We start from the raw sequence: 1,153,034 nt of genomic DNA, 5'->3' as shown, positions 1-1,153,034 counted from the left end.
AAGCTCATTAGGAATAATATAACATACTTCTATTGCTCAGGAAAGTCCAAGGAATTGATGAACTTAGAGCAGGCATGATCAAATGTTGGGGAAAAAAACATAAAGGGAAGCAGGACCTTATGGTCCCCACCACCCCTTCTTCCCCATGTCCTTCACCTGCCTGTTGTCTGTGGGAAAACTTCAGCCAAAGAAAAAGAAGTGAGAAAATGCAGAAGCAAAGAAAAACAGTCAAACAGGACAAAACAGTAACAGTTTAGTCAGTGAGCAAAGTCAAGAACCTTTAGTTCCTCCTCCAAAGCTATAGAAAGTATTCTGAGCCATATCCTGTGAGCTGTATCATAGAGTCTGAAAGCCCCACGAGGTAAAGGAAGTTAGCTACAAAATGACCAGACTGTAGCCATATCATAAGCTGCCACAATTCTGAGAATTTGTCTCAAGGAAATAGAAATAAACTGACCCTGGAACTGAAGATTAACTGTATTTAAAGCCATCAAGATGACACTGGTCAGACCACCACATGACCAATTTCAAGATGACTGTCAGAGCTAACTGCTGTTTCTGCATATGGCCCTCTCTGTCTAGAAAAGTTCTTGCTCCCTGATTGTCAGGTTGTGGTGAGTCGGGCTTTATATATGTCTCCTTCATCCTCGCCCCCACCCCCAGCCATTTCCAGCATCCAAAATAAAGCAAACGTTCCACCAAACTTGCTTCTTTTTTTTTCTTGTTGTTTTTAGGTGATTAAAAAAAAAAAACTTAATTTTATATTGGGGTATAGTTGATTAACAATGTTGTGATAGTTTCAGGTGAACAGTGAAGGGACTCAGCCATATATATGCATGTATCCATTCTCCCCCAAACTCCCCTCCCATCCAGGCTGCCATATAACATAGAGCTGAGTTCCATGTGCTATACCATAGATGTTGATTTGTTATCCACTTTAAATATAGCATTGTGTGCATGTCCATCCCTAACTCCCTAACTGTCCTTTCCCCCTGGCAACCATAAATTCATTCTTGAAGCCTGAGTTTGTTTTGTAAGTAAGTTCATCTGTATTATTTCTTTTAGATTCCGCATAGAAGGATGTCATACACTATATTTTTCTTTCTCTGTATGACTTACTTCACTCAGTATGACATTCTCTAGGTCCATCTGCTGCTGCTGCTGCTGCTAAGTCGCTTCAGTCGTGTCCGACTCTGTGCGACCCCACAGACGGCAGCCCACCAGGCACCACCGTCCCTGGGATTCTCCAGGCAAGAACACTGGAATGGGTTGCCATTTCCTTCTCCAGTGCATGAAAGGGAAAAGTGAAAGTGAAGTCGCTCAGCCGTGTCCGACTCCTAGCGACCCCATGGACTGCAGCCTACCAGGCTCCTCCGTCCATGGGATTTTCCAGGCAAGAGTACTGGAGTGGGGTGCCATCGCCTTCTCCACTAGGTCCATCTATGTTGCTGCAAATGGGATTATTTCATTATTTTTAATGGCTGAGTAAAATTCCATTGTATATGTATATACCACATCTTATCCATTCCTCTGTTGATGGACATTTAGGTTGCTTCCATGTGTTGGCTATTGTAAACAGTGCTGCAATGAACTTTGGGAACATGTATCTTTTCGGATCATGTTTTCTCTGGATATATGCCCCAGAATGGGATTACAGGGTCATATGATTAACTTTAGTTTTATAAAGAACCTCCATACTGTCTCCATAGTGGCTGTACCAATTTACATTCCCAACAGTATAGGAGGGGTCTCCTCTCCACACCCTCTCCAGCAATTATTGTTTTCTACCCACCTTCCTTCTTTATTGGCTTTTGAGTGGCAACAGGCACACCCCAATTTTGGTTACAAGCTCACCCAGGGACTGAGGACAAAAGACCAAATTCATTTCTTCTTACACCTCACTAAATTATAAAGATCTAATATTTTATCCAAAATGTTTAAATGGCTTTTTCATGCTTAACTATGAAACTGTTTTTTAATGACATAACTCAAGATTGGTAAGAGATTGGGTCTCTAAATAAATCGGATATTACATTGAAATTACAAGTTATGTGTAATATGTATGTTCCAAATGCAAATTTGCATTTACCTAAGTTAAAAAATTCACCTAAATAAAGCTTCTAGACATTTAATTGTATTCTGAAGCCATATAATGAAAATATTAAAGTACATTTGATAATAAGTATTAAGCGATTATATAATTATCAATTAAGAGATTTTAGTCACAAGTAACCAGAATGAACTTAAGCTACTTAAGCAAAACACAGACAAATGTAAGTATATTGAAGTGCCTCATGGATCTGAAGGCTGGAATGGAGTCAGTTTTAGGAAGGGACTAAAACCGAAATAGTCTTTAGGAACACATGAAATATATTTTTCTATCTCTCAGTTCTACCTTCTCTGCCATGTTGCATTTTTTCTTGATCTATACACTAGCTTCCTCTACTTCTTTGATCTCAAGGTAGGATAAAATCTAGCACTTTATATATTAGATTTCCCACCACTTAGGAAAGTTGACTGGCTAGGGCCATTACAGCTCGGAGTACAGGTCAGGTTACAAGTATGATTTTTAATTGCCTACATCTGTGACTTGATGGTTCCTGGAAAAGACAATTTTATAAAACATCTGGTATATTTTTTTAAGATCTGGTATTTTTATGACAAGTTTAATGAATGTTTAAGGAATCCACCAGAGTAATCAATTTGCATATAGGAAGAAGATTGTTCCAAGACCCCTCTGGATTAAAAAAAAAAAAAAACTTTATATGGCTTCTAGAATGAAATCGATTGATTTGAATGTATCCCTGTAATCAGATAATAAAAAGTTCTTTGGAGATTAAAGGTTGAACCCTATAGGCAACAGTGGTTTTTTTTTTAAGGTTTCATTTAACTAATGAATGAGAGAACTAAAAAGATGTTAAACTGTATAAGGGAGAACTTAAAGAACAGACATATCTACAGTTAGAAATGCTTAAAAGAATTTGCTAATATGTGTAAAACTGGTTAATAACCTGTAGGGTGAAAAAGAGAGGGTCATTTTTTCTTTACAGGAGAAACCAGTTGTAGTTCATGGTTCATTTCCATAACTCTCCATTTTCTACAATTTAACTTTTAACTTTACAGAGTTTTAAAAGAGTTAACCCAGCCAATAGACAATCACAGATATATATACCTGTTCAGAAAATACCCAGAGGATCCATGAGATAATACCTTGATGTTGTTCAGTCACTCAAGCCTGTCCAACTCCTTGCAACTCCATGGACTGTATAGCAAGCCAGACTTTCCTGTCCTTCACTATCTCCCAAAGTTTCTTCAGACTCATGTCCATTGAGTCTATGATGTCATCCAATCATCTCATCCTCTGTTGACTTTGTCTCCTCCTGCCTTCAGTCTTTCCCAGCATCAGGGTCTTCTCCAATGAGTTGGCTCTTCCCATTAAGTGGCCAAAGTATCGGAGCTTCAATTTCATCATCAGTCCTCCAAATGAATATTCAGAGTTGATTTCCTTTAGGACTGACTGGTTTGATCTCTTTGCTGTCCAAGGGATTCTTAAGTCTTCTCCAGCACCACAATTCCAAAGCATCAATTCTTCAGTGCTCAGCCTTCTTTATGGCCACATCTCACATCCATACATGACTACTAGAAAAACTATAACTTTGACTATGCAGACCGTTGTCGGCAAAGTGGTGTCTTTGTTTTTTAATACCCTGTCTAGGTTTGACATAGCTTTCCTTCCAAGGAGCAAGCATTTTTTAATTTTGTGGCTGCAGTCACCATCCACAGTGATTTTGGAGCCCTCCAAAATAATGTCTGTCACTGTTTCCAATTTTTCCCCATCTCTTTGCCATGAAGTGATGGGACCGGATGCCATGATATTTATTTTTTGAATGTTAAGTTTTAAGCCAACTTTTTCACTCTCCTGTTTCACCTTCATCAAGAGGCTCTTTAGTTCCTCTTTGCTTTCTGCCTTTAGGGTGGTGTCATCTGCATATCTGAGGTTATTGATATTTCTCCCTGCAATCTTGATTCCAGCTTGTGCTTCATCCAGCCTGGCATTTCACATGATGTACTCAGCATATAAGTTAAATAAGCAGGGTGACAATATACAGCCTTGATGTACTCCTTTCCCAATTTTGAACCAGTCTGCTGTAGCTTCTTGACCCGCATTGAAAACTTATAAGTTTCAGATCAACAATAACTTCAGCCACAGGCCAAAAGTAAACTTACCAGTACAGATCTCAAAGTTGTTGTTCACCTTTTCAGTGGGCTCTAAATTCTTAGCTGATTAGCTCTGCTTTCACACACAGACAAGAGTGGATAAACAAGATTCTCTGTTGTCTCTCATCCATGAGAAAATAGGCTTCCACAGTAGACCGAGATGAATAGATCATAAAAACATTATCTCAGTCATTGCTACCAATGAGATTAAATTATGAACTATGCCTGAAACAGAAACAAAAATAAGACATAAAATCAGTAAGGCAGGCAAAACCTACATTAATGTCCAAAAAAGTTAAGGCCTTATTGCCACATGGAGTGGCTGTGAGAGCCAAGCAAGTCGCTGTGAGAGCCAAGAAAAGAACTGCCCTGGCTTAAGTAGATCTTGAGGTGCCATTCTAAAGCAACACAGTTTACTTGGCTCTATATGTTCAGTTTACATGGGTATCAAGGCAAATGTATAATTTTCAAAATAGTAAAATCATGATGTATATAAATGTAAGATGAATACATGTCAAAATTTTTATTTAATTATTAATAAAGGAGGGAACCAATAATATATTAAAACCAATTTCCAGCAACCAATTTAAACCTTAAAACATAGATGTCTCAATATTTCTTTTATAATCAAGGACAGGATTTTACACTTTTAAATGTTTTCATTTCCAAATTAAAAGGCTTCTCTTAAATTGCTCCATAATTCTAGTCCTTATACACTGCATCTTTCCTATTCAGAATTCCTTTTATTATTGGAACTATTTAGTTAAGAAGGCCTGCAATTTTAAAACTTCAGACAAGATTTCATTTGCTTAAACTGAATCCAAAAAGGGGGGAATAAGAAAATCAGGGATGTCATAAAATGTATGCAAGGTAATAAAATTTTGCACGTGTAATATGGAGCATGGAGCATGTAATATTCTGCTTCTACATTTGTTATTTCAGAAATAAATGACTCATAGCCAAGACATAGAAGCAACCTAAAAGTCTATTGACAGATGAATAGATCAAGATAATGTGCTATACATACATATAAATATATATATATAATATATATATTATATATGTATTATAATTATATTATATATACATATATACACATATATAATACATATATTATATACATAATATATATATTTGTATAATATATAATATATATAATATATTATAATATATATGTATATATAATAATATAATATATATATTTATATGTATGTATAGCACATTATCTTGATCCATATATATATATATATATATATATATATATATGCACACACACACACACACACACTCACACACAATGGAATATTGTGGGCATGCTCAGTCAGCCTCATGTTCAATTCTTTGTGACCCCACGGACTGTAGCCCTTCAGGATCCTCTGTCCATGGGATTTTCCAGGTAAGAATACTAGAGTGGGCTGCCATTTCCTACTCCAGAGGATCTTCCCAAGCCAAGGATCCAAACCCTGTCTCCTGTGTCTCCTGCATTGGCAGGCAGATTATGACTGTGGTACCTGGGAAGTCCAACGGAAGAATGAAGTAATGCCACTTTCAGCAACATGGATGGACCTAGAGATTATTATATTAAGTGAAGTGAGTCAGACAAAGACAATTATATGATATCACTTATATGTGGAATCTAAAAAGATACAAATGAACTTAGTTACAAAACAGAAATAGACTCAGACATAGAAAACAAATTATGGTTACTAAAGGGGTAATGAAGGAAGGGGGTGGTGGAGATAAATTAGGAGTTTGGGATTAATACATACACACTACTATAGCACAGGGAACTATACTCAGTATCTTGTAATAACCTATAATGGAAAACAATCTGAAAAAGGATATACATGTGCATTTATATATATACATACACACATATAAATGTATAACTGAATCACTATGTTGTAGACTTAAAACATTGTAAATAATTTATACTTCAATTAAAAAAATGAACAACTCAGTTACTATGTTTCATTGATTCCAAGTGCATATTTTTAAATTTAATTCTCAGAAATCTGGATAAATTTTGTTACTAGCCATTGGCTATTTTTTTTCTACATTTGATGTCTTGTGTTGGCGTCCTTTAATGGACTGGAACCTGGTGGTACAGAGTCGATGATAAGAAAGTAAAGGAAAGAGGCTGATATTCCCTGGATTACACAGAAAGCCAATAAAATCCCAGACAAAGGATTTGCGCCGTTTACGTAGGCTCAGGGCGACCTCTCCAGGAGGTCTTGAAAGCCTGGGCGGTTAAGTAAACACAGGGAGCCTCTGCGCTCCTGGAAATTCCCCTGAAGGAGAGAAATAGAGTAAAAGGGAGAGAGAGAAATGAAGAAAGACACGGGGACTCGAGTTCTGATGGAACAAGGGCGTTTACTCAATATATTGTGGGCATATATATACTGTCTTACAAGATAGCTTTTTTCAGCAATAAGGGTCAAAAATCTTACAAATCATCCAGAAAACATGAGGCTAGGATCCATCTCAAAGAGAGAGGGTTGTAAATAATCACTTTCCATATCAAAAAGGAGGAAGGTCGTAAATAGTTACTTTTCACGGTATGGCAAAGCTAACGAAGGAAATGCATGCATCCCTCAGTTCCCTGGGAGAGGTTTGCCATCTCCTCTTAAATCTTGAATACTCAAGATTTAATAAGGGACATAGGAATCGTGACAGATCAGAAAACAGCACACAGGAAGCCTCCTGCCAAATGCTTCCTGACAGTCTTGGCAATTGGGGTGTGTCTTATAGTCAGTGAAATCTTAGTTAAAGTATGACACTGTTGTTTCCTGGAAATGCTATTCCATGACATTATAAAAACTAGAAACAGTTTCGATATTGAATTCTAACAAAACTATGTCCATAGATGCACCCGCATCTCCTGCATTTCCTGCCTTGGCAGGAAGATTCTTTACCACTAGTGCTTACATATATGTGTGTATATATATGTGTGTGTGTGTATATATATATATATATATAAATGGGCTTCCCTGGTGGCTCAGATGGTAAAGAATCAGCCTGCTATGTGGGAGACCTGGGTTTCATGCCTGGGTTGGCAGATTCTCTGGAGAAGGGAATGTCTACCCACTCCAGTATTCTTCCCTGGAGAATTCCATGGACAGAGAAGCCTGGCAGACTACACAGTCCATAGCGTTGCAGAGTTGGACACCACACTTTTCTTTGCAGGAGAGATATTTTTACTTTTGAAGAGGTAAAACATACAAAGTTTCAAAAGTATCAGAATATTCAGTGAAAAATGAAAGTGAAAGTCGCTCAGCCATGTCCGACTCTTTGCGACCCCATGGACTATACAGTCCGTGGAATTCTCCAGGCCAGAATACAAGAGTGGATAGCCTTTCCCTTCTCCAGGGAATCTCCCCAACCCAGGGGTCCAACCCAGTTCAGTGAAAAGCTTTCCTTAAATCCTGTCTACAGCCACACATTTCTCCTCCAGTAGGCAACTCTTTGGTTTATGCTTTCCCAAATATATCCACACATTTTTTTCCCGTTTCCCACACAGATAGTAGCATATGGTACATTCTGTTTTTGTTTTCACTTAACATACTTTGTATATCTTTCCAGAACAGTGTTTGCAGAGCTTCTGTATCATTTTTAATGGCTGCACAATGAATACACTATAGCTTATTTAACTTTTGATAGTTAAAATATTTGCAATTTTCTGCTATTACAATGACAACTGCTATGAATGTTTTTGCACATAAGTCACTTCACACCCAAGGGAGTATATCTTTAGGATAAATAGCTAGCAATAGAATTGCTGAATGTAATTTCAAGAATTGCTAGAACATACGCTCCCTATATATATTTCCATTTGTCTCACCATTGTACTCCCAGAACCTAGAATAATATTTGGCACATTCTAGGCATTCAATACATATTTGATGAAAGACTTTGTAAGTAGGAAGAGAGGCTTACTTTTCATTATTTCAGCAGTTATTGACTCGATCTGAATGTTACTTTTTGGATCTGATGCTTGTGTTATTCTTACATTAAGCATTGCTTTTCCCACGAGATTTGACCTCCTCCTCTCTCCCTTGGTTTCTCTCACTCTAGAATACTCCTCTCTGATCTGATTTAGAGGCAAAAGAAAGCTGGAGAAATTACATTACTATTGTGAAATAAAATTCATATAATATGGCAAGACAAGAAAATTTAAAACATAAAAAAAAATTCTTCTCTGTCCTTTGGGCTCTTCTCTCCTCTCATTGTGTTGTGCCTGTGCATTATGCCTTGACCAAACCTCCCCACCTTAGCAGGAATACCTGCTCAGCCATAGAGAGCAACATTCTCCCAGCATCAACAAGATGACTTCTTAAAAATAACGTTGCTTCTTGATCTTGTAAGGGGGGGGGGTCATATAACCTACCAAAACGACAGGTAGACTTGGGTTGAGTAAACTGTCAATAATGTCATTTGGTGTACAGTCCTGCGTCTCAAAAAAGCTTTTACAACTGTGTCTAGACTTCTAGCTGAGAAACAGTTCTCAAAGTTTTCTGATATGCTCTTCCTGGGTTATAATTCGTTTAGAATAAAAATTTCCATAATTAATTTTTCATCAGCATTCTTTAACCATGCTTCCCAGGTGGCACTTATGGTAAAGAACCCACCTGCCAATGCAGAAGGTGCAAGATCCCCTCGAGGAGGGCATGGCAACCCACTCCAGTATTCTTTCCTGGGAAATCTCATGGGCAGAGGAGCCTGGCAGGTTACAGTCCATTGGGTCTCAAGAGTTGAAGCCATTTGACAGGTATGCACACTATTTAACAAGGCAGACTTTTTTTTTTTTTTAGTTCTACCAGTTTATTGCTACCAACCCATCTCCCTCCACCCTCATGCATGCATGCTCAGTCATGTAACCCCACGGACTGCAGCCCACCAGGCTCCTCTGTCCATGGACTTTTCCAGGCAAGAATACTGGAGTGGGCTGACATTTCCTTCTCCAAGGACAGGCTTTTTAAAATAAAAAATATTAGGGCTAGAGATAGTCATCACTTAATGAAAAAAGTCTCAACTCACCAAACTTATATGCATTTAGTAAAGTGCCCTCAAACTATAAATTGGAACATCAACAAAACTACAGGGAGAAATAATAAGCTCTTCTATCACAGTAGATTCCACTCTCTCTCAGTTATTGATAACCCACATATGTCACTGTGTCAGGAACCCTTCTCCAAATCATTACTGAATGAAAGAAATTTTAAGGATGTGGGGGTGCCAGTATACTCTAATGGGTGCCAAAAGTGCTTAAGTATGACAGTCGTGAGAAACAAGAGTTGATAACAGCTGTGTGATCACACCTAGCAAACCCAAATTCTGTGGAAAGCTCCTAAAAGGAAATTGGGTGTTTCTTTGTTGAAAATAAGCACCAAATATTTCAGATACCAGTACCTCCTAAAGAAGTGGGAGGAGTAAGTGAGAGATTCAGCTGTAATGGCCAAGGAAAACAGGAGGGGATTGTGAACATTTCATGAACATTCACCCCAAAACATTTACTGAACACTTAACTGCACAATGAAAGTGAAAGAGGAGTGAAAAAGTTGGCTTAAAGCTCAACATTCAGAAAACTAAGATCACAGCACCCAATCCCATCACTTCATGGCAAATAGATGGGGAAACAGTGGAAACAGTAGCTGACTTTATTTTTTTGAGCTCCAAAATCACTGCAGATGGTGATTGCAGTCATGAAATTTAAAGACGCTTACTCCTTGGAAGGAAAGTTATGAGCAACCTAGATAGCATATTAAAAAGCAGAGAGATTTCTTGGCCAACAAAGGTCCGTCTAGTCAAAGCTATGGTTTTTCCAGTAGTCATGGATGGATGCGAGAGTTGGACTATAAAGAAAGGTGAACGCCGAAGAATTGATGCTTTTGAACTGTGGTGTTGGAGAAGACTCTTGAGAGTCCCTTGGACTGCAAGGAGATCCAACCAGTCATCCTAAAGGAAATCAGTCCTGAACATTCGTTGGAAGGACTGATGCTGACGCTGAGACTCCAATACTTTGGCCACCTGATGCGAAGAGCTGACTCTTTTGAAAAGATCCTGATGCTGGGAAAGATTGAGGGCAGGAGGAGGAGGGGACGACAGAGGATGAGATGGTTGGATGGCATTACCGACTCAATGGACATGCGTTTGGGTGAACTCCGGGAGTTCCCCATCTATTTCCCATGACGTGATGGGACTGGATGCCATGATGTTGGTTTTCTGAATGTTGAGCTTTAAGCCAACTTTTTCACTCTACTCTTTCACTTTCATCAAGAGGCTCTTTAGTTCTTCATCACTTTATGCCATAAAGGTGGTGTCATCTGCATATCTGAGGTTATTGATATTTCTCCCGGCAATCTTGATTCCAGCTTGTGTTTCCTCAAGCCCAGCGTTTCTCATGATGTACTCTGCATATAAGTTAAATAACCAGGGTGACAATATACAGCCTTGACATACTCCTTTTCCTATTTGGAACCAGTCTGTTGTTCCATGTCCACTTCTAACTGTTGCTTCCTGACCTGCATACAGGTTTCTCAAGAGGCAGGTCAGGTGGTCTGGTAGTCCCATCTTCTTCAGAATTTTCCAGTTTATTGTGTAGCATTTAGCGAAGCCCTAAATACTACTTGAAACTGTCTTAAAACTGCGGAGACAATGAGAGGAGAAAATTGGCGCCAGAGACTTTCGGCGCAGGCAGCGAGGACAGCTATGAGCAGTCGGTGGGGTCCTAGGGCAGCCGCGGAACTGCTGCTTCCTTCAGGCGAGAACAGTGGTCAGCTATGTCGGGGCGGGGAAGGGGCCTGAGGAGCGCTTCTGCGCAGGCGCTTGCCGCCTAAATCCGCCCACTGACAAGCTAAGTTCTCTTTTCGCTCTCAGTCATGGTGAGTGTGGACGTGTTTTGTATTGCTGTCTAGGTGTGTCCGTAGGGGAATGGATAGGGTAACATTTAAGCTTGGTAGTCTCTAGTGGGTTGTTTTCTTAGTGGTGGAGAATGATTTGGTTAAGACACAGGCCTTGGAAGGTATTTTGAGGGCTCATAGACAATGTGAAGTGTTACTCAGCGTTTTCTGCTGATCTCGCGGGTGCGGTTGCGGCCGGACTTCCTGCTATCCGGCGGCATTCAGGGTTCGACGACATTCTTAATCCACCCCCACCCCCTGCAAGCTGGTTAGTTCTTACCTTCCATATAGCCGTGTATATATGGCTCGAAATCTTTGGAATTGTTAATGCTATGCTCTCGTTCTAGTAAGTTTTAATGTGATATGAAGGAAATTAACTACTTCATTCTTACTGGTAATGATCTTGAACTACTTAAAGTGTAACCTCAGTCACAAAGATGAAGCTGAGAAATGTGGCGAACTAGAGCAACAGTCATCCCCCGGGGGCTTGTTGCAAATGCAGAAACTTAAGACTAAAGCCTGAAAAGAATTGTTAGCTTGGTAAATAACTATTTACGTGCATGGAAGGTACTTTGAAACCTGAGTTTTTAAGATTAATGAAATCTCACTAAAGAATTCAGTCTCACTAAAGAACTCAGCTTCAAATTATGGGACAGATAGGTTTTTATTTAATGCTTCAGCTTGCTTTCTGCCACGTGTAAACCGTAAGTTGAAAATTTTGATAGTCTGTTTTCCTTAATTTTTCAGCCGAGATGAGGATGGTAGTTTTTTGGGTCGATGATGAGCTGGCATGTATTCTGAATCTAAAGTTGATTATTACTACTTTAGCTCTAGAATTACTCTGAGACCTGAAGACTACCTGAAACTTTATGAAAGCTTTAGTTCTTTTCAGTCAGGTACTTTTAAACTTGAAAGCTTCTACATGGCAAGATGAAATAAGAGTTCATATGTATATTGAAATGTATGCTCTGGGGTCAAACATTAAAAGATAAAAATTTATGAAATCTCTTGTATGTGAAAGGGTACACCGCAGAAGGATGTTATCATTAAGTCAGATGCACCCGACACCCTGTTACTGGAGAAGCATGCAGATTATATTGCATCCTATGGCTCAAAGAAAGATGACTATGTATGTATACTTTTGTGTTGAAAAGTTTTTATTGTTTAAATGTGTCAAATCATTTGGTCAGGATGGTTTGTGTTTCTTAAAAATGGTTTCCAACTCCTGCACACCAGGGACTGATGTCTGTGGTTGAGCAGCCACGGGAGTTAACCTTGATTCTTAGAGGCTTTGGCAGACAAAGTAGATTACCTTCCTGCCCTGATATGTAAGAATTTTGAGGTAGGGAATAGATTTCTATTTTTGTAGTTGAGCTAATACTTTCAAGGTCAATGATGTGTTGGCATGTATTACCTGAGTTTGTGGTGATGTGTAATAACACTTAAGCTCTAGAATTATGCTGAGACCTTGAAAAAGTTTTACCTTGAAGAATGTTCCCAGTTTTCATCTCTGGGAACCTTAGGAAAAACTGAATTAAACAGCTTAGTTAGAAGTAAATATTTTCCCCTATAGTATAGAAAGAGCTGAATTATTTACCATATTGGGAAACATCTCGTACTAATGAATTCCCATAAATAATCTGCAGCTATGGAGTTATTAGAGCCATATAACAGTATGGGTATTTAGCTTCTGTGTTGAGTATCTTTTTAAACTGACATCAATTCAGACTGACACATTAAAGTAATTTCTATGTTTTAGGAATATTGCATGTCTGAATATTTGAGAATGAGTGGCATCTATTGGGGTCTGACCGTAATGGATCTCATGGGACAACTCCATCGCATGAATAGAGAAGAAATTCTGACGTTTATTAAGTCTTGTCAACACGAGTGTGGTGGAATAAGTGCTAGTATTGGACATGATCCTCATCTTTTGTATACTCTTAGTGCTGTTCAGGTAAATACTAATGAAAATTCAGCGGTCTTGGTAGTATATTCTCTTACCTGAGTAAGAGAATTGAAAATGGGGATCAGGAAGGTGACAAAATCTGTATCTATGTAAAAAATTATCCATATCTTTTCAAATGAGATCGGTTTCAAAACAAGGTCAATGATGTGATGGCATGTATTAGCTGAATCCAAAGTTGATGTAAATTCTAAAATGGCACTGAGACCTTGAATAGTAAAATGTTTATCTTACGTATATGTAAATTCCTGGAAGTCACTTAAGTGGAAGATTTTTTTTGACCAAGAAAAATTCTTTTGGTGTTAAGGCACTGAAATCTGGTTTATTTATTGTACAGCATGACCTACCCTATCCCAATAGATTTGTACTCTATCCCGATAGAAAACATGTAAGTCTTACCTGGTGATACAAACATTTTTTAAAGCAGGTAGTATATTCTAAAGATTGGTCACGTGGAACTTATTCAGAGAACAGTACATAGCATAATGGATTATATAAACTGCTCGAAGCCTGTGTACAATATGTGTAGAAGCCTCCTTCATTCAGCTTTTTTTGTATTGGTCATTCGTGCATGGCATTTGCTTTCTTAACATGGCCTGGCCATTTCCTCCTTTAGTTTCATCTTCTCATCTAATTTCTGGAAATGCCAAGCTTCCTGTGGTTCCCTGCTTTTACTCTGCCATTTCATGACTTTACTCTTTACTGTGGAGTTGACTTTTTAAAAATTTAAAGCGTTTTTTGGCTTTGCTCTAGCTTGTGGGATCTTAGTTCCCTGACCACAGATTGAGCCAGGGTCAAGGCAGTGAAAGCACTGAATGCTAACTGCTGAACCACCAGGGATGTCTGTCTGGAGTTAGCTTTGATTTTGATTTTTGTGAAGATTTCACAAATAAGGGTTTAAAGTCTATAAAGTTTCATAAATGAGTCTCAGTGTTAACAATGGTTAAAGACTTGTTGGTAATACCTATAATTTTCCTCCGTAATAGAACTGCATATTTGAGAAAAGTTTTCAAGGTGCATAGACAAAAGGACAACTTAGAACGTAGTTGAGAAGAACATCATTAGAATAAACTGACCAGTGGCGAGGTATCTACTTACCATGGTTTGTTTCTATTACAGATACTTACTCTCTATGATAGTATTAATGTTATTGACATAAATAAAGTTGTGGAATATGTTCAGAGTCTACAGAAAGAAGATGGTTCTTTTGCTGGAGATATTTGGGGTAATATCACTTTAATCCATGGCACCTAGAATACCAATATAAAAATGTTTTGCTTTGGTGTTTATTACAGTAATAAGCTTGGTTGCAGATTTTAAAGTATAATGAATTGGGGGTTTGCTAATAGTTTATAAGGAGATTATAAGTTTTTCATTTTTTCAGGTCCCACTAAGCAGCTGGTCTAACTGGAGTTAATGGTCTGCTGGAAGTTCCAGCATGCACTGTGCTAGTTATAGCAGCATACAGGAGTACTGGAACAGAAAGGGCAAGTCTAAAAGATAAGGTAGGTGAAACTTTTTTCCCCAGTATTTGGTGGCTTTGTAAAGTTTTTTAAAAACTTAACTGGCAAGGGAAGATAATTTTTAAAAAAACTTTACAAAATTACTGAATATTTGAGTGGAGGGAGGGAGTAGTGTTTTGCCTGATAAATCTAGATAATCTCTGCTTTAGGGCTGAATACAGTGCAGGCCGGAGAGACCAGCTGCTTCATGGGATGTGAAAATCTACCTTTATATAATAGGGTAAGTTTATTATCGCTCTTAGAAATTGACTAGTTACCTTATCTTTCTGAGTACTCTGTAAGCAGTTAGTTCACAGTACTTTTCACAAAGCCATTTTCTAGTACTTAGTTTCCTTAGAAGTAAAGTAAGTGAAGATACACTTCAGATGTAGTTTTCCTCCTGGACAGTCGAAGTACATGTTAAGCCTGAACTTTTGGAAATATAACTATGGTAGTTGTACAGAGATTTTTAACTAACATTACGTAATATGATTAGACGCCTCTGATAACACATAATGGTTTGGTTTGCTTTATTTTTAGGAGAAATTGATACAAGATTCTCTTTTTGTGCGGTGGCAACTTTGGCACTGTTGGTAAGTTTCAAATGTTGTATTGGAAATGATTAACTTTTTATGATTCTTCTGGAACTTAATAGGCATGTTTTCTGTCTACAGGGGAAGTTGGATGCTATTAATGTGGAAAAGGCAATCGAATTTGTTTTATCATGTATGAACTTTGATGGTGGATTTGGTTGCAGACCAGGTTCTGAATCCCATGCTGGGCAGGTAATTCATTAATCCAGATTAAAATGTAGTGTCAGTTTTGAAGGAATAACCCGTGTAACTGGAAAATAGCAAGTTAATTTGACTGTAGAAAATAAGAATTGCTTAATTGCTGCCTGAGGAAGGCATTTTTACAGTTGCTGACTTTGAGTCCCCTGTTGGTGAAATCCTCTGGCCCAGATAAATATAAGTAGTTTTGTAATTACCAGAAATATATTTTGATTTTTCATTAGTTCTTGTATGTGTGTGTTAGTCACTTAGTTATATCCAACTCTTTGCGACCCCATGAACTAGAGCCTCCCAGGCTCCTCTGTCCATGAAATTCTCCAGGCAAGAAGACTAGACTGGGTTGCTATTCTCTTCTCCAATTTTAAGTAAGCAGATAAAAAACATTCTGTATCTCCCTATCCAGAACACCTGTGTTAGAGAATGTTGTATATGTAAACAGTTGTCAAACAGTTTGCTTTCGGCCATGAAAAAACTGATGGTAGTCTTTCATTGCAGAGTTGGATCTTAGTAGTATGCTTCAGATTTGTTCAAATAACTATGTGATGTTTATGTTTGTGATTCTTACTGTCAGCAAATTTTTAGATAGAAAATGGAGCTTTAATAATTAAAGTAGTTTTTTTTATCAGTGTTACTGTTGAAAAACTATTATACACATGTACTTTATGTCTGTAATTTTAGATCTATTGTTGCACAGGATTCTTGGCTATTACTAGTCAGTTGCACCAAGTAAATTCTGATTTGCTCGGTTGGTGGCTTTGTGAACGACAGCTTCCATCAGGCGGACTCAATGGAAGGCCAGAGAAGGTATTGTTTCTTAAGATTAATCTTTAAATTTTATAAACTTGAGTTAGGACTGCTTTTTTTTCCTTTTGTTTTGAAATATTGCTCTTATAAATTGGTCATGAGCTTTTTTACTTGACTATAATACTGTGCAAAATTTAGTTGTACCTTCTAAAAATACTCTTGGCAAAAGTAAAACAAGCGTTGAAATGCCTGTTAATCCTGATGTCCATTTAAATCTGTGAAGAGATTGCCTGGTACTCTTTGATTTTCTTTAACATACTCTGGGCTTTAAAATGTGTTTGTATTCATAGTATAAATTCTTAAAATTTATACTTATAAAATTACTTCTGAAGGAATCCTTCAGAATTTTATTTATAAAAATCCTTCTGAAGGCCTTGTAGTTTTCACCTACATGAAACTTTCTTCTTTAAACCTATCCCAGGGACTCACAGTTGTGCATTATGCATATCTGGGAATCAAAGGCCACTATTAACAGTTGGATCTTATACAGAAATCTCCATGCTCACTTACAGATGGGAAAGGATAATGGATTTGCCAAAAGAAAGATTTCTTTTAAAAAACTGGATTACAACATTTTCGTTTAAAATCTTTATTTTTAAAGAAAAACTCAGTTCTGTTTAGTTCTCAACGTACTCTAAATTGGGTCTGTAAAGACCAGATAGTAAATATTTTTACCTTTGCCCTATGGGCTTGTTGCAACTACACTGCTGCCCGGAAGAACATTGTTGCCACAGACAATAAAAAATGAATGGGTGTGGTTGTATTCCATTAAAATTACTAATGGACAAGTATGAACTTCATAATGGTTTTCCTTTCACAATACTATTTTTTTTTTCACAATACTAATTTTAAAAATCATTTACAAATATTAAAAGCTGTTCTTCGGTTTGGGCCCTTGAGCTAAAATATGATAAAGCATAGTGATGCTTTTATTCTGGGTCGTTGTATTTTTGTGTGATTTTGCTTGCTTGTTTAAAAACCACAAGTGGTACCTAGTTAAGATCCATTGAAAAATCTGGGCAACTTTTCAATAATTAGGAAATGGGTAAGGGTGGGGATAACACTTAGAATCTAGGACAGCTTTTAGTGTTCTTGTGGATCACCCTGGGATCTAGTTGAAATTCAGTGTAAGGTGGGGTCTTCTGCATTTAAGTTATGATTTGAGGAGCAAGGGTGATTTTATTTTTTTAAACCAAGTTGTATACCTTCCTGTACAGCACTTATTGAAAATGCTACCCATGGCAGTGGAACATACATTGCCATAGTTCTTACAAGCCTTACTACCAGTTTCTTGGAAAAGGGACTGATGTAGGTATTCATTTCATGTAGAAATTAAGGTAGAGAGATGGTTATCAGTGAATACTGAAACATTTAGCAAGGTTTTTTGTGGAATCAAGAATCTGCCTGCAGTGTAGGCAGCACAGGAGACGTGGGTTCAATCGCTGGCTCAGGAAGATCCCCTAGAGGAGGAAATGGCAACCCACTCCAGTATTCTTTGCCTGAAAATTTCCGTGGACAGAGGAGCCTGGTGGGCTACAGTTCATGGGGTTGCAAAGAGTCAGACATGACTGAGCATGCCTGCATACTCATATTCTAGTTCTGTGGAATGAAGCATTTGATCTCTTTTCCAATGATTATCTTTTAATTCTAAGCAGTTTTTGAATTTCAGTGTTATAAACACTGCATTGTCAATATATCCCTTGATTCCCCTCCCACCCCAGGTATTTAGAAAATACATTTGTGGCAACTTGTGGCTTTTTTCTTCCTAGTTACCAGATGTGTGCTATTCATGGTGGGTGTTGGCTTCCCTAAAGATAATTGGAAGGCTTCATTGGATTGATAGAGAAAAACTCCGCAGTTTCATCCTAGCATGTCAAGATGAAGAAACAGGAGGATTTGCAGATAGGCCAGGAGATATGGCAAGTATATTTATAACTGTTAACGTAACAGTTAAAATTTTCAGTGTTTTGTTTTACTCTTAAGATTCTAAGGGTTCTAAATTTTTAAAACTAGAAATTGGTGGGGAACAGATAGTATTTTCAAGTGTTGCTTTGAAAGGATGCTTTTAAAATGTCATTTAAAAGTGTACTAAGGTGCTTTTCTGGTGGCTCAGATGGTAAAGAATCTGCCTGCAATGCAGGAGACCCAGGTTCAATCACAGTATTCTTGTCTGGAGAATTCCATGGACAGGAGTCTGGCAGGCCATACAATCCATGGGGTTGCAGAGATTCGAACATGACTGAGTGATTAACACACACAAAAGAGTGTATGAAAGATCTGAAACACATTTACAGTACTTATTGCTAAGAAACGAGTGTGTGTGCCAAGTCCTCTGTTTAAAAAGCGCAGTTTGAAACCATTATTTCAGAAAATTTTAGCATAATGCTTAAATACAGAGTGCAATGGGCTCCAGTATAATCATTGTTCAAAAGCAGGGTTTTAGAAGTTTTCCTTTTGTAATATTCTATAAATTCTTATTTTTTAATAGGTAGATCCTTTTCATACTCTGTTTGGAATTGCTGGATTGTCACTTTTGGGAGAAGAACAGATTAAACCTGTTAGCCCTGTTTTTTGCATGCCTGAAGAAGTACTTCGGAGAGTGAATGTTCAGCCTGAACTAGTGAGCTAGATTAGAACCCTTGATGGAGAAGTTGGTTAATATAGTTTTTATTGTGTTTTAACATTTCAGTAGTTGAAGTGCTTAACAAACTTAATGACTACCGTGTTAATATTGTACATGAATTGTGTTAATTTTAATAAATTATATAATTATACATATTGTAAATTAAGATCTTTATTTTATTTTTCTTCTGGAATGCTGTTAACTGATTTTTTTTGTTTATGCTTCAGTGTATTTGTTTTCTTGTATGTCTTCATAACAGCAAAGTTGAAATCTCTTTAGCTGATGAAGTCTTGCGTTCTGATTTTCCTGGGTACTCCCTTGATATGTTATATATAACTATAGTTAATGTAAATTAGCCTTTGTCAGTGAGAACGTTACTGATAAAGAATTGATGAACCCCATAGGAATTAAAAGATGAAACAAAAATAAATGGCTGAAATTTGGGACTATTTCATGTTTGTGGTTAATGAGTTGGGTACAGAGCGGTTTAGATAAATAAAAATTAACTAAGATGAGGATTGCAATCTGGACTACACTTTACTCACGTTTTAATATTATATGTCAGAATGCCAAGGGATTGTTGGCATTTTTTTCCTGCCCAGTAAGGAAATAACAAGCTGATACTTGCCACAGTGTTCTTGTATTAACGTGTGTTTTCACAAAGATTAGACCACACTAATCTTTATGTTCTTGGTGAGAAAGTATTTTAATGAGCATTTTTCTTGATGGAAATTGAAATTTGCTGAAGCAAGTTTGCAATAATAACCCTAAGAGTAAAGACTGTTACATGTGAATAGTGATGATTTCTCTTAACACATTGAGCAATGTCTGCTTCTATGTTATTGACATGTCTGGCATTGTTTTTTGACAGTTCACTAAGTTTGGGTTGAATTACCAGTGTTTCTGAAAGTTTGGAAGTCATTGGATGGAACACAATTTTATTTAAGTGGTATCATTGGAAGTTTTGAGTACTGCAGTCATTTCACGTGGGTGACTGCAGTGGTTTCATATTCTGTATCTGATTTCACAATTGAATGAATTCAGTAATGGACATCTAATGGTATCTAGAGTATTTTCTCAATCCTGGTTTCTCTACCATGTTGAATTACTGTGTCTGTGTTCAAGAGAATCATGGCATCTGGTCCCATCACATCATGGCAAATAGATGGGGGAACAGTGAGAGTCTATTTTTTTTGGCTCTAATATCACTGCAGATGGTGACTGCAGTCATGAAATTAAAAGACGCTTATCCTTGAAAGGAAAGCTATGACCAACCTAGACAGCATATTAAAAAGCGGAGACATTACTTTGCCAACAAAGGTCTATCTAGTCAAGAATATGGTTTTTCCAGTAGTATGTATGGATGTGAGAGTTGGACTATGAAGAAAGCTGAGCGCTGAAGAATTGATGCTTTTGAACTGTGATGTTGGAGGAGATTCTTGAGAGTCCCTTGGACTGCAAGGAGATCCAACCAGTCATCCTAAAGGAAATCAGTCCTGAATATTCATTGGAAGGACTGATGTTGAAGCTGCAACTCCAATACTTTGGCCACCTGATGCGAAGAGCTGACTCATTAGAAAGACCCTGATGCTGGGAAAGATTGAAGGCCAGAGAAGGGGACGACAGAGGATGAGATGGTTGGATGGCATCACGTACTCAATGGACATAAGTTTGAGTAAACTCTGGGAGTTGGTGATGGACAGGGAGGCCTGGCATACCGCAGTCCATGGGGTTGCCAGGAGTTGGACACGACTGAGAGAGTGGAGTGAACTGAACTGAACTGGGAAATACTAGCACAGAATGCTGTGTGATAAGGGAAATAAGGTGCAGTGGGAATAATGCGACTCCCAAGTTGTATTTCGGAGAAGGCAATGGCGACTCACTCCAGTACTCTTGCCTGGAAACTCCCATGGACGGAGGAGCCTGGTCGGCTGTAGTCCATGGGGTCGTGAAGAGCCGGACACGACTGAGCAACTTCACTTCACTTTTCACTTGCATGCATTGGAGAAGGAAATGGCAACCCACTCCAGTGTTCTTGCCTGGAGAATCCCGGGGACAGGGGAGCCTGGTGGGCTGCTGTCTATGGGGTTGCACAGGGTCGGATACCACTGAAGCGACTTAGCAGCAGCAGCAAGTTGTATTTGGAGGAAGAACTTGCAACACACTCCAGTATTATTGAAACTTCCATGGAGGGAGGACCCTGGTAGGCTACAGTCCATGGGGTCACAAATAGCATGGGGTCACGACTGAGACGGATATACGCAAGTTGGATTGATGGCCCTGAATTCCATTTAGTTGAGGGGGGGGTCTACCTCCCATTATGAAAATGTTAGTTGCTCAGTCGTGACCGACTATTGGCTCCTCTGTCCATGGGGTTTTCCAGGCAACAATACTGGAGTGGGTTGCCATTCCCTTCTCCAGGGGATCTTCTGGACCCAGGGATTGAATCCAGGTCTCCTGCATTGCAGGCGATTCTTTAGCATTTGAGCCAGAGAAGAGATTGCTGCTGCTGCTAAGTCACTTCAGTCGCGTCCGACTCTGCGACTCCATAGACGGCAGCCCACCAGGCTCCCCCGTCCCTGGGATTCTCCTTGACCAAATTCTGCAGCAGTTGACCGGAACACCCGAGAGTACATTCTCCAGTGCTGTCTTTAAGTCATTTTTACAAAGGAAGCATTTAATCACATGTGTGCTCGGTCGCTCAGTCCTGCCCAACTTTATGCGACTCCATGGACTGTGATGTATCGGGATAAAGGTGGGTGGGCTTGGTAAGCTGGGGCTCTGCGCCTGCGCACTGAGACTCTGTGCGCCGCGCTTTCGTCTTTTCCCCGCGTCGCTTTGTCCCACAGCAGAGTTGCTCTGAGCGTCTGTGAGGATGCTGCGGCCTGACATATCACCAACGTTTCCTTCTGTCCCTGCGGCTTCCCTCTGCTCACCAGAGGCTCGGTCCCAGGGTCCCGGCTACAATTTCGGACTCCAAGAGACTCCTCTGAGCTGCCCTTCAGCCCAAGCCGCCTCTGCGTCTTCCCCACCAGGCACGTCTGGAGCGGCGGGTGACAGGAGCGGCAGCAGCAGTCTACCTGGGCACCCGCCCAGCGCCCTGCCGCCTCAAGGCAAGGAGTTGTGTGAACTTCTGGATGTTCGGGGAACCGTGGTCTCTGGTTACCACAGAAGTTTCAGTTGGTGTCTGGAATTTGGGAATGGGGTGCTCTGCAAATTGAGTGGGTCTCAGTGATTTAAGGGCTGGACTCTTCCTCACGTTGGTTTTCTTACAAGGCCGTGATGGCGGATGGCTCAGTTCTGAGGCAAGCTGTATTCATATCCGGGGTAATGTGCCTCCACCCGCTCCCCTTAACAGATGAATGAATTTGTGCAGGAGTTTAGTGGTTGGAGTGGTAAACCTTGGCTCCTGAACTTAAGACGCCTAAGTCCTTCTAGGATATCTTGAAAACAGATAAGCTTTGAGAACAGACCAGATTTAACATTTTCTGTAATTGAGGTGAATAATACATTTAGTGTGAAAAATGTCCTTTAAGTAGTATTCAACTCGTTTATTTTATAGTCAGTCACTCTCCATGACAAAACCGTCACCTTTTGCCCACACAGCATTGCCAGTCACTGGTAAGGTATAACAAATGCTAAATCCAGTGGTCACTTTTAAGTTCATCTTATGTAAACTTCCCACTATGTTTATGTTCTTCACCAGTCTTGTCTTGAAATATCTTAATTTGATTTCCTTGATTCCACTCTTCCCTGTTTTTCACCTACCTTTCATAGATCTATGCTTACTTTTGTTAGTTTACAAGTTATTGGCTTGTCCTTAAAGGTTTTTTTCTAGGCTACTTCTATCTGATTGTGATTATCACCACAGTCCAGATCTCATCTTTGCCCCCAGATTCCTGTTTCAGACTGCCTTCTGAAGTTTCTAGTAAGGAACTAGTGGACATCCTTAGACTCACTATATGATTAATTGAATTCATCTCTCTGAAGCTCCTCAACCTGTCTCACTTATCTCAATCATTGGGTTTTTGTAAATCTTTAGGAGACTTAAATTATTCAAGTATTCCCTCACTCATAACATCCAAAATTAACAAGTTCTAGATTTATCTTTTAAATAAGTCTGTCCTTTTCTCTGTGCCATTACAGGCCCTTCTATGTCTGAATTATTGCCTCAAGCTCCTAATGCTTCTTTCTTCTAAGCTTCCTTACAGTGTCACTAGGGTTATATGTGGAGAAGGCAATGGCACCCCACTTCAGTACTCTTGCCTGGAAAATCCCAGGGACGGGGGAGCCTGGTGGGCTGCCGTCTATGGGGTCGCACAGAGTCGGACACAACTGAAGCAACTTAGCAGCAGCAGCAGCAGCAACAGAGTTATATGGAAAATGAAAATCTTATGTCCCATGGCACTTCAACCAGTGACTATTTGCAGGTAAAAAATTGTACTCTTTAGCAGGATATCCAGGTCCATTTGGGATATGTTTTCAGTCTTTGCAGTCTTAAATATCTCATCATTTCTTAATAATTACCCTACTTTCTAACTTAATTGACCTACTTGCACTTCCTTCAAGGCAACATACATGTTTATCAGTATAATCCCCTTCTTCATGAAATGTTCTGTCACCTATTTATTTTCAACAATAATAACATCCACTAATTAATGAGTGCTCCTCTGTTCTAGCTTCTTACTTAGCATGTTGTATCTCTGATCCTTACAGTAAATCTGTAAGATAGATTTTTCTTTTGTCCCAATTTAAGAGGGAGCCAAGACCCAAATCGATGAAATAGTTACCTTAGATGCTCAGTGCATGCTCAGTTGTGTCTGACTCTTTCCAACCCTGTGGACTGTAGCCTGCCAGGCTCCTTTGTCCATGGAATTCCCAGGCAGGAATACTGGAGTGCGTTGCCATTTCCTGCTCCAGATCTTCCTGACCCAGGGTTTGAACCTTTGTCTCCCATATCTGCATTTTAGATTCTTTACCACCTAGCCGCTGGGTAGCTGAGTTATCTTAGGAGCTGAGGATAATAATATTCTGTGCTCTCAAAGAACTTATGGTTCAGTAGGGAAGATAAACTTAAAAATCTATAAACAAACTTTTAAAAGATAATTATTTTTGAGTTATTTACAGATATTGTGCTTAGTCGCTTCAGTCGTATCTGACCCTCTGCTATCCTATGGACCATGGCCTGACAGGCTCCTCTGTCCACAGGATTCTTCAGGCAAGAATACTGGAGTGGGTTGCCATTTCCTTCTCCATACAGATATTGAGGTATTTAATAAGTAGGGGAACAAAGTAACAAAAGAAATTTTGCAGAGGAAATTCAACTTGAGGTAGTGTTGAAGGATAAGAAGATTACGTCAACTAAAGGGAAAGAGGAGAAAAAAAAACTGGAGAAGAAACTTTTCTTTCTCTCTTAGAAAAATATGTGCAAAGGCACAGGAGTATGATATAGCATGTTGTGTTTGTAAACTACAAATAATTTCATTTGGTAGAGCAGTAGGGTAATCTATTTTGTTTCTTCCCGATATAAACTTGGAGTACTTGCAGGTATTTAATCTGGGAGGCAGATAGGTTTTTTTGCCATGCCATAAACATCTCTGGCTTTGGTGATTGGAATAGATGGTAGTACTTTTTTTCCTGATATGTGGAATTTTGTAGGAGAAGCAACTTTTAGAGGGAAAAATGGTGAATTCTTCTGTGAACATGTTGAGTGTGAAGAACCTTTGGGATATCGATACATTCATATTGAGGCAATTGAATATTTGAATCTAGGGCTAAGAAAGAAGCCTGGGAGAGATATAAATTTGAGGCCAGAGGGGAGAAGGTAAAGAAAATATAGGAAAATAGAGGTGAAGGAAATTGGAGAAAAACTAGGAGAAGTAAGTTTAAGAAGGGGGTTAGAGTTTGAAAGTAACCTGAGAACAAGAAGCAGCCCCGTTTGTCTCCAGTTTCTAGTAACCATCTCCTTCCTTAGCTCCTTTAAGCCTAGGGTTAGTAATGGAACATACTTTGTCTTGATTCTACACGTTTCTTTATGATGATATTCTGTCTACTCCTTTGTAAATATTCCCTTTATCAGTTCAGCTCAGATCAGTTCAGTTGCTCGGTCTTGTCCGACTCTTTGCGACCCCATGAATCGCAGCACGCCAGGCCTCCCTGTCCATCACCAACTCCCAGAGTCTACCCAAACCCATGTCCATCGAGTCAGTGATGCCATCCAACCATCTCATCCTTTGTCGTCCCCTTCTCCTCCTTCCCCCAATCCTTCCCAGCATTAGGATCTTTTCCAATGAGTCAACTCTTTGCATGAGGTGGCCAAAGTATTGGAGTTTCAGCTTCAACATCAGTGCTTCCAATGAACACTCAGGACTGATCTCCCTTTAGAATGGACTGGCTGGATCTCCTTGCAGTCCAAGGGACTCTCAAGAGTCTTCTCCAACACCACAGTTCAAAAGCATCAATTCTTCGGCGCTCAGCTTTCTTCACAGTCCAACTCTCACATCCATACATGACCACTGGAAAAACCATAGCCTTGACTAGGCGGACCTTTGTTGGCAAAGTAATGTCTCTGCTTTTAAATATGCTATCTAAGTTGGTCATAACCTTCCTTCCAAGGAGTAAGCGTCTTTTAATTTCATGGCTGCAATCACCATCAGCAGTGATTTTGGAGCCCCCCAAAATAAAGTCAGCCACTGTTTCCACTGTTTCCCCATCTACTTCCCATGAAGTGATGGGACCAGATGCCATGATCTTAGTTTTCTGAACATTGAGCTTTAAGCCAACTTTTTCACTCTCCTCTTTCACTTTCATCAAGAGGCTCTTTAGTTCTTCTTCACTTTCTGCCATAAGGGTGGTGTCATCTGCGTATCTGAGGTTATTGATATTTCTCCCAGCAATCTTGATTCCAGCTTGCGTTTCTTCCAGCCCAGCGTTTCTCATGATGTACTCTGCATGTAAGTTAAAGAAGCAGGGTGACAATATACAGCCTTGACGTACTCCTTTTCCTATTTGGAACCAGTCTCTTGTCCCATGTCCAGTTCTAACTGTTGCTTCCTGACCTGCGTACAGGTTTCTCAAGAGACAGGTGAGATGGTCTGGTATTCCCATCTCTTTCAGAATTGTCCACAGTTTATTGTGGTCCACACAGTCAAAGGCTTTGGCATAGTCAATAAAGCAGAAATAGATGTTTTTCTGGAACTCTCTTGCTTTTTCGATGATCCAGTGGATGTTGACAATTTAATTTCTGGTTCCTCTGCCTTTTCTAAAATCAGCTTCAACATCTGGAAGTTCATGGTTCATGTATTGTTGAAGCCTGGCTGTGAGAATTTTCAGCATTACTTTACTAGCGTGTACCCTGAGGAAACCAAAATTGAAAAAGACACATGTATCCCATTGTTCATTTCCTGCACTATTTATAATAGCTAGAACATGGAAGCAACCTAGGTATCCATCAGCAGATGAATGGATAAAGAAGTTGTGGTACATATGCACAATGGAATATTGCTCAACCATAAAAAGAAATGCATTTGAGTCAGTTCTAATGAGGTAGATGAACCTAGAACCTATTATACAGAGTGAAGTAAGTCAGAAAAAGAAAGATAAATATCTATTCTAATGCATATGTACGGAATCTAGAAAAATGGTACTGAAGAATTTACAGGGCAACAATGGAGAAACAGATACAGAGAATAGACTTACAGACATGGGGAGAGGGGAATGGAGGGTGAGATATATAGAAAGAGTAACACGGAAACTTACATTAGCATATATGAAATAGATAGCCAATGGGAATTTGCTGTATGGCTCAGGAAACTCAAACAGGGGCTCTGTATAAACTTAGAGGAGTGGGATGGGGAGGGAGATGGGAGGGAGGTTCAAAAGGGAGGGGATATATGTATACCTATGGCTGATTCATGTTGAGGTTTGACAGAAAACAACAAAATTCTGTAAAGCAGTTAGCCTTCAATAAAAAAAAAATTAATTAAAAAAAAGAAGATCGTAGTTTATACCAGTAGGTAAGTAACTAAACAAGGAACTGAACCCAGGTAAGCCTAAACTTTCTTTATACCAATTGCCTGGGAGGAAGGAGTTTCAATGAAGAAGTCAACAGAGGAAAAGAGGTATAATTACTATACAAAGGTGTATTTGAAGCTTAGAAGGTAGTTTGTAATTAGCAAGAGTAATGTCAGTGAGCTTGCATAAGAAAAAGCTATGTTAGCGAGCACTTTTCGTTATATTTTAGTACGATGTTATTTATGTTAACTTTGTTATAATTTGTTATGTTAAAAATCATTATCAGGTGAAGTTTTTTAGTGATTATAGAGATTTTATACCACATTGCGTAATTCTGAACTTTAAGAACTGATATTAAATTTTTTTGAATTTAGGTTCATACTTTAGAAACAAAAGATCTTTTGCAGAAAACACATATGCATCAAATGTTATGCTTGGTACAAGCTCATCCTCTGCACAAGATAGTAATTATCCTCAAATACTAAAATCTCCATTATGTGCTGGAAATGCCCAGAGATCAGGTTATAAAAGTTGGACACCACAAATGGGATATTCAGGTAAAGTAAATAGAATATTGACTTAATTGATCTTTGAAACTTTTAAAGTTTTATAAATTATATATTAGGGTAATTAAGGTAACATGAAATTATTTGAAGCTAATATGGAAGACTGAATAATAACTATGTCAATTTAGCCATATCTGCTATTTGATGCTAGACTAATAACACTACATAGTTTGTGATATTGTTTGTTTAAAAATGCACGTCTAAGTTTTCATCATTCTGACAAAAACAAAGTACAAGAAAGAGAAAGCCCTTCCTTTTCTACATATTTACTTAAATCTAAAGTTGGTCCTGTAATACTATTGAGTGTTTTTTAATATTTAAATTTTAGTATTTATCTAGATTTAGATTTTCTTGAGGGGAAAATGGGTGAAATAGGTCTACATGTGTAAGCATCATTTAGTTAAAGGTATATGGCTCTATAATACAGGGAGCCCAATCCTGAGCTCTGTGACAACCTAGAGGGGTGGGATGGGGGTAGGGTTCGAGGGAGACTCAAGAGAGAGGGATATATGTATACTTATGGCCAATTTTAGTTGTTGTATGACAGAAACCAACACAACATTGTAAAGCAATTATCCTCCAATTAAAAATTAAAAAAAATAAAATTTAATTTTAAAAGGTATATGAATGTATAGATTCACAAAATAATGACAAATTATTTTTCTAAGTGATTCTACTAATGTATACTCTTACTGGCAATGTGTGAGAGTTCTTGTTGATCTATATCCTACACAGCATTTGCTACTGTCAAACTCCTTAACATTTAACAGTCAAGCAGTTGTAAAATTCCCTGATAGCTCAGTTGGTAAAGAATCCACCTGTAATGCAGGAGACCCCGGTTTGATTCCTGGGTCAGGAAGATCCCCTGGAGAAGGGATAGGCTGCTGCTGCTGCTGCTAAGTCGCGTCAGTCGTGTCCGACTTTGTGCGACCCCATAGACGACAGCCCACCAGGCTCCTCCGTCCCTGGGATTCTCCAGGCAAGAATACTGGAGTGGGTTGCCATTTCCTTCTCCAAGGGATAAGCTACCCACTCCAGTATTCTTGGGCTTCCCTGGTGGCTCAGATGGTAAAGAATCTGCCTGCAATGTGGGAGACCTGGGTTTGATCCCTAGATTGAGAAGACCCCCTGGAGAAGGGAAAGGCTACCCACTCCAGTATTCCGGCCTGGAGAATTCCATGGACTGTATAGTCTATGGGGTTGCAAAGAGTCGGACATGACTGAGCAGCTTTCACTTTCACCTAAGTATAGTCTGAATTAGCATTTTCCTGGTTATAAATGAGGTTGATTATTTTTCTTAAATGTATATCTTCTTTGCTGGACTATAAACTCTATGAAGACAGAGACTGTAGCAGTTAAAATCCAGTCTGAAGTAGAACTATACAATGATTTAAACAGGAAAGATTTAATATAAAGAATTATTAAACTGTGATGAAAGAATAACTATAGGATATAAGAAAACTCTATGAAGCACCCTAGGGCTGAGGGGGCTCCTAAGAGGTCACACTTGGAAGTGGCCCTCGTCTGGGTCCCATTTCCAAGGCTGGAGTACAGTTCTCTTTGGAGAATGTGAATACTGAGTAGCAATTTCAGTAGTGCCTGCAGATTTGCCAGGTCAGAGCTGGTCTGCTGTCCAGGGTGAACAGGAGACAGGTGGGGTGGGTGAACTATAGCTGGGGGCTATCTGTGTAATGGGAGTGGGCTCTGGTGTAGGTTGGAGGCCTGGAGTACACAGTCTTCCTGTTGGGAGGGTTGACATCAAGACTGTGGGAGGTAGACTTGAGTAAAGAATGAAAGAGCCAAGGGAATTAGTATGTGCAGGAGGCCTGGAGTGCAGGATATGTGTATTGAGAGGGCTGAGGGAAGGTTGTTACTATGCCATGCTGTAGCTGTGTGATCACCAGAGTACAGCACATTCTGGATGTGTAACTGGGCACATCACCACCAAATGTCCTCATATCTACACTGCTAACCCACCATACTGTAGCAGAAACTGCAGGAGAGCCTGTCATCCTGCAAGGTCCCTCCAGTGCCCTCAATTGAGAAAACTTAACATTATGCACACTTTAAGGAGAAATACTTATAGTGATTCTGTCCATTATTGCAGAACTTATATTGAAGTGTGAATTTGGAGCTGAGTGACAATAAATTGATAGCTGCCATAACTCCTTTGGCTATAGAGCTTCTGTATATGTCATTCTACACACATCTGGATTTTTTTTACAACAACAAATTGACTTTATGTTTCTTTTTTTTTTTTTTTTCTTTTGGCTTGAGTTTCCTCCATGTCTTTTTTTTTTTTTTTTTTATAAATTTATTTATTTTAGTTGGGGGCTAATTACTTTACAATATTGTAATAGTTTTTGCCATACATTGACATGAATCAGCCATGGGTTTACATGTGTTCCCCTTCCTGGACCCCCCACCCACCTCCCTCCCCATCCTATCCCTCTGGGTCATCCCATTGCCCCGGCCCTGAGCCCTTGTCTCATGCATCGAACATGGAATGGTGTTCTCTTTCACATATGATAATATACATGTTTCAATGCTATTCTCCCAGAACATCCCACCCTCACCTTCTCCCTCAGAGTCCATAAAATTGTTCTATGCATCTGTGTCTCTTATTCTGTCTCGCATATAGGGTTATTGTTACCATCTTTCAAATACCATATATATGCATTAGTATACTGTATTGTTGTTTTTCTTTCTGGCTTACTTCACTCTGTATAATGGGCTCCAGACTTTATGTTTCTACCTAACAGGATGTGTACATCTGTACTTACAAGTGAGGGGGTTCTCACTCTTTTCCAAAATGAGAAAATTCATAGTCCAAACAGTCATTGCATATTAATTATCTCAAATTCAGTCATGGTCCCACAGAATATTCTGTTACTTAAAGACTAAACCTCCATTAACTTGTGAATAAACTTTTTAAAATTGAAAAGAGAGAAAAAAATGGTTAGTTTGTACAAATAAACATGCATATAACAAAGCATAGGGATAATATCCAAAGCTACTGCAGTTTTTGTTTCTGTAATTGGTCATGATGTTATAGTTGATATATTTGATTTTCTTCTTCCACTACCCATTTTGAATTTCCCTAACTTGCAGCAGTAAGGGTGGAATGACACAGACCTTCATTCTTGAAGGGTCTGAGTCCTTAGTCATTCTGCCATTTTTGCTTGCTGTAGTTTTCCCTTAACCTTTACTATTGGAAATACTAAGACTTCCCTGGTGGCTCAGACGGTAAAGCGTCTGCCTACAATGTGGGAGACCCAGGTTCAATCCCTGGGTCAAGAAGATCCTCTGGAGAAGGAAATAGCAACCCACTCCAGTACCCTTGCCTGGAAAATCCCATGGACGGAGGAGCCTGGTAGGCTACAGTCTATGGGGTCGCAAAGAGTCGGATATGACTGAGCGACTTCACTTGCACTTTCAAGAGGTGCCTTAGCAAACGACTGGGGTTCCATTCACTTTGCCTTCTTTATGTTTAGCAGCATAATATCCCCTTGGCAATTAGGATTGACCACACTATTCATAGATAACTCCCTTTTTTTCTTATTGTTTCAGTAGCATAAATAAGGAGCCTAAAATGGACAGGTGGCAATCTTATCTTCCAGTTCAGTAGAATCATTGTTATGTTACCTGGTGGAGCCAATAACCATATGGAGACTAAGATCTCAAAACCAACAGAGCTCAACGTTGCCAGAATGGGATACAAAAATTCTTCGGGTGGGTTGGTAGGCATAATAGAGAGAGTAGCCACTCATACATTCTCACATTGATTCTTGGACCCGTGTATTCTAGTTATGAGGAATACAGCATCTATGATTCCAAGTATAAACTGCGTTCTGTAAGAGAGAATCCCATTTTTCAGGGTGTTGCCTCTCAATTGGCATTGAGTCTTCAGTAAGTTATTCTGCCTTTAGATTAAGCCAGGCATGTCTGGGTGATGGGTTATGTGGTATACACAGTTGATTCAGTGGGCTGTAGCCCGTTGATACATTTTTTTCTTTTGCTGTGAAGCGAGTTTCTTGATCAGATGCAATGCTGTGTGAAATGCCTTGATGGTGGATAAGGCATTCTGTGAGTTCATAGATGGTGACACTGACAGAGGCATTGTGGACCATTTCAAAATACAGAAAACAAATGGATTTTTAAGTGATGTTCAATTTTGATAGTAATTTTAAAAAATAAATATTTAAGCCTCAGTTCATTAAAACAGATGATAATAATAACAAAAATAACAATACATTAGAGGAATTAGTAATGGTAAAGATTCAGTACGATTGGTTTTTCTCATATACTGTTGATAGAATTAAAAGTCGGTACAATTATGAAAAGAAATTTGGCAATATATGTGACATCCTTTAAAAGTGATGGTTATCCTTTGTTCCATCCAGAAGTAATTTGACTTCTAAGGAGCCAATTTAGGGAAGTAATATGAGACCCAGAAAAAAGTTTTATGTACTATGATACTCATTTTAGTATTACTTATATCAGAGAGATAACAGTGCAATTTTTTTTTTTTTTAAGTTTAAGGGAGATGTCTTCTGAGTGTACTGGATTTCCAAGTACTGAAACTTGATATATAGTTTCCAGTGAAAAATGAAAAGATCATATTTGATTGCAGAACTTTAACTGACTTCTGTAGATCTAATATAAACTCAATTACCAACAATAACAAAGCCTTCATGGCAGATTTAGACACAGATTTTTTTTTTTAATTAGTTTATTTATATATTTTTTAACTTTACAATATTGTATTTGTTTTGCCATACATTGACATGAATCCACCATGAGTGTACATGATTTCCCCTTCCAGAACCCCCCTCCTATCTCCCTCCCCATCCCATCCCTCTGGGTCATCCCGGTGCACCAGCCCCGAGCACCCTGTATCATGCATCGAACCTGGATTGGCAGTTCGTTTCACATATGATAATTTACATGCTTCAATGCTATTCTCCCATATCCTCCCACCCTCACCCTTTCCCATAGAGTCCATAATACTGTTCTGTTTATCTGTGTCTCATTTGATGTCTTGCATACAGGGTTATCTTTACCGATTGACTGAATACCATATATATGTGTTAGTATACTGTATTGGTGTTTTTCTTTCTGGCTTACTTCACTCTGTATAATAGGCTCCAGTTTCATCCACCTCATTAGAACTGATTTGAATGTATTCTTTTTAATGGCTGAGTAATATTCCATTGTGTATATGTACCACAGCTTCCTTATCCATTCATCTGATGATGGGCATCTAGGCTGCTTCCATGTCCTGGCTATTATAAACAGTGCTGTGATGAACATTGGGGTACATGTTAGACACAGATTTTTAAATCAACTCTTAAGTCGACTACTGACTGCTGCTGCTGCTGCTAAGTCGCTTCAGTTGTGTCCAACTCTTAGCAACCCCATGGACTGTAGCCTACCAGGCTCCTCCGTCCATAGCATTTTCCAGGCAAGAGTACTGGAGTGGGGTGCCATTGCCTTCTCCGCGACTACTGACTAAGATAGCATAAATGTGTAAATAATTTTGTAAGTGTTATAATAGAAGAATAGAAAAGAAAAAAGAACTCTAGATTAGAGAGGGGAAGGAGGGAAGAAAAGGTATATTGAAAGGTTTAAAGGGAATAAAAGACAATTTTGCTTCTTTGAAAAAAATCTTAGATATGTTTAGTAGTATGACATTTTTAATCCATGAATAATGGCCTTATAATTTCATATGCTTTATAAAGCTATTCTGTATTACATTGAATTCTTATAACAACTTTGTTTAAAATGTTTGGTGTTTAAAAAGGTTAAACTACTTACCTGAATATTTATGGTCTGTGAGGCATAAATTTCAAAATCAGTAATATATGTAGTGGTTAAGAGCGCCAGGTCTGGATTCAGGCCACCTGTGTACAAATTCTACCAGTTCCATTCAAGCTTCAATCTCCTTAGAAGTAAATGGAGAAATTAATGATGTCTATCAATAGAATCAAATACAAAAAATGTCTTAATCACCCGGATAACCTCGATGGTGTGGTCACTCACCTGAAGCCAGACATCCTGGAGTGGAAGCCAAATGGGTCATAGGAGGCACTAGATAAACAAAGCTAGTGGAGGTGATGAAATTCCAGCTGAGCTATTTCAAATCCTAAAAGATGATGTTGTGAAAGTGCTGCACTGAGTATGTCAGCAAATTTAGAAAACTCAGCAGTGACCACAGGACTGGAAAAGGTCAGTTTTCATTCCAGTTCCAAAGAAGGGCAATGCCAAACAATGTTCAAATTATCATATAATCGTGCTCATTTCACGTGCTAGCAAGATAATGCTCAAAATCCTTCAAGCTAGGCTTCAGCAGTGAACCAAGAACTTCCATATGTGTAAGCTGGATTTAGAAAAGGCAGAGGAGCCAGAGATCAAATTGCCAATATCTGTTGGATCATAGAAAAAGGAAGGGAATCCAAAAAAATCTACTGCTTTATTGACTACGTGAAAGCCTTTGACTGTGTGGATCACAACGAACTGTGTGGAAAATTCTTAAAAAGATGGGAATAACAGGCCACATGACTTGCCTCCTGAAAAATCTGTATGTAGGTCAAGAAGCAACAGTTAGAACTGGACACTGGTTCAAAATTGGGAAAGGAGTATGTCAAGGCTGTATATTGTCACCCTGCTTACTTCTATCTGAGTACATCATGTGAAATGCCAGGATGGATAAATCACAAGCTGGAATCAAGACTGCCAGGAGAAATATCAACAACCTTAGATACGCAGATGATACCACTCTAATGGTTGAAAGTGAAGAGGAACTAAAGAGCCTTTAGATGAGTGTGAAAGAGGAGAGTGAGAAAAGCTGGCTTAAGACTCAGCATTTAAAAAACTAAGATCATGGCATCCAGTCCCATTACTTCATGGCAAATAGGTGGGGAAAAAGTGGAAACAGTGACAGACTTTATTTTCTTGGGCTCCAAAATCACTGCGGACGGTGACTGCAGCCACAAAATGAAAAGACCCTTGCTCCTTGGAAGAAAAGCTATGACAAACCTAGACAGCAAAGTAGAAAGCAGAGACATTGCTTTGCCAACAAAGGTCCATATAGTCAAAGCCGTGGTTTTTCCAGTGGTCATGTACAAATTTGAGAATTAGACCATAAGGAAAGGTGAGCGCCAAAGAACTGATGCTTTGAAATTGTGCTGGAGAAGACTCTTGAGAGTCCCTTGGACTGCAAGGAGATCAAACCAGTCCAACCTAAAGGAAATCAACCCTGAGTATTAAGAAGTACTGATAATGAAGCTGAAGCTCCAGTACTTTGGCCTCCTGATGTGAAGAACCAACTCATTGGAAAAGATTGATGCTGGAAAAGATTGAGGGCAAGAAAAGAAGGAAGCAACAGAGCATGAGATGGCTGGATGGCATCACTGACTCAATGGACATGAGTTTGAGGAAACTCTAGGAGATAGTGAAGGATAGGGAGGTCATGGGTTTGCAAGGAGTTGGAGATGACTTAGTGAATGAATGGCAACAATTGATGGAATCATGGTGACAAAGTTAATTCAAGTAAAGAACTTTGGACATTCTTGGCACATTAATAAAATATCCAACCTTATTCAGATATCTAGTTACTATAGTTTGTAGCTGTAGTATGATGTAGTATGTAGTATGATGTATGTATGATGTTTTATACTGTACAAAATACATTTGTGTATATTATCCCATTTGATCCTTTCAGCTACCTCTTCAGTCAGATAGGGCAGTTATTACATTGTACTTTGTGATTTTTGATTACTTATGAAATAATTTGCTCAAATTCATATAGCTTTTAAATGACAAAATAAGATAATGTTTTCTTATCCCAAATTTAGTGTTTCCTTATGATTTCACTCCAGTAAAATTCAAAATAAGACAGTATGTAATTTATTATTTCTAAATGTGAAGTTAAGTTTTTGCAAAATAGAGAATTAACATTTTTGGTCTGGATATGGAAAGATTTTATTTTGATGAGAAAAACAAGATTTTTTCTTGGATATTAAAACTCTGCCATTGATTTGGTGCTTTGAGATCTTATGAGAAAGAACTACAAAGTATTATGTTTATATATTCTTTCAACAATTTTGACAGCTACATCCTCATCTGCAGTTTCTGCACACTCTCCTTCAGTTATTGTAGCTGTTGTAGAAGGGAGAGGACTTGCCAGAGGTGAAATAGGAATGGCAAGTATTGATTTAAAAAGCCCACAAATTGTCTTATCTCAGTTTGCGGACAATACAACATATGCAAAGGTAAGTATTTATATTCCTAGAAAATGGTTCATCTAGAGGGTACTTTGCAGATTTTCAAGTCAATGCTTCCCTAATTAGTTTACTTTTTGTTAGAATAATGGTTATTCATTATTGCACCAGTCAGGTTACTCTGAATTAAAAGAAACATGTTTTACCTCTGATTTTAATTTTTAAATATTATTTTGTTCTGAAATAACATGTTTTGCTGTTATTTGAATATTCCAAATTACTATTAATGTTTCTGAAATTAATATCTTCTAATAATTCCTGGACTTATTCCAAAAATAGCATGTGTCATAATGCTATCTCCAAAGGGTTGTTTCCACTGCAATGTATTTTAATTTTATTTTCCAGAAATAAGGGAGACTAGTATTTTAGATCAGTGATAATTTAGTCCCTCAATTTCTTGCCTTCACTTCCTATCACTCATCATTAATTTGGGCCACTGGTCTGTTGTCATGGGAATTTGTGTGACTTGTCAGGTACAGGTAGTCTATTCCTAATCTCTATATTCTAAAAAGTTATTTGACTCGAATTTTGTTATGAAGAAAATATTAAATACTGTGTTATTTTTAATGTTTTATTATTTTTTATTTCTTTCTCTCATTTCCCTTTTTGGTTTCCTAGTATGTAGATTTCCTTTCTCTACCTAATAATTAATTTTTAAATATACTTAACAACCTAAATGATATTAGTACTACGTATATGGGTATTTCACATTTCTTTGCAATTTAAAAATGATAGGATAAAAGTTTTTTTTTTAAACTGGAATGTTTGACATATTAAGAATTTTTGTGTCTAGAATAGTTCTAATAAATTTACCTTATACTGTGAAAAGCATCAGTCATAAAACAGATGTTTCTCATCTGTGTTTCTGTACTTTTCAGCTTCTAAGCTATACCAGTGTGGCCATACTGATTGAGTTGCCATAGTTAGCTATTGAATGTTTATGTTTTTCATGGAGATGAATAAAATACCGAGTAGATGATTTTATTAAAAAAATTTTTTTTAAGGAATACATACTCGATAAGTTCAAATTATTTGGGGGCTTACAGCTGATACAATACAGCTTATGTTTATGATAATATATTTATAATTTTATAGAATGTATGTTTAACATAGCACCATTAGAAATATGTTTAATTGAAATATATAATTAGGACAGTTGTGATTTTGTATATCTCTGAATTAATTATAAGCACTTATCTCTCAGAAAAATATGAAACATTTTTGGTTTAAGAGACTCCTAAGCCTACATTTAAGAGATTATTTATTCAAACAATTTTAGGTGATCACTAAACTTAAAATTTTATCACCTTTGGAAATAATAATGTCAAATACTGCTTGTGTTGTGGGGAATTCAACCAAGTTGTTTACTCTTATCACAGAAAATTTCAAGGTAAGTGATTTTTTTATTCTCAATAGTAACATTCAAGATATTCGTATTTTTTAAAATCCATTTTATAATATAGTAAGAACAATAATCTGAGTAACTTTATATTTGCCATAAAGTACTCACTAAGTACAAGTCCTAAGCTAAGGGACTACTAATACATATAATTAGTAGTGGGAAAGATTGAAGGCAGGAGGAGAAGGGGACAACAGAGGATAAGATGGTTGGACGGCATCACCAACTCGACGGACATGAGTTTGAGCAAGCTCCGGGAGTTGGTGTTGGACAGGGAAGCCTGGCGTGCTGCAGTCAATGGGGTCGCAAGGAATCAGACACAACTGAGTGACTGAACTGAATACATGTAATAAAAATTATGAGGAATTCACTTACTTAATTTGATACTCTTGATATACTTTGAGAAAAGAAAAATGTTTTAGGTAATAAAGGGGTTTTCCAGAGTATACAGGAGGCAGAAAAGTAACTTCTTCCTTCCAGTGTCCATATATGAATTTGAGAGAAGGACCTTGAACTGTTATTGTTTTGTTCATGCTCCCACATGTTATATTAATCTCTGTTTCTAGGGGTAGAAGCACTATGATTGATTAATCCCTGGTCATTGACTTTTTGCTGTGGGGCACAGAGTACTGTAACTGACAGTCCTAAATGGACAGAACAACATAGAATGTGGGATAGATGAATCCTCTGAAGGTGAAAACAACATATATCTACTACCCTTGAGATGTAAGGCAATATAGCCTAGTGCTTAAGAACAGATGAGCCAGACTGTTGTGGTTTCAAATCCTGATTCTAAATGACTGTGTGCAAGTTAAGTTACTCAACCTCTTTAAACTTCAGTTTTTATTTGTCAGTAAAATAGGGACAATAATAACATCTACCTCCTAAAGAACTGGTATTTTATATTGGGTAATCAGAAATGGTCTCATTGGTGAGGTTTCATTTGGGCAAAGTCCTGAAAGGAGTGAAAATGAGAGAGCCATAGAAGTATTGCATGCATGCTTAGTCACTGAGTCTTGTCCAACTCTTTGCGACCCTGTTGACTGTTGCCTTCCAGGCCCCTCTGTCCATGGGATTTCCCAGGCAAGAATACTAGAGTGTGTTGCCAGTTTCTTCTCCAGGGTATCTTCCCGAACCAGCAGTTGAACAGGTGTCTCCTGCATGTCCTGCATTGGCAGGCAGATTCTTTACCACTGAGCCACCTGGGAAGTCCTATAGAAATACTGAGTTGGCCAAAATGTTTGGTCAGGTTTTTCCATAACATGAAAAATCCCAGCGAACTTTTTGGCCACCTCAATATTTTGTATGAAAGAATCATAAGCAGAGGGAAAAAAAATAATGTTATTATTGTTGTTAACATTATTATCACACTTACCATAAAAAGACCTCAATTAAATAAGCAGTATGAAATGGAAGGAACATGGATTTTGTAGTCAAAGAAATCTAAATTCAAGTCTGAGCTCTGGCATATGTCAATTCTTTGATATTAGAAAAGTTACTTGGCTTCTCAGAATTTGACTTAGAGGAAAATTGTAGATAAATATGACTTATGTCATAGAGTTATATTGGGAAGATTAAATGAGATAACTGTTCAAACAGTCTTGAGACCTATCAAATTCCACCTGCTTGTGACTTTTTTTTTTCAGTCTTACAGCTCTTTCAGAGTCCATTGCTAATATATTGCCTTTTTTACCTAATACTTTTATTCAAAATAAGCAGACCTTTTATTTTATGACTGCATGCTTTTTTTAAATTTTGCTCTTTTTAAAAAAGTTCCATTATCTCCTTTTCTTTATTCTATAAATTAAATTCACCTCATGTAGAAAATATTTCATAGATTTGATATTTGGAATTGGTATTTTTTGCTTTCCCAAATAGTATATCATAAATCTTTACACTCTCTCAATTAAGATAATATATTGAAAGTGAAAGTGAAAGTCACTCAGCCATGTCCGACTTTTTGTGACCCCATAGACTATACAGTCCATGGAATTCTCCAGGTCAGCATACTGGAATGGGTAGCCTTTCCCTTCTCCAGGAGATCTTCCCAGCCTAGGGATCGAACCCAGGTCTCCCGCATTGCAGGCAGATTCTTTACCAGCTGAGCCACCAGGGAAGCCCAATATGATGCTGAATGTAAAACCTTTGTTGTTGCTGTAGAATAAAGTTAGTATAAGTCAGAGATTCATTTTTTTATTATTGTATTTAAATTTCATGTGAGGATAGATTAATAAGAGCTACAGACTACTCAAATTCATTTAGCAAATAACTAGAAAAACTTATTTAACTCTAGAAAATAATAAATAATGAAAAATAAGCTTTGCACAATATTTTAAGCCACCTACCTATGTATGAGCATGTGTTTAGGAAAGCAGTTTTGGGCAAGTGCATGAAACTTAAAATTTATTTTGAAATTAAAAATTCTTTTCAGAACATTAATTTCACTACTATCCAAAGGAAATACTTCAATGAAACAAAAGGACTAGAATACATTGAACAGTTATGCACAGCAGAATTCAACACTGTCCTAATGGAGGTTCAATCAAAGTAAGTTAAGATTTGGGGCAAGTAGTAAGTCTCTAGTGTGTATTTCAGGAGGGAAAGGTCTTTTGTCTGTTTTGTTCTTTGCTATATCCCTACCACCGAGAAAAGTGCTGAGAAAAGTTTCATAAAACACACTCAGTAATTACTGAAGAGTAAAGTAATTAACTGAAATTTATACACAGAGCATATCTTGCTGACTTAATTTATATAGAATTTCTCCAAATTAGTCATAATCTATTCCCCTAATCATTGCTGCTCACTTTACTTTGAAATGAAAAGCTTAAGTAGCCAGAGCTACTAGAAATGTGAGGGCACAGAAGTGAAACACAGGTAAAACTGTGTTCCTATTACTTCACACCTTTACCCCTTTGAAATGAGACAGGAAATACTTTTGGAATGGATATTTTGTAGAACATGCTGAACAGATACTTTCTTTGAGCCAGGTTGGACTGTTTGTTCACTAAGTTAATCATGTCTTTTCTCACCAAGATCCTATACGTTATAGGATGTATATAGGAATGAGGTACGTTCTTATATATTATGATCTCCTGACTGTACATTTTAAGCCCTCAGACTTTCTCAATATTATTTAAATATGTACTTGGAATGGTACCATTGAATGTTGCATTCTAATGTGACTTACTGGGAATCCATTTTTTATTCTTTATAACTTTATTCTTTAAACTTATTCTTCAAGTCTCAGACTTCAGAAAATTGTCTGTTTTTATCAACTTTTATGCTTTAGAGGTAATTTAACTAGTCATCAAAAATAAGGAACACTTGGAGTGCTTTTTCCCTTTGAATTTAAGCAATGCTATGCAAATATTTATAATTTTGCTATTAAAAGTAAAATATATGTTTTCCTTTATAGCAATACTTTTATTACAGAGATTTATAGTGATGTATCATTGGTTACCTTACAGATATTACTGCCTTGCAGCTGTTGCAGCTTTATTAAAATATGTTGAATTTATTCAAAATTCAGTTTATGCACCAAAATCGCTAAAGATTTGTTTCCAGGGTAGTGAACAGACAGCCATGATAGATTCATCATCAGCCCAAAACCTTGAATTACTAATTAATAATCAAGACTCTAGGTAAGATTATCCATTTTTTACTAGGAAATATATCAGTATATTTTATTGTCATATTTTTTTATGAATAGTTACTTTATATTTTTTAAAGTTGTTCGGTAGAGAAATATTGAAAATAAACATTTTTAATATTTATACCATTGTTGCTGAACTGCTCAAATGTTTTCACCAAAATCAAGTTTTAAAAAGATATTTTTACTAAATAAGAAAAAAGAAGCTGACAACCATTTCAAAATTAAGCAGAAGACTTGAACAGACATTTCTCCAAAGAAGATATACAGAGGTGCAATAAGCAAGAGCTCAACATCACTAGTTGTTAGGGAAATACATATCAAAAACACAGTTATCACTTCACACTGTTAGTATGGTTATTATTGAATAAATAGAAGATAAGAATTGGTAAGGATGGAGAAATTAGAATCCTCATCCATTTATGGTAGGGATTTAAAATGGTGCAGTCACTTTAAGAAACCATGTGGTGGTTCCTCAGAAAGCTAAATTTGGCATTACCATATGATCCAGAAATTCTGTTTCTTGGTATATACCCAGAAGAACTGAGAGTGGAGATTCAAACAGATACTAGCACACAAGTATTCATAGCAGCGTTATTCACAGTAGCCAAAATGTGGAAACAAACCAAATGTCCATCAACTAGTGACTAATAAAATAAAGTGTATACAAATAAGATATATACATATAATGGAATATCATTCAGCTTTAAAAAGGATTGAAATTCTGCCACAAGATGTATGAACCTTGAAAACGTTGTGTTAAGTGAAATACGCTAGACACAAAAGGTGAAGTACCTAGAATAGGCAAATTTACAGCAACAGAAAGTAGACAGGTTATCAGGGGCTGGGGGAACTGGGGAATGGGAGAGTTATTGTTTAATGGATTCAGAGTTGATGAGAAAGCTCTGGAAACAAATGGTGGTAATTGTTGCACATTATTGTAAATATACCTAATGACACTGAATGGTGAGCATAATATGGTTAAATGGTAAAATTTGTGTTTTGTATGTTTTACCATAATAAAAAAGTTATTGTGTGCAGAAACTACAATGCTAAAACAACCAGTTTTAAAAGCATTAAGTATAGGAAATTCAAGGGGCTACATAATCATTTGAGAAGGTGAAGTAGTTGATAAAAATGGTCTTTGTGTATGACTAGATTGCTGGTTTTATTGGTTTATTATTAGCTTCAGTTAGATGAATACTGATGGTAAACATGAATGAAAGGGAGAATGGGAGATTGCTCATGTGTTTGTGCATATGTGTGTGTTGTTCATGCACATGCACATACACACTGTAAACATGAGGTTTTTATAAGATTTCATAATGGTTGAGGTACCTAAACTAGAATCAAAATGTCACTAGAAGATAATGTAATCAACCTGTGGTGGTGTTGATAGTAGGGATAAACTACATAGATTAATATGGGTTCAATTTGGTACAAAGAATTAGTGAGTCATGATTTATCTCCTTGAGGAATTATAGTCTGGAGGAGGAGACATATAGTATCATAAGTCATTAACATGTACTAAGTACATCAGGCCCTCTGTAGCCGAGGGACCTACAGTTGGTTGAATTCACAGGTATGGAACTGGTGGATATGGAGGGCCCGCTGTAGTAGGCCATTTTATATAAAGGACTTAAGTATCCACGGATTCTGGTATCCGTTAGAGGTCTTGGAGTCAATTCCCTATTGAAAGGGATGACTGTATGGTGATGAAAATTTGCATAAAAAATGATGGGATCATAGCAGAGAAAGTTAATTTGGCTTAGTTAAAGAGTAAAAGAATTATTATAGAAACAGTTTTCTAGAGGGGATAATACCTTGACTTTTTTTTTTTTTTAGCCCTGACATGAGTTTTGAAATATAAATAGAAGTTATCCAGATTAAGGAGTGAAAAAAGTAGTAAGACAGTGAATAAAAAAGTTTTGAAAGCATGAGTTTCAATATAGTAACATGGTATGTGCAAGGAAGCTTAAGCTATTTAGTTTGGTAAAGTGCAGGTTGGGAGTAAGTAAGCTTGGAGTAAAATCTCAGCTTTCAGTAATTAATATATCGATAACCTCAGATATCAATGAAAGGTATAAACTTAAATAAAACTTTTAGTATTAAGAGTATTGAATAGAATAAAGAGTGCTTTAGACAATTGAAGCCTTAAGGTGGTTGTGCCAGTTTCAGTGCTGCAGTGTTTAAATATTTGTGTCACTTTGTGTGTTCTTATCTTGGCTTTACTTTCCACTATATGAAATCTCCAGACATATCTAATTTTGCTTATTATTTACTTCAGTCATCAAGAACAGTTTAGATCTATGTAGGTACTGTTGGTACTACTTTTAGTAAAGTAGGAATATTACTGTATATACTACTTTTTGTCATCCATCAGTGTAGTGACCTCTGCACCTTTGCAGTTACACTGGATAATGGTGATCTAAAATTATAACCTTTTAAAGGAGAATGTAATTAATGGTAGTTATTCCTGTCCAGCTTAGTGAATAAGTAATATTTTTTCTGTTGCTTGGAAAAAGGTAAAATAATAGCTGGATAAACTACTCTGTTGTTGACTTTCTAAGTTAAAATAACATAGGGTAACATAGACAGTCAATAACTAAGGCTGGTAATTATTACAAAGGGTTTTATACTCAGTTTTACTTTGTCACATTTCATAGTTAATCATTGTTTGACCATTGTCATCATCAAACATTGCTTAAGTTTCTGCTATATATTAAATGATAGGATATTTGACCTCCAAGAGTTCATATTGTAGTTGAGAGGAGAAATTGAGGTCTTTTCCCTGACTTAAACCAAAGAATATTAGGTTGAAAGATAAGCATGCTACCTACTGAACTAAATGAATAGCTCTAATGCTTCTATGGACTTGTCACTTGTTCAGTATAGTTTCCACCATTGATTTCTATAGCAAATGGCAGGTTTAGGTGTGCTCCCTACTTCTTTTGTTCCTGCAAAAGACAAGTTCTCAAAATTGTACCTGTGACTTACCTATGATAACCTTCTCCCAACTCCCCGCCAGGGCTTGATTTGAGTAATTTCTTAAAAATATGTTTAAATTGATATACCAAAAATTTGATAGTCTGATAACTTAAATCATTTTTATTTCCTTTCTTCTCTTAACCCAAATTCAATACGTCAGTAAATCCGCTTGACTCAGCCTTTAGAGTACATTCATATCCTGGGTCTTGTCTTATCATTTCCAAGTCTGCAAACTTAACACCATACTTTTACTGCTCAGTTGCTCAGTTGTGTCTGACTCTTTGTGACCCTTTGGACTGCAGCCTGCCAGGCTCCTCTGTTCATGGGATTTTTCAGGCAAGAATACTGGAGTGGGTTGCCCTTTCCTCCTCCAGGTTATCTTCCCAACCTAGGGATTGAAGCTGTATCTCCCGTGTCTCCTGCATTGCAGGTGGATTGTTTACCTGCTGAGCCACCAGGGAAGCCCCCACAACCCTAATCCATACCTCCATCATTTTAGCCTGGACTACTATTAAGTATAATAGCCCCTAACTTGTCTCTCTGTCTTCTTCCTCTCCCTACAATTAGTCTATTCTCAACCTAGTGGCCAGAAAGTGATCCTTTTAAACCAGAAATTACATCTTGAAACTTTAATGCTTAAAAGTCTTCCAGTGCTCCCATTACCTTTAGAATGTAATTCAGACTCTTTACCATGGCCTACAAGGACTTCTGTGTTCTGATTTCTTTCAACTTCTTTATTCATTTCCCTTAATTCTTACTTTGCAGTGCTCCACCAAACTTGATCTTTCTGGTTCTAGAGCCAGGAAGACTGGTGGTGGTTTAGTTGCTAAGTTGTGTCCAACTCTTGTGACCACATGGACTGTAGCCTGCCAGGCTCTTCTGTTCATGGGATTCTCCTGGCAAGAATATTGGAGTGGGTTGCCATTTCCTTCTCCACTAGGAAGACTACCTGGGCTTAAATTGATGTTCTGTTTTGCCCCTTTCAACTGATAACTCTTTTATTATTATTGTTCACTTATTTGGAAACCTCAGGAAAATTACTTAATTTCTTTGCGTTTCAGTTTCTTCCCTTATAAAATGTGGTTAATAATAGCATCTAGCTCATACCCTGGTTATTAGAATTAAATAATATATGTACATTTCTTAGAATAAGGCCTGGTATATACTTTGTGTTCAATATGTTAGCTATTTCACCATCATTGTCACCATAATTATTCCCATCTCATCATCATCTTGGTATGGATGTCTTCATTCAACTGTCAGATAGAAATACAGGTCTTTTTCAACCAACCTAACTAAAGCAACCCTTCTTGTCATTCTCTGTATAGTCCTGTTTGTTTGTAATAGTTTCTGTACCTGATATTATTTTCTTTCTTTCTCTTTTATAATTCTCTAACTTCATAAATTAGAACAGAGTGATTATATTAAATACATGTTTTATCAGTGTAAAGTTCTCTTCCCCCTTAAGTATGTATTATTGATATCTTGTTATTATTGATAGAATGCCATGGACTAGAACATTTTATAATAGTCTAAGTATTGTAACTGGTCTATGAAAAAAAGTCATTCACTAATGCAAGAAGATGCTGCAGATCCTTGTTAATCAAAGTGTGCTTCACTGACTGACAGCATACTTGAGAGTTTATTTAAAATGTAGATTATCAGGCCTCATCCCAGACTGAATCAGAATCCTCATGTGATTTGTATGAATATGAAAGTTTGAGAAGCACTATTGTAGATTATAGGATTATTTTAAAACTATGTGGGAGAAGGCAAGGGTGGGACAATATGAGAGCATAGCATTGAAACATGTATATTACCATATGTAAAATAGATGACCAGTGCAAATTCAATGCATGAAGCAGGGCACCCAAAGCTGGTGCTCTGGGACAACCCAGAGGGGTGGGGTGGGGAGAGAGGTGGCAGTGGGGTTCAGGATGGTGGGACACATGTACACCCATGACTGATTCATGTTGATGTATGGCAAAACTCACAATATTGTAAAGTAATTAAATAAATACATTTTAAAAAGTTAAATTACATTTTTATTGGTTTCTCCTTTGTATACTTAATGAAATTTTCCTAACTTGTGTTTTTAAAGGAATAATCACACGCTCTTTGGTGTTCTAAATTATACTAAGACTCCTGGAGGAAGTAGAAGACTTCGTTCTAACATATTAGAACCTCTAGTTGATGTTGAAACCATTAACATGAGATTAGATTGTGTTCAGGAACTGCTTCAAGATGAGGCACTCTTTTTTGGACTTCAGTCAGGTAAATATCATCTACTTTTACAAATACAAATTATTAAAAATATATGTCTTCCTAAATGATACCAGTCCTGTTGGGTTAAGGCTCATCCCAATGATGTTATCTTAATTTGATGACATCTGCAAAGATCTAGTTTCCAAGTAATGTCACATTCAGGTACCAGGATTTGGGATTACAAAATTTGTTTTGCAGGGATGCAATCCAACTCATGAGGTAAGATAATTGCCCTTGGGATCTGTTCACTAGCATGGCAGTGCAATTTTTTTCTTAAATCTGTAAGTGAAAGGGCAGTTTATCTGCACTGATCCTAGTCTAGTTCCTGGATTTTAGCCACTTGATCTGTCTTCTATATTCCCACTGTTGTTCTGGTGGTCTAAACTGAAGTAGTACATGAAAATCTAGAAGGTATTTACAGTTTTTAGGTTTCTTCAGTCCAATTCTAAATATCTTTTAATTAGTATAATTTCTTCAAAATTCTGACATTATACTGACTGACTGCATTTCCAATGTTGCTGAGTATATTCATTTTTTTCTATGTATTCCTGTGTATTTTGTGAGGCTTTGGAAAAGGTGTGAAAGGCTTATTTTTAACTGGTCACCCTTATGGTTTACAGCAACATCGTATCTCTATTCTACCATTCATCACCTGTTGAAAAACAGATTTTATGCACATATTGTCTTCTCTTCATCACCCCATTTCAATCAGTCTTCTTTCTGTGCCCACTATTGTACTGAGACTGCTCTTGTCAAGGTCAATATAGCAGACATTGTTGGTTTTCTGTCCATATCCTCTTGGATCTCTTTTACTTTTCTCTGTGCTCCTTTTCCTTGCTCTGTGTGCTTTTGCTTCTAATGGCCTGCACCTGGACTCTCTTTAGAGGTATACCCTCAGGCTATTAAGACGACTGTGCTCTAAGCGGAGAGGGTCAAATGTGCCTTGTGGGCCCTTAAATGACTGAATAGTGTGGGAATATGAAAGCCTAACTGCCTCACACTGTTTTGGCAATAACGATGAAAAGAACTTAAAAGTCCAGAAGTTCTTCTACAACATGAACTGAAGTTACCTCCCATAGAATTTTGCCTGAAATTATGCTTTTGCTTGGCTTTTTTTCCCTTTCCTGTCCTCCTCTCTATTGGTTTCTCATGGAAGCAAATTCTTAATCTATTACTTGCATATAAATCCTCGTTTCAGAGTCTCTTTCTGGAGAACCAAGCCTAAAACATTTACGCATAGTCTCATTGTTGTTAAATTTAACGGGTACCTATTAGTTCTATTTGGGGCTTCCCAGGTAGCTCAAATGGTAAAGAATCTGCCTGGAATACAGGAGACCTGGGTTCTATCCCTGGGTCAGGAAGATCCCGTGGAGAAGGGCATGGCAACTCACTCCGGTATTCTTGCCTGGAGAATCCTGTGGTCGGGGGAACCTGGCAGGCTATAATCCATGGAGTCGCGAAGAGTCAGATATGACTGAGCGACTAACACACACACAGTTCTATTTGAAATCCAACTTCTCTGGTACTGCCAAAATCTCTCCTTATTGAATTACTGCCTTTCTTTGCTTCTATGATTATACAATTTGATTTTCCTCCTACTTCTTTGGAGTTTCCTTTTTTTAAAGCTCTGTCACTCACTTCTTTAAAAAGTTTATGACTGTCCATCTCCCTTGTAATGTTATCTTTATAATTTACAAATAGACTGCAGGACTGTAGACTGTCTTGGAATGTCTTTAGAAAGTTCTGTCATTGATCAGGTAACAGTGAAAACCCCAGAGTCCTTCCTTTCAAATGGAAGAGAGAAAGACTCCTGTGTCTTCTTTTTAGGCTTGTTTTCCTTTGCTCATTCCTTGAATGCTATGGTGCTTCAAAACTATGTCTTAGGTTGCCTTTTTACTCTGTATTTTCTTATTATATGATTTACCCATCTTCTTGGTCTTATAATTATCATTCACATACCTGTAACTTCCAAATTTACATTTCATGCCCACATATCTTTATAGACCTTCAGCCCCATGTATCTGATTGCCTACTGAGCACCTATTAGATCTTTCTTAATCAGGTCAGATTTAATGTATCCAGACTGTGCCATCTTTCCTTCTAAATCAGTCCCTTCTGATTTCAAAGAATAGCTCTACATCCAAGCTGTTAACCAAACCAGATAACTAACCGGAAGTCATTCTTGACACTTACCTTCTCTGAAATTAATCATCAAATACTGTTAAGTCTTTTTTCTATATAGATCTTATGGGTATTAGCTTCTATTCCCAGTGCTGCTGCTCTAGCCCAGGGTACAATTTATCTATAATCTGATTGATTTCTACAGCCTTCTATTTGGCCTCGTCCTCCAGCCTTGTTCTTTATAGTCTCTTCTCTATATTGGAGCCTGAGTAATCTTTTGAAAATATAAATGTGAACATATTACTCTTTATTAGTTTCTTCCTGTTGATGTAACAAATTACCGCAAATTTTGAGGCTTAAAACAGCATGAATTAATTATCTTACAATTCTGAAAGTCATAAATCAGTTTTACTGGACTAAAGTCAGTGTGTTAGTGGGTCCATTTTTCTTCTGAAGGCTCTGGGACAAAATTGTTCCCTTGCCTTTTCTAGTTTCTAGAGGCCTTCTACATTCCTTGACTCGTGGATCTTCCTCCATCTTCAAAGCCAGGAGAATAGTTTCTTCTCTATTTTCTAGCTTCTGCTTTTGTCCTTATATCTTCTCTCTTTGACTGATCCTCCTGTCTCTCTCTTAGAAGGACTCTTGTGATTGATTACTTTGGGACTAACAAATAATCCAGAATAATCTCTCCATTTCAAGAAGCTTAAACTTCATCTCATCTTCAAAGTCCCTGTTACCAGATAACATATACAAAGGTTCCAGGGCTTAGAATGTGGAAATCTTTGCAGGGCTACCACATACCCACTTGCATAAAATCTTTCAATCTCTTCTAATGCTTTTAGGATAAAACCCAAACTCTTCTGGATGGCTTTCTTTCTCGTTTCCCACAGCACCTCTTGTTACTTGTCATTTTTCATTCTGCCTTCTTCTATAATTGAACTTCTCTTAGTTACTTGAACATATCATGTCTCATGTTCTGCTTTAAAAACTTTTTAAAATTTAAGTAGTTAATTAAATTTTGCGGCATGCAGGATTTTAGTTCCCCAACCAGGGATTGAACCTGTGCTCCCTGCATTGGAAGTATGGAGTCTTAACCACTGGACTGCCAGGGAAGTCCCTAAATTTAATTTATTTTCACAGGGATATGGTTGATTTACAATATTAGTATCAGGTGTACAACATAATGATTTAAAATTTTCATAGATTATACTCTGTTTGAAGTTATTACAATTTTATGGCTATATTCACTCTGCTGTATAACATATGCTTTATAGCTTACTTATTTTATACATAGTAGTTTGTGCCTCTTAATCCCCCATCCATCTCCTTTCCTTCCTCCCCTACTCTCTCCCCATTGGTAACCACTAGTTGGTTCTCTGTATCTGTGAGTCTGTTTCTTTTTTGTTATATTTGCTCATTTGTTTTAGTTTTTAGATTCCACATGTACCTGTTTGTCTTACTCTGCCTGATTTATTTCTCTAAGTGTAATATCCTCTAGGTCCATTCATGTTTTCACAAATGACAGAATTTTACTGTTTTTTTTATGGCTGAGTAGTATTCCATTGTGTATGTATACATGTATACATGTGTGTGTGTGTGTATCACAACTTCTTTACTCGCTGTCTCTTGATGGACATTTAAGTACCATATCTTGGCAATTATGAATAATGCTGCTGTGAACATAGGGGTACTTGTATTTTTTTGAATTAGTATTTTTGTTTTCTCTGGATATATACCTTGGAGTGGAATTGCTAGATCATATGGTAGTTCTATTTTTAGTTTTCTGATGAACCATTTCATCTTTTAAAAGATGAGAACAGCTAAAGTTCAGAGAATTTTAGCACTTCTGAAAAGTTTCATGGTTAGTGGTTGACCGATGCTTTTAGACTTTTAATCTTATCATTTAAGTATCATGAAGAAAAGTTAGAGATCAAAAAAGTGGGAAGAAAATTATGATAAGCAACATCTATAAGTCAGAGCAGTAGAGTTTCAAGAAGGAAGGGGTGATCAACAGTGTCAAAATTTGAAGACGAATTCTGAGTAATCAAAGTTAGGAAAAGAACACTAGAATTTATTATTTTATCCCTGGTAAATGTAAAATAGATGAAGACAATTAAAACAAGTGGCATTTGCAGGTAAAACTGTGCTATATTATTATTTGGTGATAATACTTTATATACTCTATATTTTAAACTGTAATATAAAGTTTAACTGCTCATATTTTCTGTTTGTTTCAGTTATAGCAAGATTTCTTGATACAGAGCAACTTCTTTCTGTTTTAGTTCAAATTCCAAAGCAAGACACGGTATGTTAATGTATACATTATGTTATTTTATTATATATTATGTGATATAACTTGTCTTAATATGATGTAACAATTGGAAAATATGAAAGTCTTTTGCAAAAGTACTTTGTCATTACTATCTGAAATATTTTTATGCCTTTTTAAAGGAAGCTTTTCTCCTCAATGTGTTATCATATATGATATACTTAAAATTAAAACTATGTTAATTGAGTAATTGACATAGTTCATTTATCAAATATTTATTTAAAGAGTTTGGACATAGTTTTCAAAAACCTTAGATTACAAAACATTTGCTTAATAAACTAGATAAAAATTATGTTAGTTCTGAGGTCCTTTAAAAGATGATCATTATGTGAAGTTTGATTAGTTAGTTTTCAAGTATGCTTAACCTTTAAATATGAAACAAGGCTTTGGATTTTTACAAATTTAAATACTCAGTGCCTATAGGCACATTCTATAAAGAAAATAATAGATGGTTTTCATTTCTTTTTAATGCAAATTGAGAAATATTTACTTTAATGAAATACATTTACAGTTAATTCTTGAACAGTATGGGGGTTAGGGCACCCTCTTCCCTGCCCCCAATGCAATCGAAAACCAGCGTGTAACTTTACAGTCAGCTCTCTGCATCCAAGGGTTCTCCATCTGCAGATTCAGCCAATTGGATTGTGTTCTACTCTATTTATTGAATAAAATCCACCTATGAGTGGACTTGCACTGTTCAAACCTGTGTTGTTCAAGGATCACCTGCATATTTTTGCTCATGTGCTTAAAAAGGAAAGAAGTCGTGTATCAGTAGAATTTTATTTGAAATTTTATTACTTTGCAAATCCACTGAAGGCTTATCTATATTTAGGAAGCCTTTTCATATTGTAGAGGAAATACTCTTAAGGTTCATTTATAATAAAAATATCATTGTATGGAAAAGTTTTGGCTGTTGGACAGGAGGAGAATTGGGAGTTTCCTTAAATAACTGAAACACTTTAAAACTCAATATATACAAACGAGAGGTAACCTAGAACAACTAAAATCTGAAACAAAGTTAATCGATACCATACAATGAGGTTAGAGGCATTCCTTCCACTTCAGTTTCTCATAGTGTTTGTGTATAACTGGAGTTAATATTATTTCTTCCTTAAATGTTTGGTGAAATTCACAAATAAAGCTGTTAAAACTTGGAATTATTCTTTGTAGGGAGATTCTTGAGTAAAATTCAATTTCTTAAATAGATATGATGCTATTCAGGTTACCTGTTTCTTCTTGAATGAACTTTTAATTAGGGTGTTTATACCATTTGTGCTTAATGAGATTATTGGTATGTTACAATTTAAATCTGCCATTATGGTACTTTTTTACATTTATCTCACCTATATTCTCTTTTCCTTTTCTTCTGCCTTCTTTTGGTTTAAATGGATATTTTTATGATCCCATTTTACTCCTCTGTTGATTTATTTGATAAGTTCATTTTTTTTTTATTTTAATGGTTGCTTTCAGATTTATAGAATACATCTTTAGCTGAATTTAGTCTACCTTCAAATAATATTACATTACTTCTCATGTGGTATAAAACCATAGAGTAGTGGCAACAAAAGCAAAAATAACACAAGCTGGGAATATATCCGATTAAAAAACTTCTGCTCAACAGAATGTATATAGAGGGTTCTTCACTTTACTCTGGCTATGTTCTTGTTCAGTTCAGTTCAGTTCAGTTGCGCAATTGTGTCTGACTCTTTGCGACCCCATGAATCCGCCGCATGCCAGGCCTCCCTGTCCATCACCAACTCTTGGAATCCACCCAAACCCATGTCCATCGAGTCGGTGATGCTATCCAGCCATCTCATCCTCTGTCGTCCCCTTCTCCTCCTACCACCAATCCTTCCCAGCATTAGGGTCTTTTCCAGTGAGTCAGCTCTTCGCATGAGGTTGCCAAAGTATTGGAGTTTCAGCTTCAACATCAGTCCTTCCAATGAACACCCAGGACTGATCTCCTTTAGGATGGACTGGTTGGATCTTCTTGCAGTCCAAGGGACTCTCAAGAGTCTTCTCCAACACCACAGTTCAAAAGCATCAACTCTTCAGCGCTCAGCTTTCTTCACCGTCCAACTCGCACATCCATACACGACCACTGGAAAAACCATAGCCTTGACGAGGCGGACCTTTGTTGGCAAAGTAATGTCTCTGCTTTTTAATATGCTATCTAGGTTGGTCATAACCTTCCTTCCAAGGAGTAAGCTCTTTTAATTTCATGGCTGCAATCACCATCAGCAGTGATTTTGGAGCCCCCCAAAATAAAGTCTGACACTGTTTCCACTGTTACCCCACCTATTTCCCATGAAGTGAAGGGACCAGATGCCGTGATCTTAGTTTTCTGAACATTGAGCTTTAAGCCAACTTTTTCACTCTCCTCTTTCACTTTCATCAAGAGGTCTTTAGTTCTTCTTCACTTTCTGCCATAAGGGTGGTGTCGTCTGCATATCTGAGGTTATGATATTTCTCCCAGCAATCTTGATTCCAGCTTGTGTTTCTTCCAGCCCAGCATTTCTCATGATGTACTCTGCATATAAGTTAAATAAGCAGGGTCACAATATACAGACTTGACGTACTCCTTTTTCTATTTGGAACCAGTCTGTTGTTCCATGTCCAGTTCTAACTGTTACTTCCTGAACTGCATACAGGTTTCTCAAGAGACAGGTCAGATGGTCTGGTACTCCCATCTCTTTCAGAATTTTCCACAGTTTATTGTGATCCACACAGTCAAAGGCTTTGGCATAGTCAATAAAGCAGAAATAGATGTTTTTCTGGAACTCTCTTGCTTTTTCGATGATCCAGCGGATGTTGGCAATTTGATGTCTGGTTCCTCTGCCTTTTCTAAAACCAGCTTGAACATCTGGAAGTTCATGGTTCATATATTGCTGAAGCCTGACTTGGAGAATTTTGAGCATTACTTTACTAGCGTGTGAGATGAGTGCAATTGTGCGGTAGTTTGAGCATTCTTTGGCATTGCCTTTCTTTGGGATTGGAAGGAAAACTGACCTTTTCCAGTCCTGTGGCCACTGCTGAGTTTCCCAGATTTGATGGCATATTGAGTGCAGCACTTTCACAGCATCATCTTTCAGGATTTGAAATAGCTCAACTGGAATTCCATCACCTCCACTAGCTTTGTTCATAGCGATGCTTTCTAAGGCCCACTTGACTTCACATTCCAGGATGTCTGGCTCTAGGTGAGTGATCACACCATCGTGATTATCTGGGTCGTGAAGATCTTTTTTGTACAGTTCTTCTGTGTATTCTTGCCACCTCTTCTTAATGTCTTCTGCTTCTGTTAGGTCCATACCATTTCTGTCCTTTATTGAGCCCATCTTTGCATGAAATGTTCCCTTGGTATCTCTAATTTTCTTGAAGAGGTCTCTAGTCTTTCCCAGTCTGTTGTTTTCCTCTATTTCTTTGCACTGATCGCTGAGGAAGGCTTTCTTATCTCTCCTTGCTATTCTTTGGAACTCTGCATTCAGATGGGAATATCTTTCCTTTTCTCCTTTGCTTTTTGCTTCTCTTCTTTTCACAGCTATTTGTAAGGCCTCCTCAGACAGCCATTTTGCTTTTTTGCATTTCTTTTCCATGGGGATGGTCTTGATCCCTGTCTCCTGTACAATGTCATGAACCTCTGTCCATAGTTCATCAGGCAGTCTGTCTATCAGATCTAGTCCCTTCAATCTATTTGTCACTTTCACTGTATAATCATAAGGGGTTTGATTTAGGTCATACCTGAATGGTCTAGTGGTTTTCCCTACTTTCTTCAATTTTAGTCTGAATTTGTCAATAAGGAGTTCATGATCTGAGCCACAGTCTGCTCCCAGTCTTGTTTTTGCTGACTGTATAGAGCTTCTCCATCTTTGGCTGCAAAGAATATAATCAACCTGATTTCGGTGTTGACCATCTGGTGATGTCCGTGTGTAGAGTCTTCTCTAGTGTTGTTGGAAGAGGGTGTTTGCTATGACCAGTGAGTTCTCTTGGCAAAACTCTATTAGCCTTTGCCCTGCTTCATTCTGTACTTCAAGGCCAAATTTTCCTGTTACGCCAGGTGTTTCTTGACTTCCTACTTTTGCATTCCAGTCCCCTATAATGAAAAGGACATCTTTTTTGGGTGTTAGTTCTGAAAGGTCTTGTAGGTCTTCATAGAACCGTTCAACTTCAGCTTCTTCAGCGTTACTGGTCGGGGCATAGGCTTGGATTACCGCGATATTGAATGGTTTGCCTTGGAAACGAACAGAGATCATTCTGTCGTTTTTGAGATTACATCCAAGTACTGCATTTCAGACTCTTTTGTTGACCATGATGGCTACTCCATTTCTTCTAAGGGATTCCTGCCCACAGTAGTAGATATAATGGTCATCTGAGTTAAATTCACCCATTCCAGTCCATCTTAGTTCGCTGATTCCTAGAATGTTGACGTTCACTCTTGCCATTTCCTCTTTGACCACTTCCAATTTGCCTTGATTCATGGACCTAACAATCCAGGTTCCTATGCAATATTGCTCTTTACAGCATTGAACTTTGCATCTATCACCAGTCACATCCACAGCTGGGTATTGTTTTTGCTTTGGCTCCATCTCATTATTCTTTCTGGAGTTATTTCTCCACTGATCTCCAGTAGCATATTGGGCACCTACAGACCTGGGGAATTCATCTTTCAGTGTCCTATCTTTTGCCTTTTCATACTGTTCATGGGGTTCTCAAGGCAAGAATACTGAAGTGGTTTGCCATTCCCTTCTCCAGTGGACCACATTGTGTCATACCTCTCCACCATGACCCATCCCTCTTGGGTGGCCCCACATGGCATGGCTTAATTTCATTGAGATAGGCAAGGCTGTGGTCCATGTGATCAGATTGGCTAGTTTTCTGTGATTACAGTTTCAGTGTGTCTGCCCTCTGATGCCTTTTCACAACACCTACTGTCTTACTTGGGTTTCTGTTACCTTGGATGTGGGGTATCTCTTCACGGCTGCTCCAGCAAAGTGCAGCCGTTGCTCCTTACCTTGGACAAGGGGTATCTACTCACGATGGCCCCTCCTGACCTTGAATGTGGAGTAACTCCTCTCAGCCCTCCTGTGCCCATGCAGCCGCCGCTCCTTGGACCTGGGGTAACATGTTCTTGTTAACATGTGTCATTAACCTTTATTTTTTAACCTCTGTACTGGTTTAGCAGTGTTTTTGAAGCCATCAAATATTTTCAGACTTTCAGAGACTTAAAAATGAGTAATCTATTATGAATATAAACCCAAAGCACCAGTTAGCCCTTATGATCTTTTGCCAGATGTCCTGCTTTGAATGGTATTTTCAAATGGAAAGTATCTTAAGTAACAGTTTTACTTATGAATGACATGTTTTAACACAGAAAAAATGCAACTCAGTGTAGGAATAGGAAATGGCTACTCTGTACTTACAATTAATATTAGTTTCCTGGGCCTGCTGAAACAAATACTATACACTACATGGCTTAAAACACTATAATTTTATTGTCGCAGGTCTGAAGGGTAGAAGTCTGAAATCAAGATGTTGGCAGGGCTATGTTTTCTCTGAAACCTGTAGGAGAATCCTTTCTTACCTGTTTCTAGCTTTTGGTGGTTTGTTGGTAATCTTTGGTGTTCCTTGACTTGCTGCTATATACATTTAATCTCTCTTTTCCTTGTCACGTGGTGGTCTCCCTGCGTCTGTGTCTTCACGTGGCTTTCATTTTTTTCTTATTTGTTTATTTATGTTTTTGGCTGTGCTGGGTCTTTGTTGATGCACGCAGACTTTCTCTAATTGTGGTTAACAGGGGCTACTCTTTATTGTGGTGCATAGGCTTCTGCAGTGGCTTCTCTTGTTGCAGAGCAGGGGCTCTAGAGTGTGTGGACTTTAGTAGTTGTGGCTCATGGGCTTAGTTGCTCCGTGGCATGTGGGACCTTCCTGGACCAGGGATCAAATCCACGTCCTTTGTATTGGCAGGTGGATTCTTAACCACTGGACCACGAGGGAAATCCTTAACATGGCTATGTTTTATTTGAAACCAGTCATATTGAATTAGTATTCTACCCTACTACAATATGATGTCATCTTAACTAGTTATTTCTGTGACCCTAGTTCCAAATAAGACTGTGTTTTGAGGTACTGAGTATTTAGACTTCAACATATCCTTTTTTTAGAGGGGGACACAATTCAACTCTCAGCTGTGTGTAAGCAAAGACTTTGTTTCAATTTTATTATAGGAAAGAATTAATTAATCAGGTTATGCCTGAGAGCAGTCTCATTGTTGTCACATTGTGTAATGTGTAATGTGTAGTATTACACAGATGGGCTTCCTTTACCTTAGACGGTAAAGCATGTGCCTGCAGTGCGGGAGACCCACGTTCAATCCCTGGGTTGGGAAGATCCAATAGACTATGTAATAGACTATGTAGTATTACATAATCATACATATTCATGCTTTAATGTCACTAGCTATAAGAATTAGTAATATACAGTTGACCTTTGGACAACATCAGGCTTAGGGGTGCTAACCCCTCTGCACAATTGAAATTCCTCATATAATTTTTGACTTCCTCCAAACTTAACTATCCCTGATAGCTCAGTTGGTAAAGAATTGGCCTGCAATGAGGGAGACCTGGGTTTGATCCCTGGGTTGGGCAGATCCCCTGAAGAAGGGAAAGGCTACTCACGCTAATATTCTGGCCTGGAGAATTACATGGACTGTAATAGTCCGTGGGGTCACAAGGAGTCGGACACAACTGAGCGACTTTCACTTTCACTTAAACTTAACTATTGATAACCTGTTGTTGATTGGAATCCTTACTGATAACCTAAGTAGCTACTTAATACATGTTTTATGTACAATATGTTTTTATACTGTATTCTTAAATAAAGTAGGCTGGAGAAAAGAAAATGTTAAGAAAATCATAAGGAAGAGAAAATACATCTCCAGTACACATATGTGTTTATTTTAAAAGATCCGAATTTAAGTGGATCCATGTAGTTCTAACCTGTGTTGTTCAAGGGTCAGCTGTACATATTTTTGCATTAGATCATTTCAGGTTTTATTAAGAAAGGAATATCGTTTTAGCCAACTAGCCCTCTGGGAAATATCTGTGATTAACTAACCAGCTTCTGTAATCAATTTGAGTATCAGATTTTAGAAAAGCCAGGGGGTTTGGTATAAGGTAATTCTGCACACTGAGAATCTGGAATCTTTCTTCTTGTCCAGAAAAGGCAATCTGTAACTAGCTCCATAAGGTTATTAAAGGCCAATGTTACTTATCATCCTTTTTAGTTTTGGGGGTACCAGTCATAGTTGTCAGTTTTTTCCTAACCAGCACATATGTCCTTTGTGGAGGTTTTTTCAAAAAAATACTTTTCGGATGAGATTTACTAACTTTTAAGGAAACTTAAGCAATATATTGACTTCATACTTAATTCATAAATTTCAGTCTTCCCTATATTGTTTCTTAGTTGATGTTTTCCTAACCATCTGGAGATATATTTAAATGAGACTTTAAGGTAATTTAATATAAGCATTTGTATCTTAATTAAACACAATATTTACTAAATTAGTTCAGACTTGTGCTGGTTAAATGGCATGATTTGTTTCAACTTGTGGATGAACTAAATGTTCTCTGAAAATTTCCAGTGTGAAATTGTTTACCCAAGATGAATTCTTATATTTTCTGTTAAGAACATTGATTTTTAGAAAATGCATATTTTCCAATTGTAAGTATTCATTGAAAACCAAACTTAAATTTCTTATTTTAATTAATCCAGATGTCTTTTCTTTTTATGTAGTCTTCATAACCTTACTGTTTAATGTATTTCATTAAGAATGTATTTTCCATTATAAAACATCCAAAGTACTGCCTCCCACATTTGAAAACTTTGATATTAAATAATTTTTTCAAGTTTTACTTAAGTTTTAATTTTTTCCCATTGATTTCAGACTGCTGTAAAGAGTATATAGGTCATGGCTCTCTCTTTCATTAATTTAACAAGTCATTTTACCAAGCACTGTGGTGAGTGCTAGGGATATAGTAAGAAGTAAGTCTCTAATCCAAAGGAATTTATAATTCATTTTGAGATTTTGTTGTTTTTTTTTTTAAAGCAATTACAGCATAGTGTTATCAGGAACTGTAAGGGATATGATATTCTACCCTACTTCCAAAGTGACAAGTTAGCCTGCCACAGTTTGATAAATGCTGACAGAAGACACAGACTCCTAGATCAGAGAGAAAGGACTTTATACTCATAACAATAGCCACAGCCAGAATATCAGCATTTTCTTGCACTGGTTCTCCAAGCTCCATTTCCAACAGGGTGATGTGAAGAGGGCTATGTGACACCTGCACATACAGTGTTTTACAGGAGAGAATTGCTGATCTTAGGGAACCTGAATCTTACGGGCAGTAAGCATATGTGCTCAGTTGGTCAGTTGAGTCTGACTTTTTGCAACTCCATGGACTATAGCCCGCCGGGCTCCTCTGTCCATGGAATTTTCCAGACAAGAATACTGGAGTAGATTGCCATTTCCTACTCTAGGGTATCTTCTTCACCCAGGGGTTGAACCATATTTGCCTGCTATTCTGCAGGGAGGCCCTATCTTTATTTTCAAGAACAGTGAGCAAACCTACCCTTTGTCCTAGAAGTAGACAATATATCTTTCAAGTCTATTCACTATACAAACATCCTCGAAAAGTCTGTGTAGAATAAAGGCAGTCAGTGCCTTTGCTCATTAGATGTGCAAAAATGCAAAAAGCTAATAGAGAGTTGTCTCCCAATTCTCCTTGGTGAGACTCTCTTCTTCGCTTTGAAAAAGCAAACTGTAAAGAGACTGTATGTGTGTGTGTGTAAGTTGCTCAGTCAAGTCTGACTCTTTGCAACCCCATTGACTTAGCCCACCAGGCTGCTTTGTCCCTGGGATTCTCCAGGCAAGAGTACTGTAGTGGGTTGCCATTCCCTTCTCCAGGGATCTTCCTGACCCATGGATCAAAATTAGTGTTCTATTGCAGCATAACAAATGACCTCAACTATAGCAGCTCAAAACTATACATATTTATCACCTGTCAGTTTCTGTGGGTCAAGAGTTTAAGGTCTTACAAACTGCAGTTAAGGTGTCATTTGGGGCTGGATACTCATCTGGAGTACTCACCTAGGGAAGGGTCTGGTCTGCCTTCCTGCTCATGTGGTATGGACATTTAGTACCTTGAAACTGTAAAATTCATAGCAGTTTACTTTTTTCAATGCTATCAAGGTTAGGAGAGATTGAAAAGAGACAGAGAAAGAAGAAGCAGGAAGGAAATCACCAGTGATGTAAGAGGTTAAGAGAGTACTTGTGTAATACAATTCCTCTACAGCAGAATTTCTCAACTTTGTACTATTTTATGTGTTGAGATGGTAATTCTTTTACTGTTCTGTGCATTCTAAAATGTTTAGTAGTATCCATAGCTTCTACCCACTAGATGCTTCCCTGGTAGCTCAGACAGTAAAGAATCTGCCTGCAATATTGGAGACCTGGGTTTGATCCCTGGTTTGGGAAGATCCCCCAAAGAAGGCAATGGCAACCCACTCCAGTATTCTTGCCTGGAGAATCCCATGGACAGAGGAACCTGGTGGGCTACAGTCCATGGGGTTGCAAAGAGTTGGACACAGCTGAGTTTCTAAGCATGGGCAATAGCTTCTACCCACTAGATGCCAGTGGAATCCAATTGTTACCCGCAATTGTTACAGCCAAAAATGTCTTCAGGCATTACGAAAGTGAACATTCACATGATGACCAGTCAGTATTCTGCTGGTACTTCAGAAACTCCCTTCTGGGCTTTGCTGGTGGTCCAGTGGTTAAGCATTCACCTGCCAATGCAGGGGACATGGATTTGATCCCTGTTCTGGGAAGATCCTACAGTCATAAGGTGACAGCCCATGCACCACAACTACTGAGCCTGAGTGCCACAACTGCTGAAGCTTATGCAGCCTAGAGCTTGTGCTCTGCAACAAGAGAAGCCACTGCAGTGAGAGGCCCGGGCACTGCAACTAGAGTACAACCATGTGCAGCAACAAAGACCTAGTGCAGCCAAAAAGAACAAAAAACAAAACAAAACAGGAAATTTCCTTCTGCTTCTTCCTGTTCATTATTTTCTACCTCCTTCTGAAAAGAAACCACTTTTTATTAATTACTTTTTAAGTTAATTTTTCTTTATAACTTAGTTTTACCTGTTCTTTAAAAAACTTTACATATAAGGCATTATTCAGTGTATATTTTTGTAATCTCTGACTTCTTCTATTGAACATTATGTTTGTAAGATTTAATCATGTTGTCACATGTAGCTATAGATCATTTAGTTTCATTGCTATGTAATATTCCACTGTATGAATATGCCATTATTTATTTCACTGTTGTTGAACTTTTGAGTTGTTGGCAGGTTATGGCAATTAGAGATAATATTGCTTAACAATTTTGTATCTGTTTCTTAATAGAATTTTGGACATATTTTTATTGGGTACATAGGAATGGAATTTCTGAGTCATTAAGTATACCTTCAACTTTAGTAGATAATGACAAAATATTTGCCAAAATGTTTTTCAAAATGATTGTATCTACTAATTTACACTTCCATCAGGAGTATGAGAAATCTTATTTCTCTTTTCCCAAACCTGATCTTGTCAGCTTAAAATTTTAGCTATAGTGGTTGGTAGATAGTAGTATTTCATTGTGGTTTTATTTTTTTTTTATTTTTTATTTTTTTGTAGTTGAATTTCAATTTTATTTGGGTCTGTTATTACTTCTTAAATTCTTCACAAGGAGTACACCAAAATTCAGCCTTTGAAGAAAATGTTGTATATTTTGCCTACCTGCCAGAAGATACTGTAGATATCTCAAAATTAGATCATGTACTTTTTTAAGCTATGCACGCATGCATGCATGCATGCTAAGTCACTTCAGTCATGTCTGACCCTGTGCAACCCCATAGACAGCAGCCCACCAGGCTCCTCTGTCTCTGGGATTCTCCAGGCAAGAATACTGGAGTGGATTGCCATTTCCTTCTCCATTCATTGTGATTTTAATTGGCATTTTCTGTTAATGAGGTTGAATGTGCTTTCATATGTATATTGACCTTTTCAATATCTGTTTTTGTGAAAGTCTTGCCCATTTTTCTATTGAGTTATCATTGTTTTTGATTTGTAGAGCTTCTCTTTATATAAACCCTTTGTTGATTCTGTGTGTTGCAAATATCATTTCCCATTTTGTAATTGGCTTATTGACTCATTATTGTGGAGTAGACCTTGTTGGTGTGCCACCTACATCCTTTTGGTATTCACTTTTGTGTAAGGTAGGCTTCTTTCTGCAAACAGCTAAAACTTTCCACCTGAGGACTTTTCTCTGGTCCCAGGGAGACTAGGGAGTAATCAGTTGTTGCCTCGGTGCCCCAGTGATAGGTCTTGACCAGTACCGAATAGGAGTTGATGAATAAATACCCTATTTTCCTTACCTCTGAAAGTAGTTTCTTTAAAAAAAAATGTTTATTTTCTTATTTGGTTGTACCTGTCTTAGTTACGGCCCTCGGGATCTTCGATTTTTGTCACAGCATGCGGAATCTTTAGATGCTGTCAGTGCAGACACATTTGAGAAAGTGGTGGCCTTCAATAATTACTTCTGTTCTTTGTGTTCACTTTTTTCTTTTGAAAAACTCCAAAGGCTTGTCTTTTAATGCATGGTGCTAGGTCTTCATGTGGCAAAGCAGTTTTGAAGATTTCATGGCTTCGTTTAATAGCCTGTTGCCACATATTAAAAAAAGCAGACTTGGAGAATGTGAATTACCTGTTGCAGTGAACCCGTAATTTAAGAAGGACTCTTGGTATTTTAAATGCAGCTTTTTTGTTGGCAGTCTTATTAGAGTTCTGCTATCTCATCATTGGGTCTTTCCCGTTTTTCAAAGAAGCTCTCCAGCGGAGTTTGCTTTTTCACTCATCTTGGCTAGGGTTAGCTTGTGGGCTTACCAAAACTGTGATCAAGACAAGTGCACAGTGTGGGAAAGAGGTGCTGATGGAAGTGGTAAATAAAATAATGTGTGCCCATGCTCGGACTGAAATAAGTGTTGGATTCTGACTTAGAGCCTGACACCAGATCCAGCTGTGCAATTAAAGTACATCAACTCATTTGCCTCTCTAAAGCCTGACACCAGATGCAGCTTGTCGCTTGCTACTCAATGATAGGGTTTTGATGAGTCTGCAAGCAATAGATTTATTATGGTGGTTTCCCTGGTGGCTCAGACAGTAAAGAATCCGCCTGCAATGCAGGAAACCTAGGCTCGATCCCTGGGTTGGGAAAATCCCCTGGAGAAGGGATAGGCTTCCCACTCCAGTATTCTTGACTGGAGAATGCCACGGACAGAGGAGTCTGGTGGGCTACAGTCCTTGGGCCTCAAAGAGTCGGACATGACTGAGAGACTAAGCACGGCACATCATGCTTGCTTCATATCATGTATGTATCTTCTGTGCAGTCAAACCTATCTGCCAATGATAATCTATATTTGTTGCCATTCCCCAGCCCTAACATAACCACCTCGGCTCTTCCTCAGATCATCAGGCATTGAGATTCTTATAAAGAGTGCACAACCTAGATCCCTTATACTCGTAGTTCACAGTGGTTGGGGTTCACACTCCTATGAGAATCGTAATGCCACCACTCATCTGACAGGATTAAAGCTCAGACAGTAATGCAAGCAGTGGAGAGTGTCTGTAAATACAGATGAAACTGCTTGCTTACCCACCAGTCACTTCCTGTTGTGTGGCCTGGTTCCTGATAGGCCATGGACCATTTGTGGTATGGGGCCCTGGGATTGATGACCCTGGACCTAGGTGGTTTTCCTGCCTAGGTTAATAAATAAAAATGTTTGGAAAATGTAGGTGTAGAAAGTTCAAAAGGAAAATTCATTCACATATTAAGTATTTATGATGTCCACATTTGGATTTTTGTCTGAATAGGTTAATGCAGCTGAATCAAAGATAACAAATTTAATATACTTAAAACATACCTTGGAACTTGTGGATCCATTAAAGGTAATTTATATGTGTGTGTCTTATACAAAACATGTCTAGCATCAGTTATTTAAAAGTTTTTGTTTTGAAAAATGTTCACATTTAGAGTGTTTTAAGAATAGTATAATGAATTCCCATCTTCTCTGACTTTCCACACACAGCACACACACATATTATTATCTTTATTATTACTCTTAATGAACAATTTGAGAATGAATTGCACTCTAAACTGCATACATCCTATGAACAAAGATGTTCTCTAGCATCACTACAATATAATTAAAAAATTCAGGATATTTAACACTGATACAATATTATTGCAGCTGACTGTTGCACAACATGGGGGTCAGGGCACCAACCCTCCCTGCAGTTGAAATTCCACCTATAATATATTGTTGCTCTTTGTGTCCTCAGTTCCTCAGGGTCCACAGTTCCTCCATATCTGCAGTTCTACATCTATAAATTCAGTCCCCTGCAGATCATGTGGTACTGTAGTATTTACTATTGAAAAAAATCCACCCCTGAGTGCACCTGCACAGACAGTTCAAACCCATTTTGTCCAAGGCTCAACTGTAAACTATGTGTAGCCTATACTGTATTCACATTTTTCCAATTGTTCTAATACTGTTCTTTATGGTAATTTTTTTTTTTTCTCCTGATAGAGGATCCAGTCCAGGACCAGGCATTGTATTTAATGTCATGGTTCTTTATACTTCTGAAAAGTTTTTCAGCCTTTTTTTGTCTTTCATGATAGTCATCTTGAAGAGTAAGGGCCAATTATTTAAAAGGATATTCCTGTTTGTGTGATTGTTTCTTCATGATTAAATTTGGCTTATACATGTTTGACAGTACTCTGTGAGCAATGTTGTATCTTTCTCAGTATCAAGAGGCACATGTCACTTTTTCCTTCTTGGTGATAATGACTTTGATCAATTACTTCACTATAAAGTTATAAGTAATCTGTGGAGAGATACCTTGAGACTGGGTAAATTTACTGTTCCTTGTCAAACTTTCACCCCTTGATTTTGGTATTTATGGCTCTTACCTGACGTAACTGTGATGGTTACAAAGTGATGAATTTTTCTCATCTATTTTTAAATTCTATATGGTGTAAAACATTTGAAAAACTTTGAATTAAAAGACAAAGAAGAATCACTTTTTAAAAATAAAAAATAATGAAAAGTGTAGAAAAATTTTGTTATAAACTTTATTCTACTACACACACATACAACAATTTGGCAAAATATTTCAAAAGTGTTGTCATCTTTCTTAGAATGAAAGAAGTATAATAAATCATCACCCCAAACTGATAGTTGATGAAACACAAAATTTCAAACTTTGGTATGTCTAAAGCAAAGCAAAATGACAAAGTTAGGAAAATTTTATCACAAATGACAGAAAATCTTTCTATCATAAAACTTATCTAATTTTATGAGAAAATACTGTTGTGCCAATGGAAATGTGGAAAATGACAAAAAATGAAACCAAGTAGTTAATAAGTAGTACCAGAAAATGTTCAACCTTACTACTAGTCAAAGAAATGCAAATTAATAAAGCAAAGTTTTTTTTCTTAATGGAGTCAACTTACTGCTAATGTGAGAACAATGAGACAGGCAATTTCATAGACAGCTGGTAGGAGTAAAAATTATGCATACCTTATAGGAATGCTTTATGACATATATCATATGTTTTGATGCTGTTCAAAACATCAGACATCAAAACATTCTAGAAATCTATTCAAAAAAACTGTTAAGAAATGTTGACCAATATTTATGTCCAGTGATGGTCTTTGCAGCATTGTTTATATTACTGTACATGGTGTAGAACTCTAATAATTAGGGGAAGTGACTGTTTGCTTTCCACAGGTGGAATATTATGACTTATTAAAAATTTTTACCATGAAGGGTTTCTAATGCTTATGATGTAGTATTAAGTGGTGGAGAAAAGGATAGTATAATGATGTAAATTTTTGATATGAAAAAGTGACAGGATATATACCATAATACTTGTCTTTGGAGGTATGATAGAATAATAAATGTGTTTCTTTATGCTTTTATGAATTACTTGTTTTTGTTGGTATATAAATATTATTTTTCTATTAAAAACCAAAAAAGTTATTATTTCCATTGTCTCATAGACAACTAAAATAAGGTAAAAATCAGATTACCTATGTTTTCTACTGTTTTCTGTTTATTCAAATAGTGACCACACATACTTTCCATTAAGCAGATTAAGAATCCCTACTTTTGTCATATAAGAATGGAGAAGTTGCTCTATTTACCAGCATACAAAACACTTTTTTAGTTTAATGTACATTTAACCCACAGTTTAGAATTATACATAGAATACTCAGAATATATAATGATAACTGTTTAAGTTACTATTGACAATAAGTAGTTTAAAGTTAATGTTTAGTTAGGAGACAAGAAAAATAAGTCATAATAGTAAACCAGTAGATGGTACTGTTTCGCCATGTGCTCTTTATCTGGAAAATGGGCCAGATACAATCTGTTTTCACCTATATACATAAAATATATTTTATGAGTATATAAATGAGAAAATGAAGCAAGAAAGTACTTGGTAAAATGTAAAGTACTAAACAAGTCTAAATGTTTTGTTTCAATAATGTTGTAATTTATTATCCTTAACTATGTTTATCTTATTCTTTAATAGATTACTCTGAAGAACTGTAACACACCTTTATTAAGAGCTTATTATGGTTCCTTGGAAGATAAGAGGTCTTTGTCATTCAGCTGTTAATAAAGCAGAAGATTATTCCTTTCTTCCTGATCTTTACTGATTTTAAGAACTCTACTTGTGTTCTGTAGGACATTTACTTAAGTGTTGGTTAACAAAAACTTTAGACTATTTATTAAAAATTTATTTATATATTACATTTTATAAATAACAATGATGGGGTATCAGCATAATTTTTGTTAGTGGACAATTAGAATAGCATTAAAAATTGGAATCATACAAAATTTTGATGTTTCTTTTTTAAGCTATTCTCCATAGAAAAACTTGCAAATATAAAAATATATTAGTCTCTTATGTTAAATCATAAGGACCAAATGTAACAAAAATAGTCTATATGAATACTGAGTAATATCTAATTACAGTTTAATTTTAGTATTGCAGTTTAGTTTAGCAGTGGCACTTTGTTTTTTGACCAAAAAGACTCATGATACTTAAACACTGTTATTTTATTGATTCAAGATTCTCACCTTGTGTGAGGTCACAAAATGAGGTTAATAATATAACTGAATTATTACAGATAGATATAGAACAGAATAAAATAAAAGATTAGGAAAATGAGTATTACCAGACTTATAGTTTGCATGATCACTATAGTAAGTTGTTATACTGTCTCACAATAAGTTTGGTCTCTCTTGCCCCGGCTGAGGGCAAGGACCATATGTTAATTCTTTGACTCCCTGCACCTAACATAGTGCTCATGGTATAAGTAAATGTTAATTGAGCCAACAAGCATGAAGCCAGAATTTTATAATAGTGATTCAGGGATACATTTTTATATTCACACACAAAATTAGTATGTATAGTTTGGGAGATCTATTAGCCATTGTAGGATTATCCTTGGTGATGTCATTTTTTTTAGGAAAGAGGTTAGGACTGACAAAATATTTTAAAATTGATGTAGTCAGAGTGCTAACTTACATAGTTTCATATATATATATTGTTTAACTATTTATTTGCAAAATAATTTCCAACAATAATTTTAAGAAGATATGGTATTTGCTGTCATTAAGATATTCAAATTGCAAATTAAAATAACTGACTTATTACCTATAATTTCATTTTCAGGTTTGGAATCATGCTTGACAAGATTAAAACAGTAATTAATGATGATGCAAGATACATGAAGGGATGCCTGAACATGAGGACTCAGAAGTGCTATGCAGTGAGGTCTAACATAAATGAATTTCTTGACATAGCCAGAAAAACATATACAGAGATTGTAGATGACATAGCAGGTAGTTTAACTACTTGAGCATATGTTTTCTGATTTTTAGAAATAAAACAAACTGTTTTAGTACTGCTTTTTTTTTTTTTTGCTGATGATATTAACCAGGCATATTTTAATTTTATTTTTTGTTCCCAAAACAAATAACAGATAAGATTAAAACATATTATCATCTAAGGAGCCTTTAAAAAAACAAAGATCTCAAAGTGTTTAAGTGTATCACTTCTTTTCTCCAAAGTTAAATATAGAGTGTCTTCAAATTTAAATATAGGGTTACATGAAGGTTTGGAGGGTAGTTTTTACCTTAGTACAATGTTGCATATAAATTACATGAAAAATACTGTCTATCAGTCCTAATGGGTTTCAGTGGAAGAAGAGATATTTTTGTCTGGGAGAGGTAGCATTTGCAAGCTAATACAGTAATTCATTTAATGAGTTTATTAATCTCCTAGTAAATATATTAAAAAATCCTAGTAAAATCTCTTAGTAAAAAATCTCTTAGGTACTGGGAATACATAGTGAACAGAACAAATTCCCTGTCCTCATAAAGCTATAATAATAGTAGAGACAGGTAATAAACACATAAACATATGTATGTATATATATGTGTGTCCATATTGCTATATAAAGTATATTAATTATATATAGTGCATAATTTCACATAGATGTAAGATAAATGAAGGAAAAATAGTAGATTAGAGGGATCAAAATGGCTGTCTGAGGAGGCCTTACAAATAGCTGTGAAAAGACGGGACGCGAAAAGCAAAGGAGAAAAGGAAAGATATATCCATTTGAATGCAGAGTTCCAAAGAATAGCAAGGAGAGATAAGAAAGCCTTCCTCAGTGGTCAATGCAAAGAAATAGAGGAAAACAATAGAATGGGAAAGACTAGAGATCTCTTCAAGAAAATTAGAGATACCAAGGGAACATTTCATGCAAAGATGGGCTCAATAAAGGACAGAAATGGTGGGGACTAACAGAAGCAGAAGATATTAAGAAGAGGTGGCAAGAATGCACAGAAGAATTGTACAAAAAAGTTCTTCATGACCCAGACAATCACAATGGTGTGATCACTCACCTAGAGCCAGACATCCTAGAATGTGAAGTCAAGTGGGCCTTAGGAAGCATCACTACGAACAAAGCTAGTGGAGGTGATGGAGTTCCAGTTGAGCTGTTTCAAATCCTAAAAGATGATGCCGTGAAAGTGCTGCATTCAATATGCCAGCAAATATGGAAAACTCAGCAGTGGCCACAGGACTGGAAAAGGTTAGTTTTCATTCCAATCCCAAAGAAAAGCAATGCCAAAGAATGCTCAAACTACCGCACAATTGCACTCATCTCACACACTAGTAAAGTAATGCTTAAAATTCTCCAAAGCCAGGCTTCAGCAATACATGAACCATGAAATTCCAGATGTTCAAGCTGGTTTTAGAAAAGGCAGAGGAACCAGACATCAAATTGCCAACATCCGCTGGATCATCGAAAAAGCAAGAGAGTTCCAGAAAAACATCTATTTCTGCTTTATTGACTATGCCAAAGCCTTTGACTGTGTGGATCACAATAAACTGTGGAAAATTCTGAAAGAGATGGGACTACCAGACCACCTGACCTGCCTCTTGAGAAACTTGTATGCAGGTCAGGAAGCAACAGTTAGAACTGGACATGGAACAACAGACTGGTTCCAAATAGGTAAAGGAGTACGTCAAGGCTGTATATTGCCACCCTGCTTATTTAACTTATATGCAGAGTACATCATGAGAAACACTGGGCTGGAGGAAGCACAAGCTGGAATCAAGATTGCAGGCAGAAATATCAATAACCTCAGATCTGCATATGACACCACCCTTACGGCAGAAAGTGAAGAAGAACTAAAGAGCTTCTTGATGAAAGTAGAGAGTGAAAATGTTGGCTTAAAGCTCAACATTCAGAAAACTAAGATCATGGCATCCGGTCCTGTCACTTCATGGCAAATAGATGGGGAAACAGTGGAAACAGCGGCTGACTTTATTTTTCTGGCCTCCGAAATCACTGCAGAGGGTGACTGCAGCCATGAAATTAAAAGACGCTTACTCCTTGGCAGGAAAGTTATGACCAACCTAGATAGCATATTAAAAAGCAGAGACATTACTTTGCCAACAAAGGTCCTTCTAGTCAAGGCTATGGTTTTTCCAGTAGTCATGTACTAATGTAAGAGTTGGACTATAAAGAAAGCTGAGCGCCCAAGAATTGATGCTTTTGAACTGTGGTGTTGGAGAAGACTCTTGAGAGTCCCTTGGACTGCAAGGAGATCCAACCAGTCCATCCTAAGGGAGATAAGTCCTAGGTGTTCATTGGAAGGACTGATGTTGAAGCTGAAACTCTAATACTTTGGCCACCTGATGTGAAGAGCTGACTCAATGGAAAAGACCCTGATACTGGGAAAGATTGAGGGCAGGAGGAGAAGGGGACGACAGAGGATGAGATGGCTGGATGGCATCACCGACTCAATGGACATGGGTTTGGGTGGACTTAGGGAGTTAGTGATGGACAGGGAGGCCTGGCGTGCTGCGGTTCATGGGGTTGCAAAGAGTCGAACACGACTGAGAGACTGCACTGAGTTGAGAGGGATCAGAGAATGACTGGGTATGGAGGCATAGAAAATGGGAATGTTTTTAGTACATAAAATAGCCTAAAAAGGAATTCCATCGCCCCCTTTTTTCATGTACTTTAGTTTTACTTTAGTTTAGTACAAACTAAAGCACAATGGCCTGAAGAAACCTGAAAGGATGAGTGAGGAAATTTGTTAGGATGGAATAAGGCATTTACTTATAGAACTAGTAAGAGATAATGGGTCAGAAATGTAGACTGGGGATCAGAATTTAGTTTTTGAAGGTCAGTTTGGAGGTTTTTCCCAAGAATAATTTAGAGGCAGTGAGATATTTTTGTTCTGTGGAGTGAAATTGATCAGGAAGGTAGCCTGAATGAATTTGAGTGGAGCAACGGAAAGAGGAACTATTTTAAGCTACTACCAGTTAACACAGCAAGTGTATATGAGAAAAGAGAATTATGAATGTTAAAGGAAGAATTGATAAGAGTTAATCATTGAGTAGATATGGCCATGGTAAAGTAAAGAGAAATGTATCCACTGGTGCTAATTGAAATGATTAGCCTGAGAATGGTGATACTGCTGAGAAAAACAGGAAAATTCTTGGAGGAACCATTTTGAGGAATAAAGATGTTAGTTTTTTCAAGTAATATCACTCTGTAGTGAGTGTGCAATTGAAAGGAAGATTTGAATGTTTTAGGAATTTTATGTGATAAAACACCTATTTCCTTTTTGGAATATTTTGCCCTGAAAAGTATGTTTTTTAGAGGGAATTTCTTACTGTGAATTAATTATTACAATAATTTATATAACTTTTTTCCTTTTATTTTCTTTCTAGCTTTACTGAGATAATTTACATACAGCACTGTATAAGTTTACAGTATACATAATAATAATTTGATTTATATACCTCATGAAATGATTATCACAATAAGTTTAATGAACATCCATCCTAATATAGGTATAAAATTAAAGAAATAATAAGATAATATTTTTTCTTGTGATAAGAACTCTTAGGAATTACTCTATTAACAACTTTCATATATTATAACATGTGTGCGTGTCTGTGTGCATCCATGTGCTCAGTTGCTTAGTGGTGTCCTACTATTAGTGGACTGTAGCCAGCCATATACAGCAGTGTTAATTATGCTTATCATGTTGTTCATTGCATCTTTAGTACTTACTTACAACTAGAATTCATGCTTTTTGACTGCCTTTGTTTAATCCCCCCTCCCCTTACCTCTGCCTCTGGTAACCTCAAATCTGATCTCTTTTTTTTGAGTTTGTTTGTTTTTGAAGAATAATTGACTTAAAACATTATGTTAGTTCCTATTACACAAAATAGTGATTCAGTATTTCTATACATTTCAAAATGATCACCATGTCTAGTTATGCTCTGTCACTGTGCAAAAATATTAACATGGTTATTGACTATATTACCCACAGTGTACACATTTCATACTTGTGTTGCACCTGGAAATTTATACATTTTAATTTCCCTCACTATTTCTTTCCTCTCTTTCCCTCTGACAACTACCTGATCGTTCTCTATAGCTATAACTGTTTCTGTTCAGTTATGTTTATTCATTTGTTTTGTTTTCTAGATTCCACCTATAAGTGAAATCATACATTATTTGTCTTTCTTTGTGTGACTTATTTAACTTAGCTTAATACCCTCTAGGTCCATCCATGTTATCACAAATGACAAGATTTCATTTTTTTATGGCTGGTGCTAGACATATGATAGCATTATATATATATATATATATATATATATATATTCATACACACACACACGGGGCTTCCCTGGGTGGTTCAGTGGTAAAGAACCCACTTGCCAATGCAGCAGATGAGGGTTTGATCCCTGGGAAAATCCCTTGGAGAAGGAAATGGCAACCTACTCCAGTATTGATTCCCTGTGAAATCCCTTGGACAGAGGAAGCTGGTGGGCTACAGTCTGTGGGGTCACAAAAAAGTTGGACACGACTTATCTACTGAATAACAACAAATACACATACTCACACACCCCTTCTTTATTCATCTATTGATGGGCAGTAAGATTGCTTTCATATTTTGGCTATTGTAAATAATGCTGCAACAAACAAAGGGATGTGTATATTTTTTTAATACCCAGGAGTGGAATTGCTTAATCATATGGTTAGTTCTATCTTTGATTTTTAAAAATATTTATTTTTATTGAAGTATAGTTGATTTACCTATTTTTAATTTTTTGAGAACTCTCCACACTTTTCCATAGCAGCTGCACCGATTTACATTCCCACCAATGGTGTACCAGGGTTTTATTTTCTCCACATCTTCACCAACACTTTTTCTTTGTTGTCTTTTTTAGTAATAGTCATGCTATAGGTGGGAGGTGATATCTCATTGTGATTTTGATTTGCATTTTGGTGATGATTAAATGTTGAAAATTGAATCTTTTCATATGACTGTTGACCATCTGTATGTATTCTCTGGAAAAATGTCTATTAAGATCTTCAGCCCAATTTTAAATGAGTTTTTTTTTTTTTTAATATTAAGTTGTATGAGTTCTTTGTATATTTTGGATATTAACCCCTTATCAGATATATTATTTGCAAATGTCTTTTCCCATTCAATAGGCAGCCTTTTTGTTTTGTTAATGGTTTTCTTCACTGTACAAAAGTTATTAGTTTGGTATAGTCCCATTTGTTTATTGTTGCTTTTATTTCCCTTGCATGAAGAGACACATCCAAAAACGTATTACTAAGACTGATGTCAAAGAGCTTACTGCCTGTTTTCTTCTAGAAATTTTATAGTTTCCAGTTTTATATTTAAGTCTTTAATCCATTTTGAATTTATTTTTGTGCATGGTGTGAGAGTAGTCCAGTTTGATTCTTGTAGCTGTCTAGTTTTCCCACCACCATTTATTGAAGAGGCTGTTTTTTCACTGTTGTATATTTTTGCCTCCTTTGTCATAGGTTAATTGCCCATATTAGTGTGCATTCATTTCTGGGTTCTCTGTTCTTTTGATCTATGTGTCTGTTTTTGTGCCGGTACACTACTGTTTTGATTACTGGAGCTTTGTAGTATAGTTTGAAATCAAGAAACATGATACTTCCAGGTTTGTTCTTCTTTTTCTAGATTGTTTTGCCTATTCAATGTCTTTTGTGTTTCCATACAGATTTTAGACTTATTCTGTGAAAAAGGCCAGTGATATTTTGATATGGATTGCAGTGAATCTATACATTTTTTTTCAGTAGTATAGTCATTTTAACAATATTAATTCTTCCAATCAGTGAACATGATATATCTTTCTGTCTATGTTGTCTTTGGTTTCTTTCATCAGTGTCTTATAGCTTTCTAGGTACAAATTAACAGATTTCTGTATATTAATTTTGTATCTGCAACTTTATTGAATTCATTGGTGAGTTCTAATAGTTTTTTTTTTTTTTGATAGAGTCTTTAGGGTTTTCTACGTATAATATCACACAAGTAAAACAAATATTAAATAAACTCCAATATTCCTAATGTAGAGGTTATACTCTAGTTTTGGTTTTAGCAATTTCTTTTATTTTCAAAATATTTATCTGAATGACCACCTTTTTACTATAGTGTTTTTTTTTCTTAAAAGAATACTTAACCATATATTTTAGATGTTAAAAATTGTTAGAGTTTAAAAATGTAAGAAAAGAAACCTCATACCCTGTTGGTGGGAATGTAAATTGGTACAGCCATTATGAAAAACAGTATAGAGCTTCCTTGAAAAAACTGAAAATAGAGCTACCATATGATCCAGCAATCATACTTCTGGGTATATATCCTGGAAAAACAAAAACTCTAATTTGGAAAGATATATGCACTCCAGTGTTCCTAACAGCATGTTCCTAACAGATATGCAACAAACACAGGGCCCATCTAGCTTAAGAAGATGTGGTATATATACAATAGAATATAATTAAGCCATAAAAAAGAACAATATTGCCAGTTGCAGCAACATGGATGGACTTAGAGAATATTAGCCTTAGTGAAATAAGTCAGACAAAAGCAAATACTATATATCACATTTATGTGGCATCTAAAAAACAATACAAATTAATCTGCATGCAAAATGGGAGCAGACTCATAGATAGAAAACAAATTCATAGTTACCAAAGGGGAGAGGGAAGGAGAGAGGGACAAATTAGTACTGTGGGATTAACAAATTCAAACTACTATACATAAAATAGATAAGTGGTAAGAATTTATAACACAGAAAATTGTATTCAATCTGTAATAGCCTATAATGGAATATAATCTGCAAAAACCCCTACTGAATCACTATCTTGTACACATGAAACTAATGCAGTATTTAAACTCTGTGTGTGTGTGTGTGTGTGTGTGCGCGCGCGCATGCGTGCGCACTCACTCTTGTGTCTGACTCTGCATCCCCATGGACTGGAGCTTGCCAAGCTCCTCTGTCCATGGGATTTCCCAGGCAAGAATACTGGGCTGGTTTGCCATTTTCATATATCAGTTAAAAGAAGAGAGTAATAAGAGCTTCCTACTTATATATAAATAACAAAGAAAAGTTAGTGATTTTTTTAAACATGAAGAGCAATTTACTCACAAAATTTTTTTTGTTTTTATTTTTCTTGTTTCTGGCCACTAGGAATGATAACACAGCTTGCAGAAAAATATAGTCTTCCTTTAAGGACAAGTTTTAGCTCTGCTCGAGGATTTTTCATTCAGATGACTACAGATTGTACAGTCCTATCCAATGATCAGCTTCCTTCAGAGTTTATTAAGGTTCGTTTTAGAGTTCTGGTTAGGAAATTATTGTTTCTGATTTTACAGAATTACACTTATATATTTTCAGGCATTTATTGAGTATTACATGATAGGTTTCTGAATGTTCTGTATATTACTTCTCTTACTTCTACCCATCCACCTAACAACTTCACTAATCTAAGAGTGATTGAGAAGAGTTTTTAAGAGAAATACCAAACACAGTGTTTCCCATAATTCTGGAGCTTGATAAGGGTAGTAAAGGAAAATGAAGAAAGAAAATCCAAAAGGAATTTTTGATCAAAGAAGTTTGAAAAGTACTGTACCATTTCCTGTTTTAGGTTGTTCTCAGTGCACATCTACCTATTAAAGATTTAAAAGTCCTAAAATAAAGAAATTTGCTTAATTTTTAAATATCCAGTATTGCCAAATCTTTGGACCAGGGGAGTATTTTTTTTATATATACGTTAATTCCTCTACAGGATACTGATTTGTGAAAGTCTAACCCACTTTAATCTTTCTCTGCCTGCAGGGAGTACCTTATGACAAAAACAAAACCTTTCAGGTCTTTAAAATATATACTATATTATCCAGTAATAAGAGATGGATGAAGTAAAAAAATGGGTCAAGAATTAGTAATGGGGTTAGAGACTGAGTAAAGTTTGGTTATGGGGCAAGGGCTAAGACAGGGGTCACAGATGGAGTGAAGGTTCCTATCTACCATATATATTATTACTTGGTAATGAGGTGTAATATTTTGTTAACATTTCTACATGGCTAATTTAAGAGCTGTAAAAATAGTCATGTCAGACTAGGTTAAAATATTCTGCTTTAACTTGAGAACTGATCTTTTCTTTGCTACAAACATTATTTGGGACTTTTTTGATGATACAATTATCTCAAGAATTAAAGTGATTAACCTAAGTACCTATGATTCTATTGTTTAAAATCTCTATGTTTTACTTCATAAGAGTATGTATCTTGACATTTTTTTTAATCTCCTAGCAGATTTCTAAAGTGAAAAATTCTTACAGCTTTACATCAGCAGATTTAATTAAAATGAATGAAAGATGCCAAGAGTCTTTGAGAGAAATCTATCACATGACTTATATGTAAGAGCATTTGAATTTTTTGAATACTGATTTAAATTGATTTGATTCGAGATACTATGATACATTTCATTAACTGACTTTTTTTCTGGTTGCAGAAAATTGTAGTTATGAATGTTAGCAAGGAAAGACCATTTCCTAGAAAAACAGTTAAAACTTTAAAGCCTGTCATTGTGAGTGAGATCACTGAGCCTCACAGAACATTCAGGGCAAATCTAATTACAACCGCCCCTCCCCCAAAATAAATCCATTATACTGGGTTATAGAAAAAGCTTGATACCCAGCCAAATATCCACATTTCATCAGTACTTCACTCATCCTTTTAATACAGTTTTAAGAAATGTCATAATGACATGAGCTTGAAATATCTCTAGTACCACTGATACTTCTGTAGTGTATACTCCATCATTATGTAGAAGTTGGCACATCTGGGCTTATTTGGGACTTCATTCAGTTTATTCTTTTTCTTTAGCATGTAAGCTCTCAAATTCTCATGATTTAGTACATATATTACAACATTATAATAATACCAGTCTTTTATTATTCATAAAACAGTAGCAGTGTGTCTAGAAATAAGAACTAGGAAATTCAGAATTGGTGAGCTGAGATGATGAAGATAAATGTTGGATTTTCAGAACAATTTCAGAGCATAAACCAAAAAGATTATAAGATATAGTAAGTTGCAGAACATATTTTCCCATGTAAGGGAAAAACTTTTATATTATGTCACAATATGGTAACTACCACATGAAAGCATAAATAATTATGTAGTTAGGGTTGTGTATGAGAGAGAGAAAGAGGGAGACAGAGAAAATACATAATAGCTTTTGTGTTAAATTTGACATTGCAAAAGCAAAATTATTAGTAGATGGGATCTACTAATTGAAGTATAGTGAGGGCTTCATTTGACCTATATAAAATATTTTTAATACTAAAAATTTATTCTATTAATATTTAAGAAAGCAGTCTTTAAAAAAACTTGGTCTTAACACACCAGAAGATGGATTCTCTGCTACTAAATAACTGTGACCTTGATTATGAGCTTCAGTTTCCTCATCTCTGAAATAAGACAATAGAACAACAGACTTTATCTAGTGTACAACTCAACTGTCAATGTTATTTTACCTCAGGCAATGAATTTTATATTGTTTTACAATTATGTTGTATGCCCCTCTTTTAAAAGCACTATTTCTCTTATCAAACATGTACTTTCAGGATCGTGTGCAAACTGCTTAGTGAGATTTATGAGCATATTCATTGCTTATATAAACTGTCTGACACTGTGTCAATGCTGGATATGCTACTGTCATTTGCTCATGCCTGTACTCTTTCTGACTATGGTAAGTTATTTTCTTTGGAATCAATAGGTTGCATACTGAAATTTCTATTCCATTCAAGCAATTTTATATAACAATTATGAATGTTTTACATTTTTTTCCCTGATATATAGTCTCTTACCTATGGTCCTAGACTGAGACTCAAAATATAGAAAGCGAAATTACCCTTAAAATTTCTTTTAGACGTCAAAAGATTATTTACTGAGAAATTGAGAAATTAGAAAAAAATAATGCAAGAAACTTTAAAGTCTTTCCTAAAATAAGAAGGACTATAGAGCTGTCTCTTTGGTGAAAATAATGATGATCTAAATTCATAAATTTCAAGTCTGAAGAAGCAGTGTGATGCTAATACTAACAGACATGACAGAAATAAAGTCTTGAAAGTGAGCAGATGTGAGCATCCCAAGATCAATTATATCACTTATTTTTGTGTCCCAAGTCTATACACAAGTCTTGAATATAAATGTCAAGCCATTTTCTAATGTTAAATGACTACTTCAGGTTAGCTCCCATCCCTTGAAAGTTCTTATCCAAACTATCAGTATGCAGATTTGCATAACCTGTATATGACAATTTGGTTGAGTAATTATGGGCTTAATAACATTAAATTTCTAGTTAAAATTTATAGTAGTATTTCTAAAACATTCTGTTAATTTTTATGATGGAAAAGGTATTTTACAAAGGTTTTTTCATTTTTTATATTTCTGTATTTCTTATGGAAGTATCAAATTTTTCAGTTGGTAGCGTATAGGCCAAAACTTAATAGTTTTCTCAACTATTAAGATAGTTGATGTTCCATTTTGAGAAGGACTACCCTAAAACTCCAAACTTATAAGTAGTTAATTTTTGGTGTTAAAAATGATTTAAATATAGTAAATTTTTTTTTTTTTTTTACTAATCAACCTCACTTTTATAATGAATACTTTCAAGTTTGCCCATGTATTTCCTTGTAGCATTTTAATTTTTACTTGTCTCTCACCTTCTTTCTCCTCTTTTCATCGTAGAAAGCATCTATAGAAACCTGATCATTATTTCTTTCTACAAATTAGCAATATCTTTTGTGTCTTTTTTTCCTAGCCTCTGAGAATACTTTTTAGACAAAATTTCTATAAGTTTTGATGTAAAATTGTGTTTTTATTTGGTTTTGCTCTATTTTCAGACCTCATTTGAAAAGCTAAGTATGCCAAATTTGAAATAATGCTTAAGGCGAGGATTAAGTAAATGTGTGATTTTAGAGTCCTTGAAAGTAATTGTTATTTTTAAATAGCTGGTTGATTCCTTTTAATTTATGCAAATCTGAAAATGTTATGAACTATTTTGGAGCCCTGCACAATGACAGGACCAAAATCTTATATTTTTTCTGGAAAAGAATATAAGTTCTGATGTGATTAGACTATGCAAGTTATCATTTAGAGGGACTGAAGATAAAATAATAACTTAATGATATTGTTCCAGATTGACCCTAGTAAAGTCACTAAAGTATAAACAGTATGTACACACCACAAAATCTTTAAGTATAAATATATTAATCTTTCAAAACCATTTTATTTTTCTCTTTAGTTCGGCCAGAGTTTACTGATACTTTAGCAATCAAGGAGGGATGGCATCCCATTCTTGAAAGAATATCTATGGAAAAACCTGTTGCTAACAATACCTATATTACAGAAGGGAGTAATTTTTTTATCATAACTGGACCAAATATGAGTGGGAAATCCACATATTTGAAACAGATTGCTCTTTGTCAGATTATGGCCCAAATTGGTAAGTTAAATGTTTACTTTATGGTTATCAGTTCAACTCCCCATTTAAAATATTTCATGCCCAGTATTTTAGATCATATATACATATATGGACCATAACTTTTACAATTCGGAATTTATTAAGCTCCATCCAGTTTGGATTACATTGTACTGAAAATCTTGTGGGATATAATAGAAATAGAAACTTCTTTTTTATAGTTATTAATGTTATATCAACTATTAAATTGAATTGTATAATTATCCGAGATTCAAAAACTTTGTTGAGAGAGAAAGTGGTACCAGTAGCAGCAACTACTACCTTTAATAACTCATATAAGATTTTTCCCAAAATTGTAACATTGGGCACAGAAACATTTCCCTTACTTAATTTAAGGTTTACCAATAACTTAGTTTTAACAACTGCTGTGTTACACTTACGTGTGCATATAGTTCAGTTCGGTCACTCAGTTGTGTCCAACTCTTTGTGACCGTGTAAATGACTGTCACTGTTCCAACATTGTTATGGATTTCTTGGCATCGAGACACAACTCACCTCTTATCTCTGAAAATTGGGTTCCTTGAGACCGATGTGAATCAGAGACCAGATGTTTGGTCAGTCTGGGATGATTTTGGTTCACCTCACCCTGTGGAATTGGCAATGTCTGGAGACATTTTTGGTTGTTACAACTGAGGGGAGTATAAAATCCAGTTCAGTTCAGTTCAGTTGCTCAGTTCTGTCTGACTCTTTGTGACACCATGGACTGTAGCACTCCAGGCTTCCCTGTCCATCACCAACTCCTGGAGCTTGCTCAAACTCATGTCCATCGAGTCAGTGATTCCATCTAACCATCTCATCCTCTGTTGTCCTCTTCTCCTCCTGCCTTCAATCCTTCCCAGCATCAGGGTCTTTTCTAATGAGTCAGTTGTTTGCATCAGGTGGCCAAAGTATTGGACCTTCAGCTTCAGCATTGGTCCTTCCAATGAATACTCAGGACTGATTTCCTGTAGGATTGACTGGTTTGATCTTGCTGTCCAAGGGACTCTCAAAAGTATTCTCCAACACCACAGTTCAAAAGCATCAATTCTTCGGTGCTCAGTTTTCTTTATGGTCCAACTCTCACATCCATACATGACTACTGGAAAAACCACAGCTTTGACTATACAGACATTTGTCAGCAAAGTAATGTCTCTGCTTCAATATGTTTTCTAGGTTTGTCATAGCGTTTCTTCCAAAGAGCAAGCTTATCTTTTCACTCATGGCTGTAGTCACCATCTGCAGTGATTTTAGAGCCCCCCAAAATAGTATCTCACTGTTTCCATTGTTTCCCCATCAACTTGCCATGAAGTAATGGGACTGGATGCCATAATCTTAGTTTTTTGAATGTTGAGTTTTAAGCCAGCTTTTTCCCTTTCCTCTTTCACCTTTATCAAGAGGGTCGTTAGTTGCTCTTCGCCTTCTGCCATAAGGGTGGTGTCATCTGCATATCTGAGGTTGTTGATATTTCTCCCAGCAATCTTGATTCCAGTTTGTGCTTCATGCAGCCTAGCATTTCACATGATGTACTCTGCATGTAAGTTAAATAAGCAGAGTGACAACATATGGCCTTGACATACTCCTTTCCCTGTTTGGAACCAGTCTGTTGTTCCATGTCCAATTCTAACTGTTTCTTCTTGACCTGCATACACATTTCTCAGGAGGCAGGTAAGGTGGTCTGGTATTCCTATCTCTTTAAGAATTTTCCATTTTGTTGTGATCCACGCAGTCAAAGGCTTTAGCATAGTTAGTGAAACAGAAGTAGATGTTAATGGAATTCTCTTGCTTTTTTTATGATCCAGTGGATGTTGACAATTTGATCTCTGGTTACTCTGCCTTTTCTAAATCCAGCTTGAACATCTGAAAGTTCTCGGTTCACTATTGTTGAAGCCTGGCTTGGAGAATTTTGAGCCTTACTTTACTAGCGTGTGAGATGAGTGCAATTGTGTGGTAGTTTGAGCATTCTTTGACATTGCCTTTCTTAGGGACTGGAATGAAAACTGATCTTTTCCAGTCCTGTGGCCACTCCCGAGTTTTCCAAATTTGCTGGCATATCAAGTGCAGCTCTTTCACAGCATCATCTTTTAGGATTTGAAATAGCTCAACTGGAACTCCATCACCTCCACTAGGTTTGTCCATAGTGATGCTTCCTAAGGCCCACTTGACTTCGTGTTCCAGGATATCTGGCTCTAGGTGAGTGAGTGATCACACATTGTGGTTATCTGGATCATTAAGATCTTTTTTGTATAATATCCAGGGATGCTGCTAAATATTCTACAATTCACAGGACAACCACCTCCCTTACTCCCCTCCCCTGCCTCAGCCCACCCACATGCTCAAGAAAGAATTATGCAGCCCTTGATGTGACTGAAGAAGCTTGGTTTAATGTAATGGATTTTAAGGGAAACGCAGAATAGTGATATCTATCACATAGTGCAAATTTCCCTTACTACTGGGAAAGAAAATCAGAAGTCAGTGAATCATTGAATAAAGAGTATATATTTTATTAAATTTAAAAGGCTATCTTAGATAACTTCCTTTCCCTTACAAGAATACTGATTCATATCTGAGACAATAATCTTGCTTCTGTTGGAATAGTTATGAGTTCCGTCCTTTAAAAACAGGCTATCTAATTTCTGTGTAGTTATAATTGTTAAAACATTCATTATACTGAATTAAAATTTGAGTGTATAGAACTTCTACTCATTAGTCCTAATTCTTGTATGCATTTCATAATAATCTATTATATCCTGAGAATAGGCCTTCAGATATTTGAAGAAAATTACTATTACTCTACTTCTCTTGCCACAGTCTTTGAATTTCTAAAAGTATATGTAGTATCTTATAAAAATCAGATTATAAAGGAAATAATAGTAGGACTCGAAAAGCATGGAAGTTGAGAATATAGGCTTTAGAGCTAGGCCTAGCTTTTGTAGTTACTGGCTGTGTGATATTAGGCAAATACTTAACCTCCTTAGTTTTTCTATCTGTAAATGAAAAATATAATAGTACCTATGTCTAAGAAGTGTTGTAAAGATTAAACTACTCTTTGTTCTACAAAGCAAAAAAAAACAAAAAAAAACTAAGCCTCTGGACTCATTGTAGCTCCTTAGGAATATCATGCTGTTCACACACACACACACACACACACACACACACACACAACACACACACACACACACAACACACACACACACACACACACACACACACACACACACACACACACACACACCTTCCCTGGTGGCTCAGATGGTAAAGAATATGCCTTCAGTGCAGGAGCTCCATCCGGGTTCGATCCCTGGGTCTGGAAGACCTGCTGGAGAAGGAAATGGTAATCCACTCCAGTATTTTTGCTTGGACAGGGGAGCCTGGTGGGCTACAGTCCATGGGGTCGCACGGGGTTGCATGGGGTTGCAAAGCATCGTCGGACATGACTGAGCAACTAGCACTCACACACACACACACACACACACACACACACAATGCTATGGTCTTAAAGGAAAGGTATGAGAGAAAATAGAGGTAAGAGCATGTTCTAAAGCACAGAAGCAATAAACAGCATGATATTCCCAAGTAGCTACAAGGAGTTCAGAGGCTTAGTAGTTCTTTTGCTTTGTAGAATAAAGAGTGACTGTGAGAAGTGGCAGGCTTAAAGCTGAAGAGATGGGCAGGAGTCAGTTTGTGAAGGGCCTTAGGTATTTAATGGAGGAGAGAGAACCTTATCCAGATATCTATAGGGAGCTATAGATGTTTTAGCAAAAGAATGGCATAATTGGATTTGAGTTTTAGATAGATCACTCTGGCTATTGTAAGGTTAGAGAAGAGCCAGATTAGAAGCAAAATACCAGCCAGCAGGCTTCTGTGATACAATGATAAGATATGTTAAGAGCCTTTTTGGTGGAGGTAAGAGAGAAGGGAAAATATGAACCATATGTACCATATACGCTATATTCTATACTTGGTACTTTCACATTTATTTTTCCTATGTGATCATTTTGGCAGTCCTGTGAGAATGTTGTATTTATTTGCTCTCTGTGATGTCATCATATTTATTATTATTATCTGCATTGATATTAATATTATGTTAACATTGCTTTCTCTTCCTGCTATTCCTTATTATGCAAAAGTAGATCCTATTCTTCACCCTTGTCTTTGTTTTAAATCCTGAAATAATCTGGCTTTGTTTCTTCACTCCCATTATTTCACATTTTTCTATACAGAGTTCTGTATATTTGACACTTTTTTCATTTAATTATTTGTATATTTTTATCTTCTTATGGTTTTAGAATGCTTTTTGTATCCCATTTTGTATAGCGATAGGTATAAATAATCAGATTGATTTGTTTTCAAGAGATGAATATTTTAGGTTAGTTAGCCTGATATTTCTCACACAGAAACCATCTTGTGAATAAAAATTCACCTTAATAAAAAATTTAATGTTTTGCATTCATTCTAATTGTAGATGGTTCTGTACTTTTCTAATAACAACTATTTCTTAATATATCTTTCTATAATGATTTTATCAACTTGAGCTTCATAAGAATTTCCTTCAGATTTTCATATTTTGAATATTTTGTATCATCTGACTATACTATTTAACAATTTTTATCAAATTTATAACAAATCTTTCTTATGTACTCAAATATGTATTGTCTTTTTTCCACTTCCAAATAACTGTACAGTAGGTAGGGTAAGCATTTCCATTTTATATGTGAGGAAGATGAAGCTGGGAAAATTTAAGTGGTGTCCAAGGTTTTAAAATAAATGACAGAACTGGGGTCATGCCTTCTAATTCCATGTCTTGTGATCTTTCCACCACATTAATCCTTAGATAGGCTACTAAATAATATGAATTGGTGGAAAGTGCAAAGTGTTAGTAGTGCTTATATTTTATAAAAGCATCTCAGTTTACTTTGACTTATATTTTATAGGATCATATGTTCCAGCAGAATATTCTTCCTTTAGAATTGCTGAACAAATTTTTACAAGAATAAGTACTGATGATGATATCGAAACAAATTCATCAACATTTATGAAGGAAATGAAAGAGGTACCTGATCTCAACTTTCCTTATGTTAAAAACATATTGAATTATCCTGCTAATGGTCAATTATAACATAAGAAAGTATTTTTATATTAAAGCTTGCAGATGTGTTTATACTCCTCTACAAGAGCCAGAGGGCAGTCAAAGACAGCTTCCTAATTTCTGTCTTATGTGGAAATGGAAGTAAATGTTTTATTGAAAAATACAGCTTTAAAGAAAAAGCTAGTGTTATTGAATGATAAAAACATGCTTTCATGTTTTTATATGGGATATATAAAAGACTTCAGAGAGTGATGACCTGTTCAGAAACATTTTGCATAGTTAGGCTTGATTTTAAAATAAAAGATCACTGTGTTAAATGGTTTTTTAAAAATCACCCTTTTTGTGCTCTTGTGGAATTTTCACTTCCTATACCAAAGTATGTATCAGCACCTATTTTTGACCTGAGCACATGTCAAATAAACTTGAAGGGTTAAAGGAATTCAGTATAACTCTTGGCCTATCTTTAGTAAATATGGATTATTGGATCATTGTATAGTTTACTAATTTTCTTTAGATAGGGAATAAAATTATCATTTGCCTACCACATGTGATATTTATATAATTATTTAGTATGTATTGAATAACGATGGGGGAATATAGCAATAGACTAGGTGCTTGAGGCATATTTTTAAATGGTCCTAGCTCTTAAGAAGCTTAGTCCCATGGAAAGGTAAAATGGCCATGATGGTTAACAGTTGTGTCATAACATAATTCTATATCAGGCATGATTTAAATTTATTTTACTCAGAAGTCAATGGACTTGGATGCTTTTTTCTAAATATTTCTTTTCATTTTTGCTGACTATAGAGATGTTAACTGAGAGATAGTTTAGGGTGTTTATGACATCAGTTGATTCGTCATAGCTCAGTTGGTAAAGAATCCGCCTGCAATGTAGGAAACCCTGGTTGGATTCCTGGGTCACGAAGATCCTCTAGAGAAGGTATAGGCTACCCATTCCAGCACTCTTGGACTTCCCTTATGGCTCAGCTCATAGAGAATCTTCCTGCAATGTGGGAGATCTGGGTTCGATCCCTGGGTTGGGAAGATCCCCTGGAGAAGAGAAAGGCTACTCACTCCAGTGTTCTGGCCTGGAGAATTCCATGGACTGTATAGTCCACGGGGTCGCAGAGTCAGACACGACTGGGCAACTTTCTCTTAAACAAGAAAATGACCATCTTTGTGCTTTATTTAAACATTTAATTCATTGCTTTATTTCACTGTATCTGATTCATCAATATTTTAGATAGTTGTTATTTACTCTATGCATATGTCTATTTATGTACACATCAGCTGTTCTACTGGAATTATTAGTAATGAGATTTTTAGAAAGAAAAGCAATGTGTTAGTTTCTGCTCAGCAGGTTTTCTCTGTCAAAATATATTTCAAATGAACTAATAAAGGAACTGGATTTTTCTTCATTTTTTGCTATAATAGTGACAGCTGTTTGGTTGAAATGAATAATTTTGGAATTATATTTTCAGATAGCATATATTCTGCATAATGCTAATGACAAGTCACTCATATTAATTGATGAACTTGGCAGAGGTACTAATACAGAAGAAGGTATTGGCATTTGTTATGCTGTTTGTGAACATCTGCTGAGCTTAAAGGTATTCCTCTCTATTTATTTTAAATACACTAATTTTGAGTCCTTTAAAATTTTTTGTTTATTGAAAGAAAAAATTTTTAAATTGTATAGTGCCTTACAATTTTCAAAAGTTTCACACAGATGAAGTCATACAGTCCTGTGATAACTGCTTTTGTTTTCCCTCTGCCTGTATTTTGCCTCTGCCTCCTTCCCTCTTCCCGCTAGTAACCACTAGTTTGTTCTCTGTATCTTTAAGTCTGTTCTTTTTGTTTTATTTACTAGTCTGTTGTATTTTTTAGATTTCACATATAAGTGATATCATACAGTATTTGTCTTTCTCTTATTTTATTTCACTTTGCATAATGCCCCCTAAGTCCATCCATACTGTTGCAAATGGAAAAATTTCATTCTTTTTTCAGACACAGAAAAAAAATTTAAGGTTAACAAAAGGAAAAGTAGGGAAGGGTAAACTAGGAATTTGGGATTAACCAATGCAGAATAGATAAAAATAAAGACCTATTGTATAGCATAGGGAACTGTATTTAATGTCTTGTAATAACCTATAATGGAAAAGAATATGAAAAAAGAATGTATATGTTCTCTTGATATACATCTGAAATATTATAAGTCATCTGTACTTCAATTTAAAATCTCTCATGTTTTTTTATGACTGTGTAGTATTTATTTATGTATTTGTATGTATAAGCACACACACACACAAGCACACACATGCACACATATACATCACATCTTCTTTATCCATTCATCTGTTGATGGACACAGGTTGTTTCCATACCTTGGCAATTGTAAATAATGGTGTTGAGTCCTTTTTTAATGTATCCGTTATAGATTTATCACAAGTAAATTTTATAGGCGCCTGTAGATAGCTCTTTAAGCCATGTAGGTAATAAAAACATAGCATTTACATTTTTGTTACTTTATTTCTGATGGAAGCAGAAACAGTTAACATAATAGTCATGATATAGATAAGGAAAGAAAGAAATCAAGAATTAACAATAATATCAAAACTAGTCACTTGGCTTTAATTTAATCAAATTAAATAGCAAAACATGAAGACATTTCAGTTGAGTCCATGTGTAATAACTTTTACTGTAATGTCACAATATGAAGTTAACTAGGCGTCTGAAGTCACTTTATGGAAAATCTTTAAGATTTCATTCCTTTAGAAAAAATTTTTTTTTCATAAATCAGCTGTGTAAAACAGACTATGAATTTTGCTCTGTTATTAAGGTGATTTGTAAAACAGTGTTTTAGATAATCAATCAAAATATATATTGGTATGAAAAAGCTTAAAAATATTTTTATATATTTAAAGTACCTTAAAATATTCCTAAGATGAGTTTCTGTACCTTAAGTAAGAGCCTACAGTGATTTATTATATATAGAATGAGAAAAATCTTTTTTTGCCTTTGTTTTCATTTTTTAAACATTTATTATTTTTTTTATTTTTAAAACTTTTGGCCACCCCCTGCAGTATGTGGAATCTTAGTTCCCTGACCAGGGATGGAACCTATGGCCCCTGCAGTGGACTAGTGGTATTGTCCTAACTACTGGATCACTAGGGAATCTTCCCCTTTCAAAATTGATTTTTCTTTTTAAAAAATTTTTCTTTTGGGACTTATGTGGTGGGTTAGTGGTTAAGAATCCACCTGCCAATGCAGGAGACAAAGGTTTAATACCTGGTCTGGGAAGATCCCACAGGCCATGGAGCAGCTAAACCTGGACACCACAACTACTGAGCCTGTTTTGCTCTAGGGTCCATGCTCTGTAAAAAGAGAAGCCATCTCAATGAGAAGCCCATGCACTGCAACTAGAGAGTAGCTCCTGCTCACCACAATTAGAGAAAGCCCTTGTGTAGCAAAAATAAATAAATTTTAACAAGTCTTTTTTCATTCTTTTTTGAAAAAAATCTTATTTCATACTTGGAGAAAGTTATATGATAAGTTAAAACTAATGTTCATAGATAACATTAGCCTTTGTAATTCTGAATCTATTTCAGTTGATAAGAATTTCTCATATAAATAAGATGAATATATTACTTATTGAGATTAAAAGCTAATTAGTAATGGTGATGCTTAATTTTATATGTCAACTTGGTAGGACTATGGAGTACCCAGACATTTGGTCAAACATTTTTTTTTTCTGGATGTATCTGTGAGGGTGTTGCTGGATGAGATTAGTATTTGAATTAATAGTAGAATGAGTAAATCAGATTGCCCTTTCTAATGTGAGTGGGCCCTATCCTGTCACTTTTGAGTGGAGCCTAGTTGAAGGCCTGAATATGACAAAAAAATTGACCCTCTTAGAGTATGAGGAAACTCCTGCCTGACTGCTTCTGATCTGGAACATCAGTTCTTTCCTGCCTTTGGTCTCGAACTGGAACATCAGCTCTTTCTGGGTCTTGAGTCTACTAACATTTAGACTAGAACTACACTATTGGCTCTCCTGATTTTCAGGCCTTTAGACATGGAGCAGAATGACATCATTAGCTTTCCTGAATCTACAGTTTGATGACTGCAGATCTGGGGACTTGTCAATCTCCATAATCATGTGAGCCCATTCCTTATAGTAAATCTTTTTCTTTCTCTCTACAGACAGACATACACAGACACACACACATGCACACACATACACACACACACATCCTGTTAATTCTGTTTCTCTGGAGAACCCTAATACAGATTGTTATCAAGAGTGGTTCTAGGGGAACAGATATTTAAGAATGAATGTTTTGAGTCTGTTCTAGACTTTCTGGAATTGACTTTCTAATCTTATTAGATTTTAATACTAATGACTCCATTTTCAGTAGTAGAGAAAGCACTGGTAGTCCATAGTGTAATCTACCAATACAAATGTGCAAAATATCATCATGGATACTCTTAATTAATCACTTACAAGAAACAAGGAGGATGACTTTGTGAAATGAGGACTATTATGGTAGGAGAGACCAAATGGAAGCCACCAGTATGTTCCTAGATCATAGAAAAAGCAAGGAAATTCCAAAAAAAAAAAAAAAAATCTGCTTCTGCTTCATTGACTATGCTACAGACTTTGACTCTGTGGATCATAACAAACTGAAAAATTCTTAAGATATAGGAATACCAGATCACTTTACCTGTCTCCTGAGAAACCTGTATGCAGTATAAGAAGCAACAGTTAGAACCAGGCATGGAACAACAGACTGGTCCGAAATTGGGAAAGTAGTATGTCAAGGTTGTATATTATCACCCTGATTATTTAACTTATATGCAGAGCACATCATGTGAAAGGCTGGGCTGGAGGAAACACAAGCTGGAATCAAGATTGCTGTGGGAAATATCAATGACCTCAGATATGCAGATGATACTGCTCTAATGGCAGAAAGCAAAGGACAACTAAAGAGTCTTTGATGAGGGTAAAAGAGAAGAGTGGAAAAGCTGGCTTAAGACTCACCATTTAAAAAACTAAGATTATGGCATCTGATTTCATCACTTCATGGCAAATAGATGGGGAAAAAGTGGAAACAGTGACAGACTTTATTTTCTTGGGCTCCAAAATCACTGAGGACAGTGACTGCAGCCTCCAAAATCACTGAGGACAATGACTGCAGCCACAAAATTAAAAGACACTTGCTCCTTGGAAGAAAAGCTATGACAAACCTAGACAGAGTCTTAAAAAGCAGGGACATCATTTTGCTGACAAAGGTCCATATAGTCAAAGCTATGGTTTTTCTGGTAGTCATTTATGAATATGAGAGTTGGACCATAAAGAAGGCTGAGTGCTGAAGAAATGATGTATTCGAATTGTGGTTCTGGAGAAGACTCTTGAGAGTCCCTTGGACAGCTTGGAGATCAAGCTAGTCAATCCTAAAGAAAATCAATCCTAAATATTCATTGGAAGGACTTATGCTGAAACTGAAGCTCCAATACTTTAGCCACATGATGTGAAGAGCTAACTCAACTCAGGAAAAGACTGATGCTGGGAAAGATTGAGAGCAAGAGGAGAGGTGGGTGGCAAAGGATGAAATGATTGTGTGGCATCACCAACTCAATGGACTTGAGTTTAAGCAAACTCCAGGACATAGTGAAGGATAGGGAAGCCTGGCGTGTTGCAGTCCATGGGGTCACAAAGAGTCAGACACGACTTAGTGACTGAACATCAACAGTATTGTTCTTATATAGGAAAATAGTAATCCAAGGCAGGACCCCATTCCTAGAAAGATTGGAGAGACTAATGCCACCATCAAGGACTTGAAAGTTGAAAGGGTGGTAATTCCCAGCACATTCCCATTTAATGCACTGATTTGGCCTGTGCAGAGGACAGATGGACCTTGGAGAATGACAGTGAATAATTGTAACCTTAACCAGGTGGTGATTGTACTTGCAGCTATTTCTACCAGATGACGTTTCATTACTTGAGCATATTAACATATCCTCTGGTACCTGGTTTGTGTGGCTAATTGAGCTAGCCAATGATTTTTTTCTCCATATCTGAATCAGCTTGCTTTTAGCTGGCAAGGTCAGAAATACTCCTTCACTGTCCAACTTCAAGGATATATCAACTCTCCAACTCTGTCATAATTTAGTTTGTGAGGATCTTGATTATTTTCCTTCTGACAAGATATCATACTGGTCCATTACATTGGTAACATTATTCTGATTGGACCTAGTGAGCACAGAGTAGCAACTACTCTAGACTTGTTGGTAAGACATCTGCATGTCAGAGGAGGGAGATTAATCCTACAAAAATACAGGGGCCTAAAGACCTGTACTCCAAAAACTGTTAGATGTGATGAAAGAAATTGAAGATGACACAAATAGATGGAAAGATATACTGTGTTCTTGGATTAGATGAATAAATATTGCTAAAATGAGCATACTCCCCAAAGCAATCTGCATATTCAGTGCAATCCCTATTAAATTACTAATGGCATTTTTCATCGAACTAGAACAAAAGTCTTTTAAGTTTACATGGAAATACAGAAGACCCCAAATAGCCAAAGCAGTCTTGAGAAAGGAGAACAAAGCTGAAGGAATCAGACTCCCTGACTCCAGGCTATACTACAAAGCTATGGTAATTAAAACAGTATAGTACTGGCACAAAAACTGATTAATGGAACAGGATAGAAAGCCCCAAATAAACCCATGCACTTATTGTCAATTAATCTATGACAAAGGAGGCAAGAATATATAATGGAAAAAAGACAGTCTCTTTAATAAGTAGTGCTGGGAAAACTGGACATCTACATCTAAAAGGATGATATTAGGCCAGTCTCTAACATCATACACAAAAATAAACTCAAAGTGGATTGAAGACCTCATTGCGCCAGATACTATAAAACTCCTAGTGGAAAATGTAGGCAGAATACTCTTTGACATAAATCACGGCAATATCTTTTGGGATCTGTCTCCTAGAGTAATGAATATAAAACCAAAAATAAACAAATGGGACCTAATTTAATTTAAAGGTTTTTGCACAGCAAGGTGTGAAAGTGTTAGTTCCTCAGTTGTGTCTGACTCTTTGCAACCCCATGGACTGTAGCCTGACAGGCTCCTCTGTCCTTGGAATTTTCCAGGCAAGAATACTAGAGTGGGTTGCCATTCCCTTCTCCAGGGGATCTTCCTGACCCAGTGATCGAACCAAGGTCACCTGCATTGCAGGCAGATTCTTTACTGTCTGAGTTACCAGGGAAGCCCAGCAAGGGAAACCATAAACAAAACAAAAAGACAACCTACAAACTGGGAGAAAATGTTTGCAAATTGATTCAGTTGACAAGAGCTTAATTGCCAAAACATACAAACAGCTCATACAGCTTAATATTTTAAAAAATCAAAAAAAGGGTAGAAGATGTAAGTAGATATTTCCCCAAAGAAGGCATACAGATGGCCACCAGGCAGATGAAAAGATGTTCAATACTGCTAATTATTAGAGAAATGCAAGTAAAAACTACAGTGAGTTATCACCTCTTACCAGTCAGAATAACTTATCATTAAAAAAATCTACAAGCAATAAATGCTGGAGAAGATATGGAGAAAAAAGAGCCCTCCTACAGTGTTGGTTGGAATGTAAATTAGTGCAGCCACTAAGAACAGTATGAAGGTTTCTTAAAAAACTAAAACTAGAGTTACATATGATCCAGCAATCCCACTCTTGAGCATATATCCAGAGAAAACTCTATAACTCTAAAACTTTGAAAAAATATGTACCCCAATGTTCATGGCAGCACTATATACAATAGCCAAGGCATGGAAGTAATCCATTGGCAGATGAATGGATAGAGAAGATGTGGTGTGTGTGTGTGTGGGTGTATGTATTTATATACATACATACATACAAATGGAATACTACTCTGCCACAAAAAAGAATGAAATTATGCCATTTGCAACAACATGAATGGATTTAGAAATGATCATATTAAGTGAAGAACATCGGAAATAGAAAGATAAGTATCATATATTTATATGTGGAATCTAAAAAAAAAATGATACAAATGAGCTTATTTACAAAAGAGAAATATACTCACAGACATAGAAAACAAATTTAAAAGGGAAAGAAGGGATTAGGGGAGAGATAAATTAGGAGTTTGGGATTAATATATACACACTACTAATATAAAATAGGTAAACAATAGACCTCATTTATAGCACAGGGAACTATACTCAATATCTTATAATAACCTATAATGAGAAAGAATCTGAAAAAGAATGTGTGTATATATATATATGTGTGTGTGTGTGTGTGTGTGTTTAGTCACTAAGTTGTGTCTGACTCTTTTGTGACCCCATGGACTGTAGCCTGCCAGGCTCCTTTGTCCATGGGATTTCCCAGGCAAGAATACTCAAATATATATATGTATAATGCAATCACTTTGCTATATACTTGAAACTAACGCAACACTAAATTATTGTTGTTGTTGTTCAGTCGCCCAGTCGTGTCCCACTCTTTGCAGCCCCATGGACTGCAGTATGGAAGGCCTCCCTGCCCCTCACCATCTCCTGGCATTTTCCCAAGTTCATGTTCATTGCATGGGTGATGCTGTCCAGCCATCTCATCCTCTGACATCCTCTTCTTCTGCCCTCAATCTTTCCCAGCATCAGGAACTTTTCCAATGTCGTCTGTTCTCATCAGATGATCAAAATACAGGAGCTTCAGCTTCAGCATCAGTCCTTCCAGTGAATATTCAGGATTGATTTCCTTTAATATTGACTGGTTTGATCTCCTTGCAGTCCAAGGGACTTTCAGGAGTCTTCTCTAGCACCACAGTTCGAAGGCCTCAATTCTTTGGTGTTCTGCCTTCATTACAGTCCAGATCTCACAACTGCACATGACCACTGGGAAAACCATAGCCTTGACTATATGGACCTTTGTCGGCAGAGTAATGTGTCTGCTTTTCAATACACTGTCTAGGTTTGTCATCACTTTCCTGCCAAGAAGCACTGGTCTTCTGATTTCATGGCTGCAGTCACTGTCCGCAGTGATTTTGGAGCCCAAGAAGAGGAAATCTGTCACTACTTCCACCTTTTACTCTTCCATTTGCCATGCAGTAATGGAGCCAGATACCATGATCTTAGTTTTTTTAATATTTAGTCTTAAGCTGGCCCTTTCACTCTGCTGCTTCCCCTCATCAAAAGGCTCTTTAGTTCCTCTTCGCTTTCTGCTGTTAGAGTGGTATCATCCGCATATCTGCTGCTGTTGATGTTTCTCCTGCCTATCTTGTAACTCATCCAGCCTGGCATTTCTCATAGTATGCTTAGCGTATAGGTTAAACAGAGTGACAGCAGAGAGCCCTGTCATACTCCTTTCTCTGTCTTGAACCAATCAGTTGTTCCACACAGGGTTCTAACTGTTACTTCTTGACCCACATACAGGTTTCTCAGGAGACAGATTAGATGGTCTGGTATTCCCATCTCTCCCATCCCTATCTCTTATATATAAATTAATTATGCTTCAATTTAAAACAATTTGTAAAAAAGAAAAAAGTACAGGGGCCTTCTTCCTCAGTGAAATATATGGGAGTTGAGTGGTGTGGGGCATGTTGAGATATCACTTCTAAGGTGGAAGATAAGTTGTTAAATCTGGCCCCTCTAAAAAAACACAAAATGCATTGTTACCCTCTTTGGATTTTAGAGACAACCTATTTCTCCTTTGGATGTGTTACTTCAGCCCATTTACCAAGTGACCTTGGTGTGGTAGTCTGCAACAGGTTCAGCCCTGCAAGCTGCTCTTCTACTTAGGCCATATGATCAAGCAGATCCAGTAGTGTCTGAAGTGTCAGTGACATAGAGAGGTGCTGTTTGGACTCTTTGACAGGCTGTTTGTAGGTGAATTGTAGCACAGGGCATTAGGACTTTGGAGCAAAGCTCTGCCATCCTCTGTAGATAACTACTTTTCTTTTGAGCAACAGCTTATAGCCAGCTTCTGTGCCTTAGTAGAGACTGAATGATTAACTACAGGCCACCAAATTATTATGTGACCTGAGCTGCCCATTATGAGCTGAATGTTAAAGGTGGGCATGCATAGCAGTACTCCATCATCAAATGGAAGGGGTATAGACACGATTGGACCAGAGAGGCCCTGAAGTCACAAGTAAGTTACGTGATGAAATGGCCCAACTGCTCATTCCTGCTATACTGCTTTCTCTTTCTCACTTTGTACCAGTTGCCTCTTAGAGAGTTGACAGGGGAGGAGAATTGCCTTGTTTACATGGTTTTGCATGACATTCAGGTGTCACCCAAAAGTGAACAGCTCTAGTACTATAGTCCCTTTCTAGTCCCCAAAGAGCACTGGTAAAGGAAAATTATCTGATTGGGCAGAACTTCAAGCATTGTACCTGGTTGTTCATTTTGCTTATAAGGAGAAATGGCCAGATATGTGATTATATATCAATTCATGGGCTGTGGCCAGTGGTCTGGCTGAGACTTCAAAGGAACATTTTTGGAAAACTGGTGGCAAGGATATTTGAAGAAGAATGTGGATAAATCTCTTAGAATAGGTAAAAAAATGTAAAGATATTTATCTTATGTGAATATTCACCAAAGAGTGGCCTCAAGAGAAGAGAATTCTTTTTTCCTTAGGAGAAGAGAATTTTAATAATCAAGTGAATAGGATGACTTGTTCTGTGGATACCATTCAGCCTCTTTCCCTAGCCACCCTGCCATCACCAATAGGCTCATGGACAAAGCGGCCACAGTGGCATGGATGGAGGTTATCTATAGGCTCAGCAACATAGATTTCCACTCACCGTGGCCAGCCTGGCCACAACCATCCCTGAGTGCCCAGTCTGCCAGCTACAGTGACCAAAACTGAGTCTCTGATACATTGCCATTCCCTGAGGTGATTAGCCTGTTACCTGTTGGGGGTTGATTACGTTGGGCCACTTCCACTGTGAAAAGGGCAGCAGTTTGTTCTTACTGGACTAGGATACTTATGCTGGATACAGATTTGCCTTCCCTGAATGTATGTCTTCTGCAAAAACTGCCACCCATGAACCTAACAGAATGCTTTATTCACTGTCACGATATTCCACACAGAACTGCAGAACTGCTTCTGATTAAGGAACTCACTTCATAGCAAATGCAGTGCCATGAGCTCATGTTCATGGAATTCACTTGTCTTACGTTCTCCACTATCCTGAAGCAGCTGGCTTAATAGTAAAAATATAATTACTGCTACTTACTTTTAAGGAGCTTAAAGTTAATTATTATTTTTCTAACCTAGTATCTTTACTGCCTAGTACAGTTTTAGCAATATAAAGGTTCTGAATAATTATTTGTTAAATCAAATTAACTTGAAATAGAATTTATGGAGTTACTATAATAGATTGATTTGATATATAAAATTTGATAGACAAGGACGTAAGAGCACCTCTTACAGGGGGTGAAATATGAGTACATCACAAGAAAAGTGTGAGGATTCATCTGGTCGAGGATGTGTGCAGAACAGGACCCAAGACAGGGTTGCTGTCAACAGGCTGGCACTGCTTAGAGCAGGCAGCAAAGTGGAGGTGATAAAGCCAGAGGGTCTGATTAAACAGCCCACAATGCTACTTTCCAAAGGGCTGTTGCAGTTTATAATGCCATCAGCAATGATGAGGGAACCAAATTTACTGTCTTAATAAAAAAAGATATTGTAGTATATAAAAGATGATACCTCACAATTTAATTTGCATGTATCTGATTAACAATATGGGCCTCCCAGGTGACACAGTGGTAAAGAATCCACCTGTCAATGCAGGAGACACAAGAGATGTGGGTTTGATCCCTGGGTCAGGAAGATCCTCTGGAGTAGGAAAGGGCAACCCACTCCAATATTCTTGCCTGGAAAATTCCATGGAGAGGAGCCTGGAGGGCTACAGTCCCTGGGATCACAAAGAGTTGGACACAACTGAGCAACTGAGTATGCATGCATAAAATTTGAGGACATAATTGTTATTATGAACATGGTTTCTAGCTTCTAAATAGTTTACTGGGTTTCTAAACATTTTTTGGGGACTAGCCTGGTTTTCCAGTGGTTAAGAATCTAACTGCCAGTGCAGGGAGCATGGGTTTGATCCCTGGTCTGGGAAGATTCCACATGCTGCAAGATAACTAAGCCCGTGCACTGCACCTACTGAGCCTATGCACACTAGAACCCGTACTCTGAAACAAGAGAAGCCACTGCAATGAGAAGCCCATGCACGGCAACTATAGAGTAGCTCCCGCTGACCACAACTAGAGAAAGCCCACAGGCAGCAATGAAGACCCAACACAGCCAAAAATAAATTTCTAAGAAAAAATTTTCCTGTTGCTTTATAAATTTTGTTTGTTTTATACCCCCTTTTGATTTGTTTAATAGTTGAGATTTACTACATATTTTTCTGTCATACACAAAACCATTCCTTCCCCTTGTTAACTCCTTTCCATAACTGATAGTCATTTGCCAGTCAAATATTTGCTTTTTAATGTTTTACTATTTAAATTTTCCGCTAATCATATATTTCTTTTCTCACTGGTGTCTTAAAATTAGTCATATCTGCTTCTGAACACAGGGCAGGAAGCCACTGTGCTGGTCTTAAGTCACTTGAACCATCTCCATCAAAATCACCTAAGGTGCTTAGGGAAAATACAGTTTCCTGGGGCCCTAAATTACAGTTGCTGATTGAGAATGTGAGGGGGATAAGCATCAATAATTTACATCTTTAACAAACTCCCCAGGGGATTGCTAAACTTGAAGAGTCATTGTACTAAGCAGTGTTCTCAACCTTTTTTTCCCCCTCTATAAGTACCTAACCCTAGCATAATACAAATATAAAAGCAAAAACTTATGCAGTTTCAAATACCGAATCCACTGATTTCACTTTCCCTAAACTACTTATATGGGAAGAATCTACTTTTAAAGTAAAGTTTTTTTGTAAGTGAGGAAAATGTTATGATTTTGTTTGTGGGTAGCTTCTCTAGTAAATGATTACCTCAGTTAATAGCTATATTTCTGGTAAACGTCATCCTTTCAATATCTTCAGATTCTTTCTTTTAGGATTTTTGCATTTGTTCTCTTTTCCATAATGTAACATACATGTGTTTGTGTAAACATAATAAATGTTTCCCTCATTGAATATAAAATTTCAAAACATTTTAAGATGAGTTGACCACGTTAGCCTCAAAGTTCACCAGTTTCATTACATTTCTGCAAAGCTACTTAATAAGTTAAAATAAATTTTATGTTTAAATAGTTAAAATAAAATTTTCTAGTGCATTTAAAAATACTGATATTCATTATATATTCTAGGCATTTACACTGTTTGCTACACATTTCCTGGAACTGTGCCAGATAGATGTTCTGTATCCTAACGTAGAAAACGTGCATTTTCAAGTTCAACATGTAAAGAACACTTCAAGAAATAAAGAAGCAATCTTGTATACCTACAAACTTTCTAAGGGACTCACAGAAGAAAAAAATTATGGTATGCATATAAAAATTTTACATGTGTATACTATATATATGTGTATATACATGTATGTATATGCTGAAATACTATATATTCTCATAAGATAAACTTTCTTTCCTGTTTATTTGACTATCAGTCTAAGCAATTTTATCTTTCATTCTTTTGAATGCTTATATGCTCTAAGACTGTACTTTCTATGTCAAATTCACATTTTTATGTATTAAGCTTGTTTTAAAAATATATTAACAGTAACTATGTAGAATTATAATACACGGGAGCCCCAGAAGTATAGTTTCTATACCTCGGAAAGTGTAATTTAATTATGGAGAAGGCAATGGCACCCCACTCCAGTACTCTTGCCTGGAAAATCCCATGGACCAAGGAGCCTGGTAGGCTGCCGTCTATGGGGTCGCACAGAGTCGGACATGACTGAAGCGACTTAGCAGCAGCAGCAGCAATTTAGTTATACTTGAAAGTCGCACAGAGTCGGACATGACTGAAGCGACTTAGCAGCAGCAGCAGCAATTTAGTTATACTTAAAAGTTATATACTGAATTGGAAATTATATATTTCTTAGACACTTTTAGTAACAAGGTCCTTCCTCTGTTTTCTTCAAATTTGGGGAACTTGATAATTAAATTTTAAGTCTTAAAACTCTCACACCCATACATGACTACTGAAAAACCATAGCTTTGACTCTACAGACCTTTGTTGGCAAAATAACGTCTCTGCTTTTTAACATGCTGTCTAAGTTTGTCATAGCTTTTCTTCCAAGGAGCAAACGTATTTTAATTTCATGGCTTCTGTCCCCATCTGCAATGATTTTGGAGCCCAAGAAAATAAAGTCTCTCACTGTTCCCATTGTTTCCCCATCTATTTGCCAAGAAGTGATGGGACTAGATGCCATGATCTTCTTTTTCTGAATGTTGAGTTTTAAGCCAGCCTTTTCAGTCTCCTCTTTCTCACAAGAGGGTCTTTAGTTCCTCTTAGCTTTCGTCCACTAGGGTGTGTCACCTGCATATCTGAGGTTATTGCTGTTTCTTCTGGCAATCTTGATTCCAGCTTGTGCTGCATCCAGCCCAGCATTTCGCATGATTTACTCTGCATATAAGTTAAATAAGCAGGATGACAATATACAGCCTCGATGTACTCCTTTCCCAATTTGGAACCAGTCCATTGTTCCATATCTGGTTCTAGCTGTTGCTTCTTGACCTGCATACAGATTTCTCAAGAGGCACGTAAGGTGGTCTGATATTCCCATCACTTTCAGAATTTTCCACCGTTTGTGGTGATCCACACAATGACTTTAGTCTGGTCAATGAAGCAGAAGTCGATGTTTTTGTGGAATTCTCTCGCTTTTTCAATGATCCAATGGATGTTGGCAATTTGATCTCTGGTTCCTCTGCCTTTTCTAAATCCAGCTTGAACATCTGGAAGTTCTCAGTTCACGTACTGCTGAAGTCTAGCTTGGAGAATTTTGAGCATTACTTTGCTATCATGTGAGATGAGTACAATTGTGTAGTAGTTTGAACATTCTTTGGCACTGCCCTTCTTTGAGATTGGAAGGAAAACTGACCTTTTCCAGTCCTGTGGCCACTGCTGAGTTTTCCAAATTCACTGGCATATTGAATGCAGCACTTTCACAGCATCATCTTTTAGGATTTGGAATAGCTCAGCTGGAGTCCCATCACCTCCACTAGCATTGTTCGTAGTGATGCTTCTTAAGGCCCACTGGGCTTTGCACTCCAACATGTCTTCCTCTAGGTGAGTGATCACACCACTGTGGTTATCTGGGTCATTAAGATCTTTTCTGTGTAGTTTTTTATGTATTTTTGCCACTTCTTAATATCTTCTGCTTATGTTAGGTCCATACCATTTCTGTCCTTTATTGTGCCCATCGTTGCACAAAATGCACCCTTGGTATCTCTCATTTTCTTAAAGAGATCTCTAGTCTTTGCCATTCTGTTTTTGTCCTCTATTTCTTTGCATTGATCACTGAGGAAGGCTTTCTTATCTCTCCTTGCGATTCTTTGGAACTCTGCATTTGGATGGGTATATCTTTCCTTTCCTCCTTTGCCTTTCACTTCTCTTCTTTTCTCAGCTATTTGTAAGACATCCTCAGACAATTTTGCCTTTTAGCATTTCTTTTTCTTGGGAATGGTTTTGATCCTGCCGCCTGTATAATGTTCTTCAGGCACTCTGTCTATCAGATCTAATCTCTTGAATCTGTTTGTCACTTCCATTGTATAATCGTAAGGGATTTGATTTAGGTCATACTTAAATGGCCTAGTGATTTTTCCCTAGTTTCTTAGGTTTAAGTCTGAATTTTGCAATAAAGAATTCATGATCTGAGCCACAGTCAGCTCCCGGTCTTGTTTTTGCTAACTGTATGGTGCTTCTCCATCTTCAGCGACAAAGAATATAATCAGTCTGATTTTGGTATTGACCGTCCGGTGATTTTCATGTGTAGAGTCATCTGTTGTTTTGTTGGAAGAGGGTGTTTGCTATGACCAGTGCTTTCTCTCAGCAAAACTCTGTTAGCCTTTGCCCTGCTTCATTCTGTACTTCAAGGCCAAATTTGCCTGTTACTCAGGTATCTCGTGACTTCCTACTTTTGCATTCCAGTCCCCTGTTATGAAAAGGACATCTTTTTTGGATGTTAGTTCTAAAAGGTCTTGTAGGTCTTCATAGAACCACTCAACTTCAGGTTCTTTGGCATTAGTGTTTGGGGCAAAGACTTGGATTACTGTGATATTGAATGGTTTGCCTTGGAAATGAACAGAGACCATTCTGTCATTTTTAAGATTGCACCCTAGTACTACATTTTGGACTCTTGTTAACTATGATGGCTACACTATTTCTTCTAAGGGATTCTTCGCCACAGTAGTAGATATAATAGTCATCTGAATTAAATTCACCCTTTCCAGTCCATTTTAGTTCACTGATTCCTAAAATGTTGATGTTCATTCTTGCCAACTCCTGTTTGACCACTTCCAATTTACCTGGAAACCCAGACCTAACATTCCAGATTCCTAAGCAATATTGTTCTTTACAGCATCAGACTTTACTTTCACCACTAGACACACCCACAACTGGGTGTTGTTTCTGTTTTGGCTCCGCCTCTTTATTCCTTCTGGAGCTATTTCTCCACTCTTCTCCAGTACCATATTGGGCCCTACTGACCTGGGGAGTTCATCTTTCAGTGTCATATATTTTTGCCTTTTCATACTGTTCATGGGGTTTCAAGGCAAGAATGCTTAAATGGTTTGCCATTCCCTTCTCCAGTGTGCCACATTTTATCAGAACTCCTCACCATGACCTGTCTGTCTTGAGTGGCTCTACACAGCATGGCTCATAGTTTCATTGAGTTAGACATGTCTGTGATCCATGTGATCAGTTTCCTGTGATGATTGTGGTTTTCATTCTGTCTGCACTCTGATGAATGAGGATAAGAGGTTTGTGGAAACTTCCTGATGGGAGGGACTCCCTGTGTGGAAAACTGCTTCTTGCTCTGATGGGTGGGACCATCCTCAGTACATCTGTAATCCAATTTTCTGCTGATATGATGTGGTTGTAGTGTAGGAGTAATGGCGGTAATAGCAACCTCCTTCAAAGGACTTACCACAGTACAACGCAGCTCCCCGGACTGTTGTGTTCAGTGCCCCTGACCCTGTGGCAGGCCACTGTTGACCCATACCTCCATCGGAGACTCCTGGACACTCACAGGCAAGTCTGGTTCAGCCTCTTGCAGGGTCACTGCTCCTGTCTCCTGGGTCCTGGTGCACACAAGGTTTTGTTGTGCCCCCAAAGAGTCTGTTTTCCCAGTCCTTTGGAAGTTTTGTTATCAAATCCCTCTGGCCTTCAAAGTCAAATTCCCTGGGTGTTCTCAGGCACTTTGCCAGGTTCCCAGGTTGGGAAGTCTGTTGTGGGCCCTAGAACTGTGCACCAGTGCGAGAACTGCTTTGGTACAATCTCAATCTAAGATAGTGGCAGAGTACATCATGAGAAACGCTGGGCTGGATGAACCACAAGCTGGAATCAAGATTGCTGGGAGAAATATCAATAACCTCAGATATGCAGATGACACCATCCTTATGGCAGAAAGTGAAGAAGAACTAAAAAGTGTCTTGATGAAAGTGAAAGAGGAGAGTGAAAAAGTTGGCTTAAAGCTCACCTTTCAGAAAACTAAGATCATGGCATCTGGTCCCATCACTTCATGGCAAATAGATGGGGAAACAGTAGAGACAGTGGCAGACTTTACTTTTTTTGGGCTCCAAAATCACTGCAGATGGTGATTGCAGCCATGAAATTAAAAAACGCTTACTCCTTGGAAGGAAAGTTAATACCAATCTAGACAGCATATTAAAAAGCAGAGACATTACTTTATCAACAAAGGTCTGTCTAGTCAAGGCTATGGTTTTTCCAGTGGTCGTGTATGGATGTGAGAGTTGGACTATAAAGAAAGCTGAGCACCAAAGAATTGATGCTTTTGAACTGTGGTGTTGGAGAAGACTTGAGAGTCCCTTGGACTGCAAAGAGATCCAGCCAGTCCATCCTAAAGGAAATCAGTCCTGGGTGTTCATTGGAAGGACTGATGTTGAGGCCGAAACTCCAATACTTTGGCCACCTCATGCGAAGAGTTGACTCATTGGAAAAGACCCGAATGCTGGGAAGGGTTGGGGGCAGGAGGAGAAGGGGACGACAGAGGATGAGATGGTTGGATGGCATCACCGACTCGATGGACATGAGTTTGGGTAAACTCTGGGAGTTGGTGATGGACAGGGAGGCCTGGCGTGCTGCGATTCATGGGGTCGCAAAGAGTCGGACATGACTGAGCAACTGAACTGAACGGAACTGAAGATAGTGGAGTGGAAAGAACTGCACTCATCTTTTCCTGTGAGAACACCAAAATTGCAACTAGTTGCTGAACAACCATCTACAGGAGAATGTTGGATCCCACCAAAAAAACATCCTGTGTCCAAGGGCAAAGTAGAAGCCCCAACAAGATGGTAGGAGGGATGCAATCATTTTTTAAAATCAAATCTCAGACTCAGCAGAGGGACTCAGGGAGCGAACGAACCTTGTACGCACCAGAACCCAGGGAAGGGAGCAGCAACGTCCACAAGAAACTGAGCCAGACCTGCTTTTTGAGTGTTTGAGTGTCTGCTGCGGAAGAATGGAACAGCAGTTACCTGCCGCAGGACAAGGGATCTGGCTACAGCAGACCTGGGAGGCCTGGCGTATGGCATAAGTCCTCTTGGAGGAAATTGCCATTAGCCCCACTATAGAGCTACCATGCAGATGACCCACAAACTGGACTTTTACAGATAAATTTCCCAAAATTATTTTAGCTATGACTGTTCTTTGCGAGAGTAAAAAACACATCTTTGCTTTGCTATTTGAAATGGGAAAATCAAATTTATAACTTAATTTGTATGAGATATTTAAACTTTATAAGCTTCAGCTTCATCTATTAAATGGTAATATGTGTGGATTTGTGAGGATTAAATGAATTATCAAATATGAACTGTCTAGGACAGTGCCCAGCAGTTAGTAACTTCTAAATAAATGTTGATGTTGCTTCTATTGCCTCTAAAGCAATAATAAACTATTAGCATATAATAGAAAATCTATGAGACACTGATACAATAAAAATCTAAGACCATGAGAATATTACTGGTATTTGAATTTCCATGGAGTACTCACCTACTGTTATGGCTTCTGAGAAATTCCTCTCTCATTGATCTACTAAATATATGGATATTCAGCTGTAAGCTTATCTGTGACTACACTTTATTCTATCCTGCAAAACCTGTTATGTCCTTTTAACTTATAAACCAACTGAATTTGTAGTTGGCATTTCAATGTTATTACTATTATCTGATTTTCTAATTACCTTTTTCCTTTCCCTTTCATATTTTCTGTCTCAGAGGTATCTTGAGAGATAATTGATATTCTAATTTGTCTTACATGTCTTAGCAAGTAATTAAATCTAATAATTGGTAAGTTGGCACCCAGAACTTGGAAAAACTTAATTTTAAGATGTAAGTAGTTCATATATGCCTAAGAAAGGGAGCTTAAATCTGTGAAGAAAAGATTAATACTGATTAAAACAAACATAGCAAAACTACAAGTAATAATATTGAACTCCCATTGTTTATAATTTTAGGATTAAAAGCTGCAGAGGTGTCATCACTCCCACCATCAATTGTCTTGGATGCCAAAGACATCACAACTCGTATCACCAGACAGATTTTGGTAAGGAAATTTTAGCAATAAGAATTATTTTTCAAATTAAGAAAATACTTTTAGTGTACATGTTTATTATGGTCTTGGGTCTAAATATATAATAAGTAATAATTAAAACATTTAAAACAATAACCTATTTCCTAAATAAAGAAAATCCTTTTTACTTCTCAAAACTTTTTTAGTTTGCTGTATTATAACTGTCCCTAGAAAATCTAACTAATAAGATAGGAGACAAAAGTTATAAACAGTTCAGTTCCTTTGGTGCTTATTGCCACACTGACTTTATAATAAGAAAAGAAATCTCTTTAAATAAGCATTAAACATAAAAATCATGCTACTTCTCTGGTGGTCCAATGGTTAAAGCTCCACGTTCCCAATGTGGGAGCCTGGGCTTGATCCCTAGTCAGGGAACTAGATCCCAACATGCCACAGTAAAGATTCCACATGCTGCAATTCAGACTTGGCACAGCCAACAAAAAGAAAAAAGAAAGAAAGAAACACTATGAACATTTCATATCTTTTAAAATAATTTTCATAAAAGCAAAAATAAACAAATGGGACCTAATTAAAATTAAAAGCTTTTGCACAACAAAGGAAACTATAAGCAAGGTGAAAAGACAGCCTTCAGAATGGGAGAAAATAATAGCAAACGAAGCAACAGACAAACAATTAATCTCAAAAATATACAAGCAACTCCTGCAGCTCAATTCCAGAAAAATAAATGACCCAATCAAAAAGTGAGCCAAAGAACTAAACAGACACTTCTCCAAAGAAGACATACAGATGGCTAACAAACATAAGAAAAGATGCTCAACATCACTCATTATCAGAGAAATGCAAATCAAAACCACGATGAGGTACCATTTCACTCCCGTCAGAATGGCTGCTATCCAAAAGTCTACAAGCAATAAATGCTGGAGAGGGTGTGGAGAAAAGGTAACCCTCTTACACTGTTGGTGGGAGTGCAAACTAGTATAGCCACTGTGGAGAACAGTATGGAGATTCCTCAAAAAAGTGGAAATACAACTGCCATATGACCCAGCAATCCCACTGCTGGGCATACACACCGAGGAAACCAGAATTGAAAGAGACACGTGTACCCCAATGTTCATCGCAGCACTGTTTATAATAGCCAGGACATGGAAGCAGCCTAGATGCCCATCAGCAGACGAATGGATAAGGAAGCTGTGGTACATATACACAATGGAATATTACTCAGCCATTAAAAAGAATACATTTGAATCAGTTCTAATGAGGTGGATGAAACTGGAGCCTATTATACAGTGAAGTAAGCCAGAAAGAAAAACACCAATACAATTTACTAACACATATATATGGTATTTAGTTAATCAGTAAAGATAACCCCCTATGCGAGACATCAAAAGAGACACAGACAAATAGAACAGTATTATGGACTCTATGGGAGAGGGCGAGGGTGAGAAGATATGGGAGAATGGCACTGAAACATGTAAATTATCATATGTGAAACGAATCGCCAGTCCAGGTTCAATGCATGAAACAGGGTGCTCGGGGCTGGTGCACCGGGATGACCCAGAGGGATGGGGCGGGGAGGGAGGTGGGAGGGGGGTTCTGGAAGGGGAAAACATGTACACCCATGGTGGATTCATGTCAATGTATGGCAAAACAAATACAAAAAAAAAAAAAAGAAAATAATTTTCAAAGCTCTTGTATCCATTATCATATATAAGCCTCATAACTCTTCATGAAGCAGTTAGGTTTAATGAAAGATAAATAATGAAGTTATCATTTTTACTTACATTTTTGCAGCTGAGGTTCACAGAGATAAAGTGATTTGCTAGGAAGCAGTAGATCCAGCACTGAATTTACATCTGGTAACTGAAAATTTGGTACTTTTTTTTTTTTTTTGCACCGGGTTGCTTTATCTTATTTTCAGAATCCATCGTGTTCAGTAAACTAAACTAGGTGCAGTATAAATTTTCTTCAGTATTAACCTTTCTTTTATCTTTTACTCTTTCTTAACCTGCCTTCAGTTTTTGTTTTTGTTTTTCACATCCATCAGTGTTTTGACCTCAACGGCTTTTATGACTTTACTTGCCTAGTTATTCCACTGGAATTTTTCACCAGTGATTTTGGCAGTGGTCCAGTTCTGAAGAGCCTCTTATTACCTAGTTCTTCAGAATTCCTCTTGCCAAGTTCCAATTATGGGCAACCTCTCCAGTAGTCTTCCAGTTTTTAGATTTCCTGATGCTGCTCAAAATATATTCAAGACAGGCTAATTTTATCCACTGCAAATTAATATAACCTCTCTTTAGCTGAATATTTTACTGAGTAGTTCTCATTCTTCTACGTCTTTGGTGATTACTTCTTTCCCTTCTTCACTGGTGCTTTCTATTATTCCATCTACCAAATAGAAGTATTCCTAAGATTTTACCATGTCTTTGTTTAGAATTCTATACTCTTGGTGATTCTCATCCTTTTCTCAGCCTCCATTTTCATTTCTTTTTGACTATATATTTTTCTCCATATTTCTTCTTAAAAGCTTAACTTATATTTTCTCTTCGATAGGTCCAAAATTAAATTTCTCATCTTTTAAGAAACCTTTTCATGTCTTCACTTTCATATCTCCCATGGATGCTTAAGAGTCTATGAATTCTTCTCAATTACATCTCATTAGGACTATGCAGTAGGTTCCCTCCCTTTTCTACATTTCTGCCACATTGAGTTACTTGTCATTTCATCATTTTGACCTGATTGTGTACCACATTTTCTAACGTGTTTGCTCTCTCTGTTTCCTCCATCTGAAATATCTTTCCTTCTAGGCTCTTCTATCCATCAAGATTCATTTTAAATGGGGCTTCCCTGGTGGCTCAGACAGTAAAGAATCTGCCTGCAATGTAGGAGACTTGGGTTTGATCTCTGGGTTCGAAAGATCCCCTGGAGAGAGGAATGGCTACCCATACTTCATCCTATTGAAGCCTTTCTTGACCCAAGCTGGAAGTGAACTTTCTTTCCTCTGAACATTTTTGTATCTCCCTTATGGAACTTTTCATGATTAATCAATTGCTTGTAAAGGTGTATGTTTCACTGTAAGACTGAGCTTTTTGAGTTCCATTATCATATCAGGATGACATTTTTGTATCCCCTGTAGTCATAAATACAACTTATGGGGTCTGCAATATAGATAATAATAGCTATAATTGTTGTTTAAATGATAAATGGATAGTTAATCAATCAGTATATCAGCTAGATGGATGGATCAGTGTTCTAGCTCATGGAGTCGTATGCAGTTTTTCTATAGTGACAGAGAGAGAAGAATTCCTGGCTATTGAGAAGGAGTTCCTGGCTACCTAAAATTCTTGGCTATTGAGGAGGAGTTGAAAGGATTGTATTTCCCTTAGTGAACGGAAACTAAGTCTTTACATAAAAAGTTAAGATTGAAAAAATGCTGATTCCTCTGTCTCACTCAGGCAAAAAAGTGAATGAAGAATTTTCTAGCTGCACTCCCAACCCTGAAGGGAGGTATTCAAGGACTGAATATCCAAACGTCTTTCAAAGTATTAGAAGAGTCCCATTTTAAGCATTATTTCTTGGGTATCCTTATGTATACTTTGTTAAGACTTAAGGCATAATAACTAGCTATTTATTTGCTTATTTAAAAAATGTAATTTATCCCTGAAGCAGTATTTTCTTTTAGACTCTAGCAATTTCTATGTATGAACTCTCTTGAGGGGCAGTTTACTGATGCCCCATTCTGTCCACCAGTTTATCTGCTGGGGAATTAAAGTAGGAGATAGCAGAGTAGTACTCTGAGTGACATTTAAAATTATGAACACTGCGTAGTAATGAGCAGAATGTTATTTTCCCATAACTTTTCAATGATAAAGTGTTTGTAGGACATAATTCTGGTGGATTTTCTATTACTTTTTGGTGTTGTATTGAGAAACTTGAACCATTTAGCAGATTTTTTTCATTGAAAATTGGTTTTCAAGGATTAAGGATCTGTCATAAAGTAGTAAATACTCATGAGAAATTTTATTCTCCAAAATAATATTTATTTCTTCTGGTATATTCTTTGCTAGGTGGATGGGACTGACTTATCCAAAAAAAATGGTTAACCATTGAATTCTTATTTCTATGAAAGGAGATAGAATATTGCCAAAATAAGAATCATATTTTAATTTTTACCTATATTTTTTTCAATAACAGCAAAACCAAAGGAGTACCCCTGAGATGGAAAGACAGAGAGCTGTATACCATCTAGCTACTAGACTTGTTCAAACTGCTCGAAACTCTCAATTGGATCCAGACAGTTTACGAACATATTTAAGTAATCTCAAAAAGAAATATGAAGCAGATTTTCCCAGGGCTGAACAAGATTCAGGAAATACTGAAGAATAGTAACAATTCATGTCTTATGCTAATGAAATAATGTCTTAACATGAAGAACCTAGAATTCATTTTTCCTGTGAGCAAAAGAAAATATTTGCTAAATTTTATATTTTAACTGAAAATTACATTGTATTAACATCAGAATTATCATCTATGTATTCTGTACAAGAAAATGTTTGTTATATAACTTAAGAAAGAAATGAGAACTATTTAAAGAACTGATTTTTGTGGTAGAAAAAAATCTAATGTGACATTTTTCTCATTTATGAAACTTCATCTTACACAAGTTATGGTTTCGCATGTTATCGTATATAGTTTAGCTAAAAGAAATCTTTCTTTGTGGGCCTGGAAAAGTTTCCAGGTAAGGTTTTCTTTTACACTTTTATTTGGAACCAATATTTCTTTTACATTCTTATAATGATGCAATAATTTCTTAATTGATACCATCGAATTCCAACACTGGATACATCTGAAGTTTGTTAGAATAGCATTGAGAGTTTTAAGTATTCATTTTGGCATTCAGTATGGTTCTATAGGTTGAAATTCAGCAAATAGATATTTCGTAATGCAGAGAGTGCTTCTGGAAGGAGTAGTCACCTAATAGCCAGGTGTTCGATTTTCTACTCAATAACCACTTCCCTTTTCCAAATTTTCATTTTTGACCATCTTTTTTAGATGAGGAACCAAGGCAGCAGAAAGATAATATTGATATGTTTGCCTTAATTGTTGATTCACAAGGAAACATTATGTAGAATTGTTTTTGCACAGGCATGTGGCTCACAACACCTTTTAGAGTTTGCCCAGAGTTTATTCTACAAATGGACAAAAGAAAATGGAAGACTGTCAGTTGTTCAGTAACTGCAAAGAGCTTCTCAAACACTTTATTTCTACAGTTCCATCTCAGTAAAGACTTAGTCACATAATCTCAACCCAAAGGCCTAACATGGGGAAATTATTAAGTAATTTTAAAGCATTTTTGTTAATATATGCATATTTTATTTTACAAAATGTAATAATTTTGACTTTATTAAACTCTCGGTACTCTAAGTACATATTAGTAGCCAGGTATATTGAAAACTTATAATTTGAATGACATGCATTCTTTTTTTTAAAAAAAAATTACTGTAAATTAGTGTTAGTACTTACATTAGATATATGTTAAATGTCCTATTAGACTACTTATATTTCCTACTATCATGTTTTATAAATAGAGCACCACAGTACTTGAATTTGACTATTAGCCACATTTTAATTCACAGCCTTTGAGATGAATTGTATTTTGTGTGGTCACTCCTAAAAGCAGGTAGATAATTTAGACTTGTGGCAAGTTTCTAGGAGGCATTGAGGAGCTAAAGGGCATCATACACTGTTTAGGAGGGCAGGGAAGAAAAGGAGGAAGCAATAAAAGTCAGAAGGCGAGCAGGGCTGTGGAAGAAAAGCAGGCAGCAGAGACAAGTGCAAACTACTAAATATGCTAGATATCATTTCCTCAGGTGTATTAGCTTCCCTTTACATTTAATGCCAAATTAAATTCCACCAGACTTTTAAGAAATTGTTCATCATTTATAGCTTTTGATGTGAAAACTGTAGCCAACTGATTAATCCCTTTTATTTTAGGTTTGAAGTACTGAAATAAAAATGGGTTTATATCTTCTTAAAATTAAATTGCTTTTTCTTCAATCATTTTGTGTGTAGCAGAAGCACATGAAAAAGCAAGTCAGATGAAGATAGAATTATTAAGTCATGGTGCTATAGGACAGGGGTGAAAGGTAGGGAGACGATCCATTCTGTAATTTTCAGGTCTATTTGCTCTCCTCTTTAGTACCTCTTCGCCTTTGTCTTTCTCTTAAATTATAGATCATTATCATAATCCAGTCTTTTAAGATAAATATTCATAATGTTGTAGCAAACTCCTTGATAATCCACCTCAAAGCCATTCTTTTAGTCTGCTCCACCTTTCTCCTCACATAAATTAATCTTTCTCAAGTCTAGGGCTAAGGTACACGGGAGTAGAGGAAAAAGGCAGCTAACCCTCATGCCTGGGAAGTAATACGTATATTCGTTTATTTTTAAATTTACATACGATAAAATTAAATTTTCGTTTTAGTCTAAAATTTTATGAATTTTGGCACATTTATGGATTTGTGGAACCACTACCACTACCACAATCAAGATACAGAAGAGCTCAGTCACTACCAGATGATTCCCTCAGTACTAACCCTTTGTGGCCCAATTCTTCCCTGACCTCTGTCTTCACTGGGAATGGTTAAGGATTCCTTCCCTATAATTTTGTTTTTACTAATCAGGTAGCATGTGACTTTTGGAGACTGGCTTCTTTTACTGAGCATCTTATACTTTAAGATTTATCCATTGCTAGCTGGTTTTCCATTGTTTGTATTGAATATGTACCATGGTTTTTTCACTCACTCACTGAAGGACATTAAGGCATTTTGTTTTTGACGATTACGAAGAAAGCTGTCATGAACATTTCGATACAGATTTTTGTGTGAGTGTTAAGTTTAATTTATTAAAATTTACTTAATTTAGTGGACTGGCTCTGTCATATTGTAAGTATATATTTAACTTAATGAGAAGCTGCTAAACTCTTTCCGAGAGGGTTTATACCATTTTGCATTCTTGTCAGCCAGGTATGAGAGGTTTGTTCTTTAGCACTTGTTAGTTTTTTTTAAAAAAATAGCCATTCTAATAGATGTGCAGTGAGTAAAGCATTTAAGATATTTTAAAGTTATTCTGATCATTCTTTCGCCCACAGTAATTTTTAAAACTCTTTTCCCAAAATTATTTTTTAGCTGTTTTTTAGTTTAACCTCTCATGGTATCATGTTAAATGTTTCCCTTCCAGCGAAAGTGTCAGAGTAAGTCTTAATGCAAAAGGAAAAAAATGCTTGAAAAATCTAATCGGATAATATTTACTGTGGAACAGACAACATACTGTGTGCTAGGTGCACAAAAGATGTCTGACCTTGAGGTAGCCTTCAGGTGTAGTTAAGAGAAAAAAAGCACACATACAAGGGTTGGAACACCATGTGATAAGTACAATAGTAGAGGAAAATAAGGGTAAGAGCACCAAAAAATGTTTGCAATTCTTCGTGGCTCAAGGAAGTTTAAGGGTAGTAAAATATGTTAAGCGCTCAGGAACAGAGAGCATTTTAGTTAAGGATCACCATGTGTAAAAGCAAAAAGATGTGACACCAGAAGCAGTTTAGTTTATCTGGGGGATAGAGTGCATAGGAGAGTGGCAAAAGGTTGAAGAAGCTGCTTTATATAGTTTCTCCTTCAGATGACAAAAGAATTTGTTGGAGAGTAGAAGAGGATGGTGGTGGTAGAGGAATAGCACGATTAGATTTTTCTTTTGAAAAGATCGTCTGGGTGATAGCATAAATGGTTTGGAGATGTGTGGTTGAAACCAAACAGATGAGATAGTTTAAGAAACTTTAAGTAGTGCAGAAGAGAAATGATGGTTAAGTGTAGAAACAGTGAGAATGGAGTGAGAACAGGTGTGTGTGTGTGTGTGTGTCTGTGTGAGAGAGAGAGAGACAGAATGGAGTGAGAACAGGTGTGTGTGTGTGTGTGTGTGTGTGTGTGTGAGAGAGAGAGAGAGACAGAATGGAGTGAGAACAGGTGTGTGTGTGTGTACAGGAGACAGAACAGTGAGAATGGAATAAGAACAGGTTGTATGTGTGTGTAAAGGAGGGGAATGGAGATGGTGGAGTGTCTGGTGGAGTAGAGAAAACATTGATTTGAAAGATATTAAGGAGATTTTGTGCTGATTAACCAGATTAATGATTCATGACGTATCTGATTTTTTAGTGAGGGAAAGGTGTTATGGGTTGAAGTGTGTCTTTTTGAAAAAGAAGCATTAAATCCTAACCGCCTGCACCTCAGAATGTGACCTTATTTGGAAATAGGATCATCTCAAATGTAGTTCATTAAGATGAGATCATACTGGAGAAGGGTGGACCCCTGTATGACGGGTCCTTATAAGATTACTATGTGAAGACAGAGACTCAGAGAACACCATGTGTAGATAGAGGATTGGAGTGCTACATCTACAAGCCAAGGAATGCCAAAGATTGCTGAAACCACCAGAAATTAGGAAGAGACAAGGAAGGATTCCCCTACAGGCTTCAGAGGGAGTGTGGTTCTGCTAACACCTCAGTTTGGAAATTCTGGGCTCCAGAACTGTGAGATAATAAATTACTATTGTTTTAAGCTATCTAGTTTGTGTACTTGGTTATGGCAGCCCTAGCAAATTAATACAGAAACGAAGAGTTAAATATTATTCTAGGTGGTGATTCCATCAACCATGTTGGAAATATAGAAATAATAATTCCAGTAGAAAGAAATTTCAGGGAATTCTCTTGTGGTCCAATGGTTGGTACTAAACCCTCTGACTGCCAGGCTCTCAGATTAGATCCCTGGTTAAGGAACTAAAACGCTGCAAGCTGCATGACCTGGCCAAAAAAGAAAAAAGAGTTAAAGGTGATTATTTTTTTACTTCATATTAACACGTATTTTCAACCAAAGAAATTAACTGTATTATATGCTACTGGTAAAATTTTCAAATGTAAATACACTTTGTGTTGTTTGAACTTCCTGTATATTTATTTATGAGCTTAAAATATGTACAATCATAATTAAATGTAGTTTCAGTTCAGTTTAGTCACTCACTTGTGTCCGACTCTTTGGGACCCAATCAACTGTAGCACGCCAGGCCTCCCTGTCAATCACCAACTCCCGGAGTTTACCCAAACTCATGTCCATTGAGTCGGTGATGCCATCCAACCATCTCATCCTCTGTCGTCCCCTTCTCCTCCTGCCTTCAAGCTTTCCCAGCATCAGGGTCTTTTCAAATGAGTCAGCTCTTTGCATCAGGTGGCCAACGAATTGGAGTTTCAGCTTCAACATCAGTCCTTCCAATGAACACCTAGGACTGATCTCCTTTAGGATGGACTGGTTGGATCTCCTTGCAGTCCAAGGGACTCTCAAGAGTCTTCTCCAACACCACAGTTCAAAAGCATCATTCTTTGGTGCTCAGTTTCTTTATAGTCCAACTCTCACATCCATACATGACTACTGGAAAAACCATAGTCTTGACTAGATGGACCTTTGTTGACGAAGTAATGTCTCTGCTTTTTAATATGCTGTCTAGGTTGGTCATAACTTTTCTTCCAAGGAGTAAGCGTCTTTTAATTTTATGGCTGCAATCAGCATCTGTAGTGATTCTGGAGCCCCCAAAATAAAGTCAGCCCCTGTTTCCACTATTTCTCCATCTATTTGCCGTGAGTGATGGGACCGGATACCATGATCTTATTTTTCTGAATGTTGAGCTTTAAGCCAACTTTTTCACTCTCCTCTTTCACTTTCATCAAGAGGCTCTTTAGTTCTTCTTCACTTTCTGCCATAAGGGTGGTGTCATCTGCATATCTGAGGTTATTGATATTTCTCCTGGCAAGCTTGATTCCACCTTGTGCTTCCTCCAGCCCAGCATTTCTCATGATGTACTTGGCGTATAAGTTAAATAAGCAGGGTAACAATATACAGCCTTGACGTACTCCTTTTCCTATTTTGGAACCAGTCTATTGTTCCATGTCCAGTTCTAACTGTTGCTTCCTGACCTGCATACAGGTTTCTCAAGAGGCAGTTCAGGTGGTCTGGTATCCCCATCTCTTAAAGAATTTTCCACAGTTTATTGTGATCCACACAGTCAAAGGCTTTGGCATAGTCAATAAAGCAGAAATAGATGTTTTTCTGGAACTCTCTTGCTTATTCAATGATCAAGCAGATGTTGGCAATTTGATCTCTGATTCCTCTGCCTTTTCTAAAACCAGCTTGAACATCTGGAGGTTCATGGGTTTAAGTATAATAAATGAGCATTTCTATAAAGCAACCCTGTGATGCAGTTAAAGGAATAAAAGTAAAAGGAGAGGAAAAGCAAGTGATATCATTATATTGGTACTTTGCTATTTCTATTCTGTTCTTAAGAAACTTACACAATCGTTTTACCTTACTCTAAAACTGAAATAATACCTACCCTTTTCTTACGAATTGTCAAAATTTTGATAGTCCCCAAATGGCAGATAGACAGAATAGATACTGTCTGCTAGTATCTACTGAAATGAATCTAAGTGTAGTGATAAGGTGGGGAACAGATTCTCATTGCCAAGGAGTGTAAAGCATCTAAGATTTTCAACTTATGTGCAAAGTAGCAGTTTAGTTTCCCGTAGTATCATGTTTGCTGTCAGAAGACAAAAGACTGGGTCAGACAAAGGACTTTATTACTAGTGGTGAAGCATGAAGCATGAGCTTCTTGTTTGTGTTGGTTCCACATACTCCCATCATCAGATGTGTAGTTGTGCAGGTAGATATGCACACCGTAGATTGGTGTTATAGCTGAAGAACTGCAAGCTTTCAAAACTCCAGTCCTTTAAAATGAATTGTAAGCACACCTCCTTGACCATTTATTTCCCCAGAGGAAAGCATTGCCTTTATTACATTAGACACTGAGCAAACCTGCCCTCTGCTCAGAGGGAGCCACTATCTCTATTTTCTAAGGCCGCTCACTGTACAAACATCCTTAAAAAGATAGTCAAGAGTAAGGCAATCAGTTCCTCTGCTCATAACATGAGAGACCCATGGAGAATTTTGTCCCAGTTCTCATCTTTCAACAGTTTGACTTCTCTCTAGATATATAAAGAAGGATCTAATACTCTAGATATTAAAAAAGCAGAGAGCTAAAAAAACTATCGTAGAATACATTGCTGTTGTTTTATTTTTAAGATAACAAGTTCCTTTCTTACCAAAGAGTATGCAGATTTAACTGATGTGATGTTGGGTCAAAACGGTTTCTCTATTTGTATTAAAATGCATATAATTTGGGGGTGGATGAAATGGGTAAATGTGGCCAAAAGGTGCAAACTTTCAGTTATAAAGATGTCCTGAGGATGTAATGTACAGTGTGGTGGCTATAGTTAATATTGTATTGTATGTTTCAAAGATGCTGAGAGAGTAGGTTTTGAGTTCTCATCACAAGAAAAAGTGTAATGTGTGATGATGGACGTTAACTGGACTTATTATGGTGATTATTTCACAGTATATAAATTTATTGGATTATTATGTTTATACCTGAAACTCCTTTAATGTTATATGCAACTATATCTCACTAAAAAGACTACTGCTAGTCTAGTATTCAGAGGTATCATATACCAAAACACTCAAGCTCCATGTTGTAATTTACAGCTAATTATTTCCAGACATAATACATTTCTGTCATCCTACTCCCAGCACTTTGGTTAACTAATTCTTTGCCTTGTATTGTTTGTGACCATGGCTGCTAGAGAATTATAAATTCTCTCAAGGAAGGAATCACCTATTAATTTAATTAATTATTCCCTACTACCAGGCACTGTGTTTTATTTGCCACTAACTCAATAAACGTTTGTTATTATTAATACAAAATATAAAATAATATTTACCTAACCTAGGACAAACTGATAGTAAAAGCTTCAGAGCTCAGAATAGTAATATAACCAGATTTTCCACAAGTAATAAGAATGCTCCAAAACCAAAATAACTTTTAAAAATGAAATAAAATGGTAAACATTTAATGTTATAAAAATGCATATAATTTGTTCCACTATATAGATAAGTAATGGGTACAGCCATATACTGATTTAAAAGTGATTCATTTAGTATGTTATGTGAAAATATGTTTTCTAATGGAATGTTCAGTGCAGTAAAAATTTGTGTGAAGTTAATAGTTTATTAACTTCTAAACCATACAACAGTGAGCAGCCTTAAAGAATGCCAACAAAATGTGCATTAGCTTTGTAAATTCAGATAGTTCTGTAGACGAACAGGAATTAGAAGTGAAAATATTCCATTTGGGAGCATATTTTTGGATAGTAGCTGAGCCCTGATGGTAATTCTGCAAAGATGTACTAGTTCACATGGATCTTTGTATCTTGTTGAAGGAATGTAGTCCAGCCAATTTGAAATAATTGGACGTGCTCTTAAACTTATCTCCATCTAAAGAAAAGAGAAATATTTTAACTTTGTAATATAGATCACTGCATTTGTCCAAATTATAAACGTTTTAATTTTTTATTTGAATTCACAATATTGTATCTTAAGTTTATTAACTCTTATAATGCCTTTTTTTCCCAAAACATTTTTACCTGAGTCAAGAATTTTTATACTCATTTTACTCACAAAATCACATATAAAGTTTAATGTCTTTTGTGTCTAAGAACACAAAACTTATTTCTTAAAACAGTGAATCTGTGTTTTTAATTTTAGACAGATCATATACTTATGGTTTATTAGCTTCTCCTCTAGAGTGTTGTCAATTTGACCATAAACTGAAATTATCTAGGAGAGTTTAGAAAATATCAGTGCTGAGGTTCTATTCCTGAATTTCTGATTTAGTTGGTTTGGGGTCCCAGGAGGCTCTAGCCAATGCAGTAGATATAAGAAGATGCAGGTTTGGTCCCTGGGTTGGGAAGATTCCCCTGGAGGAGGGGACTCTAGTATTCTTGTCTGGAGAATCCCCATGGACAGATGAACCTTTAGAAGCTATGGTCCATAGGGTCACAAAGAGTTAGACATGACCTAAGCAACTAAGCACACACACACACACACACACAGACAACATAAATCTGCCAGGTAATTCCAATCATTGTAGTGTAAAACTTCATACTGCTGAATCACAAGAAGATATGACAGGAGGTCCATCCCCATGAAGATGATTTTTTAAGGTTTAGTTAAGGTAACATTTTATATATTTAGTTCCAGAAGACAAATGTTATTAGCCTGATACAGAAGTAAAAGTAAAAGTCTGTATTATTTCTCTACAGAGTTCATGACACTAACTTAAATGATATATAATTTTTCATCAGTAAATAATTTTTTAAAGAATATCTTGTGTATACTCAGCAGTGAACTTGGTGCTTAGGATAATTGTTAGGCTACTCAAAACAGACATAGTCTCTGGGCTCACAGAACTGTGGTCTATAAGTAAAGATATCTATATGTATATTTACAGTAAAACTGGGAAATGTGGTAATGCAAAGCAGGTTATTTGAAGTGTTCTTTAAGCTGGTTTTTATGCCATCTTTCACCTTCTTGCTCAATGCCACTTCACTTATTAAACTGCAGTTGATTGGAATCCAGCTTTAACTTTGCCATTCAGGCAAAGATTTTGATCAACTCACTCTATCCTACTACTGATACTGTTCTGTTTTGAGTGTACTTCAGGAATAGCATTCACAGAGGTGGCTGAGAATCAATATGTCCTATAATAATGGTACAAAATTAACACTAGACAAGGACAAGCAAATTTCTAAAATTGGTTGCCAAAATGGTTAAAAATTGGTAGCCAAAATGGTGGTGGTGGTTTAGTCACTAAGTGGTGTCCGACTCTTGTGACCCCATGGACTGTAGCCTGCCAGGCTCCTCTGTCCATGGGATTCTCCAGGCAAGAATACTGGAGTGGGTTGCATTTCCTTCTCCAGGGGATCTTCCCAAGTCAAGGATCTAACCCTATCTCCTGCCTTGCAGGCAGATTCTTTACCAGCTGAGCTACAATTTGACCAATTGCCCTCCTTACAATTGGCCCAGGGGTGTTTCATTGATATACATAGTTGAGGCTTAAGAAAATTAAAGATGCATCTGAATTATATTTCCTAGGAGTTTATTTTTGAAGTCACACCTTTAAACACAAAGAGAATTGCTAGATTCTTTAGTAATGTGACTGGTTTAAATTTATAGGGCTACCTTCTTTATCTTAAGCAGACTTATTTTTTGATAAAAAATTTATTTTTTAATAAACTTGATACAGTTTGATGCTAAAACTTGCAGTTCATTTTGACAGGGTGGACATGCCCGTCACATGGTTTGTGTTGTTTTCCCTAAACCTTATCAAGGAGAAACTCTTCATATTTCTGAGGGATAGATATTTTCAACTGAACAAATATTTAAAGCTTTTATATTTTCATGCTTAAAATTGTTCAGGAATTTTGAAAAGCAAAATATGTTTCTTGGTATGTGATTTTATATGGGGAGAAATGCAACTTTCATTTTAAAATATTCTATAGGAGAAGAAGTCTGTTAAAATTTTAATTAGTTGTGACTTTAACAGATATAGAAATCCTAATAAACAGGTTATCATGTAATTAGGATGTAATAATAACATACATCAACTTAATAAATGCTAAAATAAACTATAAATTTAACTTTTAAAAATTATTTCATATTTAGAAGATATGCAATTGTGAAGTAAAAGAGTTAATGTTCAAGATCATTGGGATTCCACTTGTTTTTAATTTATAAGCATATACTCAGTGATTAATTTTTCACTGGATCCAAAGATTTAAAATTAACTTTATTCTTGCCTCACAGTTCTGTCTTAAACTTGATCAATAATTGAGTCAAAGTACAAAGTCCGATATTTTGCTTACCTCTATTTTGCTGACTGGAATGCTAGAAAGCACTCTGGAACAGAGCACTAAACATGTTTTGGCATCTTCCTGGATGTCTACCAATTCATGATCAACCGTTGGTCTCACTCTTAAAGGGTCGAACAATACTGTTAACACAGTGTCGATAGGGTTTTCTTGTCTTTCTAAGATTCCATATTGCAGGAGTACTTTTAAGATATTGGATTGTCTCGTCTCAGCTACATAATGTAGAGGTTGTATGCCACTTCCTGCATATCTCCAGTGTTCTGGAGTGAAAGGTCTGTGAACCAGACAAACAAACAAGACCTCACTGAATGTAGAATTAAAAAATGTGGTAAACTCTTTGTCTTCAAATCATGGTATTATCTTAAATAACAAATATCTTAAATAACTTTAATGTAACTTTACCTTTATATATAATATGTCTTAAAAAGAGTTTTCCTCTCTGAATCTAGGCCAACTTGAAGGTTAAAAAATGGCAAAGTTCCTACTACATACTTAAACCCCTTTTACACTTGAAAAAAAAATAAAAAGATTTATATTGTGTGGAAAGTATTTACCTTTTAGTGATAGCAATTCTGTTTCTCATTGAGAAATCCATAGTGATCAGAAGTAGCATTATGAAACTGATATACCTCTAGAAAATCGAAAATGAAATAGAAGGACAGACTTTTATATTTCACTTTTTAATAGAACAGAATTATGTGACCCTTTTGATATCTTTTTGTTTTTGTTGTTGTTGATCGTGTATCAGGCTTGGGATTGAATTGAGTTTGAAAATTAGACTGAAAAGGAAAAAGTATAACTATCTTAGGTCTATTTTTTCACTTTAATAAAATTAGAATTGGTATTTTCAGGTTGAAGAAATGTAAATTATGATGAGGGCCATATCAGGTCTCTCAAGTTTGAAATCTTGCTTTTCCGGGAGTACTATATGGTGGCTGGACTTGAAAATTTATGCTCCATTATGACAGAAATGAAAATTTTATTTTTTCTAATGCATGTAGTTCTTGCAGTCGTTTCATTTCATGGACATTTATGTTCGCTATTAAATTGGTCAAGATATGTAGATAGGATCGAGGCCCAGGGAAGCGAACAGTCTCCGGCACCATGTCTGGCTCCTCAGGCCCACAGGCTCAGCGTGGCCCTTGCCCGTTCGCTTTGCTGCTGTTACTCCTGCTCGGCCCCAGCTCGGTCCTCGCCATTTCCTTCCACCTGCCTGTTAACTCCCGCAAGTGCCTCCGCGAGGAGATCCACAAGGACCTGCTGGTGACGGGCGCGTACGAGATCACTGACCAGTCTGGGGTTGCCAGCGGCCTGTGCACCCGTCTCAAGATCACAGATTCTGCTGGCCATATTCTGTACTCCAAGGATAATGCAACCAAGGGGAAATTTGCCTTTACCACTGAAGATTATGACATGTTTGAAGTGTGTTTTGAGAGCAAGGGAACAGGGCAGATACCTGACCAACTCGTGATCCTAGACATGAAGCATGGAGTGGAAGCAAAAAATTACGAAGAGATTGCAAAAGTTGAGAAGCTCAAACCTTTGGAGATGGAGCTACGGCGCCTAGAAGACCTTTCAGAATCTATTGTTAATGATTTTGCCTACATGGAGAAGCAAGAAGAGGAGATGCGTGATACCAATGAGTCCACGAACACTCGGGTCCTGTACTTCAGCATCTTTCCAATATTCTGCCTCATTGGTCTGGCCACCTGGCAGGTCTTCTACCTGCGTCGCTTCTTCAAGGCCAAGAAGTTGATTGAGTAATAAAGCCCAGTCTCCTCCCACCTTGAATCTTGGCCAGCAGAACATCGCTGGGACGTGCCTGGCAAAAGGCATCCTACCAACAGCACCATCAAGGCACCTTGGAGCTTTCTTGCCAGAACTGATCTCTTTGATGTGGGAGGACGTGGGTTACCACCTTCACCCGAGAAGTCAAAGAGGGCCTTCTTTTTAACCTGGTGGGATTTGGACTGGTTTTGCAACAAGACTATTATTAGAGTCACCTATGACAAAAAATAGGGGTTACCTAGATAATGCCAAAGCCAGCATTTGTACTGGGTTTCCTCGTATGATCTGTTTGAACCATGTTTTCTTTCCTTCTCCCACTTGCTCACCAGCTTGGGCTTCCATTCTACTTGTTTTACCAACATTTGTATGACCATGTTGAACTTGTTACTTTTTGATTGTCCTCTTTGGATTTCTGTGTGACAACACACTTAACTTTCTCTTGACCCTTAACTGAAATGTTTAGTTAGCTTCTGGTGATACCCTTTCATAATTTTATGTCTCTTAAAAGGGTGATGGCTGTGACACCTCATAGAAATGAGCTTTGAACTGTAGATAGTGCTTAAAGAAAATTTCACTTTAGAGAATTAAAACATTTGTGCTCAAAAAAAAAAAAAAGATATGTAGATAGGACATGGTAGAATCAACCACAGGGGATTGTTTTAATTAATTATCAAGCCTTGATTTGGCCAAGTAAACATGGATTTTAGGACTAAAGAAAGGGAAATTTTACTCATAGTCCTGTCTCTGGAATTCTCTTGATTGGTCTAATAAAATATAGTCCACAACCACATGCAAACTATAAATATTAGGATAATTTTCAAAACTTCAATGCAAGATGATAATTGCTATGATAGAGACATGCTTAAGAACTGTAAAAGCATTGAGGAGAGGCACCCAACTCTACCTAGAATACTCATTGCCTGTAGGTTAGCCTGGAGCTAAGACTTGAATGATTAGTGGATGTTTGGCAATAAAAAGATAGGAAAGAATGTTTCATTTACAGACATAAACAACACTGGAGTATTCTTATGCAAGAACTTCCTATCTAAAATGTTCTGTATTAGATAAGTTCTCTCCTTGAAGTGTATTTGGGGTCCTAGAGACCTCCCCTGTGGTTCTTGTCAGGAACTCAGAAAAGTACAGCATGAAAATTACTAGCCCAAAAGTCTATCTTCAAAGCTTCACTGAGGTCTGAAATGCCAAGATTTTATGATTAAAAAAAAAATGTGCAGTGCAGAATAGCATTTTAGAAATTGAGAAGTAAGATTTTGTTAACACTCTGCCGGTGATACTATATATATCCTTTTAATTCTCTATAAAATTGGAAGTGAAGTCGCTCAGTCGTGTCCGACTCTTTGCGACTCCATGGACTGTAGCCCACCAGGCTTCTCCATCCATGGGGTTTTCCAGGCAAGAATACTGGAGTGGGTTGCCATTTCCTTCTCCAGGGAATCTTCCCCGCCCAGGGATCGCACCCTGGTCTCCCGCATTGCAGGCAGATGCTTTACCCTATGAGCCACCAGGGAAGCGCATAAACTCTCTCCTAGAGTCATCTGCAGATCAATATTGTCCTGAACATCTCATCGTTTTCACAAATACTTCTAACACATATGCAAAATTGAATTTCTAAACTACCTCTTTATTCTTTCTCCTTATTACTGGCATTCACTTTCCCAAATCACAATGCCTCCAACTTTTCTATGTTTCTTGGATTTGTGTGTGTTCTTCCCTTCCACTTTCAATTCTGAGACAAGTCTTGCTGACTGTATAAGACTCTGTCAAATAAACTCTTTTGCAAAGTCTTCTTTGATTGCCTGATTTTGTCTTACTTCTTATGGCTCTTTGTACATAGCTCCATTGAGCTCTTATCATTTTGGACAACTTGCTTAATGTCTCTAATCTTTCATTTTCTTATCTTCAAAATAAATGGGTAGGCAAGATAAACTATAAAATTTCAAGTACTATGGGACAATGCTTTTTGTCTCTTTAGTATGCTATTATATCCCCAAATACCTAGAACAATGCTTTCCCCATAGGAGATACTCAAGTATATGTTAATTGACTTTTTTACTATTGTCCTGGAAAACATTATTAATTTTAATTAACTAAAATTAAAACATTTAATTTTAATAATATTAAAATATTATTAATTTAAAATTAATAAAATATTATTAGTTTATTCTATATCTTTGGGCCTAATAAGATTTTTGGTGAAGTGCAATCACTTAGAATTTTCAAGAACAATCTCATTTATTCATCTTGCTAACTCGTAAGATATTTGACTTAAGAGTCTTATAAGTATGGGGATCCAGGGGACTTAGGGGGCAAAAAATACCACAAGTGTCCCTTTTTAAGATTTAGAGATATTAGCTGATTTTAAGATATTAAGATTAAGATTACCTGTAGAAGATATTTTGAACCAAAAATGTTGGCACATAACTAAAACTCACATAGGTTTAAAATGAGATTTGAAAGTCTAGTCTGTACCCAAATGGCATATGATTAATCCTCATGTTTAAAGAACATGTTATTGTAAACCAAAATTTGCTTAATATGTACTGACAGTTAATTATAACAGTACTTATATGGATGGAGGGAGGCAAGCAAGTCAAGAATCAGTTTTTAAATGTGAGCTTAATGAACTGAACCCTCTGTATCTGAAAACCTGTCATATACACAGTTACGAAATGGGATATAATATTTCCATAGAGATATGCAGAGACTGATTCCATTTTGCAGCTATAATAATTATTTCTAAAATGTTTCCTAGTATTTCTCGTTTGGTCTGACTGCCAATTCAATATACGTTCTTCACAATAATTTCATCTCTGATATTTGACACAGTTGACTTTCTTGAGATATTTTCCCATGGCTCAGTGGGACCATTCTCTTTAAGATGCAGCTACCTCTTTGACTATTCATTCTCAACCCTCTTTCACTGATCCCTCTTTCTCTGCCCTTAACATCTAAGTAACATAAATGTGGCTTTTTGACTAATTTTCATCTGACTAACTGTTCTCAGGCAATTTCATCTTTGACAGTAACATGAATTACTGTCTATTAATTTATTCAACAAATACTTATTGAATGCATACTGTATGCCAGGCACTCTTGTGGGTACTTGGGATATATGAGTGAACAAATCAAAGATACCTCCTTTCTTGCTAATACAGTAGTGCGGGGAAACAAACAATACAGAATGAACACGGCAAACAAGATAATTTTATACTATGTTAGAAGTTCTGATAAATATTGTGGGGAAAAAGAAAAAAGTAAGGTAGGAAAAGTATGGAAGTGCTGGGGAGAAGGTGCAGTGAGGGCATTTGTCAATTTTATTTTATTTATATTTTTAATTGAAGTGTGGTTAACAGGCAATATTATATTGGTTTCAGGTATACAACATAGTGGTTTGATATTTAAATACATTATGAACTGATCACGACAACTCATCATCTGTTACTGTGCAAAGTTATTACAATATTACTGACTATATCCCCGATGCTGTAAATTACATCCTCATGACTTATTTCATAACTTGAAGTTTGTACCTCTTAATCTCCTTTACCTATTTCTCCCAACTCCTAACCCTACTGCCCTGAAACCAATAGTTTGTATCTATGAGTCTGTTTCTTTTTGTTGTTGTTGTTCATTTGTTTTGTGTTTTAGATTCCACATGTAAGTGAAATCATACAGTATTTGTTTTTCTCTCTTTGGATTATTTAACTTAGTGTAATATCCTCTACGTCTGTCGATGTTATCACAAATAGCAAGATTTTATTCTTTTTTATGGATGAATAATAATCCATTGTATTTATGTGTATATACACAGACATGACTTCTTTATCTACTATGGTTACTTAGGTTACTTCAATATCTTGGCTCCTGTAAATAATGCTGCAGTGAGCATAGACATGCATGTATCTTTTTGAATTAGTGTTTTCATTTTCTTCACATAAATACCAAGAAGTGGACTTGGTGAATCCTAAAGAAAGTGAAAGTGAAGTTGCTCAGTCGTGTCTGACTCTTTGCGACCCCGTGGACTGTAGCTTACCAGGCTCCTCCATCCATGGGATTCTCCAGGCAAGAATACTGGAGTGGGTTGCCATTTCCTTCTCCAGGGTATCTTCTCAACCCAGGGATGGAACCCGGGTCTCCCGCATTGCAGACAGACTCTTTAACCTCTGAGCCACCAGGGAATCCCACTATAGCCTATGGTAACTCTATTTTTAATTTTTTTTTTTTTTTTACAAGATTCTCCCCCTCTGTACTCTGTCCTTAGGGACTAGTGTTGTAAAAACAGGGAACAATTTCCCAGTAAAATTAACTCTGGGAAGATGTAATGGAGTTTAGAACCATTTCACATCTGTGTTATTTTTCTTTAAGGCTGATGGAGCTAGACCACTGTGCAGCAAGTACAGTGGCCACGGGGCCGGGGGTGGCTCCCCGATGGACTGTGTTCTTGACCTGATGTTGTGGGCATATGCTATGCTATGCTAAGTCGCTTCAGTCGTGTCCGACTCTGTGCGACCCCATAGACGGCAGCTCACCAGGCTCCGCTGTCCCTAGGAATCTCCAGGCAAGAATACTGGAGTGGTTTGCCATTTCTTTCTCCAGTGCATGAAAGGGAAAAGTGAAAGTGAAGTTGCTCAGTCGTGTCCGACTCTTAGTGACCCCATGGACTATAGCCTACCAGGCTCCTCCGTCCATGGGATTTTCCAGGCAAGAGTACTGGAGTGGGGTGCCATTGCCTTCTCCTCTATTTTTAATTTTTGAGGAGCCTACATACTGTTTTCCACAGTGACTGCACAGTCTACATTTTTTTTTTCTTCACATACTTCTTTTATTCTTTTCATGAACATTTAACTTAAACATTTAAAATTTATCAGTATGGTTACTCTCCTGAGCAATCTAAGAACTTCAGCGTGCCTTAATTCTGAGCAACTCCAATTTTCATGAAATTTCTGTGCAATAATTCAGTTGTACAGTCAGTCCTTGTGTTTTACAGAGTTGATTTATGAATTTGTCTACTCATTAGAATTTACTTGTATCCCTGAAATCAATCTTCACAGCACTTTGATGATAATTCATGAACTTGTGCAGGACAGTGTAAAAATGGGAGTTGCCTGGTACATGTGAACAAGGTGACACTCTGCCTTCTCACCTAGCTCTCATGCTGTAAACTTGTCCTTTTTGCGATCTATTGAGTGTCATGTTTTCCCCATTTTTGTTCTTTTTGGGGTGATTTTGCTGTTCACACAGTCTACATTTTTAGCAACAGTGCACAAAGTTTCCCTTTTCTTTTCATTAACACTTATTTGTTGCCTTCTGATAACAAACATTCTGACAAATGGGAGGTGATCTCATTTCGGTTTTAATTTGCATTTCGCTAATATATGTGCTATGAGTAGTGTGTTTTCTTGGCGAAACTCTATTAGGCTTTGCCCTGCTTCATTCTGTACTCCAAGGCCAAATTTGCCTGTTACTCCAGGTGTTTCTTGACTTCCTACTTTTGCATTCCAGTCTCCTGTAATGAAAAGGATATCTTTTTTCAGTGTTAGTTCTAAAAGGACTTGTAGATCTTCATAGAACGGTTCAACTTCAGCTTCTTCAGTGTTGCTGGTCATAGCATAGACTTGGATTACTGTGATATTGAATGGTTTCCCTTAGAAACAAACAGAGATCATTCTGTTGTTTTTGAATTGCATCCAAGTACTGCATTTCAGACTCTTTTGTTGGCTATAATGCCTACTCCATTTATTCAAAGGGATTCCTGCTCACAGTAGGTCATCTGAGTTAAATACACCCATTCCAGTCCATCTTAGTTTGCTGATTCCTGGAATGTCGATGTTCACTCTTGCCCTCTCCTGTTTGACCACTTGCAATTTGCCTTGATTCATGGATCTAACATTCCAGGTTCCTGTGCAATATTGCTCTTTACAGCATTGGGCCTTGCTTCTGTCACTAGTCACATCCACAACTGGGTGTTGGTTTTACTCGGTGCCATCCCTTCATTCTTTCTGGAGTTATTTCTCCACTGATCTCCAGTAGCACCTGCCGACCTGGAAAGTTTATCTTTCAGTGTCCTATACTTTTGCCTATTCATAGGCAGTGCCAAAGAATGCTCAACCTACCGCACAATGGCACTCATCTCACACACTAGTAAAGTAATGCTCAAAATTCTCCAAGCCAGGCTTCAGCAATACGTGAACCGCGAACTTGCAGATGTTCATGCTGGATTTAGGAAAGGCAGAAAACCAGAGATCAAATTGCCAACATCTGCTGGATCATCGAAAAAGCAAGCGAGTTCCAGAAAAACATCTATTTCTGCTTTATTGACTATGCCAAAGCCTTTGACTGTGTGGATCATGATAAACTGTGGAAAATTCTGAAAGAGATGAGAATACCAGACCACCTGACCTGCCTCTTGAGAAACCTGTATGCAGGTCAGGAAAGAAAAGTTAGAAGTGGACATAGAACAACAGACTGGTTCCAAATAGGAAAAGGAGTACATCAAGGCTGTATATTGTGACCCTGCTTATTTAACTTATATGCAGAGTACATCATGAGAAACGGTGGGCTGGAGGAAGCACAAGCTGGAATCAAGCTTACCGGGAGAAATATCAATAACCTCAGATATGCAGACGACACCACCCTTATGGCAGAAATTGAAGTAGAACTAAACAACGTCTGATGAAAGTGAAAGAGGAGAGTGAAAGAGTTGGCTTAAAGCTTAACATTCAGAAAACTAAGATCATTGCATCTGGTCCCATCACTTCATGGCAAATAGATGGAGAAACAGTAGAAATACTGGCTGACTTTATTTTGGGGGGCTCCAAAATCACTGCTGATGGTGATTGCAGCCATGAAATTAAAAGACACTTACTCTTTGGAAGGAGAGTTATGACCAACCTAGACAGCATATTAAAAAGCAGAGACATTACTTTGTCAACAAAGGTCTGTCTAGTCAAGGCTATGGGTTTTCTAGTGGTCATGTATGGATGTGAGAGTTGGACTATAAAGAAAGCTGAGCACCGAAGAATGGATGCTTTTGAACTGTGGTGTTGGAGAAGACTCTTGAGAGTCCCTTGGACTGCAAGGAGTTCCAATCACTCCATCCTAAAGGAGATCAGTCCTGGGTGTTCATTAGTAGAACTGATATTGAAGCTGAAATTCCAGTTCTTTGGCTACATGATGGGAAGAGCTGACTCTTTTGAAAAGACCCTGATGCTGGGAAAGATTGGAGGTAGGAAGAGAAGAGGACAACAGAGGATGAGATGGCTGGATGGCATCACTGACTCAGTGGACCTAAGCTTGGTTAAACTCAAGGATTTGGTGATAGACAGGGAGGCCTGATGTGCTGCGGTTCATGGGGTCACAAAGAGTCGAATATGACTTAGTGACTGAACTGAAATGACTGAATATGTGTGCTCATGTGCACACACGCTGATATTAGTGATGTTTAGCCTCTTTTCATGTCTATAAGCCATGTGTATGTCTTCCTTGGAAAATCACCTATTGAGTCTTCAGCCCTTTTTCAAAATTTTATTTTTATATTATTGAAATCTTTACGTATTTTTGATTTTAACCTCTGATTGGGTATATTGTGCATATCACCCCTTACTCAGTATTTTGCCTTTTCATTTTGTTGATGCTTTCCTTTGCTCTCCAAAAGCTTTTTTAGTATGATGTAGTTCTGTCTGTTTATTTTTGCTTTTATTGCCTTTGCCTGAGCACATGTATTTAAGAAAATATTGGTATGGCTGATGTAAAATCACGTACCACCTATGTTTTCTTCTAGAAGTTTAATGATTTCAGGTCTCATATTTCAGTTTTAAATAAATTTTGAGTTTATTTTTGCATATAGTGTAAGAATGTGGTCAGTTTGTGTGTAGCTATCCTATTTTCCCAACACCATTTATTGAAGATGCTGTCTTTTCCCCATTGTATATTCATGCTTACTTTGTTATAGATTGATTGACCATAAATTGATGGGTTTATTTTTGGACACTCGATTCTGTTCCATTGATGTATGTATCTTTTTTTTTATGTCAGTACTATACAGTTTTGATGACCGCAGCTTTGTAGTAAAGTGTGAAATCAGGGCACATGATACCTCCAGCTTTTTTCTTCTTTATCAATATTGCTTTGGCTGTTGATGGTCTTTCATGGTTCCATACGAATGAACCAAGGAATGTAGGCAGGCTTTAGAAGCTGGCAAAAGCAGCTAAGGCCTCTAGCTGGAGCCTCCAGCAGGAAATCTGCCTTGTGACATCTTGATATGAGCCACTGTAGCCTCATTTTGGACTTTTGATCATCAGAAATATAAAATAATAAATTTATCTTGTTTTAAGCCACAAAGTTTGTTACAGCAGCAGAAGGAAACTAATACAATCATCAACCAGTCTCAAAATTTATAAATAAGAAGAATAACTCTTCTTCCTCTTTCATTCTCTACTTCTGATCACCTACTGTAATTCTTGTTATTTTGTTTAGTAATATCTTTTCTTTTCCCATTGCTATTGTTTTAGTTTAAGTCCTCATTATAATTTACCTGGACACTTGTGATAACAAAGGGTGGCTAGGGGCTATGTGTGTGGGGTGGTGGTGGTAGAGCAGAATTAGTTCTTCCTCCCAAATTATTGTAAATACACATATAATCTTAGTTAGCACACTGGGCATGCTATGCAAATTCAGCTTCAAGCAGCTCCTCTAACCACCTCCATCTTTTCAATCAGATGTGTCCCTCAACCTTTTCTACATAGAAGTTCTGGAACTGCTGTTGTACAGAGTGATTAAGCAGTCTACTAACTGGGGTGTCTGCTCCAGCTGCAGCCTTTTTTCCCACAATCCCGTCTTCAGATGGGAGCTGATTAATCTTTTCATACTACAATCCTGATCTTCACTGACTGGGCATCACCCATGGTGTAAATTTTAGATTTCTTAGTATGGCCTACAAAATCTTTCATAGTTTCACTTTTAGGCCTTATTGCTCACTATTACTTGATTTCCATCTCATTCTCTAGCAGTTGCTGAGTTGCCTGTAGTCAATGGATAAAATGTGTTTGTGTCTCTCTTAGCTATAGTCAGCCTCTCTCTGCCTAGATTACATTTCTTCAAGGGAAAGACAGGGAAGACTCCTTTTTATCTTTTAATCTCAATTTAAGACATACTTCTAAAGAGCCTTCTAGATATCTGCTCCTCCCCAATAGTGTTAACAATATCCTATGTTCTTTCTACCTGTACATTCTTCTGTTTCTGAATTTATAATGTAATTATTCTTTTCATGGCCTGCTTACTAGTCTGTGAGCTCTCCAAAATGAGGAAATATATCTACTTTGTTTTTGTATCCCCAACAAATAACACAGTGCCTAGTACTTAGAAAATGCTAAATGCTTGCTATTGTTTTAACTGAATGATATTATCTCCCTTTAACCACTTACAGTCTGTCATATAGTGGCATTTATTTTTGCTATAATAAATAAGCAAAAATAAAATGAACAAACTTTTTAAGTTCCTTTCCCTCACTAATTCTGTCTCTTTTTTGCCAGGGTCCTATTTATACACTTTACGATTGTATTAGGGAAATTATCAAACTGGAGAGTATACAAGGGAAGGTGACCAAAGAATGATGCTGTTATAGAAATAAAGAACAACAGATCGTAGGAAACTTAAGATATTCTTTATGGGGACATAATAGCTGTGTTCAAATATTTGAGAGGTTTTCATATAGGAGACAGAATGAGTAGACTTTGTCCTTTATATTCCTGGGGGCAGAGTTGGAGAAATGGAGACAGAATTCGGTGCAGTATGAGAAAGAAGAATCTAATAACACTGTATAAAAATTCATTTTTTCATCTAATGCAATCTTGATTAACCACTTGCTATGTAGCTGGATAGTTCTAGGCACTGAGGATTCACTGTTGAAGAAGTAGTCAAAATTCCTCCTTTCATGGAGCATATTTTTAATTTTATTTATTTATTTTTGCCACACCACATGGCATGTGGGATCTTAGTCCCTCAAGCAGGGATCACACTTGCACCCCTGCATTTGAAGCACAGAGTCTTACCCGCTGGACACCTGGGAAGTTCCTCCTGGAGCTTACTTTTAGCAAGAGTATATGTTGGACAACCAATACATGCTTGGAATATAGTGTTCAAGAGTGACATAAGAATAGATTTGGGAGGTTGGATTTGGGGATAGATTGTATGGGAATTTTTAAAAATGGATATTGATTTTGAATTTTTTCATACCAGTAGTGGGAAAACTTTGGATGATTTTCAACATGGGTGGTATGGCCTATTTTACATTTTTAAAAGGTCAGTCGAGCTGTTGCCTCAGGAATAGATTGTAAGAGGGAAGAATGGAAGCTGGAGATTTCTAGTAAGAGTCTTTTGGAGTTATCTAGGTAAGCAGTAATGGTGGCTTCACCTAGGTTAGGAATGGAAATGAAAAGTATAACAAATGGGGAGATGTTTTAGAGATAAAGTCAGAAAGGTTTGCTGATGTGTTTGTGAAAGAAAGAGAAGAAACAAAAATAAGGCCTAGATTTCTGACCCATGCAACAGAGGCTGTTAATCTAGTGGAGAATTCAAGAGAAGGAGCAAGTTGGCAGGCAGAGGGCAACTGAGATCCATACTCGCTTTTGTTCCTGTTAAATTTCAGATGTTGAGCCGATAGCCTAATATAAGAGGAGTCTGGGGCTCAGAGGAGAGGTCAGGGCTGGAGATAAAGATTTAGCAGTCATTGACACATGATCATATTTAAAGTCGTGAGACTGGGTAGAATCTTTGAGGGGAAAGTGCATAGCTAGGACACAGCAGGGTCCCTGGTAAAGGAATGGTTTATCTCAGGAAATAGTTAACTCACTACTACTAGCATTGTTCAGGCAGAGACCAGATGAGCAGCAACCAGAGATACATTATGGGAGTTGTTGTCCAAGAAGAGGGGCTGGGGGAGGTTTGGTAATGAATTCTTAGGTTCCGTTTGAATTTAAAGTTCTGTGACTCTGAAAGATCCAAAAAGCTGTGGTACGTAGAATTGGCCTGTAATGTGTTTTACCTTGAGGATGCATCTAAGTCAAAATATATCAATCTTAAAACAATTGATCAAAACAGTTGTTAATTGCACACTCTTACGTCCCACTATGTGTTTCTGTTCTTTCTTTTCAGTTTTCCCTTCTTGCCCCTCCACTCCCCCATTAACCTTTGTAAAAAACTTAATCCTCCCTTCCTCTGTTTCATTTCATTTTTCTTTCCCATGGGCCTGTCAGGGATGTACAAAGTCATTGCAGAATTCAGCTCTCAGTATTTATACTTGGGTTATTATTGGTTATTATTGAGGAAAGTAATCTAGTGGTTCTCTAACACCACATAGGTTCACATAAAACACAATCAAGAAGACAACACTGCTTCAGGCAGAATTGAAATTGGTTTAGTCTTAAACTGATCTTATCTGTCTTATTTTTCATACATCCAAAGTTCTATCCTTGTGCTAAGTACAGTGCGTCATATACAGTAAAGTGATAAATATTTTGTTGAATGAGTGAACATATGCCCGTCTATTCTGTTCATTAGATATTCAAATGAATATCTAAAACCAAAAACTAAATTGGAGTTAGTGCAAACTAAGTAACTTTAAAATCTGTATTACAGACTACAAAGAGGTCATGTTAGATATTTTATTCTGATAAGATCCTGAGTAGTATTCAATAGCTAGATTGGCATGTATAGATTATGTGCAAATGTGATTCCATAGCAGATTGAATCAGGTATTTGACTTTGATTGTAGTCAACTCCGGAGAATTTGATGTCAAATTTGCCAATGATATTAACATAAAATGAGAATTATTATGTTTAATAAGTATTACTAAGTGAATATGTGTTTAGACTCTGAATTATACTTTGGAATTCAGGATATATACAGGATATTATAGGTAAACATTCTTAGTATTCTCAAAAAGAAGAGATCACAGCATTACAAAAGCAATGTCTTTGACTAGGTACAGAAATCTAGGTTGTCTAACGTTGCGTTATCTTGAGCACTAACATGTAAGCTATCTAGAGCAAACCACTAGTAATTCATTGACACATAATAATGTACATATAGGCAAAATTCTATTGAATAAATAATGAAGGAATGAACAAATGAAGGACGATCAAGTCAGGATTCCTTATATAGTCAGTATGCATATACATTTTAGAAAAAAAGGAGTAGTATAATCCCTTAACGAGAAATTTTCTCCTTTCCTGTTGAAAACATAGGAGATTATTACCTCCATATCAGTGCCAGGTTACACCTTCTGTCTTTAACATAGCCTATTGTCTTCTTGAGAAGCAACTCCACCAAGTCAGGATTACCTCTTCTGGCGAAAACCCACTTCAGAATTGTACTCACACATAATACAGTAAATTTAGGGTAAAAATTTATGTCATCACAGTATCTTGAATTTTCCACAAATGCAATATAATCTGAGAGTAGTATGTCAAATCCTTCCAAGTCGATGTTGCTCAGAAGTGTTGCCAGTTTTCTGTAAACCTGGTCTTCATACACAGCACATTTCCACAGTCTCAAATTATTCAAGGTTAGTCCTTTAACAGTTCTGTCCATGAGAGTACAGAATATATTGCTTCGTGGGCAAGAAGTCTTACAACATAATTTAGAAGACTTACTCATTGCTATTTAAGACAATGATATAGAAATAAAATCACAAGGAGTCATGCTGTAACCCTTCAGTTACGTATTTTGATAATATGGTAGGCTTTACTTCACAAACAGGAAGTGCCCTTTCAACTGTAGCCAGAAAAAAAAAATCATGTGAAATATTACCATCAAGTACTGGATGACATCACAATACATGGAGATCTGTCATCAGTACAGGTCAGAAATTTGGGATATTACATGTAACTGATGACTTTTGAGAAAGACATATTGGACAGAAATGGCATGTGGGAGAGATAAGATATGATATTTTTAACTTCCTAAGAATTCACTTCAAGCTAATAGTATGTTTATCAAGTGCTAAAACCCACAGTCTACACATGAGACAAAATAGTATTAATGATCAGATTGATTATTCTTTTTAGGCTATAATATAACAGACAGTGATAGAATGAAAAAGTTCAGTACTGTTGTTCTCATGTTCTACATGAGAACTGCATATTCTCACTTAATCTTCATGGAATATTTTCCCTATTTTCTAATTGAGGAAACTAAGGCTAAAATAGGTCAAGAGATCTGCCAATAGGTACTGTATTCTCAGAGAGAAAAGATGTCATACAATATTAAACAAAATTTGGAAACTTTGTTTTAGAATTATAAGTTTTATAGAGATCATTCCTCTCTATATTATGTAGAATATATACAGTGGGGGGCATTAAAAGTACTTCAGGCTTATTTTGGCATCCTTGTCTCAGTAAAGCAGAAATATGTTAAGATTGTTTTGTCATTATTTAGTAGTTAAAGCTTCAGCCACATTTCTGTTAAATTTAACAACCTGGGGTATATTTATTAACAATTTTAAGGGTACTTAAGTGTTTTCTTTTTCTTTTGCATAGTTTTTTTACATAACATGAATGATGTCTCTTTAGTGAAGGAAATTAGAACTTTAGGCTTACTATTATAATATACTTCCACTAATATTGTATTTTGTAAAATCCAAACTCTCTTTATCATAAAAACCTAATAACTAATATCATCGTTCTAAAAACCAAGTTTTGTTGTTTTCCTCTACTTTCTTTTTCTTCTTTTTCCTACTTCAAAAAATACATTTTTAACTGAACTATTTTGATTTCTTAGTAATACTACACATAAAATTGTATTAACTAAAAATTAAAACATTATACAGCCAGTGAAAGTCTCTCAAGATACTCATATTAGCAGTTTCATATGGAGCTGTTTAAATACTTTTATGCTTATGTCTATAAATAGATGTATTATTATATACTTTGTTCTTTTTATGTGGGAAATATTATGTATAACTGGTTCTATGAGCTGATTTTTATTTATATAACAATATATCTCAGGTACCTTTTAGGACCATATATAATAATTAACTTTTATGTTCTTCTTACTGTGTATTAGGTACTATTTTAAATACTATCTGTATTAACTCCTTTAATCCTTCCAATAACTGCATTTCACAGATAAGGAAGCTGAGATGTAGTGCTTAAGTGACTTACCCATGATGTAATGTCTAGTAGGTAGTAAATCTGGAATTTGAACCCAGGCAGGATGGGAAGGAGCTTCCCTGGTGACTCAGATGGTAAAGAATCTGCCTGCAATGCAGGAGACATGGATTCGATCCCTGGGTCAGGAAGATCCCCTGAAGAAGGGAATAGCTACCTATTCCAGTATTCTTACCTGGAAAATCCCTAGGACAAAGGAGCCTGGCAGGTTAGAGTCCATGGGGTGGGAAAGAGTCGGACATGACTGAGCCACTAATAATTTTTCGCTTTCAGGATGGGAACAGAGGTTTCACTTCTTTTCTCTCCTGTTTCTCCAGAAAAGAGAACTTCCTTTCCATTTTCATGGCTGATTCATGAAAAGAAGTCAAGAAACAAGAGCTTTGCATTTATATCTCAAAAAATATCAATAAACAGCTGGTAGATTAATTCTGCTTGGTAAAAAAGTGTTATTATTAAAGGAGTAATGGGTCAGGAGGATCCCCTGGAGAAGGGAATGGCTACCCACTCCAGTATTCTTGCCTGGAGAATTCCATGGACAGAGGAGCCTGGCGAGCTAAGTCTACGGGGTCACAAGAGTTGGGCACAACCTAGTGACTAAGGAAGGAACAGTGTATGCCTCTGCGTGTATAGAGTTTGAGTGATTTTTTCCTTTATATTTTTGTTTATGGTTTGAATGTCTGATTAGGTTTTTTATAATGAAAAAGTAGTAAAATCATTTTCATTTTGAATATAATAAACAGATATATTAAGTCAAAATTGATGCTGCATTAGCTTAAAAAATGTTTAATTGTAGCCACTATTAATGATAAACTTCAAAAACATGTTCAGTGCACTGTGAGCTGATTAATAGTAATATTAATAAATAGTATTTATTGAGTTCTTATGTACTTAGGCTATACAAGTGGTTTACATGTATTTTTCCATTTAATTTTCCTAGTTCTCTATTATTTAATCTCTATTTTATGGTAGAGGAACTTTGATTTAGATTGGTTAAGCTAGTTGCCAGAGTCATGTAGTTACTGAGTAGCAGTGATTTGAACCAAAAATGAGTCCACAGTCCATATCCTTTGTCTCTGTGCTCAGCTGCCTTCAGACTTGAGTATAACATCTGTGCCAGAGTATAGCTTATACGTTCTCATTTTCATGGAAAATCCCTCAATAGAATCGTTAGAAGTCAATGGCACTGAAAATATGTTCAGCAGCTTTTATAAATGTCCCGATTTAAAGAAAAATGTTCCATATGTTATGCACTAATGATTGAAAAATTGTGAGTTTCAAATAAATATCTTACTGTTTTTCATAGTACCCTAGACTTAGATTGCAAGTTGACCTCTGTGTTGTGAGTAGGCCAAAAGCTCATAGGTCTCAAAGGCTGTCTAAAACTCCTACTCTGTTTTTCCTTATGGTTTGTACATTTCAGGGCTAGATATTATCTAGAAGGCTTGGACTTGAAACTGTTATCACTGATTAATCCTTTAAGTAAACTCATTTTTATGAGATGCCAAGCCTTTAATCTGGCTGGGCTCGAGGCAGCTATATTTTGTAACCTGGGGAGCTTATCTAGAAAATCTTAGAACTACAGATTAAGAATTGGCAAAGTACTGAGAATGTAACACAATACTGGATAACCGAGAGGTGACTAAGGCGAGGTGCCAAGGACAGACTTAGCCAGCTAAACAGTTTCACCAGAAATAAGTTCTACAGGTAAGTCATAGGTGCCCCCTGCAGTGGAAGGGCATGAACCCAGGTCTTCTGCTTCGTAGGCAGAGTCTTCACTGTCTGAGCCCCAAACCAGGGATCAAGGCAGTGTGCTACCACCAGATTCTTATCTGTCATTCTTCTGTTTAACTATGCAAGGCTCTTCAGATGAACATATCTACCTAATTAACATATTTAATAGTACATTAAAATCAAAAGTACACTAAACTCCAGCCTTTACATTTTTGGGTGGAAATTACATGAGGTTTTATTCCTAAGAATATAAGTAAGGTTCTTAACTTCCCCTTCTGCAACGGAATGTCACTTCTGCCACTTCTGTGTCTTTTTAAGTTTGTTTGTTTTCCTAGAATTTATTTATCTTATTGACTATGCCAAAGCCTTTGACTGTGTGGATCACAATAAACTGTGGAAAATTCTGAAAGAGATGGGAATACCAGACCACCTGACCTGCCTCTTGAGAAACCTGTATGCAGGTCAGGAAGCAACAGTTAGAACTGGACATGGAACAACAGACTGCTTCTAAATAGGAAAAGGAGCAGTCAAGACTGTATATGGTCACCCTGCTTATTTAACTTATATTCAGAGTACATCATGAGAAATGCTGGGCTGGAAGAAGCACAAGCTGGAATCAAGCTTGCCGGGAGTAATATCAATAACCTCAGATATGCAGATGACACCACCCTTATGGCAGAAAGTGAAGAAGAACTAAAGAGCCTCTTGATGAAAGTGAAAGAGGAGAGTGAAAAAGTTGGCTTAAAGCTCAACGTTCAGAAAACTAAGATCATGGCTTCTGGTCCCATCACTTCATGGGAAATAGATGGGGAAACAGTGGAAACAGTGTCAGACTTTATTTTTTTGGGCTCCAAAATCACTGCTGATGGTCGTGCAGCCATGAAATTAAAAGACGCTTACTCCTTGGAAGGAAGGTTATGGCCAACCTAGATAGCATATTTAAAAACAGAGACATTACTTTGCCAACAAAAGTCCATCTAGTCAAGGCTATGGTTTTTCCAGTGGTCATGCATGGATGTGAGAGTTGGACGGTGAAGAAAGCTGAGCACTGAAGAATTGATGCTTTTGAACTGTGGTGTTGGAGAAGACTCTTGAGAGTCCCTTGGACTGCAAGGAGATCCAACCAATCCCTCCTAAAGGCGATCATTCCTGGGTGTTCATTGGAAGGACTGATGTTGAAGCTGAAACTCCAGTACTTTGGCCACCTGATGCAAAGAGTTGACTCATTTGAAAAGACCCTGATGCTGGGAAAGATTGAGGGCAGGAGGAGAAGGGGATGACAGAGGATGAGACGGTTGGATGGTTGGATGTCCACCGACTCAATGCACATGGGTTTGGGTGGACTCCGGGAGCTGGTGATGGACAGGGAGGCCTGGCATGCTGCAGTTCATGGGGTTGCAAAGAGTCGGACATGACTGAGCAACTGAACTGAACTGAGCTGAAATGATTTATCTTATAACTCTGAATGTTTGTACTTATTTATCTTATAACTGAAAGTTTGTACCTTTTGACTGCCTTCATCCAATTGCTTCTTCTCATGCCTGCTCCCTGTAGCAACCAGAAAGCTGATCTTTTTTTCTAGTTTGTTTTTGAAGTATAATTGACCCACAACACTATGCTATCTCATGTTACACAAAATAGTGATTCAGTATTTCAATATGTTTCAAAATGATCACCACAATAAATCTAGTTTTGATCTCTTACCATAGACACATACAACACAATTGTTGATTATATTCTCCATACTGTATATTTCATACCCATGACTCATTTATTTTGCAAGTGGAAGTTTGTACCTCTTAATCTCCCTTTCCTATTTCTTTCCTTCTCCCCTGCTGGCAACAACCTGTTTGTTCTGTATCTGTAACTCTTTCTGTTTTGTTATGTTTGTTCATTTGTTTTGTCTTTTTGGAATCCACATGTAAGTGAAATCATACAATATGTCTTTTTCTTCCTGACTTATTTCACTTAGCCTAATACCCTCTAGGTTCATCCACACTGTGGCAAATGGAAACATTTCATTCTTTTTATGACTGAATGATATTCCATCATGTGTATAATGTATAGTATGTGTGTGTATGAGTGCTCAGTCATGTCCAACTCTTTGTGATTCCAAGGACTATAGCCCACCTGAGTCCTCTGTCCATGGAATTCTCCAGGGAAAGAATGCTGGAGTAGTTAGCCTTTCCCTTCTCCAGGGGATATTCCTGACCCAGGGATCGAACCAGGCAGATTCTTTACTGTCTGAGTCACCAGGGAAGCCCATTAGATATATATATATTAAGATAGTAACTCTTTTCTTTATTTTTGGCTGTGCTATTTCTTCATTTTATTTTGTTATATATATATATTATATTTTTTTATTTTGATATATATTATATAATACATATATTAAGATAGTAAGTTTTGTTTTATTTATTTTTTTGGCTGTGCTATGTCTTCATTGTTTCATGCTGCACTGGGTAGGGGCTACTTTCTAGTTGCAGTGTGCGGGCTTCTCATCCTGGTGGCTTTTCTTGTTGTGGAGCACAGACTCTAGGGCAAGTGGGCTTCCGTAGTTGTGGTACTCAGGCTCAGTAGTTGTGGTGCATGGGCTTAATTGCCCTGTGGCATGTGGGATTTTCCTAAACCAGGGATTGAACCCATGTCCCCTGCATTGGCAGGTAGGTTCTTAACCACTGGACCACCAGGGAAGTCCAGAATTGGCATTTGATAAGGGATTGCATTGAAGCAGTAGATTGCTTCTATTGGTATGGACATTTTAACAATATCAGGTCTTCCAATTCATGACCATAAGATGTCTTTCCATTTATTTGTGTCATTTTAAATTTCTTTCAGCAGCATTTTATAGTTTTCAATGTACAAGTCTTTCTCCTTCTTGAGTAAATTAATTCCTAAGTATTTTATTCTTTTTAATGATATATTTAAATGCAATTGTTTTCTTAATTTCCTTTTCAGATTTTTTACTGTTAATATATGAAAATACTATTGATTTTTGTATATTGATTTTGTATCCATCAGCTTTACTGACTATTATTTCTAACTTTTTTTTTATGGAATCTTTTAGGGTTTTCTATATATAAGATTATGTTATCTGTAAGCAGAGATAGTTTTACTTCTTCCTTTATAATTGTGATGCCTTTTCTTTTCCTTTCCTAATTGCTCTAGCTAGGACTATACAACACTATGTTGAATAGTAGTTGTAAAGAAGCATTCTTGCCTTGTTCCTGATTTTAGAGGAAAAGCTTTCAGTTTTGTACCATTGACTATGATCTTAACTATGGGTTTGTCATATAGAACCTTATGATGTTGAATTAATTTTTTAATTTCCAGTTTGTTGAATGTTTTTTTAATGAAAGGTGTTAAATTTTGTCAAATATGACCCTGTGATTTTTTTACTTTGTTTTATTTATGTGGTGAATCATATATATTTTTTTTAGTGTTGAAGCATCCTTCCATCCCAGGGATAAGTCCCACTTGGTCATGGTGTATAATCCTTTCAATGTGCTGTGGACTCAGTTTGATAGTATTTTGTTGAGGATTTTTACATCTACATTCATCAGAGGTACTGGCCTGTAGTCTTATTTCTTGTCTTTGTTTGGCTTTGGTGTCAGGGTAATGTAGACCTCATAGAATGAGATTGGAAGTGTGCCTTCTGAGACAGACCAGACAGAAACCATCCTTTGGGCAGCCCCTGAAAAGTCAGAATGCTGGACACAGCCTCCAACTTTTCCTCTCCCCTGGAAAAGCTGGGGGTTGGGAATTTCCTCCTGATCTTGCTGTACCTGGGGCAGAGGGGCTCTGGAGAGTGGGTGCCATGAATTTCTTACTGGATTTGATACAACTGTTTTCAAGCTTTCCTGTGGTGCAGGAGCCTCTTAACTGTTTTTTTGTTTTCTGGTAAAAAGAATTGATCCATGTATTGTTAATTCTGTGTCAGTGTGGGAAGGAAAGTCTTGAAGCTTCCTATTCTATCATCTTGCTCAAGTCACCCCCTACTCCTGTGATTTACATCAAGCATTTATCCTAATAAATTAGCATTTTAGAGAATTCAAACATGAGATTATCAGGATCTAGCATTTAACCAGTTGCCAGTTGAGAGCTGATGTTTAAAAGAGAAAAATCTAAAGGACAAATTAATGATCCATTCTCTAGGTTATGCTAATGTTATTTCTACAGTCTTAGATTATTAGGAATTAAAGTTTCCAGATCTTTTGTTAAGCCACTGTCATGTGGCTCCTTTTGATAATGGATACTAAGTAGCATAATGAGCATAATGCTTAAAAAACATTATGCTTTTTTTTAATTGGGATATAATTCATATGTCATAATTGTCTTTTAAAATATAATGAACAATGTTTTTGGCTAGAGTTTTGTAAAACCCCCAGACTTTTCAGTGGATATTTCTTATATTATCCTTTTCCCTTCAATTCTCTAAAAAGAAAAGGATATGATCAGTTCAGTTCAGTTCAGTCACTCAGTTGTGTCCGACTCTTTGCAACCCCATGAATAGCAGCACGCCAGGCCTCCCTGTCCATCACCAACTCCCGGAGTTTACCCAAACCCATGTCCATCGAGTCAGTGATGCCATCCAACCATCTCATCCTCTGTCGTCCCCTTCTTCTCCTGCCCCCAATCCTTCCCAGCACTAGGGTCTTTTCCAATGAGTCGACTCTTCACATGAGGTTGCCAAAGTATTGGAGTTTCAGCTTCAACATCAGTCCTTCCAATGAACACCTAGGACTGATCTCCTTTAGGATGGACTGGTTGGATCTCCTTGCAGTCCAAGGGACTCTCAAGAGTCTTCTCCAACACCACAGTTCAAAAGCATCAATTCTTTGGCGCTCAGCTTTCTTCACCGTCCAACTCTCACATCCATACATGACCACTGGAAAAACCATAGCCTTGACTAGACGGACTTTTGTTGGCAAAGTAATGTCTCTGCTTTTAAATATGCTGTCTAGGTTGGCCATAACCTTCCTTCCAAGGAGTAAGCGTCTTTTAATTTCATGGCTGCAACGACCATCAGCAGTGATTTTGGAGCCCAAAAAAATAAAGTCTGACACTGTTTCCACTGTTTCCCCATCTATTTCCCATGAAGTGATGGGACCAGAAGCCATGATCTTAGTTTTCTGAATGCTGAGCTTTAAACCAACTCTTTCTCTCTCCTCTTTCACTTTCATCAAGAGGCTCTTTAGTTCTTCTTCACTTTCTGCCATAAGGGTGGTGTCATCTGCATATCTGAGGTTATTGATATTTCTCCCGGCAATCTTGATTCCAGCTTGTGCTTCTTCCAGCCCAGCATTTCTAATGATGTACTCTTCATGTAAGTTAAATAAGCAGGGTCACAATATACAGCCTTGACGTACTCCTTTTCCTATTTGGAACCAGTCTGTTGTTCCATGTCCACTTCTAACTGTTGCTTCCTGACCTGCATACAGGTTTCTCAAGAGACAGGTCAGATGGTCTGGTATTCCCATCTCTTTCAGAATTTTCCACAGTTTATTGTGATCTACACAGTCAAAGGCTTTGGCATAGTCAATAAAGCAGAAATAGATGTTTTTCTGGAACTCTCTTGCTTTTTCGATGATCTAGCGGATATTGGCAATATGATCTCTGGTTCCTCTGCCTTTTCTAAAACCAGCTTGAACATCTGGAAGTTCACAGTTCACGTATTGCTGAAGCCTGGCTTGGAGAATTTTGAGCATTACTTTACTAGTGTGTGAGATGAGTGCAATTGTGCAATAGTTTGAGCATTCTTTGGCATTGCCTTTCTTTGGGATTGGGATGAAAACTTACCTTTTCCAGTCCCATGGCTACTGGTGAGTTTTCCAAATTTGCTGGCATATCGAGTGCAGCACTTTCACAGCATCATCTTTCAGGATTTGAAATAGCTCAACTGTAATTCCATCACCTCCACTAGCTTTGTTGGTAGTGATGCTTTCTAAGGCCCACTTGACTTCACTAAAAATATCTTTCTCTTATTACACAAACAACAATTTGGTTGTGTATTACATAATCTTTCCAAGTTTGATGAATGCTGAACAAGTTGTCCTATGACATTACTCCTGCAGAAATATTTTAGATCAAGTTTTTATGGATTTTTGTATTTTAGTTTTCTAAACAAACAGTTGTAGGATTTCTTCTTTATCCCCAAAATTTTAAAGTATCATTGAATTATGTCTAGCTGGTTCTTTTTTTTTTTTTTTCTATTTTGCCTAATATCTGGTAAGCTCTTTAGATCTGAAGGAACGCATCAATTAAAAAAAATTCTTCTGTTATTACTTCTCTGGGAATGTGTTTGTTGTCTGTTAATGAAGTCTTTATTATATATCTCACTTTTTCCCCTACAATTTTCCTTTAGCTCTAGATTTTAAGAATCTTCAGTGTGCCCTTCACTTCTTTTTTGTTGTTGTTGAAATCAATACTTATTGAGTGCCAACTATTCCTCAGTGTACTAGGCTTTAGAAATAGAATGAGTAAAATAGATATGATGCCTCTTTCCTAGATCTTCACTCTGGGAAGCGGAAGTGTAGAGATGCACAGAGATAGTTCTTCTTTTGCATCTTAAAGGTGCCATGCCCTTTGGAGACATGAAAGTAGAATTGGGTCTGATTATTTTACAGTTCTTCTGCTCATTCATTTGTTCTGCCCAGGAACCCATTCACATTTTGATTTATGGAAATTCTTCCTGGGTTTCAGCAAACCATAAAGCATCACTGTCTTCATTGTTACTTCATGAAAAATTGGTTTGGGGCAAATCAGTTACTTCTAGCTAACTTTAAACTTTATACCTAAACTTTCTCTTACTCCAAAATAATGAGACTTTCCCATATTTTAGTTCTATTACCCAGTATTCTTTCTTAGTTGATTTGATAATTGATATTTTCATCTCAATAACAAAAATGAGAACAACTATGATTTGCTATGGCACATCAATTAGTCTTTATACCTGGAATTCAGTCACGATCTGAGAGGCTAAATCAAAAGACAGATTTATGAGATAAATGAGAAATTTAAATATTTGCAGATCTATGACTAATACTCTGAGAATTGCTTATAAAGCCTGTATATTATTTAGACTTCTTGCTTTCTCTTTTTCTGTTTCTCCAGGGCACGTTTAGAAATTCATTGACTATATAGCAGAGAGCATAAAGTAAAATCAATATTTTTGGAGTCTTTCTTAAAGCTAATTTTGTTTTAAAAATAAAATACTTGGTCAAAAAATATAACGAAATGAAAAGTTTTTTTGTGGAATATCACTGCATTTTGTCAATTCTTGTCATTTCAGCACATAAATGAGAATTGCTCATATATATTTCTAAAAATTATAAACAAGTAGAGCTTTCTTTCTCTTTCAGAACAAGCAATTGAGAAAATAAAAATGCAAGTCAGTACTTAGTAAACAAGCATATCTACAGTTCTAATCAGTCCCCTAATAAAACGAGGGAAGAATTAGAATTTTGTAAATTGTAGTGGGCTTTTTTCCCCCCTCTCTCTATGTTGGAGTAAGTCTCGTGTGCTGTGGATAAGTGTTCACGTACCAGTGACCATTCTCTCAGTATTGAAGAGAATATCAACTGTGAAGGGAGATAAAGAGACAATAATGGACCTAAACCACAGGGGTTTTAGGCTGTGGATTATTGTCCATCTTTGTTCTTGTTCCAGCATTTCATCCTATTTGTATTTCTCTGGGAGGCAGCATATGCTTTTATATTTAGGAGGGACAAGATAGAATCCTCTGTGCTTTCTACTGTGGTTTTTCAGTTGTGGTTTTAATTGTTGAATTGGTAGGGAAAAAGAAGACTTTTAATTTAATTCTAAAGGATTGAAAAGACAATGAGCAATACATGGATGCAAAAAGATTGGGGCTGGAGATGCTTCCCACTGAGGGAAGAACTAGTCAGTCCTCATACATCCAGCAAATTAATAAACTTCGTTGGTAAGAGATATCCAAGAAACAGCCTTTCCTTACTCCCTGTAGGGTTAGTTATTTTTTGTTTTCTCATATAATAAGCATGATATCTGTAAAATGAATATTATCCACATAATTTCTAGGTTCTTCTCAAGCTTGTCTCCAAATCATCTGATGCCTAGTCCACACACAGATTTCCCCAAGTCCAAGTTGTAAACTATGTTCTCAGAGCTTTTTCTAAAATATGAGTCCATCAGAAATTTATACCTTGCATTTACTTTTTTGTTTTTTTTTGACTTTGGAGCAGTTCCCAAACTCTCTTCTTTCATGTTATTTCCATGATAATTATAGACTATCCTGCATTCTGTGTTTGTGTAATTGCTTGCTCCTACTGAGATTTAACTTCCTTATCTGTTAATATTTTCTATAATCTAACTTCATTATATTCAGTAAACCATTTTTGACAAGATTTTTTCTTAAGTGATACTAAAGTATGTTTTCCATCATAACAGAAGGAACCTTATTATCAGATTGTCCCATCATTATTGATGTAAAATTTGATTCTCGATTATGATGGTATTATAAGATCACTCCATTTTTTTCCTCTCTAGCTCTTAAATTTTATATTCAATGTCTTTACTAGGACTTTTTATTACTATACTGTTGGATTTCCTAAATGTACACGCACCCTATCCATAGTTGTCAAATAGATTTTCTAATCACTTTCAATATCTCCTTGGATCAAGTACTCCCAGTTTCATTATAGTATCTAAAGTCCTTAACCTGATGGTCCCCAAACACCTTTTATTTTGCTGTCTCCCAATAAGCCCCCTTCTGCTCCAACCAAATTTATTTGGTTTTTCTTCTGTACATGGTCCTGTCATTCCCATCCTTTCCTTCAGTATCCTATTGCCTTACTCTGGAATCCTCTTTATGATTTGCCCCCAGCTTATGTTTATCACCCTTTATGGTTTACCCCATGTCACTATAATCATTCTCTTATTCAGCTTTTCTTAGTGATCACATATTAAATTTATGCGTATACTTTTGAAATCTTCGGTATAATTGTTTTCAACTGAAAGTAATGGTTTTCCAGTACAGGTATTATGTTGATTTAAAGTTATAGTCATTGAAAAAGTTGAAAAAAGTTTATATCATGTGATAAGCTTGTTTAAAGAATAATATTTTTCTTTTTATGCTTACAGCCATCATCTATTAGATGAGACAATGAGTCAGCATAAAAATGGCGATTGAAAATACTGCTCATTATAAAGTCAAGGAAGCTACCCTGTGAAACTGGGCTATCATTCAACAGTGTTGTTGAGTTTTCCTGTCTAATTTCAGGTAAGGTATGATTTTTATGTGTCCTATATTTCTGAAATCAGGCAGTTTGTTCCAGATGGAGTTTTTATGGCTTGCTAGGAAATACTGCCTTGCTTGCTGATCATTCATTCACTGAGTAACTGATTTGACTTTCCCATGTACTTAACTCAGTGTTTCATTGTGACGTAGTGAGATGTAGCTGGATTTGGAGTCAAAAGACCTGAGTTTAAGTATTGGTTCTCCTACTTCCTCTGTGATTTTGAACAAACCTTTTAACTCCTTTGAACTTTAATTATCTTATCTGCAAATGAACAAAAATCCTATTATGCCTACTTCATAGGGTTGTTGCAAAAGGTAAATTACGTAATGTGAAAAATTCCTGATGACTTCTGAAGCAGCATCCAATTGTGATGGATTATTATTTATATTTTTCAACTTATTAAGATATGAATAGCCTCTTGTAGGGAAAAAGGTCTTCTGTCTCAAAACTGTGTAATATTTTTCTTTTTGTTTTAGTAGAAAAGAAAGATGTATTTTTAAAAGCATTAGAATTGGAAAGGAAGAGGAAAAGTCTTTTCTTTGGATTTCTTTCTAGCCATATGTTTCAAATGATTTCTCTGTTATGTCCATTCCTTCTACAATATGGTATTGTGTCTTTCTGTAAATGTTCAGTAATACCTTGCTAATTTGTTTTTACATTGATCCTGGCTTCAAGGATATCTTTACCTGGTTGAACAAACCTCTCTATCCTTACATTCTTTTTTCTTTTTGATATTTTTGCTGTTAAGCTCAATTGATCAGTCATTCATGGACTAGTATTTATGGCATACCTGCTATGGAAAAGACATTCTTCTGTTAGTAACTTAAAGATTTAAATGTACAATACCTCTCCTGGTTTTCATTCTTTTGGATAATAAACATTTTTATCTACTATATAATTAGCTACTATAGTCAAGGTATTTTATGGTCATATATTAATGATTCCCATTGTCAAGATGTCTTCATATTATACTGGGAGACACACAGAGAAACAGTCTCATCAATAAAATTGTGGGTATGGAGAGGAGAGATGAAGAATTTACAGAGAAGGGGTTATTTATGATGTTGTCTCAAATGAAGGGAGACTATTTATTGTACTGTGTGGTACTTTCAGTTACAGTGGAACCTGACTTTTATTCAGAGAGCATTAGAAACAGTTCTGTGGCACTGCTTGGGATAGAGATTTGTCATCTATTTCTGTGTAACAAATTACCTCAATATGTAGTAGATGTCACGCTTTATCTCTTCTGCTATGTTCTGTTATTAGAAGAGGGTAGCTAAGTCCAACCCACAGAGAAAGGGAGGGGAATTGGGCTGTATGTTTCTTTTTTTAATTTAAATTTTGTTTTATATTGGAGTATAGCCAATTATATAACAGTCAATCCTAAAGGAAATCAGTTGTGAATATTCATTGGAAGGATGATGCTAAAGCTGAAACTCCAATACTTTGGCCACCTGATGTGAAGAACTGACTCATTTGAAAAGACCCTGATGCTGGGAAAGATTGAAGGCAGGAGGAGAAGGGGATGACAGAGGATCAGATGGTTGGATGGCATCACCGACTTGATGGACATGAGTTTCAGTAAGCTCTGGGAGTTGGTGATGGACAGGGAAGCCTGTTGAGCTTCAGTCCACGAGGTCACAAAGAATTGGACATGACTGAGCGACTGAACGGAACTGTTAGCCAATTAACAATGTTGTGATTGTCTCAGGTACACAGCAAAGTGACCCAGCTCTAAGTTTTGAAGACAGGAGTATGAAAGAATATATAGACCTGTTTTAAAACCACCATAATTTGCTCTCCAGCCAAAAATTATTTACTTTCTTTTCATATGCAAAATATACTTAGTCGCTCCCAAGAATCTCCCCACAGTCTCATCCTTTACATCATTGGCTTAAACTTTAGCATCACATCATCTACATTAGATTCAGGGGTAGGTGAGGCTCCTCTGGTGTAGTTCCTTACATACAGTTCTTCAAATGTAGTTACTGTTGACCTGAAGACGTATGAACCAAGGAGGCAAGTCATCTGACCCACAAGTACTCCCCACAATATGCAGTGGTGGGACAGGCATAACATAAATGCCAATACACTCCCATTCAAAAAGGGTAGAAACAGGAGGCATCCAAGAGCCATAGGTCCATAGAAATTAGTGTAGCAGAGCATTAGTTGGCAGTGCCTTGATTGGGAGTCAGCGCTTGGGAATAAGTCTCTATACCTCTTAACTCTGCACCCTGGTCTCTTGGTTGCACCTTCTGAGTTATCCTTCATTTTTCATGAAAGGTAGCCAAGGCTTATAGTTGAGTAGTCTTGTAAGCCTGCTTACTGCCTGTAGAAGTTTGGAAGCCCAAAGATCTCTTCTCATTTTGTACTATATTATTCCTTTCAGTCCAACTTGGTTGTGTTCCTGCCATGCGGTTCTTTTTAAAACTTGTGGGTCTCCTGACTCTTATTGAGAGTTCATGTCATTAAGCCACACCCATGAATATTTTTGAGGTGTACCCTTCCCTACTCAGGCTTCTGCTGAGACTGCTGAGAGAAGAAACTATAAACTTTTTGGAAGTCTTATTTTCTAACTAAAAGCTTTTCTGAGACACCTTCCTTCATCTTTCTGAGATCTAATCAAAGGACTTTATAGCTACTCCTTCAGTGGTAAAGAATCCTCCTGCCAATGCAGGAGACAAAAGAGACTTGAGTTCAATCCCTGAGTTGGGAAGATCCCCTGGAGAAGGGAATGGCAACCCACTCCAGTATTCTTGCCTGGAGAACCTCATGGACAGAGGAGCCTGGTGGGCTACAGTCTATGGGGCTGCAAGAGTCAGACAAGACTGAGCAACTGAGCACACATCAGCTTCATCTTTACACATTTTTTCTGATAGTGTTCTGGATTTACTGGAGTCTCTGCCTGGAGACATTTCCTAATTTTATCATAGTTTGACATCTGGAGAGGATGGGAATTTTCCAAACCAACAAGTTCTGACTCTTTTATGTAAAATAATCCTTTCTTTAGCTTATTTATCTTCTTTCATTTGATTATAATCAGCCTGAAGAAAACAGGTGACACCATCAGCAGAATTCCTGGAAATCACCTTAACTAGATAAAGCAATTCGTTAGTATATTTTCAACTTTCCATGTAGCTGCAGGTGACATTGACACTAAGCTTTCTGCAACTACATAACGGATTTTCTGTCCTCCAGTTTCCAGGAACATCTTTCTTACTTTCCTTTGAGATCACAGCAGTAGCCTCCTCAAAGGCTATCAAGATTCTGCTAACACTTTCCTTGATGTCCTTTCAACTTCCTCTCACTTCTTGGTTCTAAAGCCTCTCCCATATTTTAGGTTGATATTATAGCATCATACCATTTCCAGTACTAAAATCACCATTAGTTATCTACTGCAGTATAACAATATCCCAGTGTGAAGTAATTTAAAACAAGAGTAAGCATTTATTTATTATTTTCACACTTTCTGTGGGTCAGAAATTCAGGAGGAGGTAATTTTGTCTCAGGGTCTCTTATGAGGTTGCAGTCAAGATGCTGGCCAAAGTTACATTCATGTGAAGGCTTGACTGGGGCTGGGAAATCCATTGGCAAGTTGATACTGGTTGTTGGTGTGAGGCTTCATTTGCTTCCAATGTGAGCCTGTCCATAGGTTGCTTGAGTGTCCTCCTGACATGACGGCTGACCTCCTCCAGAACAAGCAATTCAAGAAAACAAGGTGAAAGTGAAAATGCCTTTTAAGACTCAGGATTGGAAATCACAAACCATCACTTCTGCCACATTCTATTCATTAGAATCAAGTCACTATGTCTTATACAAATTCAAAGGGAAGAGAATTAGGCTCCACCTTTTGAAGGGAGAGTGTCAAAAGAATTTGTAGATATACTTTGAAACCACCACAATCAGAATCCTTCTTTTGACCAAAACTCCTCCCAAAGGATCAAGGGAAAGTATACACACACACATTCATCATACTGCCCTTCCCCCCCCCAACACACACATACAAATGATATAAGGCAAAGCTGGAGTTTGACCCCAAACCTCAGTGTATAACCCCAGGTCTGTGGAGAAGTTTTTAGCTGAAGTTGGATAGGTCTGAATGACATAATACAAAAGCAGGCCAGAAGACTCTTGGGTATGCTGCCACTCCAAGACTAATTAACCCACTCCAGTGAGAGAAAAGCAGAAGGAGCTTCTATGAGAGAAGAAAGAGAAAAACAGGGAGAGCAGAGAGACAAGGCAGATTTCCTCTAGTGCTTAGAGTTGCTTACGTCAAGTTGTTTTAAACATGGTAGTAGCCCCAGAGTTTTTTATGTTTTGTTTTGGAGAAAAAAATCTGGAAAAACGGAAGGAGAAATTATGGAAACAATTAGGGCAGCTGTAATATTCTTTTTTAAACTTTAATTGGTGGATAACTGCTTTACAATGTTGTGTTAGTTTCTCCTGTACAACAGTGTGAAGGCTTCCCAGGAGGCTCAGTGGTAAGGAATCCCCCTGCCAATGCAGAAGCCATGGGTTCAATGCCTGGGTTAGAAAGATCCCCTGGAAGAAGAAAGGGCAATCCACTCCAGCATTCTTGCTGGGATAATCCCATGGACAGAGGAGCCTGGCAGGCTATAGTCTAAGGGGTGCTATAGTCTATGGGGTTGCAGAGAGTCGGACATGACTGACTGCATACGCATGCACGTACAACAACATGAATCAGCTATGTGTGCCTGTGTGCTAAATCACTTCAGTTGTGTCTGACTCTTTGTGACCCAATGGACTGTAGCCTGCCAGGCTCCTCTGTCCATGGGATTCTCCAGTCCAGAATATAGGAGTGAGTCATATATTTATTTATATTCCCATGCCCTCCTTCATGGGAATCAGCTATAAGTACACATATATCCCCTGCCTTTTGAGCCTCTCTCCCACCTGTAGTATCCTTATTACTCCAGACTTGTGAAAGAAATAGAAGGAATGGCTGCACATATTTACCTTGTGATGTTTAATTAGCAAAGTGACTCTACCCAAAAATACAATAGTCAGTTGATTGCCTTCAAAACTGACCGGATCATTTCCCCTTTCAAAGTGTAGCAACCTAGGGGCATAAGATTAGCATTTCTCAAGTTTTTTTTTTTTTTCCTGTTAATCTAATTGATTTAACAAGCATATTAACAGCCAATCTAGAGTGTGGTGGTGGGTCTCTTCCAGGAAAGATTAACGACACATTACATCTGCTGTTTATTCCTTTTGTGGGACTTTGAAAGCAATCTTTACTGCTGCAACAATTGAGATCTAATATAAGGGTGGTTAGCCTCAAGTTTCTTTATGAATGTTGTAATGTCTCTCAAAGTTGCTCCTACAAGTTTCCAAGATGGGTAAAGCCTGGAGATGCAGTTTATCCCATTGCCACCACGTGCACTAGGCTGAAATTTCATTCCTCAGTGAAATTATTCATTCACTCCTGCCGTCTCAAAGATGCTCACCTGCATTACCTAATGAAACAGGGTTGTTAAAATGAGCACCATGTAAAAACATAGCCCCAAACACAGTTACACAGTACAAAAATTCTCCATATTTATTGCCTTCATATTAAACTTAGAAAATCTCTTCTCACAATCAATTATTAATTATTTTGTTGCATAGGGCCAGTTTTGAGGGGGCATTTGCACTGACCCACAGAATAAGCCTAACCCCAGATGTCCACTAGCCCGTGGCAGTGGTCAAGACGAGCCTCAAGTTTGAGATCGTAAGATATAATAAGTGACAGCTCAACCAGCACGTTTAATCAGCGACTTTCCTACTGTGTTACATAGAATGCCAGCTTCCCAGCTGTATCCATTATCATATATAAGCCTCATAACTCTTCATGAAGCAGTTAGGTTGAATTAAAGATAAATAATAAAGTTATCATTTTTACTTACATTTTTACAGCTGAGGTTCACAGAGATTAAGTGATTTTCTAGGAAGCAGTAGATCCAACACTGAATTTACATCTGGTAACTGAAAATTTGGTAATCTTTTTTTTTTTTTGCACCGGGTTGCTTTATATTGTTCTAAGAATCCATCGTGTTCAGAAAACTAAACTAGGTGCAGTATAAATTTTCTTCAGTATTAACCTTTCTTTTATCTTCTACTCTTTCTTAACCTGCCTTCAGTTTTTTTTTTTTACATCCATTAGTGTTTTGACCTCAACGGCTTTTATGACTTTACTTGCCTAGTAATTCCACTGGAATTTTTCACCAGTGATTTTGGCAGTGGTCCAGTTCTGAAGAGCCTCTTATTACCTAGTTCTTCAGAATTCCTCTTGCCAAGTTCCAATTATGGGCAACCTCTCCAGCAGTCTTCCAGTTTTTAGATTTCCTGATGCTGCTCAAAATATATTCAAGACAGGCTAATTTTATCCACTGCAAATTAATATAACCTCTCTTTAGCTGAATATTTTACTGAGTAGTTCTCATTCTTCTACGTCTTTGGTGATTACTTCTTTCCCTTCATCACTGGTGCTTTCTATTATTCCATCTACCAAATAGAAGTATTCCTAAGATTTTACCATGTCTTTGTTTAGAATTCTATACTCTTGGTGATTCTCATCCTTTTCTCAGCCTCCATTTTCATTTCTTTTTGACTATATATTTTTCTCCATATTTCTTCTTAAAAGCTTAACTTATATTTTCACTTCAATAGGTCCAAAATTAAATTTCTCATCTTTTGAAAAACCTTTTCATGTCTTCACTTTCATATCTCCCATGGATGCTTAAGAGTCTATGAATTCTTCTCAATTACATCTCATTAGGACTATGCAGTAGGTTCCCTCCCTTTTCTACATTTCTGCCACATTGAGTTACTTGTCGTTTCATCATTTTGACCTGATTGTGTACCACATTTTCTAACGTGTTTGCTCTCTCTGTTTCCTTCATCTGGAATATCTTTCCTTCTAGGCTCTTCTATCCATCAAGTTTCATTTTAAATGGGGCTTCCCTGGTGGCTCAGACAGTAAAGAATCTGCCTGCAATATAGGAGACCTGGGTTTGATCTCTGGGTTGGAAAGATCCCCTGGAGAAAGGAATGGCTACCCATACTCCATCCTATTGAAGCCTTTCTTGACTCAAGCTGGAAGTGAACATTCCTTCCTCTGAACATTTTTGTATCTCCCTTATGGAACTTTTCATGATTAATCAATTGCTTGTAAAGGTGTATGTTTCACTGTAAGACTGAGCTTTTTGAGTTCCATTATCATATCAGGATGACATTTTTGTATCCCCTGTAGTCATAAATACAACTTATGGGGTCTGCAATATAGATAATAATAGCTATAATTGTTGCTTAAATGATAAATGGATAGTTAATCAATCAGTATATCAGCTAGATGGATGGATCAGTGTTCTAGTTCATGGAGTCGTATGCAGTTTTTCTATAGTGACAGAGAGAGAAGAATTCCTGGCTATTGAGAAGGAGTTCCTGGCTACCTAAAATTCCTGGCTGTTGAGGAGGAGTTGAAAGGATTGTATTTCCCTTAGTGAACGGAAACTAAGTCTTTACATAAAAAGTTAAGATTGAAAAAATGCTGATTCCTCTGTCTCGCTCAGACAAAAAAGTGAAAAATTTTCTAGCTGCACTCCCAACCCTGAAGGGAGGTATTCAAGGACTGAATATCCAAAGGTCTTTCAAAGTATTAGAAGAGTCCCATTTTAACCATTATTTCTTGGGTATCCTTATGTATAATTTGTTAAGAATTAAGGCATAATAACTAGCTATTTATTTGCTTATTTAATAAATGTAATTTATCCCTGAAGCAGTATTTTCTTTTAGACTCTAGCAATTTCTATATATGAACTCTCTTGAGGGACAGTTTACTGATCCCCCTTTCTGTCCACCAGTTTATCTGCTGGGGAATTAAAGTAGGAGATAGCAGAGTAGTACTCTGAGTGACATTTAAAATTATGAACACTGCGTAGTAATGAGCAGAATGTTATTTTCCCATAACTTTTCAATGATAAAGTGTTTGTAGGACATAATTCTGGTGGATTTTCTGTTACTTTTTGGTGTTGTATTGAGAAACTTGAACCATTTAGCAGATTTTTTTCATTGAAAATTGGTTTTTAAGGATTAAGGATCTGTCATGAAGTAATAAATACTCATGAGAAATTTTATTCTCCAAAATAATATTTATTTCTTCTGGTATATTCTTTGCTAGGTGGATGGGACTGACTTATCCAAAAAAATTGGTTAACCATTGAATTCTTATTTCTATGAAAGGAGATAGAATATTGCCAAAATAAGAATCATATTTTAATTTTTACCTATATTTTTTTCAATAACAGCAAAACCAAAGGAGTACCCCTGAGATGGAAAGACAGAGAGCTGTATACCATCTAGCTACTAGACTTGTTCAAACTGCTCGAAACTCTCAATTGGATCCAGACAGTTTACGAACATATTTAAGTAATCTCAAAAAGAAATATGAAGCAGATTTTCCCAGGGCTGAACAAGATTCAGGAAAGACTGAAGAATGGTAACAATTCACGTCTTATGCTAATGAAATAATGTCTTAACATGAAGAACCTAGAATTCATTTTTCCTGTGAGCAAAAGAAAATATTTGCTAAATTTTATATTTTAACTGAAAATTACATTATATTAACATCAGAATTATCATCTATATATTCTGTACAAGGAAATGTTTGTTATATAATTTAAGAAAGAAATGAGAACTATTTAAAGAACTGATTTTTGTGTTAGAAAAAAATCTAACGTGACACTTTTCTCATTTATGAAACTTCATGTTACAAGTTATGGTTTCGCATGTTATCATATATAGTTTAGCTAAAAGAAATCTTTCTTTGTCGGCCTGGAAAAGTTTCCAGGTGAGGTTTTGTTTTACACTTTTTTGGAACCAATATTTCTTTTATATTCTTATTATGACTCAATAATTTCTTAATTGATACCATCAAATTCCAACACTGGATACATCTGAAGTTTGTTAGAATAGCATTGAGAGTTTTTAAGTATTCATTTTGGCATTCAGTATAGTTCTAAATGTTGAAATTCAGCAAATAGATATTTCATAATGCAGAGAGTGCTTCTGGAAGGAGTAGTCACCTAATAGCCAGGTGTTCAGTTTTCTGCTCACCAACCCCTTCCCTTTTCCAAATTTTCATTTTTGACCATCTTTTTTAGATGAGGAACCAAGGCAGCAGAAAGATAATATTGATATGTTTGCCTTAATTGTTGATTCACAAGGAAACATTATGTAGAATTGTTTTTGCACAGGCATGTGGCTCACACCACCTTTTAGAGTTTACCCAGAGTTTATTCTATAAATGGACATAAGAAAATGGAAGACTGTCAGTTGTTCAGTAATTGCAAAGAGCTTCTCAAACACTTTATTTCTACAGTTCCATCTCAGTAAAGACTTAGTCACATAATCTCAACCCAAAGGCCTAACATGGGGAAATTATTAAGTAATTTTAAAGCATTTTTGTTAATATATGCATATTTTATTTTACAAAATGTAATAATTTTGACTTTATTAAACTCTCGGTACTCTAAGTACATATTAGTAGCCAGGTATATTGAAAACTTATAATTTGAATGACATGCATTCTTTTTTTAAAAAAAAATTACTGTAAATTAGTGTTAGTACTTACATTAGATATATGTTAAATGTCCTATTAGACTACTTATATTTCCTATTATCTTGTTTTATAAATAGAGCGCCACAGTACTTGAATTTGACTATTAGCCACATTTTAATTCACAGCCTTTGAGATGAATTGTATTTTGTGTGGTCATTCCTAAAAGCAGGTAGATAATTTAGACTTGTGGCAAGTTTCTAGGAGGCGTTGAGGAGCTAAAGGGCATCATACACTGTTTAGGAGGGCAGGGAAGAAAAGGAGGAAGCAATAAAAGTCAGAAGGCGAGCAGGGCTGTGGAAGAAAAGCAGGCAGCAGAGACAAGTGCAAACTACTAAATATGCTAGATATCATTTCCTCAGGTGTATTAGCTTCCCTTTACATTTAATGCCAAATTAAATTCCACCAGACTTTTAAGAAATTGTTCATCATTTATAGCTTTTGATGTGAAAACTGTAGCCAACTGATTAATCCCTTTTATTTTAGGTTTGGAGTACTGAAATAAAAATGGGTTTATATCATCTTAAAATTAAATTGCTTTTTCTTCAATCATTTTGTGTGTAGCAGAAGCACATGAAAAAGCAAGTCAGATGAAGATAGAATTATTAAGTCATGGTGCTATAGGACAGGGGTGAAAGGTAGGGAGACGATCCATTCTGTAATTTTCAGGTCTATTTGCTCTCCTCTTTAGTACCTCTTCGCCTTTGTCTTTCTCTAAAATTATAGATCATTATCTCATAATCCAGTCTTTTAAGGTAAATATTCATAATGTTGTAGCAAACTCCTTGATAATCCACCTCAAAGCCATTCTTTTAGTCTGCTTCACCTTTCTCCTCACATAAATTAATCTTTCTCAAGTCTAGGGCTAAGGTACACCGGAGTAGAGGAAAAAGGCAGCTAACCCTCATGCCTGGGAAGTAATATGTATGTTTGTTTATTTTTAAATTAACATATGGTAAAATTAAATTTTCGTTTTAGTCTATAATTTTATGAATTTTGGCACATTTATGGATTTGTGGAACCACTACCACTACCACAATCAAGATACAGAAGAGCTCAGTCACTACCAGATGATTCCCTCAGTACTAGCCCTTTGTGGCCCAATTCTTCCCTGACCTCTGTCTTCACTGGGAATGGTTAAGGATTCCTTCCCTATAATTTTGTTTTTACTAATCAGGTAGCATGTGACTTTTGGAGACTGGCTTCTTTTACTGAGCATCTTATACTTTAGAATTTATCCATTGCTAGCTGGTTTTCCATTGTTTGTATTGAATATGTACCATGGTTTTTTCACTCACTCACTGAAAGACATTTAGGCATTTTGTTTTTGACGATTACGAATAAAGCTGTTATGAACATTTGGATACAGATTTTTGTGTGATTGTTAAGTTTTAATTTATTAAAATTTACTTAATTTAGTGGACTGGCTCTGTCATATTGTAAGTATATATTTAACTTCATGAGAAGCTGCTAAACTCTTTCCAAGAGGGTTTATACCATTTTGCATTCTTGTCAGCCATGTATGAGAGGTTCAGTTGTCCTACATGTTCTTTAGCACTTGTCAGTTTTTTAAAAAAAATTAGCCATTCTAATAGATGTGCAGTGAGTAAAGCATTTAAGATATTTTAAAGTTATTCTGATCATTCTTTCACCAACAGTGATTTTTAAAACTCTTTTCCCAAAATTATTTTTTAGCTGTTTTTTAGTTTAACCTCTCATGGTATCATGTTAAATGTTTCCCTTCCAGCGAAAGTGTCAGAGTAAGTCTTAATGCAAAAGGAAAAAAATGCTTGAAAAATCTAATCGGGTAATATTTACTGTGGAACAGACAACATACTGTGTGCTAGGTGCACAAAAGATGTCTGACCTTGAGGTAGCCTTCAGGTGTAGTTAAGAGAAAAAAAGCACACATACAAGGGTTGGAACATCATGTGATAAGTACAGTAGTAGAGGAAAATAAGGGTAATAGCAGCAAAAAATGTTTGCAATTCTTCGTGGCTCAAGGGAGTTTAAGGGTAGTAAAATATGTTAAGGGCTCAGGAACAGAGAGCATTTTAGTTAAGGATCACCATGTGTAAAAGCAAAAAGATATAACACCAGAAGCACTTTGGTTTATCTGGGGGATAGAGTGCATAGGAGAGTGGCAAAAGGTTGAAGAAGCTGCTTTATATAGTTTCTCCTTCAGATGACAAAAGAGTTTGTTGGAGAGTAGACGGGTATGGTGGTGGTAGAGGAATAACACGATTAGATTTTTCTTTTGAAAGATCGTCTGGGTGATAGCATAAATGGTTTGGAGATGTGTGGTTGAAACCAAACTGATGAGATAGTTTAAGAAACTTTAAGTAGTGCAGAAGAGAACTGATGGTCAAGTGTAGAAACAGTGAGAATGGAGTGAGAACAGGTGTGTGTGTGTGTGTGTGTGTGTGTGTGAGAGAGAGACAGACAGACAGAATGGAGTGAGAACAGGTGTGCGTGTGTGTACAGGAGACAGAACAGTGAGAATGGAGTAAGAACAGGTTGTGTGTGTGTGTAAAGGAGGAGAATGGAGATGGTGGAGTGTCTGTTGTCTTGATTTGAAAGATATTAAGGAGATTTTGTGCTGATTAACCAGATTAATGATTCATGACGTATCCGATTTTTTAGTGAGGGAAAGGTGTTATGGGTTGAAGTGTGTCTTTTTGAAAAAGAAGCATTAAATCCTAACCGCCTGCACCTCAGAATGTGACCTTATTTGGAAATAGGATCATCTCAAATGTAGTTCGTTAAGATGAGATCATACTGGAGAAGGGTGGACCCCTGTATGACGGGTCCTTATAAGATTACTATGTGAAGACAGAGACTCAGAGAACACCATGTGTAGATAGAGGATTGGAGTGCTACATCTACAAGCCAAGGAATGCAAAGATTGCTGAAACCACCAGAAATTAGGAAGAGACAAGGAAGGATTCCCCTACAGGCTTCAGAGGGAGTGTGGTTCTACTAACACCTCAGTTTGGAAATTCTGGGCTCCAGAACTGTGAGATAATAAATTACTATTGTTTTAAGCTATCTAGTTTGTGTACTTGGTTATGGCAGCCCTAGCAAATTAATACAGAAACGAAGAGTTAAATATTATTCTAGGTAGTGATTCCATCAACCATGTTGAGAAATATAGAAATAATAATTCCAGCAGAAAGAAATTTCAGGGAATTCTCTTGTGGTCCAATGGTTGGTACTAAACCCTCTGACTGCCAGGCTCTCAGATTAGATCCCTGGTTAAGGAACTAAAACGCTGCAAGCTGCATGACCTGGCCAAAAAAGAAAAAAGAGATTAAAGGTGATTATTTTTTTACTTCATATTAACACGTATTTTCAACCAAAAAAATTAACTGTCTTACATGCTACTGGTTAAATTTTCTAATGTGAATACATTTTGTGTTGTTTGAACTTCCTGTATATTTATTTATGAGCTTAAAATATGTACAATCATAATTAAATGTAGTTTCAGCTCAGTTTAGTCACTCACTTGTGTCCGACTCTTTGGGACCCCATGAACTGGAGCATGCCAGGCCTCCCTGTCAATCACCAACTCCCGGAGTTTACCCAAACTCGTGTCCATTGAGTCGGTGATGCCATCCAACCATCTCATCCTCTGTTGTCCCCTTCTCCTCCTGCCCTCAATCTTCCCAAGCATCAGGGTCTTTTCAAATGAGTCAGCACTTCATATCAGGTGGCCAAAGTATTAGAGTTTCAGCTTCAACATCAGTCCTTCCAATGAACACCTAGGACTGATCTCCTTTAGGATGGACTGGTTGGATCTCCTTGCAGTCCAAGAGACTCTCAAGAGTCTTCTCCAACACCACAGTTCAAAAGCATCAATTCTTCGGTGCTCAGCTTTCTTTATAGTCCAACTCTCACATCCGTACATGACTACTGGAAAAACTATAGCCTTGACTAGATGGACCTTTTTTAACAAAGTAATGTCTCTGCTTTTTAATATGCTATCTAGGTTGGTCATAACTTTCCTTCCAAGGAGTAAGTGTCTTTTAATTTCATGGCTGCAGTCACCATCAGCAGTGATTTTGGAGCCCCAAAAAATAAAATCAGCAACTGTTTCCACTGTTTCTCCATCTATTTGCCATGAAGTGATGGGACCGGATGCCTTGATCTTATTTTTCTGAATGTTGAGCTTTAAGCCAACTTTTTCACTCTCCTCTTTCACTTTCATCAAGAGGCTCTTTAGTTCTTCTTCACTTTCTGCCATAAGGGTGGTGTCATCTGCATATCTGAGGTTATTGATATTTTTTCCCGGCAAGCTTGATTCCAGCTTGTGCTTCCTCCAGCCCACCGTTTGTCATGATGTACTCTGCATATAAGTTAAAGAAGCAGGGTGACAATATACAGCCTTTACATACTCCTTTTCCTATTTGGAACCAGTCTGTTGTTCCATGTCCAGTTCTAACTGTTGCTTCCTGACCTGCATACAGGTTTCTCAAGAGGCAGGTCAGGTAGTCTGTTATTCCCATCTCTTTCAGAATTTTCCACAGTTTATTGTGATCCACACAGTCAAAGACTTTGGCATAGTCAATAAAACAGAAATAGATGCTTTCTGGAATGCTCTTGCTTTTTCGATGATCCAGCGGCTGTTGGCAATTTGATCTTTGGTTCCTCTGCCTTTTCTAAATCCAGCTTGAACATCTGGAAGTTCACCAGTTTAAGTATAATAAATAAGCATTTCTATAATTCAACCCTGTGATGCAGTTAAAGGAATAAAAGTAAAAGGAGAGCATAAGCAAGTGATCTCATTATATTGTTACTTTGCTATTTCTATTCTATTCTTAAGAAACTCAAACAATTGTTTTATCTTACTATAAAATGAAATAATATCCTTTTCTTATGAATTGTCAAAATTTTGATAGTTGTCAGATTGCAGATAGACAGAGTAGATACTGTCTGCTAGTATCTACTGAAATGAATCTAAGTGTAGTGATAAGGTGGGGAACAGATTCTCATTGCCAAGGAGTGTAAAGCATCTAAGATTTTCAACTTGTGTGCAAAGTAGCAGTTTAGTTTCCCGTAGTATCATGTTTGCTGTCAGAAGACAAAAGACTGGGTCAAAGGACTTTATTACTAGTGGTGAAGCATGAAGCATGAGCTTCTTGTTTGTGTTGGTTCCACATACTCCCATCGTCAGATGTGTAGTTGTGCAGGTAGATATGCACACCGTAGATTGGTGTTATAGCTGAAGAACCACAAGCTTTCAAAACTCCAGTCCTTTAAAATGAATTGTAAGCACACCTCCTTGACCATTTATTTCCCCAGAGGAAAACATTGCCTTTATTACATTAGACACTGAGCAAACCTGCCCTCTGCTCAGAGGGAGCCACTATCTCTATTTTCTAAGGCTGCTCACTGTACAAACATCCTTAAAAAGATAGTCAAGAGTAAGGCAATCAGTTCCTCTGCTCATAACATGAGAGACCCATGGAGAATTTTGTCCCAGTTCTCATCTTTCAACAGTTTGACTTCTCTCTAGATATATAAAGAAGGGTCTAATACTCTAGATATTGTCATCCTGCTTATTTAACTTATATGCAGAGTACATCATGAAAAACGCTGGGCTGGAAGAAACACAAGCTGGAATCAAGATTGCTGAGAGAAACATCAATAACCTCAGATATGCAGATGACACCACCCTTATGGCAGAAAATGAAGAAGAACTAAAGAGCCTCTTGATGAACGTGAAAGAGGAGAGTGAAAAAGTTGGCTTACACCTCAACGTTCAGTAACTAAGATCATGGCATCTGGTCCCATCACTTCATGGCAAATAAATGGAGAAACAGTGGAAACAGTCGCTGACTTAATTTTTGGGGGCTCCAAAATCACTGCTGATGGTGGTTGCAGCCTTGAAATTAAAAGACACTTACTCCTTGGAAGGAAGGTTATGACCAACCTAAATAGCATATTTAAAAGCAGAGACATTACTGAGCCAACAAAGGTCCGTCTAGTCAAGGCTATGGTTTTTCCAGTAGTAATGTATGGATATGATAGTTGGACAGTGAAGAAAGCTGAGCACCGAAGAATTGATGTTTTTGACCTGTGGTGTTGGACAAGACTCTTGAGAGTCCCTTGGACTGAGAGAAGATCCAACCAGTGCATCCTAAAGGAGATCAGTCCTGGTTGTTCATTGGAAGGACTGATGTTGAAGCTGAAACTCCAATACTTTGACTACCTCATGTGAAGAGTTGACTCATTGGAAAAGACCCCGATGCTGGGAGGGACTGGGGGCAGGAGGAGAAGGGGACAACGGAGGATGAGATGGTTGGAATGCATCACCGACTCGATGGAGACTGGTTTGGTTAGACTCCGGGAGCTGGTGATGGACAGGGAGGCCTGGCTTGCTGCGATACATGGAGTTGCAAAGAGTCGGACACAACTGAGCGACTGAACTGAACTGAACTGAATACTCTAGATATTGAAAAAGCAGAGAGCTAAAAACTGTCGTAGAATACATTATTGTTTGTTTGTTTGTTTTTTTAAGATAATAGGTTCCTTTCTTACCAAAGAGTATGCAGATTTAACTGATGTGATGTTGGGTCAAAATGGTTTCCTTATTTGCATTAAAATGCATATAATTTGTGGGTGGATGAAATGGGTGAATGTGGCCAAAAGGTGCAAACTTTCAGTTATAAAGATGTCCTGAGGATGTAATGTACAGTGTGGTGGCTATAGTTAATATTGTATTGTATATTTCAAAGATGTTGAGAGAGTAGGTTTTGAGTTCTCATCACAGGAAAAATTATAATGTGTGATGATGGACGTTAACTGGACTTATTATGGTGATTATTTCACAGTATATAAATTTATTGGATCATTATGTTTATACCTGAAACTCCTTTAATGTTATATGCAACTATGTCTCACTAAAAAGACTACTGCTAGTCTAGTATTCAGAGGTATCATATACCAAAACACTCAAGCTCCATGTTGTAATTTACAGCTAATTATTTCCAGACATAATACATTTCTGTCATCCTACTCCCAGCACTTTAGTAGACTAACTCTTTGCCTTGTTATTGTTTGTGACCATGGCTGCTAGAGAATTATAAATTCTCTCATGGAACAGATCACCTATTAATTTAATTAATTATTCCCTACTACCAGGCACTGTGTTTTATTTGCAAAGTAACTCAATAAAGTAATAAGAATGCTCCAAAACCAAAATAACTTTTGAAAATGGAATAAAGGGTAAACCTAATATTTTATAAAAATGCATATAATTTGTTCCACTATATAGATAAGTAATGGGTACAGCCATATACTGATTTAAAAGTGATTCATTTAGTATGTTATGTGGAAATATATTTTCTAATGGCATGTTCAGTGCAGTAAAAACTTGTGTGAAGTTAATATTTCAACTTCTAAACCATACAACAGTGATTATCCTTAAAGAATGCGAAAAAGATGTGCATTAGCTTTGTAAATTCAGATAGTTCTGTAGACGAACAGGAATTAGAAGTGAAAATATTCCATTTGGGAGCATATTTTTGGATAGTAGCTGAGCCCTGATGGTTATTCTGCAAAGATGTACTAGTTCACATGGATCTTTGTATCTTGTTGAAGGAATGTAGTCCAGCCAATTTGAAATAACTGGACGTGCTCTTAAACTTATCTCCATCTAAAGAAAAGAGAAATATTTTAACTTTGTAATACTGATAACTGGATTTGTCCAAATTATAAACATTTAAATTTTTTATTTGAATTCACAATATTGTATCTTAAGTTTATTAACCCTTATACTGCTTTTTTTTCCAGAAACATTTTTACCTGAGTCAAGAATTTTTATACCCATTTTATTCACAAAATCACATATAAAGTTTAATGTCTTTTGTGTCTAAGAACACAAAACTTATTTCTTAAAACAGTGAATCTGTGTTTTTAATTTTAGACAGATCATATACTTATGGTTTATTAGCTTCTCCTCTAGAGTGTTGTCAATTTGACCATAAACTGAAATTATCTAGGAGAGTTTAGAAAATATCAGTGCTGAGGTTCTATTCCTGAATTTCTGATTTAGTTGGTTTGGGGTCCCAGGAGGCTCTAGCCAATGCAGTAGATATAAGAAGATGCAGGTTTGGTCTCTGGGTTGGGAAGATCCCCTGGAGGAGGGGACTCCAGTATTCTTGTCTGGAGAATCCCCATGGACAGAGGAACATTTAGAGGCTGTGGTCCATAGGGTCACAAAGAGTTAGACATGACCTAAGCAACTAAGCACACACACACAGACAACATAAATCTGCCAGGTAATTCCAATCATTGTAGTGTAAAACTTCATACTGCTGAATCAGTAAAGAAGATCTGGGAAGAGGTCTATCCCCATGAAGATGAATTTTTAAGGTTTAGTTAAGGTAACATTTTAAATATTTAGTTCCAGAAGACAAATATTATTAGCCTGATACAGAAGTAAAAGTAAAAGTCTATATTACTTCTCTACAGAGTGCATGACACTAACTTAAATGATATATAATTTTTCATCAGTAAATAATTTTTTAAAGAATATCTTGTGTATACTCAGCAGTGAGCTTGGTGCTTAGGATAATGGTTAGACTACACAAAACAGACATAGTCTCTGGGCTCACAGAACTGTGGTCTAGAAGTAAAGATATCTATATGTATATTTACAATAAAACTGGGAAGTGTGGTAATGCAAAGCAGGTTATTTGAAGTGTTCTTTAAGCTGGTTTTTATGCCATCTTTCACCTTCTTGCTCAATGCCACTTCACTTATTAAACTGCAGTTGATTGGAATCCAGCTTTAACTTTGCCATTCAGGCAAAGATTTTGATCAACTCACACTATCCTACTACTGATACTGTTCTGTTTTGAGTGTACTTCAGGAATAGCATTCACAGAGATGGCTGAGAATCAATATGTCCTCTAATAATGGTACAAAACTATCACTAGACAAGGACAAGCAAATTCCTAAAATTGGTTGCTAAAATGGTGGTGGTGGTTTAGTCACTAAGTGGTGTCCGACTCTTGTGACCCCATGGACTGTAGCCTGCCAGGCTCCTCTGTCCATGGGATTCTCCAGGCAAGAATACTGGAGTGGGTTGCATTTCCTTCTCCAGGGGATCTTCCCAAGTCAAGGATCTAACCCTATCTCCTGCCTTGCAGGCAGATTCTTTACCAGCTGAGCTACAATTTGACCAATTGCCCTCCTTACAATTGGCCCAGGGGTGTTTGATTGATGTACATAGTTGAAGCTTAAGAAAATTAAAGATGCAACTGAATTATATTTCCTAGGAGTTTATTTTTGAAGTCACACCTTTAAACGCAAAAAGAATTGCTAGATTCTTTAATAATGTGACTGGTTTAAATTTATAGGGCTACCTTCTTTATCTTAAGCAGACTTATTTTTTGACACTAATAAACTTGATACAGTTTGATGCTAAACTTGCAGTTCATTTTGACAGGGTGGACATGCCCGTCACATGGTTTATTTGTGTTTTTTTCCCTAAACCTTATCAAGGAGAAACTCTTCATATTTCTGAGGGATAGATATTTTCAACTGAACAAATATTTAAAGCTTTTATATTTTCATGCTTAAAATTGTTCAGGAATTTTGAAAAGCAAAATATGTTTCTTGGTATGTGATTTTATGTGGGGAGAAATGCAACTTTCATTTTAAAATATTCTATAGGAGAAGAAGTCTGTTAAAATTTTAAATAATTGTGATTTTAATAGATATAGAAATCCTAATAAACAGGTTATCATGTAATTAGGATGTAATAATAACATACATCAACTTAATAAATGCTAAAATAAACTATAAATTTAACTTTTAAAAATTATTTCATATTTAGAAGATATACAATTATGAACTAAAAGAGTTAATGTTCAAGATCATAGGGATTCCACTTGTTTTTAATTTATAAGCATATACTCAGTGATTAATTTTTCACTGGATCCAAAGATTTAAAATTAACTTTATTCTTGCCCCACAGTTCTGTCTTAAACTTGATCAATAATTCAGTCAAAGTGCAAAGTATAATATTTTGCTTACCTCTATTTTGCTGACTGGAATGCTAGAAAGCACTCTGGAACAGAGCACTAAACATGTTTTGGCATCTTCCTGGATGTCTACCAATTCATGACCAACCGTTGGTCTCACTCTTGAAGGGTCAAACAATATTGTTAACACAGTGTTGATAGGGTTTTTTTCTCTTTCTAAGATTCCATATTGCAAGAGTACTTTTAAGATATTGGATTGTCTCATCTCAGCTACGTAACTTAATGGTGTGATGCCATTTACTGGGTTTGGACAGTATACTGGAGTGAAAGTTCTGTGAACCAGAGAAACAAACAAGACCTCATTGAATATAGAATTAAAAAATGTGGTAAACTCTTTGTCTTAAAATCATAGTATTATCTTAAATAACAAATATCTTAAATAACTTTAATGTAACTTTACCTTTATATATAATATATCTTAAAAAGAGTTTTCCACTCTTAGTCTAGGCCAACTTGAAGGTTAAAAAATAAGAAAGCTCCTACTACATACTTAAACCTCCTTTACACTTGTAAAAACAAATAAAAAGATTTATATTGTGTGGAAAGTATTTACCTTTAGTGATAGCAATTCTGTTTCTCATTTGAGAAATCCATAGTGATTAGAAGTAGCATTATGAAACTGATATAGCTCTAGAAAATAAAAAATGGACTAGAAGGACAGACTTTTGCATTTCACTTTTTAATAGAACAGAATTATGTGACCTTTTTGATATCATTTTGTTTTTGTTCTTCTTGATCATGTATCAGGCTTGGGATTGAATTGAGTTTGAAAATTAGACTGAAAAGGAAAAAGTGTAACTATCTTAGTTCTATTTTTTCACTTTAATAAAATTAGAATTGATATTTTCAGGTTGAATAAATGTAGATTATGATGAGGTCCATATCAGGTCTCTCAAGGACATAATTTAATTTTCCTTCTTCAGTAGAGTTTTGAGAGTTCTCTGAAATCTTGCTTTTCTGGGAGTACTATATGGTGGCTGGACTTGAAAATTTTTGCTCCATTATGACAGAAATGAAAATTTTATTTTTTCTAATGTATGTAGTTCTTGCAGTCGTTTCATTTCATGGACGTCTATGTTCGCTATTAAATTGGTCAAGATATGTAGATAGGACATGGTAGAATCAACCATAGGGGATTGTTTTAATTAATTATTAAGCCTTGATTTGGCCAAGTAAACATGGATTTTAGGGCTAAAGAAAGGGAAATTTTACTCATAGTCCTGTCTCTGGAATTCTCTTGATTGGTCTAATAAAATACTTATGTAGTCCACAAAACCACATACAAACTATAAATATTAGGATAATTTTCAAAACTTCAATGCAAGATGATAATTGCTATGATAGAGACATGCTTAAGATACTATAAAAGCATTGAGGAGAAGCACCCAACTCTACCTAGAATACTCATTGCCTGTAGGTTAGCCTGGAGCTAAGACTTGAATTAGTGGATGTTTGGCAATAAAAAGATAGGAAAGAATGTTTCATTTACAGACATAAACAACACTGGAGTGTTCTTATGCAAGAACTTGCTATCTAAAATGTATGTTCTGTATTAGATAAGTTCTCTCGTTGAAGTGTATTTGGGGTCCTAGAGACCTCCCCTGTGGTTCTTGTCAGGAACTCAGAAAAGTACAGCATGAAAATTACTAGACCAAAAGTCTATCTTCAAAGCTTCACTGAGCTCTGAAATGCCAAGATTTTATGATTAAAAAAAAATGTGCAGTGCAGAATAGCATTTTAGAAATTAAGAAGTAAGATTTTGTTAACACTCTGCCAGTGATACTATATATATCCTTTTAATTCTCTATAAAATTGGAAGTGAAGTCGCTCAGTCGTGTCCGACTCTTTGCGACTCCATGGACTGTAGCCCACCAGGCTTCTCCATCCATGGGGTTTTCCAGGCAGGAATACTGGAGTGGGTTGCCATTTCCTTCTCCAGGGGATCTTCCCCACCCAGGGATCGCACCCTGGTCTCCCGCATTGCAGGCAGATGCTTTACCCTATGAGCCACTAGGGATGCGCATAAACTCTCTCCTAGAGTCATCTCCAGATCAATATTGTCCTGAACATCTCATCGTTTTCACAAATACTTCTAACACATATGCAAAATTGAATTTCTAAACTACCTCTGTATTCTTTCTCCTTATTACTGTCATTCACTTTCCCAAATCACAACTGCCTCCAACTTTTCTATGTTTCTTGGATTTGTGTGTGTTCTTCCCTTCCACTTTCAATTCTGGGACAAGTCTTGCTGACTGTATAAGACTCTGTCAAATAAACTCTTTTGCAAAGTCTTCTTTGATTGCCTGATCTTGTCTTACTTCTTATGGCTCTTTGTACATAACTCCATTAAGCCCTTATCATTTTGGACAACTTGCTTAATGTCTCTAATCTTTCATTTTTTTATCTTCAAAATAAATGGGTAGGCAAGATAAACTATAAAATTTCAAGTTCTATGGGACAATGCTTTTTGTCTCTTTAGTATGCTATTATATCCCCAAATACCTAGAACAGTGGCCCATAGGAGATACTCAAGTATATGTTAATTGACTTTTTTACTATTGTTCTGAAAAATATTATTAATTTTAATTAATTAAAATTAAAACATTTAATTTTAATAATATTAAAATATTATTAATTTAAAATTAATAAAATATTATTAGTTTATTCTATATCTTTGGGCCTAATAAGATTTCTGGTGAAGTGCAATCACTTAGAATTTTCAAGAACAATCTCATTTATTCATCTTGCTAACTCGTAAGATATTTGACTTAAGAGTCTTATAAGTATGGGGATCCAGGGGACTTAGGGGGCAAAAAATACCACAAGTGTCCCTTTTTAAGATTTAGAGATATAAACTGATTTTAAGATATTAAGATTACCTGTAGAAGATATTTTGAACCAAAAATGTTGGCACATAACTAAAACTCACATAGGTTTAAAATGAGATTTGAAAGTCTAGTCTGTACCCAAATGGCATATGATTAATCCTCATGTTTAAAGAACATGTTATTGTAAACCAAAATTTGCTTAATCTATACTGACAGTTAATTATAACAGTACTTATATGGATGGAGGGAGGCAAGTAAGTCAAGAATCAGTTTTTAAATGTGAGCTTAATGAACTGAACCCTCTGTATCTGAAAACCTGTCATATACACAGTTACGAAATGGGATATAATATTTCCATAGAGATATGCAGAGACTGATTCCATTTTGCAGCTATAATAATTATTTCTAAAAGTTTCCTAGTATTCTCTTTTGGTCTGACTGCCAATTCAATATACGTTTCTTCACAATAATTTCATCTCTGATATTTGACACAGTTGACTTTCTTGAGATATTTTCCCATGGCTCAGTGGGACCATTCTCTTTAAGATGCAGCTACCTCTTTGACTATTCATTCTCAACCCTCTTTCACTGATCCCTCTTTCTCTGCCCTTAACATCTAAGTAACGTAAATGTGGCTTTTTGACTAATTTTCATCTGACTAACTGTTCTCAGGCAATTTCATCTTTGACAGTAACATGAATTACTGTCTATTAATTTATTCAACAAATACTTATTGAATGCATACTGTATGCCAGGCACTCTTGTGGGTACTTGGGATATATGAGTGAACAAATCAAAGATACCTCCTTTCTTGCTAATACAGTAATGCGGGGAAACAAACAATACAGAATGAACACGGCAAACAAGATAATTTTATAGTATGTTAGAAGTTCTGATAAATATTGTGGGGAAAAAGAAAAAAGTAAGGTAGGAAAAGTATGGAAGTGCTGAGGAGAAGGTGCAGTGAGGGCATTTGTCAATTTTATTTTATTTATATTTTTAATTGAAGTGTGGTTAACAGGCAATATTATATTGGTTTCAGGTATACAACATAGTGGTTTGATATTTAAATACATTATGAACTGATCAATTCATCATCTGTTACTGTGCAAAGTTATTACAATATTACTGACTATATCCCCGATGCTGTAAATTACATCCTCATGACTTATTTCATAACTTGAAGTTTGTACCTCTTAATCTCCTTTACCTATTTCTCCCAACTCCTAACCCTGCTGCCCTGAAACCAATAGTTTGTGTCTATGAGTCTGTTTCTTTTTGTTGTTGTTGTTCATTTGTTTTGTGTTTTAGATTCCACATGTAAGTGAAATCATACAGTATTTGTTTTTCTCTCGTTGGATTATTTAACTTAGTGTAATATCCTCTACGTCTGTCGATGTTATCACAAATAGCAAGATTTTATTCTTTTTTATGGATGAATAATAATCCATTGTATTTATGTGTATATACACAGACATGACTTCTTTATCTACTTTGGTTACTTAGGTTACTTCCATATCTTGGCTCCTGTAAATAATGCTGCAATGAACATAGACATGCATGTATCTTTTTGAATTAGTGTTTTCATTTTCTTCACATAAATACCAAGAAGTGGACTTGGTGAATCCTAAAGAAAGTGAAAGTGAAGTCGCTCAGTCGTGTCTGACTCTTTGCGACCCCGTGGACTGTAGCTTACCAGGCTCCTCCATCCATGGGATTCTCCAGGCAAGAATACTGGCGTGGGTTGCCATTTCCTTCTCCAGGGGATCTTCTCGACCCAGGGATGGAACCCGGGTCTCCCGCATTGCAGACAGACTCTTTAACCTCTGAGCCACCAGGGAATCCCACTATAGCCTATGGTAACTCTATTTTTAATTTTTGAGGAGCCTACATACTGTTTTCCACAGTGACTGCACAGTCTACATTTTTTTGTTTTTCTTCACATACTGCTTTTATTCTTTTCATGAACATTTAACTTAAACATTTAAAATTTATCAGTATGGTTACTCTCCTGAGCAATCTAAGAACTTCAGCGTGCCTTAACTCTGAGCAGCTCTCCAATTTTCATGAAATTTCTGTTCAATAACTCATTTGTACAGTCGGTCCTTGTGTTTTACCGAGTTTATTTATGAATTTGTCTACTCACTAGAATTTACTTGTATCCCTGAAATCAATCTTCACAGCACTTTGATGATAATTCATGAACTTGTGCAGGACAGTGTAAAAATGGGGGTTGCCTGATACATGTGAACAAGGTGACACTCTGCCTTCTCACCTCAGCTCTCATGCTGTAAACTTGTCCTTTTTGCGATCTATTGAGTGTCATGTTTTCCCCATTTTTGTTCTTTTTGGGGTGATTTTGCTGTTCACACAGTCTACATTTTTAGCAACAGTGCACAAAGTTTCCCTTTTCTTTTCATTAACACTTATTTGTTGTCTTCTGATAACAAACATTCTGACAAGTGGGAAGTGATCTCATTACGGTTTTAATTTGCATTTCGCTAATATGTGTGCTATGAGTAGTGCGTTTTCTTGGCGAAACTCTATTAGGCTTTGCCCTGCTTCATTCTGTACTCCAAGGCCAAATTTGCCTGTTACTCCAGGTGTTTCTTGACTTCCTACTTTTGCATTCCAGTCTCCTATAATGAAAAGGATATCTTTTTTTGGTGTTAGTTCTAAAAGGACTTGTAGGTCTTCACAGAACCGTTCAGCTTCTTCAGTGTTGCTGGTCATAGCATAGACTTGGATTACTGTGATATTGAATTGTTTCCCTTGGAAACAGAGATCATTCTGTTGTTTTTGAATTGCACCCAAGTACTGCATTTCAGACTCTTTTGTTGGCTATAATGGCTACTCCATTTCTTCTAAGGGATTCCTGCCCACAGTAGTAGATATACTGGTCATCTAAGTTAAATTCACCCATTCCAGTCCGTCTTAGTTCGCTGATTCCTAGAATGTCGATGTTCACTCTTGTCCTCTCCTGTTTGACCACTTCCAATTTGCCTTGATTCATGTATCTAACATTCCAGGTTCCTATGCAATATTGTTCTTTACAGCATTGGTCCTTGCTTCTATCACTAGTCACAACCACAACTGAGTGTTGGTTTTGCTTTGGCGCCATCCCTTCATTCTTTCTGGAGTTATTTCTCCACTGATCTCCAGTAGCAACTACCAACCTGGGAAGTTTATCTTTCAGTGTCCTATATTTTTGCCTATTCATAGGCAGTGCCAAAGAATGCTCAAGCTACCGCACAATGGCACTCATCTCACATGCAAGTAAAGTAATGCTCAAAATTCTCCTAGCCAGGCTTCAGTAATACGTGAACCGCAAACTTCCAGATGTTCAAGCTGGATTTAGGAAATCAGAGGAACTAGAGATCAAATTCCAACATCTACTGGATCATCGAAAAAGCAAGAGAGTTCCAGAAAAACATCTATTTCTGCTTTATTAACTATGCCAAAGCCTTTGACTGTGTGGATCACAATAAACTGTGGAAAATTCTGAAAGAGATGGAATACCAGACCACCTGACCTCCCTCTGAGAAACCTGTATACAGGTCAGGAAGCAACAGTTAGAAGTGGACGTGGAACAACAGACTGGTTCCAAATAGGAAAAGGAGTACGTCAAGGCTGTATATTGTCACAGTGCTTATTTAACTTATATGCAGAGTACATCATGAGAAATGCTGGGCTGGAGGAAGCACAAGCTGGAATCAAGCTTGCCTGGAGAAATATCAATAACCTCAGATATGCAGACGACACCACCCTTATGGCAGAAATTGAAGTAGAACTAAAGAACGTCTTGATGAAAGTGAAAGAGGATAGTGAAAGAGTTGGCTTAAAGCTTAGCATTCAGAAAACTAAGATCATGGCATCCGGTCCCATCACTTTATGGCAAACAGGTGGGGAAACAGTAGAAATAGTGGCTGACTTTATTTTGGGGGGCTCCAAAATCACTGCTGATGGTGATTGCAGCCATGAAATTAAAAGACACCTGCTCTTTGGAAGGAGAGTTATGACCAACCTAGACAGCATATTAAAAAGCAGAGACATTACTTTGTCAGCAAAGGTCCATCTAGTCAAGGCTATGGGTTTTCTAGTGGTCATGTATGGATGTGAGAGTTGGACTATAAAGAAAGCTGAGCACCGAAGAATGGATGCTTTTGAACTGTGGTGTTGGAGAAGACTCTTGAGAGTCCCTTGGACTGCAAGGAGATCCAGCCATTCCATCCTAAAGCAAATCAGTCCTGGGTGTTCATTGGAAGGACTGATGTTGAAGCTGAAACTCCAGTTCTTTGGCTATGTGATGCAAAGAGCTGACTCTTTTGAAAAGACCCTGATGCTGGGAAAGATTGGAGGTAGGAGGAAAAGGGGACAACAGAGAGTGAGATGGCTGGATGGCATCACCAACTCAATGGATATAAGTTTGGGTAAACTCCAGGATTTGGTGATGGACAGGGAGGCCTGACGTGCTGCAGTTCATGGGGTCACAAAGAGTTGGACATGACTTAGTGACTGAACTGAACTGACTGAATATGTGTGCTCATGTGCACACATGCTGATATTAGTGATGTTCAGCCTCTTTTCATGTCTATAAGCCATGTGTATGTCTTCCTTGGAAAATCACCTATTGGGTCTCCAGCCCTTTTTCAAAATTTTATTTTTATATTATTGATTTCTTTACATGTTTTTGATATTAACTTCTGATTAGGTATATTGTGCATATCTCTCCTTACTCAGTAGGTTGCCTTTTCATTTTGTTGATGCTTTCCTTTGCTATCCAAAAGGTTTTTTAGTATGATGTAGTTCCATATGTTTATTTTTGCTTTTATTGCCTTTGCCTGAGGATATGTATTTAAGAAAATATTGCTATGGCTGATGTAAAATCATGGACCGCCTATGTTTTCTTCTAGAAGTTTAATGATTTCTGGTCTCACATTTCAGCTTTAAATAAATTTTGAGTTTATTTTTGTATATAGTGTAAAAATATGGTCAGTTTGTGTGTAGTTATCCTATTTTCCCAGCACCATTTATTGAAGATGCTGTCTTTTCCCCATTGTATATTCTTGCTTACTTTGTTATAGATTGGTTGACCATAAAAGGATGGGTTTATTTTTGGACACTCGATTCTGTTCCATTGATGTATGTATCTCTTTTTTTATGTCAGTACTATACAGTTTTGATGACCGCAGCTTTGTAGTAAAGTGTGAAATCAGGGCACATGATACCTCCAGCTTTTTTCTTCTTTATCAATATTGCTTTGGCTGTTGATGGTCTTTCATGGTTCCATACGAATGAACCAAGGAATGTAGGCAGGCTTTAGAAGCTGGCAAAAGCAGCTAAGGCCTCTAGCTGGAGCCTCCAGCAGGAAATCTGCCTTGTGACATCTTGATATGAGCCACTGTAGCCTCATTTTGGACTTTTGATCATCAGAAATATAAAATAATAAATTTATCTTGTTTTAAGCCGCAAAGTTTGTTACAGCAGCAGAAGGAAACTAATACAATCATCAACCAGTCTCAAAATTTATAAATAAGAAGAATAACTCTTCTTCCTCTTTCATTCTCTACTTCTGATCACCTACTGTAATTCTTGTTATTTTGTTTAGTAATATCTTTTCTTTTCCCATTGCTATTGTTTTAGTTTAAGTCCTCATTATAATTTACCTGGACACTTGTGATAACAAAGGGTGGCTAGGGGCTATGTGTGTGGGGTGGTGGTGGTAGAGCAGAATTAGTTCTTCCTCCCAAATTATTGTAAATACACATATAATCTTAGTTAGCACACTGGGCATGCTATGCAAATTCAGCTTCAAGCAGCTCCTCTAACCACCTCCATCTTTTCAATCAGATGTGTCCCTCAACCTTTTCTACATAGAAGTTCTGGAACTGCTGTTGTACAGAGTGATTAAGCAGTCTACTAACTGGGGTGTCTGCTCCAGCTGCAGCCTTTTTTCCCACAATCCCGTCTTCAGATGGGAGCTGATTAATCTTTTCATACTACAATCCTGATCTTCACTGACTGGGCATCACCCATGGTGTAAATTTTAGATTTCTTAGTATGGCCTACAAAATCTTTCATAGTTTCACTTTTAGGCCTTATTGCTCACTATTACTTGATTTCCATCTCATTCTCTAGCAGTTGCTGAGTTGCCTGTAGTCAATGGATAAAATGTGTTTGTGTCTCTCTTAGCTATAGTCAGCCTCTCTCTGCCTAGATTACATTTCTTCAAGGGAAAGACAGGGAAGACTCCTTTTTATCTTTTAATCTCAATTTAAGACATACTTCTAAAGAGCCTTCTAGATATCTGCTCCTCCCCAATAGTGTTAACAATATCCTATGTTCTTTCTACCTGTACATTCTTCTGTTTCTGAATTTATAATGTAATTATTCTTTTCATGGCCTGCTTACTAGTCTGTGAGCTCTCCAAAATGAGGAAATATATCTACTTTGTTTTTGTATCCCCAACAAATAACACAGTGCCTAGTACTTAGAAAATGCTAAATGCTTGCTATTGTTTTAACTGAATGATATTATCTCCCTTTAACCACTTACAGTCTGTCATATAGTGGCATTTATTTTTGCTATAATAAATAAGCAAAAATAAAATGAACAAACTTTTTAAGTTCCTTTCCCTCACTAATTCTGTCTCTTTTTTGCCAGGGTCCTATTTATACACTTTACGATTGTATTAGGGAAATTATCAAACTGGAGAGTATACAAGGGAAGGTGACCAAAGAATGATGCTGTTATAGAAATAAAGAACAACAGATCGTAGGAAACTTAAGATATTCTTTATGGGGACATAATAGCTGTGTTCAAATATTTGAGAGGTTTTCATATAGGAGACAGAATGAGTAGACTTTGTCCTTTATATTCCTGGGGGCAGAGTTGGAGAAATGGAGACAGAATTCGGTGCAGTATGAGAAAGAAGAATCTAATAACACTGTATAAAAATTCATTTTTTCATCTAATGCAATCTTGATTAACCACTTGCTATGTAGCTGGATAGTTCTAGGCACTGAGGATTCACTGTTGAAGAAGTAGTCAAAATTCCTCCTTTCATGGAGCATATTTTTAATTTTATTTATTTATTTTTGCCACACCACATGGCATGTGGGATCTTAGTCCCTCAAGCAGGGATCACACTTGCACCCCTGCATTTGAAGCACAGAGTCTTACCCGCTGGACACCTGGGAAGTTCCTCCTGGAGCTTACTTTTAGCAAGAGTATATGTTGGACAACCAATACATGCTTGGAATATAGTGTTCAAGAGTGACATAAGAATAGATTTGGGAGGTTGGATTTGGGGATAGATTGTATGGGAATTTTTAAAAATGGATATTGATTTTGAATTTTCTTATACCGGTAGTGGGAAAACTTTGGATGATTTTCAACATGGGTGGTATGGCCTATTTTACTTTCTTGAGCTGCTGCCTCAAGAATGGATTGTAAGAGGGAAGAATGGAAGCTGGGAAATTTCTAGTAAGAGTCTTTCGGAGTTATCTAGGTAAGCAGTAATGGTGGCTTCACCTAGGTTAGGAATGGAAATGAAAAGTATAACAAATGGGGAGATGTTTTAGAGATAAAGTCAGAAAGGTTTGCTGATGTGTTTGTGAAAGAAAGAGAAGAAACAAGAATAAGGCCTAGATTTCTGACCCGTGCAACAGAGGCTGTTAATCTAGTGGAGAATTCAAGAGAAGGAGCAAGTTGGCAGGCAGAGGGCAACTGAGATCAATGCTCTCTTTTGTTCCTGTTAAATTTCAGATGTTGAGCCGATAGCCTAATATAAGAGGAGTCTGGGGCTCAGAGGAGAGGTCAGGGCTGGAGATAAAGATTTAGCAGTCATTGACATATGATCATATTTGAAGTCGTGAGACTGGGTAGAATCTTTGAGGGTAAAGTGGATAGCTAGGACACAGCAGGGTCCCTGGTAAAGGAATGGTTTATCTCAGGAAATAGTTAACTCACTACTACTAGCATTGTTCAGGCAGAGACCAGATGAGCAGCAACCAGAGATACATTATGGGAGTTGTTGTCCAAGAAGAGGGGATTGGGGAGGTTTGGTAATGAATTCTTAGGTTCCATTTGAATTTAAAGTTCTGTGACTCTGAAAGATCCAAAAAGCTGTGGTACGTAGAATTGGCCTGTAATGTGTTTTACCTTGAGGATGCATCTAAGTCGAAATATATCAATCTTAAAACAATTGATCAAAACAGTTGTTAATGGCACACTCTTACGTCCCATCGTGTGTTTCTTTTTCATTTTCTGTTCTTTCTTTTCAGTTTTCCCTTCTTGCCCTTCCACTCCCCCATTAACCTTTGTAAAAAACTTAATCCTCCCTTCCTCTGTTTCATTTCATTTTTCTTTCCCATGGGCCTGTCAGGGATACACAAAGGCATTACTCAGTGCAGCTAGTGATACTCATTGTTAGAAGCTGCTGATCTCTGCTATAGTTGCATATATAATGGCCCTTAACCAAAAAGTGCTGTTTTGGAGTTTTATTTATTGATATTGCAGAATTCAGCTCTCAGTTTTTGTACTTGGGTTATTATTGATTATTATTAAGGAAAGTAATCTAGTGGTTCTCTAACACCACATAGGTTCACATAATACACAATCAAGAAGACAACACTGCTTCAGGCAGAATTGAAATTGGTTTAGTCTTAAACTGATCTTATCTGTCTTATTTTTCATTACATACAAAGTTCTATCATTGTGCTAAGTACAGTGCGTCATATACAGTAAGGTGATAAATATTTTGTTGAATGAATGAACATATCCACGTCTATTCTGTTCATTAGATATTCAAATGAATATCTAAAACCAAAAACTAAATTGGAGTTAGTGCAAACTAAGTAACTTAAAAATGTGTATTACAGACTACAAAGATATCATGTTAGATATTTTATTCTGATAAGATCTTGAGTAGTATTCGGAGTTTATTCTGATAAGATCTGATAAGATCTTGAGTAGTATTCGGAGAAGGCAGTGGCACCCCACTCCAGTACTCTTGCCTGGAAAATCCCATGGATGGAGGAGCCTGGTAGGCCACAGTCCATGTGGTCGCTAAGAGTCGGTCACGACTGAGCGACTTCACTTTCAATTTTCACTTTCATGCATTGGAGAAGGAAATGGCAACCCACCCCAGTGTTCTTGCCTGGAGAATCCCAGGGATGGGGGAGCCTGGTGGGCTGCCGTCTATGGGATCGCACAGAGTCGGACACGACTAAAGCGACTTAGCAGCAGTAGCAGCAGCAGTATTCATTAGCTAGATTGCCATGTGTAGATTATGTGAAAATGTGATTCCATAGCAGATTGAATCAGGTATTTGACTTTGATTGTAGTCAACTCCAGAGAATTTGATGTCAAATTTGCCAGTGATATTAACATAAAACAAGAATTATTATGTTTAATAAGTATTACTAAGTGAATATGTGTTTAGACTTTGAATTATACTTTGGAAGTCAGTATATATACATGATATTATAGGTAAACATTCTTAGTATTCTCAAAAAGAAGAGATCACAGCATTACAAAAGCAATGTCTTTGACTAGGTACAGAAATCTAGGTGGTCTAACGTTGCATTATCTTGAGCACTAACATGTAAGCTCTCTAGAGCAAACCACTAGTAATTTATTGACACATAATAATGTACATATAGGCAAAATTCTATTGAATAAATAATGAAGGAGTGAACAAATGAATGGACAATCAAGTCAGGATTCCTCATATAGTCAGTATGCATATACATTTTAGAAAAAAAGGAGTAGTATAATCCCTTAACGAGACATTTTCTCCTTTCCTGTTGAAAACATAGGAGATTATTACCTCCATATCAGTGCCAGGTTACACCTTCTGTCTTGAACATAGTCTTTTGTCTTCTTGAGAAGCAGCTCCACCAAGTCAGGATTACCTCTTCTGGCGAAAACCCAGTACAGAATTGTATTCACACATATTTCAGTAAATTCATCGTTAAAGTTTAGTTTGAAACAGTATCTTGAATTTTCCACAAATGCAATATAATCTGAGAGTAGTATGTCAAATCCTTCCAAGTCGATGTTCCTCAGAATTGGAGCCAGTTTTCTGTAAACCTTGGGCTCATAGGAGCGATATCCCCACTGACCCAAAAACTCCAAGGGTGGTCTTTTAACAGTTCTGTCCATGAGAGTACAGAATATATTGCTTCGTGGGCAAGAAGTCTTACAACATAATTTAGAAGACTTACTCATTGCTATTTAAGACAATGATATAGAAATGAAATCACAGGAAGTCATGCTGTAACCCTTCAGTTACATATTTTGATAATATGGTAGGCTTTACTTCACAAACAGGAAGTGCCCTTTCAACTGTAGCCAGAAAAAAAAAATCATGTGAAATACTACCATCAAGTACTGGATGACATCACAATACATGGAGATCTGTCATCAGTACAAGTCAGAAATTTGGGATATTATATGTAACTGATGACTTTTGAGAAAGACATATTGGACAGAAATGGCATGTGGGAGAGATAAGATATGATATTTTTAACTTCCTAAGAATTCACTTCAAGCTTATAGTATGTTTATCAAGTGCTAAAACCCACAGTCTACACATGAGACAAAAGAGTATTAATGACCAGATTGATTCTTCTTTTTAGGCTATAATATAACAGACAGTGATAGAATGAAAAAGTTCAGTACTGTTGTTCCCATGTTCTACATGAGGACTGCATATTCTCACTTAATCTTCATGGAATATTTTAGAACTGAGGAAACTAAGTCTAAAATAGGTTAAGAGATCTGCCAATAGGTACTGTATTCTCATAGAGAAAAGACGTCATACAATATTAAACAAAATTTGGAAACTTTGTTTTAGAGTTATAAGTTTTATAGAGATCATTCCTCTCTATATTATGTAGAATATATACAGTGGGGGGCATTAAAAGTACTTCAGGCTTATTTTGGCATCCTTGTCTCAGTAAAGCAGAAATATGTTAAGATTGTTTTGTCGTTATGTAATAGTTAATGCTTCAGCCACCTTTCTGTTAAATTTAACAACCTGGGGTGTATTTATTAACAACTTTAAGGGTACTTAAGTGTTTTCTTTTTCTTTTGCATAGTTTTCTTTACATAGCATGAATGATGTCTCTTTAGTGAAGGAAGTTAGAACTTTAGGCTTACTATTATAATATACTTCCACTAATATTGTATTTTGTAAAATCCAAACTCTCTTTAGCATAAAAACCTAATAACTAATATCATCGTTCTAAAAACCAAGAGTTTTGTTGTTTTCCTCTACTTTTTTTTTCTTCTTTTTCCTACTTCAAAAAATACATTTTTAACCGAACTATTTTGATTTCTTAGTAATACTACACATTAAGATTGTATTAACTAAAATTTAAAACATTATAGAGCCAGTGAAAGTCCCTCAAGATACTCATATTAGCAGTTTTATATGGAGCTGTTTAAATACTTTTATGCTTATGTCTATAAATAGATGTATTGTTATATACTTTGTTCTTTTTATGTGGGAAATATTATGTATAACTGGTTCTATGAGCTGATTTTTATTTATATAACAATATATCTCAGGTACCTTTTAGGACCATATATAATAATTAACTTTTATGTTCTTCTTACTATGTATTAAGTACTATTTTAAATACTATCTGTATTAACTCCTTTAATCCTTCCAGTAATTGCATTTCACAGATAAGGAAGCTGAGATGTAGTGCTTAAGTGACTTACCCACGATGTTATGTGTAGTATGTAGTAAATCTGGAATTTGAACCCAGGCAGGATGGGAACAGGCTTCCCTGGTGACTCAGATGGTGAAGAATCTGCCTGCAATGCAGGAGACGTGGATTTGATCCCTGGGTCAGGAAGATCCCCTGAAGAAGGGAATGGCTGCCTACTCCAGTATTCTTACCTTGAAAATCCCTAGGACAGAGGAGCCTGGCATGTGAGAGTCCATGGGGTGGCAAAGAGTCAGACATGACTGAGCCACTAATAATTTTTCGCTTTCAGGATGGGAACAGAGACTTCACTTCTTCTCTCTCATGCTTATCCAAAAAAGAGAACTTCCTTTCCATTTTCATGGCTGATTCGTGAATAGAAGTTAAGAAACAAGAGCTTTGCATTTATATCTCAAAAAATATCAACAAACAGTTGGTAGATTAATCCTGCTTTGTAAAAAAGTATTATTATTAAAGGAGTAATGGGTCAGGAGGATCCCCTGGAGAAGGGAATGGCTACCCACTCCAGTATTCTTGCCTGGAGAATTCCATGGACAGAGGAGCCTGGCGAGCTACAGTCTATGGGGTCACAAGAGTTGGGCACAACCTAGTGACTAAGGAAGGAGCAATGTATATCTCTGCATGTATAGATTTTGAGTGATTTTTTCCTTTATACTTTTGTTTATGGTTTAAATGTCTGATTATGTTTTTTATAATAAAAAAGTAGTAAATTCATTTTCTTTTTTTTTTAATAAATTTATTTTAGTTGGGGGCTAATTACTTTACAATATTGTAGTGGTTTTTGCCATACATTGACATGAATCAGCCATGAGTTTACATGTGTTCCCCATCCTGAACCCCCCTCCCACCTCCCTCCTCATCCCATCCCTCTGGGTCATCCCATTGCCCCAGCCCTGAGCATTTGTCTCATGCATTGAACCTGGAATGGTGTTCTTTTCCACATATGATAATATACATGTTTCAATGCTGTTCTCTCAGAACGTCCCACCCTCACCTTCTCCCTCAGAGTCCGTAAGACTATTCTATGCATCTGTGTCTCTTATTCTGTCTCGCATATAGGGTCATCGTTACCATCTTTCAAATTCCATATATATGCATTAGTATACTGTATTGGTGTTTTTCTTTCTGGCTTACTTCATCTGTATAATGGGCTCCAGTTTCATCCATCTCAATAGAACTGATTCAAATGCATTTTCATTTTGAATATAATAACCAGATATATTAAGTCAAAATTGATGCTGCATTAGCTTAAAAATATGTTTAGTTATAGCCACTATTAATGGTGAATATCAAAAACATGTTCAGTGCACTGTGAGCTGATTAATAGTAATATTAATGAATAGTATTTATTGAGTTCTTATGTACTTAGACTATACAAGTGGTTTACATGTATTTTTACATTTAATCTTCCTAGTTCTCTATTATTTAATCTCTATTTTATGGTAGAGGAACCTTTGGTTTAGATTGGTTAAGCTAGTTGCCAGAGTCATGTAGTTACTGAATAGCAATGATTTGAACCAAAAATGAGTCCTCAGTCCATATCCTTTGTCTCTGTGCTCGGCTGCCTTCAGACTTGAGTATAACATCTGTGCCAGAGTATAGCTTATACGTTCTCATTTTCATGGAAAATCCCTCAATAGAATCGTTAGAAGTCAATGGCACTGAAAATATGTTCAGCAGCTTTTATAAATGTCCCGATTTAAAGAAAAATGGTCCATATGTTATGCACTAATGATTGAAAAATTGTGAGTTTCAAATAAATATCTTACTGTTTTTCATAGTACCCTAGACTTAGATTGCAAGTTGACCTCTGTGTTGTGAGTAGGCCAAAAGCTCATAGGTCTCAAAGGCTGCCTAAAACTCCTACTCTGTTTTTCCTTTTGGTTTGTACATTTCAGGGCTAGATGTTATCTAGAAGACTTGGACTTGAAACTGTTATCATGATTAATCCTTTAAGTAAACTCATTTTTATGAGATGCCAAGCCTTTAATCTGGCTGGGCTCGAGGCAGCTATATTTTGTAACCTGGGAAGCTTATCTAGAAAATCTTAGAACTACAGATTAAGAATTGGCAAAGTACAGAGAGTGTAACACAACAGTACTAGATAGCCGAGAGGTGACTAAGGCGAGGTGCCAAGGACAGACTTAGCCAGCTAAACAGTTTCACCAGAAATAAGTTCTACAGGTAAGTCATAGGTGCCCCCTGCAGTGGAAGGGCATGAACCCAGGTCTTCTGCTTCGTAGGCAGAGTCTTCACTGTCTGAGCCCCAAACCAGGGATCAAGGCAGTGTGCTACCACCAGATTCTTATCTGTCATTCCTCTGTTCAACTATGCAAGGCTCTTCAGATGAACATATCTAATCTAATTAACATATTTAATAGTACATTAAAATCAAAAGTACACTAAACTCCAGACTTTACATTTTTGGGTGGAAATCACATGAGCTTTCATTCCTAAGAATATAAGTAGGTTCTTAACTCCCCCTTCTGCAATGGAATGTCACCTCTGCCACTTCTGTGTCTTTTTAAGTTTGTTTGTTTTCCTAGAATTTATTTATGTTATTGACTATGCCAAAGCCTTTGACTGTGTGGATCACAATAAACTGTGGAAAATTCTGAAAGAGATGGGAATACCAGACCACCTGACCTGCCTCTTGAGAAACCTGTATGCAGGTCAGGAAGCAACAGTTAGAAGTGGACATGGAGCAACAGACTGCTTCTAAATAGGAAAAGGAGTACGTCAAGGCTGCATATTGTCACCCTGCTTATTTAGTTTATATGCAGAGTACATCATGAGAAATGCTGGGCTGGAAGAAGCACAAGCTGGAATCAAGCTTGCCGGGAGAAATATCAATAACCTCAGATATGCAGATGGCACCACCCTTATGGCAGAAAGTGAAGAAGAACTAAAGAGTGTCTTGATGAGAGTGAAAAAGTTGGCTTAAAGCTCAACGTTCAGAAAACTAAGATCATGGCCTCTGGTCCCATCACTTCATGGCAAATAGATGGGGAGACAGTGGAAACAGTGGCTGACTATTTTTGGGAGCTCCAAAATCACTGCTGATGGTTATTGAAGTCGTGAAATTAAAAAACGCTTACTCCTTGGAAGGAAAGTTATGACCATGAACTGTGGTGTTGGAGAAGACTCTTGAGAGTCCCATGGAGTGCAAGAAGATCCAACCAGTCCATCCTAAAGGAGATTAGTCCTGGGTGTTCATTGGAAGGACTGATGTTGAAGCTGAAACTCCAATACTTTGGCCACCTCATACGAAGAGTTGACTCGTTGGAAAAGACCCTAATGCTGGGAAGGATTGGGGGCAGGAGGAGAAGGGGACGACAGAGGATGAGATGGTTGGATGGCATCACCGACTCGATGGACATGGGTTTGGGTAAACTCCAGGAGTTGGTGATGGACAGGGAGGCCTGGTGTGCTGTGATTCATGGGATCACAAAGAGTTGGACACGACTGAGCGACTGAACTGAACTGAGATAGCATATTAAAAAGCAGAGACATTTCTTTTTCAACAAAGGTCCCTCTAGTCAAGACTATGGTTTTTCCAGTAGTCATGTGTAGATGTGAGAGTTGGACTATAAAGAAAGCTGAGCGCCGAAGAATTGATGCTTTTGAACTGTGGTGTTGTAGAAGACTCTTGAGAGTCCCTTGGACTGCAAGGAGATCCAACCAGTCCATCCTAAAGGAGATCAGTCTTGGGTGTTCATTGGAATGACTGATGTTGAAGCTGAAACTCCAATAGTTTGGCCACCTGATGGGAAGAACTGACTTGTTTGAAAAGACCCTGATGCTGGGAAAGATTGAAGGCAGGAAGAGTAGGGGATGACAAGGATGAGATGGTTGGATGGCATCACCAACTCAATGGACATGAGTTGGGTAAGCTCCAGGAGTTGGTGATGGACAGGGAGGCCTGGCGTGCTTCAGTCCATGCGGTCACAAAGAGTCAGGTATTAATGAGTGACTGAACTGAGATGAACTGTCCTTCCAGTTCTTAATAAATATTGTCAAAAGAAATAATAATCAGATTTGAACTTGTCTTTGAAGTAACTTTTTTAGAAGGCTTCCTTGAAAATCTAATGTAGGATCAAAAACAATTGGGAAAAAGTAGAAATCACTTAAGTATGCTTTCTTACTCTATTCTATGTGATAGAAATAAAATACTCACTTTCAATGGCTCAGGCGCTAGTATATTTGTCTTCTTTTCCTAGGGTGGGAGGGTGTTGGTAAAGGGAGCTCTAATGAATTAATATACTAGATTTTCCAATGTGCAAATAAACTACATCCTTCTAGGGAATAAATAGTCTTTAAAGACTGTCCCACAGAATACCCAGCCTCATTTATAGAGCAAGACTCTAGGCAGAATTGTGAAATTAGTTGTATGTATCTTTTTATTCTTCCTTTTCTGTCATTGTTTCCTATCTTCCATCCAAAAGCCTCATGTTCTTTTATTTCCACATTTTGTGTGCTCAGCAAAGGATGTGGTAAATGCATAGCCATTAAGATACAATGATTTATATAAATTTTTGTGTTCTTTTGACTTATCCTCTTTGTAATTTAATGAGCTTTTAGGTATCAGTGGGATTGAGGAGGCATTTACTACAGTCAGAGGGACCTTGCTGGAGTTGGTAAAATCACAACACATGAAAACAGGCTCTCCCTGCTTTCTTAGGTATTAAGGGCAGCCTTGCCTTTTTCTCATTTTCTAGGTAATATGGGCCTAATTCCAGCCACACTAATCACGGTGCTAATCACCTTCACCTGATTCATACTAGTGGTTTCTCCATCTTGTCTCTTTCTTTTTTATTTATTTATTTTGGCTGTCCTGGGCCGCCTTTGCTGCACGGGCTTTTCTCTAGTTGCAGGGAGTGGGTGTTCCTTGCAGTGGCTTCTCTTGCTGTGGAGCACAGGCTCTAGGTTTATGTGTGTTTCTGTAGTTGTGGCACTTCGGCTCAGAGGTTGAAGTTCCTGGGCTCTAGGGCACAGGCTCAGTAGTTGTGGCGCACGGGCTTAATTGCTCCATGGCACGTGGGATCTTCCCAGATCAAGGATTGAATCCGTGTTTCTACCGCTGAGCCACCAGTGAAGCCCTTTATCCTGTTTCTGTGCAGTGTATCAATGCTATTGTCTCCGCTTAGAATGCCTTCCACTCCCCTCTCAGGCAATCCATGTTCCTTACTTTAAATGAGCCCAGCTTAATCAAAATTCTCCTCCCTTCAAGGTGTAAATAATTGAAAGGAAGAAATCATCCTCCAAAGAAGCAACTGAAAGCATATGAGAAAATATACAACCGCTAGCCATTTGTGTTTGGGCTGCTGCTGAAAGATTCGTGAGTAATACACGATCCTGACACGTGAGGAACTTACCTTCCTGTAACAGACACAGGCAGGAAAGTATAATATCATGAAGAGGCTGCAATAGCAGCAACAGTCACAGGATGTGAGGGGACAGAAAAAGGAAGGGACACTGTGAGGGTGCACTGTTGTCACCCGGATCGCCCTTAGAAACCGCATTCCTTCAGGAGTCATGCCACACAATTTACTTTCTCTAACTGCCTAGTAACCACTGCATCACAGTTATAGAAAAAAACATTTTAGTCTAATAAAACCAATGAAAACACCCATCAGAAGCAATGGTTCTTACAAAGGGCAGTAGGCAGACCATGAGCACTGTTAGATGCTGTCCACGTTCCTCTTCAGTGTCAGGCTCAGTGATGAAGGAGTTGCTGGATCACTTTCCTGGTTACATGCATCCTGGCTTCCCTCCTCCTGGTTTGGAAAGGTGCTTACAGAAGATTCTTTCATGCTAGCAAGTCAAGTCCTTCTGTATTTGGTATGTGTCTGTAATAGCAACCATATGAAGGGTGTTGAAATTCCTAAGTCATTGAGAGATTATTGGAAAGCAGTGGTTAAGAACCAGCCTGCTGAGGTTTTAGTCCAGGCTCCATCACTTACTAATGATATGGTTTGATGACAGGAAAGAGGCTTCAGTTGTTCATGCCTCAGTTTCCTGGTACATACAATGGGAATAGCTTTACCTCATAGAATTGATGTGAGAATTGATGAAATAATAAAATTAAAGTTCTTCACACTGCACTTGAAACCTTGTATATTAGTTTCCTAGGCTTACTGTAACAAATTGCTACAAACTGGGTAGCTTAGAAAGATATAAATAATTTTTTTACAGTTCTGGAGATTATAAGTCAGAAATTAAGATGTCATCAAGGCCCTGCTCCCTCTGAAGGCTCTAGAGAAGAACACTATTTTGCCTCAGCATCGGGTTGTTATGGCAATCTCTGGTGATCCTTGGCTTATAGACATATCACTCCAATTTCTGTCTCTCTCATTACACATTATTCTCCTTATCTGTCTCTCTTTGTCTTTACATGGCCTTCTATAAAGATACTATTAATTGGAGTTAAGGCCAACCTTCATCCAGTATGACCTCATCTTATTTTAACTAATTACATATGCAAAGACCCTATAAGGTCATGTTCATAGGCTCCAGGTGAACATTAATTTTGGAAGAATACTCTTCAGCCCAGGATACTTAGTAAGCATGCAGTAAGTGTTAGTTAAAACACACTGGGGGCTTCCCTGATGGCTCAGATGGTAAAGAATCTGCCTGCAATGTAGGAGACTTGGGTTTGATCCCTGGGTCAGGAAGATCTCCTGGTGAAGGGAATGGATACCCACTCCAGTATTCTTGCCTAGAGAATCCCATGGACAGGGAAGCCTGGAAGGCTACAGTCCATGGTGTTGCAAAGAATGAGACATGACTGAGTGTCTAACACACACATGCACATATACACACACACATAAAACACACTCACCCATTTTACCACCCAAAAACACAAACACAAAACATAAAACACATCTTTACTCCCACACACAGAAAGCATTCTGGGAAGATGGTGGCTTCAATGTGATTTTATTCCTCTCTATTCCCAACTCGCATCTGTCCATTTCAGAAGAGAGTAGTTGGGACTTTGCAGAAGGCTCTGAGTGTGGGCTGGAGGTTGTTGGATATTACTGGTGAAGAGAGAGCTGCACTCTGGGCAGTTCCAGCAGAGAGCTGCTCTCAGAATACAGCTTTCCTGGACCCCGAGCCACTGAGGAGTAGCTGAATCCTCTCTACTCCAGAGAATGAGCAAATGGTAGGAAATTGGATGCAGAGCTGATAAGATGACAGCCTGCCTGTTGCTGTAGCACCTGCCCCAAAGAACAGAACAGTATGTCTTAATTTTCAATCTTTGACCATTTAGGGTATCCATCAGCTGTATCTGAGCTTCAATATTTTGGTAAAGGAAAATGAGACTGTCCACCAATGGGTCAGGTAGAGACAGGAGGCTAAGTATGACTCTTGAAATGAGCTCCTACTGAAATATAGTTGCTGGGGAAGGTAAAAAGTAATATGAATAAAACAGTGAAAAGAACAATTAAGGATATAAAGAGAGCATGAAACAGACTATCTGAAATTAAAATGTGATTTATAAATGGAAACATTCAGTAGATGGAGGGAGAAGGGCATTGTCCTTCCTAGTCAAGAGCTGTGTGCTGGTCTGAAAGATAAAATTAAGACACAGAGCAAACTTTCAAAGAGATGGAACTCATGATGGTAAAGAGAACAGACTTGGAGGAAAGATCTATGAAAAATCTGAGAATTACAGGAACTTTTCCAGCTAAAGGAAAAAAAAAAAAAAAACAGAGGGATGAGAGAGCTGAAGAAAGATCTGACTACAGTTTGAAAGTGTCCCAGGAAAGACTCAAAAGACTTATTTGGGCATATACTGGTAAAATTGCTGAATTTCAGGATAGAGAGAAATCTCATAATTTCAGGCGGAAAGAGAAAGGTGGTTACAAGGGCAAAACAATCAGACTGGCTTTGAATTTCAACAGTATCTGAAATGGTAAATTACTTAGAGAAAAGGACTAAAACCTAAGGGTCCAAGCAGAGCCAATATACATAAATTCATGGATCAGGGTTAAAGAGAGATGTTTGAGGCTGTGCCCTGCCTAAGGAAAATACATAAGAAAGGGCACAAAACAAGCGAAGGAACTGGGACAGAGACTTCAATATAAGCAAAGATGAAGAAGAGAGAAAAGTGTTTAGAAATAGGGAAGGAAGTTTAACTGACAACACAAAAAGAGTCTAGGTAAAACAGAATGTAACAGTTTGGTGATAAATTTGAAAACCTAGAGGAAAGAGATGTTTTCCTAGTAAAGTACAAATGATATAAGTTGGCATAGGAAGAAGTATAAAACCTGAATAGAGCAATGCCTATAGCATACGTTGGAAATATAACCAAAGATCAACTGTTTAAAAACAACAGCAAAATCAGTAAGTTTCTCAGCTGAATCTTTAACTTTTAAAGAACAGATAATTTCAGTGTTCTTAAATGATTCTGGACAAAGAAAAAAAAAAGTGTCCAGATTTATTTTATAAACCCAGTTCATTTTATGTGTTTAGGAAAGGTTTCAAACCTGAAAAAAATAGCAAAAGGAGAAAATTATAGCAAATTCCAATAATGAGTATAGAGGTTGTTGATTGGAGGGTCAGAAAGAGAAGGATAAGGAACTTTGAGAGTATCCGATCCTATAATGAACAGTACCTTATTTTTGTTCTTTGTCAGACAGGATAGATTTGATAATGGTATATGACAGAATAGTCAAAATAATAGTGGCTTAAACATGATAAAATTTTAACTTTTCTTTTTATAAAAGAAGTCAACAAGAAGGTTGGCTGGGGTTGGTATGATGATTCCTTTGAGTCATCAGGGACTTAAACTTCTTTCAGTTTTTTTCTCCGTTATCCTTCGGTATGGACCTCATCCTCATAGTCTAGCTGCTGAAGCTCCAGCACTCATATCTATCTCTAATAGCAGGATCCCCAGTCCATGGGATTTTCCAGGCAAGAATACTGGAGTGGGTTGCCATTTCCTTCTCCAGGGGATCTTCCTGACCCAGGGATCGAACCCAGGTCACCCACATCATAGACAGATGCTTTACCATCTAAGCCACCAGGGAAGCCCTAATAGCAGGATAGAGAAAGAGATACAGAAAGAAGGTACATAAGGAACAAGTCAAATGTATTTCATAACTTTTTTTTTTGGCTGAAATAGATCTTTGTTGCAGTGTGCCAGATTCTTTGTTTTGGTGCTCAGGCTTCTCCAGCTGCAATGTCCTGGCTTCGCTTGTTGCAGAGCACAGGCTCTAGAGTGTGTGGGCTCTCTCACTGTGGAGTGAGGGCTTAGTTGCCCCTTGGCATGTGGGGTCTTTGCTCCCCAACCGGGGATTGAAATGACGTTGTCGCCTGCATGGGAAGGCAGATTCTTAACTACTGGATCACCAGGGAAGTCCCACCAAGTATATTCTAATATGGTTTTTCTGAAATTAGCAGACAATGGTTTTTGTAGCTCACTAGTATGAGTTCAGCTGCAACTGGCCCTGTGCCCAATTAAAAATCAAAGGTTCAATTACATAAGAAGGAGGAGAGAACAGATCTTGGAATAGAGAACTAGCCATCTCTGTGCTATGTGTCTTTGGGCAAGAGCAACTCTTGGTCTGTAGGAAAGCAGTATCTTAAAGAAGCAGGAAGAATGCCTTCCCTCCCAGGCTGTTCCTTTGTAATGCTAGTGTTCATATAATGCTCCCAATTCACATCCTAAATAACACAGTTCAGAGGGATATCCACTTCCATATGGATGTCAAAAGGCATTTCAAACCTAAGGTTTATAAAACAGAACACTTTAATCTATTGGCACCCTCTCTCCAAACCTGTCCCTTCCCCACTCTTACCTTTCACAAATGATACCATCATCTGCCCAGCATTAGCTCTACTTCCATGTCTAGGCCACATCAACTCTTGCTTTACCAAAATTCCCTACCTGGCCTTCCAGTTCCCACCCTCAGCACCTGGCAATCTCTTCTCCAAATGTAGACTAAGTGATCTTTTTAAAATTAATTTTTTCTATTTGCTATTTTTCAGGTTAAAACAGTAATTTTATCCCATGAAACAATACTGTGCAGATGTGCATAAAGACAAATCTATTCATTTCCTCTTACCCACACCCGCTGAATAATCTGTTATTAGCCTGGTTTGTCTTTCTCCTGCCCAACTTCTAGTAACATAAAGCATAAATGATACAAGCAGAAATGATAGATAGATGGATAATTAGATTTTATTTATGTTTTCACTACTCAACTTGTAAGCTTTTATTTTTAATATAAATTTTGTCATGGCAGATTCCTGCTTAAAAACTCTTCAATGGCTCCTCATGACAAGCCTCATGGCTCCTCCTTTAGTATATTTTATGAGAGAATCACAGAACATTTACTTAACTTGGCAAGTCATTCAGAAATTGTGGAGATAGATTTTCTACTATGTTATATATATTCAATTTATTTTTTAAAAAAACACTTATCTTTCACTGACTTTGGGCCACATTGTGTTGAGTACTTCACATTGATAAATTAATGCATTCAGCCCCACAGTAGTTAACTAAGGTTTGCTCCATTATCACTTCTGTTTTACAGATGAACTTCTGTTTTTCTGAGGTTTAAGGGGATGAGCAACTAACCAGGCCTGCAGAAGAGCCAGGCTCTTCAAACCAGCATCTCACTGTGTGCCTCATTTCTTGGGCCAGACTGGAAGGTCTTTTGGGGAAAAGATGACCTTATTTCTCTTGTCCCTGATGCTGCCGTCGTAGGTCTTTGAACATATTTAAATACTAGGTAAGTGTTTGTTGGAATGAATTGGCTGAGTGGCACTTTTTGTTTGTTTGAAGGGAGGGAGGGAAAGCTTGGGCGTGTTTCAAGGTATCAAATAGGGTCAGTGTAGTTACTGAAGATGTAATGTAGAGGGAGGTATTAGTGTGGATTCAAGGTCAATTAATCAGTAAGTTTATTTACTCCCTTTTCCTGTCTAGTATATAGAGAGAAGACAAAGAGGTACAGAGCTCATAGATAGGCAAGAGTAAACTCCCAAAAAAGATGGATATTTTTTCCCCTAAGAGAACAGTGGGAAATAGAGATGAAGAAGTGTGGATATGTAGAGATAAACTAAAAGACAGGGAAGATGAGAGCCTGCCTACCTTATTGTCTGAACTCAGGGGAAATAATTGGGGAAATATTTTCTAGACTGTTAAACTATATCTTTGCAATTTGGAAAAAAACAGAAACTGAAAAATCTACCTGCTGACATGACTTTCACTTACAGCTGAGGTCTGGGACCAGGAATTGATCTGACTAGGCCCTTGTTTTATTTGAACAAGTTGGCTATTCCATATTGGAGTTCATTGGTAGGACATATGCAGATAAACCAGCCAGTTACCTAAACTTTAAAAATGATTGCTGGTTTAGAAACAAAAGCAATGATAGCTGATCTTGACAAAGAGGTAGATTTGGAAGTGATCTGAAAGCCAACAATGAAAAATATTCTTTTTGCTGCATGAAAAGATCAGTATGACTGTCCATTAGCTCCCCTGGTCATTTGGTGAAGCTAAGCTATTGCCCATGAAGCTTTCCCTGCAGGGTCTATAGAGAAGCAAGCTGAAAGTTCTATATGGTTGAATGAACTGAAGAGTAGAATTGCCATCCTCTCCATGTCCCAATATAATCTGCAATGTCCAGTTTTCCACTTGACCACACAGAAAATGAATTGGCTATAAATTATTGTTTTAGTGTCAGCAAATAAAGTTATCATGGGCCATATTTCTTTTATATTGGATACAGAATTTTAAAAATTCTTTGCATGGTGTATTTCTTCGTTTTCTTTTTTCAATAAATGCTAGAAGCTTAGAATTACAGCAGCCTCCTTCTACTTAGCCTTTTCTTTTAGAACATTTCCAATTTCCTGCTGCATTTCATGAGAGTCCTAATATCCTAATCTATTCACAGTACAATGATTTTCATTTATAGGATAAAATTGCACCCACAGCACCAAATTAAACTCTCTTTTCAGATGAAATCAATGATTGAAAACATTAACCACCTGAACAATAAAAAATGTGTATTTTCTATGTATGTAACAGATAACATATATTTAATAAATTACAGTTTATAGAACCTATTTGTGTGCATTTTAAACAACCATCACTACAATTCTGTGAAATAGGTGTTACTGTCTTCTTTATTTTGAAGATAAGATTTGGGTCTCAGAAAGAATAAGTGACTCACCCACAATCACATACCAGTAACTGGCAGAATTGGAATCACACCTGTCCTTTTTTCAGATTCTAAATCCTGTCTTGTCTCTTCAGGCGAAGGGTCCAGTATTGAGTCACTCATTGTTCATTTATTCACACATTCTAGAGACATTTATGAACACAGTGTTGGCAGTATTTGGCTCTTGGAACGCAGGGGAAAATAGAACACAGTCTCTGCTCTGGTGAAGCCTGCGGTCTAATGGGGTAAGATAGTTAAATAAATAGGAAGGAATGATACAGGATGACTTGTGCTTAGTTAGGGAAAATATAGGGAATGATGGGAATCCCATTAGGACAGGGAGAATGAGGGAATGGTTAGGGAAAGCTTTCTGGAAATGAAGTGAAAGTTGCTCAGTTTCATCTGACTTTTTGCATCCCTGTGGACTATACAGTCCATGAAATTCTCCAGGCCAGAATACTGGAGTGGGTAGCTGTTCCTTTCTCCAGGGGATCTTCCTAACTCAGGGATCAAACCCAGGTCTCCCACATTGCAGGTGGATTCTTTACCAGCTGAGCCATGAGGGAAGCCCAAGAATACTGGAGTGGGTAGCCTATCCCTTCCCCAGTGGATCTTCCTGACCCAGGAATCAAACCCAGGTTTCCTGCATTGCAGGCGAATTCTTTACCAACTGAGCTATCAGGGAAGCTGTCTAAGATGAGGCTGAATAAATAAACAGAAATTTGTGGTGGGGACTAGGGAACAATGTTTTTGATTGGAGGAGCAGCATGTGCAAAGGTCATGAGGCAGGACAAATCACAGTTTGGAAGAAGAGTGTTAAATAGTGGCCTACTAGCTCAAACACTGAATGTAAGCATGAGAATCATGAAAGAGTTAAAGGAAACCTAAGCAAGCTGGGTCTTGAACCCATGGTAAGGAGACTGAAGATTTCCAAGCTGGAAAGCAATATGTTGGCTTTACCACTTTAAAAAGGCTACCTTTGAAGAAGTGTGGAGAACTGATGAGAGGAAAAAGTGAAACTAACATAAGGATGGATAATTAAGGGATTATAAGGAAGAGCAGATAAGGGATGATAGTAATATAAAAGGTAATGGATGATAGTGATCTGAACTGTTGCCTGGTGACCACATCTGGTCACATGGGTGACTGTGGCAATCTCATTTGTTAAATGAAAGGCAGGCCTGCCTGAGCACTGTCTAAGGCTAGTAAAGCAATAAAAGGACTCCAACACTTATAAACAATGACAATAACCATCATAGGGCCCCATTTAACCAGTTGACAGGCTGGTTAATTTGTCCCGTCTTTGAATTGCTTTACCTCCTCCAAATACAGGCTTACTTCTTCATGGTATTTTCCTCTGCTTGGTCAAAAGCACTTTACTGATATGTGGTGGACATAACAGTACTATTGACTGGTTTTACTTGATTGACCTACTCTGACTGGTTGTATTTGATTGAGTTGTAGTTATCTGGGGATTAAACAGATGTTGATTCATGTAATGTTCCATGTCTTGGATTCTTATCTAACAAAAACATTGCCAAAACATTGTCTCCTAAAGTGAAATTACTCAGTAAATAAATCATAATGTGCTCAAAAAAATTGAAATCATCCCAGCCATCGTCTCTGACCACAATGCAGTAAGATTAGACCTCAATTACAGGAAAAAAACTATTAAAAATTCCAACATATGGAGGCTAAACAACACGCTTCTGAATAACCAACAAATCACAGAAGAAATCAAAAAAGAAATCAAAATATGCATAGAAACGAATGAAAATGAAAACACAACAACCCAAAACCTATGGGACACTGTAAAAGCAATGCTAAGGGGAAGGTTCATAGCAATACAGGCGTACTTCAATAAACAAGAAAAAATCAAATAAATAAACTAGCTCTACACCTAAAGCAACTAGAGAAGGAAGAAATGAAGAACCCCAGGGTTAGTAGAAGGAAAGAAATCTTAAAAATCAGGGCAGAAATAAATGCAAAAGAAACAAAAGAGACAATAGCAAAAATCAACAAAACTAAAAGCTGGTTTTTTGAGAAGATAAACAAAATTGACAAACCATTAGCCAGACTCATCAAGAAACAAAGGGAAAAGAATCAGATCAACAAAATTAGAAATGAAAATGGAGCGATCACAACAGACTACACAGAAATACAAAGGATCATAAGAGATTACTACCAACAGCTATATGCCAATAAAATGGACAACTTGGAAGAAATGGACAAATTCTTAGAAAAGTATAACTTTCCAAAACTGAACCAGGAAGAAATAGAAGATCTTAACAGACCCATCACAAGCACGGAAATCGAAACTGTAATCAGAAATCTTCCAACAAACAAAAGCCCAGGACCAGACAGCTTCACAGCTGAATTCTACCAAAAATTTAGAGAAGAGCTAACACCTATCCTACTCAAACTCTTCCAGAAAATTGCAGAAGATGGTGAACTTCCAAACTCATTCTATGAGGCCACCATCACCCTAATTCCAAAACCAGACAAAGATGCCACAAAAAAAGAAAACTACAGGCCAATATCACTGATGAACATAGATGCAAAAATCCTTAATAAAATTCTAGCAAACAGAATCCAACATCATATTAAAAAGATCATACATCATGACCAAGTGGGCTTTATCCCAGGAATGCAAGGCTTCTTTAACATCCGTAAATCAATCAATGTAATACACCACATTAACAAATTGAAAGAAAAAACCATATGATTATCTCAATAGATGCAGAAAAAACCTTTGACAAAATTCAACATCCATTTATGATAAAAACCCTCCAGAAAGCAGGAATAGAAGGAACATACCTCAACATAATAAAAGCTATATATGACAAACCCACAGCAAACATTATCCTCAATGGTGAAAAATTGAAAGCATTTCCCCTAAAGTCAGGAACAAGGCAAGGATGCCCACTTTCACCACTACTATTCAACATAGTTTTGGAAGTTTTGGCCACAGCAATCAGAGCTGAAAAAGAAATAAAAGGAATACAGATAGGAAAAGAAGAAGTAAAACTCTCACTGTTTGCAGATGACATGATCCTCTACATAGAAAACCCTAAAGATTCTACCAGAAAATTACTAGAGCTAATCAATGAATATAGTAAAGTTGCAGGATATAAAATTAACACACAGAAATCCCTTGCATTCCTATACACCAATAATGAGAAAACAGAGAGAGAAATTAAGGAAACAATTCCATTCACCATTGCAACAAAAAGAATAAAATACTTAGGAATATATCTACCTAAAGAAACAAAAGACTTATATATAGAAAACTATAAAACACTGATGAAAGAAATCAAAGAGGACACAAACAGATGGAGAAATATACCGTGTTCATGGATTGGAAGAATTAATATAGTGAAAATGAGTATACTACCCAAAGCAATCTATAGATTCAGTGCAATCCCTATCAAGCTACCAATGGTATTTTTCACAGAACTAGAACAAATCATTTCACAATTTGTATGGAAATATAAGAAACCTCGAATAGCCAAAGCAATCTTGAGAAAGAAGAATGGAACTGGAGGAATCAACCTGCCTGACTTCAGGCTCTACTACAAAGCCACAGTCATCAAGACAGTATGGTACTGGCACAAAGATAGAAATATAGATCAATGGAACAAAATAGAAAGCCCAGAGATAAATCCACGCACCTATGGACACCTTATCTTCGACAAAGGAGGCAAGAATATACAATGGAGTAAAGACAATCTCTTTAACAAGTGGTGCTGGGATAACTGGTCAACCACTTGTAAAAGAATGAAACTAGAACGCTTTATAACACCATACACAAAAATAAACTCAAAATGGATTAAAGATCTAAACATAAGACCAGAAACTATAAAACTCTAGAGGAAAACATAGGCAAAACACTCTCCTACATAAATCACAGCAGGATCCTCCATGACCCACCTCCCAGAATATTGGAAATAAAAGCAAAAATTAAAATTAAAAGCTTTTGCACAACAAAGGAAACTATAAGCAAGGTGAAAATACAGTCTTCAGAATGGGAGAAAATAATAGAAAACGAAGCAATGGACAAACAATTAATCTCAAAAATATACAAGCAACTCCTGCAGCTGAATTCCAGAAAAATAAACGACCCAATCAAAAAATGGGCCAAAGAACTAAACAGACATTTCTCCAAAGAAGACATACAGATGGCTAACAAACACATGAAAAGATGCTCAACATCACTCATTATTAGAGAAATGCAAATCAAAACCACAATGAAGTACCATTTCACACCAGTCAGAATGGCTGCTATCCAAAAGTCTACAAGCAATAAATGCTGGAGAGGGTGTGAAGAAAAGGGAACCCTCTTACACTGTTGGTGGGAATGCAAACTAGTACAGCCACTATGGAGGACAGTGTGGAGATTCCTTAAAAAACTGGGAATAGAACTGCCATATGACCCAACAATCCCACTGCTGGGCATACACACTGAGGAAACCAGAATTAAAAGAGACACGTGTACCCCAATGTTCATCGCAGCACTGTTTACAATAGCCAGGACATGGAAGCAACCTAGATGTCCATCAGCAGACGAATGGATAAGGAAGCTGTGGTACATATACACAATGGAATATTACTCAGTCATTAAAAAGAATACGTTTGAATCAGTTCTATTGAGATTGATGAAACTGGAGCCCATTATACAGAGTGAAGTAAGCCAGAAAGAAAAACACCAATATAGTATACTAACGCATATATATGGAATTTGAAAGATGGTAACGATAACCTTATATTCGAGACAGAATAATAGACACAGATGCATAGAACAGTCTTATGGACTCTGAGGGAGAAGGTGAGGGTGAGACGTTCTGGGACAATAGCATTGAAACATGTATATTATCATATGTGAAACAGAACACCGTTCCAGGTTTGATGCATGAGACAAATGCTCAGGACTGGGGCAATGGGATGACCCAGAGGGATGGGATGGGGAGGGAGGTGGGACGGGGGTCCAGGAAGGGGAACACATGTAAACCCATGGCTGATTCATGTCAATGTATGGCAAAAACTATTACAATATTGTAAAGTAATTAGCCCCCAACTAAAATAAATAAATTTATAAAATTTAATGTAAGTGAGTTGCAATGGAGAAAAAATTCCCTGCCCTCACAGAGCATTCCCTCCAAAGTGAATTATGAACTAGGGAGTTAGGAAGAATATAGGTGAGGGAGATTTGGTACAGAGAAACATGATAAACTTTGAAGGGGAAAATATCCAGCATTTAGTCCCAGCTCCAGAATGGTGTGAAGCTGAGACAAACTTAAAAAGCAGAGACGTCACTTTGCCGACAAAGATGCGTATTGTCAAATCTATGGTTTTTCCAGTAGTCATGTGCAAATGTGAGAGTTGGACCATAAAGAAAGCTGAGCACTGAATAAACGATGATTTTGAATTGTGGTGCTGGAGAAGACTCTTAAGAGTCCTTGGACGCAAGGAGATCAAACCAGTCAATCCTAAAGGAAATCAACCCTGAATATTCATTGAAAGGACTGATGCTAAAGCTGAGGCTCCAATACTTTGGTCACCTGGTTCAAAGAGCTGACTCACTGGAAAAGACCCTGATACTGGGAAAGATTGAAGGCAAACGAAGAAGGGGGCAGCAGAAAATGAGATGGTTAGATAATACCGCTAACTCAATGGACATGAATCTGAGCAAGCTCTGGGAGATAGTGGAGGACAGAGTAGCCTGGCATGCTGCAGTCCATGGGGTCACAAAGAATTGGACATGACTTAATGACTGAACAACAACAATGGTGTGGCCTCGGGCAGCTTGACTCGCCTCACATTAGTGGTCTACAGAAATGGTTAATAATATTTTCCTCATTGGATTTGTTGGAAAAGTTAAAAATAATATATCAATAAAAAATGTTAGTGTGGAACTTATGACATAGCAAGTGTATGACTGATGGTAGTGATGATGATTATTATTATTGTAATTATTATCTAAGTATGGATGATAGCAGGGAGAATCAAACCCTTGATCTACCCCTGGACAGCAACCTCTGATGCTTGTGGTTGGCCTGAGATGGAGTGAGGGTGTCAGAATGAGAAGTCTCACTTCTTGTGAATTTTCTTCTTTTCCCCACTGTGTAAAACTTGTTTTCCTAACTCCACTGAATAAGTCCAGTATAGTGAAAACAGACAGACCTCAAGAGCTATGTAAGAAAAAGAACTTAGAAAGAATTAAGATTATAATAGCCTGTGTGGGAAATGGCCATTGAAATGAGATTCATCTGAGATGGCAAGGTCATGCTTAATTATGTTTCTATATATTTCCAGACTGGATGAGTTTTACATGAGAAAGAAGTGGAATCAGAGGTGGTCACAGGTCGTTTCTGGTTCTGGGAGGCTGACTCTGAGATGGAAAATTTGTATTCATGAGGCTTGCTGTGTGCACTTCCAGGGTGGGTACCTGAAGGAAGAAAAGATAGCAGGATTGGGCACAAAGGAAAATTAAACTGTGGTGCCTTGAAACAGAGGTTTCAGTTGAACTTAGAGAAGCTCTGAATCTGGGATGTCCCTTCAGATTTGACTAGAATTGGGAAGAGGGAGCCATGACTTCATTCCCATTCCCCATCATTGAACAGTCACTGCTTGCAGGCTGTCCTTGGGGAGAGCAGTGACCTTGAGTCAGGTGGCTCTGTTTAGTAGAGGGCGAGAGCCCCATTGAGGGACTCAGCTAAGAGCTGTCAGCTGTCAACACCCCCAGCAGCTCTAGAGACAAGTTTTTCTGTCCTGGAGGGGAGATCTGAGCAGGATGTCCACGGCAAACTCAGGCTACCTCCAAGACAGACCCATCCATAAAGAAACCTGCAAACAGATGAGTTAGCTGTGAATTCTAATCTTCTCTTCATTGCAGAATCAAAAATACTAATTTTATATTGCACTGGAATAAATAGATTTGGCTGCTTGTGGCCAGAGTTGACAGGCTCAGGGACTCCAGCTGCCATATGCTCACCTGACAGCCTGAGGCTCAGGGAATTAAGGTTTTAGCAAGCTTATTAATAAACCTGAGCCTAAGCACACTGCTTCGGAAGTGTTGAATTAAAATCATAAGGGAAGGTTTTGGTAGGTGCAAAGCTGGTAGAAAAGTCACATGATCACTGGTCCACATAAGAAGTAAAGCATAATTCTTCCTGTCACATTTGCATGTCTCACTCTTTGAGTACCTTAATTGTTAGAAAACCAAAGTCTAGACTTGAGCTCATAGTGCCTTCACTTTGAACCCTGCCTCTCCTAGAGGGTTTTGAAACCCATGGAACCTGCCTGAGTCCAGAGATATGAATTTAGTTTCTCTGGGGCTGCCTGTTACTTTGCGACCAGAACACCTCATGGTTATGTAGCTCCTCTGTCCATGGAATTCTGCAGGCAAGAATACTGGAGTGGGTAGCCCTTCCCTTTTCCAGGGAATCTCCGCCACCCAGGGATGGAACACAGGTCTCTGCATTGCAGGCAGATTGTTTACTGTCTGAGCCTCCAGAGAAGCCCATAGCCTGATTGAGACACCCCTAATATACATTATTGATTCTTATTTTCTTTCCTTTTCTACCTAACCAGCAAGAGAGAAGCAAGTAATATTGTGTAGCTTCCATTTAGGATTCATTTCTCTGTGCTGCTCATTATAATATGAGGAAGCCAGAGGGTCGTAATGTGAACCATGGTCATTATCTGACAGCTGCTGCACATCACAGATTCACGTATCAGTGCCCTGTTCACACCTATGTTCTTAACCAACATGTCACACATCACAAACTGGGGTTCAGATGTGTTTCTTTTGTCCCTTGTAGTGTTAGTTTATATAGTGTATATATATTTATCATATACATATAAAACATATGATTATATACATATATATATGTATATACCCATCTGAATGCAAAGTTCCAAAGACTAGCAAGGAGAGATAAGAAAGCCTTCCTCAGTGAACAATGCAAAAAAAGAGAGAAAAACAATAGAATGGGAAAGTAGAGATACCAAGGGAACATTCCATGTAAAGATGGGCACAATAACGGACAGAATCTGTATGGCCCTAACAGAAGCAGAAGATATTAAGAAGAGGTGGCAAGAATACACAGAAGAACTATGCAAAAAACATCTTCATGACCCAGATAACAATGATGGTGTTATCACTCACCTAGAGCCAGACATCCTGGAATGCTAAGTCAAGTGGGCCTTAGGAAATATCACTGCGAACAAAGCTAGTGGAGGTGATAGAATTCCAGTTGAACTATTTCAAATCCTAAAAGATGATGCTGTGAAAGTGCTGCACTCAATATGCCAGCAAATTTGGAAAACTCAGCAGTGGCCACAGGACTGAAAAAGATCAGTTTTCATTCCAATCCCAAAGAAAGACGATGCTAAAGAATGTTCAAACTACTACACAATTGCACTCATCTCACATGCTAGCAAAGTAATGCTCAAAATTCTCCAAGCGAGGCTTCAGCAGTATGTGAACTGAGTACTTCCAGATGTTCAAGCTGGATATAGAAAAGACAGAGGAACCAGAGATCAAATTGCCAACATCCGCTGGATCATTGAAATAGCGAGAGAGTTCCAGAAAAACATCTACTTCTGCTTTATTGACTATGCCAAAGCCTTTGACTGTGTGGATCACAACAAACTGTAGAAAATTCTTCAAGAGATGGGAATACTAGACCACCTGACCTGCCTCCTGAGAAATCTGTATGTAGGTCAGGAAGCAACAGTTAGAACTGGACATGGAACAACAGACTGTTTCCAAATAGGGAAAGGAGTACTCAAGGTTGTATATTGTCACCCTGCTTATTTAACTTATATGCAGAGTACATCATGTGAAATGCCAGGCTGGATAAAGCACAAGCTGGAATCAAATTGCTGGGAGAAATATCAATAACCTCAGATATACAGATGACACCACCCTTATGAAAGAAAGAGAAGAGGAACTGAAGAGTTTCTTGATGAAAGTGAAAGAGGAGAGTGAAAAAGTTGGCTTACAACTCAACATTCAGAAAACTAAGATCATGGCATCCAGTCCCATCACTTCATGGCAAATAGATAGGGAAACAATGGAAACAGTGACAGACTTTATTTTGGGGGGCTCTAAAACTACTGCAGATGGTAACTGCAGCCATGAAATTAAAAGATGCTTACTCCTGGGAAGAAAAGTCATGACCAACTTAGATAGCATATTAAAAAGCAGAGACATTACTTTTGCCATCAAAGCTCCATCTAGTCAAGGCAATGGTTTTTCCAGTAGTCATATATAGATGTGAGAGTTGGACTATAAAGAAAGCTGAGTGCCGAAGAATTGATGCTCTTGAACTGTGGTGTTGGAGAAGACTGGTGTTTGAGAGTCCCTTGGACTGCAAGAAGATCCAACCAGTCCATTCTAAAGGAAATCAGTCCTGAATATTCATTGGAAGGACTGATGCTGAACCTGAAACTCCAATAGTTTGGCCACCTGATGCAAACAACTGACTCCTTAGGAAAGACCCTGATGCTGGGAAAGATTGAAAGCACGAGGAGAAGGAGACAACAGAGAATGAGGTGGTTGGTTGGAATCACCAACTCGATGGACATGAATTTGAGCAAGCTCTGGGTGTTAGTGATGGACAGGGAGGCCTGGTGTGCTGCAGTCCATGGGATCACAAAGAGTCGGACACAACTGAGTGACTGAACTGAGCTGAACTGAATATGATGTTAAATTACTTGCCAGAATAAAAAAAAAAAAGGGGAGATTTTTGAAAAAGTCAAAGAATTTGGAATGAATGTATCCTTGTTTGTTGCCACATGGCAACAATCAGTTGCCAAGTCCAGTTGAGTTTTGACTATTCCTCCTTGAACAGAGGCGTGTGCTCTCTAGTTTACCTCAGTCCTCACCATGTCCTAATGTCTCCCTATTCATTTTCTTCAATTATTTATGGTTGCTACTAGATCTTCTAGGCATAATAGTTTGATACTTGATTTGTATAATTTCAGGGCACCTCTTGGAATTCATAAAGGGCATGAAGGAAAATGGTCAATATTAGTTTGAGGGCCAAGATAGGTATTATAATTTTGGGTATAACTTTTATTGATCAGCTAGTGTAGAGCACAGCTCTGGTCATGGGGACCTATAGGTGTTGTGCACATGAAGGAAGATGACAACCAAGTGGCAGCTGCTAAAGGAAGATGGCTTTAGAAAGAGTGAGGTAGAGTCACCCTCCAGTGAAGGTCACCAGTGGAGACCCATGGTCAGAGGCAGGATAGGGACAGGCAGCTTCTGAAAACTCATCAGGAGATGCGTTGAAGCTGGATTCTAGGAACCAAGAACAAGAGGGAGTAGAACTCAAAAGATACTGCTTGCCCCAGATGACCAGGGGCTCTCAAACATCAGTCCTGTTTCTCTTCTGTGGTAGACTCTGCCCACGGTTTTTTTTTTTTTTTTTTTAATTTATTATTTATTTTGGCCATGCTGGATCTTTGCAGTGGCATGAGTTTCTCTAGATGTGGCATGCATGCTTGGTTGTGGTATGTGGGATCTTGGTTCCCCGACCAGTGATCAAACCCAGGCCCCCTGCATTGGGAGCTTGGAGTCTTGTCCACTGGACAACCAGGGAAGCCCCTGCTCATGGTTTTTAAGAGAACATGGATTTAGCTTCCAACACCACAAGGGAGTTATACAGCTGGCAAACAAAATCCATTTGAAAACAAACATATTTCTTCCAGATAGTATTTTGTTCCTTCCCAGTTCAGAAAACTAATTTGCTAACTTTTAATGACCAGAGCAAGCTGTTATACATGTAACTAGTATAAGCACAGGGATACTTTAATTTTTTTTTAAATAGGTCATACATGTGATTAGATAAACATTCTAGAACAGTTATGAGTAGGAGAATGCATCAAATCAACCCATTTTCAACACAGATCCCATCAGACTCAATAGGATGTTTTCTGCCCTATTTTTCTTTCTGTACATCTCTGTGCCTTCCATGAACATAGGAGTTTTAAGTCACGCATTAGGTGGGAACCTGTGAAATTCATAAAGTTGGATAGTTCTGCTTTTTACACAAGTCTGCCATTGATACAAGATGACTCTATACAGGAGGAGTAGGTTCCCTATGTTGGTTCGTTGACAAAGCTGTTGCAGATAGTTTTGTCCTTTATGTCAGTTTTCTGAATGCCCTTTTGTATAAATATGGTCACACTGCTGAGCTCTCTCCCCTCCTTGTTTTCAGTCTTCTTTTCCATCTTACTCTTCCCTCACTAACTCCCCTCCCTACCTTCTTCTCCTGCTAGCGTTCACCTTCTCTATCTTTCTCAGCACTGCCAAAGGGAATCCTCCCCTTTCACTTTTCCTTTCTTTGCTGCCCATACCTTTGACTGACTGGCTGGCTAGTTTTTGTCTATTTTCTGGACTTGAAGATTCCCTGCTATCCTGTGACTCCCGGTCTCTGTTGTATTCCTTGGATGGAAAAGGCAGTTCTTTAGGTCTCTGAGGAGTTGGAGGGGCAGACACTGGAGTCCTCTCCTCACCACTCTTTGGGGACAAGGAACTCCATCTTTTCTGTGGTCTCCTCACTCCACCTGAGTACTGGGGACCTGTTGCTGGAGTTTTGTAAGATTAGGCTCAATCTGCCAAATTAGTTATGTTTTGAGCCATTTAGACTCACCATTCTCAGGGAAGGTGTGGCCCAGAAGCCTGGGTCACCAGTCACAAGTGCCCTGCCAAGGGGAGAAGCCATGAGGCCAGAGAGAGGCTGTGGGCATTTGAAGGATGACTCCATTCCACTGAGCCAACATTCTTGTTTGTATAAGAATCAACAACACTGTACCCCAATGTTCATCGCAGCACTGTTTACAATAGCCAGGACATGGAAGCAACCTAGATGTCCATCAGCAGACGAATGGATAAGGAAGCTGTGGTACATATACACAATGGAATATTACTCAGCCATTAAAAAAATACATTTGAATCGGTTCTACTGAGATGGATGAAACTGGAGCCCATTATACAGAGTGAAGTAAGCCAGAAAGAAAAACAACAATACAGTATACTAATGCATATATATGGAATTTGAAAGATGGTAACGATAACCCTATATGCAAGGCAGAATAAGAGACACAGATGCATAGAACAATTTTATGGACTCTGAGGGAGAAGGTGAGGGTGGGACATTCTGGGAGAATAGCATTGAAACATGTATATTATCATATGTGAAACAGAACACCATTCCATGTTCGATGCATGAGACAAGGGCTCAGGGCCGGGGCAATGGGATGACCCAGAGGGATGGGATGGGGAGGGAGGTGGGTGGGGGGTCCAGGAAGGGGAACACATGTAAACCCATGGCTGATTCATGTCAATGTATGGCAAAAACTATTACAATATTGTAAAGTAATTAGCCCCCAACTGAAAAAAAAAAAAAAAAAGAATCAACAAAAACAAGGTAAAAACAACTTGAGAAAAACTGGGCCTAACTGTGAAGTTAAGCGAGAAAGCAAGACTCTATGCAGAATGAGAACTTCTATTTTGAAGAAATTTTGTGGCCTTCTGAGCAAAAGTAATTCCTGATGTTCCTTCTATTTGTCAGCTAAAAATAACCTTAATAAGAGTCAATAAGAACAACTCCTGATTCACAGGAATAAAGAAAAAAGAAGCTATGATTGCTCCAAGTGTAGATGTGTATCTCAAATGATTCCAAGCTTAGCTGCCTATGTGTGTCAATGAGCTTGTATTAGTGTGAATTCCCATATCTCTTTGGTTTCATGCCTGGTGTCCAGTGTGCAAAGTCCTGCCCCACCCACTCACCCACTCCCCCCAGTATATATCGGAGCCCCCAAGTCTTCCATGGGACCAGGACTGCTATCAGCTCTGGCAGCTGTTGGCTGTTCACTGGCCTCGCTGACTGAGCCACTTCCAAGTTCTGATGATATCTTTGTGAACCACTGTGTCTCTGGGAGCAACGCCAGTGCTGACACAGAGGGCAGATCCACCCAATAATGCTCAATCTTAATTTAGGAAAGCAGGCTGCAGCTCCTGTCCTCTGTGATATGACTCTGTGTGTGTGTGTGTGTGTGTGTGTGTGTGTTGGGGCCTCACAAAACAGAGTCACTTGGATCTAGGAAAATTACCAGGTTTCATGAAAGAGCTTATACACCAACCGTCTCCCCACCTGGATGGTGGGGGCTGCCAAGGACCACACTGCATTCATAAGTCCAATTGCTTCATGGCAGGCCGAGCCAGACTCCTGCCCCCAGGAAGGCCCTAGAGGGTCTTAGTTCTTTTGCTCCCCTCCTCACCTCTAGCCCCAGCCGTGTGCATGCCTAGTGCTTGCTACCCTCTGTAGGTAGACAGGGTTCAGGTGTTTTTCACTGAAGATGCTCAGCCTCTATGAAATACGGTGGGTACAAACATAAACTCAGAGGATTTCCTGACAAATCTAGTTCTTATCTAAGTCCTGGCCTTAAAGAAAAGGGCCAGTGGCTATCATGTTTAACAGACTTGAAGAGCAACTTGAGGCCCCTTCAACAGATTTTTGACAAAAAGTATCCATCTAGTTCCCACCATTGTATCCGTGTTTTCACGGAAACAACATAGCTCCAGAGAAAGATTTTAAAATCTGATTTTTTCCTAATTTATGTCTTATTTTGTCAACTGAGCAGAATAAAGTAATATCTTCAGGGAATAAGGTAGATTCACAGATTTTAGCCTATTGCTTACTCTGTTTGGGTTTAAAAGATTCGCATGGAAACCAGTCATCCTTTGTAATGTGTGTCAGAAAAATGCTCTCAAATTTCCAAACTTACAAATGACTTAGTGTTTGGTAATTTAAGACCTTAGTAAGAAAACTATTTAAATTAAATGCAACAATGACACCTAGTTTTCTAGAATGTATATGAGGAGAGAAAGTATTCCCAAAGAATGACAAGGGAAAATTTTTTCTTTCCAATCTTTAATTTCTCCCTCTCTTCCATAAGTTTACCAGTCTCCTCTTTTCTTAAGAACAAAACAAAACAAAAAAGCTCCATCTTAGCCCATTCTGGCTGTTATAACAGAATACCATAGACAAGATAGCTTATAAATGACATAAATTTATTTCTTACAGTTCTGGAGGTTGGAATGTGCAAGATCAAAGAGCTGGCATGTTTGGTGTCTGGTGAGACTGCTTCCTGGTTCATAGATGGAGTCTTCTAGTTGTGTATCCCCATATGGTATAAGGGAGAGAGGGGGCTCTCTGGGGTTCCTTTAATAGGGGCACTAATGTCATTCATGAAGCCTCAGCCTCATGACCTGATCTCTTCCAAAAGATCTTCCTTCCTAAACTGTCACATTGGTGGTTAGGTTTCAACACATGAATTTTAGGGGACACAGACATTAGAGTCTATAGCAGACTCTTTGTGATTCTTTGCAGCATAAGTTCTTATTCCATCTCCTATCTTTTGCTGCTGAACTTCCAGACAGTGGCATCAATATGCACTGTTTCCACTTCATCACTTCTTACTCTCTCCTCAACTTCTTGCAATCTGATTTCACTCTCACCGCTCTGTTGAAACTGCTCTTTGAAAGATCAAAATGACCTAATTGCCAAATCCACAAATCAGTTCTTATCATCCTCAGCTCCTTGAAGCATTGAAGACAGTGTTCCTAATTTGTCCTATTTAAATTCCCTCTTTTGATTTCCCTGCTGTTGTGCTCTGCTGGTTTTCCCCTTTTATCTTTATCTCTGACCTTTTTTCCTTCTCTGGGTTATTTTGTCCCTTAAATACAGCTTTTTAAAAAATGAAATATGTCATACATATGGGTAGGGAATAATAAATACAAAGAACACCTAGCACCCACCATCCAGCCAAAGAAATAAAATGTTACAGTTATAGCTGAAGTCCCCTGTATACACCTTCTTGATTATTTTCCCCTATTTCCCCATCAAAAGATAACCAGTGTCCTAGACTGGGATTATCTTTCTCATGCATGCTTTTTACTGTTACTAAAAATGTTTGCTATGATACTTCCTTGTCCACTTGAGCAGTGTGTGCTTGCATGAGTCTAGGGAGGCACTGTTTACAAAAGTTAAAGTAGGGACAATATTTCCTAAAACTGTGCAGTAGACAGCCTGCACAAAGGGAGATGCAGGGTATTCATTGTTTTACCTATTTGAGAGTATTTTTATGAATAGTATTGTATCGAATGTTACATGTAACCTGCTACTTTCTCTGAACATCATTGCAAAATTGGAGGAAAGTATACCTTCATTTCTGATACCAACTGCAAATTCAAGGAATCCTCAAACCACCTTCACACTTCATAATTCACAGATAGGTTGACTGAGCACATTGAAAGTTGTTACAATCACATTTATGGCTTAGTATAGGGAAAGCATACAGGTTACAATCAGCCATGGGAAGAATGCAGGGCCCAGATCTTCTAGTCATCTTCGCCCTATGGAATCATGGATGGAGTTCCTTTACCAGCAAAAATGTGTGACAACATGTATGTGGTGTTGGCAGCCTGAAAACATCACTCAAGCCTTCATGTCTAGAGTTTTTATTGGAGGTTCACGGTTGACTGCCCATGTGGTTAGCTTCTAGTCTGCAGCCCCTTTAGAGGTAAAGTGGATACTGAGTGGCCCAAACCCCACCACAAATACCACTTTTTTAAAAATCAACTTTTTGGTTTTTTATTTTTAATTAATTAATTAACTTTTGCCTGTACTGGGTCTTCATTTTTGTGATGGGCATTAGTTGTGGTGAGCAGGGGCTACTCTCTGGTTGCAGTGCAACGGTCTTCTCATTGCAGTGGCTTCTCTTGTTGCACAGCACAGGCTCTAGGGCAGGTGGGCTTCAGTAGTTGCAGCACACAGGCTCAGTAGTTGCAGCTTTCAGGCACCAGAGTGTGGGCTCAGTAGTTGTGGTGTACAGGCTTAGCGCTGCCCCAAGGCCAAAATCATTGCAGATGGTGACTGCAGCCATGAAATTAAAAGACGCTTACTCCTTGGAAGGAAAGTTATGGCCAACCCAAACAGCATATTAAAAAGCAGAGACATTACTTTGCCAACAAAGGTCCGTCTAGTCAAGGCTATGGTTTTTCCAGTGGTCATGTATAAATGTGAGAGTTGGACTATAAAGAAAGCTGAGCACCGAAGAATTGATGCTTTTGAACTGTGGTGTTGGAGAAGACTCTTGAGAGTCCCTTGGACTGCAAGGAGATCCAACCAGTCCATCCTAAAGCAGATCAGTCCTAGGTGTTCATTGGAAGGACTGATGTTGAAGCTGAAACTCCAATACTTTGGCCACCTGATGCGAAGAGCTGACTCATTTGAAAAGACCCTGATGCTGGGAAAGATTGGGGGCAGGAGAAGAAGGGGACGACAGTCCAGGTTCGATGCATGAGACAGGGTGCTCAGGGCTGGTGCACTGGAATGACCCAGAGGGATGGGATGGAGAGGGAGGTGGGAGGGGTGTTCAGGATGGGGAACACATGTACACCCATGGCTGATTCATGTCAATGTATGGCAAAAACCACTACAATATTGTAAAGTAGTTAGCCTCTAATTAATATAAAAAAAAGAAAAGGCGAAAGGAAAAGGCAAATGGGGAAAATTGCCACAATTGGGCTCCTGGCTCCACCTGCAAAAAAAGAAAAAAAGAAGAACTGAGTTTGCCTAAGGCAGAGCTGAGCTGCCCCTCAATTCCCACTGCTTCCCCCTAACTCCATCACTATCCTTTTACCAGGATAAAGACTTTCTCAGACCTTTGGGAGTGGGGGAAATCCACAACACTGGATTTTATTTAAAATATGAAAATCACAGTCAACTCATCTCATCCTTCGGGAAAACTGCTTTCACACAAGGCACAGAGCACACTGTAACACTGTGAAGAGACATATGGTAAAGATCTTGATTGTCCCAGTGGTTCTCTTCACTGTCTTCTCTTCTGTCAGCCATTGACTCCTCTTTCTTCTTTCTTCTGACAGTCACTCTTTTGACCAGTCTTCCATGCTTATGAGTATTCCTTTTATTTAATTGATGCCCCCATCGACTTCCAAACTATGTTGATTTTTGTCATTTATGATCATAAAACTATCAGATAAAATCTAAAATCTAAATGATAAAAAATAAGTTCATCAATACCATTAGAAGTACCAAAGTTCCTAATGATATACTAGTATGTTTGCACTAGATATTCTTTATCATGTTAAGACACGTCTTTTCCTAGTTTGCTAAGCTTTTTAAAAAGCATAATGAATGGGTGTTGTGTTCTATCAATTTTTTTCTAAATTTTTTTTTTAGTTAAATTGATAATATAGTAAACTGTAGACTTTCCATTGTTAAGCCATCTTTCAACTCCTTGAATAAATCTTAACTGATCATTTTGTTCTATCTGTTTGTATCTGTTTACCTTTTTACATGCACATATACGTTATAATTACTTTGCTAATTACTATATTTAGGGTTTTATTTTTTCCTTTTTGATTTCTTAAGTTTTTTCATATTCCAAAGTGAGACTGGCAGGAAGGCATTTTGTCCTCCACTCTCATGTCGCTCTCCAGATGCATCTCAGATCATTTCTTTTGAGTTTCAGGCCACACAGAGTAACCTGAATAGTTCGTTTGTATTTGCTCAAAAACCATCTCCCACCAATGCTTACTTTTGTTTTTCTAATTCCCTTAACCTAAAAATTACCTTTGATCCCTCCTCTTCATTGTATCCAATATTCAATAGTTTCAGCAGTCTGTTAAATTCTGCCATGTGTCATACCTTTTGTCCATCTCTTCATTTACAGCCTGACTGTCACAATCCAGGTCCTCCACACTGCTTGCCTTATTTTATCGTAAGAACTCTCTAATTAGTCTTTCTCCCTGTAGATCTGATTCCCTACCCCTTTTCTCTCATTCTAGTCTACAAGCTGTGCCAGATGATGTTTAAAAAGCTCATCTCTCATTGTGTCAGTCTCCAGGGCATACTGTGGCTCTTGTTTATATGATAGTTAAGTGCTTCCTGCTTCAGCCTTAACATGTGTCTCTAGTCATGCTTCCCATCAGCCCCCCTCAGAACCTATCTTTTAACCGTATTTCTTGTCCCTAACATGTCCTGCATTTCCAACCTCCAAACTTTTCCTATGTTGCCCTTACAATGTTTCTCACACAAAATCCTAAATCATCATAGCACATAGCTAGCTTTTCCTTAGCTCTTATTATGTTCCAGGTAATGATCTAGTTGCTCAATGTACATCTCATTTAATCATCACTTCCCTGGTGGCTCGGACAGTAAAGAATCTGCCTGCAATGCGGGAGACCCAGATTGAATCCCTGGGTTGGGAAGATCCCCTGGAGAAGGGAATGGCTACCCACGCCAGTATTCTTGCCTGGGGAAACCCATGGACAGAGAGGAGACTGCAGGGGTCCACGAGGTCACAAAGAGTCAGATATGACTGAGCGATATCACAATCACAGTGCTTCTCTGATGGTAAAGATGACTACATTTACTGAATGCTTACATATTCCAGGCACTCTTCTAATTGTCATCTTGTTTAATCCTCACAACAAGCCTATCAGATAGGTGCTGTTATTATCTCTATTTTACAAATGAGGATATGAGATACAGAGAGATAAATTAACTTGCCCAGGGCTGCACAGCTAAGAAGTGGCAGATATAGGATTTGAACACAGGTGGTCAGCTTCTAGAGACTCCCTTCTTTACCATTACAGCGAGGAGACCTAGGTGAGGAGAGGTAGAATAACTTGTCCATCTGTGCCAGAGCTTTAGGTGCACTGGTTAATGATACTTAAAATTTTTTTTTATTAATTTATTTGTTTTTGGCTATGCTGGCTCTTTGTTGCTGTGCATGGGCTTTCTCTAGTTGTGGCAAGGAGGGGCTACTCTCTAGTTATGGTGTGCTGCCTTCTCATTGTAATGACTTCTCTGATTTTGGAACACAGGCTCTAGAGTCCTTAGGCTTCAGTAGTTGTGGTTCCTGGACTATAGAGCACGAGCTCAATAGCTGTGGTGCACGAGCTTAGTTTCCCCCCTCCCCCCACATGTGGAATCTTCCTGAACCAGGGATCGAACCTGTATCCCTTGCATTGGCAGGCAAATTCTTAACCACTGGACTACCAGGGAAGTCCGGTTACTGACTCTTTCACTGGTTGTCTTATGTCCTGTCACAGATCTATACTTCTGCAGCTCCTTCCCTATTCTGTGCAAAATTTAAGTGCTCAACTAAATCCTTTATCCCATAATATTCACAATACTTTGCTTTTCAAACCAAACCCTGACGCATTCACAAACTTTTCAGGTTACACATAATTTTCATAGGCATGATCTCATTTACCTCCAAGCTTTCCTGAGAGTCAAGTTATTTTTTTTTATGAGCCTACCTAAACTAATCCTAAACCTCTCAAGAGTGAAGATGGTAAGAGATGAGAGAAAGTGATCTTCCTGTAGTGCTCTCAAAAGTCTTAAGCAAGAAAACAGATACGAAATATTGGAGTCACAGTTCACAAGTTTGCCAGATGAAAGTAATTCTGAACTTTCAGATGCTTTTTTAAGAAGGTGGAGGTTTGCAAGTCTGGAGGACAGCTCCTGGAGAGTGAAAATACATTGTGCCACTTTCCAGGAGAGTTTTATTTCCTCCATATGTTTATACATTTTCTTTCCTTATGTTTGTGATTCATCTCTGGCCCTAGCCCCGTCTATGAGTGGTGCTGGGGAGATTGATGAGGAGGTCTGCAGGAATGGTGAGACTGTTGCTACAGTTATGTGATGCAATTCTTGGCATTTGCACAGTGATGGAGAGTTCAGACAGCCACGGAGTAGTGGAAATAGCTCTGGGAACACTGACTTTTACCGAGAAGTCATCTCATTTTTGTGTGACTGAGGAACCACAAAAAGAAGATTGGTAGCAAACTTTTACAATGACTTGAAAGTAGCCTTGTGTGTGAGGAAACACTTTCACTAGTAACAGTGAGGATTTTAGCCCTTGGTCAGGCCAATGATGAAGCTCTCTCCTGCTCCTTTGTCCTCTGCTTTCACACCTCTTGATTAAGAGGATTAGGTCTTCCATGGTATTAAAACTCCTGAGTTCTTTCTCAAAAGCTACTTCCCACAGATAACAGAAAGGAGAGACAGACATTGTAAATTTGTATAAGGTTTGAATGAAATAATCTATGTAGAGCATTCAGCACAATGCTAGGCTCAAGTACCTAGTAAAGTGCCTACCATGTAACAGGCCCTGGTGAGCACAAGGTTTTGTTTGTGTCCTCCAAGAGTCTGTTTCCCTAGTCCTGTGTAAGTTCTGTAATCAAATTGCACTGGCCTCCAAAGTCAAATTCTCTGGGAGTTCTCAGTCCCTTTGCCAGATCCCCAGGTTGGGAAATCTGTTGCGGGTCCTAGAACTTTCTTAACAGTGCAAGAATTTCTTTGGTATGATAGTTATGCAGTCTGTGGGTCGTCTACTTGGCGGCTCTCTGGTGGGGTTAATGCCAACCTCCTCCAAGAGGGCTTATGCCACAGGCTATGTGACCAGGTAGCTGCACCCAGAGTTCCTGCCCCTGTAGCAGCCCACTCCTGACTCGTACCTCCATAGGAGACTCAAACACAGGTCTGGCTCAGTCTCTGTGGGGTCTCTAGGTCCTGGTGTGCACAAGGTTTTATTTGAGCCCTCTGTGTGTCTCTGGTGGGTATGGGGTTTGATTCTAAATGTGATTTTGCCCCTCCTAACATCTTACTTGAGCTTCTCCTTTGCCCTTGGATATGGGGCATCTTTTTTTGGTGGGATCCAACTTTCTCCTGTTGATGGTTGTTTAGCAGCGAGTTGTAATTTTGGAGTTCCTGCAGGGGAAGATGAGTGCACATCCTTCTACTCCACCGTCTTAATTGTTGTTTTACTTGGGTGACCCTACACAGCATGGCTCATAGGTTCACTGAGTTAGACAAAGCTGTGGTCCTTGTGGCCAGTTTGATTAGTTTTCTGTGATTCTGGTTTTCATTCTGTCAGCCCTCTGATGGATAAGGATAACAGGCTTATGGAAACTTCCTGATGGGAGAGACTGACTGTGGGGGACACTGGGTCTTGTTCTGATGGGCGGGGCCATGGTCAGTGAATGTTTAATCCAATTTTCTGTTGATGGGCAGGGCTGTGTTCCCTCTCTGTTTTTTGACCAGAGACAAAACTACGGTGGAGGTAATGAACATAATGGCGACTTCCTTCAAAAGGTCCCATGCACTCACTGCCGCACTCAGTGTCCCTGACCCTGGATCAGGCCTCCACCAACCCATGCCTCTGTCAGAGACTCCTGGACACTCACAGGCAAGCCTGGATCAGTCTTTTGTGGGGTCACTGCTCCTTTCTCTTGGGTCCTGTTGCACACAAGGTTTTCACACACAAGTGTATGAATACTACTTGAACTGTTGTTCAATCATTAACTGGTGATTTGCTTCCATCAATATGCAGCAAATTTGGAAAACTCAGCAGTGGCCACAAGACTGGAAAAGGTCAGTTTTTATCCCAAACCCAAAGAAAGGCAATGCCAAAGGATGTTCAAACTACCACACAATTGCACTCATTTCACACATTAATGAAGTAATGCTCAAAATTCTCCAAGCTAGACTTCAACAGTACATGAACTGTGAACTTCCAGATGTTCAAGCTAGATTTAGAAGAGGCAGAGCAACCAGAGATCAAATTGCCAACATCCATTGGATCATCAAAAAAGCAAGAGAGTTCCAGAAAAACATCTATTTCTGCTTTATTGACTATGCCAAAGCCTTTGACTGTGTGGATCACAACAAACTCTAGAAAATTCTGAAAGACATGGGAATACCAGACCACCTGACCCGCCTCCTGAGAAATCAGTATGCAGGTCAGGAAGCAACAGTTAGAATTGGAAATGGAACAACAGACTGGTTCCAAATAGGGAAAGGAATACATCAAGACTGTATATTCTAATCCTGCTTATTTAACTTATATGCAGAGTACATCATGTGAAATGCCGAGCTGGATGAAGCACAAGCTGGAATCAATATTGCTGGGAGAAATATCAATAACCTCAAATATACAGATGACACCACCCTTATGGCAGAAAGAGAAGAGGAATTAAAGAACCTCTTGATGAAAATGAAAGAGGAGAGTGAAAAAGCTGGCTTAAAAGTCAACATTCAGAAAACTAAGATCATGTCATCTGGTCCCATCACTTCATGGCAAATAGATGGGAAAACAATGGAAACAGTGAGAGACTTTATTTTTGGGGGCTCCAAAATCACTGCAGATGGTGACTGCATGAAATAAAAAGAGAGTTACCTTGGAAGAAAAGCTATGACCAACCTAGACAGCATATTAAAAAGCAGACATTACTTTGCTAGCAAAAGTCAGTCTAGCCAAAGCTATGGTTTTTCCAGTAGTCATGTATAGATGTGAGAGTTGGACTATAAAGAAAGCTGAATACCGAAGAATTGATGCTTTTGAACTGTGGTGTTGGAGAAGATTGTGGTGTTTGAGAGTCCCTTGGACTGCAAGGAGATCCAAACAATCCATCCTAAAGGAAGTCAGTCCTGAATATTCATTGGAAGGACTGATGCTGAAGCTGAAGCTCCAATACTTTGGCCACCTGATTGGAAGGACTGACTTGTTGGAAAAGACCCGGATGCTGGGAAAGGTGGAAGGCAGGAGGTGAAGAGGATGACAGAGGATGAGATGGTCGAGTGGCATCACTGACTCAATGAACATGAGTTTGAGTAAGCTCTGGGAGTTGGTGATGGACAGGGAAGCCTGGCATGCTGCAGTCTATGGGGATAGCAAAGAGTTGGACAGAACTGAGCAACTGAACTGAACTGATGTAACAGGCCATCTGCAGATTAATGGCAAACCCAGAATTAATGCCAAAGACATCCGACATCTATCTGATGCCCTTTCCACAATAGCTGTTTTGGTTTTTTAACCAATTAGTTATGTTACACTGTGTTGACTCATATAGGGCTTTCACTTATTCCATGTAGTAAAGCAGATACATGGGTTGTAATGTCTCGTGTTGTCTGAGCCTGACTTCTGGTTCTATTCATTGCATTCCAACTTTTTGCCTATCCTTCAGACTTTCTTCAATAAGACAATTGGTTGTGCCTGCTTGATGCAGACACTAGGTGGTGCCTGATATCAGATTTGGAGAGGTAGTTGTCAAGGGAACCCACCCTGTGCCAACTCAGGAGGTGGGCTGGCTTTTTCCCTCCTAGAAAGTTAGTCCAGAAGGGAGAGGTGGTTGTATGCTGGATGCACTAACTATCAAGAATTCTCCCTTCCCTGACATTTGGAAAGGAAGGGAATTTTAATTTTTTCAGAAGATAAAGTCTAAATTTATAAGAAAGTTTACTCCTAAATAGAGTCTTATGACACCCAGCTGCCAAGTAATCCAAAATTGATAGCCTCTTGATGTGTATCCAAGGCCTTCCCTGGGAATGACATTTCCAAAAGGGCCCATTTCTGTGGCAATAGGAGGAAGCAGAACATAAGCTCTAATAAGAAAAGCAGTTATTCGAAGGTGAAGAGACTCCAAAGGGAGCTGAACTGCAGTTTTGAATGAGAAATAGTACCATATTTCATAGAAGCTAAAATAGCATCAATTATGAGTCTCCTCGCCATTTTATTTGCACTAAAAAGAAATAAATCTTGTCAATTCAATTAAATCATTGATAGTAAGGCCCAACCTAATTTTAGCGATATTAAAATGTGAAAAACTTCATGTCTTTGAATCAATGGAATACCATAAATCTGAGAACAGTATTCAGAACCAGTTGCCTGATAGATGTCTTAGCCTTCTCTACCCTACGGCACCAAGGAAATGGGCTTGAAAAAAATGAATGGTAACAGGCTGCCAGGAAAACGGTTCTTGGTTTTAATGAAATTAAATGTAGGCTGGTTTGTCATAGTTCATTTGGTCTGCTATAACAGACTACCAAAGACTGGGTGGCTTATAAACAACAAACTGATTTCTTGCAGTTCTGGAGGCTGGAAGTCTGAGATCACATGCCAGCCTCGTTGGGTGAGGCCCCTTTTTCTGGTCACAGACTTCTCCTTGAATCTTCACATGGCTGAAGGGAATAGGGAACTTTATTGGGTCTCTTTTATAAAGACACTAATCTCATTCATTTTTAAAACTTTTTATTTTATATTGGAATACAGCCGGTTAACAATATTGTGATGATTTCAGGTAGACAGCAAAGGGACTCAGTCATATATATCCATGTATCCATTCTTTTTTTTTTATTTTTATAAATTTATTTATTTTAGTTGGGGGCTAATTACTTTACAATATTGTAATAGTTTTTGCCATACATTGACGTGAATCAGCCATGGGTTTACATGTGTTCCCCTTCCTGGACACCCCACCCACCTCCCTCCCTGCCACATAACACTGAGCAGAGTTTCCTGTTGTATACAGTAGGTTATCCATTTTAAATATGGCAGTGTGTACATATGAATTCCAAGTCCTCTATCTGCTCCCACCATTCTTCCCCCAGCAAACATAAATATGTTCTCTGAATCTGTGAGTCTGTTTCTTTTCCATAAATAAGTTCATTTGTATCATTTCTTTTTAGATTTCCCATATAAGGGATGTCATATGATATCTCTCCTCTCTCTGACTTACTTCACTCAGCATAACAATCTCTAGATCCATCCATGTTGCTGCAAATGACAGTTTCCTTCTTTTTTATGGCTAAGTAATATTCCATTGTATATATGTACCACATCTTCTTTACATTTCTCTGTTGATGGACATTTAGGTTGTTTCCATTAATCTCATTCTTAAGGGCTCTATCTGCATGACTGAATAACCCCTGAGGGTCCCACCTACTAATACCATCACCTTTTGGGGGGTTAGGATTTCAACATAAAGAATTTGGATGGACAAAAATATTCAGATCATAACAGGTTCTTTCCAATTCTCCTTGGAGAGATAAATCAACCTGTAGAGTTAGTGGTGATTCACTGCAGCTACTTGACCAAGAGTTGGCAAACTGGCTGTTGGACAAATCTGGCCCACTGCCTGTTTTGTAAAAAGTGTTTTTATGTGTGAACATTTGCTATCAATTTGATGATAGGAAGCATTGATTATGACCCCAATTAAGTGAAATATTACCCTCCAAAAAAGAATTTCATCTTTGTTACTAGTAGATTGATATCATAAAAAATTATATTCAATTATTATCATTATATCTTGAATTTCATCAATGCTAAGTTGGAGAAGGCAATGGCAACCCACTCCAGTACTCTTGCTTGGAAAATCCCATGGACAGAAGAGCTTGGTAGGCTGCAGTCCATGGGGTCACGAAGAGTCGGACACGACTGAGCAACTTCACTTTCACTTTTCACTTTCATGCATTGGAGAAAGAAATGGCAACCTACTCCAGTGTTCTTGCCTGGAGAATCCCAGGGACGGGGGAGCCTGGTGGGCTTCCGTCTATGGGGTCGCACAGAGTCGGACACAACTGAAGCGACTTAGCAGCAGCAGCAGCAATGCTAAGTAAGATCCTTAATTTTGTTGCTTGGTCCTCAAGGTCTAAAATATTTGCTATCTAGTCCTTTACAAAAAAAAAGTTTGTGGACCCCTTCTCTAGATCAAAATGGAAATCATAGCTTATCATTAATAGAAGTGCCAGGATATCTGAAGAGAAGTTAGACTGTATAAGTCAATCAAATCAGTTACTCAGTCATGTCCAACTCTTTGCGACCCTCATGGACTGCAGTATGCCAGGCTTCCCTGTCCATCACCAATTCCCAGAGCTTACTCAAACTCATGTCCATTAAGTCGGTGATACCATCCAATCATCTCATCCTCTGTCATCCTCTTCTCTTCCCGCCTTCAATCTTTCCTAGCATCAGGGTCTTTTCCAATGAGTCAGTTCTTCTCATCAGGTGGCCAAACTATTGGAGTTTCAGCATCAGCATCAGTCCTTCCGATGAATATTCAGGACTGATTTCCTTTGGGATTGACTGGTTGAATCTCCCTGAGGTCCAAGGGATTTTCAAGAGTCTTCTCCAACACCACAGTTCAAAAGCATCCATTCTTTGGTGCTCAGCTTTCTTTATAATCCAACTCTCACATCCATACATGACTGTATAAGTCAACTTGCTGCAAATGGCCAAACCCAGTCAATTGATACATATTAGGAATATTGTAATAAAGTAAGATTTTAAAACCACTGGAATTTACACATATAATATCAGAACTATTTCACTCAAAGTAGACACCTAAAAGAGACTGTGATTATTCAAAAATTCTCAGAATGCTCTTAAGAACTAGTTTATGACCCATGCAATGAAATCTATTATCCATTCTGACTAGCATTTCTTGAGAGTGTGCTAGTATTAGACTCTGAAAGGAGTGAAAGATGAATAACATATTCTGGCTAGAAATTTATAGTCATATTTCAGTTTGACCTCAAATATTTACCCAATTTTAATCACTAAATTTAACTCTAAATGACTTAGAACACATTTAAAAAATAATATATACCCTCAAAGTTTGTAGCTTTACTACAAATTAAGATACTGATATGTTGCGATCACAAAAGAGAATAGTGAAGGAATTTCAGAAATATCTGGAGCAGTGGCACAACTGCAGTCTCCCAATATGATTGGAAGGAGACACTCTCTAAAAACTCTGGAGCATGCACAAGATTTATATTTTTGATAAAAAGTTTATTCTGATATTTTTATGATTACACTTCATGTACTCATATACTACACTGAACATTTGAAAGATAGTGAAAAATTACACTGCTTCAGAAAAATGGTCTTGATCATTTTTTAAAAAATAAATTTTATCTTTTAATTTTTATTTTATTTTTGGCTTCGCTGGGCCTTGGTTGCTGCATGTAGGCTTTCTCTATTTGCAGCAAGTGGGGGCTCCTCTTCGTTGCAGTGTGCAGCCTTCTCATTGTGGTGGCTTTGTTGCAGAGCATGGAATCTAGGCTCAAGGGCTTCAGTAGTTGCAGTGTGTGGGCCCTAGAACACGGGCTCGGTAGTTGTGGTGCATGAGCTTAGTTGCCACTCGGTCTGTGGAATCTTCCTGAACCAGAGATAAAACCTGTGTACCTTTCATTGACAGGTGGATTCTTAACCACTGGACCACCAGGGAAGTCTAGTCATGATCATTTTAAATCCCCCATTCGCCAAATCTGATTTACAGCTGATTTCCTTCAGTTCAGTTCTGTTCAGTCTCTCAGTCGTGTCCGGCTCTTTGCCACCCCATGGGCTACAGCACGCCAGGCCTCCTTGTCCATCACCAACTCCCAGAGTTTACTCAAACTCATGCCCATTGCGTCGGTGATGCCATCCAACCATCTCATCCTATGCCATCCCGTTCTCCTCCTGCCTTCAATCTTTCCCATCATCAGTGGCTTTTCAAACAAGTCAGCACTTCGCATCAGGTGCCCAAGGTTTTGGAGTTTCGGCTTCAAAATCCATCCTTCCAATGAATATTCAGGACTGATTTCCTTTAGGATGGACTGGTTGGATCTCCTTGCAGTCCAAGGGACTCTCAAGAGTCTTCTCCAACACCATAGTTCAAAAGCATCAATTTTTTGGCTCTCAGCTTTCTTTATAGTCCAACTCTCACATCCATACATGACCACTGGAAAAACCATAGCCTTGACTAAATGTACTTTTGTTGGCAAAGTAATGTCTCTGCTTTTAAATATGCTATCTAGGTTGGCCATAACCTTCCTTCCAAGGAGTAAGCGTCTTTTAATTTCATGGCTGCAATCACCATCAGCGGTGATTTTGGAGCCCCCCAAAATAAAGTCTGCCACTGTTTCCACTGTTTCTCCATCTATTTGCCATGAAGTGATGGGACCAGATGCCATGATCTTTCTTTTCTGAATGTTGAGCTTTAAGCCAACTTTTTCACTCTTCTCTTTCACTTTTATCAAGAGGCTCTTTAGTTCTTCTTCTCTTTCTGCCATAAGGGTGGTATCACCTGCATTACTGAGGTTATTGATATTTCTCCCGGCAATCTTGATTCCAGCTTATGCTTCATCCAGCCCAGCATTTCTCATGATATACTCTGCATATAAGTTAAGTAAGTAGGGTGACAATATATAGGCTTAACATACTCCTTTCCCTATTTAGAACCAGTCTGTTCCATGTCCAGTTCTAGCTGTTGCTTCCTGACCTGCATACAGGTTTCTCAAGAGGCAGGTCGGGTGGTCTGGTATTCCCATCTCTTTCAGAATTTTCCACAGTTTATTGTGATCCACACAGTCAAAGGCTTTGGCATAGTCAATAAAACAGAAATAGATGTTTTTCTAGAACCCCCTTGCTTTTTTGATGATCCATCAGATGTTGGCAATTCGATCTCTGGTTCCTCTGCCTTTTCTAAATCCAGCTTGAACATCTGGAAGTTCATGATTCACATACTGTTGAAGCCTGGCTTGGAGAATTTTGAGCATTACTTTGCGAGCGTGTGAGATGAGTGCAATTGTGCAGTAGTTTGAGCATTCCTTGGCACTGCCTTTCCTTGGGATTGGAATGAAAACTGACCTTTTGCAGTCCTGTGGCCACTGCTGAGTTTCCAAATTTGCTGACATATTGAGTGCAGCACTTTCACAGCATCATCTTTGAGGATTTGAAATAGTTCAACTGGATTTCCATCACCTCCACTAGCTTTGTTTGTAATGATGCTTCCTAAGACCCGCTTGACTTCACATTCCAGAATGTCTGGCTCTATGTGAGTGATCACACCATTGTGATTATCTAGGTCATGAAGATGTTTTTTGTATAGTTCTTCTGTGTATTCTTGCCACCTCTTCTTAATATCTTCTGCTTCTGTTAGGTCCATACCATTTCTGTCCTTTATTGAGCCCATCTTTGCATGAAATGTTCCCTTGGTGTCTCTAATTTTCTTGAAGAGATCTCTAGTCTTTCCCATTCTATTGTTTTCCTCTATTTCTTTGCACTGATCGCTGAGGAAGGCTTTCTTATCTCTCCTTGCTCTTCTTTGGAACTCTGTATTCAAATGGGTATATCTTTCCTTTTCTCCTTTGCTTTTTGCTTCTCTTCTTTTCACAGCTATTTGTAAGGCCTCCTCGGACAGTCATTTTGCTTTTTTGCATTTCTTTTTCTTGGGGATGGTCTTGCTCCCTGTCTCCTGTACAATGTCACTAGCCTCCTTCCATAGTTTATCAGGCACTCCGTCTATCAGATCTAGTCCCTTAAATCTATTTCTCACTTTAACTGTATAATCGTAAGGGATTTAATTTAGGCCATACTTGAATGGTCTAGTGCTTTTCCCTACTTTCTTCATTTTAAGTCTGAATTTGGCAATAAGGATTTCGTGATCTGAGCCATGAACTGAGTTAGCTCCCAGTCTTGTTTTTGCTGACTGTATAGAGCTTCTCCATCTTTGGTTGCAAAGAATATAATCAACCTGATTTCGGTGTTGACCATCTGGTGATGTCCATGTGTAGAGTCTTCTCTTGTGTTGTTGGAAGAGGGTGTTTGCTATGACCAGTGCGTTGATTTCCTTAGTGGAACCCATATCTGATAGACTGCCCAGAAATCACTAGACATGTTAATTTTGACTATTGCAGATCGAGTTTGAAAAAGGAGTGAGAGAGAGACTGATAGTGGGAGAGGAGAGAAGGGGAGAGATACACATACAGGTAGAGACAGAGAGAGAGGGGTTGAGTGAGTAGATTAAACAATGCAACAGAATCCACTGTTATCAGCATATGTTCAAGAGTCAGGAATTGGATTTAAAGTTGAATAAAGGAAAATGGGAAAGGCCGTCTACCCTCCCAGCCCTCCCCATTTATCCTTTTAAGGTAATTAGATAAGCAGCTAAGGATGGAATAGTTTACATCACTGTTTATGTAATTTGACTTGACATACTGACCAGATTCATTTAATTTCTTTCAGTAATTCTCTGTTCTATTTTCTGTTAAAACTATGTCTCTGTGTGGAGCAAGGTAAGTTGAACATTCAGGGACCTCTGTAAATTCACTTTTGTTAATTATCAGCTAGGGTCTTACTGTCCATAAGCTTGGTTTCTTGTGGCTTTAGCTCAGATGGTAATGTTTTTAGTGGTCTCTGAAATTTCTGTTTTGAGGGTGGGACATATCTATAAAAGATATCAGTATAGTTATATTAAAACATACAATTTTATCAGGCAACTTTCAAAATGATGTTTTGTCATTTATATCAATAAGGATGCTTTTCTTAAGCTTGTTTTTGTCCTTCTTTTAATGAACTGGTCTTAAGCAAGGTCATTTACTGCAAAATCTTATGTTAGTAGATGAAAAGAGGCTAGGGAAATCATGAAGAGTCAGGCTATGGCAATCTTCAAACCAAAGAGGATTCCTTGGTAAGAGGCAGAGTATCAGCTAGTCTTCTAATGCTTTGGGGAATGTGATGAGATGAATTATTTCAAGGGCTGTCAAATCTTTGACCTTTCTTGGATTTTCAATATGGCAGTGTGATCAAGATGCAACCTGGATGAAAAGAATGAAATCTTGCCATTTGTAGCAGCAGGGATGGACCTGAGGGCATTATGCTAAATAAGTCAAACAGAAAAATACGGATACCATATGATCATATTTATATGTAGAATCTAAAAAAGAAAAACCTCAAAAAGCAGTCTCATAGATAACAGAGAATCGTTTGGTAGTTACCAGAGATGGGAGGTGGGGGGTGGGGGGGTGAAAAGGGTAAAAAGATTGAAACTTCCACTTATAAAATGTATAAATCATGAGGATGCAATATGCAGCATTGCAACTATGGCTACCGTATGTACTGCATATTTGAAAGTTGCTAAGAGAGTAGATCTTAGAAGTTCTCATCACAAGAAAAAAAAGTTTAACTATGTATGCTGATGGATATTAACTAGACTTACAGTTGGTGATTATTTCCCAGTGTATACAAATAGTGAATCATTATGTTGTACACCTGAAACTAACGGAATGTTGTATATCACTTATATATCAATTTAAAAAAAGATGCAGCCTGGTTCAAATCCTTGTTATCTGCTGCACCAAGATGGCAAAATATCATTTTCAGCCAGCTTCCATGGGAAGACCCACAATGAATTGACACTAGTCATAAATGAAGTCATGAAATTTTGTATGCATCATTCTTTTCTTTTGCCTTCAGCGAATTCATATTTGGATACAAAACTTCACCAGAGGCAGATTTCATGTCTTATAGCCACCCAAAAGAGTTTCCTGATAGAAAGTAATGCTGAATATTTTGTCTTGTGTTTGACTTGTATTAAAAATGTTCTTTGTACAGAGCTGTCTGGAACTGATTATTCCGTGAAGCATTTTCTTTTACATGTTTTTAATGTTCATCCAGAAGATTTAGCCCTGGCTCAGTAGATAAAAGATTCCACACACTTATGCATTCAGAATATTTTAAATTTTGCAAAATACAGTTGAAATGCCTTTTTTTTTGGTCCAGATGCTGATCTGTCATTTTTAACCTGGGAAAACCTTGGATGGCTTTGGTTTTCTAGTTGCACATGGGTTCTGTACATTGTGCCCTCTGTCTGCATGGTACTTGTGATGGCAGCCCCTGGGAGTGGGCGTTGGAGAGTTGGGTGCTGCATAGTTTCCATGCTGCATATTGCATCCTCGTGATTTATACATTTTATAAGTGGAAGTTTCAATCTTTTTACCCTTTTCACCCCCCCACCCCTCACCTCCCGTCTCTGGTAACTACCAAACTATTCTCTGTTATCTATGAGGCTGCTTTTTGAGGTTTTTCTTTTTTAGATTCTACATATAAGTATGATCATATGGTATATATGTAGATGTAGTTGGGGTTGCCCCTTGGAGTATCCTTCATGAATGATGAAACAAAAATACTATTCTAATGGATTTGACACCTTTTAGATAAGACATTTTTACTGAAATTGGCATGCAAATGCTTCTGGTGACACGTGCAAAGGTTAACCGCTGTAGAAGACAGAGGGATAGAAGTATAATTGTGGCCATGATTGTCAACTTAGAATATGAGATTATAGCTTATTATTTGACAAACTATCCATGACCTACCAGCACATTTAAACCTTTTCCCTAATATCATTGTGGAGGAGAGAGAGCTTCAAGTACCATGAGTTTCTTCTTTATTCATATTCCATAAGCCATAAAGGAACTTTCTATTCAAAACACATAACTGTTACTACATAATATTTATGTATATAATTTATTGATTTTGTAGAATCTTCCAGCACTGTTCTAAATATTTTTGTGTGTGTTGACTCTTTCAACCCTTACAATAACTGTATGAGGTATATACATCCTTTTCCTTCCAGAAAGACAGACATTAACACCTAGTCACATATTGTGTGTGCTCAGCCGTTCAGTTGTGTCTGACTCTTTGCGACTCTATGGACTGTAGCCTGCCAGGCTTCTCTGCCCATGGGATTTTCTAGGCAAGAATACTGAAGTGGGTTGCCATGTCCTCCAGGGGATATTCCTGACCCAGAGATTGAACCCGTGTCTCTTGTGTATCCTACATCAGCAGGCGGATTCTTTACCACTACTGCCACTTTTACCACTAGTTACATACTAGCTAGTGCTAATAACCCCTGGATTTTATTCCTGTCTGGATTCACAGGGCTACTGTGGGGAAGACTCTTGGGTATTTTGAGAGGTTAGTGAGGAGACACAGCAGAGAGACACTCTGGCATTTCTGAAACCTCATCCTCCTCCCTGTCATCTTGGCCATGCACACTGACATGGGTGCATATTTCCTAGATGACTTCATAGGGTCCCAAACCCTAGCAAAAGTGCTATCAAGTCAAATACAGCATTTTCTTTGGTTCGTATGCACTTTCATCACATTGCCTATTATAGAAATACTGCTAGAATGGGAGATAAACATTGCCTACTTTTGTAATTTTTTTGGTAACTTTTTATTGTTTGAATAAAGGGGGCCTTGGAGGCACATTGTGTTAACATTTCCTGTGATTGAATAACTATACATTTTATTTGACTAGCGCAGCACTAATGTTTTATGTTTGGAAGCTAACTATTATTAGGGTGTCATTTAAAATTTTCTAAAGGGTAAAAGTGGTCTTAATGGAGACCTCATCTGCAATCATGTCTATCAGGCAAAAATCATCTCATTTCTTGAGGTCTATTCATGTATTTGAAAATTATACAGGTGAGCCTTATAAATCAATTGGGTGTGTCATGTATTGGATTTTTCAAAGGAAATATGCAATCTTTCTTCTTAAGCTCGTATTAAGTCAAGACCCCCATCTGACAGATGACAGAAACTAGGTGAAAACAAACAAGCAATTTAACAAACTGTAATAGTAAGAATGGAGGTGAGAAATGTAGATGCAGAAGAATTTTTTTCTAAAGAGATGTTTATTTTGTGAAAGGAAAATCAGGATGGAATGAGTATTGCTAAGAGAGCTCACTACAATGGAGCCGGGAGGCCATTAAGTAAGTATGATTTATGCAAGTCTCAGACTGCATGGAATGTGACCTTGGGAGGTCAGATGAAGTCATCCAGGACACCTTCCAGAAATTCAGGATACTTATAGGAACCTTATCCTAGAGTAACTTATGACAACCCCTCTACTTGTTGGATCCCTACCATAAAGCAACTTGTGACTGCTTAAAGACAAATATTTGCTGACTTGTGTCAGAGTCAATCACAGTGTTCACCAGGCAAATTTTACCAACTTTGTGGCTTTTTTTGTTTTTATAAGCCCCTGACTCTTTTTCTTCCTGGGAACTCTTTTTCAGGGTTACCCAAATCCATGTCTTCCATGTTGCAATTCTTAAGACCCCAAATATACTTTTCTTGTTTGTAACTCCCTGCATTATTTATTTTTTAATTAACAATTTAAATAAGACAATTAAGTAGTTTGCCTTAAAGGCCACAGTCATAAACATAACTAACCCTTCTATGGTTGTTGGAAACTGAGACTGTGTAGTGTTCTGAAGAAATAACCATTTTGTTTTTTTGTAAGAAAATGAGTGTCGTTATCTCTAAAGGAAAACTCTCTATGTAAGCCCTTTGGTTTTTATAAAAATGCTGTGGTTATTAATTCCACTAAATACTTTTTGAAGTCGTTTTCCCTTTATATTTTGGACTTTCATTTTTAATTCTCCCTTCTTTCAATTTTACTTCATCCCCTCTTGCCCTGCTTGTGGAAAGGCAAATATTTGTTTGTTTTTATTTTAATGAGATCTTGCTTTCTTAATAAAAAAGTAGTTGCTTATGAGTAAGACAACGTAAAGATACAATTTTCCCCACTCAGGATAATTTCAGTCACTTTCTTTCCCAACCTTAAGGTTGAAAGTTCTGATGAAATCTTACTGTAAATCAGCAAACTACTTGGTATGTTATCAGGGAGGGCCAAGCTATAGAAAGTGCTGGTCTGAAGAATTTCTCATAACCCTTAAGATAATTCTAAGGTAGTATTTTTGGCTCTATCTTAGAGGGGTGAATGCTCCTGAAAATAGCGGTTAGGATGTTGATCTTTGGAAATGTAGTACCTTAATTTTGTTGTCACTTTATTGCTAACTTTCTTCTGGGCATTATTTTGCCTAGACATGGTGATTCACCCTTCAGTCAAGAAACATTTAAGATAATAGTTTTTGTCAACTTGTTTCCAGGAGGGTTTTGTTTTTTTTTAATCATTTTGATTTCTTTAACTATTTTCAACTGATGGGAAGTGAACAGTATGCAAATTCACTTCCCATCAGTTGAAAATAGTTAAAGAAATCAAAATGATTAAAAAAAAAAATACTTTGGCCGCCTGATGCAAAGAACTGACTCATTTGAAAAGACCCTGATGCTGGGAAAGATTGAAGACGGGAGGAGAAGCGGATGATGGAGGATGAGATGGTTGGATGGTATCACTGACTCCAAGGACATGAGTTTGAGTAAGCTCTGGGAGTTGGTGATGGACAGGAAGGCCTGGCATGCTGCAGTCCATGGGGTCACAAAGAGTCAGACACGACCGAGTAGCCGAACTGAACTGAAAATTGTCAATAAAAATAAAATAAGATTTGCCATCTGTGGTTTTTTAACTGGATCTGACCATTGCATAGATAAGAGAGATTACTGACAAAAGTCTTAGGAAAGCCCATTGCATTGTATACAGTTGTTCACTTGAATGTCTTTCTACCTGATTATAGCCACTTGAAGGCAAGAATTGTGTTTTATTCTTATTTATATTCCCAGAGCTAGTGTAGTTTTTAGTATCTACTGGACACTCAGCACAGGAAAAGAATGAGTGAATGTTGAAAGAAGTCCTGTATTATTCTTCTAATTCTGAATAGTACTGCATCCAAAGCATCTAAGGGACATGATTATAGCATATCTTAGAGTTTAAGAGTCTTTGGAAAAGAGCAGTCTGCAGAAACATATGTAGCATGTGGCATATTTACACAGTGAACTTTCCAAAGCACTTACATTATCACTTCTAATGATTAGGCAGTGTGGCATTGATCCCACTTAGGCATTGCGCATAGCAGGCAGTGAATACTTGCTGAATGAGTGGAGAGCTAAAAAATTTAGCAGATGAGGGAACTGAAACATAACTAGACTATGGCTGACTTACCATTGCAGAGCAAGTTAACATTAGATTTTGGACTAAACCCCATGTCTTCTACCTATAAACATATCTGTTCTCTCTTAGTGTATCTCTGACCTTACATAAATAAAGTGGCCACTGCTTCCAGATACTTGTAAATTTTTTTAAAGCTCACTAACAGCTTCATTTGGAGGAAGGTCAATATGTGTGTGTGTGTGTGTGTGTGTGTGTGTGTGTGTGCGCTCAGTTGCTCAGTTATGTCCAGCTCTTTGCAATTCCATAGACTGTAGCCCACCAGGTTCCTATGTCCATTATCGTATGTCCTGGATTATCCAAGCAAGAATACTGGAGTGGGTTGCCATTTCCTATTCCAGGGTGTCTTACTGATCCAAGAATTGAACCCATGTCTCCTATGGCTCCTGCATTGGCACGCAGATTCTTTACCACTGAGCTACCTGGGACACCCCAAGGTTAATATGACCTACTATAAAATTAAAAGTATGACATTTTTAAAAATGGACTTTGACTTTCTCACTTGGTTTTCAGGGCATGACTTTCTCAAGTTTTTCCCCTTACCTTAGTAGTTGAGCCTTTTCAGTCTTCGTTGCTGAGTTGCTGTAGTCCGAGGCTCAGACTATGATCCTATTTTGTTCTCCATGTGTATTCACTCCCGTGGTGATCTCATTCAGTCTAATTGCTTTAAGTACCATCTATATGCTGATGACTCCTAAATTTATATCTCCAACCCAGTTCTTCCTCCCAAACTACAGACTTAGACAGCAAATTGCCTACTTATCTCCACTTAGATGTTTCACGGACATCTTAAATTTAATGCTTCCTAAACTGAGATTCTGACCATACTTCCCAAACCTGTACCACTTGAAGATTCCCCACACCAAGGGAACTTCCTGCCTTCAGTTGCTCTTTCCAAACACTTGGTCACCTCCTTGACTCCTCTCTGTCTTTCAAACTTAGAGAGTCTATATAATTTTTTGTGCAAACCAGGGTACTTTCAGAATAGAAGGAAACACTATTACTGATTTGTCCCAGACAACAGGGTTGTGTGTGTTGTGTATTAGTGGCTCAGTTGTGTCTGATTCTTTGTGATCCCATGGATTGTAGCCCACCAGGCTCTTCTGTGCATGGGATTCTCCAGGCAAAAATACTGGAGTGAGTTGCCATTTCCTTCTCCAGACAACAGGGTTAGAAGTGGGACTTTCCAAGGCAAAGCAGATTTGTGATACCCTGCTTCTACCCTACATCTAAGTCATCAAGAAATACAAGTTATACCTTCAGAATTGGTCCAAAACCTACCAATTTCTTATACCTGCCTCTACTACAATCTTGCTTCAAGCCACCTTCATTGCCTCTTCCCTGGATTACTGCAATAACTTCCTAACTGATTTCCCTGTTTTCAGTACAGTAAGTCCCCTACATACGAATGAGTTCCATCCTGAGAACACATTTGTAAGTCCAATTAGTTTATAATTCCAACAAAATCAGCCTAGATACACAACTAACACAGTCAACTACATAGTACTGTATTGTAATAGGTTTATAATACTTTTCACACAAATAATACATACAAAAACAAACACAAAAAATAAAGAAAACATTTTTAATTTTATAGTTAAATATCTTGAAAAGTACAATAGTACAGTACAGTGACTGGCATACAGGGGCTGGCATCAAGTGAACAGGCAAGAGAAGTTACTGACTGGAGGAGGGAGAAGACGTGGGAGATGGTAGAGCTGAAGGATTGTCAGTAATAGGAGAGGGAGGGCAAGCTGCAATTTCACTCACGCCTGACACTGATGAAAAAGGTTCAGTAGTTGTGGCTTCCGGGTTCTGGAGCACAGGCTTAATAGTTGTGACACATGGGTTTAGTTACTCTGCGGCACATGGGATCTTCCTGGATCAGGGATCAAACCCAGATCTCCTGCATTAGCAGGTGGATTATTCACCATTGAGCCATCAAGGAAGCTTTGGAATTTTTTTTTGAGAATTCCCTTCTGTGTCGAATATCCCTGCTTTGTAGCAAATGTCTACTCTTTGAAAGTGAATTTATTTAAAAAAAAATAGTTCAAAGTAATTTTGAATTAAGTTTGGTAAATAAAATTGTAACCATGCTGGTTGTTGTTGCTTTAAATAACCACAGACTCAGGCAAGACAAGGTATTAGTTACCAGAAAGAACTGTAAAAAAGAATGGCTTAGCCCACTTAGGTTTACTTCTTGTGAGCCTTGCTTTGATCTGCTATTGAGACAGCTGCACTTGTTACTTTGAAGAAACATAGAAGCAGGAATAAAAAGAAAAGAAAACATGTATTGGTGAGTGTCTTTGAAGGGGAAGCCCCAGCTCCAGCCTCATCAACATCACTTACAGTCATTGAACAATTCTAACAATCTGACTTTTGTTGGCTGGGAACATTCTATAGAGCGTAGAAAAAAAATTCTCCCTCTCAAGAGTGTAGGAAAAAGTGAATTTAAATTTAATGATCATTTCTACTACTTACAAACTATGTAACCTCCAGCTAGTCATTCAATCAACCTGAGTTAGGTTTTCCATCTAAGAAAAAGAAAACCTACAGATTTCATAGGGAAGCTGTGGGGCTCTATAAAAATAATCCATAAGAAGTGCTTTGTAAAGATCAGATCAAATGTTTGTGATTAGTAATGAAATTTTACTGTTTTGATCACGAGAAAGCTAACACTATCATAATTATTAACAATGATAAATGTTTGTTGTTTATTGTTCAGTCGCTAAGTCGTGTCCGATTCTTTGTGACCCCATGGACTGCAGCATGCCAGGCTTCCCTGTCCATCACTATCTCCTGGAGTTTGCTCAAATTCATGTCCATTGAATACATATTATAATAAACTATAAGATCAATAAAATTATTTGAATAACTCTGCTCAATACTAAATGAATTAAAGGAAAAGTATCATCTCACCCTACATTGGATGGATTTGGACCATTTAAAAAACCCTCTTATTCACATATTCTATTTTTTCTCACACATCCTTTGTAAATTTACTGTTACTAACATATCAGCTCTAGATAAGACTTTTTATGAAGTTTTATGCATTTTGTACATTTGAATTCCTTTTAAAATTCATGTGTATGTTATTTTTCTATTCATTTTATAGGGCTTGAATCATACCTTCATTTATTCAAGCTATTTTTAAGAGTAGGATAATTTTATTTAGCTTCTTATATGTATTTTTTATCATATATAGTATATATATGGTTTACTATAAATTTATTTTTATTTAACTTTTATAGTCTTGAAATATATTTCATGTATATAAATTGTTGTACATATATTATTATTGTTAATATTATTGTATATATTGATTTTAAATGCCAAGTATTATCCTAGGCACTTTACATATGTGCTCAGTCACTCAGTTGTGCCTGACTCTTTGAGACCCTTTGGACTGTAACCAGCCAGGCTCCTCTGTCCATGGGATTTTTCAGGCAAAAATACTGGAGTGGGTTGCCATTTCCTCCTCTAGGGAGTCTTTCTGACGAACCCATATCTCCTGTGGCTCCTGCATTTCAGGTGGATTCTTTACCTCTGAGCCATGGGGAAGACTTTACATATGTAAATTAATTTAATCCTCACAATGGCACTCTTAGGTTGGTTGTAGCAGTATTCCTATTTCACAGATGAGGAATTTGAGATACAGAGAGGTTAACTCATTTGTCCAGCTCCCCCAGCTACTGAGTGGAGGACCTGCCTGGGCTTTACAGCTGGCTCTAGGCTGTGTCTCTAACCAGTATGTAAACTGCCTGTGGATTTCACTCCCCAAGTTATAGAATTCCCTGGGTTACAGAGGAAGATGCAACTGAATACCCAGAAATTCTCTTGGATTTCTATTTGGAAGCAAGTATCCTTTCTTTCCTCTCAGATCTTCAGAATGGAAGTTAACAATAGCCCTTATTCCAGGTGGATTTCTTCTACTTTTGTATCCATCACCAAACTGCTGGGAGCTGTTCCAAAGAGGCTCAATAAAGGAATAAAAAGAAAATCTTAGAAAGAAAAAAGCAAATATTGTATACTAGCACATACATACGGAATCTAGAAAAATGGTACTGACGAACCTATTTGCAGGGCAGGAATAGAGGCACAGATGTAGAAAACGGACTTGTACACATGGGGAGTGGCGGAGGGGGGAAGGAGCGGCTGGGAGAAACTGAGAGTAACATTAGCATACGTACATTCACTGCTGCTGCTGCTGCTGCTGCTGCTGCTGCTAAGTCACTTCAGTCACGTCCAGACTCTGTGCGACCCCATATGTGGCAGCCCACCAGGCTCCCTCACCCCTGGGATTCTCCAGGCAAGAACACTGGAGTGGGTTGCCATTTCCTTCTCCAATGCATGAAAGTGAAAAGTGAAAGTGAAGTCGCTCAGTCGTGTCCGACTCTTAGCCACCCCATGGACTGCAGCCCACCAGGCTCCTCCATCCATGGGACTTTCCAGGCAAGAGTACTGGAGTGGGGTGCCATTGCCTTCTCTAATACATTCACTACAATGTATAAAATAGCTAGTGGGAAGTTGCTATAGCACAGTGAGCCCAGCTTGGTGCTCTGTGATGACCTAGGGGGTGAGACGGCAGGGAAGGAAGCTCAAGAAGAAGGGAATATATGTGTACTTACAGCTGATTCATCTTGTAGTACAACAGAAACTAACACAACATTGTAAAGCAATTGTTGCTGCTGCTAAGTCACTTCAGTCGTGTCCGACTCTGTGTGATCCCGTAGACGGCAGCCCACCAGGCTCCCCCATCCCTGGGATTCTCCAGGTAAGAACACTGGAGTGAGTTGTCATTTCCTTCTCCATTGCATGAAAGTGAAAAGTGAAAGTGAAGTCGCTCAGTGGTGTCTGACTCTTCTCGACCCCATGGACTGCAGCCTACCAGGCTCCTCCATCCATGGGATTTTCCAGGCAAGAGTACTGAAGTGGGGTGCCATCACCTTCTACTCCAATTTAAATAAATAAATAAAATAAAAGTCAGTTTGGGGAGAGTTGATATCAGAACAGCTTTCAGTTTTATAACCCAGGATTACAGAAAAAGTTGACATTTATTTAGATATTCTTTGATTTCTTTCAGCAGTGTTTTATAATTTTCAGAGCAGAGGTTCTTCACATAATTTATCGAATTTATTCCTAAAAAGTACCTCACACTTTCTATTCTATTATAAATAATGATATTAAAATATTTTTGCTTTCCAATTACTGTTTTTTAATATATTGAAATAAAGTTGATTTTATTATATTGATCTAAAGCATTTTGAAACCCTGCTAAACTCACTCATAAATTCCAGTAGATTTTTGTAAATTCCATTAGCTTTTCTATGTAACAGAACTTGTTGAATGTCAATAAAGACCATTTCAACATACATATACATATATATATAAATTATTGTTATACTGGTTGACTCCAAGACAATATTGAATAAAAATGATGAAATTTAAAAAGAAAAATAATAAAGTCTTCCAGGTAGGGCCTTTCTAATCGAATCAGGCAGATGTCGGCAATAAATCATTGTCATTTTCCTTTTCATCCTCTACTCTTCTAGGCCGGTCTGAGAATTAAATTGATAGAAAACAGAGTTACAGGAGAAAATCAATCAAGTTTAATAACATGTAAATTTGGGAGGTGGTGCAGTGATAAAGAATCCACCTGCCAATGCATGAGACACGAGTTTGATCCCTGGGTCAGGAAGATCCACTGGAGAAGGAAATGGCAACCTGCTTTCAGTATTCTTGCCAGGGAAATCTCATGGGCAGAGGAGCCTGGCAGGCAACAGTCCATGGAGTCCCAAAAGAGCAGTTGAGGAGGCACACACACCCAAACATGGGAAAGACCCAGGAGAGCTGAGTAACTCCCCCAAACGGCTGAAACCCTCACTTTAAATGCCATCTTCAGCTAAAGACAAAAGAGGATGTTGGTGTAGTGCTTTGGAGCCTCAAAGGCAGGAAGGCAATTCACACAGAGACAGAAAAGCAGATGTTTGGTAAATAAATATTTATTGTGCTGTGAAGAGATGATGGGACAGAGAGAAATTTTAACAAGTAGACTTCTTATTATTCAAGCTTCTCCCTATTCACAAATCTAGTTCATACCATAGTCATCCATGCTGATGGCTCCCTTTCTGGAACAGGTCCTCTACTTTATTTAGGCAGTTGTGGGGGAAGGTCAGTTTCTTCCTGAGTCTTTTGGGCCTTGGTTGTTTTCAGCTCAAAATCATATGCATGCCAAAGAGACATTCTGAGGGCGACAAGTTATGCTCCCCTACACTCCAAATCCTCAGGGCCTGGATCCTTCCGTGGCTTCAGAAAGAGTCTGTGTTGAGGCCAGAGGTGCAGATACAATAAGGTCATAATGAGATTCTCTTTTTTGATGTTAAATGAATGAGAAATTGGTGAGTGGGCTCCAGTGGCAAACTTAGAAACAAACTTCAAATCTTGAAATATTTACCACTGAGGGATATTTCAGATTGACAAAAATTGGTAGAAGGTAGGTTGTGCTAAGTAACAAGATATATCCATTTTTGGATCTATTTTCTAAGCTTGAAAAACTATTGACTTGTCCAATTTCAAGCCAGCTCAGACATCTGTCACCAATAGATAAAACTGATGCTGTGCAGTGATGCTGAGTGATGCTCCTGACTTTGGAATTTACTGTCTCTTCTTGGAAAATGTCCCTTGTTCTTATGCATATATCTTTTAACCCTCCATTTGGCTCAGTTTCGCAAGTGGTAACTTCAGCTGATGATGCAGAAATTCCAGTTATCTCATCCTTAACTGATTTGCCAGTAAACAGAATGGTCCTGAGTGACTGCCATGATTTTGGATAGTGGCAGTGGCTTTAAAAATTGTCAGCAGCCCCAGAGTAGGTCCTGAGAAGGCCTTTTAATTTATGTTTTTATTAATGAGCTTTGAACTTGAAATAGACAAGCAGCTGCACTAGATGGAATTTGGCCTGTTAAATTTTAAAGGAGGTCTGGATGACATGGTTTCTTGACTTCTTTCGGTTTGTGTCTGTGTGTAGTACAAAGCTGTCATTTAGGACCTTCCCTGGGGTTGCATCATGGCTCACCCAGGATCTGTACTTTCCAGTCACTATCTATGAGTTCTCACAGAGATGTTCACATCACCAGTTCACTTGATATTTAATAACACAGTCTGGTACTTGGTCACATGAGATGTTCACAGTGTCTCAAACAAATATTTGGATCAAAAAATGTCCAAGAAGCAGTCTTCTAAAATCTGTATTGTGAAGACCTGTGAGAATAAACTGCCTATAAAGAAGAGCTTTTTTTTTTTTTTTTCATGATGAAGCCACGGCCAAGAATATAAGTAAATTTTTCCCCCCTTATACTGGGTAAAATAGGAGGATGATAATGTGCAAGCTAACAGAGAATTTTTACTGAATTTTTAACTAGTTGTCCCTAGCATTAGAAAAAGGGCAGCAGGAGAATAACTGGCTTATATAAAATTCCCTGTCCATATGGCAGTGAGGATTGTTGATTTGGATCAGAAAGAACTGATCATCCTTTTACATAAGGAGAAAATGATGAAGGCCTAAGTGGAACATTCAAGTAGCCATGGAGGAAATCTTATCTGTGACTTGAAGCCCATAGAGAATCAGGTTGGATTTGTTTATTTCTATTGGAAGCATCTCTGTACATCCAGCCAATGTTCAAGTGTGCTTGGAGTAGAAGACTCCTAAATAAAATCTCAGCTCATCAGAGGATTTCTCCTGGGATGCTTCAGGCCATCTCAGGCCTCACAGGAGATGCTTTTAGATCCAATACACCCTCAGCATCCTCAGGGGCTTTAAAGTGTTTGGATGAACCAAATAAGTCCATGTGGCAAATTATCCTCTGAGATGCAGATCTGTACAAACTGAATAACACGAATTGTGAGTTGCCATGTTTTTAACCATGCCTCTGATAGAAGAAACTGACTGCAGTTTTCAGCATCAAAGCAATAAAGTACATTAAACCCTTGGAGTCATGCCATGACCCCTCCAGATGCTTTGTGGTTGATGAAGATTCCTCAGCCAGCAGGGTGAGAAATCAACACTCCCACCTGTCAGGGTCACTTCGGGCGCTGGCCAACTTCAATGTATTAATTAATGCCTTCTTTCACATAGCCTTAGGGCTGAAAGAAGACATGGCCTCTCTTTTCAGAGACAGATTCAAAGAATATCTTCTTAGATATGGTTTTGATGGAAACGAATGGTGAATCTAGACAAATATCTACAAATAAAACAATTAGATGAGCTTGGGGTTACAGGTCCACAGTGTGGATGCTCATCAATTGAAATGAGAGAATTACAGTCTAGGGCCTTACCATCCTGAATGCACCCAATCTCACCTGATCTCAGAAGCTAAGCTGGTTTGGGCCTGATTAGTACTTGGATGGGAGAGAGAATTGCAGTTAGATAACCAGGATTAAAAAGTAATTCCTATATGGTCCTGACTCTTGTGGATACCCTGGTTGTCACCCCCATTTCACTTTCCCCCTTGTGCTCCAACCGTGAGGGCTGGGGAGTTGATCCTCAGCTAAGGTGATCCCATTCCTCCTTTCCACAGTTATGGGTTCTGTAGGGTTAGGTAGGTCTGAAGCCAATTCAGGGCAATAAGACTTGATAAAGAGTCTTCCAGAGGCTTCTGGGAAAGAATATTGAGAGAACACTTCTGGAAATGGCTCTCTCTCCCGCTGGATGTGAAAAAACAGCATGGTAGCATTGCTGCCAGTCCCATGAAGAAGCCTTAGGAAGAAGCCAATTCTATGCACAGGAGAGTGGAGACAGGGGGCAGCAACCTGGGTCCTTGATGACATCATTGTGGTCCCTGAATGAATCAATGCTTTGGACAGGGATTGAGAGAAATTATGGATCTTCCTGACTAGGTCATCAATCAAGGGTGGGCAAAATTTTTAAATTGCAGTATGTGAGATTTCAGAGAGGACATGAATGAGTCACCCAGTGTTTAAACATGATCTAGTCTTTGCTCAGAAGAGGTGTTTGGTTACAATTAATTTCTGATGTGATAGGAGTTGTAGTCTAGGAACCAGACCCCACTATATGCAACTGATGATGGAGAGAGTAGTGTAGGAGGTCTGGTGAGATGTCACTAGTTTTAAAATATCCTATTCAACAGGACTTGGGAATAAAGGTCAAGGTTGTGACTGACTTGGGGAGATTTGGATGCAGTCTGGAAAAGCTGTACAAACTGGGGAAAGAGGGAGTCACTGAAAGTTCTCCATATGAACACCATTTAGTCACTAGGCTTGCTTCACCTCTGTTCTGGAGTGAATGACACCAAACAATGATCTAATATTTAGGGGTGACATGTATATATATGTGATATTTGAGGCTATTTATTGCAAAAACTTCTTTTCAAAAGTAGGAAATCTCAAAAAATGTTATACCCTTTGCTGGCTCACTCTCTCTCTCTCTTCCCCTTTCCCCAATCTCACTCTCTCCCTTGTCTCCCTCCATCCCTCTCTCCCACTGATTTCAGGTGCCTCTCTTTGTTAATCTTTCAGATTCTTGGTTCTCATTCTAGTAATAATGTGGAAGTGAGCAATGTGCATTGATACATTTAATTTTCATTTCTTTTTATGCTCATGGGAATTTTCATAGCATGCTGATCTGATGCTTTATGTAAGATTCTTATAAAACATTGATTAAATCTTGTGGATTTTCCTGAGTCCAGATCAAACCTTGTTAAATTTAGTCATGGTTTTTCATTTCCAAGGTGAAAACCACCTGGACAAAGTGCATTGGGCCAAACTCTTAGAAATCTTCTCAATAGCAAGGGGCCAGAGTAGTCAGTGCTCTTGGGTTCTTTCCTCCTTCTTCTTCTTTTAATAAAAATTAGCTCCTTTCCTTTGCTTCTGTTGCCAACTGAAACAACTGACTCTTGGTAGCAGGAATGAACCAACAGATCTTCTGGATGTCTTAACAAAAGCCTTGAATGTTTGCTACCAGGATTACAACAAAGCAAAGAGATTATTTTGCAAAGCTCAAATAAAGTCAAAATTAACATTGCTGGATGTTTTTAGTTATTCTGTCCATCTTGAAGCTTTCCTTGAATCTCCCAGTGGTAATTAATCATTTTCTCCTTTGTACTTCTCTCTCATACACCTTACCAGAATCTCTCGTCAAAAATCTATGTAATTATGATTTATAATATAGGCTTTGGGCCATATTTTATTTATCTCCATATGCTAGTACCTGGTTTAGAGCCAAATACATAGCACGTGTTGAGTTAATACGTAGCTATAAGGAAATAGGACATTTAGATCTCACTTATCCAATAAATATTTATTGAGAATTTACTCAGTACTAAGTATTGTTCTAGGTATTGAATATATCATGACAAGTAAGATAAGATAGTCAAAGTTTCTGCCTTCCTGGAGGTTTCACTCTAGTGGGAGAGATGACAGTATACAAAGAATATATAAATGTCAAGCAGTGAAGTGTTAACAAAGAAATACAGGATGACATGACATGGTGATAAAGAAGATGGAGTGGGAGGGGGTTGGGGCACAATTTTTAAGAGAACTTGGAGGAGATGACAGATATTTGAAGTAATAACACTCCAAGCAGAGTGAGCAACATGGGCAAAGACCCTGCAACAAGAACAAATTAGGCTTAGCCCAGGAACTGCAAGGCCAATATGACAAGCAAGAAATGGTTGAAGCAAAGGTTGGAATTGCAAAGACCAGATCACGTGGGGTATTGCAGGTCTGCAAAAGCTTATGTTCCGTGTGGATGAGAAGCCAGGGAAAGGTTGGGCAAGAGGGAGATGTGATCAGATGTGCATTTTTAAAAGATCGTCCTGGGTGCGATATCCAGGATGGATTGCCTGTGGTACAAGTGAATGCAATGAAATAGACTTGGAGAAAATATCTCCAGTAGATGTTGATTAGAGTATAGGTGATGAGGGTACTTAGCTGTGGTTAGATTCTTCATATAGTTTTCAATTCAGGCTATCAGGATTTATTTTGACATATTGAAACTCTCCCATGAGTATGGCTCAGGAAAGTCTAACAGGGGCTCTGTATCAACCTAGAGGAGTGGGATGGGGAGGGAAATGGGAGGGAGCTTCAAAAGGGAGGGGATATGTATATACCTATGGCGGATTCATGTTGAGGTTTGACAGAAATCAATAAAAGTCTGTAAAGCAATTATCCTTCAATTAAAAAATAAATAAATTTAAAAAAAAACCCTCTCCCATGAAATCTGTACTTTATGGAAGTGACTCTGAAATGAAGACTGATATTTGACTGCCCAGGCTATAATCTAACAAAATGTTTCTCGAACTTTTTGATCTGAAAGTTCTTTATACTCTTAAAAATTATTGAGGACTTCAAAGAGTTTGTTAACATGGATTAGATCTATTGATAACTGTTTTAGAATATGCATCTGTTGATTAATTTTAAAACAATAATAATCAACCTAAAACTAATAAACCCGTTACACATTAACAGAAATAACCCACTTTTTTGGTGAAAATTAACTATATTCTCCATGATGAAAAATATTTAGTGAGAATAATGCCACTGCTCTACATTTAAAAAATTTGGGGGGACTTCCCTGGTGGTCCAGTGGTTAAGAGCCTCTGCTTGCACTGCAGGGGTCACAAGGTAGATCCCTAGTCAGGGAACTAAGATCCTACATATTGTGTGGGGCAGCCAAAAAAATAATTTCTTTAAAGTCACTTAACAGAAGATAGGGCTTCCCTTGAGGCTCAGCTGGTAAAGAATTGGCCTGCAATGTGGGAGACCTGGGTTTGATCCCTGGGTTGGGAAGATCTCCTAGAGAAGGGAAAGGCTACCTACTCCAGTATTCTGGCCTGAAAAATTCCATGGAATGTATAGTTCATGGGGTCACAAAGAGTAGGACATGACTGAGCGACTTTCATTTTCACTTTCTTTTCACTTTCAACAAAAGATAGATAACTGAATTCTCATATCTACTTCTGCATTCAATCTATTGTGATATAATGCATCATGTAGCCTCTGGAGAACTCCACTGCACTCTTGTAAAAGGATAGAATTACATGACCAGTAACATCTTTTTTTTTCTGTATAGCCATTTTATTAATAACACTGAAAATGGAAGAAAAAAGCAACATTTTCAGCATATTATGCTTTAGGATTTCCAGAAAGGCAAAAATTCAACTAAAATGCAAAACAAAGATTTGTGCAGTGAGTGGAGAAGGTACTGTGATGTATTGAACATGTCAAAAATGGTGTGTGATGTTTCATGCTGGAGATTTTTTGCTGGATGATACTTCATGGTTGAGTAGACCAGTTGAAGTTGATAGTGATCATATCAAGACACTAACTGAGAAGGATCAATGTTATACCATGCAAGGCCAGTAAGATCTTAGTATTATTAATTTTTAAATGTTGATCTCACTGACTCCCTGAAAGTATTTCAATGATCCTCAGAGTTCCTTAGACTACACTTTGAGAACTGCTAATCTAAAGGAGAACAATTTTGGACTACACCTCTGTTTAAAAGAGATATTAGCATTAATTTCATTGAGTTAGATGATTAAGCCATTATAGCATCCCTTTATCACCTGTAATTACTGGCATTGAAGGTTTGTAGAAAACCAGACCACAGTGAAAAACTGCTTTGAATTGGGCGTCCACCACCTTTTAAATCCTGATAACATTGATAGGGTTAAGTGGAAACAACAAAGATTTAGACATAGTACAAAAAAGCAAAGGAAAAAAAGAAGAAATAGTGGTAGACCAATGAGAAGAAAGAACTGATTACATAGAAATGGTATACGTTGCAGGAGCAGGAGACTTGTAATAAAAATTGCCTGCTCAGTGGCTCCAGATACCCATTAACCATTCTGATCTAACGAGCTAAGTTTGTTTCAGCCATCAGTTCCAAATGGTGTGCCTGAGACCTTCCCCACAGATGGGCCCAAAGGTGGAGACACCACATGTCTCAAGCCATGTGTTGGTCTAACATTACTCCATAGTGTACAAAAACAAACTCTGCTTAAGCTTTTCCAACTCAGATGCCAACACTCCATTTCTCCAAGTGAGACTCTGGCTTGAAACACCATAACTGACATATAATCCACTGTAGGTAAGTGTGACTGAGTGTAAAACAACTCAGAGGCTCATTTGCCTAAATCAGAAAAGGATAAAATCAGACAATAGCATGAGTGAGAGGAAAGGGAAAAACTTACCTCCAAACTGGGAATCAGGCAAAAAACTCAGCTTCTCCTTCTAGAAAATACAATGAATCAGTAACAGCATTCAAAACCAAAACTACAGTAACACTCAACATCTGTCCATAGGAACCATAGAAATCCACATCATTACCAGGCCTTGAACTTCAAGGTGATATGAGAGACAGAACAAGTTTGAAGGCCAGGCACAAGTTTCCAAAGAAGAGCTCCTGAGTCCCACTCAGCCTCATAGAACATAAACCCAACTAATGTTAAAAGCAATGTAGCTCCGAACTTCTGTGCTAAGTGAAAGGTAACCCAAGGCTCTAGTGACCTGCTTACTCCTGTTGAGGGCATGGGGCTTGGTGTTCTGCCATATGTGTGACACCATTGAGAAAGGTTATTTAAGCACATCAGGAACGCCGGAAAAAAGTCTAAATTCTTACCTGCTTGTGATTAGAATGGGTGCACCCCACTGGATTATCATAGGGTTATATGGAACTAATTAGATTTTTTTTAATCTGAAAAGTTTCCTCTTCTCTTTCTTTTTAAAAGTGCAAATGAGAATAGCAATGATGTCTCTGGGCTTTGAGGAGCAGAGGCTGTCTGTTGTGCTGCAAGGCATGACTTAGGGCAACCAGGGGTTGGATGTAGGGGTGTGTGGTGTCAAGAGTGATGTATTGTCAAGAACAAGGTATAAATCTGTGAATTTGTGACTCCAAAGGCATAAGATAAACACCACTCATTTCTAACAACTTGTTTTTTGACATTGAGGTCATTTAAGTTTTTATAAGTTTGAATAGAGAGTGATGTACACAGATTGGTTTCTTTTGGAAAAAAGCATGTCTGAAGCATTCCTGAGATTCTTGTAGCAGTTAACACTTCATCTTATTTGTAGTTCCAGTTTAGCACAAAATAAAACTTGGACTGTCTCTCTGTGTGAAGATTTTATGTCAACTTCGTCGTCAGGTAAAATTTTGTTCTAGGTTGTGAAAAGAGGCAGGTTGAGAGTCATTAGTCACTGCTGATGTTTTTTATCGTTTTTTTGATTCACTCTAGTAGCATTAGAGACAATAAAATAGGATGCTAAAACCCCTTGTAGGCAAATTTATAAAGTGGAAAAGAGATTCTCTTTGAATTATTCTTCCTTAAAGACAGTGGATGATGTTGTAGTGATAGTAAGAAGAGTTAATGCCATGGGCTTTGCAATTAGAGAAATCTGTTTAAATTTCTTCATTCAACAAATATTTATTGAGTACCTACTAAGTGCTAGACTCTGTTTCAAGCATTAGGATGGAAAAGTGGGGAAAAAGCATAACACAGTGTCTACCTTCTGGTGGGAGAGGCAGCATCTATCATCTAGGTGATAAACTCAAGGCTGACTCAGCCATATGCTGAGATGGTTGGGCAGGTGTCACCTCTCAGCTACAAATGCCTTCTTTCACACATTACTCTGTGGGGCAGGCTGGGATTTTGTACATTTCTCCTTTGCCAGCTGGCTTCCTGTTGTGTGCAGGCTAAGTCGCTTCAGTTGTGTCCGACTCTTTGCGACCCCATGGACTGTAGCCCGCCAGGCTCCTTTGTCCATGGGATTCTTCAGGGAAGAATACTGGAGTAGGTTGCCATGCCCTCCTCCAGGGGATCTTCCTGACCCAGGGATCCAACGCCATCTCTTATGTCTCCTGCATTGGCAGGCAGATTCTTTACTACTAGCACCACCTGGGTTAGGGTCTGCACATAGGGACAGCAGAGAGACTGCAAGGATGGAGGAAGGGCCTTTCTCCTCCCTGTTTTCCTGTTGTTCCTCTCAGTATCACTCCAGCAATGGCCTTTGTCTGACAGCAGCAGTTGGTTCTGGTCTGCAGTCTCACTTGGTGCTCTCAGAACCAGCCCTTGGGCATGGTCTCAGAATGTTAGCAGCAGCAGGGTCTTCCCCTCCTCAGAGATCTGAGCCCCATCTCTGTGGGGCTCTCTCTGAGCTCCTGAGCTCTGGTAATTCCAACCTCTTCCCTGGATAGCAGCTGCTCCCGCTGTTGTATATCAGAGTTACCGCGGTGACCCTGTTGGCCCATTCAGTCTTCTACCATCTGGAAAACCAATTCCCTGAAGTAATTTCATGTTGAAAATGCCTCCTGTGGTTTTTGTTTTCTTTTCTGGATCCTGACATATATACCATACCAATTCATCTTAAGATAAGATTTGTTAAAAGGATACTGAGGAATACTAATTTATTGATTATGAAACACATAATCCTGGCATAGTCACCATAATCAATAATGAAAAAAAGAGCAAGTACTTTTATTTGGTTGAGTATTTTGCATGGTTTCAAAGAGGAAGAAGTATAAATGTCAACATTTACTTTCAACAGATCAACATTGAATCTTTTTTAGGGCTAGAGAAGAAATAATTTCATTACTTTTTACCGAAAAATAATTGGTATTGTAAATACATATATGTGTGCAGGGCTTCCCAGGTGGCACAGTGGTAAAGAATTTCCCTGTCAATGCAAGAGATGCAAGAGACACGAGTTCAATTCCTGGGTTGGGAAGATCCCCTGGAGTACGGCATGGCAACCTAACTCCAGTATTCTTGCCTGGGGAATCCCAAGGACAGAGGAACCTGGTGGTCTACAGTCCATGGGATTGCAAAAAGTCAGACACGACTCAGCAACTGAACAACAACAATACTCACTTTTAAGCCAAGCCCTTACTACTTCTTGATGTTAATTGCTAAGTATAGAATGAAATGTTCTTCAGATGCAATCTAGTATGTAATGTATTGGACTTTATTTTTTAAAATTTTTTTAAAAATTTATTTATTTTAATTGGAGGCTAATTACTTTACAATATTGTAGTGGTTTTTGCCATACATTGACATGAATCAGCCATGGGTGTACATGTGTTCCCCATCCTGAACCCCCCTCCCACCTCCCTCCTCATCCCATTCCTCAGGGTGTATTGGACTTTAGAAAACCGACTTCTTCATTTAAATAGGATCGGTGTCTCCTTTTCAGATATTGATATGCTTGTTCCAGTTCTATCATATTTCTGTCAACTTAAGAATCTTCAACTATGAAATGAAGATAATATAATCTATTTTTATAAACCAGCATCAAGTATTTGTCATCTATTGGGCTGGCCAAAATTTATTTAGGTTTTTCTGTAAGATGCTACAGAAAAATCCAAATGAAATTTTTGGTCAACCCAGTATTTGCCATACTCTTTTAAAGTTGCTTTGATATATTCTGTAAACAAACATTTGGCAAGAAACTATAGATTTGTTCACAGGCCATGGTAAAACAAAAAGCCTAAAGTGCACAGAGGCTGTGCACTGGAATCTGGAATCTTCCAGTTTCACCTAATTTTAAATTTACAAACAAGGTGCCTCTTGCGAAAGTGAAAGACTATAATGAGTTGAATTAATAATGAATGATCACTTGCTAAGTCTCTGTAAAGCAACTCTGTTTAGCTAGTGTTCCCAGGAACTGAAAAGTGAATGACTTTAATCCCTCAATAACATACACTTTTTTTTGTTTGTTTGTTTTTAAGCTGCACTGGATCTTAGTTGCAATATGTGGGATCTAGTTCCCTGACCAGGGATCAAACCTGGGTCCCCTGAATTGGGAGCTCAGACTCTTAGCCACTGGACCACCTGGGAAACCCCAATAACATACCCTTTTACAAAGCAGATTGTTTTCAATTTCTTGTTATCAACAAAATTGAAGAGGACCCCTTTGAACTGTCAGATGAAAGATCATGAAAAAATAATTTTTGATGATAGATCACTGTGTGATTTTTGGCATTTAACTTGCTGCTGCTGCTAAGTCGCTTCAGTCGTGTCCGACTCTGTGCGACCCCATAGACGGCAGCCCACCAGGCACCACCGTCCCTGGGATTCTCCAGGCAAGAATACTGGAGTGGGTTGCCATTTCCTTCTCCAGTGCAAGAAAGGGAAAAGTGAAAGTGAAGTCGCTCAGTCGCGCTCAGTCGCGCTCAGTCGTGTCCGACTCTTAGCTACCCCATGGACTGCAGCCTACCAGGCTCCTCCGTCCATGGGATTTTCCAGGCAAGAGTACTGGAGTGGGGTGCCATTGCCTTCTCCGGGCGTTTAACTTAGGAGATCAAAAATTGAGTAACACTACTCTAAAGGAACTCTGTCCATTTCCAGTGAATGATTCCTCAGCACATAGATGCTAAAGTTTAAGGATTAATAGGATTGAACTGATGTTGAATCATGTTTCATTTCAACACTAAATAATTTTCATCCAAGCTTACATAAATTAATTGAGAAAAAAATCTATTGTGTTGAGGTATATTCCCAGTAACATTTTACTTGTTTTGTCAAATAATTACTTTTCAAAATTGAAAACATAGCTATATCACTTTAATCAACCATCTACAACTAGTAATTTTAAGAATAACACTACAAAAAAGTAATTTAACACTTAGAGCTTCATATTTGCAAAAGAAATAGGTTCTTTGTTAATCAATAAAATATTTTCCAGCGTAGCATAATATTATATGAGGGTAAAATTATGTGAGGAAAGTAGAATGAAAAAAATTCACAAGGAAAGAAAATGTTGTGAAAATGTCCAACTGTCAGAGTGTGTTCATGTATCTTTTAAATAGATGATAGTGGGTATCAAGCACTTTGGTATTTAGATTCCATTTTATTTATTTAAAAATGTAATGAAACATATTAATAAATGCAAATATTTACAATATGCTAGAGATTATGTCTTTGTAACTATTTAAACTAATATTTAAACATTTAGGATAATGGTCAAGAATATGTAAAGGGGTAGTTATTATTTTCATACTTAGGTTAGGGAACACATGAGCAAGAAACTGTGAAGAAAGACTACTGGCATACAAAGACCAGAAAGTAGCCAGTTCAGAAGAGAGCATTCAGTGATTGTGATATCGCCTCTAGCTGCAAGTGGAGAAGGCAACGGCACCCTACTCCAGTACTCTTGCCTGGAAAATCCCATGGACAGAGGAGCCTGGTAGGCTGCAGTCCATGGGGTCGCTACAAGTCGGACACGACAGAGAGACTTCACTTTTCACTTTCATGCATTGGAGAAGGAAATGGCAACCCACTCCAGTGTTCTTGCCTGGAGAATTCCAGGGATGGGGGAGCCTGGTGGGCTGCCGTCTATGGGGTCACACAGAGTTCGACACGACTGAAGCGACTTAGCAGCAGCAGCAGCAGTAGCTAGCTGCAGGGGACATCTCTTACAAGATTTCCTGCTGGTTTAGGGTACAGGATACCATTTTTCAAAGGTAGACCACTGCATAATCATGAAAACAACTATAAAATTACATTTAGTATTTTTCTTTCACATACATTTTTTTGAGAACTAAAATATTATTTGGCATTCTATTTTTAATATTCTACATTTTTTTCCCCTTGCACTACTAGTGTTCCAGGGATCATCATCTTGGGGTACTATTTTAGTCTAACTCATTGGTGTGTACTTTGTTCTTTGCTTGGCATGCAGAAGATAGCCAATAAATGTTGAGTTTAAGTAAAATTAAATAAAATAAAGGCCAATCAATCCTTTATTATTTAAAAAGGTAAACCTTTAACATCAATAAGTAAATTTAATTCCAAAGACATAGAGAAAACTGGTGTGTCATTCCATAACTACCACAGTGTAATAATGAAGGAAGAGGTAGTGTGCCCACAGCACAGAAAGTCAAATTCTAGCAGTGGGTATCTGCAGCAAAGAAAGCTTCCTAGATAGCTCAGTGGTAAAGAATCTGCCTGCAATGCAGGAGATGCGAGTTCAATCCCTGGTCAAGAAGATCCCCTAGAGAAGGGAATGGCTACCCACCTCAGTAGGTAGTGATTCTTGCCTGGGAAATCCCAAGGACAGAGGAACCTGGCAGGCTACAGTCGATGGGGTCACAAAAACTTGGACATGACTTAGCCACTAAACAACAACAAAGGGCTTATTACAGGGTGGCGAGCAAGGAAGGAGACAAGTCTCAGATCCACTCTGTCTTGGTCTTTGAGTTTGTAGTTTTTAAAGGGGAACAACAAAGGAGATAAGATTAACCATCATCTTGTGACATTACTATGACATTTCTTAACCTTAGTTTTGGGAGTCAGGATGTCTCAAGGTTTATAATTCTCTGACCAGGAGGTCCATGTCTGGGAGGTCTGTTAGGTCATCTTGTCCTGTAGAAATAATCTGACTTTGTACATTAACAATGATATATTTAATAGCAATCTTGATACATTAACAATAATGTCAAAAGCAGTGATTTTAGTATGTTAATGATGTTATCTACAGCCACAGTTTTAGTTGTCTGACTCTGGTTGACTAGTGTTCAGTTAGCATAGGATTGAGGTTAGAGGAGACAAGAAAGGGATTGAGGTTAGAGAGAACAAGAAATGGAATAAAATTGTGGATAGAGAGATTAATCATAAACTTGGTAAGCAGGTTTTAGGTGGACTTGATTTCAACAGTTTACAGCACATCTCCAGTCTGGCTCTATTTTGCTGGCCAAGGTGGGAAAACTGGTTACCTGTCACTTTTCCATCCCCTGATTGAAAAGACGGAGGCTTGGTTCTAAATAGGACTTTTCAAGTCTGCAGGGTTTGTAGGTTGCTCAAGTTCATGCCAAATCTGTAGCCTCTAGACATAACTACACATTGTAAGATCTGTGATTATTTTGAGATGATATGAAGCTCTTTGAAATGCACATGGAAGTGGAACAAACAAAATTAATCTCGCAACATATTGAAATGTAAATGTCAACATATCCTCAATTGGGTATGAGCACTCACAAACTTGTGTTCAAGCAGTGGGGGTGTCTGGAACATTTGAAAAGCAAAAGCAAAAATGCAAGCCATTTCTCCCTCTGTTTACAAGTGTGTTTAGCACAAGTTCCATCAAATCCTTGCTCAGAGAACCCAACTTGAGTCATTCTGTTTGAATAAGCTGTCAGTGTCCTAATTTTCTACCAAGAAGTGGCTGTATCCTTGAAACTGCTGTTATACAAGATTTTTTCCATTTCCTACCTCCAGCCTCATGCACTTTTGCCCTAAAATTGATTCCAAACAGTAGCCAGAAAACATACCCAGGAAAAGTGTATTCTATGCCAATCCAGCCTTCCTAAAAGCAAGCAATCTCTTTGCTCCTGCAATTCTGTATAGCCATGGCATAAATAACCTGCTGCTGATGCTGGTGTGCTTTTTCATTTACACTTTTACAAGGTTGGTGAAGCTGCTCTTTGTCAAAACAATTCACAAACTAGAGGGATGGGGCTGGGCACGTCACAGTTTCCTGAATACATGTCAAGGTGTCTCTTAGTTTTGTATCTAGAGTTAATTCTTATTTTTATTTGTGGTTGCACTGGACTCATTATGCTATGCATGGGCTTTCTCTAGTTGCAGTGAGCAGAGGCTACTCCTTGTGGGGGTGCTCAGGCTTCTCACTGTGGTGGCTTCTCCTATGGCGGAGCACAGGCTCTAGGCCCATGAGCTTCAGTAGCTGCAGCACGTGGGTCAGTAGTTGCAGCTTCTGGGCTCTGGAGCACAGGATCAATAGTTGTGGCACACAGGCTTAGTTGCTCTGTGGCACGTGAAATCTTCCCGGACCAGAGGTAGAACCTGTGTCCCCTGCATTAGCAAGCAGATTCTTATCCTCTATACCACCAAGGAAGTCCTAGAGTTAATTCTTTATTTAACTAACACAGCCGAGAAGGGAGTCACAAGGTATAGTAGGAGAAGTGAACACCGTGCTGAGTTATTTTTGAGAGATCGAGATACAGTCAAAACTTTGGATTTGTCTCTGTCTTTTTATGTGCTGTCTGGAGAGAGTTCTCTCAAAAGCATCTTTGTGAACACATTCGCTTTCCCAGTACTGTTGAAGGTAGGGTTTAATAAATAGCCTGTATCCTGGACCACTGGTGCCTTCAGTAACCTCTATATTCAAGTAACATGTTTCAGTAGACATGTTAGCATTATTAGAAGACCAAAAAGGGGCAGAATTTCTAGCCCTAAGAAGTTGAAGAGAACTCAATGTTTTTACAGATATATATGAATGATTTTGAATTAAAACATAGAAGAACTCTTTCTTTAATTTACATAACCTCTTGAAGGCATCTACAGGTATACGTAATAACTTATGTGTGCTTAAAACGTGTCTTTTTTGTGACCCCATGGTCTGTAGCCTGCCAAGCTCCTCTGTCCATGGAATTTCGCAGGCAAGAATACTGGAGAGGGTTGCCATTTCCTCCTCCAGAGGATCTTCCCAACTGGGATCAAACCTCCAGCATTTGGCAGGTGAATTCTTTACTATTGAGCCACCAGGGAAGTCCCATTTACAAGCGTATCTCCCTCTAAATATTTTATTAGCCAAATTAGAGCATTCACAGTAAAAATGGATTTTAAAGTCAGTCAGAAGTTCACAACTGTTAATGAGTCTGTTGCAAGGTAACAGAAATCCTTAGAAACACTCAGCCAGTTTGGTCTTATTTGGTGAGGAGGTCAGATGCACTGAGTGACCCCCTCTACAGATGACTGTTAAATAGTGGTAAGATGTATCTCTGAGGGTCCCTTCATTGCATGTGAGGCCACCAGGAGACTCAATCAAGACTGCAGGCCCTTAACATTTGCTATTTCATCACATCAAGGCTCTAGGAGCTAATAGTTTAAGCTGCTCATCCACTGTGATGAGTTCCGAGTGCTTGAAACTTCTCTGGAAAAAGATATATTATGGGCACTGATCACTGTACTAGTGAAGAGGAGCATGTGGTTATGGAGGTCAGAAGAGTTAACAGGCTGCCCTGTTAAGAGGGGAACGGATAATAAATTCGGTTCAGTTCAGTTCAGTCGCTCAGTCGTGTCTGACCCTTTGCGACCCCATGAATAGCAGCACGCCAGGCCTCCCTGTCCATCACCAACTCCCGGAGTTCACCCAAACCCATGTCCATTGAGTCGGTGATGCCATCCAACCATCTCATCCTCTGTCATCTCCTTCTCCTCCTGCCCTCAATCTTTACCAGCATCAGGGTCTTTTCAAATGAGTCAGCTCTTCGCATCAGGTGGCCAAAGTATTGGAGTCTCAGCTTCAACATCAGTCCTTCCAATGAACTTCCAGGACTGATTTCCTTTAGGATGGACTGGTTGGATCTCCTTGCAGTCCAAGGGACTCTCAAGGGTCTTCTCCAACACCACAGTTCAAAAGCATCAATTCTTCGGCACTCAGCTTTCTTTATAGTCCAGCTCTCACATCCATACACGACCACTGGAAAAACCATAGCGTTGACTAGACGGACCTTTGTCAGCAAAGTAATGTCTCTGCTTTTTAATATGCTATCTAGGTTGGTCATAACTTTCCTTCCAAGGAGTAAGCGTCTTTTAATTTCATTGCTGCAATCACCATCTGCAGTGATTTTGGAGCCCAGAAAAATAAAGTCAGCCACTGTTTCCACTGTTTCCCCATCTATCTGCCATGAAGTGATGGGACTGGATGCCATGATCTTAGTTTTCTGAACGTTGAGCTTTAAGTCAACTTTTTCACTCTCCTCTTTCACTTTCATCAAGAGGTGCTTTAGTTCTTCTTCACTTTCTGCCATAAGGGCGGTGTCATCTGCATATCTGAGGTTATTTATATTTCTCCCGGCAATCTTGATTCCAGCTTGTGCTTCCTCCAGCCCAGGGATAATAAATTAGAGAGCACTTAATATTGGCACTGCTGGAGGTGGTGTGGGAATTGACAGGTCCCAGGGGAAGGGAAAATCTTGTTCCACTACTAACAAACCCCTTAATCTTTAAGCTCTCGTCACAGAATGCTGCGTTCCTTTAGGTGTTTCCTGGACCCTGGTTCACTCCCCAGTACAAACAAGACTGTCCCTTGAGCCCTGTTCAGTATACACACTGCAAGTGGAGGGTTGGTGTGTACATTAATGTTCCCCATGCACCCCACTACCACTTCACACAAGCATGCATCTACTCTAGTATAAAACTCATACTCTGGGCAGGTTTGCTGCTGCTACTGCTAAGTCGCTTCAGTCGTGTCTGACTCTGTGCGACCTCATAGACGGCAGCCCACCAGGCTTCCCTGTCCCTGGGATTCTCCAGGCAAGAACACTGGAGTGGGTTGCCGTTTCCTTCTCCAATGCAGGAAAGTGAAAAGTGAAAGTGAAGTCACTCAGTTGTGTCCAACTCTTAGCGACCCCATGGACTGCAGCCTACCAGGCTCCACCGTCCATGGGATCTGCCAGGCAAGAGTACTGGTGTGGGGTGCCATTGCCTTCTCCACTGGGCAGGTTTACACCAGTGTATTAGTGACCACTGCTGATGGAGCCAGAATGTCATTCTGCCTAATTCACAGACGTCTTTAGCTTTCACTATCATTCTCCACGCCAACCCCTGCCGTAATCATAGGGTGTTTCAGGGCCCTGGAGGATGGCTGAATCAGCCCCCATTGGACCCTCACAATTTCCCTGAACTTTCTAAACTCATTCCACTCCAGCCACCTAGGTGGAAACCTGTGCTCTCTCCTTGATTCTTTCCTCCCTACACCAAGCTTTGCCTAATTACCTCTTGATTCTTAAATCCATCCTTACAACCACGCCCTAGTTTAGAGTCTGAAGTGTTTCTCCACTTCCTAATATCTTCATCCAACCCCTTTTCTACAAAGTTACCAGTGTGACACATTTTATTCAAATATAACTATGAAAGTGTAAGTAAATGTGTTAGTGTCTCAGTCATGTCTGACTCTTTGCGACCCCATAGACTGTAGCCCTCCAGGCTCCTTTGTCCATGGAATTTTCTGGGAAAGAATACTAAAGTGGGTTGCCATTCCCTTCTCCAGGGGATCCTCCCAACCCAGGGATCAAACCTTGGTCTCTCACACTGCAGGGAAATTCTTTACCATCTGAGCCACCAGGGAAGCCGAAATATAACTATCAATTATCTATTTAAATGCTCCAGTTGCATTTTCTATCAGTTTTCTACAGGATGGAATTAAAAATCCTTATTGTGACACACCTTCATGAGCCGCTCCCTGCTTATCTCTAGTCTCCTCTCTTCATGCTGACCGTTCTCTGCCTTAGGCCTGTGGGCCGCAACATTGAATAGTTTGTAGCTCCCTGCATGCACTTTCTTCTGTGCTTTTACTGATGCTGTTCCTCGTACCTGGACTACTCTTCATTTTCCATCTTGCTGAACTTCCATTTATCCTTTTAGACCTCCCATGTGATACTCATTAGGTAGCCTTCTCCCATTTTATGAGTTAGATGCTCTTCCTCTAGGCTCTCACACCATCCTGGACATTTCTCTATCATTGCATGCATTACTTCTGTTCATTCACTTGTTGGAATTGTCTGCTTATGTTTCTCTCTCCCGATCTATACTGAATTTCTCGAAGTCCTAGAAGCTGCTTATTCATATTTCTGTTTCAATGCTTTGCACAAAGTGACAAATAATGATGAAAATAGTGGTAATACACTGACAGTCCCTTATGTTCAAGGCATTTAATATGCATTTTTTCTCATTGAGGAGCCTGGCAGGCTACAGTCCATGGGGTTGCAAAGAATCGGACACAACTAAGCGGCCAACACATCTTATTTACTCCTCACCACAACTCTAAGTGGTGGTTATTGTGAAGTCTATTTTACAGTGAGGAAACTGTGATTCAAAAAGATGGTCACTTGGCAAGTGAGTAGCAGAATTACAATGTGAATCTGTTTGTCTGACTCCAGAATACACATTCTGTTTACAACAACCACAAGATGAAGGTCATCCTGGAAGGGTGCTCTACTCTCTGAATCACAATGAGATGAAAAAGAATGAAAGCCACTGATAAGAAAGTTAGTATATTAAGTATCTGGTTGGTCCCCTCACCCCGGGCAAGTACAGAATTTCCTCATGCCTGCATTTTCACTTTCTTTACCCAGGTCAATCTTGTGGCTGAGGACACTCAAAAATGTTTTACAGAGTGATTTACTAAAATAAAATAACTTATCATAGAGCAAAGAATGGCATAAAGAATATGCCTTTCAGGTTTTTGTTATGTAAAGAAACTGAAAGCTTTACAGAAATACAGTACCCACAGATGCTGTTTCACTCAGTGTTATTTTTTCCATGATTTGTATGAAAACAATCTTAAAGGTATATAAAATAAAATTACCAATGTAATTAATTACAAACTTCATTTTGAAAAAAATAAAAACATACGGATTGAAGACTGTACAGAAAAGAGAAAATATGAGCATTATATCTTATGAACCATCCCAGTGTAGTTACAATAAGTATAACATAGATGGCATCTATGCATATTTGAAAACCAAATATCTGTGACTTAGATTAGCATCTGTTGTTGTGACAGCTGCAAACGATTCCCGAAACTTCTTGTCTTTATGTGGGGACTAAGCCAGCCTATTAGTCAGCATCAAGTCAAAATCTTTCTCCATGATGTCAGCAAATGGATTTCAATAAATCAAGAAAATTCGACAAATATCTATTGAACATCTGTTGCACGATCTGAGTCAGGCATTGTGTAGGATACAAAGATAGTACATCTCTCCCTTAAGACTCTTACAAAATCATTTCAGATTAAAAGTTAAATCGGAATACAACTTATTGTATTAAAAATGAGTGTCACAGACAGTGGATATTAGAGACTCCCTCATCCTGCTTTATATTTCCTCATTGCACTATTTCCTAGAATTAAAAACATATAAGTATAAATATGTGTGTGAATGTATAAATATATATATATAGTTGGTGTTTAGTAGCTAAGTCATGTTCAACTCTTTGCTACCCCATGAACTGCATCACTCCAGGCTTCCCTGTCCTTCACTATCTCCTGGAGTTGGCTCAAACTCACTTTCATTGAGTCCATGACGCCATCCAACCATTTCATCCTCTGTCGCCCCCTTTTCCTGTTTCCCTCAGTCTTCCCCAGCATCAGGGTCTTTTCCAATGGGTCAGCTCTTTGCATCAGGTGTCCAACGTATTGGAGTATATATATATATATATATGTATATATATATACATATACACACACACACAGACAAAAATTATATATATAATTTGTTGTTGTTAACCCTGGTCTTCTCCACTAGGATTTTAAGCTCAATAAGAGTAGGAACTTGTGTGTCTCCCTCACCATGGTATCAACAGCACCTATAACAGTGCCTGACCTATAGTAGATACTCCATAAATATTTGCTGAATGAATTAATTTGAAGAATAGAGAAATTGCTATAAACAGAGTTGACTGAAGAATGAAGTTTGATATACTTCTTAAAGAATGAAGACAATGTGCATAGAAGCAGAGAGGCATTTCAGGAGCAAGATTTAAGGAGGGCAAAGGTTTGGAAGTGATAATAAACTTGCAGTAGATTTGCCTGGATGGAGGGTATGTTTCCTATTGTGAATTATTCCACCATAAAATCGATTGGGGTCGCGTTGACCAATACGTAAAGAATTTCTTCGGGAGCATAGGCACTAGAACTATTTGAGATGCTGGGTCACTCGTATCAAAGCAATTTCTGTTTTTCTAAGTATGTGGCAGTCTGTCTATGCTTGTAATTACCCGTTCGCTTCAACTATACGGGACCCCATGAGCATTGTCTTCTTGCCTATAGCAAACACTAACAAGGCCCATGTTGAGCAGGCTGTCAGCACTGACAGCCTCAAATGTTACACTCCACTGAAAACGACAGTTCTCTACCAATATATTTTGCAGAAAAATCCTTCAGAGCAAGGACACTGGCTTTTCCAGTATGTTTTAATTCCTATAGTCCCCTCTACCCACACCCACGTGCTGGAAGATTCATCTATCTTGATTTTGCTTCCGAAGCACCCACAAAGATTGATAATCAGAGATTCAGAGTTCAAAACCCCAACATATCCCTTATCAATCCTCCAGATACATCTGAATGCAGACTCTCAGAAGTGTGCCAAGCTGAGTGACTTTGTCATTGAGGTCATCCTCAGTGGGGATAAGTTTGGAAATTCTAACTTTGAGTAATCCAAGTAAACTGTATTTCAATATGGAGTGTTATCTAGAAACCCAAAGTTATTAATTTCCTGAGTTTTTTACATTTTTTTGGCCCTTGGAGTTTTATCAAATTTGATTTTTGCCTCACATTCTTCCTTAAGTTTTAAAAATGAACGGCAGGAAAAGTCTATATTTTACTTATGGAGATAAAAAACTAAGTTTCCAGCTTAGGTCTTTGGTTAATTTTTCTTTAACAGAGCCTTTTGTTAAATCCTCAAAGTATCTCTAAGGTATAAAGGAGAAGAGGATAGCTCTGATTAGGGAAAGGGGCCCAGAGCGCCCCCTCCTGGTCACATGCTTTTCTGCCTCGCCACCCTCACCTGCATGGTGATGGTTTAGTCAAGTCTTGTCCGACTCTTGCGACCCCATGAACTGTGGCCCACCAGGTTCCTCTGTCCATGGGATTCTCCAGGTAAGAATACTGAAGTGGGTTGCCATTTCCTTCTCCAGGGGGCATGGCAGGGACCGTTAGTGAACTCCACTGAACACAGTTTTATAACCCCTGAATCAAAGTGATACGTAAGAATATTTAGCTGGACTGCTATAAGAACAGTCATTAATCAAGAGCCCCCTCTGTATTATAGTTGCCCTGATTTACCCATACTCCCTGATGAATTATGCCACCAAGTGTTCTTATTCTTCTGGAAAACTCTTCCTCACTCGTGCTTATTCGCTCAGTCAAGTCAGGCTCTTTGTAACCCTTTGGACTGTAACCTGTCAGGCTCCTCTGTCCATGGGATTTTTCAGGCATGTGCTGGGAATTTAAGCTGGTAAAGTACAGTCTGCGTTATGTTCTAACTAAACACAGAGCACTGTTACAACAGTATAAATGATTATTGTGATAAAAGAAACTTGCAAAATTCTTTAGATTTTGCATGAACTCTCCGCATTTCGGTCATTTAATAAAATTTCACAGTCAGTCCACAAAATAGATGGTGGATCTGAGTTGTGAAATATTAACATGGCATTTTGATGGTCACTGGGTGCTCTGTGATATATAACCTTTCGTTAACATTCAGAACCTCTGTTCATTAGTGATGCTACTCCCACTCCTGTGCAGATGGTACAGTGTAGCTTTGCAGGCTGCTGTGAGGGGACAGGTCATGTCCCAGGCATGGGATAGGCTTGGAGTTAGGCTTGGCTCTTACCCTTTGATCCTCTCTAAGAGTTGTGCTCCTTTCATGTCACCTGCAATTGAAAAGTAGCCAGTGTTGCCTGATGTTAATTATATTTGGAATAATAAACCCACTTATAAAAATACTAGTGCAAAGTACTCATAAGAATTTACCAAGACAGTGTAAAATTAATTAAATTTGCCAAAGGGCAGCCTCAGTCAGAGGCTGTGCATAAGTCGCAGGGGTGTACAAGAAAACACATTGAATGTGAGAAGAAAATATTAGAAAATATTTACATTTTATAGCATTTTACAATTTTCCTACTTTTATATTTTTTATAATGCACACATTCAGGTATTATGACCCCACAAGTACATAATTTATGAATCTATACATGTCTAGGTATTGAAGTGTATTCTGGAAAGATTTTACTAATAGGATGTGAGAGCTACTTCCTATGTCTTTCACAGCAAAAATGCTAGTTCATCATTTTATTTTTTCAATAGTTCAAATGAATACAGATCCAAAGAGAGAGGTCTAGGAGATAGAATGAAGATTTTGCTACCAAGAGGTCCTAAGTTCAAATCTCAACTGATCACTTACCACCTTGGTCATCTAGGACAAGATTACATCTCTGAACATCAATTTCCACATCTGTAAAAAAAGGATAATAGCCCCCATTATTTTAAACGAGGTAATTTGTTTAAAGTGCATAGTAGATTGCTTGGCACAATAGATAGTACCTATTATCGTTTGTAAAATCCTTTATTCAAGTTGTCGTCCTATTTGTCACATTTTTACATGTGTTAATGGAGCATGGTTACATTAAAAACATAAATAATGTCTAGTCCCTTGGGCTAGAGAGAGATAAAGGTTTTCTTGTCCTTTTTAACTCAAACCATAAAGTGTACACCCTGCACTTATTAATTTGTGCAAGAGCCCTTGATTCTTGTCTTCATGGGCTCAGCTCTGCTCAGCCATAACTGGATTAATGCATGTCCATGTCCACATTACAAGATTCATTAAGAAAAGAAAAGTCAGCTCACACTATGTGGTTAAGGATAGTGGAAATTTGCTTATTGGAAGTCTTCCAGAGAGAAAATTTCTTAATTACTTGCTTTTGATTAAAATGAAGGTAAACAGAAGCAATTCTGAAGTTAACCTTGTGGTCATGTTTTCCTGAACATAGTGTGGAAGTCTGACAATTAGGAAGCAATTTCCTGAAGTTCTGTTACATTTGTCTGAGTCTCAGACAGTTTGCAATTAAACAAATAAACAGGAGAGTCACCTCACATACTTTTTGGAAGAGGGTGATATGAAAGTATGGAGTTCACCAAGAAAAAATTTGCATCAGATCAGCCTAATTCTTTTAAAGGAGAAACTAGACCAGTTAGTCAAGGGACTGCCTTAGACACAATGTATCTGATTTCCAAAAAGCATTTGCAGGGTATATTGTGACAGCTCAGTAGTCAATATGGGATGTATGGTCCTGGCCACATGGTGGTTAGGTATGTAGGATTACAACCCAGTGTATACAGGACAGGGAGTGATTAGGCTGTAATGCCTTGAGTGATTGTTTAGAGGGAGATGGTTAATGATGTAACATTTTTGCACAATAAGGGAATTCATTTTTAGTTTGGACTATAATAAAAAAGTGATTCTTCTGATATTAATAGTTAAAATGCTCCTCAAATTACTACAGGTTTCAGAAAACCCTGGTTGCTTCAGAAACAAGGCACACATACAATGTAGACAAAAAGAGTTCCAAAGCTATGTTGTCATACAACCATTTTATTTCCAGAGAAAGCAGAGGATCAGATTCTCTCACAGTAATCAATTGGTAAAAAAAATAATTACCATGGTCAAGGGTGTGGGCAGACTATTAACATTTTTCTAATTAGTGAGGAAAATCTTTAGTGGTGTGCTGGTGAATGTTTAACAATGTATGCATATAGATATCATAGAAGTAAATAGCAACAAAGTCACTATTGTGGTCACTAATAAATAATCACTTTTATAGTTAATAGCAAAATGTAGTAAAACTGGGAAGTGACATTTTAAGCATTTATTGCCTTTTTCAAAAACTTTTTTTTGAAACTTTAAAAACTTTTAATTTTGAAATAATTTTAGATTTATCAGTTCAGTTCAGTTCAGTTCAGTCGCTCAGTCGTGTCCGACTCTCTGCGACCCCATGAACTGCAGCACGCCAGGCCTCCCTGTCCAGCACCAACTCCCGGAGTCTACCCAAACCCATGTTCATAGAGTTGGTGATGCCATCCAACCATCTCATCCTCTGTCGTCCCCTTCTCCTCCCGCCCCCAATCCTACCCAGCATTAGGGTCTTTTCCAATGAGTCAACCCTTCGCATGAGGTGGCCAAAGTATTGGAGTTTCAGTCTCAACATCAGACCTTCCAATGAACACCCAGGATTGATCTCTTTTAGGATGGATTGATTGGATCTCCTTGCAGTCCAAGGGACTCTCAAGAGTCTTCTCCAACACCACAGTTCAAAAGCATCAATTCTGCGGCGCTCAGCTTTCTTCACCGTCCAACTCTCACATCCATACATGACCACTGGAAAAACTATAGCCTTGACTAGACGGACTTTTGTTGGCAAAGTAATGTCTCTGCTTTTAAATATGCTATCTAGGTTGGCCATAACCTTCCTGCCAAGGAGTAAGCGTCTTTTAATTTCATGGCTGCAGTCACCATCAGCAGTGATTCTGGAGCCAAAAAAAAATAAAGTCTGACACTGTTTCCACTGTTTCCCCATCTATTTCCCATGGAGTGATGGGACCAGATGCCATGATCTTAGTTTTCTGAATGTTGAGCTTTAAGCCAACTTTTTCACTCTCCTCCTTCACCTTCATCAAGAGGCTCTTTAGTTTATAGAAGAGTTGTAAGATAGTATAGAAAGTCCCTACATACCCTTCACTCATCTCCCAATGTTAACATGTTTTAGAACCATTGTACATTTATCAAAACTAAGAAATGAATGTTGGTAAAACTCAGGCTTTATTTGGTTTTCACCAGTTTTTTCACTAATGTGCTTTTTCTGTCCAGGATCCCATTCGAGATACTGTGCTACATTTATTTGTCATGTTTCCTTAGTTTCCTGTGGTCTATCACGGTTCCTTAGGCTTTCCTTGTTTTTCTATGACAGTTTCAATATAATTTACTTAATTGTCAGTTAATGTTTGAGTCAGTAACTTATTGAAGCACAATACTAAAGAGTGTGGTTTAATGGATCAATGTCACGTGGACAGAGGTTTCTAGGGACATAGCCACAAGGATTTGTCATTGGTCTGTGCTCTTCAACAGTCTTAATAATGCCTTGGAAAAGACTGCTGCTGCCATGCAAGTAATGGCTTCCCTGGTGGCTCAGTCAGTAAAGAATCCACCATGCAAATCATATTGGCATGTGATACAGATGTGGGGATGTAACAAGTATGTTGTATTATAGTATAGAGCCACAGGGATTACAACATAATAGACAAATTTCACAGCATAAAATTTTGTAGAGATAAATGTATTTTATAGCATAAATGTAACCAACATTTATGTACCAAAAACCACTTCCATAAATGTGCCTAGGGAGACATGATTTAACAGAAGTTCATGCTAAACACGTGCTTAGGGCTTGGGCTTTGTGGACAGAGTGGGAGCCCCAGGGCCCAGCAGGAAGTGACTTGGAGGCTTGGCTTCATTTCAGGGGCATGCTCTCTCCTGAATGTGAGGAAAATGTGAATATTTCCAAGGACATGTCCATCCAAAATCACATAATTTGTCTGAAATGTGTCGTGATAAATGTGATGTAATTTTCAAGGGAGAGTGTCCAGAATCACAAATAGGCTCTGCCCAGGGAAGGCAGTGTGAAAAGGGACCTGGAAAGGTGAAGTCAGGCAGAACTACCTCAGCTCATGATCATGTAGCCAAAGAGGCCTTGTGTAAGGTTCCCATGGCCAAGGGCAAGGGTGTGCCCTCAGGGTTAAAATGTAGTCTCTTGGTAAGGGCATGGGTGACTGCAAGTGATGAGCCAGTGCTGTGATTTGATTGCCAGAGCTTATTCTCTTGCTCTGCGTCTGTAGAAATACAGTGTCTAGCTCAAATGAGCTAATAGACTCACTTATGTCTACGTTGTTCAGCCAAATCAGGAGTATTATGGTCAGCTCTGGACATCAGAACTCTGAGCATTTTAAAGGAAGGTAGCCTGAGTGGTCAGAGAATGCTAACCAATGCTGTAGAAAGAGCATGAGAGAAACTGGGGGATGCTTAGCCTGCTGAAGAGAAGATATAGGAGAGTGAAGTTTACTGTTTCCCAATCTTTGAAAAGCTCTCTCATGCAGAAGCACAATTAGGCTTGGACAAATGGCTACGCACGAGAGAAGGACAAATTTTAGCCCAACAAACAGAAGAGCTTTTAATTATTACTGCTCTCTAAAAAGGGAGTAAGCTACCTCAGGGAGAAGTATTTAAGTAGAAGTAAAGTAAACACTTGGTACAAATGTTGTCTAGAAGATTGTCTATTCCGCTATGACAGTTGTGTGTTTCTAAGTGTGACTTAGTTCGTATTCTGTTGACCACTAGCATAATGCGATCAGTATGAAGTGGTATGTTGTGTTGGATTGTTAATGGTTCTCATCAGCCCTTTGATGTTTTGCACCATCAAGCAATGGTGCCAAAGTGCCCTCCCACTGCTGACCGTGGCATTTCAGCCATGGAGGGGTGCAGTGCAGTGTCCAATGTGACCACACGCCACACTGTGTATTCCAGTTTAGGAGTACATGTGTACTTTCCCTAGTCTGTGATTTTCTCCATCAAACATCATCTTTTTTAAGGTTAAGGATTATATACTACAGATAGATATACTATCTTTTCTGAAGATATAACATTTTAAAAACCGTGCTAGTGTTTTCCTGTTACTTTTCTGTTGTTACCACTTTTGTTAATGCCCTGGTTATCAAGTTGCAGATGTTTTCTGTGTTCTGCCTCTGTATCTATTTTGCCCATAAGCCCTGGAATTTTTAGGCTGTTATTTGGAAGAATAAATGGCAACAGGACAGAATTGTTTCTGTTGAGTTTGGATTTACAGCAGTTGTTCTCAATGCTGACTGTACATGTCAACTCATGCTTGTGTTCCATCGCTCAGTCATGTCTGGCTCTTTGCGACCCCATGGACTCCCCACCAGACTCCTCTGTCCATGGAATTTCCCAGGCAAGAATACTGCGGTGGGTTGCCATATCCTTCTCCAGGGATCTTTGCGACCCAAGTACTGAACCTGTGTCTCCTGCACTGGCAGGCGGATTCTCTAACTGCTGAGCCACTTGGGAAGTCTTTCTAATCAACTAGGGAGCCTTAAAAATTCTAAATTCATAGGGCCCACCTCCAGATCTCCCGGGGCAGAACCTGTAACGTGTTTTTAACAAGTTCATTGCAGTCAGCCTAGAACCAGATAAGAAGCTTTGGTTTGTAATCACTAGACAGATAACTCTTAGCTCTGTAATTCTGCCCTCACCCTCACCTTCCTTGCCATCTATTTAGACAAGACAAATGCTATCCTTGAAATAGTGAAGTAGCAAAATAAGCATTTCAATGTGGACAAGGACATCTGCCAGTATGGCAGTGAACTTTAGGTGTCCTGAACAGTGTGTATGTTAGAACTATGGGAATTTTGCAAGATAAGCATATCTGGTTGAAATAGCCTTCAAATCACAACATTTTTCATACCACTAAAGTTCAGCTCTCAAGAAGATTGTGTTTATTAGGTTATTTTGAAGGTGAGCTTATCTTTCAGCCAGGCAGTCAGGAGTTTGGACAGATTAGCATCATTATGAGATCAGAAAGCAAGTTGGGAATCGGACGTCAATTTGTGACCATTGTCATCCCAGTGAATTCCCCATTGACTTGGGACATTTTGACATAAGTGGACATTTTCACTTGTGAGGGGTGTTATTAGAACAGGAAAGGTGGAGCAGGTAAGCTGGAGGTTTGTTAGCTGTGCAGCTGGTCATTCACTTGGGAGTTGCTCAAATCAATTTTATGGCCACTAATCTCAATGTTGCAATTATAAAATTTACTTCAAAGGCCATATGTATGGCATCTGCTCCCCATTTCAAGCTTGTCTCTCCCCCTCCGTCAGTATAATTCCACGGTGACTGCTTAGCAGTTTTAAGCAGACAAATCTTGAACTTTACATATCAAATAGGGATCTAACTTTCTAGAAAGTTATCTCTCATGGTAAGATGTTTTCTCAGTCTTGGATTAAGCATAAATAGGCAGCTGAGCTATAAGCCCATCGCTGTCGAATCTTGATAAGAGAGATGCCAGGAGGTTTGAAGAAGAGGAATAAGAAAAACCTGATACAAAGCTGTGCTTCACTACCCTAGCAAATTATGGGATATTTATAACCCATCTGAGTTGTCTGAAGTGCAAGCGGGCATATTGTAGCAGAACAGAGGTGGCACCCTCCCTTGCATACTTCAGCTGTTTGGCAAAACAGATTTAAAGCAAGAAGCTTCACTCACAAATCAAAGGTGGAAAAGAATTCATTAAAAAAAAAACTTGTTTTCTTGAAATGACTAAGCCTGTTCAGCAACTGCACCCCACGGCCATTGAAGTAGAATCATTGTAGAATGGCAAGGGACACATTTTGCAGTCAGGAGCCTACACTTCGCAGCTGTGGGCCTCGGAGTCATCACCACTTGCCCTGGTTTCTTGCGCTTGTCTTTACACCAGTCAAACCAGAACAGCATTTCTTCAGTCTTGTTCTAGAACAATGAGTGTACAAAATCATACCTTACAGGTCAGAGGGCTAAAGATGTAGCCAGCTAATTCAAAATAATGGTAATAAGAAGAAAGGAGTGAAAACAAGCCCCCAGTAGAAACCGGAATCTCTGCTACCTTCCACCCTAAGCAAGAACATGAGGTAAACGGAAAATTTTTTACTGAGTCCCAAATTCTCTTAAATGAGCAAGACTGAATCAAAACTTTTAATAGTCTCTAGGTTATTTAAAATTTTTTTTAATATACTTTATTTTTTAGAGTTTTTATTTGGTTATTTATTTTTGGCTACGTTGGATCTTCGTTGCTGCACACGGGCTTCTCATTATGGTCCCTTCTCTTGTTGCAGAGCTTGGGCTCCAGGGGCATGAGCTTCAGTAATTGTAGAGCATTGGCTTAGCTGCTCTGCAGCCTGTGGATCTTCCTGGAGTAGGGACTGAACCTGTGTCACTTTCACTGGCAGGAGGATTCTTAACCACTACACCACCACCAAGGAAGTCCTTATTTTATTTTTTAAATTGAAGTATAGTTAACTTACAATGTTGTCTTAGTTTCAAGTGTACAACAAAGTGATTCAATTTTATATATATATATTCTTTTTCAGATTCTTTTCCATTATAAATTATTATAAGATATTGAGTATAGTTCCCTTTGCTATACAATATGTCCTTGTTGTTTGCCTGTTTTGTATATAGTAGTGTGTACATGTTAATCCCAAACTTCTAATTTATCTCCCCACCTCTGCCCCTACTATTCCCTTTGTTAAGCATAAATGTGTTTTCTGTATGTGAGTCTGCTTGTTTTTTTAAATAAGTTCTTTTCTATCATTTTTTTATTTTTATTTTTTTAATATTTAACTTTATTATTAAACAAAAATAATTTGAAAAATATAAGAGCATCTCATTTCAAAACTACAAAGTGTGAGGAATAGAGAAAATGAATTAATCAGAAAAATATAAAAGATTCTATAGAATCTTTTATGTATCATTTTTTTAGATTTCACAAATAAGTTACATCATATGATATTTGTCTTTCTCTGACTTACTTCACTTTAATATGATAATCTCTAGGTCTAGCCTGTTGCTGCAAATTGCATTATTTAACTATTTTTTATGGCTGAGTAATATTCCATTGGGTATATATACTACATCTTCTTTACCATTCATCTGTTTATGGACATTTAGATTGTCTAGGCTACTTCTTTTTTTCTCTGGCCATGATGAGGGTCTTGCAGGATCTTACTTCCCTGACCAGGGATTGAACTGGGGCCACTGTAGTGAAAGCAGCAAGTCCTAACTATTGGATTACCAGGAAATTCCCTAGACTACTTCTTGAAGGAGAGACACTAAACAGGAGCAGTCAAAAGAATGAATTTACAAAAAAGTAACCAAAAATATTAGCAAGAAATAAGAGAAGAGGAAAAATTGAGAGGAGCAAAAAGAGGAGAAAGAGAGAAAGAGAATGGATAGAGGAGAGTACTTGATGTGCTGGGTACAGCAACATCTTAGAAACACCATTAGGAAGTAACTGGTTTTTTTCCAGGAAGTTAAATTAAATATCAAAACATTTGGTTTTTCCATTTCTACTTTATTGTAAACTCCTCTATTGTGATTCATTTTCTTTCAGAATATTATCACACACCTAGCACATAGTGGCTGCTCAATTAATTGTGAAAGGGGAAGAGGGTGGCAGGTTAATATTTACTTTTTTTATTTTAAAATTTATTTTATTCTATTTTTGAATAAATATTTCATTACAGACAGAATTGCATCCCCCTGCTGCTGCTGCACCTAAGTCTCTTCAGTCGTGTCCGACTCTGTGCGACCCCAGAGATGGCAGCCCACCAGGCTCCCCCGTCCCTGGGATACTCATGTTGAAGAAAGGTCTTCCACCTTCTTCAACATTGAATTATACCCCTAAATGTGACTACAGATAGGGCCTTTAGGAAGTAGTTAAGGTTATTAAGATGGGGCCCTAATCCATTAGGACTGATGTCCTTGTAAGAAGCAAAGGAGGTAGAGAAGTGCATTCACATTGAGAAAAGGCCACAGGACGACACAGCTAGAAGGCAGCTGTCTACAAGGCAGGAAAAGGGATATCATCAGAAACAAATCACGCAAGCACTTTGATATTGGACTTCCAGCTTCTAGAACTGTGAGGAAATAAATTTCTATTGTTTAAGCCATCCAGTCTGTAGTATTCTGTATGGCAGCCCAAAGAGACTACTACAATATAGTTCAAAGATTAAAAGGTGAAATGAAAAGTCTTTCTCCTACTGTTGCCTCTTCCCCAAATACCATTCTCTGCCTTTGAAACAGTAGGAAGAATATTACTAAACACTTTTCTTACTGACTCATGACTGATGAGTCTATTAGTAACACAGTGGGCACTAATGGATTGTGGGTAGTGATGTCCTTATGACATCACAAGTTACACAGGGCTTTGAACACTTACTTTGAACACTACTTTTATCCTCACCTTGTGGCAACTTTCAGTATTTTTTTATTTTTTAAGAAAGATTGAGAAACAATTTCTTTGGTTACCAGCAGTGATTGGAACAGTTTATGTGCTTATCACTAGGATCTGCTCCACTGATGGCTGATCTCCACTGATGGCTGATCACCAGTTTTGTTAACATTGTTTATAAAATAGGAGTTGGTAAGAGCTAAACAAGAGCTGAGCCTTTCTGTAGGAGGAAAGAACACAGGCTTTGATCTTTCTTTTACCTTTTCAGAAGTGCTTTGAATTTGTTGTCTAGTTTCTGGCTATGTTCTGGTAGTTGGGGTTGCTAGAGAAGTAATTTCCAGTTAGCATTTTATACTCATAAATGACCATCTGCCTCGATGATTTCAGTCTAAAATTAATGGCTTTGCCAGGAGCTAACATTGCTTTGCTTGAGAGCTTAGTTATGGGCCTCCCAGTGCTTGCCTGTGAGAGTTTCAAAAAGTCTACCTCTTCTCAACCTATAAATTCCTTATTATTCCCAGTTGATGTAAGAGTTATTACCGAAAACTAGTTAGAGCAGTATATCAAAAATGAAACAAGGAGCCCCTTTATTTAGGTAAAAGCTTTTCCACTAAACATGCGTGTGATGTTCTCTGGAAAGGCACTGTGGGTGGTGCTCAGGTTGATGGCTAGACTTTGAGAGCTCCTCTGACCTGCTGCCCACCAAGCATCATCACTATCACAGATTAAAACAAGAAAAGGAAAAATAGCTCTTTAATACTCTCTCCTAGCATAGGAAGGGAGCAGATCCTTTCTTGCTTTTTAGGTTAGAATTAACTAAACAGTAAAATATGACTAGTTCTTCATACTTAGTCCATTTAGAGAAACAGCCAGGCCTGCATGTACCTTTAGTTTTTGAGACACATGAGTCTGGAGTCTGATGAACCTGAGTTCAAGTCTTGATTCCAGCACTCACTGGCCAAATGACAATATTCAAGTTTCTTCAGGTCTCCAAGTCTCATTTTCCTTTAATGTAAAGTAGAAATATTATTAATGGCTACCTCGTAGGATTGATATGAGAGCTAAGTGAGATGGCAGATGGGCAGAGGTTTTTACCGGGACTTGCAGTGTAGAAGCACTCAATAGTTGTGTTTCGTCAACCCCTCAGTATGACCAACCTAGACAGCATATTAAAAAGCAGAAACATTACTTTCCAACAAAGGTCCATCTAGTCAAAGCTCTGTTTTTTCCAGTAGTCATGTATGGATGTGAGAGTTGGACCATAAAGAAAGCTGAACACCAAGGAATTGATGCTTTTGAACTGCGGTGTTGGAGAAGACACTTGAGAGTCCCTTGGACTGCAAGGAAATCAAACTAGTTCACCCTAAAGGAAATCAGTCCTGAATATTCATTGGAAAGGCAGATGTTGATGCTGAAACTCCAATACTTTGGCCACCAGATGCGAAGAACTGACTCACTGGAAAAGACCCTGATGCTGGGAAAGATTGAAGGCGGGGGAAGAAGAGGATGACAGAGGATGAGATGGTTGGATGGCATCACCAACTCAATGGACATGAGTTTGAGCAAGCTCCAGGAGTTGGTGATGGACAGGGATGGCTGGCGTGCTGCAGTCCATGGGGTCGCAAATAGTTGGACACAACTGAGCAACTGAACTGAACCCCTCAGTGTCTGTGTTCAGCATGGATTCACCAGAGGTGAGCAATCTTTTGGCACACAGACCAATTTAAGACGTATTGAATATTTATGAGCCACTTTAAAAATGGAAACTTAAAATATATTTAAGTCCTCTGGAAAGAATATATATCCATACAAATTAAATTATCTACTTTGTTTAATAGAAGAGTGATGATAAGAAAATGGCACTACTTATCCACAGAAAGTCTGTTATCATGGTACCACTTTCTAATCTTTCATCCTCAAATTAGCTCATGGGCCAAAAGGGTCCCTTAGATCTTGGAACTCTGGAACAATGCTAAGAGCTGACATATAATTTGACTAACTTGAATGACCCATTTTTTTTGTCATCATCAATAAATCAATAAGTAGAACATGAAACCATACTGTGTATATTCAATATTGTTGTTTCATTTCTCATCCTCTTCTCAAAACACAAAGCATTTTATTTAACAAAATCTGTATCCTTTTTATTAAATGAGTCTACAAGAAATGTCTTTAAAATGGTGGTCTAAGACCAGAATTGTATAAGGTTGTTAAAATGCAGATTTTTGAGGCAGGGCTGGTCCTGGGAATATGCAATATGAAAGTTCCAAATAATGCCAAAGTTATAGAATTGTTGCCCTAAGACATACAGAGGTTGGCATTTTAAGCCTCCCTCTTGAATTTTCTTTCATTTTTTTTTTGGCAGTCAGTACAGAGGAGCCTGGTGGGCTACAGTCCATAGGGTCACAAAGAGTTGGACACGATTGAAGTGACTTAGCATAGCACGCACAATGTTAAGATACAACAGTGAATTCAAACTCCAGGCCCCACCTACTTCTGCTTTCAAAGTGGGATTGAATACATGGAATAAGGTTTAGATCATTCTGATGTTTCTCCAGGAACCACTGTTTTGGAAATTCTGATTGGATCAAAGTTTTTGTGATTGTTAACTAGTCCTAACTATAAGGCAAATATCTTTCTTTTGTTAATTCCTTTTTTCAAAAATAGATTACAGTAAGTTTTATCCTGCTGTGACCATTAGACACATCTCAAGCTTTTATCTGATGGAGTACTTAGCACTCTGAACAATAATGAAACATTTGGAACTTTCAAGAACAATCTAGAAATTTCAGTTTTGCAAAAGTTTCTTAATACTCTAGGATCTGGATAAACATATCCTTTTCCCTATGCTGAGTTAAACCAGATGACTCTCCTAACGCACTAATCCAGATAAGTAATTTATGGCCCTGTCTCATTTTCAAAACCAGAGCTTTGGAGAGACACATTCTACTTTTCCTCAGTAAAGTCATTTTTCCCACCTGATGGAGGAAGCCATCCTCCTTGGCTATCACCTCAGTTGGTTCACTTATTTTTTAAGTTAAATGATTTGGCTTCTCTGTAACTGGAAGAGGCTCAATTATCTTAAAAACTTCACTGGCTTCTTATTGAGTATTTTCAGCAATGACATACATTAGGACAAAGAATACTTCTCTGAAGGGCCTCAAGAAGGTAGATCTCTTTTTGAATCACCTAGGGCCCAATACTCAACTTCTCAGTAAGGATAGGTGTCCCTCCTGTAAGTGAAAAAGTCAATATTCAGCAAGTGTTCACTGAGTTAGAGTCCTAGGTCTCAGGAAACTAGAATGAATAAGGCCTAGGACTTTGCTTGAAGTCATGAGTGGGAGATAACTCTTGTTTAAGTGGCTGTAATACAACATAATAAGGGTCCGCCTAGTAGGTGTTGACGGAGAAGGCAATGGCACCCCACTCCAGTACTCTTGCCTGGAAAATCCCATGGACGGAGGAGCCTGGTAGGCTACAGTCCATGGGGTCGCTAAGAGTCGGACGACTGAGCGACTTCACTTTCACTTTTCCCTTTCATGCACTGGAGAAGGAAACGGCAACCCACTCCAGTATTCTTGCCTGGAGAATCCCAGGGACGGCGGAGCCTGGTGGGCTGCCGTCTACAGGGTCGCACAGAGTCGGACACGACTGAAGCGACTTAGCAGCAGCAGCAGCAGCAGTAGGTGTTGAACCAGGAGTCATGGGAGCCACAGGCAGGAAATGGTTAGTCTGCCTGGGAGGTGAGAATGTGGTAGAGGCTCAGAGGAAATGTTGCAACGCCGGAGATGACAGCTGCATTTTGGTTGCAGATGCATTCCCATGATTGAAAGCATCTTTTTTTGTTTCATATTGTGGGGTGAGAGGGAAGGTGTGGTAGGGAGAGAGGTCTACCTGTTCATTTTCCATCTTTCATGGAGTATTTGACTTCTGGGAGTTAAAAATTGGCATTTCTGAAGTGACATTTAGGATTAGTCATACGGTTTTCAATTGACAATGATTTGAGACCTCTAATGATCACTTTTACACTTCGGTTGCATGATAATTCAACAGCTACTGTAAAATGGCTAAACCACTTGCCAAATTTTGAAAAGCAGACCATCAATCCAAAGGGACTGATACTGAATTTATATACAACCAAGAATTGCAAATGCAATTTCAACACCAGCTTCTTCATCTAAGCAATTTGCCAGACCCTTTGCATAAATCAATAGTTAAGATTATTTTTAAAGTTCCCAAGTGATTTAATGATGCCACTTTTCCTGTTACTGATTATACATAGACATTGGTAATCTACACAGAGTCTAATCAATTTGTTCAGTTTATATGCTGAGACCCCTAGAGAAACCCAGGAATTTTCAGAGAAGGGTTATTTCTTTCACTTTCTTTCTCATGTCACCAAATAATTCCTTATGAACTCTATAAGGAGGTAACCTATGTGCTCTATCAGGTCTTTTATGTATTGTATCCTGTGACAAAATAATTCTACTGGTTTTTCTCTGAATCATTTTCTGTGAGCTCACTTAACATAGACATAATTCTTTCCGCCTCGGACTGAGAAATGCCCTAAAACTTTCTTAATTACTCCAGGCTGCTATTACTTTCAGGACAGCACCAGTGTATATGTAACTGTTGCCTCCATGAATTCTGGTTTATCACAGTGGGTATGCAACAATAACACCTTTCATGGAGTGGACTGCAATTACAGTGTTTAATGTATACCATTTAATTTGATCTTGCTCTTCACGGATGGTGTTGAAACCACAGTGCAAGGGCAGTAGCCCAAGGTTACTAACCAAGTGGGTAGGAAGATTGGGATTTTAACTAGCCTTTGGTTTCCAAAACCTATTTTGATAAAACTCATAAAATAATTCTTTGGTTTCACTAAGTCCCTTACCTATTTATACTGACCACTCTAAATTAATTAAGTTTATTAGTTAAACTTCTGTGATGGCTAGTGATAAAAACCCAACTCAAACTAGTGTAGTCAAAAGTGGGAACCCCTTGGGGTTCAGTTGCCTGTGGGAGGAAGCAGTGGTGCATCTGAGCCCAGACATACTGGAGCCAGGGGCTCCTGCTCTGCTTTGCCTCCCTTTCTCTCCATCTATTTTCTCCTGCACATCATATAAAAAAACGCTTGTAAGAATATGATGAGAGCTTCCCTGGTGGCTCAGCTGGTAAAGAATCTGTTTGCAATGCAGGAGACCTGGATTCAATCCCTGGGTTGGGAAGATCCCTTGGAGAAGGAACTGGCAACCCACTCCACTATTTTTGCCAAAAGCATCCTGTGGACAGAGGAGCCTGGTGGTCGCACAGAGTTGGACACGACTGAAATGACTTAGCATGCATGCATGCATTGGAGGAGGAAATGGCAACCCACTCCAATATTCTTGCCTGGAGAATCCCAAGGACAGAGGAACCTGGCGGGCTGCCATCCATGGGGTTGCACAGAGTTGGATATGACTGAAGAGACTTAGCAGCAGCAGCAGCAACCCACTCCAGTATTCTTGCCTGGAGAATTCCATGGACTGTGTATAGTCCATGGGGTCAAAAAGAGTCACCCTGCTTCCTCCCACAGGCAACTGAACCCCAAGAGGTTCCCATTTTTGACTACACTAATTTGAGTTGGGTTTTTATCACTAGCCATCACGAAAGTTTAACTAATAAACTTAATTAATTTAAAGTGGTCAGTATAAATAGGTAAGGGACTTAGTGAAACCAGAGAATTATTTTATGAGTTTTATCAAAATAGGTTTTGGAAACCAAAGGCTAGTTAAAATCCCAATCTTCTTACCCACTTGTATATTGTCACCCTGCTTATTTAATGTATATGCAGAGTACCTAATGAGAAATGCTGGGCTAGATGAAGCACAAGCTGGAGTCAAGATTACTGGGAGAAATATAAATAACCTCAGATACGCAGATGACACCACCCTTATGGCAGAAAGTGAAGAAAAACTAAAGAGCCTCTTGATGAAAGTGAAAGAGGAGAGTGAAAAAGTTGGCTTAAAGCTCAACATTCAGAAAACTAAGATCATGGCATCTGGTCTCATTACTTCATGGCAAATAGATGGGGAAACAGTGGAAACAATGGTAGACTTCATTTATCACTTCAGTTCAATTCAGTTCGATCGCTCAGTCATGTCCGAATCTTTGCAACCCCATGAACCGTAGCACACTAGGCCTTCCTGTCCATCACCAACTCCCAGAGTTTACCCAAACTCATGTCCACTGAGTCGGTGATGTCATCCAACCATCTCATCCTCTGTCATCCCCTTCTCCTCCTGCCTTCAATCTTTCCAGCATCAGTGTCTTTTCAAATGAGTCAGCTCTTAGCATCAGGTGGCCAGACTATTGGAGTTTCAGCTTTAATATCAGTCCTTCCAATGAACACCCAGGACTGATTTCCTTTAGGATAGACTGGTTGGATCTCCTTGCAGTCCAAGGGACTCTCAAGAGTCTTCTCCAACACCACAGTTCAAAAGCATCAATTCTTCTGCGCTCAGCTTTCTTTATAGTCCTACTCTCACATCCATAGATGACCACTGGAAAAACCATAGCCTTGACTAGACGGACTTCTGTTGGCAAAGTAATGTCTCTGCTTTTTAATATGCTGTCTAGGTTGGTCATAACTTTCCTTACAAGGAGTAAGTGTCTTTTAATTTCATTGCTGCAATCACCATCTGCAGTGATTTTGGAGCCCCCCAAAATAAAGTCAGCCACTGTTTCCACTGTTTCTCCATCTATTTGCCGTGAAGTGATGGGACCGGGTGTCATGATCTTAGTTTTCTGAATGTTGAGTTTTAAGCCAACTTTTTCACTCTCTTCTTTCACTTTCATCAAGAGGCTCTTTAGTTCTTCTTCACTTTCTGCCATAAGGGTGGTGTCATCTGCATATCTGTGGTTATTGATATTTCTCCCAGCAATCTTGATTCCAGCTTGTGCTTCCTCCAGCCCAGCGTTTCTCATGATGTACTCTGCATATAAATTAAATAAGCAGGGTGACAATATACAGCCTTGATGTACTCCTTTTCCTATTTGGAACCAGTCTGTTGTTCCATGTCCAGTTCTAACTGTTGCTTCCTGACCTGCATACAGGTTTCTCAAGAGGCAGGTCAGGTGGTCTGGTATTCCCATCTCTTTCAGAATTTCCCACAGTTTATTGTGATCCACACAGTCAAAGGCTTTGGCATAGTCAATAAATCAGAAATAGATGTTTTTCTGGAACTCTCTTGCTTTTTTGATGATCCAGCGAATGTTGGCAATTTGATCTTTGGTTCCTCTGCCTTTTCTAAAACCAGCTTGAACATCAGAAGTTCACGGTTCATGTATTGCTGAAGCCTGGTTTGGAGAATTTTGAGCATTACTTTACTAGCGTGTGAGATGAGTGCAATTGTGCTATAGTTTGAGCATTCTTTGGCATTGACTTCATTTTGGGGGGCTCCAAAATCACTGCAGATGGTGACTGCAGCCATGAAATTAAAAGACGCTTACTCTTTGGAAGGAAAGTTCTGACCAACCTAGATAGCATATTAAAAATTACTTTGCCAACAAAGGTCCATCTGGTCAAGGCTATTGTTTTTCCAGTAGTCATGTATGGATGTGAGAGTTGGACCATAAAGAAAGCTGAGCACCAAAGAATTGATGCTTTTGAACTGTGGTGTTGGAGAAGACTCTTGAGAGTCCCTTGGACTGCAAGGAGATCCAACCCGTCCATCCTAAAGGAAATCAGTCCTAAATATTCATTGGAAGGACATGTTGAAGCTGAAGCTCCAGTACTTTGGCCACCTGATGTGAAAAGCTGACTCATTTGAAAAGACTCTGGTGCTGGGAAAGATTGAAGGCAGGAGGAGAAGGGGATGACAGAGGATGAGATGGTTGGATGGCATCACCAACTCAATGGACAAGAGTTTGAGCAAATTCCGGGAGTTGGTGATGGACAGGGAGGCCTGGCATGCTGCAGTCCGTGGGGTCACAGAGAGTCGGACGTGACTGAGCAACTGAATTGAACTGAAGAATATGGAGACAACGAACCCCTTGTACACTGTTAGTGTGAATGTAAACTGGTACAGTCATAATGGAAAGTAGTAAGAAGTTTCTTCAAGAAATTAAAAATAGTACTATATGATCCAGGCTTTGCAGGTGGCTCAGATCATTAAGTATCTGTCTGCAATGAGGGAGACTAGGGTTCGATCCCTGGGTCGGGAAGACCCCATGGAAAAGGAAATGGCTACCCACTCCAGTACTCTTGCCTGGAAAATTCCATGGATGGAGGAACCTGGTAGGCTACAGTTGATGGGGTCGCAAACAGTCAGACATGACTGAGCGACTTACTCTCACCTTTCACTATATAATGCAGCAATCCAACTATCAGGTTTATGCCCATAGGGAATGAAACCATTATCTTAAAGGGATACCTGCACTCCCGTGTTTATTGCAGCATTATTTACAGTAACCAAGGTATGGAAATAACCTATGTGTCCATCAAAGAATAAATAGATCAATAAAATATTGTGTGTATATGTAAATTTACACATATACATATGGGCCTTTCCAGGTGGCTCAGTGGAAAAGAATCCACCACCAATGCAGAAGGCACAAGAGATTTAGGTTTGATCCCTGAGTCAAGAAGATCCCCTGGATTTGGAAATGGCAACCCATTCCAGTATTTTTGCCTGGAAAAGCCCATGAACAGAGGAGCCTTGTAGGCTACAGTCCATGGGGTCACAAAGAGTCGGACACGACTGGGTGACTGAGCATGCATGCACATGTATATGTATGTGTGATATTCAACATTTAAAAAAAAGATATCCTGTAATTTGCAATAACATGCATGAACCCAGAGGACATTATGCTTAAGTAAAAGAAGCCAACAAAGAAAGACAAATACTGCATGGTATCACTTACATGTGGAACCTAAAACAAGCTGCAGGATGAGGGAAACAGGTAGAGGTTGGTGAAAAGTTAAAGGCATTCTAAGCTGAATAACTGGAGAAGGAAATGGCAACTCACTCCAGTATTCTTGCCTGGAGAATCCCAGGGGCGGCGGAGCCTGGTGAGCTGCCGTCTATGGGGTCGCACAGAGTCGGACACGACTGAAGCAACTTAGCAGCAGCAGCAAGCTGAATAAGATCTAGGGGTCTAATATATAACATATCAACTATAGTTGACAACACTGTATTGTATAACTGAAATTTGCCAAGAGAGTAGAACTTAAATGTTCTCACCAAAAAGAATAAATATGTGAAGTAATGGATGTGTTAAGCAAATGCAAAATGACTTCCTCCTCTTGGTCGGAAACAAAGCCTCCAGCAGTATCCTTACCTGGTTTGGGTCACATGCTCATCTTTGGACTTTGTCAACTGTGGCCAAAAAAGAATGGGGTCCTACCACATGCAGCCCTCATTAGAACCTCTACATGTGTGAAGTCACGGAGAGAGAAGTTCCCCAAAAGAAAAAATTTATCATTCCCAGAAGGAGGGTGGCAAGACTCCTATTCTGGGAGTCTTAAGTGAGATTACTAAATAGGAAGCTTAAGCCACCTTGTCCCTTTTTTATAAGGGGATCTCCTCATATAATTTTGACTTGCATATTCATAAGGATAGAATGCATTTACCATGCCCCTAATTTAAATTATAATTTCTGATTTTCTTATGTCTTAACCACACTTCCTTATGCTATATCTTACCTAGCACGATGCCTAGCACCCAGGGGATGTTCAACCACTATTCTTGAAAGTATAAATGCATTTCACCCACTTTACCTTCATTCCACTGCTTCACTTGCAAAATAATGTATTTGACACTATTACCCCTCTAAAAGGGAACTTCCCAGGTGCACAGTGGTAAAGAATCCGCCTGCAATGCAGGAGATGAGGATTCAATCCCTGGGCTGGGAAGATCCCCTGTAGTAGGAAATGGCAACCACTCCAGTATTCTTGCCTGGAAAATGGCATGGACAGAGGAGCTTGCCGGGCTACAGTCCACATGATCATAAAGAATCAGACATGACTGAGCGACTGAGCACTCACCTCTCTAAAATAATATGTTAAAGTGGTAAGAATTCTGTGGTTTTTCCCCAAGAAAATAACAGTTGTAAATCTAGTTCTAACCCCAGCTCTGCAACTTACTAAATGAATTCAACCTCCTGACACTGTGGATGACAAGATGTGTATATAACAGGAATAAAAGCCAGAGCAAGGAGTCTCATAGAAAGCACTTTAATTCATCAAACAAAAGTAATTAAAAGCAATTCGAATCTTTACTGGAGAGTCTTAGAAAACATATAAACAGATCTGATTTGTAATTCTGACCATATATACTTTCTTCATTCCTGTTGTTCTTAATTATTGAACTGTACTACTGAATGTCCCCTATGTGCCACACATGCTTCCAGAGTGGACAAAGTTCCAGTACCCGTAAGAGCTTGTATATCTTCCATGCCTCCCCTTGCACTCAACTCTCAACCTCAAACTGCCTGTCCAGTGCAGCCAGATGGGACTCTTGACTTCCATGACCTCCTCTTCCCTTTCAAGGTCTTCTTTAATTCTGTGCTTTTTTAAAAAAGGTTTTTCTTTCTTTTTTTCTAACAAGTACCTTGATCTTTACATGTGAAATCTAGTGACTCACAGGCAGCGCTTATCCTCCCTGGGACTTGGTGAGGATGAGGATGGGCAGGGAGAAAGAACTGATCTGCAAAGCGTGGCTTTCCCTTAGTACATAGAGCAGCCTGCAAACAGTGTAGTAGATTCTTTCCTGTTTACTGCATGGCATTTCAAGAAGTATTTTTCTATGGAGAGTGAAGAAAGGGAAACATGAGTCCAGGGAAGGAAGAGGAAAGGATGATAGACAATAAAAGAATGGTTGGCAGCTGAGGAAATGAGAGCGTGAAGAGGTTCCAGGTAACCTCTCTGCCTCCTGCCCTCTCCTTCAGCTCCCCAAGAGCCGTGTGTGCCAGCCTTCCTCTTCCACAGGCAACTGCTGTCAGCTGCTCCCCCTACCCCCCTTTTCTCTTACTCCTCTGTCTGCTGTTGACAGCACGGAATTTAGTTTTGGAAAGGTGTAGAGTGGGAGAACAAATGCGGAAAAATGGATGAATGCAAAAGGAATCATAGGAGTTAACCAGGAGAATGTCTTAAAAGAATATTCCATGCTTTGAGGTCATTGATATTCTTCTCTAATCTGTAGGAACCTAATCTGGTAACTTTGTTTGGCTTTCCCAACCAGGCATCTCTTCTCCAAATAAGCCAGAAGAAAGCAAATTGACAACTTTCAAATGATTAACTTTCACGCAAGCTGATGAAATTTATAGGCTTCACTTCTTGAAGTCCAAGAGTATTTCTTTCTATATATATAAAAAATACTTTTAAATTCTTAAATGGAGTAAGCTTGTATTTGAAAGAAATACATGTTTAACTTATTTCAGGGTTAAAGCAGGACTGTCTGTGAGCTGCTGCTAAAGCACTGTGAGGAGACCATGCATATTTTCAAATAAACTTTGAAGAATTCATGAACCCTGGAAGGGGTGTAATAGTACACTGCCTACAGCTGAGCCTCACAAAAGCTTATCACAGGGTTAGAAGAAATTGATGTGAACTCACATGAACATCAGAAGTTTCCTTTTATCGGGAAACTTTTTGCAGTTTGGGAAGTCTCTTATCATTTAAAGACATGAGTTGTAGTTTAGTTAATAAGCATTTAAATCTGGCACTAGAAGTAGTTGAGATTTTACAGTATCCCTGCCAGACCCTCATCATTAGAATTCTGGATACCTTCTTATTATATTTTTGACAGTTGCCTCACTCAAATGGGTGCAGTCTTTGAAATTTCTGCCTAAATTGGACTGGCATCTTCAGATATATTGGCAGCATTTTAAAAGCAACTTATTTTAAAGAATATGTGAATTTGAAAAAAAAAAAAAGCATGGTATATGCAAACTCTTGGATTAGAGTGTTTGGATATGTTCTATATATAGCATTTGGCAGATACCTAGCTGTCACTCAAAAAAAAAATTAGCTAATGTTCAGGTTAATCTAAAATACCTACCTGAAGTCTGATTCATTTTTTCCCAAGTTGGTCTGATAACTAAATATCTTGTATTGATGTGATGGGAGGGAGTGGAATGAAGGAAGTGTTTCCAGTCATTTAATTTCATATGTTTGAACATTTACAGTGAACATTAGAGAGTTCTTTAAGCAAATGTTGAATATCAGTCTGCCATTTAACATTAGATTTAATGTCCCTTAATCAGACTGACGCTAAAAAGGACAACAGTCATTCTTAGTGGTAATCATCTCAGGCCCAAATTCATCTTTATTTTGGCCATGAACATATCCAAACACTCTAATCCAAGAGTTTGGATATACTATGCTTTTTTTTCAAATTCACATATTCTTTAAAATAAGTTGCTGTGCTGATTGAAGTGGTTATCTTATTCTGTTTGGGTTGCTATAACAAAATACCAGAGACTGGGTGGCTTATAAACAACAGAAATTTATTTCTTACAGTTCTTGAGATGAGGGAGTCCAAGATGGAGGTGCCAGCAGGTTAGATGCCTGGTGAGGGCCTGCTGTGGTTTGTACACGGTAGCTTCTCTCTGTGCCCTCACATGGTGGAAGGGACTAGGAGCTCTCTAGCATTTCTTTTATTAGGACACCAATCACCTCCCAAAGACCCCCACCTCCTAATACCACCACACTGGGCATTCAGTTTTCAACATATGAATTTTGGGGAGACATAAATATTAGACCATAACAGCTGTGGTTCAGAAGTCAAGGATTTAGGGGTTTTGAGGGAGGGTAGTTTTTGGGGAGTTTGTAAAAGTCTTTCATGGGATTAAAGCAGAGCAGGAATTCACATTCTTGGTGCTTGAAATTTATTCTTAGTGTATACATGGGGGTTTAGGACAACTGACTCTAATGGACAATGTTGACTGCCTAACCTGTTGATTTTCTTCTTCTCCCTTTTTATCAGAACTTTGATTTTGTTTGGGCATTTCTTCCTTCTCCATATAATCGTGTGTTTCAAGAGTAGCTGACCCCAATCCTGGCTCTAGGGATGGGCCTGACTGGCTGACATATCAGCCTCACTCGCTTTGTTAATAACCTGCTTCAGTGATAGACATGTGGCTCAGCTGTGGACAATGACACCAGAGGCAAAGTCTGCTGGTGAGGGTAGGAGAGGAGTTCTGAGGAGCATTCCTAAGAAAGAGTTATAAAAAAATGTTCCTCTATTTCTCTGAATGTTGTTGTATCTGTATGTGATGCCTGGAATGGCTGCAGCCATTTTACAACCATCCTGAGGATAATGCAATACTGAGAAAAACACAGAGGAATCGGAAAGAACTTGGGTCTTTGATGACAATGATAAGCCAGTGAATCAACTAACTACCTCTAGACTTCTTCCTTTGTGAGATGATAAATTTTCCTATTGTTAGGCCATTGAGTTTCTTTTACTACCAGTCAAACAGACCATGACTGATAAAACCATCCAAGGGGAGCCTTGGTTGGAGTCTTGGCTGATTCAGTTGCTGAAATAGCTTTTCTAGTGCCAGAACTTAAAATAATGTAGGCTTTAACTATTCTATCAAAGATGAACGTTGTATAAGACAGCTTAGTTGGAGTATATGCCATTTTGAGTAAGAATCAAAGCTAGTCTCTGTGATCCGAGGTGATCCAACAAATTTCATTGTCAATTAAATTGGGCCAAAAGCACCTCTATTTCTCAGGAGTGCTTTCAAGATAAATTAAATTATATAGTTTAAAAGTGCCTTTAGAAGAAAGATACATCATGAATTCAAATAATGATAGCCCTTTTTCACATGTCTTTATACCTACATAGGAATGAAGGCTTATAACATTTCCTCTCCTGAGCCTACAGGGTAATCATGCTTGTGTGTGATTGTAATTTCAGTGGTAACGGTGAAAAAAAGACTAAGGATGTTCTACAAAAAATGTTTTTAGAGACAAACTCCCCAAATCCAAATATCCACACATATGTAACACATTAGTAGTGAAAAGTGGGTTGCCCTGCTTTTCTCCAGGGGATCTTCCTGATCCAAGGATTGAACCTGGGTCTCCCGCATTGCAGGCAGATTCTTTACTGTCTGAGCCACCAAGGAAGCCCCACATAACAGATTAAACATATAGAATTTCAGTGCTAGAATTCTGACACACTAGTTGAATACTCATTTTTTGATATCATATAAAAATCCATAGAATGTTTCTGAAGCAAGTTTGAAGAAGTTAAAATTCAATTATTTTTAAGAGGCGAAACATGACATGCTTATGAATTGTTGTTTAGTTGCTAAATCGTGTCCTACTCTTTTTGACCCCATGGACTATAGCCCACCAGGCTCCTCTGTCCATGCCATTTCCCAGGCAAAAATACTGGAGTGGGTTGCCATTTCCTTCTCTAGGGGATCTTCCTAATCCAGGGATCAAACCCCCATCTCCTGTTTTGGCAGGTGCATTCTTTACCACTGAGCCACCAGGGAAGCCCATGCATATGGAGAAAAGGATTCAAATTGAAACAAGCTAAATTTTTATGAGCAGAAGAAGGAATGAATATGTTAGGATATTATATAGCAGGGAAAATTAACAGAATTTACATATATTCACATAGAGACTACATATATATATACACATATATATACATATATAACCATGAACAGAAAAAGCAGGTTGCAGAATATATACAATATGATTGTATTAATACAAAGTATAGAGCCATATAAAATGAGATTATTCTTCAGGGATACATACATTTATATATCAGGCTTCCCTGGTGGCTCAGTGGTAAAGAATCCACCTACAATGCAGGAGACATGGGTTCAATCCATGAATTGAGAAGATCCTTTGGAGGAGGAAATGGCAACACACTCCAATATTCTCGCCTGGTGGGCTACAACCCATGGGATCACAAAAGAGTTGGATATGACTTAGTGACTAAACAACAACAACAACATTTATACAGTAAGTATTAAAAAACTCTCATATTGATGATAATCACATCATTTAGGATAATTGCTTCCTCTGTGCATTAGGAAAGGGAATGTGATTGGTGGGAGAGGCATTTGGTACTTCAAACTTTAAATTATTTTGGAAATATTTTATTTCTTATGTTGAATAATGAATTCATGAGTCTTCACTTTATAATTTTTTAAAAACTTTCTGTCTGAAATGTATAATATATTAAAAAAAATAAAAATCTCAGTTTTCTGCACAATGGGAGTGCTAACAAATTTCCCAGCTTTGTGAGGATAGGATTTTCTCTCTCTGTCTAGAAGATTCTAGCTTTCCCATTCACTGTAATGTTTTCTAACTATTTAGGGATGGAAGCTTCTTAGTATCTCTATAAGAGAAGTAGACAAACATGCAAGTTTAATCAGATTATCTGACTGATGTATCATAATGTATTATTTTTCTCTTAATACATGTCTGATCACTAGACACTATTGTAGCAGGAAGGTGATACTATTTGAATACTCATCTCCTGGCAAGATAATTAAAATCATCTTTATCTTTTGTTATTATCAGTGTATCATCCCACTGCATTTTGCAATAACTTCTCCTTCAGACTGTATACTGCACACCTCTCTTCCACAGCAGTTATATTTATTTATGTGATTATTTTGTCAAGGTCTGTTTTCCAGACAGGATTGCAATCTCCAAACAGTCAGCGATTATCAGGTTTGCTCACTATTATATTCCCAGAGCTTAGTAAAGTGTCTGGCACAGAATAAGTGTCCAATATAAACTGGTTGAATGGATTGAATAAAATAGAATTGCATCACTTTTTCTTTCTAACTATAGCCTACTAACATTATGACCTTCTCAAATTTTTCCCAAGTGATATGAGAAAATGGTTTACTATCTTCTTTTTCACCAAATCCCTCTGCTTTCTTTTTTTAAAATAATTCATATCATTACTTGACTATTTTATTTTAGGTTTCCCCAAGCTAAAGCCTGACTTGGGTACAGATGATACCAGGAAACATAGGAAAGACTTGGAAAGAGTGAGGCAACAAAGAGGAAAAGCCAGGGAAGGAGATTGGAGCAACATCTGGACCTGAGGAGAAGGAGCCTGGAAATTTTCACCTGCAACTGACTGGCTAGTCCTCGTTTCTTGCTATAAACTGCATGGGAGAATTGGGAGAGATATTGGAAATTAAGCCAGTCAAGTCAGTCAGCCACTATCTCATTGCTCATATAGGTTCTGGGGATACAATGTGGCATAGAGGTTGAGATCTAGATTATAGAGTCAGTAGCCAAATGTTTTAGTCTTCTCTTCCACTCCCTTGGGTTGTGAGATCTAGCTCCCTGACCGGGGATTTTACCCAGGCACCCTCCACTGGGAGCATGGAGTCTTAGCCACTGGATTACCAGGGAAGTCCCATGGTGATTCATCTGCTTTTTTTCCCAATTGGTTAAAAAAAAAAAATCTTGGTTCTGTGTTTTTTCATTATCCCTGGTGGTTCAAATGGTAAAGAATCTGCTGGCAATGCAGAAGACCCAGATTCGATCCCTGGATTGGGAAGGTCCCCTGGAAAAGGAAATGGCAACCCAGTCCAGTATTCTTGCCTGGAGAATCCCATGGACAGAGGAACCTGGTGAGCTACAGTCCATGAGGAAAGAGTCTCGGATAGTAGGAAATTCAGGTCTTCTGACAGGATAGTGGAGATGATAATTTAAGCTGGAAAAAATTTCAGTGCCATTCATATCTAAAGTCTTACATGTCCATGCAGAGAGTGACCCAGCTATCTGAAATGGTGGCGGGCTAATGGCATTGGAGGGAGGGTTGAGAGGGATGGGTTAGAAATAGGTATTTTACTTAATGAACCCTGGATTTACATGCATTTGCAATCAATGTTATTTGAATTTGCAGTTGTATTGATGTTACACTGAAAGATAATATTAATTTAGAACCACACAATTCTGTGGAGTAGTTCACATTAAATCTCATTCATGTTGTTTTTATTGAAGTAAGTTGCTCTACTAGATCTGTTCCTGTAGTCCTTGGAAAAGTGTGTCCACTGTATAGGTACTTATAAGTAATTTATTCAGTATTTACAGCTATGTAATGGAGGATGTGATAGTGGGAGGTGTGATTAAGTGAGGAAACTAATTTTATTTATGTAGCTTATTGAGAACTATATTTCTTTATTTTATAGCTTTGGCATATAAGAGAGTTACCTTAAAATTCTTAAGGCTAAAAGTATTAAAACATTTTTCTTATAAAAATAATACATTCATCTTAAGAATCTGGAAAATACAGAGAATAATAAGTAAAAAGTTGAAATTATCACTAATATTTTTATCTTAGAAAATCTCCCTGTGTGTACGAATATAAAAGCTAAGATGTTTAAAATTGTTTTAAGATATTTGGATTGTTAATTTTAATATTTATGATATGTAAGGTATAGATATCTGTAATATATACATCTTTATACATATACATTCATCTTTAAGATGTATCTGTATGTATATAAATCTCATAAAGTGTACTAAAACAGTTTGACTTTCATTTGCATTTGGTTAGGTTAGTCAGACAATCTTTCCTCATTGGACATTTTATCAGATTTCTATAAACATGGCTTTGTTTTCCAAAAAGAAATTAATTTGAACTATATATACATATTATGGCACCCCACTCCAGTACTCTTGCCTGGGAAACCCCATGGACGGAGGAGCCTGGTAGGCTACAGCCCATGGGGTTGCGAAGAGTGAGACACGACTGATCGACTTCACTTTCACTTTTCACTTTCATGCACTGGAGAAGGAAATGGCAACCCACTCCAATATTCTTGCCTGGAGAATCCCAGGGATGAAGGAGCCTGATGGGCTGCCGTCTATGGGGTCGCACAGAGTCGGACACGACTAAAGCGACTTAGCAGCAGCAGCATACATATTATACATAATATACAACATCTTTGTTTAAATGACCAAGTTATGTCTTTTACCTACAGGTATTAAACCTAAAGAAAACAAATTTCCTTGCAGTAGGGTTTCTGTTAAGTTGATAGTACTGGTTTTTTAAGAATACTTACCTGATTTTAAATTGAATGTTTGTTTTCTGGTTTTGCCTTAGGTCTTTTAGAATAGCTTGCTTGGAGCTTTCCTAAACCCACATTGAAACCATTTCCTCATCTGGCAATTTTATGTCAGAAAAGTTCTGTGAACTTGTATAACATTTGTTCCCTGGCACAATGTTACTGTGTTACCTGGGGAGAATGGTAAATTGAATCTTTTTTAACAATATATAACTCCTAAGTCTAACACTGCCAAGAATATGAAACTCTAAATCCCTAGCCTGTGTAAATGTGTAATTATCTGTGAAACTAGATTTTTTTTTTTTTGAGTCAAAACAGTTTTGTCCCCATCACCTGTAGGTAATTAGTTGGGATTACAGGGTGCATCTGGCCATCCTTTTAGAAATCAGTCTCTGTTATGCAGAACAAATAAAATTTCTGAGCCTGGAAACAGCCCCCTACTAACCTTGGTGAAATAGCAGTAGCACTCACAGCAGCTCTACTTTGATTAAAAATTAATGGTGATGTGAGCAATGGGAATTAATTATGAACTGTGAAATCTATGTCTGATATATTTAAGAAAAATGAGAGCTATGGCTGCTCAAAATTGACTTCTTGTAGTACATTTTGCATGTTTCCTTCATACAAAAGAAAAATGTTTAATTGATTTAATAGCTTTTTTCTCTTAAAGAATGATGTTAACTACCTGTTTTGTTTTTCTATGATTTAAAGAAAATCTCAAATAATGTTTTCTTCCAAGTAATTCTAATAAAATTGGCAATGCATTCTTAATTTTGTTGGCAATTTGAGTACAAGAATGTTTATATCTTATTGAAAGCTTAGGACAATGAGAATGAAATCAGAAGAGGTTTGCTATTTGCTATTCTCTGTTATTTGTTTAATCTTAGAATTACATGAAGTATATTTTGCATGAAATATTTCAGTATGAAGGAACAGATTCTGGGGAAGATGTAAAGCAATCCCTTTGCCTTGGGAATTTTTTCTCCCATTTTTCATGATTTGGTATTTGGTGCTCTTCCAAGGTATTCTAGATACTTAATGAGGTCTGGGAAGAATGAGATGACAGGCTTATTGGAAGCGGTAATTTTTACAAATGGCTTCCTTCAGGATCTGCCCTCCAGATTTCACTACCCTATGTTTTCAAAGTAAAATCTTGATGTAAGTTACCAAAGTCTGAAATATTTGTGGGGTACATTTTTTTCCTCCATCCCCCTTGCCTGTCTGCCTTCCTCTTTTCTCTCTTTCCTCCCTTCTGCTCTGCCTTCCTTCCATGGAAAGGGAATGCTGCCAGCCATTTCAGTAAACAGGGAATGTTGTCTGCCATCAAGCCACGAGCCACTGCAGTGACCAAATGTGTGCACCGAGGGGGCTTCAGGCTGGAGAAAACCAGGAAACATTTGGGGCTCTGCATACTGGCCCTAGATAGTTCAAATGCTTATCTAAGGAATAATTTAATGAACCCAGACTCTTGCACTTTCTCATACACAGAAAAGCATGAAAATCACTAAATGGAGATGTCTATTCTTTATGATTAGCAGTAATCTTTTAATGTTCAACTACATGTTTTTTTCAACTCAACGTTTTTTGTTTTTTTTCAGCAAGAACTCCTATATATCATCCCAGTTCCTCCCTTATCTCTTTGGAGAAGTTCCTCAGAACTATCTGAGAAGCTATCTCCCAGACTATACTTTTCAGTAAGATCCTCAGATAAAACTTAAACTTTAGGTTGTGCCTTTTTCTTCAGTCAACCCTCCCTTCTTTCCTTCTGTTCTTCTTCCTTCTCCTTCATCTATGTATTCAATCATTTATTCATCCTTCATTATTGATTACCTTCTAGATATTCATTACATTTAGTTCTCTGTGGAAAGTGATCAAATAAAACAAAGCCTCAACCGAGCCCTTATTTAATCCCTCTAAAAACCCTATGTTTAAGGTTATTATTATTCTTGACTACTTTGAGGAAATTGAAGCTTGGAGATATTAAGTCCTTTTTGCCTAAGGTCATTGAGCTAATAAACAAAAGGTCAGGGTTTTTTCTTCTGTCTTTTCCCACTTTGCAGCAAACCTTCTCCCAATATATCAGAGATGACTCTACCCAGATCTGTCATTTTCCAGAATGAAAGCTCATTATGCTACACTATTCTGCATTCAGACATAAAGACAGAAAAATGTGTGAAAGAGAAAGTGTTGGCGGCTTTAAACAGAATCAACTAAACTTCAGATGAATCCATGATGACAAAAACTTTGGGAAATAAGAATAACTACCATTTATTGAGTGCTGTTACTGTTTCCATTATTTCCCCATCTGTTTGCCATGAAGTGATGGGACCGGATGCCATGATCTTAGTTTTTTGAATGTTGAGTTTTAAGCCAGGTTTTTCACTCTCCTCTTTCACATTCATCAAGAGGCTTTTTTCAGTTCCTCTTCACTTTCTTCCATAAGGGTGCTGTCATCTGCATAGCTGAGGTTATTGATATTTCCCCCAGCAATCTTGATTCTAGCTTGTGCCTCATCCAGCCTGGTGTTACGCAGAATGTACTCTGCATATAAGTTAAATAAGCAAGGTGATAATATACAGCCTTGACATACTCCTTTTCTAATTTTGGACCAGTCTGTTCCACGTTCAGTTCTAACTGTTGCTTCTTGACCTGCATACAGATTTCTCAGGAGACAGGTAATTGTGGTCTGGTATTTCCATGTCTTTAAGAATTTTCCACAGTTTGTTGTAATCCACACAGTCAAAGGCTTTAGTGTAGTCAATGAAGAAGAAGTAGATGTTTTTCTGGAACTCACTTGCTTTTTCTATGATCCAGCGGATGTGGCAATTTGATCTTTGGTTCCTCTGCCTTTTCTAAATCCAGCTTGAATATCTGGGAGTTCTTGATTCACGTACTGTTGAAGCCTAACTTGGAGAATTTTGAGCATTACTTTGCGAGTGTGTGAGATGAGTGCAATTGTGTGGTAGTTTGAACATTCTTTGACATTGCCTTTCTTTGAGATTGGAGTGAAAACTGACCTTTTCCAGTCCTGTGGACACTGCTGAGTTTTCCAAATTTTCTAGCATATTGAGTGCAGCACTTGAACAGTATATCTTTTAGGATTTGAAATAGCTCAACAGGAATTCCATCATCTCTACTAGCTTTGTTCGTAGTGATGCTTCCTAAGGCCCTCGTGACTTTGCAGTCCAGGATGTCTGGCTCTAGGTGAGTAATCATACCATCGTGGCTATCTGGGTCATTAAGATCTCTTTTGTATAGTTCTGTGTATTCTTGCCACCTCTTCTTAATATCTTCTTCTGTTTGGTCCATACCATTTCTGTCCTTTATTATGTCTTTTATTTTCTTGGGCTCCAAAATCACTGCAGATGGTGACTGAAGCCATAAAATTAAAAGATGCTTGCTTCTTGGAAGAAAAGCTACGACAAACCTAGACAGCGTATTAAAAAATAGAGACATTACTTTGCCAACAAAGGTCTGTCTAGTCAAAGCTATGGTTTTTCCAGTAGTCATGTATGGATGTGAGATTTGGACCATAAAGAAGGCTGAGCGCTGAAGAACTGACGCTTTTCAACTGTGGTGTTGGAGAAGACTCTTGAGAGTCCCCTGGACTGCAAGGAGATCAAACCAGTCCATTCTAAAGAAAATCAGTCTTGAATATTCATTGGAAGGACTGATGCTGAAGCTGAAGCTCCATACTTTGGTCACCTGATGCGAAGAGCCGACTCCTTAGAAAGGACCCTGATGCTGGGAAAGGTTGAAGGCAGGAGGAGAAGGGGACAACAGAGGATGAGATGGTTGGACGATATCACCGACTCAATGGACATGTGTTTGAGCAAGCTCCGGGAGATGGGAAGGACAGGGAAGCCTGGCGTGCTGCAATCCATGGGGTTACAAAGAGTCAGACATGACTGAGCTTCTGAACAACAACATTGAGTGCTGTTAGATTCAGGAAACTTTCACATTTACCTCCAATTCTTATAGCAGTCCTACAAAGGTTGCCCCCTTTACGGATGGAAACTGTGGTCTAATTTCAAAAGATTATCTTGCTGAAAATCACAGTTTAGTAACAGGTTGGGGATTTGAATCCAGGTTTATTTGATTTATGTTCTTTCCACTACACTACATGATATTTGGAGAATGAAGCCGGAAGGATCAACTAGGTACTCTCAGACATTTCCTCTCTCTTTTATTTTTTACTCTGTTTTGTTTTTTAAATTTTATTGGAGTATAGTTGATTAATAGTGTTGTGTTATTTTCAGGTGTAGAGCTAAGTTAATCAGTTATACATATACATATATCCACTCTTTTTTAACATTCTCTTCCTATATAGCCCATTACAGAGTATTGCATCAAGTTCCCTGTGCTACATATGCAGCAGGCCCTTTTTAGTTATCAATTATAGATATAGTAATGTGTATATGTCAACCCCAATCTCCTAATTTATCCCTTGCCCCTTACTTCCTGGTAATCATGTTTATTTTCTACATCTGTAACTCTATTTCTGTTTTGTAGGTAAGTTCAATTGTACCTTTTTTTCAGTTCCACATGTAAGTGATATGACATGATATTTGTTTTTCTTGTTTGACTTACTTCACTCAATTTGAGAATCTTCAGATCCATTCATGTAGCTGCAAATGGCATTACTTCATTCGCTTTTACAGCCGAGTCGTGCTCTTTCATTCAGTGCTCATTGTGGCAGTGACTGTGGACAAATTCTTCCCTCATAAAAACCTTCTCTCTAGTCCTCCTCATACCGAAGCCAAAGTTGTTTTCAGCCCACTGTCTGTGAGAACATTTCTTATATGCTTATCTATTTTTACTAAAATGGTGCATAAAATAGGGCCACATTTCTGAAACTGTTAACTAGGAGATTAGTTTCCTGTTTATATGAAGGACAAATGTCTTTTGTAAAGAGAGGAAAGAATAGAAGTTCAGTGTTTATGGAACACTGGACCACACTAACCATCACAAAAATGCAGGATGAAAGTCAGCTTTGGTGTGGAGTTCTCAGTTTTCAGTGTTTAGTTAAAAACTTTCTCCTAGTTGTTATGATTACATTTTATTCACAAAGGGAAAAGAGTAAAGGAAGTGACCTAAAGAAATAGTAATAAAAAGCCAACATTTGCTGACTATTCACTGCATGCATGCTAGGTACAGTGTCAAGTACTTACACAGAGAATTTAATGTAATCGTCACAGCAACTCTAGGAGATAACCTTATAGCCCCCATTTCACAGAGAAGATTGAAGCACAAAGTCTCAATATGGCCAAGGTCACACAGAAGAATGGGAATTTCATTCTAGGCAGTTGATGATCCAGGTTAGTTAATCCACTTAACAATTTATCATCTATCCTTTTATTTTGGTCATGGAAACACAGTATCTCATTCATTTCATTTAATTCAACTGATAGTTTTGCGCTAAGCCCTCGACAGTATCATAATTATTCCTAGTCATCACCATTTATTTAGCAACAACCTCATGCTTGGTGGCCAACATATACAGTGTTTGGTAAAAGCTAAGGTGGTATCTTTTTCTTCCAAGTTTTTTATTTGTGTCCTCTCAATGTTGTATCTCTTCATATTCTTTCTGCAGAAAATGACAAGCTTTCTACAGAATATTAATGAGTTATTTCTTTTTATTCTTGTGTAAGATATAACTCAGATTATGGAAAGGGCTGTTTTCATTAGACAAAGTTTAGGTTAGTTAGCACAAGCATGTGGGATTCATTCAGGTTCTCATTTTTATAGCTACCTGTGTGACCCCATAGACGGCAGCCCACCAGGCTCCGCCGTCCCTGGGATTCTCCAGGCAAGAATACTGGAGTGGGTTGCCATTTCCTTCTCCAGAAAATCAGTAAGAACTGAAGTGTGTCTTGCTTTAAATTTTTTTTTAATATTTTGTCTTGCAACATGATCTAGAGTTGACTAAGAATCAATAAACAGGAAGCAAAGATCCATGCAAAGGCAATGCAAGACATTGGCTATTTGGTTGTGGGCAATCAAATAGTGGTTAAGAAAGGACTCGGCTCAGATGGTAAAGAATCCACCTGCAATGCAAGAGACCTGGTTTCGATCCCTGGGTCAGGAAGATCTCCTAGAAAAGGGAATGGCTACCCATTCTAGTATTCTTGTCTGGAGAATTCCATGGACATTAGATCCATGGGGTTGCAAAGAGATGGACATGATTGAGCAACAAACACAAATATACAAGCGCGCACACACACACACACACACACACACACACACACACACACACACGAGGATCACTGTAGCCACCTCTGGCAGCAGGGAGCCAGGTCTACCTAGGGCTGCCTCTTTTTCAGCCACTCCTCATCCTTTGATGAGCTGTATCGCATGCCATTCCCAGCTCTGATCTCCAGCATTTCATTGTCAGCCATGAATATGCACCCTGCTGCTTCTCACTTCCATCCCAAGGCCAGCCCCAGGCAGACTGTTTAAAAAAATAGCCTGTCTGGCTTCTCTGCAGATGGGATATTTTACATGAGAAATAATCCAGCTGATTCTTTTCTCCACAGTTTGAATAAGAATGAACTGGCCTGTGGTTTAGTAGGGATTTGGATTGGGAACGAGCTATGCCGTCAGAAGAAAAGGCAGTTAATGATGGGAGTTTGTGAACTCTTGGTTTTGAGTTCCAAAGTATTGATTTAGACGTAAGTTCAAGAATTCAAGACGCTATACTGCTGTTTCTTTGCACCTCTGAGTCTCAGTTTCTTTCTCCATGAACTCAAAAGTTAGTCCAAGAAGTAAAAGAGATGATGCATACACCGTGTTTAGCATATGGCCTGATACGTGTCGAGTGCTCAATTAATGTCATTTATTAGTGTTGTTGTTTTGGTTTTATTTTATGGAGAAGGGAAAAACATCCAATCTCTGTTTTCAAATCTCCCCCAGAAGCATGGTCACCTGTGTCCTACAAAACAGCTAATAATGTTAACCCTTTCACACCAATCCTGTTCCCACTGAACTAGGTGACTGTGCTTTGCCATATAAGTATCTAAGACTGTAAAAGGCCCTTCAACTAATGAATGACTTTTTCAGGGAATCCTCCTTTGGCATCTTATTGTGAATTTCGACCCTTCCTCTTTCCCCATCTTCCATATCCTTCCTTACTTTTGACTGATGACCTATTTATTTTCTGAGAGACGTGTCTTTTAAAAATTATACTGTGATGGTGCATTTTAAAGTTGCATCTGCTATTTACATCCATTTTTTACATTAGATGCTTTGTGTTTATATTGCTAGAAGCATGGAGATTAATACTTATATTACTTTCTTGGTATAACGTGCTTCTTGTCATCATGTAAAGTCTCTCTTTACCCTAATAGTACATTCTGACTTACATTTTCTTTTGCATGAAATTAATATTAAAGCATCAATTTTCCTTTCTGTAAGTGGAACATTATTCAGCACTAAAAAAGAAAAAAAGTAGTGATACACCTGACAGGGATGAATCTCAGAAACATTAAGCTGAATGAAAGAAGCCAGATAGAAAGACTAAATGTAGTAGAATTTATAGGAAATTTATAGAAAGTTATAATTTATACAATATTAGAAAAATTCTAATTTATAGTGACAGAAACCAGGTCAGTGATTACTAGGGGACAAGTTGGTTGGAGGAATTGACTGGGAAGAGACATAAGGAAACCTTGCACAGGGAGGGGAGTGTTCTGTACCTTGATTTGTAGTAGTAGTGACAAGTTTATATTTATTTGTCAAAACTCATCAAACTATACTCTTAAAATGTTGTTGTTGTTCAGTCGCTCAGTCATGCCTGCCACTTTGTGATCCCATGGACTTCCGCATGCCAGGCTTCCCTGTCCTTTACTATCTCCTGGAATTTGCTAAAACTCATGTCCATTGAGTCAATGATGCCATCCAACCATCTCATCCTCGATCACCCTCTTCTGCCCTCAATCTTTTCCAGCATCAGGGTCTTTTCCAATGAGTCCCTTTTCGCATCAGGTGTCCAAAGTGTTGGAGCTTCAGCTTCAGCATCAGTTCTTCCAATGAATATTCAGGGTTGATTTCCTTTAGGATTGTCTGGGATGGCTTTTATGATATATAAAATATGTTTTAATAAAGTTGAATAATATAAAAAGATCTGATTTGATGGTTTCTGTTCTTTACAATATGAGCTTTTTTGCCCTCATTATGAATGATAGTTTAGTGCCACACAGGTTTCTGGGTGGATAGTCATTTTCCCTCATACTTCAGATGTGTTATTCTATTATCTGCATATCATTGTTGAGGAGAACTTAGTCCAGTTGCTTATGTCTTCTTTTCCTTCTTCCAATAGCTTTAAAGATTTAAGTTTTGCTCCAGAAGTTGTACATTTTCACTAAGATATATATAGTTGAGGATTTGTTTTTTAATTACTGTATTTGAAATTTAGTGTGATCCATAATGACTTACTTCTTTCTTCAATTCTGGAAAGTCCCTGGACATTCCTTCTTTGCATATTGGTTCTTTTTCATCTTCTCCATTATTTCCTTCTATAATTCTTATCAGATATACGTTAGACTTCTTATTTTAACTTTCTAATTTCTTAATACCCTTTTCACATTTCACATTTTGAGTAGTTATATCTCTTTGTGCTACATTATCCCAGAATGGTTCCCTTAGTCCTGTCTTCCACTTCATTAATTCTCTTTTCACCTGTTAAGGACTTTTATTTCAATGAAGGATTTTTCTCTTAAAATGTCAATTTTTAATACTTTTCAAACATGTCTGTTTGTTTTTCTACTGTCCAATTCTTGTTCTGTGTTTTCTGTTTCTACCCTTATCTCCTTGCGCATTTTAAATGTTTATTTCTAACTCTCTTCATTTTCCTTTATTATCCCAGGTCACAATGTGCCATTTCCACTCTCTGCTGTGTCTACATCCTATTTCCCTATATGGTCTGTGATTTTTTATCATAAGCTGATTTTCAGAAGGGTTTGTTTAATGTGTGAATCCCATAGGATCTGTAGTGGTTTCGAGTTTGTCTGTGAGGTCCCTAGAGATTTCACCGGTCCTGGCCTAACTTTCATGTTTAACTTCTTTGCTAGATTGTGTTTCCATAGAACATCATGACAGTATCTTCCCTCCCACAGGCTCTTTTATAAAGTGCTCTTGCCACTTTATTTAGTTTGCCTTGCCCTGATTCCAGGCTGCCCTGTGGCTGGCTTTAACTAATAGAATGTGGTGGAAATGACATTTTATAACTTCCAAGACTGGATTTTAAGAGATCCCCAACTTGTATCATCACCACTTAACTTGCTCCCTCTTGGAGGCCAGTCATCATGTTAGATGCCTAACTACCTTGAGACTACCATGCTGTGAAGAAGTCTATGCTGTCCACATACAGAGGGAGAGGCTGAGAGAAAGAGCACCAAAGCAATCAAACATGTGAGTGAAGATTTCTTGAACCTTTGCCTCACTCTAGCTGAGTCAACAGATAGATGCAGGCAAGTAAATAACCCAGCCTCAAGTAGAACAGAAGAACCATCTAGCCAAGTTCGACCTGAATCCCTGACTACAAGATCATAAGCAAATAATTTCTTTTATATTTAATTTTGATATTTGAAATAATCTGAAACTATCAAAAAGCTTCGTTTATGTAGTCACATAGAAATGACCGAAACTCTAATTTTCTGTGGCTTTTATATTTCACAATTCTTTTTTAAAGCATATTTGCTTTTTGTTTTTAAGTTGCATTAAACATTGATCAACATTTGTAGGATCAACTAACCTAAGGACAATAAAATTTTCTTCTTGTTTTAAATTTCAAAATAGGAGGTCCATGGCTGTATTTTTTTTCCCTCCAAACTTGAACTCTGCATAAGCAAATAATTTTAATACACTATATATCCTTAGGTTTCTGATTCTTAATTAATGCTTTTCCACTCATCAGGTGTCAGTCACTCAGTCTTGTCTGGCTCTTTGTGATCCCATGGACTGTAGCCACCAGGCTCCTCTGTCCATGGAATCCTCCAGGCAAGAATACCGGAGTGGGTAGCCATTCCCTTCTCCAGGGAATCTTCCTGACCCAGGGATCGAACCCAGGTCTCTTGCATTGCAGGTGGATTTTTTACCATATGAGTCACCAGGCAAGCATGGTATAGGTAAATGGCAAGCTATCTTACCACTGCGTTAGTCTAGTGGATGTAGCCTTTCAAGTCCCTCTTTCACTGAGGTCTTTCTATGTTCCCCGCAATGACTGGAAATGCATCCTAGCTCATTGGGACAATTCTCAGTCCCTCTGGGATGACTTACTCTGATCATCATAAGGAAAAATGAATATTTCCTCTCTCATGCTACTCTTCTACTCACAACGTATAGTAGTTTCTAATTTTTTTAATAGAAGGAGATTTTATTTTTTAGTTCAAGATATTTTTATTGAGGAAAATCTCATCTTTTCTGTCTCACTGGCCTTTTTCACTTAGGTATGTATCAGTCAAACTGAACTACCTACTCTTCTTATACATACCCCATTCTGCATCCTGTTTATGGAGTTGCTCATGTTGTTCTCTTTGCATGAAATACCCAACCCTCTTGTGCCCATAAATAGATCTAACCAATCTTTCAGGCCCTGCTAAAGTGCTTTCTCTTCCATAAAGACTTTTTTTGATAGTTCAAGCTGTTATCTTTCTTATCTTGAAGACCAATGTTTCAACTGGTCTATAATTGTCTTCTGATTTCTACCTTCTCAGGACTTTAAAGCATAGTGGTTTAAAACAGAAGTTGGTGAAGTACAGCTCACCACACGTCCAGTAAACTGCTGGTTTTTGCAAATAAAGTTTTATTAGAACACAGTCACAGTCATTCATTAATATACCATGTATCGTTACTTTGGCACTGCAATAGTAGAGTCGACTAGTTGGAACAGAGACCGTTAAACCCAAAAAGTCTAAAATATTTACTATCTGGCCCTTTACAGAAAGATTTTGCCATCTCTGGTTTAAAGCATGAGAACTAGACTTCATATCATTTTTTAACATTTATCAACTATTTGATCCACAGGCTTGCACTGGAGGTCAAATAATAAAATGGGAATGAACTATTTTGGAACCTTTACAGCATGAATATAGAGTATTTCTATTGCTGTTACTTTTGCCTTAACTTAGACCATATTATAATTTACCTCTAACTAAATAAATCCTTCTCATAAAGAAATGAAAAGAAAGTAGAAAGATCACGGTGTTATGACATTATTACATTCTTTTCATACTATATATGTATACACATATGCATACACACATGTGAGGTGCTCTAGATATGAGCTTCACTAAGCCAATAACTAGATTAAGCTTAGAAAAATAGAGGAAAACTTTTCCTTTGTAAGCTTTAATGAGGTATGCTATGACTGCAAAATAGACCAGCACGTCTTTGGTTGTTTGTGTAAAATGTCCATCTTAAGATGATATTTAGAGAGTGAGGAAGTTGATGTTGTCATTTCTAGTCATGAAAGGATCCCTCAGCTTTTGTGTTTTTGCAGAGTCAGATTTTGGAAAATAGAATGTCAAAGATGGTTTATCAGAATGGATAAAATAAGTGAAAGGTCACTATCAAAAAAATAACCCTAAAATGAATAGCTCCATGATGATGGTAAAGGGAGCCCTTTTTTAAAGAAAAATCTCCTAGCCAGTGGTATTTTAAAAGAAGGAATGTATGTTCCATCAGGAAATTTTGCTTCCTTATCCCTTCTGAAAAAAAAATATTAAATTTTTTTCTATAAAGGAGACACCAGTAAACTATAAATTGTTTTCTTCACTGTTAGTGCAGTGAAAACAGCAAGTGGGAGGGAGTATTTAAGGAGCTTGGCATTCTGCAGAGCATCAGGGCCTCTTTAATTAAGAGAGAGGCTGTCAGGGAAGATGGACAATGTTCCCTTTGTTAGAGCAACACAGTGTCTTTCAAAATCATATTTGTTTTTAAACTCAGTGCATTTGCATACAACCATGATGAGAAACAGTTTAGATGCTGCAGAAGAATATGAATAAGAGATGTTAGCCTTAAAAAGTATAACAAATAATAATACAGGCTTTGAAAACCAAGAGTTGCAATGAAAGAGTGCTATAAAAAGTTCACTCAAACTTTGAAATTTTCTGGTAAATGAGTTATATCGGCTTGAGGGGGACTATAATACACATGAATACTTTGGATATGAAAATGGAATCAAAACTATTCTCTTTTGGCAGTAAAAGTAAATTTTATTACAGTGGATTCTTAGTTACCTTTTTTTCTTTCTTGGGCTTCAATTTTACGTACATTCATACAGTAGTAAAATGATATAGATAGTGAAAACTTTAAAATATCTAGAAATTTCTTTGACTCAGACAAGGAAATTAGAGGGTTTATTGTTTCCAAATATCTTAGTGATATCAGATTGTCCAAGGAATTTTATCTCTGTGACAAATGGTCTGATATGGCTGGCTACTTAACAGTGTATTTATACCTTAACGAGGCATTTCCTTTAAGAGAAGTGCCCTGGGGACCAGAACCAGTTATTGAGATTCTGCCCAGGTCTCTGTGCATATAAAATGCATTTGTAGTGTTTATTTTTCCCAATGTGCTTTTATTATATGCAATACTAAATTACCCAATAGGCAGAGTATAAAAGCAGCAACAAAGTAGGGACATTAAAAAAGAAGCAATTTGAGGTGGACAAAAAATTGATACTGTGTGTGGATGTGCATGTGTGCATATATATTTATTCTTCATCAGTTCAGTTCAGTCACTCAGTCGTGTCCGACTCTTTGCGACCCCATGGACTACAGCATGCCAGGCTTTCCTGTCCATCACCAACTCCCAGAGCTTGCTAAAACTCATGTCCATTGAGTCAGTGATGCCATCCACCCATCTCATCCTCTGTCGTCCCCTTCTCTTCCTGCCTTCAATCTTTCCCAGCATCAAGGTCTTTTCCAGTGAGTCAGTTTTTCCAAAGTACTGGAATATATATTATTCTTCATATATATATGTATGTATAAAACAGCAGTAAAAATGAACTAAGAGTTATATAGAGAACTCTTTTGCCTCAATTTGTATGGTTAAAATGTTTCTGAATATGCTTGTACACTTTATAAGCGCAATACTGTAAACAGAATTAATATTTCTTTGAAAGCTGATATTTTTCATAGTCACACTTAGCAATTTTAAGTGACTTAGCACATATATATATATGCATATATATATATATATATATACAGCATCAAAGTAATTTCCATAAAAATAAACAAGAGCTTTGTTGGACTTTCAGACAATTTGTGTTTTAGTAGAGTTTCTATGCTGAATTATATGTTGAGGGAAGGGACCCCATACTATTTTCAATCAGGACATGATTACATGTCTTGCATCATACTGGACCTTTTAGAGGAAATTAAAGATGCAGCCCTTTTCTACAAGGAGCTTGTTACTTATACAAGCATGAAATATACCCAGGAAACAATTAGAGCCCTAGTTATAATTATATTTGTTTGACATTTATTTGGTTTGATTATGTTGTTAACTATCATCCTGATAGAGTCCCTTATTAAACTGTTAAATACCGTATATCCAAAATCTAGGTAATTTGCAGTTACTGATTAAACACCAAGAGAGATAATCCATCACACCGCAGGTAGATGATCAGAGAGCATCTCGCCATAGTTGAAGTTTGCCCAGCTGTAGCCTAGCAGATTAAAAAGTATGAGAATAAGCTTCATGGGAACCCAGCTAACTGGAACCTTCAAATAATTGGATTTTTCCCCTTGCACTTAGGTTTGATGAAAAAGAAGCAATGCTAGGACAGTAACCAATGAGAGAAATTTTTTCATTGCGTTCCTGAGCATGGTTTTGAATCACTATATGTAAAGCCCAATTTCCTAGCCCATCTCCATGTGTAGATCTGCTTAGTAAAAACAATTATTGCTAAGAGTGGCCTTGAAAGACATCAGCTTTCAAAGGAATAATAATCCTGTTTGCAATACTGCTCTTATAAAGTGGACAAACACATTCAGAAGCATTTTTTTTAACCATAAGAATTTAGGCAAAAGAGTTCTCTATATAACCCTTAGTTCATTTTTACTGAAATCACAGTTTTACTTACTTGGCTGTATTCTACCATTGAGGTAACTAAGTTTTATGTGTCTGGAAATGTGTTCTGTGGTCTGACAGCCTTCTGAGCGTCTCTAAGGATGGCAACATCGCTAATCAGATCTATTAAAAAGATCCATCAACTAAGCTTACAATGTAATGAAGAGTATCTCAATTACCACATGAGTCAGAGTTACAGGAAAGTCCATAGTTTAGGAGAGGAGTTGAATGCTGCAGGTACTATAGGTCCAGGATCTGTGTTTGGCTTGTTCGGAGCTCCATGTCTAATGCAAGTGAATTTGTTGAATTAAGTATTTCCTATTAGAATGGTCATCATCTAGATTGTAGCTTTTGAATTGGTCATACAGAGATGCTGCTGAAGAAGAGAAGGAAAGACCTTCCAGGGGGAAGAATGAGGGGTGAAAAAAATGCAGAGGTGGAAAGAAAAGTGGGGAGTGAGGAGTGGGATTAAAAACATCATTGAGTTAGAAAAAGTCATTTAGGAGATTATTCAGGGTACAATACCAGCTTTAAAGAAATATTAATTCTGTCTCATCTAATGCTTAGACTTGGTGGTGGCTTTAGAGAGGTATCATTTTATGTGTGTGCAGTATTATTCTTCTATACATCACTCTTGCCTGTTCCTCTCCTCCCCCTCACACACATTCTAATTTAAATTAGAAGAAGGATCATTGCTTGTTGCTAGGGTCAGCTTGGGTTTTAGCTGTGAAACCCCCTGAACAAAATTGTTAACTGGCTGTGTCTGCACCCCGAGGTGCAGAGCTAAAAGAAAGTTTTGGGAGATTCCAGAAGTATTTCATTTGACAGCATGTCTTCACTTTCATTCAAGATGAAATCTTGGCTAAATCTCATTATTTTGCTATTCCTGAATCCATAAAGAAGCCACTTGAAGTGTCCCTGAAGGACACCAGTGTGTTGATTGTTAGCATGGCTGAGTTGGTGCATGAGGCCTTTGGCACTGTGTACCCTGCGGAAATGCCATCTCAAATGCATCATTTTGCTGAGTGCCTCTGCTCAATGCCAGCTCTGGTTTGTCCTCTGTGTAGGCGTGCTTCCTAGAAATTACCCTTCAGCTGACCCCACAGCGCATCACCCATTACATGTTTAGTGATGTCACTCCCATTCCCTGGCTGCAGACAAGAGATGTCTGAGAAGAGGGGGAAGTTTACCACTGAAAGAAAGTGGAAAATGTTTATTTTATGTCTCATCAGAGCCTTGCTGCCAGACACACATTTCAGGGCCCAGTATTCTGGACCTGCAGATGCACATGGACACTGGAGTGTGGAGAATACAAGTGGAATGCAAGATCAAAAAGACATGGAGAGGTCCGAGTGGTGTGTAATAACTTTAATTTGTTGCAAGGAAAATGTCAGCTTTCACATGAAGGAACATTTTGGAAAGATTAGAAGTACTGGAGCTAAATATCCCTAAAGAATGTTGTAAAATTTCCTTTTCAAATATGACAGATTCTCTCATTTCCGAGATGGATTAAATTAGCACAGTCTTGCCTGAAAACAAAGGGTTAATTCAGATGCTCGCTTAAGACATTTGTGCATCAGCCAGGTCTGTGTGACTGCTTCTTGTCATTCAAAAATACAGTGACTCTGCAAATAAAAGCGTCCTCCTATACTTACTTCCTCTAATTCCTTCCTGGGGTTAGCAATATTTGGGTTTGCTGAAAATAAGAAAGAAAGAAAAAAAGAAATGTGGTTTGAGGGGGCCGACTCTATTTAGTAATATGAACACCTTGAATGTTTAACAGAGCATCCATTACTCATCAGTAATTCAATCACCATTCTCTGCATAGCTAAAACTTTAATGACATTTTATGTAATCTCTGTTTACAAGAAAAATAGAAAGTGTGTGTATATGTGTGTGTGTGTAGCAGAAAAAACAGAAAGACAATAAAATAAAAGATATTTTTGAAGTCAGTGGGTAAATATTTAATTTTATTTATTTATTTATTTATTTATTTATTTTTTATTTTTATTTTTTTATAAATTTATTTATTTTAGTTGGGGGCTAATTACTTTACAATATTGTAATAGTTTTTGCCATACATTGACATGAATCAGCCATGGGTTTACATGTGTTCCCCTTCCTGGACCCCCCACCCACCTCCCTCCCCATCTCATCCCTCTGGGCCATCCCATTGCCCCGGCCCTGAGCCCTTGTCTCATGCATCGAACATGGAATGGTGTTCTGTTTCACATATGATAATATACATGTTTCAATGCTATTCTCCCAGAACGTCCCACCCTCACCTTCTCCCTCAGAGTCCATAAAATTGTTCTATGCATCTGTGTCTCTTATTCTGTCTCGCATATAGGGTTAAAGCATACAGTGATAGCATGCTGATAGAAATAATATTTCGGGTTGGAGGAAGAATAAATATTTTGAATCTGTGTATACTCTAGAATTAGTTAATATCATTATATTTTTACAAACTTTGCCTCCTAAAAAGTTATTTGAGGTAGCTCACATTCATTCAACAAACATCACTGAATGCCTCATAGTTGTCTACATTTGTTGAAAATAGGTAAGGAGTGTCAAATCAGACCAAATTCATAATGCCATGTACAGTGAATGTGATTACTAATAGGAGACAATTCTCAATTTGGTCTTGTAAGTTTATGTATATCTTGCCTTAGGGTTTCCCTGGTGGTTGTGATAAAGAACCAATGCAGGAGACACAAGAGATGCGAGTTCAATCCCTGGGTTGAGAGTATATTCTGGAGAAGAAAATGGCAACCCACTCCAGTATTTTTACCTACAAAATTTCACAGACAGAGGAGCCTGGCGGGTTACAGTCCATGGGGTCACAAAAGAGTCAGACACGACTTAGTGACTAAGCAACAACAACAGCATACCTTGCCTTTGTTCTGAATTATCTTTTCAAGAATGTTTGTACAGCTACTAGTCTCAGAAGAGAAAGAATTTTCTTCAGGAGCAAAAGGGCAGCATGCTTATTGCCTATTATAAAGATCTGAGTTCCCTAAACTCAGGGTTCTTCTACTGTTAATGAAGGTAACCCACAGGGGGTGCAGGTATGTGGTTTTTAAGTTATGTTGTAAGAATTGGGGCTTGGGGATTGGGTGCAAATGCCGATACTCTGCCTGGAGTAATTGTTGTGAGTGCTAAATAGTCCTCTTCCTGTAAATTACACTCCTGTATCTCTGGTCCCAGGATCTTGGGCTTTAGTCAAGAGCCACAACTGTGTACAGATACTCCCTTAGTTTGCATGTAGGGTAAAACCTCAGGCCCTTCACAAATCTTGTCAATTACATTAAGTATTTGCACTTTATTCAAACACTTGAGCCAAACTAGTACATTCTCAAGGTGAAATATCTTCCTTGGTTTTTAATTTTCTTGAGAAGTTTAAACTGAAAAACATTCTCAGGGAAAAAAGGGTAAAGGATGTTATAAATGAAGAAAGACGTAAAATGGGGTGATGGGACTATCAAAAATAGTGGAAAAAACAGGTCAAAGAAAAAAGCAGGGCGTAGGTAGGAAACATTTTTGTATGTTTAGAAAAATGTAGTTTTTAAAAAAAATTTTAGATTCATCCAATGGCTATACTATAGACATACTTTTGTTGAAAATACAGAGAGGCTAGTTTATCAGGAGAGAGGTGGTTTAATAATTTTCACCTATTTTCAAATGGCAAATTTTAATTAAAATTCAAAAATGGAGAAAATGGTAACTCATTTAAAATGTAAGCTGATAAGAGATAAAGGAAATGATAGTTTTTCTAGTGTCCTAATCATGCCATGCTTGTCCTGAATACTGCTGAATTCACCACTTGGAAGGGAAGACTAATCTTATTAGGACTATGTCATAATTTAGAACAGAGCTTCTTACTATTTCTTAACTACAAGAGTGTCAGTAAAAACTGCAAACTCAGTTATTTAAATATTTGATACCTTTGAAAATTCAGATCTCTTCATCTATTAGACAAAATGAATTTATTTATAAGATCTGATTCATTTCATTTTAATAAAGGTAAAATAAAGTGAAATGAACTGGAAAAAATAGTAGTGTAAGCCAGAAAGTAATTTTTAAGGAGAATAAATATTGGATAAACAGAATGCATTGCGACTAATTAAAAAATACTGTACATAGTGATTTTTTTTAAGTATCATGATGGAAATAAGGCAGTTTTCATTTAGAAGAAAAGCATCACTGATTTCTTAATCAACTGAGAACACCCACAGGGGTAATTACAGGCCATTCTTGTCATTAAACATGGGCTGCAAAATCCATCTAAATCAAGTAATCAGTCTGTTGATTAAAAAATAAAAAAGACTAAGATGATATATGCTTTAAAAAGAAATATAAGATGATCTGAGAATATCATATTCCTAATACATGCAAAATTCTTTTCTCAAAATCTTTGAGTAGTGTCCAAAATGGTAGGACAGCCTGATTTTTCAAGCTTATAAATTTGTGGCTGCTAACACTTTCTCACTTGACATTCTTCGTTATCTCTTCATAGTTGCTGTGTTTCCTTGTTTGCGGCACAGAGAAGTGAAAGATGAAAAGAATAAAGAAATGTCAGGAAGCTTACGATCTATTTGGGAAGTAAGGCCAAAAATAAAAGTCAAAATAAAGATTAGGTAATAGGACAAATTAATGTTAGAAGAAATGCCATGAAACAGGATGTGATTAACCAACAAAGATTTTTGCAAACAGTAATTGCTAGAATTCAAATAGGGAAATCTTTGGTAGACTAGGATGTCCAAAAAGTCACCAATTTGATTCAGCCATGAAGGATGGTGAAAACTGGCTGCATGAAGAGTACAAAGATTAAGATGGGGTTGACAAACCAATTTTGGGCTAAATCTGGCCTGGAGACTACTTTATATAACCTGCAGAACCAAGAACGAATCATATATTTTTCAGTTCAGTTCAGTTGCTCAGTCATGTCGGACTCCTTGCGACCCCATGGACTGCAGCACACCAGGCTTCCCTGTCCATCACCAATTCACAGAGCTTACTCAAACTCATGTCTATCGAGTCAGTGATGCCCTCCAACCATCTCATTCTCTGTCATCCCTTTCTCCTTCCTGCCTTCAATCTTTCCCAGCATCAGGGTCTTTTCTAGTGAGTCAGTTCCTCGCATCAGGTGGCCAAAGTATTGGAGTTTCAACTTCAGCATGAGTCCTTCCAATGAATATTCAGGACTGATTTCATTTAGGATGGACTGGTTGGATCTCCTTGTAGTCCAAGGGACTCTCAAGAGTCTTCTCCAACACCACAGTTCCAAAGCATCAATTCTTCGGCACTCAGCTTTCTTTATAGTCCAACTCTCATATCTGTACATGACTACTGGAAAAACCATAGCTTTGACTAGATGGACCTTTGTTGGCAAAGTAATGTCTCTGCTTTTTAATATACTGTCTAGGTTGATCATAGCTTTCCTTCCAAAGAGCAAGCGTCTTTTAATTTCACGGCTGTAGTCACCCACTGCAGTGATTTTGGAGCCCCCCAAAATAAAGTCTGACACTGTTTCCACTGTTTCCCCATCTATTTGCCATGAAGTGATGGGAACAGATGCCATGATCTTAGTTTTCTGAATGTTGAGTTTTAAGCCAACTTTTTCACTCTCCTCTTCAATTTTCATCAAGAGACTCTTCAGTTCTTCTTTGCTTTCTGCCATAAGGGTGGTGTCATCTGCATATCTGAAGTGATTGATATTTCTCCCAGCAATCTTGATTCCAGCTTGTGTTTCATCCAGCCCAGCATTTTGCATGATGTAATCTGCATATAAGTTAAATAAGCAGGATGACAATATGCAGCCTTGACATACTCCTTTCCCGATTTGGAACCAGTCTGTTGTTCCCTGTCCAGTTATAACTGTTGTTTCTTGACCTGCACACAAATTTCTCAGGAGGCAGGTAAGGTGCTCTGGTATTCCCATCTCTTTCAGAATTTTCCACAGTTTGTTGTGATCCACACAAAGGTTTTGACGTAGTCAGTAAAGCAGATGTTTTTCTGGAACTCTCTTGCTTTTTCGATGATCCAGTGGATGTTGGCAATTTGATCTCTGGTTCCTCTGCCTTTTCTAAATCCAGCTTAAACATCTGGAAGTTCTCAGTTCACGTATTGTTGAAGCCTGGCTTGGTAAATTTTGAGCATTACTTTGTGAGTGTGTGAGATGAGTGCAATTGTGCGGTAGTTTGAACATTGCCTTTCTTTGGGATTGAAATAAATACTGACCTTTTCCAGTCTTGTGGCCACTGCTGAATTTTCCAAATTTTCTGACATATTGAGTACAGCACTTTCACAGTATCATCTTTTAGGATTTGAAATAGCTTAATTGTAATTCCTCACCTCCACTAGCTTTGTTCATAATGATGTTTCCTAAGGCTCACTGGACTTCACATTCCAGGATGTCTGGCTCTAGGTGAGTGATCACACCATCATGCTTATCTGGGTCTTGAAGATCTTTTTTGTATAGTTCTGTGTATTCTTGCTACTTTTTCTTATATTTGAAAAAAATAAAAGAAGAAGAATATTCATAACACTGAAAATACATATGAAATTTAAACTTCAGTGTCCACCAATAAGGTTTTATTGGCATACAGCCACTATCCATTTGTTTATGTCTATGGCTGCTTTTGTGGTACAATGCAGACTGTACAATGTACATGTGTACCACAGGTACAATGTGGTACAATGGCAGAACTGAGTAGTTGTGACAGAGAATAAATGGCTTAAAAAGTCTAAAATATTTACTATATAGATCAATACTAACAAAGCTCGCTGACTCCCGATGTAAGAGAATAATGGGCAATTATAATGGAAAGTAATGTTGGCATGCTTATAATACACCTAGCTTGAGATGAAAAGGAATCCTTGCAGGTTTTGAATATAGGAGGAAGCCAAACTGCCTCTGCTTCCTAAAGACATCACCTATGCCTACAAATGTTTGTTAAATCAGAAAAAATGAACAACAATGGTTCAGATTCCTAACCCCACTGTTGCTTTAGAATTGTTGCTCTTCAAAAGAATGAATGCCATTTCAGCAAAGGCCATGTACGTTGACTCTCTGAGGTTGTCCATCCTAACCTCCCACAGGTGTGCTGTGAGCAGCTCTCACAGATTTTGACGTTGTTGGACGTGAAACAGTACCTTGTGTTTTGGGGCTTTCCTAAGAGTGTATTTAGATGACTCCTGCACAAAGAATTGACCAAAGAAGCTAACTCTCTCTAGAGGATTTGTGAGAGCCAGATCATTAGAGAAAAAGTGGTTCAGGCAAAGACACACTGCAGAAGGAGGCCAAATGTTAGACCCCTCCTGTGGGTGTTCGTATCAGATCCACCATGGATTCACTTCAAATACCAAATTTCCTCTAATATTTTAAGGCAGCGTGTCACCAAGCCTCGCTAAGGGGTGAAATATAAGAAGAGTGTAGAGAAACACATGGGAAGAACCTCAGCATAAAAAGAAAACAAACTCTGGGAAATGTGGTTAAGAAATATCAGACTCAATTAATAGCGGAGGCTTCAATAATCTTAGAGAAATCCAATACAAACCAAATTCAAATGACATGCCAGTGCTTCTAGCCATGTTTGCTTTCAGTTGACTATGTTTTTAAAAAATCTTAAGGGGAATTCTTTAAGGAAACCAAACCTGGGTAAAACCTACATTCTTCTAGGTAATAAAAATTAGGTAAAATACTAATTTCACATTTTTCTCTTTTACTTAAAAACAGATATCTTTTAAAATTTTTTGTCTCATTTAAAAAATTTTTTTTGAGAAATGATAGGAAGATCATTCGGAGAAGGCAATGGCACCCCACTCCAGTACTCTTGCCTGGAAAATCCCATGGACGGAGGAGCCTGGTAGGCTACAGTCCATGGGGTCGCTAAGAGTCGGACACGACTGAGCAACTTCACTTTCACTTTTCCCTTTCATGCACTGGAGAAGGAAATGGCAACCCACTCCAGTATTCTTGCCTGGAGAATCCCAGGGACGGCGGAGCCTGGTGGGCTGCCGTCTATGGGGTCGCACAGAGTCGGACACGACTGAAGCGACTTAGCAGCAGCAGTAGCAGCAGTAGGAAGATCATTTCTCAGTAGATCATTCAGTAGAGTAGAGCTGAGATGAAGTTAAGGGAGAACATTGAGAATGAGAAAATATATAATATTTTAAAAAATGCAATTTAAAGTAAAAATACATAACTTGTTTTGGAGCTAATCCCAGATAAGTATGAGTATAGTCAGGGATAATGATGAAATCTGGATTAGAACTGTGTAAAGCTTTGAAAAATAGTAAGCTCAAGTGTTGGGAATGTAAAATGGATGAAATTTTAGAATGATCTTCTACCCTAAATGGAGGGAAATAAAGCTTAACTCACATGTCAATATAGTCTCATAAATACTTACCTAGAAGAGCACAACCACAGGATACTTGGATATAGATACAGATGCAGACACACACATGGACATGGACAAATAGATGTGCTTTAGGATATGAAAAATTCCCTAGGTCAAAATTGTAACAGTGCAATGCATTCTAGAAAAAAAAAAATCATTTCCTATCCTGGCTCAGAATGTAAAAAAATGAATTCCCCACAACATTGTATAATGGATCTTCTAGACACAGTCTCCTATAGAAGCATAATTTATGTAGTGGATGACAAGAAGAGTTTTATGATATCTGGAATTCATTGAAAAATTTTAGATGGGAAAAACTGAGATCCAATTAAAACCTTAATAAATGACTCTGTGTTGAATACAAATATATTAAGTTAATATGTGTGCAAGATGAAATTGGAAAAGTTATGGGAGTCTGAGTTTTAATTCTATTTCTATCAGGAAACATTATAACTCAGAGAATTACATAGTAATGGGACTGTTTACATTGAAAGCAAAACTGAATTTAAATAGAACATTTTAGCCCATGACTTGTTATAACTTATAAAATCTCAGCCTTAAGGCATATTAAAATTAAGGTGAAAGGCTGGTGAGGAAAAGGAAGATGGACCATTAGAGCCCAGAAGAACCCACGGTAGGCTGATGTAACAATAGGGTCAGTTCCCAAGGATCTTACCATGGAGGAAAGCAAGGGCTGGCAGGCTACCATACAGCAGGCCCCACCCACATCTTACAACAATGAGAGATACAGCAGTGAGAGTCTTTGGTCAGATGAAATTCTCATGAACAGAAGGTGGTAATATCTGGTTTTATGGGAAACCAGGATGGGGTATGCAATGTCTTTGTTAAAGTAGGACCCAGGAGCTAGGGGTTGATAGATACAAGTGAGTATACCTATCCTGTACACTCAGAAAGATAGAATGTATCTATTTCCCACATACTTACATATTTGCTCTAGGTTTTGTATCCTAGTCTGTATCCTGTATGAGGCACGCGTGCATGCTAAGTTGCTTCAGTTGTGTCCAACTCTTTACAACTCTATGGACCATAGCTCACCAGGCTCCTCTGCCCATGGGATTCTCCAGGCAAGAATACTAGAGTCGATTGCCATGCCCTCCTCCAGGGAATCTTCCCAACCCAGGGATCGAAGCCCTATCTCTTACATCTACCTGCATTGGCAGGCAGGTTCTTTACCATTGGCGCCACCTGGGTAGGTCCTAGTATGTATTCTAGAGACGATATATTCTTACCCTTGGTTTTCTGACTATCAAATCTAAGACAATTAGATTAAGTTTGAATGGTGTCAGATGATAGAGATTGGGCTCCTAATCTATCTGGGAGCCGAGTGTAGCAGTTGTGAGGGCAGACACAGAAGTCCAGCCATCTCGGTTCAAATCTCTGTTGCCCTGCTTACCAGCTGAGAATGACAACATTCACATGGATGTCATGAGGATCAAATGGGATATTGTATATAATTGCAGGGTGCCTATGGTTGGTTATTATTATTTTTGCAAACAGGCTTTTGGCTTTAAGTCATGTAACTTGAGACTTGGAAAATTATACTTTATCTATGGGCTAAACTAAGCTATTCCTATAGTTTGGCCAGTTTTAAAACAGACGACCGGTGCCCACCTGCACATCTGGCTGTATCCTCATTCCCTAACAGGATCAGAATTGCTTTTATTACCATCCAACTGCTTTTTTTCTCACCCAACTTCTGTCCAGCTCAAAAAGTGACTGTTAATATTGTTTTGTAAAACTTTTAGTCCAGACTTACTTTAGAATTGATTGAGTTTGTTTTTAGGTTGTTATAAAATATGACAATTCCTGCCCCTATTTAGTTCTAATTTATGGATGCTAACAAAAGAATAACATTTTGGGAAGTGTGGACACGGGTGGGTGGGAACTTGAGAGATCCATACACAAGACTGAGGGAGCTAGTGAAACCCTCTCGGCGATGTACCCAAGCCACAGGATGCTAGTTGTTTGCCTGCTCAGTGTTTATTTTTCTGAGATACCCAAGAAGAATGGAAATCATCCTATTCATACTCTCTTTAGTCAACTTTTTTTTTTTGCTTTAGAAAAAGAGCTACCATTTTGAGAATATTCATAGTGCCAGAGATTGAGGTGAGTGGATTTACAATCATTATCTTATTTTTCACAAGGAGTTACATATTATTAAATAAACTAAGGATTAAAGAGAGGTTAAGAAACTTGATCAAGGTCATCCAGCAAGGAAGGGCTCAATGGGGTTGCTCGCTGGAGGCCACTGTGCTGTCTCCCAGAACGGCAAACTTTCTGGATGGAGAAAGAGAGCTCTGTCTGCTCTTGCCCTTCCCACCTGCCACCCTGTCAGACTCAGCCCTTCTTTCCTTATAGCTTTGCTTCCACTTTGGATAAGGACCTTGTTGTGTTAGTCACTCAGCCATGTCCAACTCTTTGTGACCCTTGGACTGTAGCCACCAGGCTCTTCTGTCTATAGGATTCTCCAGGCAAGAATACTGGAGTGAGTTGCCATTCCCTTCTCCAGGGCATCTTCCCAACCCAGGAATCGAACCTGAGTCTCCTGCATTGCATGCAGATTCTTTACCATCTGAGCCATTAGGGAACCCTGGTTAAGGACCTTATCACATTGTATTATCATACATGTCTTATCTTTCCCACTTGACAGAACCTGAGATAATGTTAGAGACCACAGAAATCATTCTCTTATCTGATAGGTCCTATAGTACTTCAATAAAGGTTTTCTCCTCCAGTTAACATTAGCTCAAAAAAATTTTATTCTTCTAGTAGCAGCTCAATAAAAGTTTGTTGAATTCATAAACAGATGAAATACTGAGTGCTCCTGACCCACTGAAGACCATAAGAGAAAGTGGTGGTTTAAAACATGCCGTCAGGATCAAGGAGTTCTGCCTTGAAAACACAGCAGATCTCTGAAACAGATGGAGTAGGAGAGCAGAGTCTCCCTCACAGAGACTAAAAAGAGGAGTTTCCCTTGGGAGCAGGCCAGCTCCTCCACAGTCTCAGCCTCTGCAACCCTTTTCCGAGGTTCTTCTTGCTCTCCCGGGATTTTGTATGTTCTCATCAAGAAAACATCAAATGCCTTGAAAGCCGGGGTTTCTGCTCTATGGTTTGTGAGCCAATCTCAGATGTCACAGTCACCACTGGCAGCCCATAGTGCTTTTCCTGACACCATGTAAGCAAACTAGACTGAGCTTCCAGCAAGTGAAACTTCTTTTGGGTAAATATTTTGGGCCTAGTTTTAATATTTCTCTGACAGACCAAGTGGTGGAGATCTGTGTATATACACAGATCGGTCTCTCCCTTTTCCTGCTACGTATGTGATGTTACTTTCCTCGTAGAAATAACTGTTTCTCTTAGTCAGTTTTGGATGGGAAATTGGGCTTTCCTTGTTGCTTTTGTCAACAAGGAAAGGGGGCTTGCTGAAGTGATGTGGAGAGGGCCCAGGACATGTCTTCTCCCAGATCACCTGCTTCTTAGGTGGAGCTGCTATATCTCACTGTGTTTTAGCATCAGAGTATTCAGGTTGGATGGTGAAAAATGGCCTCTCTGGATTTCCAGTGTTAATAGGAAAGTTTAGATCTAACCTTGTTACTGAAATTGCAACAAAATTGTCAAATTCTAAACTTGTTGCAGGAAAGGGCAAAGTCCTGTGCATGTGTGCATGCACACACACAATTTTTATATACAGTTAATGTATATATGGAGAAGGCAATGGCACCCCACTCCAGTACTCTTGCCTGGAAAATCCCATGGATGGAGGAGCCTGGTAGGCTACAGTCCATGGGGTCGCTAAGAGTCGGACACGACTGAGCGACTTCACTTTCACTTTTCCCTTTCATGCACTGGAGAAGGAAATGGCAACCCACTCCAATATTCTTGCCTGGAGAATCCCAGGGACGGTGGAGCCTGGTGGGCTGCCGTCTATGGGGTCGCACAGAGTCGGACACGACTGAAGCGACTTAGCAGCAGCAGCAGCAATGTATATATATGAGAATATACTATATATACATATATCCTATTTACAGTATATTTATGTATACACACATTTTCATGGGCTTCCCAGGTGGTGCTAGTGGTCAAGAACCTGCCTGCCATCGCAGGAGATGTAAGAGACACGGTTTTAATCCCTGGGTTGGGAAGATTCCCTGGAGAACGGCAGGCAATCCATTCCAGTATTCTTGCCTAAACACATCAGCTTAAAGCAGGAAAGAGAAATGCATTATCAGTTCATTTCAGTCGCTCAGTCGTGTCCGATTCTTTGCGACCCCGTGGACTGCAGCCCGCCAGGCTCCTCTGTCCATGAGATTCTCCAGGCAATGAAAGATCATCGAATCCAGGTCTCCCGCATTGCAGGCGGATTCTTGACCGCCTGAGCCACGACGGAAGACCTTGTGTACTTAGAAACGAAATATATCCTACTTAGGCTCCAGTTGGTTGCATCTTTCCTTGATTGACATTTGTAGTCCCTTTTAATGGCAAATTAATTTTAGATAACGCCATCACAGGGTTTTAAAGTAGAAAGAAGGCTCTTTCCTTAACCGGCTTAGGGAGAATTTTGCTACTTTTGAAGAATCCTTTGATGTACCCAAAGCCTGGAGAGAGATGATTCCAAACTCACTAAACTTCTTTAGAAGTGTGAAGTGTCTGCTATGAGTTCTATGATCTGTTAGCGAAGACCGAATCGAGGAGAAGAAAAGGCCACTTTCTCTTCCCAGCGGGACCCATCTGAGCTCCCAGCTTGCTGCTGAGCGACATTATATACGATGAACAGACAGAAGTTTACAGAAAAAAAACAGAAAAGAAAAAGTAGCAAGCACCAAGAGGCAGCCGCAGGCGCCAGAGACGGCACGTGATCTGGGGGCGGGGCCTCGCAGGCCGCTAGCCAGTGGACGGGACCGGGGGCGGCCCCACGACCCGAGGGGCGGGGCCTGTGCCCGCGCAGCTCTCACCGCGGTCCCCTTATTTGGATCTGCGGGAATGTGGGCTGGAGCGGTCCTGCAGCGGTACCAGCCTCCAGCCTGTCGCCGGGACTGCCCCTGACCCAGGCGCGCCCGCTGCTCGGTGGCAGGAGGGCCGGCGGAGCGCCATGGCCTGCATCCTGAAGGTAATGAATCGCATCTATGGCTCGGACGCGTGGTTGGACAGCCTATTGCTGCTCAGAGGCGCGGAGTCAACCGCGGTCCCACCGCATCCTCATCTCAGTTGTCTTTTCCTGGCGTTGATTTTCTTTTTGTTCCTTTGGCAAATGCATATGGAGGGAGATTCAGAAACATGTAGCTGGCACGGCTTCTCTTCCCACCATTCCTGCCTGCTCGCGCCTGCATCGAAGGAACTGCAGACTGTTGGCTTCAGGGGAGAGCAGGGCTGTGTGCCGAATAATGGGGATGGCAGGGAGGGGAGGGGTGATCCAGCGAATCCCGCGGCCCCGATGCCTGAGGCCTTTCTGAAGCCACGCGCAGTAGAGCAAAGGCTGGCCATGGATTATTGGTGCTGAGGGGTAGAGCGCTTTTGAATGGGATGAGAGTGAGCAGAGGGAGTTCTACCGCACATTTGATCATATGAAGACAGAAACTTCTGAGTTTACAGGTAGTCCCTTAGGAATGAGTTTTCTGTGAGATCAGCTAACTCTGTGTGCCCAAAGTTCCACTTCGGAAAAGTTCACAAGAGGATGTATTTATTAGTAGAGAATTTCAAGCCTAACTTTGGCTAAAAAATTTAAAGTCGAACTTTTCTTTTGCTCACAAACAGACAAAATGATTTCACTCCCTCTCAGAGTCTGCTCAGGCGCCCCTTCTTTGTTGAGTTTTCTTTCTCGTGTGTTCTTAGCCTGGAGTGAACATCCTTCTAGGTTCACAGCCTTGTAGCATCAGGTGGGAGGACTTGGTGTGAGTGCCTCACCTGAGAACTTTTTATTCCACAGGGAATTTTGTTTATTTTTTCAAATTTTTTCAATTTGTTTGTTTTTTCATTTTTCTACACTATTGTTTCTACTGGTGCCTAACCTGACTCCTGACTGTATGAGTCAAAAACATTCACAGCATGAAAGTTTCCTGGGCCTTGACTGGAGAGTGTAAAGGCCTACTTGTTCCAAGTTTGGGGAAGCTATGTGTGACAGAGGAAAAACACCAGAAATCAATTTGTGTGTGTGTGTGCGCGCGCGCGCGTGTGTAAGAGCATTTGTTTTTTTGTAGGGTGGTTTGAAGCCATCTACTGCTATATTAGTTACCTGAATCCTCTTCCAACATGCCTTGGTGCTAATGATGCAAATAAGAGACTAACCTAGTAGAGTTTGTTTCCATTTCTTATAGTAAAGGAGATGAGATATTTCCTGTGATTTCTCTGAACTTCCTTTGTTTGATTTTGGAACATTTTCTGGGACGTAATGGTAGCAAGATCAAATAATACATTTTTATTATTTACATTCGTACTACAGTGTGGGATTTTTACCTTGGAGACTTCTAGCACAAGGACTGAAATATGAATATGAGTCATCTCTACTATTTATTGGGTTATTAGCCTAAAGGGAAGTTGAGTGTGACATTTATTGTTGGCTGTCTTCTTCCCTTTTGATTTCTCCCCTATCTCATCTTGCACACGTTCCAAACATTTTTAAGACATCTCCAGCTACAGATGAATCTGATCCAATTTTGCCTTTCCAGCCCCTCACACTGACCTCAGACATTTGGGGCATATCTGATTGCTCCTTATTTTTTCTCCACTGAAACCAAGCTGGGGTGCAGACAGGTAAACTGCTTTGGACTCAGGAAGACCTTGGTCTGAACTCAGGCTCTGCCAGATGCTACCTGTGTGACCTTGGACAAGTCGCTTAAAACATCTCTGAGTCTCAATTTCCGCAATATAAGATTAAAGTAACAGCACCACAAGATTGTAATATTCCACAGGGTTGCTGTGGGGATGAAGTAATGTAAGATATGAAAAATACTTCATGGAACAGGCATTCAATATGTGCTAATTTCCCTCATAAATAATAATAACTACAATTTAATTAACATTTGCTATATCCTCAGCTCATTTCATATAACTGTTATTCTTATGTCAAGCCCTACAAGATGAGTATCATTGTTTAAAACCCCATTTTACAGATGAGGAAGCCGAGGCTCCTGAGTTTAAGAGATTTATCCAAGGGAACAGGGTTAAGGGCAGGGTGAGCCCGGACTTAGGTTCAGATCTGCCAGCCTTCTTTATATTTTAACTGTGTTCCCTATACTTTCCCATGTGATGACTTTCTAAGTTGCCCTAAAACCATTCAGAGTCCTTACCACCTTTGAGAAACAAAGTACCATTGTGCAACAATGGTCTTGATGGCCTGTGGTGGGCCTTTTCTCCTTGTCTTTGAAGGGCCATATGTGGTGCAGTGGACAGTCCATACACCTAGATTCCATGCAAGCTTGATATCCTGCATATATTAGACAGTCACTGCAACTTGGAACCTCAATTTGCCCAAGTTGTAGAATGCCTGACAGGGTTTTGTGAGGGTAAGATGATATACTGTTTTTGTTGCTTTTGATGAAATATTTTCTGCCATATACTGGCCCTGGGCTTGCTGTTGGTATCACAAAATGTATAAGCCATTGACTCCATTCTCAATTGGCTTCCAGTATAGTAAGGGGGATAGAAAAGTAAATGAATGTTTACTTTACAATGTGAAGAGTAATAGGTCTGTGGAAGGCATAACAGAAGCATGGAGAGAGAAAGCAATGAACCCTCTAACTGGACAATCAGGAAGGACTTCTCACTCATATATGATTTGAACTGTAATTTGAAGATTGAATATGATGTAGTGTGATGAAGCTTGTGTTTTAGAAGGATAACTTTTGAGGCAGGGTCAACTTTATTCCGTGGGCAAAATATAGTTTTCTCAACAGAGTTTAGAGGTAGATCTTATTTTCCGTTTTTACATATGAGAAAACTGAGATGCAAAAAGGTTGATTAACCTATCATTATTGTCTAAACAATAGTGATCCTAAATAGGAATTCTTGACTAGCTAAGAGGAGGAGCCTATACTGTGGCAGCAAATGGTGGTCTTTGGGGGCCCTACGGATTATCCCCTCAAGGTGTTATGCATAGTAAGGGCCCAATTCTGCCCAAGTGTAAAGCTGGTTCTCATAATGGAATAATGATTACCTCAATAATCATTTAATTGTGGAATATATACTTACTCCACACTGCATGGACTTTGAAGAAATATGTGGGTTTTGTTTATGGCTCCACCACTTACTATTTGTGCAACCACTAATAAGTTTCTTGATTTCATTGCCTCAGTTTCTGAAATGGAGATGATCATGCATTCCTCAGTGGGTTATTCTACAGGTTAAATGGGAATATCTTCACATTAGTTAGAATAGGCAAGTTTACTTCAGTAAAAAACAGCCTCAAGTCTTAGTAGGTTCATTTCTTGCCATGCTCCTGGTTAGGCAGCTCTCCTGGGTAGCCAGGCCATTGTGAACAAGCAAATCAAGGGCCACTCTCTTTCCATAGGGTGTTTTAAAAGTCTTTGAAATTTGGTAGACAAGAAAGATATTTACTTTGTATTTATTTGGTTATTAGTGAAATAAAACTTTTAAATTTATAAAAGTCATTTGATTTTCTTCTCTTATAAATTACAGATTAATATTTGCTATAATGAAAACCTATTCATATTTTCTTTAATGATTTCTATCTTTGGCCAGCAGTTACTTTTTGAGAACAGTATCAGGTATACCTTTGATATTTAACATATATTTAGTGAATTGTATTAAGGTTCTTTTTTTGGATTCTGTGCTGAAATGTACACTGAGTGGACATGTGGACACAGGACACTTCTTTCTGCCTTGGAAAAGATTATGGTTTTGCCAGGTTGCTGAGACTTAGGAACTTGAAGCAGTTAGACAATAGCACAATAGGTGCATGTCTAAGCTACTGTTATCTTCTCTACCTGTCACCTGTCCTTGTATGACATTGATCTTTTTTTGGAGGGCTCTGCTGTGAGGCATGCGGGATCTTAATTCCCCGACCAGGGGTCGAACCCATACCCCCTGCAGTGGAATGGAAGCTCAGAGTCTTAACCACTGTACCACCAGGGAAGTCCCTACCTTGATCTTGATTGATGGGAAATTTGATGAGTGTTGGTATCCAGTTATATAGGGGCTTGGTGTCTTCTCATTTACTCTTCCCCCACTGCTCCAGACCTAATCCTTCACCAATTGCTGCATTAATTCTGTCTCAGGAAAATCTCTCAACTCTGCACATTATTCTCCATCCCTGTCACCTCTGTCTTGTCCAGAACCTCATATTTGGTCTGTGTTTTGAAATAGCCTCCTTTCCTTCGGGCTCCTCATAAACTTGCCCGTCTTCCACATCACTCTCAGATTACTGTGCTGAAGCACAGTGCTCATCAACCCATTTGTAGGCTTAAATGCTTGTCTTGGCTCCCCAGCCCCTGCAGGATAAGCCCAGCTATTTAGCTTGGCAGGCAAGTTCCTTCTGAATCTGGCCCCTGCCGGCATATCTGGCCTCACTGCCTACTACTCCCTTACCCATGATCTAGACACTTATCTAGATGAATTCCAAATCTTCAGATATACCTCCTTTCATGGCTCTGTGCCTTTGTAGTGTAGTATAGGGATTGAAAGCCTGGTCTCTGATGTCAGGCCAACCTATTCCAGCAGTGAAATCTCTAAGCCTCAGTTTCTTCATCTGTGAAATGGGAGCAGAAATAATGCCTACTTCTTAAGGTTATGAGGAATAAATGAGCTAGCTTCTATAGAATAGAACCTGACACATAATAAGTCCTTGATAAGTATTTGCTTTTGTTATCGTACATGCTGTTTTCTCTGCAGGAAATTCTCTCTGCTATCACTTTCCCTCCTCTCACAGAGTTCAACTTATCTTTCAACTCCTATTTCAGTGTCACATCTGCAGTCAAGCCTTCCTCTGCCTCAGCAGACTTCCTTTGTGGCCCCATGGCTTGGTTTTTGTCTCTGTAGTGGACAAGTATTAGCCTGTAGTGTAAATTAGCTGTTTATGTGCTCAATTCTTTTGTTTTACTGTGAATTCATAAAGCTCAGGGACTTTAGTAGGTTGATCAGCTAGTGTTTCCTAAGCATATTGAGGGCTTCCCTGATAGCTCAGTTGGTAAAGAATCTGTCTGCAATGCAGGAGGCCCTGGTTCGGTTCCTGGGTCAGGAAGATCCGCTGGACTAGGGATAGGTACCCACCCCAGTATTCTTGGGCTACCCTTGTGGCTCAGCTGGTAAAGAATCTGCCTGCAATGTGGGAGACCTGGGTTCGATCCCTGGGTTGGGAAGATCCCCTGGAGAAGGGAAAGGCTATCCACTACGGTATTCTGGCCTGAAGAATTCCATGGACTGTATAGTAAATGAATACTGATCTTGCTGTAAGTAAGACTATAGACTTAGTGAAAAGAAAGGTATAATACCTAGGGTATAGGAATATATGAGTGCTGGTGTTGCTAGTTATGTAACTGAATCTTGGGGGCAAGAAAGGTCTTGTCTTGTTCAACTTGATATCCATAACAACTAGTCTGATTCTTAGTAAAGAGATTCCTAAATGTTGAATGGGCTTCTCAGGTGCTCAGTGGTAACTAATCCACCTGCCAATGTAGGAGACACAGATTCTGTCCCTGGGTTGGGAAGATCTCCTGCAGAAGGAAATGACAACCCACTCCAGTGTTTTTGCCTGGGAAACAGAAGAGCCTGGTGGGCTACAGTCCATGGGGTCATAAAAGAGTTGGATATGACTTAGTGACAAAACAACAACAATAACAAGATATTGACTGTGTAAATGATATAATTTTTTTGAGATGCTAATTATATACAACAGTCTAACTTGGCTTCTCCCAGGAATAGCTGAATTCTTTTTAGATATAGCGTGGATTTTTCACTCTAACATAAGCAAGTAGATTGTAGTTTATCAATTAGTTTTCTTCTTAAGTTGCTTCTCAGTTTTGTTTCTTTTAGATCTGTGACTGCTTCTCATATAAAATCTGGAGCCAATTTGAAATCTGGAGGGAAGGAGAACAGACACCTGGACTTGAAAGGAGAAAGAAGTATAGGAGTGACTTATCTCATGTTATGATCATTTGGTTCTCTGGGTTAAAAGAAACAATAAAAGCAAAAGCAAAAAACAAACTCCAACATTTGCAACCATAATTTGTGTTTCTCAGACTATGAGATCTCAAAGGAAAATAATATGGTTTCACTGAGACTGGACAGCCACAGAAATGTCACAGGTACACAGGTTGTAAACCTGAAACTCTAAGATAATCCCAGCACATAGAATAGACAAGGCATTTTGTTTAATCTGCTTTATGACATTTCTTTCTGCTGCCCAAGGGATGCTGAAGGCTCAGTAGTTGCCCAGCCTCATTTTTAGGCTTATGGTGTCTCAGCCGGTGCTTTTGCAACTTCCATCAGCTCACTTTGGGGAATGAGTTGCTTATGTAAAAGCTTTGCTCTTTGGATGAATTGAGAACAACAGCAGCAATAACAGTTGTTCTTTATTGAGCACCTAGAGTGTTCAGGCTGGGTCCTGGGCTGCCTGCTTTACATATATCATCTCATGTAAACTTTTCCTGGGCTTTCCAGGTGGCTCAGTAGTAGAGAATCTGCCTGCCAATGCAGGAGACACAGGAGACGCGGTTTGATACCTGGGATACTGAGGTTCAGAGAAGCTAACTAACTTGCCCCAGGTCCTATGGTTAGTAAGTGGTGACGGTAGGGTTGAACTTGGCTCTGGTTGGTGATGTAATGTGTATTTTACCTTCAGGGCCAATTTGGTGAATGTTGACAGGGGCTTTGAGTTTATTTCACCATCCTCTGAATCTACACAGCTTCCTAACATATTCCTGATGGGGCTCATTTTTAGCTGTGTTATTTCTAGTTATCCCTTCTTCAGAGTTTCCTTTGTGACAGAGGAACTAGAGGATATAGAGGGGCCACAGAGAGTGTGGAAATAAGATTTTAACTCTGCCTCTAACATTAATAGCCTTTTGACCCTGAGCAAGTCGCATGACCACACACCCCCACTTTCCTGAGAAACTCCCATGTCCCTTTGAAGCTGGGAGTGAAGCAGAGGAGTAATAGAGTTGGATTTACTGTTAGGCCAAACTTCAGGACCCGCCTCCCACTCCCCCACCACACCCCAAGGGTCTGAAGAGGTTCTGGCATTTTTGTATTTATAATATTATATTCATTTTCTTGAAGAGAACCACAGATTATATAAGCTTCAAGCTTCCCAACCAAGATCCCCCCTGGGGTGGTGTTGGAATCCAAAAGAGATAAAGCTTGTACTTGTACTTTGGAAAGTAGAATGTGCTGTACACATATGTCAAAATGATTATTAGTATTATTAATAATTAGATAACAGCTTGAATCAAGGAAACCTATCTTGAGGACTAGTAGGGGAAAGAAGAGTTTAGATTTGAGGAAAGCAAAGGGAACCCATTAAGCTTTCCGGCAGAGGTCTGGGGGAAGTTATGGTATCTCCTCCCCATGAGAAAAATTTTTATCTGTTTGTGAGAATTTAACACATACTTATCCCCGAGGGTTGGAGATGGGATGAGTCCTCTGTTTTCTAGATTCAGCAAAAAGTGGAGGAAGGCATTTTTCTAACTGAACGGAGTAGATTTAAACAAGTGTTATCAGGATCCCATTACAGAAAGCTGCAGTTAGCTCCTGGTTATTAAAAGGCTCATTATTCAATTTATGGATTAGCCAGATCCTGTTAGTCCCTGGCCACTCTGATCTACACCTTTTATGTGTTTCAATGCCAATTAGCGCTCCCACCAGAGCCTGGAAAGTCAGAGGAGCTAAGCCCCAAATTGGTTCATTCCTTTCCCTGTTAGCAGCTTTGTCAATGTTTGTCAGCAGGGAGGTAAAGAAAAGGACTCAAATGGGGTGAAGAGATTATCTGTGATTTCACTATTGTTTTCTTTCTTCCTCAGCTGGAGAATTAAAAGTATACTCTGGTTCTGATTTTAACTTGATTTAAAGTCACTGAATCAGAGATCTTGGCCTAGGGCATCCAGAGACTTCAATAAACAGCAGCCTCAGGGTAGGTAACATTTTCAGAGAGCCTTTTGTCCACACCCCACGTCTCCAGGCCTCTGTCTTGTTTCCTGTGAGATGTGGAGGGGTGGGGGCTCACAATTTCTGGTATTTGGGGGACTGGGAACAGTTAACTCCTAAAGAGATTGCTCAGGGGCCAGGAAAAGAGAGTCCTTGTCCTAAGTCATTCTAGTGTTTGTGTAAAAAAAGTATGTGTCTCTGCATACACACAGTAAATATAAATGGAAGTGGGCACCCACATTTATTCAATCATATCTTAATATATATTGAGGTTTGAAAACCCTTGCATGTAAGATCCTTTTCTGGAAGGGACTTCTGTCTAACATCCAAGTCTGTTTCCTAGGGAATTTATTAGCTGTGTATTTATCAGACACAAAATAAAAGGTTCGGTCAGTTTTGAAAACTCTATTTGCATCTTGCTCTGAAAGATCACGATCACAAGGAAACTGGAAGTGAAATGTATACGTCCTGATTGGGAATGGGTTGTAATGTGGGCTTAAACTGTGCATGTGGAGCTCATCTTAGATTTTAAGGATTGGAACAAGCAAACGACTGTTCTTAGACAATTCTCCTCCTTCGGACGATAGGAGTACACACCTGTGGAGAGCAGGGCTGCGATTCCTAGTATAGTTGTTTGGTGTTCTTGGCCCCAATGGTGTGCTTGACTTTGAAGAAAGAGATGAGAAAATCTCTCTCTGTGACAGGTTTGCCTTATCAATCAGGGAAAAGGGTACCCAAGAAAGAAGAGCTGTTCTCTAGGGTGTGGACAGGAAAAAGACCATGCTACACAGACTCCAAGTCTGATTCCAGTTTTGTGATGAGTTTGAGTAATGACAATAATACCTTTATTTAATGTTCTGCAGCAGTACTGTCCAGTAGAAATATAATGCAGGCCACTTAGGTAATTTTTTATTTGTAAGAGCCACATTAAAAAGAAAGCAAAAAGAAGTAGTTAGAATTTATTTAGTAATGTATTTTATTTAACCCCAAATATTCAAAACATGTTCATGTTAATTTGGAGTCAATATCAACTTATAAATAAGCTATTTATACTTGTTTCATAAGTCTTCATGTCTGTGTATATTTTGCCATTGCAGCATATTTCAATTTGGATGATAAAGTTTCATCACCAATACTTGATCTCTATTTAGATTTTATAAAATGTTCAGTTGACAAAGTAGATTCACATGTCTAAGTTGCTCCAAAGATGCATTTAAGCCTTTGGTGAGCCCTTAAAATTTCATCTGAAATGGAGTCCTAAGCTTTTTCATATCCTGAGCTCGATTGGCCCCCCAGATGTTGAGCAGCTGTGAATTCTCCCAGGAGACTGCTGCTTTGGTCTCAGTGAGGTAGTGTGAACTTCTGGAGGCTTTGAGGTCAGAGACAGACTTTATGCACTTTTATTTGAATAGTTCCTTTGCTCCAGGAGGACGGTACACATATGGCAGCAATTTAGACATACAGAATAAACCACATGTCTTCTTTTAAGTCAAGAGAGTAAGGTGATTGGAGTTCCTTTGTACAGTTTGCTTATTTTTTGACTGTTTATTTGTGTCTATAAATTCAGCAATATGCTAATAGATGTATGTCTGGTGGTACTTAGAGTAAATCACTTTGTAAACATGCAGTGCTGTTTTGGTTGCCTGCACTGAGTTGTATTCCTGCCCGGCTCTGCCTAGACTTCCTGAATCATAGAGTGTTAGCATTTTTTCATGTGGAGAATGTTTCATTGTTAACGACAGCAGGTGCCATTTGTTGAATACCTTCTCTCTGGCAGACAGCCCGCCAGATATTTTACAGATATTTATTATCCCTCAGCAAGATTACAGGATGGGTATTATGACTTTCATCCGACAGATGAGGAAACTAGTTCATATCGCGTAGTGAAGTGAAAGTCGCTCAGTCGTGCCCGACTCTTTGCAACCCCACGGACTATACAGTCCATGGAATTCTCCAGGCCAGAATACTGGAGTGGGTAGCCTTTCCCTTCTCCAGGGGATCTTCCCAACCCAGGGATCGAACCCAGGTCAGCCTCATTGCAGGCAGATTCTCTACCAGCTGAGCCACAAGGGAAGCCCTTCATATCGCGTAACAACTTTGTCAATGAAAGAACACTAGACCAAGGTCCGCAAACTAATAGCCCTTAGGTCAGATCCAGCCTGGTGCCTGTTTATATGTAGTGTGCAAGTTCAGAATGGGTTTTGTGTTCTAAAATGGTTGAAAACAATCAAAAGAAGAAGATTTAATGATGTGAAAATGTAAGAAATTCCAATATTGATGTCCCTGAATAAAGTTTTACCGGAATATAGCCATGTTTATCCATGTCTTAGTGTCTTAGTGTGCTTTTGTGCTGTAATGGCAGACTTGAGAAGCTGACATGTAGGCTCTGTGGCTTGCAAATTCTTAAATATTCACTATCTTTCCCTTTACAGAAAAAGTGTGCAAGCCTACGCTGAACTGTTGAGTTCTTACTGTAGACTGTAAGAGCCAGGGGCAGTCAGAGTACTCACACCTGGGCCTCACATCATGATTATCAGGGATATTTAGTGAATATGGAGCCAAGAACTCCATGTGAAAGAGGAAACTGAAGCCCAGAGAGGATAAGTAACTCCCCAAAGTCACATAGTGGGACTGGGATTCAGACTCCAAAGCTTGATCCCTAAGTCCATTGCTTCTCACAGATAAGCTGACCACACTGCCCCTCAGCTTGAACTACAGGACCTCCTGAAGGGCTTTTTACACCAGAGATTTCTAAGCCCCACCCCCAGAGTTGATGATGCCATAGTTATGGACTGGCATCTAAGAATCTGCATTTCTAACAAGCCTCCAGGTGATGCTGCTTGCTGCCAACCATACTTCAATTAGCCCTATCATACTACATCCTGCTCAATAAATTGCTGCTGAGTGACGAATGGCTTCAAAGCTGTGTGTGTGTTAGTCACTTAGTCGTGTCTGACTCTGTGACCCTATCAACTGAAGCTCACCAGGATCCTCTGTCCATGGAATTCTCCAGGCAAGAATACTGGAGTGGGTTGCCATTCCCTTTTCTAGGGGATCTTCCTGTCCCAAGGATTGAACCTGGGTCTCCTGTGTTGGCAGGCGGATTTTTTACCATCTGAGTCACCAGGGAGGCCCTCAAACTCATGTATTCCCCAACAAAAACTAACTACAAATTTAAGTCAAGTGCATTCTAATGGCCTTTTCAGGTATTGTGATCATTTGATTTCTGCCTACATTGTTTTCGTTAAGCCCCAAGCTTTCTGATGCTATGGGACTCAGGCCACCATGAATGTTGAAATGCTTGTGCCTCTGTGTCTGGTAGCAAGGGACTGGGTCTGAAATGAATCTGTCACTAGTGCCATGCCTCTTGCATTTCTAGAAACTCTGTTTCTTTCAAATCAGTTTCAAAATCAGTTTATGATGATTTATAAACAAGGAATTTGGTTCCTGCTGATTATATGTCAAACCCTTTCTCACACTATGACCCTCGTTTCTCTGCTGGCTAACAAGACCTTGGGGTATAGGAAACAGCTTCTGTAGTCAGATTGTCCTGGCTTTGGTAGTGGAAGTTAATGGGTTAGTGCTAGAGTTCACTTTCTTAATTATTGACTTAGTCTCATATTTAAAAAGTCATTATTTAAGAATTAGGAATGGGAAAAATGAAGCCTGGTGAAAGATGATAGCTTTTGTTTTTTCCATGTTGATGATTCATAGCCTTGTTTGGGACTTTAATAAGTAACAAAAAGCATTGGAAACTGCTGATTTAATCTCTTATAGGCTCATATTGGCATAAAAAAGAAAATAAATCTCTAGATGTTTGCTTTCTCCTGGATCTCCATTTATGTGCTTTTATTTATTGTGGAGCCCATTTTTCTGATTTTTCCACTTTCATCTTTGGCCTCCTAGCCTGTCCCCAGTACAGGTGTTAAAGAGATCATTATCAAGTACAGCTGGTATCCAGGTATCCATCTGTCTCCTGGCGATTGGTTCCAATACCCATGGTGATACCAAAATCTGAGGGTGTTCAAGTCCCTTATATTAAATAGCATCGTATTTGTATATGACCTATGCACATCCATCCACATGCTTTAAATTCATCTTTCATTGTGTGTTAGTCGCTCAGTCCTGTCTGACTCTTTGGGACTGTAGCCTGCTAGGCTCCTCTGTCAGTGGAATTCTCCAGGCAAGCATACTGGAGTGGGTAGCTGTTCCCGTCTCCAGGGGATCTTGCCGACCCAGGGATTGAACCCAGGTCTCCTGCATTGCAGGCAGATTCTTTACCCTCTGAGGCACCAGGGAAGCCCCATCTTTGAATACTTACACTAATACAATGTACATTTTATGTAAAAAGTTGTAAATACAATGTAAATAGTTGCAGTGCAAGGCAGATCCAAGTTTTTGCTTTTGGAAACTTTCTATAATTTGGTGGACAGCAGAACTGGGATGAGCAGAAGCCACGGATGGCGAAACTGGAAATGGCCAAACATGGGGATGCAGGGACTTGTGGATGGCAGAACCTGAGTTCAGCTGGCTATGTCTAAAGAACCATCATCTCAGCCTTGTAAATCTTCACTGTACAAGGGAAGCCTTATGGAACTCTTGCCAAGCAAATGAAATATCTTGCAGAGTGAGTTCCCAAGGTAAAAACCATTCCAATAGGAATTCTTCTCCGGGAAACCCAAGTCCTTTCTGTGTGTGTGCTCAATTGCTGTCGTGTCCAACTCTTTGTGATCTCATGGACCATAGTCCACCAGGCTCCTCTGTCCATGGGATTTTCCAGGCAAGAATATGGAAGTGGGTTGCCATTTCCTCCTCCAGGGGATCTTCCCCTCCAAGGGATCGAACCCTCATCTCCTGCATCTCCTGTATCACTGTCAGATTCTTTACCGCTGAGCCACTGGGGCTCCTGGTATAGAATCAGTGGTGTGGCATTGATGACAGCCAATGGGTGTCATCCCACACACCTTTGCCATGGCCTAGAGGCTGACTTTACTACTACTTTGCTCTTTTATTACTAACTTTCTCCACCTTGTCCTCCTTTCTTTCTCCCTAGTTCTTGAAGAATATTCATTCTCCAGCAGCAGCAGGTACCTGAACCAGTGACACCTTATGATGTTTTGTTATTTATTCTTTACATTCTTTCAGTTGGGAGTTAGAAAATCTCTTTCTCTCATATCCTGGTTTATGTCACTTAATTATTTGCTCCTTGGCAGGTTTAATATTTATTTAATTCTGCTATGCTGTTTAACCATAGCGACCTGGTTGATGACTTGAGCTGAGCCAAGATTTCTACATGTGACTACTAACTTATTGGTAAATTGGGGTTTGTTTTCTTCTCACCCATTTTGTACCCTTGATATTCAAATTTTACTTAAAGAAATGACATCTGAACCAAATACCACTCTAGAGTTCTGTATTGAAACCATTGTAATTCACTGTATATTTTTCCAGATTTGTATAGGTTAAAGGGGTCTGTGTTTGACCTTTCCCCACCCCTCTTTTCTTCCATGAAGAGGAAGTTTATTACCAAGCAGTTAGAGAGAAGTCAAGTACTATGGGTCAGAGGAGGGGCAAAGGGAATGAAGATAAAACAGAAGCTAAAGATTTTAATTTTTTTTTCTAAATTATGGCCTGTATGAATAATAGTAATTGTAACAATAACCTACCTTTGTTGTTGTTCAGTTGCTAAGTCGTGTCCAACTCTTTGTGACCCCTTGGACTGCAGCATGCCAGGCTTCCCTGTCCTTCACCATCTCCTGGAGTTTGCTCAGATTCCATTGAGTTGGTGATGCCATCCAACCATCTTATCTTCTTCATCCCCTTTTCCTCCTGCCTTGTCTTTCCCTGCATCAGGGTCTTTTCCAATGAGTTAGCTTTACTGAGTGCTTACAGTTACTGTGTTGGGGCTTTATAGCTTTGTATTATCTCATTTAGTCCTTTCAAGCTCATAAAATAGGTACAATTGTACATTTCATATATAGATGAGGAAATTGAAGGTTGGAGAGGTTTACTTAAGCTAAGTGACCTCCTCAAGATTGTACCCTTATTAAAGGAGAAGGCAGAATTTGAATTCAGGAGTTTGGTCAAAGAAAATATTCCTATAGTCATACATGGGCAAACCTATTTGAAACTTGCCCACAATAATTTAATAACCTAACAAATAAAATAACATCAGTATGCATTTTCTGGGTACTTTATGGTAGACACTGTGTTTAAGGCATATATATGATTTCCTTTAATATTCAAAAGTCCTATTAGAAAAATACTATTATTATCATATCTGTTTTACCTGGAAGGAAACACTGATGCTTGCAGAAAACTTTAGTTCTTTGCCCTGGGTTCTTTGGCTAGTGAGTGTAAAATTTGTGTGAGCATATTATTTTATAATTGTTTGCATTAATTAGCATTTACTATGTGCAGTAAGGGCCAGGCACTGTTCTCAGCACTTTACACTTATTGAGTCATTTAATTCCTACTTTTCAGATAAGGAAACCAAGGCACAGAGTGGTTAGGTAAGGTCACCAAACTACTTTTGGCAGTAGTGAGAACTGAACCCAGGCAGTTTGGCTCTGGTGTCTGTATACGTACCAAGTGTGCACAAGACTACAGATCTCTTCCCCGCCCCCCCACTTTGGTGTTCTGCCTCCTAATGCAGAGAATCACTTAGGACTATTGAAATCCATTCCAATATAAAATCAACCCACTTCAAAGGAGCTTGTGGAGATTTTTAAAAACTTTCTTGATTATTGATTGGATAAACTAAACTAAAAAATAAATTCTTTGAGGTGTTTTATTTTATGCCTTTGAAGAATTTTGATTTAGATACATTTAGAAGAGCCACTCAGTCAAGTCAGACCTGGGGGCATTAGTTTCCTCGTGGAGGTGGAATTTCTAATTGAGCATGAGACTGTCATTCTGACTAGACGAGGGATGCCAGGCAATTTTTCCTCTTAACTGGTCTTCCTGTCTTCCCTTCTTCATCTGTTTCCTGGAATAACTCCACAGGGAAACCAAAGTGGTTTTTAGAAAGTAAATCAGGTCATGTCAGTTTCCTTGTCTAAACTTTTTGGTGACTTTCCATTTCACTTTGGATAACAACTTCTTTCCAAGGCTCACAAGTGCGCATGACCTTGCTCCTGCGTGTTTTTGAGAAATCATCTACATCTTGGTCTCCTGATTATTTTCATTCCACCCAGTTCTTGGACCATGCCAAGTACCTTTGTGCTTCAGAACCTTTGAGCTGTTATCCCCCTGTGTGCCATACTTTGGGCCCAGGTTCTCCTTGAGGCTATTTCTTCCTACCTTTCATGCCCTTAGTTAAAGTTTACTGCCTTGGACAGGCCTTTGCTGATTTATATCAATGAAATATAACTTCATGATATTCCCTATTATTCTTCCCTATTTATTGTGTATTTAACATTTTCTTAATATATGAATACATGCATATTTATTTGTTTACCTGTCAGTCAAAAAACTGAAAGGGCAGAAATCATGGTTATTTTGTTTATCACTGTATGCCTAGCATCTAGCATAGTATAGTCAAGAAAAGAATGAATGATTTAATGAATTAATTTCAGGCAAAGAAGAATTGTAGATGCAAAGATACGGTGGCATGAAGGAGCAGGTCATTTTGGGGAACAGTGAAAAGTTGTGGATGACTGTCACTAAGTTGGTTTTGGGAGCCGGAGGAGATGATATAGTTTGAGTCAGATCGTGAGTGGTCATGTTGGTCCTACCAAGTAGTGTGGACTTTTATCCTTTAGAAATGGGGAAACTATTGGGATTTAAATAAATCATTAAATGTGGTAGAGATATTGGGTCAGAGAGAATATTTTATTGTCTTATTTTAGAATACTTTGAGTCCTTGAAATGACTCTGGTCATTGTCCTTCATATTTGGAAATTACTTGTCCCAATTATGATTTTGCTACAATGATTGCACAGGCAGAATTTCAAATAGAATGCTGGAAATGAAAATGTGCCAAAGATGTAAGTGTGCTTGTTTATAGCAGAGCTTGGAGTTTTATCTATGAAATAAGAAAAAGCCAATAACAGAATTAAACTAAACATTTTATACAAATTATTGGTTGTTCAGGTTGTTGAACTTCTGTTTAATGAAGGAATCTAGGAATCTTAGATTTGGACATTATCTTGGGTTGTTTAAACTCTGTGTGATAGAGCTGACTTGTGTTCAGTTGACACTATTGCTCTTAAGGAGGATGTTAGGTCGTTCTGCCCTGTGGGTCATTATGTAGCAACAGTCTTCCATCCCTGCCTTGGAAGGACAGTAATACTGTCCTGGCAGCACTTGTTACTTACTGAGCACCTGCTATGTGACAGGCACTGAGCTAATCACCTTACATTATGTGGATGAAACTTTCCAGCATCTGTTTGAGGTGGATGTATTCCCATTTTACAGATGGAGAAACAGGCCCACGAAAGTTGAGTAAATCTCCCAGGCGGGAGGATAAGGGGACAACAGAGGATGAGATGGTTGGATGGCATCACCGACTCAGTGGATATGATTTTGGGTAAACTCTAGGAGTTGGTGATGGACAGGGAGGCCTGGTGTGCTGCAGTTCATGGGGTTGCAAAGAGTTGGAGATGACTGAGCCACTGAACTGAACTGAACTGAATTTAGAGCCCTTAGGGCATGAAGTGAAGTGAAGGGATTAAATTCAGATTTGTGTGACTCAGAATGCCCTGCTTTTAACACTTGGCTTTCCTACCTCTAGAGGAGAGAATCATGTAGGACTGTTGATGAAACATAACTACACTTTGAAGGAGCTTTTGAAAATAATTTTGATCTGAGTTAAACTGAATATAAAAAAATAAAAGAATTCCAAAATAATTTTTTGACTGGAAGCACTTTTAAACTAGTTTACACTTTGGCAGACATTTTATTTAAAACGCTTAGCTCAATTGAGCCCTAAGTTGAGCAGATAATTGAACAGTATCTCTATGAATAAGCATGAGTATTATCAGGCAAACTAGCTGGGATGGCTACATTCTATTCATCTGGGCATCCCACCAGATGTCTCTTCTTCTTCACTTATCACTCTGGAATCAGTTCTTTGCATAACAGCTAGAAGGAACTTTAAAAAATGTATATAAGATGATTTTATTTCCTTGCCTGACTGGTCATATTCTGGGAGAAAATATTTACAAATCATATGTCTGATTGGTTAGTACCCAAAATATGTAAAGAACTCATTCAACTCAATAGCACAGCAAACAAAAACAAACAATCCAATTAAAAAATGGGCAGCGGATCTGAATATTTTTCCAAAAAAGATGTATAAATGGCCAACAGGTACATGGAAAGGTGCTCAACATCACTAATCATAAGGGAAATATAAATCAAAACAGTCACGAGATATCACCTCATACCTGTTAGAATGGCTTTTATCACAAAGATAAGAAATCACAAATGTTGGCAAGGACAGGGTAAAAAGGGAACCCTTATGCCTTGCAGGCACTGTGAAACATAGTATGGCTGTTCCTCAAAAAATTAAAAAAAGAAGTACCGTATGATCCAGTGATCCATGTCTGGGTATTTATCCATAGGAAATGAAAATACTGATTTGAAAAGATATCTGCACCTCCGTGTTCATTGAAGCATTATTGACATTTGACATTGCTTATTCCAAATATGGTAGTCTTAATGATTACCAGCCAGAATTTCTGCTAGAAGGGTGTAAGATAAAATTTGGCAGTGTCATCTCTGTCCCTGGGTGTGGTACAATCAGTTACATTTAAGATACATGTTTCCTGAAGTCAAGGAGCTAGACTGGGCTCTTGCACTGGCCCCGTTCTGTGTGTTCATGCTTTAAGGAGAGGGTGACATCCGGAAAATCTTTAAACTTTGGATAAGCAAATACACCAATCCATTTGAAAGTGCTAATAAAACTAAAATATTATTGGCAAATGAAGCTGTTGAAATCTTCATTTAGCCTGGGCAGTCATAAGTTTTCAGTTCAGTTCAGTTGCTCAGTTGTGTCCGACTCTTTGCGACCCCATGGTCTGCAGCACTCCAGGCTTCCCTGTCCATCACCAACTTCTAGAGCTTGCTCAGACTCATGTTCATTGAGTCAGTGATTCCATCCAACCATCTCATCCTCTGTCATCTGCTTATCCTCCTACCTTCAATATTTCCCAGCATCAGGGTCTTTTCCAATGAGTCAGTTTTTCATATCAGATGGCCAAAGTATTGGAGCTTCAGCTTTAGCATCAGTCCTTCCAATGAATATTCATGACTGATTTCCTTTAGGATGGACTGGTTTGATCTCCTTGCAGTCCGAGGGACTCTCAAGTGTCTTCTCCAACATCACAGTTCAATAGCATCAACTCTTTGGTGCTCAGCTTTCTTTATAGTCCAACTCTCACATCCATACATGACTACTGGAAAAACCATAGCCTTTATTAGATAGCCTTTGCCAAACTTTGTTGGCAAAGTAATGGCTCTGCTTTTTAATATATTGTCTAGGTTGGTCATAGCTTTTCTTCCAAGGAGAAAGCATCTTTCAATTTCATGGCTGCACTCACCATCTACAGTGATTTTGGAGTCCCCAAAATAAAGTCTGTCACTATTTCCACTGTTTCTCCATCTATTTGCCATGAAGTGATGGGACCAGATACCATGATAATAGTTTTTTCAATGTTGAGTTTTAAGCCAGCTTTTTCACTTTCTTTTTTCACCTTCATCAAGATGCTCTTTATTTTTTCTTCGCTTTCTGCCATATGAGTGGTGTCATCTGCATATCTGAGGTTATTGATATTTCTCCTGGAAACTTTGATTCCAGCTGTGCTTCATTCAAAAGCTATGGTTTTTCCAGTAGTCATGTATAGATGTGAGAGTTGGACTATAAAGAAAGCTGAGCACCTAAGAATTGATGCTTTGGAACTGTGGTGTTGGAGAAGACTCTTGAGAGTCCCTTGGACTGCAAGGAGATCCAACCAGTCAATCCTAAACGAAATCAGTCCTAAATATTCATGGAAGGACTGATGTTGAAGCTGAAGCTCCAATACTTTGGCCACCTGATGTGAAAAGCTGACTCATTTGAAAAGACCCTGGTGCTGGGAAAGACTGAAGGTGGGAGGATAAGGGGACGACAGAGGATGAGATGGTTGGATGGCATCACCGACTCAATGGATATGATTTTGGGTAAACTCCAGGAGTTGGTGATGGACAGGTAGGCCTGGTGTGCTGTAGTTCATGGGGTTGCAAAGAGTTGGCGATGACTGAGCGACTGAACTGAACTGAACTTAGAGCCCTTAGGGCATTGATGTACAATTCAGTTTCTTTCTGATACTGGTGAACAATGAGTGCTTGTAATCTTAAACTGTAATTTTGGATGAGTGAGGTACTTCTGGCCCATTAAATGTCTGCTGTTTCCTGGACCTGACTTAGAGTGTGGTTTCATATTACTGCCTTTGAGGCACCTGTTTATATAGTAATACTGAGCTCCAGGGTCTTCCCTGGTGGCTCAGACGATAAAGAATTTGCCTGCAATGTAGGAGACCCAGGTTCCATCCCTGGGTTGGTAGGACCCCCTGGAGAAGGAAATGGCAACCCACTCCAGTCTTCTTGCCTGGAGAATTCCTTGGACAGAGGAACCTGACGGTCCATGGGTTCTCAAAGATTTGGATACAACTAAGTGACTGAACTGAACTGACTGAACTGAGTGAATGACACACACATACTGAGCTCCAGACATCTAAGTAAGCTCCACATACGTGTATGTGTCATTGAAAGCTTCAGTATATCTGTGATTCTGTTTTGTAGTCTCCGTATGAATTTGTATTGTTGATGAGGAAATGTGGGTTTAGAGAAATTGCTTTAGGTCAAAGAGTTAGTGGATCTAGGACCAGGGACTCCAACACAGTTCTAACTCCAAAACCCACGCTCTTAACCCCAGCCCTGTCCAAGGTGTAAGGTTGTCCTTTAGACAGATCAGGATGTAGGGAGGAACGGAGGGAGATCTCCTTTCCTATAGATTGTAAATAAAACTGTCTTTCAAGCCATTTTGTCTGAAGCCAATCTTTCTGCCTTGAGTTCATTTCTCTGATTAGAGATGCTTTGTTTTGCCTAATAGATATTGGAGGCATCAGTCTTGTAAACTCAATCAGAGTTAAATAAAGAAATCTGCTATTTCAAGGATTAGTTAATCCCTTGGTAAAGAATATTGATATTGAATTTACTATTCATTATTAAATGCAAATAATATTCATTAATACTGAAATTAATGCCTTACTTCTTCTGTTTTATAACTTGACTCAAAAAAGTAATAATGGCAAAAGCTGATATTTTTTGATATGTACCAGGTTGTCTTATAAGCACTTTTTTCTTATATGATTCCTTTCTAATTTGATCCTCACAACAACTCTGTGAGGTGGGTGCTATTATTGTGTCAATTTTCCAGAAGAGGAAACTGAGACACATAGAGGCTAGATGAAGGGACAGCTTCATGGCATGTGACATGTATGATCACAAAGCCTCATGCTAGGAGGGCCCACACTGATTTAATGCTCTGCAGTTGCTGTCTAAGAATTCTTCATAATTTTGAACAAAGGACCTCACGTTTTAATTTTGCACAGGGCCCTGCAAATTATACAGTTGCTTCTGCCTAGGTGAGCTGTCCAAGGTCACTCAGCGGTCAGTGGCAGAGTTGGCATTCAAACCCAGACTGCCTGGCCTTAAGCTAACATGATTCCATTTACATTCTCTAGTTTCCCATATCTCGTATTTGTAAAGCAAGGTCCCTCCTCCACCACCTTTTCCTTTGGGGCTGTCTTCAGAGGCAGGTGGTTTGATTCATGTTCGTTGAATTCTTTGAATTTAAACTTTGTTGGGCTGAGTGTCTGATACATATAATTTCCTAGTTAGGTTTGTAGAAGAGCAGTAGGGAAGATCTGAAGATATGGCAAGAATTGTACATCCTTGCCGTAGTGAAAAAATCATTGCCTAAAAATAAATAGGAGTAACGTGGAATTACTGTAACATATTTGTTTTGTATTAATAGTTTTCCTCAGGCGGGGGAAAAGAAAAGAAAAAGAAAGCCCTGGTGTATATGAAAGGCAAGCAGTCCCTCAGCAATGCTTATCTGCATGCGATGCTCTATGGACTGGCAACACTTAATTACCCCATACAGTTTTATGGACTGTTTTATGAGAAGCTACTTTTTAGCATTTCATGGACTGCTGTAAAGGGAAATAGAGAAAGACAGAAGAGGATTTCTATCAATTTGGTAAAAATTGTGCCTCCATGATCTATGCCTAGACCCTGAGACTACCTGAATTCCCCTCTCAATATTTCTTGAAAACTTTCTATGAAGAGGTAGAGGCCAATGAGACACCAGGGCTTGAAGATGGAAAAAAAGAGTGACTTTGCATAGTCACCTTAGGGTACCTGGGGCTACAACAGAGGCAGGCATCAGCCACAGGAGTCCCAGGAAAGCAGTTGACAAAATTAAAAGTATAGGAAGCTCAGGGGAACTGTCCAGGTGGAGAAGTGAGAGAGTGTTCTAGACAGAGGGAACAGTAAGAACAAAATCATGGAGGTGAAGGAGAAAATAGGGTGAACTGCAAGTATTTGGCCTTGGCTGGAGTGTTAGAGGTGATTTTGGACAGGTAGGTGAAGACCAAATATTGATGAACTTTGTATGGTAAGTTAAGGAGTGTGGATTTATAGCCCAGAGTATTAGGGATGATTATGATAATAGCCAACATTGACTGAGGGCTTCTTCATAAATTAAAGCTCTCCATGTGGTTGCTGGTAACATGTGTGCCTGTTTGAGTGATGTGTGTGCACACTCCTTGATCATTCTTAGTACATGAGATGATTGAGCACTCAGGTCAGTTAGGTCCTCACTTTGCTATTTACAGCCCTTGGATCTGGGAGCAGGCAGCAAATGTTCTTGAACCTTTGTTTCTATCTCTAAAATCATATCTGGTTTACTAATAATTGCTGGCAGGAACAACATGAAGTAAGACTGCATACTTTGGATAGACACAGTTTATTGTGTAAATTGTCTCTAGTGTAAAAAATTTTATTTACTACTTGTACTTTACTTTTGGGAGGAGTATGATTTATGGCAACTTTATGTATCATTTCAAAGCTGGTGAGTTCTGGATTCTAGAGGTGGACTGTGGTTAATTAGTTGCTTTTCACAAAGACTGGGTAAGTCATTGATAACAGTTTCCTTAAGGCAGTGAGTCAGACTTCTTACTAGGTGTGACCTTGGCCATGTCATTTAACCTCTCTGAGCTGAAGTTTCCTTTTGGAAAATGAAGACAAAGCTGCCTACTTATAAGGACTATTGTGAAGAAGAATAAGCGAGATAGTGGACGTAAGTGCTTGACACATAGCAGGTGTTAAATAGTAAATATTATTATTATTTTTTATTCCTGAAAAGAAAGGAATCACTATTCAGTGTTGAGTGTAGGAAGAGTCGGGCACCGAGTGTAAGAGGTGTTGATATACTTTCCTTCCTCTTCTCTTAGTTATCCCCTCCTCCCCTCATCACCAGTCTTTTTCTCCCCTCAAGGTGGAATGAAATTGGATGTCTCATAAATATGGTTCAGCCTTTGTTATAGTGCCCTCAGACATGCCCTTCTAACACTCGGACAAATGAATTGAAACACAAACAGCCAAGGGAGGTTGGTTGAATTTTCTAGCTGTTCATCCCCTCACGAGTGAGCTGGGTTAGTGCCAACACTGCCTGGTGAACTCAGCCCAGACAGATTGAAGGAGCTGGCACTGCGGGGAGAGGGCTCGGTTACCTAGGAAACATCTACCTGTGCTGATAACAGAGGGGCCCTCACCGCCACCTGACTCGCACAGACGTGTATCAAGTTATGCGGAGATGGAAAGAAACAATTTTCTCTTGAAATGAGGTGGATGCAGGCATTAATTTCTTTTGAATGGCAGCTAATTTTTTGTTTTCAGAGAAGCAGGATAAAGCTTAAACTTTAACTTCTGGCTAAAAATACTCAGCTTGTGAACCTGGCAAGGCCTCTTAAGGGAAAAGAAAAAACAGTCCTGGCACTGGGTTGTTAGGCTTCCTGTCTTTCAGCAGCTTATTGCATTTATTTTACTGCTTTGGGGGATTAGAAAATAGTCTCCAAAGGCCATTTATTTAATGACTTGGAATATTAATGTGGAAAATCCGCTTGTTGGATAATACAGTGAATGCTATAGTTTTTGCCTCTAATTGGCTATTGGGTCTTTCATTCCCCAAAGTCTTTTTTTCTTGTTTAATGTTTTCTTTACTGTGAAAGATAGTGCACACTATGAAAAGTACATAAAACAATAAAATAACCTAATGATTTATCATAAAGTGATTATCTTTGTGGAGCTTCCCAGGTGGCACTAGTGGTAAAGAACCCACCTGCCAACGCAGGAGAAATAAGAGATGTGGGTTTGATCCCTGAGCTGGGAAGATCCCCTGGAGGAGGGCATGGCAACCCACTTCAGTATTTTTGCCTGGAGAATCCCATGGACAGAGGAGCCTGGTTGGCTACAGTCCAAAGGGTCGCAAAGAGTTGGACATGACTGAGCAACTTAGCATGCACACGCGAATATCTTTGTTAATTAAAAATGTTACCTGCCGTATCAGTAAACAAAGGATGTCACAGTCATCAAGCCGTCACATTGCAGCCACCCCTGAAGGTGAGCCCAGAAGGAACTTGAGGATGGAAACGGGATGCCCGCCATCAAGCCATCAACAACTGCAGCCATTCCCCAACAGGGCACCCTGAGGAAACTCGGGGCAGGAAAACTCAGCAGACTGGCCCTAGATGACTGAGATTGCACATGAAAGGAATGATTTCCATGAGCCCAGCCTTTTGCATCTTTCTATAAATAGAAAACACTTCCCTGGTGTCTCAGGGATAAAGAATCTGCCTGCCAAGGTAGGAGATATGATTTGATTCTTAGGTGGACAAGATCCCCTGGAGAAGAAAATAGCAACCCAGTCCAGTATTCTTGCCTAGAGAATCCCCATGGACAGAAGGGGTGGGCTACAGTCCATGGGGTCACAAAAGAGTTGGACACGACTTAGTGACTAAACGACAACAACAACAAATACATAGAAAAGTGCTAAATTCACTAACTTGAAATGTCTGGTTTTCTTTAGTTAACAGTAATCTTTTGGTATTCTGACTGCCGGGTTTTTTTTTGTTTGTTTGTTTGTTTTTGGCTACAAAACTCCTATTATCCTGGCTCCTTGCTTCCCTCTTCAGAGCAGTCCCTTAGAACTATCTGAGAGCTGTCTCCTGGGTTTGAATTCCTCAGAAAGCCCACTGAATAAAACATAACTCTCAACTTTGAGGCTGTGCATTTTTTTTCAGTCGACATGTTTATGATTGTCACTGATACTGAGGTGTTCTAGAAGCACTCCTTCTATTACCTTCTCTCACTCCCAAGGAGATGACTGTCTTAACTTTGTAAAGAAAAACAAAGGAATTATTACTAGAAGTTTTGTCATGTAAGCATATATTTCTAAACACTGTGGTTTAGTTTTGTGTTTGTTTTGAATTTCATACACATGGAGTCATATGTAAAATATTGTTTTATGTCTGGCTTCTTTTTTTCCCCAGCATTATGTATCTGAGGTTCTTCCCTCTTGGGCTGTGTAGCTGCTGTTCACTTGGTGGATTTTATTATCTGAATATACAATTTCTTTATCCATTTGGCCATTGATGGATGTTTGGAATGCTTCTAGTGTTTAGCTATTGTAAATAATGATGTTATGAGCATTCTTGCACATGTCTCTTGGAGCACAGATGCATATGTTTCTGTTGGTTGGGATTGTTGGAGCATAGAATATATGTATATTTGGCCTCAGTGGCGTTAAAGGATACTTTTTTTTTAAAGTAAAATCATTACTCTGATACAAATAGAAAATGAACATGTGTCAAAGATTTCTTTTGACACATCAATTAATGATAGGACCAATAAGATGTTACAACTGGTTCAAAGGAGAATTGAAAGACCCACGCATATATAGGCAACAAAGGATGCTGAAATGAATTTGAATAGATGAAAAATGAGTCTGTACACAGCATTATCATTCATTGAATTCTACCAGACATAATTCATTTGCATTTATATAGATAAGAAGCATTTGTGTTATTAGTAGTTTTCTATAACTTAAGTAGTTCGTAGAAGAGCTCAAAGTCCATGAAAGGCAGGATAAAATGGAAAGGGCACTAGTTTGGACCCTCAGTATATTTTTTTCCCCTATTCAAAGTCTTTCACGATTTTTCCTGGCAATAAATAATACCAAATTGTTTTCCAAAGTGATTGTTTCAAATTACTGTCTCACTAGAAGTGTACCAGAGTTCCTATTGCTTCATATCCTTGACAACAGTTGGTATTGTCAGATTTTTAACTTTTACAGTTTGGTAGGTGTTTAATGGTATCTCTTTGTAATCTTAATTTGTATTTCTCTGATAAGAATAAGATTAAGTATTTTTCACCTCTTTATTAGCTATTTGACTATCCCTATGTGAACCACCTATACCAGTCTTTTTTTCCCCATTTAAAAAAAATGAGTTACCTATCTTTTTCCTTCTTTATTTGGTAAGAATTCTTTATATATAGTCTGTACATTAATATATTATATATTTTCCAATTATATGTGTTGCAGAGATCTTCTCCTACTTTTTTGCTTGCCTTTTCCTTCTTTTACTGGTATTTTTTGATGAACAAAGCAATTCTAATACAACCCAGTTGATTAGTTCTATTTATGGTTAATGATTTTTAAAAAATCTCTTCTTAGGAAGTTTTTGATTACCTAGATTTCTTGAAAATATTTTAGTATATTAACTTTTAGAAACTATATTATTTTGCTCTTCAAATTTAGATTAAAAAAACATTTCAAATTTATTTCTATTTGATGTGAAATAAAGTATCAATTGCCCCTCTCCCAATTTGGTACCCAGTTTTCCTGGCACCACTCCTTAAAAAGAGTGTTCTTCCATTCCCACCCAGCAGAGGCATCTTGGTCATAAGCCAAATATTCATATAAGTTTGGGCCTATTTCTGGGCCTTTTTTTTTAAATCCCATAGATTTGCTTGACTGTTTTTACACTGACACCACACTGTAGTGTTTTCATAGTAAGTTTTATAATGTCTTTTTTTTCTAATAGAGCCAGCCTTTCTACATGTTGTTCTTCTTTAAGACTAATTCTAACCCTTATATATTCTTTTGAATTTTAGAAGTAGTTCATCAAATTCCACAAAAACTGTGGAATTTTATTTGTGGTTTTTCAGACTGCATTAAATCCCCAGAAATTTTACTCCTAGGTGTTTATACTAGCGAAATGAAAACATATGTCTATGAAAGAGTTGTGCATGAATATTTATAGCATTTTATTCAGAATTGCTCAAAACTAGAAAGGACCAATGTGTTTGTATATTATAAAACTACCAACAATGAAAAGGAGGGAGCTTCTGATACACCCAACAACGTGGAAAAGTCTCAAAAATAGTGTTTTGAGCAGTAGAAACCAGACCCAAGAGTACATATTGTGCAACTATATTTATAAGAAGAGCTTCCCTGGTGGCTCAGATGGTAAAGAATCTGCCCGCAATGTAGAAGACCTGGGTTCGATCCCTGGGTTGTGAAGATCCCCTGGAGAAGGGAATGGCAACCCACTCCAGTATTCTTGCCTGGAGAATCCTATGGACAGAGGAGCCTGGCAGACTATAGTTCATGGGGTCCCAGAGAATCAGACACAACTGAGGGACTTTCACTTTTAACAACCACAGCTACTCTGTAGTGATAGATATGAAATCAGTGTTTGACTGGAGTGGAGAATGGAGGAGACTGGTGAGGGGAATGAGCTGCACAAGATGTATGGGTGCTGACTCTAGAGATATCCCTTTAAAAATTTCTGATATTGGGTTTTCCTAATTAGTCATTCCAAGGGTTTATCAATTTTATTAATCTTTTTAATGTTTTCCTCAGTTGATCTTCTGTATTATATTGTTGTTTTTATTTAGTTTAAGTTTGCTGATTTTTAAAAATGATTTCTTGAAATGAGGTGCTTTATTCACTGATTCTAGCTTTAATCCTATTATAAATATTTAATAAATTTCACTTTAAACATTATGTTATTGCACAGTTTTATATGAAATAATTTTATTATCATCAGAGAATTTCTAATTTCTAACATAATTTCTACTGTCTTCTAGCTATTATTTTGTTATTGATTTTCAGCTTCATTGCATTGTGAGCAAAGAACTTACTCTGATTTTAGTACTTTAAAATGTGTTGAGACTTGTTTGGTTTCATAGCATATGGCCCATTTTTGTACCTGTTTGCTGTGGTCTTTCAAATGTGTATTCTTTAGTTGATAGATACAATGTTCTGTATGTTTATTTGGCCAACTTTAACATTTATGTTCTTCAAATTTTCTCTATCGTCACCCGTTTTTATTTTTCTTATTTGTCCCATAGGTTTCTGAGAGAAATGTGTTCAAATCTCATACTTTGATTGTAGATGTATCTTTTTTCTTCTTGTACTTTTATTAATTTTGCCTTTGTATATTTTGGAACTGTGTTAAATAAATTTGAAATTTGGAGTTGCTAAATCTTCCTGATGAATTGAACTTTTTGACACTGTAAATTGACTTCTCATACACCAAAAATGAGTTTTTGCTGTACATTCTACTTTGTTTGATATTAATAAAGCCACACAAGCTTTCTTTTGGCTAATATTTGCCTAGCATATCTTGTTAAAACATCCTTTTAGTTCCCACATTTCTGTATCCATATGTTTAAATGTGTTTCTTGTATTAATACATACGGTATATTATTGGATTTGACTACTTTTGTCTTTAAATTGGAGCATTTAGCTCACTCACTTTTAATATAATTACACACAAAGTTGGGTTGAAATTACCATTATATTAAGTGGATTTCTTTTAGTCCTGCTTGTTTCATGTTCCTATTTTTCTTTTCTTCTTTGGGATTGAGTTTGTTTATCATTCCACTTTTTCTCTCTGTTAGCTTGGAAGTTTTACATTCTTTTATTATTACTTTAATGATTACATGAAACATTTTAGTATGTATTCTTAATTTAGACCTTAGAACTCTTTAATATAGTTCATATCTCTCTTGTCTATGTTATTATTGTGCTGTATTTTCCTTCTATATATTTCCAATGCCCAAGATACTACTATTGTTCAACAGAATCATTTATTCCGATTTACTCATGTATTTATTTTTCTCTTTGCTCTCCATTTATTCTTGTATCATTGATCTTCCATTTGCAGTCACTTACTTTTTGCCTGAAGAATAAATGTCCTTAATATTTCTTTTATTGTAGGTCTACTGGTGACAAATTCTTTCAGTTTTTTGTTTATCTGAAATGTCTTTATTTCACCATCATTCTTAAGGGTATTTCCTCTGGGCATAGAATTCTAGGCTAGCAATTAGGTTCTTTCATCACTTAGGTGCACCTGGAAAATCTAGGATAAACTCCTCCTTGCAGCACCTGTAATTTAATCATACTTTTACCATATAAAGTAATGTTCACTCCTTTGCTATATGAAATAATATCCACAAGTCTCAAGAATTAGAACATGAATGTATCTTTTAGAGGGAGCCACCATTTACCCTACTGTACCATTCCATGCTGAAATTTTCAAGTAAACTTTTAACAAAAAGTTTCAGGTCATTCCAAATATGAAGCCCTGTAGATCTATTTCTATTTCTGTTGTTTCTGCTAGTTTGTATTTATATCTTCTTATCTTCTCAATTTCTGGTTATTTTTAATTGTGTGTGAGATACTATATTTGCACAAGTGTTTACAGATATAATTTGAGGTCAGTGTTATTCAGCTCTAGACGGGATTACATTTGCTTCTGTAAGTACTTGGAGTTTAGTACTCTAGAAACAGCCTATTTCAGTTTCAAGAGACTGAGGTGGTTTGAAGATAAGCTGCAGTCCTGTAGGGACCTGTTAGCTTTCTGTTCTTCCTTCCTGCTAGAGCGTATCTCTTTGGAGATCCTAACCGAAAGCAAATGATATGCTCAGATCTTTTCACCCTGTTTCTAGCAGACTATGAACATGAATCTCTATTCTCCTGGCTCTTCAAGCATCTGTAGAGGGAAGACAGGTGCAAAATGCCATCCCTTTTCTCTGGACTTCCTTTCTTCCCTTGATTCTTTATTTAATGCGCCCCCCCCCATCTTGTTGACTTTGGGATATTTTTAAGTGTTTCATAAATATTTTGTCTATCTTTCCTTCTTGTCTTTGGTGGAAAGGTTTATCTGGCAGATCTGGCATATCTAGTGGGTTATTCTCAGAAGCAAAAGTCTCCCTGAAGCTTTTCTCATCTATCTTAAATTTTTGTGATGAAAAATTTCTGACATTACAAAAGTAGAATAGTACAGAGAACTAGGGTCTATATCACCACCCCAATTCAACTATTATCAAGGTTTTGTGTGTTTGCTTGGACATGTTCATGATGTATAAGGAGAGAAAATTAGAAAGCAAGGCAGTATTTAAACCCTGAGTCATCCCTTTACCTCTTTGTTGCATTGGTCGCTCAATTGTGTTTGACTCTTTGTGACCCCGAGTCCCCTGGATTGCACATGATTGTTTACTGTCTGAGCTACCAGGGAAGCCATTTAAGTCCAGCATCAGAGACAGGACTTCTGCCCTGGTTACTGCTGTTCTCTCAGCTCCTAGCACAGGGTATACCTGGTGCATATGTTGCAATTTGTGACCTCCTGTTGAATGAATGAAATATTCTGTAATACCACAGGCTGTTGAAGCTGGAAGAAGCCTTCACTTACCATAATGCACCTCGGTTTATAGAAGGAGATGCTGAGATCCTGAGATCTGAAGATGTGTTGAAGGTCATGCAGATGCATAGTAGAGTTAGGCCAAGGTCCTAGAGCTCAGGGCTCTTTACAAATTCTGTACTTCTTCCTTACTTTGCTAGCTTGTTTAAACACCACTTTTTCTTCTCTTCTGATAACACTGAAGTTTAAGGGCATTTCATTATAAGTATGATGATATAATATGGCATTAAGACACGACAAGGCAAGTTTTATTGGCCATTACTACATGCCTCAAGTGAGTGGTGAAGCCTTTGACCACTCAAGGCATATTAATAGCTCCATAAAATACATCCTGGATTGCTAGTGCTATTATCATCTGGCTATTATATTTCCTAAAGTTATTGTACAAATGCCACTTTAAAGAATTTTCTTTTTATCTTTTTAACTGGGAAGGTTAGCCTTCTTTTATGAGGGACAGTTCTTTATTGGTTAAAGAAACTAGAATTTTCAGTTAACTTGGAAATTTCTGTGTGTGAGCTTTGGAGTCAGACTCGTCTGTGTTCATATACTGCCTTCTTATTTACTGGCTCTGCAACATTTAGGCAACTTTGCTAACCTCTTTGAGCCTTAGTTTTCTCTCCTGTCAAATAACAACAAAATACCTATCTTTTAGAATTCATATGTGCAAAACACCTAACAGAGTTCTTTGAACATAGCAAGCAGTCAATAAGTCATATATTGTCATTATTATGATGTTTAATCATATGATGTGATGATGAATGCAAAAGAGAGTTTTTTCCTTTGATTAGTCAATTTATTTGTAAGATTAAAAAATGTCTCAGAGCACTAACATTAACTTTATTTTAATTTCTTATCAATAAAAGAGCTAATATGAGTTGAACATTTGTTCTGTTCCAGGATGTGTACCAAGTGCCTATGTATACTGTTTAATTTAATCCTGGCTTTATGAGATAGATGCTGTTATTATCTTCACTTACAGGTGAAGAAATTTAGAAGTTAAATGATTTGTCTGGGATTTTCAAGCTGATAAGAGCCAGAGCTCATGCTAAGCTTGGTATTCTCCTTGCTTGTGATCTTAACTATTCGGCTGCACTGCCTCCCTCCAGGACATCCTAAGCTCACAGTGACTCTGGGGAGTTCACTGAAAAGAAAACATGTCTGAAAAAGTGAAAATGGAATGGGGAGAACTGGATCAGGAAAATGTTGCTAATGCGAACAGCTCTTGTTAATTCAACGGACATGAATTTGAGCAAACTCCAAGAGAGAGTAAGGACAGGGAAACCTGACATGCTGCAGTCCATGGGGTCTCAAAGAGTCGAACACAGCTTAGTGACTGAACAACAACAGTTTACTAATTTGGAGGCTGATGTAGGGCTTGGATCAAAGTCTACACTGGTGCTAATTTTGAAGGTAGTCATGGTTAGATAAATGAATCATGTGAACAAAAGAAATGTTCCTATTTAAGTAAATAGATTTTTCCCAAGTATTTTTACCACCTCTATGCATACAAACTTAAATGCAATTTGTTCTAATGTGCTTATGATTGTAAATCCTTCATTTGTTCTCTGCTTGGTACACTTTTGGACATTTGTTGATTACTTTTTTTTAGTATCCACCTTCTTTTTCTCACAGCACCTAGATAATTCTTTTGGGAACCATTTTATACCTCATTCAGTAGTAGTCACTTAATTTGGGAAGAATGGATCCTGATTGGCAAGACCCATCTTTCAAATACCATCCTTCTTGAGGAGTACTAGTCAGTCGTTACTCAGTCAGTGCATAACATTTTCCCTGTCTATGTTGATAAGTTCAGCACTAGGCGTGTGATCTGAATTGGATAAGTCAGTGTGATGCACTGAACTTTTGTTTGAGAAAGAGAAAATTGTTGTTTCTCAGGATGGTCTGGGTTGCCTATGTGAGGTCTGGAGCTGCTGCAGCTATTTGCTTGCATAAGGGAAAGCAGCCTAAGGATGATACAGACACAAGGAGTAGGGAAAAGGTGAAAGAATTGTAGAGAAGCTTAGCTGGAGCAATGATCAAACCATCTCTGAGGTTTTTCCTGCTGCAGGACTCTTTTGTTACATGAATTAATAAGTTTCATTTATTGTCTAAGCATTGTATATATACATTTCCTATGATTTGGGTTTTTATGGTAATAAAGAGTGAGTCTCCCTATCACTGATTGGGATAAACAAAGTTTAACTATTCAGGCAAAACTCCCTGTCAGAAAGCAATGTTGTCCATGTTCTTGAGGGCCGTGTAGCCTCTTGAGATGCCTTGGCAGGATTTTAGATGTGTTATATTATAGATCTTCTCTGTAAGCCTGTCTACTGTGGGTCAATTTCTCCTTTATCCAGTGATGTGATATCTCTAACCCTTACTTTCCACATGTATAAATTCAGGATAGTAATAGTACCTAGTTTATTTGGAGGCTGTAAGGCCTAAATGAGCTGATTTGTCTAGCATAGGGTCTGTCACATAGTGAATACTTAATCAGTGTTAGTTGTTTCTATTATTGGTATTATTGTTGTTGTTATGAGTTTTCTTAACACTCTCTTCCAGAGCAATCTTTGTTTCTTCTGTAGACCTAGTCCCTAAAAATTTGAACTGAACAGTGTTGATTAGAGCAGAGGGGCAGACAGAACCATTTTGCAAAGTCTATAAAATGACCTTGAAAATTGTCTTCTGTCTTCCTATGCTATGCTTCTGAGACTTGGAGCTCTGTGAGTGAGTCCTGGCCTGTGCTTTGACCTCAGTGGTATGCCTTGTGCTTGGGATGCTGTGTCCTCCTTGTGATTCTGTTGATGGCCTGCAGGGCTCTGTGCAGGGATCATGGGACAGTGCCTCCAGTTCTTCGTAAGCTGACCAGCCCTGTTACTTGGTGAGATGAGGCGAAACAGTAGCAACAAGATACTTTTTTTTTTTTTTTTTGCCTTTTTGAATTAAGCAAACAGAAAAAATCCATTATTCAGATATGAGAAATGTTAGTTTTTAGATGGTCGAGAGTGGACTTATGATAACAACAGCAGCCTGGGACAGAGAATGATGACTGAAATCAGAGGGCTGGAATACATAAATAAATCAAATAGTAGCACTTCCTGAGCATCTTTCTTCCCACAGGCTCACTGCTTCTATCATGGGAAAGACGTGTGTGGCAACATTCACTCTGAATTGGGAACACAGATATATGTGTATTTCCCTTTGTCTGAGATTTGTACATTCTAAAGAGCCTAAAGATGATTTTTTGCTATCTTTCTGAGAAATTAACTTTTGTCTTTCCCTTCCTGTGAGCCAAAAGAATAGTCATCACATGCTTCCCACTCATGACTTTATGGAAACAAACACAGGCCTCATTCAGAGTCTTCACCAGCTGGCAAGCATTTCATTGGTCATGGAGGGAATTTTCACTGCTATCGTGCACACACATTTCATGTCTGAGTGGAGTTGGCCCCTCTGCTGACTGCCCTCTTCCCTGACTAACCTCATGAATACAATGGCTAATGAGGATAAACGGAGAAGGCAATGGCAACCCACTCCAGTACTCTTGCCTGGAAAATCCCATGGACAGAGGAGCCTGGTAGGCTACAGCCCATGGGGTTGCAAAGAGTCGGGCATGACTGAACGACTTCACTCCACTCACTTCACTCACTTCATACTTTATCACTGGAGAAGGAACTGGCAACCCACTCCAGTTTTCTTGCCTGGAGAATCCCATGGACTGAGGAGCCTCGCAGGCCATGGTCCATGGGGTCGCGGGGAGTCGGACACGACTGAAGTGACAGAGCAATGAGAATAAAAACAGCTATTGCTAATTAAGTATTCATCTAATACATTATCTTTAGAAGCATTCTCATTTTGTCCCATAATAATCAATAACCCGGTGTTGTTATTGGGTTAATAACATTACTAACCCAATTATATTGGGTTAATCACAGGACAGGATAAATACCTGTCCTGTTTTTATCCTCCTTTCACTGAAGAGGGTTTAAACAGAGGCTTGGAGGGTTCAATAACTTGCCCAGGACACAATCTTAGGAAGTGCAGCATCTCCTCAACTCCAGATTGGTCTGACACCGGAGAATGTGTTCTTAACAACTATTCTACTCTCCTGTGATACCATGATGATTTTCTTGCATTGTAAGTATTCTTGCATGTAGTGTTATGGTTGTATTCTTATTATTCTTGATATGTAGAGGTGCCTTTATGCTTGCTCCTGCTCCCAGTTCCTTCCTGGTTAATCAGTATGCACATCTTTGTGACTGAGCCTCATTTTCCTCTCACCCTACTCTCTACCCACCTCATGTTTACAGATAGTCCTCTGGGTGGACAAGAGTGGGTAGCCCATGTACACAGGCTCTTAGGAAGATGCACTGTGGAGAATAATGGAAGCTCCAATGGCAGGTCTAGGTTCTTTTTTCTACCTACTCCTTCCTTCTGCACCCCAGTGTATTTACTGTCTTTGCCCTTTTGCTCCCATATTCCTTTCCATTATCCTTGGAGCTCCCACATTCTGACATTCTCTCAGGAGACATTTAGATTTCCTGGCATCTAGGTTACAAATCCCTAATACTTGAAGCAATTTTCAAAAGTGTGGAGAAGAGAATTATTGTTAGCTATATATTTGGACTGTCTGTAGTCGACAGTTATAAAGAGTAAAGTAGTGTTTGGTAAAACAATTGAGGGATGGAGCAACAACTCGATCAGAGCCTGGCTCTTACATATGTGATAATAGCTCAATATTGCCAATTTTCTTTCCACCATCTTCAAGTGCTTCCAAAGAAGATTTGATCATGGAAGGGTTATAACCAGTAGTAAGCTGGTTCTCCCTGAGTTCATTTATTCAACAATGAGTTATTATTGCCTGTTCTCTTTAAGGTTCTTAATTTCATTGGCTCACTAACCCTTTTATTGAAAGCTATGGATTCTTTTCCCCTAAAAATCCACAGCTTTGCATGTAGGACTTGAAGTGATTCATGGACCTTTGAAGTCCATCTGAAGACTCCCAGCTAGGAACCCCAGCTTTGTGATGTACCACCTTTCTGGTTTAATCACATTCTAATCTCCACATCAAGTCCTTCTTCATGTATGAATATATAGATATATTCAACCCAGATTCTTAGATGGCACTGTACTCAACCAAGTCCTGTTTGTTCATCACTGAAACTTTACAAGGCTGTTAAAAAAGAAAGGAAGTAACTGTGCAGAATTACTCATAATCAAAGAGATGTCCTTAGCAAAGGCATCATCTTAGTCTAGTCAGCCTTCTAAAACTTGGTATGTAGGGTCTCTAAAATTTTTTATGGAGAATTTAAACACTTTGATTGAAATAAAGATCCTAGGAGAGAGGAAAAAGAAAATCTCATTTATGGTTAGGCATAGTGGGTTAGGTAAGTCTCAGTCATTTTGAAAAAAGTAATACCAATACAATGAGTTCTCAGATCTGTAGATACGTGTGTGTGTGTATGTATAGTGTCTGAAGAAAATGATAATTTTTATACCTAAAAGAAAAGAGCATCTTCCTTTGGGGTTCCTTAGTCCACAGTAGTATGACAGCTAATCAGAAAGCTGCCACTCTGTGAGGGGTTTCATTGACTCTGTTTTCATATTATTTTGTTGGATGATTTATAGTTTCTCTGACAGGTCTGCTGTAGCCTTTGCATTCCTAGGAGAAATCATATATCACTCAGAGTCCTAGAATACAGGAAAAGAACAACAGTGCCTGGGCTTCATTGCTGCTGTGGTTTACATTGACTTCCATCATAAACAGAAGTTGACTGATTACAAAAAACGAATAGAATTTTTTTGCTGACTTTCTGGTTGGTTACACACTTACTGCTCCCTCTCCAGTAAGAGTAACAGGAGAATTCTCAAGCTGGAACAGTATTGTGTTTCCATACAGAAAACCAAAACCTCCTATAAATTGAGATGAGGTGGAAAGGGCATGAGATTCAAGGGCTGGACATTTGTCTTCCATTATTAGGTTTTCCACCTTTCCACCTTAGACCCTATATCATATACTATGATATAATTGATCAAAGGGGCCCATTATCTAGAACTTCCCATACATCATTCTGAATATTGTACTCAAAGGAGAAGAAGCACAAGTCCCATCTTCACTGTCTGGTCAATGGGTAGTGTGTTCTGCTCAGTGCGAGAGTAACTTGCTATAGCATTTTTGGAGAACCCGGATTCCTCTCTGGCCTGGCAGATCCCATCTTAGGCTGAGCGCGGAGAGGCTGTGGCCAGATCTGCATCGCTTGCTCCTGGCTTTCTGCCAGGGCACCACGCAGAGCCTGGGTGAAGTCATTCTTCCCTGAAAACCGAGCCGGGAAATTTCTTCTGATGTATTGGAATTGACTGAGAAGGTTAAGAAGAGCCTAGCTGAGAATCAGGCTGAGGAGGATGTTCTTTCAAGTTTAGAAAGGTATCGCATTACTCTTACGTCTATGGTTTCCTCTACTAAGAAATTATTAAGATGTATTTCCACTGTAAAAAAATGGCCATTTGAAAGTATTTGAGCATATGCTAAATTCAACATTTATTTTTAAAACTATAAGGCACACTATGTATGAGAAAATCAGGCAGTGCACTCGGAACTATCATTGAAGTTTAATTTGTCTGTTTGCTTATGGGTATCTGGATGGAAATCAGTGGGGCTGGCCATGCTCATTTCCTCTTTACCTTCTTCCCAAAGGGCTTCATTATAATTCCTTTTTATCCTTTTAGTTCCCTCATGTTCTATTCTCCACATCCTTTTCTCCCCTGGAATCTCACTCTCAGGAAAGAATCTGATCTCAGTTATCTATACCTTATAAACCTTAATGTGAATGCAAACATGGATACTGATACTCCTGGGGGAATTAGAATGATGTCACGTATTGTGAAATAGAAGACTTGCTTCTTTCATAATGGAGACAGAGACCAGTACCCAAATACATTTCAAAAATAAACTTGAATATTTACTAGGCAGGGGAGGTACCATGGTCACAAAGGTAGTTTTCCCATGGTGAGGCTCATCCATTACGTTTGGATGTGCTGAGCTGTGCAGTTTCTCCCAGTTGTGGAAAACTCAACTGCATAATTTGTCTAAATTAATGCTGAGTGTAACAGAGATATCAGATGTGGAAATAAAATCCTGTAGGCGGAGTTTGACCAAAAGACGTAGTCACATATAGAAATTTGCAGAAATCTAAGTGAGAGACTTGTATTTCTATTGGGCATGGAGTTGAGGGGGTTTCTAGCCAGTCTTGACCATCTCTCTAGATCTTAAAGGACAGATCAGGTGAAGCAGTTCCCAAATGACATTGTTATAAGATCTTATCTGCAAACCTAAAACTCTGATCAAGTCATGGTGGGTGAGCAACTTTATAAGATCGTAAAAGGAAGAAGAAGAATCTGAAATGTGTTCCTTTTTGCTTCTGATTATAACTTTTGTATGATGTGATGACCTCATCCAACAGTCAACAATGGCTTCCTTTTGGCCAAAGGTTATTTGACTATTTCAGAGAGACCTAGAAAACAGTTCCTTGGTTTCATCTGTGACTATTTGTGACTCACTGATGGCTGTCTTGCCTGCTATTGTTTCCTGGGAATTCTTAGGGAAATTCTGAGACAGACAACTCCTTTGTTTGTAGAAGTTAGCTCTGGAAATGACAAGTGAAATTTTTATCTTCAAATAGTACACCCTATCTAATCCCAACTGGATAAAAATGTATGTATATTTACCAGTTTCCCTGAAAAAGTATAGGAAGCCTTGGCATCAAGATGTTAACTAGAGTAAGGAGTCCTATTACAGTTTTCATAGCATCCTATCCTGTATTTTTGCCTTGTAGCATTTATCAAAATTGTAGTTCATTACTTGTGTAATGGTTGGTTATCAATTCCTTTTCCTCAAACAAGGACTCTGTCCTATACCGGGCTTAGAGTAGTGTTAACTAAACTTCTGAGTGATGGAATAAGAGGTGCTTATTTTCCTGTTTCTGCTTTTCTCTAGTTTTACAGCTTCTACTGTGAGCATACTGTATTCCTCATTACAAAATGCAAGTCTTACTAAAACGAAAGGTACATAATTAAGTATTCTCTATTACTTTTAAGAGAAGATATTTCTTCAGCTAAAGAAGAAACCTACATGGAAAGGACTAGCAAAGAAAGGGGCACATTGAGGAGTGTGTGGAAATGGTAGGTTTCCTCTCTTGGATCTGAGAGCTTTTTAAGTAGAGGAGATATCCTAAAGAAAGCACAGAGTGTGCCAAGATCAAGAGAAGTCCATTCCCACAATAGCAGATAATTGACCTGGTGGCTTTGTCTTCACTTAAAATAATGACACAGTTCATATTTTGTTCTTTACCCTTTAACATTGGGCTTGCTTTTTCAAGGAAAAAAAATAAGTGAGACTGTTACTACAGAATCACTTGTTAGATGTATTATGTTTCAGGATATGTTTCCAGGCACTTCATGGTGGAAATTTGGCCCTCAGAGCTTAGGCTTGGTTTTCATCTATTTCCTGTGTCAGTATATTTTAGTATGTCTTTAAGTAAACTGGGTAGCAAACTCTCACTCCCAATAATTTATGACTGATCGGAATAGCTACAACTTTTTTTACTGTCAGAAGAATTTAAATTTAGTACATGACAATCATATTCCACAGTCACATTTAGTATATTAAAACCACAGGAGAAGTTATCTACACAGAATAAGGGCAGTAGGTCTTCAGCAATGATCGTTTGGTAATGTATCTTTTGATTTTAGGTTGAAAAGAACCTTGATGTTTTGGGGTTTCTGATTTTCAGATGAGTGGCTAATAACCTATTTTCAGAAAAGCATTGGGGACAGGAACATGTACTTGGCTTCGTTGAGTGCAGAAACTCTGCTTCTTGGTGGACCACAGTTTGACTTTGTTTTCAGAGTTGCTGTGGTGTAACAAAGCACCCTTTATGCCTTCGCAGTTGTCCTTGCCAGCCATCACCTGCCAATTGGTTCTTGTCTATGGAAGTGTTCTGAGTTGGAAAATGAGGTGTGAGAAATACTTTATTTAATTCTAGGCTACTCCTACCTTTTGGATACCATTACATTTGAAAGTTTAGGATTTGGCCTGGTTCACTTGCTCATTTTTTTCACTAGAAAATATACATTAACTCATTTTTGCTAATTTGCTAACTAATTTTTTAAATTGCTATCAGGGTACTGTGCTAGGCACTGTGGAATTAGATTTAGAGAGGAGAGATAGGCTGTGTTCTCATTAAGTTTACAGGATTAGAGACAAGAAAAACATCAAATGAAAAGCTACTCAGCCTTTTAAATTTTTTTTAAATTTTGTATTGGAGTATTGTTAATTAACAATGTTGTGGTAGTGTCAGGTGTACAGCAGAGTGATTTAGTTATACATACACATGTTATTTTTCCAATTCTTTTCCCATTTAGGCTATTACAGAGTATTGAGCAGAGTTCCCTGCATCCTACAGTAGGTCCTTGTTGGGTATCTGTTTTGAATAGAGCCGTGGCTACACAGCCTTTTAATTTCATCTGTGATCTGCTCTGCTGTAGGTATTATGAGGAAGTCTAAGTGGAAGATATGCTAGGGGGAAGTAGCTAGATGGGAGGTATGCAGAGGGCCATGACTTCATGTGAAGGCCTTGAAGTAAGAAGGAGCTTCTGTCATCACAGAGATGCGGTGACTGCTGCTCAGCCTGGGAAGGTGAGTATACCCGCAGAGAAGATAGAGCAGAGGTCAGGGGTCAGATCGTAAAGCTCCTACCCACGTTGAGAACTTTGGACTCTGAGCTCCGCGCTTTCAGCTGATTTAAATGTCTCCTTTAGGAAGAATGTGTAGGGAACACATTTCATTTGCATGTAGTTTGGCCACGACTGCATTAGCCCCCTTCCTGTTTTGGAAATTGCTTGCCTATCATTCTATCTCCATGATTATCATGGAGACAGTGGTGTTGCATTAGGCCACTCTGCATCTCAGCCACAGTGGATTTATCTAGGGGTTTTTCTTATTTGATCCCCTGGGGTATTGGAATTGACTCTGAGAACAGAGAAGTTAGTTTCTTTCCTGATGGCTGAAACAGTGGACCAAAGTGAAGAGCTGTTAGGAGGCTGTGTTCTGTTGGGTGGCCTGAGGCCAGAATGAAGGAATGGAGAACTGCAGGTGAAATCAGAGAAGCAGAATCCATCCCTGACTCCTCCACGTGCTCCAGGCCCCGATTCTAGACCTTTCTAAAGAAAAGCAGAAACAAGAAAATAAGCATCTCTCACTCCATCACTCAGAAGTTTAATTAACACTACTCTGAGCCTGGTGTAGGACAGAGTCCTTGTTTGAGGAAAAGGGATTGATAACCAACCATTACACAAGTAATGAATTACAATTCTGATAAATGCTACAAGGAAAAAATATAGGACAGGATGCTATGAAAACTATAATGGAACTCCTTACTCTAGTTAATATCTTGGTGCCGAGCCTTCCTATACTTTTTCAGGGAAACTGGTAAATATACATACATTTGATCCATTTGGGATCAGATAGTACATACTATTTGAAGATAAAAATTTCATTTGTCATGTCCTTTAGCCTTGGATTCCATAACATAATAGTATTCCTCTAAAAAGTCTTCTCGCCCCACTTGGTGTTAACACTAGCCAGAGTTAGTTTCAGTGACTCATGTAAAATTATTTTTTTTCTGTGTATGAAGATATTTATAGACATATATTACAATTTTGCTTTAGGCCCATCTTTTGATTGTAAGCAGGCCTCAAAGCTTGTTAAGTCATGGAAAGTCAATGATCCTCTAGTTTAGTTTGAGGATACAAGGGAACAGGAGAAGTTCAGTTCATCTAACATTTCCCAAGAAGGAAAATGTGTTCCAAGGAAACTCTGCTGCTTAAGCAGAAACACTTTAACAGGCTCATTTATGGATCTGAGTGTAAAACCTTAATAAGAAATGATATTTTACCTGTAGTATTCTCTCTCATCTGTGTCTTTACAGCTCACTCAGGTCTTATTTCTTTTTGAAGGTAATATAAGCAGCAGTGCTATTAGCATAAATTAAAAATGTGGTTTGTTTATAAGCATGACCAACTGCATTTTCTGATTTCTGTCTTTGCTCCACCCTCAGCTCTTGGAGTGAGCAGCTCTGCTAACGGAGGGTCACTTGCACTGCTCTGGCTTCTGGTCTGCTAGTTAGAATGAAGAGCCTATGCCAACCACTGCTGAGATGTGAGAAAGTGCTACTCTGAAAATAGGCAAGTTAAAGACAGTTCTACCATGGTGTGATTACCAGCTGCTCCTCTTACCTAGTTACCGAGCTCACTGTGAAACTCTACAGAACAGTAGAGAAGAACAGGATCTGTGGATTCAGGTCTGTGTGGAAATCCCACCTCTGCTTTTCTCACACTGAGTGATTTCCATCAAGTTACCTGATCTTTCTAAATCTCAACTTGCTTATCAATAAAATGGGTTACTAATAGTACTTACTGCATCAGAGTGGTATGCTTCAGTAAAATAATACTGCTGCTGCTGCTGCTAACTTGCTTCAGTTGTGTCTGACTCTGTGCAACCCCATAGATGGCAGCCCACCAGGCTCCTCTGTCCCTGGGATTCTCCAGGCAAGAACACTGGAGTGGGTTGCCATTTCCTCCTCCAATGCTTGCATGCATGCTAAGTCACTTCAGTCGTGTCCGACTCTGTGTGACCCTATATGGACAGCAGCCCACCAGGCTCCTCTGTCCACAAGATTCTCTAGGCAAGAATACTGGAGTGGGTTGCCATTTCCTTCTCCATTTAAGTACTAATATTGCTCATTATATTATGACTGTTATTATGTAAAGCATTTACCACAATGCCTAGAATTTGATAAATGTTCTGGCTCTTTTATTCTTACAACGTACATATCCATATCTTTAAAAGTTCAGTGGGTAAACATCTCACCTGGCCTTTCTGTCCCTGCGCAGCAGGTGAAGAATCCCTGACTCATTCCATCATCTCATTTTATAGGCGGAGAGACTGAAACCCAGAAGAGCGGCAGTTTCTTAAGGTCAGGCAGTGCTTGGCAGAGCTAGTTGTGGAACTCAGGGACCTCTTTCTTAGTTCAGTTTTGTGCACACAATGCTGCCTATTTCACATATAGAAGATAGCACATTCTTTGGCTTCACTGATATGTATATGGAGGGCACATGACATTTGTAAAAGATACTGTTTGAGGCCATCCCAAACCTTCAGACTTGTGAATATAGAAATGTTAATATAGATCCTTGTTTGTCCCAAATCATATTTCTGTTAGAGATCACATGTTTCCTGTGCAGAGCCTTATTTACTAAAGTATCTTCCTTTGCTTGGTGGCAAATTTTCATGAGAAATCTGAGTTTGTAATCATTTCACAGGTATTATTGCACCCAAGAACTGGGAGGGAATCTCCAGGTTTTATTGCTAGGAAGATGCTGGGCACCTGGATTCTAAATGATTGTCCCAAACACTGCTTGCATCAGCCGATGAACTGTTTGTACATCAGTGAAATCTTACACTAGAACGTGTCATGGATCTTTGGGATTGCTCATGAATAATTGAAGCAATGATTGCTAAGTCCTTTAATTCCAGACATTTACTCTATGATGGTTCTGTTATACTTGACATTGGTCAAACTACTGTGTTGCATGGAAGGCCATATTTTAAGAGGACTGCAGCCAAACATAGTACACATAGGAGCAAGCAAAGAGGATGGGAAGAGTTCTAGGAGTTGAGTTCTGTGAGAGAGGGAAATGAACTGGGTTTATTTGACCTGGAAGAGAGGTGAAGAGGGGTAAAAAATCTGCCTTCAAGTAAGTTCATCTGCATCACTTCTTTCTAGATTCCACATATAAGGGATGCATATGATATTTCTCCTTCTCTGTCTGACTTACTTGCTGCTGCTGCTGCTGCTGCTAAGTCGCTTCAGTCGTGTCTGACTCTGTGCGACCCCACAGACGGCAGCGGTCCATCTGTGTTGCTAGAATGGCCTTATTTCATTCTTTTTAATAGTGAAGTAATATTCCATTGTATATATGTACCACATCTTCTTTATCTATTCCTCTGTTGATGGACATTTACATTGCTTCCATGTCCTGGCTATTCTAAATGAACACTTCAGTGAACATTGGGGGTGCTTGTGTCCTTTTGAATTTTTGTTTTCTCTGGGTATATGCCCAGGAGTGGGATTGCTGGGTCATATGGTAGTTTTTACTTTTTTTAAGGAACCCAATACTGTTCTCCATAGTGGCTGTATCAATTTATAGTCCCACCAACAGTGCATAAGAGTTCCCTTTTCTCCACACCCCCTCCAGCATTTATTGTTTGTGGATTGTTTAATGATGGCCATTTCTGACAGTGTGAAGGGATACCTCATTATAGCTTTGATTTATATTTCTCTCATAATTAGTGATATTGAACGTTGTGTCACGTGTTTGTTGGCCATCTGTATGTCTTCTTTGGAGAAATGTCTGTTCAGGTTTTTTGGCCTAACAGAGCTCCTGATTCCTGTTCCTTCCCCACTGCTCTCTGTCTCAATAAATGGCATCATAATCAACTCAGGTATATGAGTGTCCTATTGCTGGTGTCACAAATTACTACTAACTTAAAACAACACTAAATTTATGTCGCAGTTCTGGAGGTCAGAGTTCTAAAATGGGGTGGCAGGGCCATGTTCCTCCTGGAGTCTTCATCTCATTGCCTTTTTCAGCTTCTGGAGGCTGCTTGTACTCCTTGGCTGGTGGTCCTGCATCACTCTGACCTCTGCTTTCATTGTCACATCTCCTTGTCTGACTCTGACCCACCTGTCCCCGTATTTCCTTTATGAGGACCCTTCAGATACATTGGGCCCACCCAGATAATTAATCCAGGATAATCTCCCCATCTCAACATCCTTAATTTAAACACATCGGCAAGTTTCTTTTAACATGGAAAATAACATGTTCACAGTTTTGGAGATTGGAATACAGATAACTTTGGGAGCCATTATTTGGCTTCCTACATCTTCCCTGGTGGCTCAGATGGTAGAGAATCTGCCTGCAGTGTGGGAAACCAGGTTCAGTCCCTGGGTCAGGAAGATCCCCTGGAGAAGGGAATGGCAACGCATTCTAGTATTCCTGTCTGGAGAATCCCATGGACAGAGGAGCCTGGTGGGCTGCAGTCCATGAGTCACAAAGAGTCAGACACAACTGAGCGACTAACACTTTCACACCAAGTTCTAGGGCCATAACGAAGGTGTTGCCCTCTGTTTTTCTTTCATCCAGTCCATCAACAAATCCTGTTGGGATCTCTACCATTACCACCTCACCCACCACATTTTCTCACCTGCGCCATTGATGCTCAAGCCTTTTCATTTGGTTGTCCTGTGTCTGCCTTTGCCTCCCTACTGTTTGTTCTCCTCACAGAAGCCAGAATGGCTTTAAAAAATGTGGGTCAGGTCACACTACTCCTCTGCACAAGCCCTCCAGGAAGTTTATATCTTATTCAGAAAAAAACATCCACATCCTTTTCCATGGGTTATGGGCCTTACCCTTTGGCCCACTCAGCCTTGCATTTCTGACCTCCTCTCCTCTCTCTGCCTCGCTCTCTCTGCTCCAGCCAGTTGTTGTTTTTTAAATTTGCCTGGGACATTCTTCCCTCAGATATCTACATGGCTCCTTTTCTCCCTTCTTTCATGTCCTTGCTCACATTTTACCTCCTCAAAGCACTAAGAAGCATTGCTGTAGGGAAGTAACAAAGACCGTAAGCAGATGGTTACTGTATATAGCACTGTTGAGTTAAGAATGCACAGAGTTGGAAGTACCAGCTGCCCGGGGAGGGGCATCAAATCTGAGTGAGTGTGTGAGTGTGCTTCATTTCAGTTCAGTCGCTCAGTCGTATCCGACTCTTTGCAACCCCATGAACTGCAGCACACCAGGCTCCCCTGTCCATTACCAACTCCCAGAGTCTACCCAAACCCATGTCCATTGAGTCGGTGATGCCATCCAACCATCTCATCCTTTGTCATCCCCTTCTCCTCCTGCCCCCAATCTTTCCCAGCATCAGGGTCTTTTCAAATGAGTCAGCTCTTTGCATGAGGTGGCCAAAGTATTGGAGTTTCAGCTTCAACATCAGTTCTTCCAATGAACACCCAGGACTGATCTCCTTTAGGATGGACTGGTTGGATTTCCTTGCAGTCCAAGGGACTCGCAAGAGTCTTCTCCAACACACAGTTCAAAACATCAATTCTTCAGTGGTCAGCTCTCTTTATAGTCCAACTCTCACATCCATACATGACTACTGGAAAAACCATAGCCTTGACTAGATGGTCCTTTGTTGACAAAGTAATGTCTCTGCTTTTTAATATGCTGTCTAGGTTGCATTTGTATTTATTTATTTTTGGCCGTGCTGGGTCTTTGCTGCTTTGTGTGGGTTTTCTGTAGTTGCGGGGAGTGGGGCCTAGCTCTTATTGCTTGGGCTTCTTATTGCGGTGGCTTCTCTTGTGGAGCACAGGCCCTAGGTGCATGGGCTTCAGTAGTTTTGGCACACAGGCTCAGTAGTTGTGGCTCTTGGGCTCTTGGGCTCTTAGTTGCTCCATGGCATGTACAGTCTTCCTGGACTAAGGATAGAACCCATGTCCCTTGCATTGGCAGACAGAGTCTTATCCAGTATGCCACCAGGGAAGTCCTATGAGTGTGTGTTTATGTGTGGCACTAAAGGGTTTGGTAGAGTGGCATTGACAGAAAAAGCCAGCAGAAAGAGGTAATAGCTCAGGTAAGCTTTGAGGAAAGGAGCAGGGATTTTAAGAACAATAATCATAGCTACCACTTATGGTAGTATGGTAGTATTACACACCTGTAGTGGTTAATCACAAAGAGTCAGGCATGACTGAGCATCTAATACTTACTTACTTAGTGGTTAATAAGTAATAGTGATCACTTATTCTTCTTAGTATGTTTCAGGGCCAGTGCTACTCATTTTAATTTCTATTTCACTTATTCAGTACATTACCTCATGTTAATCCTCACACATCTCTGTGAGGTTGGTATGGTTATTCTCCCCATTTTTCAGATAAGAAAACTCAGTTGTAGAGGTCATTTGCCAAAGGTGACACAGCTAGCAAATGTCAGCAGAGAAATTTGAATTTTTCTTCAAAGCCTAATCTAGTAACTACACAAACACTATTCTGCCTCTCCTCTTAAGGGGGGGTGTGTGTGTGGTGGTGGGGGAGGTGCATGTATGTGCGTGAGAGGGAGGGGGCCCACCAACTGTGTGTTATTATTAAAGTATACAATAGGAGGTGGGGAAAATAAGGACATGTGAGACACAAGGCTGGCAGAGTAGGGATGGTTCTGCTTCTATTTCCTAGGTTTAAGTATCAGGCTTTTCCTTTTTCCTCTTTCCTCACCCCCTAGGGGTGAGAATGTCTAAGTAACAGCTTTTGGAGTTATCCAAGGAGAAAAAGAATGCTTTTAGTTTCAGGTGCAGCTGTGAGGCCTCAAAAGCTGGAGAAGTGAGGCCAGCAAATTGAGCTGGGCTCCTGACTGTGATTTGCTGGAGTGCCAGGAGATCCAGAGCTGGGCAGTTGGATTCACCTCCATCCTCCCTTCCTTTTGGGGGGCCTGTCTCACTGATGATGAGCTCGGGGTCGGAGGAGAGCCTGAGCCGAGTTCTGTTGGTGTCCCTGTGATGAAGAAATCACCTGCATCCTTTCAAGGTGATGTGAAGAGGCGACTAAACAATTTTGAGAAGCTCCAGCTGGAAACCTGGTTAGATGACATTGACTGGGCCAGGGAGGGGTTGGTTGCAGTCCCCCACACCTGACCTTGCATAATGTAGCATGTCCCTGGATGGTGACATGCAGTACTCCATGTACTGTGTATTAAAAAGCTGTATTGACTTATTCCTAACAGGGAACCAGCTCTGACCTGCATTTTACAGCAGCTGTCTGCTGCACTGTTCAGCATCAAGCACGAGGTCAGCCCGTCCCCAGCGTCTTTTCCTTTTGTGACAGTGTTATAAAAGAAAATGCTCCTTAATTGTTCCCATTCTCCCTCATCTGGATTTGATATCTTGCTTGCCACCTAGGCCTTTCAGAGAGCTCCTGTTGATCATACCCTTCTTCAGTTTTTATTTGTTTAAATAAAATGTGGAGAAAGGTAAAGTGTTTGTGTGTAAACCGCAAATCTGCATTGTCCAGTATGGTAGCTGCTAGCTTTGTGTGGCTCCTGAGCAGCACTTGGAATGTGGCTAGTCCAAGTAAGATCTCCTCTAAGGCTAAGGTACACAGTAGATTACAAAGGCTCCATGCCACAAAAAAAGAATGTAAAATACCTCATTAAGAATTTTTATATTGATTACTTAGTGAATGATAATATTTTACTTTATTATATTAAAGTAAAGGACTTCCGAAGTAGTGCTGGTGGTAAAGAACTTGCCTGCCAATGCAGGAGATGTAAGACATGGGTTTGATCCCTGGGTTGGAAAGATCCCCTGAAGGGGAGGGCATGGCAACCCATTCCAGTATTCTTGCCCAGAGAATCCCATGGACAGAGGAGCCTGGCGGGCTATAGTCCATAGGGTCGAAAAGAATCGGACATGACTGAAGTGACTTAGCCTGCAGATGAAACTAAAGTTTATTTCCCTATTTATTTTTTACTTTTTAAATGTAACTATGAGAAAACTTAAAATTATAAATGTGGCCTACGTTTGTGGCTTGCAGTATACTTTTGTGGGACAGCCCGTCTCAGCCTAACGAAATTTCTGTCTGCTGTGATCCATTCTTGGTGCAGAAGATCAAGTGAATTAAAAATTTCCCATCCTCTCCTCACCCTTTGCCTTTGTGGTCCTGGACCCACTAATTAAACCCTGTTTGGGTATTAGGCACTGGGACTATTGATCACCAGGTGGCTGCTGGTTGACACTTGGCCTCATTTTTACCATCCTCAGGCCTTTCTCTGGGCTCCTCAGCAGACCGTTTTCAGTCTGCCAGCACTAACTGTGAGCCATTTCACAATGCTGACCTCAGCGTTATTTCACTTCCCTCCCCTTCTCACTATACACTTCCCTTGGATGATTCTGTCCATGTTCATGGCTTCATTTACCATCTTCAGACTGATGATATCCAAATTTGTGTCTTCTGCCCCAACTCCCGGAGAAGGCGATGGCACCCCACTCCAGTACTCTTGCCTGGAAAATCCCATGGACGGAGGAGCCTGGTAGGCTACAGCCCATGGGGTCGCTAAGAGTCGGACACGACTGAGTGACTTCACTTTCATTTTTCCCTTTCATGCACTGGAGAAGGAAATGGCAACCCACTCCAGTATTCTTGCCTGGAGAATCCCAGGGACGGCGGAGCCTGGTGGGCTGCCGTCTATGGGGTCGCACAGAGTCGGACATGACTGAAGCGACTTAGCAGCAGCAGCAGCAGCCCCAACTCCTCTCCTGACATCACTAATTCAGCTGCTGGATGGATGACTGCAGTGAGTTGCCCTGCAGGTCCCTCAAAGCTCAGCATGTCCTCCGTGGGACTCTGACTCTTTGTCCCATGTTTGTTTCTGTCCCATTTTTGTCTTCAAGTCTTGGGAGTCGTGGTAACATCCATCCATTTCTCCAAGGCAGGTACCCAGGCAGTAACATCCTTGGTGCCTCTCTCTGACATCTCTACGTTTAGTCAATACCCAGGCTCCATCAGTTCTGCTTCTAAATCTTTTTGAGTCCACGCTCTTCTCACCACATTCTCTGCTACTGCCATAGCTCAGGACACTGTTTTCTCTCTATCTCTGTGTGCCTTAGTTTCCCCACTTCCTTCCTCTTTACCTCTAGTCTTGCTTCCCTCCAGGTCCTTCTCTTCAGTACAACCAATGATCTTTGCAGAACATAAAAGTCCTTGCTTTTAGGATCAAGTCCATGTTCCTTTATGTGGCTTACAGGACCTGTGTTTTCTGGATTCTGCTAGCCCTTCCAGCCTCATCTCTTGCTTTTTTCCCCACCAGCCCCGGTTCCCTATCCACTAGCCAAACCAGACTTTATGCCTCACAGGACTCCCTCCCTTCCCTTGCTGGCTTTCTCAGTTTAGGTTAAGCATTCCCGTTGTGCTCCAGGCTTCCTCTACCACTGTTTTGATGATGCTGCTGGGCCGTAACTATTGGTTTAATTGTCTTTCCCTGCCCTTTAGTCTATGAATCCAGGAGATCAGGGAGTCGGTCTTTCTTGTTTATCTGGTATCACAGGGCCTGTGCAGTGTCTAACTCATGCCAAGAACTTCAGTAAATCTTTGTGGAGTAAATGAATAGCTAATTCAGCTATTGGAGGTGGTTATAACATTGGATGAACTTCCCAGGTGGATCAGTGGGTAAAAAATCTGCCTGCAGTGTAGGAAATGCAGATTTGATCCCTGGATTGGGAAGATCCCCTGGAGGAAGGCATGGTAACCCACTCCAGTATTCTTGCCTGGAGAATCGCATAGACAGAGGAGCCTGGTGAGCTACAGTCCATGGGGTCGCAAAGAGTCAGACATGACTGAAGTGACTGAGCGTGCATACATGCATAACATTGGACAGGAAGTGGAAGTGGGACTCACATCCCTTGGCTCCTTGCCTGTGGGTGGGGTATGAGCACAGCCACTCAGAACAGTGCTGGCTGGCCACCACGCTGGACTGGCTTCTGCTCCACCAGCTAGCTGTTCACTGTTTAGTGACTGGATCGTGGGGAGGCACAGAGTTCTAGCAATCATTTGTAAAGTAAAGTGAAAGTTCAGTTGCTCAGTCAGAGTGGGTTGCCATTCCCTTCTCCAAGGCATCTTCCTGACCCAAGGATTGAACCCGAGTCTCCTGTATTGCAGGCAGGTTCTTTACCTTCTGAGTCACCAGGGAACTGGCACATACCGGTGAAAGATCTAGTGGGGGAAACAGTTCACACTTAATGACTCAGAATAATTTTTATTTGTGTCTGTGTGTATCTAGGACCTTCATTTACCTGTTTTGCTCTTACCTGAGCCTCCTAAGACCCATTGGCAAACTTGGAACACTTTATGATTGAAATGTACATGAGACAAGATCCCTGTGGGAGCTCTTCTCTTCTGTCTGTGCAGCATTTACCTGGCACTCCTGGGAAGGTATACTTAACTTCCAGACAGTTGCAAGCAACAATGGCCAAGTGTGAGATGGAGATAGTTACACAACATGAAACATATGAGATGGGCTTTGTTTCTCACCTAACAGTGTATTTCACGTCTCCTTGAAGATGTGATTTAGAGGTGTTCTCTAAGTTAAATAAACATTTAGTGTCCAATTCGTTCTCACTTCGTTCCTCTGCAGGAAGACAGGTGGCTTCTCATGGTGCTTCTGGGCTGTGTTTGCACTGCCTCTGCACTGCATCCCACCAGGTTGCTCACAACTTTGATAAGGTCTGAGGATTTGACAACGTTTAGGTCTGGATACAGCAGAGTGATGAAACAGTGAGTGCTGGTGATCAGAATATGCGTGGTGGTTTGGGACTCCGCTTCACACTGAACCCCTTTCAACTTGCAGTGCGAGACTCTGTGGTCCATCTGGAAGGAGCCATAAAGCATCTTTTGTCATCTTGTTTCAGTACCTAGAATACATTCAGAAGATCAGAAGTGGGTTTCTTTGTACAAAAAAGCATGTGTTTCCCATCAGCAGACAGCAGACTCCTTTGTAGCTGGGTTCAGAATCTTTGTTGTGGACTGCTCCTGGCATTATCTCAGCTTTTGCAGGTGTGGGGGTGACTCCTTTTCATTTCTCTGCCTTCTCTTTAACAGCAAGATCTGCTTCATCCTGATATATTTTTAAATACCAGTCAGGGTGTGACTTGTTCCCTTGTAAAGGTGTTCACTGATGCCCGCCACCCCAGTCTCCTACTTTAATTCCCAGTTTCCGTGTTAGAATCTTATTTAGATAGATGGAGCCAATTGAGTGGGCCCTGCTGAAGAGCCATATTCAGTTAGTATAAATCTTCCTCCTGGTGTTGGAGACAGCAAGGTCTCCTGGGATTTTGTTGGGAAATCTTATTGTATTTGCAAGACTTAAGTTAATATAGAAACCCTCCCCCAATAGTAAAGGGCCTCATTTCTTTGCCTTGAAAGATGTTTTCAGAGTCTGTCTCAAGAGTCCTGCTGATAAGGAAGTTACTTCTAATATTTCAAGAAAAACAGAACACATGAAGCCTTCTATTTTCTTAATACTTCGCCTCTCCGTGCCCTTACATCTCTTTAGTGTCATTTTTATGCTTTTCCTCTACATTTCTTTCCCTCTTCTCTCACTCACTCATTAACCTTAGACCCCTGTTTCAAATGGACTTAATTACTAACCATGAAACTTGGTAGTGATGCCCTTAAGGGAAAAGTCTTTCTTCTTTCATTTTTTTCCCCCTTTGGCAAGCAGTGAATGTCTCTTACAGACGTAAGTGAATACGTTTCATGATGAAGTATGTTTTTTTGCTAATCAAGTGAGCATCTCCTTGCTCATATAAAGGGTACGGTTCTGTTGCTCTGAGAAGCAGCATCTAATAGAAGAGAGAGTGTTGGCCTTGGAGTCAGAGCCATGTTAGAAACCCTGCTCCACCTTTATTTTGAGCACCTTATATCACTGCTCTGTATTTCCATTAATTTGTCTGTAATACGGGGATAATAATATCTACCATGCCATGTTAACAGTTAAGAACAGGATACATACTATAATAAGTACCTAGCATATAGTGGACATTCAAATGATAGTGCTAAACAACTCCAGCCAGGATCTTTGATAAATGTCTTCTTTCAGCCTTCTTGAGTCCAGGAGCCTTTGTAACCTTCATGTCTTCAGTAAACTGTATCTTGTGTTTCAAAAACTAAAAGACACGTAAGACAGTGGTTAAAATAAAATCCATAGTTTCCCAGGTCTTCAGTGGTGTTTTTAAAAGGGAAGTTTTGAGGTAAGAAATAGATTTCCGGAATCATCTTTAAGATTTTTTGTGTGGTCATGGTAATTAGCTTCATAAAATGCATGTCCTCAAAGATGTGGGTGGATGTGTAAACAAGGTGTTATAGGAACCCACGCACCATGGAAGGCCCAAACAACTCCCTCTGAGGAAGAATGTCCCTGGGACTTGGGCTTTAATCAACATGAGAAGCCATCATGGGGGCCCCAGGCCATTAGTAATATTTCTATTGGCAGCAGAGTGATACTGTATCTGCTTTCGCCAAAAAATATGAATTTTCTACTCTCTTAATAACAGATGGTAGTAAAGGGGTACATAGTACCTGTTATGGGCTGCATGTTTGTATGCCCTCCAAAATTCATATGTTGAAACCCTAGTCTTCAGTCTGATGGTATTTGGGGATGGCACCTTTGGGAAGTAATGAGATCATGAGGGTAGAACCTTCGTGATTAGATTAGTACCCTTATAAGAAGAGATGGGGAGAGCGTGCTTCCCCTCTGTCTGTCTCTCTTTCTGTCTTTATCTCTCTGTCTCTTTCTGTCCTTTGTCTCTGTCCTCATTTCTGTTTCTGTCTGTCTCTCCCCTTTTTCTCCTGGCCATATGAGGAGCCATCAAGAAAGTGGCTTTCTATACACCAGACAACGGATCTGCAGCACCTTGATCTTGGATTTTCCAACCTCCAGAACTGTGAGAAATAAATGTTTATTTAAACCACCGGTCTATGTTATTCTTTTTAGCAGCCCAAACTGACTAAGACAGCAACAAAAGGGGCTGTGGCAAGTAGTATGTTATTCAAATAAAGTATGTAGACTTTATTGCAAATCTGAAATGGAAATAAAGTCAAGAGTCTGTATTTATTTATAATAAACTTTGTGTGTTAAGTGGGCTTTTCTGTTCTCATGTTTTACTGTGTGTTGAAATAATAAACATTTATGATATTCTTATGGGTTGTAGTGTTTTCAACAGTTTATGTGGATTATCTTATTTATTCTTCACCATAGTGCTGAGGAAGGTATTATTTTTTTCAGTAGCATCAAGAGGTTAGAATAAAGATTCCACAAGGGCACTTGGTAATGTATCAGTGGTCTCTGTCTTCTGAGATTTCAGTGATGAAAGGGCTGTCTGCTCGTTCAGGGAGACAGCCTCCTGTTAGTGTTATGAGCCGTGGATTGTGTGCCTGGGGTTCTCCACACAAGGTAGGTGACCGTGTACACACATTCCAACTGTTCCCATTACCTTAGGACATCCACAGTCTTTATCACATCTTTAAGGCCCTGTATGATTCAACTTCATCTTTTGTAATTCACCCCATATCTATCTTTTTCCTTAACCTGCTATCTTTTTCCACATAGCAGGTGTTGCTTCTTGACGTTGCTATGTGCAGAACAGGAAGATCCAGCTACAAGTGCCAGGTGAGGAGTCTTACCACATGGATGATGGCAAAGAGCATGACAATGCCAACCCACAGACCTTAGCTCACTGCAGCACCTTTGCACTCCAGGTTTCCAAGGAGGACTTAACACGCAAAGTGCTGGTTGGAACAATGCTTTGCTTAGAAAGGAGAAATGATGCAGCAGGATCAGCATCTGTGGGGTGTCCTTGTCTCTCATGGCCAGTGAGTCACTCCTGATACCTAATACATGGGATGGACTGAATATACCCCGATGAAGTTGAAGACCCCATTCTCTTCCTGTGGAGAGGGCAGGGGGCAAATATACTGGTGGGGCTGGCCAGGTGCCGAATAAACACATGCTTAGGCAATACAAGGAAGTTCACTGCCTCCTGGAACAGGGGACAATTTCTCCTAATGAGGAAGAATGTCAAGCCAAGTAGCAGCTTGGCACCTGGCCTCCATATAAGGGAATGTTCCAGGCCTAGAGCTCCCACTGGCAATCCTGGGGAGAGGATGCAGATCATGCAGTGGGTGCTACCCCAATAGTCCACCCCCTGCCCTCAGCGTGATGCTAGGAAAAGCAAAGCTTGTCACACTCAGCAGGACCATGGGCCACCTGCACATGAGGCAGAGAGCTGTTCTGTGTGGTTCATGCCCCATAGAGCCTGCCCAGTTGAGACAGTGGGTTCTGTGTGGTTCATGCCCCACAGAGCCCCACAGAGCCTGCACAGTGGAAACAGCAGATGGTCAGGGCCACTAACAGGACCTTGTGAAAAGGTCAGACTTTCTTGGGAGTATGACACTCAGCCAAGAGCCCCAGATGTCAGAGTTTAGCCAGCTGGAAAGGTCAAAGTGAGTGTAAAGGAAACTGGATTTACTGATGATAACCATCCTGCTTTGGCATGATTTTTCTCCACCTCATTCTTTACTTTCCCCGAATTGTTGATGTACATGTAGCAAGAGGTGTTGGCTAGAACACCCTGTTCTGCCAGCAGGTAACCCCACGGTGATCTGGTTACTCATCAGCAGCTTGGCTGGTGAGTTCAGTGAGCCCTGTTGGTCCTGAATGGCCTGGATGGTGGAGTTAGCCATTTCTGCCATGGTCAAGGAGAGGGTGGGTATCATCATTTTTAGGGCCTGTGTGCCATCCAGGTATTTAATTTCAGACAGTTGAGTGGAACCAATTGTCAGTCTTCCCCTCGGGAAGGATGTCACCTACCACCCTTCGATGGGCCAGCAGAGTGGGGACCCTCTAACGTATATACAGTTACGCACCCAGATGGTAGGTCTCAGACCGTGAGGCAACAAGACTTCTCCAGGGGAAAGGCCACAGCCCATTAAAGACCACAAAGAAGCATGTCAAGTGAGAGCCAGTGACTCACACTGGGGAGTGGTTGTTAAATATCATAGACTAATGCAGTTATACCTTGTCTCTGCCTGCTGTTGCCAGCTTGTGGCTTGAAGAGACAACTTATCCCTCTGCCCAGATTGCCTGTATGAGTCAGCAACACCTGACTCCCTGCAGAGTCCTTTCCAATTGTGTTACATGTGCCATTAACAGAGGACACTGGAGTGATCCTGCGTCTGAACTCATATCAGTAGAGTCACTCAGCGGACAGATCCATTGATGGCCCATGTCCTTAAGTATCGGCCAGGCCACCAAGGTGGGAGTCTGAGGCAATAGAGCCCTCAGTCTTGGGTGGCAGATGCAGCTTTGTTTCAAGGCATCTTCCTTGGTCATAGCAGTGCTGACTTTGATGAGGCTGTTGTCAATCTAGGCATCACCTTGGGTCTTGGGAAGGAAGAGAGAGGTCAGTGTCCCAACCCCCCAATCCCCATACCTCCCAAGGCAGGAGACGCTCCTTTTTGTCACTTGAAGCATGGAGTGTCTGGGGATGGCCACCCAGGCTGTCTATCCTAACCCAGGGACCAGTACTTCCTCAGGAATCCATTGCTCTTGCTGTTCCCTTCAGTCCTTTCAACCCATCGTTCAGTACAAGCAATGAAGTTATTTCCTGTACAAACTTGGCATGTCCTATAGCATCACCTGTACAGAGGGGTTGGGAGTTCCTGATGCTGCCAGGGAATCCCAGTACTGTGGTTTTCTGTGACCCCCTCTCCCCCCACCTTAAACAGTCCAGGGGACTCTATCAGCTTTCAGTTTGGCAGAACCATTGTTCAATCAGTCCATGCCTTTAGAGGTGGTCCCTGGGTGGCTAGGGGAGGGGCCAGGGCATCCCTGCAGGCCACTGTGTTCACGCCCTCATGGTGGCTACCACTCACGGAGTCCACGGATCCCTCGATGTCCTGGCTTGGCTTGGTTTGGGATGATAAATTGGTAGAAATCCAAGTAAGGAGAGTCACTTCCGGCCTCAGGGTCACCTAAGGTCCTTTGATGGTGAGAGATTTCATTTTCACCAGAGTCCAACAGCAGTGAGAAACTTCAGTCTGAAGCATTTATATTGGGCAGTGGCTTCAGGCAGCTTGCAAGTCAAGAATCCAAGAGACTGGCACCCCAGTGTGGTCTCCTGCTGCCACAGGCTGCAGTCAGCAGTGTGTGTGGGTATGTGGGCATTGAGGCCACCTCAGTTCCACAAACCTAGCAAGCACTGTGGTCACAAGGCCAGCCCCTGGCCTTGGCTTGTTGAGCATCTTCCAGTGCTTGTTGTTGAGAGGAGTCCTATTCTAAGGCGGCTTCCAGAAGGACACCCAGAGGGGGTTCGTGCTATCCCCAGTATCTGGAGAGGCCCTGGGCTTCCTCTTTGTTAGCGGGGGCAGCCGGCGACCATGGAATGCTCCCCTGACTCTTGTTTGTGTGCTCCTGATGATGAGGTGTGGCCACTGAACTCGGGCTGTGATTAGTATTCTACTGGCTGCCTCGAGAAAATACTGGTCTGTGTTCATGTCATAAAAACCACCCTGCTTCAGAAACACTGTCTCTTTAAAGAAACTCTGAGTCTTAATAAGTAGCTTTTACCTGGTGGCTCAAATGGTAAAGAATCTGACTGTAATGCAGGAGACCCGAGTACAGTTCCTGGGTCGGGTCGGGAATATCCCCTGGAGAAGAGAATGGCAACCCACTCCAGTATTCTTGCCTGGAGAATTCCGTGGATGGAGGACCCTGGTGGGCTACAATCCACGGGGTTGCTAAGAGTCAGACATGACTGAACAACTAACACTTTTACTAAAACAGTAAAATTTTGCCATTATAAAAGTAACATTTTCTTCTTCAAAGAAAATTTGGGAAAAGAGAGAAAACTTAACTCATAATCCCTCCAGTGCCAATATAGAATGGTTATGGTTCTAGTACATTTCCTCCTACTCTGTTTTGTATATTTGTTTGCTGCATGGCACAAAGCTGTGTTTATATTAATGCTTTGCTTTTTGAACTTAATATATTTTCCATGTTGTCACATGACTCGCTGTAAAAATGAACCGAATATTGAGTATCTACTGATAAGACAGAGACTAAATGGTAGTTTTTACATAAGTTAGCTCCTTTACTACAGCATCTAGTGAGGTGGATATCACTATCCTTATTTTGCAATTGAGGAAATGAAGGCTCAGAATGTTTCCATCACTTGCCCCAATTGTAGAGCTAACAAGGGCCAGCATCAAAATTCATTTGATGTGGGACTGACTTCAAGGACCTATGTTCTTTTGAGACTTCCCTGGTGGTCCAGTGGCTAAGACTCAGTGCTTCCAATACAGGGGCCCCAGGTTCGATCCCTGGTTGGGGAACTAGATCCCACATATTGCGAATAAGAGTTCACCTGCTGCAACTAAAGATCCCTTGGGCCTCAACTAAAACCTGGTGCAGACAAATAAATGAAAATATTATAAAAAAGAGCCTGTGTGCTTTAATGGCTATTAAGTATGCTAGCTAATTATACTGTGTTGTGAAACTGAACCAGTGAGAACCATGGTAAGGCTACCTGCCACCTGAGACATCCCTCCTCTTTTCGGGGAAAGTCTTGTCTTCCAGGCCCAACCCAGCATATGGGCACATGTAGAAAGGTGACTGCTTTCCTTCCTGGTGTAGATTTCTGTCCATGGGGCTCTACTGTGTTCTTGGGCACATCTGATTGGTCCAGGTGTCACACATGTCCCTAATTGTGTTATGGCAAAGGGGCCCTCACATCAGTGCTCTTGAAAGGCTCCGCCCCATCCTAGAGTTGTACCCCTGAATCTGTGACTTGGTTGCACACCTCAGACTTTTCTGCTCTGGTTCCATTGGAGCCCTGTGCGTGGAGTGGGCTCTTGTGGGGTCGGGCCTTTGGTGGTGGCTTGTCTGCAGTCTTTTGGAATCCTCTGTACAGGTCTGGGAAGTGGACGCTGCCTACCACAAACAGGCTCACAGTGGAATTTCATTACAGGTGCTTTATTTGAGAAGTTTATATCTTGCATTGTAAAGAGCTAATAAAAAGAGACAGCTATAGGCCATTTATAGATGTGCTGCTAGAAACAAAATTCAGAGGGTTTACTAAAAGGCAGGAGGCTGGTCAACAGCTGTTTTAAATGCATTTACTTCTGTTGGGAGGCAAACTTTCTCCAAGATAGCTTTGTTGTCAGTAGACTTTGTTCCTTGATGTGTGCCTAACAAATACATTCATTCATTTATAGGACTTGCTAATGTGTGAGGGTTTTGAAATTAGTGGTTAAGTTGCAGTCTATAATTATCATCTAGTCGTCTTTGATAGACTTAGTTTTATTTTATTTTATTTTTTGTTCATAGGTACTACATTTTTGTTTGTTTCCATGTGCTATATAATAGGATATAGAATCAATTTTGAGTGGTGTCTTCTCTGATTCTCTGTAGAGATCTTTAAGCTAAAATTCTATACTATTTGGTTTTCACAGGAAAAAAAATTCCCAAGAGAACTGTCTACCAAAGTGTGTGTGTGTGTGTGTGTGTGTGTGTGTGTAAAATACTCTTTTTAGATGAGCAAACCCCAGAAGATACTTTGTACTAAATAGCTTTCACAGTTGGGTAAGCATCAGAGTTGGGAAGGCCTGTGACCCCTGAATTATATGACATCTTTTGTGCATGCCTATTTCAGGAACCTTGTTGTTGTTTAGGAAAGTATGAAATATTTGGGAAGTTATGTCTTTCTTTTCAATCCCATGGTTAGGATGACTTGGAATCGTAATCTTTGTCACTAACCCTTTGATGAGATATTTCCCCCAAAGTCTGCTGAAATCTATAGGTCTTAGAAATGGCTATTCTCATACGCATCCTGGTACTGATGCTAACCATTGTTTATCCAGTGTCAGCTCTAAGTGCTTGAAAAGTGACATCCTACCTAGTTTTATAATAGCTTATAAAGTTGATATTTTTAACTTACTTTTTTGATTGGAAAGCCCAAACTCAGATTTGTTCAGTAACTTGGTCAGAATTATACCGCAGGAAAATGACAGAAGAGGGACTGAAAGTGAGGTTTGCCTGCCTAGGAATCTGTTTTCAGTCCACTTTATTGCCATCTCCTCTGCCACCCTGTCTGTTTAAGCAGGAAAGAGGTTAGTGCAAGGCTAAATGACTACCTGGAAGAAAACTCTGTGGAGCTGGTTCTTTCTATTATATTATCTCTGTCTGGGGAAACCTGAGGATTTACTGTATTCTCAACATTTTTTAGGCACCCTCAGCTACTAGCTGTTCTGTAGATCTAATGTTTGGCAGAGTTTTGGGGAACTAATGATCAATTGTGTGAGAATAAGACGACTTTCTAAAACTTGCTCTAAATAAACATGTTCCATAGTTGAAGTGTTTTGGTAGAAACATGTTTCTGAGAGGCAGGTGATCCAAGTGATAATGGTCAAGAAGTACGAAATAGACAGAGATAGGACCCAGACAAATGCAGTGAAAGTTCATATCATTTTGTTCAAAGTAGAAAGTTCCAGTGGAGGAGAATGACCCTGCCCTCCACCTCCATTAGCGCAGAAAATTTTGACTTAATAATTCTTTATGTGTAATCTTCAGTGTGTGAGCTCACTTGTGTATGACTCTTTGAGGCCCCATGGACTGTAGCCTGCCAGGCTCCTCTGTCCATGGGATTTTCCAGGCAAGAATACTGGAGTGGATTGTCATTTCCTTCTCCAGGGGATCTTCCCAGCCCAGGGATCAAATCCACATCTCTTGCATCTCCTGTGTTGGCAGATGGATTCTTTACGACTAGTGTATTTGAGCAAATAACATCACTGGCTTCCTTTCTCATCCAGTTAAGGTCATGTCCCCACAAGGGAAATTGTGGGTTACTGTGGGCTTCAGGATGGTGATTGTCTAGGCTAGAGATCCTTCTAAAGGATTCAGTCCCTTACCCAGGGCCAAACCACTTGTCTAGTTCAGCAGGACATGTCTACTTGAATATGCTTTTCTTGCTTTCAACTGCTTGTGACTCTGAATTCACTGGTGCCCTGGGGAAGTCTTCCCCAAATCTTTGACCCAATACTCTGGTAAGCCACTGGCATGGCTTGAATAATTTCAGAATCATGCTCTAAATACTGTTGCATCACTTCAAGAACAAATCTTCCTGCTTTTGTGGTAAAACTTGCTTCTGTGGTATTTAGACATATATTAGGTAGTATCTCGACTCAGTTAAATATATGCTGTGCACCATGACAGGTTTTAGGGATATGGAGGAAGAAATACATGGTCTTTGCTCTAAAAGACTGTGCAGTCTAGCCAAGAAGGCTGCAATGTCAGAATGTAAAAAAGTGCCAATTGAAAAGATGTCACTTTTTATTAAACATAAGGTAAAATCATTTTCAGAAGGGCTTGTGGAGGGGAATTTTCTGGTGCTTTAGGAAGACAACCCATTAATGCTTTAGAGCAATGGTCCCAAACCTCTTGGATCTAATGCCTGATGATTTAAGGTAGATCTAACATAATGATAATAGAAATAATGGGCACAATAAATGTAATGCACTTGAATCATCCCCAAACCATCCTCCCCACCCCAGTCCATGGAAAATTTGTCTTCCACAGAAATGATCCCTAGTGCCAAAAAGGCTAGGGACTGCTGCTTTAGAGGGGGGCCAAAGGAGAATGTCCTGGAGTGATGTGTTCTCTTTCAAGCTTCCTCGTGAGGGGATAGTGTAGGGTGCCTCCTGAGAGCAATGTTGGTATTGCCAGCCTGGTCATGTGGAGACCAGTTAGGAAGTTTCAACAAATGCATTAGCCGTGGGGCCAAAGTTTATTGCTTGAACCTTTGTAGCCCACATCACGTGAGCTCTCGTGCTCTTTGTGGGCACCTCCCTAAATTGGTCATCATGCGTAGATACAAACAGCCTTACAGTAAAATACCACTGTTCAACTCAATGAGTTTTTGTGTGATTTCTTTCTAAAATGGAGAGAAATGAAACCTAGTATTTGTTGACTTGGTGTATCATTGCTGCTGCTGCTGCTTTTTTTTTTATAATTCAATGTTTTAACACATTGAGTTATAATTGGCATATAACATTGTATAATTTTGAGGAATACAGTGTATTGGTTTGGAACATGATATATTGCAGTACAATTACTGCAATAGCGTTAGCTGACACTTTTATGAAGTCACATAATTATTGTTTTTTTGTGTGTTGAGACCTACTAAAATCTAGTCTCTTAGCAACTTTGAAGTTTCATATATTACAGTATTGTTGACTGCAGTCACTATGCTGTGCATTAGATCTCCAGTGCTTTTTAACCTGTTGGTTTCAAGTTTGTACCCTAAAACAAATCTTTCCAACTTCCCCATCCCCCAGCCTCTGGTAACCAACATTCTACTCTCTGTTTTTACAAGTTCAGTTTTTTTAGATTCCACATGTAAATAATACCATATACTAGTATTTGTCTTCCTTTGTCTGACTTATCTTACTTAGCATATTGTCCTCAAAGTCGATTCATGTTTTCATGAATGACAACAATTCCTTCTTTCTCTTGGCTGAAGGATACTCCCTTCTATCTATCTATCCATTTCACATTTTCTTTATCCATTCACCCATCAGTGGATGCTTAGGCTGTTTGCATATCTTAGCTATTATGAATAATGCTTCAATGAACATGGGGTGCAGCTGTCTCTTCAAGATATTGATTTCAGTTCCTTCTCATATACAACCTAGGAGTGGGATTGCTGGATCATATAGTACCTCCAGTTTTTCTGAGGAACTGTCATGCTGTTTCTCATAATGATTGTAACAATTAACATTCCCACCAACAGTGTACATGGGTTCTCTTTCTCCACACCCTCATCAACATTTGTTATTTCTTTAAATAAAAGCCATCCTAATCATAGCTTCTCATATAGCTATATCTCTCTCTATGTGCGTGTGTGTGTGTGTGCGCGCGCGCATGCGTTTCTTCAGGCTTTCATTTGCTCTTTAGAACTTTAGTACAGTAACTTTTTCCATCCACCAAATACTAAAAAGGGCTACTAGGCAGGTGATCCCTCAGTAAGTATCCAGTGCTCAATGTACATGTTAATCACTGGTTTATACAGGTGGTGCCTCTCATCGTGAAAACTAGGCTCTTGAACGATGTAATTGATCTAATTTTGGTTTTCTGATGCAGAAGTAGATGCTTCCCCTGCCTGTCCCTGTCTCAGCTCTTATTGATTTTGATGGTGAAAGGGATTCATCTGATGCTCTGTGAAGTAGATATCAAGATTCTTTGAGCAGATATATTCAAATGTATAACCAACAAGGACCTACTGATAACACATGGAACTCTACTCAATGTTATATGCCAGCCAGGATGGGAGGGGAGTTTGGGGGAAGAATGGATACATGTATATGTATGGCTGAGTCCCTTCACTGTTCACTTGAAACTACTGTGACATTGTTAATTGGCTGTACCCCAGCAGCAGCAGCAGCAGTAGCAGCATTACAAAATAAATAGTTTAAAGTTAGAAAAAAAAATCCTTTGAGCAGAGTTTTGCCTTCTGCCTGTTTGGCATTTACAAGGTATTTCATTCATGCTGTGGGCAATTCATGCCCCTTTTACTTTTGGCTGCCCTTGCAGTACTGGTGAGGTTGAGAAGGCCTTCTTCTTGCCAGGTAAGGAACAAAAAAGGGGTGGCTCTAACACCTACCTGGAGCCTGATGAGCATTAGGTCCATCTCAGGGGCCCTGGTAGTCAGATGGCTCCCAGCTTACCTGCCTGTCCTCATCTCTAGCTGCTCCCACGCACTTCCTTTAGCATAGTGCTTCTCAGATTATATTGAGACTGTTTATTTCTGCCTCTTTCAGGACTGTAACAACCTTGAGGCTCTGTCTTATTTCTTACTGTATACTCAAATGACTTGCCTATGGTAGGTACTCAGCTCAATAAATATTTCTTGAAATCGCTAATGACGAGTTAATCTGGATGAAAGCGGAAGTGAATGGAGGAGGAGGGTAGCCTGGAGACTTGGTTTTTTTTGGGGTAGCCTGGAGACTCGGTTTTTGGGGGGTAGCCTGGAGACTTGGTTTTAGTGCCCCATGCTGGGATGTCCCTGGCAGCTCCAGCTACTGAGCTGGCACCAGCCAGTCTCCTTTGTGGCAGGCCTAAAGCATGTTTTGATTGGCCAGCCTGCCCTATTTTATAATGCTGGATTGAAACACCCTGCATAGCCTGTGGAGACGAGTTTTGAGAGCTGTCTCATTCCTGACTGAGAGAGAGAGTCCTCTTGTCTGTAGCACAGGGAAGAAATGAGCTTTCATGTCTGTCTACCTCTGGTGGCCTGAGAGGTGACCACAACTACTTGAATGCCAGACTGAAAGAGTCTAATATTCCAGCCAGACTCTGAAGCAAATAGCTCCTCCTGTGTCCCCCGTGGCCCCTGTTCAAGCCGCTTGAAGAGCTAGAGAATCCAGGTCAAATCTGGGGAGTCAAGATTCAACAAAAGATAGCATTCTTTTTCATTTTTTTTTAAGCGTGAAAGACTGAAGCTTATCTTTTATGCAGATGGTCAGCATCATGTTTGCTTGTGGCAGAAAAAGCCTAGAAAATACTTGGGGATATTTGCAGTTTAAAACATTTATTAAAATTGCTATTGTACGCCAGTTCTATAACCATATTTTGGGAAAAATAACATATACAGCTCCTCTTGTCTGGAAATAAAACGAAGTAAAATTCTTTGAGCATCTTCATTATAATAGATATTTTAGGGTGCTTCGTTCTTGTCAGAAGGACCTATTCCTTCATGTCTTCATGGGAGGGGAAATGTGGTATTTTAGGCTTTTCTAATGAGTGCTGAAGAATTTATGCTTCCTAATTGTGTTGTAGAAGACTCTTGAGAGTTCCTTGGACTACAGGGAGATCACACCAGTCAATCCTAAAGGCAATCAACCTTGCCTATTAATTGGAAGGACTGATGCTGAAGCTGAAGCTCCAATACTTTGGCCACCTGATGCAAAGAGCCAAACTCATTGGAAAAGACCCTGATGCTGGGAAAGATTGAAGGCAAGAGGAGAAGAGGGCAGTAGAGGATGAGCTGGTTAAATAGTATCACTGACTCAATGGACATGAATTTGAGCAAAGTTGGGGAGACAGTGAAGGGCAGAGAAGCCTGGCATGCTGCTGTCCATGGGGTTGCAAAGAGGTGGACACAATTTAGTGACTGAACTGACTCAAATGGAAAAGAGTCTCCCTGCAATGCAGGAGACCCAGGTTCAATCCCTGGGTTGGGAAGATCCCCTGGAGAAGGAAATGACTACCCACACCAGTATTTTTGCTTGGAGAATCCCATGGACAGAGGAGCCTGGCGGGGGTTGCAAAGAGTCTGACACTTTCACTTTAGTGACTGAACAGCAGTAACAATACACTGCATTGCCCCTCCCAGAGAGAGATGAAGGGATATATCCATGAAACTATTAGGTCCCGTTCCAGTTAGTACCTGATCAAGTGCCGAAGTTTCAGATTCAAAGGGCAACAGAATCGCTAAGCAAGAGGGATCTGTTAGTGGAGGAATCTGTAGAGGGGAGAGAGGAGAGTACATAGACCTTGCAGGATGAATGCATTTGGTCAGAAAGAGGATGTCCCAATCAGAGGCAGGTATCTCCAAGAGCAAAGACATGGAGATGGGAAGGAATGTCGGAAAGGCTGGAAAAATTCTGTCTTGGTTAGGAAAGAAGTTCCAGATGAGTGAATTCATTAAGGAAGAGGCTAAGCTATTGGAACAGAGATTTAAGAAGTCAGGGACTTAAATTGAAGTTTGTTTCTCTTTCATGAGATAGTGTAAATATAGCTGGGTGTCTAGAAAGGTTAATTGGCTTTGTGCAATATGTCTTCCAGACACAGGCTTCATTTATTTTGGTGCTCCACCATCTCTTAAGAGTGTTGTCTGTGTGCATGTGGTCATGTCTGGTTTGCTAGGGCTTCCCAGATGGCACTAGTGGTAAAGAACCTGTGTGCCAATGCAGGAGACACAAGAGACATGGGTTCTATCCCTGGGTTGAGATCTCCTGGAGGAGGGCATGGCAACCCACTCCAGTATTCTTGCCTGGAGAATCCCAAGGACAGAGGAGCCTGGCGGGCTACAGTCCATGGGGTTGCAAAGAGTTTGACATGACTGAGTGCATTCGTGTAGCCACTGGGAAGAGGAAGAAAGGCTTTTCATCCTTTTCATGATGAGACTTGAAGTTATATGGCATTCTGAAGCACCAAATTAAGCTGTCTGGCTGTGCCTACCTGCAAGAGGGATGATAATGTAGCCTCTAATAAGGAAGGGGGACAGGATCTGTTGCTAAGAGAGCAAGGGAGACAATCATCTCAGCCAGCATGCAATAAGTAAGATGGGAATAAAACTGTGAAAGACTTTAAATGCCTTGTCAGAGAACTTGTAGTCATCCTAAAGATATTGAAGAATCATGTTTTGAACCTTTTTAGCTAGTGAAGGAGTGGCCAGCTTTGGCTTTAAGCCATCTGGTGAGGGCAAAAGGGTAGAACTTGCTGGTAGTAGCCATGCTTCACTGTCTCAAACACCTGATTTTTTTTTCTGAATTTTGCATCTATTTCTGGACTACATTATTGCAAACCACATCGAGTCAATTCACATGGAGGATTAGACCTGAGTTCATCATGTCTTTTATTTCTTCGGCTTTGTTCTATTTGAATATGTTGGCCTGTAGCCAGAGCGGGGAGAGGATGTGGGAGAGATTACGTTCCTATTACAAGGAAATCAGATGCCTAAACTTGTGATACAGTGATTTTTTAAAAACCAGTTCTCAGGAAAATTGAACTTACTCTGTTTACCCTTATGGTAGACTTTCTGGGTGGTGGGGAGGAACCTATTTTTATTTCATGAAATGGATCTTGGCAGTAAAAGGTTTAAAACTAACTTTGGAGTTATTTAAAAAGTAATCTCCTTACCACTAACTTGTCGTCCGTTCTTAAAGAGAGGAGAATGTTTTCAGTGCTTATAGAAGATGCAGTTCCTGTCCAGTTGTATGACAGTCTCATTAGCAAACTCATCTGTCAAAGCCTTGTTATGTGATAAGGAAAATACTAGCCCAGGACGCAATCAATGTGGACTTTTAACCAAGCCGTGTGTGTGTATATCTATGTGCATGTGTGTGTGTCTGTTTATATGTAGGCATATGTATGTCCGTGTCTAAGTATGTGTGTGTGTGTGTGTGTGTGTGTGTGTGTGTGTGTGTCTGTCCATCTGTCCCTGTGCATATTTGAAATGGGGTGTTTATTTAAGACATGGTGATGAGAGAGATGTATAGTACCCATTTTTTGCCAAGTAGTCCAAACACTATGGCTTTTTCCCCCTTGCCTCTTCATGTTGGAGAATTCGTAACAGTTTTCAAACAATTCAATAAATTACTCTTCAGCTTGCTCCCAAGTTAAGATAAGAACTTCTGGGGAGAGAAGCTGGTATCTAATAGCAATACTGAGGCTTCATTTGAAAAGAAACAGACTGTCTTTCCTCCTGAGGCAGATGGGATCATTGCCCCTCATCTCAGGTACCAGACACGTACTTGAGATGAAGACTGTGAATCTGAAAGTGTAAGGTCCAGGGCCTGCACGTTGACAGGTGCAGTATGGTTTTGGATTTGGAGTATGGTTAGGAGAATGGCTTCTACAGCCAGATTGCCCAGGTTTTAAACTCACTTGGCCACTTCCTAGCTGGCTGGCCTTGGGCAAGTCCCTAGCCCTTCTGGGCCTCAGTCTCCTCATCTGTGAAATAGTGTGATGTCCCCTTACACAGTTGCTACGAGGACTAAATGATTAACACTAATAATGTGCCCAGAGAAGTGTCCAGCACACGGAGGCACTCAATAAATGAACCAGGTTTTTACAACTCCAGAGCCTATGTTTTTCTCACTTTACCACAATACCTCCCGAGAAACGAGGGCTTGCGGATATAGCAGGCTCTTGGGCACAGAATGAGAGGGTGAGGAAGCATCCTGCTCAGCCCAATGGATGGAGAAGGGTCACTAATGTTTGCTCAGAGACCAAGAAAAGGGAAGGGGAAAGGAGCAATCAGAACATCAAATGTCATTAAGCAGGAAACTAGAGCTTTCTTTCCAAAGTATTATTAAGAAAACAGATCTTAACTGCTTGTAGTCAGGGACTGTATCTTATTTATTGATATTTTACACCTACAGTGCTTGGCCCCTACTAGGAGCTCAATAAATGATGGAATGTGATGGCCTCTTTATGGATCATTCATTTATTCACTCAACAGGTAAATATTTAAGTATTTATTATGGACCAGGCACTGCTTAAGGATCTTGGTGATCAGCAGTAAGGAAAATAGACAGGGACCCATCCCCCTGCCCCAGTGGAGCCTTCATTCCAGCTGGACAGTGAGCCTCTGTTGGCTCGTATGTTCATCACTTCTTTAAGTAAGTACAATAATCCACTTTCCCTCCCCCACCCAACTTTGTTAAGCAAACTAGTCTGCATTCCTGATATTTTTATTTTTTGAAAGTTTGACATCAGTAGTTTTCTCAAATGTTGGTTACCAATGATGGTTTGGGGCTCCCCTTGGCATGTTGTGTAATTTAGAGGAAAGAGCTTCTTTCTTGGTGTCAGGAGACCTCCTGGAGTTGAATTTTAGCTCTGTTATGAGTTGGGTGGACTTGCATATCTTCTGTGTTTGCAGTTTCTTTATTTCAAAATGAGAACAGTACTGGGTGTGTTAGTTGCTCAGCCGTGTCTGACTCTTTGTGACCCCATGGACTGTAGCCTTCCAGGCTCCTCTGTCCATGGAGTTCTTCAGGCAAGAATATTGGAGTGGGTAGCCATTCCCTCCTCCAGAGGAATCTTCCCGACCCAGGGATTGAACCTGGGTCTCCTGCATTGCAGGTGCATTCTTTACCGGCTGAGCCACAAGGGAAGCCCAAGAATGCTGGAGTGGTTAGCCTATCCCTTCTCCAGGGGATCTTCCCGACCCAGGAATCGAGCCCAGGTCTCCTGCATTGAAGGCAAATTCTTTACCATCCGAGCCACCAGAAGAATCCTTGTCTCCCAGTAACTTATCTAGAACTTGTTTGCCCAAGAATCAACTGAGAATTTATAAAATCTGAATCCTATACATTAACCCAGACTAACTTAAGAATACCCCTTTTTATTATTCTCAGCAGCTCAGAGTACAGAGCCTTGCACCAACACTACACTATAATTATTACACTACACTATTATTTCATGTTTCTCCTTTACGTTTGTTCTTCCAAATTTTGCACATATGATTTTCTAACCAGAGCTTTCCAAGTCTAACCAAACAGAAAGGGAGGCAATACTTTTATAGAAGGTTCAACAGGAATCCCCAGGCAAACTAAGAAAACAGTTCAGTTGCTTTTACCCAGCTTAATTCATCTAACCACACTGGCTTCCCTTCAGTCTCAGCCCTGGAAGATGGTCCATTCACCTGTCTCTCAAAGTGTGCTGGATGTACAGCATTACAGACATCCCTGGGGAGTTAGTTAGAAATGTGGAATCCCAGGCCCCACCTCAGACCTACTGCATCAGAATCTGCCCTGTAATAAGCTTTTCACATTATTGTTTGAGAGGCACCAGTCTGTTGAATACCTCTGGGTCAAAACACTATTCAGGTATACTGTTCTTTTTAAATTATGGTAATAGTTAGTGACTTGAAATTCACTACTGATGTAGGATGGCATGGTTCTTTATTTTTATTTGGAACATTTGTTTAGAAAAGTTTATTTATTTATTTATATATGACTGTACTGGGTCTTTGTTATTGCACATGGGCTTTCTCCAGTTGTGGTACGAGGGAATCTCATGATCACAGCTTCTCTTGTTGCAGAGCTCGACTCTAGAGCACGCAGACTTCAGTAGTTGCAACTGGTGGGCTCCACAGCACAGGCTCAATAGTTGTGGCACACAGGCTTAGTTGCTGTGTGGCATGTGGGATCTTCCTGGACCAGGGATTGAACCCGTGTCCCCTCTGTTGGCAGTCCTGTCTGTAACCACTGGATCACTAGGGAAGTCCTGCATGGCTCTTTAAATAGATATATCTTTATAAATGCTGTTGCAATGACATCACAGAATTGCTGGCATTTTATGTGCTAGAGAGTAAATTCCATATGTGTTGAAAAATTAGATAAATTTGAATTTCACATGACAGTATAATAGGGGCTTTAAAATTTTAACATATATAAATCAGCTTCTGCTTTCTCAATGGCTTTCCTGAATAGTGATATCAGAAAAGAAATTTACGTTATTCTGAGTTTTTTTTTCTTCAGTGTAGACTTGTAAGTGATTAAATGATTAATTTACAAATTTGTTGTCTTATTAGGTGGTGACACTGATAATCTGGATCTGTACTGGTTTCCTAAGACAACCTGGTAAATAAACAGAGATGGCTTCCTAGGTCTTTGCTGTTTAAGACTTATTGCCATCCTAAAGGTGTAAAGGCAATTTAATAAATATAGACAACCTGCTAAGCTTCTGAGGAAAAAGTGATGCTTAAATTATACGTGTCTGCGTGAGTGGACAAGATGTGCTTTTCAAGACTGATGATTTAAGATGTTCTTTACATCCGTAGCCTGATTAAAGAAGGTTTAATTCTAAACAACACTTTCTTTTCTTGCTTTTTCAAAATGCACTGTCCTTCTCCATCCCTTCAGGATTGATTGCTGGGGTGATCTAGGATGTTGCCTGTCTGAAGCCGTAACTTTGACTTTTTATTAAAGGAAGATTATCCCTTTCTTAATTCCTTGTTTTCATTGCTGTCAGATGAAGAGCTTTCAGAAGAAGTCAGTTAGCATTCATGGCACCTTCCCAGAAGGTGGCTCAACTTTTGATTGAGATGTTCTTGAGGATTCTGTGTTAGTGGCATCTTGGCATCCTCCTGTCCTCTTTGACTTTGACGGCTCCTCCTCTCACCCTCCTCCCCGCTCTCCAGGCTACTTCCAATCAGATGTTTGCCTCAGACTGTCATTCAACTCCTCCTCTCCCTTCACAAATCCATCCTTTTATTTTATTATTATTTTTTTAATAAATTTATTTATTTTAGTTGGGGGGGGGTCCAGGAAGGGGAACACATGTAAACCCATGGCTGATTCATGTCAATGTATGGCAAAAACTATTACAATATTGTAAAGTAATTAGCCCCCAAATCCATCCTTTTAAACACGGTTCTGTTTGTTGACTGAACCACAGGACAGCTCAGAACCTTTAATGTGTTGCCAGGTGGGGGTTAAGTTGTTGGGTGTCTTAGTCTGAAATTTCTTTCCTCATAGCACCCTCTTAGGAAATATTTAGGAAGACCAGTATTCAGTGAAATGTACTTTGGGGCCTATTCTTTGGTAGTTCTCCCACATACCTCTCTCTAGCCTAGGCTATGTCTAATGATTGCATGTGCTGCTGCAAATTCAAGACCCTCTCTGCTCTTGAACCAACCACCTGGCAACCACACATCTCCTTTCCCTAGCATTCAGTGTCCTCCATGCTTAGTTTTTCTTTTTAGTCCTTTGTTGTCATTGTTGTTTAGTCGCTAGGTCATGTCTGACTCCTTTGCAACCCCATGGACTGAGCCCGCCAGACTCTTCTGTCCATAGGATTTCCCAGGTGAGAATACTAGACTGGGTTGCCATTTCCTTCTCCAGGGGATCTTCCCCACACAGGGATTGAACCCAGATCTTCTGCATGTCTCCTCTTTAACTGCTGAGTCATTGGGGAAGCCTCCTAATAGACTGTACCTTTCATTTATTTAGTTTATTGCCTATCTTCCTCAACTAGAACATGTGCTCCATGAGACTAGGATATTTGTTTGGTTCATATCTACCCCAATCACCCACAACAGTGTCTAGTAAGTGGTAGCTGCTTGGTAAATGTTGCAAATTGAATGATGAAGCATTCATCTCCTGCCTATGCTCCATGTTGATTCTCTGCTCTTTCCTCATTCTTGTTCACTTCTTTTAGCCCGTCGTCTTCATCTGAAATCATCTCTCTATCCCCTTCAGAATCTACCTCTCTAAGTACTGTTTCTTCCAAAAAGTCTTCTCTAGTCATCACCCTTCTCTCATTTTAAGGATCCTTCTCTATGGAATGCTGTTGTGTATACCTGTCTTGTCAGTAAATATAGTCAACTTTTCAGTAAAGTTACTTTTAAGCTGAAACACGATCTTGGGGTATTCACGTTTTCCTTTTACAGAACTGTGGAATATCCTCAGTAAATTTATAAATGAAGGGAACAGACCAAAGCTTGTGCTTCTTGGGAGGTGAGCCCTGTTCGTGTCTGGGCTGCACAGGGCGGGTGCAGCAGTGCTCACACGCCTGCGTCCTCACTTGAGCCTTCCATGTGAATGCTTGACATCCTCAACAGTCGGTTAATGGGAAGTTTTGCTTCCCCAAAGTTTTTTTTTTTCCTAAAAGACATTTCTTTGGTACATTACAGAGCTTATGTTGCAAAAATTTCAATTGCTCATCATATTAGGAGAGAACGTTCTAAGAATTGAGAGATGGGAGGGTGGCGAGGGGCTGGAGTTTATTTTCCTTTTAGGTTTCATTTGCCCATTTCATTCATTTTTCCCTCTTTGAGGCAAATGCGTTTCCCACTTCAGGGCAAAACTGTTTAAATGTTTTTATTTTTATCTTTATTTCTCTGTATCTTTGTTTCTTTCTCTCTGTTATTTCTTTCCCCTCTGTTCCCTCAGAGAGAATTCAGAGGCTCCCACAATGTATAAACAAATGCTGGGAAATTGCAATGCTCTTTCTCGCAAAGTACATTTTCATAGGCAGTGCTCGGCCCCGAGTGTGTTCTGAGGCTGCTGACATGGGATTTCCACTGAGCCACAAGAAAGTGTGTCATTCTTTCTCTTCCACAGAGTGTCTCCTATCCCCAAGGCACTCAGTGGCAGCCAACCCATTACTTGTCCTCTGGCTCATCAACCCTCTCTAATCCTGCAGGCCTTTTCTCATATGGCTTTTCCATTTATTCATTATCACTGGCTTTAATTTGTTCTGTTCCAAGGTGGGGGTTAACCAAATGAATGAATATATGTATTTATTTGGGACATAGGATAGCAAAGGCTTGAAACCAGGCAGACTTTCATCCTCAGATTCTCATGGACTAGTTGTATAACCATAGTTATTTTCCCTTTCTAAGCCTCAGTTTCTTCATCTGTGAAATGGGGCTAGCATGCCTGTTTCATAAGTGTTGTGGCAAGAATCAGATCAGATAATTCACATGAAATTGGGAGCACAGTGTGTGGCACCTGGTAGTCACTCTCTAAATGGCCAGCATAGCGGACTTCCCTTGCGGTCCGGTGGTTAACACTTTGTGCTTACATTGCAGGGGGCGTGAGTTTTATCCCTGGTCTGGGAACTAAGATCCCACATGCTGTACAGTGCAGTCAAAATAAATAAATAAGCAAAAACAAATTAAATGGCCAAGATAGTGCATATAATGCTCTCAACCTTTCTGGCATCTGGGGTCTTAGGGCCCAAACCCTTTTGAACCTCTCTGACTGACACATAATAGTCAAAGCATTTTTGTTTCAAAGAAAAACACCCAAGATTTTACCTTCACAAGCCATTCAGCTAAGTAAAGTGAGGAACAGGTTATGGGTGGCTCAGCCTGTTGTGTCCAGGCATTTAAAGAGGAGGCTCGTACATGAAGCACAGTGGACAGGTGTATATTTCCTGGGAGTCTGGCTTCCCTATTAGTCTATAAGCAGACCTGTAAGCAAAGGAGGGCCTTTATGAGCTGCTTAGTATTTTGGGTGACATTTCCTGGATGATATAGTGAGATTCTTAAGTAGGAATCTCATTTTGTTCACAGATAAATGAATGGAACAAACACTGGGGTCCAGTAAAGTAAGCTCCATTTGTGTCACTGGCTGCACAGTGCCGATGGCATCAGTGCTCTCCAAGTGTATCACTTGTGCCTTTGAGATGAGAGCTTGATGTCCTTCCCTGGAGCATGGAGGTGACCTGGCAGAGGTGCTAGGAAGAAGTCTGCTTGGGAGAGTGGGGTTTTCTTCCCATTCCTGCACACAGTCCTGCAGGCTTCTGGATTGCACTTCCTCCTCCGAAGGCTGAGGAGACTTGGCTAGATTATCTCTAGGATCTTCTAGCACTGAAGATGACATTTTTCAGGCCCCGTTAAATAACTCCTTTATATTTTCTGAGGGCATCTTCACCAGTCACCTCCTGGGGGGCTGGTTTTCACGTTGAGCGCCCTGGTGTGAAAGGCATACAACTTTCAAGTTGACCTCAAGCTTTCCTCTTTCACCTTTTCTGTTCCTGCCTCCACTCTTCTTTCAAGGTGTCAGGTAAAGCCAACAGCGATGAATCAGATTTCCTCTTCTTCTGGTGACGTGGAATCAGTGAGTGGAGAGGTTTCATCCGGTCTCAGTGTAGATGGACCCTGCTCCATTCTCATGGCCGTGTTCCCTTTAGATGGTCCATGTCTCCCTTACTGAAGTCTCCTTGGAGTTTTAGCATATTCTCTCTTCGTCATGTCTTTCTCTTCGTGGTCTAAGATTTTCTATAGTTAGTGCCATTTTCCTGCAACCTCCATGGAAAGTAACTCTGCTTGAATTCACAGGTTTGAGCAGATCCCTTGGGAGTGTGGCTTGTATGGTGGTGATGGTGATGGTGGGATGCTGTGAAGCATTGGCAGAGGCGTGAGGATGGAGATGGGTAAACAGTGATCACTCACTGGTTGGTTTCCATCTGTTTCATCTGGACGATGACAGCACTTCAGACTGGGTGCAAAGATTTTTCCAGTGATAGGCAAATGGTGGCCTGAATATCCAGCAGGTTGGGACCCAGAGGGACTATTTCAGCAGATCTTGGCTGCAGCTGAGCCTGTTTCTGCCAAGCCAGGGGCTGTCTTGGTTTCAGTGGACCTGGGACTTTTGTAGCATTGTTATAGCTGGGGTTGTGATCCTGACATTTCAACTTCTTGGACACTGAAGAGTGGCTGTGCCTTGAGTCTTCAGCCACAACTCTCATTCAGCTTGCTGTGTGACCTGACATTTCTGGCATTGGGGCCCCTTTCTAAATGTATAATAACATATCGGCGGTCCCTATCAGAGAGGGAACAGTCAGGTGGGAAGTGGGGTAGAGGCCCAATGTTTTGATGACTTTAGATCATTGCTCTCTGTCTTTGTTGAGGATTCCTGGGTTAGGACCCCTCAGTATTGGGAGGAGCCATCAGAACTGCCCTGACTTGTTAAAGGGGAGATACATAGCTAAGCTGTGTCACTTTCAAATTTTGTATTCCTGTTTGCTCTGGAGAAAATGGCCTACCTCCTACATCACAAGGAAAGAGTAGCCATTTAAGAACAGGCCATTTGCAAAGACTGAGACCCTGATAGAAAGATACATAACCCCCTGCTCTAGTTTGAATTTCCACAGAAGCAGGACTTGAGACAAGAATTCCAGGTACATTAGTTATTGGGGGATTATGCCAGAAAACAGCGCTGGGGACGTGAGGAATGAGATGGGAGAAAGGATGTGTTAGCAAGCAAGCCATCCTTGTGGACAACTGGCACTGGATCCCACAGGGAAAGTAGGAATACACTGTAGCACAGACAACGTGGGGTTATTGTACCTGAGGTGTGAAGGATCTACTGGCCAGAGAGCTTCTGGGAAAGAGATGAAAGGGGTGAAGTAATAGAGGCCCTGGCAGCTCTATTCCAGCTGTTATCTCACATTCACCTTCCAAAGGATTATAAACAGGAGCTTAGTAATTTTCTTTTTTTTTTTGGGCCTCACTGTGCAACATGTGGGATATTGATCCCCAACCAGGGATCAAACCCGTGGGTCCTGGGTTGGGAGCACAGAGTCTTAACCATTGGACTGCTGTGAAATCCCTCAGTCATTGTCTTCACAGAGAATGAATCCAAAACTCAGAAAAGCAACTGAGCCCCAAGGTCACAGAGCCAGCTCTTGAGATTCAAGGTCACAAGGATCTGGGTTTCCTGACCCTGGCTCTAGTGCTCTTTCCACTTGGCTACTCAAGGTAGGAATCTAAATTTGTAATGATTTATGAGGTGCATGGTATCTGATTAATGGAACAATATTCCCTTTCTGTCGTGGATTTGTTAGTCTTTTGCTAAGTGAAAAAATGTCAAAAGGATTCAATCCCGAGAGCCAGAAAAAGAGCAAAAATGAAAAAAAGGCTGAATGTGTAAATAAAGTCTCCCAGGAAGATTATATTTTTGAAGGCATTTATTATTCATGTCTTTTTGTCACTGTCATGTCTTAAGTGTTTACTTGGGCTTTGAGCTTTTTGCTTTTCCAAGGACATGGATGATCCATTCTAGAAGAGCCTGAAAGCCATCACCTTAACAATGGCTTATTAATATCCAGGTTATTTAAGACGCAGAAGAAATATTTATCACAGAAGAGCAGCTTCTAAATATGTCCCGCCAGGTGTGATGACAAAGGTGACTTGTGCGTATCATGCACTGTGGAGCTCCTCTGGATGAAAGGGTCGGAACTGTTTATATAGCATCATGCTAGGTGAGAATCGGCTTACTTTTTGAGTCTGAAATGCCCACAAGCCTTTGGTCATTCTGACAGAGTGAAGCATCTATTGATTCCCAAGGCTAAACCAGAGGCTTTCACTAGCCTGCACCATAATCAGCCTCCACCAAGGGGAACACATGCTGAGGATGCTGGCCATGACCTCTGACGGAGACAACACCCCCAGCAGACTGGAAGTGTTTAAGTTGTAAATAAAATGCCTGGGTATAACTCTGAACCCATGGGACTAGCTAGAAACATGACAGATGAGCTTTGGGCTGAGCTTTGGGCTGCTCATGGGGTTAGCAAATGATGGTGGTAAAGTGGAGAAAAGGCTTGGAGATTCCATCTATACTTACCTCTAATTCTTGGATGCATTTTTGTTGTTGAGCTATGTCTCCGTTTTCTTATTTATCTGAAGCCAAAAGTTTAATGCCCATTATGTGGTCATTTATAAACTTTTAGAAAAGGGATCTTTCATATTCGAAAAGCTTGTCCAAGACTTCCTTTAGAATTCCCAGAAGGAAATTGCTAGGTCGTAAGGTCAGTACATTTTTTAAGGCATTTGGGCACATCTGGTCTCCAGAAACGGGGAGACCATTTTTATACTCCCCTTTCTAGTGTTTTTTTTTTTTTCTTTTTTTGGTGTCTCTTCCCTTAGACCTTCTTCAGTAATGGATGTGTCATTCTTTTTAATTTTGCAAACCTCATAAGAAGAAAATGATAGAACATCATTGCTTTAATTTGCATTCCTTTGAATATTATTGTGACATTTTTTTCTTGTGACTATTGCCTATTTGCATTTCATAGGAAGTTGCCTTTTCTTGAAGGACACTGATAATGCTCTCCTCCCCTGCTCTACCCTTTTCTGATGCAAGGATAACTTCAGCTAAGCCAGGCATTCCATTGCAGCTTCCCCTGGGTCCCTATAAGCTATAGGCTAGAGGGCAACTGGGAGCCCCTGGGGAGATGGACCACCCACTGGAGCTGCTCCCAGCGCAGGGCATCACCCGCTTGTGTGTGAAAATTAGACCAAATGGTAGCATCTGGCTGACAAACCTGTTTGGCGGAAGGGCTTTCAATCGCATGATAATCCTCATTCATGTCAATAATGCATGGAATGAGTCCAGGTAAGGGAGTCTACTTTTTAGTTTCTAAAATCAGACCTTCCTGTATTTTATTGTTGGTGTAGCTTGTCGCATGTTGCCAACGTTTGAACACAAACTGTGTTTTGTTTAAAGCAATAAACATGGCTTTCTTTGAGTGACTTGTTTTCGCCTTCTAATGAAGTGATTGGACGGGGACAACCATATTCTCTGTAAGGACTTTCCCTTATCATTTTCGTCTGTCTGGGATAGTGCTCTGGGATGCTGTTTTTGAGAGAAAGTCTGTTAAAATCAAGAACACCCTTGATTTTCACCCTTTTGGTGCCAGAGTTGGGCCCCTTGGAAATGGTCAACTTTTCCCGTTTGGGTGTTTCTTTAAGACCTTTCCTACCGGTTTAACGAGTTGGCTCGGTCATTATTAGTGCTGATGAGATGTCAGCTGTCCATAGTCAGTGTTGAAGATACGCTGTAAGCCAGGTAGATGCTGGCTTTCGTCAGGAGAGAACTGAAGCTGAACCTGGCCCCATCCACCTGAAAACAGGTATATTTATTTCCCTCAGGAATTTTCTTGTGTATGAGGATGACCTATTCTCTTGAAACACCACCACAATAATGAAAAGGAGAAAGCAAAGAGCAGGAACCAACAGCATGAACGCAATCTGTAGTGACCAGTTTATCGAGATGTCTGGCACAGGCTTATATATACCCTGCATGCAGGGCTCTTTCTATCCCACTAGAGGGCACTCTTGTCACTCTTAAAGCGATAGTACCTGGGAAAAGCTCTGGTTGTTTTTCAGTTAAGAAGTCCCCAGAAACTCATTGCATTTAAGATGCTTCTGTGTGTCGCAGCTTCCATTCTCAAGGTGTGTTATGAATATAACACTCTCCAGCCCAGACAGGAGTGGCAAGATTAGTGTCTGGAAACTTCTGTGATAAATTAAGCACAGTCCCTGCTTATTTGTGTTTCATTAATGAAATGTGATTGCAACCCTGGGGCTTTTTGACACTTGCAGAAGCCGCATCCACATTTGAAGTGCTGTACATCCAGTCTGCTCTTCTCCTTGCCCACCTACTTGGTATAAATGTGACTGCAGCAGGTTTGTGTGGAGGTCGGCAGAAGATGAGGACTTGGTCCTCTGTTTTGATCCTGTTTATTTTGGGAGAGCTGGAGAGTGCCCATGGTTGGTGTGCATCAGCCTGACAGGAGATTTTCCATTTAGAGAGGATTTAGAATTTCAAGCAAGGGAAATACAAGTCATATTTCACTCACTGAATGCATTAGGGAGCGCTACCATTGAACAAAACCACCGTTCTGACTTCTGGGGTTTCTAGGTCATCTGGCAGCTGCTGTGTAGAATTGGTTCCTTGATCTTTGGTCTGAAGTTCTTCTGGATTACAAGGTGTTTCTTTATTGACATCTTTGCATTTCCACCAGCCTTTTTTTTTTTTTTTTAATTTGTCAGCCTTATGTGTGAGGTGATCTGCCCTTTATTTGCAGGAGTTGGGGAGGTGGTGGTGACTCCTCTCTAGAAAGCCACCAGTGTTAATCCATAGAGCTGCTGGCAGTGCTATTCTTGATGGGGGTGTAGGTTTTGGGAGGGGTTGTTACTTGGTGACTAGCTTAGTGACAGCTTATTTTCTGGATCCTTTAACCTAAATTTCCACAGGAAGAACATAAAGGACTCATATAGCAAGTGTTCCTCCACTCTACCCACAAATCCATAACTACTACTACCAGCATCATTCTAGTGGTTTAATCGCTAAATCATGTCCGCCCCTTTTGTGACCCCATGAACTGTAGCCCACCAGGTTCCTCTGTCTATGGGATTCTCCAGGCAAGAATACTGGAGTGGATTGTCATTTCCTTCTGAAGGGGATCTTCCCAACCCAGGGATCAAACTCTGGTCTCCTGTGCTATAGGTGGATTCTTTACTGACTGAGCTATCAGGGAAGCCTCATCAGCATTGTTTCTAGCTAATAATTACGTAACATTACTATGCCCCAGGCATGATTTATTTTTATTTTAATAAACTTTATGTTTTAGAACAGGTTTAGATTTACTGTGAAGACAGTACAGAGAGTTCCCTAGCACCCTATACTCAGTTACTGCCCCCTTTAAATTAACAACTTAAATTAGCATGGCACATTTGTCATAATTAATAAACCGGTGTTCAGTTCAGTTTAGTCGATCAGTTGTGTCTGACTCTTTGCGACCCCATGGGCTGCAGCACACCAGGCTTCCCTGTCCGTCACCAACTCCCCTAGCTTGCTCAAACTCTTGTGCATTGAGTCGGTGATGCCATCCAACCATCTAATCCTCAGTCATCCCCTTCTCCTCCTGGCCTCAATCTTTCCCAGTACCAGGGTCTTTTCTAATAAGTCAATTCTTCCCATCAGGTGGCCAAAGTATTGAAGCTTCAGCTTCAGCGTCAATCCTTCCAATGAATATTCAGACTGATTTCCTTTAGGATTGACTGGTTGGATCTCCTTGCAGTTCCAGGGACTCTCAAGAGTCTTCTCCAACACCACAGTTCCAAAGCATCAATTCTTCAGTGCTCAGCTTTCTTTATGGTCCAACTCTCACATCCATACATGACTACTGGAAAAAGCATAGCTTTAACTAGACAGACTTTTGTCCACAAAGTAATGTCTCTGCTTTTTAGTATGCTGTCTAGGTTGGTCATAGCTTTTCTTCCAAGGAGCAAGTGTCTTTTAATTTCATGGCTGCAGTCACCATCTGCAGTGATTTTGGAGCCCAAGAAAATAAAGTCTGTCACTGTTTCCATTGTTTTCTCATTTACTTGCCATGAAGTGATGGAACCAGATGCCATGATCTTAGTTTTCTGAATGTTGAGCTTTAAGCCAACTTTTTCACTCTCCTCTTTCACTTTCATCAAGAGGCTCTTTAGTTCCTCTACTTTCTGCCATAAGGGTGGTGTCATCTGCAAATCTGAGGTTATTGATACTTCTCCTGGCAATCTTGATTCCAGCTTGTGTTTCATCCGGTGTTGATACATTGTTATTAACTAAACGCCATACTTCATTCAGATTTCTTTGCTTTTGACCCAGTGTCCCTGTTCTGTTCCAGGACTACATCATATTAATTGTCATCTCTCCTTAAGATCCTCTTGGCTGTGACATTTTCTCAGATTTGACTTACTTCTGATGACCTTGGCATTTTAAGAATGCTAGCCAGGTATTTTGTAGAATGTCCCTCTCTTAGAATTTGTCTGAGGTTTTCTTATGATGAAAGTGGGATTATGGACTTTTGAGAGGAAGACCACAGAGATGGAGTGCTGTTCTCATCACATCCTATCAAGGACACATATCGTTCACATGGTTTGTCATGGTTGCTGTTGACCTTTGCCCCCTAGCTGAAGTAGTGTTTGGCAAGTTTCCTCCCTGTGAAGTTAATACCCCCATCCATACTGTGCTCTTACTGTGTGGAGTCTACCTGGAGGAGTGGGGAGTTATGCTTCACTTTCTTGAGGGCAGAGCAGCTACACAAATTCTTTGAAATTTCCCACCCGGGAAATTTGTCTCTTCTCACCTTTGTATTTATTTATTCAATTGTTTATTTACATCATATGGATTCATGATTCATTTTATACTTTGGGTTATAATAAAAGACTACTTTACTTTGTTGCTCTGATTGTTCCAGCTTTGGCCATGGGAAGCTCTATCCATTGCGCTGTGTCCCTTTGACTTACTTTTCTCAGTGTGAGATGGTGGTGGTGGTGATTTTGAGTACTGTCTTATTTTCTGGCACAAGCTACTCCTGGCTAATCTTGTACATTTCCTGCCCTAGTCCTCAGTTCAGTTCAGTTGCTCAGTCATGTCCTGCTCTTTGCAACCCCATGGACTGCAGCACTCCAGGCTTCCCTGTCCTTCACCAACTCTTGGAACTTGCTCAAACCTCATATCCATTGAGTCAGTGATGCCATCCAGCCATCTCATCCTCTGTCGTCCCCTTCTTCTCCTGTCTTCAGTCTTTCCCAGCATCAGGGTCTTTTCCAGTGAGTCAGTACTTCACATCAGGTGGCCAAAGTATTGGAGCTTCAGCTTCAGCATCAGTCCTTCCAGTGAATATTCAGGACTGATTTCCTTTAGGATCAACTGGTTGGATCTCCTTGCAGTCCAAGGGCCTCTCAAGAGTCTCCTCCAACACTACAGTTCAAAAGTATCAATTCTTCGGCACTCAGCTTTCTTTGTACTCTCACATCCATACATGACTACTGGAAAAACCACAGCTTTGACTAGATGGAGTTTTGTTGGCAAAGTAGTGTCTTTGCTTTTTAATATACTCTAGTCCTAGAATCAGTCATTTCTCCAAAGATGGTATTAGAACCAAGATCTGGACACTAAGTGTCTTTGTTGCTACAGGGTTGCTGTTGCATATAGGCCCTCTCAGAGGACAGAGCAGGGAAATATATGTGTATGTATTAATTTGTAAATTTATGTGTATTTAACCATCTGTATCTGTATTAAGCTACACATAAGCAAACAGATGTCTCCCAGTCAAACTGATATCCACACGGGTCATTTTCACCTCCTCCCCTTGGGGATCTGTGATTGCCTACTCCAACAATGGGGTAAACTTGGCTCCCATCACATGCCATATATTTACCTAATCATTCAGTTCTAGTACATGTGTACAGCAGTGTCAGAATTTTGAACCAGACCCTCATGGAAAACAATTTTGTCCACTAGAGTACAATTTCTTATGTACTATTTCTTTTGCCTTTAGTTTTACAGACTCTTCATTTTCAAAGTTACTTAGTGAGCACCTTTTTTCCCCCCACTGCTTTCAGTGAGGTTGTCTCATATATTTATAACACAGATTGTTTTGTCACATTCTGCATTTCATCTTGAGATTCCCCTAATCTTTTACATGATTTAAAAAATTGCGCATCTAAAAGTTAACTCTTTGTGCTGTAAATTTCAGTGAGTTTTGACAAATCCAGGTATCCACTATTACAGTGTTATAGAGAATAGCTTCATCACCCTATTAATTTTCTGTTCTTCACCAATTTACCCTATTTAACCCTCCCCTAATCCACTGAATTTTAATTATCTCTGTAGTTTCGCTTTTTCCAGAATGTCGTATCATATAGTTGTAATAATACAGAACATGGCCTTTTCAGATTGGCCTCTTTCATTTAGCAAAATGCAGTTAAGATTTCATGTCTTTTTGTGACTTGATAGCTCATTTCTTTTTACAATGTTTCATTCTATGGATATACCCCAATTTGTTTATCCATTAACTTATTTAAGGAGATCTTCCTTGCTTCCAATTTTTGGTGGCTATGAATAAAGCTGCTATTCATTTGCCTGCAGGGTTTTATGTGGACATAGTTCTGAAGTCAGTTGGGTAAATACCTAGGAGTGTGATTGCTAGATTACATGCTAGGACTATATTTAGCTTTGTAAGAAATTGTCAAACTGTCTTCCAAATTGATTGTGCCATATTTTATTCCTACCAGCAAAAGATTCAAGTTCCTGGTTTTTAACCATTCTAATAGGTATGGCTATTAGGTATGCTGTGATATCTCATTGTTTTATTTTGTAATTTCCTAATAATGATTTAAGCCTTCCCAGGTGGCTCAGTGGTAAAGAATCCACCAGCTAATGCAGAAGACATGCAGGAGACGTGGTTGTGATCCTTGAGTCAGGAAGATTGCCTGGAGAAGGAAATGGCAACTCATTCCAGTATTCTTGCCTGGAAAAATCCCATGAATAGAGAAGTCTGGTGGGCTACAGTCCATGGGTCTCAGAGTTGGACATGACTGAGTGACTCAGCACGCATGCAGTAGTGATTTAAAACTTTTTTCATATGCTTATTTGTCATCTATATGCCTTCTTTGCTGAAATCTCTGCTCAGATCTCTTCTCCATTTTTATTAGGCTTTCTTTCTGTTGAGTTTTATGAATTCTTTGGATACAAAGTCCTTTGTTAGATATGTGTTTACAAATGTCTACAAATTTCTGTGGCTTATCAATTTATTCTTTTAACAGTGTCTTTTGCAGAGAAGATATTTTTAATTTTAATAATGTTCAATTTAGATCATGCTTCTAAAAACTCATCTCTAAACTTATGGTAAACTGGATTTTCTCCTTTGTTCTAAAAGTTTTACAGTTTTGCTTTTACATTTAGGTCTGTGATCATTTTGAGTCAATTTCTATGAGACATATAAGGTCTTTTTTTTTTTTTTTTGCATCTGGATATCTAGTTGTTCAGCACTGTTAGTTGGAAAGACTATCCTCTCTCCATTGAATTGCTTTTGCTCATTTGTCGATGGTCACTTGACTATTTGTGTGGATCTGCTTCTAGGCTCTCTGAATTCTGTTCCATTGATATATGTGTATATTCTTTCATTAATACTATGCTATTTTGATTACTGTAGCCTTACTGTAAGTTTTGAAATCATTTAGTATGATTCTTTTAATTTTTTTTATTCTTCAGTATTGCATTTGCTATTCTAGGTCTTTTGTTCTAGGCATGGTTTTAAGTCCTTTACATATATTAACTCACAATCCTCATAATAACTCACTAAGTGGCCCAAAGAAGTCAAAAGCCCTGTTAAGAATCACAGAGCTAATAAGTGGAGGATGCAAATCTGGGTGGTATGGCTGCAGAGGCTGACTCGTAACCACCCAGCAGATGGCCTCTGAAGGTAATGAAGAAGGAATCCTTGTTTATTTTTGACAACTTAGTGATAATACATATGAGGCAGTTTCCTAGATCCATTTTGTTGGAAAATAGGCAGCGTAGTAGGGAGTTTCAGAGTTCTTGCTTTAATATCAGAAACTTAGGTTGACACCTGGCTCCACCAGTTATAAGCCCCAGCTTGACCTTGAGCAAGCAAGGCTCCAAGGTTGGAGTCTTTTCCTATAAAATGAGAACATAGTGGACCCTTCTAATGGTATCCCGCTGGCTTAGTAAACAGTCCCCTTTCTCAGCAGCGGCGGGGTGTCTGTGCAGTGTGGTTCTGATCCCTGGTCACAGCAGCTGGTTGAGTCAGGCCAATTAACTTCTCTAGCTTAGGAGTCTGAAACCCAGTAATGGGGGTTTTTTTGTTCAGGCACCTTTATGCAGTCTAGAGAGCAGATCTGTCGACATTCACTGTTGCAGTTTCTGTTGTTGCCCCTGGTCTCTGCCTGGCCTGGGCTGATTGCTTTGTGTTTGATTCATTATTTGAGCAACTCCAGTACCTTAAAAAATTTTTTTTTTAAATTTTATCCTCTTCTCCTTCTTCCTCTTCTTCTTTCTTTTAGTTTTTTAAAACTTAAGTCTGGCAGAATCAGCTTCTTTTGCTTACAAGTACCATAGTTAGTACAGGAATAGTGGTAGCTATCATATTGCTTCAAAGGATTAAATAAGATAACTCACAAAGTACTTAGAACAGTGCCTGTCAGTAAGTACCTGGTAACTAGCAACTTTTCTATTATTTAATAATAGCTCTTGATATTTACCTAGTGCTTTATAATGTAGACTGCATACTCTTTTGTTGCTTACTTATTCTCTTTAACAACTGGGTGGAAATGACATCAACATTTGATGGATAAGAAAACGGTGATGTTGAGGAGCATTCTCAAGATCTTGAGGCTGGCAAGTGGCTGAGCTGGGAACCCTACCAAGGCCCTTTGCTGGCAAGTGCTGGGGTCTCACCACTGTTTCAGGCTCCTTTGTGGTTTAAGCAGGGATGAGTGATGATGGAGTGGAGAGGCAGTTTACTTTCCCACTTTCAGGGAGTAAGCATGAAGATGGGAAAGCCCAGACACTTTCTAGCAGACAGGGTAGAACAGTCTAATTGAAGATGGTGTCTCCTTCTGTGGTTATGATGAGTTGGGTTGGGGAATTTAGGCCTGGAGTCCTTTTCTGAACTGCCTTCTGAGCCATGGTCAGTGCCTGGAGTCAGCTTGTTTCTAGCTTCATTCATCTATATCCTGCTGTATTTATTGAAGAATCATTTTATTTAGTGCCTTTCATGTGCCAGACACATGTAGTATGGACAGAGATGAAAAGATAAATGATACTCATTAAAACTTCTATCTTTTAAAAGCTTACAATATATTAAAGAAATCAGACGTGAAAACAGTTAAGCACAATACATTATAGAATCAGAGAGATGAAAACAAGTGTCTGGCAACACAGTAATTTATGGACTGTGCATGCATGCTAAGTTGCTTCAGTTGTGTCTGACTCTTTGTGACCCTATGGACTGTAGCCCACAGACCCCTCTTCATGGGTTTCTCTGGGCAAGAACACTAGAGTGGGTTGCCATGCCCTCCTCCAGGGCATCTTCCCAGCCCAGGGATCGAACCCATGTCTCTTACATCTCCTGAACTGACAGGTTGGTTCTTCACCACTTAGCGCCACCTAAGAAGACCAATTTATGGAATACTTACTATTAATATATGGGAGGCATTGTGCTACATGCTTTACATGAGTTAGTTAACTTAGTCTTCACATGAACCCTGTGAAGGAAGTAGTCATTGTTCCTGTTTTACAGATGGGGAAACTGAGGCAGGAGATGTTAAATAAATTGCCCAGGGTTATACAGATAGGAATTGTGAAGTCAAGTTCCAGAGCCTGCTCTGTTATTTATGGCACTGAACTGCTCCCACAGAAGGTCTGAATATATAGTTCTTTCTGGGATAGTTGTTGAGACCTTCAGAGAAGGCATTATTTGAATGGGCTATTAAAGGATGAATTGGAGTTTATAGATGAATTAGGGAAAGAGTGTTTCAAGTAGAGGAGACATGGGAGTTAAAGCACAGAGGGATGAAAGTATGTAATGTGTTCAGGGAATGCTTAGTAATCTCAGGGGTCAAGAGGGGGCAGGAAATGGTTGGCGATTAAACTCAAAGGGTTAAAGCTAACACAGCAAGCATCGGGGCGCTCTCAGAGGAATTTAAGCAGGGGAGTAGTTACCTAGATATGTTTCAAAAAGATTCCTGTAGCAGCAGTGTGAAGGCTGGTTTGGATGTGTGTCAAAACGGTTTGAAGACAGGGGAACCTGCTGGAAGGCTCTACAATAGTCTAGATAAGACAGTGCATCAGCTCCTGAATAAGACAGTGGATGTGCTTGCATCTGGTAGTTTGGGGAAGTTGTACTTCACCAAGTGAAGGAAGAGATGTTACAGGTTCATTTGAGTCCCTCTGGGAAAAGCCACCTTATGTACTCCTTGAAGTAGCCCATCAGGGAACTGTTTATTACTGTTCAGACCAAGATAGGGGACTTGCACCAGGATGTAAATCAATGCATTGCTTCCTTCGTTGAGAAAGTCTTGGTGCACACATGTGTGCGCATGCACTCACACAGACACACACACGGTAAGCTTCTTGTCTGTATAATTAACTATGACATAATCAACTTATGACCAAGTTGATTTACATTCTAGAGCAAGCTTCTATCTCCTAGTAGCCTGATAACAATTTGTAGACCTTCACTAGACCACAACTGTAATTAGAGTAATTTGTTATATACTCAATTTTTTATATTTCTTATATGTAGGTATTATACTTTAAGTCTCTTTTTCTCTATAGTCAAAACTTGCATGTAGAAAACATGGTTTCAACATTCTAAGAGTTTTCTTTTTATTTTACAGGCAAGCCACTTATGTAAAGCACTCCTCTTTTTTTGGAACCTTACATGATCACTTAACCTCAATTGATAACTAATAACTCTCCGTAGAGATGGGCTCATGACCTCTTCCTGCTCTCCAGTACTGTTAAGAGTTAGTTGCTGTTTAGACCTCAGGTTCTCTCCAACCTTCAAGACTTGGGTTACGATTCTTCTCCAGGGTTTTCAGAAGTGATAGAGCCCTAGACAGGGGACGGAAGTAATGATTTCTCTGTCACTTGAGTGTAAATCGTAAACTGAGTCACCACTTAGCAGTGATGTCATTCAGTTCAGTTCAGTTCAGTTCAGTCGCTCAGTTGTGTCCGACTCTTTGCGACCCCATGAATTGCAGCACGCCAGGCCTCTCCCGGAGTCTACCCAAACCAACTCCCGGAGTCTACCCAAACCCATGTCCATCAAGTCGGTGATGCCATCCAACCATCTCATCCTCTGTCGTCCCCTTCTCCTCCCACCCCCAATCCTACACAGCATTAAGGTCTTTTCCAATGAGTCAACTTTTCGCGTGAGGTGGCCAAAGTATTGGAGTCTCAGCTTCAACATCAGTCCTTCCAATGAACACCCAGGATTGATCTCTTTTAGGATGGGTTGATTGGATCTCCTTGCAGTCCAAGGGACTCTCAAGAGTCTTCTCCAACACCACAGTTCAAAAGCATCAATTCTGCGGCGCTGAGCTTTCTTCACCATCCAACTCTCACATCCATACATGACCACTGGAAAAACCATAGCCTTGACTAGACGGACTTTTGTTGGCAAAGTAATGTCTCTGCTTTTAAATATGCTATCTAGGTTGGCCATAACCTTCCTTCCAAGGAGTAAGTGTCTTTTAATTTCATGGCTGCAATCACCATCAGCAGTGATTTTGGAGCCCCAACAAATAAAGTCTGACACTGTTTCCACTGTTTCCCCATCTATTTCCCATGAAGTGATGGGACCAGATGCCAAGATCTTAGTTTTCTGAACATTGAGCTTTAAGCCAATTTTTTCACTCTCCTCTTTCACCTTCATCAAGAGGCTCTTTAGTTCTTCACTTTCTGCCATAAGGGTGGTGTCATCCTCATATCTGAGGTTATTGATATTTCTCCCGGCAATCTTAATTCCAGCTTGTGTTCCTTCCAGCCCAGCATTTCTCATGATGTACTCTGCATAGAAATTAAATAAGCAGGGTGACAATATACAGCCTTGACATACTCCTTTTCCTATTTGAAACCAGTCTGTTGTTCCATGTCCAGTTCTAACTGCTGCTTCCTGACCTGCATACAGGTTTCTCAAGAGACAGGTCAGATGGTCTGGTATTCCCATCTCTTTCAGAATTTTCCACAGTTTATTGTGATCCACACAGTCAAAGGCTTTGGCATAGTCAATAAAGCAGAAATAGATGTTTTTCTGGAACTCTTTTGCTTTTTCGATGATCCAGTGGATATTGGCAATTTGATCTCTGGTTCCTCTGCCTTTTCTAAAACCAACTTGAACATCTGGATGTTCACGGTTCACGTATTGCTGAAGCCTGGCTTGGAGAATTTTGAGCATTACTTTAGTAGCATGTGAGATGAGTGCAATTGTGAGGTAGTTTGAGCATTCTTTGGCATTGCCTTTCTTTGGGATTGGAACGAAAACTGACCTTTTCCAGTCCTGTGGCCACTGCTGAGTTTTCCAAATTTGCTGGCATATCGAGTGCAGCACTTTCACAGCATCACTTTTGAGGATTTGAAATAGCTCCACTGGAATTCCATCACCTCCACTAGCTTTGTTCGTAGTGATGCTTTCTAAGGCCACTTGACTTCACATTCCAGGATGTCTGACTCTAGGTGAGTGATCACACCATCATGATTATCTGGGTCCTGAAGCTCTTTTTTGTACAGTTCTTCTGTGTATTCTTGCCACTTCTTAATATCTTCTGCTTCTGTTAGGTCCATACCATTTCTGTCCTTTATCGAGCCTATCTTTGCATGAAATGTTCCTTTGGTATCTCTAATTTTCTTGAAGAGATCTCTAGTCTTTCCCAATCTGTTGTTTTCCTCTATTTCTTTGCACTGATCACTGAGGAAGGCTTTCTTATCTCTCCTTGCTATTCTTTGGAACTCTGCATTCAGGTGGGAATATCTTTCCTTTTCTCCTTTGCTTTTCGCTTCTCTTCTCTTCCCAGCTATTTGTAAGGCCTCCTCAGACAGCCATTTTGCTTTTTTGCATTTCTTTCCCCTGGGGATTGTCTTGATCCCTGTCTCCTGTACAATGTCATGAACCTCTGTCCATAGTTCATCAGGCACTCTGTCTATCAGATCTAGTCCCTTAAATCTATTTGTCACTTCCACTGTATACTCATAAGGGATTTGATCTAGGTCATACCTGAATGAACTAGTGGTTTTCCCTACTTTCTTCAATTTAAGTCTGAATTTGGCAATAAGCAGTTCATGATCTGAGCCACAGTCTGCTCCTGGTCTTGTTTTTGCTGACTGTATAGAGCTTCTCCATCTTTGGCTGCAAAGAATATAATCAATCTGATTTCGGTGTTGACCATCTGGTGATGTCCACGTGTAGAGTCTTGTCTTGTGTGGTTGGAAGAGGGTGTTTGCTATTACCAGTGCGTTCTCTTGGGAAAACTCTATTAAGCTTTGCCCTGCTTTGTTCTGTACTCCAAGGCCAAACTTGCCTGTTACGCAAGGTGTTTCTTGACTTCCTACTTTTGCATTCCAGTCCCCTATAATGAAAAGGACATCTTTTTTGGGTGTTAGTTCTAGAAGGTCTTGTAGGTCTTCATAGAAGCATTCAACTTCAGCTTCTTCGGCATTACTGGTCGGGGCATAGACTTGGATTACTGTGGTATTGAATGGTTTGCCTTGGAAACAAACAGATCATTCTATCATTTGATTCAAACATCGGTAAAGTGTCTGAACTAACAGACCTTAAAGATTCTTTGTGACCCTGAGATTTTTTTAATTTGACTAAGGTCACAGAACTTATAGCAGAATGGGGCTGGCATCTGGATCTCTCGACCCTGTGTCACACTGCTTCCCTGCTTGATTCCGAGTCTCCTCCCCTCAGGCCTTTACCAAGAGCAAGAGAAGAAATGACAGGCTCCTCAGAGGATGAAACAGATGCCGAGGGGCTTCATTTAACCATGGGAGCTTTGGAGGCTTTCTTTCTGCTAATTATCACAACAAAATGATTTACATATTTTGCGTGTGTGCTAAGTTGCTTCAGTTGTGTCCAACTCTTTGTGACCCTATGGACTATAGTCCACTAGGCTCCTCTGTCCATGGGATTCTCCAGGCAAGAATACTGGAATGGGTTGCCATGCCTTTCTCCAGGGTTTACGTACTGTATTGAGATCTAAATTTAGGTAGCAGATGGGCTGACATTGACGTTCTAAGGTACACATTGGGAAGATAATTCCCAGTCTCCTGAGGAAAGAGGTGTCAAGATCAATTTTACTGAGGAGCTTATCTATAATTTGGCTCTTCCAACTCTGGTTTGCCCCAGTAATGAGCCACATAATTTGCCTTGAAAGGCCACCCCTTGATTTGAACAGTTTGTACAGATGGCAGTTTATTGCATTTTTATTGGTTTGCCTTTTCTAAATTCTATTTAATTATGGTCGTGCCCATTGTTGTTTCAGTTAAATATCACTGGACTTTCATCATAAACCCTTAACTGAAGATCAGAGTTGGTCAGAAAGTTTTTGGAAACAGATATTTGTCAGTGTTAGTTCATCAAAGGCTTAGCACTTAGTTTGCGGTACAGGACCGGGGGGAAAAAAGAACTTCAAAAAGTGTGCGCCAAAATTCTCTGAAATCCACTGTGGGTTCACAATTGTCCAGACTTACAGCTCATCACTTTAGCTTTGCTGCTCACCAGCTGTGTGTGTGGACATGTTACTTAGCTTCTCTGAGTCTGTTTCTTTGTTTTAAAGTAGAGATAAGTCCAAATCCATGGTATGATTGTGAGAATAAACACCTCATGTCAGAGGTGCTCAGTCCATATTCAGGCAGTTGGCACCTTGCCAGAAAGAGTTTAACTTGAGTCTGTGGCACATGCATTATCCATTGTCCCTAGATGTCTCTGTGGACCATGTGATGCTGTTTTATTTCTGCCTCCATGGTTTTGCTTGTGAGCTGGAGTTGGGTATGGCCTAATGTTTAATGACCTGGTTTTGATATCAGGCAATCCGGCTGGCGTTTCAATACTCTGTTGTGAGATATGGTGAATTAACTGACCTCTTCAAGCCTAAGTTTCCCCTGTTGATAAAGTGGGAGAAGTAATGGCCCCCACTTTCCTGTAATGTAGTCAGGATTAACTGAAGTGAGGCTTGTGAATGCTTTGTCAAGATAACCATGAGTCCACTTATTGAGTTCCTGTTTTGTGTTAGTCCTGGAGATAGATTGGTAGGCAAACTGGACAGTACCTGCCATTATGGAATGGACAGGTCTAATGAATGTGTAACTATACACAGTTATAAATGTGGAGGTAAACAATTGCAAGTAATTACAGGGGTTCAAAGTATTTAAAAGAGAAAAAGTGCTGTGGGAGCACTTAGAGGGGGACCCAGCCGAGTCTGGGGATCACATAAGATTTCACTGATAATGTAGTATTGAAGGTTGGTGTGAAGGATAAAGGGCAGGTAACTGGGTCCAGAGGCAGAGAAAGATGGTTTCAGGAGAGGGCATAGCATGTGTTTAAACTCAGAGGCAGGAGAGCATGTGGTATGTTTTGAAGGCGTGAGAAAAGTATAAACCCAGTGTAAGATGCTCAGTAAATTGCCATTGGTATTATCCTAAATTCTCCCTAAGGCTACTGAATCCTAGCTCATAAGTGGAGGGTTTGTCTTAAGTCTTGTTTTACCCTTTTCTTTCATGAAGTTATCTTTGACCACCTCAGAACTGATTCTTTTCTATTCTAAAAACTCATAGCATAGTCTGTGCTATATATTTCAATACTTATGTTCTTTAAAACATGTTCTTAAAGTTTATGTATTTTTCTTGAATCAGATTGATGGAAAGTCCCTTGAGGAGAGAGCCTTGATTTCCTATTATCTGAGTCTCCCCAGGGCTGAGCATAATGCTGAGTCTGCAGTGATCAACAGATATATAATGCTTGATGTTGGAAATAGTCCACCAAAAAATTTATAGTATACCCTGTTATGTAGGGTACAGTGCCACATGCTGAACTTGGGAGTGCATGCATTTTGGATCTGAATCAGTGAATCTGAACCCTGACTTTGCTATTTTGCATATGTGTGATCTTAGACGAATCACTCTTTCTGAGCCTCAGTTTCCTTGAAAAAAAAAACGGGGATAATATTATACAGTTCATTTTTTTTCCTTCACATTTTAATGTATCTAGAACTTACATGTGTCTTACATGAATAACATATTATAATTGACGGTATTCTTTTCTTCCTTGTTGGTGCATAAAATAATGGTGTGTCTTAACATTCAGTGGCATTTTAAGATTTGATGAAGTATAGTAACTTTTACTTTTTCTAAGATTGTTGCGAAAATTTGAGATGAAGTACACAATTCATCTGATATTTACCTGATGCTTCCATGACAGATTGAAAACTGTAAAATCAGACCCAAGACTCAGTACAAGCTTTGCAAACTGTCAAAGTTAAAAACTGTGACGGCCCATGCTTAGTGAAGCATTCCAAATTTCAGAGCCACCTACCCTTGGCTTTCATGCCTCCAGATGTATTTTGCCAGTTTTAATATCATTAAGGTTCATGGCAAAATGCTCCAGATGCTGGGGTCTTTAAGAAGCACTCTCTCCTGCCCAGGTTTGAACTAACTGAGAAATAAGATGAAAGAACCAGCAGAGGGAGAACCAGAATGTCACTAGTTCTAGGTTAGAGTATGTAGCTTATATCTGTGGGTAGCTAGGCTCCCTAGTACTGCACCCGGCACTAACCTATGCAGTCACGGGTGCACCAGTAGGGAAGGTGTGGAGGAACCAAGGAGATCTGGATGGTCTGTACTCTCTCCCAGAAGAGAAGGGAGGAGGAAGGAGCAGATAGCACAGGAGGCTCACAGATAAGATCAGTCACTCTCCAGGCCAAGAGAGGAACTCCCAACAGGGCCCCAACCAAGGAAAGGAGACTTTTGGAGTCAGGTAACACATTGTATTGAGTAGGCAGAAATCAAAAAAATTAGGAAATAGAGAAGAAAGGATGATGTTAGTCAATGACAAGGCTGATGTTGTGGAATCAGAATAAAAAAGTATATTTGATTGAAAAAAGTGGGCGTTTAAAAAATGTCCAAGACTTTAAAAAATGCAGAAAGTAGTAGTAAATTGCATTGCTGAAGAGAGGGGACAAAAATGTTTAAAAAGGAAATTATTTCAAAGGTTTATATTGGATTCTGTCAAGCCTGGTTCATTAGTGAACTGTCCATCTCTTCTCTTCACCCACCAGGGAGTTGGCATGGAAGAGAGATCCATGGTGCTGAGAAAAAGCTGTGAGTGTGTTTTGCACCGCATATGGTTTAGCTTTGTTTTTGTATCAGACAAGCTAGTTTAATTTACAAATGGAGTTTTGATACACTCAGGACTCTGAATAACTGTTGGGTGGGTAGGGGTTAGCCTGGTGAAAGGCAGACAAACCACAGTAGCTCATTTCCTTTCATTGATCCTAGCCCAAAGCATTGCTGTTTCATCTTAGATACTAAAATCCTTGATTCACATAATAGTCTGGAGCAATCTGGAAGGATGTTGTCATGGTCTCTCAGAAGTAAATAATACAAAATTTTAAACACTCCCCAGGGATAATTAACATGATCTCAAGTATTCTAAAGCATTAGGATGTGCAGTATTTCTTACAGTGGAAGAAATAGCCAAATATTTTGAGAAAAGTATGAAGGTAGAACTGTGTATTTTTAAGAACTAAATCTTTCTTCTGTTTGTTTTTTTTTTTTAATTTTTTTTTTAAATTTTATTAATATTTATTGCTGCAGCTGTGCCGGGTCTTAGCTGCAACATGCAGGATCTTTAGTTGTGGCACACAAGCTCTTAGTTGCGGCATGTGGGTTCTAGTTCCCTGACTAGGGGTTGAACCTGGGCCCCCTGCGTTGGGAGCTCGGAGTCTTAACCACAGGACCACCAGGGAAGTCCCTTTTGTTTGTTCTTAATTCACTGAGCCTAGTGTGTGTTTTGGGGAGAGTGTTATCCTAAATAATAATATACAGAGATACTCTATAATCTCCTACTTAAACTTTCTGATAGATTCTACCTCGTATCCTATCTTGACATTTCTCTAGTAGAGTTATGGATATTACTGTCGTCTAACCACTGTTTTCATTTTTATGAATGTCTTTCTAATATACACACAACTACTTTAAAATTTTTGTAATTATGTAATTTTAGGTACCATATATATAAATTTTGGGATCCCCAGGTGGCTCAGTGGTAAAGGATCTGCTTGCCAATGCAGGAGATACGGGTTCAATCCCTATGCCATGAATATCTCACGGAGGAGGAAATGGCAACCCACTCCAGTATTCTTGCCTGGGAAATCCCATGGACAGAGGAGCCTGGAGGGCTACAGTTCATGGGGTGGCAAAGAGTCAGACACGACTCAGCAACTGAGCATATATACATTTTATGTGTATAAAGTATATGAAAAATTTTATGTAAGTAAAATCGTATATATATATTTTATTATATACGTATATATCTATATAAGATAGTTTAATTGACAATGGTAATATACAAACTTATATCATATTTACATATATTTTAAAATATATAGTTATATATATTATAAAACACATTTATATGTTTGTAGTCTGCTCATTTCTCTTTTGGAGAAGGGAATGGCAATCCACTCCAGTATTCTTGCCTGGAGAATCCCGTAGACATAGAAGCCTGGTGGGCTGCAGTCCGTGGGATTGCAAAGAGTCGGACACAACTGAGCAACTAACACACATACATTTCTCTTTTATTTAGTAATAAATCATGAAGACTTTTTTTATCAATAAATATTTCTATAATGTGCTCCTTAATGGTATCCATGTATTCCATTGTATAAAATGTGATTATTTACTTACCAATCTGCCTTTGATGGACATTTAGGTTTCTGATTTTTCTCTGTTGTATAAGTGACATCATAAACATCTTTCCACATTCTTTTCTGTGCACATCATTGATTGCTTCCTTTGTATATTTTTTAGTGGTGTTTTTGCTGGGTCAACATTATTCTTAAAATGAAAGACTTTGGACATGTATAACAAAAGCGTCCTCCAGAAAGGCTGAAATTTAAGTTTACACTGCCTTGGAGTTTCTTGAGTGTGCTTATTTTCCCATACCTTCTCACACCAGATAATCTCATTATTTTTAATGTCAGGCGAGAATATACAGTTGACCCTTGAACATCATGGGAGTTAGGGGCACTGACCCTCCATGTATAATCTATAGTTGGCCCTTTGTATCTTCAGTTCCACATCAAGAGATTTAGCTAACCATAGATCATGTAGTACTGGAGGATTTACTGTTGAGAAACAATTCACATATAATTGAACCTAGGCAGTGCAGTTTAAACCCATGTTATTCAAGTGTCAACTGTGTTTTCATTTTTTATTTGCATTTTTTAAATTTTTTGATGTTAAATACTACTAAGCTATTACTTTAGAGCAAAACTGAAATCATGAAGTCTTGGTTTGATCCCTTTGCTTTGAATCCCTTGGAGTCAGCTGCTCCCAGACATAGGCTTTTGGGGTAGGCCTGGCCAGGATGGGGAACTTGTTGGGAAAGGAGTGAAATAAAGGTAGTTTGAGAATATCACTTCCCTCTAAGAGAAGTACCAAAAGCTGAAAAAGAATTACAGAGAAATGAAACAGGGAAATCAAAAACTTTTTTTTTTTTAAAAAAAACAATATTCTCCTTGGGTCTATTCTATGAAAAGAAAATTTCTTTCTCCCTGTTAGTTACCTTACCCCTTGGTCACTGTTCCAGAGCTTGAGACAGACTGTTTGTCCTATACTTTGACTAATGTGGGTGAAATGATTTTTGTGTGATCTTTTAAGACTGGAGATTCCAATCACATCTTTAATATTGCATCTCCAGAAAAAATACTTTCTACATTACTAACTTTGGGAACATAAGTTATTGGTCATTTGGGGAACTACTTATCCTTTTATTTTTCAAATTTAAACATTAACCAAGGCAATCTGAGCTTTGCCTTTTTTTTTTTCCTCTTGGGTAACTTGATTCCCCAATTATGAATAATGATTATTTAATGTCTGTTAATTCTATGGCAGTTTAGGGTGAATTCTAATTAGCCTTTTCCCTACATATGTGGTTTGTGGCTTGAAAGGCTTTCTAATGCCTCCCCACCCTGAAACTAATGACTCAGAACCAAGACTGACCCAGATCTGCTAATGCTCCAGAGAGTGCCCACGCCCTTTTGCAGGCTTGCTGCTCCATGGTGGATAATGCCCCCCACCACGCTGGTCTCAGTATGGTTCCTGCTGTGCAATGCACCCAGAAGGCTTGGCTTGGCTCACATGATGCTCATTTCTAGGGGTCACAAGCACTATTTCTTCACTGGAATCCTAGGTAGTCATTTTTCCTAGTGTTTTAAAAAGATTAAAATGTGGTTTTATGGATAATCATCTCCCAGATTTTTGTGAAAATGTCTCTGATCCAATTAATGATATCAACAGATTCAGAGAGAGTAAAGAAAGATGTCTGTGGCTTCTGATTTAAATTAGTCTGTCTGTATTGATTGGTCATTGTCTTAGTCTGTTCAGGCTGCTATAGCAGAATACCATAGACTGTATGACTTAAAAACAACAGAAATCTATTTCTCGCAGCTCTGGAGGCTGGAAGGAGGTCAGGGTTCTGATGTCAGGTTCTGGTAAGAGCCCTCTTCCAGTTTACAGACTGCTGACTTCTCACTGTATCCTCACATGGCAGAATGAGAACCAGCTATTTTTTTAGCCTCTTTCTACAAAGATACTAATCCAATTGAGCCATTATATTAGGGATTAGGATAGATTTCAACACATGTATTTTTGAAGGACATAAGCATTCACAACACTCACCAGCATTGGTATGTAGGTAAGAAGAATCACGCGCACTTGTTCAGTTGTGTCTGACCCTTTTTTTGACCCTATGGACTATAGTCCACTGGGCCCCTCTGTTCATGAGATTTTCCAGGCAAGCATACTGGAGCGGGTTGCCATTTCCTCCTCCAGGGGATTTTCCTGACCCAGGGACTGAACCCTAGTCTCCTGCATTGCACGCGGATTCATTGCTGCTTGAGCCATCAGTAAAGCCCTGGTATGTAGATAATTAAAGATTAACTATGACTTTCTAGAACAAAATAACAGTTCTTTCCTGAGCATAATGTATAAACTGGGTTTAAAAGATGAGTTAAATCATAAAAAAAAGTTGCTCCTAGTTTTATCCTGTATGACATGTCATTCAAAATATTTAAAGAAGGGAGAATTCTGTTCAGTAGAATTTTTGATTGAGTTAAATAGAGGGAAGTGGAGAGTTATTGCTTAATGAATACAGAGGTTAAGTTTTGCAAGGTGAAAAGGGGTGGATGGTGGTGGTGTTTGCACAACAATGTGAATATATTTAATATCACTGAACAATGGTTAATGGGGTAAATTTTATGTTATTTGTTTTTCACCATAATTGAAAAAGAGTAACATGAGATTCCTTTTGGAGAGCTTTTTGATCCATGTTTTGACTTAGTAAATATGGGAGGTTAAATATAGCTATGTGTGTATCCTGGCTGTTTGAGAGTCATCGTTCTGTATGCAGTCCTCATTTTATAGGACTGGAGAGGCAGAATGTGTTTGGATCCAGGACATCTTTGAGAAGGAGTTTAAAATTTTTCTTATATTGCTGTGCATTCCTGTAATTTGCATTCTTCTCCTAAATGTGCAGAGAGAAAAATAATTTGGATCCCAATTAATTTGGCTCTAATTGATCTTTGTTTTAGGCTGTATATTAAAAGATCAGCCACCTAAGGTATTTAATCGTAACTGATTTTGTATGTAACTGCACAGGAAGAAAAAGTTTAGGTGCAGCTTTCTTCATATTCATGCTTTCCCTTAGCCATTGTACTTTGTGTTCTTGAGACCCAGTGAATTTTTTGAAGGTCAGTTGTGGTGCAGAGGAGAATTAATATTAAAATGCATTTAATAAATAAGCTGTCAGATGATTCCCTAAGATACCATAGCAGCTGAAAACCTTCTTTCCTTTTTCTTTCCAATCACTATGTACAGGGGGAATGATTGTTAATATAGAGTCTCTGTTGGTGTCTCATAACAGGCCTTCAGTAATCATTTCTATCCCAGTCTTGCTCCATTGATGTCATCAGTCTTGAGTGACAGAGCAATTTTCTCACAGAAGACAGCCCCTCCCTGGAAAGGAGAGATAGTCATCTACCAGTGTAACAGGAGGAGAATAGAAACAAAATCACAGATTTGGCAGAGAAGGCCTGCATGCTGACCCTGTGTTCCTGGCAGTTTGAGTGAGGTTTTGGTCTTTGGTTTAAATTGTCATGATTATTTAATAGCATGTTATGGGGCCATGATTTTGAACTCTGTGCTCTTCATGGGTTCTGCCTCAAGGCAGAAACTCAGGAAGATTAAACATTAATTAAAGTATCTAAAGCAACTACATAGGAGAACAAAAAGTCTAAGAAGCAGAAAAATAACTGGCCTCCCCACTAGGGAAAGTCATTTTTAAAAGGAAGGTCTCATATTGTACTTTAGAGATGAATGTAATAGGACTTCACTAAACCCAAAGGCATGAGTAATTTCTTGGGAGAGTATTCTGCCTCTGTTTCTTTAAAAAAAAATGGAAAAGCTCAGCAGATTTTGGATCATCTTAGGGGCCCTAATGGTATGGAGAGAAAGGAAACAAGACCATGTTCAAGTTGTAACTGTACTTGATGTTTATGGAGAAACCACAGAGGGTATAGAAGATGGGGTTCCCAAGCCTGACTGGATGCCTTTCCTTCCTGGAGATTCCAGTCCAGTATTTTGGATGTAGACCTAGGAGCCTGTATTTCCAAAAGATTCCTGGTGTGCAGCATGGTTTGAAAACTACTGGTCAAGGTCAATAGTTTTCATGAAAATGAGAGAGAGGGTAGTAGTACAGGGGGAAATTGACAAAGAGAAAGAGGGAGAAGGAGTTTTGAAACCCTTTGTTCAAATATCTGAGGAAGAGGAATATGTAAATCCATCCACAACAGAGCTCTGCTGGCTGAACTGGAGGCAGAAGACCTTTCTTAGTTTCCAAGGTCTGAGCAAGGCAGATTGCTCCTCATGCACTGGCTGGTATGATGTCATTTCCTTCTTCCCTGTCTGCTGCTCCACCTTCAGCCTCTCTCTGCTGCCTCTCCCCTGTGTATCCACACTTCATGCACTTGATCTGCACTTGCGGCGATCTCTCCTGCTTCCTGTCTGCTGTCCGCTTTGGTTCAGTGGGCTCACAAGTGAGGCTGAAATCATCATGACACGAGTCTGCTTCCCCGTAGTACTAGAACCTCCGCTTTCCATGTGGTGGGGGAGCCCAGCCTGGTGGACGTGACTGGACACTCAAGATGGGTCTGAATTAAATTTCAGACTAATTCTGATAGGAAGTGCACTTTGTGAAACAGCACGATGATTTCAAGAGAGCATGGACTTTAAAGGCTGGTAGATTTTCTGTAGACTTCTTCTCGGTAAATGGCCCAGTGTCTTTCTGTTTGCTAGGGACAAAATCCTTTGAGTCATCCTAACGCCCTTCTGTCTTTTATAGCCCACACTTAGTGATATATCCAGAATCCATTTATTCTCACTGTCTCTATTTTTTTTTTCCCCTAAAGAGAGACAGTGCCAAAGAATGTTCAAACTACTGCACAACTGCACTCATCTCACATGCTAGTAAAGTAATGCTCAAAATTCTCCAAGCCAGACTTCAGCAATACGTGAACCATGAACTTCCAGAATGTTCAAGCTGGTTTTAGAAAAGGCAGAGGAACCAGAGATCAAATTACCAACATCCACTGGATCATCGAAAAAGCAAGAGAGTTCCAGAAAAACATCTATTTCTGCTTTACTGACTATGCCAAAGCCTTTGTGTGGATCACAATAAACTGTGGAAAATTCTGAAAGAGATGGGAATACTAGACCATCTGACCTGTCTCTTGAGAAACCTGTATGCAGGTCAGGAAGCAGCAGTTAGAACTGGACATGGAACAACAGACTGGTTTCAAATAGGAAAAGGAGTACGTCAAGGCTGTATATTGTCACCCTGCTTATTTAACTTATATGCAGAGTACATCATGAGAAACACTGAGCTGGAAGAAGCACAAGCTGGAATCAAGATTGCCGGGAGAAATATCAATAACCTCAGATATGAGGATGACACCACCCTTATGGCAGAAAGTGAAGAGGAACTAAAAAGCCTCTTGATGAAAGTGAAAGAGGAGAGTGAAAAAGTTGGCTTAAAGCTCAACATTCAGAAAAACTAAGATCATGGCATCTGGTCCCATCACTTCATGGCAAATAGATGGGGAACCAGTGGAAACAGTGACAGACTTTATTTTTTGGGGCTCCAAAATCACTGCTGATGGTGATTGCAGCCATGAAATTAAAAGACACTTACTCCTTGGAAGGAAAGTTGTGACCAACCTACATAGCATATTAAAAAACAGAGACATTACTTTGCCAACAAAGGTCCGTCTAGTCAAGACTATGGTTTTTCCAGTGGTCATGTATGGATGTGACAGTTGGACTGTGAAGAAAGGTGAGCGCCACAGAATTGATGCTTTTGAACTGTGGTGTTGGAGAAGACTCTTGAGAGTCCCTTGGACTTCAAGGAGATCCAACCAGTCCATCCTAAAGGAAATCAGTCCTGGGTGTTCATTGGAAGGACTGATGTTGAAGCTAAAACTCCAATACTTTGGCCACTTCATGCGAAGAATTGACTCACTGGAAAAGACCCTGATGCTGGGAAGGATTGGGGACAGGAGGAGAAGGGGACGACAGAGAATGAGGTGGCTGGATGGCATCACCGACTCTATGGACATAAGTTTAGCTAAACTCCGGAGTTGGTGATGGATAGGGAGGCCTGACGTGCTGTGATTCATGGGGTTGCAGAGTCGGACACGACTGAGTGACTGAACTGAACTGAACTATTGTTTTTAATTTTATTTTATGTTGGTGAATAGTTGATTTACAATGTTGTGTTAGTTTCAGGTATATAGCAAAGTGATTCAGTTATACATATACATATATTGATTCTTTTCCAGATTCTTCCACCATTTAGGTTATTACAGAGTATTGAGTAGAGTTCCCTGTTCTCTATGGTACATCCTGTTGATTATCTATTTTATATATATAGAAGTGTGTATATGTCAGTCTCAACCTCCTAATTTATCCCTCCCCCACATCTTTCTGCTTTGGAAATCATAAGTTTGTTTTCTAAGTCTGTGAGTCTCTTCTGTTTTATAGGTAAGTTTATTTGTATAGTTTTTAAAGATTGCACATATAAGCAACATCTATGATATTTGTCTCTCTCTGTCTGACTTACCCCACTTAGTATGATAATCTCTGCCTATTCATGTTGCTGCAAATGGTATTATTTCATTCTTTTTGTAGCTGAGTTATATTCCATTGTATATAAGTACTACATCTTCTTTATCCATCCCTCTGTCAATGGACATTTAGGTTGCTTCCATGTCTTGGCTATTGTAAACTCACTCTATCTATTCTTAACATCTGGTCCAAACCATCATTGCTTGTCTGGATTATTGCCACAGTCTTCTAACTGGTCTCACTGCCTCTGCCCCTGTTCCTACAGTCTTTTCTCAACACAGCAATCATAGTGATCCTTTCAAATATCACTTAGGCTCTCCCTTCTTTGCTCAGAAGTTTTCCCTCTCGGAGTCAGAACAGAGACTTTATAGTGTCCTGCAAGACACTCAATGATGTGGTTTCCCCTCCTAAGTTTCTCTCACCTCATCTCTGACTTACTTGTCCCTTGATCTCACTGCTCTAGCAATAGTTTCCTACTTGCTATTTTTCATTTGGCCAAGCAAATTCCTCTCTCTGGGTCACTGCCCTTGTTTCCTCTGCTTGAATCATTTTTAAATGAAATATTTATATGAGTCTCTCATTTTCTTTCAAGTCTACTGATTTTTTTGCTTTATGGACAGCTTATATAAAAATGGAACCCTTCAATGCAGGAGACACAAGAGACATGGGTTCAATCACTAGGTTTGAAAGATCCCCTGGAGAAGGAACCCTCTCCAGTGTTCTTGGCTGGGAAATCTCATGGGTGGAGAAGACTGACACGCTGCAATTCATGGGGTCATAAAGAGTTGGACACAACTGAGCAACTGAGCACTCATGCAATTCACTTCACATTTCTGCTTTGTTTTTCTTCATAGCACAGTTCATCACCTGACATTGTTTGTTTGTCAAGAGCTTGTCATACAAGCTCTGTGAGGGTAGGGCCATTGTATTTTTTTTTTTTTTTTTGGTGGAAAGGAAAGTTTGCTTTATTTTGGATGCCGGTGACCGGGAGGTGAGAGGGATAGGCTACATATAGAAATAGCACAGTTGGCTCTGATAGTCATTTTGAAATCGGTCATCAGTGGTCTGACCTATGTCATTCTTGATTGATTTAAGTACAGTTAATCTTCAGTTCCTGGCTTCCTTGGTAGCTCAGATGATAAAGAATCCACCTGCAATGCAGGAGACCTGGTTTTGATCCCTGGGTTGGGAAGATCCCCTGGAGGAGAGCATGGCAACCCACTCCAGTATCCCTGCCTGGAGAATCCCTATGGACAAAGGTGCCTGGTGGGCTACAGTCCATGGGTCACAAAGAGTCAGACAGGACTGAGAAACTAATTACAGCACAATCTTCAGTTCCAGGGTTAGTTTGCTTCCCTTTCTTGAGGCCAGTTCTCGGTGGCAGCTCATGTCTGGACATCATGTAATTAACTTTTCCCACCTGGTGCCAGTTTCAGTATCTGCAAAACAGCTCACAGGATATGGCTCAGAATATTACTGATAGTTCTTGAGAAGCAGCTAAAGGTCTTTGACTATTCTTAATGACTATATATTATTATTTTGTCTCTTTTTTCTTTCTTTCTTTCTTTTTTTAAATAAATTTATTTATTTTAGTTGGGAGCTAATTACTTTACAATATTGTAGTGGTTTTTGCCATACATTGACATGAATCAGCCATGGGGCCTTTGTATTTTTTTATTGCAGATCCCCAGGTCTAGAAAAGTACCCAACACATAATAGGTGTTGAGAAAGAATTTGTTGAACAAATGTATTATTAGTAGATCTGGATTTTCAGTTTTATCACTTATTATTATCTTTATCACTTGTTATCTGTGTGACATTCAGTGTGTTATTCTTCAGAGTCCAAGTTTTCTCATTAAAAGAGGAAAATACAGTTGACTGTTGAACAACATGGAGGTTAGGGGCACCAATCTTTCAGGTGGTTACAATCTGCATATAATTTATAGTTGGCCTCCATATCAACTGGGCTTCCCTTGTGGCTCAGCTGGTAAAGAATCCGCCTGCAATGTGTGAGACCTGGGTTCAATCCCTGGGTTGGGAAGATCCCCTGGAGAAATGAAAGGCTACCCACTCCAGTATGCTGGCCTGGAGAATTCCATGGACTGTATAGCCCAGGGAGTTGCAAAGAGTCGGACATGACTGAGCGACTTTCTTTCTTTCCATATTAGTTGTATCGCGGTGTCCTGAGCCCCACAGCTGTGGACTCAACCAGCTGTGGCTGGAGTAGTCCTATAGAATTTACTATTGAAAAAATCCACTTATAAGTGGACCCTTGCAGTTCAAACCTATGTTGTTCAAAGATCAACTGTAACTTTTATTTCATGGGGTACTTTTGCAGAATAAAACTAATGTGTAGGTTTCCAACAAAAGTGTTAGATCAAGTTTGCACTAAAAATATAATAGCTCTCATTATTGTTGCTGTTAGTATTTATTGAGGTTTGCTTTAAAAAACTGAATTTATTCAGACATGGATTGGATTTCAATGCAAATGGGATCCAGGAAGTGACCACAATCCCATAGGACAGTTTTGGTTGCTTCTATTCCACTTCTCCTAAAAGAGTGTAGGCTACCTGCTAATAGGTCTAGGGTTTTTGCTTGAAGGATCTTTGCATAAGTAAGAACTTCCATGGTGTAAATTTTCCTGTTGTTCTTAAGCAAATCTTTAAAATTAAATACAACTATAGAATGGAGACTGTTCAATTTTTTCAATTACATCGGGTTTATGAAGGTTTTTCAGTTGTATAGAGTTCATTCTATATCTTTTTATACTTAATCAATATGCAATATTATAAGTGCCTGTATCATTCATATGTTAAGGAGATAATATCCATGGTAACCAACTCTTTTTCACGTTAGCCAAAAAAATATGGTTAGTGCTCAATTCTGTGAAAAGCATGCATGCAGATAGTTTGCTCATTAACCAGGTTTGGTGTCATTCACACACTTACACTGTTAATAACTGCTAGTTATTAATATTGTAAATTTAGTTCAAATACTGTAAATGTCTGTTCTTTCAAGACTGAATGTTAGGATTGGAATTTAGTACAAGTATGTATAAATCATTTCAAATGAAAAAAAAAAATGAATGCAAATCAGAGACCAGCTGGAGGGAGATTTGCATGATTATTTTAATGTTATGACAGGACACGAACACTCAGAAATTCGAATCAGAATGCTATTTCTTATACCTGCAAGGGTTGTTGAATGTCTCTTATGATGTGGCCAAGTACCACCCTGTGTTGTTAGCAGATCCTACTGATAAAAATTTGAGAGTCCAATGTCAAGCTCACTCTGCCTGTATGTTTTCTCTGTAGGCTGGGTTTGAAGATTGAAATGGAATAAGCATTTTCACCACAGTAAGCAGTGCTTAGCACTCACACTGGTGTTCCTTAAAATCACTCCAGGGTTTTTCAAGAGATAGATCATGCTATTAGATTACTGGCAATCATTTGTCCACTCAGCACCCTAATGAAGAATGCCCTCTGTGTGCTGTGCCGCCACACTTAAGACAGAAGAAAAGAGTAACAACAATGCCATTTTTTGCCAATGAGTCTGGACATTGTCTTTTCTGTAGCATGGCTGATTGGGTCTTGTTGCAGATCATTTCTCATAAATGTGTTAAATTCTTTACTGATATTCATAGAACCGCATAATGATGACTTCATAGGAGATTCTTTTCTTTTTTAAGGTGTGATTATCTATCTGCTTTTAGTTTACTCTGTTGCACTTGAAGTGTGTGTGTGTGTGTGTGTATGTGTAACGTCCTCTAGCCTTTTTAGCAATGATTCTCATTTTAATTATTCTAATGAATTGCTGATTAAAATAAACTTTGATGGTCATGTTTATTTTTAAATGTTGGAGATGATTCTGCTTTAAAAAGATAGCTGGACAAGAATTTCTTAAAATCAATAAGTAAGGTTATTTCTCCACATAAACAAAGTAATTTTTTAGAAACAGAACACTTTATATGTTGCTTGATGCTTCTGTCTGGTATGGTAGTTGAAGAGCATAAAGTTATAACAGAGATTTTCATTTTAATGGGAGAGTTGTAATACCCTCATAATTTTTTTTTTACTTCTCATTAGTTTTTACAACGTATGAATTACCTAAAACAACTTCAGTCATTTGAATTTTGACTTGCCACTTATTTTCCTGTGAGCGAAATTGTCATTTGAGAAATAGAGCCTATATTTATGGCATTGGTGTCTAAGGCTATACGTGAGGAATATTACAGAGTTTGCAGATGCTGGCATGTGTTCTAATGCTGTCTATTTGGGGCTCTGTTCAATATAGGATTATGGAGAAGAATAGAAAAGAATGACAATGAAGTAGTAGTTACTGTCAGTCTTGTGGTAATATAATGAGAATTTGGGAGGCTTTTCTATACACTGGTTTAGCTCTACTATTTTAGACTTGTCTGGAGGACATTTTGTATGATTTACTATAAGGTTATTTCTTCAGTTCATTTATTCATTGATATATTATCACATTATTATTTACCTATAGAAAAGGTCAGCACGAGACTTCAAGTTTTAGTGTTCTTTTCGTCGTTGCTGTTGTCTATAATAAATTTCAGTAATGGCCTTTTTAGGGGAGTGGATAGAGACGAGTAATAACTATATGTACATATATACCTCATATATGTTATTGAATATGTATCATGTATATGTTTTGGAAGGGTGGAGACAAGTAATGTTTATATGTGCATATACATGTTATTGACTGGGCTATATATGTTACTGAAACCTCAGTTCATTGTCATATACTACATGTACATTGAGACACAGTCCAATGTATGCATCCATATAAAATTATAACTGTCATTAGTGTTTAGTTTCTCTTGTTTCTCTGTGCCACTTCTCTCCCTCTTTACTCTGAGCCTATCCAAGTAACCCATTTTAATAACTATTTTTATAATCCTTCATCATTTTCTTCCTTTAGCTTGTTTCCAATCGTTAACTGTGTTATATGATCATCCTTATGTGAGCAAAATGCATCTCCACGGGAGCATTTCTCTGAGAAACTGTTTCTGCTTCATTATAGATAAGCTAGCTTATCTGGGTCACAAAGTTCAGAGAGTTCTAGCTTTCCCAGGTTTGCCCAGAACTAAAACTAGGAATACAAAATTGACCATTGACCCTTTGAGCAAGATCACGTGGAGCAAACCAACTAATGAGACCCATCAGTGGGAGGTGATGCTCTTTGGGCTTGGGCTGGAAATCATGCTCACTCTAGGGAGGTCATTGTGACTGATCAGAGGATGCTCTGTCACACACAATGCGTTGTGTTGGCTGGGGTAGGGGGTCTCCTTTAGACCTGGTTATCCATGAGGGAGAGTTCTCATGTATCCAACTGTCTTATTTTGAGTTAAAAGCTTTGCCGGTGAGGATTTGCTCCAGTTTTCTTTGCACACTTTCCAGCTGAGCACAGCCATGCTCTTGTCCCTGATGAGGAATGATGATGATAATGATCCTGAGCGTGATCTGAGCGCAACAGGGACCACTTCCTGACCATTAGGTGCTCTCCTCTGCACTAACCGCTTTAAGCAGCCTGTCTCTTAACCCTCGTCACAACCCACAACCCCATGAGCTATGGTAACCATTATCTTCACTTTACAAGTGGGGAAATAGGATCAGAGAAGTAAAGTCACTTGCAGGTGGTCACCAGGCTAGTGAGCGGTGGAGCCGAGACTCGAATCTAGGGCTTCAGTTCTTCCTAACCCAAGCTAATGTCATTCTGTGCTTCTACTTCTCTTGATGCCTGACTTTGAGTTCAGTTCAAAAGCTACTCACTGTGCCCTTCCTGTGGGTCCACAGGGGCTGTAGCCAGCGCTGCAGAATCACAGATGACCATGCATGGAGAAACTTACAGACAAATAAAGGAGGTAGACATGTAAATCATTTTACTGTAACATAACTGTGTAGCACTAGGATGTAAGCTCCAGGAGAAGAGGGCTTCCCTTTGTCTGTTTCATTCCAAAGCACTTAAAATAGCACTTGGAACATAGTAGGCACTCAAACGCGTGTATGGATATATCATGGAGGGAGGCGCTTTTTGCCTTGTCTGCGGTTTTCATTTGCGCTCTCACTCTGAACCCTACTCCTGACTCCTGATCCCTGGATAGCCTTGCCTACCAGCTTCTGGCACACTCTACTGCCCTTCCATTGCACAAATGCTTTATGGAACACATGCAATGTTCCAGGTATGGCTTTGGCATTAGGGACATAAATATGGACAGACCAGGCACAGGTCCTGTCCTCATGGAGGAATACTCTTATACTCAGACAATCCAAATTCAACTCAGCTCCTCCCTCACATATGATTCTCTGCCACCCCCCATCCCCCCTCTCTGTGTCATTAGCAGGATTGAATCTCATGGCAGAGAAGAGCTACATACCACAAGTCTGACTTGATCAGATGCTGTACCCAATAACTTTCTCTGTAAAGACCTCTTGCCACAGATTCTCACATGAAGTCTACTTCTTTATTCATATCTCATTATCCCCGGAGGAAAGAAGTAGATCAAAATAAACTCATTGACCATTGAGAAGATTGTTAATAGGTATGAGTCCCCTACTATGTGCTAGGCAATATTCTGGGCATTTTCTCCTTCATTTTAATTTACAAAGTCACCCTGAGAATAAAGTGATATTTTCTCTGTTTTTCCAGATAAGGCCTAGTGAGGTTTGTAGGCTGTCCAGACTCAGAGGAGCAAAGGAGTGATCAAGTGGGGATGAGGAATGAAGCTCAATCTCCCTGCCAACCTGCTTGCCTGGGACTGTGGTATATTCCCAAGGCCATGAGAAAGGATCCAGGAGGGCTGGAGAGTTAGTGGCCCTGTGGTGCCTATTTATATCAGTGCCCTGAAAATTGTACCTGTAACTCATTGCTGCCATCATCTGTTTTCTGTAGCCTCATGGGGGTGGGGGGGTGCATTTCTCATGTTCCTCTGTAGATTTATGAGCTTGTATATGGTACTTCCACTCTACGGCAGTCTGTAAGAGTTCCCCGAAGATTCACATAGAGATCACAATTATTTAGGTTCTAAATTACCCTTGTCCAGTTTTAAGCAGATGAGCAGTATTTTCACCCTCTAAACAATGATTCCTAAGGCTTATTGCTGCAATAATATCACATTTAGTTTCCAAGGAAACTGCATATCCATTCCTTCTCTCCATCCCTTCCCTCCCACTTTCTCAAGCCTGATTTTTTTTTTTATTTTAAACTCAAAATGTGCCATTGTAGCCTCCTGCTATTGTTACAGTTTTGGTTCCGGCACCAGTTCCTAAGAAATTACAGTTTTATTTCTGGTCTTCTTCTTAATGTTTTGGATGCATCTCTGCAGAATAGCCATGCATTCTAAATGGCACTGAAACAAATTACTGCCTTCATTATGACTTACAATAGATGAATGTATCATACTTCAGAGTCACAGCTTCTTTAGCCAAAATACCCTGGTTGTTTAACATACTGTAGCTCTATAATTGCTTATTTTATATTCCATTGTGAGGCTTGGAAATAAAAGAAAGGTTAGGCTATGATATATATTTTACTCTCAGTGCGTATCTATAATATATTCTGGTTAACTGACTGTATAGATTCAATAAATTTTCAACCTCCAGATGAATTATTTACTGCATCTAAGCATCACTTTTTCATCTATTATGCTAGTAGTGACTAAAAAATATCCTTGGACATTCCATAAACCACTGGATATGTTACTATGAAAGGCAAAGAAGTATGCACTTACTTTGTAATCCTATGGGAAGGCAGAGGGTAGCCACACAGTGTCATAGGATGCAGGCATGCAGATCCACTACTTAGGCATTTGAGCTATGTTGATTGAAATGTTTCTCTCCTGTCTCTTCAGTTTCCCTACCCTATCCTATGCTGCGCACACATACACACACACACACACACACACATACACAAACACACACTCGTCTCCTTGTAGAAAATAGCAGAGAACAGCCCTGTGTTTACAGAGACCCACTTGTGGCTGTGTGTACATGTGTATAGCAGCTAGTGTCCATTCACTGGGTCCATCCTGGGGATTGCATTGAGCCTTCATGCTTTCCTGAATTCTCTGAGTTTTTCATATAGAGACCTATACCTTTGGAGTTTTCGTTTGTTTTTTTCTTAAAATTGCTCTGAGACTTAGCTCTTGGAGAATTTGGAACTCGGGATCTGATCTGTCTTCAAATAAATGAGTGGTAATTAACAGCCTATGAGTGGATAATAGTAGAATCGGTAATAATCTGTATGTATTTTGTAGGTAAGGGCAAATGTGACTGTTACAGTGCTTTGGGAATTTGGAAGGAATTAGTTTATATAGGGTTAAATCATGAAGTCAGCTAAGGGATTGTTGTACATGGAAAATTGATCTTCTATTTACCTAGTCTTTTAAGCACTTGAAACTGCCTGGGGTTCTTACCAGGTACTAGCTTCTGGTAGGCAGTAGGTCCAGACCAGTCTCTCCAGAAGAGTTGGGTGGGGCCAAGAACGTGTAAGCCTCAAAGGATAATGGGAAAGGGAATTTCCTTAAGGGATTCTGGCTTTGCCAGGCTGTATGATCTGATAGAAGAATTTGTTCTTCTACTGGAAGAATGCACTTTGTGTGCCCACCTTCATACAGATGAGTTCTTAAATTATTTTCTTACAGTAAAGCAGCTTGTTTTTTTTGCCTCTGTCTGTCACAACAACCCCTGTGTTGAGTCTATAATGTCCAGAAACCCAGCGATCAACCATGGGTGCATAGGACCTCTCTGGCTCTTTTGTGTCCATTTCTGTATGCAAGCACCCTGGACTTCTTGGTGTCCCCTTTTTGTTCTGAGTTGAAGCCTACAGGTCAGTACACAATGGAGTCAAACATGCACAGACTCAATTCACTTTGGTCATTGTGATTAGTGAGTTTAGAATTTTCAAATCTGAGATGAATACACTTTATGATGAACAGTGACTAGAATGACTAATCAGAAATCAGAAGTCTGCAAAGAGTAAAACCACTACCAACAAAAAATAATCTAGCATTGGGAATTCCCTAATTTTAAATGGAAATGCTGGCCATATTTGCAATTAGATTTGTCCTCTCACCCCATGTGGAAGTGGAGAGAGAAAGCCTCTTGGGGAAGTAAGCAGCACAAATGGAGACTTGAAGGACAGAAACAGGTAGAGGACAGGGCCAGCTACAGCTGGTAAAGGGTCTTCTGATCCAGGCTAAGCAATTGGAGCATCACCTTGGAGGCTTGAAGGGATCCTTAAGAGCTGTCAGGTGGGGGCTGACATTGCAAGAAAATGCCATGCCTGGCTGGAGGCATGAGTTTCCAAGTCATTGGATTATAGAATGTGAATCTGAGAGTTCTGTTGTCACATATAAAGAAAAATTTATCGGATAGATGCTCTTTTCCTTATGAGAACCTTCTGACTTTGGGATAAAGCTTAATAGTCCTTGCTTTAAGACAACTTGTATCTAATTGGTAACTAATGCAACAAAAGTATTGTAGTTGTTCATGACATTCTCCAGTAGACTCCTTTCTGCCTGTTTGTTCAGGAGTGTTCTGTGGTAGTGATAAGACCCAAGGATTACATTGTCTGTGTCTGTGCTAATAGATTATAGCATGAGAATCAAGATAAGACATAGGAAGGAAAAATTTTGGGGAAGCAGTGTAAAATTGTTAGAAAAGTACACAGTAGCACCTTTCTAGGGAAGTTCACTTCAGTTCAGTTGCTCAGTAGTGTCTGACTCTTTGAGACCCCATGGACTGTAGCACGACAATCTTCCCTGTCCATCACCAACTCTCAGAGCTTGCTCAAACTCATGTACATCGAGTCGGTGATGCCATCCAACCATCTCATCCTCTGTTGTCCCCTTCTCCTCCTGCCCTCAATCTTTCCCAGCATCAGGGTCTTTTCCAGTGAGTCAGTTCTTCACATCAGGTGACAAAGTATTGGAGCTTCAGCTTCAGCATCAGTCCTGAATTGAATATTCAGGACTGATTTCCTTTAGGATGGACAGGTTGGATCTCCTTGCAGCCCAAGGGACTCTCAAGAGTCTTCTCCAACACCATAGTTCAAAAGCATTAATTCTTTGGCGCTCAGCTTTCTTTATGGTCCAACTCTCACATCCACACATAACTACCAGAAAAACCATAGCTTTGACTATACAGGCCTTTGCTGGCAAAGTAATGTCTCTGCTTTTTAATATGCTGCCTAGGTTGGTTATACTGTTTCTTCCAAGGAGCAAGCATCTTAATTTCATGGTTGCAGTCACCACCTGCAGTGATCTTGGAGCCCAAGAAAGTAAAGTCTGTCACCATTTCCATTGTTTCCCATCTATTTGCCATGAAGTGATGGGACCAGATGCCATGATGTGATAGGACCAGATGCCATGATCTTTGTTTTCTGAATGTTGAGTTTTAAGCCAGCTTTTTCATTCTCCCCTTTCACTTTCATCAGGAGGTTCTTTAGTTCCTCTTCACTTTCTGCCATAAGGGTGGTGTCATCTGCAGATCTGAGGTTATTGATAATTCTCCTGGCAATCTTGATTCCAGCTTGTGCTTCATTCAGCCTGGCATTTCTCATGATATACTCTGCATATAAGTTAAATAAGCAGGTTGACAATATACAGCCTTGATGTACTCCTTCCCCAATTTTGAACCAGTCTATTGTTACATGTCTGGTTGTAACTGCTGTTCTTGACCTGCATACAGATTTCTCAGGAGGCAGGTAAGGAGGTCTGGTAGTCCCATCTCTTCAAGAATTTTCTATAGTTTGTTGTAATCCATACAGTCAAAGCATTAGCATAGTCAATGAAGCAGAAGTAGATGTTTTTCTGGAATTCTCTTGCCTTTTCTATGATCCAGAGGATGCTGGCAATTTGATCTCTGGTTCCTCTGCCTTTTCTAAATCCACATTGAACATCTAGAAGTTCTTGGTTCACGTACTGTTGAAGCCTTGCTTGGAGAATTTTCAGCATTACTTTGCTAGCATGTGAGATGAGTGCAATTGTACTATAGTTTGAACATTCTTTGGCATTGCCTTTCTTCAGGATTGAAATGAAAACTGACCTTTTCCAGTCCTGTGGCCACTGCTGAGTTTTCCAAATTTGCTTACATATTGAGTGCAACACTTTCATAGCATCATTTTTAAGGATTTGAAATAGCTCATCTGGAATTCCATCGCCTCCACTAGCTTTGTTCATAGTGATGCTTCCTAAGGCCCTCTTGACTTTGTACTCCAGGATGTCTGACTCTAGGTGAGTGATCATACCTTGTGGTTATCTGGGTCATGAAGATATTTTTTGTATAGTTCTTTTGTGTATTCTAGCTACCTCTTCTTAGTATCTTCTGCTTCTATTAGGTCCATACCATTTCTGTCCTTTATTGTGCCCTTCTTTGGATGAAATGTTCTCTTGGTATCCCTAATTTTCTTGAAGAGATCTCTAGTATTTCCCATTCTATTGTTTTCTTCTATTTCTTTGCATCGATCACTTAGAAAGGCTATCTTATCTCTCTTTGCTATTCATTGGGACTCTGCATTCAGATAGATATATCTTTCCTTTTCTCCTTTGCCTTTTGCTTCTCTTCTTTCCTCAGCTATTTGTAAGCCTTCCTCAGACAACCATTTTGCCTTTTTGCATTTCTTTTTCTTGGGGATGATTTTGATCACGGCCTTCTGTACGGTGTTATGAACTTACATCCATAGTTCTTCAGGCTCTCTGTCTATCAGATCTAATCCCTTTAATTTAATCTCCAGGGAAGGCCAATCCCTATTGAAGCATGGCCAATTGAGGAAGAATGTTGTCACCTTAAAGAAAAGAATACAGTAAAAGAAACTTTCAGCCTGGTCACTTCTTGCTGCTCAGAAATGGTTGCTATTTCCTTCTTTGTAAGCTTTGGGGCATATGACCAATTGTTGAAAGGATTTAGCTTACCTTGTATTGAAAAATAAAGCAAGCCAAGCAAACAAAACAGCATCCCCTCCACTCCCACTGGTAAATACAAATTAGGTTATTTGGTGAGGTAATTAAAAAAAAATCAGCTTGACGTACAGAAGTGGTTCTTGCTTCTGGTTCACAAGGGCTTCTGGAGTTTAACCCACTCTGGCTGATCATATATGTAACATAATGGTTCCATCATTTGCTGAAAAACTTTATTTGCTATTCAGAATATTTGTTTATACACAGAGTTCACCTCTTCTTGAGATAAAGGTTGCTAGTAATCCAGTCTAAACCCTGGCATTGACATGCCATTTGCCATTGTCCTTATACATATATATGTATTATGTATGTGTGTGTTTGTGTATTAGTGTTAGTCAGTCAGTCATATCTGACTCTTTTATGACCCCATGTACTGCAGCCTGTCAGGCTCCTCTGTCCATGGGGATTCTGGACAAAGATTCAGGTAAAGAGTCAGCCTACAATGCAGGAGACCTGGGTTTGATCCCTGGGTTGGGAAGATCTCCTGTAGGAGGACATGGCAACCCACTCCAGTATTCTTGCCTGGCAAATACCCATGGACAGAGGAGCCTGGCAGGCTGCAGTCTATGGGGTCACAAAGAGTCGGACATGACTGAGTGGCTAAGCACACACATACATATATATGATAAATAAGGTTGCACTATATTTATTTGAGGCCCTCATGAGAAAGATGCTCTATTCAAAGGACATGTGAGTAGAATCAGACAGTTTTCCATCTCAAGAATCTCATGAAAAAAATAGATGTTGGTTCCAGTAGCATATGTAGCAGCAGTGAAACTGGAATGTAGAAACTTCTTGAGTGTGTCCTACTGGCCAGATGCATCAGCATCACCTGGGAACTTGTAAGGAATTTAGAATCTCTGGTGCTTCTGCAGTCTTATTCCTCAGTTGATTGCATATTAAAGTTCGAGAACACCTGGCTTGGACTACTCTTTCAGGAAGGCTGATAGTGCAGAAGGTAGAATAGATGTGGAGGGAGAAGGTTCTAGCTAGAGGTGGAGCATAGTCTCATGGCAATTTTGAAAATTTGGACAAACCTTGAGTATGTATGTCCTTGTACAAAAGAAGATGTCTGGGAATGAGAGTTTTAAGTGAAAGGAGAGAAGTGGCTGAGGTTCTTGAGGATTTGGAGGAACAGAGACTCTGCTGTCCAGGTTGTGAGTTAGATTGACCTGGGTGATTGATAATTGTTCTTTTGAGGTGGGAGGGAGAGAGGATAGGGTGGAGGTGCATATCAATTAGCTTCTATGTTGAGGAAGAATTAAGGGAGGAAGTTGGAAAGTTGAAAATAACAAAAAATGACAACTTACTTTCACAGACAGTGGAGATGAGGTCATTTTCCGAGAGGGCAGGATGGTCATGGGACTTAAGGAAGTCCCAGGGGCCCTTGGAAAATCCACTGTAGGAGGCGTGGGGGTGGAAACTGTAACTGAGATTAAGGAGGAAATAGCTTACTTTGGCCATTGCTCTTTGACAATTTAAAACACCTTCCAGATGTCTGTAATAGAACAGTTACTCTAGATCTAAATATATTAAATTCCAGCAATAAACATCATATGGACTTCCCTGGTGGCTCAGTGGTAAAGAATCTGCCTGCCAAGCAGGAGACACGGGTTTGATCCCTGGGTCAGAAAGATCCCCTGGAGAAGGAAATAGCAACCCACTCCTGTATTCTTGCCTGGGAAATCCCATGAGAGGAGCCTAGCAGGCTACAATCCATGCAGTCACAAAAGAGTGGGAGACTACTTAGCAACTAAACAACAACAAACATCATACAGATCTTCCTCAACATAGGATGGTTAAATGCGAAGTCACTTGAGTCATGTCTGACTCTTTGTGACCCCATGGACTGTAGCCTGCCAGGCTCCTGTATCCATGGGACTTTCCAGGCAAGAATACTGGAGTGGGTTGCCATGTCCTCCTACAGGGGATCTTCTATAGGGTTGCCACTTCCTACTCCAGCTGCTGCTGCTACTGCTAAGTCACTTCAGTCGTGTCCGACTCTGTGCGACCCCATAGATGGCAGCCTACCAGGCTCCTCCGTCCATGGGATTTTCCAGGCAAGAGTACTGGAGTGGGGTGCCATTGCCTTCTCCCTTCCTACTCCAGGGGATCCTTCAACTCAGGGATCAAACCTGCTTCTGTCTCCTGTATTGACAGGTGGGTTCTTTACCACTAGTGCCACCTGGGAAGCCCTAGGATGGTTACAGTCCCCATAAATCCAACATAAGAGAAAATGCATGTTGAAAATGCATTTAATATACATAATCTACTGAATATTAGCCTAGCCTACCTTACACATGCTCAGAACACTCACACTAGCGTAGAGTTGGGCAAAATAATATCTCACAAAGTCTATTTTACAGCCAAGTGTTGAATATCTGTTGCTTACCCTCATGATTGCATGGCTGAGTGAAAGCTGCTGCTTCTGCCTAGCATCATAAAAGAACATTGTACTGCCTATAACTAGCTGGGAAAAAATTCAAAATCCACAACTTGAGGTAGCGTTTATATTGAATGTGTATCCCTTTGAAACTATTATAAAGTAGAGAAATCATTAAATCTAACCATCCTAAGTCAGGGACTGTGTGTATACTTAATATAGTGCTGGTCTAAAATGTAGTACTGTGTTGACTGTATTAATACTTACTTCTAAAAAGTCAGAGCATCTTTACACATGATATGATTTTCCTCAAAGGCCATTATCCTCATATGAAAGATGGAGATTCTTGGGCAAAGATATGGAACAAGTTTTTTCCATAGTCACAAAGTGGGATTGGTACCAGGATCTGCTGGCTCCTAGCTTGAAGCTCCTTCCACGAGGCTATTTACAGTTCATGATTTATCAAAAGCCTGCACTCTATTTGAGCCGGAAAAAGAGTTTTTGAAGAGTTCTGCTCTCACAGAACATCTGTGGGAATGCTGAAGGAAAAGTTAAATTGAGACGCACTTTAATATTAATATTTTATTATCTTGACACAACCTCAGAGGTCCCTTCTGCCAACAGGAAATCATAGCTGTTTTTCATTCTTCTGTTGGCTGCTTGTTGCTGGAGCCTGTATTTTGGTCAGAGGATGTTTTGTTTCTGAGGCCAGGTAGTTAAAATAGACTGGCTTTACAGGAATATTCATGGCCATGTACTTCTTAGCACAATGGATCATTTTTCAAATCTTTTCACTGCTTTTGCTCTTTGATCAGGAAAAATCACTTAACAATGAGACTGGAATCTCCTTTCATAGACTCCCATGTGTCCTTGTTTTCACCTGCTGGTCTTTGCTTCTCTGAAGAGTCTGACCTTATGAATTAAATTCTTTCTGATTGTAACATTAGTCAGGTGAATTGAGTAACTGGGGACTTTTGTTTATTGATCCTTTCATCTCCTCTTTTTTTGCCTGTGAAGGTCATTTTTCAATTTCCCCAGAAGGTAATTCTACTTCTACTAGTGATTCTCAATGAACAGTAAGCTTAGGATATTAAAATAAAAGCCAGAATAAACATTAAGTTTAGAAGTGTCATAAAAAAAATCCTAGAAACAAGCATTTGTGCTTCTGAATGTAGCTTAAATTAGATAGAAAAAACTCTAATAATCAAGGTAAATTCTTCCATGTTGTGTAAGGTCCACAAAGGCCCCTTCTCTTTAGGAATGTAGACTTGAAGACTTCTCTTCATTCTTCAGTGAAATCATAAATGTAATTTTCTAAAAGATTACAGAAAATTAACCAAACTGATCACATGGATCACAGGCTTGTCTAACTCAATGAAACTATGAGCCATGCCATGTAGGGCCACCCAAGATGGATGGGTCATGGTGGGGAGTTCTGACAAAATGTGGTCAACTGGAAAAGGGAATGGCAAACCACTTCAGTATTCTTGCCTTGAGAACCCCATGAACAGTTCAGTTCAGTTCAGTCGCTCAGTCGTGTCCGACTCTTTGCGACCCCATGAATTGCAGCACGCCAGGCCTCTCTGTCCATCACCAACTCCCAGAGTCTACCCAAACCCATGTTCATCGAGTCGGTGATGCCATCCAACCATCTCATCCTCTGTCGTCTCCTTCTCCTCCCACCCCCAATCCTACCCAGCATCAGGGTCTTTTCCAATGAGTCAACCCTTCGCATGAGGTGGCCAAAGTATTGGAGTTTCAGCTTCAACATCAGACCTTCGAATGAACACCCAGGATTGATCTCTTTTAGGATGGATTGATTGGATCTCCTTGCAGTCCAAGGGACTCTCAAGAGTCTTCTCCAACACCACAGTTCAAAAGCATCAATTCTGCGGCGCTCAGCTTTCTTCACCGTCCAACTATCACATCCATACATGACCACTGGAAAAACCATAGCCTTGACTAGACGGACTTTTGTTGGCAAAGTAATGTCTCTGCTTTTAAATATGCTATCTAGGTTGGCCATAACCTTCCTTCCAAGGAGTAAGCGTCTCTTAATTTCATGGCTGCAATCACCATCAGCAGTGATTCTGGAGCCCAAAAAAGTAAAGTCTGACACTGTTTCCACTGTTTCCCCATCTATTTCCCATGGAGTGATGGGACCAGATGCCATGATCTTAGTTTTCTGAACGTTGAGCTTTAAGCCAGCTTTTTCACTCTCCTCCTTCACCTTCATCAAGAGGCTCTTTAGTTCTTCTTCACTCTCTGCCATAAGGGTGGTGTCATCCTCATATCTGAGGTTATTGATATTTCTCCCGGCAATCTTGATTCCAGCTTGTGTTTCTTCCAGCCCAGTGTTTCTCATGATGTACTCTGCATATAAGTTAAATAAGCAGGGTGACAATATACAGCCTTGACGTACTCCTTTTCCTATTTGGAACCAGTCTGTTGTTCCATGTCCAGTTCTAACTGCTGCTTCTTGACCTGCATACAGGTTTCTCAAGAGACAGGTCAGATGGTCTGGTATTCCCATCTCTTTCAGAATTTTCCACAGTTTATTGTGATCCACACAGTCAAAGGCTTTGGCATAGTCAATAAAGCAGAAATAGATGTTTTTCTGGAACTCTCTTGCTTTTTCGATGATCCAATGGATATTGGCAATTTGATCTCTGGTTCCTCTGCCTTTTCTAAAACCAGCTTGAACATCTGGAAGTTCACGGTTCACGTATTGCTGAAGCCTGGCTTGGAGAATTTTGAGCATTACTTTACTAGCATGTGAGATGAGTGCAATTGTGCGGTAGTTTGAGCATTCTTTGGCATTGCCTTTCTTTGGGATTGGAACGAAAACTGACCTTTTCCAGTCCTGTGGCCACTGCTGAGTTTTCCAAATTTGCTGGCATATCGAGTGCAGCACTTTCACAGCATCACCTTTGAGGATTTGAAATAGCTCACCTGGAATTCCATCACCTCCACTAGCTTTGTTCGTAGTGATGCTTTCCAAGGCCCACTTGACTTCACATTCCAGGATGTCTGGCTCTAGGTGAGTGATCACACCATCGTGATTATCTGGGTCGTGAAGATCTTTTTTGTACAGTTCTGCTGTGCATTCTTGCCATCTCTTCTTAATATCTTCTGCTTCTGTTAGGTCCATACCATTTCTTGCCTTTATCGAGCCCATCTTTGCATGAAATGTTCCTTTGGTATCTCTAATTTTCTTGAAGAGATCTCTAGTCTTTCCCAATCTGTTGTTTTCCTCTATTTGTTTGCACTGATCGCTGAGGAAGGCTTTCTTATCTCTCCTTGCTATTCTTTGGAACTCTGCATTGAGATGGGAATATCTTTCCTTTTCTCCTTTGCTTTTTGCTACTCTTCTCTTCCCAGCTATCTGTAAGGCCTCCTCCAAGACAAGGCTGTCCTCCAAGACAGCCATTTTGCTTTCTTGCATTTCTTTTCATGGGGATTTTCTTGATCCCTGTCTCCTGTACAATTTCACTAACCTCTGTCCATAGTTCGTCAGGTACTCTGTCTATCAGTTGTAGTCCCTTAAATCTATTTGTCACTTCCACTGTGTACTCATAAGGGATTTGATCTAGGTCATACCTGAATAGCCTAGTGGTTTTCCCTACTTTCTTCAATTTAAGTCTGAATTTGGCAATAAGCAGTTCATGATCTGAGCCACAGTCTGCTCCTTGTCTTGTTTTTGCTGACTGTATAGAGCTTCTCCATCTTTGGCTGCAAAAAATATAATCAATCTGATTTTGGTGTTGACCATCTGGTGATGTCCACATGTAGAGTCTTCTCTTGTGTTGTTGGAATAGGGTGTTTGCTATTACCAGTGCGTTCTCGTGGCAAAACTCTATTATCCTTTGCCCTGCTTCATTCTGTACTCCAAGGCCAAACTTGCCTTTTACGCCAGGTGTTTCTTGACTTCCTACTTTTGCATTCCAGTCCCCTATAATGAAAAGGACATCTTTTTTGGGTGTTAGTTCTAGGAGGTCTTGTAAGTCTTCATAGAACCGTTCAACTTCAGCTTCTTCAGCGTTACTGGTCGAGGCATAGACTTGGATTACCGTGATATTGAATGGTTTAGGCAAAAAAAGATATGAGACTGAAAGATGAACTCCCCAGGTTGGTAGATGCCCAATATCCTACTGGAGAAGAGTGGAGAAATAGCTCCAGAAAGAATGAATAAGCTGAGCCAAAGCAAAAATAACACTCAGTTGTGGATGTGACTGATGATGGAAGTAAAGTTTGATGCTGTAAAGAACAATATTGCATAGGAGGGGGAATGTTAGGTCTATGAATCAAGGCAAATTGGAAGTGATAAAACAGGAGATGGCAAGAGTGAATGAACATTGACATTTGAGGAATCAGTGAGCTAAAATGGACCAGAATGGGTAAATTTAATTCAGATGACCGTTTTATCTCCTACTGTGGGCAAGAATCCCTTAGAAAAAACAGAGTAGCCATCATAGTCAACAAAAGAGTCTGAAAAGCAGTATTTGAGTGCAATCTCAAAAATGACAGAATGATCTCTGTTCATTTCCAAGGCAAACCACTCAATAGCACAGTAATCCAAGTTTATGCCCCAACCACTAATGCTGAAGAAGCTGAACAGTTCTGTGAAGACCTACAAGACCTTCTATAACTAGCACCAAAACAAGATGTCCTTTTCATCATAAAGGACTGGAATGCAAAAGCAAGAAGTCAAGAGATACCTGGAGTAACAGGCAAGTTTGGTCTTAGAGTACAAAATGAAACATGGCAAAGGCTAACAGAGTTTTGCCAAGAGAATGCACTGGTCATAGCAAACACTCTTTTCCAACAGCACGAGATGACTCTACATGTGGAAATCACTAGATGGTTAATGCAGAAGTCAGATTGATTATATTCTTTGCAGCCAGAGGTGGAGAAGCTCTACACAGTCAGCAAAAACAAGACTGGGAGCTGACTGTGACTCAGATCATGAACTCCTTATTGCCAAATTCAGGCTTAAATTGAAGAAAGTAGGGAAAACCACTGGACAATTCAGGTGGGACCTAAATCAAATCCCTTATGATTATACTGTGGAAGTGACAAATAGACTCAAGGGATTATGTCTGATAGACAGAGTGCCTAAAGAACTATGGATGGAGGTTCGTGACATGGTACAGGAGATGTGATCCAAACCATCCCCAAGAAAAAGAAAAGGCAAAATGGTTGTCTGAGGAGGCCTTAAAAGAGCTGAGAAAGAAGAGAAGCAAAAGGCAGAGGAGAAAAGAAAAGATATACCCATCTGAATGCAGATGTGAAAGTCTCAGTTGTGTCTGACTTTTGCGACCCCATGGACTATATAGTCCATGGAATTCTCCAGGCCAGAATACTGGAGTGGGTAGCCTTTCCTTTCTCCAGGGGATCTTCCCAACCCAAGGATAGAACCCAAGTCTCCCATATTGCAGGCAGATTTTAAGTCACAAGGGAAGCCCATCTGAATGCAGAGTTCCAAAGAATAGCAAGGAGAGATATGAAAGCCTTCTTAAATGGTCAGTGCAAATAGAGGAAAACAATAGAATGAGAAAGACTAGAGATCTTTTCAAGAAAATTAGAGACACCAAGGAAACATTTCATGCAAAGATGGGTTCAATAAAGGACACAAATGGTGTGTACCTAACAGAAGCAGAACATACTAAGAAGAGGTGGCAAGAATACACAGAAGAACTATACAAAAAAGATCTTCATGACCCAGATAGCCACAAGGTGTGATCACTCACCTAGAGTCAGACATCCTGGAATGCGAAGTCAAGTGGGTCTTAGAAAGCATTGCTACAAACAAAGCTAGTGGATATGATGGAATTCCAGCTGAACTATTTCAAATCCTAAAAGATGATGCTGTGAAAGTGCTACACTCAATATGTCAGCAAATTTGGAAAACTCAGCAGTGGCCACAGGACTGGAAAAGTCAGTTTTCACTCCAATCCCAAAGAAAGGCAATGCCAAAGAATGTTCAAACTATAGCACAATTGCACTCATCTCACACACTAGCAAAGTAATGCTGAAAGTTCTCCAAGTGCGGCTTCAACAGTACGTGAAACAAGAACATCTAGATATTCAGTCTGGGTTTAGAAAAGGCAGAGGAACCAAAGATCAATTTGTCAACATCCATTACATCATAGAAAAAGGAAGAGAATTCCAGAAAAACTTCTGCTTAATTGACTATGCTAAAGTCTTTGACTGTGTGGATTACAACAAACTGTGGGAAATTCTTAAAGAGATAGGAAGACCAGGCTAACTTTCCTGCCCCCAGAAATCTGTATGCAGGTCAAGAAGCAACAGTTAGAACTGAAAATGGAACAGCAGACTGAGAACAACAAAATTGGGAAAGCAGTACGTCAAGGCTGTAATTGTCACCCTACTTATTTAACTTATATGCAGAGTACATCATGGGAAATGCTGGGTTGGATGAAGCACAAGCTGGAATCAAGATTTCCAGGAGAAATATCAATAACCTCAGATATGCATGTGATACCACCCTAATGTCAGACAGTGAAGAGGAACTGAAGAACATCTTGATGAAAGGGGACAGTGAAAAAGCTGGCTTAAATCTCAGCATTAAAAAGGTGAAGATCATGGCATCCGGTCCTATCACTTCATGGCAAATAGATGGGGAACAATGGAAATTGTGACAGACTATTTTCTGTCAAAGAGTCAGACATGACTGAGTGACTGACCTGAACTGATCTGAAAAGATGCCTTCCTAAATGTCTACTTTCCTTCCAGTCTGCATCAGTTGTCCCTTTTGTATCTTCTCTTAACATCCTTGACTTACTCCATAGCTTTTAACACAACTATCGGTTCAGTTCAGTTCAGTTCAGTCGCTAGTCGTCTCTGACTCTTTGAGACCCCATGGACTGCAGCACACCAGGCCTCCCTGTCCATCACCAACTCCCGGAGTTTACCCAAACTCATGTCCATTGAGTCGGTGATGCCATCCAACCATCTCATCCTCTGTTGTCCCCTTCTCCTCCTGCCCTCAATCTTTCCCATCATCAGGGTCTTTTCAAATGAGTCAGCTCTTCACATCAGGTGGCCAAAGTACTGGAGTTTCAGCTTCAACATCAGTCCTTCCAATGAATATTCAGGGTTGATTTCCTTTAGGATGGACTGGTTGGATCTCCTTGCAGTCCAAGGGACTCTCAAAAGTCTTCTCCAACACCACGGTTCAAAAGCAGCAATTCTTCGGTGCCCAGCCTTCTTTATAGGTCAACTCTCACATCCATACATGACCACTGGAAAAACCATATACTTGACTAGATAGCCTTTGCGAAACTTTGTTGGAAAAGCAATGGCTCTGAGTTTTAATATGTTGTCTAGGTTGGTCATAACTTTCCTTCCGAGGAGTAAGCGTCTTTTAATTTCATGGCTGCAGTCATCATCTGCATTGATTTTGGAGCCCCCAAAAATAAAGTCTGCCACTATTTCCACTGTTTCCCCTGTTTCCCCATCTATCTGCCATGAAGTGATGGGACTGGATGCCATGTTCTTAGTTTTCTGAATGTTGAGCTTTAAGCCAACTTTTTCTCTCTCCTGTTCACTTTCATCAAGACGCTCTTTAGTTCTTCATTTTCTGCCATAAGGGTGGTGTCATCTGCATATCTGAGGTGACTGATATTTTTCTCAGCAATCTTGATTCCAGCTTTTGCTTCATCCAGCTCAGCGTTTCTCATAATATACTCTGCATATAAGTTAAATAAGCAAGATGACAATATACAGCCTTGACTTACTCCTTTTCCGAATAATTATTTGTTTAAACGTGGTCTCTTCTCACATTTCATCTTCTCCCCCAGACTATAAGTTCCATGATGGCAGGAAACTGGGAAACTGTAGTAATTACTAAATAAATATTCATTGAATGAATAATAATAGAAATAACAAAGAATATTTATTGAGCTTACTGTTCACCAGGAACTGTGCTAAATGCTTTACTTTTCTCATCTTATTAATCCTTTGTCTGCTTGGGTGCCAGGGTGGTGGTTTCGTTGCACAGTCGTGTCTGACTCTTGCGTCCCCAAAGACTGTAGCCTGCTGGGCTCCTCTGCCCATGAGATTCTCCAAGCAAGAATACTCGAATGGATTGCCATTTCCTTCTGCAGTAGATCTTCCCAACCCAGGGGTCAAACCCGGGTCTTCTGCATTGCAGGCAATGTCTTTACCAACTGAGCTACAATTTGACTGGCTCAGCTGTGATAACAATATACCATAGGTTAGGTGGCTTAAACAACAGAAATTTATTTTCTCATCATTTTGGAGGTTAAATGTTCAAGATAAGGTCTGTCTGATTTGGTTTCTAGTTGGAACCCTCTTCCTGGCTTGCAGACAGCCACCATCTTGCTGTATTCTCACACAGTAGAGAAAGAACTAGCTCTCTGCTCTCTCTTCCTCTATGAACCCTAATCCCATCAGATCAGGGACTCACATTTATGATTTCACTTAACTTGAATGACTTTCTTACTCAAAATACAATCTTTAATGAAGCAGACACTATGATTACTTCTGATTTATAAATGAAGATACTGAGGCTTAGAGCAAGGAGCTTTTTCAAGGTCACACTGGTAAGTGAACTAGCTAGGTTTAAGTCGAAGGTATGGTGTACTCAGACTGGGCTTCAGTTCAGTTCAGTTCAGTCGCTCAGTCGTGTCCGACTCTTTGTGACCCCATGAAATGCAGCACGCCAGGCCTCCCTGTCCATCACCAACTCCTGGAGTCCACCCAAACCCATGTCCATCGAGTCAGTGATGCCATCCAACCATCTCATCCTCTGTCGTCCCCTTCTCCTCTTGCCCCCAATCCTTCCCTGGGCTTATATAGGTATAAAGATCTGAACTATGTCACACATACAATTTAGGTTTAAGTAGAGGTGTGATTATAGTTGGTTAGGCATAAACCAGGGTAGACTTTTGGAAGAGAAATAATCTAAGATACTAAGTAGGATTTTAAGGAACTATATACAAGGAAGAGGGTTTATAGACTAAAGCCGTGTTCTCAGATTTTGTGTCTTAGGGCCTCCTCTACTCTTAAAAACCATTGAGAATCTCAAAAACCTCTTTTTTGTATGTTTCATCAATTTATATTTATAGTTGCTGTTATCGTTGTTATTTAGTCATTAGGTTATGTTTGGCTCTTTTGTGACCCAATGGTGACCCCCTGAAGTCTGCCAGACTACTCTGTCCATGGGATTTCTCATGCAAGAATACTGGAGTGGGTTGCCATTTCCTTCTCCAGAGGATCTTCCTGACCCAGGGATCGAACCCAAGTCTCTTGCACTGGCAGGAGGATTCTTTACCACAGAGCCACCAGGGAAGCTCTAATACTTATAGTATTAGAAATAAAAACTGGGAAGATTAAAAAAATATTTATTAATCTATTTAAAGTAATAATAATAAACTCATATCATGTTAACACAGTATATATTTATGAGAAGTAGATGGCAAACTACTCCAGTATTCTTGGTAGGAAAATCCCATGGATAGAGGAGTCTGTCAGGCTACAGTCCATAGAGTAACAAAGAGTTAGGCATGACTGAGTGACTGAGCATGCACACAGATAAGAAGTGATTATATTTTCCAAAAAAATTAGTGAGAATGTTAGCGTTAAAACTTTTCTTTTTGCAAATCTCTCTAATGTCTGCCTTAATAGAAGATAGCTGGATTCTCATATCTTCTGCATTCAGTTTGTTGCAACATGTTGTGCTGGTTGAAGTATATGCTGCTGCTGCTAAGTTGCTTCAGTCGTGTCTGACTCTGTGTGACCCCATAGACGGCAGCCCACCAGGCTCCCCCGTCCCTGGGATTCTCCAGGCAAGAACACTGGAGTGAGTTGCCATTTCCTTCTCCAATGCATGAAAGTGAAAGTGAAGTCGCTCAGTTGTGTCCGACTCTTTGCAACCCCATGGACTGTAGCCTACCAGGCTCCTCTGTCCATGGGATTTTCCAGACAAGAGTACTGGAGTGGGGTGCCATTGCCTTCTCCATGAAGTATATGAAGAAAATGCAATTGTACATGGATATTGGAAAAGGGAAGAATGTTTGAATACCCTTTTCTGATAATTAGGGACATTTTGCTTTGGTATATAGCAAAACTCCAAGTGGTAATTTCTTAAAGATTAGTTGCGGTGTGAAATCTGAAAGTGAATCAACGAACTTTTCATGTTCTGTTATATTAAAATTCACTGTCTAGCTTGTACTCTGAGTGAAACTTTTACCCATCCATGATTTTGTCACATCTTGCATTGGTCATTTGAAAATATTGGTTCACTGAATCAATGAAGATCTTTCAAATAATGGACACATTTTATTACACAATAGCCAAATATTACATTCCTTAATATCACTTCAAATATCTCATCAGAAAAATCTTTGAAGTACTGGAAAGCTGTCAAACTCATGTTGGCAGATATAAATTTTATAAAATCTTAATTTTCATTTGAAAACTATATTTTTATCACAGGCATCAAGTACTGTTAGTTGGTTTTCTTGAAGTGGTAGGATCACTTCCTTCATTTTTCAGAAAAAGATCTGTCAAATGCCCAAGTCTAAATAATCATACTATGTTAGTTTTCCTTTCAAATAAAACTTGTGTTTAAGGAAAAAAGGAACTAGCTGAGCTCTTGACCCAAATTGTTGGACACTTGCTTTTCCTTGTAACAATCATATGTACCTATACGGAAGTACTTTTGGCATTTCCCCCATTTCATCACATAGAATATTAAAAGGAAGTGTACTCAAGGTTTAGTGAGATTGATAACTCTTACTGGTCCATTAAGAACCCTCTTGATTGAAACTACTGTTTATTTTATTGCAAGTACATGGCCTTGAGGAACTCAATGACTACCAGTGCAGTTTGGTGCCACTGCCTTAATCCACACTAAGGCACTAACACTTTAACCTACTACTGTTGTTTTTGTATCTGTGGTGCCAATGCTGACAAAGCAACGAAGACAAGTTCACCTTTAATTGTATTGTTATAAAAGCATGTAGTCCCCTAATGGGGTCTCAGGGACCTTCCCACCCTCAGGATCTGTGGATGGCACTTTGAGAACAGCTGGGCTAGAGGAATGGTCTTGTGAGAATGGGTTCCCCAAGGGAAGACAGGAACAGGCATGCACTTGGTTTGAGTATAAAGTTCAAGGATTAGCAGATGTATGCTTGTAGTTGCTACATGGGATTCTGCCCTATCCATTAAATTACCTCAGAAGGATCAAGGGTTAGCAGCTCTGAAAGGAGTGTGGTATGGGTGACAGGGCCACCCTTAAATGAGGTTGATGAGAAGGAGAAAGTGTTTAGCAGAGTCCTAAAGCTCAGAAGCTCAGATTCTGTGGTATTTGCTCTTCAAAGAATATCAGAAGTTTCTATAATTCATAGGAACAGAATGCTACTGTGCATTTCTTTCCTCATCTGCAAAATGGGAATGTAGTAGTACTGTGTGAATTAATGTAGAAACAGCTAAGAACAGAGTCTGGTACATAGTCAGGCCTATATAGTGTAGTTATGGTGAAAATGGAGCTTGGAACTAGTTATAGGATGAATCAGAGAGCTGTTCTCGAACTTCAGTTGGCAGTAGAATGCCCTGGAGAATTTGTTAAAACACCCATCGCTAGTCCCCACCTCTGGAGTCAGTGATTAGGGATTTCTGAGGTGGAGGTCTGCTCTTCTGTGTAACACATTCCCTGAAACCCTGAGTCAGAGGAGTCCACTCAGTGTCTTTTCTTTCCTGGTTACTCAGCAAGCCATTGCCTTTTAGTTGATATCCTTGGATAAAAGGTAGTATCTTCTTATTCTTCCTGTTTCATTTGTTGGTTTCTTTTTTCATTTAATTTTGCCCAGGAACTGAAATTTCCATGTGTGTGTGTGTGGTTTTTCCTCAGGGACAATACTGATTTAGTATTTACTTTTTAAAAAAATGTGCTGTTTTGCCATGTGTAAAGTCATTTTAGTCATGTCCAACTCTTTGCGATGCTATGGACTGTAGCCTGGCTGGCTTCTCTGTCCATGGGATTCTCCACGGAGGAGAGCTAGAAAGGCTGCTGTGCCCTCCTCCAGGGGATCTTCCCAATCCAGGGATTGAACCCATGTCTCATGTCTCCTGCATTGGCAGGTGGGTTCTTTACCACTAATGCCACCTGTAAAGCCATACCTCATTGCTATTAAAGCCAGATAAGATGGTTAGGTTCCAAAAATTCACCTAACTGATGATAACAGGTTTACTCACCTCCATGGTTTTCAACAGCTTCTGAATACCTTGTATAATGTCACGGGTATCTTTGTCACTTTTCTGAGCTTACCAAAGCTTACTTTTTGTCAGGACTTAGAAGTAGAGACAAGGCTTCTGATTTAAGACTGCTGATGAAGATATCCTGCATGAGGAGCATTGGTAGTTTGATGATTACCAGTGATGTTAATTTCAAACTGTATATTCATTTATTTCAAATTGTATATTCATTTAACAGTAGGCAAGTGCCAGTTGTGTGAAAGGCTTTGTGCTAGATGCCAAGAACTAAACAAAAGGCAAGATAGGCATGGGCAAGTCTGGGTCACTGATAAGCCAACCAACAGTTATGAAACAGGGAAAGACTGGAACTGATTGGGCTGAAGGGACACCTAATTCATGGGGATAGATGTGTCCCCAGTGTAAGTGATATCAGAGCTGAAACCTTTAGGGAGACTATGAGTTAGGTAAAGAAAGCAGGCAAACCACATGGACAGTATTCCAGGCTGCATAAATAGTGTGCAGGAAGACCTTGAGGAGCGTGAGATTACAGTGTCTTTGAGAATAAGTTTAATTTGGCTCGTTCATTGAGATTAGGTCAGGGGGATGGTGTAGAGGTAGAAAATCACAAGAAGATAGGAGGGCTAGACAGAACCCTCTATGCCTTTTGGGTTTCCCAATCTCGGCTCTCTTGAATTTTGTGCCAGATATTTCTTTGTTGGGGTGGGGCTGGGGGCTGTCCTATGCATTATAGGATATTTATCCATATTTCAGGAATCTGCCAACACCCTCCCCTCCAGACATTCCCAATGTCCCCAGAGAGTGGGCAGTAAAATTGCCACTGATTGAAAGCCACTGTTAACCAAGTTTTGCCTTTAAGAGTATTGGAGGGTAGTTGTCACGTTTTATTCCGGTGAGTGATGTGAATCAATTTACACCTTTGGCCAAACACTGTGATAGCATTGTGGAGAATTATTGGGAGTTGGCAAGACTGGAGACATGGAAATACGTTGCTGTAGGAGTTTGGGTGGAAAATACCAACCATTCGATCTAAGGTAGAGGCTATACGGATGGAGAGAAGTATGTAGACATGAGATATATTTAGGTGATAGCATTGACAGGTGACTAATTATACATGAATAGTGAGGGAAAGGGAGGAATCAAGGGTGTTCTTAAGGATTCTTCTTGGGCCCTGAAAAAGATGGTGGTGCTCTTCCCTGACGAAGGGAGCACAGGAGGAGGAGCAGATTTCATTTTTAAACAAAACCTTTTTAATGTTACGGTACAGTACCCTGAAAAAGACAGTAGTACAGGCATACAGGGGCTGGTATTGAGTGAAAAGGCAATAAGAGTTACTGACTGAAGGAGGGACAGGAGGTGGAAGATGGTAGAGCTGAAGGATCGTCAGCAATGGAGTCAGAGGGCAAGCTGCAATTTCACTGATGCCTGATGTTGATGGCACAGGTTCTGGTTCTGATGCTGGATTAAATTCTATTTACCCTCTTGAGAAAACAATCCAGTGATGTCTGGGTTGTTATTTAGTCACTAAGTCATGTCTGACTCTCTTGCAACTTGATTGACAGTAACCCACCAGGCTTCTCTGTCCATGGATTTCCCAAGCAAGAATACTGGAATGAGGCACCATTTTTTTTTTTCCTCCAATGGTTCTTCCTGACCCAGGGATCAGGCAGGAGACAGGTGGATTCTTTACCACTGAGTCACTCAGGAAGATGTCTAGGTATATGCTGTGCTTAGTTACTCAGTCATGTCCGACTTTTTGTGACCCCATGGACTGTAGCCTGCCGGTCTCCTCTGTTCATGGAGGTTCTCCGGGCAAAAATGCTGGAGTGGGTTGCCATGCCCTCCTCCAGGGGATCTTCCCAACCCAGTGATCGAACCCAGGTCTCCTGCATTGCAGGTGGATTCTGCACCAACTGAGCTACCAGGAAAGTCCCTAGATGTCTGGGTATTAGCTCTTTTTTTTCTCATCATAGATGACACAGTAGCCCTGAATTGCATTCTGAATGGCTGCTGCCACCTTCCTGTATCATTCTTCGTTTGGGTCCTATGGCTCAAAAACTAACAATGCTAGGAAGAAGAACAGATTTATTGGGGAGGATTAGGAGAAGATGTTTGGGATTTTGGATACGTCAAAATGGAGATAACTTATGAGAGCCAAGAGGAAATTTTCATCTGTAAGTGGAGTTTTGGTTTTGGAACTTAGGAGAAAGATCAGAGCCAATAATTATGTGGAAGTTGAAACTCTAGGTGAGACTGAGGGAGAATGCATTGAATGTGAAGAGCAGGGTACTCGGGGCAGATCTTGGCAAAAGTAGGAGGGGCTGATATGGAGAAGCAAAAGCAGGATGTGGCAGTGCCAGTGAGGTTTAGAGGAGCTTGGTTCCGTGAGAGGGAGCTGACTGTGTGTCCACGTGTGTCTTTCCTTCAGTGGATTTAAGTTTCATGTGGTTCCAGATGCTCATTAGGGTCATTCTACAGTGACTGGAAACTCCTAGATACAGAAGGGTGTGACTGGTTGTGGAGACTGCCACATTTACTCCTGGTGTGCCCCAAATAGATGCTGTGAATCAGTAAATCCAGAGCTGAAGACAGACGCTGCGCCTCTCCAGGACTGATGCTGGCCCCGACTGCTGAATCATGTAGTGGGCTTTTGTAATGTAGACAAATCTCCCCATCCTGAGGTTGCTTGCCAGTTCCAAAAAGAGAAATCTCTTTGGGGTCGATGAGTATCAGAACTGTGTTTTTGTTTCATAAAAGCCACTTTTGATGAAAAAGTAATAACTTTAATTTAGAGATTGTGTAGCTATCACTGAAGAGTTATGATGACATATAACCAAGTCTCCAGGATCATTGGTGTATGATATTGTATGATTTTTATTCCTGAGTGGTAGGTCCTCCAGATACCTGACCTTTGAAGGTACAATGTATTATTTACATGAAACTAAGAGCCAGTGCATTCTAAATGGCTATGGTTTATCATGACTGTTTCAGAGTTGGATCCTGTGGTCATATGCTAATTTGACTTGAAGGAAATTCTGTGCTGTGTACTTGGATTTCATGCTTAAAATTTTTATCAATAGTTTCAAGACTCTATTAATTAAAATAAGATGCTTCAAAACTTTTTCCCACATAATACGGAATGCACTGGGTAGCTCATATTTGAATTAAAACCCTTAGACGCTTTACATTTCTGGTCTGGCAGTCTTCGTTTTTCTAATTTATATGTCCCATTTGTCCAGAAGGAGTTTGGAAGTTGAAATTTACAGCCATCCCAACTGGGAGAGTTAAGACTCTTGATTAAATGAGATCTTGTTTGTGTATGCAAACAGAAAACTGTGGTTGGGCAAAATAAAATTTGCAGTAAATTTCTAGCGAATTATCTCCCAAACTTAGTGGAGTGTCCCATCTCTTGGTAGTTCCACTTACCCACACCAACTCTGTGTGGTGACTACAGGAGAAACCATTTTTGTATATACAACTTTTTAGTAGTGACTGATTGGATCAAAATTGAATTTCAATACTAAGCTATGCTATCCAGCCCCTGCCTCTGGGACTTTGCAGTTGGCTCTACAAAATTCCCAGCCTATCTTTGGGTGTGGCCATTTTCTGCTGTATAAATAGTGAAATTGAGAAATCAGATCCACAGACACAGAAGGATGAAGGATGAGGAGCAGAGACAAGCAACAGAGAGAAAGAATTCCTAGGCTTCTCTGGAGCATCTCAGTCCCCAGTTCCAGTAAATTCTCAAGATCCAGCTCATTCATGCCTTTGGGGGTTTCTCATAGATCCGTGAATCCTTTGAATAAATAATCCCAAAGCAGCTCACAGTTTCCTGTGCACAGGAGCAGTGAAATGGGCTACATTGCCTAGATTTTTGTGTTCCAACTAGATGCTTGTTATTATGCTTTGTTTGTATCCTAAAACTAGCTTTCTCATGAACTGAACATCGTTTCACGGCGTTAAGTTGAGCTAGTCTTTGATTTAAATGTTATTGATATTTTCTGAAAAATTTAAGAGTGAGTATAGGAAATGTAATAACACACACATATTTGAAACCAAATTCTTAAAACAAAGAAAGATGTGTGTATAAGCAATGGTTGGTTCCAGGTCTAGAAGTCAAAGCCTTTTGAAGTTTGATGTTCAGACAAGGAACAGAGTGCAGTGTTTCATCTCAGCTGAGGTTGAGGTTAGCAGTGGTACTGTGGTGGCCAGAGTTGCCCTTGGGGTGAAGAGTTGTTCCCAGGAGACTTTGTTACTCATTTTTTGGTCTTATTCCTCTTTGTTGCCTGAAATACATACTTTGAGATCCCAGCCTAACTGGAGCCCTCTGATTGCCCAGTGTTTTTAATGATTGAGAAGAAAACCGCTGTTGCATCTTTGACTTTTGAAGGTTAGTAATAATAACTAGCCTCACAGACTTCCTCTGTCCATACGATACTAATGCAAAAATGAATTGTATCGCAGCGTACCTAGTGTGTTCCTTTTTAAAAAAAATTAATTTTTATTGGAGTATAGTTGCTTTATAATGTTGTGTTTCTACTGCACAGAAAAATCAATCAGCCAAACATATAAATGTATTTCCTCCCTTTTGGATTTGCTTCCCATTTAGGTGACCTCAGAGCAGCAAGTAGAGCTTCCTGTGCTATACAGTATGTTCTCATTAGTTGTCTATTTTATACATAGTATCAATAGTGTATATGTGTCAATCCCATCCTCCCCATTCCTCCCACCCTCCCTTCCCCCTCCATATCCATACATTTGTTCTCTATGTCTGTGTTCCTTTTTTATTATCCGAAAACCGTGACTAAATGTGGGTTTATATACTGTATATATGTATATAAACATATATTTGTATGCAGATATATGTACTTGAATGTAAAGCTAGATGTGTCTCAGTATGTTTAGAACGACACTGTGATAGATAGCCCCCAAAGAGTTACAAATGATTACTTCTGGGAAAGTGGGGTTGACAGAGCAGAAAAAGAAACTTTCACTTATTTTACCTTAAATTTTTTAAAGCAGTGATATTAAGACTGTTTAACTTTATATGAGTTTTATTACTATAAAAACACAACTTTAAAGTTACTTTGTGATTTGCATTCATTATAATGAGAGATAAAAGCCGATAGTTGTGCTTACCTAAATACGATTACCTACTAATTAGGTTGTTAGATCTGTGTGTAGGGTGTGTGTGTGTGTATGTGTATGTGTGTGTAAAGTTATAAGGAAAATTGATAATTAACTTCTAACTATAATAGATTGGAAAATTCTGATTTCACATATAAATTTTTTAGATAAGTGAAAGTTGTGAATATCCACTATCATTATTATTTACTTTCCAAATTATTTATTGATATCAGTTGGTCTTTATGTAGCATGTTGCTATTTTATAAATGCCAGTTATGTTCATTTAAAGAAACCTTTTCACAGTCACTTTTATAATTTCACTTCATCTCATCCTGGTTGTGGACTTCAGAATCCCAAAGTAAGTTTCTTAGAAACTCCTAGGTAATTTTACTGAGTATTTATAAGTTAACATCCTGTCATCAGTGTTTATGTAAGTTAGGGTGTATGGAAAAACATTTAAGGGAAAGGGGAATTTGAGAAACTTGCCCAAGTATTATTCAGTATAAATGTGAATGAGCAATATTTTTTGGTTTTTCTTGGAATGAAAACAAATTGTTGCAAATATGGTGATAAAGAATCATACTTCTTGATTCTATTACTTGCTGTATCTTTGATTTTGGACAAGTTATTTAACCTTTCAGAGTCTTAGGCTTTTCATCTTCATTTATTCATTCATTAAATATTGTGCAATACCATGATAATTCAAAAATTCCTCTTGGAACTCACCATCTACATTGCTCCTAAAATTTTAGCGAGCATCAGAATCACCTGCGGAGTTCAACACAGATAACTGCATTATGCTTCCAGATTTCTGATTTAGTCCCTCTCAGGTGTGAGCCCAGAATTTCCATTTCTAACCAATTCCCAGGTGAAACTGATGCTACTGGTCCTAGAACCACACTCTGAGGGCCACCACTCTAGAGCTTGCCGGCATTAATCAAACTTGTCAAATTCCAAATTTCCGTATTACTTCTAAGTAGTATGAAGAAGGAGGACCTGGTGCTACAAATGGGCGTGTGAACGTTGGGAGTTCAGGTAAGGTTTCCCTAACTATGCGACTCTTAAGCTGAAGGAAGAGAATGAATGAGTGGGTGAGTGAGCAGTGAGGATGAGTAGAGGTTCTGAGAAGGGAGCCTGGAACGTGCTGGGAATGGTTTAGCTGTTATGCTGAGAACCAGGGAGTTGGGGGTTATGAAATGAAACTGGATGGACAGGTTAGGGTTAGTACAGAGCCAAGCTAAGGATTTTGTCCTTTACTCAAAGGGCGTGGGAGAGCATTAATTTTCCTAAGGAGAGAGACAGAGAGAAGGTGGTAGAGTGGAATGGGAGGCAATGATGTGATCTATTAAATGTTTCAAGACAAGTCTCTTTACCATTGACTGCAGAGTTGAGAACATGAATGTGGGAAAACAAGAAAGGAGATAATGTCAACCTTCTGGTGAAAACTGATGGCACCTTTTAAAATAGGGTTAATAATACATAAGGTTGTTAAGATGAAGAAGTAATGATACACATAAAATGCTCAGTGTTGGCATAGAGTAAGTACTTAGACCATACTATTTCCTATTATAATTAATAAAAGCAAATATCTTGAGGCCCAGATGCTCTCAGGGCCATGGAAATTGCATTTAAATGTCATCCATATTTGAACTTTCAGGCTTCTCCTACTCTACCCCAGGAAGAATGACCTTTGAAAATATGATAGTGAGCAAAAAAGAAAAAAAAGGAAAAAAAGACCCAGATTATTGAATCCTTATGTTGAGACTGAGAATCTGAAAAGGAAAGAGAATTTATCATTGGGAGGAAACAGGACTGATAAGTGGCTGTATGGCTAGTTGGCACTGATGTTGTTTGTAGTTCTCTTGTGTATAGGAAAAAACAATGGCTTCTCAGGAAGTAGGTGATAGGGAGAAAATATCTCTTCAAAAAAGGAAGACTACAATGAATAAAGTATATTTCAGTGGAGCTGACAAATTAAAGAAAAAAATAAGAGGGGAAAAAAAGATAAAAAGCAGGAGAGATTAAAAGCAAAAATGACAAAATTACATGCAAGGGTAACTCCCATAAGGTTATCAGATGATTTCTCAACAGAAACTCTACAAGCCAGAAGGGTATGGCAGGATATATTTAAAGTGATGAAAGGAAAGAAACTACAACCAGCAATATTCTACCCAGCAAGACTCTCATTCAGGTTTGATAGAGAAATCAAAAGCTTTCCAGAGAAACAAAAATTTAAGAGAATTCATCACCACCAAACCAGTTTTACAAGCAATACTAAGGAAACTATTCTAGGCAGGAAACACAGGAGAAGGAAAAGACTTACACAAAATAAATCCAAAACAATTTAGAAAATGGTAATAGGATTATACATATTGATAATTACCTTAACTGTAAATGGATTAAATGCACCAACCAAAAGACACAGACTGGCTAGGTGGATGAGAACATATGCATGTATACACTTCCACTTACCACATCACTCTACTTAACCCCTCAAATTGTATGTAGTTATTTTATATTGTTAGGTTAATCATGTTTCTGTTATGGCTTGCAATTGTAATTATCTTTTATTTTTTGTCTGGCTATTGATTGTGAAAACTGATAAACATCTATTACTATTGTGATTATGTAACTGTTATTTAACACCACTGTATCATGATTGGTCAACAGAAAATAATAGAATTCTATATCACAAAAACTACCATTTAATAGAAAAAACTTGTAATCACTTTTTAAAATTCAGATGCATAACAGAATTATCTTGGAATTTTTTGAAAAGTACAAATGCCCAGGTTTGCTTTTTTCTCCAAAGCTCCAGGTGTGTTTCTAATGAGCAGCCATGTTTAAAAACAACTGGACTATATGATGATCTTTTGCTTTTATCTAGTTTGTTTCACTTTTTCTATTTCATATTCAGTGCTCTCATTTCATTTAGTTTATTTTTTCCAATTTCACCATCTCATTTTGTTTTGTTGTTGTTCTTTCTCAAACTTTTATCAAGCATAGTAGAAAAGCTTCTTTATACATATATGTATATACATATATATATGTACATATGTATATATATATGTATTTTAGCAAAAAAGCAGGGGAGAATACGAGGCCTCAGCATGAAGGAGATAAAGAAGGGCCTTGGATAGAATCATTTGGCATTCTAACAGGAAGACTTGCAACAGGGCATGAATCTGCTCTTGGATGCAGAGTGTCAATTTCTAGTTTATAATTACTCATAACCCAATGTACATAGTGTTTGGCATGTGCAAAATATATTGGCAAATGCATTAGTAAAATTTAACTATCCAAAGCTCTGGGAGCATTGACTTGGTAAAATAACGGAATCCATTAAAGCAAAAGTAATTAACTGACTCAGCACTCCTTCTGGGTAAAGTGGCAAGAAGTCAAAGATGACTGTGAAGGACGCAGAGGGCAAATCAGGGGAATTTTCTGACTACAATAGAAGGATGACACATAGAGAGACAGAGCCATTGCACACACCTTTGACTTTAACTCAGAAGCACTGTTGCTTATCCAGAAAGCAGGGGGAAATTGTTAATTGATGTCATGGCATCTGGTCCCATAACTTCATGGCAAATAGATGGGGAAACAGTGGAAACAGTGACAGACATTATTTTGGGGGCTCCAAAATCACTGTAAATGATGACTGCAGCCATGAAATTAAAAGATTCTTGCTCCTTGGAAGAAAAGTTATGAACAACCTAGGCAGCATATTAAAAAGCAGAGACATTACTTTACCAGCAAAGGTCCACCTAGTCAAAGCTATGGTTTTTCCAGTAGTCATGTATGGATGTGAGAGTTGGACGATTAAGAAAGCTGAGCACCGAAGAATGGATGCTTTTGAACTGTGGTGTTGGAGAAGACTCTTGAGAGTCCCTTGGACTGCAAGGAGATCCAACCAGTCCATCCTAAAGGAAATCAGTCCTGAATATTCATTGGAAGGACTGATGCTGAAGCTGAAACTCTAATACTTTGGCCACCTGATGGAAAAAGCTGACTCATTTGAAAAGATCTTGATGCTGGGAAAGACTGAAGGCAGGAGGAGAAGGGGACGACAGAGAATGAGATGGTTAGATGGCATCACCAACTCAATGGACATGAGTTTGAGTAAACTCCGGGAGTTGGTGATGGACAGGGAGGCCTGGCGTGCTGCAGTCTATGGGGTCGCAGAGAGTTGAACACAACTGAGTGACTGAATTGAACGGAAGAGGGGTCCTTTAAGGATGTATGGGTAGATTGTGTGTGTGTGTGTGTGTGTGTGTGTGTGTATACAATTAGCTCCAAGGCTTTAAAAAAGCTCAACAGGAGTGTTTATTATGAACCTTTGTGTAAGGCCTCTGAAAGGTTGTGGAGGTAATACATACATGGATGTAACCCTAAACTCTGCTTTCAGAAAGCTGAGCATTAGAGGAAGGTGAAGAGTGCCCCCACCTCTACCCCAAGTCCTCCTGCCTCATCCTCTTCCAGTCCTGACTCTATTGAAACTCTACATGAGACCTGATGAATGTGCACAGTGAGTTGTTGGAAAGGGAAATAGAGGTGATACTTAGACAACATCAAATGAGGGGAGTGAAGAGTCTGCAATCAGAGACTGCCTATTTTATGCTGATGAGACCAGTTAGTCTTAGATGTTGAAATACATTTTTTTTTCCAGTGGAAAATCTGCCTAGAGTCTTTAAAATCTTGAGACTGTCATCTATATGTGGCCTTAGTGCATTGCATTTTCAAAGTCCTGTTTTATTAGGTGTATATCGATGTGGCCTCTGGGCTGCTGGTGTTAAAAAGGGAGATCTGAAAGTTCTTCAGTTCATCTTAATTGAGAAGAAATTTTCTGTCAAGGAAGGAAATACTTCCTCAGATAATCAGGTCTGTAGTTTTATAGGATCCAAGTATGTTCACTTTTAATGTATAATTAGTCTTTATTATTTCTCATTAATTTGTGGGAAGTTGTTGAATCAGGGTTTAGAAAATTTTAAATGAAATTTCATTATATTTCAAAGAAAACTTAATGGCTGTCAGCCGTATGCAAGTACTGTGCTTGGTGTTAGGATATGTGTCAAAGAAATTGTTTGTTCTCAGTCTCAGCTTCAGAGTAGAGTCATCTGGAGCTTAAAGTCTATTAAGAAAATTTGGGAGACCCAGGTGAAACTCAGATCAAGGAAAGCTTCACTCTGGTCAATGGAAGCAGGACTCAGATAAATGAATGAAACACTCAGGTCAATGAAGGACACACTCAGATAAATGAATGGAACACTCAGGTCAATGAAGGACACAGATCAGTGAAGGTAGTGCTCAGATCAATAAAGGGGGCACTTAAATCAATGAAGGACCCACTCAGATCAATGGAAGCTGCACTCAGGTCAATGAAGGTAGAACTCGCATCAATTAAATCAGAGTCTGTGGATATGTACCTAGGTTTAATAAAACTCCCCAGGTGATTTCACTATGCAGCCATGTGTGAGACCTCAGTCAAAGCACTGGAGAGTTAAAATGACCCAGTAGCAATTAAATAAAACCTATGGGGATTAGGGTGGTCATTGGTAAGTTTTACAGGCTCCCCAGGTGATTCTGATACACATTGAGGGTTTAGAATCAATGGAATGGACCCTTGCCCTCCAGAGGATGATACTGTTAGGTGAGAGAAAAAGGAAATTTACATGTGAACCTGTTCCTTAGCAGTTTCCTGTACAAAAGTACAAGAAAGTCTATGTTCAAATACTGAAAAATTTGAATAAAAGCCAAGGAGTCACAAGAAAACATAGGCAGTAAATATTTGATAATTAAATGATTTATACTTAGCATATTGTTTGGATGTAAATTGTGTTTTCAAAGTGTAGGAATTCTTGGAAATCTTTTTTTCCATCAGACATTTTCACCATTTATTGTACATTAGGGATAAAATCTTGATCCTCTCACGTGCCAGAATTACTCTAAATTCTAGAGTGAAAGAGCTGGAACTGACCCTGCCCCTTTAATCTGGTCTCTAAACAAAGCCTAGTGTCTGTAGAGAAGAGTAGGGTGGAGCTGGGTGCCCTGGGAGAGCCATGAAAGTAGAAGGAGTTCTTTTTATCCCACTGTGGAGCTGGGAGATGGGGTGTGGGGGGGAGTAGTTGTTGGCCTGGGAGCATGTTTCTCCTAGGTATCCAGTGAACAAATGTGCACTGTTCAGAATACTCCAGATAGCAGGATGTGTGTTTTAATACTAAGATCAGGTAATAGCAGTGTTTTTCTATGAGGTGTAGGGAGATGTGATAGAATTTTCTCAAGTTAAATTTTATTGCCATAGGGGGTGGCAGAGGATGAGATGGTTGCATAGCGTTACTGACTCAAGGGACATGAATGTGAGTAAGTTCTGGAAGACAATGGAGGAAAGAGGAGCCTGGCATGCTACAGTCCATTGGGTTGCAAAGAGTTGGACATGCCTTAGAGACTGAGTAACAACAAATTTTATACATAGTGGTGTAAAAACAGATAACTAATGTGAATCTACTGTGTAGCACAGAGAACTCAATGCTGTGTGGTGACCTAAATGGGAAGGAACTCCAAGAGGGGATATAAGCATATGTGTGGCTGATTGGTTTTGCTGTCCAGCAGAAACTAATACAACACCATAAAGCAATTATACTCCTAAATCAAATAAATAAATAAATTTTACTGCCTTAATTTTTTAGCCCTTTGGTAACTGCTTCTTATAGTTTCTTAAGAAAACTCGACTGAGCGACTGAACTGAAATGAACTGAACTGAACTGAGGGATGACACAGGAGATTTCTTTGGATTTCTATACCACTCCATCAGAACGCCAGTAGCCTTAGAATCTTGTATAATATTGTACCTTACTTTATAGGGATCATATATAGACCTAAATAAATTGGTATATGTAAATGCATTTATGACAATGCTGGGCTCCTGCCAAGCACTCAGTAAATGTTCAGTTCATTTCAGTTCAGTCGCTGTCATGTCTGACTCTTTGCGACCCCATGGACTACAGCACACCAGGCCTCCCTGTCCATCACTAACTCCCGGAGTTTACTCAAACTCATGTCCATTGAGTCAGTGATGCCATCCAACCATCTCATCCTCTGTCGTCCCCTTCTCCTCCTGCCTTCAATCTTTCCCAGCATCAGGGTCTTTTCAAATGAGCCCAGTTCTTTGCATCAGGTGGCCAAAGTATTAGAGTTTCAGCTTCAACATCAGTCCTTCCAATGAATATTCAGGACTGATTTCCTTTAGGATGGACTGGTTGGATCTCCTTGCAGTCCAAGGGACTCTCAAGAGTCTTCTCCAACACCACAGTTCAAAGGCATCAATTCTTTGGCGCTCAGCTCTGTTTATTGTCCAACTCTCACATCCATACATGACTACTGGAAAAACCATAGCTTTGACTAGACATACCTTTTTTGGGCAAGTAATGTCTCTGCTTTTTAATATGCTGTCTAAGTTGGTCATAAATTTTCTTCAAAGGAGCAAGAATCTTTTAATTTCATGGCTGCAATCACCATCTGCAGTAATTTTGGAGCCCCCCCAAATAACATCTGTCATTGTTTCCACTGTTTCCCCATCTATTTGCAGTAAATGCTAGCAATTCTATAACTTCCTCACTACTAGAGTTACCCCCATCATTTGTTTCCTGGGCTGTGGGGACCTTGAGGGCAGGCTAGATCTCTCCCTTGTCTTTACATTCCCAGTCCCATAGCACAATGCTTGGCTCAGAATCATGACTCACTAAATACATGGTGAGTGAAAGATGGGCCAGCTTAGATCTGATTGGCCAAAAAGACTTGTGCAATTTTTCTAAGTGTAGTATATCAGCATTTCAGTTCTACCTGAGTGAAGAGCTCATGCTGTGTCATGTTAGCACTGTGGGGAATGACTGCTTTAGAAGAAAGGGCAGTTTCTTGTTGTATACTCACTGGTTTACGGTCTCCCTTTGCTTTCTTAATGTGGAGACTCCACTACACTTTCCTGCCTACCTCTCTGCCTGCTCAAGGTTCCCCTGATCACAGGTCAGTCCCCAAGTCATCATGCCTTATGGAAGACTGACCTCAGGGCCAAAAGAGTGGTAGAGGAAGATGTGGAGAGGGAGAGATCCTGGTGATGTGTCTACTGGACATCTGAGCCCCATATCAAAAGAACATCTTGTTTGGTCCCAACTGACATTCTCTAAGGGAAATAAGTGTGCGTTTGTGAATGGGACCCTTGCTGCTACTACTTTTATGTTGTCAAGGAGGAGGGAAATCTACAATAGGATTGAGAAATAATGAAAGTGAATATATATATTTTTTCCTCCCAGAGAAACCAAAAGCATTTCTACAGCTATATTATCTGATGCTGCCGATTTTATGCTTCAAAGAATTGAGAATGAATACCTGGCAGCAAGTACTAAATCTGTGTGTGGTGACTGACAGATTAAGCACTAGGGACTTTAAAGGAGATTAGACCATGGATTCCCCAAACAACAAATGTCAGTATTACTTTCCATCTTGGAATTGAATGAAGTTGTCTTTATGTTTCTCACTATAGCCAGTGCCATTACATCCTCCCAATTTGGTTCTTACATTATTTCTCTCTTTAGAACATCATTCATTTATTCAAATAGTGGTTTCTTGAACTCCTTTCATGTAATGGCTTGGTTCTAGTTACTGAGAAGATATAACAAAACGTGAGGACTGGTCTTTAGATTCTAGAAGCTTATAAGTCAGGAGATAGAAAAAGGAGGTCATAAAGAAAAACAAGACCATAAGATAATCCCATGGTCTTACGTACTGCAGTTTTATGAAGCCATGTTGAAGGAATCCTTTCAAGTGAAGAGAGAACAGCACAGAAAATAATACCACCTTCTGGCATGAATATAATCTTTCCTCATCTGTTGTCAGCCTGAGATAGCTGAGGGCTGGTGGCTTTTAATTTTCCTCTAGGCTGTGGAGGACGGTAGGATGGTAGAATTAGGAATATGGTCATTTGACTTATTTATGGATTTGAATCCTGGCCCTGCCAGTCTTCCATTGTAGGGCTTTCAACAGGTTGCCTGGGCTTCCCAGGTGGCGCTAGTGGTAAATAAACTGCCTGCCAATGCAGGAAACCCAAGAAATGTGGGTTCAACCCCTGGGTCAGGAAATCCCTTTGAGGAGGGCATGACAACCCACTCTAGTATTCTTGTCTGGAAAATCCCGCGGATGGAGGAGCCTGGTGGGCTACAGTCCATAGGTTGCAAAGAGCCGGACATGACTGAAGCGACCTAGCATGCACGCACACAGACAGGTTACTTAATATTTCTGAGCAAAACTAAATACATCTGTAACTTTCAGAGATGTGTAAAGAATAACACTAATGCTCACAGTTAGCAAAGTACTGGCACTTAGAAGGCATTCAGTAGGTGGTGATGGTTATTAACAACAATTGTAGCAGTAAAAGTATTTCTACTGGGCCACTAAACTCACACATAAGTGGTTCCTTCCTGCAAAACAATTCCATTCACCTTGCTCACGTTAACCTCTTTCTTTATATGACAGATTTAGTACTTTTCATTCCCCTAAATTAGCAGCATTAGACAATATATCATGGAGTGGTGCTTGCTTTCCTTGAGGAAGCAATATGTTTCTTTTTTCATTTTTTATTTCATTGACTTTTCTTAAGAATTCCCAAAGAAGGAAGCCTCCGGTAGTTTCTATCCCATATTAAGAGAGGGTTGTAAATCTAATATTTTTGACTTCTGGTTCTTCTATCTTTCTGTCTTTTTAGTGGTAACTAGTGACAATAAGTTTTTTCCTCTTGATATTTGTGTCACTGTGTTGAATATTTTACATGGTCAATCTCATTTAATTCTCCTAACATTTCTGTGAGGTAGTTGTTAGCCCTGTTTTATAAATTATGAAACCAAATCCGCAGCTGGCCAGAGAGTGATAGGTGGGATTTGAATTCTGGTAGTCTTGCTCTAGAGCCTGTGCTTCTTCCCCCTGGTGCCTGGCTGTCTATGCCCTCTGCTCTTTGTGCTTATGGGGTTTAGCACCATTTGGGAAACTACACGGTAAGGGTAGTTTTCTGCACCCCCATTTCAAACTGATGCTAAAGGATGGATGTTAAATTAGTCTTCTCTCTAGTGTTGATTCTCCACAGTCCATATTCTTTATTAGCTGTTCAGTTTTCACCTTGGATGCTCCAATGTGCCTATCATATAAGTTGACCTTGGAACCTCCTTCATGAGGAAGCTGTACTGTCCTTAGACCTGGGCAAGAGGAAATGGACCCTTTGCACTGTCCCTGTGCTTCAGAGGAACACACTTTAATGTTCGGTTCTGGCTGCTCCCACCCATGGAGTGAGGAGTCCTCACAGGCAAAGTGATGAATTGCCTGGAAACTGTACCACCCTTTCTGCAACACAGGGACCCAGGACCCTAGAACTCTCCACCCCATCTCAGGACCTGCTGGGTCCTTTTCTCTGGGGCAGCTCTTGGGATGGTGCTGCATCTTACAGGATGTCCTGACAATCATTAAGACACTAAGTTTTCTGTATCAAAGTGTTCTGCAAATGATGAGGTATTATCTTAATCTGTTTGGTCTCCTATAACAAAATATCATACAGACTTGGTGGCTTATCAAAAAACAAAATTATATTTCTCATAGTTTGGGAGGCTAGAAGTCCAAGATCAGGGTGCTGGTATGGTTAGATGAGGGCCCTTTTCTGGGTGGCAGACTTCTCACTATCTTTTTACATGGTGGGAGGGGAAAGGATCTTTCTGGACCCCGGTTTATAAGGGCACTAATTCCCCTCGTGAAGGCTCCACCCTCATGATTTAAGCACTTCCCAAAGGTCCCATTTCCTAATACCATCACCTTTTAGGGGGTAGAATTTCAATATATGAATTTTGGTGGGGACACACACTCTCAGATCATAGCAGGTGTTATACAAGTTTAGCCATCATAATCTTATACCTGCTTGAGCAGAAAAAGCTCAGGATTACAACCCAACATTTGATTGGAGAATTAGTCTATGAAAGGATTAGCAACAAAATCTACTGGGAGGAGAAGAGAGACTCAAACCATGTGCCTCAATTCCGGAACCTTGGAATTGCTTCTGTGGATGAAATCCAAGGACTCTGAGTCTAAAACTTTCTGATGGAAGCAGTCAGGGAACTTTTTTGTGCCAAGCCATTGAGTCAAACCTCAAAGGCTGAGGATGGGCTTGGAAAAGGCAGGTTGGATTGCTGTACCTGTTGCTGTCTCATCTTCGACTAGGATCTGAGTGCCCTGCTTAACATAGCAGGATTCTCTTTCCGTTTTGATGATGGTGTTTCTGAATAATTGTTGATTCCCTCCCCCCGCCTTTTTTTTTTTTTTAAACATCTGCCTCTACCATTTTCCAGTCACATTGTACCTAGAATAGTATGTATCATAAATCTTTTTCACATTAAATGTTCTCTTCCACTGGGTTGCCTGTATTCTGTAGGCTTTTTTTTTCACATTTTTCTGGATGATTAGTGTTGGTAAGGATTTTATTCGCCTCTTTTTATCTCTCTTTTTGGTGTTTTCTTTCATTCTTCTTGGCCCAGTTTCAAGTTTCTTTGGTCTCCAGAAACCTTCCATGCTTCATCTTTAGAGATGAATTTATCTTTTTTACTTCTAAAAGCTTTTGTGTTTAGTGGCTTATTCTGCATATATGTTGGTGCTTTCTCAGGTCTTTTATTTCCTGATGCTCCTCTTTTCAAAGATGTCTTAGAATTTGCTGGGCTGATACAATTGACTTGGTGAATTCTAAATTGTACTTTCTTGAGAATAGGTGTGTGATGTTGTGCCCATCATGATGGCTGCTTCTACCCTGTGTCCATTGCACTTGGAGTGCTTCTTGTAGCCACTAAGCTTGTGCTGGGATAAAAGCATGGACGTTTTACTTTTGTGAGTACAGTGGCTCCTGAGGCTTTAAAAACTCTATCTTTTACATCAGAGCATCTCATAGTCATGCAAATTGCTTCCTGCTCAAGCATGCTGGCCCAAGGGCACAAATGGGGGCTGACTGCCAGCCTGTTTCCCTTACCAAGCTTTGCACCTGGTTCAGGGCTACACCCTCAAGTGAAGTTGCTCAGTCGTGTCCGACTCTTTGCGACCCCATGAACTGTAGCCCTGTAGGCTCCTTGGTCCATGGGATTTTCCAAGCATGAATACTGGAGTGGGTTGCTATTTCCTTCTCCAGGGTATTTTCCTGACCCAGGGATCAAACCCGGGTCTCCCGCATTGTAGGCAGACGCTTTACAATCTGAGCTACCAGGGAAGCTCCACCCTCAAGGGGGACCCTTTTTCTAATACCTCAAGAAGGTGTCATGTGGGCTGGCATCCTGTCTGCTTTAACTTACCTTCAGGGGAGAAGCTGGAAGAAGAGGTAGTGGTATTTCTTGTGTGGAACCAAGATCTGCTTACTCACCCAGAATCTTGAAGTACCCTCAAATAAGGGAAGTTGTTAAAGGCCAAAGCAAACTATGTAAAAGTTGGTAAAGAACCACATAGCACGTGCTCGTGTTTTTCATGTCCAGGATGATTTTTATGTTCCATCAGTTATTTAATACTCAGTGGGGGTCTTGCAGTGAGAGCCACCATCTGATTACAGCCTGTGTAGCCCATTGGTCACCCTTGCCTGCTATGTCCTACTCTCCCTAGAGAATTGCTGCCCCCAAATTGTATTCAAGCAGCCTAGCTCTTTTAAGATAAACTTGTCCCCAGGGTCTTCCATTTCCCACCTACTTTGTCCCACCTCCAGTTCCTGGAGCACCCCACTTGGATTCAGGACTGCGTTTTCTAGAAGTCAACAACTCAGTAACTTAGCAGGCTTTGCCACACTGTAATTGCATCTGAGAGCTGCACATACCTTAGGTATTTCATTTTTTTCCCTCATGTGAACCATAACTACCCTCTCTCTGACTTGTATGCTGAAAGGATAGTACACTTCCTTAGCAAATATTTCTTTTTTTTTTTTTTTTTTTTTATAAATTTATTTATTTTACTTGGGGGCTAATTACTTTACAATATTGTAATAGTTTTTGCCATACATTGACAAGAATCAGCCATGGGTTTACATGTGTTCCCCTTCCCGAACCCCCCACCCACCTCCCTCCCCCTCCCATCCCTCTGGATCATCCCACTGCCCCGGCCCCGAGCCCTTGTCACATGCATCGAACATGGAATGGTGCTCTGTTTCACATATGACAATACACATGTCTCAATGCCATTCTCCCAGAACGGCCCACCCTCACCTTCTCCCTCAGAGTCCATAAAATTGTTCCATGCATCTGTGTCTCTCATTCTGTCCCGCATATAGGGTTATCGTTACCATCTTTCAGATTCCATATATATGCATTAGTATACTGTATTGTTGTTTTTCTTTCTGGCTTACTTCACTCTGTATAATGGGCTCCAGTTTCATCCATCTCAGTAGAACCGGTTCAAATGTATTTTTTTTAATGGCTGAGTAATATTCCATTGTGTATATGTACCACAGCTTCCTTATCCATTCATCTGCTGATGGACATCTAGGTTGCTTCCATGTCCTGGCTATTGTAAACAGTGCTGCGATGAACATTGGGGTACACGCGTCTCTTTCAATTCTGGTTTCCTCGGTGTATATGCCCAGCAGTGGGATTGCTGGGTCATATGGCAGTTCTATTCCCAGTTTTTTAAGGAATCTCCACACTGTTCTCCATAGTGGCTGTACTAGTTTGCATTCCCACCAACAGTGTAAGAGGGTTCCCTTTTCTCCACACCCTCTCCAGCATTTATTGCTTGTAGACTTTTGGATAGCAGCCATTCTGACTGGTGTGAAATGATACCTCATTGTGGTTTTGATTTGCATTTCTCTAATAATGAGTGATGTTGAGCATCTTTTCATGTGTTTGTTAGCCATCTGTATGTCTTCTTTGGAGAAATGCCTGTTTAGTTCTTTGGCCCATTTTTTGATTGGGTCATTTATTTTTCGGGAATTCAGCTGCAGAAGTTGCTTGTATATTTTTGAGATTAATTGTTTGTCTGTTGCTTCATTTGCTATTATTTTCTCCCATTCTGAAGGCTGTCTTTTCACCTTGTTTATAGTTTCCTTTGTTGTGCAAAAGCTTTTAATTTTAATTAGGTCCCATTTGTTTATTTTTGCTTTTATTTCCAATATTCTGGGAGGTGGGTCATGGAGGATCCTGCTGTGATTTATGTCGGAGAGTGTTTTGCCTATGTTTTCCTCTAGGAGTTTTATTGTTTCTGGTCTTACGTTTAGATCTTTAATCCATTTTGAGTTTATTTTTGTGTACGGTGTTAGGAAGTGTTCTAGTTTCATTCTTTTACAAGTGGTTGACCAGTTTTCCCAGCACCACTTGTTAAAGAGGTTGTCTTTTCTCCATTGTATATTCTTGCCTCCTTTGTCGAAGATAAGGTGTCCATATGTGCGTGGGTTTATCTCTGGGCTTTCTATTTTGTTCCATTGATCTATATTTCTATCTTTGTGCCAGTACCATACTGTCTTGATGACTGTGGCTTTGTAGTAGAGTCTGAAGTCAGGCAGGTTGATTCCTCCAGTTCCATTCTTCTTCCTCAAGATTGCTTTGGCTATTCGAGGTTTCTTATATTTCCATACAAATTGTGAGATGATTTGTTCTAGTTCTGTGAAAAATACCATTGGTAGCTTGATAGGGATTGCATTGAATCTGTAGATTGCTTTGGGTAGAATACTCATTTTCACTATATTAATTCTTCCAATCCATGAACACGGTATATTTCTCCATCTGTTTGTGTCCTCTTTGATTTCTTTCATCAGTGTTTTATAGTTTTCTATATATAAGTCTTTTGTTTCTTTAGGTAGATATATTCCTAAGTATTTTATTCTTTTTGATGCAATGGTGAATGGTATTGTTTCCTTAATTTCTCTTTCTGTTTTCTCATTATTGGAGTATAGGAATGCAAGGGATTTCTGTGTGTTAATTTTATATCCTGCAACTTTACTATATTCATTGATCAACTCTAGTAATTTTCTAGTAGAGTCTTTAGGGTTTTCTATGTAGAGGATCATGTCATCTGCAAACAGTGAGAGTTTTACTTCTTCTTTTCCTATCTGTATTCCTTTTATTTCTTTTTCAGCTCTGATTGCTGTGGCCAAAACTTCCAAAACTATGTTGAATAGTAGTGGTGAAAGTGGGCATCCTTGCCTTGTTCCTGACTTTAGGGGAAATGCTTTCAATTTTTCACCATTGAGGATAATGTTTGCTGTGGGTTTGTCATATATAGCTTTTATTATGTTGAGATATGTTCCTTCTATTCCTGCTTTCTGGAGGGTTTTAATCATAAATGGATGCTGAATTTTGTCAAAGGCTTTTTCTGCATCTATTGAGATAACCATATGGTTTTTTTCTTTCAATTTGTTAATGTGGTGTATTACATTGATTGATTTGCGGATGTTAAAAAAACCTTGCATTCCTGGGATAAAGCCCACTTGGTCATGATGTATGATCTTTTTAATATGATGTTGGATTCTGTTTGCTAGAATTTTATTAAGGATTTTTGCATCTATGTTCATCAGTGATATTGGCCTGTAGTTTTCCTTTTTTGTGACATCTTTGTCTAGTTTTGGAATTAGGGTGATGGTGGCCTCATAGAATGAGTTTGGAAGTTTACCATCTTCTGCAATTTTCTGGAAGAGTTTGAGCAGGATAGGTGTTAGCTCTTCTCTAAATTTTTGGTAGAATTCCGCTGTGAAGCCGTCTGGTCCTGGGCTTTTGTTTGCTGGAAGATTTCTGATTACACTTTCGATTTCCGTGCTTGTGATGGGTCTGTTAAGATCTTCTATTTCTTCCTGGTTCAGTTTTGGAAAGTTATACTTTTCTAAGAATTTGTCCATTTCTTCCAAGTTGTCCATTTTATTGGCATATAGCTGTTGGTAGTAGTCTCTTATGATCCTTTGTATTTCTGTGGAATCTGTTGTGATCTCTCCATTTTCATTTCTAATTTTGTTGATCTGATTCTTCTCCCTTTGTTTCTTGATGAGTCTGGCTAATGGCTTATCAATTTTGTTTATCTTCTCGAAAAACCAGCTTTTAGTTTTGTTGATTTTTGCTATGGTCTCTTTTGTTTCTTTTGCATTTATTTCTGCCCTAATTTTTAAGATTTCTTTCCTTCTACTGACCCTGGGGTTTTTCATTTCTTCCTTCTCTAGTTGCTTTAGGTGTAGAGTTAGTTGATTTATTTGATTTTTTTCTTGTTTCTTGAGGTACGCCTGTATTGCTATGAACCTTCCCCTTAGTATTGCTTTTACAGTGTCCCATAGGTTTTGGGTTGTTGTGTTTTCATTTTCATTCGTTTCTATGCATAATTTTATTTCTTTTTTGATTTCTTCTGTGATTTGTTGGTTATTCAGAAGCGTGTTGTTTAGCCTCCATATGTTGGAACTTTTAATAGTTTTTTTCCTGTAATTGAGGTCTAATCTTACTGCATTGTGGTCAGAGAAGATGGCTGGGATGATTTCAATTTTTTTGAATTTACCAAGGCTAGATTTATGGCCCAGGATGTGATCTATCCTGGAGAAAGTTCCATGTGCACTTGAGAAAAAGGTAAAATTGATTGTTTTGGGGTGGAAACTCCTGTAAATATCAATTAAATCTAATTTGTCTATTGTATCATTTAAAGTTTGTGTTTCCTTGTTAATTTTCTGTTTAGTTGATCTATCCATATGCGTGAGTGGAGTATTAAAGTCTCCCACTATTATTGTGTTATTGTTAATTTCCCCTTTCATACTTGTTAGTATTTGCCTTATATATTGTGGTGCTCCTATGTTGGGTGCATATATATTTATGATTGTTACGTCTTCTTCTTGAATTGATCCTTTGATCTTTATGTAGTGTCCTTCTTTGTCCCTTTTCACATCCTTTATTTTAAAGTCTATTTTATCTGAAATGAGTATTGCGACTCCTGCTTTCTTTTGGTCTCCGTTTGCATGGAATATGTTTTTCCATCCTTTCACTTTCAGCCTGTGTGTGTCCCTAGTTTTGAGGTGGGTCTCTTGTAGACAGCATATATAGGGGTCTTGTTTTTGTATCCATTCAGCAACCCTTTGCCTTTTGGTTGGGGCATTCAACCCATTTACATTTAAGGTAATTATTGATAAGTATGATCCCGTTGCCATTTACTTTGTTGTTTTGAGTTCGTGTTGAAACATCCTTTCTGTGTTTCCTGTTTAGAGAAGATCCTTTAGCATTTGCTGGAGAGCTGGTTTGGTGGTGCTGAATTCCCTCAGCTCTTGCTTGTCTGTAAAGCTTTTGAATTCTCCTTCATATCTGAATGAGATCCTTGCTGGGTACAGTAATCTGGGTTGTAGATTATTTTCTTTCATTACTTTAAGTATGTCCTGCCATTCCCTTCTAGCCTGAAGGGTTTCTATTGAAAGATCAGCTGTTATCCTTATGGGGATCCCCTTGTGTGTTATTTGTTGTTTTTCCCTTGCTGCTTTTAATATTTGTTCTTTGTGTTTGATCTTTGTTAATTTGATTAATATGTGTCTTGGGGTGTTTCGCCTTGGGTTTATCCTGTTTGGAACTCTCTGGGTTTCTTGGACTTCTGTGACTATTTCTTTCCTCAATTTAGGGAAATTCTCAACTATTATCTCCTCGAGTATTTTTTCATGGCCTTTCCTTTTATCTTCTTCTTCTGGGACTCCTATGATTCGAATGTTGGGGCGTTTCATATTGTCCCAGAGGTCCCGGAGGTTTTCCTCATTTCTTTTGATTCTTTTTTCTTTTTTCCTCTCTGCTTCGTTTATTTCCATCATTCTATCTTCTACCTCACTTATCCTATCTTCTGCCTCCGTTATTCTACTGTTGGTTCCCTCCAGAGTGTCTTTTATCTCCTTTATTTCATTATTCATTCTATATTGATTCCTTTTTATTTCTTCTAAGTCCTTGATAAACATTTCTTGCATCTTCTCAATCTTTGTCTCCAGGCTATTTATCTGTAACTCCATTTTGCTTTCAAGATTTTGGATCATTTTTATTATCCTTATTCTAAATTCTTTTTCGGATAGATTCCCTATCTCCTCCTCTTTTGTTTGGCTTTGTGGGCATTTCTCATTTTCCTTTACTTGCTGAGTATTTCTCTGCCTTTTCATCTTGTTTAGATTGCTGTGTTAGGCGTGGCCCTTCTGTATTCTGGTAGTATGAAGTTCCTCTTTGTTGTGGAGGTTCCTCACTGCGGTTGGGGTTGGACAGGTGGCTTGTCAAGGTTTCCTGGTTGGGGGAGCTTGTGTCGGTGTTCTGGTGGGTGGAGCTGGATTTCTGCTCTCTTGAGTGTAATGGAGTGACCAGTATTAATTTTTGAGATGTCTATGGATTTGGTGTGCCTCTGGGCAGCCTGTATATTGATGCTCAGGTCTATGTTCCTGCGTTGCTGGAGAATTTGCGTGGTATGTCTTGCTCTGGAACTTATTATCTCTTGGGTGGAGCTTGGTTTCAGTGAATTTATGGAGGCTATTGGATGGTCTCTTATTAATTAATGTTTCCCCTGGCTTTCAGTCTTATTCTTGCAGTAGCCTCAAGACTTCTCCTTCCATACAGCCTCAATAATAAAACTTTTAGGTTAATGGTGAAAACATTCTCCACAGTGAGGGATACCCAGAAAGGTTCACTGAGTTACATGGAGAGATGAGGTGGGGGGGGTGGGTTGAAGTGACCAGGAGGGGAAGAGGGGAATTCAAATGTGGAGAGAGCAATCTAGCCAGTAAGCACTTCCCTCTGTGCTTTCCACAGTTTGGAACCCTCAGAGTGATTCACAGAGATACATAGAGAGGGGGGAGGAAGGTAACAGAGGTGAGCATGAGTAGAAAGGGAGGAATTAAGAGGGGAGAGAGAGATCTGGGCAGTATCCTGTTCCTGAAGTGTTCTCCGGTACCCAGAACACCCTCAGAGATTCACAGAATTGGGTTGAGAAGAGAAGGAGGAGGGTGGGAGATAGAGGTTCCCTGGGGGAGAAGAAAGAGCATCAATAGGGGGAGAGAGTGATCAGGCCAGTGATCACACTCCTGAGTAAAAATGGGTCCTAAAGATTGGGTTCTTAAATGTACAAAGTTGATATCAAATATGTAAAACACAGATTAAAAATCTAGAGTAGAGGTTAGACTCTTATAAAACTTACAATCTAAAAAAAAAAAAAAAAAAAAAAAAAAAAAGAAAAAAGGGAACAGTGTAAAAAGAAAAAAAAAAAGTAAAACAGTAAAAAAAGAAACAGTAAAAAAATGTAGAACAGGAAAAAAACATTAAAAAAAAAAAAACACAAAAGGTATAAGATATATGTATGTAGTTTGCTTCAAAAATAGGGTTTTTTTTTTTTTTTTTTTTGCAAGTTAATAGTGTGTTATGAAAATGAAAGTTAAAGGTGTAATAGAGGACTTGAAGAAAAAGGAAAGAAGAGAAAAAAAATTTTTTTAATTAAAAAAAAAAAATTAAAAAAAAAAAAAATAATAGTAAAAAATATATATATCCCGGACTTTCTCTGGAGCTGTTGTGAGCAGTGTGGGATCTGCTCAGTTTTAGATAGATCCTTATTCCTGCTTATACTTTTCAAGATCTGTAGGTCCTTTTTAATGCAGTCGGTATTAGCTACAGGGATCTTAATCTGTTGGCCTGTCCCTTCCAAAGCACTTCCCTCTGTTTATTTGGCTTCTGTTTGGAGATCTCTTCAGTATCTAATTTCCGCCCTGCAACAAAGCGGTGGAGGTGATCTCTTTAGGTTCGCTTGTTCAATCGTGCTGTGGGGAGGAAGGAACACTGCAATTCTGGCGTGTGTGTGGTAAGCTCGCAGTGTCTCGGCCGCACTGGGTTCGCCCCCGCTCACGGCGTGTGTGCTTTCCCCGTCTACCCTGCTCAGGCTTCAGGTTACTCGGCCGGGGAGCGGGCCCTGAGCTGCGTGCACTTCCCAGGACTAAGCCGCTCAGGTTCAGGCTCCCGGTTACTCCACAAAGGCGCAGACTCGATTTTGCCCGCGGCTTGTGCCGTTCCCGGTCGGAGCTGCCCAGGCGGCCAGGAGTTTGGCGAGGGCGCTGTCCCCTGTTGGGGCGGTGCGGCTTATCACCTCCCTGGTCCCCGCCTCGGTTTACGGGCGCGCCCGGCTCCGGTGTGCTTTGTGTCGGTTCTGGGGAGCTGGTCTCTGGCTGCGACCCTCCCGGCTGCTGTCGACCCTCCGGGATCTCAGGCAGTCTTTGCTTAAAAACTGGGAGCCTGTTTGCAGTTTGGTAGGGGGTGCCCTCTCTGGAGCCGAGTTTGCCCCTTTCCGGCTCTAGCGGGCCCCGCCTGCCCGCTGTGTCCGGCGGGGGATGGCGCGGTCCGCAGCCGGCTAGCTCTCCTCTGGTATCGCTCAGTCCTTTGTTCTGTGAGCGGGCCGGCAGTGCCTTAGAGTTGGGCTTTTCGCGGGATAGTTCTCTCTCTCTCTCTTCGCTGTCCCACAGTTTAGGTTACTATCTCACGTTAGCTCCCTCAGATTGCCCTCGGGGCACTCGGGCCCGGTCCTTACCCTAGGCAATGCCGCCCGCTCCTCTCCGTTCAGCCCCCACTTGCTGGTGGCGGATGATGCGAGCGTCTGGGGTTCTTTGCTGGGAGTTGCTTTAGGCACGTAATCTGTCGATTTTATTTATTTTTTCCTCCCAGTTACGTTGCCCTCCGAGATAAAAAATCCTCCCCCACACCCGCCGGTGAGAGGGTTTCCTGGTGCTTGGAAATTCCTCCTCTTTTACGACTCCCTCCCCGGGACGGGTCTCCGTCCCTAACTCTTTTGTCTCTCTTTTTATCTTTTATAATTTCTCCTACCTCTTTTGAAGATAATGCGCAGTTTTTGTGAAAGCCTGACGTCCTCAGCCAGCCTTCAGAAGTAGTTTTGTGAAGTTTGGTCAGCGTTCAGATGTTCTTTCGATAAATTTGTGGAGGAGAGAGTGGTCTCCCCGTCCTATTCCTCCGCCATCTTCTGCTCTCCTCGCAAATATTTCTTGATGTTGCCCTTTGTTCTGAGATCTGTGACTCAGACCTTAGCTATGGTGAACTGAATTTGTTATCTTTTCTGGACACCTGTTCTAACATGGCCTGAGGCTTCTGTATTCATCCTTGTATTTAGTCTACTAGGGCTCCATAACAAAATGCCACAGACTGTGTGGAGTAAACAACAGAAGTTTATTTCTCACAGTTCTGGAGGCTGGAAATCTAAGATCAAGAACCCAGAAGGGTTGGTTTCTGGTGAGAACTCCCTTTGGCTTGCAAATGGTTGCCTTTCCCTTTTGTGTATATTTGTGGGTCTCTTTCTTTTCTTATAAGGACATCAGTCCAACTGGATTAGAGTCTCACCTCTATGATCTCTTTTAACTTTAATTAAATGCCTCATCTCCAAATACAGTCACATTGGGGTTAGGATTTCAACATGAATTTCGAGTGGACACAATTCACTCCATAATAGCCCACACTTACAAGCCTTTCTCATTTAAACATATCCAGTAGACATTAATAACATTTCATTGATACCCGTTTTTGTTCATATGGCCTCATGTAGCCATACTAAAGACTTCATTTCCACCCTCAGAAAAACACTCCATATCACAGTAATGACACTTCAGACCTTGCCCCTTAGATGGCGTCCTATGTGTTGTTTCCAAAAATCTAAGCCTCATTTTTGGAAACTGCTCCCCTATGTTAAATATAGTGAAATGCTTCTAGACAATCTCATTTTGTTAAAATTAAATTGGTGTTCTCTGGACCGTATTTGTCCCATAAGCAGCATTTTCAAAGGGCTCAGCAGGCTGGGGCCTCCAGCCTGTGCTTGAAGTAATCATATTGATTTTTAATCAAGAGCCTTATTTTGGCAGGTTCTCTTTTTTGATCATTTGAAAAATGCTTCTTGATGGTTTACAGTTTAAATTCACTGAACTTAAAGAGGTGCTGGATCACAGAGACAAATTTTTCCTGGGAAAAAACACCTGCCTAGTGTATAGTGCATACGTGCTCAGTCGTGTCTGATTCTTTGTGACCCCATTGACTGTAGCCCACCAGGGTCCTCTGTCCATGAAGTTTTCCAGGCAAGAATACTGGAGCAGGTTGCCATTCTCCTTCTCCAGGGAATCTTCCCTACCCAGGGATCAAACCTGCATCTCTTGCTTTTCTGGTATTGGCAGGTGGATTCTTTACCACTGTGCCACCTGGGAAGCCCCTAGTACATATAGTATTAATGGTCAATTTTGCTAAGGATAGTAATGGGGAGGATTTGATGATCCACCAAGGATGTTTAAAAATTTATAGAACATTACAATTTATTTCATGTCTCTCATGCAATATTGAAGAATTCCACAATTTGATTTTTTTTTTTTTTTTTTCTGGGCATAAGAGTGATTTCCGTGAGAAGAGGTTTTTTTTTTTTTGAGAGACCATTTTGAAATGCAGGTGCATGATTAAAAAGTGCAAATTCTTTGGGGATTAATCATGAAATGTTTTAGGGTTGTTACAAGGAAGCTCATCAGTCTAGTGAAATTAGGACCACTTTCTTGGTTCTGAATTTTCCTTTGCACTCTATGATCAGTTACTTTCTGGGCTAGATAGTATCTGTGGGGACCGCTGATGGGTCTAAGACACAGGAAGGGAAAAAGAGAACATCTGAGGTTTATATGGTAAAGCCTAATCTGTTCTGTGCTGGAAATATTTAGTAGATAGCTACATCTGTTTCATATGCTTAAAATGAATAACTCGATGAATAAATGAATGACTTCATTAATTCAGGATGGACTGTTTCTTAAATAATCCAAATTAGTGATGAGCAAAGACAATGCTATGTGTGCATCAAGCCTGTTCCTCCTGGGCACATGGCTAATATTGCATTTCTTACTCTTTCCTGTTGTTGGGTAGGGCCATGGGATTGAATTCTAGCCAATGAAGTTTGGTGGGAATGACATTTGGCACCTCAAAACCTGTTTCCTAAAAGTCCTCTTTTGTGATCCTCCACATATTGTCTCTTACCTTGTCCAATGATTGGATTCAGAGGGTATGGTGGAAAAGGTCAGGGATAGTGGAGCCAGAGACAGAAGCAGGCTGGTCCCTGAAACACTGCATGGAAAGAGTCCCCCATCAACTCACATGAAGCTGTGATGTGATTTGAACAAGAAATAAATCTTTATTGTGTTGTAAGCCACTTTGATTTTAGGGTTATGTTACAGTAGCTTGTATTATAATAATTATAATAAAGTTTCATCTTGGTTTTGTTTCTCAGTATTATTGTAATCAAAAGTGGGGTCCATCTGCTTGCCATTCAAACCAATAAAGAGACAAGTCTGGTGGAAAGAAAGTTTGTTTTATCTTGAATGCTGGCAACTGTAGGGGTGGAGGGATGCCTGTCCGAAGGTCGACTCCTCCCCACTAACATTCAGAGGGCAAGCGCTTTTACAGGTGGAGGGAGGGGGCGGCTACATGCAGGAACAGTATAGGCGGCTCTGACAGTCATCTTGGAATTGGTCATTGGTGATCTGACCAGCATCATCCTGATTAAGTACAGTTAATCTTCAGTTCCAGGGTCAGTTTGTTTCCATTTCCTTGAGGCTAATTCTTGGAACTGTGGTAGCTTAAATCATGGCTGTAGTCTGGTCATCATGTAGTTAACTTCTTCCACCTGGTGAGGGTTTCAGTATCTATAAGACAGCTCACAGGCTGTGGCTCGGAATATTATCTATAGCCCTTGAGGGGGAACTAAAGGTCCTCAACTTTGCTTAGAGAGATAGAAAGAGAGAGAGAGTCTCTCAGTTGTGTCCGACTATTTGTGACCCCATGGACTGTAGCCCGCCAGGATCTTCTGTCCATGGAATTTTCCAAGCCAGAATACTGGAGTGGGTTGCCAATTCCTTCTTTAGAGGATCTTCCCAACTCAGAGATTGAACCTGGATCTCCTATATTGTAGGCAGATTCCTTGCCCCCTGAGTCACCAGTGAAGCCCGACTAAACTATTATTATTTGGTCTCCTTTGACTGTTCTCCTTTGATTCCAGTTTCTCACTTGTCTGATTAAACTTATTATTTGGCTAAAATTTTTCCACAGACAAAAGACGGGCTGAGGACATGAGGGACAAGGACCAGAGGATCCTGCTCTGTTTCATTATTATTATTTTTTTTTAATAAATTTATTTATTTTAGTTGGGGGCTAATTACTTTACAATATTGTAGTAGTTTTTGCCATACATTCTGTTTCATTATTTATGCTGAAAAATATTTGACCTGAAAGCAATGAACACCGCAACAAAATGTACCTATGTCAGTTTCTGCCCTATTAAGATCATATTTTTTGCTGTAGTTATTCCAAGTAGAACCACAGGGATGTGCTAATTTAGAGGCCTATTGAATACTTATCAGAGGTCCTGTGAAGTTACATGCACATTAAAACAAACTTTTAGAGAGGGGAATAGTATCAGGTGTTATTCTTCCTCTAAAATCTGTTGCGGAATCTGTGTTTTCTAAACATAAGCCAGCAAGTGAGTTTATCTAGCTCTGGTGTCCACCACCGTCTGATTAAGGGAAGGCAGACATCAATTCAGGCAAGTGTTCTCAATTGTGAAAATTCCACAAAAGAGGTGCATTTACAGGACACAGCACATGAGTTCCATGTATGATTTGTCGTTGTCGTTTAGTCGCTCAGTTGTGTCCAACCCTTTTGTGACACCATGGGCTATAACTCACCAGGCTTCTCTGTCCATGGGATTTCCCAGGCAAGAATGCTGGAGTGGGTTGCCATTTCCTTCTCCAGGGGATCTTCCTGACCCAGGGATAGTACCCACATCTCCTAAACTGGCAGGGGGATTCTTTACTGCTGAGCCACCAGGGAAGCCTGCATCAGGTATGATTATTACCTAATTTATTTTAGGTCAGAAGTGAATGCTTACTTTTTTTATGAATTCAATAATGGACTTCTTGCCCCTCAGAATTGTTTTGGGAGAAAACGATTAAATGTCATTGAAAGAAACCCAGGAAAAAGCAATAACCAAGGGCCATAAAGATTGAGTTTAGAAATTTTTTTGTCCCCCTCTCGCCTTTGAGAGGTAGTTACTTCATATCCTAGCTTCCTTTTTACAGCTGTGTGATCCAATATGGCAGCTGTTAGTCATATATGACTATTAAATTTAAGTAAAAATTAATTAAAATTTAATGAAATTAACAGTTTATTCCCTCAGTCACATTGGCCACATTTTAAGTGTGCAGTAGCATGACTGAAGCGACTTAGCAGCAGCAGTAGCAGCAGCCATGTGAGGCTGGTGGCTACCCTATTTGTCTTATTTGGACAGCTCAGATGTAGAATGTTTCCATCAGTCCTTAGAGTTCTATTAGCCAGGACTGGTACAGAGAGCTAGCTTTTATATTTTCATTCTTTCATGGTGCAACTAAATTTCCAGATTGTCTCACTTCTCCTTTATTTAAAAGCACTATTAAAAACAACAGGCCCCAAATGGAGTCATTAAGGGTAAGCCCAGTGTCACCAAACTGAGACTTAATTACACTTTTGCCTCTTTTAGAAATGGAATACTAAACCTGTCAATCAGGAATTATTTGATCAGCATTAGTTAGGTAATTGGATTGATTGCTATTGTTTTTGTTCAGTTGCTAAGTCATGTCCGACTCTCTGCCACCCCATGGACCGCAGCCCACCAGGCTGCTCTGTTCATGGGATCTCCCAGGCAAGAATACTGGTGTGGGGTTGCCAGTTCCTCCTCCAGGGGATCTTCCCGACTCAGGGATCGAACCTGCATCTCCTGAATTGGCAGACACATTCTTTTCCACTGAGATACCTGGGAAGCCCAATCTGTTTGATAAACCCTTGCTATCCCTAAAGGAAGTAACCTTGCAAGAACCAATCTGCTTTTTTTTGCTCAGAGCAACTTACCCATTCCTGCTGCCTTCTTTCTATAAAATCTCTTGCCTTTTATAGCTCTTTGAAGCTCCTTTCTGTCTGCTAGTTGGAATGTTGCCTGATTCATGAATCACTGAATAAAGCCAATAAGATCTTAAAATTTACTCAGTTGAATTTTGCTTTTTTAACAGCACTATGCTACTTTTTTTAAAGCACATGAGATGTTTTTAAGATTGTTGTAATATAAATTCTGGAAAAGGTTCTAGAACAAGTCACAGAAGGATGATTTCCGAGTACTCATAAAAGAAAGTTTGACAATTAGAAGCCATCAAGGGTTCACAAGTGAAATTATGACAGATTCCTTCATTTTCCTCTGTGAGTAGCATAACAATATAAACTTCATGAAAGAAGAAATTTTTTAATCTATTTTTCATTGCTGAGTTCTCATATTTTCATTGCTTATAGCGTAGAAGGTATTCAATAAATATCTGTTGAACCACTATTAGAGGAATAAGGTGGATGCAGTTAGTTTTAGTTTATCAAGACAAAGGGAACAGTTCTAATGCTATCTATGAAGCAGTCATTGCTGGGTAATAAAACAGTTGGGTGAGTTGCTAACTAGTTAAATAACCGTGAGAAGTAGCTAATGAAAAGAGCTTTCAACTTGCAACTGGATTTAGAGTTAGCTTCAATTCTTGGCTCTTTCACTTAATCTGTGTGATCCTTGGCAGTCATTTCACTTCTCTGAATCACTGGTTTCTCATCTTCAGATTGTGCATAATAATTTCACCGTTATGAGGTTGTTGTGGGTGTCAGATATGGTCTTATGAAAGGACGTCTCTAGTAGAATTTTAAAGGGTGAGTCTTCACTTCAATCTAGCTAATGTTCATATCTCTGACAACCATAGGGATATATTGATTGGATTTGTGGATGACCTAAGCTGAACTAAAAATCAGAATTCAGAGAGACCTTAATACACTGAAAAGATAGTTTAAATCTAATCCTTTAAGGTGAAATAAGGAGAAATATGATGATTTACACTTGATTTAAAGAAATGTTGCAATGGTCGTGGACAGAGTTTGTGGCTTACAGTGTTATGCCCCATGTGCTGTGGCTGCCAGAAGTTAGTTTTAGCAATAGGATAAGACGCCCAGGGTTGCACATTGGAACTCCTGGGAAGTTAAACATGCTGATGACCGAGCCATTGGCACAGTTTTTGATTTAATTGGCGTGGGACTCAGTGTTAGCACTGGGATTTTTAACTTCCCTTCCCTTACCCCCCAGTGCTTCTAATGTGCAGCTAAGTTTAGGAACCACAGGTCTAAGCTGAGGGAGTCTCTCCATATGTTCACTCCATGTTTACAGTCTTTAAATGTTACTTGCATGGAAGAATGCCTGCTGCAGGGAGTTCAGGCATAATGCGCTACTTAGGCTTGCAGTGTCTGCAAGGAAGATGTCAGGACAATGGGTGGATGGGCAGTTCTAACATTCTGAGGGGAAGTTGAAGGAAACAGGAAGAGGTAACAGTCTTGGACATTGCTTGCTTGTCCTGTCATAGGAAGCTAGGCTTAGTTTATCTCTCTGGCATTTCAGAGGGTAGAAAGAGATCCTTCCTCTGAATGGAAGCCCCAGGAAAGGAATAGCAAAGTGCTTTGCTGACAGTAGTGCATCCTGGGGGTGGCCAGGATTGCCAGGCTCTGGAAATTTACAGAGACCTCACAGATTTTATGGTGAATTTAAAGGCATTTAAACAGGCTGGGTGATAGGTTCAACTACCTCCAAGTTTTCTTTCATCGCCTGCCTCAGGCATACTGGTCTCATTGCTGTTCTTTGAGCCCTTCCCTGTGCTCTCCAAGCACGTTCTCCATCTCATGGGCTCTGAAGTTGCTGTTTCTTCTTCTTGTAATACTTATTCTCCAGATATGTGCACAATTACTCTCACTTTCTTTAAGATTTTGCTCAAATTACAGTCTCTCCGTCTACTCTTCATCTCTATTTTTCTGTCACCATCTGAAATCACACACACACACACACACACACAGAGAGATACAAATGCATCTATCTATATCTATAGGGCTTCCCTGTTGGCTCAGTGGTAAAGAATCCACCCGCAATGCAGGAGATGCGAGTTCAATCTTAGGTTGGGAAGATCCCCTCGAGAAGGAAATAGCAACCCACTCCAGCATTCTTGCCTGGAGTATTCCATGAACAGAAGAGCCTGATGGGCTACAGTCCATGGGGTCAAAAAGAGTTGAACATGACTGAGTGACTAAACAACAGAAACCATTCCTTTAATAGACTGTAAGCCTCACATGGTCCAGGATTTTGTCTGCAGTGTGCACTGATATATCCCCAGGGCCAGAAAAGTGCTGGGCTTTCATACTGCTCAAGAAACATCTGCTGTTGCACCAATTATGTTTCACATTTTCTGTTCTGGCCTGGATAAATTTCCTGGAAGGAGGTCACCTAATTTATATCTTTGAAGAATAAATTTAGTAATATACAGGTAGAATAACCACTTTCAAACTGTTTTCCTTTTTTTCCCCCTTTCTTCCCCCATGTCATATGTGAATAGCATCTTCTAAAGACAAAACTTTATTACTGATTAGTAGTTTTGAGACAACCAGTGAATGAAATTCAATGTGAAAAGGAAATGTGAAACTTTACTGCAGTGTAATTTGTTTCTTCTGCACCACTTTGGGTACAGTAAAGGTCAATAATGCACAGAAAATCTAGGTTTAATATCTTTGGTGTATAAAAATTAGTGCTTTGTCATCAATTGCAGATGCAGGAGGACAAATCACTTTCACATTAAGTTGTTCCTGCTACATAAATTACAAATCTTGTTAGGAAGAAAGTATTAGAATCATCCCTTGTTATTTTAAGAATGCCAGCTCTGATAAATAGTCAGCCTTGGGCATATATTAAAATGCTTGAATTCTCCTAAAATAAATTCAGCCTTTTAGGATAACACCTCATTTTAATTTCATACACGATTAAATCTATCAATTCAGAAGTCTTTTAACATATAAGTTTTGAAATCATAATAGTACTCTTTAACTCCCCGTGGAAAAACTTAAACCTCTCTCGGCTTCTTTAATAACTTTCCTTTATTGACAGAGAATTCTCAGAAATCCTCAGTTACTTTGTTTTGTGTTTTTGTGTATTTTTCTCAAGGAGAAGAGGAAATTAAACTGTGATCCTAAATCCCTTTCATTTTTTGAAGCAGATTTTTCTTTTAATCATAGTCCAGAAGGAGGTTGAAAAAGCTCTGTGAATCAAGTATTTTATCTCTCTCATGATGAGATAGTCTGAATTATTGTCTTAGATCCAGCAAAATCTTTATTCCTACATCTGGTGGAACTTTTGAATTTCTCATTGTTAGCATAAATAGTGCCTCCTCACTGCCGCTCATGGTGACTGCTTCTTAGCTCTTTTGTAACTTGAAGGTGTTTTGCAAACATAAATTTGAGAAGACCAAAGGTCAGGGCAGGTTCTCACCACCTGACCTGGCCCAGGAGGCTGTCTTTGGACAGAGCAGCACTATAGCCTTTCCAGAAGTTTGCGGCCTCCTGACCAGCTTAGAGACCTTGGAGGCTTGAACTCATTCTGATGAGTACCTCCATTCTCATCAGAATCTCCTTTGAGAGGAAACTCTGTCAACAAGTATTTATTGTTATTGAGAACTTGTGCCTGTCAGTCTGTGCTTGGGGCTAGAGGTACAGTGGTGAGGAAAACAATCTATTTTCCTTAACCTAAAGAATGAATGCAACATGTGCACATTGCCTGTTGGAGATAAAGAAAAGCTGAAAAAAATGTTTATTTTCTGCAGAAAATGTTATATATATATATACACACACATACACACACACACACAATATATATTCATATGTATCAGTATTTATCAAATATTAATTTACTTTTTCTTTCCCCACTCCTTCCTGTTCCCTTTTCCTTCTTTCTCCCTTCTTCTTTTCTCCTCTTTCCTCTCTCCTTCCCTCTCACTCTACCCTCCATTCATCCATTCATGCATCTTGATTCTTATTACCTAAGTACTATATTGCAGATATAAGAATTAAGAGTAAAGCCTTCAGAATCAGAATGACCTATATTTGAATGCTAGCTCTGACAGTTCATAGTAATATTGTTGTATTTGTTATCACTACTGCTGTTATCGTTGTTATTATTTTTAGTATAGATAACAATTGGGCTTCCCTTGTGGCTCAGCTGGTAAAGAATCCGCCTGCAATACGGGAGACCTGGGTTCTATCCCTGGGTTGGGAAGATCCCCTGGAGAAGGGAAAGGCTACCCACTCCAGTATTCTGGCCTGGAGAATTCCATGGACTATATATTAGCCCATGGGGTCGCAAAGAGTTGGACGTGACTGAGTGACTTTCACTTTCACAGATAACAATTACTTTTGCTGCCTGTATTTGTCACTTACTGTATCAGAACCCAAGGGATTTGCATGCATTTTGTATTTAATTCTTTCCATTCTTTTGTAATTAATTCTTTAATTCTTTCAATTCTGTTGAAAAGAATTAAAAGAATGCTATGGACCCTATTTTATAGCTAAGGAAATTATGCCTTGAGATTTTCTATAATATGTTGCTCAAGGTCACATGATTGTTAAGTAAAAAAACTGAGACTAGCTTTGTGATGTGAACTTTCTGAGATTTGGTTTCCCCTTTGTAAAGCAAATGTGCTAATTCCTGCCGTGGAAACTGCTTGGATGATTCAGTGAGATGAATGGTTTCACATTTGCAGTTTGGTTCTTGGCACATGATAACAGAAGTGCTCACAAGGCATATGGCTGATATGGTCTGGCTTCAGTGGCCTGTTTTTAAGACTGAATAATTGGCTTCCTTTCTTCTCTCTTCTTAGTTACTTCCTAGCCTCCTACTTAAGTTTGGACTTTGTTCTTGTCATCATCCTAGAAAACCCGTGATGCCTGAAGTATTGAGAACTCACGAAATGTTTTTGAGGTCCCATGTGATCCTGTGATTAATGCAGAATGGGCACAAATGTAAACCTCTGGGCTGGTAGATGTGACACCTCTGCCCGGTGCTTTCTCCTAGCCTGTCTCTACAGCCAAGCAGGTGCTGGGGGCAAGCGGGTCTTCTTCTTGCCCTGTGCACAGAAGTGAACCCTCCCTAGAGGCACCACATGGGGGTTTTCCTGATGACAAGGGCCCTGAAGAGTGAACGGGAGGTTGGGCTTCGGCCATGTGTTATTAAGCGCATGCTGTCAGTGGCATGAGGCAGCGGTGGGGTAGGATATGGTGAACATGTCATATGATGTATGAAATGGCATTATTTGATAGTCTGAAATTTTCTCTCTGTAAGTGAACAGAATTCTGTGGTAGAAATGACCCACTTGATGTATAGATTTTGCATCCTCTACCTTATGGCAGAAAGTGAAGAGGAACTAAAAAGCCTCTTGATGAAAGTGAAAGAGGAGAGTGAAAAAGTTGGCTTAAAGCTCAACATTCAGAAAACTAAGATCATGGCATCTGGTCCCATCACTTCATGGGAAATAGATGGGGAAACAGTGGAAACAGTGTCAGACTTTATTTTTGGAGGCTCCAAAATCACTGCAGATGGTGATTGCAGCCATGACATTAAAAGACGCTTACTCTTTGGAAGGAAAGTTATGACCAACCTAGATAGCATATTTAAAAGCAGAGACATTACTTTGCCAACAAAGGTCCATCTAGTCAAGGCTATGGTTTTTCTAGTAGTCATGTATGGATGTGAGAGTTGGACTGTGAAGAAAGCTGAGCACCATTGAATTGATGCTTTTGAACTGTGGTGTTGGAGAAGACTCTTGAGAGTCCCTTGGACTTCAAGGAGATCCAACCAGTCCATCCTAAAGGAGATCAGTCCTGGGTATTCATTGGAAGGACTGATGTTGAAGCTGAAATTCCAATCCTTTGGCCACCTCATGCGAAGAGTTGACTCATTGGAAAAGACCCTAATGCTGGAAGGATTGGGGGCAGGAGGAGAAGGGGATGACAGAGGATGAGATGGCTGGATGGCATCACCGACTTGATGGACATGAGTTTGGGTAGACTCCGGGAGTTGGTGATGGACAGGGAGGCCTGGCGTGCTGCAATTCATGGGGTCGCAAAGAGTTGGACACGACTGAGTGACTGAACTGAACTGAACTGAACTCGGTTTTAGTCCTTGTGTTAAGCCAGTTGGGGTTGGAGAATTGGATCTCTAGAGACCTATGGAATGGTTCTAGATCTTGCTCTCAGCTCCTGAGCTGTAGCCTGTCATAGCCCTGCATCATTCCTGTGACTCATGATGGTTCTTACAGAGAAAGTACTTATCAGTGAATGAAGAAGAAGCTTATTATTATTTGTGAACACCATTTTGCTTGAAAATCTATAATGGCAAACTCTACTGAAGTAAAAGCTTTTTTCCCCCAATTAATTTATTCTTACTGTAATTTTCTCAATTTTTTTGAAGGTTCTTTGGTTCACATTTCAAAGAACTTACTTAATGATCTATTAAGTTTTGTCAAAAGTGTGTGCAGAGAGTAAAACTTCTTAACATTTTGCCTGAAACTTTGGAGTATGATTATAAATAATTTCTAAAGGCCTATCTATACTATCAATAGTTTTGTATTTTGGGGCAGACATTAAAGACAGAAAAAATTAAGTGTTGAAAGTATGCATATTACACAAGTAAATTCTCAGTTTTTATAGTTATTGTTTAAATGCATGTGTTTTACACAAACTAAAAATATTTTAGTAGTTTGGTTCACTTTTTAAGGTATCTCATATCAGTATGCATGATTAATTGTGTTATTCATTCCATTTAGTTACTACTTGAGTGTCTACTATATGCCAGGAAATGGGACTACTTAAGCTTTCACAGATCCTGTAATCTACTGACAGAGAGATATAAATAAGTAATCAGATCATTACAATTGAGGGGAGAGCACCATGGAAGCACACAGTAGAGGTGACCTACCTCTGACATGGGGAAGCTGGCAAGGGCTTCCTCCTGAAAACATTAGAGTTTTTTTTTTTTTTTTTCAATATTTTTTCCTCCTGAAAAAATCAGAGTTTTTTTTTTTTTTTTTTTTAATTGAAAATTAACCTGGTAAAACTGTTGGGATGGGAGAGGGAGTTTGGACTGAGGAAATAGCTTATTCATATGCCTGGAACTGGGAGCATAACACGGTATTATTGGAGTCTTCTTCTTCTCAGAGATATTTATGAGAGCAAGAACTTCAAATTGTTCCTGATTGTGACATTTACAGTTTCAAAAGTATTGCAAGAACTTGGTGAATACCATCTCAGTCTTGACAGGTGCATAGTCTGATATGTCCAAAGATAACACCTGTCACCCGGGTGATGCCCTGCCCTTAGTTGGGGCACAAGCTTTAGCTTTTAGCAGTTTATTCTCACCCAGTGGTCAGGTTGGCTTTGAATTGACTAGTGCAGATTGATGCAGCTGGTGTATGGGTCCTCCTGGGGATGAGGTGGGAAGCCCTTGTAAATCCAAGATTCCAGGACTGCTTCTGTTGGGAAGATGGAATCAATTGGTGTGAGATGTAAGAGTAAATATAAACTTTTTGTGTTCTGGAACCCCTAATGAAGATAAATTTTAGAGGCTCATGGATCATTAGTTCTGGAGTATAATTTGATTAATCTCCCAAGAAACCAGATCATGTTTTATGATGCATAGAGCTCTGAATTTGGGAAGAGTCCAAAAGGTCTGGGTTCTAGTTCCAACCGTGTGTCCTGGGGCCAATTATTTAATAACCAGCAGCATAGCTGTTATTGTTATGTGCTACTGCCGCAATCGGGAACATCCCCTGGAGAAGGGAATGGCTACCCACTCCAGTATTCTTGCCTGGACAATTCCATGGACAGAAGAACCTGGCGGGCTACAGTCTATGGAGTCACAAAGAGTCATACACGACTGAGTGACTAACACTTTCACTTTTTACCGCCACAACATGGATTTGGCTCTAAGGGGCCCTAAAATACTATAGGATCAACTGTGTCTCTCACCCAGCTGTAGCCTTTTCTGGTCTTCATAGCATCCATCTCCCAGTGCTTCTTGGAATATATTTTGTTGCATGTTGTTCAGATCTTCTTCCATCCATCATTCCAAGTCCTAGATTCTTGACTAAGTGATCAGCAATGAGAACCTGCTACCCTATTTTTCCCTGCCTTTCCTCTTTCATTTCATGTGCTCAGCAATTCAAAGCAAAAGAGGGAAACAGTATGATAGGCATTTCTTGTTGGATTTGAATGCAATCTTTGGAATAGGCTGCTTGTTCCTTGTAACAAATGATAGATTCTTCACTTAATTTAACTTAAGTGAGCAGATTATCAGTATAAGAATTATTGAGATAAAAACACTTTGACTCAAGGAATATCTCTGCCATTTCACACTCCATGCAATTTTGTTATCCAGCTCTTGGCATGAGCTTTGTGTTGAAAGAATCGACTTGTGTTTCCGACTGTAATGTTAGTTATGAATAGGAGAATGATTGCTCTGTTGCTGGGTGGCCACCCTCATGAAGAAGAGAATTCTGAAATTCTCTTTTCATCTCTTTTATTTCCCTCATTTTTGGCCTCATTGAAAACTCTATCTCTTAAATGTTGAAACTTAAATATTTGAAATGTACGTTTGGAAGTATAACAGGCCCGAGCTTATAAAAATCCATATTACTTTCTTGATGTTGGCCAGTACAATTAAGAACCTGTGCAGTGGTGTTTTCTGCACTATTTCAACACTTTTTCCCATTGTCCAGACTCTAGTAATTCACTTTTCTGCTCTGCTTATTGATGCCAGGATGATTCCTCCTCCTGCTCCCCAGCCAAAATAGTAATGATAATAAAAAACTCAATTAAGTAAACTTTCTGGCTGAAACCTCTCTAGCTTTGCCGCTGCTGCTGCTAAGTCACTTCAGTTGTGTCCGACTGTGTGTGACTCCATAGACGGCAGCCCTCTCTAGCTTTAGGGATTCTTAAACCTGGGTCTACAAATTGCAGTCAGGAAATTGGTGAACTCTCTGAATATGTATGCAAAATTTTATGTGTAAAGGATGCAGAGATTTAGTCTAAGTCTCAAAGGCATTCTTTTGTTTGCCACTTTATTTATATTTAATTGAAGAATAATTGCTTTACAGAAAGGCATTCTTGATCTACTCTAGAATATTGTGACTCTTTAATAAGAAACACACCTGTCCAACTTCACATGCAACCTCTAGCCATCATGTGATGGTCCCCTCACATTGACCTGTTCAATAGTTCTGGGCCCTTTTTTCCTCCATACATTCCTGCTTTTGGCATTGATAATCATTTTGTTGTAAAGCCTTTTCTTCATACTTGGCTTTGTCTGGTGAGCTTCTATTTTACCTTCAAGATTTTATTCAAGGGCCACCTTCTCTGGAGAGATTTTATATCCTTTGTCAGGAACAAAATGTTATTCTTTCATTTGTTCACCTCTCTTATAATACTCATCACATTTCCCCCCTAAGTTTGAGGATAAGAAATGTATTCTGTTCATCTGTGTACATCCAGCCTAGAAGATGGTGCTGGCACAAAGTGAAGGTGTTAGTCGCTTAGTCGTGTCCGACTCTTTCCAATCCCATGGACTATAGCCCATCAGGCTCCTCTGTCCATGGGATTCTCCAAGCAAGAATACTAGAGTGGGTTGCCATTTTCTTCTCCAGGGGATCTTTCTGACCCAGGAATCGAACCCAAGTCTCCTGCATTGCATGCAGATTCTTTGCTGTCTGAGCCACCAGGGAAGCCCAGCCCAAAGTAAATGCTCATTAAATATTGTTTAACAAATAGGCAAATGGTTGGTTGGAAAGCACTTTCGTTACTTAGATGGAGTTGGGACTGCCTTACAGAGCTATGGTGCTGGAATCAACATTGCCATCTTGCTGGTAAATGGTTTATATAATCTAGAATCAAGTTGCCTGTCCTCTGGATGAGGTATCATGGTCTCCCGTGTTAAATAATTGTACATTGATTCTCTGTTCAACACAAACAGGTTATAATTGATTCCTCTAAGTTTCATGAAATAAAAGATTTCTGGTGTTGGAGATTGATTTCAGTGCTTATAAGCTTCTCAGTAAATCTTGAAGGGGGCAGAAGGCCTAGGCAGATAGAAATATTTCCCCTAAATCAGCCTGATTAAAAAGTTCTGCATCACAGGATAGCCTTTGTCTTGTATTGAAATACACTGTTTCCTCACCAAGTGACTTTGGAAGGTATGTGAATCTCTTATGAAAAGAGAGATATGGTCTGGAGTTGTGGTCCCCTGGAGATTTATATTGTGGGCATCTGATGACAACAGAGAACTCAGAAGGGTCAGTTTGATTTATTTCTGAATGCATGGTTGCCAGCCTGGCATTATAGTATGGGTAGCTACCTAAACTTGTGACTTGTGGATCAGGAACAGGGACTGAGCAGTGGTTAGTGCAGTGATTCTTGCGATGCTCTTCTGAAGCCATCTTTTATTTTTTGTCTACTGAGAAACTGAGCACCTACCTGTGTATCTATGAGACAAAACCTTCCTTATTTCAAAGTATCTTCAATATAATCAAAACCCACTATTTGAAAAGACTTAAAAGAGCCTCTAACTTTCTTGAAATGAGATTTAATCTGATATTGAATTTCATGCCTTCTGTCCAAAGAATAACCCTTCCTCAGCCCCCATTCCTGTGTGTGGATGCTACAAATTTCATAATTATAAACTTGTTACTTTAGCTTAAAATTTGGTCCCCTGTGAAGAATACATTATGCTTTTTATGTGATGTGTGTTGGTTTGATGAGTTTATCAGAGTCTCCTTTTCTTGAAATTAGACACTGATGGAGGTGAGAAAAGGAACTATTATAAACATGAGGGGAAACCAAGACCCATTAAAGAAAGAAAAGAACCTCCCCCCCAGTCCCCCAGCCAACAGTTGCATTTGAGGCCACCAAAGTAGCATTGCCTATGTCACTATTTATCCTGGAGGCAGTTTCTAACCCACCATTAGCTTCACTGGATTTAGACAGCCTAGTTAAATGCCCTCTTGTTTCGTAAGGAAATAGTATTACTTAGATAACTGCTCACAAAAAAGTGGGTAAAGTGTTTACCACACACCCACACATCAGTAACCCAAAATATCCCCAAGTGTTTTCTTTTAATGTTATTTTTGTGTTTAATCCTCATGAAGGTTAATAAAGTCTTCTCTCTCTATGTGGTATGAAAGCATAACCGATGACTTTATTGGTGCAAATATATTATGGCTGCTTTGACATTTATGTTTTCAGCCCTGATAGATGAATGATTCCAATGAAAGTAAATCAATTGCGCCCAGACTATGGGTATAAAATACCGCACTGTGGATTTTCTTCCTGTCTGGCAGATAGTGGAGGGCGAGAAATATTGAAATTTGACTTAATACTGTGTGTTTTTTCTGAAAGAGAGAATTCACTTTGTTTTGTACCGTAAAGCACATCTGGGATTAGTGTTTGGCCTGGCATTTAGTACCAACATGGGGACGGGTGTCTCTAATGCTGAGGCCTCTTTGCTCTCAAGGGAGCCTAGCTGGAATGACTTCTTTTTGCTACCAAAGGGTTGCATTCAATGAAAAATAGTTACAAATATAATTATTAAGAATCTTGTTAGAGATAGCAAATAGAGTTTTACTAGAATCCCCACAAGTGGAAATTGTTGTTGTTTTTCAGTCGGCTAGTCATGTCCGACTCTTTGCAGCGTGCTAGGCTTCCCTGTCCTCCACCATCTCCCAGAGCTTGCTCAAACATACCAGGGAGTTATTCTAGTTTCTGGGTTCGGTTCAACTGACTTTTGTGATAAAAAAGAGAAAAACTTATTTATCATGCAGAAATACAAGTTCATTTTTTGTTTGCTTTTGTTTTCTCAAAAGTAATTTGAGTTTATAATGGAGTTACAGGCAGATGCAACTGGAAATGTCAGCTGATGTGCAAACTGACGGGTAAATTTAAGAAGCGTTATCCCTATTTTCTTTTTGTTCTGAACCCTGGAACTCCTCCCTCACACTATATTCAGTGGTACCATGGCTCTGATCAATCAAAGTAGATTCTGGCCATAAATATCCATTGTGGTGTTCGCGTCCAGGCTGAATGGCAGCCTTCCCAGGTCCTTCCTGGAAGAAGTTGTTGCCTTCTCATTTTATATGCCTGAGAACTTCAAGATCAATCTTTCTTGTGGCATTTATCACATAGTATTAAAACTATTTGTTTGTTTGTTTTTCCATCTGAGTTTATCACTAGACAGTGAAGTCCTGAGGGCAAGGGCTGTATTTATCTATCTTTGTATCTTTATCGCCAGTTTGATGCATAGCACAGAGACAGCATTTAGTAAATATCTGCAAAATGCATTAAAACTATAGAGGATGTTTAGAATTTAGCAGGAGCAGAGTCACAGAGGTGGAAAATAAACTTGTAGTTACCAGGGGACTAGGAGAGGAGAGATACATTGAGACATTGGGGTTGACATATGTGTGCTAAGTTGCTTTAGTCGTGTCCAGCTCTTTGGGACCCTATGGACTGTAGCCTGCCAGGCTCCTCCATCCATTGGGATTCTCAAGGCAAGAATTACTGGAGTGGGTTGCCATGTCCTCTTCCAGGGGGTCTTCCTGACCCAGGAATCAAACCTTTGTCTCTTATGTCTCCTACATTGACAGGCAGGTTCTTTACCACTAGTGCCACCTGAGTAGCACATGTGTTAATCCTGTCTGACTCTTTGTGACCTCATGGACTATAGCCTGCCAGGCTCCTCTGTTCATGGAATTCTTCTCTAGGTAAGAATACTGGAGTAGGTAGCCATTCCCTTCTCCAGGGGATTTTCCCAACCCAGGGATCTAACCCCAGTCTCCTACGTTGATAGGTGGATTCTTTACTATCTGAGTCATCAAGGAAGCCCAACATATACACCCCAATATATATAAAATAGATAACTAATAAGAACCTGCTGGGAACACAACTCAGTACTTTGTAATGACCTTTATAGGAAAAGAATCTAAAGAAAAAAGAGTAGATATATGTGTATGTATAACTAATTCACTTTGCTATATACCTGAAACTAATACAGCACTGTAAATCAACTATACTCCAAAAAATATTTAAAAAATAAAAACTTTAATCTAAATAAATGCAAATGTGTCTTTGTCTTATGCACATTTCCGGATATAGATCCCACTTATTGGAGTGCATTTTAGCAGCAATTTAGGTTGTCAGCCTGATATTAACTGGGTGAATTTCTGACATATATTTTAAAAATATTTAGGGAAGAAGATGCCAAAACTTCCTTGATATCCTTTTAAAAAGTTCTATTATATTAATAATCAGTATCTACTGAGTATGAGGGTATGTCTAGTATTATTTGCTCTCATGTGACCATATAGCATATAATTAGAGTGCTGCAAGAGAGTTGCAGCTGGACTATACTCAAACCTTGGAAAATACTGTGCTAAACTTTTTTGTAAGGAATTGGTTTCTAGAATTTGTGTTTGGGGAAAATATCTAAAACCTGCAAGTACTCATTTGTGGAACGTTTAATTTCATTACTTTGTTAACAAAGTGTGTTTCTGGAGGTAAATACCAATCAGCTACAATTATGCTTCAGGCTCAAGAGAATTGAGGTTAGGATGTCAAGGCAGAAAGATGCATATTGTAGCAAAATACATTTGCTCTAGATGAGGATGGATTTTCCTATTGAAATGTTGGAAATAAACCATGTCATAGAAGTTTGTCTACCACTTAGGAATTTTCAAGAACATTATAGTTCAAGAGTACCAAATTTTAAGCAAAGCCTTGAGATTTCAGTAATACTGTGAATCAAATCATGACTGCTGTGAAAATAAGCTGTCTGACCAAGGTTGAGCTTTCTTCTCTATCTTGCATTAACCTGAGAAATTTATGGCACAAATTCAATTCTTTTCCTTAAACACTTGTGCTAACCAGGTTAATTCATAGGTGATCTGGTAACCCCAGAAAGAGAGGTCAGTTTGGAACCAGTGCATACGAAGTTCTTTCTAATTCATTTTGGCTGTATTTTATGTCTGACTTAACCCACCACATTTCTGTGTCTGCACTGTGCTCTGGGTCAGTCTTGCTGCACATTTAAAAACCTTGTAGGAAGTGGGTCTCAGAATCTGAGGAACTATTATGTTAGTCTTGCAAATTATTTTTTAATTATCCATTCCCCAGTGTCCCACTTGGTTTACTTCTGGAAAAACGTTATCTCTGTAAATGAGACATGCTGCCTATTGTAAGAAAACATAAAATGTGTCACTCTTTTAGTTTTAGCTGTGAGTAAATTTAGATCCAAATTGTTTACTGTATATCAGTTTACAAGGTTGAAATAAAGCAACATAAACAATTGTTTCTGCTTGGAGAAGTTCATGCTAGTTAGTGACAGAGCCCTGTGTGTGGATGGTCATTCTCAGATGATAAATGTTGATGGGTGTCTGAACAGAGAATAAAACAACTTGGGGAAGGGAGCTGCCCTTCAGATTGGCTTTATCCGATTCAAGTTGGACCCATCAGGCCAGTGCTCACTGCACGTGCTTAGGTTTCATTTTGCACCGAGAGACTGAATATTCAGACAGACAGTGTGCCAGACCACATATAAAAATAGAACTTTGACCTTTGACCTGCAGCGACCTGCCCAGGAAACCAACCCGCTTATCTACAATAAGTAGCCCAGGCTACCTTACTGCTGTAAATTAGACTTTTGGAAATCATTCTACTATCTCTAATAACAACCCAAGAAGCTAAATGATAACTTCTATAACAATCAGGCCAGGCCAGGACTTTATTGATGATTGACAATTTCCCTACTTCTTCTTCCCTCTTCTAGTTAAGGAGCAGCCAAAGAAAGCTAAATAAGCTCATCTAACCAGTCACATAGGATGTCCCATTTCTAGTTAGCCCGCCTCCAGCTTCCTGGTGCTGGTGCTGACCTCCTGCAACAATCAGAGCACGCCTGAAGCCCTCCCTTTTTCCCCCTATGACGCTTCCCACTTCTCTGCCTGCCTTTGAGTCTCTGCCAAAACACAAGCGACAGTGGCTGGCTGTCTCCCTCTCTGTATGTAGTAAGCGCTAAATAAATAGTCTGTGCTTGTTCTCATTTGGTTGGTCTTTGCTTATTTCCACAGGGCCTAGTTGGACAGGGAATGATATTATCCAGGAGGACATTTTTAATCTCTGGGTAGGTGGGTGATTTCATGTGGATGTTGCTTTTAGGATACATTAGCATTTCCTGGCTCTGGAGGGGGCTGTGGCTGTCTGAGAGAGATACACCATGCCTCCCCCTCCCCAATCCACCCGTTGCCTTTCTACATGTGGAAAGGGCAGAGCAGTAAAGCACATTACTAAATGTCAAGGCATGCATTAGGTATTACTATTCAGCGGAGGACTACATTCTCATGGCACTGAGTGGGGAGGTACAGAGGGCTTCTTTGTGACAGAGATCAATGGCCAATGGCTTTTTTTTAAATGTTAAAATATAAAGGAAAACCTTTTCAAATATTATCCTCAAAAGATTTGGAAATAGGAGATCTGAGTTTAGCAGGTCACCAAAAGGCTAATACTTGCTTATAGGTGAGTTGGCTTAGGAGCTCTAACTTCTTCATACTCTTGTTTTGAACCATAATAGGACCCAGTTTGACAGGACTGAGAAACAAAAGCCAAGTTATTACTTTTTCTTTTCCTAATGAAAATTCAATGACATTTCAACAGTGACCTCTCCTCAAACCTGGAGTACATATGAGTGTTAAGATAAGAGTTGGAACAATGGCCTAAGAGCCATTTGAAACCATATCACACCTTATTTTGTTATTGTATTTGATTCTTTCAGCACTGAGTTCATTATCTGTGTTCATTCCATTATTACTATATTTAAAAATTGCAATTATGGAGCTTTAATAAAACAAAAGAAAGGTACAAAGGTACTTAAATATTGTTCATGATGAAAGATATATATTATTTTCACATTATCTTTTGTTAGTTGAGCTTGTAGGCTCCTATGAATATATACTAGAGTCTAAGTGTTCTTTCAAAATAATTTTCTTCAGTTATTATCAGGTAAAGGTAGTGATTGTATCAGTTTATAGAAGAACTGCAACATTAGCATTATTAAATTTCATATGTTAGCTTTGGTTTGCCTTTTTAAAAAAGACTTTAGATATAGAAAGTCATATACCTCTATAAATGATATATATCTTATATATTTGGATATATATATAAAGGCTGAGATATACATGCCTATTAGCAGTTGATGACTTCCTCATCTCTGTGATCAGGAGAAATACATTGGAAAGATACCAGCATCAACTCTGATTTGTCAGTTGGCAAACATTTTTGGAATTTGAAGAATTATAACAATAACAAGCATAACAACAAAACATAAGAGCCCAGTATTGAATACTTACTATATTGCTGGTCACTGTCCTTAGCATTTTACTCCCGTCACCTTAAGTGGTAATTTCTTTGAGAAGATCTTTATAATTTCTTCACTACTTATGCATGCACATTTGCAATCTAGATTTGATGTGTACCCTTCCCCACTCCTGAAGGGAATCTATTTTTCCACTCTTGGAATCTAGGATAACTTTGTGACTTTCTTTGACCGACTGACTATGGTGGAAGTGATGTTTGCAATTGCAAGTCAGGGTCTTGAGAGGTCCCACTTCTTCCTCTCTCACCCTGGGAACACAGGACTAGGATGAAAGACCACATAGTTTGGGAGGTCCAGCCAAGAGCTAGCACTAGCCTCTTGATATTTCAGTGAGGCTATATAGTAGACTGGGTTTTTCAGAAAAATAAAACCAGTAGGATATATCTAGATCTAGACTTATAAAGATATTTATTATAAGGATTTGTCTTAGGAAGTTATGAAGGCTAAGAAGTCCTAGGATTTGCAGTTGGCAAATCCAAAAACTGGAGGCCCAGGGGAGCTGATGGTATAAGTCTAGTCTGAGTCTGATTTCAAAGGCAGATGTCCCAGCTAAAACACATATGAACAGATATGAAGTATATCTTTAATTTTAAAATTTAACGGATGGGTAATTAAATGATATGTCTGAAGAGGTTCCTTTGTTGTTATTTAGTTGCTAAGTTATGTCTGACTCTTTAGTGACCCTCTGGACTGTAGCCCGCCAGGCTCCTCTGTCCTTGGGATTTCCCAGGCAAGAATTACTGGAGTGGGTTACCATTTCCTTCCCCAGGGGATCTTCCTGACCAAGGGATCAAACCCACATCTCTTGCATGGCAGGCAGATTCTTTACCACTCAGGCATCAGGGAAGTCCAAAAAGGCTCCTTAGGGCGTTGGTAAATTTTAAAAAATATAAGTACAGCCACCTGCTATTATTTTTTTTATTAAATAGATGTGAAAATGTAGGTTGAGAGGGAGGTTAAATACTTTGCTCATGAACACAAAATGATTAGGTTTTGGGCGCTCTGACTCAGACCCACGTCTGGGATGCCAGAGCATGTGCTTTTATTCACTACCCCACACTGCCTCCTGGCGGCTTGCTCTGAGGGTGGGGAAAGAACTTTCTGACCTTCTACCTTTCTCCAGGTCTTTTCCTGCTTCCCTTCCTCCCAAATCCCTCTGTGCTGGCCTGGGACCTGTTACTGCTTTCACCTGGTAGGATCTGAGATCCCACCTCCTTGGCATCATTGTTAGCCAGAAAGTGTTACAGGAGAAATTTTGGCTGCTGGGTTGAAGGAATGGATATTTGCATTTTAATATTATGCTGAGAAATTGCCCAAAGTTAGCAATTTGAAACTGTGTGCTTTGTGTTGAAAGTGAAAGTGTTAGTCTCTCACTCATGTCTGACTCTTTGCAACCCCATGGACTGTAGCCTGCCAGTCTCCTCTGTCCATGGGATTCTCCAGGCAAGACTACTGGAGTGAGCTGCCATTCCTTTCTCCAGGGGATGTTTCTGACCCAGGGATCAAACCCCAGTCTCTTGCACTGCAGGCAGATTCTTTACTGTCTGAGACACCAGTACTTTGTTGACCCATGCAAATCATAACAGAAAGCAGATGCTTGTCTCTGACCGACGCCTTGTCAGCCACATACTTTCATCTGACCCTCTTGACTAGAATCTCCTGCTGCTGTTTTATAAACTAGGCTCTACACCTGAGTTTCTCTGTGTAGCAATTCCAAGAACATTCAATCTTCAAACACATTTCATGGTTAACAGAGGCAGCCATGAGAAACACTATGTAGTCGCTTTGAAAGGTTGTTGCTTTGGAAAAATTGAATAGACAGTCTCAGCTTTTTAACCAGGCTTTCTAGAATCAGTTTATCAGGAATAAGATTTCTTTTTCTTCTTCCCAGAGGGCCCATGGATGATGAGGAATTTAAGCAATAATAGCAAATCTATCAAATTTACCTTTAAACACTTCCTTCACAAGAGCACCCCAGAGGGCCCTACTTAGATAATCAGATACCGATAGCCTACCCTTTCCTCCATCCAACACAGCCCACCTCTGATCAGAACCAGGAAGGATGGGCTTCAGCTTCTCCAGAGATCCTAGTGTTTAAACCTGAGGGATTGGAACTCCAATGTGGGTACCCTCGGTAGGGGGCGCCAAGAGGCAGTCCCTTAGCTTATGGTCTCTGGCTCTCAAGGGAAAAACAAGAACTGTTTAGAGCCATTGTTCAAAAGAGCAAAATGGCTACTTCCCGTGTATTTAGTACCCAAACTCACACATGTGAGTAAATACCTTACCTACCTGGGAGGTCTATCAAAGCCAGGATTATTTTCTTAGAACAATAAGTAAATAAGTGTCCCTTACTTGATAGAATAATAGTCTCTTGTGCCTCAGTTCCCCATCTTTAAAATGGGGATCATAAGAACACCCACCTATATTAGTTCTCAAGGGCTTCTAAAATGAACACCACAAACAGGAGCTTAAACAACAGGAATTTATTGAGTCACAGCTCTGAAGACTAGAAATCTTAGATCAAGGTGTTGGTAAGGTGGTTCCTTCTGAGGTATTTTGATGTCTTGGTGGCAATCTTTGGCATTCCTGATCTCTGCCTTTATCTTCACATGGTTTTAGCCCTATATGCAAGTCTATATCCAGATTTCTGCTTGTTATAAGGACACTGATTATGTTGAAATAGGGGGCCATCCTACTCCAGTATGGCCTGCTCTTAACTAATACATCTGCTAAGAATACTAAAAATACTGGAGTGGATAGCCATTTCCTTCTCCAGGGGATCTTCCCAACCCAGGGATTGAACCTGGGTCTCCTGCATTGCAGGCGGAATTCTTTAACACTGAGCCACTGGGGAAGCCCAATATATCGGCAGTGACCCTATTTCCAAACAAAGTTACATTCTTAGTTACTGGGGTTTAGAATTTTACCATATAAATTTGGAGAGGGACACAATTTAACCAGTAACACCACCTCATAGGGTTATTGTGTGGACTGAAGGAGTAGTAGATAAAATGCTGGCCTTCCCCTGTGACTCAGCAGTAAGGATTCCACCTGCTAATGCCGGAACTGCAGGAGAGGCAGGTTTGATCCCTGAGTCAGGAAAATACCCTGGAGGATGGCATGGCAAACCACTCCAGTATTCTTGCCTGGAGAATCCATGGACAGAGGAGCCTGGCAGGCTACAGTTCATAGGGTCGCACCAAGTTGTACATGACCAAAATGACTTAGCACACGTGCAGGTAAAGTACCGTGTGAGAATTTACTCTGATTATTACTGGTAAGCAGATATAGGATAGAATGACAATATGAATAATCATTATTACTATTTGAGGCCCTGCTGTGTGTCAGGGACTATATTGTTATACTTCCTTCTAATCCTCATAGTAATCTTCAAAGTACGTTCTTTATCTTCAGGATCCCCAGTTTATAAATGAATAAATTGAAGCTCTGTAAATGAATAAACTGAAGCATAGTCAAAGCTATGGTTTTTCCAGTAGTCACATACGGATGTGAGATTTGGACCATAAAGAAGCCTGAGCGCAGAAGAATTGACACTTTCGAACTGTGGTATTGGAGAAGACCTTGGACTGAAAGGAAATCAAACCAGTCAATCCTAAAGGAAACCAAACCTGAATGTTCATTGGAAGGACTGATACTTAAGCTGAAGCTCCAATACTTTGGCCACCAAATGCGAAGAGCTGACTCATTGGAAAGACTTTGATGCTGGCTAAGATTGAAGGCAGGAGGAGAGGGGGGCAACAGAGAATGAGATGGTTGGATGACATCACTGACTCAGTGGACATGGGTTGGTGCAAACTCCGGGAGATGATGAAGGACAGGAAAGCCTGGCATGCTGTAGTCCTTGGGTCACAAAGAGTCAGACATGACTGAGCAACTGAACAATGACAACAAAACTGAAGCTTATAGAGGTGAAATGATTTTGATGTGGTTGAAGCCTCCCAACTTCTTTATCATTGTAAATAAAGCTGTCATCTCAACCTGATTGCGCAATACTTTGAATAATGGAAATAACGGAATTCTTAAAAATTTATAACTTCTTACTTCCTTTGTATGTAAATGCAATTTTCCATGTAATGTATTGAGTTTTCATGATCAAGTTTCTGCCACAGTTTTCTATATAGAAAGATCAGATGTCCCATAAAAACTGTTATTTAGACAAACATAAAATAGTCATTTTGATTTTGTCAATAATTTCTTTAAAATAGTGATAGTTTCCTGATTTAGTTAACATTTAGCGGACAGGGTCCCTGATACCATATTAGGAATCAGTAGACCAATAAAACCTGTCTCCTGCCTTCAGAGAACTTGTGTTGGGTTCCTGAGTGTACTGAAGGGGATGAGTCATTGGCCAGACTTGGGATTGGCCGAGCTGAGTGCATGGTGAGGGTCATGGTGAGGAAGAGTCAGAGTGATGGTATCTAGGGGAGGGATGTAGAAGGTCACATGGAACCCATGCATCCCTTCAGGCACTCTGATACTTATTTGCAATAAGTAGAGAGATGGGGACCCACTTCAGTTGCACATTTAGCCTCACTGAAGGAGCCAGTCAATAAAGCTAAAAGGTCTTCTATAACCTTAGTTACATAAACCCTTGCCTGATTTCCCAGAAATGTAGTAGAAGTTAAACGGTTTTTAGCTCAGAATTTATCAGGTAATCAGTGTAAGTGAAAACAGGAAACTAGATTTTTTTTTTTTCTTCCTCTTAGGGCCATCTCCCATGGAAATTCAGATGAGAATGAAAGAAAGTTATTTAGAGGGCATTTAACACTCAATTACCCACCAGGACTCCTGACAAAATGAATGTTTCTGTATATGGCAATGCTGTTTGGTGCCTTATGCAAAAATGCATATGGCATGGTCCTTGCTTTAGAAGAGTGTATGGTCTAGTTGGAGAACAGAGCTACTCCAAAATTTCCTCCTCATTGGTTTGAATATGAAACACTTCCTGCTCTTGGATGAATTATGTTGATTAATGATAATGGAATAATATTACTTTGCATTTGTAGGATGCTTTTAACTTTTCAAAGTGCTTTCCCATACAATTTTTCCTGGAAGACTCTCATACAAAAGTGCAGATGAATAGGGTCTGGGCTAAGACCAGGACTGGTATGGTATGGGACTCTCAGGAGCCTGGCTGCCACTCTTGTGAGGGAAATGGCCTTCCCTTCCCTGCCATTCTTTCTTAGTTTTTGGCTTCTGCCCTTCCTCTCCATTTCCCACACTGCGCTGTCACTGTTCTGTCTTCCTTGCTGTTGCCTTGGAGTTTTCTACATATCACACTGTGCTCTTTGGAGCAAAACTATTATAGAAATCTAATAAATAATAAATTTCAGTGCTCAGGCAGATCAATAAAATGCATGATAAGAAGAAGCCATTATGGCAAATGAAAAATGCACGAGAGGATTCCCACAGAATGAGTCAACTTTCAGCCAGAAGAAGCTGATCTTCTTGAAACACCAAAGACATAGGTATCTTGGGGGCATTTTGAAGTGTTTCTCCTTTCTTAGTTCATCCACAGAGGTTTGTTGAAGATCTGTGTCCTGCCAGACTGGGTGCTGGAAATTAGATATGCAGAAGCATTCTGTATCCAGGAGCTCAACAATTTAGCCAAAGAGATGGGTGATGGCAGCCATGGCTAATTGTAATGCAATGCCATTGCTTCTGTAGACAATAAACAAAGATACCTGGAGAGCTCAGAGGAGAAGAAACTGACTATGCAGAGGACAGTCTTTCATAAAAGGAATGACATTGGATTTCAACCATAAAGGATGGATAGGAATTTTTTTCTGGTGGAAGAGTTGAAATAAATGAGTGAGAATATTTGCTATGAGCAGGAAATAGCATGTGCACAAATGCTGGGTTGAACACATACTGACACGTCTATGGATTTTTTTTTTTTGGTCCAGATTTTTTATCAAAACATTTTAAGTCTTTCTCAGTCTGGGACAATGCAGATAACCAGCCTATCTTTTTACTCAGCTTGCTCCAGTATTTTGGATTTTTACTGTTTAAGAAAATAGAAGGCCCAGTAAGCAAGAAGTAAGCACAAGAGCAAGGATGCTCAGCCTCTAGCATGTTGGCAGAGCTTTTGTGGGCCATCAGCTGTTTCCTGTGGTTCTCAGGTTGGCCCAAGAAAGGGCAGAATCGGAAGGAAATGGTTCAGCCTTATTACCGCCCTGGTCACATGGAGAGAAAATATGGAAGAAGGTGTATTTTGCCTCAGCGATGCTCTTCTTTCTAACTTTCCAGTTTCCTAATATGTGGTCCAAATCGTCATCCTTGAACTTGATCTGTCAGTAACCCTAACCTTCTTCCATGGAGGAGAAGAGGAGGATGTGGAAATAGGAGGCTTGATTTCTCCTAGAAAGAAACAACTTCATTGTGAAATCTGATGCAAGGCTGAGATGAGATGTGAAGAAAGCCCTGTGGTAGTAGAAGGTTCTGCTATCAGCACCTTAACCTTTTTCTTCTGGATTCTTATCCTTTTAAAAAAATCTCCCCACTCTTTATTTCTACCTCTCAGTTGCAACATTTTATCCTCTGCATCATTTCTGTTTTTCCCTATTAAAGTAGCCATTGGTAAATTAATGGGGAAAAAGTATACACACTTTGAAATCTATGAACTATTACTAGATTAGCTCTATCACTTTGGGAAAGTTACTTATCCTCTCTGGGTCTTAGTTTCTTTAAATGTCAATTGGGAAATAAATCTGTATCTTTAGATTTGCTGGTATGGTCAAAGCTATGGTTTTTCTAGTAGTAATGTTCAGATGTAAGAGTTGGACCTAAAGAAGGCTGAGAGCTGAAGAATTGATGCTTTTGAACTCTGGTGTTGGAGAAGACTCTTGAGAATCCCTTGGACTTCAAGGAGATCAAACCAGTCAATCCTAAAGGAAATCAACCCTGAATATTCATTGAAAGGACTGATGCTGAAGCTCCAATACTTTGGCTACCTGATGCAAAGAGCCAACTCATTGGAAAAGACCCTGATGCTGGGAAAGATTGAAGGCAGGAGGAGAAGGGGACAACGGAGGGTGAGATGGTTGGATGGCATCATTGACTCAGTGGACACGAGTTTGAGCAAACTCTGGGATGGACATGAGTTAGCGACTGAATAACAATGTTTTTTTCATTGTAGTTCTTCTTGAGTAGTGGTATGATATACTGGAAAGAACTTCAGACTGTAAGAGCACTTTCACCAACAATTATTATCTGAAAACTGAAATTAGTCAAGGTTAAGTAAGTTGTCCATGGACAAACAGATAATAATTGTTGGAGAGAGCGCTCTTACAGTCTCAAGTTCTTTCCAGTCTATCACACCACTACTAAAGAAGAAAATGATACCCAACTCATTGAATTTTGGGCTTCCCATGTGGCTCAGCCAATAAAGAGTCCACCTCCGCCTGCAATGCAGGAAACCTGGGTTAGATCCCTGGGTTGGGAAGATCCCCTGGAGAAGGAAAAGTGTACCCACTCCAGTATTCTGGCCTGGAGAATTCCATGGACTCTAGAGTCCATGGGGTCACAAAGAGTCGGACACGACTTGGCGACTTTCACTCACTCACTCATTGAATTTTTGTGCAGATTATTTGGGAGGACCTACATTAAATACTTATCATGGTGTTTTACTGCAGATGGTGATTGCAGCCATGAAATTAAAAGATGCTTACTCCTTGGAAGGAAAGTTATGACCAACCTAGATAGCATATTAAAAAGCAGAGACATTACTTTACCAACAAAGGTCCGTCTAGTCAAGGCTATGGTTTTTCCAGTAGTCATGTATGGATATGAGAGTTGGACTGTGAAGAAAGCTGAGCACCGAAGAATGGATGCTTTTGAACTGTGGTGTTGGAGAAGACTCTTGAGAGTCTCTTGGACTGCAAGGAGATCCAACCGGTCCATCCTAAAGGAGATCAGTCCTGGGTGTTCATTGGAAGGACTGATGTTGAAGCTGAAACTCCAATACTTTGGCCACCTGATGCAAAGAGCTGACTCATTTGATGCTGGGAAAGATTGAGATAAAGAGGATAAGGGGATGACAGAGGATGAGATGGCTGGATGGCATCATCAACTCGATGGACATGAGTTTGGGTAAACTCCTGGAGTTGGTGATGGACAGGGAGGCCTGGCGTGCTGCGATTCATGGGGTCACAAAGAGTCAGACACGACTGAGCGACTGAAGTGAACTTTACATAAAAGGAGCTTAAAATGCAAACCTTTCCTCCTCTTTCAAGTCTATATTTAATTTATAGATTAACTCAGTTTAATCTTTGCTAGTATTCTTCTTCAGTTCCTTGCGGAATTATATCTAGTTAGCCATGTTGAGCAGTAACTTCTGACTGATCACCCCAATCCATTCTCTTATTCTTTTTTAGTTTGACCATCTTCTCTCCATCTCCCAGCCCTCTTTGTAGTTAAGTGTGGCCATCTGACAAAGTGTTTACCAGTGGAATGTGAGTGTAGATGATGTGTGCCACTTCCAGGCTTGACCATCAACTTCCTACAACTATCATCTGTGCTCTTCCCTCCCTTCCCGACCACTGAGGTGCGTAACCTTGGAAGGCCAGAGTGACCTTCCAAGGCCAGAGTGACCTTGGAAGCCAGTTAGCTAAGTTGCCCTCAACTTGAGTCCCTGAATAACTACTGATCAGAGTAAACTCTCCACCACCACCACTGACACACACACACACACACACACACACACACACAGAAACACAGAGAAAGAAAGAATTGGAACATTTTTGTTCTGACAATTTAGCTTAACTTGATAATATTTTTAAAATTTGATCTCCAAGCTTAAGTGAGAAAGCTGGAAAAGGTCACATTGTAAAGCACTTTTGAAATAGCACTGACTTAAAAGTAGAACTGAGTTTGAGCCTTGATTTGCACCTAATAGCTATGTGATCTTTTTGTTTGCTTATTCAACCCTACTTCTTGTAAAACAAACAAAAAAATGATGATAGTTTATATGACTTTGGTAGACCATTTAACTTTTTGGGTGTCAGATTATTCACCTGCAAAATATGTCACAGAGTTACTGTGAATATTAATTAAGAATATGCATGTCATAAATTTTAAATATATAGATCCCTATTGAGATTTCCTGATGACTCAGGTAAAGAAGCCACCTGCCAGTGTAGGAGACACAGGTTTGATCCCTGGGTTGAAAAGATCCCCTGGAGAAGAAAATGGCAACCCACACCAGCATTCTTGCCTGAGAAATCCCATGGACAGAGGAGCCTGGCAGGCTACAGTCCAGGGGGTTGCAATGATTTGGACATTACTTAGTGACTGAATAGCAACACAAATTGAACATTATCATTCAAAAAGGTAGCCACTAGCCATGCATTGATATTGAATACTTGAAATGCAGCTAGTCTGAATTGAGATAATTTATAAGTGTAAAACATATGCTGGATTTTACAGGCTTGGTACAGAAATTTTGAAAAATGAAGGTCAGTGGCTCAACGATTTGTTGATTGCTCATTGAAATGATGATATTTTAGATATATTAGGTTAAACAAAATGCATTATTGAAATGAATTCTCTTTTTTGAATGTGGAAGCCCACTTTCACTAGAAAATTTAAGATTATAGATACAACTCACATTACTGGACAGTGCTGCTCTGAACATTAAAGTTATCAGATATATATTTAGCATACTCAGATATCCTCTAGTATCTCTGAATATGGGACCTGAGTAGTGGGAAATGGAAAGCAAGTTTTCATTAAATGGAGAGGATGGTTCTTATCTTGCTGGGCTGTTATTGGGATTGAAGATTGTATATGTACAGTGCCTGGTGTGTAAAAGTTGTTCAGCAAATGGCAGCTGTTCTCCTACCTTTTTGTTTCACCCAAAAGCGGCTTACACGCTCATCAGTGACTGGCTTTGAATTTTCTCATTAAAGAAAACATTCTTTTGTTTCCTCTTTAAAAAATGCTTCTAAAATGTCTTTGCATTATCAAAGCTGAAACTGTTTTTGTTCTCCTTTACAGCTTTTTTTAATGTCACCATCTCCCTAAATATGCAGTTATAACAGCTAACCTCTCTCTGGATCTAATTGAAGGAAACTGAGAGCAATTAGCTTCCTTGGAATTAGGGAAATGGGTTTCAAGTCTAGCAATCCCTATTTAAAGCCCCATGCTTAGCTAATGCTTTTCTCTAATCAAATCACCACCTCAATTTTTAAAAGAAGGGGGTGGAACTAAATGACTATTATTCTAAGCCCAGAAATGTTTTATTTTTCCTTGATTTTGGTTGACGATCCATAATTTGGACCATCTATATGATGTACGTATTCGTAAGTCTTCTTTCTTCCTTTTTAAAATAATAGTTATATATTTATTTTTTGTGATATAGAGCTTCCCTGGTAGCTCTACTGGTAAAGAATCCACCTGCAATGCAGGAGACCCCGGTTTGATTCTTGGGTCAGAAGGATTCCCTGAGGAAGGGATAGACTACCCACTCCAGTATTCTTGGGCTTCCCAGATGACTCAGACAGTAAAGAATCTGCCTGCAATTCAGGAGACCTGGGTTCGAACCCTGGATTGGGAAGCTCCTCTGCAGAAGGGAATGGCTACCCACTCCAGTATTCTTGCCTGGAGAATTCCATGGACAGAGGAGCCTGGCAAGCTATACAGTTCATGAAGTCACAAAGAGTCGGACATGACTGAGCAACTTTCATTTTTTCACTTTATTGAGACATAATTCACTTACTATAAAATTTATCCTTTTAAAGTATACAATTCAATGGCTTTTAGTATTCTCAAAGAATTGTACAACCATTTCCTAATTTTTCCATTTCTTTGATCCCCCTAAACAAGTATGTATTAGCAGTACTAATAAATACTCCCTAAAATCTCTGTTTTGATCGCTATTGATTTTCCTGCTCTGGACATTTTCTGTAAATGGAATCATACAGTATGTGGCTTCCTGTGACTGGCTTCCTAGCATAATCTTTTTGGGGTTCATTTGTATTTAAACTTGTGTCAATACTTCATTGTTTTTATTGCCAAATATATTGCCTTCTCTGAGTTTACCACCTATTGTTTATCCATTCATCAAGTGTATTCACTTTCAGGCTATTATGAATAGTGTTGCTATAAACATTTGTGTATAGGTTTTTATATGAACATGTTTTTAATTCTCTTGGGTATATACTTATGAGTGGGAGTGCTGATCATGAGGTAACCATGTGTTTAACCACCAAACTGTTTTAAAAAGTGGCTGTATCATTCTGCAATCCTACCGGAAATGTAAGAGGGGTAGAATTTCTTTACATCCTTGCTATCTCTTGTTATTGTCTGTCTTTCTGATTTTAGCCATCCTAGTGAAGGTGAAGGAGAAGGCAATGGCACCCCACTCCAGCACTCTTGCCTGGAAAATCCCATGGATGGAGGAGCCTGGTAGGCTACAGTCCATGGGGTCGCTAAGAGTCGGACACGACTGAGCGACTTCACTTTCACTTTTCCCTCTCATGCACTGGAGAAGGAAATGGCAACCCACTCCAGTATTCTTGCCTGGAGAATCCCAGGGACGGCAGAGCCTGGTGGGCTGCCGTCTCTGGGGTCGCACAGAACCGGACACGACTGAAGCGACTTAGCAGCAGCAGCAGCAGTGAAGGTGAAGAAACCTTGTGATTTTTGAATTGCATTTCTCTGGTGATTAGTGATGTTGATTACTTTTTGAGTGTTTATTAGCCCTATGTTCTTTAGAGAAAGCAATTTTCGAATGCTTTGCCCATTTAAAAAATTGAGTTATCTTCTTATTGTTGAATTGTAAGAGTGCTTTATATATTCTGCATACAAGTCCCTTATCAGTTGTATGATTTGCAAGTATTTTCTCCCATTCTGTGGATCATATTTTCACTTTCTTGATGGTATTCCTTGAAACACAAAATTTTAATTTTGACGAAGTCCACTTAATCTATTTACTGTTGTTGCTTGTGCTTTGAGTGTCATGTCTACGGAATCATGACTTAATTCATAAAAGTTTCTGTCAGGGTTTAAAAACAGAGACATAATGAAGAAGATAGTCTAGTTTATAATTTCTAACCTGTCCTTGTCAGGCCTCACTGGCTTCCAGACAAAGTTTTGGCTGTGCTATCAAAGAATTGTTAAAATCTTATTGTCATAGCAGGTCAGCGGTGCGAGGAGGGCACAGCTGCTAGGCATTTGGACACTGAAGCAATTGCCTTAATTGGGCATTCCTCACCTCTCCAGTCTGGCTTGTTAATGGCTTTTTAAGTGAGACGCACCAGCCAAATGAATTAGACTATTTGGCAAGTCAATTCTGGCTCACTTGGAAGCGTTAATCCATGGAAAATAAGCAGAGGCCTTCAGCCAGGAGGAAACCTGAATCACATTGCAAAGGTGAAAGAGAAAGAGCTGTTGTGTGCAATCTCAGGGGCTTCCAAGTACACTTCCAAGGGCTGTCTGGAAAAAGATCGTCTTCTCTAAGTACTCTCTCTCCGCCACTCTTCCTTAATTCAGCAAATGCTTATTAGTACCTGTAACATGGCCATAAAGCATGCAAGGAATGTGTGTCAGGATGTCTGCCCTAAAGGGCTTCTACTCATTGGAAGGAATAGAAAATACACACATGAAGTGGTGAGAAGGAATTCACTAATAATGTAAGATACTTTCCATTCTTTCGACTTTGTGTATTCTGGCTTCAGTCAACACTGAACACAAATTTCTTTTCTCAGAGAACAAGGAAAGTCACCAATAACCTGTTGTTTTTATTGAGTTGCTCAGTCAAGCTGAACTCTTTGCAACCCTGTGGACCGCAGCATGCCAAGTTCCTCTGTATTCTGCTATCTCTCAGAGTTTGCTCAAATTCACGTCCTTTGAGTTGATGATGCTATCTAACCATGTCGTCTTCTACCGCCCCTTCTCCTTTTGCGTTCAGTCTTCCCCAGCATCAGGGTCTCTTCAGTGAGTGGGCTCTTTGCATCAAGTGCCAAAGTATTGGAGCTTTAGCTTCAGCATCAGCCCTTCCAATGAGTATTCAGGGTTGATTTCCATTAGGATTGACTGGTTTGATCTCTCTGCAGTCCAAGGGATTCTCAAGAGTCTTCTTCATCACCACAACTCAAAAGCATCAATTCTTTGGCTGTCAGCCTTCTTTATGGTCCAGCTCTCACATCTGTACATGACTACTGGAAAAACCATAGCTTTGACTATACTGACCTTGGTTGGCAAAGTGATGTCTCTGCTTTTTAATACGCTATCTAGGTTTGTCCTCTGATGAGCAATTAGAAGAGCAAGCATCTTTTAATTTCATGGTTGCAGTCACCATCTGCAATGATTTTGGAACCCAAGAAAATAAAATCTGTCACTGCTTCTACTTTTTCCTCTTCTATCTGCCATGAAGTGATGGGACTGGATGCCATGATCTTAGTTTATTGAATGTTGAATTTCAAGCCAGCCTTTTCACTCTCCTCTTTCACCCTCATCATTAGGCTCTTTATTTCCTACTTACTTTCTGCCATTAGGGTGGTATCATCTGCATATCCAAGGTTGTTGACATTTCTCCCAGCAATCTTGATTTCAGCTTGTGATTCATCCAGCCAGCATTTCACATGATGACCTCTGCATGTAACCTACTCGTTGCCAAACTTGATAAATTCCAAATTGGTGTTTTCAACCTTGACCATTCTTCTGGGCTCTACCCTGAATTTCCACTTGTCTATCACAGATCTTTACCTGGAAGTCTTGGCAGTACAAGTTTCAAACGTCTAAAATTGAATTACTCTTCTCCCTTCTTTCTCACTCCTTCTACCTTTACCCATCTACTCTACTCTTTTGATTATAGCAAAATCACCTACCTTGTAAATTACCAAATTCTACTATGTTTACCCCATTGTCCCGGTGCATGTTAAGTCATTTCAGTTTTGTCTGATGACTCTTTGCGACCTCCTGGATTGTAGTCCGCCAGGCTCCTCTGTCCAAGGAATTTCCCAGGCAAGAATGCTGAGCAGGTTGCCATTTCCTACTCCAGGGGATCTTTCTGACCCAGGGATCAAACCTGAGTCTCTTGTGTCTCCTGTATCGGCAGACAGATTCTTTACCACTGCACCACCTGCAAAGCCCCTCAATGTCCCTAGTTATAGTCTTTATTGTTTCTTCTTTTCCAACCCTACTGTCTTAGTTCAGGTTTTGATGATCTCTTTCCTGAATTTACAGTATAAAGCTACTCTTCACTAATACATTCTCTAACCATTTGTCTACATTTCTACCAAAATTATTTTTCAAAACCCTGAACTCTATTCTGCCAATGCTTTGTTTGCATCTCCAGTGACTCCCACAGCCTAACGTATCAACTCTTTGTAAAATAGCTTATGTAGACCTGTTAATTCTTACCTCTACCTCCCTTTCTAAATCACGTAGTTCTCACGTAGCTCTAAATTCCTCTCTGTTCTCCAATCACACTGTGGGCTGCTGTACATCCATGCCTTTGTCCACTTTCTTTCCTCTGCCTGGAGTAAACTTCCTCTTGCTTTTCTGCTCCATGAACTCTTTGTTTTTGTTTAGCTGTTAAGGAGCATAGCCCGCCATGCTCCTCTGTCCATTGAATTTCCCTGGCAAGAGTACTGGAGTGGGTTGCCATTTCCTTCTCCAGGGGATCTTCCCCACTCGGGGATTGAATCTTGCATTGGCGGGTGGATTCTTTATTCTAGAGACCCCCATGAACTCTCACTCACCTTTAAGTTCCGAGACCCAAAATAAACCCTGGAAAGCCTTCCTTGAGACTCATGTCATCTTGCATTGGCTTCTGTTACTGTTATTGTCATACTTCTGTCATTGGTCACAAGTTTCTCTCTTGTCCCAGTCCCTCTCTCTGACTTTGACCAGTGCATTCTTTAATCCTTTGCTTTCCTTTCTCTCTCAATCTTTCTGAGTCTCCAAACTCCACTTACAAACCTATCAGTTCCTGGAAAAGCAGAGACTACCTTGCTAGGGCACCTAGCAGAGTGCTTCACAGAGAAAAGATGTTAGGTAAAGGTCCTCATGAATGAGTTTGCCAACTCAAATATGATTACTCCTCACCCACCTAAAGGCAAACATGTCCAGATTTTGAATTAGTCCACGGTATATTTTTCATGTATTAATTGGCTTTGTTTGGGTCTTTTGGATGGTGGGAAGTGTTATTATGTAAGTGTAAGAAAACCCAGCTTCCCAGGTGGTACCCAGCTTCCCAGGTGGTACTAGTAGTAAAGAACCTGCCTGCCAATGCAGGAGGGCTTAAAAGACATGGGTTCGATCCCTGGGTCAGGAAGATCCCCTGGAGGAGGGCATGGCAACCCACTCCAGTATTCTTGCCTGAAGAATCCCATGAACAGAGGAGCTGACTGGCTACAGTCTATAGGGTCACAAAGAGTCAGACGGGACTGAAGGGACTTAGTGCACATACTGAAGGGACTTAGTGCACGTGCATGACAAAACCCAGGAAAACCAGTGGGAGAAATTCAGTGATGCTAAATTGGTCATGGAGGGCCAGGGGCCAAGCCTAGAGTGGCTCATCTGGTCCTGTACTTGATTCAGCAGCTTCTGTAACTGTGGCACACAGTCCCATAGAGCTGGTTTAGTGGATGGGTGGAATTGTCGTGTAGCAGTTATGTGGACACTGGGATTGGAATCCAGGCTTATAGGCCTCATTTGAAATCATCTACCCAACTTTTCTGCACCTTGGTATCTAACACGGATATGAAACAAGCAACCCTCTCAAAGTTTTTGTAGGAATAACTATGATAATATGTGTGCCAAGTCCTTGCATGTGGTTGTCAAATGGGAGCTATTTCATATGTATGTTTGAAAAGGCATGTATGTATTATTTAACTAGTCTGGAAAATGTATAAATGATAATTTCTAATATATCTGACCCAGTTTCCTTAAGCACCATCTCTTTTCATAATTTTTTGAACCGGGAACTAGGCTCAGATTCCTGAATGCTACTACTGGTCCTGAGAGAGATGTGCAGTTAAAGCCGGTGAACTGAAATTGTGCAAAGTGGAATTCTTCCTAGAATGTATATCCTTGGGGATATTCAAATAGCAATGTCCAAGGCTGTAAACACAGCTGAGAAATGCTGTTATTGCATTTAAGAATCTTTTTCTGTAATATTAAGACATCTTGATTTAATTGGTAAGCTGCTCTGTGATAGCATTCAATTTAAATGAGGTTTGTGGAGTGGGAGATCATAAGGCAATCTTTCATGGATCAAAGACTGCTGATGAAGTCTACCTTATTGCCATGTGTCAGAAATTAAATCACTGTCTACTGTCATGAACCGATCGATCAGATTCTCTTTTTGATGGTAGAATGTTAGTGGGGGCGGGAGGAGTAGACAAAGTGAGGATATAAAATAGAATTTTACGACTTCTGTATTGTGCTGCTTACTTTGTAGATTGGATAGGCTCTGTCTTACTGTACTGGGGTATTATCAGTCAGCATTTTCATATGAAGCAAAACATACTCAGAAACACACTTATAGACACACAGACACAGGCACACATCCCAAGGCTGGAAATCTGAAGAAAATAGAATATAGAGAAAAGTATAATTTTATTCTACAACAAGCCTTGGATTTCTGTGTTTAGAATTATTTTCAATTCTGAACTTTCTTCTGCATTGTCCATCTATTAGTAAATTGACTACAGATTCCCTTCCTTTAAAAAAAGGAGAGATAAGTGTTCGCTGAGTTCCCTGAAATCCTGGATTAAAAAATACTGTCATTGATATCTTTGGGCTTGGATGAAGATGGAGGAGCTCATTTAAAAAGTGAAGCCTTTCAGTATTAAAACTTCACATGAAGCTGAACTGATGCAGAATCAAAGCTTTTTTGAGAGCATGACAGAAAGAGATTGATTATGTCAGCACCCCATGTCTTGGAAATGTTTGTGAAGCATCGGACTTCCCTGGTATATATCATGACCCTGCTAGGATGCATCTCAAATTTGGTCAAATTACCTAATTGTTTCTGTTTCTTTTTTAAGATGGGCTTAATTGGAGCATACTTCCATGGAAAATTATGGATGCAATTACATTAACCCTGGTCACCATGGTGACATATACTGATAAGCCTGGTTGAAAATACCATAAGGCAGGCATGCTGGGCATCATTTACTCTTAGCACAGGGGTACCTCTCTTTGCAGAACATCCTGACTTTTTTTAGTTTCCAATATCCTAGCAGATGGCTTAGGTTCTTGGAGTACAATCAGTTCTCTGTGCACCTACGCACATCTTTCAGTGGGATTCTGTGGAAAGATGGGGTGTGTAGCACAGATCTTGGGATTCTTCAAAGGATTCTCAAAGCCCTCAGAAGCCAATCAGTAGTTAAGGGGGAAATGATGGTAAATGAAGTAGAAGCCCTCTGTGGATGAGATAATGGTCTGGAAGGGGCTATAAGTTTGGATTCTCATTCTGTTAATTTTCTCTGTGACTTTGCCAATGACTTTTCCTCTGCGTTTGCAGAGAAAACTTCCCTGCTATTGTAGGAAGGAATCATGCAAATGTTCATCCACAACCTTGAAACCACAAAATGCTATAGAGGTGCTAGATATACATCATCTAAGATGTGATTTTCCTCTGCTCTTAGGGCAGTTACTATTTCTAGGCTCAAGTGAATCAAAGAATAGTATTCTGATGCTCTAAGAAGGAAACAAGTGTTAGGCTGGGTACTGGTGTGCTTAGCTACAATTAAATAAACTGCTGTGGCGTTAGGGACTGACTCACCTTCATCAGAATGGCAAAGCTGTCTCATGCCGGGTTTTTGATTTTTCTCCCCTATTCAATTTGTTAGAAGTTTCTCTTTTGTGATAGGAGAAAATGACAATTATCTTCCTCTTGTGTTGTTTCCATTTTTGGTAAGCAGTGGGCAGAATTTTCATTGGATAGAATTTCAAAGGCTATTTTTGTGAAAAATCATTCCCTTTTGACACTGACAAAATGGTAGGGGAGAGACTAGAGTTGGCTTTTATTTCACCAGGTTCAATCATCTCCAAAGGCTAAATTCAATGACTGTCCCATAGTTATTGCCACGATCTGCCTGTTAATGTCTAGCTTTAAAGATGTACTGAATTTTGCATTACACTGTTTTTGTCCTCTGATGCTGACTACATTCCAGTGTTGATTTCATTACCTGTGTCAGTTTCATCGACCTCTTCCCTTATACCACTGAGTGGTTTGGGCTTGGGAGGAATACAGACTATTCTTAATGCAAGGTTAACTTGAACAAATTATAGTTAAATGTTAAAATTTGCAGGAAGAGAAGTTCACATTGAGGACATGTTTATGCAGATGACCAGTTGCAGAGTAGGAAATGGCAGCCCACTCCAGTATTCTTGCCTGGAAAATCCCATGGACCGAGGAGCCTGTTGGTCTACAGTCCATGGGGTCACAAAGAGTTGGACACAATTAAGCATACACACAGGCACACCTTACAACACTAACCCCACCATTTCCCCTTCAATCTGCTGTTCTTCCACTGTTTCCTTTTCTTGATAAATGGCACCCTCTTCCACTGTTTCTCAAACCACAACACAGACATTATTCTTGATGCTTTTTTCTCTCTCACCCCAGATATCTTAGTCAGGCATTAAATCCTGTGATGTGTCATTTAAATACCTCCACAATCATCTCCATCTCCATCACTTTTGTCCATGGGAACAGTGTCTGTTGCTGGGACTTGATGCCTTTCTAGTGGTGTTACTGCCAAACACTGTTGTCTTCCTTCAGCCTGTTCTTTGAAGAGCTGATTATGTCACTCCTCTGCCTAAAATCTTTTAATCGTTTCCCCCATTATTTCACAATAAAATCTAAACTTTTATTACCAAAAAAAAAAGAAAGGACCAGTTGAACTTCCTGTTTGGAGGGGGATAAAACAAAGCGGGAAATGCAATCTTGCCAAGGTTGCAAACTGTCCCTTTAAAGCTGAATCCAGCCCCTGTAGGTATTCTGTTCAGTTGTTATAAACTTAAATACAACTGCATTTAAGTGACTTTCCAGTATAGTTTGCTATAGTCCCCATTGCTCCTTAATATCTTATACTCCTGTCTCACCACCTTTATTGCCTCCTGCTGCCTGAATAAGTTTGCAGCCCCTGTTGAAAGACTCATTCCTACTAGGAAGCTGTGTGTGTAAATGCTAAGGGCTTGATCTGTATGGCAGCAAAGAATACCTATGTATTGTTATTGTTTAGTCACTAAGTCGTGTCTGACTCTTTGCGACCCCATGGACTATAGACTGCCAGGCTCCTCTGTCCATGGGATTTCCCAGGCAAGAATACTGGAGTGGGTTGCCATTTCCTTCTCCAGGGGATCTTCCCACCCCAGGGATTGAACCTGCATTTCTTGCATTGGCAGATAGATTCTTTACCACTGAGCCACCAGGGAAATTCATATCTATGTATGCCAGAGCAATAATTGGAAACTGAAAGGGTAGAAAGAAAGCAAAGGCAAAAGCAAAAGGCGATAGAGGGGAGAGAGAAATGGAGTGTTGCTATTCAATAGGTATGATGTTTCAGTTATGCAAAATAATTAAGTTCAAGAGAATTTCTGTACAACATTTCATTGTGTCTATAATACTGTATTGTATACTTGGAACATTGTTAAGAGGGTAGATCTCATGTTAAGTGTTCTTACCACAATAATAGAAAAAAAGCAAAAGGCAATATATAAATGTCAGTAAAATAATAATATAAGGAAAATAAAATAAAAGTCAGTTGCCTTTATTTTCATGAGAACTCCTGTAAAGGAAAAGGAAAAAACAAAGTATAATGACACAGGGTAAAAATAGAATTAAAGAAGTAAAAAGAATTTTAATGGTGAAACATACATACACACATGGTAAGATATAATTAAGAAAAGCTATAAAGGGGTCCCAAATCTAACTTATTTAACTAGTGTGGAAAAATACAGGTGCTTATAATGTAAAAACTTGGCAAAATTGAAACTATCTAATTTTAAAGGTAAAAATTAAGGTACTTTAAAATAGTTTAAAGATATATTTCTACTTCATGTACATTTCACATGTTATAACAAGTGTTAAATTACCTTTGTAATTTAAAACGGGAAAGAAAAAAGGTAATAGTCTTCCCTCTCTCTCTTCAAATCTGTTTCTTTGAAACAGCCATTGTTGAATACATTGCAAATCCATTCAGTAGTAATTGTAGTAATTTTTAAAGACAATTTTCATGTTAGAGAAGGGCAACTATTTGGAATATTCCCTAATCATAACAAAAAGACACTGAAACTCAGAGGCAGCAAGAAATGACCATTATGGGCGCAAAGAGGAGCGATGGAAAGAAAAGAAGCTTCCCGAACAAGCTGTTTTCCAGCCAGATTGTTGTATATTAAAGTAGTATCATAAGTGGCATTCTATTGCTTCCATGAGTTTAAATTGTATCAACCAAAAATAAAAGACAATTAAAAAAATTAGAATTTGGAGGATACATGTGTATAGGTTAGAACTGGGTCCGTGTTTTTGTAAGTAAGATTTAAAAATATCTCCTTCTGGTATTTATTATGGGTTCATAGGATGGCTGTAGATATCTCCAGTGGAACGGTTTGGAGTGTTTCATGAAGTTCTAAAAACAAAATTGCTTGGGATTATTTTTTTTCAGTCTTCAGGAAACTTGAACAAGTGCTGTATAAGTTATAAACAGGACACCCTGAATAGTGATTTCACAAGAATGAGAAAAAATACCTCAGCCACAAAAGTTAAAATTAGAGTAATCTGAGGCATTCACAATGCTTTGAATATCCTGTCCATATCCAGGGCTACTGATTATATTTCTAAAGAAACTTACAAAACCAGATGTCTGTCTGGCAATTGGTTTTGATGAATCTCCAAGTCTTAGCAGTGAGAAAATTTGACAGTTGTCAAAAGCAGCTAGTTATTATGAGTGAGAGAGGAAATTTTCTTATCTGCAAGTTTAGAACTATTACGGGAGACTTTGCATTATAGTATTGAGTTTATAAAGAAGATTTTGGAACATATAGTTTAAACTTCTAATTTTAAGAAGTGACAATTAATTGTCTGGGATATTGGGAAGTATTTTAATGCTACATGAATGTAGAGAAGGAAATGGCAATCCACTCCAGTATTCTTGCCTGGAGAATCCCATGGACAGAGAGGCCTGGAGGGCTACAGTCCACGGGGTCACCAAGAGTCGGACACGACTAAGTGACTAACACACACACACACACACACACACACACACACACACACACACACACACATGAATGTGGTTTTATTATCACCAGTCAAGGTGCCTTCATATTTCTTAATTTAAAGAAATTCATTTTATGTTGCCAAGAATTTACATTGTGACACTGATGTGGCTTTTAATAGTGGTTCTGAAGACTGCGTATGAATGAGAATAATTTGGAGGGATTTGTGAAATATGCAGTTGCTTGGGTCCCTCCCCACTCTTGGGGATTCTGATTTAGTAAATCTAGGTAGAATTTAGGCATCTATATTTTCAGCAAGCCCCATGGGCAATTCTGAACCACAGTCAGGTTTGAAAAGTACTGGTTTGGGTGGCACCTGATTTAGCTCAAAGAATTTTCAAGTGTCTTTAGCTATGCTGGGCAGTCCTATGGACCGAGGAGCCTGGTGGGCTACAGTCCATGGGGTTGCAAAAGACTTAGCCACTAAACAACAGCAAATCAGCAGTAGTAGCCCCTCCTACTGAGTGTAGGTTCCAGTAAATCTTCCCCATTTGCTTGTTAATTACCTTACTTGCCTCTCCGCTTATGCTCTGTCCCTAAATCCACTGTTCACTAATGAAAACTAGCAGTTTCTGAAATAGGCTAACTCACAATTGATAATCAGCCTAGAAAGAATGACAGATAATTCTGCTGAATGAAATTGGGGAAAAGGAGTGTGAAAGAACCCTAAAGATGTTATTTTATTTTATTTTCTGTTCAGTATCTTCGCACTGTTAGGTGCTTTTCCTTTCATTAGATTGAATCTCACACAGAATCTTGCTCTAGAGAGCAGATGAATGTGGAGCTGTTTGGCTGGCAGCCCTGCTCATTGGGCCTTCCTCTGACTCAGACACTGGTGTTCAGGTGCCTCTCTCGAACCTGAAGACTGCTGTGACCTTTAAACTTTTGTGTCCCATCTAAAGGCAGTAAGTATACTGCCATGGCTTTGTCATGTTTAAATTGTCTAGTATAACTAGTATGTTCTCAAAGTAGAATTTGTCCTTGATTAAAACGATTTGTATTGAATTTAAAATGCCTTTTTATCATAAACCTATCTCCAGCTTTTAGCGTAAGATTCGATTGTATAGTAGGATGAGGTGTAAAGTTTAATTTTTTTGGAAGAAGACATTCATTCAATAAATATTTTTAAGTACTTTGAATGTATGACACAATTCAGTTTAAAAAGTGCTATTGTACTTCCTTATAAAATTGCATGATCTTTAAATTGGCAGGCCAGATATTATCATTTAAAATTGCTTCTTGAGGTCTTAACTTTCTTAGCTTTTTAAAGAAGTCAGCACCTTTAGCACAGATGGGTTTATATCTAGATGATAATTCCAGAGCCATCAGGGCTTTGGGTTGCTGTGGAAGGAAATCAATTTATTGTTCACATAAAGGCTCCCCTGGGATGGAGAAATATTGGAGGAAGCGATGCAGTCTAGAGTGTCGACTTTTCAGAGGTTTGGGGTTCGCTTAAAAAATAAGTGATCTTGGACTTAAACTTCTTTTGAGTGCTGGCTATATATATAAGATTCTTTGGGAGGGCTGGGTGTACATGGCCTTGTAAGATGTGGCTCAGCTCACAAGGGGCTTGCAGTCTAGCTGGAAATAAAGATCTGGCAGAAAGAAAACACAATGGACCCAAATAAAGGGTTTGCACTCTGCATACTGCATGATGCATAATGTGGTAGAAGAAATAGAAATCACCAGGTTACACATCAGACCTAGAAAAGCTGATAAGTTTTTTTAGACATACTTGTGATCCTCAAAATTTATTTCCTCAAAAATTTTCTAGTGAAGCCAGGACATCAAAGAACTCTAACTCTCCAGTGTGATTGGGGTGTCTTGTTTCTATGAGAAGATTTATAGTCTTCCTGCCTTTTCAATGCTGTTTTTCTATCTTATATGCTAGAAACAAAATCTCGTTCAAGAAAATAGAAGATGAATACATGCTCTGAAAAATATAGTATTATGACACTCAGCTCAAATGGCCATGATTTCTTTTAGGAGATGAAAAAAATTAAATATGTAGGTGAGAAGCATTAGAATGAAATGCTCTAGGTTACTATTTACTTACAAAAAATTAGAAGCAGCAATGGAAACTTCAAATGGCAGAAAAAATCAAATACCAGACACTGGAGGGACTAAGGACTGTAGACACCTAAATGGAAGATGATGTAGCGTAAGAGCTTGCGCTCAGAAGGGTGACTGCCTAGGTCTACAATGTGGGTCATCACTGCGTGGGAGTGGTTACCTAACCTCTTCTAGTCTATTTCATGTGATAGTATCTATTACATTAATTGTTGGGTAAAGCATTCAGCATAGTGCCTGGCACCTGGTCAGTGCTCAATAAATGTGAGCTGTTAATACCACCACCACCACCACCACCACTACTATAGTTCTCCCTTTCTCTCTTGAATAAGTCCATAATCTAATCCTAGAGCCTCCCTTTAAATAGTTTTAAAGCACACAGTACTCCATAGATTGCTGTGGGAAAATTGAGAGTGAAGTGGGTGCTATGACCTACATGGTATTGGCAATGACACCTCTTTCTCTATCAGTATATAAATACTACAGAGCTGAGGATACACGCGCTGAAGCTGAATTTAATTAAACTTGGGCAGTGGCATTTTTACTATTGATAAGCTTGTCTTTATTTGCTCTGGTTTACAAGGCAGCTGGGGGTGTTCAGAAATTTAAGAATCTCTTTCCAAATTTAAAATTTTCTCCTTCCTTCCTACAGCTGCTCTAGAACCTACAGCAGCGCTCCAGAGGGTGAACCAGGAGACTGGTTCATCTGTCTTTTCTCCTTCTCTTGCCCTCATTTTTCTTTTTTCTTTCTTTTGCAACTGAAGCATGAAATAACTGGGCTGTGTTCATCGAGCTAATTAACCTCACCTGCTTCAGGGCCTTATAACCCAAAGACCTGTGGGTGATCTGTGATCATGGCAAACAGGAAGCTTTGGGGACCATGCTGCACATTTGAAATCATTCTGGTTTGAAAATGTGGGAGGAAAGCTGAGCAGCTAGAGAGTGGCATGTAGCTGCCTAATCAGAAGAAGTTGAAATGGAAAGATGTTGGAATAGAAAATCAAATGTCATTTATTCATCGGCCCACGCTTTCACAAGTACCTTCCTGGAAACCTTAGCATATTCTTTGTGGTGGTGGCCTTTTAAATGTCAATCTACAGAAGGATTTCTGTTTTTAGCAAAGGCTGATTTTGAAGGCAATTAGATGATAGTTAAAGTAAGAGCCACCACTTATTGAGCACTTGCTATGTGCCAGCTACTGTGTTTAGCACTTTCTTTGCATTATCTCATTCAATCAGGACAATAGTCCTAGAAAGTGGGATATTATTAGCATCATTTTTGATTGAGGCAGCTGAAGTTTAGAGATAAGTAATGTGCCCAAGGTCACAGGTAGTAAGTTGCAGAGATGAAATATGAACCTGCATTTGTCTGATTGCAAAGCCTGTGTTCTTAACCTCTTTTCTATGTTTCTTCATGTCTATTTCATGGGGTACAGTTTCTACTAAAAGAGTATTTTGGTTTGCAGGTAAATCAAAGAAAATTAGGTCTAAAGAAAATTAGGTACAGACTCAGGTTAAATTCAGTGTGTCTAGCTCTGTCTTATTCCCCTTGGGCTCATTTTTTTTCACTTAACATTTTTTTAAGGGATTCTTTAAAAAAAAAAAAAAACTTAAAAAAATACCATGAACATCCATCTAGGTTAATACATATCTGTTTGAGTTTTAATGGCTGCATGATGTGGTTTGGATATACCATAATTTATTCAATTATTCTTTTATTGGATTGTATACACCATAATTTATTTAATCATTCTTTTGTTGATGGGCTTTCACAGTATTCCAGATTTTGCCAATTAGGTAAATTTTCCACTTGAAAGCTGCTGTTGTCTGTCTCTCAGCTGCTCTATGATAAAAAGGGAGTATTGGCGATGCTTGGGCGAGCTGGAGACACAAGTCCCGCAGGGAGCACCTAGATGGTCGAGTCAGCTAGATCCTGGCCACCTGCTGTGTGACCTTGGACAAGACATCCAGTTTCTCTAAGTCTCAATTTCTTCATGAAAAATTAGAGAAATATTGTTGCTCTCAAAGGATAACTCAGAGAACCAATGAATACTGTGTGCAGAGGGCTTAGCACAGAGCCAGGCATGGAGTAGCTGCTATACGATGGGGGCAATCATATCACCAGGACCCAACAAAATGTTCTCTGATTTGAACTAGAACATGAGCTCTCTGAGGGCAGGACCATGCCATTCATCTTTAGGCTAGCTGCATAATAGAGACTCAATAAATATTTGTTGATCAGAGAGGTCTGAAAACTTACTACTGTTCTGGGCAATATTTGCCTTTTCTTTCTTATATCTTTATTCTAACCATTGCTGGACCATAGTTCAAGAGTGTCCGGGTTGGAGAAGTTAGTGGTTTCAATAGTTTTACCAAGAAAATATTTTTCACATGGAAAGAAGACAGGGTGAAATTTTTAGAGATCTTGACTCACAGTTTTCATGTGCTCAAACCATGTGTTTATGACTCCTATGCCTGAGCTCTTAATCACTAAACCACAGTGCTGTAATAGTCATGATATGCTGACAGCCAACACTTACTGAACACTTGTCATGTGCCAAAAACTGTGCCCAGCACTCTCTCCAAACTATCTCCTATCAGCACAACAATCCTGTGAGGAATATACCCTCATTATGCTTATCTTATGGGTTTCTCTGGTGACTCAGCAGTAGAGAATACGCCTACAATGCAGGAGATGCAGGAGACACAGTTTCAATCCCTGGGTTGGGAAGATCCCCTGGAGGAGGGCATGGCAACTCACTCCAGTACTCTTGCCTGAAAATCCCATAGACTGAGGAACCTGGTGGGCTACAGTCCATAGGATCCCACAGAATTAGAGATGGTTAAAGCATGCACGCATGCCCATTTTATACTTAGGGAAATGGAGACTCATTGAGATATATCGAATTTGCCCAGGTTGGTGGGGCCAGAAACCTAACTCAGCTCTGCCCAACACCAGAGCCCACCATGCTAATCCCATGCTATGCAGCTGTAACTGTGTATTACTGGCTCAGTTTTTATGGAAATCTGTATTGGTAAAGATATGGAAATATTTACTAAATTACGTATGGTATTAAAAGAGGGCTATACAAGGGCTAATACAGGAGAGTATTGCTTTGTCAAATTTGATGCCTCTTCTTTGATGTTAACAGATGGGTTGTCTAAGCAATCAACTTATAATCAGTTTGTCAACTAAGGTGGGATAAGATGAATACAATATTCAAGAGCCGGGTCTGGCTGCTTTGTGTAGATTGAGGTAGAGGTGATAAAAGCTGGAAATGAGGAAAGCAGCTAAGACACTGTTGCATCATTAGGCATGAGGCAAGGAAATCTGGGGTGAGAAATGTTAATGGCAATAGAAACAAATCAGCAAATGTGAAAAATATTTGTAGTAGGATTTAACACTGCTAATTAAATCTTCATCCTGGAGTGGATTGGGTGGGGGGACATGGTTCATCATCCTTCAGAATGTCATCTGTCCCTGGAGTTTGGAAAGGTGTGCCTGAGTATTTCCTAGTTCCCATTTCAAAACTCAGGGAATATTCACAGGTGGTATTTTCCAGGTTCTCAGAGTGATGACTGTCATGTCCTTGATGAGGAAGTATCAATAGTTCCTTTTATCTGAGGCTCACTGGGTCCAGGGTTATGTGGTGATCTGAAGGTCTTATGTGTGAGGATCTGGTCTAAGGGTACCTCAGCCAAGAGTTCTCAGCAACAGTATCTTAGCTGAGCCACCATGGTTCAGACCTGACCTTCTGTCTAAGGAGTACAGAAAAATGGTTATCTTTTAGGTCACCCAGTTCAGTCTCTGCCTCATGAAAGCTAAATTAGAAAAACAATATAAAGGTTATGAATCAAGTCCTTGCCACTTTTAACTGTGTTCAGTTCAGTTGAATCGATCAGTCCTGTCTGACTCTTTGCGACCCCATGCAGCATGCCAGGCCTCCCTGTCCATCACCAACTCCCGGAGGTTATTCAAACCCATGTCCATTGAGTTGGTGATGCCATCCAACCATCTCATCCTCTGTTGTCCCCTTCTCCTCCCACCTTCAATTTTTCCCAGCATCAGGGTCTTTCCAAATAAGTCAGTTCTTGGCATCAGGTGTCCAAAGTATTGGAGTTTCAGCTTCAACATCAGTCCTTCCAATGAATATTCAGGACTGATTTCCTTTAGGATGGACTGGTTGGATCTCCTTGCAGTCCAAGGGACTCTCAAGAGTCTTCTCCAACACCACATTTCAAAAGGAACAATTCTTCAGCTCTCAGCTTTCTTTATAGTCCAACTCTCACATCCATGCATGACTACTGGAAAAACCATAGCCTTCACTAGACGGACCTTTGTTGGCAAAGTAATGTCTCTGCTTTTTAATATGCTGTCTAGGTTGGTCATAACTTTCCTTCCAAGGAGCAAGAGTCTTTTAATTTCATGGCTGCAGTCACCATCTGCAGTGATTTTGGAGCCCCAAAAATAACGTCTGTCACCGTTTCCACTGTTTCCCCATCTATTTGCCATGAAGTGATGGGACCAGATGCCATTATCTTAGTTTTCTGAATGTTGAGCTTTAAGCCAACATTTTCACTCTCCTCTTTCACTTTCATCAAGAGGCTCTTTAGTTCTTCTTCACTTTCTGCCATAAGGGTGGTGTCATCTGCATATCTGAGGTTATTGATATTTCTCCTGGCAATCTGGATTCCTGCTTGCGCTTCATCTAGCCCAGCATTTCTCATGATGTACTCTGCATATAAGTTAAATAAGCAGGGTGACAATATACAGCCTTGATGTACTCATTTCCCTATTTGTAATGAGTCTGTTGTTCCATGTCCAGTTCTAACTGTTGCTTCCTGACCTGCACACAGATTTCTCAAGAGGCAGGTCAGGTGGTCTGGTATTCCCATCTCTTTCAGAATTTTCCACAGTTTATTGTGATCCACACAGTCAAAGGCTTTGGCATAGTCAATAAAGCAGAAATAGATGTTTTTCTGGAACCATCTTGCTTTTTCGATAACCCACTGGATGTTGGCAATTTGATCTCTGGTTCCTCTGCCTTTTCTAAAACCAGCCTGAACATCTGGAAGTTCATGGTTCACATACTGTTGAAGCCTGGCTTGGAGAATTTTGAGCAGTATTTTGCGAGTTTGTGAGATGAGTGAAATTGTGTGGTAGCTTGAGCATTCTTTGGCATTGCCTTTCTTAGGGTTTGGAATGAAAACTGATCTTTTCCAGTCCTGTGGCCACTGCTGAGTTTTCCAAGTTTGCTAGCATATTGAGTGCAGCACTTTCACAGCATCATCTTATAGGATTTGAAATTGCTCAACTTGTATTCCATCACCTCCACTAGCTTTGTTCGTAGCGATGCTTCCTAAGGCCCACTAGACTTTGCATTCCAGGATGTCTGGCTCTAGATGAGTGATCATACCATCATGATTATCTGGGTTGTGAAGATCTTTTTTGTATAGTTCTTCTGTGTATTCTTGCCACCTCTTCTTAATATCTTCTGCTTCTGTTAGGTCCATACCATTTAACTGTGTAACCTTGGGTAAGTTACTTAATGTCTCTTAGCTTCAGTTTCCTCAAACTAGCATGGGATCTTCCTTGTAAGATGCTATGTTGATTAAATGGACTCATGTATGTAAAGCACTAATAGTAGTGCTAGAAGCTTAGCAATTTCTTGATAAACACTACATAATGGTATTATCATGACTGATCTGTAAGTCAGAATTAACTTATCATATGTGCGTGCTTTCTTATGTGCTAAGTCGCTTCAGTCATATCTGACTCTGCGTGACCCTATGGACTGTAGCCCACCAGGCTTCTCTGTCCATGGGATTCTCCAGGCAAGAATACTGAAGTGGGTTGCCATGACCTCCTCCAGGGGATCTTCCCCTATTATACAGTATCCTTTATATATAAATTTATATGTCAAGGACTCTCTTTGCCCCACTCCTTGTTCTTCTGTCCTCCACCTCCCTTCTCTTATTAAGGTTACTGGGGAACTATATCATTAGTCAGATGGTAGCTCAAGGAACAGGGAGTCAACAAAGAAAAGAGATCATTTAGGCATATAATACTACAACTCTGGAAAAGTGACAAAATGGCCAAACCTCTGAATGGTGGTTATCTATCTGGTAATGGAATTGTCTTAGTTTTCTCAGCTCCAATGTCTCATTCTTTTGGACACTGCTACGTAAAGACATTTACCCCTCTGAACATCATGTTCCTCTAATGCTAATCCCTGGCAGTTGACGTATTCTTTCTGTTGATGTGTTAGCATTATTCATTAAACCAAAGTCAGGGTCATCCTTCTTGTGGACCTGGTAAGTGCTCTTTTTCTTTCCTTTGTCTGTTGATTATCTTTCATGTCTGAATGGTATCTTGCAGTGACATACCATTATAATACCATTGTGACTTTGTACAACATGCAGAAACCATTGCATACTCATGGAGCTGAAAGGAACCACACAGATTACCTCCGTCCCCCTCATTTTACAGATGAGGAACCTTCCTTAAGTAATAGGCTGAAATTCTATTAGAACCAGCAGAGAATGTGTCTAAAGGGAGTTGGGGTTAGCTCAAGGCAGCCACATCAGCATAATAGTAGTAACTTCAATTTTTCTTCATACTGCAGTGGATTCATTAGTTATAATGAACCTATCTATCTATATATATTATAGCCATCAAATTATCTTCAGTAACTAGATAGGTGTTATTTGTTTAAACGTTTAAGACCCGTGAAAATATTTTGGTTCACTGAGCACGTTTGCCATATGCACTTAAGGAGATTCTTCACTGAATGGTAATTGTAGTAACTGCTGCCCTACTCTTGTAATATCTTCTATAAAAATAATAATTTGTGCTTCAAATATCTCTTTCTGTGAGTTGCTCCAAGTACTTTGCAGAAATCACTTACTTAAATCCTTCCTTTGAGATGGTGTGTGGAATAACTTACTGTGGAGTAGCTCAGAAGGAGGTGGGGAGGAGTCTCAGGAGCTCCTATAATCTGGATCAAAACTCGGTCTTGTTCAGATTACATCCTTCTTAATCACATTAAAATAAGAACTTAGGTGTCCAAGACTATTTCACATTTGTTGAATTAATAGATCCTCATTAAACTTGTCTGAAATAATAGCAGTAGATATTGTGTCAGGTGATTAAAACAAGATTATGCTCAGTTGCTTCAGACTCTTTGAGACCCCATGGACTGTAGCCCACCAGACTCCTCTGTCCATGGGATCTTTTCAGTAAGAATACTGGAGTGAGTTGCCATGCCCTCCTCCAGGAGATCTTCCCAACCCAGGAATCAAACCTGTGTCTCCTGCATCTCCTGCATTGCAGGCAGATTCTTTACCTCTGAGCCACTGGGGCAGTCCAAGATAGGAAAGACTTATTTGGCCCTAAACTGATTATTGATAAAACCATACCCCATGACTCTTGAGTGTAAATCTAAGGCTTTGTCTGCTGGATTATATTACTTAGAGACATGTTTTCCACTTTTAAGAAGTGGCCTTTACACCTCTAGATTACAAAAAATAAATTACCTATACCTCATTATATGAAGCAAGTTAGCTCTTTCAGGATTGTCAAGAGACCATTTACACAGCCTGCAAAAGATAGCACTCAATGCCATTTTGCTCCAGGAATGTTTATATAGGTAATATTTGACTCTGGCAACTGCTTTGAAGAAAGAAGAAAAGCCATTTTGGCTAGAGGAAAGACAATTAAAAATCAACACATCAACTTACAGAATGTCATGTTTGGGAGGCATAATTCAATCTTTTGAAACCAATTATGGTTACCCTGAACATCAGTTACCTATAGGCAGGTCGCTATAGTTAGGTGGGGTGGCAATACTAGTACAATGTCATGATTTAGGTATGTTATAGGCTAATAAACCCAGCAATGCTAACCATCTTAAATCAAGGCCATGAAAGTCAATTGTAACATTTCACTTCAATGCACAAACATCACACTGCTCATCTGTGTTGCTGTTTTCTTTCCTCCCTGCCTTTACTGCTTCTCATGTTCCTAGGTTGTGAAAACATCAGTGCCCACAACTGCAACTGTATTTCCTCTCAGGTCTTTACTATAAGCATATACTTTCATCAAAATTAAAGTGAAAGTAGACTGAAAATGAGGCATAGGACATTCTACTTACTATTGGTTCTGTGGCCAGTGTTCATTGAACTCATTCCTATGCATAAGAGCAAGGGTTTGGGATTTCAGCAGACCTGGGATGAATCCCAGCTCAGCTACTTACTGGTTACATGACCTTGTTCAGGTCAGTTTCCTTACCTATAAAATGAGGAGGATGATACTTGCCTCATAGCTTAATTATAAGGATTAAAGAAAAGTGTGTATGAAGTCTCAAGCTTAGGACCTAGGATAGAGGATTTTTCAATAAATACATCTTTCTGTGTGTTTCAAAGCATTGTATGCCTGAATATCACCTGAGTGTGTATGAAAGCTTCAGATTCTTATATTCACAGCCATCCCCTTCCCAGGCTTTGGGAGCAGTAAATCTGATTAAAGCCCAGGAACCCACAGTTTCACAGATTGATGATCTGAGGATCATAGTCAGGAAAATCATGCTTCAGGTTCTAAGCAAATGGGCTGTATAACGAGTTCTTCAGACTTTTCTGGGTTATGGTCAAATTCCCTCAGTTTTTCAGAGGCAGAAATTATAACTTTCAGGGGTCACTTCACTGACTGCAAATAGCTAGTAGTAGAAAATTGGGTGTGTGGAATGTATTCACTTACCACATGTAATCGGTCACCTTCTCTCTGGCAAACCCTCCCCTAGCTGCAGGCAAATCAGGGACAGACAAGACAGGCATGAAGGTGGAGCACTCAGTGAGCACCTGCCTTTCCTGGGCACTCAGGGCTCCACTTCCCAGGACAGCTCTTTTTCAGCATCATGATGACTCTGTCTAGTAGGTCTATAGATTCTTTCAAGTCCCCACTTTCTAGGACTTCTACTCTTGCTTCACAAATATGCTGGGTCTTGAGAGAAGCTGTTTCAGAGGAAGAAGAGCTGGAAGTCTCCGCTCTGTTGGGACCAGACACCGCATTCTTGGCTAGGACCAGGAATTTACTTGTTCTTATCATCTGATGTGGGCCAACAGGTGTCACCTCTCACTTTGAAGCCTTTTAATGCCTAGAGGACAAGGTCAGGTCTCTAGAAACAAAAGGATAGCTGTTTGAGGGCACGTCTCACAGCTGGCTCAGTGGGTGCTATCTCCAGGTCTCATCTCCCTATTCTATCTTGATTCCAGCCACCCATCTGAGTTTCCCGTTGCCACCTTTCCTGTGAGTATACCAGTCACTAATCACACCCTCTTTTATTCCACTTGAGGCAGGGATAGTCCGGCATGTTGGCAAGTTGGAAACTATCAATCTTGGCCTTATTTGACTCTCCAGCCATGTTTTAAGTTCAGTGACCACATACAGTCTGAGGCTCAGCTGCCCTGGGGGGAACAGTCACAAGTGGCCCAGGGTTGTGTTATCATTGGGTTGTGTCCCATGGAGAGTTGTCCTCAGGCGTCCTTGAGAGAGAGCATGGTAAATGGTGAGAGAACTGGGCTAGGGATCAGTAGTGCTAGCGAAAGCCCCTCTGCTCCAGGCAGCTGCCCCACCTTGGCCAAGTCCCCCGTCTTTCTAGAGAATTCCAACTCTTCTTCCAGTCCAGGACTGCTGTTGGGCAGGAGCAGACAGTGTCTGCATTGAGATCTTTTCCTACACACTTTGACTCAGGTTCCTGAGCCCTTGTCCCCAGTTATGGACCCTCAAGTTCTGTCCTCTTGATCATGACCCTTTGTTTGATGGACCTGTGGAACTATCCGCCTCCTTCTTCCAGCTTGCACTGACCTCTCTTCTCTTGGACTTGGTCACTGGTCTGTTTAGTGTCTTGATAGATCATCTGCTCTGTTGCCTGCCTTCCCATCCCACCCAAGCTCTGTCCCATTGGGGTCCAAAGTCAGACAAGGCAGAACTGCATTGCTCTCACTGTCTTCCCCTCTGCCTCTCTCTTTCCTCCTTTGTTCCAGAGAAGAGCACCTGCATCCACCCCCCACCTCACCACCAATGTGCTTTACCACCTTTTCTTCAGGGCCCCACTGAAAATCATATAAAGATTCTGAAGGAAAATATGTCAGTACTGAGGCTGAATATGAATCTGATCTTCATAATTCTCAGATCTGAAAATAATATGTATTTTCTGAAGAAAGTAGACCATTATCTTAATTATCACCTCTGTAAAATTGCTAGCGGTCACAGGCCCAGGAAATGACTTTGCTCTGACTATGTGTGATATGCAAATGTAGTGAATTCATGGCTACTGAGACCGCGGCTTTAAAATCAGCTCTTTGTGAATCAAAAGCAGCCAATATTCTATAAATCCTCCCCAGATAGGGTTTCTTACAAAAATACTGGCAGACTCTGTAATGACTGTGGCTGCTTTGATATGAGGATGTAGTCAATATCTCAGAAAAGACTTCAACTTTCTACCTTCTGCAGTATAGAGAGGAGGGGAGGAAGTACTAGATGTTCTCATGTCCGTCTGACTCAACAACCAAAATGCTTTATAATTTTTTAATTGATTCGTCTGGATAGAATCCGTTCCCTGTAGAACGCATAGCTCTCCATTTACATAGGAGAGAAAATTGTAGTCACATCCCCACGGCTGCTTGAAATTCCATTATTGATGTGATGAGCTCTTTGTTCCCCATTTTGATACAGAGAAGATATTGACTGAGGAAACGCACGAAATATATCTTTCTCCACTAATAACCGAGAAGTGGTAGGTAGTGGTGCTGTTTGTTAATTCAAGATTTGTTTTGCTTTGCCAAATCGGTTTGCCATTAATTTCACTCAGGCCATGCAAAACTCTCCATCAGCAACATGCAGAAATAGAGGTAAGATTGTCGAGTGGTTGCCAGAATTTGTCTTGATGCTACTTGATGCAGATTTAAGAGAGAGAGAAAGCAAAAGCAATACATTGATTGTGCTGGGGTGCCGGTGGGGAAGGGCGCTCTGAGCTGACCCTTTCCTCCCTGAACCCAGCCAGCTGACCCTCAACTTTCCCTTCAGTTCCCACACCCAACTAGTCAGTAAAACCATACACGGGTGATCTTGATTTGAAGAGAGAAAGAAATTGGGTCTTGAAGTCTCAGAGCTGAGGTACTTATGCAGTAAACTCAAAGAGGCATTTCATTTTTAACTAGCTTCATGTCTCCCTTGGTTTCATAACAACTCAAAGAAAATACTTCAGGAAGAAAGCAGAGCTGCTGGAAGTTATGGGCAGTACCTGTCGACTGAGTGAACTTGACACAGCTTTTTTCCTATTGTTTTGACAGGATTGAATTTCACTTTATGCAGCTGGTGGTATGCTCTGCCTGACTGTGATGTTCCTGTCTTTCCCTGGCCCAACCAAGGGCTCCTTTGTAAGATCACTTTGTCACCAATACTACACATTTTGGCACTTTGTATGGACTTGTATTGCTGTTTCATGTTTAATAGCTTCACAGGATTTAATGTTTTTACTATAGAAAGACTGTATTCTACTAAAGGGAGATTATTTGACTTTGTTTGGTTTTAGACTATAAGCTGCAGTCAGCTGTGAAGAAGTTGGGAACCAAATTTGCAGCCTACTTCCAGCTAAATGGATAGAATCGTGTGGTAGACACTGGGTCATGGCCCTACTCCTGGCTTTATAGTGTGCTTTATTTTTCTTCCTCTCCTTTCTCCTTGTTGTCTGTCTCTTCTAAGCCTCTTTCAATCCTTTTAGGGATTAGGCTGAGTGTAAATAACCTTCCATACGCTAAGCCAGAGGTCAACACAGGTACTTGCAGCCTCCAGGTAGATAATGAAATGACTCAGCCCAGGGAAAAGGGCATGGCCTGTCTCCTCACAGCACCGGGCAGCAGTGGCCACACTGGAAGGAGAGCTTGTTATTGCCAAGTTTTTAGATTTTTCAAAACAAGTCAGAAATCTAGAATCTTAAGTCAACTCCACAATTTTTAAACATAGCAATTCATGTGTGTGTGTGTATATTTTATATATATATATTCCTAGGTGCACCCCCCCCCCCATTATTTAGCTGTCATAGTGCACCACTGGTTTGCGCAATCTGCTTTAGAATTTTATTTGGTAGCTACCCAGTTGTAATAGGATTGACTGTTCTAGTGTGGCTTTCTGCATATAAAGCCATGCATATCTGGTCACTTGCCAAGTGCTGTTTGCTGATCAGCAAAAGCTGTTGAAGGATTCTGAAAGAATAGAAAAAAGGAAAGCTAATTGCTTAGTTCCATAAAGACCATGGACTGTCACATTCACTATGAATATACCTGACACAAAATCCTGGACCTTGCTAATGAGTGCTGTCTTCTCTCCCAGACTCTAACTGCTCTAGAATGTATGTGTGTCTGAAGCCCAGTGAGGCATTCAGTTAGAATGTAGCCATCTCGCCAGTATCGGAATCCCTCTGAGGCTTTATCATTCTAGATAAGGGATTTATCTAGATAAGGGGGCATTTACAGCAGTGCTCTCCAAATGCTGGCTCCTGAGAAAATTTCTCTGACCTATAGCTGACACTGTGAGAAAAACCAAGTATTGCATGAAGTTAAAATTATTAAACTTATTTTGACATTATATACTTGTTATTTCTCCAGAATGTGCCAAAACACCCTGCTGAGAAGGTCTTTTTAGAAAGAGTTCCTTTGCTCAACATAATGAAAAATTGACAACCTTAGAATGGTTCCTCCCTCCCCTCTTTCTCTCTAGATTGTGCTGGTCTCTGAAATGGAAAAGTCTTTGACCAGACTTAAGCAAAACCTTTAGCTGATGGAAGGTGCAGAGAGGAGGGGAGAGGGGCAGGGAACTCCAGTGCAGGAGGACCACATCTGTCCTTAGTGAAAATGATCGCATTTGTGAGGGGGGCCTCTCCTCATTCAGTCCACGCTTGGAAGAAATTTACCTGAAAGCTGTTGCAAGCAGGTCAGGGTTTTGTTTTCTTGTTGGCTGGGGCGGGGAGGAGGGCTGCTGGTGGTATTGACCTTTTCTAGTTTTGGAAGGAGAATGTATGACTCTTGAGAAACAAAAGATCTTATTGTCAGCATGTTTGAATTCAGCAAACACACCTGGAAGGGCCCCATCCAGGGATGATGGGCTCAAAGAACATGGATGATACCATGTAACGTTGACCTATTTCATGTGAGAATTGCTGAGCCTGCTTTTTGGAATTGGCTACCATGTTTGTTTTATAAATTAATCTTCATCTCAATTCCTTAATTGATGGCTGTGGACGAGAAGTCTCCCTCTTGTTTATACTCACGTCTCCGTGGGGACATAAGGATTGGCCTGCTTATTAAATAACAATATCCCTAGTCCTTGTTGACTTGGCAAATTACTTTCTTGCTGAGAATTTTGCAAGCTGTAGACTGGGTGTAAGGTGGTTTTCTATAATGGGAAAGGTTAGAAAAGAGGATCCTATGTCCATTTTTAAAAATATTACTCATTTGTCTGCACCAGGTCTTAGTTGAGGCATGCAGGATCTTCAGTTGCACCATGTGAACACTTAGCTGCAGCATGTGGGATCTAGTTCCCTGACTGGAGATTGAACCTGGGACCGCTGCATTGAGAGCATGGAGTCTTAGCCACTGGACTTCCCTATCTCCACTTTGAAGTGATACCTAAGGATTGTCACTTCTTAGAACCAGAAGAACTTATTCTTGAACTGAGAGAAATTATTCATAAATTCAAAATTATTCACAGTAATTTATTGAGGACCAATTTTATCCCAGGATCTATTCCAGGCACTGGGGCTATAAGCAATCACTAGATAAAACAGACCCAAAGGCCTATCCTCAGTGATCTTATGATCCAGTGGGACAAAACAGACAAAAACAAAACAAAATGAAATCTACAACACAGGAGTACTATTATATAGTATGTAAGGAGGAGATGATTCTATGTGGAAAATAGGGCCAGTTCAGGGTGATTAGAAGCATGGGGAAAGAGACTGCTACTTAAAACAGAGTGGTCAAAGCAGATGCACCTGACTGGGAGACATGGAGTGGCAACTTTATTTATGCTTTAATAAGACTGCTTCTACTGAGAACAGACTGCGGAAAAGCTAGGATGGAAGCATGGGGGACCCATTAGGAGGCCGATGCCATAATCCTGGTGAGAGAGGCTGGTGACTTAGAGCAGGTGGCAGCAATGGAGGGGTAAGAAGCAGTCAGATTCATACATTTATATGATTGGATACATTTATGAAGTATGGAGGGACTTTAAGGATCATTTAGACCTCTTCTGAAGCCAAATAGGGAACAGAAGTGACTGAAACTAGCTGCATGACAAAGGAGCTTTTTAGAAACAGAGTGCTACGCCCTATTACATTAAAATTTAAAACATCATGTGAACCGAACTAAATATATTTGCACAATTGGGCTGTGAACTTCCAAACTGCATCCTGTAATAGTCAAGCCCTTCGTTTTACAGATGAGTGATCCAAGGTCCCAGGAACTTCATTGACTTGTCCAAGGTCATTAGAGGCAGAATCAGGATTGGAATCTCAGGCTTCTTTGTTTCTAGTCTAACATTTTTTCATTACATCTGTACTTGAACCGTGAATAGCTTTTCCACCTTCATGTCACTCTCTGAGTAAGCACCAATGGAGTAGAATGCTTTTTCCCCCCACTGAGGCAGCATGATGTGTTCATTTTACTGTTCATTTCATCTCTATCATCAAGTAACATCTTCTTAAACCTGCAAGCCCTCTCCTGTCCCAGCCCCCTACAGAACTCCCTTGGGACTGACTGTGTGTGCCCTAAGGATTGTGAGTGTTGAGAGTACAGGGGTAACTAAGATGCTCACTAGTTTGGTGGACACTGCAGTGAGGTAAAGAATAACAGAGAGAATCTATACAGAATGGGGACAGAGGGCTGTACTTGGTTTTGAGCAGCTTGGTGAATGTATCAATGTTTACATAACAGATAAAAGAGATTGTTGTGGGGAGAAGAGAGGCCATTTATAAAAGTGTTCAAAGGTTCACTTCAGTGATGTGAGGTTTGTTGCATTTATAAACTTAAAAAATTATAGTCTTTTCTCTTATAAAAGAAATACGTCCTGATATACAGGATAATTTAATGTATTTCATAAAGTAGGCATTGTTAGGAAAAGAATGTCGAGAAAATTAGATATCTGGGGAAACATCAGGTTATATTTTCATCTCATATTGTAGACAGAAATAAAAACCTCCAAGGATTAGAATATAAATGAAAAAAATCATAAAAAAACTCTAAGGAAATTTAATGGGTATTTATTTGATCTCAGAATGTAGAAGGATTTTGATTGCAAGGAAAAATAGAAAAAAGATAGCATTTATTACATAAAAATTAAAACACAACCAGAAGAATATTCATAATACATATTTAAATAAAGGTTAATAACCTTAATGTAAAAAGTTTATGTGCTAAGTCGCTTTAGTTATGTCTTGCTTTGTGATCCTATGTATTGTAACCCGCGAGGCTCCTCTGTCTATGGGATTTCCCAGGCAAGAATACTGGAGTGGGTTGCCATCTCCTTCTCGAGGGGATTGAACTCATGACTCCTGTGTCTCCTGCATTGCAGGAGAATTCTTCAACGGCTAAGCCAAAGTTTATGTGTATCTTGAAGGAAAAAACCCAAACATTAATAGATAATTGAGAAGAAGAACTCAAAATTCACTAAAGAGGAAATCTAAATGGCAAATAAACTTACAGGAAAAGCTTTTGCCTTCCTAGTATTCAAAGAAGATGAAAACTCCTCTAATGTCATTTTCTGTTCCTCAGGTTGGTAAAGGTAAAATACAAGTTTTAATGCTTAAAGCTAGGAAATTAAGATGGACCCATTTGTATATTCCTGATAGAAATATTTCCTGCTATATCAGTCTGGAAAGCAATAGGCAATATGCATTGAGAGCCTTGATGCTGCTGCTGCTAAGTCGCGTCAAGTCGTGTCTGACTCTGTGCGACCCCATAGATGGCAGCCCAACAGGCTCCTCTGTCCCTGGGATTCTCCAGGCAAGAATATTGGAGTGGGTTGCTATTCCTTCTCCAGTGTATGAAAGTGAAAAGTGAAAGTGAAGTTGCTCAGTCATGTCCAACTCTTTGCGACCCCATGGACTGTAGCCTACCAGGCTGCTCTGTCCATGGGATTTTCCAGACAAGAGTACTGGAGTGAGTTGCCATTGCCTTCTCCGATTGAAAGCCTTAAGATATTAACATTCATTGACTCATTAATATTACTTTTATTCTTAAAAAGTAAAAGATAATATTTGAGCAAAAGATTAACATCACAACCATATTTATAATAGGGAACAGTTGGAAACAATCTAAACATCTGCTCAAGATGTGTTTTTGCTATACCACACATACTCTGTCGCTAAGTCATCTCTGATGCTTTGAGACCCTGTGGACTGTAGCCTACCAGGCTCCTCTGTCCGTGGAATTCTCCAGGCAAGAATACGGGAATGGGTAGCCATTCCCTCCTCCAAGGGATCTTCCCTGACCCAAGAATCAAACCTGCGTTTCCTGCATATCCTGCATTGGCAGGTGGATTCTTTACACTTTGCCTGGGATGGTGGAATGCTATTTCTGGAAGTTTCAGTTCATTTCAGTCGGTCAGTCATGTCCGACTCTTTGCAACCCCATGAATCACAGCACGCCAGGCCTCCCTGTCCATCACCAACTCCTGGAGTTTACCCAAACCCATGTCCATCGAGTTGGTGATACCATCCAACCATCTCATCCTCTGTCGTCCCCTTCTCCTCCTGCCCCCAATCCTTCCCAGCATCAGGGTCTTTTCCAATGAGTCACCTCTTTGCATGAGGTGGCCAAAGGATTGGAGTTTCAGCTTCAACATCAGTCCTTCCAATGAACACCCAGGATTGATCTCCTTTAGGATGGACTGGTTGGATCTCCTTGCAGTCCAAGGGACTCTCAAGAGTCTTCTCCAACACCACAGTTCAAAATCATCAATTCTTTGGTGCTCAGCTTTCTTCACTGTCCAACTCTCACATCCATACATGACCACTGGAAAAACCATAGCCTTGACTAGACGGACTTTCATTGGCAAAGTAATGTCTCTGCTTTTAAATATGCTATCTAGGTTGGTCATAACCTTCCTTCCAAGGAGTAAGCGTCTTTTAATTTTATGGCTGCAATCACTATCTACAGTGATTTTGGAGCCCCAAAAAATAAAGTCTGATACTGTTTCCACTGTTTCCCCATCTTACCTCACCTCATGCAGTCCTTATGCCACTCTTGTGTTTTATATACTATGGAGGTCTATTGTTAAGTGTCTCTGGCCATTTCCAAAGCCAGCGGCACCTCACTGCTTTATTCAGTGGGAACATGTTATATGGCTCAGAGATGAGAGTCTCATTTATCACAGAAACTTTGGAACATAAAACTAAAGGAAAGAAAAAGACCAATCATAAACATAACTTCCAAAGTCAGACATATTTTGGTATTTTTCTTTTTTAATATTTGTAAAATGTATTTATAGTTAGAGGGAATTTTACTTAACTGTCATCTGTCAATAATGAACAACTCTTTTAAACTATGCCTAGATTATATATGTGTTCTTGTGGGTTACATATATATTATGTATATATGTGAGCAAGTTTCCTTCTAATTCTCTAACTTAATATAGACTCTGAACTTATTCCAATTTATATTAATTTTTTAAAGTTTTTATGAAGATTATAATTTACCTGCAGCCTTTTAAAAACACAACCTGCTGTGCAAAGTGAAGTTGGAGGACCCAGCTGTGAAATCTGTCTCTATAAGTCTTTTAACCACTCGGTGGCCTGAAGCAAGCATGGGGTGGGCTTTCATGAGTTTGCCCTCAGCTCTCCCAACCTCGAGTAATAGAGCCTTATTTCTGATCAGCCTCTTCTCCCATTACTCATTATTTCATGTCAGGAATCCCTAAGCAAGCAATTCAAGGACCTTGAGTGGAGCATGAGGTAAAGCTATTTCCGTGGCCCATATTTCTTCAATCAATAAAAGATTGCCAGCAGTTCTATAGTCAGAATTTAATAAATTCTAATTTTATTCTGATATTATTTTTAAAATGCTAGTCTCAGTCCTCCTTGTCTGATCTCTAATCTGTGAAGCAAACAGTAAATGCAAACATAAGCAGTTTAAGGAGTGCTTGCATGGTAAGTCGCTTCAGTCGTGTCCAACTCTTTGCAACCCTAGAGACTGTAGCCCGCCAGTGTCCTCTGTCCATGGGACTCTCCAGGCAAGAATCCTGGAGCTGGTTGTCATGCCCTCCTCCAGGGGATCTTCCCAACCCAGGAATCGAGCCTGCATCTTTTATGTGTACTGCATTGGCAGGTAGCTTCTTTACCACTAGAGCCACCTGGGAAGCCCCTTAGTTTAAGGGGACAGGCATGGAATTGGGATGCTATTGCAGGATGCTCTCTTACTGTTTTCTTGACAAAGTTGTGTGATTCAACAGTTACTGGTAGAGACTTTCATCAAGTTTGTTACTATGACAGCAGAAGCATTCAAATTCAGAGGATGTTGAGCCTCACCTTGTGGTGAATTCAAACCTGACTAAAAGCCATCACTTCACTAGGAGATGGAAAAACGTCACTCTTTAAGACTGCATTAAGTGCAGTCTAGAGTTCTGCTTTATATACTGAGTGAGAGAATAATGACACGGCATGCTGGTAGACAGAGAAACTGGCCTCCTGCCCATATGGAGACAATGTTTTTCCAAAATGTGTTTGGTGCAGTTATAGTTTCTTGGCTTGTGGTAGATATCCCTCTGGAAAAGTTCATTACTCAAATGAGTTTAGAGAAAGATTCATTTCAGGGCTTTAAAATTCTAGGGTGCACTGTGAATCAATATGAACAGGTTGCAACATACAGTATTTCCTAAACCTATGTGAACATGAACCCTTTGTTCACGAGAGAGAGTAGTGTTCTCTAAAGCTTACTTTGGGAAATTCTATCTCAGGGCGTTGTAGGTGCAGCAGATTTGAATCTTGGTCTACAAACTCAGACATGTAAGGATTAGCATTTTTATTTTTAAAAATATTCATTTCTAATTTTAAAGCCTACTACCTTTAAAATCAGAATTTTAATTTTAAAAATTTGTCCCCCTACCTATTAGTGCTATACCAAAGTTCTTGCTCATTTGTCTACACTTGAGCAGTTTTCTCTTGTCCTAGGCAGTGCCCAGTAACCATCTCGAGTTCTTTCCTGGGCAATACTTTAGTTACAAATAGGGAAATAGGGATGTAAATCTTTCTCCCCTTCTGTTCTCTCTCTTTACTCCAAATGTGTTTTCCTCTTTATTCTTTTTTTTTTTAATTTAAACATGATTGATTTACAATACTGTGTTAGTTTCAGGTATATAGCAAAGTGAATCAGTTATACATATATATATTTCTTCATATTATTTTCCATTATAGGTTAGTACAAGATATTGGATATAGTTTCCTGTGTTATACAGTAAATCCTTGTTGCTTACTTATTTTATGTATAGTAGTTTGCATATGTTAATCTCATATTTCTTATTTATCTTTCCCCTCCTTGCCTTTCCCCTTTGGTAACCATAAATTTGTCTCCTATGTTTTTAAGTCTGTTTTTGTGCATCTTCCATTAAGTTCTCCTGTTTTATTTTTTCCTTAATTGATGGTTTCTTAGTATTTAATAAGATTACCCCTCCAACACTTACATATTTAAAAAAAAACAGGGGGGTATATTGACTTATATGTCTGGATGGTTCACTGATAATGGACCAGGATTGGTTTGATTCAGCAGTTTAATAGCATCATCATGGCACCAAGTTCATTCTTCATTTTGAGCCTAAGATGTATTTCTTTGTTGGGAGGAAAATGGCTAAAGTGATTCCAGGCTTTATGTTTGCATACTATATCTTCCAGAAATAGAGACTGTTGACTTTGGGTAGCTTCTGAGAATATAAAGAATCCTTCTCTCACAATAAGTGGTTTCCCTGCTGTTGCAGTGGTAAAGAATCTGCCTGCCAATGTGGGGGGAGGGGGACACACAAAAGACGCGGGTTCCATCCTAGGGTCAGGAAGATCCTCTGGAGGAGGAAATGGCAACCCACTTCAGTATTCTTGCCTGAAAAATCTCATGGACAGAGGAGCCTGGCAGGCAACAGTTATGAAGTTGCTAAGAGTTGGACACAGCTGCTGCTAAGTCGCTTCAGTCGTGTCCAACTCTGTTTGACCCCATAGACGGCAGCCCACCAGGCTCCCCCGTCCCTGGGATTCTCCAGGGAAGAGTACTGGAGTGGGTTGCCATTTCCTTCTTCAATGGACACAGCTGAGTATGAGACAAAACTCTCCTGTAATAATGCCCATCAAACCTCTCAAAACATCTTATTGGTCTTCGTTGGATCCCATAAGTCCATTAACATCATTTTTTAACTTTAAATATATATATATATATACCATATAAGATACATGGAGAATGGTGATTTAGTTGCTAGGTCGTGTCCAACTCTTTGCCATCCTGTGGACTGTAACCCATCAGGCTCTTCTGTTCTACGGGATTCTGCAAGCAGGAAGACTGGAGTGGGTTGACCTTTCCTTCTCCATGGAGAATAATATAATGCAAACTCTTGGAGCTACCACCTAGTTTAAGAAATAGAGTATTGCCAGTTCTATTGGAAGCCCCTTCTAGACCTCCCTAGTTGTGCCTCCAACATTCACTGCCTGAGCTAAGGTTTCTTTGTGTTTATTAATATCTTGCTTTTTAACATAACTCTAGTCCATAGATATATATTCCTAAATAATATATTGTTTAATGTGTGAATTTGAATTTTTATTAATGATATCATTTGTGTATGCTGCTGCTGCTGCTGCTGCTGCTAAGTCGCTTCAGTCATGTCCGACTCTTCGCGACCCCATGGACTGCAGCCCACCAGGCTCCTCTGTCCATGGGATTTTCCAGGCAAGAGTACTGGAGTGGGGTGCCGTTGTCTTCTCCGTCATTTATGTATATTCTTCTGCAACTTGCTTTTTTCATTCTGCATGGTTTGTGAGGTTTGTCTTTGTTGATGGACATTTTTGCTGCGATGTAGCATTTCATTGTGTAATTAAACCACAGTTTATTCATCTGTCTACCCTTGAGGAACCTTTTTTTTTTTGGTTTCAGTTGAAGGCTATCATGAATAATGCTTCCATTCAACTCTCTTGTACATTCTGGTGCCTGCATGGAAGGATTTCCCAAAATATACATATATATATTTAAGAATGACATTACTGAATGAGATCAGGCACAATTTTTAATGTTACTAGATAATGCAAAATTATTTTCCAAAAAGGATTAAAATGATTTTCAATATGCATATAATAGCAGAAATCCTGTTGTTTCACATATTTTTTTTCCATACTTGGTTTTGCCAGAATTTTGAATAGTTACCAAATTGGCCTGTGAAGGTTACATTTTGTGGTTCAGTGTGCTTTTTTGACAAATTAATTATGTTGAGAAGATTTTCATTTGTTTATTGGTAGTTTTATTTCCTTTTTTCTGAAATATCTTTTCACATCTTACCTATTTTGTTATTGTGTTGTTTTATTCTTCTAAATTGATTTGTAGAAGTTCTTATATATTCTGCTTATAAATCAAGTGTCAGTTATTTATGTTGCAGTTTCTGCCCTCATTTTGTGATTTATAGCTTCACTTTTTGTATTTTTTAAAGTAATGTCTGTTAATAAATTTTAAAAATTAAGATGATTAAATATGCCAAAGTGTTCCTTATGGTTTATAGGTTAGTGTCTTATTATTAAAATTATTTTCCCCCAAATTACTTCCTAATCCAGCTTCATTATACACATACACATACATACTCATAAATACTGCAGCTTTAATTGATCTTGCATGAAAAAGGAGCACTATTCCATTTATTTTTAGAATATGATTGTTATATGGTCTCAGCACCACTTATTTTCTCCAATGATCTGCAATGACTTCACTGTTATCTACCAAGTTTCCATATGTGTGTGGATTCATTTCTGGACTGTTGTGTGCCATTATCTGTGTGTCTGTGTCAATATCATAATGTCATTGGCTTTTATGCCATTATAGTAAGCTTTAAATCTGATTAGGAACCACCTTCCCACTTTTTACACCTTTTCCTTCAGGAGTGCCTTGGGCATTCTTGGCTTTTTGCTCTTCTGGATAAGTTTTATTATTGGTGTGGAAGTTTCCAATATTTTTATTGAATTACATTAAAATTATAGATTTGAGGGAGAACCGGAATCTTTATAATTTTATAGTATTGAATCTTTCTATCTGTAGCTTTATCTACTCATATCGTTAACCAATTTAGATCTTTGCGTCCTTAGTTGCTATTATAAATGATATCTTTCAACATCACACTTTCTAATTATTGCTAGGCATTTATCTCACTGAACTTTAGTGTTTACATAAGATAAGAACAGCTTTTGATATCTGCTTACCTCTACTTTTTGACGAGCACAAATCCATGTGTCAAAGAATGATAGAGTTTACTTACTTGTCAGAAAGGAGAAGGAACAAAAATTTAAAAAAATGGAGAACAATACAATTTAAAAGTAATTTAAATTAATTTGTCTGCCACACCTATATGATCTTACCCTCACCCCTCAGTGAAAGTGTTCGTTTGCTCAGTCGTGTCTGACTCTTTGTGACCTCATGGACTGTAGTCCAACAGCCTCCTCTGTTCATAGAATTCTTCAGGCAAGAATACTGGAGTGGATAGCCATTCCCTTCTCCAGGGTGTCTTCTGGACTCAGGGATCAAACCCAGATCTCCTGCATTGCAGGTGGATTCTTTACTGTCTGAGCCACCAGGGAAGCCCACCCTCACCTCTCAAGGTAGATGTTATTCCTGTTTCAATGACAAGGAATCCAAGGTTTGTAGAAGCCAAGTAACTTGCTTGAAGTTAATGTGTTTATGGCAAAGCCAGGATTTGAAAGTAAGTGAATTTCACTCCAAAATGGTTTTACTCATCATATTGTGCTTTCCCTCAGGCAAAAAGTATGTTCAGAATTTTCTAAGTGCTGAATACAATGACTGGAATGAATAATTCATTCTATAGCCCAATTATGTGACATTCCACCCCCTCCCCAAAGTCAGCAGAGGTTTGATAACACTCTATTCCATTCCTCTTGTCACTGTTGCTGGCTGAGGAGACCAAGTGGCCCCTAGGGAAGAGTTTTTACACACCTGAGGAAGCAGATAGCAGACATCACTGACATGCTTCCCTTAGACTGCTTGTCAATGTGCACAGCCAGGCTGGGGAACTGAAATAGTAAAGCAGAAGTCTGTGTGGAGTCTTTTAATATTTTCTTAAACAGTCAGTGATGGAAGACTCCGATAACAACTCAAGTAAAAGCTTACAGCTGTGAAAAATCTCCTCTGTGGATTTGATTGGGAAGGATTCTCTGCTGAATATGGCCTGCAAGCCTGAGCCCAGTGTTCTTTGGTGAGAAAATTACCTCGAGTCATCTGGCCATCTGTGATCCTCATGGGTGGAATTGTCCACTGGAAGACACAGTTGTTATCAATCAACCTGCACAATTCAGCAGGCCTTGGGAGCTTTGGTGGGATGTTGTTACAGAAGATACAGCAGGAGCCTTTGTGGGGAAGAGATGACTAGTGATCTTGATGGCTTGTTAGAGACAGGTAGTGGCCATTATCAAGTGAGTGCAGCATATGAAAGTGCTGAGTTCAGCTGTGGTGCCTGGGGTAATGTCTGCTAGCTGTCCAAGGCAGAAGCAGAGTCCATGGGGGCTACGGCCTCAGTCAGTCTCCCTGCTTTTTAGAGCCAGAGCGCAACTGTGATTCCTGTACCAGCCATGCTGACCTCAGGTGCCTTACCTGGGTCTCCTCACCTGTATCACCTCAGAATCCAAAAAGGAAATAGGAAGAATTAGGTTGGAAGTTTCCAAAACTTAATAGAGATCCTCTACATAGATGTGATTTCAGAAACATAGTAGATATATGTTATTTGGCCAGAAGAGTTCTAAATGTTTTCCTACCATAAAAGCTTTTGAGAAAACAGATGGTCAGAAATCTTTTTTTTTTTTTTCCTTTCCTCTCTTACCTCTCCTCACCCCTTCTCTTCTGCCCATTCTCCTGGCATCTGTCATTTTTGCCATTCCTTCCCTCCCACCCATTTCTCTTTTTCCTTTTCTCACCTCTGTCTCCTCTTTTCTCCTCTCTACCACTTGTTAAGTTCTGAGTCAGCAATGCCAAAGTAGAAATTTGGTAACAATACCAGAAGTCCTTTTTATATTTACTTCATCATGTGTTTAAGTCTTTGATGTGAGTAAACCAAGGATATGTTCTTAAAAATATGTTGCTAATAAAGAAATACTGGAGACTGCTGCTCACAAATGTCTCTGTTTTCATTTTAGAACTACGAAGTCCTTTCCAGTTTGGGTACGTGAATTACTTTTTTTGTATGGTTCTTTCAGCACTTACTATTTTTAGCAAATGAATACCTAGTGTGCTATTTTGGGAGCTAAATTCATAATCATTTCGAACAACGGTGAGGGCTGTGATCTTTGGTTGGCGTGTCCTTCATAGATGCCACCAGTGACAGAAGATTGAGTTGGCAGAACCATGGGCAGTGGCAAGGGCTGGTCCTTTGTACTATTACTAAGGGTTCTTGTAAGAATGAAGTGAAATAATGGACACAGAATTGAGAATGAAGTAAATGGTAGCTGTTATCACCATTATTAATGTTATATGCATGGTGTGGTACAAAGATTTGGATTCAGATCAACCTCTGTTCAAATTCCAACTCAGTCACATGCTAGCAAGTCACTTTATTCTATTAGAGACACTGTTTTCTTTTTTGTAAATTGAGATCAAGAGCACACATTTATAGTTTGCTCATACAGATGAATGAGATCATATATGAAATCATCTAATACAAAGAAAATGCTCACTGAAATTGCCTTTTTTCTCCCCACCTAAGATGATGTGTTTTGTAGATTTGACTCTTTAATATCATAATAACCCTTTACTGTTATTATGTTATTACTCCATTTTCTGGGCTTCCCATGTGGCTCAGTAGTAAAGGATCTACCTGCCAATGCAGGAGACACAAGTTCGATCCCTGGGTCAGGAAGATCTCCTGGAGGAGGAAATGGCAACCCACTCTAGTATACTTGACTGGAGAATCCCATTGACACAGGAGCCTGGCAGGCTATATAGTCCATTGGGTTGCAAAAGAGTCAGACACGACTCAGCGACTAAACAACAACAGCCCCATTTTACAGATAGGGACGCTAAAGCACAGAGAGGTTTAATAACTTGCCCAGAGCCACAAGGATAGTAACTGGCAGAGCTACTGTTACTTGTGTGAAGGTACCTGACTGTGAGCTTTCATCCTTTTAATTGAAGATGTTATTACCCTGAGACATTGCCTAGAATCAGTTGGGATTTTTCTCTTGAGTCTGCAAATTTTCCTAGGAATAAAACAACATGAAACAAAAGCATACTTAATTATGAGTTTATTCTCTGTATTAATGGCGTAAAGGGGTGAGTGGACTTTGTTTCATTCCAGTCTAAGAGAGACAGCAGATTGCAGCCCCGGCCGCTTGTCAGTGGTGAGGCTGGTCAGACAGTGACGCTTGCAGCCTGTGGGGCAGAGCTGGCACCAGCTGCTGCAGCCGTGTGCCTGCGCTCCTCATCTGCACAGAGTGCGCACAGTGTTCAAAGGCACACAGATGGGAATTCAAGTGGGGCCAAGATCACTGGGAAAAGCATTGGAGAGTGAAGCCAAACCAACAGACAGCACCCTTCTGTTTAACCAGAACTTGGGAGCCAGGTCCAGAGGATAATGACTACAAACTGGCTGTGGTTTGGGTTTATTCAGCATCTTGTTCTCATTTTCAAATGTTTGGTCCTTGGGAAGGCCCCAAACCTCACTTTGCCACACAATTATACTGCCAATTTAGGAGCTTTCAAAGAAAATGGCCTACATTCATTATTCCTGAAGATCATTAACATGTTTTTACGCACAATCGACAGTAAGAAGAGGGAGGAAGAGACTGTATATTGAGCACACGCCAGGTGCCTTGATAGCATTTCTACTTGTGTTCGCTGAATTGATGACATGAGAGAAGCAGAAATATCTTCAGCAGTAATGGAAAAGGAAGGAAAAGGTTAATGGAGAGGGTAGGATGCATGAGAAGTGGAAATGGAAAAGGTAGGATGCCTCTAAACCTTTTTGATTCCAAAATTCATGTGCTCAAGTCATCTGAAGTGATTAGAAACAATATGTAACCATCTTGTGTGGGAAGACAAGAATCCTATTATGTGTATTTGTCATTTTTTTCTCTCTTTCTGCTTGCTGAAGGAGTTCTGGCTTTATTTGTTCAATTCCTTTCCTTCTTTTTGTCCTGCCTTGAGATACTGGTGTTATTAAGCTTTTGTATGGATTTCAGGGTAGGACACAAATATATATTCATATTGTTATATTTTATATAACATAAGTATATAATTTCATACATGATATACACATAGACAATATAAAATGAGATTGTACCATATTTAATCTTTTTTTAAATCTGTTTGAACTTTCAAGTTTATTATGAACATCTTTCCATGTCAAAATGTTTAAAACTACACTATCATTATTACTATTGCCTAAAGCTATATACTAACCATATGCTAAAACTTGATTATTGAATACTTAGGTCATTTCCAGTTTTTAGCTTTATCAACAGTGTTGCAAGAAAAATTTGGAGAAAAAAATTGTTTTAAATGGCACAAATTCCTATTTTTTAGGGAAAAGTTTTATTTATTTATTTATTTTAAGTCAAAGGTGTTATCTGTATTTTCAAGCTAATTTTTTTTTTAAGTACTGGAATTATTCTTGCAACAGTGTTTTATGGAAGAACCACTGTGTTGAAATCATAGAAATGGCACTTGCTTCCATGAATTTTCCTCTGCCCTGTAGTGACCCCTGAGCCTTCACAGTACCTCAGAATGCTCCAGGACGCTGAGCTAGGTAGTAACACTGAGCTAGGTAGTAACTTTGTTTTCTGTGATGTTAGTATTTGCTTATGTAACACAGGACTGAAAATTTGTTTTTTCCTTGCAAAGAAGAAAGTCTATTTTCTTTTTCTAACTCACGTTGTTTTTTTGTTAATGTTTATTTTTATTTATTTATTTATCTGACTTCACCAGGTCTAAGTTGCAGCATGTGGGATGTTTATCTGTGGCATGCAGACTCTTAGGAACTCTTAGCTGTGGCATGTGGGATCTAATCCTCTGACCAGGGATTGAACCCGAGCCCCTTCCATTGGGAGCGTGGAGTCTTAGCTACTGGACCACCAGGAAAGTCCCTTCACACTGGGATGACCCTGAGGGATGGGATGGAGAGGGAGGTGGGAGAGGGGTTCAGGATAGGGAACACATGTACACCCGTGGCTGATTCATGTCCATGTATGGCAAAAACCACTACAATATTATAAATTAATTAGCCTCCAATTACAATAAATAAATTAAACAAAATAAAAAATAATTTTTTTTATTGGAGGATAATTGCCTTACAGTATTGTGTTGGTTTCTGCCATATATCAACATGAATCAGCCACAGTATACATGTGTCCCCTCCCTCCGGAACCCCCTTCCCGTCTCCCTCTCCACCCCCTACCCCAGGTTGTTACAGAGCACTGGGTTGAGCTCTCTGTGTCACACAGCAAATTCCCACTTGGAACAGGTTGAGTTTTGGTATACTACTTAACCAAATGCATTAATAATAATGTTCATTTTTATATATTATAATGGAGCCTTTATATTTAAACAAATTCAGACATGTTCAGGCAGTCTGGGGTAGAGCTCCCTGAAGGATTGATATGTATGAGCAGAACAGGAAGTCCATTCACTTGCCTTTGTCCCATCAATTTAGGAGAAGGCACAAGGGATCAGGACCTACGTGTCTCCTGAAATTAACAAGGTAAAGAAAATCTGGCCTGGCTGGTACAACTAGCCTTCTTCAAGTCTTTTTTTTTTTTTTTTAATAATTTTATTTATGTATTTATTTTTGGCTGTGCTGGGTCTTCATTGTTGTGCGGGCTTTTTTTTTAGTTGCTGTGAGTGGGGACTATACTCTAGTTATGGTGAGCAAGCTTCTCATTGCAGTGGCTTCTCTTGTTGCAGAGCACATCTTGGTCTTTCAGGCTTCAGAAATTATAGCTCCTAGGCTTTAGAGCATACTTTCAATAGTTGTGGCCCATGGACTTAGTTGCTTCGAGGCATGTGGGATTATCCTCCATCAGGGATTGAACCCATGTCTCCTGCATTGGCAGGCAGATTTTTTAACCACTGAGCCACCAGGGAGGCCCACTTCTCCATGGCTTGCCCTTTTTGATCTAATTAAGTTTAGGTTTGAAATGTTAACCCTACACATCTTGTCATGACTTTAAATAGATTATTTTCCTTTACAACAAGGTCCATTTTCTCTATGATTTCTATGTTTCTTTGATGCTGGTGAGATGGGGAGGAGTCGGGAAATATAATACAGGCATCCACTTTTGTGTTTTCATTGCATTTCTTTTGTATGTGTCTTCCAAGGTGAACCTGAGTGTGATCACAGTTAGCTAATAAATAAAAAGGTGTCATTCTTTCTTCAGATGTTGAGATTAAAATTTCTTAGAAAATCACGTGTTGAGCCTAACTTACAGACTTCATGTGACCATGCAAAAGGGAACCTTTATGAATATGTAATTAGGAATGTGATCTCTTTGTCATTCATCCTTTTTGTGTCCTTGCTTGTTGGAAGATGAGAATTTTGTGATTGGTTTAAACCAATGGAAATGTCAGAGAACTGATTTAGATACGCATAGGGTATTGAAAGGACAGAAATTTATGTCTTAAGGTATTCCCTTTATTAGATTTATAATTTTAATTTTTCCTCTCATCTTTGATAAGGTGAATTGTTGACAGGTCTCTGAGACAAGAAGGAAATTAGAAGGTAAATGTGTATAGGTAACACTGAAGGATCAGAGAGAGAAACCCATTAGCAAATACAAGCAAATAGGAAGAGGGCATTATTGTAAATAAAACAGGTAAAAAAGGTTCAGGGCCAAGTGATCCTTTGAAAAGCAAGAAATCTTTTTAAAAGACCACATTGGACCTATTTTTATTTTACTGGGGCCAATGGAAATAGATAGGAAAGTACAATTGAAACAGGTGGGATTTAGTTGTTTTTTCAAAACTTTAACAAGCAAAAGAGGACATCTTTTTGGTCCAATTAGTAGCATTAAGATAAATTTAATGTGCTAGCTTCCTGGGATTTGTGCCTTCAATTTATAAGCTTTACTGATAAAGAAGAAAATCAATTTCATTTTATTCTATTTCCCAAGAAAATAGCAAAAAGCTTAGGGATTTGGGGAGGACTTTTTAATTAGGACTATTATAGAAACAAGTTAAAGAATCAAATAGCACACCTGAAAACTATCTCTGGGGATAGTGTGTGGATGATGGCTAGGTTTGGAGGCAAATGATTATTCTCAATCTTCATGAGCCAAGGTGATCAAATTTGCTTGCTCCTACGCTCACCATATGTTGCTGCCCTGCTAGTTCTCTGAGAAGACAAATCAAGCTTTATTATGTGTGAGGTGCCGAGGCATCCTCAGATGATGGCGGTGTGAATGGTGTCACCATGCGGCACCAGTACATTGTTGTGGATAGGAAGATGCATGGCTGCACACCCTTCTGCCTGCATCCAGCCAGGTCTCCCAGTAGGAGAGGCAGGAAATGAGGTGAGGAAAGGAGCATCTGATCCTGCTGGAGCTTCAGCTGCATCCCCAAGGCAGATGTCTAATGGAGTGGACTTGGCTGCATGGAGAACTCCTTGCGCCTAACCTAGAACTAAGCATGCAGGAACACCCACTTTGTTTCTATCCTGAGACTCTCACCAGAAGCTTCAATGTTAACCTCCCTGGATAAGGACAAGACAAGTGTTACTACCCTAACTGTGAGAAGTAAAAGAATGTACAGGATCAAAATAACTTGAGCCTCAAAGTTTAGAGGAGAAGTAAACTAGATGGTCTTGCTTGGAACTTTCTAGGCTGGAAATGCAGGGCCCCCCTCAACCACCTATTGGAAGGGTGTGGTATATGTGTGCAGAGGTGTGTGTATAAATAGAGAAAGACTCTGATTGCAGCCTCACAATCATTTTAGGGAATCTATAAAATATTTAATTTTCTTAATCAGGAGAAAAGCTAAATATAATAATAATGAGTGTACAGTTATGAGTCCATCCTGGATTATATTTGCCTCTATGCCAGTGCAATCATAAAATGTGTTGTAATTTTTTTTTTCATACAGGAAGGAGCCCATGAAGGCAAAAGTGCTGGGCCCGTGAAAGTCATAATGCAGCCCTGGTTGACTGGACAACCGTGAGAGTCATAGATGGACTTGCATAGACAGACTGTCGAAGAGGGAGACAGAGACAGGACAGAGAGAGAAAGAGACAAGAAGGACACGCAGACTGAAAAAGAGGGAGACAGACAGAAGGAGATAAAGAAGGACACACACTTGGAGGGAGAGTCAGGTGGATACATGTACATATGCGTGCATGCACACACACACATACTCAGAAATAATCTGACAGATACAGAGAGGCAGACATATTGAACTAGACAGACAGACACAGACAAAGGTATCACAGGAAGCATTCTGCTGAAAAGGGACAACCATCACCTTAGTGTGATGTTTTCAACATCCTGGGAGCAAATGTGTCTGAAGAATCACAGGCCTCTCTGACCACTCCCTTGTTTCTAGTCGCAGAGAATCAAGTGAGAGAAAAGGGAGGGCCAGACCTTCTTTGTTCCTGTGCTCCTCGGTACATAGCAGTCCTGAGAGGAAGGTTTATGCCAGCCCTTGGCTTTGACCTTGAGCTGTACTCCTCTTTGTGGGTGGAATGAGATTCAGTGGCCTGGCCCTTCCTCAAATAGTGCCATGGTTGATGCTACAAAGCCACCAAGCTCATGGCTGTGCTTCCACCAAAGCAGATGGGAATTGCAAAATTCAGGTTGGTCTGGGGACTGTCTTTCTGCAGCCTGAACCCTAGGATGGTTGCCTTGATTGTGAATGTACCAGGAGAGTGGGATGATTGGAACATGAAGACCTTGTCATTAATTGAAAGTCACACAGTTCCTTTTCACTTATATTGTCTCTGGAAAATGGGGTTGGAGGTTGTTTATAAAAGATCCAGTGAGATATATACCATTTGAAGTGTCCTATAAGAAACTCCAGTGAAATGAAATAATTTACACTAAAAAGTGTATATACTTCAATCTTCTCTGAATTCTGGTCTTCTAATCTTGCCAGGAGATGGTTGTAGGAAGAAATCAATAAAGAAAATAAAAGAGAGAAGTTATTAAACCAGGACAAGCTTGGCCTTTATACCTTACAGGGCCAGAGAGGAAGTGATAGGCAGTGATACAGTACCAATCTTGAGGCAAAACTGCTCACATATGCTTGGTTGTGAAAAGTGTTTTGGAGTGAAGTAATTGCTTATTTTGCACAAATGATCACAGTATGTGTCTATTTGTAAATTCATTCATAGCCACTGTCCAGCATCGTTATGAAGATAATTTGCTTAGTTAAGAGAATAAGGACAGTTGAAGTTATAAGTTTGCCTTCTATCCATTGAAGGTTGTTTTTCTGCCATTTGCTGGAGTGTGGGATGGGGCATAAGTCCCATCAGAAATGGAGTTATAGGATCACACTGAAGCCTCCCCCCCTCTTCTCAAGCCAATAGCTATTATTTTGGATTCATTTTGGTAGGTGTGAAAAGCTCATCTGTTTAGAAGATGAATAGTTTATCTAGGATCATCTGGTAGCAGCAGGTTAATTAAAGAGTGACTCTGTCATCTCTAGCCCAGATTGTGTGTGCTTTATAGCACCAGCTTGCTTTATACTCTCCTGCAAGAAATGTACACAATGATGCCCAAAGAGTTTAAGCATTGTTAAGAGTTAGTCCCTTGGGTGAGTTTGTTTTTCTTCTATATTATACAGACATAAAGAGCATCTGCTAGTTTCTTCTTTCCTGATTGTATGCACTTTTTATTATATAAAAGTGCAAACAATAGTGTTTGCACTTGTGCAAACAGTAGTGTAGCTAACAACACTCTTCTAAGTGTACCGAATTTGTTACCACAGTCTTTGAGGTGAGAATATTCTATTAGCTCTATTTTCAGGTGAAGAAGCTGAGGCACAGAGTTGTTCAATAAGTTTTCTAAGGCTGCACAGCTTGTGGGCAGAAGAGCTGGAACTAACAATCAGACTGCCTTAGAAACTAGTGCTCTTATTGGCTACACTCCACTGCCCTTCTCAGAGGTAGCATGGAAAATTACATCTCTCGCTTTCTGTGGAAAGGATACTAATTCATTATTTGACTGAGAGGGCAGGCCCTTCTGCTCACTAGGATTTTTATCTGCTACCTTTTTAGCTTGTGACTAACTCTGTGACTATTGTCTAGAAGTTTTGGGTTAAAGGAGATAAAATCACTGTGTAAGCTGGAAGTGAAATGGTGATTATTTTATCTTCCTCAACCTTATGTCCAATGTTAATGATTTTTGTTTGTTTGTTTGTTTGTTTTTGGCTACACTGCGTGTCATGAAGGCTCTTAGTTCCCTGACCAGGGATTGAACCTTGTCCCCTGCAGTAGAACTGCAGAGCCCTGATCACTGGATCGTCAGGGAATTCCCATCCAGTGTTAATGTTTTTTTAAGTCCCGTGGTCCAGTGTCTGCTTTCAGAGTGACCAAAACAATGTCTTTCCATACCCCTCTAAATAGATGTTTTGGCATGCACATTGTAAGCAACAAATCATATCAGACCCCAGTTCCCCAAACATGCCAATCCATCAGTCACTATTTGCTGGGCTCTGTGGCAAGTACCTAGAAGTGTCAGTCCTAGCCAGGCCTTTCTGCCAGTTAATGATGGTCTCAGAGAGAATGGCATGCAGAACCAAGTCAACCCTTACAGCAAAGAGCTTCAGATGAGCAGTGTACTCATTATATGCCAGGAAGCTCAAACAAGTGACAAATCAGATTTTGCTGGGTAGGCAGGATTCTCCAAGGAGGCAACAGGATGCGGGCTTGTTTTAGATGGGAAGGAGATTGGGTTTGAGGTAGACCCTCAAAAGCAAGTTGGGCTTGGATGGCTGGAGAGAATGGCATTGCTTGTGCAGAGCCTCTGGAAATGTGAGAAACAGGCATGGCCAGAGCCAGAGAGGGAGAATTGTTTTAGGAGTCCTAGGAGATGAGGCTGAAAAGATACCTAGTGACCCAGGCTTTCCCACAGGGAGGAGGAAAACATACTTTGCTCACTGGTGTATGAAGGCGTGAAGCTCAAAAATATGATTTTTGTGTATGGCAAGTGGAACCAGTCTTCACCCTCCAAAGTGATGTCTCCTGCTAGTGTGTGTTCTCTTCTTGTTCAAGAAGCTTTATTTTTAGGTGCCACGGACTCTAGTAAAAACAGGTTTGTTTTGTCTTTCCACTTGTATTCTTGAAACCTGTGCTTATAGAACCTTATGTTACTTACACTCTGATGTGTTACCTTTAATCTCAACCTTTGTGTGCTGTAAACATGATGGAAAAGTGACAGTTTTATTTGGAATAAACTCCATTGATCTCTGTCTGGGAGGCATTTGGGGGCACATTTTTTCTGAGAAGCAGCATGAACAGAGAAGCAAGTCAGACTATCTTCCTCGGTCAGACTGAATTCAGACCCCAGGTCTGACAAACGACTGTGGAACCTATGATAAGCACTTAACTTATCTGTACCTCAGACTTCTCAGCTCATACGGATGAGTAAGTATGTCCAATCAGATGCAGTGCTTTAAGCAGTACCTGGTACATAGTAAAGAATAAATAGCTGAAGTCATGCATCCTCAACAGGCATAAAAGCACTCCCACAAGGACAAAAATTCATGAATGGTGTGATTATGGGGAAAAAAGTGCCCTTTGGGAGGGGCTGGGATATGTGTGTGCACAAAAAAAAGTAGTTAGGAAACTCTGATTTAAATCAACTTCATTAAATTAGACCCAATGAAGCACTGACAAAAAAAAATAGTCTAGATGTACTTTGAGGCCTAATAATCAACAGAGTCTTTAATTAATAGGTGTCTAATGAGGAGCTGTTGGAAGCCCAGTTTGCAGTCCACCTATTCACTTTTTGGTCATTTACAAAGTGAAGTAACCAAGCGGAGTAGCCCTCCTTCAGTTGGGTCCTTCCTTGGAGTCAGAGGTGGTGGAAGCCCTGAACTGAGGAGATAGTGAGTTGCTTTGCCCATCTTGTCCAAAAGGAAAGTGGCCAGGACATGTGGGGTTTGGCCTGGGCAGATTAAATAGGAAAAGTTCATGTCTACCAAGCATTTTATTTTTTTGTGTTTTCCAGAGAGTAGTTTCATGCATGTATCTCACAAGCACTCTTTTCCTTTAAAAATATCTTTTAATTAATTACACACTCAATAAAGCAACACAATCTCTAATAGGAGAACTAACATATTATAGATAAGAGTAAATATTCCCTTGGAGCAGCACTTCCGGTCTCAGTTTCCTGCTCCCTCCACAGGGTTGGTCACCATTAATAGTGTATCATACCCAGTGCAGTTTTCTATTCATTTACATGCAGAGTAAATATAAAACATGTACAATGTTAACTTTGTATTCTTTTTACATTAATATAGCATACCGTACATAATTTCTACCAGCACTTTTTTTTTTAAACTCATGATCTGTCTTGGATATGATTCCATTATAAAACACACTGATTTGTCTCATTCTTTTAAACTGCTGCTTGCCCATGGAATGAATATTTCGTTATTTACTTGTCCACTTCTCCTTCTGGGAGATATTTATGTTATTTCTGGTTTTTCCTTTAACTGCAGCTAAGACTACAGCCTCTTTGACTGATGTATTTCTATAGCTGGTCTTTGAAGCAGATGTTGTCTTACAGCAGAGGAAACCGAGTCTCAAGGGGTGACACAGGATGGGAATCCATGACTTTTTGTTCCAAATTCAAGTTTGGTGGCTGTTCTTCCCCTCCACTTACAAAGCAATCTGACATTCTCCCAAGACTGGGTGCTTGGAGATCTATTTCCTGATAGTAGTGACATTTTAGGGGTATCCCCAAACATTGCTGCTTCATTTTCTCACTCAGTGATAGACCAGCTACTGCAAGTTCCCTAAAGGAAGGCGGCTTTCAGGAGATGGATAGCTCTGTATGAATAAAAAGGGGGTGGAGGAGATTGTGCAGACTGTCTGACCCAACCTATTTACCAAGCTGTGGTGCCAAAGCAGGCACGGAGTTATCCATCCATGGCTGAATTTGAAAGCTCCAACTGAGAAATGTCAGAATGAAGTAACTCGTAAATTATCAAGGAAGAGGTTACCAAAGAGGGTGAAGGATAATAAGCTGTGGAGACTGGCTTATTTTGAACTGGATAGGAAGAGATAGATATTCTAATTGACTGTTTTACTTTAAAATAAAAAGAGTTCCTAGAGCCTACTAAAAAAGTTTAAATTTCAGAGAATTCTGAAATTTCAGAGCTTCTTTTTGATGAGCCTTCTTCAATATTTTATAATATTGTTGAAAGAGTTTCTTGCTTAATTAAAGTCCCCCAGGACGTCGTTGGAGAGGGTGCAGGTCAGGATGGTTGATATCAGCCCTCTCTTCTCTAGCCTGCAGTGCCCCAGGCCAGGGTGTCCCCTTCCATCAGCTGCCCCAGCCCTGGGCATGCCTGCAGCCCTGTCAGAGAGGATTCCAGGTGGAGCAGATTCCGGCAGAGAGCTTGGAGCCCGGAGAGTTCATCGTGGCCTTGCTGCTCCAGTCCATCCGGGCACTCGCCTGGACCCAATTAGCAGATTAGAAATAGCATCCAAGTGTGTTGCATCCACTAAATTAAAGAGGAATAGCAGACATGAAAGAATCAAGTGGGAAAAGAACATTTTGGATCCTGAAGGAGCACATTGCTTGTCAGAGATTTAACGAACCGAGACAAAATAAGTTGCTGCTCCTTAAGCCTTTTTTCCTAACACCGCTGGGGTTCATTAGCTTGGGGAAAAGCACTGAAATTGCAAAAGAAAAAAAGGAATGCTTATTGTTCCTATGTTCAATTTCTTATTTAATATAACTTTTCTTGAAAAAAATATTTAATAGAAAAGGGAGGGCATCATTAATTTTTGAGTCTGCAAGAAATGAAAATAAAAAATGATCTGCTGATTAGTGATAGCAATTTGTTCCTCGAATATCTTCACTAATGTGTGAATGTCACATTACATAACACTTATAATGATTAAACCAGAAGATGAAATAAGATAGGCTAGATCTTGTGTTCTTCCCTTCACTAGTGGACAACTCATCTCATTAATCTCTCTGGGCTTGCAGCCTTAAACTGAATAAGCAGTGTTACTGGGGGGAGATTTATAGTCAAAAGACTTAGCAGTCTCACCAAGGAAATCTTACAGTCCTATTTTGAGAGCTCTCCAAGACGATTGCAGGGATTTATATTCATTGTAGCCTGTCATAAAATATTGGCTGAACCAGTAATAAGGAGTGAAACTTCTCGGGAACTTAATATTCTGATATTCTGACAGCAACACTGGAAATGGACAGTTGGGACCCCATGTCATGGGAAGTTAAAACATTCTTGATCCCAATTTATTTTGTTAGAAAAGGTGACTTCAGTCTAGTGGGAGACTATGCAATGATATACCTGGGTGCTGAGGAATGCACATGAAAAACCAGTGAGTTTTCAACATCGTAAGGGCAGATTCCCACAGACCAGGTGTGAGGAGACCTTATGAAATGTTTGTTCAAAGAATGAATCAGCTGGTTACCATGAGTCCTCCTCTTTTCATTTAAGAACTTGTTGTGACTGAAGTTCTGACATTTGGCATATTAATTGGATTAAGTAAAATCAGCTTACTAAATGCAAGCTTTAAAGGAAATGCCCTGACACATCTTGGACCAATAATATGGAATTAAAATTGAAAAGAAGTTTGATTTTTCCACTCAGTTTTATTGAGGTATAATTGACAAATGAAATTGCATATATTTAAAGTGTACAGAGTAATGATTTGATATACATATACATTATGAAATGATTAGCGTAATCAAGTTAAATAACACATCAGTGACCTCACACAGTTACTGTTTGTGTGTGTGTGTGTGTGTGTGATAATGATTAAGATCTATTCTCAAAGCAAATTTCAGGTATCAGTTCAGTTCAGTCACTCCATCATGTCCGACTCTTTGCGACCCTGTCAATCGCAGCAAGCCAGGCCTCCCTGTCCATCACCATCTCCCAGAGCCCACCCAAGCTCATGTCCATTGAGTTGGTGATGCCATCCAACCATCTCATCCTCTGTCTTCCCCTTCTCCTCCTGCCCCCAATCCTTCCCAGCATCCGAGTCTTTTCAAATGAGTCAACTCTTCTCATGAGGTGGCCAAAGTATTGGAGTTTCAGCTTCAACATCAGTCCTTCCAATGAACACCCAGGACTTATCTCCTTTAGGATGGACTGGTTGGATCTCCTGGCAGTCCAAGGGACTCTCAAGAGTCTTCTCCAACACCACAGTTCAAAAGCATCAATTTTTGGCACTCAGCTTTCTTTATACTCCAACTCTTACATCCATACATGACTACTGGAAAAACCATAGCCTTGACTAGACGGACCTTTGTTGGCAAAGTAATGTCTCTGCTTTTTAATATGCTGTCTAGGTTGGTCATAACTTTCCTTCCAAGGAGTAAGCATCTTTTAATTTCATGCCTGCAATCACCATCAGCAGTGATTTTGGAGCACAAAAATATAAAAATCACTGCAGGTATATATTATATTATATATTTATATTTCAGGTATATATTATAGTATTATTTACTATAGTCATCATGCTGTACATTAGATTTCCAGAACTTTTTAATCTTATAACTGAAGGTTTGTAGTCTTTGACCAGTATCTCCTCATTCTGCCCCTTCTTCAGCTTCTGGTAACCACCATTTTACTTTCTGTTTCTGAGTTCTTTTTTTTTTTGATACTACATTTACATGAGATCACAGAGTAATTATCTTTCTTTGTCTGGTTTATTTCACTAACATAATACCCTCTATGTTCATCAATGTTGTTGCAAATAGCAGGATTTGAAGTTCGTTCTTTCTCATAGCCAAATAATGCACACACACAAACATTACCTTTTTATCTGTACATCCATTGATGGACACTTGAAAAGCAGTTTAACTTAACAAATCACCCAATACAAGATTTCCCTACACACAACTATATTTAAAATGCACAACAAATAAGGGCCTTATCTTCACGATCCAGATAATCACCAGGGTGTGATCATTCACCTAGAGCCAGACATCCTGGAATGTCAAGTCAAGCAGGCCTTAGGAAGCATCACTACGAACAAAGCTAGTGGAGGTGATGAAATTCCAGTTGAGCTATTTCAAATCCTAAAAGATGATGCTGTGAAAGTGCTGCACTCAATATGCCAGCAAATTTGGAAAACTCAACAGTGGCCACAGGACTGGAAAAGGTCAATTTTCATTCCAATCCCAAAGAAAGGCAATGCCAAAGAATGCTCAAACTACCACACAATTGCAGTCATCTCACATGCTAGTAAAGGAATGCTCAAAATTCTCCAAGCCAGGCTTCAGCAATACGTGAACTGTGAACTTCCAGATGTTCAAGCTGGTTTTAGAAAAGGCATAGAACCAGAGATCAAGTTGCCAACATCTGATGGATCATTGAAAAAGCAAGAGAGTTCCAGAAAAACATCTATTTCTGCTTTATTGACTATGCCAAAGCCTTTGACTGTGTGGATCACAATAAACTGTGGAAAATTCTGAAAGAGATGGGAATACCAGACCACCTGACCTGTCTCTTCAGAAATCTGTATACAGGTCAGGAAGCAACAGTTAGAACTGGACATGAAACAACAGACTGGTTCCAAATAGGAAAAGGAGTACATCAAGACTGTATATTGTCACACTGCTTATTTAACTTATATGCAGAGTACATCATGAGAAATAATGGGCTGGAGGAAGCACAAGCTGGAATCAAGATTGCCAGGAGAAATATCAATAACCTCAGATATGCAGATGACACCAGCCTTATGGCAGAAAGTGAAGAAGAACTAAAGAGCCTCTTGAAGAAAGTGAAAGAGGATAGTGAAAAAGTTAGCTTAAAGCTCAACATTCAGAAAACTAAGATCATGGCATCTGGTCCCATCACTTCATGGCTAATAGATGGAGAAACAGTGGAAACAGTGGCTGACTTTATTTTTTTGGTCTCCAAAATCACTGCAGATGGTGACTGCAGCCATGAAATTAAAAGATGCTTACTCCTTGGAAGGAAAGTTATGACCAACCTAGACAGTACATTGAAAAGCAGAGACATTGCTTTGTCAACAAAGGTCTGTCTTGTCAAGGCTATAGTTTTTCCAGTAGTCATGTATGGATGTGAGAGTTGTACTATAAAGAAAGCTGAGTGCCAAAGAATTGATGCTTTTGAACTGTGGTGTTGGAGAAGACTCTTGAGAGTCCCTTGGACTGCAAGGAGATCCAACCAGTCCATCCTAAAGGAGATATGTCCTGGGTGTTCATTGGAAGGACTGATGTTGAAGCTGAAACTCCAATACTTTGGCCACCTCATGCGAAGAGCTGCCTCATTTGTAAAGACCCTGATGCGGGGAAACATTGAGAGCAGGAGGAGAAGGGGCCGACAGAGGATGAGATTGTTGGATGGCATCACCGACTCAATGGACATGAGTTTGGGTGAACTCTGGGAACTGGTGATGGACAGGGAGGCCTGGCATGCTGCAGTTCTTGGGGTCGCAAAGAGTCAGGCACAACTGAGTGACTGAACTGACTGACTGACTATATAGCACATGGAAAGAAAAGAAATAAAGAAAATGAATTCACTCAGTCGTGTCTGACTCTGCAACCTCATGGACTATAGCCTGCCGGGCCCCCCCTTCCGTGAGATTCTCCAGGCAAGAATACTGGAGTAGGTTGCCATTGCCCTCTTCAGGGGGTTTTCCCAACCTAGGAATCAAACCCGGGTCTCCCATGTTGCAGGTAGACTCTTTACCATCTGAGCCACCAGGGAATCCTCTATAGCACATGAAACTCTGCACGATATTATGCGGCAGCCTGGATGAGAGGGGAATTTGGGGGAGAATGGATACATATAATGGATGGTTGAGTCCCATTGCTGTTCACTTGAAACTATCACAACAGTGTTAATTGGCTATACCCCGATACAAAATAAAAAGTTAGGAAACAAACAAACAAAAAAAACAACTCACCAGTAACCCTTTGTTTGAAGGCTTCTTCCTTTGGAGTTTTCACTTCATCTCAATACTTTGACAGGAATCCTGTTCCAGACTTGAGCATGAGTCTACACCTATCTCTGTAGCCCCGTATCTTGATTATGCCTGGGAAATAGTAAATACCCTAGAAACAGTTTCTAACATATGAAACAAAATTTATTATTTGTATGAAGTCAAAATCTACCTCCCTGAAATTCCACTTGGTAGACCTAGTTCTCAGAGTGCTCAGTCATTTCAGTCGTGTCCAACAACTTGCAGCCCTATGGACTGTAGCCCGCCAGGCTCCTCTGTCCATGGGTTTCTCCAAGCAAGAATACTGGAGTGGGTTGCCATGACTTCTCCAGGGGGTCTTCCCGACCCAGGGATCAAACCTGTGTTTTCTGTGTCTCCTGCATTGCAGGTGGATTCTTCACCACTGAGCCACCAGGGAAACTCCCCCTAGGTCTATATTCAGAAAAGAATGTGCCAACTCTTTCCATGTGAGAGTGTTTTGATGTTTAATCACTCATCAAGTTTTCCCTGCTCTAGATTAATCCTTATCTCCCTCAATTAATTATTTTCTTGAGCAGCTGTGTCAATCATTTTGAACTTTCTGGTCAACTAAAACCTTAGGCCTTTTTTTCCCCTTCTAATAATATCAAGGAAATATCTCCCCCCATCTTTTATTGGAACAATGCTTCCTCCCCCCAATTTGTTATCTATCCCTTTATCATTGTACAGTTTAATCATATTGGTTTTTCCCCATCTTTCTACCTTATTGAGAACTTTTACATGCTTATTTTGTCTATACCATTGTTGCTGTTGTGTTAAATTTTTGAAGATTTGATCAATATAGCTGGTAACAGATAATTGTGGGTATTCATACTTTGGTATATGCCATTAGGGTCTTTTTTCCCTTTAGGGTGGCACTAATTCATCATTTGCCTTTCTCATTTGATCATTAGGCCTACAAAATTTCCACACTGTGCTAGAAGTGACTTTTGAAAATATTAAATATATTGATTTTCTTCTCCAATTTTGCGTATCAGGTTACTGAATCCCAACAAATCTGAAATTACATAGCTGGTTAGTAGAAACACCCAGATTAGAACCAGGGCCAAGTGACACCCAAGGCAGATGCTGTTTCCTTTTTATTACAGCTACCACTTTTTAAAATAGACTTTTAAAGAGCAGTTTTAAGTTCACAACAAAATCAACCTGAACATACAAAAATTTTCCATACACTCTCTGTCCCCATTCATGAATAACCTCCCCCACTATCTACATCCCTCACCAGAATGATTACAACTGATGAACCTATTATTATCAACTCATCTTTATCAATACAGCCCATAGTTTAGGGTTCATTACTGATATTATACATTCTAGGGATTTGGAAAAATTTATCATGATATGTATTCATCATTGTAGTAACATACAGAATAGTTTACTTCCTGTAAATATCCTTACTTCTATCCCTACTTACTTCCTGTAAGTAGTAAATATCCTCTGTTCTTCACCTGTTCTTCTCTCCCTGCCCCCTAACTCCTGGCAACCACTGAACTTTTTTTTTTTTTAACTATCGTCATAGTTTTGCCTTTTCAAAGTGTCATATAGTTGGAATCATAGTAAACAGCCTTTTCAAGTTAGCTTCTTTTATTTAGTAATATGCATTTAAAGTTCCTGCATGTCTTTTCATGGTTTGGAATGCATTTCTTTTTAGTGCTGAATATTCCTTTGTCTGGCTTCAGTAATGAAGAAATTGCCTGCAACACAGGAGATGTGGGTTCAATCCCTGGGTTGGAAAGATCCTCTGGAAGAAGGCATGGCAACAGACACCAGTATTCTTGCCTGGAGAATCCTATGGACACAGTAGCCTACTGGATTACAGTCAATTGAGTTCCAGAGTTAGATACAATTGAAGTGACCAAATACACATATATACATGCATTCCATTGTCTGAATGTACCTCAGTTTATTTATTTATTCGCATACTGAAGGACATCTTGGTTGCTTTCAAGTTTTGGCAATTATGAATAAACCTGCCATAAACATCCAGGTGCAGGTTTTATGTGGATATGGTTCTTGTCTCCTTTGGAGCATGATAGCTGGATCATATGGTAATGGTATGTTTAGTTTTGTAAGAAACCACTAGACTATCTTTTGCAGCTGCTGTTCTTCATATCATTCTCAAGTTTAACACTAGATAGACATTTAATGTTTAAATGTCTTCTTGAAGTTTCCTAGTCTATTAGGTGAAAGTGATATACTAATGTTAATTTGGAGATAAGGTGGTAGTCTTTCCCGCTTTCTTTTTCTAAGACCATCAGTAAAATTCCTTCCATTTCTAACAACTGGTACATTATAGGTAGAAGTGTGTGTGTGTGGGGGGGGGGTGTGGGTGTGGGTGTGCATAGCTCAACACCACAATTAAAGACTAGGAGAAACAGGATGATTTACTGGTCAGTGAAAACTTTTCACATAAAGGAAAACTGGTCATTTATGCACAGTCATTTGGGGTGAATGTAGCCTTGCTTCATGCTCACTAAGGGAGCTCTCTCTTTGATGAGAGACTGTGCATTTGTTCAATGGAAAGAAAATAGCTTTTTGTACCTTGCTGACTGAATTCCTAACTATTCTTCAGGTCTCATTGTTCCCATTATTCAGTATTTAAATACACATAATGTCTGTACTACCATTAGTATTTCCAAAGAGCTCTTTTTCTGAAATCTCTGAAATCCAGGACTAAAGAACACTTTTCTCTTAGGTGTATTTTATTATGGGTTACAATAAAACCATCCATAAATTTTCAAAGTCAAAACACAGTAAGAAAAAGTTCCCCTTAAAATCTTCTTGGAACTTAGCTTTAGTATTAGACAAGGTTTTTTTTTTAAAAAAAGCACCTTCAAAATCTGTTGTTTCATCAGAATTGTTTGTAAGGAAAATGTAAACTCAGTATTGTTTAACTACGGTCCAAAGAGGACTATCCTATTGCACTTCTAATCAAAAAATAAATTGAACATAGTGGTAGGCTTACAGAAAGAGAGAGAATTAGATTTGATTAGATTAGCTTTAACCTGCCTGGAATAAAACTGTCTGCCTTTCCTGTTACTTGTTAGTGTTTATAGCAGGTTTTGTCTACAATGCTTTCACTATTATTTCCAAGTGGTAAAAGGCAGTCAAGCAGAAAAGACACTCATAAATGTCAGAAAAGAGTAAATTTTTTTTGTATTTCAAGGGCTTTGAAGGTCAAGTTCAACCCATTTAAGGGAAGAAGAGTGATGAGTGTGTGTAGCATGTTGTTAGTTGGTGTATTTAGGCATATAATTTATGTGAAATTAATTATTATATCTATTATTTGAAGAAAGGGAAATATCCTGGGAAGATGCTATTTGTTATATACATTTCATCCCCTATTAGAAGGTACAATAAACCAAATTTCCATAATTTGGGATGAGGAAGGGAAGATGTTCAATTTGTAAAAAGTGATCAGGATTTGGACTACTGTAATTCTTTACTTGTTCCTCCCATTAGAATCTGATCCTTCTTCCTGGCAGCTTCTCCACTCCATGCTATGAAAAAAGCTCTGTCAAGAATTTTGCAAACCAGTGAGAGATTTTTTTCCTCCAGAAGACTTTATTGAGATGTTTTCTTTCTCTGTATGAGACTTTATTTTTTTTTTTCCCACCAGGGAGCCTGAGCAATTATAGTTTAAAGCTACCGAAAATAGGTATGTTCTTTGATATCAAAGAGGTTCTTGAAGATTTTTCCAACTAAGGAGACCCAAAGGTTGTATTTCAAGGTGTTACTAGCATGGGCCTTTGTAGTTTACAACTCAGAATGTTCTACCAAGTGCATTATTCTTTGGAGGTGTTGGACTTTAGTACTACTGCATTTGGTAAAGGTAAGGTATTTGAATCTCTGTGTGTGTGTATGGGTGTTCCCACCTTTGCTGAACTGAGACTTAGTGGTTACAAATTGTTGCTCTTATGATGTAGGATGAATAGAGAGGTTAGGGAGTAGGAAAAATAAGAGACATTTACTGAATGCTCACTGAGTGCCAGTTATCAGTCAGTTCAGTCACTCAGTCGTGTCTGACTCTTTGCGACCCCATGAATTGCAGCACACAAGGCATCCCTGTCCATCACCAACTCCCAGAGTCTACCCAAACCCATGTCCATCGAGTCGGTGATGCCATCCAGCCATCTCACTCTCTGACATCCTCTTCTCCTCCTGCCCCAAATCCTTCCCAGCATTAGAGTCTTTTCCAATGAGTCAACTTTTTGCATGAGGTGGCCTAAGTATTGGAGTTTCACCTTCAACATCAGTCCTTCCAATGAACACCCAGGACTGATCTCCTTTAGAATGGACTGGTTGGATCTCCTTGCAGTCCAAGGGACTCTCAAGAGTCTTCTCCAACACCACAGTTCAAAAGTATCAATTCTGCAGCGCTCAGCTTTCTTCACCGTCCAACTCTCACATCCATACATGACTACTGGAAAAACCATAGCCTTGACTAGACAGACCTTTGTTGGCAAAGTAATGTTTCTGCTTTTAAATATGCTATCTAGGTTGGTCATAACTTTCCTTCCAAGGAGTAAGCATCTTTTAATTTCATGGCTGCAATCACCATCTGCCGTGATTTTGGAGCCCAAAAAAATAAAGTCTGACACTGTTTCCACTGTTTCCCCATCTATTAGCCATGAAGTGATGGGACCAGATGCCATGATCTTAGTTTTCTGAATGTTGAGCTTTAAGCCAACTTTTTCACTCTCCTCTTTCACTTTCATCAAGGGGCTTTTTAGTTCCTCTTCACTTTCTGCCATAGGGTGGTGTCATCTGCATATCTGAGGTTATTGATATTTCTCCCAGCAATCTTGATTCCACCTTGTGCTTCTTCCAGCCCAGTGTTTCTCATGATGTACTCTGCATATAAGTTAAATAAGCAGGGTGACAATATACAACCTTGATGTACTCCTTTTCCTATTTGGAACCAGTCAGTTGTTCCATGTCCAGTTCTAACTGTTGCTTCCTGACCTGCATACATGTTTCTCAAGAGACAGGTCAGATGGTCTGGTATTGCCATCTCTTTCAGAATTTTCCACAGTTTGTTGTGATCCACACAGTCAAAGGCTTTGGCATAGTCAATAAAGCAGAAATAGATGTTTTTCTGGAGCTCTCTTGCTTTTTCGATGATCCCAGCGGATGTTGGCAATTTGATCTCTGGTTCCTCTGCCTTTTCTACAACCAGCTTGAACATCTGGAAGTTCACAGTTCACATATTGCTGAAGCCTGGCTTGGAGAATTTTGACCATTACTTTACTAGCGTGTGAGATGAGTGCAATTGTGCGGTAGTTTGAGCACTCTTTGGCATGCCTTTCTTTGGGATTGGAATGAAAACTGACCTTTTCCAGTCCTGAGTGATCACACCATCGTGATTATCTGAGTTGTGAAGATCTTTTTTGTACAGTTCTTCTCTGATTCTTGCCACCTCTTCTTAATATCTTCTGCTTCTGTTATGTCCATACCATTTCTGTCCTTTATCGAGCCCATCTTTGCAGGAAATATTCCCTTGGTATCTCTAATTTTCTTGAAGAGATCTCTAGTCTTTCCCAATCTGTTGTTTCCCTCTATTTCTTTGCATTGATCGCTGAGGAAGTCTTTCTTATCTCTTCTTGCTATTCTTTGGAACTCTGCATTCAGATGGGAATATCTTTCCTTTACTCCTTTGCTTTTCACTTCTCTTCTTTTCACAGCTATTTGTAAGGCCTCCTCAGACAGCCATTTTGCTTTTTTGCATTTCTTTTTCTTGGGAATGGTCTTGATCCCTGTCTCCTGTACAATGTCACGAACCTCCATCCATAGTTCATCAGGCACTCTGTCTATCAGATCTAGTCCCTTAAATCTATTTGTCACTTCCACTGTATAATGATAAGGGATTTGATTTAGGTCATAGCTGAATGGTCTAGTGGTTTTCCCCACTTTCTTCAATTTAAGTTTGAATTTGGCAATAAGGTGTTCATGTTCTGAGCCACAGTCGGCTGCCAGTCTTGTTTTTGCTGTCTGTATAGAGCTTCTCCATCTTTGGCTGCAAAGAATATAATCAATCTGATTTCAGTGTTGACCATCTGGTGATGTCCCTGTGTAGAGTCTTCTCTTGTGTTGTTGGAAGAGGGTGTTTGCTATGACCAGTGCATTCTCTTGGCAAAACCATTTAGGAAGCATCTTAAATCAAGTCCCAGAAGAAGCATGAGGTGTTGAAATGCTGCAGGCCAAAGCACCTGGGGCAAATTTTATCCCTTACATAGCAAGTTCTAAAGCAGCAGAGACAGGTTCAGAGTTTCTGGACCTGAAATAGAACACTTACTTTTTCCTTGAAAGTCAACATAAATATTTGATAACGTCTCCCTTTCTGTGAAGGGGCCCTCTCTCAGTGGGAGTGGTATGTGGTATCCCTCAGCAGAGCAGATTTATTTGTTTTCTTAAGCTTTTCTTTATGTTCCAGAGGTAGATTCTAAAAGCTCCTAAAGTATTTTGATTTTGAATTCTCACAAAAGTATTTTTTCCTTCACAGTAATTCAGTATAAAAGGCAATAAAAGTGATATATTCAGAAGTATTCAGGACCTGCTATCAGTGCCACACGGGAATAAACTATCTTGCCACTTGCTCATCCCACAGGAGAAAAGACTCACAATTCACATACAGGAAATATTGCATGTGTTTGCCTCCATTTTGCTTGTATTGTCTGCTCTGCTGAAAGGCAGATTTTTTTGCAGATAAAAGCCTCCCTGTCTTACTGAACTGCTCATCTGTTTTGCTCAGGAAGAAAAGGCTTTGTTAAAATCAGGAGCAAAGCCCGATTTGCAAAATATCGCCTAAAAATAACAAATCACAGAAAAATGTCAAAATATTCTGACTATGGTCCAACCTCATGCTTTGGGAAATTATCGAACAAAATCAGCAAATATTGTTTTTTTTTAAGTGAACAGGAAAAATATGTTTTCTAAGCACCATCCTAGTCATTGGTGGTTAGGTGGTTAGAGAGCAAACAAGGGCGTGGAGGTGGCCTCGCCCTTGTAACTAACTTTGTTGTTTACTCGCTAAGTCATGCCCGACTCTTTGTGACCCTATGAACTGTAGCCGGCCAGGCTCCTTGGTCCATGGAATTTCCCAGGCACGAATATTGGAGTGGGTTGTCATTTTCTCCAGGGTATCTTCCTGACCCAAGGATTGAACCCGAGTCTCCTGCATTGGAAGGTGGATTGATTCTTTACTATCTCAGCCACCAGGGAAGTCCTGTAGCTGACTGAGTGAAACCAGTAGACATGTGGTTAGAGAAGATGATCTGTGTCACACTCAGGCAGGCCTCCAGAACTGTTTCCAGATTCCTCATGTGTTTTGGAGGTCTGTTTACACGAGGCTGCTGGCTTGGCTGCTTTTGCGGGAGGTGAAGCACTGGTGAACATGAGAGGCAGAGCTCCGGTTTTTCAAGAGTTCATAGTCCTAAGCTAGTCATTCCAACAGTGAACAGAGACACTTAGTAAATAGGAAGTTCAGTGTTAGTGATGGTGGTAAACCCTTTAGGGGTTGTGAAAGTTTAATCATTGGGACCTAATTCTGTAAAAGAATACCCACCTAGGCAGGGTCTTGGGCACCAGAGCTGAAATTTTAAATATTAAGATCTAGCACAACCTTACCTCTGATCCACTGAATCTGTTTCTAAATCTAAGGAAATGGCCTTTGTTTCTTCACAACTATTTATTGGTAATTCTTTTCCTGAAACTACCATGGTATATATTTTTATGATAATGTTTGAATAAATCTGAATATTTGGCTCATAGAACTAATCTCCAGAGAAACTTCATCTTTAATGCAGTCACTTATAAGATACAATGGAGAAGGAAATGGCAACCCACTCCAGTACTCTTGCCTGGAAAATTCCATGGATGGAGGAGCCTGGTAGGCTACTGTTCATGGGGTTGCAAAGAGTCGGACACGACTGAGTGACTTCACTTTCTTTCTTTCTATAGTTCCTTTTGGAGAGGGAAATGGCAACCCATTCTAGTGTTCTCGCCTGGAGAATCCCAAGGTCAGAGGGGCCTGGTGGGCTGTGGTCTCTGGGGTTGCAAAGAGTCGGACGCGACTAAGCAACTAACACACACACACACATAAGATACAAAAACAGATTTTTTTCTTATTTTAATAAATATACATAGAATTGAAAATGTTCAGACTCTCTTTGCTTTGATATCAAGTTTTCTACAAAGTAACTCAGTGGACATTTAAAATTCCTATTGATAGGGCCAAGACTCAGTGGAAGTGGTTTGGCCAGGGGTGTTAACCTGCTGCTGCTAAGTCACTTCAGTCGTGTCCGACCCTGTGCAACCCCATAGTTGGCAGCCTACCAGGCCCCGCCGTCCCTGGGATTCTCCAGGCAAGAATACTGGAGTGGATTGCTAGTGTCCATATAAATATGAAAGACTGAACCTGATCCTATTCTATACAACTGGGTCAAATTACATGAAAACTTCTTTTCAGACAAGAGTTAAAAAGGAAATAATCTCTTTTGCTGCAAACTTTTTCTCAGCAGGTACAAAATAGCTGCAATCAGGTAGGCTTTGGTAAGTGGCAGCTGCTATCTACCAAGTTGAAAGATCACAAATTCTCACCTCATTTCTATTTCAATTACGTAGACACCAGGTTCAATTTTCAAGTGTCTAAAGGCTTGCCTAACTCTGTGATAAGAAATGGGCCTGGACCCAGAGTGGGGGCCTTGTGTAGAGCTGTGCTGCAAACCTTCCTGGAACTGACATCAGTTTTGACAAATCAGGGTCCCTGGTCATCATTACAGTGTCATTAGACTTGACCACCAGCTAGTTTTCTAAAAATAGTCTGTCATACAGATGAGGAAATCAAGACCTAGAGAGAATAACAATCATATCTGCGGTCACATGGGTTATAGACTTATCAAGACATAGCCTCTGATCTTAAGTTGCTACCTGTTTTGTGCCACAGAGGTAAATATACCAGGCTGATTTATTAGCATTGCTACTGCCTGGAGCATTGGGTTTGAAAGAATTTTGAATTTGCATCCCTACTCAAGGAGAAATGATACTATGTTTGATTAATAATGTCTGTCTGGGGAAAAAGAATGTGGAGGCATGGTATGCTATATGTTTGCAGGATTTGGTTGAATGATGAAGGTTGCCTGGTAATTAAATAATTACCAGATGAATTATCTTCATGAATTATGCCTCAGAAAAAAGTGCAAGGGTGGTAAGGATCATTTTGGAAGAGATGACCTTTTGGGTTTGGTCTCAAAGAATAAGTAGCAGTTTTCTGACAGAGGCTTACCTGGTGGCTCAGACAGTAAAGAATCCACCTGCGATGGGGGAGTCCTGGGTTCAATCCCTGGGTGGGGAAGATTCCCCTGGAGAAGGGAACGGCTACCCACTTGTGTTCTGGCCTGAAGAATTCCATGGAGAGAGGAGTCTGGCAAGCTCCTCAGACATGACTGAGTGACTTTTGCTTTCTTTCACTTTCACTTTTCTAACACAAAGAAAAGAAGACATTCCATGAAAAAATGACAGCTTGTGTGGGGGATTAGTATGCGGAGAACAGAAGGAAATTAATGATCATTTATTGCCTGCTATGTGCTCAGTCCTAAGCTTGGTCCTTTATGTGTTTTCTCATTATTTAATTTTCATAATGATTCTATGATTTTATAGATGAGAAACAAGGACAAAGAAAATTAAGATGCCCCATGTTATATAGCTACTAAGCAGAGGTGAGATTTTAAGTATTGGGACTCCAAAGTGACTTTAATGGCAGCTACTCAGAAGCACACTGTAGATGAGGAAGAGACGGTATCATTAGTTTGGATTTGGACAACTGCTATTGAATTTGAGTTACCTCAGACGTCCAAATAGAGATGGCTAGTAGGCTATAGGAAATACAGCACTGACTGATCTGGTTATGATAAAAAATTAGGAACTCACTGGGGACAGACCTTGTGCATAACAATGGAGATCTTTCTGCCTTTGCTATTTTAGCACAGGAAACTGTAAGTAATAAACTAATAGACTTTATGTTTCATGAGCAATTCAAATTACTGTCAATGCAATGTTAATGTTAAATCCAGAATTGATAGGAAACCTGTCTTACTTAGAAATTCGAATGTTCATGGCACAGTACTATTTATTATCATCATGAAACTCATGCTCTGGCAAAACTCTATTTCTGTTCATAAAAAGACTGTTTAATATGTATGCATTCCTCTGCCAAGGTTCAGCTTTGACCTCCAAGAGCATTCTTTAGCGAGATACTAGGAGGGGCAACAGTTGATATCGGTGCATGGAGATGGGGTCCATATGCATGTGTGTGCAGGGTAGTCTAAACATTTTCCAAAAAAGAAGGTGATTTTTTGTTTTTTCAACTTGTGCAATCTGGGCAAGAGGGAAAAAAAAACAAACCCTTGAGCATTTTTATATTTGTGAATTCCAGTGTCCTGGGAAGTTCCAGGACCCTGTCAGACTCTGTGGATTTGTGGTTATGCTTCCTTTACAGTTTAGGGTGAGGGACAGGTGTTTAAACTAGTCCAAGCTCCATTCCTGGTTCTCTTTGTTCTCTTTGTTCCCCAGCAATATCGCCATTGCTCAGTTGCTCAGTCATGTCCGACTCTTTGTGACCCCATGGACTGTAGCCTGCCAGGCTCCTCTGTCCATGGGATTCTCCTGGCAAGAATACTGAGGTGGGTTGCCCTTTCCTTCTCCAGGAAGTACCGCCATATTTCATTTATTTAAAAATATCTTTCTATTTTTTTTTTTGCATCTCTGAAAATGAACAGAGTCTTATACACGGTACCTTGCATTTGCTATTTGCCTACAATAAAGTTTAATTCATGCAGATGGGATTTATGTGTTGTTTCAGATGGTTATCTGGGGATACTACCATCCAGAGACCGCTTTAAATTGAATTATTTACTGACTTTTTCCTTGAATCACAATGGTAGTGTGAGCTTGTATCAGAAGGCTGCTTGAGTACCTGACTGTGGTTTGGGTTCTCGGGGGAGATTGTTTTTCCTTTCTGTCTTCTTACTGTGCCTTTTTGGATGGCATCTTTATTTCTAGAATATTCTGACTTGAAAGGAATAGCATTTTGGTGTCGGCTCCCCACCTTGGTTTCCTTTTTTAACATATTTAGAGTAATGTTGTGATGAACAATGGATGGTGTCTTCGATCTGATGAGATACTCTAACAATAAAAGCTAGCATGTGTTAAGCACTTTCTTTTTGCCAGGTAGTGCTGTAATGCCCTTCATATGTAGTAACTCATTTAAACCTTTAACAATCATATTAGGCAGGTGCTATCCACCCCGCCCCCGCCAATTTCATGTAAGAAAACAGAAGCACAAACAGGTTATACAGTGCGCCCAAGGTTACCTATATTGGCTCATTTAGTGTAACTTGACCACCCTGAGTCTACAGATAGGCTGCTGATGAGAATCTAATTTCATCCCTATAAGATTCCTGGCACAGTACCTGATGCTTGCTGAGCACACAGCTAACAGTTGCAAGTTCCTACTCTCAGAAAATGGGCCATTGTCCTTATTAGAAGGACAGGCTACCCTGTTGTTATCCACTTCTCATTCCATGATGTGGGATTCTAGCTTCAAGCTTTTTCCTCGGACAAGAGCCGGTTTTCTTAAAAATGTGAATTATTGTAAGTCTTTTCTTTATGTGCTGTAAAAAGGATGTTGCTCTAAGCTGATCTGTGAGTTCTATCAGAACTTCAAAGCTATGCTCATCGAAAAGTCCAGTTTAACAACGACTAGAATTCTTCCCACTTTATGTTCCCCCATCCAGGGGTTCCTCCCTTGTCTCTCCTCCATGCTCCCATCAAATCTACACAGATAGTTTTAAGTAAAGTGAATTATGGAGAAGAAAGAAAGGAAAAATTTGTGAGTCTTCCTCTCATAGAAAACATTTTTTTTTCCTAATGATCCTAAACTACAACTTTTTGGATGATTTACTGCCTATATTTAGAAGAGAATAACTTTGAATCCATCCATCCTTTCTTTCACTCTTTTATTCTTTTTTTTTCTTCAACAAATATTTGATATTCATTCTTTTAAATTCAAGACACTGTATTTCATGCTGCCTGTATGAGAGATGTTTCTCAGACTTTGTTCACATCCTTGAGGAATTTTTATAAACAGAATTATAGAAGAATCATTCCCCCTCTCTTCCTCACTCTGCATTTCTGCTAATCTCTTTCTTCTATCTTCTTTCACTACCCACCCCACCGTTATTTACGAACTGGGAGTCAGGAAGAAATAGAGAGCTTTAGGAAGATTACATGATTTAGGCAGAGTTATACTTGAACTTGTAGACATGGGGTGGTAAAACATAGCAAGGCAGCAGTGGGGAGCAGCCCAGACAAAGTCACAGGAACTGGGTAGCCAAGGGGCATTGGAGCATAGTGAGAAGTCCAGCTGGAAACATGAAGGGAATGAAAGGATAGATGGGAGATGAAACTTTCAAGCATCTGACCATCTCGTCTTATTTCACTGGCTGTGTGGAGAATCATGCGAGGTGGTAAGTCTGAAAGTGCTTAAAGGTAAATGCTGTATACTGTAATGCCATATAGATTCATCCTTGTCATTCTAATCATTATCATGATGCTTCTGGGCAGGACCCCTGCCCTAATGACATTAGGGCCACCAGAATTTATCCTTATGCTCCACTTCTGTGTCCTAAACACAAAGTAAGAATTGGATTCTAAAAGACAAACTCAATGGTTTAAGAGTGAAAGGTGCCAAGCTGATGTTTGTAGAAACCTAGTAAGGCCAATGAAGACTATGTGTTGGCTGAGAATAAAACAAAAACATTTGGTCTGCTCACCTAATTATCTGCATCACCCCTGGTTAGTTAGCACCTCTCTTCCCTCAACAGAATGCCAGGGGATAGGGAGAGAACAGCGGGTAGACTGGAACATATTTCTTCTTATAAGTACAAAGATTTAAGGGAAAAAACATAACTTTAGGTTCATTTGCCCCAATCTCTGATGCTCTCACCATGAGAACTGGCCTTTTGGATTAGATCTCTCTATGTCTATCTGTACAGCCACACTGAGACATTTTGCTTGCCGGGTCCTTCATTTTACATATTCAGTATCATCTTCAGTTCTATCTTGTGTTTCTGAAGAACTTTGATTTCTTTCTCTATATGAAAGGATATATGCTGAAGCAATATGTTTAAGATGAAGAAGCAAAATGATATAAAACTGGTTTTATATACTTTTACAAAATAAACTCAGTTGAATGTAGCCATGATTGTTTTCATTTGATATTGTAGCAGTTTGAAAATCATATTAGGCCAGAAAACCTAAATATCCTCCTCAAATAAAATAAGAAGAATGTGCAGGCATATTGAAAACTCATTGACATTTTTCATTAGATTTTAAAATAAGTGTTAGGAAATTCAGTGTGACCTCTTAACATGCCATCTGATACTCATAATGTTCATGTTGCCGCTAAGTCGCTTCAGTCGTGTCCGACTCTGTGCGACCCTATAGACGGCAGCCCACCAGGCTCCGCCGTCCCTAGGATTCTCCAGGCAAGAATACTGGGGTGGGTTGCCATTTCCTTCTCCAGTGCATGAAAGGGAAAAGTTAAAATGAAGTCGCTCAGTCGTGTCCGACTCTTAGCGACCCCATGGACTGTAGCCTACCAGGCTCCTCCGTCCATGGGATTTTCCAGGCAAGAGTACTGGAGTGGGGTGCCATTGCCTTCTCTGAATGTTCATGTTAACTTGAACTTTTCTATAAGCTTCCCTGGTAGCTCAGCTGGTAAAGAATCCGCCTGCAATGCAGAAGACCCCTGTTCAATTCCTGGGTTGAGCAGATACATTAGAGAAGGAATAGACTACACACTCCAGTATTCTTGGGATTCCCTGGTGGCTCAGACAGTAAAAAATCTGCCTGCAACAATTCAGGAGACCTGGGTTTGATCCCTGGCTTGGGAAGATCCCCTGGAGAAGGGAATGGCAGCCCAGCCCAGTATTTTTATCTGGATAATCCCCACAGACAGAGGAGCCTGGCCAGCTACAGTCAATGGGGTCGCAAAGAGTCAGACACAGCTGAGCGACTAAGCACAGCACGTAGTATTTGCAGCTACAGGAAGTTTCCTTTGGAGGAAAAAAAAAATCCCTGAAGAGATTTTCAGTCAGTTCATTTCAGTCACTCAGTCATGTCTGACTCTTTGCGACCCCATGAACCGTAGCATGCCAGGCCTCCCTGTCGATCACCAACTCCCAGAGTATACCCAAACTCATGTCCATTGAGTCGGTGATGCCATCTAACCATCTAATCCTCTGTCATCCCCTTCTCCTCCTGCCTTCAATCTTTCCCAGCATCAGGGTCTTTTCAAATGAGTCAGCTTTTTGCATCAGGTAGCCAAAATATTGGAGTTTCAGCTTCAACATCAGTCCTTCCAATGAACACCCAGGACTGATCTCCTTTAGAATGGACTGGTTGGATCTCCTTGCAGTCCAAGGGACTCTCAAGAGTCTTCTCCAACACCACAGTTCAAAAGCATCAATTCTTCGGTGCTCAGCCTTTATAGTCCAACTCTCACATCCATACATGACCACTGGAAAACCCATAGCCTTGACTAGAAGGACCTTTGTTGGCAAAGTAATGTCTCTGCTTTATAATATGCTGTCTAGGTTGTTCATAACTTTCCTTCCAAGGAGTAAGTGTCTTTTAATTTCGTGGCTGCAATCACCATCTGTAGTGATTTTGGAGCCCAGAAAAATAGTCAGCCACTGTTTCCCCATCTATTTGCCATGAAGTGATGGGACCAGATGCCATGATCTTAGTTTTCTGAATGTTGAGCTTTAAGCCAACTTTTTCACTCTACTCTTTCACTTTCATCAAGAGGCTCTTTAGTTCCTCTTCACTTTCTGCCATAAGGGTGGTGTCATCTGCATATCTGAGATTATTGATATTTCTCCTGGCAATCTTGATTCCAGCTTGTGCTTCCTCCAGCCCAGCGTTTCTCATGATGTACTCTGCATATGAGTTAAATAAGCAGGGTGACAATATACAGCCTTGACGTACTCCTTTTCCTATTTGGAACCAGTCTGTTGTTCCATGTCCACTTCTAACTGTTGCTTCCTGACCTGCATACAGATTTCTCAAGAGGCAAGTCAGGTGGTCTGGTATTCCCATCTCTTTCAGAATTTTCCACAGTTTATTGTGATCCACACAGTCAAAGGCTTTGGCATAGTCAATAAAGCAGAAATAGAATTTTGGCCACCCGTAATTTTCCTAGCATTTTGCATGAATAGTTTATGACAATGGGGATGCCCATGAGAACTCTACTGCTTTGGTTTTTGTTGATTGGATTTGTATTTCTTATTGGACTGTACCCATGTCTGAAAGTGACATGTTGATGTGGCTCCACATTAAAGTAGATCACCATATTGAAGATGTTCTACAACTTAAAAAACTCACTTTACTGTTTTGACTTTATTTATTTATATATTTATGTGTACATTTATTTAAAGAAACCATCAATATTTTGCTGTTTTGCTGAATCTTCATTGAATAAAAAGATTATGGAATTGTGGGGCTGAGAAGGGAAGACATACCCATTCAGTCATGTTGGTTCCTGTAGACTTCCTGAATTAAGACTCCATACTATTGATTGACTAAGGGTACCTAATATTCTCTAGCACAAGTAGAGGAATAATCGCTTTATTTTCCCTTAGAGCTAATGAATGGTACCCTGTAGCTGTATTTTTAATACTGGGAATAAAGCCAGAATTAAATTTGTCCACAAATTACTGATTTTGAAACAAATATAATTACCATGCTTCAGATCAGCCTCTTAATTTTCCATATGAATTAGGTATTTTGCTTATTGACAAAATGTATTACAAAATCTGCTTATGGCTGATACCAGTTTTTAAAATTTCTGAACCAGTCTTATAAGAGTGTCCTCTTGGTATGAGTAACAATTAACAACTTAGTTAATTCATACACTAAAAGACAGACTCTAGAGTAAAAATCGGAGAAGGCACTGGCGACTCAGTCCAGTACTCTTGCCTGGAAAATCCCATGGACAGAGGAGCCTGGTAGGCTGCAGTCCATGGGGTCGCTGAGAGTCAGACACGACTGAGCGACTTCACTTTCACTTTTCACTTTCATTCATTGGAGAAGGAAATGTCAACCCACTCCAGTGTTCTTGCCTGGAGAATCCCAGGGATGGCAGAGCCTGGTGGGCTGCTGTCTATGGGGTCACACAGAGTCGAACATGACTGATGCGACTTAGCAGCAGAGTCAGAATATCTGAGTTCCATAGCTGTCTTTACTATTTTCTTGCTCTGAGACCTTGGACACATTACTCAACCTCTCTATATCTCTATTTCTTAATCTAGAAGGTAGGGATTACAGAAATATTTCTGCCAACTAATAACACTCATTAAATGTTATCTTCTGTTAAGTTTATGATGGTTATTCACCCATGTCTGCTATATCTGGACTTTATTCCCATTGGCTCTTCTAGGAAAAGGAAAGCCAATCACTGAAAGTAATAATTGTAGTTTTCATATTGAGAATTTTTAGTGTCTGTTAGTGATATCTGAAGAAGTAGTCCATTGTTGCCTTTTTTCATTGTCTTTCCTGAAGGATCTTTCTAGCTTCTCCATTTACTTACTACACTACCTCCACAGTGATCTTTCCATGGTCAAATCTGACTCTCTCCATCCCACACGTAGACCCCTTCTTCAGAGTCTATAGTGAAAGTGCAGACTCTTTGGCATGATGTATAACTTCCTATAACCAAATCCCTTCCTACATTTGTAACTTCACTCTTCTGCCCTCTTCAAAGCTTGCTCTCCAAATGTATTGCTTTTTCCTATCACATTTTCTTCATTAGCCTCCTGGATTCTGAAGTGCTGCTTATTCTCCCCTGCTGACCTTGTTTGACATTCACTACTCTCTTCTTGATGGCCTCAATGATTCTATTACCAGCTAGATGCCTAAGGCTGCCCTTGATAAGCTCCTGTGTGGACTCCACCAGTCTAGGATTGTCCACTTTTTTTTTAGCCTCTTTTTCTTATCCCCCCCAACACATGAGTGAGATTTTCCCCAGAGTTCACCATAGTTTAACAGTCAGGATCCAGTTTGTTGATTCAATAAATACAATGAAACAAATGAAGGTTTTATTTATATACCCTGAGCTTTGCTAATTCATCCTTATACAAAAGGGATGTAGCTTTGTTGCATTCAGGGAGACCAGATTTGGAGCTTAGCCAATGGCACAAGGTAGAATCACATTAAAGATATAGCTTTTTATGCAGGAAAAGAAATTGTATTTGATAAGTCACAAATAAGCAATGAGTAGGTTCCCATCACTGTGTGAGGTTACTGAGTAATGGTATAAATAATACAACCGACACTGTGTTTCATATTTATTATTGAGTAAGTGATAACATATGGATAAAAGTGTGCCATTTTGCCACATAAACAACTAATTCAGTCATTAAATAATACAATTTAAATAGAAAAATATAACTTTATGCTATTGTCTATCATTTACAGAAAATAAACCAAAAAAATCTACCAACCAACTAACCTAAAAGTTAAAGAACATATTTTGTGGTTAAAGTCTGTGATAAAAAGAATCAAAACATAAAAATGTTAATGTGGGTTGCAAAATTGTTAGGTTCAGATCTCTGCAATTGTTTTCTTTCTAAGTCAAGAATTCTCTGTGGGTTTTATTTTGAAATACGTATTTCTGCTGTAAAGTCTGATAAATGATATTCCTACTCTAAAGAGCAAGCAACTGGAATGCCACATTTTTGATGCATATTTTTGCAGCACAGAGGGGATTAAATTCTAAATGTCTCAGCTGTTAAAGGCCCCTTCAGACTTGCCCAAAAGAAGGAGAAAGCTTTCCGTAAAGCAATTCATCAGATCTATTTGGGCATGGTGACATTCTCTCAGAACTCGCGTGGATGAGTTGTGCTGAATGTTCATGTGTCTGTAGCTGCTTGGGATATTTAAGAAAAAGGTATCTCTCAGTACTTATCGTGTGTTCCCACAGGCTAGCCTGTGCTCATCACTGGCTCATGTCCTTCAAGGATTTCACAGTTAGTGGTCATATTATAATAGTGACATCTTCCATTTTTGAGTGTTCACTAGGTTCCCTAACCTGTGCTTTGCTTTTTCCACCTATTATATCATTTAGTGTTCACTGTTTGAGCTTAGAGGAATGACTTATTAAATTTATATCTGTTTTCTACAATGTGAAAAGTTTGTTTAACTGAATCTTATACATTATTAACTTGACAAGTACTTACTGTTGCCTCTTACCTAATTGTTGGTTGTTGAATCTGGGGAATACTCTGATTACTTCAATAAAGGCAGCAGTGATCAATTCCATAAACAAATTGTTAGATGTAGAACACATGTGTAAACAAGTAGAGTCATTTGCTGACTGTTGATGGACTCAAAACAGTTAAAAGAAGAAGCAACTGATAGGATAAACTAAAGTCAAACAACTGGAAACAAGTTGTGGTATGTTAACTGGCAATTTGTAATAAGATAAAGTGATGGATACATTTTCACTTGATTGGAAAGTGAAGAATACTTTAGAGTTATGAAACAGCACTTTATGCATTTATCTTTTCATTATCCTAATGTACGGGAAGTGGGACAAATAAATGCATCTGACTTAATGCATTTGGTTTATTACTTTTTGTTATGATTTGAACATTGTCCATTTCCCAGCATATCTCCCACTACATATCAAATGTATTCTTCTTATCAAATGACTTGCTTGTTTCTGACCAAATTCAGGCCTTTCAAAAACTTCCGTGCCTTTGTCTAAACTGTTCCCTCTGCCTGGAATGCCCTTCTCATCTCCACTTGTCTAACTCCTCCTCATTCTTCAGGACTCCATTTGAACATCACCTCTTCAGACAAGCATTCTTTAAATTGTTTCATGCATGGCTCTCCCCCTCTTCCTCTGGGGGTACCACACTGCCCTGTGCATACCTCTGTCACCCCATTTGATATGTGGTATTCTAATTTTCTGTTCACTTCCCAGGTGCACTAAGTTGTGACTCTTTGCAAGCATGGCCTGTCTATCTTCTGTAGTTTTATTTCTGTTTTTCAGCACCTCGCCAAGTCTATACAGAGTGTGGACTCAGTGTGCAGTTGTGACTTGGAGTAAATATATTCACGTATATCATGGATGCACATCTCTGGTGGCTCAGCAGTAAAGAATCCGCCTGCCAGTGCCTGTCAGTTCAGGAGATATGGGTTCAATCCCTGGTCCAGGAAGATCCCTGGAGAAGGAAATGGCAACCCACTCCAGTATTTTGCCTGAGAAATCCCATGGACAGAGAAGAAAGGAGGTTACAGTCCATGGGGTCACAAAGAGTTGGACATGACTTAGCAACTAAATGACAACAACATATCATGTTGGTATTTTGGTTGGCATGTTGGTATTTTGTAACTTCCCCAACTCCTATGTTCCTATATAGACACACATACATATTCTCACTGCATTCTGGTGTGTGGAAACTTCGAGTAGCCTCATTGTGGTTTTGTTTTAGCTGTTGAAACTCAAGGTCATGATCTGGCAGAAGGGACTACTAGAAGAATGCACTCCACATTAAGTCCTGTTGTCCTTGAGTCCAGAATATGCTTGTAGTCATTTTCTAGTGAAACATCAGGGTGTTTCATATTAGCACTATAGGAATGAGTTTATGTTAAACAAGAATATGGAAATATGAAGGAAGGCAAAGAATGAGGGTCAGACAATGCAACAGAATCGAGGCTGGAAGCCAGAGCCATGAAAGAAACCTGTCTGCCCACTGTAGACTGTGATGTAGGTCCAGCGCAGAGGAGTGAGTGTCTGGCTTTCACTCCTCATTTGCCCCCCTCATCCTCTCTGTGCTCATTACTTGGTTCCCTTTGATAGAACATGAAGACATAGATTGCTAGGTAGCAGGCTTTTACAACTATGATTTCATTCCATTTTGAAGTTTCTCTCAAAATGGCTGATTTATTTTCCTCTCGTGGGTGCATTATGTATGTGTTGTTTTATGAGATCAGTGAATTCAGACAGGCCCTCCACGCTTTTGTCCCCAAACCCCAGCCATGCAGTGCTGGGCTCTGGAAGAGACAAAGGCACAAATCCCACCTGGTTTCCTTCAAAACAAGCTACTGGTTTGCAACAAACTACCGGATGGTGATAAAAAAGGTTCTTACCTGTTTACTTAATGGGTGACTGGCCTCTTTGCTTTATTTAGCCATCTGTTCTGGTCTATGTCCCTTTAAACTTGTAAGATCCATCACCTCATTTAAGCTGTTACCTTGACACATTGCGATGTTGTGGACATAATGATCCCACAGAGGAACAAATTAAAACAGTTTTTCATGATTAGAAGGTTAAATGAGGTAAGGCTGTGGTAGTAAGTGGTGAGATAAGGGGTTTTGAGGAAGCAGAACTCAAGGGACTTTCAGGTGATTGGAAAATTAGGCTTGCTAGACAGGGGGATGAATGGGGCTTTTACAAATTCTGGGAGCTGGGCAAGAGAGAAGACTTCCTTTGGGTGTCTGACTTTGAGGCCTTTTTCTGTTGCCCTTTCAGAGACTGTGACCATGGGCCTAGGGAGGATTCAGGGGCCAGCTTTGGGCTTCTTTTCTCCTTTGGGACATTCTGTGAGGAGTAAAAGAAAGCTGACTCCACCAGAAAGTGGCAAGCTAAAAACACAACAGCACCAACAACAAGCATTCAGTCTTTCCCAGAAAGTTATTTGGTTTCCCTCAAGTTTGAAGAAGAATCAAGGGCAAAGCCCTTCCTTCAGGAAGGAATATTTCATTGTCTCTTTACCCTGGAAAGAAGGCAGTGTTGTTCCTAACATTTGTCTTCAGCTCTCTTCTTTCTCCTTACGCTAGACTTGACTTTCTGTCTGACCCCTTGATGACCCATTTGTCCTTGAGAACAAGGACTTAGAAAGTCAAGCTCTTTGTCCTCTTACTCTCTTAAATCATTTCCTGCCCTGATCACCCTGGTTTCTCCTGATATGGTTAGTGTTATTGCAGCTACCTGAACTCAACCTCTCAGGCACCTCTGAATTTTCTGTCTGCCACTTCTACGCAATCAGAAGCCAAGGTTTCTGTATCCCACCTAAATTGAGTTTCTCATGTCTTTTCTCACCTTTTTTTCTACCCCCTGCCACTATTCTCACTTCCATCCCTCATTACTTCTGTCCTACCCAATTGGAATACTCGCCTAACTAGTTGCTGCCTATGTTTGGTTTCACTCTGCTCCAAAGTGCCTCCAACACTGGCGTTTGATTATAACATAACAGTCACATTTCAAAAATTAAATAAACAAAAAATCTCCTTCAGTTTTCCGTCATCTAGCAAACTCAGTAGAGGCTTCTCAGCTTGGTATCTGAGACAGTCTATAAAGTTATCATCTTTATTTTCAGCTTTCGCTTCTCTGTGTCACAGTAAAATAAAATGCTATGTGGCTATGAATAACCTCATGTTTTCTTGCCTCCTTACTCTGTTCTCTCTTCCTAGAAAGCTCTGCTCACACGTGTCTAGTGAAAAATGCATGCATTTTATCAAGCTCAAGCACAAATACGGCTCTCCTTTCCCCATGGCAGTCTGATGCAGTTGCTCCTACTCTGGTTTGATGACAAGCACATTTAGGGGATGTTCTTATGCTGCTTGATGTGTTTTTTTTTTTTCCCTACTGTTAGTGTTAGCTTTTTTGAATCTTACTTTTGCATGTCCTATAGCACAAAGTTTCTTGCCTGTAAAGGGTGCTAGATAAAGAAACAGAATAATGATTTATAATGAGACTGGGTCTACCAGAATGTGCAAAATCCATTTATTCATTCACACACATGTTTGTGGGTGCCTACAGTATGTACTGTGTTAAGGACCTAGGATACAGAGCAATATGGCTTAGTGCAGCTCAGTTCTCCAGAAACTCAAAATTACATGAAAGAGAAGTCATGTAAGGAATTATACCATGAAAAATGCACTACAGGAGAAGGGCCTTCAAAGTACTGAAGTGGTGGGACTTCTTACCTCTATTAGGGTAGATAGATTGGGGGTGAGGGTACAATACTGGGGAGGAAAATGACCAGGTAGGAAAGGTTTCCTATAGATGGGAAAATCTGAGATGGGTTTTGAAAGCTGCATAGGAGTCACCGAGGATGATAGGAAGGTAAGGAGAGATAGGAATGGGATGGAAATATAATCCATACTCGGTTTGTTTTCAGAGGCTCAGTGCATTAGGGCAATCTAGGCACCAAATAATTGTTTTCTGTCTCCAAGTGAAACATCCTTTTTCTGAGACTGTTTTTGATCTAAAGTCATTCATTCTTCTTCTTTTTTTTAATGTTTTGTAGAGAAAGTCTGTGATTGCAGTGAGCTTCATAGCAGCATTCCTCTTCCTGCTGGTGGTGCGCCTTGTAAATGAAGTGAATTTCCCATTGCTACTAAACTGCTTTGGACAACCTGGTGCGAAATGGATACCATTCTCCTATACATACAGGCGGCCCCTTCGAACTCACTATGGATACATAAATGTGAGGACGCAAGAGGTAAGACCTCAGAGGGTCACGTAGGGTTTGAGGGTGTCCATGGTAACAACTTTTCTTTGGGTGCGAGGTGGCTTCCCATCACTGAACTTCCTCTATGGCCCAGTGAGCTTCTTTGGGTCCCTGACATTTCCTGTTTTCTCATTCTTAGACACTTTCTGACACAGGTCTAAAGTCTGCTGCCCCCTCCTGCATCACATCTTCTGATTCACTGGCTTCATGTGGAGTTGAGGAAGCAATTACTTGTTTTCCTGGTGGTTTGTGGCATAATGTACATATCTTTCCATTTAGAAACTCTGATCAGCAGTCGCCAGCTGGAGAAATGGCTGGCTTTATTTCCTGGAGGTCAGTTGGTTGGGGACAGCTCTTTGTAGAACTGCAAAGAGGCATTTATACTCTTTAAAACTCTGTAATCCTTAGACCTGGAGCTAGAAAAGGCCAAGCTGATTTAAAAATTCTCAGTGGCTGCAGAGATAATGGGATTTAAAGAGTTTCCAAATTTAAAGGGGTTAAAATCATTCAAATCCTATAGTCACTGAAGCTCTAAGTCTTTGTAGCCCACTGGTGGTACAGAAGAGGATGGAGGTATATTGACAAGTAGCAAGTGCACACTGTGCTAGCATTTTTGCAAGCAAGGATTTGTGTCATGAAGTAAAAATAAAAAATCTCACAAAATGTATGCAGTGTATAGAACTGATTAATATAATTGTTTTTACTATTTGTTTTCATGGAGTGGGATGAGTGTGAGATTAACATTCATTGCTGCCAAGTCCAAGCCTTTGGAATTTGTTGGTGACAAAGGTACAAATCACAAGTGTGTCTACATCACTGGAAAGAATTTTGGATCAGATCCCACCGAATGGTCATTTTTGCAAAAATATTAGAGAAGAGAATTACCCACAGAATGCAACGCCCATCCCAAGAATTATTCTTAACATCAGTGAGGGATGTTGAAAACTGGCTTTGTCCACCCCCTTTTGTAGGCAATATCATGCGTGAGTCATTGCTTCTGGTTAATTTGATTCTTTGAAAATTGTTTCTATATATGCATGATTTATAGGCTTTTATTAGACTTTTATAGTTAAAAAGAAAAAGGCACCATTAATAACATAGATTGTTAGGAGCCTTGCTTGATGTTTATCCTTTAATTGGCTTGTAATTAATTTTTTTAAGTGTCTATTGCTTGAATTTGTTGAATGTCCTAATGAATTGATTATTTATATAAAAATGTATCTCTTAGAGAATAGTTTGTTTCACTTTTGTCTTTTGTTACTTTATTTCAGACTGTCATTTAATATTCTATAGCTCTACTGGATTGTGTTAATTTCACAAGTGCCTCTCATGGGTAGAAAATGAAACATGTGACTGAACTGTCTCACGAATTACTCTCATGAGAGAAATCTCACCAAATATCAAAGAACCTTTCATTTGTTTATATAATAATGGATTGGATTTGGGAGTGTTTAGAGGAAAACTGACCTAGGGCTGCAATTATTTAATTACTCATATTAACTAGCCACTTTTGAAATTCTTTTGTGTGATTTGTAATACAATGACTTTACTACAAGATATTGATCATTATTTTGAGCCTGTGAAGGTAATTTCTTGAGAGGGAACATGGTTACTGGAAAGAGTTTTAGATTAGAGATGCACACAGGCATGATTTCAGTACTAGCTCTCACACTTAGAAGAACAAGATGAACTAGCAAGTTATGAAAATGGCAACCCACTCCAGTATTCTTGCCTGGAAAATCCCATGGACAGAAGAGCCTGACGGGCTACAGTCCACGGGGTCGCAAGAGTCGGACACGACTTAGTGACTAAACCACCACAGCAAGTTATTATGAGGATTAAATAGGACAAAGTACATGAAGTGCCCAGTTCTAAACTGATGTTCAATGAATGAGTTTCTTTTGCTTGCTTTGTACTTATCAGTTATGTCATGAAATGCCTAATATGAACAACACCAAAATACCAAAGTCTAGAGTATGAAATTTTAAATTTTAAGGAATCTGGATTCAAGGCAGTAAATAAATGAAGGAGTTCCTAGTCTCATTAGAAATCCAAGTTTTGCAAATTTAAAACCACAGTGAGAAGGAAGAAAAAACCACAAGGAGGTGAATGCTCACTAAAAACCAGATTGACAAAAAGATCAGGAATCTGACAATACCAAGTGTTGGTGATGATGTGGAACAATAGGAACTTGTATACTAGTAGAGGGAATAATTACTTTGGGAAAAACAGCTTCCCACTTTCTAGTAAGGTGAAGATCTGCATATTCTACATCCCAGCATTTCTAATCATCCATGTATTCACTTGAGACATGCATGAACACATGTAGTGGGAGGCATAGATGACATGTATAACAGCATTATTCTAGAACCTGGACATGTCTCTTAGTAGGAAAATGGTTAAATGTGTGGTATTCCATCCAGTGAAATACCACACATCAATGGAAATGAGGAACTTGCAGCTATATGTGACAACATGTGGGCTTCCCAGGTGGCGCTAGTGGTTAAGAACCTTCCTGCCACCGCAGGAGACCTAAGAGATGAAGGTTTGATCCCTGGGTCAGGAAGGCTCACTGGAGGAGGGCATGAGAATCCACTCCAGTATCCTTGCCTGGACAATCCCATGGACAGAGGAGCCTGGCAGGCTACAGTTCATAAGGTCGCAAAGAGTCAGGAACAGCTGAAGTGACTTAGTATGGACGCACATGACAACATGTACAGATCTTCAGTTCAGTCACTCAGTCGTGTCTGTCTCTTTGAGACCCCATGAACTGCACCATGCCAGGCCTCCCTGTCCATCACCAACTCCTGGAGTCCACCCAAACCCATGTCCATCGAGTTGATGATGCCATCCAACCATCTCATCCTCTGTCGTCCCCTTCTCCTTCTGCCCCCAATCTTTCCCAAGATCAGGGTCTTTTCCAATGAGTCAGCTCTTCGCATCAGGTGGCCAAAGTATTGGAGTTTCAGCTTCAACATCAGTCCTTCCAATGAACACCCAAGACTGATCTCCTTTAGGATAGACTGGTTGGATCTCCTTGCAGTTCAAGGGACTCTCAAGAGTCTCCTCCAACACCACAGTTCAAAAGCATCAATTCTTCGGCGCTCAGCTTTCTTCACCGTCCAACTCTCACATCCATACATGACCACTGGAAAAACCACAGCTTTGGCTAGACAGACCTTTGTTGGCAAAGTAATGTTTCTGCTTTTAAATATGCTGTCTAGGTTGGTCATAACTTTCCTTCCAAAGAGTAAGCATCTTTTAATTTCATGGCTGCAATTACCATCTGCAGTGATTTTGGAGCCCAGAAAAATAAAGTCAGCCACTGTTTCCATTGTTTCCCCATCTATTTCCCATGAAGTGATGGGACCGGATGCCATGATCTTAGTTTTCTGAATGTTGACCTTTAAGCCAACTTTTTCACTATCCTTTTTCACTTTCATCAAGAGGCTCTTTAGTTCTTCTTCACTTTCTGCCATAAGGGTGGTGTCATCTGCATATCTGAGGTTATTGATATTTCTCCCGGCAATCTTGATTGCAGCTTGTGCTTCCTCCAGCCTAGCGTTTCTCATGATGTACTCTGCATATAAGTTAAATAAGCAGGGTGACAATATACAGCCTTGATGTACTCCCTTTCCTATTTGGAACCAGTCAGTTGTTCCATGTCCACTTCTAACTGTTGCTTCTTGACCTGCATACAGGTTTCTCAAGAGGCAGGTCAGGTGGTATGATATTCCCATCTCTTTCAGAATTTTCCACAGTTTGTTGTGATCCACACAGTCAAAGGCTTTGGCATAGTCAATAAAGCAGAAATAGATGTTTTTCTGGAACTCTCTTGCTTTTTCAATGATCCAGCGGATGTTGGCAATTTGATCTCTGGTTCCTCTGCCCTTCCTAAAACCAGCTTGAACATCTGGAAGTTCACGGTTCACGTATTGCTGAAGCCTGAATTGGAGAATTTTAAGCATTATTTTACTAGCATGTGAGATGAGTGCAATTGTGTGGTAGTTTGAGCATTCTTTGGCATTGCCTTTCTTTGGGATTGGAATGAAAACTGACCTTTTCCAGTCCTGTGGCCACTGCTGAGTTTTCCAGATTTGCTGGCATATTGAGTGCAGCACTTTCACAGCGTCATCTTTCAGGATTTGAAATAGCTCAACTGGAATTCCATCACCTCCACTAGCTTTGTTCGTAGTGATGCTTCCTAAGGCCCACTTGACTTCATATTCCAGGATATCTGGCTCTAGGTGAGTGATCACACCATCGTGATTATCTGGGTCATGAAGATCTTTTTTGTACAGTTCTTCTGTGTATTCTTGCCACTTCTTCTTAATATCTTCTGCTTCGGTTAGGTCCATACCATTTCTGTCCTTTTTCGAGCCCATCTTTGCATGAAATGTTCCTTTGGTATCTCTAATTTCTTGAAGAGATCTCTAGTCTTTCCCAATCTGTTGTTTTCTCTTATTTCTTTGCATTGATCACTGAGGAAGGCTTTCTTATCTCTCCTTGCTATTCTTTGCAACTCTGCATTCAAATGGGTATATCTTTCCTTTTCTCCTTTGCTTTTTGCTTCCCTTCTTTTCACAGCTATTTGTAAGGCCTCCTCAGACAGCCATTTTACTTTTTTGCTTTTCTTTTCCATGGGGATGGTCTTGATCCCTGTCTCCTGTACAATGTCGCAAACCTCCATCCATAGTTCATCAGGCACTCTGTCTATCAGATCTAGTCCTTTAAATCTACTTCTCACTTCTACTGTATAGTCAAAAGGGATTTGATTTAGGTCATACCTGAATGGTCTAGTGGTTTTCTCCACTTTCTTCAATTTCATTCTGAATTTGGCAATAAGGAGTTCATGATCCAAGCCACAGTCAGCTCCCAGCCTTGTTTTTGCTGACTGTGTAGAGCTTCTCCATCTTAGGCTGCAAAGAATAGAATCAATCTGATTTCAGTGTTGACCATCTGGTGATGTCCATGTGTAGAGTCTTCTCTTGTGTTGTTGGAAGAGGGTGTTTGCTATGACCAGTGTGTTCTCTTGGCAGAACTCTATTAGCCTTTGTCCTGCTTCATTCTGTATTCCATGGCCTAATTTGCCTGTTACTCCAGGTGTTTCTTGACTTCCTGCTTTTGCATTCCAGTCCCCTATAATAAAAAGGACATTTTTGTTGGATGTTAGTTCTAGAAGGTCTTGTAGGTCTTCATAGAACTGTTCAACTTCAGCTTCTTTAGAGTTACTGGTCAGGGCATAGACTTGGATTATTGTGATATTGAATGGTTTGCCTTGGAAACGAACAGAGATCATTCTGTTGTTTTTGAGATTGCATCCAAGTACTGCATTTCAGACTCTTTTGTTGACTATGATGGCTACTCCATTTCTTCTAAGGGATTCCTGCCCATAGTAGTAGATGTAATAGTCATCTGAGTTAAATTCACCCATTCCAGTCCATCTTAGAAAAGCATAATTTTGAGCAGAAGATGCAAAAATAAAAGAACACGAATAGTGTGATTCAATTTATAGATCACAGGAAGACTTAAACCTAAATGTTGTTGTTTAGGGAAAGGTATAGGAGGTAAAAACTGAAAAGGAAAAAAAGCAAGGGAATTATTGCATAAGTGAGAAGAGCGGTTACCTCTCAGAGAAACTTGTGGTTTGTGATTTGTGTGAGTTTCTGAGATATCAGCAATATCCTATTTCTTGATCCAGCTGGAAGCTACATGTGGTTCACATTCTGAATATTTGTAAAATATGCCTTCATGTTGTATGTACTGTATATCTATTTTATAATAAAAAATTAAAAGTACCTTCTGAGCCCAAGTAGGATATTAATTGATGAGGAATCACAGAAAGTATTTCATCTACTTTAACAGTAATAAATAACTAAAAATAAAAAAAAGCAATGGGGTATTAACCTATGTAAAATAAACTAGAAATATTTGAAATAGGCACATTTCATTTTAAGCAAAACCTAGCAGATATACAGGTTGTTTATTCCTCCAGCCTATGCATGATAGAAAAGGAGGTCCCATGCTGAAACATTAGTGTAAGTAATAAGCAGAAAATTTTGCACGGAAGCTGAAAAACAATGTATAACACCCTAAAACAATGACAGATTTTCCTCCAAACTCTCATAGTTGTAAGGCTACATTGGGAGGAAAACAAAATTTGGTGGCTCTTTACCTCCATCCTCGTTATTTCATCTTTCTCAAAATTCTTCTCCTCCCATCGCATGTCTGCATTCTCTTACTCCTGAATGCTCTGTGCATGGGTCCTCACCAAATAATGGCTTTAAGTGCAGGCCTTCCCAGAGATAGTTGCATTAGACTATTAGAAAGAAAATTCTTCAGAAGTCAAAGTAATACAGCAAAAATGATAAGTGGTAGATTTGATGTTCTGGGGTAAATAGCTATAATAGTGGCCCTTGAATTTTTTTTCAAAGGTAACCACACATTCCTATGTTCCTATTCCCTCTATTCTAATCTGGAAAAAGAGTCAATGCCTATGGCTGAGCTGAGTTAAGTGGTCACCAAGATGATCTATTTATTTCAAGATCTTTGTCCTTGAGGTTTTCTCAGAAGTTTCTCAGAAGAAAGCACATGCTTTCTAGACACCACCAGATGTCCAAGAATTTTTTTGAACATGTAGTCTTGCCAGCAATGATTTCCAGATTCAGAGCAGCTGCAAGCATGACATTGTCAATGATGGTTTTATTGCCCAGTGTTTCAGTTGAATCAGGCATTGTTGCCACTAGACTAAGATTTTATGAGCAGAAATGTTTGCAAGAAAGGATGTTACTCCACTACTATCTAAATAATGATGGGGGATGGGAGTGGCAGAATTAGGTTGAAGATTTTGTGGACACCAGAGAGCTGAGTTGCTTGGGAGCAAGCTGTGATTCTTTTGGTATCTTTAAAAGTGAGCTGAGTTCTGGTCCTTTAGGCTTGGCACAAGTAGAAGTATAAGCTGTCTCATGAATCTGTGACAATCTGTCATGAAGAACTCTCATATAGTAAATTATACCCAGTTGAAGCTTGGCTTCATTTGATCAATTCACCTAGTTTTTGAACGATCTATTCCCCCAAGGAAGTACAAGAAGTAAAAGTACAAAGAACACAAGAGAGAGAAATAGATGGACTTGCTTATATTTCATATGTTGTTGTTCAGTTGCTAAGTTGTGTCTGACTCTTTGTAACCCCATGGACTGCAGCATGCCAGCCTTTCCTGTCCTTTACTATCTTCCAGAGTTTGTTCAAACTCCATTGACTCAGTGATGTTATCCAACCATCACATTTCATATGGTTGGAGTATTTTCTTTTCCTGGTCCAGATCCATAAAAAGGAATATGTAGTGAAAACTATGAAGGCCAGTATAGAGGAGATAATTGAAAGAATTAAAATACCCATCCCACCATAATAATGATAGTCTAAATATTGGCTCCCATCTTTTGCCCTGTCCCCCTTCCCTTTCTTAATATAAGCTAAAGTTCTTATATTTGGGGAATGAGAAATCTTGAGAAGCAGGGTAACAAAATAAGTGTCAACTAACCTGGTGAGTGATGAAATTCAGAAAGTCCCTGCTGACCAGAGAATCCAGAATTCCTCATCAATACTTGTTTGAGCTGACAACCACCAAGAAGTAGTGCCATACTGAAGCTGAGACCAGGAAAGATTAAGATTTTACAATAAGCCCTACAGCTCCCCTGTGTCCCACCCCCACTTTAATCCCTGACCCTCGAGCTGCTCACACTTGCCCTCTCATGTCACTATTGATGAATAATGCAACCTTCTATTTTAATAGGACCGAATTTGAGAAACTCCACCTATAGCTTTATGGCAGTTCCTGAATTATCATTTGACTTTGGACATAGCAAAAAGCATAAAACACCCATATGCGTTTCAAAAAGACATATCTATGCTTGTCAGTATCGTGGGAATTCTCCTTTCTCCTTAATGCAGATTTTATTGATTTGTTTTAGATTAATTGTGGCAGAATAAATGGTATAAAAGACTAAGGGACTGCAGGGCTTGGTTATAGGTAATCATTGTTTCTCCCTGTTGAGATCATGGCAGATCTGAAGGAAAGAGAGGGAAATGAACTTTAGGCTAGATTCTGTTTGTAATCCCCAGGCCATAGAATCTGTTGTCTTTTTGGTTAGTGACCTGGTGTGAAGACATTGCTCAGAGCAAGCAACCTGCAACTTATTTGTATTAACTACTAGATAAGAGAGTCAAGCTCTGGGGATCAATAGGATGCCACAGCCAGATCTTCCTGGTAATGGGGAGGAGGGTGACAGGTGTCTCCTTCAGATCTGATAAGAGAGCCCTAACACACTAGAACTGCAGAGGATTTCAGGTGTTTGTGGAAGAATGCCCGTTCAGATGGTGCTAGAGATGTACTAAGTGAAGAAGCACAGGATTTCTAGAACATAGCAATCAAGCTGTAGGGCTGTATATTGATTTAACAATTTAATGAGGCCGAAATATGTCTCTTTAAAAAATGAGGACATTTTAAAACCTCAAGTAGACTAAATAAGAATACATAGGATCAGTTGCTGTGACAGGCCATACTAGCCTAATTAAAGATGTGCATACCATATTGATGTTGTAATAGAATTTCGCAAATTGTGGTTATAGCGACAATTAAGAAACAGAACTGACTTTCTTGGCAATAAAAGCACACACTCTACACATTCAAATAAATGTACACATGTAACTAAAGCTGACACGAATAGGCTTTCTGTTTTTGGGAATATGAGCTTTGGATTTTACATAAGTATACTGAGAGCAATTATATGCAAATATATATTCCAGAAGTTTAAAACTCATCAATTTAATTGTTAATTAAAATCTGAACATTCCATTTGTATAACCATGAAGTAAAATAACTTTCAACTATTAGATTGTTATAGAAAAGGAAACAACTAAATTAACATACAGCAAAGATGACTTCTTTGGCATGTGCACATTGAATTTGTCATTTGGAAGGTAATTTATCTTTTTCCTAAGTATGAAGACATATATTTATTGAGTGGAGAAAAGATTATGTTTCCTAGTCTGGTTGTGAAATAGCAACTCCCAAACAGTAGCTGATCTCAAGGCAATCTCGAGGGCACCACTGCCAAAGGAGAGGGACAGACCTTACTGTGGGTTATAATTCTAGGAGGCTTTGTGAGACACATGCACAGTGTAAGGATTTGGATGGCACAGAGAGAGAAGAGAAAGCAGAGTTGGGGAAAAGAGCTAAAGCAGAAGGTCTGAATGTAAACTATCCATGTTCCTTCAGCTCCTACCACTCCCAATAGGCCAAGAGCTCTACACAGAAGCCACAGTGAACTCACGTTTGCACTAGGAATCCCCACCGCCTCACACTCTGTGCATTCATTTCTTACTTCCCTCTGGTTCCCTTACCCTTAATTCTTACCTTCCAGCTCCCCATATTGTTTGGTTGGTTATGCAGTCTTGGAGTATTCATATCTTGGTCCTGATGCCACAAAAACTACATATAAGGTCACTTTTACTAATGCTTCATTCTGTGTACCCCTGACTTGGATATGGCACCCCATGCCCATGGGGCCCCTGAGATACTGCTATAGGTCTGCATGATTCTCTGGCTTTCCAAAGAAGGAAATCAGGCACATGTAGGGGCAACAAATAGGACAATCTGCCTGGAGTGCATCTTACTCTTGGGGATAGAAGATAGAGGATACGTTCACTGGGTAATTATGATCTGGGGATGTAAATGGGATCCCTGGAAAAGGAAAAACTACACTCTTACTTGCAAAACAGTAATACATGTGTACAATTTATGCATTCACCTATATTCATGAGCTAGTATATATAGATATACAGAAAATACATACATATTCACATATATAAGGACAATGTTTGTCTTTAAGAAAGTCACAAGACTTTCTTAAAGACAAACATGCATAGACTATATACATATAACTATATTACATAATAAAATGGTTAATATATATAATGACCTGATTAAGTGTATGTAGTGCCTTTTATGCTTGCCACTGTCCCTTCATTACAGAAACAATCCCTTCACTTCTGACTACAGTGGTGAGCAGAAAATTCAGGCCAGTGTTTGACCAATGACGTGATGGTTCAAGGTGTGGACACATGGTCCCAGATGAGCCATTCTTAACCCTTCCAAGAGTTTACTGTTCTTCTGTGTAATGCTGTGAGAAAGACGCTCTTTTCTTCTAGGGAAAGAGATGTTGAGGTAAGATTCTCTGGCTGTCAGTGGCTGTGATCCCTGGAGAGAATGAGACCAAGACATTAAGAGAAGCAGAGCTCAAGCAAGGGCCTGGACAGTACTCTAGTACTGAGACCAGCCGTTCTTGAAGCCAGCCTGCCCTCTTCTGTGGTTTGAGTGTGAAGCCAGTAAATTCCTGCCTTTCGTGTCTGCAGGTTTGGGTTATGTTTTGGTCATCCACAACCAAAAGAGTCTAGCTGGTACATACATTATATGTGATAGTTGTTTTACAACAACAGAAACCAAACATTGTGAAACTCATCTTTCAACAAGGGGTTGCCTGGAGGATGTGAGGCTCTATCCTTGCAAGCGCATACTCCAAACCTGCTGGAAGGCTGAGCATAAGAAGAAATATCTGTCAGTCCTGCTGGAAGGCTGAGCATAAGAAGAAATATCTGTCAGTCCATCAGTTGGTCCAGGTGTCCGCAGAGATGTACACTGTATGTCTCCCTGAGCAGGGACATGTGTTTAGCAAATGAGCTTGTGCTTTTGAGGGAGAAGTGAGAAGCTCGCAATTTCCCCAGATTGTAAAGCCATAAAATGGCCCAATAAGGCTCATTATTTACTGAATTTCTAGTCTTACTCAACTGATTAATCATATATTTTCATTATAATTATTCAGATGAAATCTTCCTTATTGCTAAGAGATATTGTCAGTCAAAACATTGATTTTCACTTTACAAATCACATCTGTTATTGAGGAAAGATTCAGTGTTATCGTTGTTTTCAGCGTAGTCATTGATTCCCCAGGAAGATAAAAGGGAATTTTATCCATTATCCTACCTTAGACAGAAAAATGCCATTTGCCAATTGTCATGTTAACACTCTTGAAAAAGGCTTATCAGGAATTCAAATATCAAATTGCCTCATTTGTGACAATCAAAGAAAAACAAAGCAGGGTAGCCACAAAGATCACCCTGAATTTAAAGCTGACAAAGATCATAGAACTGGGGCTCCAATGGTAAGAGTTTTTGTTCATCTTTTCGCAAGTTCCAGCTAATAGCCTGACAGAGTGACCAGCACAAAACTATTCATCAAGTGGAAGTTTAGTCACCAAATATTGAATATGTCCTTGTTCAGTTCCAGACAGAGCACTAAGGATCAACAATGAACTCTATTTTGAAAAGAAATTAAGATTGGGGTTCACTAAGGAAGAAACTGGAGGAGGGCATGCAACCCACTCCAGTATTCTTGCCTGGAGAATCCCATGGACAAAGGGGCCTGGTGGGCTATGGTGCAGAGGGTTGCAAAGAGTCAGACACTGAATGACTTAGCACGCGTGCACACACAAGGAAGAGAACCAAATAGGTTTGATACGATCATAAGTATCTTGGAACAACACTACCTCGACAGCACTGACATTTCAGCATAACATTTATTCTGTTGCTGTTAAGAATAGATAGCATTCGAGTCATTGCAACTAAACAATTGTATTCAATGTCTGGAAGATAATTTGTCACTAAGTAGATGGCATCAAATTGTAATTTCTCAATTTTCAGAGTAGGCTTACAAAGACTTACTTACAAAAGAAAAATATTCATTAAAGAATTTTTATTTCAAAAGTAACTATATAATGCCTATATCAAATATTATTCCACAAGGCTTGGGAAGTGGTATACCTGGTTAATGAAAAATCTGGGTAATAGAATATTTTAAGCATTTAATAAATAGATTTGTTTATTTAAAAGAAAAATGAAATTAAGAGTTCTGGTCTGGCAATATGGTAGACTAAGAAAATCTGACAACTCTGCTATAACCCAAGGACATGTTGGATGAAATAGAAACTATTATTTAATGCTCAGCTGGCTTTGCTAGAAAGAAGGGAAATCGTCTGGCTCCAGAAACTGAGCAGTAATGGAAAGAGAGATATAAGCAGGAAAACTGATGGTGTTGTTTCCTGGGAGTTTATCAGCATCAGTGACTGAAGAGATGGGTAATATCCATCCTATAGGTTGGAGGGCAGGGCCTGGGTCCAGCAAAGGCAGAGAGTGAGAATCCCTTCCTCCCTTCCAACCTAAAGCTGGGCCTTAACAAGCTTTCCCTAAGTGAAAGGGTGGGCTAGGAAAGAAATCATGAAAACTGGCACAGATAACAGATAAGGGAGCTTATTTATATCTTTGGCCTTTAGATAACAAAAAATTATTCCTGGAAATGCAAAATGCCAGACCTGAACGCTAGTGGGTCTTTTAATTTTACAAGTTGGTCCCTAGATGGTAATAAACTGGGGGTGAAAGAACTGGGACTCCTCTAGAGTCCAGCCACAAGGGATTTTTAGAATCTACTTTAAAAAATTCTAAAACACAAGGAATTGGTCTATTTATTGTGATTATTCACTTACTTTGTTATAGAAAATAAGACTATCTAACTACAATGTGTTTCCCTGTGCCCAGTCATGGTGTTTCATAATATACTGCACATTTGCTCTATTGTCCTCCTCAACTGAAGAATTCTGAATTCCAAAATATACCTAGGCAAAAGGGTTTGGGGTAAGGAATCATGGGCCTGTGTGCTTAAACACTTCACATACCATTATCTTTTAGTCCTTACAAGCTACACACTATTTCATTGATTTAACTCATTGTCCAAGGCCCAAAATCGGTGACGCTATGCCTGTGACTTTGGTTATCCTGTGAGGGCAAAGGATGAGAAGAAGATTGCTTTTGTCAGCAAATTCCATTAAATTGTTTCATGGAGGCTTCATCCGTTCAAGTCGGAAAGCTCATCGGATCACACTTGCTGAAGCCACTACATGCTGGGCACTATGCTAGGCTCTGGAATTGTAGAGAAGAAAACACTCAGTCTAAAAAAAATACAGACTAATTTTTGTTGATGTGAAATGGTAATAAGCCAGATAGCGTAGTATATGTAGAGGATTATTTTAACTCTAAATGTAGACATAGAAAGATGGTTTGAAGATAGTGCCTCAAAATATTAACTTTAGTGGTCTATGGAATCTGCCTGCTAATGCAGGAGACCCAAAAGACATGGTTCAATCACTGGGTGGGGAAGATCCCTTGTAGAAGGAAATGGCAACCCACTCCAGTATTCTTGCCTGGGAAATTCCAGGGACAGAGGAACCTGGTGGGCTTTGGTCCGCAGGGTCCCAAAGAGTCAGACGTGACTGAGCAACTGAGGACTGCAGCACTGTCTGAAGTGATACATTTTAGGTGACCTTTTGGTTAAACACATTTTCCAGTTTTTATACAATAAGCATGTGTTATACTTACTAGAATAAATTACCAGAATTAAGCAGCTTATTTTTTAAGCAGTGTCTTTCCATGAAACACTCTGTGTCTATCATCAAAAATAGAATTTAAATGTCTAGATAAATATATTACTTAGAGCACTTTTAGAAGTGAATATTCTTTTACTCCTTTGTGGGTTGCTTATAGCGACTCCCTTCCAAAGAGTACAACATGGAAAGGGAAAAAAAAGGAATTTTATAGTGGAGAAACCTGACAAACACTACCTCAGCCAGGTGATCAAGGTCAATATCAATAATGATAAATCATGTTGGTAGCATGTTCCCTTAGGAGGATATGATGAAAATGGCACTTTGCCTCTGTGGTCTTCTATCTCCAAACCTGTAACCCCTGTCTAATGAGAAAAAAGCTAGGAAAAAAATAAAAAACAGCAGGAAAATCTGAGAAACTGCCAAAGCCAAGAGAATTCTAAGAAGATATGTCTGCTAACTGTAATGTATCCTGGATGGGATCTTGGAACAGAAAAAGTGCATTAAGTCAAAACTAAGGAAATATCAATCAAGTATGGACTTTAGTTAATAATAATTTACCAATATTGTTTCATTCACTATAACAAATGTATCATACCAAAATATCATTTTGATAGTAGGGGAATCTGAATGTGGGGTATATGGGAATTCTGCATTGCTCTCTCATTTTCTATAAATCTAAAACCGTTCTAAGAGAATGATTTTAAAAATGGATTTAGGTTTTTGATGTGTGTGTCTGGGAGGTCAGAATTGTCATTAACTGAGATGGAGGAAGCCCACAGAAAGAATGGTTGAAAATAGTTTAAAATATATACTAGTCTAGCTCCATAGAGAAGGGATCCATAAGACAAATGCATTGCAAATATGGCATTGTTTTAATTTTGCATAACTGAACACAACATACTTTCAGAGAAAAATTCGTATTATATTAATAGAAATAATTCCTGCCTTCTCCTCCAAAAGTTTATGAAATTCAAGTTCTTCAAGAATTCCCCCAAGAATGTATGTGGAGGTCAGTGTGAGCTTTTAAATTCCTTCTAGCTGTACTCATACACTTCAGCAGTTTCTCTTATTATACTGCAAACCACATTTTGGCAATGTAAATTATTTGTGGAATTCTTGGGAAGAAAAGGTAGAAAGTAAACAACTTTTTAGTGGATCCATATAGTATTATATTTTGCCAATAATTCTTTCTAATAAAGTTTAATAATATTTGCTAGATTGAGAACACTTAGCTATCATTCACTTACCTTTCCCAAAGCTCATGGGACGATGTTTTCAGCATGTCCCCAAAAGATGGTAACAGTAACATAACAACAGTAATAATAGAGATGTTACAGGTAATAATAAACCAACACACATGGTGCTTACTAGGTATCAGACATTGTTCTAAATGCTTTACATATACTAATTTATTTAAGCCTCATAACAATGCTTATAAGAAGGTATTATTATCATCCCATTTTTCAATGAGGAAATGGGCAAAGAAAGATTAAAAAAGACTTGCCAGAGGTTACATTGTCTTTAAGTGGCATTGCTGAAAGTTATACCCTGGCTCCAGAGTTCCTGCCCTTGACCACCACACATACTACTTCTTGTAATAATAGCTAACATTTATATAGAGTAATCACATTTCAGCTGTGGCTGGGCTTGTAAAACTTGAGGATAAAGAGAGGGATTATTTTTTCCCTCAAAAATCGCCTCTTCCCCATTTCTTATATATGCCAGAAATAGACAAATGCTCACAGAAGCAATTTTGATAATTTCACAATATCCTATATAGGTTATCTTGACCATAGTTTTAGTACATGGAAATACTGTGCACAAATGTTATATTTTTCTGGGTCTTATTATTTCTCCCCAAAACAGTTGAGACAAATGTATTTTCATTTAAATATGCTGTTATGCAATCATTTTCTATATATTCTTTCTCTTTATGTACACACATTTATGAAATTGTAATTGTGGTATATGTGAAAGTTTGCATATTTCTTTTTACAATACTAAACTACTTATCATTATACTATTCTACAATCTTCTCTATCCCTTTGTTTTGGGAAGCCTATTTCATATATATTTATTTTTATCCTTTGCTCTTCGTGAACTGTGAAATGATTACCACAGTAGGTTCAGTTAATATCCATCTTTTCATATAGATACAATAAAAAAGAAAAGAAAGAAGAGGAAAAGGATCATACTAATTTTAAACACTTTTCTGAGAAGTATCTGTTTTGCCTATAATTTTTTTCCATTTTTTAATTGAAGTATAGTCAATTTACAATATTGTGTTAGTTTCAGGCATAGAGCAAAGTGATTCAGTTATATATATTTTCTATTACAGATTATTACAAAATATTGAATGTTGTTTGCTGTGTTATTCCTGGTTATTTCTGTGTTTTATGTATAGTAGTTTGAATCTATTAGTCTCATAATACTAGTTATACCCTCTCCTCCACTTTGGTTACCATGTTTGTTTTCTATGTCTGTATGTCTCTTTCTGTTTTGTGTATAGATTCATTTGTATTATTTTTAGATTCCTCATATGAGTAATATCATATAATATTTGTCTTTCCTTATCTCACTTACTTTACTTAGTATTCTCTAGGTCCATTCATGTTGCTGCAAATAGCAGTATGTCATTATTTTTTATGGCTAATAGTCCATTGTGTGTCCATAGCCATACACATAATAATCCATTGTGTGTATGGCTAATAGTCTATTTTTTAATGGCTAACTAATAGTCCACTGCTGCTGCTGCTGCTGCTAAGTCCCATCAGTCGTGTCTGACTCTGTGCGACCCCCATAGACAGCAGCCCACCAGGCTCCGCCGTCCCTGGGATTCTCCAGGCAAGAACACTGGAGTGGGTTGCCATTTCCTTCTCCAATGCACGAAAGTGAAAAGTGAAAGTGAAGTCGTTCAGTTGTGTCTGACTCGTAGCGACCCCATGGACTGCAGCCTACCAGGCTCCTCCATCCATGGAATTTTCCAGGCAAGAGTACTGGAGTGGGGTGCCATCGCCCTCTCTGTAATAGTCCACACATATATGTATATATGGACTTCTCAAATGGCTCAGCAGGTAAAGAACCCACCTGCATTACCAGAGATGCAGATATGTAGGTTCAATCCCTGGGTTGGGAAGATCCCCTGGAGGAGGGCATGGCAGCTCACTCCAGTATTCTTGCTGGGAAAATCCTATGGACAGGGAAACCTGGGGGCTACAATCCATAGGGTTGCAAAGAGTTGGAGATGACTGAAGCAGCTGAGCACACATCTATATAAATTCACCTTTACATCATTTTGTTGAACAAAATAGAAAGTCTTGGTTGTATCACACAACAATATGCATAACAGTGCTTGTAACAAATCACCCCCAAACTCAGTGGCTTAAACAATAATCATTTATTCTTGCTCCCTCTTCTATGGATCAGTGGGGATCAACTGGGCTTAGTCTCAAGTCTGCAAGTTGGGTTCAGGTCTGCTTTCTGCATCACTCTTCACTGATGAACTCTGAGCCAACTGGAGTATATTCTCATGAGGAAGGCAAAAGCGCAAGAAATTAAGTCCAACTTTGGAGGCACATTGCCAGCTTCCACTGACTTCACATATGCTGACATCTCATTGACCAAAAGTAAGTCACAGAGCCAAGCCCAAAATGAAGAGGCAAGAAAGTACACTTCACCCACCATGAGGCCAAGGCAAGTTACGAGGCCAAGGCAAGTTACATGGCCAAGGCCAACATCAGTGGAATGGAAATTGTACTCCTCCTATGGAGGTGAGAGTAGAGAGAATGAATATTTGCTCCAAATAACTTCATCAACCCACGCTAGTGAAATGTTGATTAGAATTGCATTATATGTTAACTTAATAAAAACAGACATTTTAATAACAGTTGCTCTATTAAGAATATATTATCTATACAAGTAATTTTTAAGTAATTTTCTGAAAAAGAGCATGTATGTACTTTTTAATCAAAGTTCTTATGGCACCTAATAGAATTCCAATAAACGTTTGCTGAACCATTTTACTTTTCTTATCTTTAGTACAAGTTTAAAATCATATTTATAGCCATTTAATTTTTATATGGAGAAATGATATTAATTTTACATATTTGTCTTACATTTGTTTGCTATACTAAAGAACTCTAGTTAAGGTGTATAAGTTTCTTTTAGCCTGTTCCGATCTGCAATCTCAATGTTTTTAAATAATCTTTCTCTCACTTTTTTTCAATGTTTATTGCATTGACCAGAGCTTATCAAAAATTACAAATAACAGTTTCTGAAGAGAATTTTTTAAAAGAATGCCTCTAATGTTTGATCACTCAATGTTGACCTGACTCTTTACCATATTAAGGAAGAACTCAATTGCTTTTAGAATTATTTTTTTCTATACTTGTATCTATACATGTTGAATTTTATCAAATGACTTTGGGGCTTATTTTGTTATGACTATGACTTTTCTTTTGAAATGTATCAAGATAGTACTTTCTTGCTTTGAATGATCTTTGCCAATTAATTTTGTGTTTTTCATGATTTATGTATTAGTCAAGGTTCTCTAAAGAAACAGAGCCAACAGGATGTGTGTGTATATAGAAAGCAGTTTCTTTTAAGGAATTGGCTCCTGCAGTTGTGGAAGCCTGGTGAGATGGAATAGTTTGCTGTGCTTGAGACTCAAGGAAGAGTTGCAGTTTGAGTCCAGAGGCAGTTGGTCAGTCTTTGTTCAATTAGGATTTCAACTGTTTGGATAAAGCCCATCATGTTATGGAGGGTAATCTGCTTTACACAATTTAAATGATACTTGCATCCAAAAATCCACCTCATAGAAACATCCAGGATAATGTTTTTCCAAATACCTGGATATCATGGTCTAGGCAAGTTGACATTTGAAATTAATCCTAACAGTGTGTAACTCTCTTAATGAATCATTGAATTTGAAAATTTCCCATGAATAGTTATGAGTTATGTAAAATTGTTATCCTATATTGTAGATAAGGAAATTGAAACAAGAACAGATTATATAGCTTGCTCCAGGTCACACTTGCTAAAAATGGCAGGGCTGAGTCTTAAAATCCAGACTCCAGAGCATCCAATGTACTGGAACCTTATTCTTTATACTGACCCTACTTCTTTGCTCAGGGGTCAATGGCCTAGGTCTTTCATATGTGACTTAATTTTGTTTGTTTTTGTTAAGCCAGATGATGACTGTAAGAGTTGTGCTTTTACTTACTGGTATAAGCTGATATAAGTCAATTATCTTGGTGAAGTCCACATCTGGACTGAGTACAGAAGTGAAGCCTACCTCCTGACTTTTCACTGTATTGTACTGGTAGGCATAACAACCACAAGACCACCATTCTTGCTGTCTTGTGATGAATTGACCTCCTGTTTGTCTCCTTGCATTTTTCAAAACAAACTGCTATTTTGTGAGTTACTTAAGCTCTATTTCAAAAACAGTATGGCTGATAACTGTATTTCATCTCTGGATGCCCTGAGCCTCTTAACCCTGTAGTTTTGAAACAATATAAGCTTTCAGACAGGATGTGTTCAGAACAGCCTTTCAGAGTGAATACGTTGACTTTTTCAAATTAAAGAACTGGGGGAATATAGTAATATAGTCTCTTGATTTTAAATTAGGTGGAAATTGATATTGTTTGTCAGAAATCCACTGAGGATGAAAATGAGGCAAAGTTTTAGGTGCTGAGCTATGTGCCAAATAGCCCTTGTGTTTCTTCCTTGAATATCTACTTCAAAGAGGCAGATTTGTCTTTGATATCCCTGGGAACCACACGAATATGAACTAACTCCAACTGCCCTTATCATCTCCAGAATTTATTTATTTATTTTTAGTGCATGGGTCTGTGGTCAATTTGGTTACTTGCTTCTCAAAGCCAGCATGATCATTATAACTCTCCTTTTCATTAAATAACCCACTCTCAGCCTGTTGTTATTATCCCCACTTAGAAGCTGGGAATGGAGTTACCTAACATGAGGTCATTCATCTCTTCAGTGTGCCTGTGTTAAAAACACTTATGCTGACAAAACCATGGGAATCATGGCAACAGAATAATATTCACCATCTGAGCTACCTTGACATTTTCCTGCTAGCAGGAAGCTTTCTTTTTTCTTTTTTACTTTTAAGATAGAAGACTGCCTCTTAAATTCTATAGGCTACATAATCATGCCCATGAGCTTTCTCTTTTCAATGTATCCTGCCCCCATGGCTTGTTTTTCCATAAGTGATGTTAAGTATACAGAAAGCCAATTAAGAGATTGCACTTAGAATTTCTTCTCTTACTCATTTCTCAAAGCTTATGTGGCCTAACTACTTGAAAAAAAAAATGATGTTAAAAGAAAAATAATGTATTCTATATTGGCCCTTCCATTTCTCACCTTCATGCCTTAGTTCAAATTGGCAAGGTTCTCTGTGCTATCTTCACATGTAGAAAATCTACCCATTCTTCAGAGCTCAGTCCAAAAGCTATTTCCTCCATGGTGATTTGCCTGATTCTCCATAGAAGCCATGGCTCCTTCCTGTGACCCTCTTCAGCACTTTTTGTGATAGTGATAAACACTTGTATAGTTCTTTATGCTTTACAAAGCTTATAGACATATTATCCCATTTAATAATTTTGTGAACTTGAGATATTCTCCACTTTGAATTGAGAACACTAAACCAAAGAAGCACAAAGAGGTTAAGTAATTTGTTAAGTGCCGAACAACTGTCCTCTGTATTCCGACATCAAATTTCTTCCCTTGTCAGCTATATTCAATTGCTCTCAAATCACCATCATCTTAGCTAGCCCTTACTGAGCACTTCTTTTCACCAGGCATTCTTCTAGGTGGGTATATGCAGCAAAAGTAATACCTAACACTTCCTTTTCAGATTCTCACACAGTCTTCAAAGGAACTCTATGCAATATTATTATCCTGCTATTTACAAATGTAATCCAAAGAATGTTCAAACTACCGCACAATTACACTCATCTCACAGGATAGCAAAGCAATGCTCAAAATTCTCCAAGCTAGTCTTCAACAACTGAGAACCTCAGAGATGTTAAAGCTGGATTTAGAAAAGGAAGAGGAACCAGAGATCAAATTGCCAACATCTGTTGGATCATAGAAAAAGCAAGAGAATTCCAGAAAAACATCTGTTTCATTGACGACGCTAAAGCCTTTGACTGTGTGGATCACAACAAACTGTGGAAAATTCTTCAAGAGAAGGGAATACCAGACCACCTTACCTGCCTCCTGAGAAATATTTATGCAGGTCAAGAAGCAACAGTTAGAACTGGGCATGGAAAAATGGACTGGTTCCAAATTGGGAAAGGAGTATATCAAGGCTGTATATTGTCACCTTGCTTATTTAACTTCTATGTAGAGTACATCATGTAAAATACTGGACTGGATGAAGCACAAGGTGGAATCAAGATTGCAGGGAGAAATATCAATAACCTCAGATATGCAGATGACACCACCCTTATGGCAGAAAGTGAAGAAGAATTAAAGAGCCTCTTGATGAAAGTGAAAGAGGAGAGTGAAAAAGCTGTCTTAAAACTCAACATTCACAAAACTAAGATCACTGCATCCAGTCCCATCACTTCATGGCAAATAGATGGGGAAATGATGGAAACAGTGACAGACTTTATTTTCCTGGGCTCCAAAATCACTGCAGATGGTGACTGCAGCCATGAAATTAAAAGATACTTGCTTCCTGGGAGAAATGCTATGACAAACCTAGGCATCATATTAAAAGCAGAGATATTACTTTACTGACAAAGATCCGTATAGTCAATGCTATGGTTTTGCCAGTAGTCAATGTATGGATGTGAGACTTGGACCATAAAGAAAGCTGAGCTCCAAAGAATTGATGCTTTTCAACTGTGGTGTTGGAGAAAACTCTTGAGAGTGCCTTGGACTGCAAGGAGATCAAACCAGTCAATCCTAAAGGAAATCAGTCCTGAATATTCATTGGAAGGACTGATGCTGAAGCTGAAGCTCCAATACTTTGGCCACCTAATGTGAAGAACTGACTCATTTAAAAAGGCCCTAATGCTGGGAAAGATGGAAGGCAATAGGAGAAGGGAATGACAGAGGTTGAGATGGTTGTATGGCATCATCAACTCAATGGACATGAGCTTGAGCAAGCTCTGGGAGTTGGTGATGGACAGGAAGGCCTAGTGTGCTTCAGTCCATGGGGTCTCAGAGAGGTGGACAGGACTCAGCAACTGAACTGAACTGAATCTAAAGGATAGGGTTTTTCCTGTTGGCTCAGTCGGTAAAGAATCTGCCTGCAATGCAGAAGACTCAAATTCGATCCCTGGATTGGGAAGATCCCATGGAAAAGGAAATGGCAACCCACTCCAGTATTCTTGCCTGGAAAATCTCATGGACAGAGGAACCTGGCAGGCTACAGTCCATGGGGTTGCAAGAGTCGGATACGACTTAATACCTAAACCACCACCACCACCAATCCAAAGGATAGTGATACACAACTTATTAAAGGTCAGGTAACTTTGGGAAGCTGCTGGCAGTGTCATCACAAATGTGGTATCTAATTAATGAAAATGCTATAGGTCACAACTGCCAGAGGCTACCCTTCAGTTACCAATGCTACAGGAAGATTGAGTCTCAGTTCAAAACTTGCAGGAGTGCATTCCATTACCAGAATCTGCATGGCATCCAGGACCCTAGTGGCCAGGAAATCTGGGAAATATAGTTGTTCGTTTTCCAGCTCTTGCTATGTAGGATGAGGGGAGAGCATAGCAGGAGGTAAAAATGGATCCTGAGGACCAAAAGACAGTAGCTAGCATAGCTGTGATAATTATGTGTGGCTATTGGCCATTCCTTTTGAATAAGATGCTGTTAAGATGTTCATTGAATATTTAGTAACTCAGATTTGCAATGGTTTCACCCAGCCAAAGGAAGGAGATGAATCACTGCATAGTTTGATGTAAAGAACAGTTGTTTTTTAACAAGTAGTGTAATACAGGACTGAGAAAGGAGTGGATGTTTCCTATAGCTCATGAAGAGAAACTTATTCTATCTTTATTGGAAAATTAGTAACAGATGCAAATGCTCAGAAGGTTGTATCTAGATATATACTTTTGCAATCACTCAGTGAATATGTGACCAACTAAATGCTTCTTTAACTCTTCAACTTTCTAAGTAATGATTGGGTAGAAACTCTGCTCCCCTTTCCTGCTCAAATTCTATGTTATTAGCATTACTTCTTGCCTGTAACCAATTATTTTCTAAATATTCTGCAACTTATTGATTTAAATACTGGATAGATTGCTATCAGTTCCTCATCTGACCAGCCACTCATTTCACCAATTACTATTCTGGTAATGGTCTTATCATGAAAATGTCTCATGACTGTCTTTTCCCAATGACCTCCAACTGATTAGGGCAAAGTTGGCTCTCATGATTAAGTGTCTCAAGTGGGTCTTTGTTTGAAAAAGTGTCACTACTTTTATGGGGAATTAATGTAAATGTAGACCTTTATTTACCAAAGAGTCTGGACTTAGGAATTACTAGCTAATAATCACCCCATTTGTCATTGTCTTGGATCTTTTCTGATTATTCCTCTCTTTTTATAAAGAAACCTGCCTACAATATCTCATGGATTTTCTCCCTCAAGTGTACTTTCAATGAAGTTTTCTGGAAGATTGATTGGAATACAAGGATTTCAGTTCATGGCATCCTGTTACTCAGCTCAAATTTGTTAGTCATTAGTGCTATAACTTCCCTTGTGCTCACTTTCATGATTTTCTAACCTGGAGTTAATTCTGTGGCAGTGTATTAATGTGGACAGTGTACCTTTCACCAAAGGAGTGTTTTTAATAGAGCTTCCCAGGTTAATGACAATGGGGATCCCCAAAGGGAAAACAAGGCATTTAGTTCATATGTCTTGTGGGATCTGAACCTACTAGAATGCTCTTCTAGGGATCTCATCACTAACTGGTCAACAACAGGAGCCTGCACCTCATCAATTCCTCTTCACTGAAGCTGTGGGATATGGTGCAGTTTCTTTATCCAGCCATTTCTTTTTTCTCATTTTCTAACTCATGAAAGAGATCTGGAAACATTTGGAAAACTTGTGACTCAGCAAATTGTGAGATTGATTTTCCTATGTTGTTCCCATAGTGTTCAGATTGAGATGAGGTACTTCACTTCACTGAATTCTAGGTTACCTTCTATAGAACAGAGTCAATACCACTTCCTTGGAAAATAATAAGGCTGTGATGAGTCAGATTTTTACCGTGTGGTCTGCACTAAGTGTCTCAGGGCTAATGACATCACTTGAGGTAGTGGATAGGGTGGCAACAAGGTAGAGCCTGTGTTGTGAATCGATCTATTAGTCCTTAAGACCACTTGAGGGACTTCTCTGGAAGTTCATTGGTTAAGAATCCATGCTTCCACTGCAGAACATGGGTTCAATTCCTGTTCAGGGAACTATTATACATGCGAAAAAAAAAAATCCGGTCTATAGACTCTGACATCTTCCTGCCTCTCAGCTTATCATTCATTGCATGCACCTCTTCCCAATGGTGCTCAATGCTTTGACTATGATGAATCAGTTTGAATTCCAAAATGCCCTATATATTCATATCTTTCTGACTTTAAATGTCTGTACCTCCCCTCACTTACCTGGTGAACTAGTCACCCTCCAGGCCTTTTCTGATTACCTTCTTCTCCTTGGAGTGCTTGGGTTCCTAATGTAGCTTCTACCTATTTCTGTTAGAGCACCTATAACCATTTATTACCCTTTCTTGTGTGCAGAGCTGACTTCCTCTATATACCCATAATCTCCTTAAAGGTAGGATCCTCTTTATGTCTCAAATCCCCTCTATTCCCTTCCTGTCTGTAGTGATGCCTCCACACAAAGAGAAGCACATCCAAAAAATATTTTTAAATTCTGAGTTTAGAGGCAATATTTATTTCAGCCCTAACAGAGAAACAAATTAGTTTTATCAGAAGATGTAGCTCTCCTCAGTTGCAATATGTTCAGTGGGTGTGAATTCTCAGGAAGATTTGTATTTCATAAGAATCACAGGAAGAAGGACAGTGATTGGGAGTTGTGAAGGCACATTTGAACTCAATATAAGTAGTAACTTTCTGGGCATTAGAACTCTTCAGAATTTGAAATGTGCCGTGTGTCAAATAATGAGGTCTCAATGACTGAAAGTATTTGTACCAAGACTCACAGATATGCTACCAAATATATATTCTCCTATAGATGTGGAATACATGCTTTGCCAATTTCCTTTCTAATTTTAAGATTCTATTTTTATCTATAATTTAGTTCAAATACTATTAAGTTCTCATAATTGCTAATTATGGATTTGACATCCATCAATTTATCTCAGTCTCCATTTAAAATTTTTAATTAATCAAAGTCAATGAAAAAATTATCTTCTGCCTCATTTTCCAATGAATCCAGCTGTCCTTGTTTATGTGTGTTTTTACTCCTTGTCTGTATGTATTATAAAATTCCCAAAACTTTTCTGATATCTTTCAATTTAAGAAAGCAAATACCTGAATGGGCCAGGTGCAGCAGGAGATAAAAAGAACATACGATAATGATTATGGTAGCTAACATTTATCAAGGGTTTACTGGTGTTTTACACATATGAACACATTTGTCACAACATTCCTATGTGGTTGGTACTATATTTCTTCCCATTTTATGAATTAGAATACTGAGCACAGGGAGATTTACTAATTTGCCCAAGATCATAGAGTTGCTAGGTGGAAGAACCCAAGCAATCTGATCTGAAATCTAACCTATAACCAGTAAGCATTGTTGACCTTTGGTCAATAAATTTAATAAGATAATATCTCTTACTTCAAAGATGATTTCATCTAGTAGAATTATATGTGTTTTTTATACACTGGCTAAGGCAGTCTTTGCTAAAGATTTCTTCTTTGAATCTTCTCTTTATTGTTGTTTCTTTTGTTGTCTCTTTATATTGTTGTTATCCTGACATTGGCCAATCAAATCTGTGCTTACCTAACTATATCACTTATGATTTTCTAAATTTGCTATCTAACTATATGTCTTTATTTTAAATTTTTTTTATTTTTAAAATTTTATTGGAGTATAGTTGATTTGCAATGTTATGTTAGTTTTTGGTGTACAGGAAAGTGAATCAGTTATACATATAAATCTACCCACTAGATTCTTTTCCCATATATGCCACTACACAGTATTGAGTAGAGTTCCCTGTGTCATACAGTAGGTCCTTATCAGTTATCTCTTTTATATATAGTAGTGTGTATATGTCCATCTCAATCTCCTAATTTATCCTATCCCCCTACTAAACCCCTGATAACCATGTTTGTTTTCTACATCTGTAATTCTATTTCTTTTTGTAGATAAGTTCATTTGTACTCATTTTTTACATTCCACTTATAAAGTGATATCACATGATTCTGCCTTTCTCTGTCTGATTTACTTCACTCAGTATGACAATCTCTAGGTCCATCCATTTTGCTGCAAATGGCATTATTTCATTCTTTTCATGGCTGAGTAATATTCCATTGTATGTATGTACCACATCTTCTTTAGTCATTCCTCTGATAGACATTTAGGTTGCTTCCATGTCCTGATTATTGTATAGTGCTGCAGTGAACACTGGGGTGCACATATCTTTTCAAATCTTTAGTTTGAACTCACAGGATGTGATTCTGTTTTCATGATTATGTTAGTTATCCTCTGCTGAGACTTCTCCATTTATATTTTTGTTTCTGTGGAAACCAAAATAGTATCAAATAATCCAATGACAAATTGACTTTTTCTATAAGCCTACCCACGGAGAAGGCAATGGCACCCCACTCCAGTACTCTTGCCTGGAAAATCCCATGGACGGAGGAGCCTGGTAGGCTGTAATCCATGGGGTGGCCAAGAGTCGGACACAACTGAGCGACTTCACTTTCACTTTTCACTTTCATGCATTGGAGAAGGAAATGGCAACCCACTCCAGTGTTCTTGCCTAGAGAATCCCAGGGACGGCGGAGCCTGGCAGGCTGCTGTCTATGGGGTCGCACAGAGTCAGACGCGACTGAAGCGACTTAGCAGCAACATAAGCCCACCCAAATCCCTGGAAAGATTTAGAGACGCAATTTTCAAGCTTTAACATATTATCAGATTCACCTGAAGGATTGGGTAAACTGCTCATTTCTGGGCCCTAATACAGGGTTTCAGAGTCAGTTGATCTGAGGCCAGTTTCAAGAGTTTGCATGTGTAGCATATTCCCAGATAATGCTGATGCTTCTGGTCCTGGCACCATACTTTGAGAGGCTAGGCTTTTTGGAGGTTAGGTGTGTCACAGATATCATGCGTGTTTTTAGAACACTTCTAAAGCATATCCAAGAGTTACACACATTTACAGTATTATTCCAACTCTTTCAAAATTTTTGAGTTGATGCCATTCAATCCTATACTAACTCTGTTAGTTTGGTCCAGAACACTATTTGATAACATGTCTGCATCTACTTGGTCCAAAAAGTCATTTGGGAGTAGAAATCCGCCTGATGCCTACCTAGGCAAAGATCAAGCAAATAATTGAGACTGTTAATACCTCCTTTTCCAATTTAGATTTTGCAGTTTTCATACAGCGTATAGCAGATGCTCAAAGAATGTTTGTTAAGTGAATGAGTATCTCTTACGGGGAAACCTTATTCCACCAGGCTAGACTGACTTACCACATATATCTAACCATGCCGGAGTAGAGATAACTTATTTCTGATTAAAAAAATCATTAATTTTATTGACCCAAAAGAGCCATTTTAAAATTATTTTTCTCTTCTTACTTGTTTCAATGTTTTCAATTTGGGCTCAGCCAGCAGTGCCACAGCTGAATGGGCTGCATGGATTTTAATAAGGACTCCTATTTCGAGGAAGGATAATAAGTGAGTCTGGAGGGCAGGGTCACACTTTCAAAGTCTGCCTGACATGAGGCAAAGATTAAAATGCTAGGACAGGCTGAGAAGGCTGAGAGGAAGATGCAATTTCTCACTGTGGATTTCCTCGGAGTGCCATTAGCTTACCAAGAAGAACTGGAGCTAGATTACATTTACATAAAAGAAGCAATGTGGAGCTGAGTTACCTTAATATTCTTTTGGCATCATTTAAATTTTTTGTTAGAATAATAGGAATTTGATCTAAAACATGTTTTCTAGTATCGTATTTCTTAGCATGGCAAAGCACAGAATATTTTCTGTTTTCCTCTGATTGTCATGGATGCCCTTACATTGACCGTATAAGTGAATCCCAAGACACTTAAGTACAGAGATCTCCAATTCTAACAGTAGTGTATCTCTGTTGCATAAACAAGGCTATTGTGCCTTGCTTGGCATCAATAATGGAATCTTAGCATTTGGGGCAGCTTACAGCAATCATACACAGATTTGATCTCCATTAGAAATTAATGAGATAATCCTTGGGATCTTAGCCACATTATATAGGTATGGAGACTAAGTCACTGCAAGTATAAGTGATTTGTCCAAAATAAAAAACTATCAATGGTGAGAACTGTGACATCTCAGATTTATTTACCCCTGGCTCAATGCCAGATTCCAGACACTGTACTGCCCTGCACCTCTATAAAGCCTAGTTTCTTTTATTCCCATTTTTCTGATGAAGAAAAATATGAGGCAGGAGCAAGATCAGGGTCAAAGGGCAAGGCTGATGGGGTAGGGTGAACACGAGTGCAAGTTTTCACTGGGGAAGTGTATCTCCTGAATCTAAGTAGAAACGCATTCCACCCTGCCATGTCAAAGGGATTCCTTAGTTTATATCCCTTTCCTCCCCTCTTAGTCTGGGCTGCTGTAGGTTTGTGAACAGCAGCTGCATTAGCAAGTAGCCAGGGCTACTTGCTCCCTCCAGATGAGCTAATGTGCCGCCAGAGTGCAGACTAGCAGGGCTCTCCTCACAGACCAAGGAAGACATCTGTATTTGCCTTGCAGCCCCAATTATTCAAATCTGCCCACACCTCTGAGATGCTGGTTGGTTCAAGCAGAGGCCAGCCTCTGTTCTCTGGACTCACCTTTACCAGCTCTGTCCTCTCCTGTTGCTTAAGCAGGGGCCAGGATGTACCCCCTTGGACGAGGAGCACAGTCATTCCCGCAGTCCCCAAGCCCCCTCTGGCTGCTCTGTCAGCAGTTGAATGCTTGCGTGGGCTCTGCAGGACTCTGAAGTCTGGGGCCTGTTGGCCTGGAGGCAAGAGGGCTGCCAGATGTGCTTGCAACCAAATGGCAGAAGCTACTGTGCAATTACAGTGATACAGAAATGAGCTGGGAAATTCTTTCCCCACTAGGCTTGGAATGCAGAGTAACTGAGGTGAAACTCATGTAGCGGTGGCTGTATCTGTTCAAGGATGTCTTCCTCTGGAATGAGGTCCTTTTCAGGGTAAGGGGTTTAAAAGCAGGTTGTTTAGTATTTGATACCAGAAGTGTGACCTGTAGGTTACCATTCCTTGTAGGTGCTGGTTAGATACATGAAATTCCAGGGCCCACTCCACACCTACCTAATGAATCAAAACCTACATTTTTAACAAGATCTACAGAGGGCTTGCTAGCATGTTTGAGAAGCCCTAACCTAAATAACACTCAGGAGCCTGGGGAGAATCCTAGAGACTTGCTCAGCACTTGGCTGTGACATTTTCTGTGTACTTTCCTAGCACAACTTGGTCACATCTAATGGGGTTTAACCTCCATTACTGGGGCATGGGGTGGTATTAACCCTTCTGTGCTTTCTGGCCCAGTGTGACATTTCCAGAGGACTGTGTGACATTTCCAGAGGACTGTGTGAGGTGCTGATGTCCAGACAAGGAATTAGTAGTTGCATAAGGACTGCATGGCTTTCTCCTGGCAGTCCATTAGGCCATGGCCCTCCGTGGACCAGCCACTCACAACATCACACCTTATAGTCAGAAAAACCCACAGCAGCCCTGGTGGGGGCAGCTACACAGCTAATGGAGGAAAAGCATACTGAAAATGATGTGGCTATTAACATTTTTATGGGTGGACTGCTTTGCAAAGCAGAGGGAAAGTATTACTCTTCTAGGATTAATATTTTAACAAAAAGTCTACAGGAGAGGAAGCTTTTGCTGATAAATATAATTCTGCTCTGATTTATCTAGTAATGGAGACTTGAAATTACAGGAATCAATGTGTATGTGAAAGCTATTGTCATTTGGTTAATTATGTTTTGCCAGCAGTATTGGGGAAGCACTTTATGCTTGGTGCAGCCAAAAATATTTCAGCCAGAATTCTGTATTGTAAGTGATGGGACTAAATGTAGATAAAGAAAATGACACCTACAATTTCAGATTCCTGGACACTTGGTGCAGCCGGAGGCTTGATGTCCCTGCTCCCTTGCACCTGGGCTGTGGTATTTAGTTGTGTTTCCTCTATAGCAGTGGTTCTTATTTATTTATTTTGCTTCTTTTTTAAAAAAATTTATTTTTAATTGAAGAATAATTGCTTTACAATAATGTTTTGGTTTCTGCTGTATATCAACATTAATAAGCCATAAGTATACATATGTCTCATCCCTCTTGAACTTCCCTCTCACCCCATCCCACCCCTCTTGATGTCCTACTCCATTCACAGGGTATGATCCACTGTAAAATGGACCTCAATCATTCATTCCTTCAGTTATTTAACAATTATCCTGATTACCTATTATGTATCAGGCTCTATTCTAAGCCCCTGGGAGAGAGCAGTGAACACCACAGACTACCTCTAGCTCTAATCTAGTGACAGGAGCCAATAAACTATAAAAATATATATATAAACACTTAGTGATACATAAGTGATAAGTGGTATGAAGGAAAACTGAAACAGGAAAGGGAATTGGAGTCCGGTCTGTTCATAGGAGGTGTTTAGGGAAGCATTTTGTGAAAAGGTGACATGTAGCAGAAACCTCAAGAAAGTGAGGGAGAAAGTCATATGGATACCTGGAGGAAGACTGTTCTCAGCAGAGGAAAAGGCGAGAACACGTGGCCTGAGCTGGGAGCTTGTTTCAGGGATTTAAAGTACAGGGCGGGGTCAGGGTGGATAATGATAATATTATCTCACAGAGCTGCTGCGAGAATTCTGGGCAGCAAACATGGAAACCCTGGGTGAATTTAAAAGCACCTTGCAAATACTCATTATTTTCATTGCTGTGGTCCCTCAGAGTGTAATAGTGAGGTTGCCATGCGACTTGGAGGTTAACCCTCATTTTTTGTCTCTGCAAAAGCAAAGAGGAAACAGCTGTTGGCCCCAGACTCTGGTAATTGTGCACAGAGGCCCAGAAATAGGAGTATTTTCCCAACATGGAGCTGATGGCGATTCTATGTGTGCCCTTCAGAATGACAAATCTTTTAGGTTGGTGAGGACAGAATCAATGGATGGAGGATCATTGTTGCTGTGACCAGTCTTATCTCGTACACCTCTCTGGTTCAGGAGGGTACTCAACACAAGCCAACTGAGGCTTCAAGCAAACAACTAGTCTCTCACAAAGGTACCCAGCTATACTGGGACAGAAATCCTTGAGGAATTAAAGACCTGGTCCCTGCATGGTCAGGGACCAGGGAGAAGCAGTTAGGACAGCCTCTGACAGCCCAGGTTTGCCAACAACTAATCCCCAGGAGGAATCAAGCTCTGCCAAAGGATGAAATCGAAATATTTGAAATACAATCTGCACACATTTTTTTTCCAAGGCAGGTGATGAAATGGTCTACTTTTTATAAAAGGCTGAGAAAATTAAAATGCTGAAAGGTTTTGTGTTTGGGAGTAAGACTTGGCAGCTGGGGGCAGGGATTGGAGAAGGCACCCCAGAGGCCCTGGGAGTCTAGACCTGGCCTGTCTGCCTACTCATTAATATCTTAGGTTTAAGGGGGCTTTTTCAATGCACTTTGCATCTCTAATCTCATAATGACGATGGCAAGGTCATAGATGATGTGTGTCTCTTCCATTCTCCTTTAGCTGAATAAGCCAATTGTAGCTGAAAGGCATTTCAGTCATTAATTTGATTATCCTGTTAGATTTTTTCTCTCAATGAGTTTCACTAAGCTGCCTTTCCCCACTTTTTGATAGATAAATGAAGTATCTTCAGAAGCGAAAGATTAATGCTTATGCTTTATCATCTGAGTTCCAAAGCTTTCTCCTTTCAGACACACAGTAACAAAAGTAAAATGGACATCTTCAGCTTTACCACTTTTCAGTGACAGGGCCTGTTTTATAAAACTTATGCTTTAATATCAGTTTATTCTGAAGTTGGAGGGATTGTTAAGAAAAAAAGCAGGGAAATGGGAGGCTAAGCATAAAGACAACTCCAAACCAGAATAAATGAATATAAAAAATGTGAGATCAGTATGTTCTCTGAGTTCTATGGGAACTGAATCTACATCCTAGAAGCCTTGGGAAAGTAGTCCAGACCAGACAGAAACCAGGCACGCAGCCAGGGTGAGCAGCTAGAAAAACTCCAAGGCACCATGGCCTGTCAACTACTGGTATGAAGGTGGCGTCCCCGGTCCTCAAGGTCAGAACAGATGCCTACATTACTTCTTCTTTCTTCTCTTCGACATCTAAAGCAAACCCTACAGACTACAGAGGAGAAGAAAGGACCAAACACCTCCTTCTAACTTTGAAGTGCTTTGATATTCTTTGCCTTTTATTTTCATAAAGACTTGATTGTGTGTTACTGCCACGAAATAGCAGGATTCCCTTACATTATATGATAAATGTGCTGGTGAAAAGTAATTGTAAAACAACAGGTTTTTTACAGAGGAATTAAAGCTATCCATGAGGATTGCTAGAAGGGTATATTCATTCATTTTCACAGAGTCGTCAGACACTGAGCTGAGTGTTGGGTGTGGGCAGGTGTGGAAAGACCTTATCCTGGGCCTCTTGCTCATAAATATAAATGGTGGGGGAGACAAACATGCAAATAAATAAACATACAATTAAATTACAAGTTGTAGAAAGTGTTATGAAAGAAATAGATGTGATATATGCTAGAGAGTGATGACTGGCTGGTAAATGATGAGGCAACCAACTTTGTGTAGCCAAGACTGGCCTGCCTGAGACTTGATCTGAGACCTGAATGATGAGGAAGAGCAAGGTATATAGTAATACACCAGGGATGGAAGCAATTTTTCTCTAATACTTTGAAAGACAGGAAAGCCTGTCAAAAGATTTTGATTGACAGAGTCACATGATGTAAGAAAAGCTTGTCCTCTTATGCCTCTAAGGAGACTTTATCAGGTCCCCTCCCCACCTACTCCTTGTCTTTTGCAAGTACTGTTCCCTTTCTCAGCATTTTTTCTCCCTAGCTATCACTAAAATCTGGCATACTTTCTAATTTGCTTATTTATCTAATTTATTGCCTGTATACCCCACTAGAATGTGAGTCTACAAGGACCTGCATTTTGTCCACTTTATTCACAATGACTGTCTCTGGTTCCTAGGCGAATAGCTGGATGAAAACCATTTATACTATACTAAGCTAGTTCTTTTGCCCCTAGAGAGGTGTATGGTTTGGAAGAAAAATCAAGAATTTTGAGAACTGCCAGATCTGGAATAACATGCTAAGGGTTACTGTGAAATTTGAATGAAGAAAATGTATGTAAAAATGAGTCCCATGCTGCTGTATTATAAGGCCTGAGTAGTCATCATTCTCCAGTGGTTCCCTATCTCTCTTCTGGGGGTAAGAGCTGTAAATATTGTGAGGTAGGAGAAGGAATTGAAGTATTAAACATCCCTCCATTCTCTGGTTTGGATACCCTAGTATTTTTGAGTGCTTTCCTCCAGCCTTCTTCTCTGTCACACACCACACGTGTCTGTACTCCTAGGCCCTCAGAACCATTGGCTCTGGTTTTCAAGGGAACAGCTGGTTAATCTGCAACCGATTCCTGCTGAACCCCAAGCTGATGACTGCTGTCCCGGGAGCATGCCAGCCCTCTTTACCTATTCTGTGTAAGCATGGGCAAAGCAAGCAGACACCCTCAACCTGCGTGTGGGCTCTGCTTCCCTCTCCCCTGGCGGTGAGGATCAGACACTGCACCTGTGAGCTTCTACCTATCCCACTTTCTTGTTGCTAACTTTTAAAATTCCTTTTTGCACCCCTCTTCCTTAGAGTAAAAGCAGGGGAATGAAGCAGTATGGAAGAATGAGAAAACAAGTCTAGAGAGCAGAGGCAAAGAGAGAGGGCAGAAAGCAGAGAGGGGAGGGATGAGAGAGGAGAAGAAGGGAGATTAGAGAATGAATGAAAGAGTGAAGGAGAATAAAGGCAGTGGGCAAACAAGCCTGCTGTATGTATATAAGCACATCTCATACCCATGGAGATGTTGACAACGAGGTCCATGATAACCCTATCAGGGTAGAATCTCCAACTTGGAGTATTATTTCTATAGCTAAAAGTAATAACACAATAATATTCATTAAACACAGTGCTAAGAGTTTTATATACATTATCTCCTCTACATGTTCCTTTCAGTTGAAGGTAAATTCTTGTCATTCCTGTGCTCAATATTCTTCAATCATGTTGCGTCTTAGAGTAAACCCCAATATATTTATGGTATCCGCTCCTCATCCCCACCTCTCAGTAGCATCAGCTTCTCACCCATGCCAATATTTCCTCTCATTCTCTCTCTTGCTCTCCTCATTCCATCCACATTGGCCTCTTTTCAATTCTTGATCAAACTACTTGTCCTGCCTCAAGAACTTTGCACAGGTTCTTATTTTTCCCAAAATAATATTTTCCCAGATGTCCTTATAACTTTCTCCCTTGATACTTTTGGGACTCTTCTTCCTTTGCTTCCTTCTTCCTTGTAAAACGTTAGTTCCCCATTGCCATCACATCCTCTTGCAACCCATTTTCCTCACCTTGCTTTAGTTTTCTCTGTACTACTTATTATCACCTTGCATATAATATTATTTTATATCAATTGTTTGTCTTTTGACTCTAGACTGTGAATACCAGGACTATGTCTTTCTTCTTGATTCATAATAGACTTTCTTGGTCAATATAATTTTCTTCAGCTTATTCTTTACCATTAATTATAGTCGAAATTCTATGAAGTTGAAGTTAATGAATAGAAAAGTATGGGATGCAAATCACTACCATCCAATAGAAAAGCAAATTATTTCTAATTATAGAGAAGCTAACCCCAAATGTTTGAGTTTTCTTGCTCTCTAGACCATAAACAATTTTGGATATATATCTTAGAAATGTCATTTCAGCAATCTTTTTCCCATCTATCTCTCCATCCACCTGCCTTTCACCCTACCTACCTACCTTCCTATCAGTTTCTTATATTCTCTTTTGAATTAGCATTATTGCTTTCTGGTTCCTTCATTAATGATTTTAACATATCTTTGACACAAGCCTAGCCTGTATTTGTATGAGATTAATTATGTTTTTAACTTTGTGATATATTAAATAGAATAGAATTGAGATGGAATGATAATATAATATAATATGGTCTCCTAGCAAGGAATTGGTGATATCTGAGCAATTTAAATCATGGTGAACCCTAACAACTATCTAGTTCTCATGGTGCTACCCCCTGATAAAGTTGACTACTTATAGCAGGGTTTACTATACCTTTGCTTACTAGGTATGAGAAAGGTAGATCATAGTGGTTAGGAACCAGGGTTTTGGCGCCAGATTGCTGGCATTCAAGTTCTTGCTTTGGCATTTATTAGCTTTTGTGATTGTGATGGTTAATTTTGTGTGTCAGCTTGATTAGGCCAACTTGGTTAACTGTTGTTTCTGGGTGTGCCTGTAGGTTATTTTTGGGTGAGATTAACATTTAAATCAGTAGCCTGAGTAAAGGAGATAACCCTCTCCAATAGTGGTGAACCTCACCCAATAATTCTTTCTCTCTGCCTGCCTTCAAGTTGGATTATTAATCTTCTCCTGCCTTTGGACTTGGACTGGAACTGGAACAATACCATCAGCTTTCCTGGGTCTCCAGCTTGCTAACTGTAGATCTTGGACTTCTCAGTCTCCATAATCATGTTAGTCAATTCCTGATTTTAAAGAATCTTTTTGTATATCTATCTCTGCATCTCTAGATGTATCTATCAATCTATTCATTAATCAATTTAATCTATGATCTATCTATATCTGTCTATTTATCTATTTATCCATCTATCCATTCATCCATCTTATTAGCTGTGTTTCTCTGGAAAACCCACACTAATACAGTTTGGACAAGTTCAAGTTGCTTATCTGTAGGGCTTTATTTGTATGTCTTATCTCAGAAGGCATTTTTAGAAGTACATTTTAAGTAGTATATATAAACTGTTTAGCATGGTGTCTGGTACGTGGTTTAACATATAATAGTTATTATGAAATGTGCTTGATGGTCATCTTAGAAACTTAAAGAAAATGGAACTTTACAAATCTAATGACAGCATTTAATTTTAATACTCTCTCTGCAAATGTGGCAGTAATTGTACAATGAGACAACTTTCTCTTGGTTTTCCAGAAGCCTATGAACCAGTAGCTCTGAGAACAAGTTTTTATGTAAAGGATGTTCTATTCCTAGAGAACCCCACAAAACAAAATCACCCATGCTGAATGTACTTGAAAAGTAGCTTCTGTTATTTATTTTCTAAATTTCTACATATACTGTGTTACAGAGTCAATTTATTATTTAGCACTGACTGTCTAGTCTGTAGTTTTATTGTCTTGTGTACTTTTTGACCCTATTGACTTACCCTGAAAGTCTAATTTAGTGTAAGAGACCACCTGTGATTTTTGTATGTTTCAGAATGTGAAAGTATCGTTCCCAGCAACCTGTGCATTCTGATTTCTTTTGCACATGAGAGTTGATGTGGAAAAGGCAGCTGAGCAGAGGTTGGCAAGCTTTCAGAAATGCAATGCCAAGTCTCCATTTATTCACTCTAATCTAAGGTTTTCTGTGCCAGAAAGAACCTCCTCTCCTCTAAACCATTGGAGACCATGAAGTTCCAAGACAGAGTGAGGCATAAACTGAAATTATCAGTGAATAATAGATTTTTCCTTTTTTTCTTTCCCAAATAACAAGAACTTTGAAAAAAATGATGCCAATTTTATGCAATTCAAGCAAGTTGATCATAGATGAGGTGGTTTGTGAGACAAGATTGTAGTTTTGGAATTTTTAAAGTTTTTCTCACATTTGCTATTTATGATGCATATCTGTGTGCATGTACTGAGCATTATATTAATATTGGGCCCTTACCCTTATATATGCAATACTTAATTTTTTAATAATAAGGAATAGAATGTATTTAAAGCACCTATCATAGTGCCTGGCTTATAGTAGGCATTCAGTGGTAAAAGCCAAGAGTTTTAATCTTTTTAAAATTGTACGAAGGTAACAAATGTACATGTAAAGAATCTAATAGTACACACGAACTGAAATAAAAAGCAAAAATACCCTGTGTTGCTTCAGTTCTTTCCCAGTCTTTTTTTTTTTTTTTTGAGTCTTAGTTTAAAAACAAAAAATCAGTTCTTCCGATAGTTGCCTATACAGCATTAAATGATACAGGTACCAGTGGTTATACATTTTCCACTGAGCTCCCATGGAGAAATTCCCTGCTGGGTCAATCTAGATTCACCTGGGCCAAGTGCAAATTTCCTGCTTACCCTTTTTCAGGTGGGGGCCTTACAAGGGTTCATGACTGGGGAACTCTAAACCTGTTGTCCAGGTGGATGGATTGGTATGAAGTAGTCCACAGTTGAGGACAGCTCATCTGAATCCATTCTGCACTGCTTTCCAGACCTCGTGGGAGCTGGTCCTTTTCTGTCCCTCCCGGATATCTCCCTCTTCCTTTCTCTGTGTCACCCCTCACCTTCTCTCATACTTTTCTCTGCATCCAGTCTTACTCAGCCTCTCCTAGAGGAAAAGCCCTGCAAATCTGAGTCTGGCTCTTTGAATCTTTGTTTTCCCCTTTGATATAGTCTGGAGGTAAGTATGGAAGGAGGAAAATAACACTTGGGGAACAAATAAGAGAAAAGATCTGGAGAGAAATGCACAGGGAACAACTAAATTAGTATTTTGAGATAGGACCATCCTGCCTTATTTCTTTATTTTGTGATTGCTTGGCTTATCAACTTTCAACATTATTTACTGATTTCCCTCTAGGAACAGGGGAGATTTCACTCATCCTTTCTCCCTACCTTTCTTCTCCTTCCCTTTCCAAAGTTTGATGGCTATGTTCATATTTCATTTCTTCTGCTAGTTTTCTTTTGGCTCTTGTTGTTTAGTTGCTAAATCGTTGTCTGACTATTTATGACCCCATGAACTGAGCCCCCCAGGCTCCTCTGTTAATGGGATTTTCCAGACAAGAAAACTGGAGTGGGTTGCCATTTCCTTCTCCAAAGGATCTTCCTGACTCAGGGATTGAACCCACGTCTCCTGCACATCTCCTATATCACAGGCAGATTCTTTGCCACTGAGCCATCTGGGAAACCCTGTTTTCTTTTTAATTTTAAATAATAAACTTAGATTTTGATCTTTGTTCCATCATCACTAGGCAGCCTGTTGTCTCCCCACCAAGATGAGCATGTTGTCTCCACTGCTCTTTTCTCCCTTTTTACATTGGCAAGGTTACTAGCGTTCTGTTCTGTAATCATACTTGAAGTTTCCAGGTTTTATATATAATTTGATTATAAAAGTTGTAAACTAATAAACAGGATTTATAATACAGTATGATTAGCAAAATTGGAAAATGGACTGTATATTAGAAAAATTACTGTTTCACTATTAAATTTCCTCATTTGCCAAATATATTGTGTTTAGAAAAGGAATCATCATTATACTTACAATATATATGATGAAGAGTCCAGAGGCATGCACTGTGTTTTCAAATACTTTAATAAGAATGTGTATATAGGGAAATATAGAAAGATTCCTAGATAGATAAAGAGATAAAGTAAATGTGGCAAGATGTTAACAACTGGTGATTCTAGGTACAGAAGATATACATGTTCATTCTCTTACTCATGTAATTATGATGTTGACTTAAATTTTTCAAAATAAAAACGTGAAGGAAACAAACCAGTCTATTTCAAGGTCCAGAAATTTGAACAAGTTTAAAATGATGAATGTATTAAGTGCCTATATCTCCCTCACAAGATTTACTAAGTACCAAACTAAAAAATAGCAAACACCCTATTCCAACAACACAAGAGAAGACTCTACACGTGGACATCACCAGATGGTCAACACCGAAATCAGATTGATTATATTCTTTGCAGCCAAAGATGGAGAAGCTCTATACAGTCAGCAAAAACAAGACCAGGAGCAGACTGTGGCTCAGATCATGAACTGCTTATTGCCAAATTCAGACTTAAATTGAAGAAAGTAGGGAAAACCACTAGACCATTCAGGTATGACCTAGATCAAATCCCTTATGAGTATACAGTGGAAGTGACAAATAGATTTAAGGGACTAGACCTGATGGACAGAGTGCCTGAAGAACTATGGACAGAGGTTCGTGACATTGTACAGGAGACAGGGATCAAGAAAATCCCCATGGAAAAGAAATGCGAAAAAGCAAAATGGCTGTCTGAGGAGGCCTTACAGACAGCTGGGAAGAGAAGAGAAGTGAAAAGCAAAGGAGAAAAGGAAAGATATTGTCATCTGAATGCAGAGTTCCAAAGAATAGCAAGGAGAGATAAAAAAGCCTTCCTCAGCGATCAGTGCAAAGAAATAGAGGAAAACAACAGATTGGGAAAGACTAGAGACCTCTTCAAGAAAATTAGAGATACCAAAGGAACATTTCATGCAAAGATAGGCTCGATAAAGGACAGAAATGGTATGGACCTAACAGAAGCAGAAGATATTAAGAAGAGGTAGCAAGAATACACAGAAGAACTGTACAAAAAAGATCATGACCCAGATGATCACGGTGGTGTGATCACTCACCTAGAGCCAGACATCCTGGAATGTGAAGTCAAGTGGGCCTTAGAAAGCATCACTACGAACAAAGCTAGTGGAGGTGATGGAATTCCAGTTGAGCTATTTCAAATCCTCAAAGGTGATGCTGTGAAACTGCTGCACTCGATATGCCAGCAAATTTGGAAAACTCAGCAGTGGCCACAGGACTGGAAAAGATCAGTTTTCGTTACAATCCCAAAGAAAGGCAATGCCAAAGAATGCTAAAACTATCACACAATTGCACTCATCTCACATGCTAGTAAAGTAATGCTCAAAATTCTCCAAGCCAGGCTTCAGCAATACGTGAACCGTGAACTTCCAGATGTTCAAGCTGGTTTTAGAAAAGGCAGAGGAACCAGAGATCAAATTGCCAATATCCACTGGATCATCGAAAAAGCAAAAGAGTTCCAGAAAAACATCTATTTCTGCTTTATTGACTATGCCAAAGCCTTTGACTGTGTGGATCACAATAAACTGTGGAAAATTCTGAAAGAGATGGGAATACCAGACCATCTGACCTGTCTCTTGAGAAACCTGTATGCAGATCAGGAAGCAACAGTTAGAACTGGACGTGGAACAACAGACTGGTTCCAAATAGGTAAAGGAGTACGTCAAGGCTGTATATTGTCACCCTGCTTATTTAACTTATATGAAGAGTACATCATGAGAAACGCTGGGCTGGAAGAAACACAAGCTGGAATCAAGATTGCCGGGAGAAATATCAATAACCTCAGATATGCGGATGACACCACCCTTATGGCAGAAAGTGAAGAAGAACTAAAGAGCCTCTTGATGAAGGTGAAGGAGGAGAGTGAAAAAGTTGGCTTGAAGCTCAACGTTCAGAAAACTAAGATCATGGCATCCGGTCCCATCACTCCATGGGAAATAGATGGGGAAACAGTGTCAGACTTTACTTTTTTGGGCTCCAGAATCACTGCTGATGGTGACTGCAGCCTTGAAATTAAAAGACGCTTACTCCTTGGAAGGAAGGTTATGGCCAACCTAGATAGCATGTTTAAAAGCAGAGACATTACTTTGCTAACAAAAGTCTGTCTAGTCAAAGCTATGGTTTTTCCAGTGGTCATGTATGGATGTGAGAGTTGGACGGTGAAGAAAGCTGAGTGCCGAAGAATTGATGCTTTTGAACTGTGGTGTTGGAGAAGACTCTTGAGAGTCCCTTGGACTGCAAGGAGATCCAATCAATCCATCCTAAAAGAGATCAATCCTGGGTGTTCATTGGAAGGTCTGATGTTGAAGCTGAAGCTCCAATACTTTGGCCACCTCATGCGAAGGGTTGACTCATTGGAAAAGACCCTGATTCTGGGAAAGATTGAGGGCAGGAGGAGAAGGGGACGACAGAGGATGAGATGGTTGGATGGCATCACCAACGTAATGGACATAGGTTTGGGTGGAGTCCAGGAGTTGGTGATGGACAGGGAGGCCTGGCGTGCTGCGGTTCATAGGGTCGCAAAGAGTCAGACACGACTGAGCAACTGAACTGACTGACTGAGAATTAATAAGACTAAGAGAAAAACTATGAAAATGTTCTTTGAGTGACACTTTTTAAAAGCATTCATTAGAGTCAGATTCTTCAGCTCAAGTGCAATTAATAGTCTACTAAAAGCATCGTCAATAAAATAGGTAAATGTGTGAACCACGTCTTAGATTTTTAAACCAAGACAGGTTGAAAATAAACACATTTTCCAGCTTCTTAGATAAGCTTTCTATTATACCAACTCTGTGACATGGATTAAAATTATGATAATGGATTAAAAGTATTGTTTTGTCTCATCTAAAGCATGAAATATTAGTGTCATAAAATCTTTTACTGCTTACACTAATATGGGGACTGACAGTTGTGAAGCAAACACTAGAGTTACTGGAGCTTTCCTAAGCGTTATTATTCTGATATATGATCATACTATTTTAAACACCACATCTCAATTTTCTGACACATTTTTCACTTTTATAGTTCCAAGGATTTGCAGCATCACATTCTTCTCTAACTTCTTGCTCCTGTGACTAGAAAAAGTGTTAAACTAAGTACAAACGTTCAGAGTGTAACTTAGTGCTGAGAAGTAAGACAGATTTTTGTCCTGAATCATGCATATTAATCCGCTTGTAATGGTGGATTAATTTGCTATAATTTCTTTGGATGTGCATGTCTATGTTCATATGAAGAGACTGGACTACAGTTTTCTTGTATGTGTATTAACTGTCAAGTTTTGGCATTAGGCTTATACTAGCTTTATAAAATGAATTGGATAACTTTCTATCTTTTTGTTCAGCTTGGAAACATATTATGTAGCATATCATTATGTGTGTTTTGAGGTTTTCAAAGGATATTTTTCCAAAGAAATGTATGGCCTAAATTTGTTTTTGAAAATATTTCATTGATGACATTTTAATTTCTTTCATGATTACCCATACTATTTTTAAGTTATTCTTGATTTCATTTAAAAAATTTATACATTCCCCCTTTTTTATCTAGACTTTCAATTTTCTTAGTATAGAATGTATATAGTTTTCTATGACATATTTAAATCTGTTATTTCTATGTTTTATGTTATTTTATAACTTTTAATTTGCTTTGTTTTCTCTTTTTTGTCTTGTCTTAGATTTTCCATATTTGCTTATTTTTTTCATTTTTCTGACAAGCCAGCTCTTAGATTTATTGATTTGTCCATTTTAGAATTCGTGTATTGTCAATTATCTTTACAGTCTATTTCAGAGTTCATGATGATCTCTGGATCACACATACCAGTTTGCCTGGGACATTTTGGTGTTTGCCTACTGTCCCAATACAATTAGCAGTAACACCCTTTCCTTTCAAAAATGTATCAGAAAAGTGAAAGTCGCTCAGTCGTGTCCGACTCTTTATGGAATTCTCCAAGCCAGAATCCTGGAATGGGTAGCCTTGTCCAGTTTGCGTGTGTGTGTGTGTGTGTGTGTGTTTGTGTGTGTGTGTGTGTGTGTGTGTGTGTGTTGTGTTTTGAACAAGAGTGATTATTGCAGAAATTTTACCATAGTTTTGAGTTGGGTGGCTCCATATGATTTGGATTGGGGCCCCTGCCAGGGCTGGGCAGGTAGGACAGAAAAGATTAGGAAGAGGGCAGCTGGATGCGAGCCTTAGAGCTGCAGGAAGGTGTTGGGAGCCAGGTTGTAGGTGAGGACTTTACTCTTGGGCTCCAGGTTCACAGCCTTCACAATGCTGTCATCTATTGCCGTGGAGAACCTCTTGTGTCATTTATCTCCAAGAGTGGCAACAGAGAATTATCTAGTAATAGATCTGTCCTTTTTCCATAGGCCATATGGGGTTAGCTAGGAGCTGAACATTGCCTCCCATACTGTGGGCTCATCCCTACTTTCCAGTCACAGAGATATTGACCCTCAGACATGGGCCCCGTTGACCTTTTCAGCCCCATTCTTTTCCGCAAACCCCAGCAAGTGGATCTTGGGAAATCCCAGGCTCAAGATGCCCTTCTTGCCCGTGTACAGCTCTGCCAAGTTCACCTGGTTTCCAGGCTCTCTTCAGGCCACATCAATGCCAGGGTGACATCTCCCACCTTGATGGTGTAGATGTGCTGCCATGTGTTCACCTTGTGCCTCCTTCTGGTAGTTGTCCTGCTCCTGCTGCTGTCATGACTACAGACTCACAGTGGCTGCCCCAGTGAGGACAAATCAGTTTGACATCCTGTCCTAGGCTGCCTGATCTTGGCAGTCCTGCCTATGCACTGGGCCGCCATGTATCCAGTACAGTAGTCCTGGAGTTCAGCTTAGTTTGGGGCATGGCTCATTGTTTCCTGTTGGCCTTTCACTTCCATCGTATCACCTCCATAGAAGAGGGGATCTTGTTGCCCCAGGTAAAGTGCACCCTCAATAGCTAGAACAGCACCAGCTCCTCAGTAGGTATCAATATTTGTCTCGTATTTTATATCATGAAATTTTGGCTTAATTCTCATAGATCCAAATAATGAAATTTAAATTATTAAATGTCAAGGCTGTGCTGTATTAAGAGGATGATTAATCTGTCAGTTTGAAAATCAAATCAGTTTTTCTTTATGTGGAATGTGTACCTGTGTGGCTGGGTATACAGAGGAGAGGTTTCTGTTTTATTTCCTTTCAAATTATTAGTTATGCTTTACCAGTATTGCTCCAGAAGTTCGCTGAATGTTGGTTTGGGGAATGTAGCCAGTACTGAGTTCTATGTTTATCTATATTTAGCTATCTGGTTAGTTATTTACATTTTGTGTTTCTTTTTTCATTATGGTCCTTTAAAACAAAGCAAAACAAAACAAAACATTTTTGTAGACTTTTTATTTAACTAAGAAGGGAAATTCTGAGGTTAAACAATATAAATTATCTGAAATAATCTTTGGATGCAGAGACTGACTTCACGGACTAAAACAGCATTTAAGAGGTATCTATGAATTTAATATAATTTAATATATTTAGCATCTCAGCAGGGTGATTAGAATTGCCTGTGGTTTAGTCATTTCAAAACAATCAAGTGGATTCTTTTTTGTTTAAATTCAAAATGACTTGAGTTGATATAAAAAAAAATCCTCTTCCCTCCCCAATTAATTTCTTCTTTTGGTGGAGATGGCAAGCTGACAGAACTTTAAAATGACCCATGAGCTTATTGTCAAATAGTTTCAAACCAGTGATCTGTCTTTTAAATCAAACCTGTCTTTAATTTTTTTTTTCAAATTACAGAGTAATATGTATTTGTTATAAAGAAATAAAGTAGAAAATATGCATATTCCCAGCAAAGAAATTTTCCATTTGAATGTATTTCCTTTCAGTCCTTTTTCTGATATATGATCTTTTTTCTCTTTCACTTTGAGCTATGCATTGTGATTTCACTTTGTGATAAAGAGGATAAATCTGCTGGCTCATTTCCTTTTATAGACTGCCACTTTCTCCACCAACCAAGAAAAAGTGTATTCTGAATTCTGCTTGGTTTGCAGCAATTTATGCTAGAAGAATTATAAAATGTAGAATCTGTAATCTGAATTTGGCCCATTCTGTATCAGAATAAATAGCTTCCATCACAGGCTGAGAGGAAATTTTACGTATCACCCAGAGAGCCAATGCTTTTGATACATATTTCATGATCACAGCTGAGGCTTTTCCAAGCTCAGAGTTGTCGTATCATTCATTCACTCTTTTAAACTACAAGATTATTTTTGGCTCTTTGTGTTGGCATTCAGGACTCCCATTCCTGATCTGCATGAACCATTTATCAAGACAAGGGTTTAATCTATCAAAGTCAGAATTTCTCTTTTCTGCTCTTCTGTCTTGGTTTCCCATATGGTATTGTAAATGTATACTTTTGGCTTAAACAAGGTTATTTGGAATGCAAGTATTTACCATGTTTCTCTGCTTTTTCAAAATAATATATTATGATGAAAAGTGATATTTTATAGGAAACAATAATACTGTTAATCAGTTTCTAGAACATCAGTCTCCAACCCAGCTTCTTTGCTAGTACTACTGGTTCCATTTTTGCCAGGAGAACCTACTTTTTCTACTTACTCACTCTGAAAACTTGAATTACCTTTGATTTCTTTCTCTCTCCTTTTCCCAATGTTGACTGAATTATCAAATCCTTTGGATGTTCTACCTCTTGGGTATTTTTTGAGTTCACGTATTCAGTAACACAGCATGCCTGTGTATGCCAAACTCTTTTCTAAGCTCTGGAGAAATAGCAATGAATATTAGAGTAAAAAACTTTTTTACCTCATGGAGCTTACATTCTAGCGGGGACTGGGGAGAGAGACCAAAAATATAATATAACTGAAGAGCCTCTTGATGAAGGTGAAAGAGGAGAGTGAAAAAGTTGGCTTAAAGCTCAACGTTCAGAAAACTAAGATCATGGCATCTGGTCCCATCACTTCATGGGAAATAGATGGGGAAACAGTGGAAACAGTGTCAGACTTTATTTTTTTGGGCTCCAGAATCACTGCTGATGGTGACTGCAGCCATGAAATTTAAAGACGCTTACTCCTTGGAAGGAAGGTTATGGCCAACCTAGATAGCATATTTAAAAGCAGAGACATTGCCAACAAAAGTCCGTCTAGTCAAGGCTATGGTTTTTCCAGTGGTCATGTATGGATGTGAGAGTTGGATGGTGAAGAAAGCTGAGCGCCGAAGAATTGATGTTTTTGAACTGTGGTGTTGGAAAAGACTCTTGAGAGTCCCTTGGACTGCAAGGAGATCCAATCAATCCATCCTAAAAGAGATCAATCCTGGGTGTTCATTGGAAGGTCTGATGTTGAGACTGAAACTCCAATACTTTGGCCACCTCATGCGAAGGGTTGACTCATTGGAAAAGACCCTAATGCTGGGTAGGATTGGGGGCGGGAGGAGAAGGGGACGACAGAGGATGAGATGGTTGGATGGCATCACCGACTCGATGGACATGGGTTTGGGTAGACTCCCGGAGTTGGTGATGGACAGAGAGGCCTAGCGTGCTGCAATTCATGGGGTCGCAAAGAGTCGGACACGACTGAGCGACTGAACTGAACTGATGTAAAATGTAATATGTTGGAGGTTGTTAAGTGCTATAAAGAATTGTAAACCAATGAAGGGACATAAGGAGAGCTGGGGTGGACAATGAAGGTATTAGATTTAAAGCAGGTAATGGAAATGATAATGAAATTTAATTAAAACTTAAAGGGATGTCATGGAAAAAAGAACACAGCAAAATGTTATAGACACAGATGGAAGTCAAGAATAGCATTTGGTGAACTCACATTGTCAATAGGAAGTAGTCTAAAATATTTAGCCTAATATGCATAGTCCTCCATCAACTAGTTTTCCAACCTTTTCCCCTAGTGCTTCTGTTCACACTCCTTAATGCCAATCTTCTGATTTCCTTCCTTGCTGTCTTCTTTTTCTTTTCCCTAGCTGGAAGATCTTTTTCTACCATCTCTTCAGTTTATTCACCCTACTGGACTCTGCTGAATTTCTTTTTCCTATAAAAATGAAAACAATGACCACCTCTTCTGAATATTAATAACAAATTCTTTGGGGGCACTTTGCATTGAGTTTACTTATACGTCAGTGTGCCTTAACATTTCTATTGGACTGAAAGCTCTTTGAGAGTAAGTGTCTCCCCTGACTGATCTTGTATCATCCCTCACCTCCAGAAAGTGTGCAGCAGGGATGAGGGAATGATTAACAAGAGTGCACTCGGGCATATTCAAGGAAAATATTGTCATAACAGAATGCCTTCGTATGAAGGCACTGGAAATGGAAGAATGTTGTGATATGCTTGATAGATGAAAGACAGGAGATGTTTAGGTTTGAGAGGAGAAAAGTAATGACAGATAGTTTTTAAATTTTTTCCTTCTTCTCCTCCTTCTTCCCTTTTCTTTTTCTTTCTTTTCTTTCTTCTTTTTCTTAGCTGAAATTCTGGCCATATTTTTTGGTGTTTACCACTCCTAGTTTTTGAAACATTTTCTTCCCTCCATATCCAAGATATTAACTGATCCTTTTCCTCTCTTTTGCCAGCTTTTCTTCTCTTAGCTGGCGTTTAAATGTTGCAGTTTAAGCTTAAACTAGTAGCTCAGTTGGTTAAGAATCTAACCTCAATGCAGGAGACCTGGATTCAATCCCCGGGTCAGGAAGAGCCCCTGCAGAAGAAAATGGCAACCCACTCCAGTACTCTTGCCTGGAGAATTCCATGGACAGAGGAGCCTGGCAGGCTATAGTCCAGGGGATTGCAAAGAGTCAAACACAACTGTGCGACTAAATTTCACTTTCAAGCTTAGTATCTTAGGTACTTTATTCTCCTCATTTTTGATTTGCTTATAAATTGCAATATATATGGTGGATATCTCTTATTTATCCATTGTGGACAAGGCTCTGAACCTCCATCTGCCAAATGAAAATTCTCTTCAAAGGCTTCTTAGACCCAACATGTGCAAGCAGAATTCATGAGTCTTTTCTGCTCTTTCCAATTTTAATGAATGGTACTATTGGCCTTCCGTGTACCCAAGCCAGAATTCTAAAAGTCATCTCTGATGTACCCTTCTCCTGACTCCTTATAAACAGTCCACTTCCAAGCTCAGTTTTTGCCTCCTGACATATCTAGAATTCACCTAGAGACTGATCATTTCTAAGCAAGAGAACACCATCATCTCTTGCCTGGACCATGCACATAGCCTCAAACTAGGCTTCTCTGATCCACATTTGCCTCTCACCCTTTGTTCTTCACAGTTATTTACAGTAATGAGGGTGATTTGTAATTTTTAAATTAATTTTTATTGGAGTATAGTTGCTTTACAATGTTCTATTTTTGCTCTACAGCAAGTGAATTAGCTATATGTGTACATATATCCCTTTCTTTTTGTATTTCTTTCCCATTTAGGTTACTGAGGAGCACTGAGTAGAGTTCCCTGTACAGTAGGTTTTTAACAGATATCTATTTTATACATAGTAGTGGTAGCTCAGTGGTAAAGAATCCACCTGCCAAGCAGGAAAGCCTTGTTCGATCCCTGCATCGGGAAGATTCCCCTGGAGAAGGAAATGGCAACCCAGTCCAGTATTCTTGCCTGGGAAATCCCATGGACAGAGGAGCCTGATGGGCTGCAGTCCATGGGGTCTCAAAAGAGTCAGACTTAGTGACTAAAGAACAAGTGTATATATGTCAATCCCAATTTCCCAACTCATCCCAACTTCCCTTCCCCCCTGGTATCCATACATTTGTTCTCTCTGTGTCTGTATTTCTGATTTGCAAGTAAGTTCATCTGTATCATTTTTCTAGATTCCACATATATGCGATATTAGACAAGATTTGTTTTTCTCTTTCTGACTGGGGTGATTTTTTAAAATGTAGATTTTTATTAATTCATTTCCCTGAGTGAGACTCCCAGTGTTTACCTATGCTTTCCCCACAATCCTGTGGATATGGCCTGAGGGACTCTGTTTTATTCAGCCCTCCCTCCACTCCAGCCTCATCTCATACCACGTTCCCCTCACCTCCGTGAGTCCCTCCTTGAAGCATGGAGGACAAGCTGCTCCCTCTATCCAGGATGCTCTTCTCTCCCTACTTCAACTACCTACCCTTCAGATAGTTCACTTCTCAGATCAATCATCACATCCTTGAGGAAGCCTTTTCTCAACTCCCTGATTAGTTCAAATCTACTATTAGAAAGCACATATTGCTATTGTAATTTTACATTTATCATTGATGATATCGGGGAGAACGAATATATGTAAGGAGAAAGAGAGTTCCAAGAAGTAAAACGAGAGAATCTAGGGGCTGGATTATGAAGAATTTAGTAAAACAGGGATTTTATCCTAGTGGTAGTGAGGAGCCATTCGATTATTTGAAGAGAAAGTGACAGTATCATATTTATATTTTGTAAGCGTAAGTTGAATTGTGTCCTCTCCATCCCACCCCTGCCATTCATATATTGAACTCCTAGCCCCAGTACTTCAGAATGAGACCTTATTTGAAAATAAGGTCACTGCAGATGTAATTAGTTAAAATCATATTAGAGTAGGATGGGCCTCTATTCCAATATGACTAGTGTCTTTATTTTTAAAAATGTCATGTGAATTACTAGATATGCACACAAGGAGAATGCCATGTCAAGACTGGAGTTATACTGCCACAAGCTAAGGAAGTACCAGAAGCTAGGAGAGAAGCCTGGAAAAGACTCTTGCCTGGTGACTTCAAAAACGGTGTAGCTTGATTGTATCTTGAAATCAGCACCTTGATCTCAGACTTCTAACTGCACAACTATAAAAGACAATAAATTTCTGTTGTCTTGCCACTTGGTTTGTGGAACGTTGTGACGGCATGCCTAACAATCTGATGTTGTCAGGATAAACCCGGATGCAGTATGGAGAATGGTTTGGAAGTTTGCAAAACTAGATTACAGGGAGACAAGTAAAATAAAAGGTGATACTGATTTGGGGAAAGATTAGAGAGTTCATTTTAAAGTAGAATCAATCAGGACACATGACTGATTGGTCTTGGTTTGTTGAGAGAGCAGAAGAAAAGCTTGAGAAATGATGGATTTCAAGTCCTATTTATTAGTTGATGACTCCCAAATATATACCTTTAGTTAAGACCTCTTTCCAGTCTTCCAGATTCTAATACCCAATGCCAGGTGAGCTCCACCTGGATTTACCACATCCACTTTGATGGTATTTGATTAGATAAATTAATTACTAATAATCAATAAGGGTTATCATGTAGATAAATAATCCATCCTTCCAAATAATTGTATGCTGAAGGAAGATATACATCATTTTACCTAAGAAAAAGATTTTAATGAACCAGAACTTCCCAAAATGGAATAAATGCTCTTGAGAGATAGATTTTTATCTGTAATATCTTTGAGCAAAGTCTAAATGACAATAAGTCTATGACTTCAGTCTATTTTTCTCTCTTCTGAATGCCTGTAGTCCTTTGTTTATTGTTCTTATATTGTTCTCTTTACATTTTAATTACATAGAGGTCTAGCTAAATTCCTCACTTTGTTATAAAAGCTCTAAAAGCAAGGACTATGGTTTATTTTGCCAGTACCTGTACCAAGCACTAAGTAGTGTAGCTTAAAAACTGCTGCTCTGTGGAGAAGGAGCAAGTTTCAGCCCTGATTTCAAATATTCTCTACCCCAGCTATTTCTTTCAATAGCATAATAATAAATATACTTGTCTATTCCTTACTTAATAATGAAAATGCAAAGTGTTGAGATGAAATATTTCTGGTGGCTAATCAATATTCCTGTTATCAATTATCCATGCTAGAGTATATTATGCATTAATTTGATTCTATGCTCTGCAAAGGCATAATGTGTATTGTGCAAAGGCATAATTGCTTGTGTTCATACATAATAAGTAGGTTGGGGAATTTGACTGATGGTATATCTTAGTTGTTAATAGTAATCATCAAGTGTACATTTCAAGTTTAGAACCTCATTGGCCTTCTGGTGTCAGTGTCTCAATTTCAAGGAAAATTTAAACTTTTCCTTTCATGTATGCTTGTTCATTTAATCCTGTCAAAATAGGAGATTTTGTGTCTTAGAAAAAAGAGCTAGAGGCTAATTAAAGGACTGATGGCAAGGGTTTCAGAGCCTTCTAATTTCTCTGCAAATGAATGATGAATTAATTGTAAATAAGTCAGAAACATACCTTGGGGGAGTTTGTTTTTTTAAATTGTGGTAAAAAATATGGAACATAAAATTTACCACTTTAATCATTTTTAAGTGTACAGTTTCAGTAGTATTAAGTACCTTCACATTAAGTTTTGAATAGTTCTCCAGAACTTTTTCATCTTGTAAAATTGGAACTATGTACCAATCGAACAACTCTCTTTATCCTGCCTCTGCCTCCATCTTGTGCCAGCCTCCACTCTGCTTTCTTATTCTATGAATTGAACTACTTTAGATGGCTCTATAAGTAGAATCATGCAATATTTGGCCTTTGTGACTGGCTTATTTAACTTAATATAATGTTTTCCATGTCCACCCATGGTGTAGTGTGTGACAGGATTTCCTCCTTTTTTAAAGCTGAATAATATTCCAGTTAATACATATACCACATTTTGTTTATCCATTTATCTGTTGATGGACATTACTTCTACCTCTTGGCTACTGTGATATTTTAAAACTAAGTGTATTTGAAAATATAAAGTACATAGATAAGACTTGTTTTCAATTCTTTGTAAAAATGAAGGAAGAATATTTTATTTAACACACTTGAAAAGTTCTCAGAAGTCTTTGTCATTTAAGTCTGCTTATTCTAGATTTTTATTCTTTGACAATAGTGGTACCAAATATTTCTTTAATCAGAAAAATATTGTGAAACTCAGTGCAAGGAACATTTAAAATTCTAACAAGAAATATTGGATGTTTTGACAGATAAGTGAATAGACTGTGAAAATGAATGACTCTTGACCTTTTGAAGGATGATGGAGACTGGACAGAGTCATTAAGAAAACTATGTCGCTTTTAAAAACTCTTTAAAAATTAAATTCTTTTCCACCATTACTGAAAACAAAGCTATTGTTTTTGTTTTCAAAGGGTAATGAGTAGAATTTTATGTGATATTTTATTTTATTTTATTTTTTTAATAAATTTATTTATTTTAGTTGGGGGCTAATTACTTTACAATATTGTAGTGGTTTTTGCCATACATTTACATGAATCAGCCATGGGTTTACATGTGTTCCCAATCCTGAACCCCCCTCCCACCTCCCTTCCCATCCCATCCCTCTGGGTCATCCCATTGCCCCACCGCTGAGCATTTGTCTTATGCATTGAACCTGGAATGGTATTCTGTTTCACATATGATAATATACATGTTTCAATGCTATTCTCCCAGAACGTCCCACCCTCACCTTCTCCCTTAGAGTCCACAAGACTGTTCCATGCATCTGTGTCTCTTATTCTGTCTCGCATATAGGGTTATCGTTACTATCTTTCAAATTCCATATATATATATGCATTAGTATACTGTATTGGTGTTTTTCTTTCTGGCTTACTTCACCCTGTATAATGGGCTCCAGTTTCATCCATCTCAATAGAACGGATTCAAATGTATTCTTTTTAATGGCTGAGTAACATTCCATTGTGTATATGTACCACAGCTTCCTTATCCATTCGTCTGCTGATGGACATCTAGGTTGCTTCCATGTCCTGGCTATTGTAAACAGTGCTGCGATGAACATTGGGGTACACGTGTCTCTTTCAATTCTGGTTTCCTCGGTGTGTATGCCCAGCAGTGGGATTGCTGGGTCATATGGTAGTTCTATTCCCAGTTTTTTAAGGAATGTCCACACTCTTCTCCATAGTGGCTGTACTAGTTTGCATTCCCACCAACAGTGTAAGAGGGTTCCCTTTTCTCCACACTCTCTCCAGCATTTATTGCTTGTAGACTTTTGGATAGCAGCCATTCTCACTGGTGTGAAATGGTACCTCATTGTGGTTTTGATTTGCATTTCTCTAATAATGAGTGATGTTGAGCATCTTTTCACGTGTTTGTTAGCCATCTGTATGTCTTCTTTGGAGAAATGTCTGTTTAGTTCTTTGGCCCATTTTTTGATTGGGTCGTTTATTTTTCTGGAATTCAGCTGCAGGAGTTGCTTGTATATTTTTGAGATTAATTGTTTGTCTATTGCTTCGTTTGCTATTATTTTCTCCCATTCTGAAGGCTGTCTTTTCATCTTGCTTATAGTATCCTTTGTTGTGCAAAAGCTTTTAATTTTGATTAGGTCCCATTTGTTTATTTTTGCTTTTATTTCCAATATTCTGGGAGGTGAGTCATGGAGGATCCTGCTGTGATTTATGTCGGAGAGTGTTTTGCCTATGTTTTCCTCTAGGAGTTTTATAGTTTCTGGTCTTACGTTTAGATCTTTAATCCATTTTGAGTTTATTTTTGTGTACGGTGTTAGGAAGTGTTCTAGTTTCATTCTTTTACAAGTGGTTGACCAGTTTTCCCAGCACCACTTGTTAAAGAGATTGTCTTTTCTCCATTGTATATTCTTGCCTCCTTTGTCGAAGATAAGGTGTCCATAGCTGCGTGGATTTATCTCTGGGCTTTCTATTTTGTTCCATTGATCTATATTTCTATCTTTGTTCCAGTACCATACTGTCTTGATGACTGTGGCTTTGTAGTAGAGCCTGAAGTCAGGCAGGTTGATTCCTCCAGTTCCATTCTTCTTTCTCAGATTTGCTTTGGCTATTCAAGGTTTCCTATGTTTCCATACAAATTGTGAAATGATTTGTTCTAGTTCTGTGAAAAATACCGTTGTTAGCTTGATAGGGATTGCATTGAATCTATAGATTGCTTTGGGTAGTATACTCATTTTCACTATATTAATTCTTCCAGTCCATGAACACGGTATATTTCTCCATCTGTTTGTGTCCTCTTTGATTTCTTTCATCAGTGTTTTATAGTTTTCTATATATAAGTCTTTTGTTTCTTTAGGTAGATATATTCCTAAGTATTTTATTCTTTTTGTTGCAATGGTGAATGGTATTGTTTCCTTAATTTCTCTTTCTGTTTTCTCATTATTGGTGTATAGGAATGCAAGGGATTTCTGTGTGTTAATTTTATATCCTGCAACTTTACTGTATTCATTGATTAGCTCTAGTAATTTTCTGGTAGAATCTTTAGGGTTTTATATGTAGAGGATCATGTCATCTGCAAACAGTGAGAGTTTTACTTCTTCTTTTCCTATCTGTATTCCTTTTATTTCTTTTTCCGCTCTGATTGCTATGGCCAAAACTTCCAAAACTATGTTGAATAGTAGTGGTGAAAGTGGGCATCCTTGCATTGTTCCTGACTTTAGGGGAAATGCTTTCAATTTTTCACCATTGAGGATAATGTTTGCTGTGGGTTTGTCATATATAGCTTTTATTATGTTGAGATATGTTCCTTCTATTCCTGCTTTCTGGAGGGCTTTTATCATAAATGGATGTTGAATTTTGTCAAAGGCTTTTTCTGAATCTATTGAGATAATCGTATGGTTTTTATCTTTCAATTTGTTAATGTGGTGTATTACATTGATTGATTTTTGGATGTTAAAGAAACCTTGCATTCCTGGGATAAAGCCCACTTAGTCCCGATGTATGATATTTTAAATAATTTCAGAGTGTAGTGTCCACAGCTCTGAGGTTTGTTCCAGTGAAAACCAATGTGTCATCCACATAATTAAGATGTTTTCAAAGAAGAATTCACAAGAGCTTTGAGTATGTATGTAAAAGTAAGTCATAGAATTCTTTCAAAATAATGACAAGCATAATCTTTCCATTTTTTATGTAATTAAAATTGATTAAGTAACAGATTATATGCACTGTCTCTATTTTCTGAAGATTATGTTCATTATTTTAATTCATTGTTCTTGTGTCAACTACAAGAATATATACATCTATAAATATAATTTTCCACTTTTGTTTGCTTTTTCTCTCTTCTTTACTCTTTCCTTCAAGTCCTTGTATTATCCAAAGCTCCCAGTAAAACATGCATTAGGTGTGAAATTGCAGAATTGCCAGCATCAGAAAAAGTTATTGCCTTAGTACTTCAGACTGAGTCCCTCCTGTTTCTCTGTTCACATTCGATAGTTTCTTTATTTTCAGATTTAACATTTGAATTTCTTTTTCTCTAAGCTGATTCTTAATACATTCAGAATTCCTTTCAATGCATTCAAAATTCATTGTTTTCCTTAGAAATCAATCTGTGCATGAAATATTCAAACTTTAATGCAGCTTAATTTTGTCCAATGCACTTTTTTTTTTTTTTTTTTGCTTTCAAAGCTGTAAAGAAATCTGTGAATTCAAGTCCATGGATCTTCTTTTAAAAATTCGATCAATTAGCCCCTCCAAATTATTTTCCCTGACTTTTAATTTAGCTTCTAAAATGAAGTATCTACTGCTTATTTTGTTAAGACATTTGAAAGTAGATCTTAAGTGCAAACAATGTGCACAGTCAATTCTACTTGATTCCTGAGTTTGTTGAAACATCACCTGTGAGGTTTTTCTCCCCTCCAAGCATTATCTATGTCCCCAAAGAAGTAAATAATAAGAATAAATATAAGGACACAGGTTGCAAAATGACTGCCTTGTACCATGATCTTTTTCCCATTTTGAATATCTTACTTCATTGAGAAGCTCTAGGTCTTTCCCTCTTGGTTTGGTTTCTTCTGTGTGATCTTGGATATAAAATGATTAAAAAGGAACTTCTCATCCAGCAAATATCAAGGTGCCCCTGATATCATAGCTTGAAATCAATCAGAAAATCACTTTTTCCTCTGAGTAATAACTACCTCTCATCTCCCTGGTCTGGGAGAAGCGGCAAGTGCTGAAAACAAAAAACTATAGGAGATAAATAGCACCATTGCTAGGCATGAGATTTGGAAGCTAGCACTTGGCAGGAACAATGGGAATAAATAAAACTCCATAGAAAAGCATCTCATTAAATCTTTGTTATACAAAAGAGATTGAGAAGTCTTCAGAGTAGATATTAAAAATTCTGACATAAAGAAATATCTGTTCTAACAGATCAGTATTAGAAAACGGCAGTTGTAGGACTCTGGGGCAGAGAATCATGGGACTGCAAAATCTAGACAAAATAAAGTAGAACAAGTTATAAATGACACCAGAAAGCAGAATATTCTCTGAGCAACACCTGGGTAATTCCTCAGTGTGAGGGAAATGGTGGTTGATATCAGAACCATATGGCTCATTATTCATGCAATTATACTTGTTACCTAAAGAGTGAACTATGTGTAAAACTCATTTCAGAGCATTAATTCAATCAATATTGGTCTTTCCTTTTTCATTTATACATTAAATAAATATATATTGAACACCCACAAATATTTCAGGCAGTGACTTACAGTGGTGAGAAAGATACAGCGTTGTCCTCAGGGATCTTACAGGAATGGGGTGGTGGCAGGAAAGAACTGTTACTGTGTGGTGAGCACAGTGCATGATGGGAACAGGAAGTGAGGATGTTTATTTGAATCCTTCTAGGCAATGAAAATAAATGTTTTGTTCTATTCAGTTGCTCAGTCGTGCCCGACTCTTTACAACCCCATGAGCTGCAGCACGCCAGGCCTCCCTGTCCAACACCAACTCCCAAAGCCCACCCAAACTCATGTCCATTGAGTCGGTGATGCCATCCAACCACCTCGCCCTCTGTCGTTCCCTTCTCCTCCTGCCCTCTGTCTTTCCCAGCATCAGGGTCTTTTCCAATGAGTCAGTTCTTTGCATGAGGTGGCCAAAGTATTGGAGTTTCAGCTTCAACATCAGACCTTCCAATGAACACCCAGGACTGATCTCCTTTAGGATGGACTGGTTGGATCTTCTTGCAGTCCAAGGGACTCAGAAGAGTCTTCTCCAACACCACAGTTCAAAAGCATCAATTCTTCGGCGCTCAGCTTTCTTAATAATCCAATTCTCACATCCATACATGACTACTGGAAAAACCATAGCCTTGACTAGACGGACCTTTGTTGGCAAAGTAATGTCTCTGCTTTTTAATATGCTGTCTAGGTTGGTTATAACTTTCCTTCCAAGGAGTAAGCGTCTTTTAATTTCATGGCTGCAATCACCATCTGCAATGATTTTGGAGCCCAGAAAAATAAAGTCAGCCACTGTTTCCACTGTTTCCCCATCTATCTATTTCCCATGAAGTGATGGGACCAGATGCCATGATCTTAGTTTTCTGAATGTTGAGCTTTAAGCCAACTCTTTCACTCCCCTCTTTCACTTTCATCAAGAGACTCTTTAGTTTTTCTTCACTTTCTGCCGTAAGCGTGGTGTCATCTGCATATCTGAGGTTATTAATATTTCTCCTGGCAATCTTGATTCCAGCTTGTGCTTCTTCCAACCCAGTGTTTCTCATGATGTACTCTGCATATACGTTAAGTAAGCAGTGTGACAATATACAGCCTTTACATACTCCTTTTCCTATTTGGAACCAGTCTGTTGTTCCATGTCCAGTTCTAACTGTTGCTTCCTGACCTGCATACAGGTTTCTCAAGAGACAGGTCAGGTGATCTGGTATTCCCATCTCTTCCAGAATTTTCCACAGTTTATTGTGATCCACAGAGTCAAAGGCTTTGGCATAGTCAATAAAGCAGAAATAGATGTTTTTCTGGAACTCTCTTGCTTTTTTGATGATCCAGTGGATGTTGGCAATTTGATCTCTGGTTCCTCTGCCTTTTCTAAAACCAGCTTGAACATATGGAAGTTCATGGTTCACGTATTGCTGAAGCCTGACTTGGAGAATTTTGAGCATTACTTTACTAGTGTGTGAGATGAATGCAATTGTGTGTTAGTTTGAGCATTCTTTGGCATTGCCTTTCTTTGGGATTGGAATGAAAACTGACCTTTTCCAGTCCTGTGGCCACTGCTGAGTTTTCCAAATTTGCTGACATATCGAGTGTAGCACTTTCACAGCATCATCTTTTAGGTTTTGAAATAGCTCAACTGGAATTCTGTCACCTCCACTAGCTTTGTTCATAGTGATGCTTCCTAAGGCCCACTTGACTTCACATTCCAGGATATCTGGCTCTAGGTGAGTGATCACACCATCGTCATTCACTGGGTCATAAGGATCTTTTTTGTACAGTTCTTCTGTGTATTCTTGCTACCTCTTCTTAAGATTTTCTGCCTCTGTCAGGTCCATACCATTTCTGTCCTTTATCGTGCCCATCTTTGCATCAAATATTCCCTTGGTATCTCTAATTTTCTTGAAGAGGTCTCTAGTCTTTCCCATTCTATTGTTTTCTTTTATTTCTTTGCGCTGATCACTGAGGAAGGCTTTCTTATCTCTCCTTGCTATTCTTTGGAACTCTGCATTCAAATGGGTATATCTTTCCTTTTCTCCTTTGCTTTTTGCTTCTCTTCTTTTCACAGCTATTTGTAAGGCCTCCTCAGATAGCCATTTTCTTTTTTGCATTTCTTTTTCCTGGGGATGGTCTTGATCCCTGTCTCCTGTACAACGTGAGTACATGAACAGTATGTGAACAGTATGAAAAGGCAAAAAGATAGGACACTGAAAGATGAATTCCCCAGGTCGGTAAGTGCAAATATGATACTGAAGATCATGGAGAAATAACTTAAGAAAGAATGAAGGGATGGTGCCAAAGCAAAAACAACACCTGGTTGTGGATGTGACTGGTGATAGAAGCAAGGTCCGATGCTGTAAGGAGCAATATTGCACAGGAACCTCGATTGTTAGGTCCATGAATCAAGGCAAATTGGAGGTGGTCAAACAGGAGATGGCAAGAGTGAATGTCGACATTCTAGGAATCAGCAAACTGAAATGGAGTAGAATGGATGAATTTAACTCAGATGATCATTATATCTACTACTGTGGGCAGGAATCCCTTAGAAGAAATGGAGTAGCCATCATAGTCAATCAAAGAGTCCAAAATGCAGTACTTGGATGCAATCTCAAAAATGACAGAATGATCTCTGTTCGTTTCCAACGCAAACCATTCAATATCACGGTAATCGAAGTCTATGCCCCGACCAGTAACGCTGAAATAGCTGAAGTTGAACGGTTCTGTGAAGACCTACAAGACATTTTAGAACTAACACCCCCAAAAAATGTCCTTTTCATTATAGGGGACTGGAATGCAAAAGTAGGAAGTCAGGAAACACCTGGCATAACAGGCAAATTTGGCCTTGGAGTACAGAATGAAGCAGGACAAAGGCTAATAGAGTTTTGCCAAGACAACGCACTGGTCATAGCAAACACCCTCTTCCAGCAACACAAGAGAAGACTCTACACATGGACATCACCAGATGGCCAACACTGAAATCAGATTGATTATATTCTTTGCAGCCAAAGATGGAAAAGCTCTATACAGTCAGCAAAAACAAGACGAGGAGCAGACTATGGCTTGGATCATGAACTCCTTATTGCCAAATTCAGACTTAAATTGAAGAAAGTGGGGAAACCCACTAAACCATTCATGTATGGCTTAAATCGAATCCCTTATATTATACAGTGGAAGTGATAAGTAGATTTAAAGGAGTAGATCTGATAGACAGAGTGCCTGATGAATTATGGACAGAGGTTTGTGACGTAGTACAAGAGACAGGGATCAAGGCCATCCCCAGGAAGATAAATGTAACTAAGAGCCAAAGATGGTAGGATTACAGAAGAGTAAGTGAGATGGTTCCAGGCAGAAGCAGACACTAAATATTGAATGTGCTAAAGTTCACTGAAGCTTTTGTTGTCTTCCTAAAATTTCAAAGTAAAGGTTTTCTGCTCATATATTATTGATAGCTCTCTGAACTGGATGACTGTCAACTGTGATTTTAGAAAAGAACTGACGATGTGACCACACTGGGTATGCCACCTTCCTCCAGCATTTCACCTTAAGAGGACATGTCACATAGTTTGTCAGATAGTGTGTTTATTCTGCATGTTGCTGGCAATTTGAGGCTATAGTCTAGAAACACAGTTTTTGGTCTCAGCAGCATGTAATGAGTTAGTGCCTCCCAGTAACTTGGATAAAAGTATGTCCTATGAAAAATCTATTCAAAGTGCAAATGTAAAAACATACCACAAAAGCACCTCTTTCTTTCAGAGTGCCACAAGAGCTTTGCTTCTAGTTTGACTTGTAACCTGCACAGAGAAGTGAACCTGTCGACATATTCCATTTTGCTTTACCCTACTGTCCAATCCAACATCAGAAAAATGCTGAAGGAAATTCACTGGGAGAGAGAGCTCACCACTTTGCCACTTGCCCTGTTATGCTCTACAATTTTTTTTTTTTTTTCTGTAAAGGTCTACATAGTCAATACTAGTCTTTGCAGACCACACAGTCTCTGTCACAACTACTCAACTCTACCATTTGTAGCATGAAACCAGGTATAGACAGTATGTAAATGACTGTTCCAATAAAAGTTGATTTACAAGAATAGTCAGTGGCTGGTGGGCCACACTTACAATGGTTCTGTAATGCATGACATCTGGACCCTGGCCCATGCTATTGCCATGGCTTAGAATGCTGCTCCTCCCTCTCTTTGCCCAGCTGGATTGTAGTTATCCTTCAACTCTTTGGCACAGAAGTCATTCTTTCAATGAAGAAACCCTCACCAGTGCCTCAAATCCAGGCTGTGTGCCTTCATGAGCTCCCCCGGCACTCTGTACCTTTCCCTCCAGAGGACTGACTGATTCTATTCATCTGGGGACCGGTCTCTCCACTCCATACACTCCAGACTGTGAACTCCATGAGGGCAGAAACCTGTCTGCTTTGTGCTCCTTGTATCCCTAGCACCTAACACACAGTGCCTGGGACACACGAGGGGCTGAATCAGTATTAATGTTTGTTTAATGCTTGAGGAGTGAAATTATTTATGCCTTCCCTGACTTTGTTAGGATTGTACATCTAGCAGGTGAAATTTCTTTCTGGTTTTATAGTTTATGAGCCAGGTCACATTTTCAGTCTCTGTATTGTAACAAAGCAACAGTTTACCTGTATTTTGGTTCCTATGGCATTGAGGAGAGGGCAATGGCACCCCACTCCAGTACTCTTGCCTGGAAAGTCCCATGGGCGGAGGAGCCTGATAGGCTGCAGTCCATGGGGTCGCACAGAGTCGGACACGACTGAAGCGACTTAGCAGCAGCAGCAGGAGCATGGCATTCAGAGGGCTGTGGACATTAATATTTTTAGCCCTTTTTTAGCTGAGTGCCATTTGGAGAGTCTGTGACCACTGAAAATTTGTCTTTCTCCCCTTCCCCCATCTAGACTGTTGCTCTCCTGAAGTGGAGATGGGCACCTCTCTGTCCCCAATAGTGTCTTACACTCCTCAGAGAAGGTCCCAGGAGTGTGCTGTTTGTGCTCCAGTATTTAATAGGATTTTAGTAAAATGTCTGTTCCCTTTTTAATATAGCTCGTTATCTCTGTAGAACCAAATAAGTCTCTTTGACTTATGAGACAAGCCTGGAGTCAGATCAGATGTAATCAGAATAATTCTGTCCTCCACAAAGATCAAGACTTTGTTACTGGATCTAAATCATGAAGCTTAGCCCTTGGGAAGAACTCTTTGCCAGTAAACTCCTCTAGCCCTTACAGGCACACACTTCAAAAAGTCCACCCCTAATTTGTCAACATGCCCAGACATCACTTTGAATCCTAGCCAGAGCAAGCTGAGACCTTGGCCACAGAGAATCTCTCTCTTTTTTTTTTTTTTTCCATCTTCCACTTGCAGGAAGAACAACTAACAGATACTTAATGGAGCTCACTAGGCACCAGGCATTCACTATCTACAGAGAGTAACTTATTTAACCCCCATGAAAATTCGATTGCAGTATCTTTATTTTGCTAAAAAAAAATTACAGCACAGAGAAATTAGCTGCATCGCCCAAAGTCACCCAGCTGGTGATTGTGGAACTAGAAGTTGAACTTGGATAAGCTGGTTCTGAGTTGGTGCATTCAGTCATTTCACTGATGCTATGATCATTCACCTTTTAGCGTTACACCTTCCCATGGCATATATAGTCTCCATTCTACTGTTCTTTTAGAATTTCAGATAATAAGGATGAAGAAGGGGCAGGAAACAAATAAGCATCCATGACTTAAGCTAGAGGCTGAGACAAGTGGAAATGTTCAGAGACCACATTAGAAATCAGGCAACAATGGCTCTACAATAGGCAGAAAATTCCAAATCAGGATATTGTGAGCCTTGAAAATCACGAAGGAAATGAAAATGCCCTTGAATGGCTATGCTGCTTTCTCCTTTCCAAGAGCTTGCTTGGAACACTGAAAAGATGTTCTTATTCACTACATGTTTTTCACAAAGTTTGAAGTAGAGTTTTAGCCACAAATAGATGTTTTCTCTAAAACTGAAATCAACTTATGAAATAATGTAGAGAATATAATGCTATTTTTCCTAGTGACAATGCAGCAGAAACCAAGCATGGGAAATGTAGCCGCCTTATTGGACCAGGTACTAACTCCGCCTATAGCATGGTGATGCATGAAATGATTCTCACCATTCCATGTTGCAAAGAAAAATTAGCAAACTTAATAACAGTAACTTAACAAACTCACATGTGACACAGAAACTGACCACTAAGGATCTGAAGATCTCAGATCTCAACTGCTTTGTGAAAACTATCTTCGTGACAGACTTGGTTAAATTAGCATAAACAGATATCCATTTTTTGATGTAAAAATCTTCCCTTTTTCTTCCAAACTTTTGCCATCTCATATTTTCATCCTCAATAGTTAGTTCTCATTTGAAAAAAAAAACGTTCCTTTTATAGGAACATCCAGAGACTGAAAGATGCTCTTTCTGACACAAAGAAACTGTTTCTTCATAAACTCATGGGCATTAAAATACTTTTTACAAGGTCACCAGAAGTAACTTGTGCAGGGGCTTTTGAAGTCAGTTTAGCAATAAATTGAGAAATCAGATTCTCTGTCCTCTGTTCTTCTAAAATTATTGTGGATGAGATGAACCATCATTTTTTTTGGCCTGAGAAACTGATTTATATAGAGAATAGAAAATGTTCTGGGAAAGTTTATTTTCCCACTACTAAAGATAGTTTTTCAGTTTGTAATCCATCCATCTACCCACCCATCCACAACTGATTTATTTTGTTTATTCTCTGCCTCACGCTTTAGAATGTAAATTCTATTAGGTCAGAATGCTAGTCCCCTTTGTTCATAGCATATTCCCAGCACTTAGAATAGTACCTGGCAGTTAGTGATGATAAATGTGAGGTCTGTTGAATGACTTTTTATTAAATAAATATTTATTTACCATCTTCTACTGTTCCAAGTACTGGACTGACAGTCTAAAAAGATCCAAGGTGAAAGAGATATGGATCTCACTCTTAAGGAGATTCTAGATGAGTAAGTCATCATAGTGTATTCTTTTAATAGCATCACTTTACAGGGGAAAGTAGTTGTCACCATATGAGATATGAAGCAGAAGTGCTATATTTGCTTCTTCCTGAAAGAAAGACTTCCCTAAGGAAGTGACATGTGAGATAACCATTGAATTGGAAGGGGGGGCAGGGATTTGGAAATGGGGAGTTGTAGTGGAAACACATTCTAAAAAAACCCCAGATAGTAAGGATTAACAAGTAGAGGTGGGAAATACAGGATATATAAGAGATGGAAAAGCAAATGATTCCAATTAGAGGAAGCTTGGAGACCTGAACAGCAATAATGGAAGATCTATTTGGAAAGAGTGATTGGATCAAATTATGGAGAATTTTGATGTCACTTGTTGGCAGTGGTGAGTCCAAGCTTCTCTTTCTCTGTTTTCTGAACCTCTCTATTTCATCTACATTATAGCTTGTGAGTGACTATATTCTGTGTTCCAGGTTTTGGGTTTCAGATCAGCAGCTTGGCCAACCCAGTTCCTAGAGCCTGGGAGGAATCTTGTGTGAAATGCAGATTTGCTCTTTGATCTACATTTTGTAGGTCAACAAGCTCACTCACTTGGCAGTAATTACAGGGCTCACAAGGATGTTGTTCCTGAATAATTTATCTAATATATTAGCCACAAACAAGCTTTCACCACTAAGCAGCTCACTACCCTTGTTCTTGTCTTACAGGAGGGAGCTATGTATTGTCCACCCCACCCCATTACAAGAGATTACTTCAAAGTTGATCTGGAGTATGGATTTCTGTGTTCACCAGTCTTTCAGTCCTAGAGCTGTGAATTACAGAAAGTATTTTCTAGTTCCAGTAGCATTTAGGGAGGACACCAAAAAGTGTTTTTCTCTTGGCATGTGAGCTTCTTGAGTGTGTCCTTGCTCCATAAGTGTACTTTGGCACCAGGAAGCGGAGGCAGCAGCTTTCAAGTGATAGGAGAAGCAGGCTGATTAAGAGCTCTGCATGGCCAGACGGTACTAAAGCTGCTTGCAGAGTCCTTGCCTAACAGTTGGTGGTTTTAATGGAAATTTTTCCAATTTTGAATCTTTTGAGTAGAATTTATTATTTTCTCCTTCCCAGTTTCTTTACTTCTAAATTCCTTCCCTCTCAATGAATGCCATGACTGTCCTATCTTTATAGGTACTCAGATTTGAAACTTTGGTGTTGTTAGGAAAAACTGGTAATAACATAATTTATTGAAATAAATTTAAATACTTTATTTATTTTAAAGAATAGATGAGAACAATTTATTTAAATGAACAGTGGAGACCTGAGCTGATTTCCATGGCATGGGTATTTGTTCTTTCAATTCATCTTCTCCCACTATTTTCACCACCTATCTCTTGAATGCATTCTGAAATGAAAATAATATCAAGTGCTAGTCCATCTGCATGTGCCAGTTTTCCTACTCAGTGGGATGTAGCTTAGCTGTCTCCTCAAGAAAGCAATCAAGGTCATTTTCCCAATGACTTCCCTGATCAGACCAGCCAGACATACTCCTGGCCTCCTCTCCCTTTCTATAGTGATAAAAGATTGTATTTGTAATGACACTATACTTATTTTGCATCTTCTTGGGGCTCTAATGATTGTGACATTGAAGTGTTACCACTTGTGGAAAGACCTCAGATGTGTGGCCAGTCAAACCTGTGTTCAAAGGTTTGCATTTCCCCAAAGCATTCCATAGCCTTACCCTTCCTATCCCCAGCATTCTTTTCTTCTGGTACCTGGTCAAGATTACATTAAGACGTGAAGGAACACTTCAAGGTACCCAGCTGCCCATGTTCAAGGGCCACAGTTGCATTTCTCAGATTTATGTAGCCTGTGGTTCGACTGCTTCTAGTTAAGAGAAAAGGAAAGCTCACACACTTTGCAGTGAGCCAAGGTAAAAGGGAACTCTTTTGTCAAGGTAATGATAACACTTAGCAAGTATATAGGGCTTTTTATCTTCAAAGGGCTTTCTAAACATTAGCTAATTAAGAAGTCTGCTCAATATGCAGCAGCTGTTGAAAAAATAAATGTGATGCTTGGGTGTATTAAAAAAGGGAGCAAAAACATGAGGACATCCTATATCAAGCAGCTGTTGCGCTCTGTCTTACTTGTTTGCTTCACCTGGTGGAATCGATCAGATATTGAAATAGTCCTGCCCCAAAGCAATAATGGTCAGGGATAAGGCAGAGCTTGTACATATTGGAATATTGCAAAAGCTACAGAATATTTACCTGGAAAGGGAAAGTCAAAGAAAAGCCTCATCACCGTTCATTAAACTTTCATGATCTCAGGCACATGCAAGACTAATGAAACAGACATCTGACAAATAGGTAAGATGCACTAAGAAAAAAATCATTGATATAAACAGGCATTCTCATTTATTCATTCAAATTCACTCAACAAATATGCATTGATCACTTACCAGACATTGGAGATGTATATTTGAAAATTACATGCGAACAATTTTAAAACAACTATGATTTCATCTTGGGATGTCATTTATCTATTGTGCCTTAATTTTACATTAATGTCAACTCACACATGCATGCACACAAACATAGTCAGTTCTATTCACATTTTCCTTTGTTGATTCATTGGCAGAAATGAGATAACATACCAGTGCATGAGCTGAGCTCTGACTTTGGTTATGAAAACAAAAGAAGCAAACTACTAAAAAATGCCTTTGGTTGTGATTTTCCACACTTGGCGTTGGGAAATGGCCACATTTTCTTTTTTTCTTCCAAGTTTTTTCACAACAAAAAATTTATTTTTACTAGAATATTATGTTTGTTGTTATTATATATTACACATATGTTCTACTATTGTATAATTAATATTATACATAGATAGGAATTTATAACTGCCATCTTTTTAAAGTGTCTATTTGAAAGATTTGAAATTCTGCAAAGGTGAGGTGAAGTGATACATGAAGAAGAAAGGGAGAGGGGTCATATGATGTCAAACTATGAGTTTTTGCTCCACATTAGCACACACAGTATGCTATTTATACCTAGCTTCCCTGGGAGCTCAGATGGTAAGCATCCACCTGCAATGCTGGAGACACAGGTTTGATCCCTGGGTCAGAAGATCCCCTGGAGGAGGAAATGACAACCCACTCCAGTATTCTTGCCTGGAGAATTCCATGGACACAGGGGCCGGGCCTGGCAGGCTACAGTCCATGGGGTCGGAAAAAGTTGGACACGACTTAGTAACACTCACTTTTCACACGCTTTTAAAGCACATTGCTGCTGCGTCGCTTCAGTCGTGTCCGACTCTGTGCGACCCCATAGACGGAAGCCCACCAGGCTCCGCTGTCCCCGGGATTCTCCAGGCAAGAACACTGGAGTGGGTTGCCATTTCCTTCTCCAGTGCATGAAAGTGAAAAGTGAAAGTGAAGTCGCTCAGTTGTGTCTGACTCTTCGCGACCCCATGGACTGCAGCCTACCAGGCTCTTCTGTCCATGGGATTTTCCAGGCAAGAGTACTGGAGTGGGGTGCCATTGCCTTCTCCCTTTAAAGCACATTAGAACACCTTATTTCCCTTGTACTCAAGGAGAAAGGGCCGTTATACTTTTGATTGAGCTGCTTGTCAGAATGGGGTTCTAAGAAAAAGTAGTTCCTTATTCAAGGGGGACAAGTCATGGCAGAGACGGTAGGGAGGTGAATAAAGAAGAGAGAGTGCTCTACGTTTGGGGAGATAGTTGAGAGGAAACATGTTCTTAAATTGGAGAAAAATTTCTGCAGGAAATTATAAATAGGTTCACTTTTATCAGGAAAAAAGTTGTAAGTCTAAAAATAAAGTAAAAATGAGAAGCTGAGTGATGCAAAGTCAGGGACATGGTAACAAAGATAAATAAGCATCTGCTTAGTGCCTGTTAAGTTCAGCTGTGAAGAGATTAAAAGATCTGGAGCTGACTCCCAAGACCACAGAACCAAGGGCTGTGTATGCATATATAAGGTAGGACTGATGTGGTTAGAAAAAAATTCGGTGCTCACTGGCTCACACTGGAGCATTATTTATAATAGGAACTAATTAGAAATAAACTAAATACTCTTTTTTGTTGGATCATGTTTTTCAAGGAAGATAGGATTGGTGAAGTAAATCAGGATTTATCTGTAGGAGGAATATTGTTCACCTGTTAAAACAAGGTGCTCTATCTACTAGAAGCTCAAAGATAATTGATAAAGCAATGTGGGTGGTGGGGGAAAGTATATATGATATTAAAATCCATGTTAAGACTGTGTAAAAATCTGTGTGTCCATTCACACAGATTTCTATATGGAGAGACTGCAGACTATCTCTGGAAGGATAGGTAAAAAAATAGCCACAGTAATTACTATTGGGGAAGAGAATGGCAGGATTGGGAGACAGAAGCAAATGAGAACCTTCCATTTCAGTGTATATATTAAAAGAGAAAAAAAATTTTTTATTTTGAGATAATTGTAGATTCACAGCAGTTGTAAGAAATAATACAGAGGGATTCTGTATACACTCATCCAGCTACATTCAATGGTAACATTTTGCAAACGTATAATACCACAACCAGAAATTTGACAATTGATACAAATCCATCAAGTTTATTCAGACTTTATTGGCTTTACGTGCACAGGTGTATATGTACGTGTTTACATCTATGGAGTTTTATCCCAGGTGTAAGTTTACATAACCAATACCACAGTCATGATAGAGAACAGTTACATCACAAGGATCTCTTATGCTTCCACCGCCCTTTCTTAGCCATAGCCACCTCCCTCCTTTTCTCCTCTTCCTTACTCCTGGCAACAACCGATCTATTTTCCATATCTATGATATTACCATTTTAAGACTGTTACATAAGTGGAATCACATGGTATGTAAATCACTTTTGAGATTGGCTTTTAAAACAGCATAATTCCCTTGAGACCTATCCAAGTCACGCATGTGTCTATTATTATATACAGCATATTGTTGGATTGTTATTTTTATCCACTTTGCAAAAAATTCTGACTTTAATTAGTGTTTTTAGACCGCTTACATAGAAGGTATTTATTGATATGTTAGAGCTTAAGTTTGCCATTTTATTATTTGTTTTCTGTTTATTTCCTCCATTTCTCATCCTGAGGATTACTTGAACATTTTTAGGACTCCATATATATTGATTTATAGTGTTTTTGATTGTATCACTTCATATAGTATTCTTAGTGGTTGTCCTGGGTATTACCACATACATGTACAAATTTGCAAAATCTGTTACTGTTATTTTCCTTTATTAACTTTTGGAAGTTAGTAATGGAACCAAACTCATAGAATGGTTGTGAGGATTTGCTGGGAAAATGTATGTAAACTTCTTCGTATCATATCCAGCACATGACAAAAACTCAAAGAAAGCATTGCTATTATGTAACATATCCCCCCAGTGCCTACTTTGGCTCAGAGTTTGCAGTTGTAGAATGACATGGTGCCATTCCTCAGGACGAGAAGCTAGTGCCCCCAGACATGCCTTTTTGTGTTTTTAATTCCTCTGATGGCATAGATGGCACCATCTTTCCACTTTACCAACAAGGCCAGATTTTACCGTATGTTTATATGTCTGGGGGTGAAAAGGGTTTCCTTCAGTCCTCATGGCTCATTTCGTACGCTTAGACTGATGGTCTTGGTATTGAAAAAAGCAAAAGGTAACAAAAAGATAGATATAGATTCATAGGCTCATACTTGGGAGGATGAAAAGAAGATGTCAGAACTGGTAGCATTGTCCCTAGCAATAAGATACATGATCAGTCTTTTCCAACTTTCCATGCATCTTTGTTGACAGATCTTTGGCTAGAATCTCTTGCAGGGCATCAATGATGCTTAGTTATTTTATACAGGACCCAGAGTATATGTAAATGACTCTTAGAGCTGCTTTTTTTGTGTGTGTTTTCTGTGGTAAAGAAGATCATCCAGGTCTGTTAGATGACACGTCACACAATCAGAATGTGTGAATTTAAGTTATTCTAACCATACAGAGCACATTTCCTTGAAATGATTTTTATTTTCCTTATTCCTAACTTGATACACACATTTTCAGACCAGCAGAATATTTATCATAAGATCTAAAAATATTTTCTTCCTCTTGTGGCTCTTTCCTTTATGGATTCTTATCCTTTATTTAAACAGTTTCTGATTCATTTTGATTATCTGTACATTTTTTCCCTAGGGCTTTTATCTCATATATCTTGCCAATGTCCCTAATCCCATTTTACCCTTCACTAGATCCTACTAAATCTCCCATCGTGAATTTTATTCCCAGATTAGAAGTTTGGCCCCATCTCCCATTCAACTGAGCAAAACTGAAAAGAGATTAAGACTAAGGGCAGTTTAGAGTCAACAAGAACTGAAAAAAAAATTGCAGCTGGTGGTACCATCTGTGCCTGTCAAACTGTGGCCAAATAGTTTTCCATGCTGGAGAAAGACGGAGAATCTGATAATGGCTTTTGGTTTGAGGTTACTGAGAAATGAGGAATACGACCCTGGAGGAAGATTAGGAGAGCTGGTAGGCTGCTTGTTCTCTTTGCAACGTGTGGCTCATCTCCCAGAAAAACAGGCTTCTCCTGGCAAATGGTCAAATTTGACTTCCGAGACTATAGAGTGGTCTCCTGTGTGTATTCCTTCTTTTGTAGTCCATCTGCAGAATTCAGTTAGTGCCAGGTGCCCAACATGGCATAGGAAAGTAGTAGAGTCATGAGAGGAAATTAAAAAACAAACAAACAAACCTCATAGAACTTACAAAAAACTTTTAAACAAACATTTTCTAGGCTTCTGGTGATGCAGGAGCAGGAGGATAGTATAGAGTGGCAACAGAGGAGGAAGCGGGAGGATTCCTGCTGGCTGCATCCCAGGCTCTCCTCTGTTGGAGGGAGTCTGAGTCTTGGATGGAGTGAAGAAATAAGGAGCAGAGTATGGCAGCCACAAAGTATGATCACATCATCTTGGTGAAGAAAATGGAAGAAGGTGATGGGCAAGGAGGGTGTCGAATTAACCACTTGGGCTCCTGGGAAGGAAAGAAGACTTTTGAGAAGTGTTCTTAAACTAGGTAAGAAACGGAATGGGCACTTCATGAAAGAGTGAAGGATAGTGAAATGGATAATGAATGAGTGGGAGGATACTCAACCGCATTACTCATTAGGATAATACAAATTAAAACCACGTGTGTGCATGCTCAGTTGCTTCAGTCAAGGCAGACTCTGTGACTCTATGGATTGTAGCCTCAGGCTGCTCTTTCCATGGGATTCTCCAGGCAAGAATACCAGAGTGGGTTGCCATGCTCTCCTCAAGGAGATCTTCTCAACCCAGGATTCAAATCTGGGTTTCCTGCATTGCAGGCAGATTCTTTATTGCTAAGCCACCAGGAAAGCCCCGATTAAAACCACCATGAGATAAAAATATTATCAGAAAGACCAAACCAAGATGACTGACAAATTCAAGTGTTAGTAAGGATATGCAGGAATTTGAACTTTTTTATGCTACTGGTGTGAAATAATTAACACACCCCCCGTGGTAAACTGTTTATCACTCTCTATTAAAATTGAACATATGCATACAGGCAATCCTTGTTTTACTATGCTTCTCTTTATTACACATTGCAGGTATTAATATTTTACAAATTGAAAGTTTGTGGCAACTTTATGTCAAGTAAGTCTATCGGCAGCATTTTTCCAACAGCATTTGTTCTCTTCTTGTCTCGGTGTCACATTTTGGTAATTCTCACAGTATTTCAAACCTTTTCTTTATTACCATTCTATTTGTTATGGTGATCTGTGATCAGTGATCTTTGATGTACTGAACTCTCAGATAATGGTTAGTAATTTTTTAACAATAAAGTGTTTTTAAGTTAAGACATGTGCATTGCTTTTTTATACAATGCTGTGCACACAATAGACCACAGTAGAGTGTAAACATAACTTTTATATGTACTGAGAAACCAAGAGATTTGTGTGACTTGATGTATTGAAGTATTTGCTTTATTGCAGTAGTCTGAAACTGAACTCCCAATATCTCTGAGGTATGCCTATATCCTATAAGCTAACAATTCTACTTCTAGATATCTACTCAAAATGAGTACATGTGAGCATTGAACATCATGCATATAAATGTTTATAACCACTTTATTCATAATAGCTACATTTGAGAATGACAAAAGGTCCAGCAACTGTAGAGTGAATAAACAAAAGGTATATTTATATTGTGAAACACTATATGGTTCTGAAAAAGAGTGAAATATGGGTGAGTCTCACATAGATGGGCTTCCCAGGTGGCTCAGATGGTAAAGAATCTGCTTGCAATTCAGAAATCGCAGGTCAATCCCTGGCTTGGAAGGATCCCCTGGAGGATGGCATGGCAGCCATCTCCAGTATTCTTGCCTGGAGAATCCCATGAACAGAGAAACCTGGTGGGCTACAGTTCATGGGGTCACATAGATAATAAAAAAAAGAAATCAGATATTAAAAGCTACATACTGTGTGTTTCATTTATATAAAATTTAAATGTAGATAAAACTAAGCTGTGTTTGGTTTTGTGATTGTCTTTTGGGAGCAGACAGGACAGTAATTGAGAAAGGACAGAGGGCTTTCTGAGGTCCTTGTAACCTTCCATTTCATGGCTTTTGGTGGTGGTTACATAACCATGAGCAATTTGAAGTAATTCAGTAGGTTATACATTTATGATTTCTGCCTTTTTCTTATTCTGTACTTTAAAAAGTTTTATTAAAAAGGAGGAGGAGTATTGGATTATGTCTTACATCTCATTTGTTTATTTAGCTATTATTTATTTTTAAATTTATTTTTGTTTTTAAATGATTATATTTTTGAATTCTTTTAACTGTGCCATTGTGCCCAAACAATATCACACGGGACCTAGAATGTCTACCCTTTTATATAATGTGTTTGGTTGTTCCTCTTTTTGCTTTCTCCTTACTCGTGCTTTCATACTACACACTTTCCTTCTGTGTGGTTCTCTTCTAGCAATGGAGAGTCTAGTATTGACATTTAAGCCTTCCTGAGTCAGAGCTGTTTTTGATTGTATGTGATAACTCTGCTGCCTCATCTAATACTTGTTTATTCAGATGTAAACAGACAGAATACTTAGGCCATGATGTATATTTAGCATACTATGGAAGAAATACATAAGAACTTGAGTTCTGATGCATACTAAAGACGTGGTGGTGGTGGTGGTTAGTTGCTAAGTCGTGTCTGACTCTTGTGACCCCATGGACTGTAGTCCGCTAGGATCCTCTGTCCATGGGATTTTCTGGGCAAGAATATTGGAGTGGTTTGCCATTTCCTTCTCCAGGGGATCTTCCCAACCCAGGGATTGAACCAGGGTCTCCTGCACTGCAGGCAGATTCTTTACCAACAGAGCTACCAGGGAAGCCTAAAATTGACTGAAAAAGCAAGCAAAGCAGAGTGATGAATAAAATTCACTAGAAATTTTGGTTGAGACATGCAGGGCCTTTCTATAGTGGGCCTTAAGGAAGATAAAACACTTGGCAATGTGTTCAAAATTATGGCATTAATATTTAAGGATTATTTTGTTGGAAGAACTACAGTGTCCAGAAATTGTCACTATGGTAGCAGTTTTTAAACTGAGTTCTTCAGAGCTTTGGGGCTCTAAGACTATACAACTCAGGATTGTTTATCTTCCTATCTGTCAAAAGGAAGGTTGAGATAAAAGTAATCAAAATAGGCAGGTATGGATCCATTTATTGGGCATATATGTAAAATTTGTTTGAAAACAGTTTTGGCTACTAAAACCAAAAATAAAACCAAACAACACACAAACATACACCCCTTTATCAAATTTTAAAGGACTTCATAGTACATTTTATGGTGATACAAGATTACTAGGCACCAGGAAAATCTGATATTATGTAACCTAAAGGCCATATATATGCACTCACAATGCCAGGGGCAAGTGTTGGAATAAAAGCACATGGAATTGGAAGTTTGGAGTAAGAGTTCCCAGGAACATTAACTAAGAGATGCCCCTGAACTAAACAATAGCTAATATGTAGAGCTCTTGACAGTGTGAATCACAACAAACTGTGGAAAATTCTTAAAGAGATGGGAGTAACAGACATCTTACCTGTCTTCTGAGAAACCTGTATGTGGGTCAAGAAGCAACAGTTAGAACCAGACATGGAACAACAGACTGGTTCAAAATTGGTAAAGGAGTATGACAAGGCTGTGTATTGTCACCCTGCTTATTTAACTTCTATGCAGAGTACATCATGCGAAATGCTGAACTGGATGAATCCCAAGCTGGAATCAAGATTGCTGGGAGAAATATCAACAACTTCATATATGCAGATGATACCACTCTAGTGGCAGAGAGTGAAGAGGAACTAAAAAGCCTTCTGATGAGGGCAGAAGAAGAGAACTGGCTTGAAACAACATTCAAAAAACTAAGATCATGGCATCTGGTCCCACTACTTCATGATAAATAGAAAGGGAGAAAAGTGGAAGCAGTGACAGATTTTACTTTCTGGGACTCCAAGATCACTGCAGATAGTGACTGCAGCCATGAAATTAAAAAATGCTTGCTCCTTGGAAGGAGAGCTATGACAAACCTAGAGAGTGTGTTAAAAAGCAGAGACATCACTTTGCTGACAATATCCATACAGTCAGAGATATGGTTTTTCTAGTAGTCATGTACAGATGTAGGAGTTGGGCCATAAAGAAGTCTGAGCACTGAAGAATTGATGCTTTTGAATTATGGTACTGGAGAAGACTCTTGAGAGTCTCTTGGACAGCAACGAGATCAAACCAGTCAATCCTAAAGGAAGTCAGTCCTGAATATTTATTGGAAGCTCTGTTGTTGAAGCTGAAGCTCCAATACTTTGCAGCTGAGGTGAAGAGCTGACTCATTGGAAAGGATCCTGATTCTGGGAAAGATTGAAGGGAAAAGAAGAGGGTGGCAGAGGAGGAGGTGGTTAGATAGCATCCCTGACTCAATGGACATGAATTTGAACAAACTCCATGAGATAGTGGAGGAAAGAGGAGCATGGCATGCTATAATAATCCATGGGGTTGCAAAGAGTCCAGCAGGATTTACCAACTGAACAACAACAAAGGGATAATAATAACAGTAATATTGATTAAATATTTACTATTACTTAGTGATGTTAACTATTTTCTACAATGTTTAATCCTATAAGCAGACTACTTACAGGAATAGCTGATATCAGACTTATCCTTCTACTAAGAATGTGGGTCAGTTACTGTTTGAAGGCTTCAGAGCACACCTAAAGGGGCCAGAATTTGAGGGGTTAAGACAAATGAAAAAAAGGAATGTGAGCAGGACCTTTTCTGTGGCTTTTTTCCCCCTTTTGATGCATTTGCAATACATAAAAGGGGCATAGAGCTGAAGAAAAAGTAATGCCCTAGATCCTCACAGGAATTTCAGTGGAACTAGGAGAGAAAAATTCATATTCAGGAGTACTAAGATAGCTGTAATATGCAGGATCAAGATGCCACAGAAAAAAGAACTCAGAGATATCTGAGCCAGCATTCTGCATGCAACTTTCCCTAGGAATTTGTGGACTTCTGAATTATGCATAAGCAGAGTGAAAAATTGAGAAGCCAAGAAGAATGCAGCAGTTAAGAGACCAAAAGTCCAAACAGGGATTTAAGCATTCCATAGAATTTAAGGGCAGAAATTAGAGTTTGGAGCGGAACCCCCAAAGAAGAAGGGCCCTGGTAAAAATGGAAAACTCTCAGTTGAGACTCGGAAGAGCTAGATTCTAAATGAAAAGAAAAACTGGAAATAGACCATTTGCTACAGGATCAAGATAATATTTCTATACTGTCTTACAGAAGAAAGTGAAGTCCTCTGTGTAGCAAGGTATCATCAAAAGCTTTAACATCCTTAAATGTATAATAGTCAATGGACATGTCCAGGTATGTCAGGAAATAAGACCAAATAACTGATTTTCAAAGACAATGATATACTACAGGTTACTGATGATTAACTAGGCTGATGGTACAATAGAAGGACTCATCTTCTCCTATGAGAACATCAAAATTCAACTAGTTGCTGAACAACCAATGACAGGAGAATGTTGGAACCAACCAAAAAAAGATACCCCACGTCTAAGGGCAAAGGAGAAACTACAGCAAGAAGCAACAATTAGAACTGGACATGGAAAAATGGACTGGTTCAAAATTGGGAATGGAGTATGTCAAGGCTGTATATTGTCACCCTGCTTATTTAACCTCTATGCAGAATACATCATGCGAAATGCTGGGCTGGATGAAGCACAAGTTGGAATCAAGATTGCCAGGAGAAATATTAACCTCAAATATACAGATGACACCACACTCCTGGCAGAAAGTGAAGAGGAACTAAAGAGCCTCTGATGAAGGTGAAAGAGGAGAGTGAAAAAGCTCACTTAAAACTCAACATTCAAAAAATCAATATCAAGGCATCCAGTCTCATCACTTAATGGCAAATAGATGGGGAATCAATGGAAACAGTGACTGACTTTATTTTCATGGGCTCCAAAATCGCACAGATAATGACTATAGCCACAAAATTAATAGATGCCTGCTCTTTGGAAAGAAAGCTCTGACCAACCTACCGACAGCATATTAAAAAGCAGAGACATTACTTTGCTAACAAAGGTCCGTCTAGTCAAAGCCATGTTTTTTCCAGTAGTCATGCACAGATGTGAGAGTTGGACCATAAAGAAGACTGAGCATTGAAGAACTGATGCCTTTGAACTGTGGTGTTGGAGAAGACTCTTGAGAATCCCTTGGACAGTAAAGAGATCAAACCAGTTAATCCTGAAGGAAATCAGTCCTGAATATTCATTGGAAGGACTGATGATAAAGCTGAAACTCCAATACGTTGGCCACCTGATGTGAAGAGTGGACTCATTGGAAAAGACCCTGATGCTGGGAAAGACTGAGGGCAGGAGGAGTAGGAGGTGACAGAGGATGAGATGGTTGGATGGCATCATCTACTCAATGGACATGAGTTTGAGCAAGCTCCGGGAGATGGTGAAGGACACGAAAGCCTGGCATGGTGCATTCCATGGGGTCACAGAGTTGGACACTGAGCAACAATAAAAAACAATAGGTTATTGACATATTGAATTATTAGACAAATTTAAAAATAACTATGATATGTTTGAGAAAAGTAGATGTACAATTTGATTATTTCACAGCTGGAGTCTATAAACAAGGATCAAATGTTAATCCTAGAATTGTAAAACAAGTAAGAATGCAAGAGTTGGGTATATAATACATTACACATAGTAAAAGAGAAGGTTAGTAAAGCAGATGTTAGTAAAACAAACATAATAGTTTGAAGCATTGAGAGGAAAAGTGTGAAAGATAAAGAAAAGAATACAATAGTCATGAAATCCAGTGGGAAAAAAACTAACACAGTACTTCTCAAAGTATAATCCTGAGACTAATTTTAGTATCAGTCCCTGACAAGACAAGTAGATAAGGATAGAATATTTATAAATATTTATAGCAATTGACTTTCCTACAGAATCTTTAATGTATTTTATGACAGAATCAGTCTACAAGAGATTAGAAATAAAAGGAAAAAAATTCATTACAAATAGTCATAGAAACATTGTTATAATATATGTGCACATGGAATCCCAGAAATCAAGGAGATAAACAATATGGCAAAAATAACATTTAAAACTGTATGGGCTAAGGATTTTTCAAAATGTTAAAGATCTTAAGGTACAACTTCATGAAGGTCCAGGAACCATAAGCAGAATAAATACAAATAAAATCACACCTAGGAGCATCAGAATGAAGCTATTGAAAACCTAAAACAAAGGAAAAAAAATGAAGGCTGCCTGAGAAAAGGAAAAAGAAAAACCTTCAAAGGAACAATAGCAAGACTGAAGCTACTTATTCAATTGAAATGGTGGAATCCAGGTGACAATGGAATGGCATCTGCGTGGGTGCTGAATGAAAATATTAATTATTAGGCTGCTAACCTAATTCTACACTGAGTGAAAATTCCTTTCAAAGTAAAAATGAAATAAAGATATTTGCAAATGAACAAAAATGTAATTTGTTGTCAGCAGATACATTAAAATATTAAAGAGAATTATTTAGGTGAAAGAGAATGAACCTGTATGGAAGCACAGGATCAAAAAAGGAATGAAGAGCAAGAGGAAGGCTTAATATGAAGGTAAATATAGATAAATTTTATGCAAAACAAAAATAGTACTATCTAATGAAATTAAAATACATGACAATAATAGTAAAAAATGTAGAAGAAGAGTAAGGTATTGAAGTGTTGTAAGATCCTTGCAGTGTTTGGGAATTGATGAAAATACTAAACTATACTCCAATAATTCAAGGGCAAATAATGTAACTTCTAGGGTAATAACTTAAAAAAATAATACAAGAATGGAGAGTAACAGGTCAATAAAGAAGAAATGGAAAAAAAATAAATTACTTGATTAATTTTTTAAGAGATAGAAAAAATATGAAACAAATCAAAATAGGAAACAAACAAGAAGATGGTAAATTTGAATCCAGATATATCTGTAGTTTGTTAAATATAAATGGTTTAAATATTCCCATTAAAAGGCATATTGCTCAACCACGTAAAAAATAGATTTTATGCTACCTGAATAGACAAACATTAAATATCAGGCCAAGGAAAGATTGGAAATAAAAGAGAAGCAAAAGATAAACCATGCAAACATTTATCAAAAGGAGGCTGGTATAACTATACTGATATTAGATGCTGTAGATTTTAAGGAAATTAAATCATACTGAAAATGAAAGAAGCCATTTTATGGTGATGAAATGGAATTCCAGGAATTTGAAATGAAATGGAATTTGAAAGGAATTTCAATAATCTTAAAAGATATGTATTTAATAACTCAAAATGTTTGAAGCAAAAACTGAAAGAACTTAGAAGTGGATAATCTGACAATCATAGTTGAAGATTTTAATAAATCTTACTCTCTTTAATTGTTGGCGTTAGCAGACAAAAATATGACTAAGAATACATTATATTTGAAAACACAGTTAACAGATTTAACTTAAATGACATATATAGAACTCTACATCCCAAAGCTGCAAAATACACATTTTCAGATTAAATATGACATGGGTGATAAAATTGATTACACACCAATTAATAAAAAAAATTCAGTGGATTGAAGTTACATGTAGTATTTCCTCTGATCACAGTAGAATTAGGCTACAAATCAATAGCAAAAAGATCCCAAGAACATACATGTATCTTGTGTTGTGCTTAGTCACTCAGTCAACTCCAACTCTTTTTGACCCCATGGGCTGTAGCCCACCAGGCACCTCTGTTCATGGGAATTCTCCAGGTAAGAATACTGGAGTGGTTTGTCATGCTCTCCTCCAGAGGATCTTCCCAACCCAGGGATCGAACTTAGGTCTCCTGCATTGCAGGAGGATTCTTTACCATCTGAGCCATCAGGGAAGCCTAAGAATACTGGAATGGGTAGCCTATTCCTTCTCCCGTGGATCTGCTCAACCCAGGAATTGAACCAGGGTCTCCTGCATTGCAGGTGGATTCTTTACCAGCTGAGCTACCAGTGAAGCCCACATACATCCTACGACCCAGTAATTCCATTCCTGGATATGTAACACACATGTGTACTTTTGGCAGGAAGGGAAATGTGCAATATGTTCATGAAGTCTAAAATAACCCTTTGTCTATCAACAGTAGAATGAAAAAATTATGTCATATATTTATACAATGGAATAATGAATGAAACACTGCTATATGTACACAAACGCAATGATGAGCAAACCAAGTCAGACACAAAAAAACATATCACATGTGATTCCATTTATAAATTCCAAGTGAAAGTCACTCAGTCATGTCTGACTCTTTTCGACCCCGTGGACTATACAGTCCATGGAATTCTCTAGGCCAGCATACTGGAGTGGGTAGCCATTTCCAGAGGATCTTCCCAACCCAGGGATTGAATCCAGGTCCCTCCAATGCAGGCAGATTCTTTACCAATTGAGCTATCAGGGAAGTCTATAAATTCCAAAACAGGTAAAAGTAAGCTATAGTGATATGTCAGAATACTGTTTTCTTTTCTTACGGAAACTTACAGCAATGGCATGCATATGTCAGTTTCTGCAAATGTGTCAGATTCCTGAACTCTGAGAACCTATGTATTTGAAAAAAAAAAAAGTTTGTGATTTTAATTGAATTAAATTATATTAATTTGAACTGAATTGAATTTTCAGAGGTAGTAAGAACTAGTTGAGTGGTTTAACTCATAGACTTTGGAGTCAGATAGATTTGAATTTATCAGATATGTGAATTTTCATAAAGCATTTAATTTCTCAGGGCCTCAGCTTCCTCATTTGTAATGTGTGGGCAGTAATTATAGGAACCCCACAGGGTTGTTGTAGGGATTAAATGAGATATGTGTCTGGTACGTATATTAAACACTCAGTAAACAGCAGTTATCATTATTGTAGATGTTATTTTCTTAATTACTCTTAGCCAAGAGTCTAAAACCAGGCTGATCTGATTTATGAAAATGAGCTGTGAGCTTCCCAAATGTTCCATTTCCCTCTTTGTTAAAGTCCATTTTCTTCTCCTGGTAACCCTTAGGATGGACAGGGGGCTAATATCTGCAACTGGCCTAGGAGATAACAGAAAGAAAGTGATTTCCCTAACAGTTTCGTAACTATTGCTGTTAGAGATGAACCTAGAACCCAGGCCTCTTCAATGCTAGCAATGAGATTTTTATTCCTTCCTATTTTTCTACATTCTTATCTCCAGATACCCAGTGAGAGAGAATAGCACCTATGTAAAGGGTTCTTGAAAGAGAGAGATATTATCCTAAATTATTAGTACAAGAACATCCCATCTTTTCAGATGTAGTAGTTAGATGGTTGACATAAGTCAGTAGAGGTTTTTAAGAAATTTAAGAGGGTTGATACAGAAGCTTCATTTAAGGATATTCCCACTTTTAGGACCCAGTATTTTCACTCTCCCACACTATAGTTCATTTTAACCTCAACCTCTCTCTGGAATGGCCTTTCATCTTTCTGAATTATTCTTGTTCTCAGGTGAGATTTTTCTATTCCTCTACTTCCCAGGCTGGAGATGAGTATCACACCATGACTCCTACATTTGTTGCTCCTCATTTAAAACCATCAACTCAGCAATGAGTTTTTACATTGGAGCTCGGGGTTTCCTTGAAGAAAATTTAGGTCAACAGGCAAGCCATTTAACTATTTTAAAAAAACTAACATATTTCTAAGGCTGCAGGAAGCATTCTAGAATTCTACCTTACCTCTCAGCAGTAACTGTGAGCTTCCTGAGAACTGAGTCTTGGTCTCTTTTTTTCCCTGCAGAATCCCCCAGGGCATGGAACATTACAAAGACTCATTAAGTAGTTCCTCAGTGAATGAATGATGTTCTGACTCAGAAACCCTTCACATTTTAGCTGATTTCCTATCTTTCTTATCTCCTTATCCATACTTTTCAAAATTTTTGGTTTAGATTCTGTTTGGATGCTTTTGGAATTTTGATTGTTAGACTCAGGTCTAGCTGCTTGGTGCTCAAAAGCCAATAATTTGAGAGGCAAATATCAGCAGAAAGGAAAGGTGTTCTAACTAGAAAAGCTGGCAGTCTGAGAAGAAGATGGACTTGTGTCCAGAGACCAACTCCAAAGATTCTGCTTAGCCATGACAGTTTTCAAAGGGGAAAATAGGGGGAAGAATCTCAGTGAATCATTGAGGCAGGAGATTGGGTTCTGCATCATTCTCCATTGCATACAGACTGGCTGACTCTTTTCAGGTGTTATCTTGCCCAGGTGTTCTACCTGCAGGAGTCTTTAGGGGACTGGTGGGAGTAATGAAAGTAAAGTATAAGTCACTCAGTGGTGTCCGACTCTTTGCGGCCCCATGGACTGTAGTCCGCCAGTCCGTGGAATTCTCCAGGCAAAAATACTGGAGTGGGTAGCCATTCCATTCTCCAGGGGATCTTCCCAACCCTGGGATCAAACCCGGGTCTCCTGCATTCAGGCAGATTCTTTACCATCTGAGCCACCAGGGAAGCCCGTTCAGAGTAGAGAGCCAATCATTGTTTCACTACTTAATTCTTCATTCTTTTTATCTAGGAAGAGAACTGACAGGTTGGGCAAGGCATGGTGTTCATTCAGGACAGCATAAATCAGGGGTTAATTTCAACTGATTAGTGATCTCATCCCTATAGTTAGGTTTTTAAGGTTGGAGTGAAACAGAAATGGGTAAATAGGAAAGGGGCAAAAGAGCTGCTTTCAGTTATTTGGAAATTATGTAGAATTGCTTTATATTCTAATTGAATTTCAAACTTCCTGGCTCCTTAAAGTAGTGTTTTCTACCCATACCCTGGTCCAAGTGTTTACAGCCATGAAGTTACCTGCTTTTGAATATTAGATTTCTTAGTAAATGAATTAAAAATGAAGCTATTAGTTTGTCTTAATTAAATCCTAGCACTAAGTTATTAAGTTATTAATACTTGGAAAATTTCAGATATAAGTTTTCTGATGATTAAGGTCATAGGATATTCTCAAAATTGGCTTTTTGTAAGATGCTGCTTTCCACTTTCATTGCCAGAGCATATAGAATAGCATTTTGCCACTATGAGCCATATTTGATTTCCCCTAATAAGACTTTTATAGCCTTTTCTGACCAAACAAACAAATAAACCTGTGAACAAAAGAGCACCAAATAACCTCATATAAACTAGCCTGTGCTGGGTCTCCAGAGGAGTCTCTGGTGCTCTCTGGACCAGAAATGATGAGTTCCTTCAGACTCCTGGGCCTGCCTAATGCTATGCAGGGAGCAGGGAAAGGTTTGTTCGGCTTCCCTTTTGTGCCAAGGCAACTGGAGACACTTTTAATCCACTGTATTTCAAACAGTTGCAAGCAAAGAAAAAATGTCATGGGAATATCCAGACTTAGGCAGATAACAACCCTGCTCTTTATATCCCACTTATTAATCCATAGGAAGGAAGGGGAGAAACGGTCTTTGGACAGTCAGCTATCCATGTGCAGTAGTTGGATGCTGAGCCCTTTTCAAATGTACTCAGAATAAAAATGAAACCCTACTACTTGTTTTGCCCATTAGATAGCATTATCTCCATGGAACGCCAATTCATATCTCTTTGTGCTGTGTGTGGTTCTCGCATATGGGATTTTAATAACCTCCATGCTGTGCTATGAATTTATAAGCAGGGCCAATAGAGAAAAAGCACCACAGGACTTTATTTTTTCATTATTACTCTTTTGACAAACAGGGTCTGTCTCATTTCTATAAGGTTCTTCTGACAGCACTGGCAGTGTTGCGGCTAGAGGTATAGTGTTGCCATGGAAAGGAATAAGCTTTTTATTTATTTGCTATCTATTTTTTCTGGGCTCCGTTTCCTACCCCCATCCTGCCTTTAGCCCCCTCTGTTATATCCTATGGCATTGTACTTGCAGCTTCGGTGAACTGATTGCACAGAAATAGGCCCTGCTCTCCAGCTCTGTAGTTCATCTTACATTCTGATATTTTTTTCTGCAAATCCTTTTAAATGTGGTTGCATTTCTCCTCCATACAGTTCTGCAGGTCACAAAAACCTGTTTAGTATAGTGGGTGGGAAGGCAGACTCTGTAGCCAACTAGTCCTGGATATGAATGCTTGCTTTTCTCTCAGATCCTGGAAAAAAATATTTGAATTGTTTTAATTCATTTATAAAATGGTAATGATATATCTTCCTCCTAAGGTTGATGGGATAGTTAATTGATGTATTATTTATGAGCTATTTAGCACGATATTTGACAGAGTGTTAATAGAGGTTGCTATTATTGTTATTATTCATTTAATAAATATTTACTGATTGCTACTAGATGTCAGACACCATTTCAGATGCTGGAGTTATACAAACAATTTCCTTGCTTTTATAGAACTCACTGTCTAATTAATAATCATTTAAACTGCAATTGAATATTACACTTTATACTCTTTTCAAATAACACTTAAAATCTGCCTTTTTCTTTTCTTAAACGTGAAGGTTAAAATTATTTTATAGTCTTATGTATAGATGAATAATCCTATTGTATTGTTAGTTTTTATTTGTCTTGCTTTCAAACCCCTCTTCTATTTTCATGTTGTATCCATCTGAACTGATCTGCTCAACCAAGGGGAAAAAAAATCCTGTGATTCTGACTTCTCTAGCTATTATAACCTTTTTATTATAGATTCAAGTCTGTTTTAGATTCAATCGCTCTAACTCAATATGGTACTTTATCTGAAATTTCATATTAGGCCTCTTGGATGTTACAGTAAAATGTAGGTTAAAAAGCAAGTTTTGAAAAGTGAAGGAGAGGAAAGAACTCAGGATCTAAATCCTCACATATCTGTATTAAGACAGTGTCCTGCAGAGCTGAGTGGGCATCTGTTTATAGATATGTTTTGACATATGTGCACACATGCTCATGTACATAAGGACATTTATTTGTGTGATTTAGACACTGAGTACATTTTATATTGTTTCTCAGTTCAATAAGCAGTTGGTGAACTGTATATCCCAGTAGTATCAGAGATCTCCACATTGTTGGAGAATCTTCAGAATTTACTGCACTTAAAAAAATTTGAAGACCTACATTCTGACAAATCTAAATAAAGCAGAACCCTATTTAACATTGATATTGGGTAATGGTGTTAAAACCACCCTATCAGTAAACATCACAGATAACCAGAGTGATATTTATAGTACATCTGAGTCTGTTTTCATGCCTTCAAATATTTATTAACACCTGCTCTGGGCAGGTAGCTTGTTTGTGTTGGTGATGCAGTGGCAAATAAATTGTTCTATTCCTCCAAGAAATTTAGAGTCAAACAGGAGAGACTGACAATAAATGAGTAAATGGATTCATAAGCACATAAGTAAAATTATGGTAATGTCTCTGAGGGTACAATACTGTGTGCTATGAAAAGCTCTAATGGAGAGGATTTACTTTGAGCTGGATGGTCAGGACAAGACTTCTTTGAGAAGCTGACATTTAAGCTAAGTCCTGCTTGATGAGAAGGTACCTGCAAAAATAGCAGGGGACATGGAGGGCAAAATATTCCAGGACAACAAGAAACAGAATAGACCAAATTTTGAGACTGAGACCAGAATATGACCTGGTCAAGAAACTTACAGAAGTTAAGTTTGCTGGCTGATTTTGACTGGAGCCTAAAGCCATGTGAATAGTTTGGAGTTTATTCTACATGCAGTAGGAACTTTGTTGATCTGGGGGTTAAAAGAAATAAGAAAGCAGTCTCCTTAAGGAGACATTTCGAATAATGCCAGTATACAGTGTCTTGCTTTACGTAGTTTGTGTCTGGATTCAGTTATTTTCATGGACCCATGTGCCTTTTGAGAGTGTGAAATATGGATTCCCAAGCTCAGGATCTCCATGTTTATTTTGAATGCTAATTACCATAAATATGTTTTTAATTAGTAACTATATCTTAGCACACTTCATTACACTTAACCTTTTAAATCACTTTTAATTCATCCTGTTAAAAGTGTTTTCTATTAAGAAAGTATGGCACACATCAACCACATTTTAATTACTTTTTTTCTGGAAGATATTTGTGTTGGACAGAATTTATCTGTCAAGGAGGAAATGAAAAATTGATCATACTTTGAGAAAATAAGATCAAATGCCAAACATCCCAATACATTTATTTACTAGATGATTTAGTTTTCTGTTTTTACATGTGTAATGTGTGTGTTTAGTCTCTCAATCACGTCCAACTCTTTGCAACCCTATGGACTGTAGCTTGCCAGGCTCCTCTGTCCATGGGGATTCTCCAGGCAAGAATATTGGAGTGGGTTGCCATGCCCTCCTCCAGGGCATCTTCCTAACCCAGGGATTGAACCCAGGCCTCCCACATTGCAGGTGGATTCTTTACCATCTGAGCCACCAGGGAAGCATTCTGTTTTTACATAATACTGTTTGTACATTCAGCCTAACTTTTTGGCACCGTTTATTAAGAATGTATATAATTTAATTTTTTTAATAGCCAGTGATTTAATACAGCTGGATATTTGCTTTCTCTCCCATCAATGGTCTGCTACCACTTCCTATCATTATATGATACTGACCTTTAATCCAGCCTTTACATACAAAATCCGTTTTATGTACAATTCTTATTTTAATGGGTTTTGATAAATTTCCCTGTGCTCATTTATTTATAGAAATGATTTATTATTTATATTGTTTTCATGGTACTTTTATTTCTGTGTTTCATTTTGTTTTGGAGGAACCACCTTGTATTCTAACAATTCTCTGTTGGGTATACATGAATTTTAGAAAAGTTGTTCCATATAAATAAATATTGATGATTTTTTGTGCCTGTATCTGCAGCTCTTATTATCTTTACTCTCTACATTTTAAAAAAATTTTAAAGGAATTTATTGAATTAGATGAGAAGGAAGGACTTTAGTGTTAACTAATAGAGATGGCTGCTCCTCTCTAGCATCTACATTATTGATAATTTATTGACTACTGGACTTATATAACACTAGCATCCATCAAATTTCAAAACTTAGCTATGATTTATTAAAGATTCCGCTACTAGTAATCAACCTTTAGCTAATGGAGCTTATATTGGGTTTTTGCAAAGAGGAAGATGGTTCCCTCCCAAGGGGTTTTGGCTCCAATGACGAAGTGTTGCTTTGTGGCTTTGGCAGCCATCAGAGGAGCCCGGCTGCTGGGAACCGAAATGCTCAGAGCTTGCCAGCCCCAAACCACTGTGTTCTTCACAGCTCTCTAGTGCCAGGAATCTGTGTGCCAAGGAAATAGAAACCTGTCTAGAAAATAAACTGTTTTCTCTTGACTTTTCCTCTAGGAAGACTAGGAGAGGCTGAACCTATAAGTTGCTTTATGATTGAAAAAGAATTTAGGACTTTATCTTGGAAGTTTAATACTACAATTTCATACAGAAACAAAATGGTGCATTATTTATGCTCCCCAAGTTATTTTATTCCCAATTATCAAAATGTCTGTTAACTTTTTAAGTGATAATAAAATGGTGGTGGTGGTAACAGTTATTTCAGCTCTTGTACTAAAGCTGTCCCTGTGTGTGAAAGGCCTGAAGTGTAAATGGTGATGTGAGCCTGTGACTGGGTGGAAATTATTCCAGCTGGGTGATTATATATAAATGAATATGGGTTATATGGGCAGGTAATGCTTATGATATTGGTAGCATGTAAATTCACTAGCTAACAAAACTTTTTGCAGGATTGCATATTCTTTAGAAATAAATCACAGGGCTATTTGGAATATACATGTTTGACCTATAACATTGGAATTGACTTTACTCGCTTTTACTCAACTCTCCCTGTCTCTTCTTATTTCCTCTCTTTCTATTATTTCCTATTTCTCCTTCAGTACATACTCTTCTCCATCCAGTTTTCATCAGAAAGAAAGTTTTCTACTTAATCTAGCACAAGCTGCTGCTGCTGCTGCTAAGTCGCTTCAGTCGTGTCCGACTCTGCGCGACCCCATAGACGGCAGCCCACAAGGCTGCGCCGTCCCCGGGATTCTCCAGGCAACAATACTGGAGTGGGTTGCCATTTCCTTCTCCAGTGCATGAAAGGGAAAAGTGAAAGTGAAATCGCTCAGTCGTGTCCGACTCCTAGCGACCCCATAGACTGTAGCCCACCAGGCTCCTTCCTAGCACAAGACTGAGATGTAAATGTGGAATACTATGACGGTAGGGCTTGAGCTACATTCAGTACAACTAGTATTGTTCTAAGAGGGTAGACTCTTGTGAAAAATTGGTAAAATTTGGAGCACAGAAAAGATTAAATTCATAGCATTTGTATGGCTTAACTTCATTAGACCTATTGATAAGCAGTTATTAGGATTCCTTGATTTCTTTTAGACCTGAGATTTTCAACCTCAGCAGTATTGATTTCAAAAGAAAGCTGAAAGTGAAAGTTGCTCAGTCGTGTCCAACCCTTTGCGACCCCACGGACTATACAGTCCCTGGAATTATCCAGGCCAGAATACTGGAGTGGGTAGCCTTTCGCTTCTCCAGGGGATCTTCCCAATGCAGGGATCGAACTCAGGTCTCCCGCATTGCAGGCAGATTTTCTATCAGCTGAGACACAAGGGAAGGCCAAAAATACTGGAGTGGGTAGCCTATCCCTTCTCCAGGGGATCTTCCCAACCCAAGAATCGAACTTGGGTCTCCTGCATTGGAGGCAGATTCTTTACCAACTGAGCTATCAGGGAAGCCTTGATATTGGGCTGGCTATTGGGCTTGCTATATGGCTTCCCTTGTGCCTCAGCTGGTAAAGAGTCCATCCGCAGTGCGGGAGACCTGGGTTTGATCCCTGGCAAGAATACTGGAATGGGTTGCCATTTTCTTCTCCAGAGGATCTTCCCGACCCAGGGGTCAAACCCGTGCCTCCTGCATTGGCAGGCAGATTCTTTACCACTGAGTCACCTGGGAAGCACATTAAGTGTAGTTTTTTTTTAAATCTGGTTTTAAAGACTGGATTTCCCCCACTTATCTCATTATTTCTAACAGCATTTCAAATTCAAAAGCTTATGCCCAATGCTCACAAAGCCTGAATAGATTGAAAGTAAACATCTTCCTTTTTATTAGATAAGATGTCCAGCAATGAAAAAGGATTAGCTTCCAAACTATACAAGCAGCTCATACAACTCAATGCCAGAAAAACAAACAACCCAATCAAAAAGTGGGAAAAAGACCCAAACAAACATTTCTCCAAAGAAGACATACAGATGGCTAACAAACACTCGAAACAATGCTCAACATCACTCGTTACTAGAGAAATGCAAATCAAAACTACAATGAGATATATCACCTCACACTGGTCAGAATGGTCATCATCAAAAAGTCTACAAACAATAAGTGCTGGAGAGGGTGTGGAGAAAAGGGAATGCTCTTGCACTGTTGGTGGGAATGTAAATTGATACAGCCAGTATAGAAGACGGTACGGAGATTCCTTAAAAAACGAGGAATAAAACCACAATATGACCCAGCAATCCCACTCCTAGGCATATACCCTGAGGAAACCAAAACTGAAAAAGACACATGTATCCCATTTTTCATTGCAGCACTATTTACAATAGCTAGAACATGGAAGCAACCTAGATGTCCATCGACAGATGAATGGATAAAGAAGTTGTGGTACATATACTCAATGGACTATTACTCAGTCATAAAAAGGAACAAATTTGAATCAGTCCTGATGAGGTAGATGAACCTAGAACCTATTATACAGAGTGAAGAGAGTCAGAAAGAGAAAGATAAATATCATATTCTAACACACATATATGGAATCTAGAAAAATGGTACTGAAGAATTTATTTACAGGGCAAAAATGGAGAAACAGACACAGAATAGACTTATGGACATGGGGAGAGGGGAGGAGAGGGTGAGATGTATGGAAAGAGTAACATGGAAACTTATATTGCCGTATGTAAAATAGATAGCCAACGGGAATTTGCCGTATGGCTCAGGAAACTCAAACAAGGGCTCTGTATCAACCTAGAGGGGTGGGATGGGGAGTGAGATGGGAGGGAAGTTCAAAAGGGAGGGGATATATGTATACCTATGGCTGATTCATGTTGAGGTTTGACAGAAAGCAAAATTGTGCAAAGCAATTATCCTTCAATAAAAAAATAAAAAGAAAAAAATCTGTTTTTAAAGACTGGATTTCCCCAACTTATCTCATTATTTCCAACAGCATTTCAAATTCAAAAACTAATGCCCAATGCTAACAAAACCTGAAGAGATAGAAAGTAAGCATCTCCCTTTTTATTAGATAAGATGTCCAGCAATGAAAATCCCTGGATATAAAGAACGTGTTAAGATATATTATGTCAGATGAAAGTGCTATTTTAATAACTGATTGTTATTCTTAGCATGGGTATTTTATTTAAGAAAAATGGATAATTAGCATTTTGGCTTATCACTTTGTCTCCATGAATACAAATAATTTGATAGACAGACAACCAAGAGAGGCTTCGTTAAATAATAGGTCTAATCATCCTGGGACTAGAGTAAATTAGAGGTTAGACTTCCAGCTTGAGAGTTGGAACTCAGAGTTTGGTGGCAATGTCATCACATTCATGCAGGATATTTTGTGGACTGACCTCATGTTGCAGTAAAAAATGAGAGCACAGGTCAATTGGCTAGAAATAACAGTCAGAACTCAGCTTGGGAAGCCATAGGCTACATTGCATTTAACTTGCAGCTGGATAATTGCAAGAGCACATTCAAAACATAACTACAAGTCTTGTGGTGTTTGGACTTAGCACCTTCAATTTCTAAATAATGGTCCATTATTGATGTGGGAATATTAGAAAGTTTTTCAGGGAAAAAATAATATCGGCCTGGAACCATTCCCCTTTGCATACATTATACTCTTCACTGCCATCTGTGGTTATCCATACTACACATAAAACCTAACTAGTTTTCCGAAAAGACTACAAATAACACTTTATTTTTTGAGAACAGTCTTCCTAACATCCAGCCAGGAATCTATTTTGAAATTAATTAAAAAATAATTTAACTTATCCTTTTGTTTAAGAAACAAAGCCCAAGCTGTTTGATTTGGGACTATCTGATTGTCACTCAGAGGAGACAGACAACCACTAATGGAATTTTCCTGGCCTTGGTCGTCTTTTGAAGCTTGCAGTGCAGTCTTAAGAATGGGTCACAACTGTTACTTAGATTTCCTCTGTGGGACAGTGGGAGAACTCGGGTCTGAGAAATTATTCTCATCATGAGATGGAAGAATGATTTTATTCACCATTCATACTCCACATACATGATCCAGCTCACACAGAAGCCTTCACTCAGTGTGTCCTTAAGTTGCATCTGACATTTTACCTCCTGATGTTTTCTAAGTAGCATTTTTCTACCAACAGACTTGTGTAGGAAAAAAAAAAAAATGAAGGTAACAAATGTATGATGCTTCTGAATCACATTTATCTTTATTCCTAACATCTTCTCAGAAAAATAGCAAAGCACAAAGCCCAAACAGAAGTATTTTATAAGTTCTGAAGGGAATCCTCTCATGATATAATGCAGGAAATAAAAAGCCCTTATTTCCCCTTGAAAATGTGTGCATGTGTACTTTTATTTATTAATCACAAGATTTGTTATTATTGATGCATCTCTTAGGTGAGAAACTTCTTTCACCTAAGAAAGGTGAAAAAGTGAAAGTGAAATTGCTAGTTGCTCACTCGTGTCTGACTCTTTGTGACCCCATGGACTATAGCCTACCAGGCTCCCCTGTCTATGGAATTCTCCAGGCAAGAATATTGGAGTGGGTTGTCATTCCCTTCTCCAGGAGATCTTCTTGATGCAGGGGTTGAACTCAGGTCTCCTGCATTGCAGGCAGATTCTTTACCATCTGAACCACGGAAACCCTCTAAGAAGGGTGGATCCTGATAACTAGACGGTACGTAGGGGACTGGGGAATGGTAGCATTCAAGCTTGAAGGAACCCAGAGAAATACACTGCTTTGTAAAAAAAAAAAATAATGGCGATATATTGGACTTCCTTGGTGGTCCAGTGATTAAGAGTCTGCCTGCTAATGCAGGAGATATGAGTTCAGTCCCTGGTTAGGGAAACGTCCATGTGCCACAGGGCAACGCAGTCCCTCTGCGACAACTACTGAAGCCTACGTGCCTGAACCTCGTGCTCCACAACAAGAGAAGCCACCACAATGAGAAGCCCATGCACTGCAAATAGAGAGTAGCCCCCCGTACTTACTGCAATGAGAGACAGCCCACAAGCAGCAATGAAGACTCAGTGCAACCAATAAATAAATAAATAATTTTTGTAAAAAATGGAGAGATATAGAGTCTAGGGTATATTGTTTGGAAGAAAGGAAGATCTGGAAGGGGAGAACCTTTTCCATATTCCCAAACCATTTTCAACTAAATTTCCATTGTCCAGTTAAACTCGGTGGGTTTTTTTCTTACTTTTGATGACTAGTTGTATTGACTTTTACTCAGGTTTGTCATAGGGCAAATACAGAGGTTGCTCATGGATAACTAATAATGAGTTGCACAAGTTAAGAAACAGAGTCAAGAGTTGAAAACTCTTTGCTAAAGTACACAGATAGAAAGGATCAGAGAGGGAGTTGAATGCAAGTCTGATGAAAAGCCAATGCTTAATTTTATTCTACTGTGCTGCTAGGAACTGGTTCCATTATAATTTTCCTAAAACAGCTTAAATTCTTTAAGATGAGCTAGAAGCAGAATATGATTAAAGGTTGATGGTCTTGAAGTAACTCTATAAAATAATATACATTTATATATAAATGTTTGTATATTAAACTTTCAAAGCCCTGATATTAATGGCTTTTACTTTAAATTATGTCTTCATTGTTTAACCCATTTTGGAAAAATGGTTTATAGGCAAATGCATATTTTTGGAACCAAACAGGTATAGAAATTATATGGCTATGGTATCTTAAAATTTTTGTCTCCTCTAACAAGAAATAAACATTTAGTTGGAGCAAATCTCGTATTTTGAAGTGTCACCTACACTTTACTTATTATAAAATTAGCCCTTCTTTGTTTATACATACACAAAACATTTTCATAAAAATTAGAACTAGAAAAATCATTTGACTCTTCACACCCCCCCTCTCTGTTTCAGTTCAGTTCAGTCGCTCAGTCGTGTTCGACACTTTGTGACCCCATGAATCGTAGCAAGCCAGGCCTTCCTGTCCATCACCAACTCCTGGAGTTTACCCAAATTCATTTCCATCAAGTTGGTGATGCCATCCAGCCATCTCATCCTCTGTTGTCCCCTTCTCCTCCTGCTCCCAATCCTTCCCAGCATCAGGGTCTTTTCCCATGAGTCAACTCTTTGCATGAGGTGGCCAAAGTATTGGAGTTTCAGCTTCAACATCAGTCCTTCCAATGAACACCCAGGACTGATCTCCTTTAGGATGGACTGGTTGGATCTCCTTGCGGTCCAAGGGACTGTCAAGAGTCTTCTCCAACACCACAGTTCAAAAGCATTAATTCTTCGGCGCTCAGCTTTCTTCACCATCCAGCTCTCACATCCATACATGACCACTGGAAAAACCATAGCCTTGACTAGACGGACCTTTATTGGCAAAGTAATGTCTCTGCTTTTTAACATGCTGTCTAGGTTGGTCATAACTTCCCTTCCAAGGAAAAAGCATCTTTTAATTTCATGGCTGCAATCACCATCTGCAGTGATTTTGGAGCCCAAAATGTCTGACACTGTTTCCACTGTTTCCCCATCTATTTCCCATGAAGTGATGGGACCAGATGCCATGATCTTAGTTTTTTCAATGTTGAGCTTTAAGCCAACTTTTTCACTCTCCTCTTTCACTTTCTTCAAGAGGCTTTTTAGTTCCTCTTCACTTTCTGCCATAAGTGCCACTTTCTGACACTTTCTGGTGTCATCTGCATATCTGAGGTTATTGATATTTCTCCTGGCAATCTTGATTCCAGCTTGTGCTTTCTCCAGCCCAGAGTTTCTCATGATGTACTCTGCATATAAGTTAAATAAGCAGGGTGACAATATACAGCCTTGACGTACTCCTTTTCCTATTTGGAACCAGTCTGCTGTTCCATGTCCAGTTCTAACTGTTGCTTCCTGACCTGCACACAGGTTTCTCAAGAGGCAGTTCAGGTGGTATGGTATTCCTATCTCTTTAAGAATTTTCCAGTTTATTGTGATCCACACAGTCAAAGGCTTTGGCATAGTCAAAAGCAGAAATAGATGTTTTTTCTGGAACTCTCTTGCTTTTTTGATGATCCAACAGATGTTGGCAATTTGATCTCTGGTTCCTCTGCCTTTTCTAAAACCAGCTTGAACATCTGGAAGTTCACGATTCACATATTGCTGAAGCCTGGCTTGGAGAATTTTGAGTATTACTTTACTAGCGTGTGAGATGAGTGCAATTGTGCAGTAGTTTGAGCATTCTTTGGCATTGCCTTTCTTTGGGATTGGAACGAAAACTGACCTTTTCCAGTCCTGTGGCCACTGCTGAGTTTTCCAAATTTGCTGGCATATTGAGTGCAGCACTTTCACAGCATCATCTTTCAGGATTTGGAATAGCTCAACTCGAATTCCATCACCTCCACTAGCTTTGTTCGTAGTGATGCTTTCTAAGGCCCAGTTGACATCCCCCCTCATTCCCCCAACCTTCTACTCCCCACCAAATGAATTATATGATACTGAATGATTATCTATTTTTATGATAATATGCATGCCAGTGTGCTAAGTGGCTTCAGTTATGTCCAACTCTTTGGGATCCATGGACTGTAGCCCACCAGGCTCCTCTCTGGGATTCTCCAGGCAAGAATATTGGAGTGGGTTGCCATGCCCTCCTCCAGAGGATTTCCCAACCCAGGGACCAAACCCAAGCCTCTTATGTCTCCTGCACTGGCAGTTTGGTTCTTTACCATTAGAGCCACCTAGGAAGCCCTATGATAATACATTTCTACCTAATTCATTAGATTGCTAATTAGGCCCTGTGTCTCAGACATGCAGCTACAGACTTGAGCCCAGGACTAGGGCAGGGACTCTAGAACGAGGATTTGAATACTACTTATATATAGCATGTGGCCAAGACTCTTGCGAGGTTCAGATTTCCTTCTTTTAAGGTAAAAAGGAAACCCATTCTCTTCATGTCCTGTCAATAAATCTATATTGTAAGTGAAACTAAAGTTAATTTTTTTTTTCCATTTTTCATTGGCTATGCTTTAACATTTTATGGCAATTTATCTGGTTTAACTTGAAGGCTTTTTTTTTTTCAGCTTTAAAATATGTAAGGTTGCTACAATGTTCGATGCCTATGAGATGTTCAGATGGGGATTTTCAGATGGCGCTAGTGGTAAAGTATCCGCCTGCCAGTGCAGGAGAAGTAAGAGAAGCCAGTTCAATCTCTGGGTTGGGGAGATCCCCTGGAGGAGGACATAGCAACCCACTCCAATATTCTTGCCTGGAGAATCCCATAAATAGAGGAGCCTGGCAGACCATGGGGTCACAAAGAGTGGAACATGGCTGAAGCGACGTAACATGTCTGCACAAGCAGGAGATGCCAAAATTGCTTTTTATCAAAATGATCTCATGGAGAGTTCTAAAATCTGGTTATGTAGATTTTGGGGAAGACACTAAGAAAGTCTAAAATCTGCTCTTAAAACCGTGGCCAAGATGTACCATAGTTTTCAACAAAGTATTCTGGTTTACTCATCCTTCTAGTAATTGTTTGCTTGTTGTTGTCATTTGATCTTTTGAGGTCTAAGTGGAGTCTTTAGTTTGTCTGGTTTCTACAATCTTGGGTCCTGGAAGAGTAGTAATTTTCACTTTTAGCTAACTGCTATGCTTTACATGGTTGTGCATTTTAGAAATCCACTTCATTAATGCATTAAAATACTGTGGGCTCAGTAATTTCATTTACTGGGTCAGTAACCCATGATATCTAGAAGAAGATTTAAAATAGTTTAAAAATAATTATTCAAACAAGAAAACGATTTCAAATTATAATAACCATAGCGATAAAGGAAAAAGAGACTCCAAAGCAGACATAAATATTATATTTAATCTTAATATCAGATTCCTTAACTCAAAGAGTTTAGCTTGTCCTATAGTAGATTACAAGACCTTAGATCTGAAATAAACTTCTGCAAGCATCTAACATGGATACAGAAATTAAAATTCTTATTTTTCTTAAAAACTACTTACAATTCTATATCCAGACAGCTTATTCATTCTTATATAAGGTGCTTATTTTTCTTAGGGCATTCATAAATTTGATATTCAGTTTTTTCCCTAGGTATTTTTCATGTTGGTTGCTACTGTATATTAGAGCTTTTTTAAATTTTAGTTTTGTTTTTCCTGATGGTGCTATTGGTCATTTTGTACATTTGTGTTGTAACTGGATATGTTTTTTTAAATTCTGCTATTAGTTCTAATCATTTTTCTCTGGTTCATTGTGCTTGCAAAAAAGATTATCATATCATCTACAAATGATGATGATTTTTCACTTCTGTTCCAGTATTATACATCCCCAACTCTGCCTCTGGGATTCAGTTATTTCAGTGAACTCCAGTTACTTTACTGAACTCCAGAACAATGTGAAATAATTATGGTATCAGTGGGCATTCACATCATGTTCCCAGCCCTAAAAAAAAACATATCTTGTGCAGAGTTTCCATACTATTTTCCAAATTCTTACCCCATAAAATATAAATCAATTTCCTACAAAAAAAAATGAGATGAGGTTTCCAAATAAATTTCTGAAACTAAATTAAACAAAATGAGACAGATTTTCCTAGTGAATGACTTTATATAAACTTTAGTATTTAATATGCATTGGCAATCTTCAAGAGGTGGAGAATGTATGTGACATTTCTCAGCATGTCTTGTGCTGTGTTTAATCTTTCAGTCATGTCTGACTCTTTGCGACCCCATGGACTATAGCCTGGCCATGCTGCTCTGTCCATAGGGATTTTCCAGGCAAGAATACTGGAGTGGGTTGCCATGCCCTCCTTCAGAGGATCTTCCCAACCCAGGAATCCACCCAGTGTCTCCTTCATTGCAGGTATATTCTTTACCAGCTGAGCTACCAAAACACTGTTTCTGAAGACCATTGGCTCAGATCATGAACTCCTTATTGCCAAATTCAGACTTAAAGTGAAGAAAGTAGGGAAAACCACTAGACCATTCAGGTATGACCTAAATCAAATCCCTTATGATTATGCAGTATAAGTGAGAAATAGATTTAAGGGACTAGATCTGATAGACAGAGTGCCTGATGTCTATCAAAATCAGGACATAGATTCATGACATTGTAAAGGAGACAGGGATCAAGACCATCCCCAAGAAAAAGAAATGCAAAAAAGCAAAATGGCTGTCTGAGGAGGCCTTACAAATAGCTGTGAAAGGAGATGCAAAAAGCAAAAGAGAAAAGGAAAGATATACCCATTTGAATGCAGCATTCCAGAGAACAGCAAGGAGAGATAAGAAAGCCTTCTTAAGTGATCAGTGCAAAGAAATGGAGGAAAACAATAGAATGGGAAAGACTAGAGCTCTCTTCAAGAAAATTAGGGATACCAAAGAACATTTCATGAAAAGATGGCGCAATAAATGACAGAAACGGTATGGACCTAACAGAAGCAGAAGAGATTAAGAAGAGGTGGCAAGAATACACAGAAGAACTATACAAAAAAGATCTTCATGACCCAGATAATCACGATGGTGTTATCACTCACCTAGAGCCAGACATCCTGGAATGTGAAGTCAAGTGAGACTTAGGAAGCATCAGTATGAACAAAGCTAGTGGAGGTGATGGAATTCCAGTTGACCTATTTCAAATCCTAAAAAATGATGCGGTGAAAGTGCTGCACTCAATATGCCAGCAAATTTGGAAAACTCAGCAGTGGCCACAGGACTGGAAAAGGTCAGTTTTCGTTCCAATCCCAAAGAAAGGCAATGCCAAAGAATGCTCAAACTACTGCACAATTGCACTCATCTCACATGCTAGTAAAATAATGCTCAAAATTCTCCAAGCCAGGCTTCAGCAATACGTGAACCATGAACTTCCAGATGTTCGAGCTGATTTTAGAAATGACAGAGGAACCAGAGATCAAATTGCCAACATCTGTTGGATCATCGAAAAAGCAAGAGAGTTACAGAAAAACATCTACTTCTGCTTTACTAAAGACCACCTGACCTGCCTCTTGAGAAACGTGTGTGCAGGTCTGGAAGCAACAGTTAGAACTGGACATGGAACAACAGACTTGTTGCAAATAGAAAAAAGAGTACATCAAGGCTGTATATTGTCACCCTGCTTGTTTAACTTTTATGCAGAATACATCATGAGAAACACTGGGCTGGAGGAAGCACAAGCGGGAATCAAGATTGCTGGGAGAAATATCAATAACCTCAGATATGCAGATGACACCACCCTTATGGCAGAAAGTGAATAAGAACTAAAGAGCCTCTTGATGAAAGTGAAGGAGGAGAGTGAAAAAATTTGCTTAAAGCTCAACATTCAGTAAACAAAGATCGTGGCATCTGGTCCCATCACCTCATGGCAAATAGATGGAGAAACAATGGAAACAGTCGCAGACTTTATTTTGGTGGGCTCCAAAATCACTGCAGATGCTGACTGAAGCCATTAAATTAAGATACTTACTCCTTGGAAGAAAAGCTATGACCAACCTAGACAGCATATTACAAAGCAAGACATTATTTTTCCAACAAAGGCCTGTCTAGTCAAGGCTATGGTTTTTCCAGTAGTCATGTATGGATGTGAGAGTTGGAATATAAAGAAAGCTGAGTGCCAAAGAATTGGTGCTTTTGAACTGTGGTGTTGGAGAAGACTCTTGCGAGTCCCTTGGACTGCAAGGAGTTCCAACCAGTCCATCCTAAAGGAGATAGTCCTGAGTGTCATTGGAAGGACTGATGTTGAAGCTGAAACTCCAATACTTTGGCCACCTGATGCAAAGAGCTGACTCATTTGATAAGACCCTGATGTTGGGAAAGATTGAAGGCAAGAGGAGAAGGGGATGACAGAGGATGAGATGGTTGGATGGCATGACCGACTCAATGAACCTGAGTTTGGGTAAACTCTGGGAGCTGGTGATGGACAGGGAGGCCTGGCGTGCTGCAGTCCAAGCGGTCGCAAAGTCAGACATGACTGGGCAACTGAACTGAACTAACTACCATCTTATAACATGTGACTGCTACTCTGATAGGGCACTGTTCACTGTGCTTTTGGTTTTGGTTTCAGAATGATGGTCCTTAATCACATTAAAAAATACCCTGTGTGTATGTTCTAGTTGCTCAGTCCAGTTGTGTCCAAGTCTTTGTGACCCCATAGACTGTAGACCGCCAGAATCCTCTGTCCATGGAATTCTCCAGGCAAGAATACTGGAGTGGGCTGCCTTTCCCTTCTCCAGGGGATCTTCCTGACCCAGGGATGGAACTTTGGTCTCCTAAACTGCAGGTAGATTCTTTACCATCTGAACTACCAGGGAAGCCCCTAAAAAAAAAATCCTATTCCTAGATTACTAAGAGTGTTATATGAATAAAATGTTTTACTATGTGTTCATTTGTAGCTGGCTTTGCTCTACATAATATTTTTAAGATTCATTCATGTCCATTTGTTTTCGATGCTAGATAGTATTCCCTTGTACAGGTTTGTTGATTAAAATTTGTGTTACTTGCATTTAAAGGTGTTATAAAAAATGCTTCTCTGAATATTCTTGTAAATGAATCTTGGTACACAAAAGAATGCATTTTCATAGGATATACCTAGCAGGAAGTAGAATTTCTGGATTTAGGGTATATACATATATTCAAGTATATAGGATCAAGGTACAGCTTCACAGTCTTATCAGTTATTGCTTGAGATTTCCTGTTACTATACATCCTTTTTAACACTTTGTATTGTCAGACATTTTAATTACAGGCAACCTGGTAGATGTACAAATACCTCTCATTGTTTTAATTTGCTTTTTTCTTATTACTTATGATAGGCACCTTTTCTTATATTTGTTTTCTGTTTGAATTTCCTCTTTTATGTAATGACTGAATTTTTGCCAGTCTTTCAATTGCTTTGGCTGTCTACTGTCTTTTATTATTAATTTGTATGAATTCATTATATATTTTGTATGTTAACTCTTTCTAGGATACACACACACACACACACTCACAGGTGCATGCGTGCATCTCAAGGAGAGGGAGAAAGTACATACAGTGGAAAGCATATACAACAAGAAGCTTAGAGGCACCAACCCTCCATGCAGTTGAAAATCCAGGCTTAATTTATAATCTGTTCTCCAAAGACATGATTCCTCCATATTCCTGGGTTCACATCTGTGGATTCGACCAACAGTAGACCATATAGTACTGTAGTATTTGAAAAAATAATCCCTGTGTAAGTAGACCCTCGCAGTTCAAACCTGTGTTGTTCAAGGTTCAACTGTATAAATTTCTCTGTGGCCTGCCTCTTCACTCTTCAGTGCCATCTTTTGATGAACAGTTGTTCTTAAGTTTAATATAGTTTATCAGGCTCTTTCTTGTTAGTGCTTTTATGTCTTAAGAAAAAATTTCCTATTCTGATATTTTTAAAGTTTTCCCTGTTTTTTTTTTTTTTCTTAAAGCTTACTGTTTTGTCTTTCAGATACAGGTTTCCAGTTCACCAGAAACAGATTTTTTCACATAATTAAGAGTCTAAATGTACTTTTTTTTTCTATAAAATTATCCAGTCCTTCCAGCTCCACTTTTTTAAAAGCCTGACTTTTTTCTCCACTACTCTGCTTGGTGCTTTCATCACAAATTTGTGGGCCCCATACTGTGTTCCTTGGGGATTGTTGTTTATTCTTGTGCTAGAACAACAACCTTGAATCTCTAGACCAATTTGAGGAGAATGTATATCTTTACTTACTAAGTTTTCTATTCCATGCCCATGTTATAACCCTCCATTTATGTAAAGTTTTTAAAACATTTGTTGATAAATTTTGGTTATTTTCTCCACAGAGGTCTTGCCCATATTTTATGAGGGTTATTCCTAGGTATTTTATATTTTGATGTCATTGTAAATGCTTTACTTTAAAAATTTTTTATTGTTGCTACTATATTGAAATACAGTTGATTTGCATTCTAATTTGTATCTAACAATTCTAACTCTAATAAAAATGATAACGAACTATAGGTGGATTATTCAATACCACTTTAGGGGAGGAAAAATTTCCCCTTCTTTCTAGGTTCTTTGGCCAGACTAATAATTAAACCGATATAAGACAGATTAACAGGAGAAAAGCAAACTTAATTGTGTACATATAGCAGTTCATAAAAATATGGGACTGAAAGAAGTGACCAAAGCAGTCAGCTTTTATACCTTTTAGAAAAAGAAACAATGAATTTCTTAAGTAGCTTTAATTCAAAATAATCAGAATGCCAAGTGGCATATTTTGGGGTGGTTTGCCCTAAACGCATCACCGTTGTCATCTGTGAATAATTATAATTTTCTTTCTTCTTTCTCAATCCTTATATAGTTTTCACTGTTTTGCTTCAATGGCTAGGACATCAGTATAATATTGCATAGCAATGTTGATAGTGGAAATCCCAATTTCAAAGAGTCAGCTTCCAGCATTTTACCATTAAATGTGAAGTGCAATGTTTGCTATAGAATTTTGGTTTTGTAGAAACATTTCATTAGGTTAAGGAATCTCCCTGTAACCTTCCCTTAACTGAGAGTTTTTAATCATTAGTCGGTGTTGAATTTTATTAAATTCTTTATCTGCATCTACTGAGATGACCACATGATCATATGATTTTTCTTTTGATGTGATCATATGATTTTATTATTAATGTTGCAAGTTATATTGATTTTTCTTCCTAATACTTTTATTATGAAAAGTTTCATACGAGTTGCAAGTTTCACTGAGCATCATTTTTACTTGAAATAACAGCCAAGATTCATAACAGCCAGATTATGAATATTCAGATTTAGGTATTTGGCAGACATTTTCTCACATGAATGAAATGAGCTTGTCACTTCAAGAAAATAACAGGCAGCATATTTAGCTAATGACAAGAATTGAACTTTCAAGTCAAAATTAGCATTTTAGAAAATTTCTATTTGTCACCATCAGCTTTCTGGTTTTCCAAAACCTAAAGGCTTTTCTGATGAATTCACTGGTAATATCAGTTAATGTGTTTAAAATATACATTGGGAAATATCAGTGTTTCAAATATCTGCATAATTTATTGGACTCATGTTTCTTCAAATTAGCAGTGTATGGTGCTATAAAATCATACATGAATTAAAGGTCTATGCAAGATGCTAAACAAATGAATTCTAATATAGCAGTAGACAATTTTATTGATATGATTTTAGATTTCATATTGCAAATAAACTTTAAGAAATTGCCTCATCAAATTTTGGTATAAATTCAAATAAAAATATCCACAATTATCTCCCTCTTCCTACTATAGATGTATATATCATTGTGAAACTGGATTTTCTTCATCTACTTCAACCAAAGCAGCATTTTTTAATGGATTGAAAGCAGAGAGAGTTGTGAGAATCTAGCTTGGCTAGGCATTAAAGAAATTTGTATAACTATAATATAAATAATAGTATTATTTTCACTATTTTTGTGGAAAATATGATTACTTTTCATAAAAATGTGTTATTTAAGTTAATATAAAATGGTCATATTATTGGGTTTTTTAATAAATGGATATTCAAAGTTTTTTCATTTTCAATTTCTAATATGGTAAGTATTGATGTATATTCAGCTCACATAAACAGTAGATCCTTAGAACACTCAATAATTATCAAGACTATGGTACCTGAGTCCAAAAAGTGTGAGAACTCCTGCCCTAGGAATACCACCAGACATCTTAAGGTTAGAAAATTATAATGTTATCCTCTTTCTATGACAATATAAGAACTTTAAGATATTTTTACTCCATTTACCCCCATCTCAAATTATATGCTATTTTATGGTAATTTTAAATGGCACCCCACTCCAGTACTCTTGCCTGGAAAATCCCATGAACAGAGGAGCCTGGTAGGCTACAGTCCGTGGGGTCACTAAGAGTCGGACACGACTGAGCGACTTCACTTTCACTTTTCACTTTCATGCACTGGAGAAGGAAATGGCAACCCACTCCAGTATTCTTGCCTGGAGAATCCCAGGGACAGCGGAGCCTGGTGGGCTGCCGTCTATGGGGTCGCACAGAGTCGGACACGACTGAAGCGACTTAGCAGCAGCAGCAGCATAGTAATTTTAATTCTGAAATTTTCTCTTTGTTTTTGTTTTTATGAAGCATCACTATAATATGTTTAGATGTGAATTTATTTTTATTTATTTCTCCTGGGAGGTATCAGCTGAGCCTTTTGAATTTGGAGATTCTTATAAGTTTTAGGGAATTCTCAGCTACTGACCTCTGTCCATTCTATCTCTTTCCTTCTTTGGTATTTCAATAAAGCTGTGTTAGGCCTTTATATTGTATTCTCTGCATTTCTGTCTCTCTCTTTCTTTTTTTAATCTCACGTTTCTTTCTGAACAGTTGCTTCTGTCTTCTAGTTCACTAATTCTCTTTAACTTTTCTGGCAAGTTTGTCTGGCTAATTTGGTGTTAAATACATTCATTGAATTCTTTATTTCATGCACCATATTTATCAATTCTAGAACTTCTAAGTGGTTCTTTTTCACATATGGTCCATCACTTTGTATAGTTTTCATTTCCCTGCCAACATTTTCACTAGGCTTTTATCTCCTTGAACACAGTGAACATAGTTGTTTTAGTCTGTGCCATGTAATTTCAAATGTGGAGCTCCTATGGGACTATTTCTGCTGGTTTCCTCTAATAATGTTTTGTCTTTTCGTATGTCTGGGATTTTTAGATTGTGTGTTGGGCAATGTATTTGAAATTTTATTTGTAGCAGTAATTTGAGGTCTAGGGGTGCTTTATCTTCCCCCAGGGAAGAATTCCTTTAATTTTTCCAGGTATCTAAGGTCATTTAGAAGTTTAGTATTATATAACGCAATTTCCAAAACAGGCTTTCAGAACCAACCAACTGACATTAAAGAAGATGACAGATTTTTACAGGACTGGTTTATTTCAAAATTTATTCTTAGAATACGTCTTAGGAGTCCTCGCTCAAAGTGGATGTTGATTTACTCTTTTGGGGCTCTGGATTGTGATCTGTATCTTCTTAGACCCAAGAGACTGACAAAAGCAGAATCTTGCTAATTATTCCAGAGCCACAAATACCTCCAGGGTAAAAATACTCCTTAGTGTTGATGTACCTCCTAGAATTCAAGACTTCTCTATGCTGGCAATTCTCCACTACCTTGTTAGTTCTTGGATAGTCTTCAAGAGATGATTTTTATTTTTTTTCTACTTATTTTAGCTATCTACCATGGAAGGGGTAGTCTGAATTTTGCAAGTTAACATACTGAAGCAGAATTGGTTCTCATTCTAGTTCTTTCTTTATTTCTATTGAATAAAAGATTATTTAAATTCCATAGTGCTTTGCAATTTTCAAAAGTTTCACACACATGATTTCGTATAATTTCATAATAACCCTTTATTCCCCATCCCTATATTGCCCCTCCCTCTGCCACTCCCTACTGGTAACCACTAGTTTGTTCTCTGTAAGTCTCCTTTTTTTTTTTTTTATTTCACTAGTTTGTTGTATTTTTTAGATTCTACACATAATTGATATCATGCACTATTTGTCTTTCTTTGTCTGACTTATTTCACTTAACATAATATCCTCCAAGTCCATCCACGTTGCTACAAATAGCAAAATTTCATTCTATTTTATGGCTGAATGATATTCTGTTGGATACATATACCATATTTTCTTTATCCACTCATCTGTTGATGGACATTTAGGTTGCTTCCATAGCTTGACAATTGTAAATAGTGCTGCTGTGAACATTGGGATGCATGTATCTTTTCAAATAAATGTTTTGTTTTTTTCAGATATGTACCCATGGATCATATGAAAGTTCTATTTTTGTTTTTTTTTGTGAGAAACCTCCATACTGCTTTCCACAGTGGCTGCACCAGTTTGCATTCCCACCAATGGGCTTCCCTGGTGGCTCAGATGGTAACAAATCCACCTGCAATGCAGGAGACCTGGGTTCAATCCCTGGGTTGGGAAGATACCTAAATAAGGAAATGACTACACAGTCCAATATTCTTGCCTGGAGAATTCCACGGACAGAGGAGCCTGGCAGGCTTTACTCCACGTGGACACAACTGAATGATTAACATTTTCACCTTTTCATGGTAGTTCTATTTTTAGTTTTTTGAGAAACCTCCATACTGTTTTCCATGGTGGCTGCACCAATTTACATTCCCACCAATAATGTACAAGAGTTTCCTTTTCTCTACATTATCATCAACATTTGTTATTTGTAATATGATGATAGCTATTCTGACAGATGTGAGGTGATATCTCATTGTGGTTTTGATTGGCTTTTCCCTGATGATAAGCAATATTGAGTATCTTTTCACATGCTTGTCAGTCATCTGCATTCCTCTTTGGAAAAGTGTCTATTCAAGTCTTCTTCCCATTTTTTAATCAGATTTTCTTGATATTGAATTGTGTGAGCTGTTTATATATGTTGGATGTTAACCCCTTAACTGCCATATTATTCACAGATTTTTTTTCCCATTCAGTAGGTTGTCTTTTTGATTGTCAATAGTTTCCTTCACTGTCCAAAAGCTTTTAAGTTTAATTAGGCCCTATTTGTTTATTTTTGCTTTTATTTCCTTTGCTTTAGGATAGAAGTCCAAAAAATACTGCTACAATTTATGTCAAAGAGTGTTCTGCCTATGATTTGCTCTAGAAATTTTCTTGTCTTACATTTAGGTCTTTAATCCATTTTGAATTTATTTTTGTATATGGTTTTAGAGAATGTTCTAATTCCATACTTTTGCATATAGCTGTCCAGTTTTTCCAATGCTACTTATTGAAGATACTGTCTTTCCTCCATTGAATATTTTTATCTCCTTATCATAAATTGACGATAAGTGTGTAGGTTAATTTCTGGGCTCTCTATTCTGTTCCATTGACCCATGTGTCTGTTTTTGTGCCAGTACCATATTGTTTGGATTCCTGTAGCTTTGTAGTATATTTTGAAGTCAGGGAGCATGATTCCTTCAACTCTGTTCTTCTTTCTCAAGATTGTTGTGGCTATTCATGGTCTTTGTGTTTCCATACAAATTTTTAAATTACTTGATTTTGTTCTGTGAAAAAAAATGATGCTAATATTTTGATAGGGATTGCATTGAATCTGTAGACTGCCTTAGGTTGTGTGGTCTTCTAACAATACTAATTCTTTCAATGCAAGAACATGGTACTTTTTAACTATAATGAATTTGAATATTCTCTATTCTTTGGTTTTTGCATTTCCAAACTGGAAGGAATGACTTACATTACAGCTTCTTTCCTGAAATCTTTCTCAATTGAAATCATAGGCCTTTAATTTAGAGCCTAAATCACCCACATTTTTCTCCTTATTTCCCAAATAAGCATATCTTAGGATATACGATACAAGCATCTCTCTCCCTAGCTCCACTGAATGAACATAACCCCACTAAGACATTCCTGTTTCCTTTTCTCTTCCATTTGTTCATTTTCCTACCATTTATTTCCTTCCACTATCAGCTTGAAATTTATATTATTAGTGCCCATAATTACTTCTCATTGTCAAACTTTCAGTATACCACTTGCCCCAAGCTTCAGCCCTGGATGAAGCTGGATAAACTCTCTTCATCCTTGCCTCTGTGCCCCTAAACAGTACTTAGAAAGAATACAGAATCTTACAGTTGTCATCAAAAATATGTAATTTCTAAATTCTAACTGTGGCACAATTGGCAATCCTTTTGATTCTTGCCCAAAATGCTCTCTTTCTCAAAAGTTCATATCTCTCCTTAATCCTGTTAACCTTACCTCTAAGTCTCTCAGTTAACCCTTACTTGCTTTATAGAAGTGTAAGGGAATCTGAGGTAAACTCTGGTTGTAGTCCACTCTTGTAAGGTCACAGTTTCTTGTCGTTCTTAATTCTTTTTTCCTGTCTTAGGGGAAGAAGTGTCTATTTTTGCAAAGGCTGCCCATCCAACTGTATAAATAAAATAAATTTTATTTATTATTGAACTAGAGTTGATTTAAAGTATTGTGTTATACACCATATATATATATATATATATATATATATTCTTTTTCAGATTCTTTTTCATTATAGGTTATTAAAAGATGTTGAATATAGTTCTCTGTGCTCAACAGTAAATCCTTGTTGTTTATCTATTTCATATACACTACATGCATGCTCAGTCACTCAGTTGTGTCTGACTCTTTGCAACTCCATGGACTGTAGTCTGACAGGCTTCTCTGTCCATGGAATTTTCTGGGCAAGAATAGTGGAATGGGTTGCCTTTTTCTACTCCAGGGAATCTTCCCAACCCAAGGATCAAACCCAACTCTCCTGCATCTTCTGCACCTGAGAAACCCATTTCATATAAAGTAATATGCATTTGTTAATCCCATACTCCTAATTTATCCCCACCCCACCCATTCCCCCTTTGATAATCATAAGTTTGTTTTCTATGACTGTGAATCTGTTTCTGTTTTATAAATAAGTTTATCTATATTATTTTTTAGATTCCACATATAAGTGATGTCATAATATTTGTCTTCCACTGTCTGACTTAATTTGATTTAGTGTGATAATCCCTAGGTCCATCCATGTTGTGGCAAATAGCAATATTTCATTCTTTTTATGACCCAGTAGTATTCCTCAAGGGCTTCCCTGATGGCTCAGTGGTAAAGAATCCACCCACCAAATGCAGGAGATTTGGGTTCTATCCCTGGGTCTGGAAGATCCCCTGGACAAGGAAATGCTAACCCACTCCAATATTCTTGCCTAGGAAATCCCATGGACAGAAGAGCCTAGCGGGCTACAGTCCATGGGGTCACAAAAGACTCGGACGTGACTTAGCAACTAAACAACATCAGTAATATTCCTTAAGTTATTGACTCTTATCTTTTCTAGGTTCTCACTCCATTAGCAGGCCTTTGTCATGTATTTGCAATTTCTCATCTCCACCAGCCCTTCTTCTCAAACTATAAACCCACTAAAGCATCCTTCAGCTTAGAAAATAGAACAAGATTAATATTTGTCAACACATGTTCAGTTTATCGCTAGCTTTATATATCTGGCAAAAATTCTACATGACAATTAAGAACATTTATGAGGTAACATGAGTTTCCTAGGTTCCAAAGCAAATTCTAGCCAGAACATAAAGGTGTTTAATGCTATCTAATCAGTAATAGATATATGGAAATATAATCCAGACGTAAACTGGCCTCCAATACTTTGGCCACCTGATACGAAGAGCTGACTCATTTGAAAAGACCCTGATGCGGGGAAAGATTGAGGGCAGGAGGAGAAGAGGACGACAGAGGATGAGATGGTTAGATGGCATCACTGACTCAATGGACATGGGTTTGGGTGGACTCCGGGAGTTGGTGATGGACAGGGAGGCCTGGTGTGCTGCAGTTTACGGGGTTGCAAAGAGTCGGACACGACTGAGTGACTGAGTTGAACTGAACTGAAACTGGCCTCAAAATCAGTCAAATTGTTTTATGATCTGACAGTGAGAATTACTCCCATTTTCTCAGTCTATAGATAAAAATTCTTTTTTGGTTTGAAAAGACTCATTTGTCTTCTAGTCCAGAGAATGCAAGGGGCTTCCCCAGTGGCTCAGCGATAAAGAATCCGCCTGCAATGCAGGAGCTGCAGGAGGCACAGGTTTGATCTCTGGGTCTGGGAGGTCTCTTGGAGGAGGGCATGGCAACCCACGCCAGTATTCTTGCCTGGAGAATCCCATGGACAGAGGAGCGTGGCAGGCTACAGTCCATAGGCTCGCAAAGAGTTGGACACACATGCACCAGAGAAAGCAAACTGCTTTCATTTGGCATGCCTGCATGATTATGCAGATCCATTTTCTAAAGGAAATTCCAAATGAAGAGAACATATCATCTATGGTGACTGAGAAACAGAGTTTTATGTTGCTGGTTTTAGAATTATCTCTTGACATTAACATTTTTATGCACCCCCCTTTTAAGTTTTATGCTTGGATATAATGCCACCGTGTAGGAATCAAGGTAAATGCCATATCCCAAATCCACAGAGAGCCAGAGCCAACCCGTGGGTTAGCAAATCTGTCTTTTTATGTGCAGTTACTCATACTGTATGATTTATACACACTGCTTTTGAAAGCTGCATTAACTGAAAGAAGCGGGATTGTGGAGGGGCAAAGAAGTATATATACAGGCTGGCTTGGTTGAACTGTGTTGAATTCTCTTTAGAACAATCTTTACAAGTCTTTGCTCACAGTTAGAGGTCTGCTGAAAGTGACTCAGTGTGGATGAAAACAGCTTGCTTAATCATTCCTGAAACATGGGAAAAATTAAAATACATTTTTTTCTTTGTCAAGCAATAAAAACAATGCCAGATTGTTAATGCCTTTTTTGTACCTTTCACTTGAAAGACCTCAAAAGAACATCAAGGAGAATAAAGGCAAAATCTATTCCCCAATGGCATCATTATACATGTTGAAGCCTCTAAAACTAAAACTCTAAAGACATTCAGGAAGAGTAGAGAAATAAATGACAGCAAACTGAAGAGTGTGTCTCTGGAGCTTTGTTCAACCTGCTTTGTTCAAATTCATTCAAATTGCATGATGAAAAGCAAAGATCTCATTTGTTTCCACATTAAAGTAGGAAATTAGTGAGTGGTGAATTTGCTAATTGTCCTGTAAAGCATTTAAGATGCCAGGAGTGCCCCATTGCTAATATTTTAAATTTCATTCTCATGATTGAAGTGAAAGCAATCCTTAGAGTGGTGTAAAACAATGTTTTTAATAATTTAAGTTGGTTCGATTCAAACATGATTTCGTTGTGAAATATTTATCGAAGCTCCTGTTTTTATTTGAGATGAGCAAGTTTCATTTTAGACTTCAAAACATCAAACGGAAATTCATTTTGAATATGGGGATAAAATAGGGAGATAGATTAGTTCCATCCAGTGTGTGTTTCATTCCTGGCTGTGACTGCTTGCTTCAGAGGATGTGGAATTAGCAGGTTTGGTTAAATTTTAGTTGAGTTTTTAGTGACCTTTTCTAATCCTGACTATTTCATAATTTAATGTCTTGACCTTCGTTTTCTATGGAGCCACCACAGTGATAAATGCAGAGATTTAATAACTAGAACTAGTTGACAGGTGACCTTTCGTACATGGCCATTTCTCTTTGCTGGGGAAACCACACTGTTTTGCAAGTTTTAATTCACAGATTTTAATTATCTATTCTATTGTCTATAAGCCTATTCATGGAGAAAAAAGTAAAGGTTAAATATTTCATTCTTCTTACTGATTAAAATGTAAAGTGCTTGGCAGTTGTCCCAATATATCATTCAAAAAGGATAGGGCAATTTGTCAGTTTCTTACCCAAAGAACAGAGAAGGGAAATTTTCCAGAGTGGTTTGGTTGGTAATGAACAGGATGGAAAAAGTGGTTAGGAGAATGAGCTGTCTCATTTGCAGGATGAGGGTGACTCTGTGTGTGTGCGTGTACGTGTGTGTGTGTGTGTGTGTGTGTGTGTGTGTGTAAATTTAGAGCAGAGAAACAGAAAGAAGCCTTTAACTATATGTGTCCTAATTTGAAGAGAAAAGTGACTGTGACTCAATAAAAGGTGAGACTTCCTGATCAGAGTGAATGACCTGTTAGTTTTGGTCATTTTTTTTTTAACCAGACAAGGATCAGTTGCGCATGTCATGGCTAATTGGTTTCTAGAGTCTGCCTAAATAATATTTAGTCACAGGAAAATAAAGCTAATTATTAAAATACCACAGACTCTTCAAAAGAGATTAGAATAGCCACATCTTCCTCTCTTACATCCATAGTATCAAGGATTCTCTTGCACTTATATTCTTCCGCATTTGTGCAAACAAGAATTCATTTCTGTGCTGAATGCCCATGCTTATGATAAGTTAAAAATAAAAATCCACATACTGTAAAATGATCTAAGGATGAACATAGTACCTAGGCAGTGTCCTAGAGTCTTCATATGTATGGAAAGGTGAGTGAGTCAAAGAGTAAGAGGAGGGCTGGGCATCTCAGCTATCTTTGCTACCCAAGAAGTTGAAAGTAGCCACTGTGAGCTTCTAAAGTGAATTTACCTCCAGGAGACTTTGCACTGGGGAGAGGTATTCCCTTAGCCATGGAGACCAGCTTACAAAAGCATCTGCCATGGCTTTGTGTTTTCTCAGACGTGGACTGTAATAATTTAATGTTTCAGAAAGAAACACAACTCACTCCTGTTACAAAAAAAGTTTGAAAAGCAAATTGAGTGAAAAAATGTGGAGGACAATTTTAAAGCTAATAAAATCAGTCATGATTAGTTTATCTTAGGCTGAAATTTCAGCCATATTTTAAACTTAAAGATTAAGAAAAAAATATCCACATAATTTCTTATGCCATCATAATGTCATTGCCAGAAAGGAGAGATTATTTCTATCCCCATACAAAACCCTAACACTCCTGAGGAGACTTTCATTAGTTAAGAAACGTCCTCTTTTGGTGAAATTTTTGGCCACCAGCATATTTAAAAGCATTGATTTATAATTTAATGTAGATAGTTTTAATATAATACTGAGTGAGAGTTGAGGTGTTTGCCTATACGTTTATTAGGGATAGTGCAAATTCATAATAAATCTTTCTTTAATATCTCTCACTTCTTATTAGTGCTATGAGTGCATTTCACAAAAGATAATATGTGCTGTCTTTTTAACCTGAAAGATATCTAGTACTCACTGGACATCATGCTCACTTCAATTTCAGTTCAATAATATGAAGTAAAAACTAACTTTTGGAGAATTTTACTATGAGAACTGAATGGAATAATGTAATGAAGTGCTAGGCAGGATGACTGGCCCATATTAGGTATTTAATCATGTTAATACCAATAAATATAATACTCCGTATTTATGTGTCTCCATCACACTGTTTCTTGCCTCTCTCATCCTCTCCCTGCATGTCAGATAGGAATCAAATTCTTTTTCTAAAAAGGAGGCAAATGTCAAGATTTGTTTTAGCAGAGAAAGGACTTGTTTTTCAAGGCAGTCCATTAGACCTTTAAAACATTGGGTTGGCTAAAATGTTCATTCAGGTTTTCGTAAGATGTTATGGAAAAACCCAAACTTTTCAGCCAACCAGTAGTATATGAATTGATGCTAGCTGATCATAAAACATACACACCTACCTCAGAGCTGTATGCTGAGGTTAAAATTCACACTGATTAAAATCCTAAAATTATTTTACCCTTAACAGAGCCTTGCACGGAACAAGTGCATGGTAAAAATTACTTGGTTGTGTCGACTGAAAAAAAAAAAAAGATGCACAGTTTGAGAGTTATGAGTTTAGTTTTATTTGGGGCAAAATGAGGACTGCAGCCCAGGAGGCAGCACCTCAGATAGCTCTGAGAGACGGCTCCAAAAGGCAGTGGGGGAAGTCAATATATAAGGTTTTGGTGAAGGGGGAGTTCAATGCCATGAAGCACTCATTTTACAAAAGGTTTTTGTTAGTCATGAGGATCTGATGTCACCATGAAGGGATTTAGTGCTTCTCTAGATATGAGGAGATGCAAGGATTGAGATCATACAATCTGTTCCTAAAAACATCCAACTATCTGAAGACCTGTCCCACCAGATTCCCTGGAGCACAGAGTGTCTCACTGGACCCTGAACTCCCTCAGGGATTGTTGAAGGTCAACAGCTATAGCAGCATGGGATTCAATCTCTGTAAAGGCAGATGACAAATGCCTTTGTTGTTCAGTCCTTAACCATGCGCTTGGTAAGTGCCAATTTGTAGCTGACAGTTGTTTACTAGATATCACTGAATTAACTTTCCCCAAGTTGAGTATTTATTACCAGATATGCAGGTATAGATGTAGTATATTTTGTAAAGTGAGAAGATACCCAAATCAAATAAGGCAAACCTTGGAAATATTGCACGTTCAGTTCCAGACCACTGCAATACAGTGAATATTGCAATAAAGTCACATGAATTTTCTGGTTTCCCAGGGTATATAAAAGTTATGCTTACACTATACTGTAGTCTGTTAGTTGTGCAATAGCCTATGTCTTAAAAAAGTACATACCTTAACTTAAAAAATACTCTATGGCTAGAATATACTTAACCATCATTTGACAAAACAGGGTTGCTACAAATCTTCAATTTGTTAAAAAAAAGAAAGAAAAAAGAAAACACAGTATCTATGAAGCTCAATAAAATGAAATTCAGTAAAATAAGATATGCCTGTATAATGATGTTACTGCTCCCCCCCCAAAAAAATCAGTATCTTAGACTTCAGATGAAAGGAAGCATTTGACATTTGTGAGATTTCTCTTAGGAACACAGCTGCCCAGATGGTCGGCTGAATATTTGTGGTAATCTCAGTTTATAGACACAGCCAAAGCTCAAGCAAAGCATTTGGCTTGATGATGTTTGAGTGTATGAGAGGGAAAGACAAAGAGGTCAAATTTGTTTTTAATGGAAAGAAACAAAAAATCGGGACAAGTCAACTGAAAAGGAGAGTTCAAAATTATGATAGGGCTTGATAAAGTGGAGTCAGATAAATCTTTCCAAAGGTCTCAGAAAATCCAGGGCCTGTATCTAGAAAGAAACTGCTTACTGAGGCAGAACTGAGTGAGTGGACACACATGGAATAAATTTTCAAGCAAAAGCCCCAAATCAAATAACATAAATGAGCTCAAGAAACAGCAGGACATTTTAACAAAGAAAGTTGAGATCACAAGATGCAGTGATAAAGCTAATAAAAGGAACTGAGATAACCAGATAAGAGCAGCTCTTGGGTCAAACCATCCATTCCTGCTCAGGTGTGTCTTTCTTTTTATCATGGCTTACTGTAGTTTGAAAGTGCCTTCAAACATAAATGAGTCCCTTGTGCTTTAACAAGTTCTTCGTGTTACCTGAAACTTCTGATTATGATTAGGAATGTTTCATTCATCTAGCCCTGCACTCCTATCATACTATAAAGATGGTTCCTGCAACCATGTGGTAAATAGAACAGTCACCCCTGCAGCCATGACTCCTGGTACCTCATTCAGGAAGCCAGAGAGCTAGGCAGGTCTGAGACCAAGCAGTATGACATGAGGAAGTCTCTTACAACTCTGGCCTTGGTGACAATATGGTTAAGTGAATAGTATAAAAGAAAGGGGGGTAAAAATAAATAAATAAATAAATAAATAAAAAAAAAAAAAGAAAGGGGCAATTTAAAGATCACCACCTACCTTCAAAGGCATTATATTCATAGCACCTTCCCAATTATGTATTTGTCATATAAACAAGAGGCCATTGTTCCCAATATTTGCCCTCAAGTTATTAGTCAGCTGCTGACCTCATACCTGCACAGCTGGTAATGTTGTCATGAAACAGACTGTGATGTCTTAACTGATCACTCTCAGAGGTTACAATTGTCAAGTGAAACCAGTATGCTGATTCTTATTAGTTAAATGAAGCCTTGTTGCAGCTGCTGCTGCTGCTAAGTCGCTTCAGTCGTGTCCGACTCTGTGCGACCCCATAGACGGGGGCCCACCAGGCTCCCCCATCCCTGGGATTCTCCAGGCAAGAATACTGGAGTGGGTTGCCGTTTCCCTCTCCAGTGCATGAAAGGGAAAAGTGAAAGTGAAGTTGCTCAGTCGTGTCCGACTCCTAGCAACCCCATGGACTGCAGCCTAAACCAGCTAATTCACTTGAATGACTTGGAAATCCAATGCAAATAGCTGCATGTTGGGTATTACAGCACCTCCAAGGCTTTTTCTTTATATCTTTCTTTCTGTTCTTTTGTTTTTTTTTTTTAATGTGTGCGAGTGGTACCCCCAAAATGTTTTTATTATACAGGGAAGCAACTTCTTGGAACACTAAATGGAATCTAACCTCCTGGCACCATATGCATTTTGGTGATAAGTTGGAATGTGTCATGTGACACACAAATTAAATAAGGCGTTGATTTGTGTGGCTGAGTTTGGAGGACTCAGCTAAGTCTAATGGATGTCGGGAAGAACATTGTATTCTTCCTTACAATCTTCCCAAAGATTGTAGGGAAGGGGCTTAAATGCACGAGGAAGGGGCTTAAATCAATGCCTGATTCTACGAGGCATCCCCTTGTGCCTGCCTCCATTTGCCCTTTGGTGAAGTCTTCACTATGGCACCAACCTAGGAAATCCCATTGCCAAGTGCCCTAATACACTCACCCATCTTGAGAGAAGCTATTCTGACATGGTGCCTGGACCACTTGCTGCCCACCTTAGTTTAGAAATCTTAGTGGAGCAGGAGCAATGGACAGTCAGTCCCTTTCATAGCAGACTTTTAAGGCACTTCAGATTGGACCTTTGTGGGCTGTATAAGTAAGGATTTTTAAAATTCTTAATTTTGACATCTCAGATAAATAGATTCACTCGCCTAGATTGAAACTGTGGGTATGTTGATGTGTTTCTTCTGGATTGCTTTTCTCTTTTTAACTAAATGAGCAATTCTAGACGAATCGAAAAAGTCCACTTCCTCCCTAATATTATGTTCAGGGTCCTAATAAATTCTTTTCATTAAATTGCTTTCATTTCCTAACTTGACCACTGTATATTTGAAATACTATAGTATTCCAGGGATTTCTGAGGAGTGGGGTTAAATGAAGACAGACATTGAGCCTACTCTTATGGAGTTTACTTTCTAGTAGACAGACATAATTAAATAATAAATTGTAACACAACTAATACACAGTGTGGAAGGAGCCACTGACCAATAGGCACCAAGAAATCTGGGATCACATATCAGATATAAATGTAGAATCTCACAGAAAGAAAAGAAGTAAGGCATATATCAGCAAAGTGCATTGTCCCCTTATCACTCACTGTTTAAAAGTTTGCTTTTCTTTATGTGTGGGGGAATCGTAAAAGGAATTTACAGTCATTCCTCCATACCTGAGGAGCGTTGATTCCAGGACCCCAGTGGATGCCAAAACCTGCAGATGCTCAATTCCCATGCCATGGGCTTTCCATATGCTACAGTTCTGCGTCCATAGATCCAAGCAACCCGGATAGTGTGGTAATTTCCATCCGCAGTGTCGACTGTATTTGGTTTGCTTGCGAGTATGCTAAGTCGCTTCAGTCGTGTCCAACTCTTGGCAACCCCATGGACTGTATAGCCAGCCAGGCTCCTCTGAGAATCCATGGGATTCTCCAGGCAAGTATGGAGTGGGTTGCTGTCCCCTCCTCCAGGGGACTTTCCCGACCCAGGGATTGAAACTGTGTCTCTTCTGTGTCCTGCACTGGCAGGGTGGTTCTTCACCACTAGTGCCATCTGGGAAGGAAAAAAAAAAAAAACAAGCAGAGAATAAGGAAGAGAGCAGTAGGTTTAGAGTTGGATCTAGATTTGAATCTACCAATGTAACTTTATCACCTGCCAGCCCTGAAAGCTGATGCTTAGTCTCTATGAGTCTCTGTCACCTCATTGGTTAAAGTATGTGGAATCTAGAAAAATGGCAGATTTTTTGCAGGGCAGAAATAGAGATGCAGACATAGAGAATGGACATGTGGACACCAGGCGGAGTCAGGGGGAGGGAAGGGTGAGACAAATTGGGAGATTAGGATTGACATATATATGCTACCATGTGTAAAATAGATAGCTAGTGGGAACCTCCGGTATAGCACAGAAAACCGAGCTCAATGTTCTGTGATGGCCTAGATGGGTGGGACAATGCAGGGAATGGGGGGAGGGAAGTCCAATAGGAAGGGGATATATGCATAGGTATAGCTGAATCACTTCATTGTACAGCAGAAATTATCACAGCATTGTAAAGCAATTAAACTCCAATAAAATAAAATAAAAGGATGGTGGAGACTGTCTGTGTATGTGCCTTCCTTGAGTTCTTAAAAAGAAGCCTTGCCTATCCAACCAGAATAAACAAGAGCACAACGGTTGTTTAACCACGGCGATGCAAGGGAATTTTTTAAGAGTCTCTATAATATTTTTGCTAGCCTGAAATTAATCTTCAGTAGTTCTGGGTTTTGAAAATTCAGAATCTCATCATTTGCTGAATTTTTTATATTTTTATCAACCGCTGCATAATCATTCATACATATAAGTAAACTTCAGAATTGATGCCTATATATCCTCCTTTTGCCTTTCTTTTTTTGGCCACCATCCTTATTAAAGAGAGCAAATCTTTCTGTATGTCCTGATTTCATCTGAAACTACAGTTTTGAATGAAAAGGCATCATAAAAAGTGGGAAACAAATGACTGCTTTTTCATTGAATTTTAAACCAACACAAGAAAAAGAAATGAAAATTATTTCTTAGCAATCCATATTCACTTTTTAAATGGAGGCTTGCCCCAAGCTTGATATCCTGTGGAGCTAGTGTTGGATTAGTATAAATATATTTCAGAGATATTCCCACACTCAGCAATTATGCACAATATCTGGAATTTCTGTTTTCCCAGAAGAACTTGCTGGCATATGTGGAACTTTCTAATTTACACATTTCTCCCCCCCCTGCCCTGTTTCTCTTTCTGTTTTTCAGCCTTTGCAACTGGACTGTAATCTTTGTGCCATTGTGTCAAACTCAGGTCAGATGGTCGGCCAGAAGGTGGGGAACGAGATAGATCAGTCATCCTGCATTTGGAGAATGAACAATGCACCCACCAAGGGCTATGAAGAGGATGTTGGCCGCATGACAATGATTCGCGTTGTATCCCATACCAGCGTTCCTCTCTTGCTGAAAAACCCTGATTATTTTTTCAAGGAGGCAAACACTACTATTTATGTTATTTGGGGCCCTTTCCGCAATATGAGGAAAGATGGCAATGGCATTGTGTACAACATGTTGAAAAAGACAGTTGACATCTATCCCAATGCCCAAATTTATGTGACCACCGAGAAGCGCATGAGTTACTGCGATGGAGTGTTTAAGAAGGAAACTGGGAAAGACAGGTGAGTCCGCTGAGAAGTGGCCTTTTTGTCTTTCATGCTAAGTCTTTGCAGAGTTCTTTTGCCAGCTATTAAATGAACAGTTATTTTTCAAACCGGTTGCTATATGTTTTTGAGTATTATGATTACTTGATGAGCCAGCAGTGAGGCCCCATTTAGTCCACCTGCACCAGCTTCTCTCTCTTCATTTTGATTGGATTGAAGGCCCTCCCCCCCCCCAAAAAAAAACACTGACTGCTTTCCCAAGATATCTTTAGGTTTGTTCTTATTTAGTTCAATTTGCTATTGATTAAATCGGATATTAGCTGAAAGAAGTCTACACATTTTTGCCTCAAAATAGAAATGTTAAGAACTTTAGGACCTAAACTTCTTTGCAAGTTGTGGCAAAAATTTACTGAGACTGCAAAACAGAACAGGCTATCGATTCTGTAATAAGGTTGCAGAGCTTCTTGCCTGCAAATAGGCCCTGCGCTTGTGAGCTTGTGATCACCATAACTTAGCATTTAACATGTTAAGCAGAATATCATGTTGAAATTAAGCATTACTTAAAATCATTAACAGTGGGTTCTTGACGAGGAATGAGATATATATATATATATACCATTCATTCAATTAGCTAAAAACCAATTTGCATATTTTTACTACATCTGGTTTTCTGCAGCATTCTGTAAACCACCTTTCCCGAGGTCTGCTTGTCTTACTCTTCTCCTGCTCCTTACTTTTCCTGCTTCCCCCCCGCCGCTCCCTCTTCCTCCTCCTCTTCTCCCATATAACTTACTTTTTTTCTTCTTCTTTAGAAAGGTAACCAGTATATGAGAAAGAAGCAGAGTTGTAAATCAGTCTATCTTTTATTTTAGTTCATATATCTAGTACTGATAAAGAACTGCTGAAGGAAAAATATTGAAACTGTTAAAATTTTGAATTATCATTGAATATTGCTTACTTGTGCAATATCATGGATAAATTGAGCATTGACTATAATTCCAATATTAACATTCTGATTTCCTCAAGATATATATCTTTTCTCCTTTATTATTATCAAATTTAAACCTTTAACTGTATTGGGATATGTGTTTGAGAAAGGGAGTTTCTAACATCTCTGGATAGAGTTTTAATGCTGGTAATTATTTTTAAAATGTTATGTGGACCAACTCTCCTATTGATAATGTAGGTCAAATTTAGTGTTTTCTACTTCCAAGCACCAAAAATACGTAGCTCCTAATGAAACGCAAGGTAAACAGCCGTTGATAGTGGCCCCTTCCACTTTAGAGTTAGTGAGAAGATTCCCAGTGTTTAGATTTGAATCAGTGTAGTGTAAGTGGTCCAAAGAGACAGGCAGTAGGGATAAAAGGAGGAGGTATGTGCTTCAAAGAAATACGGTCAACCTGTATCATCATTCTATATAAATACGATCATTCTCAAGTGGCTTCGGAAATTTCTGGTTTTTCACTCGCCCAGAGCAATGCAGTTAATTAGGTATAGTTGGTTTTTCATTAGTAATAGTTTGCCCTTGGGGTATCACCTAGTCATAACTATAGGCCCTTGAATAATTTAGGGGTATCAGAGAAGAACTCAGCATGCTGTCTGTCCCCATGTGTTTTGCTTGTATCATGTTGGCTTTGCTGTGAGCTTTCAGAGACAGCACTGTCGCGGATCTGTGAACTGGGCAACAAGTGCTGGGAAAGAATAGCTTTGGGAGGTTCATTTTCCTACTGGCTGTAAGGAGGAAATCTGTTTATATAGTAGGAAAAAAAAACTCAGTTGTTAAAATTAATTTTGCAGGTATCATTCATTTCATAGAGTTACCAAAATAGAAGTATAAAAAACAAGCCAAAATGATTTTCTGGTACTTTGTAGCTGTTTTGTCCCCCAAATCTAATCCTGTCTAGTGTTTCACTGAATACTGCAACCAGACCAAAGAAGACAACCAAGTAATAGAAATGAGCAGAATGGATAGTTTTGGTAAACTCTATTTGAATGACCAAAATGATCTCAAGGGCTGCTATCTCCACTGTGATTTTAATGTGTCCTAAATATAGCTGTGTTGAATTGATTGTTAAAGATTTCCCATAGTGACCTGATGTTCATTGCCACAAAACAGAGACATTTTTTAACTTTTTATGAAGGGAAATGTCACACTTATAGAGAGACTAATCCTGTAATGAACTCCTGTGTACCCACAGTTCAGATTGAATATTATTAACTCATAGCCAGTCTTGTTCCATCTATACCTCTATTTGCTTTCTCCCTTCCCAAGGTTTGTTTTGAAGCAAGTGCCAGTCATCATATTATTTTCATTCATAAATATTTCAGCATTTATCTCTAAAAGATAGATTCTTAAAAATAAACACTATGCCATTGCCCCGCATAAAAATCAGTATACTTTCTTAATAACAATATATATTTAGCCTGCTTTCAAATTTCTCCAAAGATCTCATTAATATTTTTACAGTTAATTGACTCAGGATTAGTATTAAGGTCTGTACATGTTCAAATAAGTATTAGCATTAGTCTATACATTACAAATAATTGATATGTCTCCTATATTTCTCTTAATCTATGGCTTCTTTCCTCTCACCCTTTCCCTTTATTATAGAAAAAATCTAATCATTTGTCCACAATCTATATTTTGCTGACTGCCCCCCTATATTACTTCTTCTGCTTTGATACCTATGTACAGTAAGTCCCCTACATATGAATGAGTTCCATTCCAAGAGTGAATTTGTAAGTCTAATTTTTGTTCATTTAAGTCCAACAAAGTTCACCTAGGTAGCCAACTAACACCATTGGTTATATAGGACTGTACTGTAATAGGTTTATAATACTTTTCACAGAAATAATACATAAAAAGCAAGCACAAGAAGTAAAGAAAATAGTTTTAATCTTAGAGTACCTTGAAAAGTACAGTAGTATAGTACAACAGTTGGCACTTCTTAGCAGTACCAGACACGTCACCGTTGCTTTCACCCTTGCTTCTGGACATCCTGGGCTTGAAATAAAGATACTGTACTACAGTACTCTATACAGTACTGTACAACCACTTGTAGAGGATACACACGCATGACAGTGTATGCCAGACATGGGAATAACTTACTTTATTGGACATTCAACACATGTTCACATCTTTGAAAGCTTGCAACTTGAAGGTTTCTATGTAGGGGACTTACTGATATTGAGGATTTATTGGATTTGGGCCTAATTTTAAAAATTGTTTTTTTTTCTTAAATCAAGATTATTAGGTGATACTTCTATCAGAATGAAGACTGTTTTCTCTCTTTTTATGTTAGCAGATCATTCTCTAGATCCAATAATTCATTAGAATTATGGTGCAAAATGGTGATATTTCATCATTTCTTTTTCATTATTAGCTGATATACATTATAAACTTGCTGTCATTAACCATTTGGTTACTGTGAGATTGAAGATAGTACAAGTTTTTCTTTATTTATTGGTTTTAAGGCATTGACACCATCATCCTCCAAAACATGACCAGTAAATTTATTGTTTTCAGTATTTATATATCGACTTAGGTACTTAAATCTATTTGAAATACTTTAATTCATTAAAATTATGTTCTTATGCTAAAATCGTCCTATTTTGAGCTATGGTAACCTCTTCAAATTGGCTTTTGCATCCTTTTGACATGTCTTTAGTAGTCTTGTAAAACAAAGTCTTATAAATTCTTTTTTGTTTCCTAGTATTATATGATGTTTAAGGCTTTTCCTGTACATATCCTGATGCATGCCGTATCCAGACATTTTTCCCAAAGAACTTGGGTCCTTTTATTGATAGTATTGAAGAGAGCATAATCTTGGCTCTACAGGTACTCATAACTCCTGGACTGGTCTTTGTTTCTTGGTCTTTCCATTAGACTGAACTAATATAAACAACACATGCTATGTATACTGTTTAAAGATAAAATCATTATAAGTTCAAATTGAAAATTCCAATTCAAATTGAGGACTATCAGGTTTTTATTTTATCACATCTATTTTACATTTGTCTTCTTTCTGCCTTGCTGGCAATCACAGGTTCTAGAAACACCAATGTAAACACTCATCTGCTTTATCCCACAGTATACACATAACACTCTTAGAATTAAGAGTAACAGTGCAACCAGAAATATGATTACTGTGAACATTTTAAGATTATTCTGCATCAAAGAAGATGTTTTAATGCAAGCATCTGTGTGAGCCCATGCTCACAAAGTGTGTATTGGTTATATCCTAACAAAAGTTTTATAATTTTTCTAAGTAAATAGAATGAAGTGGAATATAACATTGCAGGTATGAAGGGGTGAGGGAAAAGGAATGTCCGTATAATTTGACTTTTGTGTAAACTATTTGGTTGATTTGCCTGCACTTTCTGGAGGTAAGTGCTAATTTTCATCATCAGGTTTTTAGTGGGGACATTATGTCACCGTTATGGTGTATAATTTATAGAGGTAAAAAAAAAAGTGTCCCTAGTCATTAAAGTGATTCATGATAGGAAAATGATTAAATGGAGTTCTTCAAAGAAATATTTGCCTCTCAACTTGTTTCTTCAAATTATCAAAATCCTTTTAAAAACTATAAGCCCCCTCCTCCATTTACAGTGGGCATCTCTTTATTTTTCTAGAGGTTTTAATTTTTATCTCAAGGAATTCATTACTGAGAAAACATGAAGTAATAAAAGAAATATGTACCCTGTTAAATTTCTTAGAATGAATTTAGACCAAATCATACACATGTTGGAATAATTTTTCAAACCAGATGAAATTTAATTTGCTTTCTTATCAGTTACTGAATAAAATTATTTGGCTTGTCAATTAGAAAGGGTGACCTTGTGGGAAGGACTGAGAGAACAAAAAGAGAGGCTGCTTGCCCTTTCTCTGTTCATCTTCTGGGGCTCAGTTTTCTTTGGAATTCTAGGCCCTTTGTGTAGTGGTCACCATTATATCTTCACTTACCAAATATTTTTTTTCTGAGAAACAACCACCTTCAACAAACCAGGAAACTTTGGAATTAAAGGGCTTGTAGTGAAAATAATCTGAACCAAAATGGATCTCTTTTCCCCCTTTGAATGATGGGGGTGCATACATAATACTAGCTGGCTGACATTTACACATTTGCATTAACACATCCTGAGACTGAAATACCCTAGAGGTGCTGCAGAGCTGACACTGGCACATGGTGCTACTTTCAACACTTGAAGAAGGGGATTATGTGCCTGGCCGTGTACAGATGCAAAATGAATGTTAAGTCTCCCAGAGAGGTAGCAGAGCCTGTGTGAGACATTATGCTTACCTATGGACAGATGAGCAGTTGCAGCTTGCCTCCCACTTTAGAAATACATTAGCAAATGCGGGCACATTATCGAATTAAGTAATAACTGAGAAAGCTATAGTTCCTATTAAAACTGCAAAGCTAATTCAGGCCTGATAAAGGGCCCTGAGCTGCCCTAAATGGGTCTTCATTAAGCGGACACCAATGTGGCTCTGCCTTCAGGAATGGATAAAATTAATGAAAGCTAGCAGCTAATAGATCAATGTTTCAAGATGTTACTGCTTCAGGTTCAAAGGATGTGAAGGGAAGGAGTTACTTTTAAAGCATTTAGAAAACAGGACATACAAAAGTCACTTTCAGAAGACACTGTCAAAGTGAGAAACGGATTGGTAAGTATCAGCCGTGCATGGCTAGTCTTTGTCTGTGTGCTCCATCCATTCCCATTCAATCTTGCAGAGAGAAAAAGAAATCAGAAATGTGTTGTTTCTCACCGTCTCATGTTGGAGATGGTTTTGTCGTCCGGTGTGGGTTTTAAGTGCAGCCCAGTGGGTTTTAAGTGCAGCTTCGCTGTTTTAGCTGTCGACTAAAAAGATGTACAACTTGAGAGTTGTGAGTTAAGTTTTATTTGGGGCAAAATGAGGACTGCAGCCAGGGAGACAGCACCTCAGATAGCTCTGAGAGGCTGCTCCAAAGAGGCAGTTGAGGAAGGTCAATATATAAGGTTTTGGTGAAGGAGGAGTTCAATGCAGTCAAGTGCTTACTTACAAAAGGTTTTCTGCTAGCCACGAGAAGCTAATGTCAGTAAGAAGGGATTTAGTGCTTTTCTAAATATGAAGAGATGCAAGGATTGGGATCATGAAATCAGTTTCTGAAAATATTTAACTACCTAAAGACCTGTTCCAAGAGAATCCCTGGAGCAGAGTGCCTCACTTCACCCTAAATTCCCTAAGGTGGTGTTGAAGGTCAACAGCTGGAGCAGCACAGGGTTTAGTCTCCACAGAGGCAAGTGGCAAATGCCCTTGTTGTGGTTGTTCAGTCACTGGCAAATGCTCTTTTCAAGAGCCAATTTACAGTTGACATAGCTTTGACCATTTTGAAAGTTTCCTGTGCTACCGTGTGATCAATTTTAGGGATTGAATTGGCTCACATCCTTTAGGTTTGCAAACCTTAGTAGTTCCTAGAGTGGAAAGAGGTTTCAAGCCTCTCCCTTGAGAATTTGGGAACTCCCTGAATGTCCCCCTTTGTTGGGACACAAAACAGGCAAACTGCCTCAACAAATGCAGTACAGCAAGGGGGGGTGGGGGCAGAAACAAAAATCAGGAGCTGTGTTAGCTGGAGAGCCAGCCACAAGGCAAAGACCCATGCCTAGTTGCCCAAAAAGGTACTGTTACTCTACCTGGACTCCAAAAACAAAGATGCCTAATTATTTCTAACTCAGGATAAATGGGTACTAACCTCAGGAAAACTTGGCCCAAAAGAAAATAGGCAAAGTAGAAAAATTCTTGGATTGAGAGATAAAACATAATATTAAAAACAGTATTTTTCCTTTAAAGACAATCTTTGCAAATATAACATCTCAGCACTTTTTTCAGGAGCAACATTGACACATCTCTGTTAACATGAATTAATGTTCCCACCCCAGCTGATGTATTTGGCAGAAACAATGAGTTCACACAGCAGTTACGGCAGACCCATAGGACTCCTGAGTCAAAAAGCATAATAAGGCATCCAGGGCTGTGTTTTCATGCTAACAGGCATTAGGAAACAGGAGACTTCCTTTTTCCCATTATTCATGATGGCATCTAGTGACCTACATTAAGCCTCCTCTATAATACACATGGACTGGAAATTAAAATTTCAATAAAAAGAGGGAAGAATCTATTTTATTAATGGGAAGATGGAAGGGATGTTTGTAATTTATCAAGATATCAGTACTGAACTGTTGCATGTTTAAAAATACACACATTTGGGCAAGGGTGCACATAGGTACATGCTAGGTGAAACTATATTTGACATGACAGCTTAGTTTAGGATTAAAACAAGAGAAACATCTTTAATTCAGTGACCGTGTTTTTAAAAGGAAGTGTATCAGATTACTGGTAATTGTAGAAATCAAGACTTGTAACCAGTCTACTTTAAAAGACTGATCTTCTCCTGGGCCTTAGGATATGACTTGACTGAATAGCTCCATACATAGTGAGATTATGCTGTGTAGAAAGACGTCCCAATAGACAATTATGCTGAACACTCCCTCAATATAAAGGCTTTTGAACACTACAAAGAGTGTGAAACTCAAAGACAAATAGGCCTTCAATCAGAAGATTCATTAGAGTATATCTACACTTCTAACTTTATAAAGGCTTTAAAGTTTTTGTTTTTCATTTTCTTTTCCTGTTTATTTATTAATTTAAAGCCATGGGATTTTTATTTAAGTCATAAGATTTATCTCTTCAGTTGTTTTACTTCCTACTATAATTTGGATTTCTCCTCTCCTTTTTTTTGAAAAAAAATCTTCATCTCTCTTCAAGTTTAGATAAAAACCAAAAAAATTAAGAAAGATTATATATTTGTCCATAAAACATATGAACCAGGGGCAGTTTCTTTTTTCTTCAATTCTTGTATGCCTGGACTCAAGACTGAGTTGGTTTCCTTGAGACTTTTCAATCTATACCATGTCCATCTGTATTACTAGTTTCTTAATTGTTTGGACAGCCATTTTCAGAGTACCTTGCATAGTGTCTGAGATGTTGTAGGAGCTCTACAAATGTTTATGGAATTGAATTTTTACTCCTCTGGAAATAAACATGAGAGATTTTATTAGATGTGGTATTATTGATGGACTTACCTTGTTAGCTTTTTGTTCTAAGAAACGAGTCCTCTTTGTACAGTACTTTTCTTTCCTTCCTTCTTCCCTCCCTTCCTGGCTTTCTCTCACCCTCCCTCCCTCCCTTCCCTTCTTTCTGTTTCGTACAGTACTTTTCAAACTCGAGTGTGCTTTCAGTCACCTGCTGATTCAGGTGATTTGAAGTGGATCCTGAGAGTTTGCAATTTGAATAAGCTCCCAGGCCAGGCCAGTGCTGTTAATCTCCAGGTGATGCTTTGAATTGCACTATTTGAGACTGCTTTGAATGAAGAGACAGGATATTTCACTGTTCCCTGAGTCAGAGAAATATATAAGGGAAGACTAGCTGTTTCTCAAATAACCTTGGTAACCTGTTTGTAATTGGATTCCAATTTTGTGACTATGACCTGTTCCCGGCCATTTAAGCGTAGTGCCCTGAAGTCCTTAAGAATTTAATGAGGATCTTATTTATCTGACCTTACTGTGTTTATTTGTCCATTTCTCTCATTAGACAACACAATTCTTAAGAATAGGGATGTTACTTGTCTCCATTTTATTTCCAGACCTAGCATTTTATTTCCAGACCTCATACAGTGTTAGTTTACCATCAAATAGCATTCAAATGTGTCTTCACTCTACTTCTTTCAGCTAAATGGCCCACAGATATTTCAGGATTCCTTGAAATGACCTCAGCCAGTTACTCATTTTCTTTCTTATATCATTACCACAAGTACTGCCCTAGTTGAAGTCTTCTTTGCTTCTCACATGGGTGACCATGAATACAGCCTTGCCTTTATGCTTCTGTAGAAATTGCTCCTCTGTCTAAATTTTACTTCCTCCCATCACTGTGCACACAAATGCCTTCTTTATGACTAAATTAAATATTACTTCTTCCATGAAGCCTTTTGAAATACCTCTAATTAGAACTCATTTCCTACTCTGAAAGTCCATAGACTGTGGACTTTTTAAAAATAAAAGTCATCACTCTCTACCATGCATTGTTGTCATTTATGTCTAATCTTCCAGGTAGTCCATAAACTCTTTAAGGGAATATCAGCTCTTATATATTTGTTTCCCCACCACCTGATACTATGTTTGACTCTAATAGGTATTTGGTAAATGTTTAATAGGTGAATAAATAAATGAGTGAGTAATAGAGTGAAAGAAATAATACTAATAGTCTTTAAGTTTACAAGTCCCTTTGCCACTTGTTGAAATACTTGTGAATTTCTAAACACTTTTCTTCAGTATATAGGGGTCACAGTAATACCAAGTGAGGCAAGTTATAGAATTGGATTTTGATAGAAAAAGTTTCCACAGTTCTACTCAGACAGACCACCCCTTGCTCTGTCTTACCCAAAGGTTGGCAAGTCTATTACCTTTTCCAGAGATTTTGTAGCTGGGCACTGGTTTTTTAATAAGTCAGTGACAGAGCCATTCTTCAAATACAGGTTTCCATTTTAGTTTCACTTCAGTGACAAAGCAGTTTTCAAGACTTCACTCACAGTTGTTAGCTGTCAGTTGCCCAGTGAAAATACAATTCCTAGGACCCAAGGTGGTACTCTTGGACCTTAGGCAGCAAACACAACAACCACTACAGAAGGCAGAAAAGAGAAAACCCAAGGAAGGAGAACTGATCACTGCCCAATTTATCTTCTAATTATTTTCTAGATAATATTTTCTTTACTGACAACAAAGAAAGTGAATTGCCTTAGTGAAAATATTTTTAAATAACTTAAGGAAGAACATAAAAGAAGAAAAAAAATAGTAGCAGTGTCTTTTGCTGCTGCTGCTGCTGCTAAGTAGCTTCAGTGTCTTTTAACCTGCTTCGTAAACGGTTGATGAAATTATACATAGAGGAAAACTAATAAGTGCTTTGGCAGAATTCAGATCATGTCCCTCTTCTGCTTAGTCCCCTGTTTCTCTTAGAGTAAAAGCACAAGTTTTTACAACAACTTATAGTGCCTTCCAGGGTGATCTGATCTCTTGTTTCCTCTCTGACCTCTATGAACCAAACACACTGGGCAAGCTCCCTCCTGCAGGCCTTCATCTCAGCTCTTTGCTGGGCCACCTTTCTCTTCATGTATTGCATAATCACCTCCATCAACTCCTTCAAGCTTTTGTTTCTGTCACCCACTCAGTGAGTCTACCATGATGCTATTTAAAATTGAAATCCCCGCACCTCATAAGCAGCATTCCCAGTTTGTTTTGCTTGGTTTAACTTTTCCTTTCTTTCCCCAATAGCACTGTTTACCTTCTAACATTTTATATACTTACGGATTTTATCATTTATTGCTTTTGTCATTCTCCCCTACCAGGATGTAAGCTCCTTCAGAGCAGGAATCATTGTCTGTTTTTGTGATTTATATATCCCAGCACCTAGAATAGTGCATGGCATATAGTAGATACTTAATATTTGCTGAATGAATGAGCAAGGGATGGAAAACCAATTAAGTAAATAAAGGATTCTGGCAAACTTGCAAAACTTGTCTCATGGGGTCTGCCAAAGTAGCTTAAAAACTTAGTTTAAAAGGAATAAAATACATGTATTCAGAAACCGTACAGTTAAGGTACAGATTTTTAAATTAATTTTTTAAATTGCAGTGTAGTTGATTTTGGAGAAGGAAATGGCAACCCACTCCAGTACTCTTGCCTGAAGAATCCCATGGACAGAGGAGCCTGGCGGGCTACAATCCATGGGGTTGCAAAGAGTTGGACACGACTGAGCAACTAACACACACATAGTTTATTTACGATGTTGTGTTAGTTTCTGCTATATAGCAAAATGAATCAGTTATACCTATATCCACACTTTTTCAGATTCTATTCCCATATAGGTCATAACAGAGTAGTAAATAGAGTACCCTGTGCTATACAGTAGATTCTTACTGGTTATCTATTTTATATATGATAGTGTATAAGTCAATCCCAATCTTCTAATATATTCCTCCATCCTTTCCCCTTTAGTAACCGTGAGTTTTTTGCTATATCAAGGTACAGGTTTAAGGCAAATTGGTCTGCTCTTGTTTTACAAAAGAATACTAGGATGATAGCTCTCTTGTTTGAAGAGATCATCATGTTACTCAAGGAACCAGTTTGACTGATTTTTATTGTTTAGCATATAGACCAGTTGTTTAAACAGAATAGACCAAATTAGCTAATTTTTTTTTGGTATCTAGCAAAAGTCTCTCACTCTTATTTGGGCTTGTAAAGCAATAGCTTTCAAGCATGAGCCTACACCTGACTCATCTGAATGCTAGTTAAAACACAGATTGCTAGTCCTACCTTGAGAGTTTCTGAGTTGATGGTTCTTGGACAAGATTCTGGAGTTTGTAGTTCTGACAAGTTCCCGTATAATGCTGTCATTGGTGGTCCTGGGACCACACTTTGAGAGCCACTGTAATAGAGAAAGATTCTGAAATAGCAGGGATCATATTCAATTGTTTTGAATACATTTGGTCCTATAATCTTTATACTGTAGGCATAGTGTTCTGTCAGCATCTAAAGTTATTTTTATTATGATTGTTTTTAATGGTGAGGAATATCTTAACCTCCTGTGAAAATCCTACTGCAGCTCTGTCATTTTACTCTTCCCTTTCCTACAATCTTGCTCCTCTGTAATCATGCCAGATGGTGCTGCTCATTAGCTTGTGAAGAAGTGATGCTTTATCATTCTAGACAGAGAGACAAATCATTCTGTTCTCTGACTCTGAGTCAAGAATCAACATTTGGGTGTATGTTCAACCTACTATTTGCTTTACAATTTTGTTCATTAGGTATTTATTACCCTGACAGTATACGAGCTAGTCATTATCCCTCTGTCATGTATTTCTCTCAAATTATATTCATTTAAAGTTCATATAGGCTCTGTTTGACAACAGCCATCATCACAGCATTATCTCCACTAACATGTAGTTTCTCTTTTGCCCGAATTATCTGGGTCAGGTGGTTATCCAGGGAGTAGATCCATAAAATTAAGATAGTGGATAATATTCCATTCCCTTACTCAACATTCCAAAGGGATAAGTGGAGCGATTGGTATTGCTGATTTGTGAAAAACCATAAAACTTAAGGAAAATAAGTTATATTATGACCAATGTCATCACCTTCTTTTTCATTCACTGTATGTTTTTCTTATGAAGAAATCAGCAGGAGGAGCCTATATGATTTAATGAGAAGTATAAAGGGTGAGGAGCTTCCCAGGTGGTGCTAGTAGTAAAGAATCCACCTGTCAATGCAGACATAGGATACGCAGGTTCAATCCCTGGGTCAGGAAGATCCCTTGGAAGAGGGCAGGGCAACCCACTCCAGTATTCTTGCCTGGAGAATCCCACGGACAGAGGAGCCTGGCAGGCTGTAGTCCATAGCGTTGCAGAATCAGACGCGACTGAAGCAACTTAGCACACACCCATGTATAAAGGATGATATGGTTAGATAGCATCACTGACTTAAATGGGCATTAATTTGAGCAAACTTTGGGAGACAGTGGAGACAGAGGAGCCTGGTGGGCTGTAGTCCATGGGATTGCAAAGAGTTGGACATGACTTAGTGACTGAACAACAACAGTAAAGAAATGAAACTAGAAACATTCAGTGAGACTGGCAATGTGGATGGAGAAGCTTTTCTCATGTGATGTGAAGAACTAGTTAAAACTCCAGATCTGGAAAAAAATAACATACTTGTGCTATTCGATTACTGGAGCAAAACCACATTTTTAAAAATTGGTAATTTTCTCTAAAAGGATAATTCATGTTAGTGCTAAAGTGAAAGTCGCTCAGTCATGTCCAAATCTTTGCCACCCCATGGACTATCTAGTCCATGGAATTCTTCAAGCCAGAATACTGGAGTGGGTAGCCATTCCCTTCTCCAGGGGATCTTTCCAACCTAGGGATCAAACCCAGGTATCCCACATTGCAGGTGGATTCTTTACCAGCTGAGCCATGAGGGAAGCCCAAGAATACTGGAGTGGGTAGCCTATCCCTTCTCCAGGGGATCTTACCTACCCAGGAATCGAACTGGGGTCTCCTGCATTGCAGGTGGCTTCTCTACCAACTGAGCTACCAGGGAAGCCCAGGCACTATTACCGTGTAACAGTCTTTTGATGTGAAGAGGTCATTTATTCTCTCCAAGAATGCTTCTCCACACAGTTGCAATATTGAACGTGTTAAGTTTTCTTGAACTTTTGTTGATTGGGATGTAGGAAAAAGAGAAGGGGATATAGTTGAAGGCTTCTGGGAAAGGTTGTCAGTCTGTCTTAATTTTTCTAGTTGAGAGTAGATCTTAGACTATTAGATCTTTATTAACTAAGATGTTCATATTACATAGCATAGTTGTATCACTGTGGAGGTGCTGAAGCACTGAAGGTAAATGCAAAACAAAATATCCTTGCTTTTTCAAGGTGACTTTTCCATGATGCTTTCGGTATTTCTGTTAATGTTATGCAGTCCTAATCTGTCAGTCCATAACAAACACAGTTAGGTTTACTTAGTAGTTCATTAAATTTTCTTCCATCAATGGAGCAAATTTCACTTATTTTTCATGGCGACCGTAGTCAATTTGTTCTTTATTGTCTACTTTGCCCATAATTCATAGTTTACCATCCCACCTTAATTAGGAGACAAGACCCTTCCGTAGAGTGAAGCATTGGCAACTCTGTCACCTGGAAAGAGTTACATAAATTATGTTAAAAACAGAAACGAGTGCCTAACTGGTTCATCATATTCTTTTTAGCAGGTGGATTCTTAGTGGGTAGAGTGTGTGTTTCTGGTGCTTTTACTTGCCAAGCACATTGTGGGTGTTCAATAAATATTAAATAAGAAGAAGAATTTCCTAATTAAGATGAACATTTTCCTCTATTAAGCAGATGGTGCTCAATAGGAGAAGCCCATTATTTACAAGTATGACACAAGGTACTGGCAATTGTCTAGGAAAGTTGGCTCTCACCTCGTATGCTGATTAGATGTTAAAGCAAACTTTTGTGACAAACAGCTTGATCAATATTAGTTAATGTTTGTGATAAGAACTGTGAATAGGGATGGAATTTGTGTGTATGGGTCTGTAATTTGGCTGCTTTGATTATTACTATTGGCTTCAACTATAAAATGTTTCTTGCTGTTTGCTGCAAGGCAAGTCTTGGCAAATCAGGGTCGATCTGAATTTATCCTGTAGTCTGGCCAAATGATTAGAACCCTCATTATTCCCTGATTTCCAAAGAAATTTTTCTTAAGTCCTTTCAGTATCTCTGGGTTACTAACACTGGATGTGAACACCTTTGTGACACTTGCAATGCTTATATCAGTAGCTAAGACCTCAGTGGAACTAACGAGAGTTAATTAAGCATTCCCAAAATACACATCATTTTATGATTTTGCAGATCACCCCAATGAAAATAACAGTCTAATTTCGTCAAGTCATATAAATTACAGTGAGAGGGATGATGAGATGAGGCAATTCTCAGTTCTTTGTAGGAGTTAATTTTGTTGTCAGCACAGCCACATTTCCAAAAATCACAAACCACCGGCAGAACTTTCTAGCAAAAGTGAGATTTGGTAATCACAAACTGTTTCCGTTTCTAACTTCTGTCTTCTATATGGTGTCTATGCAAATAGGGACTTTCAAGGATGTAAAACTCACAGCTTCCTCTATTAGGAGCTCAGTGAGCAGCTGCCATGCTTTCTCATAAAGGATAGAAAACATCCTGTTTACTAACATACACCCACATACACTCACACCAAGCTCTGCTATTTAAGCAAAACTTTTATTTTGGTTTGAGATAGGCAGTTAGAGTAGAACATTATTCAAGTCTCTTACAAATGTTTCATTCATTCTTGGAGCATGTATTCCCTGGGTGTTAACTAGGTGCCAGACATTGTCTTCCATGTGGGGAATCCTCTGGCATTTGAAACATGTTCTCTAGTTTTACTGGGAACTCATCAGAGATTCTGGCATGTGTTGGCAGGTTCTTTGCATCCGATCTCACCTCCTTATTTTTAATATTTATAAATCATTCTCATCAGGTTGTCAGTAGACAGGAAATGAAAGCAACTGAGAAAACTTGCCAAGACAGAACAGATCCCAGAGTGAACTAAAAATATGTTGACCACACAGATATGCAGCAAACCAACATGTGTTCTTAAAGCAGCAAAAATAAGCATTGTGCCCAAGTCCAGGCTTTACTTTATTGTTGGAAAATTGGTGGCCTAGAGATTTTACCTATGCTATCTACAAGCCCTATTAAGAAGTCATGATCATGTGCTTTTCTAGAAGCCTGGAGTCTGCCCAAAACATGAGCTCATAAATATGTTAAAGTAAGGCTTATGATAATATAAAAGATGAATCATCTTCCTATTTTGAAAAGCATATATTTCTATAATTCAATAAGTCTGGACATCTCCAAGGACCTGTATCATTTTTCACCTTCAGTTACTTTAGGTCTTGATTCAAATGTTGCCTTATCAGAGAGCCCTTCTTAGACAGCACCCTCCCTCTGAGCCCCCACCACAACCTGCTTACCAAACTCTATCGTCCTTCACATCACACTTATCATGGCTGGAAACATTATGGTTTTGTTCTTGTTTTCCCCCATCCCTGCATCTAGACTGTAAGTAACATGAGAGTAGGAAATCTGAGACCAGGATGGGTTTAGTGACTTTCTCAAGGTTACACCACTTATTGTGTGAAGCTTTGATCACAGAGTCTCCTCAATCCTAAACAAGTGTCATGTTTACCTGTTCACATATACATCCTATGGACCACCTGTTTCAGAATCTTCTGGAGGGTGTTAACAAAAACATAGCCTGTTAGCCCTATAGATTCATAATCTCCAGGAATAGAACGGGGGGCCCTGCCTTTTAATCAGGTCCCCAGGTGTGTCTTATATATAGCAGTGTTTAAGAACCAGTAATCTATTATATGCCAGGATTCTTGATTCTCCTTCATTTGAACAGAAAAAAATAAACCATTCAAGTCTTATTGCCAAACTATATGGATACATATTTATCAAACACTTTAACCAACAGCTTTTCCCAGGGAGGGGTGCTGGGGCATGTTAAAATCTGTTTCATTTTACTATCAAGTTAGATGATATGAGCTACGAGTTACTTTGAAATTTGGGGTTTAAATCTAACTAGTTCAATAATTTCCTCCACAGCATTCGTAGAGTCCAAGGGAGTCACAAATAATTGAGACAGGCCCAGTGCTGTTAGGGGGAGACATACATGGTTTCAGGGGCTACAGGGAAGCCCTGAAGAGTGTGATGTCTCCATAAGAGGCCTCAAGTCCTACACCAGCTAAGGCTGAGGGGTTAGCAGACCACATTTCTAAATCTCTTTGTAAACCGCTGGGTATCCCTCCAGGTCCGCTAGACAGTGTCAGTCTTCACAGAAAGAATAACGAGTTCTCAGAAGTAAGGGTTAGAAGCAAAAACTCTATTAGGTTATTAATATTGTTGTTGTTATCGTTAGCTTCAGGACCCATGATTACTGCTGCCATAGTCAACTGCCCAGTCACACTGCCCTTGGCCTTTTTTCTCATAAATGTCTCCCACTCTGCATCATCTTTGGGGATGTATCATATAGTTCATCAGCATTTTACTTCTTGACATACAACTTTGAGACTGAACAATTCAAACAATTTCTCAAAATGGCTTTGTGAGATGTTAATTTAATTCTCTGAAGGGTGAAAACTGTGTAAGACATTTTTTATTGGTTAGGCTATTGAATATTTCATACTATGGAGACTGTCTGGGAGAGAGTTGGAGAATTAAGGCCACAAAAATTGAAGGAAACATACTTGAGGAAATCTTATAAACTAGAACTTCTTATAAGAATATTAATATATTATTTTTCTCCATCTTGAAATTTCCCAGGCATGTATTGAATGAGCTTATTTCATAGTTGTAGTTTTGTTGTTCTTTCTATGTTACTTTGCAGTTCTCCCTGTGGCCATCATATTGATTTCAACACTGTGGTCATCATTATAGGAAAATGAAGGCATTAATAACTTGGTGTCCATGGACAGATTGTAATAGAAAACCTTATAAATAATTGCCCACTAATGGGAAAATTGAAAATATGCACTGTACTATAGTGGTCATAATGTAATCATTAAAAGTATAATTATGTGACAATGAAAGAACTCATTATGCATTAGTTTATCTTTACATAATGTTAATAGCTAATGAAAGTCTGACAGTTACATTAATTAAGTTTAACAATATTTCCACACTTCTTGTAAACGGACTACATTTTGCTTGAAACACTGTATATGGAGACATTAGTGAAACCAAGGTCCATCTCTATTGAGTTTTGAAATGCAACCATCAGTCCAAGCAGAGACCATAACTTAATGACATTTTGTTAAATGAACTGCAAATGTGAGTTCTCACTAAGGGTAGCTTTATAAAAAAAATCGTTGGATTATGTCATTGATATAGTTAAAATACCTACTAGCCCTTCCCCTCCTGCAAATGTGTGTGTGTGTGTGTGTGTGCGTGTGTGTGTGTGTTTGTATGTGTTTGACTCAGATCTGTGTTTTATCTCTAACTATAGACTAGCTTTCCTAAATTTTCAAGCTAGAAGAGGTTTGCTGAAATGGGGGGTAGTGTTGATTCTTTGCTTTAGATTATAGCACATGATTGTCCCCAACATCTAACTCGTGTGACTAAGGCCAAGAGTAACACTCTGTTTCCTACATGTAAAGTAAGGTTGGAATAATAATATCTGCCCTTTGTACTTTTGTTAGAATCAAACTAAATAATATTTATAAATGTTATAGCTAGAGCCCGGCACATGGAAAGCATTAATAAAGATTTGTTATTATTATGAGTTATTTTACATCTATGTTACAATATCAAAAGAATAATTCCAAGCTAATATCACTTTTCCTCCAACATTTTATTATATAGAAAGTATAAGAAAGTCCTAACATGTATCATAATGAAAAGAGCATAATGGCCCATGATATGCAATCAGCATGTTCTCCAGAATGGGGTTTTAAGACACTTGAGCCCTGGAAGACATTGGTCAGGTCACCAGTGTTTCCAGCTATTCGGGTTTCACTTTCAGAGTGATGGTCCCTTGGCCCCTGTCATCAGTCTTTGGTCTTTAGGAAGCAGAGGCTATTCAAGGCAGTCCAGATAGAAGTTGGTACACTTGGTCAGTTGTTACTAAACATCCAAGAAGCTGTGACACTGGTCTTTATTTTTCTTCTGACCCTTTGATATGTTAAGCACAAATGAAACATTCTCTCCCTGAGAGAACTCATTCAATTTCATAGTGTCCACCATCAGTATTATATGTTTACTCTGACAGCACTTCTGAACATTGGTCTCTTAAACTATATCAGCTATTATGCAATTTCTAGGTAAAACTTAATGTGTCTGAAACTTGGCTTATCTTTCTAAACCAAGCTCTGATTTCATTACCAAGTCTACCATATATTATTTCATAATACTGATTATATGTGCTATGCTGTGCTTAGTCACTCAGTCATGCCCAACTCTGCAAACCTGTAAACTGTAGCCCTCTACGCTCCCCTGTCCATGGGGATTCTCCAGGCAAGAATACTGGAGTGAGTCGCTGTGCCCTCCTCCAGGGAATCTCCCTAACCCAGGGATCGAACCCAGGTCTTCCACGTTGCAGGCAGTTTCTTTACCATCCGAGCCACCAGGGAGGGCCACTGATTATATGCTTTACTTCAGTTTCAAGGTTCCTATCATCTCATGTTGAAACTACTAGAATTTTCTCCATCTATTCTCTCCTTCCCATCTTTTGTCCTTGAATCTACATTTTATACATCTACCACATTAAGTTCAGTTCAGTCGCTCAGTCGTGTCCAACTCTTTGCAACCCCATGAGTTGCAGCACACCAGGCCTCCCTGTCCATCACCAACTCCCGGAGTCTACCCAAACCCATGTCCATCGAGTTGGTGATGCCATCCAACCATCTCATCCTCTGTCATCCCCTTCTCCTCCTGCCCCCAATCCTACCCAGCATTAGGGTCTTTTCCAATGAGTCAACCCTTCGCATGAGGTGGCCAAAGGATTGGAGTTTCAGCTTCAACATCAGTCCTTCCAATGAACACCCAGGATTGATTTCTTTTAGGATGGATTGATTGGATCTCCTTGCAGTCCAAGGGACTCTCAAGAGTCTTCTCCAACACCACAGTTCAAAAGCATCAATTCTGCGGCGCTCAGCTTTCTTCACCATGCAACTCTCACATCCATACATGACCACTGGGAAAACCATAGCCTTGACTAGATGGACTTTTGTTGGCAAAGTAATGTCTCTGCTTTTAAATATGCTATCTAGGTTGGCCATAACCTTCCTTCCAAGGAGTAAGCGTCTTTTAATTTCATGGCTGCAATCACCATCAGCAGTGATTTTGGAGCCCCCAAAAATAAAGTCTGACACTGTTTCCACTGTTTCCCCATCTATTTCCCATGAAGTGATGGGACCAGATGCCATGATCTTAGTTTTCTGAATGTTGAGCTTTAAGCCAACTTTTTCACTCTCCTCTTTCACCTTCATCAAGAGGCTCTTTAGTTCTTCTTCACTTTCTGCCATAAGGGTGGTGTCATCTGCATGTCTGAGGTTATTGATATTTCTCCCGGCAATCTTGATTCCAGCTTGTGTTTCTTCCAGCCCAGCGTTTCTCATGATGTACTCTGCATATAAGTTAAATAAGCAGGGTGACAATATACAGCCTTGATGTACTCCTTTTCCTATTTGGAACCAGTCTGTTGTTCCATGTCCAGTTCTAACTGTTGCTTCCTGACCTGCATACAGGTTTCTCAGGAGACAGGTCAGATGGTCTGGTATTCCTATCTCTTTCAGAATTTTCCACAATTTATTGTGATCCACACAGTCAAAGGCTTTGGCATAGTCAATAAAGCAGAAATAGATGTTTTTCTGGAACTCTCTTGCTTTTTTCGATGATCCAGCGGATATTGGCAATTTGATCTCTGGTTCCTCTGCCCTTTCTAAAACCAGCTTGAACATCTGGAAGTTCACGGTTCACGTATTGCTGAAGCCTGGCTTGGAGAATTTTGAGCATTACTTTACTAACATGTGAGATGAGCGCAATTGTGTGGTAGTTTGAGCATTCTTTGGCATTGCCTTTCTTTGGGATTAGAACGAAAACTGACCTTTTCCAGTCCTGTGGCCACTGCTGAGTTTTCCAAATTTGCTGGCATATTGAGTGCAGCACTTTCACAGCATCACCTTTGAGGATTTGAAATAGCTCAAATGGAATTCCATCACCTCCACTAGCTTTGTTCGTAGTGATGTTTTCTAAGGCCCACTTGACTTCACATTCCAGGATGTCTGGCTTTAGATGAGTGATCACACCACATTAGTCATCTTAAATCACTTCTACATTTCCTTTACCTACTCACAAATTTTTGATGGTTCCTCATGCCAATAGTATCTTTCATCTGAATCATTGTCCTAAGAGTTTTGCCCTGTCTTCTGTCCAAGTTTGTCACCAGCATCTTTACCAATATTCTCTAGCCCAACCAAATGAGTCTGCTCATTACCAGCATGCTCTGAGCTTTGTATCTTTGCTGATACTGTTTCCCCAACTGAAATGCCCTTCCTTCTGTATCCTTGTCATATAAATTTGTTCAGTACAGCTCAAGAGACAACTCCTTCATGCAGCTGTTTTTAACAACCCTGTTTGTTTCTCCCCCCTATGAATTTTCAGGCATTTATTTTTCCTGCCCTATATCTTACACTTTGTTCAGGTTGCTTTGACTTTTTCTTATCCTTTATGTATGATTCTGGCTGACCAACGTGATTGGCCAGATTGGAAGTCCCCCACCCCCACCTCAAGGCTGTCTTCCATCTCTCTGTGCAGAGTACTAGATATATTAGATCCTCAACAAACATTTGTTGATGAGAATGTCAATTTTGTAAGCACTTGGGGACAGCAGTCAAAAGCCTTTTTGCGACTACTGGAATCTGCCTGGAGCCGATTTCATTACTTAGAAGGAATGTTTTCTGAGCCTCCTTCTCATAGGAGTCTTGTGAAACCTCTTGGCAGAATTAAACACAATCCCTTCTGCCCTGAATTCAAAAACCTTCTCCTTGGGGAAGTATCCATTTAACTGAGAGTTTGTGAGAACGGACAGAAACACACAGATCAGCATCACAGTCCTGGTAGCCGCTCTCCGCCTGAGGGCAGCTTTCTCAATCTCCCGTCTTAGTGGGGCCCTTAACTTACTTCATTTGTGAAAGAGCAGGGGCTGGATCATCTGTAGCTGAGGCCACTTAGCAAACCCCAGAAACAAAAGCAGGTGAATGCCGAGTATGCTTGCCTCAACTTTGTCACTAACTAACTGGGTAATCCTAGACAAGTCACTTCCCATAGTCTCTAGCCTTTATTTCCTTCATTCTAAAATGGGTAGAGAGCTCAAACATTAAAATTTGATGACTTTTTTATTTTTAATCAGAAGCTAGATAGATCCAAATAAAATGAAATCACATTTTGGTTAAAAAAAAAAAAGTAAAATTCAAGACAAAATCACCTGATTTTTTGTAGATGTTCATTTCATAGAGGCAAATCAATCTCAAATTCTCTCTTCTCTGTCATTTTCTGCCCCTCTCTCTCTCTCTCTCACACACACACACACATACACACAAAATTCTCTACCAACTCAGTTTTTTCTCAGGTATCTCTTGCACCCTAAGTTCTCTTCCATGTGGAAAAAGCTGCCAATGAAATAAGATATGGAAATGGGATAAGAAAGTGATTTCCTTTTAGCATGTTTTATTTCATACACTGAAAAATCCCAGCTAAAGGTGGCTACTTTACCTTCATTAGTTTTTCTTTTTTTTCTTTTATAGTGCTGAGTGATTTTGTTTTGTTAGAAATATTGACTATATGCACAAGTCATTTTCTTTCATCTGTACCATCTAAAAACATTTATATGGTTTAACAAAAAGCCAAAATAATTGGGTAGCACACAAACTTGCACAGGTGGTCTTCGAAGCTGAAATGTGTGTGTGGTGGGGGTGGGGGGGTTGGACATCTTTATTCTAATGATGCTTTTCTTCTTGTGATGACGCCCTTTTGCCTTCCCTGCTTCTTTCTGCCTCTCGGGCTCACCCTTTCCTCTGGATACCTGCTCACTCTGTTCCCTCTGGATATCTCTATGTTCTTCCTCAGAGCTCTTGACTGCTATTCAGTGCTTTTCTGTGCCATGGTTTTATGAGACAAGCTGATCTGATCACTGGCTTTTTTCCCTCCCTTTAAAAATTTTTTCTGTCCTATGTATCATCCAGATTTCTAGTAATGCTTATCATTCTTGTAGGATTTTGTTCTTGTTTTGATTTGATGTTCAGTGAAATTTTTAACTCTGTAAAAGAAAGATTTTATTCCTCCTCTATTCCAGGTTTTCTTTTCTGCTACATTTTGTACTTTGGAAATGCATTATGCCTTAAAGTCTGAGAAATAGTTAGCAGAGTGGGTGGTGGGATTATGCATGATTTCTACTTTCTTCATTATAGTATTCTATATTTTCTGAAGTTGTTTCATGGTATATGTGTACAAATATTTATAGTTAGAAAAGGCAATGAACTGGTTTTAATTTTGGCAAGGAAAAATATCGTAATGAGTGCCTGGCTTTGGGTCTTGCTTCTAGCGTTCCATCAAATCTCCTTTTTTGTGTCTGTCATCACCACCAAGGGTGACTACAGTGGCTGGCTGAGCTGGAGATGGACAGCAGTCCACAGGAATTGTGGAAGTGATCCGATGATTAACAGACGCCTACAAAACTGCAAGTCATAGATCACTTCCATTGAATTCCCCAAGGCTAGGCTCTTGCTGCCAACTGTTCTTGAATGGAGGAAATGGAAAAAAGTAGCACTGACTACCTTAAGAAATCCAGTACCCTTTGTTAAAAATGACAATTATTTTTGAAAGCTGCTAATGATAACACATAGAGATGACATGTACTGAGACATTCATTATAATAGTATCACACTGTGACTGCAGAGGTTTTAAAAAATCTTTTATCTATTTATTCATTCATTCATTTATTTATGTTAGCATTCTTATTGATTGCTCGGTGTTCATTTAAGCTGCATGACCATTGCTACTACTTGCTCACTCCTCACAGGTAACAACCTCAGAAAGCAAACCAGGGCAGGCTCCCCAGGACGCAAGGTGGTAGGGCTCTGGATAAAATCCGGGCTCCCAGATTTCCTTCCAACTGATGAGATCATTAACATGGGCTAGAACTTGTCTTAGGTGGGAAGAATCCTAGGCAGAGATAATTTTTGGCCAGAGAGCAAGCCCATTTTTACACGCCTGTAAAATTGCCACCTCTCATTGTGTACATGTGAACATAGACATGGTATTTCATGGCTATAAACTGGCATGGTCTAAGAAGTTTGGTCTATCAGGCTGTTAAGTAAACAGAAGCTTGTCCTAAGGAATCAGCTCACACAGTATGACAAGTAAGCATTTTATCTATGTATGCCACAAGATTTATTGAACATCTACCATGGGCTAGAAACCCTGTAATAATGAATAAAGTAGAAATTTTTTTAAAACACTTCTTCTAGTGAGGGATGCAGACATTTTAACAAATGAATGCAAAGCAAGATTATAAAAAGCATTTTAAAAGAGGTAGCTATTTACAGGACACAGTAGAGAGACAAATTAAAATATAGTAAACTATTTTTTATCATCATGTGAACAAATATGTCTTTGTATTGAATTAACTATGATTGACTGATATATGTGTACAACTGCACACAATGAGCTATCACTGGAAGATAACTTTTTATTGCTATTTTATATTTTGGTTGGGCTTCCCTAGTGGCTCAGTTGGCAAAGAATCTGCCTGCAATGCAGGAGACCTGGATTCCATCACTGGATTGAGAAGATCCCCTGGAGAAGGGAATTGCTACCCATTCCAGTATTCTTGCTTGAAGAATCTCATTGACAGAGGAGCCTGACGAGCTACATTTCTTGGGGTTGCACAGAGTCAGATAAGACTGAGCGGCAACTAAGCACACAGGCATACATGTTTTGGTAATTCATATTTAGTACTCTTATTTTCTCAGTATCTAGTTGTCTTTATTTATAAAGTAGAGTTAATAATTCATGTATTCAATGTGCAATAAGTATATAGGTTAAGGATATTAAAAATATACATCAAAGAATTGATTGAAAATATCAAGACTCTGAATCTAAAAGCAATTAAAAAATACATATATATATATACATACACACATAAGATGAAAGATAATGTAGCTGTTATTATTAGGCTATATATGGGAAAAATAAGTAATTAAATAAATATATACTTATTTATGGAAGACTAACTTATGAAAAGTATGTCTGTAGCAAACAGTGAGAAAAATCCAGTATCTCCTTTTTCAGAAATAAGGGACATTCTTACTTAGTTGATAGAGCAAAGGTTAAAGGAAGTCTTAGAGGCCTGCCTGACATTCCTGTGTTTGAATGAGACATCATAGATAATGATTGTCCTGAATGCTGGGTAAATAATTGAATAAATCTAAAATGCTTGGTCAAATAACATTACTCAAGGAAAGAACTACCAGGGTCTTGGTTCAATACACTTCATAGTTTCAGATTTATTCAGTTATTTGACAAAAGCTAAAAAGACTTAGGGCTCCCCTTGTAGCTCAGTTGATAAAGAATCCGCCTACAATGCAGGAGACCTGGGTTCGATTCCTGGGTTGGGAAGATCCCCTGGAGAAGGAAATGGCAACTCACTCCAGTATTCTTGCCTGGAGAATCCCATGGACCACCAGGCTCCTCTGTCCATGGGGCTGTAAGAGTCAGACACGACTTAGTGACTAAACCACCACCACCACCAAAATAGACTTAACTCTAAATCTCCTAAAATGAATTCTTTTCCTTCCTGAAAAAAAGTAGTTTCCATAGGATTCTGGTTAATGTTTCAATATAACTTAAAAATAATATTAGTTTTGTTGTGTTTGTGGTTGTTTTGGCAAACTATTTTCCATTGATGATTAAATATCAATGATTCAGAGAATATCAAATGACAACATACCTATTGTCCTATGCTTTACCCTTTTCTAAAATTCCTCAAATTGGAGTGAAAACCAAAATCACTTTCTTTGTTTTTAAAACTCCTTTGAAAGAAATCTGTAATACAATCTCTTTTGCATTAAAACATTTGACTGCAAAAAAAAGCTGTAAATTTTCTGTGTGTCAATATATAATTTTCTAAATTCACTTAAGCTCAGACTTTTAATAATCAAACGAGGCAGAGTTCTAAGCAAGATTAAAAGACATGACTGAGGATGGTAATAATTCCCCAAGGATCTGGAAGTCCATCAGAATATCACATTTGAGAACTGTTGGCCATTAAGGCTATGGGGTTGTAAATTTAAGCCTAAAGGGATGCTTAATTAAAGCATAATTCTAAATGCTTTCTTTTAGAATTGAATTGATCAGTGTTACTATTGAGTGATCCTGAATCAAAATTTTTTCATTTAATGAGGAATCTCAGGAATCAGGGTCAACATTTCTGTTTTACCTGTTTGTGGTATTTCAGTCATGACTTAATAAATTAAATATTGGAACTAAGCTCTTAACCAAATGTACAGTGGATATTTTAATGTTAGGGCTTCATTTTTAAAATTTATTTAACAAATCCTTAGCTTTGTACTGGACACTGTGCCAATTATTTTCCTCATATTATCTCATTTAATTCTCACAGTAATTTCATGAGGAAAAATATTCCTCTCCTTCCACACACACACCTGCACACCTGCGCACGCGTGCGCGCACACACACACACACACAGATAAGGTAATGGAAACATTAGGACCTTACATAATAATCCAAATTTATTTTTGCTTAAAATGATTTATAACATATTTGAAGATTTTTTAATTTGAAAAATTGTCCCTATTTTGAAAATTGACCCAACTATTGATTACAGCATTGCCAATTTTAAGAAATGAACCATTACACATTCTAAGAATTTTATCTCCAATTCCCAATCCAGGTGGCATGATGGAAAGTGAACCCTTGCTTTGACCAGAGGTTTAGCATGGATGAGCTTTGCTAGGCATTTGGCTGACCTAGTCTTACTATTGTCAACACAGGGTTCTGAAAACTCTTTTTCACCAGTGAAGTGAAGTGAAAGTCACTCAGTCGTATCCAACCCTTCGCAACCCCATCGGCTATACAGTCCATGGAATTCTCCAGGCCACAATACTGGAGTGGGTAGCCTTTTCCTTCTCCAGGGGATCTTCCCAACCCAGGAATCGAACCCAGGTCTCTGTCCCCACACACAACAGAAAGTGTAATACACAAAACAAGGAAGACGCTTCCTAACCTTGTGTGAGGTTTCCATCATTGCCTTTTGGCAACCATGTTCAATAGGATTTTCTATTGCCTGATTATTTTCACAGATTACTCTTTTGATTCCAAAGTGAATTTGTTCTCTGATAAACATATCCTTGGTTTACTCTTAGTTTCCAATGATGCCTACTTTTTTAACTTGCTGGATTTCTTATTACAGGAAGGTTACATGTAATTTTATGTTAATAATGATTGATTATTTAGTTTCATTTGGAACTTTTTCCATTTTTGTATTTTCTTAATTTCTTAAAATCACTTTTAAGAATTTTCCTGGCTAATAATAAGCTCTCAATCAGCATTTATTTTACAAATTAATGCCAAAATATAAAGAACTGAGTATTCTAAGTGTGATCAAAGCTTATATAAGGTTATTTTTGCCTAAGATAATTCATTTTCCAAAGTTTTGGACCAAACCTGGATACTGATTTTTCAAATACTGATGACTTTTGGACCATTTAAATAGCCTTATGATTTTCCTTAAATTATCAGTTCTAATCATCATTACACAATATGTTATCAAACAACATATTCTGACTTTGTAATAAATCATTTAATTGTATTTGATTCCTACAGACCTCTGACTTCTTCCTTCACACATAAGATTCATGGCTATAGCATCTGCCTTCCTTTTATGTAGTAGGAAAATCTTTTTTATGATTCTCTCCCACTTCTCTCCTCCTTTTATAGTTTTAGACACCCTTTGCTCCAACAAAACAATATTTTAAGATTCTCTTTTTGCCTTTAAGTTTGTAAATGCTTTTCATCCTACCTATAATTGTGGTCCCAACTTTGCGTCCTCCATACCTTCCTACCAGGTCAAGTAGGGTGCTTCCCTGAGACTCAGAAGTGGCACCTCTTTGAGGAACCCTCCCTGCTCTAGCCCACACGTAGGCAGTGTGATTCCTTCTTTCATCTGAGCTCTGATACTTCTTAAGTACAGGCCAGATTACAGAATGGAGTAGCTGTTTGAGTAGATGTCTTCCTGATCAGTTAGAAGTGAGCTTTCTTGAGAGCAAAGGACAGTTTTATGCTTTTTGTGTGTGTGTGTATCTGTAACATTGTGCTCAATAAACATTAACTTGGAAATGAGAAAAGCAGTGATTCCATAAGCTAAGTGTCCCATGGTTTATTTTTCTTCTTTGAAATAAGGACACAGTTGCTCTTTGCCACTCATCTTTCTTAAAGGCTGAGTGGATACTGAGATATCTTTGGAAATATCCGAAAGGCTTCTATAATAACACAGTAACTCTTCCGTAGTAACTCTCCCATAGTAATTCTTCAGCTAAACTTTGGTCAAGGTAAGTGATGTCCATGGAGGGCATGAAATATCATATATTATCTGTTTTCTTGTGACATTTAGTGGGAGAAGTGAGTCCTAGAGAAATGATGTACTAAAAAGTCTTTGCCAAAGTTACTGTCAAAACTAAACTAAGCTATTTCAAGAGGCTCTTAACTCTCCCTAATATGTATAGCTTAATATAAAATCTAATGGATAGAGATGAAAAAAGAACATTTATTTTAAAAATTTGGGGCTTTGAAAAGCTATGCTTTATGTTTTCAATTTCTCCTTATATGCTTCAGAAACTCTTCAGGATTTAGGAGTGTATAAGCCATTGGGTTATTGCTGTAGGCTGAAGCATGTGCTTTTACAAAAGTATACCATCTCTGAAACTCGTTATTTCCTTTCATCTACACACTCTCACACTTCTATTCAGTTGCCACTAAACCCATTTTTACAACCCACTAAAGATGCAATAGCATACATGATGTTAAGGAGATCTGTAGAGAGCATAACTATATTTTTCTTATTTAGATTCATGCAGTTGATAACCATTAGACAAGCACTGACTACATGTAACATTCAGCACTGGACACTGAGAATCTGAAGGTAAACAAGAAAAGGAGCTTGTAACACATCAGACTGTAACAAGCACTGAAGTGGCAGTATAAACAATATCCTATACTAGACAAGAAGACAGAATTAAATCTAACTGATCGGAATTAGCTCCTTCTTACCAGTAGTGCGACTTTGGACATATTATTTAAACTCTGTGTACCTCACTTTTCTGTAAATAGAGATGATATTAGTACCAACTCATCCAATTTAGTAGAGATTGAATTAACATTTCTGTTGTAAGTGCTTAGAAAAGTCCCTGACACCCAGTATGTGCTCAATAGAAGATAAATATGATTGGTTTCACAAAGGATATTTTGGACTTTTGGGGAGGGAAGATGAGAAAGGACTTCCCAGGCAGAGGTAATAGCTTGAGTAAAATCACAAAGGCATGAAGTTAGGAAGTATGCTGGAGAGGAGTTCAGTGTTGGTAGATCTTTCTTTTCATGAAAAATATTGAGAAGACATCCTGGGAGTGAAGTTAGGTACCAGATGAAAAAGCATAGTATGCTAGATCAAGAATTTCTGAGCTTAATTTTTATGTTTTCAAAAAATGACTTTTGTGGCAGAGAATGATGTCTTATAAAAAGATACAACCAAGGATCCCTGTAGGGTCCATAACTGATTATTACAACAGCCCAAATTAGAGGTGGTGGGGCTAGGCTGTCCATGGAAAGAAATAAATGCCAGGATATGAAAACAGAGATTATACCAAGGGAAAAATACCCACTACAGGTATATCCCTTCACTTTTCCAGAAAATAGAATTGTGTTTGATAAAATCTTATTGTTCCTTATCAGATTCTGTTTCAAATTTTTGCCTTCAAACTACCCAGGAACATTATAGCCTCATATACTATAATTTATTAATTTTATAACTCTCTATTTAAAGTAAATGGAAATTTTAAACTTGTTTTTTTATCATGAGAGTCCTTGTCTGGCAATAACTACACAGAGGGGGTAAGATAAAAGATATACTTTTTTTCAAGAGCTACTGAATAGAAAGGGAGCAAGAAGCAATGTGGACACCAAATCTTGAGGAAATATGAGAGCATGTGAACTTGCTCAAATCAGGAGGTTGAATAAAGGTGTGTGGACCTATGATTTTTATTTTAATGATAATATCATTTGTTGAACACTTGCATGCATGCATGCTAAGTCGCTTTAGTCATGACTGACTCTTTGCGACTCTATGGACTGTAGCCTGCCGGGCTCCTGTGTCCTTGGGATTCTCCAGGCAAGAATACTGGAGTGGGTTGCCATGCCCTCCTCCAGGGGATCTTCCTAATCCAGGGATCAAACCTGCATGTTTTAGGTCTCCTGCATTAGCAGGAGGGTTCTTAACCACCAGCACCTCTGAACACTTACTATATGCCAAACCCTGGGCTATGTACATACATCATTTCATTTGATAGTCCCAATAACCCTATGAGACAGATAGTGTTAACTTCATTTTACAGGTAATGAAAGTAAGCCTCAGAAGATTATGTTCCTCGCCTAAGTCAGCAGGGGGAGGAACCACAGTGGAGAAAACGTGCTCAAGGCAGGATTCCAACCCAGATTTAATCCTAGAACCCACACATGTACCTGTCCTATACTAAGAGGACCCAAAAAAACATTGCAGGAAACACTATGTGAAGAGCTAAGCAATTTTAAATTGAGACAAATGTCATTATCCTTCATCAAACAGGCTCTTTCTCTGGCCAAAGTCTCTGAAGATGAACTTTGGCAGGGTAAGCTTCCCCCGATGCCCGTCTCAGTCATAAAGCATTTTAATTTCTCCAAACAGCCCTTTGATGGTCTCTCATACATCAGTTTAGAAGAGCTGTTTGTCAGTGCGTTTATATTCTTCCAGTCCACTCTAAGTATTAATGTGCAGATGCATGGAGTACGTAGTAGGACTGAGTGGGAAGGATGTCAGAGTCAGAGGTAAGGGACTTCTAATTTTGTGATCTGGGCCAGGTGAAGTAACCTCAGCTGTAGTTTCCACTTTCAGATAATGAGTTGATGTCCATTCCCATTTATATTAGATTGATCCATTAGCTCTAAATTTGCCACCTGGAATTTAGCTACAGAAATGCTCCATTCCATGCTGATTTATTCCTCCTACATCAGTTGTCTCCTCTGCCAGTTGATGTATACTTAGAGGCTAGCCACTAATTTTCACATTTCCACAAGTAAAACACAAGCAGACGTATAAACATGATGCCTCTCAAATAATACAATATTTTCTATAAACCCAAGTAAGGGATTTTCTGATTTTATACTCTGTTGGGTTATCCATGTCACTGTTTTCTTTCATTAGCATGACAGAGTTCAGAGTTGACTAGATTGGTTTTACTCCATACACATCCAAGAGCTAATCTGTGTTGTGAAATAATTCATTTCAGGATTTATTGACCAATGATGTGGACTAGGGAAAAATGTATCAAGTGCTTTCTTTTTTTCTTTTTCTTTTTGCTCAGTCTACCAGGAACACTTGCCTACTTTTTCCCCATCCGTTCCCAGACTAGATTTATTATGTGACAGGAACTTCCAATTTGTGCTCAGTCTGGCATTATTCTAACACCCTAGCAAGGGACAGAACTCAGTCGGCATGTTGACACTACTCTTTTTAGGATCCCTCTTTTGACTTTCACCAGCAGAATGTGACTGCCAATCCAAAAATGTACTTTCATGAAATTAAAGACTCTGAAACCTGAGTGGAAACAACTTGGTTCTTCCTCTTTCATCAGACTCCTGGGGAATGCAGCCCTCATTTCTTCACACATAGGACAGATAAGGAAAGTCAAAATGGTCTCCCACTGTGTTTTAGATCTTTCTCTTTTTTTCTCTTTAAATTACTGACTTTCTATAGCTTCCTTCTGTGATCTCTGACATCTATAGTATCACAATTATGATTGCTCAAGATTTCTCTTCCTTGAAGTGTCAATTTCTGAAGTCTTGAGAGCACCAACTTGGTTTTATTTCAGCATATTTACTGATATACTTTGAATTATAAGATCCAAGTGTCTTGGCCAGACCAAAGCCAAAATCAGAGCTATTATTGTTAACTCAAACAGTTTCTGGGACAAGTTAAAGCAGTGCTATTCAACTTGGCCTTAAAGAGTGATGGCTCTATCAGTTCATTTAGCCTGGAATTGGGAGGACCCTGCCTCCTGTCTGCTAGAATATGTTGCAGAGTACAAGACAGGACATCTTAGAAGTCTTGATCATGGAAGGGAACTCATGGCCTTTTGTAACTCCTAAGCATTTTCCCCCTTCCCTAACATATGCACATTAAGAATTTCTCCACCGAAAAGTATCTTACTTCCTATTTTCAATAGCTTTGGCTAAAGTGTGAAGGAGACTATAGTTTAGCTTTCTTAGCTTTGTCAAGTTTTTAAAGCACAGTCTGACGCTCTATAAAAATCATTTTGTGAAGTTTGAACAAAATGATTTGAAAATGAAGATATTATGATAGAAAATATCCTGATCTTTTTAAAAAATTTTATTGGAATATAGTTGATTTATAATGTTGTATTACTTGCTGCTGTATGGCAAAATGACTCAGTTATACACATACATATATCCATTCTTTTTTAGTCTTTTTCCATATGGGCCATTGCAGAGAATTGAGTAGAGTTTCTAGAGCTATACAGAAGGTTCTTATTAGTTATCTATTTTGTATATAGTAGTATGTATATGTCAATACCAGTCTCCCAATTTATCCATCTCCCATGGACAGTGATAGACTTTGTTTTCTTGGGCTCCAAAATCACTGCAGATGGTAGCCATGAAATTAAAAGACACTTGCTCCTTGGAAGAAAAGCTATAACAAATCTCAGTTCAGTTTAGTCGCTCAGTCATGTTCTACTCTTTGCAACCCCATGGACTATAGCATACCAGGCCTCCCTGTCCATCACCAACTCCTGAAGCTTGCTCAAATTCATGTCCATCGAGACAGTGATGCCATCCAACCATCTCATCCTCTGTCGTCCCCTTCTCCTCCTGCCTTCAATCTTTCCCAGCATCAGGGTCTTTTCTAGTGAGTCAGTTCTTCACATCAGGTGGCCAAAATACTGGAGTTTCTGCTTCAGCATCAGTCCTTCCAATGAATATTCAGTATTGATTTCCTTTAGGACTTACTGGTTGGATCTCCTTGCAGTCCAAGTAACTTTCAAGAATCTTCTCCAACACCACAGCTCAAAACATCAATTCTTCTGCACTCAGCTTTCTTTATAGTCCAACTCTCACAGCCATACATGACTACTGGAAAAACCATAGCTTTGACTAGATGGACCTTTGTTGGCAAAGTAATGTCTCTGCTTTTTAATATGCTATCTAGGTTAGTCATAACTTTCCTTCCAAGGAATAAGTGTCTTAGAAGGTATTTTTTTCAATCTATCCATTTTTCTGGGGTGGATGCTCTAAATGTACTCCCCAATTCTCTCATACAACTTCTACAATATTTGCTTGCCATTTATTTGACAATTTTTACTCAGTACCAGTTCAAGGCTATACTCTGTGCTAGGCACACAGTCCATTGAGAGGAAGGCAAATAAACAAAACAATGTAGTGAAGCTGGAGAAGTTTTCAGAGATCAGCTCATGAAGAGACTCATATTCTAATCTTGAAAATAATGTTGAAAATTCCTGGCAAATGAACATGACCATAAGGTCATAATACATTTACAGAGAACCTTTATTTTCTAAATTAGTTTCTTGCTTTTGATGTCATTGGAAATCTATGTCCACTCTGTGAAGTAAAGAGACAGGATTTTTCTGTCTCCTGATTACAGATAAGAAAAAGGAGACTTATCCAAGATCACTCAGCTAGTGAGAGACAGGGAAGCCATGAGGAACCAGGCTGTGGATTCCCAAATCAGAGACATTTCATCAGTCAACCTCTGCTTAAGCACTTGGAGGGGAGGGAGTGGTAGTCCCACTAATTACCTGTTTGTTCATGGGCAAATGCTGATGTTATCTGGAAGATAACTGGGTCATCTCTGTCTCCTTGGCAGTGCTCACCACAATGCCTTCAACCTAGCTGATGCTCAGTAAATGACTTTCTGTGTGATGTATTATACACAGTCTGAGTTTCACATCATAAGTCTCCTTTACTTTAGTCCTTAGGAAATAATATAAATGTGAAAAAGTCAATGAGGAGAAACTAGCTGGCCAACGTGTGAGCAGAGACTGGTTTCTTTTTTGATGCATTCTTATCATTCTAAACACCTACAGATGCCCTTTCTGTTGCAGGGACTATCAAGGGCATAGGATCATGTCTGAGCTCTGGTAGGAGGTCCTAGTGTTAGTCCTTCTCCAATTCTCCACTGTTCCCTCTGCACTGAAAAAAATGATCAGAGGAACAGCATCCAAGAGTGAGCAGAGAAACAGCAGGGAGTAGTCCTGACTCAACCAATTGGTGTGTCTTGTCTGAGGAGGTCTTACAAATAGCTGTGAAAAGAAGAGAAGTAAAAGCAAAGGAGAAAAGGAAATATATACACATTTGAATGCAGAGTTTCAAAGAATAGCAAGGAGAGATAAAGAAAGCCTTCCTCAGCAATCAATGCAAAGAAATAGAGGAAAACAATAGATTAGGAAAGACTAGAGATCTCTTCAAGAAAATTAGAGATACCAAGGGAACATTTCATGCAAAGATAGGCTCAATAAAGGACAGAAATGGTATGAACCTAACGGAAGCAGAAGATATTAAGAAGAGGTGGCAAGAATACACAGAATACAAAGAAGATCTTCACAACCCAGATAATCACACTCACCTAGAGCCAGACATCCTGGAATGTGAAGTCAAGTGGTCCTTAGGAAGCATCACTACAAACAAATCTAGTGGAGGTGATGGAATTCCAGTTGAGCTACTTCAAATCCTAAAAGATGATGCTGTGAAAGTGCTGTACTCAATATGCCAGCAAATTTGGAAAACTCAGCAGTGGCCACAGGACTGGAAAAGGTCAGTTTGCATTCCAATCCCAAAGAAAGGCAATGCCAAAGAATGCTCAAACTACCACACAATTGCACTCATCTCACACTCTAGTAAAGTAATGCTCAAAATTCTTCAAGCCAGCCTTCAGCAATTTGTGAACCATGAACTTCCAGATGTTTGAGCTGGTTTTAGAAAAGGCAGAGGAACAAGATATGAAATTGCCAACATCCTCTGGATCATCGAAAAAGCAAGAGAGTTGCAGAAAAAAACATCTATTTCTGAAGCTCCAATATTTTGGCCACCTGATGCGAAGAGCCGACTCATTTGAAAAAACCCTGATGTTGGGAAAGATTGAAGGCAGGAGGAGAAGGGGACGACAGAGGATGAGATGGTTAGATGGCATCACTGACTCAATGGACATGAGTTTGGGTAAACTCCAGGATTTGGTTTTAGACAGGGAGGCCTGGTGTGCTGCGGTTCATGGGGTCGCAAAGAGTCAGACATGACTGAGCAACTGAACTGAACTGAACTGAGTCCTTAGCTTATTAGACTGAGTTAGGACTTCCTTCCTCTTATTTTTAAGGACCCCAAACTTACTCAGGCCCCTTCCAGTCATCCCTAGTTCAGAAGATTTTGGTCATCAAACTATAATTCTTAAGCAATACTTTTTTTGTATCAAAGGCTTAGAAAATGCTAATCACAGATGTTGATTTGTCTGAAATGACCACTATTGACTAGAGAATTCTGGTCACAAACAGGGAGACATGATGCTCGTAGTTAGTATGTATAGTCTTGTCATTGGTAGATCCGGAAATTATGGTAAGTTTTGTGAGCAGTTGAAAATCATTTTCCAACCTTGTGAGAACTTCAGAAACTAGTTGGAAATATTTACAATGTGACTTGGGAGCATCTCCTCCAGGAAGCCTGTGATGCCTCTGCTGCTCTCAGTGTATCCAAGAACCCTACACATAACATCAGTGGTGTTCAAAATGTGGTCCCAGGCCAGTAGCATCAGCATCTCCTGGAAATATGTTAGAAAAGCAAATTCTTGGCCTTCACCACAGATCTGTTTATCAGAAACACTTAGTGGAACCCTGAAGTCTGTTGAACCGAGCACTCCAGGTTATTCTGATGCATGCTCAAGTGTGAGAACCCATGCATCTTATTGAAAAACACATCATATTAAAGCTGTCCTCTTATATGTGTGCCTCCATATTGGACTAGAAGTTGTTTGACGATAGGGACTATTTGCTTTTGTATCTACAGCATGTATTCAGTGTGTGTGTGTGTGCATATCTATGTTTTACAAAATTGGAATTATACAAAATAGACTTGTATCCTACTCTTATTTTCTTCTCAACAGTATATCATGAACATTCTTTCTTTTGGATGCAAATGTTTTGTGATATGGCATTTGATGGCTGTATAACACCTTACTATATTGGTTATATCAAAATTCTTTAATTCTCTATTATAGGACAACATGGAGTTATTTTTTAAAAATTTAATGAAAATAATATATGCATATTTAAAACTCTGTTTAAAAACAGCAGCCCATCCACTTCTCCCCACTTCTTATTCTTACCCCTAGTGGCATTTACGTCTCCTCTGTGGATGATGCTATTTATATCCATGTTTCTAAATAACATCCATATATTTCTCTGGTGTCTCAATTTTAGATATGTCCTATTAAATTCCTGTGATGGCAGTTGAGAATTTTTCTCTCTCATGTCCCCACACACATTCTGCACCAATTTTCCCAGTAGAGCTTTAAGATAATTTTTAGTTAAAGCAAAAGTTTAGTGTTTAAAACTGTATAACTTATGTTTATTGCAAAACTAACAAATATGCTATGATTATGTTCTTGAAATTTTTTTCCAGTGGTATTAATTGCCTTGTATGTTTACTTTCATAGTTTTCTAAACAGTCGATCAACACTGCCATATGCACATCAGTGTTTTTACCTGAACATTCAAACATATGTCCTCCAGGCCAATCACACGGTAGACTTTATAGGATCACCACATCACATTTGTTGTTGTTGCACAACAAATGTGGTTCCTACTCTTTCTCTTTGTTGGTAAATCTCTTATTTTGCTCTATGATGTCTTCCAGAAACTTCCTAAGAAAAAGTGATAAAAAAGATAGGGGTTGTTTTTGCATTTTTTTTTCCCTGAATGAGTCTTTATTCTAACCTCCTACTAGATTGATATTTGTTAGGAATAACATTTAGCTAGGGAATCTTTTCCAAAAGAATTTTGGAGGAATTGTTCTATCATTTTATAGTTGGGGGATCTGATTCTATCTTGAGTTTTTGCTCCTTTGTGACTGATTTTTTCTCATTAGGAACCTTAAGAAATTTTCTTCACCTCTGGAGTTATGATATTTATATGTAGTAGGCTAAAATGTATATCCTCTTAAATGAATTGTGCTAGACTTCAGTAAACAGATTGAGCATGGAGATTCCAGTTTGTTTTTATACTCTGGGAAATTTTCTTGAATTATTTCTTTGATAAATTCATTCTATCTCTTTTTTCAGATCTCTTTCTGTTAATCTTAGATTAGAGATATGCCTTTACTCTCTGGGTTTCTTTTCTTTTCACTTTTGTATTCTGCTTTAGAGTAGATTTACTTAAATGTATATAAACCAGTGATTAGGTTTTTAATATTCTGCTATTAAAATTTTCCTTTTCAAGAGTTCTTTTGAATTCTTAGGTTATTTCTGTCCCATAACAATCTGTTCTTATTTTATGGATGCAGTATCTTTTTTATTTCTATCATGTCATTACATTTTTATGTTTCCTGCACATATTATGTATGCATATTATTTTTTACCATTTTCTGTTTGTTTTGATTTTTGACCTTCAGTTTGGAACTTATTTATTTATTTTTGGCTATGCTGGATCTTTGTTGCTGCATGGGCTTTTCTCTAGTTGTGGCAAGTGGGGGCTACTCCCTAGTTGCAGTGCATGGGCTTCTCATTGAGATGGCTTCTTTTGTTGCAGAATATAGACTCTAGGGTGCTCAGGCTTCAGTAGTTGGGGCATGTGGGCTTAGTAGTTCCAGCTCCCAGGCTTTAGAGCACAGGCTCAATGGTTGTGGCTCATGGGCTTAGTTGCTCAGCAGCATGTGGGATCTTCCTGGATCAGGGATCAAACTCGTGTCTCTTGCATTGGCAGCTGGATTCTTTACCACTGAGCCCCCAGGAAAGCCCTATATGTTGGTTTTACTCTAAGGAGACGTGATTTCTTCAGAGAAGTGGGATATAACCTTGGTTTCTGGGGTGCTGAGGATTTTTTCACTTAGTGTGCATATTTGGTGGTTTTAGTTACAAGGTTCTACCCCCACTTTCCACCGTACCACTGCTCCCTCTATTTCCGTTACTCTAGATGAGAACTCTGCCTCCCCTCTGAGGGATAAATGCAGATGCATCACTGTTGTCTAACTACTGACTTTGAATCAATTCTCCATCCATCTTCATCCTGGTGTTTTGCTTTGCCTTTCAGTGTACCTCGAATTCTTAGTCTAGCTATTACTACCCCTATCGATAAAAGTCGCTTAAATTTTCAGAGCTTCCTTACCCTTCTGTATAAAATGCCAACCTCACTAGCATTGTAAGGGCTGAGTAAATTGCATATGTAAAAACACTTTGTGAACTAACTGTAATAATTTTGAGTTGGCCAAAATGTTCATTCAGATATAAACCTGAGTGAACTTTTTGGCCAGCCCAATATATTTTTGAAGTAGGGTTGTCACTTTTCTGTGTGGCATTAGCTGAGATCCTCATACTTCTGCACCAGCATGCCCCGTGCTGTGTTGCCGAAATTTTGTTTGGTTTGCTGCAGTTTACACAGTTTATTTATTTCTGAAGGCAGAGGAGAATGAACTTGCTCCTTCAGTGACGGAAAACTAGTGAGAAATATGTCTTGTATAATGTTAAAACTACACATTTTAAAGATTACACTTCTTACATCTTGCTCCATAAAGTATGTTTTAATATAAAAATAATGTTCTTGGATCACTTATCATGGAAAGAAATTGACAATTCAGGAATATGTACTGTATTATTTCTGGTATTTATATAGTCCCAGCATGTCAATAAATATTCCAAGGAGTGAACATACTTCTGCTTAAGTTGTATAGAAACAACTTCTAAGCTATCAGTTCTAAGAAATTGGGTTCCTTCCTTTCCTTGTTCTTAAACTCAGATTCAAGATGGCCTGAAGAATCAAAATAGTGTCCTTAGACAATAAGGTGTCACTGTCTAATAGAGAGAAATATGAGGATAGAAAGCAATTGATTGTGGGCTGCTGAGGGGAGTAGCTTTTTACAAGTATGTAAACATGCTTGCTCCCTGTCACTGTACAAATTGCAAGGGGAGTCGAGAAGAAAATTATCAGCATTTCCGTATTACTGGGGAGAAAAGCGGTGATGCTGTGAGCAGAAATTATAGGCTATGCTCATTTAAATAAATACAGGTAACAAAATATGAACTTGGTTGAATGCACATCTGTTTTACTTTCTGTGCATCCACTACAAAAAATAGCACCTCATATTTGACTATTTAAAAATGGAAAAACTGGCTACTTCTATTAGATGATTTAACATGGGTAGTGCTGTGGGATACTTCTCATATGTTTCTTCCTTCCTAAATCTCCATCATCCTCTTACTTCCAGCCAGTAATTAGGATTTACTTTAGGCGTAAATAAATATCCATTTTAAGAGAAAACTATATTCATGCTTAGTAAACACAGTTTTTTGATTCTTTTATTGAAGTATAGTTGATTTACAATAATGTGTTAGTTTCAGGTGTACAGTAAGGTTATTCAGTTATACATATTTTTTCAAATTATTTTAACTATGGGTTATTAAAAGATGATATTGAATATAATTCCTGTGTTATACATAAATCCTTGTTATCTATTTTATGTATGGTTTGGTTTAGCAAGTTGTGTCTGACTCTTGTGACCCCATGGAATATAACCTGCCAGAATCCACTGGCCATAGGATTTCCCAGGCAAGAATACTGGAGTGGGTTGCCATTTCCTTCTCCAGGGTATCTTCCCAACCAGGAGATTGAACCTAAGTCTCCTACATTGCATACAGATTCTTTACCACCTGAACCACCAGGTAAGCCCCATTATATGTATAGTAGTTTGTATCTGTTAATCCGATACTCCTAATTTATCCTTCCTACTATCTTCCTTTTCCCCTTTGGTAACCATAAGTTTTCTCTCTGTGTCTCTAAGTCTGTTTCTGTTTTGTATGTAAATTCATTGTATTATTTTATAGATTCTACATATAGGTGATAGCATATTTGTCTTTCTCTGTTTAACTTACTTCATGTGTGTGCGTGTGCATGGTGCTCAGTAATATCAACTCTATGTCACCATATGGACTGTAGCCCTCCAGGCTCCTCTGTCCATGAAATTCTCCAGGCAAGAATACTGGAATGGGTTGCCATTTTCTCCTTCAGGGGATCTTCCAACCCAGGGATTGAACCTGTGTCTCCTGCGTCTCCTGTATTGACAGGTAGATTCTCTACCACTGCTCCACCTGGGAAGCCTTACTTCACTTAGTATGATATTCTTTAGGTCATCCATGAGGCTACAAGTGGCAGTTTCATTCTTGTTTATGGCTGAGTAATATTTCTTTATATATATATATATATAATATTCCATTATGTATGTGACTATAATATTCTATTAGATATATAGTATATATGTGTATATATATATCACAACTTCTTCTTTAACCAATCATCTGTTGATGGCATTTGGGTTGTTTCCATGCCTTGAGTATTGTAAATAGTAGTTCTATGAACATTGGGTCACATGTATCTTTTCAAATTGGAGTTTTCATCTCTTTTGTATTTATGCCCAGAAGAGGGATTGCTAGATCATACAGTAGCTCTGTTTATAGTTTTTTTAAAGGAATCTCCATGTTTCCATAATGATTTACCAATTTACATTCTCACCAACAGTGTCAGAGTGTTCTCTTTTCTTTATACCCTTTCTAGTATGTATTATTTGTAGACTTTCTGATGATGGCCATTCTGAGCGGTATGAGGTCATACCTCATTGTGGATTTAATTTGCATTTCTCTAATAATTAGTGATGTTGAGCATCTTTTTTATGTGCCTGTTATCCATCTGTATGCCTTCTCTGGAGAAATGTCTATTTAGGTCTTCTGCCCTTTTTTTAAATTAATTTTTAAAAATATTTTAATAAAGCAGTTACTCCCTATTATCCCTTCTCCAGACCCTGACATTTGCTCATTAATCTGCTTTCTGTTTCTATGAATTTGCTAATTCTGAATATTTTGTATAAATGGGATCATGCAACATGTGGTCTTTGTATTTGGCTTCTTTCACTTAGTGTATGCTTCAGATTTGTCCATGTTTTAGTGTGTGTCAGTACTTTATTTCTTTTTATGTCTGGATATATCACATTTTTTTGTTTGTTTTTCCATTGATCAGCTGATAAATATTTGAATTGTTTCTACCTTTTGGCTATTGTGAATAGTGGTACTATGAATATTTTTGGAAAAGTCCTTGTTGGAACACTATTTTTCAGTTCTTTTACGTATAAACTGAGGAATTGAATTGCTTCTTCTTATGATGATTCTATGTTTAACTTATTGAGGAACTGCCAAACTAGTTCATGGCATCGCAAAAAGTCGGACACGACTGAGTGACTAACACACACACACACACACACACACACACACACACACACCATTACTGCACTATTTTCATTTCTTCTAGCAATGTATGAGCGTTCCAACTTCTTTATATCCTTGCCAACACATTATTTTTTCTTTCGTTTTTTAATAGCTATCCTAATCCTTGTGAATTGGCATTCATTGTGGCTTTGGTTTGCATTTCCATAATGACTAATGAGATTGAACATATTTTTATGTGCTTCTTGGCCATTTACATATCTTTGGAGACATATCAAGTCTTTTGCCCATTTTAAAATTCATTTGCCTTTGTGCTATAATATTTTAAGCATAAAACTCAAGACAAAAATTAAAGCTTCTTGGTTATTTTATTAAGAATTGTACAATTTGGAAAAGTCTCAAGGATAAATATTGCTAAGTTCTTTGTCCACCATTCACTAAGAAGTGCCTTTCTTATTTCTTTCCCTTTGATCACTGGTCCCCTGGCTCCATCTGTCAAGAAACAAGGCAACCTTTGATTCCAGCAAATAAATGATGCACTGCAGAACCAAGTCTTACTTTTGCACCTGGTTTCATCACTGTGGGTTTCCAGAGGCTGGCATTGCCTTGAAAGACAATTGTTAAGTGGGCCTGGCTTCATTCTTCTTCGTTTGCATTAACAACTACTGTAAGCTGGAACAAGATTATAACCCAAACAAGCATCCTGTTATCGTTCATTTATTTGATTTAACACATAGAGATGGAGTCTTTTAAAGAGCATTTACTTCTTCACATCATCAAAATCATTCTTAATGGAAACATGTAGCCTGATAATGGGGATACATTCCTTTTTAGATCCAGTGACTAGGTAGGTGACTCAGAATTTCTGATTCTGCTTAAGTATTTTGTGTAAGTGGGTAGAAGAAGGAATGGTAGCAGATTTTTACCATGATTGGGTCAGAGTTCTGTGGTGAGATGTACACTAGTAATGTTTGTGATCATTTTATTAGAATGTCTTATTTATTGAAGTAAGATCAAAGCATAAATATAACTTAGGAAAGATGGAAGTGGAAATTGAATCTTAGCAGTCAAGATTGGTCATTGTCTTCTTTAATCTGGCTCTTCTTCTTTCTTCTCACCTACAAAATTGTTCTTTGTAATATACCGTACCTATTGGTAATTCATATTCTCTGTGACTCCTCTAACTATGCAAAGCACATAGTGATCAGTGATTAGTTATCATTTGCATCTTAGTTCAATTTAATGAGTTGGGCTTTATATTTAAGTTGTCTCTTCCTTGGTGGTTGCTCATGGCAGACTTTGAAGTTTGATAGATATTCACTCCTTATTTTACATTTCATCTCTAAGTAATTATACCCTGTGCTGTTAATCCCCAAAAGCATCAAAATATTTAAAATCACACAATTAAATTATTCAAACAACAGTATTAAAACTTCAGGAAAAGATACTCCAGACCGATGATGCTTAATGTTAGAGCCTTTATTCCATGTCCTTCTCTAAAGACTTCAGGCCACGGTCTCTGTCTCAGCACGGACAACTGCCATGCTTGTACAAGTTCAGGAGGACGCAGCCTCAGAAAGTCCAATCATTCGGGATACCATTTTGCAAGGGAGCTTTTAGCTTTGAGGGAGAAAGCAGAAGGATGAGCTTGATGTTGACAGTGGTAGTGATAGTGGCAGTGAGCATGTGTTGGATTCCTGGTAAAATGCTAAGGTCCCTATTGTACATCATCCTCCTTAATCTTTATCACAACTCCTCTAGGTGGGTATCATTAACTTTTCATTTTATAGATGGAAAGACTGAGGCTCAAAAGATTGTTCAAGGTCACTCAGATAGTAAAAGACAGAACAAGGATTGAGACCTTGGTTACCTTGACTGAAGCCCTGAAAAAGCAACCTGGGCAGGTTCTTGAGGCTACCTAGCATGTCTTTAGCATGGCCTCCTGTGGACAGTGTACCTAACTTTCCAGTCTTGCTGACCACATGGCCTCCTGTTTACTTGACATCCTGAATGTCTACAGCAGCTAATGTCATCTGTACAACAAGTATCTCCATACTTGTCTCCATCTTCCCAGGTTGTGAACTTCTGGAAAGTACTGGTGCTGAGTCTTTTATCTCTTTACGTAGAGAGAATAACACATAGCAGGAACTCAAAGTCTGTGGAATGAGTGGCTGAATTAATGGAAGAAAAATGTGTGTGTGAATGAACTAATAAGTTATTTCCTGAGTTCTGTCCCAACTCTTAATGTAAAATGGGCCCTGCCATCTCCATAGTCCCTGGATAAATGATCCTGTAGTTTTTCTCTTTAGTTTCTCCAGCCCCCAACATTTTTTTTTAGGCTGCCTTGTGCTTTCTTATTTTTCACAATTGGCATTTATATATAAGCTAAGCCAAATCAAGCCTTTTAACATTGTGGGTCTCTATGCCTTAGTGGGTCTTGAAATTAATTTAGTGGGTAGTAGTTAACATTTTTTAAAGAAATAAATAGAGCAGAAAAGAATACAGCTTATCAGCATGCATGGCACATAGATAGACACAGTATTTGTTTCAGATGGATGGATAAATAGAAGATTTCATGTGTATCAATAGTATTTTTTAAATATCATACATTAAGGCATGATTTAAGCAAAGCAAATGCCACACTAACATTTAGGAAAATGCATTTCAAAATGTTTGACCGCTGTCTACACTAAGAAAAACATTTTGTGTTGTGATTCAGTATATATCTGAGTGTGTACTACATTGCTATGTGAAATCTATTGCTTACTGTTTGAAATACACTGTCCTAAATGACATCCCACTGTGTGACCTGTGACCCAGAATCACCTGTCCTGCTTAAACAGTTCCTAAAGTTTAATATTTAGTCAGCTTTTGTAAAACTTATGGTCAAGGCTTAGGAAGTTTCACCCTAGTACTATTATTTTAACACTGGTTTCCCAGATGGCACTAGAGGTAAAGGACCCATCTGCCAACGCAGAAGACATAAGAGACATAGGTTCAGTTCCTGGGTCAGGAAGATCCCCAGAGGAGGGCATGGCAACCCACTCCAATTTTCTTACCTGGAGAATCTCATGGACAAAGGAGCCTGGTGAGCTATGGTCTGTAGAGTCGCAAAAAGTTGGACACAGCTGAAGTGACTTAGCATGCAGCATGATCAAAAATAAAAATACCACAGAGAATTTTAATAGGAAAAACAGAAAATTTTTTAAAATGTAATGGTGGAAGCTTAACTTTGAAATTCACAGAATTGTTTCATTTTTTTACTCTTCTTTAAATTTCCTTCTCCAAATGTTGACCTAAAAGTACTGCTGCTTTAGTTAATTGTGGGGATCCATTTACATCAGTCAACAACATTAATATAGGATTTAAACTTCAACTTGCTGAGAGGGAGCCAGACTTTGCTGTGGAATGCATTCATGTGCAGAGCTGCCTTGCACGGCTCATTGGAGATAATACAGTTTTGACTTCACATGCCAAACTTTTGTCACATTGTCTATTTTCCTATTTCTCCATGACTCCATAGAGATAAGCTTTTGATCAGTTTAGTAGCAAATTGAAAATGTTCTTCTTTAAAAAAAATCCAATACTGAAGTGAAGAATACCCAAGTGACACCACTGTACCTAGAACAAATATTTGTTGAGTGCTTGCTCTGAGTGAGGTAATTGTTGGACAATAAGATTACAGAGTGAGCCAGATGCAATTCTTTCTATGAAGAACCATCTGGTCTATGAGTTTTCTCACTTTAAGACTTGGTTTCATCTTGCCTGGATCTATGGGTAGACTGCAGGTCCTCCATCTGCCCTCCAGGCCCACTCTATGACCTTTACCTTGCTCTCTGCCCTGGGAGACTGGCCTACATGGATTGCAAGAACTCTCTTGCTCTCTGCCATCTGATTGGGTTTAGCCTATGGATGCCCTAGCAGAAGATCAGAAGGAGGAAGGACAGTGAAGAAGGAGTATTTATTCTCCCTCCTTGCAAGGTCATGCCAGGCAGGCTCTGTTGGTATATAGAAAATCAGAGCTCCTTTCAGGCTTTCTCTCCACATAGTTGTTTCTTTCTCTGCATTCCAGTAACCACTCCCCCTCCTCTTGTTCCTCCAATGCCCTTCTTTTGCTAGACCTGCGGTACAGCGTATCACTATGGTTTCTCTGCCCTGATCACATCTTTCTAGATCACCCGTTTGGCATTGTATGCCTTGACAGAGCTCCACTTTTACTCTAATATTTCCTTGTAAGACCTTCCAGTTCTCCTGACTTATGCTTCAGCTAATTTTATGACAGACACATTTGAAACAATTTCAAAAGAGTTATTTATTTTTATATATGTTTCCAGGAAGCTATCTTATTAATCAATATGGAAAATTATTTAAAACCACAACCTCTGGTTCCTACACAGTACTTTATCTCTATCTAACAAATACTTGAAAAGCTCAATAAATATTTGTCATTGTGGGTGATATTGATCATGACCCATGAAGTGGTCATAGCCTTCCTTGTTAATTACCCTTCACTAGGCTTTGTAGTATCTTGGGAGAAAGAGTCTTGTGGAAGAATGAGAGAACTGACCACCTTGCTAACAACTAGCCCCCACTTTGTGAGCCCAAGTTGGGTATTGTCTGTCATCTGTTCTCAAGAAAGAATGCAAAAGTATGGGGTGATAACTTAAACCTCTGGCAGCAGCAATGACAAAGCCTGTGGCCATCTATTCATTACCTGCTGTATGCCAGGCTTTCTATATGACAGGCATCATATTAGAATCTTTATATTATCATTGCATTTAGTCATTGCAATCACTCTACAAGGTGTCTCTTAACTCCATTTTATAGATGGAGAATCTGGGAGTTAAAGAGGGTAAGTGACTTGTCCAGGATTACACAGCTAGTTTCAGGACCAAGGGTCAAACTCCAACCTCATCTAATTCAGGAACATTCTTTTCACTACTCTATCTCCCAAAAGCCTGTTTGTTTTTGCCATTAACTTTGCCAGAAATCTCATTTGCCATCATATCTGATCTTCTTAAAGATTCAAACATGTTTTAACAAGTAGGCATTCTATAAATTGAAAAAATAATAAATCTGATCGGATCTATGTCTTCCCTTCGAGTGATAAAAGACTGAAGAGCATGGAATTTGAAGGAGAAGGAGGAGGAATAAATGAACTATATATTAGCAAGAGATTTTGGAAATCTTCAAGTGAATAGCAATTAAGCATTCGATTTTCTGCACTTTAGATATTGAGTCATTTGCCCTACAACCCAATGAGACTTTCTCCTGAACCTGTGTCCTTGGGGAATAAAAGGCTTTACCATTGACCAGCTGAGTCACTTCTATGTGGTTTTAGAAGAACACTATGTACCCTCTATTCCCTTGGAAGTAAGAATTTCCCAGAGTTTCTATGCTAAGATGAGGGACTGAGGCTAAAAGAAAAGAGAAAGCCAAAAAATCTGTCTGAAAACTGTCAGTATCATCTCTCTCAATGGGGAGTTACGATGTTTTGACTTCAATGTAAGAGCTGCTGCTGCTGCTGCTAAGTCGCTTCAGTTGTGTCCGACTCTGTGCGACCCAGTAGATGGCAGCCCACCAGGCTCCGCGGTCCCTGGGATTCTCCAGGCAAGAACACTGAAGTGGGTTGCCATTTCCTTCTCCAATGCACGAAGGTGAAAAGTGAAAGTGAAGTCGCTCAGTCGTGTCCGACTCTTAGCGACCCCATGGACTGAAGCCCACCAGGATCCTCCGTCCATGGGATTTTCCAGGCAAGAGTACTGGAGTGGGATGCCATTGCCTTCCAAAAGAAAGCAAACCAGTTGGTTATAAATTTAATTTATGAAAATACTACCACAGGCCTAAAGCATTCAACAGTACAGCAGTTGATTCTTCTTTCTTGTTCCTTGGGGAGCCATTGCTATATTTGATATGGTGAACTTCAAATTGTCTTACTTTATCATTCAAATGTTAGAACAGCCATACCCCGAAAGCAGCTGAGGGGCTGCACGCTTACTGGGAAAATACAAGGGAGTATTTTTCACTTCTTTTAGGAACAAATATTCCTTGGTTGACAGATTTTCCCGGTTAGTGAGGAATGCTATTGTTTCCTATTCTTTTCTCTTCTGCTTTGTTTTCACCACAATGCTATAGTTCCTCAGTTCCATATGAGGCACTGGGAGAGGGTAAATCATGATGTTCCAGGTCTGTGGTCTTTCTGGTCTTTTCTTAACCTCTGGGATTATTTTCTTTAACACAGTTGTTGAAAAGTCAGCTGTTACCTGCCAGAAAATAAAACAACTGATTTTTTATCCCATGTGAAATAAACATCGAAAAATCAGCATTGTACAAGGACCATTAGCTTATGTATCTCTGTAAAATGTATTATGACTCTTGGCATAAAGGATGCTCATATAAAATAAATTGTGTTGTAACAAACATTTCTCCCTGTAATGGTTTGTAATAGCCCTAATATCAAATAAATCTAAGTCGAATATTGTTAGTCTCCAGAAAAACTGACCTTCAGTGTCATATAGTGGGTTAAATCATTGTGATGATGACACTGACTCAGATGTAATGAGATACACGCTTGTATCAACTCCAGAGACCATCTTTTATTTAGAAGGGATGTCGCAATGAACTGAAATTACTCTGGAGTGACCCATTTTATTTATGTATCTGCTTATTCCGACTACCACTTCACCAAGTAAGAAACCTACACGTAGTTCCCTGGGGGTTCTAGAGAGAGCAACCCATAGAAGTACCAAAATATTTTGTCCTGGCTTGTAATACTTGAGATCTAGACCCCTATCATTTGAGATTGAGGGACTCTATTATTCAGGTCCAGTGTACAATGTGCCAGGGTAGGCAAGCGACAGTCCATGTGGTGGCAAAGAGTCTGACAGGACTGAGAAACTAATAGTTCACTAAGCTTTATTTTTATTTTTATTTTTTTATTTAAGGATAAATGCTTGCACAATTTTGTAGTTTTCTGTCAAACATCAACATGAATCAGCCATCAGTTCAGTTCAGTCACTCAGTCATGTCCGACTCTTTGCAACCCCATGAATCACAGCACACCAGGCCTCCCTGTCCATCACCAACTCCCTGAGTCCACCCAAACCCATGTCCATTGTGTCGGTGATGCCATCCAACCATCTCATCCTCTGTCGTCCCCTTCTCCTCCTGCCCTCAATCTTTCCCAGCATCAGGGTCTTTTCAAATGAGTCAGCTCTTTGCATCAGGTGGCCAAAGTATTGGAGTTTCAGCTTCAACAACAATCCTTCCAATATACACACAGGATTGATCTTCTTTAGGATGAACTGGTTGATCTCCTTGCAGTCCAAGGGACTCTCAAGAGTTTTCTCCAGCACCTGAGTTTAAAAGCATCAATTCTTCGGCACTCAGCTTTCCTTATAGTCCAACTCTCACATCTAAACATGACTACTGGAAAAACCATAGCCTTGACTAGACACACCTTTGTTGACAAAGTAATGTTTGCTTTTTAGTATGCTGTCTAGGTTGGTCATAACTTTCCTTCCAAGGAGTAAGTGTCTTTTAATTTCATGGCTGCAATCACCATCTGCAGTGATTTTGGAGCCCCAAAAAATAAAGTCTGACACTGTTTCCACTGTTTCCCCATCTATTTGCCCTGAAGTGATGAGACTGGATGCCATGATCTTAGTTTTCTGAATGTTGAGCTTTAAGCCAACTTTTTCACTCTCCTCTTTCACTTTCATCAAGAGGCTCTTTAGTTCTTCTTCACTTTCTGCCATAAGGGTGGTGTCATCTGCCTATCTGAGGTTATTGATATTTCTCCCGGCAATCTTGATTCCAGCTTGTGCTTCATCCAGCCCAGCGCTTCTCATGATGTACTCTGTGTATAAGTTAATTAAGCAGGGTGACAATATACAGCCTTGACGTACTCCTTTTCCTATTTGGAACCACTCTATTGTTCATGTCCAATTCTAACTGTTGCTTCCTGACCTGCATACAGGTTTTTCAAGAGGCAGGTCAGGTGGTCTGGTATTCCCATCTCTTTCAGAATTTTCTACAGTTTATTTTGATCCATAGCCTCAAAGTCTTTGGCATAGTCAATAAAGCAGAAATAGTTGTTTTTCTGGAACTCTCTTGCTTTTTCGATGATCCAGCGGATGTTGGCAATTGGATCTCTTGTTCCTCTGCCTTTTCTAAAACCAGCTTGAACATCTGAAAGTTCACGGTTCACGTATTGCTGAAGCCTGGCTTGGAGAATTTTGAGCATTACTTTACTAGCATGTGAGATGAGTGCAATTGTATGGTAGTTTGAGCATTGTTTGGCATTGCCTTACTTTGGGGTTTGAATGAAAATTGATCTTTTTCAGTCCTGTGGCCACTGCTGAGTTTTCCAGATTTACTGGCATATTGAGTGCAGCACTTTCACAGCATCATCTTTTTGGATTTGAAATAGTTCAACTGAAATTCCATCACCTGCACTAGCTATGTTCATAGTGATGCTTTCTAAGGCCCACTTGACTTCACATTCCATAATGTCTGGCTCTAGATGAGTGTGAGTGATCACACCATGATGATTATATGGGTCATGAAGATCTTTTTTGTATAGTTCTTCTGTGTTTTTTTGCCACCTCTTCTTAATATCTTCTGCTTCTCTTAGATCCATACAATTTCTGTCCTTTATCGAGCCCATCTTTGCATGAAATGTTCCCTTGGTATCTCTAATTTTCTTGAAGAAATCTCTAGTCTTTCCCATTCTATTGTTTTCCTCTATTTCTTTGAATTGATAGATGAGGAAGGCTTTCTTATTTCTCCTTGCTATTCTTTGAAACTCTGCATTGAAATGGATATATCTCTCCTTTTCTCCTTTGCTTTTTGCTTCCCTTCTCTTCACAGCTATTTGTAAGGCCTCCTCAGACAGCCATTTTGCTTTTTGCATTTCTTTTTCTAGGATATGTTCTTGATTCCTGTCTCCTGTACAATGTCAAGAACCTCCATCCATAGTTCATCAGGCACTCTGTGTATCAGATCTAGTCCCTTAAATCTATTTCTCACTTCCACTGTGTAGTCATAAGGGATTTGATTTAGCTTATACCTGAATGGTCTAGTGGTTTTCCCACTTTCTTCAATTTAAGTCTGAATTTGGCAATAAGGAGATCATGATCTGAGCCACAGTCAGCTCCTGGTCTTGGTTTTGCTGGCTGTTAGAGCTTCTCCATCTTTGGCTGCAAAGAATATAATCAATCTGATTTCAGTGTTGACCTTCTGGTGATGTCCATGTGTAGAGTCTTCTCTTGTGTTGTTGGAAGAGGGTGTTTGCTATGACCAGTGCTTTCTCTTGGCAAAACTCTACTAGCCTTTGCCCTGCTTCATTCTGTACTCCAAGGCCAAATTTGCCTGTTACTCCAAGTGTTTCTTGACTTCCTACTTTTGCATTCCAGTCCCCTATAATGAAAAGGACATCTTTTTGGGGTGTTAGTTCTAAAAGGTCTTGTAGGTCTTCATAGAACCATTCAAGTTCAGCTTCTTCAGTGTTACTGGTCGGGGCATAGACTTGGATTACCATGACATTGAATGGTTTGCCTTGGAAACGAACAGAGATCATTTTGTCATTTTTGAGATTGCCTCCAAGTACTGCATTTCTGACTCTTTTCTTGACTATAATGGCTACTCCATTTCTTCTAAGGGATTCCTGGCAACAATAATAGATATAATGGTCATCTGAGTTAAGTTCACCCATTCCAGTCCATCTTAGTTCACTGATTCCTAGAATGTCAATGTTCACTCTTGTCATCTCCTGTTTGACCACTTCCAATTTGCCTTGATTCATGGACCTAATATTCCAGGTTCCTATGCAATATTGTTCCTTACAGCATCCAATCAGCCATAGATATACATATATCCTCTCCCTTTTGAACCTTTCTCCAATCTCTTACGCCATCCCACCCCTCTAGTTGATACAGAGCCCCTGTTTGAATTTCCTGAGGCATATAACAAATTCCCATTGGCTATCTATTTTACATATGGTAATGTAAGGTTCCGTGTTACTCTTTCCATACATCTCACCCACTCCTCCCCTCTCCCATAAGTCTATTCTATATGTCTGTTTCTCCATTGCTGACCTGTAAATAAATTCTTCAGTACCATTTTTTGAGATTCTGTATATATACGTTAGAATATGATATGTATCTTTCTTTTTCTGACTCACTTCACTCTGTATAATAGGTTCTAAGTGAATCCACCTTCAGAACTGACTCAAATGTGTTCCTTTTTAGGGCTGAGTAATATTCCATTGTGTATATGTAGCAAAATTTCTTTATCCATTCATCTGTTGATGAACATCTAGGTTGCTTCCATCTTCCATTGTAAATAGTGCTGCAGTGAACTATGGGATATATGTGTTTTTTTCAATTTTGATTTCCTCAGGGTTTATGCCTAGGAATGGGATCGCTGGGTCATATGGTAGTTTTATCCCATTTTTTAATGAATCTCCATACAATCTTCCATAGTGGCTGTATCAATTTACATTCCCACCGACAGTGCAAGAGCATTCCCTTTTCTCCATATCCTTTCCAGCATTTATTGTTTGTAGACTTTTTGATGATGGCTATTTTGACTGGTATGAGGTGATATCTCATTGTGGTTTTGATTTTCATTTCTTTAATAATGAGCAATGTTGAGCATCTTTTCATGTATTTGTTAGCCATCTGTGTGTCTTCTTTGGAGAAATGTCTGTTTAGGTCTTTTTCCCACTTTTTGATTGAGTCGTTTGTTTTCTGGTATTGAGTTGTATGAGCTGCTTGTATATTTTGGAAATTAATCCTTTGTCAGTTGTCTCTTTTGCTATTATTTTCTCCCATTCTGAGGGTGTCTTTTCACCTTACTTATACTTTCCTTTTCTGTGCAAAAGCTTTTAAGTTTAATCAAGTCTCACTTTACATTTGTCTTTATTTCCATTACTCTAGGAGGTGGGTCATAGAGGATCTTCCTTTAATTTATGTCATCGAGTGTTCTGCCTATGTTTTCCTCTCAGAGTTTTATAGTTTCTGGTCTTACATTTAGGTCTTTAATCCATTTTGAGTTTATCTTTGTGTTTGGTATTAGGAAGTGTTCTAATTTCATTCTTTTACGTGTAGCTGTCCAGTTTTCCAAGCACCATTTATTGAAGAGGCTGTCTTTGCCCCATTGTATATTCTTGCCTCCTTTGTCAAAAATAAGGTACCCATAGGTGCATGGGTTTATTTCTGAGCTTTCTATCTTGTTCCATTTGTCTATATTTCTGTTTTTGTGCCAGTACCATACTGTCTTCATGACTGTGGCTTTGTAGTATAATCTGAAGTCAGGAAGGTTGATTCCTCCAGCTCCATTCTTCTTTCTCAAGACTTCTTTGGCTATTCGGGGTCTTTTGTGTTTACGCATGAATTGGAAATTTTTTGTTCTAGTTCTTTGAAAAATGCCATTGGTAATTTGATAGCGATCACATTGAATCTGTAGATTGCATTTGGTAATATAGTCATTTTCACAATATTGATTCTTCCTACCCAGGAACATGGAATATCTCTCTATCTGTTTATGTCATCTTTGATTTCTTTCATTAGTGTCTTATAATTTTCTGTGTACACTTCTTTTTGTGTCCGTAAGTAAGTTTATTCCTAGATTCTTAATTTTTTTTGTTGCAATGGTGAATGGGATTGATTCCTTAATTTCTCTTTCTGATTTTTCATTGTTAGTACATAGAATTGCAAGTGATTTCTGTGTATTGATTTTATATCTTGAAACTTTGCTAGATTCACTGATTAGCTCTAGTAATTTTCTGATACTATCTTTAGGGTTTTCTGTGTACAGTATCATGTCATCTGCAAAGAGTGAGAGCTTTACTTCTTTTCCGATCTGGATTCCTTTTATTTCTTTTTCTTCTCGGATTGCTGTAGCTAGGACGTCCAGAACTATGTTGAATAACAGTGGTGAAAGTGAACACCCTTGTCTCGTTCCTGATGTTAGGGAGAATGCTATCAGTTTGTCACCATTGAGAATAATGTTTGCTCTAGGCTTATCATACATGGCCTTTCCTATGTTGAGGTAGGTTCCTCCTATGGCTATTTTTTGAAGAGTTTTAATCATAAATGGGTGCTGAATTTTGTCAAAGGCTTTTTATACATCTTTTGAGACGATCATATCCTTTTCTGATTCAATTTGTTAATATGGTGTATCACATTGATTGATTTGCATATATTGAAGAATCCTTGCATCCCTGGAATAAACCCAACTTGATCATGGTGTATGAGCTTTTTGATGTGTTTCTGAATTCTGTTTGCTAAAATTTTGTTGAGGATTTTTGCATCCATGTTCATCAGTGATATTGGCCTGTAGTTTTCTTTTTTTGTGTTTTCTTTGTCTGGTTTTGGTATCAGGGTGATGGTGGCCTCGTAGAATGAGTTTGGAATTGTTCCTTCCTCTGCAATTTTTTGAAGGAGTTTTAGAAGGACAAGCATTAGCTCTTGTCTACATGTTTGATAGAATTCTCCTATGAAGACATCTTGTTCTGGGCTTTTGTGTTGGGGGAGATTTTCGAATACAGCTTCAATTTCAGTGCTGATAATTGAGTTGTTCATAATTTCTATTTCTTCCTTGTTCAGCCTTGGAAGATTGAATTTTCTAAGAATCTGTCTATTTCTTCCAGGTTATCCATTTTATCACCTTATAGTTGTTCTTAATAGTCTCTTCTAATCATTTGTATTTCTGCTTTGTCTGTTGTAACCTCTCCTTTTTCATTTCTAATTTTGTTGATTTGATTCTTCTCTCTTTTTTTCTTGATGAGTCTGGCTAAAGGCTTGTCAATTTTGTTCATCCTTTCAAAGAACCAGCTTTTAGTTTTATTAATCTTTACTATTGTTTCTTTCATTTCTTTTTTATTTATTTCTGCTCGGATTTTTATGATTTATTTCCTTCTACTAATTTTGGTGATTCTTTTGTTCTTCTTCTCCCAGTTGTTTTAGGTGTAAAGTTAGGTTGTCTATTTGACGTTTTCTTGTTTCTTGAGGTAGGATTGTATTGCTATAAACTTCCCTCTTAGAACTAGTTTTTGCTGCATCCCATACATTTTGAGTTGTCATGTCTTCATTGTCATTTGTTTCTAGAGATATGTGATTTCCCTTTTGATTTCTTCAGTAACCTGTTGGTTATCTAGAAATGTATTGTTTAATCTCCATGTGTTTGTTTCTTACAATTTCATTTTATTGTAATTGATATCTAGTCTCATAGCATTGTGGTCAGAGAAGATGCCTGATATGATTTCAATTTTCTTTAATTTACTGAGGTTTGATTTGTGTCCCAAGATGTGGTCTATCCTGGAGAATGTAGCATGTGCATTTGAGAAGAAGGTGTATTCTTCTGCATTTTGACGGAATGTTCTGAAGATACCAATGAGATCCATCTCATCTAATGTACCATTTAAGACTTGTGTTTCCTTCTTAATTTTCTTTTTGATGATTCATCCATTGGTGTGAGTGGGGTCTTAAAGTCACCTACTATTATTGTGTTACTCTCAATTTCTCCTTTTATGTCTGTTAGTGTTTGTCGTATGTATTGTGGTGCTCCTTTGTTGGGTGCATAGATATTTACAATTGTATGTCTTCCTCTTGGATTGATCCCTTGATCATTATGTAGTGTCCTTCCTTATCTCTTGCAGTCTTCTGTATTTTAAGGTCTATTTTGTCTGATAGGAGGATTGCTGCTCCCGCTTTCTTTTGCTTCCCATTTGCATGGAATATATTTTTCCAGCCTCTCATTTTCAGCCTTTATGAGTCTTTAGGTCTGAAGTGGGTTTCTTGTAGACAGCATATATGAGTCTTGTTTTTGTATCCATTCAGCCAGTCTTTGTCTTTTGATTGGAGCATTTAATCCATTTACATTTAAAGTAATTATTCATATATATGTTCCTATTGCCATTTTCTTAATTGGGGTTGATTTTGTAGATTTCTTTTCTTCTCTTGTATTTCTTGGAGTATATAAGCCCATTTAACATTTGTTGTACGGCTGGTTTGGTGGTACTGAATTCTAACTTTTGCTTGACTGAAAAGCTTTTGATTTCTCCATTAATATTGAATGAGATCCTTGCCAGGTACAGTAATCTTGATTGTAGATTTTTCCCTTTCAGTACTTTAAATATATCCTTCCATTCCCTTCGAACCTGCAGAGTTTCTGCTGAATGATCAGCTGTTAAGCATATGGGGTTTCCCTTGTATGTTACTTGTTGCTTCTCCCTTGCTACTTTTAATATTCTTTCTTTGTGTTTAGTCTTTGTTAGTTTGATTATTATGTGTCTTGCCATGTTTTTCCTTGGGTTTATCCTGTATGGAACTCTTTGTGCCTTTGGGGTTGATTGACTATTTCCTTTTCCATGTTGGGGAAATTTTCAACTACAATCTCTTCAAAAATTTTCCCATAATCTTTCTTTTTCTCTTCTTCTTCTGGGACCCCTATAATTTGAATGTTGGTGCATTTGACATTGTCCCAGAGGTCTCTGAGACTATCCTCAGCTCTTTTCATTCTTTTTACTTTATTCTGCTCTTCAGAAGTTATTTCCACCATTTTATCTTCCAGCTCACTGATCCATTCTGCTTCAGATATTCTGCTATGATTCCTTTCTAGAGTATTTTTAATTTCAATAATTGTGTTGTTTGTCACTGTATGTTTATTCTTTAATTCTTCTAGGTCTTTGTTAATTGATTCTTATATTTTCTCTATTTTGCTTTCAAGGTTTTTGATCATCTTTACTATCATCATTCTGAATTCTTTTTTCAGGTAGTTTGCCTATTTCCTCTTCATTTATTTGGACTTCTGTGTTTCTAGTTTGTTCCTTCATTTGTGTAGTATGTCTGCCTTTTCATTATTTTTTTTTTAACTTATTGTGTTTGAGGTCTCCTTTTCCCTGGCTTCAAGGTTGAATTTTTTCTTCCTTTTGGTTTCTGCCCTCTTAAGGTTGATCCAGTGGTTTGAGTAAGGTTCCTATAGGGTGAGATTTGTGCTGAGTTTTTGTTTGTTTTTCTTCTAATGGGCAAGGCTGAGTGAGGTGGTAATCCTGTCTGCTGATTATTGGGTTTGTATTTTTGTTTTGTTTGTTGTTTAGATGAGGCGTCCTGCACAGGGTGTTACTAGTGGTTGTGTGATGCCGGGTCTTATATTCAAGTCATTTTCTTTGTGTGAGTTTTCACTATTTAATACTCCCTAGGGTTAGTTCTCTGGTAGTCTCAGGTCTTGGAGTCAGTGCTCCCACTCCAATGGCTCAGGGCTTGATCTCTGGTCAGGAACAAAGATTCCACAAATGGCTTGTTATGGCTTTAAGTGAGATTCAAGCAACTATCCAAAAACGAGAAATCAAAGATGAACCCCAGACAAATGGCAGTTACAAAATCAGGCAAATAATAATTAAAATAATGAAATATACACATATACATATACAGCCATGAGCAAAGTCAAAACAGTCCATCAAAAGTAAAGTACAGCAGATTGACATGGTGAAAAAAAGAAATCAAAAGTTATATTTACCAGTTAAGAACAAAACTAACTAAAGTGCAAACTGGAAAACAAAACTAAAGCAAAGTGCCAAGTGGGGAATAAAGCAATGAAAACAAAACTAACAAATATGTTGAGAGGACAGGAAAGAAAGAATAGATATGCAAAGTTAAATAGAGGTAGATGAAGAAGATTTATATACATTAAAGATTAACTGCAAAGGGAAAAGAACAGTAAGAAAGGCAAACAAAGAAATAAATGCAGAAAAATATAATAGATTTAAAAAATTAAAAATTAAAATTATAAGAAAGAGAAAAGAAAAAAAATGGAAGAAGAAAGAAAAAAGGGAAACTCCACAGAACTGCAAAAGCCCAATGCAAAGGCAGAGTTTTATAAGAACAACAAAAAGTGTGACTGAATATACACATATACATATACACCATTACCAAAATCAAAACAGTCTAACAAAAATAAAATATAAATGCTTGACCCAGTGAACAAAGGGAACCAAAAATTATATCTACCAGGCCACAACTAACTAAAACACAAACTGGAAGCAAATCTAAAGTAAGGTGTCAATTGGAGAATAAATCAATGAAAATAAAACTAACAAATATGTTGAGAGGAAAGGAAAGACAGTAAAGAAATAAAAAATAGATATGCAAGTTTAGAGAGAGGTAGATAAAGAAGATTTATATATATTAAAGATTAACTGCAAAGGGAAAAGAACAGTAGGAAAAGCAAACAAAGGAATAAATGTAGAAAAAATAATAATACGTTTAAAAATCAAAAATTTAAATTTAAAAAAGAGAAAAGAAAAAAAAAAGAAAAGAAAAAGTCCACAGAACTGCAAAAGCACAACATAGAGGCAGAGGTTTATAACAACAATAAAAAAATGTGCTGGAAGAAACAAAAAAGCTCAAAAGCTTAATTAGATTTCATAGTGCCAATAAAATCGACAACTACAACATAGAGGGGAAAGGGGGGAAGAAAAAAGGAAAAAAAAATCCAAAAGAATCTACAGAACAAGTCAAAAAATAAGAATAATAAATGTTTTTCTTGAGTCATTGCTGTCAGAGTCCTTTTGCTTGCTAGGAGTCACAGTCCATCTCACCTCCCTAGGATGCTGTCCAACACTGTGCTGACCTCTGGACCTGCTGTAGTGCCAGCTCAGATTCTAATCTGTCCTACTCTTGTGTGTTCTTGCCTCCAATGTCCACAGGTATCAGAATTAGTGCATTTTCTTTTGTGGGAGCTGTCAAAGATCTTCCATATATTCCATAGACATAGAGTCTGCCTAGTTGATCATGTGGATTTAATCTGCAGCTTGTACAGATGGTGGGAAGGTTTTGGGTCTTCTTCCTTAGCCACACTGCCCCTGGGTTTCAATTGTGGTTTTATTTCCACCTCTGCATGTGGGTCGTCCACTGGGGTTTGCTCCTGAGGCTTCCCTGGAGGACTTGGGTTTGCCCCCGTGAGGGCCAGGTGTGGAGGTGGTGCAGCTGCTTGGGTCGCAAGGGTTTTTGCAGCACCAGGTACTCAAGGGAGTTGGTGGCTAGGGCAGCAGGAAATATAGTGCTCTAGAAGGGTATGGCAACCAGTATTGGCCAACACACTCCAGTATTCTTGCCTGGAGAACCCCCTTCCCAGACAGAGAAACCTGGCAGGCCACAGTCTACAGGGTCACAAAGAGTCGGACACGACATCAGGCACTTAAAGGGGCATCCTGGGTTGGGTCCTGCTCTGTAGTTTAGTGTGTCAGACATTTGATGAGCCAGGCTTTCTGTTGTTCAGCTGCTGATGCTGGTGTGTGAGGAGAGGCTATGGTGATGGCTCTATCCCTATGCTTGACTCAGCAGTACTGTCTTGCTTCCATGGCTTCCCAGTTTTCCTCCACAGGCATTTCCCACCACACTCTCCTCCCTCACATCCCCTCGATCCATCTCTCCACAATTAACAGCAGTCCTCACCCTTGGATTGCTCCACAATCCCTAAGCTCCAGCTCCCCACTGTGTCTCCCAGAGGACCTGCGTCCCCGTCCATGGTATGTATGGCTGTGGCAAGGACTGTCTGATTCCCATTCCATTCAGGCTGCCACAGATCAACTGTTTTACTCTCAGCCTTAAACGTTTTTCCTCTGACTCAGACAGTTGCCCCAGTGTGGGGATTGGACCTCTGCTTCAGTTCCCCCACCTGCCAAGGGCAGGTCCAGTCCTACTAACACTCCTGTTTTTCCCCCTAGTTCCTTCATCCTACTGAGTTTTGCATGGTTCTATATATTCTTTTCCTCTGGTCAGGTACTCCTGTCCACTCTCAGCTGGTGTTCTGCATGCACTTCTGTGTCTGAAGGTGTAGTCCTGATATATCCATGGAGATATATCCACGTCCACCTACTCTTCCACTATTTTGTTCTCCCCTGCACTTCTAATCAATAGCAAAAACTATGGAAATTTCTGCTTTTTATTGATTTTGTGTAAATATTTTTGAAGTAGAAAAAAAGAGGAGGCAAGAACTGAAGGAAGGAAGCAACCAAGGAAAGAGGAAGGTAGATAGATGCTCTGGCATCACCTATGAAAAAATTAAGTCTTTACTTGATCGCTGTATTTGCAGATGGGGTGTTTTCTGCTTTAGTCATGTCTGACTCTTTGTGACCCAATGGACTGTAGCCCACCAGGCCTCTCTGTCCATGGGATTCTCCAGGCAAGAATACTGGAGTGGATTGCCATTTCCTTCTCCAGGACATCTCCCAACCCAGGGATCAAGCCCATATCTCTTATATCTCCTGCATTGGCAGGTAGGTTCTTTACCACCAGTGCCACCTGAGAAGCCTTGCAGATGGGGAATCATTGCTTTTTCTGCCTCAGCATATAAAAGAGAAAGTCTCACAAGGGATGAGTTATTGATTATCACAATATTATTGGGACTTCCCTGGTGGTCCAATGGTTAAGACTCCACGCTCCCAATGCAGGGGGCCCAAGTTCTATCCCTGGTTGGGGAACTAAGATCCCATATGCTACATGGTACAACCAAGGAAACCTCCCTCAACAACCCCCGAAACAAAAGGCAGTGTTATTAACCAGGTAATAAAGTATTATTTATGCAGGAGACAATTACTGTATCCATTTCTTTTATATTTCTCTGGTTATGTGTTGCAATGATTTAGCCTGGGGGTTAGCTAAAATGTTGGCTTTTTTCCCCGCTAACAAAAGACTTTTTTCCTGACTGTTTATTGCTACTGTAACACCACACACCTCTTCCTGTTTCCTCCTTCATGTCCTCATCATTTACATTTTTGTCACTTTCTTATGAATTTGAGGGATGATATCTAATAGTACAAAACATCAGATTGCCCCAGGATCCAGCACAGTGTCTTGCATAGTGTAGGCACTCAGTAAATATTGAATAAATTCAATTCAGAACCTTGGGGGAAAGAGTCACAAATTTATCAAATAATTCACAAAGAGACATATACCTGGCAGCTAATCCAGTTAACTGTATTAAGGGAAGCTGAATCCAGAACATGTTTCAAATCATTTCTCTTCTCATAAAAGTTTTGTTTAGTGGCTGGAACACTTGTTTCTCAGTATGTTGATCAAATGTGACTTGAGCCAGAGAGATTCACAATAAATAACACTAGGAGGCTTATGAATGATGTATAAAGCCCACCAATTTAATGACAGGTGAGGCAGAGGAGAGCAGTTACTTTATTTCAGAACAGCCAAAGCCAGCCTTGACAATGTATTGCTATCGTGGGAATACCGAGTAGCTCTGACCGGCTTGTAGTAACCGTGTAGAATGAAAAAAGTTTGAAAAGTTCTGATGGGTATTTGACTTCTTTTTCTGTATTAAAGGAGCCATTGCTTCTGGTGATCAGAAATGAACATGGCCCCTGTTGAAGCTGTTATATAACAGGGAGTCCAGCCTGGCACTCAGTGTTCCTAGAGAGGTAGGGTGGAGGGGAGAGGAGGAAGACTCAAGAGGGAGAAGATGTGAAAGTGAAAGCTGCTCAGTTGTGTCCTACTCTTTGTGACCCCATGGACTCTATGGTCCATGGACTTCTCCAGGCCAGAATATTGGAGTGGGTAGTCCTTCCCTTCTCCAGGGGATCTTCCCAACCAAGGGACCAAAACCACGTCTCCCACATTGCAGGCAGATTTCTTACCAGCTGAGCCATAAGGGAAGCCTGGGAGAAGATATATATATATATACATATATATATAATTATGACTGACTCATGTTGTTGTATGGCAGAAGCCAACACGACATTGTCAATTAAAAACTTAATAAAAATAATAATAAAAAAAGAAAATTGCTCCACTTGTTTCCTCTAGCATTTGCCCAGTGGTCATTTTTCAGGCCAGCTGAGTGGCATTTCCAATATTAATCTCTTTTTACTTGCTACGACACTATACTCTTTTTTTGAAAACAGGTTGTTTCATGAATTGTTTTCTCCCTAAAGCTTAGGTTCTGCAACAAATCAATCAAAGTATTTATTGCATTGCTACGGTGTGCCCAGTACTGTGATTCTCTGTGACTGATTTAGAAACATCTAATATTGTTGGAAACAAATTATAGCTCATGGGTGAAAGAGATTCCAACATGATATTTTAGATAGTCAAACCAAAGACTGGTCTCCTCTTCCACTAGATCTTTTCTATTTCTGCATATAAAACCAATCATCCTTTCTTAAGTTTATTCATTAAATGAAGCTTTTATTGTACCAGTCAGGATCCTTTTTATTTGCAAGTTAGATGAAAATTCCAGTTTAAAATGGCTTAGGCAGCTTAGGAATTATTATATCACAAGCATAAAATATACTCTTTCCTAAACTGTCTCTATTTTCAAACAGGTTTTTCCCTCATATATACCCAAATCTAATGGGAAAAAAAAAAAGTGCTTTCTTCCCCTAGAGTTTGGACAAAAAATCAAGCTCTGATTTCTTTAGTCCGAATTAGATCACATGTCCATCTCAATAACTCATCACTGAGGCCAAGGTTTTGCCTGGGTGGACTGTTCTCCCCTGGAGCTAAGATCATCTCCAACTAGGCTGAACATGGGACAGAAATGATTTACTCAAGTGCTTTTACCAGAAACAGGAACTGGATGCTGTAACAGATGGCGGATGTCTACTCCACTGACTGATAGCCAGGGCTTGTACTGGTTGTTGATAGAAATACAAGCATGACTTGGTTTCTTTCTTTCCAAAGGAGAATCTCATCCCTCCTATCCATATTAATACCACATTGTCAATTGAGTTTCTTAACGCAAAGTTCTAATCCCTTTCTACCACTCCTCAATAATGTTGCTGATTCTTTATTGGGCTTCCCTGGTAGCTCAGATAATAAAGAATCTGCCTGCAATGCAGGTAGACCTAGGTTTGACCCCTAGGTCAGGAAGAGCCCCTGGAGAAGAGAATGGTTACCCACTCCTGTATTCTTGCCTGGAGAATTCCATGGACAGAGGAGCCTGGTGGGCTACAATCCATGAGGTCCTATTGATTAAAATACAAACTCCTTGGTTAACCTCCCAATTCTGGCAAAAGCGAGTGGTTACATATCTTTTGAGTTTTCTGGTCTCTGTGGCTTTGCCCTGGAACATTTTTCTCCCTGCCTATCTATGATAGTCTGCGTCTCTTTCAGTTCCCAGTTCAAATACTATCTTCATGAAATACCTTCTGAGTTCCTTATTTTAGTGTTTATAGCACATAACATGAACTTATGTTATAACAATTACTGTTTATTTAACAAATATTTGTTACATGCTTACTATATGCTTATAGCTGTTCCCAGTATTTAAAAGTATTTTTCCTACTTTGTTTTGTTGTTCATGATATTCTTGTTTTTTTCCCCTAGTGATTTATAAGCTCATCAAAGATTACCCATCATGGACACTCAGCATATTCCTCATGAATGAATAAATGTTCACCAGTTTGCATATACAGTGAGCACTAGCATTTAAAGCCAAAGAGAGTAGGGCCTGTTTTTTTTTCCTCTCTGAATAGAGTATGACAACACTCATGTACTTAAGATTCAATAAACATTTGTTGACTAAATGAGCTAGAAATGAAAAATATTCAAATATCTGAGAATGAACTATTTCCACTTTGTTTTACATTCTTTGATCTTTTGGCATTATTCTTGAAAGTTTTTGTTGTTATTATATTTTCCCAAATATTGTTTATAAGAGTGTCTAAGGACTTCCCTGCAGTCCAGTGGTTGGGACTTCACATTTTCATTGCTGAGGGTCCAGGTTCAATCCTTGGTTGGGTAAGTAGGATCCTACAAACAATGCAGTGCAGCCAAAAGAGAAAGAAAGAAGAATGTCTTAAGTTCTTTTTTCGAACTTGAACCAGGATGAGGGTTATTTTTCAAACAATGGGGATTTTTTTCAGTATGACACATACTGACACTATTGACCAATTGTTAAAAGATGGAGTTTTATGAATTTCTAAGAGCTGTAGGACTTTGCAGGCCCATGCTCTGTGCAGGTGTTTGTGAGTAAGGATATTCAACAGCCCTAGCAATATCAGTGTTTAAGGAGGCAAATACTCAATTTGTGGGGTCACTTAAAAGTATAATGAGCACTTGTCTTAATTTGTGAGTTTGTGATTTGAATTGACCAACATTTCAGGTGTTTCCATGTAGAAATGTGTTCTAAAATACACAAGCCATAGATGGGTGGGAGAAAAGATTAATTTTCTTGGTCTCAGCCATGCTGGACAAAGACCTGGTTTCCCATAATCTGCCTTCCCACCTGAACAGGAGATGGAAAGTCTCTGCTTTCTTCCTTTTCTGTTCTTTTCATTTCATTCTTCCTCATTTCTCTTTATGAATAATTTGTCAGCTACCTGTAGAAGGGATGGCTACCCACTCCAGTATTCTGGCCTGGAGAATTACATGAACTTATAGTCCACGGAGTGGCAAAGAGTTGGACACGACTGAGCAGCTTTCACTTTCACTTTAGAAGAGTACCAACAAGTGTCCGCTGAAACTGGAAATTAGCATGGCCTTGGTGATTTCATAAGAACAGTTTCAGGGAAACAGAGAAGGCACAAGCAGATTGCAAAGGACTAAAGCAATGAGTGGTTGAGTCAATAAAGTCTAATTAGTGAGTCCACAGACTCTGAAACTGGACTGTCCAATTTCAAACCCAAACTCCTCCATTCACTAGCTGTTGACTATGGACAGATTACCAAATATCTCTCTGCCTCGATCTCCTCTTCTACAAAACGAATATAAAAATAGAACTATCTCAAAGTTGTAATGAGGAGTAAAGTGGACAAAATGCTTAGAACAGTTCTTGTTTCATTACAAGTCCTCAGTAAATACTAACTGTGGTTTTCGAAGTGTCTGCAAAGACAAGTTAAGATTACTTTTGAAGGTTGACCATGAGAACTGGACAGACAATGAGGTTATAGTTTGGTAGGGGGCAGAGGTTAGGAATTTTATTCCAGATAAATGAAAGATGGATATTTTTTTATGCTGGAGGGAAAGAAGCAGTTCTCTAAGAGTGAGGATTGAAGATGTAGAAAAATCAGGGATTAGTTGATGGAATAGTACTGCTGAGGAGATGAGGGAAGACAGAATTTAAAGAAGACTTGGATGGATGGTGAACCTTGGATAGAGGGATTTCTTGTTTCCTAAGGCTAGGGCTAGGGTGGGGGTAGTAAAAAGGGGCAAAACTAAGAATGATATCTTTGTGGGTGGGGAACAGAAAGCTGAAAGCATTCAAGACTAATAGATGGTTGTCTTTGTGAAACAGGAATAAGCTCATCTGGAGGGAGAAATGAAGTGGCAAGAGTGAGGAATGGAGTAGGACTGATAAATGAAGTAGTTACACAGCAATAACTTCTGGAGACAAGATGACACTAGCCAGAATGTATAGTCTGACAAAGGAGTGAGAATTCTGGTCTGATAAGAAATTGTGCTCACAAAGTGACAGTGGTGTTTGCTTCCACCAGTGGAATATTTCCGGGTGATGACAAGTCTAAGGTGAACATTTGAACATGATTGTGGTCCATGGTGTGAAGTTAGAATTTATAATGATTCTCCACCAGAAAAAAAGACTTTCCACCACAAATAAATGATTGATTATATCCATACTTTTCTTGCTTCATTGAGTCATCTTTCTCCTTACACATTTGCAACACTACTAGAAAGGTAGATTTTAGAGTTGGATTAGATCTTGCCCCTGTGCCACCCAACATGTTCTTGAATATACTTATACATGGGAAATTTTTTGTAGGGCTGACCGTTGTATTTTTGAGTAGAGTGGAATCCATTAATGTAGAAACATAAGTGCTAGAATATAGATTTTATCTTCTTGTGATGGTCACACAAAAAGCCTTCCTACCCTACATGCCCTTTCACAAAGTGTTTTGTCACTTTTCTCAACAAGAAGTGGAGTTTATCCCTTGAATCTGGGCTGTACCCTTGACTCTGGGCTACACTTGTGAACTGAATGAAGTACAAGTGACTAATATGACTTCTGTGCCTACGCCCTGGGAGACATTGCAGTATCCTTTTCTGCCCTCCAGAATTCCTCAGCTACCATATAAAGAAGTCCAACTTCCCTGGCCTGCTGGAGAGAGAGGCAGGTAGAGGCCCTGAGGGATGAAAAAGCACGGGAAGAGTAGGCCTAGGCAGCCCCAGCTAGCTCAACCACCCCAACAGTATTGCTGGACGTGTCAGTATTGTCAGCTTGATTCCTGCAGCTTCAAGTCAAGTTACTCCAACCAACACATGTGGAGCAGAGACAAGCCATTGCCACTGAGCTCTGCCCACATTACAGAAATGTGAGCAGCTAAATGGTGGTTTCCACTTTAAGCCTCCAGATTTTGAGAGCTTTATTATGCTGCAAAGGAACATGAAGGGAAAGACCTCAAGACAGGAGGTCAAATGAAAAGCCCTCGGACATAATCCAGGTGTCAGGTGATGAGCTGCCAAGTACGGAAAGAGAAGTAGGGGAAAATGTGGGAGAACAGTAGGCGGCCAGGTTCAGTATGACCCAATGATTGGATGGGGAGCAAAGGAGAAAGGAAAACAAAATTATCATGAAACTCTATGTCTGGGCTGTGGACAGCAATCTGTCTAGGTAAAGAATTGGATTTTTGAGCAATGTAAGTCAAGTTTATAGTTAATTTTGATATGACAACACAGCTTCCCTTTAAAACTGCTCCCATAGCAGCTAGAATCACAGGCTGGAGCTGAGGGCTGAGTCAGGACTAGAACTGTTAGAGGTTTCAAAAAAAAGATGCAACTAGCTCTCCTTCCCTTTTGTTCCAGCCTAAAGGGTGTTTTCTAACTCCTTTTTCCTGTGTTTAGTTGCAAAAGCAGAAACATCAAGCAGAAGGCAGAAAGAAAGGAGAGGGAGAGGACACACACATGAGAGAAAACAAGCAGCCTCGTATCCTGTGGGATTGTACCTTATTTTAGTTACACCTCTTGGAAGGCTACACTGCTTAAATAAAAGTAAGAAACACAACATACACACTCAACTAAAATTATCATATTCACAGATTCTCCCTTTAAATAACCTCAAATGAAAATAAGAAACTCTAACCTTAGCTTTTTAAGTCACAATGAAATGACAAGAGATGTTTTCCTTTTATGAATTCTTAAACCTTCAGGAAGGATGACTTTGTGTCTTAAGCAGGAGGTCTGTGGTGTGTGTGTGTGTGCAAGCATAGGGAGGAGGCTGAGACCCTGAGACCTGAGGTTTCACCTAGCAGGCAATGTCATGACTTCCCATTTGCCAGGCTATGCAGGATTTGTGGGGGAAAAAAAGCGAAAAACTAAAGCATACTGCATCTCTTCTAAGGGAGTCAGTATTACGTTAAGATTCTATAGTATAAAGATTATGTGCCTGTGCTCCACAGTCAGCTAGAATGGAGTTCAAGTCCTTGTCTCATCGCTTACTAACCTTGAGGCTTGGACACACTATTAACCCCTCTGAGCCTCAGTCACCGTAGCTGTAAAATGAGGAGAATGCTGTCTACCTCATGGGGTTGTTTTGAAGAGTCAATGCAACATTGTAAGTGAAGCACTTAATCTGTTAAGGACACAGTAAGTGGTGCCTATGGTCATTAGACTTAGTGCAAATCTGGGGCTTTTTCATTTTTGGCCTATTGAGACGATTTTTCAGAAATGTTTACAACATAAGGAAATGAAGTCTGAGTGCATTTACTCAATTATTTAAATGTAACACTTGTTTAATATAATATTGTTTAATAACAGATCAGTTTATAATTTATGTGTCTTTATGATTTCCCTCTTGGGGGACAGTTTCTATTGTTTCACAGAATCTTTGTAAATCTTTAGGCAAACCAAAACTGCCATGCTGGTTCCTCATTATTTCATTTTTCATAATTTTAGATGTAAGAAAGCAAACAATGTTCTAACGCAGAATTCAGCAAACTTTTTCTGTGAAAGACTAGACAGGAAATATTTTCATCTTGCGGGTCTCTTATGATCTCTATCTCATATTCTTCTTTGTTATTTTTTACAACCTTTTAAAAGTGTACAAACCATTCTTTGCTCATATGAAAACAGGTTACTGGTTGAATTTAACCCACAGGCTATAGTTTGCAGACCACAATTGTAGTGTAAATTTGTATTATTTATTGCTAGGGTATTTATGCCAATGAATACTGGGAAAAAAGAGTGAGAAAATACATTAAGTAAATAACATGTAAGCGATTCTGATTCTGATTCACACACATACTGGCTTAAATAAGACCACTGATTATGTTCCTTGATGGAACAGGGCAATTTTTATTGAGAAGCAATGAGCTTAGGTATGATTTTCAGGACTGGAAACCATTCAGCACATTAGTTCTGAACAATATCCTTGTGCTTTGCACAGATTCCTTTTTCCTCCTTAGAGGAGAAGTTTAGATACAGGGTTTTATGGCATCAGGCACAAGCTGCCATTAAAACCCTAAACTGAAAATCGTGTTTCCCTTTATGAAAATGAACAGCTGGCCCAGACCACTGGCTGCCAACACATCTATTTGTGTTGTGTACAAGTAGCTTGAATATCCCTTCATGATGAGGGGTTTTTAGGACATATTTCAATCAGCCAGTGGGAGAGAAATCCTCATTGGTGGATAGTATCTCTTTCAGTCACTGCACCTGTCTTGGCTCCTGCCTCTCTGCGGACCGAGGAGAGAAATACTCTCCTGGAAGCCATAATCTAGGGTTGTCTTAGTCTTTTCTTTTCTGACTTATGTTCCAAGATGCATCCTTGGAGACACCAGTAATGTCTTTCTCCCTCTCTTTACCTTATTGTGCCTATCTTTCCACTTCCATTGACTACAGAGAGAAAAAGGAGAAATATTTTTAAAACACAAAAAGTACTCCCAAATATTTATCACTGGCCATGCTGAGAGCAGACCCCATTGCTATGTTTTCATCAAGCATGTTTTGATGAATCCTATATTATATGTTAAAGAGGCAGATGGAATCATGGCCCACTAGCTATAAGCAGTACCTCAACCGAGGTCTGGTCCACTGTGAGCCAAGCCAGACCAGCAGAGTTCCTTTTGGGTGGCTTGGTCTTGGTATAACAAAGAGCCTGGAGCAAATTAGGGCAAACAGCTTCCTTTCTTCCTTTTACCCTAAGCCTACTCCAGAGCCTGGCCTTTGGCCTCTCATCCATCTAACAGGGAATGAAGGCTGGATTGGGAAGAACACATTTGTCAGGGAAGAGAAGCAGCTCAAGAAAGGGCCCGAGCATGTGTGTCCAGTATCCACATCAGAGCTGGCCTGGGCTGCCTCTCCCAGACTTCTTGAGGCCTTCTGCTCCAGATATTCTCAGAACAAGAGTTGCACCAAGAGAAAGAGAGCCTCCAACTTCCAGTCACTGCTTCATTCAATCATCAATCCACCCAACACAGATTTATTGAGCAGCTTTGTGCGCCAGACACTCTTCTAAGTCCTGGCAATGAAGCAGTGAGCATGAAACAAGGTATCTCATCATTTTACTGCATACCTTGTTCGGAAGATACCATTTTTCCTTAAGTCCGTCTTTGATCACTTGTGTTCAGCACTGTGACACTTGTAGGCCAAAGAAAATGTCCTTGAACTGGACTAAGCCACAGCATGGTCCTTTTTGGAAGGGTTGGTAGGGAGAAGTGATGAAAAGGGAGTTGTGAGTCTCTCCTGCCTACAGGTCATGGGTTTTTTCTTGTTTTTTTGTTTTTTTTTCACTGTGGATGGTGATCTTTCATTCTCCCTGCCCACCAGGTCTCAAGAATAGGTGCAGTGATGTGAGTTTCATCTCTTAATTTCATCTGATCCTATTGTGTTTGCCTGGTCTGGGCTAATTTCCCTTCACATGACTTTATGGCCTTTAACTTGATGGTCTTTAAGTCTCAGTCTATGTAGGCCCATGGCTGTCACACTCACCTTGCTGGTGTCATCTCTGCCATACCCTGCGGTCAAAGGTTGTTTTGTTTGGGGTAGGGATGTTTCTTCACTGGATGTAGGCCCCCTGTCCTGAGCAAACATATCCTTTTCTGTTTTGTGGTGGCCCTTTTGGTTTACTTTCTGAGAAAATTTTGTTGAAGCCCAGGTTGAACCAATGTTTGTTCATTCTTTGCTGTATCCAGGCTTTTCTGTTCTGACTGATCTATTGTTGGTAATTTTAGAGAGACTTCAATTCCTCAGTGGAGTTGGGTTCCTTGACATCAGGCCCAGTGTGTCTAACTCCTATTCAGATAGAGAATGGGCTTTTAATTCCCAGAAGACAAAGTGAATTTTTTCTGTCCTAAAATCAAGATACTCCCAATACCATATATATATTTTTTATAGTCATGTGGCTCTAGATGTTTTATAATCTGGTTGACTTTCTTCTTCTTCCCGTTTGTGGCTGTAGCTCTTCCTCTATTCGCTAATTCATAATACTCTCTCCAGCACAGTATCAACATGCTTAAAATGCTATTCTGGAGACATATAGCACAACTGAAATGCTGTCCAGTCTACATACATCTTCACATCTTAGAAGAGGCTACTCCAGAAGTGGGTTGGGGGGGACAGTTGTTGGAATGTACAGACAAAGTCAACAATCTTCTTTCTTCCCCAAACCTCACTTAACATCATACAGTCAAACAAGAACCTGATATATAGCCTGTAAGGACTTCCCTGGGTATGTGAGTGTCAAACCCTTACTATCCAAATTTTTTATCCTTTTACTGGTCAATCCACCTATACAAAAAAAATCACATTTTTTAGTATAGCATACTGACCAGAAAGTAGTGAAATTGTCTATTAGTTCAGTTCAGTCACTCAGTTGTGTCTGACTCTTTGCGACCCCATGAACAGCAGCACGCCAGGCCTCCCTGTCCATCACTAACTCCCTGAGTCCACCCAAACCCATGTCCATTGAGTCGGTGATGTCATCCAGCCATCTCATCCTCTGTTGTCCCCTTCTCCTCCTGCCCTCAATCTTTCCCAGCATCAGGGTCTTTTCCAATGAGTCAGCTCTTTGCATCAGGTGGCCAAAGTATTGGAGTTTCAGCTTCAACATCAATCCTTCCAATGAACACCCAGGACTGATCTTCTTTAGGACGGACTGGTTGGATCTCCTTGCAGTCCAAGGGACTCTCAAAAGTCTTCTCCAACACCACAGTTCAAAAGCATCAATTCTTCGGTGCTCAGCTTTCTTTATAGTCCAAATCTCACATCCATACATGACCACTGGAAAAACCATAGCCTTAACTAGACGGACCTTTGTTGGCAAAGTAATGTCTCTGCTTTTTAATATGCTGTCTAGGTTGGTCATAACTTTCCTTCCAAGAAGTAAGCGTGTTTTAATAGAAATTGTCTATAGTTGTTGGTTAATAAAGGCGACAAAACTGACAACTCCCACATCTATAATTAAATGAATGAAACTAACAAATGGAAGCAATAGAGAAAGATACTTTTTTTTCTTTACCGGTCATGTTGTGACATCAATTTGTATTAAATAATGAGAGTGAGAACTTAGAGAATTTGCTTTTCATTATGGTGCAAAATTAACATTCAACTACTGATCTGAAATAGATTTGAATATGAGCTACCACTATCAATAATCATTTAGAATTCATTTTACGCAGATAAATTAGAATCTCCAGTGATAACAAGCAAGACTTCTCCTCTGTACTGCTGAAAGAAGATTAGAATAATAGCTTTTTCTTACAACTGGATCTTTATGTTGGACACAAGTCTTGTATATGTGGCTTTCTCTATCTGTTCTTAGGTTTCTTTTAACTTCAAACATGAATTAACGCTTCATAAAACTAAGAAAATATGATGGAATTCAAAGATAATGTTGGCTAGAGAAAATTCAGAAAGTCATAGGTAGAATGATACCAAAATGTCACCTACTCCATTCTCCTGTACGAGATACATAGTACCTCTAGCAACTCTTACACTTAATTGATCTCTAGGAAGAAAGAGGAAAAAGATCCTTCAGCAATCTATTTAAGAGTCCCTTTACTCTTGACCCAAATACTAGTCCTTGAAATCCTTTTTATAGCAGTAAGTTCTTATGTATGTGTACAGTTTAAAATGGCGTATTTGTTAGAGATGATAGAGGTAATGATAAGCAGTAATCACTGTCTTTTTTTATTACCCTGCAAATATGGCATATAGCTGTAATATCAACCACAAACAAAATATCCCATAGAGGTGTAGTGGATGTTTCAACAGACTAGACACTCTTCTGAGTCCTTTTAAACATCATTCCAATGCTATCTGTTGTTACTTCTCTAAAGGAATAGAGACCTAGAGAAGAGAAGGTAAGTAATTTGCCCATTTCCAGTTTGTAAGAAACAGAGCTCGAACTTAGATCATCTCCTCCAAACCCTCCCTTTTGACCATATGGATCCTGCTTCATCATAGAGTAACTATGAATCTGTTGAAAAACTCTGATTAGGTCCCCTCTGGTGAGTTTCCTCATTTCTTAATTAATTATATCCAATTTCTAACAGTTTGTCATAGTGTCATGTCCTACCATTAGTTACTAACAGATGTATGTTGTACTGTTATTTTAAATCCACACACATTAGGAAGGTAGTTACAGCTTCCTGATAATTAAGAATTTGTTGCTAGAGGAAGTTGTAGGATTTTCTTTTCTGAAAATCTGAAAGAAAAGCATAGATAAGGTTTTTAGAAACTCTAATTTGGACCCAAATTTCCTGATTTTGGCAATGAACCACTCAGAATAGGTGATCTCCCTTGGGTTCCCAGTCCTAACATCCTGCAAGTCTGTAACTTCAGATAAGGATTGGATGTTTCAACCTTGCAAGGACCTTTTTAGACTTCTATTTTTATACTTGAATGATTCTTGCCTCTCTTTGGTTCAGTTCCCTTTCTTGAGTCTCTTTCAAATGGAGATCTCATAAAAGCTATTATTTAACAGGATCCCAAATGCACAATGTACAGAATTACATACAACTGCTCATTTAGGACTTCAGCAATCATAGTTCATCAGCACTGTCTATTTGTTCTCCTATTTGATTAAGGTTAAACAACAAGATGATATTTCCTCTTTGGGTAGCATTTTAAAGTGCATTGTGTATGTGACAGATGGGATCCTATAAATGCATTAAGCATGCTTATTTTAATATCTAAGCATATGCAAAAGTTTTAGAAATATTTTACATGCAAATGTCTGGGGATTTGCAAGGGCCTATAATAGAAATCCATACTCTGACTTCAAAGCCTTAGTCTCGACAACTAATCACTTGGCCATTTCCAAATCAAATTTCTTCAAACAAATCAAAAGCATTTGTCCTACCCAAGAACCAAGTTCTGTAGCAAGTTTGACATTTAAAAATCAAGCTGCTTATTGAGATATTCATGCACTGAAAAAGGCACCCAGAATTTCTTTCAAGGGATGAGAAACACCTTTTTTCATGCTCCAATGACTCAGAAATTTGTCAGAGAGAATTTTATCAAATTTTCTTTACACACAGACATACACACACCCCTCACCTTTGCAGTAAGAGCCAGCCTTTGGAATTTTAACCTAAAAGAGCTTTCATTTTCGGGAAGGTTATGAGCCACTGAGATTTCAATCCTCTTGGAGCCATAATCACTGTGTGGCTTCTGAGTTGTTAACAATAACACTGATTAAGAGGGAAAAAAGCGAAAATAGCCCACACACCAATATTAAATGGCTTCACAAAGTAGGAATATTTTAAACACCACAGCATCTGCAGTGAGTAGAATAAAGTGCCCAATTTCCCAGGGAGCAGAGCAGAAAAGAAACAAAGAGAACAATCATGATAAATGACTAACCTTTATCCAGGGCTTCCAGTGTGCAAGGAACTGTGCCAATTCCTTCACATGCATTGTTCCACTGAATCTACTCAATAGCTCCCCAAGGAGGTACTTTTACTATAGTATTTTCACCCATGAGGAAACCGAGATTCAGAGAAATTAAACAACTTGACTGCAGTCACCTAGACAAAACTCAGGGTCTTTCCAAGTCTGTGTTCTTAATTGCTCAACTATGAACTGTCTTCTCTAAGAAAGTTGTATAATAAGAAGCCCTGGCAAGAAGAGGGAACTAAGGAATAAGAAGACCAGGGTGAGCTTCCAATGGACCATTTTCAAGAGCCCACATCCCAGAGCATACAGGCTGGCTCAGAACCAACATTTAATAAATATTTATGGAATGAAAGACTAAATGAATGAATGGAAAGCAATGTAAGACAATTTGCAAGCATTCTGGCCTTTGACCCCCACTAAACTTCCCCAGTCATCCATTCTAGCTCATTCTGACATCTGTCATTTGTCCATGATTGCCTATCAACCCGGCTTCTGCTCCTAGAATCAGTGCTGCACAAATGTGTGAAAAGAGCAAAATGCCTGTTTGGCAGCCTCTGCTCTTTCTTATTCTTGCTGGTACTATTATTGCCCCAGCCCATGCTGTCCTCTATGCTCACTGCTTGCTGTCCAGAACTCAGCAAGCCCAGGGAAAATCCCACTCATGGACTTTCTGTGATTATCTTTCTTCTCCTTTCTCTTCCTCCTCCTCAGTCAAAATTTCAAGATTTCTGCAAACAATTGTTTGTTCGCTTATCTGTCTTTCTCTTTGACCAGTGAGACTTATAAAGACAGGAGCTGCATCATCATAGCATCTCCACTGCCCATCATGGTACCTGAAATAAAGAAGTTATTTAGTCAACATTTGTTATCTCAATTAGTGAATGAATGGATGAATGCTTTCCACTGCAAACTCTGTTTATCAAGATTGCAGGGAATTGGGTACTACCACCGTTAACAATTATTGTAACATTGTACTTACTTAGAAGTATTACTATACAAAGCTACAAAGCTTTAGTTTTCAGAGTTGCAGTGTGTGTGTGTGTGTGTGTGTATGTACACACACATATATTTGTGAAACTAGCTTGCTATTCAATTATTCAACCAATAAATATTGAGTAGCTACTATGTGCCAAGGCTTTTCTAGCATTAGGGTATATTGTTGATTAGTATACAATCAAACCTGGAGGAGGGTATGGCAAACCACTCTAGTATTCTAGCCTGGAGAAACCCCATGGACAGAGGAACCTTTTTTTTTTTTTTTTTTGAGAGCGATTCTCTTTCCTTGATCCTGGATGAAAATTCTAGTACACTTCATAATCCCTCTGCTTACTCATCGGTAAAATGGCCCTAAAATGTCTTGAAGTCACAAATACAGTCTCAATTCAGGAACTGTGATTTCCGGTTCTAAGGAATAACCAAAACTCTGAACATGAGTTTGCATTTGATCTTCTCCCTTCCCCCAGGTGGAGCTCTGCAATCAAACAAGGGACCATGGGCTTAAGTCCTTGGTCTGTTCTCCTTTGCTCATCTCTTTCTTCATTTTCTTCAGCTTCTATTTCAGATCACCTCAACTCAGGATTGAACAAGAGGTGGGAGGAAGGTTAAAGGGGATAGTACCTCAGCCTTACTAGTTCTTACTTGACTGTTAGTTCTCTGAGTCTGCAAATGGTTCAAAGTGATCTGCCTGGTTGATGAAGCTTTCATGGGCCCTTCAGAGTTTCCCCACTTGGGCCCCTTCTGACGATTCTCATCCTAAGCATGTTCCTGAGCATATTCTAGTCTACATGCTCTCCTATGGCTTTTTTCTCAGCCTTTAGAAGCTGGATGGTACATATCCTGGGTGTGAGCCTTCCAAGCAGACTTCTTTTTTTTTTTTTTTTTTCCATTTTCAAAAGGAAATTTATTGGAAGGATCCTGGGTTGAAGCAAGGGTTTTACAACTAAACTGTGAAGGGCTTTGATTGAGTTGGGTCTTCTAGACCTCTGGGAGCAAGAGAATCAGTGCTGCCAGGGCTCACACCTCTGCTGTTGTCTCTCACTGTGGCCTGGTTTGCTGCACGTGGGTGAGGATCATCATGGTCCTTAATGGTTCCTGGGTCTTATAGTGCTGTGGCTCCTACCATCTGAAAGGAATGGATTCCTTTCTTTTGGGTTTCAGTTAAGAAAAGAATCTTGGGAATGATTCTGACTGGATGAGTTTGTGTCAAGTATCCATCTCTTGGTTGGGGAACAGAGTCCTGTGAGAACATGGATCTTTCCATCAGAACCACGAAGTTGTGGGATAAGATGTGTCTGAGCAAGCTCTGGGAGTTGGTGATGGACACAGAAGCCTGGCGTGCTGCAGTCCATGGGGTTGCAAAGAGTTGGACAAGACTGAGCAAATGAACTGAACTGAATGTACCTATGGGCTTCCCAGGTGGCACCAGTGGTAAAAAACCCAACCTGCCGATGCAAGAGATGTAAGAGACATGTGCTTGATCCCTGGGTTGGGAAGATCCCCTGGAGGAAGGCATGGCAACTCACTTCAGTATTCTTGCTGGGATAATCCCATGGACAGAGGAGCCTCGTGGACTACAGTCCATAGGGTTGCACAGAATCAGACACAACTGAAGCAACTAACACTACATGCTTTTCTCCAGATCACTCCCTTCTCCCAAGCAGACTTCTTAGGGATGATGCAGGAAAATCCCACATTGCTCTGTCTCCTATATGACCTACATCTGCTCCATGGAAACATGCATATCCCTCCCATGAATGACTCTGGGAGGGTAGGCTGGTTAGTCAGGGGTTGGTTAGGCATCAGTCTTCTCTAGCTCCTGACCAGGAAACACAGCCCACAGATCTCCCAGTGATCTTCCCCATGATCCCCTCACCAGACTTGGGGTAGAAGTGGGGAGGTGGAGATTCAACAAAGAGCTTTCCCATGAAATTCCTTCACCTTTTCTCTTCTTGCACCACACTCTAGACTCTCTTGGATTTTCAAATTGGGGATTAAATTCTAGGATCCAGGAACAGTTTTTTGAAAATCTTTACAAGATGGGTTGACCTTAAAAACTCCTATATATTTTATATCGCAGTCTCTGCACACACTTCAATTTTTAGCATAATATTACATATAATATTATGCTAAACATATATATATATATATATATATATAGTATGTGTAGTATACATGAAAGTGAAAGTGATGAAAGAGTTAGTTGCTCAGCTCTGTCCGACTCTTTGTGACCCCATGCACTATAGCCTGTCAGGCCCCTCTGTCCATGGAATTCTCCAGGCAAGAGTACTGAAGTGGATTGCCATTTCCTCCTCTGGGGATCTTCCCTACCTAGGATTGAACCCGGGTCTCCTGCATTGCAGGCAGATTCTTTACTGTCTGAGCCACCAGGGAAGCACTATATGTAGTATATATAATATAGCATATACGTTATGTATTTTATGGTACATATGTATACATATACATATATATAGTATGTATGTATATCACAAGTACATTGAAAACAGTTTGTGAAAAGTAATGACAAAATTATTTTGTCATCTCTCTCTTTAAAGTATTTTCAGTTTTTCCTCTGCTGTGGATGAAACCTCAGGCTGAATATACCCATGCCTTTTTCTGATACCTCTTAGGAAATAAAAATATTCTGGTCACTTTGAGTAACAAAATACTGTCACAGTTTGGTACTTGAAATGTCCAGTCCCATGTAACAGTCAAACCTTCTAACTTCATTCAAAGTTACAGCTCTTCTCTGTCTTCTCAGTGGGCCCTCAGCCTGAAAATGTAATGCATTTCATTTCTTTTACGCTCTGGCTTCTCTCTTCACTACCTAGCTGCTATTTATAGACCATTTGGAATTGGAGCAAGAGGTGAGGAGGAGAGGCAAGCTCTTGCATGGCCAGTTCTGCTGGATGTTGGCCTCAGGCCCTCTGGGCCTGACCTATATTAAAGCACTTTTTCCCACTGAACATTTGGAATTCCCCTCCCACCCTCAATATTGGGAATCTCCCAGCAATACAATTCTCTTGATGCAGGCTATGATTCATTTTCTTCTAGTTCCTTACTCCTTCCATAGTCCCAAGGAATTAGGGGTGGGAGGATGAGGCTCAGGTTCTATTTGATGAGTTTTCCCATCTCAAAGGCCCTATTGAACAGAATAGAGCTTAACACAACCTCATTCTGGTCCCTTTGTTTACATGGGCTGTGTTTAATCTAAGACACACACTCATACAATTTTTGTCCCAAGAAATGCTGGGAGACACTTCTCAACTCATTGCTGCCACTGAATGTTAGGTGCCATTTTCACTACATCTCCTCTGCTGTAGGGAATAGATACCACTTTTCCAAGCAGCCCTGTCAAAGTCTCCCTCACTTGATTGGATGTAAAGGGGTGAACACCCCTTTGGGGAAGGGACCTCATAGCGTAGCTCACACTGAAGTTCCCGCACATATTCTTTCCTGTCTCAAGCTTCTTGTATTCTCTGTGGCTGACTTGCTTAAGATTATGAAATTAGTTTTAGTTGTTTCCTTTTCAAATCCTGCAGGTTGGTCTGTCTCATAAATCATATTAGTATCTATTGTCTATGAAAGCTGAATTTTCAGCCAAAACTTCCAATTTAACATCCTGATATGAATATACAATTTAATGTACACTTCCCCAAGGGATTTGCAGTATATATTATTATTCCTGTTTGACATATGAGTAAACTAAGTTTCAGAAAAGTTAGCAACCCACACTGAGGCTAGTTAGATTTTCTCACTCCCTAATCTTTGCTCTTTCCCTGCCAATGAATTAACTCATTGCCCTTGTAAGAACAGACTGGAGGCCCAGTGAGTTAATGAATAGGAATAATTTTATTGATGTTCTTTAAGCCTACAAAATTATCAAGAGAGCCTTACACTGGATAAATAAAACATAATTAATGAGAAGTAAAATAAAATAGTAGATTTAATGATGTTTTAGTGTAAGTAGGCTTATATGAGAAAAATGACTTACATCAAAAAGAAACAAACAAAAAAAATGCAGAATGTATGAGCTTATTAAAAAGAAAAAGCAATCTATTATTGTAAACTAGCTATCTGATTATTTGATGATAAATTTTAATGCAGTTTGAAAGAAAACTGATTAGCAGTAGCTTATCACAAACATTGAACTCCACCCATTCCATACAAGGTGCCTTAGAAAACCAAGCTACCCTTGTGTAACACCATGGTAACATAAAATATATATGCAAACCTAACTTGAGAATGGAAGTAAGCTGTGGTATAGGACTACCTAGGGTACAGTATAAGCCACCCTGAGGGAAGTACTGAGCAGGAATCTAGGTAGACTCAAAATAAGACAATGAATAAAGGGAGAAGTTGGGGATTAAATAAATATGTAAGATTAATAAGCAGATTTTATTTTCTTGGGCTCCAAAATCACTGCAGATGGTGACTGCAGCCATGAAATTAAAGACACTTGTTCCTTGAAAGAAATGACACAGTGTATTAAAAAGCAGAGACATCACTTTGCCAACAAAGGTCCATACTAGTCAAAGCTATGGTTTTTCCAGCTTTGGAAAAAAGTATGGACATGAGAGTTGAACCATAAAGAAGGCTAGGTGCCAAGAATTGATGCTTTTGAATTGTGGTGATGGAGAAAGACTCTTGGACAGCAAAGAGATCAAACCAGTTAATCCTAAAGGAAACCTACCCAGTTCACTGGGAGGACTGATGCTGAAGCTAAAGCTCCAATACTTTGGCCACCTGACACAAAGAGCCAACTCATTGGAAAAGGCCCTGATTCTGGGAAAGATTGAGGGCAGGAGAAGGCGATGACAGGATGAGATGGTTGGATGGCATCAAAGACTTAATGGACATGAGTTTGAGCAAACTCCGGGAGATAGTGAAGGACAGGGAAACCTGGCATGTTACAGTCCATGGGGTCACATAGTCCATGGGGTCACAAAGAGTCGGACACTACTTAGCAACTCAACAACAACAATAAGCACGTGGATTTGGAAGTTTGGGGTACTGCAGATCTGTTGCATGGTTATGTCATTCATAAGCCATATTCCATCACCTGTTCTACTAACTAGCTGAATTTCTGTCCTCTCCTGGGGCCCTGAAATTGAATTGCCTCTAATGTTACACCTTTACTTCACCCTAAGGGCTGGGCCTGTGAAAGGATGAGTGGATAATATAGTTGACATCTTCTTACATTTGTTGACTTATTTTTAAAGTACCACTAGACCTACTTTTGGGCTTCCCAGATGGCACAATAGGTAAAGAATCTGCCTGCCAATGCAAGAGGCATAGGATCAATCCCTCAGTCAGGAGGATCCCCCAGAGAAGGAAATGGCAACCCACTCCAGTATTCTTGCCTGGGAAATCCCATGGACAGAGGATATTGGTGGGCTGCAGTCCATGGGGTTACAAAAAAGTTGGACATGTCTTAGAGACTGAAAAACAACAAGACCTACTTTTATATATCATTTTACTCCCTGTTGAGTTTAATTTTATATTCTTTTTTCTTCAATTGCTTATATCATTCAGTGACCTTTCAAAACTGAATGCTGTCTTTGGAAGTAGAGAATATCTATTATAAAACAATTTGTGCCAGACATTTTTCAAGTGGCTGAAGAGGTAGATACTGCTAGGTAGAGTTGGCAGAGTCCAGAAGCCATGGCCTTGGGGCACACCTAGCGAAGCCGAGAGAAACTGACAAGGAAGCAACACAGAAAAATAGCCTTTGGAGTAGGACTTGGACAACAAGAGAATTTAGGGGACACCAGAAGTAGAAAGGTGAACTTAGTTTGAAAAGAAAGACACAGAAACTACCGCTGTCATCTCTTCAGCTCTGGTGTCTCTGCTGAACCTTACCCTTTGCTCCTGATCTTGCATTAAGATCTACATAGTTAATTGACTCCTGACTTTGATTATTTCTCAAATATTCCCTGTTATCTTGAAATCATCTAATTTTCTAAAATGTGAGCCTTCTTGAACTATCCAAAAGGAATGCCTTTCTCCCAGCTTTGAATAAGATAACATATTATAGGCGCGTTCTCAGCTCTTTAGAATAAAAGACAGTGCAGGACTTTGGTATGCTATCTGTCTTATTATTAACAGTTTATTCTGATTTCAAAACATGTTCAGCATGTATTGATTTATTTGTTTAGTCCACACTGTCCTTTCAGCATGTTCATTAAATAAGAAGAAGGATTGAATTTGGTCATTTAGAACTGTTTCAAATTGATATCAACAAGCTTATCAGGAATCTCCATAATCTGAAAATGTTCCATTGTACAGGGCCATTTCCTCCTAGACACAAACAAGTTCATGGAGATATCTCATCTCTCCAAATTTGTTCCCCTTTCTCATCTGAGCGCCTTTCTCATCTCTGCTCAGGCTCCTAGTAGGGTCTATGTTCATATCTCTATAAAGCTCTGCAACTCTATGATGTTTTTCAAATAGTAGAATATCTGTCAAAATGTCTTGGGATTTATCACAACGTTGACTCAATCTTGGTAGTAACATATCTGAACATATTTCTGGTTCCACTTTCCTAATACATTCCCTGTCCATTTTGAGGCCTAAATGATATCTTAACCACATCCTATGCTTCTTAGGATCCACACCACCTTAAATATTTAGCAATCTTATTTCTTATGTTCTACTGGAGAATTCTGTTTTTAAGTAAAGTCTCTTTTTTGGGGAAGAAATTTTGGCCTTATCAAGTCTCTTGAATCAAGTTTTCTAATCCATTTGTTCATTTACAAACAATCATTGGGTGTGTATTAGAGTTCTTCAGAGAAATAGAACATAAAAGATGGAATATATACATACATATGTGTGTGTATATACACACACATATATGACTTACTTTAAGGAATTAGCTGCTGTGGTATGGAGGCTGACAAGTCCCAAGATTCGCAGTTGGAAAATGGACACAGGGAGCCAGTGATCTAGTTCCAGTCCAAGGGCTTACAGGCTGAAGGCCTAAGAAGAACCAATAATGAGTTCAAAGGCAGGAAAACACCCAATGTCCCAGCCAAAGCAGTCAGGCAGGGGGAGTTTCTTCTTACTTACCAGAAGATCAATCTTTTATTTCTCTCCAGGTCTTCTACTGATAAGATGGGGCCCACCCACATTAGAATGGGCAATCTGTTTTACTCAGCCTGCTGATTGATTCATAGTCAGCCACATTGGGGCACCCTGTGACCCAGTCAAGTTGACACTTAAGATTAACCTTCACAGAATGCTCATTGTGTGTATGCTAGGTACTCACTTAATAGACATTTTTACTGGCATTAGAAAATGGAGAGAATAATAGAAGGAGTAAATTTTACTATTATTAGGAAAAAGTGCTAAAAATGACAGCATCCTTGTCATAATCTTGTTGCAGATAACTTGTCAGATGCTGAAGGGGGAAATTTCTTTCTCTGCTTGACTTGCTATCCTATGGTTGACTTTGTAATCCCAAATAATGGTGTGTAAAGTCTCATTTGTTTGATAAAGTATTTGTCAAGATAAGTAATGCTACCTTACTGTCCTATAACAGTCAGGCCTGGTATTATGCTAACTTAATAAAAACAGTTATTTCTCACTTGCATCATAGTCTGATAAAGGTCAGGAGGCTTTCCTAAGTCATTCATCTCCAGGTTGTAATTTCCAGTTGTAGAATCCTTCCATATGTTTGTGGTGGTTTGGGCTTCCCTGGTGGCTCAGCTGGTAAAGAATCTGCCTGTAATGCGGGAGACCTGGATTCAATCCCCGGGTTAGGAAGATCCCCTGGAGAAGGGAAAGGTTACCCACTCTAGTGTTCTGGCCTGGTGAATTCCATGAACTATATAGTCCATGGGGTCACAAAGAGTCAGAGACGACTGAGCAACTTTCACTTTCATATCATCTGAGGTATATGAAGCATATCCATATGTTTAAATATAGATTTTTAAAGCAATATGTATCTCACTGTACTTTGAAAAGGAAAGAGGTATAAAATCAACTCCAAACATATACATTTAATTGATTACTGGCTTAGAAGTTGCATAATCTTAGGTAGGTAACTTTTCTCCATTGATGATCTCTGTGGAACCCAGTAGGAAAAGGCTACAGATCGAGGTAGTAAATTAAGCTTTCCAAAAGTTTTATTATTTGAGAGTCTTCCTTTGCAGGGAATTTTAGAAATAAGGAGTTGTTAGGATGTAGCTGAGGGAGCCCACCAATTGAGTTGTAGATACAAGTATCAAACTATCCACATCAAGCTGGGTAACCTAGGCAAATAAGTTAACTATTCTGTGCTTTAGTTTCCTATTTTAAAACTTTGGATGTTGGCCCCACGTATGTTTCTAAGATCACTTCCAAATCAAAATGTCAACTATGTTAATTGGACAACCATCCCTTTAGGTTTAAGGATGAGTTCTACTTGGAAGTGAGGGGAGGGAATGAAAAGATGTGAAATGGTTCCTCTGTTCATATGAAATAATCCTTCTGAGATGCAGATAGGTGGTATTCAAAGCCTTAGGTCCATGGAGCGTCAGCTGTGGTCCAAAGCATGCTTTGTGCAAGCAAGACTGAGTTCACAGATCTTATTTACAGAATATTAGCTGCTTGTTAGTCACAATGTGCCAGAGACTTAGCTGGAAAAGCTGAGGCAGAGGCAACTCTGTAGATCTGTCACGACTACAGAGGGATGCAGAGGACCCATACCAGGCATTCTGGCTTCTGGTTTGATATCATTTCTGGATTAGACATCCTCATTTTAATCTTTGTTCATTATTTCAATTTGTTAGCATTGTTATATCTGAGCTTCACCCGGAATGCCGATTTGCTCAGACGAATTCCCAAGAATTTGTAGCAGGAGCACTTAGAACCATCCTGGGCAGGCCCCAGCTGTGCCTGACGCACGCACTCCATTCCCAAAGAGTCACACAGACACTGCCTCTGAGCCACCCCACCCACAACCACACTGCTTCAACCTCAAGAGAAACCACTCATCTCGAGAGGTTTCCTTTCCTGTGAAGCAAGAGGTATAATTAGATCGTGTCCCAGCAGTGAAGATTCCTTAATGACAATGGCCCAAAACTAATTGTATTGATTTGTTTATTACCGGCTTAGGAGGCCCATCAAACAAATGGACTGAGACTATTTCCATATTCTTATCTGTTGGGTAAATGAGAAACAAATGACCTCTCCATATGTCTGCATCCTGAAGTCACTGCCCTTGAAGGCTGACTGCTCTGTGGCCTCAGGTGGGAGCTTTCTCCAATGCAGGCCATTCGGCCATCTGCCTCCTTCACATGGGTGAAGAGACTGAAAAGTTTGGCTATTAGTTCATTTTTAACTTATTTGGGGAATTCGTTTTTAATGATTACCATTTGGAAACTTACCAAAGGTACCAGATGGTCTGCTTTCTTCAGGGTACCTGTGGGTGCCTGCTCCATTGCTTCAGTCGTGTCTGACTCTGTGACACCATGGACCATAGCTCGCCAGGGTCCTCTGTCCATGGGATTCTCCAGGCAATAATACTGGAGTGGGTTGCCATGCCCCCCTCGAGGGAATCTTCCTGATCTGGGGATCAAACTGGTGTGTGCCTACATCTCTTGCATTTCAGGGAGATTCTTTACCCACTGAGCCCTGGGTAAGCCCTCAGGGGACCTAGTCAGGAGTATTAATAACTCTAATTCGGGATTCTCTGAGGAAGGGAGGGGGAAGCTATAATATTGGAATGGCGGGAAATGAGGAGTCATTGACATCACATGAATTCAAAGAAACGGACTCTCTATTTTCTGTCTGGGAGTGAGGTTTAACCGTGGGTGGCTTTGGAGGGGCCAGGGGAAGAAAGTCTGTTGTATCTGTGCCTGTTGGATCTCATTGGTCTTCAGGAGCAAATCCATTTTCCAAACTTTTGATCCACAAATTAAGAGAAATGGAGACGATTAGAGGAGAGTTCTGAAGGGGGCCATGATAATGTCCAAGTCTGGAAAATTTGAGCCCAGGTGAAAAAGGATAAAAGAAATGATATTGTTTAGCTTCAAAAGCATGAAGCTAAACCGTGAATGGGAGATTAATCTGTGAATCACTAAGGTGAATGAACAAAACTAAGCCTGACCCTTATAAAAGATTTAGAGGATACAGAAGGAAAACTAACATTTACTGGGTTTACATTCTGCTCCAGTTATTCTGCTAAGTACCTTACGTGTATTCTCTCTTGTATTCTCTCCCCTACCGTGGCAGGTAGGCATTCATGTCCCATTTTAGACAGGAGGCAGTTAGGGCTGCGGAGAAGGCAATGGCACCCCACTCCAGTACTCTTGCCTGGAAAATCCCATGGACAGAGGAGCCTGGTAGGCTACAGTCCATGGGGTCGCTAAGAGTCGGACACGACCGAGCGACTTCACTTCCAATTTTCCCTTTCATGCACTGGAGAAGGAAATGGCAACCCACTCCAGTATTCTTGCCTGGAGAATCCCAGGGACAGCGGAGCCTGGTGGGCTACCGTCTGTGGGGTCGCACAGAGTCAGACACGACTGAAGTGACTTAGCAGCAGCAGCAGCAGCAGCAGCTAGGGCTCAGATAGTTTAAGTAACTTGCCTAACAGTACACAGCTAGCATTGGTAGATTCAAAGCCAAGACTGTCCGCCTCAAAGCCCATAATCTTAAGGGGTGAATACTGATTTTTCTCTCTCTCGTTCTTTATGTTTATGATAGAAGACAAGCGAGTTCCATTCAGCACCTTCTCAACATGGGCAATATTTTTTTTAAAAAATGACACTCCTCCTCTCTCTCAGTGTCCTCACTCTCCACAAGGGAGGGCTTGTAGAAAGGGGAGAATGCAGAACAAGGGGAGGATGCAGAACGCCTGAGTGTCTTTGACCAGGCTGGGTCACAGGCAGGACAACATAAACCCTTTGGCTGAGCTCTTTCATGCCCTGTGCACTCATCTGGGATGGTTGGCGGAACTTTGATCAATAAGAGAAAGAAGCCCTCATAAAATCCTCTCTTTGTCTTGCTTGAATTTTATATAGTTGATCCCACAAATCTGAATTACTTTTTCCTAATTCAAGGGTTTATTTTCAAAAAATTCAATTTCTAAAACTAGGTCACATTTTGTCATCCTTAATTTGCAGGCCTAAACTACTTTACCTCTCATGTAGACTGTGAAGGGTGAAAAAGCTCTGATAAACTTGGCCTCATTCAATTCTCAGAACAGCGGAGAGAAACAAAGGGAGACAGATGATAAAGTTTCCCTCTGTAGAGGTAGAAAATTACTGAAGTTTATGTGACTTATCCAAAATTACTTGCTTGGTAAGTGGCTGGAATGAAATTCTGACTGCTTTCCTGTGTTCTGATGTATTAACCAGTTAGCATTAAAATATAACAGCACTTCACAATGGAAGCTGTAAGGAAAACAATTGGTAAATTTGATTACTTAAGAAAATAAGTCTTCTGCATAGAAATATTAGTGAATTAACAACATAAAAAGATGCATAATAGAGTAACTTGTCCCACTTGATGGGTAAAGGATTAATCTCCTAAATATGCAATAAACTCTTAACATATTAAGAAGAAAAATATAAACAATGGGAAGCAAAGAAAACAAAAATAGACACAGAAGAAGACAAAGAATTGGTTCATGACCAAGAAAAGATGCTTAAACTTATATTGGTTGCCCAAAAAGTTTGCTTGGGTTTTTCTATAAGATGTTAAGGAAAAACTCAAACAAAATTTTTGGCCAACCCACTATATAAAGAAATATTACTGAGATATTATTTTTCACTAATTGGCAATAATTTAAAAGTTTGATAATACAAAATATTGGTGAGGGTATGGGGAAAATCTGTAGGTGGGAGTAAAATTTGAAACAGCTTTTCTGGAGGGCAATTTGGTAATATTTATTATCACATCTTAGTCATGTTCATCATATCTGTCAGAGTGTGAAGGTAGAGTCCCCTTATTAGAACTGAAGTATTAAAAAAAACCAGAGGTTATGTTTGCTAGTCCTCTTAACTCCCTTATCAGACCACACAGAGTCCAACTCAGATGAAAATCAGGGAAGCTCTGCTCTAATCTTTTTTCCTATGTCCTTTCTCACCTCCTCTTTTCATAATTCTTTCCCTCCTCAGAGGATCTTTTTATCTTTGAGTCATCCTTCAGATTTGCAGGTACCAGATTCTCAATTCTATTAGGTCCTCCCCTGCTGGGATCCTGCTGTGTCCTGGGCTTAGTGGAGGGGAAGGGGCCCTATGGACTTCAAAGTGAAAATATATAAGGTAGGAAAGCATTTCCCTGGCTGATTTTGATTGCCACAAACAGTGGAACTCAAATGCACTGTACTAATAGAACTCCTTCTTGTAAGGAAGAGAGAAAATAGAGAAGGACTAGAACATTCTATTCAACTATAATATAAATTGACCCAGAAATTACACTTGGAGGAACTTATTCCATAGACATATGTGCAAGAGTACATGAAGATTTGAGGAAATTGATTGCAGTCTTGTATGTAATTGAAGAACATAAAGTAGAAATGACTATCATAGACAAATGGCAAAATAAACCATGGTACTTCTCTATTAGAGAGTACTAGGAAGCCCTTGGACTTCCCAGGTGGCTCAGGGGTAAAGAATTCGCCTGCCAATGCAGGGGCCACAGAAGATGTGGGTACAATCCCTGGGTTGGGAAGATCCCCTGGGAGGAGGAAATGACAACTCACTTCAGTAGTCCTGCATGGGAAGTCCCATGGACAGAGGAGCCTTGTGGGCCATAGTCCACGGGCTTGAAAAGAGTCCCACATGACTGAGCACACACCAATGCACTCAGGCAGCCCTCAAGAATGGGAGATGGGAGGGAGGTTCAAAAGGGAGCGGATATATATGTATACTGTGGCTGATTCATGTTGAGGTTTCATAGAAAACAAAATTCTGTAAAGCAATTATCCTTCAATTAAAAAAAACAGAAAAATGGGATAGATCTTCCATTACAACTCTCATAGAAAGTTGCCTAGAATGTAAAACAATCTCATACTCTCCAATGTGAAAATTTGTTTTTAAAGGCTTTGGCTAACTTAAGTATATATGTTTTCAGTATTATAAATGGAATAGTCAAATGCTATTTATGTTTAATTTATTAATCTAATTATACGGTCGCATTTAAGATCACATATCATGTAACGTATTAGTTAATTTGGAAATGTTTCTATCTCTTTGCATTTCTTAAATAGGTATTATTTATATTATTTAAATATTAAATAAACTGGATTTCCTCTCCGTGCCATCTAACCTATAATTTCCAGAGTACATGCATGCTACGTCGCTTCAGTCTTGTCCGACTCTGTGACCCTATGGACTGTAGCCCGCCAGGCTCCTCTGTCCACCTTCTCCAAGCAACAGTACTGGAGTGGATTGCCATGCCCTTCTCCAGAGAATCTTCCTGACCCAGGGATCAAACCGTCTCCTGCAGCTCCTGGATTGCAGGCAGATTCTTTACTGCTGAACCACCAGGAAAGCCCCTGATTTCCAGAGTACATTTCACTTATTTCCATCTATTACTTGAACGACAGCATTTGTTGGCCAACATAGGACACAGTCACTAGAAATATTATCTGAGATCACAGGTGCCTGTTCACATAACATCAGGAAAATAGTTTTATCATTCATTCTGTAGAGGTATATGTGGGATTTCACATCACAGCTACTTATTCTGTTACTTATTAAATGATCTTTGAAAGGCTTATTTACACAATGTCAAGCTTGAAATTTTGAGTTCTTGCCCCCAAGAGTAAAAACTAATCTGATCAATTGATTGATTTCTTTGCCCTCCTTATAATCAATTCCACCAGGAAATCTCAGTAAGCATTCAAAATTACTGTTGAATGAGGTTGTTGTAGGCTGATGCATCTTTCTAAAATAGCAATCTTTTGTTCAGAATTAAGTAATGAGAAAAAAAAAAAACTTAGGTTTTCCAAAGGGGAAATATGGGGGGAGGGATAAGTTAGGAGTTTGGGATTAACATATACACACTACTATATATAAAATAGATAATCAACAAGGATCTACTCTATAGCATAGGGAACTCTGCTCAATACTCTGTAATAACCCACATGGAAAAAGAATCTGAAAAAGAATGGGTATATTTATAACTGAATCAATTTGCTGTACACCTGAAACTAACATAACATTGTAAATCAACTATACTCCAATGTAAAATAAAAATTAAATTAAAAAATAAGCAATGAGGAAAGCTCTCCATAATCTGAGAGATGTTGCAAGGACCTCAAAATAATTATCCTTCCTTCTTGAAGGATAATTTTGGGAAAGCAATTTCACCATTTACTCAGGCATTTATGGAATGTATACAGACATGGGAAAATATCCAAGATGTATTTTGAAGTAAAATAACAGGTTACAGAATAGTGTTTACTGTGAACCCATTTATACAAAATAAAAAGGCAATAGTAGTAAACATTATCTCTAATTATATGTGACTATGTATTCATAAACCTTTTCTGGATTAATGCATAGTGATTACTCCTAGGGTAGTGGGGGGAGGACTCCTGGAGGAGGAGGAAGACATATTTTTCTCTTTTTCTCTTGTTGCAGAATCAGCAGTAAGGTATTAAATGGAAATTAGTTTAAAATGTGCTCCTTTCCTTATCCTCTCTGCCTCCTCATCCAGGCCATTTCTCATCTGGATTTCTGCTTGCTATTACCTTGGGCCAAATTAAACCATTGACCTCCTCCTGGAAAAGGCCAGAGCCTGTTCGATGATTCCAGTCTCTTTCCCATCCATTCTCTACTGCAGACACTCCCCAAAGCCCTGGGCATGCTCTATCTATAATTTGTAAATCCCCAGATGTATACATGATGCTTTATAAGGCAAACCTTTCAAAAGGCAAGGTCCTTATCCCAGGAGATTATAGTCTAAGTCACACAAAAACAAACACCAGGGAGACTAAACCATTTTGTTGAGCTGAAACAGCAGGAGAGGAGGTCAGTTTAGGGGAAAAAACTGACTGAGGCGAGTAAAGGAAGAGAAAAGAATAAAATATGCTTATGAACAAGCCAAATACAGTTTTTCCAAATTAATGATACCAAAGATTGAGAAACAAGTTATGCAGGCAGCCTAAAGGAGTAAGGCTTCAGAGGCAGAGTGGGGAGGAAAGCTACAGAAGCTTAGACAGGAGAACAAGGAGAAACGGAACCCGTGTATGATGAGTGCACATTATAAAATAGCAGCCTTGTTTCTTCAGTTTGAGAATCCCTGGCTGAGATGCCCAAAGAGTAGAAGTTTCTTTTTCTTACATAACAAGCAGTCTGGATCCAGGGAGTTGCTGGAGTTGATTCAGCCAATCAATGAAGTCAGAGCTGAGCGTCTCTGTGATACTTTTGGCCTCCACAGTGTTCCCACATTCTGAGACGTCAGTGTCAAGCATCACATCCTCCCACAATCCACTTCCAAGCCTGAGACAAAGGGTGGCAAAAGGCAGTGCTTCTCCACCTGTGACTCTCTTGTCCAGGAACAATATCCTTCTCAGAACCCCTCCCCCCAGCAGTTTCCCCTCACATCTCCTTAGCCACTGCTGTGTCACCCTATCCCAGGGATTTCACCCACATTTCTGAGATCAAGGGAGCTTTTCCCAATACCTAAGGGAATTTGGAGCTCTGTTAGCAAGTAAAAAAAGGTGATGGTCTTTACGCAAGTGACCAGCAATGTCTGACACATTAATGTTCTCAAATGACCTTAAGAACATGACCTTATTATTGTCATCAGTATTAGTTTTCTAGGGCCTTCATACCAAAGCACCACAATGTAGGTGGCTTAAACAACAGAAATTTTTTGTTTTGCGGTTATGGAGGCTACAAGCCCCAAATTAGTGATGGAGGACTCTGAGGGAAGGATCTCTTCCAGGTCTTTCTCCTTGGCTGTTTTCCCCCTAGGTCTCTTCACATCACCCACATTCTGTGCAAGCCTGTGTGTCCACATTTTTCCTTTTTATAAGGATATCAGTTATATTGTACTGAAGCGACACAACACAGGGGCCACCTTAATGAACCTATTTTAGTTTGATTACCCCTGTAAAGACTTTATATCCAAATAAGTTAACATTCTGAGATACTTGAGATTGGGACTTCCGCATATGAATTTTAGGAAGGCACAATTCAATCTATAACACCACTGAACCAAAGAAACTGACGCCAGTAAAGATCAAATAACTTGCCCAAGACGACAACAGGTCCAAACCTAGGTCTTTTTTAAATAATAAAACTGTCATAAGAAAGCAAAAGTTAATGAATGAAAAGAGTGAACGAGTAATATTGTGATATTTCTAACGTAGTGTATATGACAGAATGTAGGAATATTATATGCTTATGTTAGTAAAATAAACATTTTCAGTTAAAACATTTGAATCTGTATCTGATCATGTGTGCTGTGCTTAGTCACTCAGTCATGTCGAACTCTTGGTGACCCCATGGACTGTAGCCTGCCGGGCTCCTCTGTCCACGGGGATTCTCCAGGCAAGAATACTTATTGGCCAGAAAACATGAAACAGAACCTAAAAGTTTAGTATGTTTAAGCTCCATACACTAAAATAAATAAAGCCAGCAAAAGAATTCAAGAAATTGGGGGTAGAAAGAAAAACTGGCAAGGCCCAATTGATCTAATTTGAGAATTTCATTTCATTTCCAAAGAGGGAAAGACTTCAGTAGGTTTGGATGGGGAATCACTTCTACATCCCCCGAGGGGCAGAGCTAGTCCCTCTGACTGTACACGGCTTGAAATGCAGCATTATGTATTAAAAACATTGGAAATAAAGCTCAGAGTGGAGGGCCTGCAGCTGCACTATCATGAATCTTTCACCTTTGCTGATCATAACAATCAGAAATAATTTTAAAATGGACACATGGAGGGGCTTGTGCATGGGAGGAAGAAGTGGCACTTAATTTCAGTGCCAGGCTCAGTGTTGATTTGACTGTACTTGTCAAGAAAGCCGCGGAAAGCAACCTTCTTAGTTAATAGCAGAGGGAAAAATGAAATATGTTCAGCTCCTACCTTGAGACATAATCATTATTTAATAATGTGCTATATACGAAACGTGCATTTTATTTGACACATCATATGCCAATAAACTTCAGAATGTTGCTGAGTCCCATGGAAATGGGGCCTGTGCGATGCAAATAGTCTTCCTGCTTTCATTAGGTAGTCCTCTGCACCCTATTGAATCTTGTGGCTCTTGCAATCTTTATTAGCTGATGTATCTCCAAGGGGAGAGAGAAGCTACTTCTACTATCACTGAAATATTACAGAAGTTCAGTAGTAGTAGAATAATACTGCACTGAAGTAGAACAAAGAAAGAAGACTCTTGTCTCAAGACAAAAAGGAGTCTGGGCCCATCACAGGCAAAAGTAAAAAATCTCTTACACTAAAACCTCATCTTTCCTTTAATGGTCCCTTTCTCTCTTTCAGTGACCTGCATAAGCAGATGTTCATTGCCCTGAGGCTTTCCCTGGCTCTGTGCATCTTCCCAGGGCTGAGGTTATCAACATAGCAAAACCTTCCTTAGACTGTGCTGCTTGCTCCATACCTTCCCAACCCATTCTTTAGAAACACTATTGAACAACTGACTCTGTACTGGGGTAAATATGTGGGGGTATATCATTATGCTTTCCTTTCCGAGGCACATTTATAGTTCAAGGAGGAGTTCTGTGCCTTATTCCAAAGGAGAGATAATAATGGGGGTTTCACCTTCAAGACAAGAGGATTAGCTAGCTAGTGAAAAGGGGAGACGGGAGACAATTTGGCTGAGGAGGCTTGGATCAGATGACAACACTCAGATCATGTTGTAAAGGCAATCAACCATCACCTCTCTTTGGAGGTCAGGCCCAGAAGAAATAATGAGAAATCAGCAGAAGTAAATACACATGAATGTTGACATAGTGGAGTGGAGCCTTGGAGCATACATGGAAGGTAATTGAAATAAATACTTAAGGTGAACATCCCTTTGGAAATAATAAAGAATCCCATGCAGTTGGGCTGTGGCAGGAGTTTTCAGGAAGAAACCAGCAGGATTAAGCAAATGCCCCCCTGCCATTCATTATTTCACAAACAAAACAAATATAAAATTCTGACTAGTTCTGCACTGTCTCTCTCAGGAGCTGCTGTTGATTTTGGTCCCATTGATCATAAGTAAAGAGGAATTGGGGCTGGAGGGAGAGGTAGACGGAGGAGGTAATATGGGTTATGCAACTGATGCAGCTCAGAATATAATTGAGTGGGAAATATTCATTTGTTCCACTTCTTTTTTTATAAAACAGGTTTATTAAGATATAATTGACATGCCATATAATTGACTCATTTAAACTGTATAATGCAGTGGCTTTTAGTACATTGGGAGTTACACAAGCATCACCATAATCAATTTTAGCACATTTTAATCACCCCAAAAATGAAACCTACACCACTTAGCTGTCATCGCTCAGGTCCTCAACCTCCTCTAGCCCTAGGAAACCACTAATCCATTTTCAATTTCTATGAATTTGCTTTCTTTGAGTGTTCCATATAAATGGAATCATACAATGTGTGGTCCCTTGTGACTGGTTTCTTTTAGCATAATGTTTTCAAAGTTCATCCATGCAGTGACATGTATCAGTACTTCATTGTGACCCCGAGTACTGTAGCCCAGCAGGTTGCTCTGTCCATGGGATTTTTCCAGGCAAGAATACTGGAGTGGGCTGCCATTTCCCTCTCCAAGGGATCTTCCCAACCCAGGGATAGAACCCACATCTCCTGCATTGGCAGGCAGATTCTTTACCACTGAGCCACCTGGGAAGCCCGGAGGAAGTGCTGGACTGTTGTTAAAGTTCAGTTCAGTTCAATTCAGTCGCTCAGTCATGTCCGACTCTTTGACCCCATGAACCGCAGCACGCCAGCCTCCCTGTCCATCACCAACTTCCTGAGTCCACCCAAACCCATGTCCATCGAGTTGATGATGCCATCCAGCCATCTCATCCTCTGTTGTCCCCTTCTCCTCCTGCCTTCAATCTTTCCCAGCATCAGGGTCTTTTCAAATGAGTCAGCTCTTCGCATCAGGTGGCCAAAGAATTGGAGTTTCAGCTTCAACATCAGTCCTTCCAATGAACACCCAGGACTGATCTCCTTTAGGATGGACCGGTTGGATCTCCTTGCAGTCCAAGGGACTCTCAAGAGTCTTCTCCAACACCACAGTTCAAAAGCATCAATTTTTTGCCACTCAGCTTTCTTTATAGTCCAACTCTCACATCCATATATGACCACTGGAAAAACCATAGCCTTGACTTGACGGACCTTTGTTGGCAAAGTAATGTCTCTGCTTTTTAATATGCTGTCAAGGTTGGTCATAACTTTCCTTCCAAGGAGTAAGTGTCTTTTAATTTCATGGCTGCAGTCACCATCTGCAGTGATTTTGGAGCCCAGAAAAATAAAGTCAGCCACTGTTTCCCCATCTATCTGCCATGAAGTGATGGGACCGGATGCCATGATCTTAGTTTTCTGAATGTTGAGCTTTAAGCCAACTTTTTCACTCTCCACTTTCACTTTCATCAAGAGGCTCTTTAGTTCTTCTTCACTTTCTGCCATAAGGGTGGTGTCATCTGCATATCTGAGGTTATTGATATTCCTCCCGGCAATCTTGATTCCAGCTTGTGCTTCTTCCAGCCCAGCGTTTCTCATGATATACTCTGCATATAAGTTAAATAAGCAGGGTGACAATATACAGCCTTGATGTACTCTTTTTCCTATTTGGAACCAGTCTGTTGTTCCATGTCCAGTTTTAACTGTTGCTTCCTGACCTGCACACAGGTTTCTCAAGAGACAGGTCAGGTGGTCTGGTATTCCCATCTCTTTCAGGATTTTCCAGTTTATTCTGATCCACACAAAGGCTTTGGCATAGTCAATAAAGCAGAAATAGATGTTTTTCTGGAACTCTCTTGCTTTTTTGATGATCCAGCGGATGTTGGCAATTTGATCTCTGGTTCCTCTGCCTTTTCTAAAACCAGCTTGAATATCTGGAAGTTCATGGATCATGTATTGCTGAAGCCTGGCTTGGAGAATTTTGAGCATTACTTTACTAGCATGTGAGATGAGTGCAATTATGCAGTAGTTTGAGCATTCTTTGGCATTGCTTTTCTTTGGGATTGGAATGAAAACTGACCTTTTCCCATCCTGTGGCCACTGCTGAGTTTTCCAGATTTGCTGGCATATCAAGTGCAGCACTTTCACAGTGTCATCTTTGAGGATTTGAAATATCTCAACTGGAATTCCATCACCTCCACTAGCTTTATTCATAGTGATGCTTCCTAAGGCCCACTTGACTTCAAATTCCAGGATGTCTGGTTCTAGGTGAGTGATCACACCATTGTGATTGTCTGGGTGGTGAAGAACTTTTTTGTACAATTCTTCTGTGTATTCTTGCCACCTCTTCTTAATATCTTCTGCTTCTGTTAGGTCCCTACCATCTGTCCTTTATTGAGCCCATCTTTGCATGAAATGTTCCCTTGGTATCTCTAATTTGCTTGAAAAGATCTCTAGTCTTTCCCATTCTATTGTTTTCCTCTATTTCTTGTTGTTAAAGTAGTTGCATCATTTTACTTTGTAGCCGGTAGTGTATGAAGGTCCAGTTTCTTAACATCCTTACCTTACTTGCTATCATCTATTAGTATTTTTTAAAATATATCTATCCAATGGTTGGGGAGTGGTATGCCATTATGATTTTGATTTGGATTTTCCTGGTGGCTAATAATGTTGAGCATCTTTTCATGTCCTTGTTAACTCCTTTCACTTTGATTGATGAGTAAACATGCCTTAGACAGATTTGTAATGTAGAAGAGTTTCACCTCTGATGTCTGTGGACCAAACAGCCCCTTGACCGTCTGTAGAAAGTCTCAGAAAAGCTGCAACCCATTTGAAGTTTGTCACTTGAGTCCCAGTATGCCGAATCATGATATCCAGAAGACTGCCACTAAAGCAAGTGTTGCTGACCAAGGCATGTAGAAAGTGAAAGTGAAAGTGAAGTTGCTCAGTCGTGTCCGACTCTTTGTAACCCTATAGACTATAGGCTACCAGGCTCCTCTGTCCATGGAATTTTCCAGGCAAGAGTACTGGAGTGGGTTGCCATTTCCTTCTCCAGGGGATCTTTCCGACCCAGGGATCGAACCCGGGTCTCCCGTATTGCAGGCAGGCGCTTTACCGTCTGAGCCACCAGAGAAGGTGTTTAGGTTTGTAGAGGAGGCCCTAGAAAGGGAGGGAGAAAGGTTTCACAGCACGCACCAGTCAGGGACTGAGCTGGACCCCAGGCTTCTAGGTGAGTATACCCCATGGCCTCCTCTCATTCTCTTCACTTTATGCTCTAAAATTGTGAAAATTTTGGAAAACAGAGTCACTTTTACATTAATGAAAAGTTGACAATTGATGTTGAGTCGGAGACACTGAGCATATTTCTCATCTAAGAGCCAATAAGAAAGGTTTTTATTGTCACGTGAAGATATACCAAAATTGCCAAAATAAAAGAGCTCATGAGCATACAGTGACAACTTAGTAAAAACAAGTTACATTTAGAATAAATATATTACCAAGTAGGACAGAATTTTCTAGGTCCCAACAGCCTCTAATATAAAAGCCCATGACTTGAACAGCTTGTTACTTTTAAACTTGTCAAAAAATAGAAGTGGGATTATTTATTCTGGAAAGACCAATAGAGTTAGTCTCCGATTGTTGGTATAGTATGAAATGATTTGAAAGCTGGTGGTCTAGGGAAGGATCTTTTATTACTCAGTCCAATCTAAGAAAAAAAAAATAGGTAAACAAATAAGCTAACATAAAATGGAAGCTGGAAGCTAAAGAAAAGGTGTGTGCTGACCATAGCTGCTATAGAATTTTCATTCAAAGAATGATTCCAAAAATATTAGCAAAAATTCAAGAATGCTGGCTTGGGTAAAATTGACTTACTTATTAAGAATAGATGGAAATGTATAACACTGGGACTGTTTGGACTGATTCTACAGCAATGTCTTGGTTAGAATCATGAAAATAATGAAGAGCCATGCTTACTCTGACACTTAAATGTAAGAGCAGTTCTTGAAATATTGGAACTACATCAAAGGGAAGACATAAACCGGATATTGTTTGTACCAGTAAGATTTGAGTTCAGGGAATATAGTACTTTCCCATTGCAGCTGTGACAAATTACCATAGAATTACTGGTTTAAAACAACACAAATTTATTTTCTTACAGTTCAGGAGTTAGAAGTTGAAAATAGATTGGCAAGGTCCTTTGTGACTGGCCATTCTAGAAGCTTGAAGAGAGAATTTTGTTTTCTTGTCTTTTCCAGCAAGAAATGCAAGGTCCTCCTCATTCTTTGGCTTATGGACCCATATCACTTTGACCTCTGCTTCTATTGTCATATCTCCTTTTCTATCTTTCCTGTCTCCCTCACCCTTTTTTTTTCTTGTTAAAAAGTCTTATATTAATAATTACAGTGAGAATGATTGTCATAATAATTTCTCCATCTCAAGATCTTTAATTACAATTGCAAAGTCCCTTTTGCTATATAAGATAAGAATTCACAGGTTTCAGGGATTAGAATGTAAACATCTTTAAGGGGCCATTCTAATTGGGAAGAAGGAATTGTCTCAATATTTGAATATCAGCCTTAAGATAGTAGAGAGAACGGTTTTGTTTTTGTTTTTTTTTGTGAGGGCTGAGCCCAGCTCTCTAGAGCACCATTAAAACATGGTGGATTGTCCTGAAGTGTGTCATTTGCTAATGATGAAATCGAAGGCTTGAATGACATAGATTTTCCACATTAGAATAATAGATCATGGCACAAATACATGGGATGGTTTAACCCACATCATACTAGGAGCTGTGGACAGGAACTTTAGTATTCAGTATGGTGTCCATACTGAATTTATTTACATTTGGAGGCATGATCTTGAGCTAAAAATAGTATCATAAGATGTTTTGGGCTTTGGTTCCTACCCTTCACCAAAAATATCTTGAGGACCTTGAGTAAGGCAGTATGCCGGGTGATGGGGAAGGCAATACAAATGAGATATATAGATGTCAGTCTAGCAGCCCTCAGCCAGAGACAGCACATGAATGTGTAATGATAGGAGCAATAGTGTAAGCTATGGGACCAGATGGGAGGGCCACTAGAGGAGGATGGCCCAACAATTCAGAGCAGAAGGTACTACAGAGCAGAGAGAACATAGAAGATTGAAGAATAATATTAATAATACCAAATAGTTTACTATATGCCATTCACTGGTCTCAGACCTTGTATGTATAAATTCATTTAATCCTCACAAGTCAAGTCTAGTAAATTGACCTTGTAGACAGAGGTTTCTCAAACACATGTCCATTTCCCCGACCTGCTGTTACCACTTTAGTTCAGGAGATTAGTTATTTTGCCCATGTTTCCTAACGGGCTTCCCAAGTGACACTGGTGGTAAAGAACACACCTGTCAGTTCAGGAAACAGAAGAGACACAGGTTCAATCTCTGGGTCAGAAAGAACCCCTGGAGTAGGAAATGGCAACTCACTCCAGTATTCTTGCCTGGGAAATTCCATGGACAGAGGAGGCTGGAGGGCTACAGTCAATGGGGTCACAAAGAGTCTGACACGATTGAAGTGACTTAGCCAAGCTTCCTTCTCTTATCCTACGCCATAGAGGTCCATGTATAAGGTAAGTCTAACTGTGATTTAAAACCCTTCAAATTCTGTTCAGTATAAGACATAAATTCTTTAACTCTCCTTTCAAAGCCCTGGAGAGTCTGACGTGGGTCCACCTCTTTGACCTCACCTTCACCCCTCTCTTTCCCCATTCACTCTTACTATTTACAATCCAGATACAGTGGATTCTATCTCTCCATAGACAGTTGTGTGTTTCACACCCTTGGGCCTGCCTTTTTACATTTACACCTCCTTCCCCCAGGTCTGTTCAGTTCAGTCACTCAGTCGTGTCCAATTCTTTACGACCCCATGGACTGCAGCACGCCAGGCCTCCCTGTCCATCACCAGCTCCCAGAGCTTACTCAAACTCATGTCCATCGAGTCAGTGATGCCATCCAACCATCTCATCCTCTGTCATCCCCTTCTCTTCTCACCTTCAATCTTTCCCAGCATCAGGGTCTTTTCAAATGAGTCAGTTCTTTGCCTCAGGTGGCCAAAGTATTGGAGTTTCAGCTTCAGCATCAGGTCTAATTTACTTTAGGATTGACTGATTTGATCTCCTTGCAGTACAAGGGACTCTCAAGAGTCTTCAATACCACAGTAAATCCTGCTCTTGTTCTCCCCTGAAATGCTGGCTCCTCCTCAGAATTGTTTGCCAGTCCCCTCCTCCTCCACCTGAGCGTGGTGATACTTGCTCCCCTTCCCCCTACAACGCCTTGAGCACAGCCCCAGCTTAAACCTCTGCTCTTTCCTGGAGATCTGAGGTGTCTTTAGACCAAGATAGGCTCGATAAAGGACAGAAACGATATGGACCTAACAGAAGCAGAAGATATTAAGAAGAGGTGGCAAGAATACACAGAAGAACTGTACAAAAGAGATCTTCATGACACAGATAATCATGATGGTGTGATCACTCACCTAGGGCCAGACATCCTGGAATGTGAAGACAAGTGGTCGTTAGAAAGCATCACTATGAACAAAGCTAGTGGAGGTGATGGAATTCCAGTTGAGCTATTTCAAATCCTCAAAGGTGATGCTGTGAAAGTACTGCACTCAATATGCCAGCAAATTTGGAAAACTCAGCAGTGGCCACAGGACTGGAAAAGGTCAGTTTTCGTTCCAATCCCAAAGAAAGGCAATGCCAAAGAATGCTCAAACTACCACACAATTGCACTCATCTCACATGCTAGTAAAGTAATGCTCAAAATTCTCCAAGCCAGGCTTCAGCAATATGTGAACCGTGAACTTCCAGATGTTCAAGCTGGTTTTAGAAAAGGCAGAGGAACCAGAGATCAAATTGCCAATATCCGCTGGATCATCGAAAAAGCAAGAGAGTTCCAGAAAAACATCTATTTCTGCTTTATTGACTATGCCAAAGCCTTTGACTGTGTGGATCAGAATAAACTGTGTAAAATTCTGAAAGAGATGGGAATACCAGACCATCTGACCTGTCTCTTGAGAAACCTGTATGCAGGTCAGGAAGCAATAGTTTGAACTGGACATGGAGCAACAGACTGGTTCCAAATAGGAAAGGGATTATGTCAAGGCTGTATATTGTCACCCTGCTTATTTAACTTCTATGCAGAGTACATCATGAGAAACGCTGGGCTGGAAGAAACACAAGCTGGAATCAAGATTGCCGGGAGAAATATCAATAACCTCAGACATGCAGATGACACCACCCTTATGGCAGAAAGTGAAGAAGAACTAAAGAGCCTCTTGAGGAAAGTGAAAGTGGAGAGTGAAAAAGTTGGCTTAAAGCTCAACATTCAGAAAACTAAGATCATGGCATCTGGTCCCATCACTTCATGGGAAATAGATGGGGAAACAGTGTCAGATTTTAATTTTTTGGGCTCCAGAATCACTGCTGATGGTGACTGCAGCCATGAAATTAAAAGACGCTTACTCCTTGGAAGGAAGATTATGGCCAACCTAGATAGCATATTTAAAAGCAGAGACATTACTTTGCCAACAAAAGTCCATCTAGTCAAGGCTATGGTTTTTCCAGTGGTCATGTATGGATGTGAGAGTTGGGCGGTGAAGAAAGCTGAGGGCCAAAGAATTGATGCTTTTGAACTGTGGTGTTGGAGAAGACTCTTGAGAGTCCCTTGGACTGCAAGGAGATCCAATCAGTCCATCCTAAAAGAGATCAATCCTGGGTGTTCATTGGAAGGTCTGATGTTGAAGCTGAAACTCCAATACTTTGGCCACCTCATGCGAATGGTTGACTCATTGGAAAAGACCCTAATGCTGGGTAGGATTGGGGGCAGGAGGAGAAGGGGACAACAGAGGATGAGATGATTGGATGGCATCACCGACTTGATGGACATGGGTTTGGGTAGACTCCGGGAGTTGGTGATGGACAGAGAGGCCTGGCGTGCTGCAATTCATGGGGTTGCAAAGAGTCGGACATGACTGAGTGACTGAATTGAACTAAACTGAACTTAGACCAAGTCCTCCCCTCTCCAGCCCTTGCACAATACTTGGTATACAAACATTTGTTGTATTCTGCTTAACTGAGCAAAAACCCTCCCCCTCTACTATAACTATGCCTTATTGTATTCAAAGAGTAGCAGTACAATCGTGGGTGACTCAAGGACACTTACAAATGGAAAGGGCATCAATCGAAGGCCTATTGACTGTAATGAAAATGAATATCAAAATCAATATGCCATTCAGTTTAGGGATATGAATAAATGATTTCAAATGAATTGAATTTTCCTCTCAACATTAAGTGGTGGAACAACATGAATTATTAGGTAACATATTTGAAGTAATAGCTCTCTCCTGACTTCTCCTACAATTTGTTTTCAGTTCTCTTACAGACCTCTATAGTTCTGTCATGGCCTTCTGCGAGATATTTATCTCCCTTAACCTCCCAAAGGGCAGGGACTGTATCTTAGGCTCCAGATTCAGAGTTATTTTCTGGCATTAGTTTCTTCTTTTTCTGTGCAGCCATAACATCATTTCTTCCTTAAATGATTCTTCTTACATGAGAAAACTTCATATTGGAATATTATGATTTTTATAGGGAAGAAGTTTAATAATATGTAAAATAGAATTCAAAAACATGAAAGATTGCCTCCATTTATCCTTTAAAGTAACCTCTAGTAAGAGACTAGCTCTTTTTCTATGTGTATACATATACTCGCACACACCTTGCACTTATGCGGTATTTGTTCTTTCTGTTGCTTTTTATTATTAGATGGAATATATTAGCATTATCCAGCCACTTGAGTTCTTTTTTAAATGTTCTTTTACAATATGTCTTGAGAATATTTCTATATAGATATACATACATATACATTTACATATAAACATATATGTAAATATATATACAGATTTATGCATATATATTTACATCTATAAATAATCATATATATATGTATATAAATTTTCTTTCTCCTGTTGTTTGCTTTTAATGGATATATGATTTTTCCTTTTTGTTTTGGTTACCTTTTGCTCAAACTAATTGAGTTGGGCTGCTATAAATGGCAACTGAAAAAAACTCCTCTCTACTTTTTTTCTTCTGCTATAACCAAGTATATATGGTTTTTGGATAAATGCAAGATTTTTGATAGAAGAGAGTCCTAGAAGTGAGGTTACTAGGTCAGGGTCTATATGCATTCTATATTTTGATAGCTACACACTGACAGATTTCTTCAAAAAGAGTATATGCCTGGATAGTATCTGAACTTGCTCTTTTCACTACATTGTCAAAAATACTATCAATTTTTTCTACATTTGAAATCTAATATATAGTACCTTATTTTGATTTTTATTCTCCTATATTAGTGAGATTGATGAATTTTGCCTAAATTTCTCAGCCACATGCACTTCTTTTCCTGTTAGTTGTCCTTTGTTGAGATTTCTAATATTTTGTCTTCATAAATTTTTTAAAGAATTTTGCATAAAATTAATAATAAAACATTGTATATTATACATGTTATAGGTATTTCCTCCTAGTTATCTTTTAACTTTGCTTATTGTAAGTTTTTTAATGTAGAAGTTTAAAAACATATTTTTAATAAAAGCATCTAGTCTTTTCCTTTATTTTTGCTAAACCCATTTATCATTTATTTATAAATTTCATATCTTATGAGATAAATCCAAATTAATTATGGTCTAATTTCAAAGTTTTCTTTGATATTCTTGAACATGTTATTGTTCTGCATGAACTAAGTAATTATCTGTTTAAATTTACAAATAACCATGGAATTGTGATTGAAATTTTATTAACTTTGTAGCTTTATATTGAGAAAATCAACAATTAAAATATGAATTTTTCTCACCCCAAATATGGTATATTGCTTCATTTATCCAGGTCTCCTTTTATGTCATATATTAAAATTTCATCATTTTCTTCATTTTTTTTTAAATAAATTTATTTATTTTAGTTGGGGGCTAATTACTTTATAATACTGTAGTGGTTTTTGCCATACATTGACATGAATCAGCCATGGGTTTACATGTGTTCTCCATCCTGAACCCCCCTCCCACCTCCCTCCCCATCCCATCCCTCTGGGTCATCCCATTGAGCCAGCCCTGAGCATTTGTCTCATGCATTGAACCTGGAATGGTGTTCTGTATCACATATGATAATATACATGTTTCAATGCTATTCTCCCAGAACGTCCCACCCTCACCTTCTCCCTCAGAGTCCATAAGACTTTTCTATGCATCTGTGTCTCTTATTCTGTCTTGCATATAGGGTTATCGTTACCATCTTTCAAATTCCATATATATGCATTAGTATACTGTACTGGTGTTTTTCTTTCTGGTTTACTTCACTCTGTATAATGGGCTCCAGTTTCATCCATCTCAATAGAACCGATTCAAATGTGTTCTTTTTAATGGCTGAGTAATATTCCATTGTGTATATGTACCACAGCTTCCTTATCCATTCGTCTGCTGATGGACATCTAGGTTGCTTCCATGTCCTGGCTATTGTAAACAGTGCTGCGATGAACATTGGGGTACATATTTTGTGTAGATTTATGTCCTTGTGCTTTATAGTTTTATTGTTCTAGTGAATATAATTTCTAAGTATGCTCTTAATGTTTTATTTTTGGAATATAAAAAAGTTAATTACTTCTTATTTTTACCTAACTTATCTCATATGGTTTTTTATTAGACTTGTCAATTTTTCATAGATCTTTTCTACTCTTGGAAAGAATCAGCTTTAACTGTGATTAATCAATCTTATCTTTTTAAAGTTTATCTTTGATTATTGCTATGGTGTTTAGTTTCTACTTTTATTAATTCCTTCCTTTAACATTCTTTTGTTTGCTTTGTTGTTTTTAACCTTATTAAGTTGATAATTTAATTATTTCCTATATTCTTTTCATTTTTAATTGGTGCATTTAAAGGCCACACTTTTAAAATTTATTTTACCTTTAGGTTAGCCATTTTGATATGTAATCACTGCTATTCACTTCTAAGCAGATTTTGATTTTAACTTTGATTTCTTCTTAAAGTCAAGATTTATTAAAAGTAAAAGGTTTTTGCATTCATAATTGGAGAGTTATCTTGTTATCAGTTTTGTTTTGTAGGAAGGGATGGCTTGTTTTTCACTCTATCTAGTCAGAAAATGGAGACTGTAATTTCTCCTTTCCAAAATGCTTGACTTTTTTGTAGCTTTATGTAGCCAGTTTTTATAAATAGTCTATGGATATTAAAACTGAGTCATTAGTTGATATGAAGTTTTAGCTGTATATATTTTAAAATACATGATAATTTTTAATATCAAAAAATCTGAATTCTTGTTTACTTATGACTACTTCAGTTTGCTGATTTTTCAGAGAGATATGATTGCAGTGTCCAAATATATTTGTAAATTTATTTCACCTTATATAATTTCAGTAAGTTTACCTTATGTTGTTTATTTTATATTTTAAGTACATAATCATTTTAATTCTTTTCATTTAAACTCAAGCACTTTTATTATTGCTAGGGTTAGTCTTGCTTTACTGGTGAAATTTTATGTTCAACTTTTCTGTGCCATTGTAATATAGGTTTGACTACTTTAAAGATCATATAGCTGAGACTATTTACATGTCCTATACTGCATCTAGTTTAGATAAAGTATTTTAATTAATTCACATTTATTATAATAACTGAAATATGTATTCTGTGTTGATGTTTTCTTATTTCTCCTTGTCTATATTTAGTTGATTTTATTGAGTTTTTCTTCATTCCTTCTTTAGTAATTATATATTCCATTTTTTTCATATGTGTTTAAATACACTATGAAAACCTACAATTTCAAATTCTGTGTTTACATTAAGTACTTTCAAATTAACCTCCTGAATTAGGTTAGTATTTTTTCAATTTCTCTCCACCTTCCTGCCCCTTCTTATATTTTATTGAAATGATCAGCAACTATATATTCAGTTTATTCATTTTTTTAAAGAGCTTTCTTAGTAATTACCCATGGAAACTGCCTTAAGTGTTACAGTTTTATTACCAACTGTTTTCTGGAGCATACCATCAAGTGTTCCCTTCAAAAAGAACCTATTGGATAATATATCCTGAGAATGTGTCTTAAAATGTCAATTTCATTTTCACATTTGCAAAATAATTTAAATGTAAAATTTTAGGTTGAAACTCCTATTTCCTTAAAACTTTGAAGACATGGCTGGTTCTACAAGTTTTGTGCATCCAAATTTTCTGAAGAGACTGACATCAGTCAGTTCCTTGTTTCTCTGTAAGTAATCTTTATTCACTGTACTGTCCAAAATAGTAGCTGCCTATATCACTTATGATATTGAGCCTTTGAAATGTGGGTAGTAGGTAAATAAAATGAATTTTTAATTTTATTACATTTTAACTAAATTCAATGTAAATTTAAATAGCCATGTATAGCTAATAACTATTGTACTAATGCAGCTTTACAATCATGCAGATATAACTAGTTGTTTCATTAATCTTGATTAATACTTAGTATGGCCTTCCATTTTCCAAGAGTTGTTTTTGATTTCATACTCAACTTTGTCATTTGTACTGCTTTGTAGGAGAATCTCTCATTTTGATCTTCTAGTTCATTATTCAATTTTCAACTCTTTTGCTGATAAGTTTATCATAATTCTGTTTTTAATTTCCAAGAACTCTGCTCATTTATTTTTCATAGCAGCCAGTTGCTTTTATCACCGATAACGTATTTTTAAAATATTTATGAGATTTAAAAATGTGTGTATCTCTAATATACATAGTTTTTTTCCTTGTTTCCTTTGTTAACTTCTGTTTGCTTGGTGGTTACTTTCTCTGTTTGTTGAGTCAGTGACTCTTCATGCTGTTGTTTCCGTCAAATGTTTAGCAATTTGTGCATGTTTGCTCATGTTTGTATCTGAGGATCTTGATTGAAAAATATTGATAGTGACGTTTATTTAGTCAGCACAAATGAGAATCTCTCTATTGACCTAGCAGCAAATACAGGCTCTGATAATAGGAGCCTTGGTTCCCCGGACTAAGCAAGGGGAGAGAGACATATAACTAGACAGGCCCCTCTTTAGAGATAGTTCACAGCCTCTTGTCTTGGCACTCTGTCTTATCATAGCCTCTTATCTTGGCAGAGGATCTTCCTGAGCCAGAGATCCAACTCAGGTCTCTCACCATACAGGCAGACTCTTTACCATCTGAGCCACCAGGGAATCCCTATCTTGGCACAAGAGACCATAAATTACCAGAGGTACTTCTCAGAATTCACACTTTATATAGCTATGTGTGTGCTCAGTATCTTCAGTCATGTCTGACTCTTTGTGACCCTATGGACTGTAGCCCACCAGGCCCTCTGTCCATGGGATTCTCCAGCAACAATACCGGAGTGAGTTACCATGCCCTCCTCCAAGGGATCTTCTTGACCCAGGAATTGAACCCATGTGTCCTGCAATGCAGGTGGATTCTTTACCCACTGAGCCACCTGAGAAGCCCCTTATGTAGCTGTACTTAGAGCTTAATCCTAGAGGCAATCATTGGAGTTGGCTGCTCTAAGAGCCAGGTGTTGACATAGAGTACATATACATACACACGCAGAACACAAGTACCTGACCAATCACCCAGTCTATTACTTCTAGCCTTCATCACTACTTCTAATCTTTTGGTTAGTTGAGGTTCTTCTGGAAATTTTCACTTATTTTGGAGGCCCTCACTTTTATCTGTATGGTTTATAAATTCTAAGTTTTTTTATATCAGATACATTTAGATTTAGAATTATTTTATCTTCCTGGTGGGCTGGCGCTTTATTATATGACCTTGTTTAGTCCTAGTAATCCTTTTGGACTTATAAATTTTGGGGCTGATATTGGTATAGCTATACCAGTTTTCTTTGGTTAGTATTTACCTGGTACATAGTACCTCCTTACTGTTGTAAGCACATGTAACTTTTTAAGACCCAGCCTTTGAAAATATTAATATTTTATTTAAACTGTTTTGTCCATTTATAGTTAATGTGCTTACGTATTTGGGTTTACAATCACTTTCTTATTATTTAACATTTGGCCCATCTGAATGCTTTTTTAAATGCCTTTTACTTTTTTGTCTTCTTTGGGATTAATCAAGTTATTTTTGCAGTTCAATTTTTTTTCTATTGAATATATTCTCAGCTTTACATTTGAAATAATTCTTTCAATGTTTAAGAGATCAAAATATTCATCCATGACTTATTACAGCCTAATACAAATGATTATTTTTACCTCTTCTATAATAATAGAATTTATCCCTTTTGTATTACTGTTGTCACACATTTTAATTCTACATATATTTTAAATTCCTTAAATATAACATTGTTTTTTAAAATTAATTTAATTTTTATTGAAGGATAATTGCTTTACAGAATTTTGCTGTTTTCTGTCAAACCTCAACATGAATTCTGTACCATTTATATTCAGCTATATCTACCTACATATCTCTATATTGCTCCTAATTTCTTCCTCCATTTTTATATTTTCCTCTATGATCATACCCCTTTGGCCCAAAAACTTTCTTTAATATTCCCTTTAGTACAATCCTACTGACAATGAATTATCTTAATTACTTTTTCTAGTAATATATTTTTTTTTTGAGGTACATTTTCACTGGGTGTAGAATGCCATATTAACAATTATTTTGAACACTTCTAAGGTATTATTCCATTGTCTTCTGGCCTACTTCATTTCTATTGAGAAGTCAGCTGTTTTCTTACTGGTATTCCTTTGAAGATAGGGTCTTTTTCTTCCCCTGAGTGCATTTAAGATTTATTATTTTTATTTCTCTTTTTAAACTCAGCTTCTTAATGATGTACTTTAATGATTTTTAAAATTATTCACTCTGCTTGTAGTTTGCTGAGCATTTTGAATTTGTAAATTAATGTTTTTCTTCAACTGGAAAAAATTTTGTGCTCTCATCTCTTTAAATATTGTTTCTTTTCGGTTATCCCTTATCCTTGTGATTTACCAATTACATACATGTCATAATATTTCTCTTTTACTCTGTTCTTCTCCACACGGATTCTTTGATATCCCTCTCTGTACTTCCATTTGGATCTTTTCCCTTGACTGTCTCCAAGTTCACTATTTTTTTTTCCCTCAACTCTGTCCAGTTTGGTGTTCTCTGCATTAATTTAGTTCTTATTGTAATATAAGACACTATTTTACTTCTGCAATCTCCATCTAATTCTTTGTATAGATTCTTCAGTGGTTTTTTATTGTGTCACTTATGCTAGGCTGAACAACATTTCCAAGAATTCTCTTGGTTACATGTTTTTAGTTCATATGGACCACAATAGACATTGTGTATGGGATTTGAGGTTGAATTGAAGCAGTAGCCATATAGATTTACACTGAGAAGGCCATGCAGTGACATCAAATGCCATTGCATCTCACACATGTCATCACTGATCTGATCTGTTCACCTCATTGGGGTTGGGTGGCAATCAGCCACTACTCCTCTTTCAGTTCTCTAAATTCTAAGCCAAATGTGTGTTCAACTGTGTGATGAAGGGTAAGAGCTTCTTCTGCATGACAGTTGCCACTGAAGTATAAATACTGAGTATAAATATTGAAGAGGTCCCAGATACTGTGATCTTGCATCAGAAAAGGATTATTTTTTCTCCTGCGAGGTAGAGTGAAATTGTTAGTCACTCAGTCATGTCCAACTGTTCACAACACCAGGAACTGTAGCCCACCAGGCTCCTCTGTCCATGGGATTCTCCAGGCAAGAGTACTGGAGTGGGTTCCCATTCCCTTCTCTAGGGGATCTTCCCCAGCCAGGGATCAAACCCATCTCTCCTGCATTGCAGGCAAATTCTTTACCATCTGAGTCACCAGGGAAGTGCCAAGTGAGGGACTATTTTAAATCATTTAGGAATCAGCCAGTTTGAGGGCTTTATTGAAGCTTTTATTAAACTGAAATAAAATTCAGTATATTGCTGTTTTCTCCTGCCTCTCATCCAGAGATCTCTATACTTTCAATTAAGAGCCTGCTCTATTTACTAGGCCCATCAGCCATAGCAAGTCTGTCTTCTCAGCATAGGAGATGACAGGTTTTTCCACTTAACATCTCAGAGTTTGTACTTTATCTCTTTAGTCTTCTATCTTATATACTTTCAAGAGTATATATCTTGAGGGAGGAATCACTTTTGACCTGAAGCTCCCCAGGTATCCAATTGTGAGTCCATTTCATCTAAATGCCAAGTATTTGCTGGTTTCTTTGTCTTTAGTAGTGGTCCTCTGCCCAGTGAGACCCCTGGTTCCCAGCCTCCCCTTGCAAGAATCAGCATGTTTCCAGGGAAAATGTCACTGATGATTATTACATCCTTCCAAGAGTAAGGATCCTTACTCCTTACATCCTTACATGTAAGGATCCTTACATCCTTTCCACAATTTTAGCCTCTCTAGTCCTTATTATTTCTGAAGCTATATATATAAATATTTAAAGAGAGGATTTTTGTGTTTATTCTGCTTTTTGAAAAAAAATTCTCAGTGAGTGAATTGGTCTACCAAAAACTACATTAATCAGTTAATACATGGGACAGAAAGATCTGTCAATCTATTCTTATTTATTTCTTCCCAAATTCCTGTCAATGTACTGCTCTGCTGTTAGGATGGCCAGTTTTCCAGTCTTATCATGCTTTTTTTTTTTTTTCTATTTTCTGTCTGTGCCACACAGCATGCAGGATCTTAACTCCCCAACCAGAGAACAAACCCATGCCCTCTGCAGTGGAAGCGTGGTGTCTTAACCACTGGACCACCAGGGAAGTCCCATGCCATGCTTTTATAATGGTTTGCTATAAGGTCACATCAGAAGTAATTTGAGAAGAAAGGCAGTACCTGCAGTAAGTCATTTGAGCTAGAAATCCCGTAATATTTTGAACCTCTGCCCTATATTATTGTTACTTCATTATGTCTGTTCCTATGACTATATTATGCATTTCTTAAAGATAAGGACTATACTTCATTCATGTTCACACTTGCTTTGAAAGTGAAAGTGTTAGTCACTCAGTCGTGTCCAACTCTTTGTGACCCAGTGGACTTTAGCCACCCAGGATCCTCTGTCCATGAAATTCTCCAGGTATGAACACTGGAGTGGGTAGCCATTCCCTTCTCCAGGGGATCTTCCAACCTGGGATTGAACCCAGATCTCCTGCATTGCAGGCGGATTCTTTACCAGCTGAGCCACCAGGGAAGCCCCTGTGCTTGCTGTAACACTTGGTATATGTAATCACATGTAGTAGGTGCTCATCATTTACATGTTAACAAAATCATGAAGTAAATGAATAAATAGCCCTGAGATACTCATGGTCAGTGACTTTATTGATATCTTTCACATTTTGAATAGTATTGCTTTTAAAAATCCAACATATTATATGAATATTAGAGAAATAGAGGCAAATATTTTGTTTCTTTTAATAACATGGTAGAGTCAATGCCCTTAAACAAAACTTAAACAATAATTAAAAACAATTTGTCTCTAGCTTCTAAGATTTCTCAAAGAGAATTCTTTAAAAATGAAGGACTTTAATCATATTGTCCCTATAGATTTTATAGTAGTTCAAAAAATATAGGAAAAAGAAATCCTGATATATATTTAATTTCTCTTCTAACACGTATTTCCCTTTAGAAAAGAAAAAAAATCTCCTGAAAAAGAAAATTGAAAAGAAATGTTACCTAACACATAAAAAGTCATACTTTTCAAAGATTATATTTCCATTTCTACATAATATGCCCTCATTATGAAATCATCAGTGCATTTTTTTTAGTCATAAACAGGCACTGAAAAGAAAATGAATAGCAATGTAAATGGCTTTCCAGAAAGTGACATCTATTCCAATCTCAGAAAAAGATTAACTTTCTGAAATATTAGTTGATCATAATGAGGAGGCCAAACTTTAGATAAACAGAGGAGCCAGGGAGTATTTCCCAGAGGCCTGCAGCTTGTTGTGAAGACACCTATGAACACTGGCTTTGAATTTAAATTTAAAGTAAATGAAAATAGATCAGAGTATCAAGCTGTCAACCTGAAGACTTCAACTGGGAATGCCATGCTCTGTTCCTTTGCAATTCAAACACAGAAGGAAGAAATACAATTGTGCAAGTAGATAAAATTGCCATGATTCCTGGCCATTAGAAAGGAATTCCATAAAGATAAGCCTCTGTTCCTTTAATCTCTAACTTAGAAATAGATATGGGTATAGGTCATCCTGTGAGCCAGTGAACAAACACCCAGTTGTTTTGGCAATATTCAAACTTAACTGAATATTAAGATTGAATATTAATATTCAGACATTAATGTAGAGAGTACATTAATCTAACACCTTTTTCGTAAATGGTACAGGAGGCAGCACTGCTAGGTACAAACTTCCCAATCCCTTGTAGTCATCACATTCTGGACTTCTCTTTTGACTTTACACCTGAATATTTCATTTTCCATGAGACTATTGTTTATATAACTTGTTTGCAAGGAATAAGACAACTCATTCAACAGAGTTCCTTCAAACAGCAAACTTTCATTACTAGAAGCTTCAAGTGGACATCTCTTTGGAGTGGGCCAAATGTGTGAATTAAAAAATGGAAGCAGACTGTCCAGATTCAATCTCAAGAACAAATGCCAAAAACAATGACAAGTGCAGAAGCTGTGCAGTATGGTAAAGCATTCAGAAAGAGATGCCTGACCTTTCATCATCTTTCCATTTTGTCCTCAAGTTGTTGCTGCTGTATTTGGAATAGCATAAACTTGGAGGAATGAAGGTTCATCTGCCCCCTTCTCTTGCATATCTTTCCATGTAGCTAGAACTTTCCTTTCTCTCCAGTATGCACCCTGTCCCTGTAGTTTACAACCCTCCAGCTCTACTCGGTGGCTTACTGGGCACACAACTTCCATTTCCAGCACCGTTTGTCAAGCAGTGAGCTATAGAACCAAAATGAGGAAAATTTGTTTTTAGAATCTGGTCCCAGAAACCTGTGATTACAAATCCTGTGATTACAACTTCAGATAGTTTCATGCCCAGAGAGTGAGCTGTAGCCCTTTCCAAATGTTCATGCATGAAGTTCATTAATAATTTTCTTCTTTCAGTAACTGAAGAATCCTTTAATTTGAAGTGGTCATAACACTAATGAGTCATGTCATTACTCTGGAATCTTTTAAGTTGATTCTTTTTTTTTCTTCACTGACTCAGTGAAGTAGAAATTAAGGACGGCTCCTATTAGCTCTCTATATGTCTGGAAGCATTTGCTCATGGTTGCAAATTGATCTATCCTAAATATTTATTTGTCTTTAAATGTCATGGAGCCAACACTTCACTTTAGATTTTTCTTTTTTTTTCCCAACACAAAATTTCTTGTAAAAGTTCTATCAATAGCATCATTTACAATTTAAATGATTTAAAAATATTATCTTTCCTGGTGTGCTTTTTAATACTTCCTTCATATTTAATTGCTGTAGACACTTTAGTTCCTAATTAAACTTTATTGTTTATAATGTTGCAGTCATTAATAGACATGATAGGGGAAAAAAAACAGCTAGTTCTAGCAAATTCTCTGCTAATTCTAATCTTAATACTTTTCTTAGCCATAAGGAATTCACAGGGCACAAAGGAGGATGGGTAGAAAGTGAGACAAAAGCAAGTACACACTTCATGTTTTTGAGGATTAACTAGATATTCTGGAAAACAAGCTTGAATTGGACTTAAATTGAATCGGACTTTTTGATTTGTAGGGGAAATTACCTTAGAAATAGCATCTCAAACACTTGCAGGATGAATATCCTCATTTTTCAAGGCTCCTTTTTCCATCGTATCTCCAGGCTTCGCACTGGTAACAGAGAGGAGCATATATTGCCCACACAGAGGTTACTTCACCCTCAGAGCGTTAAAAGACTTTTATTGTGAGAGAATGAAGACACTTGATGAATCCGGTGGTTTTGGTCATAGAAAGATTTGCTATGAACCATTTGCACCAAGGTTGAAATGCCCAAGAGGCTGACAAGCTTATTGCCCATTTCAGAGATTAAATAGTTTCAGAAAAATTTTCTCCCCTGGTGGTTGTAATTGTGTCTGTGAAAAAAGTGTTCATTCCCCTTGAGCAACATGGTTTGAATGCTTCCTTGTCTATGTTCCCCCAGTGGATTGATTCTTAAAAGATCTGCCCAGATTTCCCTGTACCAATGCAAATTAACCCATGAACTTTGATAACATCTCCTTTGCCTTGTCCCATGCTCATGGGTAATTAGAGGCACCATCAAGTGCCTTTATCATGCATTATCTTTGTAACTGAAGGGAGGGAAAGGAGTTGAAAAATCTTCCAGGTTAATAATGTGGTAATAGGAAATGAACAAAAGCTACCATTAGTAACCTTGAGAGTCCTAAGCTGCCCTGCCAGCATAGCACTCATGAGTAGGTAAAGTGGTCATTTAGTTGTTGGAACTTCCAAGGCATCTGGGAGGGCTTCAATTGCTCCAGATAAAATAAGGTGAGGATAACATCTCCAGAAGAGGGAACAAGCAGAAAAACACAGGCTCATCACAGACACATCATCTATTCCCTGACTTTGCCCAGGGTCAACATTGCATATTAGTTTGCTAACTGCTGACCAGGATCTGACCTTTGGGGTGATTTAGAGCATTTTTGTTTCTAGTCTGAGTAGATAAAAATGACTATGTGTTAACACAAACCACAGCATATTCCTTTTACACAGGCGGTCGTTATCTAGAATTCCTGGATTTATCATTTTACAAAAGTCTCAATATCATGCCTCAGAATTGAATGTGAGAACATCAAAGAACTCTGAAGACAGTTAATAATCTTTATTTCTGAGCATTCAGTAAATCCCTGGCACTACGCTGAGCCTGTGAGTGAACTATCTTATTTACTCCCGTAGTAATTTTACCAGGTGGGTATTACCCTGTGGAAACTGATACTCAAGAGATTGAGCAACCTGCCTGAGATCATACAGTTAAGTAATTAGTTTAATCAATTTGAAGCCAGGTCAGGATGAGCTCATGCTAGAAAATGATTGTTTACTAACCAAGAGTGTATGCTCACCTGCAGTCAGTCTGATTTTTGTGCCATTCTATTAAGGGGATTGCCCTCTCAATAATTTTTAAAGTGTTGTTTATGGCTCCAAATCCTCTTAGGATGGTGTTTAGCCCTATTACCTTGTTCAGGTACCTTTATCTCTCCACTTTTTTGGGTTGTCAGTGGTGATCAGCCTCCATAGCTGAGAAGTACAGTAGTCACAGTATATGAATGAAGAAGCAATGGCCAAGGACATCTTTGTTAAGGGGACTGGCAGGATTAACTCGGCATCTCACGCTGTCTAAAAGTAACTCTTAACCAGGTGACAAGAGAAATGAAAGACTCTATTCTGAACATAGCAAAAACCATACCAGATGTTAACATCAGGCAGATCATTTTTGAGAAAAATTGAATTGGGGTGAGAAACAGGATATGGAATGTACACATAAAAATATGAAAATTCACAGAAAGAAGCAAGTTTAATCAATGGAAATGATTCAACAATAAGAATAAGTGATTGATGTACAGACATTTGAAGTGGGTTGATTGCTGTTTTCTTACATTTTAACCAATCAGAAGTGAATAATAATTATTATATGGATAGAGTATGTTTAAGGTTTACGTGTCAAGGGCAAACCTCTAAGTCAGAGGATATTCTTTTTGCATCCATTGCCCACATGTCTCTGTCATTCTTGGTTGTATGTGTTTCTTTTCTTACTTGGTTAATATGAATTTTTTTCTTCCTTCATTTATCCACCGAGTATTTAGATACCAGCTAGTAGGAAGATTAGAGGCAGGTCAGGAGCCTTCCCTGTCTCACGTGGATGTTGTAAGGATTAACGAACTAACATATTCTAGAATGATTTTAAAAGGTGAAGTGCTATATGAGTGTCACACATGATTAACTAGCAGCCAAGTTATTAGGCACCTGAATATTATGCATCTTTTCTTAATTTCAGAAAAATGGATGTACATATTCATTTTCAAAAGCACGATTATTTGAATGATATTCAGACACTCAAAAGTCTAGCCCAATCCTAATTATCTCTACTTGTCTCATACCAGTCATGTAGACCTTAAGTGACATATTTATGCAACTGTGAGTAGGATAGATATAATTACCAATCTCATGGAGTTTTCATCACATCAGGAAAAAGCACAACACAAAATATTAGTTGCTTTTCAACCTATATCCCATACTCCTAGTGCAAGAAATATTGAGGCCTGGTGGTTAGGAGTATGAACTCTAGCCCCAAATTTCCTGTGGCCAAACCTTCACTCCACTGCTGGTTAACTAACTTTGGGCAACTTGCTTTACCTCTCTTTGCAGTAGTTTATTTGTGTAAAAAACTGAGGGCAATGATAGAATCTACTTCGTAGTTTATATATATATATACGTATATATATATATATAAGGTGCTCAGAAAAGCAGTTCCTGGTTTTCAGTAACTGCTCCTTAAATGTCAACTATTATAAGTGTTGTTAATACTCACTTAAGCCAGTTCCACACTCAGAAGAGAAGTAACAAATCAAACTGGTAGTTAATTTGCTAAGACTCACATATGACATTTGGCAATTTACAAAGCCTATATCCACGTAATATTAACCCATGATTGTTCAGCACTTTTGTGGGTGCTCACAACAACCTGGGGAGATGGGTTTAGGATAGGGTCAACTCTATTCTTTTATTTCCTCAGCAAGGTTTTGATCCCCCTTCTTCTGGTAATTCACTCTAGCTACATTCTTTCACCCTAGGTGTAGGAGCAGGCACAACACCATGCCAGTTAATCAGGCTTCTTGTCCTAAGGTTAATATGTGAACCAGCGAGGCCTCTTTCAGTCTTCCTCTGACATACTAGAGAAGGATTCAGTGTGAAAGTGAAAAATAAACAGTTATGCCTCTGGATTCACAATGCTGAAAGAATGTGAAATTAGGATTAAAAGTGACCAAGTTCATTTCAAGTTGAGGAGGCATGGCTAAAATGGGAAGGAAGGAAGTCAAGCAGAGCTGAGTCAAGAGATAGTGGAGGGAGTGAGTTTGATGGTTTTGAGTTCTAATCATAGCATTTGAGGACCAAGTTCCCATCCCTTGACTGAGTCAGATAGCCCAACATCCCTCCCAGCCTTATGAGCCAGCAGACTTATTCTTTCTGTTTCTCTTCAGTTCAGTTAAGTCGCTTGGTCATGTCTGACTCTTTGCGACCCCATGAACCGCAGCATGCCAGGCCTCTCTGTCCATCACCAACTCCCAGAGCTTACTCAAACTCATGTCCATTGAGTCGGTGATGCCATCCAACCATCTCATCCTCTGTCGTCCCCTTCTCCTGCCCTCAATCTTTCCCAGCATCAGGGTCTTTTCCAGTGAGTCAGCTCTTCGCATGAGATAGCCAAAGTATTGGAGTTTCAGTCTCAACATCAGTCCTTCTAATGAACACCCAGGACTGATCTCCTTTAGGATGGACTGGTTGGATCTCCTTGCAGTCCAAGGGACTCTCAGGAGTCTTCTCCACCACCACAGTTCAAAAGCATCAATTCTTCAGCACTCAGCTTTCTTTATAGTCCAACTCTCACATCCATACATGACTACTGGAAAAACCATAGCCTTGACTAGATGGACCTTTGTTGACAAAGTAATGACTCTGCTTTTCAATATGCTGTCGATGTTGGTCATAACTTTCCTCCAAGGAGTAAGCATCTTTTAATTTCATGGCTGCAGTCATCATCTGCAGTGATTTTGGAGCCTAAAAAAGTAAAGTCAGCCACTATTTCCACTGATTCCCCATCTATTTGCCATGAAGTGATGGGACCGGATGCCATGATCTTAGTTTTCTGAATGTTGAGCTTTAAGCCAACTTTTTCACTCTCCTCTTTCACTTTCATCAAGAGGCTCTTTAGCTCTTCTTCACTTTCTGCCATAAAAGTGATTAAAAGTGATTTGAATTAGGTTTCTGTCACTTGCAACTTAATCCTTACAAGACAAATGCTGTAATTCACCCATTTTATGCATAAATAAATCAAGGCTCCAAGAAGTTAAGTGATTTGTTCATGAAAATAACATTGTCAGTGGTTTTCAGAATTTCATGCCCTATTTAATAAGCCCAAATACTATATTCCAGGGAAGAGAGCAAAGCTGAAGAATTGGAAAGGGAACTGGTTATTAACGAAAGTACCAGAGAAGTTTTAGGGCACTCTCAGGTCACAGCAATTCATCTAGTTAATTCATTCACTGGTTCATTAAATATTTGTTCAGCCACTAAGAAACAATCTAAGGCAAGTTGTGTAGGTAGAGGAAGTGAGTGGTCCACAGGTACCTTCAGCTCTCCTGGCTGGTTGTCTGTTCTCAGCTGCTGTCAGCACAAGAAGCAGTGAGATGCCGCAGAGACAACCCACCTGAGTTTTTCAAGCTGCTATTCCAGTGAATGCAATGTATGCAGAACATGTCAAACACTGGAACCTCTCAGAAAATTGATTATGAAGCTTGCCCCTTCCTTAAAAAGCAAGCTTTTGTTTTTATTAGCATGTGTAAATATGGAATAATTTCTGAATGCAAATATGGATGACATTTTATTTTTCTGACATGTTTGGAAGCAGCCTGGGGCAAGGTGGCAGAAAATCAGTAAACATCATGGGTTCTATGCTGGAAATTCATCAACTGTGCACAAAATTAATGGGCTTATGCCATATGTTCCATAATAGCATGTTTGCTAACATGGGATTGGGCTGCCTGGTTGTATGACAAAGTTGCCACGTCAGTTCCTTGATGTATAGAAACAGGCTCTGCCAGCCAGATGTAGAAATCGAGCAAGGTCATTCTAGGAGTGATTTCCATTTTGTGTGCTTTTTTTCCCCCTCATTGACTGTAAGAGAATGTGATTTGCCTCATTACAATGTGATTCCAGGTGCATAACACAATAATGACCTTTATGCCAAAGTCTGAAGTTCACATAATTGATTAGATAGACTCTCATTCAGCAGTGCTGGAAACCATTAGATGGGGCAGGAACCGTGTTAACTTCTTGGCATAGAAGGTCAAAGGGTCAAGGTGAAAGCCCACATTTGGACTCAGATGAAAGGAAAACAGTGCCGCTTGGCATCATTGGGGTTTGAAATCCTCTCTCTGAGACACTCAGTGTGTAGTAAGCTAAGGGGAGGCCACTTCCCTTAGCATGTGATGAGCTAAGGAGAGGCCTGGGGAACCAAGGTGGGAATTGATAAAAGGGCAGCAGATTCCACTCCACAGTGACGGCCTTGAGTGATGGGCTTCTCCAAGCAGGAGTGCTGTGGTAACTATCATGCCCATTCTCTTTTCAGGTCTTTGCTGATAACCTCTGCTTCACCTCTGACTCTAAAGTATGCCATCTATATAAAGATTTTTTTAGTTGACGTATAGTTGATTCAAAATATTGTGTTAGTTTCTGGTGTACAGCAAAGTGACTCAGTTATACATATATATATATATATACATATTTTTTTCATATTCTTTTCTGTTATGGCTTATTGCAGAATATTGAATATAGTTCTCTGTGCTATATAGTAGGATATTGTTTATCCATTCTATATATAATAATTTGCCTCTCCTAACCACAGACTCCTCCTCCATCACTCTCCCACCCCACCCTTGGCAACCACAGGTTAGTTCTCTATATCTGTGTGTCTGTTTCGTAAATAAATTCATTTGTGTCATATTTTAGAGTCCACATATAAGTGATATCACTTGATGTTTGTCTTTGTCTGACTTACTTCACTTAGTGTGATAATTTCTAGGTCCTCCCATATTGCTGCACATTTCATTCTTTTTATTGCTGAGTAGTATTCCATTGGATGTCTACTCCACATCTTCTTTATCCATTCCTCTATCCAATGGGCATTTAGATTGCTTCCATCTTTTTATTCTCTTGGATTCTAGACTGTTGGTGTTTACATGGGAAATCAGGGATTTCTTGTGGAGTCTTTGCAATAACTTGGGAAGTCTGAAGATTCCATTTTCATCCACCCAGGAATGTGTTTCCTGCCAAAACCATGCCTGACTTCTGTCTTTTATTGAAAATGGCCAAAGAAATTAAGTCTTTCGCTTGGTGATTATGGCAGTATTGACTGCCAGTTAATTAAACACACATTTACAAATGGCACCAGAATGCTCAATAATGCTCCAGACCCCAGGACCCTTGCCGTTCTTTCTCTTCTATTTTCAGTCTGATGGAGAATGCAGTGTTTCATATCTCCTACAAATTACAAGAACTCTTATGTAAAAAAATAGGCAATGAAAAGAGAAAGTGAAGAGGCACATGTTATCTGCAACCTGAAGCTTGTAAACAAAGAAAGAGGTAATAACCAGATGAGAATGCATTTGGTCAGAAGGAAAAAGAATGGGAGCTTGAAGGTGTTAAGCAGAGGAAACAAGATGCTTAAAATGATAAATAAAATGAATTGTTTGTTTATATTCCTGGAGTTATAAGTTTCTCTGTCTGACCATGGGTTAATAATTTTTTAGTAGGAATCTATTGTGTGTTTTATCAGTGTTTGATTTCCAGAGCTTCTAATTCAGTGTGAGACAAAGGCTCTATCTTTCCCTAGTGCTCATAGATGAATAATACCTTTGTAAAATATTGCCAGTTCTACTGTCATTTCAAAACCCCAGAGACTCTGCTTAATAGGATGGCAGGCGAGCGAAGAAATGAGCTGGGTACAGAGGTGGCAGGGGTTAATTTCATATTTGTCACGAGATCTTGCATGATTTCCCTAAAAGATATTTAATTTCCACTGGGCATAATAACTTGCAGCTGCCGGAATATGCTGTATACTAGTGGTGAGTTCTTGTCTTCAGAGATTTATGCAAGTCGTTATTTAAAAATAGAGATCCGGGAGTTACAGCTGGCTAATTAATCTACCACTAAGGAAAGCTAAGCAAGTGACCCACTTAACTGTTTTCAGGAGCTGTGGCTACACTGAAGCAAACTTTCAAAAACTGTCCTGTGCAAGGAACCAAACTAGTACATCCCTGTAGCATTTCTGTCGTCTTCTCACAGGATGTGTATGGAGAAGAAAGGGAGATGAAGAAGGGATACACAGCCTGTACTTTGCATGGACTGGGTTTCCATGCCTTTCTCCAGGGGGTCTTCTCGACCCAGGGATCAAACGCACATCTCTTGCCTCTCCTGCTTTGGCAGGCGGGTTCTTTACCACTAGCACTACCTACAAAGCCCCTTTTTCTTCTGTATGAACACCACTGTATGTACTTCAGCCCTCATCCACTCACATCTGAATGTTCCACAGTTTGAAATCCTAGATGCTTCACCTTCGGGGTCCTTTCTGAAGATACTGGTAGGCTCCGCTTCCTTCATCTCCTCTTTCTCTGCATCCCTCACCTACTCATGTTTTCTATCATCAGCTCTGAGGCTTCTGCCTGACTTCTGAGGGTCTTCTAAGAGATCCAAACCATTTGCTGCTGCTGCTGCTGCTGCTGCTGCTAAATCGCTTCAGTCGTGTCCGACTCTGCGCGACCCCATAGACGGCACCCCACGAGGCTCCCCCGTCCCCGGGATTCTCCAGGCAAGAACACTGGAGTGGGTTGCCATTTCCTTCTCCAATGCATGAAAGTGAAAAGTGAAAGTGAAGTCACTCAGTCGTGTCCGACTCTTAGCGACCCCGTGGACTGCAGCTTACCAGGGTCCTCCGTCCATGGGATTTTCCAGGCAAGAGTACTGGAGTGGGGTGCCATCGCCTTCTCCGTCCAAATCATTTATCTGCCCATATTTCCCCAACTCCCCACATGTACCTTCCCCTTCAGGCATAAAGGTCTTTCATAGTGTCCTCTCATCTAGATCACATTTTCCATTCCTCTCAGCCTAAACATGGTCTATTCAGCGAACAAAATTCCACTGTATCTGTCACAGTCCACCTTCAGTTTTTTCCTAAGGCTTGATGGCAGAGAGTTGACTTAACCAGATCATGATACAATTTCATCATGGGTTTGTGAGGGATCTGATCTTATTTATTATTTAATCAGTGAATTAGTGGTTTTGTTTATTCCTATTCCCTTCCCTCTCTCTGTAGACAGGCATTCTATTACATTTTACATGCATCATTCTTTATTGCATACACCTTTACCAAAAATTTTTTTTCTGTTACATGTACATTTATTTTACATAACACAAATACTAAATTTCATGTTTCTCCTAATTTTTTACTCAGGCTTATACCTTTAAAGTCCCTCCGTGTCACTAAATCTTGCTGTTGCTTACTTCATGGTAGGCAACCATCACCTTCAGCTCTCTGCTTTCTCCATGATGTACACACCCACATCCCTCCCACCCTCTGGATATCCCCTTCTCTGAAATTCCTTGGGCTACATTTACCCTACAACTGGGCTCTGTATCATATTTTCCTACTAGCATTTCATTTTTTTTTCCTTGTCTTTTGTGTAATGCCCTAGACATCAGGGAATATTACTTGTACACTTCCCTCCCTCACTCTACCCCCCATCCACCTCTGTAGACCTTCGGAGCTTGGTGCATAACAGGTGCTCAGTAAATCCTTGTTTATTTAGTGAATTAAAGAGCATGACTCCATGAGAGTAGACATTTTCTCTGTCCCTAACCATATCTCCAGGATCTAAATTGGTGCCTGGTATGTTGTAAGTGATCAGGAAATATGTTTGACACAAATGAGTATCTCACTTTTCACATAAGAAAAGGGGTATGAAATAGTAGAATATATAGGGGTCAGGATGCTGTCTTCTAGTTTCTAATCTGCCACCAAGTAGGAGTTCGACACTTAGCACATCATTTAGGTCTTGGTTAAACTGAATGATTTCTTGAGTCTTTGTTCACTATAACTTGCTAACTTTCTGTAACTTCAATAAAATTTTTCAACATGAAGAGAGTCTTTAATAGGAAATCATCTCATGGAGTACAGTAATCATATGCAAGACTCTCCTGGGTTGAGGTGTTGGCTAGAGGTGAGAGCATGTCCTATGGCTTCTGACTCCAGACTCCCAGAATGATATGAAAGACAAAATGAAGACTACCTGTAAAGTTCTTAGAAGAGTGTCTGACATATAATAAGTGAAGTATAAGTATTCACTCTTATTTTTTGTAAATTTAAGAAAATCTACTAGCATTTGCAACAATCTCTTTTCTGACATATGGAAATCTAGCCTTTAAGCTTATGTTTCCATGTGCCCAGAAAATGGCTCCAGGAATTCCAATATCATTGCTGAAATTAATAGCTTTCTCTTATAGGAAAATAATCATCAGACAACAGTCTGATTTCTTTTAGACCTGTTCTATTATCTTTCTGTTAATGGGCAAGTTCTAGTTTTCATGGCTTTTAAAAGTAAAGCAAAGGAATATTGTCCTTTAGGATCATGCAGCAGCTAATGAAGATGTTGAGGAAAGAATCTTCAGTTCTGTATTTGGTATCTATCAAAAACAACAGTTTCCTTTATAGAGCAGTTAGAAATGGAACAGAATATGACTGTATTAATATTTTATGCAGATGATATTTTTCCCTTTAGTGGAGAAGAAGTAACTAAATAATATAATTTGCTTTCCTTTATCTTTAAAAAAGTGACTTCAAATATTGAACAAACCATTATTAAAATTCTGAACATTATTCAAATCATGAGCTTTGTTACTAGATGGCTTCTTTTTCTCTAGGTCAAGAGGTAAAGCTATTTGTCTTAAAGGAAAAAAAGCACTAAATGGTATTAGTAATGGGCCACAGGTATATTAGCTTCATGAGCAAAAGCAGCATTTGATAGCTATTTTATTCTACTGGGCAAATGAAATCTTAAACAATGCTTCAGTTTAATGCTTTTACATACAAAATCTGATTTGTGAATTTGCCTAAAACTTTTAAAAAAAAATCAAGTAAAAATACAAAATAAGAACTGAGAACTCCCTATGAGCTAGAAATTTTTGAACCAAAAATGGAGTACAACCTCTAATTAAAAGGTTGGAGAAGTAAGTAGGTAAAATGTTCAGTTACCAACAACAGCACAGGAAAATGGCTTTGAATCATTTATTTTAGAGAACAGAAACACTGGAGTAGACTGTAAGAGTTACATGGGAATGGCGAACGGGGATTTTTTTTTAAACCTTGTGCTTTTGTTTCTGTTTCTGGAATTTTCTTTTGTTTGTATGTTTTTTTTTTTCTTTCACTCATGAGCTTTATTTGAAGGAGTACTATAGTTTCCTGTTGAAATAAAGATAGGCTGTGTTCTCTCAACATCTTTCTCAGGTAGTTCTCAGATACAGCTACCATTTATTCCCATATGGTATAAGTGGAAATTTTAAAAATATACATTTTGTATAGCCAAGAAGGATTGCCATGAAAATTAAAGGAGGTATACTATGTTGGAAGGTGCTCTGAAATACTAAAGTCCTATACACATATTTGTTTCTGTTATTGTGGTATTCAATAAAAATCAGAAGAGTGCCTACTTTGTACCAGGAATACTTTAGGCACTGAGGATTCAGAGAAATAATAGTACTGATTTCGCCCTCAAGGATTTGTAATTAGTTGGAGAAACAGGCATTATAAACAGAGAATGTCAGTGTATAATGGTAATGACAGATGCATAACAGGTACTTGGGAGCAGAGAAAGGGATCACTGACTACGTTTTTAGAGTCAGGGAGATCAGAGAAAGTTAGGGAGAGGAGAGGAAGGGTGTCCCAGGAGACGAAGATAGCATGAATATAGCCTCAAGGTAAAAAGAAACAGTGTAGTATATTCTGAGTCAGTAAAGGGATCAATATGACTAGAGCTTAAAATATCAAGCAGAGAATAGCAAAAGATGTGTCTTTTTTTTTAATTAATTTATTTTTTATTGAGGGATAATTGCTTTACAGAATTTTGCTGTTTTCTGTCAAAACTCAACACGAATCAACCATAGGTATACATATATCCCATCCTTTTTAAACCTCCCTCCCATCTCCCTCCCCATCCCACCCCTCTAGATTGATACAGAGCCCCTGTTTGAGTTGAAAAATGGTACTGAAGATGTGTCTTTGAGAAGTCAAATTTACAGCAGGGCTGTATACTATGTTAAAGGTTCAGATTTTACCCCATTGTTGATGGAAACCCAATAAAGCCAGGATATAAGGTGGTCACTCTGGGGGATGAAATGTGGATTCAAGGGTCAGGGAGAGCAGAGAGGAGGATCTTGCTGTACTCCAGGTGAAAGACAGTGAGAGTGGGAACTTAGGCAGGGAGAGTTAGATAGAACAAAGAGGGTAATATTAAAAATATTTAGGTAACATAGAGTGATTAATTGTATGAGCTGGTGAGGATGATCCTCAAGCTTATAGTTGACTGACTGGATGATTTCTAGTAGTTTATGTACAGAATACTGAGGGAGACTCGGATATATGGCCTAGGATACATGTTCATTTTTTTATCGTGTTTTTCTCAAGGTTTTTGTGAGACACTGGAGTGAAGGTGTCCAGGAGGCAACTGGATATATGGTCCTGAATTGTGAACAGCAGATCTGAGAAGGAAATTCAGATTTGTAAGTCATGAGCATTTTAGTGGTGATTAAAACCCTCAGAGAAGAGAAGCAAGGACAGAAACCTGGGAAGGGCAGAGTTTAGAGAGTAGGCCAAAGAGAAAGCTGAAACCCTAGAGGGGACACTGAGACGGTGTGAAGGGACTCGATAAAGCATCAAGCTGCAGAGCCCAGAGGGACAGAGGATCAGGAAAGTGGTGGGATGCAAAGGAGAACCAAAGCAATAACATTTAGTATAAGGACTTAAGAAGACTCTTCTAACTTTAGAAAACTGTGACTCCAGGTGACTGGATTGAAGCGATCTCACTGCAGAGGTGGCAATCAACTACAATCAACTGAAGAATAAATGTGGGGAGAGTGAGTGCAGGTCTTTCTTTGCAGAGAATTTTGGATGAGAGGGAGGAGAGGGAATGCAGGAGAGAAATTAAGTTAAGGTAGGAGGATAAAGGGGCTCGCCAGGTGGCTCTAGTGGTGAAGAACCACCTGCAAATGCGGTTGACATAGGAGACATAGAGAGGCAGATTTGATCTCTGGGTCAGGAAGATCCTCTGGAGAAGGGCGTGGCAACCCACTCCAGTATTCTTGCCTGGAGAATCCTGTGGACAGAATAGCCTGGTGGACTATGATCTGTAGTGTCACACAGAGCTGGACATGACTGAAGCAACTTAGCATGCATGCACAGGAGGATGAAGGGAAGGAAACAATAACAGGAAAAATAGAAATATATAAGAAAACAGAAAAAAAGGAGGTAGCATGTCCCCAAATAAAGTGGAAGGGGTGTAGGGGATGGGATCCACAGGAAAGGTTGGCTCTGTGCAGGAAGGACTCTTATACCTCCGAGGCTGGAAAGATGGGTGGAAGAAAGTGGGTGATGAGGAAGTGGAGGAGGATCTTGCTTCATGGTTTCAGGACAAGGTCATTAGTATTTACTCATTCCCCTGAGGACCAATCCCACTGATTTAGCAGGTGAAATCATCTTCAGAAGCCCTTCATTATCCTTCTCAGGGTTTCTCTCACACCAGCCATTAAAGCTTTCCCCTTCTGCACCCTTAGCCCTTTTGCTACTCCTCTCCCACCTCTATGCATAAGCTTTTCTCCAGCAGTGCTGTGTTAGCCACACCCATGCACACATACACATTGTCTTCCCCTTAAAATATCCCTTGTTTATCTGCCTTTGAGTATATTAGAAACTACTTCATTCAAAGATGTAAAGATCTGATATGCAGTCAGCTATGCCTGACTCCCCGGAGGCATTCACCTTGAAGACAGACATTTGGACTTTCAGGAGCCTTGCCATATTAAACACAACCCAGTCTTCAACATTTCTTCACATGCTCCATCAATATGCACCCTCTGCTCTAGTCACACATAAGTCTTCCCTTATTCAGATAGTGAAGCACATGGTAGGAAGGTCACACGTTTGGAATCATAATTAGGACAGTAAAGATTTTCTGAGGTGTCCCTATTGTTAGGTATTCCACGGGCAGTTCTGTAAAACAAGGTTGCTACAGCTTCTTTCTTGGCATCTTCCAATATATGTTACTCCCATTCATTAGAATTTTCAAACTACAGACTAGGAGTACTATTTACCCCTTCTGTTTAATAGGAAGTTATGAAAATTTGAATTGGTGCTACTTTTAAAAATCAGGCTTTACTGCTATCTGCTAGTTAGTGTTACAATCACAAAATAAAAGGTTAAGCCGTTTTCTTCTTGAAAATAGTGTTTTGCATTACATCCAAACAATTTCCAAATGAATAGAAGGAAAAAATACCCACAGGTGCTCCTTCAGCTCAGTATCATGCCTAGATACCTTAATCCCAGATGTACTGGCTAAGTCCGGGCTGATAGCATGGCTGGGATAATAATAAAAACAGCCCAGAGGCCCTAATCTCTGTGGAGTCTGTATCTAACATGTACATCTTTATGGTTATTGGTACTGGTTTTAGAGTCAAACTGGTTTGCTTCCTGATTACCACTTACAAGCTATGACACACTCCTGGTGGAGTTGTGGGGATTAAGTATGATCATGAATTTAAAGGGCTTAGCCTCATTGCTAGTACATAGTAAGTTCTCTATAAATGGAGATTACTATTGAATCATTACTATTAATAATTCGTGTTTTGATTTAAGAAACTGCCTGGTTTAACTATCTCCAGGCAGAGGCTGTTTTCTCATCCCGCCTCAGTTATGGCTGTAAAATGGTGAGTTTCCTCTTCAGATGTGCACACATACTTACTTCACTCTCATCATGGACGCCTACTCTCTGTAGTCAATGAATATGATCAGCCACTCAGGCTAATCATTTCCTAGGAACCAAATGTGCTTACACTGAGTGGCACCCACTGTAATACTATTAATTTTTCCAGTAATATTCTTCTAGTAGATAGGCATAGTATAAATGAGAAGCATAATGATAAGCTACCTCCTGTTTGCTCATTTTGAAGAGACTCATTAGGGACAGTGGTCCTCAATGTTAATGAAATGACACAATCTAATTAGAGAATTTGAAGTTATACACACTAGTGTCAGCAAGAGGAATTGCTACCTGGAAGGTAATATCACTGTCTGCCTCTTGCGTTTGCCTTCCTTTAGGATGCTTCCACATTAGTCTGACCTTATCCTTTCCATCGGCCTATTCAACCACCTTTTGAATGCTAGGAAAAGCCTAAGCTATAAATAGCTTGCTTTTCAGTAAGACGATTCATGCCTGAAAAAGTTGATAATGATTTCAGAATTTCTTTTAATTGAGCTTTTAATTACAACACAGATAGCCAATATGTTACTCATGTGAAATTTTAAGAGATGACAAGCAATTTCATATTCTTTGGAGATCATTTGACAAGTGTGGGAGCCTACAGTTAAGTACAAACTGCCTTATTTTTGGACAAGAGTACCTGACAATTACTCAGGGAAGATCAGAAACTGGAGCATCTGGATCTCAATAAATTATCTGATAGAACAATCCAAGTGCTGTAACACAACCTGCCACAGGGAATGTAAATCTGATTGGTTGGCTCAGAATCTTGGTTTTCTAATTTATAGTCCATAGGTTATGATTTGAGATACTGTATAGCTAATTGGTGTATGGATAAGATTATACCATAAATAAATTTTTCTGTCTTTAGACGTTATCAGCGCATTGGGTAAGATTTACAAATAAACCTTTCTGAAATGCAGAGCTTAACCTTGAGATGGGTACCACGTTTCTTTACTCCTTTTCTCTTTTGACATTTACTTAAGACTTCAAGAGCCTAAGCCCAGACTTTCAGAACTCCAGAACTAGAATTAGATCAAAGAAATTGCCATCTCAAAGAGCAGAGGACCAGCCCCACTTTGCCTTCTCCCTACTAGCACCTCCCATAAGCTCTTAAAGGCTGTTCACGTAGGGCCATTATATCCAGAGGCCCAAGCTGAGCTATCTTTTTAACCACAGAGCAGTAATTCTCAGATCTTTGAATTTCAGAGACCGGGAGAAGGAGGTGGGTGTGGGGCAGATCTACTTCATTGGAATCCCACAAAGGGGGGTCCCTTTTTAACTTTACCAAGTAAAGATGTTCACATTTTTTCTTCCTTTTCACTCATTTGTGAACATTTATTGAGCACATGCTACCTGCAAGTATTAGAGTATGCCCTGGGAATTCAGTGATAGACATAATCCATGCCCTCAAGTGCCATATAGTCTGGTGTGGGAGGTAGTTAGTTATTAATCAATTCAGTTCAGTTCAGTCACTCAGTCGTGTCCGACTCTTTGCGACCCCATGAACCACAGCACACTGGGCCTCCCTATCTTTCACCAACTACTAGAGTTTACCCAAACCCTTATCCATTGAGTCGGTGATGCCATCCAACCATCTCATCCTCTGTCTTCCCCTTCTCCTCCTGCCCTCAATCTTTCACAGCATCAGGGACTTTTCAAATCAGTCAGCTCTTTGTATCAGGTGGCCAAAGTATTCGAGCTTCAACTTCAACATCAGTTCCTTCCAATGAACACCCAGGACTGATCTCCTTTAGGATGGTCTGGTTGGATCACCCTGAGGTCCAAGGGACTCTCAAGAGTCTTCTCCAACACCATAGTTCAAAAGCATCAATTCTTTGGTGCTCAGCTTTCTTTATAGTCCAACTCTCACATACATGCATACATGACTACTGGAAAAACCATAGCCTTGACTAGATGGACCTTTGTTGGCAAAGTAACGTCTCTGCTTTTAAATATGCTATCTAGGTTGGTCATAACTTTCCTTCCAAGAAGTAAGCATCTTTTAATTTCATGGCTGCAGTCACCATCTGCAGTGATTTTAGAGTGCCAAAAAATAAAGTCAGCCACTGTTTCCACTGTTTCCCCATCTATCTGCCATGAAGTGATGGGACTGGATGCCATGATCTTAGTTTTCTGAATGTTGAGCTTTAAGCCAACTTTTTCACTCTCTCTTTCACTTTCATCAAGAGGCTCTTTAGTTCTTCTTCACTTTCTGCCATAAAGGTGGTGTCGTCTACATATCTGAGGTTACTTCTCAGATATTCTCCCAGCAATCTTGATTCCAGCTTGTGCTTCCTCCAGTCCAGTGTTTCTCATGATGTACTCTGCATATAAGTTAAATAAGCAAGGTGACGATATACAGCCTTGACGTGCTCCTTTTCCTATTTGGAACCAGTCTGTTCCATGTCCAGTTCTAACTGTTGCTTCCTGACCTATATACAGGTTTCTCAAGAGACAGGTCAGATGGTCTGGTATTCCCATCTCCTTCAGAATTTTCCACAGTTTATTGTGATTCACACAGTCAAAGGCTTTGGCATAGTCAATAAAGCAGAAATAGATGTTTTTCTGGAACTCTTGCTTTTTCGATGATCCAGTGGATGTTGGCAATTTGATCTCTGGTTCCTCTGCCTTTTCTAAAACCAGCTTGAAAATCTGGAAGTTCACAGCTCTTGTATTGCTGAAGCCTGGCTTGGATAATTTTGAGCATTACTTTACTAGTGTGTGAGATGAGTGTAATTGTGTGGTAGTTTGAGCATTCCTTGGCATTGCCTTTCTTTGGGATTGGAATGAAAACTGACCTTTTCCAGTCCTGTGGCAACTGCTGGGTTTTCCAAATTTACTGACATATTCAGTCCAGCACTTTCACAGCATCATCTTTTAGGATTTGAAATAGTTCAACTGGAATTCCGTCACCTCCACTAGCTTTGTTCGTAGTGATACTTCCTAAGGCTCACTTGACTTTACATTCCAGGATGTCTGGCTCTAGGTGAGTGTGAGTGATCATACCATTGTGATTATCTGGGTCATGAAGATCTTTTTTGTACAGTTCTTCTTGCCACCTCTTCTTAATATCTTCTGCTTCTGTTAGGTCCATACCATTTCTGTCCTTTATCGAGCCCATCTTTGCATGAAATGTTCCCTTGGTACCTCTAATTTTCTTGAAGAGATCTCTAGTCTTTCCCATTCTATTGTTTTCCTCTATTTCTTTGCACTGATCGCTGAGGAAGGTTTTGTTATCTCTCCTTGCTATTCTTTGGAACTCTGCATTCAGATGGGAATATCTTTCCTTTTCTCCTTTGCTTTTCGCTTCTCTTCTTTTCACAGCTATTTGTAAGGCCTCAGACAGCCATTTTGCTTTTTTGCATTTCTTTTTCTAGGGGATGGTCTTGATTCCTGTCTCCTGTACAATGTCACGAACCTGCATCCATAGTTCATCAGGCACTCTGTCTATCAGATCTAGTCCCTTAAATCTATTTCTCACTTCCACTGTATTGTCATAAAGGATTTCATTTAGGTCACACCTGAATGGTCTAGTGGTTTTCCCCACTTTCTTCAATTTCAGTCTGAATTTGGCAATAAGGAGTTCATGATCTGAGCCACAGTAAGCTCCCTGTCTTGTTTTTGCTGACTGTATAGAGCTTCTCCATCTTTGGCTGCAAAGAATATAATCAGTCTGATTTCCGTATTGACCATCTGGTGATGTCCATGTGTATGTCCATTAATCAATTACGTTAAAATATATGAAATTCACAGTGAGGAAGGTGCTGTTAAGGAAGTAAGTGTGGCCTTCTGACAGAATCTTACACATAAATTTTAGAAGGACAGCAAGGGTCAGGACACTCTTCTTCTTTAAAATTTGTGTATGGACTTAATAGGTCTCAGACTGTACACAGCCTTGTGGGCCATGATAAGGAATTTGAACTTTATGCTGAGAGTAATATAAAGCAATTAAAGATTTTAAAGCAGGATTTATTTTTTTAGAAGATTCCTCTGGATACTATTTGAGAATGGACTGGAGGGAAATGGGAGTGGAAAGAGTAAGATCAGTTGGGGTGAGATTTTAGTGGCAATAGATATGACTAGGGTGTCGGAGCCAGCCGACGAGTCAACGTAGGCACGGACGCGGGATTCTTCGGCGCAGAAAGAGACAAACACAGAGACACAGAGAGACACAGACACAGCGGGGCGTTGAGAGGATCACTGCAACCTGTAATGCCAGTGATGCCTGTTTATTTTTACACACAGGATTTTATACCCTTATACCATCATCAAAAATCACCTAATAACATGCATCAGAAATCACCTTAGTAACATAAATCCATCAATCAAGATCCCATGATTATGTTATGATTTTGTATCTCAAAACTCAGGTAACACCTAGGCAACACAAAGCTATCAATTAAGATCTCCTGACTCCGTATCTTAGGACTCAGGTCGTATCTCTGGACTCAGGTCATAAAAGCCATCTGTCCTGCGTCAGATGCGCTCTAGAAGGCTGCAAGAAGTTTCCCTAATAAACAACAAGAGGTGGCGGGACAGAGAACTATGTCTGGACTTGACCCTTGAGTTAACAAAGGCAGCCCCAGCTCTCAGAGCAGAGCCTGCTTGCCAGGTTGCCCTGGAATTAACCCTTGAGTTAACAAGGCAGTTCTTCAAGGCACGTCCTGCTCGCAGGTTGCCCCCCGCATAGGGTGACAGCTGTGATGATGGTGAATAGTTGGGTTTGAAGAATATTTTGCAACTATAATTGCTGAAATATATTGCTAGGTGACTGGGCTTTCCAGGTGGCACTAGTGGTAAAGAACCCACCTGCCATTGCAGGAGACTTAAGAGACACAGGTTCAATCCCTTGTTCGGGAAGATCCCGGGGAGGACGGCACAGCAACCCACTCCAGCATTCTTGCCTGGAGAATCCCATGGACAGAGGAGCCTCGTGGGCTACAGTCCATACCATCACACAAAGTCAGACACAACTGAGGTGACTTAGCATGCACACGTTCATTTTATTGTGCTTCACTTTATTACACACACACACACACACACACATATATTTAGATATATATTTCTTTTTTTTTTTTTACAAATTGAAGTTTTGTGGCAACCTTGCATCAAGCAAATCTATCAGTGCCATTTTTCCAAAAGCAATTTTCTCACTTTGTCTTTCTGTCACCTTTTGGTAATTCTCACAATATTTAAACTTTTTCATTATTTTATTTGTTGTGGTGGTCTGTGATCAGTGATCTTTGATGTTGCTATTATAATTATTTGGGGACACCACGAACCACACCCATATAAGAAGGTGAACTTGATATTGAAATGATGACATAAGATTTAGAATATTACATAAACTTAGTTGATAAAGTAGAGTTTGAGAGGGTTGACTCCAATTATGAAAGTTCATGGCATCTGGTCCCATCACTTCATGCCAAAGAGATGGGGAAACAATGGAAACAGTGATAGACTTTATTTTCTTTGGCTCCAAAAATCACTGTGTATGGTGACTGCAGCTGTGAAATTAAAAGATGCTTGCTCCTTGGAAGAAAATCTATGCAAACCTAGACAGTGTATAAAAAAAGCAGAGACCAACAAAGGTCCGTCTAGTCAATGCTATTTTTCCAGTAGTCATGTATGGATGTGAGAGTTGGACCATAAAGAAAGCTGAGCATTGAAGAATTGATGCTTTTGAACTGTGGTACTGGAGAAGACTCTTGAAAGTCCCTTGGACTGCAAGGAGATCAAACCATTCAATCCTAAAGGAAATCGACCCTGAACATTCATTGGAAAGACTTATGCTGAAGCTGAAACTCCAGTACTTTGACCACCTGATTCAAAGAGCTGACTCATTAGAAAAGACCCTGATGCTAGGAAAGATTGAAGGCGGGAGGAGGAGGGGACGACAGAGGACAAGATGGTTGAATGGCATCACCAACTCAATGGACATGAATTTGAGAAAGCTCTGGGAGATGGTGAAGGACTGGGAAGCCTGGCGTGCTGTAATCCATGGGGTTGCAAAGAGTCGGACATGACTGAGCAACTGAACAACAAGAACCCCAGCTTTCAGCAGCCACCACTTTGATCAGCCAAACAGTCATCAACATGGAGGCAAGCTCCTCCACCAGCAAAAAAGATTACGGCTCACTGAAGATAGTTAGGATTTTTCAGCAATAAAGTATGCTTTAACCATGTATTATGCACGTTGTTTTTTTAGACATCATGCTGTTGCACACTTAATTACAGCATAGTGTAAGTATAACTTTCACATGAATTGGGAAACTAAAGCAATCTGTGTAACTTGCTGCATTGTGATATTCACTTTGTTGTAGTGGTCGGAAATTAAACCTGCAATATCTCCACAGTATACGTGTACGCTATGATTCTAGAAGCCTTTTGAAGGGCGATGATTGTTTTTTACGTGATCTGGAATCTCTCACAGCACCTAGCATAATTCCCAATAAATGTTTAGAAGGTTGAATACGTGGGTTTAAAATTCGCTGAAAAACTCCTTTAAACTGAGAATGTTCTGAGTGCTGCTGGAAGCGGGCAGGGTAACCACTGAAGGATTAATAAGTGCTGCCTGATCCACTGTTGGCACAACTGTGGGTCTGACTCTTACTTACACATTCTTATTCATGATCTGGATGGAAAAAGGGAAGAGGCTGCGTGTTTTTGGAATTCACTAATGGTTCCAATTTGGAAAGTATTGTGAGCAGCTCAGGCAACAGAAATAAAATGCAAACGACCTTTGAGACTTGAGGGATGTAGGCTGGGAATAATAACTTTGCAAGCATTTGAAAAAGGCAAGGCAGTGAATACACCTGGGGGAAGAGAATCCAAACATAGAGCTGTTTTCAGGGAAGGCGACACGAGAACGCAGTGATGCCAAAGTAGGCCCAGGGGGCACAGCGGTCGCAAATTAAATTCAGGGCAGCCAGGCAGTCTGGCAGGATGAAAGGGAAGTCCAGGCTGAGGCTGCCTGTGCAGAAGGGCACAGAGTAACAGTTCCTCTGTGGCCAGTTCTAGCTGAGCGGCACCTGGCCCCTCATGCTGTGTTCCCACCACCTTGGTTTCTAGGGAAGCACAGGCAATTTGGAAGAAGTGCAGAGAATATCAGCAAGAATGAACGAATTCAGGAGCCAGAGGAGAGGACTCGGATGAAAGGGTAAAAAGATTAGATAGCTAGAGTTTAGTTGCAGAAAGCTGAAAGAGGAGGGAGAGATCCAGAAACTAATAATAAATATACAGGTCTATTCGAAAATAGCCAAGTGGAAACTTGCAGAATACCTGTCAAATTAAGACTTTTCAGATGAAAATGCACATTTTCTTCCAAGCAATGGGCTTCTTGCCTGAACCGGCACTCTGCCTACCCAGGTGCGCAGTAAATGCTGTCTTATAAAAGAACCTTCGTTTGCTATAAAAGTTTAAGATTCAGGAAATAGACCAGTAGGAAGCACATTAGAAAGTAAGCCAAGCCTTTCCTTAATGCCCAGTGATGACAGGATTAAAGCAACTAGAATTTTGTTGTGTAGTTCAAGTCAGACTCTTGTCGACAATGAAGTTGCCTCTTTCCATTCAGACAAATACAGAACAAAATAGAAACCTTTGTAGCACAAGGAATGCCTGAGACATGGTTGGCTAGGCTCTGGTTCAATCCTGTCATTGCAATTTACTTTATGTCAAGGGGACTGGGAGATGCTATTTTTTTTTCCCCCTCCTACAAGGTGGAGGAAGGGGTAGAAGAAGCTGTACCTCTGGATTTAAGGTGGACTAGATAGAGTTCACTTTTAAAAATTCAAGCATAAATATTCAAGCAAAATGATTAGATGTTAATTCTTTGTTTTATAGAGAGGAGTCTCTGAAAATAGCAACAACCTTGATCTTTGTTTATAGATCAACTGCACTGTTTTTAGCCTGGAAACTGAGAGTCAAATATTCAGATTCCCAGCCAGCTGCAAATTGATCTGTTTATCAAGTTCCAGTGTCAGGGGTCTTTCCTGAGTTCTCATACAGGCCTCAAACTTGTTGTCCCCTCCTCTGCTGGCCTTGTCACCCTCTCACCCCCGCTCCTTTCTGCAGGGTTTGCTACCTCTCACGCCCTTCCTCTCAACTTAAGAGTCACATCTTCTAGAAGGTAAGTATTTGGAATGATTTGGGCTGCAGAAAAAAATCTTATTAAAAATGGCTCAAGCCAGCAGATCTTTATAACTTGCTAAAATGAAGTTCAGAGTAAACATCTCACGGCTGGTACCATGACTCAGCCACAGCATCAAGAGCCCAGGGACCTGCCCCTCTGCTCCACCCCCAGAACATATGGCTTCCATCTTCATCATGTCAAGATGTCTGTTCCATGCCCAGCATCACATCTGTGCTGCAGGCAGAGTGGCATGCAAGGAGCTAAGGGAGCAGAAGGGCTCTCTTCTTCGAGAAAGGACCCTGTCCCCAGAATCGCCTAACTATATCTAATTGGTTAGAACTGTGCTGCATGCAAGGGAGTCTGGAAAATCATGATTAGCTTCCCAACCTCTATTGTGGAGGAAAGCTAGGAAGAAGAGGGTATATGAATAATTTCTGGCAGCCAAACCTGCCACAGCATGTGCCCACCCCACAGTTATTCAGTCAGAGTTCCCTGATCTTCCCTTCATGGCATTTCTCATGATTTGCAGATGTACATTTTTAATCCCACTGGAATATATATATATACTCTCCTTGGTTGGATCTCTCACCACTGTATTTCCAGGACCTCGCTCTCTGCCTGATAAATGGCAGTTCAGTTCAGTTAAGTCACTCAGTCGTGTCCGACTCTGTGACCCCATGGACTGCAGCATGCCAGGCTTCCCTGTCCATCACTAACTCCCAGAGCTTGCTCAAACTCATGTCTATTGAGTCGGTGATGCCATCCAACCATCTCATCCTCTGTCATCCCCTTCTCCTCCTGCTTTCAATCTTTCCCAGTATCAAGAGTCTTGTCTAATGAGTCAGTTCTTTGCATCAGGTGGCCAAAGTATTGAAGCTTGCAATCCAAGGGACTCTCAAGAGTTTCCTCCAGCATCACAGTTGTTGGAGATAAATGGCAGACATAAAATAAATATTGCTTCACTCGTCATTTGGTTGGCTTCTCAAAGAAGAGAGAAGCTAGCTCTGAAATCAAATAATCACAACCTCCTGGGAAAATAGAACTCTGGTTACTAAAATTGTATCTTTATAATAACTCCTTTTTATTTATTAAAAATATTTCAAATATAAAGAGAAGTATGATTGAAATAAAATACTGATTATTCAAATACTCACTACCCAACTCTATCAGATTCACAGATTTTTCCACTGACCCCTGTTGTCTGTGGAGGTTATCACATTTTGACAAACGAAACATCTCAAATACAATTGAAATCCCTGTGTCCCTTTCCCTAGTACGTGCTCCTTCCTTTCTCTCACTGGAGTAAACTATATCCTGAATTTGGGTTTACCTGTCTAGTATATTTTTATACTATGACTAAACATATATCCAGGGCTTCCACAATGGCTCAGCGGTAAAGAATCCACTCACAATTTAGGAGATGCAGGTTTGATCCCTGAGTCAGGAAGATCCCCTGGAGAAGGGAATGGGAACCCACTGCAGTATTCTTGCCTGGAGAATCCCATGGACAGAGGAGCTGCTGGGCTACAGTCCATGGTGCCACAGTCTGACCCAATTGAGTTACTGAGCATGCACATATACATATCCATGAACAGTACAAAACTATAGAGTATTATTTTACATGTTTTCCAATTGTATATAAATATTGTTTAATATATTGGGTTGGCCAAAAAGTTCAAGTTTTTCCATAAGATCTCATTTTGGTCAACCTGATACTATGACTATTTACATATCCATAAGCACTATTATTTTATATGTTTCCTAACTGTATATAAATATTTTATTATGGGCTTCCCAGGTGGCGCTAGTGGTAAAGAACCTGCCTGCCGATTCAGGAGAGATAAGATACGCAGCTTCAATCCCTGTGTTGGGGAAAAAAAATACCCTGGAGAAGGACATGTCAATACACTCCAGTATTCTTGCCTGGAGAATCCTTTGGACAGAGGACCATATTTTATTATATTTTAATATTATTATATTATATTAATGACTTATGTGAATATTGAAAGTATTATTACTCAGTATTTCTAAACTATCATGTTATTGATATTTAACCATATTTTTGTATGTAGCTCTGGAGAAGGAAATGGCAATCCACTCCAGTACCCTTGCCTAGAGAATCCTGTGGACAGAAGAGCCTGGTGGGCTACTGTCTATAGGGTCGCACACAGTCGGATACGACCGAAGCAACTTAGCATGCATGCATGCATTGGAGAAGGAAATGGCAACCCACGCCAGTATTCTTGCCTGAAGAATCCCAGGGACAGAGGAGCCTGGTGGGCTGCCATCTATGGGGTCACACAGAGTCAGGCATGACTGAAGCGACTTAGCAGCAGCAGCAGCAGCAGCAGTTGTATGTAGCTCAGGAGTGTTTCACTGTATAAATATACCACAATTTAGTTTTATTTTTTCTCTCAGTAAATATTTTGATTGTTTCAGTCCTTTCCTATTTTTATTCCAAATAATGTTACCCATGCCTAACATTCTTCTTTATGTTTCTTTGTCACACATGTGAGAGTTTCTTGTTCTAAGGTGTATTTCCAGAAATAAAGTTACAGGGTGAAAGAGGTATATTTTTTCTATTTTCTTTGTTTTTGACAAAGTTCTACAAAATGTTGCAGTGGATGAGAGAAATTGTGTCTGTATTCAACACTTAGTATCAGACCCTGATTTTTGTCAGTCTGTTGGTGTGAAATGGTATCTCGTTGTTTTATGGTGTATTTCTCTGACAGTGGGGAAGGCTGAGGATCTTTCAAAAGGTTTCTTGGGCAATCAGCTTTCTTTTTATTAAAATTGCCTTTTCACATCCATTGCCCTTTTGAGGGGAACAGGGAGCTGAGTTTTTCCTGATTGATTTATAAAGTTTTTTTTTTTATATTCCAGATACCAATCCTATTAATTTGTAAAATTCTTTACATATTCTGGATAACAGTCCTCTATTGTTAAAACACAGTGCAGATTTCTTTCCCCTACTGTTGCTTGACTACTCATGTTGTTTACAAGGTTGCTTTATGAATAGAAGTATTACATTGTAATATAGTAAAATATACCAACAGTGACTTTTGTGGTTTGGGCCTTTTACGTCTCTTGCAAAAAGATCCTTCTTTTTACCTCCAAAATCTTAGATATTGTGTCTTTTGTTAAAAAGTTCAAGTTTCTGCTTCCCTATTAGTCCAGGTAGAGCCTAAAGGAATCTTATTTTATGTTTTTCACATGGATAACTAACAGTCTCAGTTGAACGCTTCCTTTTTGGTCACTATTGATACCAAGTTTCCATTTATGCATGGCTCACTTTCTGGTTTTGCCTGGAGAATCCCAGGGACGAAGGAGCCTGGTGGGCTGCCATCTATGGGATCGCACAGAGTCGGACACGACTGAAGCGACTTAGCAGCAGCAGCAGCACTTTCTGGTTTTAGTATTATGTTTCAGTGGCTGTTTTTCCGTCCCTATGTCCCTGTGTATCACCCTAGCTTTATGGACTTTATCGCTTATGGTTAGGGGGAGGGCTCAGGAACTGCTTGGATTTGGATCCTAACTCTGTCATTACCTCCTCACCTTGGTATCTTGAGAGAAATCATTAATTCTTTATGGCCTCATTTATTTCTTAACTGTAAAACAGTGACAATAATTGTACCAAACTCATAATACATGAAATGGTTTTGCCTGGCATTTAATAAATGCTCAGTGAAAGTCAGCTGCTATTATTTTTAGTTACAGCATCATTATTATTATTACTAATTGTGATATCTCATAGTTTGGGGCATGTTGACCCTTTTCTTCTTGAAAATGATCTTCACTATTATTGACTTTTTGTGCTCTTTCAAATGGATTTGAAGTCTGGCTTATAATGTATCATGAAAAATGCTGTCAAAAATTTGAATGTCATTGCACTTATACATGGATTAATTTGAGTCTTCCTATCCATAAACTTGGTATACCTCTCTGTCTATTCAGTTCTTTCAGTCACTCAGAAAGTACTTTCATAATTTATTCCATAAAGATCAATACATATTTGCTATATTTTTTCTTAGCTACATTTTAGTTTCCCGTTATTATAAATGAGGTACTTCTAAATATTATTATTCTCGAATGAATTATTATTGCTGTGTAGAAATCCCATTATTATTTTTAGGTTGATCATGTATCTAGCTACCTTGCTGAACATTGACTAATTTTAATGGTCTATAGAGTCTCATGGATTATTTATGCAAACAAACTGATCATTTATAAAACAAAAATACAATTTTGTTTCTTTCCATTATGTACCTCATTTTATTTTTATTTTCTAAGTATGTTGACTGACACCTCCTAAAAGTATTAAAAACAGGTAGTGATAGCAGGCATCCTTGTTTTGAAAGTGAAGATTTCTCAGTCCTGTCTGACTCTTTTGGATCCCATGGACTATAGCCCACCAGGCTCCTCTCTGTATGAGATTCTCCAGACAAGAATACTAGAGTGGGTTGTATTCCCTTCTCCAGAGTATCTTCCCAATTCAGGGATCAAACATGGGTTTCTTGCATTGCAGGCAGATTCTTTACCTTCTGAGCCACTGTCTTACTCTACCTCTAATGGTAATTTTGTTAAGTTTTATTGTTAAGTCTGATCCTGGCTATAGATTTTTGATAGATAATAATTATCAAGTTTAGAAAGTTCCCTTTTATTCCAATTTACTGAGTTAAACACAAATGAATATTAAATTTAAATACTTTTTGAGCATCTGTCAAGATTCTCAGGGACTGTTTATTCTTTATTAATGTTATATAATATATCAATAGATTTTCTAGTGTTGAAAGATCTTTCACTTCTTAAAATAATATATATTGGTTATCGAGAGTATTTCAAAGAGACACCTGGGTCTTTTCCTAAATTGCAAGAAACCTTAAGGTTTTTAAGGAATTGTTATTTTTATTTTACTTTACATAGATTTCTTTTTAGATCTTTGTATGTTTAGTTCACAATTTCTTTCATTTTTTCCGTATTTCTACGTTTTTAAAATGAAATATGTAAAACGTGTAATAATAGCAAAAGATATGAACAGTGGGAGATGAAGAGGGTGGAAGTATTAGTTCTGCTTATTTTGGACCATGAAATAAGGGGATAGAACTTCCAATCAGCCACGGATTTCTGAGGTAACTTGATCCAGTGCCATAATGACCTTTTTTGCTAAGTAAGTGACTCATACTGGCCATTTGCTTACAAACTTGGTGAGACCTGCATCCAGAGTCATTTAGGAAATAGGCCCTTAATTGCTCCAGGTAACTGGTTACTGCTTGTGAACCAGGAGGGCTTGTCTTCCTAGAAGCTGTCTTAGGTAGAGCTGATGGTGGTGAAGAATGCAACTTCTCTTATTCCCTTAGCACCTCTTTTGATTTTTCCTCTGTTTTTATTCATCTGAGGTAATTGCGTCATTTTTGAGACTTATATGCATGTAAAACCTTTTGTAGTTATGATGCTCAGCAAAGACACTATATTCTGTTCAATAATTAGAGCTTCTATATTACAAACTTATTTCAGTATAATTGCTCTTGGTGGTAAAATGTCAGGTCAGGGTAGAAATATGGTTGCGATGGTTGTTGAGCAGTCCTGCTTCTGAATATCGATCCTAATTATACGCACATATTCATACAATTATGGAAAAGTTACTGTACCAAGAGAACTGTACACAAACAGTAACAATAATACGATGTCTTGGTCTGTTAGCTTTAAAAAAGATTTCAGAAATTGATTAAAATATTTAATGTTAGTTTCATAGTTTTGTGAATCAAGTACAGTCTACCAATTGGCAATGTGTTAGTAAGAGAATATTCTTATCACTCTCTCTCCTTCCTCATCATATAGAACATAGGGAGAAAAATACCAAACTCCTGGGAGTTATAATATCTCCTTACTTAACTATGGAGTAGTAAACACAGAGAAACAGCAACAATTTGTGCAAGTAGATACTGTATCTCCACCTTTATGGCCAGCATTTGCAATTGTCTTTATCTTTGACAGATAAAGTGCATCTGTGAATGCTAAGTTTCTCAGGTTACAGTTAAGATATGTAATTAGATTTCAAGATATACTTCTTCCCCAAAACTTCTGCAACAAGGGGGAAAACCCAATTAATCCAGCTTTACTCAGCTTCAAAACAGAAATTCAATGTGAAAATTGGTGGAAGAAGTTAACTAATGAGGACACCCCTCCCCCTTAGAGCATGCTACTGCTTGATGGAGGTAATGCTCTCTGGGGACAGAGGCTCTTCCTTCTCTGATGCTGAAATCAGGATGTTTACTTGGTTAATAAAGCCAGTTCCTTTAGACATAGGAAATGATGCAAGGACAGGTGGAAATTCGCATCTTGAACATTTGTTGCACGTAGTTTTATAGTCATTTATACTTTTTGAATGAAAGTTATCTGAGAAACTGTATTAATTCAATAGACCAGTGAACAGCAGTTTCAACGCTCTGAAACAAAAATAAATTCCAACAGTGTAATAATCTTTGGGTTGCTAAGAACTGATTCCAGGCTAGAAATACTTCCAGTAATCATAAGGACTATGATGATAAAAATAACTAATATTTCCTGAGCAGATACCACAGTATTAGGGAGTTTTTAAGTACTCCCTAAATATTAATAAGCATTAACTTATACTCATGACAAAATATGATTAATATTCTGTCATTTTATAGTTAGAAACTGAGGTTCAGAAAAGTTGAGTGATTTGTCCAAGGCTACCTAAATGTTCCCTTTGGCAGGTTAAATTCTTTCTCTTCTGTATAATAGAAACAATACTTGATTATTCCCTCTGATAAAATAGTCTTAACGACCTTAAAAGTAAAAGCTTCCTTGAATAATATAAGAAGGGACTTCAGGAAGACATTGGAAATGTTAACTTATTATGTTAAACATATATTTTATTGTTAACAGGCACAGAAAATTCATGCAAAATGAAGTTACTATATATCTTCAAGAAGACTATAACCTAATCAGGTGGAGAAATACATGAAAAATTACATGAGATAATTTTTTTAATATCAGTAAATACAACAGTGTAAAGTAGGCAAATACTTGAAATTCAATTGTTTCCTCAGTTGGAATTGAATTGTTTCCTCAGGACCTCATTTGTATCAGATGTAAAATGAAAATGACGGAGTTGGTGTAAACGACTTCTTACCTTCTTTTAAAATGTTCTTCATGCTTGCAAACTTAAGTTGGTGATTCTAATGAACACATATGAACAAATCATATGTGGAGATTTATGTTCTCCATTATTGTGGAGAACACAGCAAAGACCCACTGAGCAAAGCAAAGAGGGGCTAGTCATTTAAGGTCTCCTATAGATGTCATTTGAATTAGATCCAAAGAAGGTAAAACATGTCGATCTGATTTGGGTAAGGGAGAAGAAAGATATTGAACAACTGGAGAAACAGTGAGAAGACAACAGGTACAAAGAAGGAGTACAAGTGGTAGATTGAATAAATTTTTCTAGAGTAAATGAATCAGGAAAATTAAAGGAAGAAGTTGATAAAGTACACATTAGAATTACTAGAGATCTATTATTTTTAAGGCCAAGGTGCCAGAAAAACTGAATCAAAAACTCTGGGAGTAGGTTATTGTTAGGGTTTATTGAGGTATATAGTTCACATTGGGCTTCCCTGGTGGTGCTACTGGTAAAGAACCTGCTTGCCAATTTAGGAGTCACAGGTTCCATCCCTGGATCGGGAAGATCCCCTGGAGGAGGGCATGGCAACCCACTCTAGTATTCTTGCCTGGAGAATCCCACGGACAAAGCAGCTTGGTGGGCTACAGTTCATAGGGTCACCAAGAGTCAGACACAACTGAAGTGACTTAGCATGCACACATGTGTAATTCACATACCATAATTTGCCCATTTAAAGTACACAATTCAGTGCTTTCCCCTCTATTTAGAGTTGTGCAGCAATCACCACAATCAATTTTAGAATATTTTTTATCATCCTCCAAAAGAAACTGTACCCATTAGCAGTCACTCCCAATACCCTTAATCCCTCTCAGTTCTAGGCAACCACTAATCTATTTTCTGTCTGTATATATTTGATTATTCTGAATCTTTCATATTGGTAGGATTATATAATATGTGGCCTTTTTAACTGTCTTCTTTCACTTAGCCTAATGTTTTTAAGGTTTATCAAAACATAATATGCATTGGTACTTTATTTTTTGTGACAGAGAAATATTCCATTATATGGATATATACCAAGACATTTTATTTATTCATTTATCAATCAGTAGACATTTGGGTTGTTGATACTTTTTTGACTTTTGTGAATAATGCTGCAATGTGCATTCATGTACAAGTTTTTGTGTGACATATGTTTTTTGTTTCTCTTGAACATATACCTAGAACTAGAATTGCTGGGTCACTTGCGAACTCTATGCTTAACATTTTGAGAAACTCTCAGATTGTTTTTTGGAGCAGCTCTACCATTTTATATCCCCAGCAGCAATGTATGAGAGTTCCAGTTTCTATATTTTGTCAACTTTCTAACCTTTGGTAATAGTCACACAAATGGTTATAAAACATTATCTCATTGTGGATTTGATTTTTACTTCCTTGATGCCTAATAATGTTGAGCAACTTTTCATAGGTTTATTGGCCATTTGTGTATCATCTTTAAAGAACTACCTATTCAAATCTCTGCTCATTTTAATTCAGCTTTTTATTATTGAGCTGTAATTATTCTTTATATATTCGGCATACGAGTTCCTTTTCAAATATATAATCTAGAAATATATTCTTGAATTCTGTTGGGAGTCTTTCTACTTTCTTAACAGTGCCCTTTCAAGCACAAAATATTTTAATTTTGATGAAGTCCAATTTACTGATTATTTCTTTTGTCATCTGTGCTTTCGGTGTTATATCTAAGAAACCTTGCCATAAACCAAGGTCAGAAACATTTACTTTGGTATTGTCTTTTTAAGGGTTTTACAGTTTCAGCTCTTACTCTTAGGTCTCTGATGAATTTTTAGTTAGTTTTTGTGTATCATGTGAAGAACTTCATTCTTTTTTTATGCAGGTATCCAACTGTCCCAACACTGTTTGTAGAAAAAACTGTTTTCCTTCCATTGAATTGTGTTAACTCTCTTGTGAAAAATCAATTGATAGAGCCGTATGGAACAAATTTTGAAACCAAAAAGTATGAGTTCTCCAACCTTCTGTCCTCTTTTTCAAGAGTGTTTCCCTTGTATTTTCATGTGAATTTTAGGATTAGCATGTCAGTGGGACATGGGTTTTTTCAAACTACCCAAGTGATTCTCTGTGTAGTCAGCATTCCAAACCACCAATACAGAACTATGTGTGCGTGTGTGTGCAGTGCTCAATCATGTCTGACTCTTTGCAGCTTCTTGGACGGTAGCCCACAAGGCTCCTCTGTCCATGGAATTTTTCAGACAAGAATATTGGGGTGGTTGCCACTTTCTACTCCAGATTATCCTCCCATCCCAGGTATTGAACCTGCATCTTTTGCATCTCCTGCATTGGCAGACAGATTCTTTACCACCTGGGAAGCCCTAACTTAGGACTGAGAGGCAGGCAAATGACATTTACTAATCAACTCCCATGCATCTAGCTTTTGCACTGAGTAGCTTACATTTTTTTAAATCATTTGATCCTCACAGTAACTCTGTGGGAGAGATAGTATTATCTTTAATTATAGTTAATAAATCTGAATCTAAGAAAGGCAAAGTCTTGTCCATCATTAATAGTGATGTTGAGATTCCATTAGGTTTTTGCATTGGTTATCCTAACTCCCTTCCCAAGAAATGTAGATCAGATAAGCTAGAAACTAACTCTTGCACTCCTATGGCCTTTTTATCACTATTACACCATTAAAATTGTATTACAGTTTATATGTATACTTCTGCCATTTGGAGAGTGAGATTGGGTGGGGGTGCTTCTAGCCATAAGCAAAGAAGATAAGAAACTAAGTCATCTTTGTTCAGTATGGCTGCATCATAAGGTGTGTAGGAGGAACATGACAAGAAATGAAGCTTGTCAGGCAGAAAAATTCATGATGTTTCACAAATGACAGACTGTGGTAAATATTTCCACCAGTGCACAGGAACATAAGAAAAAAAGGGGCAATCTGCTGAGTTTTCAATAAAGCTAAATTTACTTAAAATATTTGACTTCTGAGATTATTTTCTTTCCTGTTGTGTACATCTATATAAAATATATTCTTGTTAAATTATGTGCAGAAAGTATAAATACTATTTACCTATTGCTCTCTTGAATAATAATAAAAAGTTTGCAACCCTATCTAAGTCTTCCAAAATTATTTTACTTTGCTGGTTCATGGGGTCCAAGTCTAGAAATCACTACTATACTCAACAGTGAACCACTAAAGAATTTTGAGTGTGAAATGAAATAAAACTATTATACTTATGTTTAATAAAGATCACCCTTTCAACAAATGGTTCTAGAACAACTGTATATACATGTATAAAAGAATGAAGTTGAATCCTAACTCATACAATAAACAAAAATTAACAAAGTGGATTATAGACTTAAACACAGGAAGTAAAACTATAAAATTCCTAGAGAAATACACAGGAATAAATTTTCATGATCTTGACACCAGAAGTATTAGCAACAACAATAGCAAAACAGATAAACTGGATTTCATCAAAATTAAAACTTTTGTGCTTGAAAGGACACTGTTAAGAAAGTGAAATGACAACCCACAGAATGGGATAAAATATTTGCAAATTATTTATCTATTAAAGGACTTGTAGTACATATGTACTTGTGGTACTGGCACAAAGACAGAAATATAGATCAATTGAACAAAATAGAAAGCCCATAGATTAATCCATGCACCTCTGGACACCTTATCTTTGACAAAGGAGGCAAGAATATACAATAGAGAAAAGACAATCTCTTTAACAAGCAGTGCTGGGAAAACTGGTCAACCACTTGTAAAAGAATGAAACTTGAACAATTTCTAACACTATACACAAAAATAAGCTCAAAATGGATTAAAGATCTAAACATAAGACCAGAAACTATAAAACTCCTAGAGGAAAACATAGGCAAAACACTCTCTGACATAAATCACAGCAGGATCCTCTATGACCCACCTCCCAGAGTAATGGAAATAAAAGCAAAAATAAACAAATGGGACCTAATTAAATTTAAAAGCTTTTGCACAACAAAGGAAACTATAAGCAAGGTGAAAAGACAGCTTTCAGAATGGGAGAAAATAATAGCAAATGAAGCAACTGACAAAGAATTAATCTCAAAAATATACAAGCAGCTCCTGCAGCTCAATTTCATAAAATAAACAAGCCAATCAAAAAATGGGCCAAAGAACTAAACAGACATTTCTCCAAAGAAGACATACAGATGGCTAACAAACACATGAAAAGATGCTCAACATCACTCATTATCAGATAAATGCAAATCAAAACCACAATGAAGTACCATTTCACGCCCGTCAGAATGGCTGCTATCAAAAAGTCAACAAACAATAAATGCTGGAGAGGGTGTGGAGAAAAGGGAACCCTCTTACACTGATGGTGGGAATGCAAACTAGTACAGCCACTATGGAGAACAGTGTGGAGATTCCTCAAAAAATTGGAACTAGAACTGCCGTATGACCCAGCAATCCCACTGCTGAGCATACACACCGATTAAACCAGAATTGAAAGAGACACGTGTACCCCAATGTTCATTGCAGCACTGTTTATAATAGCCAGGACATGGAAGCACCCTAGATGTCCATCAGTGGGCGAATGGATAAGGAAGCTGTGGTGCATATACACAATGGAATATTACTCAGCCATTAAAAAGAATACATTCGAATCAGTTCTAATGAGGTGGATGAAACTGGAGCCTATTATACAGAGTGAAGTAAGTAAGAAAGAAAAACACCAATACAGTATAATAATGCAGATATATGGAATTTAGAAAGAAGGTAATGATGACTGTATATGTGAGAGAGCAAAAGAGACATAGATGTAAAAACACACTTTTGGACTCTGTGGGAGAAGGCGAAGGTGGGATGACTTGAGAGAATAGCATTGAAACATGTATATTACCATATGTGAAATAGATTGCCAGTTCAGGTTTAATGCATGAGACAGGGTGCTCAGGGCCGGTGCATCGGGACAACCCTGAGAGATGGGATGAAGAAGGAGGTGGGAGCAGGATTCAGGATGGGGGACACATGTACACCCATGGCTGATTCATGTAAATGTATGGCAAAAACCACTACAATATTGTAAAGTAATTAGCCTCCAATTAAAATAAATAAATTAGTTTACAAAAAAAAGAATCATTACCACTCAATAACAAAAAGAAAAATTACTCAATTTAAAAATAGGCAAAAGATTTGAATAAATATTTCTCCAAAAATTATATGAATGATCAATAGCACATGAAAAGATGTTCAACATCATTAGACAACAGAGAAATGCAAATAAAACTCACAGTGAGATACCACTTCATAACCATTTGGATAACTATTATCAAAAGATAAATGAGAGTTGGCAAAGTTGGAGAAACTGGTATCCTCATACATTGCTCCTGAGGATGTGAAATGGTACATGCTGGGATGTGAAATGGTACAGCTGCTCTGAAAAGCAATCTGACAGTTTCTCAAAATGCTAAACATACAGCTGTATATGATATATTATCTCACTCTAATATAATGAAAGCTTATGCTCTGTGCTTAATCACTAAGTTGTGCCCGACTCTTTGCGACTCTATGGACAGGAGCCTGCCAGGCTCCTGTCCATAGGGATTCTCCAGGCAAGAATACTGGAGTGGGTTGCTATGCCCTCCTCCAGGGGATCTTCATAGGTCAGAAATCGAACTCAGGTCTCCCTCATTGCAGGCGGATTCTTTACTGTCTGAGCCTCCAGGGAAGCCCATGAATACTGGAGTGGGCAGCCTATCCCTTCTCCTGGGGAACTTCCTGACCCAGGAATCAAACTGGGGTCTCCTTCATTGCAGGCAGATTCTTTACCAGGTAAGCTACCAGGGAAGCCCAATGAAAGCTTACTTTAGCACAAAAACTTGTACATGAATGTTCACAGTAGCAGTGTTCATAATAGCCCCAAAGTGGAAACAACTTAAATGCTCATCAATTAATGAATGGATTTTAAAAATGTGGTCTATACATACAATAGAATATTATTCCTCAAAAAAAAGTATAGACCAATGCTACAACATGGATGAACACTGTAAACATTATGCTAAATTCAGTCACAAAAGGCCACATTATATAATTCCACCTATGTGAAATAGCTAGAATAGGCTGCTCTATAAAGGCAGAAAGCAGATTGTTTAGTTGTCTCCTTCGGCTGGGGCAGGTATGAGGAGTGACTGCTAATGGGTATGGGATTTCTTATGGGGCCAATAAAAATGCTCTAAAATTAGGTTGTAGACACACAATTGGCACACAACTCAGTGGATGTACTAAAACTCACTGAACTGTATACTTTAAATGAATGAATAGTATGATATGTGAGTTATATCACAACAAAGTTGTTAAAAAAAGAGAAAGGTTGTTAAGTGTCAAAGTGGAAGACAGGTTGTCAGAGACCATATTGTAGATAAGGAAACAAGCTCAAGAATGTAGATAGAGTTCTAAGATGTGGTAAGTAGGGCTTGAACTAAAATAGTGGTAACAGGGATGGTACAATGGGAACAAATGCAAGATTATAAAGGGGTAACCAGGCAGGCTCCCTATCATCATCCCTGATGTTTGGTTAAATATCCCTCAATTTTGAAACACCTAGAACTGAAGCCTCTGTCCATCACTTCTTATCCTCCTGCTGGCCTAGTTGGAGAATCATTTTAATTCATTTAACTGTTTTGAAGCAAAATTTACTTGTCTGCCTCATCTACCCACTGTCTTTAATTCTGCCTAAAAACAGATATTTTTCTGTGATAACTTTGGAAAATTTATTTTCCAACTATCAGGATCTGTTGTGGATTATAGACTGTATACGTGTTTGTACAATAAAGATCAGAGAGATTAATTCTCTAATTAGAATTCTATTTTTAAAAAACTAAACTGTTAATCGGACGTGCAGATGACAGGACCAAACCCCCACGTGGTGCTCGCCCAGCTCTCTCACCATGAATACATCTGGGCTGTGCATAATAGGCACAGCAGCCCCCATGCAACGTGGGACTTTACTGATGGCATCTCTCTGGAATACTAAGAAGATACTATCGATACTCCTGACATTCAGCTTAATCAAGAGATGACCCTTTCAGGCAACCTAACAATATGTTTACATTACACAGACAGAATTTTTCTCTTAAGATTCCATTAAATATTTAACTAACCCCACTAAAGAAAAATATAGCCAGCAACCTAGCTGTATCAAAATGGGAAATCGATCAGTTTTCAATCTTGTTTCGTAACCTGCTCACTAAACCAGGCAGGTGTGAGACCTACGGAAAGGGAAGAAGGGATCTTAGGCCTTGAGCCAGAGATGAAATTAGATCTTGTTGGCCCAGCTATATTAAAATCTGCATCACTTCCATCAATTCAATGGACATGAGTTTAAGCAAACTCCAGGCGTTAGTGAAGGACAGGGAAGCCTGGCATGCTGTAGTCCATGGGGCCGCCTAGTCAGACACGACTGAGCAACTGAACAGCAACAAATCAATTCCTATGTGCTGACAAAGGGACAGACTGAGACAGGCAGATGTCTGATGTCTCTTTTGTCTGGAGAATCAGGAGGTATCCTAGAAATCATGCCTATTGTTTCCAGTACTTTCTTTAAAATGTTTCTCTTTTTACCCTTGCAATTTGCTCCAGAATTCCTCAAAGGAAGATAGTTCTTAGGATTTCAGAGTCCCAGCAAAACCCTGAAGACAAAGTTAGACATATTTAGTAACCAGTTTAACTTTCATACCCCAAAGCAGTAGAAATAATAACAATAATAAGCATATTTTACATTTATTTAGCAGTGTGCAGTTATAAAAGTACTTTGCATATATTGTCTTATTTAATTTACCCAGTGGAGAAAACTGTACTGTTTTGACTGTGAAATATATGCTTCGTTTGATTTTATTATGAAAAAATGTGAAGCAATAATTTTTCCTCCATAGAAAAATACAAGCCATAGAAAGGATCTTAGCACAGCTTCCATGACAGTGCTCAGCCATGTTCATTCTTCTTTCTGCCCCTGCAAACTTCAGCCATGAAATTAAAAGACGCTTGCTCCTTGGAAGAAAAGCTATGACCAACCTAGACAGCATATTAAAAAGCAGAGACATTACTTTGCTAACAAATGGCCATATAGTCAAAGCTATGTTTTTTTCCAGTAGTCATGTATGGATGTGAGAGCTGGACCGTAAAGAAAGCTGAGTGTTGAAGGATTGATGCTTTTGAACTGTGTTGTTGGGGAAGACTCTTGAGAGTCCCTTGGACTGCAAGGAGATCCAACCAGTCAAACCTAAAAGAAATAAATCCTGAATATTCTTTGGAAGGACTTATGCTGAAGCTGAAACTCCAATACTTTGGCCACCTGATGCAAAGAACTGAATCACTGGAAAAGACCCTGATGCTGAGAAAGACTGAAGGCAGGAGGAGAAGGGGACGACAGAGGATGAGATGGTTGGATAGTGTCACCGACTAGATAGACATGAATTTGAGTAAGCTCTGGGAGTTGGTGATGGACAGAGAAGCCTGATGTGCTGCAGTCCATGGGATCATAAAGAGTCAGACACAACTGAGTGACTGAGCTAAACTGAAAGAGTCTTTGGTTAAGAGCCAATGTTCTTAATAACCTTTAGCAGAAGAAGAAAGTATTAATTTCTTCCATTTTATGCGGGAAAGATTCATTAAGTATCCTATGTCCAGGGAGAAGTAGATACGTGGTATGGGAGGGAGCATACAATGGACTTGACAGCATTCCCCTTTCTCTAATGAGGCCATTCATAGAAAGGAAGTAACTGCCTCTTCTGGTCTGCTGGTTTGCCTGTGAGTAGACCATAGACGTGGGTGTCCCAGGTGGTGAGAGTGGCATAGAATTCGCCTGCCAGTGCAGGAGATGAAGAGACTTGGGCTCAATCCCCAGTTTGGGAAGATCCCCTGGGGGAGGGCACAGCAACCCATTCCAATATTCTTGCCTGGAGAATCACATGGACAGAGGATCCTGGCTGCAGTTCAGTGGGTTGCCAAGAGTCAGACATGACTGAAGTGATTTAGCACACATGCACAGAGATCATAGACTTAAACTTGCAGCATAAGTTCTTATAGAAAACAGGATAACATACTGGTATAAATTGAGAGCCAGAGATTTAACATGAAGCTAAAGAAGCTTGGGCATCAGGGCCCCCTTCTTGCATGGAGTAAAGAAAAGGAACTAAACTTCCATGTCTTCAATAATTTGCTGTGATTTATTTGTTCCTTCTAAGTATTTCCTTTCATACCTAATTTGTGTTTGTAATTTTATTTTTCTGTAAAGACCTTTATGGCCCCAATCATATCAGCTTTAGGCTTCATATCACCTGGATCCATTCTTGCAGAGAATTTAATTCAAAATAATCATTCAGAAACTGGAACAAATGACTGCAAACTTCACAGGCCAGATGTGGATTAAATGCCAAACTAGTGGTAGATCCATTGGTGATACGAAACTGGTGAGATCTAAAGGTAACATGCAGATTCAAATATGCAAAATAAAGGTGGCATCTTTATTTTTCTGAAGTTGATCTAATCTTCATGAGTTTTTACCTTCCTTCTGGGTAGGAGAGAAACTTCACCTTGACAGTTCTGTTTCTTCTTTTTCTATTTAAAATACTCCTTTCTAGGAATACCATGGTGGTCAGTGGTTAAGACTTGACGCTTTCATTTCCCGGCGCCAGGTTCAATCGCTGGTTGGGGAAGTAAGATCCCATTAAAGCCAAAAAAGAAAAAACCAACAAAACTTCTTCCCAGGAAAATGCTTGACCGTTTCCGAATTTTTCCTTTCTTTCATTCTGTTCACAAAGATGTGATCTGGGTATATGGGGGTGAGGTGGAGGGTCCCGCATTCCTGGTTTGGGATGGGCAGAGGGCTCCTCTGATATCATTGATGATTCCGACACTTTATTCTGGGCTCTCATTGGGTAAACTTCACCAGGTCTTGCCACACTGGGAACAAAATTAATCCAACTGAAAGCATTCCTGCTTCAGAGCTTATCACACATCCTCCTTCTGCCATCTTCCAGAGTATAGGAGGAAGTTTCTGGACAGCGTCTACATCAACATGAGTTGAGGAAGATTCTGGAGAGCTGAAATTGGCTGTTTAGCTTTGGCGAGGCCACCATGGCAGTCTCCTCCCAGAACACAGCGGTCTCCCAGGAGACAACAAGACACACACGTTCCCATCAGTTTCCCCTACCACTCTCCTCCTCTTTCTTCCCAATTTCTTAGAGAAAGGGAAGGCCCTTCCATTTTCTCTTCCTTCCTTGAATTAGCTTCCTCTAAGTGGAACATATAGCCTCACAATTCAGCTGAAGTGTCAGAAACGGTATCCTCTTCATGTTACAGAAAAAACCACAAGCATTTCTGATTTGTACCTCAGGCCCAGCTCTTGATGTGTTCACTGAAGCTAACAGATTTTAGAAAATCCTTCTCATTGTCAACAGAGTGTGTGCTTAGTCATGTCCAACTATTTGTGACCCTATGGACTATAGCCCACCAGGCTCCTCTGTCCATGGGATTCTCAAGGCAAGAATACTGGAGTGGGTTGCCATTTCCTTTTCCAAGGGATCTTCGCGACCCAGGGATCATACCATGTCTCATTGGCAGGTGGATTCTTTACCACTGTGCCACCTGGGAAGCCCATTGTCGACAGAGCTAGTTGTTAAAAAGTATTGCTTTGCCACCTGTTCCAAAGATCTGAATATCCATCTCAGCTTTCCCCTGATTTTTGCAATCCTGCCCAACAAAAATCCTAATCCTCTCTAGAGCAAATGAATGCCTCTGGAACAATATAGGGGGTATGCACAAAGGAATGAAGAGGAAAAGAGCCCATTAAATCATAATTGTTATCTCTCCCATTAGACCATGAAAAGTCCTTTTTAAAAAGAATTTCTTATGAAAGTGTTTCTATTTTGATCAGTGTTGTATTTTTTTTTTATTTCAGTTATTGTTCTAAGTGAGAGTTTGGTATTGTGACATACTTAGAAACTAGTCAAGTGAGTTCATGTTTATATTTGGCTAATAAATAATTTTGTTTTTAAAGAAAAGATGACTTCTTTGGATAGTCTGTCTATCTCATGGACAGAGTAGGAATGAGGTAATAGTAAATGACAGGTACCATTGAGATCCCTAAAGGTTAAATTCCAAACAGCAGTTATCTCCCTGATTCTGAACCAAAATAGTGATGTGCTATATCTACGTATTTATCCATCCATCCATCCATTCATCCATCGATCTAACTATCTCAGTCTGGCTGGATATATCAAGTAACTTTCAAAGGGGTGTGGCTTAATAATTAGAAGGTAAAGAACAATTCATACTCAAAACATCCCAATAATAGAGGGACTATGGCAAGAAATTCCTAACGAGTCTTCCTTTTACTCTTTTTCCCTATGGTTTATTTTCTACACAGAAGCCAAAACTTTTCTTATAAACTCAGATACTCCTCCAGTAGCTTCTCACCAGACTCAGAATAAAAGCTCACCTTGTAGATGTCCCAGCCGGTCCCCCATCTCTTACTCCCTGCGTCCTCTCACTCCATTCCAGCTACACTGGTCTCCTTCTGTTCCTCCCACCCTTCCACAGACTCCTGCCCCAGGGCCTTTCCTATTACTGGAGTCCTCATTGCCTCTGCAGTCCCCCCTTATTTCCTTCCACCTTGTTGAAATGTCACCTAACCCAAAAGTTTTTATTAGAGTACCAGAAATAAAACGAGTCCTCTCCTTGCCTTACCCATCATTTCCTCTCTTATCCTGTTTCATTCTTCTTCCTAACACTTACTTGCTTTGTCAGAATTAATTTTTGGTCTCTCTTCATTGGAAAATACACAGCATGAGATGGAATCTGCTTTATTTATTACTGAATGCCCGGCACCAGGTGTAGTGCCTGAACAGATCAGGCTAGGAGCTACTCTAGGTCAATTAAGAAACCACCTCATCCCACTTTGCTTGGAAATTTCTGAGGGTTATCAGTGAAAACTTCACATCCTTGGAATCCATTCTGTCTCAGGAAATCTCAGACAGTTGGTCACCCCACTCTCAGTATGTTGAGCTAAGAGAAAGGAAATGAAAGGAAATGTTGAATGAAAGAAAGGGAAAAAAGGAAAGGATGAAGACAGGAAAGGAGGGAGGGAACTAGGAAGAAATGGAGGGAGGGAGAGAGAGAGAAAAAGGATATTAATATTTTAGGAGATGCCTGAATCAAATTAAATATGTGTTTAAAGCCTTGAGACCCTTTTTTCTTCATTTTGATGCTTCACAGTACCATAATACATCTGATTGGAATTTCAATTCCAGGTTTAATATACTATGCAAGCTAGTGTAGGCTCTATAATTATGCATATTCATGAGCACAATCATGACCTTACTTTTAATATGGCTGGCAAAGTAAGGTACCAACAAAAGAATAATAATCAAAGAAACAGGGGAAATACCAATTGTTATTTACCTCTGACATTTTACTAGAAAAACTCAAGCAAAATGAAAGATTGTTCCAATGATGTATTAAAACTAACAAAACAATATTATAAAATGCCATTTTTTCCTCTTGCACAATAAAACATTTTAAAGCTGCACCACTAGGCAGTCACTCCATAAGACACAATAATATCCAGATGTGAGGTAGTTAATAATATTACAGTTTTAATTCCTTTGATATTTCAAAGATATCCTTCGTACTATCCAAATCAAGTTAAACAGGTACTTATGGAAATATATATTTCTCATGAATCCTTATGCTGTGGCTCTAAGAACCTACTGTGTGTCTGTCTCTGCTGTGTGCGTTTCAGTTATTTACCTTGACAATTTTCCAGTCACTCTTGGGTGGGTGTGTAAATCTGTAATCAATTTGTGGCATGTGATAAGGGAGGACCTGCCTTCCTCGGCTTGGAACTGTCATTTGGGTATCAGGACCACGTGATTTCTATGGAGTATCTGTTTTATTCGACTTTAAACAAATAGGTGTATATCTCTCAGTGGTTACATCAGTTTGCTAAAAATAAGATGATTGTCCCTTGAGGTCTTATGACAATGAGAGAAGCTGCTTTAGAAATTAAAGAAAAAAAGGAAACACTTGAAACTCAAGAGAGGAATCACATCTTATCATTTTGTATCCTGGGTGCCTCACAGAATGCCTGGATAACTCACAGTGGGTTTTACGAGACTGCTTATCTGTAATGTCATTCCATCCCGTAAGCCCCCCCCGCCGCCGCCCCCCCCCGCCGCCCCGTGAAGTAGGTGTTACCACAGCCTCCTATGAAGCTCAGAGAGGTTTGGCGCTTGTCCAGAGCTCAGATGACACATAAAAAGTAGAGGCACAATTTGAACCCTGTACTTCCTACCATCATCTGGTACACATTCCAAGGCACCTGTGCACTTTCCCCAGCAACCGGACTGATTTATATGTTAAGCGTTTCACCTTGTTTTAACACACCAAAACTCACGTACAAAAATGTTATGGAAGGTTTGTGCCCAAGCCCGCTTTTGTATTATATGTATGTGTACCTTCTTCCTGGCACTCACTCAGACCATCTCATTCCCAGCATGAGAGTTGTCTATAAACCCTGTGCGGTCGCATTGTAATTTGGAATCTCTGCAGGAGCCCGACTACATTGAACCGATGCATGGATTAACACCTACTTTAACACACACAACCATTCCCCACCTACACTGGCAGTTTTTACCCAACTAAACAATAGCAGATTGAGGTTCTGCATATGGAGAGGAGACGATGGAAAGGCACAGTGCAAACACTGTACATTACTTAGCGTGCAGGTGCATTAATGAGCTCTGCTTCAAATCCCAGGTTTGCCAAGAGTCTCTTGCTCATGTATCAAAGCAGTCATCTTGGGTGTGAGTGGAAATGTTAGTAATGTTCATTCCTGCCTAAATATTTCCTGGAACCCATTACAAAAGGTTCATTTTCCAAATGGATTTTGTTAATTTAATTTATTGTTTTCCTTTTGTAGTTGGAAACTTAGAGGTAAATTGAGAAGAATAAATAGGTTAAATTGCCCCAGGAGAGTTTGTCCACGGAAGCATCCCAGGTGTACTGAATGGCCCTTAATGAATACTGCTTGTCAAAGAATCTGATATGCATTATACAGAATAAAATAACTCCTTTTTTTTCAGTTGAGAAACCATTCTCTAGGGAAATGAATGAAGAGCATATACTACTCTCTCTGCTGCCCAAATATACACTTGTTTGAGGTGAAGGCAGCAAAAACAAGACAATAAAAAATAAAATATGGGTTTCTCTATTTTCAAGTTACCTTTTCCTTCCAAGACCTATTGTATCAGTACTAAACATGTTCCGTATTTGCAAGGAGGAGGAAGGATTCCAGCCTGAAAAGGGATTTCAGCCTGGCAAAAATGAATTAATATAAACATAGCAAGTCAGTTATTTAACCCAGTCCAGGGGCTGCCAAATTAACCCTGTGTGAGCTGAGACAACTAAAGAAAATTCTGTTTGTTCTGCTGTAAAATTAGCCCAGGCAAATCAAAACAAGACTCCCAGGCAAATCAAAATAACACTTTCAAAATAAAATCATGTTAATATGGGTTGCAAATGCAACTTTATTACCAAATCAACTTTGGAAGTGCATTCTGAATGTGAAAACCTGATTGCTTGGGGAAAAAAAAAAACAAATAATTGCTATCCTAATAAGACTACAATTAAGATCATGTAGGACAGTATTTAGGGAGCTTCTTCCTGCTTATTTTCACCCTGTATATTATTTATGCCTGCAGGTTAGGTTATATCCCTAAATATCATATTTCTCACCAGAAACAGCACTGAGTAATTGGATGCTGCAGGGCTTAATGTTCAGTACTGACTCATTTTGATTAGACCCATATTTTATCACTTGTGCTATTAGCATCAGAGATTTTTTTTTTAAGTCATGAAGCGTCTGTGTTCTTGGATTTGATGTCCTTAAAGTTAGGGAAATGAGTTCCTAACAACTCAAGAAATCAAGTGACTTACTGTTTCTTACTGTCTAGGTGGTTCAAATCATTGATTATTTTCGGTCTGAGGTTAACGTAAACCGAATCCACTTTCTGTAATGAAGCAGCCCTTAAAGAAGGGCTGAGCTGTGCTCTGAACTGTGGAAATAATGGATCTAATGGTTAATTCAGTCATTTTTGAATAGCGTGCACTTATATTGGTTGAGTTAATAATGTCCATCTTAAATCAATGTGAAATTTAAACCTTTATGGACTAGCTTTATAAAATATGAACCTTTATGGAATATCATTAAAATGTATGTATAGAAAAGGGCAGTTCTTCTGTGCTTTGGATCCTCTGCCCTCAGACCAAGGGTCTTTATTTTGCCTCCCTCTGTCTTTCCCTTCCTTCCTTCCTTCCCCACCCCTCTTTCTTCCTTTTATGCCTTCAATTATTTCTCTGTACCACTGATTTTTCTCCATACAGCCCATAAAGTTGCTTAATTCCATCCATTTTTCTTATTTTCTATCTTCTCAATCTCATATTCTCCTGAGTTTACTGTGATAAACCTCTAAAATACTTCATATTAAAGTACTTCAAAGAGGTATGTACTTTCCACGTTCTCTCCCTAAGTTTTCATTTACTCTGTAAACCATTCAGCTGGTTTTTCTTACTGCCACACCAATACGCTTACCAATGATGTTCTATGTTGCCAAAGTGCATAGACATTTTCTTTTTTTTATTTCTCTTTCTGGCACATTTTACAAATTTCTCTTTATCAAAAGTGTCTCTTCTTTTGCCTTAGAGGACACCACTGTCTTTTCCTCTCCTTCGTTCTTTTGTCATCTCCTTCTACAGATTTTCTTCTTCTTAATCCAGAAATAGTCTCCCTAGGACTTTATTTTTCCTTGGTTCTCTTCTCATTTTATGTGTAATCCTTAGGTGACTAAAGATATGCTTGTGGCTTTGGTTACCACTTAGATATTTGTATTTTTGGCCTATGCTTGCTGAGACTCAAATATCAGTTATCTGCTAGATGTTTCTCTTTCAATACTCTTGAAGAAAACTCAAACTTCCTGAAACTGAACATATTCTCTTTTCTCCCCCAAATGTCCTTAGCTTATTTTTCCAAAAAAGCAAAGATGAGGCACATCCTTGGTGATGATGAACAAGGCTCCATTCTTTTCAGGCTTAAAGCCAGAATCTTAGTTATTTAAGATCCTTCTTCCTTATTTACCACATTCAATGTTACATCAAATCTTATCTGTCCTACCTCATTACTGGTAATTGTTCTGTTCAGATTTTCTATTTCTTCCTGACTCAGTATAAGAAGATTATATATTTCTAGGACTTTATCCATTTTTTTCTAGACTGTCTGCATTTTCTTTGTGTCCAGAAACATGCTCACAGACACACCTGGAAATGATCTGAATCCAGTTATCTGGGCACCCCTTAGTCCAGTCAAACTGACACATATAATTAACCATCACACTTACTATATCTATTGTATAACTTCTATGGGCATTTTCTTTGCAGTTACCATGGGGCTACATAAAACATAAAAATCTACTTTAAGCTGATAACAACTTCACTTGAATACAAAAACTACACACTTACCTCTCCCCCCACATTATATGTTACTGATATCACATTTTGCATCCATTTTTATTGTATATTCATTAACATAATTTTGTTTATAGTTATTTTTGATACTTTGGCTTTTTCCTCTTATACTAGAATTAAAGGGGATTTATCCACCATTCTTTCAGTAGTAATCTGTATTTTTTTTAATATATTGACCTTTACCAATGAGTTTCATACTTTCTTGTGCTACAGTATTTCTGTTTAGTGTCCTTTTGTTTCAATCTGCAGAGCTCCCTTTAGCATTTCTTGTTAGGCAAGTCTAGTATTTGCCTGAGAAAACCTTTTTCTTTCCTTTATTTTTGAATAATTTTTCCTGGTAATTCTTGGTCAGCAGGTGTTTTTGTTTGTTTGTTTGTTTTCAGCACTTTGAATATATCATCTTGCACCCTTCTAGCATGTAAGGTTTCTGCTGAAAAATCTGCTCATAGTCCCATAGGTGTTCCCTTTTATATGACAAGTCAATTTTGTCTTGCTGTTTTAAGATTAGCTCTTTGTTTTTGACTTTGACAATTTTATTATACTGTGCCTTTGTGTGGATTTGGTGGGGAGGGGGGTGTCATCTTTTTTAGGGGGGAAGGGATCTTTTGAGAATCCTAGGTCTAAGTGTCTATTTCCTCCCCCAAATTTGGGAAGTTTCTAGCCAATATTCTTTAGAATAAGATTTCTTTCTCTCTTGCTCTTCTCCTAAATAATAAACACATTATGCATCCATAATATGTACACTGATCTGCTTATGGTATCCCATAAGTCCCTTAAGCCATTTTTACTCTTTTTCTTTCTTTTTCCTTGTGCACCCACTGTTTCTAGACCCTGATTTAGCAGATGAGACTTTTCTTAAACTTGTCCTGAACTTATCTCCAACCTACCTGGCTCTCTCCTATCCCTGCTGCTACAACAAATGACTTTTACTTTCACATGTACATTATTTATTTATTTATTTATTTTACCAGTCTGTGACTTCTCTTTGCACTGGAGAAACTTCCTGTATCCCACCCCCTTTCTCTTATAGCTATGTCCTACTTATTCTTCAAATGTTAGACCCATTATCACCTCCACTGAAAAGTATGATCTACCCCCTCTCCAGTTCATGTATCCTTCTCTTAGCACTTACTAATTGTTGCTGCAGTCATTAATGGTAATGTTCTATTTGCCTTCATAAGCCTTGAACTTCTAATGCTACCTACCTTTTGAGATGTTCAATAAATTATTTTAGAAAAAAATGAACAAAAGAAAGTGGAAAGTTAATAAATGACTAAGCCCTTCTTGATTCCTTAGATCAGAAAATGTGGGCTACTTCTGTAGCCATCTGCTTTTAAAAGAGGTAGCATCCACGTTTATAAAGGCTGGTAATCCTTGTACTGCAACAATAAACAAAAGAACTATACAAAAAAAGATCTTCATGACCCAGATAACCATGAGGGTGTGATCACTCACCTAGAGGCAGACATCCTGGAATGCAAAGTCAAGTGGGCCTTAGGAAGCATCACAGCGAACAAAGCTAGTGGAGGTGATGGAATTCCAACTGAGCTATTTCAAATTCTAAAAAATGGTGCTGTGAAAGTGCTACACTCAACATGCCAGCAAATCTGGAAAGCTCAGCAGCGGCCACAGGATGGGAAAGGTCAGTTTTCCTTCCAATTCCAAAGAAAGGCAATGCCAAAGAATGTTCAAACTACCACACAATTGCACTTTTCTCACACGCTAGCAAAGTAATGCTCAAAATTCTCCAAGCCAGGCTTCAACATGACATGAACCATGAAATTCCAGATGTTCAAGCTGGTTTTAGAAAAGGCAGAGGAACCAGTGATCAAATTGCCAACATCCATTGAATCATCGAAAAAGCAAGAGAGTTCCAGAAAAACATCTACTTCTGGTTTATTGACTATGCCAAAGCCTTTGACTGTGTGGATCACAACAAACTGTGGAAAATTCTTAAAGAGATGAGAATACCAGACCACCTAGCTTGCTTCCTGAACAATCTGTATGCAGGTCAAGAAGCAACAGCTAGAACTGGACATGGAACAACAGACTGGTTCCAAATAGGGAAAGGAGTATGTCAAAGCTGCATAGTGTCACCCCACTTATTTAACCTATATGCAGAATACATCATGCAAAATGCTGTGCTGCATGAAGGTGGAAATAAGATTGCCAGAAGAAATTTCAATAACCTCAGATATGCAGATGACACCACCTTTATTCAGTTCAGTTGCTCAGTCGTGTCCGACTCTTTGTGACCCCATGGACCACAGCACGCCAGGCCTCCCTGTCCGTCACCAACTCCCGGAGTTTACCCAAACTCATGTCTATTGAGTTGGTGACGCCATCCAACCATTTCATCCTGTTAGGCATTATTTTTCATCATGCTAGGCATTATTTACTAAGCAAGTTATCTTTTTCTCATTGAAAAATGTTTCTTTTCAACAAAAAAAAAGCCAAAATTTTTACTGTAATTCTTTACTCTTATTTTTCTCTTTTTCATTTTTAAATTGAGGTATAGTTAACATACAACATTATGTTAGTTTCAGCTATATAACACAGTGATTTTACACTTATATATAGTATGAATTGATCACTACAATAAGTTTAGTAACCATCTATCACCATGCAGTTATTATCATATTATTGACTAATTCTTCATGCTCTACATAATGTTTCATGACTTTATTTATTAATTTCAGTTGAATTTTATTTTTTTGCCCCACCATGCAGCATGTAGGATCTTAGTTCCCCAACCAGAGATTGAAACCACATCCCCTACATCAGAAGCTCAGAGTCTTAACCACTGGACTGCCAGAGAAGTCCCATGACTTATTTATTTTATAACATGAAACTTGTACTTCTTAATCCTCTACACCTATTTCACCTATTGTGGTTTTGATTTGCATTCCCTGATAATTAGTGATGTTGAGTATCTATTCATATGTCTGTTGGCCATTTGTGTATTTTCTCTGGAAAATGTCTATTTGGGTACTCTGCCAATTTTTTAAATCAGGTTATTTTTTGATATTGAGTTGTATGAGTTCTTTGTATATATTGTATATAAATGCCTTATCAGATATGTAATTTGCAAATATCTTCTCCCATTGAGTAGGCAGCCTTTTTGTTTTATTGATAGTTTCCTTTGCTGTGCAAACACTTTTTGTTTGATAAAACCCCATTGTTTGTTTTTGCTTTTGTTTCCCTTGCCTGAGGAGAGATATCCAAAGAAATATTGCTAAGAATGATATCAAAGAGTGTACTACCTATGCTTTCTTCCAGCAACTTTTTGGTTTCAGGTCTTACATTTAGCTCTCTAATCCATTTTGAGTTTATTTTTAAATATAGTATGAGAAACTAGACCTGTTTAATTCTTTGCATATAACTGTCCAGGTTTCCCAATACCATTTGTTGAAGAGGCTGTCTTTTCCCTATTGTATATTCTTCTCTCCTTTGTTATAGATTAATTGACCATATAAATAGAGATTCATTTTTAGGGTCTCTATTCTTTTCTATTGTTCTGTATGCTTTTGTACTAGTGATTACTATCAGTTCAGTTCAGTTCAGTCGCTCAGTCGTGTCTGACTCTTTGCCACCCCATGAATCGCAGCACGCCAGGCCTCCCTGTCCATCACCAACTCCCGGAGTCTACCCAAACCCATGTCCATTGAGTCGGTGATGCCATCCAGTCATCTCATCCTCTGTCGTCCCCTTCTCCTCACGCCCCCAATCCTTTCCAGCATTAGGGTCTTTTCCAATGACTCAACTCTTCGCATGAGGTGGCCAAAGGATTGGAGTTTCAGCTTCAACATCAGTCCTTCCAATGAACACCCAGGACTGATCTCCTTTAGAATGGACTGGTTGGATCTCCCTGCAGTCCAAGGGACTCTCAAGAGTCTTCTCCAACACCACAGTTCAAAAGCATCAATTCTTCGGCACTCAGCTTTCTTCACCATTCAACTCTCACATCCATACATGACTACTGGAAAAACCATAGCCTTGACTAGACGGATCTTTGTTGGCAGAGGAATGTCTCTGCTTTTAAATAAGCTATCTAGGTTGGACATAACCTTCCTTCCAAGGAGTAAGCGTCTTTTAATTTCATGGCTGCAATCACCATCAGCAGTGATTTTGGAGCCCCCCCCAAAATAAAGTCTGACACTGTTTCCACTGTTTCCCTATCTATTTCCCATGAGGTGATGGGACCAGATGCCATGATCTTAGTTTTCTGAACGTTGAGCTGTAAGCCAACTTTTTCACTCTCTACTTTCACTTTCATCAAGAGGCTCTTTAGTTCTTCTTCACTTTCTGCCATAAGGGTGGTGTCATCTGCAGATCTGACGTCATTGCTATTTCTCCCAGCAATCTTGATTCCAGCTTGTGCTTCTTCCAGCCCAGCGTTTCTCATGATGTACTCTGCATGTAAGTTAAATAAGCAGGGTGACAATATACAGCCTTGACGTACTCCTTTTCCCATTTGGAACCAGTCTGTTGTTCCATGTCCAGTTCTAACTGTTGCTTCCTGACCTGCATACAGGTTTCTCAAGAGACAGGTCAGATGGTCTGGTATTCCCATCTCTTGAAGAATTTTCCACAGTTTGTTGTGATTCACACATTCAAAGGCTTTGGCATAGTCAATAAAGCAGAAATAGATGTTCTTCTGGTACTCTCTTGCTTTTTCAATGATCCACCGGATGTTGGTGATTTGATCTCTGGTTCCTCTGCCTTTTCTAAACCAGCTTGAACATCTGGAAGTTCATGGTTCACGTATTGCTGAAGCCTGGCTTGGAGAATTTTCAGCATTGCTTTACTAGCGTGTGAGATGAGTGCAATTGTGTGGTAGTTTGAGCATTCTTTGGCATTGCCTTTCATTGTGATTGGAATGAAAACTGACCTTTTCCAGTCCTCTGATTACTATAGTTCTGTAGTATAGTCTAAGATCAGGGAGTATGATATCTCCAACTTTGTTCTCCTGCCTTAAGATTTCTTTGACTGTTATCATTAGTATCCTGATAGGGCTTGCATTGAGCTGTAGGTTGCTTTGGGCTTCTCTGGTAGCTCAGACAGTAAAGAACCTTCCTGCAGTGTGGGAGACCTGGGTTCAATCTCTGGGTTGGGAAGATCCTCTAGAGAAAGGAGTGGCTACCCACTCCAGTATTCTTGCCTGGAGAATCCCACAGACAGAGGAACCTGGAGAGCTCCAGTCCATGGGGTTGTAAAGAGTCTTTGGCTCATTTGGGTATTTTAATAACAATAATTCTTTCAATTCATGATCACTGTGTCCATCTTTTCATTTTTTGCGTGTTATCTTTTTTTCTTTCATCAATGTCGTGGTTTTCAAAGTACAGATTATTCACCTCCTTGACTAAATGTATCCCTAGGTATTCTATTCTTTTTGATGCAATTGTAAATGGGATTTATCTCTTAATTATCCCTCTCTGATAATGCATTGTTAGTGTATGGAAAAATAACAGATTTTTGTACGTTGATTTTTTTATCCTGCAACTTTAGTAGACTCATTTATTAATTTAAATAATTTATTTAAATAACATATTTGATGGAGTCTATAGGGTTTCTGATATATCATGTCTTTGGAAAATAGTGATAGTTTTATTCCTTCTTTCTAATTTTGATGCCTTTCATCTCTATCTTGTCTGATTGCTACAGCAAGGACTTCCATTCCTCATTTTGCCTAACTCTCTCTGTTTCCATATATGAAGTTTATTAGCTATGTCCCCCAGTCCTGAAAGTGAAACCTTATGTAGAAAGAGTCCTGAGGGGCCCAATGGCACAATTCCCCTGGTCTCCAGAGCTTGATGCTCCAGTGGTATCTCCTGTGTGAGTTATTCTGTTGTGATTAGGCTGTAATTGCTGTGAGCCTGCTGGGGCATAGGGTTGTCCGCCAGGCTGGCTGCCTGCAAGGTCCAGCTGCAACTGCTGTAAGCAGGCTGGCCCCCCATAGCAGGAGCTGCTTTAGACAGGTACCAGTGCTGGTGAAGCCACCTGCTGAGCAGGCTGAGACTCACCCTCCAGAATAGGAGTCTCTTTGTAGGGGCACCAGTGCCAGCCAGGGCTGTGTCCCAGGTTTGGTGGGTTGGTGGAAGGAAGCTTCTTTGAAAGGGCTGGCTGGGGTAGGTTCTCAGGAGAATGCCAGGGCAGGGTGCATGGTGGTAGGTAGGTTAATGGAGAGTAACATAAATGGCACCTACCAGCTCCAGGCCAGCTAGGTGGAAGGAAAGGGAAAAAAAGGCACCCACCAGTGCTTTTGTCCCCAGAGAAAGTTCCACCATATCCCTAGATCTACCAGATTCAGCCTGTGCCCTAACAGTAGCCAATGAATCTCCATCTCATATGACCTAGGTGCTTTGCAAGTCACTGCGTATGCAACAGGACTGGAGAGAGTGAGCTTGTGAGCAAGCCCTTCAATTGCAGAGTCTCGGGTTCCCACAGTCCTCTGACTCTCCCCAGCATAAGCCCTTCTGGTTTTCAAAGCCAGATGTTTTGGGGGCTCATTGTCCCAGTGCAGGTCCTGTAGGATGGGAAGCCCAGTGTGGGACTCAGATCCCTGTTCCTCGAGGAGGACCTCCGCCGCTCCCCTAAGGCTGTGGGTTCTGACTAGACTGCACCTCTGCCCTGACTGCTTGTCTCTATGTGGACTTTTTTTATGTTCTTAGTTGTAAAAAAGTGATATATGTTCTACTAATCTTCAGGTCATTCTCAGAGATAGTTGTTCTGTGTATTTGTGGTTTTGTTGTGTCCATGGAAGAAGGTGAGCACAAGACCTTCTTACTCTGCCTTGCTGATCCAGACTCCCTCTTTTTAAAAATGTTATGCCCAAATAACCAGTGGATTGATTGGCTCTACAGTTTTTTGATATGAACTTATTTTTTTAACCTGTCCCAGTAATATCCCAACATCTAATTTATGGTTTAAACAAAATTAAGATATTTTTTAGCCTTATAACATACCTTTTCTTCTTTGTATAATAAAAGAAAATAGGTGACTTTGAGGTGGCTGAAATAGTGCCTGACATATAGTAGATGCTCAAAAGTGTTGTATGAATGAATGAACTCAAATCCAGGATAAAGAATAAAGAAAAAATCAGAATGAGGCTGTGATTAGCTTCTTTGTTTGTTTTTATGTCCATCACTTCTTGGTAGTTTCCCAAGAATGGTTAATTGTCCATGTGACAAGAACTTTATATCCTTATGTCACCTGCCTCTACTCCCTACCCCCACCAGTTTTTGAAATAATTTTACCAGACCACCAGATGCACTCTTAGCTACTGAAGAATCTCTTGTCTGTCTCTTTAGCTTCTCCATAAATATACACATTTCTTCGTTTGTTTTTGAGGCAATGCTGTGTGTGTAATCATGTGCAAATCTTTATTGAACACTTATGGAATGAGCCACCTGTTCTTACAAATTAGCCGAGTTCTCAAGAAGGCCCAAATTAGTGAATTAGTTGATGAAGGAAATTTGTTGCAGAGACAGCAGGCAGCTAAAGAATTTTTCATCTTGTCAAAAGTATTGTTAGTCTCATAGCTTGGCAAAGAGACAAGAAGATACCATTTTAAACAATTCTAGGTAGTGACTTAGTACCTTCAGCTCACCAGAGAAGAAAATGAAATTGCTTGTCTTATCAGTTAAGAGAAGCTTGGCTGATCTCAGACCATAGCCTGGAAAGTTAACTAGGTTTTGTAGAAGTGGATAATCTTTTCTCAGTGATCGATGTGGCAAGAGTAGAACTGTGTTGCCAGGGGAGCTATGGGGAAATAGGTTTCCTTGTTTTACTTGTACTTCTGGCTGAAGGCAATGCTGAACAAACCTTAGAAGTCACTTGGCCAGGTCTCATCCATGGAGCATGCAAGGCATCTGATGATTTCTACAGGCACTTTTAAAAAGTAATTACCAGTCTTTGTCAGTGAAACTGCCTTTCAGGTCCTCTCACAAGCATCCAGTTACTTGTTGAGGCGTCAAAGCAATACGAAACCTCTGACATTTCTGCCTCCTCCTTTCACATTACAAATCCTGTTGTTGATTGGCAGGCAGCAGCATCCATCACATATATTTCAAACACCCAGAGGCAGTGTTCTTATTTTCAAAGAAGCAGGGCTCTGCATGCAAGTTGCAAGGTAGGGGGCAACTCTAGACTGGACCCTGTCCTGATCCAGGGAACCCAACTGTACAGCTTGTCTCTCCTCACACCTTTGTGTGACTATGAATTAGGTCACATTGCCTGTGCTTCACTGACACAGAGAAAAAGGGAAAACATCCTCCTGACTCCACACTTACAGAGATGCTGCCCAGATTTGTTCTCAGGCATAGCCAGGGTGGGATCTTTTTCCTGTTCCACCTCTTTTTATTTTTGGGTCACACTGGTAATAATTTAATAAAATCCATTAAAAATGAAAAAGCATAAAGAAAAATAAACATATTCATAATATACATACTGTTACCATTTTGTATGTATCCTCTGGTCTTATACTTTTAGGAAATAATGAGTGGTCGGGTCATGTTCTTTGAATATTTAATAGTTGGAGCAATTATGTTCTCTTACTATTTAGAGGACTGAGTGGCTGGTAGAGCAGTGGAGAAGGATACAAGGAAAATATTTGCTGTAGACCTTTACCTTTTTTGTCCAATCTCATGGGTAATAAAATGTTCATCATTTAATAAATGATAATTGAATGCCTACTATGTACCAAGGACTGTTTTGGATACTGAAAACAATGCAGTGAATAATGTAAAAATGCCTTTGTAGATGTTATAATCCTCAGAAAGTAAATAGGAAATGATAAAAGCACTCAGTGCAAAACTTGAAACTTCCGTAAATAATTTTCAGCCAAACTGTTCTAAATAAGTACTTGCAGGACCTGGTATCAGGCCAGATTTGAGTGATGATGTGTAAATTCATGATCAGGAATTTGTATATTATTTGTGTGTCTAAAATAGTGGATTACATAAAAATGAGCTAGTCATATCAGTCTTATTTCTAGATGATATTTTATAGCCTTTTGACAGTTATTTAAACCTGCACGTAGAATTTATCATAACTTGAGCCATATCTATGAGGTTCATAGAATCTCAAAGATGGAAAAGACTTGAATGTTATATGGTTCACCCTCTCTGTTTTTACCTGCTCTACACTCTGCATGGCTGAATCCTCTCCCCAGCATATTAAACAATGATTATTCACTTCTCGTTGAAATCTTTAGGCACAGGAAGTTCTCTGCTTCCTGGGACAACCCATTCTCCCAGCCACTAGCTCTAGTTTTAAAAATGATCTTTCTTCTATGAAGCTGAAATCCACAACCGAGAGTTTTTTCTGTTGAAAGTCATGTGCAAGTCTCAGGAACTAGCTCAGGCAGTCAAGTTGAGGCAGGAGCAGATTTCTTTCTCAGGCATCAAAGGTCAAGCAACCAGGAAGAGCCCTGAAAGTGTCCAGGTGCTAAATTCTCTCCATAGAACAAGTGAGGAAGATCATGGAGGGAGTAAGGAAACACCAGTAGGGTATGGGAGCTCTAGGACTGAGGTCATCTGGCTTTGGCATCTGTCACTCCTTTGTCTGCAGAGCTGACTTTATCTGTTTAATTAGTTGGAAAGGTGGCACCCTCCTCCCTCACTGGTCCATGTGTGGCCTGCCTCACACTGTATCCCAAGGCAAAAGAGTTTATCTTTTAAGCTCTGTCTGGACTCCTCTTTGGTCAAAGGTATCTGAAAAGCTGAGTTATTTTAGCGGAAACTCTGAGTATGGAATTGCAGTTTGAAGCAGCCCAAATATCTATTTTTATAGCTGAAAAGAGACTCTAACATGCAGAGTATGTCATGGAGAAGCCAATGATGAAATGTCTTGGTTTAAACCATAACAAATGTTAATCTTGATATGCAGGGGAAATTAAAATCCATTATAATTATCATTAGAAAGATAATCATTCTTAGGTTTCTTTTCAACAACCATCACAAACACACTAACAGCTTCAGTGTAAAAATAAAACATTTGAGTTTTTTCTCCATCTTGTGATTTTAATAACACCTTAAAACTACTGTCATATCCACTATGTCCTTTGTGGCCAGTTAGGAGGAGGGAAGACTGTTCATTAATTGCATCATTGATTCACTCACCAAGCATATTGAGAACCTAGACTGTGTCAGACACTATCATTGTGCTGAGGATTCACAGACCAAACAGAGCATTCTCCCATCCCCCAAAGGAGCTCAAGGAGAGAGACAAATAAATAAGTTATTTTAGAGAAATGCACAAGGATATGAAAAACATCTACAAGGCATGTTCCAGAGGACAAATCAGAATCACTTATTAATAGAAAAAGAAAGGGTAGGATATTCCAGGCATCATTGGCTTGTGCGTTATCTGATGGTAGTAGAGAGCCACTGAAGGGCTTGGAGGAAGGGAATAATAATAGAACATTCGCATTTGGGAGCAATCATTCCAGCTACAGGGGGTAGAAACAATTAAACAGGAATAAGGCTAAAACAAAGAGGGCACATGGGACCAAGCGTGGATTGCCATCTGTTTAATTCCAGTGAGAGACTAAAATGAAGTAGTACAATGTGGGTGGATTGGAGTAGACTAGGTTAGAAGATATCAAGGAGAGAGTTTTGATTATAACAAAATATAGGAGTGGGGAAGGTTGCAAAAGTAACTCGGGTTTCTGACTCAGAGTGTTAAGGGGATGATGGTGCCCCCACCGCATAGGAGAGGAATCGTGAAGCAACAGCACACTGATGTAGACCTACAGGGCAAAGGCTGTGAGCCAAGGTGTGTTCACCAATCATAATATTCATGCACCAGGATCCGGGAACTTTTCTTTAGGTATGGAAGCCCAGGCTCAGTGGCGTGGTGGACTATGTGACGAATAGCTAGTATCTTTTCTTTGAAGCATTGGTTTTCATTTTTTAAATAAGAGCTCCTGGTTAAAAGTTGTATGTCAGATCCCATATGGGGACTCTAAGATCTAATTTTACATAAGGACTCCAAGGCACAGGGGCTAGCCAAGATTCTGAGAAGATATCAGATAAAAATCTTGGAACCTATGGAAAGCAATTTTCATAATTAGGAGGAACACAGAACCCCATATATCATCGTTAGTCTGAGACAAGGAACAGAAGGTTGGAGGGGGGGAGGACAGTTTCTTTAAACAGAGAACAGGTGGCCAGTGTAGTCAGGGCCAGCTCGGGAAACCTTAGGCAACTCTGCTCAAAGAGTTTCTCTGCTTCTCCCCTAGAGACTGTCAGATGCAGTGGAGAACAGGATTATTAGCTATTTGGCAAGGGATATTTCTCTTCATGATGGTGTTTTTATTCTTACAGCAACACAGGGAAAGGCCAAGGGATAGAACTTAATGGAACCCACAGACACTATAGAAAATGAAATGTTTTTATATCTCCTGATAAACCAGTTTTATGTCACAGAATGTCCAAAAAGAAATTTGGCTCTCATTTAAATTGCTTCCTGCAAAGTTAATTGTTTGCTCCCAATCCATAATTGATGATAGCCTTTTCCCTTGCTGCAGTGAGACCAAGGACTCTTGGCAGCCTCATGCTGTGGAAGCCAGACACAAACAGGTAATAATGCCCCCAAGAAGAGCTGAAATATTAGTCTCCTGAGACACAGGCTGTGCAGATTTCTCTGACTTAAGAAAGAGACATAAGTCACACCTTAGAACCTGTCTTATAGAACTTAGTTTCATAAAAGTTGTCTAATAACTCTGGAATGTACAGATAACATGTTAAAGAAAGGCCAGAAGGATGAGCTCTGAGGAGCCTGATTAATCCTTTCCACAGCAGTCATGGAAATGAGAGTATTCTCATAGCTGAACAATAGGTTTGCATGTGTAACGAATTCCTTCAGTCTCTTGATAAAGAGATAAAAAGATGATTGATAGATACATGTAAGTAGATTGGTGATACATAAATATAGAGATAAATCTATACATAGATAGATTTATTTCTCTCCCTCTCCATATGTATATACCTATATCTATATATATAATGTGTACTTTTCTGAATCTACCATACACAATCATTTTCTGGAGGCCAGAACCTCCATTACTTATCTGGCAGGGTAAGTAAGGCCAGAAACTCCATTACTTATCTAGTGCTCCGTTACTCCATTACTGATCTAGGAGGATCTCTAGCCTTGGAGGAGTGTCCCTTCCCACTGTAACCACAAAAATTCTACCCTCGTCCGTGTCCCATTCAAACCTCTACTCTTCATCTCTCCTTCATGGAGTCCTTTCCTGGTCACTATGAATGTCCTTGATTCCCTTCTCCCTCAACTATTTAGAGTCTGTAACATAACACAATGTCATCATCCACTCTGACAAATTGCACTTCAATATTTACTCTCTCCTCCTCCCCAGACTAGACCTAAACAGGTTCCGAGATTACTTCTTCATTCCCACAATGTCTAGCCCAGAAGAGCCCATGCAGTGTCGCCTCACTGAACAGTAGCTGCCAACAGCGGCAATAGAAAGGAAGAAGGAAAGAAGAAAGAGAGAAAAAGAAAACATATTTATATCTATATGGTTCAAAGGTCAAAACTGCATCTATATAAAGTTCTTATTTTCCTTTGTTGATTTGATGCTGCTGCTAAGTCACGTCAGTCGTGTCCGACTCTGTGCGACCCCATAGACGGAAGCCCAACAGGCTCTGCCGTCCCTGGGATTCTCCAGGCAAGAATACTGACGTGGGTTGCCATTTCCTTCTCCAGTGCATGAAAGGGAAAAGTTAAAGTGAAGTCGCTCATTCGTGTCCAAGTCTTCGTGACCCCATAGACTGTAGCCTACCAGGCTCCTCTGTCCATGGGATTTCCCAGGCAAGAGTACTGGAGTGGGTTGCCATTGCCTTCTCCGTGATTTGATGCAAAATCATTCAAATGTGATGGCCAATTTTTTTAATTAATTTATTTTTTATCGAAGGATAATTGCTCTACAGAATTTTGTTGTTTTCTGTCAAACCTCAACATGAATCAGCCATAGGTATACATATATCCCCTCCCTTTTGAACCTACCTCCCATCTCCCTCCCCATCCCACCCCTCTAGGTTGATACAGAGCCCCTGTTTGAATTTCCTGAGCCATATAGCAAATTCCTGTTGGCTATCTATTTCACCTATGGTAGTGTAAGTTTCCATGTTACTCTTTCCATACATCTTCCCCTCCCTTCCCCTCTCCCCATGTCTATAAGTCTATTCTCTATGTCTGTTTCTCCATTGTTGCCCAGTAAATAAATTCTTAAGTACCATTTTTCTAGTTTCTGTATATATGCATTAGAATATGATATTTATCTTTCTCTTTCTGACTCACTTCGCTCTGTATAATAGGTTCTAGGTTCATTCACCTCATTAGAATTGACTCAAACGTGTTCCTGTTTATGGCTGAGTAATATTCCTTTGTGTATGTGTACCAGAACTTCTTTATGCATTCATCTATCGATGGACATCTAGGTTACTTGCATGTTCTAGCTATTGTAAATAGTGCTGCAATGAACAATGGGACACATGTGTCTCTTTCAATTTTGGTTTCCTCAGGGTATATGCCTAGGAGTGGGATTGCTGGGTCATATGGTGGTTTTATTCCTAGTTTTTTAAGGAATCTCCATGCCATCTTCCATAGTGGCTGTATCAATTTACATTCCCACCAACAGTGCAAGAGCATTCCCTCTTCTCCACACCCTCTCCAGCATTTATTGTTTGTCGACTTTTTGATGATGGCCATTCTGACTGGTGTGAAGTGGTATGTCATTGTAGTTTTGATTTGCATTTCTCTAATATTGAGTGATGTTGAGCATCTTTTCATGTGTTTGTTAGCCATCTGTATGTCTTCTTTGGAGAAATGTCTGTTTAGGTCTTTTTCCCACTTTTTGATTGGGTCTTTGTTTTTCTGGTATTGAGTTGTATGAGCTGCTTGTATATTTTGGAAATTAATCCTTTGTCAGTTATTTCATTTGCTATTATTTTCTCCCATTCTGAGGGTTGTCTTTTCACCTTGCTTATAGTTTCCTTTGCTGTGCAAAAGCTTTTAAGTTTAATCAGTTCCCACTGGTTTACATTTGTCATTATTTCCATTACTCTAGGAGGTGGGTCATAGAGGATCTTGCTTCGATTTATGTCATCAAGTGTTCTGCCTATGTTTTCCTCTCAGAGTTTTATAGTTTCTGGTCTTATATTTAGGTCTTTAATCCATTTTGAGTTTATCTTTGTGTTTCGTGTTAGGAAGTGTTCTAATTTCATTCTTTTACATGTAGCTGTCCAGTTTTCCAAGCACCATTTATTGAAGAGGCTCTCTTGTATATCCTTGCCTCCTTTGTCAAAAATAAGATACCCATAGGTGCATGGGTTTATTTCTGGGCTTTCTCTCTTGTTCCATTCTTCCATATTTCTGTTTTTGTGCCAGTACCTTACTGTGTTGATGACTGTGACTTTGTAGTATAATCTGAAGTCAGGAAGGCTGATTCCTCCAGCTCCATTCTTCTTTCTCAAGACTGCTTTGGCTATTCGGGGTCTTTTGTGTTTCCATATGAATTGTGAAATTTTTGGTTCTAGTTCTGTGAAAAATGCCATTGGTAATTTGATAGCAATGTCATTGAATCTGTAGATTGCATTTGGTAGTATAGTCATTTTCACAATGTTGATTCTTCCTACCCAGGAACATGGAATATCTCTCCATCTGTTTATATCACCTTTGATTTCTTTCATTAGCATCTTATAATTTTCTACGTACAGTTCTTTTGTCTCCTTAAGTAAGTTTATTCCTAGATATTTAATTCTTTTTGTTGCAATGGTGAATGGGATTGATTCCTTAATTTCTCTTTCTGATTTTTCATTGTTAGTATATAGAATTGCAAGTGGTTTCTGTGTATTGATTTTGTATCCTGCAACTTTGCTAAATTGACTGATTAGCTCTAGTAATCTTCTGAGACTCTCTTTAGGGTTTTCCCTAAAGGTCTGACATGTACAGTATCATGTCATCTGCAAACAGTGAGAGCTTTACTTCTTCTTTTCCGATCTGGATTCCTTTTATTTCTTTTTCTTCTCGGCTTGCTGTAGCTAGGACACCCAGAACTATGTTGAATAACAGTGGTGAAAGTGGACACCCTTGTATTGTTCCTGATGTTAGAGGGAATGCTTTCAGTTTTTCACCATTGAGAATAATGTTTCTTGTAGGCTTATCATACATGGCCTTTCCTATGTTGAGGTAGGTTCCTTCTATGGCCATTTTTCGAAGAGTTTTAATCATAAATGGGTGCTGTATTTTGGCAAAGGCTTTTTCTGCATCTATTGAGATGATCATATGGTTTTTATCATTCAGTTTGTTATTGTGGTGTATCACATTGATTGATTTGCATATATTGAAGAATCCTTGCATCCCTGGAATAAACACAACTTGATCATGATGTATGAGCTTTTTGATGTGTTTCTGAATTCTGTTTGCTAAAATTTTGTTGAGGATTTTGCATCCATGTTCATCAGTGATATTGGCCTGCAGTTTTCTTTTTTTGTGTGCTATCTTTGTCTGGTTTTGGTATCAGGGTGATGATGGCCTTGTAGAATGAGCTTGAAAGTGTTCCTTCCTCTGCAATTTTTTGAAAGAGTTTTGGAAGGATAAGCATTAGCTCTTCTCTAAATGTTTGATAGAATTCTCTTGTGAAGCCATCTGGTCCTAGGCGTTTGTTTTTTGGGAGATGGTTCAGCTTCAGTTTCAGTGCTTGTAATTGGGTTGTTCGTAATTTCTATTTCTTCCTTGTTCATTCTTGGAAGATTGAACTTTTCTAAGAATCTGTCCATTTCTTCCAGGTTATCCATTTTATTGCCATATAGTTTTTCATAATAGTCTCTTCTGATCCTTTGTATTTCTGCATTGTCTGTTGTAACCTCTCCTTTTTCAGTTCTAATTTTGTTGATGTGATTCTTCTCCCTTTTTTCCTTGATGAGTCTGGCTAACAGCTTGTCAATTTTGTTTACCTTCTCAAAGAACTAGCATTTAGTTTTATTAATCTTTACTATTGTTTTTGTCATTTCTTTTTCATTTATTTCTTCGCAGATCTTTATGATTTATTTCCTTCTACTAATTTTGGGGTTTTTTTGTTTTTTTTCAGTTGTTTTAGGTGTAAAGTTAGGTTATCTATTCAATGTTTTTCTTGTTTCTTGAGGTAGGATTGTATTGCTATAAACGTCCCTCTTAGAACTACTCTTGCTGCATCCCATACATTTTGAGTGTTGTGTCTTCATTGCCATTTGTTTCTAGAAATTTTTTTTATTTCTTCAGTAACCTGTTGCTTATTTAGAAATATGTTGTTTAATCTCCATGTGTTTGTGTTTCTTACAGTTTTTTTTTCTTGTAATTGATATCTAGTCTCATACTGTTGTGGTTAGAGAAGATGCTTGATACGATTTCAATTTTCTTAAATTTACTGAGGTTTGATTTGTGACCCAAAGTGTGGTCTATCCTGGAGAATGTTCCACGTGCACTTGAGAAAAAGGTGTATTCTGCATTTGGATGGAATGTCCTGAGGATATCAGTGAAATCCACCTCATCTAATGTTATCATTTAAGACTTGTGTTTCCTTATTAGTTTCCTGTTTTGATGATCTGTCCATTGGTGTGAGTTGAGTGGGGTGTTAAAGACTCCTACTATGATTGTGTTACTGTCAATTTCTCCTTTTATGTCTTAGTGTTTGTTGTAGGTATTGAGGTGCTCCTATGTTGGGTGCATAGATATTTACAATCGTATGTCTTCTTCTTGGATTGATCCCTTGATCATTATGTAGTGTCCTGCCTTATCTCTTATAATATTCTTTATTTTAAGGTCTATTTTGTCTGATAGGAGGATTGCTACTCCAGCTTTCTTTTGCTTACCATTTTCATGGAATATATTTTTCCATCCTCTCACTTTCAGTCTATATGTATCTATAGGTCTGAAGTGGGTTTCTTATAGACAACATATGTATGGGTATTGTGTTTGCATCCATTCAGCCAGTCTGTGTGTTTTGGTTGGAGCATTTAATCTATTTACATTTAAACTAATTATTGATATATATGTTACTATTGCCATTTTCTTAATTGTTTGGGGGTGATTTTGCAGATCTTTTTCTTTTCTTGTATTATTTATTGGGCTATTAAGTCCCTTTAACATTTGTTGTAAAGCTGGTTTAGTGGTACTGAATTCTATTAATTTTGTTTGTCTGAAAAGCTTTTTATTTCTCCATCAATTTTGAATGAGATCCTTGCTGGGTACAGTAATCTTTACTGTAGAGTTTTCTCTTTCAGTACTTTCAATATATCCTGCCATTCCCTTCTGGCCTGCAGTTTCTACTGAAAGATCAGCTGTTAAGCCTATGTGGTTTCCCTTGTATGTTACTTGTTGCTTCTCCCTTGCTACTTTTAACATTCTTCCTTTGTGTTTAGTCTTTGTTAGTTTGATTACTATGTGTCTTGGCATGTTTCTTCTTGGGTTTATCCTGTATGGGACTCTTTGTGCCTCTTGGACTTGATTGACTATCTCCTTTTCCATGTTGTGGAAATTTTCGACTATAATCTCTTCACAAATTTTCTCATACCTTTTCTTTTTCTCTTCTTCTTCTGGGACTGCTATAATTCGAATGTTTGTGCATTTGACATTGTCCCAGAGGTCTCTGAGACTATCCTCAGTTCCTTTCATTCTTTTTACTTTACTCTGCTCTTCAGAAGTTATTTCCACCATTATCTTCCAGCTCACTGATGAATTCTTCTACTTCAGATATTCTGCTATCGATTCCTTCTCAGTTCAGTTCAGTTCAGTCACACAGTCATGTCTGACTCTTTGCGACCCCATGAAACGCAGCACACCAGTCCTCCCTGTCCATCACCAACACCCTGAGTCCACCCAAACTCATGTCCATCGAGTCGGTGATGCCATCCTGCCATCTCATCCTCTGTCGTCCCCTTCTCCTCCTGCCCTCAATCTTTCCCAGCATCAAGAACTTTTCAAATGAGTCAGCTTTTTGCATCAGGTGGCCAAAGTATTGGAGTTTCAGCTTCAACGTCAGTCCTTCCAATGAATATTCAGGACTGATTTCCTTTAGGATGGACTGGTTGGATCTCCTTGTAGTCCAAGGGACTCTGAAGAGTCTTCTCCAACACCACAGTTCAAAAGCATCAATTCAGCGGCACTCAGCTTTCTTTATAGTCCAACTCTCACATCCATACTTGACCACTGGAAAAACCATAGCGTTGACTAGACGGACCTTTGCTGACAAAGTAATGTCTCTGCTTTTTAATATGCTGTTTAGGTTGGTCATAACTTTCCTGCCAAGGTGTAAGCATCTTTTAATTTCATGGCTGCAGTCACCATCTGCAGTGATTTTGGAGCGCCAAAAAATAAAATCAGCCACTGTTTCCACTGTTTTCCCATCTATCTGCCATGAAGTGATGGGACCGGATGCCATGATCTTAGTTTTCTGAATGTTGAGCTTTAAGCCAACTTTTTCACTCTCCTCTTTCACTTTCATCAAGAGGCTCTTTAATTCTTCTTCACTTTCTTCCATAAGGGTGGTGTCATCTGCATATCTGAGGTTATTGATATTTCTCCCGGCAATCTTGATTCCAGCTTTGCTTCCTCCTGCCCAGCGTTTCTCATGATATGCTCTGCATATATGTCAAATAAGCAGGGTGACGATATACAGCCTTGACATACTCCTTTTCCTATTTGGAACCAGCCTGTTGTTCCGTGTCCAATTCTAATTGTTGCTTCCTGACCTGCATATTCCTTCTAAGTATTTTTAATTTCAGTAATTGTGTTGTTTGTCCCTGTATGTTTATTCTTTAATTCTTCTAGGTCTTCGTTAATTGATTCTTACATTTTCTCCATTTTGTTTTCAAGGTTTCTGATCATCTTTACTATCATTATTTTGAATTCTTTTTCAGGTAGTTTGCCTGTTTCCTCTTCATTTATTTGGACTTCTGTGTTTCTAGTTTGTTCCTGCATTTGTATAATATTTCTCTGCTTTTTCATTATTATTTTTGTTTAACTTGTTGTGTTTGAAGTCTCCTTATCCCAGGCTTCAAGGAAAGTTGAATTCTTTCCTTGAAGAAGGTTGAATTCTTTCTTCCTTTTGGTTTCTGCCCTCCTACATTTGGTCTGGTGGCTTGTTTAAGCTTTATATAGGGTGAGATTTGTGCTGAGTTTTTGTTTGTTTGTTTGTTTGTTTTTCCTCTGATGGGCAAGGCTGAGTGAGGTGGTAATCTTGTCTGCTGATAATTAGGTTTGTATATTTTGTTTTGTTTGTTGTTTAGATGAGGAGTGCTGCACAGCGTGTTCCTGGTTGTAGGGTGATGCTGGGTCTTGTATTCAAGTGGTTTCCTTTGTGTGAGTTCTCACTATTTGATACTCCCTAGGGTTAGTTCTCTAGTAGTGTAGGGTCTTGGAGTCAGTGCTCCCACTCCAAAAGCTCAGGGTTTGATCTCTGGTCAGGACTGAAGATTCCACAAGTGGTTTGTTATAGCATTAAGTGAGATTAAAACAAATATCCAAAAATGAGAAATCAAAGATGAACCCCAAATGACAGTTACAAAATCAGGCAAATAATAGTTAAAATATTGGAATATACACATATACATATACAGCCATGAACAAAGTCAAAACAGTCCATCAAAAATAAAGTACAGCAGATTGACCCGGCTAACACAAGAAATCAAAAATTATATTTACCAGTTAAGAACAAAACTAACTAAAGCACAAACTGGAAAACAAAACTAAAGCAAGGTGCCAAGTGGGGAATAAAGCAATGAAAACAAAACTAACAAATATGCTGAGAGGAAAGGAAAGAAAGAATAGACATGCAAAGTCAAATAGAGGTAGATGAAGAAGATTTATATACATTAAAGATTAACTGCAAGGGGAAAAGAACAGTAGGAAAGGCAAACATATGGATGAATGTAGAAAAAGTATAATAGGTTTAAAAAAATTAAAATTATGAAAAAGAGAAAAGAAAAAAAAAGGTAGAAAAAAGGAAAAAAAAAGAGGAAAACTCCACAGAACTGCAAAAGTGCAATGTAGAGGCAGACGTGTATAACAACAATAAAAAGTGTGACTAAATATAGCGTGTACATATACACCCATAACCAAAATCAAAACAGTCCAACAAAAATAAAGAACAATAGATTGACCCAGTGAACAAAGTAAACCAAAAATTATATTTACCAGAACAAAACTAACTAAAGCACAAAATGGAAAACAAAACTAAAACAACGTGCCAATTGGGGAATAAAGCAATGAAAATAAAACTAATAAATATGTTGAGAGGAAAGCAGAGAAAGAAAATAACGAAAGAATAGATATGCAAAGTTAAACAGAGGTAGATAAAGAATGATTATATATGTTAAAGATTAACTGCAAGGGGAAAAGAACAGTAGGAAAAGCAAACAAAGGGATAAATGTAGAAAAATAATAGGTTTAAAAATTTTTTAATTAAAATTTTTAAAAAAAGAGAAAAAAAAAAGGAAAACGCCAAAGAACTGCAAAAGCCCAACATAGAAGCAGAGGTTTATAACAACAATAAAAATTGTGACAGAGGAAAAAAATGCTCAAAACTTAATTGGATTTCTTAGTGCCAATTAAATCAACAACTACAATGAGGGGGGGAATAAAAAGAAGAAAGAAAAGAAAAAAAAATCCAAATGAATCTATAGAACAAGTCAAAAAATAAGAATAATAAAAGTTTTTCTTGAGTCACTGCTATCAGTCCTTTCCCTCGCTGGGAGTCACAGTCCACCTCACCTCCCTAGGATGTCCTCCAACACTGTGCTGATCTCTGGACCTGCTGTAGGGTAGCTCAGATTCTAATCTGGTCCCACTCCCGTGTGCTCTTGTGTCCAGTGTCCACAGCTATTAGAACTAGTGAGTTTTCTTTTGTGGGAGCTCTCAATGGCCTTTTATATATTCCATAGACACAGAGTCTGCCTAGTTGATTGTGTGGACTTAATTTGCAGCTTGTACAGCTGATGGGAAGGTTTTGGGTCTTCTTCCTTAGCCACAATGGCTCAGACGGTAAAAGCGTCTGCCTACAATGCGGGAGACCCCGGTTCGATCCCTGGATTGGGAAGATCCCCTGGAGAAGGAAATGGCAATCTACTCCAGTACTCTTGCCTGGAAAATCCCATGGACTGAGGAGCCTGGTAGGCTACAGTCCATGGGGTCGCAAAGAGTCGGACACGACCGAGCAACTTCACTTCACTTCCTTAGCCACACTGCCCCTGGGTTTCAATTGTGGTTTTATTTCCACCTCTGCATGTGGATCATCCACTGGGGTTTGCTCCTGAGGTTGTCCTGGAGGACTTGGGTTTGCCCCTGTGAGGGCCAGGGGTGGAGGTGGTACAGCTGCTTGGGTCTCAGGGGTTCTGGCAGCACCAGGTACTCAGCGGGGTTGCTGGCTAGGCAGCAGGAAATATAGTGCTCTAGAAGGGTATGGCAACCAGTATTGGCCAACACATTCCAGTATTCTTGCCTGGAGAACCCCCTTCCCTGACAGAGAATCCTGGCAGGCCACAGTCTACAGGGTCACAAAGAGTCGGACACGACGGTAGCGACCCTGCATGCATAGACTCAAGACTTTTTTGCCTGTGGCAGCTCTGCCACAGGGAGAGTTGAGCATGAAGGTGGTACATCTGCTTGACTTGTGGGGACCCTGGCGGTGCCAAGTGTGCAGGGGCACAGACTGCCTCCACCGCAGGAGTTAAGGCTCTAACAGAGTCTTTTTTTGAGTCTCTTGTAGCTGGTGATCAGAAGGCCTCTTCAGCCGGCTCTGTAGCTCTGCCCGTTCAGGCACTTAGAGGGCTCCCTTGCCTGGGGTCCTTCTCTGTTGTTTAGCGCGTCAGGCACATAGAGGGGCCCCCCTAACTAAGGTCCAATTCTGTAGACTGGTGCATCAGTCACTTAAAGGAGAACCCTGGGTGGGGTCCTACTCCATAATTCAGTGTGTCAGGTGTTTGATGGGCCAGCCTCTCTATTATTCAGCTGCAGATGCTGGGGTGTGGGGAGAGAGAGGCTATGGTGATGGCTCCACCCCCTGCGTGTAACTCAGCAGTATCTCCTTGCTTCCATGGCTACCTGGCTTTCCTCCACTGGCATTTCCCACCACTATCTCCTCCCTCACATCCTCTCAATCCATCTCTCCACAGTCAACAGTAGCCTTCACTTTGGGATTGCTCCACAATCCCTAAACTCCAGCTCCCAGCCATTGCACCTTCCAGGGGACCAGCGTTCCAGTCCAGGGTATGTATGACTACCACAAGACTGTCTGATTCTCATTCCATTTAGGCTCTCACAGATCAGCTGTTTCACTCTCAGCCTTAAATGTTTCTCCTCTGACTCAGACAGTTGCCCCGATGTGGGGATCAGACCCCTGCTTCAGTTTCCCCACCCACTGAGGGCGGTCCAGTCCTACTAACACTCCTGTTTTTCCCCCGAGTTCCTTCATCCTGCTGAGTTTTGCATAGTTCTATATATTCTTTTCCACTGGTCAGGTACTCCTGTCCGCTCTCAGCTGGTGTTCTGCATGCACTTCTGTGTCTGAAGGTGTATTCCTGATGTACCCATGGAGAGAGATGTACTCCACATCCCCCTACTCTTCCACCATCTTGTTCTTTCGCCAATGTTTTTTAAAGGAGGGAAGATTGTCCTAGACAAATACTTTTAAAGATTTTCCTTCTTTTCTGACCTGTTTTGCTTTATTTAATTTGTCCTCATTTGCATCTTATCTAAGCAAAATTTGTTCATCTTCCCATTACTCTGATTTTGATGACAAAACTGTAGAATAGAATGCATTTTGATCCCTCCAAGGGAATTGTTTTTTAGAAAGGCCATGCTAGGTTTCCATAGCCACTGCATCCTTCAGCTGGGAAGGTAACCTTTAGTGAGAGCTACGGTCTCTTATCTTTTAGTGATAATTTCTCTTGTGAAAAGGGGGCCTGACAGAATCTTGGCTCACTAATTCATGCCATGTGGGCCAAAATTAAAGCATTAAAATTTCATAGATATAGTATCATTTATAAATCATGTCATAAAAACATTCATTTCCTATAGACCTTGAAAACTAGGCATGCCTTCCTCCAGCTGTTGCTTAAGAGTTCATTACATACATACCAGTAATTGTGAAAAATAAAGCTATGGTAAAGGAGGGGGATATTTTGTATCAACACCCTAAAATCATCAAGGGGCTGTCCTTTCCCTGTAAACACACTGCTCACATCAGTGGTGATTTAACCTACAAGCCTGCCTCCACACAATGATGGAGCCCCACAGAGTTGTATTCATAGGCCAAGCAATTCCAGGAGGGCAGCTTTCTCATTTTTTTATGACCGTATTCTGTTCAGATGGAGAAAGAGACTATTTATTACTTTCCCCAAGTTTCTCTTCTATAAAATTTCAATATGTTTAGTGGTAAGCACAGTAGACTAATTAAGTAGATGGTCAACATTTGCGACGTTTCAAAAAATGACAGATGCTTCTTTTTGTTGTAGCAGATGGGAAGTTGATAATCATTTAAGTTACAGAAATAATTTGCCCTAGTTTACTACTCAGTCTTTTGAAAATTATCTTTGGCTATGCCTGTATAATGCAGTCCATGGGGTCTCAAAGGGTCGGACACGACTTCACTTTCACTTTCACTTTTTTTTTTTTTAATAAATTTATTTATTTTAGTTGGGGGCTAATTACTTTACAATATTGTAATAGTTTTTGCCATACATTGACATGAATCAGCCATGGGTTTACATATGTTCCCCTTCCTGGACCCCCCACCCACCTCCCTCCCCATCCCATCCTTCTGGATCATCCCATTGCCCCGGCCCTGAGCCCTTGTCACATGCATCGAACATGGAATGGTGTTCTGTTTCACATATGATAATATACATGTTTCAATGCTATTCTCCCAGAACGTCCCACCCTCACCTTCTCCCTCAGATTCCATAAAATTGTTCCATGCATCTGTGTCTCTTATTCTGTCTCGCATATAGGGTTATCGTTACCATCTTTCAAATTCCATATATATGCATTAGTATACTGTATTGTTGTTTTTCTTTCTGGCTTACTTCACTTTCACTTTTCACTTTCATGCATTAGAGAAGGAAATGACAACCCACTCCAGTGTTCTTGCCTGGAGAATCCCAGGGACAGGGGAGCCTGGTGAGCTGCCGTCTATTGGGTTGCACAGAGTCGAACACGACTAAAGTGACTTAGCAGCAGCATGCCTGGAGAAAAATCCCTTTGTTCTTATAAAATGGTGGAAATTAAGAAAGCCACATTGAGGTGTTTCCAGGAGGTATATGGCACATGTTTGGTTGACTTGCAGATGCTAATGGATATATAATCACATTTGCCAACCATAAAACCTCTGTTGGTAAAACACTTTCATCTGCAATAATCCACCATTCTTGAAACATGCTAATTTGCTCTAATAATGCAGAAGCCCCTAAGAGTTTCTATGTTGTATAAACAACTAGTTGTGGTAAGCAATCAGATGCAAGAGGCCATTATATAATAATCTGGGGTTTGTTGCTTTTCAGGAGTTTAGGGAGTGGTGGTGTTTGCTTGCTTGTGTTTCCTTTTAAAAATTTTATTGTGTTAGCATTTCATAGGGCAGTATTAAGATGGATGCTTTGACCTGTGATATGAAAAGTAGGTGAACCATCTTTTTATTGCTTGATTTGTCAGAAGATTCTATATGTATTCAGTTTTAAAGATTCGCCCCAGGAAACTTGGAGCTGCTCTTCAGTATGAATTCCTAAATCTAGTGCCTTTTCTCCAGGCTGGAATTGACCTAGACACAAATCTTTGGTAGTGTAGAATTCCCTTCATCGTTGAGACCTGTTGTCCACATTCACATGGACACACTATATATGCTACCTACCCATGCCTCATTTGTCTAGTACATAATCTGATATGTGATTTTGTGCTAATTGGAATATTGGTATATTTGTTTTCAGCCTGATCTCAGCCTTCTTCAACAAGATGAAATACATTGTCAAGCAGAATATATCAGAATGATGCATCTCAGGAGATATCTATGTATACACATATTTGTGTGTACATGGACATACATATTTTTTATATTCTACACAATACACTTTGAGAGAAATTTCCTCTTTTCTTTCTGTCATGTTTACATATATTCACATACTTCATGTGGTATAGCTTTGGCCCTGAGAAAACCAGACCATTAAGTGTATGTTAACTTGACTGAAAAACTTGAACTATTAATAGCTTAAATTAGCAAGTTCCTGGTGGTCTTTTGGGTATATGCATTTTTATGTCTACTTACTTTTTTCTCTTTATTGTGGAGAATTTCAGACATACACAAACATGAACAGAATACTATAATGAACCTCTGCATATCTATCACTGGCCCCCCAAAAATCAGCTAATCAATTTATCCTAACTCATCTTCACCATTAATCATGTTTCCCAAACCCACTTTTATTATTTTGAGGCAAATCCAAGGTCATATTCTTTCATTATTTTATCTCTAAATAGTTCAGTTGTTGTTGTTGCTTAGTGGCTAAATCGTGTCCGACTCTTTTGAAATCCTGTGGACTGTGGCCTGAAAGTCTCCTCTGCCCATGGGATTTCCCAGGCAAGAATACTCCTCTGTCTGCGGGATTTCCCGGGAAGAATACCCAGGCAAGATTTCCCAGGCGTGAAATGGAGTGGGTTGCCATTTCCTCCTCAGGGGATCTTCCAACTCAGGGATCGAACACACGTCTCCTGCATCACAGGTGTATTCTTTATCATTGAGCCACCAGGGAAGCCCCAAATGGTTCGGTATTACTTCTAGAAGATAAAAACTCAATTTTTATATATGGCCAGAATACTGCTGCTGCTGCTGCTAAGTCACTTCAGTCGTGTCTGACTCTGTGTGACCCCATAGACAGTAGCCCACCAGGCTCCCCCGTCCCTTGGGATTCTCCAGGCAAGAACACTGGAGTGGGTTGCCATTTCCTTCTCCAATGCATGAAAGTGAAAAGCGAAAGCGAAGTCGCTCAGTCGTGTCTGACTCTTCGCGACCCCATGGACTGCAGCCCACCAGGCTCCTCCGTCCATGGGATTTTCCAGGCAAGAGTACTGGAGTGGGGTGCCATCACCTTCCCCAGCCAGAATACTAATACCACACTAAAAAATTAACTATACATGTTTCTATCATGAAATATCCAGCCAATGTTTATGTCTTCAATTATTTCATGTGTCATAAATATTTATACCTTAAAAAAAAACTGGATCCAAATAAAGTTCATCTATTATATTGATTGATATGTCTTTAAGATTCTGAGAAATAGATATATACTCCTCTCCTTTTTTTTCATTTTCGTTCATTTGTTAAAGATACTTGGTGTCCTACACCTTCTCTCAGTCTAGCTTTTGCTGATTGCATCTTCTCAGTATAGTTTAAACTGTCTTTTGATCCTCTTATTTCTATAATTAGTAGTTGGACCTAGAGATTTGAACATGTTCAGATTTGATTTTTTGGATAATATAGCTACATATCTGATATTGTCTACTTAATAGAAAACATATACAATAGGTCCCCTACATATGAACTTTCAAGTTGTGAACTTTCAAAGATGTAAACATGAGCGCTCATGTCCAATCACATAAGTTAGTTCACGTGTCTGGCATACATTGTCATGTGTGTTCATCCTTGACCAGTGATTGTGCTTCTGTGTTCTTTACAGTACTATATACAGTACAGTATCTTTCTTTCAAGCCCAGGATGCCCAGAAGCGAATGTAAAAGCACTGATGATGTAGATGGTACTGCTAAGAAGTGCCAAGAAATAGCAATGGAAATAAAGTGAAACTAATTGGAAGAGTGGAATGAGGAGGAAAAATGGTAGACATCTCTCATTCTTATAACATTGAGCTTCTTGCTGTGCAACACAAGGAGCTTACTAATGAAGGCCTGATAGAATTAGAGGCCCAGAGAAAGGAAAAAGAGAGACAAAAAGAAGAAGTAACTGAAGAGCCAAAGAGATTCATGATGCAGGAAATGGCAAGGGGATTTTATTTATTTGAGGAGGCATTGTTAGTTTTTCTGTGTGTGCTTTTTAAAAAAGATTTATTTATTTATTTTTGACTGCACTGGGCCTTGCTGTCCATGGGCTTCTCATCATGGTGGCTTCTCTTGTGCAGCATGGGCTTTGTTGCTCTGTGGGATGTGGGATCTTCCTGGACCAGGGATTGAACCTGTGTCCCCTGCATTGGCAGGCATATTCTTAATCACTAGACCCCCAGGGAGGCCCCACTGTTAGTTTTTGAGGCACAAGATCCAAAGTAGAATGGTACATGAAGGTTGCAGCAGCCGATCAGAATGCAATCCAGGACTACTGTGTCATCTATGATGAGAGAAGAAGTGTTACTACCCAGACATCACTGGATTGTTTTTTCAAGAGGTAGATAGAACTGAGTTCAGCAAGTAACCAGAACCTGTGCCATCAATGTCAGATGTGAGTGAAATTGCAGCTTGCCCTCCATCTCCTATTTCTGATGATCCTTCAGCTCTACCTTCTCCCATCTCCTCTTTCTCCTCCAGTCAGTAAATCTTCTTACCTGTTCACATGATGCCAGCCTCTGTATGGCAGCTTTTGAACTGTACTACTGTACTTTTCAAGATACTATATTAAGATTAAAAATGTTTTTTTTGTGTGTTTGTTTTTATGCATTATTTCTATGAAAAGTATTGTAAACTTATTACAGTACAGTACTATATAGCTGACTGCATTAGTTGGGTACCTAGGCTAACTGTGTTGGGCTTATGAACATGCTCTTAGAAGGGAACTCATTCATATGCAGGGGACTTACTACAATGTAAGAAACTTACTACATTGTTTAAGACACTTAAAGGGCTTCCCTGATAGCTCAGTTGGTTAACAATCTGCTTGCAATGCAAGAGAGCCCCGTTCGATTCCTGGGTCAGGAAGATCTGCTGTAGAAGTTATAGGCTACCCTCTCTAGTATTCTTGGACTTCCCTTGTGTGGTTCAGCTGATAAAGAATCTGCCTGAAATGTGGGAGACCTGGGTTTGATCCCTGGATTGGGAAGATCCCCTGGAGAAGGGAAAGTGTACCCACTCCAGTATTCTGGCCTGGAGAACTCCATAGACTGTATAGTCCATGGGGTCACAAAGAGTCGGACACGACTGAGCAACTTTCACTTTCACATACTTAAACAATGTCTAGTTGTTTCTTTGAAAGATGTTACCTGTTAGAGTTCAAAGCCCAGATCCACTAATTCACTAGAGATTACAAATTAATGATTTTCTTATTTTCTCATTCATTCTTCATTTATTAGATATAATATTTCTACAATCAAAAAAAAATCCCCTTAATTACTCTTTGGCTAACAGTGGTACAGTTAGTGTTGAAAAGAGAAGATAAAATTTTCATTTCTTTGTAGTTTTCAAAATAATGTCTTAGCTCCCTGGCATTCTTTATCAGGGCCCATTATTTTTTTTACATCATGAAGAATACAAGCATTTAAAATTTATTGAAGTATTTCTATCCATTATAGTTATTATCTTTATTGATGCTCAAACTGCCCTATCTTTGCCCAGTAGGAGCTCCTTAAAATTGGCTATGCTCTCTTGACATATTTATATCCACTATTCACTCTCTCAAAATTTTGTGTCTCAGAGATTCTGGAGATGGGCTGCTCCCTCCCCATTTTATTCAGCCTCCCCTATCCCATTTTCAGTTTATTCCAGGTGTTCTGCCACATGATTTCAACTCTGGGATAGCTTCTCAAGGAGCTAGTTTTTAAATGTAAATGACTGAGATACACAAAAGTGCCAGAACACATTAGTTTTCAACGACATGTCTTATTCTTCTCACATTTTCATGTTATCTTAGGGAAGCAAATTCACCTGGTGTTTAGAATTCTGATTTTTTTTTTTTCTTTTTGTTGATCTCTCAGTACCAGACTGCAAATTGCTATGGTCTTCTGTGTCTCCTTCATCACTGCCTGGCACCTGGTAGCCACTGCAATACTTGTTGAATGAATCAATGATGAAAAAACAGACGAAAAAGATCTATGATCTCCTTTTACTTTCAGGAATAAATTCAGCTTTAGATATTGTCCTGTGAAACTGAGCACAATATTAGCTGATGAGAGAGAGTTGATGCTACACGAGCAGGATGAGAATGGATTTCCTGAGCCATTTGGCAGGAAGGCTTCAACAGGAAACTATCCCTTGTAGGAGAAGCATTCCCTGTGCAGTCTTTCAGATGCCAGTTTTGACAAGCACCAAAGCAAGACACATGCTTTGGAGTGTTATGGGACTTTGTGCCAAGAGGTTGAAATAATTTAGTGAATCTGAAGGGGGTGGAGATAGAATAGAATTATGGTTGCTTTATCCATTTCTTCTGCTCTGTTTAGGTGATTTATCTATTCTGATTTCCCTGAATTGTTCAGTGCTGAGATTTCATGGAAATAGGTGTTCTAAAAGCCACTAAATATTGTTTTTTAATTACCTCATGGCCTCAAAGGAACAAGTAATCCTCATCTTCTTTTTATTGGCACTAAAATTCTCTATAACCACCATCTCCCATAAAGATCATTCTTTTTAAAGCCTTGTTTCTTCCTAAGGAATGTTGATTTTCTACATAGATCACTGCAGAATGGAGTCAGGCAAAAAGAATAATCATTGTCATTCAAGTCAGGGCTTCACAATATATCCGGGTGCTAAGAGCCACTCTAATTGGAAAGAGTCCATGTGTTATAATAAAATTATTTATCCCCCCAGACAAAGATAGCAATAATTTTGTAACATGTCATGTGTCAGTGCTTACATATAAAGTTGGAGAGCAATCTTGAACGATTTCCTGTGTACTTACTAAATCCATGCTTATCATATATCTTATTCCTTAAATCTGTACTTTACAGACAGTTTTTTATTGCCTTCACTCTGAAGGTAAGTGATTTTTGAGCATTTAATCTCAATAAGTTAAGTTAAACCATCTATATGCGATGGACATTTTATGGGTCCAAGCTATTTGAACATTGGCAATTTTCTATTTTTTCAACCTGAGTGGACTTTCACGAGCCCTCAGTCACCCTAGAGATAAGTAGGACCTAAAGAAGAGGATGGCTGATGGCTCATAAGGTAAAGAATCTGTCTGCAATGCAAGAGACCCAGGTTCAATCCTTGGGTCTGGAAGATCCCCTGGAGAAGGAAATGGCAACCCATTCCAGTATTCTTGCTTGGAGAATCCCATAGCCAGAAGAGCCTGGCAGATTCACAGCTGAGCAACTAAGCATGCATTTGTATCTATTATTTACAAATACACACATATATGCTATGATTGCTAATATACCAAGGCATAACTCTTAAGGCGAGGGTCAATAATATAATGGGTATAAATCTGTATTTTATATATGCTCCTAGTTTCTAAAATGTTTAGTTAGTTCTGTTCAGATCATCACAGCTTTAATCCTGGCACTGGGATTAGTAAGAAGCTTGACCTTGGATGGGGATATGTCAGCTCTGTCCAGTTTCTGCTGCATACCTGTGTTTGCATTGGTAGTATTTTTGTCAATCTGTGGTTTCTTTGCAGGTATATCTTTAAGCCCATTGTGCACTTTAATAGGGCTAGTTAATACAAAATTAAATATAATAATAAATGTATAACCCAATTTGGCTAGACCATCTAAATCAGAGTGTGTCACAGTATGCTGAATGTTAATATGTTGACTCTCTGACATATGGATGTGTGATGCTGCCACTGTGATGTAGAATGTTACATTTTAGTAGAACTTCATTTCTAATTTTTCAAATAGAAAATAGATATAAATGAAAGGTTAAATGTATTCAGAATTTTTTCCACCCACATGCGATCTTTCCCCATGGCTTGGATTTCTCACAGCATGGTGGTTGGGTTCTGAGAGAGACTCTCAAAATCGAGCATTCCAAGAACACAAGGCAGACGCTATGTAACTATGATCTAACTTTGGAAGTGATCACTGCGACCATCCTTTATTAATTAAAGCAATGACAAGTCTACCCAGATTCAAGGAGAGAAACATAGACCCCACCTTTCTATGGAAGGAATGTCAATTTGTCCAATTGCCAATTTGTGGCCACTGTTTATCAACCACCATGCTACCCAGTAAATGAGTGCCATATATTTTGTCTGTAACAAGCAGTCATCCAAGTTTACTACCTCTCGTGATAAGAAGCTCATTGTTACAGAAGACAAACTATTCCTTTTTTGGATAATATGAAATTTAGAAAAACTTTTCTCAAGTTAAATGAAAATATACTGTTTCATAATTATCAGTTTTGGGTCTTCTTTCTGTCCCCTGGAAATGGGCAGAGCATGTCAGTTTCCTTTTCTCTTTGAAAGTAGATTTCAAGTAAACCTTTTTCTTTGGATGCTCACATTCTTAGTTGCTCTAGCCAAGTTTCCTATATTTCTCATGACCTTTAATCAACAATAGTTTATTCTTATCCCTTTTTAAAATGCCGCTAAATTTGAACCCATCTTCCATTTAATATTTGCCCCTTGCTACAAAGTTATTTGCATATGAACTGGTTTTCCCAAAGAAAGCATATGTATTTATTGAAAAATTAATTAAAGCACAGTGTTAATACATAATTTTTAAGGTCCTCAGAATGCCAGCATACTCTAAGCCAGTGAGAGCTGATGCGGTAGACTGGTCTATATGCTTCCAGGTAGCAAATATTCGTGCCCCATATGGCAAATAATCTCAGCCAGCAAACATGACACATCATCATATTGAGTTGAAAGTGTTCAGCAATGTGCATTATATACCCCTCAGAAGCCTCTCTTTTTGCCGTATATTTTTGTGTTCTGGTGAATGGCTTCAAACCATAATGGCAGACAAAAATGTATGCAGGTCTGCTGCGGATGAGGCAAAGAAATACACGAAGAGTATCATACTGGGTATTAACATGCAGGGTTTCCAGCAGCTTGAGGAGCTTTTGATGGAAAGGTCAAGGTAGCAGATGGTAAAGATCAGCAGGAAATTAAGGATTGGTGTAAGTTCTTTTGACATTCTGAAGGGCATTGTAAAGCCTCCCTGTAGGATTGACCAACAATTGTCTGAAAAATTCCTAGAAGAAACCAAAGCTAGAGCATGTCTTAACTCCTAGTGATTTAACAAAAATGGAAGACTGCTTGCCTGCATATAATGCCAAGAACTCATCCTCATAGAGACTATGTTCTTAGGAACCTGTGTGATTCAGTTGGTAATTCATTTTCAGAAATACAGGCCTCACACCAAAAACCATAGTTCAATATTCTAGGTTAGTTTTGATCAGAGAAGGCTGAAGGAGAATTGAATTTCCTAAAATATTGATATTTTTGGTCTATTATTTCAGTAGGATTTAGGTTTTTTTAATAGCTACTTTATATGGTTGACCCATCGTGAACTTTTTCAATGAAGACCTCCCGATCCTTTTCAGATGAAATTCTGCAAAGCCAGATTCTCTTCCTCACCCCTGTTCTAACATTTTATGTGATTGTGGTGATGATGAAACCCAGGACTAATGTTTACTGGGCATTCATCATGCTCCAGGCACATTTAAGTGCTTTCCACTATCTCAGGAAATCTTCACAACAAACCTATGAGGCAGTTACTTATATTCTCCCCACCTTGGTATGGAGAAAATTATAGAAGCCAGGCAGGTAGGTCTTACAGTCAGCAAACGGCAGAGTTGGGATAAGTATAGCACTTGTGGTGATATCAGATATTGAACGTGCCATTTATGACATCAACAATCCCTCCCAGGTTGGGTTGTATTTGTAAACTCCATGAGGACACGACTTTATGTGGGACACTTCTTGCTTGGTTGACAGAAATCCTCAACAAATGAATGAATGAATATGTTATGAGTCAGTCAACCACGAATCTGCTAAAAAGCATATGATAGTCCACTTCCTCTTGATGTAAATCAGGTGTATCACTCTTAATGTGTAATGAAAATTATTTATTTTAATCCATGATTCTATAATTATGTTGCAGTTTAGTCACCAAGTCATGTCAGACTCTTTTGTGATCCTATGGAGTATAGCCATGGGATTTTCCAGGCAAGAGTACTGGAGTGGGTTGCCATTTCCTACTCCAGGGGATCTTCCCAATCTAGAGACTGAACCCACATCTCCTACATTGGCAGGTGGATTCTTTACAACTGAGCCACCTGGGAAAGTGAAAGTGGCTCAATTGTGTCTGATTCTTTGCGACCGCCATGGACTATACAGTCCATGGAATTTTCTAGGCAAGAATACTGGAGTGGGTAGCCTTTCCCTTCTCCAGGGGATCTTCCCAACTCAGGGGTTGAACCCAGGTATCCCACATTGCAGGAGGATTCTTTACCAGCTGAGCCACTAGGAAAGCCCTTCCATAATTTTAAAATTTCACAAAAACATCCTTCTGGGAGAGTCAGCAGCACTGCAGCAGAGCAGTCCTCTTTTTCAGTGCATGTTAGATGTCTCTGCTTTCCAAATATTTTAAAAGCTAGCAGCAACCTCAGGCATGAAATTATTTAATGGGCAGCCCGAAAAGGAAAATCAAGCTTGAAAAAAAAGAGCATACAAGAAATCCTACCTCTGACTCTCAGTGGAAAGCGCCATGGGTCCTGCCAACTTTAGAGAAATAAGATACCTATCACTGAAATTATGTGTCAGAAGAAACAAAGTGGAATTATGCAATTGAGCTTTCTCAAAGGTGGAGTGAGGAAGGGAATCTTAATAATTAGTTGTAGTAGATTGTTGAAAATATTGCCACTCCTTCCTATGGGACACCTCTCTGTGGAAAGATGATACATCCCCCCAACCCCATCCCACTTCTCTGATATCCAGTTTGGACAGTTGACTTTTTAAGCCAGTGGCATATGAGCAGAAATGATGTGTACCACTTCCAACAGAAAGTTTTCAGAATCCTTATGGAGCATACTGCCACGTGGCCTTTTTTTCTGTGACAAGGTCAGCAATGTCCTAAATATGAGGATTCCATTAGCTTGAGTCCCAGAATAAAGAACACATCTAGCAAACCCATTATGGTCATGTAATTCCAGCAAGAGTTGTTAAGTTGTTACAAGTCACTGAGTACTTGAGGCTGTTTGTTACCACCTCATACCTTACCTAAGATGACTGATACTCTAGTGGCTATGATTAAGGAGATCTGAACTAATGCTGGAGAAACATGTTAGGCATAAAAGAAGAGCAGCACCTTGTTGTCCCAGCCACATTCAGCAAAGGAAGAACCCAGCACAGACACCATCTCTAAGGGCAGAACTGGACAGACTGGGGATCGAGGCATACGCAGAGCAGATGAACTGCCAAGATGGGACCAGGCCCAAAGCTGAGGGCCTGGAAATACTGTTAATGAAGTTAGTATCTTCCTGAGAAGTGGCAGAAAGTCAATAACATTTATTTCTCCTAATTGTATTGCTTCTTCGCTATTGATCAACTGATTTCATAAGACCTTCCTTTGAAATACAATAGCTCTCTATCAGCTGTGAGCACCTCAAAATCACCACAGTACCTTAAAATTAATCAGATACCAAACGTATTTTTATTTTACTTATTTATGGGTTAAAATAGTAGATTTAGGTTTTGCATCTGAGAGTTGGCTGCAGCGTTAAGAAGTCAAGGATCTGGAGTACCCCCTGCCCCCTCATAAATCTACAGGCCTACTCCACTTCAATCCACTTCACATATTTGGCTTCTAATTAAATTTCATTGTACAAAAGGTTCTGCAACCAAAAATGTGTAGAAAACCACGGCCTCAGAGAAGGCCATGAGATCATGTCGGCTATGTGAAATGATTAGCATCAGATTCTGCGGACTCTGTTCTGGTCTGTCCTAATCTCAACCCTTCTTTTCTGAGCATGTGACAGAAGAAGTATCGCTGAAGAGATAAATATTCATGTGTGTTGCATTTTGCTCACAGGCACTGTATAAACTATATTTAGAACTCTGAATGTTGAGATGTACTGTGTCAACACTGAAATTTAATTACTGAGATGGACTTTAAATCCATGTACCTTCTTGCACTGTGGAGTGAATATTACCTCCTGTGTTTATTCATTCTCCTTTACGCTCCTGGAGGAAAGGGTTGCAATCTGTTTAACGAGAACACCCACCTGCCTTTCCCTTCCAAGTGAATGAAATGAGCTCTCACTTTCATGGCTTTTCTATCTTTGTATTATGAAGAAGAAATATTGTCTTGCTAAACTCTTTGGACACTTCCCAATATGTGATATCTCCTTGCTACTCCTATTATCACTCATTCTGGTAATAAATGATAATGTTCATTGCTAGGATTTGTAAAGCTCTGTCAAGTTAGTGCATTATTTTAAGCTTGGGTTAAGGTAAGGAATTTAGATTTATATGAGCCTGGTGTAGTTTCATTAGGAACCAAAAGCATTTTAATTTTTCTCTCACTCTATACAAGAGACTTTATACATCTTAATGTTATATAAATCAGTGTTTTAATATTTCTTTCAAATATATCTATTCTCTGTATGCTATTTACTGTCTTTGTAAAAGTCAATGAGCAGGAAAAAAAAGTATCTACATGGTAACTCAGGAACTACTGCCTTCTTGGCCCTTATATAATAACTAAGTGGATGCTTTTAAAACTGAAACTGTCCCTGGGACTTTTCCTATCCCCGTATAGGATTTTTATTTTATTGAAAATGAATATCATAAACCTTAGGTCTGAAAACTAATAGAATTTTTGCATTTACCTGCCGGCCCATAGCCTTTATGTTAGAAAGAGTGTCAGTTTGCTCTCAGTTGGTTAGATGAAGCAATTCTTTAAAACCGAAATGGAAAGATTCCTGTTATATTCCAGCAGGCACCAGATATGAAGGCCAGTTTGGGTGGATTATTATTAGAATGATTTTATATTAGTCTTGATACATGGTACAAAATAAGCTGTAGGAAGTAGATACAGCTCCCTAAATGAGAAGAGGCAAGGAAAGAAATGTATTTGATTATCTGACACCAATTCATTCTGTGAGATGGAAGGCTGATTAGAAGTCCAGGCACTGGGAGAGCATATTGAGTGAGTCCTGGTCAGTACATGGTGGGCATGTACATGTCACTGGCTGGCCAAGTGTCCACAAAGGCCTTACTGCCCACCCAGTTCTCCTCAGCTCCTATCTGTGTACAGAGCTGTGGCTGGCTTTGAGAAGTCTGGTTAAAGGGCCACATTCCTTCAACGCTGACACCTGGTATAAGTGAGGAGCAGCCTGCTAGACTGCTGCTCTGTACTGGCCCTGGGCTGTCAGAAGGTATAATGGAGTATGTGCTTGGACACAAAAGCCAGTTCAAATCACACTTCTCTGACTTACCAGTTGGATGACTCTGGGCAAACAACTTAATGTCTGAATCAGTCTCTTCATCTCTAAACTGGGAATTCCCATGAGGATTAAATGAAATAATCCAGAAAAGTGTCTGGTCCAATTCCAGACGTATAATGGGCTCTTGATTAATGGAATTTGTGAAGACACCCCAATCCTCTGGCAATGAGATTCAGATCTAATTGAGTTTCAGTGGCACAAGAGAAAGAGCAGGTGGGCAGGAAAGGGAGGCTGGGATTAACAAGAGGCAGGTTCACAGCACCAAAAGGTGCAGACAGATCGCACTGCTGGTTGTGGCAGCATGAGCTCATCAAGAGCATCCACCAAGGATAGTTTACCTGGGCCTCCTGGAACCTGGAAAGGGTACCAGGGGTGCTGTGCTCCAGCCAGCCTGAGGAATGCCAGAAGGGGATGGAGGTAGGAAGCAGGGTTGATTGATGCAGTAAACACATTTTGCTCCTCTCCTTTTTTACCTATAGATATTCTGCTCCTTGCTAGACACCCATCCTAAAAATGAAGGATGGACTTGGTAAATGCTCAGTGGTCATTAGTACCTTTTTTTTAAGTCTGTCAAAAGAAACAAATTTAAATAATAAAAATAAAACATTCCCCTAGAATTTTTTTTAAATGAAACTATAGTCAAATAAAGTGTACAATGCCACTGTCTTCCACTTTTGGTACCTCTTTCTTGATCTCTGCTTTTCTATTACAGCAAACTTCAGCATCTGTGTGTTACACAGGACACAAGAGATAGGTCAGTAATAGTCAACAGAAATCTAAGAAGAGAAAGTTAATTGAATTGCAAAGCTGATAGTGCAGAAGGAATGCGCTTGATACTTGCCATAGGTGGAAGGCTGGAGGACAGCACATGTGTGCTGGTTGGCTGTTTGTCCTTAGGTCCATTTCCTGTTTGTCCTTAGGTCCATTTCCCTCCCTTCCCCTGCTTTACTGTTAATCACAGGAAACACCATTTTTCAGGTTCCCTTGACAACCAAATTCCAGGTAATTTTCATCAGCAAGAGGTACTAGCAGAAGACTGGAGGATGGGAGGACTGAGAAAGCAAGGTATTTCTCTCAGTGCCTTTGGGGGTATTTCCAATAGCTGCCTCTCCTTTAGCTCTACCCACTCCCCAGGGGACATCCCTTCCCTCCGTGGCCTCCAGCTTCTGCTCAGCAGCCTCCATAGTGATACTTGTTCCAGCCTGAGTATACTGATTTCTGGAAATACCACTTCCTGGGGGTATTGGCTGCCTGCTGCTGCCTATATTTGGGATGCCTCATCTTCCCTTGATTGGCTTTTCATGTTTTTCTGTGTAACTAATTCCAGTGTTAAATTTTCTCTACTTGAAGTACAAAGTGGTTTCTTTTTGTGTCTAGACCCTGACTGATACATTACACATGGTGATAGGAACCTACTTCTGCCCACCGTGATTCCGATAGAATGGGAAAGCTAATGTAGTAGGTGTGTGTCTACGCAGCTCTGAATAAAAACGAAAATGCATGAATAATGCACCAAAAAGTTCCATCATAACAAAGCACTACTTTGGTCTCCAATATGTCCTGCCATTGGCAGATATCTATTTGTTATTCTGAGAACTTATCATTAGGGCTAAACTATTTCACATGACAATCAGACACTTCTACAGGAGCCTGTAAGAATTCTGTATTTTTCCAGGTGAGGAAAACAGCCCTGAACTGAGGTTTCCCTTCCCCCTGTGCTTTCTAACATACAGTTCATTCCTACCTGCCAGAATGCCTGCCCATTGCCCTGGTGTAAAGGGATTTTCCTGGTGGGCAGGACAAAGTGCCCTGACCTGGTTTTCACTCTTTCCTTCTGAACGAGAAAAATTGGAGATTTTTATTAAGTGGTTAGAGAATAAAACTGGGTAATTTTTGCACGAATTCAGACAGTAGCTAATAAAATGGGCCATTAAAATAATTCATGTCTCAAATTCAGCATTAATATGAAGCAACATGTCAGGTGGCTAGGGCTAACTTTTCAGAGCTCTGGTCCTAACTGCACAGTTGCTTGAATAATATTCAGAGAATCCACCTGAAGCAAAGGGAACTAAAGCCTGGCTTAAGGGTAGCTTAAATTATTATTGAAGATAGCAAAATTCTACCAGAAACAGATAAACTGGGCATTCAGGCATTTAATGACTTAGAAACAAGTTCTTGCTTGATGACCAGCACTCCCACATGCATAGAGCTTTTTATCCACACCAAGTTTGGCAAACAGTGGGCAACAATACTCCTTACTTTCTCTCTGAGGGGTAGCAGGTAGATTCCAGTTTTATTCTTATAATCCATTTTGTATTGTGGCACCTGCCTTTTCACTGGGCTAGGTACCCTGAAAATGGACATGTAGTTTAGTCATCTCTGGCTGAATCCAGTAGCAGCAAAGAGCAGGATCAGCAAAGGGACCTTGAAAAATGTGTTCAGTGTGGCTAAGTTATATTATGGGTTTCCAAGGTGGTGCAGTGCTAAAGAACCCACCTGCAATGCAGGAGATGCAAGAGACGCAGGTTTGATCCCTGGTTTGGGAAGATCTTATAGAGGAGGAAGTGGCAACCCATTCCAGTATTCTTGCCTAGAGAATTCCATGGATAGAGGAGCCTGGTGGGCTACAGTCCATGGAGTCACAAAGAGTCAGACAGGACTGAGCATGCATGTCTCACATCTCTCACATCAAGTCATGTCATGTGGTATGTCTATACTCAAGATGTGCCTCTATTTCCACTCCCCATTCCTTGGGGTTTGTGGAACCCTGTATAATCAAGACCCACACTTTACTGAGGGTCTGAGCAACTGCTTAATGTGACCATCTTTCACCTGCCATTGTGTCTCAGTGTCTTTTACTAGGAAAGGACCTATCCCTTCTATAAAGGAATAGGATTAGGATTTTAGGAAGGCTATAAAATATTTTCAATACCCAGTTGTCAGATCTGTTTCACTACATTGCAAATATCAGATTACTTTTTTAATTATTTCAAACTCATGCTGGGAATTATACAAGAACCATACATTAGAGGAGAAAATAGCCTTACCTTTTCTATTGTCAGACTCCAGGCACCCACATGGCTCTCAATGGTGGAGATTTTAGCAGCTCTCTTAATACTGAATTATTTCCAATCAGAGCTGAGAGATTAAAAAAGGTGAACTCTCTGTGGATCCACTCAAGTTTTTAAAAACTCATGTTTAAAATTAATAATTTTCTTGGACAGTCAACATTGAATAATAAAGCTGAGCTCATTCACTTAAAGTTTTTAAACAACTCTAGATTAGTTCTCTGTGACACAGGAAACCAGTAACTGTCCCAGTATTTCATCCCTGATTGTGTGACTTTTGTCAGGTTATTGATCTCAGTGTCTAATTTTTTCTGGAAAATGCAGATGATAATGGTGTTTACCTTGAATAATTATTATGAGGATTAAATTAGATCATTTGTCTGTCATTCAACATCTCCTACGTAACAGACATGGAGCCTGTCCTTGTTGAGCTTATGCTTTGAAAGAGGAAATAGAAATTAGTCAAATGATTACATGAATGAATATAATTACAGGTTGATAAAGGCTAAGAGGACAGCTGATGCTCTAAGAATACATGACAGGGGGACTTTGTTTAATCTGGGGAGAGATGGGAGTTAGAGAAGATTTTCTGAAAAAATGCAAATGAGTGAAGATATGGGGATTATTGAGTTAACTAGGTGGAGTGTGTGTGTGTCTGTGTGTCTCTGTGTGTATGGAGGGGAGTGATATTTCAAGCCTGTGCTCAGGTTCCCTCTGGGAACCCACCCCCTGAGAAAACTATTGTTTTCTTTCTAGATTTGTTTATTTTTATTTTTCACCGAAACAAGTTTTATATTTATCTGGAAATTTGGGGTATCACTTTGACAGTAAGTGTTTATGTGGGTCCTCTGGTAATGGGTCTGTACTTCGTAGAGTGTGAGGCTGATGTGCATGAAGTCCATGTATCCTGGACACGTATGATGGACAGTATTTGTCATTCATTCAGAAAACATTTTCCAGCCATCTACTCCTGCCAGGCCCTACTCCATATGCTGAGGATATGGAGATGAAGGACACACAGCCCTTGTCTTCAAGGACCCCAACCCTAGAATTTAGTGATGAAAAGAGATACTGAAATATGTATTTATAATATGTCATATCAGAGCTATGTGTGTTTGGCAATATATTCAGTAGCACAGAAAGATCCTGGCTGCCTGAGAGAATCAGTGAAGACTCCCCAGGACGTGCATTCCAGAACAGGTTGTACGAAGATACCACATCTGTATACCCAGAACCTAGAACGTGTCTGGTGCTTTGCATCTAAACAATAAATGTCAGTTTAATTTACAAATGACACAATACAGAGCTCTATAAGTTATTCTAAATGGTTCATGTATATCATGTGAGCGTCAACTTCTCTGTACGAGGCCAGAAGTGTAAACAAGAGTAAATTGGTGAAGATTTTCTTAACACAGTGTAGAGAATACTAGCCTTGGTTCTCTGGTCTTAGTGGTGGAAAGCAATGGAAGTATTGTAAGCAAAGATAATGACATAAAAGCTTTGCATTATACAAAAATCACGGTGGCAGCGGTTTAGAAGACAGATAAGTGGGAGAAAAGGTTGAAAGCAGAGAGACTAGTCAAGAAGTGATGATAGTTGTCCAGAACAGGGATGATGAGGTTCTAAGTGAAAGACAAAGAGGATGAATTTGAGAAGCAAAGAAAAACCCAGCAAGAGCATGTGGAGTTAAAGGAGAACAAAGAGATGGAGATGACGAGGAAATGTTTCTGGCTACATGACTGCTAACAAATCTTAACTGAGATGGGGGTACAGAAATGCAAAAACAGTTGAGACAATACACAAAGAACAGTTCAGGGCCTGTTATTGATGAGGAGCACTATACATACACACGAGAGATTAGAAATGTACATACTTATTAACTCCCTCACTCAGTTAGGGGAGAAAAGGCATCAAACAGAACCTTGGAGCCCTCTGTCTCTCGCTCCATCCCCTCTCTACTCTTCTTCATCTCAGACCTCCTGGTCCCTCCTTCTGAGTCACTAAGACCTCGTGAACTGGCTCATATCCTCTCTTCACCCAAATTCTTACTATTGCCCAGCCATTGTCCTCAGACAAATTAGCTACTATGTGTTGACCTTTCCAGACAGGAAAACCAGGATAAGTGCTATGTGATATCTTGCCCCTGCTGGCCATCCATCTGGGGATGTAGAGGAGAGGGAGATGCACCTCACATAATTTGCAAGGCAGGGACTGAAGTATCATGTCTGCTCGGTTGCTCAGTCATGTCTGCTCTCTGTGACCCCATGGACTGTAACCTGCCAGGCTCCCCTGTCCATGAATTCTCCAGGCAAGAATGCCGGAGTGGGTTGCAATTTCCTGCTCCAGGGGATCTTCCTGACCCAGGGATCAAACCCATGCCTCTTGTGTCTCCTGCATTGGCAGGTAGCTTCTTTACCACTGACCCACCTGGGAAGACTTGAAATATCATAGAGAGAAGCAAAGAGTGTTTTATACAGCAGATTTCCTTTTAAAAGAACTACTCATTTCCTCATATGCAAAAGATTCAAATTTTGTGTGTTGTCCTCATTCTTTTTTTTTTTTTTTAAAGAGTATCTACTCACAGTTGCTAAGTTGCTAAGAATTAAAACTGTCAACATGATTTCTTCTAAACAACTCTCTGGGAAAGCACTTAAAGCCTCCATTTATAATCCATATGTAATTTAAGGACAAGAATGGAAGAATTATTTTTGAAAGAAAATAATGCATGAATCATTTATCAGTTTTCCTGCCCCTTGTATAACACATTGTAATTAGTATGATGTCTTTGTTGGCAAGTGATTATCAGACAAAATACAGTATAGAAGCAAAAGAAGATTCTATAAAGAACTGTATTGTTTTGCAGAGCTAATGGTGATGCTATTGCTGGAATTTTATGTGATCACATTGTTAATGTTTAATTTGATCTCCTTACTAGCAACAAGGTTATTAGCTCCTACCTTGAGTTCTTAGTGCCCAAACTAGATAATGAAATCATGGCATGGTGAACATTTTGAAATAACTATTCATCTTATTTAGATGAATAAAAAAGAGATAATAAAAAGAGACCCAAAACTCTGCTGGCCTTTAACAGTGCACAGTGTTAATAAATTAAACTTGGCAGAATAAAGAGATATTTTATAAACTATCTTGCTAAACTACTTTTATATTTTCCTTCTTCGGTAAAGAATGTAACAACACTGTCCAGAGTTTCAAAATCACCTCCCAGACACTTTATCTGAGACTGTTTGCTCTACTTCCCCCAAAGTTTATTTTCATTCCAATAATTAATTATTGAATTCCTGCCAGTTATGATACTTATTGGGGAATCAAAGGTAAATGGGACTCAGCCTCTGGTCTCAAGGTATTCATACTGGAGTCTAAGGGAAAAAGAAAGAAAGTTCAGTTGCTCAGTTTTGTCCCACTCTTTGCACCCCCATGGCCTGCAGCATGCCAGGCTTCTCTGTCCATCACCAACTCCCAGAGCCTACTCAAACTCTTGTCCATTGCATTGGTGATGCCAGCCAACCATCTCATCCTCTGTCGTCTCCTTCTCCTCCCACCTTCAACCTTTCCCAGCATCAGGGTCTTTTCCAATGAGTCTGTTCTTCGCATCAGATGGCCAAAGTATTGGAGTTTTAGCTTTAGCATCAATCCTTCCAATGAATATTCAGGACTGGTTTCCTTTAGGATAGACTGGTTGGATCTCTTTGTAGTCCAAGGGACTCTCAAGAGTCTTCTCCAACACCACAGTTCAAATGCATCAATTCTACATTGCTCAGCTTTCTTTTTAGTCCAACGCTCACATCCATACACGACTACTGGAAAAACCAAAGCTTTGACTAAACGGACCTTTGTTGGCAAAGCAATGTCTCTGCTTTTCAATAAGCTGTCTAGGTTGGTCATAGCTTTACTTCCAAGGAGCAAGCATCTTTTAATTTCATGGCTGTAGTCACCATCTGCAGTGATTTTGCAGCCCCCAAAAATAAAGTCTGTCACTGTTTCCATTGTTTCCCCATCTGTTTGCCATGAAGTGATGGGATCACATGCCATGATTTTAGTTTTCTGAATGTTGAGTTTTAAACCAACTTTTTCACTGTCCTCTTTCACTTTCATCAGGAGGCTCTTTAGTTCTTCTTCACTTTCTGCCATAAGGGTGGCGTCATCTCCGTATCTGAGGCTATTGACATTTCTCCCGGCACTCTTGATTCCAGCTTGTGATTCATCCAGCCTGGCATTTCTCATGATGTACTCTGCATATAAGTTAAATAATCAGGGTGACAATATACAGCCTTGACATACCCCTTTCCCGATTTGGAACCAGTTTGTTGTTCCATGTCCAGTTCTAACTGTCGCTTGTTGACCTGCATACAGATTTCTCAAGAGGCAGGTCGGGTGGTCTGGAGTCTAAGGGAAATATAGCCCTTAAATAAATGGTTTCATTACAATGGAATAAGTGTGCTGATGTCATACTCTTATAGAATACACCAACCACTCACCTGCAGAAATCTCTTAAGACTTGTCCTGATTCACACAAAGCCCATCACAGTCAGCATTAAGAAAGAACGTGGAGTGGAAGGTGCCCTCATGATGCCCCTTCACCCTGCATTTTATCCAGAAGGGCCTCCTGGATTCCCTTAGGACATGACTCTAAACATGGGTTGCTGCATGTGTGGTAAATCACTTCAGTCATGTCTGACTCTTTGTGACTCCATGGATTGTAGCCCGCCAGGCTCCTCTGTCCATGGGATTCTCCAGGCAAGAATACTGGAGTGGGTTGCCATTTCCTCTTCAGGGGATCTTCCTCACCCAGGGACCAAACCCATATCTGTCTCCTGCATTGACAGGCAGGTTCTTTACCACTAGCGCCACCTGGAAAACAGGGGATAACTTTCAGTGGCTGCTGAAGTCATTGTTTGGTCATGTGATTTTAGTTGTGATTCCTGGAAATAAATATATTTTTCTAAGAACTATAGAGAATGTAAAAGTACTGACATACAAATGAAGCTATTTAAACAGCTATTTTTTAAACACATCTAGAACTGATTTTGTTTTTAAATAGAAAGCTAGCAGTCCCAACAGTCAGTATTACAAACATGATATCCCATGATTTCCATTTGCAAGATGATTTATGGATAAACAAAAAAGGAGAAAAACATAACACATCTACCCAATTCTTAAAAAGTTTCACTCTCATCTTAGAAAAAAAAAATACTTGTCCCTTAATATCCTTGACTTTTGGGCCTTCAGAAGTATGAAAGATGTGCAATACTCTCTTGTTTCATCTAGTTTTTTAGAAGACCTGAGTTATCAAATTATACCTCATAATAAATTGTTGTTAGCTATATCCTGATACTGTCTTCTCAGGAAGGGAAACCCCAATCACACTAGGTAAATAGATTGATGGAATGGATAGATGGATGGATGCATAGGTGGGCAGATGAACGGATGAATGGATGGGTAGATAGATGGATGGGTGGATGAATAGTGAATAGATGGATGAACAGAAAGATAGATAGTTAGAAGGATATGCCCCTTTGTACCCTTTACTTTTTTTTTCCTTGATTGTCTTTGAATTAGCTATGATTGCACATAATTTGCCTGAACAGTTACCTATACTACCACTGATCTTTGCACTGATGTGTGCAACCATTTAATAGAAGTATGAAAGTAGGTTTGGGTGTCTGAGAAGATATAATGCCATTTCTCATCTATCTACAGCTTCTCTGAGAAGGTAATGATACAGATAGTCAGTATCCACCAGGCAGTGTTCTTCTGACAGACTCACAGTTCTCCCAGAAGCTACACTTGACAATTTAGTTGCTTAGAAAACTATAGGACAAGAAATGCAGCCTGCCAGAAGGGCAGCATCAGACTCTCCTCTCAGGGGACATTTTGCAGAATCCATACAACTATCCAGAAGCTATCTTCTTGGCATCCAGGTGATAGTGAAGTGTAAGAAAATAAGCTTCATGGCAGGCAGATGTGAGAGGTACCTTGGTCTAAAAGCCTCACGCTTTCACAGGAGCCTCTATCTCCTATAACAAAATCATAGATATAGCTTCCAAGACCCCCACAAGGGTCATGCCAATTCGAAGGAGTACCCACACTCACACACTCAAGTAAACAGCTTTAGGTGTTTATAGTTCTCCCAGCTGAGGTGCATTTTATCAACTAGATGACATTTTTATCAGAAGCAATGTTGGCCTAGTAACATAGTTGATATTCTACCTTATTAGGCTACAGGGGAAGAGAACTGGAAAGTCAGCTGAAGTTCAAATTCTCGTGCAGTAAATATATCACCACTGCATACTTAAAATGTTCAAAAACTACTCAGGATAGGCTAAATGAGACAGAAATAATTCTAAGTACTTATAATCCCAAAGTGTTTAGTGTGTAAGAATCTTCAGGTCCACACACTGATTTATAATTCTCAAGGCCCAGTGACCATCAATAAACATCATGTGAGTGAAGTGAAAGTTGCTCAGTCATGTCTGACTCTTTGGGACCCCATGGACAATACAGTCCATGGAATTCTCCAGGTCAGAATACTGGAGTAGGTGGCCTTTCCCTTCTCCAGGGGATCTTCCCAAAACAGGGATCAAACCCAGGTCTCCCACATCGCAGGCAGATTCTTTACCAGCTGAGCCACAAGGGAAGCCCCATAAACATCATGTATGAGTATTAAGTCAGTTTAGACCTGATTTTTACATTGAGTGCAGTTAGGTATACAAAGTGAAGTTGTGTAATTAAGACCTTTGGCTTTTATTGTATTTTCTTTCTATTTATTTCTTATATAGAAATACATATATTTCTAGTCCATCTCCTCCAAAAATAATGGTCCCCTTGGCTTAGGGCAAAGAAGCTGTCTTGTAGCTGTTCACTATGGAAAAATAGTTCTCAAGCCTAGTGATAATTTCCATCACTTGGAGAAATTTTTATATGGGATAGGTGACTGAAGCTTACCCCAGGGACTCTGAATTAAATGATTTGTGTAGTCTCCTTATCCCCATTTTTAAGCACTCCCCAGGTAATTCTAATACACAACTGAAGCTAAGAAACACTGCATTTAAAAATGCAAAGTTTATCTTTTTAATTTATATAAACACATAAAATGTGGGCTTTGTTTATTAATATGAGGCTTGGAGGACTTCTGGAAAACTCTTCAAGGACTTCCTGGTTTAGCTTTTTGTTTCCCCTTTGCCTCCCCAAGAAGAATTAATTATTCCCTCCTTAATAACTTATGCATGCCTCTTTTATTTTATTTATCATGTGAAGTTATAATTATATTTTAATGCCTATCTCGCCAGTTAAATAGTCAGTCTCTGAAGTAGAGACCATCTACAGTCTATGTGAGATAGTCTCAGCTTTTAACATAGCTCCTGGCATACTGGCTGCTCAATAAGAGCTCTAGGAATTGAAGTGTGTGTGTGTGTTGAGTTGTGTCCAACTATTTGTGATCCCCTGGACTGTAGCCCACCAGGCTCCTCTGACTATGGAATTTTCCAGGCAAGAATACTGGAAAGGGTTGCTATTTCCTCCTCCAGGAATCTTCCTGATCCAGGGATTGAACCTGCATCTCTTGTGTCTCTTGTACTGGCAAGTGGATTCTTTACCACTATGTCACCTGGGAAGCCTGTAAGAAGTGAGGGTGGGTGTAAATCTGAAAAAAATAAAGACATAAAGTATTGTTTTATTATTAACTGAAAAAATTCTTCTTGGACAACACTGATTTCAAATTCCAAGAAATTCAATATAGACAAATCTGCACTTAAATTGTCATTGATAATTATAAGATACATGGCAGTTATCAAGTCTTTTATTTAAATAGTTTAGCCTAGCATCTCATTTTAAAAAACAAAGACAGATATAGTGACATAGGGATTGCTAACAAGTGAATGACTAATTCCATCAAGCCACAACAAAACTGAAATAACATTAGCCCAGGACTTTCCCCCTGTGTTTCACGTTGGAACATTTGTTATAACTGATGCTTTCAATAAATTGTACCCTCGGCCAGCCACAATCTGTATCTCCACACACCGAGATGTTTAGGATGCTATTAGTCAGTCTCTTTAGAACTGAATTCAATTTTGATTGAACATGTTTATACTTGTAAGCTTATAATTATCCCTGAGTTCATTTTAAGAGATGGTTAAAAAGGTTTCTGTTTCTTCCTTCTTGCTAACTACTGCTGTGTTCTCAGAGAGATTTACTAGTCTAAAAGATTTCTGGGGACACTAATAAAAGAAAGAATAAAGAAAGAAAATCCATAGTTTAGTCTGAGTCTGGAGGCATAAAGCAAAGAGATGGTAGGCAGTTTTCTACTGATTAGTTTTCCCATTTGATGTGTGTAGGAGGCCTGCCAAAGACACTCCTACCCAGAATTTTCAGGGCATGGGGAAAAGCTCTAACGCAGCAGCAGAAAGCCTGGGTATTCCAATTTGACTAATCATTCAAGTCATCTTCTCTTCATTTATTCAATAAATGTAAGTTGTTTACTTACCTTTTGCAGGGTCCTGGTCATGGCAGTGGTGAGTTTCCTTCCCTTTCTAATGTAAACCTATAGATACACACAAACCCGATACACACACACACACACCCTACTTGACTTGACATTTTCCATATAAAGCTGGGGAAGTTGCTGATAAAACTACTCCCCTGTGCTGAGAATGGTCCCAAAGGTCAGTAGACTATTCAGTAGCCTATCAGGCCCCTCTGTCCATGGGATTCTCCAGGCAAGAATACTAAAGTGGGTTGCCAAGCCCTTCTCTAAGGGCTCCAAGGGATCTTTCTGACACAGAGATCAAACCTGTGTCTCTTAGGTCTCCTGCATTGGCAGGAGGGTTCTTTACTATTAGGGCCACCTGGGAAGCTCATATGAAGAAGTGGACTTGGCACTGAGTGTAGATTCTGGAGAAGGCAGTTTTCCCTCTAAAAATTGTGGGCATCGTTTCTGGTGGGAGGGCAGTGGGGAAACTCTATGTGTTTCTCTCCAGATTTGCCATGGGCAAAAGGATTCTATTTTTTTAAAAGATACCCTGATAATATAGGAAGGAAAGAAAATATTCCTGGTTTTCAGCTTTAAAGGATCAGCTTAGACTGCCATTTTGAAAGAAATTTAAAAATTGATTACTTTGGAGCTTCCCTGGTGGCTCAGACGGTAAAAGCGTCTGTCTGCAGTGCGGGAGACCTGGGCTCGATCCCTGGGTTGGGAAGATCCGCTGGAGAAGGAAATGGCACCCCACTCCAGTACTCTTGCCTGGAAAATCCCATGGATGGAGGATCCTGGTAGGCTACAGTCCGTGGGGTCACAAAGAGTCAGACACGACTGGGCGACTTCACTTTCACTTTCAAACAAGCAAATGGATCTCTGAACAGCTGTTGATAACCTAAACTATTAGTAAGTAAAGGGATTTTGTATTTTTATTGTCTCTTTACTGATGAAGAAATTTAGACTTAAAAGACATTGAGTGATGCATGCAAATTCACCCTAACCAGTGTTAGAGTTGGAATTGGGAACCCTGGGATCTGTCTGTGTTTTTTCTAACATAATGCTACTCTGCTCTCTGTGCTCTTACCCTCTCTCTTTGCTCTATCTGGCAAACCTCTTGTCCACCAGGCCCAGATTTCAGTCATCCAGGCTCAGTTCAGGAGCACATAAACAGAGGCCTTCACAAAAGGGATGGGAGACTCTTCATGTGAAAGTGAAAGTGAAGTTGCTCAGTCATGTCTGACTCTTTGTGACCCCATGGAATGTAGCCTACCAGGCTCCTCTGTCCATGGGATTTTCCAGGCAAGAGTACTGGAGTGGGGTGCCATTTCCTTCTCCAGGGGATCTTCCCAACCCAGGGATTGAACCCGGGTCTCTGGCATTACAAGCAGACACTTTAGCATCTGAACCACCAGGGAAGCCCTAAGGGTGCCAATCAGACTCCCCAAGGGCAGGGATCCCACACACCCCTGCACATCTGCCCACCCCATGATACGTATCCAGGGCTTTCAGAAGGATAGAGCATCCCTGGGGACCAAAGGAATGACTGGAGTCAAGCTGAGAAGTAGAACTGTTTTGCAAAATGTTGCTTACAGATTCAGAATTTAAACTGATGATGATGCCTTGGGAAAGAAATATAAATTCTAATCCTATTTCAATCTTTCTGGATCTAGAAACTTTTTGTATCGATTCCACTGTGTTCAATGATGGAAAAAAGTAAAATACCTTTTCAAATCTCCACTAATCCTTCTGATTTCTACTATACCCTTGATTCAAGAGTGCTTTTATAGACAAGCACTGAGCTTCACTGTTCATTCCTGCCATAAATACTTCACAAAATAAAAAATAAATGGGAACCTCTGTCAGACCAAAAGAAGGGTTGTTTTTACTAAGTGTTTTAAGTGAGGAGTAATTAGGACATTTTTTTCAATAATACTAATATCTACTAATATATACTTCTTTCTATACCTATGCAAAAAATAAATTTCTGACAAAAATATGGGAAATCTAAGTATATCTGTTTCTCATTGTATTTTTGTATTCTTAATGGAAGGCAAAAATACTTTATGGAACTGAGTATTAAAATATTTATTTTTCAAAAATAATCCATCTTTATTAGTATACTTGCTTTTTTTCCCATGGTTTTAGGTTCATTGCATCACTTTTTTCTTATATATATTTTTACAATTGCTTATTACCATAAAGTTGATAAAAGAATACCATTAATACTTCTCATTTATTTTTCCTTATCTATTTGCATTAAAATCATTTTTTATCATTCTCTTATGCATAAAATAATTGACATGCTTATGTAAGATTTCTTTTTTCTTTTTTCACTTTTAGAGTATGAGCTTATTGTAAAAGAATAATTGTAGAGTAAACATTTCATGGTGAAAAAGAGCTGAATGCTATGTTTACATATGAATATCCAAGAAGTTATGATAAAATAGGTTATTTCCTTATTGTATTACCTTTTCCGTTTTTAGCTCAATGTGTGTGTGTGTGTGATAGGAATAGTGTTGCTTAAAAAAAACTTTCCATTCTCTCTATCATATTTTCTTATTTTTGTTAGTGCATATCAATGAAATTGTGATCATTTATGCAGTTTTCAGGACACAGAATTTGATAGCCTATGTGCTGTGTTCTATTCTCTACATCTGGAAAAATGATTTCATGGGAAGATAGAAATAGGTAGGAATTAAAAATCCATTTTTGATCAAAGGTTAATTTAAAGGTATACTAATCTGAAAAGGGGATCACCTTCACCGCTCTTGAATGAAGAGTCTTATTTCAACCTACTCTTATTATTGGGCCCAACATTCTCTGAGGACCTACTCTGACTACATACATTCTTTGGGGAGCTAGGGGTATAAGAATCCAGTACATATAGGGATGTAAGGGTCTCTGCTCATTTTTCTGTGTCCCCTTCCCCACCAGAAGTTCCTGGATCTGAGTGTACATCTCATCCAGCATATAAATCTATTTTATCCAGTATATAATCTCATCCAGTATATAAATCTCTTCCACTCCTGTGGTATTTCACTGTACTGAAACTATGCTGTGTTGTGTCTTGAAGATGTCTACTCGGTATGTTTTAAATCATGTAAGGGTTATTCTCAAATAAATGCATCAAAGCAACATTCTTTTTGCCAACTTTCAATTTATGAATATGGATTAGTTTTAATAATCAGATTAGAGCACTACTTTACAAGGAATTTATGTAATGTATTTTTCCCAATTCCATTTCACTAAAAAATTTCCTGGCAATGGTAATCTACAAAATGGACAAATATTGAGTCCACCTTAGGTTTTTTTTTTTTTCAGGAAAACAACACACATTAAAGTTCACTAATTTCAGTTATTTTTACTTATTTTCTAATATTCACTGAGATATAACTGAATAATTAATAAAAATAAAATAGGTAATGGAGCTTGAGGGAACTGTATAATTATTTTTGGTAAATAAAGGAATTAGGACATTGGGTCTTGGTTAAAAGAGATAATTATGGGGTAAAAGAATCTCAATCATTAGCTCAAAAAGTAACAGAAATTTATTTTTCAGTGTTGAAAGAGGAAAGTAAAGAAGAGGCAACTAAACTTTTTTTTTTTTGAAGAATTTACACACAGAACTTCTATCACATGCTGGCATGAAGCTCAATTTCAAATACTGTTTTTTATTTAATCCTCACAACAACTCAGTGAGGTAGGGCTAATTACTCCATTTTCAAGGACACTGTGGCTGAGAAAAATTCGTTGTCTTTCTTCCCAACCTTTGAAGTTTATGGACAAGCCAGGATTAAAGCTTAGATCTCCCAAGAAAAATCATTTGGAGTCCGTGGCTTAGAGACTACATGGGAGAAGCCAGTTTGCAACGGAATAGGAAGAAATGGCCTAGGACTCATCATGAAAAAAAGGGAGAAGAATCAAATCAACAAAATTTGAAATGAAAATGGATAAATCACAACAGACAACACAGAAATACAAAGGATCATAAGAGACTACTATCAGCAACTATATGCCAATAAAATGAACAACTTGGAAGAAATGGACAAATTCTTAGAAAAGTATAACTTTCCAAAACTTAACCAGGAAGAAATAGAAAATCTTAACAGACCCATCACAAGCACAGAAATCGAAACTGTAATCAGAAATCTTCCAACAAACAAAAGCCCAGGACTAGACAACTTCACAGCTGAATTCTACCAGAAATTTAGAGAAGAGCTAACATCTATCCTACTCAAACTCTTCCAGAAAATTGCAGAGGAAGGTAAACTTCCAAACTCATTCTATGAGGCCACCATCACCCTAATACCAAAACCAGGCAAAGATGCCACAAAAAAAGAAAACTACAGGCACATATCATTGATGAATATACATACAAAATCCTTAACAAAATTCTAGCAAACAGAATCCAACAACATATTAAAAAGATCATACATCATGACCAAGTGGGCTTTATCCCAGGGATGCAAGGATTCTTCAACATTTGCAAATCACTGTGATACACCACATTAACAGACTGAAAGATAAAAACCATATGATTATCTCAATAGATGCACAGAAAGCCTTTGACAAAATTCAACATCCATTTATGATAAAAACCGTCCAGAAAGCAGGTATAGAAGGAACATACCGCAACATAATAAAAGCCCTGTATGATAAACCCACAGCAAACATTATCTTCAATGGTGAAAAATTGAAAGCATTTCCCCTAAAGTCAGGAACAAGATAAGGGTGCCCACTCTCACCACTACTATTCAACATAACTTTGGAAGTTTTAGCCACAGCAATCAGAGAAGAAAAAGAAATAAATGGAATCCAGATTGGAAAAGAAGAAGTAAAATTCTCTCTGTTTGCAGATGACATGATCCTCTACATAGAAAACCCTAAAGAATCCACCAGAAAATTACTAGAGCTAATCAAAGAATATAGTAAAGTTGCAGAATATAAAATTAACACACAGAAATCCCTTGCATTCCTATACACTAACAATGAGAGAACAGAAAGAGAAATTAAGAAAACAATTTCATTCACCATTGCAATGAAAAGAATTAAATACTTAGGAATAAATCTACCTAAAGAAACAAAAGACCTACATACAGAAAACTATAAAACACTGATGAAAAAAATCAAAGAGGACACAAATAGATGGAGAAATATACTGTGTTCATGGATCAGAAGAATCAATATAGTGAAAATGAGTATACTACCCAAAGCAATGTATAGATTCAATGCAATCCCTATCAAGCTTTCGATGGTATTTTTCAGAGAACTAGAACAAATAGCTTCACAATTTGTATGGAAATACAGAAAACCTCGAATAGCCAAAGCAATCTTGAGAAAGAAGGATGGAACTGGAGGAATCAACCTACCTGACTTCAGACTATACTACAAAGCTACAGTCATCAAGACAACATGGTACTGGCACAAAGACAAAAAAATAGATCAGTTGTACAAAATAGAAAACCCAGAGATAAAACCACACACCTATGAACACCGTATCTTTGACAAAGGAGGCAAGAATATACAATGGAGAAAAGACAATCTCTTTAACAACTGATGCTGGGAAAACTGGTCAACCACTTGTAAAAGAATGAAACCCGAACACTTTCTAACACCATACACAAAAATAAATTCAAAATGGATTAAAGATCTAGACATAAGACCAGAAACTATAAAACTCCTAGAGGAAAACGTAGGCAAAACACTCTCTGACATAAATCACAGCAGGATCCTCTATGACCCACCTCCCAGAGTAATGGAAATAAAAGCAAAAATAAACAAATGGGACCTAATTAAATTCAAAAGCTTTTGCACAATGAAGGAAATTATAAGCAAGGTGAAAAGACAGCTTTCAGAATGGGAGAAAATAATAGCACACGAAGCAACTGACAAAGAATTAATCTCAAAAATATGCAAGCAACTCCTGCAGCTCAATTCCAGAAAAGTAAATGAACCAATCGAAAAATGGGCCAAGAACTAAACAGACATTTCTCCAAAGAAGACATACAGGTGGCTAACCAACACATGAAAAGATGCTCAACATCACTCATTATCAGAGAAATACAAATCAAAACCACAGTGAGGTATCATCTCACACCAGTCATAATGGCTGCTATCAAAAAGTCTACAAACAATAAATGCTGGAGAGGATGCAGAGAAAAGGAAACCCTCTTACACTGTTGGTGGGAATGCAAACTAGTACAGCCACTATGGAGAACAGTGTGGAGATTCCTTAAAAAACTGAAAATAGAACTGCCATATGACTAAGCAATCCCACTGCTGGGCATACACACCAAGGAAACCAGAATTGAAAGAGACACGTGTACCCCAATGTTCATCGCAGCACTGTTTATAATAGCCATGACATGGAAGCAACCTAGATGTCCATTGGCAGATGAATGGATAAGAAAGCTGTGGTACATATACACAATGGAATATTACTCATCTATTAAAAAGAATGCATTTGAATCAGTTCTAATGAAGTGGATGCAACTGGAGCCTATTATACAGAGTGAAGTAAGTAAGAAAGAAAAACACCAATACAGTACATTAATGCATATATATGGAATTTAGAAAGATGGTAACAATGACCGTATATGTGAGACAGCAAAAGAGACACAGATGTAAAGAACAGACTTTTGGACTCTATGGGAGAAGGCGAGGGTGGGATGATTTAAGAGAATAGCATTGAAACATGTATATTACCATATGTGAAATAGATCACCAGTCCAGGTTCGATGCATGAGACAGGGTGCTCAGGGCTGGTGCACTGGGATGACCCTGAGGGATAAGATGGAGAGGGAGGTGGGAGGGGGGTTCAGGATGGGGAACACATGTACACCCATGGCTGATTCATGTCAATATATGGCAAAAACCACTGCAATATTGTAAAATAATTCAGTTCAGTTCAGTCGCTCAGTCATGTCCAACTCTTTGCAACCCCATGAATCGCAGCACACCAGGCCTCCCTGTCCATCACCAACTCCTGGAGTCTACCTAAACCCACGGGGATTGAGTCGGTGATGTCATCCAGCCATCTCATCCTCTGTCGTCCCCTTCACCTCCTGCCCTCAATATTTCCCAGCATCAGGGTCTTTTCAAATGAGTCAGCTCTTTGCATCAGGTGGCCGAAGTATTGGAGTTTCAGCTTCAACATCAGTCCTTCCAATGAACACCCAGGACTGATCTCCTTTAGGATGGACCGGTTGGATCTCCTTGCAGTCCAAGGGACTCTCAAGAGTCTTCTCCAACACCACAGTTCAAAAGCATTAATTCGCAGCACTGTTTACAATAGCCAGGACATGGAAGCAACCTAGATGTCCATCAGCAGATGAATGGATAAGGAAGCTGTGGTACATATACACAATGGAATATTACTCAGCCATTAAAAAAAATACATTTGAACCGGTTCTACTGAGATGGATGAAACTGGAGCCCATTATACAGAGTGAAGTAAGCCAGAAAGAAAAACAACAATACAGTATACTAATGCATATATATGGAATCTGAAAGATGGTAACGATAACCCTATATGCGGGACAGAATGAGAGACACAGATGCATGGAACAATTTTATGGACTCTGAGGGAGAAGGTGAGGGTGGGTCGTTCTGGGAGAATGGCATTGAGACATGTGTATTGTCATATGTGAAACAGAGCACCATTCCATGTTCGATGCATGTGACAAGGGCTCGGGGCCGGGGCAGTGGGATGATCCAGAGGGATGGGAGGGGGAGGGAGGTGGGTGGGGGGTTCGGGAAGGGGAACACATGTAAACCTATGGCTGATTCTTGTCAATGTATGGCAAAAACTATTACAATATTGTAAAGTAATTAGCCCCCAAGTAAAATAAATAAATTTATAAAAAAAAAAAAAAAAGCATTAATTCTTCAGCGCTCATCTTTCTTCACAGTCCAACTCTCACATCCATACATGACTATTGGAAAAACCATAGCCTTGACTAGATGGAACTTTGTTGACAAAATAATGTCTCTGCTTTTTAATATGCTGTCTAAGTTGGTCATAACTTTTCTTCCAAGGAGTAAGCATCTTTTAATTTCATGGCTGCAATCATTATCTGCAGTGATTTTGGAGCCCAGAAAAATAAAGTCTGACACTGTTTGCACTGTTTCTCCATCTATTTGCCGTGAAGTGATGGGACCAGATGCCATGATCTCAGTTTTCTGAATGTTGAACTTTAAGCCAACTTTTTCACTCTCCTCTTTCACTTTCATCAAGAGGCTTTTTAGTCCCTCTTCACTTTCTGCCATAAGGGTGGTGTCATCTGCATATCTGAGGTTATTGATATTTCTCCCGACAATCTTGATTCCAGCTTGTGTTTCTTCCAGCCCAGCGTTTCTCATAATGTACTCTGCATATAAGTTAAATAAGCAAGGTGACAATATACAGCCTTGACATACTCCTTTTCCTATTTGGAACCAGTCTGTTGTTTCATGTCCAGTTCTAACTGTTGCTTCCTGACCTGCATACAGGTTTCTTAAGAGACAGGTCACGTGATCTGGTATTCCCATCTCTTTCAGAATTTTCCACAGTTTATTGTGATCCACACAGTCAAAGACTTTGGCATAGTCAATAAAGTAATTAGCCTCCAATTAAAATAAATAAATTTTTTAAAAAAGAAATGGGCTGGGAATAAGAGGATTACCACAGGCAGTAGTGAAAGTGACCAACTGAGCGAGGTAGGAGAGTGCTATTGTATACAGAGGAGAAAACGTTAGGAAAGGAGAGATTTTGAAGGAATAGTAGGATGTCTAACTAGAGGTTGGCAGGGGCAGGATCCAAACACTAGGTCCCAAATGCAGTAGGATATAGCCCTCTCAATCCAAATGAATGAAAACAGATACCAAATGAAGAAAGTTCAGTAGTGGGGAAGATAGGGAGAAAGAAATATTCAGAGACTTAACTATCTCTAATTGCTTTGAAAAGAGGTGAAGTCATCATCTGAGGACATTAATAAGACATGTAGAAAGAGAAAAAACGCTGTCAAATGTACATTTGACTGGTTAAGAAAAATACAACATAGTTCAAATGGGTCAAAATTTAGAAAATAAAGTACTACTTTGATGTGGGAGTTGTCATAAGGCTCTGTTGAAGTGACAACTATATTGACTGGCCACGGAAATGGATTTGTTCAGCCATTTGCATTAATGAGCATTTAAATGTAACAAGTATAATTTCGAGTGACTTAATATGAATTAATAAAAGTCGGTGCTCTTGAATTAAAAAAAGAAAGTATGAGAGAAAAGGATTGCAAAAAAATGAATGGCAGCCCTGACTACTGACAGCTTGGTTAAGAATTGCGCATAGCAAGCACGTATAGAAACAAGCGTAAGTATGAAAGTCTGATGATGGCAGTGCACCCAAATTATGACTAGGGACCACTTCAGTGGCACGGCAGTTCTAGAGTTGAGAGTGGGGAGAGAAAGAGATGCACAGGTGCACTGTTTCTCTGTGTGAGTGCACACATGTGCGCATCCACACATGTGCACGTCCACATGGGAGATGATGCATGAGCAGAGAGGAGGAGGGGAATCAGCAGGAAAAGAGACCTAAAGCTACACTTGAGGCCACCCAAATCATTTTGTTTTTAAATTGTTAGTATAATAAGTCCAAGTATAATAACAGGTTTGTGATTTTTAAATGTAAGGCAAGCAAAGGAAATGTGCTTTTTAAAGAATCTTAAATTTGATATCTGATTAGGAATGAATTTCTTAAAAACAGCTCCCAAAGCACAAGCTGTAAAGGAAAAGATTGATATATTTGATTACTCATATTAATTATATTAATTAATTAATATGCTAATTTTATTTTTAAAAGTTTCATCAATTTAGCTGATTAATTTTAAGTTAAAATGTTTCCAAAGAGAAAAAGTAAAAAGATAAGCCACAGTGGTGGGGGGACATACTTGTAACACATACAGACAGGAGGAACATAAAGTATTAGTAAAAAATCATTAAGAAAAAGACAACCCACTGGAAAATATAAACAATAACCAGGACAGTTTCACAGAATTGGAAACATGGATAGCTGATAAATATGTGAAAATATTCTCCACCTCATTAGGGCAATGCAAATTCAAACCTAAAATAAATACCATTATACCCCCACCAAATTGGCAAAAATTTTAGCCTGAAAGTATACAGTATTATTGAGGATGTACAAAGAGCAGCAGGAAGTATTACATGCTATTGATAGGCATAGAAATTGGTCCTAGACTCTAGAAAACAATTTGGAATTACCTCGTAGTTGAACATTTGCTACCTTTCTACCTAACAATTCTACTCCCTGCATATTTCCCTAGAGAAACACTAATACAGGTGTGTGAATGTTCATTGTAGTAATGTTTGCAAAAGAAAAAAGAAAACTGGAAACATTTCAAATATCCATTGACAAAAGAATGGATAAATAAACTGATATGTATTCATAAATGAATTTTACTATAATAGTAAAAATGAATGAATTATACCCACAAACATAGCAGAGATGAGTCTTACAAACTAAATGTTGAATGAAAAAGACAAGTCACAGAGAAATACATGCAAAATGATGCCATGCATTATATATATAATATGCAAAGTTGAAAAACTCACAAAACCAAATAATATTCTGTTTGTGGACACATACAGGTAGGTTAAAACTATACTAAAAATAATGGAGTAATAAAACGAAAATAATGGTTACTCCTGCCAAGATTGGAATACTAGGGTCTGAATTCTTAATGCTGAGTTTTTCTAAGCTTGGTAGTATATTATTCTGTGTACTGATGAATACATTATCTCTAGTCTTTCATCTATATGAATTATTTCATAGTAGTGGATGTAGATTTGGGACGAAATTAAGTTGGAAATGAAAAATCAAATATATAGGGAAAATTTGGTATTAGTCCATAAGCATATGTTTGGTTTAATGTGTAAATTTTTGTGACTTTCACCATGAACAATATAATGAATTGACTGGTCCTAACAAAGTCACAGTTCTTTGAAAGAGTGGTTGAATATTTGAATTATCAGGACAGATCAATTCAGTGTTTCATTTTTAATAGGCAAGAAGTACTTTACTATAGTGAATATTATCAATTTAACTTCTGTACATTACACAAGATTACTAAAAATATATAGTATATTTTTTCCAGAATATGTTATATGAAACCTCAGAGGTTAAAATTTCTGTAATCAGATGTGTTCCTCAGTGATCAATGCAAAGAAATAGAGGAAAACAATAGAATGGGAAAGACTAGAGATCTCTTCAAGAAAATTAGAAATACCAAGGGAACATTTCATGCAAAGATGGGCACAATAAAGGACAGAAACGATATGAACAGAAGTTCGTGACATTGTACAGGAGGCAGTGATCAAGACCATCCCCAAGGAAAAGAAATTCAAAGAGGAAAAACTAAAGGCAAAGAAAAAAGGCAAGATATACCCATCTGAATGTAGAGTTCCAAAGAATAGCAAGGAGAGATAAGAAAGCCTTCCTCAGTGATCAATGCAAAGAAATAGAGAACAACAATAGAATGGGAAAGACTAGAGATCTCTTCAAGAAAATTAGAGATATCAAGGAAATATTTCATGCAAAGATGAGCACAATAAAGGACAGAAATGGTACGGACCTAACAGAAGCAGAAGATATTAAGAAGAGGTTGCAAGAATACACAGAAGAACTATAAAAAAAATATCTTCATGATCCAGGTAACCACGATGGTGTGATCACTCACCTAGAGCCAGACATCCTGGAATGAGAAGTCAAGTGGGCCTCAGAAAGCATCACTATGAACAAAGCTAGTGGAGGTGATGGAATCCCAGTTGAGCTATTTCAAATCCTAAAAGATGATGCTGTGAAAGTGCTGCTGCACTCAATATGTCAGCAGATTTGGAAAACTCAGCAGTGGCCACAGGATTGGAAAAGATCAGTTTTCATTCCAATCCCAAAGAAAGGCAATGCCAAAGAATGCTCAAACTACCGCACAATTGCACACACCTCACATGCTAGCAAAGTAATGCTCAAAATTCTCCAAGCCAGGCATCAATACTACATGAACCATGAACTTCCAGATGTTCAAGATGGTTTTAGAAAAGGCAGAGGAACCAGAGATCACATTGCCAACATTCATTGGATCATCAAAAAAGCAAGAGAGTTCCAGAAAAACATCTACTACTGCTTTATTGACTACACCAAAGCCTTTGACTGTGTGGATCACAATAAACTGTGGAAAATTCTGAAAGAGATGGTAATACCAGACCACCTGACCTGCCTCTTCAGAAATCTGTATGCATATCAGGAAGCAACGGTTATAACTGGACATGGAACAACAGACTGGTTCCAAATCGGGAAAGGAGTATGGCAAGGCTGTATATTGTCACCCTGATTATTTAACTTATATGCAGAGTACATCATGAGAAATGCTGGGCTGGATGAAGCACAAGCTGGTATCAAGATTGCCAGGAGAAATATCAATAACCTCAGATATGCAGATGACACCACACTTATGGCAGAAAGCAAAGAAGAACTAAAGAACCTCTTGACGAAAGTGAAAGAGGAGAGGGAAATAATTGGCTTAAAACTCAACATTCAGAAAACTAAGATTATGGCATCCGGTCCCATCCCTTCATGTCAAATAGATGGGGAAACAATGGAGACAATGACAGACTTTATTTTGGGGGCTGCAAAATCACTGCAGATGGTGACTCTAACCATGAAATTAAAAGACGCTTGCTCCTTGGGAGAAAAGTTATGACCAACCTAGACAGCATATTAAAAAGCAGAGACCTTACTTTCCCAACAAAGGTCCATCTAGTCCAAGCTATGGTTTTTCCAGTAGTCATGTATGGATGTGAGAGTTGGACTATAAAGAAAGCTGAGCACCAAAGAATTGATGCTTTTAAACTGTGGTGTTGGAGAAGACTCTTAAGAATCCTTTGGACTGAAAGGAGATCCAACCAGTTCATCCTAGAGGAAATCAGTCCTGAATATTTGTTGGAAGGACTGAGGCTGAAGCGGAAACTCCAATACTTTGGACACCTGATGTGAAGATCTGATTCATTTGAAAAGACCCTAATGCTGGGAAAGATTGATGGAGGGAAGAGAAGGGGACAACAGAGGATGCGATGGTTGATGGCATCACCAACTCAATGGACATGAGTTTGAGTAAACTCCAGGAGTTGGTGATGGACAGGGAGGCCTGGCGTGTTGCAGTCCATGGGGTCACAAAGAGTCAGACATGACTGAGCAACTGAACTGAACTGAATCAGATGCGTTCAGGAAATTCTGGATGCTATACTCATTCTTAGAAATTCAGAAGTAAACACCTAATCTGACTGCTATATTAATTTTACTGTTAAAAACATTAACGAAAAGAGCAATATGCACAATTTAAATACGAGAGATGGAGAGAGAATATAAGTGTAATTTCTAGCCAAGTCTAAAAGGATCATACATCAGATGACCTCTGATAGTGTCTTCTCCATCTCTGTCTTCAACCCCTTGCCCTCTGCCAACACTTCAAATGTTAGAGTTTCTTAAAAATCCATTATTGTTCCTGTTCTCTCCTTAATCTCTTTTCTTCCCCTACAATCCATTACCTGGTTATGTCAAGACTTCTCTATCTAAACCTGACTTGTCCAAACATTCTAAATTCATTTTGGAACTTCCCAGGCTCAGGTCCCAGAGGTACCTCAAATTTAACACATCTATACCAAACCCTGTTCAATTATAGCCTAAAATATTGTGGCCTCTGGATTCTTCATTTCCACTCTCCATTCTCTACTAGGTGGGTATCATCATCCCACCTAGTTTTCATATTAGAAATACCTTCAATTGACTCTTTGCTGCATCCTCGTGCATTCATTTTGTTATTCTTCTGGAATGTTCTTTAGCTCTAGTCTCTCTTCTCTTTAATCCTTTGTCACACTTTAGTCACCATCTTCATTATGTCTTAACTGGACTTCCTATCTTGTGATTTTATCACCATTATTTCCCAAATGCAGTTCATAGTTTACACAGATTTATCATAAAAATCTAATCAAGTTATTTCCTAGCAAACATATTAGCTCTCTATAGGTTTAAATGCACAATGTAAACCCACAAACATAACAAAGAGGCTCTTTTACAGTCCAGATTTTAAAATTTACTTCTTTCACCTCATTTCCTGCCACTCTCTTGTGTAAACTCTCTTGTGTGATGATAGTAAACTCCTTATCCCCTGAAAGTGCCAGAGTTTTATTTCTTTGTCTTTTGTCATGTACTATCTCTCTGTCAGGAATGCTCTCACCTTTTTCATTCAACAAACAAACTCCTATTCATACTTTAATACCCAGAAATATCACCTTCTATAGAATATCTTCTTCAACATTCCCAATTTGGACCTCCATTGTAACACATAACACGTTGTACTATCTCCTCACCTAACTCCATCCTCCTTGTATTTTCCATAGCACTTGAAGGAATGTCACTAAACATATGAATTCATGAAAAGACGAATAGATGGTACTTGTGTGTTAAATTTTTCTTATTATCAATTTTACTGAACTTAATTTTGGGTGTAAACTTATTCATGGTCTTTTTCAAGGTCATATTTCCAGGATTGTTCTCACTTTGGTCTCTTTATTTTTATGTTTATTTTTAAAATTTTTTGGTCAATTATTTAATGATGTAGAAAGTTAAGCAGGTTTTTTGTTGTTGTACAGTGGACACTAACACAATATTGTAATGCAATTATGTCTGTATTAGTCTCTCAGTCGTGTCTGACTCTTTGCAAGTCCATGAACTGTAGCCCACCAAGCTTCTCTGTCTATGGGATTCTCCAGGCAAGAATACTGGAGTGGATTGCCATTCCCTTCTCCAGAGGATCTTCCTGACCCAGGGATCGAACCCTGGTCTCCTGCACTGCAGGCAGATTCTTTACCTTTTGAGGTACAGAGAAGTCCCAAGCAGGTTTATAAATCAGATTTTATAAGGGAATTCCACAGACAGAGAGGAGCTTTAGACCTCTTAATTGGCTTCAGGCTTTGGAATAACAGGTTCTTAGTGGAACGGATTCTTAGAACCTATTCATTTAGATCTCTTTGTTTTTAAAAACTTTTTTTTTTTTAAGTTAAGCTTATTGGAATTTATTAAAATGAAGCATTTTGCTCTCCTAACTGCTAATTAGTGGAAGCTCTTCCCAGGGCTTTTTTTTTTTTTTTTTGACAACAAATATTCTATCTGTGGATTCGCTGATGAGTTCCTTTTTTCTCTGCCTTCTGAACTGGTCCTTAATTTACTAAGGAAAGTCTTCAGTATGCTTAGACCCAACGCTATCATGAGCGAGTGAAAGTCGTTCAGAATGTCCCACTCTTTGGACCCCACGGACTATACAACCCACGGAATTCTCCAGGCCAGAATACTGGAATGGGTAGCCTTTTCCTTCTCCAGGGGATCTTTCTAACCCAGGGATCGAACCCAGGTCTCCCGCATTGAAGACGGATTCTTTATCAGCTGAGCCACAAGGGAAGCTAATGCTATCATATCCCCTCATTACAGAATAGAAAGGTGGGCCCTCTAGGTGAGTGAATATTGAAAGGCATCTCTTTCTCTGGGCTGATGCAGCCAGAATCAAAGCATGAGTTTTAGCAAGCAGAATAAAGGCTGATTACAGGCCCCACATGCCCCAGCCTCCCTCCTGGCCCTGTGCCCTTGTATAGGGGACAAGCTGTCCAGCCATGACCTAGAGCTCTCGTTCTGACTCAGCAACACTGTACCTTATATGGTCCCACAACAGCCCTAACCAAGCATAACATTTGCCTAATTAACCCTGGCAGCCAGTCTGCTGCTAGGTAACAGGCCTCTTAAACTACCTCGTTTATAAGAATCTTCTGATACACTGAGATGATCCAATCAGCCAACACAAATGGGAATTTTCATAGGCCTATGACGGATTTCAATTGAAATGTGGTTTGTACCCAAAGCTTTAATGCCCTGCTTCATATAAAGTACAGTTTCATTGCAAAATAGCAAGTCTAGCCTAAGCCAGTGAGGTAACCCTAAGTACATGAACCTAAGGCATGAACATACTGATATGAAAGAAAAAGGCAGTCACACATAAAACAAATGAATCAAGTCATCCAATGAATTTAGGAAATACTTAAGTAAATATAAGAGACTAAATGATATTTATTCATTCAATCAACAAATTATTATCGAACATCTGTTATATGACAAGTACTTCAGGCTCTGGGAAAAGCAGAAATTAACCAAATAAATGACATTTATGGAATTTACGGTCAAATGGGGGTAGAATAAACAGGTCTCTACGGGCATTTGCCAGGTGGTGATGAGTGCTGTGGAGGAGAATGAAGCTGAGACAGGGGACTCGGGGTGAGGGATGGTCAATTTGCTATTGATACAGGGTGGTGAGGAGAAAGTTCACCAAGAAGGAGCATTTGTCAGACAGAAGACCAAAGTTTGTGAGACAGAAATGTGTGAACATGTGCACCTGTGCCCATTTTCTTCAGTGCTTTCCTTTCTTCAATCATTTTAAAAAACAATCTTTAAAACATTAGCCCTTTGTGTTCCATGTGTGTCACCAATGTCTTCCCTCCACTTTGTCAATATGTTTTACTTTTGTGATTATTTTTGTAGCACAGGAATTTTTTTTTTATTGAAGTATAGTTGATTTACAATGTGGTGTTAATTTCTTTAAGGTAAAGTGATTCAATTATGCATATAAATACATTCTTTTTTTTATAGTATTGTCCATCATGGTTTATCACAAGGCATTGAATATAGTTCCCTGGGCTATACAGTAGGACCTTGTTTTTTATCATCCTATATATAGTAGTTGGATCCTCTAACCTCAAACTCCAATCCATCCCTCTCCCAACACCATCCTAGGCAACCACAAATCTGTCCTCTATGGCTGAGAGTCATTTTTTGGCAGATAAGTTCATTTGTATCATATTTTAGTTTCCACATGTAAATGATATATGGTATTTGTCTTTCTGCCTTACTTCACTTGGTATAATAATCTTTAGTTTTATCCATGTTGCTGCAAATGAGATTATTCCATTATTTTTTACGGCCGAGATGGACAGGGAGGCCTGGCGTGCTGCCATTCATGGGGTTGCAAAGAGCCGGACACGACTGAGTGACTGAACTGAATTGACTGAATATACGACATCTTCTTTATCCATTCATCTGTTGATGGACACCTAGGTTGTTTCCATCTCTTGGTCATTGTGAATAGCGCTGCTATGAACATAGGGCGCATCAGTGGAATTTTGATCAGAATTGCATTCAAATGTGTTGATTTGGGCAGAATAGACATACTTACAGCCTTCAGTCTTCCCAGTGAGTGAAACTGGTAGTCCAGTCCTGAAAGCCCCACAAGTTTTAATTAAGATTTTTTTTTAGTATTTTTAAAATATTTTTGCTGTTATTAAGAATTTGAGAAATATATTAGTACATTATATTTTCCACCTGTTAGTTCTTGTTATAAGGTAAAACTACTGTAAGATAAAACTTCTCATTTTTAAATATTAATAAATATATTATATTTGATCATTTTATCAAACTCTTATTTTATTAGCTTTTAACTTCCTTCTTTAGTTTTTAAAATTTTATTTTCTGTATTAACATATAGTTGACTTATAATGTGGTATTAGTGTACAGCAAATTGATCCAGGTGTACAACAAATTGATTCAGATATATATATGTGTGTATATATTCTTTTACAAATTATTTTCCCTTATTTTAAAGAATACACATACACACACCCCCCCCCCACACAGACATCAATTTGCTGTACACCTGAATCAATTTACTGTATTTGCTGTACACTAACACAACATTATAAGTCAACTATACTTCAATAAAGAAAATAAAAAATTTAAAAAATTGTATAAGGAAGCTAAAAGCTAATAGAATAAGAGAGTTTGATAAAAATGGTCAAATACAATATATATTGATTCAGATGTACAGAAGATTGATTCAGATGTCTATGTGTATGTATATACATATATTCTTTTTTAGATTCTTTTCCCTTGTAGGTTATTAAAAATATTTAGTATAGTTCTCTGTGTTATACAGGATGTCCTTTCCTTCTACGAATTTTAAACAGTTATTTCATGTAAGTATAAGAGCTCTGTTTCTTATCATTAACATCTCATATCTTATTCCATTCTCCAAAATTTCCAGAACAATGTTAAAGAAAAAAAAAATAATAGCATACACATTTTTCTTATTCCTGATCTCAGCAATACATTCCTTTCAGTAATTTACAATTACTTATGATTCTAGCCCTTAGTCTAAGAGGGTTTTTATTTTTTATTGTTACCTTAAGGAAATATCCCTTTAGTCTTAGATTCAGTTCAGTTCAGTCGCTCAGTCGTGTCCGACTCTTTGCGACCCCATGAATTGCAGCATACCAGGCCTCTCTGTCCATCACCAATTCCCGGAGTCTACCCAAACCCATGTCCATCGAGTCGGTGATGCCATCCAACCATCTCATCCCCTGTCATCCCCTTCTCCTCCCACCTCCAATCCTAACCAGTATTAGGGTCTTTTCCAACGAGCCAACCCTTCGCATGAGGTGGCCTAAGTATTGGAGTTTCAGCTTCAACATCAGTCCTTCCAATGAACACCCAGGACTGATCTCCTTTAGGATGGATTGATTGGATCTCCTTGCAGTCCAAGGGACTCTCAAGAGTCTTCTCCAACACCACAGTTCAAAACCATCAATACTTCGGCACTCAGCTTTCTTCACCGTCCAACTCTCACATCCATACATGACCACTGGAAAAACCATAGCCTTGACTAGACGGACTTTTGCTGGCAAAGTAATGTCTCTGCTTTTAAATATGCTATCTAGGTTGGCCATAACCTTCCTTCCAAGGAGTAAGCGTCATTTAATTTCATGGCTGCAGTCACCATCAGCAGTGATTCTGGAGCCCAAAAAAATAAAGTCTGACACTGTTTCCACTGTTTCCCCATCTATTTCCCATGGAGTGATGAGACCAGATGCCATGATCTCAGTTTTCTGAATGTTGAGCTTTAAGCCAACTTTTTCACTCTCCTCTTTCACTTTCATCAAGAGGCTCTTTAGTTCTTCTTCACTTTCTGCCATAAGGGTGGTGTCATCCGCATGTCTGAGGTTATTGATATCTCTCCCGGCAATCTTGATACCAGCTTGTGTTTCTTCCAGCCCAGCGTTTCTCGTGATGTACTCTGCGTATAAGTTAAATAAGCAGGGTGACAATATACAGGCTTGACGTACTCCTTTCCCTATTTGAAACCAGTCTGCTGTTCCATGTCCAGTTCTAACTGTTTCTTCCTGACCTGCATACAGGTTTCTCAAGAGACAGGTCAGATGGTCTGGTATGCCCATCTCTTTCAGAATTTTCCACAGTTTATTGTGATTCACACAGTCAAAGGCTTTGGCATAGTCAATAAAGCAGAAATAGATGTTTTTCTGGAACTCTCTTGCTTTTTCGATGATCCAGTTGATATTGGCAATTTGATCTCTGGTTCCTCTGCCTTTTCTAAAACCAGCTTGAACATCTGGAAGTTCACGGTTCACGTATTGCTGAAGCCTGGCTTGGAGAATTTTGAGCATTACTTTACTAGCATGTGAGATGAGTGCAATTGTGTGGTAGTTTGAGCATTCTTTGGCATTGCCTTTCTTTGAGATTGGAACGAAAACTGACCTTTTCCAGTCCTGTGGCCACTGCTGAGTTTTCCAGATTTGCTGGCATAGCGAGTGCAGCACTTTCACAGCATCACCTTTGAGGATTTGAAATAGCTCAACTGGAATTCCATCACCTCCACTAGCTTTGTTCATAGTGATGCTTTCTAAGGCCCACTTGACTTCACATTCCAGGATGTCTGGCTCTAGGTGAGTGATCATACCATCGTGATTATCTGGGTCGTGAAGGTCTTTTTTGTACAGTTCTTCTGTGTATTCTTGCCACCTCTTCTTAACATCTTCTGCTTCTGTTAGGTCCATACCATTTCTGTCCTTTATTGAGCCTATCTTTGCATGAAATGTTCCTTTGGTATCTCTAATTTTCTTGAAGAGATCTCTAGTCTTTCCCAATCTGTTGTTTTCCTCTATTTGTTTGCACTGATCCCTGAGGAAGGCTTTCTTATCTCTCCTTGCTATTCTTTGGAACTCTGCATTCAGATGGGAATATCTTTCCTTTTCTCCTTTGCTTTTCACTTCTCTTCTCTTCCCAGCTATCTGTAAGGCCTCCTCAGGCAGCCATTTTGCTTTTTTGCATTTCTTTTCCATGGGGATTTTCTTGATCCCTGTCTCCTGTACAATGTCACGAACCTCTCTCCATAGTTCATCAGGCACTCTGTCTATCAGGTCTAGTCCCTTAAATCTATTTGTCACTTCCACTGTATACTCATAAGGGATTTGATCTAGGTCATACCTGAATGGACTAGTGGTTTTCCCTACTTTTTTCAATTTAAGTCTGAATTTGGCAATAAGCAGTTCATGATCTGAGCCACAGTCTGCTCCTGGTCTTGTTTTTGCTGACTGTATAGAGCTTCTCCATTTTTGGCTGCAAAGAATATAATCAATCTGATTTCAGTGTTGACCATCTGGTGATGTCCAAGTGTAGAGTCTTCTCTTGTGTTGTTGGAATAGTCTTAGATTAAAACAATTTTAATTGGATTGAATGTTGGATTGTATCAAATTCTAACATCTCTTGAAGAAATGATATGGTGTCTCCTTGAATGTCTGATACAATACATTAAATTAATATATGATCCACCAAAAATGTTTCCCAGAGAACACATTTTCCTCAAGCTGGTTCATCAAAAAAAAAAAAAAAAAGTGAGGGGAGGAAATTGTCATCTGGTCAAATAGCTTGGGGAAATGTTGCCTCACATATTCACTTCTTAGAGACCTATTAACTCTTATCGTATGAAAGATGATAAGTCCAGCAGTCAAGAAATTCCATATATATATATATACATATGTATATGTGTATATATATATATATATACACACACACCATTATGCTGTAGGGTAATTCTGTATTTGAAAGTTGCTGAAAGAGTAGATCCTAAAAGTTCTTATCACCAAAAAAACCACATGCTTTTTCTATCTATTTGAGGTGATGGATGTTTATTGAACTTATTGTGGCAATCTCTTCAAAATAGGTATAAATAAAATCATTATGCTGAACGTCTTATATACAGTGCTGTGTGTCAGTTATATCTCAACATAATGGAAAAAAGAAATTCAGTTAACTGTTAAAGCCACCATTCCCAAATATTACCTGTCCCTCTTTCCCTCATAAAATACTGGTTAGTATCGCACTGACTTAGAGTTCAAAATAACACATTTGAGAAGTGTCATGGTAATAGTTTTCCTTGTATTAAGTTGTCCTTGCCCCCCTGGAACAGAACCTGTTTGGTCATAGAATATGTCTATTTATTTTAGTGCTATAATCAGTTGGCTGAGTTTGTTTGTTATTTATGTATGTATTTATTTTGATGTATTTATTTATGTATGTTTGTTATGTGTGTATGTATTTATTTTTTGGCTCTGCTGGGTCTTAGTTGTGGCAATGGGATCTCTTTGTGGCAATGGGGTCTCTTTGTGGCATACGGGATCATTTAATTGTGGCACATGGGATCTAGTTCCCTGAGCAGGGATTGAACCACGCCTCTGGTATTGGGAGCGATGAATCTTAGCCACTGGACCATTAGGAAAGTCTGATATTGATTAGATTTTAATTGAGGATTTTTGATTCTGTAATTATAAATGGGATTGTACTGTCATTTTCCACCCCGACCCTCTTTTGGTTCTTTCCTAGCTTTCATTATCAATGTGATGCTAAATTGGTTATACAAACTGGGAAATTTTGTTCCATATTTTTTCTGGGGGGGTTCTGAAACAATTTATGCAGCATAGGAATTATCATAGGATTTTATTTTCTTCATTTGAAATATTTTCTATGAAATAGCCAAAAGAGAGATGAAGCCAAACACAGCGCTAACTGGTTGTCAGCAAGTGTGTAGAATCCGTCCCCCTAAGCCCCCCACCCCCACCCCCGTTAACTCTGCTTTCTCTACTGATGATGCTTCAAGTGTCTCCATTTTTCCTCACTGTGAGTAAACATGATTGCTCTTTGCTCCAGAGGGTTAGTGGTTCAGACAGCCTCCTCTGCTTAGAAGCAACAACTCCTTGCTCTTGTCACTCCGGTTCACCATAGAACAGGAGGGCAGCAAAGACAGGTCAGAGAAGCAGGAAATGATAGAATCCCAGACATGAGGATCAAACTTCTGCATGAGCGCCTCATCCCTGATGCTAGGAACAAAGTGAGGTGACAAGGACAAAGCCCTGGCAAGGGGCAGAGAAGAAAGAGAGCGGGCTGGATCGTGAGGGTCTAGGATCCCTAGAAGAGCATCGAAGAGTATCGATCCGGTTTTTAAAAACACTTCCTTTGAAGCACTGTTGGGACAGTGTTGGACATTCACGGTCTGTAAGGGAAGAAATGGGGTGTTAGGTTCCCTTTTGAGACCAGTTCCTCACCCAGCTGTAGAACCCTTTATTCAGGGAAATGCCATACTTTCATAGAAAAAATACTTCACTGATCTTCTAAGGGCTTGGGCATGAAAACACACAAAGGTGTTTATATGTTTTCCTTCCTGATACAAGAATTACTCAACATCAAAAAGCAAAATACCTTAGCTGTTCAGGGCCATGCTCATGGCAGGCACCTTGCTGTGCTTGGTGTTTGTGGAGTAGCTGCATTGAGCCTATTAAATAAAGGCACTCATCTTGTCTTCCCATTTTTATGCAACCAATGTGCTCCTGAAACCATGTGGATCATAAATTAAATTGAGAAAAACGAATCCTTTTTTCCACGCTTTTTTAATACACATACACATATATCAAGTAACTCTTTAAGTGCTAAACATATATTGCTTTTGAATCCTTCATTAATTGGTGCATCTCTTAGCACTGGATCTTTAAATGTTAGTTTTCTTTCCCTCATACTTTCAAGGTGCAATAATCATTTCAGATATTTCAGCATATTCAAATGAACTTAATATGCAAAAATGATTCTTTCTAAATAAGCTAGTAAGTTACCAATATTTTTTTTTCTCTGTATTTTCACATGCTGGGTAGCTAAAAATAAAACTAGTGTACCTTTGTCTAAAGCACAAATTGCACGAGATGTAATTCTCTAACCAAATCCTGGATGTATTTCTTTTAAGACAAAAAGAAACTGCTAAGATCACATATCCCTAAGTTGCCCTCTATAATGTTATGAATGCCAAGAAAGAAAGTATGTGTGCTAGAGGGAAATAATGGTTGTCAATAGAAAAACGGTTCCTTCTCCATGCTCCATCCCACTCTTCACAAAAGCATGTTTGTCTCGTTGACTTGTTGGGAGGAACTAATTCATCCATTCATCCACTCAAATTTCCTTCCACTTAATAGTGCTCAGGCTATGTTTAACTTGCTTATTAAATGCTGTTACTTTTGTATTAGTGTAAAAGGAAAAACTGATCATAATCGAAAGAAGTTTTTGGTGGTATGTTGTAATATGAAATCAAGACTTGAATGGCCGTGATGTTTTAACCAACACTGAGTTCTTTGAAGTGCCTTGATTAAAACAAAGCTAGAAATCATTCCTTACCCTTAATTAGAGAAAAATCTGATTTTCCTTTGCATTGCCTTCTTGAAAGAGATGATGAGGGCAAGTGCCACAGTGAAGAGCTGAAACTGAATCAAAGAATATTGATTTCGTGTCTAGCCCAGCTTGTGCTTTTTCAGTTTCAACACCTCACCAGGAAATACAGAGAGGCTGTTTCCACAATAAAGTCACCAGTGACTAGAGAAAATTATTGGGTAGGGAGATAGGAAAACATATCTTTCTCCACAGCAGTGCTTAAATGTTTCCCTTTTTAAAAATTTTGCCACTGTCCTTGCTTCCTATTTTTTGTGATTATAAAGAAAATGCCAAGATTGTGAAGGGACAGCTTCCTTGGTGGTGGTGGCTCCCTGAGGCTGCATTCGTATCCACCGTTTTGCCACCAGCCCAGCCACACTACCTCATTCCCTTCTGTTAAATGTATACACAGATTTCAGAGATGTACCACAGTGGCTTACTGTACCAATCTGAAGCCTACATCTAAGCTGCTTTGTTAGCCAGGGTTTCAAAGTAGCGTGTTGTTGTAGTCACTAAGTTGTGCTCGGCTCTTTTGTGACCCCATCAGTCATAGCCCACTAGGATCTTCCGTCCACGGGATTTCCTTGGCAGGAATACTGGAGTGGGTTGCCGTTTCCTTCTCCAGGGGGTCTTTCCAAATCATGGATCAAACCAACATCAACTCTATCGGCAGGCAGATTCTTTACCACTGAGCTACCAGGGAAGTCCTTTAAAGAAGTAGAGGGATACAAAGAAACAGATGTGAGAGAGAACATGAAGAGTTAACACAACTCAGTAACTAACAGGATGTGAAAGATGAGGAAGAGGACAGAATCAAGGGTGATGCACATATCCTGGAGAATCACAGAGCCATCATCCAAACAAATTAAATGAGATAACTTGGGAGCTGGAGCCATCTACCATCTGACATCTCTCTTAGCTGTATTAATATCACCATTAATTCTCAAACCACGAACAGAAGGAAACAGTACTCGCAGCACCACAGCTTTGAGCACTTAGATTTTCTTCTCTTACAATGTGCAAATCAGCCATGGGAAGCTTGGGTTTTAGAAAGGTGTCTCAATAAGGCTGGACACCATCCCGCGTGCATTATTAGTCCTATTAGCAGCATGCTAGTTATGGAGGATTGCTATCTACAAGCACATCCCGAGGTGAATGGCAAATACTTTTACAGTCAGGGTTGCTCAAAGAAGTAGCTGGTCCAAAGCCATTTAAAAACTAGAAAGTGGCCTCCTGATAAATAAAACAGCACTTCTGAGGGTGAACGTAGTTAAATGAGCTTTGTGCTGACAGGAAGACTGAAGCTTTCCTGCCAAGGGGAGGCCGGTATGCAAATGTCACTTTCTGGACTTTGTTGATTGCAAAACTGGTGGCAGCAGTGACAAGAGGAGTGCGGGATGGCGGTCACAAGTAGGGAAGAAGAGTCTTCCCTGTGACTGCAGAATGGCCTAAGACATTAATTGCCAAGAGATTCCATTAAGTATGTGCTTTATAACTTCAGGAAGGTACAGATGACACGTAATTTTCTGAGAGTTTGCTTTGCAGTGAAAAATTCAAGAGACTGAAATTAACTTAGGTAACTTGATATGTTATCTCATGATTGCTGGAATTTAACAATGAATACACCCCTTGATGTTGATAAATCCACTGTGGGTCCCATCAATTACAAAAACACATATTCCCACCTTCTGGAGCCCCATATTTGTTTATTCTCTTTTCTTTGGAACTCTATATACAGCCACCCCGGTGCTATGATTTGTTATTTATTAAAAAAAAAAAAATACAGAGCACACTTTAATCCTGATAGATGAAATAGGAATTTTTTGTTGAGCTGTGGTTCAACTGACTGAAAGAAATATTTTTTTTTCCTATATTAACTATAAGATAACTAAGAGCTGGGGATCTAATGTGCAGTATGGTAGCTATAATTAACAATACCATATTATATACCTGAAAATTTTTGAGAGAGTAAATCTTAAATGTCAAGCAGACACAACCTGTAATAATATAAAGGGATGGAAACGTTACCTAATCATATTGTGGTGATCATTTTGCAGTGTGTTCATGTATCTAATTATTACATTGTACACCCTAAACTTTCATATGTTATGTGTCATTGTTGTGGTTTAGTCACTAAGTTATGCCTGACTCTTTTGTAACCCCATGAACCATAGCCCACTAGCCTCCCCTTTCCATGGGGTTTCCCAGGCAACAATACTGAAGTGGATTGCCATTTCCTTCTCTAAGGGATCTTCGTGACCCAGGGATTAAACCCATGTCTCCTGCATTGGCAGGTGGATTCTTTACCACTGATCAATCAATTGTCATAGTATCTGAATAAAGCTGGGAGGAAATCTGATTCTGGAGGTAAATAGATACAAGAGGTACATATGAGTTTTATCAAATTTTGTGTGGTAATCTGGGTTGTATCTCTGACATGTAATATATTCTCAGATATATCAGTAAGTGTCTCTATTATGGACTTCCCAGGTGGCTCAGTAGTAACGAATCTGCCTGATGATGCAGGAGATGACAAAGATTCAGGTTCAGTCCCTGGGTTGGGAAGATTCTCTAGAGTTGGAAATGGTAACCCACTCCAGCATTTTTGCTGGGAGAATCCTAAGGACAGAGGAGCCTGGCAGGCTACAGTCCATGGAGTCACAAAGGGTTGGACATGACTGAGCACACACACACACGTCTCTACTATATCATCAAAAAAATATATTGGTAAACTATTTAAAGTTCCATGGGGGAAAATGTTAGCAATTTCTTACTTAGGAACAGCTTACATTCCAAAATTATTCAACTAAGTTGAACCAATTGAGTGCCTACGGTCAGAGACATCACTTTGCCAACAAAGGTCCATATAATCAAAGCTATGGTTTTTTCAGTAGTCATGTATGAACATGAGAGTTGGACCATAAAGAAGGCTGACTGCCAGAGAATTTATGCCTTCACATTGTGGTACGGGAGAAGACTTTTTGAGAGTTTCTTGGACTGCAAGGAGATCAAACCAATCAATCCTAAATGAAATCAATCCTGAATATTCATTGGAAGTGCTGATGCTGAAGCTCCAATACTCTGGCCCCCTGATGCGAAGAGCTGACTCTTTGGAAAAGACCCTGATGCTGGGAAAGATTGAAGGCAAAAGGAAAAGAAGTAAGCAGAGGATGAGATGGTTAGATAGCATCACTGATTCAATTGGCATGAATCTGAGCAAAGTCCAGGAGATTGTGAAGGACAGAGAAGTCTGGTATGCTACAGTCCATTGGGTTACAAAAAGTCAGACACAACTTGGTGATTGAACAACCAAGTTATTACAAATAATGGCTATAGTTCAGTGAATATTCAGTGTTGATTTCCTTTAGGAGTGACTGGTTTGATCTCCTTGCAGTCCAAGGGATTCTCAAGAGTCTTCTCTAGCACCACAATTTGAAGGCATCAATTCTTCAATGCTCAGCCTTCTTTATGGTCCATGTCTTATATCCATACATGACTATGGAAAAATCATATCTTTGACTATACGGACCCTTGTCAGCAAAGTGACGTTTTTGCTTTTTAATATGTTGTTTAAGTGTCATAGCTTTCCTTCCAAGGAGCAAATGTCTTTTAATTTTGTGACTGCAATCACCATCTGCAGTGATTTTGTAGCCCAAGAAAATAAAATGTCACTGCTGTACAACTTTAAAGTGGAGTATAAACTATAAAATATTGAATGATTATGCTGCATACCTGAAACTAACTAATATTATAAATCAACTCTACTTCAATTAAATAAATAAACTTTTAAAAAGGCCAAGATATTTTTGGTGACCATCATTCCTTCACTGGCAAATATCCAGTCAGTTTGCAAGTCAGCTATTTACAAATTGGGAAACATTTTCCTAAAGAAACAATTTTTTTAAATGGTGGTTAGATTCTCAGGCTAATCCTCAAAAGCGAATTTAATTCATAATAAAATGAAACTCAACTTCTAATAGAATCCTCAAACCTAACAAGCATTTATAGCAGTGATTTTCAACCGTGGCTACACACATTACATTATAATCACCCAGGAAAGCTTTTTTGTTTTTTTTTTTTCACAAGAACTTTTACTAAGTGCAAATACCAGATTTTATTCCTAGGACAATAAAATCAGAATCCATTATCAGTAGCAGTGGTGGTAAATGGAGCTTGGGAAAAGGTGCAGACGATGGAAACAATGCCTCTATGGAGAGTGGAATCAGTGCTGTGTCTGGGAAGTGGAGCCAAGGCTCTGAATGTAGAGAGTGGGATCCAAGTACTAAAGAGGAAGAAAGTATGTCACTGGGAGAAGGAAGGGATTGGCTTGTGGTGGTTTAATCGCTAAGTCATGTCCAACTCTTGAGACCCCATGGATTGTAGCCTGCCAGGCTCTTCTGTCCGTGGGATTCTCCAGGCAAGAATACTGGAGTGGGTTGCCATTTCCTTCTCCGGGGGATCTTCTTGACTCAGTATTTGAACCCAGGTCTCCTGAATTGCAGGCAGATTCTTTACTGACTGAGCTATGAGGGAAGCCTTAGGGATAAGATTGTGGAGTCAAAATCATCACATCAGAGATGTTGGCCTCTGATGACAATAAAGAGTTTTTCAGAATGAGAAAATGGTGGAGGGGTCTGGAATACTGGGCTCTAGTAGCCCAAGGATTGGGGCTGTGATGATGGGGAGGGAGCTGGTAAGAGGCCAGTTAGTTGGCATCACTCACCACTTCCCTTTATCTGGCTCATGAGGCAGGAAGGCTAAGTTCCCTTCAATCTACTTTCTTATTTTGGAGTGAGGCTTTCACAAAATTTCATGCCTCGTATATCTTCTCTACAAAAAGCAACGATGTAGTTCTTTTCATCCTCTTGGCATGATTATGGACACTTAAGACTAAGCAGAGGGAAGGGGAAGAGAGGAGGAATGAAGGGAAGCCAGTTTGTGGGCTCCTAAAATAGGAGCAATTCTGTTCAGCTCCTGCTGCTGTTCAACAGCCTTCAGAGTTCAGTAGCTCTTCTAGTCATTTCTTTGCAGCCTCTTTAGTTAGAAACATAGGCACAAAGTGTTATCACCAACTGGTGAAAGCAAAGATGTAAGGTGGAGGAGCTTCTCAACAATTTACTATGTCCTTCTCATTTTTATAGCGAGGCGTAGAGATTTCTGATTCTGTGATTGTTGCAATGTGGGAAAGTCTGTGGAGAAAACAACATTCACATTTTAATCAGATGCTCTCAAATGAGAGGCATTTTCTAAGTTCTATTTCATATTTCTTTTGGCATTTTCTAAGATATATTCCTTTTGCTCTGTGCTCTAGTTCCCATTTTATGAAATTTTGTCTACTCTGGATTCACAAAATCACTGAGCTTAATGTATACACAAAAGAGAAATAGACTAGCAGACATAGAAAACAAACTTGTGGTTACCAAAGGGGAAAGGAAAGAGGAGAGGGACATATTATAGGTAAGGGATTAACAGATATGAACTACTGTGTGTAAAATAAATTAGCAATAAGAATAAAATGTATAGCACAGGGCATTATACCTGATATCTTGCAATAACTAGCAAAAATACTGAATCACTATGCTGTACTCCTGAAACTAACACAATATTGTAAATCAATTATACTTCAGTAAGAAAAAATTTACTGGCCTAGAAGAATTCCAGAGACACAAAAATGTCATCTCTTCTGTTGGAAAGAATGGAATTATTACCATTATCTTTTCTCTGATCAGAAAGTTGGTCCTTAAGTAAAAAGACCCAGTACAGGAGAAGTTTTGATATGGGGAGGTTGTGGATAGAAGGACTTCTTTCCCAGGTACAAATTTACTGTAAGTAAACACAACAAACACATAGCTCCTTTCTGCACAGTTTGCCAGCCAACCTGTGTATCAACACTACGGGGAAGACACACCTCCATGAAAGAAATTCTTCTCTTCATTAAGCAAGGGGTCTAGCTCAGTTGGAAAATCTGGATAGACTTCAAACCCTATCCCATCTCAAGAATACAGATGAAAATGGATTTCTTAGGACTAAAATTCCTGGGAAGAATTAAATTGGAATGGCATTCTACCTTAGTGGACAAAAATCTTGTTTAGTAAGTGCGACTCCATTAGCTCTGACCGTTTCAAGGAAGATTCCATCACCGAGTCACCTGACTTCGGGCGTTCTGCTAGAGCAGACAGATGTCCCCCTTAGGAATCCCTGGGTGCTGGAGTAGAAGAATTAGATCAGTGTGCCCTTTGACACGCTGATGATAGCCTGTAATTTGGCAAAGATACTGTGTATAAGGTAGTCAATGAAAGTCAGCATATTGGAAAAATGACAAATAAAACCTCCTTCTCTAAGTTAGATACTTAAATTCTCAGTCCCGGAAGACCTATGTGTCAGTTGTTGCTTCTGACCTTTTCTAATTGAATTGTCCTTCTTTAGTGAGCTACATAAAAGCAGTTTAATAGATGGGAATAAAGGGGTACTGCATAACTTTTCCTATTAAAAATAAATATGTGTGCTCAGTCATGTCTCTTTGTGACCCACGAACAGTAGCCCACCAGGCTCCTCTGTCCTTGGGATTTTTCAGGCAAGAATACTGCAGCAAGTTTCTATTTCCTACTCTTCCTGACCCAGGGATAGAGCCGACATCTTGTGAATCCTGCATTGGCAGGCAGATTCATTACCACTGCGCTACCTGAAAGAAGTTAAAGTGAAAGTCACTCAGTCGTGTCCAGCTCTTTGTGACCCTATGGACTGTACATGGAATTCTCCAGACCAGGATACTGGAGTAGGAAGCCTTTTCCTTCTCCAGGGAATTTTGCCAACCCAGGGATCAAACCCAGGTTTCCCGCATTACAGGCAGATTCTTTACCAGCTGAGCCACAAAGGAGGCCCAAGAATACTGGAGTGGGTAGCCTATCCCTTCTCCAATGGATCTTCCTGACCCAGGAATTGAACCGGGGTTTCCAGCATTGCAGGTGGATTCTTTACCAACTGAGTTATCAGGGAAACCCCACTGCACCATCTGAGAAGTCCAATATTCCCCTCAAAATAAGTTACCTCAGGATTTATTAAGCCATGTTACTCAGAAAAAGTAGATTCAGATAGGCAGGAAATTGCAGCAAAATTCATCATTTTAACCAGAAGTTCAGGGCTGCTTTGTATTTTTGAAATTTCACTTTTATGTGTAGCTGGTTGCTTGGCTGTGGCTGGAGCTGGCTTCATGATGATCCCAATGGTACTGGAAACCTTAGCAATAAGCTTGGATTCCCAGTTTTCCTTCAGTGGAGTGAAACCATCTCAAGTCTCTGTCTTAATCCTTGTTAAAACTTTTAGTTGTTTAAAAATTATTTTTTAAAACCTGTAACTATGTGTGGTGACAAATGATAACTAGACATTGTGTTGACCATTTCAAAGTATATACAAATATCACAGTGTTATGTTGTACAACTGAAACTATTATAATGCTTTATGTCAGTTATACCTCAACTTTTCAAACAGTTATTTTTAAACAGAAATTTTCACTTTGAAAGTGAAACAAGGCTCAGAAAGTATTTTTATCAGAAGCAAGTTTGAGTCCGATTCTGAGCTAGAACTATTTCTAAAGGAAAAGCTTGGTTTAATTCAAGTTCCAATTAACTTAAAAAAGTTAAAAGTGAGAAAAGTGAGACCTTTCTTTTCTCTTCTAAAAACTGAAAGTGGCAGGGGAAAAAAATCTCTTATCTACTTAGATATTCTCATACATGATTATAATCTTTCATTTTTTTTTTTCTGCCTTAGTCTTAAGGAAAGTATATGCAGAAGGAATTGCTGATAAGAGAACTAGGAGAGAAAGTCAAAACCTTCCTTTAATTACCTTTATCAGGTTAGCAGGGAACAGGCACCTATGCCTTAGGTAGAGAAAGGTGATTAACATTCAGAATACAGCAGACTACATTAATTTAGGAAGGGCGTGATTTCAAGATAAGTTGAAGGGTAAGTTAGAAAGAAGCAACTTATTTAAGCTTAAGTATAGAACTAGGATCAGATCAAATAGTGACTGCTAATAAGAATTAAGGATTTGGTAGAACTGACTCCCTAATTATACCCAGATTATTGAGTAGACTCATTATGTTAGAAAGGATATTGGAGGTCAATCAATCCAACATTAAATCTTTGGTTGCAAGGAACAAATGCCTCCTACAGCTGACACAACCCAAAGAAGACAATTTATTAAAATGTTACAGAACCTAGGGCTGAAAGGAAGCCATGCCTGGGGAATGAAGTGAATAAACCTAGAAACTTGATCTTTATTTTCAGGACTTACCCCTTTATTTCTTTTTAAAGTTGATGCACATATCCATGTCAATGGCCTAAAGCCATTGTTTGAACATGACCACAGCTGAAATTCTAAAAAGTGTTTTGAATGGTAAAGCTATTAACACATATCTATAGAGTGGTGATAATAACTCTTGTGCTAAAAATACAGCTAGATGGTTATAATCTCTCTAACCATGGATTAGGTTATTACATACAACTACATTACAGAACTTTAGTGATAAAAGACCTAAAGCCTACCTCGGCCAATCCTCTTATTCTGCCATCAAGAAAGAAAATGTGGCCTAAAAAGAAGAAGCAACATGTTCAAGATTTCCTAGATAGTTAACAGTAGAACCAGAAGACCTGAGGTCTTCTGATGGCTGGTCTGTCAGACCAAAATCACTGCAGATGGTGACTGCAGCCATGAAATTAAAAGACACTTACTCCTTGGAAGGAAAGTTATGACCAACCTAGACAACATATTAAAAAGCAAAGACATTACTTTCCCAACAAAGGTCTGTCTAGTCAGTTCAGTTCAGTCACTCAGTCGTGTCCGACTCTTTGCGACCCCATGAATTGCAACACACCAGGCCTCCCTGTCCATCACCAACTCCCGGAGTCTACCCAAACCCATGTCCATCGAGTCGGTCATGCCATCCAACCATCTCATCCTCTGTCATCCCCTTCTCCTCCCACCTCCAATCCTAACCAGCATTAGGGTCTTTTCCAACGAGCCAACCCTTCACATGAGGTGGCCTAAGTATTGGAGTTTCAGCTTCAACATCAGTCCTTCCAATGAACACCCAAGATTGATCTCCTTTAGGATGGATTGATTGGATCTCCTTGCAGTCCAAGGGACTCTCAAGAGTCTTCTCCAACACCACAGTTCAAATGCATCAATTCTGCGGCGCTCAGCTTTCTTCACCATCCAACTCTCACATCCATACATGACCACTGGAAAAACCATAGCCTTGACTAGACGGACTTTTGTTGGCAAAGTAATGTCTCTGCTTTTAAATAGCTATCTAGGTTGGTCATAACCTTCCTTCCAAGGAGTAAGCGTCTTTTAATTTCGTGGCTGCAATCACTATCAGCAGTGATTTTGGAGCCCCCAAAAATAAAGTCTGACACTGTTTCCACTGTTTCTCTATCTATTTTCCATGGAGTGATGGGACCAGATGCCATGATCTTAGTTTTCTGAACATTGAGCTTTAAGCCAACTTTTTCACTTTCCTCTTTCACTTTCATCAAGAGGCTCTTTAGTTCTTCTTCACTTTCTGCCATAAGGGTGGTGTCATCTGCATATCTGATGTTATTGATATTTCTCCCGGCAATCTTGATTCCAGCTTGTGTTTCTTCCAGCCCAGCATTTCTCATGATGTACTCTGCATATAAGTTAAATAAGCAGGGTGACAATATACAGGCTTGACGTACTCCTTTTCCTATTTGGAACCAGTCCGTTGTTCCATGTCAAGTTCTAACTGTTGCTTCCTGACCTGCATACAGGTTTCTCAAGAGACAGGTCAGATGGTCTGGTATTCCCACCTCTTTCAGAATTTTCCACAATTTATTGTGATCCACACAGTCAAAGACTTTGGCATAGTCAATAAGGCAGAAATAGATGTTTTTCTGGAAAAAACATTGCTTTTTCAATGATCCAGCGGATGTTGGCAATTGGATCTCTGGTTCCTCTGCCTTTTCTAAAACCAGCTTCAACATCTGGAAGTTCACGGTTCATGTATTGCTGAAGCCTGGCTTGGAGAATTTTGAGCATTACTTTACTAGCATGTGAGATGAGTGCAATTGTGCGGTAGTTTGAGCATTCTTTGGCATTGCCTTTCTTTGGGATTGGAACGAAAACTGACCTTTTCCAGTCCTGTGGCCACTGCTGAGTTTTCCAAATTTGCTGGCATATTGAGTGCAGCACTTTCACAGCATCATCTTTCAAGATTTGAAATAGCTCAACTGGGATTCCATCACCTCCACTAGCTTTGTTCGTAGTGATGCTTTCTAAGGCCCACTTGACTTCACATTCCAGGTTGTCTGTCTCTAGGTGAGTGATCACACCATCGTGATTATCTGGGTTGTGAAGATCTTTTTTGTACAGTTCTTCTGTGTATTCTTGCCACTTCTTCTTAAGGCTATGGTTTTTCCAGTAGTCATGCGTGGATGTGAGAGTTGGACTATGAGGAAAGCTGAGCACCAAAGAAGTGATGCTTTTGAACTGCGGTTTTGGAGAAGACTCTTGAGAGTCCCTTGGACTGCAAGGAAATCCAATCAATCCTTCCTAAAGGAGATCAGTCCTGAGTGTTCACTGGAAGAACTGATGTTGAAGCTGAAACTCCAATACTTTGGCCACCTGATGCAAAGAGCTGACTCATTTGAAAAGACCCTGATGCTGGGAAAGATTGAAGGTGGGAGGAGAAGAGGACAACAGAGGATAAGATGGTTGGATAGCATCACTGACTCAATGGGCATGAGTTTGTGTAAACTCTGGAAGTTGGTGATGGACAGGGAGGTCTTGCATTCTGCAGTCCACCGGGTTGCAAAGAGTCGGACATGATTGAGTTACTGAACTGAACTGAACTGTCAGACATGTGATGCCTCGGGCAATGCTGAGAATGATGGTAAACAAGAGAGAGCTTAGTTAAGAACCTGAGTTCTCTGGTAGGACACTCTTTGGGCAAGTCCTTTGTACGTTCCCGAACTTTCATTTGTATAATGGAGATATTAATTCTCCCCAAAGGATGGCGTTGTTGTGAGAATTAAACAAAATAACCTATGTATTTCCCTTGGCACAATGTCTAGTACATATAAATTCTCCATAAATGATAGCAATTATTATTTATCAAAAAATATACTTAGCATTTTGCTGTTTATCAAATAACCCTGAAACTCAGCAGCATACAAAAACATTTATTTACCACTCATAAATCTGTGATCAGCTGTTAACTCTGATAGATTTCAATGAACGTAGCTCTAGCTTGGGGCTCAGATCTGTAGCATGGGACCCAGATTGAATGAGCACTCTCTACCTAGGATATGTTGTTCTCATGATGGAGGGAAGAAATATAAGAAATGGGAAGCATGTAATACTTAAAGTCTCTATTGAGAACGGTCTCCTTGTTCATTTCTACTAATAGTTCATAAGTCTAAGCAAGTCATCTGGCCAGGCCTAAAGCAGTGAAAGTTACTGACGCATGAGCAAGCCATGTTCAAGGAGGGATCAATCAAAACAATCTAGCACAGGAAAGTTGATAGAAAAACTATGGTCATTGAGACAAGGGCCTCTATGGTAGCTTGAATGGTCTGAAACTAGAAATCACATGGACTATCCATAATACCTCACATCCTCAAAATTATGGGCCATTTAGAAAAATCAGAGGTCCAGGGAAGGCAACAGTTATTCAGAGTAGAGATTGGGCACATAATGTAATCCCATCTCCAAGAAGCTTCACCGAGTAGAGGAGATGTTGCTGTAGAGAACATTTAGTTCAGCATTTCTTCATCAGAAAGCAACTGCAAAGGGTTCATGTCTTTAAAGCAGCAATGGTATCCATTTTCATGTCCAATAATAATAATTTAAAAACCGTCGTTAAGTTAAATGTTTATGTAAAAACTGTTTCCTTTTTAAGTGGAGCAAGTTGAGAGCCTTTGGGTGTATACTGAGGAAGTCTGCTTGGAGACTACATGGAGATGAGATGCATTTGCTCATGACTTGTAACTTAGTTTATAACACAGATGAACACCACTGGGTACCTCCAATAGCCTCACACATTTTTTTTTTTTTTTTTTTGCCTCACACATTTTTTAATTGTTTTTATTCCTCATCATATATTGTTACATTTTTCTCAGTTCTGAATTAATGCGGAATTTAATGAGGAAGAAAAAATATAATTCTACCATTTTTCCCCTGGATACTTTCACCAGATCCATAAATTTCCTTCAGCTGAAAAAACTAGGTATATAAAACATCAAGGTATCTCTAATATTTCAAAACATAATGTAAGGAAGATAAATAAATCAGTGTTACTTGTGCATCCTGTCTCTAACCAATAATTTATTATGGAAATTAAGTACTGATGATGCTTTGAGGTTTGGCCAGAGCAGAACTGTTCTGTATTCTTTCTGGTTACTGGCATACCTCAGTGCAGTCCCACAGCCTGTTCCCGCTGCCTGAAAGATCTCCTCCTTTTCCTTTATCTGCTTGATCTTCTTACCCTTAGTCTGCAGCTCAGCTCTCATCTCCTACCTTCCCCAGTTCCCTCCAGCAGGATCTGTTGCTCTTCCCTCAGTATTCTCATAGCATCTGTAAGGGGATTACTCTCTCGATAGCCCTATTTTTGAAAACAGTCACTGAGCCTGTTTCCCCGCCTTGACCTTCAGTTGAGATCAAGGGCAGCTTGGTCTTTCCAGTGCCTGGCACAGTGCCTCGCACCTACAGTGCACTCACCAAATCTTTCTTGAATGAATGGGGGTAAGCAGAATCAAAGCTTGATAAGATTAGAAACTAGAGAAGATGTGGGGAGAGCGTTTCAAGAAGAAAGAAAATGTACACAAGTCAAGAGAGAAAAAGGCAGAATCTGATAGGTACAAGATGGACTAGGGAGCCATAAATGTACCCATGTGACTAGACTTGGGAGTTCAGAAAGAGTGGGGGGGTTACATTTGTTGGGGGATGTTCCCAAGAGATACCCATTTTCTTAGTCTGCTTGGGCTCCTATAACAAAATACCATACTCTTGGTGGTTCAAAGAATAGGAATTCATTTTCTAATAGTGCTGGAAGCTGGCAGCCTGAGATTAAGGTGCAAACATGGTCGATTTCTGCTGAGAATCTCCTTCTGGCTTGTGGCCTTCTTGCTATGTCCCCATGTAACATGAAGGGAGCTCTGGTCTCTTCCTCTTCATATAAGGACAGTGGTGCCATCAGTAGGACCCTAACTTCATGACCTCGTGTAAAGCTAATTACCTCCCAAAGGCCCTATCTCCAAACACCATCAAAATGAGGGTAAAGACTTAAACATAAAAATTTGGAGGGGATACAATTCAGCCAATACTGAATGGTCAAGGATCTAGTCCTGCTTTAATGAAGTGGTCCAAAGAGATCTCCACTATCCATCCCTGTCATTCCTGAGGTTCCATTGTTCATTTAAGAAATTGAATGAAATCCCATAAATCAACATTTCCAATTGAAGGGGCTTTAAAGCCCAAGGGCAGGAGCAAAATAACCTTCTAATTTCTGAGATGAATGAACAAAGTAATTTTTGTGAGTGGTATCTTCTATTTCTACAGCAGCCATAAATCATACCTTTGGGAGCTGAACCATTTTACTTTTAAATGTACATTTTACAAAGAACACAGTCATTTCTTATTATGCTCCTTTTGTACAATTTTGTTGCATTCATCACTAGTCAGAGTCCTGTTGATTCTATGGCAGGAAAACTATTTGTTATATTTACAGTCCAAGTGTCTACTGATTAGCTCAGGCATGCTTGCATTAGCTGATCGGGATGGTAGTACAGTCTTAAAAGATTTATGGCTTTCTCCATTTACCCATGGTCCATATTTCATTATTTTCCATACCTAGACTCCTTTTGTCCAGTGCATTCTTTTGGGAATCTTCTATTCTTTTAAGAATCTTTTAGGAATTGTATGACATTTTTATCCATTTGAAAAGTTTATGTCCATCTGTAAATGATTCAAGCCCAGATGGAGAATTCTGCCACCTGATTTGCAGAAAGTTGTTGCTGCCTAAAGATTTTCTGGGCACGTCCCATTGATAGATAGTACAAATATATAGTGTTAATGTAATGGGCAAACTCCAGAGTATTGCCATAGCTCCCAACTATCAAATGATATACAAAAATATATAACTTGGGGACAGCTGAAATTGTTTCCACACTTTGAGCTCTGCTTCCATTAGACTGGTTCACAATATTAGATTGAATCCCAAGGTGCTACTGATAATCATCAGCTGTTTTTCCTGGCCAGTCTCTTTGTTTAAATATATTCTTTCATTATCCATGTGCTTTTGAAAAAAATAGGAGAATGTTTTTAATTGAATAATCTGTATTCTGCCAGATACTCCTTCTCCCTAGGAAGGTATATAGAAACTTACTTTACTATTTTTATTTATCCTACCAGTGTAGTATATTGATGAGAGAACTGAGGTCCAATAGTGTTAAAATAAGACATGAAATATTGATTAAGTCTTTTTTTAAATTCCCTTTTTGCTCATGAGTATAGCAGATTTCAGCGGAAACTGCTGCCACTATTGTGCTCTCCAATAAACCTTCATTGTTGGAAGGGTTTGGATCCCCTTTGGGCTTTGATAAATGATTATTATGCTTTTGAAATTTTCACTTGGAATGCCCTGGGCCTTGTTTGCATTGGATCGTAGAAGAAATGGATTAGAAACAGTAGAAACAAAGGCCCGCAAAGGAACCATTCTGTGAAGAGGTGGCAGCCACAGAGATGGAGGCAACTGGACTCTTCATCCTTGTTCCCTGACACTGGTTTCCCTTCTCCATTGCACAGCCCCCATTGTAGGCTAGGGACTTCCCTTTGGGTTTAGGCTGAGTGAGTATGCTTATTCTTAGGGCTGTGTTGCAAGGTAAGATAATAATTCAGTATACATCAAACCTGAATGGCTTCAGATAGACTTGTCAAGATGCTTGGCTAGGTAAAGAAAGCCTGTGGGACAGTGAGCAGAAAGTATGGGAACTGTACATAAGGAGAGCCCGGAGAGCCTGGATTTGGGGTCAGAGACATCCCCGTAGCAAATCTCTCTCAGCCAAAGACCAGGCACCAGCAAGTCAAGAAGTCTACTGTCCTCTTAGAGCTCAGAGGAGCTTGGAACAGAGAGGAATCTGGTGAAATGTGAAAGAGAACTTATTATACAATGCATACATCACAACAGAGAATTATCGCATCTAAAACAGGCCAAGATTTTAAAAACCCTGATATAGAGAAAGTGCTATTATTTTGCCCATCAAAGTATAAGCTTCTTGAGTTCAGAATCCAAATCATTGAGCTAATGGTGCTCAATAATTAGAGCATCCTGTGTGTGTGTGTGTGTGTGTGTGTGTGTGTGTGTGTGTGTGTGTGTGTGTGTTTCAGTCATGAGAGCATTCTGTAAATAGATAAATTCAATGTAAGTCAGCTTTCTTTTGAAAAGTAACCATTTCTGTTTCCTCAGTTCCTCCTCTGAAATTATCCCAAAAAGGACATGTCACTCACTAGAAAGTTCCAGCTTGCCAGGCATTGGGAGAAAAATGCTTCTCAGTATGTTTCCAGAAACGAGAAGATGAGGGAACATGCTCAGAAGCAAGGGTGCAGGTGAATGAAGGTTACTGACAGCAACAGATATTGGGATTGGTAAAAAAAAAAATAAGGCTAGCCTGACAGACAACATATACCTATGGTCATGTGATGGCCTTTAGCATCAAGGAACAGGGGTAAACATCAAGGGGTATGGTAGCTTATATTTTATTGGTAATAAAGTAGATGAAAAATCATATTTTAAATGATATACCTTCAAGCATGTGCTACATCAAGGTGTTGACAGCATCATTTTTCCAAGAGATGAGCAAGTAAATTTTAGCAGTTTTCAAGTGGTAAGTATCTTGATTACCAAGGAGCAGTGGGATGCAAAGTTGGCAGGTGAAAACAAATGATTGATAGCTTCCTTTTAACACTCTTGCCTTTTTTTCTCCCTGCATGACTCATTATTCTGCTGCATTAATTTAAGCTTTCCTATTGTACTGAATTAGGGGCTAACATTCTCTTATCATCCCTATGGGAATCTTGATTGTTTATTTGTAGGTGACAATAATTGTTTTTATTGATCCCCAATTGTGGAAGGTATAAAAAGTGCCATGGCTGATGGCCAGCTGGTACATAGTGCTATGTGCATGACTGACAAATTACAAGACAATATTTGACCCAAGAAGTGACCCTTTCAGAATTTTTTAAGGCATCTGATAGTTATCACTAGGTCTCTCCAAGCTAAGAAGCATAAACAACTTCACATATATCAGCACAAGTCTTTTTGTCGCTGATTCTATTCAACCTCCAAAAGGTCAACTGGGGTGTAAAATTTATATTTCCTCCTTTCTAGTACACCCACACAGCAGGAGAGTTTAGAAATGGTGCAGCTACAAGAATTCCCAGACGCAGTGCCATCCAGGCCAGCAAATTCCCTTAGGAACCCAAATCATCAGGGCATTTATTTGGAGTGAAGTGAAAGTCTCTCAGTTGTATCCAACTCTTTGTGACCCCATGGACTATACAGTCCATGAGATTCTCTAGGCCAGAATACTGGAGTGGGTAGCCTTTCCCTTCTCCAGGGGATCTTCCCAACCCAGGGATCGAACCTAGGTCTCCCTCATTGCAGGCAGATTCTTTACCGAGTCGCAAGGGAAGCCCCTTTACTTATTTGGAAGAATTCCTCTATTAATTCAGCAGCTACCATTCTTCCACTGCAAGTATCATTATACGGATATTAGCTAAGAGTATTGAGAAAAAACCACTTTGCTAGCCCAGGCAAGTATTATAGGTAGGAAACCTCGTATGATTTTACATCCCAAATATGTCAGAGGCACCAGGGGGGAAAAATGAAACTCTTTAATTAAATGATGGTTGTAGGACAGGGCACTTGGGCAGTATGAACCTCCTAGTCTGAATCAAATGCAACACAGCTTGCTTGAAGAGCTTTTGAGCTAATTATTATGCAGTCTCTCCAGAAACAAAATAAATCAGTTGAAGCGTAAAAGCCACTGATATCAGAAATGGGGTAAAAATTTCCTTAGTAGGTGGAGAAATGGAAAGATCTTTGACCAGAGGCCAAACCCTGAAATTCCTGACCTTCTTTTCCTGTGGTAAAGAGAAGAGAAACACATAGAGGAATCACTTTGACAACTGTACCCTATTTATCCTTTGAGGGTTCTGCTAGGAAAGCCTGGCTGTTGGACTCTCAGAAACAACTATGTGGGTTGGACCACAAAGAGCCAGGGGAGCTTATTTTGCCGAGTAGGGGTCCATATGTCTCACGAGCAATCCTCCCTTTGTCTTGGGGCTCTGATGCTATCTTGGTCCTTGACAGCAACTATGTGGAGGGACCAGCTCCTAGAAAAACACCTAAAAAGAAAACCGATTTGATTTAATTCAGATTTTTTTCTCACTCAAATTAATCTTTCCCTCAATGGTATGGTGGTGTCTTTGGTTTTAGACAGCCCTTCTAGCACCTTCCATGAGCAATTGTGTGAAAGAGAAAAATATGAGCTTCTCTCTTCAAAAGTTGAGTGAATGTAGCCACCACCACTGCCAGATAAAACTGTACACCCTTTCTATATACATCCCAGGCACTCCAAGGCATTCCCATGTTACAAATGTGCCTTTATTGTGACCTGACCAATTGTGTTATATGCTTGTTAATTACACACCCTACATGCATGGAACATGGAACTGCCACATGGCTAAAGATGAAAACAGATTGACTATCGTAGGTGATGATCGCAGAATCATTTGATTTTAAAATGAGAGTAAACCTTAGGTAAGCCTTAGTTAAACTATCTCATTCTAGGGAAAAGGAAACTAAGATGCCCCAAAGAAGCTAAGTTGTCCAAAGCTTCACATTCCAGTCGTGTCACAGCTGGAATGGGAAACCAGACACCCTCACTCAGTTTTTTACTGTGCTTGGTACTAACTCTGAAACCGCAGGTTCTGCTTTGTTACCCTATATTGTGATTAATTGCTTTAACATGTGTGGCCTCCCCCACTAGACTATCTGCTGTTTAAGAAAATATGCAATATTCATCACCAACTTCTAGCATAGTCAGTAGCGCATAAAAGGATCCCAATGAATGTTTGTTTAAAAAGGTGAATAAGTGGGTAAATATGTGAGACCTGTCTTTTCTCATCATGTGCAAAGAAATGCTGTAATTTTTTATGATCATTACTAATGCTTGGTCGGCTTAGTAATGAAGAATGGATAGGGAGAATTGGAAGGTAGAAAGATAGAAGAAAAAAGCAAGAAGAGGGAAAAAATACAATTCAACAGGAAGAAAAACTGGAAACAAAAATCAGTACATAGATAAACTTCCTAGATTTGATTTGGGAGCTTTTGGTCAAGACTCTTGTCTCTTCTGATCTCTCCCAGTTTTCAAATGACTTTTTCAGCAGATGGTGCTTTAAGCATTTCCCATCATTGCTGCTCCTCCTCGAACACCAGAATTGCAGGACTGACTGCAGGTTGCATTGTATTATAGGCAAAGTTGCTCTTATATCTTCCCCTCCCTGTGGTATATCTTCCCACCCATTTGGCACTTGTTCTTAACCCATGCTGCTGCAACTGTTCCTGTCACAGAGGAAAGTGCATGTAACTCGATGTGGTACTGTTTCTGGAATGTTTTCCATTTAGAAGACACACCAGGAGATACAAAGGAAGTCATTTTACATATTGGCATTTCAGACTCAGTGACAAATAGGCCAAGGGGGTGGATATAGATGCACTGGGTTTGTTTCTCTTTGCAAATCAACGGAAGTTGATGAAAATAAAGGCTAAAAATCCAGTTATCAACCCTCACTGTGAGTTCCTTGCTCCTGAAATGCTTACCTGTTGAGACTGGATACTAAGTGGTGCCTGTTTATAAAAGAATAAAAGGATTCAGGGTCCTAACTGTAGCACACTGATGGCTTGGTCCTGGTGAACTGCAGCAAGGATGTTGGACATCAGTGGGAAACTACTGGTGGGAGTGCTGTTACCAGTGGTGAAGTGGAGGAGGAAAAGAGATAACAGTGTGCCAGTTCACCAAGACATCTAGGTGGAAGATTGGAAATTTAGTCTTTTTTAGAAAGTGGTACCAAATACACAGTTGCCAAATAGCCTGGGGTGACCCAGATGCCCCTATGGGGAAAGTTTTAAGGAGATAGGCAGCCATCTGTCTTGGATGGATTGGGTTGTCTTGGCCAAAGACGAATCTGGAGATCCAGCTGTTCATCCAACATTCCCTTGAACCATTTGCAACTTGACAGACTCCTCAAATCAGCACTTATCTAATTACTCTACCCTTTCCGTTATTCTACTTCCCATCTCTTTCTTAAACATACGGAGCACACGTCCTCATATCTGTGATATGGAACACTTCCTGAAACAGTCTTCCCTCAAATGGTCTGTTGAGCAAATGGCATCTGTTGCTCATCACCAGGAGTAGAAGTCCAAACACTTCTGCCCACTGGATCTCGGTATAGGAGTCACCAAAGAAAACACAACACAGTCAAGCACTGAATGGGACAGTGCTCTCCTCACATAGAGAAGAGAGACAGAGCAAGATCAGCTCTAAGAGTGGGCATCAGTCCACAGTCAGCAGGTCCCTCCCAGCAGCTGACACAGGACTGTTGGCCTGCGTGCAACCCTCTTGTACCACAGAACAAAGGACCCCATCCCCTTTTTGCAGAGAACAGTTATAGCAGTGAGGTTGGCCAGGTGCCATATGTCACATAAGCAGAGCAAAGGAGTACATACTGAGTGTGAAACGGAAGAGGTTACTCCCACACAAGGTGGTAAGTCCAGCACAGGCTGTGAAAACTTCTTGGTGAGGAAGGGTTCCAGGCCCAAGGGCTGTTCTTGTGTGACCAAGAGGGGGTTGAAAGACTGCCCCCATGAGGCTGCCTTCCCATAGGCCCATATGGTTTCTTTCCATTCACCTCTCCTGCCCTCTTTTCCCCATATCTTTGTGTCTATTATCAAAAAGCCCTTCCCTGATCAACCTTTATAGCATAGCCATCTTCAGATCCAATCCTCTAGCCTCTGTGAAGACAACATGCCTTGTTTTGATACTTTTATATATCTGTGTCATCTACAGCAGTGATGGGCACACAGTAGGTGCTCAGTTAAAACATGTTCAGGAGATTGGTAACACAGGTCTTATAAAGGAAAAATATTGTCTCATGATGCCTGGAAAACAGTGAAGGAAAACTTTTCAAATGCTTTCACAGACCAAGTCATTCACTTACACTGCATCCAATTTTCACTTAGAAGCCCAGCAAGCCTCCAAGAAAGTGATATGTCCAGGTAAGTAAGATAACACCATTATCATTCAGCTCCCGTCAGGGCTCCAAGCAACTTGAGAAAACCTGTCCTCTGATACACAGCACTAATTTGTGTCTTACGGAAGTCAAATAAATTATTTTTCACCTGAAGGGAGCAGGATTATTTGACTCCAGATATTTGCCATATGGCTTCTCTTCCATACAACATAGCTTCTAGGCTTATGGTAGTAAGAGTGAAAGCATGCCTATAAACTATTCAGAGATAATTCAAAATAAGTGTGTATCTTTGACAGATTGTCAAGTTTCCTTATGTTTTTTCCTGAAAACAAGTGCTATGTTTTTGATAAAAGGTTGCTCATTTCTCATCACACTTTGCTGTTGCTCTGTGTATGTCTTCTGTGTTGTTCTGTTTGTTGTTTGTTTGTTTTCATTCCCCCTACAGAGTCCAGTCTGGCTCTTATCTCAGCACGGGGTGGTTCACCTTCATTCTGGCCATGGATGCCTGTTACGGCATTCACGTCTACGGGATGATAAATGACACCTACTGCAAGTAAGATCACAGAAAATTATTTTTATGCACCTCCAATTCTGATACCTTGTCAAAATATCACAATTCATTTTAATGCCATAAATCTGAGAAACAGATAAAGCAACAATTATTTCCTGGCGTTCTTTGCTGACATGACATTTTATTGTCAGTGCATCAAGTTGTGACTTTTAGGGATGATAAAAAGAAAAATATTTACCACAGTCTAATGTCAAATGTCAGAAGGAACAAAAATGTTCCTTAGTCTGTGGCATATCAGGGACTTGTGGCTTGAAAATACAGAACAAGTTCAATGGTTATTTAATTTGCAGAACAGGTTTGTTGTTTCGGCTGCTCTAATGGTTGATGAATGGCTACCTACTCAATGGTTATATTTGATCTTGAAGGACAAAATGTCCTGAAGCCTCAGAGAAGCTGATACCTTAAGAAGAATTCCTGGAAATTATATTTCACTGCTAAGTGAGTAATCTGTCAGATCCTTATTTAAAATGCGTGTGTTTATCCACAGTATATCCCTGCTGGTAGGATAGTTTCTAATTAGATAATAAAACAAACCTTCCATGCTTCATCAAGGTAATGAAATAGATTTCTCTACCAACAATTGGCACAGTATCATTCAGAGAGTGTTTTAATTGTATTGTCAAATGGTACCTAAGCCACAGTCTTCATAATCAAATATTTCTACTTTAACTATAAGCATAATGGAACACAGAGGAACCAAATATCTTACTCTGAAAATCATTAAGCCTCTTCAAGCCCTGCTAAAGCAATCAGGTTATCCAAAGTTTGTTTCCATTATAGACCATTTCCTCCCTCAAAAAATGGCTCTATGTTTGCATATAATTGGTGTGATGCATAAATTTTATTTGATTTATTAAAGCACTAAGGACTGGTATGTCTTTCTAAAAGCTTTTGTGTATAATAGCTTTTAACTGAGTTCATGGACAAGAATCAGGCATGGGTTTGCAAGTAATGCATTTACTGGGCACATAATGGATTCTAATAAATGAGTGCTTCATTTTTCATCTCAGTCTTTCTCTCCTTTTCTTTTTTTCTTTTCTAGGACAGAAGGGTATAGAAAAGTCCCCTACCATTACTATGAACAAGGAAGAGATGAATGTGATGAATATTTTCTCCATGAACATGCCCCATATGGGGGGCATAGGTTTATCACTGAAAAGAAAGTGTTTGCTAAATGGGCCAAGAAACACAGGATAATATTTACACACCCAAACTGGACAGTGTCTTGATGTTGGCTTTTATGACCTTGCCACACCACTTGACATGATCATGATGCTGAGATTGTGATGCTAATGATGCTGATGCTGATGATGGTGATGATAAAGACAACAATGATGATCAAGTTTCTGTACATTCTCAGATATGGATGGTGATTCTACCTGTAATTTGAACTTGGGATTTTGTGGAGGCTGGTTGTGCTCATTATGTTCTTTCTGAAGGTTCAACATTACATATTGCACTTTATAATTTAACTGGAATTGAAATGAAGGCCAGTAATATGACAATAGTGACCTAAGAAATTGGAAGATTATCCTTCAAGATAGCTGCCCAGGATTCTTGGACGGTGAATAACTTCCAAAATCGCTGGGATCTGACCTCATGAGGCAAAGTTACTGACTCTAGTCTCTTGAGCCTGAGCAGCTCCACCATCTTGAAGAATGGTTGATTGTCAAACACTGACCCAAGAAATGCTCTCTGGGTAAACTTGCCACAGTGACAGCTTGGCCTTGGGGCAGGGAAGGAATCTCTTTCTGACTTACCATCTTCCTACAGTACCTCCAACAGATAAAGCCTCAGGCCATTTCCTTATTAAGGAGGAAGATACCATGGACACCCTACCCATCAGGATTACTTGACTATCTCAAACTCTTCATTCAGAATGGGCCAACTAGCAAATCTTGATGAATTTCTACTCTCATCCCTCCATTCTTACTACCCCCCCCAATATAACTAAACACATTACTAGAATGATCTGTATTAATGTTTAGTTATTTTTGGTCAAGTCCTAAATATTTCAGAAAGATATTTAACATATAATATACCAACACTGTAATAACATATACTGTGAAAACATTCTTAAAACATAACCAAAAGGGTTTACTAACTCTACTACAACATCCAACAACACAAAATTTGATGCTTTTTAAAATCATGAAACAGGGAAAGCAAAGCATATTTTTTACATCAATTTGTATCCTACCATACTTCATAATATATATATTTGTATATTCAATTTTCTATTTTATAGGCCCAAGATGTGTCTCTCCACACATTACATTATCATTGCCAAGTGCCAACTGTTAGACATGGAGAGGAAATGATTTCTTGTATTTAATTTGACTGGAGCTTTTGTCTTCTTAGGGGTTTATTTTCCCCAGAGTGTATCAATTGCTATACCACAATAACACAATAATGATGACTTTGATGTCCAAAATGTTTTGTCATGTCTTTCACATATGCTGTCTCATGTGACACCCGTGACCACCCCATTGGGCTATTGCCTACACATTCTGACATATTAGCAGACGATCTATAATTTGTTAATTTCTCTAATATATTCCAGATTGCTCCCCTTGCTAATATTTGTATAGAATAGCATTTGTGTAGACTAGTAACCAATTGATTTCAGTGCCAAATAAATGTATTATATCAAGATTATGCAGAAAGTATCCCAAGGATGTTCTTGGCCATAGACTAGGACCCCTGTGAACAAAGGGTACTTTTGATTTTTTTCCCATGATTCCATTTAGGTGGGGAAAAGATGAGGTAAAGGGACAACAGGAAGGAATAGAAGCCAAGAAATAAAGTTTCTTGTCTCCGTCTTAAGATTATTTTGTTCTCCAGACACTCATTGCTTGTCAAATATTAGAGGGTTAAATTACTGAGAGAGGAGCTCAGAGACCAAAGACATCCTTACCAGTATTCAGAGGACAAAGCTGGGCTCAACTCACAGCCTGTTTCAGAAGCTGGAAGTGATGATACTTTTCACCTCAGGAGCTCTCTGTAGGTCTCTACCAGTGCTAAGTCCCACCATTAGCTATCCTTAAAATGGGTCCTCTTGTGCAAAATCCTCTTTCCTGTTCTCTTCTGCCATTTCAATACCTCAGTACTCACATCCAGAAAAATGACCAAGTGCCACTTTCATTGTTGAAACTGTTATTGTTGTTTTTCTTTTGCTGTTTCCTCATGTGATTTTCAGTTGTATATATGTTAGTTTTTGCAAGCTAATGATGGATAGAAATGCCCACTCAAAGAAAAATAAACAGATGAAAATGTCACGGTTGTAATACAGACTGTTTTTCCCCCCTGTTGTGATACAGAAGTTCCACTTTTAAATAAAAAGGAAACCTGGTTATCAGAGCATTTCAAGGAATGACATAATGTAGTTGATTTAGTTTTCTGGTAAACGGAAGGCCAAGCCTATTTGTTTTACTGAGAAACTTCAAAAAAAAAAAAAAAAATCCGTGTTCTCCTGCCTCACTGTGGTGCTCTGTGATGGAGACTTCTGCAAAGCCCTGTATCCCTCACTCTGTGATGGTAGATATGTGTAGAATAGGCAGGGTTTCCTTTGGAGGGGTAAGGGGGGCCTCCCCTTCCTTTTTTTTTCTTAAACCCCAGTTTTACACTTTTTATTGTTGTCTCTTATCTCCTTTTTCCACTAAGATTGGGAAACAAAAATCAGATCATTCTCATTGTGTAGGCCTAATTGAATGACTTCCAGTGCCATCATCATTTTGATAGAATTACATGACTTATTTTTCTTTGCGGTCTTAACATTCTCTGCTTCCATTTCCTGTTCTTCCTCTTTTTAAAATTATTTTATTATTCTTATTGTTATTTTATTTATTTCTACTTTTTGGCTATGCTCCATGACATGTGGGATCTTAGTTCCCTGACCAGGGATCAGACTTGCATCCCCTGCATTGGAAGCATAGAGTCTTAACTGCTGGGCTACCAGAAAAGTCCCATTTACCCTCAGCTTTCTACTGCTAGTGGAGATACAAAGTCTAATTTGTCCTATGTTGAGAAATTTTCCACCAAAGATTTACTGATAGAGAAGCGAATGGTAAAGGAGCAAAATTCAAGGAGAGAACTTTTTGTGCAAATTTTTGGTCCACATCACAGGTTCTAGTTAACTAAAAAGGGATTTTGCCCAGCACGTAAACATTGACAAATTTGACTGAATTCATTTATCAATGATATGTATGTACCCCAGAAGTTAATTAATATTTGTAAAAAATAAAAAATATTTCCATATCATCCAAGGCTCTAGGCAAATGGACTCTGGAAAATGGCCATGATTTTCTGAAATGAACATAAAAATGTGCAAACTAAAAATAATAAAGTAAATATTATTTTTAATTCTGCAGAATCCTTGATGAAAAGCAAGAAAATTTTAAAGAGGTTTTTAAAATTAATGTTTGAATCCTTTCTAGGTTAGTCTAGTGATAAGTAGTAGTTATTTATATTTTTATGGTAGTAATGTGAGTTAGAAACCTTTTAAAATATATAATTTTACATTGTTACCAAATCTATTAAAGAAAAAACAATTTGGAAGGATGTTTGTATATATGCACAGAGAGTCTCTGTGTATATATGTGTATTCATGTGTGTTTGTGTGTATACAAAGGTATACATGCAAACCTGTATTTCTCACTGATGTGTATGAATTACAGAAAATCTAGTTTAGACTTGATCTGAAATTTGTTGGGTTACAATTTGTATCTTGAAGAAAAAGAAGATCCAGATTAAATGTACTGATTGCTAAGAGTATGTAAAATACAATCAGCTGCTGGCCGAAAGAATAAAGCTAGAGAAGCTGCTAAATCCAGAATTGAGGACACAATTATATGCCACGGCAGTCACAAATCAGACCTGGAAGTACAGCAATCTGTATCACAGGCTCTGCCGATTGCAGCTCAGCTAAAGTCACATTGAAAAACATCGCATCAAGCTCCATTCACACTGACGTGAATGAACACTGGTCCCCTTATTCAAATAAGCCTGTCTTTACCATAAGCAAACTCGGATTTGCATGATTTTTATTATATGGCTAGAGAACTGTGACCATTGTGAAAAAGAGAAAATTATATAAGGAGATTGCTCCTTGAGGATTTGGAATGAATCAGCTCACGTGGGAGCAAGAGTCTGAACTGGGGACCTCACTGACCTTTCCAGAAGTATAAAGCCACTAGAAGAGAATCACTCATTACTTCCTTAGGAAAATAAAACACTAAAGTACTTCACCTGGTGGTGTTAATTGGACACCTGTATAATTAATATTATAAGATCAGTTTAATTTCGATAAGCAAGAAAATATAATCAGATGACTCACTTAAAAAAAAAAGTAGTGTTTAATGTGGCATGTCAAATGCAAAGAACAAACTCTGTTGTCCAGTGTCAGTTGTTTGCATGTCTTAGCACAATAAATAATTTATAGTCCCAGGGCCAAGAGGGGAAAATGCTTTTTCCTTGACTGCAGTTTTAAAAGGCAAGACCTCATCATTTTCATAGTATACATAGATCCCAAGACTGAAGGAGCCAGTGCCAGCCTTTGTGCATTGACTGGACTTGTAAAACTGAAAGGAGCTTTAGAGACCAAACCATCCAACTCCTGCATATTGGATTTGAGGAAATTGACTGGTGGAGGTGAAACGACTTGTCAGTGGCTATAAACCAGACTAATAGCAGTACTGAGACTTAATCTCATGTCTCTTTTTTTAGTACTTTCTGCATTACGTTGTTTGTTTTAGCACAGAATAGTAGCTGGAAAATGCATACTGACTTATTGGAAGACCATTCCTGGAAGCCAAGGACTCCAATTAATGTTGATTCTAGTCATGATCAAAATAATTCTTCCACTGTACTATAGAAATGTTTTGTATAATTGAAGTAATAGCTCAGTAATTGTTGATACTCTCTGTTATCTATACGGGCTTCCCTAGTGGCTCAGATGGTAAAGAATTTGCCTGCAATACAGGAGCCAGGTTCTATCCTTGGTCAGAAGATCCTATGGAGAAGGGAATGGCTATCTATTCCAGTATTCTTGCCTGGAAAATCCCATGGACAGAGAAGTCTGGTCCATGGGATCACAAGGAGTTGGACACAACTGAGCAACTAACATTTTCTATCACTGATGTTTGTTGGTAACTCGGCCATGTCCTATTGTCATAAAATTCGAGGATTAAAGAATGGATGAATAAAAGTCAGTGTCATCTTTTGTTATTGAGGATGATGAAGTCATTGATACTCTTAAGGGCTGTTGAATACAGAGGTTACCTGGTATAACTGGCAGGTCCTATTGTTTAATTGTCCCCAGAGCCTCATCCTGGCAGCAATTCAGCTGCCTGGGTTAATGAAATAAGACATCTGCAATGGCAGGTGAAATGTTGACCTTTGGTTTCACACTCATCTCTGTACTACACATGATCTTTGAGTCTATGTACTCTGGATGATAAATCAAATGCCCCACAAGACTCAATTGCCATGAAGATTGAAAGGTTTGTTGTTTTTTTTTACAGCCCATTCATGTGATATTGTTAGAAGAGGAGAATTTTGAAATATATGCACCAGGCTCTGAAATGGCTCAGAGATAGCATATTGTCCTATTGCTTATTTTTGCTGAATCTTAGAGAATTCACTAGAGTAAAACTCCATGTAAATTGCTAAGGCATCAAATCAGAACTGTCCTTGGGCATTGTAACACTGCAGAATATATCATTTATTTTGGTTGTTCTCTACCTTTTTTTTTTTCTTTTCAGAATAGGCACAATTTGTTTGTGGAGTAAAAAGCTCCTCTTTTACCATGGACAGGTTTCCTTTTGTTCCTGCCTTGGAGACTTCAGAAAAGTAGAAGCTCACTTTCATAAAAGTGAAGAACATCTTGACAAATAAATAGCCAATATTTGCCTACCTAGTGAGCAGTTTCTTCTAAGAAACTCCAAAGGGACCAAAAGCAGGGCATTTCATGGTTTCTTGTTATCTAACCTACAAAGCAATCACTTCCCTGTGTTTAACTTTGTTGTCATTGTTACTGAGTAAATACCCATTTCTATTACATATAGTATATTTTATGCTTCACTCATTTTTCTGAGTTCACACAATTTTTGCTGTAGTCTTTCATTCACTTTAAAAACCTGTAATCTTCATCTATTTATAGAAGAAACTGTAAATGCACAGTTGTGCATTTGGTGAGGTTTTAGTTTCCCCTGACATCATATTGCTTTATTTATAAGCATCATGCCTTAGAATAAAGCTTACTAAGTGGCAGAAGACTACTGGTATATTTCAGTTTGGTTTACTTTTATGACAAGACAAATGAGGAGAGGTGAACAAAGCCAGAGAATATATGTCATTAAAGGTGGGGTGGGGGGAGTTGAGTGGCAGTTGGGGAGAGAGATTAAATATCCAAGGCAGAAAGACTTCTGGGATACTACTGTAGACAATGGCAAGAGAAGATGTTGGTCAGTCTCCAAAATTTGCTTTGTCAACATTAACTATCTGATGCTGAGGTATATTGCTTATGTTGCTATGTTAGACCTGTTAGCAAAGTTGAGTTAGTACACAAGCTGCTTAAAATAGAGAAGGCTGCATTCTCTCTTCCCTCTCTCTTTCATTACTTACTTCTTTTCCTTTCATTTCTTCCATTCTCCTTATTCCTTATTTCCTTATTCCTTCCATTCTCATTATTTCCTTTCTAGAAAACTCAGCAGTCTTGAAGTTGAGTATCATATATGGATAGTTTCTCATTTTACAAATTAGCTTAGAGTAATCTAGCAAACCTATGTAGCGGTCCCCAACCTTTCTGGCACCAGGGACCAGCTTTATGGAAGATAATTTTTCTGCATACTAGGGAGGAGGGATGGTTTCAGGATGATTCAAGTGCATTACATTTATTATACACTTTATTTCTTTTAGTTTTACATCAGCTCCACCATAGATCATCAGTCATTAGATCCCAGAGGTTGAGAATACCTGCTATGAGAGACCCGTACTTGAATATGATCTTAAAATGAGAATCTTTCAGGGAAAAAAGTAATAATAACCTATGTTTATATGTCAGGTTTATTAAAAGGCGGTCATATTGCATTCCATGACCTCAAATACTAAGAGGTATATAATGTTACTATGATCATTTCACATATAAGTTCAGTTCAGTCACTCAGTTGTCTCCAACTTTTGTGACCTCATGAACTGCAACACGCCAGGCTTCCCTATCCATCACCAACTCTCAGAGCTTGCTCAAACTCATGTCCATCAAGTTGGTGATAGCATCCAACCATCTCATCCTCTGTCGTCCTCTTCCTGCCTTCAATCTTTCCCAGCATCAGGGTCTTTCCAATGAGTCAGTTCTTTGCATCAGGTGGCGCAAGTGTTGGAGTTTCAGCTTCAGCATCAGTCCTTCCAATGAATATTCAGGGCTGATTTCCTTTAGGATGAACTGGTTTGATATCCTTGCAGTCCAAAGGACTCTCAAGAATCTTCTCTAACACTACAGTTCAAAACTATCAATTCTTCAGCACTCAGCTTTCTTTATAGTCCAACTCGCACATCCATACATGACTACTGGAAAAACCATAGCCTTGACTAGATGGACCTTTGTTGGCAAATTAATGCCTCTGCTTTTTAATATGCTGTCTAGGTTGGTCAGAGCTTTTCTTCCAAGGAGCAAGTGTCTTTTAATTTCATGGCTTCAGTCACCATCTGCAGTGATTTTCAAGCCCCCCAAAATGAAGTCTTTCACTGTTTCCATTGTTTCCCCATCTATTTACCAAGAAGTGATGGGACCAGATGCCATGACCTTAGTATTCTGAATGTTGAGTTTTAAGCCAACTTCTTCACTCTCCTCTTTCACTTTCATCAAGAGTTTCTTTATTCTTTGCTTTCTGCCATAAGGAAGATGTCATCTGCATATCCGAGGTTATTGATATTTCTCCTGGCAATCTTGATTCCAGCTTGTGCTTCATCCAGCCTGGCATTTTGCATGATGTACTCTGCATATAAGTTAAATAATCAGGGTGACAATATACAGCCTTGCTGTACTCCTTTCCCGATTTGGAGCCAGTCTGTTGTTCCATGTCCAGTTCTAACTGTTGCTTCTTCACCTGCATACAGATTTCTCAAGAGGCAGGTCAGGTGGTCTGCTATTGCCCTCTCTTTAAGAATTTTCCACAGTTTGTTGTGATTCACACAGTCAAAGGCTTTGGTGTAGTCAATAAAGCAGAAGTAGATGTTTTTCTGGAACTCTCTTGCTTTTTCGATGATCCAGTGGATGTTGGCAATTTGATCTCTGGTTCCTCTGCCTTTTCTAAATCCGGCTTGAACCTCTGTAAGTTCACGGTTCATGTAGTGTTGAAGCCTGGCTTGGAGAATTTTGAGCATTACTTTGCTAGCATGTGAGGTGTGTGCAATTGTGCAGTAGTTTGAGCATTCTTTGGCATTGCCTTTCTTTGGGACTGGAATGAAAACTGACCTTCTCCAGTCTTGTGGCCACTGCTGAGTTTTTCAGATTTGCTGGCATATTGAGTGCAACAGCACTTTCACAGCATCATCTTTCAGGATTGGAATAGCTCAACCGGAATTCCATCACCTCCACTATCTTTGTTCTTAGCGATGCTTCCTCAGGGCCACTTGACTTCGCATTCCAGGATGTTGGCTCTAGGTGAGTGGTCACACCATCGTGATTATCTGGGTCATAAAGATCTTTTTTGTATAGTTCTTTTGTGTATCCTTGCCACCTTTTCTTAATATCTCCTGCTTCTGTTAGGTCCATACCATTTCTGTCCTTTATCGTGCCCATCTTTTCATGAAATGTTCCCTTGGTATTTCTAATTTTCTTGAAGAGCTCTCTAGTCTTTCCCATTCTATTGTTGTCCTCTATTTCTTTGCATTGATCACTGAGGAAGGCTTTCTTATCTCTCCTTGCTATTCTTTAGAACTCTGAATTCAAATGGGTATGTCTTCCCTTTTCTCCTTTGCCTTTTGCTTCTCTCTTTTCTTTTCTCAGCTATTTGTAAGGCCTCCTCAGACAACCATTTTGCCTTTTTGCATTTTTTTTCTTGGGGATGGTCTCGATCACTGCCTCCTGTACAGTGTCAGGAACCACCATTCATAGTGCTTCAGGCATTCTGTCTATCACATCTAGTCCCTTAAATCCATTTGTCACTTCCACTGTATAATAATAAGGGATTTGATTTAGGTCATATCTGAATGGTCTAGTGGTTTTCCCCACTTTCTTCAATCTAAGGCTGAATTTGGTAATAAGGAGTTCATGATCTGAGCCACAGTCAGCTCCTAGTCTTGTTTTTGCTTATTGTATAGAGCTTCTCCATCTTCAGCTGCAAATAATATAATCAATCTGATTTTGGTATTGACCATCTGGTGATGTCCATGTGTAGAGTCTTCTCTTGTGTTTTTGGAAGAGGGTGTTTGCTATGACCAGTGTGTTCTCTTGGCAAAACTCTGTTAGCCTTTGCCCTGCTTCATTTTGTACTCCAAGGCCAAACTTGCCTGTTATTCCAGGTATCTCTTGATTCCTACTTTTGCATTCCAGTCCCCTATAATGAAAAAGACATCTTTTTTGGTTGTTAGCTCTACAAGGTCTTGTAGGTCTTCACAGAACCTTTCAACTTCAGCTCATTCAGCATTATTGGCTCGGGCATAGACTTGGATTACTGTGACATTGAATGGTTTGCCTTGGAAACAAACAGAGATCATTTTGTCATTTTTGAGATTGCATCCAAGAACTGAATTTCAGACTCTTTTGTTGACTATGAGGGCTACTCCATTTCTTCTAAGAGATTCTTGCCCACAGTAGTAGATAAAATGGTTATCGAGTCAAATTCTCCCATTCCAGTCCATTTTAGTTTACTGATTCCTAAAATGTCGATGTTCACTCTTGCCATCTCCTGTTTGACCACTTCCAATTTACCTTGATTCATGGACCTAACAGTCCAGGTTCATATGCAATATTGTTTTTTACAGCATCGGGCTTTACTTCCATCATCAGTCACATCCACAACTGGGCGTTGTTTTTGCTTTCAATCCGTCTCTTCATTCTTTGTGGAGTTATTTCTCCACTCTTCTCCAGTAGCATATTGGGCACCTACTGACCTGGGGATTTCATCTTTCAGTGTCATGTTTTTTTGCCTTTTCATACTGTTTATGGAGTTCTCAAGGCAAGAATACTGAAGTGGTATGCCATTCCCTTCTCCAGTGGACCACATTCTGTCAGACCTCTCCACCATGACCCATCCATCGTGGGTGGCCCTACATGGCATGGCTCATAGTTTCATTGAGTTAGACAAGGCTGTGGTCCATGTGATAATTTAATTAGTTTTTTGTGACTGTGGTTTTCATTCTGTCTGCCCTCTGATGGATAAGGTTAAGAAGCTTATGGAAGCTTCCTGATGGGAGAGACTGTGGGGGAAGCTGGTTTTTGTTCTGATGGGTGGGGCTGTTCTCAGTAAAGCTTTAATTTAATTTCACATATGAGAAAATTGAATAACAGATAAGTAACATATCCATGGTTGCCTTGCTAGAAATGGAATGAGATTTTGAACCTGGGCACTTTGACCCAGGATCAGTACCTAGCTGGGGCAGGCTAATCAGTTTAGTTCAGTTGCTTATTTGTGTCCGACTCTTTGCGACCCCATGGACTGCAGCACACAAGGCTTACCTATCCATCACCACCTCTCAGAGCTTACTCAAACTCATGTCCATAGAATTGGTGATGCCATCCAACCATCTCATCCTCTGTCGTCCCCTTCTCCTCCCACCTTGTGGAGGCGAGTTGGGGTAGGCTAATAGATATAACCAAAACCCCCTAAATTTCAGTGACAATAAAATGTTTTTTTCTCTCTAAAATATGAGTCCCCTATAGATGATCTTCTGTAACCAGCTTGTCTCCAAGGATTACTCAGAGAGAGACACAGGCTCCTTCCATCATATGGCTATGCCCTTCACTGCATACTTAGAGACCTCCGTGTGGGCCTGCTAATGGGGAAAGCATGGGGAACTTGTTTTACTGGCAAGTCCAGAAGTGGTGTACATAATTTCATCCACATTATACTGGCCAGACTCAATCACATGACCTGGTAAGTTGTTTAACTGTGTGCTCAAGGGGAAAACAAAAAGGACATTCAGCAGTCTCTACCATAATATTCATAGACATGTTGATACGTAGCCTTTAAAAAAATCACTCTGCACTGCCATAATATTCATAGACATGTTGATATACAGCCTTTAAAAAAATCACTCAGTTTTGTGCAGATATATAGATGACCCGTTTATGTTGACAAACCTTATCAGGAACACTTAAGAAAAAAATTTCTTTACATGGGTGTCAGTACCCACACCTTGGACAAAATAAACTAGGGAGCAAAATGTTGTTTTAGATTCTATTATGCCGCAAGAGAATATGATTTCCTTTTCTAGAGGAAGTGAAAAGAGAAACTAGTAAGTAAGGAACATGTCTAAGTAACTTTACCAACAGTAGAAGAGATGTGACTTTTAATGTCTTAATGATCTGTGGTTAAAATAATAGGGATTGATCCTTGCCTTTGATCATCGCATCTTCTGGGCACCTATTTCCTTTGCAAAGATTAGCCTCTCTCTTTTCAATTTTCCTTTGGTCTTCAGATCTATTCAGTGCTGCAATGATATTTTAAATTTTTTTAAAAAACGAAACTGCTGGTTCTAATATTTTAAAACGACAAATATCTCTCTCATATCTTCCTCCCATTCTCTGTTCACATTGGCATGTGAACTTGTTCAAGGGAAAAGGTCCAAATATGCCATAAAAGGGTTGTCCATCACCAAAATGGCACAGATATATTCTCATGGGGAGAAGCCCTTCGAACTGTCTCTTCAACTCCCAGTATTTCTATTCCCTTCCCAGTACTTTCTATCCTTTGATGTTACTTTCTGTAAGCCACATAGAAGCCTTTTTCTCCTAATACCGACTGCATTTCACATTCTAAAATTCTTTCTCATTTAATGGGAAACTGTTTGCTGTCTTGAGAAAAAATACTTTGCAAGTTAGCATATAGATTTTCCTGGTTTGTCTATCAAGGCAGATTAGTTGAGGCTCTAAAAACAAAATAATTAGAGAAGATAATCTGCCAGTGTTTACCTTCTTCTAGGTCAATGTGAAATTCCTTTTCAGGACAAGAAACTATAGCACCTAGTTGGTAAATGACAAAAGTTTGAATTTCTAACAGCTGTAACTGGTGATAAGAATACCTTAAATTGCTTGACAAGAATAAAATAAGATTCTCACTTACCCTAATCCTATGGCGAAAATTCTTGAATAACACAAGTATACTGTACACCAGTAGCATCTTATACCATGCGCTGTTTAGAGTTCTTGCACCTAACATTGGTAAAACTTTTCAAGTATGCTGTTTTCTATGCTTATGAAATCACTGTAACCTCTCCAAATTATTTTCCTCCAAATTCCTGAATTTCCCCCAAAGTATAACACCTGCAATGAAATAAACTCCGAATGGTCTTCCATCTTTGGTGGCAGTTTTGCCTCAAATTAAAATGACTTGTCCAACATATCTTTTGGTGATAATGATTATAATAGGTCTCATCTCTAGTTAAAAAGGGCATATACTATGCTACAGTCTTTGATGGATAAAAGGGTGTTAACATTGGATGAGGACATTAATACCATGCAAATGCATCTGTGGATCATGCAGAGGTGTGGGTGACTCTTCAATATGGGACAATAGAAGAAACAACAACAACAAAATATATATATATATATTTAACAGTCCAAAGTATGGTTCAATGAAACCAAATGACATTTGACAAGAACAAATGTTAAACCAGGCACTTAAGTTCAAAAGAGACAGGAGCATGACTTAACAATAGTATTTATAAAAAATATTTAGAGGTTTTAGAACAATCTAAGATATAGCAATTTTAAAAGGTCATTAAGACCCATGCTAAGAGAGTCTAAGAACAAGTAGCACGATTCAGGGTTAATCAGACCACTTCTGAAATAGCTTTAAAACTCATTTTTACTTGATTTCTAATTGGACAAGTAGTAAATTTCCACTGTCAAAAACATTGAAAAGACAGAAAAGTATGATACTCATTATCACACTGCTTGGTATTTCTCTGGTACTTTTCTATAGATACTAGATAAATTACATAAATATAAAATGTGCTATTTTATAGCCTGCTTTGCTCCTTAATAAGAAATCACAAACATTTTCCCAATGTCACTAAATTATCCTACAACATTTTCACTTGCTACATTTTGCCATAATCTATTTAACCATTCCTCTATTGTCATTTTTTTCTATTTGATAAATAAGTTTGTTTTTGAATTTTTGAACACTCCTCTGATTTTTTTCTTTTATTGTTCCAGCATACAGTGGTGTCTGCTTCCCTGCATCCTTGTCAAAAATTGGTATTTTTTTCATCTTTGCCAATTTTACCCACGCCAAAAAGGGTGACTAGCTTTAATTAGCATTTAATTGATTATCATGGAAGGTAAATATTTTTGCACATTTTTGACACTTTATGTTTTTTTCTTTCGTGAATTAACCCTTCCAATATTTTGTCTATTTTTCTATCATAGTGAGAGTCACAACACTGAAGATACAGACAAGAATCCATTCAAAAGAGATAGAACCAGGATCACTTGGGAACTGGAAGTCATATCATAACAGGAATTGAAAACATTTATCTGGATTGATAGAATGTTTAAAGGAGAACTAAATTCAAACATTTTTAAAGTATTAATGGAGGTGCAAAATTAGCGTTAAATTCTGTGACTCCATTGGACAGAACTAGAGCCAATGAATGAAATTTCAGATTATATCTCAGGAGAACATTCAGAAGAGTCCAGAAGTGTGGATTTTTAGAATGAGTGGATTTGTGTGACATCTTTTCAGATAGATCAGACCATCCCCTTGTTCAGTGTTTCATGTAATTAGAAATTTGGACTTACTGACCCTACCCAGACTCTCTTCAAAGCCCACATTCTGTGAGATAGGATGCAACTCCAAGTGGGAAGTTTTCACACTGAAGCTGTGAAAAAGTTAGCCTAAAGTGGCTGTATTTTGGGAGGCCCTTGCTTTACCAGCTCTGTATTCAGAAGACATCTTTTAAAACAAGTTATTTCTGATGATGGCAAACGTCACCAAATTCATGTTCAGAGTTGGTTCTTGAATTCTGAGGATACATTCAATTGCTGCTAGGTGTACACACACAACTTCCCTGATGGTCCACTTGTTAAGACTCTGAGGTGCTTCCACTGCAGGGGACACAAGTTTGATCCCTGGCCTGGGAACTAAGGTCCCACATGCCACATGGCATAGCCTCTTCACCAAAAAAGTTTTAAAAAAATCCGCTTTTTGGGCTTCTCTGGTGGCTCAGACTGTAAAGAATCTGCCTGCATGTGGGAGACCTGGGTTCGACCCCTGGTTTAGGAAGATCCCCTGGAGAAGGGAATGGCATCTCACGCCAGTATTCTGACCTGGAGAATTTGATGCATAGGGGAGCCTGGTGGGCTACAGTCCGTGGGGTTGCAAAGAGTGGGACACAACTGAGTGAATTTCACTCTCTTTACTCACACACACCCTAACAGACACACCCTACATCACCACCACCCCCAGCTTTACAACTGCCTAACATTCTTGTAACACTTCACAAGGAGCCATAATTTCCTTTGCTTCCCAGTGGGGGAAGTTTGTTCACATTTCATATATCCACATTTTTATAAACTTGCTATTGTGCTATGTCTTTGAAATGTAATGACTCAAGAAAATTACATTTAGTATCACAGCATTCCTCATGTTGGTAATTTATTATAATGGATATCACTGTAGATTTAGGAGTCATTTATATTGTCCACCTTTTCCTATTACTGCTAGATTAAATAAATTCTTCATATTGAATTTAGTTACATTTTTCAGTTTTCTAATCTGTACCACTCACTTTCAGTATATTTATAGTCCTTTTGTCTGATTTTGTAGTTTCAAAATGATGCCTTGGCTACATAGAAAACCCTAAAGACTCTACTAGAAAATTACTAGAGTTAATCAATGAATATAGTAAAGTTGCAGGATATAAAATTAACACACAGAAATCCCTTGCATTCCTATACTCCAATATTGAGAAAACAGAAAGAGAAATTAAGGAAACAATACCATTCACCATTGCAACAAAAAGAATAAAATACTTAGGAATATATCTACCTAAAGAAACAAAAGACTTATATATAGAAAACTATAAAACACTGATGAAAGAAATCAAAGAGGACACAAACAGATGGAGAAATATACCGTGTTCATGGATTGGAAGAATTAATATAGTGAAAATGAGTATACTACCCAAAGCAATCTATAGATTCAATGCAATCCCTATCAAGTTACCAATGGTATTTTTCACAGAACTAGAACAAATCATCTCACAATTTGTATGGAAATATAAGAAACCTCGAATAGCCAAAGCAATCATGAGGAAGAAAAATGGAACTGGAGGAATCAACCTGCCTGACTTCAGGCTCTACTACAAAGCCACAGTCATCAAGACAGTATGGTACTGGCACAAAGATAAAAATATAGACCAATGGTACAAAATAGAAAGCCCAGAGATAAACCCACACACCTATGGACACCTTATCTTTGACAAAGGAGGCAAGAATATACAATGGAGAAAAGACAATCTCTTTAACAAGTGGTGCTGGGAAAACTGGTCAACCACTTGTAAAAGAATGAAACTAGAACACTTCCTAACACCATACACAAAAATAAACTCAAAATGGATTAAAGATCTAAACGTAAGACCAGAAACTATAAAACTCCTAGAGGAAAACATAGGCAAAACACTCTCCGACATAAATCACAGCAGGATCCTCCATGACCCATCTCCCAGAATATTGGAAATAAAAGCAAAAATAAACACATGGGACCTAATTAAACTTAAAAGCTTTTGCACAACAAAGGAAACTATAAACAAGGTGAAAAGACAGCCTTCAGAATGGGAGAAAATAATAGCAAACGAAGCAACAGACAAACAATTAATCTCAAAAATATACAAGCAACTCCTGCAGCTGAATTCCAGAAAAATAAACGACCCAATCAAAAAATGGGCCAAAGAACTAAACAGACATTTCTCCAAAGAAGATATACAGATGGCTAACAAACACATGCAAAGATGCTCAACATCACTCATTATTAGAGAAATGCAATTCAAAACTACAATGAGGTATCATTTCACACCAATCAGAATGGCTGCTATCCAAAAGTCTACAAGCAATAAATGCTGGAGAGGGTGTGGAGAAAAGGGAACCCTCTTACACTGTTGGTGGGAATGCAAACTAGTACAGCCACTATGGAGAACAGTGTGGAGATTCCTTAAAAAACTGGGAATAGAACTGCCATATGACCCAGCAATCCCATTGCTGGGCATACACACCGAGGAAACCAGAATTGAAAGAGACGCGTGTACCCCAATGTTCATCGCAGCACTGTTTACAATAGCCAGGACATGGAAGCAACCTAGATGTCCGTCAGCAGACGAATGGATAAGGAAGCAGTGGTACATATACACAATGGAATATTACTCAGCCATTAAAAAAATACATTTGAATTGGTTCTACTGAGATGGATGAAACTGGAGCCCATTATACAGAGTGAAGTAAGCCAGAAAGAAAAACACCAATACAGTATACTAATGCATATATATGGAATTTGAAAGATGGTAACGATAACCCTATATGCAAGACAGAATAAGAGACACAGATGCATAGAACAATATTATGGACTCTGAGGGTGAAGGTGAGCTTGGGACGTTCTGGGAGAATAGCATTGAAACATGTATATTATCATGTGTGAAACAGAACATCATTCCATGTTCGATGCATGAGACAAGGGCTCAGGGCCGGGGCAATGGGATGGCCCAGAGGGATGGGATGGGGAGGGAGGTGGGTGGGGGGTCCAGGAAGGGGAACACATGTAGACCCATGGCTGATTCATGTTAATGTATGGCAAAAACTATTACAATATTGTAAAGTAATTAGCCCCCAACTAAAATAAATAAATTTATTAAAAAAAAAACAAAAAACAAAAAACAAAATGATGTCTTGGATATTTTAAGTTTTGAGCCATCAATGCTCTTTTCAAATTGCCCACTTAAGATTTTTGTAAAATAATATTCTCCATAATACAACTTTAAATTATCTGCCTTTTCCTTTACTAGACTTAATCCAAGAAGGCTAATTGAACATTAAGCATTTTAATCATCCCACACCATCAAACCTGTCTCTTTGTTACCGAGACTTGGATACGCCATAAGCTTAATTGTGTCCTGGCAATGTAGAGTGAAACGTTGATAATATAATTGCTATATAACTAAGGAATTAGTCCTGATCTTTAATATCTATAAAAAATTATTTCAACAAATACACACTGAATATAACCAAATTCATGGTACTTCATTAGAGCTTTGGAAAATACAGAAATGGGTAGGGTGTAGTATTTATCTTTCTGGAGTTTACTCAAGAACTAGAAACATAAATCAAAATTTCCAGTAATACCAGATGGCCCAGAACAAGAAAATAAACAAAAGATTGATGTAAACAAAAATATATGTTATATGGAAGAATAAGAAGTATAGGAAATGATGATTCAGATATAAAAATTATCATTGCATTATATGTGCAAGTAATGTTCAAATACATCTATAGGGTGAATATAGCACATGTTATGACTATATCACGTTAGATCTCAGGAAGTGCATTTTGAACCACTATTCAGCTCAGTTTAGTTCAGATCAGTCACTCAGTTGTGCCCAACTCTTTGCGACCCTGTGAATCGCAGCACGCCAGGACTCCCTGTCCATCACCAACTCCCGGAGTTGACCCAAACCCATGTCCATCGAGTTGGTGATGCCATCCAACCATCTCATCCTCTGTCGTCCCCTTCTCCTCCTGCCCCCAATCCTTCCCAGCATAAGGGTCTTTTCCAATGAGTCAACTCTTTGCATGAGGTGGCCAAAGTATTGGAGTTTCAGCTTCAACATCAGTCCTTCCAATGAATACCCAGGACTGATCTCTCTTAGGGTGGACTGGTTGGATCTCCTTGCAGTCCAAGGGACTCTCAAGAGTCTTCTCCAAAACCACAGTTCAAAAGCATCAATTCTTTGGCACTCAGCTTTCTTCACCGTCCAACTCTCACATCCATACATGACCACTGGAAAAATCACAGCCTTGACTAGACGGACCTTTGTTGGCAGAGTAATGTCTCTGCTTTTAAATATGCTATCTAGGTTGGTCATAACCTTCCTTCCAAGGAGTAAGCGTCTTTTAATTTCATGGCTGCAATCAACAACAGCAGTGATTTTGGAGCCCAAAAAAATAAAGTCTGACACTGTTTCCACTTCCCCATCTACTTCCCACGAAGTGATGGGACCAGATGCCATGATCTTAGTTTTCTCAATGTTGAGTTTTAAGCCAACTTCTTCACTCTCCTCTTTCACTTTCATCAAAAGGCTCTTTAGTTTGTCTTCACTTTCTGCCATAAGGGTGGTGTCATCTGCATATCTGAGGTTATTGATATTTCTCCCAGCAATCTTGATTCCAGCTTGTATTTCTTCCAGCCCAGTGTTTCTCATGATGTACTGTGCATATAAGTTAAATGAGCAGGGTGACAATATACAGCCTTGACGTGCTCCTTTTCCTATTTGGAACTAGTCCGTTGTTCCATGTCCAGTTCTAACTGTTGCTTCCTGACCTGCATACAGGTTTCTCAAGAGACAGGTCAGATGGTCTGGTATTCCCATCTCTTTCAGAATTTTCCACAGTTTATTGTGATCCACACAGTCAAAGGCTTTGGCATAGTCAATAAAGCAGAAATAGATGTTTTTCTGGAACCCTCTTGCTTTTTTGATGATCCAGCGGATGTTGGCAATTTGATTCCTCTGCCTTTTCTAAAACCAGCTTGAACATCTGAAAGTTCATGGTTCATGTATTGCTGAAGCCTGGCTTGGAGTATTTTGAGCATTACTTTACTAGCATGTGAGATGAGTGCAATTGTGCGGTAGTTTGAGCATTCTTTGGCATTGCCTTTCTTTGGGACTGGATCGAAAACTGACCTTTTCCTGTTCTGTGGCCACTGCTGAGTTTTCCAGATTTGCTGGCATAGCGAGTGCAACACTTTCACAGCATCATCTTTGAGGATTTGAAATAGCTCAACTGGAATTCCATCACCTCCACTAGCTTTGTTCGTAGTGATGCTTTCTAAGGCCCACTTGACTTCACATTCCAGGATGTCTGGCTCTAGGTGAGTGATCACACCATCGTGATTATCTGGGTCGTGAAGATCTTTTTTGTACAGTTCTTCTGTGTATTCTTGCTATTAGCAATGCCTTTTGAAAATCGTTAATACCGGAGATAGCCAGCAAGACATAAAGATGCTTTCATCTAAAACAAGATGAGGCTTCTTGATAGCAGTATCTTGTAGAAGAGCCATGTTTATTTGAAAATGTAGGGGTTATTTTTGGAAAATAAAATAAATATGTCCACAATACAGTAAAATAAGAATATATTTTCCCCTGTCTGCCTGAAATTTGTTAGCCTTGACTCCAGTCAAGGCTTTGGTACTATTTTTAAATGTATTAATTGAGCAAATAACACCTTTAAAGGACATTTCAAAGTAAGCTGTGAATTCAAATAACATCAGAGGTGGAACCAATGTAGGTAAATATGGATCCATTTTATCCTATTTATCCATGTAGATCAATTAGTCTTGTGTTATTATTCTCTATATGCATTCACTCTCAGCTTTAGGAGTTACCATGAATGTGAATTACCCTGATTATGCTTTTTCTCATGATGGTTGTATCTATACTTATCTACTGAGCTTGAATGAAAATTTTCTAATGTAGCAGTATGCATCTAATTGAAGACTTAAGCAGGGCTAAGAAACAGACTGGGAAAGCAGAAATCATAATATGCACCTGTCCTGATTGTCAGCTGTTGTCTACAATTTCCAAAGAAAATCTAATGAAGGAATTACACTTTTTCCTTTGATTAGATAAATTTCATGACCTAAATTACCTACTTACTCTGGAAAACATTTCTGCCCTGTGTAGTAGTTACCTTGAATGGGGAATAGGGTAAAGGGAGAGCAGAGAGGTAGTTGCAAGATCAGATATTAATAATTTTACGTGTCTCTTCTCAATCTCTGTGGTTATCTTACATTCTTTTTTAATGGTTTGTTCTCCTTCTCCATTACATACCAGCTCTCATGAGTTATGGTCACTGAGTCCACACACACGAAAAGATCCATATATATTTGGTCAATTGATTGTCATAGAGATGCCAAAGTAACTTAATGGAAAAAGTATAGTCTTTTCAACATACAGTGTTGAAATAACCGGATATCTACATGGAAAAAAAAAAAAATCTCAACTATTCCCTCACACCATACAAAAAAATTAACCTGAAAAGGATGGTTGATCTAAGCTTTGAAGATAAAGCAAACAAACAATCCTAGAAGAAAACAAAGTACAAAAGCATCATGACTTTGGGTTAATAAAGATTTCTTAGTATATAAAAATCATAAAAAAAAATATTAATAAATGAGACTCAATCAAATGCAAAGTTTTTTTGGAAAGCCTGTAAAGAAAATGAAAATACAAAGCCACAAAGAGGAAACAATACTTGCAAATGACTTGTTCTGAGTAGATATGAATTCTTAAAACTAAATAATAAGAAGACAAGAATTTGATTTTAAAATGGATGATTGAAACATATGCCTCATAATAAAAGATATAAAAATGGTCAATAAACACTTTAAAAGGTGTTTAACATCACAGTGAACAGGAAATATCATTGAAAACTGAGCACTTTACTAGGGATGAGGGACATATCGGTGAAAAACTTTACCATAGTTCTTGCCTTTATGGAGTTTATAGTAAAATGATAGAGACAAACAAGTTAATAGGCTTTAACAAACAATTGAATAAGTGCTGAGATAGAAAAAATACAGGTGCTTTGGAGATGATGACAGAGGAGATCTTATCACAGACAACAGATTGGACAAAGGGATTAGCAAAACAGGCTTTCTGATAAAAGTGAATTTAAGTTGAGATCAATAAGATGAATGGAAACAAACTGAGTAAAAGGGGTATGAAGAATGGACAAGGACAAGCCTGATGCAGAAAATCATGATGAAGAGAGAAAGCACAAGTTCAAGAATCTAAAAGAAGTTTACTACAGATGGTTGGAGAAAAACCACAGGGGTGAGAGTTGGAAGGTGGCAGTAAGAGATAAATGAGCAATTCAGTTAGATATCAGACCACATAAGTCTTCATATCTTGTCATAAGATATTTTAACTTTATTATGAAAACAACATATGAAATGCATAGAAAAAAAATAAAATAAATCCAAATTTGAAAGAAGTAAAACTGTCACTATTTGCAGATGATATAATACTATACGCATAAAATCCGAAAGCTGCCACCAAAAAAATTAGAACTAATAAATGAATTCAGCAAAAGTTGCAGGATATGAACTTAATATACAGAAATCTGTTGCAATTCTATATACTATGAACAAGCTGTCAGAAAAAGACATTACGAAAACCATCCAGCTTAGAATTGCATCAAAAAGAATAAAACACCCAGGAATAAATCTAACTAAGGAGGTAGAAGACCTGTACTCAGAAAACTATGAGACATTGATGGATTAAGTTGAAGAATGAATTGGAAGAATTAATATTACTAAATGACCATACTGCCCAAGGCAATCTACAGACTCAATGTGTACAGCATATATATAGTCAGTAATAATGTAATATGGAACTTCTCTTGTGGTCCAGTGGTTAAGAATCCACCTGCCAATCAATGTAGGGGACACAGGTTCAATCCGGATGCAGGAAGATTTCACATGCCACGGGTCAACTAAGCCCGTGCACCACAACTACTGATACCTACGGACCCTAAAGTCCATGCTTCGTAAGAAGAGAAGCCACGGCAACGAGAAGCCTGTGCACTGAAATTAGAGAAAGCCCATGTGCAGCAACAATGACCCAGCACAGCCAAAAATAAATAAATAAAATTTTTTAAAAAGTTAAGATGAAACATGCACCATGAATGTTAATATACAGAAGGAAAATTGTAAGATCTCAAAAAAGACAAAAATGTCTTTGATATTTGATGTTCTGAATGAACAACATTTATTATTCATTTAAAATGCATTTACTTAACAAATTTTTACTAAGTAATTGTTGGAAGTTTAAATGAAAGTAGTCTGGGGCGTTTTTAAGGTAGGAAACTATAATATTTCAAATTAGTACTCAAGCCTGGTGCTAGGTTTTCTATATCACAGTTGGAATGTGACAAAGGGATAGAAAAAGAAATAGTAAAGATCTTTCAGATCTATACCACCTATGGCTAAAATAAAGTTGAGATTTCTTGTCTGGCTCTAATGATAGAAAATATTCCTGACTTGAGGACACAAAGTAACATTTCAGAACTCCTGACAGAAAGAAGAAAGTTAACTTTAGAATATATTACTATAAGTAATAATTTCAGGAACTTCTCTGATTGTATCTTCTCAAAGGAAAAACTTGATGAATGATATAAGTATGAAATTGAAGCAAAATAAGATACTCAACCAAAAGAAAAGATAAGAAAATTACATAAGGTATAATGTTGGGTTCTCTTATTGCCCACTGTATTAAGGTTAGATAGCTGTTCTTTTCTTTTTCCAACACACATTCTTTTCTTTTCCCTGTATATTCAGTTCAGTTCAGTTCAATTCAGTCGCTCAGTTGTGTCTGACTCTTTGCGACCCCATGGACTGCAGCACGCCAGGCCTCTCTGTCCACCACCAACTCCCGGAATCCACACAAATCCATGTCCATTGAGTCAGTGATGCTATCTAACCATCTCATCCTCTGTCGTCCCCTTCTCCTTCTGCCCTCAATTTTTCCCAGCATCAGGGTCTTTTCAAATGAATCAGCTCTTCACATGAGGTGGCCAAAGTATTGGAGTTTCAGCTTCAACATCAGTCCTTCCAATGAACAACCAGGACTGATCTCGTTTAGGATGGACTGGTTGGATCTCCTTGCAGTTCAAGGGACTCCCAAGAGTCTTCTCCAACACCACAGTTCAAAAGCATCAATTCTTTGGCGCTCAGCTTTCTTTATGTTCATCCAGTAACAAATCATGATCATGCAGGTAGTCCAGGATGGGCCTGTAGTCCACGATGGGCCAAAGTTTGTTCTGTATCACGTTGGCCATGATAATTGGTTTGGAATGGGTATCTATCCCAAGAAGAAGCCATCAGATGTCTTTCCCATGACTGATGCATAGATTCTGGGAGAATGAAATTAACTCTTCCCAATGGTGTTACTGCAAAGTTATGCTAACAGGCTATCTGGCCAATAGCTATTGCCTCTTTATTGAGAAAAATGCCCATGTTGCATATAAGAGAAGAGATAAAAGTTTTCTGGTTGGTGATACTTTTGAACCCTCAAGGAATCACAAATGATGTCATTCCAGTATGTTTCTCAGGATTACATGAGTCAATAAATGCCCCCTTTTCTCTTTTTCTTCTGAGAAACTGTCTAAAAACAAAATTGTATTTTTGTTATTTTGTTATTTGCTGTCAAACAATCTAGACTAATAAAATCTACCAACAACATGAAGGTCCCATGTTTTGAAAGATACTGTCTACTACATTGCACTTATTAAGTAAAAGAAATTTGTTTTACATTTTTAATAACTGAGAAATTTTACATCTATTATAAATTTTTAATAAGAATAAGAAAACAAAAATTACTAATTGAGCTAACAAAATTCCAACCAGAGGAAATAAATGTAATGCTTCGCTAAACTTTGAAAGCTTAATTAAAAGTAAATATATCATTACTGTGAAGTTTTTCAAAATATCACAAAAGTTTTGGGATCTACATGACTATCCTCAAAGTGCTCGAGGTTCCAGACACTCCACTGTGGAAACTATGCTCTCAAAGATAAATCTCTCCTAGCGTTTACAATACAACAATGTAACACATGATTTCCATGCCTATTTCCCCTATCAGACCTTCAAATTTTTAGAAATAGAGAGTGGTTCAAAAATCACTATCTTTCCCCTAATATATGCTTTTTCCATTCTCCCATAATGACAGAGATTCTACTTTTTGACTGGGAATATGGTCACATATTTGCAGATGGAAATAAGCATATTAAATTCTGGTCAATGACATGTAAGCATGTATAAGCATGAGGTTGATACTTTCTTTAAAAATAGCTGACAGTTTTCTAATATCATTTAAGGAGTAAACACACTCCACTCTCCCACTGATTAAAGCTAAAATGATACAGGTACACCAGAAACACCTGGGCTATTTCTAACAATGTTAAGCATGTAACTACCCTATGACCTAGGCATTTAAAGAAAAAAACTTTTTCAGAACAAAAACATGTATGTGAACATCTATATTAATATTATTTAAAATCACCTCACCTGGAAAGAGCCAAAATATTCTTCAGTGGGTGAAAGGATTAATTGTGGTATATCCACACAGTGGGATATTGCTCTGTAATAAAAAAAATAAACTATTATTCACACAATATGACGGCTTTCAGTTACATTATACTATAACAAAGAAGGAGCTTCCTAGGTTGTGCAAGTGGTAAAGAATCCACCTGTCAATGCAGGAGATGCAAGAGACGTGGGTTTGATCCCTGAGTTGGGAAGATTCCCTGGAGTAGGAAATGGTAACCCACTCCAGGATTCTCGCCTGGAAAATTTCATGGACAGAGGAGCCTGGTGGGCTACAATCTATCGGGCCACAAAGAGTCAGACATGACTGAATGACTGAACATATAACATATAAGAAGCCAAAACTAAAAAGTTGAATGCTTTTATGATATATAATTCCGTTTATATGACAGTCTGTAAAAGGCAAAACTATAGAAATGGAGAACAGGCCAGCAGTTGCCAAGGGTTGTGTTTGTTGAGGAAGTTGATTACAAAGAGGTAGTATGAAAGAATTTGGGGGCTGATGAAATTACTCTGTATTTTATCTGTGATGGTGAAACTGATCAGGACCCTCTGGGGCTCCCTGAAGCCTTTCAAACAGTTGCTAATCTAGAAATGCAGTAGCAGCCAAGAAACAATAGAGCAGCTTAGGGGCAGGGTCCTACTTCCACCTCAAGGGATACACATAGCATTATCTTTGAGCTTTTTACAGAACTAAAACCCCCACTGAATGGAAGATACTGCTGCTGCTGCTGCTAAATCGCTTCAGTCGTGTCCGACTCTGTGCGACCCCATAGACGGCAGCCCACCAGGCTCCGCCGTCCCTGGGATTCTCCAGGCAAGAATACTGGAGTGGGTTGCCATGTCCTTCTCCAGTGCATGAAAGGGAAAAGTGAAAGTGAAGTCGCTCAGTCGTGTCTGACTCTTAGCGACCCCATGGACTGCAGCCCACCAGGCTCCTCCATCCATGGGATTTTCCAGGCAAGAGTACTGGAGTGGGGTGCCATTGCCTTCTCCATGGAAAATACTAGCATTCTTCATTCCAGAGAACTCATTAAGAGACCACCTGAGGCTAGATGGCCCTGCACACACCCTGATTCTTATCAGCAACTCCACCCTTGAACCATTGCTATAAAACTCCTCACCAAATCTTCCCAGTTGAGACACACAGTTTGAGGGACATGAGCCGACTGTACCCCCTTTCCCTGGCAAAGCAGTAAAGCTAGTCTTTTCTACTTCAGCCAAAAATCTGTCTCTGAGATTTGATTCAGCACCAGTGCAGAGGCTGAGTTTTCAGTGGTGGCTACCCAAATCTACATATGTGCTAAAACTCAAAACTGTATGCAAAAAGTTGATTTTTCAATATGTAAACTAAAATAATAATAATTAGAAGTCTTTCAAAACTGGACAGCTGATACCCAAACTTTGTTCCTTCTACTTTATCCTGGGAACATGAATGCCAGTTTGGACCATGACAACATGGATGGTGGAAATTACCTGGAAACAAGCAACATACTATACCTCTACTGCATATTATTTTGGGATTTTCTGTTAGCAGCAGTCAAAACTATTCCAATTAATATAGTCAGTATCTTTCATTTAATGATCCCCCCAAATCTAATAATGTGTGCGCTCAGTAAATAACTCTTGGGCAAATAAAGATGACTTGAAATGAAATGTTACCAATTAATTATCAAAATACTATATTCCTCAGTTAGGCAAGCAATAAAATATTGTTAAAACCATTTCACTAATGAGTTGAAAGAGAAGTGTTTATCCTTATATTCTTCCCTGGTAAGATGATGGATTTAGGTGAGTCTGTCATGGATAAGTCAGGCATTGTATCTGTGGAACCACCATATGAAATAATCCAGTTAGCTGATTTAATCTAAATACAATTGTCAAACTCTTTCCTGGCTCAGGTTTCCAGGACTCTGAATGGTGTTATCCCTGTCCACATTTTCCTGGACTGTTCAATTTAGATTAAAATTCTTGTTTTGGAGACTCTGAATTCCCAAACACTCCATCATATATATCAGATTCTAATACTGCAATCTGTTGGAGTATTAGAATGCTGTTTTATATTTTAAAAAAGGCAATACTTCAGAGGTGCCTTTACTTTGAAATAACCTTTGCTAAATCCTGTGACCAAGCACCTCGCATTTAAGAATTTCCTGTAGCAATAAGTACCGACACTTCAACAATTTCCTTGAAATCCAGTTGCTCATTCAATAATTATGCATTTTCCACAGTAAGGATTAAATCTGGAATTTGGAAGATGCTCTGGTTTCATCCTGTCTAGGCTGTCAACCTTCTTCATCATATATATCACCACACACACACACACACACACACACACACACATACCTGTCTCTCCTATTTTGGAAATAAGTATTCTTTTCGATACTTTTCATATCCCTGTCTGCATCTACCTAGCTCTAGTATTTGCAGCTTCCCTGGTGGCTCAGAGGGTAAAGCATCTGCCTGCAATGCAGGAGACCTGGGTTCGATCCCTGGGTGGGGAAGATCCCCTGGAGAAGGAAATGGCAACCCACTCCAGTATTCTTGCCTGGAAAGCCCCATGGATGGAGAAACCTGGTGGGCTACAGTCCATGGAGTCCCAAAGAGTTGGACATGACTGAGCGACTTCACTTTCACTTTCATTAACATTAAAACATTTCTTTAAAAAGCAGCAATAATAAAAAACATAATTCAAAAGACAAGAAAAGGAAAAATGAATATTCTTATAGCGAGTCATTGAACAAAGGGAAAGAAGGAAATGAACAGACATTTTCAACAGCACATTTATCAGTTGTTTGCCCCTCACTGGGCCTTTGGTCTATGTATTTATGGTCCCTCTGGTGTCATAGCTGCTGTTGGACTCTAGAGATTAGACCTCTTTTCTGCAATGGATCAAAATGTGATTATGGTTTGGATCAAAATCAGAGGAGCACTTTGAGGCCTTAAGGCTTCTGAACTTTGACAACATGAGGATGTCAGATCAAAGTGTCAGTAGCAGAACACCTATTTCGTGTAGGATGAATAAATCCTGGGGAGTTAAAGGTGTTCAGAATTTCTGTGTCTGACTTTTCTGATGTTATTTTAAAACTTTGATGTAGTTTAGCTGGCTCACTTTTCTGAGTCTATATTCACTTATCACAATAACTCTTCAATAGCATCTTTATGGGAAATTTTAACTTGAAGAAAATGAGTTTAATATTTTTTTAATTGGGAGACTTTCAATAAAAATTTATTAATTCAGCCAATCAGTAATGTATATACTATATGTATGGAAAGTTATTATAAGTAAAAGATCAACCAGTCTTTTAGGAGTTTATCACTTAATAGTAAAGATAAAATATGAACATCAAATATTACAATTTGAAAAAGCACAATAAGAGGTTCTGATTCTAGTGATGGCATACTAACTTGTACAGGACTAACTTCTACTGCCAAGAAAAACTGGGAAAGCTGAATAAAATATGAACCAAAAAAACAAAAAAAAAAAGGGTCTGTTGGAAAACACTGGGAAGCCATCAAGGGAGCAAGATTCTTAAAGAAGGGAAGTACAAAGAGATAAACCTGATGCTTGGCTCTGCTTTTCCCTTCAAAGCATTGGCTGATTTGTAGGCAGCCTCTGAGAGGCTGAGAAGCTAAGCAAAGTTTTAGACTAATAGGGCTTGAAGTAAAAAAATTCAAGTTTGAGGCCCTCAAAGAGAAGAGACTATGGTAAACATCTAAGGTTTCCAGTTGACATCTTTGAAAAGATCATGCAGGAGAAAAAAGGTTAACAAATAGACCAGCCCCACATGAAACCAGATTTCAATCATCTCTATTCTTAAAGTGAATTAAAGTAATTTATCCCCAGGCTAACTGCCTTCTAGCAGGAAAAACAAAAAAAAACAAAAAAGAAACCTCTCAAAGAAAATATTTCATATGACCCTAAATCAAATTATGTCTAAGGTTTTTTTTACATGCAAGATCCAAAATGTTTTTATTAAAAATCTATTAGGCAAATCAATAGAAAAGACCAATGAGGGAAAAAAGTAGATAACAGAAATGAACCTATGGAAAATACAAATATTGTAGTTATCACATATAAAACAAAAATATTTATGACCAATATATTCAAGAAAAATATGTCAAGATGAACAGTTCAACAGATAAATAAAAAATTTGGACACTCCTGGTAATCTAGTAGTTAAGACTCCATGCTCCAAATACAGAGGGCCTGGGTCAATCCCTGGTCAGGGAATGAGATCCCTCATGCCTACAGGCTGCAACTAAAACCCAGCACAGCCAAATGAAAATTAAATTTTTTTTTAAAGAAGGAAAACAGTTAAGGTACAGAAAGAACTATTTGTGTCCAAAGAGTGAAACTGAATAATGTGATCACAGAACAGCACCACTCCCTCTTCCCCTCACCAGAAAAAATCAAACAGAAATTTTACAACAAGAAAATTACAAAAACTGAAAATGAAACTCAATAGATGAGTTCAATAGCAGACTGGACATAGCTGAAGAGAAGTGAGACCAGTGAACTGAATGATAGGTTAGTAGTAGACATCCAAGTTTGCACGGGAAAAATTTAACCTGCATGTGATTGAAGTCCTAGAAGGAGAAAAGAGTGCACATATTTGAAGAAATGTGGTCAAAAGTTTTCTAAAACAAGAAAGATATCAAGCCATGGATTCAAGAAACACTTTAAACTCCAAGAAGGATAAACACAAAGAAAGCAACTCTGAAATATCTCATAATACATCTGGAAAAAAAGGAAAAGAAATTCTTAAAAAGTGTTAAAAGAAAAAAAAATCATTTCAAAGGAGCAACAATAATACTGACAGATGGCTTCTCAATAGAAATAATAAAACCAGAAGATAATGTAATGCCATCTTCAACACTGCCAACTTCAAATTTTTAACCTGTGATAATATCCTGTAAGTATGAAATCAAAACAAAAGCATTTTCACAAAAATGTATTTTTAACCATAAACCTAGGATGAAAAAGAGATGAAAGGATTTCTTATGACAGAAGATAGAAATCTATCCTAAATGGAAACAAAGAAATATCAGAAGTAGCACAAAGCAATAGAAAGATTGATGTGTAAGTAAATACATTTGATAGCATATGATCAAGTTGTGAAATTTAAAATATGTTAAACAGAAATATATGACACAAAAACTAATAGACATGAGAAGGATAAATAAAGTTTTTTAAATCCCTTATATTAATCAGGAAATGGTAAAAGTACAGGTTCATTTCAGACTGAAATAAATAAAGGATGGATTGAAATCTTGAGCTAACCACTAAAAAATAATAAAAGATGATACAACTAACAAGTACTAGAAATAGAAAATATGATAAGAATACTTAATGTAAATGCAGGCAATAAAATATAGTGAGGAAGTATCAAACATATGAAACAAATGGAATCCAGATAGTAAAACCTACTCTCTTACTGTTCAATATATCAGTGAATAAATTAAATGTGGTGGTGGTGGTTTAGTCACTAAGTCATATCCAACTCCCACTCCAGTACTCTTGCCTCGGAAACCCCATGGATGGAGGAGCCTGGTAGGCTGCAGCTCATGAGGTCGCGAAGAGTCGAACACGACTGAGCGACTTCACTTTCACTTTTCCCTTTCATGCATTGGAGAAGGAAATGGCAACCCACTCCAATATTCTTGCTTGGAGGATCCCAGGGACGGAGGAGCCTGGTGGGCTGCCGTCTATGGGGTCGCACAGAGTCGGACACGACTGACGTGACTTAGTAGTAGTAGTAGCATATCCAACTCTTTGTGACCTCATGGACCATAGTCCACCAGGTTCCTTTGTCCATGGGATTTTCCAGGCAAGAATACTGGAATATTCTTGTGTTGTTGCCATTTCTTTCTCCAGGGGATTTTCCTGACCAAGGGACCAAATCTTCAGACCTGCATCTCCTGCATTGCAGGCAGATTCTCTCACCACTGAGCCACCAGAGAAGCCCTAAATTAAATGTACTAATTGATAAATAATGACACAAGTAAAATAAGCTGTTTACAAGAGATACACCTTAAATATATACAGAATAACTGAACATTAAATGGTAAAAGCAGATAAACTGTACAAACACTAATCAAAGAAAGCTAACGCATCTGGACCAACATCAAAGCAGATTTGAAGGCAAGAAGATTCACTAAAGATAAAGCAGGACACTTCATCGTAAATTGGTCAACTCACTAGACAGATATAAAAGTTTCAAATTTGTGTTCACCTAATAATAGAGCCTCAGAGTATACACAGCAAAATCTGACTGAAATAAACTAAGTGGGAAAAAAAAAAAGCACAACTATATTGGGAAATTTTAACAAACTATGCTCAGTAACTGATAGAAAAAAAAGCAATTTATAAACAGGTAGGAATTTAGAACTTTTGATTAATGTAAATAACAAAGTTATCATAACTGAAATATATAGAACACTGTACTCCAAAATACCAGAATATATATTTTTAAAAGACTTTTTTGAGATGAACCATTTTTAAAGTCTTTATTGAATTTGTTGCAATATTGCTTCTGGTTTATGTTTTAGTTTTTTGGCCACGAGGCATGTGGAGTCTTACCTCTTTGACCAGGGATCGAACTCACACCTGCCTTAGAAGGCAAAATCTTAACCACTTGACTGCCAGGGAAGTCCAAGCACACATTATTTTACAGTTCACATGGAAAATTTTTCCAGAATTGAGCATATGATGAACCACAACACAAGTCTCTAAATATTTCAAAAGAAACTGTACCAAGTGTTGTTTTCTCAGAGTGGAATAAATCTATTTTTTAAAAAATATAGATACCTAGAGAATTACCAAGCATTTGGAGCTTAATTAATATAAATATATTTCCAAATAACCCATGGGTCAAAGATGAAAGTTGCAGTAGAAATTTAAAAATATTTTAAACTGAATGATAATGAAGATATGACATAATAATATATGTAACTCAACTAAAGTTATCCATAGAGATAAATGTGTTGTTTCAGATGTATAGATTATAAAAAAAAAAAGAGAGAGAGAGATGCTAAAAAACTGTGAACTTAGCAACCATTTCAGGAAGGTGAGAAAAGAATAGCAAAAATAAATGAAAGGAAAGCAAAAGATTGGAAACATACCTAACCCCAAGACCCCAGTAGGGAGACAAATAGTAAAGCAAAATTCCATTCTTTATAAAATCCACGCTATTTGGCTCTCTCTTTTGACTGTTTCTTCTAATTTTTGTCATCCTTTGGCTATTCAGATTATTTGGCTATTAGTAACCCCTCACACTCACAGAGCATTAACGGTTCTATTTTCTTCTATCCTATCTATGGTCATAATGATTTGTGACGTTGAAGTAAACCATACGTTGAATAAGCAATTTAAGATTATGAGTAACACATAACTTTGTGCTTCGTACAGTCCCTTTAAACTTTATTGCATGGAGGTGAGTTTTCTTTTCCACAGGAGGAAGAATTGAACTTTTCTGGTCATTTCCAGGTACTATAACACCATCTGGCCACTTATGTCATTAAAAACCAGGCTCAAATCAGAAATGAAAATATTTTGTCCCATGTAACAATGAATATTCTGAATATCGATTTAGGAATCAAGTCTTCTCCCCTCTCCAGCTCTTGGAGCTTTAGGTTAGAGGCTTCTACTCTTTATTTTTATCTTGTTAGTCTCCTCGCCCATTTGCTATGCTATTTGGCTCCCCACTGGAGTCTTGGGGTTGGGTATATGAAGGGGAGAGGAGTAAAGAAATAAGCTTGTTCTTATGTGGCTGGCTAGCCTCCAGAATGTAGGTTTGGGAGATGGTAACCAGCTGACTCTCCTGGCAGAGTTCTTTAAAGGTTCCCACAAGGTCCCTTTCTCCTACAGCTCTTTCATCCTGGGATTGATAGATCCACATTCTGGGCAGCTCCTTGACAAAGGTTAAGTGCTATCATCATTCCCCCATTACAGATGGAGAAAGTGAAATTCAGGGAAGTTAAGAAAGTTGCTCAAGGTCACACTGCTAATAAGCAACTGAGCAGAATTTTATTACAGGTCTGATGGAGCGCAAATCTTCAGCTGTTTTCAAGTTACCAGGGAGCATAAGGTCTAGAGGGAGAGTTAAGAAAGCACCTGGAGGGACAGAGAAGAATCAAGTTGAACTTGAAAGATGTACAACATAAGTTGTGAGTTTAAGTTATATTCAGGGTCTTGCTCAGGACTGTACCCTGGAAGACAGCCACTCAGCTTTGAAGAGAGTGCTCTGAAGAGGTGGGGGAAAGCCAGTTTATACATGCTTTTTGGCAAGGAATACATGCAGTCAAGCATACAACTTGGTTAAAGGCTACTGCTAATTACAAAAAAACAGATATCTCAAGGTAATGATTTTAGTCCTTTTCTGTGTATGAGAAGACGTAAGAATCTGGGGTCACTGAAATTCTTCCTGAGATATGCATCTAACCATTTAAGGGGCCTACTGGTCAAAAGCACAGAGTGTCATATCCTTATATCATCGAACTTCCTCTCAGAATGCACTGTTATTTGGCAACTGCAGTAGGTAACAACTTAACCCTTGTAGAACTGGGTGGTGAGCAGCACTCTTTGTTTTAGCAATCCTGATTCCTCTGCTTCCATATGCCAAAGAGGCACATTTTGGAGTGGCAAACTGTTCCCCTCCAGTAGACTAGTAGTGCATCTGATCTTTTCATGTTTTCAATTTGACTGGTATTCACAGGAATTTCTGATGGCATTCCATGCATTCCACCTTGGTTGGCAAGTCATCCACTTGTCTGTCCTTAGCACACTATCTTGCCTTAGAGTTTGAGTAGACAGGAAAAGCTTCTAGTGAGACTTTCATGAAGAAACCAGCTTCTCTGGAAACCATGGATCCCTCTTCAATGATCCTATCATGCCTTTCTTCCTTTAAACTTTCCTGTTGTCAGATCTTCCTGCCAGGGGTTGAAGCCATGCCTCTAACCACATCAACGCCTGTATGAATTGGATTATAAAGCTTAACCTCTGGAATCAGAAGACTTAGTTTTCAAATCCAGCCTCCAACTTACTCAAGTGTGTGGTCTTGAACAAAACACTGAAGATAATGAAGGTGATGCTTACCTATCATGTGTTGGGTGCTTACTCTGTGCTAGGCACTGTAGCTAAGCACTTTTCACACATTACCTCACTTTGCACTAACAACTCCAGAAAATTCGATAAGTACCTACATTGTCAGATGAGGATCGGGGACTTTGCAGATTCACTACTTATAAAATGCATGACTTTGAGCAAGTTACTTAATCTTTCTACACCTCATACATAAATGCTAAAATATCTAATTTCTGTAGCCATTGACATGATTAAATAGGGATGCAGAGAAAGAACTTGGCTTAGAGTGAGCCAGATAAGTATTATCTGCTAATATTATTATTACCCTACACTCTCCCCTATGAGAATTGTTTATATGCGATATGAAGAAAGCAAAATCTTATATTAACTAGTTCCGAGAGACGCAACCAAATTGAATTATTCCATCCAAAGGCTTCGTTTTCATGATAGTTGAAAATATCCACTTCATTTTGCATTATGAAAGCAGCATTTAAGATATAAACATATGAAGTTAGGTGTCAGGTTAAAGATAAGCACATAATCTGGGACCACTTTAAAAAATACCAGAAAGTTCCCTGGATCATCTAGTGATAAGTAGGCAGACAGATGTCCCTTCCCACCTGCTTCTGCACCATCTCCACATTCACATGTTTGAGAAAATTCCAATGCCTCAGTTCTGCATCCACTTCATCGCCTATACTATGTCATATCAAGTAACCCAAGCTCAGCTTCCCCTTGAGCACCACACAAACGCTGCTGCTCTCACTTAGTTCAGTCCTTCGTTTATCACTCTGGCATCTATGTTCTCACAACTCCAGAGGGAAGAATCAGTGCAGTCACTGTTCATTTCCATCTATCATGAGACCTCAAAGGGATGTCCTTCACAATGACACCATCTTACTCTAATGCTTTACAAAATGTATTCTTTTGTCTCATTAATAACTTGACTGATGATAAAAGATGCCTTGAGATTCAGCTTGCCTGTCTGTGGTCCTGCTGTCTGATAATTCCAATTATGCCCAGGTGTTTTCCTGCCCTGTCTACTTCTAGACACACACAAAGGAAAATAAAAGCATCCTTTATTTTACTTTTTATTACTGATGGTGTAGCAGTTTCAGAAAATATGATTAGTTCCTTATTTTCATGTGATTTTTCATTTTGAATATTTAAATTTGTCATTAAAAAAGTCAAATAGTATTGGCCAGCACACATGCCAAAAGAGGATTTCCATGATCAATAAATGACAGAAATAAATTCAAGCCAGCTGACCTTTCTTGTGATACATACATAAACAAATATTTTTCTTTGATAAAGAAAAATTTAAAGACTTCCTCTTCTATGACAAGGAAAGGCTGAATATAGCTTTTTGCCTGAAAACAACCAAAAAGATAAATCAAATATATAAAACCTTAGTTTTCAAAATACTGAACATTAAGCAACAAAGGATAGTAACTCTCTGAGAAATGGGAAATAAATGATCTGAGTCTTATGACTGCTCCAGCTTACTACTTGAGAGTTTCTGGCTATGTCTCAGGGAGGGGGAACCGAAGAAAAATCTGGTGAATGCCATGAATAGAGGATAAGCTGGGATTCTAGAGAGTCCAAGGTGACTAGAGGGGGCAGGACAGAGCACCAGAAAGGAGAAGGATGCATAGAGAGGGAACTTCAGAGATTTGCAGAAGGTCCCTTAGAGTCTTTAGATAGCTATGGACACACACCTCTGAAATGATGGCTCAATGGTAAAAATTCTGCCTGCAATGCCAGAGACACAGAAGATGTGCGTTCAATACCTGGGTCGGGAAGATTTTCCTGGAGGAGGTAATGGCAACCCACTCCGGTGTTCTTGCCTAAGAAGTCCCATGAACAGAGGAATCTGGTGGGCTACAGTCCATGGTGAGTCGGACGTGACTAGTGCTGGTGGTTTAGTTGCTAAGTCGTGTCTGACTTTTGCGACCCCATGGACTTTAGCCTGCCAGGCTCCTCTGTCCATGGGATTTTCCAGGCAAGAATACTGGAGTGGGTTGCCATTTCTTTCTCCAGGGGATCTTCCCGAACTAGGAATCTAACCCGGGTCTCCTGCATTGCAGGCAAATTCTTCACTGACTGAGCTATGAGAGAAGCCCAATATAAAAGTATTAGAGGGAACAATTGCAAGAGTTCACACAGGGCCATGAATACTGCCCACTCTCATTAGCAAAACTGGAAAATCCCATTATTTATAGAGCTCTGAGTACGGTATTTGACTGAAATTCTTGGCTGAATAGTGAGGGATAAATGTTGTTGTTATTCTGTCACTAAATCATGTCTGACTCTGTGACTCCACGGATTATAGCCCTCTTGGCTCCTCTGTCCATGGATTTCCATAGCAAGAATACTGGAGTGGGTTGTCATTTCCTTCTCCAGGGGATCTTCCCCACCCAGGGATTGAATCTGTGTCTCCTGCATTGGCAGGTGGATTCTTTACCACTGAGTCACCTGGGAAGCCCTTGGGGAATAATTAGGTCTTTCCTTAACACAGCTCTAGTCCCACCTAACAAATTTTAAGAACAGGACCTGAATGAGTTAAGCTAAAGAGCTTTCCTGGTAGCTCAGCTGGTGAAAAATCTGTTTGCAATGCAGGAAACCCCAGTTCAATCCCTGGGTTGGGAAGATCCCCTGCAGAAGGGAATGGCAACCCACTCCAGTATTCTTGCCTGGAGAATTCCATGCACAGAGGAGCCTGACAGGCTACAGTCCATGGGGTCACAAAGAGTCGGACAGGATTGAGCGTCTTTCACTTCACTTCACTTCACTTTATTAATAGTAACTTAACTATGTCCCAAAACAAAGCTCAAGAATATTTCTAGAAATACAAAGATGTCCATTACCCAACAAAGTAAAATCTGCAATGTCTGGCATTTAACAAAGTTACTAAGAATGTAAAGAAATAGGAAAATATGAAGAAAAATTAATCGGCTAAAACCAATCCAGAACTGACACAGATGTGAGAATTAGCAAAGATATTTCTTAAATTATTGCAGCTGTTTTCCCTATGCTGACATTTCTAGACATGAAAACTTCAGTGTATGGGATTAAAAATACAACAGGATGAAATTTTTTAAAAATTCTATTGGAGTATAGCTGCTTTACAATGTTGAGTTAGTTCCTACTGTACAGCAAAGTGAGTCAGTTATATGTATACATGTATTTCCTGTTTTTAGATTTTCTTCCCATTTAGGTCACCACAGCACACTGAATAAAGTTCCCTGAATTATACAGTAGGTTCTCATCAGTCATTTATTTTAAATATAGTAATGTATATATGTCAATCCCAATCTCTCAATTCATCCCACCCCCCTTTCCCCTTTGGCAACTGTAAGTTCATTCTCTACATCTCTGTCTTTATTTCTGCTTTGCAAATAAGTTCATCTGTATTATTTTTCTAGATCCCACATATAAGGGAAATTATATGGTGTTTTTCTCTTTCTGACTTACTGCACTCTCTATGAAAGTCTCTAGGTTTACCCATGTCTCTGTAATGGCACTGTTTCATTCCTTTTTCACAGGATGAAATTAACAGTAGATAATTATGGAAGGAAAATAAAAAACTAGTGAACTTGAAGACATAGCAACAAAAGCCATCTGAAATGAAGCACGTAGAGAAAAAATAAATAAAGGGGTGCTCAGAAAGGATCTCACTGACTTTTAAACAAAAAATTTGAAGAAGGCAGGAACATGATACCCAAAGGAAAACTACTCCAGGCATTACTGGAAATGATGGGTGCAGAGACAGAGATCATCAAGTATTTAACATAATATTTAGCATGTAACAAGCTTAAAGCTCAACATTCAGAAAACTAAGATCATGGCATCTGGTCTCATCACTCCATGGGAAATAGATGGGGAAACAGTGGAAACAGTGTCAGACTTTATTTTTTGGGGCTCCAGAATCACTGCTGATGGTGACTGCAGCCATGAAATTAAAAGACGCTTACTCCTTGGAAGGAAGGTTATGACCAACCTAGATAGCATATTTAAAAGCAGAGACATTACTTTGCCAACAAAAGTCCGTCTAGTCAAGGCTATGGTTTTTCCAGTGGTCATGTATGGATGTGAGAGTTGGACGGTGAAGAAAGCTGAGCGCCACAGAATTGATGCTTTTGAACTGTGGTGTTGGAGAAGACTCTTGAGAGTCCCTTGGGCTGCAAGGAAATCCAATCAATCCATCGTAAAAGAGATCAATCCTGGGTGTTCATTGGAAGGTCTGATGTTGAAGCTGAAACTCCAATACTTTGGCCACCTCATGCGAAGAGTTGACTCATTGGAAAAGACCCTGATGCTGGGTAGGATTGGGGGCGGGAGGAGAAGGGGATGACAGAGGATGAGATGGTTGGATGGCATCACCGACTCGATGAACATGGGTTTGGATAGACTCCGGGAGTTGGTGATGGACAGGGAGGCCTGGCGTGCTGCAATTCATGGGGTCGCAGAGAGTCGGACACGACTGAGCGACTGAACTGAACTGAACAAGCATTTAAGAGGTTAAATTTATCATTGTTAATGTTATCAGTCCTGAATATGCATTGGAAGGACTGACGCTGAAGCTGAAACTCCAATACTTTGGCCATCTGATGTGAAGAACTGACTCATTTGAAAAGACCCTGATGCTGGGAAAGATTGAAGGCAGGAGGACAAGGGGACGACAGAGGATGAGATGGTTGGATGGCATCACCGACTCAATGGACACGAGTTTGAGCAAGTTCCAGGAGTTGGTGATGGACGTGCAGCCTGGCGTGCTGCAGTGTATGGGGTTGCAAAGAGTTGGACACGACTGAGCGACTGAATTGAACTGAACTGAATGTTATTATTGTCCTTGTTAAACACTGTGAGTCTGAGAAGGGAATGCGTGTATATAGGGGCTTCCTTTTGACAGCGTTCATCTAGGTGTTTCCATATATATATTACTTCACCAGTGGTAAAGAACTTGCCTGCCAGTGCAAGCGACATGAGACACTTGAGTGTAATTGCTGGGCTGGGAAGATCCCCTGGAGGAGGGCATGACAACCCACTCCAGTATTCTTGCCTGGAGAATCCCGTGGACAGAGGAGCCTGGTGGGCTACAGTCCATGGTATCACAAAGAATTGGACACAATTGAGCAATCAACACTTTTATTTTTCACAGGTAACTCCATCTTATAGAGAAGAAAGCAGATACTTTGGGGAATTGAGATATTTTTGCAAAGTCACCAAGAGTCTAAGTGAAAGTGAAAGTCACTCAGTTGTGTCCAACTCTTTCTAAACCCAATGACTATATAGTTCATGGAATTCTCCAGGCCAGAATACTGGAGTGGGTAGCCTTTCCCTTCTCCAGGGGATCTTCCCAACCTAGTGATCAAACTGTCCTGCATTGCAGGCAGATTCTTTACCAGCTGAGCCACAATGGGCTTTCATGACAGCTCAGTTGGTAAAGAGTCTAAGACAGAGACATAATTTGACCTCAGGCTTCTTTGACTTCAAATCTTAGACACTTTCCATTCCTCTACATGGAATTTGCAAGTTTGGGAAAGTTAAGTCTTCCACGTTCTCATACACTTTTGTCTTGCCCAGGGGATACAAATTCAAATAGAGCTACCATGACAGTGATGTGTATGGGAGGAAAGGCAAGTTAGCAGCCACTATTCAGTCCTGAGTTAATACAGACAAAACAGAAAGTAGACAAGTGTTGCTTGGGCTTCTTTGTAAGAGAAGTCAGATATCTATGATATTTTCTAATTTTTAAATTATTTATAAAATGTCTTTATTTTAAAACTTTAAATGTGGGCCATTCAAAAGATGATTTATGATCCTAAATACAGATTTGGAACAATTTGTTTGCCAGTTCTAGTCTAGGTAATTAATTAATCTACTAACTATAAGCATATTGTTTTTTTCTGATTCTAAAAATGATACATATATGTGGTCAACCAGGTTTTGAATAAAAGTAGAGGGTATTACATTGAGTGAAATAAGACAGACACAAAAAGATAAATACTGTATGATCTCACTTATATGTGAAATCTACAATGGCCAAACTCATAAGAACACAGAATAGAAGGGTGATTAATAGGGGACAAGGATGGGGGAAATAGGGGAATGCTGGCCAAAGGGTACAAATTTTCATTTATAAGATGAAAACATTCTGGAGACCTAATGTACAGCATGATGACTATAGTTAGTAAAAATGTATTACAAACTGCACTTGAAATTCACTGAGAAAATAGATCTTAAATATTTTTACTGCACACACAAAAGCAACTATATGAGTTGATGAATATGTTAATTAGCTTGATTGTAGTAATCACATGTATACAAATGCTCTGATGTTTTGATCATTTTAAATATATATATTTTTTATTTGTCAATTATACCTCAATAAAGCCAGGGGGGAAAAAAGAATACATACTGAATGAAAGAAATTTGCTAACTGTTCTCACCACACACACAAATGGAAACTATATGAGGTGATGATGTGTTCATTACTTGATCGTGGTTATCATCTCACAACATACAGGCATTTCAGATAATCACCTTGTATTTCTTAAATATATGTAATTTTTATTTGACAATGCTATGTCAGTAAAGCTAGGAAAAAAATTTAAATGAAAAGGAAGAAGTATATAGTGAGTAAATGAAATCATTGCTCTCACAGTATCTCTAAGCATCACACTATCCAGTTAATTTACCTTGCAGCCCTCACATATGCCCTGAAACGTCTCACACTCTTACTTCCACATTAACCCTGGGCTAATATCAAAGCATTCTCTCCCCAAGATGCAACTCAAAGGTCATCTCCCCTGTGAAGCCTTTCCTCATCTCCCATTTTTTTTTGAAAATCATTGCTAGGCTTCTCTACTTTCTACTAGAATCATTTGTCTCATCCTTCATACAAAATTGTCGTTTACCTAAGAATAAACCAGCCTTGTTTTCTGTAGCTTTTCTTTTATCCAACACAGCACATAGGAAAATCTTCTAAGAAATTTTTTATTATGAGAAATTTAAAATATACACAAAGCGTAAGGAACTGTAAAATGAACCCTTATTACCTATCACCCAAGTTCATCAATTTCCAATGTATTGCCTAATTTGTTTTACTGTATGTCAAACCTCAAACCTTTTGCTGATTATTTTATACAGCTTTATTTAGATACAATTTGTATATTGTAGGGCTTCCCTCATAGCTCAGTTGGTAAACAATCTGCCTGCAATGCAGGAGATCCTGGTTGGATTCCTGGGTCAGGACGATCAGCTGGAGAAGGGATACCCTACCCACTCCAGTATTCTTGGGCTTCCCTTGTGGCTCAGCTGATAAAGAATCTGCCTGCAATGTGGGAGACCTGAGTTTGATCCCTGGGTTGGGAAGAAAGGCTACCCACTCCACTATTCTGACCTGGAGAATTCCATGGACTCTATAGTCCATGGGGTTACAAATAGTTGGACACTACTGAGCCACTTTCACTTTCACTTTGTATACTGTAAGGCTTCCCAGGTGGTGCAAGTGGTAAAGAACCCATCTGCCAATGAAGGAGACATAAGAGACTTGGGTTCGATCCCTAGGATGGGAAGATCCCCTGGAGAAGGAAATGGCAACCCACTCCAGTATTACTGCTTGGAGAATTCCGTGGACAGAGGAGCCTCGTGTGCTTATAGACCATGGGGTTGCAAAGAGTCAAACATGACTGAAGCAGAAAACTCACCCATTTTAAGTGTAGAGTTGTTCAAAGACTTTCAGTAAATTAACAAGTCCTGCATCATCACGGTACAGTTTTTGAACATTTCCATCAGCTTAACAAGCTTCTCCAGGATCTTCTCTTGCCACCAGTTCCAGACAACTACTGATCTATGTCCTGTCATTATAGAGTTGCTTTTTCTGGGTATTTCATACATACTGTCATATAATATGTAATCTTTTGTGTATGTCTTCTTTTATTTAATATACATTTGGGGAATTCACTCATGCTATATTACGTACCAAGAGTCTGTTTCTATCTACTATGAAGTAGCATTGCTTTGAAAACATTAACCACATTTTGTTGTCCACAGTCAGCTGATGTACATTTAGACTTTTTCCAGTATTGGGCTGTGATGAGTGGTGGTGGTCTGACCATTCACACACAACTCATTGTGTTGACATACGATTTCACTTTGAGAGGGAGGGTAAATTTCTAGAAGTGGAATTGTTGGGGAATCTGATGAATTTACGTTTATTTGAGGAACTACCAAATGTTTTGCAGGTGGCTGCCTTATTTTGCACTCCAATTAGAAATGCATGAAGGTTCTGGTTTTCCCTCATCCTCTCTGACACTTGATATTGTCTGTATTATTGATTGCAGTCATTCTGGTGAGTGCGTGGTGGTATCTCACTGTGTGTATTGATTTGCATCTCTTTGATGAAGAACAATGTCAATCTCTTTGTGTTCTTATTAACCATTACATATTTTATTAGATGACATGTCCATTCAAATATTTGGTTCATTATAAAGTGTTTAGAATGCATTGAGAAACTTTATATGTTTTAGATGTAGGTCCATTGTTGGATATATGGTTTGCAGATGTTTTTCCACTCTTTATTTGTTATACGTTATAGACCTAAATCTAAAGGCTAAAATTATAATAAATCTAGAAACAAAAATCAAAAAAACAAAAGTAAATGATGCATACATGTTATAAAAATATTCAAAAAAGTACAAAAAGAATAAAAGAGAAAGCAACATGTACTGGAATTTCTATAAGTAAAAACTACTGTGCCCTTTTAATACATATTTTTCTGTTGTTAATAGATCTTGAATTAAACAGCTACTGTTGCATTAAAGAAAAGGTTTGAATAGATGTTCCTCCAAAGAAGACATATGTGACCAGTAAGCACATGAAAAGATGCTTAATATCACTAGTCATTATGGAAATGCAAAAGGGAAAAGTAAATCAAAACCAACAGTGAGATAGCACTTCACATCCAGAGAGAAAGCTATTATAAAAAAAGAGAAAAGAAAAAGAAAATAAACGTTGGTGAGGTGGTAGAAAAACTGGAACCCTTGTGTATTGCCAGTGGGAGTGTAAAATGGTCCAGTAACTGTAGAAAACAGTATGGAAATTCTTTAAAATGATTCATGTCGATGTATGGCAAAAGTAAAGTAATTAGCCTCCAATTAAAATAAATTAATTAAAAAATATTAGTCATAGAATTACTGGACGATCCAACAATTTCATTTCTGGATATATAACCAAAAGTGAAAGTAAAGACTTAAGAACAAGAAGACAGTCTACACTCAGACATAAAGATATATTTGTGTAGCTTTACATAAAAGACATCCTGTATATCTAGTTCATTCTTGATAAGTCACATAATTGAAAGAATCTGGTTCTTAGTTTTAAAACTTTCAAAGCCCACAAAGTTTACTATTAAACTTAGACATAAAAAGAGAAATACTTACAGCTTCTTTGACTTTTGGTAAAAATCTGAATTTTTTTTTCTTTTTTGCTACTTTGCACCTGTGAGTTTCCCCAGAGTTCAACCACAATACTCATGAATCTAAATAGTGATACAAGTAACTTAGAAAGTAAATAAGCAACACTAAGGAACAGGTGTCCTTAACTTCCCAGAACTTACAAAAATATATTAGCCATTTAAGGAGAGAAATGATTTTCAGACTCCATAGGGCCCTAGATGAGATGGACCATTTAGAGGAACTGAGCTGTAATTTCAAGAGATTCTAAAACCAAGAGTGCTCCATCCCAAATGAAAGGACTAGTCTTTTTTTGTTTGTTTGAAAGAAAGGATTAGAAAAGGAGATAGAAGCATAAAATTCTCTCCTTAAGAAGGGGACTTCCATAACATGTTTCTGTTTGCCCAAGGTCAAAAACAAAGAGAATCTCAGATCTAGTATATTTTGGCCAAATAAGAGCCTCTTCAAGCCTGAAATATTTATTTTTCACCTAGATTTTCAGTCAGCAGGAGTTGGAAAAATAAATCGTATGTCATCGGGTAGCTGTGTTTCTATTAAAACACAATGTAATGTATTGATAAAATGAAGTTCCAGACTGTGATCTGCTAGGTGTCTGACCTTTGTCCTGAGCATTATTTTGAGGAACGATATCATTTTATAATAGTGGTGGTACAACCCCTTTATTCTCTCAGTGCTTTGGACACAAAGACCATGGGATTAATTATGTACTGTGAGCAACAATTCATGAATATTTAACACACTCATCTATACTTAATGAATAAATTTGCATCTTGACACTATTATTTAATGTGCTTTAAGGAAATACTGCCATTACCTTTCAATTTTGTAGATTAGTTTAATGTAATCAGAATGATAAGGCAGGAGAGGTATAGTATTATTTAAATAACATGGTTTTTTATGACTGCTTCTGCTTCCCTGAGTTTCCCTCACTCTTTTAAGAAACTAGGTTTATTTCATTGTATTCTGGCTGTTCTATATTAATCATTTTGTCTCCATGCTCCTTGCAGAAGGGAGTTTCTTTAGATTCATGGAGAAACAATGCAAATTAAATAATCAGTGTTTTGCTTCCCTCCGTGTGATCTGTAACAGGGCATTCTTTCACACAAAATGTCCCAGTGCAATTGGCAGTAATTGCGTCCTGGGCTGGCAGGCTCAGCGAGGTTGCTACAACCTGCACAGTGAGCAGAGGGCGCTGCGTGATGAATGGCAATGAGCAGAAACCTCTAAACTTTCCTAAAAAAGGTAGAATCCCAAGGAATCAGTCCAGGCTGCGAAAAGCCAGCTAACTGGCAAGGGTGCAGCGGGAGATAAGCTTTTCTGTTTGTTTGTTAATGAATCTTTGTCTCATTGCGAGGAACTTTTTCTCATAAGGGTCCTTTGTGAAGTGGGCATCTAATCTACATTCCCACTTCGGGGAGTTTGGGCTTGATGCACCTTTAGGAATCTTATTTGCATGCAGTTTCCAAGGTCTTTCCAAAAGGAAGGGGACTGGAAATCAAGAGTTAAGACTTCCCAACAAAGATGGAGGACAAAATTGGACAACCGCAAGTGGAACAGAAAAGGAAATCAATCTAGATGCCAGACACTGTGCTAAATATCTATATATATCATCTCACTTAATCCTTTATGAGATCTCTGTCATCACCATCACCACGTCATCATCACTTCCACTTTACAAATGCAGAAATTGAAGCTCAGGTAGGTTAACACAGATATTGAAAAACAGAGCTAGGATTTGAATCCAATTCTGTCTGATTCATATACTTTTAACAGTTCTCAACTAATTGGAACTTTATGTTTGCTTTACTAGCAAACATACTGGAGTTGAGTTAAAATAGGGAAGCCTTCCTTACCCTGCAGTCCTTGGTTGAATTCCATGTTGATTACAGAATAAATATATATGTGTGTGTGTGTGTGTGTGTGTGTGTATAATGTATATCACCCCCTCACCATGCCATAAACTCTAAAAGGACAGGGACTCCTGTGTGTTCAGCTCTCCATTCCTGGCACCTTGCAGAGTACCTGGCACGATGTAGTCATGTATGTGTCTGTGTCTCAGTTTCTTCATCTATAAAAATGTGGTGAAAATAGCTACCTCATGGTGAGAGTTAAATGAGATAATTTATGTCATGTGACTATCACAGAGCCTAGAAGATAAAGTATTCAATAAATAGCAGTTTAAAAAATTAAAGATATGTAAGCTACTCTGAGACCCTGAGAAAAGGATGAGGCCAGGTTTTGGATCCTGATGACAAAACCAAGGGGCTACAAGTCAAATACAGAAGCTCTCAGTGGTCCCCAAGACTAGTGTGACTGAGGAAACCAAGAGAAGAGAACTCTAAAGAATATAGAAATAGCAGGTATGAGAAGCAGTCTTACCTTAGGGTGAGATGTAAACAGATTAGATAGCATAAAGAATAGTAATGACAAGAGTTGAACCCTCAGTCTTCATGGGGCCTGTCCAGTTGCTCACTGTGTCCCACAACCTGATTTCAGAAATACAGATATAATGGAAATGGAAGAAAATGTTTACACACTCTTCCTCAGCTCACTTCACAATCCTACTACTTTTTTTTCAGACAGCAGGATTCCAGCTTTCTGTGTCAGCTTAAGGTACCATTAACAGCACTTTGGAACTGAGGCTTTAAGAAACCAGAAAAAGAAAAACAAAAACTTAATGTTATAAAAGGGAATGCATAATCTAACCAAATAGCATGAAAATGTCTTCAAAATTGTGACTCATTACTAAAGACGTTCAGAACGCCATCAAGAATTGAGAGAAGGTAAAGAACCCGCCTGCCAGCGTGGGTTTGTCTCTTAAGGAGACTTAAGAGACGCAGGTTTGATCCCTAGGTCAGGAAGATCACCTCGAGGAGGGCATGGCAATCCACTCCAGTATTTTTGCCTGGAGAATCCCTTGGACAAAGGAGCCTGGCGGCCTATAGTTCATAGGGTGGCAGAGTTGGACACGAGTTGAAACAACTTAGTACACACGCACAACTGAAATTTAAGTGAAAATATAAGAATTCCTGTTACCCAAATCACATGGAAGAATTGGTAGAGGTACGACCTTCAAATTCCTTATTGACATAGGGAATAATTTTTAAAAAGGACTAAACATATCTGTATATGCTGCAGAAAGAATGATTTGGGTGAATTTAGCCCCTATATCTCCCCTGTGATCTCAAAATCTTGATCAATAAATAGGACTGGGGACTACCCTGGTGGTCCAGTGGATAAGACTCAGCGCTCCCAATGCAGGGGGCAGGGATTTAATCCCTGGTCAGGGAACTAGATTCCACATGCCTGCAGCATTTTAAGAGTTCTCACACAGCAGCTAAGAGTTTGCATGCCACAAAGGACGATCCCACCAGCTGCAACTAAGACCCAGCACAGCCAAAATTATATATATATAAAAAAAGGGTAAGGCTATTTCCTGTCTAAGATAGTGAGTATAACATGAATATGAATACCGACACAATAACCTCAGCTAACTAGAGATTAAATTGTCTCATAGCTAACTAAATATCTTTTCCACTCTGGGAAGGTTTGGAAATAAGTAAAAAATGAATAAGCAACTCAAAACTACAGTGTAAATACTGCTGTCTAGTTCAAGCTAATCCATATTTTTTATTTAAAATGATCATATATATATATATAGAATCATTACATTGTACATTTGAAACTAATATAATGTTATACGTCAATTATACCTTGATTAAAAGGTTAAAAAAGAGAGTGTACTAGAAAAAAAATAATTATAGTATTTAAGATAATTAAAATTAAAATATCATGTCTGGAAGATTAGCCTTCTATTGCCAAAATTAAATAGTAATTGATTCTAGAATTAGGATTTAAATTGAAATCTCTACAAGAAGTTGGCTATCAACAAATCAGAATGCTTATGTGAATTCAAAATTTCCTATACAAGTTTAACTTATTAAATTTATAAGGATTGCTTAAGTATTTGAGAAGATTTTGCTGGTTAGGATTTTCAGTTTTCCCTATTGGGCATTTTAAAGATTATAAAAGAAAATTAAATGTATTCAGTATACAAATGAAGTTGAAAAGTCTAAGCATATTTTATTAATTAAGTCTGTAAAGAGGACTCCTTTTTTAAAAGGGTATGTATCGGTCAGGGTCCAATCAAGAGAAAAAATTCATACAGAAATTGTTGCAGGCATAGTTGAAAAGAGTTATATCTACAAAGGAAGATTGAAGAAGGGATTGTCTAGTAAGAAGGAAAAAGCACCATAAAGAATAAAGGAATGGTACATATAAGAAGTAGTCTTATCCTTTGTCGTTGTTTAGTCGCTAAGTCGTGTCTGACTCTTTTCAACCCGTGGACTATAGGCCACCAGGGTAAGAGCACACTGGAAGAGGCCTACCCTGGGTTGAGATGCAGACCTTGGTGAAGAAGTCTCACTGGATGGAAGAGAAGTCGCTGTGGAGCTCTACTGGTAAAACTTTCCAGAATGGAAAGCTGTTTACAGGGATATCTTACCAGAGGCATCCTGCTAGGAAACCTGAGGGGGCTCTGAGGAGAGATGCTGGCTTCCAGGTGTACACAGCGGGCAGCGGGCGCTGGAGGAACCACCCACCCTGGAGGAAGTGGACGTGGAGAATCAATCTTCACAGAAAGGTCTAGACTTTGGAGAAGCCACTCACAGCACAGTAGATGGGCACATGGAGAAACTGCATTTGTGCAGGAGCCTTTCAAGAGGAAAAGCCCCTTCCTGTTACAGTGTCTCTGCAGAGCCCACTACTGATGTCAGGCCACTGGCAAAAAACACAGTATTTCAAGAATTCATTTAGGATTGATTTTTGTAGAGCAAGTAATGAAGGATGGCGTGGTCCAGTTGACAACAGTCACAGCAAATTTAGTCTGTTATCCTGAGTTTATAGACATTGAAAAATTGTTTCTATTTTATGCCAAAACTACTAAATTAATAACTAGAATAACAGGACTTGCTAGTTAAAGGCTGAAAGAAAACCGGATTTTAAAATTATGACTAATTTTAATCAACTAAGAATTAGTTTAAAACCCAGGTAAATATAAATAAAACCAATTTCTTTCTATGCTCAAAAGTCACCATTGGATATTAAAAATTTCATATGGACACTCAGGTCTTATTCTAAAGAATTCTATAAGTAGGTAAAGGAAAAAAAAACAAACAAGAAAGACCCAAAAGGCAGGCAGATTATTGATGGAAACTGATATTAGAGACTGGTGAGTTAGGTATACTGGCCAAGTGGGTATTGTCATACTTTGTCCTGATTTAAACAGACTTTGAACTTTTTAAAACACCCCAAACCAGATTTTTATGACCAGAAGAAAGAGAAACTTAATTTTTAGTTAAAAGAGTAAGGGAATTGATAATGGATATATATCTTATCTGTCCATAGTTACTTGTGGAGTATATATATTGTATATTACAAATTAGTTAGAAGTTTTTTTTGTGATCTGAAAATAAATACATAAGGTTTGTTGAATTTCTCATTTTAAACCTCTGAAAGTATGTCCTCAAACTTAGGGTATATGATGATAGTTTCTTAACCTTCTTATGCATTGCATCAGAAAGGAAGCAGTATTTGTTAACCCTTTGTGCATGTTGTATCTTCTTAAGTTTTTTCCTTATATTATCTACAGCCCTAAAATTTCAAAAGAGCTTCAAGTAGAGTCTCATAAGAGCAGAGATATCAAGTGTGTAATAAGCTAGGTATTTATCAGAAGTAGAGGTAATTGCAATAAAAAAAATGGGTCCTTGAAACATCTGGAGAGCAGGATCCCAAGGTCACTTCTTAACATCTCTCTCCTGCAATATAATGCAGTGAGTCCAGCTGATCTATGAAACTGAACTTGTGCCTTTGAATATGAAGCAGTAATTTTTTTTTTGTCTGTGGCACTTTATTTAGGTTTCTGAGCTGCAATCAGTTTTGATTTTACTTTTTTTTTTTTTTTTTATTTTACTTCTTACAGTTCACATATTCTTCAAATTTGAGGTTAGGATTGATTGTGTGTATATTAAAATCAGAATATTTTGTTTTATGAGGGTAGTAGTTGGGCTGTTCCCCATTGCTATTCATTGTGTAAATAGAATTTTGGTGGTGGTAAAATAAAAAAATTGATTCTATGAAAGGGATGAAAATATCTGTGAAATACAGAATAGTGAGGTGTTTACTGTATTTAAAAAGTTAATGCTATAAATTAATCAGTTTTATAAGATATTCTAGAATATTTACATATACATTTTTCATTTCTTTAATGGTTCTTTTTGAGTCACTGCACAGTACATTTAGTAAGTCTCTTGGTTTAATTAAATGGTGAACATACCCATTTCATATTACAGCACACTTATAAAAGTAAAAGCATTTTCATTTCATAATCATAAAAGCAAATGTAAAAATAAACATGTAATTAAGTTTCTTTACTTAAAACAAAATTAGGTTCTAAGCAACTCTGAAACCAGCATAATTTTTCTACTCAGGCATCAATACTGGTCCTGTTGGTACTTTTCAAACGAGATGTCAATCTCCAGTCTTCTGTCGTCAACAGTAGTATTGTAGGTATAGGATTTAGAGGATCAATACCAAGTTTCCCTTGGTTCTCCTGTTGATGATTCTCTGGCTTATATTTCTGTACCATATAGTATATGGTTTTGCAGTTTGAATTGCTATTGAATTGTAGCTTGTTATAATGAAAGGCGGAGAAGGCAATGGCACCCCACTCCAGTACTCTTGCCTGGAAAATCCCATGGACGGAGGAGCCTGGTAGGCTACAGTCCATGGGGTCGCTAAGAGTCAGACACGACTGAGCGACTTCACTTTCACTTTTCCCTTTCATGCACTGGAGAAGGACATGGCAACCCACTCCAGTATTCCTGCCTGGAGAATCCCAGGGATGGCAGAGCCTGGTGGGCTGCCGTCTATGGGGTCGCACAGAGTCGGACACGACTGAAGCGACTTAGCAGCAGCAGCAGCAGCATCCATCCACAATGGCAACCCACTCTAGGATTCTTGCCTGGAAAATCCTATGTTCAGAGAAGCCTGGCAGGCTACAGTTCATGAGGTCACAGAGTCCACAGGACTGAGTGACTAACACTTCCTTATTTATCTGTACACAATCATTGGAATTGATGAATAGCCACAGGCTAGTCCTAGAAGGGAGGAGCCAACCAGAGCATAATTTATACATTCAGTCACTTACAGCCTCCAAAGACCCCAGGGAGAGGAAGGAACTTAACATTGTGAACTTAATGCCCCCAGCTGCATTGATTAATTGAGGTTTCATCCTACAGAAATCTGAAGCTGGAAAAATTAGTTTCTCTCTGGATATTCCCTAACCTAAGGGTCGATCAGGGCTGTGGTTATTCCATGAAAGAAAGAAATCACCCTTTACCAACCACTAGTGGGCAATTTCATTTTTGTTTGAAAACTCTGAAGTTGACTAGAACAGAATAGGAGAGGACAGTACAAGGTCATTCTATACCCAAGGCTGATTCACTCTGTCATTTGGTTCCCCAACCTAAATCATTTCCATCACCATGGCTAATTTAGCTCTTTACTGATTCTGCAACCTAAAGACTCTCCAGTAAAAAAACACTGCCACATATTCAGACTTAAGCCATCTCCCTTGTGAATTCCCAAGGAGAAACTGAACTTCAAAGAATAAAGTCTCAAAGAATGATGGAATGCAACTGAACATTAAAGGCTCTTACCTCTTCCCTACAAAACTATAAACATGGAGGAATAAAGCAGATTGTGTACTTCCTGAGGGAAGCCAGCTCTGAGAGAGAGAGGAAGTGCTCAGTCATGCCTGCCCTGCTCTTACCAAACTCACTAACCAGTGAAACTCTAGCAGATATCCCCAAGGAAGGAAGCAGAAGTACTCCTCTCCCCAACACACACTTATGACACAGACAGTAGACCAACCCCCAGAAGGGCTGCAGCAAGACTGCTATTTTATACTTAGGCAATAAAGAAAAGTTTATGATTCATGTGGAATTTTGCATCTATATGGATAGCTTTTCCTTGTTTTTATAAAATACTATCAAAGCTCTTACCGCACCTGGACTTTTCAACATCTTTTGAGAGAAAGTTAGGTAGAAGGGGTACTTTCAAGCCCTTTTGACATGAGGAAAATTTGCATCCTTTTAGAAAGAGGCAGATCTGTGTTCAGAGCCCTTGACTTAGAACCTCTTCCTCAGAAACTGTGAGGGTCATTCCAGAGCTTGGTGGGCTCTGATTGAAATGCTAAGTTTTCTATTGTGGAAACTCCATCCTAGTTTCTCCAGGAGAAACTCCTCTACAAAATCACAGAGTTCTCTATCTGCTTATGCAGACCCAGACACTCATTTTAAATTCACTACCATGGAAATACTACTACATATCATCACCATCTCTAAGTTTGTAATTTAAAAAACTATTTACAAAGCAATGAGATCTCTTTCTAAACTTTCAATTTCCTTTCCAAACTTCAAATAACAGTGAACAGCCCTAGACAATCCAATCTATCTCTACTTTATTTTACCACACATTGTGGCTTGTGGGATCTCAGTTCCCTGAGCCAGGTCACGGCAGTGAAAGCCTGGAATCCTAACCACGAGGCCACCAGGGAACTCCCAACCTATTTTTATTTTTATTCTGTTGAAAAAGAAAGAAAACTACATCATCGGATGCATGATCTTTCTTTAAAATATTTTTTATTGGAGTATAATTGATTTTAAATGTTGTATGTTTTTGCTATAAAGCAAAGTGAATCATTTATTTATGTATATCCACTCTTTTTTCTCTCATTTTTTGATTCTTTTCCATGTAGGTCATCACAGAGTATTGAGAAGAAGAGTTCCCTGTGCTATACAGTAGGTCCTTACTAGTTATCTATTTTATATATAGTAGTATGAATATATGTCAATCCCAATCTCCCAATTTATCCCTCAGTGAATAACCTTTGATTCAGCCTAAATTGTCTCTGGTGTTCATCAGACTCATCTGGGGAGAGAAAAGTGCAATGTTACCCCAGTTTGTTCTACTATGTTTGAGCAAATGCTCCCAAGGTCTGAGTAAAGGAACTTAGGTGAAAGTGAGACAGATGGTCCATTTTGCTGCTTCTGCTGGCAAACAAAGTTATGGAATGTGAAAAAGTTGTAGAATTCCTGCAGATACTACCCAGAATCCATGTTTCCAACTTTGTAGATGTTTCAGACAAGTGTCACAGAGATGATCAAGGCAGGAACGGCACCGACTGCAATGATTCTAGGTACAGAACCCTGGATCACAAGGAGACAAGAGCATGAATTCTTCCCTCCAGTGATAGTAGTGACCCTGGGAGTCACTAGAGAATGGTTTGAGAACCCATTAGAACCTTCTAGTACCCACACCATAAGTCCTTCTAAGAACTTTGAAAGGAACAAATTCTCCATCTTAAATTCCGTCTTGCTTTAAGTATTTCAAGAGTTCTGTCCCCTATATGAATCTCTGACTGACTCATGATTAGCTCTAAAGCCATATAGTTCACCCAGTTAACTCTCAGGTATAAGTCAGCCAATCATTATTTTCTTGGAATCTCACTTCTCTTATGTTTTGGGGCTCAACACTGAGCACTATCATCCAGTTTCATTCGGGTTCTAGCACAGTAATCTTGTGGTGTGATAACTCCACATCTTGGTGCAACTAGAACAGGGTCAGAAGTGATTTTGCTGACTTCAAAACAAGAATGTGTTTCCCACCATACTAAGCATTCAAGATGATCTGGAAATTATTTTCCCCAGAAAATGTATTATAAAACTGTCCCGCAAAGAAATAAACTTGCAAGGAAGAACAACTTGTTAGCAAATGGCTATTATAAGTTTTAAAAGTTTGGTGAATTTTTTTTTCTTTTTTTTTCTTTTTTAATAAATTTATTTATTTTAGTTGGGGGCTAATTACTTTACAATATTGTAGTGGTTTTTGCCATACACTGACATGCATCAGCCATGGGTCTACATGTGTTCCCCATCCTGAAGCCCCTCCCACCTTCTCCCCCCTCCCATCCCTCTGGGTCATCCCATCGCCCCAGCCCTGAGCGTTTGTCTCATGTATCGAACCTGGAATGGTGTTCTGTTTCACATATGATAATATACATGTTTCAATGCTATTCTCTCAGAAGGTCCCACTCTCACCTTCTCCCTCAGAGTCCATAAAATTGTTCTATGCATCTGTGTCTCTTATTCTGTCTCGCATATAGGGTTATCGTTACCATCTTTCAAATTCCATATATATGCATTAGTATACTGTATTGGTGTTTTTCTTTCTGGCTTACTTCACTCTGTATAATGGGCTCCAGTTTCATCCATCTCAATAGAACTGATTCAAATGTATTATTTTTGATGGCTGAGTAATATTCCATTGTGTATATGTACCACTGCTTCCTTATCCATTCGTCTGCTGATGGACATCTAGGTTGCTTCCATGTCCTGGCTATTGTAAACAGTGCTGCGATGAACATTGGGGTACATGCGTCTCTTTCAATTCTGGTTTCCTCGGTGTGTATGCCCAGCAGTGGGATTGCTGGGTCATATGGCAGTTCTATTCCCAGTTTTTTAAGGAATCTCCACACTGTTCTCCATAGTGGCTGTACTAGTTTGCATTCCCACCAACAGTGTAAGAGGGTTCCCTTTTCTCCACACCCTCTCCAGCATTTATTGCTTGTAGACTTTTGGATAGCAGCCATTTTGACTGGCGTGAAGTGGTACCTCATTGTGGTTTTGATTTGCATTTCTCTAATAATGAGTGTTGTTGAGCATCTTTTCATGTGTTTGTTAGCCATCTGTATGTCTTCTTTGGAGAAATGTCTGTTTAGTTCTTTGGCCCATTTTTTGATTGGTTTGTTTATTTTTCTGGAATTCAGCTGCAGGAGTTGCTTGTATATTTTTGAGATTAATTGTTTGTCTTCTGCTTCATTTGCTATTATTTTCTCCCATTCTGAAGGCTGTCTTTTCACCTTGTTTATAGTTTCCTTTGTTGTGCAAAAGCTTTTAAGTTTAATTAGGTCCCATTTGTTTATTTTTGCTTTTATTTCCAATATTCTGGGAGGTGGGTCATGGAGGATCCTGTTGTGATTTATGTCAGAGACTGTTTTGCCTATGTTTTCCTCTAGGAGTTTTATAGTTTCTGGTCTTACGTTTAGATCTTTAATCCATTTTGAGTTTATTTTTGTGTATGGTGTTAGAAAGTGTTCAAGTTTCATTCTTTTACAAGTGGTTGACCAGTTTTCCCAGCACCACTTGTTAAAGAGATTGTCTTTTCTCCATTGTATATTCTTGCCTCCTTTGTCGAAGATAAGGTGTCCATAGGTGTGTGGATTTATCTCTGGGCTTTCTATTTTGTTCCATTGATCTATATTTCTATCTCTGTGCCAGTACCATACTGTCTTGATGACTGTGACTTTGTAGTAGAGCCTGAAGTCAGGCAGGTTGATTCCTCCAGTTCCATTCTTCTTTCTCAAGATTGCTTTGGCTATTCGAGGTTTCTTATATTTCCATACAAATTGTGAAATGATTTGTTCTAGTTCTGTGAAAAATATCGTTGGTAGCTTGATAGGGATTACATTGAATCTGTAGATTGCTTTGGGTAGTATACTCATTTTCACTATATTAATTCTTCCAATCCATGAACACGGTATATTTCTCCATCTGTTTGTGTCCTCTTTGATTTCTTTCATCAGTATTTTATAGTTTTCTATATATAAGTCTTTTGTTTCTTTAGGTAGATATATTCCTAAGTATTTTATTCTTTTCGTTGCAATGGTGAATGGTATTGTTTCCTTAATTTCTCTTTCTGTTTTCTCATTATTGGAGTATAGGAATGCAAGGGATTTCTGTGTGTTAATTTTATATCCTGCAACTTTACTGTATTCATTGATTAGCTCTAGTAATTTTCTGGTAGAATCTTTAGGGTTTTCTATGTAGAGGATCATGTCATCTGCAAACAGTGAGAGTTTTACTTCTTCTTTTCCTATCTGTATTCCTTTTATTTTTTTTTTCAGCTCTGATTTCTGTGGCCAGAACTTCCAAAACTATGTTGAATAGCAGTGGTGAAAGTGAGCATCCTTGCCTTGTTCCTGGCTTTAGGGGAAATGCTTTCAATTTTTCACCGTTGAGGATAATGTTTGCTGTGGGTTTGTCATATATAGCTTTTATTATGTTGAAGTATGTTCCTTCTATTCCTGCTTTCTGGAGGGTTTTTATTATAAATGGATGTTGAATTTTGTCAAAGGCTTTTTCTGCATCTCTTGAGATAATCATATGGTTTTTATCTTTCAATTTGTTAGTGTGGTGTATTGCACTGATTGATTTGCGGATGTTAAAGAAACCTTGCATTCCTGGGATAAAGCCCACTTGGTCATGATGTATGAGCTTTTTAATATGATGTTGGATTCTGTTTGCTAGAATTTTATTAAGGATTTTTGCATCTATGTTCATCGGTGATATTGGCCTGTAGTTTTCTTTTTTTGTGGTGTCTTTGTCTGGTTTTGGAATTAGGGTGATGGTGGCCTCATAGAATGAGTTTGGAAGTTTACCATCTTCTGCAATTTTCTGGAAGAGTTTGAGTAGGATAGGTGTTAGCTCTTCTCTAAATTTTTGGTAGAATTCTGCTGTGAAGCCGTCTGGTCCTGGGCTTTTGTTTGCTGGAAGATTTCTGATTACAGTTTCAATCTCCATGCTTGTGATGGGTCTGTTAAGATCTTCTATTTCTTCCTGGTTCAGTTTTGGAAAGTTATACTTTCCTAAGAATTTGTCCATTTCTTCCAAGTTGTCCAATTTATTGGCATATAGCTGTTGGTAGTAGTCTCTTATGATCCTTTGTATTTCTGTGTAGTCTGTTGTGATCCCTCCATTTTCATTTCTAATTGTGTTGATCTGATTCTTCTCCCTTTGTTTCTTGATGAGTCTGGCTAATGGTTTGTCAATTTTGTTTAGCTTCTCAAAAAACCAGCTTTTAGTTTTGTTGATTTTTGTTATGGTCTCTTTTGTTTCTTTTGCATTTATTTCTGCCCTAATTTTTAAGATTTCTTTCCTTCTACTAACCCTGGGGTTCTTCATTTCTTCCTTCTCTAGTTGCTTTAGGTGTAGAGTTAGGTTATTTATTTGATTTTTTTCTTGTTTCTTGAGGTACACCTGTATTGCTATGAACCTTCCCCTTAGCATTGCTTTTACAGTGTCCCATAGGTTTTGGGTTGTTGTGTTTTCATTTTCATTCATTTCTATGCATATTTTGATTTCTTTTTTGATTTCTTCTGTGATTTGTTGGTTATTCAGAAGCGTGTTGTTTAGCCTCCATATGTTGGAATTTTTAATAGTTTTTTTCCCTGTAATTGAGGTTTAATCTTACTGCATTGTGGTCAGAGAAGATGATTGGGATGATTTCACTTTTTTTGAATTTACCAAGGCTAGATTTATGGCCCAGGATGTGATCTATCCTGGAGAAAATTCCGTGTGCACTTCAGAAAAAGGTGAAATTGATTGTTTTGGGGTGGAAAGTCCGTAATATCAATTAAATCTAACTTGTCTATTGTATCATTTAAAGTTTGTGTTTCCTTGTTGATTTTCTGTTTAGTTGATCTATCCATATGTGTGAGTGGAGTATTAAAGTCTCCCACTATTATTGTGTTATTGTTAATTTCCCCTTTCATACTTGTTAGTATTTACCTTACATATTGTAGTGCTCCTATGTTGGGTGCATATATATTTATAATTAATTGTTATATCTTCTTCTTGGATTGATCCTTTGATCATTATGTAGTGTCCTCCTTTGTCTCTTTTCACAGCCTTTATTTTAAAGTCTATTTTATCTGAAATGAGTATTGCGACTCCTGCTTTCTTTTGGTCTCCGTTTGCATGAAATATGTTTTTCCATCCCTTCACTTTCATTCTGTATCTGTCCCTTGTTTTGAGGTGGGTCTCTTGTAGACAGCGTATATAGGGGTCTTGTTTTTGTATCCATTCAGCCAGTCTTTGTCTTTTGGTTGGGGCATTCAACCCATTTACATTTAAGGTAATTATTGACAAGTATGGTCCCGTTGCCATTTACTTTGTTGTTTTGAGTTCGTGTTTAAACATCCTTTCCGTGTTTCCTGTTTAGAGAAGATCCTTTAGCATTTGTTGGAGAGCTGGTTTGGTGGTGCTGAATTCCCTCAGCTTTTGCTTGTCTGTAAAGCTTTTGAATTCTCCTTCATATCTGAATGAGATCCTTGCTGGGTACAGTAATCTGGGTTGTAGATTATTCTCTTTCATTACTTTAAGTATGTCCTGCCATTCCCTTCTAGCCTGAAGAATTTCTATTGAAAGATCAGCTGTTATCCTTATGGGAATCCCCTTGTGTGTTACTTGTTGTTTTTCCCTTGCTGCTTTTAATATTTGATCTTTGTGTTTGATCTTTGTTAATTTGATTAATATGTGTCTTGGGGTGTTTCACCTTGGGTTTATCCTGTTTGGGACTCTCTGGGTTTCTTGGACTTCTGTGACTATTTCCTTTCCCATTTTGGGGAAATTTTCAACTATTATCTCCTCGAATATTTTTTCATGGCCTTTCCTTTTATCTTCTTCTTCTGGGACTCCTATGATTCGAATGTTGGAGCATTTCATATTGTCCCAGAGGTCCCTGAGGTTTTCCTCATTTCTTTTGATTCTTTTTTCTTTTTCCCTCTCTCTTCATTTTCCTCTCTGCTTCGTTTATTTCCACCATTCTATCTTCTACCTCACTTATCCTATCTTCTGCCTCCGTTATTCTACTGTTGGTTCCCTCCAGAGTGTCTTTTATCTCCTTTATTTCATTATTCATTCTATATTGACTCCTTTTTATTTCTTCTAGGCCCTTGATAAACATTTCTTGCATCTTCTCAATCCTTGTCTCCAGGCTATTTATCTGTAACTCCATTTTGTTTTCAAGATTTTGGATCATTTTTATTATCATTATTCTAAATTCTTTTTCAGGTAGATTCCCTATCTCCTCCTCTTTTGTTTGGTTTTGTGGGCATTTCTCATTTTCCTTTACTTGCTGAGTATTTCTATGCCTTTTCATCTTGTTTAGATTGTTGTATTTGGGGTGGCCTTTCTGTATTCTGGTAGTTTGAAGTTCCTCTTTATTGTGGAGGTTCCTCACTGTGAGTGGGGTTGGACGGGTGGCTTGTCAAGGTTTCCTGGTTGGGGGAGCTTGTGTCAGTGTTCTGGTGGGTGGAGCTGGATTTCTTCTCTCTAGAGTGCAATGGAGTGTCCAGTATTGAGTTTTGAGATGTCTAAGGATTTGGTGTGCCTCTGGGCAGCCTGTATATTGATGCTCAGGGCTATGTTCCTGCATTGCTGGAGAATTTGCGTGGTGTGTCTTGCTCTGGAACTTATTGGCTCTTGGGTGGAGCTTGGTTTCAGTGTATATGTGGAGGCTCTTGGATGATCTCTTATTAATTAATGTTTCCTCTGGTTTTCAGTCTTATTCTTGCAGTAGCCTCAAGACTTCTCCATCCATACAGCATCGATAATAAAACTTTTAGGTTAATGGTTAAAAGATTCTCCACAGTGAGGGATACCCAGAGAGGTTCACTGAGTTACATGGAGAGGTGGGGAGGTGGGGGTGTTGAGGTGACCAGGAGGAGAAAAGGGGCACTCAAACGTGGAGAGAGCAGTCTAGCCAGTAAGCACTTCCCTCTGTGCTCTCCACAGTCTGGAACCCTCAGAGAGGTTCATGGAGATACATAGAGAGCAGGGAGGAAGGTAATAGAGGTGAGCATGAGTAGAAAGGGAGGAATGAAGAGGGGAGAGAGAGATCTGGGCAGTATTCTGTTCCCGAAGTGTTCTCCAGTACCCAGAACACCCTCAGAGATTCACAGAATTGGGTTGAGAAAGCAGGAGGAGGGTGGGAGATAGAGGGTCCCTGGGGGAGAAGAAAGAGCGTCAATAGGGGGAGAGAGAAATCAAGCCAGTAAACACACACTCCTGAGTAAAAATGGGTACTAAAGATTGGGTTCTTAAATGTACAAAATTGGTATCAAATATGTAAAACAAAGATTAAAAATCTAGAGTAGAGGTTAGACTCTAAAAAAAATACAATATAAAAAAAGAAAAAAGAAAACAAAATCACAAAAAGTATAAGATATATGTATGCAGTTTGCTTTAAAAATAGGGTTTTTTTTTTTTGCAAGGTAATAGTGGGTTATAAAAATGAAAATTAAAGGTGTAATAGAGGACTTAAAGAAAAAAGAAAAAAATTTTTTTTAATTTAAAAAAATTATTAAAAAAATGACACTAGTAAAAATATATCCAGGACTTTCTCTGGAACTGTTGTGAGCAGTGTGGGGTCTGTTTAGTCTCAGATAGATCCTTGTTCCCTCTTATACTTTTCAAGATCTATAGGCCCCTTTCGATGCAGTTGGTGTTAACTACAGGGATTTTAATCTGTTGGCCTGTCACTGCCAAAGCGCTTCCCTCTGTTTATTTGGCTTCTGTTTGCAGGTCTCTTTGGTGTCTAATTTCCGCCCTACCACAAAGGGGCGGAGGTGATCTCTTTAGGTTTGCTTGTTCAGTTGTGCTGTGGAGAGGGAGGAACACTGCAAACCAATATCCCTGGCGTGTGTGTGGAGAGCTCGCAGTGTCTCCGCCGCACTGGGTTTGCCCCCGCTATGGCGTGTGTGCTTTCCCAGTCTGCCCTGCTCAGGCTTCAGGTTACTCTGCCGGGGAGTGGGCCCTGAGATGCATGCACTTCCCAGGTCTAAGCCGCTCAGGTTCAGGTTCCTGGGTACTCCACAAAGGCACAGACTTGGTTGGGTCTGCAGTTTGTGCCGATCCCCAGTCGGAGCAGCTCAGGCAGCCAGCAGTTTGGCGAGCACCATCTCCCCTGTTGGGGCGGTGCGGCTTATCACCTCCCTGGTCCCCACCTTGGTCTACGGGCACGCCCGGCTCCGGTGTGCTTTGCGTCAGTTCTGGGGAGCTGGTCTCTGGCTGCGACCCTCCTGGCGGCTGTCGAGCCTCCGGGATCTCAGGCAGTCTTTGCTTAGAAACTGGAAGCCTGTTTGCAGTTTTTGGTAGGGGGTGCCCTCTCTGGGGCCGAGTTTGCCCCTTTCCGGCTCTGGCTGGCCCCGCCTGCCTGCTGCGTCCGGCAGGAGGTGGGGGGGGGGGTCCGCAGTTGGCTAGCTCTCCTCTGGTATTGCTCAGTCCTTTGTTCTATGAGCGGGCCGGCAGTGCCTTCAATTTGGGCTTTTCACGGGATAGTTCTCTCTCTCTGGCTGTCCCACAGTTTAGGTTGCTATCTCACGTTAGCTCCCTCAGATTGCCCTCAGGGCGTTCGGGCCCAGTCCTTACCCTAAGCAGCGCTGCCCGCTCCTCTCCGTTCAGCCCCCACTTGCTGGTGGCGGATGCGAGCGTCTGGGATTCTTTGCTGGGAGTTGCCTTTAGGCACGTAATCTGTGGGTTTTATTTATTTTTTCTCCCAGTTATGTTGCCCTCTGAGATTCGAAATCTTCCCCCAAACCCGCCAGTGAGAGGGTTTCCTGGTGTTTGGAAACGTCTCCTATTTTACGACTCCCTCCCCGGGACGGGTCTCCGTCCCTAACTCTTTTGTCTCTCTTTTTATCTGTTATATTTTCTCCTACCTCCTTTCGAAGATAATGGGCTGTTTTTCTGGATGCCTGATGTCCTCTGCCAGCGTTCAGAAGTTGTTTTGTGAAGTTTGCTCAGGGTTCAGATGTTCTTTGGATAAATTTGTGGGGGAGAGAGTGGTCTCCCCATCCTATTCCTCCGCCATCTTAGCCCCGCCTCCAAGTTTGGTGAATTTTGATCTTATTCACAAGCATCAAGATGTAGAAACAACCCAAATGTTCATCACAGATGAATAGATGAGTACCGTGTGGTGTACACATGTAATGGTATGCTATTTATGCATAAAAAAGAATGAAGTTCTAATACATGCTACCATTTGGATGAAACTTGAAAACATTTTGGTTAGTGAAATAAGCCAGATGTGAAAGGACAGATGTATAGTTTCACTTACATGAAATAACTTGAATAGGCAAATTCACAGAGACAGAAAGTAGATTAGAGGTTACCAGAGACTGGGGTTGGGGAGAAGAAGGATGATAAGTTATTGCTTAATTGTTAGATATTCTATTTAGAGAGATGAAACATTTTGGAAATTGATGGTTACACAGCATTGTGAATGTAATTAATAACACTGAATTGAATTGTACCTCAAGAATGATTAAAATTTCAAATTTTATATTATACACATTTTACCACCACCAATAAAAGTTTAAGCAAATGGAAATTATGTACAAGCAGTGTTTAATACTCTAAAGGTTTCTACTAAAAGTTTTGGGGAGTAATGATGATAAAATGCAGTTTTCACTAATCAAGGGGGTGGAATATTGGGAGGTCATCTCTAACACAAGAATTCTCTTTGAGATTTCTTTCTGTTTTCTTCTCTAAATGTTCTAATTCCTCATGCCTCCATCCAGCCTCTGTCTAACTCGGTTGTTCTCCACTGTCTCCTTGGGTCAACATTCTTTCTCTTATGATCTTCTTTATCTTGTTGGAGATTCATATTTTCTATCCTTGGAAATGACCCTGTCCATCACCAACTGCCGGAGTCTACCCAAACCCATGCCCGTTGAGTCGGTGATGTCATCCAACCATCTCATCCTCTGTCGTCCCCTTCTCCTCCTGCCCTCAATCTTTCCCAGCATCAGGGTCTTTTCAAATGAGTCAGCTCTTCCCATCAGGTGGCCAAAGTATTGAAGTTTCAGCTTCAACATCAGTCCTTCCAATGAACACCCAGGACTGATCTACTTTAGGATGGACTGGTTGGACCTCCTTGCAGTCCAAGGGACTCCCAAGAGTCTTCTCCAACACCACAGTTCAAAAGCATAAATTCTTCGGCTCTCAGCTTTCTTCACAGTCTAACTCTCACATCCATACATGACTACTGGAAAAATCATAGCCTTGACTAGATGGACCTTTGTTGGCAAAGTAATGTCTCTGCTTTTTAATATGCTGTCTAGGTTGGTCATAGCTTTTCTTCCAAGGAGCAGCATCTTTTAATTTCATGGCTGCAGTCACCATCTGCAGTGATTTTGGAGCCCCCCAAAATAAAGTCTCTCACTGTTTCCATTGTTTCCCCATCTATTTCCCATGAAGTGATGGGACCAGATGCCACGATCTTAGTTTTCTGAATGTTGAGCTTTAAGCCAACTTTTCACTCTCCTCTTTCACTTTCATCAAGAGGCTCTTTAGTTCTTCTTCACTTTCTGCCATAAGGGTGGTGTCATCTGCAGATCTGAAGTTACTGATATTTCTCCAGCAATCTTGATTCCAGCTTGTGCTTCCTCCAGCCCAGCGTTTTTCATGATGTACTCTGCACATAAGTTAAATAAGCAGGGTGACAATATACAGCCTTGACATACTCCTTTTCCTATTTGGAACCAGTCTGTTGTTTCATGTCCAGTTCTAATTGTTGCTTCCTGACCTGCATACAGGTTTCTCAAGAGGTAGGTTAGGTGGTCTGGTATTCCCATCTCCTTCAGAATTTTCCACAGTTTACTGTGATCCACACAGTCAAAGGCTTTGGCATAGTCAATAAAACAGAAATAGATGTTTTTCTGGAACTCTCTTGCTTTTTCAGGGATCCAGCGGATATTGGCAATTTGATCTCTGGTTCCTCTGCCTTTTCTATAACCAGCTTGAACATCTGGAAGTTCACAATTCTTGTATTGCTGAGGCCTTGCTTGGAGAATTTTGAGCATTACTTTACTAGCGTGTGAGATGAGTGCAATTGTGTGGTAGTTTGAGCATTCTTTGGCATTGCCTTTCTTTGGGATTGGAATGAAAACTGACCTTTTCCAGTCCTGTGGCCACTGCTGGGTTTTCCAAATTTGCTGGCATATTGAGTGCAGCACTTTCACAGTATCATCTTTTAGGATTTGAAATAGCTCAACTGGAATTCTGTCACCTCCACTAGCTTTGTTCGTAGTGGTGCTTCTTAAGGCCCACTTGATTTCACATTCCAGGATGTCTGGCTATAGGTTAGTGTGAGTGATCACACCATCGTGATTATCTAGGTTGTGAAGATATTTTTTGTACAGTTCTTCTGTGGTCAACACCGAAATCATATTGATTACTGAGGGCCTAGAAAGAGCTAAAATGGAACAAAGGAGGTATTTTGAAGGACCTAGGGGAATTACCAGGAGATCTCATATTGGTACTGGATGCATTGCTGGTTTTTATGTCCCTCCTTTAAAAGGGAGGGAAGTGAAGAGGAGGAATAAGGTCATAGAGATATTAACAGCCTACAACTCCAAGTTAGCACCTCAGATAAGGAAGTTTCAGCTATAACACCTTCCTTCATGCTCTCCATACTACACAAGCACTCTCCTGACACTGACTCCAAATGTGAGTTCTAACCTCATTAGTTTGAGAAGGGAAGCAAACCACTCCAGTATCCTTGCCTGGAGTATCCCATGAAAAGTATGAAAAGGCCAAAAGTCCAGTCCCATCACTTCATAGCAAATAGATGGGGAAAAAGTGGAAACAGTGACATATTTTATTTTCTTGGGCTCCAAAATCACAGAGGATGGTGAGAGAGAAAATTAAAAGATGCTTGCTCTTTGGAAGAAAAGCTATGACAAATCTAGACAGCATATTTAAAAAGCAGAGATATTACTTTGCTAACAAAGGTCCATATAGTCAAAGCTATGGTTTTTTCCCATAGTCAGGTATGGATGTGAGAGCTGGGCCATAAAGAAGGCTGAGTGTCAAAGAATTGTGGTGCTGGAGAGGACTCTTGAGAGTCCCTTGGACTGCAAGGAGATCAAACCAGTCCATCCTAAAGGAAATCAACCCTGAATATTCGTTGAAAGGACTGCTGCCGAAGCTGAAGCTCCAATACTTTGGCCACCTGATGCAAAGAACTCACTCACTGGAAAAGACCTAAATGCTGGGAAAGATTGAGGGCAGGAGAAGGGGACAACAGAGGATGACATGGCTGGATGGCATTACTAACTCAATCAACATGAATTTGAGCAAATTCCAGGAGATGGTGAAGGACAAGGAAGCCTAGCCTGTTGCAGTCCATGGGGTCACAAAGACTTGGACACACTTAGTGACTGAACAACAGCAACCTGATTCAGTCATTCAGGGCAGGGGCAGAGACCCGCTCACTCCCAGCTGGAGGCAGCACCTTCTTGTGTATCTCAGACAAGGCTTTATTTTAAAAGGTTGTAAAACTTAAGCTGAAAGGTCATACATGTGTGTCAGAAGCAAAAACCAAAGGGAAAAAAGATGGCTGCCGAAGTCAGTCTCATCAAGTAAAAACCATACCACTAAAAAGCTTTTCTAAACTTATAATTGGCACCCAAAATAGGCTTTAAAAGTGTAGGAAGAGGACAATTCATTCAAACCAAAGGAACTTAGGAGAATTCTTTGCCTTAGAAAATGTCTTTCAATCTCTCTCAGATCAAAATACAAAGCTTGATTTGCTTTCTCGCCTACGTATATTTTTCTTTCTTAATCTTAATATCAGAATAACATAATAGCTCTCATATAAATCTGTCTCTGACTAACAGCTTTATCGTTAAATATGCCAATGCTGGACCACACCATAGCTCCTGGAATATCTGCATCTCAAGGTTAAGTAGCGTGTTAGTCATAGAATTCTAAAAATAAGAAGGGTGTTTCTTGAAATTCATAATGCTTTTTGTGCAGTTGAAGGTAATTTTCTCCAGATTTGTAAGCCTCTCTAGATTGGTGTTCTATTCACTGATCTTATGCCCCACAAGTAACCTCTGGGCTGTAGGATTTGTTGTTTAAACTATGAAAATGGCTCTAACCAAGATGATGTTTTTCCCACGTGACCTGTTCGTGTGGGACATGGTTGAAAATGCATCACCCACAAGCTGTGGGGTTAACGAGGGCACTTCTGCCTGGTTCCAGGAAAGATCTAGTTTTCACCTAGCCCTCAAGTTCATTTATAGAATAAAATTACCTGAATGTGGCTACTGAATTGTCATTTTGAAGTCTGTGTTTATAACTGATAATAAACTGCTCAAAAAAGTGACAATCTTAAGAAATAAGTTCCTTGCCAGAAACTTTTCTATTCACTTAAATTAATATATTTTTTTAAAACTTTAAATTTTATATTAGAGTATAGCCAATTAACAAAGTTATGATAGTTTCAGATGGACAGCAAAGGGACTCAGCCATACGTATACATGTACCCATTCTCTCACAAACTCCCCTCCCATCTAGGCTGCCACATAACATTGAGCAGCATTCCCTGTACTATACAGTAGGTCCTTATTGGTTATCCATTTTAAACATAGCAGTGTGTCCCTGTCAAATTTTCTATAACACTTCTCAACTCCTATCTTCCTTTACACACTTCACAACTCCTCACATACAACTACAACCTAAACAAATTAAGGAATTATTTTCCATCCTACCCCATTGAGAGAACTGTATGCTTTTGTATGACAGAGACACTATTCAAATGTGATATGTGACAACACTTATTCCATTTTAAGTTGCTAAAATTTATGGGTGGATGGCACCTTTAAGACAATAAATACATACAAGGGAAAATCAGAGACGCTGTGTTGGTGATGGATGCTAGGTGAACAGAATAATTAAAATCATACTTCAGGCTCAATAGGTTTTTGAAGAGCTAGAAAGACCTTGGAGATCTTTTAACACTTTAGACCAATTCCTCCATTTTAAAGAAGAGGGATGCTGAGGCTTGAGAAGTTGAAAAATCTAATCCCAGTCTGGACCAGACCACTGGCTGGCTGTGATGAGTCCCTTCATGGATACAGGCCTCCTGAGATTGGTTCATCTATGTGCTGCCTCCTGTTGGCTATGTGATACCATAATGAAAGGAAGATGGAAGGAAACAGAAGTGGAATGAAACTGAACCCTTCTCTTACCTGTCAGAATTAACATATCACATCAGAGCTGTGATGGCCTCTTGCATACCTACATGGTTTAATAAATCAGTTCTGGCCTAGGAAGCAGAAACATAGATTTTGGGCTTGTTTTTGGCACCCTCTGCCTCTGCCCATTCATATGTTCTAGGTCAGAGTTTTCCCCACCTCAATTCCTCAAATCCATAAGCAAGCCAGAAGACAAGTAGGTAGCAAAGCATTTGCCTGCACTCATAAGAAACAAATATTATTCTGTTGTTCAAAAAGATGATGAGAAGAGAGACTACTACTGAAATAAACCAAGGGGAAGAAGTTTATAAACTTTCAATGGGCACAATGGTTCCATTTCTTGCATGAAGAGTTGCGTGAGAGACTTCACTGACACAGTCAGCTCAAGAAAGAAAACAAGAGGGGGAAGAGAAATGAAAGGTGGGAAGCAGAAAGGCTGAGAGTAAGACAGAAAAATAGGGAGAAAGAGAGAGGGAGAATTTCTCAGATTTTAAAATGCAAAAGAGACTTTATTAAGCCATTTTCCCCCTATTAAATACTAAGTAGAGTGCTTATCCAGTGCTCTCCCCACACTTGCTCAGGGCCTGCCTTACTAGTAAACAAGTTCTTTTATGCTACTTGATTAAGATAACATCCTTGGAGAGGTTATTTAACTTTATGCTAAACTCTAAGCTGTGGCAGGTTGCATTAGAGTGATATTCCATGGTGATCAGTGGTCTTTAAACCACGGAGCATCCTGAATTAACTTACCTGATGAATCTCAGGAATGATCCCACTCAATTATGAGTTGTGTTTCCCTATCTGATCACACTGCTTTTCTCAGCATGGAAGACCCACACTTTGGTCCATACAGCATACTCACAGCAACACAATCATTTCAAGTGGGATTCTTTTTTTTTCCCCCAATATTCACTGAAACTCTTTTTACACTCACTTGTTATTCCATTGACAAAAGAAAAAGAAATTCCAGGACGACTGTGGCCTGCTGTTTACCCACGATGGGGCGGGGGCTCAGATTGACAAAGTTCCTACCAACTTCATACTAGCATGGTTCTGACGGGATTATTCACTATCAAAACATGACATGTCTGTTTCAGAGATAACATGGAAAATTAAGAATGCCTGTTCTCTCAATCCTGATTAATGAAAGACTTTAAAGATGGAACCAGACACTATCCAAATGGAAACAACATTGTCCTTGGAATGGAAAGTTGGGTTTGGACTCTGTTTTTCATTCATTCAGTAACTATTTACTGATAGTCTACTGGTTTTCAGGCACTATGCTAGGAATTCTGACACTTACCAGTCCCATGATCTGGGCATGTTATTTAATATGCTCATACTTCATTTAGTCTTTGCAGTGCCCAACTGCCCACGTGTACATGGCAGCCAAGTCTCAGAACTTCTGATGCCATCCTTTCTGTAAAGATGTGTGTGTTCTTTTGCCATTGTCACGCATCTGAAAAGTAAACACAGGCACAGTTCTCAAGGGCATTTCCTCCTAGTAAATCTTTCTTTCAAACTTCCCAATACATCCTATAAACACATGGTTCAAGATGGAAAGAAGATGGAATCTTTTAGCCCCTAAATATCTAGAATCCATGTCAATGTTCCCGCTTTCATTTATTTATTTTTAATTGAAGTACCCTGGTGGCTCAGGCAATAAAGAATCTGCCTGCAATGTGGGAGATTCAGGTTCAATCCCTGGGTCCGGAAGATCCCCTGGAGAAGGAAATGGCTCCCCACTCCAGTATTCTTGCCTGGAGAATTCCATGGACAGAGGAGTCTGGCGGGCTACAGTCCATGGGGTGCAAAGAGTCGGACACGACTGAGTGACTGACACTAACAGACTGTCTATAGTTGATTTACAATATTATATTAGTTTTCAGTATACAGCATAGTGATTGAGTATTTTTGTAGATCATATTCCATTATAAGTTATTACAAGGTAGTAGATCTAATTCCCTATGCTATACAATATATCCTTGTTGCTTATCTGTTTTATATGTAGTAGTTTGTACCTCTTAATCCCATACCTCACATTTGTCCTCTCCCCCCTCCCCAATCCCTTCCCCTTGGGGAACCAAGAGTTTGCTTTCTATATCTGTGAGTCTGTTTCTGTTTGCATTACTTTGTATATTCCACATCTAGTGATATGAGACAGTATTTGTGTAATATTCTCTCTTTTAAAAGTTAGTCAGAAAAGCAATGGGGCGGGAAAAATTGGAAGTGAACCAATCTCTACATATGTGAAACTGTTGAACAGCTGCATTTATTCTCAACAGGAAGTCTGTCTCTCTAGTACTGGGGCCATTTACCACATTACCCTACCAAGCCATTGAATATCCCCAAGTATCTGTGGATTTTATTGATATTATCTTCAGTGTCTTTTTCATCTTATGAGAAAGAACATGGTCGGGAGACTCTCCCTTCAGGCTCTCCAACACCCTCTGTGGGTAGGCAGACTGCCTGGATGGGGTGAGAAACTCCATCTTTCACCTGTGATCTCTCAAACATGGAAAGGCTGTCTGCCCAGTAGAAGTCTATCTGTGCGACTGCCTTCCACAACCAATCCAGACATTTAGGAATGAAAGGGAGTCATAGCAACCTTACACAATCAGCCTCATAGATCCATAGAGTTCCTCATCCTCATTCTTCTTTTAATAAACACAACTGGGTTGGTCACTGGCCTTGACGAAGTAATAGGAGCCCCTGCTTCAAGACTGTCCTGAAAGACTCAATCCTCTGGCTGTAATGATGAGAAGTTTGTTGGGGCGTGGGGGGGTGGGGGTGAGTGCTTCCTTGTGCTTCAGATTCTGGCAGGAAGCTGATAGCAGAGCTCCAAACCCCATTCTCATTCTGAGAACCTCTCGCGGGAGGCCACGTGATTATCCAAGCCCTGGAGCAGCTGTACACTCAAGCAGTGCTGGCAGCTCAGTGCCCAGAGGGAGAACATTTTCAGTTCCCATCTCTGTGAGATGACACAAAAATTAATTTTTCCAAAAAAATAGTACCAGGGGCATTGAAGTTCAGAGCAGGCAGTCCTGACAGCCTCCGTCTGGCCAATGAATCCTCTACATTCAATATAGCTGGTTAAAAAAGTTATAGCATTCCTTAGGTTATAGTGATTGCTTGCTTGGCTTTGCACAGTCAAAAGGATATTCCTGGGAATACTAGCTCACGGTTTGATGTCCAGTTCTCACCACTAGGAACCAGGAAAAGCCTCTAGAAGAACTGAATCAGAGTTGGGTAGCTGGTTACCAAAGGAGGGGTGTTATGGAGTAGGATCCTACATTGTTCTATACTTGTGTGAGTTTACACACTGGGCAGCCTAAGCCTACATGATAAAATGTGTACCATGAAACAGCTCTTATAGCTTAATTGGGTTTAGTGTCTGGACCTCTTTTTGACACATTAGAAACCAGTTTGTGAGCCTTAAAAATAAATTAGGCTGACAAAAAATATTTTAGATTGATAGACAAGATGAAAAGAAAGATTCCAAGTGGGAGATTCAGTAACCTACTCAACCTGTCTCTCTCAGTAACAGCCTTCTGCTCTTTGAATAAACAATGATTCTAAAAGAGACTGCTAGGCAACCCACACGCATAACATGCTCTCGCCTATGCCAGGTATCATTTAAAATGCCTGTGCCACCCAATCCCCTTCTCAGGGAATCTGCTCAACCCCACACTCTCTGTCTATGGTCCAGCCAGGCTCTGTACCATCTCAGAGAGGTACCAAGGGTAAGCATCTCTCCCAAGGGCAGTCCAAAGCAAAGTGGACTTTGTGTGACCCAAGACTTATGTGACCAGGATCAAAGTGTTTAGGTGAGGTGGGCCAATGAGGTTTCTCTATAAATATTTGGAACTGGAAAGCTGAAAGACTCATTTTGTTATGTGGACCACCAGAAATAGAATGGCACAGGTTCAGGGCAAGCCTAGCGGGATACGCATAGCCTGAGATAACAGGGACTGAAACACGAGTAAGCAAAGGAAGGTAATGGTGGAAGAGGGGCCCAGAGCAGGTAAGAGCAGAAACAGAATGCTACCTGGAGGGAAATATCAAACAGAGGGAACCCTGAGCTATTCTCCTCCCTGCCACTCCTGACCTGCATGTGCTTGCAGGCAACTCCTCTCTTCTTGCCATTAACACACACAAATGCTGAATTTACAATACCCCTCTGGTCACTCCAGGGAAAGGCTGGCATTTGCCAGGGGGTGCGTCGGGGTGGTCCATGAAGGCACATTTCTCTTTCCATTCTCACCTAAATGAAGGGTCCAGTCTCTTACAGGACATGATTTTCCCCCTTTTACATAGGCAGAAATGCTTTTGCTTGCACACTCTTGACATTAAATACATCTATTTAATGTAGCTGTGTCCAGGTCAACTGGTGGAAAATGGCAGCCTTTACCCAGAAACTGATTGTTTGATCACAAACTTATTAAAGCTGGAAAACATCCCTTTTGCAATGATTCTTTACTGCAGTCTTGACAACAGTCTCATTTTTCTTCCTGAGGGACACATTTGAAAGAGCCAGATGGTACGTATGCTGCAGCAGAACTGTCTGTGCTCTCTCTCTCACCCCCTTAGTTTAGCTTCAAACACTTCCTTTTTATTCAGAGAAAATATTTATGCACATTTGTTTGGCATTATCCAAGATATTTCATTTGGTCCTCAAGCAAGGAGATGATGGAAGTACAAGAGTTATTATCGCTCACAAATATAAAATTAGAGAGAGACAGTGTCTTACGGAAGGTCACACAGCATTGGCAAATAGCAGAACAGAAACTTGGATCCAGGTCTTCTGATGCATGTCCAGTGCTAGGACATCTCTAATTTTTAAATTTTTTCTTAAATTTTGTATCAGTCAGAGTTTTCCCATTAAATTAATACTGTAAATAGTATGATTAGGTTGAATCAAAAGTCCTTTGCCTTTGGACAGAATATCCTTAGGGTACCTATGTATGCAGCAAAGAAAATACACACTAGATTTTCACTACTCATCTGCAAAGGTCACCAGAACTCAAAACCAATGACGCTCAACTGCCGATTGAATCAAGGTGTTCATTGTATTCTTCCAATTATTCATATATTTAAAATACACTTACTGAGTGCCTGCGAAGTGCCAGCTGTTACTGTATCAACTAGGAGGAAACATGAATAAAATGAGATCAAGTCCCTATCTTCATGGAACTTGAATTTTGGAGGGGAGATACATAGTAATAAAGAATTATACCTGTGGCTGATTTATGTCAATGTATGGCAAAACCCACCATAATACTGTAAAGTAATTCACCTCCAATTAAAATAAATAAATTAAATTTTAAAAAAAGAATTACAGAAAGACATGTACTGGCAAATGTTATGAAAGAAAAAAAAAGCATAGTAAAAAAATAGTGAGTGACAGGGAGATCATAAAGGAGTCAGACAAGGACTGAGGAAAAGACCTTTGGGTAGTAACCTGAGTGAGGTGCAGAAATAAGTCCTGCAAAAATGTGGGGAAGGGTTTCAGCAAGAAGGAGCAGCAAGCGCAAAGCCCTTCATAGGAAGAATGCTTGGTGCCTCCGAAGGAAAACAAGGAGGCTGGCGTGGCTGGAGCTGCTTATCTGAGAGATGAGCAGTAGGAAAAAAGGGCAAAGGGTGAGTCAGGCAGGATCGGACAAGTCACAACAGGGCCTTTGGATTTTATTTTAAGTGTGATAGGAAAGAGAGCATGACATTATTTGGTTTATGGTATAAGAGGATCACACTCAGGAGATATTTGGAGAAAAGACTGTAGGACTGCAGATGTAAGAAAACCAAAGAGAAAACCACTGCCGTGGTCAAGGCAAGAGAGGATGGAGCTGTACGATGCTCCCAGTAGCTTACAAATACACTGCTATTTTTTCCATTCCTCTCAGCCTCCACATCCCCAGCAGCCACTGCCTGAGTTGTCTGTTCCTCTTTGCACCAAATCTCTTCCAAAGCAGAGAAGATTCACTGTCTTCACTTTCTCTATTCTCATTGTCTCTTAACCTCCTAACATTCATGTTTTTATGACCACCACTCCTCGGAAACTCCTCCTCAAAGTCGTTCATGGCACACACATTGCTCCATTCAGTGATCAGTTCCTGGTCCTGATCTTACCCGTCAGCAGCAAGGGTGGCCACGTACAGCTGTGCAGGTGGTGCCTATGCAGATGCTTGGAAAACGGATGGAGGGGTGAAATTGAACCCACACGGCAACTGTTTAGATGCAGGTTGATGGGAGCCCGGCTACCCGGAGGAGCTTTGCACAAGGTTCTATCTTGGTTAACAGCAGTAAGCCTGTTAGCAGTAGTTGACACAGTTAATTGTGCCTTCCTCCTTTTTACACTTTCTTCACGTGGCTTCCAGGACCCCACATAGTTGATTTTTCTCTCAACTCACCAATTGCTCTTCTCCTTCTCTTTTTACTAATTCTTCACCTTCTCATGGTAGATGTACTAATGTGGGAATGCCTCTCAGCATTTTTGATTCTCTTCTCTTTTCTTTGCACACTTACACTGAAGTGAGCTCAGCCAGTCACTTGACTTTAATGCTATCTTTATATCCCTGATACCCAAAATTATAACTCCAATCCAAGCTCATATTTCTTGCACTCTCACTGAATTCCAAGCTCTTGAATGCAACTGTATCTTCAGAGTCTCCACTTAGATGTCTATAAACACCTCAGACTTAACATGGACCCACAATGAATCCTGGCCTCTGCCCCCTGAAGTCTACCCATGCCCCACTCTGCCTATCCTTGTACAAGGCACCTCTACCCTTCCATGTGCTAAACCCAAGCACCTCGAGTGACTCTCACATAGCTCTTTCTCTTGCACCCCATCTCACTCATCAGCATATACTGCTGATGCCACCTTCAAAATCCATCTAGAATGGAATTTCTTAGCTTTCACTATCCTACCCTGGATGAGCCACCAGCACTGTGGCTGCTTTACTACACTAGCCTCCTAACTCATTTCCTTTCCCCTCTTTTCCCCATATATTCTTTTTTTTTAAGTATCTTATTGTTTGGAAGTATAGTAGATTTAAAATGTGGTACCAATTTCTGCTCTTTTTTAAAATTATTTTTCATATAATTTCCCTTATGGTTTATTACAGGATATTGAAAATAATTCCCTATGCTATACAATAGGATCTTGTTGTTTATCCATCCTATATATTAATATAATAGCTTGCATCTACTAACCCCAAACTCCCATTCCATCCCTCCCATGGCCCTTCTCCCCCTTGGCAACCACAAGTCTGTTTCTGATTTAGCACTCAACAGATCCTGTGAAAACAGAAATCAGGTTGTGCCACTCCTCTGCTCAAAACACTCTGGGGATCCCAATTTCCCTCAGAGAAAAAGCCAAAACTCTTGATCTTCCCTCTTTGCCTCTCAGACCATGTCTTACTCTCTTCTCCTGTATATGGTCCAGCTGCCTTTCTGTGCCTTGAACATGACAATTACATTGTGACCTCAGGGCCTTTGCACTGGCCATTTCCTCTGTTAGAAACATTTTCTCTAAAACATCTATGTGACTACTCACTCTCCTCCTTCAAGACTTTATTTCAACTTTATTTTTTAAAATTAATACTCTTTCCCTGCTTCCCTGATATACTCTATCCCCTTTGTTTTGCTTTATTCTTTCCCACAGTGCTTATCATTCTCAAATATTTAGCTATTATGCTTGATTTAGTGGTCTGTCTCCCCCAACTACAGTCTAAGTTCCTTGAAGGCAAGAGTTTTGTCTTTTCCCTAATGAACTCAAAGTGTTTGGAATAGAATCTTGCACACAGTTAGTATTCAAAAAATATTTATTGAATGGGTAAAAGAAAGAGAAGATGCTACTAAATGTCGACTTATTTTTACTCTAAAGGTGTTCCCAAAGGTAGTACCAAGCAATCATGTAAACTGTTAGAATATTTAATGACTTGGAAAGCTATTTATGGTCTAGTACTAAAAGTTTTATGATCAGGCTTCAGGAAAATAGGTACAATACGATCTAACTTTTATTTAAGCTATATGTGTATTTTCATTAGAGAAGAATGGGAGGGAATATTTACTTATCCAATATTTCTGAAATGCCTACTATGCACCAGGCACTGTGCCTGTTAATTCTCCCTGGGGTGAGATGATACACTGATTTTATTTCTTCTTTTTGCTTGTCTGTATTTCTACACTAGCCATTTATTAATTTTATATTAAGAAGAAGCTGAAGGCTTTTGTTTGTTGATGTGCTTTAGCGGCTGTTTTTAGAAAGCACGTTTTCAGAGTACACGCATTGTGTGCACACTGGTTTACTATAGTAGCCATGGGAAGGCCACAAACGGAGTTTATTCTTAAATTACACTAACTAGAGAGAATCCCACATCTCATTGCCTGTTCAAACAGCTGCAAGGACAACTATCACATCAGCAATCAACATTCCTCCTGCAACCAAGGAGATATTCTGAGCAATTTGTAAGCTCCTGGGATAAGAGCAGACTTTTCCCATTGCCCACCAACCCTGGTCTCTCGCATTTTAATTGCTTGTTAGTAAGACACTTTGAAAAGTCTTGAGCACGAGAGAGAGACAACACACTGTAAATTTCAGTATAATTTCCTTGTATGCATTAAATCACTGCCAACTTAAACATGATTTCCTTAGCACAGAGGGTGTGCTATCATTTCTAAAACCGGTAAATTCTATGTATAGGCTTGAAGAGCAAACTTTACCTGGAGTTTATTCCCTGTAGGTATTTCTATAATATGCTATTTGAAGATTCCTCCCTTTCAATTTTTTAAAACCTCCATCTGCAGATGCTGTCCTAGGCAGGGAAATTCCCAGGATTCAAGTGGGACAGATGTTTCCTCATGCTGAATTTTTTTTTCCAGCATCACTGTGTGCTTTGTTATATCAGTCAGATAAAGAAATGCTTAATTAGCTCTTTCCTTTTGCCACAGGATCATTTTATAAAACAGTAAATTAAGAGCTTTGAAAATGAGACATTTCTACATGGCACAAAGGTATCAAAGTCCAGGTGTATCCTTTAGCTACGTTTGGCTAGTTGAAATAATCATGCAGGGTTGCTCCTTGTCCCATATGTGGAGAGGGGCTTCTCTATAGGCATGAGTTGCTGGGGACAATGGCCACACCAGCTCTGCTTCCTGAGGAGCCCAAATATCAGTTACTTTATCTGTAAATGACCAACTGAGGCAAATCAAGTGGAGTCGTTCTGGTTTCTGGGAAAATACTTTCAGTAAAGCTCACTCTCGGCTACTTAGATTTGCCTCTCAGATGACATCGACAGTGAAAGTCTTCACCCACCTTGACCAAACCATGGTGAGCAATCCAGCTGGAGAGTCAATAACTTTTCTTTCTGGAGGCTTCTTCTGCCCCCCAGTGCAGTTCACATTGTCAGGTCTAATTTAATCCATTGACAGCTCTAACATTACAGAGGAGAACTTATTCCCCCTTCCTCCACTCAGCCCACCTTGTCACCCCCATCCTCTGCTCCAGTCTGTGTTTTCCTCCTTATACAAGTGATGTGCTCACCCAGCCCTCTGCATGTTTCCTTTTGTGTTCAGCCTCTTTGACCATGTTGTTTAGTCACCAAGTCGCATCTGACTCTTTTGCGACTCCATGGGCTGTAGCCTGCTAGGCTCCTCTGTCCATGGGATTTCCCAGGCAAGAATACTGGAGTGGGTTGCCATTTCCTTCTCCAGAGGATCTTCCTGATCCAGGGATTGAAGCTGTGTCTCCTGCACTGGCAGGTGGATTCTTCGCTGCTGAGCCACCGGGAAGCCCTCTTTGGCTCTAGGAGGGAACAAAGGTGTTTTCTGAACAAGCTGCTGCTGCTAAGTCACTTCAGTCGTGTTCGACTCTGTGCGACCCCATAGACGGCAGCCCACCAGGCTCCCCCATCCCTGTGATCTGAACAAGAGAGTATTTTATCTGTGGTCAAACTGGACTTTCCAGTGTGAGCTTTTTTTTTTTCTCTTGACTAGCTTATATTCGCTCAGGGAAAAGCTAGCAGGCAAATCAGCTGACATATATTGCCTGAGGTCCAGTCGAAAAATAAGACTTTCTCAGGATGTTTCTAAAACTCCTATTTTCAGCCAGAAGAGACATCCTTTCTGCTAGGAAGGATGGCAATTTGGTTGGTTTAGGAGGTGCCATAGGATACAGAGCCCAAGGCTGATCACCGTTATGCAGACCTGGATGACGACTCACGCATGACCAGCTGATTGCATTCATGTATCAGTGCATTCACTTAATGTAGTCAAGGTCAAGGAGGTCTGCTTCTTGGTGGTGCTAGACAGGAAGCTCAAAATATTATGTACGCCAGCAACAAGTGCCACGATTGATTTTTTGTTATGGAATTAATCTGTCAAGAGTTGCAGTTGCAGGTTTGCTGCCATGAATTATATCTCTGGTGCAGCTGGAAGACACAGTGCCAGAGAAAAGGGCTAAGCTGTCTTTGGCTATTTGCCTTAATCGCAGGTTTGTTAAGTGCTTGTGTTTCTGCTGTTGATAAGAGAGGTAGATGTGAGGTCTGGGGCCAACCGTCCTTCCATTAAAACTGCAAGGAAAAGAAATCTCCCTCCCCCAACACACACACCCCCTGTAGTGGCAGCCAGACCAAATATGGATAGATGGTTGGTTTGAGTGGCTTAACCTGTGGGTTCCTCTGCAGAGATTCTGATTTCATGCATCTGGGAGGAGCCCACAGAGCCAGCATTAACAGACACTACAGGGGGTCAGCTGGAAAACAGGAATTAAGATGTGGAGACTTCACCATGACTGCTGGGGAGTCACTAGACAAAGAATTTACATGTCGTACCTTAGACGTGAGGGAAGCCCATGAGGGGCATTAGGTAGAGATGAATTGGCATTTTATAAGGAATATTCAAGCAGTAGTACACAAATGGATGGGAACAGGGAAGTCAAAGAGAGTGAGGACAGTGAGAAAGCTGCAATGCCATAGGGAAGTATTGCATTATCTCAAAGTGGGGACACCCATTAAGGCTGCCATCCTGATCCCCAACAAAGCTCAGTATTCACAGTAAAGGGATGTATTCACCATGGCCCAAGGCAATCATCCTTTATTTTGTATCCATCACACTGTAAAGTCATTGCATACACTGGTCTCTTTTGAAATGAATTTGATTTTGACACCCACTTCCCTCTTCTTTCCATCTCTACCCCTGATGCTCCTTGGTGCCCAAGTGCTGGTGTGAGGAAAGCTATTTTTATTTGAGAGTCATAAAATAATTATATGAGCAATTGTTCCAACATACTATTCATTAATATTCAAACAAAGGTGGTCAAACTGTTTTAAAGAATCATGAATTGTTGTTTTTGTTTTGTTTTTCAACAATGTCTCAGCCTATGCTCAACTTATTGGCAATTTTAATCCCTTAAAGATAGGGAATATAGAAACACGGGATCCTGGAATCTCAGAAGAGGCAGATCCCTTATTGGTTGTCCAATGAAACTCATTTAAAGCATGGATTTCTTCTACAACAATCTCTCCATGAAATGCTACTGCTAATAGACTAATTATGTCTAAAATATTAGTCTAATAATGTCTAAAGCTTACATCGCACTAATGTGCTTTACATTTGTTAATTATTTAATCCTCACAACAACCATATGAGGCAGACATTGCTTTTATCTCCATTTTGCACTGAGGCACAAAAAGGCACAGCTTGTCAGGGACAGAGTTTGGGACTTGAATCCAGGCAATCCATCTCCAGGAGGTGTCTTTACTTATTACTCTCTCCTGCCTTCAATGCAGGTTTTGCCAGACCACTTGCATGAGGAGTTTACTAGCCCCAGAAACAGCCTCCTTCATTCTTGTCCATTATGGTGGTTGGACATGTCTTCCAAAGACTCTAATATTTCTACTCATTGAGTCCTCTGAAATAATAAAAATGTTTAATCTGTCCGTTGTTAAAAATCTTTTCCTGGGAATTCAAATTTCCTCTGTGTGACTTAATCTCTAAGTCAGTTCTCCATTAAGTTTCTGTGTGTTGCAGTTAAAAGCTGGTGTATTTTTTTCTTTTGTGAGTTCTATTGGTCCCACTCTAAGTGTGTGTTTAATTACCACTGTATTTGTGTGTTTGGTGATATAATTTTTTTTAAATCATAAGAATAGAATTTTATATTTCCTTATTAAATTTCTTTCAAAGTTGAGCCTATTTGCAGCAACCTATTGAGATCTACTGCTGGGTTCACGTTATTAAATAATAAAACAGGAAGAAATTGAAGCTTAGAGAGATTAAGTTGCCCAAGGATTTAGAAAGTGGAATTTGCACCCAGTTCTCTGGTCTTCCCTGGTGGCTCAGCTGGTAAAGAATCTGCCTGCAATGCAGGAGACCTGGGTTCAATCCCTGGGTTGGAAGATCCCCTGGAGAAGGGAAAGGCTACCCACTCCAGTATTCTGGCCTGGAGAATTCCATAGTCCATGGGGTCAGTTGGACTCAACTGAGCAACTTTCATTTCATTTTCATTTCTCTGTAACTTAAAAATATATATATATATATATATGCATATATATGCAAATTAACTTATTTACAAAACAGAAACAGAGTCACAGACTTAGCAAACAATCTTATGGTTACCAAAAGGGAAAAGTGGTGGTAGTGGGGATAAATTAGGAGTTTAGGATTAACATATACATACTACTATATATAAAATGGATAAGCAACCAGGGCCTATGGTATAGTGCAGAGAACTATACTCAATACTCTGTAATAAGCTATAATGGGAAAACAATCTGAAAAAGTATGGATATATGTGTATGAATAATTGAATCACTTTGCTGTACACCTGAAACTAACACAACATTCTAAATAAACTATACTCCAATATAAAATAAAATTTAAATTTAAAAAATGCACACAAATCCAGTTGCTCACTCTTGCTCCCAGATCTGCTTTTCACTGCATCTGTTTCTGACTTGCCTCCTGCTCAAGCCCTGGTCTCCACCCTAATGTGAAAGGGGCATGACTGCAGAGGATTGCCTAGTTTCAGCAGCTGCCTCACTCCCTATTCCTCATTTTTATTTGACTTGAATTGTGAAGAAAGATGTTGTCCTGATATATTGTCTAATAATAGTGTAGCTTTTGGCTTGATAGTGACTCTTTTTAGCCATCTCAAATGTATCATCTGTGATGATGGTTTAAAAAAGCTTAATCAAAGCCATAATGAAATTAATTCACTGTCAAACTAATAATGTTCAAAAAATTATTCCAAAGGCCAATGTGAATAAGTAGAAGGGTTTTTAAAGCTCTGTTATTGGTCTAGAGGGTGATACAAAGTCAAAACTGCCAGCATTATTTTTTCAAGTCTACCTGATGCTTAGCAAGGTATTTGCAAGTTGTATAAACCAGATAGAAATATGCAGCTGTCAAGTGGTGTGACAGCCTGTACTAAGAGGGAAGGGTGTAGTGACAGTGGAGATCACCTCAAAGATCACTTTGAATCCTAAAAATAAGGACAGTGATAGGGAAAAAATAGAATTCTCACTGCAGGATCTTGAGATAATTTCTAATCTTCTCAAATTTTTCTCTCCCTTTCCCCTTACCAAAATATATCTATGGATACAAGACATTTGTTACCAAGAAGTACTGGGCTCCAATTCCATCTTAAATCATGTTTTTCACATCCTTTCTTCTTCAATCAACCTTACCTGGTATTATCAGAAACTATGACCTTACAACTATCCAAGTTACACTGAAAGATTCATCAAAAGATAGCCACACTATTGTTTTCAGAATTTTAAATCAGTTGGTAAAGCAGACTACACAGAGAGGAAACAGCCCTCCTACTTATATATTCAGTATATTTTCCAGTACGGAACCCACCATGCTAGATACATATGCTATACGAATCACATAATTTATTCATTTATCTTAAAGACATCCAGTGAATGCCTGCATGTGTAGGATTCTGAAGGAAGCCTGGAGAAACAAAGATGAATCAGATACACTCCCTGACCTCAGGGGCATGAATGCTACTGAGAGACAGAAACATAAACAGATGATCAGAAATCACCATGCCATGATCAGAAGTCCAAGCTTTTTGTTAAGCTTGGAAAGATGGGTAGGGTTTTACTTGGTGCAGAGGATAAAGGAGCCAGTGAGACGGTACAGTTCAGTTCAGCAGGAGGAAAAGAGAAATATAGGAGAATGATAAGGCACACAGCCTGGGGAGGGAAGTGGCTTTTTATCTGGAGGGGGATTGCATAGCAGAGGAGTGAGAAGCCGGCCTGATTTGCAGGCCCACCTCGGGATTCAGCAGTTATGGTGTTCCTAGGACCTTGTGTTGGGAAAACCTGCAGCAAGAAGTTGTGCCTCACTAAAAGAGACCCAAAGTAGGGACTTTCCTGTCTGTCCACTGGTTAAGAATCCATCTGCCAATGCATGGAACACAGGTTCCATTCCTGATCTAGGAAGACCCCACATGATTTGGGGCAACTAAGCCCATGCTTCACAATTACTGAGCCTGCAGGCCTCGAGTCTGTACTCTGCGACAAGAGAAGCCACTGCAGTGAGAAGCCTGTGCACCACAACCCCACTCACAGCAACTGGAGAAAACCCACACATAGCAACAAAGACTCAGCACAGCCCAAAATAAATAAGTAAATGAATAAAATTTTTAAAAAGAATATTTAAAAGAGATACCTAAAACATTTATTTTTCATAACTTTCATTTTACATATTCTTGCATTGGTTTGTGGCATTATTTTATATGTACACCAGCCCTAATAATATCCTTCCACCCCTTGTACTCCAACCCTAATATCTATAGCACCCAGACCAACTAATACAGTATGTTTAAATATTTATAATTCATAAATCGATGTAACAAGATGTCAAATGAAAGTTGTTCTATCTTTATACCTTGACAAATATAACTTCATAACAATCTGAAAGATCAGCTTTGAATTTAAGAGTTCTTGGTACTCTCCAAGTTCCATGCTGGAATTTGGTGGTTGGGAAGATCTCATCAATAGCCTACTGCTCACTCTTCCCATCCTTGACTCCATCCCACACTGTGGGATGGTCAAACATATCTGAATATTTCTGTCTGTTGCCAAGTTCCATTGCACCCCCTCCTCCACCAAAACCAACCACTCACTGGTCACACCCAAGGCCTAGAGGGATCTTCATCTGAGGTTTGGTCCACTCTTGGGAGGACACTGCATAATGTCAAGGAAGAATTCTGCATAAGGCTTAGTAATGGGCTTTGAGACATGGATGATGAGTCCCCAGAATGCAGCCTAGGAGTCAACGTTTGGGGATACGCAGGTTCTTGGTGGGCCTGTTCCTTTGTCCCTGGTACTTCTTCCCAGGGTAGGGGAGAGTAAAGACACACAGGGCCAAGGTTAGGTTCCCTAAAGTGCAAGATGCAGGGGTGAAGGGTAGGGGGCTCTCTTTCTCAGTTCTAAGGGTGGTATTTTCCCCAACAAACCTTGCAGTGGTTGAGTTATCTTGAGTCCTTTACCTTTCTAAGGACAGCACTGATGGTGAAAGCTGAAGATTTTCTATGCTGATGTTACTAAAGTTTCCAATAAGATGGCTCCTTCATTCAACTGTTACATTTTAATCTCTCCCTAAAGGCCTCTTTGAGGCTTCCCTGGTGACTCAGGGGTAAAGAATCCATCTGCCAAAGCAGGAGACACAGGAGATGTGGGTCCCATTCCTGAGTCAGGAAGATCCCCCAGAGAAGGAAATGGCAACCCACACCAGCATTCTTGCCCAGGAAATCCCATGGACAGAGGAGCCTGGAGGGCTACAGTCCAGGGGATTGGAAAAGAGTCCGACACAAATTAGCGACTAAACAGCAGTGACAGCAAAGGTCTATCTATCGGAACTGTCTTCCTTCAAGTAAGAGTTACCAGCCAGTTTGTGCATGTATGTGTGGGACAGAAGAGTGGAATGGAAGATTCACCTTTCTTACAGGCCAAACTAGATTATTATGATAGATTATTAATTATCAAACATTAAGCACTTTCCAAAGTTCTTTAGCTCATAATTCACCCTGTTCTTTTCCACTAGTTCACAGAACCATACCTTCTTTTACCAATGAGACTGGAGAGGGAATAAAAGAATGCAAGGTAGACAAAGAAAAAGCCTTGTCTCTTCTGTGTGTAAAGAAGGTGGGCAGGAGTCAAGCAGAGCAAGGAGAGAGGTTGGCAGTGAGAGTGTTGTGCTGTGAGCTCCACTCTGGAAGGAAGGGGAAGGGCTTTGGATTATGGACCAGAACTCTGAAGGCACAAAGACTGCCATTCGACTCTCTTTATAGCAGTGTTGAGGAGGTTACTTCACAGGCTTGTCCTAACCACAGTGGGGATGGCCCCATCATAGATGGGCAGAAAGGTTAGCAGAAAGGGGCAGCCTGAATGTTCTTATCAGACTCCCCTTCTCCTTGGCTCCTTGACAGCAGGACAAGACCCCGGTGCCCTGAATACTGGAAACTAGCAGTAGCAGCTTTTGGTCTCACTCACTCATTTACATCTGCTCCCATCAATTGAAATATACAATCACTAGATCCTTTGGGTTTGTTGTTCAGTTCTTAGTCCTCATCTAACTTAGTAACTTTTGACACAGTTAATTAGTCCTTACTCCTTGAAAAGCTTTTTTCACTGAGCTTTCAGCAGGTCTGAAAGCTTATTTTATATCCTGTTTCACTAGTTTCTTTCTTTTTTTCAGTCATTTTTGCTTGTTCTTCCCCATCTCCCTATCCCATAAACATTAGAGTTCCCCTTGACTCAATCTTCAGAAGTCTACTCTTCTTTCTTGTTTTCAACCTTTGTGTCATCTCATTCAGCCCTTTGGCCTGAAAGATCACATATATGCAAGGATTCCTAGATTTGCGTTTCCACATTGGACTTCTCCTCTGAACTCCAGGCTCGTGTAGGCATCTGCTTGCTCGAGAGTTTATCTGAAAGTCTGTCATTACACTAAAATTGGATATTGACAATTTAGGAGGTTAAGTGGTCCTCCCTGGTGGTTCAGATGGTAAAGTATCTGCCTGCAGTGCAGGAGACCTGAGTTTGGTCCCTGTGTCAGGAAGATCCCTTGGAGAAGGAAGTGACAACCCACCCCAGTTTCTTGCCTGAGAAATCCCATGGACAGGGAAGCCTGACAGGCTACAGGGTTGCAAAGAGTTGAACACAACTAAGCACACACACATACATACAATGTGTACACACATAGATGAAATTTAAATAGCACACTGAATGTTTTTGTACCCTCAAACTCCAGAATACACATCTTCTTTGCTACACGTGGTATAATCATGAAAATGAATGATATGCTAGGCCATAGAGAGAGTCTCAATACATTTTAAAGGATTAGTACCAAGCATAGTTTATTTCCTCATTACAATGCATATAGTTAGAAATTAACAACAATACAAACAAAAATTTAAAGAAAGACTAAATGCTTGGAAATTTTAAATTATACTTCAAGACAACTGTTAGTAAGGCTTCCCTGGTGGCTTAGATTTTGGGCTCCCAATGCAGGGGACCTAGGTGTGATCCCTGGTCAGGGAACTAAGATCCCACATGCTGCAACTAAGAGTTCACCTGTGATGACTAAAATTCCCGAGTGCCACAACTAAGACCCGGTGCAGCCAAGCAAGCAAACAAACAAATAAATATTAAAAGAATTCCTAGTAAAAAAAATTGCAGTGGAAATAAAGAAATATTTATAATTAAATATTTTTGAAACAATAGTTGTCAAAACTTGTGGTATGTAACTAATGTGTTATACTTAGAGAATTTACAGCATTAAATGCCTTATTAGAAAATAAGAACAACTGAAAATCAACAAATTAGGTTAGAAACAGAACCCAAGGTTAATGTTAAAATAGCAGAAGAAAGGAAATAATAGGGATAAGAGTAGACATCAATGAAATGGAGAAGAGAAAAGGCTACTTTAAATAGTGTGAACAAACCAGACATCTGTTCTTTAAGAAAGGTAAGTTTCTTAAAAGAGGCAAAAACATGGAAAGAATAAACTGAAAGATTGACTAACGAATAACTTTAAGAAGGCATTATGTTGTATAATTACACATGGAGAGATTAGGAAATAAAAAGAGAATATTCAGATCAACTTCATGCCAAAAAAAATGGAAACCTAAGGTGATTTAGGCAAATTCCTAAAAACTTATAACTTACCAAATTGACTCACAAATAAATAAGAAAATTGAATAGTCACATAACTATCAGTAAAACAAGACCAGATTTTTTTGCTGGTCTTACTCATATTTCTGTAAAATATTAGAGACAAATTATTATTCTAATCTCACACTAAATATCTCCAGCAAAGAGAAGAAAGAGTACATTCTCTTTTTAATTTATTAAGATTCACACATCTTGGATATAAAAATTTGATGATGATTGCACAAGAGGGAAAAGTTGCAGTCCAATGTTTCTTATGAGCACAAATGTAGAAGTGCTATATTATTGGCCAACCAAATCCAAACATGATTGACCAAGTTATGTTTATCTCAGAAATTCAAAAATGACTTAACACTGGAAAATTGATAAACATGATTTACTATGTTAACAAGAGAAAAAAATGATATGAACATCTCAATGACTACAGAAAAAAATTTACTTTGATGCATTTCAAGAAAGCAAGAAACAAAATTAAGACTTTTAAAGGTAAAATCATAAACTCTTATTGAGAGATATTAAAATATTAAATAAAAAGGAGAACTTTACCATGATTATGAATAAGAGAATTCAATATCATACAGTCGCCTATTTTTCCACAAAGGGAAATTAAGGCAAGATTCCTAAAATATATTTTAAAAATGTTTTATAAAGCTATAACAATTATCAGGTTTGTTTTGGCTTAGGGATAGATAAATAACTCAGCAGAACAGCAAGAGCCTAGAAATGAACCCATTTAATATAGAAACACAATATATGAGAAAACCAGCATTGCGGATTAGTGGGGACAATGACAGATTATTTAATAAAAGGCACTGGGACAATTGGCTCTTCACTGAACAAAACATGAAATTGGATTCTTACTTCATGCCAGATACAAAAATCAACTTCAAATAATTTAAATAGCTACATGTAAAGGAAAATTATAAAACTTCTAAAACAGAATATAGGAAAATTCCTCTAGGACCTTGGGACAATAAAGATTTCTTAAACATAACTTAAAACTCAATTTATAAACTAAAAGTAATATAACTCATCAAATGGAATTTTTAAGTGCCTGTTCACTAAAAGATACAATGAATAGAGATATGAGACTCCAAGAACTGACAAAAAGATGTTTATTACATTTATCCAACAATGGATTAGTATCCCAAGTAAACAATAGGAAAATATCAAATGTTGATGATAATGTGCAACAGTGAGAATTCTCAGACACAGTTGGTAGAATTATAAATTTGTACAGCCTCTTTGGAAAACTCTTTGACTTTACACTGTGAATTTGAACATCTACGACCATTATCTGTGACCAAGTATTTTCTACATGTAATCAAGGAAATATTGTATATATGTATGAGGAGACAGGTACAAGAATATTTATAGTAGCAAAACCTAGAAACAATGCACTCTCCATCAGCATCAGAATGGATAAATTGTGATAATTGTATTTTAAATAGAAAACAGTAGTTAAAATGAGTGAACAGCAGAAATGCATATGAACATGGATAGTTTTTAAGAGAACAATTTGAATGAAAAAAAGTAAATCATTGATAGGCTTTATTATCACACATATGTAAAGTGCAAGTAATATGGAGAAGGAAATAGCAACACACTCCGGTATTCTTGCCTTGGAAATCCCATGGACAGAGGAGCCTGGTGGGCTACAGTCCACAGGTTTGCATAGAATCAGACCCTGAAGTGACATAGCATGTGTGCAAGATAAAGTTTATCTCAGAAGCAGGAGAAAAGTGAGTAGCCTGTTGGAAACGGGAATCAGCAGGGCTTCTAGGATACAACAAATGTTATATTCCAAAGCTGAATGGTAGGTGCATTTTAAAATTGTAGATATATATTGGATTGGCCAAAAAGTTCGTCTGGGTTTTCCGCTAAAATTGTGTGGTAAAACTGAACAAACTTTTTGGCCAACCCAATATTTTTATTTATTTGATGCATTTCGCCATACAAGAAAGAAATGAATATGAATGTCTTGGAAAATCTTGTTAAAGATAAGTGACATTTAAAATGACTATCAAATTAGATGTGGGAGAGACAACTATAAAGGGGAGTTGGAAATTTGCTCCTTTTTAAGAAAATTGAAACTTGAAAACACAGAGAGAGTACTTTATGCAAAAAAGATAAGATTCACTTGAATTAATAATCCACACACAAATGAAAGTCTTTGAATTTATATCAAAAGCTAGGCAAAACTACACCTATTTGTATGTTTCAAGTTGCAATCCTTAATGTATTTACAATTCTACTTTTGTGATTTCCTGCTTTGCTAAGCTTTTTCAAATAGCCAACCAAATATGGATAATGAGAACATCAGATAAGAAGGCTTCTGTGGTATTATATCATTCAATTGAACTAAAATCTAGTTTCTTTTCTTTTTCCTTTACCAGTGGGTGGCAGCTTGTGAAAGAGAGTGAATAGCTAATAGATAACATATATATCTGTGTATAGTGTGAATAAAAATTTTAGTCCTCTTAACGTAAGTATCTTACATGCTCTGGAAATTAATAATTTATAAATACCATGTCTACTTAATCTATGTTGACTATTGTGACAGACACTGCCTGTTTTTCTCCTCCTAGAATAATTGCTCAAAAACATTTCCTGATCTCCCTTGAAACTGGATATGGTTGTAAAACTGAATAGTGGGTAGTGGAATATAAGTGGGAGTGATGTACACAACTTCTAGGTCTATGGAAATTTTACTATAAGAACTTCCCAGGTATAATGTTACTTATATACTCCCAGGTATCCCAAGTATAATATTACTATAAGAACCTCCCCTTCCAGCTGACTTGAATGAAGGTGACCCCACAGTATAACCTGATACATGGGTGGGAAGCAGTGGGGCTTTAAAATGGAAAGAGCCTTAGTCACTGTGACATAGTTTGCAAACAAGCCTACTTGACCAGGAGCATCTGCACTGGATGCCATGAGTAAGGGATAAGTTCAGTGATAAAATACTTCAAAGATGTTGGAGTTTATCTGTAACAGTTGTTAGTATTTATCCTAATCAATATTAGGAAAGCTATTTAAGGGAAAAAGAGAAGGATGGGCTTCCCTGGTAGCTCAACTGGTAAAGAATCTGCCTGCAATACAGGGGACCTGGGTTTGTTCCCTGGGTTGAGAAGAACCCCTGGAGAAGGGCATGGCAATCCACTCCAGTGTTCTTTCCTGGAGAACCCTATGGACAGAGGAGCCTGGTAGGCTACAGTCCATGGGGTCACAAAGAGTTGGACATGAGTGCGTGACTAAGCACAGCACAACACAAAGGACAAGGGAGCGATTGGATATCTTTTTCTTGTCTCTAGAGAACAGATCTGGAGCAGTTCCATGTACATCAAGTGGCTGGGCAAAAGTCTAATGAAGGAAGAGGCAACTCTGATCATTTGCTGCCCAATGATCTTTATAAACTGTGGCATAGCTATCTGTTACTAAAGTTTACCAGGGGCTAAACAGCCAACCAGTGATAAGATGCAAGGTTATGAAGAGTTTGAATTGAATTGACATAAATTCATGGATTCAGCAAAAGTATTTATTGAGCAATTACTATGTGTTGGAAACTGTAAAAGTTCTAAGAATACAGTGTTGCAAAAGTGCCTTCCAAAGTGGAAATGTCCAGTATTATAATATTGGAATTATTGAATGTCTAGAATTCAATAATTTATAACAGACTCCCCTGGTGGCTCAGACAGTAAAGAATCTGCCAGCAATGTGGGAGACCCTGGTTCAGTCTCTGGGTCAGCAAGATCCCCTGGAGAAGGGAATGGCTACACACTCCATTATTCTTGCCTGGAGAATCCCATGGATAGAGGAGCCTGGAGGGCTACAGTCCATGGAGTTGCAGAGTTGGACATGTCTGAGTGACTAAACACTACACTAGAATTCATTAATCCCCTAAACCCTCAACACTCTTGAGAGGAAGGACAATTTCTTCACCATGAACTTTCCTTTTCCCTCCTCTCAATAAAAATAATTCTATTTTTTTTTAACTATATGGCTGAGAGTGTTGTTATCAAAAAGTATCCTCACTCACAAAATGAGCTTCACTGTAACTTTCTGTCCTCATGTATTTACATGGGTGCATGTGACTAGTTCCTGCTAGTGGAAAATGAAAAGAAGTCTGCCTCCTTTCTAATCTGAGGCAGAGAAGGGCAGAGGTGTCCTCTCCACATACTTTCTCTCTCCAACAAAGAAGCCCAAAGCAAAGGATTCTGGGATTCCCCAGCTGCAAGATGCAAACAATCTGGTCACTGAGTCATAGCTCAGATGAGAGCCACACAAGATTGCCACATGACCTGCATTGAACTGTTCCATAAGTAAGAAATAAACATTGATTGCATTAATTTAACAACAACAGACTGGTTCCAAATCCAGAAAGGAACACATCAAAGCTGTATGTTGTTAACCTCCTTATTTAACTTATATGCAGAGTACATCATGCTAAATGCTGGACAGGATGAAGCATAAGCTGGAATCAAGATTGCCAGGAGAAATATCAATAACCTCAGATCTGCAGAAAGTGAAGAAGAACTAAAGAGCCTCTTGAGGAAAGTGGGAGAGGAGAGTGAAAAAGCTGGCTTAAAACTCAACATTCAGAAAACTAAGATCATGGAATCCGGTCCCATCAGTTCATTTCAGTTCATTTGCTCAGTCGCATCCGACTCTTTGCGACCCCATGAATTGCAGCACGCCAGGCCTCTCAGTCCATCACGAACTCCCAGAGTCCACCCAAACCCATGTCCATCGAGTCAGTTATGCCATCCAACCATCTCATCCTCTGTCGTCCCCTTCTCCTCAGGCCCCCAATCCTACCTAGCATTAGGGTCTTTTCCAATGAGTCAACACTTCGCATGAGGTGGCCAAAGTATTGGAGTTTCAGCTTCGACATCAGACCTTCCAATGAACACCCAGGATTGATCTCTTTTAGGATGGATTGATTGGCTCTCCTTGCAGTCCAAGGGACTCTCAAGAGTCTTCTCCAACACCACAGTTCAAAAGCATCAATTCTTCGGTGCTCAGCTTTCTTCACCGTCCAACTCTCACATCCATACATGACCACTGGAAAAACCATAGTCTTGACTAGACGGACTTTTGTTGGCAAATAATGTCTCTGCTTTTAAATATGCTATCTAGGTTGGCCATAACCTTCCTTCCAAGGAGTAAGCGTCTTTTAATTTCATGGCTGCAATCACCATCAGCAGTGATTTCGGAGCCCAAAAAAATAAAGTCTGACACTGTTTCCACTGTTTCCCAATCTATTTCCCATGAAGTGATGGGACCAGATGCCATGTTCTTAGTTTTCTGAATGTTGAGCTTTAAGCCAACTTTTCCACTCTCCTCCTTCACCTTCATCAAGAGGCTCTTTAGTTCTTCTTCACTTTCTGCCATAAGGGTGGTGTCATCAGCACATCTGAGGTTATTGATATTTCTCCCGGCAATCTTGATTCCAGCTTGTGTTTCTTCCAGCCCAGCGTTTCTCATGATGTACTCTGCATATAAGTTAAATAAGCAGGGTGACAATATATAGCCTTGCCGTACTCCTTTTCCTATTTGGAACCAGTCTGTTGTTCCATGTCCAGTTCTAACTGTGGCTTCCTGACCTGCAAACAGGTTTCTCAAGAGACAGGTCAGATGGTCTGGTATTCCCATCTCTTTCAGAATTTCCCACAGTTGATTGTGATCCACACAGTCAAAAACTTTGGCATAGTCAATAAAGCAGAAATAGATGTTTTTCTGGAGATCTCTTGCTTTTTTGATGATCCAGCGGATATTGGCAATTTGATCTCTGGTTCCTCTGCCTTTTCTAAAACCAGCTTGAATATCTGGAAGTTCACGGTTCACGTATTGCTGAAGCCTGGCTTGGAGAATTTGGAGCATTACTTTACCAGCATGTGAGATGAGTGCAATTGTGCGGTAGTTTGAGCATTCTTTGGCATTGCCTTTCTTTGGGATTGGAACGAAGACTGACCTCTTCCAGTCCTGTGGCCACTGCTGAGTTTTCCAGATTTGCTGGCATATCGAGTGCAGCACTTTCACAGCATTACCTTTGAGGATTTGAAATAGCTCAACTGGAATTCCATCACCTCCACTAGCTTTGTTCGTAGTGATGCTTTCTAACGCCCACTTGACTTCACATTCCAGGATGTCTGGCTCTAGGTGAGTGATCACACCATCATGATTATCTGGGTCATGAAGATCTTTTTTGTACAGTTCTTCTGTGTATTCTTGCCACCTCTTCTTAATATCTTCTGCTTCAGTTAAGTCCATACCACTTCTGTCCTTTATCAAGCCTATTTTTGCACGAAATGTTCCTTTGGTATCTCTAATTTTCTTGAAGAGATCTCTAGTCTTTCCCAATCTGTTGTTTTCCTCTATTTCTTTGCACTGATCACTGAGGAAGGCTTTCTTATCTCTCCTTGCTATTCTTTGGAACTCTGCATTCAGGTGGGAATATCTTTCCTTTTCTCCTTTGCTTTTCGCTTCTCTTCTCTTCCCAGCTATCTGTAAGGCCTCCTCAGGCAGCCATTTTGCTTTTTTGCATTTCTTTTCCATGGGGATTTTCTTGATCCCTGTCTCCTGTACAATGTCACGAACCTCTGTCCATAGTTCATCAGGCATTCTGTCTATCAGGTCTAGTCCCTTAAATCTATTTGTCACTTCCACTGTATACTCATAAGGGATTTGATCTAGGTCATACCTGAATGGTCTAGTGGTTTTCCCTACTTTCTTCAATTTAAGTCTGAATTTGGCAATAAGCAGTTCATGATCCGAGCCACAGTCTGCTCCTGGTCTTGTTTTTGCTGACTGTATAGAGCTTCTCTATCTTTGGCTGCAAAGAATATAATCAATCTGATTTCGGTGTTGACCATCTGGTGATGTCCACGTGTAGAGTCTTCTCCTGTGTTGTTGGAAGAGGGTGTTTGCTATTACCAGTGCGTTCTTGTGGCAAAACTCTATTAGCCTTTGCCCTGCTTCATTCTGTACTCCAAGGCCAAACTTGCCTGTTACGCCAGGTGTTTCTTGACTTCCTACTTTTGCATTCCAGTCCCCTATAATGAAAAGGACATCTTTTTTGGGTGTTAGTTCTAGAAGGTCTTGTAGGTCTTCATAGAATCATTCAACTTCAGCTTCTTCGGCGTTACTGGTCACGGCATAGACTTGGATTACCGTGATATTGAATGGTTTGCCTTGGAAACGAACAGAGATCATTCTATCGTTTTTGAGATTGCATCCAAGTACTGCATTTTGGACTCTTTTGTTGACCATGATGGCTACTCCATTTCTTCTAAGGGATTCTTGCCCACAGTAGTAGATATAATGGTCATCTGAGTTAAATTCACCCATTCCAGTCCGTCTTAGTTTGCTGATTCCTAGAACGTCGACGTTCACTCTTGTCATCTCCTGTTTGACCACTTCCAATTTGCCTTGATTCATGGACCTAACATTCCAGGTTCCTATGCAATATTGCTCTTTACAGCATTGGACTTTGCGTCTATCACCAGTCACATAGATGAGGAAAAAATGGAAACAATGTCAGACTATTTTGGGGGGCTCCCAAATCACTGCAGATGGTGACTGCAGCCATGAAATTAAAAGATGTTTGCTCCTTGGAAGAAAAGTTATGACCAACCTAGACAGCATATTAAAAAGCAGAGACATTACTTCGCCAACAAAGGTCTGTCTAGTCAAAGGTATGGTTTTTCCAGTAGTCATGTATGGATGTGAGAGTTGGACTATAAAGAAAGCTGAGTGCCAAAGTACTGAATGATTTTCAACTGTGGTGTTGGAGAAGACTCTTGAGAGTCCCTTGGACTGCAAGGAGATCCAACCAGTCCATCCTAGAGGAAATCAGTACTGAATATTCATTGGAAGGACTGATGCTGAAGCTGAAACTCCAATATCTTGGCCAGCTAATGTGAAGAACTAACTCATTGGAAAGACCCTGATGCTGGGAATGATTGAAGGTAGGAGGAGAAGGGGATGACAGAGGATGAGATGGCTGGGTGGCATTACCGACTCAATGGACATGAGTTTGAGTAAGCTCTGGGAGTTGGTGATAGACAAGGAAGCCTGGTGTGCTGCAATCCATGGGGTTGCAAAGATTTGGACACGACTGAGTAACTGAACTGAACTCAACTGAGGGCTTTATTTAAAGAGCTGATGCTTATAAATAAAAAAGACTGTGTACTGTGTATTCAGAAAAAGGAAAACATAAAAGGTGAATGCAATGTATTAAAATATTAGAAAGGAAAACATCAAAAAAAGTACAATGTCAATCTCACTTGTATATTCCTGAAGAAGCCTTCTGTTGAAATTGGCAAATGAAGGTGCGGATTCCCAGTCCCCTCTTAACACCTCAGTGGTTTGCTCTTCCTTTCCGTATGACTGACTGATCACAATAACACTGAAACATATACATTACCACATGTAATATAGATAACCAGTGTGAGCCTGGTGTATGATGCAGGGTATGCAAGGCCAGCGCTCTGTGACAACCTGGAGGGGTAAGGTGGGGAGGGAGGTGGTGGGGTTTCAGGATGGGGAAACACATGTATACTTATGGCCAATTCACACTGATGTATGGGAAAAACCATCACAGTATTGTAAAGTAATTATCCTCAATTAAAATTAATTAATTAATTAAATAAAAAATGCCACATGTAGAAGCTGAAATGGAAGATGAACTGTTACAAAGGACTTATTTATTTACTATATCTCAGTGGAAGTCTGAAACTCCAACATTAACATAATTGGAAAATTTTGTGAGTCAATGTGGAATTACTAATGATTTCTTTCTAGCACAAGGGAATTGATTTAACTGGGAAAGAGAATTAAAATACTTTATTAATGTTGCTAATGTAATTATCATTAAATATTATTAATATATCAGTATTGATATATGCACTGATATGCCACTGGGAGAATAAATGAGAAAACAATAAGGGCTTTGCATCAATTTGTAGATTTGAGAAGGTAGAGTTATTCCCTAGTGCAGGAATTTTTGTACTGTGTTTGTAAAAGAAAAATGTTCCTTTCTCAAAGTCTGCTAAAGAAAATGAAGTCAAGAATAGAGTACATTGGATGGAAACAACTGCTTTCTTTACCATGAACATTGAATGCTGCCAAAGAAAATATTGAAAAGATGATAGTACATAGTAATAAACAAGTTTCTGTGCTTCTCTTTTTTGTAAAATACAATTTACCTAGAGTGACATAAGCTGGAAGGGTTTCTTCTGAAAATTTTCCCTTACTGTTTTTCAATTTTTTTGTCAATAATCAGCAAAGCCTCACAGCTTATTAAGAAAGAACTATGTTTATTCTTTAAGTGATACATGTATTCTCTAAGAATTCTGCTGCTATCAGTCTGTTGATAGCTGCATTTATGAGCCAATTCAAAATCCTAAATATTTGAATCTGATATTAGCTACAGGGAGTACACATTCACAAAGATATGTTCTTGCAGTGTAATTTCCTCTTTCTTATTAATCACCTTTCTGAGCTCCTTGTTTGCCAGACTTTGGCTGTATTATTGTATTTTCTAATCAGTGAAATATACTTCCTGAAGAAAACAGCTTGTTGCTGTTTCTACATAGCAAGAAAGCACAGTTGCTTGATGCTTTCAACCAGCTCTCACCGTGATACGATAAGACACGTTTAAACATGTAATCATAATCTCCAGAGGTAAGCTAAGGCTGGCTTCAGACTTAAAAATCTCATCATGGCAATCTAGGAAGGGACCAGGTTCTGGGAAAAAATTTGCATAAGTTCCTTAATAATCACTAGCCTTATTTCTCCAATCTGCCCTCAAACCAAGTTTCTATTACCTCTGTATTGACACACCGAATGAAAATAAGCTGTTGATGTATTCAGAAAAACAAAGGCTTCACAATTGTATACACGGAAAGAAATATTAGTTTGCTTGAGCAATGTTGATACAGTGTACTCAGACAACAAAATATGTAGGATGGAGTTTTGGGGTCATATAGCATCATCTTGAAAAATAATTAAAATCACAGAATCACAAACATTTAGATCTGGAAAACATCTCTTACACTGTCATCGTTCAATGCCTTTATTTTCAGAGAAGGAAATAAAGCTCAGAAAGGTAAATTGATTTACTTAAAATCACACAGCTAGTCAAAGTCATGTCTGGGGCTCAAAATTCAGGTCTTTCAAATAGTCCAACATTTCTTTTGTGCATGCAATGCAGAGGGCTGACAAGACAAGTCATGAGCAAATGGAGGCTCATTCACTAGCCAAGTGATTCATGGAGATACCTGTAGGCAAAGCTGTTCATTGATTTGCAACAGACATTGCAGAGGAACTTGAAAAAATACTGATCTCAGAACTTATTCACTTGAATTCAATATAACAAATGCTTATGGAGAATTTGGGAAGTCACAGAGACAGGGAATTTTGGCACTTCCTTTTTTAGCACCTAATAAAATCCTTGAGGATATTTTCATGGAAGCCACACCATGACCTCTGCATATTTCAATTTGCATATATTCATCATCAAGAAAGAGAGAGGGAGAGGAGTATTTCAATTTTTGTGAGAAGAAATGGAAAGGACAGAAAGTAAAAGGTAGACTAGGTTTCTTCTGCATCTAAACTAGAAATCAATTACTGTTTTATTTTTCCTCTATTTCCAATTTTCCCTCCCCTTCCTTCCCCTCTTCTTCCTTTCTCCAGGGCTTCTCAGGTTTCAGGTATTTTTTTGTCTTTCTTTTTTGAGGCTCTAAGTACATAAAAATTAAAAAGTGACAAATCTAGACATAAATGTTTTCACTTAAAAAAATGACAATTTTCACACACACGCAGCAATATAATTGCACTATTCATAAGATAATTATAATATTTTTAAAGAATTATTTCAGTGCACTGTGATCTGAAATAATGTACAAGCGTCAAATTGTTAAAAGGCTGCCCTCTTTCTAACCTGAGTTTCTAACCTCTTTCTAACCTGTCTTATGTGAGAAGCCAGAAGTTTAAATTTGAAGACTTTTGTGTACCTGTCAACTGAGTACCCTCCTCCCCGCCCCCCATCTTAATAATCACCATATAATTAACAATCACTTAACAGTTTCCCTTTCTCCTGTTGCCTGGCAGAATCTTGTTAGGAAGCACAAGTTCAAGGCCACTCTTAGGCCCTCTCTCTAGATTGCAGAGGTAGGGAGGTGGGGACTGCACACCAAAATAAAAGAGTTTATTCAAGGAAACACCAACAACTATTTCAAGGGAATAAAATCTAACAGCAAATCAAGTCAAAGAGTAAATGGGATAAGCATGATTTTATTTTGAACCCAGACCCAAACCCCAAGTGGAAATATGAATGACAGACCAAGGTGTGGGCTGAGGAGGGCAGTGATTGAAATTAGAGCAGGGCACGTTAGACACTGGAGTTTGCTGTGTAAACTCTACAAAGGAAGACATCTTTTCAGCCCATTTTCTTTTCTTTCTTTTTTTAAAATTTTGGCTGGGCTGGGTCTTTCTTGGGGCCCACTGGCTCAAGTTGGGGCACTCTGGCTTCTCTAGTCATAGCACGCCAGCTTAGTTGCTCCAGGGCATATGGGATCTTCATTACCCAACCTGAGATTGAACTACATCTCCTGCATTGGAAGGTGGATTCTTAACCACTGGACTGCCAGGGAAGTCTTTGCCTATTTTTATAGCCCCTCTGGCATCAGACTTAAAATGTCTTGACGACAATCTTTCCATCATATTGAACCTGAATGCAGAGAAGTTTGGTTCACTGGTGAGGCCAGATTTGGAAGAAAAACATGGACAAAGCCATTCTCTAATCTTTCACTTCTTCTCTATCTCAAAACTAACAGTCAATTCTCAATACTCAAGAGGTGATTATCTAAAATTCTGTGTCCACACACTAGACATTTGCTCTCATTGCTTCTCCACCAGCTTAAATATGGGAAGAAAGAGGGGGAAAAATCCAAAGCAGTTAGAATTTGGCTTGGTAAGAAGGCTAGGAAAACCATTTAACTATAATCATTTTTTTAAAATTACCTTGATTTCATTTCACCATTATCACTGGCTTCATTAACTCAAATGTTTGAGAACTGGCAATTGCATACGTTTTACCTGGGTAAGGGGTTGTGTAAATTGATAACGGCCAGTTCTTATGCATAAGTCTCCTTCTAGGACTGCTAGCTTCCTGCTAGGATTCTATCCCTGAAATTTCATGCAAAACTAGTATGTCTGTGCATTTTCCTGGGGTGATTGTCTACAGATTCCATTAGATCCTCAAAACAGGTCTGTGACCTTAAAAGTATAAAAATATTTTGTTGTTTTATAGCTTCACATTCATTCCCTGTCCTAAGCAACTTTCTTCCAGGTCAAAAGATAATTTACTTTGTTCATTTTACATGTGTCAAACATCAAAATGGTCCTATACCAGACAGAATATACTATTAAAAACAGTCTCTTCCACATAAGCTTGTTATATAAGGCATAATGAGCCCAGCTGGCTTGCAGCCCCAGGCTGGGACCAGACCAGATTGTTGGAAAACACAGACTGGAGTGGGTGGGGCTTCTGTACACATCAGTTTTCCAGGAAAGTTTAAGTTAAAGGCCTGGTTATTGTTCAGTCATTAAGTTGTGTCTGACTCTTTGCATGCCAGGCTTCCCTTTCCTTCACTGTCTCCTGGAGTTTGCTCAGTCTCATGTCCTGATTACCATGCTTTAATTCTGTCCTATAAAACTATAGGACAGGAAAAGGAAAAGGGATCTAAGTTTGAGTTTCATGCAGGCTTTCCCCACAGAGAGGGAGGTGTACATTTTTTCTCATCATAAACACCAAGTCTTTGAGTCTTCTCCAGTGAAAGACAAAATGGAAGATGTTCCCTATCCGTCTTAAATGACTTAATCATGGTACTGCCAGTAGGCAGAAGGATAGACCAAAGGACACCCCCCTCAAGGATCTCTTAATTTCCAGCATTCCATGAAGCAGAGATTTCTATTTTATATTCCTTCAATCTACCTTGAAAATAGCCAGAAAAGACACCTTGTTACAAGAATCCAAAATCTGTCTCCAGGCAGGTGTCTGGGTCTTGAAGGGCTGAGCCTTCCCTCCATTTTGTCAAATGCACTTAGGTAGGACACTTTTCTTATACTTTAACTGCATTTCAGTGACTGACCCTTTGTCTAGATTATTGTTTTCAGCCAGCCTGACGTTTGGCTGACTCCTAGGGTTCTGGTAACTGCATTTGGAAGGGTATTTCTGAAAATGGAGATGGCCATATAAATTGGACTTGGAAGTATATACACCTTAAAAACTTCATGAGACACATCTGTCATTCCTGGAAACCAAAATGATTTTATAGATCATGTAATTGTTCTGAACACCCTCTCTTTTCAACCCTCATTTTTGAACTTACAACTGTTTCATTTATTACAGCTATTTGGATCATTTAAAAGTATTCCACTTTTCTTCAGGTGATGTATGTTGTGTCTATAAGTCCATTTTGACATCTTCTTCCATTTCTTCCACCAAAATATATATATATATATATATCTCAGCCTTACACTCTGAGTGGAGGCATCATTTACAGCTAGAGAGGCATATCTTGAAAATGCATTACCTTAAGATAGTAGGATTCATCATATCTGAGTTCATATGTCTGATAGCCAAAAAGCCCCATTTCATTTCAAAAGAAAAATTGCTTCTGTCAGTGTAAACAGAATGCATTATCCTCTTTTAATAACCATTCTTAACTATGCTGCTGTATTACTTTTTCACAGCTGTATTCCAATAAGCTGTAGAGTAATTGCCAGTTCTCCTGTCTAATAGGTTCATTATTCTTTTGCCATAATTGCAGCCATTAAGTGTTCAATTGTTAAATTTCCACTCCTACGTTTACTTAGTGTTATATTTTATAATGGGGCATGTCATTACAGCACCCCAGTGACCATGGCTGTTGTTCAAAGTATTTCTAAAAGTCAATGAGATCTCTGTGAAATATGTCTTCATTTTCCATTTGTTCAGATATCCCCCTTTCACCCCACTCCATGACCTTCTTTTCCCTTTGCAGACCTCCTAAATAGGCTCTTAGAAATTGGTAGATTTTACTTGAAGTTTAAGGACCTGACCTAGGCCGGGAGACATAAAGCTAAGCCCTCAATATCTACGAGCACCATTTTTTCACTCTAATGCCATGATTCATGTATAACAAGGTGAAGAAGCAAAGATTTCACTAAGAAAATGAACACTTATGACTTAATGCTTTTTTCAATAGCTCTGGTTTATGTTTTATCATGTTAAATTTGTGGGGCTTTTTCATCAAATGAAAGACACATCGGTTGGAGGTTATAGGATAGTTAACCCTGGTCTGCAACATTCATGGTAATAAAGCAAATGTCTTCCCTTTATTGCTTGACATTTCCAGATGTGCCACAACCTTGGGTCAAGGTTCACCTATTCCATCTGATGCAATAGACTGTGTTACTTTGGGAAGTTATGCTGGCGAAAAATGGATAGGGAAATGGTAAGATATTTTAACTTAATCACTGTGTACAGTCCAGTGTCTCCTGACTTGTTTGGCTTTGTTTGTTTGCTTTGTTTATTTGCTTTGGGGTTTCAGGATAAGGCTAAAATTATTTATAAGACAACTTGTGTTTCTTAAGGACTCAAATATTAGCCACAAACTTTGATCTAAGTCATATTTCATTTTAAAAGTCTTTTCTAATCATCTATTCATCAGTTAATCATCCTTTTCAAGGTAATTTTATTTTACTTCTTTTCATTGCTTTGGCTTTTATTTCCTTCAGAAGTTGAAAATAACTTTTACAGCCAGTGTGTTAGCATTGTAATTTTGTCACACTCATTTTAGCTCTACATTCTTTCAGAAATCTTCTATGATTTTGAATTTTGGTAAAACAAGAGAAGCCTTTTTAATGACATTGTTCATGGTATTAGATGTGGTTATACCCTTCACACCACAAACACTATTATCCACACATCTACTTCTTTCACTCATCTGCCTCAATATTAGTAAAAATAATAGCTACATTTGTGAGCATTTACTCTCATCCTGTCTCTGCATTATATGATTATTTATATTTTCTCATTTAATCCCTATGTGGTAAATACATTTATTATTCTCATTTTACACATGAGGAAACTGAGTCTAGAGAGGTTAAACAACTTACACATAGTTATAGCTAGTAACTGAGTCCAGAGCCCCCACGTTTTACTTCTACTCAATATTATTATTAAGAGAATATTGCTATACCAGTGAAAAAAAGTTAAATGTATTATTGAAGCAGCAAATGGAAAACAACTCTTGAGAATTCTGCCACCACCCTAGGTAGATAGTTTGGGAACTTACTAAAAGTTACAGGGCAAAAGAGATAAAAAGAGATATCCAAGACAGAATTTCTCCACCCTCGGTTCTCCTACACAGTAAGACTGCTCATAAACTAGATTAAAGAAAATAACTGCAAAATTGACCTTAGAGTGGCTTATAGTTTACAGTCCCACCAATGTTCCTAAAAAAGAAAAAAGTAGGTACAACTTCTTTAGCATAGAAACGTCTATCCTCAAAACTCTATCCAAGTATTCAGGCATTCCTGTCTTTCACATATCATTAATATAAATTTTGTAGTAAGACTTTAGATTTAATTTATTGCTGATGAATAAAACTGAATAAGACTTTCTTTTTTATTTTCCCTGGCTACACTGGCTTTGCAACATTCCCAAAAAAGAACATTTGCTGTTGTCAACAAGGCAGTCAGTTTTGTCAGTTAGGGAAGAGATATATGGAGTGGGATGGTATTATTTGGACAATCACTTTCTTCCAAAGCAATACAGTAAATGTACCTTATTTTGCTCATTTATTCACAACACAACGGCCAAGATGGAAAAAGAAAGAGCACAGCATAGTTTGGAGTCGATAAGAAAGCCATATAGTGTGATTAACAAAAAGAGACACACTACTTGATGAAGAAAAAGGCATCATCCAAGAAGAATGACTACAATGGCTGCAAGAATAATTGGAGAGGGAGTGAAAAGATAAGCATCCCCATGTCTGAAAACAGATTTCTTACCAGTCTCATTAGGTAGGTAATCTTTTCACAGTGCCATATTTTAGAAAATGGTCAGCTACAAAAAAATAGAAGTCACAAAAGATTTGCCAGTCATAAAATGGCTATCATTAGAGTTTATTTAGTGCAAGATAAAATTGGCTGATCAACTCTTGGAAATTTTTTGAAAGGATTGAGTATAAAGTGTTTTTGTTTTTTTTTAAAAAGTATGTGTTTTCTGCTCAAATTCTCTTTAGATTTGAGATGCACAAAGAATTGACATAACTAAAGAAAATACATGCAAATCCACCACTCTACCTAGTATAATACACTTAAAAACTTTTGTCAGATCTCGAGAGTTTGCTCCAGTAACAAACCCTGTGCTAATAAGTGGCAGGGTTTGGTAAAAATTACTGTTTTCAGATATATATGTATGAAGATTATAAATGGTAAAACAGAGAAAGAGAACAAACAGTGATTTTTCCCGTTTTATAGAAACATTGAATGATTTAAAAGCTTCTCATATCCTGCTTCTTAACAGAAAAAAAAAATACATAAATATGAGATTTTTGAAGAGGTTTAGAAAGTGTAAACTGTATCTCTCTATTAGATGGAAAACTAACCCAGATGTGATTCCACTCTCTAAATCTAATCCAATCCAGCAGTCATAGAAAGATTCATGGTGCCAAAACATTGTAAGAGCAGTGCAAGAAAGCCCTGGAGAAGCAGAGTATGCTGCGGCTGTAAAGGGGCAGGAAAGCACCTAGAGTAGAAACAGAATGGGGAGGTGGGGAAAGTTTTCTTATAGTGCGTTTTGCTCGACATTATATTGCCCTTTGTAGAGCAAAAACTCAGCGACTCACCCAACTAACTGGGTGTTTTTTCTACTACTGGTAAAGAAATGAAACCTTGTATGTTGACCTTGTATCCTGCACACCTGCTAAAGTGTCTATTATTTAAGTAATTCCAAAGAGTATCCTTTTACATATTCTAACATCTCTGGGATGAAAATATATCTTATAATCAAATTTATAATTACCATCTTCTAGATAGTAGTCATCATTGCCTCTGAATAGTGAACTTGGTGATAGCTATTGTCATCTTTTCAGTTGAATTGTGTATATACAGCTATTACTTTGTGTGTGTAATTGTCAAGTGAAATGTCTTTAAAACAATTACACTATTATTAAGATGTGGGCTTTTTTTTCAGTCATGCCATGCAGCTTGTGGGATTTCAGTTATCCTGACAAGGGAATGAACCAGGCAACGGCACTGAAAGTGTCAAATCATAACCACTAGACCACCAGGAACTCCCTATTCATAAGTTTTTGAAAGAAAACTTATTGAGTACACAAAAAGGCACAGAAACAGAGAAATAAGGCATAAACTAGATATTAATGTAGTAAATATTCATTATGAGAGATATAATCATATCTAATGGAAGGAAAATACTATATTTTCTTGCAAAACAAAGTGCTATACAGAAGAAAATAAAGGAAAATGTCAATAAGCAGATGAAGTTGTGTGATAGGTTTTTACTGTAATTAGTGAAAAATAATTATCTGTCATATATCAAGCAATAAAACTGAGAGAAGAACCTCCCTAAACACTGAAAAGATTGACAAATCCTTCTGTACAAATAAAGATTAATTCATGCAGTGTGCAGGATTATTGCTAAGACAATGTCAGAATTTAATTGGCATATTTCTTTTTCTTTCTTAGTAGAAAATAATGATGAGTCTTAATATCTGAGAAAAATTTACAGGCTCAATGTGAAATAGTATGAATTCTAATAATACTCATGATCATAATATAAAAATGACAGCTGCGTTTCTTTATAACTCTTTCGTTTCTTTTTCTTGTCTTATTGTGCTGGTTGGAATCTCCAATAAACACCAAAAGAAGTGAAGATGGAAACCTTTTGTCTTTTACTGATGCTAAAGACAAAGCCTTCAAAATTTCACTTCAAACATGAGGTTTAAAAAAAGTCATTGCAATTACTTTACTGTCTTAAGAAACTTTCCTACTTTACTTAGAGTTTCAATTAAAAATAGATGTTATGTGTGTGTGCTCAGTTGTGCCAACTCTCTGTGACTCCATGGGCTGTAGCCCACCAGGTTCCTCTGTCCATGGTATTCTTCAAGCAATAACAAATAGATATTAAGTTTTTTCAAACAATTTTTCTAAATCTATGGAGAAAATTATGTGAGTTTTTTTTTCTTCCCACCTGTTGATGTGATAGCTTACATTCATTAATTTTGCTAATGTCAAATCTATTGTGAATTCTTCAGTTAAAAACAAAATGACCATAATGTATTATCACCCCTCATATTTTGCTGGATTTGATTTAAAATTTTGTGTGGGGTTTTTGCATCTAAATATATAAGTGGCCTGTATTCTTCCTTTCTTGAATAATCCTTTCAATTCTTAGTAACAAGATTAAACTAGTCTCATAAAGTGAGTTTGAGAGCTTTCCTTCCTTTTTATATTTTTTCTTCAATCATTTGCTGAGGATTAGAAGTAGCTTCAGGCATCCTCAGTGGCTCAGTAAAGAATCTATTTGCAATGCAGGAGACATAAGAGACTCGGTTTTGATGTCTGGGTCAGTAAGATTCCCTGAGGAGGGCACAACAACCCACTCCAGTATTCTTGCCTGGAGAATCCCATGGACAGAGAAGCCTGGTGGGCAACAGTCTGCAGGATCCAAAGAGTTGGACATGACTGAAGTGACAGCACAGCACAGCATAGCATGAAATGACTTAGCAGGTGCGCACTGAACTACTTTTTCTTGAATGCTTAGTGAAATGTGCCAGTGAAGCCATCTGGTCTTGGAATTTGCATTATGAGAAAAATTTTGGCTGCTAATATAATTTCTTTAATATTTATGGCTCTATCGTTTTCCTGTTTCTTCCATTTCACATGCTAGTGAGGTAATGCTTTAAATCCTTCAAGCTAGACTTCAACAGTACATGAACCAAGAACTTTCCAATGCACAAGCTAGATTTAGAAAAGACAGAGGAATCAAGATCAAATTTCCAACATCCATTGGATCATAGAGAAAGCAAGGGAATTCCAGGAAAACACATCTGCTTCATTGACTATGCTAAAGCCTTTTTGTGGATCTCAACAAACTGGAAAATTCTTAAAGAGGTGGGAATACCAGATCACCTTACCTGCCTCCTGAGAAACCTGTATGCAGGCCAAGAAGCAACAGTTAGAAGAGGACATGAAACAACAGATTGGTTCCAAATTGGGAAAGGAGTACGTCAAGGCTGTATATTGTCACGCTGCTTATTTAACTTATATGCAGAATAGTAGTAGTGTTAGGTGCTCAGTTGTGTCAGGTTCTTTGTGACTCCATGGACTATAGCCTACCAGGCTCCTCTGTCTATGGGATTTTCCAGGCAAGAATACTGGAGTGGGTTGCCATTCCCTTTCCAGTGGATCTTCCTAACCCAGGAATTGAACCTGGGTCTCCTGCATTGCAGGCAGATTCTTTACTGTCTGAACTATAGGGAAGCAGCATATCATGCAAAATACTGGGCTGGATGAAGCACCAATTGGATCAAAGTTGCCAGGAGAAATATCAACAACCTCAGATATGCAAATGATACCACCTTAATGGCACAAAGTGAAGAGGAACTAACAATTTCTTGAAGAAAGTGAAAGAGGAGTATAAGAAAGCTGGCTTAAAATTCATTCAAAAAATGAAGATCATGGAATCCAGTCCCATCACTTCATGACAAGTAGATGGGGACAAAATGGAAACAGTGTCATATTCCATTTACTTGGGCTCCAAAATCACTGTGGATGGTGACTGCAGCCATGAAATTAAAAGATGCTTGCTCCTTGAAAGAAAAGCAATGACAAACCTAGACAGTGTATTAAAAAGCAGAGATGTCACTCTGCTGACAAAAGTCTGTCTTGTCAAAGCTATGGTTTTTCCAGTAGTCATATATGGAGGTGAGAGTTGGACCATAAAGAAGACTGAGCACTGAAGAATTGATGCTATTGAACTGTGGTGCCTGGAGAAGACACTTGATCATACTCGGACAGCAAGGAGATCAAGCCAGTTAATCACAAAGGAAATCAACTTTGGATAACTATTGGAAGGACTGATGCTGAAGCTCCAATACTTTGCCTACCTAATGTGAAGAGTCAACTTGCTGGAAAAAACACTGATGCCGGGAAAGGCTGAGGGCAGCAGGAGAAGGGGGCAACAGAGGATGAGAGGGTTGGATGACATCACTGACTCAATGGACAAGAGTTTGAGCAACCTTGGGAAATGGTGAAGGACAGGGAATCCTGGCATGCTGCAGTCCATGGGGTCTCAAAGAGTTGGCAGGGCTTAGTAACTGAAAAACAACATCAAAAATGGTGAATATAACCTATTATAGAACACTATTATATTCATATTTCATATTATATTAGATCATAACCTCTCTCATCTGTATTTCTAACTTATTTCTGTGAAACTGCCGATACATTAATAATATTTTATTTTCTCTAATGTCTGAAGCTTCTACATTTTTATATTCTTAATACAATTTTTTTTTTCGCTCTCACTCATCAGTTCAGTTCAGTTGCTCAGTTGAGTCCGACTCTTTGAGATCCCATGGACTGCAGCATACCAGGCTTTCCTGTCTATCACCAACTCCCAGAATTTGCTCAAACTCATGTCCATCTAGTTGGTGATGCTATCGAACCATCTCATCCTCTGCCGTCCCCTTCTCCTGCCTTCAATTTTTCCCAGCATCAGGGTCTTTTCCAATGAGTCAGTTCTTCCCATCAGGTGGCCAAAGTATTGGAGTTTAAGCATCACTCCTTCCAATGAGTATTCAGGACTGATTTCCTCTAGGATGGACTGGTTGGATCTCCTTGCTGATGAAGGGACTGTCAAAAGTCTTTTCCAACACCACAGTTTAAAAGCATCAATTCTTCAGCATTCAGCTTTCTTTATAGTCCAACTCTCACATCCATACATGACTACTGGAAAAACCATAGCTTTGACTAGACAGACCTTTGTTGGCAAAGTAATGTCTCTGCTTTTTAATATGCTGTCTAGGTTGGTCACAGCTTTTCTTCCAAGGAGCAAGTGTCTTTTAATTTCATGGCTGCAGTCACCATCTGCAGTGATTTTGGAGCCTCCCAAAATAAAGTCTGTCGCAGTTTCCATTGTTTCCCCATTTGCCATGAAGTGATGGGACCAGATGCCATGATCTTAGTTTTCTGAAGTTGAGTTTTAAGCCAACTTTTTCACTCTCCTCTTTCACTTCATCAAGAGGCTCTTTAGTTCTTCTTCCCTTTCTGCCATAAGGGTGGTGTCATCTGCATATCTGAGGTTATTGATATTTCTCCCGACAATCTTGATTGCAGCTTGTACTTCCTCCAGCCCAGCATTTCTCATGATGTACTCTGCATATAAGTTAAATAAACAGAGTGACAACATACAGCCTTGATATATTTGATATATTCCTTTCCCAATTTGGAGCCAGTTTGTTGTTCAATGTCCAGTTCTAACTGTTGCTTCTTCACCTGCATACAGATTTCTCAGGAGGCAGGCAAGGTGATCTGGTATTCCCATCTCCTTAAGAACTTTCCACAGTCTGTTGTGATTGACACAGTCAAAGGCTTTGGCATAGTCAATAACGCAAAAGTAGATGTTTTTCTGGAACTCTCTTGCTTTTCTGATGCTCTAATGAATGTTGGCAATTTGATCTCTGGCTCCTCTGCTTTTTCTAAATCCAGCTTGAACATCTGGAAGTTCACGGCTCACGTCCTGTTGCAACCTGGCTTGGTGAATTTTGAGCATTACTTTGCTAGTGTGTGAGATGAGTGCAATTGTGCAGTAGTTTGAACATTCTTTGGCATTTCCTTTCTTTGGGATTGAAATGAAAACTGACATTTTCCAGTGCTGTGACCACTGCTGAGTTTTCCAAATTCACTCATCAGTTTGTCAATTATATTTGCTCTTTCAAAGAAGAGTTTGTCTCTAAAATTGTTTATATTTTATGTTTTAATTGTATTAATTAATTGCTACTTATAGTTTTTATTTATTTTGTTCTTTGAGTTTATTTCATGGTTATTTTCTAAGTCTAGTTTGGATAATTAGCTTATCAACTTTTTTAAACTTTTCCTACCTTTCAGTGTCAGCATTTTACAATTATACAGCTACACAATTACCTCTAGTTTTTGTTGAATCCCATAATATTTTATATGTAGCATTTCAATTCTTGTCAATTCCAATTTTTTTTTTTTAAATTTCCAATGTGACTTCTTATTCATGCTACTACTACTACTAAGTCACTTCAGTCATATCGCACTCTGTAAGACTCCATGGACTGTAGCCTGCAAGGCTTCTCTGTCCATGGGATCCTCCAGGCAAGAATGCTGGAATGGTTTGCCATGTCCTCCTCCAGGGGATCTTTCTAACTCAGGGATCGAACCCAGGTCGCTTGCATTGCAGGCAGATCCTTTACCATCCGAGCCATCTTATTCATGTGTTTACTTTAAAAATACATATTCTAAATATGATTTTAAAAAATTTAATTCCTAAATTAATTGCATGTGGTTAGAGGATGTATCTATATGATTCCAATATTTAGGTATTTGTTGAGGTTTGTTTTGTGAACTAGAATATGTTCAAATTCTCCACGTGATTGAATAGAATGAAATGTAGTCTATGTAGTTGCTGAGTATAATGTTGTATAGGAGTCCATTACATGAATTTTGGTAATCATATTACTTAATGTCCCCCCAAAACCAAACATCAAAGTATAATGTAACTTTCATTTAATAATTAAGCAATATGGCAAGGACTAAAAGTGGTTTAGAAATCATACACATATAATATTGTTCACACTCTAAAGTAATATGTTCAGTCTTTACCATAAATGTTACAGAATTATTGTTAAAAAATGATGTTGTATGAAGATGTAAAAGAGAACATCAAAATCATAAAATATAGAGGTAGGTAGCAAGAAAATACAGGTTCTTTTTTTTTTTCAGAAAGTGTTTGAACTTACATGACTATGTCTAAGGCAAACAAATATAGTAAAGGCTTAACATACTTGAAAAACAGGGTAACCACAAATCAAAAACATACATTAGGTTCACAAAAATCAAAAAGAAGAGAAAACAAGCATAAAGTAAAAGGAAATCCACAATGGAGACCACAAAAATAAAGAGAAATGGACATAGAAGAAACACAGAAATCAACTGGAAAACAAAATTTAAAATGGCAATAAAAACATATTTATCAATAATTACCTTATAGGTCAATGGACTCAATGCTTCAATCAAAAGATATAAAGTGGCAGACTGGATTAAAAACAGGAGCCCACAATATTCTGTCTATCAGATACCCACTTTAAGGCAATGGATATATTAATACATAGATTGAAAGTAAGGGGATGGAAAAAGATATTTCACGCAAAAGGAAATGACAAGAAAGCAGGGATAGTAATACTCATAAGACAAAATAGACTTTAAAACAAAGTTCATAAAGAAAGACACTATATAATGATAAAAGGATCAACATAAGAAGAGGATCTTAGACTCATCAACATGTATTCACCTAAAATAGGAGCATCTAAATACATTAAACAAATACTGAGAGACATAAAAGGAGAAATTGATGGCAATGCAGTAACAGTAGGAGACTTTAATACCCCATTCACATTAATGGACAGATGGTCTAAATAGAAAACCAATAAAGCAACAAAGATCGTAAATGACAGAATGGAACAGGTAGACTTAAAGGATATTTTCAGGACATTACATCTAAAAAAATGAGAATACACATTCTTTTCAAGTTCACATGGAACATTCTCTAGGATTGACCGTGTACTAAGGTACAAAACAAATGTAAATAAATTTAAGAATATAGAAATTATTTCAAGTATCTTCTCTGCCCACAATGTCATGAAGCTAGAAATCAACCACAGATAAAGAATTCAGAAAAATACAACTACATGAAGTCTAAACAACTTGCTACTAAAAAATCAATGAGTCAACAAAGAAATTATAAAGGAAATTTGAAAACACCTTGAGATATTACATTTAGAATGGATAAATGATAAGATCCTAATGTATAGCACAGGGAACTATACTGAATATCCTGTGATAAACCATAATGGAAAAGAATATAAAAAAGAATATATATATGTGTGTGTGAATATATATATATATATATTCTGAGTCACTTTGCTGTAGAGTAGAGATAAACACAACATTGTAAATCAACTATACTTCTATTAAAATTTTTTTAATATACCTTGAGACAAAAGAAAAAGAAAGCACAATCTTGAAAATCTGTGGGATGTAGCAAAAGTGGTTATTGTAAGGAAGTTCATAGCATTATAAGCCTTCCTCAAAAAAACAAGAAAAATCCCAACTAAATGACCTAAACTGCCACCTAAAATTACTAGAAAAAGAAGAACAAACAAAACCTATAGTCAGCAGAAGGAAGGAAATAATAACAACCAGAGAGGAAATAAAATAGAGATTAAAAAATAGAAAAAAAATCAATCAAACCAAGAGCTGCTTATTTGAAAGGGTAAACAAAACCTGGCAAACCTCTGGTAGGGTTCACCAAGAACAAAATAGAGAGAACCTAAATAAGCAAATAAGCAAAATAAGAAATGAAAAAGGAGAAATATCAACTAATAGTGTATGAATACAAAAAACCATAAGAGAATTCTATGAACAGCTGCATGCCAATAAATTCAACAACCTAGAGGAAATGGACAACTTTCTAGAAAAATACAGCCCACCAAAACTGAAACAAGAAGAAATAATTTAAATAGACCCATCACTAGAAGTTAAATAGAATATGTAGTTTATAAAACTTCCCACAAACAAATATCCAGGACCAGATGACTTCACAGGTGAATCCTACTAAACACACAAAGAACTTTTATCAATGCTCCTCAAATTCTTCCAAAAGACTGAAGAGGAGAGAATACTCCCAAAGACATTCTATGAAGCTACAATCATTCTGATACCAAAACCAGGCAAAGATACCACCAAAAAAAAAAAAAAAGAAAGAAAATTACAGGCCAATACCTTTGATGAATGTAGATGCAAAAATTCTTAACAAAATATTAGCAAACTAAATCCAACAACACATAAAAATATCATACACCACGACCACATGGGATTCATCCCAAGTTCACAAGGATGGTTCAATATACACAAATAAATCAACATGATATACCACATCAACAAAAGAGAAAACAAAAACCACACGATCATTTCAATAAATGCAGGAAAAAGATTTGACAAAATTCAATATCCATTCATGATAAAAAAAAAAACTAGAAAATCAGCCTCTATATGCTTAAGGAAACAACTACAAAGACATTAATACTATACACTGCAGTGAACAATATCAGTAAAGTAGCATATGCTAGCACACATGAAATAATGTATTTGCTATAAGCTGCTGGAAAAGCAGCCACACTCATGTTCCTTGAAGTGCAAGTATTCTTACTTGACACCTGCTGAAAAACATTTCTCCCATCATTCTACTCTAAAGAAGAGTCTGAAATTATTGTGTATGCAACAAAGCTGAGATGTAGATGGAAATGTTCATGCTTTTTTTTTTAATCTTGAAAGTGAACCACATTGTTGCATGGCCTCATTTCTAAATTTAAGATTTAAAAACAATTTTTTTTTCTCAATTTGACTGAGTGGAGGAAAAAAATTAAAGGCAGAAGTATTAGAAATAAAAAAAGTGAAGGTATTAGCCTTAAATCTACTTCAGAAAATAGATATGATCCTTTTCAAGAAATACTCAAACATTTGGTTTGCTTCAGTAAAACTGCATTATCAAGACAGACCAAATTTTCAATTTCATGAGTTGAAGTGGAGTTATGTCTTGTAGCTAAATAGCTTAGTGAAGCTGGCCTGCTACCACTAGGAAGAGAGGAATGCATAATAATCAATGTCTTCCTCATAGATAGAACCCTATCCTGGCAGAATGGGTGAAATGATTCCTTGTTTCTCCCCTGATTCTAATTCAAAGTAAGTATCTATTGTAAAATTGCAATATGGTGATCATAGTTACTGACAGCACTGCTGATAATCAACAGCATTGAGAAACAGTGTGTCGTTTGAAAGGTCCAAAATTTAATTACTAAAGTTTGTAACATTTAAATTGCAACAATTACATTTTCATAAATTTTCAGATTTTATTCTTACGAAACAATTCATTTTACTAGGATGATGTTAACATTTGGCCTCAACTTTGGCTGCCTGTGTGCTTAGTTGTGTCTGATTCCTATGTAGCCCCCCATGCTCCTCTCTTCATGGGGTTTCCCAGGCAAGAATACTGAAGAGGGTTGACGTTTTCTTCTCCAGGGGATCTTTCTGACCCAGGGATTGAACCCATGTCTTCTGTGTCTCCTGTATTGCAGGTAGATTCTTTACCCGCTGAGCCCTCCGGGAAGGTTGAATATTGATTTGTAAACCCTACTGAAACGTACATTTGGTATATTTCCAGAATGTAGCTTAGAGAAACTCCTGAATGTGTGCATCCAGAAACGTGTTCAAAATTGGTTATTGCAGCTCTATTCATAATTTAAAAACTGGACACACAAATGCCTATCACCATTAAATTGAATAAATAAATTTTACTCTATTCATACAATCAGATATTACTTAGAGGTGATAACAAACAAACAAGAGATAGCACATTAACAGGGATGAATCTTATAATTTTAGTGAAAGAATCAAGTCTCTGAAGAATGTGTGGTATAACTCCATCCATGTAAATAACCAGACATAATTAAACATTATGAGGAAGAGGAGAAGGAAGACACATACATTATTTCTAAAAGAGCAAGGAAAGAATAATACCCAATTCTGAACTCTGCGTACCTTTGGGAAAGAGGCAGTGGAATAGGACAGTTGAGTAGCGCTTAGGAGATAAGTGTTGAATTAGGTGATGAATTCATGGTTTACCATATCATTATGAAAAGGGATAAAAATAGCTATCTCTGCACAGAATGATCATAGTAGTGTGCCATGAACCAAGAATTGTGACTAACAGTTCTGTGCACCTGGGACCTATGAGAAGAAGCAACCAGGTCAGGGAATGGCTATCGCCCGCAAATCAAGGTAGTACTTCCTGACCTTGGCTACCAATGGTTCATGAGAGAAGGGGCCACGATTGGGAGTCTCTAAGGCACTGGCAACATTCCAGTTTCCAATTTAGGTGGTGGTTATACAGGATTCACTTCATAGTTATTTAGTAGATACCACTTTTAGGTTTCTTATATTTTCCTGTATGTATAAAATAATCCATAATTTTTAAAAGGTAAAGGCAAACACATACACACAGACACACAGACACAAGGATACATTCATATTACATGTTCACTTGTATATATTACACATACGGAGGTAAGTTTTGGGGGAGTGGTCAGTGGCACTAGTCACTGGGGATGGGGAATCAGGAGTCAGCAAATCTGTTCCTGATAAGTTAATGGTTTTGTCAGGTCTGCTTACCCTCCATCTCTATAACTGATGAGTGTGGAAAGATACCCATATGCTTAACGCCAAGGCTTAGAACAGCTCCACTGGACTCACTTCATCTGCCTGAACATTTTTATTATGAAAGGTAAATTACATTACACATTCTCACAGTTATTTTCCTCTGCTGAACTAAAGCAACAAAATTTCCACAAGCGTCAGCATTGCCTTATATATCATCTTTGCCAGTTTACTCCATTATTTACTATTTTTATCAGTCTATTGCCACTGTACTTCATTAAAATATATCATTTCTTAAGGCCAATTTTGAAAAAGAAAATAAATCAACCATAAGTCCACCAAACTAACATAACTCTATTGTGCACATTTTCTTTCTATTCACATACATATTTTGAAACAGATGCAATCATAATGTACCCTGTGTTTTAATTCAGCTTTTTTCTCTTAACATCATAGTGGAAACATTTTTCCTTGTTTTTCAAGGTCTTCATAATTATAATTTTAATGGCTGAATAATATTCCATAGACTTAATGTTCTGTAATTTACTAAACAATTTCACAACGGTTTCATACATATATTGTTTCTCAGAGACACTTTTGTAGTTATTATTATAAAGCTGCTACAAAGAATATTTTCTTACATGTAGGTGCTTTGCTTCTGTGGAATTATTTCCTTAGGACACATTCCCCAGGGTGAGATTCTGGGTTAAGGGCTATGACTGTCTACAGTTGTCGCTTTGTGTTTCCATATTGCTTTCAAGAGAATCATACTAGTTTACAATTGTCATTAGTAATGTACCAAAGTGCCAATTTGAACGTAAGCAGCTGCCATTTGTGGGATTAATCATTGCTGCTATCAGAAATTCTTTCCCCAAGATAGAAATGTTTGATTCCTTGCTTTTCTTTCTTTTTAAAAAATTAAAACTTCCCGAACTCTGGCTTGTCCAAAGTTTCTTCACCAGCTAGACTGATTGCCATAGAAGTTTTAATTTGGCACAACTTAATGGATAGTCACACAGGCTCTACCTCTTTACCAGTTGCCATTTCTTCTGTAACAGGAACTCATACCGGCTGAAACCAGACAGAAATATATAAGGAATATATAAGGAATTTGTATTGCCTGAGGTTCTCAATTCACCCAAGTATATCTCAGTAGTTTCTTGAAGATATTTTTAAGATCTTCATTTCCAAATGGACTTTCTATTACACTGGATAGCTTGCTTGTGTGTGTGTGTGTGTGTGTGTGTGTGTGTGTGTGTTAGTTGCTCAGTCATATCTGTCTCTTTGGATCCCATGCACTGTAGCCCGCTAGGCTCCTCTGTTCATGGAATTCTCCAGGCAAGAATATTGTAGTGGGTAGCTATTCCCTACACCTTGGGATCTTCCCGACCCAGGGATCGAACCTGGGTATTCCGTATTGCAAGCAGATTCGTTACCATCTGAGTCACTAGGGAAGCCCAGCATGCTTATGCTACTGCTGCTGCTGCTACTGCTTAGTCACCTCAGTCGTGTCCAACTCTGTGTGACCCCATAGATGGCAGCCCACCAGGCTCCTCCATCCCTGGGATTCTCCAGGCAAGAACACTGGAGTGGGTTGCCATTTCCTTCTCCAACGCATGAAAGGGAAAAGTGAAAGTGAAGTCACTTAGTCGTGTCTGACTGTTAGAGACCCCATGGACTGCAGCCTACCAGGCTCCTCCATCCATGGGATTTTCCAGGGAAGAGTACTGGAATGGGGTGCCATTGCCTTCTCCACAGCATGCTTATATATCTCCCTAAGTCTTGGACCTTTACCTTCTCTCTGCTGCCTTCAACATGTTCTGTTTCTGTTTAATGTGTTTTTTTAATCAAGCATTTCTTTTCAAAAGAGTTCTTTCCTACCAGTCTTTCAACATAGGCAGGAGCTGTTTGAAATTAAAGTCCTGTCATTGTTATTTTCTGACATCTGTATTTCAAAACACAAGAATTAAAGGCTAGAACAGTAATGTATTAAGTAAGCCCAGCCCTAGGCGCCTTCATTACAGTGGGCGCCCCATCTACTGTCATTCTGGTGAACTCAACAAGCCATTCTAGGGCTTACCCAAAACACCCCATCAATGAATCCACATGCCTGCTGCGGGAGCATAGAGTGAAGACACTAAAATTGACGCCAGAAATTCACTGACAATTTTACCCTCTTCTCTAAGGTTAACTCATAATTGTGTATTCTCCCATATTCTCTTGTTTTATTCTTCCAAGCTCTTTTTGCATAGTGTCTGTCTCCAGAGTATATAGCCGGACTTGCAACTCGTCCAGAGACCCTAAAGGAAAGAGCAGTTCCTTCATAAATAAATGCTGAGGACCAAGTTCTTCTTAAAACCTGGAAAGAGGGGTTCCTTCAAAGACCAAACATTGCCAAAAGGAATGGCCCCTATAAAGTACTTTTAACCACCCCCACTGCTGTCAAACTTCAATGGATATCTGGAAAGAAACTGTTAGTCATGCAGTCGTGTCTGACTTTTTGTGACCCCATGGTCTGACCTTGGAATTCTCTAGGCAAGTGGGTTGCCATTGCCTTCTCCAGGGGATCTTCTCAACCCAGGGATCAAATCAGGGTCTCCTGCACTGCAGGTAGATTCTTTACCATCTGAGCTACCAGGGAAGCAGGCAATGGATATCTAGCTGGGTACATTTGTCCAGACTAAAATTTTACCTCCAGAAACTTTACAGGTCACAACAGAAAAACAATACATCTATGAGCCAGTGCAAGATCTGAGATATCTATTCAAAAGACAGGTATCATTAACAGACAAGGTTCATGGCAAATAAATGGGGAAACAATGGAAACAGTGAGAGACTTTATTTTGGGGGGCTCCAAAATCACTGCAGATGGTGACTGCAGCCATGAAATTAAAAGATGCCTGCTTCTTGGAAGAAAAGCTATGACCAAACTAGACAGCATATTAAAAAGCAGTGACATTACTTTGCCAACAAAGTTGCATCTAGTCAAAGCTGTGACTTTTCCAGTAGTCATGTATGGATGTGCGAGTTGGATTATAAATAAAGCTGAGTGCTGAAGAATTGATGCTTTTGAACTGTGGTGTTAGAGAAGACTCTTGAGAGTCCCTTGGACTGCAAGGAGATCAAACCAGTCAATCCTAAAGGAAATCAGTTCTGAATATTCACTGGAAAGACTGATGGCTGAAGCTGAAACTCCAATACTTTGACCATCTGATGTGAAAAGTCGACTCATTGGAAAAGATTCTGATGCTGGGAAAGATTGAAGGTGGGAGGAGAAGGGGATAACAGAGGATGAGATGGTTAGATGGCATCACAGACGCGATGGACATAAGTTTGGGTAGGCTCCGGGAGTTGGTGATGGACAGGGAAGCCTGGCATCCTGCAGTCCATGGGGTCTCAAAGAGTCAGACACGACTGAGCGATTGAAGTGAACTGAACTGAAAGTGATAAAGTGGGCAGGCTCCTATTTGGAGCCTTTATGGTACTTGGGGCCTCTCTTGTTTCCTTGACTGATGAGATTCTTGACAACTATCTGGCTCTTGATTGCCTTCTGGTAGAACAAAGCAGAGGCATTCATAATTTTGGCAGGGGCAATGTTATCTCCCTTGTCTGGTCAACAGTTAAGGAGGCCAAAGTTGATCCTAGTTCCTTTCCTTGTGTGCTCAGTAACTCAGTGACCTCCAACTCTTTGCGACCCCATGGACTATAGTCCACCAGGCTCCTCTGTTCCTCAAACTTTCCAGGTAAGAATACTGGAGTGGGTTGTCATTTCCTTTTCCAGCAGATCTTCCTGACCCTGGGATTGGTTCCTTCTCCTTAATGGCTATTGTTCTCCTTTTTAGCCCTTGTTTGATTAAGCTTCTGGTTAAGTTTGCATCTTTTAGGCTCCAACAGTTTGAAGTAAAGCTCACGATGGCTCAAGAAATTCTGCCCATTCCAGTAGAGGGTAGCCTAGGTCTTTACAGGTCCTTGAAACAGTCAGTTAAGTACTTCTACACCTCTAGGGTAGGTCAGGGTCTACAGCCCCTGTTCAGCAGAAGAAGTTTCAGAAGAAGAGACCTTCGCCCCCTTACCCTTTAAGAATAAAGGTGTAGAGTCTCTTGGATAAAAATGAGATAGGCTGAGATCTGGGACTCTGTTGCAATGCTTGCATCTGGACACACCTCTTCTAGAGCAACAAAATACAAAGAAACAGTATGGGACTAAAAACAACTGGCTGAAGGCACAGTTGAGGCAAATTCTGGATCCAAAAGCTACAAAGAGACCAAAAAAACCCAGCTGCTATTTTTTAGGAGCCTGGAGCAAAAACAGGTTGCCAGGAGCAAAAGCAGGTACCATACATGCCCCCTGCACACACTGCCATCTAAGAGGTGGGCAAAACCCCTAAGCTACACCTCCAGCCTGACCCCTGAACATACCCCTACCCTCACCCCATATAAGGTACAAGCTCACCCCTCCTTGCAGAGCAGGTAAGGAAGGGAACCTGTGGTTTGCTCTCTTTCTCCCTGCTGCAGCAGGGGACCCAATAAAGCCTTACTGGGGGGAAAAAAAAAAAAAGGCAACCCGCATAAACCTATTTCAGTCATAAAGTTATATACTTGGCACTGCAAACAGTTTGTGCTGTAGCCATAGAGAGAAACATGGACAAATGTTGTTGACGAAAGTATTTAAACAGGTACTTCATTGTACACTATGTTAAAATCCCAGGAGAAGGTAACTTACCTCTTCTAGCCTTCCAAGTGTCTATCAAATCTCTGTCAGAATATGCTACAGTACAATGATATTGAAACTTGCATCAGAAACCATATCCTTACAAAAGCATCTATCCCAGATTACATCCTATATCTTTTTCCTCTTCTCTGCTGAATGTCTGGGAAAGGAATAGCCATTTTTTTTTTAATCCTGTGAAGCAGATGCATTAGGTTAAAAACACACACAAAAGCAAAACTGTTCCTCCTCCTTTTAATCACCACCCATGGTCTTCCATAGACTGGCTTCAATTTAGTGACAATACATAATTTAATAACAATTTATGAAATGAAAATGAGCATTGCAATGCTCCCTTTAACACATTATCACCTCTAATATCTTGCTTTTGTGCACATTTAAACCTGAAATTAATTTTCACAGGCTATAACATTTACCAGCAAGTATGTAAAGAGCAATATTGCATAGGAACCTAGAATGTTAGGTCCATGAATCAAGGCAAACTGGAAGTGGTCAAAAAGGAGACGGCAAGAGTGAACGTTGACATTCTAGGAATCAGCGAACTAAGATGGACTGGAATGGGTGAATTTAACTCAGATGACCATTATATCTACTACCATGGGCAAGAATCCCTTAGAAGAAATGGAGTAGCCATCATGGTCAACAAAAGAGTCCGAAATGCAGTACTTGGATGCAATCTCAAAAACGACAGAATGATCTCTGTTCGCTTTCAAGGCAAACCATTCAATATCACGGTAATCCAAGTCTATGCCGCGACCAGTAACGCCGAAGAAGCTGAAGTTGAACGATTCTATGAAGACCTACAAGACCTTCTAGAACTAACACCCAAAAAAGATGTCCTTTTCATTATAGGGGACTGGAATGCAAAAGTAGGAAGTCAAGAAACACCTGGCGTAATAGGCAGGTTTGGCCTTGGAGTACAGAATGAAGCAGGGCAAAGGCTAATAGAGTTTTGCCACAAGAACGCACTGGTAATAGCAAACACCCTGTTCCAACAACACAAGAGAAGACTCTACACGTGGACATCACCAGATGGTCAACACCGAAATCAGATTGATTATATTCTTTGCAGCCAAAGATGGAGAAGCTCTATACAGTCAGCAAAAACAAGACCGGAAGCAGACTGTGGCTCAGATCATGAACTGCTTATTGCCAAATTCAGACTTAAATTAAAGAAAGTAGGGAAAACCACTAGACCATTCAGGTATGACCTAGATCAAATCCCTTATGAGTATACAGTGGAAGTGACAAATAGATTTAAGGGACTAGACCTGATAGACAGAATGCCTGATGAACTATGGACAGAGGTTCGTGACATTGTACAGGAGACAGGGATCAAGAAAATCCCCATGGAAAAGAAATGCAAAAAAGCAAAATGGCTGTCTTAGGAGGCCTTACAGATAGCTGGGAAGAGAAGAGAAGTGAAAAGCAAAGGAGAAAAGGAAAGATATTCCCACCTGAATGCAGAGTTCCAAAGAATAGCAAGGAGAGATAAGAAAGCCTTCCTCAGCGATCAGTGCAAACAAATAGAGGAAAACAACAGATTGGGAAAGACTAGAGACCTCTTCAAGAAAATTAGAGATACCAAGGGAACATGTCACGCAAAGATAGGCTCGATAAAGGACAGAAATAGTATGGACCTAACTGAAGCAGAAGATATTAAGAAGAGGTGGCAAGAATACACAGAAGAACTGTACAAAAAAGATCTTCACGACACAGATAATCACGATGGTGTGATCACTCACCTAGAGCCAGACATCCTGGAATGTGAAGTCAAGTGGGCCTTAGAAAGCATCACTACGAACAAAGCTAGTGGAGGTGATGGAATTCCAGTTGAGCTATTTCAAATCCTCAAAGGTGATGCTGTGAAAGTGCTGCACTCAATATGCCAGCAAATCTGGAAAACTCAGCAGTGGCCACAGGACTGGAAGAGGTCAGTCTTCGTTCCAATCCCAAAGAAAGGCAATGCCAAAGAATGCTCAAACTACTGCACAATTGCACTCATCTCACATGCTAGTAAAGTAATGCTCAAAATTCTCCAAGCCAGGCTTCAGCAATATGTGAACCGTGAACTTCCAGATGTTCAAGCTGGTTTTAGAAAAGGCAGAGGAACCAGAGATCAAATTGCCAATATCCGCTGGATCATTGAAAAAGAAAGAGAGTTCCAGAAAAACATCTATTTCTGCTTTATTGACTATGCCAAAGCCTTTGACTGTGTGGATCACAATAAACTGTGGAAAATTCTGAAAGAGATGGGAATACCAGATCATCTGACCTGTCTCTTGAGAAACCTGTCTGCAGGTCAGGAAGCAACAGTTAGAACTGGACATGGAACAACAGACTGGTTCCAAATAGGAAAAGGAGTACGTCAAGGCTGTATATTGTCACCCTGCTTATTTAACTTATATGCAGAGTACATCATGAGAAACGCTGGGCTGGAAGAAACACAAGCTGGAATCAAGATTGCCGGGAGAAATATCAATAACCTCAGATATGCAGATGACACCACCCTTATGGCAGAAAGTGAAGAAGAACTAAAGAGCCTCTTGATGAAGGTGAAGGAGGAGAGTGGAAAAGTTGGCTTACAGCTCAACGTTCAGAAAACTAAGATCATGGCATCTGGTCCCATCACTTCATGGGAAATAGATGGGGAAACAGTGGAAACAGTGTCAGACTTTACTTTTTTGGGCTCCAGAATCACTGCTGATGGTGACTGCAGCCATGAAATTAAAAGACGCTTACTACTTGGAAGGAAGGTTATGGCCAACCTAGATAGCATATTTAAAAGCAGAGACATTACTTTGCCAACAAAAGTCCGTCTAGTCAAGACTATGGTTTTTCCAGTGGTCATGTATGGATGTGATAGTTGGACGGTGAAGAAAGCTGAGCGCCGAAGAATTGATGCTTTTGAACTGTGGTGTTGGAGAAGACTCTTGAGAGTTTCTTGGACTGCAAGGAGATCCAATCAATCCATCCAAAAAGAGATCAATCCTGGGTGTTCATTGGAAGGTCTGATGTTGAAGCTGAAGCTTCAATACTTTGGCCATCTCATGCCAAGGGTTGACTCATTGGAAAAGACCCTAATGCTGGGTAGGATTGGGGGCGTGAGGAGAAGGGGACGACAGAGGATGAGATGGTTGGATGGCATCACCGACTCGATGAACATGGGTTTGGGTAAACTCCGGGAGTTGGTGATGGACAGAGAGGCCTGGCGTGCTGCAATTCATGGGGTCGCAGAGAGTCGGACACGACTGAGCGACTGAACTGAACTGAACTGATGTGTCGCTCTGATATTGGAACTTGAGTTTTTACCTGAAACATTTCTCTTTTGGACCTAGCCACAAAGTTGACATATTTAATTTCGGAACGTTTGTATACTGAACTGTAAAAATCTCTACGTTTTAGCAGATAATTCTGTGAGCTTTTATTCTTTATATGGAGAATAAAACTTTTAGACTATATTTCTATATAAAGTAGATGACTGGTAACTAAACAAGCACATCCTTGTTTATAGGACCCAGAATATCTTACAAAAGCAAGCAAGAGTCATTGACAGACTGGATGAGGAAGTTCAAAGAAATAAGGAAGATAAGAATAAAAGGCAGACCTAAAGCATCCGAGAGAGTGCATGGGTGACTAGGAGCTCATAAAAATCTGTAGGGGAAAGCCTCATTTATTCACAGTTTTTCTCCATTTGTCAGAGTTTTTAAAATATCCTTCTATATCCCCCTACCATCAAAGCAATTGAGCTTTGGGTTCATAGTGCTAAGTCAAGTTAGTTGTGTCTGACTCTTTGCAACTCTATGGACTGTAGCCCACTAAGTTCCTCTGTCCATGGGATTCTCCAGGCAAGAATACTGGAGTGAGTTGCCATACCCTCCTCCAGAGGATCTTCTCCACTCAGGGATCATGGAACACAGGCAATTCTGAATTCTAAGGGGAAAAAAAAAGCAAATTTGAAATGCTTCTAAAGAGAAAAAAGAGAAATCAACAAATTACTATTTGAAACCTCATATAAAACAATAGATTGTGTAAAACAATAGAGAAATGTATTTAAGCTATATCAGTTTTGAACATAGATTTATTCACCAAGCCAACAAATGAAACAATATAGTTTTAGACACACAAAGGTTCAGAAGGCACACCACCCAATAATTCCTTCTGCCAGAATATACTTCTGCAGCACAAAACAAAATCTAATCAGGAGGAAAGCTTGGGATGTAAGGGGAAAATTGTGATAAAAGGACTGATAAGACAAAGAACTATTTACACCTGTGTTAATTAGGTGTTAACGACCGCTTCTTTTTCTGGTCATGACAGAGTATCAGGGACTGGATGAGAAGTTCTATTTTAAAATACTGGAAAACCAGTCCAAAGAGATAATGGCACCTTGGTTTTCATTCATTGAATAATAGACAACAAGTTGAGTCCTGCCACTTTCTTAGTTTACTGCTTGGGATGAGTTTCCAAGCCTCTGTGCAGAGAGGGAGAAGCCAGATATCTCAGCAGTTGCAGAGCTGAGCTATGTCATATTACCGAGATGTCAAATGACAAGTGATGTCAAAGGGCAGAACACCTGGGATGAGGGAGCAGCACAAAGACACAACTCTAGAGATCTACAGAGAGGTCCCCTTACATTTTAGTTTAATCAGCACATGCATGAGAAAAAAATCTCCACATCTAGAGAAGCACTGGAAAGGAATACAGTAAGTCACCTGCATACGAATGAGTTCCATTCCCAGAGTATATTCATGAGTCCAATTTGTTCATAAGTACAGCAAAGTTAGCCTAGATACTCAACTAACACAATCAGATATATAGTACTGTACTGTAATAGGTTTATAAAACTATTCACACAAATAATACATAAAGCAAACACAAATAATAAAGAAAATATGTTTAATTTTACAGTACCTTGGGATAGTACAGTAGTACAGTACAACAGCTGACATACAAGGGCTGGTATCAAGTGAACAGGCAAGAAAGATTACTGACTGGAGGAGGGAGACAGGGTGGAGACGGTGGCGCTGATGGAGGGCAAGCTGCAATTCACTCATGCCTCACCCTGATGGCACAGGTTCTGGTTCCTTGCTGGAATCAGATGTAAATTCACATCTTTGTAGGTTGACAACTTAAAGGTTTGTATGTAGGGGACTTACTGTAGATGGAATAATCTCTGGAGCTCCCACAGGGATGGGAAGGGTCTGGGTTCAAACCAGGAAGGGTAGAAGATCAACCAAACATATAAAGCATTGAGTAGAGGAGAGTGTTAATTCAGTCCAGTTCAGTTCAGTTTAGTTGCTCAGTCGTGTCCGACTCTTTGTGACACCATGAATCACAGCATGCCAGGCCTCCCTGTCCATCACCAACTCCCGGAGTTTACACAAATCCATGTCCATAGAGTCGGTGATGCCATCCAGTCATCTCATCCTCTGTCGTCCCCTTCTTCTCCTGCCCCCAAACCTTCCCAGCATCAGGGTCTTTTCCAGCGAGTTAACTCTTCGCATGAGGTGGCCAAAATATTGGAGTTTCAGCTTCAGCATCAGTCCTTCAAATGAACACCCAGGACTGATTTCCTTTAGGAAGGACTGGTTGGATCTCCTTGCAGTCCAAGGGACTCTCAAGAGTTTTATCCAACACCACAGTTCAAAAGCATCAATTCTTCGGCGCTTAGCTTTCTTTATAGTCCAAATCTAACATCCATACATGACTACTGGAAAAACCATAGCCTTGACTAGATGGAAGTTTGTTGGCAAAATAATGTCTCTGCTTTTTAATACGCTGTCTAGGTTGGTCATAACTTTACTTCCAAGAAGTAAGCGTCTTTTAATTTCATGGCGGCAGTCACCATCTGTAGTGATTTTGGAGCCCCAAAAAATAAAGCCTGACACACTGTTTCCACTGTTTCCCCATCTATTTGCCATGAAGTGATGGCACCAGATGCCATGATCTTAGTTTTCTGAATGCTGAGCTTTAAGCCAACTTTTTCACTCTCCTCTTTCACGTTCATCAAGAGGCTCTTTAGTTCTTCTTCACTTTCTGCCATAAGGGTGGTGTCATCTGCATATCTGAGATTATTGATATTTCTCCCAGCAATCTTGATTCCAGCTTGTGCTTCCTTCAGCCCAGCGTTTCTCATGATGTACTCTGTATATAAGTTAAATAAGTAGGGTGACAATATACAACCATGAGGTACTCCTTTTCCTATTTGGAACCAGTCAGTTGTCCCATGTCCAGTTCTAACTGTTGCTTCCTGACCTGCAGACAGATTTCTCAAGAGGCAGGTCAGGTGGTCTGGTATTGCCATCTCTTTCAGAATTTTCCACAGTTTATTGTGATCCACACAGTCAAAGGCTTTGGCATAGTCAATAAAGCAAAAGTAGATATTTTTCTGGAACTCTCTTGCTTTTTTGATGATCCAGCAGATGTTGGCAATTTGATCTCTGGTTCCTCTGCCTTTTCTAAAACCAGCTTGAACATCTGGAAGTTCACAGTCCATGTATTGCTGAAGCCTGGCTTGGAGAATTTTGAGCTTAACTTTACGAGCGTGTGAGATGAGTGCAATTGTGCGGTAGTTTGAGCATTCTTTGGCATTGCCTTTCTTTGGGATTGTAATGAAAATTGACCTTTTCCAGTCTTGTGGCCACTGCTGAGTTTTCCAGATTTGCTGGCATATTGAGTGCAGCAGCACTTTCACAGCATCACCTTTGAGGATTTGAAATAGCTCAAGTGGAATTCCATCACTTGCACTAGCTTTGTTCATAGTGATGCTTTCTAAGGCCCACTTGATTTCACATTCCAGGATGTGTGGCTCTAGGTGAGTGATCACACCATCATGATTATCTGGGTCATGAAGATCCTTTTTGTACAGTTCTTCTGTGTATTCTTGCCACCTCTTCTTAATATTTTCTGCTTCTGTTAGGTCCATCCATTTCTGTCCTTTATCGAGCCCATCTTTGCATGAAATGTTCCCTTGGTATCTCTAATTTTCTTGAAGTGATCTCTAGTCTTTCCCATTCTGTTGTTTTCCTCTATTTCTTTGCACTGATCGCTGAGGAAGGCTTTCTTATCTCTCCTTGCTATTCTTTGGAACTCTGCATTCAGATGGGAATATCTTTCCTTTTCTCCTTTGCTTTTTGCTTCTCTTCTTTTCCCAGCTATTTGTAAGGCCTCCTCAGACAGCCATCTTGCTTTTTTGCATTTCTTTTCCATGGGGATGGTCTTAATCCCTGTCTGCTGTACAATGTCATGAACCTCTGTTCCTAGTTCATCAGGCACTCTGTCTATCAGATCTAGCCCCTTAAATCTGTTTGTCACTTCCACTGTATAATCATAAGGGATTTGATTTAGGTCATACCTGAATGGTCTAGTGGTTTTCCCTACTTTCTTTAATTTAAGTCTGAATTTGGCAATAAGAAGTTCATGATCTGAGCCACAGTCTGCTCCCAGTCTTGTTTTTGCTGACTGTATAGAGCTTCTCCATCTTTGGCTGCAAAGAATACAATCAATCTGATTTTGGTGTTGACCATCTGGTGATGTCTATGTGTAGAGTCTTCTCTTGTGTTGTTGGAAGAGGGTGTTTGCTATGATCAGTGCGTTCTCTTGGCCAAACTCTGTTAGCCTTTGGCCTGCTTCATTCTGTACTCCAAGGCCAAATTTGCCTGTTACGCCAGGTGTTTCCTGAATTCCTACTTTTGCATTCCAGTCCCCTATAATGAAAAGGACATCTTTTTTGGGTGTTAGTTCTAAAACGTCTTGTAGGTCTTCATAGAACCATTCAAGTTCAGCTTCTTCAGCGTTACTGGTCAGGGCATAGACTTGGATTACCGTGATATTGAATGGTTTGCCTTGGAAACGAACAGAGATCATTCTGTCATTTTTGAGATTGCAGTACTGCATTTCAGACTCTTTTGTTGACCATGATGGCTACTCCATTTTTTAATTAATTAGCCCTTCATTAAAGACTGCTCTGGACCCACTTTCACAAAACTTAAAAATAAATTGTGAAAGAATGAAACTTATTTCAATTAATTTAACAACATCCCAGAACAAAGCCCAAAAATATTTAAAGAAATCCAGCATCCAATATTCTAAAACTCACAGTGCCTAAATTCTACTAAAAAATTATGAGACATATAAAGAATAAAGAAAATACAACTCTTCAGCAAGAAAAAAGTCCACTAGACGAAAGACATCAGCAAACATGGTGGATTCAGAAGATCTAAATTCCATTTTTCCATAAAGATAATGAAGAAAACTGTTAAAAACTTTCAGAATCAACTTTTTCAGAACTCTGAAAATTAACAAAAGCCTTGCAGCAGTCTGGATAGCACTTAGTCAAAAGCAGCTGATTCTCAGTAAGAAGAGAGAACTCTGTGGCATTTTAGCTTACCCTTGTCCCATCCCCTGCTTCTCAGCTTAGCCAGTAGCCATGAAGATAATAGCCATTATTCCCCATACCAGAGGGAACAAAGGGCCCTCATTTGAGAGACTTGCAATTATTTACTCTGATTTTGGTGGCTAGCTGGAAGACATGCTCAAAGGCTTTGTTCTTATCACCTGGTCCAATGCTAAAGCTGCTTCCCATGAGGCATGTATTGAAAATCTTTTCAGGCTAATGTTTTAGTTGCTGCTGCCTAAGGTACAGTTGGAACAAACAATAAACTAACCAAAAAACTTGGAAGGAAAACCTAGAAAATGAGATGCCTATTTGGGCTTTGAAAAAGTCCAACACATTCCTGGGAATCTCAAAGGCCATGTGCATGGTCTGGGCTGTGTGTTAGAAGAGCAGAGTGCCTCATGGTCTCATCTCCTTCTGACTCTGAGGCTCTGCAAGAGCAGGAAATAAAGTCTGCATTAGATTTGTAAGCTACTGGCTGAGTATTGAAGGAGTGTCCAGACAAGCACACAACCTCAGCACAGTCTGCAGTCTTCACTGGTTCCAAGAGTTCAAGGAAATCTCTATCCAATCACTAGTTGACTATTAAACTAAAGAAATAGAGACTTTTGGAGACAGACTCAAAGTTGGAGGATTTATATCATCTGATTTCAAGACTTACTATTAAAGCTACAGTAGTCAACGAGTATAATATTGGAACAGAATAGAATGTCCTGAATTAGATCCATGCATATGTGGTTTTCTTTGTGTGTGTGTGTGTGTGTTGTTTTGTTTTGGTTTTGGATGGGAAGGGGGTTGGTAGTGCTGCCCAGCTTGCAGGATCTTAGTTCCCCAACTGGAGAATGAACCTGGGCCCCCTGCAGTGGAAGCACAGAGTCCTAACCACTGGACTGCCAGAGAATTCCCAGTCACTTCGCTTCTGAAAAAGCTATCATAGAGAAATGACAGATGAATGCAGAGAACTGACTGCAAAGCATTCCATAGGAAACTTTTAGGGTGATGGAAATATTCTATACAGGCTTACTGTATTTTATTGTACTTCACATTGTGGCACTTGGCAGATATTATGTTTCTAACTCAAAACTAACACAACATTGTAAATCAACTATATTTCAACAAAATTAAAAATTTTTTTAATTTTTTAATTTTAAAAATTAAATTAAATGCATTAGAAAAAAAAAAATTGAAGGTTTGTGGCAATCTGGTTTGTACCAAACAAATCTATTGGTACCATTTTCCTAATAGCATTTGCTCACTTTGTGTCTCTGTAGCACATTTTGTTAATTCTCACAATATTTCAAACTTTTACGTTATTACTATATTTGTTATGATGATCTGTGATCAGTGATCATTGATGTTACTATTTTAATTGTTTTGGGGTTCCATGGACCGTGCTTGTATAACACAGTGAACTTAATCAATATATGTGTGTGTTCTGATGGCTCTACTGACAGACCCTTTCCTTATCTATCTCCCTCTCTTTGGGCCTCCCTATTCCTTGAGACACAACAATATAGAAATTAGACCAATTAATAATCTTACAAGAGCCTCAATGTGTTGCATTAAAAAGAATAATCACATGTCTCTTATTTTAAATCAAAAACTATAAATGATTAAGCTTAGTGAGGAAGGCATATTGAAAGCTGAGATAGGCTGAAAGCTAGGCCTCTTGCACCAAACAGCTAGTTAAAATGTGAATGCAAAGAAAAAGTTCTTGAGGGAAATTAAAAGTGTTTCTCCAGTGAACAAACAAATGATAAGCAAGTGAAACAGCATTATTGCTGATATGGAGAAAGTTTTATTGGTCTGGATGAAGAACAAAACAGACACAACATTTCCTTAGGCCAAAGCCTAATATAACACAAAGCCCCAACCCTCTTCAATTCAATTAAGGCTGAGAGAGGTGATGAAGCCAAAGAAGAAAGGTTTGAAGCTAACAGAGCTTGGTTCATGAGGTTTAAGAAGTCATCTTTGTCATATAGACGTGCAGAGTGAAGCAGCAAGTGCTGATATAGAAGCTAAAGTAAGTTATCCAGATCTAGCTAAAATAATTAATAAAGTTGAGTGCATTAAACAACATTGTTTTAAACTGCTTTTAACAAAACAGTCTTATTTGAAAGCAGATGTTTTTGACAAATGCCTTTGACAAAATGACTCTCTTGTTAGGAGCTAACACAGCTGGTGACTTTAAGTTAAATCCAAAGCTCACTTACCATTTCTCCAAATTTTAGATCTCTTAAGAATCATGCTAACTCTACTCTGCCTGTGCTCTATAAATAGAAAAACAATGCCTGGATAACAGCACATTAGTTTACAGCATGGTTCACTGAATATTTTAAGTCCGTTGCTGAAAACTACTGCTCAGAAAAAAATTCTTTCAAAATACTGCTCACTGACAAAGCACCTGGTCATCCAAGAGCTTCAGTAGAGATGTACAACCATATTAATATTGTTTGAGTGTGTGCCTGACTCTTTGTGACCCCATGGACTGTAGCCTACCAGGCTCCTCTGTCTATGGAATTCTTGTCCAAGTAAAAATACTGGAGTGGATAGCCATTCTTTTCTCCAGGGGATCTTCCTGACCCAGGGATCGAACCTGGGTCTCCTGCATCGCAAGCAGATTCTTTACCATCTGAGCCACTTACATGTCTGCTAACACATCCATTCTACAGCCCATGGGTCAAGGAGTAATTTCTACTTTCAAGTCTTGCTATTTGAGAAACACACTTGGTAAAGCTATAGCTGCCATGGACAGGGAGTCCTCTGATGGATCTAGGCAAAGCATATTGAAAACCTTCTGGAAAGAATTCATCATTACACTGGGATTCATGGGAAGAAATCACAATACCAACATTCACAGGAATTTGGAAGAAGTTAATTCCAACCCTCATGGATGACTTTGAAGTGTTCAAGACTTCAAGTGAAGGAGGTAATTGAACATAAGGTAGAAATAGCAAGAGAACTGGAGTTAAAAGTGGAGCCTGAAGACATAACTGGATCTCTGCAATGTCACGATAAAATCTTAAGAGATGAGGAGATGTTTCTTCAGTTCAGTTCAGTCACTCAGTTGTGTCCAACTCTTTGCAACACCATGGGCTGCAGCATGCCAGGTCTCACTGTCCATCGCCAATTCCCGGAGTTTACTCAAATTCATTTCCACTGAGTTGGTGATGCCATCCAACCATCTCATCTTCTGTAGTCCCCTTCTCCTCCTGCCTTCAATTTTTCCCAGCATCAAGGTCTTTTCCAATAAGTTAGTTCTTCGCATCAGGTGGCCAAAGTATTGGAGTGATGAACAAAGAAGGCAGTTTCTTGAGATGAAATCTACTCCTGGTTAAGATACATTGAAGATTGCTGAAATGATAACAAAGGATTTAGAATAATGCAAAATCAGTTGATAAAGCAGCAGCAGGATTTGAGAGACTAGACTCCAATTTTGAAAGAGGTTATACCATGGGTAAAATACTATTAAACAGTATCTCATACTATAAGGAAATCATTCATGAGAGGGACTGTCAATCAATGCCGCAAACTTCATTGTTGTCTTATTTTAAGAGGTTGCCACAGCCACCTAGCCTTCAGCAATCACCATCCTGTTCAGTCAGCAAACATCAACATGGAAGGAAGACCCTCCACCCTCAAAAAGATTACATTTCATTGAAGGCTCTGATAAAGGTTAGCATTTTTTAGCAAAAAAAAAGAGTATTTTTAAATTAATATATATTTATTGTTTTGGGTTTTGTTGCCTTTTGTTTTCCTGTACATTGTATTTTTAGACATAAAGCTATTATTTACTTAATAGACTATAGTATAAGTGTTTTCAAACTGTAGTGCTGAAGAAGACCTGTGAGAGTTCCTTGGACTGCAAGAAGATCAAACCCATCAATCCTAAAGAAAATTAACACTGAATATTTATTTTAAGGTCTGATGCTGAAGCTAAAGCTCCAATACTTTGGCCACCTGATATGGAGAGTCAACTCATTGGAGAAGACCCTGATGCTGGGAAAGATTGAAGTCAAAAGGAGAAGAGGGTGGCAGCAGAGGATGAGATGATTAGACAGCATCACTGACTCAATGGACATGAATTTGAGCAAACTCTGGGAGATAGCAGAGGACAGGGGAGCCTGGCATACTGAAGTCCATGAGGTCACAAACAGTCGGGCAGAAACAGAACAACAACAATAGTATAAACATAACTTTTAATTTTGAGGGGGAAACCAAAAAATTGTGTGATTTCCTTTATTGCAACATTCACTTTATTGTGGTGGTCTGGAACCAACCTATAATATCTCTGAGGTAGATATGCCTATATCTTGATTTTCATTGTGGTTATACAACTATTTATATTTGTCAAAACTTATTGCATTGCAAATTAGGGGTATGGAATTAACAGATACAAAATAATAAGCAACAAGGATATATTGGATAGCACAGGAAATTATAGCCATTATCTTGTAATAACTTATAGTGGAATATGGCCTGCAAAAATACTAAATCCCTATGCTATACACCTGAAAATAATATAATACTGTAAATCAACTATAGTTCAATATTTTAAAAAATGTATTGTACTTAAAATTGGTGATTTTTATTGTGAACCATAACTTGATAAAATTAATTATAAACATGAAAGAAAAAATATATTAAAACAGCTAATTTCCCTAACATAGGAATTTGAAATTTGAGTAGTATAACTATGTATACAATTTTTTGTCTTCATTTGTCAGTTTTCCTTAATGTTGCATATAAGTGTATGGTGAAACTTAAGATAAATTTAAAGTATTGGTTTCCAAAGATAATACAAGATTAGTGGGGACAAATAGCTCTCTAGAATTAAATCCCAAGTTTTTTCCATAAGGCATGGGAGAAGCTAGGGGAGTTGTAAAGCATGCTAAATATCTTGGGTAGACTTAGGAGGTATAGAGATTAAACGCATGTAAGAAAATATAAAGTTAACCCCTATAAGGAAAGAGATAAGATGCATGACTTCAAAATTCCTGAGGAAAAAAGCAAAGGGAACAAAGAAAAGCAATCCAGATAAACATAAAAAAGAATGATAATGAATTCAAATGCATCGAATATCCCCATTAAAAGATCCTGAGATTAGGTGAGATAACAAAACGCTGGTAGGTGCTATTTACAAGAGACATACCTCAAATAAAATTACATAGAAACATTGAAAATAAAGAGACGAACAAAGCTCTATCAGGCAAACACCAGCAAGAACAAAGCAGAACTAGCAATATTCACTTCGAACAAAATAATTCAACATCAAGAACCATAAAAGATAATATATAATTATGATTTAAATTATTTACCATAGCCAGAAGGGAATAGAAATGGACTGTGTAGCTGGAAAGGCTTCAAGTAAGATTGAGTCCCTGAAATGAACCATATTTGTGGTGATTGATGAGTAGAGAAGAATTGGGAAATTTCTATACAGAAGGAACCAAGTAAGGAAAGTGTGATAGATTGCGAATACGGCCATACAGCCCTTGAAGCCCCTACCAAGAAGTGGAGTCTCCTTCCTCACCCTGTGAATGTTAGCTGACTTTATAACTTGTTTTCGTGAGCAGAAAATATCAGAAATGACACTGTGCACGTGTCCAGCCTTGGCCTTGTAGATTTGCTTTCAGGCCAGGAGCATTTCCATCTCCATGCAAACAAGCCCGAGCTAGCCACTTGGAGGATAAGAGACGTTTTGAAGGAGGACTCCAGTGGTTCCAGCTCTCCCAGATGAGGCCCCAGACTTTTGAAGGGGCCAACTGAAAATAGGCAAGCCCTACCCAGGCCAGAAGACTACACTGCTGAGTCCTGTCCAAATTACCAACAGAACTGTGAGCTAAATAAACCATTGTTTTACACCCCTAGGTTTTGGGGTGGATAACTGATTCAGAAAGGTATTTTGTTTGAGATGTCATTGGATGAGACCACTCTCCCTAAGCAACAGGAAAAACTCTCCTGAGAGAGTATCTCTCAAACACCTACTGGTGATGATGTCTCATTTAAGGCATAACCACAGATCTGGAGGGACCGTTTGTACCGAAGGTGTAGGGGTCCCACGTCATATTGTTCAATTTCAGTCTGATACCCACTGGGTCGCTTCATCCCATAGCTTTCTTTGCCTCCAGTTGACAGTAGTGCCAAAGACAAAGAAACACCATTTAAGTCTTAACAGTCACATTCAGAGGATTTATTTAAATACGGCTCTAAGTGTCACAGAGCGCCTTTTGAACTGAAGTTCTAGAAACAGTGCAGCCTCAGTGATGGAAGGACAGGTTAGGGAAGCAGCATGGTGAGATACAAAAATGATGACCTTTCCAAGTCAGGGAAGCTTGGTCCGAATCGCAGCTCTGACTCATCATAGATGCATGACACACGTCAACGTCTCTAAGCTTCAGTCTCCTTGTCGGCAAATGAAAATTAAATTATGCACCTGAGGAGGCATCTTGAGAACGAAACATGGCTGAGACTATAGGATCTGGAGCCAGAATGCCTGACGTGGGCTTGGTCTTAATCTCCCTATACCTCAGTTATCTTATCCATAAAAAGGGAAGGATGGTAGTACCTACATAAAATTCTCAGGACACTACCTGGCACGTAGTAAGTGTTTAATAAATGTTACTTCTTGCTCTTGTTTTCCCTTTCCTTCTTCCTTTGTGTGTTTGCAAGTGAACAGCCTAACAAAGAGCCCTGAAATCCTACTTTATAGAGTTATTTTCAATATTAAAAAGACAGAAAGCACCGTGTTCAGTTCTTGGCATGTAGTGAGCAATCACCAAGTGATACAGAAGAAGAGGCAAGGGGAAGGAGCCACAGCCGTGAGACAGGGGACAGAGAACAGCAGGTGGGTGGTCTAAAGGGATGTTTTGAGTGTATACAAACTAGTGTGCCCCTCTCAGTTTCAGAGTCTTGTGAATCAAGACAAATCCTAGGGGCTTCCCTGGTGACTCAGTGCTAAAGAATCTGCCTGCTAGTGCAGGAGACACGGGTTCGATCCCTGGTCCAGGAATATCCCACATGCTGGAGCAACTAAGCCCATGCCCCACAACTCCTAAGGCTGAGCTCTAGAGCCCAGGAACCACAACTGAGCCCATGTGCCACAAGTATTGAAGCCTGTGTGCTCTAGAGCCTGTGCTCCGCAACAAGAGAAACCACTGCAGTAAGACTGCACACCACAACTAGAGAGTAGCCCTCACTCTCCACGACTACAGATAAGCCCTCCCAGCAATGAAGACCCAGCACAGCCAAAAATAAATAAATTAAATTACAAAACAGTACACGTCCTAGAAAGAGGGTAGGCTTTGCATCCAGATAGCTTTTCATCCAGCAAGTCTCGGGCATGTTATTTAAAAATTTAATCCACAAATGGGAGGTCATTGTTCTTTCCTTTTATGTGCTTTAAAGGAATATTTAAACTGTATATCAAATACCAAGAACATAGTATATTCTTAATAAATCATAGAGTTACTTGTCCTCTGAGATTGGGAAAGCAGTATTACTATTCCTATAACAAAACATCAGAGAGTGCACGGGATTTGCCTGTGAGCACACAGCAAGCACGTGGCAGCACTTAAGCCCAGATCTCCTGACTCTATCGGGCTTCTACTGTGTACATGGGTTTATACCAGACAATACAACATTGTGGCTACTGGCACAGATTTAGAGTTAGGCTGCTTAGGGTCAATTTCAAGTCATCCCCTATATAACTTTGAAGAAGTCATTTAATTATTTGGTGCATCAGTTTACTCATCTGTAAAACGGGGAAACTGAGAAGTTGTTGAGAGGATTCATGCATGTAAAGTGCTTGGCATGTAGTAAGTACTCAATAAATGTTACCTTTTATTATTACACATTATAACACTACTTGGCTTCATCAGATTTACCTAGATGGGTCCTTTCTGTGGGGTGTTTTACAGCCACCCTACTTCACAGTAAGTATGTGAGAGGCTCAGGACCATTTCACTACAATCAGATAATGCTGATTTAAGAACAAGGAAATGGAACCAAGATTATAAACCAGCTCTCTTCCTCTAGTGGTGAGACTTTCTGGACACGTGAGGCATGTGTTCATGTCTAGACACCATCAAACCTGCCTTGTTTAGCCTGGTGCTGAGGCCAAAGCATTTTCTTGGGCCTCTACTTCTGGGTAATTTTGAAATAGGCTCAGTCAGCAACAGCTTTTCACCTCCCTGATGATTCAGTGTTTAAGTGTAATTAAAAGTGCAACTACTGGAACTTCCCTGGCAGTCCAGTGGTTAAGACTGTATGCTTCCAATGTGGGTGGCAGGGAGTAGGAGGGGGTGGGAAGGGCATGGGTTCGATCCTTATTCAGGGAACTAAGATCCCACATGCCCCAAAGTGTGGCCAAAACATAAAATAAAATAAATTTTTTTAAAATGTACCTATCTTCTCTTAACATCATTGGGAAAAGGGATGGGATTTTGAAAAATTCTAGACTTTAGCAGTACAGCCCAGCACAGTCTTGGGGCTAACATAGCTCTTGATGTGTAATTATCCTGTCACCTAGAGCAACTATTAGTTTCCTTCTTACTCAAAAGACAAATGTGAAACACCAAAGCATCCATCAAGATGAAGGATTAAAAATATTTTAAGAGGTGTCATTATTTACATACTACGTGGCCCATAACCAAACTGACAGGTCAATACTGTGGTCCAATGAGCAGACAACTTGAAATCTCACAGCTTCATCTGCCAAAGAACAGCAGTAGGGTTTCATGGACAAGAGGACAGGTGACAACAGAGAGAGAGGCAAAGAAGGGTTTTGTCTACATATGTGTAGATGTGTCCACATAGAAAGAGACTAAGAGGAAGGAGCTCTGGACTGGGTGTGTCCCGAGCAGTGGAAAGTAGTGAAGAGAAGGACTGTTCGTTGGGTGGGTGACACTTTTCACCTTGATCATATCTATTCTTTGCAACAACTGTACAAGACAGGTAATCCTATCTCCATTTTCCAGATGACAAAACCAAGAGCTAAAGAGAGGTTTTATGGCAAGGTTCTGTGGCAAGGTCACAGAAGAGATAGCAGATCCAGGATTTCAAACACGATCACCAGGCACCCAAGTGCTTGCTCTTTCTATAACTCCTGTCATTTTTTTTTCCACATTAAACAGTTATTCTGTGAATATAGAAAGATATTTAGTCAATCGGTAAAGATAACCCTGTATGCGAGACATCAAAAGAGACACAGATAAATAGAACAGTATTATGGACTCTATGGGAGAGGGCGAGGGCGGGATAATAGGGGAGAATGGCATTGAAGCATGTAAATTATCATATGTGAAACGAATCGCCAGTCCAGGTTCAACACATGATACAGGGTGCTCGGGGCTGGTGCACCGGGATGACCCGAAGGGATAGGATGGGGAGGGAGGTGGAAGGGGGGTTCTGGAAGGGGAAAACATGTACACCAATGGTGGATTCATGTCAATGTGTGGCAAAACAAATACAATATTGTAAGTTAAAAAATAGAAAATAAACTGATTAAAAAAAATTAAAAAAAAAAAAAAAAGAATGTTCCCAATTGCAGCTAGATATTTCAGGCAAAACAAGATTTCCACACATACTGCCCACCTAGAAGACATTCATTTAAATAAAGATGAAGTCATTTAGATCCTAACTCTCTCTCTCGCCACTCCTCTCCTGCTTCCACCCTACTAACCAACCACACATGAGAAGAGATAAAGGCACTGATGAGAAGAAAGGATATGTGAACAAAGTAGGACAAAGTGTGAAAGTCAGGTTCTCTACTTATAATTGGCTTCAATTAGGAGTCAAGTGTATGAGTGCATGCATTTGTGCTCAGTTGCTCAGTCGTGTCTGATTCTTTGCAATCCTGTGGACTGTAGCCCATCAGGTTCCTCTGTCCATGGAATTTTCCAGGCAAGAATACTCAAGTGGGTAGCATTTCCTACTCTATAAGTGCATGAGAGTCTAGATTAAACCATTTACGTATAATTATCCGGAAAATGAATTTGAGATCCTGAGATGATGTCTTGTTACTCTGTGTGTCTGCACCTGCCTGAGACCCTGTGCTGCTTATTTTCATCTTTTAATAAGGTTCTATCACAGTTCAGACAACAGAACCCTTATAGCTGTGAATAAGTCCCTGGATTCCATCATTCTTTGCAAATTCCTAACAAATAGCTAATTTTACTAATGACACGATGTTGAAGGAGGTAGATGATTTTTCTCGCAGGTGCTAAGGAGCAGAAATTTCTAATGGCCTCACCACTCACAACTGCTTGATGTCTATTTTTCTAATTTTTCCCCTTGGTGCTTTCCTTTCTTTCTTTCCCTTTTTTTTTTTTCTGCTCACATTGTCTTATTTATCTCTCTCTCTCTGGTGTCAACCCTGCTAGTGGCACTCAAGGATAAAGAGTTTTCTTGTTCCTGATTAAAATATCCAAAGATTCACATCTGTTTCCCTCTTCCCAAGAACCAACTGGGGGATTCTGCCCACGCATTACTTACCTTTGGAATAACTTAATACCACTAGTTGGTATGAACAAGCTTTCTGTAGGGTAATGGCTTGAACTCCCTGGTTCAATTCATTATCACCATTCTGCAGAACCACTTTAATGACCTCTTTTACATGATATCCCTAGTTACAGTCTATCTATCCACCCCTCTCTGCAATCCATTCTCACTCTGCTTCTAGGAGAGTTTGGGGTGGAGTATGTGTGTGTATGAGAGAGAAAGAGAGAGTTTAATACAAATCCATTCATGTTACTCTCCTGCTTAAAATCCTCCAATGGCCCTGATCACACAGAGAAATAATTGTGTAGAAAGTTCCAAGTCCCTGCCTCCCTCTCTATTTCAATCTCTTACTCACCTTCCCTCCCTCACCCATCCGAGGAGCAAGGACCCTCTCTTTGTTCCCACAACTTGCCAATCTCCATTTCTCTCTAAGCCCTTGCACTAGCTGGTCTCTCTATGTTCTTCTTCAGATCTTCTCACACCTGGTTGCTTTTGTCATTTGATTCGCTGCTTAATATCATTTTCTGAAGGAGGGGCCCCTCTGCCTAGCCAAACAAAAACATCCCTCAAACTCCATCTATCACATCTGCCTGCTGTGTGGTCATTGTATCTTCTTATGTCTTTATTTTCTCTTCTCTTCATACCTCCACTAGAATAAGTCCTCCATGAAGTCTGGAATTTCCTCCTTTCTTCACAAATCTCCATGCCCAGAAGAGTGCCTGGCACATAACAAATGCTTAATAAATGAATATATATTCACAGTATGCTTTCAATGGGAAAAATAAGCTATAAAATAGGCACACCTGCATTTTTGTAGATATGAGTATGGGTGTAAGTGCCTCTGTGGTGCGTGTACAGAAAGTAGCAAAAATAGGGTCTTTCTGGTGGTCCAGTGGTAAAGAATCTACCTTGCAATGCAGGGATTCCTGGTCAGGGAACCAAGATTTCACATGCCATGGAGCAACTAAACTCATGTTCCATAACTACTGAGGCTACCAGCACTAGAGCTCCAGAGGCACAACTAGAGAGTCCATGTGCCTCAATGAAATATCCTGCATGAATCAAAAAGATCCTGCCTGCCGCATCTAAGACCCATGCATCTGTACTCAGTCACTCAGTCATGTCCAACTCTTTGCAACCCCATGGTCTATATAGCCCACCAGGCTTCTCTGTCCCTGGGATTTCCCAGGCAAGAATACTGGTGTGGGTTGCTATTTCCTTCTCCAGGGGATCTTCCCAACTCAAGTATCAAACCAGCATCTTCTGCATCTCCTGCATTAGCAGGCAGGTTCTTTACCACTGAGCCACCAGGGAAACCCCTAACTAAGACACAATGCTGCCAAAAAAAAAAAGGAGCAAAATTAGAAATAGTAGTGGTTTTTAGGTGACTATGAATAGTTTTCGTGTCTCTTTTTGTAAAATGTCTATAACTTCTGTGTTCTTCACTCACTGTGCATTTGCACAGGATTACCAGGTCAGATCTTCCTTTCCAACATTTGTACTGAGTCTGTCCAGCCCTCTGCTGAGTCTGAGCTAGCCACTCCATGGAGCTTGCAGATTACTGCACTTGAAATTTCAACTGGTAAGTCGTCCCCCTCAATGTGTGCTTTGTGTGAGCGTGTAGATGACACAATAGTACACCATGACAGCCATAGAGTGGAGCAAGAAATCTAGCTGACAGTGAAATGCCTATTCCAGGAAACACCTCCATGGCACTTTCAAACACGAACAGAAACAAGATGCATACAAATCATATGAACCTGTGCCCCTAGCAGAGAGCTTGAGACATGTGGACACTCAATAAGCCTCTACTGAATGGAATGGAATATTACAGGGTTTATTGTTCACAATAAAATAAGCAGCAGAACACACGGCTTGATGTTCCCATCTTGGAGCAGCTCTGTGGTTCCTGCCCTCGGCAAAATGACCTCATCAACCTGTATACTTTGTGATTTGAAGAGGATGGAAATCACAAAATGAAAGTACAGGTAGCTATGGCCTTGGTGTCATTTTGCTGTCACTTCCAAGATATCTACTTCTCACTTCACAAGGAGGAGCTGGCGAAACGGCTCATCTGGAGAGAATTAGATGCTTCTGGGTTTCACCTTCCTGAACCAGTTCTTCGGGCGTCCGTGGCATGCAGCAGCAAACCACTGTCATTTTCCCTTTTGCAGCAATGACAGCCAAATGGGCTCTGGTTATGTGGCTATCGGTTATGCAAAATCAATTTTTTAATGCCATAATTATCAGCTATTCTGAAGAAACTGAGTTTATCGGTGATTGTCAGCAAGTCCTATGCATATGATATATCGAGGTGAAAGCTCTGCTCTATCTGCTAACTGCTCGGTGAACAAGCTTGGGTGTCTGCAATTTTCATTATGAAGAATTGTTGACCCAGGATAGATTTTCTGACCTGTCTGCTATTGTATCTCTCTACTAGGGCAATTCCACTGCCGCAATCGTGGCTGTTACTGAAACTTGAATGTGGAAATAAAGCTAAACATTACCAGGCTAAGGCATAGCATGTTTTCAGATCAATAATCAGCACTTGGCGAGTGAGGTTGGAATATATAGAATGAGCCTCTCTGATTCGTTTTTATTAAGGCAAAGTGAGTTTTATTGTAGCTGTTATGATCAATTGAAGGCAAATATAGAGAGGGAAATCTACACAGAAGAGGGAAGGTGTGCCTCTCAAGGGCAGCTAGAAGTCCATCACGTCGACCTAATCATACCTGGCACACTGTGATCCCGGTGATTCACCAAAGAGCTTTCCATCAGGACACCAGCAAAAGAAACAGTGTGTGGTTTTGTGAGCTTCACAATTGCTGAAAATGCCTAGTAAATTTCTCATCCCCATAATCTTACTTAAAACTCTCGTGTGAGGTAACAAAATGAAAATTCTTATGGCTGAAGCTGGAATCATAATCACATGTTTTCTACTCAGGTTCATTAAAATTAAGCACAACTCTGCCTATGGGAAAAGAGGGGCGGATCTGCAAATAAATGCTCCAGATTCACAGAGTGAAATTGAAAAGCAGATGGGAAATGTATGAATATTTGCACAAACATGTCGATGAGGTACCAATAATCCACGTGACTCCAATTCTCTCTCCTTCAACATTTGTGCCACCTCAGCTCTAATGTGTTTGCTGAGGAAGTAAGTGATCGTGACAGCAACAGCTTAGTGCAGTAAAGCCTCATTAAGTCCATCGTCACTTATTTGAAGTTTTCTGAGCTCCAAGGCACTTGGTTTTGACAGTCTCTTCCCATCCTGGAATGCCTTGCTTCCTGGCATGGCTGCATCACTGTGCTGCCTGCCCCTCCACTGAGAATGTGCCCCCACCCCATGGCCACCTATCACTGTCCTGCCTCACCTGTGGACCCCACTCCTTCATCACCTCCACGTGGCTCTCTCTGGGTTCCTCTATCAGAACTGCCCCTCCCCCAACACACACTACATACAGCCACATTGTCCTTTGTCCTTGCTCCTCACTCCAGGTTCCGCCCCACCCCTCACAAGCCATAGATAGCTATAGACTGACTTCACCTCTCAGCTCTTCAGTAACATGGGGAAGATAACAGTACTGTTCTCAACAGGCTGTGTGAAAATCAAATAAAACGATGCACTCTCAGCATCATATCTTACAAAGAGTAAACATTCACTAAACATGGTTACTGTTTGCTTTATATAAACATACCTTTTTGTTAATTTCAGTATAGTTTATTTACAATATTGTGTTCATATCAGGTGTACAGCAAAGTGATTCAGTTACACACATACATATATACATCTATATGCTTTTTTCAATTATTTTCCATTATTGTTTATTTTAAGATATTGAATACAGTTCCTTTTTCTGTACAGTAAATGCTTGCTGTTTATCTATTTTATATATGGTAGTGTATGTATATCCTTACATATCCTAATTTCTTTTAGGCAATCAATTTCTTCCCTTTCAATGCATGTGGCTAAGGTGGAGGTGACAGAGAGCCCCCATTCATCCCCTCCTTTTCCAGCCATGAGCACATGACATAAGATCAGATCAGAGCATCTGTCTCACTGGCCACAATGATCAGTACAGGAATTGGTAGGTCACCTCAATTTACGAGGGACTATTAGGGAAGAGAAGGTTTCTTTCTGCTGGGTTTTCTCTTTCTCTCTCTTTTTTGTTTTTTGACTGTGCCATATGGTATGTGGGAACTTGCTTCCCCAACCAGGGATCAAACCCACACTCCCTGCGTTGAAAGTGTGGAGTCTTAACCCCTGGGCTTTCAGAAAAATCCCTATTATCACCATTTTAAAAATTATATCCCTATTGGACAACACTGTTGTAGAATCTAGATTTGAAGATATGGCTTTATTTATTTATTTGGTTGCATTGGGTCTTAGTTGCCTCATGCAGATCTTTCCTTGTGGCACATGGAGTGCCTTTAGTTGAGGCATCCAGGTTCAGTAGTATAATAGTTGTGGAGCACAGGCCCAGTTACTCCAGGGCATGTGGGATCCTAGTTCCCCAACCAGGGACCAAACCCATGTCACCTGCATTGCAAGGCGGTTTCTTAACCACTTGACCACCAGGGAAGTCCCCACTGGGTTTTCTGAGTGAGAAGGTATAAATTTGGGCTGCTGATGGCCACCAGAAAGAGATAGCTATTCTGCAAATGAAGCCAACATGGGTGAAATATTTAAGAGAGAGAGGTTGATTCCAAGATGGCAGGGCTTGAGCACCTGGGTCCAGTTGTGCCTAGAAGGAGTCACACCCAGGGACTGGCAAGAGAGAGAGATTCCTAGATAAGTTTCTCTCCTTTCTGTACCTCCAGGATTTTGAAATCCTAATGGGCAAGTCTAGCCCTTCCACAACAGTGCCCACCACTGTTCACGGTGCAAAACAGGTGCTCAATGTCTTTGAAGCTAATTTGTCTTTAAATCACTGCTAGCTCCAACTGACCCAGTACCTGGAGCCCGATGATCTCAGCCACCTGGTGCTCTTCCACCAGCCTTGCCCTCCTGCTGAGTCAACCCCTCTGTGCAGGGGAGAGAGCAGTTGTCTGGAGACCACATTTTCTCCCATTCCTAGTAAGATGCCCCTTCACCGCCTCCCCACTCACGGAGCTGCCATGGATGTTGAGCTTCTTCTGAGAAGGCCCCTGGCCATCCTCCAGGTCCACACACCATTATAAATAATAGAAGTGACGTGGACCATAAAGCCTTCCCTGACTATTTTCCTTCCATAGACAACAAGAGCTGACCCTAGGAGAGCTCACATCTCTGATTTCCCCAGGCTCAGCAGATAGCCAAGTTGATGGTTTTCATTTATTATCACACCCCTTCTGTTCTTCCAAAACTTCAGGTTACCCTCTGATGTTCAGTCTATCACCAACAATCTCCCCAGTCTCTTCTCTGAAACTGGACCTAATCTTCTGGCTCTAAGTCAGTGAGTTCTCAGGGTATAGTCTGTGGACCAGCAGCATCAGAATTGTCTGCAAACTTAATATAAAAAGCAAAATCTCAGGCCCTACACTAGACTTATAGAATCTGAGACTCTGGAGATGGGACCCAGAGCCCTGTCTTTTAACAAGTCTCCAAGAGGATTCTGATGTTCTACCTGGAACTAGGATTTCCCTCAAAGATGCTGCTTTCCTAGCAACTTTCCCAAAGATGCTTTCCCACCCCCATCTCTCCTAGGCCTGTATCTTAAGCATAGGAGTAGGGTATGTCCTGCTTGCTCCAATTTGCTGTTCCCAAAGCTATTATTCTCCTTCCTCCAAGAGTCCTTAAAGTGCAAGTCATCAAAATGTGATTCTTGCCCTCTTTCCTGGTTGTTTCCATCCACGAACACCACAGTCCTTTCTCCGCAATTATGGCAGCTATAGCATCTGAGCCTCTGTCTTCATCTCCACCTCTGTTCTTGCAGTCATTCTAAGTGACTTTCCATCCAGAGCGAGGACCAACCATTATTCCTTGACATATTATCCTCTACCTTCTACTTCCATACCTCCTTCCTGTGATCCTAATTTAGGCATCAATCCCACCAGCCCGCCAGACTCCTCTATCCATGGGATTTTCCAAGCAAGACTGCTGGAGTGGGTAGCCATTCCCTTCTCCAGGGAATCTTCCTGACCCAGGGATCGAACCCAGGTCTCCTGCATTACAGACAGATTCTTTACCATTTGAACCACAAGGGAAGCCCCCAATCCCACCAATAACACACATAAACTCCCAATTCTTCCTGCCCTCAGAATACTCCTTCTCCCACTCCAGCTTTCCTATTCTGGTCCTCCCAATCCAGCGGTCAGTCTACTGACCCCTCATCACTTCACTATCCTCATGACTGCCAAGTCTACGTGTCCAATCTTGACCCTGCCATGAATAATGGACATAGATTTATGACTACTTATGAGATAGATCTATTTGGATGTCTAAAAAAAAAACTGCTCTAAATTTAATGTCTTAAACTAAGCTCTTGATTTTTTCTCTCAAACTTGCTCTTTTCCCAGTGGTCCACATTTCAGTGAATGGCAACACCATCCAGGAAGCTGTTCAAACTAAAACCCTAAAACTGCCATCTATGTTTTTACTCTTTTCAATATAACCTTCATTCAGTCCTTCAGCAAATATTGTAGGCCTGTCTGTCAACATTTGCATGCTAAATCACCTCAGTCATATCCAACTCTTTGAGATCCTATGTACTGTACCCCACAAGGCTCCTCTGTCCATAGAATTCTCCAGGCAAGAATATTGGAGTGGGCTGCCATCCCTTCGCCATTCCTTCCTCCAGGGAATCTTTCTGACCCAGGGATCAAACTCTTGTCTCTCACATCTTCTGCATTGGCAGGTGGGTTCTTTAACACTAGCTCCACCTGGGAAGATCTGTCTGTCAACATTTATCCCAGCCTAATCACTTCTCTCCAGCTCAAACTTCTAAAGCTTCACTTAGCTCTTGCTTAGACTAATGCATTAGCTCTTGATTTCCAGTTTCCTTTTTGTCTCCCAGATCCAATGCTCTGCACTGCAGCCAGAGTGATCTCACGCTTACATTAAATCTCAACACCCATGGCACAAAACACCCACTGTCTTTCCATGGCAAAGATATCATGGAAGGCTTACTCTCCTGCTGACTTCATCTCCTCACCCTTCTCTCCCACTTAATATATTCTAGCTACGCAAGCCTCCTTTCTGTTCTTTGAACACATCATTTTCCATCATGTCTCAAGGTCTTTGCACATGTTCTCTCCTCTGCGTTGTCCTCTTCCTCCTACAAATTAGTTTGACTGTCTTTCTGCCATCATGGAGATTTTAAACCAAGTAACATGAACTTCAAGAGCTCCCCTAATACTCTAAAGTAGCCCCCATCTCCCCAGGAATATTTTATTCTAACTCCCTACTTAGTGTGTTTATTGCACTTTGTGATGGGCCTACCAGATGGTGCTAGTGATAAAGAACCCGCCTGCCAATGCAGGAGACATAAGAGACAAGGGTTCAATCCCTAGATCAGAGAGATCCCCTGGAGGAGAACATGGCAACCCACTCCAGTATTCTTGCCTGGAGAATCCCATAGACAGAGGAGCCTGGTGGGCTATAGTCCATAGGTCACAAAGAGTTGGACACGACTGAAGTGATTTAGCATGCATGCATAGCACTTTGTGATATAAAAATGTGTTGTTAGAATAAATCTCCTATCTCACCATCCCATTCACCAAAATAATTGAAAGTTGTACAAGGTCAGGAGCTTGGGACATAGAGTTTAGGTTATGTCTCTCAAGACTTAGATTAGATCTAAATTAAATTGAGAGATGGCCTACAACTTAATTTTGTACTAATAGAGATGAAAGGAGTGTGCTTCAGAACAATGAAATATATAAGGGAGTATTCAAAGAGCATGTTTGGCTACATCATAGAACAAAATCTTTAACCACTTTTTGTTGCTTAGTGGCTCAGTCATATCCGACTCTTTTGCAACCCCACGGACTGTGGCCCTCCAGGCTCCTCTATCCATGGGATTTTCCTGGAGTCCTGGAGTGGGTTGCCATGTCCTCCTCCAGGGCATTTTCCAGTCCCAGGGATTGAACCCAAGTATTTTGCATTGGTAGGTGGATTCTTTCCTGCTGAGCCATGAGGGAAGCCCCTTAACCATTTAAAGAGGCACCCATTTTCATACTAACCTTGTGATCAGCTAAATGCTCATGCCGCAGCTTTGACTTAATAGCCATAAATATTTTTTTTTTACTTCTGTGTTAGGGCAAGACAGCTGTCCAGCCACACGTCAGTTGGCATAATTTCTAACACAACACGGAGCGAGCATCATGATGTTCATAATTGTTTTAGAAGAGCCCACAGTTCAGACATTTTACTAATTATTCCAAACTAGAACAGTTTAATTAGATATGATCTTTGCACTGTATGCCAATGTGACAAGGTTGGTTTTAAGTAGTCAGCAGTGGGATTGTTAAAGGAACATTGCAAGGATGTACATCCCACCAAGCCAGTCCAGGATGGCAGCCAAGTATTTGTGAGCAGCCACCAGTCTTCATCACTGTTATTTTAAAAAAACACATGTCTATAGAGACATAAAAAATGGCTGATTAATTACTGGAAATCTTTAGCTAACAATTGACAGAGCTTGACCAGAGCTGCACACAGACTGGAATTGTACTGTCTCTGTGTGTGTGTGTATGCTAAGTCTCTTGAGTTGTGTCCAACTCTTTGCAACCCTATGGACTATAGACCACCAGGCTCCTCTGTCCATGGGATTCTCCAGGCAAAAATACTGGAGTGGGTGGTCACGCCCTCCTCCCAGAGATCTTCTCTACCCAGGGATCAAACCCTGTGTCTCTTATGACTCCATGCAGGTTCTTTACCACTGGTGTTACCTGGGAAGCCCCTGTACTATCTCTAATTGTTCAAATGTACTCTGTCCTGAGTTTGTTTAGGTAGTACCAGGACACATGTGACAGGTTTCATTTTGTTTGGAACCTGAAGAAAAATGCAATAATACTGAGCAGAAAGCAATTGCCATTTATAATCAGAAAGGGTAGTTTTTGTTAAAAATCATATCCTATAAAAATGGGATAAAACTCCCACTAGAGCTTTCTCCTGTTCATCCTATGATTCCTTTACTCCTAACAGTATTCATTGTCACCAGGCTGAAACCTTGGTGTTATCAGAACTTGTCATTCTCTCCTTCCTATTGCCTCTTAAGCTCAGATTTCTTCCACTCCATTGGTTTCTACCTGTGTTTTTATCTAGCATTGAAGAAATCACCTCATTAAACTACCTCCCTGCCTGCTGTATCCAGTTCTCTCTGTTTCCAGCATTGAGGACTGGGGAGTGGGTGCAGGGAGCCTTGCTGAATCCCTGAAGGCAGGCGTGGGAATTGTCAACTCCCTCTTAGCCTCATTACAACTAGGAGGTCAAAGGACCCAGAGAAAAAGGCCTTTGCTCTTGCCCCGTGCAATTCATCATTGGATGATTAGATCATCCATGGCAAGTAATCCCTACTGAAGAAAAACTTCCTGAAACAGAACAGAAGCTGTTATTGATACACCATCCACACTCCTGTAGAGATTAGGTACCGCTCCTCCACACCCCCCTCAGCACCTGGGCACGGCTGTGTTGGGAATCTGATGGCCACATGTAGGGAGCTTATATAATTAAAGCTTTGTCTGACTCACTTGAGCTCCTAAGACCACATACTTACATTATCATCATTTTATCCCCAGTACATGTTACATAATGCCTAACACAAAATAGGACCCTCATAGGAGTCATGTAAAAGGCATGTAGTAACTCTTACTCAATGGACATAAATCTGAGCAAACTCCGGGAGATAGCAAAGGACAGGGGAGCCTGGCATGCTGTAGTTCATGGAGTCACAGAGAGATGGACACGACTTAGTGACTTAAAAAAAAACAACAACAATTCTCTGGCTAGGGCTTCCCTGGTGGCTCAGTGGTAAGGAATCTGCCTGCCAATTCAGGAGATGCAGGTTTGATCCCTGTATCTGGAAGATCCCCTGGAGAAGGAAATGGCAACCCATGCCAGTATTCTTGCCTAGAAATCCTGTGGACAGAAGAACTTGGCAGGCTATAGTCTGGAGAGTCAAAAAGAGTTGGACGTGACTTAGCAACTAAACAACAGATCTCTGGTTAACCAATTAATTAGTTATTGCATGATTGATTAATTAATCAGGTTGTCCATGGGCTGGAGGAGAAGGCATTAGGGACTTAGTAATCTGTTTTTGAGTACACAGAAGATGTGGCACTAAGAACCACAAATAGACCTCGAGCAGCTGATGATCTCAGTTCTATACTGTGAGAGAAAAAAGTTAATCTTTTTAAACTCTTCATTTTTATATGTTATGAAACACATGTTCCCTAAAGTAAGGTCTTAATTCTCTGTGTTCATTCTATACTTCTTCAGAGCTTGTGGATGGTATTTTGCACCTGGTCTTTGATTCAAGCAATTGGACTTGAAAATCCAAGGTTCCTTAATGAGCCAGCAGAAGAAAGATATTAATTTCTCTATATTCTCATCACATCCATCCATGGCTCTTTTTAGTAACATTTTATTCAGCACATACTGCATGCCAGGCACCGTAGTCATCCTTTTCAGTTCAGTTCAGTTCAGTTCAGTAGCTCAGTCGTGTCCGACTCTGCAATCCCATGGACTGCAGCACATCAGGCTTCCATGTCCATCACCACCTCCCAGAGCTTACCCAAACTCATGTCCATTGAGTCCATGATGCCATCCAACCATCTCATCCTCTGTTATCCCCTTCTCCTCCCACCTTCAATCTTTCCCAGCATTAGGGTCTTTTCAAATGGGTCAGTTCTTCGCATCAGGTGGCCAAAGTATTGGAGTTTCCGCTTCAGCATCAGTCCTTCCAATGAATATTCAGGACTGATTTCCTTTAGGATTGACTGGTTTGATCTCCTTGCAGTCCAAGTGACTTTCAAGAGTCTTCTCCAACACCACAGTCCAAAAGCAATTCTTCAGCGCTCAGCTTTCTTTATAGTCCAACTTTCACATTCATACATGACTACTGGAAAAACCATAGCTTTGACTAGATGGACCTTTGTTGGCAAAGTAATGTCATCCTTTTAGATGCACCAAAACACTTAATCACTGTAATATTCCCATGAGGTGATTTTTATTATCATCTAGATTTTACAGACAAGAAAACTTGAATTTTAGGAAAGTTGAATGCCTAAGGTCACAAAGCTAGTAAATACAGGGCAAGAATTCTAGGCTAGTTCTGTCTAATCCCTAAGCGATGTCCTAAGCACTGTGATATTCTGCTTCTGCACCAAAGATGAAGGTAAACATAGAAAAGAGAGGGGAGACAAGCACCTGTTTTCAGAGCAGTACTCTGATGTAGTGCCAGCATCAGCAGACAGGCTAGGGTTAACCTCAGGTTACCCACAGGAGGACAGCAAGGTACCTCCACTGGGTTGTCAGTAGTGAGTCATATATGTGTCACTGTGTATGCCTTGAAGGTGTATGTATGTGCTGCAGGGAGCAAAATCAGTAAGATATGACTCCTGTTCTAGAGAGTGCCTTAATGTGAAGATGAGATAAAGGTATGTTCTCAGAAATACTAGGAACAATCATGTAGTCCAGTCTGAAATCTGGGAAGACTTCCTGGAGAAGCTGATGCCAGAGTTAGGTATCATAAGAAAAGGAAGAAAGGGTTTCTAGGCTAAAGGCACAGAACTCACAAAAATTCAGAGGGTTTAAATCACTTAGTAGATAGAAAAACCTGAAAATATTGGAGGGCATAAAAGAGAAATTAGGGAGTGAGCAGAAGAATAGAGTGACTATATGCCTAAATTTGCCTGAGGTGGTAAAGTTTTTTGTTTTGTTTGTGTTCTTTTTTTAATTTTTATTGGGGCAATAATTGATTTACAATGTTGTGTTAGTTTCAGGTGTAAACCAAAGTGTTATATAAATACATTTATCCACTCTTCTTTAGATTCTATTCCCATATAGTCCATTATAGATTGTTGAATTACAGAGTCCCCTGTGTTGTACAGTTTTATACCCGATGTTCCAAGAAAGTTAAATTGTGATCATTATTTTACCATCAAAAGTATGCTGGTTTGTGTGATAAATTATATGGCCATCCTACAATCACCCTACAGATGAAGCTCCAAAGTGAACATAGAGGTCTAAGCATAGAGAGTCATTTATTTCACAACGAGAAATTTCCAAAAGTGTAGCAGGTTTATTATTGATACATGGAGATAATTTTAGGTAATAAACAAACATTAAAAAATCATTAATAGTTATATGTGTTTTTTTGATGTATATTGGGGAGAAGCATAACTAGCCCATCAAACTTCTGATTTCATGAACATTATTGTCTTAGATAGACTAAAATAGTTATTGCTCTGATGGGCTCATAAATTTCAGGTCCAGTCATTTTTTTTTTTTGGCTGCTCTATGTCTTCATTGTGACATTCGGGCTCTTCATTGCAGAATGCAGCATGCAGACTTAGTTGCCCTGTGGTATGTGGGATCTTATTCCCCAACCAGGGATTGAACCCAAGTCCCCTGCTTTGGAAGGCTGATTATTAACCACTGGACCACCAGGGAAGTCCCATGCCTGGTGTTCTGGCAAGAACATTTCAGACCTTGCATAACTGAAACTCCCTTTGCAACTCTTTGGAAGGTTGGAAAGAACACATGATATGGGTTGGTCTTATGGATTGTACAGTACAGAAAATCATGGGTATCAATGCATTCTTTTCAACGATACACTAAATATCACTTTCAGTGGTGTAGGACTCTGGCAACAAAATGCTGAAAGCCAGGAAAAACAGCAGTAGGAGACAAGGAGTGTGAAGAGTTCTAGACCAAGGATTTCCTTGGGAATCTCCCTATTTTACACTCCTACTTTTAAACTCTTCTCTCTGGTCCCAGGTTAAACTTCAGGAGGTAATGCTGAAAGGATAAAATCTAGGTGGAAAATTATTTTTGTAATTCAGGTAAATGGTGGTGAAGACTTAAATCTAAAAAGGTAGTGGTGAGGTGGAGAGAAGGAAATATTTTGAGATATATTTAGAAGTTAAATATAAACAAGACTTGAGATTGATCAGAGGCAAGAAAAAGAAAGGGTCTAGTGTGACTCCTACATCTCTGACTCAGGCAACTGGGTAGAAACTGATTCCATCAACCAAGGAATGGAGGAGAAGCCGCAGGTTTGAAGCAGAAGATGGTGAATTCATCAGTTCTCCGGCTGACAACATGGAAGTGGGAGGTAGATGAGATGTTCAGAAAGAGCATCACATTTAGATTAAGAACTTGTTCAAATTTCAGTTTTGTTATTTACTCCTGAAAATATGCAAGATATAGTAGGAGGTTGTTGTGAGAATTAAATGAGAGGCTATGTGTGAAAGCACTTTGTAAATTGCAAAGTGTCAGTTGTTATTTTGAAGTAAATAAGTAGAAGTGATAATGAATTCTAAGTGTTTAGAGACTATAAAGCTCAAAGGCACACTTAAGGAAGCTGACCACATGGTCTGTCCTTCGTGTGCTGCACTTCAACCACCTCTCACAGATGAGACACCAGCTTATTTTTAAATCCTAGCAAAAGTAACCTTATTAACCCATTTCAGAGTTTTAAAGCTCTTGCTATTTAACATTACCTAGACTAATTTTACTGTGCTTCAGCTCCTTTTGTCTATATGTGCTTGGGTTCCTTATATTCTTGAAAACCCTTCAGGAAAGTCTTCAATCTTTTCTTCCAACTTATGATACCTTATCTATTAAGCTATCTGTAAGCTATTGAATGTGTTTCTCAGGGTAACCAGATTTAAAAAAAAAATTCCTCATCTCTTTAAATCCGTTTTGGAAAAAATGCAGGTTATAAATAAGGAAGACTTCTTGCATATTTTTTAAGCCTAAACACTAAGTTTTACCACTTTTAATTTTTTTGAGTTTAGATCAACGACAAATCATTCTAGCCTGAGTTTCTCAGTCTCTCAAAAGTGGTTGCAATGATGCTGCCCTCACTCCATTTCTTGCCATAAAAGAACGTTGGCAAACATCACCGAACAGCCTGGACTTTGGCCTGCTTTCTCTACTACATTAGCAATTTGGGAGTAATGAAGGAGAATAATCTATGACAATAAGGATTCTAAACTGAGTTCTTTAAAATGTCTATCAGTAGGGCTGATAGATCACAACTTTAGAAATAACATAGACATCGCTAGGGAGTTGGGTGGTGTGCGGTCGGAATTGCTTCCTATGTGCTTTGACCTTGTTTGTATGATGCTTTCCTGCCATGATGCATGGAATTTGTATACTTACATACCTAAGTATAGGTGTATGTGAGTTAGTAGAGACATAGTATCTTAGAACAGATGCCTACATAGTCTGATGATGGGGATGCAAAACAGATTCTGAGATTGGTCTATTTGTGTGTGTTTAGTCACTAAATCGTGTCTGACTCTTTGCGACCCTATGGACTATAGCTAGCCAGGATCCTCTGTCCATGGGATTTCCCAGGCAAGAATACTGGAGTGGGTTGCCATTTCCTTCTCCAGAGGATTCCCAACCCAGAGATTGAATCCAGAGTCTCCTTCATTGCAAGGGGATTCTTTACCACTGAGCCACTAAGGAAGTCCCTCAATCTATTTACTTAGAGGTATAGATTCACACCATCTGGACACCAACAACCAAGCAAGCTTCAATGTCTTGATCCTGTTGAGATTTGGTGGGAAAGAGAAAGGAGGATCCCTATCAGTGGACAGATTAAGGCTTCAAGTTTCTTAGCACTGCAGGCAAGATGTGGAGCAATCTGCTGGTGGACCTTTTCCTGAGAGCCACAGAGCCTCTGAGCTCTGGATCTCTTAGTCGGTGGGTCCCAACTGATACAAGAGGAGCAGCGTGGACTGGCTAAGTGTCCTGCTGATGCAGGCTGTCCTGAGAACTGGCTGTAGTACTCACCTCCACTAAGCCAGGTAGGAGTGGCTCTGACCTGAGGAAGCAGCAGAGCATGCAGAGATCAGGCTCCTAGTTTCAACAGTGGTAACAGGTACACACATGTTGCACTGACAGGCACCAAAAGTGGCCCGACCCTCAAAATACGAAGATTTCAGTCTAAAGTAACTAATTCTCCAGGCTTTTAAAAACATATACTTAAAAGCCAATCGCACATTGCTTTTCAAAAACAGCTTTTGCACCAAAGTTTAAGCTAGTGGATTAAACTCTGATTGAAACAGCTGCCTTTATAACCAAGGCCTAGGAACTTTAAAAAAAAAACTAGTCTAGGGTCAATTTGATGAGAAAGAAGAGAATCTCTGTGCCTTCAAGACCTAATAAAACATAAATGGCATTGAATAGAACTTTTGCAGATTTCCTACGAAGTAAGGAGCCCTTACCCCAAAATCAGAGAAAAGGTTTCATTTATTTAACAGTATGTACTGCATGCTGATTTTATCAAGCCTTGTGCTTTTAATACATCAACTGTTTATATGGTTCATTCTTTGCTGTGCACCTAAACATTTTGCACTAGACAGGTCCATGTGGCAAGTTTTTACCATAGCCTGAACTTCCCAGCCAGCTAGCATGCTTCCAGGTCACTTCTCTTCTCCAGGAACTTCCTTTCCTCTTCTCTTTCTCTCCTTCCAGCCAGTTCACTTGGTACCAAACATCTTTCTGATGCAGATGGAATACAAACTAATTTTACTATTAGCTTAAGCAAAGCAAATAAGATGTAAATCCTCTGCCAAAGAAGTCATGCAGTGCATTTCAAAGCCCCATTTTATATGCAGTTTTAAGATGATCTACTGTTTGGCATGATTCATGACACTGTTCTCCTTCCATTAACTCACAGTTAATTATGTGACCTCTTCTTTTCACCAGCTGAAATTTCCAAATTGAATCCAGCATTTTAAGAGGCCCTGTTTCTCTTAGCAGCCACCACTATTGTATTAAAATACATAGCATTGAGCATCAGAAGCCCTCCACCTCCATCCCATCAGCAGCTTGCTTGGTGCTTATATACCACCCACAAGGGCTAAATAGAGTTCCCAATGAAGAAGGAATTCATGGGGCCTGGACTCCATCTTAGGCCTGTTCAGTGCTGATCATGTTCGGCCGCCTCTCTAATGGACTCTGAACTCTGTGCTTAGTGCCTGTGGAAACGACAATAGAAGGATAAGAACCCCTCCAGACAGGGGAATCTTGAAGATTGTATTCAGGTTACTCATCACACTCTGTGCTTAGTGCCTGTGGAAACAACAATAGAAGGATAAGACACCCTCCAGACAGGGGAATCTTGAAGATTGTATTCAGATTACTCATCACCTAAGAGAAAACATACACTAATCCCCCTACCTCCGGACAGGTCATAGATTTTTTTCTGTCACCTCGGGCTTATTGATAATTGATTGTTTGAACATGGGGTTACTGTGATTGTATTTACCTTTCCTTTGTTTATGTAAGTCACAAGGAAATTGGGGTGGTGGGCTCAGACACGTACATATGGGGTATAAAAGATTTTCACAAATGCTGGTCGGGGTCCTTGGCTAAGAGGAGACTCTGCCTTGGGCCCGCCGGTGTAATAAACTGCACTTCACTATCTGCATCGTCCTTCTGAGTGAGCTTGTTTCCCGGAGAGCGTGGCTATAACACCAAGACACTAGCAACTTTCTGCATCATTGAGTCCATGTATCGCCACAAAATTTCATGAAAACTTTAGGTGAAAAGATGGCAGAGCAGTTCTGAAAATAATATTGTAAGGGCTCAAATTAATCTCTGGAAGTAGAAATTTCATAACCCAAAGCTCTTGCCAGGGGATTCCTTTTGTCCATTTATACTTCACTACCTCACCAAGCTTTCTCTCTCACTGAGAGGTTTGGTTGTCTGCAGTTATTTTTCCCAGGCATTTGTTTTCACAAACCTTTTCTTTTTATGTTTTTTCTTTTTTCTCCTGCACCTCTTCCTTTTCATTTTTCTTCTTGTTCTTCTAATCTCTCATTTCTTCAATTTGCCTGCCTTTGCTGCAAATGATACTTGCTAGTACTCTCAATTGAAGTCCAAAAGTAAATGTAATTTCCTGGTTGCTAATGGTAAGTGCACAATGCCGCCGAAGTGTCTCACTATCATGTAACGGGTCATTTTACCCTGCTACACCAAATTCTTTGCACTTATTATGCCCTCAACATGAAATCACACTTCCTGATCGAGGCCTTCATTTACTCACAATCAAGCAAATGCGTTTTTGTTTTTTTTTTTCTAAATTTATTTATTTTAGTTGGGGGCTAATTACTTTACAATATTGTAATAGTTTTTGCCATACATTGACATGAATCAGCCATGGGTTTACATGTGTTCCCCTTCCTGGACCCCCCACCCACCTCCCTCCCCATCTCATCCCTCTGGGTCATCCCATTGCCCCGGCCCTGAGCCCTTGTCTCATGCATCGAACATGGAATGGTGTTCTGTTTCACATATGATAATATACATGTTTCAATGCTATTCTCCCAGAACGTCCCACCCTCACCTTCTCCCTCAGAGTCCATAAAATTGTTCTATGCAAATGCGTTTTTGACTGACCTGTGTGCTAGGCAATTGTTCCAGTACACATAGAAACAATATTTAGCAAGATATCATAGACCCTCATGGAATTTACATCCTAGTGTGAGACAGTGAGATAATAAAAAAAATGGGTAATATAATTTTTGATATAAACTAGGAAGAAAATAAAGAAGGAAAAGTGAGAGAGGGAGGGCTCTTCAGCTAGGATAGTTAGGAACACTGTCTGAGGGGTGACACAGACCTGAAACCTGAATGACAAGATTAAAATATTAGTTACCTATGGAATTCAGTAATAAGAATTAGTTATTCTCTTATCTGTGAATTTTACTTTGTAAAATTACTTTGAATAACAATCTAACTTTGTCTATTTCTACATATTGCTTCTTGTAGACTAAATTTTTGTACTTGTATGTGTCTTTTAAATGAATAGAATCTAACAGTTGGAAGAAGTGCAAACTCTCTTCCAGTTAGTCGTGCTACTGCTTAAAATATGAGTCTTATTAGGCTCGAAAGCCCTGAGTATTATGAGACCTTGAGCAATGGGGTTTCCAGATCAGATAGAAAATGAGAGCATCTAATATCTAAGACTCCTTCCAAGTCTAAAATGTCTAAGATGCCATGATTCCATTTCGAATTATATATTTATGATCTATCAAAACCTAGTACCTAGGTTGACAAAAATCTAATAATCTATGAAATAATGTTTTAATGGCCCACAAGTTAATTAATAAAAATCAATGGATTTACCATGCTTCAAAAATTAATTTATGGCTTAACTTCTTCTAAATCTATTATGTATGCTAAGACCTGTAAATGCTCCAATGTTAGTGTTTTAATTCTTTTTGAATTCCAATGTTTGTAATTTTAGTAGACCATCTAAGGAGTGGCTTTGTCTTTGCAATTTTAAGATAAATAAAAAGAAAATTGGAAAATAATAGCAAATACTTATTAAGGTCTTATCAAGAAACCTGCTTTAAGTCTTACATGTAAACATTAACTTGTCCTTTTCAACAACACTGATATAGGTTATGATACTCTTTACAGAAGAGAAATCAAAGTATGGCTCTTTTAATAGTCCAAAACCATTAAATGGAAAAGCTGGGATTTGCTCCCAAGCAGTCATATATCAGAGGCTATACTTTTAATTACTATACTATACCATACTCTTAGGCCTTGGGTTGACAACCCTAGATAGATAAAAGCAAATTTGTACTTAACAATACAGCTATGAGGGTTGGGGGAGGGAATCAGAATGGTTTTCACAGTCTTTAAGTTAATACTATATCTAAGTGTGGTCTAGAAGTTACTCTACTCTGAGAATCCTTTGAAGGACCTCTCTCCACTTAAAGTAATGGTATCCACTTTAGAGTATAAGGCAAGTATATTATATATGCCCTTTGGCAAGTCATATGGGCTCCCCTGGTGGCTTAGTGGTAAAAAACCTGCTTGCCAATGCAGGAGATGTAGGTTCGATCCCTGGGTCTGGAAGGTCCCCTGGAGGAAGGAAATGGCAACCCCTCCAGAATTCTTGCCTGAGAAATCCCACGGACAGAGGACCCTGGAGGGCTACAGTCCATGGGGTCACAAAAGAATCAGACACAACTTAGCGACTAAACAATAACCTATAGGTGTGAGGAGGCATAGGCATAGAATTCACATGCCTCTTTAAGACCACAGTGTAAGGGAGGGATCAAGACCACAGTGAAACCCACAAAGCAAATGTATGACAATTCTGATAATTAGCTTTACAGATATGAGGTAAAAGGGAAAGGAGTTCAATTCATGTTCATGCCAAGATTAACTAGGTCAATTTCAGGTTTGATGGACACAACTTTGTTAAGATTTGCTCACTAGACTCAAGCCAAATAGCAGTGAAATGTGACCTTAGGTATCATATTATACATAAGTCCAATAAGCATAATAAAATTAGGCTGACAGTTGTACCTATATAAGAAATGGATGCAAACTTCATATATGATTTTCCTTCACACACAGAGAAGGAATGTGAGATACTGAGAACTAAAGACTATTATCTAGAGCACATGCTGCTGACTCTAGGGGCTACTTTTCTTTCTTTAACAGGAAAAGAAGCTTCTCTCCACTCTGCTGAAAAGGGGAATAGCATTAGGTCCATAACTCACTAGAAGACCGAGTGAGACGCAGACTATTATTGCTCAGTGAATTGATTCTGATGGGAGATACTGAGAAGAGGGATTACTATCATCATCCTAGCTATTACTGACCAGTGAACTGGACTTGTTAACAGGCCAAGCCTCACAGGGGCATCTCACTGAGTCTTGACCCCTGGAAGTCATCCTTTAACTCTTCCTGCCTCCCAGTGTTTCTCAGGGCTCCACAGTCTACTCTTACAGGTGGGCTTATCCTATGTTATTTTCTTGCAGCTATGAATGCACAGTCTATTTACAACCTTCTAAAGTCAATTTTATAAATAACCTTCACCATGTGCAAGGCATTTGGAATGCAGCATTAGCAGAAGGATACAAACATGAATAAGTTTTAGTCTCTGCTCTCAAACACATGATTTTACAAACCATGCAAGGGACTTCCCTGGTGGACCAGTGGTGAAGGCTCCGCAAAGCCCAAAGCAGGGGGTGCTGATTTGATCCCTGATTGGGGAACTAAGATACAACATGTGGGTTTGTGTAGCCAAAAATAAAATTAATTAAAAAACAAAACATGCTACTGTAACACAAGGCAAAGTGAAATTCATTCTAAAGGCATTCCAAGAAAGAAACCATAGGAGGACAGAGTATTACAAATTCTTAAAATTTAGTATAGAGCTAGGAATTTCAAAACCATCAAACAGCTGCAAGCAACAGACAACACTCCCATTAATATGAACAGAAAGTGAATTGAATAAAAGTGCATTGGGTAGCTTACAAAAATCTCTAAGAGAGGCAGGTATGGAGGCTTGGCTGGCAAAAGCATTATATCACATATCACATATCAGATTGTGATGGCAAAATCACATATCACAGAGCAGGTCTGATGAAGACACCTTTGCCAAAAGAGCTGGGCACAGACTCCACGACATGGGCACCGAAGCATAACTGCATTCTGTCATCTCAGAAAACTGCATGACATTGCTGCCACTCTCACGAGAGCAGAGTCCACACAATTCTGGCTTCTCCATCCTGCCAGCCTCCAGCTGCAAGCCTATCTTTAACTGCCAGTGACTGGGTCATGTGTCTACACCATAATTTCAAGGGTCTGGGAGAATAATCATGTTTTCAGATTCTCAGGTAGGATCCAGCTCCTTATAATCTGATGTGGGAGGAGGTGGTTCACAAACATATGAGAGTGCATTGCAATATCCACTACATCAAGCAAGCTATACTGGACACCCAGTTTAAGGGGAGATCTGTAGGCAGGTCATTTTGGCTTTCGTGTCCTTCTTCCTTTTTACAATGAGATAATGCTTTTTATCACTTGCTACCATTCTGCCTTCCCTTTCACCTTGGAGCATTTTGCAGTCTCCTTGGTGAGGCAGTCAGAGCTGGGACTCTAAGGTTTTATTCAATAGTGGTATTTTCATCTATGCTCAGGATTATAAACAAAGCTATAATGAAGGGCCAAATGCTTAATTAAAGGGGAATATGATAATTATTTTAAATCAAGTGATGGTGTGGAAGAAAAATAGATATTATTATAACTCGTGTTTTCAAAGAGAGCAGTTGGAAATGACTCATACAGGTAGATAGTTCATCTGACAACCAAGGAAGTTTGAGACTGTCGAAGCCGAAGTAACACCATCAGTTCTTTGTTTGCTGACAATGAGCAATATTCAATACAATACATTTAAGGTTGCAGAATGATTTCAGGTACTGCTGCTGCTGCTGCTGCTAAGTCGCTTCAGTCGTGTCCGACTCTGTGTGACCCCATAGACGGCAGCCCATCGGGCTCCCCCGTCCCTGGGATTCTCCAGGCAAGAATACTGGAGTGGGTTGCCATTTCCTTCTCCAGTGCATGAAAGGGAAAAGTGAAAGTGAAGTCGCTCAGTCGTGTCCGACTCTTAGCGACCCCATGGACTGTAGCCTACCAGGCTCCTCCGCCCATGGGATTTTCCAGGCAAGAGTACTGGAGTGGGGTGCCATTGCCTTCTCCGGATTTCAGGTACAATAAAGGTAAAATCTCACTCAAGCATTTAACAGGATAATATGGAAAAGATTTTCCAGTGAGTGCATGTTAAGTTGCTTCAGTCATGTCCGACTTTTTTGACCTTATGGGCCGTAGCCCACCAGGCTCCTCTGTCCATGGGATTCTTCAGGCAAACTACTGAAATGGGTTGCCATGCCCTCCTCCAGGGGATCTTCTTGATCCAGGGATCAAATGCAGATCTCTTATGTCTTCTATATTGGCAGGCAGGTTCTTTACCACTAGCACCACTTGCAAAGCTCTAATTCACTAACAGATGCTTCCCTGAATTCCTCTGACCTTTAAGTGAAAAACTTTTCCTAACTAAAAAGAAATGAAAATCAAATGATTACACAGCACAAATGACTATTTAGAAGATCCAAGGAATTCCCTCTAAATTTCATAGATACAAATGTCCCCAAATACATAACCCTCAACACCCTACCACCAGCAACTGAATTATGTTAGTATCTCACCAGTCTTCATTTCCTACTCAGCAAATGAAGCCATTATATACCTGGACAATGAATCAGGACCTAGAACATCACAAAACGTCTTCCGCAACCTATCCTCCAATATCTATTCAATCATAATATTTGTCAAATTTTATACCCAAAATATGCTTTCAGTCTGCCTGTTTCTGTCAGTCCTCATCACCATCACCTCAGGTGAAGGCCCCATTTGCTCTCACAGGAACATGGCTGTGTGTTCATGCTTGCTCTCCTACCCTGGACCTGTCGCCTTCAGAGCCGTCTTCCATGCACCAGTCAAGAGGCCTTCTGAAACTCAGATCTCATCATGGCTCCTCCTTGCATGGATTTTTGGATTCCAATGAATACACTTTTGAATTCTGTCTTCTTCACTTATTCAGTTCAGTTTAGTTGCTCAGTCATGTCTGACTCCTTGCGACCCCATGAACTGCAGAATGCTAGGCCTCCCTGTCCATCACCAACTTCCGGAGTCCACCCAAACCCATGTCCATTGAGTCAGTGATACCATCCAACCATCTCATCCTCTGTCGTTCCCTTCTCCTCCTGCCCTCAATCTTTCCCAGCATTAGGGTATTTTCAAATGAGTCAGTTCTTCCCATCAGGTGGCCAAAGTATTGGAGTTTCAGCTTCAGCATCAGTCCTTCAAATGAACACCCAGGACTGATTTCCTTTAGGAAGGACTGGTTGGATCTCCTTGCAGTCCAAGGGACTCTCAAGAGTTTTATCCAACACCACAGTTCAAAAGCCTCAATTCTTCGGTGCTTAGCTTTCTTTATAGCCCAACTCTCACATCCATACATGACTACTGGAAAAACCATAGCCTTGACTAGACAAACCTTTGTTGGCAAAGTAATGTCTCTGCTTTTTAATACACTGTCTAGGTTGGTCATAACTTTCCTTCCAAGGAATAAGCATCTTTTAATTTCATGGCTGCAATCACCATCTGCAGTGATTTTGGAGCCCAAAACATTAAAGTCTGACACTGTTTCCCCATCTATTTCCCATGAAGTGATAGGACCAGATGCCATGATCTTAGTTTTCTGAACATTGAGCTTTAAGCCAACTTTTTCACTCTCCTCTTTCACTTTCATCAAGAGGCTCTTTAGTTCCTCTTCACTTTCTGACATAAGGGTGGTATCATCTGCATATCTGAGGCTATTGATATTTCTCCCGGCAATCTTGATTCCAGCTTGTGCTTCCTCCAGCCCAGCGTTTCTCATGCTGTACTCTGTATATAAGTTAAATAAGTAGGGTGAAAATATACAACCTTGATGTACTCCTTTTCCTTTTTGGAACCAGTCTGCTGTTCCATGTCCAGTTCTAACTGTTGCTTCCTGACCTGCATCCAGATTTCTCAAGAGGCAGGTCAGGTGGTCTGGTATTCCCATCTCTTTCAGAATTTTCCACAGTCTATTGTGATCCACACAGTCAAAGGCTTTAGCATAGTCAATAAAGCAAAAGTAAATATTTTTCTGGAACTCTTTTGCTTTTTTGATGATCCAGCAGATGTTGGCAATTTGATCTCTGGTTCCTCTGCCTTTTCTAAAACCAGCTTGAACATCTGGAAGTTCACAGCTCACGTATTGCTAAAGCCTGGCTTGGAGAATTTTGAGCATTACTTTACTAGCGTGTGAGATGAGTGCAATTGTGTGTTAGTTTGAGCATTCTTTGGCATTGTCTTTCTTTGGGATTAGAATGAAAACTGACCTTTTCCAGTCCTGTGGTCACTTCTGGGTTTTCCAGATTTGCTGGCATATTGACTGCAGCACTTTCACAACATCATCTTTCAGGATTTGAAATAGCTCAACTGGAATTCCATCACCTCCACTAGCTTTGTTCGTAGTGATGCTTTCTAAGGCCCACTTGACTTCATATTCCAGGATCTCTGGCTCTAGGTGAATGATCACAGCATCATGGTTATCTGGGTCATGAAGATCTTTCTTGTACAGTTCTTCTGTGTATTCTTGCCACCTCTTTTTAATATCTTCTGGTTCTGTTAGGTCCCTACCATTTCTGCCCTTTATTGAGCTCATCTTTGCATAAAATATTCCCTTGGTATCTCTGATTTTCTTGAAGAGATCTCTAGTCTTTCCCATTCTATTGTTTTCCTCTATTTTTGCATTGATCATTGAGGAAGACTTTCTTATCTCTCCTTGCTATTCTTTGGAACTCTGCATTCAAATGGGTATATCTTTCCTTTTCTCCTTTGCTTTTCCCTTCCCTTCATTTTCACAGCTTTTGTAAGGCCTCCTCAGACAGACACTTTGCTTTTTTGCATTTCTTTTTCTTGGGGATGGTCTTGATTCCTGTCTCCTGTACAATGTCACTTCACTTATTAGTAAGGTAGATTAGACAAGTCACTCAACCTCTCTAAGCCTCAATATGTTCATTTTAAAATGAAAATAATGCTTTTTTCAAATGGACCTTACACTAAGGATTATTAATAAAAAGAAAATGTGTTGCAAGTGTCCTGCTCAGTAGCCAGCATAAAATAAATCTTTCGATGAAATTTTCATTAATCATTAAAAAAGAAAGTCTTGTCAGTGTAGAGTCACCATTACAGGAGACTTTTATACAAGTCAGATTCTTTTTCTTGTTGTTTAAATAAAGAAGCAGAAATAACAATGGATGAATGATTATTTGCTTGCCATAAGGAATGCCATGAAATAAATGACACCCTTGAAATCTCCCAAGGGGAAAGAGGGTTGTTTACTTCTCAGTGGGAGCGGTGTGCCAATGCAAAAAGAGAAAAAAGAAATCCACTGAGATGCATGAGGAGTGACAGCAGCAACAGCTGCAGCACCATTAAATGTTTTCCAGGGATTCATTCATTCATGTATTCATCAAACATTTATTAAGCACCTATCATGTACCCTGCACTTCTTGGTGGGAATACCAAGAAAAGAATTCAATGTGTGCTTTTAAGGAAGCTCACAGTTTAACACACATACTTAATGTGTTTTATATGATAATGGAAATACACCCCATGTCCCCTGAGACCTGTAAGACTTCCATCAAATGAGGGATGAACTGAAGGGAGTGACAAGGGTAGGAGGCAAGAGAGGGGAATAGAAGGCCAGAGCAGCACACTGGCAGACACATCAAGGGAGAGATCCCAAAGGATGAGTCAGTGATGGGTCTTTGAATGTGGCTGAAGCATGTGAATCTGGTTGTAGCAGGCTCGTGCTTGGTCCTGGGACATCAACCTGGGACAAGAGTAGGTTTAGTACTATCGCCTCTGAAGCCTGGGATCATCTAAGGTGCCTCCTTGATCACTGGTCTCTCCTGCATCCAAGTGTAATTCATTCAAAGGCCAATACTCCTTCAGCCCCTTCTCCATCAAAAGGCACAGGGGAGTGAAATCCTTTCTTGGCTACTCTGTCTGTCTTCTTCCACCTGATCATGTTCTCTGAAAGACGCAGTGGCTTAAGTCTTGTTGGAGAGATAACAGAAGCCAGGAAGAGAGGAATCAAAGGCCACATTTTAATCACTTGAGTCATGTCCTTGGCCAAACAAGGATTTTCCATACTCGGTGCTTTACAGGGAAGGAAGACAGAGAGGACTCTCATTCAACTCTGATTCTCATATTCCCTCTCTCTCATCTCCCACTCTTTCTCCCTGTCTCTTGCCTGTCCTTTCTTCTCCATACCACTCTTTCATATCTCTATTAAAACACCCAAACTGTATTGTTCAAGAAAGCTAAAATCTTCCTATCAAATTTCTTTCTGCATGTTCCTGCCTCAGTTGCTCATGGAATTCTCTTCAGCCCAGTCATTGAAGGCCCCAGAGAAAGAAAGGGGGAATACGGTTTCTTCAATTGCAATTTCATTTCCTTCTCAATAAGATCTATGTTTCCCCTGACTTCCTTACTAATGCTGAAGTCATGTTACCCAAATTTGGGTCCTAGTTACAACTCCATTTGCAAGACTTTTGAGGATTTACTTAATCACTGTGTAAAATGATGAGAATCATAATATCTACCTGATGCTGTCTTATGATTAAATGAACTAATACATATGAAGTATTTAGGATGTGCATGTGTGCTAAGATGCTTCAGTCATGTCTGACTCTGCGACCCCATGGACTGTACCCCACCAGGCTCTTCTGGTTCTCCAGGCAAGAATACTGGAATGGGTTGCCATGCCCTCCTCCAGGGGATCTTCCCGACTCAGGGATCAAACCCATGTCGTCTGCATCTCCTGCATTAGCAGGTGGGTTCTTTACCATTAGAGCTGCCTAGGAAGCCTGGGATTAAAATAGTGCTGGTATATAGCAAGTGGTAAATACTACCATTAATACCAATGAAGTAAGCACAGTTGAAGAGGTATTCATTAATCCTCCTCATGAAAAAGTCCACATCTTTGGAGGAGAGGATATTTTGCTAGTTGGTACAGTGTTGGCTTGGCTTATAGCCTTGTCTCTGATGTCTCCTGCATCAGCAGGTGGGTACTTTACCACTAGCGCCACCTGGAAAGCCCTGGAGTGGGTAGCCTATCTCTTCTCCAGTAGATCTTCCCAACCCAGGAATTGAACTGGGGTCTCCAGGATTTCAGGTAGATTCTTTACTAGCTGAGCTACCAGGGAAACCCTGTAGCTCTTAACTACCCCATCTTAAGCCCTTAACTACCCCACCTTACACTGAGAAACCCTTGGCTGTTACTGCCTCACATGAGTTTGGTTGTGGTATGAGACATTGACTGCTCCTTCCTGTCCAGCAGGAATGACACCCGATCTTATGCTATGGTGCTGTGTTCTCTCAGAACTGATCCAAAGTTCCCTGGGACCAATCATATGGGCTTTCCTGGTGGCTCAGGGGTAAAGAATCCTCCTGTAATGCAGAAGATGTGAGTTCGATCCTTGGGTTCAAGAATCCTCTGGAGAAGGAAATGACAACCCACTCCAGCATACTTGCCTGAAAATCCCCATGGACAGAGGAGCTTGGTGGGCCACGGTCCATGGGGTGGCAAAAGAGCCAGACACAACTGACCGATCATATGAGACATACAAAGGGGTTAGGATTTTAATCCCAAGGCAATGGGTATCTGCTGAGATTCTTGAAGGAAAAACAAGAGACTAAGTTTGCATTCTAGAAAGAGATTTCTGGTAGCAGTTTATGTAGCTATGTTGGATTGGAGGTAGGAAAGATTAGAGGCAGAAAGACCACATAGGACACTGTTAAAACAGTCCAGGAAAGAGAAGATGAGGGGCTGGCTACAAGCATGGCAGAAGAAATGGATTTCTTCTGAAATAGACATACTGAAACATTGACGTGGAAGAGGAGGATAAGAAGTTTTTAGCTTAGACAGCTGAGCAGATAGTGGCACCATATGTTGAGACAGAAATAGAGAAACTTGAGGGAGAACAATGAACGCAACATGCTATGTTGGTGTTATCTCCGGGTGAAGGTGTGTAGTAGGCTGTTGGAAATATGGATCCATCTCCCGGTAGAAAGGACCAGGAGATAAAGACCTAGGAGTCATCACCATGTAAGTGAGGGCTAAAGTCACTTAAATAGATGAGGCTGCTGAAAGCAAGATACAGAGCAGAGGAGAAAGAGGACCAAGAAGAAAACTCTAATGCCCAAGGTGGATGAAGAAGGTCAAGTGCAAGTGAAGGAAGGTTGGGTCAGGGAGGCCATAGGAAAGCCAGAGAGTGTGGTATCACAGAAGCTAAGCAATGAAGAACATTCAACGTTGTTAACTTAACCCGACATTTATAGAACATCTACTATGTGGCAGGAACTACTGTATGTACTAAAAATACACCTGCAAAAAAAGTATTGTCCCTGCCCTCAAAAAATTATATTCAGATTCAGAAACAGATCAGCAACAGGTAGGTAGTGATACATGCTATGAAAAAATATAAAGCAGTTTAGGGAATTGGAAGCGATGAGAGAAGAGGGTGCTGTTGTAGATACCAGTGTTCAGGAGGGCCTCTTTATTCATTTTATTTTTTATTGGAATGTAATTTCTTTATAGTGTCATGTTAGTTTCTGCCATACATCAACATGAATCACCTATATGTATAAATATATCCTCTCTCTCTTGGTCATCCCTCTAGGTCATCATAGAGCACTGAATTGAGCTCCCTGTGCTATATTGCAGCTTCCCACTAGCTATCTGTCTTACACACAGTAGGGTATATATGTTGATGCTACTCTGTCTTTGAAAAATGACATTTACATAGAGACCCAAATGAAGAGAAGGAGAGAGCCATGCAAATATCTGGGAGAGTAACGTTCCAGAGGCAAAGGCATCGGCACATGCAAAGGCCATGAAACAGCAGTGCTGGCTTGTTTGCAGACCAGTAGGTAGACCAATATTGCTGTGGAGGAGTGAGTAAGGGGAATGTAGTGGGAATGAGGCCAAAGAGCTGGCCTTGGGCCAGACTGTGCGGAGTCTCACTGAGAGGTCAAGCATGATGACTGAGAAGATTCTATTGGATTCAACAATTAAGAGGCCATCGATGACCACTGGGAGAGCAATTCAGTCAAGTGTTGTGGAAAGAAGCCAAATAGATGCAGGATTTGAAATATCAGTTGCATGAGAGAAAGGAGTGACAGCCAGTATCAGCTCTCTTTCAAGATATATGTCAATGAAGCAAAGAAGAAAGGTCAGGAAGCTGATGGTGCTATAGGTTTGAGACAGGAGTTGGTGCAATGTGGAGAAAACTTGACAAAAAGGAAGATGCAAGAGAGAAAGAGGGGGAATCATGAAGAAAGAAAGGCCATGTAGATAAGGGATGAGATCAGAAGCGCAAGTGCAGGGTAGCTTTGGAGAGGAAGGAAGAACCTCTGCCCGTACACTGCTGTGCACACACAGTGGGGTGAGGGGAGCTTGGGAGCTGGCGTGCACTGGCCTCTGTTTCTCCTGAGAATGAGGAGGCCAAGTCCTGTGCTGACTCTGAGACAACTAGGCACAAGTGGGAGCCTGGGCAGGACAGGAAAAGGAGATACGTGAAGGAAGCGGCCTGGAATCAGAGAAGGGGTTGGGAGAGCGACTGGCCACACTGAGGTCACTAACAAAGGCAGGAAGCCCACGAGAGGATGTGAGAAGCCCCACATCCAAGGAGGGCCATGGCAGAACCTTGAGGGTTGGAGGGGGGCAGTCTGGAAAGGACTGCCATGGGGTAAAAGGAAAGAGATGAAGGAGGACTAGGAGACATCTGGGAATCTGATGGTTATACACCAGTGCCAACCCCTAGTGCAAAGAAAGAGGCAGTTAACAAGGAAAAATCCACACTATACAACCTCTGTGCACTTAGCAGCGCTTGTTTTCAGCTAGTTAAAGCCACACACACAGTCTATTCATATCCAACTATTTCCTTTGTTTCTAAAGTTATGGTAAAACACATCTTTCAAGTATGGTGGACTGATAAATACTTAAAATTGAAAGGATTTCAGTGTTAATTATCAGGATGTTATATAATATTAGCCAAGACCATTGTCTCTGACACCAGACTGCCTGGGTTTGAACGCCTCCTCTGACACCAGCTCTGTGACTTTGGGCAAGTTTCTCATCCTTACTATGCCCTGTTCATGGAAATCATAATACCTACCCTCACAGGGTTATTATGAATATTTATACATGATTTAGGATTGGGTCTAGCAATATAAACACTATATAAATATTTGTTTAATAATAGAATTATCTTTTGGTCAGTAATAATGTTAACCATTGGAGATGAATTAGGCCAATCCTTTAAAGACTGTAAGATAGGTTTTATTGTTCCCATTTTACAGATGAAATAGAATTAGGAGGGTAAATGACTTTCCAAGATCACATAGCAAGGAAGAAAAAGAGCTGGGATTTGAACTCATGTTTATCTCCTCCCAAAGCATGTTCTCCTTTCACTAAATCACAGTACACTGTGAAAGTTTGTACTTGCAAAAGATTTCATCAGTATGGTAATTTCCGGTTACAAAAGGCCATGTATATACTTGATGTTGTTCCATTTGAATGGCTTATGTTGGCTGTTTTCATACGCACCTTGGCTATACAATTCAAATCACACACGAGTACACACACATGCATGCACACACATACATGCATACACACATGCACACACACACACATGCATATACACACATGCACATCTGAGCTCAGCACTGAACCACAGCCTAGATTGTGAGGTTAAATTTAAAGTATATTAGTCTTGGTTTATTGTTCTAAACCTTTAATGGTATTTGATACATTAACTCGCTGCCACCCTGAAGTATTTTCAAAATGTCAGCTGAAATGATTGATTTGTACTCACCTTTTATAAGGTTGCTCAAGCCCTACCACAAAATAGAGATGCCTGATTAAAGAAAAATGAGCCATTTCATCTGTCTACCTTAGGAATTCCCTCTGTAAACAGCACAGTGCATTTCCGTTCTGGGTCCCTTGCTGTCATACAGCCTTCAGAGCAGCTGCCTGGGGCTTCCGAACTGCCAGTCCAGACTGTTCTGTGACGATGTTATCACAGGTATGCAGGATAATGGGGAAAACAGAATAAAAACATCCACACACACTCAATTTGTGGGTTTCTTTTTCAGGAAGAACTGTTTTGTTAGAGACAGTATCATACCATATTCAAAATCACATCATATACTCTGGAGCTAGAATTATAAATTCAACTCCCAGCCTCACTACCTTCCAGAGGGTAATCCTAGGCAACTTTTAAACCTGGTTCCTCAGATTCCCTTCTTATAAAATGGAGGTAGTAGTTTCAACCTTACAGTTTTTTTGTGAGGATTAATTGAGTAAAGCATTAATAAAGCATTTAGAATATGCCTGGCACATAGCACTCAAAACACATAACTCACCAATATCATCATGATATTTTGTCCTTTCTACCTTTTTGGTTTGGGAAACATACTTTTGTAAACAGTATCACTAGTGCACCATTGTTAGAGATGTTGGTTTGAGGTATTTTGGTTTGGTACTTGGTTGTTGTTTTAATATTCTTACTTGGAAAAATAAAAAGTTTAAATGATATTGCTAGCACACAGTGACTGTTCTTTTTCATTGTATCATTTGCTGCTGTTTTAATATGTTTATTTGACAAAAGAAAACATTTATAAACCTAAGCCAGTCCTTAATTTTAAAAAATTTACTGGTCTGTGAAACCTCCAAATTTGGGTATCACTATTCAATCTCAGGAATTCCCTCAATAAAACAGCTACATCACCAGGTCCTGTGCAGCCACAAATTGTAGGATGTTCCATTTTAATTCAAGCCAGTGGGAAATAGCAATACAATAAAGACAGCTACCGCAACTCTTGGGACACTTTTGCCAACCCATCTAATTAAAGTCTGCTGCAGTTATTGAAGCAAGGCAAAAGATTATCATCAGCTTAAGTTAATGAAACTAGTTTTATAATTTGAGCATTTGGGGATATCAGAGGGCAGTTTGCCCATTTGCTTCACAAAATATCTGGTATGGTTGACCTAAGATTTTTCTTCTAAATGTGAAATAACTTCAATGTAGCTACAGTTAACTTTACTCACAAATATACAGAAATTTTTAAATTGAGCCCTAAACTTCTGAAAATCCTAAACTTCTGAAAATATATTCTTTGTTGCTGTTTGTTCAGTCGCGAAGTCGTGTCTAACTCTGTAACCCCATGTACTACAGCACTCTAGGTTTCTCTGTCCTCCACCGCCTCCCAGAGTTTGCTCAAATTCATGTCCATTGAATCAGTGGTACTATGTAACCATCTCATCCTCTGCTGCCCTCTCCTCCTTTTGCCTTCAGGCTTTCCCAGCATCAGGGTCTTTTCCAATGACGTTCTTTGCAACAGGTGGCCAAAGAATTGGATTTTCAATTTCAACATCAGTCCTTCCAATGAATATTCAAGTTGATTTCCTTTGGGATTGACTGGTTTGATCTTGCAGTCCAAGAGACTCTCAAGGGTCTTCTCCAGCACCAATATTTGAAGGTATCAATTATTTGGCACTCAACCTCTTAGACTGATATAATTATTATTCTGTTAAGCTAGTTTAGCAGCATTTCTCAAGGTAAGTTCTTCAAAGCAGGATTCCCTTGAATACCGTATTATTTTCCTAGGGCTGCCATAACAAAGTGCCACAAGCTGAGTGGTTTAAGCAACAAATATTTATTCTCTCATAGTTCTGGAGGCTAGAAATCTGAGATGGAGGTGTCACCAGGGCCACAGTCCCTCTGAAGGCTGGGATTTCTTCAGGCCTGGAAGAAGAAAACTAGTTTCAGGTACACTCTGCCCTCTGATAGCCCCACATGCTCAAATTATAAAACTAGTTTCAGGTCTGGAAGAAATTCTTCCAGGGCTTTCTCCTAGCTTCTGGTAGTTTTTTGGCTTGCAGCAGTACAACTCCAATATTCATATGGTGTTCTCCCTGTATGTGTGTGTCTCTGTTTATATGTCCAAATTTCCCCTTTTTATGACTGTAGTCATATTGGATTAGGGGCCCAGCCTACTCCAGTACAACCTCATCTTAAACTAATTGCATCTTCAATGACCCTTTTTCAAATAAGGTCACATTCCGAGATGCTGAGAATTAGGGCTTCCAGACAATGCTTGTGTCTCCTCAAAATTCAAAGGTCAAAACCTCTTCCTCAAAGTGATGGTCTTAGGAGGTGGGGGCTTCAGGAGGTGATTAGATCATGAGGGCAGAGTACTCAAAAGTGGGTTAGTGTTAGTGACCTTATAAAAGAGCCCCCAGAGAACTGCTTTGCCTCTTCTACCATGTGAGCACAGTGAGAAGACAGCCATCTATAACTAGGAAGTTCATCCTCAACAGACACGGAATCTGCCAGTACTTTGATCTTGAACTCTCCAGACTGCAGAACTGTGAGACACAAATCTTGGTTATGCCACCAAATCTAAGGTATTTTTGTTCTAGCAGACCAAACTAAAACAGTGCCTCAACATATGAATTTAGGGAAACACATTTCAACCCATGAATATTCTCCCCAAGTAGGGTTCTGAGGCTAAAATAACTGGGAAATGTTGTCAATTCTATCAACTGTTTACAATCACAAGGCAAATCAACCTCTTAAAAATACTGAGCCATAGGCTTCCCTGGTGGCTCAGTGATAAAGAATCCTCCTGCCAGTGCAGATGACACATGTTCAATCCCTGGTCTGGGAAGATCCCACATGCCATGGAGCAACTAAGCCCAAGCACCACAACTATTGAACCTGTGTTATAGCCCCTGCTTCACAACAAGAGAAGCCCAAGCCCCGCAACTAGAGAGTAGACCCCAATCGTAGCAACCAGAGAAAAGCTCACGCAGCAATGAAGACCCAGCATAGCCAAAATAAATAAATAAATATATTGTGTCTCTGTACAACAAGAATTTTACAATAAGAAATCTTTGTAATACCCAGTGTTTCTCAAGTTTAGATGACTTGGGAAGCTATTTTCTTAAATGACATTCATATACGTCCCACTAATATCCCCCAGAAAATGCAATTGGATTACAGGCAGAACCGCCCAAGGCAAAAACCAGGGTCATCATCTAAAACAACTACAGAAACAAATTCCAAGGAAGGCAGCAAACCTTGGGCAGTCAATAACCCTTCGGCCTCTTTTTGGCTCTTAGGGAGGAGCGTGGGAGTGTTACAAACTCCTGGACGTAGAAGCTTTTTGTGGCAGTTATGACAGACTCAGTATCAGGTGGCCAAATGGAATGCCACTATTAAAGGAGGAGAGGAAAACATGATGCTGACATTCTGCCAAAGTTCTGTAAATGAGGCCATGCACTTGAGTGCTCAGGTGATTGCTGATAATTGGCAGTATAGGAAGAGCTGGTAGGAAACTAGAGAGAAAGATAGTGGCTGTTTTCAAAAACTAGAGAGCAAGGTAGCAACTGTTTTCTGAGCAAGGAGGAAAAAGAAGACAGTGGGGACTAGTACGAGAACTGCCCTCTCCTCTGGCCATAATCAGATCCACAGCCAGCTTCCTGGAGCAGGTGCTCAGCGGGCCCAGGGCCCCAGGCACACGAGGGCCAAGCTCCCTGGCCTCCCTGGCAGCCGCAGCGCTGTGGTTTGTTGCTCTGCTAATCCCACCCTGCGCATCCTCCTGCTAGACAGGAGGAGGAGAAAAGTCATGAGGCAGGGGCTGATGTGCCTTCCTTTTCAAGCAGATGCTGCTTTATTGGACGCCTGACTTCATGATTAACTTTGGCTTATTTTTGCCATATGCCTTTCCCAAAGCCGCTTTAGTTCCCGGTGCAAGCTGAGCCCTTGCGATTTCATTAATCCAGTACTGCCTCTGCTGTCCACAACTGGCTCACCACTGGGTCTGCAACTGGCATTTTGCTTGCCTCCTTTGGCCTGGCTAGAACAATTGCTGGCCTATTTGTCTCAATAGGCTCATTATCGATTTAGCCCATAGACTCATATCAGACACTGCAGAGCCACTGTCTTTATTTGGAGCTGAAAGAAAAATATGCTAAAGATGACAATACCTGTCTTGTCTTTTTCACCCTGATTTAGAAAGGGGAGACATGAACAATTGTAAGGCACAGAAGAGGAGAACGGCCAACCAGGGGCATTTCATTGGAAAGCAAACTAGCCTCTGATATGTGAAGATGTGGGAAGTGACACTCGAATTTTGATGAGAAACAAATACTGAATAAAACATTTGGAAACAGATGGGGGAAGAACATGGAGTCTACTTTTTAAAGAAAACCCACTCGACTGAATTCACATAAAAGGCGATGTGATCTGTTAATAAAAAGGCAATTGACATCCGCTGGTTAAAAATGTGGCTTTGAAAGCAAACTTCCAGGACTTTCAATTATGGCCTCTGAATCCCAAACATGGGCCTTTATCCATATGAAACAATTGCTTGTCAGGTGAATCATTAGCTGAACAGGAAGATCAGAGATTGACACACTCACAGGACGCTACTATCATGAAACCCAATCAAGTGGGTTCAGGGAGAGAAACCTGAGCTCCTGTTTGGTCGTTATTTGAAGCTGTAGAAGAAGATCCATTGTCTTCCCTATTCCCACATTCCAAAAGATTCAGGTACACACACATACACACAGGCATACACACACACACACAAACACAGCTGGAATCTCTGCTTCCCCATTTAGGAACAGATTTGTATTTGCAACCTGCTCGCCAAGGGCATACATGTTTACCTGCCTCCCCACTCCACCACTCCATTCTATCTTAAGGGAGGACATGGAACAAAATAAAAGTGAACATATTGGAGAAAACTGTGGGAAAATATGACTTGGTTCTCCTGGTGAGAAATGGAAACCCAACAAGACTTTTGGATAAAATGCAGTTGTTCTTCAGTCAGCAATACACTGTAAATTCTGCCTTGGAAACCAAATGGAAGGACTGCAGAAAGCTTGGAGATCAGGAAAGAAAACAAAACACAGTGGGTGGTTAGTGATTCCCCACAAGTGGTCTGGGAAGTTCTTTACAATCGCATCATTAGGACAGGCTCCCTGCAGGCCTTTTTCTAAGCAATTCCTTCTAAATGCCCTCAGAGTGCAAACATGTTATAAGTTCAAGGAAGAATGAATTTCTGAGATGGAATATGCAACCTCATTGGGATCTGTGAACCAGAGGGTGCTGTGGGAGGGCATTTTGATGCTACAAATTAGAATTGCTACAAAAGATAGATTGCTACAGAGTGGGAATACAACCCTGTTTTGGCAAAGCTTATAATATTTCGCAAAGTTTTCACAAGCAAAGAGAAAAACTCAAAGCATTTACTTTGCAACAGTGTTGCTCTCTTTCCCACCTCAATACTGCCCATTTGTTGTTTCCACTCATAAATCATTCTAACAACAATAGAGAAGCCCGGAGTTGGTTACTTTCTATTCAAATGCACTTTATTGTCATTGAGACTAATATAAGGTGTGTCCTTCAATGCCTTTCAGAATGGTATCCTCTAACCCAATGTTCTTGATCTTGGCTGAACATTGGTATGACTTCGGAAACTTTTAAAACTGTTAATTCCTGGACCCTCCCCTCCCCAGAGATTCTGATTTATAACTAATCTGGGGTGCAGCATGTCGCTGGAATTTTTAAAAACCATATATATATAAGCTTCTAGGTGGGATTTAGTAGAATAGGAGATTCTACTGAATTGTAATTTCCTGAGTCTCTGGGAAAAAGCTAGTTCCTTGTGAAGGCTTTGAAAGAAGATCTATTCTATACTTTCCTCCCAGCTTCTGGTGATTTACTGGCATTTGTCAGATGGCCAGTTGTTCCTCCAAGCCAGTGTTCTTGGCTTGTAGATGAATCACCCTCATCTCTGCCTTCATCTTCACATGGCATTCTTCCTGTGTGTGTGTTTGTTTCTGTGTTTAACTTTTCCCTTTTTACAAGAACCCAAGGAGCTTCCCTGGTGGTTCAGTGGTAAAGAACCTGCCCACAACGCAGGAGACGTGAGTTTGCCCCCTGGCTCAAGAAGATCCCCCAGAGAAGGAAATGGTAACCCACTCCATTGTTGTTGCCTGGGAAATCCCATGGACAAAGGAACCTGATGGGCTACAGGCCATGGGGTTGCAAAACAGTCAGACATGACTTAGTGACTAAACAACTAAATGACAATAACAACAAGGACTCAATCAAATTGGATCAGGGCCCACCCTAATCTTCTCTTCTATTATTTTATTTTTTTTTAATTGGAGGATAATTGCTTTGCAATATTGTGTTGGTTTCTGCCATAAATCAACATGGATCAGCCACAAGTATACATATGTCTCCCTAACTTTATAATTTACAAAAAATCTACTTCCAGATAAAGGCACATCCAAAGAAACTGGGGATTGGGACTTAAACATATTTGGTGGTGGGGGGACATAGGTTAACCCATTACATAAATACATAAAAAATGTATGATAATGATAAATGCTAAATAAAGAAAAGTGGTTACCTCAGGGAAAAAAGGGGAATGTGTATTCAGGAAGGGGTTAACAGACAATTCAACTGCTGTGGGAATATTTTTTTCCTTAAATTAACCATGAATGCACAACTGTTCTATTATTCTTTGTAATTCTTTTGATGTCTACTTTGTGATAATTGTAAAATATGCATACCATGACAACTGAAATACTTTTCTTCTTCTTAATATAGTTCTTCAAATTACATTGGAAAATCTATGAGGGCAGAACCCCTGTATTACAAGCCTAGCACAATGCTTGGTGCATAGTAGGCATTTAGTAAATCCCTGAATTAGTTAATGAGGGATATTACTATGCTACTTAATTGAAGTGCAGAGGAGGAACCTGAGGTTACAACTGTATCAATGGATGCTCGGCAAAGTCAGGGCTTTAATTCAAAGAAAGGGATACCTGTTCTTGGTAAGTAGAAGGAGAATTGAACACCCCAGAAATTCAAACAGCAGTTTCATTTACTGTTGTCTTGGGATGCTCAACAGTTAATGGGGTAGAGACACTCAGATGTTAACAGGCCTCAGCATCTTTAATGAATTTAGAGACCAAGTCGTTAGCATGTGAGATCCCTGGCCTACCAGTGTATGAATCTGGCCTGGATGAAGGTAGATAGCCTTGAAGAATTACAGTGATTATCTCTTCCTTATGACAAAAGCATATAAATAATGAGCTGAAAGGATCAAGAAGGAAAAATGTGTAAGATACAGCATGTCTCTGAGGATACAAATACCTAGTAAGTCTGCCCATATTCCAAACTGTTTCCCCTTATTTGAGAATTGTCTCTTGGTCCACAGAAGTGCATCCGGCCATCAAGTTGATATTACATGTCCCCACCCGTCTCATTATGGTTGATTAGACTAGGGGTAAGCACTGGACCAAACCCCACCATTTAGATGGGGTATAGAACTGGGTCTGGATGGCAGTAGTCAGTCTCTGCAGCTGAGCAAAATAGTAACATGTGAATTTGAATTTGGGTGCTGTAGGGTGACCACATGTCACCCGATGGACCAGAATCCTGAGAAGAGGGTCTACAGAGAAAGACAGAGAGAAGGAGACAGAGACAGCGAGAGAGACAGGGAGAAAGCCAGTGAATCATGAGACACAGAGGAAAGGGATAAAAAAGAAAGACAGCCAAAGACTTATTCCAGATCCTTCCTGAGGTCACTTGTCCTTGGCTTCTGTGCAAGATCCCTGTATACATACCTAAAATAAACGTCCATTTTATTTAAGTGAGGTTGTTAGTTCCTGTTACTTCTAACCAAAGAGACCTGATTAACATAGCTTGGCAGATGGTGGGGACAAAGCGCAAAAGAGAAAGGAATGAATTTCTCAGCCTAACAGGTGGCAGGCATGAGGCACCCAGTCCCATTTTCCCAGCCTCGCCCACCTGCTACCTTTCCATCCCACTCAGCAGACAAATTTCCATTTTTTTGGAAACCATAATGGGAAACAAATGAAAGAAACAAAACCTTCTAAATTATTATCACAAGCCAAATGGAGCTGGACAGCCTCCAGCTACCCACTCAGCCACCCTCAAGCAGCTGCCTCTAACAGCTAAATGGAAACAAGCAAGCCAATAGGAATTCAGCATTGGGAGCATGGAGGGGCCTATCCCAGCTCAGGAGGAGGGACATTGGGGTGGGCTTGGGAGTAGGAAGGGGTTCCAGAGCTGAGAAGTTTGAGTGACAGAGGCAAGAACTGGAGAGAAGACAGAGTAGACAGAGCCACCAAATATCTTCCTTAAGCTCTTTAAGGACCACATGAGTCACTATCAGATGAGTCAGGAACAGTCTGCAGCCAAAAAGTAAAAGAAAGGAATTCAGACTCACTTATTGGAACGTTTCCACGTCTACCAGTTGCCCCACATGGGCAACAGACATATGTTAGATGAACAGCATCACCTTTAGGGAGGTAGGCAGAACTCAGAAGCCATGTCTTATTCAACTTTGTGTCACTGATAATCAGCCTGGTGCCTCATTTAGAGTTGGCTCTTGAAACAGGCTTGGAGAAATTAATTCAACTGGATTGAGTGTGCTCAAGATTATTAGTATTGGTTCTGATTGATCAAGTTGGAAATATCCTCTTGATTAGTGCAGCCAGAGGTGAATGCCTAATAACAACACATATAACCAGTGATTCTGCCCCCAAGGGAGAAAATCAGAAAGCTGCTTTTCTGCCAAAAAAAGTTCAAGACAAGGTCTCCTACAATGTAGCATAATCAGGAAGACAAAGCATAGAAAGAGGGACTAAAGCATCCAGATTATAAAGACAGAGCTTCGGCTCTAAGCTAACTAAGAGAGTGAAGCACTCTTCACAGAGCTAGTGTGGTTTCTCTACAGCACAACCCACCCACATTCCCTTACCCAATGCCAACACTCGATCAGCATCAAACATTTTCATCATTTAATTACGGGAGCTTAAGAATGTCCCAGGCTTCCCAGGTGGCTCAGTGGTCAAGAATCTGCCTGCCAATGCAGGAGACTTGGGTTCGATCCCTGGGTCAGGAAGATCCCTTGGAGAAGCAAATGGCAACCTATTCCAGTATTCTTGCCTGGGAAATCCCACGGACAGAGAAGCCTGGCGGGCTATAAACCAAAGAGTTGCAAAGAGCTAGACATAACTGAAGCAACTATACAGCAACAGCATGAATGTCCCAGAAGGGTTGAAAAACGGAGGAATGTCCACTTGGGCAGTAGATGCTGCTGCTGCTGCTGCTAAGTCGCTTCAGTCGTGTCCGACTCTGTGCGACCCCACAGACGGCAGCCCACCAAGCTCCCCCGTCCCTGGGATTCTCCAGGCAAGAATACTGGAGTGGGTTGCCATTTCCTTCTCCAGTGCATGAAAGGGAAAAGTGAAAGCGAAGTCGCTCAATCGTGTCCAACTCTTAGCGACCCCATGGACTGTAGCCTACCAGGCTCCTCCGTCCATGGGATTTTCCAGGCAAGAGTACTGGAGTGGGGTGCCAGTAGATGGAACTAAGCAAAGCCTCACTTCTGGTGCACAACCCACTAACAAAAGGTTGCTGGAAGCCATTACTAAAATCACCCCTCCAGGCATCAGGGACACCATGAGGAGTTTATGTGGATTCTTAGCTCAGATGTGGGTAGTGCCTCTCATCATGCTGGTGGATGGTCTGTAGGGTTGGTCTGGCTTCCCCAAGCCCCAGCCTACTGAGCCCCAGAAGGCTCGGTAACCTTCTGCTGTTGACTTTGTACCCTTCTCTGTGGTTTCCTTAGACGGAGCCCCCACCCCTGCTCCTTCTCCAAATCCATGCCCCATCCTACCACCTACTTCCTTCAGGTCTCAAATGCTAAAAGCTTTACATATATTAGCTTAGCATTTGCATCATTTCGAGGCCCTGGAAGCAATTCATCTGGATCTTTTTGTTTCCTTTTCCAGTGTGATATTCTGGCACAGTCTTTAAGTCCTGCATGCTTGAGGGCTACCTTTGTGATTCTCAAAGCCTCTCCTTTCATAATGAACCTCTTCTAACTTGAAAGTTTTACCTTTCAAAACTTATTTCTACTGTGGGCTCCAATAGCCTATAATGAAAGTCAGAAAACCTCCACTTGACTTTTTCCTCTTTGCATTTCTGCAGCAACAATTCTCATCCTTTTCAAGGCAGAGTGGATGCCTCCAAAAGGCTAAGGAACACATCAGTCATCTTCAAGGAAGTGTGGAGGACAAAAGTGCACATTTCTTGCCATTATTTTCATGCATCATCTTAACAAGAATCAGGTGGCCAGCACTTTGCAGTCTTTTGGAGGAAGAAAACTTGATAATATTATTTCTAAAGATTGTATCTAACAGCAGCTAAAAGCAGGATTCTAAATAGGGAATTTAAAAGCTGACAGTTCTTTCTCAAGTTTTATAGCAAAGAATTGAAGTGCCTGAGTTCTGACCCCCAGCTAAGCTTCTAATGGATAGAGGCCCAATAGAGGCCCCAGGAAATGCAAACTCGTCACTAGCTAGGTTTTTGCTCCACTTTTCTTTCAGATCTTCCCCTGGTGCACTGAGCTGGCATTTGTGAGACTTGCAAGAATGCTTTAACCTTTCAGGCTAAAATCAGGGCTGCAGACAGACTGCTCTCCCACCTTCCCCTTGGGGCCCACCTTTGACTTTTCACATGATGATGAAGTTAATAACTCAGGGGTTCCCTGAGGTCAATGCTATATGAGATAGAAGGAAGAATGAAAAGGAGAAAAAGAGAAGGCAGAAAAAATGGGAGAAGACAACTCTTTAACCCTCTCCCCTCCTCTCCTCCAATTCAGTTATATTCCTATCAGAAAAATCCCACTGCATGTAACTCAAAGATTCTATGCTGTCATTTATCCTTTCTCAAGATTTGTACTGTCCAATATGGTAGTCACACATGAATATTTAAATTTTAACTAATTAGGATGACATAAAATTAAAGATTCGGTTTCTCAGTCACACTAGACACATTTTGAAGGATCGAGAGCTACTTTAGTATAACTAAAGGATACTCTTTGGACAGTGCAAACACAGAACATTTCCACTATTGTAGAAATAGGCAGCTGTAAATCTAGACAATGGAGAGAGAGGAGGAGGAGGGCTTGGAGTTCTTAGAATTTAGTGAGTGTCACCAGTAAAGGGGCCATCACAAAGTGGACTCAGATAGTGGGTGGTGGTCATGGTAATAGCATTTATTAAGTATATACTCAGGTGGGTATTGGAATTATTCCCACTTCACAAAAGAAACAGGAAGATTACAAAATATGCTCAAGCTTACATAGCTATGAGGCAGGGAGACAACTTTGGATTCAGACAGAGAATGGGTACAGAGTCCACTCTCTCAACCATGATGTAGGATATAGAAAATGTTCTTCTTTCATAGAACCTGAAAGAAGAGTTCCCCATCCCAGACAGATGGAGCCTAATAAAGAAATGTTTGGAAAATGAGTAGGACTGTGCTTTTGCAGACACTGGCTATAGCTTTCCATCAGCTACTCAGAGGGAAGAATTGGGGCATCAGTATCAGATCCTAATTGTGCATCATTTGTGTGTATATTTGCAGATGTTGGTGGAATGTAAAATACATGTTTGTTATTATTCCATGATCTCAAATAATCCTTTAGCTGTTATCCCAATCTTCCCAGGTTATAGGCTCCATGGAGGAGGGGATCATGTCTGTCTTTTGTATGACTGTGTCACCAATATTTAACACAGAGATTTTAGTAGTCTCCCAATATATATCTTTTGCCTGAAAAGTGAAGAGATAAATAAAAATAATCTCTCCAAGGTTTGTTACATATAGATATGTGGACTGGTGGGAGCTCCACAATCATCGAAGTCAGGATAAAGAATCGTTCACATACTTTGATGGTACAGATACTCCCTTTTTAGAATGTCTCTCCTATGTAATGGACAATTGTTGGTTTTGCACTCAGCTTGAATTCTCTCACCCAGAGGTACAGCACCCCAATTTTCAAACTGAGGAATGGCTCCTTCCCATTGTGTGCACTCTTGGAGTACTGTCAGTCAAGGAGACCTGCTCTTCTCTAGCCATGCAGCAAGTCAAGGTGGGACAATCCAGCTCCCCCTCCAGACCTAGACATCCAAGTACAGCAGCACTGGCACAGACAGCCAGCTGCAACAGATTCACCCCAGGCCCGATACCCACAAGACTGTCCTTTGTTTCTTGAACCCAGACCCCTGGAAATTTCTGATTTCTTTCTGTTCTGAACATAATTTATCAGCTGTTCTTACAGTTTTGTGAGTATCCTGCACCCTTCCCAAACAAAACAAAGGAAAACAAAAGTTTTTTATTAAGTTAGCAAAGTTGGTTTTACATTCTTTAAACCAAAGTAGGCAACCAGTGTATCTAAGGTTTTTCCCTATTTGCCTGTTCTTAGCGTCTCATGACCATCATACCACCCAGGGCTGGCTGCATCACTTGTGAGCCCCATGCAAAACGAAATTGTGGGTCTCCTTATCCAAAACAGGGAAAAGTGTCATAAAGGTATTAAAGATAGTAAATTTAATATTAAGGTATTAAAGTAAAAGTAAAGTAAAGGTATTAAAATATAAGCTTTTCCTTTCTTCTATGGTCTGTCTCTCAACTCATCATGGAGTTTTTTTGGTTTTTATTTTTAATTTAATGTTGTTCTAAGTGAACTACCAGATGTTCAAGCTGGTTTTAGAAAAGGCAGAGGAACCAGAGATCAAATTGCCAACAATGGCTGGATCATCAAAAAAGCAAGAGAGTTCCAGAAAAACATCTATTTCTGCTTTATTGACTATGCCAAAGCCTTTGACTCTGTGGATCACAATAAACTGTGAAAAATTCTGAAAGGGATGGGAATACCAGAACACCTAACCTGCCTCTTGAGAAACCTGTATGCAGGTCAGGAAGCAACAGTTAGAACTGGACATGGAACAACAGACTGGTTCCAAATAGGAAAAGGAGTACATCAAGGCTGTATATTGTCACCCTGCTTATTTAACTTCTATGCAGAGTACATCATGAGAAACGCTGGGCCAGAGGAGGCACACACTGGAATCAAGATTGCTGGGAGAAATATCAATAATCTCAGATATGCAGATGACACCACCGTTACGGCAGAAAGTGAAGAAGAACTAAAGAGCCTCTTGATGAAAGTGAAAGAGGAGAGTGAAAAAGTTGGCTTAAAGCTCAACGTTCAGAAAACTAAGATCATGGCATCTGGTCCCATCACTTCACAGCAAATAGATGGAGAAACAATGGAAACAGCAGCAGGCTTTATTTTGGCGGCTCCAAAATCACTGCTGATGGTGATTGTAGCCATGAAATTAAAAGACAATTTGTTCCTTGGAAGAAAGGTATGACCAACCTAGACAGTGTATCAAAAAGCAGAGACATTACTTTGCCAGCAAAGGTCCATCTAGTCAAGGCTGTGGTTTTTCCAGTGGTCATGTATGGATGTGAGAGTTGGACTGTAAAGAAAGCTGAGCACTGAAGAATTGATGCTTTTGAACTGTAGTGTTGGAGAAGACTCTTGAGAGTCCCTTGGACTGCAAGGAGATCCAACCAGTCCATCAGTCCTGTGCGTTCATTAGAAGAACTGATGTTGAAGCTGAAACTCCAATACTTTGGCCACCTGATGCGAAGAGCTGACTCATTGGAAAAGACCCTGATGCTGGGAAAGATTGAAGTCAGGAGGAGAAGGGGACGACAGAGGATGAGATGGTTGGATGGTTGGATGGTATTACCAACTCAATGTACGTGGGTTTGGGTAAACTCCGGGAGCTGGTGATGGACAGTGAGGCCTGGTGTGCTGCAGTCCATGGGGTCACAAAGAGTTGGACACGACTGAGCGGTTGAATTGAAGTTAAAAAGAAATTAAAATTTGAAATTATTATGAATTTTACTGTTTATATTTACATTGTACAATGTTTGTTTCAAATGCAAATATCAGAGCATTTAACTGATAGATACAATCACCAGAATTACACAGTTCATATTTTTATAGCTCATACATATGTGTTTTGTTGTTCTGGGAGAATGAAAACACTGTACAAAACTAACCCAACTGGTTTTATGTCACTTCTCAGCACATGCACACTTTACCTTTGACTTACTGATGAGTGAGGAAGGACTGAAAGGAACAAGAATTATAGGAACCTTCCTTTTATTAACAATCTTCAATGTATGTTTCAAGGAAGCAACACAAGGGAGAAAGGATCTGATAATCTTCCTTGGTCATTCATGTTTCTCAGAAATCACTGTCTTCATCCTGTATGCAAAGCAAGTCTGGTTAGTATGGAAAGCGCGGCCCCCTGGAGGCTGTCAGCACTGAGTCACACAGGTACCACCTGATCCTAAGCTCATTAGAGTCAGTGAATTCCCATGTTGTGAGTCCACCAGATTCTGTGCCCTTGGGGCACTGGAAAGGCTATATGCAAATGAGGGGACAAAGAATAGTAGTGAGCATGCATATTGCTGGAGAAGGAAATGGCAACCCGCTCTAGTGTTCTTGCCTAGGAAATCCCATGGACAGAGGAGCCTGGTGGGTGCAGTGCATGGGGTAGCAGGGAGTCAGACATGACTGAGCGACTGAGCACGCCCATTGCTTGTATCTGCACTACTCACACACCTGCTCCATTATCCCATTGGACTATAAAATAGAAGTTAAAGGATAAAATTCTTAAGAACTGTACAAGAGTGAAAAGGCACACCCCTTGTGGGCAGGGGCCCCTGTGTGACTGCACAGGTCAGATGCCATGAAACTGACCCTGACACCGTGAGAACTTGTATTTGGAGCAAGAGCTGTCAAACAGCCTACCCTCCCAGACTTATCCATTCAAGTCTGCTTAGCCTGCAGACTTCCCATTACAAGGAGGTGTCTCTGTATAATGCTCACCCCAGTGTCCTTTCTATAGGACTCTGGAAGTATAAGAGGAGGTAGAGTTTCAAATAATAATTTTATACTTTCCTACAGAGGTGCATTTCAAAGAAGCCTCTATAACTATACTTAATAAAGGGGCAGGAAGAAAAATCTGAATATTCTACTACTTCCTGCCACTGCAAAGGAAGGGAGATTTTTACACAGCAGGAGACTATCCAGTAGTGACCCCCTACTAGAAAAGATGCAAATATTGCTGGAAACATCCTCAGAAAGAAGCCTGGATAGTGACTGTCCTTGTTCCCAAACTCCAGTTCTGCGCTCCCGTTGTTTCAGTTCTGATGTGATAACACTGGAGCCCTGGAATTATAACAATTTTGAATTGGAAGTGACCTTTGAAGTCATCAGACCCAACTCACTTTACAGGTGAAATTAGATGAATTCCTGAGGTCACAGCACTAGTGAGTAGCAGCACCAGCCACAGACCTTAATTTCTAACTTGTATCTCTATCTTCAGCCACAACATTCTTTTCCCTACAGAGAAAAACAAAGGATATGCTGATGATTCTAGTTACACGATGTTCTTTAAGTAACAAACTTACAGAAATGGGGAGCAGATTAGTGATCGCCAGGGGTTAGAGATAAAGGAGAGTGGAGGAAGAGGGTGTGACTGTGACAAGAAAGTTTGGGATTCTTGTCAGACCTCTGTCTTGACTATGTCAATATCAATGGTCTGGTAATGATGTTGTACCATAGTTATAAAAAGAGCTCTTTGGGAGAAACTGGGTAAAATCTACACAGGGTCTCTTTGTATTACTTTTATAACTGCACATCAGCCTACAATCATTTCAAAGCAAAACTTTTAATTTAAAAAATAAAGAGAGTTTCCCAGGTGGCTCAGTAATAAAGAATCTACCTGCCAGTGCAGGAGACACGGGTTGGATCTCTGATCTGGGAAGATTCCATGTGGGGGGCAACCATGCCCCTGAGCCACAAGTATTGAGCCCATGCTCTAGAGCCCAGGAGCCGCAATTACTGAGCCCACAGGACACAACTGCTGGTAACTACTGAAGCGCACATGCTCTAGAGGCCAAGCTCCACAACAGGAGAAGCCACCACAATTAGAAGCCCACGTAACACAACTAGAGAGTAGTCCCCACTCTCTGCAACTACAGAAAAGCCTGCGTAGCAACAGAGACCCAGCACAGCCAAAAACAAATTTAAAAATTATTCTTCAAAATAAATTAAAAAATAAAGGGGATATTTGAAGTTTAACTTCAATCATTTAAGCTAAATAATAAGGGAGTCAAATGCTAAATTGATAATCATTGAAACATTGAAATGAACCTTATTCTCTAACATGAGTGACATGAGGGTATGACCAAGCCATCACAGGAATATACTATTCCTGTCTTTTCATAATTATTATCTTAATTTTAGCAAGCCTTACTCTTCAAAGATTTTCTGTGATAGGCTCTTGGACACCATTATTCAAAAAATGCCAGAAGTCACAGTTTCAGTATACACACAATGTAGATGACATTGATATCACTGGTAGCTAAAAAATATTTACGTTGTTTAAAACTCAGAGAGATTACAAACATCATGTTGTACCTCTAGATGTTGTTGTTTCATCTCTTCAGGATGTCTCAATTAAAGGAAGAGAAATTTTTAAAAGAATGTCCATTGAATAAAAAATCACCTAGCAAAGATTATTGAGGCCATGGGAGGCTGTTAGAGCCCATTCCAAAAGAGCCAAGAAATACTAGAGTGCTCCAAATTCGTCAGCCTCATCTCAGATGCTACAAATTGCTAAATGATGGTCTCAACTCAGCCTTCTGTCCTAACTACCATTAGAGAAGAATTATTCATTCGTTGGTCAGATGATATCCTCCCTAACAGGTGTTTTGGAATATAACTTTAAAGAAAGCAGGAAAGAGAAAAAGGATAAAGACATTAAAATTCACAATAAGAATAATAAATTAGCTTCAAAGGAAGTTCTAAACAGGAAGGCTCTTTGTTCTACAAAATTCCCAGTGGGTCCATGTTGATTACATTTCGAGGTAAAGCTAAAACATGATCACTAAGAACTGGAATATATTCAAGGGTGGATGTGAATTGCCTTTTTCATAGACATGATTGCTTTGTTAATAATCATGAAACAGAAGTTATGTATTATTAGAATCCTTAGGAGTATGAATACATAAAAAATATCAGTGCACTAGTTTGGGCATTTATCCTGATTTTGACTTTAGTCCAATATTTGAAACAAAATAAATGTAATTTGGCAAATTTGGACTTCTCCTTCTCTTAAGGAAAAAAAAATCATTTCCTTCTAAAAGGAAAAAGAAAAAAATTGCTGTACTTATGCATTCATTCTTCTAAAAAATAGTATTCTATGTGAATGCTGTACTAGCTAGGAAGTGGGGATCCAGCTGTGAGGAATAATTATAGCAGTATAGTTTTGTCTAGTTTATATAGGCACCAGGCACCATTACAACAATCATTAAATCACACAGTTTTTCTAACAGCCCTGTTAAGTAGGTATTACTGTCACCTTGCTATATGACTCAGGAAACTGGACTTTTCCAAGGTTACAAAACTAACAGTGGTGAAGCTGGAATGTGAACACAGTAATCCTAGCTCCAAAGCCAAATTCTTAACTCCATGGTGCTCAGTGGGTCGCCTGTCAATGCAGGAGACACAGGTTCGATTTCCGGGTTGGGAAGATCCCCTGGAGAAGGAAATGGCAATCCACGCCAGTGTTCTTGCCTGGGAATTCCCACGGGCAGAGGAGCCTGGTGGGTTAGAGTCCATGGGGTCGCAAAAGAGTCAGACACGACTTTGCGATTAAACAACAACAACAACATTCACTATGCCTTATGAAGAGATTGATAAACCCCCATGGAGCTTTTCAGTTTATCAGGAGAAACAGACATTAAACAAATAACTTAAAAGAATACTGAGAACTGGAAATGCAGGGTCTGGTGAGGGTAACCCAGGGGGAAGTGATCCTTTCCTATTTTCTGTCCCTGAGGGTTCTCTTCCTCCTCCTCTCTCCAACACGGTCCCTGTGCTTGTGTGTCTTGTTTACTGAGCACGGAGCAGCCACTTGCCTTGCCCTGGATCCTGGCTATCTTCAGCATCATGCGTACGGAAACGTGTAAATTCTCCAGAAGAACAATCATCTCCAGTCCACGGTAAAGAGCAAGGCTGTAAAACATGCTGGCAATCGAGTGTCAATTTCCTAGCTCCTTTCTGTGACCATTTTTTTTTAAGTGCTTGCTGTTAGTATTTTATATATCTAGCTGCTGATATTTCCACTGAAAATAATTTTATTAATGTGAGAATTCAAAAGGACAACGTGAAAGGAAAATTAACCATTTTTTTTCATATTACAAAACCTTCATGTGGGAAGTGATGCCAAAAGCTCAATCTTCTCTGCTCCTCAGGGCCCACAAGCCTAATTAACACTGGCTCGCAATCAAGGCTATTATTCTAGTGGCTACTTCCTCCACAGGACTGCCACCATAGTACTTCTGACCCCGCTTCTCGTTTTCAAGTTCACATAATAGATCTTTTCTAGAATGTCTCTTTTACCTTTATGAGAATGAAAATAGTGGTATTAGCTGTGTCCCCCACTGCTTTTCTTTGCGATTCCTTTTTTTTTTCTCTTTTTTATTCCTAGGGTTCTCTCTGGAATGAAAGCACTTTTTCTATTTGGCAAAGGCTTCCTTTCACACTAGAAAAATTGGAGTTTGCTACTAAGTAAAGTGGAGGCCCTCTGACAGTAAAATGATTAGAAAGCACTTTGTTCAGAATTCTAACCCTCTGCCCCACTGTGAGCACAGGATTACTCCCCAGAACACATTCGAAGGATCCTGCAGGGAAATGGAAGGACACAGACTTCAGAGTCAGCCAGATTTAATTTAGAATTCCAACTCCACCACTTTCTACCTGTTTGACCTTGGGCAAGTTAGCTGAACCACGCAAGCCTCAGTTTCCTCATTTGTAAAACAGAGCTAATAACATTTACTTTACAGAGTTGGTTTCAAGATTCTACAAGAAAAGAACAGTGCCTACAGCAAAGTGAGTCTTTTCTTGGGAGAAAGGGGATCAAGATCAGGGTACAGAGGCATCAGATAGAGAATTAAAGGAAGACAGAAGAGGGACTTCTGTGGTGGTCCAGAGCTTAAGAATGCAGGGGACTCTAGTTCGATCCCTGTTCAAAGGACTAAGGTTTCACTTGCCCGTGAGCCACAATTGCTGAGCCTGTGCATCCCAACAAAGGGTTTTGGATGATGCCACGAAGATTCCACATGCCACAATTAAGTCCTGAGGCAGCCAAATAAATAAAAATAAAATAAATTAAACAACCAAATGGAGGCCAGAGAACAGTATTCAGAGCTGGATCTGAGAATTAGCAACCATAAGGAAAGCACCCTGCCAGGGGAGCATTCAGCGAGGACTTCAGTGTGGAGTTCTCCAGGTAAGTGACGTGTAAGGTCCCCAGTCAGACAGACCTGGGTTAAAACCAATCCTCACCACTTACTGGTTATATGTTCTCTCCTTCTCCTATAATTGGGGAAATTAGTCTTTGTTTCAAAACTTCATGATAAAGATTATATTAGCTAATATTTGTAAAGTGTTTAGCCCAGTGCCTGGCACATAGTAAGCTCTCAATAAGTGATAGCTGTTTTTATTCATCTTGGTAGCCATTAGTTGTCAGTTTTACTTTAAGCAACTTTCTAAATTTTTCCAGGCCTTAATTTTCTAATCTGTAGAATAGGTGTAGTAGGAGTTATCTCATACAGCTACTGTTAGAACTGAGACAGACCATTTAAAAACAGATGGCAACAAGGCTAGGATGCCCACTTTCACCACTACTATTCAACATAGTTTTGGAAGTTTTGGCAGAGCTGAAAAAGAAGTAAAAGGAATACAGATAGGAAAAGAAGAAGTAAAACTCTCACTGTTTGCAGATGACATGATCCTCTACATAGAAAACCCTAAAGATTCTACCAGAAAATTACTAGAGCTAATCAATGAATATAGTAAAGTTGCAGGATATAAAATTAACACACAGAAATCCCTTGCATTACTATACACCAATAATGAGAAAACAGAAAGAGAAATTAAGGAAACAATACCATTCACCATTGCAACAAAAAGAATAAAATATTTAGGAATATATCTACCTAAAGAAACAAAAGACTTATATATAGAAAACTATAAAACACTGATGAAAGAAATGAAAGAGGACACAAACAGATGGAGAAATATACCGTGTTCATGGACTGGAAGAATTAATATAGTGAAAATGAGTATACTACCCAAAGCAATCTATAGATTCAATGCAATCCCTATCAAGCTACCAACGGTATTTTTCACAGAACTAGAACAAATCATTTCACAATTTGTATGGAAATATAAGAAACCTCGAATAGCCAAAGCAATCTTGAGAAAGAAGAATGGAACTGGAGGAATCAACCTGCCTGACTTCAGGCTCTACTACAAAGCCACAGTCATCAAGACAGTATGGCACTGGCACAAAGATAGAAATACAGATCAATGGAACAAAATAGGAAGCCCAGAGATAAATCCACGCACCTATGGACACCTTATCTTTGACAAAGGAGGCAAGAATATACAATGGAGAAAAGACAATCTCTTTAACAAGTGGTGCTGGGAAAACTGGTCAACCACTTGTAAAAGAATGAAACTAGAACACTTTCTAACACCATACACAAAAATAAACTCAAAATGGATTAAAGATCTAAACGTAAGACCAGAAACTATAAAACTCCTAGAGGAAAACATAGGCAAAACGCTCTCTGACATAAATCACAGCAGGATCCTCCATGACCCACCTCCCAGAATATTGGAAATAAAAGCAAAAATAAACAAATGGGACCTAATTAAACTTAAAAGCTTTTGCACAACAAAGGAAACTATAAGCAAGGTGAAAAGACAGCCTTCAGAATGGGAGGAAATAATAGCAAATGAAGCAACAGATAAACAATTAATCTCAAAAATATACAAGCAACTCCTGCAGCTGAATTCCAGAAAAATAAACAAACCAATCAAAAAATGGGCCAAAGAACTAAACAGACATTTCTCCAAAGAAGACATACAGATGGCTAACAAACACATGCAAAGATGCTCAACATCACTCATTATTAGAGAAATGCAAATCAAAACCACAATGAGGTACCATCTCACACCAGTCAGAATGGCTGCTATCCAAAAGTCTACAAGCAATAAATGCTGGAGAGGGTGTGGAGAAAAGGGAACCCTCTTACACTGTTGGTGGGAATGCAAACTAGTACAGCCACTATGGAGAACAATGTGGAGATTCCTTAAAAAACTGGGAATAGAACTGCCATATGACCCAGCAATCCCACTGCTGGGCATACACACCGAGGAAACCAGAATTGAAAGAGACGCATGTACTCCAATGTTCATCGCAGCACTGTTTACAATAGCCAGGACATGGAAGCAACCTAGATGTCCATCAGCAGATGAATGGATATACATATACACAATGGAATATTACTCAGCCATTAAAAAGAATACATTTGAATCAGTTCTATTGAGATGGATGAAACTGGAGCCCATTATACAGAGTGAAGTAAGCCAGAAGGAAAAACACCAATACAGTATACTAATGCATATATATGGAATTTGAAAGATGGTAACGATAACCCTATATGCGAGACAGAATAAGAGACACAGATGCTTAGAACTGTCTTATGGACTCTGAGGGAGAAGGTGAGGGTGGGACGTTCTGAGAGAATAGCATTGAAACATGTATATTATCATATGTGAAACAGAACACCATTCCAGGTTCGATGCATGAGACAAATACTCAGGGCTGGGGCAATGGGATGACCCAGAGGGATGGGATGGGGAGGGAGGTGGGACGGGGGTTCAGGATGGGGAACACATGTACACCCATGGCTGATTCATGTCAATGTATGGCAAAAACCACTACAATATTGTAAAGTAATTAGCCCCCAACTAAAATAAATAAATTTATTAAAAAAAGAAAAAAGAAAAGAAAATAGCCCTGCAATTAAAATTAAAATGTTGGTGCTTTAAAAAAAAAAAAAAAAAAACAGATGGCAACATACTCATCCCCTAGTGTGTAATCAGTACTAGTTTCCTCTCTTGACTGTTCTGCTAATTATGCTGCTGCTGCTGCTAAGTCGCTTCAGTCGTGTCCGACTCTGTGCGACCCCATAGACGGCAGCCCACCAGGCTCCGCCGTCCCTGGGATTCTCCAGGCAAGAATACTGGAGTGGGTTGCCATTTCCTTCTCCAGTGCATGAAAGGGAAAAGTGAAAGTGAAGTTGCTCAGTCGTGTCCAACTCTTAGCGACCCCATGGACTGTAGCCTACCAGGCTCCTCCGTCCATGGGATTTTCCAGGCAAGAGTACTGGAGTGGGGTGACATTGCCTTCTCCGCTGCTAATTATAATGCTAGCTAAAGATTACTCTCTTGACTTTCTGAAAACATACCTCCAAGAATGAATAGTCGGTTACTTATACATCTCATAGCTTCTCTGTTAGTATTTCTCTTCAGCTCTTTGAAACCTTGGTTTTTCCTGTCATTTTTGGAACTGTCTTTTGGGGGAGATCCTTGCTGATTACCTAGGAGATATGTCTAAAGTTTTCCAGGAAGACACACTTTCCAAAACATGTCCCTACTAGGGATCCACATTTTTTACCATTAGCAATTTATTTCACCATGTTCTTCGTAAAACAGAAAATCGTATTTATACTTTAGCTGGAGTAAATGAAAACTTTCCTTCTTAATAGGAAAACTAAATATCTTGGAAGAGATTGGGAGACAAGGAAAATGAAGGATGTGGACACAGAAGATAAAGCTTTTAAGAAGGCAGAAGGGAGGACCCTCAAGAGACACCATCCTCATATTTTTCACAGCGCTTTAAGGAATGATCCAATGCCTTTGAAAACTAGCTTCTGTGCTTTCTCAATCCCTCCCCCACTCCCTCTTCTGTCTCCTTCTTTCCATCCCCCACTCCTTCCTTGTTTTTCTGATTCACAGTTATTTTTGTCCACTTAAACAACTGTCCTTGCTTTCTCTTTTTCTATTCAGAGTGTTTTAAACTGTTTCCCATTTTCCCTTCTCCGTTTCAGATACTGTTTTTACTGCATTTGCAATCCATGTGCTGACACAGCACCATTCCCCTCCCTCCCTTTTCCCATTTATATCAAATACTGTGCATAAAATTCATCCTGCTCAGTGTCAAATGCCAGATCCACTTTGGATATGCATTATTTTTGTTCAAGGTAGGTTTTCTTCTCACTATCTTTCCTGCAACCCACACAACACAGACATACACACTCTCACACACACGTTTCCCATCATACCTGACCACTAAATCAAGAAACTGTCTACTCTTTATACCCTTTAGAAATGTGTGGAAATATGAGATGGTGAAAGCTGGATCAGTCCAGAGTGAATTAGTGCCCAAAAGCTAGGAAGCATGGAAGCTTATCTTATCAGATTTCTTCCTTTTTTTCCATGAAACATATTGGCTTTTGAATGTATAATAGTGAATGAATAATTTGGTGAGAAACAGATCCCTGAGAAGATTTTCATAGCCTTCAACTTCTCTTTAGGGCTGAATTTTCCTAAGAACATTCTTTCCTTCTGACAGTTGAAGAAATTCAGGTCCAGGGAAAAAGAGTGGACTCGCAATTGAGAGACACACAGCTGGAGGAAACACATATGCTCTTAGAAATCTTAAGTGAGTCTGCAGTCAGCAATGTACATTTGAGTACCATGTACTCTGAATACAGAGATCACTGTTTACTCTGGTGGTAACTTTCAGTAGATCTATGACCAAAACAACTGGAGAAACCCACCCGCAGCAATGCCCACACAGTCAGACTCCAAACAGGTAAATTTTTAGGGATGCCAATAGCAAAATGCTTTGAACTATAATAATTGAGGTCCTATGTCGGTCTACACCCACTCCAGTCTCTCTGAAGGAAGGCTGTGTACGTCTTATTTATTTTCTGAACCCTTGGTCCTCTAGCACAGTACACGTGGCATGTCTCCTATAAAGACTTTCTGAGGCAAATGGAACTGAGTGGATTTTAACTAAGCCATGCTTAGTGAGTGACGTGCAAGATGAAGAAACTACTTTCAGCCTATAGCAACAAACCCGTTATCACATTCCACAGTGTCGTCCCAACCAGACTCAACACAGATCTAGGCTCAACTTAAAGACAGAGACTGTGATCAGAGAGAGACTGCCTTTCTCCCAGGTTCTTGTTTGTTTCTTTTTTTCCTCCTTTGGTAACAGTGCTATGCATGTTTCATCGATTTGGTTTGTTGCTTCACTGAATGGTGCATGCAATCCAGTAGCACCAGTTGAGATGACCAATTCATATGCAACCAGAGAGATTGGGGAAGCACTCATGTTGCACTGAAACAGTTTTGTCCTGACAGGAGGCTATTAACACAAGCTCATCACTCCCAGAAAGATTTACTTTTCTAAAACCACAAGACAGTCATTCATTAGAGCATCATTTTTCATAGAACTTTGGAGTGGGAATGAGGAATTCTGGTTTCTACTTCTGTCTCTTCTCACACTTGGCTTTGGGACCATAGACAGATCACTAAATCTCTCTAGATCTCCCCAGTTGCACCTTAAATTTGTGCTTTTATATATGTTATCTCATGTTTGTCCTTAATTCAGCATTGTATGTTACACGTTGCTATGCTTTTTCTACAGATTCAATAGCAAACGCTTGTTGAGCACTAAACTATGTGACCTGTGCTCTTCTAGGTGCTGGAGATGATCAGACTTATGGCCCCTAGAACTTTAAGGCCACTGCCTAGAAATTTCTTCTAATGATGTTGTTCAGTCATTCAGTCATGTCCGACTCTTTGCAACCCCATGGATTGCAGCACTCCAAAGTTCCCTGTCCTTCACCATCTCCCAGAGTTTGCTCAAACTCATGTCCACTGAGTTGGTGATGCCGTCCAACTATCTCATCCTCTGTCATTCCCATCTTCTAATGATGGCAACTAGATAATTTTAATTAACCCTCAAACTGAACACAACAAAAAAGAGAGATGAAATATAAGAAGTATCTCTTAAAAGCACATAAGAACTAACAAATCCCCAAGAATAATGGGGCCACAGTCTAGGAGTTGCTGAGGATCCAGAGAAGCAAGTTCAGCATCCAAAGTTGTTTTGTGCTGAGCACACTTACTTACTGGGAAAGAAGAGCTGACAAACTAAGTGGTACTTCAGGTGGCCTTGAAAAGAGATGGGAAAACAACCCCCAGGACCTGCCCATCTGGAGAATCTGACAATCCCCCTACATTAAGGTGGGACCCCAAAGAGCTACAGACTCAAGAATAAACCAGAAATAAACAGACTCTTACATCTCAGGTTTATGGAAACTAGTAGATCTAAGGAACAATCTTGAACTTACATTACCATTTTCTGAGATTAGTATCCCTCAAGTCCCTAGCAGAGGCCAGGAAAAATACTCTTGGAGAAGAGTGTCATTATCCTAGGCTCCAGTTCTTTGAATTATAATGTCAAGTACAGAAATATAATTAGACAACTAGGAGACATAAGTCAACAAGAGTATCTTATCTATATATAAAGAATTGATATGCTTGAAATAGATATAAATAATAAAGCAATACTTTACTTGCTATATTTAAAAGAACAAAAAGCATGCTATAAACTCAGTTCAGTTCAGTTCAGTTGCACAGTCATGTCTGACTCTGCGAACTCATGGACTTCAGCACTCCAGGCTTCCCTGTCCATCACCAACTCCCAGAGACTACTCAAACTCATGTCCATCACATCAGTGATGCCATCCAACCATCTCATCCTCTATTGTCCCCTTCTCCTCCTGCCTTCAATCTTTCCCAGTATCAGAGTCTTTTCCAATGAGTCGGTTCTTCAAATCAGGGGGCCAAAGTATTGGAGTTTCAGCTTCAACATCAATCCTTCCAATCAACACCCAGGACTGATTCCTTTAGGATGGACTGGTTGGATCTCCTTGCAGTCCAAGGTACTCTCAAGAGTCTTCTCTAACACCACAGTTCAAAAGCATCAATTCTTCAGTGCTCAGCTTTCTTTATATTCCAACTCTCACATCTGTGCATGACTACTGGAAAAACCATAGCTTTGACTAGACAGACCTTTGTTGGCAAAGTAAAGTCTCTGCTTTTTAATATGCTGTCTAGGTTGGTCATAACTTTTCTTCCAAAGAGTAAGCATCTTTTAATTTCATGGCTGCAGTCACTATCTGCAGTGATTTTGAAGCCCCTAAAAATAAATAAATTCTGTCACTGTTTCCATTGTTTCCCCATCTATTTTCCATGAAGTGATGGGACCAGATGCCATGATCTTAGTTTTCTGAATGTTGAGTTTTAAGCCAGCTTTTTCACTCTCCTCTTTCACTTTCATCAAGAGGCTCTTTAGTTCTTCTTCACTTTCTGACACAAGGGTGGATGTCATCTGCATATCTGAGGTTACTGATATTTCTCCTGGAAATCTTGATTCCAGTGTGTGCTTCATCCAGCCTGGCATTTCACATGGTGTACTCTGCATAAAAGTTAAATAAGCAAGATGACAGTATACAGCCTTGATGTACTCCTTTTCCAATTTGGAACCCATCTGTTGTTCCATGTCCAGTTCTAACTGTTGCTTCTTGACCTGCATACAGATTTCTCAGGAGGCAGTTCTGGTAGTCTGGTATTCCCATCTCTTGAAGAATTTTCCATAGTTTGTCGTGATCCACACAGTCAAAACCTTTGGCGTAGTCAATAAAGCAAAAGTAGACGTTTTTCTGGAACTCTCTGGCTTTTTAGATGATCCAGAGGTTGTTGGCAATTTGATCTCTGTTTCCTCTGCCATTTCTAAATCCAGCTTGAACATCTGGAAGTTCATGGTTCATGTACTGTTGAAGACTGGCTTGGAAAATTTTGAACATTACTTTGCTAGCATGTGAGATGAATGCAATTGTGCAGTAGTTTGAGCATTCTTTGGCATTGCCTTTCTTTGGGACTGGAATGAAAACAGACCTTTTCCAGTCCTGTGGCCATTGCTGAGTTTTCCATATATGCTGGCATATTTAGTGCAGCACTTTCACAGCATCATCTTTCAGGATTTGAAATAGCTCAACTGGAATTCCATCACCTCCACTAGCTTTGTTCGTAGTGATGCTTCCTAAGGACCACTTGACTTCACATTTCAGGATGTCTGGTTCTAGGTGAGTGATCACACCATCGTGGTTATCTGGGTCATGAAGATCTTTCTTGTATAGTTCTTCTGTGTATTCTTTTCACTTCTTCTTAATATCTTCTGCTTCTACTAGGTCCATACCAATCTGCCTTTTATTGTGCTCATCTTTGCATGAAATGTTCCCTTGGTATCTCTAATTTTCTTGAAGAGATCTCTAGTCTTTCCCATTCTATTGTTTTCCTCGGTTTGCTTGCACTGATCACTGAGGAAGGCTTTCTTAACTCTCCTTGCTATTCTTTGGAACTCTGCATTCAAATGGGTATATCTTTCCTTTTCTCCTTTGCCTTTAGGTTCTCTTTTTTTCTCAGCTGTTTGTAAGCCCTTCTCAGACAACCATTTTGCATTTTCGCATTTCTTTTTCTTGGAGATGATATTGATCATGGCCTCCTTTACAGTGTTATGAACCTCCATCCATAGTTCTTCAGGCACTCTGTGTATCATATCTAATCCCTTGAGTCTATCTGTCACTTCCACTATATAATCATAAGGGATTTGATTTAGGTCATACCTGAATGGTCTAGTGATTTTCCCTACTCTCTTCAATTTAAGTCTGAATTTTGCAATAAAGAGTCCACGATCTGAGCCACCGTCAGCTCCCCGTCTTGTTTTTGCTGACTGCATAGAGCTTCTCCATCTTTGGTTGCAAAGAATATAATCAATCTGATTTCAGTAATATGAAACCATAAGAAGTTATATATCAGACCTGAATAAAAAGTAAGTACAACTTCTAAAACTCAAATTACAATAAAAAATTAGAAGCTGAGTTGTTGTATTTAAACTACATTAAATCCAGGTAAAGAGAGAACTGGTGAGCTGGAAGATAGATCAGAATATATTGTACAGAATGTAGCACACACAAAAAAACCCAAATACAGAATATAAAAGAGAAAAGATAAAATACATAGAAGATACTGTGAGAATGTCTAACACACAATTAAACCAGATTTCCAGAAAGAGAGGAGAGAGAGCATAGGAAGGGAGCAATATTTGAAAAGACAACAGCAGATAATTTTCCAAAAATGAGGAATTAAAGTCAGGACTCATAACCTCAAATTGTATGCTCTTTGCTTGTTTGGAAGAGTCATGGAACTCTTCATCCCAGCCTTCTTTATTGTTTGATATTTGCCCTCTTCCTTCATTTACTCTTATCATCTGTATTTGTTCTGGAAAACTTCTGTAGTATCTCTGGTCCTTAGAAAACAGGTGATGATACAGTTCCCCATCTCTTTTGCAGTAAAAAGTTCTATTCCTGGGTTAGGAAGATCCCCTGGAGAAGGGAAAGTTTACCCACGCCAGTATTCTGGCCTAGAGAATTCCATGGACAGTCCATGGGGTCACAAAGAGTCAGACACTACTGAGCGACTTTCACTTTCACTTTCAAGGTGGAATGGCCACTAGAGGCAGAAGGAAGAAAATATGTACTTGCATCAAGACATTACTATTCATGGAAGGTTTAAAAGAGAAACAAGTGATGTGGCTGAAAGATAGAGTATATGATAGGAGAGGAGGAAAGCTCTGCTGAACAATTGTTTGCTTCTTGTTGAGTACCTAACCTGTGTCCAACTCTTGTGACTCCATGAACTGCAGCCCACCACACTCCTCTGTCCATGGGATTTCCCAAGCAAGAATACTGGAATGGGTAGCCATTCCTTTCTCCAGAGGATCTTCCCAATCCGGGAATCAAACTTATGTCTCCTGCATTGGCAGGTGGATTCTTTAGCACTGAGCCACCAGAGAGGCCCACTAAAATGGAATGAACACTCACTTAATGAACTTGGTCTCATCCTATAGGCCAGCTGTCATTTATGGTTTTTCTAGTAGTCATGTATGGATGTAAGATTTGGACCATAAAGAAAGCTGAGTGCTGAAGAATTGATGCTTTTGAACTGTGGTGTTGGAGAAGACTCTTGAGAGTCACTTGGACTGCAAGGAGATCCAACCAGTCCATCCTAGAGGAAATCAGTTTTGAATATTCATTGGAGGGACTGGTGCTGAACTGAAACTCCAATACTTTGGCCACCTGATATGAAGATCTGACTCATTGGAAAAGACCCTGATGCTGGGGAAGATTGAAGGCAGGAGGAGAAGGGGACGACAGAGGATAAGATGGTTGGATGGCATCCTTGACTCCATGGACATGAGTTTGAGTAAGCTATGGAAGTTGGTGATGGACAGGGAAGCCTGGCGTGCTGCAGTCCATGACATCACAGTCGGACACAACTAAGCGACTGAACTGAACTGAACTGTAGGCCAGTATTTCTCAAACTGAAGTACATGGATAATTGGGGTGGACACTCTTGAGAAGCAAAAGCTTTCTTTCACCTCATTTTGATAAGGATCTAAGCAAAACAAAAGCAAACAAACAAAAGCTCTAAAATGAATACAGATATATTCTGTATCATTTTGATTGCTAGCATGTTTGTTGTCCATGGTTACACTGTCACCTAGATCCACTGTGGGAGTTGAATACTTAACAGATTCCATTTTGCAAATAAATGATCATGCTGGCTATTAACAATCAAGAGTAGAAGGGTCCATGGTATATTATAGATTACATGCCTCATTTTAAAAAAAATTCAAATACGATGTTAAAAAAAACCCAACTCTGTGGCATTCAAACAAAACATGGTACTTCCAGTTTGCAACCCTGACCTCAAGTAGCAGTTTTCAACTTTCAATGTGTTAGTAAGTGTATTTGATTACATGGGGTTATATCAACACATATTAATGGCAAAATGACAACTGTCTTGCACTGAATTCATTGTATTTATGCTGAATTATTTCATCAGTTATTATGAAAAAAATGCTTCTTTCTCATTGATAATTGAAATAAAACACATTTTACTAGAATATGATTTTTGTTAAGTTAGACAATAAATCAAGACTCTGATGTGAGACCATGAAAATAGCATTGCAAGGGGAATGATCGTCCCTTCCAGTCTTTCTGGCTTATGACAAATGATCAGAGACAGATTTATTAAGTAAATGCTTTGTTTATGCCAAATAAAGGCCCAATAACATCATGGGACACCATACAAAGAAGGTTTTGTTTTAGTTTGAATAGACTTTCTTCCAAACTTCAGACAAAATGGAAACAATGATAGAAAACTTGATTTATGGTCAAATCATTTCAAAGTGGTCTGAATGAATCAGACAATTATTTATGACATTTTTTCACTAGCTCTGTGTTGCAGCCATGAATATTTCTTCAAAAAATATAGGAACCAAAAAATTACTTCAAATGTTATTTTTCCATTCACGAGTCCAGTAAAAAGTGGATTAGGTAATCTTTTAATGCAAATTTAAGTATGCAGTAATAACAACCTTATCTTCAAGTTACCAAGATAGCCTCATAGGGATCAAGAGACAGCCCATTAAAATTGGCATTTGATGATTATTCCACAGAATAATCTGGGCAGAATTAGGATAAGTAGGTGGTCTGAATATCTTAAAGTAGTAAATAAACCTGTGATGTTACTTAATACCATTATCGACAACATTCTTAAATAAAAATATTGTCCTCCTTAGTATTTTTAAGTTTAAGACACAGAAACAGATTAAAGATAGAACATGGAAATAGAGAAAGATTTAGTTTTGTCTTTTTACTATTAATCTTTCATAATAATTAGTGTTGTTAGTAAGAATTATATTGGTTTTATAGTTTTGTTTATATTTAATTGTATATTTATTTTAGGATTTAAATTTGAACATAATCTATGAGAAAAAGGAGTTGTTATGTCTAGTCTTACGTATCCTTAGATTTAGCTAATATCATACTAAATAATTTAAGTCAACACTAGGAATCTGAAAGAACATTTTTTCTTTAAGGAAAAAAAAGCACTGTTATAGGCTCTATGTGGCTACTGAAAGATTTAAAAGAGTGAATAGATAATCAGATTTTCATTTTGAATTTTCCCTCAAAAGGTGTGTGAAGATTAGAATGAGAAGGAGCAAGACCCAAGGCAGGAGTTCAGTCGGGAAGCAGTGGTCTACTTGAGACGTAATGAGGATTTCAACAAAAGATGTTGTTTTAGGAGAGAGAGAAACTCTGACATGCCAAGTGGGTCCCTTGTGGCTTATCTCCTGTTATATGCAATGGTTTTGGGTATATTTGACAATGCCATATGGCAAAGACTTTAAAATGTATGTTTTGGGGGGAGAAGGATAACTTACAATAGATGGAGAAACAATGGAAACAGTGACAGACTTTATTTTCTTGGGCTCCAAAATCACTGCAGATGGTGACTGCAGCCATGAAATTAAAGTATGCCTCCTCCTTGAAAGTAAAGCTATGGCCAACCTAGACAGCGTATTAAAAAGCAGAGACATTACTTTGCCGACAAATGTCTGTCTAGTCAAAGCTATGGTTTTTCCAATAGTCATGTATGGATGTGAGAGTTGGACTATAAAGAAAGCTGAGTGCTGAAGAACTGATGCTTTTGAACTGTGGTGTTGGAGAAGACTCTTGAGAGTCCCTTGGACAGCAAGGAGATCGAACCAGTCAATCCTAAAGGAAATCAGTTCTGAACATCCATTTGAAGGACTGATGCTGAAACTGAAACTCCAATACTTTGGCCACCTGAGGCAAAGAACTGACTCATTGGAAAAGACCCTGATGCTGGGGAAGATTGAAGGCAGGAGGAAAAGGGGATGACAGAGGATGAGATGGTTGGATGGCATCATCAACTCAATGGACATGAGTTTGAGCAAGCCCCGGGAGTTGGTGATGGACAGGGAAACCTGGTGTGCTGCAGTCCATGGGGTCTCAAAGAGTCGGACATGACTGAGCCATTGAACTGAACTGAACAACCTGGATCAAGAAGCCAGAAGAAGGTGAGTTTCTCTAGATCTTAGCGTTATTTCACAGAGGGCATGCTGGAGTCTAAACCTTCTGGGCATACATCTTGGGTCTACATTCCAGGGGAAAGATATCCCCTATTAGCTACAGGTCTGTCTCTTCGTAAGACAAGCTTGAAAAATCAGCCTAGCCGTTTCAGGGATACATAGGCTGCCTAGTATAAGGCTATCTGAGTTTGAGGTGCTAGCAGTCTGGGAATTGACCAGGACTTCTGGTTCTTCAAAACCTGAAACTTTGGACCTGTGAAATGATGAGATTGACCCTACTGAAAGGAGCACACTTCTTGGCCCATGGAAAGTGGAGCTTGGGTGCAGTTCCTCCCTCTGGGAGAAGAAAATCCTTAGTTCCAGCTAGTTAACTGTTCAAATAATGAGAGCGAGCTTCCAGCATCACTTTTGGACAATTCTGCTCATCAAAACACAATAAGGCTTCCCTGGTGGCTTAGTGGTAAAGAATCTGCCGGCCAGTGCAGAAGATACTGGTTCAATCCCTGATCCAGGAAAATTCCACAAGCCACAGAGCAACTAAGCCCATGTACCACAACTATTGAGCCTGTGCTCTAGAGCCTGAGAGCTGTAACTACTGAAGCCCACGCACACTAGAGCCCATGCTCAGCAACAAGGGAAGCCACTGTAATGAGAAGCTCGTTCACCACAACTAGAGAGTAGCCCCTGCTCGTTGCAACTAGAGAAAAGCCCTCGAAGCAACAAAGACCCAGCAGAGTCAATAAATAAATAAAATTATATATAAAACACAATAAAAAAGTTATTTTGTAGAGAGAATATATCAAACTTGGTGATTGATTTGATTTGGAGGAGTGTGTAAGACCAGGAAAAAGGAGTTCAGAATTACTCTGTGTTTTACACCTTGGTTAACTGAGTATATGATGATTCCACTGATGGAGATAAGGATGCAAGAGAAGGAAAGTCTTTATGGGTAGGGGAGAGGATGCATTCACAGGTGGATATATTGAGTTTGAGGTATCTCTGATACATTCATGAGAAAGAAATGGAGGCTAGGAAACACAGATTTGAAAGTCAGATGCATTAGCTATGCCTGAAATTTGGGAAGTGAATGACAATGACATCTTTCTATGTAGACTGGGAAGAAAGTGGAAGGGAATTTTAACATTTAAAAGGCAGTTCAGAATAGTAGATCAATTGTTGAGTGGGGATCAGGCTGAGGGTGGGAAAAGAAAAAACATGTTTTAGAAGACTAAGAGCTATCAACATAATGAACCATTCAGAAAATGTGAGAATTTTTAGGGAAGTAGTGAAAGCACATCTCGCCATTGTTTAAGAAATGATTGAGTTTAAGAAGCAGATGACTTTTTTTCTCAAGAAGCTTGCTGATGAAAATGAGAGAAAGAGGAGAAATGGATTAGGAATCATAGAGAAACCATAGGAGAGGATGATATTATTTATTATACTATCATATCATATTAAAGAAATACCTACAAAGCTATGGGTTAACAATATAAAAGATGCATGGGATAGAGATGGATCATATTTGCCTACCTGAAGTTTTTTTTTTAGTGATAATTATTTTTAAGGTATTTGCCAGAAGGGATTTTACTTTAAGTATAAAGTGATCTGGCTGAGCCCAGAAGAACAGATGCTTTCAAACTGCAGTGCTGGAGAAGACACTTGAGAGTCCGTCCCTTCAACTGTGAGCAGATCAAACCAGTCAGTCCTAAAGGAAATCAACCCTGAATATTCACTGGAAAGATTGATGCTGAAGCTGAAGCTCTAATACCTTGGCCACTTGATGTGAAGAACTGACTCATTGGAAAAGACCCTGATGCTGGGAAAGATTGAAGGTAAGAGGAGAAGTGGGAGGCAGAGGATAAGATGGTTAGCATCAGCTCAATGGACATAAGTTTGAGCAAACTCTGGGAGACAGCGAAGGACGGGGAAGCTTGGCATGTGGCAGTCCATGTGGTCACAAAGTCAGACACAACTTAGCAACTGAACAACAACAAATAAAATGATCTGCAAAATACTTTATCTATTTCAACGCCTTTCTATTGCTCACCCTGTCTTCATTTCCAACCCCTCTGAATCAGCCCTCCCTCCAATTCCCAAGACTATGGTTATCTATCAAAATTAAAATCTACCAGCATGTCACTGACCTGCTCATGCTTTTCATGATCTGGTCCCTGCCCAAATTCAAATATCCATTTAGCATGTATTCATTACATACCTCTACGAGCAGTCTGGTATGGGACACAGGCATGTAAATGAGTGATCCTAATACAGCATGGTACCTTCTAAGATAGAGAGGCCTGGCAAACCAGATTCAGTTAGCTGCCCAGGTTGGTGATGACTGAGCTGAGTCCTAAGAGAATGTCAAGAGCTCATTGCACCTTTCATAAATGCTCCACTTAGGTCTGGCCTTTTGGTTTCAATGTCCGTGCCTTTGTATATGCTGTTCTTTCCAACTGAAATAATCCCCCCCACGTCCATCAGCCTGTAGAATTCCTATTTATCTTCAGGACTTCACATACATATCATCTTTTCCTTGATGCTTCTTTTACATTCCTCAATTGGGTTAAGTGCCCTGGTTTTACAGTTCCAGGGGACATTGTACTTACTTTTGCAGAAACACTTGTCTCCAATCTATCAATGTGTATACTCTCTTTCAAAGCAGGATATGTCTTTTATCTCTAGTATCTTCCTTCTAGTATATTGCCTGGCATGTAGCAAAGGCTTGATGAATGTTTGTTAAATGACTGAGTGAATAAAAGGTGCTTAATAAGTGAATTATCTAATTCTAGAACTTTTTAAGATTTGGGGCAAGAGGGTGCTCTGACCTTTGAAAAACTCCAATATCTCTGAACTTTTCCAGCTTTGTGTTTGGCTATTGATCACCAAGGTCCTTTATCACAATAAAATCTTGTTACTCTATTTGACTCTGTGTTTATGGGTATAATATGCATAAGATCTAATTGCTCAAACATGTCTGTTATTAGCAGAGTCTGATAGATTATGCAATTCATTTGACATTCAACCAATATTTGTTAAACACTTACTGGGTACAAGGATCTGTTCTCAATGCAAATATTAACCATGCAGTTAAAGGCCTTACCTTTATGGAGTTTATGATCCAATAAGGGAAATGTAATAAAAAAGAAAAAAAACTAAGCTTGTATATAAATACAATTTGAGGTAAAAGTTATGGAAGAAAAATAACATGGTGCAGCAAGATAGACTAAAAGGAAAGGGTTGCTTTGAATTATGGGGTCAGAATAGATCTACATGGTAAAGGAATATTTAAAGCCCAAATCTAATGGGTGTATAGGAAGTGAAGACAGTAGACACTTCCTTCTAAGAGGAGGCCTTTGAAGATGTGTTTTGACAGTGAAATTGGTATGTTCAGAGCCTGGCAAAGGCGGTTGTTAAGTTCCTGGAGATAGGCTTGGAGAAGTAAGCAGAGATCAGATTATGCAAAAGACTGTAGAATTACTTCTACAAGTAATGAGAAATCATTTGAAGGGTTTTGAATAAGGATATTATATAACCATTTGCATTTTAAAAGGTCCCTTGTCTTTGGTATAGAAAATAGATTTGAAGAGACAAGAAGGAATATGAGAGCCCAATTAAAAGATCTTTTGGTTAGAAACTTGAATTTGGTTGCTTATAATAGAAATCCCTAGAGAACAACGGCTTATAGGCAAGGATCTGAATCTCCTTCTTTGTAAAAGGGAGAGAAAACTAGGGCTGGGGCAGAGGTGTCTATGCCTATATGGGCTTTTCTGTCATGGCGTGATCACAAGATGGCCACGCAAACATCCACCTTTCAGAGAGGAAGGGGAAAAAAAGCTTTAAGGCAAAAATGGGACATGCACTCAAGCATCTGCACCCCTTTTAAAAGACTTTCCCAAAATCCACCCAAAAAGTATAGTGTTACTCATATTTCACTATCACAACTCTGTCATATGGCCAATATATTGGCAAGAGAGCTGAGAAATGCTGATTTAAAAAAAAAAAAAAGAAGGGTTTGCTGTCAGCCCAGACAAAATCATCTTTAAAAAAGAAGAGAGAAATGGGTATTTGATAGGCAAAAAACTGTATCTGCCTCTGTCCACCTCTTTCTATATTTTGAAGAGAGGATGAGCATGATCGACTTGTATGAGAGGTGGCTGTACCAGATTAGGCAGAAGTCAACCTGTGTTTATAAGTTTAATGATGGGACGAGAGCTGTGCTTGAATGTCCAGTTCAGTCGCTCAGTTGGGTCTGACTCTTTGCAACCCCACAGCTGCAGCATGCCAGGCTTCCCTGTCCATCACCAACTCCCGGAGCTTGCTCAAACTCATGTCCATTGAGTCAGTGATGTCATCCAACCATCTCATCCTCTGTTGTCCCCTTTTCCTCCTGCCTTCAATCTTTCCCAGAATCAGGGTCTTTTCCAATGAGTCAGATCTTCGTATCAGGTGGCCAAAGTATTGGAGTTTCAGTTTCAGCTCCAGTCCTTCCAATGAATACTGAGGAATGATTTCCTTTAGGATTGACTGCTTTGATTAATTTGATCAATTAGAATATAAAAGGGCACAAAAGGAAGCCTGGAAGATACTGGAAGGTGGCTCACTCAAAACCCATTCAGCTTTCTTTTAACTTGCTTTCCTAAACTAGATTCCTAGGCTAGATATGCGGATGCCACCACCTTTATGGAAGAAAGTGAAGAGGAACTAAAGAGCCTCTTGATGAAAGTGAAAAAGAGTGAAAAAGTTGGCTTAAAGCTCAACATTCACAAAACTAAGATCATGGCATCCGGTCCCATCACTTCATGGCAAATAGATGGGGAAACAGTGGCTGACTTTATTTTTCTGGGCTCCAAAATCACTGCAGATGGTGATTGCAGCCATGAAATTAAAAGACGCTTACTCCTTGGAAGGAAAGTTATGACCAACCTAGACAGCATATTAAAAAGCAGAGACTTTACTTTGCCAACAAAGGTCTGTCTAGTCAAGGCTATGGTTTTTCCAGTGGTCATGTATAGATGTGAGAGCTGGGCTATAAAGAAAGCTGAGCGCCGAAGAATTGATGCTTTTGAACTGTGGTGTTGGAGAAGACTCTTGAGAGTTCCTTGGACTGCAAGGAGATCCAACCAGTCCATCCTAAAGGAAATCAGTCCTGGGTGTTCATTGGAAGTACTGATGTTGAAGCTGAAACTCCAATACTTTGGCCACTTGATGAGAAGAGCTGATTCATTTGAAAAGACCCTGATGCTGGGAAAGATTGAGGGCAGGAGGAGACGGGGACGACAGAGGATGAGATGGTTAGATGGCATCACCAACTCGATGGACATGGGTTTGGTTGGACTCCGGGAGTTGGTGATGGACAGGGAGGCCTGGCATGCTGCGGTTCATGAGATCGCAAAGAATTGGACATGACTGAGCAACTGAACTGAACTGAACTGAACTGAGGCTCCTTTGCAGCTAGAATGCTCCATATTTTCTAGCTTACACCCATTGTAAAAAGTCTCCCAAACTTGGGATGCAGACACAAGTCATATGTAGTGGTACTTCAACACTTTGTAAAGACATGAGCTTTTCTGGCAAGCATATCTGTTCTGCTTGTGCAGTCAGAGGTACTAACAGCCAGGGGTATGCTTGGGTATTTGGTCTGAGTCTGTTGTCCTGGCTGTGCTGTTCCTGGCTATGTAGCATTCAAAGCTAATTCTCTGGCCAACTAATAGTTTTTTTTGTTAACTGGTTTTCTTTAACAAATACTCTCTTGCGACAAGCAGTTTGAGTGGATTCAGCTGTCTACAGCTAAGGACGCTGACCAGTATCACAAGTACTAACCCATGAGACAGTGTACAGACAGTTTCTTACACTTTTGTGAATACACAATGTTTATATAATATGATGAATAATACACACCATTTTATTAAAAGTTGACTGTATACCAAGTGCCCACTTAACTCTCCTTTTGGAGATCTCAAATATACCCCACACTCAACATGTCCTTATCAGAATATTTGTCTATCAACCTTGGTCTTATGGCTTTGGGTTATGCAGTCCAGAAATTTAGATTTTCCCCTCAGTGCATACACTCATTCCATAACCAAGTTCTATTATGCTTCCTGAGTGTCTCTGAATTTTATCCACTTTTCTGTATTTCCATTGTCGCCATCCTAGTTGAGCCTGTCATGATCTCTCTTCTCAACTACTAAATTAACCTCTTAAATGATCTAATTGCATATTCTACAGTTCCCCTCTAACCCAATTTTTTACAATTTTGCCACAGTTTTCAATATGGAATATTATAGATTAAGACAAACTGATTAAATCATCCCAAAGCCCTGCACAGTCTGGCCCTTTCCCACTTCTTCTGGGACACCTGTCCCCTGTCTCTTGTTCTTTGTCTCACTGACCACACTCCCAGGCACTGCACATGCTCATTCCTCATCTAGATGCTCTTCTTTCCCTTCTCTCCCCCGGGAGAGGGAGAATTTACACATCCTTTAGATCTTGGCTTAAGCACAACTTTCTACTTGAGTAGGATCGTGAAACTACCCTTTATAGTTTTTATCACAGATAGCTATCACGGATAGCATTTATCACAGTGGCAATTTTCAGTGTATTTGTTTTATGTGATTAATGCTTATCTAAACACACTAGACTGTCTGTTCTAAGTAAAGAGGAACAATGTCTTATTTGATACTATATATATTACGTATTGTTTTAATTTATATTTCTTTTTGCTGAAGTTGAACAAGTACAGTGCCTTTTTAAAAACATTATTATTAATTAGAGGATAATTGCATTACAATGTGTTGGTTTCTGCCTTACAACAACTTGAGTCGGTCATAAGTACACATATATCCTCTCCCTCTTGAGCCTCCCTCCCACCCCTCTAGGTTGTCACAGAGCACCAGGCTGAGCTCTCTGTATTACAGAGCAACTTCTCACTAGCTATCTGTTTTACACATGGTAATGAACATCAGTTCAGTTCAGTCGCCCAGTCGTGTCTGACTTTTTGTGATCCCAAGGACTGCAGCATGCCAGGCTTCCCTGTCCATCACCAACTCCTGGAGCTTGCTCAAACTCATGTCCATCGAATCAGTGATGACATCCAACCATCTCATCCTCTCTCATCCCCTTCTCCTCCTGCCTTCAATCTTTGCCAGCATCAGGGTCTTTTTCAATGAATCACTTCTTCACATCAGGTGGCCAAATTATTAGAGTTTTAGCTTCAGCATCAGTCCTTCAAATGAATGTTCAGGACTGATTTCCTTTAGGATGGACTGGTTGGATCTTCTTGCAGTCCAAGGGACTCTCAAGAGTCTTCTACCTTCTCTTCCAAGGAGCAGGCGTCTTTTAATTTCATGGCTGCAGTCACAATCTGCAGTGATTTTGGAGCCCCCCAAAATAAAGTCTCTCACTGTTTCCATTGTTTCCCCATCTATTTGCCATGAAGTGATGGGACCAGATGCCATGATCTTAGTTTTCTGCACATATTTCAGTGCTACTCTCTCAGTTTGTCCTACCCTCTCCTTTGCCTTCTGTGTCCACAAGTGTGTTCTCTACATCTGTGTCTCTACAAGTGTGTCTCTCTTCCTGCCCTGCAAATAGGCTCATCAGTACCATTTTTCTAAACTCTATATGTATGTCTTAATATATGATATTTGTTTTTTCTCTTTCTGACTTACTTCGCTCTGTATAACTGGCTCTAGGTTTGTCCACCTCAGTTCAACTGACTCACATTTGTTCCTTTTAAGGCTGAGTGATGTTTCATTGTATATATATGTACCACATCTTTATCCATTCACATGTTGATGGACATCTAGGTTGCTTTCATGTCCTGGCTATTGTAAATAGTGCTGCAATGAACATTGGGGTACATATATCATTTTGAATTATGGTTTTATCGGAGTATATGCCCGGTGGTGGGATTGCTGGATCATACAGTAGTTTTAGTCCTAGTTTGTTAAGGAATCTCCATACTATTCTCCTTAGTGGCTGTATCAATTTACATTCCCACTAACAGAAGCACAGTGCCTTTTGAACAATGAATAAAAGAATGAACAAAAAAGATCATTGCATATGTAATTAATAATTTTTATATCAAAACTGCAAAGTAAAAAACTCTCAATTTACAGACAGATTCCACAAACAGTAAGCAGCAGAGGCAGGACTTAAGTCCAGGCCTGTCTAAATCAAAAAAAGCCTGAATTCTTTTCCTTTCATCATTCTGACTTCTTCTTTTAACCAAGACAGTGAAGGTAAGAGCATTTTGCAAAAAATATTAGTGAGGGGTGGGTGTTTTTATTATTATCATCTAGGCTGAGAGAATAAACAAAGGGCAGTACTGCTGCTCACCATCAATATGAGATACCAAACGATGAAGAGAAATCTCTAGCACACCCTGCTTGCACAGAGTCACACTGTCAGCACCCTTGCATTTTGGTTTGCTTGGCAGTCTCAGTAATTTAGTGTTTTGCTTAGGTGTCTTGTGATAGCAATCACTAAAAACACAATTCATCTTGATTATTAATGTCTCTTGAATATTTCTATAATAAATATAGTGTTCTGATCTGAGCCAGATAAAACTAAGACTTTATTCAACTCTCCCCATCTTAGAAACCCATAAGTCATCAAGGATGTAAGGTTAGAGGCAAAGAACAAAGGGGTAGGAAGATGAGTACAAAGGAAACCTACTCATCACTTTCTTATCTCTGAGAAAAGTGCCCTCCCTGTATTTCTGACCAACTCCAGACAATTACTTTGATTTGTAGCTGAGAGCTGGTAGCCTGCATGTCTGCTTCTTCTACTTAGCAGAAGGGAAGGTGCATAGTTCCTTAGAATCTCAAGAGGATCCCAGTCCTGAGGGCAGTCATGAAAGCAGGCTGGGACTGGGGGACCATTTCAAGAGCAAGAGGAGCAGAAACTCTGAGGACTATAAATGTCACGGCTTATTGATGACCAACTACTCCAGTTCCTCATTTCAAATGAGGACAGGAAGGAAACAAAATCAGGACAGTTTTTTTTTCAATATATTCCACATGACCAAAACAACTGGTGATAAATAGTATGAATAACACTCTGGTACATTGCTTTTAAAAAAATAACCTTTATAACCTGTATTATTTTGCTATTGAGGATTTGAAAAAAAGGTTAATTTAAGAAATAGAACGACATTAATTAAAAATTAGCCAGTAAGAGTGTTACCCAGAAATAACTTCTGTTAATCTTTGATTAGACATATTTACTTCCAGTATTTTATATGACTATTTTCATGTAGCTGTTAATATCTAAATATATAATTTTATATTCTTTTTATAAGATATTATACTATTATCTTACCGTGTCATTAAAAATTCTTCAAAAACATAATTTTAAGAGTAACATATTTATTTCATTATAAAGATATACATATTTTACTTAACCCTAGCTTAATTGAAGATATTTTCTTTCTTCTTTTATCATATGGCACTATAATAAACATTTGTGTCACTAAATTTTTCTATGTACATGTCATTAGTGTCACTAAATTTTTCTATGTATATGTCATTATCTCCTTAGACTAGATTCTAGACTGGTGATTTTTATATTAAAAAATATGAAGAAAAAGATTTTCAATAATATGTCCAAATTGCTTTCCACCGCCACCATGAGTTCATTTGACCATATTTTCATCAGTTTTAAGTATTAGCAATTTTCAAAATCTTGACTAGTCCAGTAAGGAATAATAGTATTATTTTAATTCATATTTGACTGCTAATGAGACTCAATTAGAATATTTTATTTATTATTTATATTTCTTCTTTTATAAAATATGTTTGTATACCCATTTTTCGGTTGGGCAGTGCTCATTTTCTTAAAAATTTATGTGTGTCCCTTATTTGAGGATGAATATTGCTTCATAAGATAAAGATCTATGAGTGGAGGTTTTTCCTGAAACCAAGAGAGCTTGGCAATTCAACTGGCTCTACTTCATATAAGTTATTACTATCATTTTAGAAGATGGTCAAAGAGATCATAAAGATTGAGAAGACTAACAAGCAAGCATAGAATTTTTATGCATAATCAGTGATCTTTATATGATAAGGGATCCCGTAAGGCAGACATTTTTAGGAGGAGAAATGTATCCCAAAGATTCTAATGGCCTCAAGGGAATTACAGTACTTGCCTTCAAGTGAAGAATTCTATTTGACTTCTTACCTAAGTGGTGACTGACTATGGATATTAAAACCCACTGATCTACAGATAATTAAATTAAGATGATAAGGGTTACAGATCACCTTCTATATTGCTTTATATTGTTGGAATGATGGATTCCTAGATAATATAAATTATCCAGGAGTTGAGTAATAAAAATATTACAAATGTGGAGAAAAAAGTAAAAACCAAACTTTAATAATGACCTGGAAGATGGGAAGTGAAGTGTTCTTTATTTCCATTCTTATGCTTTTTTTGTATTTTTTCAGTACATCTGTACTACTTATTGTCAGATGAAATGATAAAACTATCCCCCAAATTGGCCCAGACTACTAGCAAGTTCAACAAACTTAAAATAAGGGTAAAATGAAGAATTAAAAGGCATCCAAATTGGAAGGGAAGAAGTAAAACTATCACTGTTTGAAGACAACATGATACTATATGCAGAAAATGCTAAAGCGTCCACCAAAAAACTATTAGAACTAATAAATGAACTTGGTAAAATTGCAGGATACAGGATTAATATACAGAAATCTGTTCCTTTTCTACACACTGATAATGAACTATCAGAAAGAGAATTCAAGAGAACAATTCCATTTATAATTGCATCAAAAAGAATGAAATACTTAGAAATAAACTTAGCCAAAGAGATGAAAGAATTTATACTCTATGAACTATAAGACACTGATGAAATAAATTTAATTCAATACAAATAAATAACAAACATATATCATGATTATGGATTGGAAGAACTAATATTGTTAGAATGTTCATGGTTCCAAAAGCAATGTACAGATTTAATGCAACCCCTGCCAAATACCCGTGACATTTTTCACAGAACTAAAACAAATAATCCTAAAATTTATATGAAACCATAAAAACTGCAAATAGCCAAAGGAATCTTGAGGAAAAAAAGCAAAACTAGAAGCATCACACTCTCTAACATCAGACAATATTATGTAGCTACAGCAATCAAAATAGCATGGTTGGCACAAAAACATGCACGTAGACCAATAAAATAGACTAAGAAGCCCACAAACAAACCCATGCACCTATGATCAATTAATCTATGACAAAGGAGGCAAGATTATACGATGGAGAAAGAAAAATCTCTTCAATAAGTAGTGCTGGAAAAACTGGACAGCTACATGTAAAATAATGAAATTAGAACATTTTCTCACATCAAACATGAAAATAAACTCAAAATGGATTAAAGACCTAAATGTGAGACTGGAAACCATAAAACTCCAAGAAGAAAAACATAGGCAGAACACTCTTTGATATAAATTGTAGCACTACTTTTTTGATCTGTCTATGAAAATAAAGGAAATGAAAGCAAAAATAAACAAATAAGACCTAATTAAACATAAAAAACTTTTGCATAGCAAAGGAAATCATTGGAAAAATGAAAAGACAACCTACTGAATAGGAGAAAATATTTGCAAATAGTATGACCAATAGGGCTTTCCACGTGGCACTAATAAAGAACCCACTGACAATGCAGGAGTCATAAGAGATACATGTTCAATCCCTGGGTCAGGAAGATCCCCTGCAGGAGGGCATAGCAACCCACTCCAGTAATTCTTGCCTGGAGAATCCCTTGGAGAAATGAGCCTGGTGGACTACAGTCCATAGAGTCAGAAAGAGTCACCATGATTGAAGCAACTAAACACAAACTCACAGAGTATGACCAGTAAGGGGTTAATATCCAAAATATATAAATAACTCATACAACTCAATATAAAAAAAGAGATAGCCCTATTTAAAAATGGGCAGAAGACTTGAATAGACATTTTTCTATTGTCTACATAGAAAACATACAGATGGCCAACAGGTACACGAGAAGATGCTCAACATCACAAATCAACAGAGAAATGTAAAGTAAAATAATATTGAGATACCGCCTCACACTTTTTAGAATGACCATCATCCAAAAATCTATAAACAACAAATGCTGAGGGTGTGGAGAAAAAGGAACTTTCATACATGGTGTGAACGTAAATTGGTGCAGTCACTATGAAAAATGATATGGAGGTGTCTCAAAAAACTAAAAATAGAACTGCCATATGATTAGGCAAATCCATTCTGGGAATATATCAAAAGAAGTTGAAAATTTGAAAAGATGCATGTACCCCAATGTTCATAGCAGTATTTATAATAGCTAAGATATGGAAGCAATCTGAAAATCCATCAACAGATGAGTGGATGAAGACAATGTCTCTCTCTCACACACACACACACACACACACACACACACACTCAGCTTTTGTACTCAGCCATAAAAAAATAAAAATGTGTTTCTGCCATTTGCAACAACATAAACAGACCTGAGTGTATTATTCTTAGTAGCGAGGATGTGATAGAGGTAGGGGGTAAAATGCATAAACTATTATGTATAAAAAAAAAAGTTACAAGGATATGTTGAATAGCACAAGAAATACATCCAATATTTTATAATAAGTGTAAATGGAATATAATCTGTAAAAATTTTGAATCACTATGCTGTACACCTGAAAATGATGAAATGTTATAAATTAACTATCTTCAATTATATAAGTGTATGTGTGCATGCTAAGTCACTTCAGTCGTGTCTGACTCTTCATGACCCTATGGACTGTGTAGCCTGCCAGGCTCCTCTGTCCGTGAGATTCTCCAAGCAAGAATACTGGAGTGGGTTGCTAGTTCCTACTCCAATTATATAAGCAATGAAGTAAATTGTATATGTAAGTGCTCAGTCATGTTTAAATCTTTGCCACCCTGTGGACTGTAACCTGCCAAACTCCTCTGTCCATGGGATTTTCCAGGTGAGAATAATGGAGTGGTTGCCACTTCCTCCTCCAGGGGATCTTCCTGAACCAGGGATCAAACCTATGTCTCCTGCACTGCAGGCAGATGCTTTACCACTGAGCCACCAGGGAAGTCCTGAATGAAGTAAATTAATAAATAGATAAATAAATACTGTGGAAAATTATGAAAGAGATGGGAATACCAGAACACCTGACCTGCCTCTTGAGAAACCTGTATGCAGGTCAGGAAGCAACAGTTAGAACTGGACATGGAACAGCAGACTGCTTCCAAATAGGAAAAGGAGTATGTCAAGGCTGTATATTGTCACCCTGCTTATTTAACTTATATGCAGAGTACATCATGAGAAACGCTGGGCTGGAGGAAGAACAAGCTGGAATCAAGATTGCTGGGAGAAATATCAATAACTTCAGATATGCAGATGACACCACCCTTATGGCAGTAAGTGAAGAAGAACTAAAGAATCTCTTGATGAAAGTGAAAGAGAAGAGTGAAAAATTTGGCTTAAAGCTCAACGTTCAGAAAACTTAAGATCATGGCATCTGGTCCCATCACTTCATGGCAAATAGTTGGGGAAACATGGAAACAGTGTCAGACTTTATTTTTTGGGCTCCAAAATCACTGCAGATGGTGACTGCAGCCACAAAATTAAAAGACACTTACTCCTTGGAAGGAAAGTTATGACCAACTCAGACAGCATATTAAAAAGCAGAGACATTACTTTGCCAACAAAAGTCCGTCTAGTCAAGGCTATGGTTTTTCCAGTGGTCATGTATGGATGTGAGAGTTGGACGGTGAAGAAAGCTGAGCACCAAAGAATTAATGCTGTTGAACTGTGGTGTTGGAGAAGACTCTTGAGAGTCCCTTGAACTGCAAGGAGTTCCAACCAGTCCATCCTAAAGGAGATCAGTCCTGAACGTTCATTGGAAGAACTGATGTTGAAGCTGAAACTCCAATACTTTGGCCACCTGATGCGAAGGGCTGACTCATTGGAAAAGACCCTGATGCTGGGAAGGGTTGGGGGCAGGAGGAGAAGGGGACAACAGAGGATGAGATGGTTGGATAACATCACCGACTCAATGGACGTGAGTTTGGGTAAACTCCGGGAGTTGGTGATGGACAGGGAGGCCTGGCACGCTGCAGTCCGTGGGGTTGCAAAGAGTCAGGCACGACTGAGTGACTGAACTGAACCGAACTGAACTGAAGTCATTCCCTCCAAAAAAAGTGAGACTGGGGAATAATACCACTAAGGCACTAATAAGTATATGAGATTCCCTCCAGGGTGAACATTTAGAAACAGCATTCCAGCTAATACCAAAGAATGGTACATGTATTAAGTGATGAGATAGATTCACTTGCAGTTGCAAAAGGACCAGTGAAGACACCACCTTTTGGAGTAACACAGATCAGTAAATGGAATAATGTCATTTTTATTACTATCACTGTGACATGAAAAAAGACTTTTTATTCCCGTTTCCCAGATAAAGATGTTGGCATTCAATAAGTTTAAATAACTCTCCCAAGAGTAGGTTAATGGTATAAGAGGACTGGACCAATGTATGTTTTGACTTCATAGCTACACTCAGAACCACTAAGGTGTTCAATACATGATATCTGAATGAATGAATAAACATTGAATGTGAGAAGATCCTCAAAGCCAATGATGCAATCAAAACCCCTAGATTATTTTCCCCTGGAGGGTTTAAAATTCTAGGTAGGAGATAAGAAGACTTGGGGATCCACACTACATTTTTTTAAATTAATTAATTTATTTTAGTTGGAGGCTAATTGCTTTACAGTATTGTAATGGTTTTTGCCATGCATTGACATGAATCAGCCATGGGTGTGCATGTGTTCCCCATCCTGAAACCCCCTCCCACTTTCCTCCCCATCCCATCCCTCAGGGTCATCCCAGTGCCTCAGCCCTGAGCACCCTGTCCCATGCATCAAACCTGGACTGGCGATCTGTTTCACATATGGTGATATACATGTTTCAATGCTATTCTTTCAAATCATCCCACTCTTGCCTTCTCCCACAGAGTCCAAAAGTCTGTTCTTTACATCTGTGCCTCTTTTGCTGTCTTGCGTATAGGGTCATCTTTACCATCTTTCTAAATTCCATATATATGCATTAGTATACTGTATGGGTGTTTTTCTTTCTGACTTGCTTCACTCTGTATAATAGGCTCCAGTTTCATCCACCTCATTAGAAATGATTCAAATGCATTCTTTTTAATAGCTGAGTGATATTCCATTGTGTATATGTACCACAGCTTTCTTATCCATTCGTCTGCCAATGGACATCTAGGTTGCTTCCATGTCCTGGCTATTGTAAGCAGTGCTGTGATGAACATTGGGGTACAAGTGTCTTTTCAATTCTGGTTTCCTCAATGCCACACTGCATTTTAATTGCTTTTCCCAACAAAAATTTATCTCTGTAAGAAAAAGTAGTACACCAGGCCACACAGCATTCCACAGGGTGTTAGGTGAACAGAATTTAGCTGTTGGAGGCAACTTCGGGGAAGACTACTTCTGAAAGAAAATTCAGGAACCAGACTGAGTGCTTTAAACTGAGAGGTGGGCAAGTGAAAAAAGAGAGAAAACCACCAAGCCACATTATATGGAGGACAGTAAGTGTGACATAAAAACGTAATGAGAGTACAGCTGACAATTCTCAAAGAAAGAGTGTGAGGAAGTGAGTCAATCACAGTCCTCGAAGCATCTGCTGTGCTCCCAGGGAGGTGGTGAGGTGTTCCAGGAAAAACCACCACTCGTGCAATGGATACAGACAAACTTGTGATACAGTAAGGGAATGGTGAGGAATTCAGTATGGCTGGAAGGCAGGAAGTACACAGGAATTATGGGAGGGGGAAGCAAGATTCATAGCAGGAGTATTTAGTATTGCATACTAGAAAACTGGAGGTTTATACTGAAGGAGAACAGGAGCCTGGGTCAGATTTTAAGGGTAATGAAGAGATCAAATTTAGTATCTTTTTT

General features: G+C 39.0%; 5 protein-coding genes, 2 long non-coding RNA genes, 5 other non-coding genes and 1 pseudogene across 22 annotated transcripts; 9 read left to right on the top strand and 4 right to left on the bottom strand.

The window, feature by feature from the left end:
* Positions 1 to 11,020: 11,020 nt before the first annotated feature.
* Positions 11,021 to 19,252, top strand: RABGGTB (Rab geranylgeranyltransferase subunit beta). Of its 2 annotated transcripts, none has more exons than XM_081490166.1 (9): positions 11,021 to 11,099; positions 12,139 to 12,246; positions 12,877 to 13,074; positions 14,203 to 14,308; positions 15,126 to 15,178; positions 15,260 to 15,370; positions 16,055 to 16,180; positions 17,950 to 18,099; positions 18,669 to 19,252. In XM_081490166.1, exons 1-9 carry the CDS (start codon positions 11,097 to 11,099, stop codon positions 18,807 to 18,809), a joined length of 996 nt encoding a protein of 331 aa, XP_081346292.1. In that variant the 5' UTR covers positions 11,021 to 11,096; the 3' UTR covers positions 18,810 to 19,252. The 2 variants fall into 2 exon arrangements, with proteins under 2 accessions (XP_081346292.1, XP_081346293.1); XM_081490167.1 differs by having other exon boundaries at positions 17,950 to 18,103; positions 18,673 to 19,252.
* On the top strand, positions 11,890 to 11,968 carry LOC145508114 (small nucleolar RNA SNORD45). Its single transcript, XR_014055373.1, has one exon. It is a non-coding gene; the product is annotated as a small nucleolar RNA SNORD45 (small nucleolar RNA).
* Positions 12,505 to 12,587, top strand: LOC145508116 (small nucleolar RNA SNORD45). Its single transcript, XR_014055375.1, has one exon. It is a non-coding gene; the product is annotated as a small nucleolar RNA SNORD45 (small nucleolar RNA).
* Positions 13,223 to 13,294, top strand: LOC145508115 (small nucleolar RNA SNORD45). Its single transcript, XR_014055374.1, has one exon. It is a non-coding gene; the product is annotated as a small nucleolar RNA SNORD45 (small nucleolar RNA).
* Positions 19,253 to 21,648: 2,396 nt separating the features above from the next.
* On the top strand, positions 21,649 to 109,852 carry MSH4 (mutS homolog 4). 7 transcript variants are annotated; one of them, XM_081490163.1, is made up of 20 exons: positions 21,649 to 21,916; positions 27,191 to 27,373; positions 35,495 to 35,655; positions 36,944 to 37,054; positions 39,495 to 39,610; positions 40,531 to 40,704; positions 45,802 to 45,974; positions 50,324 to 50,391; positions 63,391 to 63,465; positions 66,118 to 66,182; positions 67,267 to 67,436; positions 74,638 to 74,774; positions 75,762 to 75,865; positions 77,078 to 77,202; positions 78,760 to 78,960; positions 83,907 to 84,025; positions 85,543 to 85,671; positions 97,413 to 97,587; positions 103,742 to 103,830; positions 108,010 to 109,852. In XM_081490163.1, exons 1-20 carry the CDS (start codon positions 21,679 to 21,681, stop codon positions 108,199 to 108,201), a joined length of 2,805 nt encoding a protein of 934 aa, XP_081346289.1. In that variant the 5' UTR covers positions 21,649 to 21,678; the 3' UTR covers positions 108,202 to 109,852. The 7 variants fall into 7 exon arrangements, 4 of the variants coding, with proteins under 4 accessions (XP_081346289.1, XP_081346287.1, XP_081346288.1 ...); XM_081490161.1 differs by having other exon boundaries at positions 83,883 to 84,025; XM_081490162.1 differs by having other exon boundaries at positions 75,759 to 75,865.
* Positions 109,853 to 115,954: 6,102 nt separating this feature from the next.
* On the bottom strand, positions 115,955 to 133,257 carry LOC145506169 (ankyrin repeat and SOCS box protein 17-like). Its single transcript, XM_081490164.1, has 3 exons — positions 132,736 to 133,257; positions 118,670 to 118,949; positions 115,955 to 116,240 (listed from the first exon to the last, which is right to left on the bottom strand). The coding sequence occupies exons 1-3, from the start codon at positions 133,134 to 133,136 to the stop codon at positions 116,034 to 116,036; spliced, it is 888 nt and encodes a 295-aa protein (XP_081346290.1). The 5' UTR covers positions 133,137 to 133,257; the 3' UTR covers positions 115,955 to 116,033.
* On the top strand, positions 119,009 to 121,078 carry LOC145506170 (transmembrane emp24 domain-containing protein 10 pseudogene; annotated as a pseudogene). Its single transcript, XR_014053592.1, has one exon. The product of XR_014053592.1 is annotated as a transmembrane emp24 domain-containing protein 10 pseudogene (transcript).
* Positions 133,258 to 133,356: 99 nt separating the features above from the next.
* On the top strand, positions 133,357 to 284,037 carry LOC145506166 (uncharacterized). Its single transcript, XR_014053587.1, has 6 exons — positions 133,357 to 133,707; positions 145,499 to 145,637; positions 153,963 to 154,153; positions 185,127 to 185,298; positions 190,441 to 190,638; positions 281,165 to 284,037. It is a non-coding gene; the product is annotated as an uncharacterized LOC145506166 (long non-coding RNA).
* Positions 158,380 to 178,509, bottom strand: LOC145506165 (ankyrin repeat and SOCS box protein 17-like). 2 transcript variants are annotated; one of them, XM_081490158.1, is made up of 5 exons: positions 177,988 to 178,509; positions 165,317 to 165,596; positions 161,813 to 162,929; positions 158,778 to 160,001; positions 158,380 to 158,559 (listed from the first exon to the last, which is right to left on the bottom strand). In XM_081490158.1, exons 1-3 carry the CDS (start codon positions 178,386 to 178,388, stop codon positions 162,723 to 162,725), a joined length of 888 nt encoding a protein of 295 aa, XP_081346284.1. In that variant the 5' UTR covers positions 178,389 to 178,509; the 3' UTR covers positions 158,380 to 158,559; positions 158,778 to 160,001; positions 161,813 to 162,722. The 2 variants fall into 2 exon arrangements, with proteins under 2 accessions (XP_081346284.1, XP_081346285.1); XM_081490159.1 differs by lacking the exon at positions 158,778 to 160,001.
* A 26,664-nt stretch (positions 284,038 to 310,701) lies between the features above and the next one.
* ST6GALNAC3 (ST6 N-acetylgalactosaminide alpha-2,6-sialyltransferase 3) lies at positions 310,702 to 941,440 on the top strand. 2 transcript variants are annotated; one of them, XM_081490156.1, is made up of 5 exons: positions 310,702 to 310,869; positions 571,394 to 571,588; positions 687,572 to 687,981; positions 937,954 to 938,061; positions 939,122 to 941,440. In XM_081490156.1, exons 1-5 carry the CDS (start codon positions 310,852 to 310,854, stop codon positions 939,306 to 939,308), a joined length of 918 nt encoding a protein of 305 aa, XP_081346282.1. In that variant the 5' UTR covers positions 310,702 to 310,851; the 3' UTR covers positions 939,309 to 941,440. The 2 variants fall into 2 exon arrangements, with proteins under 2 accessions (XP_081346282.1, XP_081346283.1); XM_081490157.1 differs by lacking the exons at positions 310,702 to 310,869; positions 571,394 to 571,588 and adding an exon at positions 678,208 to 678,386.
* LOC145508189 (U1 spliceosomal RNA) lies at positions 347,628 to 347,791 on the top strand. The gene has a single exon (XR_014055441.1). It is a non-coding gene; the product is annotated as a U1 spliceosomal RNA (small nuclear RNA).
* TRNAW-CCA (transfer RNA tryptophan (anticodon CCA)) lies at positions 658,563 to 658,634 on the bottom strand. The gene has a single exon. It is a non-coding gene; the product is annotated as a tRNA-Trp (tRNA).
* Positions 941,441 to 961,731: 20,291 nt separating the features above from the next.
* Positions 961,732 to 1,006,582, bottom strand: LOC145505974 (uncharacterized). Its single transcript, XR_014053416.1, has 3 exons — positions 1,006,427 to 1,006,582; positions 963,576 to 963,648; positions 961,732 to 962,673 (listed from the first exon to the last, which is right to left on the bottom strand). It is a non-coding gene; the product is annotated as an uncharacterized LOC145505974 (long non-coding RNA).
* Between the last annotated feature and the right edge of the window lie 146,452 nt (positions 1,006,583 to 1,153,034).

The sequence above is a fragment of the Giraffa tippelskirchi genome, chromosome 5 (genome assembly GCF_054371585.1).
Source record: "Giraffa tippelskirchi isolate mGirTip1 chromosome 5, T2T-mGirTip1v1.2.pri, whole genome shotgun sequence".
Classification (NCBI taxonomy): Eukaryota; Metazoa; Chordata; class Mammalia; order Artiodactyla; family Giraffidae; genus Giraffa; species Giraffa tippelskirchi.
The sequence above is the reverse complement of the archived record's forward strand: the minus strand, read 5'-3'. Positions and strand labels throughout refer to the sequence as shown.

Coding starts and splice junctions, on each gene's coding strand:
- RABGGTB (XM_081490166.1), top strand. Junction 12,247..12,876: donor GCTCAAAGAAAGATGACTAT/GTATGTATACTT, acceptor TCTATGTTTTAG/GAATATTGCATGTCTGAATA. Junction 15,179..15,259: donor TGGCAACTTTGGCACTGTTG/GTAAGTTTCAAA, acceptor TTCTGTCTACAG/GGGAAGTTGGATGCTATTAA.
- MSH4 (XM_081490160.1), top strand. CDS start 21,679: ATGCTGCGGCCTGACATATCACCAACGTTTCCTTCTGTCCCTGCGGCT. Junction 67,437..74,637: donor GATTGTAGATGACATAGCAG/GTAGTTTAACTA, acceptor TCTGGCCACTAG/GAATGATAACACAGCTTGCA. Junction 75,866..77,077: donor ATCTATCACATGACTTATAT/GTAAGAGCATTT, acceptor ATGTACTTTCAG/GATCGTGTGCAAACTGCTTA.
- LOC145506169 (XM_081490164.1), bottom strand. CDS start 133,136: ATGAGTAAGTCTTCTAAATTATGTTGTAAGACTTCTTGCCCACGAAGC. Junction 118,950..132,735: donor AACCTGGCACTGATATGGAG/GTAATAATCTCC, acceptor TCTGGTTCACAG/ACCTTTCACTCCAGAACACT. Junction 116,241..118,669: donor TTCCAGTCAGCAAAATAGAG/GTAAGCAAAATA, acceptor TCTTTTCTTTAG/ATGGAGATAAGTTTAAGAGC.
- LOC145506165 (XM_081490158.1), bottom strand. CDS start 178,388: ATGAGTAAGTCTTCTAAATTATGTTGTAAGACTTCTTGCCCACGAAGC. Junction 165,597..177,987: donor AACCTGGCACTGATATGGAG/GTAATAATCTCC, acceptor TCTGGTTCACAG/AACTTTCACTCCAGTATACT. Junction 162,930..165,316: donor TTCCAGTCAGCAAAATAGAG/GTAAGCAAAATA, acceptor TCTTTTCTTTAG/ATGGAGATAAGTTTAAGAGC.
- ST6GALNAC3 (XM_081490156.1), top strand. Junction 571,589..687,571: donor TAAATGTGAGGACGCAAGAG/GTAAGACCTCAG, acceptor TCTGTTTTTCAG/CCTTTGCAACTGGACTGTAA. Junction 938,062..939,121: donor ATAAATGACACCTACTGCAA/GTAAGATCACAG, acceptor TTTCTTTTCTAG/GACAGAAGGGTATAGAAAAG.